The 1,153,433-nt window shown below is 43.8% G+C and overlaps 2 protein-coding genes across 7 annotated transcripts; one reads left to right on the plus strand and one right to left on the minus strand.

The window, feature by feature from the left end:
* Nucleotides 1–20,927: 20,927 nt before the first annotated feature.
* Nucleotides 20,928–54,858, minus strand: LOC121282009 (cysteine and glycine-rich protein 1-like). Of its 2 annotated transcripts, none has more exons than XM_041195323.1 (6): nucleotides 54,748–54,858; nucleotides 39,095–39,207; nucleotides 32,916–33,068; nucleotides 28,265–28,394; nucleotides 25,503–25,596; nucleotides 20,928–24,485 (listed from the first exon to the last, which is right to left on the minus strand). In XM_041195323.1, exons 2-6 carry the CDS (start codon nucleotides 39,204–39,206, stop codon nucleotides 24,402–24,404), a joined length of 573 nt encoding a protein of 190 aa, XP_041051257.1. In that variant the 5' UTR covers nucleotide 39,207; nucleotides 54,748–54,858; the 3' UTR covers nucleotides 20,928–24,401. The 2 variants fall into 2 exon arrangements, with proteins under 2 accessions (XP_041051257.1, XP_041051256.1); XM_041195322.1 differs by having other exon boundaries at nucleotides 32,900–33,068.
* Nucleotides 54,859–311,878: 257,020 nt separating this feature from the next.
* LOC121282181 (neuron navigator 1-like) lies at nucleotides 311,879–900,932 on the plus strand. Of its 5 annotated transcripts, none has more exons than XM_041195735.1 (33): nucleotides 311,879–312,003; nucleotides 323,138–323,246; nucleotides 332,695–332,834; nucleotides 374,844–375,810; nucleotides 420,094–420,200; nucleotides 492,191–492,293; nucleotides 508,641–509,027; nucleotides 684,200–684,338; nucleotides 703,074–703,368; nucleotides 740,955–741,657; nucleotides 759,233–759,667; nucleotides 775,945–775,986; nucleotides 781,362–781,486; nucleotides 787,518–787,703; nucleotides 805,054–805,106; nucleotides 807,562–807,585; nucleotides 807,921–807,998; nucleotides 810,116–810,199; nucleotides 811,951–812,062; nucleotides 813,802–813,923; nucleotides 826,199–826,377; nucleotides 829,691–829,844; nucleotides 835,840–836,008; nucleotides 841,224–841,321; nucleotides 846,500–846,595; nucleotides 870,077–870,245; nucleotides 873,917–874,152; nucleotides 876,280–876,434; nucleotides 881,838–881,909; nucleotides 887,513–887,709; nucleotides 889,807–889,925; nucleotides 894,611–894,808; nucleotides 900,018–900,932. In XM_041195735.1, exons 2-33 carry the CDS (start codon nucleotides 323,236–323,238, stop codon nucleotides 900,111–900,113), a joined length of 6,051 nt encoding a protein of 2,016 aa, XP_041051669.1. In that variant the 5' UTR covers nucleotides 311,879–312,003; nucleotides 323,138–323,235; the 3' UTR covers nucleotides 900,114–900,932. The 5 variants fall into 5 exon arrangements, with proteins under 5 accessions (XP_041051669.1, XP_041051668.1, XP_041051670.1 ...); XM_041195734.1 differs by lacking the exon at nucleotides 311,879–312,003 and adding an exon at nucleotides 319,000–319,180; XM_041195736.1 differs by lacking the exons at nucleotides 311,879–312,003; nucleotides 775,945–775,986 and adding an exon at nucleotides 319,023–319,180.
* The last annotated feature ends 252,501 nt before the right edge of the window (nucleotides 900,933–1,153,433 follow it).

Below are 1,153,433 nucleotides of genomic sequence, written 5' to 3' on the forward strand. Positions count from 1 at the left end.
CTAGCTGAAAGATCATTGGACTAAAGCCTCCCAGGTGCCCCTGCCTCCCTGGAGTATGCCCAGGTCAGCGTCTACCCTCTCAGCATTTCCCTGTGTGTGCTCATCCTCAGAATCACTGCTGGACTCATCGTGTGCAGCCACAGCCACTGCGTCGATGCCTTCATCGTTCACTGAGTCCCCCCCTTCCAGCGCAAGATTGTGCAGAGTGCAGCACGCAACCATTACCACTGAAACACGATCTGGGGAGGTACTGGAGTGCACTCCCTGAGCAGTCCAGGCACTGGAAGCACATCGTGAGTAGACCAATAGTTCTCTCCACCACAGCCCTTGTGGAGGCATGACTCCTATTGTACTGCTGCTCAGCTTCTGATCTTGGATAGCAGAGAGGCGTCATGAGCCACCTTCTGAGGGGATAGCCCTCGTCATCCAGCAGCCATCCATCAAGCCGCATTGAAGCATTGAAGAGCCCCAGTACCTGGGAGTGTCTGAGGATGTAGGCGTCGTGGGAGCTGCCTGGGTACCTTGCACAAACTTATAGAATCAGCATCCTGTGATCACACAATATCTGCACGTTCATGGAGTGGAAGCCCTTCCTGTTGATGAAGGCACCAGGCTCACCTGCTGGCACCTTGATGGCCACATGTGTACAGTCTATTGCTCTGGACGCAAGGGAAGCCAGCAATGGCCACGAAGCCTCTGGCTCGCTGTGTCTGGCTAGCCTGATCCCAACGGAAGTGGACGAAGGTCAATGCATGCCTGAACAGAGCATCTGTGACCTGCTTGACACAAGTGTGGACAGCTGATTGGGAGATGCTGCAAAGCTCACCCACCAACCCCTGGAAGGAGCCAGAGGCATGGAAATTAAAGGCAGCTGTGATCTTCAGACCCACTGGCATGGGGTGTCCACTCATACAGTTAGGGGAGATCTCAGGCCCGATCGTCTGACAGATATAGTTGACTGTCTCCCTTGAGAAACAGAGCCTCCTTCGGTACTGTACCTTAGACATATTGAGATAGCTGCTTCACCGCCTGAATACCCTAGCAGCAGGATAGTGATGTCTTCTGCAGCCCCTTCCAGCTTGGAGTATCTCTTGGCCCTGCACCCCTGTGCCTACGCCTGACCTCCCAAAGGTGACTCCCCTGGAGGCTGAAGGTGCACTCCAGGCCACCTCCCCCTTCTAGCCCTCCCTGCCTCCAGTGGACAGTTCAGCTCCTATTCCCAGGCTAAGGAAAGGCTTCCTGAAACCTGCAAGCCAAGAAAAGATTCCTCACTGCAGAGTTCTGACCTGAAGGTTAAGAGTCCAGAAAAAGCATCTGGTATGCGTTTTGAAGTACTGCAGATCACACAGGTAAGTTTGAAAAGCTTTCAACAACAAATACTTCACAGAGCAGATTCACGGCCCCACTGAGCCTCTTATCCCGCCCGTGGATGAAGTTAATAAAAATGTCTCCTACCTGCCTGTCCATTGCGCCTGTGCACCGACCTGAAGATTGCATGGGCGCTGGAAAATCTGCATTGATTGAAGATTAAAGGGCCTTAAGTGGCCTGTTAATTAATGACGGGCGTGCGTCGGACTTCATCGCAAGCCTGCCCAGCAAAATATCACGACGGTGCGTGGTGATGTCGGGATGCTCAGCTGACATCACCGCGCATCATTTTACGCACAGACGTGCAGGGCCTGTCTCCCCAACATGCCAAAGAGAAAATTCTGCCCCATAATGCCAAGGCCGTTTTCAGGGGCTATCTAATTCAGCACCCCTATCTCTTACTATCATTAACTACGGGTCTGCTAGAATCACACATCGTTTTCTTCCATTTCAACTTTTGCATTTCGATTCTAATAAATATCAACACTTTTCTAAACACAGGTTTGTTCAGAGGCGTGGTATAAATTGCCCTTGCAGTCTGGTTATTTTATACAAGTCCATCTCCCATTATGAGCAACATAGCAACGCTAAACCGTGAAAAGCACCATAGCAACAAAATCACACTGCTTTCCACAGTGAGCCACCTCAGAATGTCTTTCCAGAGGAAAAGGTATCTATTTTCGGGTGAATTTGGAACGTGGATGTGATGAAGTAATATAACGGTTAGAAAAGATTGAGAGTGAAAAGGTTTGTCTTCACTTCTATTCAGATATTACTTTTGTCCAGTTAAGTAACTGAAGTATAAAGGTCACACAAAATTATATTTAGTCCAACCCCATGAATTACATATGCTATAATTTTAAATTATTAATCACTTCATAATCAGTGGTGAATGAAACCTTGTCAAAATTCTTACAGCTGCTATTGAGTAATTATCCAGTGCTGATGGTCTCATTGTCTCTTCATGCACCATGTTGTAGCACATATGAGTCTAATTGTTATTGTATTTTTTTCTAAACTATTGATTGCATTAGTACAGCTATAATTCAAATGGCATCTGCTACTATCATTGTGCTGGTTTATTCTGTAATTTGTCTCCTATATTGTGTTGTGTCTGTTTCTAAGTCCTTGGGCAAGGATCCATTTCAAACAGGCTTTCAAGCTTAATCTGCAAAAACATTTGTTCTGAAATAAAAAAAGGTCAATATTCAGGAAATATTGCGTCACGGAAATGCATACAATGCAGCACTTCGAAAATAGCTTTAACCATTGTACTGAAAAAGCTGCAATATTTTATAAACAAATCAAACGTGATGGTGAAGTGATCTATTTGTTTGAAAACTCACTATTTATTTCCACTGTGCTATTCAACAGCAGTTTCCTTCTCAGGTCAGAGCTAGATAAAGCAGGAGAGAGAGAGAGAGAGAGAGAGAAAGAAAGTGGGGAGTGGGGTGGGGGGAGATAGACTGAGCGTCAACCATTTGGATCTCTGACCTGTGCCTTAACCACAGGAATGAGAAATACTCTCATAATTGAAAGAAAGCAAGGAGAGTAAGTCATGCAAATAACAGAATGATTTCTTCACAAATTGGGTTAACTTTCCTTTTACCTGTAATTAATATGCTGTTTTGAAAGTACATTGAAATTGTTATTCTTTATTCAGGTATTATCATATACACCAAATTAAAATTATTGGTGCTCCCTGCTTTTCAGCAAAATGACAGAAATAGAAACAAGCTAACCAGTGACAGTGACAGCTAAGGAGGCAGATTGCATTAATTTTTCCAAGATTTCTTCCTTTAAGTGGAGGAGCCTGGATACATGACAAGCTTGCTACAGAGCTAGACCCTTAGCAGACTTAACTATTCAGCGTGGATTCAGGAAAGGCAGCAGCTACAGGTTGTTATTAAAGAAGTAAGCTGTAGTGGGGAAAGAAGAGTAGAGTGGAATGATTGTCCACATTGGTGCAGCAAAGACATTTGGACAACAATGTTCCCTTTTATAACAAAAACAGAATTACCTGGAAAAATTCAGCAGGTCTGGCAGCATCGGCGGAGAAGAAAAGAGTTGACATTTTGAGTCCTCATGACCCTTCAACAGAACTGAGTAATATTAGGAGAGGGGTGAAATATAAGCTGGTTTAAGGTTGGGGGGGGGGGGCGTTGGTGGGTGAGAAGTGGGGCGGGTGTGGTTGTAGGGACAAGCAAGCAGTGATAGGAGCAGATAATCAAAAGATGTCACAGACAAAAGAACAAAGAGGTGTTGAAGGTGGTGATATTATCTAAACGAATGCGCTAATTAAGAACGGATGGCAGGACACACAAGGTACAGCTCTAGTGGGGGTGGGGTGGAAAGACTAACAGGGCATAAAAGATATAGATTTAAAAATAACGGAAATAGGTGGGAAAAGAAAAATCTATATAAATTATTAGAAAAAATAGAAGGAAGGGAGAAGAAACAGAAATGGGATGGGGATGGAGGAGGGAGTTCAAGATCTAAAGTTGTTGATTTCAATATTCAGTCCGGAAGGCTATAAAGTGCCTAGTCGGAAGATGAGGTGCTGTCCCTCTAGTTTGCGTTGGGCTTCACTGGATTAATGCAGCAAGCCAAGGACAGACATGTGGGCAAGAGAGCAGGGTGGAGTGTTAAAATGGCAAGCGACAGGGAGGTTTGGGTCTTTCTTGTGGACAGACCGCAGGTGTTCTGCAAAGCGGTCGCCCAGTTTACGTTTGGTCTCTCCAGTGTAGAGGAGACCACATTGGGAGCAACGAATGCAGTAGACTAAGTTGGGGGAAATGCAAGTGAAAGGCTGCTTCACTTGAAAGGAGTGTTTGGGCCCTTGGACGGTGAGGAGAGAGGAAGTGAAGGGGCAGGTGTTGCATCTTTTGCGTTTGCATGGGAAGGTGCTGAAGGTGGGGGTTGAGGAGTAGGGGGTGATGGAGGAGTGGACCAGGGTGTCCCAGAGGGAATGATCCCTACAGAATGCCGCCAGGTGGGGGTGGGGATGTGTTTGGTGGTGGCATCATGCTGGAGTTGGCGGAAATGGCGGAGGATGATCCTTTGAATGCTGAGGCTGGTGGGGTGATAAGTGAGGACAAGGGGGACCCTATCATGTTTCTGGGAGGGAGGAGAAGGCGTGAGGGCAGATGCGTGGGAGATGGGCCGGTCACGGTTGAGGGCCCTGTCAACGACCGTGGGTGGAAAACCTCAGTTAAGGAAGAATGAGGACATGTCAGAGGAACTGTTTTTGAAGGTAGCATCATCAGAACAGATGCAACGGATTGAAGGAACTGAGAGAAAGGGATGGAGTCCTTACAGGAAGTCGGGTGTGAGGAGCTGTATTCGAGGTAGCTGTGGGAGTCGGTAGGCTTGTACTGGATATTGGTGGACAGTCTATCACCAGAAATTGAGACATCACTGCTTGCTTATCCCTACAACCACAACCCCCTCCCCGCACTTCTCTCCCCCCACTCCCACCCCCACCTTAAACCAGCTTATGTTTCACCCCTCTCCTAAATAACATTACTCAGTTCTGTTGAAGGGTCATGAGGACTCAAAATGTCAACTTTTTTCTTCTCCACCAATGCTGCCAGACCTGCTGAGTTTTTTCAGGTAATTCTGTTTTTGTTTTGGATTTCTAGCATCCGCAGTTTTTTGTTTTTATCTCTATGTTCCCTTTTATGTTGAAGGTATGGTGGCCCCGTGTGGCAAATTAGCCATGATTGTAGCTGAAGTAGCGGGGGAGGGTGGTGGGTGGCATGGGGGAGGATGGAGTAAAATTCCAGTTCTTGTGTAACTTTGTGATAGGTCTTGTGCAAGTGAGACAGTAGAACAGGTATCAAGAAATATCAAGAAATGCCTACAAAACACGAATTGACCCATGGAGACAAACTAGCAACAATAAAATAATAAAATAAATGAACACAAGTAAGCCCATTAAATTTTTTTTAAATTAAATTAAACACTAGGGGCAGAATTTTTCCTTCATTGGGCAGGCAAGTGCCCGACCAGAACGGGAGTAAAATAATGCGCGGTGACGTCAGGCGATCGTCGTGATGTCATCGCACACTCTCGCGATATCTCACTTGGCGGTCGCATGCAAAAGGCAGCAGCGCGCCCGCCGACAACTAAAAGGCTTTTTAAGGCCCTTAATCAATTAATTAAATCAAATTTTTTTGCTGCCCGCCTTGCCCACCCGACAATCCTGTCCCAGAACGAGATATATGAGGTCAGGAGCCATTTGTGCAACCATTAAAACATTAAATCAGCAGCAGGCACATAAACTTAAAGCTGAGATCTCAAATCAGAAATCTGAGCAAGTATAAATTTAGTCAAATCATGAGAATACAAGATGGTATTTCCTTCCTTTTAGGACTTTGATAAGCCAATCAAATGGATCCAGTTTATAGTGAACTGTTTATTTAGAGCTGAATAAACTTCTTATTTTTGCTGTTTTTGAGGAAGTAGTAATATTGATAGTTTGATTCTTGCTCAGCAGTCAATAGGCTGAGGTCATATGTGAAGGAAAATAACTCAATTTTTAAAGCGAATTGTCAGTCTGTCCAAAATCTTATAGAAAAATAAATTGTACTTTGATTCCTTCATTAAGGGAAGTTTGTAGTTTTTCTTAACAAATGCAGCCTTCAGAAAGCTCCTGAATTAAGTGGGGATCGAGTTCCTGGACTTCTATATAATGTTATTGATGCTTATTAGTGTTAGTCATAGCCAAATGTTTTAGAATGTCAGAGTTTAATTTTAATCACTTAACTGGTCATAAGTATACATAGAGAATGCTGTTTGTACAATTGGAATATCCAGATATTTTAAGAGATGACTTCAAGCAAATGTAATTTTGCCAACATAAGACAACAGGAAGAAAAACAAAAACAAAAATTGCTGGAAAAACTCAGCAGGTCTGACAGCATCCGTGGAGAGGAAGACAGTGTTAACCTGTTCTGATGAAGAGTCATATGGACTCAAAACGTTAACTCTGTCTTTCTCTCCGTGGACGCTGTCAGACCTGCTGAGATTTTCCAGCAACTTCTGTTTTTGTTTCAGATTTCCAGCATCCTCAGTATTTTGCTTTTATCTTGGGACTACAGGAAGTATTGCTATTTGTTGCTTCTACTTTCTGGTGATCGAGAACTGGAATCAAATCTTAATTTCTATTAAGATTCAGTCTCTTTATACTCATGTTTCTTAAAATAGCACTAATCTTCAGTGAGAATCATTCACTCATTTCATGATATTAGTCATGTTTGTCTATTTGCTGTGAATGCTTTTCATCCATTGCAAACTCATCTGGTAAGGCATTTATTTACAAGCTCCAAGTTACTAACATCTTTATCTCAGCTATGACCTTTCAGTTAATGATGATACGTCAGATGCATAATGCTCGTTTATGTCCTTGTTGTATGAAGGGTTCTGGTTGAATGAACCACATTAAAAAAACACATTTTCTCTCATCCTAAATTGTGGTTCTCAGAACAGTAATGTATGAGGCATATCATTGCAACCAATGTGCATATGCAGCAGTGCAGTGAGGTTTGGAGGAATCCCAGTGCGTGGATTTATTTTATTCGGCTGAATGATCCACTTTGAACCTAAGAATGACAAATGGTAATAATTTGGTAATGGCAAGAACTTTAGAGAATAAAAGGGATTTGGAATGTCCAGGTAAACAAAATCACTGAAAGGTAGCACACAGATAAAAATGTTAATCAAAAAGACTAATGGGATGTTAACCTTCGTTTCAAGGTGCCTGGAATGTAAAGAGCAGGATAGTTGTACAGAGCTTTGGTCAGACTCCATGGCCGGAATTTTACGTTCCACGGGCGGGCACATGCCCGACCTGAACGGGCATAAAATCGCACAAGATGACATCGGGCGAGCATCCCGACATCATCGCACACTCACGCAATATTTTGCTTGGGGGACGCACGCCTGCCAACAATTAAGCGGGTAATTAAGCTCATTAATGGTGCAATTGTAAGCAATTTTTCATGGCCCGTCCAATCTTACGGTTGGCAAATGGGCCAATCAGCCAGCTGGCCTTTACATTTTTGATGAAACCTCATCCAAGGGTGGGATGAAATCTCTATTAGAATATAAAATAAAAAGAAATAACTGGGGACAGCATTTTTATGAGGTCTGCTTTCAGATGCTCGATTGTGCTGCAGGGACATTTTTTGCAGCGTTTTTGGGCTTTCTTTTATTATTTGGAGGTCTGCAGCTCCCTGAGGCATCTGGCTGCCTTCAGTGAGCTCAGTTGAAGTGCTTGCCAACACCCGTGGTGACGTCAGCGCCTGTCCTCTTCCCGCCTCCACTGGTAGTGCTGAGACTTTCTCCAGGTGCATTTCACGCTGGCTGGATGTTAATTGGCCAGCCGGCATGAAATCGTGGTTAGGGGTTGATCACGGCCAAGGGATAGTTTCCCGCCTGCTCCCAGGCCCACCAACTCGCACGCTCTCGGCGAGCGCAAAATTCAGCCCATCTGAAGCACTGCGTTCAGATTTTTGACACCCTACCTCTGGAAGAATATAACACCCTTGGATGGCATACAGAGCAGGTTCACCAGAATTATAACAGCACTTAAAAAGTTCAATTATGAAGACGGGTTGTATAAACTTGAGTGCTGATCTGATTGCGATTCTTAAAATTATAATAAATTCATTAGAATAAATTCAGACAAGTTAATGCCTTTGGTGGCGGGGTGGGGAGACAGGTTATGGAATCCAGATTCAGGGGTTAGAATCCAGGCAATGGATACTGGGTCAATTGAAATTCTCAAGACTAGGATCAATAGATTGTTATCAGGAAGTCATATGAAGGTATATGGTTCAAAGGCTGGTAAATGGAGTTGAGCTGCAGAGCAGCCATGATCTAATTGAATGTTGAAACTAATTTGAGGAGTTAAATAGCCTAATATGAATATTCTGCTTCAGTGTTTATAGTGGAAGGATAAAATGGGAAAGTAGTGAGAGAGGACGCATTTTTAGGGAGGCTCATTTGAGTGTTTAAATTTTCATGTAAATAAAATTCTACATTAAAATTAGCCTTGTGTACATTCAGGAAAACTCCACTGCTGTTCTTCAAGAAGTACTATGGGATCTTTTATGTCCACCTCAGAGGGAAGATGTGACCACTGCTTAACATCTTATCTGAGACACAGCACGTTTAACAATGTAGTATTCCTTCAGTACTGCACTGAAATGTCAGCTTAGATTGTGTGCTCAATTCTCTGGAGCGATGCTTGAACTTACGAATACAGTGGTGGGGAATCTGAAGTAGCAATGATGACAAAACTGCCAGTGTTCACCACCATTAATGTGTAAAACAACAGCAACTTCCAACATTGGCACATGCAGATATAATCAATGTAGATTCAGTGAGTTCATGTGAGTTTCAACATTTTATGTGCTATTCACACTGTAATAAACATTGATAATGTTAAGCTTTGTTGATTAGGGTGTAACTGAGCTTTTAATTGCGTACTAAGTCATAACTACTGCTGAACAACCTTTCTGGTCTTGAAAAATGTAATTTTACAAGTGTGGAGTGTAATTTCTATCATTCCTTTATCCATGTTTTTTAAAATAATTTTAAAATATTTTGTTTTAAAGTTTGTTTAGGATATTTCAGTTTCTATCTTAATCCCAACTGCACGTCCCAATCTTCATTTCACTTTCTATAAAATTATGAAAAAGTGAATTATAATCAATGCTTTTCACTTTCTGATTTGCTGTCTGTTTGGTTGCTCAGTATGCTTTCTCTGAATGCCAAAGATCCCTTATAGATTGTGCCTGATTGAAGCTGATGTTGGAATATGGAAATTGAATCTGTAGAGCTTGCTGAACCTTCGTGGGTAACTTTCTCCGAGGTTAGCCATAATCACCATCTTTTCACTATTGATGGTAAAATATAACCCATAATAAACACACCTTTTCCATTTAAGTCCCTTATGAATGAATCTGGCACATCTTGGTCATACTGGGTACTCTGCGTTTTCCAGTGGTGCACACAAGGTCCCAGTTAATTTTTGAGTGTCAGATGACTTTTTACTTTTTAGGTGGCTCTCAGCCTTTATTAAGATCTGGCCTGGGAACTGACAGGCAATGACTGTGATAAACCTCCCTTGCCTGCCACAGTATAGGCAGCCTCAGGGCTGGAAACAGCAAATATTTTACATTTAAGAACAAAATGCTGTAGCACAGTCAATCAATTTCCCCTGAAATTGATTGTGTAGGGTCTTAAAAATTTTAATATATTTCCCTTCCTGCAGCACCATAGCAACGCTGGAGCTCAGGGACAAGTCAGCATTCCTGGCAACCAACATTGCAATGGCATGAATCGTGGAAAATATTTCTGTTATTTGCATAGTGTTACAACTTTCTTGCCCATGTATGGGTGGATATATTATAAATCCCTATCACTTGTAGTGGAAAATTCCAGATGTGATAGGAGAGAGCAGAGAATGGTTGCAGCACTTTCAAAAGACATTTTCCACCCAGTCTGCTTCAGCTATGAACAAAGCATATTCCGCTGTTAACTCAGTTCACAACCTAAGCTACATAGATCAAGAAGACCAACCAACACATAAATCCACTGGCCAGAAGCTACCCAATCATTATTGGCAGCAAGCTACCAAGTGTCAGCCAGCCAAAAAACAACATGTCAGTTTGGCAACATAAGGCTCTGTTGTTCATTATAATCCAACACATATAATAGAATTGCTGCATTTGCTAAAACTCAAGACATGAAATGAGCTCTAGCCAATTACAGAAACCCAGGCATTATTATTCAATGGCATAAGAACCAGGAAATTGTATGTAACTTTCCTTAATTGACTGGAAGTCCAACAACCTTCATCCAACCACCACCTGAATCCAGTTACTAGAACCTGACCATGAACAGCTAGCCATTAGAAGGCACCTATCCACCACCATCAGCCAGGTTTAGCAGAGGCAGTCAACCACCCACCACTAACCAATCATCCACCACCAGCAATCAGTCCAATCAGCCAATCAGCCAACAGTAACCAGTTCCTAATTAACCACCAGATATAGAAAGAGACCAGCTGGGGATGTGGATAAGTCTGAGACCCAGTCTTGTGTAAGAAAGAAACTAACTACAATTATTATTGTTTATTGAGAGTGCAGATAATAGTTCAATTTTGCAGAAAATAGGATTATAAAAAGTACTCGGAAACACCATGAGTTAAAGGTGGCTCACAAGGCTAAAGAGATGATGATAGGATGGAGCAACAAGTCCTTTGTTTTTGTTTACACTCTGGTCGACATTGGCACTCTACTCTTAATGTTGATGTTGTTTTCTAATCCCATTGACATTGATTTCAAAATCAATTTTTAAATTTGCAGAGGACACCAAATTAGATGGGATAGCACTGAAGAGGATTGTGATAATTTATGAGGGGACATGAATAAACTTGAAGAATAGGCATGTTATTGGGAAATGAGATTCAACATAGATTAAGTGTGAGGTATTACAATTTGGAAGCAAAATAAGGAGGTCACATATTTTGGAAAATAAGAATTTTAAGTAGGGTGGAGGAGAACACAGTGCTTTACTAAACTTTCTATTTTGCCACCCATCCCAGGCTATCATAGATAGCTGTGTGCTATAGTCTTCATTCGGACAATTCCTGGATGGGCACTGTGTAGTTCAATTAAAAGTGACTCCCTTCCCTTTAGAAGAACTACTCTGCTCCCCATAATAAGATGCCATCCTGGCTGGTTATTTCATGTCATCTGTTGAAGTACAGTTTCATTTCATCAGATACGGACTCCTGTGACCAACCATGTGGCACTTGTTCTCATACCTGAGATAGGACTGGGTCCTGACTTGTCCAATGTCAGATCTGTCAAGCACATACTGGCGAGGAATCCAAGAAACTTAACAGTAAAACAGTTCCTGTGGAACCGGGACATGCTCATCATTTTCTTGTAAAGGCAAACGACTAAGGGCATTGGTGTTTGCGATTTGATTGCCAGGCCTTTGTATGAAAGTGTATTTGTATGCTGCCGGAATTAAAACCTCTTGTATTCTTGCTGAGGCTCTGGGTGGTATAGCTTTGTCCTCACTAAACAATCCTGACAATAGTTTATGGTCTGAAATGATTGTAAAATGATGGCTAAGTATGTACTGGTGAAATTTCTTGACACCAAAGATGATGAACAGGCCTTTTTCTATCTTTTCCGCTGTAGTGAGTGTTCTTGATATGCAACCTATTGGCCATTCCGTGCCGTTGTCCATCTGATGAGAGAGCACTGCTCCCGCTCTGTAGAGTCACATGTCAGCACCAATTTTTCATCTGGTCATAATGCACTAATATGTTGGACAAGTGTTTCACCTTTATGAAAGCTCCTTTCTGGGGTGCCTCCCAAGACAAATGTTGGTTCTTTTTGAGTAGAGAATGCAGTGGGGGTGAGCACTGTAGAAAAATTGGGTAAGAACCGCCCATAATAGTTGATCATTCCCAGGAATGATTTGAGCTCTGAGGCGTTCTTTGGCACAGGTGCCTTTCTTATGGCTGTCACTTTCTCCTCAACTGGGAGGAACACCCTGTGAATCTACCTGGTGACCCAAATAGATTATCTCCCTCACTTGGAACATGCACTTTTCTTTTTTTAAACACACTCTAGCTTGCAAGAAACATTTTAAGACTTCTTCTAAGTTTTCCAAATGCTCTTTTTCAGTGAATCCGGTCACAAATACATCATCTAAATATACTACAACCTGGGGCAGTCCCTCCCGTAAGTTTTCCATCGTTTTCTGAAAGATGGCACAAGCGGAGGAGACACTGAAAGGCAATTGTGATATTGGTACAACCCTTTGTGGGTATTAATTGTGACAAATTCCCAAGAGGCATTATCCGACTCTAGTTGTTAAGCATGACTCATGACAAGCTTTGTGTACGTTGTCCCTCCTCCCAGCTTGGCATACAGGTCTTCGACTTTTGGAATGGGCTGCCTGTCTAACTTAGTTAATTTATTAACCATCGTTTGTAGTCTCCACAAATTTGGATGCTTTGGTCGAGTTTAAGGATGGGGACGATGGGAGCTGCCCATTCTGAGGACTGAACAGATTGTATAATGCCCAGTTTCTCTAGTCTGTTCAGTTCAATGTTGAATTTTTCTCGTAGGGCATATGGCACTGGACTTTCCTTCATGAAGTGAGGGGTTGCTTTCAGATCCGTGTGAATCTTAGACTGCAGGCCCTGGATTTTCTCCAGTTTGTCTTTAAAGATGGTGGCGTGCTAAGTAGCTCTGGTAGCCCACTTGCTCACAACTGGAAAATTTCAGACCATTCTAACTTAATCTCCTTTAACCAATTTCACCCCAGGAGGCTTGGCCTTTCACCTACCACCACCATCAAGGGTAGCTTGCCGATTTGCTTTCATAATGGACAGTTACTCTGCTTATGCATTTTACATGAATATCTTCACTCAAAAACATTTTTAGCTTGGCGGCTGTTTCTTCTAAACTTAATTGATTTTCACTGTTATTCAAATATTCAAAGGCATGTTCTCAAATTACTGTAGTGATGGCTTCTGTATCCACTTCCATTTTAATAGGTTTTCCATTTACTTTCACTGTGACCAATATTGGTTCTGTCTTTCCAAATTTCAGATTAAACAATGAGTAAATGTCTGAATCTGTTACTTCAGGCTATTCTACATTGTAGATTCCATTGTGCTTTTCCTTTTGTTTACATACATGCTTGAATCTTTCCTTGCATTGCCTCATCATATTTCCATTTCTATGACAATAGTGGCATTCAATTTTTTAAAACTGTAAATCACCAGAAGACCGCTTGTTTCCACCTCTAATAAAATTATTCTTTGATTTCGCTGCTAAGTTATTTTTCTTTCTTCTTTGGCTGGCGGAGGCTGCTGTCCGCTTCTTGGCGGAGTTTTGCTTTTATGCACCTCTTTCAGCTGAGGTTTCCCATCTGACGTGGAGCAAAGCCCCATTTTATACACCCTGTATTGCTTTTGAATCTCTTATTGCACTTTCCAGGGCCAGCGCTATCTCTACCGCCTTCTTGAAATCCAGATTCACTTCAGACAACAATCTTTTCTGAATAGTATCCTCTTTCACACCACATACTAAACAATCTCTGAGCATGTCATTCAGAGTCGTACCAAACTCACGATGTTCTGTTAATTGCTTCAAATTTGCCACATAGCATACAAATGTCTCACCCAGAGTTCTATTTCATGATTTAAACCTGAACCTCTGCTTTGTGACTGAGAACGTGGGTTGAAACTGACCCTTCATGAGATCTACCAATTCATTAAAATCTGGGGCATTGGCTGCTGTCAAACTTCGAATCAGACTGTAAGTTTTGCTCCCTAAAGTACTCAAGTGGATCGCTTGCCTCTTCTCTTCCTCCTAATCTCAATCACTTTAAAAAAGATTGTGAGGCATTCTATGTATTGAGGCCAATCATCTGTGGCAGGTTCAAAAGGATCAATTCTCCCAAATTGTGGCATTTTGAGAGGTGATAACTTCTTCAATTCTAATGGAGCTTGCTAGTTACAATCACTGGGCAAGGTACAGTTCCAAGTTCTTTTAACTTGATTCCTTCCATTCAATCTTGCTTTATCCTCATCAGTTTGTTGTAGGTTGGCCAAGTTGTGCTATTAATGGTAGAGTTGATCCACAGACATTTCTTGGGTGGAAACTTTAAGTTTATTTACAGTATACTCAGCAGCAACTACACATGTGCTTTCAACTCCAACTCTAACTCTACACTGTCTCTGAGGTAGTCCAAGCTACTATCCTATTGATTACTATAGATCATGTGACCTTGCCTAACAAGCATTATTCTTAAAGGTGCATTACACGCTAAATAAAACCACAATTACTACAAAAACCAAAATATTTTCAAAATTGGATGAAAGTTCTGGATTCTGACAGATCCTTCAGACATTTACAGCCATTTCAGATCCCTCAGACATTTACACTCTCTGGGCATTTCTGTTTTAATAGAATCTTCAGCTTCAGAATGTTTGTACATGCATACCTCAATGCTCCTGGAAGGCTCCCAAGTGGTTTTACGCCAAACAGATAATAGTGTAACATATGGACATAATCTGAGGTACATTTATATAAATATTTTTAAACAATATGTATCCATGTATAACAAATATAGTTTATCAGGGAGAAAGCTGAATAACTGTAAAGATAAAGTTGAAGTGGGGTGTATTTGGGGTTTTAAGGCATGGCTAACATCCAGAAAGCACCTGGAATTATGTAAATAAGGTTATGTTCAGCAAGTCTTCTGCATCTGAGCCCATTTCTAAAAGGTCCCATTATGCAACATTTTCTAATCCATTTTATTATTAATTTACACAATAAAAAGGTTTAGTATTAAATTAACAGTCTAGCTTAGCCATAAGGAAGACTGCTCTCAGAAATTGAAACATCACAGTACAGTAGTGATTCTGCAGCTGGGACTTCAATCACATTATTGTTGCATGAGTTATGATGATATAAAGGCACCAATCACTCAAAAGGGATTGTGATAACATGTGTGGGTTCATTTACTATTTCTAGGCACACGTGAACAGATATGCATGGACGGGAAACCTGAGGACATCAGAGCTGCGTGTTGGTTGTTCGCTTCAGGCTGAAGTGAAATGGAGGCTGGGTCACGTGATACATTTCACTTGAAGTGATGCCTTGCTGCTATTCTTTAAAGGCATATTCAAACATCCCCCTTTCTTTTCAAAGAATGCTCTTCCCCCTACCCCCACTTCCAATGAAGTATAACTATTTATAACACATGTTCATGTTTAGTTACCATTACACAAGTGGTGAATCTATGGGCGGAATTTTACGCCTCACAGGTGCCCGACCCGATTGGGTGTAAAATAGGGCCAGATGGCATTGGGGAAGCATCCCGACATCATCACGAACAAATTTTTGTCACCTTAGCTGGGGAGTTTTGCTTTTATGCGCCTCTTTCAGTTGAAGTTTCCCATCCGACATGGAGCACAGCCCCATTTTATGCACCCTGTATTGCTTTTGAATCTCTTATTGAGCTTTCCAGGGCCAACGCTATCTCTAGCGCCTTCTTGAAATCCAGATTCACTTCGGACACAAATCCTTTCTGAATAGTATCCTCTTTCACACCAGATACTAAACAATCTCTGAGCATATCATTCAGAGTCGTACCAAATTCACAATGTTCTGTTAACTGCTTCAAATTTGCAACAAATTTTTGTCACCTTGGCTGGTTGCCCTGTGCCTTCTGTAGAATCCTGGATGCAAACTTGTTGTCCCAACTGTAAATTTGTCAATTCTGTACCCGCATTTTTATTGTGCAAATTGGTCATCTTCTCCTGCAGTTTTAGAAGTTGCTCTCTGGTTTCTGAGAGAGTACAATGGGTAAGAGTAAGTAAATTGGTATGGACTGGTCTGTCAAATGTGAGCTCTGTGATGGAATAGTTGCACTTAAAAGTGTTACTCTCAGATGTAACATTGCAATGTGTAGATCTTGCTTGGTCTGTCTACATTGGAGAATTAGGGATTTTACAGTGCGAATCATTCATTCAGCTAGGCCATTAGATCTAGGATAATGGGGAGAAGTAGTAGTGTGATCGATATTCCACTTCATTCACATATCCTGAAATGGTTTGCCAATAATTTGTGGACCATTATCCATAACAATCTCTCTGGGCACACCAAATAAACTGAAAATAGCAATTAGAGTGTATGTGACAGTAATGCTTGATGGATTGTGCAATTGTGAAATAATGGGGTACCTAGTAAAGTAGTTAATGATGACGATGGAATCAGTGTTATGGATGTGAAAGAGGTTAAATGGGCAGGAACCTCCTGTGTAATCAATGGTTCCTTGTGCTGACTTGGCTTATGCTCTTGACATGCCTTGCATTTCTTGATGACGTCTTCAATGACATTGCTCGTACCCGGCCAACAGACTCCCTTTTCATCCAATCTACGCCCATGTGTGAGTGAGTGATGGTACCTATGTTTTCCACTAAATTGACGGTGTGAATCATGTATTCGCCATTCTAGTCTCTTCGTGAAAATTATCATGTTTTGGTTTGTCAGCCGCCTCATTCATATGTTTCTGACGGGATACCAGATGGTCATTCTTAATGCTTGAAGGTACCCGTTTTATATGGTCTGTTTGGATTAGTGCACGCTGTTTTGTGGCCTCATCAGCCTTTGCCCTATGGCACTGCTGTTGCCAATGGCCCTTTTTGCCACATGCTTTACAGAATCGCTGGAAAGGTGGGCATTTCCTTGGTGCATTCAGAAGGCCACAACTTCCACATGGTGTGTTAGGTTTGGGTACTCTAGCGAGTGTGTCAACAATTGGGGTGGTACCTAGGACTTGTAAGCTCTGTCAACTTGCAAGGATTACTTTGTACTTTCATCCTTGAGTAGTTCTTTGATGCTATCTGTTCTTCTAAGCTGATCTTTCTGGAATTCTTCCATGGCAGTGGATGCAATCATCAACTCAACAATTCTGTCTGCTAGCTCTGTGTTTGAAAGATCAAAGTACGTAGTTTTCTCTGCATCTGCTGATGAAGTGGTCTATGGGTTCTATAGGCTGTTGTCAAAATGACATGACCTCTAGTCGATGATATGGAAGTTTAGCCTGGTACTGAACTGGTCTTCCAATTTAATCCATCTCTTTTGGGGATCCATAAGCTCTTTTGCTGTTTAATCCTGACATGTTCAGCTTATGTAGCCCGTCATTCATAATTGCTTGGTGAATTTTTATAGCTTGCTTTTCTAGTTCAGATACACCTGAAACAGGGAACCATAGCTCTGTGCACTGATTGAATATTTTGAATTGGATAGTAGGGCAGCTGCATTCCAATTTAAACTGGGGAATTTTGTGGACATTTAACCTTCCTTCTCTTATAGTACCTAGGATAAATGTCATTATAACTGCTTTCACGCGCTTTTCCGATGCTCCGCCCAGTATAATCGCGGCTTTCCCTGGTCCAAATTTTATGAAGCTTTTTGTTTGTTTTTTGTTTTGCTGGACTCTCCCTTGCTCACTATTGATACGGTCCATACCCTGGTCACTTGCTTTTCCTGACTGAACTAACCAGGTGCTGGTCCTCTCGGCAAGCCAGCCTACTCAACACGAGGGACCTGTCTTTCCTTGAGCACAATTTCTGCACTCTGCCTTCAAAGCCTTTCTGTGCATTCGCCACACTGCAGTTGAAACACTCCAACACTGCAGTCTGACCAGGCGTCAAGGGTCATCTCATAGACTCATAGACATTTACAGCACAGAAGGAGGCCATTCGGCCCACCATGTCCACAACTATCTGACTAAATGCATTTTCCTGCCTTGGCCCATATCTCTGGAGGCTATGGCAATGCAAGTGAATATCTAAATACTTCTTAAATATTGCAAGAGTTTCTGACTCAACCACCCTTTCAGGCAGTGAGTTCCAGACTCCCACCACCCTCTGGGCGAAAACATTTCTCCTCAACTCCCCTCTTAGCCTTCTACCTCTTCATTTAAATCTATGCCCCCTGGCTATTGATCCCTCTACTAATGGAAAAGTGCCTTCATATCCACCACATCTATGCTCCTCATAATCTTATACATCTCTATCAGGTCCCCTTTCAACCTTTGCTGGTCCAAGGAAAACAACCCCAGCCTATCCAATCTTTCCTCATAGCTCAGACCCTCCAGCCCAGGCAGCATCCTGGTAAATCTCCTCTGCACCCTCTCCAGTGCAATCACATCCTTCCTATAATGTGGTGACCAGACTGCATGCAATACTCCAGTTGTGGCTTAACCAATGTTTTATACAGTTCCAGCATTACCTCCCTGGTCTTATATTCTATGCCTCAGCTAATAAAGGCAAGTATCCCATATGCCTTCTTAACCACCTTATCTATCAGCCCTGCTGCCCTCACGTATCTGTGGATATGCACACCAAAATCCCTCTGATCTTCAGTACTTTCCAGAGTCCTATCATTCATAGTGTAATCCCTTGCCCTGTTAGCCCACTCCAAGTGAATTACCTCACACTTTTCTGGGTTGAATGCCATCTGCCCACCTGACCAGTCCATTGATATCCTTCTGCAGTTTATGGCTATCCTCCTCAACATTTACCACCCTGCCAATTTTCATGTCATCTGCAAACTTCTTGATCGCACCCCCTACATTTAAATCCAAATCATTTGTGTACACCACAAACAGCAAGGGCCCCAGTATCGAGCCCTGCAGAAACCCACTGGAAACAGACGTCCAGTCACAGAAACATCCCTCTACCATCACCCTCTGCTTCCTGCCTCTCAGCCAATTTTGGATCCAACTAGTCACTTTGCCTTGGATCCCATGAGCTCTTACTTTCTTGACAGTCTGCCATGAGGGACCTTATCAAAAGCCTTGCTAAAGTCCATGTAGGCTACATCAAATGCATTACCCTTATCAACACTTCTGGTTACCTCCTCAAAAAATTCGATCAAATTTGTCAAACATGACATTCCCTTAACAAATCCATGCAGACCATCACTGATTAATCCATGTCTCTCCAAGTGCATATATATTCTGTATCTCAGAATTCTTTCTCGTAAGTTCCCCACTACCGAGGTTAGACTGACTTGCCTGTAATTTCCTGGTCTATCCTTTCCTCCCTTTTTAAATAATGTGACGTTAGCAGTCCTCCAGTCCTCTGGCACCTCACATGTGGCCAGAGAGAATTTAAAAATTACTGACGGGGCCCCTGATAACTCTTCCCTTGCCTCTCTCAACAGCCTGGGATCCATCTCATCCAGACCTGCAGATTTATCCACTTTTAAGGCTGCTAAACCAGTAGTACCTCCTCTCCATGTTAACTTCCTCTAATATTTCAGTTCTCCACCCTGATGTCAATACCTGAGTTTCCCTTTTCCATTGTGATGACTGACACAAAGTATTCATTAAGGACTGTTTCCATGGCTTCCAGGTCCACACAGATTACCTCGATGGTCCCTAACTGGCCCTTCTCTTTCCGTAGTTGTTCTCATGCCATGTAACATGATCTAAGACTGTTCACCATGTCACACGTGTACTGAACTTTGCTGCCAGGCTGAGCACTGACATGGCAAACCTGGAAAAGTCTTCTATTCGCCTGGAGGAGCATCCCTCTACTTGGCAAGTGGTAAACTTAGATACACATAACTCAAGAAATTCTCCCAGGTGCATAGTGAACACAAGAATTTCCTGGAATATAAACTATTTTCAAATTCTATTGCACATAATTATACTTATGTTTGCAGCCAAATAAGTGTGTAAGAATTTAGCTGGTTCCTTTTATCCCTAATATTTGTCAACTTTTTAAAGAAACATTGAACATTTAAATGGGTATACATGGCATACATAAGCAGAACTTTTAAAACATGGCTCATATCTTTGTGAAACAATTTCAGAACATTAATGTTGCACATGTCATGGCCACAGTCACTTTCAAAGCCATTGCATTTGGTTTCTATTTAATGACAGGAATTCCTGATGATAATGATCTTAACAAGCCTATTGGTTACTGATTTCCTGTTCTGAAACACAACAGTGAGTTGCACAGGAAGTCAGACTTGGAAAATTTAGCATGTGCTTTGGGTACTTATAAACTGAACTGTTACTTCAATTAAGCCTTCTTATACAGTCTTAATTAGTGTTATTTCTTACTTTACAAATTAGATTTGCTTAGCTTGGAAATCATCTCATTTCTGTTCTTTAAATGCTGAACTTAAAAATTTGAACTGTACTGATGCATATGCATTCCAATAAAGCATGTATATGTTTATACCACTGTAACTGAATTAAGAAGGCTATACAATCAGGAATATGAGAATAGGAGGGAGGAAACGGAGGTAGTCAGGGAGAGGGAGAGATAGTCATTCATCTTTGATCATTTGAGAGATAACAGCTTGGAGATTCCTCTTGTGCAGCACCAGACCATTAAACTATAAATGGACCTGTACAATAACATGAAAGACAAAGAAAATGGATGTAGCTTTGCTTATATTCAGTTTTATTGTAGTTTTAAGAAAATGGTGACTACTGTATGTATTATAAACAGCAGTTCTGTATTTGCAAAGCTGTATCTTTATTCATGATAGGGTGAAGTTAGTTAGTGTAGCAAGCATGTTTAAAACATCAAGGGGTAGAAATTCATCTTGAATGGTAACGCAAAACAGGCTACCTGTTCAGCAGAGCAACTGATATTCAGAACAATTTAGTCAATGGAATTAAATATCAGGTGCTCTCTATAATCAGTGGCCAATCCAAAAACATCCCTTGTGTGCCACACCTGAGATATATTTCTAATCAAGACTCTATCAAACTTGCACTGAGCTGGGTTGAGGCAACTTTGTGGGTATGTGTGGAGAAGTGTATAAAAATAAATTTTAAATCCTATAGTTGAATGTAATATTGTAAGTGAATTAATGAAGCTTGGCCTAGTTGTCCATAATTTTGTGAATATCCTAAAAGTAGTGATATAATCAAGAGGAACTTTGGTTTCTGTTTTACAAATCACAAAAAGCAAAAGCACCATTTGATTTATTTATTACTTAAAATCTGCTGCAAACAATGAGACACACAGAATTAAAGTAAAGTAATGGTATGTGATTAGCTGCTGTCACAGGTTACAAGTATTATAAATTGCACACATTAGCATATAAATATATTGCAATATGGTACATAGAACAGGAAGGCAATATTTTAAGAATAGTCCCTGCTTAAAGGTAACATTTTTAAATGATTAATAGACATTGCAATTAGAAGTTTTCACTAGCACCATGGATGTTAAATGCATCAAGCAAAAAAAAAACTCATAATGGAGTAGAGAATCATCTTGAGCCACAGCAAAAAAGTCCAACACTTCCTGCCCATTATGTGCCCCATTTGTTACTCAATTCCATTGAAGTCAATGGAACTGAATATGGGGCAAGGAAAACTATAACAGGTGCCAGATAGGATGCCACCCATGATGAATATCTATCTCAGTGTGTTCTGAATATATCATTTCTTGGGGATTAGGATATAAAAAGTAGGCAATACTTGCTTCACAAAAATGTGAATTCTTGCAAGTTGGCACAGGGGCCTGGAGTGAGGAGACAAGGCATGATCCCACAGGATTGAGCAACGGTCAAGTGTTCCCCTTCATGGAAGGTGTGGGGGTCACAGTGGGGAAAGGCAGTGAACACTAAAACCACAACTCTAAGTGTATTGGGACACTAGGGTTTGAACCTTGGATATTTTACACACTTTTGCTGAGTACTCCATTGCTGAGCTCCTTCGACTCTAGATCTGAGTCAGCAAGATCAAGAATTTAAAATTGTATTGTCCTATAGGGAAACAAAAACTATGGTACAAAGAGCAACAGACAAATCATCCAAATCCTTTATACTTTTTCTAAACCACAGTTTTATTGATGCCATTTAGAAAGCTTCTCTCCCCTTAGGAGATAGAAGATACATTGTGAACTAATACTTGTGTGAACTAATATCACCACCCACCCCACCCTTAGTTTGCCAAGTTTTAGTCAACCCCTTCCTGTATGTAGGATTCAATAATGAAGAGAAAGATGTCCTTCCTTCTCCTCATGTTAATACGGAGTGAGTATCTAGCTCAAAATTAAAAATCTTGAAACGTTGGTCCTTTTTGGGTTCTACAAATTGGGATTTTAAAAAAAAAATTCACGAAAAATACCGAGATGCACAAAAAGAAAAAAAAACACAATCACTTTGTTTGCTGTGGGAGGGTTCCAACTGGTTTTTAATAAACCGCAGGAGTTTTAGAAGTCAATGCTTTTGTGCACGTGAAAAAAATTAAAGACGAACATGTTCAAGGGAAAAAGTATAACAGATAAAAATCAATGAGCACAATTATTTGCTTACAAGCTAAAACTGAGTTTTAATTTGTAAAGTTTTATATGCGATAGCCTGTGAATAAGAAATCCATGGTCCTACCTATTTGGAGCTGGGTTTACATTTAATTTCCAAAAGGGGAAAAAAAGACAAGAATTTAACCAAATGCATCTTCCAGGATCTCAATTTTAAAAGTTAGTAGGATTCTTCTGAAAGCAAAATACTTGTAGTGGTGCATTGTTCACTCATTAGGCATGGTGTTAGCATAAGATTTGGTTATTGAGCTACCATCTGATAAACCCCGTTGGCAAAATTTACTTCAATCATTTGAATTTCCAGTTCCACAAAATTTATCTGTTCAATATTGTGCAACTAAATCTAAGTAAACCCAACACTCAACAATTGCTTATTTTATCCTTGTCACACTCATTATTTGGAAGAGACACTAACATTGATAAGTAAAAAGACTTGGGGTTGGGAAAGATGTGCAGGTTTCAGGTGCCAAGCCCCACACTCCGACTTTGCCAGTATTCTCCTACAGCACTCATCAGGACAATACACGTTGCAGCTCTACTCATACCTCTCTCCAGCAAATTCACAACCCCATCAAAATAGCCAATATTCACCCTCACCCTCCTGCCCTCTCACATCCATGCCTCACAGTCACCCTCCACAAATGTTGTCTTTTCCTCCTCTCCACACAAGCCATTACTAATATTCATGCACCTCTGCTTTCTCTCCCTACAGGGCAAGAGAGCACATTAACTTTCCGAGAGACAGAGATCCAGGGAGGAGGGTACTATCCCTACAGCGACAGGTGTCTTGTAAGCCACGCGCAATACATGTTCACCTGCTTTATTTGCAAGGTAGTCTTGTTCCAGGAGGCTGCAGATGTCAGCAGAGACATGTAGTGAGCATCCGAGCCTCCTGAGTCACTGCTATAAGATACAGAGAGCAGACCCTCTGCCTGTAGGCCCTGAGTTAGGGGGTCTCACCTCCTTCCAGCTGGATCTCAGCAGCCATACCCTCTGCCCTGTGGAGGGGCATGTGGCTAGGGAAAAGGTAGTTGGTGCTGTTGGCAGTGGTGTAGTTTTTGTTCTTGCCCTCAGAAGTGCAAGGTACATCAGCATAAGCTGTTCTCATTCAGTGGCAAAGGCTGGCAGTACAGAAGTGTAGCTCAAGGTACATGAAGTGCCAGATAGGCAAAGTGCCTTGGCATGAACAGCAGTCTCTTTCCAGCTTGTCAACTTCACCGAAAATGTCTTGCCACTGTTCACTCAAGGGTGACCATGGAATTGGAGCGAGAGGATAACAGGGTGAGGGCGACACTGGTAAATTGCTGCCAAATTTGGGAAACAGGTCTGCTAGCTGAGAAATCCAGAAAGGAGGGTTAAAAATAGCTCTTTGGTTTTTTAGTTAAGTTAATAACTCAACCGACAAATCCAAAGGTTCCCCACTTGCCTTCAATCCTGCCTCAAAAACTCAGAATAAGGTCCCAACGCCAATTTCAGCATGTTTAATTTCCCACGTGCTCTCTCCCCCTCTTGCCTAGAAAAATTCCCCCCACCAACCCCCTCAATTAATTTAAAATCAGATTGAAACTTGGTTGGTCTGTGCAAGCTAACAAACCTCCAATAGTCCTCTCGAAAATGACCCATACTACTATAGCATTCATGACGTTGTAGTGCTACAATAACATGCAGGACAAGACAGACAAATCTTTTATTATAAACTAAGTTTTGATTTAGTGAAATAGTGCAGAGCAAAACTTAAGTACAGAGTGGCAAGAATTGTAACTGTCAAGACCTTGCAAATCCAAACGACTATGTCACCAATCACTGGCAAATTCAATGCACTAAAACTAAATTTTTGGACACGTTAGATCATCAGTTTTCATTCACTTCTATTTTGTTATTTTAACCTTAAAACACTAGTCATTGGATTTGGATAACCACTGTGACATTTAGAAATGGCATACGAAGTAGCTTGTGCCAAGCAATACAGAAATTCTAGAAAACATTTGTAGTTTAGAACACACACAGTGTTGTAACTGTACTACTACTACTACTACTGGAACATTGAAATTCAGCAAATACATTGTAGCCAAGGTCTACACAGGATTAAAGTGTGGTTTGCTTCAGGTTCAGGTTTTCATTATGCTTTATTGGGTGTTGGCAAGTGCACCAGCTCCTTGACCAAAGCCAAATCCTTTAGGTCCAAAACTTTTGCTGTAACAAGCTATGGAAGAAAAGAAAATTCAAATTATGCAAACTGTTAAAAAAGAGCTTTACGATTATTTAATGCACATTTAAAAGATCTGTAACTATGTGAAATCAGTTTCCACACCAGTAGAAGAAATATATTTAACCCGAATGATTAATTCCAAAAGCTCAAGTTAAGTCAGGCACAAGAGGGAGAAGTTAAATGGAATATTTTTACCGAAAGACTAACAGAATTATGGAATAAGAGGGCCATTGAAGCAAATAATACAAATTGTTTCAGGAGGCAGTAAGATGCTCAGTTAATTTATTTGTGCCCCAAGCCCTGCCAACAGCCTCTGATTATTGCCCAACTCCACTCATGAGGAATGGCCACTAGATAAAAAGGTACTGAAGATCATTCATTGCTTAAGAAACTTCAAGTAATGTTCACTGAATTTGGAGGATGGATAAAAGGAAATTTAGTACAGCAAGGATTAAAAGAAAATGTGGATTATTACTGTAATTACTTCAGGTACTACACTAGGGCAAATTCTCAAACTTTTAGATAGATATTCTGAAAAGATTCCAAGGTTTCAACACAAGGATAATACATTGAGCCAAATTGCCCATACTCTACATTAACTCAGAATAAAAGTTCTGTCCATATAAGAGAGACCTATCACCATGAGAGGCAGGTACATTAGGTACCCAGTGAGGAGCCTTATTCAAAATGTCTTTGCCTCAGTCTTAACAGGGCACGACTACCAACTTCATTTTGAAATCGTCAATACCTGTTAATAAGAGAAAGAAGTCAAAATTGGATGGGGAGGAACATTATAATCTTGATGACCTAAATTTTCACAAGCACTGGCAGCTCTTCAGCAGCTGAAGGCATTGCCAACTGAAATTGGTTGACTCGGATTGTGAGAATTTTAAAAAAAAAATCCCTGCAATGGACTGATAATGTTTGGAATATTAATTAGTTTACTTATTTCAGATTTCTCCAAAGACAACAATTTTGCAATTGTAACTAACAATTAAAACAGAATCAAACCTTTGCAATAGATCTCGCCATCCTTGTCAGCCAACGTTGTGGACTCCAGGCCTTTCCCACATTTAGCACAGCGGAAGCACAGTTTGTGCCAGGCCTAAAATAGGCAAAGACAACAAGAGAATAAAGACAGGACAATTAAACAATTAGGACCATAAAAACTTTATTGGCACTACAGAAACATGGCATTAATACATTATACGGCTGATGGAAAGAAAAAGCCTAAGCCATGTGGAGGAAAAAAATATAAGACAACAGGATGTCATCAACCTGGGGGAGAATTTTCTCCCCTTCGTTGGGGGGGTGGGGGGGGGGGGGGGTAGCGGGCAAGCGTGCAGCCAATCGCCACCCACAACCGACTACACGTCGCCATTTTATGTGGGTGGGCCAATTAAGGCGCCCCCAGCACGACGCATACCCGGAAGCCCTGAGCGCTCCCTGTGTAGGCAGGGGAAAGTAGGCCGAGTCAGGGTCAGCGCTCTTTCACGCATGTGCATGAAAGAGCGCGGAAATCTGCTCGAGGCACAGAGCTGCCTCAGGGAGATTATTAAAATTTTTCACAATCAAACTAATCTCCCTGAGGCAGCTCTGTGCTGAGGAGATATCTGCGCTCTTTCGTGTGCATGCGTAAAAGAGCACAGGCCCCGACTCAGCTTATTCCCCCTGCTTGCACAATGTCACATGTCACATGTCAATGAATTTTATTGAACTTGAAAAACATTCACGAAACCTCATCCCGCCTTTGGATGAGGTTTCATGATAAATGCGAAGGCTGCCTGGGCTCTTCACCTTAAGGCTGAACAGGCAGCACCATTAATTAGTTTAATTGATATTAAAATGGCCTTAACAGGTATTTGACAGTTCGGCGGGCGCACAGCTGACTCCGGTGCGCGCCCGCTGAACTGAAGATCTGAATGATGCGCAGTGACTCGAGATGCACGCCCAACATCACCACGTGTCAATTTACGCATTGGCAAGTGGGGCACGCCCCACTCGCTGACCCGAAGATGCTGGCCCTGGTTTCTGTCGGTTGTTTTTTTAAAATTTGTTTTTTTTTTTAAAATTCATTCATGGGATGTGGGCATGACTTGCTAGGACAGCATTTATTGCCCACCTCCAATTGTCCTTGAGAAGGTGGTGGTGAGCTGCCTTCTTAAACTGCTGAAATCCATGTGGTGTAGGTACACCTGCAGTGCTGTTAGGGAGGGAATTCCCGGATTTTGACCCAGAGAGACAGTGGAAGGACGGTGATATACTTCCAGGTCACAATGGTGAGTGGTTTGGAGGGGAACTTCCAGGTGATGGTTTTCCATGCATCTGCTGCCCTTGTCTTTCCACATGGTAGTGGTTGTAGGTTTGGAAAGTTCTGTCTCAGGAGCCTTGGTGAGTTCCTGCAGTGCATCTTGTCGATGGTACACACTGCTGCCACTGTGTGTCGGTGGGGGAGGAAGTGAATGTTCGTGGATGGGGTGCTAATCAAGCAGGCAGTTTTGTCCTCGATGTTGTTGAGCTTCGAGTGCTATTGGAACTGCACTCATCCAGGTAGGTGGGGAGTATTCCATCACACTCTTGACTTGTATCTTGTAGATGGCGGACAGGCCTTGTGGGGTCATGTGGCGAGTTACTCACTGCAGAATTCCTAGTCTCTGACCCGCTCTTGTAGCCAAAGTATTTATATAGCTAGTCCAGTTCAGTTTCTGGTCAACGGTAACCCCGAGGATGTTGATAGTGGGGGATTCAGTCATGGTAATGCCAGTGTATGCCAAGGGGTGATGGTTGGATTCTCTCTTGTTGGAGATGGTCATTGCCTGGTACTTGTGTGACACGAATGTTACTTGCCACTTGTCAGCCCAAGCCTGGACATTGTCCAGATCTTGCTGCATTTGCACATGGACTGCTTCAGTATTGGCGGAGTTGTGAATGGTGCTGAACATGTTTCCCCACTTCTGACCTTATGATGGAAGGAAGGTCATCGATGAAGCAGCTGAAGACGGTTGGGCTGAAGACACTATCCTGAGGAACTCCTGCAGCGATGTCCTGCAATTGAGATGATTGACCTCAAAAAAACACAACCATCCTCCTTTGTGCTAGGTATGACTCTAACCAGTGGAGAGTTTTGCCCCAGGTTCCCATTGACTCTAGTTTTGCTAGGGCTTCTTGATGCCACACTTGGTCAAATGTGGCCTTGATGTCAAGGGCAGTCACTCTCACCCCACCTCTGGAGTTTAGATCTTTTGTCCACGTTTGAATCAAAGCTGTAATGAAGTTAGGAGCCAATTGATCCTGGCAGAACCCAAACTGAGTGTCAGTGAGCAAGTTATTGCTAAGCAAGTGCTGCTTGATCGCATTGTTGATGACCCCTTCCATTACTTTACTGGTGGTCAAGAGTACACTGGTGGGGCAGTAGTTGGCTGGGTTGGATTAGTCCTGCTCTGTGTACAGGACATACTTGGGCAAATTTCCCACATTGCTGGGTAGATGCCATTGTTGTAATAACAATCTGAATTTAGTTATTCCAAATTGTGAGTTCAGAGGAGTGCAAATAGCACCTGTGTCACTTTGTTTAAACTATTTTAAATTGTTGGATAATTTGAACCTTTTGAACAAAAAAAAAAGTTGCTCCAACACAAGTAGACTATAATTAACTCAGTTTTTCTTTTTGAATAGTCATTTTTGTTTACTACCTTGAACTATGTAACCATGTAAAAAAAACTGTACAGAAAACAGATTACCAACTTCTATTATTTTTAAACAAATTCTATTACCTTGCCAGCTCCAATAATTTTCTCAGCAGCATAAACTGACTGTCCACATCTAGAGCACTTTTCTGAAGTGCCAAACTTCTGAGCAAACTTGGATTCATTGACGTTGGTGGTGGGGCAATGAGGTCCAGCTCTGTAAATGCAAAGTTAAAAGTTGAAAATTGGAATTTAGAATAGACCATATCTAAACTGCGGGGGCGGGGTGGGTCCCACACACCGACGCATAAAATGACATGCAGTGATGTCGGGCATGCATTCCCAACGTCACCGCACGTCATTCCGATCTTTCGTTTGGTGGGCGAGCACCAGTCAGCTGCATGCCCGCCAAACTGTCAAAGGCCTGTTAAGGCCATTAATAAACCAATTAAACAAATTGACAGGGCTGCCCATCCAACCTTAAGGTTGGACGCGAAGCAGCCTTCATATTTTGCCTGAAACCTAATCCACAGAAGGGGGGGGGGGTTCATGAAGGTTTAGAGTCAGAGTCATAGATAGAGTCAGAGAGGTCTACAGCACAGAAAAAGGCCCTTTGGCCCATCGAGTCTGTGCCAGTCAAACAAGTACCTAACTATTCTTATCACATTTCCCAGCACTAGGCCCATAGTCCTGTATGCCATGGCATCACGAGTGCACATCCAAATACTTCTTAAATATTATGAGGGTTTCTGCCTCTACCACCCTTTCAGGTAGTGAGTTCCAGATTCCCACCACCCTCTGGGTGAAAAAATACTTCCTCACATCCCTTCTAAACCTCCTGCCCCTTACCTTAAATCTATGCCCCCGGTTATTGATCCCTCCACCAAGGGGAAAAATCCCTTCCTGTCTACCATATAAATGCTCCTCAATTTCATACACCTCAATCATGTCCCCCCTCAACCTCCTTTGCACCAGGGAAAATAACCCCAGTTTATCCAACCTCTCCTCATAACTAAAAGTCTCCAGCCCAGACAAAAACATCTTGATAAATCTCCTCTGCACTCTCTCTCTAGTAAAATCACATCCTTCCTATAATGCGGATTCCAGAACTGCATGCAATACTCTAGCTGTGGCCTAACCAGCATTTTATACAGTTCCAGCATAACCTCCCTGCTCTTATATTCTATGCCTCGGCTAATAAAGACAACCACTGAGATTAGACTGACTGGCCTGTAGTTCCCTGGTTAATCCCTTCCTCCTTTCTTGAATAACAGTGCCGCATCGGCTGTCCTCCAGTCCTCAGGCACCTCTCCTGTGACCAGATAGGTATTGAAAATTATTGCCAGCGCCCTGCTATCTCCTCCCTTGCCTGGGATACATTTCATCCGTCCTGGAGATTTATCTACTTTTAAGCCTGCCAGACCACTTAGAATCTCCTCCCTTTCTATGCTAATTTCTTTCATTATATCCCAGTCCTTCTGCCTGATTTCCATACCCACATTGTCCCTCTCATTGTGAACACTGACAAAGTATTCAATTAGAACCCTACCTACTTCTTCCAGCTTCACACATAAATTACCACTACGGTCCTTAATGGGCCCTACTCTTCCGCTAGTTATCCTCTTAACTCTTAAATACACTTGTAAAATAATTTTGGATATTCCCTTATTCCACCTGCCAATGTTTTCTTGTGCCCCCTTTTTGCTCTAATTTCCTTTAAGTTCCCCCCTACACATTCTATACTCCTCTAGGGCTTCTGCTGTTTTAAGCCCTCAGTATCTGTCTTTTCCTCTTTATACAATCCTCCGTATATCCCTTGGCATCCAGAGTTCCCAGGTTTAATTGAATAAATAAATACTTCTTAAATGTGTCCCAGCTCATGTGACACTGTCACATGAGGGGGCATGAGTAAATTATTTTTAACTTAACTTTAAACTTCAAATCTGAACTTAAACTCCGAGGCAAGACCCGACTCTCCCTCCTCCCACACAGGTAACGCTGAGCGCTACCGGGCATGCATCATTCTGGGCGGGCCTTAGTTGGCCCACCCACATAAAATGACGGTGCACAGCCGATCACAGACGATTGGCTCCTCACCCACTCCCGACCAGCCCGCCAGGCAGAAGATTCTGCCCTTAATCTCAGAGGAACTTGTCTGTATTTGAAAACCCAAGAGGCTGAGACAAGGAGGATTGATCTGGCTCCATTTGCCTCCATGCTGAAGCTCCATTGGTGAGAACCTCAAGACATCTATTGGGACTAGCGACCATTCCTCTGCATGAGGTAGCACCAGATCTACACCATCAAAACCAGGCGAACTTTATCTTTATGAAGTTTGTTTCTTCAACAGCCCTTCTCTGCAAAGATCCTATTTGTTTTCATGTGCGCCCATGTGTGTATGTGTATTGGGGAATTTTAAAAGGGATAGTTACACTTCCAGGTTACAAATTGTGTTAACCAGTTCTTGCAACTGGTTTTAAAAAAAGTTTGATTTATTATAAAATCAATCATTGCATTTACTGAAAGCAGCCTGGTTAAAGTCTCTTTAATTCTGGGTCTAATAGTAGCAAGAGGTGAATCATTGGCCACTTTGGTAAGTTAATTAAACATTTGCACTAATGGTATGACCTGTGGAGTAGTGGGGCTAGATAAACTGTGCACTCCTCCCACTCTGGTCGTAATAATGCTCAAGACTTACGGGCAGAATCCCTCTGCCTGTCGGATGGGCCGGTCGGGAGCTGGCATGGGCGGGTGAGGAGCCAATCACCACCATTTTACGTGGACGGGCCAATTAAGGCCCACCCAGCGTGACACACACCTGGTAGTGTTCAGCACTACCTGTGCGGGCGGAGGGGGAGAGTGGGAGCCTGCGCTCTTTCACGCGTACGCACAGAGCTGCCTCAGAAAAAAAGTTCAAATCAAAAGTTGGAAAAAGAGGAAAAAATATTATTCAGACAAGTCCCCTCATGTGATATTGTCACATGAGCTGGGACAGGTTTATCAATTGTCATTAAAAAATTTTATTTAATTAATCAAACCTTCATGAAACCTCATCCTGCCCATGGATGTGGTTTCATGCAAAATGCGAAGGCCGCTTGGGCACTTCACCTGCCCGCCAGCCTTAAGATTGGATGGGCAGCCCTGTCAATTTGTTTAATTGGTTTATTAATGGCCTTAACAGGCCTTTCACAGCTTGGAGGGCGTTCACCGGAGTCAGCTGCACGCCCGCTGAACAAAAGGTCGGAATGACACGCGGTGACGTCGGGACACACGCCCAGCGTCACTGCGTGTCACTTTACAAGTCGGCGTGCGGGCCCAGAAGAGAAAATTCTGCACTATAAGATGCAACTTTCAGCTGGGCCTCTGAATATTGTTTGCTCATCTCAGGTACAAGGCTGCTTAATATGCAGATCAGAATCTTATTTCACTTGCACAATCCTATATTCAAATTTTGAGGTTCGAAGGCCTGGAGTATTATTTTTGGAAGAATTCATGAGGACAGGAAGAGTAAGAGGCATCTACATAAAAAAAAGGTACCATGGCCTGTTGCCAGGCTGTATTCCCTCTGGGCTCAGCAACCCAGCTTAACCTGTCATCCAGCACAGCATAGGAGCTGGCTGATTTCTCCAGACAGAGCCCTGGCAGAGTAGCCATTTAGCACCTGAATGCTGTCAGTGACAGCATTCAAATGAGTCCCACACTCAAATGTGTCAGGCTTTATAGGATGGGCTTCAGACAAGCAAAACAGCCAATTTACCTACAATGGTCAGAACCTCCATACCCAAGACAAAACAGGTTCTGAGATTCATTTTTTGAATGAAACTGGGTTCATTCATTTGTTCCCCATTCACCCCCGAAAAAAATCATAATAAAACCTCAACAGGCATCATTAATTTCTGCATCGCCGATTTAAACATATTTTGCTTGGTTTTGAACTACAACTAAAACGCAACAGTGCAACCATTATTTTCATTCTATTCCTTTATTCACCCAAATTACAATGAATGAGTCTGAGCTGAACTCCTCTAACACCCAACTCCTTATTTAAAACAATCGGGCACATCTTTTACAACCATTGAGAGAATTGAGGGAAAGTTCTTTCATTTTAAACTTTTAATTTCAAATTAAAATGTAAAGTGACAAAGCAACACAAATGTGATAGAGAGCCAATAACACAGGGAAAACTACAGCGGTTTAATTATATTTTAAATGTACTTTTCTGAGCACAATGTTATTAATTAAAGCATCTTAGAGGTAAGGTTAAATGAAACTATTCAGTAATTTAAACAGCTCAAGAGAGTTGATAAAAATACTTCATGTTGAGACACGGCAAAGAACAAGTTAAATTGAAAAATCAGCAAAAAGTTGAGACACATGAGAATGCACAAGTCATTAAATTAGCAGAAGACTAAGGCCATGATCACCTCAGCAGTTGATTACATAAATTAGCAGCCTGAAAACTCATTTACCACAGGCAGAAATTGGGAACAAATGAGATTGCTGAGGGTAGCAAAAAACAGCGAGGGATAAAAAGAGGGCGAGGCACTATGTAAAGCAATGCACAAGCTTATAACCAAATGAGTTTGGAAAATAGGCATGAGAAAAAAGGATCATTTGACTAAAGCTATGGTGTTGGTTGAAGAGATCATGCTCAGGCTTGACTGAATTTTGCTCAATTCACTGTAATATTGCAATAAAGGCTGTAGATTGAACTTCACTTACTGCACAGGTTTTATACCCTGATTTGCTCCAGTGTCCATGTTCAGAGTGCCTGCACCCTGGCCATAACCATAGCCTTTGGGTCCATACTTTCTTCCATAGCATGATTTACAATAGATTTCATCTCCGTGCACAGTTAATGTGGTGCTGTCAAGGTTCTTCTTACAGGCCACTAAAAACAAACCAGAGGATTATTAACAGATTGAGTCTTTCAGCACCTGGTATATGGAATATAGCATAGAAGTGGGATAATCAAATACCTAGTCACTGACAAATCCAAAAACAAGTCTGTGCACATAGCACCAGGTTATGGTATGCTGCTGTATATTTCTGAATAGCAGCGTTCCACTGTTAAATCGTCTACTGTTTACTCCAATAGCACCAGTTACAGTATCAGTGAAATGATGACCACTCACTAGGATACAAGCAAAGAACTGCGGATGCTGGAAATCCAAAACAAAAACAGAAACAGAAATACCTGGAAAAACTCAGCAGGTCTGGCAGCATCGGTGGAGAAGAGCACAGTTGACGTTTTGAGTCCTCAAAATTGAGGACTTGAAACATCAACTGTGCTCTTCTCCGCCAATGCTGCCAGACCTGCTGAGTTTTTCCACTCACTAGAACACGCTCCTCGCCTCGAAAATAAGGTATTTCATTTATTTCACTTTTTAATTGTACAAACAAGATATTCCTATTGTCTGAGACTTACAGGCTCATCAGAAAATATCAGGACATATTTTTGGTTTCTTTTAATATTAACCCAAAGCTGCCCCTTTTTTGCTGATTAAAAAGTTCCTTCACCCTGCTACCCGACCAAGTCTACAACTGCCAAATTATCAACTTACCAATTATTTAGATTTTGGAACCAACTGTCCCCTTCCCCACTTGAATACTGATGCAAGTTTCTGCAGGCATGCCAAGTCTATTTTGTTATACAGTCTGTGATATATTTTGTTTGTTTTAAAAGTCAATATTAAAACCCATTTTTGCCATGGGCACCAAAGTTATCTCTTAGCTGGTAAATATAAAGTGCTGTTACCCTTGCAATAGATTAGGATTTATCAAATCAGCACAATCAGATTGCCTTTCATATCCCATCCACACCCCCACAGAGGCATGTAACTCAAAAGATGCACTGACACCAAAAAAAAGCAGGAGGTAGAGATTATTCCCCAAGCCTATTTCAAATTCCAATTACATTTTTTGGATGAATCTCTATGGTTCTGAACTTGCAGTGCAAATTTGGTTTGGCTACAAACTACAAATCTCTGCCAGTGCAATAAAAAAAATTGGAAAGCCTCATGTTTCATAACTTAAAAGAAACATTATTTACATGACCAAAAGCAGCTGCACCCTTAAAATGCTATTTTGAGTCTCTTCTGAAACATTTCCTCCTACATTTCAGAGGCAAGACATTCTAGTGCTTAAACAAAACTATTAAGATTGTTCTCAATGATGAGATGCCTGCAATGCAGTTAATTTATTTCTCCAAGTTAAGATGAGATAACACCTTTGCAAAAAATTTATGTCCTCATACAGCTACTATACATTTAGTAAATATACATTTAGAGAAAATGGTACACAAGATAACCTTTTACAATTCATTTGCCTATTTATGTGAACTCAGCTATTGATTTTCAAATTTAACAGTACAGTTCTTCAAAAAAGTTTTTACTTTCCTACCTAAAACTCAACTTCACACATTCATCAAGGACTACATGGAGTCTGCTCTCATTTTCTTATGCATTCTTTAAATGCCAAAGTTGTGTCACAAAAGATAAACATTAAAACAAAATTCCAGCTTTCTGAAGTTCTGTTCAATTAATTTCCAATTTTCCCTGAATGGATGGTTTCAATGGAGATAAAGGAACTGACAGCATCAACTGGAATGTTATTTTGATCCTTCGTGCAAAATTAAATTTGGCTGTGATCACTCCCAAATACCATGATTCTCCCAACGTTATTAAAATAAGGGAAATATTTCTGAGGGGAAGGATGAACTATAATTTGTGGATAGATTAGTTTAGCTAGTATGCCTTCCAAAACTCATCCTTTTTAATAAGTTGCTTATGTGTAACATTTAGAATATTCAACTCAGACAGCCTTTGCTTGTTAAAGCGTTCCAGTATCTTGGCTTACCTTTCAACCCATACATGGCAGTCAGACAGACTGTTTTTTTTTAAAACACCAATTATGGTTAATATTCAACATTAAATTGGCAAATCCTACATTAAGGTTTCAAAACTGAAAGCACCAGTTGGAAGAGTTCCCAACAGCTGAATACCCAGGGAACAAAGTACACTGCATTTAGCAGAAAACGTCATGCTTTTGTCTCAATATTTAATCAACATTAGGTTTGTTTCAATAATATTTGACTTTACAAAGCATGATTTTTATTTGGGTTCTTAACAGTGGCTAGGTGTCATACATCATCTATGGCATATTCCATCCTGCAAAACAGATAACAGACTTGAGAGTGTATGTACCATTGCAGATAAATATTCTGTTGGATGTGAACTGGTTTATAGACAAGAGTCTCTATTTGACCAGTCTGGACAAATGAGGATTACAGGTAATGGTTCATAACCACAGAAAAGTTGTCAAAGTCTTTATGTTCCAACAGTGCCTACCATTACAATCAGATAAAAATGGAGTACTTAGGTGCCATACCATACTTGGCACATGAACCATCCTGCAGCAGCTGGCAATTGTAACTCCTTTAATTCAGTAAATATGTTGAAACTGGAGTTTGTTAAATAGATTCAACTGTAGGAGTTTGTTGCTAACAAAACTAATATCATGCTAATTAAAATGGCAAACATTATATTAAAGGGTCTTTATTTAGTCCTGTAAAATATTCAATCAACAGAACTTGCACCCAAAGACTTGTATTCATTGTACCCCAATAAAACCTTAGAGAATTTAAATTTTGAGAGTGGAAATATCCAATTGATGAAATGATCAAGTGGATGATATAAAGCTTCATTTCCAGAATACCTTTGATAAATTCTTATCATCAGGCCAAATTATATTTATAATATGATATATAATCAATTACTATGGTGGATGGGAAACTGGCTGCAATCATGTAATGGCGGCTGTTATCAATGGAAACTGATCTGTATGGAACCTATATCCCAGTGGGGCCCTGTAGGTTCTGTATCAACTTGTTGTGGTCATCATCCTTAAACTTTGATTTAGATAAGGGCATTAACATAATGTCAAGTTTGTAGAAGACATAAAAATGTGCAAATGGGTTGCAAATTTGGATTAAAATCAATTTGTTGCAGTTCAATTTACCCAAATTAGAGGATTGGGCTATATGTGGCAAATGTAGCTAAATGCATTATTATGCATTTGGTTTGGGGAAAAACCCCAGGCAAGGAGTGGACGTGGAGGGTAATGAAAGTCATTAAAATGTCCACAAGCAGAATGACTGAGAAAATACAGGCTTCAGTTGTATTTCTAGGACAATAAAAAGAATGCCATGCGAGTGAATTTCCTTGGTTTCCAGGGTTTTAGTCACCTTGGAGTGGTGCTATTTTCAGTTGGAAACACATGGTACAGCAACCTTCAGTGCACTTGCAACTTTAAACAGCTCCGCCCCCCAGGTGTCCTTTTCATTTTCAAGCCACTTCACAACCTGCCAGTTAGACACCACATTTACATATGGCTGCCTGTTAACCACTCCCTCCAAACATGGGAATTTCCTGGACTTAGCCTGCCAATGAACATAGCAAATTACACGAGTTTCCATTTCGATCAGTAGCTGTCAAGATCAGTTGTCAAGAATGGAAGCAAAGACTTTCTGGTAACAAAGGTGCCATCTGAGGGCTAGAATATGGCTGATTCCTCATGCTGCATGCAAGTCATGGGACAGAATTTAACCTGGTCACATGGTACCTCTCTATCTTCTGCTAGATGGGAAGCTTGCTCTAACTGTACTGGTTGAAGGATAACAATGTGGAAGGGCACTGTGGAAATTACTTCTACAAATGAAGCCATGCGATCTATTCATATCCACCTCCAAAGACTGACAGGATCTTGGTTTAACATCACATCCGAAGATGGGACCTCCAAGTGTACAACACTCCCTTGGTTAAAATCAATCCCAAAACATCCTTCACATTTAAATATTGCAAGTAAATTCTAAAGTGTATATGGTGCTAGATCACAAAAAAAAGTCAGTTTATATGTTTGGAAAAACATCACTATTTCAAATACATGAGACTATGCACACAGTACACTAAAGCCTCAAGTTAGTATTTACAACTTGAGACTAAAGAGGTAAAAATGCATTTAAAATTTTGATTAAGTTCAATTTTGATGAATGGAGCTGGGGCTTGACTTAAAAAGTTTAAATAGTGCGTCATTAGTCTCGAATGAGTATTACATATTTGTGTATGGATGTGGACCTATTATGTTGCACATCAGCCGTTACACTTGGGGATTTCCATTATTGCTCTCTCCCTCCATGTTATTTTCTAAAAAAAATTTTAAAATTCACTACCTCAGATCTGCCTGTTCATTGTTTCTCCTTCCTCTAATCCTCACCTATATAGGCCATTTAGCTGATGAGCTACAGCATCAGCCAAGAGCTGTCACAAGAATGGCTGCAGATTACCAGAGTGCATTCAAACCAAGATGATTCAATAATAGCTTACTTGGACGGTGATGTGGTGCAGAAACTGAAAATACTTTTTCCATCTCCTTCACCCCTACAACTTTTCCTATCCTTTGCCTAGATGAAGACAATATGGTGAACGTTTCCTGTTGTCTTTCTAAACATGTCTAATTAAATCTTGGCCATAATTTAACATTTCAGGAACAGACATTAGCCAAGAGATTCCTGATAAATGGAGGCAGTAAAGGAGTATTTAGGGATCTGTGGAAGTGGGCAAAGCTTGACAACTCCCAACTGCTAATAGCAAACTTGAAAGTTATTCATCAAGACTGTTAATTTCATAGAACATAGATTAGGAATACAGACAGCCAGTTCCTTCCAAGCATTCAGTACAAGAAATGAATGTTTACTGTGTAACAACTAACTGGCTGAACAGTAATGTAAATAACAGCACTTCATAACATCAGTAATAAAAATACTTTTGTCAGCAACATTTCACCTTCCACAATTCTTATTAACCCAACTATCAAATATGAGTTCGGATCGAGGTGGGAGGGAGGCCAGTAAATGGTTCCACAAAAAAAATGAAAGGAATTGGTGGTGAAGTGTGAGCTCATCCAGCCAAAATATGCCACTGACTTTAACAATATTGGTATTGACCATAGGTCAACAACAGCTGTTCCTTTATTCTCCCCCCAACCCCGAAAAGTGAGGGGTAACTGAAAAAAATTTAAAAACAGGAGTACAAACTGCTGTTGCCATTTCTATAAGAGTGCCAGAGTTAAAATACTGGGGCTGGTTTGAATCCAAGGTATTTTTTGAAGGCAGGAGCGAAACCCCTGTAGAAAGCTCAGCAGGGGGCCAATTGTAGTTCAATAATTATTTTAATAATGCTTCAATGCCTACAATTTACAACTAGCAAACAAGTGTAGAAATGGTGACAGGAGTCAGAGAACCAAAAATAATGGTGCTCGTATAAAGTTATTGCTGGGAAAGGGAAAGGGAGCTCTTGGGTTGCTGGCACTGGGAAGTAGAGGCAAGGATGTTTCCTGGGGGCTCAAGAACTCTTTCCAGTGCCCAGGAAAGCGTTCCCATTCCTCCTGGCCCATATGTTTTAAAAGATACCAATTGGTCATCAACAACAGGTAGAGTGGGGTAGTGGGGGGGCGGGGGGGATGATTGCCAAGGAGAGCAAGAAGAATAATTAAAGAATGTCGGAGCTGCTCCTGGTGACTGATCATAGTATCAATCCACAAATGTATAAAGGCATTCTATGGACTGTTCTGTAAGACCAGTAAGACTTGTCTATTGAAGTTTGCTGCGAGAAAATACTGCAATCCTTAAAAATGCTGCCAATAATTGAAAACCCTGTTCTTCAGCATTTCGATGTAAATTCACTGTTTCGACTGCAATAGAAGAGAGCGTAAAGAGTAAATATTTGTGGACATGAATACGATCCCTCAACATGTAAATACTGGAACAAAAGGAGAATTGGAGTCAACTTGCAAGAACCTACCATTTAAAAACTGGATCTCAAGATAGAAGAAATAGTTCAAATTCCATAAAATACTCACTGCAACGGAAACAGGGCTTGTGAAAGTATTTCCCATCACACTGCACCTCCTCAGCAAAGTACACAGTCTTCAGGCAGACGCCACATTTATTTCCACCACCAAAGTTTGGCATTCTACAATAAAGAACATACATCTCTTCCTGAATATCTGAATGGGACATTGTCATTTTTATGCGCAATGTTTGAAGCTCAGCAAGCTGCAGTTAAAAGAAAATTATCAGCTATTAAAACTATTCTTTTTTCAAGAAAATGAAGTATTGATTTATTGCCTCCTCAATACACAAGTGAGTAAAATGATTCTTGTAATGTATACTGCATGGTACAGGCTAGAAAAGTCCGAAGCAACTGTGATTGTCATAGAGTTAGCTGATCTAAGCAAAATCCATGGTGGGGCTAACTACTTTAGTTGTGGAGAAGAAACTGATGGTAATCCCATCATTCCTTATTGTAAAGTATAAATATGTTTGCCTTGTCTAAAAGGGATCAGATTTGGATACAATACCTTCCTTACAGTCAAGTGCTCAACATTAGATCAGCGCAGAATTTGATGGAGTGTAAAGTTGCATAAGAATGTGAGTTGGATTAGGCCGTTTGGCCTTTCAAGCCTGCTATGCCTCCCAGCAAGACCTTCTTCCTTCCCTCACATTTCCATATTCCATAATCCATTGGTCTTGAATACACCCAATAACTGAGCACCCACAGCTCTCTGGGGTAGAGAATTGCAAAGATTCACAACCCTTTGAGTGAAGAAATTTCTCCTCTTATCAGCACTAAATTTTATTCTGAGGCTGTGACCCATCCTCTAGGGGAACCATTTTCCCAGCATCTACCCTGTCAAGCCCCTTAAAAATGCTATATTTAACTTGATCACCTCCCATTTTTCTAAACTCCAGGGAATATGAGCTTAGTCCACTCAATCTCTCCTTAAACTGCAATCACCTTATCACGGGAACCAGTGTAGTGAACCGCTGTTGCACTCCCTCCAGCACCAAGTATTTCCTTAGGCAAGGAGACCAAACCTGCACACACTATTGAAGGTGTGGCTTCACTAATATCCTGTATATTTGCAATAAGACTTTTTAAACTCATATTCCAATCTCTTTGTAACAAAAGCAGACATATCATTTCCCCCCGCCCCCCGCAAACTGCTTTATGATCCTGCATGTTAACTTTTTGGTGGTTCTGGTGCAAGGATATCTAGGTCTCTCAATGCAATGTTTCCCAATATCTCAACATTCAAATAAATCTTTTTTTTTCTAAACAAAGTGGAGAACTTCAGACTTTGTCACATCGTATCCCATCTTCCAAGTTGTTGCCCACCCGTCCATCCTGCCAAACTTGGAAGGAAATTGGATAAATTAACATCAAGTCGCAAACTGAAAGATTGTTTACAAGAGTTAAAAAGGAAAGGAAAGGAAAACAAGAAAACATTTTTTTAATCTAAGAGCAATTTATTACCCACAGGAGTAAGAATCCAGTTTCAATTGTTCTCTTTCTGGGCTGGAGAGTTTGAGTAGCTTTGGATAAATGTAAATCTCATCGTTAAAAGGGTTCCTTGTGCTGTTGAGTAGCAGCCCTAAGTATCTGTAGCAGGTTTAATTGGTACTTGATGTGCAAAGGCAGCTATTTCTTGAAACTCAAGAGGTTGACAGCAATTTTGTGGCAATTTGCAACGCTCAGGCTCTCTCTTTCTCGAGCGGGACTGGAAGTTCCCACCCAAACTCAATGAACCTTTGCCTGATCTGTCAAATTTTTTGTCCCACTCGCGGCAACTCCCACCGCAGTCAGGACCAGAAAATCTGGACCTCAAAAGTCTACTCGTTGTATACTCAGAGACTGTTCCCATTGTCTCCAAGCATAAATATCTTGCACCTTCCTCTCAGTGAAACAATCTAAGCCTTCCTTTGATCTGCTAACAATCAAACCACTCAATCTTACTGTCAGGCAGACTGCAGAACAGGTCACATGACCCACTTCATTTATGCTAAGTTTAAAGCTACAGTCTTGAAATATAGTAATCTTTTAAACTTCGGATGTAACAAGATACCTTGCACATAAAAATAAATACAAGAATAACTGTAACATTCCCAAACTAATCCTCAAAGTGTTTCAGACCAAATTACAATTGACAGTGTACTCATTAATAACAGCGAAAGCATTAAATTTGCCTGAAAATGTTGACAGAATGCCCAAGCTCATAGATGTGGAAGGTACTAAAGAACTGCCAGCATTTCCCAGGGTAATTGCACAATGGAAGCAGTGTAGGTGGGAGATTTAAAGTTTAAAATAAAGACCACTTTATAAGTTAATGAACTATGTCATCCACAGAGAATTTGAGTTCTGGGGTCAGTTTAAGTAAACAGTTTCAAGTTATTATTAGCATCAGTTGTATACTTATCAAATAGCTTTCTTATTTTTTAGGGATTTTATTATTGCCAAATAAGGATGAGCAAACATTTTTCATCCAACATTTGCAGAACCATGAGCAACTCAATTTTTGTTTTGTTTTGTTTTGAGTGGGGGATGGGGGTCAAGCTGTTAGCAGCAGGCCATTAATGATCTTAACTTTGCAAAATAACAGCCATTATATTTGAGTTTTTAGCCTATTTGAAATAGGCTAAAAGGTCCACTCCTCCATCACCCCCTACACCTCAACCCCCTCCCATGGCACCTTCTCATGCAACCACAGAAGGTGCAACACCTGCCCCTTTACTTCCCCTCTCCTCACCGTCCAAGGGCCCAAACACTCCTTTCAAGTGAAGCAGCATTTCACTTGCACTTCCCTCAATTTAGTCTACTGCATTCACTGCTCCCAATGCGGTTTCCTCTACAATGAAGAGACCAAATGCAGACTGGGTGACCGCTTTGTGGAATACCTTCGGTCTGTCCGCAAGCATGATCCAGACCTCCCTGTTGCTTGCCATTTCAACACACCACCCTGTTCTCATGCCCACATGTCCGTCCTTGGCCTGCTGCATTGTTCCAGTGAAGCTCAACGCAAACTGGAGGAACAGCACCTCATCTTCCGACTAGGCACTTTACAGTCTTCCGGACTGAATATTGAGTTCAACAATTTTTGATCATGAACTCTCTCCTCCATCCCCTTTCCGATCCCCCTTTTTTCCAATAATTTATATTGATTTTTCTTTTCCCACCTATTTCCATTATTTTTAAATATATTTCCATCCATTGTTTTATCTCTACCTTTTAGCCTATTTCGATCCCTTCCCCCCATGCTACCCCACTAGGGCTATCTGTACCTTGCTCGTCCTGATTTCTACCCTTAATGCCACCTATTAGCACATTCCTTGGATAATATCACCACCTTCAACACCTCTTTGTCCTTTTGTCTATGACATCTTTTGGCTGTCTCCACCTATCACTGGCCCTCTATCCAGCTGTACCTGTCCCCCCGACACACCCCCCCAACCCCTTAAACCAGCTTTTATTTCATCCCTTTTCTATTTTTCCTTAGTTCTGTTGAAGAGTCATATGGACTCGAAACGTTAACTGTGTTCCTCTCCACAGATGCTGTCAGACCTGCTGAGTTGTTCCAGGTACTTTTATTTTTGTTTTGGATTTCCAGCATCCGCAGGTTTTTGCTTTTATCTTAGCGTTAATATGGGGTCTATTTAAAATTGATTTTGCTGCAAAAAGCTCAACTCCATTAAATAGAGGTATTAACTCCAGACATTGGAAAAATATCTATTCTACTTCACAAATGTTGAAAGATTCCATAAAACAGATTAAACAAATGACTAGTCAACATGCAACGTCTGTCTTGTAATCAAGTTTGAACAGATCTTGCTTCAGGCAAGCATTTTTGTGCTGTTACTTCAAATACTTTGATCCAAGTTGTAAATGAAAAAAAACTTCATGAAGCAATATGTCATTCATGTGCCTTTGATGCAATTTTCGAAGACGAGACAGTGCAATTTATGACTCCTTGAAAATGCTTAAAACCCAAATTAATTCATTACAGCTACAAACCTTGAAACAGGAGTGTGAGCTGAAGGTTTTGCTTCAAGACCATTCTTGGTTCATCTTCTATGTTAAATATAATTTTGAATAGGGACAGATAAACAGAACAAAAATTGATAAACTATTTCCAACTGAAACTAATTTTCCAATTAGACAATAAACCACAGGACACAAAAATAACGACCATGTTACTCAGCATTTTCAGAATCAGGGTCCACCGTGATGAGAATTGGGGCCTATTGTCAATTAAAACAGATGGCATAAAGGAATGCAACACGGATCAAACTTTCAGCTATAAAAGAAAAAGCTTCTGATTTTGCAGCAGTTTTAACATAAATGGGACAGATTTGATCAGACAACTGTCTTACACCCTGCCTGATTTTACATCACTGACTTCAATAAAGGGTAAATTCAGATTGAGCGTAAGATGAGGGCCGTGACCTGGACAGATTTTGTTCCTGCCAGGCAGGTTAGATTAAAATTGAGGCTTTGATGTTATGCAAGTGATAGTGGCTTTGAACACCTTTCATCCCCACATTTAGGTCAATTACTGGAACTCTGACCATGATCACTAACTTACCAGGTTAAATACAGGGAGCACAGTCAATACCCTGGACCACTGTCATTGTAATTTGGTCTGAAACACTGAGGATTAGTTGGGAACTTTAAAATTATTCATGCAATTATTTTTTATGTGCAAGTATCTTGTTACATTTGAAGTTTAAAAGATTACTATATTTCCAGACTATAGCTTTAAACTTAGCATAAATGAAGTGGGTCATGTGACCTGTTCTGTAGTCTGCCTGACAGTAAGATTGGATGGTTTGATTATTAGGAGATCAAAGGAAGGCTTAGATTGTTTTACTGAGAAGAAGGTGCAAGATATTTATGCTTGGAGACAATGGGAACCGTCTCCAAGTATACAACAAGTAAACTTTGAGGCCGGGATTTTCCGGCCACAACTGCAGCAGGAATCATCAAGAGTGGGCAAAAAATTTGACGGATCAGCCAAAGGTTCATTGAGCTTGGGCGGGAATTTCCGGTCCCGCCCCAATCCCAGCCGAGTCTCCTAAAGTCCCAGGAGAGTGGTGGAGATAGAATTTTAAACAGTTGTGCTGTAAACTGTCCATTTATTTCCAGGATGAAAGGGAGTTGCGATCAAAGATAGCTAATTAGCATTTCTACTTGGATGCAAGATTAATGTGTTTCACATTGCCATGGGGAAAGAGGGCAGAAGAAGCCATGTTTTGAGATCAGGGTACAGTCTTCCCTACAAATCAATGAATATTACAGCCAGACAGCAGATGTTCTGTGGGTCAACAGAAAGAAATGGCTACTTGACTTCGTGGGCTAACAAGCCAGGTGTGGGAGGGATTCATTCCTTAATTGAAAAGATGCATCCAGAATCTAAGGATTCTGGCAGATTTGTTCTGACATTGCAAGAGAGAAGAAGCATCATCTAAATTGGCCTTGCTGCTGGCGGTGGATTTAAGGAACTCTGAAAGCTGATAAAAGAACCTGGAGCTGGTCATTTGAAGTTACTACTCGGTAGAGTGGGAATAACTGTGCACCATTTGCAAGAAGGACTGTAATTCCACAAAGAGTGCAACAAGGGAAATATCACTCTGTATTTTAAATTATAAGTTGCCTACAAAAAGAAAGTGTTCAGTCTTTAGTAATTTTAGTCATTTGTTACAGTAAAAGTTTTAAAATGTGAAATCTTGCCAAGTCATCCTTTCCAACAATAACGTAAAAAGGAAATTTGAATTGTCAAAGTTGTTGGTCCCTTCGGAGATTGTTGTAACAATCTTTACGTGCAGCCGAAAACTAAAAATATACGTTGAGTTTTCTTAATAAAAAAGGCATCTCAATGACAACATTTTCATGTAACAAATTAGTTGCTTTATTCACACTGTTTCTGTATCAGCAGCAACACCCTTAAAATGATACAGAGGCCCATTAGCTCAGATATATCTTGGGTCAGACAACAACAGATCAACTTTCAAAGGAAAACTATTACCTCTCCTAAAGCATATTTATTAAAAATAACAAAAATGTTATTTTTTTAGCCCAACAAATCTGTTCCTGCCACAACCTTATATATTATATCTTTATTTTGCCTCATCTCACTGAATATTTTGGTATCACCACTGCAATCAAACTTAGGGAGAGGTGGTGTAGTGGTATTGTCACTGGACTAGTAATCTAGAGTCCCAGGGTAATGCTCTGGGGACCCTGGTTTGAATCCTGCCACGGCAGATGGTAGAATTTGAATTCAATAAAAATCTAATGATGGCCATGAAACTATTGTTGATTGTTATAAAAATCTGGTTCACTAATGCCCTTTAGGGAAGAAAATCTGCCATCTTTACCTGGTCTGGCCTACAGGTGACTCCAGAGCCACAGCAATGTGGTTGATTCTTAAATGCTCTCTGAACAAGAGCAATTAGGAATGGGCAATTAATGTTGGTCTAGCCAGTGATGCCCACATCCCACGAATGAATAAATAATAAAATTCCCTGCATCCTTCTTAACTCCCTAATAACATATGGACCACAGCCCCTTAGTTATGAAACTGGCTTAATTCTATATCAACATTAGGGAAGGCAAATTGTTCACCTGCCATCCACCAATACCCTTCCCCAACCCCATTTATTCCCTCTTTAACAAAGGTTATTTCATGAATTATGTGGCCTCATTTTGAGTTCTGCTCAATAATTAGTCTAATTTTATCCCCGCAAAAACTAATGAATGAATTGTTCTACACTGTAGCAAAGGCAGATTTTCAAATAATACAAAGCACTACAATATTAGGAGCCTATCACAATTTAGTACCAACATTCTAATTGGGATTTCATAATTAAACATTTTTAGTACAAAACAAGATTGGAGAAAAATAAATTAACCACATGTCTGGGTGAAAAGTATTTACTATAGAATAAACACCAAAAAAGTCAAGGCTCTCTATCCTAAAGCATCTCACATGTTTACAGGCACATATTTTGCCTTGGGCAAAATGGATTCAAAACACAGATGTACACTTTATTACCTGGAACTGTGAAATGTTTTTAAAAAACAGTAACCGCTGACTTGTGGGTATAATCTGTACAGCTATTCCTCATACTTCTCTACCCATTCCTGGCACATTTTGATCCAATTGCTTAACACACCTTCGAGCTACAATATATTGCATGATTGCAACACTGAAACTGTTTTATGATGATCACATAGTGTTGGCTCTAGTATAAAGAATGCAACTTCATCTTCTAAGTGGGAAAATTACATTTTTTTAAAAAAAGAGTATCCAAGGATCTACTGACTCATTTATGGTGTAAGGCCCATTCTCTACCCTGCTCCTTCCCCAATAGATTTCTTACAGTTCTGTGGATACCAGCAACCCTTAAACAAATATCAGCAAGCTCCTGGACCATGAAATTCAATTTGCCTTTCCTAATGTGCCTACACATTCATAATTTTAGTATGAGTCAATTGGCATAAATCTGGGTTGGGTGTCCAGGCTGAAACACTGCCCTAACCCAGGACACTGAAACCAAAATACTATTCCAGCTGGGCTCTTTAACCAGAAAACAAGGGCAGAAAGGGCAGGGCAGAGGATGGCTCCAAAGCACCTCAGCAGGGAGCCAGCCTGCCCCATGCCAGCCCACTCTGCAACCATAATGGGCTAAATAGGGCCAATGTGGGACTTCTAGCCCTCACTGGGGAAGAAGTCAATCCCTCAGGAGCTGCCGGCCAATTGAAATAGCCGGCAGCTCCAGCAGTCCTGGCAGGGGCAAAGATGTGTTAGTGGGCAATGCAACGAGGAAGAAGGCAGCCCATGGATCCCAGAGACAGGCAAGTCCAGGGTCTTGGACATGGAGCATTTGGGCAGGTGTGTTGGGGGGGGGGGAGGGTGGCTAGTGGTGGTTGAGAGGGTAGGAGTGGAGTCATTAATGCTGCAGGTTGGTAGGAGGGGGGGCTTGTAGCCTGGGATGGTGGCCTTCCAATCCAAAAAATTAGAAATTGGACTGCCAACTCTCACCCAACTGGCAACACCAATCAATCAATCATTTTATGGCATGGGCAGCATATTATCAGGGTCAACTGGCTTGTTAATAAGCCCAGTTGACCCTGATTATTTATTCAAATATGGTGAATGGGCTGCCAATTTTGACACCTGTCTGCCCACCTACCACCCCCTTCCCATATTTTGAGGGGTGAGCTGGGCAACTGACCAAATTTACATGCCCCCACCCCCGCTTCCACCCTAAAAACGCACCTGGCAGGCGCATGTAAAATGCAGCCCCAAATCTGAGATCTTCAGGCTAATGCAGGTGCTACCTTTACACTTAAGATCAACAGGGTTTTTATCTTAGAAGTTTAAGATCAGTTAGATCAGTTAATCTTTAGCAAAAAATGTCACCAACATGGTGGCAACAGGACTTCGTTTTTCCTAATTGGAGATTCTACAAGCAGGCAATAAGTGTCTTCCATGTGTAACATTTTCAAAATGGTATCAATGTAAAATTAGTCAGTGCAAATACAGCTACAATGCCTTGAAATTAGCTTTGAAAATCAAGCCAGTAAAATATCAACTTTGTTAATGTTCAGTTAATTGAAAAGAGTAAAGCTACATAATCATTTGAAGTTATGCCAATTCAAAAGAAAAAATTAAAAGAAAAGAAATCTGTGTACTCAAAACAGCAGCTTCACTTTTGGCATTTCAAATACTTTGTACATTTCTTATCCCAAGCAAAATGTCCAGAGATTTTTAGAGCAGGCCCAAATCAGACTGTGGCAGCAAGCTGCTGGTCCAAAAGGACAGCATTTTCTCACAATGACAGGAATAAATAACTGAAAATTTGCCACAATTTAGCTGCAAGTTAATTACCGTGCAAAGCCAGTCAGGCGAGACAACTAGAATGACGTGAATGTTACCTCTTAATACTAGAGACTGGAATTTGTCAGCAGGTCCACCTATTTTCAATCCACTTAGTGTGTGGTGATACACAGAAACATTCCAATTTATGTTAAGAGGCATAAAGAAAAAGCAGCAAGTGGCCTTCATTCGACCATGTGATCTGTTAAAAAAACTTCTTCCTCTCTATTCAAAACGTAACATCAAGATGGCAATACTCTTTCAATAATTGACTTGTGTAATTAGGACAGCCCTAGTAATCCTGCTGTGTAGATTATTTTCAGAAGATGCCAGAGATGCCATTTAAATGTACCACTGAAATATTTAAAAGCAAATTGCAGTTCTGTTGTGCTTATATTGTTTTGCAGTAAGCCAAGTCCATACCATGATGCCTTCTTGCTGTTCCTTCCCAATACCTCAGCACCTTTCCATTACATTTCTAGACATCAATCCTTGGTTAAAAAAGCAGACAGCTGACCGGCTCTCAGAATGCTGACAGTGGGGGAGATTCGCCAGCCAAAATTACTTTATTCTATCTGAAAAGGCTCTTAAAGGATGGATGTGGCCAGAAAGTAGAATGATGAAGTTAAACCACATAAAAGGTGAAAGTTATGGGGTTCATAAACCATACCACCAATGGGACTCTAACCCAAAATAAAGAATAATTTAGCTTTTGGACAAGAACATACAAGTTTAAGGACTGAGTCATCAAAATATATTTTTAAATCTTTGTAATTATCATTGTTTTGACTCCATAAATTTGGTATATTGATTAGTTATACAGGCCTGAAAGATCTAATACTGTTCTGTGACAGTTAAATAGGGTAACCAATTTTAGCCAGGACATAGTGGACAATACTCTGCCCTGGATTAGGAAATTAGATGGAGGCAGGAAAGAAAGAAAAAGAAGTCCAATTAAATCACCAATCCTGATCACTAGCCAATGACCCCTTGTCGTGTATATGTATGGATGCAAGCTAAGGACAGATAAAGTTTAGCTGTAATATCTCCAAAGCCTGACAACACATGGATGAAAAATGATCAGTTGGACAAGGTGTCAGAGGACAAACAACAACAACATCATCTCAACATGAGTTAGTGCCTTCAGTAAGGGAGGTGTGTAGAAAGAAGGGAGATGGTGGTATAGTGGTAATATCACTGGGTTAGTACCCAGAAGGCCAGGCTAATGCTTTGGGGACATGGGTTCAAATCCCACCATAGCAACTGGTGGAATTTAAATTCAATTAATAAATCTGAAGTAATATGACAACCATAAAAACAAATCTGGTTCACTAATTCCCTTTAGGGAAAGAAATCTGCTGCCCTTAAGTGGTCTTTGACTCTATACTCACAACAATGCAATTCACCCTTAACTGCCCTCTGAAATGACACACTATGCCTGTAGTAATTGTAGCTTTCAGGAATGTAGTGACTGTAGCTTTAAGACTTACTGTATTGTATAGCATATGTGGCAGTGTGAATGAATCAGCTCTAAACACATTGAACCTTAGAGTGGGAATTTTTCTAGTTGTGGAACTTGATGGAAGCATGTAACTGCTGCAGCAGTCTGTAAATAAAGTTTGATGTTTCTGATGAGAAGCCTGTCTGGAAAATCAAGTCATAACAATGCTACTCGGTTCAAGGGCAATTAGGGATGGGCAACAAATGCTGGCCTTACCAGTGATGTCCACATCCCATGAAAAGAATTTTAAAAAACTACTTTATTCAGCACATTATCATCAATATCCCAAGGAATTTAGCTACAAAATAGCAGCCCTAATCAAATAGCAGACTTAATTATTAATTTCTAAAACACAAACCATGACACTGCAAATTCCTTTGCAATTCAAACCTCAACCAACATGCAATTCAAAATTCAACCAACATCTAATCAATATACTTACGAGAAATTAGACAGATCAGCCTGAAAAAAAGCAGCCAAAGTGGCCATTCAGAACCTATTACTGCTTCTACATCACCAACAATAAAAAAGGTGGAGCAAGCAAAGGGAAGGTAGTCAAATATATATTTCATCCATTTTCATGCCTTTAAAGTATCAAATCTATAGCAATCACCTCACTTTCACTCAAAATCAGCTAACTGTTTCTTCATTAGGGCTGTGAGATATACAGGTAGAACATATTTGACTTCAAGCTTGCTTCTTGAAAGTTGTGTGGCTTCATACTATCAAAAAGCCCCCTCTAATGTACACCAGGCACGCTTACAATGGCCTTCAATAGTTTTTCACTCTATCCCCAAGTGAAGGTTTACTTCATTATCTGAAACTGACATCATATTTTCTTTTCAAATGACTTGCGAGTCCAAATGACCAAACCCAAAGGATTGCAAAATGTGGTCACACCAGAACTTTATACCATGTCAGATACAACAATATTCCAATTGTTTTTGTGCACAAGTCCAAGAAGGCTCTGTAAACTCTGAAGTATTGGCAACACAAAGATCCCTATCAAAAATAAACAGAAAATAAACACACATAAAAATCATCAATTCAGTCACTGCACACTTCTCTGGGCCAAAAAAACTGACATGTCAACGCCCCTTTAAAAACATCAACATGAAACCATTGTAGACATTCTGTTGAACATCCTCCTGAAACTTAGGATGTGGAACATTCTTCTTACAAGATTGCTGAAACTGACTTAACCAACAGCGCACACACACTGAAATCAATAACTGGAAGTAACAGAACAAGCTAGTCAAGTATCCTTTATCCGTAAATCTGAAAACATCCAAAAAGCACACTTATTTTGAGCCTCAGACATTTAGCGTGGGAAGTCTAATTGTTTGTCTGCACTGTTTACCTTGTGAATATTGTGGCGAACATGTCAAAAAGAAACTTATTACAGGTACTCTATTTATTATTCAGTAATACCTCTTACTTTTGTAGCTATTTTATTTACTTTTGACTATAGTTAGCCTAGGCTTAGGACAAGTATGTTTATTTGCAGTATCTGATAACTGAAATTATCTGAAATCCAAAATTCAATCAGGCCCAAGGGTTTCAGATCAAGGATGCTACTAGACCTGTTCTTCTATTTGCTGTCCAGGTCACTTTCTAATCATGCTGGCTGAGACTTTCCACTTCTGTGCTCACCAGCCCAAAATGTTGTTCCTATTCATTCTAATATAGGGTGGGAAAGTGAGGAGACAGGCAACTGTAAAGCCAAAAATACCACTGCTTCTTTCCTCATATTTCAGACCAAAGGCAGAAAAAAAAAGCAATTTCCAGGCCCTCAGGATTATTGCTATTAATCCAATAACTAAAATAATTTGTGTGTATAATCAATCCATCAGGACTTGTCCAACAATTTCCCCAATACCCTTATGAAGACACCTGTTCCCCTTCTAAAATCTAGCAGAGATATATGCTGGGCAGGAACCCGGTTGTGGGGGGGTGGGGGGATATCCCTAAACAGCAAAAGAGAAAAACAAAATAGACAACGGGTCAATCAGCATCAGAAATAAAGGATAATATTTAGAGTGTGGATGCTGTTGAACCAACAGTGTAATAGAGGGGCACACAATAAACCAGAGTCAGGGGAATGGATTGAGGGCTCTGGCCATACTGCTGGTGGAGATTGCCGAGGTAGGTTGGAAAAAATCCCATGCACACACATTTGAAGCAAAAGACTGACCAGGAGCTAATGTTAAATTGGAAAGGCGCTTTCACGAATGGACACATTATGTGGTAGATTTTAACCCATTTAAAAATCAATGGTCACATCAACTGGCAAAGTGCACAGGTTGGTCATCCATTCACCAGGCAAGCAGCAGGCACCAAAAAGTTAACTTCACAGGGCACACAGATTGAATATTAGAGGTCAGGGCTTAGCTGCTGATAGCAAGGGAAAGTGGGAGGAAGTGATTGTACACAATCCTAACAGCACTGTGGGTGTACCTACACCACATGGACTGCAGTGGTTCAAGAAGGTTGCTCACCACCACCTTCTCAAGGGCAACTAGGGATAGGCAATAAATGCTGGCCCAGCCAGCGAAGCCCACATCCCATGAATGTTTTTTTTATTCAATGTTGTTATTTCTTGGGACAGCATTAGCCCAGATCATTTTTGTAGCTCCCCTCACTCACCGTGCAACTAGAGTAGCAGCAACAAAAAAATTCAAGATTTATCTTTTTAGAGGGCATCTTTTTTCCAATTGCCCATTGAACTGATCAGAGCGTACAGTGCGCAGTTCCTACTTTAAAAAGGTAAATGAAGCTCAATTTATGACATAGGATTGAAATATTGTGGCCGAAATCTTTCATATTTAACTCAAAGGAGCCCATTACCTGAAGCAGGCGAGCACTTTTAACACCTTTTAGGCCCCTTTTAAAATGGATGGGCTGCATTTCCCTTAGAGGTGGTAAGGGTGCAGATTCTATTTTGAAGGTTTCCTCATTGTTGCCGTTTTCAACTGGCCAGTAGTTATTGGTTTATCCGCCTCTTTCTCCCTATTTTTTTTTGGAGGGGGGGGTGTTACAGGGGTGTAACAATTTAAATCCTCCAGTCCTCAGGATGTACAGTGGTGCTAAGAAGGATTGAAAGATTATGGCTAAAGTCTCCACCCTTACTTGCCTCAGCCACTTAGGATACATTCCACTTAGACACCAGGCTAGGGCATTCCTTATCAATATGCCTCATAATTTTAAACACCTCCAGTAAATCTCCACTTAACCTTCCCTATGCTTCACTTGTCTCCCCACATACCTGAAGTCATGCACCCCTGGTAAATTGCCACTGCACCCATTCCTGGCATGCTTCCTAAAATATGGTTCCCAGAATTGGCTACAATGCTCTAGCTGTGGCTTAACCAGTCATCTATAAAGGTTCACCAAAATTTCCTTGCTTTAGCACCCAATGCTTCTAATTATAAAGCCAGGGGTCCCATATGCTTTCTAACAGCCTTCTCAACTTTGTTCTGTCACCTTCAACAGATCTGCATATGTGAACCCCCAGGTTCACTGTTCCTGTCTCTGTCACATCTCTGCCCCTTTTACCAGTCTCTCTATGCCATCCTGAAATCTACTACCACTGACCTACTATATTTTCAAGCTTTCCCTCATTTGCAAACTTTGAAACTAAACCCAAGTGCAGGCCATTAATATATAACAAATAGAAGGGAGGTGGTCTATTAATAACCTACCTCAAGGAAACACCACTGTATATTTCCCTCTAGTTTGAAACAACCATTGACCACATGCTCTGCTTTGTCTCTTAGCTAGTTCCATTTCCACACCGCCACATTAACCCCATGGGCTTCCAAATCTGCTAACATGGCACTTCACCAAATGCCACCTGTATAGTCATCATTACCCTACCTTCATCAACCCTCTCCATTATTACACTGGCACAATTTTCTTTCAACAAATTCACAATGGGAAGCCATTTGTTCATTCTTGTTCTTCAAGTGACAAGGAATTTTGCCCTGGCTCATTGTCTCTTAAAGTTTCCTCATTGTTGCCGTTTTCAACTGGCCAGTAGTTATTGGTTTATCTGCCTCTTTCTCCCTATTTTTTTTTGGGGGGGGGTGTTACAGGGCTGTAACAATTTAAATCCTCCAGTCCTCAGGATGTACAGTGGTGCTAAGAAGGATTGAAAGATTATGGCTAAAGTCTCCACCCTTACTTGCCTCATCCACTTAGGATGCATTCCATCTAGACTGGGTAACGTTTAAACTTTTGAGTGACACCAGCTACTTAAGTACCTCCTCTTTATCCTATCCAAGTTTGCAATTCCACTCTTTTTCACTGTGACACTGGAAGCATCTCTTCCCTATATAGACAGGCAGATGGGAAATATTCATTCAGTACCTCATCATGCCTTCTGTCTCTACAAAGTTTCCTTTTAGGTCCATCACTAACCCCATCCTTTCATTTTTTTGCATAGTATTCCCTTTTACATTACTAACTAACCTTTCCTCATACATACTTTGTCCCAATATTTCCTTTTCAGATCTCCTTCAGTGCCCTGTTTCTCTACTGTATTACAGACCTGACATTTCTCAGCTTCCCTTTTCCACTTTCACCTTAATTGCTATTTGTTTAGCCATCCTGTGAACTTTAAATTTGGATGCCCTTCAGATTTTTCTAATTGAAAAAAGAGAAAATTATTTTGAAAGGACTAAACTGTGCATTCATTAAATTCCCCCCCCCCCCCCAAAAGGCCGTTAATATTATGGATCTGAGCAGAGGCATGTTTGAATCCTGTAAGCTGAGGTCACACAATTAAAATAAAACACTCAAAAGAAATTTCATTATCATTTTTTTTGCTCCGCCTCTATAACCCTGCAAACTCCGCAGCAAACCCACATCAACTTAAGCTCCCGATTATAAAGCAACCCTTCCTTTACTAACAGCGCACATGGACGGCTTAGGCAATTCAAATCATGCCGTTAAATTTCCTGTTACGTCTCATCAATAGTTGGTTTGCTCCCCTCCAAGTTTGCAGAAAGTCATCTGGACCTCCGTTTTTTGAGTTTTACCTTATATGGAAACTGGGCAAAACCCGACAACTCCCGTATACAGCAGCCCGGCTGCCCAGCACTTCACGAAAATCAGTCATGAAAACGCCCGGGGGGAGAGAGAGAGGGAAAAAAAGCAAACTGTCATCGGAAACTTGTGGCTTTCAGAAAGAAAATAGGTCGCCACTCTTTCTCCAGGCACCTGCCGTCTGCACCTGAAATTGTCTGATCTGCACCAAGGCATTTGCAACAACTAACTCTTGCTTGTTGAAAGTTACCTGCTGTAATAACTGGAACTTGCAGCGTCCTGGATCCCACCCGCTCCGTGATAATACTGCTGTGCCTTCAGCACTCAATTTAAGGCGGAACTGTGGCCAAGGACAACGCCTCGTCCCTTTGCACTCAGCACTAAAAATGACGTTATCACTGTCAGAAGTTTGCATGCCAAAACATTTCTTTCTCAGTTTTTAAAGCTTTGATTTAAACATTTACAAGATCGTTTACGTTTATTTATACATGGTCATGAACAGTATAGTCTCTACGAGCAAACACTTGCCAAACCTTATTTTTCATTTGCTCCACAGATCAGGTTCTGACCAAGTAGGAAAAAGATACTTTCGCCACACAGTGTTTTCTTATAATCTGCTCACCATTTGCCTCAAATCAAACTTGTTGACAGACCCCATTGATTTTATGTCATACTCCAGCACTTTTTCCTCCTTTCGTACCTCACCCTGATCCAGCCCCCTTAATTGTCATTTAAAATTCTTGAGAAGCCTCCCCAACACCACAAACCCCGCTCGACGTTACTACGAGATATTCTCCCGCTATTCCTCCTTTGCCCATTGCATTCAGCAATTCCTCATAATTGATGATTTTATTCTAGTTCTCCTGCTCGGAATTAACCATCCCCTCTCCCCTGTCTCTTCACTCTCACTTCCAAAATCTAGTGCAGGAGATGCATGAACTTCTATCTCACCGCTATAGTGACTACATATTAGCTACTCCGACCTCTGCCATCAAGCTAACCCTCATCCCCTGGTCTAGTCCTGAAGCTAGTTCTAGCTTCTCTGCCATCTCCCATAATGTTCTGGAAACTCATCCATGAGACCCAAATTCCTGCACCTTTCACCCTTTTTGCCTAATAAACTTCTGTCATTCAAATCCTCTTTCTAGCCCCCATGCTTTCTGATGTTCCCTCTCCTCATGTACTGCCCTGCCCCCATCCCTTTCAAAACTATCACCACTGGCAGCGGCCACAAAAATCCAGTTAGTCCCATCGCATCCATTCCCTGATATTTCTTTCTCTCCAAATCAGTGAACACTTTGTTACCTTCCAGATCTCTGCCCATTCCTACAATTTCTTAGGATGTAAAGAAATAATTTAATCTACATGTGTGTACTTCACATGAACTGTGGACATGTTTAGTTTCTACAGGTATGTTAATGGAACCCAGCCTTACCTCCCTAACTTCTCTCATGATCTCTTCACTACCTGTGTTGTCGGACTCGTTCTCTGACATCTAGTCTTGGATGAACTGCAATTTCCAACATTTGGAAGACATAAACAATGCATTTTGCTATTGCCACAAACTCAGTACCCATGTCACTGATTTTATCCATTCACTGTTTGTGACTGGGCCAGGCTATTATACCTTGGAGTCCTGTTTGAACCTGAGCTGAGCTTCTGACTGTATATCAACAACTGCACAAAAGAAACCTTCCTCCATTCCATAACACACTAGCCTCCATTCCTATTTGCTGCTAAACCTTTATCCATATGGAACCTCCATATTGGACTATTCCAACACTTTTCTGACCAGCCACCCATCTTTTACTTTCTGCAAACTTCAGCTCATCTGAACTTCTGCTGCTTGTTTCCTGCCTACAGAAAAATCAATGCACCAATCATCCATCTTTATTAGCTCCCAGTACCTCAACTCAAATTCTTACCGCATGTTTAGATTTCACCATAGTCTCATATCTCCCAGTCTCTTTAACATCCTCTCTCCCACCATGAACTCTCTGTTCTTTGTCTCAGGCCTTTTATGAAACCCCCACCAATGGTGTTTGTCCCTTCAGCCACCTAGACCCCAAGGGTGTGGAAATTCCTGCCTAACATCTCTACCTCTCTGCTCCACTTTAGAGAACCTCCTTAAAATCTAAATCTTTCCCAAATAATATTTTCTGTCTTGGGTTAGCACCTATTATTTTGATAATGCCTCTTAAGTGTTTGGGGACATATTTCTACACTAAAGGTGCTATTTGATGCAAGCTGCTGTTGTTTATATTACAGAACTGCGGATACTTGTCAAAGTGAAACTTTTAATATCTGGGGTGAAGCTTTAATATATTCAGTGAAGTTAATTATGGGCCAGGAAAGTGACAATTGATACATGATGTCAGCCAGTTTGAAATCTGGCTTCAGTGGTGCAGTTGCTCAAAACAGGGAAAAAAAAACTTACAATGCTCTTGTATTCTCATCTAGCAGTGAATACTCCAATGAAAATCTTAAACAGAATGTTTTTGTCTCTGGATAGTTTACCAGTGTTCTTATAATAGTCATGTGAAAATTAGGTCAAGAGAGTGAACTCTTAACCATAAATCTTTGCTAACAAACTAATGTTGTTCTTGAGCGTTTATTAACTTATGTTGCCTATTAAATTACTTTTGGTAACATAAAATTATAGTGCTATGTATAGTAAAATGTTGTCCAATATTAGCCACCAGCCACATGAAGATAATTGATAATCCAGGTGAGACAACCTGTGCTTCTGACTGGTAAATAGAAATGTGTAATAGACACTGTCATTGGCCATGTGATCGCAATATTCCATACCTACATGGTGTGAGCATATGTAACTTAAGTTTCCTTGGTAAAAATGTATGACAAAAAGCAAAGTGTGGAAGTGTGCTTTGATCATTGTGAATGCTTTGCCCTTGTTTTTAGTGGATATGTTAATCCATGTAAAGTAAAACCCTCCTTTAAAATAACAGAGGAAAGTTATACAAATCATTTAAGTGTTCATCCACTTGGATCACCATCAGTATACTTGTTTTCAAAACAATATTTTAATATCAGAATTCCAGAATGTTACAAGTGATATTTTAAATAAGAAAAAGAAAGCTTTCATGGGTAGCACATAATGCAAATTAGTTCATTTTCACAGATTAATATCAATTAATTTCAATCTATGGGTTACTGATATTACTTTGAATGTGAAACTTAACAAGTTTAAATTATAAAGGTCAACGTTACATGTCTTGGTCCATGAGTCTTCAATCAATGTGATAAGTTGGTAGCTTGACCTTTATACTTGGCTCAAACAAGTCATAAAGGCACATTTGTATTGTCAATGAGAATATACTGCATGCTCCTTCACAGTTTCACTCTTCAATAGCATGTGTGTAATTTGTGATTTATTTCACAAAACTCAAAGTATTTTCCCCTCGTTTATGATAAGCATCAACACTAGCTTTTATCTTCATGTTTGCCATTGATTTCTCTTGTGATTGTATTGTACATTAGATTGCCAATTTAACCCTTTCTACAGCTGTATGCCATTTAACTATAAGCATTTCTTTGCATTAATATAACTGTTTTGTAGTGTTACCATTGCAGTTTATGATGGTAATATACTTTAGTGGAACACAAATTGGGTAATATATCACAGCCCTCTTTCACTGCTCTCCTTCATTGCAGCTACAAATATGTTTTTCAACTACATTGCTACAGAGAGGCAACTTTAATGCAGCACTATAGAAAGAATAAAAATAATTTAGAAAACAAACAATTTGCCTTAAAAATTGTGATAACAAGTGGGCCTTGATAAACCCCTTGATTATGTGTACTTCAACACAAAAAGCTACTAGTTATTTTGAAAGCTGTGAGAACGCAATGTAAAAGTTGCAAAATTTAACAGAAGGAGAATAAACAATGATTATTAGTTGGAAGAGTCCTGTTGTGCTGAGGAGGGGTCAAGCACTGGGTGCTCCAGAACAGTGTTAGATCACAATCTTTTCCAATTTATATCAATGACATGGATTCAGATTGTCAATAGAACATAATCACATTTGCAAATTTGCAAACTATAAATAAAGAGGAGTCAAATTGTAGGAGGTGGTCAGACGGACCACAATCTTAAACTTACTTGCCAGTTCCCAGTGAATACCATTTCCCCCGAAGCAGGAGACATGACAGGTCATGACCCGATGCTCATATAAAGTGACTTCAAGGTTGCCATTTAAATGCCTGCAGCAAATCCAATTTTCTTGACTTTAATATTTTAGTTGAGGCACATGAGTCCCTGAAGGTCTTAGAATGCCAGAAATTGTTATAATCCCTTTGGAAACCAATGAGTGAAAGGACCAAAAGCAGAACAAAGGTGAATGGATCGGTCATAGAGCTTTCAGTGTCTTTCTTCATGTACAAGGTGTTGCAGATGGCATCTGTGACCCTAAATTAAATGAAAGAATTTGTAGTCAATTAATTGTAAGCAGGTATCTGGCCACAGAAATATCATCATTATGTTAATTGTCTTTAATTTTGGGAGAAGAAATACTCAAGAGGGGAAAGGATGGGTCTTTGATACCTTCGCTAAACTAACATCTGTGAGCTGTGACCCCACTGAAAAACCTCCTATCAGCAGAAGGTGACACTGGCAAGAAGTCTGAGCATCTGTTTGCTGGTCTACAACCACTGAAAAAATCAGCAAAAAGGGTGAAATTGATAACTAAAATGCTGAAAATGATATTCAGAGTCTAAATCTGAAAGGGAAAATGTTTAAAAGTATAACAGTAAGATTGGAAGAATGTTTGCAAAAACGGTTTTGCACGAAGCTTGAAATGGTCACTCCCAGAGGAAATGGGAGTTCTTCACTTAGGTTTGTGCCACATTTGGTGTCAGTAGTGCCCATGTTTCCATTGTGCAACTGTAGTCAATTTCAGTCCAACCACAATTTCCTTTTGAATGTCTAACTGCTGTTTCAGTGGACTGCCCAATCCCCAGCCAGGTGTGTAATATCACAGTCTTTGACCAAGCTTTTACTATGCCTGTAGACTGTTCAACATTCTAGCCCAGACCAGCTGTCTATCATGCAGGCAAATGTGTACCTATCCATTGGGCCAGCTCAATTTAAGTTATCCCATAATCAGAAAATCAGGTTTCATAATTGCACTTTAAAGGTAGCCATCCACTGACTCCCATGCTAGCTAATGTTAACATCCCTTGTTCCTTGGATACCATCTCTTTCTCTTTCAAATGTATGGTCAACATTCCCTCCTTAAAAATGCATCCTCATATGATAGAATAACATATAATCTACAGCACAGAACCAGTCTATTCAGTGCAACATGTTTATACTAGTGTTCATGCCCTATACAAGCTTCTTCCCACCTTTCTTTATCTAACCTAAACAGCATAACCTTCTACCCCTTTCTCCCTTATGTTTATGTAGCTTCCCCTTAAACGTATCAATGCTATTGCCTTATCTATTCCTTGTGGTAGCTGGTTCCACATTCTTATCACTCTCTGGACAAAGACATTTCTCCTAAATTCCCAAATTGATTCATTCATGACTATTTTACATTTATGACTCTGGGTTTTGGTTTCCCAAAACATTTTTCTACATCTATCCTATCAAATTCTTTTTTAATCTTAAAGAGCTCTTCCAACTCATCCCTAAGCTTTCTTTTACTGAGAAAAGATTCCGAGGCTATTCAATCTTTTCTGATAGGTATAACCTTTCAGTACTGGTATTATCCTTGTAAATGTTTATTACAGCTTCTCCAATGCTTCTATTTTTTTTTATGATATGAAAACTAGAACAGTTCACAATACTCCATGTGGTCTAACCAAGGGCCCTACACAAATTTACCTCAAATGTTCTGCTATTTAATTCAATCTCTCTATAAATGCCCTCAAGTGCTTTGCTTGCTGCTTGCTTTTTTTATGGCCTTATTAATCACTACATTTAGTGATTTATGTGCTTGTACCCTTAGATCTCTCTGGTCCTCTACCCCAAATAAACTCATACTTTCCAAAGAGTTTGTAGAATTCTTATTCTTCCTACCAAAATGATCCGTCTTGCACTTCTCTGTATTGAAATTAATTTGTGAATTGCAAGTCCATTCTGCAAGTTTATGAATGTCCTCTTGTATTTTGTCACAGTTGTCTTCTGTATTAAATGTACCTCCCAGTTTGGCGCTATCTGCAAATTTTGAAATTGTGCTTCCAATTCCTGAGTCCATACAAATGTTATGAACAACAGTGGTCCATTATTGATCCTCATGGAATACCACTTCTTACCTTTTTGCCAGTGTGTGTAACTGCCCTTAATTCCTGCCGTTTGTTTCCTGTTTTATACTCAGGATGTTATCCATTCTGCTAGTTATCCCAAGACTCCACATGCTTTAACTTTAGTCATCTGATTACCATGTACTACTTGTAAAAAGACTTTTTGAAAATTCAAATATAGTACATTTTATCCAAATAGATTGTTTGTTTTCTGCAAATACTGACCCATCCCCAATTTCTTCCCTTAGCTGTTTCATCATCTCTCATTTTCATGCCCATCTCTTTCAATATTTCTGTCCAAATCCTTCAAATCAAGTTACCACCCTGCTTACAGCACCAAGATGCACCTGGCCAAAGTCACAAACATCTGTGATCATGGTGCATTATCCCTGCTGGTCTCTTTGATTTCTTTACTGCATTTGTAATGTGACCATGTCATTCTTTTACATTATTGTCCAGCACTGCAGACTCTCTTTGTGTAATTCTGCTTCTATCTATCCAAGCCTCACATTTCTAGAAATGTTTTTATTGTCTTCCAAAGTATTGTCTTTGAACCTACCCTTTTCCAAATCTAAATGTTGTCACTGACCATCTGAAGAATCAAGGTCAATTTTCATATTATGTAAGCTTAATTTGCTCAGATTTACCTTTGCACCAGCTCTCTTGACCCTACAACCGCTTCTGTGCTATAATCATCGTGGGTGAACCACAATTTCCTCAAATAAAATCAGGAAGACTAAAGTCATCGTTTTTGACCCCTGCCATCAACTCTATTGCCACAGAGTCCATCACTTTTTTTGGCCAAATCAGATCTGGCCACCACCTTTTATCACTCCCCGTCTCACTGGCCTACACTGGGCTCTGGGTCAGAAGGTTGTGGGTTGAAGTCCCATTCAGAGACATGAGCACAAAAATCTAGACTGACACTCTACTGCATCACTGAAGGAGCATCTCATCTTTGGAGGTGTCTTTCTCAGATGAGACATTAAACTGAACTGAGTTCATGCTCTCGGATGGACATAACAGATCCCGTGGAATGATTTCGAGAAAGAGTGGGATTCTTGGTGTCCTGATTGATCCCTCAATCAACATCACAAAGCAGATTATCTGGTCATTACTACGTTGTTGTTTCTGAGAGTTTGCTGTGTGCAAAGTGACTACACTGTTTCCTAAATTACAACAGTGACAACATTTTAGAAATATGGCCATGAAGCACTGCGGGAGGTTCTGATGTCATGAGCAGGTTTTTATAAATGCAAGTCTTGATTTCTTTTCTCCCTTTTCCCCCAAATTATTAGTTGTAAACTTCCCACTTTCAAATCCCTCCTTGGCCTTGTCTCACCCTGTTTCTACAACCACCTTTAGTCTTAGATATACACTGTACATGTTGGTTCTCGCATTCTGTTCTATTTCATTGTCTCTCTATGCTCCACAATTATTGGCAGAGCTTTCAGATGCCTTGGTCCCCCTTTCTGGGGTTCCCTGGTTAACCTCATTTGCTGCTCCACTTTTTCCACTTTGCATGGAAGCTTTCTCAAAATCCATAACTTAAATTCAGCTTTCAGTCACCCCTACTAATGACTCCATCCACATCTTTGATATATCTGCTTTTTTCCATTTGTGAAGCACCTTGGGGCATTTTATATATTAAACGCATTCTATAAGTGCAAATTTTTATTGTATATATGACTGTTGGTGATAATATTGAATGAGCACTTAATGTATTGGAAGATATTCCTCTACTTGCTAATTTAGCAGAGACAATATCCCATTTGAAACAGGTTAATGTCTATGTTTGAATTAAATGTTAATCTAATAATGCACCAAAGTAATCACTAGATTTGCATTCATATTTGTTTTTGCAAATTCCCTCAAATCTTCTAATGTTACCAAATGTGCTCTTGTCTGTGTAGTCCCAAACATTGTTTAGGTATGGAAAAAGCTCTTGAGAAATTGCAGCTGGTGCAGCAGAGTACTGGAAAAGATGTAACACATTTTGGATAAAAAATTGGTTGCCCTAGCTTTTTGGCATGGGATTGCAATTCATGACCTGCCCATGCAGAGCTATCATATTTTCCTAATATGTGGGTTATTTTAAAGCAGATTTTTGTGTGTGTGTGTGTGTGTGTGGGTGTGAGGTTTCTTAAAGCAAATAAACATTAAGTAAAAATTTTATTTTTGAATTAAAAACATGTCCCAGTTAAATTTTTACTGTCTTTATTCATTTTTTAAAAAACCGCTTCAGTCAGCCTGAGGCAGTTCCGTGCATCAGGGAGATTGAAGCACTCTTTCTCGCACATGTGCAAACTGCGTACTAGGCTCAGCCCGCCATCCTCCCCCTGCCCGCACAGGCAGCGCTCAGTGCTGCCACTTGGGATCCACGCTTGGATGGCCTTCATTGGGCCACCCACATGAAATCGCAGTGCGGAGCCAGTCACAGGCGGCGGTTGGCTTCCTGACCATCTCTGCCCGCGCCTGCCAAGTGCCCCCGAAGAGGGCAAGATCCTGTCCATATTGAAGTAATGGGAACATATGTATAAAGGAGATAAGGTTGTGTGCAAGGAAAGGCATTCTAAGATCTAACAAGTGTGAAAAGCCTCCAGCCTCTGAGTCCAAGCTGCTCCCTGCAAGGACAGAAGTTAAGAAAACTCACCTTGAATTCAACTGTTCAGGGTATCGTGTTACTTTGCCTGGGTCTTTTATTTTAATCAGGAGAGCTGGACGTTAGCATTGTAGTAATTTGTAGACCTGTGTATGTGCTTAACATTATTTCTTTTATTAATAAATGTTTAATTTAGTTTTGTAAAAAGCCTTGAAGACTCACTGGCCTTCTTTTTATTGAATTCAAAGCCCACATCTTGAAATAAATACAAATTGCAAATAGTTGTGGCAGCTGCTTCAAGTTTCCCTCTGGGATTTGAGCAGCTTAGCATTTATCATCTGCTGTGCCATAACAGATGAGTAGAGCTAGGGTGAGGTCAGCAAATATGGTGTGAATGAAATTTGCATTTTTAGATAAGTGAAGTGTTTGATTTTCAAATGGACAGGGAAAATGTTTACAACTGGCAAGATCTTCGCTCACTTTTCCAGAACTGTTTCATCCAATTCAGGGTCACAGAGGTTCAGAGCCTTTCCCAACAGGAAACAGACACTAGGCAGGGTACACCCAGGATGGGATACCAGTATATCACAGGGCACATGCTTGGGGCCAATTTACCTTTACCAATTCACCTAAACAGCATAACATTGTATGGTGGGAGGAAACCAGAGCATCCAGCAGAAATCCACACAGACACAAAGAATATGCAAACTCCACACAGACCAATACCTGAGATCAGGATTGAACCTGGGTCCCCAGAGCTGTAGAGGCAGCAGCACTAACCACTGCACCACAAATAAGGCAAGGTGATGATGTTGATTTTTCCCAAAAGTGCTGGCCATAATGATAAAGATTTTTATATTCTGGGAAAAGTAATTTCTAAGGACAAATGGAAACAATGGGATTTACAAATCAAAAGGGATAAAATATATTTAAAGAAGGATGGAAGGCTGTGTGAGTTGTGACCATGTGAGATCTGGAAAGTGCATCGTGTGGAACAGACATGGGGAAAATCCTCTAGCCACCCTGTAGAAGTTTGCTGTTCCAGTAACCAAAGTTGTGTTACTGTGCATTTGGAAGTCTATTGTCCAGTGGGTGCTTGTGGTAAAATTGCTGGATGACTTTATAAATTTGGAATCTATTTGGCCTATTGCCTTAAAAGGGGTATGTAGTTAGAAGTTTGTTTAAGTAGAAATTTGGGGAGCTAATATAACTGTGTAACTGTAATCTTGTGTGTGGGTTTAAGTTTTTTCTTCCTTTGTTAATAAGTGTTTTAATTTAACCTTTAAAATCTCTGAAGGCGATAGTGGACTCACTACTTCTGACTTCAATGCACATACCTCCTTGTAATAAATACAAATTGCAAAATTATCATGGTAGCATGGCCAAGTTTTTCCTTGTGGATTTAGTCAGCCTGGCAAATGCCACCTGCCACATCATAACAGTACCCATCTCATCTGCGTAATTGCAGTGTTAGCCCAGGTGACTCAAGTCCTGCTATTTTCCCAAGACCCCTGTGGCCTCTGCACAAAGCCAGGGAGTGACTATTGTGTGGTACAGACAGCCTCATCTTCTTAAAGGCAGGCTACACCTTAAAGTGTAGCCATGCAAGAATATTGCTGCAATATAGATTATGGCAAAGTGGACACCAGGGAAGACAGGATTCCAGAGTGATGGACTCAGCACTGGGGGTGTTAGTAGTGCAAGTGGAAAGGAGGAGAGACGTGGTGGTTCTGCAGCAGTATGGAAGGGCAGGAGGCCGGTAAAGAGCACTCTCAAAAGGAAGTGGGAGTAGGTGGTCAGGCAGGCCAATCCCTAGGCCTGAGGATCCTCACACAGCTGGTCGAGGTCAGTGTGTGCATCTTCACATGATACCTCCTACCCACCATAACACCAACCTCTCACACTGTTCAATGGACCATACCCCCATCACTCACCCAGCAGTTATTTAGCTGTGGCAGGCATATCACATCACTACACAATCACTAAAATTCTGCCCTCTCTCTTGCAGGACATGGCACACATGGGAAAGAAACAGATCAGAAACAATAGTGGAAAAAGACCCCTGCATCTCCCAAGCCCTACAGAGGAGATGGTTTTCTGCACCATGGGTCTGGCTTCAATGGAAGTTGTGGTATCCAACATCACTGAAAACATTCAGGATCTTCTTTCCTTATGCCCCTTCTTGACTCCCAGCACTCCCTGATCCTGTTATCTAACAGGATGAGCAAGCTGCAGAAGATGTCACCATGGTCCTCTTGTTTCCCTCCTCTTCCCCTCACAGCAACTTTCCCATTCTGAGCTCCTGCTTTCAGATACACAAGACCTGCTGCCTGTGCAGCGACAGTATCTCCAGGAGAAGCCAAAAGAAGAACTGTACAAGACTGATGAAGAGGCCACATTACTTGATCTGACACTCACAGCCACCAGCTCAGGTATTGGCACTGCACGAGCTTGGAGGCTACTACAGAGTTTGGATCACCAAGAATGAACTGGCTACAGTCAGTCCAGGAATAAAGGATGGTTCAGTCGCCAGCTCACCAGAGGGCAAAGTGGCACATTTGTACTACTGCAGAGGACCAGATGAGGACCTCGATGTGGCAGTGTACCAGAGAATGCTGTTGGACATGCACACCAAAATATATTGGCGGGCCTGTTAGACAGTTCCCTATCCTTGTCAAGGAGCATGGAGGAGTCCAGCTCCAACTTGGCATAAGGCATCGTGTGGAGTTTACCCTCTCTGCCACCCCTGTTCCATCTTGTTGTCATATTGCAGACCCATAGGCACTAACACTGCTGCCCCCTATACCTATTACTGCCATTGGTGTGGACAGATCACCTCTCCTCTGTTCCTCCCCTATTAGAATACAGCAATGGTTTTTAATAAATCCAGGGAACTCATCAAAATACCTTCAAAACATTCCTGAGTATTTTCAGACACTTTGCAGAAGAAAGTTCCAAAAAATTACCTCACCTGCAATTTTGGGTGCCTGTCCCTTTAAGTAATGCTAATACAGGGCCTATCTTGTACCTCTGCACCAGTTGTATGCAGTGTGATGTAGAAATACATTGCCTTCACATTTGTTCTCTCAAGTTAGGAATCCTGGTGTTAGATCAGGCTTTGTGTACAGCTTATACTAACAGAAGACTGGATGGGTTGGGTAGGCTGTGCAGAAGCAGTCGGCACCACCGGGGTACATGGAGAGCAGAGCTACATGAGACAATTGGTTGCTGCAAATATTTAAGCATTTAACATATTATACCTGTGACTTTGCTGATGGTGGATTATCCCTTCTCATCAATTCTGACCTCTCGGTGGACTTCAACACACTTAACCATCCTCCTCCAAATCTGTCCTCCACTGTCCAACTCATTGGGACTGGAGTCATTTTGTTCCATTCTGAGCGATCCAATCTCAGAAAGAGTATCTCTGATAATGACTTCTCTCTCTATCCCTACACCTTGAGAGTCCCATAAATATCCATCTTTGACTCCTTCTTTTACCTCATGTGAGTCTCCATGCCTTTGCTGAAGACATCAACTCTAACTCTCAATTGCTTTTTTTAACCCATCCATTGCTGTTATGTTGCTTGTCCAATATTCAGTATTGGATGAACAACAGTTTGCTTCAGATAAACCACAGATTGCCCAAGTCACCAACTTTGGCCTCTACCACATGTTTTGTAAATTCATCATCAGCTCTCTGTCCTCATCACTGTGTCAAACTGAACCAGATTGTTATCAAACTCAATCCTTAGTTAAGCTTCTAGCTTCATATTTGTACGAAGCTGTAACAATCTTCACGAGTTTAATGGTACTTTAAGTCATTTTGTGTTGAGTTCTTATATTTTCTTCCCAGCATAAAGACTGCCTATTTTCATCTTGAGCATAACTCATCTCTACCTCTTCCTCAGTTCCTGATGCTAAAAGCTCATCCATATTTTTGTCACCTCCAGAATCAATTACACCAGTGCTCTGGTGCTCAGCCTTCCATCCCCAACTCTTTATAAGCTTCAGGTTATCCAAAACTATATTGCCTGTACACTGTCCAGCCTTGTCCACCATCAGCCCTGCCCTCACTGGCCGACATTGACGTCTATCCTTCCAATTCCTCAAATGTAAAAGCCTCTTATAAACATACATACGAACATACAAATTAGGAACAGGAATAGGCCACTTGGCCCCTTGAACCTGCTCTGCCATTCAATAAGATCATGGCTGACCTGAATGTAACCTCAACCCCACATTCCTGCATACGCCCGGTAACCTATTAGCCCTGGGTTAATCAAGAATCTATCTAGCTTTGCCTTAAAAATATTCAAAGACTCTGCTTCCATCGCCTTTGAGGAAGAGAGTTCAAAAGACTCACAACGCTCTGAGAGAAAAAAATTCTCCTCATCTCTGTCTTAAATGGTACAATTTAAGCTTGTTATGAACAAAGAAATAGACAAGTTGCAAAAAAATGTTTTGGATGGGGGGAGAGCAGATTTTAGAAAAATAAGGCAGGATCTGGCCAAGGTAGACTGGGAACAGCTACTTGTGGGGAAATCTACAGAGCAGCAGTGGGAGGGGGGGTGTTCAAAAAGGAAATGGGGAGGGTACAGGCTCAACATGTTCGCTGTAGGGTGATAGGAAAGAGTAACAAGCCCAAAGAAGAACCACGGATGACCAGAGATGTTTAGGATATGATGAGAAGAAGAAGAGAGGCTTTTAGCAGGTACAAGGGAAGCAAATCAGCGGAGGCATTAGTGGAGTACAGAAAGTGCAGGGTGGAGCTTAAGAAAGCAATTAGGAAAGCAAAGAGGGGATATGAGAAAGCTCTGGCTGGTAAAAGTAGAGAAAATCCCAAGATATTCTATAAGCATATCAATGGGAAGAGGATAACCAGGGAAAGAGTAGGGCCCATAAGGGACCAAGGGGACAATCTATAGGTGGAGCCAGAGGACATCGCTAGAGTGTTGAATGAATACTTCACATCCGTCTTCACTCAAGACAATGAGGATGAAGGTATCGAACTCAGGGAGAGAGACTGCGAGGTTCTTGAGCAAATTGAGATAGGGAGTGACAAGGTATTGGAGGTGTTGGCAGGCTTAAAAGCGGAAAAATCTCCAGGTCCAGATGATTTGTGTCCCAGAGTGCTGAGGGAGGCAAGGGAGGAGACTGCAGGGGCTCTGATCCAAATTTTTAATTCCTCTCTGGCCACGGGGGAGGTGCCAGCGGACTGAAGAACAGCTAATATGGTTCCGCTATTTAAGAAGGGTTGTAGAGATAAGCCAGGGAACTATCAGCAAGTGAGTCTCATGTCAGTGGTCAGGAAACTATTGGAGAAAATTCTGAAGGAGAGAATCTATCTCCACTTGGAGGCAAGGTTTGATCAGGGATAGTCAGCATGGCTTTGTCAGAGGGAGGTCATGCCTAACAAATTTGATTGAATTTTTTGAGGAGGTGACCAGGTGTATAGATGAGAGTAGTGTAGTTGAGGTAGTTTATATGGATTTTAGCAAAGCCTTTGACAAGGTCCTACATGGGAGACTTATAAAGAAAGCAAATGCGCATGGGATACAGGGTAATTTGATGAGGTGGATTCAAAATTGGCTTAGTTGTAGGAGACAGAGGGTGATGACAGAAGAATGCTTTAGTGACTGGAATCCAGTGTCCAGTGGCATTCCACAGGGATCTGTGCTGTGTCTCCTATTATTCATCATTTATATAAATGACATAGATGACTATGTGGGAGGGAGGATTATTAAGTTTGCAGATGACACAAAGATTGGCCAGGTGGTTAACAGTGAGATTGGGTGTCTTGGGCTACAGGAAGATATAGACGGGATTTTCAAATGGGCAGATAAGTGGCAGATGGAATTTAACCCTGAAAAGTGTGAGGTGATAGAATTTGGAAGGAGTAATTTGACAAGGAAGTATTCAATGAACGGCATGACACTATGAAGTTCTGAGGAACGAAGGGACCTTGGCGTGTGTGTCCATAGATCTCTGAAGGCAGAGGGGCATGTTAGTGGGGTGGTGAAAAAGGCATATGGGACACTTGCCTTTATCAATCGAGGCATAGATTAGAAAAGTAGGGAGATCATGCTGGAGTTGTATAGAACCTTGGTGAGGCCACAGCTGGAGTACTGTGTGCAGTTCTGGTCACCACATTATAGGAAGGATGTGATTGCACTGGAGGGGGTGCAGAGGAGATTCACCAGGATGTTGCCTGAGATGAAACATTTAAGTTATGAAGAGAGGTTGGATAGACTTGGCTTGTTTTCATTGGAGCAGAGAAGACTGAGGGGCGACTTGATCGAGGCGTCCAAGATTATGAGTGGCATGGACGGGGTGAATAGGGAGCAGCTGTTCCCCTTAGATGAAAGATCAGTCACAAGGGACAGAAGTTCAAGGTGATGGGCAGGAGGTTTAGAGGGGATGTGAGGAAAAACATTTTTACCCAGAGGGGGTGACGGTCTGGAATGTACTGCCTGGGTGGGTGGTGGAGGTGGGTTGCCTCACATCCTTTAAAAAGTAGCTGGATGAGCACTTGGCACTTCATAACATTCAAGGCTATGGGCCAAGTGCTGGTAAATGGGATTAGGTAGGTAGGTCAGGTGTTTCTCACGTGTCAGTGCAGACTCAATGGGCCGAAGGGCCTCTTCTGCACTGTGTGATTCTGTGATTCTGAAATGAGCGCCCCCCTATTTTTAAACAATGACCCCTAATTCTAGGCTCTCCCACAAGATCAAACATCCTCTCCACATCCACCCTGTCAAAACCCCTCAGGACATTAAAAGTTTCAATTAAGTTACCTCTTACTCTTCTAAATCCCAGTAGGCACAAGCCTAACCATTCCAGCCTTTCCTCATAAGACAGCCTGCCAGTCTTAGTATTAGCCTAGTTAACCTTCTCTGAACTTCTTCTAATACATTTACATCCTTCTTTCATAAGGAGACCAGTAATATACACAATACTCCAGATGGGGTCTCACCAATGCCCTGTACAACTGAAGCATAACTTCCCTACTTTTGTAATCAACTCCCCTCACAATAAATGATAACATTCTATTAGCTTTCCTAATTACCTGCTGTACCTGCATACTAACCTTTTGTGATGCATGCATCCTTTGTGCTTAAATCTCTCATTGGCCTCAATAATCCCTTTCCTCTATAATCCCCTCCAGCGCTATATCTTCTGACTCAAATTCTCCATTCCTTTGATTCCCCCTCCCTTCATTCCACCATTGGTGACTATGGCTTCAACTACCTAGGTCCCATTTAATGGAATTCCCTTTAAATTCTTTCACCTCTCCATTTCAAGTCCACCTTTAAATCATTATTCAAATCAAAATTTTTAGTCAGCCTTTTGATGATCCATTGCTTTGGAGTTTATTTTTTATATTAACGGCCTTAGACCCATTGATCACAAGATCCAATATACTTCATACCAGAGCCATCAACCTTTAATGCATACATTGCAATAGGTGTCTTGGTGCTGGTGCTGTGAGACAGGTTAACATGTATTGAACAGGTGTTTATATATATGAAAATATTTCCAAGATTGAATGATCCAGTTATACTGTGGAGTCATATATACAGGTTAAGAAATTTGTTTCATTGCCAATCACTATTAACTATGAATTGACCCTTTCTTCAGCCAGTTGTTCAGTGTCAGCATCTCAGCTGAGTCAGTAAGAGTGCTCCTTTGAACAGATTGTGCAAAGTTTGAGTCTCTATTCTTCCGCGCTTTTCCACCACACACACACTCCAAAGCAAGGTCCTAACCATTCCCCATTCTAACCTGAGCTTACCTGAGCACTCCTTCATACCTGTCAGCAGCACCCTAGCAAACAAGTTCCTCTCATGGCTCCAGCCATTGCTGCTTTCCACAGAATTCAGATTGGAGACTGGTGGGGCATTTGATGAGGCTCTGGTGAGATTCAGATTTTAAAATCTCTCATGGCTCATGCTGCAGATGCCCAAGCTGTTTGCCGTCTCCCAAGTCCCCAGCCGACAACTCCTCTCCCCAGTTAAAATTAGACTGTTAAACTTGAAAGGCATAGCTTTAAGATCACAAAGGAAGAGGTTGGGAGAAGTTCTTTCAGCTAGAGGATTGTTTGCACATGGAATGTGGGAACTCTCATACCAGTGGCAATGCTCTGGTATGTTCCACACAGTGGGAACCCTAACCCAGCTTCCTGCATCAGGTTGTCTCTTAGGCAGATTGGGGCTGCCAGGGGTTGGGGCTGGAGTGATGGGGCTGGAGAGGGTGGAGGGGGCAAGGTTGGGCTTTGTGTAGTTGGCTGCGAAGGAAATTAAATTGTTTCTGCAGTGGGAATGTTATTCCCAAGGGTAGAAATGTCCTAGAGGTCAGAAAGCATGTTACCACTGAAGGCCTCATTTGAGACCAAGGCCTTCAGAAGATGGTGACAGTAGAAGACAAGGAGAGGAGATTACTACAAGGCCCGCATCCTCTAATGGGGGCCATTGTCATAGCTTCCTGTGGTCTACTGCAAAACACCCACTGTCAGTCCTGTAAGTGGCAGTTTATAGGCAGAGGGCAGGAACAGCATCATGATCCAAACCCTTGCACCATCACTTACTTCTGGTAGGTGGAAAAAGAGGGGTCAGTGGCATTCCTGATGGGGGTAATGGTGCTGAAGCAAATGCCCAAAATCAGACAAAATCCAGTCTGGAACATTGAAGGGATCAGAATTCATTAACTAAGCGAAAGCGTGTGTGTAATTTTAAAAAATTTTAAAAGCAAGAAAGTGTGGGGAATGGGCAGTGTATTAGGACTATGTGGATTGTGCTTTCAGAGAACTGACATAGTCATGCTGGGCTAAGTGGCCTCCTTTCATCTGTAAAATTTTAGGATTATATGATGCATGACACTAACTGCATTTTGGACAAATTAGCTTGTCTTTGCACACTAAAACACATATTCAGCTAACAGCCAGCATTGCAAGCAGTTATTTTGTATTCAATTAGCTGGAAAGTGACATTTGTGACAGAGTGAATTGCTCATGACAGGATCCTGGAAGCTTAGTAAATACAAGAGTGCATCACCTGCAATGTTCATGGCACTCAGCCCTTCATAATTTTAAAGTACTCAGGGGTATTCCATGTTCAACCTGGATTTCTATTTTTTGTAGGTCCCTGAAGAAGCCAATTATGACAGAAAAAAAATAATCTGTTCTTTTCTGGCCTTTCTGTCAGCTAAATATATATTATGATCAGCCATCCTAAAAAAAAACAGCTGTCAATTGGCTAGTGTATTTTTATGTGTAATTTGTTATCTGTGTGAAATATAATTTATGATATTCTTCAATCTTAAAAGATATAGGGTGGAATCATCCCAGATTTGCATTAAGTGCGGTAGTAGGCGGGAAAAAGAACGTTTTACCTGTCGGCCGGAATGGCAGCTTTTCACGCCATATCATGCCAATCCTGCCACATTAATCATGCATTTTTGGGGAATATGCAGGGTCGCTGACAGAGTATCCCCTCATTCGCCCGCCCCACCATCAGGCCTTCAGTAAACCGGGCACCATATTTAAAGACCGCCCGTGCAAAGAGGTGGCATTCTTCAAGGGATAGGAAGCTGCTGCAAAGTCAAGGCTGCCAAAGGGAGGAAATGTGCTGCCCCCAGATTTAACGAAGACTCCCTCAAGCTCTTGCTGGGCACAGTGGAGGCCCGCCGCAAGTCCTCTGCCCCCACTCTGGATGAAGACCAGCAAGCAATGTTACCATTCCAGTATGGGAAGCAGTGGTCAGCACCAACGCCCTGCATCCAATGCTGAAAGAGGATAAATGGTCTCATCTGTTCCACCAGTGTAAGTTACTGTTCTCATCACTCTCAACTCACACACTCACAAACCTAAACAGGGATCCGCAGGGATCTCACACCTCAAGGCACAACACCACTAACTCTCACACACACCCTCACATCTCCTTCAGGCTCATATCCCCTTGAGTTTGGGTCCTCACCCTGTCCATAGCTCCACTCACCACACGCTGAAGTCATCAGTGGCAACAGGGTCAACAATTGCACAAGCTGTCTCAGTCCAGCTGCTTGCAGATATCAGGGCAGCACCTAGAAATGTTAGGCCGAGAAAAGTTAAGAAATTTTGATCACAAGTGGTTGCACAGACACATTTTGTCACTTTATAATCTGAAAATATATTCATTTTCACTGACCAATGTGTAATGGTCTCTTTCAGCTTCATTGACAGATTTACGAGCCCCACCCCCACTGCATTCCCCCGTACCACTGGCAGTTCAGCTGCATGCAGCCAGCCCATAAGTGATTCTGAAGGGGGAAGAGTAAATGTGGCAGAGCCTTTGATAGCCTCAAGCAAACACTCCCCCACCCACATGGATCCTTTCCCCATCACATTCATCTCAATGTCCTGAGCACTTTCAATGCTACCTGCTATGGTTCCCTTTCGGTTGTTCATCTGAACTGACCTGTACCTCCGCCCACCTATTAATCATACTCCCATGCAGCACCTGTTCCTGCACACCCCGATCTCCTTTCACTTTCGATTTTAGAAGCATGGTGCTGGTAAAATTTGTCTTCAGCTCTCCCATCTTTTCCTTCCCCCAGTCACCCATGCCTTTTCCCCCATCACTGTCGATCCCCCGGTGTCACCTTTCACCTTCCCACCATCACCTAGCAGCCAGAACCCTTTTCTTTCTGGTATGTCCAGGTGAACGTGCATGTTTCCTATCTTCCCGAGAATCCCATTCCCATCCACATTGACCTCCCTGCTCCCCTCCCAAGGATCCATGTCTGCTTGAGTTCCACCAACACCCTCACTGTCTCTTCTACGGCTATCATTGCAGCCTCACCCTCCCACCCTACCAGCTCACTCTGCCCTCTTTCATTCTCACCATTCCCTCCTACCACGCCCAACATCAGTTCACTCCCCGGGAGGTAGTCATCAACTCCACTGTTATGACCGTGCAGCTGAGTTATTTAAAAATTCCAGAAGGAAACGTTAAACAACTGTCATAATCTATAAGTTTAAATGTTATGTTTGAGATGCGACTCTAAATTCAGGAATCAGACTACCAGTTCTCGAGGTTTTACATTAAAGTAAATGAAACATTTTATTAATTTACATAGGTTAAAATATATATACACATGGCTACAAATGACTATTATCATAACTTTTAATAAATTCCCAATAATCTCCATTATGGCAACAGCAACCCAGAGACTTAACCAAACTCCAGGGAAAGCATTTTCACCTTATGAATTCAAAATGAGGTTCTTTTCACTTTGGTTCCTGTGGGCACAATTGGAGACTTAGAGCTGCCTTTTTGGTCTCACGTTGCCTCTGCCCTGCACACACAAAACTGCTGAAGTTATGCCTGCCACCACCCATTGAATATAAATTCACATTGTATCACCAGCCCCTTCTAACAATAAAACCCCTGTCATTGTACCAATTTTATTTGTAATATAAACATATTGCTTGGTATCTGCTAGATAGGTGTCAGTTTTTACCCCACTTTTTGAATGCTTTATTCAAAAATTACAAATACACGCTATCTCTCTAACATATCAAAACTAGTACACGTCAAAGCACCCAGATATGCTGGCTTTAATCCAATTAAGACACAGCCACAGACTAAACCTCTGTTTTAAGAGAAAAATATTTTCCAATAATATTACAGACATTAATAGCTTCATGGCATCCACAGACCCCTCCCTTGCACATTCACCTGGACATTTGCCCCTTACTCCTTCCTCCCCTTTTACTCCTTCCTCCCCCTTACTTCTACCTCCACCCTTACTCCCTCCTCCACTCTTACTCCCTCCTCTCGCCAGACTCCTTCCCTGCTCCAAATTCCTTCCCCCCTCCTAACTCCTTCCCCCCTGCAAATTCCTTCTTCCCTCTGGACTCCTTCCTCCCCCAGCGCCTCTTCATCCCCCTGGTACCTTCCCCACTGCAAACTCCTTCACCCTTTGAGACTCGTTTCCCCCTCCAGACTCCTTCCTCCCCCTGGACTCCTTCCCCATTGGAACTCCTTTCTCTACGCAAAACCCTTCCCCGCTGAACTCCTTCCTCCCCCCAAAGTCCTGCCCTCTGTACTCCTTCCTCCACCCAAAGTCCTACACCCCTCTGATCTCCTTCCACCTCCAAATTCCTTCCTCTTCCCTTACACCTACCTCCCCAGTTGCCATATTCTCACCTATTACACCCTCCCCCCCCCATACTCCCTCTCCCTTCCAAATTTACCCCACCCCGACACCATTGTTCCCCCCTCCCAAACTCTCCCCCTCCCCTGACATACCACCCTCTCCCGGTCAAAGCTAATCCTTCCACTCCCACCATTACACCTTCCTTGCTCAGTCTAAACTACACCCTTGTCTCCATCCCCTCGACAATCAATTGCAGACCATGGTCAAGGCACTGGTGTCCCAAAACAGAGCCTCAACGGTGAACTTTCGTGAGCTGCTTTGTGGCGGAGCCATGTCCATGAGAATCCACCCAACATGTGGTGCACGTTTCTAGGGTCCTGCTGCAGTAGGATTTCAGCATTTTCTGGTCTATGGATGTCTGTGATGTGATCAAAGCCCTGACGGTAAGTCCGGACATCTGCACAACACACTTGTCAAGACGTGTTCTGCATCAATGTGTTTTCCCGCTAACGTGGCCGGTAAATTTGATGTGGGGGAATGACTCTGGTGAGCTGAGCTTATTATGATATGCAGATGTATTAAAATGAAGTTCACAACATGTGGCGGTGGGAAATGTGGCCGCCATTTGCAGGCAGAGAGGTCAATTGTAAAACAAAAACAGAATTACCTGGAAATACTTAGCAAGTCTGGCAGCATCGGCGGAGAAGAAAAAAGTTGATGTTTCGAGTCCTCATGACCCTTCAACAGAACTGAGTAAAATTAGGAGGGGTGAAATATAAGCTTGTTTAAGGTGGGGTGGGGGGCTGTTGGGGGGAGAGAAGTGGGGGGGCTGTGGTTGTAGGGACAAGCAAGCAGTGATAGGAGCAGATAATCAAAAGATGTCACAGACAAAAGAACAAAGAGGTGTTGAAGGTGGTGATATTATCTAAACGAATGTGCTAATTAAGAATGGATGGCAGGACACACAAGGTACAGCTCTAGTGGGGGTGGGGTGGAATAAGACTAACAGGGCATAAAAGGTATGGATTTAAAAATAATTGAAATAGATGGGAAAAGAAAAATCTATATACATTATTGGAAAAAAACAAAAGGGAGGGGGAAACAAAACGGAAAGGGCGTTGGGATGGAGGAGGGAGTTCAAGATCTAAAATTGTTGAATTCAATATTCAGTCCGGAAGGCTGTAAAGTGCCTAGTCGGAAGATGAGGTACTGTTCCTCCAGCTTGCGTTGAGCTTCACTGGAACAATGCAGCAGGCCAAGAACAGACATGTGGACAAGAGAGCAGGGTGGAGTGTTAAAATAGCAAGCAACAGGGAGGTTTGGGTCATTCTTGCGGACAGACCGCAGGTGTTCTGCAAAGCAGCCGCCCAGTTTGTGTTTGGTCTCTCCAATGTAGAGGAGACCACATTGGGAGCAACAATTGCAGTAGACTAAGTTGGAGGAAATGCAAGTGAAATGCTGCTTCACTTGAAAGGAGTGTTTGGGCCCTTGGACGTAAGGAGAGTGGAAGTGAAGGAGCAAGTGTTGCATCTTTTGCGTATGCATGGGGAGGTGCCGTAGGTGGGGGTTGAGGAGTAGGGAGTGATGGAGGAGTGGACCAGGGTGTCCTGGAGGGAACGATCCCTACGGAATGTTGCCGGGGGGGTGAAGGGAAGATGTGTTTGGTGGTGGCATCATGCTGGAGTTGGCGGAAATGGCGGAGGATGATTCTTTGAATGCCCAGGCTGGTGGGGTGATAAGTGAGGACAAGGGGGACCCTATCATGTTTCTGGGAGGGAGGAGAAGGCGTGAGGGTGGATGCGCGGGAGATGGGCCGGACACATTTGAGGGCCCTGTCAATGACCGTGGGTGGAAAAGCACGGTTAAGGAAGAAGGAGGACATGTCAGAGGAACTGTTTTTGAAGGTAGCATCATCAGAACAGATGAGACAGAGGCGAAGGAACTGAGAGAATTGGATGGAGTCCTTACAGGAAGCAGGGTGTGAGGAGCTGTAGTCGAGGTAGCTGTGGGAGTCGCTAGGCTTGTACTGGATATTGGTGGACAGTCTATCACCAGAGATTGAGACAGAGAGGTCAAGGAAGGGAAGGGAAGTGTCAGAGATGGACCATGTGAAAATGATGGAGGGGTGGAGATTGGAAGCAAAATTAATAAATTTTTCCAGGTCCCGACGAGAGCATGAAGCAGCACTGAAGTAATCATTGATGTATCGGAGAAAGAGTTGTGGGAGGGGGCCGGAGTAGGACTGGAACAAGGAATGTTCCACATACCCCATAAAGAGACAGGCATAGCTGGGACCCATGCAGGTACCCATAGCCACACCTTTTATTTGGAGGAAGTGAGAGGAGTTAAAGGAGAAATTGTTCAGTGTGAGAACAAGTTCAGCCATACGGAGGAGAGTAGTGGTGGATGGGGATTGTTCGGGCCTCTGTTTGAGGAAGAAGCTAAGGGCCCTCAGACCATTCTGGTGGGGGATGGAGGTGTAGAGGGATTGGACGTCCATGGTGAAGAGGAGGGGGTTGGGGCCAGAGAACTGGAAATTGTTGATGTGACGTAAGGTGTCAGAGGAATCACGGATGTAGGTGGGAAGGGACTGGACAAGGGGAAAGAGAAGGGAGTCAAGATAACGAGAAATGAGTTCCATGGGGCAGGAACAGGCTGACATGATCGGTCTGCCGGGACAGTTCTGTTTGTGGATTTTGGGTAGGAGGTAGAAGCGGGGTCTGAGGTTGGGCGACTATCAGGTTGAAAGCTGTGGGAGGAAGATCTCCAGGGGAGATGAGGTCAGTGACAGTCCTAGAAACAATGGCTTGATGTTCAGTGGTGGGGTCATGGTCCGGAGAGAGGTAGGAGAAAGTGTCTGTGAGTTGACGCTCAGCCTCCGCGAGGTAGAGGTCAGTGGGCCAGACAACAACAGCACCACCCTTGTCAGCTGGTTTGATGACAACGTTGGGGTTGGACCTGAGAGAACGGAGTGCAGAAAGTTCAGAGAGAGACAGATTAGAATGGGTGAAAGGAGCAGAGAAATTGAGACGACTAATGTCATGCCGACAGTTCTCAATGAAAAGATCAAGAGAAGGTAAGAATCCAGAGGGAGGGGTCCAGGTAGAGGGAGAATATTGGAGGTGGGTAAAAGGATCCGTTGAACGGTGAGAGAACTCCTGCCCAAAGAAGTGAGCCCGGAGACGAAGACGGCGGAAGAAGAGTTCAGCATCGTGCCGAGCCCGAAATTCATTGAGGTGAGGGCGTAAGGGTATGAAACTAAGTCCTTTGCTGAGCACTGAACGTTCAGTGTTGGAGAGGGGAAGGTCAGTGGGTATAATGAATACACGGCCGGGGCTGGGATTGGAAGATGGGGTGGGGACGGAGGGACAGGCAGGGGTGGAGGGTCCTAGATGGGTGTTGGTGTCGATGAGTTGTTGGAGCTTGTGTTCCTTAGCACTTGAGAGAAAGTGAAAAAGTTTCTTTTTGAGGCGTCGGATGAGACGAAGAATAAAATGAAACTGGGGGCAGGCGCAACTTTGATAAAGAGTGCGGCAGTGCTGCTGGAGGGAGAGGTTGAGTGTGTTCATATGGCAGCGCATGGCCCTGAGTGTGGATCTCAGAATGCGACAGGCACAGCAGTCCGAGAAACGTTTTATGCCCCAGAGATACAATCGTAAACTGGTTTTACGACGTCATGAAACCGATTTTTGGCCATCCTACCACATATTCCACTCACACCCACCATGACACCCCATGCCAATGGGAAGATTCTGCCCATAGATGGGCCATTAGTTAATATTTAAGTGATTATTAACTAAAGTTAATACTGTGTTTAATGTTATAAAACAAAACAAGGAACCAATGCATTAACTAATGTTACGATGGAATCAATATTTAAAAATATAAGAAGATACGTTAGGGGCTGAATTTTCCCCCCATCAGAGGAGCTGTGCGGGGGCGGGCAGGGGTGGGCACAAACCCAATCGGTGCCCCCAAGAACCCCATCAGTGCCCTCAATCGGGGACGCAATACCATTTTACGTGGGCGGGCCAATCCAGCTTGCCTGTAAGCCCTGAGCACTTCTTGTGCAGGCAGGGTGGGGGGATTTCCCTGAGTTATTTGAAAAAGCACAGCAATCTCTCTGAGGCATGGAGGTGCCTCAGGGAGATTGGTTCGACATGTGTAAATTTAAATAAAGGGAAATGAAAACTTTTAAAACATGTCCCTTCATGTGACACTGTCACATGAGCTGGGACATGTGAAAGAATTACTTTTAAAATTGTCATTGACTTTTAAAACACTTCATAAAACTTCGGGATGAGGTTTCAAGAAAAATGCGAAGGCCGCCTGGGCTCTTCGCCTACCCACCAACCTTAAGACTGGATGGGAAGCTCAGCTAATTGAATTAATTACTATTTAAATGGCCGTAATTGGCCTTTGACAGTTTGTTGGGCGCGCATCACCACGCATCATTTTACATGGCGGTGAGTGGGCCCCGCCCCCACTTGCCAAACGGAGAATCCTGCCCTAGGAATACATTATCCTATTCTCTGTGTTACGGACAAGGAAGAGAGAGAACTGAAACCCCAGTTCTCTATTCAATCTGTCCATAATCAGTATGTTTTTGAAAGGGAAGATGTATATATTTCTTAACACCTGAATGTGTGGTCAACTTTAAAAATCAGCAGCAAGCTTTCATGGATTTAAATAAAGAGGATTGTTTATTCACACATTCATCCTGAATGTCTAACACTACATCACTCACTCAGCATCCTCACATACACACACACACACCCCCACACAAATACACACACTCCAAGAAAATATACAGTTAAAAACAATAGTATACTTTTACAAATTGTAAACAGAAGAATAGTTCATAATTCACTGGGGAGATGGTGGTGTAGTGATAATGTCATTGGACATGTAATCCAAGTGGCCCAGACTAATGCTCTGGGGACACAGGTTCAAATCCCATCATAGCAGCTGGTGGAATTTGAAATCAGTTAATAAATCTGGAATAAAAAGCTAGTCTCAGTAATAATGACCATGAAACTACCATTGATTGTTATTAAAAATCCATCTGGTTCACTAAGGTCCTTTAGGGAAGGAAATCTGCTGTCCTTAACTGGTCTGGCCTACATGTGACTCCAGACCGATAGCAATGTGGTTGACTCTTAACGGCCCTCTGAAATGGCTGAACAAGCCACTCAGTTCAAGGGCAATTAAGGATGGGTAAAAATTGCTGACCTTGCTATCAACACCCACATCCCATGAAAGAATAAATAAACAAAAACGTGTTTGGCTTACCTTTGGAAAAAGCATACTCTAAGACCCAATGAAGAAGGTGTTTTCACTCCCAAAAGGTAGTCTAGGTATATTCAATAGCCATAGCTGAGTCTCAGAATTATTGCAAATCAGGATTTTCAGCAGGTCATAAGGTTAGTTACTTGTAGTCTTCTTACAAGGAGGTTAAGTTTCTGTCCTTGTGGACCTGAAAAGGAACAGGCTGAGAGACATCACAACGTTGCAGTCTCCAGTTTTAAGGCATGGATGGTTGCTCTTTTTGCTGTTGCTGTTTCTTGCTGCATGGTTTGCAGACTGACTGCTTTCTCTCTGGCTCTTGGGGTAATAAGATTTATTATCTGTGGTTGTTCGCGGTCATGTGACCAAATGATCAATACTTCCATTGTCCACTCAGAACAGATTGAAGCTTGAAGCCATTTTTATACATTTGGACAAAAGCAAAATATTGCAAATGCTGGAGATGGATGGTGGCCATTCACAACTACTTATGATTAATTGGTTATCTTTTGAGAAGTGTCAAGCTTGGAGACAGTGGATCTAGGAGACCTTCAATTTTGAGTTTCGGGTAAGTCCTCAAACAATAGGAGATGTGTTCAACAAATGGTTTTCGTCTTGGTTTGGCCATTCAAGGGAGACACTCCACCCAGGATTATTCAATTAGGAACTTTCTGGAGACTTGAAGTAGTTCTGGGTCTACGCAGAAATTGCAAAATTCACCTGACCCTTGACAGCCACCTTAACAGCCTTTTTATGTCTTTTTTTAAAGAAAAGGAAAAAGCAGTTCCAGAAAATGATATACTCAATACAGTCCATGGCCTGATTTTTAGCTTTGGCGGCTACGCGTGATCAGCAGGCCTGGGATCAGCCAAGAAACGAACTGCTGATCACAATTGACCCCCGACCATGATTTCATGCTGGCTGGCCAATTAACAGCCAGCCAGCATGAAACATGCACTGAAAAGCTCAGCGCTGCTGGGGTGGGGGCAGGAAGAGGGCAGGCGATGATATCGCCGCAGGCGTGGGTGGGCGCTAGGAGAGAGCTCCCTGGGAGCTGCAGACCTTCAAATGATTAAATCAAGTTTTAAAAAGCTGCAGAAAAATTGTCCATGCACCACAATCAAGCCCCTGAAAATATACCTCATAAAAATTCTGTCCACAGATATTTATGTTTATTTTATTTCATAACAGAAATTTCATCCCGACCTTGGATGAGGCTTGATGAAAAATGTAAAGGCCACCATAAGGTTGGACGGGCCATGAAAAATTGGCAACAATTGCACCATTAATGCGCTTAATTGCCCTCTTAATTGGCGACATGCATTAACCGAGCGATGACTTCGGGACGCTCGCCCGCTGTCACCTCATGCAATTTTGTGCCTGATCAGGTCAGGCGTGCACCCACCCACAGAACATAAAATTCTGCCCCGAGTTTCACTGATGAATATGACATCCGTTTTTGGTCATGCCACTCTGGTTCTTTATAATTGTGTGGCAAGGTGGCCATAGCACCTGTGTGCCAAAATTAATTTATGTTGCTAATGATGAATAGGTTAGACTTCCTGAATTATTAACATAAAATAAATGCGTGGCCTCAGATCATTGGGTATCTTTAGAAAAGAATTCCCTATATTCATTGATTTACAAGGGAACCTGCAGCAGGTAGAGCCAATTAGCAGATAACTATGTGGCCTGATTTCTTTACTAACACCACTTCACTAATCAAATACCATGTTGTCATAGTGGGTAGGATGTCGTACAGCTAAAAATCCAAGTCAGACTCTATGAGGGAAAAATTGGATTAGGCATGAGGATTGTGATGTGGGATTAACATTCATAGCAAAAATAGAAAATGCTGGAAAAATTCAGCAGGTCTGACAGCATCTGTGGAGAGACAAACAGAGCTGATGTTTCCAGCCCGTGTGACCCTTCTTCAGTACTTAAGAGATTGTGTTAGCTGGAACAGCAAGGTCCAAATTGGCAGCGCTTTCATAAAATCAGCGCTACATGCTGCCTGATGTCACAAGCTGCCTACTCTGCGTACTTGCAGCATGAGTTCTAATGTCCACACTATCACCCTCAACAAGCTGTATGAGTCTTGCCAGAAATGAGAATGAACTGAGCCGATGCACAGTGGCATCTGTAACACTGTAGCATAGTATTATAGAGCTGGATGTTGTGGTTACTGTTTTTAACCTGTTCAATAGAACAGCTAAAAAATGTTGTTAGCTAACATGTCAGCTATCCAAAGAATCTAACCCTAAATCTATCTCACCAATTCATAGCAATCTGAGACACTGATCTGAACTGAAAATTAATCATCAACTAGCAGTTAATGCTGAATTTCTATGACATAACTGCCTTTAAAATTTGATGTTGTCAGACATCTTCTTTGGGAATTAGTGAGAAAAGCTTAGTTCTTGTCACTTATGTAGATTCTGATGTGTAGTTGGTGGAGTAAATGCTAATAAAATTGGAATTGTTTGATGTAATACAGTTCAGTGAACCTTATTTAGGCATTGTTTATCCTTAAGGACAAATTGGATAATAAACCCAGATAGTTTTTTGATGACGAGTGAAGGTGGAGGGTTAAGGATTTGTCTGTGCTTTCTTGGCAGGGTACATATCCCAGTGTTCTTACAAATCACAGTCACATAAAATCAGAAAATTATGCCTAATAACTCAATCGCACCCCCCGCCCCCCACATTTCCCCTTATCATGCAATTCTGCTCCAGTTTCTTATACTTGATCTTATCAAGACTTAAACAATCCTAACAAGCAAATGTTATTCTGCTTGTTTCTGGAATCAGCATGACAATAATAACTAACAAAGTTATTATTGATTTTGATTGATCTTATTACTCTTTATCATGAAATTTTGCAAGTTTTGAAGCTAACATTTTTCAACGTTTTAGTTTTTTTAAAGTTCATAGTGGCGGTAATCTTCCACTGTGAGTGAAACTAGGGGTACCATAGCAGATGCCCGATATGCCCCACTGAGCTCTCAACCTCAGTGTCCTGTCTGGATTGTGGGGACTTCTGGCAACATCTCTCACTAGATAGAGAAAATGAAGAATGGTAAGTCAATCCAAATGCACAGCTATACACCATCCAATCTCTAACTTAGAAACAGTATTAACCAAAGGCTGGAAGCAACTTGTCTACATGGTTTTAGTCAACCTAAAGAAAGAAAGAGACAAATGAAGGAATAATGTTATTGTCCTGCTGTCCTCTACACTTACGTCAGCAGATCTAATATTATTGTGTGGGAGAAACAGGCTTTGCTCCAGTTGAAACTTCTATTACCTATTGCATTTTGGTTGGAGTCACAAGTCAGTTTTAAGTCAAAGCTATTGTGTACTCTTATAATGATCACCCAAATCCTTCTTCCCATTCTTGGGAGCCAAGCCAATTGGAATGTGAATGCTGTGACTCTTGGGGCATGTATAGTTCACACAACTTAAAAGGTAGTAATGGTAGTCATATGAAACATTTATCATAATGGAGCTGCATGCCTTTTGTACCTTGTATGTTGTCTGTGCCAGTGTGAGATGCTGTTTTGACCAACTAATTTGGCTTCTTTCTCTATAATGAACTTGTTTCTCTCCTAAAAATGCTGTTGTTAACAATTCACAGACCCTTTACGACTGATAAATACACTAGCCATAAAGCACATGCATAAATAACCTGTAATAAATATTTACTGTAACTAGTCATATACAGTGTGCATCAACAAATAAATGCATTTGGCTTTATGCATGATCCTAATTCCAAAATTGATGCCTGCTATGTTTCAGTTGAACACCACAGTAATGCCTTATTCAGTTTATTTTACAAGTAAATTCTGAAAAATAACTTTTAACTGTTTCACACAGAAAATGTTAATTTAATATTGCGCCAAGTTTGCAACAAGTCAGAAGAAGCACTATCGAAACAGTACCCATATATTACCCTGCTATTAAAATAGAATGGAAATATGTCATGTATCTTATAGTTTTAAAAAGACTATACATGAAGCTGGTGGCAATTAAATCCCCACTAGTTTCCCATTCCATCCTGCACAGCTCAATGCAAATGTCAGACTGCCAATTAATGCTCTTTGATTCATGTCTATTTTTTAGTCAGAGGTTCACAGGCATTCTAATAAATACAGGCTGCAACACTGAGCTCCAGAGCACCCTTGGTTTCAGTATTTTGCATGCTGTTTAGTACCAAAATGGCATCTGAGCACTCTGTGCATAGTCCGGTGCAGCCTGAACTAAACACCACGTTGGTGAGGACATTAGAACAGGCGTTCTGAGTGTTCATCGGGAGAATGCAGAACAGGCAGGCCATGACACCAGTCAGCATGTAACACTGATATAACCTAGTCTGAGTTTAAGCTTCCACTCAGACATTGGGTGACTTCTGTTTGTGCTGCATGGGAGCTGAGACATCGGCCATCAGACACTGCATCTTGGCTGGTGTTCTCATTGAATTGGTCACCACTTCCATACTGGAAAAGATGGGCTCCAAGCTCTATGTGAAGCCCTGTACCGAGTTGGAGGCAGACTTCTCAATGCTTTTTGACGGTGGCCATAGGCTTTCTGGCAGGCCAATCAAAACAGCAAACATTTTGGTGTGCATACCCAATATTAATCTGTTTCCATACTCTGACCTATCAAAGTCCACATCTGAGTCCTCTGCGGAAGAACTCATGTGTGACCTTGCCCTCCAGGCACTCATGCTACCCTCTCCCCTGGCCCTGGTTGTAAGCAACGCATACTTGGTGACTCACTACCTGCAGATCCCACATCTGTGCTATCCTCTAAAGTTCATGTAGAGCCAGTACCTGCCCTGGTGACTACAAGTGTGAGATCAAGTGAAGATGTGTAAACCTCTTCAGTCTCTTCTTCCTCTAGGACTTCAGCCATCTGTGCCACTGACTAGCCAGGTGTCAGTCCTTCAGTATCTCAAAATATGAAGGCGGAAGGGTACTTTTGTGGTGAAGGAAGTGGGAGAAAGAAGAGGTGCATGGTTATACCATCTTCAGCTAGTAAATCGGAAGAGATTGTCAGATGAGGGATAACTGGGAGGTGAGGAAATGTACTGGGTAGGTAGCTCCATGGCAGTGATGTGTCTGTTACCTCCTTTTGATGTGCTGCTGCCTCTGATTATGCACCACCCTGTCCTGCAAAAGGGGGGAAGTGCTTCAGTGAATGCAGTGTAATGTGTTTAGATGATGTTGCTGTTATGGTTGATTTGCTGGCAGTGCGTGAATGTGCAGCTTTCGGCAATGTAAAATGTGTGAGTGTGACTTGAGGCCATGTGTGTGGAGTATGAGTCATGGTGGGTACATTGAATCAGCATGGGTTAATTGTGCATCTATATGAGGGACTATCCAATTTTGCTCATTTTATTTTTCTTGTTCACAAAGTTTTCAGAACTTATACAAATATGGCTTTGTAAGCTGACAAGGATGAGTTGAATGTTTGCTTTACTCTGGGATTGCAATTTGATTTAATTTCAATTTCAAAAAAATAATTTCTAATGGCTTATAATATTAAAGTTGTTCGCAGGATCACCTCATCCAAATCTCTTTTAGGATCTCAAATCAATTCTTCATTTAATTGTAACCTCATGATATATATATTGCTCTAAATATGAAGTTACTAAATGATAGCAACAGGCATCACTGGGTCCTGGGAGCTTTTAGTGATTGATAAGTTTAAGATATCCTGCAAACTGAGGCACAACAACTCTTTTAACAGGAAAATATAACAAGCTAGATTATCGATTTTGATTGTCAGGTGGCAATTTGATCAGATGCACATGCACGTGTGAGAAAATAAGTCCAAGCAAACTACTTCTCCCAGATAGAGTTGCTGCTCAGGCCTCCCCCATAGCAGGGCCTTGTGCTTACAGTCAGGGGCAGAAGCAGGAACATAGCTTCAGGGGCCACTATCATTGAGTATTTTCTTTATTTGTTCATGGGATGTGGGTGTCCCTGGCTAGGCCAGCATTTATTGCCCATCTCTAATTGCCCTTGAGAAGATGGTGGCGAGCTGTCTTCTTGAACCGCTGCGGTCCATGTGGTGTAGGAGCACCCACAGTGATGTTAGGAAGGGAGTTCCAGGACTTTGACCCAGCGACAGTGAAGGAACAGCAATATATTTCCAAGTCAGGATGCTGAGTGACTTGGAGAGGAACTTCTAGGCGGTGGTGTTCGCATCTGTCTGCTGCCCTTGTCCTTCTAGATGGTGGTGGTCATGGGTTTGGAAGGTGCTGTCTAAGAAGCCGTGGTGAGTTCCTGCAGTGCAGCTTGTAGATGGTACACACTGCTGCTACTGTGCTTCCGTGGTGGGGGGAGTAGATGGTGTGTCAATCAAGCAGGTTGTTTTGAATTAATGGCATCAAGTTTCTGGAGTATTGTTGGATACTCAACCTCTGACCTGCTCTTGTAGCCACAGTATTTATATGGCTAGTCCAGTTCAATTTCTGGTCAATGGTAACCGCTAGGATACTTATCATCTGGCCCGGCAGGTGGCCTGCTTATACTCTCTCTATCTAGATTCATGTAGGACAAACTGGCACACAACAAGAGGGAGAGGTCGCAGAGTGTTTGAGGAATGCCTGAAATCAGGGACCTCACATGCTTTGAAAACAGAGCCATCCAGCTGGCCGGTGAGGATCTGGACTGTTCCTGTGCTGACGGTGAGGTCGGCGGCACTCAACCAAGTGAGGACCCAGCAGTGTAACATATATCATCAGACAAACATGCTGAGTGATGTGTCCTGTTTCACAGGCCACCACCATGCACTAATTATCTCTTCTTGCTTTTGCAGGCACATCTGGGAAACAGCTGAGGGAGTCCATGAGCCAGGTTCTTGACTCAAATCCCGAAGACAACTCAGAGGAGGAATCTGCTGAAACCCTCATTGAAGACCTGTCACCCACACACTCCACAAGTGCAGAGACATATGCCTTGATGGGACTAAGCTTTCAAGTAGCCTTGGGGTCAAGTAGCCTCTGGTGAGCACATCGTACTGTCTGATCCACAGCAGGTGGAGGCTGGGACCTCCCAGGTTTCTGACACTTGGAGCACTATTGGTGGCCAGAAATTTGCAGTCCGAGTCAGATGGCAAGCCTCTGGACTCGATCATACCTCAGATGCTGGAGATGTAAAGGGAAACTCGGGAACATCAGGAACTGATGTCTACAGCACTCCTCCACAAGGCACGATTGAGGAGTCCGTCCGCCTTCATTCTGAGGTGATAGTGCTGGCATGCCAACGCACTGAGGTCAACACTGGTAGGATGGCAGTCACCAAGGAGACCTTGGTCCAGGACATCACTCCTGCACTGTTGCACAGGCTCAACTCCAGCGCTGGCACTATAATTGGCCTCTAACAATGTCAACGCGAGAGGGGTGTGGGGCAACTTAATCTCACTTCAGTTTTCCTTTCTCCTCAAGGAATCAGCCAGGGGCCTTCGGACAACCATAGGGAGGAGGATCAGCAGGTGCACACTCTAGGTCCATCCATCTGGGAATTTGCGGCCCATCCAAATCCCTTCTTCCTGTGACCCCAGCCAATCTAGCTCCACAGACCAAAAACGGTGCCACCGCAGGCCACAAAAGCAGGCCTCGGCTCTCCAGGGCTCAGCCCTCCAAAGGACGCCTGTCAAGATCATCACACAGAGTGTAGCAGTCATCAGGCTGCCTCCATCTCCACTGCACGCACGCTTGGGAGGCAGGGGAGCACCAAGATGTAGCGGCAGGGTTAGGAAGGTTAAGAAGATGCAGTTGCACAGCCTGGGCACGGGTATTAATCACTTGTGCATAATGTTCATTTTGTTCATAAACTCTCAGGACTGTCTCCTTGCCTATGGCTCCTTGTTCTGATGAGCAGTGTTCATGTCACTCAGATGTGAAACCTGGGTCACTGTACAAAATAAAGGCAGGCATCTCAATCTAGGGCCTCCTTCCACTGCTTTGTGTAACCTTCCCAGTACACTGATAACAAAGTACAAAGAACAAAAAAAAGTACAGCATAGGTACAGGCCCTTCGGCCCTCCAAGCCTGCGCCAATCATATTGCCCGTCAACTAAAACATTTTGCACTTCCTGGGTCCATATCCCTCTATTCCCATCCTATTCGTGTATTTGTCAAGCTGCCTCTTAAACACCACTTTCGTATCTGCTTCCACCACCTCCTCTGGCAGCGAATTCCAGACACTCACTACCCTCTGCATAAAAAAACTTGCCCCGCACATCTCCTCTATAGTTTTCTCCTCTCACCTTAAATCTATGTCCCCTAGTAATTGACTCTTCCACCCTGGGAAAAAGCTTCTGACTAACTACTCTGTCCATGCCACTCATAATTTTGTAAACTTCTATCAAGTCACCCCTCAATCTCCATCGCTCTAGTGAGAACAATCCAAGTTTCTCCAACCTCTCCTCATAGCTAATAACCTCCAGACCAGGCAGTATCCTGTTAAATCTCCTCTGCACCCTCTCCAATGCCTCCATATCCTTCTGGTAATGTGGTGACCAGAATTGCCCACAATATTCCAAGTGTGGCCTAACCAAGGTTCTATACAGCTGCAGCATGACTTCCCAGCTTTTATACTCAATACCTCTGCCAATGAAGGCAAGCATGCCATATGCCTTCCTGACTACCTTATCCACCTGCGTTGCCGCTTTCCGTGACCTGTGGACCTGTACACCCAGATCCCTCTGCCCGTCAATGCACCTAAGTGTTCTGCCATTTACTGTATAATTCCTGTCTGTATTAGACCTTCCAAAATGCGTTACCTCGCATTTGTCTGGATTAACCTCCATCTGCCATTTCTCCGCCCAAGTCTCCAACCGATCTATATCCTGTTGTAGCCTTTGACAATCCTCTTCACTATCTGCAACTCCTCCAACCTTATCTGCAAACTTATTAATTGGCCCAGTTACATTTTCCCCCAAATCATTTATGTATACTACAAACAGCAAAGGTCCCAGCACTGATCCCTGCAGAACTCCACTATTCACAGCTCTCCATTCAGAAAAGCACCCTTCCACTGCTACCCTCTGTCTTCTATGACTAAGCCAATTCTGTATCCATCTTGCCAGCTCACCTCTGATCCCGTGCGACTTTACCTTCTATACCAGTCTGCCACGTGGGAACTTGTCAAAGGCCTTACTGAAATCCATGTATATAACATTCACTGCCCTTCCATCGTCGATCATCTTTGTCACTTACTCGAAAAGCATTCTGCACCTCGATGGGGCTTATCATTGCTGCCAGGGTATCCTGAGCCAAAGGCACAGAGATCTGTCATTCTCTCTGTGTGCTCCCAGCACCTTTGAGTTGCGGCTGGCCGCCTATCTCATCAACATCTGTGTCCGGTGACAATGTGGTCCTGAAGGATTCAACTCACAAAGGATGCCACAGGATCAGGAGAAATCTAGGTTTCCCTGCTGCATCTCCATGATATGACCGTGTTCACAGAGTGCAAGCGAGCTGCCATCAGCCAAATAGGAGTCAGAGATTCACATAATCTATGTGAGGATCTACGTAGTGTCCACACTTCATGTCATCATTGTTCTCCTGGAATGTATGGACTATGGTCATCTGCTGTGTCTCCATGACAGGAGCATTATCACAGAGGGTACGTGTGATGCCATCAGCCAGACAGGAGTCAAATGTTCACAGATGCAATGCAAGGATCTATGGTGTCTCCTCACTGCATATTGTCATCATCCTCCATGAATCTAGCAGCTATGAGGGCCTCCCGAGCGTGCCTGCCTCATCTCCCCACGGCCATCACCCTCACCTTCGAGGACTTCCTGACACTCATCCCATCAGCGTCCTCCTCATTGGAGGAGACTTTCTCAGGCAGCTCCTCTCCCAGTTGCAGCACCAGATGTGAAGGACACAGCAGGCGACGATGATGTGTGATACCATCTGTGGACTGTATTGCAGGTCTCCACCAGACCAGTCCAGGCACCGGAGCATCATTTTCAACATTCTGATGATTTGCTCCACCAAAGTGCGAGCTGCAGCATGAGCATCTTTGTACCTTCACTCTGCTGCAGTCTGAGGCTGCTGCACAGATGTCATCAGCCACGTAAACTGGGGGTAGCCCTTATCCCTGAGGAGCCATCCCTGCAGCCTCTGTGGACCCTGGAAGACGTCAGGGATCTGAGACCCACTGAGAATGTCAGAGTTGTGGGCCATCCCTGGGAACCATGCACAGACCTGTTGGATGCATTTGTGGTGGTTGCATATCAGCTGAACATTCAACAAGTGGAAACCCTTGCAGTTGACATAGTTGACTGCTTGTTGCCATGGAGATCTGAGCGCCACATGAATGCAGTTGATGGCACCCTGCACCTGTGGAAAACCTGAGATGTGGACAAATCCCAGTACTCTTGCTTCCTGGATTTCCTGATTCCAGGCAAAATGTACAATGCTGTGTGCCTTTGTAAAGATGGCATCCGTGGTCTCATGAATGCATCTGGGCGTGGAGTCTTTCAATATCCCACAGAGGTCACCTGTGGAGACCTGAAAGGAGCCAATAACGTAAAAATTGAGCGCTGCAGTTACTTTCATGGCCATGGGCAGTGGATGCCCTCCATGTCACCAAATCCTGCAGCTGGTGGCGGCTGTGACTGACCCCAATTCCCTAGACATGCTCAGACTTGGCGACACTGGTTCTCAGTCATCCACAGGAATGACAAGCACTGTCTGTAGATCCTGGGTCTAACTAGGCGCCAACCAGCAATGGCTCGCTTTGCCTCCTCAGTGGCGTGCGCAGGAGCCCCAGCTGCCCCTTCTTTCTGAGGGTGTTGCTCCTCTGCCTAGCCAGGGGCCTCCGTCACTCTCTTCTCCTCTGTCTCCAGTCTCTGTAAGCCATGAGGCATACACCTAGGTCACCAGGCTCCATGTTCTTGATGTACTCCTCCTGCAAAATGAAAGAGAGATACACATGGATTAGCTTGGGTATATTAAGAACCTCTCTTAGTTAAATCTGAAGACACCTTAAAACATCCCGGAGAGTGCTGGCCACCACTTGGATGGCAAGAGTTTAGTGCACTGCATGTCTGCCCGAAACCCCACTCATCTCCGCTCCAGTCCACCTGACCAATTGGTGGCAGCTTTGCCCATTGGACTGCATGCTGTGCACTCAGCTCAGGCACAGGCATTCTCCTAACCCACACTGCAAGGCTGCACTGTTAGCTTGAACCATGGGAGAGTCTGGTCTAGACCTGAATGATGACATTGCAAGGGGCTGTGAGCACCTCCACCTGTGAATGCCCCATGGCCAGCTTTAGCAAGGAGATTGTACAATTTACCCAGTCATCCAACTGTTCTGCAGTCCACTAAAATGCCCATTTTGGAATCAGTTCCCAAGGGATGAAAAACTCTGGATCATTTGGTAGCACTTTCAGGCCTCTGCATTGCTTGAGTGGGCATGTAAGCTGGAGGCCCGAATCCAAGGACGCCAATGTGGCTGCACCTTAATTGGCTCAGCTGCTGAGGAAAGGTCGATTTGTACAAGGTTTCCCTAGTGCGTAGCTGCTTCCCTCCCTCCCGCCCATGCACATGCTTGTGCACTACCATCAGCAATAATGCAGCCCTTGCCCCCCCAACCCGCTTCAACCGCAGTGCAGCCCTTACCCCCCAACTCGCTTCAGTCGCAGTGCAGCCCTTACCCCCCAACTCGCTTCAACCGCAGTGCAACCCTTACCCCCCAACTCGCTTCAGTCGCAGTGCAGCCCTTACCCCCCAACTCGCTTCAGTCGCAGTGCAGCACTTACCCCCCAACTCGCTTCAGTCGCAGTGCAGCCCTTACCCCCCCCCAACTCGCTTCAATCGCAGTGCAACCCTTACCCCCCCAACTCGCTTCGACCGCAGTGCAGCCCTTACCCCCCAACTCGCTTCAGTCGCAGTGCAGCCCTTACCCCCCAACTCGCTTCAACCGCAGTGCAGCCCTTACCCCCCAACTCGCTTCAACCGCAGTGCAGCCCTTACCCCCCAACTCGCTTCAGTCGCAGTGCAGCCCTTACCCCCCAACTCGCTTCAGTCGCAGTGCAGCCTTTACCCCCCAACTCGCTTCAATCGCAGTGCAGCCCTTACCCCCCAGCTCGCTTCAGACGCAGTGCAGCCCTTACCCCCCAACTCGCTTCAACCGCAGTGCAGCCATTACCCCCCAACTCGCTTCAGTCGCAGTGCAGCCCTTACCCCCCCCAACTCGCTTCAATCGCAGTGCAGCCCTTACCCCCCAACTCGCTTCAGTTGCAGTGCAGCCCTTACCCCCCGACTCGCTTCAGTCGCAGTGCAGCCCTTACCCCCCAACTCGCTTCAACCGCAGTGCAGCCCTTACCCCCCAACCCGCTTCAGTCGCAGTGCAGCCCTTACCCCCCAACTCGCTTCAGTCGCAGTGCAGCCCTTACCCCCCAACTCGCTTCAGTCGCAGTGCAGCCCTTACCCCCCAACTCGCTTCAGTCGCAGTGCAGCCCTTACCCCCCAACTCGCTTCAGTCACAGTGCAGCCCTTACCCCCCAACTCGCTTCAGTCGCAGTGCAGCCCTTACCCCCCAACTCGCTTCAGTCGCAGTGCAGCCCTTACCCCCCAACTCGCTTCAACTGCAGTGCAGCCCTTACCCCCCAACTCGCTTCAGTCGCAGTGCAGCCCTTACCCCCCAACTCGCTTCAGTCGCAGTGCAGCCCTTACCCCCCAACTCGCTTCAGTCGCAGTGCAGCCCTTACCCCCCAACTCGCTTCAGTCACAGTGCAGCCCTTACCCCCCAACTCGCTTCAGTCACAGTGCAACCCTTAGCCCCCAACTCGCTTCAGTCGCAGTGCAGCCCTTACCCCCCGACTCGCTTCAGTCGCAGTGCAGCCCTTACCCCCCAACTCGCTTCAGTCGCAGTGCAGCCCTTACCCCCCAACTCGCTTCAGTCGCAGTGCAGCCCTTACCCCCCAACTCGCTTCAGTCGCAGTGCAGCCCTTACCCCCCAACTCGCTTCAGTCGCAGTGCAGCCCTTACCCCCCAACTCGCTTCAGTCGCAGTGCAGCCCTTACCCCCCAACTCGCTTCAACTGCAGTGCAGCCCTTACCCCCCAACTCGCTTCAGTCGCAGTGCAGCCCTTACCCCCCAACTCGCTTCAGTCGCAGTGCAGCCCTTACCCCCCAACTCGCTTCAACCGCAGTGCAGCCCTTACCCCCCAACTCGCTTCAGTCGCAGTGCAGCCCTTACCCACCAACTCGCTTCAGTCGCAGTGCAGCCCTTACCCCCCAACTCGCTTCAGTCGCAGTGCAGCCCTTACCCCCCAACTCGCTTCAGTCGCAGTGCAGCCCTTACCCCCCAACTCGCTTCAGTCGCAGTGCAGCCCTTACCCCCCAACTCGCTTCAGTCGCAGTGCAGCCCTTACCCCCCAACTCGCTTCAGTCGCAGTGCAGCCCTTACCCCCCAACTCGCTTCAACCGCAGTGCAGCCCTTACCCCCCCAACTCGCTTCAGTCGCAGTGCAGCCCTTACCCCCCAACTCGCTTCAGTCGCAGTGCAGCCCTTACCCCCCAACTCGCTTCAGTCGCAGTGCAGCCCTTACCCCCCAACTCGCTTCAGTCGCAGTGCAGCCCTTACCCCCCAACTCGCTTCAGTCGCAGTGCAACCCTTACCCCCCAACTCGCTTCAGTCGCAGTGCAGCCCTTACCCCCCAACTCGCTTCAGTCGCAGTGCAGCCCTTACCCCCCAACTCGCTTCAACCGCAGTGCAGCCCTTACCCCCCAACTCGCTTCAGTCGCAGTGCAGCCCTTACCCTCCCCCAACTCGCTTCAGTCGCAGTGCAGCCCTTACCCCCCAACTCGCTTCAGTCGCAGTGCAGCCCTTACCCCCCAACTCGCTTCAGTCGGAGTGCAGCCCTTACCCCCCAACTCGCTTCAACCGCAGTGCAGCCCTTACCCCCCAACTCGCTTCAACCGCAGGGCAGCCCTTACACCCCAACGCGCTTCAGTCGCAGTGCAGCCCTTACCCCCCAACTCGCTTCAACCGCAGTGCAGCCCTTACCCCCCAACTCGCTTCAGTCGCAGTGCGGCCCTTACCCCCCAACTCGCTTCAGTCGCAGTGCAGCCCTTACCCCCCAACTCGCTTCAACCGCAGTGCAGCCCTTACCCCCCAACTCGCTTCAACCGCAGTGCAGCCCTTACCCCCCAACTCGCTTCAACCGCAGTGCAGCCCTTACCCCCCAACTCGCTTCAGTCGCAGTGCAGCCCTTACCCCCCCAACTCGCTTCAACCGCAGTGCAGCCCTTACCCCCCAACTCGCTTCAGTCGCAGTGCAGCCCTTACCCCCCAACTCGCTTCAATCGCAGTGCAGCCCTTACCCCCCCAACTCGCTTCAACCGCAGTGCAACCCTTACCCCCCAACTCGCTTCAGTCGCAGTGCAGCCCTTACCCCCCCCAACTCGCTTCAGTCGCAGTGCAGCCCTTACCCCCCAACTCGCTTCAACCGCAGTGCAGCCCTTACCCCCCAACTCGCTTCAGTCGCAGTGCAGCCCTTACCCCCCAACTCGCTTCAGTCGCAGTGCAGCCCTTACCCCCCAACTCGCTTCAACCGCAGTGCAGCCCTTACCCCCCAACTCGCTTCAGTCGCAGTGCAGCCCTTACCCCCCAACTCGCTTCAGTCGCAGTGCAGCCCTTACCCCCCAACTCGCTTCAGTCGCAGTGCAGCCCTTACCCCCCAACTCGCTTCAGTCGCAGTGCAGCCCTTACCCCCCAACTCGCTTCAGTCGCAGTGCAGCCCTTACCCCCCAACTCGCTTCAGTCGCAGTGCAGCCCTTACCCCCCAACTCGCTTCAACAGCAGTGCAGCCCTTACCCCCCAACTCGCTTCAGTCGCAGTGCAGCCCTTACCCCCCAACTCGCTTCAGTCGCAGTGCAGCCCTTACCCCCCAACTCGCTTCAGTCGCAGTGCAGCCCTTACCCCCCAACTCGCTTCAACCGCAGTGCAGCCCTTACCCCCCAACTCGCTTCAGTCGCAGTGCAGCCCTTACCCCCCAACTCGCTTCAGTCGCAGTGCAGCCCTTACCCCCCAACTCGCTTCAACCGCAGTGCAGCCCTTACCCCCCAACTCGCTTCAGTCGCAGTGCAGCCCTTACCCCCCAACTCGCTTCAGTCGCAGTGCAGCCCTTACCCCCCAACTCGCTTCAGTCGCAGTGCAGCCCTTACCCCCCAACTCGCTTCAGTCGCAGTGCAGCCCTTACCCCCCAACTCGCTTCAGTCGCAGTGCAGCCCTTACCCCCCAACTCGCTTCAGTCGCAGTGCAGCCCTTACCCCCCAACTCGCTTCAGTCGCAGTGCAGCCCTTACCCCCCAACTCGCTTCAGTCGCAGTGCAGCCCTTACCCCCCAACTCGCTTCAGTCGCAGTGCAGCCCTTACCCCCCAACTCGCTTCAGTCGCAGTGCAGCCCTTACCCCCCAACTCGCTTCAACCGCAGTGCAGCCCTTACCCCCCAACTCGCTTCAGTCGCAGTGCAGCCCTTACCCCCCAACTCGCTTCAGTCGCAGTGCAGCCCTTACCCCCCAACTCGCTTCAGTCGCAGTGCAGCCCTTACCCCCCAACTCGCTTCAGTCGCAGTGCAGCCCTTACCCCCCAACTCGCTTCAGTCGCAGTGCAGCCCTTACCCCCCAACTCGCTTCAGTCGCAGTGCAGCCCTTACCCCCCAACTCGCTTCAGTCGCAGTGCAGCCCTTACCCCCCAACTCGCTTCAGTCGCAGTGCAGCCCTTACCCCCCAACTCGCTTCAGTCGCAGTGCAGCCCTTACCCCCCAACTCGCTTCAGTCGCAGTGCAGCCCTTACCCCCCAACTCGCTTCAGTCGCAGTGCAGCCCTTACCCCCCAACTCGCTTCAGTCGCAGTGCAGCCCTTACCCCCCAACTCGCTTCAGTCGCAGTGCAGCCCTTACCCCCCAACTCGCTTCAGTCGCAGTGCAGCCCTTACCCCCCAACTCGCTTCAACCGCAGTGCAGCCCTTACCCCCCAACTCGCTTCAGTCGCAGTGCAGCCCTTACCCCCCAACTCGCTTCAGTCGCAGTGCAGCCCTTACCCCCCAACTCGCTTCAGTCGCAGTGCAGCCCTTACCCCCCAACTCGCTTCAGTCGCAGTGCAGCCCTTACCCCCCAACTCGCTTCAGTCGCAGTGCAGCCCTTACCCCCCAACTCGCTTCAGTCGCAGTGCAGCCCTTACCCCCCAACTCGCTTCAGTCGCAGTGCAGCCCTTACCCCCCAACTCGCTTCAACCGCAGTGCAGCCCTTACCCCCCAACTCGCTTCAGTCGCAGTGCAGCCCTTACCCCCCAACTCGCTTCAGTCGCAGTGCAGCCCTTACCCCCCAACTCGCTTCAGTCGCAGTGCAGCCCTTACCCCCCAACTCGCTTCAGTCGCAGTGCAGCCCTTACCCCCCAACTCGCTTCAGTCGCAGTGCAGCCCTTACCCCCCAACTCGCTTCAGTCGCAGTGCAGCCCTTACCCCCCAACTCGCTTCAGTCGCAGTGCAGCCCTTACCCCCCAACTCGCTTCAGTCGCAGTGCAGCCCTTACCCCCCAACTCGCTTCAGTCGCAGTGCAGCCCTTACCCCCCAACTCGCTTCAGTCGCAGTGCAGCCCTTACCCCCCAACTCGCTTCAGTCGCAGTGCAGCCCTTACCCCCCAACTCGCTTCAGTCGCAGTGCAGCCCTTACCCCCCAACTCGCTTCAGTCGCAGTGCAGCCCTTACCCCCCAACTCGCTTCAGTCGCAGTGCAGCCCTTACCCCCCAACTCGCTTCAGTCGCAGTGCAGCCCTTACCCCCCAACTCGCTTCAACCGCAGTGCAGCCCTTACCCCCCAACTCGCTTCAGTCGCAGTGCAGCCCTTACCCCCCAACTCGCTTCAGTCGCAGTGCAGCCCTTACCCCCCAACTCGCTTCAGTCGCAGTGCAGCCCTTACCCCCCAACTCGCTTCAGTCGCAGTGCAGCCCTTACCCCCCAACTCGCTTCAGTCGCAGTGCAGCCCTTACCCCCCAACTCGCTTCAGTCGCAGTGCAGCCCTTACCCCCCAACTCGCTTCAGTCGCAGTGCAGCCCTTACCCCCCAACTCGCTTCAGTCGCAGTGCAGCCCTTACCCCCCAACTCGCTTCAGTCGCAGTGCAGCCCTTACCCCCCAACTCGCTTCAGTCGCAGTGCAGCCCTTACCCCCCAACTCGCTTCAGTCGCAGTGCAGCCCTTACCCCCCAACTCGCTTCAGTCGCAGTGCAGCCCTTACCCCCCAACTCGCTTCAGTCGCAGTGCAGCCCTTACCCCCCAACTCGCTTCAGTCGCAGTGCAGCCCTTACCCCCCAACTCGCTTCAGTCGCAGTGCAGCCCTTACCCCCCAACTCGCTTCAGTCGCAGTGCAGCCCTTACCCCCCAACTCGCTTCAGTCGCAGTGCAGCCCTTACCCCCCAACTCGCTTCAGTCGCAGTGCAGCCCTTACCCCCCAACTCGCTTCAGTCGCAGTGCAGCCCTTACCCCCCAACTCGCTTCAGTCGCAGTGCAGCCCTTACCCCCCAACTCGCTTCAGTCGCAGTGCAGCCCTTACCCCCCAACTCGCTTCAGTCGCAGTGCAGCCCTTACCCCCCAACTCGCTTCAGTCGCAGTGCAGCCCTTACCCCCCAACTCGCTTCAGTCGCAGTGCAGCCCTTACCCCCCAACTCGCTTCAGTCGCAGTGCAGCCCTTACCCCCCAACTCGCTTCAGTCCGCAGTGCAGCCCTTACCCCCCAACTCGCTTCAGTCGCAGTGCAGCCCTTACCCCCCAACTCGCTTCAGTCGCAGTGCAGCCCTTACCCCCCAACTCGCTTCAGTCGCAGTGCAGCCCTTACCCCCCAACTCGCTTCAGTCGCAGTGCAGCCCTTACCCCCCAACTCGCTTCAGTCGCAGTGCAGCCCTTACCCCCCAACTCGCTTCAGTCGCAGTGCAGCCCTTACCCCCCAACTCGCTTCAACGCAGTGCAGCCCTTACCCCCCAACTCGCTTCAGTCGCAGTGCAGCCCTTACCCCCCAACTCGCTTCAGTCGCAGTGCAGCCCTTACCCCCCAACTCGCTTCAGTCGCAGTGCAGCCCTTACCCCCCAACTCGCTTCAGTCGCAGTGCAGCCCTTACCCCCCAACTCGCTTCAGTCGCAGTGCAGCCCTTACCCCCCAACTCGCTTCAGTCGCAGTGCAGCCCTTACCCCCCAACTCGCTTCAGTCGCAGTGCAGCCCTTACCCCCCAACTCGCTTCAGTCGCAGTGCAGCCCTTACCCCCCAACTCGCTTCAGTCGCAGTGCAGCCCTTACCCCCCAACTCGCTTCAGTCGCAGTGCAGCCCTTACCCCCCAACTCGCTTCAACCGCAGTGCAGCCCTTACCCCCCAACTCGCTTCAGTCGCAGTGCAGCCCTTACCCCCCAACTCGCTTCAGTCGCAGTGCAGCCCTTACCCCCCAACTCGCTTCAGTCGCAGTGCAGCCCTTACCCCCCAACTCGCTTCAGTCGCAGTGCAGCCCTTACCCCCCAACTCGCTTCAGTCGCAGTGCAGCCCTTACCCCCCAACTCGCTTCAACCGCAGTGCAGCCCTTACCCCCCAACTCGCTTCAGTCGCAGTGCAGCCCTTACCCCCCAACTCGCTTCAGTCGCAGTGCAGCCCTTACCCCCCAACTCGCTTCAGTCGCAGTGCAGCCCTTACCCCCCAACTCGCTTCAGTCGCAGTGCAGCCCTTACCCCCCAACTCGCTTCAGTCGCAGTGCAGCCCTTACCCCCCAACTCGCTTCAGTCGCAGTGCAGCCCTTACCCCCCAACTCGCTTCAGTCGCAGTGCAGCCCTTACCCCCCAACTCGCTTCAGTCGCAGTGCAGCCCTTACCCCCCAACTCGCTTCAGTCGCAGTGCAGCCCTTACCCCCCAACTCGCTTCAGTCGCAGTGCAGCCCTTACCCCCCAACTCGCTTCAGTCGCAGTGCAGCCCTTACCCCCCAACTCGCTTCAGTCGCAGTGCAGCCCTTACCCCCCAACTCGCTTCAGTCGCAGTGCAGCCCTTACCCCCCAACTCGCTTCAGTCGCAGTGCAGCCCTTACCCCCCAACTCGCTTCAGTCGCAGTGCAGCCCTTACCCCCCAACTCGCTTCAGTCGCAGTGCAGCCCTTACCCCCCAACTCGCTTCAGTCGCAGTGCAGCCCTTACCCCCCAACTCGCTTCAGTCGCAGTGCAGCCCTTACCCCCCAACTCGCTTCAACCGCAGTGCAGCCCTTACCCCGCAACTCGCTTCAGTCGCAGTGCAGCCCTTACCCCCCAACTCGCTTCAGTCGCAGTGCAGCCCTTACCCCCCAACTCGCTTCAGTCGCAGTGCAGCCCTTACCCCCCAACTCGCTTCAGTCGCAGTGCAGCCCTTACCCCCCAACTCGCTTCAGTCGCAGTGCAGCCCTTACCCCCCAACTCGCTTCAGTCGCAGTGCAGCCCTTACCCCCCAACTCGCTTCAGTCGCAGTGCAGCCCTTACCCCCCAACTCGCTTCAGTCGCAGTGCAGCCCTTACCCCCCAACTCGCTTCAGTCGCAGTGCAGCCCTTACCCCCCAACTCGCTTCAGTCGCAGTGCAGCCCTTACCCCCCAACTCGCTTCAACCGCAGTGCAGCCCTTACCCCCCAACTCGCTTCAGTCGCAGTGCAGCCCTTACCCCCCAACTCGCTTCAGTCGCAGTGCAGCCCTTACCCCCCAACTCGCTTCAGTCGCAGTGCAGCCCTTACCCCCCAACTCGCTTCAGTCGCAGTGCAACCCTTTCCCACCCACTCGCTTCAGTCGCAGTGAAGCCCTTACCCACCAACTCGCTTCAACCGCAGTGCAGCCTTTACCCCCCAACTCGCTTCAGTCGCAGTGCAGCCCTTACCCCCCAACTCGCTTCAGTCGCAGTGCAGCCCTTACCCCCCAACTCGCTTCAGTCGCAGTGCAGCCCTTACCCCCCAACTCGCTTCAGTCGCAGTGCAGCCCTTACCCCCCAACTCGCTTCAGTCGCAGTGCAGCCCTTACCCCCCAACTCGCTTCAGTCGCAGTGCAGCCCTTACCCCCCAACTCGCTTCAGTCGCAGTGCAGCCCTTACCCCCCAACTCGCTTCAGTCGCAGTGCAGCCCTTACCCCCCAACTCGCTTCAGTCGCAGTGCAGCCCTTACCCCCCAACTCGCTTCAGTCGCAGTGCAGCCCTTACCCCCCAACTCGCTTCAGTCGCAGTGCAGCCCTTACCCCCCAACTCGCTTCAGTCGCAGTGCAGCCCTTACCCCCCAACTCGCTTCAGTCGCAGTGCAGCCCTTACCCCCCAACTCGCTTCAGTCGCAGTGCAGCCCTTACCCCCCAACTCGCTTCAGTCGCAGTGCAGCCCTTACCCCCCAACTCGCTTCAGTCGCAGTGCAGCCCTTACCCCCCAACTCGCTTCATCGCAGTGCAGCCCTTACCCCCCAACTCGCTTCAGTCGCAGTGCAGCCCTTACCCCCCAACTCGCTTCAGTCGCAGTGCAGCCCTTACCCCCCAACTCGCTTCAGTCGCAGTGCAGCCCTTACCCCCCAACTCGCTTCAACGCAGTGCAGCCCTTACCCCCCAACTCGCTTCAGTCGCAGTGCAGCCCTTACCCCCCAACTCGCTTCAGTCGCAGTGCAGCCCTTACCCCCCAACTCGCTTCAGTCGCAGTGCAGCCCTTACCCCCCAACTCGCTTCAGTCGCAGTGCAGCCCTTACCCCCCAACTCGCTTCAGTCGCAGTGCAGCCCTTACCCCCCAACTCGCTTCAGTCGCAGTGCAGCCCTTACCCCCCAACTCGCTTCAGTCGCAGTGCAGCCCTTACCCCCCAACTCGCTTCAGTCGCAGTGCAGCCCTTACCCCCCAACTCGCTTCAGTCGCAGTGCAGCCCTTACCCCCCAACTCGCTTCAGTCGCAGTGCAGCCCTTACCCCCCAACTCGCTTCAGTCGCAGTGCAGCCCTTACCCCCCAACTCGCTTCAGTCGCAGTGCAGCCCTTACCCCCCAACTCGCTTCAGTCGCAGTGCAGCCCTTACCCCCCAACTCGCTTCAGTCGCAGTGCAGCCCTTACCCCCCAACTCGCTTCAGTCGCAGTGCAGCCCTTACCCCCCAACTCGCTTCAGTCGCAGTGCAGCCCTTACCCCCCAACTCGCTTCAGTCGCAGTGCAGCCCTTACCCCCCAACTCGCTTCAGTCGCAGTGCAGCCCTTACCCCCCAACTCGCTTCAGTCGCAGTGCAGCCCTTACCCCCCAACTCGCTTCAGTCGCAGTGCAGCCCTTACCCCCCAACTCGCTTCAGTCGCAGTGCAGCCCTTACCCCCCAACTCGCTTCAGTCGCAGTGCAGCCCTTACCCCCCAACTCGCTTCAGTCGCAGTGCAGCCCTTACCCCCCAACTCGCTTCAGTCGCAGTGCAGCCCTTACCCCCCAACTCGCTTCAGTCGCAGTGCAGCCCTTACCCCCCAACTCGCTTCAGTCGCAGTGCAGCCCTTACCCCCCAACTCGCTTCAGTCGCAGTGCAGCCCTTACCCCCCAACTCGCTTCAGTCGCAGTGCAGCCCTTACCCCCCAACTCGCTTCAGTCGCAGTGCAGCCCTTACCCCCCAACTCGCTTCAGTCGCAGTGCAGCCCTTACCCCCCAACTCGCTTCAGTCGCAGTGCAGCCCTTACCCCCCAACTCGCTTCAGTCGCAGTGCAGCCCTTACCCCCCAACTCGCTTCAGTCGCAGTGCAGCCCTTACCCCCCAACTCGCTTCAACCGCAGTGCAGCCATTACCCCCCCCCAACTCGCTTCAACGCAGTGCAGCCCTTACCCCCCAACTCGCTTCAGTCGCAGTGCAGCCCTTACCCCCCAACTCGCTTCAGTCGCAGTGCAGCCCTTACCCCCCAACTCGCTTCAATCGCAGTGCAGCCCTTACCCCCCAACTCGCTTCAGTCGCAGTGCAGCCCTTACCCCCCAACTCGCTTCAGTCGCAGTGCAGCCCTTACCCCCCAACTCGCTTCAGTCGCAGTGCAGCCCTTACCCCCCAACTCGCTTCAGTCGCAGTGCAGCCCTTACCCCCCAACTCGCTTCAGTCGCAGTGCAGCCCTTACCCCCCAACTCGCTTCAGTCGCAGTGCAGCCCTTACCCCCCAACTCGCTTCAGTCGCAGTGCAGCCCTTACCCCCCAACTCGCTTCAGTCGCAGTGCAGCCCTTACCCCCCAACTCGCTTCAGTCGCAGTGCAGCCCTTACCCCCCAACTCGCTTCAGTCGCAGTGCAGCCCTTACCCCCCAACTCGCTTCAGTCGCAGTGCAGCCCTTACCCCCCAACTCGCTTCAGTCGCAGTGCAGCCCTTACCCCCCAACTCGCTTCAGTCGCAGTGCAGCCCTTACCCCCCAACTCGCTTCAGTCGCAGTGCAGCCCTTACCCCCCAACTCGCTTCAGTCGCAGTGCAGCCCTTACCCCCCAACTCGCTTCAGTCGCAGTGCAGCCCTTACCCCCCAACTCGCTTCAACCGCAGTGCAGCCCTTACCCCCCAACTCGCTTCAGTCGCAGTGCAGCCCTTACCCCCCAACTCGCTTCAGTCGCAGTGCAGCCCTTACCCCCCAACTCGCTTCAGTCGCAGTGCAGCCCTTACCCCCCAACTCGCTTCAGTCGCAGTGCAGCCCTTACCCCCCAACTCGCTTCAGTCGCAGTGCAGCCCTTACCCCCCAACTCGCTTCAGTCGCAGTGCAGCCCTTACCCCCCAACTCGCTTCAGTCGCAGTGCAGCCCTTACCCCCCAACTCGCTTCAGTCGCAGTGCAGCCCTTACCCCCCAACTCGCTTCAGTCGCAGTGCAGCCCTTACCCCCCAACTCGCTTCAGTCGCAGTGCAGCCCTTACCCCCCAACTCGCTTCAGTCGCAGTGCAGCCCTTACCCCCCAACTCGCTTCAGTCGCAGTGCAGCCCTTACCCCCCAACTCGCTTCAGTCGCAGTGCAGCCCTTACCCCCCAACTCGCTTCAGTCGCAGTGCAGCCCTTACCCCCCAACTCGCTTCAGTCGCAGTGCAGCCCTTACCCCCCAACTCGCTTCAGTCGCAGTGCAGCCCTTACCCCCCAACTCGCTTCAGTCGCAGTGCAGCCCTTACCCCCCAACTCGCTTCAGTCGCAGTGCAGCCCTTACCCCCCAACTCGCTTCAGTCGCAGTGCAGCCCTTACCCCCCAACTCGCTTCAGTCGCAGTGCAGCCCTTACCCCCCAACTCGCTTCAGTCGCAGTGCAGCCCTTACCCCCCAACTCGCTTCAGTCGCAGTGCAGCCCTTACCCCCCAACTCGCTTCAGTCGCAGTGCAGCCCTTACCCCCCAACTCGCTTCAGTCGCAGTGCAGCCCTTACCCCCCAACTCGCTTCAGTCGCAGTGCAGCCCTTACCCCCCAACTCGCTTCAGTCGCAGTGCAGCCCTTACCCCCCAACTCGCTTCAGTCGCAGTGCAGCCCTTACCCCCCAACTCGCTTCAGTCGCAGTGCAGCCCTTACCCCCCAACTCGCTTCAGTCGCAGTGCAGCCCTTACCCCCCAACTCGCTTCAGTCGCAGTGCAGCCCTTACCCCCCAACTCGCTTCAGTCGCAGTGCAGCCCTTACCCCCCAACTCGCTTCAGTCGCAGTGCAGCCCTTACCCCCCAACTCGCTTCAGTCGCAGTGCAGCCCTTACCCCCCAACTCGCTTCAGTCGCAGTGCAGCCCTTACCCCCCAACTCGCTTCAGTCGCAGTGCAGCCCTTACCCCCCAACTCGCTTCAGTCGCAGTGCAGCCCTTACCCCCCAACTCGCTTCAGTCGCAGTGCAGCCCTTACCCCCCAACTCGCTTCAGTCGCAGTGCAGCCCTTACCCCCCAACTCGCTTCAGTCGCAGTGCAGCCCTTACCCCCCAACTCGCTTCAGTCGCAGTGCAGCCCTTACCCCCCAACTCGCTTCAGTCGCAGTGCAGCCCTTACCCCCCAACTCGCTTCAGTCGCAGTGCAGCCCTTACCCCCCAACTCGCTTCAGTCGCAGTGCAGCCCTTACCCCCCAACTCGCTTCAGTCGCAGTGCAGCCCTTACCCCCCAACTCGCTTCAGTCGCAGTGCAGCCCTTACCCCCCAACTCGCTTCAGTCGCAGTGCAGCCCTTACCCCCCAACTCGCTTCAGTCGCAGTGCAGCCCTTACCCCCCAACTCGCTTCAGTCGCAGTGCAGCCCTTACCCCCCAACTCGCTTCAGTCGCAGTGCAGCCCTTACCCCCCAACTCGCTTCAGTCGCAGTGCAGCCCTTACCCCCCAACTCGCTTCAGTCGCAGTGCAGCCCTTACCCCCCAACTCGCTTCAGTCGCAGTGCAGCCCTTACCCCCCAACTCGCTTCAGTCGCAGTGCAGCCCTTACCCCCCAACTCGCTTCAGTCGCAGTGCAGCCCTTACCCCCCAACTCGCTTCAGTCGCAGTGCAGCCCTTACCCCCCAACTCGCTTCAGTCGCAGTGCAGCCCTTACCCCCCAACTCGCTTCAGTCGCAGTGCAGCCCTTACCCCCCAACTCGCTTCAGTCGCAGTGCAGCCCTTACCCCCCAACTCGCTTCAGTCGCAGTGCAGCCCTTACCCCCCAACTCGCTTCAGTCGCAGTGCAGCCCTTACCCCCCAACTCGCTTCAGTCGCAGTGCAGCCCTTACCCCCCAACTCGCTTCAGTCGCAGTGCAGCCCTTACCCCCCAACTCGCTTCAGTCGCAGTGCAGCCCTTACCCCCCAACTCGCTTCAGTCGCAGTGCAGCCCTTACCCCCCAACTCGCTTCAACCGCAGTGCAGCCCTTACCCCCAACTCGCTTCAGTCGCAGTGCAGCCCTTACCCCCCAACTCGCTTCAGTCGCAGTGCAGCCCTTACCCCCCAACTCGCTTCAGTCGCAGTGCAGCCCTTACCCCCCAACTCGCTTCAGTCGCAGTGCAGCCCTTACCCCCCAACTCGCTTCAGTCGCAGTGCAGCCCTTACCCCCCAACTCGCTTCAGTCGCAGTGCAGCCCTTACCCCCCAACTCGCTTCAGTCGCAGTGCAGCCCTTACCCCCCAACTCGCTTCAGTCGCAGTGCAGCCCTTACCCCCCAACTCGCTTCAGTCGCAGTGCAGCCCTTACCCCCCAACTCGCTTCAGTCGCAGTGCAGCCCTTACCCCCCAACTCGCTTCAGTCGCAGTGCAGCCCTTACCCCCCAACTCGCTTCAGTCGCAGTGCAGCCCTTACCCCCCAACTCGCTTCAGTCGCAGTGCAGCCCTTACCCCCCAACTCGCTTCAGTCGCAGTGCAGCCCTTACCCCCCAACTCGCTTCAGTCGCAGTGCAGCCCTTACCCCCCAACTCGCTTCAGTCGCAGTGCAGCCCTTACCCCCCAACTCGCTTCAGTCGCAGTGCAGCCCTTACCCCCCAACTCGCTTCAGTCGCAGTGCAGCCCTTACCCCCCAACTCGCTTCAGTCGCAGTGCAGCCCTTACCCCCCAACTCGCTTCAGTCGCAGTGCAGCCCTTACCCCCCAACTCGCTTCAGTCGCAGTGCAGCCCTTACCCCCCAACTCGCTTCAGTCGCAGTGCAGCCCTTACCCCCCAACTCGCTTCAGTCGCAGTGCAGCCCTTACCCCCCAACTCGCTTCAGTCGCAGTGCAGCCCTTACCCCCCAACTCGCTTCAGTCGCAGTGCAGCCCTTACCCCCCAACTCGCTTCAGTCGCAGTGCAGCCCTTACCCCCCAACTCGCTTCAGTCGCAGTGCAGCCCTTACCCCCCAACTCGCTTCAGTCGCAGTGCAGCCCTTACCCCCCAACTCGCTTCAGTCGCAGTGCAGCCCTTACCCCCCAACTCGCTTCAGTCGCAGTGCAGCCCTTACCCCCCAACTCGCTTCAGTCGCAGTGCAGCCCTTACCCCCCAACTCGCTTCAGTCGCAGTGCAGCCCTTACCCCCCAACTCGCTTCAGTCGCAGTGCAGCCCTTACCCCCCAACTCGCTTCAGTCGCAGTGCAGCCCTTACCCCCCAACTCGCTTCAGTCGCAGTGCAGCCCTTACCCCCCAACTCGCTTCAGTCGCAGTGCAGCCCTTACCCCCCAACTCGCTTCAGTCGCAGTGCAGCCCTTACCCCCCAACTCGCTTCAGTCGCAGTGCAGCCCTTACCCCCCAACTCGCTTCAGTCGCAGTGCAGCCCTTACCCCCCAACTCGCTTCAGTCGCAGTGCAGCCCTTACCCCCCAACTCGCTTCAGTCGCAGTGCAGCCCTTACCCCCCAACTCGCTTCAGTCGCAGTGCAGCCCTTACCCCCCAACTCGCTTCAGTCGCAGTGCAGCCCTTACCCCCCAACTCGCTTCAGTCGCAGTGCAGCCCTTACCCCCCAACTCGCTTCAGTCGCAGTGCAGCCCTTACCCCCCAACTCGCTTCAGTCGCAGTGCAGCCCTTACCCCCCAACTCGCTTCAGTCGCAGTGCAGCCCTTACCCCCCAACTCGCTTCAGTCGCAGTGCAGCCCTTACCCCCCAACTCGCTTCAGTCGCAGTGCAGCCCTTACCCCCCAACTCGCTTCAGTCGCAGTGCAGCCCTTACCCCCCAACTCGCTTCAGTCGCAGTGCAGCCCTTACCCCCCAACTCGCTTCAGTCGCAGTGCAGCCCTTACCCCCCAACTCGCTTCAGTCGCAGTGCAGCCCTTACCCCCCAACTCGCTTCAGTCCGCAGTGCAGCCCTTACCCCCCAACTCGCTTCAGTCGCAGTGCAGCCCTTACCCCCCAACTCGCTTCAGTCGCAGTGCAGCCCTTACCCCCCAACTCGCTTCAGTCGCAGTGCAGCCCTTACCCCCCAACTCGCTTCAGTCGCAGTGCAGCCCTTACCCCCCAACTCGCTTCAGTCGCAGTGCAGCCCTTACCCCCCAACTCGCTTCAGTCGCAGTGCAGCCCTTACCCCCCAACTCGCTTCAGTCGCAGTGCAGCCCTTACCCCCCAACTCGCTTCAGTCGCAGTGCAGCCCTTACCCCCCAACTCGCTTCAGTCGCAGTGCAGCCCTTACCCCCCAACTCGCTTCAGTCGCAGTGCAGCCCTTACCCCCCAACTCGCTTCAGTCGCAGTGCAGCCCTTACCCCCCAACTCGCTTCAGTCGCAGTGCAGCCCTTACCCCCCAACTCGCTTCAGTCGCAGTGCAGCCCTTACCCCCCAACTCGCTTCAGTCGCAGTGCAGCCCTTACCCCCCAACTCGCTTCAGTCGCAGTGCAGCCCTTACCCCCCCAACTCGCTTCAGTCGCAGTGCAGCCCTTACCCCCCAACTCGCTTCAGTCGCAGTGCAGCCCTTACCCCCCAACTCGCTTCAGTCGCAGTGCAGCCCTTACCCCCCAACTCGCTTCAGTCGCAGTGCAGCCCTTACCCCCCAACTCGCTTCAGTCGCAGTGCAGCCCTTACCCCCCAACTCGCTTCAGTCGCAGTGCAGCCCTTACCCCCCAACTCGCTTCAGTCGCAGTGCAGCCCTTACCCCCCAACTCGCTTCAGTCGCAGTGCAGCCCTTACCCCCCAACTCGCTTCAGTCGCAGTGCAGCCCTTACCCCCCAACTCGCTTCAGTCGCAGTGCAGCCCTTACCCCCCAACTCGCTTCAGTCGCAGTGCAGCCCTTACCCCCCAACTCGCTTCAGTCGCAGTGCAGCCCTTACCCCCCAACTCGCTTCAGTCGCAGTGCAGCCCTTACCCCCCAACTCGCTTCAGTCGCAGTGCAGCCCTTACCCCCCAACTCGCTTCAGTCGCAGTGCAGCCCTTACCCCCCAACTCGCTTCAGTCGCAGTGCAGCCCTTACCCCCCAACTCGCTTCAGTCGCAGTGCAGCCCTTACCCCCCAACTCGCTTCAGTCGCAGTGCAGCCCTTACCCCCCAACTCGCTTCAGTCGCAGTGCAGCCCTTACCCCCCAACTCGCTTCAGTCGCAGTGCAGCCCTTACCCCCCAACTCGCTTCAGTCGCAGTGCAGCCCTTACCCCCCAACTCGCTTCAGTCGCAGTGCAGCCCTTACCCCCCAACTCGCTTCAGTCGCAGTGCAGCCCTTACCCCCCAACTCGCTTCAGTCGCAGTGCAGCCCTTACCCCCCAACTCGCTTCAGTCGCAGTGCAGCCCTTACCCCCCAACTCGCTTCAGTCGCAGTGCAGCCCTTACCCCCCAACTCGCTTCAGTCGCAGTGCAGCCCTTACCCCCCAACTCGCTTCAGTCGCAGTGCAGCCCTTACCCCCCAACTCGCTTCAGTCGCAGTGCAGCCCTTACCCCCCAACTCGCTTCAGTCGCAGTGCAGCCCTTACCCCCCAACTCGCTTCAGTCGCAGTGCAGCCCTTACCCCCCAACTCGCTTCAGTCGCAGTGCAGCCCTTACCCCCCAACTCGCTTCAGTCGCAGTGCAGCCCTTACCCCCCAACTCGCTTCAGTCGCAGTGCAGCCCTTACCCCCCAACTCGCTTCAGTCGCAGTGCAGCCCTTACCCCCCAACTCGCTTCAGTCGCAGTGCAGCCCTTACCCCCCAACTCGCTTCAGTCGCAGTGCAGCCCTTACCCCCCAACTCGCTTCAGTCGCAGTGCAGCCCTTACCCCCCAACTCGCTTCAGTCGCAGTGCAGCCCTTACCCCCCAACTCGCTTCAGTCGCAGTGCAGCCCTTACCCCCCAACTCGCTTCAGTCGCAGTGCAGCCCTTACCCCCCAACTCGCTTCAGTCGCAGTGCAGCCCTTACCCCCCAACTCGCTTCAGTCGCAGTGCAGCCCTTACCCCCCAACTCGCTTCAGTCGCAGTGCAGCCCTTACCCCCCAACTCGCTTCAGTCGCAGTGCAGCCCTTACCCCCCAACTCGCTTCAGTCGCAGTGCAGCCCTTACCCCCCAACTCGCTTCAGTCGCAGTGCAGCCCTTACCCCCCAACTCGCTTCAGTCGCAGTGCAGCCCTTACCCCCCAACTCGCTTCAGTCGCAGTGCAGCCCTTACCCCCCAACTCGCTTCAGTCGCAGTGCAGCCCTTACCCCCCAACTCGCTTCAGTCGCAGTGCAGCCCTTACCCCCCAACTCGCTTCAGTCGCAGTGCAGCCCTTACCCCCCAACTCGCTTCAGTCGCAGTGCAGCCCTTACCCCCCAACTCGCTTCAGTCGCAGTGCAGCCCTTACCCCCCAACTCGCTTCAGTCGCAGTGCAGCCCTTACCCCCCAACTCGCTTCAGTCGCAGTGCAGCCCTTACCCCCCAACTCGCTTCAGTCGCAGTGCAGCCCTTACCCCCCAACTCGCTTCAGTCGCAGTGCAGCCCTTACCCCCCAACTCGCTTCAGTCGCAGTGCAGCCCTTACCCCCCAACTCGCTTCAGTCGCAGTGCAGCCCTTACCCCCCAACTCGCTTCAGTCGCAGTGCAGCCCTTACCCCCCAACTCGCTTCAGTCGCAGTGCAGCCCTTACCCCCCAACTCGCTTCAGTCGCAGTGCAGCCCTTACCCCCCAACTCGCTTCAGTCGCAGTGCAGCCCTTACCCCCCAACTCGCTTCAGTCGCAGTGCAGCCCTTACCCCCCAACTCGCTTCAGTCGCAGTGCAGCCCTTACCCCCCAACTCGCTTCAGTCGCAGTGCAGCCCTTACCCCCCAACTCGCTTCAGTCGCAGTGCAGCCCTTACCCCCCAACTCGCTTCAGTCGCAGTGCAGCCCTTACCCCCCAACTCGCTTCAGTCGCAGTGCAGCCCTTACCCCCCAACTCGCTTCAGTCGCAGTGCAGCCCTTACCCCCCAACTCGCTTCAGTCGCAGTGCAGCCCTTACCCCCCAACTCGCTTCAGTCGCAGTGCAGCCCTTACCCCCCAACTCGCTTCAGTCGCAGTGCAGCCCTTACCCCCCAACTCGCTTCAGTCGCAGTGCAGCCCTTACCCCCCAACTCGCTTCAGTCGCAGTGCAGCCCTTACCCCCCAACTCGCTTCAGTCGCAGTGCAGCCCTTACCCCCCAACTCGCTTCAGTCGCAGTGCAGCCCTTACCCCCCAACTCGCTTCAGTCGCAGTGCAGCCCTTACCCCCCAACTCGCTTCAGTCGCAGTGCAGCCCTTACCCCCCAACTCGCTTCAGTCGCAGTGCAGCCCTTACCCCCCAACTCGCTTCAGTCGCAGTGCAGCCCTTACCCCCCAACTCGCTTCAGTCGCAGTGCAGCCCTTACCCCCCAACTCGCTTCAGTCGCAGTGCAGCCCTTACCCCCCAACTCGCTTCAGTCGCAGTGCAGCCCTTACCCCCCAACTCGCTTCAGTCGCAGTGCAGCCCTTACCCCCCAACTCGCTTCAGTCGCAGTGCAGCCCTTACCCCCCAACTCGCTTCAGTCGCAGTGCAGCCCTTACCCCCCAACTCGCTTCAGTCGCAGTGCAGCCCTTACCCCCCAACTCGCTTCAGTCGCAGTGCAGCCCTTACCCCCCAACTCGCTTCAGTCGCAGTGCAGCCCTTACCCCCCAACTCGCTTCAGTCGCAGTGCAGCCCTTACCCCCCAACTCGCTTCAGTCGCAGTGCAGCCCTTACCCCCCAACTCGCTTCAGTCGCAGTGCAGCCCTTACCCCCCAACTCGCTTCAGTCGCAGTGCAGCCCTTACCCCCCAACTCGCTTCAGTCGCAGTGCAGCCCTTACCCCCCAACTCGCTTCAGTCGCAGTGCAGCCCTTACCCCCCAACTCGCTTCAGTCGCAGTGCAGCCCTTACCCCCCAACTCGCTTCAGTCGCAGTGCAGCCCTTACCCCCCAACTCGCTTCAGTCGCAGTGCAGCCCTTACCCCCCAACTCGCTTCAGTCGCAGTGCAGCCCTTACCCCCCAACTCGCTTCAGTCGCAGTGCAGCCCTTACCCCCCAACTCGCTTCAGTCGCAGTGCAGCCCTTACCCCCCAACTCGCTTCAGTCGCAGTGCAGCCCTTACCCCCCAACTCGCTTCAGTCGCAGTGCAGCCCTTACCCCCCAACTCGCTTCAGTCGCAGTGCAGCCCTTACCCCCCAACTCGCTTCAGTCGCAGTGCAGCCCTTACCCCCCAACTCGCTTCAGTCGCAGTGCAGCCCTTACCCCCCAACTCGCTTCAGTCGCAGTGCAGCCCTTACCCCCCAACTCGCTTCAGTCGCAGTGCAGCCCTTACCCCCCAACTCGCTTCAGTCGCAGTGCAGCCCTTACCCCCCAACTCGCTTCAGTCGCAGTGCAGCCCTTACCCCCCAACTCGCTTCAGTCGCAGTGCAGCCCTTACCCCCCAACTCGCTTCAGTCGCAGTGCAGCCCTTACCCCCCAACTCGCTTCAGTCGCAGTGCAGCCCTTACCCCCCAACTCGCTTCAGTCGCAGTGCAGCCCTTACCCCCCAACTCGCTTCAGTCGCAGTGCAGCCCTTACCCCCCAACTCGCTTCAGTCGCAGTGCAGCCCTTACCCCCCAACTCGCTTCAGTCGCAGTGCAGCCCTTACCCCCCAACTCGCTTCAGTCGCAGTGCAGCCCTTACCCCCCAACTCGCTTCAGTCGCAGTGCAGCCCTTACCCCCCAACTCGCTTCAGTCGCAGTGCAGCCCTTACCCCCCAACTCGCTTCAGTCGCAGTGCAGCCCTTACCCCCCAACTCGCTTCAGTCGCAGTGCAGCCCTTACCCCCCAACTCGCTTCAGTCGCAGTGCAGCCCTTACCCCCCAACTCGCTTCAGTCGCAGTGCAGCCCTTACCCCCCAACTCGCTTCAGTCGCAGTGCAGCCCTTACCCCCCAACTCGCTTCAGTCGCAGTGCAGCCCTTACCCCCCAACTCGCTTCAGTCGCAGTGCAGCCCTTACCCCCCAACTCGCTTCAGTCGCAGTGCAGCCCTTACCCCCCAACTCGCTTCAGTCGCAGTGCAGCCCTTACCCCCCAACTCGCTTCAGTCGCAGTGCAGCCCTTACCCCCCAACTCGCTTCAGTCGCAGTGCAGCCCTTACCCCCCAACTCGCTTCAGTCGCAGTGCAGCCCTTACCCCCCAACTCGCTTCAGTCGCAGTGCAGCCCTTACCCCCCAACTCGCTTCAGTCGCAGTGCAGCCCTTACCCCCCAACTCGCTTCAGTCGCAGTGCAGCCCTTACCCCCCAACTCGCTTCAACCGCAGTGCAGACCTTACCCCCCAACTCGCTTCAGTCGCAGTGCAACCCTTACCCCCCAACTCGCTTCAGTCGCAGTGCAGCCCTTACCCCCCAACTCGCTTCAGTCGCAGTGCAGCCCTTACCCCCCAACTCGCTTCAGTCGCAGTGCAGCCCTTACCCCCCAACTCGCTTCAGTCGCAGTGCAGCCCTTACCCCCCCAACTCGCTTCAGTCGCAGTGCAGCCCTTACCCCCCAACTCGCTTCAGTCGCAGTGCAGCCCTTACCCCCCAACTCGCTTCAGTCGCAGTGCAGCCCTTACCCCCCAACTCGCTTCAGTCGCAGTGCAGCCCTTACCCCCCAACTCGCTTCAGTCGCAGTGCAGCCCTTACCCCCCAACTCGCTTCAGTCGCAGTGCAGCCCTTACCCCCCAACTCGCTTCAGTCGCAGTGCAGCCCTTACCCCCCAACTCGCTTCAGTCGCAGTGCAGCCCTTACCCCCCAACTCGCTTCAGTCGCAGTGCAGCCCTTACCCCCCAACTCGCTTCAGTCGCAGTGCAGCCCTTACCCCCCAACTCGCTTCAGTCGCAGTGCAGCCCTTACCCCCCAACTCGCTTCAGTCGCAGTGCAGCCCTTACCCCCCAACTCGCTTCAGTCGCAGTGCAGCCCTTACCCCCCAACTCGCTTCAGTCGCAGTGCAGCCCTTACCCCCCAACTCGCTTCAGTCGCAGTGCAGCCCTTACCCCCCAACTCGCTTCAGTCGCAGTGCAGCCCTTACCCCCCAACTCGCTTCAGTCGCAGTGCAGCCCTTACCCCCCAACTCGCTTCAGTCGCAGTGCAGCCCTTACCCCCCAACTCGCTTCAGTCGCAGTGCAGCCCTTACCCCCCAACTCGCTTCAGTCGCAGTGCAGCCCTTACCCCCCAACTCGCTTCAGTCGCAGTGCAGCCCTTACCCCCCAACTCGCTTCAGTCGCAGTGCAGCCCTTACCCCCCAACTCGCTTCAGTCGCAGTGCAGCCCTTACCCCCCAACTCGCTTCAGTCGCAGTGCAGCCCTTACCCCCCAACTCGCTTCAGTCGCAGTGCAGCCCTTACCCCCCAACTCGCTTCAGTCGCAGTGCAGCCCTTACCCCCCAACTCGCTTCAGTCGCAGTGCAGCCCTTACCCCCCAACTCGCTTCAGTCGCAGTGCAGCCCTTACCCCCCAACTCGCTTCAGTCGCAGTGCAGCCCTTACCCCCCAACTCGCTTCAGTCGCAGTGCAGCCCTTACCCCCCAACTCGCTTCAGTCGCAGTGCAGCCCTTACCCCCCAACTCGCTTCAGTCGCAGTGCAGCCCTTACCCCCCAACTCGCTTCAGTCGCAGTGCAGCCCTTACCCCCCAACTCGCTTCAGTCGCAGTGCAGCCCTTACCCCCCAACTCGCTTCAGTCGCAGTGCAGCCCTTACCCCCCAACTCGCTTCAGTCGCAGTGCAGCCCTTACCCCCCAACTCGCTTCAGTCGCAGTGCAGCCCTTACCCCCCAACTCGCTTCAGTCGCAGTGCAGCCCTTACCCCCCAACTCGCTTCAGTCGCAGTGCAGCCCTTACCCCCCAACTCGCTTCAGTCGCAGTGCAGCCCTTACCCCCCAACTCGCTTCAGTCGCAGTGCAGCCCTTACCCCCCAACTCGCTTCAGTCGCAGTGCAGCCCTTACCCCCCAACTCGCTTCAGTCGCAGTGCAGCCCTTACCCCCCAACTCGCTTCAGTCGCAGTGCAGCCCTTACCCCCCAACTCGCTTCAGTCGCAGTGCAGCCCTTACCCCCCAACTCGCTTCAGTCGCAGTGCAGCCCTTACCCCCCAACTCGCTTCAGTCGCAGTGCAGCCCTTACCCCCCAACTCGCTTCAGTCGCAGTGCAGCCCTTACCCCCCAACTCGCTTCAGTCGCAGTGCAGCCCTTACCCCCCAACTCGCTTCAGTCGCAGTGCAGCCCTTACCCCCCAACTCGCTTCAGTCGCAGTGCAGCCCTTACCCCCCAACTCGCTTCACCGCAGTGCAGCCCTTACCCCCCAACTCGCTTCAACCGCAGTGCAGCCCTTACCACCCAACTCGCTTCAGTCGCAGTGCAGCCCTTACCCCCCAACTCGCTTCAGTCGCAGTGCAGCCCTTACCCCCCAACTCGCTTCAGTCGCAGTGCAGCCCTTACCCCCCAACTCGCTTCAGTCGCAGTGCAGCCCTTACCCCCCAACTCGCTTCAGTCGCAGTGCAGCCCTTACCCCCCAACTCGCTTCAGTCGCAGTGCAGCCCTTACCCCCCAACTCGCTTCAGTCGCAGTGCAGCCCTTACCCCCCAACTCGCTTCAGTCGCAGTGCAGCCCTTACCCCCCAACTCGCTTCAGTCGCAGTGCAGCCCTTACCCCCCAACTCGCTTCAGTCGCAGTGCAGCCCTTACCCCCCAACTCGCTTCAGTCGCAGTGCAGCCCTTACCCCCCAACTCGCTTCAGTCGCAGTGCAGCCCTTACCCCCCAACTCGCTTCAGTCGCAGTGCAGCCCTTACCCCCCAACTCGCTTCAGTCGCAGTGCAGCCCTTACCCCCCAACTCGCTTCAGTCGCAGTGCAGCCCTTACCCCCCAACTCGCTTCAGTCGCAGTGCAGCCCTTACCCCCCAACTCGCTTCAGTCGCAGTGCAGCCCTTACCCCCCAACTCGCTTCAGTCGCAGTGCAGCCCTTACCCCCCAACTCGCTTCAGTCGCAGTGCAGCCCTTACCCCCCAACTCGCTTCAGTCGCAGTGCAGCCCTTACCCCCCAACTCGCTTCAGTCGCAGTGCAGCCCTTACCCCCCAACTCGCTTCAGTCGCAGTGCAGCCCTTACCCCCCAACTCGCTTCAGTCGCAGTGCAGCCCTTACCCCCCAACTCGCTTCAGTCGCAGTGCAGCCCTTACCCCCCAACTCGCTTCAGTCGCAGTGCAGCCCTTACCCCCCAACTCGCTTCAGTCGCAGTGCAGCCCTTACCCCCCAACTCGCTTCAGTCGCAGTGCAGCCCTTACCCCCCAACTCGCTTCAGTCGCAGTGCAGCCCTTACCCCCCAACTCGCTTCAGTCGCAGTGCAGCCCTTACCCCCCAACTCGCTTCAGTCGCAGTGCAGCCCTTACCCCCCAACTCGCTTCAGTCGCAGTGCAGCCCTTACCCCCCAACTCGCTTCAGTCGCAGTGCAGCCCTTACCCCCCAACTCGCTTCAGTCGCAGTGCAGCCCTTACCCCCCAACTCGCTTCAGTCGCAGTGCAGCCCTTACCCCCCAACTCGCTTCAGTCGCAGTGCAGCCCTTACCCCCCAACTCGCTTCAGTCGCAGTGCAGCCCTTACCCCCCAACTCGCTTCAGTCGCAGTGCAGCCCTTACCCCCCAACTCGCTTCAGTCGCAGTGCAGCCCTTACCCCCCAACTCGCTTCAGTCGCAGTGCAGCCCTTACCCCCCAACTCGCTTCAGTCGCAGTGCAGCCCTTACCCCCCAACTCGCTTCAGTCGCAGTGCAGCCCTTACCCCCCAACTCGCTTCAGTCGCAGTGCAGCCCTTACCCCCCAACTCGCTTCAGTCGCAGTGCAGCCCTTACCCCCCAACTCGCTTCAGTCGCAGTGCAGCCCTTACCCCCCAACTCGCTTCAGTCGCAGTGCAGCCCTTACCCCCCAACTCGCTTCAGTCGCAGTGCAGCCCTTACCCCCCAACTCGCTTCAGTCGCAGTGCAGCCCTTACCCCCCAACTCGCTTCAGTCGCAGTGCAGCCCTTACCCCCCAACTCGCTTCAGTCGCAGTGCAGCCCTTACCCCCCAACTCGCTTCAGTCGCAGTGCAGCCCTTACCCCCCAACTCGCTTCAGTCGCAGTGCAGCCCTTACCCCCCAACTCGCTTCAGTCGCAGTGCAGCCCTTACCCCCCAACTCGCTTCAGTCGCAGTGCAGCCCTTACCCCCCAACTCGCTTCAGTCGCAGTGCAGCCCTTACCCCCCAACTCGCTTCAGTCGCAGTGCAGCCCTTACCCCCCAACTCGCTTCAGTCGCAGTGCAGCCCTTACCCCCCAACTCGCTTCAGTCGCAGTGCAGCCCTTACCCCCCAACTCGCTTCAGTCGCAGTGCAGCCCTTACCCCCCAACTCGCTTCAGTCGCAGTGCAGCCCTTACCCCCCAACTCGCTTCAGTCGCAGTGCAGCCCTTACCCCCCAACTCGCTTCAGTCGCAGTGCAGCCCTTACCCCCCAACTCGCTTCAGTCGCAGTGCAGCCCTTACCCCCCAACTCGCTTCAGTCGCAGTGCAGCCCTTACCCCCCAACTCGCTTCAGTCGCAGTGCAGCCCTTACCCCCCAACTCGCTTCAGTCGCAGTGCAGCCCTTACCCCCCAACTCGCTTCAGTCGCAGTGCAGCCCTTACCCCCCAACTCGCTTCAGTCGCAGTGCAGCCCTTACCCCCCAACTCGCTTCAGTCGCAGTGCAGCCCTTACCCCCCAACTCGCTTCAGTCGCAGTGCAGCCCTTACCCCCCAACTCGCTTCAGTCGCAGTGCAGCCCTTACCCCCCAACTCGCTTCAGTCGCAGTGCAGCCCTTACCCCCCAACTCGCTTCAGTCGCAGTGCAGCCCTTACCCCCCAACTCGCTTCAGTCGCAGTGCAGCCCTTACCCCCCAACTCGCTTCAGTCGCAGTGCAGCCCTTACCCCCCAACTCGCTTCAGTCGCAGTGCAGCCCTTACCCCCCAACTCGCTTCAGTCGCAGTGCAGCCCTTACCCCCCAACTCGCTTCAGTCGCAGTGCAGCCCTTACCCCCCAACTCGCTTCAGTCGCAGTGCAGCCCTTACCCCCCAACTCGCTTCAGTCGCAGTGCAGCCCTTACCCCCCAACTCGCTTCAATCGCAGTGCAGCCCTTACCCCCCAACTCGCTTCAGTCGCAGTGCAGCCCTTACCCCCCAACTCGCTTCAATCGCAGTGCAGCCCTTACCCCCCAACTCGCTTCAATCGCAGTGCAGCCCTTACCCCCCAACTCGCTTCAGTCGCAGTGCAGCCCTTACCCCCCAACTCGCTTCAATCGCAGTGCAGCCCTTACCCCCCAACTCGCTTCAGTCGCAGTGCAGCCCTTACCCCCCAACTCGCTTCAGTCGCAGTGCAGCCCTTACCCCCCAACTCGCTTCAGTCGCAGTGCAGCCCTTACCCCCCAACTCGCTTCAGTCGCAGTGCAGCCCTTACCCCCCAACTCGCTTCAGTCGCAGTGCAGCCCTTACCCCCCAACTCGCTTCAGTCGCAGTGCAGCCCTTACCCCCCAACTCGCTTCAGTCGCAGTGCAGCCCTTACCCCCCAACTCGCTTCAGTCGCAGTGCAGCCCTTACCCCCCAACTCGCTTCAGTCGCAGTGCAGCCCTTACCCCCCAACTCGCTTCAGTCGCAGTGCAGCCCTTACCCCCCAACTCGCTTCAGTCGCAGTGCAGCCCTTACCCCCCAACTCGCTTCAGTCGCAGTGCAGCCCTTACCCCCCAACTCGCTTCAGTCGCAGTGCAGCCCTTACCCCCCAACTCGCTTCAGTCGCAGTGCAGCCCTTACCCCCCAACTCGCTTCAGTCGCAGTGCAGCCCTTACCCCCCAACTCGCTTCAGTCGCAGTGCAGCCCTTACCCCCCAACTCGCTTCAGTCGCAGTGCAGCCCTTACCCCCCAACTCGCTTCAGTCGCAGTGCAGCCCTTACCCCCCAACTCGCTTCAGTCGCAGTGCAGCCCTTACCCCCCAACTCGCTTCAGTCGCAGTGCAGCCCTTACCCCCCAACTCGCTTCAGTCGCAGTGCAGCCCTTACCCCCCAACTCGCTTCAGTCGCAGTGCAGCCCTTACCCCCCAACTCGCTTCAGTCGCAGTGCAGCCCTTACCCCCCAACTCGCTTCAGTCGCAGTGCAGCCCTTACCCCCCAACTCGCTTCAGTCGCAGTGCAGCCCTTACCCCCCAACTCGCTTCAGTCGCAGTGCAGCCCTTACCCCCCAACTCGCTTCAGTCGCAGTGCAGCCCTTACCCCCCAACTCGCTTCAGTCGCAGTGCAGCCCTTACCCCCCAACTCGCTTCAGTCGCAGTGCAGCCCTTACCCCCCAACTCGCTTCAGTCGCAGTGCAGCCCTTACCCCCCAACTCGCTTCAGTCGCAGTGCAGCCCTTACCCCCCAACTCGCTTCAGTCGCAGTGCAGCCCTTACCCCCCAACTCGCTTCAGTCGCAGTGCAGCCCTTACCCCCCAACTCGCTTCAGTCGCAGTGCAGCCCTTACCCCCCAACTCGCTTCAGTCGCAGTGCAGCCCTTACCCCCCAACTCGCTTCAGTCGCAGTGCAGCCCTTACCCCCCAACTCGCTTCAGTCGCAGTGCAGCCCTTACCCCCCAACTCGCTTCAGTCGCAGTGCAGCCCTTACCCCCCAACTCGCTTCAGTCGCAGTGCAGCCCTTACCCCCCAACTCGCTTCAGTCGCAGTGCAGCCCTTACCCCCCAACTCGCTTCAGTCGCAGTGCAGCCCTTACCCCCCAACTCGCTTCAGTCGCAGTGCAGCCCTTACCCCCCAACTCGCTTCAGTCGCAGTGCAGCCCTTACCCCCCAACTCGCTTCAGTCGCAGTGCAGCCCTTACCCCCCAACTCGCTTCAGTCGCAGTGCAGCCCTTACCCCCCAACTCGCTTCAGTCGCAGTGCAGCCCTTACCCCCCAACTCGCTTCAGTCGCAGTGCAGCCCTTACCCCCCAACTCGCTTCAGTCGCAGTGCAGCCCTTACCCCCCAACTCGCTTCAGTCGCAGTGCAGCCCTTACCCCCCAACTCGCTTCAGTCGCAGTGCAGCCCTTACCCCCCAACTCGCTTCAGTCGCAGTGCAGCCCTTACCCCCCAACTCGCTTCAGTCGCAGTGCAGCCCTTACCCCCCAACTCGCTTCAGTCGCAGTGCAGCCCTTACCCCCCAACTCGCTTCAGTCGCAGTGCAGCCCTTACCCCCCAACTCGCTTCAGTCGCAGTGCAGCCCTTACCCCCCAACTCGCTTCAGTCGCAGTGCAGCCCTTACCCCCCAACTCGCTTCAGTCGCAGTGCAGCCCTTACCCCCCAACTCGCTTCAGTCGCAGTGCAGCCCTTACCCCCCAACTCGCTTCAGTCGCAGTGCAGCCCTTACCCCCCAACTCGCTTCAGTCGCAGTGCAGCCCTTACCCCCCAACTCGCTTCAGTCGCAGTGCAGCCCTTACCCCCCAACTCGCTTCAGTCGCAGTGCAGCCCTTACCCCCCAACTCGCTTCAGTCGCAGTGCAGCCCTTACCCCCCAACTCGCTTCAGTCGCAGTGCAGCCCTTACCCCCCAACTCGCTTCAGTCGCAGTGCAGCCCTTACCCCCCAACTCGCTTCAGTCGCAGTGCAGCCCTTACCCCCCAACTCGCTTCAGTCGCAGTGCAGCCCTTACCCCCCAACTCGCTTCAGTCGCAGTGCAGCCCTTACCCCCCAACTCGCTTCAGTCGCAGTGCAGCCCTTACCCCCCAACTCGCTTCAGTCGCAGTGCAGCCCTTACCCCCCAACTCGCTTCAGTCGCAGTGCAGCCCTTACCCCCCAACTCGCTTCAGTCGCAGTGCAGCCCTTACCCCCCAACTCGCTTCAGTCGCAGTGCAGCCCTTACCCCCCAACTCGCTTCAGTCGCAGTGCAGCCCTTACCCCCCAACTCGCTTCAGTCGCAGTGCAGCCCTTACCCCCCAACTCGCTTCAGTCGCAGTGCAGCCCTTACCCCCCAACTCGCTTCAGTCGCAGTGCAGCCCTTACCCCCCAACTCGCTTCAGTCGCAGTGCAGCCCTTACCCCCCAACTCGCTTCAGTCGCAGTGCAGCCCTTACCCCCCAACTCGCTTCAGTCGCAGTGCAGCCCTTACCCCCCAACTCGCTTCAGTCGCAGTGCAGCCCTTACCCCCCAACTCGCTTCAGTCGCAGTGCAGCCCTTACCCCCCAACTCGCTTCAGTCGCAGTGCAGCCCTTACCCCCCAACTCGCTTCAGTCGCAGTGCAGCCCTTACCCCCCAACTCGCTTCAGTCGCAGTGCAGCCCTTACCCCCCAACTCGCTTCAGTCGCAGTGCAGCCCTTACCCCCCAACTCGCTTCAGTCGCAGTGCAGCCCTTACCCCCCAACTCGCTTCAGTCGCAGTGCAGCCCTTACCCCCCAACTCGCTTCAGTCGCAGTGCAGCCCTTACCCCCCAACTCGCTTCAGTCGCAGTGCAGCCCTTACCCCCCAACTCGCTTCAGTCGCAGTGCAGCCCTTACCCCCCAACTCGCTTCAGTCGCAGTGCAGCCCTTACCCCCCAACTCGCTTCAGTCGCAGTGCAGCCCTTACCCCCCAACTCGCTTCAGTCGCAGTGCAGCCCTTACCCCCCAACTCGCTTCAGTCGCAGTGCAGCCCTTACCCCCCAACTCGCTTCAGTCGCAGTGCAGCCCTTACCCCCCAACTCGCTTCAGTCGCAGTGCAGCCCTTACCCCCCAACTCGCTTCAGTCGCAGTGCAGCCCTTACCCCCCAACTCGCTTCAGTCGCAGTGCAGCCCTTACCCCCCAACTCGCTTCAGTCGCAGTGCAGCCCTTACCCCCCAACTCGCTTCAGTCGCAGTGCAGCCCTTACCCCCCAACTCGCTTCAGTCGCAGTGCAGCCCTTACCCCCCAACTCGCTTCAGTCGCAGTGCAGCCCTTACCCCCCAACTCGCTTCAGTCGCAGTGCAGCCCTTACCCCCCAACTCGCTTCAGTCGCAGTGCAGCCCTTACCCCCCAACTCGCTTCAGTCGCAGTGCAGCCCTTACCCCCCAACTCGCTTCAGTCGCAGTGCAGCCCTTACCCCCCAACTCGCTTCAGTCGCAGTGCAGCCCTTACCCCCCAACTCGCTTCAGTCGCAGTGCAGCCCTTACCCCCCAACTCGCTTCAGTCGCAGTGCAGCCCTTACCCCCCAACTCGCTTCAGTCGCAGTGCAGCCCTTACCCCCCAACTCGCTTCAGTCGCAGTGCAGCCCTTACCCCCCAACTCGCTTCAGTCGCAGTGCAGCCCTTACCCCCCAACTCGCTTCAGTCGCAGTGCAGCCCTTACCCCCCAACTCGCTTCAGTCGCAGTGCAGCCCTTACCCCCCAACTCGCTTCAGTCGCAGTGCAGCCCTTACCCCCCAACTCGCTTCAGTCGCAGTGCAGCCCTTACCCCCCAACTCGCTTCAGTCGCAGTGCAGCCCTTACCCCCCAACTCGCTTCAGTCGCAGTGCAGCCCTTACCCCCCAACTCGCTTCAGTCGCAGTGCAGCCCTTACCCCCCAACTCGCTTCAGTCGCAGTGCAGCCCTTACCCCCCAACTCGCTTCAGTCGCAGTGCAGCCCTTACCCCCCAACTCGCTTCAGTCGCAGTGCAGCCCTTACCCCCCAACTCGCTTCAGTCGCAGTGCAGCCCTTACCCCCCAACTCGCTTCAGTCGCAGTGCAGCCCTTACCCCCCAACTCGCTTCAGTCGCAGTGCAGCCCTTACCCCCCAACTCGCTTCAGTCGCAGTGCAGCCCTTACCCCCCAACTCGCTTCAGTCGCAGTGCAGCCCTTACCCCCCAACTCGCTTCAGTCGCAGTGCAGCCCTTACCCCCCAACTCGCTTCAGTCGCAGTGCAGCCCTTACCCCCCAACTCGCTTCAGTCGCAGTGCAGCCCTTACCCCCCAACTCGCTTCAGTCGCAGTGCAGCCCTTACCCCCCAACTCGCTTCAGTCGCAGTGCAGCCCTTACCCCCCAACTCGCTTCAGTCGCAGTGCAGCCCTTACCCCCCAACTCGCTTCAGTCGCAGTGCAGCCCTTACCCCCCAACTCGCTTCAGTCGCAGTGCAGCCCTTACCCCCCAACTCGCTTCAGTCGCAGTGCAGCCCTTACCCCCCAACTCGCTTCAGTCGCAGTGCAGCCCTTACCCCCCAACTCGCTTCAGTCGCAGTGCAGCCCTTACCCCCCAACTCGCTTCAGTCGCAGTGCAGCCCTTACCCCCCAACTCGCTTCAGTCGCAGTGCAGCCCTTACCCCCCAACTCGCTTCAGTCGCAGTGCAGCCCTTACCCCCCAACTCGCTTCAGTCGCAGTGCAGCCCTTACCCCCCAACTCGCTTCAGTCGCAGTGCAGCCCTTACCCCCCAACTCGCTTCAGTCGCAGTGCAGCCCTTACCCCCCAACTCGCTTCAGTCGCAGTGCAGCCCTTACCCCCCAACTCGCTTCAGTCGCAGTGCAGCCCTTACCCCCCAACTCGCTTCAGTCGCAGTGCAGCCCTTACCCCCCAACTCGCTTCAGTCGCAGTGCAGCCCTTACCCCCCAACTCGCTTCAGTCGCAGTGCAGCCCTTACCCCCCAACTCGCTTCAGTCGCAGTGCAGCCCTTACCCCCCAACTCGCTTCAGTCGCAGTGCAGCCCTTACCCCCCAACTCGCTTCAGTCGCAGTGCAGCCCTTACCCCCCAACTCGCTTCAGTCGCAGTGCAGCCCTTACCCCCCAACTCGCTTCAGTCGCAGTGCAGCCCTTACCCCCCAACTCGCTTCAGTCGCAGTGCAGCCCTTACCCCCCAACTCGCTTCAGTCGCAGTGCAGCCCTTACCCCCCAACTCGCTTCAGTCGCAGTGCAGCCCTTACCCCCCAACTCGCTTCAGTCGCAGTGCAGCCCTTACCCCCCAACTCGCTTCAGTCGCAGTGCAGCCCTTACCCCCCAACTCGCTTCAGTCGCAGTGCAGCCCTTACCCCCCAACTCGCTTCAGTCGCAGTGCAGCCCTTACCCCCCAACTCGCTTCAGTCGCAGTGCAGCCCTTACCCCCCAACTCGCTTCAGTCGCAGTGCAGCCCTTACCCCCCAACTCGCTTCAGTCGCAGTGCAGCCCTTACCCCCCAACTCGCTTCAGTCGCAGTGCAGCCCTTACCCCCCAACTCGCTTCAGTCGCAGTGCAGCCCTTACCCCCCAACTCGCTTCAGTCGCAGTGCAGCCCTTACCCCCCAACTCGCTTCAGTCGCAGTGCAGCCCTTACCCCCCAACTCGCTTCAGTCGCAGTGCAGCCCTTACCCCCCAACTCGCTTCAGTCGCAGTGCAGCCCTTACCCCCCAACTCGCTTCAGTCGCAGTGCAGCCCTTACCCCCCAACTCGCTTCAGTCGCAGTGCAGCCCTTACCCCCCAACTCGCTTCAGTCGCAGTGCAGCCCTTACCCCCCAACTCGCTTCAGTCGCAGTGCAGCCCTTACCCCCCAACTCGCTTCAGTCGCAGTGCAGCCCTTACCCCCCAACTCGCTTCAGTCGCAGTGCAGCCCTTACCCCCCAACTCGCTTCAGTCGCAGTGCAGCCCTTACCCCCCAACTCGCTTCAGTCGCAGTGCAGCCCTTACCCCCCAACTCGCTTCAGTCGCAGTGCAGCCCTTACCCCCCAACTCGCTTCAGTCGCAGTGCAGCCCTTACCCCCCAACTCGCTTCAGTCGCAGTGCAGCCCTTACCCCCCAACTCGCTTCAGTCGCAGTGCAGCCCTTACCCCCCAACTCGCTTCAGTCGCAGTGCAGCCCTTACCCCCCAACTCGCTTCAGTCGCAGTGCAGCCCTTACCCCCCAACTCGCTTCAGTCGCAGTGCAGCCCTTACCCCCCAACTCGCTTCAGTCGCAGTGCAGCCCTTACCCCCCAACTCGCTTCAGTCGCAGTGCAGCCCTTACCCCCCAACTCGCTTCAGTCGCAGTGCAGCCCTTACCCCCCAACTCGCTTCAGTCGCAGTGCAGCCCTTACCCCCCAACTCGCTTCAGTCGCAGTGCAGCCCTTACCCCCCAACTCGCTTCAGTCGCAGTGCAGCCCTTACCCCCCAACTCGCTTCAGTCGCAGTGCAGCCCTTACCCCCCAACTCGCTTCAGTCGCAGTGCAGCCCTTACCCCCCAACTCGCTTCAGTCGCAGTGCAGCCCTTACCCCCCAACTCGCTTCAGTCGCAGTGCAGCCCTTACCCCCCAACTCGCTTCAGTCGCAGTGCAGCCCTTACCCCCCAACTCGCTTCAGTCGCAGTGCAGCCCTTACCCCCCAACTCGCTTCAGTCGCAGTGCAGCCCTTACCCCCCAACTCGCTTCAGTCGCAGTGCAGCCCTTACCCCCCAACTCGCTTCAGTCGCAGTGCAGCCCTTACCCCCCAACTCGCTTCAGTCGCAGTGCAGCCCTTACCCCCCAACTCGCTTCAGTCGCAGTGCAGCCCTTACCCCCCAACTCGCTTCAGTCGCAGTGCAGCCCTTACCCCCCAACTCGCTTCAGTCGCAGTGCAGCCCTTACCCCCCAACTCGCTTCAGTCGCAGTGCAGCCCTTACCCCCCAACTCGCTTCAGTCGCAGTGCAGCCCTTACCCCCCAACTCGCTTCAGTCGCAGTGCAGCCCTTACCCCCCAACTCGCTTCAGTCGCAGTGCAGCCCTTACCCCCCAACTCGCTTCAGTCGCAGTGCAGCCCTTACCCCCCAACTCGCTTCAGTCGCAGTGCAGCCCTTACCCCCCAACTCGCTTCAGTCGCAGTGCAGCCCTTACCCCCCAACTCGCTTCAGTCGCAGTGCAGCCCTTACCCCCCAACTCGCTTCAGTCGCAGTGCAGCCCTTACCCCCCAACTCGCTTCAGTCGCAGTGCAGCCCTTACCCCCCAACTCGCTTCAGTCGCAGTGCAGCCCTTACCCCCCAACTCGCTTCATCGCAGTGCAGCCCTTACCCCCCAACTCGCTTCAGTCGCAGTGCAGCCCTTACCCCCCAACTCGCTTCAGTCGCAGTGCAGCCCTTACCCCCCAACTCGCTTCAGTCGCAGTGCAGCCCTTACCCCCCAACTCGCTTCAGTCGCAGTGCAGCCCTTACCCCCCAACTCGCTTCAGTCGCAGTGCAGCCCTTACCCCCCAACTCGCTTCAGTCGCAGTGCAGCCCTTACCCCCCAACTCGCTTCAGTCGCAGTGCAGCCCTTACCCCCCAACTCGCTTCAGTCGCAGTGCAGCCCTTACCCCCCAACTCGCTTCAGTCGCAGTGCAGCCCTTACCCCCCAACTCGCTTCAGTCGCAGTGCAGCCCTTACCCCCCAACTCGCTTCAGTCGCAGTGCAGCCCTTACCCCCCAACTCGCTTCAGTCGCAGTGCAGCCCTTACCCCCCAACTCGCTTCAGTCGCAGTGCAGCCCTTACCCCCCAACTCGCTTCAGTCGCAGTGCAGCCCTTACCCCCCAACTCGCTTCAGTCGCAGTGCAGCCCTTACCCCCCAACTCGCTTCAGTCGCAGTGCAGCCCTTACCCCCCAACTCGCTTCAGTCGCAGTGCAGCCCTTACCCCCCAACTCGCTTCAGTCGCAGTGCAGCCCTTACCCCCCAACTCGCTTCAGTCGCAGTGCAGCCCTTACCCCCCAACTCGCTTCAGTCGCAGTGCAGCCCTTACCCCCCAACTCGCTTCAGTCGCAGTGCAGCCCTTACCCCCCAACTCGCTTCAGTCGCAGTGCAGCCCTTACCCCCCAACTCGCTTCAGTCGCAGTGCAGCCCTTACCCCCCAACTCGCTTCAGTCGCAGTGCAGCCCTTACCCCCCAACTCGCTTCAGTCGCAGTGCAGCCCTTACCCCCCAACTCGCTTCAACCGCAGTGCAGCCCTTACCCCCCAACTCGCTTCAGTCGCAGTGCAGCCCTTACCCCCCAACTCGCTTCAGTCGCAGTGCAGCCCTTACCCCCCAACTCGCTTCAGTCGCAGTGCAGCCCTTACCCCCCAACTCGCTTCAGTCGCAGTGCAGCCCTTACCCCCCAACTCGCTTCAGTCGCAGTGCAGCCCTTACCCCCCAACTCGCTTCAGTCGCAGTGCAGCCCTTACCCCCCAACTCGCTTCAGTCGCAGTGCAGCCCTTACCCCCCAACTCGCTTCAGTCGCAGTGCAGCCCTTACCCCCCAACTCGCTTCAGTCGCAGTGCAGCCCTTACCCCCCAACTCGCTTCAGTCGCAGTGCAGCCCTTACCCCCCAACTCGCTTCAGTCGCAGTGCAGCCCTTACCCCCCAACTCGCTTCAGTCGCAGTGCAGCCCTTACCCCCCAACTCGCTTCAGTCGCAGTGCAGCCCTTACCCCCCAACTCGCTTCAGTCGCAGTGCAGCCCTTACCCCCCAACTCGCTTCAGTCGCAGTGCAGCCCTTACCCCCCAACTCGCTTCAGTCGCAGTGCAGCCCTTACCCCCCAACTCGCTTCAACCGCTGTGCAGCCCTTAACCCCCAACTCGCTTCAGTCGCAGTGCAGCCCTTACCCCCCAACTCGCTTCAGTCGCAGTGCAGCCCTTACCCCCCAACTCGCTTCAGTCGCAGTGCAGCCCTTACCCCCCCAACTCGCTTCAGTCGCAGTGCAGCCCTTACCCCCCAACTCGCTTCAGTCGCAGTGCAGCCCTTACCCCCCAACTCGCTTCAGTCGCAGTGCAGCCCTTACCCCCCAACTCGCTTCAACCGCAGTGCAGCCCTTACCCCCCAACTCGCTTCAGTCGCAGTGCAGCCCTTACCCCCCCAACTCGCTTCAGTCGCAGTGCAGCCCTTACCCCCCAACTCGCTTCAGTCGCAGTGCAGCCCTTACCCCCCAACTCGCTTCAGTCGCAGTGCAGCCCTTACCCCCCAACGCGCTTCAGTCGCAGTGCAGCCCTTACCCCCCCAACTCGCTTCAGTCGCACTGCAGCAATTACCCCCCAACTCGCTTCAGTCGCAGTGCAGCCCTTACCCCCCAACTCGCTTCAGTCGCAGTGCAGCCCTTACCCCCCAACTCGCTTCAGTCGCAGTGCAGCCCTTACCCCCCAACTCGCTTCAGTCGCAGTGCAACCCTTACCCCCCAACTCGCTTCAACCACAGTGCAGCCCTTACCCCCCAACTCGCTTCAGTCGCAGTGCAGCCCTTACCCCCCAACTCGCTTCAGTCGCAGTGCAGCCCTTACCCCCCAACTCGCTTCAATCGCAGTGCAGCCCTTACCCCCCCAACTCGCTTCAGTCGCAGTGCAGCCCTTACCCCCCAACTCGCTTCAACCGCAGTGCAGCCCTTACCCCCCAACTCGCTTCAACCGCAGTGCAGCCCTTACCCCCCAACTCGCTTCAGTCGCAGTGCAGCCCTTACCCCCCAACTCGCTTCAACCGCAGTGCAGCCCTTACCCCCCAACTCGCTTCAGTCGCAGTGCAGCCCTTACCCCCCAACTCGCTTCAGTCGCAGTGCAGCCCTTACCCCCCAACTCGCTTCAATCGCAGTGCAGCCCTTACCCCCCAACTCGCTTCAGTCGCAGTGCAGCCCTTACCCCCCAACTCGCTTCAGTCGCAGTGCAACCCTTACCCCCCAACTCGCTTCAGTCGCAGTGCAGCCCTTACCCCCCAACTCGCTTCAGTCGCAGTGCAGCCCTTACCCCCCAACTCGCTTCAGCCGCAGTGCAGCCCTTACCCCCCAACTCGCTTCAGTAGCAGTGCAGCCCTTACCCCCCAACTCGCTTCAATCGCAGTGTAGCCCTTACCCCCCAACCCGCTTCAGTCGCAGTGCAGCCCTTACCCCCCAACTCGCTTCAGTCGCAGTGCAGCCCTTACCCCCCAACTCGCTTCAGTCGCAGTGCAGCCCTTACCCCCCAACTCGCTTCAGTCGCAGTGCAGCCCTTACCCCCCAACTCGCTTCAACCGCAGTGCAGCCCTTACCCCCCAACTCGCTTCAGTCGCAGTGCAGCCCTTACCCCCCAACTCGCTTCAGTCGCAGTGCAGCCCTTACCCCCCACAACTCGCTTCAGTCGCAGTGCAGCCCTTACCCCCCAACTCGCTTCAGTCGCAGTGCAGCCCTTGCCCCCCAACTCGCTTCAGTCACAGTGCAGCCCTTACCCCCCAACTCGCTTCAGTCGCAGTGCAGCCCTTACCCCCCAACTCGCTTCAGTCGCAGTGCAGCCCTTACCCCCCCAACTCGCTTCAACCGCAGTGCAGCCCTTACCCCCCAACTCGCTTCAGTCGCAGTGCAGCCCTTACCCCCCAACTCGCTTCAGTCACAGTGCAGCCCTTACCCCCCAACTCGCTTCAGTCGCAGTGCAGCCCTTACCCCCCCAACTCGCTTCAGCCGCAGTGCAGCCCTTACCCCCCCAACTCGCTTCAGTCCGCAGTGCAGCCCTTACCCCCCAACTCGCTTCAGTCGCAGTGCAGCCCTTACCCCCCCAACTCGCTTCAGTCGCAGTGCAGCCCTTACCCCCCCAACTCGCTTCAGTCGCAGTGCAGCCCTTACCCCCCAACTCGCTTCAGTCGCAGTGCAACCCTTACCCCCCAACTCGCTTCAGTCGCAGTGCAGCCCTTACCCCCCAACTCGCTTCAGTCGCAGTGCAGCCCTTACCCCCCAACTCGCTTCAGTCGCAGTGCAGCCCTTACCCCCCAACTCGCTTCAGTCGCAGTGCAACCCTTACCCCCCAACTCGCTTCAGTCGCAGTGCAGCCCTTACCCCCCAACTCGCTTCAGTCGCAGTGCAGCCCTTACCCCCCAACTCGCTTCAGTCGCAGTGCAGCCCTTACCCCCCAACTCGCTTCAGTCGCAGTGCAGCCCTTACCCCCCAACTCGCTTCAGTCGCAGTGCAGCCCTTACCCCCCAACTCGCTTCAGTCGCAGTGCAGCCCTTACACCCCAACTCGCTTCAGTCGCAGTGCAGCCCTTACCCCCCAACTCGCTTCAGTCGCAGTGCAGCCCTTACCCCCCAACTCGCTTCAACCGCAGTGCAGCCCTTACCCCCCAACTCGCTTCAGTCGCAGTGCAGCCCTTACCCCCCAACTCGCTTCAGTCGCAGTGCAGCCCTTACCCCCCAACTCGCTTCAGTCGCAGTGCAGCCCTTACCCCCCAACTCGCTTCAGTCGCAGTGCAGCCCTTACCCCCCAACTCGCTTCAGTCGCAGTGCAGCCCTTACCCCCCAACTCGCTTCAGTCGCAGTGCAGCCCTTACCCCCCAACTCGCTTCAGTCGCAGTGCAGCACTTACCCCCCAACACGCTTCAGTCGCAGTGCAGCCCTTACCCCCCAACTCGCTTCAGTCGCAGTGCAGCCCTTACCCCCCAACTCGCTTCAATCGCAGTGCAGCCCTTACCCCCCAACTCGCTTCAGCCGCAGTGCAGCCCTTACCCCCCCCAACTCGCTTCAGTCGCAGTGCAGCCCTTACCCCCCAACTCGCTTCAGTCGCAGTGCAGCCCTTACCCCCCAACTCGCTTCAGTCGCAGTGCAGCCCTTACCCCCCAACTCGCTTCAGTCGCAGTGCAGCCCTTACCCCCCAACTCGCTTCAGTCGCAGTGCAGCCCTTACCCCCCAACTCGCTTCAACCGCAGTGCAGCCCTTACCCCCCAACTCGCTTCAGTCGCAGTGCAGCCCTTACCCCCCCCAACTCGCTTCAGTCGCAGTGCAGCCCTTACCCCCCAACTCGCTTCAGTCGCAGTGCAGCCCTTACCCCCCAACTCGCTTCAACCGCAGTGCAGCCCTTACCCCCCAACTCGCTTCAGTCGCAGTGCAGCCCTTACCCCCCAACTCGCTTCAACCGCAGTGCAGCCCTTACCCCCCAACTCGCTTCAACCGCAGTGCAGCCCTTACCCCCCAACTCGCTTCAACCTCAGTGCAGCCCTTACCCCCCAACTCGCTTCAACCGCAGTGCAGCCCTTACCCCCCAACTCGCTTCAGTCGCAGTGCAGCCCTTACCCCCCAACTCGCTTCAACCGCAGTGCAGCCCTTACCCCCCAACTCGCTTCAGTCGCAGTGCAGCCCTTACCCCCCAACTCGCTTCAACCGCAGTGCAGCCCTTACCCCCCAACTCGCTTCAGTCGCAGTGCAGCCCTTACCCCCCAACTCGCTTCAATCGCAGTGCAGCCCTGACCCCCCAACTCGCTTCAACCGCAGTGCAGCCCTTACCCCCCAACTCGCTTCAGTCGCAGTGCAGCCCTTACCCCCCAACTCTCTTCAGTCGCATTGCAACCCTTACCCCCCCCCAACTTGCTTCAGTCGCAGTGCAGCCCTTACCCCCCAACTCGCTTCAGTCGCAGTGCAACCCTTACCCCCCCAACTCGCTTCAGTCGCAGTGCAGCCCTTACCTCCCAACTCGCTTCAACCGCAGTGCAGCCCTTACCCCCCAACTCGCTTCAACCGCAGTGCAGCCCTTACCCCCCAACTCGCTTCAACCGCAGTGCAGCCCTTACCCCCCAACTCGCTTCAGTCGCAGTGCAGCCCTTACCCCCCAACTCGCTTCAGTCGCAGTGCAGCCCTTACCCCCCAACTCGCTTCAGTCGCAGTGCAACCCTTACCCCCCCAACTCGCTTCAACCGCAGTGCAGCCCTTACCCCACAACTCGCTTCAGTCGCAGTGCAGCCCTTACCCCCCAACTCGCTTCAGTCGCAGTGCAACCCTTACCCGCCCAACTCGCTTCAACCGCAGTGCAACCCTTACCCCCCAACTCGCTTCAGTCACAGTGCAGCCCTTACCCCCCAACTCGCTTCAACCGCAGTGCAGCCCTTACCCCCCAACTCGCTTCAGTCGCCGTGCAGCCCTTACCCCCCAACTCGCTTCAGTCGCAGTGCAGCCCTTACCCCCCAACTCGCTTCAGTCGCAGTGCAGCCCTTACCCCCCAACTCGCTTCAGTCGCAGTGCAGCCCTTACCCCCCAACTCGCTTCAGTCGCAGTGCAGCCCTTACCCCCCAACTCGCTTCAACCGCAGTGCAGCCCTTACCCCCCAACTCGCTTCAGTCGCAGTGCAGCCCTTACCCCCCAACTCGCTTCAACCGCAGTGCAGCCCTTACCCCCCAACTCGCTTCAACCGCAGTGCAACCCTTACCCCCCAACTCGCTTCAGTCGCAGTGCAGTCCTTACCCCCCAACTCGCTTCAGTCGCAGTGCAGCCCTTACCCCCCAACTCGCTTCAGTCACAGTGCAGCCCTTACCCCCCAACTCGCTTCAGTCGCAGTGCAGCCCTTACCCCCCCAACTCGCTTCAGTCGCAGTGCAGCACTTACCCCCCAACTCGCTTCAGTCGCAGTGCAGCCCTTACCCCCCAACTCGCTTCAGTCGCAGTGCAGCCCTTACCCCCCAACTCGCTTCAACCGCAGTGCAGCCCTTACCCCCCAACTCGCTTCAACCGCAGTGCAGCCCTTACCCCCCAACTCGCTTCAGTCGCAGTGCAGCCCTTACCCCCCAACTCGCTTCAGTCGCAGTGCAGCCCTTACCCCCCCCAACTCGCTTCAGTCGCAGTGCAGCCCTTACCCCCCAACTCGCTTCAGTCGCAGTGCAGCCCTTGCCCCCCAACTCGCTTCAATCGCAGTGCAGCCCTTACCCCCCAACTTACTTCAACCGCAGTGCAGCCCTTACCCCCCAACTTGCTTCAACCGCAGTGCAGCCCTTGCCCCCCAACTTGCTTCAATCGCAGTGCAGCCCTTGCACCAGCACTGCACTGTCAGCCAGACGGGAAAATGTGACTTGCCTCTGCCATCACCTGAATGCGCAGCACCTAAACCTTGAGGTCCAACAGGCGACCCTCGCAAGCACTGCGCAACATTACTGTGCACTCACTTCCGAGTTCCCCTCGAAGTGCAGGTCGCCTGGTGCACGCCCTATAAATCCTGTTATGAAACATGTTAGCGGATGCTTGGATGATCTAACATTGGGGGTGATTCCCATGAGCTCGGCTTATAATGATATGCAGATGATTTACAATGAAGTTCCTTACATGCAGTGGTGGGAAATGTGGCCCGCCATTGACGGGCGAAGTGGACAATTGCAAACTGGTTTTACGATGTCGTGAAACCGATTTTGGCCTTCCTGCCATGTTGTCCACTCTTGCCCACCATGACGTCTGATGCCAGAGGGCATGGAAGATTCCACACTGCGTCATTTTAGGTGCTTGAGGGCTGTGAAACGTGTAAAATTTCCACACTGTGATGTTTTGCTGGTTTTTGTTCCTTTAATGGGTTTGAATTATACAAAGTCATAATATTATCCCATGTTTCATCAAATAATCTAAGACTCGTTAAATCAATGAATTAAGGGCAAAGAAAAACAGTATTTACAAAAAGTGTATTTATATATGCCAGTAACAAAATATGAATTTGTCATCTATGTGCCAGGCTGATTGGCATTCGTGACCATCATCTTCCAAAATTTCCAATCATACCAAAAGTGGATGACCTCAATGTTGGATTTCTAGTTAAGGCAATCTTTAATATTTTTGTGTCCACCTTGTTGTGATCCAGTTAAGGACCAGTAACTTCTTGTTTAAAGTAGCCAAAGTTTGAACTCCCAGTTACCCACTAGGAGAATAAAGCTACAAGATTTCAGTTTTTCACAAGGAAATAAACTTTAATGTACAAAGTCAGAAAAGTAAAACAATTTACAATATCTATCTTATACTCTAACATTCAGAATTAACGTGAGGTAATTATGAATTAACAGGCAAACTGTTGTTGAACACACTATACTGTGCATTAAATGGAATATGCAATCAATACAGATCCCACAAATTTCTCAGCAACCCAGCCAGACATCAGTGACCAATGTGAGTCACGAAATCTTGTTCAAACTCTGTATCCCTCATGAGGGATTTCAATTCCTCACTTTTAAAGATCTAGTCTCTCAATTCCCTCAAAAGGGAGGCTCAATTCCAACTTGGAATGCCTCAACAATTGCTCACCTCCCAATGGTTCAATCCCTTCTCTTGAGACTACGTTCCATTGGACTAACAATAGCCTGCTCCCGCTTTCTCCCCATATCCTTTGATCCCTTTTGCCCCAAGAGCTATATCTAACTCTTTCTTGAAAGCATACAATGTTTTACCTTCAACTAGTTTCTGTGGTAGCAAATTCCACAGGCTCATCACTCTCTGGGTGAAGAAATTTCTCCTTATCTCAGTCCTAAATGGTCTATCCCATATCCTCAGACTGTGACCCCTTGTTCTGGACTCTCCCACCATCAGGGACATCCTTCCTGCATCTATCTTGTCTAGTCCTGTTAGAATTTTATAGGTTTCTATGAGATTCCCCCTCATTCTTCTGAATTCCAGCGAATATAATCCTAACCGACTCAATCTCTCCTCATATGTCAGTCCCGCCATCCCAGGAATCAGTCTAGTAAACCTTTGCTGCACTCCCTCTATAGCAAGAACATCCTTCCTCAGATAAGGAGACCAAAACTACACACAATGTTCTAGGTGTGGTCTCACCAAGGCTCTGTATAATTGCAGCAAGACATCCCTGCTCCTGTATTCAAATCCTCTCGCTATGAAGGCCAACATAACATTTGCCTTCTTTACCACCTGCTGCACCTGCATGCTTACCTTCAGCATCTGGTGTACGAGGACACCCAGGTCTCGTTGCACATTCCACTCTCTCAATTTATAGCCATTCAGATAATAATCTTCCTGTCTTTGCTACCAAAGTGGATAACCTCACAATAATCCACATTATACTGCATCTGCCATGCATTTGCCCACTCAGTCAGCTTGTCCAAATCACACTGAAGCACCTCTGCATCCTTTACACAGCTCACCCTCCCACCCAGCTTTGTGTCGTCTGCAAATTTGGAGATATTACACATAGTTCCCTCATCTAAATCATTACTATATATTATGAATAGCTGCGGTCCCAGCACTGATCACTGCAGTACCCCATTAGCCACTGCCTGCCATTTGGAAAAAGACCCATTTATTCCTAATCTTTGTTTCCTGTCTGCCAACCAGTTTTCTATCCATCTCAATACACTACCCCCAATCCTATGTGCTTTAATTTTACATGCCAATCTCTTATGTGGGATTTGTCGAAAGCCTTCTGAAAGTCCAAATAAACCACATCCACTGGCTCCCCCTCATCAACTCTACTAGTTATATCCTCGAAAAATTCCAGTAGATTTGTCAAGCATGATGTCCCTTTCGTAAATCCATGCTGATTCTGTCCAATTCTGCCACTGTTTTCCAAGTGCTCAGCTATTAAATCTTTTATAATGAACTCTAGAATTTTCTCCACTACCGACGTCAGGCTGACTGGTCTATAATTACCTCTTTTTTTAAATAGTGAGGTTACATTAGCTACCCTCCAATCTGTAGGAGCTGTTCCGGAGTCTATAGAATCTCGGAAGATGACCACCAATGCATCCATTATTTCTAGGGCCACTTCCTTAAGTACCCTGGTATGTAGATTATCAGGCCCTGGGGATTTATCGGCCTTCAATCCCATCAATTTCCCCAACATCATTTCCCTACTTATACTGATTTCTTTCAGTTCCTCCCTCTCACTGAACCCTGTGTTCCCCAACATTTCTGGTAGGTTATTTGTGTTCCCTTTGTGAAGACAGAATCAAATTATGTATTTAGTTGGTCAGCCATTTCTTTCTTCCCCATTATAAATTCCCCTGTTTCTGACTGTAAAGGACCTACATTTGTCTTCACCAATCTTTTTTCTCTTCACATACTGTAGAAATTTTTACAGTCAGTTTTTATGTTCCCCACAAGCTTACTCTTGTACTCTATTTTCCCCTTCTTAATCAATCCCTTGGCCCTCCTTTGCTGAATTTTAAACTGCTCCCAATCCTCAGGTCTGTTGTTTTTTCTGGCCAATTTGTGTGCCTCTTCCTTGGAGCTAATACTATCTCTAATTTCCCTTGTAAGCCATGGTTTGGCCACATTTCCTGTTTTACTTTTGCACCAGACAGGAATAAACAATTGTTGCAGTTCACCCATGTGCTCGTTGAATGTTTGCCATTGCCTATCCACCATGATCCCTTTAAGTAATATTTCCCAATCCATCATAGCCAACTCGCGCCTCATACCATCATAGTTTCTTTTATTAAGATTCAGGACCCTAGTCTCAGAATCAACAATATCACCCTCCATCTTGATGAAGAATTCTATCATATTATGGTCGCTCATCCCCAAGGGGCCTTGCTTCCTTTCTCATTGCACAATACCCAGTCTAGGGTAGCCTGTTCTCTGGTTGGTTCCTCAACATACTGGTCCAGAAAACCATCCCATATACACTCCAGGAATTCCTTCTCTGCGGTATTGTTACTAATTTGGTTTGCCCAATCTAAATGCAGATTAAAGTCACCCATAATTACAGATTTTCCTTTATTGCATGAGTCTCTAATTTCCTGTTTAATGCCATTCCCAACATCATCACTACAGTTTGGGGATCTGTATACAACCCCCAATAATGTTTTTTGTCCTTTAGTGTTTCTCACCTCTCCCCATACAGATTCCACATCATTGGAGTTAATATCTTTCCTCACTATTGCATTAATTTCCTCTTTAATCAGCAATGCAACTCCACCGCTTTTTCCTTTTTGTCTATCCTTCATAAATACTGAAAGCCCCTGTATGTTCAGTTCCCAACCCTGGTCACCCTGCAGCCATGTCTCTTTAATCCCAACTATATCATACCTGTTTACATTTATTTGCACAGTTAACTCATCCACTTTATTGCAAATGCTTCTCGTGTTAGGGCACAAAGCTTTAAGGCTAGTCTTTTTAACATTACTCGTCCTGTTCCCAATATTTTTCACTGAGGCCCTGTTTGATTCTTGCCCTTGATTTCACTGCCTATCCCTTTTCTTATTCCCCTTTCTGTCTTTTGTTCTTGTCCTTGATTCCCCATCCTCTGACTCCATGCATAGGTTTCCATCCCCCTGCCATTTTAGTTTAAACTCTCCCCAACCACTCTCGCAAATATTCCCCCTAGGACATCAGTCTCGGTTCAGCCTGGGTGTAACCCATCCAGTTTGTATTGGTCCCACCTCCTCCAGAACCGGTCCCAATGTCCCAGGAATCTGAAACTGTCTTGATCACACCATCTCTTCAGTCACGTATTCATCCAATATATCCTGATATTTCTACCCTGACCAGCACGTGACACTGGTAGTAATCCTGAGGTCACTACCTTTGAGGACCTACTTTTCAACTTACTTCCTAACTCCCTATATTCTGCTTTTAGGACCTCATCCCTTTTTCTACCTATGCCTTTTGTACCAATGTGTACCATGACCACTGGCTGTTCACCCTCCCCCTTCAGAAAGCCCTGTAGCTGCTCTGAGACATCCTTGACCCTAGCAGCAGAGAGGCAACATATCATCCTGGAGTCTCTCTTGTGGCCACAGAAACGCCTATCTATTCCACTTACAATTGAATCCCCTATAACTGTTGCATTCCCACATTTTTACTCTCCCCTGTTCAGCAGAGCCAACTGTGGTGCAATGAATTTGGTTGTTGCTGCTTTCCTCTGAAAGGCTATTCCCCTCAACAGTATCCAAAGCAGCATATCTATTTTGCAGGGGAATAGCCACAGGAGATTCCTGTACTGCCTGCCTAATCCTCTTGCTGTGCCTGGTTGTCACCCATTCCCTTCCTGCCTGTGGACTCTTAGCCTACAGTGTGACCACCTCTCTATATGTGCTATCCACGATACTCTCCGCCTCACAGATGCTCCAAAGTGTCCCCAGCTGTCACTCCAGCTCCGAAACCCGGGCTTCCAGGTGCTGCAGCTGGAGACACTTCCCACACACATGCTGGCCCCAGACACTGGAAATGTTACTGGCTTCCCACATAGAGCAGGAGGAGTAGGGCATGGCTTTGAGCCCTCCTGCCATGACTTATTCCTTTAAATTAAATTAAGCCTTTTGGAAGATACTTAATATCAAATAATATCAATTACTCTAAGGCCCTTCTTCCCTGCTCCTCATTGTTACAGAATACAGCCCTTACAGACGATGAACTGCAAAATAAAACCTTAAAAACTATAAGCAATAAAAGTAGTAAATACTTACCTGACCATACTCACAGTACTTGAAGGATCACCCCATTCCCTCTTCACCGAACTCCCTCAGTCACCAAACTGCAACTTAAGCACTGCACTGCAGCCCAAAGTAACACTCCAGCGCAGCCAAAGTCATTGCTGTAAGATGGCCTGTTTTTATACTCTCTGAATCTAGCCTCTGAAAACCTGTTTAATCCAGTTAGCTAATTAACTAGTTGTAGCTGCAAGCAGAGCCTTTAGAAACCGTGTTTTAAGCTGGCCTAAAACTCATCTTCTTCCACCCTAAACAGCAACTTTTAGTTAATTACTAAATTAAAGAAAGACTAGACTTTAGATAGAAATTAACCCTTAAATTCACTCAGTCACCAAACTCCAACTTAAGCACTCTACTGCAGCCCAAAGCGCACTCAAGCGCTGTTTGCACTGACCATTCTTGAGTAGTGAAAAGAGAAGCAGGAGGTGGTTTCCTGTTGCCTTCCTCGCATGTTTTTGATGGGAACAAAAGCCTTCTTCCCAAAGGATCCTCCACCTGGCACCAGCCATCCATTGTCATTCAAAATTGTAGCTTCTCTGCCTTCAATGTCATGGAATCCACTGGATCCACCCTTGGCCATCGCTCATAATTCTGACCAGTGGACCCTTCCAAGTACTAATAGCTGGGCCAGCTGGACCTGGGGGCTTGCAAAAGGGCATGGTCAACCAGGTCATTCAGATATACCTGCTACCCTGAAAATAATAAGTTAACTGAGTTCAAATTAATGGTTTGCACTGTGTTATGATCCTGGGCCAGGGCCCCAGGTTTTGGTAAAATCTGGTTAAGTACCAATTGTGTTTTGTTTAAAATAGACAAAGTTTAAAATTTAAAATATTTGTTCAGTGAAGAAAGCAACAATATTCCATAGGTTTTGAGCAATGAAAATAAATTTTACTATACAAGATCACTACAATAAAACAATTTACAATATCTATCTTATACACTAACATTCAGGCTAAATATAAGGCACATGTGTATTAACAAGCCGATTGTGGCCGAACACACCACACTACACAATAAATTGCAAATGCGACCAAGATGGAGTCCAATGATTTCTCAACAACCCAGCCTGATGTCAGTAACACGGTGAATTAACCAATCTCACTGAAATTCTATCTCTCTCATGATGGACTTCAATGGACCTTCGGAGATCTCACCTTGAAATTCTCTCCAAAAATCACTCCAGCTCGGATGGCTTCAACAATGGCCCACTTCACAGGTTTCAATCTTGTCTCCTGAGAATCCGTTCCACTGGATTCCCGAGTAAGCAACAGCTCATAAGATTAGTTTCAGCTCTTCGGCCACGTCAAGCAGAAAACAATTGCTCCAAAGGGAATAGTGTCCTCAGCCCAATCATCTTCAGCTGCTTCTTCAATGGCCTTCCTTCCAGCATAAGGTCAGAGGTGGGGATGATTGCACAATGTTCAGCACCATTCGCGGCTCCTCAAATACTGAAACAGCCCATGTCCAAATACAGCAAGACCTTTACAATATCCAGGTATGGGCTGACAAGTGGCAAGTAATATTCGCACCACACAGGTGCCAGGCAATGACCATATCCAGCAAGAGAGAATCCAACCATTGTCCCTTGATATTCAATGGCTTTATCATCACCGAATCCCCCACGATCAACGTCCTATGGGTTACCATTGACCAGAAACTGAACTGGACTAGCAATACAAATACTGTGGCGATAAGTGCAAATCAGATGCTAGGAATCCTGCGAAGAGTAACTCACCTCCTGACTCTCCATTGTGTGATGGAATACTCTACACTTGCCTGGATGGATGCATCTCCCACAACACTCAAGAAGCTTGACATCATCCAGGACAAAGCAGCCCACTTAATTGGCACCACATCCACTCTCTCCACCACCATCTACAAGCTGCACTGCAGGAATTCACCAAGGCTCGGCATCTTTCAAACCACGACCACTAGAAGGACAAGGGCAGCAGACAGATGGGAACCTGGAAGTTCCCGTCCAAGCCACTCACCGTCCTCACTTGGAAATATATTGCCGTTCTTTCACCGTCACTTCCTCCCAAAGAGCACTGTGGGTGTTCCTACACCATGGACTGCAGCAGTTCAAGAAGACAGCTCACCACCACCTTCTGAAGGGCAACTATGATGGGCAATAAATGTTGGCCCAGCCAGTGAAGCTCACATCCCATGAATGAATTTTTAAAAAGGGTACCTTTGCCCCAACAGTCACAGCACAGAGTCAAAAACCTTTGGTTGCTTTCATCTGGATCTTCAGATCTTCTCCTGAGCCCTCTTCACTTAAATGTTGCTACCTGCATCCTTTTTCCTGAACTGAGCCTGTTTCTCTGCTACTCTCTTTTTAGTTAAACTTAACCAGGGCCTAGTTCTGGCCTCTCTCTCTGTCCATTACCTAGGACTTCTTCTTGGGATTTTTCCCTGTTCCGTCTCCCCTTTTTAGGACCTCTTCCTGTCCCCTATCCCTGTCCCCTGCCTGGGACACTTGCCAGCAATGGTACTCTGCATCCTGTCATGTGACCCAAATTTTCGTGCTGTTTTCTTCTCTTTCTTTGTCTTTATGCATGCCTGGGCCCGAAGAACTTAAAGATACAGATCTACTGCATTGCGCACGTGCAGCCTGCTCCCAGTCTGCACATACGGGGGGAAGTCTGAGATTTTTCGGAACTTTGAGTGCCTGACCTTCGAGCTCATCAAAAAGATAAGTATAGCTTTTGTAACAACTGGCACTATTTTGCATCAGTTTTAATATGCTGCATCAACCACATGGAAAGATGTGGGTCCCTCCTGAAACTCTTCACATGAATAACCTCAAGTTTCAGCTACCAGCTAATATTAATATTAGTTTTCTCAAGGAGAAGATAGGATGAAGGAAAAAAGTTAAAGAATAAAAAGTTTTACACAAAACCATGCAGTCTCCATGCTGAGCTTACATACATCATGAGCAGAAGCCTAGAAACAAATTATCCCTTGGATGTGAAAGGTGTGTGGTAAGGATAAACTAGAATATTGGCCTGAATTTTGCACCAGTAATGACAGCAGACTGTCACCATTTCCTGTTGTTACTCCTCTGAAACTGACAGGAACTTCTGGAGTTAACACATGCACAGAAATCCTAAGTTGCTTTCAACGATTCTGTACTTCTCCAAAGACTGTGCTGTTGAAGTACCACTCCATCACTGCAATCAATTTAAAATGACTGAATTGCTGAAAACTTCCACTTTTCTGCTGTTGTCTCATTGAAAGGACACTTGAATAAGTTACACCTTGTTGAATGAGGTGTTACTGAGTTTTTAAAAGTACCTGTACTAAGTTCATAACCACTGCTAAATAGCTCACTGGCCCTGAGAAAAGTAATCTTACATTTGTGTTATAACTTTTTTTTTTCCGTTATTATAAGAAATTCTGTACACTTTAAAAAAATGTTTGTTTATGATATTTTAAGCCCATGTATGTCTCCATCATTTGTTTTACTATCTGTACAATTTAAAAATTAAAAGTAAAGGATTTCAATGGTTTCTACTTCTTAAATTGTTGTATATGAGAATACATCAATGTGATTGGTTGTTTGTCCTGCTTGCTCACATCATTGCTGTTGGATACCTGGATATCCCCTTGACTTGGTGCCAGAAACAAACTTGACATCGGGATAGGGAAATCCATGCTCTGGAGACTTGTGGGCAGCTTTCTTCAAGGTCAATAGTGAGCATTGTTGCTTTGCACTGTTGCTTTGCCCCTGACCTTAAAATTCAGCCCATTATGTAAAACTAGAGGGTGAGGAGAGGAGACAGTGTAAACAAAAAGAAAACATTGTAATGAGTGAACACTTATTGCAACACTGCCACCAGGTGGAATGCCATACAGCAGCATCGCCTGCTGCTGACTGCCAGGCAGATTTGTATTCTGTTTCTAAGGCTATTCATTTTGTTGGAAATTCATTCAAAAATATTTGTAGCCGTTTATAACCTAGTATATGTTCACGGTACAACCAATCCTTCTAATGAAACAAAAATATAATCTTCAAACAGTAGAATGTAAGGAATCCTGAAATATATATGGATACTGATTTCTCGTGAAGCAGTTAATGCTGGTTCAATATTTCTTGCAACCTTTCTGCTTATTTTGACTATTGCACATAGTTAAACTTCATTGCTAATTCTGTAACATAAGTGAAGTCGAAATGGGATTGCTTTTTGCAGAATTTAAATTAAAGGGCTGAATTTTCTCAATCATGGTGAAGGCCCACCAATGAGCAGAATGCAGGAGAAAACATAGCTTCATCTGAAGACTGAACCCTGGGGCCACATATTGCCAGCAGCAGCCAATTAATGGATGGCAGCATGCCTCTAAGAGCTGTCGGCCCAATCAGAGGAGGGCAGCTCAGAAGTCTCAATAGCTTCTCGATATAGTTCAACCATGAAGCCAGGTTAGTTGACCACCAATTAGTGAGAAGGACATAGAAGAGCAAATCTGCAGGGAAATTACAGAGATGCAACATTATAGAATAGTTATAATGGGGAACTTTGATTACCTGAATGTAGACCGGGATAGTAGTGTAAAAGTTCCTAGATTATGTTCAGGAAAATTTTCTACAGCAGTATGTGTCCAATAAAACAAGAGGCAATGGTTCTTGGAATTGAGGTGGGCCAAGTAGATCAAGTGTCAATGTGGAAACGTTCAGGAGACAGTGGTCATTGTATTGTACATTTTAGGATGACGATAGAAAAGGACAATAGGCAATCCAGAGTAAGAATGATTAATTTGACGAAAGTAGACTTTGATGGGGCAAGAACAGAGCTGGGCCAGATAGACTAGAATGAAAGATTGTCAGGAAAAACTGTAGCTGAACAATGAGCTATCTTCAAAAAAGAATTAATTTGGGCATTAGTCAAGGTTCATTCCATCGAAAGGGAAAGGTAGGGCAAAAAAATCCCAAGCTCCCTGGATGAAAAAGGAGATAGAAATTAAGATAAAGAAGAAAAAGTGTGCTTATGACAGGTGTCAGGTAGAAAATGCAACTGAGTACCAAGAGGAATAAAGAAGGTTCAGAGGGGAGGTGAAAAAGCATATTAGAGAAGTGAAACTAGATTATGAGCTAAGACTGGCAGCCAACATAAAGAGGAATCCCAAAGTCTTCTGTAAGCATATAAATAATAAAAGGGTGGTCAAAGGAGGAACGGGTCGATTAGAGATCTAAAAGGGAATTTACACAAAGACGAAGGGACCATGGCTGAGGTATTAAGTAAGTAGCTTGCATCTGTCTTTACTAAGGAGGTAGATGCTACCCAGGCCATGGTGACAGACAAAGAAACTCTGTCACTGGAAAGGTTCAAAATTGATAAGGAAGAAGTATTGAACAGATTGTCAATACTTAAAGTTGACAAGGCACCGTGACTGGATGAAATGCATCCAAGAATATTGAAGGAAGCGAGAGTAAAAATTGCAGAGGCACTGGCCATAAATTTTCAGTCTTTCCTAGGCTCAGAGGAGGTGCCAGATGACTGAAAAATTGCAAATATTAAAAAGTTATAAGGATAAGCCCAGCAATTATAGACCTCTCAGTTTAATTTCAATAGTGGATGGGCAAGATTCTAGAAACAATTATTCGGGATAGAATTAGTAGTCACATGGAAAAATATGGGTTGATAAGGAAGAGCCAGCATGGATTTCTAAAGGGGAAATCGTGTTAGCTAACTTGCTGGAGGTAATAGAAAAGGTCGATGAAGGTAATCCTGTTGATGTGATGTACATGGACTTTCAAAAGGCATTTGATACAGTGCCACACAACAGACTTGTCAGAAAAGTTATTGCTCATGAAATAAAAGGGACAGTAGCAACGTGGGTACAAAATTGGCTAAAATATAGGAAGCAGAAAGTAATGGTCAATAGATATTTTTCAGCTGGAGGAAGGAAGGTTTCCCCATGGTTCAGTATTGGAACCCTTGCTTTTCCTGATGTATACCATTTTTTATTCATTGGATGTGGGTGTTTATTGCCTATCCCTATGCCCTTGTTTATTTAAGAGGGTATTGCTGTGGGTTTGGAGCCATATGTAGGCCAGACCAGTTAAGAACAGCAGATTATTGAACCAGATGGGTTTTTACAACAATGGTTTCATGGTCATCATCAGACTTTTAATTCCAGATTTTTATTGAAATCAAAATTCACCATCTGCTATGGTGGGCTTCAAACCCAAGTCCCCAGAGCATTACTCTGGGTCTCTAGAATTACTGACAACACCACTATGCCACCATCTCCCCTTAATGAGCTAGATCTTTGAGTGCAGGGGACAATTTCAAAGTTTGTGGATGATAGGAAATTTGGGAGTGTTGTAAACTGCAAGGAGGTCAGTGTAGAATTTCAAAAGGACATAGACAAGTTGGTGGAATGGGAGGAGAGGTGACAGATGATGTTCAATGCAGAGAAGTGTGAGGTGAAGCATTTTGGTAGGAAGAACATGGACAGACAATATAAAATAAAGGGTGAAATTTTTAAAGGGGTGCAGGAGCAGAAAGACCTGGGTGTATATGTACATAGACCATTGTAGATGGCAGGACAAGTGGAGAGCAGTTAATAAAGTGTACAGTATCCCGGGCTTTAATAATAGGGGCATAGTACAAGATCAAGGAGATTATGCTGAATTTATATAATACACACGTTAGACTTCAGCTGGAGTATTATGTACAGTTCTGGGTGCCACATTATAGGAAGGATGTGAACACATTGGAGAGAGGGCAGAAGAGGTTTACAAGAATGGTTCCAGGGATGATAAACTTTGGCTGTGATATAGCTGAGAGGGTGGACATTGCTGACGGGGGATCTGCCCATGGGGCATGGAGTGCCATTCAAGGAGAGTCCGCCAGCCAGAACCCACAGGGAGTTTTCCAGTGGTTACCTGGTGATCTCTCCACATGGCAGCGTCCTTTCAATGCAGGCAAAATTCCTGTGGAAGCAAGAAGTGGCCGGGAGTTAGACATTTAAATGATTCAATTAGTCACCTGGTGGCAGGCTTCCCAATTCTGGCAATACAGCGTGGAATCAGAAAGACTCAGGTTGCCCTGCCTGATGCCTTCCCCACCATATTGCCAACCCTTCCACCTTCCAACCCATCTCCAATGGGCTGGAAAAGTTCAGCTCATTGTCTAATAAAAATATTTAACTTTTTCTAGTTAAAAATTCAAATCAATTCTAAGCACAAGTACCTCTGTTAAAGGTCTGCCATAGTCTGTTACCCTTTTCCTTTCCATTCCAGATGTATATGCTTAAATGACAGAAGAACAGACCCATTCTTCAGTCTGACTCTGATCTTGGTGCAGATCAAAGAGAAAGGTGAAAATCACTGAGATAGAAATCTTAATTATTTTAGAAAGTATCTTCATAAAGAAAAGGAGATACATAAATATATTTTGAAATAAATTGTTTGGTTAATAAAACAGAAAGTTTTTTTAATTAAAAAATGAAAACATACTCTTAACCATGTACGTCAGTAAGATTTTGACAAATGCAAATTGAGAATTTTGATTAGGAAACTTAATTTCCATTTCCTTTTAAATTCCATCAAATAGATGCTCAAAAATAATATGACAAAAAAACACACTTAGGGCAGAATTTTCTGCCTACCAGGCGGGCGGGTCTGACCCAATCTCCGGAGGGCGGGGAGCCAATCCCAGCCGGAGAAGCGGGCCCTGCCGCCAGTCCCGCCAATTAAGGCCCGCCCAGCGTAAAGCCCGGCGGGAAGCATTGTGCATTTCCTGTGCGGGCGGGGGGGATTCCCCAAATGCAAGAGTGCGCCCTTTCACACATGCGCACAAAAGAGCGCACATCTCCCTGAGGCTAAGTGCTGCCTCAGGGAGATCACTGAAAGCTGTACAAACATTAAAAATATTTTAAAAATCCTTAACATGTCCCCCTCATGTGACAATGTCACATGAGATGGGACATGTTAATAAATTTGACAAAAACTTTATTACACTTTTTCAAACCCTACACGAACCCTCATGATTTTTCTATTCCCCTCCGGGGCTCCTGGCCTGCCCACCAACCTTAAGGTTGGATGGGCAGGTACTTTAATTGTTTTAATGATCGTGTCAATGGCCTCAATTGGCCTTTGACAAGTCAGCGGACCCACAGCTGATTTGACTGTGCCCCCGCCTTCCTGAAAATTTAACTGGGGTGGGATGACGTCATCCCACGTCATTTTCTGTGGGCCCCGCCCCCGCTTGCAAATTCAACCCTTAATTTCATCAAGTGGAAATCATTTAAAGAATAATTTACAGTATTTCTATGAAGCTTACAATTTAGTTTTAAATTGCCCAGAAGGAACAGGTAGGTGGGTGCAATGACATTGCTTATCTATGGCCTGCACTAACTAGCTCCAGCACTAACCAGCTCCATCTTTCCTTGATTTTTTTTCTGTCTGTCTCTCCATGAAAATCCATGGTACTATATGGAGCACTTTCCATTATCTCACTTGCCCAGAGACATGCCCTTCAGCACAAGGAACCCCAGGACAACTCCATTCATTGCCAGCACCATTCCCCCAGTTCTGTCACCACAATGCCTGCGGAGAGTGCCACCATAAGTGGGCAAGTCCAGTGCAGGCATTGCCGGTTGATGTAACCAGGCATTTTTTTTTCAGGAGAAGGCAGCATAGAACAGGAGGCAAATGCCCACAACTAGAGGACAGTGGGTGTGGGTGAGGAGGGGGTGGTATGGGGAGCAGTGTGAAAGTGCAATGATAGTTCATCACCTGGCTCTATACAAGGAGTCGGTTCTTCAATTTCAGGGGTGCAACTTGGAGAAGGAGGCCTGTAGTTCAATGTTGGTGCTACACTTGCCCTTTCATTGAACTGCATACTATTCAGTAACATAAGTACTGACAGTCAAGCTGGCATAAATCAGCAGCTTTGTGCCAATGGTTTGGCAAAGCCTCCTGTCTAATAAATTGTTCTGAAGGCGTGTTCCTAACCACCTCCCGCAATATGTTTCTGTAGATAGGGCAGAAAAAGTTGGCTTAGAGCCCTCTTAACTGGTATCAACTAACACCTCACCTAACATCTCATCATTCTATTGCAGATTGATAAGCAACAGCACAGAACTATCAATACAGGGGGATTTAAATAGGTAATTTGAGGGCAGCATGCTAGATGATGCACCAATCATAATTAAGCAGCAGGAGGAGGAGCAGGCAACATCTGATCAGAAAGTTCACTCACCTCCACCCACAGCTTGCGATGGCAGGGATTCAATTCCCTGGAGCAGCTTTAGAAAGATGTGTTCTGATTGTCATAGATTTTTGGAGTTACTGCGAGAGTGCCTCACAGCTTTACAAATCTGGCAACATTCAAAGCATTCTGACAGCCTGGGATTGAATGGCAGCTCTGGGACCATCTGCAATGCAGCCCAAACATGGGTAAGACCATTAATGCCAGTCTTTATATCTCTCACACTCAGGCTGACTCTATCAGTTTTTAGCTGTAACATTATCTCCTCCTTGCACAGGTTAACTCTTCAGTTTGACAATGTGTAGCAAGAGACTGACACAGGCATCTGTATTGTCATTTCTGCATTGGGATCTCTTCACCCCACAGATCAGTGGGTATAGTGACATGGACTGACCAGTGCTAACAGTGAATGATGTTGTTGTTTCTTTCAATGGCAAAGCATCTACGCTAGGCTACAACCTCCACCCCCAACCTCCCCGTGACTAGATAGTATCAGAAAGCAGGCACTATCTGATCTGAAGGTGTGGTCACCTCTACTCACAGTTGGCAAAGGCAGGGATTTAAATCTCTGGAGCTGAATTTTTAAAATAAAGATGCATTCTGATCATCATAGATTGTTGGAGTCACTACAAGAATGCCTAGCAGCTTTTCACACCTGACAGCATTGAAATGAATGTGCACTAATAGAAATAGGGTATCTTAAATTAGGTCCATATTTAACCCACGCAGTGGAGATCAAGAGCCCTTTTGGGACTAGACCCTCTCACACTCAGCTGAAACACCAGGTTAGGTAATCAATACAACATACCCAGGGATAGGATAGCAGTGATGTGTGAGAAATTCAGGCACACTTTGTTGAGGAACTGGTTTTGATACAGTAGATTTAGCCTGAGTTTCATTTGTGAAACAGGAATAGCAAATGGAAAGAGGAATTGGCAATGGAAATGAAAAATACAAGAAGGGATGGTTTCACTGGGGGATAAGAGGAGGGAGTTTACAATTGTTAGGGTTTGTGATTAATTAAAGGAAAGGGCAAAGATGATGAAAAGGGTCAAAATGGGGTAAGAATTCTTGGGGAGGTCAAGAGAAAGTGTTTGGACTTATGGTCTGCTGAATGGCTCTTGCAGCTATCGGAAGGTTTGTGGTGCTACCTGTTCTGCTTCTTATGGATCCCAGTCATGTTTGCTGGTTAGTTTTTTTAAGAATTGGTTCTGCAGTTCTTTCAGGCTGAAGTCTCTTCCAATGGAAAGGCTGTGGACAATAACAACCATCCGCTGATAATCAGCCATAGTCCATGAGGGAACGAAGGCATCCCTGAAAAAAAAATGAGAAAATGCTGGCAATACTCGATTTACGGCAGCATCTGTGAAGAAAAACATTCAAGTTTCAGCTGTGACCTTTCATCAGAACTGGGGAAAGTTAGAAATGTGATAGGTTTTGAGCAAGGGGTGGGTGGAACAAAGGCAAAAGGAAGGTCAGTGATAGGATGAAAAACAGGGGAGATTAAATGGTGGAAAAGTTAATCTTCCAGGGCCAAAAGAATGGTGATTGGACAAGAAACTGCTGACTGTTTTAGAGAGAGTAAAGTAGTTATAGGGGTGGGAGCAATTTGAAGTGAAGTGATAAATTAGCCAAAATATTGCCACTAAAAATCACCACAAAAGATACATGGGCCCCAATTTTTTTTTTTTTTTGATAGTCCTTATCAAGCAGGAGTCTCTCCTACCCTTACTGCCTGCCATGGGCAGGTTGGAAAGATCAGCAGGCTGATTATGAGTCTGTTTGACTGCATCTTTGCTCCTTCCAAGGCTATCAAGTACTGGATCAGAGGAAACAGAGTTAGGGATGATACCTACTGAGTCACAAGATGTCCCATGGACAATGTAGCACACCATGATAACCCTGGAAACTTCTGCTGTGTTGGCCTGCAGGAGCCTCTCACCTGCCAAGATACCAATGCTGCAACATTTGGTTGTGTGGCAATATTTGCCATTTTGGAGCCAAAATAATGTTTGCACCGTGCATGCACACTTCTAGGTCATGCCGGACGCCCTTTTAGGTAGGCTATTAGTGCTAACACTGGGCCCACGCACCCAAAGTCCGCAGGGTAGAGAAATTATGATGCAAGTCCATGTTTGACTCTAGTGGTGCCAGTTTTAACCTCACATTCCAGCTAACATCCTCTCTTAACTTTGTATAGCGGAAATTGCATTCAGCACCAGGAAGGACCTTGCCCTGCACCCCACCCCCACCCACCACAGACACCCACCAGGGCTAATTAAAGGGATCATCAACCATTTTCAGATTAGTGTCTGATTGATTTCTGTTGGCAGTTGCTGAGTTAGTTGAAGAGTTTTGAGATTTGTACCGCTACTCAAAACTTGCTAAAGTCTACAGGGAGTAGCGTGGTGGTGCTGACTGCCTTATTTCTGACTTCAAAGGTTCTTGGCCTGGCCACTTGTTCCCAGCCTTGGGGAAAGTGGCTTCTACCCTCCTTGGCCTGCAGCATGCCAGAGAGAATGAACAGAGGAAAATTGAGCATGACAAGCTGCTGGGAGAGGCGGTCAGCTGGAAGAGACCATATCCACCCAGAGTCTTCGCAGAGCAATTCCCTTAGCTTAACCTCAGTAAGGAGCGTGAGCGATGTCTACATTTTTCTAATGAGGTTCTCACTGTTGCAGGCAGATCTGCAGACTCAGAGATGAGGGGACACTGTTGGTGGCTGTAAGGGTAACAATTTTCATGCCAGACTCTTTCAGACTGGAATAGGTGGCATTTCCAACATCTTACAGTTTGCTAACCATTATTATAAAAGAGCTTCTTTATACAAAAGAGCTGAATACGTTTCATTCTCTCTTGTCAGAGGGAAGCAGGCAGAGTGAGCACAAATCTTCCTGGGGTGCAGCATGCCATTGACTGCACATACAGTGTTCTGCAGGAGCTGCATATAAAAGAGGTACCAAACTTAAAGGGGTTTCACTTCCTTAGTGTCTAACTGGCCTGAAGCCACTGGACACTCAGCATATCATGCAGGTCAATGCTCAAAATCCTGGCAGCAATCATGATGCCTTCAATCCACTCCAGTGAACAGTATTACCAGCATTTGAGCCATCACAAAATGCCACGGGGTTGCTCTGGAGCAACAGGAGATTTTCCCTGACCACCTGGTTCATGACTCCAGTGCACAACCACACACACGTGGGCAGCCATACTACCACATGAAGTGTCATCAAACATACCATTAGAGTGCTTAAGCAATGTTTTCACTGCCTGGAGTGCTCTGGAGGAATCCTGCAGTACTCGTCAGAACACATAGAAAGAGACAGTCACTGAAACTATGGGGCAGTGTGGTGGGGTGGTGGGGATTGAGTTAAGAGTTGTATGCTTGTAATATTTCACTCTGCAAATAAATGTATGATTGAATAAAGATTGGCTTCAGTATTGTCCTTCACCAACTGGCTTTCCAGAGTATTACACCATCTGTCTTTCATATAAATGTAAGAACATAAAAGGTCCCATGGCACTGTTCAAAGAAGATTAAGAGAGTTCTTTCAGTGTCCTGACCAACATTCATCCCTTAACCACTGACTCTAAACAGATTATCTGATGCTTCTGTCTGCTGCCTGCATCTTTTTCAATTCATCAAGTAAACCAGCTCAGAGTTGCAGATGGGTAATGACCTCATCAGCTGTGGGCAAACACCCCTCCTTCTTAAATTCTTTAGTTTCTGGATGTCCAAATCAGAGATATGTTAAGGACAAAACCTTGGCTGCAACTACAGAGTGGCATCATGATCATCTTAAGCCTCTGTAAGTTTCTTAAGGCTTAACCTCTGTGTAGCAGATGTGACAGTCTCTCGTAAAGTGGTGTACAAGATCTCAATAATGACAAACTCTGTATTGGCAAACAGAAGTGCATTAGCACTGTGTTGCTGGAGATCTATTTATTGAAATTCATTTGAAAGCCAGTAATCAACATGTGCATCGAAGTGTAGTAATTCATTCACTGCAGTTAAAATCAGATTCAAGAAAATTAAACATTTACCTCAAAGGTTCTATTCCAAAAATTGTGCCATCCTTGTCAAATGCTCAATGTTATATTTGAAGAACTGTTTACGAACCTATTTTGTTAATTTTACCTGTACCTATAAATGCAGACACTAAGTGATACAAACCAGCGTAATTACTTCACTCATTGTCGATGCCTATACCTCTATATTGACTGTACCTCCAATGTAATAAAACTTTTAAGTTTTCCATTATAAATTCCTAATTCCCATGTTCACACTTATAATGGGAGAAGGAAGGGAGATGAGAGGGAGAAAGTCGGAAGAAGGAAATGTTGGTTATGTCCTCACATGCATTCACTGAGAGGGGGAGGGTGTCCAATCCTTCAGCCATGACACTCTGCTGATACCAGCTGTGATCCCTCTCAATGTAAGAGGACCTCAAATGGTCAAAGTAGAGTGACAACACATTTACCATCAGCCGAGTGGAAAGAAAAGAAAGACTCACATTTATATAGAAATTTTCATGGCTACTGGATGTCTTAAAGTACTTTATGGTGGTATGACTCCCATAGAGCCCAATAACCTTTAAAAAGAGATATGGATTTCCAGTGACCAATGCATGAAAAGGTTTCATGTTTTAGGACTTTTACATACATACTTTACATACAGGACTTTTACAACAAACATACTAAAACCAACAGACTAAACATTACTTAGAAGACAACTAATGCAGAAAAGGTATCGCCCCTGTAATTTCTTAACATAATGCAAAACCCCACGGCGTATCTATACATTATTTCATGATCTTCGTAGATATGTTGCCTTAAATTTAAAGTCCAACTCCTCCTGGCACTATTAGGATCCCTTCTCCCCTGCTTCACCAAGGTAAATCTTCCATTGTCCTTTTAAACCATATCCTTTTCAATCCTTTGAGCATTATTGATTGGACTGCCTGTTGAATTGTTCATTCTGATGATTCCATGATCCCCAACCTTCACTATCCTTCTTTTTCTCAAACATGGGTCCCATTTTCACCAGCCCTTCACTTGATGATTAATGCAAAAGTAATCCTTTCCTTCTGCTTGGCATAGCAGCACCTGTTTTGTGTTCTCTTTTCCCAACTCCTTCAGCCTGACTGACTCGAAGACTCTATGAATCTGCAGCAGTAAGATCAGCTGCCTTCCCCTTTGTGTCCGGGTGTTAAACCTTGCACCTGTCTTTGAACAAGCTTTGACATGGACCTCTATCTCATGACAGCTAGGTCATATGGGCTTATCACCATGCAGAGTTCACACCTTTCACCCCATTCCAGCTTGAGCATTCTGTTTTACCTTAAACTAAAAAAGGCAGTTTAAAACATAACCATTTTATAAAGTCTAGATGTCGTAACAACGGCCAATGAAATACTTTTGAAGTGCAGTATTTGTTGTAATGGAAAAAAGTGGCAGCCAATTGCTGCACAGCAAGCTTCCGCTAACAGAAACAAGAGCTTATATTTATATAGCACCTTAAACATATGAAACATCCCAAGGCACTTGACAGGGGCATTATAAAACAAAGTATGACATTGACCACATAAGGAGATATTAGATCAGCTAATCAAAAGCTTGGTCAAAGAGGTAGGTTTTAGGAAGTTTCTTAAAGGAGGAAAGCGATTTAGAGAGGGGGAGAGGTTTAGGGAAGATACTCCAGAACTTGGGGCCTAGGCAACTGAAAGCACGGCCACCAGTTGTTGAGAAATTAAAATTGGGGATACACATGAGGCCAGAATTAGAAGAGTGCAGATATTTTGGAATAAAACTGTGGGGCTGGAGGACATTACAGAGATAAGGGGCTAGCAATATGCTAATGATGAGATAATCTGTTTTTTGTGATATTGATTGAAGGATAAATATTGACCAGGACACTGGGGGTAATTCCCCTCTCTTTTTCAAAAGAATACTACGGGAGAGGGAAATAATCTTCCAAGGCTTTGGAGATAGAGCCAGGGATTGGGACTGATTAGATTGCTCTACAGAGCATGAACTCAATGGGCTGAGTGGCCTCCTTCAGTGCTGTAATAAATATATGATGACTTGATTCTTGAATTAATAATTCTAAAACGTGCTGGTGTAAAGAATATACAGTTTCAGAGCCATCCTGTGGTCAACAAGTAGAACTGCATAAAGGCATATAATAAGCAGATAAGAATATCAGCTGCTTTTGATGTTTGGATTATTAACACGATAAAGGCCAATGATAGCCCACCGACAGTTATTACAGACACTGCAGTTAAACGATATATTGAAGAAAACAGCATTGACGCCAACATCAATGTTTTGCATTTATGTAACACATGCGCTCCAAGGTTCTATTTTTTGTATTCATTCATGAGATGTGGGCATTGCTGGCTAGGCCAGCATTTATTCCCATCTCTGCTTGCCCTTGAGAAGGTAATGGTGAAGTGCTTTCTTGAACCGCTGCAGTCCATGTGGTGTAGGTACACCCAGGGTGCTGTCAGGAGTGAGTCACAGGATTTTGACCTAGTGACAGTGAAGGAATGGCAACATATTTCCAAGCCAGGATGGTGAGTGGCTTGGAGGGGAGCTTCCAGGTGGTGGTGTTCCCATGTATCTGTTGCACTCGTCCTTCCAGATGGCAGCCGTTGTGGGTTTGGAAGGTGTTGTCTAAGTAATCTTGGCGAGTTCCTGCAGTGTATCTTGTAGATGGTACATACTGCTGCCACTGTGCATCGGTGGTGGAGGGAGTGAATGTTTGTGGATGTGGTGCCAATCAAGCGGGGTACTTTGCCCTGGATGGTGTCGAGCTTCTTGAGTGTTGTCAGAGGCAACACTCATCCAGGCAACTGGAGAGTATTCCATCACACACCTGACTTGTGCCTTGTAGATATTGGACATACTTTGAGGAGTCAGGAGGTGAGTTACTCGGCACTGGATTCCTAGCCTCTGACCTGCCTTTGTAGCCATAGCATTTATATGGTTAGTTCAGTTCAGTTTCTGGTCAATGTATCACCAGGATATAGATAGTAGGGGGGTTTCAGTGATGGTAACGCCATTGAATGTCAAAGGGCGATGATTAGATTCTCTCTTGTTAGAGATGGTCATTGCTTGGCACTTGTGTGGAAAGAATATTACTTGCCTCTTGTCAAGCATGCTGCCCTCAAGCCTTCAGTGTGTGAGAAAAAGATGGATAACCATGCTAAAGATAGAGGTATTATCATAAGAGATCAAAGAGGTAAGGTTTACTAAAGACCATGAGTGAATTGGAGAGTTGGAGCAGAATAGAGAGGTAATTCTAATTGAGGTAATTCTAACGTTTGGGACTTAAACAGGTGATGATGCCGACGAGGGGCAAAGAAAGTGGGAGAGATACACAAGAGTCTGGAGTCAAAAACTGGGACTTTGGGGAGGTGTTGCAGGGCCCTAAGAAATTCCAGAAATAGGAAAGGGCTAAATTGTAGTAGCATTTATACACAAGGATGAATGTTTTAAATTTGAGGCACTGAATGACAGAGCTAATGTACATTAGTGAGGAGAAAGGTGAAAGGGAAGCAGGACCTAATATGGGTTGTGATATGGGCAGCAGAATTTTGAGTGAGCTGAAGTTTACTAAAGGAGGAGGGTGAGAGGCCATCCAGGGGGGCAGTGGAATAATCAACTTTGGAGATGACAAAAATATCACTGAGGGTTTCAACAGAAAATGGGCAGAGGTAGAGGGGGAAATGTGAGGTGTAAGTTGACAGTTATTGTGATATAGAGAGGATATAGGGTTGGATGCTCAGACCAGGTTGAATAAGCTGCCAAGGCTGTGAAGAGTTTGGTTCAACCTGAGGCACTGGTCAGGTGTCTTTGGCCTCCCCAGCTTAATGTAGAAATTGTTAGTGTATTTTTAAAGGGAATGTTTATAAAACAATGGACAGTTATTGCTCATCGATAGTTATACTTGAAAAGGTGATGTTGCATGAGTCACCTTCTAGAACTTTTGCAGTTTGTTTGATGAAAATGTTCCCACAATGCTGTAATATAGACATATCTAAGATGTTGTTCCAATGGCCGTGATAGGATTTTCCACTGAGCTAGTAGGACACGGAACTTTTCGATCTATTTTCAGATGTGAAGTTGCAATGTAATGTGATTATTTATTAAACGGTCCAGAAATTGAGCAAATTGTTCTATATGCCTGGCAGGAATCTTTTGTAGCAATCTTCAAAATTCATAAAGTTTTATAATAAAATGCAACTTCCTAATCCATTTAAAAGGCAGTTTTTTTTTTTGCTACAGTCTGCAGAGCTTTAAAGCATTATATACACAACATTTTTGGAAGTTGTAAATAATGCTTTGAATTGTCACTTGACTCATCACAACAACAGTACAGGACTCTGTTAGGTTTTGTTCTCTTCCTCAATGACCTAGCAAATTACAGGTACAGTAGCATAGTGGTTATGTTGCTGGGCTATAATCAAGGGGCCTAGACTAATGATCCAGAGACATTAGGCTGAAATTTGCCACGGTGAGCCATACTCACACTGTGCGAGCTCCTGGTAGCCCCTGGAAAGATTGGAATAACGTAGAAAAATGCAGCCTAATTATATAATCACCTCCCTTAATTGCCTCCAGCCTCTGCCAGGCTGGTAGCCATCAGTGTTGCTGATGCCGCCCCCAGTAACATTGTCCTGGGAACACACCAAAGAGCAGGCCTGACCTGGTTTTCCACCTCTTTCTCGACCCTTCTGACTCCAAGGTACTAGAAAATTTGCAGCTAAGAGTTCAAATCCCAAAATGGCAACTAGGAAATTTAAATTCAATTAATTAAATGACCCTGGAATTAAAAAGCTAATATCAGTAATGGTGACCAGCAACTTACTGGATTGTTATAAAATCCAATCGGGTTCACTAACGCCCTTTTAGGGAGGGATATCTGATGTCCTTACCTGGTCTGGCCCATATCTAACTCCAGATCCACAATAATATGGTTGACTCTTCTATCCTCTGAAATGAGCTAACAAGTCACTCAATTGTATCAGACTTCAACAGAAAGCTACAATGAGAGTAAAATTAGGTTGACCACCTGGCATCAATCTAGGCACCAGACATTCTAAAGGCATATCCAGCCCAGTCAAGCCTGAAACTTCCTCCTCATTCACATCTGGAGAAATGTGCCAAAATTGGGAGAACTGTCCCACAGACTAGTCAAGCAGCAACCTGACACAGTCGTACAGAATCATATCGTTCTGCCAACGTCCCAGACACCTCCATAAGAAAATAACATAAAAACATAAGAAATAGGAGCAGGAGTAGATCATTCAGCCCTGCAAACCTGTTCTGCCAATTTGATAAGCTCATGCCTGATCCTGACTGTGGCCTCAACTCCGCTTTCTGCCTGCACATACCAGTAGGACAGAACAATGGTGGCATAGTGGTATACAATCAAGAGAGAGTGGCCCTGGAATACCCTAGACTCAATCGTGTTTCAAGACATCAGGTCAAACATGGCCTAGGAAACATTGATAACCCTTCCTCAGCTGATGAATCAGTACTTATCCATGTTTACCACCACCTGGGAGAAGCACTGAGAGTAGGACACAGGAATCTCCCAGGTGGGCGACTTCAAAGTCCATCTCTACCATGCACTACCCAAGATTAGCTCGATATCAGCACTACTGACCGAGTTGGCTGAGTGCTGAAGGAAGAAACTATCAGACCAGGCTTATGGCAAGCAGTGAGAGAACCAACAGGTAGGAAAATAGGAGCTTCATGACCTCATCCTCATCAATCCACCTGTCACAGATGTATCTGTCCATGACAGCACTGGTAGGACCACCACACAAATCTTATGGGGATAAAGTCCTGTCTTCACATTGAGAACACACTCCATTGTGGTGCCTATTTTGCACTACCAACTTGTTAAAGATTCAGAACAGATCTAATAGCTCAAAAATGGGTAACCATGAGCTGCTGTGGATCATCATCAGAAGAATTGTATTCCATCACAATTTGTAACGACATGGCCTAGCATATTTCTTACTCTACCATTACCATCAAGCCAAGGGATCGAGAATAAAAACAAAAAGTGCTGGAAATACTCAGCAGGTCTGGCAGCATCTGTGGAGAGAGAAACAGAGTTAACATTTTGAGTTGAATATGACTGTTCTTCATAAGCCAATGTTTTTCATAAGCCAATGGAGCAACTCTGGTTCAATCAGATGTGTAGGAAAACATGCAGGCAACAGCACCAGCCACACCCAAAAATGAGGTGCTAACCTTTTGAAGCTACAGCACAGAAGTACATACATGCTAAATGGTGGAAATAACATGCTATAGACAGAGCTAAACGATCCCACAATTAATGAATCAAATCACAGCTCTGCATTCCTGCCACAGCCACTCATGAATGATGGTGGACAACTAAACAACAGAAGGAAAGATAAGACTCCATAAACATCCTCATTTTCAGTGACGGGGTTGCCCAGCCCATCAGTACAAAGGACAAGGCTGAAGCATTTGCAACCATCTTCAGCCACAAGTGTCAAATGAATGATCCATCTCGGTTTCCTCCTGAGGTCCTCAAAATCACAGAGGCCAGTCTTTAGCGAATTTGATTCACTCCACATGATATCAAGAACTAGCTGGACACACTGGATATTGCAAAGGCTATGGGTCCTTATAACATTCTAGCTGTGCACCAGGAATAGCCACGTCTCTAACCAAGCTGTACTAGTACAGCTACAGCACTGGCATGCTTGGCCTAAATAGCCAAGTGGTTATGGTACTGGGTTTGTAACCCCAAGATCAAGAGTTCAAATCTCACAATAGCAAATTATGAAACAATGTAACTTCATCTGAAACAGATGGAAATGGGCTTGTATTGCCTAGGTATGTCCTGTCCACTAAAAGCAGGACAAACCCAATCCCACCAACTACTGTCCCATCAGTCTGTTCTCAATCATCATGAGCAAAGTAATGGAAGGTGTCATTGGCAGGGCTATTAAGTGGCACTTGCTCACCATTGCTCAGTTTGGATTCCGCAGGGACCATTCACCTTGAAACCTCATTACAGCTTTTGTCCAAACATAGACAAAAAAGATGAATGTCAGGGATGACGTGAGAGTGGCAGCCCTTCACATTAATGCAGCATTTAACACAGTGTGGCATCATTGTGGCAGTGTCAGACCTAGTTCAGCTGGTAGCACCCTTGCCCCTGAACCAGAAGGTTGACGGTTCAATCCCCTCTCAAGCATAAGCACTAAAATCAAGGTTAATACTCCAGTGCAGAATAGAGGAAATATTTTGGATGATGCTTTGAACCGAGAGCTTGTTTGCCCTCTTAGGTGGGCGTAAAAATCTCATGGAACTATTTCAAAGAAAAGCATGGGCATTATCTGCCCTCAATCTATGCTACAAAAACAAATTATCTGACCATAAGCACATTGTGCAATTTGGCTGTCATGATGCACGCATTATAACAATGACTACACTTCAAAAGTACCTCATTGTCTGTAAAGCATTTGGGATGTGCTGTGGTCATGAAAAGCTGTGGATAAATGCAAGTCTTTTGTTATCAAGGCAACGTTTGAGTGTGGCATCAAAGAACCCTAACAAAATTGAAATTAATGGGAACCATGGGGGAACTTCTCCACTGGTTGGAGTCATACCTAACACAAAGGAAAATGGTTGTCTTGTTCGAGTCCAACCATCTCAGCCAGAAGACATTACTGCAGAAGTTCCTCAGGGTGACGTCCTAGGCCCAACCATCTTCGGCTGTTTCATCAAGGACACTTGTCTCATCATGAGTTCAGAAGTGGGGATGCCTGATAGTTGCACAGTATTCAAACTCATTCGCAACTCCTCAAATAATGAAGCAATCCATACCCGCAAGCAACAAGGCCTGGGCAACATTCAGGCTTTGGCTGAAAAATGGAAAGTAACAATTGTGCCAAACAAGTGCAAGACAATGGCTTTATTCAAGAAGAAAAATTGTAATCATCTCTCCTTGACATTCAATGGCATTACCAGCACTGAATCCTCCACTATCAACATCCTAGGGTTAACCATTGCCAAAAATCTTATTTTCAATAGCCATATAAATGCTGTGGCTATAGGAGCAGGTCAGAGATTGGGTATTCTATGGTAAGCCACTCAGCTCCTCACTCTTCTTCACTTTTCCATCACCTACAAAACCGTGTCAAGAGTGTGATGGAATACTCTCCATTTATCTAGATGAGTGCAGAGCCAACACCCAATAATCTTGACAATATCCAGGATAAAGCAATTTGCTAGATTTGTACTCCACATCACAACATAAACATTTACTCGCTCCACCACCAGTACACCATGTAGACAGTCTAGACTATCTACAAGATGCACTGCAGCAATTTGGCAAGGCTTCTTCAATAGTACCTACCAAGCTTGTGACCTCTACTGCCTGAAGGAAAAAGGTAGTAGAACACATGGTAACACCATGGCCAGGATTTTCTGGCCCCGTTGTGGGCGGGACCTGTTGCGGGCAGGACCCGCCATGGGCGAGGCAGCGCCTCACCAGAAGTCCATTGACTTGTGGCAGGACCGGAAGATCACAGCGATGGGCGGGTGCAGAAAACCCCACCCCCTCTACCTGCGTTTTCCCTTCCAAGTCAAACAAATTCCTGGCTTGGAAATATATAGCCTTTTCCTTCATTGTTGCTGGATCTAAATCCTGGAACTCCCTCCCAAACAGCACTGCAGGTACACCATGCAGACAGCAGTGATTCATGAAGGATGCTCATCATTATCTTCTCAAGGGCAATTAGGGTGGTCATTAAGTGCTGGCCTTGCCAGCGACACCCACATCATGAATTAAAAAAAAATCAAAAGTAATACCACTCCATTTTTTGATAATACCACTCTTCCCTTGAAAGGGAGCTAGGGACTGAATGACTACAATAGATAGAAAGTTTAAAATAAAGCTATGGCAAATTACAGGCAATTTTCTGAATTTCTTCATTACACTCCCCCTGAGCCCCCCACTGCGGATGCTGGATTCAGCATCACCCAGCAAAATTAGATAAGACTTGTTGGATCTGAGTTGTTACCCTCTGAGCCCCTCCACTGCGGGTGCTGCATTACAGCATCACCCAGCAAAGTTTGACATCACTTGTTGGATCTGAGTTGTTAGAATGTGCACGGTGCTTAGAGAATCTCTGAAATGCACATGAGCACCCCATGTAATCCCTCCAGTTTATTTTGTTTCCAATAACCTGCCAGAGCATGACAAGAACTATAAACACTGAGGGTATGTTAGGAGTAACATTTGAGATTGTCAAGAGTGGAATGGATTGCAAAGGTTATTAGAGCTGTATTTATTTTTAAGGGTGACATTCATCAAAACTTTTTAACCAAGAAAGATGATTTTCACCACAAGTGAATAACAATATGTGACATGTCTCTTGCTACACGTTCCTATTGCTATGTTAGAGTACAGATATGCTGTCACTTTTTTATGCCAGAGTCCACTGTATTGGCTAAATATCAACACAGAAGGAGTTAGGTTCTGGTCTGACACTGAAATATTAATGAAGCCAAATAGTGTAAAATCCCCTCAAGGATGGATCCATGCTGTGTTTATGCCTAGCATCGTGTAGATTAGAGCATAACTTCAGTGGGGGTGGCAGAGGGCAGTCTAACTGGGTGCACAAGCACTTAGGATCTCCTGAAACTTTATAAATTTATTGCAGTCGTTTTAATCTTTTGAAAAAACTAACTCTCCTGACTAACCTCTCACATCATTAAAAAATATAAGCATGCAGAGCTCTCTCCAAGCAACCAGAGGACTCACAATTTACCACATAACACAAGTATTGCCAACTAACCTTTCTAGTTGACAATCTCAGGCCATTAGTGCAATACAAACAGAATCACGGAGCCAGTTAGCTCAGTTGGCTGGACGACTGATGTGTATCAGATTGGTACCAACAGCATTGGGTTCAATACCTGTTTCACGAAGGGGTGGATTCTGACTCCTTGCCCTGTCCATGGGGGAGGTTGTGAGTGATAGTGTAGGTCAGACCTGTCTTCAGGCAGAGAACTCAAAAAAAAAGAGCGGAGTCACGCTTCTGACCAAAACATTAAACTTTTAAAGCATTAACGGCGAATCTCCACTTCTCAAGAGAGAGAGACAGCTCCTTGGGGCTCTATCTGAAATATTGTGGATTTTTGCTTTTTCCACAATCTGGGGCTATTGCTTTAATTATCTTCCACAAAAGGAGCTGGCTCTGGGCGAGAGAGATAGCGGGGGCGGTGCGAGTTCTGAGCAAGGAGGTGGCACCGAGCTGCTGCGGGAAGGTAAACGCTTTACAGCGCGTAACAACCGGCTGCCGTTTGTCCTAGAGAAATGTGTGTGTGTGTGAGTGTGTGTTTGTGGGGGAGTTTAATTTAGGAGAAGAATTGCCGTGCTGTAATTGTTCCTGTGCCGCAGTGAAGTGTGCCTTGTTACTCCGCACGGCTGGAGGAGGGTTCGATCAAGAATTTCCTGGCAACATTTATTTTTGATAAAAGGTAATACTTAAGAGGGAAAACGAAGGAAATTGCCACGCTTTAAAATCAGTGCCGTGTGTGTTTGCAGTCACACAATAGACGCTTGCATATGTGGGGTTTGTGTAAACAGCGCCCTCACAACAGTTGAGGCGGAGGGTCAATTTCCAGTGTCGATTGATCTAGCCGCAGATGTGATGTATTTCCATAGAAAACTTTAAATCTGCTTTCCCTATAGTGCCCTGAATAAATAAACGGCGACACTAATAAACCTGACAAATAAGAAAAGCATTAAAATATCGTTTCTAAAACTTCTATTTCAGCGGTGTACAGATTTGCACATCCATTCTCCAGCATTATATGTTTCTCCCTTGATTACTAAAATTACGTTAATCACCACCTTTGGTAAATGATCTTTAGAGAACATTGCATCGTTAACATTTGCCAGAGCGATGTTAAAAAAATGACTTTGTATTCCTCTCAAGCAAACATTGAAACATATTCACATCAAAAGAAAACATAAATGTAAATCTAATTCTGTTCTTGAGAGCAGGGTAGAAGCTGGGATCCAGTTGCAGAGAGTAAAAATGCACAATTTAAAAAAAAATGGAACCTGGTTGTCCATTTGTTGTGAATCTTTTACTTTTGCACTATCAGTGTTGAGTGGTCCATTGAGTTGAGGGTGGAGGTAATGTTTTCACCCCTGATTGTCTGTTTCTCTGTAAACGATATATCTCAAAAACTAATGGGTGAAATTCAACTAAACTTGATGCATTGATAAGGTATGTCCCAAGGAAGAATTGATTGGTTTTTGATGAAGATGTGGATCCAGATATCAGAAGCTTTATAAAGGTTCTGTTAAGATTGGGATATGGGGAGAATTAACTGTTTTTCTTTCAGAATATTGTAGGTTGTTTTACTTAGAACGTTGTTGATTGTTTTAGAATGTTGTGGATTGCTTCAGCTGTTGTGGTGGAAATCTGAGCAGAGTTTTCAGAGCAGATTGTTAGTTGTAGATTGATCTGAAGAGATGGAAGCTTTTAATAAAAATATTTTTTCAGCTTTGTAGTTACAGAGCATCAACCAGGCAGAAAAAAAGCCTCAAGGAAGAGCTGCGTAATTGTAATAATATTGAGTTAACATGCATGGTGGAAGTTTGCACTCTATCGAGCGCTCACATCATCTAGTTTCTTTTGTTATGGGTCCCTGCAAATATAATTTTTTTATTTGTATATTTTAACAGAATTATGAAGTGCCTAGACAGGGACTGTAAAGATTTATTTACTTTGGACTGCGTGTGTAATAAACAATAAGTTTATTTTGCCCTTGCCAGGTATTGTAATTGAGGACAAAAAGGTGAGAGTAAAGCTTTATCTTTTGTCCAGGATTGAAATACAAATTGAAATTGAAGAAGTCCATTGTGTTTGGAACTGCTTTCACAGTTTTCTGGTAAAATAATTTAGCAAAAAAATGTTTTTAATTGGGTTGTGGTTACTATTTTTAATCTTTTTAAACATTGTTTAATTGCATTAAGAAGCTTGTGTATAGAATCTAATTACTAAGTACAGTAAGATTCATGCTCTGAATAATCCTACATTCTCAGTAAATGATGTCAGTATGCAATAGAACAATAGCCAAAGTGGGTGGAAATCCTTCCTGTTTTCTGAATTGGTCATCAGAAACAGCATGTTCTATGTTTCATTGAGGACTGAAAAGGTTGCAGGCTCAAAGCCTGGCTTGCATAGATTAGCTGATTTCAGCTATGGAGCCATAAAGAATGCTAGGGTTGGCTCCAACACTCCTGATTAAAGTAACCTTTCCTGTTAGTTGTATACCTGTGCCGTTGTTGGGGAAGGGTATGATTGGATTTGATCATATCCAACCCAGTGGTTCATTGCTCCCAGCCCTGGTTCACACATCAACAACAGTGACATGAGCAAGTTATTAGAAGTTAGTGAATCACTGGGACTGTATGTCAGATTTAGGGGAGGAGGAGGAGGTAAAAGTAATGTCATTTGCACCACTCAATGACCTTCTCCAACAAGACACAATCTATCCATCTCCCCTTGACATTCAATGGCATTACCATCACTGTATCCCCCAATATCAATAACCTGGGGGTTACCACTGACCAGAAACTGAACTGGACCAGTCGCATAAATACTGGGGCTACAAGAGCAGGTCAGAGCTGGGAATGCTGAGGCAAGTAACTCACCCGCTGACTTCCCAAAGCCTGTACACTGTCTACAAAACACAAGTCAGGAGTGATTCTGGAATGGTGCCTGCAGATTTGAAGGTTGCCAATGGAACCCTACTGTTTAAGAAAGGAGAGAGAGGGAAAACGGGGACTTACATACCTGTTAGCCTGGCGTCAGAAGTAGGGAAAATACCAGAATCTATTATAAAGGATGTGATAACTGGACACTTAGAAAATAATGATCTGATTGGGCAGAGTCAACTCGGATTTATTAAAGTGAAATCATGTTTGACAAACCTGTTGGGAGTTTTTTGAGATTGATACTAACTGTAGATAATGGGAAACCAGTGGCTATGGTGTATTTGGATTTTCAAAAGGCCTTCAATAAGGTCCCACACAGGAGGTTGGTAAACAAAATTAGAGCACACAGCATAGGGGGCCGTATTCTGGCATGAATTGAGGATTAGTTAATGGACAGATAACAGAGAGTAGGAATAAATGGGGTTATTCTAAGTTTGGCCATTTGTGGCTAATGGGGTACCGCAAGGATCAGTCCTTGGGCCCAGCTATTCACAATCTATATCCATGATTTGGATGCGGAGACTAAATGTAATATTTCCAAGTTTGCAGATGACACAAAACTAGGTGGGAATGTGAGCTGTAAGGAGTAGGCAAGGAGGCTTCAAGGGGATTTGGACAGGCTTAGTGAGTGGGCAAGAACATGGCAGATGGAATATAATATAGATAAATGTGAGGTTATCCACTGTGGTAGGAGGAATGGAAGTACACAGTAGTCCTTAAATGGTGAGAGATTGCAAAGTGCTGATGTCCAAAGGGACCTGGATGTCCTTGTTCATAAGTTACTAAAAGCTAACATGCAGGTCCAGCAAGCACTTAGGAAGGCAAATGGAATGCTGGCCTTTATTGTAAGATGATTTGAGTACTTGATTCAATTATATAGAACCTTGGTTAGACAGCACCTGGAGTATTGTGTACATTTTTGTTCCCCTTACCTAAGGAAGGATATACTTGCCATTGAGGGAGCACAGCGGAGGTTCACCAGCCTAATCCCTGGGATAGCGGAACTGTCCAATGAGGAGTGATTAACAGGACTGGGCCTGTATTCTTTAGATTTTAGAAGAATGAGAGGTGATCTCATTGAACTGTACAAAACTCTTAAAGGGCTCAACAGAGTAGGTGCAGAAAGGATGTTTCCCCTGACAAGGGATTATAGATCCAGGGGACACATTCTCAAATTAAAGGGTAGGTCATTTGGGTCTGAAATGAGGAGGAATTTCTTCAGAGAGGGGAGTGAATCTTTGAAATTCTCTACCCTATAGGACTGTGAAGGCTCAGTTGTTGAGTATTTTTAAGATAGAGATCAATAGATTTCTAGATTCTAGTGACATCAAGAAATATGAGGATAGCATGGGAAAGTGGTGTTGAGGTAGCCGATTCGCCATGTTCAAGTTGAATGGTGGAGCTGGCTACAGGGGTTGAATGGCCTACTCCTGCTCCGCTATTCTTCTGTGATGGAATGCTCTCCGCTTGCCTGGATGAGTGCAGTTCCAACAGCACACGAAGTTCAACACCATCCAGGACAAAGTAGCCTGCTTGATCAGCACCCCATCCACCACCTTAAAAATTCACTCCCTCCACCACAAGTATGTAAAATTTGCAGGATGCACTGCAGCAACTCAATAAGGCTCCCTCAACAGCACCTTCCAAATCCAGGATACCTACCACCTAGAAGGACAAGGGCAGCAGACGCATTTTGAAAACCACCACCTGCAAGTTTCCCTCCAAGTCAAACACCATCCTAACTTGGAACTATATTGCTGTTCCTTCACAGTCACTGGAGAAGGTTTTGATAAGCTGCCTTCTTGAGCTGCTGCAGTCCATGTGGTGGTAGGTACACCCACAGTACTACTGGGAAGAGAATTCCAGCATTTTGACCCAGCGACAGTAAAGGAACAGCGATATAGTTCCAAGTTAGGATGGTGTGTGACTTGGAGGGGAACTTGCAGGTGGCGGTTTTCCCATGAACCAGCTGCCTTTGTTCTTCGAGGTGGTAGAGGCCACTGGTTTGGAAGGTGCTGGCAAAGGAGCCTTGCGAATTGCCTCAGTGCATCCTATATATGTTACACTCTGCTAGCACAGTGCACCAGAGATGGATAGGCTGCCAATCAAGTGAGTTGCTTTGTCCCGGATTGCGTCGAGCATCTTAAGTGTGTTTGGAGCTGCACTAATCCAGGTAAGTGGAGAGGATTCCATCACACTCCTGAATTGTTCCTTTAAATGATGGACTGACTTTGGGGAGTCAGTATGTGAGCTCTCAGAGACAATGGCTAAAATAAGCTGTTTAAGGAGCCTTATTGAGTTGTTGCAGTGCATCTTACATTTGATACACATCTGTGGTGGAGGGAATTAATGTTTAAGGTGGTGGGTGGGGTGCCAATCAAGCAGGCTGCTTTGTCCTGGATGGTGTTGAGCTCCATGTGTTGTTAGAGCTGCACTCATCCAGGCAAGTGGAGAGTATTCCATCATACAGGAGCAGGAGTAGGCCATTCAGCCCCTCGAGCCAGCTCCACCATTCAACTCAATCAAGTCTGATCATCTACCTCAATGCAACTTTCCCACACTATCCCCATATCCCTTGATGTCATTAGTATTCCCTCTGACTTGCTCTTTTTGCCACAGTTGTTATGAAGGTGTATAGAGTGCTGATTTATAATGTCATCGGCTGGAGATATATATTATATATATACATGAAAAGAACGCTTTTGCTAAGCAATGGACATTGGCTTACAGGAGCTACTTTGTTGCATTATGGTCACAAGCTGCAGTTCTCAGAGATAGTGGCTAAAATAAGCCCAGGTCGAAAGCAGAGAGAGGTCACATGACCCAGCTCTTGGGTGCAAAATATACTGGATTTGAACTGTCAGAGAGACAATGTCACAGGGGCATTGGCCTTACCCCCTCTCTCTTTCCCTGAAACTTCTCTCATCAAAGCTGAACTATTTGTGATTGAAAACCTAGAAGACCTCAGTGCTGCCAACCAAGAGTTCTTAAAGAAGGATTCTGAATTCTAAATCAACGACACCGTCTCCAAGAGAAAAGAGAGTCAACCCACTACAGCTGCAGATCAGCAGCTCCAGTGAGAAACCCAAGTACCAACAGCTACTGTGGAAAGTGACCCATCAGTTGTAAACAAACATCCGGACAATCCGTGAATAATTAGTTTTCTGAGTGGACTTTTTACTTGGCCAAGTTTTAAGATCTGCTGGTCTAGAGAATTTTATTTCTTTTTTGCATCTGGGTGGGGGAGATGGGGAGTGGGGTTGTTGTGTGTGTGTTACTTTTGCATTAGTGAGTAGTTGGACACATTTACACATTTCAAACTTTTGTTAATAATTTCTGCATTTTCCCCCTAGTGAGTTTTAGCATTAAAACTAACTGTTGTTAACTTGAGGAGCCTGGCTGGCTCATTTCTTGCAATGAGCTACGCACAATTCATTGGCTTTATCACCTTTTTAAATTCAAACTCTGTTATAACCAATCCAAGAGTGGGACAAAGAGAGGAGTCAGTTTACCCCTCCTAACCTGGTTGTGACACAATATTTATATGGCTACCCTGTTAAGCTTCTAGACAATGGTAACCCCGAGAATGTTGATGGTGAGGGATTCAGTGATAATAATGCTGTTGAATGTCAAGAATAGGTGGTTACTTGCTTTCTTATTCGGCATGGTCATTGCTTAGCACTTTGCCTAGTGCAATGTTACTTGCCACTTATTAAGCCAAGCTTGAATGTTGTTCAGGTCTTGCTTCTTGCATATTGATGGGTAGAAGTGTGGATATTTTTCCACAAAGAAGGGGGAAAAAAAAGTATTTAAGAAGGCAGCATGGATTACTTATGCTCCCTTACTTGAATTGGCACATGAACAGAGCCAGGAGACAATTAGCTTTTATAGTTACTTGATCTGGGTGTGTGACACAGGTAAGGAAAGGAAAGACAAATGATCAGTTGGGTATTGAAACCTGCATTCCTACAATTTGGAGCACTGCTATAATCTTAGGATGCATAAATAAATAATGTAAAACTTTTGAAATTATTTAAATTCGAAGGTCTTTAGCACTTTGGCCATAGAGATTATGCATCAGATTCTCCTCTCTGCTAATTCCTTTACATATATGCCAGGCTCCACTCTTCTATTCTAATTAGCCAACACACAATCCCATTTTAGCTTTAGTCTCCCAGGAACTCCTTTCTGCTTGTCTGATTTATCTTTTGCTTTTCTTACTTACTTTTCTTAGTTTCTTCTTTTCCTGTCAGGTCCTAGATGTTAATTTCTTTTGTATGACTTCACTTTTCCGTTTTAATCTTTCTATTCTGATCTGTCACTCAAATTTTTAATATTTATTTCCTTCTCCTGTTTTCCCTCTCCACATAGACAGAATCCCAGGCTTTTGTTGAATATCTAAAGAGACCAAGATCAATGTATATTTAATCCAGAAGGCTTTCATTCTTTTTCACATTGAGGGGCGGAGTCATCACTATGTTTGGGGCGGGCCAGCAACTCCTGCAAAAATGCATTCGCAGAGTCTGTCCTGATTCATCCTTGAAACAAAGGATTGACCCATGTGGATCGATTTTCTTTTTTCTTCTAAAGGTTTGGAGATTTCCTCAGACCTCCGCAGAACTTAAGCTAATTCTGGACTCTGATGCCTTTAAAGGACATAAAATTGGAACTGCAATAATATTGCAGGAATTCACCAGGTACTTAAAAAGACACTAAATGATTCCAAAATGAATAATATTTATGGCCTTCCCTGGATCAAGAGCACACAAGAAAGGAATTATTCGGCTTTGCTAGAAGAAGATGGATTTGCCTGCTCTTGATCTCATTGACATAATGGGCCCCACATTTGAATGAGGTTCCCAACTGCATCCAGCAGACGCCTAAGCCACCTAATTACAGTCCAAGTGGTGCCCAGCTGGATTCCAGATGGAATGGGTTGCTAAACCCGTATGCTCCATTTTAACAGAGCCCCACCCGAATCCCACTGGGCAGCATGGGTTAAAGTTCCACCCATGATCTGTATTAATTATTCACATTTTAACATTCATTACAGTCTCAAAGTTTAGATTTTGTTAAAATGTAAATAATTAATACAGATCATGGGTGGAACTTTAACCCATCCTGCCCAGTGGGATTCGGGTGGGGCTCTGTTAAAATGGAGCATACGGGTTTAGCAACCCATTCCATTTGGAATCCAGCTGGGCACCACTTGAACTGTAATTAGGTGGCTTAGGCGTCTGCTGGATGCAGTTGGGAACCTCATACAAATGTAGGGCCCATTATGTCAATGAGACCCTTATTGCATTTGAACCCAGGCCCACCAGGTGAAGACAGGAACACTGTTTCAGGTCAGAAAGTCATGGCTGCCCCTGTCACAAATTCCACATCCTTCCCTCCTAACAAAGTCCTCCTGAATCCACCTTCGCTTGACTATCCTACAGGCTGGTAACCTTTCATTTAGTTTTGGCAAATGACCTCTGTCTGCCAGAACTCATTTTTGCCTGTTTCAGCTGCCAACAACATGCAGAAGAGACTGGGAATTTAAATATGGTGGGCCTGAAACACAGTGCGTTTTGTACTCGCCCTCCCTCCACCCAATCTTAAACCAGCTGTGCGTTAAGATCAACCCCCATATTTTTCTAAAACCTCAGGGCAAGACATTTGGTGAATTATCCCTGGATTTGGAGTTTGAAGTTTCTTCATTGAATTATATTAATGAAAAAGGATGTTCTAGAGCTTCACGAAGACCACATTAAAAAAAAGGAAGTTGGGGAGAAAAATGTTACCAAAATTGACATTGCTTGGTATCTGTCAGAAAGTATTGTGTTGCAATTCCTCAAATTTATTTCAGGTGTGGTTTGTTTTTGATACAGTACTGGACAAATACTGCAACTTTCTCAGTTGTAATGTTAGAAGACTGGCCTTGTGCAGTATTGAAAAGTAAAATGACAAATCCCTATAGTAACATAAGTTCTTTTATCATAAACTGTCAATTTCTAAGTGACCAAGGACAATCATCCACTAATGAATATTCATGTAACGTACATAGGAAGCTTTTAAGTTCTTTAGATAGGAGACATTGGCCTTGGAATCATGCCATGCAGTAATAGTGGGTGAACACTCAGTGCAAAGAAGAATTGCAGATGAATGCTACCTTAATGGAGGGATCAGTGGGGCAATGCTTCCACTAACATTCACACAACGATTCACTTAGAAATTGACAGCTTATGATAGAGGAACTTAAGTTACTATAGGGATTTGTCATTTTACTTTTCAATACTGCACAAGGCCAGTCTTCTAAAATTTCAATTGGGAAAGTAGCAGTATTTGTCCAGTACTGTATCGAAAACAAACCATATCGTGAATGCAGGGGGATGTAATTCTTCTTATCACATAGACATTCCCTTAAAATGTAGCAAATTCTATTTGCAATTTTTAAGATTGCTGAAAAATATAAGCCACATTTGCATACTTTATATACTTTATAGTTATTTCCCCTCATTTGTGAAGCAGTGTTTCTTTCTAAAAATTGCTTTTACTGCTGATTTAGATTTCAAAAATTGGCACAAGGAATAAATACATATTTTAAAATCAGTACTTTGAATTTTTTTTAGTGGACAATGTGACTGCATAGCTGGGAGTTGTCAGTAACATGTACCAGGGCAAATCCAGGTCAAAACGCAGTGAAGTAACTTTTTAATTTATTCATTCATGACATGTGAACATTGCTGGGTAGGCCAGCATTTTTATTGCCCATCCCTAATTGCCCTTGAGAAGGTGGTGGTGAGCCACTTCTTGAACCGCTGGTGGCCAAAGGTCATTTGCCAAAACCAAATGAAAGGTTGCCAACCTGCAGATTATTCATGGGAAGGTGGTTTCAGAAGGGTTTTCTCAAGAGGGAATAGTGTGGAATTCAGGGTAGGGACAGCCATGATTTTCAACGTGGAACCTGAAACAGCATTCCTGCCTTCACCTGATGGGCTTGGGTTCAAATGCCATGAGGGTCTCATTGACATATGGTAAACAGTGCTGTTAGAGAGGGAGTTCCAAGATTTTGACCCAGCGACAGTGAAGGAACAGCGAAACAGTCCCAATTAAGTTAGGATAGCTTGTGGCTTGGAGAGAACTTGCAGGTAGCAATATTCCCATGCTGCCCTTGTTTGTCTAGATAGTGGAGGTTGCAGTTTTGGAAGGTGCTGTCAAAGGAACATTGGTGAGTTGTTGCAGTGCATCTTGTGGATGGTATACAGTGCTGCCACTGTGCGTTGGTGGTGGAGGGAGTGAATGTCTAAGGTGATGGATGGGGTGCCATTTAAGCAGGCTACTTTGCCCTGGATGGTGTTGAGCTGCAATCACCCAAGCAAGTGGAGAGTATTCTGTCACACTCCTGACTTGTGCCTTGTAGATGGCGGACAGGCTTTGGGAAGTCAGGAGGTGAGTTACTCTCTGCAGAATTTCCAGCCTCTGACCTGCTGTCATAGTCACAGTATTTATATGACTAGTCCAGTTCAGTTTCTGGTTAATGGTAACCCCCAGAATGTTGATAGTGGGGGATTCAACAATAGTAATTCCATTAAACGTCAAAGGAAGATGGTTAGATTCTCTCTTGTTGGAGATGGTCAATGCCTGGCACTTGTGTGGAGTAAATGTTATTTGCCATTTATTAGCCCAAGCCTGAATGTTGTCCAGGTCTTGCTGCATATGGACATGGACTGCTTCAATATTTGAGGAATCGTGAATGATGCTGAACATTGTGCAATCATCAGCAAACATCTCCACTTCTGACCTTATGATGGAAGGAAGGTCATTGATGAAGGGGTTGAAGATGGTTGTGCTTAGGATATTACCCTGAGGAACTGCTGCAGCGATATCCTGGGACTAAGATGAATGACCTCCAACAATCACAATCAGCTTTCTTTGTGCTAGGTATGACTCCAACCAAACTTGACCAATTAAACTTGCTATCATAAGTGGTTGGTGTACCAAATCTTGTAAGGAATAGAGTAAGAATGTGGAAGTTGTTGACCAAAGTTATTTACGTAGCAAAATGAAGGTAGTTCAGGAATCCAGCTCTGAAAGAGGAGAGAAATGGAGATTTTTGAATTGATAGCATGACAGAAGGCTATTTGCATTCCTATTTGAAAATGATCAAACAATGATCATTTAACCAATCGCTGATTTTTGCTGCCTGTGTGTGCAAAACATTTGGAAGCACTTGATCTTTATTTGCCGTTTGAAAGTCATGGGGCAGTGAGAAGGTGGTGGAGGATAGTGTGCATATGTGGGGTGGGTCACATTGGCAAGGGTAGAACAAATAGGTGCAGGAAAGAGAGATAGCTCAACTCAAGGCTGAAAAGTCAAAGTCCACCTGTTTGGGGTGGATAGCTGATTTCTGGAGGAAACTCTAGGGCTCTGGTAGGGTGGCTAGTTCCATACCAAAACACTTGGCTAATGCAGACCTCTGTTCTAGCCATTCCAATTTTACTGCCATGCCAAGATTGCAGATAGAAGTACCACCCAGTGTCTTGTTTATTGCTCAACTCTTCTGCCTATAGAACCATGGAAACTTACAGTACAGAAAGAGACTCTAATGGAAATAACCCCAGTATCTGAATTTGCTTCTCATAAGTATGGTTTCCTATCCCTGTGGAATCTGTTGCGTGCATTTTATGGCAATAATTTCTTCATGTACTGGGTGCACAAACTACATACAGTAATTTACTTAGAGATAATCTGAAATTGACTATAGATGCATTTATCAGTTCTTTGACTGGAGATATGTAGAAAATTCGTAACTCACCCCATTAAACTAAATGGAAGCAGTCAGGTGCAGGGAAATTGACTGACATCCCATGAGAATGTCAATTAGGATGTGAAAACATGATTACTCAACTTTTTTAGTGCTGCTGGGTGGATAATTATTCAAAACTACTTCTAAAGTTCCTCCACTTTGCAGATACTTTGAAGAGGAAACAGGGAAGAAACCTAGGATGTGACCCATACACTGAAATCGTACTTTCTTAAGTAGCTACCTCCAGGCTGCAGATTAGTGTCAATCCCTTGTTAATATTACCTGGAATGCATTGTATCCTATTGCGATGCCACATGGAATCATAAAACTGGGTTTCAGCTTTCATATAGCTACAACACTGGTATCTACCTTGCTATGTGGAAAATTGCCCTGTACACAAAAAGCAGGACAAATCCAACCTAGCCAATTACTGCCCCATCAGTCTATTCTCAATCATCATAAAGGGGTCATCAACAGTGCTATCAAGCAGCACTTGCTTAGCAATAACCTGCTCACTGACACCCAGTTTGGGTTCTGCCAGGACCACTGAGCTCCTGAACTCATTACAGTGTCAAACTTCTTGAGTGTTGTGGGACAAAAGAGTTGAACTCCAGAAGTGAGGTGAGAGTGACTATCCTTGACATCAAGGCAACATTTAACCAAGTGTGGCATCAAGGAGCCCTAGCAAAACTGGAGTCAATGGGAATCAGTGGGGAAACTCTCCACTGGTTGGAGTCATACCTAGCACAAAGGAAGATGGTTGTGGTTGTTGGGAGGTCAGTCACCCCAGCTCCATGACATCACTGCAGAAGTTCCTCAGGGTAGTGTCCTTGGCCCAACCATCTTCAGCTGCTTCATCAATGACCTTCCTATCATCATAAAGTCAGAAGTGGGGATGTTCGCTGATGATTGCACAATGTTCAGCACCATTTGCGACTCCTCAGATACTGAAGCAATCCATGTCTAAATGCAGCAAGACCTGGACAACATCCAGGCTTGGACTGACAAGTGGCAAGTAACATTCGTGCTACACAAGTGCCAGGCAATGAACATCTCCAACAAGAGAGAATCCAATCATCGCCCCTTGACATTCAATGGCATTATTATCACTGGATCCCCCACTATCAACATCCTGGGGGTTACCATTGACCAGAAACTGTACTGGACTAGTCATATAAATACTGTGACTATGAGAGGAGCTCAAAGACTAGGAATTCAGTGACAAGAAACTCACCTCCTGGACTCCCTAAAGCCTATCTACTATCTACGATGTACAAGTCAGGAATGTGATGGAATACTCTCCACTTGCCTGAATGAGTGCAGCTCCCACAACACTCAAGAGGCTTGACACCATCCAGGACAAAGCAGCCCACTTGATTGGCACCACATCCACAAACATTCACTTGCTCCACCACCCAAGCACAGTAGCAGAAGTGTGCACCATCTGCAAGATGCACTGCAGGAATTTACCAAAGCTCCTTAGCCAGCACCTTCCAAATCCATGACCACTAACATCTAGAAGGACAAGGGCAGCAGATAAATGGGAACATCACCACCTGGAAGTTCCTTTCCAAGCCCCTCACCATCCTGACTTGGAAATATATCACCATTCCTTCATTGTCACTGGGTCAAAATCCTGGAGCTCCCTTACTAACAGCACTCTGGATCTACCTACACTACATGGACTGCAGCAGTTCAAGAAGGCAGCTCACCACCACCTTCTCAAGGGCAATTCGGGATGGGCAATAAATGCTGGCCCAGCCAGCAAAGCCCACATCCCATGAATGAATTAAAACAATACAGATGGTGAAATTCTACATATAAGGCTCAAATTATATTCACGAGGTCAATACACAGAAAATTATGGGTGGCTTGTCTGCAATGTCCTAAGATGTTTAGGTAGCTAATATGGCTTTCTACAATTATCACACGTTTTGTAAACTTTGCTTAAAATGTCTACTTCTAGCAGTTCTTACACATTAAAGGGAATAATAGATGACTGAAAAACAATGAATATTGCATGTGGCTATTATAACTTTAGTTTGATTGCTGCTTAACCTGAATCCATTTTTTTGTAACTTTTTTTTATCCAACTACTTAGTAAATTTCTTTCAGGTGGTGTTATAACCATTTAAACTTGAAAACAGATGCAATTGAAATTATAGGTTACAGGTTTTCCTTGGAATATAGTAATCAGTATAGATCTTAATTTAATATTCATTTTGACATAATAGCATATGAGGATCTTTTTACTGAAGGTTTCCATTGATAAGTCAAATTATGATACTCTTTATAGCCAAAAATGAACAGATTTTGATTTTTAAATAAGTAATAACTACAATTAGGTGTCACTCCATTTATATACATCCCAGTGTGTTGTCAGAAGAGTGCTCAATGAGTTGAGTTAGTGGTCCATGTATTATCAATTGTCATTGTTTTCTACTACTGAGTGCAAGCAAGAAATTGAATTCACCACAAAATATATAGGAGTTACAACGCAGAAACGTATGGCCAGTCATTGAGAAGAGACTTGTAGTATAAGGGTCTGGCACATATACGGTTGACGTGGGACTGAGTACAGTACCGCCCAAAATGTGATCTATGAGAACACATGCCTCGCACCTTGGGGTCAACCTAGTATTGAACAGAGTCCTGTGCAAAGCAAGCATGGAAACAGCTCCTAACTTGAACCTCCACTGTGTATATGTACATAGTTCTTGTAGTTAATAAGTACATGCAGTTAACCTGCTTAAGACTGCAAAGACTTCATTGACACCAAGCAAATGGTCCCCAGCACCCTACAACAAGAGCTACTTCTGGTCCACCGAGGCTAGGAGGGCTAGTTTAAGATGATCAAATTGGCAGGTTTCATGGTCTGCAATGGGAGCCTAGGTCCTGCGCATCTCAGACCCCTGAACATCTACAAGTGATAGGAGCAGCTCAAGTATGACAGAAGGACAGACTTAGGAGGGTCTTAACCTGATTGGAGAGATTCAAACATCATGTTGTTGGAAAGATAGGCATGAATTTGGGAGATGACATGTTCAAGACACGTAGCAAAGGAAAGCTTTGTGTGTATAGAAATATTTGAGGCTATGAAACAATGGAGGGGAGGGCTACATTAAGGTGATAAAATTGCAGAGCTTTTTAAGAGACTGAATTGCAACATTTTATCAACATTCGTGAAGACTGAAGATGCTGGACATTAAATGCTAATGGATAAAAATTAAGGGAAAATAAACTTTAAGGGAAAATAAACACCTGAGGTTTAGGTGTGAGTTTGCAGGCAAGTAACCAAACAATCCAGCCCTGAACCCTTTGTTTAATTGTTTCTCGGTTGGAGCTGGTGCTTCATGAAATAACTGGGAGAATGGTTGACCACCTGCCACACCACTATACCACCTCCATAGATTAGCTCTTAGTGGTATGCTGGGGATGTGGTGAAGAACATTTCAGGTCACAACTGACCATGACTGTCCAACATATGCTCATCCTCTCCCTGCATGGTAAATGGAGGTGTCTTTTCAGAGTTGAAACTGCAGTGTCTGCCTTTCTGCCACCTACAGTGTTAAAAAAATTTCTGGTCATTGATAGTGGGTGTACAAGGCTTGTAGAAGTAGTTGGTGACATCCAGGCAAGTGTGGAGCCTACACTGGCTCCTTTTCACCTCCTTGTGTACAGTCGTGCTGGAAGCATGACCTTTTGTGATTGGGAGATTCTTTCTAAAGCAGTTGACATAGTGGTTCGTCAGTTATTTGCATACCTTAGCCATGCCATTTGACATCTGCTGTCCCAACTTCCTTTTGGAAGATGAGCGGACCTCAGTATTAATTTGCCAAAGCCAATTATTTTCACTAGTTTGTGCAGCCTGACCTGCCTGAGGGATTCCTGTGTAGATCCTCCTCGATATACAGACATTGTTAGATAGGGCAATCCCATTGGGCTGCCTATTGTTACAGTAGTCTGCTGGGGGAAGAGGAATAGATGATTTGCATCAATTGGCAGAATGAGGGAAAAATTCTGGCATTTTTGCCATAATCTGTCACAGCTTTGCCATGAGCCAGGCTTTGAGTAATAAGGGCAGAACAGTGTGCAACTTACTGTGGAGTTTTCATTGTGAAGAGCATTTTCTTTCATGTAGGCTTGAGCTCTAAATTATTTAGTAACCAATTAAAATAAAACAACTGTATTTATTGCTTTCAGTCTTCTGGTACCTGTAAAATGCCAACACAATATAGCATGGATATGTATTAAGAGTTCTTATTCTAAAGTTTAATAAAGAATTGAGTCACAAAACCTCTTAAAATGGTTGGACCTGGGAGTAAATTATGTCTGACTGAAAAAGAAATATGCAAGTTGCTTAAAAATTGATGAGTAGATTAGTTTAAATATTGGAAGATAAATAGTTTAAATTTGGTGTATTTAAATGTTTAAAGTTTGCAACAGATTTTTGACTTCAAGTTATGCTACATGATATTTCTAATAAGCAAGTTATCACACCATTGCTATATTGTACAATCCCATTTCAACTTAATTGTGTTTATTTGGAACTCACTCAGGATCACTAATGTTTTTGGTCAGTGGATCTGCTGCCAAAGTAATTGAGGGCTGTTACAAGATAAAATGGGTAAGAAATTGGGCTGATTAGTGCATGTTTTTTGGGAACTATGGGCTGAAATTCCGCCCCCCGCCCCCCTGTGGGGGGGGGGGGGGGGGGGGTGGAGTTGATGGGCGGGCATATATGGGTGCGCTTCTGATTGGCATCCCTGATCGGAGGCGCTGTGCCATTTTACGTGAGCGGGCCACTTAAGGCCTGCCCAGTGTGATGTCCGCATGGAAGCACTATGCACTCCCTGTGCGGGCAGGGGAATGCCTAAAATTGAGAGTGCGCTCTTTCACGCATGCGCATGAAAGAGCGCACTCATCTCCCTGAGGCTAAGTACTGCCTCAGGGAGATCGCCACTACTTTCAAAAATATTAAAAATAGAAAAAGAAAATTCACTTACATGTCCCCTTATGTGACAATGTCACATGAGTTGGGACATGTTCATTATTTCTAAAAAAACTTTATTAAAAATTTTAAAACCCTACATGAAACCTCATCCCGCCTGTGAATGAGGTTTCATGTTTTTTCTACTTCCCACCGGGGCTCCTGGCTTGCCCACCAACCTTAAGGTTGGACAGGCAGGTCTATTAATTACTTTAATTGACCCTGTCAATGGCCTCAATTGGCCATTGACAGGTCAGCAGGCCTGCAGCTGATTTTGCTGCGCCCCCACCTTCCTGAAAATTTTAAATGGAGCGCGGTGACGTTGGGAGTTCCGCCCGAAGTCACCGCGTGTCATTTTACACGTCGGCGAGCAGGCCCTGCCCCCGCTCGCCAACAGTAAAATCCAGCCCTATGAGTGTCCTTAGAGCTCTAAAATTGTGTCAGCAGGGTGTGCGCACACTTATGGGGGTAGTCGTACAGGATGCTATATTGTTTCAGGCATTTGTGAGTGTGCAGTGAATGTCCACTGGAAGCATGCAGAGCAGGCAGCTCAGGACAACAATCGGCATACAATGCTGATTTGCACCAATTGTGCCAGCAGGCATTCCCTTTTAACCTCATGCTGCTAAACACATGTTCAGCAGCAGGGAAGACACCCGGCATATGTATTTAATGGAATCATCAATTGCTCACAGATTAGTTGTGGATTCATTTCTTCTTGCTATTGCGACAATTCTGTATGTGCTTGGTGCTGTCTATGATTGTTTCAAGTTGTAAAAGTTTACAGGGAGTGGTATGGGCTGTGCTGACGGGGTTTGGCTGCCTTTTCTGTACAAACCAGTTGTTACCAGACATGTACAAGTAGACATTCCCTTTGGGATACAGCGTTGATTTGAAGAATGAACAGAGGGTATACAGAGCTTGACAATTTGGTGGAACGGGTGGAAACTTGGCAGACGAAATTTAATGTAAAGAAGTGTGAAATGATACACTTTGATAGAAAGAATGGGGAGAGACAATATAAAATGAAGGATACAATTCTAAAGGGGGTAAAAGAGCAGAGGAACCTGAGGTATATGTATACATATCATTGAAGGATGCAGGGGAGATTGAGAAAGCGCAAATGGGATTCTGGCTTTTATAAATAGAGACATCAAGTACAAAAGTCAGGATAAAAGCAAAATGTGGATGCTGGAAATCTGAAATAGAAGCAGAAAATGCTGGAAAAACTCAGCAGGCCTGGCAGCCTCTGTGGAGAGAGAAACAGAGTTAATGTTTCAAGTATGTATGACTCTTCCTTAGCTGTAAGGAAGCTATGGCGAACCTTTATAAAAAACTGTTTCAGTTTTCAGCTGGACTATTTTGTCCATTTCTGGGCACTACACTTTAGGAAGAATTTGAAGGCTTCAGAGAGGATGCAAAAAAGATTTGTGAAAAAGCATTCCATTTGAGAAGTTCAGGATGTTCTCCTAAAGTTGAGCTGAATTTTGCAGATTTGGAAGAAGTCCCATTGCAGGGGCAAATAGCAAGGAGAGGGTACTCCACTTTGGTGGGTGGCAGGACCAGGGGCTGCATTTTGTCAATTCAGTAGTCTCTGGCTGATATTGCCATCCCTATTAAGAATGGTGGCTACCCAAAAGAGCTGCCAGCCCAATCAGACAGCCAACTGTTTGGAAACCTCAGCAGCACCACCGCTAGCAGCGGCAATTGCTGGGACTGCACCCAGACGATAAGGGCGCATTGATTGCTGCCACCCTCAAAGAGGATTAAGTCGAGTTGGGCATTGCCAAGGCCTGGTAGGCACCCTCCCAGCTACCGAATTGTGGGGGTGGGTTTTCATTTATTCATTCGTGGGATATGGTTGCCACTGGTGAGGTCAGCATTTATTGCCCACCCCTTGTTCAGAGGGCATTTTTGAGAGTCAACCACATTGCTGTGGGTCTGGGTTCACATGCAGCTCAAACCAACTGAGTACAGCAGATTTCCTTCCCTAAAGGACTTGAGTGAACTAGATGGGTTTTTACGACAATTGACAATGATTTCATGGTCATCATTAGATTTTTAATTCCAGATATTTATTGAATTCAAAGTCCACCATCTGCCATGGTGGGATTCGAACCCAGGCCCCCAGAGCATTACCCTGGGTCTCTAGATTACCAGTCCAGCGACAATATCACAATGCCATTACCTGTAAGTGGGCACCCAGTGTCATGCTAGTGGTGTGGGAGGAGAATGCTCTAGGCAGGCCTACACTTTCCTTGCTTAATTGAGTGCAGGTGCAGTCACAGGCCACCCTGTAAAGGGGTTTCCCCATTCACCTACTGTAATGGCCTGGATGCAGGAATCATTTTTTAATTTAAAGTTTTAAAAATGTTGGTGAGATGGTCCTTCCATGTTGAAGCACCCTCCCAGTTACTTATCATTCATTGCAGACTGCTGATCCTCTCAAAGCTCACCAAAGTTCCTTCAACAGCACCTTCAACAGCCTAAGGGCAGCAGACTCATAGGAACACCACCATCTAGAAGTTTCCCTCCAAGTCACTCACCATCCTGGCTTGGAATATATCGCTGTTCCTTCACTGTCGCTGGGTCAAAATTCTGGAACTCCCTTCCTAACAGTACTGTGGGTACACCTTACACTACATGGACTGCAGCAATTCAAGAAGGCTGCTCATCACCATCTTCTCAAGGGCGATTAGAGATGGGCAATAAAAGCTGGCCAACCAACGATGCCCACATCCTTGATCAATAAATTAAAAAACCCCTGGAAGGTCTCTGATTCGCCCTCCAGCTTAAGAGCCTGCCTGCCACCCTTAATTGGACATGGAACCTGGCTCAATGCCATTTAAGGGATGTCTCCATGAAAATCCCAAAGAATGACAGTTTACCCCAGTGGATGGATTTTGGGCCCAGGAAGAGTCCAGACCCCTGTTTCCCACCCTTGAGAGAAAGTGCATCCCCAAGTGATAGTTATGTGTCTTCATCATCACTCTCTTGGTGTCCCTCCACTGTCTGGCCAGGTTGCACCTCTTGGGTATCTAAAAGGTAAAAGACACAAGGGTATGATTGTGGTGCAGGAAGAGGGTGGGGCTGGGGGAAGTAAAGCAAGATGCTTACACCATCCGTAGCTTGTAAATCAGAAGAGAATGTGGGATGAGGGTATGTGGGATGTGAGAAGGTGGATTTAGATATGAGGAAACCATCATCTTGGATGGCTTCCCTCCCACTGTTGGCCATATCATCAGACTGGCCATCCCAATAATGGCCTGCACCATTTCCTTCATGGGGATACGGACATACAGATGCATCTTTACCCCTCTGGTGAGCTCCCACCTACAGTTGCCCTGCAAGTTGGAGGGCACTATGTCAATGAATGTCATGCAATCCATTTTGGTGTTGTAGCTGTCATGGTTAAATAGCTGACAGTATGTGCAAACGGTGAGATCTGGGTATGAGGCATGTAACAGTGTTAAGTGCATGAGGATGAGATGAAGTAATAAATGTTAGGTATGAGCCCTAATTCTTATAGAGTTTTGATAGGTGAGTGATGGGCTTGAGGTGATTTGAGCAGTGGCAGTGGTAGGATATGACATTTAAAGATACATTCAGCGGTTTTGACCACTCGTGTAAGGCCATTAAACATCTTGTGGCACTGTTTCCAATTCCTTGAGGCTTGACTCCTGGCATTGATCTCCATGGCTATCTGCTCTCACTGCCTTTTAATCATGTGTCTGGCCTCCTTTTCCCAACCCTTGCTCACTTCTTTCTTTCCACTTCCTCTAACAAGGCTTCGTGAACAGTGCCCAAAATCTTGGAATCCATTCCCTCTCCTCTGTTGTGTCATTCCTTACTCTTTCCCAGGTCAAATTCTCTTCAATTCCATCTTTACTTTAAGAGATGCAGGCTAGCATTCAATGGTGCAGGTTAACTTTGAGTTGTGCTAGCTACTTATAATACATGCTGTCAATGGACAGAGGGGGGGTCAGTGCTGGCTGGATGCAGAGATCATTCATGAAAGCAGGCAGCAAGAAGGTATGCTGCCTGCATTGTAGTCGATGGATGGTGATTAATTATGCATCACAATCCTTGCACTTGTTTCTAGGGACTATTCAAATTAGCCCCCAATGACTTTTATACTACAAAGAGAAAATTGTGTTTGTAATCTTGCTAATCAGCTAATTGCATTGAGCTAATTTCGAGGTTATGAAAATGTGGTAGATTTTCATTTGTACTGCCTGACAGTGAGGTATTGCCTAGGGACATGCAAAGAGGAAAAATCATATAAGGAATTCCCTACATGATTTTTACCTATCTCATTTACTTCCATTAGTTTAAATGCAAGGAAATTCAGATGGATGTGAATTCTATTTGTCCATGTTTCCTCAATGTACTCTGCCCAAGTCCAAATGGCAGTTCCCAAAATCTACCCAGCTATGCATAAATTAGTTAATGCACAAGTTATTTTCTCTAAATGGATCATGTTTAGTAATGGACTGAAGTTAGTGCATTAGTTTTTATTAGAAGCGGTGAATTTTATAGATATACATCACTTTTATTTTGAGCCATCAAAGTTAGCTTTTGTTTCATTAGATAGATTTTATCCTGTCAACTATATCGGCTGTGTAGATTCAGCTGTTTAAGAGCGTGCAACCCTGTTATTTGCAATTTGTCCTCGAAGTTTCAAGAGTAGTGCATACAGCTCATATCTTCATTTATCTGCCATCTCTTATCTTCCCTGATTTTATGAATAATGTTTAAAACTGTAAAAATGTGATGCTAACACAGAGATCTTGTGGATTTTATCCCACTCTTGGAACTCTCAATTAAGAACCATTGTGTTAAAGTTAATCTTTTACTGTAACTAGCATGCCTTAGTTTGCAGGCCAAATGTTGCGTGAATCTGCCCACCCCACCCCCTTAACAACCCCCAGCAAATATCAGGAACTTTAGCAATGATTGGGCTCAGGACACTGAATAGCTTCTAGATGCCTTTGTCTTTATTGGATGGGTCAAAATTTGATTTTATTAAGAAGTCTTTTTTGTTTTTATATGATGCTGCTATGGTAATTAGGACCCTGCTGTTTCATTATAACAAAGCCTCTTTTGCTGTCTTTCCTCCAAGCTCATTGTGTCTAGGCGTACAGTTGGACGTGCAGTTGAACCATTCGTAACAAACTGTTATGGAGTAAAATTAATCTCTAAAATAGGTACTTGTTACTCATTTTATGTTAGAATATATAGTAAAAGCCAAGTGCGGATGAAAATCCATCTTGTTAAAGGTATGTCTTTCTTTATTGCAAATTGATCACAGAATTTCTGTTGAATTTAACCTATAATTGGGATGATCCTGTACTTTATCGTAACTTAATTTTTCATTACATTGTTGCATAAGTCAGTCCTTGATAACAACACTTACTAATTCTATTAATGTTTTCAGTGTGAGTGTAGAGGAAAATTGAATTTTTTTATGATAGAAAACATTCAAAAAGCACCAACTCTGCTTTGAACTCTGTTCTGAGCCTTTGTGGCTATAAAATTGTTTCCTCAGTTAGGTTATCAATGGTGAATCCAGAATATTGATAGAGAAACTTCTGTCTTTGCAGCTTTTTTGGCAGACTACTGTTGTCCTGCCTGCATTTAACTTTTGTGGTTCCAGACAATTTGTGAAAAGACCTTTGTTGCATAATGCTATGAGGGTGTTTCCTTTGCAACTGCTGCAGTAATTAATGAGGTCTTCCTATATGCACACCACTGATGTGCAATGAGACACAGTCACAGTGGAGATTAGTATTCTTGAAATGTTACAAGACCCCTATTGTAAACTGCAGCTGCATGGCAGCTCCTGAGCTGTAAATACAAAAGCTGACTTGGTGCCTTATACGCAAAATGCAGAATGAAGTGAGATAAGTATTGTGTTCAGTTTTGTCGGGATTAAAAACATGAGACTGACCATCTTTGAACGTGACTTTTCCAGTCCGAGAGAAATTGTGCACCATCATCATGCATTGAAAATGCAACCATTTTTTATGGATGAAATTGGGGTGTAAATTGAAATGGAGGTTATTAGTTACTAGCTTCCCACTAACAGTAAGTAAATGCCAAGGTATCCCTTCTATAAGATTTGTAAGCTTGCAGAACAAATAAATTCTTGAATTGTTTGCAAATGATGTGAGAATGACCACAAATATATTTCATATGAATTAACTTTAAGTGCTTTTTCAATAACTAACTTTATTTTTACCTTAATATATTTCTATCTGACTAGCTGTGCATGTAATAAGTAAGCTTTTTTTTTGCTCTCTTCTCCTATCATAAACTAGATTAGGTATTCATGTGTGCAAACATCTGAAAACTCAAACACATAAACGCTATGCTGAAAACTATTTGGCTTTCTGCATCTGACAGTGAAATTATCTGTCTCCATAATTGAATAGGTCTTTAAGGATGCAGTTATATTGACATCTTTGTTTTAGCAACAGCTTGCATGTCATATAGCATGTTTAACTGAGAAAAATGTCTTATCACTTCACAGAAATGTGAGGAAAATGCAGTGGCTAATAAGGAAAGATTACAGGAGGAGTAACCCATAGCTTTATCAAAGATGCAGATTTTAAGAAGGGTCAATGCAATTCCTGAATACACCACAAAAGTAGTATATAACTCCAGAGGCACATCTGATCTGATTTTGAAATATAGCAGTATGAGATCCTCTTGAGGAGGTATCTCACATTATTTGGTGTCAATGTCGTATGGTATGAAGCTTTCAGTATGTTGAATAGTTGGGTTTAGAAGTGTTTGGAGGTGTCTTTATAAGCTTAAGGAGAGTTCTTTATAAACATTTTGAAAAGGTAGATATTTCCAATGGAAAATTTTTCAGTATTCGAGCTCTTTGTATGTTTGTGAACATCCATGTATTGACTTTCTTTATGGCCACAGGATTGTGATTCACAGCATGCTATGTTAAAAAGTTTGCAGTGTACAGTTTGGTTTCAGGAAAAACTGAAATGTGGAGGCAACAGGTGACGAATTTAGATATTTTTGCTAGTAAATTGTATTTGAAGATTTGAACAATTCCATCTAAAATCATTGTTGTAAATCAGACTTCTGTGGGCAAGTGAATTATATCAGTCCTGCAATAATTGATAGTTGCAGAACAAATGTGTTGTCAAAAATAATATGAATGCCCCTGGCATCTAAAATTCCAGTCTGCCCATAAGTCCAATTGAAGTATAGCATTTTTAATGCAACGTTTTGGAATACTCCAACTACTTACATATAATTTATAAAGCATAGTCACTTATAAATTGAAACCTTTCTCTCTTTCCACCCCCATCCCCATGCCCCTCCCCCACAATGCCATATGTACTTACATTGCTTGCATACACTGCATACTCTTACACAAAATACAGTACAAGACTATTTAAAATGAAGTTTATTAATGTTTTTCCAACATTTCAAGATTGTATGGTATTACTCAACAGCACTTTTATTTGGTATTTCCCAGAGTTAAGCCGATGAGCAGTAGCAAAGGTATGCAGCTTATCCTAAACTAGCAAAACCAGCTCAATTGCTGTTGCCCCAAGCAAAGACACCCAAGCAGGTTATTATTACATTGGTGCTTGTGAGACCATCATAAGGACTAATTAGTTGGTATACATGTTATGTAAGTAAAATTTTCTCCATTCTTTGGTCATGATTCTATTTCCCCCGTGCGTGAAATTGGAACCTCACCTAATTTTCTAATGTGTTGGAGACAGATAGCTTCCATGACACTTCACACAGAGTTTCATAAATTGTTCACCTATGGCTTGGTGGTAATGTTTAGTGCAATTGGCATGAAGGGTACATAAAGGTGCAACAAATGGAGAGCTGAGGGGTTTTATATATGTATGGATCATGTTCCCTTCTCTTATGATTTTTGCTCTACCCACACCATATCTTTTGTACGTGGTTGAGCCTCTGGGTGTATTATACACAACCCATTTCTCAACATAAATTTTAATATCAAGGTTTGGTTGACCATGAAGCCTTATCTTAGTAGAATATCATCATTTAAGTTGAGTTTTGATCATGTTGGCAGCTTCCAACATTAGTCGTCAATGCAGCATTCTCTCCATGAATTCAGAGCATCCTCCCTTTGAACAATAATTCAGCAGTCATGGTATAACATTCAGTCTTTGTCAAAACTACATGCTAAATCCATTCACTTCAAACTCACGTACAGTAGTCCTGGTGAAACGTACCTGATCACCTTACCCTTAAAGGTTCCGAAGGAGCTTCTTATTCTGTGGGTCGCTATAAGTAAAATTTATACACGCCCCCTAACCCCACACCTTTCTAATTGTGCAAAATTCAATGGGTGGGATTTTCCACACCCGCCCACTCCTGGGATCTTTCAGTCCCACAGCAAGTCAATGGACGTCTGGCTGAGGCGCCGCCTCACCCGAAGTGTGTCCCGCCTGTGGCGGGGCCGGAAAATCCCGGTCAATATCATCTGGCATTTTTCCGTGTTATGACATTTTATGAAGGACAGCACATACTACATTGATTTGAGTTTATTGGTTATCTGTCTCGGGTGGATCTATCAGTTGATTCTGTGAAAATGACTATTTTTAGTTTGATTTGATTATTTAAAAAGGAAACTGACAAGAGGTGGACCTGATGATATAATATTTTAGATACTGGCCTTTTGTCACTGGGTCCTGGACTCAAATCCTGCCACGGTTAATGGATGAAAGACTCCCCTGTCTTTTGAATATAAAGATCCGATATGAAATTAGTTGGGGCAACCTCAGACTTTTCCTTCAAACAGCACAAAAATGACTCTAATTTGTCACTGCGACAAGCCTCAAGACTGCTGGTGAAGAGAAACCACATCAGTGCTCTTCTGAGGTTGGGGCTAGCACAAAGAGGAGGGATCTTTGCTTTGCCTCTGGCTGTGCTGTATCTGAATTAGGAGTGCTTGAGGCTGATGTAATGCTGGGGATTATAACTCTTTCCATATCACAGACCAACGTTCCCACATTGATGAGCACAGGGTAAAAATACTGTGCATTGAAAATTCCTATCTTTGGATAAACAGGAAATTGAAATGTAAATCTCAAATAGTTATTAAACTCCATGATTTTTTGCATTCCAGAGAAGCAGCCTTTCATTTTCAATATCTACATACTCATTAAAATTTAAACTGAGACACTCCCCTGATTTGATAGTTAAAATGACAATTTTACTGCTTGCATGAATGTACTGACAATGTTGAATTATTTCAAGCATGGTACAAATACTGTAATTACCTATGATTATAGCTTCAGAGAGATAGAGCAGCCTTTACAGTCTCACCAAAGCAAAAGGTAGCAAATGTTAATTTCAGAAAGAAGTGTTAAAATCTGGAATAGTTCTCTCTCTTGCGCTCATTCTATCTCTCTGCATCTATCAGTTGGATTTCTTGACCACCCCTGCCCCCCCCACTCCCCATTTTATTTTCCCAGGCCCAATAACTAATAGATGTTGTTCTGTGTATATAAAATGATGTATCATTAGGAACAGTAAGGATTTAATTCAATAAAGGGGTTCAGCTGATTTCATAAGCGATGGAAGTAAGATTCAAGTTGTTTATGGATATCATCTGACCTCCAAAATTAAATTGCTGTCTTATACTTGCTCTCTCTGTAATGCAGCATTTAAAAAATATAAATTTTAATGCCAGTGCAATAGTATTTCTTATTTTAATTCATTGAAGCAGTTGGCTTGTTTTGACCATTGTCTCACTTCTGGTTCAGCTATAGTTGATAAGATTAATGATAGAAAAATCATCTCTTATGTTAGCAATGGGCATTATATTGAAATTCAGATCACTTTCTTTGACACAAAATGATCTTTGCACTTCTTGAACTGACCATCTCAACTTATCACAGAAGACTTTTTCTCACTAGTCCCTTTTGACATCTTTGATTTTTGTATACACTTGCTCCAGATCTTTGGGTTTAACACAGTATTTCTCAATGTTTCATACGGCATACAGTAAATAAGATTGCTCTTGTTTTGGGATCAAACAGGAAAAAATGTATAACCGACAAAAGTTTATGTTGGAGAGGGAAATTAAAGGTTCTCTTCATCGTGCAATGAATGCAAAGCGTACGAGGAGAGTTTGCAATTATTTACCTTGTGTTGATATGGTACTAGTGTAGGATAGTGTATCATGCCCCAGTAAAATTGGCTGCAAAATTGGACTCTGAAATGGCAGTAGTTACAATGCTACAGGAGCTGGTTTGGGATAAAAATAGCAGTGGACTACTGGCAACCATATCTGGCACAGGCTATGCCAATCACCATGTTATGGAGAACGATAGTACACGAGTCATGTGCGTATGTCAGAAGTGTGCAGAATAGGATGTTTATGCTATCAGACATTGTTTAACACTGATTTGGCACACAGCCTGTCATTCTTAACCATATTACTCTATTAATGCCTTCTCTTAAACATGTGCTCACTTGTATGAGGGATCTTCAGTGCTATTTAAAGGCATTATCATCCAACTTTCAGGAGAAATGATAACAGAAAGTGCTGGAAAAACTCAGCAGGTCTGGCAATATCTGCGGAAAGAGAAACAGAGCTAACATTTTGAGTCCAATATTACTCTTTGGACTCAAAACGTTAACTCTGCTTCTCCCTCCACAGGTACTGCCATAACTGCTCAGTTTTTCCAGCACTTTTATTTTAAATTTCCAGCATCCGCAGAGTTTTGCTTTCAACTTTCAAGTGAGGTGCTTATGACTATATCATTGCTGCTGCAAAATTAGTGGAAATTCTGAATTGTTGAAAGAGTTGATAGAAGTTCTTTCAGTCAGGTGGTGTGTTGGGCCTTTGGAAGGAGTGGTGTGGTTTTAAAATGCCTCTGAGCACAGCATTTGCTCCCAGTCATGGCGGCTAAAGCAATAATTTCCTTTGTGCTGCAGAATCACAGGGTGGAATTTTTCATTCCAGGACTAAGTCCCATGGCAGGGGCGGAAACTGGAACGTTTTCCTCCGTGGAGGCAGTTTAGAATTCATGCCGAATCGCATGATGCTGACCTAATTAATTATGCAGTTGTTGGTTCCTGTTGTACCATGCAGCAGGGCGGGCTGGATGGCACACACCTCACCATCATATCTGGGTGCCATATATAAAGGCGCCCAGACATCAACTTCTTACTTTCCCACTGTTGAAGAAGGAGGTGGCCCGCTGATCACAGGGAACTCTGGCCCCCAAATTCAGTGACAATTGCCTCGAAATGCTCCTCAATGCAGCGGAGGCCAGGAGGGGCATCCTCTGCTTAGAGTACGGAAGGAGAAGCCGAGTCTGACCATTCCTGCATGGGAGAAAGTTGCCAGGGTGGTCAGTACCCATGGTTTCCACCGGGAGACTACCTTGCAGGGCCGGAAACCAGTGAATGAACTCATCTGTGCCACCAGAATAAGTGAACCCTCAAATGCTCATACTCACCTCTCTGAATGGTAGAGGGAACATGGGCCTCAGTTGCAAGGGCACCATCCATGCACCCCATGCATAAGAGCTACTTAACAGGGCTATTCATAGCCCCACTGCAGTCCATCCAGTCTGCTGGTGGAGAGGCTACTGTGGGTCCCTGACCATTCCACACAGAGAGGTCAGATGCTGTCTGGGAGGTAGGGTGGAGGGGAAGGAGCTTAGGTATTGAAGGCACCAGCAAGGATCACTAATGATGTGCCTCTGTGAGCCTTATCCTTCTATCTGCAAGGGCTCACTCTGGAGGGCGCTGCCCCAGAACCCTTGTGGACAAACTGCAGTGCATCAATCATATGGCACACAGTCCAATGGTTATTTATAAGAGTGAAAGCATGAGAAAAAGACCTGAAACCTAATTGCTATCAGCCCCATCTTCTCTTTTTGCACAGGAAAAGTTGAGGCAAACAAGAGAAAGAGAGAAAAGTCGGGAGGGGGCCTGCCTGAACTCAAAAACTTCACCGGCTTTGAGGAGCAGGCAGTCAGTTGGCTAGCGAGGAACCAAACCGAGCCTGCAGTGTTCGAGAGGTCAGTGGGAAGTCTATCCAGCAAGGACCCATGCATAACGTCGTCATATAGAAATTGAAGAATCATGTGTTCCTCCTTGTTGGAGGCAGCTCATGTAGCCACTCAGTCTCTCCTCTCTCACTTACAGGTGCCAGCAAGAAGATGGCAAGGAAATAAGAGGATGCCCTGTCCAGCAGCTCCTCCAGCCCACAGAATGAGGAGATTGGGGAGGAGGAAGAAATTGCACCTGTAGAGCCGTCACAGCATTTACCTGCACCCTCAGTCAGCCAGAGACAAACATCTCAGTGGGTACTAAATGTAGTGCAGGCATGGCCTCACATCCTGGGGGTCACCGCGTAGGCACGTGCCCATAGCAGGAGGAGGCAGGGTCAGCCAAGCGCACTGGCACTTGGAGGACTGCTGAGAAGAGGCATCTGTGACATCCAAGTCAGATGATGAGCCTCTGGAATGGGCTCTACACAAGATGCTGGGAAAGCTGCAAGAGGCGGGGAAACATCAGGCAGAGATGTTGGAGGCCCTCAACAGAGTGGCACGTGAGGCAGAAGAGTCCATCTGCCTGCTCTCTGATGAAGTGGTGCCGACATGTGTGTGCACCAAGGTCTCCATGGGGAGGGTGGTGGATGCCATGGGGAACTTGGTCCAGCAGAATGACCAGTTCCTGCCGGAGATGTGTGCAGACCTGCACTCCATCACTGTAACCATGGTGGGATTTTGCTGTGGCTACATAAGAGGGGGACGGGCACCTTGACCTCCCTCCAGATGCCCCTTCTCCTCAAGCAGTCAGGCAGGGCACTTAGGCACCAAAAGGGAGGAGGAGTAGCAGTTGGACACCCCAGGACCTCCACCCAGGACTCACTGAAGGTGTCCGGCCCTTCCAATTCCCCCTTGTCTGTGATCCCTTCAGCCTCATCCTCTGTGGTCACAGGAGGCAACTGCCCCACAGTTGGACAGCCAGAGTAAGCCAGGGCCCTCCAGGCTTCAGATCTCCAGAGGATGCCTGCCAAGATCATCCAAGAAAACAGGGAAAAGTGGCCAACCGGCTGTCTCTACCCCTGCTGCAGATGTTGGGGGAGCAGCTAGAAGAAGTGGTAGGGAATGCAAGATTAAGAAGTTATGAATTCACATGTGGTTGCATGGCACCATGCACTATGATTGTTAATGTCCTTACACATTTGTAAATAGACTACACTTGCACTTTATTGAGGTCTGAGGTGGTTTATTTGCGATGCGCAGTCCTTAAGCCTTTGTGCCCCCGGCACCCCACCAGCCCCAGGCTGGATCTATGTCCCAGAGAGTCAGGCATGTGCAGGGAGGCAAGGCTCTTTGCCAGGGCCCTTGTGAGCCATATGCAAGAGGTCTCCTGTGCACACTGAGCCTTTGCCCTTCAAACGCGCATCTGTTCCAACACCCTAGCATTGTTAGTACTACATGTTGGGATTCCCCTTCAGTTGTCCAGTTGAGCTGACCGGAATCTCCGCCTGACCCCGATGATCCAACCCTCATGCAGCACCTCGAGATCTCCACCGCGAGGCTCTGAATAGTTGCAAGCGGCCATGGTTTGTGTTACGTTCCCCTTTACCCCTCCCCCCATGACCCACACCCTCTCCCCTATAACCATTGGCCCCCAGGTGTAACATTTGACCTTCCCACAGTTTCCCTTCAACCTGCCCCCATTACCCTCCGTCCAGTGTAAGTCCACGCCCCCTACCATCCCGAGGAGCCCACCCTGGTTATGATAGACGTGCACCCCCCACCACCACCCCCCCTCCCCCCACCAGCAACCTCCCCCCCCCGCCCCCCCACCCTCCCATCCTGCCTACAGAACCTTCAGAATCTGTTTTTACTTCTGTATCCCTTCCAATAACCGTAAGTGCCCCTTCACCCATCAGCACCAACCCCCACCCTCCCACCCTACCAGCTTCCACTGCATCCTTTAACCCTCACCATCCCTTTCTATCGACAATTCCCTCAGTATGTCCCTCAGGACTTATCAGTTGACCTCATGGACCTCTTCCTCTGAACCCCTTTCCACTCTTTCTCCCCATGCTGGTTTAAACTTACACACCCCCCATGCCTGTTCATACCTGCACATGCCCCCATGCAGTCCGGTGGTAGCTACGCTCAACCAAGGCCGTAGAACTGTGCAGCCTCCTCCAATCAGACCTTCAGTCACCGAACAGAACAAGGATGGCTTTGCCAGTGGCTGTCAAAGACACTGCACTCAATTTCTATTCTAGAAATCTTTCCAGGCTGAATCTGGTGACACTGCCAACATATCTCAGTTTGCCAACTATTACTGTATCCAGGAGATCACAGAGGCCCTGTATGCTATGAGATAGGACTTCATTGTCCACTTTTTTAAGCAGACAGAAGAAGGAGGAGTGTGCACATGGCTTTGTCATGACAGCGGGCTTCCCAATGGTGCTGGTTACCGTTGATTGCATACACTTGACCCTGCAAGCACTGCACCTCAATGGGAGAGAAACTGCAACTACAAACGGATCCACTAATTGAATGTGCAGTTGGTGTGCGGCCAATCACAACCCATCATATTGGCAAATTCCCGCTATCCTGGCAGCAGTTTTAATGCTGGGAATTATGTGGCAAGTAACTCACCTCCTGACTCCCAAATATATGGCCACCATCTACAGGCACAAGTCAGGAGTGTGATGGAATACCATCCACTTGCCTGGATGAGTGCAGCTCCAACAACACTCAAGAAGCTCAAAAACATCCAGGACAAAATGACCCTCTTGATTGTCACCCCATCCACCACCTTAAACATTTATTCCCTCCATCACTGATGCACAGTGGCAGCAGTGTGCACCATCCACAAGATGCACTGCAGCTACTTACTGAGGCTCCATCAACAGCACCTTCCAAACCCACAACTTATATCGAGAAGGACAAGAGCAACAATTGCATGGCAATGCCACCACCTGCAAGTTCCTCTCCAAGCCACTCAACAGTTTGACTTGGAACTATATCACCATTCCTTCACTGTCACTGGGTCAAAATCCTGGAACTCCCTCTCTACCAGCACTGTGGGTATTATACCACATGGACTGCTGCCGTTCAGGAAGGTAGCTCACCACGACTTTCTCAAAGGCAAATAAATGCTGGCCTAGCTAGCAATATCCTCATCCAACACTTAAAAAAATTTGAAAATCATCAATTGTCATAAAAATTCATTGGTTCACTAATGTGCTCCAGGGAAGGAAATCTACCGTCCTTCCCCAGTCTGGATTACTGTCACTCCAGACCTACAACAATGTGGTTGAAATGGCCTAGAAAACCACTCAGTTCAAGGAAAATTAGGGATGGACAACTGTCAGAATGGATGTTATTTTTAAAAATAATTTTGAGGAATATGATGTTATTCAGTGATGAAGGGTGTGTGTGCATGTTTGTGTGTGTGTGTGTGTGTGTGTGTGTGTGTGTGTGTGTGTGTGTGTGTGTGTGTGTAAATGATTTAATAAGCTGTGGAAAAGTTGCTAGAAGATACAACATATTGTCTGGGAGGTTCAAAACATGAAGGGGTAGAGGCATTAGGTTTGAGGTACAAGTGAATAAGTTGGATCTAACATTTGCATTTTTAGGTGAGCGTTTGTTTGAATATCAAAAGGAAGCCAGAGGTATCATTGAACATGTTTGCATCTTGCAGGAGTTCCATAGGTAAATAGAAGAGGGATTATAGAAACATAGAAAATAGGAGCAGGAGTAGGCCCTTCGAGCCTGCTCCGCCATTCATTATGATCATGGCTGATCATCCAACTCAATAGCCTGCTCTTGCTTTCTCCCCATATTCTTTGACCCCTTTTGCCCCAACAGTTATATCTAACTCCTTCTTGAAAACATACAATCTTTTGTCCTCAACTACTTTCTGTGGTAGCGAATTACACAGGCTCACCACTCTGTGGGTGACGAAATTTCTCCTCATCTCAGTCCTAAATGGTCTACCCCACATCTTCAGACTGTGACCCCTGGTTCTGGACTCCCCCACCATCGGGAACCATCTGTATCTATATTTTATTGACCTGAAAGCAGAGACAAAAACAGAAATATGAAAGATTTTATATTTGGAAGGATTTGAGTTTGAAAGAGGTATGAAAACAATGAAACCTGAGATGAAAGGGGAGAAATGTATTTTAGAGTTACCTCGGAGAGCTACTGGCTGTTAGCTGTGAGCTGTAGCTATGGGCTATTGGCTATGTGAGGAAAGTATCCTGGAAACAGTACTAGCCAGGGAGTCGATGCAGTTTGAATCAGCCATCCAGTCAAGCCAGAAAAGTCTTGTTCTGCAAAAGCATTCTTGTTCTGAAGTTTCAGAATTTCCAAGTGGGAGAGAGTTTAAGAGGTCATGTGGTATGCCTTTATTAAAGCTACAGCAGTTTTCCTTGGGGTAATATTACTGGGTTTTTATAGTTAAACACCTATAAGAGAGTGTTGCCAGGAAGCTGTTTATTTGTTGGTCTACCCAATTAGGGAGTTTTTTGGGAGGAATATTTGTAAGACTAATTTTAACTGTAAGACTGTAATCTTGTGTGTTTAAGTTTTCTTTTATTCTTGTTAAAAAAAACTTTTACTTCTAATTTTAAAAATCCCAGAAGTGTCACTGAACCTCTTGCTGCTGAGATCAGTACGTTGCCTTCTCATTTTCAGAATACAAAAAAAAGGTATGCCCTATAAGCCAAGTTCCCTCTGCAATTTGGTTTGCGCAGCAATTAACATCTGCTGTGGCTATAACAACAACAAATGCTGGCATTGCTAGTGACTCTCACATCTCATGAAAGAATAAAAACGGTCCTCACCTGCATTCTCTGTGTAGCAGGACCATTTTACAACCTCATCATTCAGGAGCTGGCATGAGTGCTATCCTTTACACTAGTCAGGGTGCAGCCTGCTCAGGACTGGTAACTCACCACATGCAGACATTGCCTCTATGCTACCTTCTAAGGTACGTGCAGTACCAGTATCTAAGTCGGTGAGTGTCAGATCAAGTGCTGGTACTTCATCCTCAGATGTCTGCTGTCTCTCTGTGTCTCCACCCCCAGGAGGCACTGTTGTGCAGGTGGCAGTTCTCTGGTATCTGAAAGCATAACTGGACAATAGGTTGGGGTGAGGGAAGAGTGAGTCGGGCGGGAGCAATATGTTCTGTTATACCATTTGCAGCTTGTCCATCCCACCAGATTGTGAGATGAGTGTGAAGTAGGATTTCAGAAGGTACATATGGCAGGAACATACCATCATCCTAGATGGTTACAGCAACTAGCTGCAGCTCGTGTAACAGCTGCATAAATAATGCTGAGTACCAGGTCCTCCAAGGGGGCAAGGACATGCAACTGTCCCTGTCCCTCTCTGGTTTCCTCTTGCACCTTCTTGTTATGGAGCACATTATCCTCCAATAGAGGGAGGGAAAAGCACCAATAATTGTGTTGCACTATGTTTCGGCAACATGCCTATCATAATTGAATAGCTGGCAGCATATGGAAGCTGTGAAGTATGGTGTGAAGTTTGCAAGAGTGGCAGGCGTGTGAGGGTGAGATGATGCATATAAATGTTAGACATGAGTCCTGATTGATGTGTGAGTAGAGGTATGTGGTGCACAGATCAGTGTGAGGCTGATAATCCATTACTGGGATATGGGATTTGAAGATGTAATCACTGACCTTGACCACTTGTATGATGTCATTGCACTTCATCTGGCACCGCACCCAGATCTGAGCTGTGTTCCATGGTTTGCCAGGTGGGAGTGACTGTTGCATAAGTTCAGGGAGAGGATTTCTCAGTAATAACTTTGGTGTCCTTTTGTCTCGGAACCCGATGCATTTTAAATAGCTGTGAACCATGACAACTTTATACAGGCCAGATGATATCAATGAAGCGAGATGATGAGAACCAACTGTACAACATTCTGTCTAATAAGGAAAATTAAAGAGTTAGATAATAAAAAAAAAATTATCATGGTAATGAGAAGGAAGCATGAAGTTTGAGTGCTGCTCATCGGGCACGGGTTAATTGCTTCATCATGATCCCTGTACCCATTAAGAGGCCTTTTCCAATTTTTAGCACATTATGTTTATGATACATTTTCAAATGATCAAATGTTTATGGAGAGACTACCAGTATGTTTAGAAATATGGAATAATTTTCTGACTTCACGTTATTGCTGGTGAACCTCACCTCATGGCATATTGGAAATGATTCAGTTGCATGATATGCATTGAGAGTTTTGATGCATGTTGCTGGAGTAATAACCTCCTCCTGATGGTACAAGGTCAGAATGTTTTTCTGTTGACCAGAGACACAAATTGTTAACTTGACAAAATTAGCTTGCTGAATCAGGTAACCAAAAAGTTGATTTTTACGTCTTGGCGACTCCTATACATAATGACAAATATGCACACATAGAGACCGTTTTCTTAATAAGCTCTCCAGAATGTAGATCAAAGCCACACTATGTCAGGATTCCTGATGATTAAATGCAGTGACAGTTCAGAAGTGGTGGCAGATTAGAATTGAAGAATAAAATAATACACAGATAAGTAAAAGGCAAGGAGAAGATCAACAATACAGTATGAGACTGGGAGGTTGTTTGAGGGAACGAAAACCAGGACAGATAATAAAACAGGAAATAAAAGCAAAAATGAAAATCACAATTCAGGCCTAAAATGAAATTGTCCCTGATTTATATTTTGAGTAGGGGAAGCCTACTCACTTAGCAAATGTGCATTTTTTATATATTTAAAGTTTCAGTTGCATACATCACAACCTCAGGATATCCTTTACAGCCAATGCAATGTGATTACTGTTATAATGTAGGATGTGCGACATGGAATCTGCATACAGTAAAGTCTCACAAACAGCAATATGAGAATGACAAGACCATTTGTTTTTAGTGATGTTGGTTAAACAATAAATATTGGGTAGCACGCCTTTACTCTTCTTTGAAATAGTGTCATGGGATCTTTTATATTTACCCAAAGGGAAGCAGTTTAATTTCTTTTTAAGATGATCCCTCCAACAGTGCTCACTGCATGGAAGTGTCAACCTAGATTTTGCTCTGGATGATTATGACTAGATCCTCCTTTTAACAGTCTTGGCTGTTTTATTTCCAGTATTTTGCCTCTGGCTTAATTGGAAACCAATTCTCTAGGGAGAGGTTCTATCACAGCAAATGTACTACGTTGAATTGCTTACTCTACCATGGTCATCGCTTCAATGTTTTTTTCTAACCCAGATGCCTAGGACAGCAAGTATGTCATTAAAGTGAACTTGTGCAAATTAAATTGCAGACAGGGCACTTAGCTGTTTTTTTATTTGATATTGATGACAAGGTCTTCAATAATGCACTCAAATGATAGATCCACATCTGGCTCTGAGTACTCATCAAGATATCTGCATTTTGTGAGAATAATCTAGTACAGTCAAGGAATGTCAAAGGGATTGTAATATTTCAATAGCATAGCTTTGTGTATGCTGGCTGTGACTAATGCTGTCACTATGTTCATAAAGTATCTTGTCATAATAGAATGTGTACTGACCAAGTGACAAATGAGTGACAACCGAACAGAAATATATTCATATTGTTGTCGATGTTGGCTTGCAAAAAAATCTGTTATATCCCTGTGCTATTTTGTGATTTAGTTTCCTATTTATAATTAACTTCATAGCAGCTGGGAATTTCTGGGGTATTATTTTTTGTTTTGGTCGTTTCATGCAGGAATGTTCTTTAGGTATGGAGGTGCCCATTGTGTAACACCGATCATTGTATCATCTCTGGCAAGGCAATGGAGAGAAGTGGGAGAGAAAAGAGAAAATATTTAGCACATACAACACACTTGCGACTTTGGATTTTGGCTCTTTTATGTCTGGAAGTTGGTAAGTATAAAAAGTAGCCAACATGAGGGGAGAGCACTCTTTCTTTATTTCATGTTTTTTATGACCTGCCCCCATTTGAGATTCCCCAAAGTTGTTGATCCAGGTGAGACCCCTCAATTTGTCATCATCAGGCTGGGACACCGCCAAATTACTATGCCCTGGGTGAGGGGGATGAACTGGCTCCTGTCTTTATTCAACCTCTCCCCCCCCCTCCCCCACCGGCCGCCATTGGTTGCAACAAGATTTAATCTAAAAAGGATCCCTTTAGTTCCTGACTCATGGGGATTGGTGATTGAGCGTAGCGGCCGTTGCGATTCGAGATTCCAGCAGAATTGTAAGTGAATAGCTGGTGTTGCGGTTCCAGTAGAGTTGAACTCGGTAGAGAGGGAGAAAGATCGGGATACCTGCAAAATGGTGATTTGCAGGGGTACTGTGTGTGGCTGTTACTTCTGAGTCAAATTTCCAACACTTGCTCTCTCTCAGAACACTGACCAACAGACAGACACCAGGGCAGCTTTTCAGGTCACTTTTAACCCCTTCATATATTCCAAGTGGGAAGCAAATGAACAAATCTGTCTGGGTATTGCTCACAGGATTTCTTGATGAGATGATACTTATCTCCCATTATGTCCCATTGTCACTACTGGAGGGAGCAATTAGTTCCTGGATGTCTTTAGAAGTACCTTGTCTGGAAACAGGGTGGGGTTCCATTAGCTCTTAGGGAATTCACCCTGCAGCATTCCAGTCAGTAGCTTTTGTACATTTTCAAAAAACTCAGGTCTTATTTTTAAAGCCCAATATTTCTGGACACAATTCTATGTTTTTCCCTTCATTATCATGACACACGTGATGTAAATCTCATGGCATGGCCAGCATTTATTGCTCATCCCTAATTTTCCTTGAGAAGGTGGTGGTGAACAGCATTCATGAACTACTGAAGTCCATGTGGTGGAGGTACACACAGAGTGCTGTTAGTTTTTTGACCCAGCAACAGTGAAAGAACAGCGATAATGTGTGGCTTGGAGGGGAACTTGCAGGTGGTGGTATTCCAATGCATCTGCTGCCCTTGTCCCCTTGGCAGCAGAGGCCCTGTCAAAGGAGCCTGGGGACTGGTGTAGTGCATTTTTCATATGGTACAAACTGCTGCTCTTGTGCATTGGTGGTGGAGGGGGTGAATTTTGAAAATGGTGGATGGGGTGCTTGTTATGACAAAGCAGATGATGTGTACCAGGCGGACCAAATCTACAAGGGAAACATAGTCATGTCACAACAGTTTTGCAATTTGTGTTTATTATGGGATGTGTGTACTGAATTCAGAAGTAATAAGTCCACCAAGAACTTTAGAGATGTTAAAAATTAAATTAAGATATTTATCAACAAAATATAAAAGATCTCAAGCACATATATAAGACTACAGTTACTTACTAATGTATTAACACCTAAAATTCCTAAATAATCTGATCCCCAGTTACACTCCCTTCAAGGCAATAGTCCAGAATAGAATTTAGATTTAAAACAGAAGCAGCAGGTTAACACAATACCCACTTAACAGAGGAATTCTAAAAGGCTTTTCCCCAACTTCAGTTTTGTTATATAGCAGACTTCTGCACAACTGCTGGAGGCTTCATTAAGGCAATTTCACATACTCCTGTTAGATCTTATATGGCCTTTGACACATAGCCTTTCATTCTCCTTTATATATGTTTCTCTCTTTTTAGTATGTAAATTTATTGTTCCACATGCCTTTCAAACTGTATCTTCTTCATAATATAAAAACTTTCATGTTGCCAATTTATTGTCAGTAACCTTAGGGAAAAATAGCCCTTCATTTATCTAAAAATGAAAATTCCCTTCACACCTTACATGCTAAGCCAGCATCCGTGTTTACTCATTAGCATGTCAAGCACCTAGCTTCTTTTGATTTTTTTTTTGCAAAAATATACTTTATTCATAAATCTTCAAAAACATTTTGAACCATTCCAAATCACCATTACAAAAATACAATCAGGTTCAACTTTTACAACATGAATCACAAGGTGTATCAGAACAAACAATGAATATTTCAATCATTGGCAGAAATTCATTTTAATCTGTACAGCCCGAGGGGCTCTTTACAGTTCCCAGCCCCCCAGTGCACTGTGGTAGAAAGGTCTTAGGCAGCGACCCTTCCCCATTACGCCTTTGCGGCGGCTGCCCCAAGCTTAACTGTGTCCCTCAGCACATAGTCCTGGACCTTGGAATGTGCCAGTCTGCAACACTCGGTCGGGGACAACTCTTTGCGCTGGAAAAGCAACAAGTTTCGGGCAGACCAAAGAGCGTCTTTCACAGATTTGATGATCCTCCAGCTGCAGTTGATGTTTGTCTCAGTGTGTGTCCCTGGGAATAGCCCATAGAGCACAGAGTCCTCTGTCACAGAACTGTTCGGGATGAACCTCGACAGAAACCACTGCATCTCTCTCCAGACCTTCTTCGCAAAGACACAATCTACAAGGAGGTGAACAACGGTCTCTTCCCCACCACAGCCACCTCGAGGGCAACGTGCAGAGGGGGTGAGACTCCTGGCGTGTAGGAAGGATCTTACAGGGAGGGCCTTTCTCACCACCAGCCAAGCTACATCTTGGTGTTTGTTGAAAAGTTCTGGCGATGAAGCATTCTGCCAAATGACTTTGTCAGTCTGCTCAGGGAACCATCCCACAGGATCCACCCTCTCCTTTTCCCTCAGGACCTTTAAGACGTTACATGCCGACCACTGCCTGATGGACTTGTGGTCAAAGCTGTTTCTCTGCATAAATTTTCCCACGAGGGACAGGTGGTACGGCACGGTCCAACTACTTGGAGCGTTCCGCGGCATCGTGGCCAGACCCATCCTTCGCAACACTGGGGACAGGTAGAACCTCAGCACGTAGTGACACCTAGTGTTTGCGTACTGAGGGTCTACGCACCGCTTGATGCAGCCACACACAAAGGTGGCCATCAGTATGAGGGCGATGTTGGGCACGTTTTTTTCCCCTTTATCTAGAGGCTTGTACATCGTGTCCCTGCGGACACAATCCATTTTCAACCTCCAGATAAAGTGGAAGATAGCTCGGGTGATCGCCACCACACAGGAGTGTGGAATGGGCCAGACCTGCACCACGTACAGCAACAGCGAGAGTGCCTCACACCTGATGACCAGGTTCTTACCCGCAGTGGAGAGGGAGCGTCGCTCCCACATGCCCAGTTTCCTTTTCACCCTAGACACTCGCTCCTTCCAGTTTCTAACACGTGCCCTGGTCCCTCCGAACCATATCCCCAGCACCTTCAGGCCATCAGCCCTGACAGTGAAGGGGACAAAGGATCGGTCAGCCCAGTTCCCAAAGAATATGGCCTCGCTCTTCCCACGATTTACCTTGGCTCCCGAGGCCAGTTTGAACTGGTCGCAGATTTGAATCAGTCTGCGCACCGACAGTGGATCCGAGCAGAAGACGGCAACATCGTCCATGTACAGGGAGACTTTGATCTGAGTGCCTCCACTACCTGGGATCGTCACTCCTCTTATGCCCAGATCCCTCCTGATGGACTCAGCAAAGGGTTCTATGCAACACATGAAAAGAACAGGCGAGAGAGGGCAGCCTGCCTGACTCCAGATTTAATAGGAAAGCTATCTGATTCCAACCCATTGATTGAGACTGCACTACTGATGTTAGTGTAGAGCAGTTGGATCCAATTGCGAAATCCCTCCCCAAACCCCATTTTGGAGAGCACATCCTCCATGTAGGTGTGCGATATTCTTTCAAAGGCCTTCTCCTGATCCAGGCTGATGAGGCAGGTGTCCACACCCCTGTCCTGTACATAGGCAATCGTTTCCCTGAGCAGCACGAGGCTGTCAGAGATCCTCCTGCCCAGCACAGTGCAGGTCTGGTCAGGGTGCATCACCAATTCCAGAGCGGATTTGACCCGACTGGCGATGACCTTGGACAGAATTTTATAGTCCACATTCAACAGTGAAATGGGTCGCCAATTTCTAATTTCCTCCCTTTCCCCCTTGTGCTTGTAGATGAGGGTGATAATGCCTTTCCTCATGGATTCTGACATACTGCCGGCCAGGAGCATACTCTTGTACACTTCTAGCAGGTCTGGGCCGATCCAGTCCCACAGAGCCGAATACAACTCCGCCGGCAAGCCGTCGCTTCCGGGAGTTTTACTCTTCTCGAAGGACTCAAGGGCCTCAGTCAGTTCGTCAGGAGTTAGCGCTTTGTCCAGACTCTCCTGTGTACTGTCATCTAAGACCTCCGTGATAGAGGACAGGAAGGACTGGGAGGCCGTGCTGTCTGTGGGCTTCACGTCATATAATCCGACATAGAAGGATTTGCTGATCCTCAAAATGTCGGACTGTGATGACTTTACTGAGCCATCTTCTTCCTTCAGGTTGCTAATCACAGAGCTCTCTCTGTGTACCTTTTGGAAGAAGAAACGTGAGCACGTCTCATCCTGCTCCACAGAGTGGACTCTGGAACGGAAGATGATCTTGGAGGCCTCTGAGGCAAAGAGCGAGGCTTGCTGGCTCTTCACCTCTTGGAGTTCCTCCTTGACATCGACCCCCATCGACCACAGGCAGAGCAGGTTCTGCATGTTTTTCTGGAGTTGGGACATTTCCCTCTGTTCCTTTCTAGCTTTCTAGGTGCTTTTGAGGACGAAAAACCTCTTGATGTTTCCCTTGATCACTTCCCACCAGTGTGTCAGTGACTCAAAGTGGGGTTTCATGGTTCTCCAACCTTTGTAATCCCTCTTGAGCTCCTCAATGTTCCCTGGGGTCAGCAGTTGCACGTTTAGCTTCCATGCCCCCCTGCCAACCCTCTGGTCCTTCTCTAAGTGACAGTCAGCCAGTAGGAGGCAGTGGTCAGTGAAGAACACCGGCTTGACATCGGTGGATCTGAATGTGAATGCACGGGACACTAACAGGAAATCTATCCTGGAACAGACGGACCCGTCAGGCCGCGACCAGGTGTATCTACGCTGCGCTCCGTCTGCAGGGTTGCTGAAGACATCGTGCAGCTTGGCATCCTTTACTGTTTCCATCGGGGATCTGGATGTAGCATCCAATCTGCTGTCGGCCCTGCCGGATCGTCCAGCCGCATCGATGATGCAGTTGAAGTCACCGCCCAGAATGACCGGCCTGGAGGTTGCCAGTAGCAGTGGGAGCTGCTGAAAAACCTCCAGCCGCTCAGCCCCTTGTGACGGGGCGTAGATGTTAATTAACCGGAGTGGAGCATTCTTGTACATTACGTCTGCTACAAGGAGGCGCCCGCCCACCACCTCCTTAACCTGGGAGACGGTGAAGCTGCCTCCCCACAGCAGAATCCCCAGGCCGGAGGAATGAGAGTCGTTTCCTCCCGACCAGATCGATGGCCCATGGGACCACCTTCGTGACCATTGCCTGTAGGAGCTGAGGTGCGATATCGCACACTCCTGCAGAAACAACAGGTCAGCTTTGACCTTGGCAAGGTAGTCCAAGGTCGCAACACATCGCATAGTAGATTTAATGCTACGCACATTTATGGATACAATCTTTACACCCATTTTAAAGCAGTTAGTCGCTTACCAAACCTGTTGTCTCTGAGAGTTCCAGACCATTTGTCTGCTCCTTCATGCCCGTGGTGTGCTCAAGTTGCTTCACTTGGGATGGGCTGAGGAAAGCGTCCTGAACCTCCCCATTGGAGATGTTCTGCTCGGGTGGCATCTGGGGGTCCGTGCAGAGAGCGGGGTTTGAAATGTCCTCCGCTGGAGAAGCTTCTCTAATCCTCTCCCCCTCTGGGGCGTTGCTGCTCCCGGCTTCCTGGAGCTGGGGTGCGCTGAGCGCCTCACTGTTCCCAGATTCCTGGGGTTGTGGTGCACTGGCCTCTTTGGGTTGTGGGAAAAGTTGGGGTGCGCTGGTCTCCTCATTGTCTCCAATGTTCTGGAGCTCGGGTGTCTCATCCTCCAACTCCCTAGCGTTTTGCCTCTTCTTCTGTTGGCGCCGCCCTGGGCCTTCTTTGTCCGAAGAGCTGCTGCTCTTGTTATCCATGTCGGATAGGAGACGCCTCTTGACTCTTGTCTGGGAAGTGCCTTGGTTTCTTTTTAGCCCCTTCTTCCTTTTGGCTCTCTTCATCAGCTGCCACTCCCCCTGCTGCTTTCCCACTGCTGCCTCCTCCTCCTCTGTTGATTCGCTCTCCTGAGGAGTGGGAGGTTCAGGGGGCAGTGCTGTTGATTGGCTGTCTGTTGCCCCAATCTTTTCCTCCACCTTGTCTCTCTCTGTGTCCTCCTTTGTCCCGTTGTTCTCCCTGGGGGCCTTGGTGGTTGGAGTGACACGAGGCATTTCTTCTGCTTCCCTCGTTGGCTTTAGCTGCCTGTGCATAAGTACGGCAACGTTTGGGGCAGGTCTGGTAGAGGTGACTTGCCTCGCCACACAGGTTGCAGCACTTAGCCTGTTTACAATCTTTTGTCTGGTGCCCTTCCTGTTTGCAGTTCTTGCAGAGGACGGCGCTGCAGTTGGCCGCCACATGACCAGACTTGCCGCATGAGTGACAAAGTTTGGGTTGCCCAGCGTAGACAAGGTACCCACGGCTTCCCCCGATAGCGAATCTGGAAGTGGGGTGGAAAACGGCTCCCTTACCGTCGGTCTTGAGCATTACCTTAACCTGGCGTTTACATGTCCAGATCCCCAAATTATCTTTAACCTCAGTGCAGCTCCCAACCTTATCGAAGTACCCAGTAAGGAAGGTGAGCACGTCAGCGACAGGGACGTAGGGGTTGTACAGATGCACCGTTGCAACCCGTTCTCGTTGCAACGGCAGAGCAAAGAGCGGCTCCGCCGTCAGGATCTTCATTTCTGGCAGGTCTTTCTTTTCCTCAAACACCTTCAGGAGTTTGACACAAGCTGCCACTTGCTTGAAGGTCACATCAAAGAAACCAGCACTGGGGAAATAGGCAGTAGATCTCCGCAGCCTCGAAACCACACAGCTTGAATAGCATCCTCTTGGTGAAGAAGGTCCTATCCATTCCTGTTCCTTGCTCGCTGCCCTTCACCATGACTCGGATGGTGTTAGGTACCCATGGTAAGGAGTTTGACTGGTTATAGCCATTGCTCTTTCCCTGGCAGAAACGCGATGAAGGTCTCTCCCCTGCCAGGTAAGTATCGACTTAGCTTCTTTTGATGATTTCAAAAATGCAGTCTACTTAACTCCAAATATAATTAAATCACACACTGACCCAGCTATACATATCCGCATGAACCTACTTCACAATAAGCCTGAAAAATATTATAAAAATTATACTTTCATCACACCTCCATCCTTATGAGAAAATAAACCATCATAATTTTAAAAGTTGGCTTCATTTTCTTAACCCATCTTGTACAACCTACTGTACATATCTATATACCAAACTATTCCATTGCCAGATACATGTATTAACATAATACATACAAATATTTTGTGTCAACAGAGATCATTTCAGTCAAGTGTCCAGGTTTTAAATGTCCAATTTTGCTCTGAGCTTTACACTCTCGACAATACATCTGCAATTACATTTTCTCGTTCAGCCGCATGTATAACCTGTAAATTAAATGGTTGCAGTAATAAACTCCATCTGAACAGCCTTGCATTTTGTTCTCTCAATCTGTCCAGAAATTTTAAAAGATTGAGGTCTGTATAAGTAATTGTTTCTGACAAATTGTTTGCAACATAAACCTTGAAATGCTGCAATGCTAACACCAGACCCAGAGTCTCCTTTTCGATCATCAAATATTTTCTCTGTTGTACATTTAACTCGTGAAAAATACCCTATTGTTTTCTCAATTACCGTTTCACCTTCTTACAACATACAGCACCAATGCCCACATCACTTGCATCAATGGCCAACTTAAATTGCTTGGCATAATTGGGTACTGCCAAAACTGGTGTTGTTGTTGATACAGCTTTTAAACTGACACATGCTTTTGAGCTGCCTGTGTCCATTGAAATTTCTTGTTTTTTTTTAATAGCTCAGTCAATAGAGCAACCACTTGGCTAAAATTTGGTACAAATTTCTGGTAAAACCCACTCATGCCCAGAAATCTCAAAACTTCTTGTTTTGTTGTAGGCACGGCAAAATCCACAATGGCTTTGACTTTCACATCTCTTGGAGCCACCTTTCCATGTCCAATGGTATGGCCTAGAAACGTAACTTGCACTTTTGCATATTCACTTTTAGCCAAGTTCATCACCAAATTAGCTTCTTGCAGTCAATTAAATAATTATTCCAGATATTGTAAATGCTCCTCCCATTTTTGACTGAAAACTATCAAGTCATCAATATAAACAGCACAATTGCTCAGTCCTGCAATTACTTTATTTGTCAGTCTTTGAAACGTTGCTGTTGAATTTTTCATACCAAGTGACATGATGTTAAACTGGTATATTCCATCTGGCATCACAAAAGCCGATATCTCCTTTGCTGTCTCCAATAATGGTACTTACCAGTATCCTCTCAGCAAGCCAATCTTTGTGATAAACTTTGGTTGTCCCACTTTCTCAATGCAATCTTCCTACTGTGGCATAGGATAGGAATCTGCTTTTGTCACTACATTTACCTTTCGATAATCCACGCACTGCCTTTGTGTTCCATCCAGTTTCAGTACCATCACAATAGGTAAACCCCAGTTACTGCAAATAGCATCAATGATGTCATTTGGAAGCGAATTCAATTTCTTTCTGTACTTGTGATAACTGTGCTAGACTTAATAAATAAGGATGTTGCCTTATTGAAAATGAATTCCCTACACTAACATCATGCATTAACTACAAATAACTGACCGCAAGCTGTTCATTACTTCCTTAAACAGCTGTGACATGAAATTTGACCCTGATCTGATTGTATTTCTTTTGGCAAAATATATCTTATAAAAAAAATTGTCAACTCTTCCACAATTCTCTTTGCTGTAATATTTCTCAAAAATATTGCTTCTGGAAACTTTGTACACACATCCATAATTGTAATCGAGTACTGATTTCCACTTTTAGTCTTAAGGAGAGGTCCTACACAATCAATCATGACCCTGGTAAAAGGTTCTTCAAATGCTTGAATTGGAATTAAAGGTGCTGGCTTAATATCTGCTTTGGTTTCCCTATCACCTGACATTTGTGCTATGTTCTACGGATTTGACTACATCACTATGCAACCCGGGCCAAAAAAAATGTTTTTGTATTTTTGCCTGTGTCTTTCTAATTCCTGAATGTCCCCGTATTGGAATTTCACGAGCTACTCTTAGTACTTCATTTCTACATCCAGATAGCATAACAATCTGATGCACCTCCATCCATTTTTCATCTTCTGAAACTTGATATGGTCGCCACTTCCTCACTAATACATTACCCTTAAGGTAATAACATTCTGTAATGTATTCTGCTTCTGTTTTTGAGTAAATTGTCTACATAGCTGTTTTATTCATTGTTGTAGCACTACCAACTAACTTGAGATAAACACTTCAGCTTCATTTTCTTCCATTCTCTTTTCCTGAACAATCTTATCAAAGATAGTATTAGCTAATTGAACTTCAAAACTTTTTCCCTGCCTTTTAACTTCCTATTCTTCCTGTTTCAACCTATGAGCTTGTAATCCCGTTACTGCACAATCTGGAAACAATCCAGGATGCTCTTTCTGCTTCTGTTGAATGCACCTCCAAGGGCTGCTCAACTACTGCAGGCACCACTCATATCTGTGCCCAGCTATGTTGTTACCTAAAAGAAATCAAACCGTTGCAATGGGTATTTTTTCCACTACACTAACAATCGCCTCGCCTGTTTTCCACTTACTCTTTAAATTTACCTTTCACAATGGAATAGGTGTAGCATCTCCATGAAGCCCACTTATTATCGCCTGTTCCTGCAATAGTCCCTCTGAACAATAAATATCACTATCCAATAACGTTAAGGATTGACTATCTCCCGTGTCTCTTAAATTTTTAATATCTTTACCTGCTCCACCGTGTATACATGGAAAGACTTCCCCTTCACATACCAAATCTTTAAACATTTATGCAACCTGCACTTCAGAAGTCCCTTGGGTAAATTGTGAGCACATTCCCATGTCTTTACCTATCACTGGTTCTTCCTGTTTTACCTATACACAAACCATTGGTTTTTCCTGTGCCTGGACCTCAGAGCCCACAATGCTTTTACTTCCAGAACCTTTCTGCATTCCAATTACTGTAACACATTTTCCTCATGAGTTCCAACACATTGACTTTGCATGTCCAACCTAATTATGATGTAAATACCTCAATTTCCAAGTGTCACTTCTACCCTCAGCACCTTCCTTTTCAGTGAGAAAAAAACTTCCTGAGAATTTGGAACTACTCTTTCCTGACTATCTACTGTCCTTTCACCTTCTCACTTTCTATCCTTCTCTGATTTAAAAGGGTGATGAAGAAAAGGTTTAGATCTATGAACTAACTCATAATCATTTGCTATCTCTGCAGCTTGTCTTACTGTTTTAACCCTCTCTTCCTCCACATAAATTCTCACTACTGAATGAATTGAATATTTAAATTCTTCCAAAATAATTGCTTCTCTACGAGCTGCATATGATGTCTCTGCTTTTAATGCCTGTATCCACCGGTCAAAATTACTTTCATTTACTCTCTCAAACTCAGTATAAGTTTTCCCAGGGTGCTTTCTTTTATTCCTAAATTTCTGCCTATACGCCTCAGGAACCAACTCATACGCACTCAGAATATCCTTTTTTATGACATCATAGTCCACTGACGCTTTTCTGACAGTGAAGCATAAACCTCATGAGCTCTACCCAGTAACCTAGTCCGTAAAAGCAATGTCCAATTTTCTTGTGGCCATTTCATCTGCTTAGCTATCTTTTCAAATGAAATAAAGAACATCTCTACATCCCTTTCTTCAAACTTCGGAACAGCTTGCATAAGTTTAAGCATCTCCCCAATGGGTTTTAGGTTGAAGGTTTTTTTCATCATCAGAACTTTCCTCAGCATCTGAGGTCTCTTTTTTAAAGTCCACCTTTTTAAGCTGGTGTTCTCTTTCTCTATCCTTCTCTCTCTCGTCCATTGCTAATTTCTCCCTCTGGTGGCCAAATTTTTGCATTTTCATTTCTATTTGAAATACTCTCTCTTTCTCTTTCTCTGCCCTTTCTTTTTCTGTTCTATCTTGTTCAAGTTTTTTTCATTTCCATTGCTTGTTAAAATTCAAGCTTCTTCATTTGTATCTGAAGTCTCACTGCTTCCAGCTGTGACTCACTCGTGTCAGGCGTCACTTCCAACTCCAAATGCTGTGCTAACACTTCAACTATGTCTGCTTTCTTTGCCCCTACAGGTAACCTCAACTGCAAGTTATCTTCCAATTCTGTTAACTTACCCTTAGTTACTTTTTGTAACCCAATCAGAGTTATATTTTCTACTTCCAAAAAGGTTTTAACCATGGATACACCAATTTTTGAAGTCTCACCACTTTAAAATCCCTCACACCAATTCCTAAATTCAATGTGCTTCTTGTACTCATAGCTTTGAGATTCAGTAACTCCAAACCAATCAAGGAATTTCAAATATTCTGCATAGAGCCCCCAATTTGTTATGACGTGGCAGATGATTTGTGCCAGGTGGACCAAATCCTCAAGGGAAACTTGGTCATGCTATCACAATGGTTTTGTAATTTGTGTTTATTATGAGATGTGTGCACTGAATTCAGAGGTAATAAGTCCACCAAGACCTTTAGAGATGTTAAAATTAAATTAAATATTTATTAGCAAAATATGAAAGATTTTAAACACATACATAAGATGACAATGACTTACTAATATAATAACTCCTAAAATTCCTAATTGACCTGACCCCCAGTTACACTCCCTTTAAGGCAACAGTCTAGAATAGATTTTAGATTTAAAACAGAAGCAGCAAGTTAACACAATACCCACTTGACAGTGGAATTCCAAATGGCTTTTCCCCAACTTCAGTTTCGTTATATAGCAGACTTCTGCACAGATGCTGGAGGCTTCATTAAGGATACTTAACACACTCCTGTTAGATCTTACATGATCTTTTAACACATAGCCTTTCTTTCTCCTTTATATATGTTTCTCTTTTTTAATATGTAAATTCTATTGTTCCATATGCCTTTGAAATTGTATCTTCCTCATAATATAAAAACATTCATATTGCCAATATATTGTCAGTAATCTTTGGGAAAATTAAACACATTCTGTGGCCTTGCTTACCTGACTAGTTGTAAACAGACTAATGTTCCTCTGAGACCCAAATTTCCCTTCATTTATCTAAAAATGCAAATTCCCTTCACACCTTAAATGCTAAGTCAGCATCTATGTTTATTCATTAGCGTGTCAAACACCTAGCTTCTTTTGATGAATTCAAACTTTCAGTTTACTTGACTCCAAATGTAATTAAATCACACATAGACAGACCCAATTATACTTATTCCCATAAACCTACTTCACAATAAACTAGAAGAATATCATGAAAATTATAATATTTTTATCACTGTGCTGGTCAACTGGGTAATTTTGTCCTAGATGGTGTTGTGCCTCTTGAGTGTTGGTGGAGCTGCACGCATCTAGGCAAGTGGAGAGTATTCCATCATACTCCTGATTATGCTTTCTGGATGGTGGAAAGACTTTGGGGAATCAGGAGGTGAGCTATTCACTGCAGAATTCCCAGCCTCTGACCTCTTATAGCCACTGTATTTATATGGCTGATCCGGTTCAGTTTTTCATCAATGGTAGCCCCCAGGATGTTGGTAATGGCAGGGGTGAGGTGTGGGGGGGGGGGGTGGAATTTCAGCGATTATAATGCCATTGAATGTCAAGGGGTGATCGTTAGGTACCCTTTTGTTTGAGTTGGTCATTGCCTGACACTTGTGTGCTGTGAATGTTACTTGCCAATTATCAGCCCAAACTTGAATGTTGTTGAGCTCTTGCTGCATTTTGACATGGACTGGTTCAGTGTCTGAGGAGTCACGAATGGTGCTGAACATTGTGCAATCATCAGCAAACATCCCCACTTCTGACACTATGATGGGAGGAAGGTCATTGATGAAGCAGTTGAAGATGGTTGGGTTAGGACACGATCCTGAGGAACTCCTGCAGTGATGTCCTTGGGCTGCCTTCAACAACCACAACCATCTTTCTTTGTGCTATGTATGACTGCAACCAGAGATTTCCCCTTGATTCCCATGGACTCCAGTTTTGCTAGGGCTCCTTGATGCCACATTTGGTCAAATGCTTCCTTGATGTCAAGAGCAGTCACTGTCACTTCACCTCTTGAATTCAGCCACGTTTGGACCAAGGCTGTAATGAGATCAGGAGTTGAGTGGCCCTGGTGGAAGCCAAACTAAGCATCAGTGAGAAAGTTATTCCTGAGTAATTCCCACTTGATAGTACTGTCGACGACACCTTCCATCACTTTGCTGATGAACAAAAGTAGCTGGCAATTGGCCAGATTGGATTATCCTACTTTTTGTGGCCAGGATATAACTGTGCAATTTTTCACATTGTCAGTTGGACGCCAGTATCTCAGCTGTGCTAGAACATTTGGGCTATGGGTGCAGCTACTTCTGCAGTGCAAATCCTCAGCACTACTGCAGGGGTGTTGCCAGGGCCTCTAACCTTTGCTATATCCATTCCCTTCGGCCATTTCTTGATATCACCTAAAATGAATCAAATTAGTTGTAGATTGGCATATGTGATGTTAGGGACCTCAGGAACAGTCTGAGCATCTACTTGGCACTTCTGGCTAAAGATTATTGCAAATGCTTCAGGATTGTCTTTTGCATTGATATGCTGAGCCACCCATCATTGAGGTTGGGGATATTTGTGGAATCTCCTTTTCCGGTTATTTGTTTAATTGTCCACCACAAGTGGATGTGGCAGGATTGCAGAGCTCTGATCTGATCCATTGGCTGTGGGGTCACTTATCTCTGTTTATTGCATGCTGTTTTCGCTATGTAGCATTGATGTTGTCTTGTGTTGGCACCTCACTTCAAGCTATGCCTGGTACTGCTCCTGGTATGTTCTCTTGCATCTCTCATTGAATCAGGGTTAATCGCCTGGCTTGGTGGTAATGGTAGATTTAGGGATACGCCGGGCCACGAGGTTACAGATTGTGGTTGAATACAGTTCTGCTGCTGCTGCTGGCCCACAGCACCTCATGATTGCCCAGCTTTGAGCTACTAGAACTGGTCAAAATCCATCCCATTTAGCACCATGGCAGTGTCTCGCAATGCGATGAATGAAGCCTAAGTGTGAAGACAGGATTTCATCTCCACAAAGTGTGTGCAGTGGTCACTCCACCAAGACTGTCATGGACAGATGCATCCAAGACAACTGGATTGATGAAGATGAGATCAAGTATTTTTCTTCCTCTTTTTTTCCCCTTCTTGCTTCTCTCATCAGCTTCCACAGGCTCACCGTGCTAAATGGGATAGATTTCAAACAAACCTAGCAACACACCGCTGGGCAAACATGAGGCGCTGGGGGCCATCATCAGTAGCAGAATTGTACTCAACCACAATCTGTGACCTCATGGCCCAGTGTATCCCCCACTCTACCCTTACCAGCAAGCCTGGTACTATTGCTGCAATATTGACAGGGCCCATAGCCTGGTTCAATGAAGAGTGCAGGAGAGCATGCCGGGAGCAGCATCAGGCATACCTGAAAATGAGGTGTCAACCTGGTGAAGCTACGACACAGGACTAGTTGCATGCCAAACAGCATAAGCAGCAAGTGATAGACAGAGCTAAGCGATCCCACAATCAACAGTTCAGATCTAAGCTCTGCTGTCCTGCCATATCCAATCGTGAATGGTGGTGGACAATTAAACAACTCACTGGAAGAAGAGGAGGCTCCACAAATATCCCCAACCTCAATGATGGAGGAGCTAAGCACATCTGTGCAAAAGATAAGGCTGAAGCATTTATAACAATCTTCAGCCAGAAGTGTCGAGTGGATGATCCATCTTGGCCTCTTCCAGAAGTCCCCAGCATCACAGATGCCAGTTTTGAGCCAATTTGATTCACACCACTTGATTTCAAGAAATGGCTGAAGGCACTGGATACTGCAAAGACTATGGGCCCTGACAACATTGCAGCAATAGTACTGAAGATCTGTGCTCCAGAATTTCCTGTGCCCCTAGGCAAGCTGTTCCATTACAGCTACAACACTGGCATCTACCCACCAATGTGGAAAATTGCCCAGATTATGTCCTGTAAATGAAAAGCAGGACAAATGCAACCCAGCTGATTACCACCCCATCTACTCTCCATTATAAGTAAAGTGATGGAAGCGGACATCAACAAGCAGCTATCAAGCGTCAGTTGCTTAACATTAACCTGCTTACTGATGCTCTGTTCGGGTTCTGCCAAGGTTACTCACCTTCTGATCTCATTACAGCCTTGGTTCAAACATGGACAAAAGAGCTGAACTCCAGAGGTGAGGTGAGAGTGACTGCCCTTGACATTAAGGCAGCATTTGACCAAAGGTGGTATCAAGGAGCCCTAGCAAAACTGGAGTCAATGGGAATCAGGGGAAAACTCTCCACTGATTGGAGTTATACCTAGCAGAAAGAAAGATGGTTGTATTTGTTGAAGGTCAGACATTTCAGCTCCAGGACATCACTGCAGGTGACATCACTAGGATAGTGATCTAGGCCCAACCATCTTCAGCTGCTTCATCAATGATCTTCTTTCCATCATAAGGTCAGATGTGGGGATGATCGCTGATGATAGCCCAATGTTCAAAACTATTTGCGACTCCTCAGGTACTGAAGCAGTCTATGTCCAAATGCAGCAAGATCTGGACAATATTTAGGCTTGGGCTGACAAGTGGCAAGTAACACTTGTGCCACACAAGTGCCAGGCAATGACCATCTCCAACAAGAGGGAATCTAACCATCGCCCCTTGACATTCAATGGCATTACTGTCACTGAATCCCCCACTATCAACACCCTGGGGGTTACCGTTGACCAGAAACTGAACTGGACTAGCCATATAAATACTGTGGCTACAAGAGCAGGTCAGAGGCCAGGGATCCTGCCTTGAGCAACTCACCTCCGATTCCCCAAAGCCTGTCCACCATCTACAAGGCACAAGTCAGGATTGTGATGGAATACTCTCCACTTGCCTGGATAAGTATAGTTCCAACACATTCAAGAAGCTTGACAACATCCAGGGAAAAATAGCCCGCTTGACTGGCACACCTTCCACAAATGTATACCACCGACAAACAGTGGCAGCAGCGTACACCATCTACAAGATGCACTGCAGGAACTCGCCAAGGCTCCTTTGACAGCACCTTCCAAACGCTCAACTTATAACACTCAAAAGGACGAGGGCAGCAGACACATGGGAACAACACCACCTGGAAATTCCCCACCAACCCACACCCCATCCTGATTTGGAAATAAATCGCCATTCCTTCTTGCCATGTTGCTGGGTCATAATCCTGGATCTCCCTCCCTAACAGCACTATGGGTGTACCTACACCACAGGGACTGCAGCGGCTCAATGAGGTAGCTCACGACCACATTCTCAAGGGCAATTAGGGATGGGCAATAAATGCGAGCCTAGCCAGCATTGCCACATCCCTTAGATGAAAAATAGAAGTCTTGCAAATATATCCAGTATATTAACCAGCTCGGTCAGTAGTGGTGCTACCAAGCCACTCTTGGTGAGGGGCATTGAAGTCCCCTATCTAGTGCATACTCTGTGCCTTTTATACCCTCAGTGCTTCTTTGAATTGGTGTTCCACATGGAAGAGTATTGATTCAACAGGTGAACAAGGGAGATAGATGGTCAACAGAAGCTTTCCTTGCCAATGTTTGTCTTGATGCCATGAGACTTCTGGGGTCCAGAGCCAATGTTGAGAGCTCACAGGGCAACCCCCTCCTGACTGTAGACCATTGTGGCACCACTTTCGGTGGGACTATCCTGCTGGTTAATAACTATTATGCTAATAGCTAGAGTGCCTCATCAATGATGTCAGATCACATGTAACTGGAACCTGAGGGAAGCATGTTCTAATGGAGTCCTGCTAAAGTCTGTCCCTGTAAATTGTAAATAAATATTCACTAGTCTGCAACAGCATTGTTTCCAGCTCTCTCTATCAAAGGCACCTGGAATCCAATCATGATAATAATACAGTGGGACAGGACATAATCAGGAATGGTGATAAAAGAGTTTGGGACTTTTGCTGTAAGTTATGATTTGGTGAGTTTGACTAGCCTGTGGGATAGCTCTCTCAATTTTGGCACAAGCCTTAGATGTTAATAAGGAGGACTTTGCAGGGTCGACTGGGCAGGGTGTGCCTTTGTTGTTTTCAGTGCTTAGCTCGAGGCCAGTTGGTCCATCTGGTGTTTATTTCTTCTTGACTTTTCTGCAGTGGTTTGGTACAACTGAGTGGATTGCTAGGCCATTGCAGAGGACAGTTAAGAGTCAACTGTATTGCTGTGGGCCTGGAGTCACATGTTGGTCAGAACAGGTAAGGATGGCAGATTTCCTTTCCTGAGTCAGATGGATATTTACGATAGTTTCATGTTCACCATTACTGAGTCCAGCTTTTAATTCCAGATTTATTAATTAATTGAATTTAAATTCTGTCAGCTGGACCTTTGAATTACTAATTCAGTAATGTTACCACTACACTGCCATTCCCCAGGTATATCTGTGAAGTCAAAATTGACATTTATAAGATTACATCTGTTGATTACAAACATATCAATAAAAGTCTTGATGAAGATACAAAGAACCAGACTTCCATCTAGTAAACAATAGCCCTAAGCATCTAAAATTTAATTGTTTCAGGAAAGCTCAGGTTTAAGAGATTGAATCTGTGTCAATAACAATATTCCCATTTTAGTGCTCAGACACGGATGATCTAACAAAAAAGAATTGGGATCCTGGAAAAATTTAAAAGCTCCAGATTTAAATGCTAACGACAAAAAGGCCCCTGATCGTTCACAAAATTACCGTCACTGATTCCCCTACTATTTACATCTTACTGGGTTGCCATTGACAAGAACATAAAACAGACCATGTACAGCTGCAACCACAAGTTTGATGCTATCCAGGTCAATCTGATCTGTGTCCTGGCCACTGGTCTCCTATACATACCCTTCATTAGCAGTGAGCCAGAGCTGCAGGATGTACAGGATTCACTGAAGCAAATCATCAAAGCTGCTTCAATTGCGCCTCACTCATTTCGCCAAGATTGTCTCCAAGTCACAGACCACCCTGACTGGTACATAAATCATGTTTCTTCCTTGTTGCTTGTTTAAAGTCCTGGAGCTCCTGAGCCAATGAATTTCTGGGAGTGCCATATGCACAGGAATTGCAGTGGTTTTGGAAGAATAATTTCCATTTCATCTCGGGGTAATTAGCAATGGGCAATAAATATGGGTTTGCTAGGATGTGCTCAAATTGAGAGATTTTTTTTCTAAAAAAAGCTGAAAGTCAATATAAGATATTGGTCCTCATATCTTTAAGGAGATACTCTCGGAAGAGAACATGGGAAGGAATGAGCCAGGAAGATATTTTGTTCAGGGTTTAGGACATCCTGCAGATATTTACTGCAGGATGCCTTTTAAACTTCCTCTGTAATGTTCTTACCTGACAGCCAGGCTGATTGACAGTCCTGTGACTGTCTGTTGCATAACAACACAGCCGACCAGCAGGCTGGTAGTGATCATGGTTGGGAGGGATTCTTGGGGAGGTGGGGGTGCGTACAGATGTTATTCAGGGGAGTCTTGTGGTTGGTGGGAGGATAGTCATTGTTAGTTGTGTTGGCAAGATAATCATGGGGCAGAGATCACAGGGATTGGAAGAGATTGTGAACGTTGGGGAGATCTTGCAGGGAAAATGTTGGGGAGTGGGTGGTGTCAGTAATCGTGGAGCTGGAAGCAGTTAAGCTTCTTTGAGCCAGAAGAAACACCCTGCTTCTCCTGACCCACAAATAGTGATTTAAAGAAGCCTACTTTAGATCTGGCCCTTTTTACCTTTTGCCTGCCGGGTTTCTCAGGCCTTTGTAAAACTGACCAAAGTAGGTTAAAAATAAAAATTAAATTAAAATGGAGAGAAGCAGCCTCCTTAAAAGCTTTTATCGACTGGCTCATCTCCTGAAAGCAGATTTGGTGCCTGCTTGACCTATCCTACCTCTGTTCAAAGTGGAAGTGGGCCGGCTGGGGTTGACTTTCTAACTTTTAAAATTTTACCTTCCCGCCTGACTCGAGCTAACCTGTTCCTGAGGGTTAAAATTATCTCAAATGAATCTGCAGCACATTTATATTTTGTTCCTTGAAGCCATTCAAGTTTGAAATAATCAATGTCTTGAGTGAACTTTGCCAAATTGTCCCAATATTGATTTGAGTATTTGAGGGAGCAAGGCCGAAAGGTCCTATCCAATTTTGTGGAAAAAAAATCATGGCCAGAATTTTTCATTCAGCGATTTGGGGGCGGGGCCCACTCGCCAACAGGAAAATGACGTGGGATGATATCAGGAGGAACCCCCGATGTCATCCTGACCCATTTAAATATTCAGGAAGGCGGGCAGACAGCGAAATCAGTTGTCTGCCCGCCAACCTGTCAATGGCCTATTGAGGCCGTTGACAGGATAATTAAGCTAATTAAACGCCCTGCCCGTCCAACCTTAAGGCTGGTGGGCAGGCCAGGAGCCCCGGTGGGAAGGAGAAAAAACATGAAACCTCATCCAGCAGCGGAATGAGGTTTCATGTCTGTTTAAAAAATCTTTAATAAAGTTTATGCAATAGTTAGTAACATGTCCCATCTTATGTGACATTGTCACATGAGGGGGACATGTTAATAATCTTTTCATTTTGCTATTTTTGATGTTTTTTAAATTTTCACTGATTTCCCTGAGGTAGCACTTAGTCTCAGGGAGCAGTGCGCTCTTTCGTGAAAGAGCGCACTTTGCCAGTTAGGGAATCCCTCCCCACCTTCTCACAGGAAGCGCATAGCACTTCCTGTTGGGCAGCCCGCTGGGCGGGCCTTAATTGGCCCGCCCACTCAAAATGGTGGCGAGGCCCGTTTCAGTGGCGGAGTTCAGCTGCCTGCCCGTCGCTGAGCCGGTGGGGCCCGCCCATCGAGGGCCAAAGTCTACTTAAATAATAGCAAAATATTGCGGATGCTGGAAATCAGATATAATAACGGAATGTGCTGGAAAAACATAGCAGACCTGCCAGCGCCTGTAGAGAGTGAAAAAGAGTTGATGTTTCAAGTTGAATGTAACTTCTTCAGAACCTTATTATGTATACGTATGAAGCAGCAGGAAGGCCTTTAATTTGCAGCAGCCAGCTAAAGATTATCTCGTCAGAAAATATGACTCTTGATAACCCAGAAATCTGATTGCTTTGGAAGATTGCTCTGATCCAAGACCAAAGGAACTTGAAGATAATACCATAATCTCTGGTGCTCAAAGGAGTGCTAAGTAGAAACAGAAGACACATTGGCCCAGCATTTTGCAGCCAGTTGCATAACAGTGGCCCCCGAAGAAAGCTGCCCACAAAGATCAGCAATCTTAGTTGTGTGCCCACCCCCTTTCCCAATGACAGTTCAAATCTGGGACAAAGACAAGGGGATCTTCAGGCATGCAGCAGTGGTGATGTCAAAAAGCAGAGTAAACAGCCGATTGCAATGAAATATTCTCCTTGTAAGTTAAAAGCACTGAATGCTTTTACTTATAATTTCATACTTCAGATAACAAAATAGATGGTAATGACTGGATTAAGATAGAAGCTAAAATAAGAATAAACAAAGTTAAAAATGTTTTATTTCAAAGCATGTGGAATTTTTGTATGTTAATTGAAAAAGTTGACATTCCACAAATATAAAATTAGCTTTTCAGTGAGGGTAATTATGAAATTAGTACACTGTTAAGAACCCAACTACACTGCATTCAACGGGGTGTACAGCGAGACTAATAACGTAAGAGTGGGAGGTTTTGTTAGTTCAAAGATTTCCCATTGATTGCAGTCTTGGGTGGGTTAGGGTGTCGGTGGAGGGGAAGGGGGGGGGATGTTGTTTGGATATGTCCCAACAGTGCATCCACTGAAGAAGTACAGAATCGATGACAGCAACTTCTGGTTTTTTGCATTAGTATGCACGTGTGGACTCCACAATTGCTATCAGTTTCAGTTTGGGATTGATGAAAGATGCTGTCAGACCTGCTGAGTTTTTCCAGCATTTTCTGTTTTTGTTTCGGATTTCCAGCATCTGTAATATTTTGCTTTCATCATGGACAGTTTCCCTGTTATTACCACCGCCCTTCAAATTCATTCTAAGTTGATTTAATAATTTGAAATTGTAAACAATATTTTCAATGTTTTAGCACTTACTCTTAAATTATTGAATATAAAATAAATCTATCATGAGATGTGAGCATCGCTGGTTAGGACAGCGTTTATTACCCATCCCTAATTGCCCTTGAGAAGTTGGTGGTAAGTCGCCTTCTTGAACCATTGTAGTGCATGTGGTGTAGGTAGGAACATAGGGACAAAGGAGCAGGTGTAGGTCATTTGGTCCTTTGAGCCTGTTCCACCATTCAATAAGAACATGGCTGATCTGGTTGTGGTCTCAGCTCCACTTTCCTGTCTGTTCCCCATAACCCTTGACTCCCCTAACTAACAAAAATCTGTCTAACTGTCTTAAATGAATTCAAAAACCCAGCTTCTACTACTTTCTGGAGAAGAGAATTCCACACATCAACAACCCTTTGGGAGAAAAAGTTTCTCTTCATCTCTGTCTTAAAAGTGAGACTTCTTAGTTTTAAACTATGTCCCCTAGTTTTAGTTTCCCCCACAAGAGGAAGCATCCTTCAGGTATCCACCCTATCAAGTTCCCTTGGGAACTTATATGTTTCAATAATATCAACTCTCATTCTTCTAAATTCCAATGGGTCTAGACCTAGCCTGTTCAGCCTTTCAACATAAGAGAGCCCCTTCATCCCAGAAATGAGTCCAGTGAACCTTCTGTGAACTGCTTCCAGAACAATTATATCTTTTTTTAAAATAAGGAGACCAAAACTGCACACAGTGCACCAGATGTGTAGACCCACAGTGCTGTTAAGAAGTGAGTTCCAAGTTTTTAACCCAACTACAGTGAAGGAATGGTGATATAGTTTCAAATCAGGGTGGTGTGTGTCTTACAGGGGAACTTGCAGGAGGAGGTTAAACTGCTTAATTTTCAATGTTCATGGGCAGGATTTTCCCATTGGCGAGAGGGAGGTGGGGCATGCTTGCCAACACATAAAATGACTTGCGGTGACGGGCAGAACCCCCGACATCACCACGCTCCGTTTAAATTTTCCAATAGGCGGGGGCGCAGCAAAATCAGCTGCGCATCTGCCGATCTGTCATTGGCCAATTGAGGTCATTAATTACCCGCCCAACCTTAATGTTGGGGGGCAGGCCAGGAGCTCCAGCGGGAATTAGAAAAGGCATGAAACCTCAACCATGACAGGATGAGGTTTCATGTAGGTTTTCGAAAATTTTATTAAAGTTTTTGTAAAAATTATGGACATGTCCCAACTCATGTGACAGTGTCACATGAGGGGACATGTCAGGGAATTTTTTTTCTATTTTTAATATTTTTGAAAGTAGAGGTGATCTCCCTGAGGCAGCACTTAGCTTCAGGGAGATGAGTGCGCTCTTTCGTGCGCATGCGTGAAAGAGCGCAATCTCGATTTTGGGAACCCCCCCTTCCACACAGGGATCGCATAGCGCTTCCGTACGGATGTCACACTGGGGGGGCACATAAAATGCGCCGTGCCCCCAATCGGGGGCACCAATCAGAAGCACACCTGTGCGTGCCCGCCCTTCAACTTTTCCCCCGAAGGGGGGGGAAAATCCTGCCCCATATGTTGAAAGATAAGAATGTCTTTGATCAGATGATAAGAATAACTACTGACATGGACTCGTTGGGCTGAATGGTGTGAGGTCAAATTTGCCCTCTTACACACTGCTAGAGAGAGCCTAATTTCACAGCCTTACCTGTGAACAGGTGACTTAAAGCTGAGGATGTGGGTAAACCACAATCTTAAAAAGCTGATTTTTAGCACAATTTGGAATACATAGAGCACAAGAACAGGCCATTGTTCCCAAAGTTTCCATGCTGATGTTTAGGCTCCACACAAGCCTCCTCCCATCCTTCCTCATCTAATCCCATTAACATATCCTTCTATTCTTTTGCGCCTCATGTCTTTATCTAGCTTCCCCCTAAATACACATTAGCAAGGCATCTCAGCTGATCCTTACGCAAACAAGTTCCACATTCTAAACACACTCTGGCTCAAGGAGTTTCTCCTGAATTTATTGTTGGATTTAGTAGTGACTATTTTATATTTAATGCCCCTAGTTCTGGTCTTCCCTGCAACAATTTCTCTAAATCTACACTTTCAAACTCTTTCATAATCTTAACAACCTCTTCAGATTACCGCTCAGTCTGGTAAAATCATCCCTGATAGGTATCATTTCTGCATTTTTACCAGTGCCTCTATTCTTTTCATAATATGCGACTGGATTTCACAAAGAGGTGGTGGCCCTGCCCACCAGCTGAAAAGTTAGGGATGAGCCTGCCTCTGCTGGGCCAGGAAGCTATGGTGCAATTTGATGGTTGTAAGGCAGTTAATTACCTGGGATTGTGGCTTTGGTATCCCCTACCACCGCTAGTAAACCTCCAGTGACGGGAAGAAACCCTAAAATGCCTCCGTTGGCCCAAGGGAAGGTGGTGGTGGTGTGGGGGGCGGGGGTGGGGTGGGGGAGCCAGTGGTGTGATGGTTGGTGGTGGGCTCCTGATATGCATGACATGTCCTTGCCACTGGTAAAATACCAGCAGAAGTGGGTAGGCAATCGGCATGGGAACCCCACTATTGCACCATATTTTATGCTGCTTACCCCCACCACCACATCCTCTCTCCTCGCCCAAGTGCAAACTTCCGTTCATGGATACCAGAACTGTGTGCAATACTCCAAGAGTGGTCTAACCATGTTTCTATCCAAGTTTAACATAACTTCACAGCTTTCCAATTCTACCCTTCTGGAAATGAACCTCCGTGTTTTTTTTTGCTGTTAACTACCTTATTAACCTGCATCACAACTTATAATGATTTGTCTCACTCTGTATCCCCAGATCCTTGTGCTCCTCTATTCCATTTAGACATTTGCAAGGAGCTGCCTAGCTGCTTTATTCTTCATATCAAAATGTACCAACTCGCTCATCTCTTTTGACATACATTTGCTAGTTACATAACCATTTGGCAAGTTAATTAATATCCTCCTTTATTTTGTCACATTCCTCCTCTGTAATTAACTATTCACCCTAGTTTGGTGTTTGAAATTGTACTTCTGATTAGAGACCGAATCATTTATTTAAATAGTGAACAACAGTTGTCCCAGCACCAATCATTGCAAAGCAGCAGTTCCCAACTTTTGCCAGTCTGAATAACAACCTTTAACCCGTACTCTGTTTCCTGTTTTATAGGAAGCTTGCCATTCATTCTGCTACTCGTCAACTGACTCCACAAATTCTGACCTTAGTCATGAGACTACTATTTAGCCCTCATTAAAGGTCTTTTAAATTCCAAATATATTACATCCTCAATATTACCCTTGCTTAGTCTTTTTCATACTTCTTCAAAGATTGGTTGGCTATGCATGACCTTCCTCTTTGACGTCCTTGCTATTTTTTGTTTTTTCCAGTTTCTAGATGTTTTTCTACTTCATAATTGAGTAAGGCTTCCATTATCTTTGCTGCCACCAACATTAAGGGAATTGCTTTATAACTCCCAGGGCTTCTTCTATCTCCCTTTTTAAATAGTGGAATCACATTAACTGTTCATAGTTCTCTAACTTTCCTGATGTGATTTTTTTATAAAAGTGTTAGCGTCTCAGCTATCCCTGCTCCAAATTTTACCATGCATGAACGTGATGCAGGTTCTTTTTTATCCTATCTATGTTTGATTAGTTTATCGATTATCTTCTCACTTTTTCTCTTAAATCTCTTTGGGCAGAATTTTACGCTGGCGGGATTTTCCGAAGTCAATGACTTTAAAACGGCTCACCCCATTTTACTGCCCCATCCCCACCACAACAGAGCTGCAAAATTCAGCCTTTGTCATTTTTGATCTCTTTTAACCTCTTCATACTCCCTTTTGGGATCCCTTCTTGTTGTCTATTTACTTAGTGTATATCTTTGTCTTTAGTTTAAATTTTACCCTTTATTCATGCATGATGTGTGATTACTGGCTAGTTTGTTGTCCCAGTGGTACAGCCATCTCCATCCCAGTTTTACTACCAGTCCAATGGGATATGGGAGGGTAAAGTGAGGAATCAAGTCAAGGGAAAAAAATCAACCCTTAAATTTTCACAAGGTAATATAGAACATTCCCAACTCCTTTCTCTAGACGGAAGACAAAAATCTTATATTAAATGATTCTTAAATCTTCAAATTAGAATATAGTTGAGCATTAAATGCTGAGCAGATAGACAAGTTTATTAGGTTTCAGGCCACCCAAGAAGGAAATTAGAAAAGGAGGGAATTGGGAGAAGACCAATCTATCTTAAATTAAACAGCTCACTTGAGGAGGAATCTCCACAAATATCCCTGTCCTCAATGATGGAAGAGTCCAGCACATCAGTGCAAAACATAAGGCTGAAGTGTTCGCACAGTCTTCAGCCAAAAGTGCCGAGTGGACGATCCATCTCGGCCTCCTCTGGAGGTCCCCAGCATCACAGATGCCAGTCTTCAGCTAATTCGATTCACTCCATGTGATATCAAGAAATGGCTGCAGGCACTGGATATTGCAAAGGCTATGGATCCTGACAATATTCCGGCAATAGTACTGAAGACTTGTACTCCAGAACTTGCCGTGCCCCTAGCCAAGCTGTTCTGATACAGCTAAAACACTGGCGTCTACCCGGCTATGTGGAAAATTGCCCAGGTATGTCCTGTACACAAAATCCAGCTAGCGTCAAATCGTGGCCAGGGCCCAGTTGCGGGTGGCGGACCATTGCACAGCTGATCCCGAGCCCACCCGCTGCGCCTGCTCGACGAGGGAAAAATCCTCTCCTGGGAGTAAAAAGAAAGCAATTGGATAATTCAAAATAAAGCTCTGAAAGTGACTTGATTCTCAGCTAGAAGGTTAAAACTACATTTGTCCTTATTGTAAAGTTTTAGTCAAACTAGCTACTTTTCCAAACATTCCACTGCTTGTCCTCCCTGTTTAAGAGCCAGCCACCCATCCAGGTGTTTTACTGTCTATCCCAGTCTTTCGCTGGCTGTTCAAGTCTATGCAGCCATCAACAAATGGTTTCTTAAAGTAACTTTCGCTGTTGCTAATCCCTAAATGAGTCAGTGGTGATGAACCTTCCTGAATTGCTGCAGTTTGTGTGGTGTAGGCACAACCATAAGGCAGGTAGTTAGGATTCCAGGATTTGACCTAGTGGTAGTGAAGGAATGTTGACATATTTCCAAGTCAAGATGATGTGTGACATGGAGGGGAACTTACTGGAGGCGGTGATACCATGCACCTCCTGCCCTTATTCTTCTAGGTGGCAGATGTCACGTGTTTGGAAGGTGTTGCTGTCAAAGAAGCCTTGATGAATTGCTGCAATGCAGTTTGTAGACATTACGCACAGCAGCCACAGTGTACTGGTGATGGAAAGAATGAATGTGCTGGTTGGGGTGCCAATTTCCAGAATGTAGACTTTAATGCTGATTTTGTTCTGCATCTGCTGAATGGTGCAACATTTTGGATGGGAGCGAGCTGCATGGTAAACCATGATCTTTTCATACATAACAATTATAAAATAGAAACAGACCATTTGGCCCAATCAGTCTATATTAGAATTTATGTTCCATATGGGGAAATAGCCCTACTCACATTTATCCACCGTGTTTCCATATCTCCTTATCCCCTTTTCTTTCATCCATCTATTCAATCTAATCTTCAAGTTTGCTATAGGTTCTGCCTTTGCTACTTTATAACTCATGAAACCATGATCTTAGCAGGCTATGCAAAGAAGTTTCACTGGTTTTCCGTTCAACATTTCTTACCCTTAATCTTGTATCTTCTTTTTAATACTTAACCACAGGAACAGATTGCTTCCATCTACCTTATCACATCCTTTCATCACTTTAAACAGTTCTATTCAGCTGAATTTTACACTTGAGGCATAGGTTCCACTCCCTGCTGGCCCTTTAATTTGGCTTGGTGAAACATCACCCCTCACCAAGAGGAACTCCCAACTCAGAGAGCTACTGGTCTCTTGGGAAGGGGAGGGCGGAAAATGACAGCTCTCATGTCCCAACTATGCCTCTGAGAGTAGTGGCGATTGCTGGGACTGCAGCAAGGTCCTGAGGAAGGCCTTCAGCTTTAGAGTTAGCTTATAAGGTGCATCTGGGCTCCCCGTCAGGGCCAGCCTTGCAGCCCTGGGTGAGAGGGTGAGGGATGTGGGGGCATGTTTGGAAAGGGCAAAGGCTGGGAACGCCGGAGGGGGGAGGTTGTTCACAACCTTGGGGTGGGACTCCTTTGGGCATAGGTTTTACCATAGGTGACCAGGTCTCTTGCAGCATGGGTAAAATTCCCGAATTGGAGGAAGGAAGCCCTTTAGTGGCCTGGTAAAATTATGGTGGGGGCCAGTAGGCACAGGAATGGCATGCTGGCATGGTGCCCAATTTTACGGCTCTCTCCCACCATTCTGGCCCTAGGAGCTGTAAAATTACAGCCAATACGTTTCCCTACAATCTGCATTGTGCTAATAGAGTGCTGACCAAGAGAAATTGCTGACTAACCACAGACTATGGTGACATTTTAGTCAAATGCTCTTAGTAGAAAATGCTTTACAACTAAGACTGGCAAATGCACTTCACATGTATATTTTCTCAAAAAACAATTATCACCATTCAATGTAAAGCATTACAATCTTAAACACTGCTTTTCATCTTATCCTCTTACCAACGAATGTACAAAAAAGCTGAAGTACACATACACCATGCAAAAATGAGTGCTGACATAACATGCCCAATGAGAATGTTTATAATTCATTTTTATTTATTAATCAAAAGTGCAATTAGTTCCATCTATATTTACAATTAGCCATATGAGTTTGGTGGCTAACGTATGGTGCAATGTTGTTCTAATGAAGAGTTCAGATTTTTCAAGTCTTCATTTGTATTCCCCCATATCAGGCATTTTCCAATGAGTCTACATTGTGCCTTCTTTAAAGCCCTCACAACCATCCTCCTGGATCAGAAAGGTCCTGCCATCTGTTTCTCATAATGCAATTGGCAAGGATATCTTGGGCATTATGGGGAAAAATTAACTTTTCAAACTTGCTGTGCAACTGCTGAGTGGAAATATTGCTAGACATTTATATAAGTGGCTTTTTTAGTTAAGTGGCTTTTTTAAGCGGAGAAGCATTAAAGGATCAGTATCACAAATACATCATGATTTAGTACGTTTTTTGTTCTGACTTATTGCAGAACCACGTGTTTCTGTCATTTTTTAAAAAAACAAATAATGATGAAAAAGTGCATTTTGGGAATCACTGCTTTCATTTTAGCCTGTGATTTCCTCAGCTACTTATGTTCTCTCGTATTTCTTGACACAATAACATCAGGGTTCACCCTATTTGTTTGCCATTCACTTCTCTAATCTAAGATCCAGTCTCCTTGAATCCTTTCCAATGCCTCTTAGTTTTTAGAGTATGACAAGCTAGATACTGTATTTCAAGTGTGGTTTTGGCACTTCTTTACAGTGTCTGCATCGTTTCCTTGAAACTGTCTGTACAGATTGAGTATTTAGCTGTCAAGCTAGTAGGGCTATAATTCTCAGACTTGTGTTTCTAACATTTTAGATTAAGAATTTATTCAGTGTTTTCCATTGTTCTACTATAATGGCAAGGTCCAATCAGCTTGACAAAATTTCTCCCAGGGTACACTCTTAGATATGAATTGTTTTTAATGCTGTTGGATGCTTTCCAATTGGCCTTATTTCTTTGGTAATTCTTTGTGTACTCCAGCATTGAGTGGCCATTTCACTGCTGAAAATAGTTTCTCCACACACTCAGTTGCATTTGTTACAACATTAGGTACAATGTCAGAATTTGAGTAAAGTGGTTTTTTCTAACGCTGGTGATTTAGAGATTTGTTGCAGCACAAAAAGGTTTGGTCTGCAAAGAAAGATTTGGTTGATAAAGAAAGGAGTGTTTTTTCTACAAAAGTTACCCAGGCTAATTTCTCTGCCCTGCATGCTTGCCATACCCTTTAATAATTCCCTGTTAAAGAGTTTATGAACTCTGCTTTCATGATAGATTGCAGCAGATTTCACATTGTAACTTCCCTGAGTGCAAATAATTTTTCTTCATACCTCCTGTTTAATTTTATTTTTATTCGTTCATGGGATGTGGACATCACTGACAAGACCAACACTTATTACCCATCCCTAATTGTTCTGGAGAAGGCAGTGGTGTGCTGCCTTCTTGAATCGCTGTAGTCTATGTTGTGTAGGACACTAACAGTGTTGTTTAGGAGAGAGTTCCAGGATTTTGACCCAGCGATGAAGAAGGAACAGTGATATATTTGCAAGTCAGGATGGTATTTGACTTGGGAGGGGAGCTTGCAGGACTAGTATTCCCCTGTGCCTGCTGCATTTGTTCTTCCAGGTAGCAGAGGTCCTGGGTTTGGAAGGTGCTGTCAAAGGAGCCTAGGGAAGTTTCGACAGTGCATCTTGTAGATGGTGCACATTGCTGCAACTGTGCATCGCTGGTAGAGGAAGTGAATGTTTAATTTGGTGGATGGGGTACCAATCAAGCACGCTGCTTTGTCCTGGATGGTGTTGATTGGATAGGTCTGGATTGGATACCCAGGATTGGATATCCTGGATTGGTTAGGTAGGGAAGTCTGTTGTGAAGAGGATATAAGGAGATTGCAGGCAGATATAGATGGGTTGAGTGAGTGAGAATCTGGCAGATGGAATATAATGTGGCAAAATGTGAAGTTGTTCACTTTGGCAGGAAGAATTAAAAAGCAGCATATTACTTAAATGAAGAATGGCTGCAGAATTCTGAGGTGCAGAGGGATCCAGGTGTTCTAATGCATGAGTCAAAAAATTTAGTATGCAGGTACAGCAAGTAACTAAGAAAGCTAATGGAATACTATCTTTTATTATGAGAGGAATTGAACATTAAAGTAAGGATGATATGTTTCAGTTATACAGGGTATTGGTAAGACCACATCTCAAATACTGTGTGCAGTTTTGGTCTCCTTGTTTAAGGAAGAATGTGCATGCATTGGAGGCAGTTCAGAGGAGGTTTACTATATTGATACCTGGAATGAGAGAGTTGTCTTACAAGGAAAGGATAGATAGACTGGGCTTGTTTCTGCTGGATTTTAGAAGAGTGAGGGGTGACTTGATTGAAGTATATAAGATCCGAAATGGTGTCAACAAGGTGGACATTTCTCTTGTGGGTGAGTCCAGAACTAGGGGCACTGTTTTAAAATTAGGGTTCGCCCTTTTAGGACAGAGATGACGAGAATTTTTTTCTGAAGGTTGTGCAACTTTGGAACTCTGCCTCAGAAGGTGGTGGAGGTGGGTTCATTGAATATTTTTAAGGTGGAGGTAGATATATTCTTACGAGGCAAGGGAATCAACGGTTATTGGGATAGATGGGAATGTGAATTTGAAACACAAACAGATCAACCGTGATCTTATTGAATGGTGGAGCAGACTCAAGGAGTTAAATGGCCAACTTCTGCTCCTATTTTGTATATTTGTATGTTAAGCTTCTTGTGTTACTGGACCTGCACTCATCTAGGCAAGCTGGGAATATTCTATCATGCTCCTAACTTGTGCCTGGTTATGGTGGCCAGGCTTTGGGGAGTCAGGAGGTGAGATACTCACCAGCTTCTGACCTGCTGTAGTCACAGTATTTTTGTGGCTGGTCTAGTTAGTTTTTGGTCAGTGGCAACACCCAGCATGTTGATGGTGGGGAATGCAGTGATGGCAATGCCATTGAATGTCAAGGGGAGGTGGTTAGTGTGGTACATTTTATATCTCCAAGTTATGCAGAGATGACACATAAGCTTACATGTGTGTAACAGGCATTTACTCACAGTGCTTTGAAATATCTTCTCCATGCTTTCAGGAGTTTCTAGCAGTTAGTTTCAAACTTTGTTTATTTTTCTCTGAGTCCACACCCAGGGTTAACTAATCAAGCACAGTGACTGTCAATAATAAACAGACTCATAATTAAACGCAGAGCAATTGAACACAGCATTACATTCTTTTGTTGGAGATGGTCATTGCCTGGCACTTGTGCAGTGCAAATTTTACTTGCTAATTATCATCATGTGGGCATGGACCTACTTTAGTACCTGTGGTGTTGGGAATTGAACATTGTGCTACCATCAGCAAACGCCTCCACTTCTGATCTTATAATAGATGGAAGGTCATTGATGAAGCAGCTGAAGTTCGTTGGGGCTAAGGCAATACCCTGAGGATTTCCTGCAGCAATGTTCTGGAACTGAGATGATTGGCCTCCAAGAACCACAGTCATCATCTATTGTGCTATCTATGACTTCAACCTGTGAAGAGTTTTCCCCAGCTTTCCATTGATTTCAATTTTACTTAAGTTCCTTGCTGCTGCATTCAGTCAAATGCTACATTGATGTCAAAGGCAGTCACTCTCACACCAGCTCTGGAATTAAGCTCTTTTGTCCATATTTGGACTAATGCTATAATGAGGTCTGGAGTTGAACTGTCCTGGCAAACCCAAACTGAACATCAGTGAGCTGGTTACTTCTGAAAAAGTGTTACTTCATAGAAGTATCAATGACATCTTCCATCACTTTGCTGATGATTGGGAGTAGACTGATGGGGTGGTAATTGGCTGTATTGGATTTGTCCTGCATTTTGTGGACAGGACATACCTGGACAATTTTCCACACTATCAGGTAGATATCCGTGTTGTAGCCATATTGGTACGTCTTGGTTAGGTGTGCAGCCAGTTCTGAAGCACAGGTCTCCTGTTCAACAGCTGAACTGTTGTTGAGTCTATGGTCTTTGATGAATCCACTGCGCTGAATGATTTCTTGATATCATGTGGTGCAAAATGAATCATTTGAAGACTGGCATCTGTGAGGCTAGGGACTTCAGGAAGAGGCAGAGATGGATCATCTCCTTGGCACTAATGGCTGAAGATAGTTGCAACCCTTTCAGTCTTGTTTTTTGTACTGACATGCTGAGTTTTCTCCGGCATTGAGGATAGGGATGTTTGTGGAGCCTTCTCCTCTAGTTAGTTGTTTAGTAGGCCACCACCATTCACGACTGACGTGGGAGGACTGCAGAGCTGTGATTGGAACCATTTGGTTGTGGGATTATTTAGTTCCTTCCACTATTTGGCATATATTGAGTCCTGCATTATAGCTTCTCCCAGGTTAGCACCTCAGCTTTAAGTACTCTTGTTGCTGCTCCTGACATGCTGTCCTACACTCCCCTTTGAACCAAGGTTGGTCCGCTGACTTGATGTTAATGGTAGAGTGAGTGATATGCCAGGTCATGAAGTGACAGATTGTGATTGAATACAATTCTGCTGCTGCTGATAGTCCACAGCGTCTCATGGATGCCCAGTTCTGAGCTGCTAAATCTGTTCTGAATGTACCTCATTTAGCGTGGTGGTAGTGTCACATAAAACTATGGGGGAGTGTCCTCAGTTTGAAGATGGGACTTTGTCTGTATAAAGACTGTATGGTGATCATTCCTAACAATATTGCCATGGGCAGAAGATATGTGACAAATAAATTGGTGAGGACATGTAAATTCTTCCCTCTTGTTGGTTCTCTTACTGTCTGCCACAGGCCCAACCTAATAATATTCAGGACTTAGTCAGCTTGGTCAGTAATGGTGCTACCATTTCACACTTGGTAATGGACATTGAAATTCCAAATTCAGAGTACATTCTGTGCCCTTGCCAGTTGCAGAGCTTCTTCCAAGTGGAGGAGGATGCTTCATCAGCTGAGGGAGGGTGGTAGGTGGTAATTACCAGGATGTTTCCATGCCTGTGGTAACTACATGTATTGTCCCTTCCTCCTGTCAATTTCAGGCCATGTGATGTGCTGCAGAGGTTTTGACTGGTGAGCTCTTAGTGTGGTCAATCTGGGTGGGGTGGTGGAGCCTTCCAGATGAGGGATCGGGTCTGGGTGCAAGCACTCCTAGATGTCTCTGTAATAAAGTTTTACTGTTTCTTTATGAAACCTGTCTGCTCCGTTGAGTCATCACATTTGGCAGTGGAGAGTAAAATTGATTTCGACTGTGCACCTCGCCCTGTTACTGTGAGTAAAATCGAATTTTGAAAACTACTCACCAGCCGTGGCACTGTTCAGAAGAATAGATCCATATGATGCTAATATTGAAGACTGGAGCCAGTATGGTGAGCGCTTCAGACTTTACTTTGTAGCAAATGAAATAACCATCAAAGCAAAGTGTAAAGCGATCCTCTTAAGTGTATGTGGCAGCAAACAAACACGATTTAGGGTAGAATTAATGGGTAGAGCAAAGACTGAAGCTGCTATACTGATTTGTACTCCTGCATAATGTAACTGCTGTGAAAACTGAGCCTATTACAGTGTCGGTACAAGTAAATGAGAAGCCACTGCGTATGGAAGTGGATACTGATGCCTCAACAATGGTAGTTGGAGAACACATTCAGATACCCTAATGAAGGAAGGTGGCCAATAAATTTGGAGCAGGCAACTGCTAAGTTAAGAACTCACATGGGAGAATCTATTCAAGTCAAAAGCAATGCCACAGCCCCAGTCTGTTACACAGACATCCCAACCACCTGTGATAATTGTAAAAGGAGAGGGACCCAGTCTTTTAGGTCAAGGCTGGCTACAAAAGATAAAACTTAACTGGTCTGAGATATTTCACCTAAAATTAGATGGAATTCCAGAACTTCTGAAGAAATACAACAGGGGTTTTCAGGATGAATTAGGAAAGTTGAAAGGCATGTGTGCCAAGATATATGTCTATCCCCAGGCAATGCCACATTTCTTCAAGGCCAGACCTGTGCCTTATGCACTGAAAGAAAGGTGGAGGCAGAGCTGTGCAGGTTAAAAAGCCTGGGAGTAATGCAGCCGTCCAATTCTCTGAGTGGGCCGCACTCATAGTTCCAGTAATGAAGCCCAACCAGACCATACGTATATGTGGAGACTACAAGTTAACAGTAAATAAAATGGCAAAACTAGACAAGCACCCCATTCCAAGGGTAGTTGATTTATATGCCAAGCTGGCAGGAGGCCAGTCATATACAAAATTGGATATGAGCCATCCCTACTAGCAATTAGAATTGGTTAGCATGTTGAGAGAATATGTGACTATTAACACACACAAGGGTCTCTATCAGAATAGTCGCCTACGTTTTGGAGTCTCGACAGCTATTTTTCAGAGAACAACAGAAAGTCTGCCCCAAGGACTTCATGAGTGATTGTATATTTGGATTACGTGCTCAACACTAGGTTAACCTAGGCTGAACACTTAGCCAATCTAGGGAGGCACTGAGAAGGTTCATGGAAGATGGTGTACAGTTAAAGAGGGAAAAATGCACAAAGCATCAGAAGTGACTTATCTAGGTCAGAGTGGACACCAGGGGTTTGCATCCTGTGGGAGATAAAGTTCAGGCAATAAAAATGTACTATCGCCATCCAATGTAACAGAACTCAAGTTCTTCCTATAGCTGCTTCTTACCTAACTTATCAACTCTTTTGGCACCATTACACTCGCTGCTGAAAAAAACCCACCATTGGTCATGGGGTTCACAACAAGAAGAAGCCTTTGTGACAGCATAGAAACTCCTGCATTTATTGTGTCAATTACTACATTACAACTCATCTAAAGAGCTGGTATTATCATGTGATGCTTCTCCTTATGGGGTAGGAGCCACTTTATCACATAAAGTGGAAAATGGATCAGAAAGGCCCACTGGCTAAGCCTCAAGAACCCTTTTCTAAGCCAATAAGGGCTTTTCTCAGAAAAAGAAGGATTATCAGTTGTAATCAGTATAAAAAAGTTTCACCAGTGCCTATCTGGATGACATTTTATCATTGTGTAGGGCCATAAACCATTAACGGGATTATTCAGTGAGGACAAGGCCATCCCGCCAATAGCATCAGCAAGAATACAGTAGGCTCTGATATTATCTGTGTAAGAGCATACTTTTATGCACTGCCTTGGCTTACACATTGCAAAGGCACATGCACCCATCCGTCTCCCATTATCCGACAGTATTGTGCTCCCACTCTGCAAGAATTAGTGCTATGATTGAATTTCTTAGATTCTTCGCCTGTGTGCGCGAAACAACTTCGAAATTGGATGAACAGAGATCCAATATTGTTGAAAGTCAGACTTTGTTTTGCAAGGATACCCAAACTCACCTGTATCTGAAGAATTAAGACCATCCCATATCAGAAACATGGAATTAAGCTGTCAAGACAGAATTGTGTTGTAGGGCTCAAGAATTGTCGTCCCACCACAAGGTAGAGAGCCAATCTTCACAGAGCTCCACAATGTGCATCCAGGCAAATCAAAGATGAAAATGCTTGCGCGAAGCTATGTCTGGTGGCCAGGCATTGACAGTGGCATTGAAAGGAGAGTCAAGCACTGTCTCCATTATCAGCAACAACCAAAATTTCCTGTTTCAGCTCCCCTGCATCCATGGGAGTGGCCTGGTCGACCCTGGGTTCGACTACATACTGATTATGTAGGACCATTCTTAGGTACTGTGTTCTTGTTAATTGTAGATGCACATTCAAAATGGATGGATGTATACAAAGTCAAATGGCCAATGTTGAATACAACTATCGAGAAGCTACATCACTGTTTCAGCATACATGGACTACCTAAAGTTGTTGTTTCCGATAATGGTGTAGCCTTCACTAGCACCGAATTTCAGAAACTTATGGATCTGAATGGAATCCACCATATAAAGTCAGCTCCATGGCATTCTCCCATTGAATGGTCTAGCCGAGAGGGCTGAGCAAACTTTTAAGTCTGGTATGAAAACATCATCGGAATGTACTCTGGAATCTCAACTTTTCCGGTTTCTCTGAAGTTATTGTACAACATACAGTATTGTACCACATGCGCCTACGGGTTCAACACCATCGGAGTTATTAATGAAGTGCTGTCTGTGTACACGTTTACACTTGGTGTTTCCAAATTTAGAGGGGAAGGTAGCGCAGAACCGGAGTCATCAGAAATTTAGCTATGACATACACATTAAGGCTTACACATTCAGTGTAGGTCACACAGTATATGCATGACATTTCAACAGTGGACCCTGTTGGGCTCTGGGAGCCATTGTTTCAGATACTGGTCCATTATCTTTCCAAGTATAAGTGGGAGATAGAAACGTCCATAGGCATGAAGATCACATCCGTGCCAGAGAGACATTCCAACAATTAACTGATCAACCTGTGACCATTGACTTCCGAGGTGTGTGATCAACTTAGAACAGACATTCCAGATGTTTCCGAGGATTTGTCAAATCCTGAACTGTCCAGTGTGTCTGATATTGCAGTCCCAGGTCTTGCTGATCCTGTTCAGGAACCTCCGGTGGTAGAGCCATGCTGCTCTAGCCGTAAACAAAGAGCACCTCAAAGACTTGATTTATAATCACCTGAAATTGCACATATGTTTGTTGGATGAGTTTTGTAAACAGTAATTGTAAAAAAAAACTATATGGGGAGGATAAAAACAAAAAAACTGCGGATGCTGGAAATCCAAAACAAAAACAGAATTACCTGGAAAAACTCAGCAGGTCTGGCAGCATCGGCGGAGAAGAAAAGAGTTGACGTTTCGAGTCCTCATGACCCTTCGACAGAACTTGAGTTCGAGTCCAGGAAAGAGCTGAAATATAAGCTGGTTTAAGGTGTGTGTGTGGGGGGCGGAGAGATAGAGAGACAGAGAGGTGGAGGGGGTTGGTGTGGTTGTAGCGACAAACAAGCAGTGATAGAAGCAGATCATCAAAAGATGTCAACAACAATAGTACAATAGAACACATAGGTGTTAAAGTTAAAGTTGGTGATATTATCTAAACGAATGTGCTAATTAAGAATGGATGGTAGGGCACTCAAGGTATAGCTCTAGTGGGTTTTTTTTTATATAATGGAAATAGGTGGGAAAAGGAAAATCTTTATAATTTATTGGGAAAAAAAAGGAAGGGGGAAACAGAAAGGGGGTGGGGATGGGGGAGGGGACTCACGACCTAAAGTTGTTGAATTCAATATTCAGTCCGGAAGGCTGTAAAGTCCCTAGTCGGAAGATGAGGTGTTGTTCCTCCAGTTTGCGTTGGGCTTCACTGGAACAATGCAGCAAGCCAAGGACAGACATGTGGGCAAGAGAGCAGGGTGGAGTGTTAAAATGGCAAGCGACAGGGAGGTTTGGGTCATTCTTGCGGACAGACCGCAGGTGTTCTGCAAAGCGGTCGCCCAGTTTACGTTTGGTCTCTCCAATGTAGAGGAGACCACATTGGGAGCAACGAATGCAGTAGACTAAGTTGGGGGAAATGCAAGTGAAATGCTGCTTCACTTGAAAGGAGTGTTTGGGTCCTTGGACGGTGAGGAGAGAGGAAGTGAAGGGGCAGGTGTTGCATCTTTTGCGTGGGCAAGGGGTTGTGCCATAGGAGGGGGTTGAGGAGTAGGGGGTGATGGAGGAGTGGACCAGGGTGTCCCGGAGGGAGCGATCCCTACGGAATGCCGATAAGGGGGGTGAAGGGAAGATGTGTTTGGTAGTGGCATCATGCTGGAGTTGGCGGAAATGGCGGAGGATGATCCTTTGAATGCGGAGGCTGGTGGGGTGATAAGTGAGGACAAGGGGGACCCTATCATGTTTCTGGGAGGGAGGAGAAGGAGTGAGGGCGGATGCGCGGGAGATGGGCCGGACACGGTTGAGGGCCCTGTCAACGACCGTGGGTGGAAAACCTCGGTTAAGGAAGAAGGAGGACATGTCAGAGGAACTGTTTTTGAATGTAGCATCATCGGAACAGATGCGACGGAGGCGAAGGAACTGAGAGAATGGGATGGAGTCCTTACAGGAAGTGGGGTGTGAGGAGCTGTAGTCGAGATAGCTGTGGGTGTCGGTGGGTTTGTAATGGATATTGGTGGACAGTCTATCACCAGAGATTGAGACAGAGAGGTCAAGGAAGGGAAGGGAAGTGTCAGAGATGGACCACGTGAAAATGATGGAGGGGTGGAGATTGGAAGCAAAATTAATAAATTTTTCCAAGTCCTGACGAGAGCATGAAGCAGCACCAAAGTAATCATCGATGTACCGGAGAAAGAGTTGTGGAAGGGGGCCGGAGTAGGACTGCAACAAGGAATGTTCCACATACCCCATAAAGAGACAGGCATAGCTGGGGCCCATGCGGGTACCCATAGCCACACCTTTTATTTGGAGGAAGTGAGAGGAGTTGAAGGAGAAATTGTTCAGCGTGAGAACAAGTTCAGCCAGACGGAGGAGAGTAGTGGTGGATGGGGATTGTTCGGGCCTCTGTTCGAGGAAGAAGCTAAGGGCCCTCAGACCATCCTGGTGGGGGATGGAGGTGTAGAGGGATTGGACGTCCATGGTGAAGAGGAAGCGGTAGGGGCCAGGGAACTGGAAATTGTTGATGTGACGTAAGGTGTCAGAGGAATCACGGATGTAGGTGGGAAGGGACTGGACAAGGGGAGAGAGAAGGGAGTCAAAATAACGAGAAATGAGTTCTGTGGGGCAGGAGCAAGCTGAGACGATCGGTCTACCGGGGCAGTTCTGTTTGTGGATTTTGGGTAGGAGATAGAAGCGGGCCGTCCGAGGTTGGGCAACTATCAGGTTGGAAGCTGTGGGAGGGAGATCCCCAGAGGAGATGAGGTCAGTGACAGTCCTGGAAACAGTGGCTTGATGTTCAGTGGTGGGGTCATGGTCCAGGGAGAGGTAGGAGGAAGTGTCTGCGAGTTGACGCTCAGCCTCCGCGTGGTAGAGGTCAGTGCGCCAGACAACAACAGCACCACCCTTGTCAGCAGGTTTGATGACAATGTCAGGGTTGGACCTGAGAGAATGGAGTGCAGTAAGTTCAGAGAGAGACAGGTTAGAATGGGTGAGAGGAGCAGAGAAATTGAGACGACTAATGTCGCGCCGACAGTTCTCAATGAAAAGATCGAGAGAAGGTAAGAATCCAGAGGGAGGGGTCCAGGTGGAGGGAGAATATTGAAGATGGGTAAAAGGATCCGTTGAACTGGGAGAGGACTCCTGCCCAAAGAAGTGAGCCCGGAGACGAAGACGGCGGAAGAAGAGTTCAGTATCATGCCGAGCCCGAAATTCATTGAGGTGAGGGCGTAAGGGTATGAAACTAAGTCCTTTGCTGAGCACTGAACGTTCAGCATCGGAGAGGGGAAGGTCAGGGGGTATAGTGAATACACGGCTGGGGCTGGGATTGGAAGATGGGGTGGGGACGGAGGGACAGGCAGGGGTGGAGGGTCCTAGATGGGTGTTGGTGTCGATGAGTTGTTGGAGCTTGCGTTCCTTAGCACTTGAGAGAAAGAGAAAAAGTTTCTTGTTGAGGCGTCGGATGAGCCAAAGAATAAAATGAAACTGGGGGCACGCGCAGCTTTGAAAAAGGGTACGGCGGTGCTGCTGGAGGGAGAGGTCGAGTGTGTTCATATGGCGGCGCATGGCACTGAGAGTGGATTTCAGAATGTGACGGGAACAGCAGTCCGAGAAACGTTTTATGTCCCGGAGATACCTGTAATCCTGGGTGGGTTCGAAACATGAGGGGTGGAATTTCAGTTGAAATCCATGTGGGGTAAGTCGGAGACGGAGACAGTCACTGAGAAAGGAGATATGGCTGTGAAAGCGGGTTTTAGTAACAACTCATCGACACCAACACCCATCTAGGACCCTCCACCCCTGCCTGTCCCTCCGTCCCCACCCCATCTTCCAATCCCAGCCCCAGCCGTGTATTCACTATACCCCCTGACCTTCCCCTCTCCGATGCTGAACGTTCAGTGCTCAGCAAAGGACTTAGTTTCATACCCTTACGCCCTCACCTCAATGAATTTCGGGCTCGGCATGATACTGAACTCTTCTTCCGCCGTCTTCGTCTCCGGGCTCACTTCTTTGGGCAGGAGTCCTCTCCCAGTTCAACGGATCCTTTTACCCATCTTCAATATTCTCCCTCCACCTGGACCCCTCCCTCTGGATTCTTACCTTCTCTCGATCTTTTCATTGAGAACTGTCGGCGCGACATTAGTCGTCTCAATTTCTCTGCTCCTCTCACCCATTCTAACCTGTCTCTCTCTGAACTTACTGCACTCCATTCTCTCAGGTCCAACCCTGACATTGTCATCAAACCTGCTGACAAGGGTGGTGCTGTTGTTGTCTGGCGCACTGACCTCTACCACGCGGAGGCTGAGCGTCAACTCGCAGACACTTCCTCCTACCTCTCCCTGGACCATGACGCCACCACTGAACATCAAGCCACTGTTTCCAGGACTGTCACTGACCTCATCTCCTCTGGGGATCTCCCTCCCACAGCTTCCAACCTGATAGTTGCCCAACCTCGGACGGCCCGCTTCTATCTCCTACCCAAAATCCACAAACAGAACTGCCCCGGTAGACCGATCGTCTCAGCTTGCTCCTGCCCCACAGAACTCATTTCTCGTTATCTTGACTCCCTTCTCTCTCCCCTTGTCCAGTCCCTTCCCACCTACATCCGTGATTCCTCTGACACCTTACGTCACATCAACAATTTCCAGTTCCCTGGCCCCTACCGCTTCCTCTTCACCATGGACGTCCAATCCCTCTACACCTCCATCCCCCACCAGGATGGTCTGAGGGCCCTTAGCTTCTTCCTCGAACAGAGGCCCGAACAATCCCCATCCACCACTACTCTCCTCCGTCTGGCTGAACTTGTTCTCACGCTGAACAATTTCTCCTTCAACTCCTCTCACTTCCTCCAAATAAAAGGTGTGGCTATGGGTACCCGCATGGGCCCCAGCTATGCCTGTCTCTTTATGGGGTATGTGGAACATTCCTTGTTGCAGTCCTACTCCGGCCCCCTTCCACAACTCTTTCTCCGGTACATCGATGATTACTTTGGTGCTGCTTCATGCTCTCGTCAGGACTTGGAAAAATTTATTAATTTTGCTTCCAATCTCCACCCCTCCATCATTTTCACGTGGTCCATCTCTGACACTTCCCTTCCCTTCCTTGACCTCTCTGTCTCAATCTCTGGTGATAGACTGTCCACCAATATCCATTACAAACCCACCGACACCCACAGCTATCTCGACTACAGCTCCTCACACCCCACTTCCTGTAAGGACTCCATCCCATTCTCTCAGTTCCTTCGCCTCCGTCGCATCTGTTCCGATGATGCTACATTCAAAAACAGTTCCTCTGACATGTCCTCCTTCTTCCTTAACCGAGGTTTTCCACCCACGGTCGTTGACAGGGCCCTCAACCGTGTCCGGCCCATCTCCCGCGCATCCGCCCTCACTCCTTCTCCTCCCTCCCAGAAACATGATAGGGTCCCCCTTGTCCTCACTTATCACCCCACCAGCCTCCGCATTCAAAGGATCATCCTCCGCCATTTCCGCCAACTCCAGCATGATGCCACTACCAAACACATCTTCCCTTCACCCCCCTTATCGGCATTCCGTAGGGATCGCTCCCTCCGGGACACCCTGGTCCACTCCTCCATCACCCCCTACTCCTCAACCCCCTCCTATGGCACAACCCCTTGCCCACGCAAAAGATGCAACACCTGCCCCTTCACTTCCTCTCTCCTCACCGTCCAAGGACCCAAACACTCCTTTCAAGTGAAGCAGCATTTCACTTGCATTTCCCCCAACTTAGTCTACTGCATTCGTTGCTCCCAATGTGGTCTCCTCTACATTGGAGAGACCAAACGTAAACTGGGCGACCGCTTTGCAGAACACCTGCGGTCTGTCCGCAAGAATGACCCAAACCTCCCTGTCGCTTGCCATTTTAACACTCCACCCTGCTCTCTTGCCCACATGTCTGTCCTTGGCTTGCTGCATTGTTCCAGTGAAGCCCAACGCAAACTGGAGGAACAACACCTCATCTTCCGACTAGGGACTTTACAGCCTTCCGGACTGAATATTGAATTCAACAACTTTAGGTCGTGAGTCCCCTCCCCCATCCCCACCCCCTTTCTGTTTCCCCCTTCCTTTTTTTTCCCAATAAATTATAAAGATTTTCCTTTTCCCACCTATTTCCATTATATAAAAAAAAACCCACTAGAGCTATACCTTGAGTGCCCTACCATCCATTCTTAATTAGCACATTCGTTTAGATAATATCACCAACTTTAACTTTAACACCTATGTGTTCTATTGTACTATTGTTGTTGACATCTTTTGATGATCTGCTTCTATCACTGCTTGTTTGTCGCTACAACCACACCAACCCCCTCCACCTCTCTGTCTCTCTATCTCTCCGCCCCCCACACACACACCTTAAACCAGCTTATATTTCAGCTCTTTCCTGGACTCGAACTCAAGTTCTGTCGAAGGGTCATGAGGACTCGAAACGTCAACTCTTTTCTTCTCCGCCGATGCTGCCAGACCTGCTGAGTTTTTCCAGGTAATTCTGTTTTTGTATATGGGGAGGAAATGTGGTAACTGCATGTATTGTCCCTCCCTCCTGTTAATCATGGCTCATGTGATGTACTGCTGAGGCTTCGACCAGTGAGCTCTTAGGTGAGCAATCGGAGGGGGGGGGGGCCTTCCAGATGAGTGATCAGGTCTAGCTGCAAGCACTCCTAGATGTCTCCATAATAAAGTTTTACTGTTTCCTTGCAAAACCCCTATCTGCTCCATTGAGTCATCACACATGCCCATGTTTGGCCTGATGCCATTAGCCTTTGTGGAGTCTGGAGTGAATGTTGAGGACTCCCAGGGCCAGTTCCTCCCAACTGTATACCACATTTCGGTGCCACCACCTCTGGAGGGATTGTCCTTCCAGTGGAACAGGACATACCCAGGAATAGTAATGGAGGAGCCTGGGACATTGGTTGTAATCTATGATTCTGTAAGTAAACAGTGATTCTGTGGGATACTGCTCCCAATTTTAGAAGGATTCCCTAGGTCTCAGTAAGGAGGACTTTGCAGGATTGATTAGGCAGGGCATTGCCTTTGTTGTTTCTGGTGCCTAAGTCCACGTCGGGTGGAACGTTCATTTTTTTTCTTATGTGACTTTCCTGTAGCAGCTTGATGCAAATGAAGAGCTTGCTAGACCAATTCAGAGGATAGTTAAGAGCCAATCACATTGCTTGGAGTCACACCAGGCCAGGCCAAATAAGGACAGCAGATTTCCTTCCCTCAAGGACATTAGTGAACCAGATGGGTTTTTCCTTTTTGACAATTTGTAGTTCCTATTGAGGCTTATTTTTCCTTCCAGATTTATTTAAATAATTAAATTTAAATTTCCCAGCTGCTGTGAAAGATTTGTACTCCTGTCTTCAGAGCATTAAGCTGACTCTGCACTTCTTGTCCAGTGATATTACGATAATGCTACCCTTCCCGGTAATTCTTCTGTAATCCTTAGCTTGAGTGTCAAATTGGTTTAGTTAGTAGCATTCTTGTCTCTAATTCAAACTCCGCCATGACCTTGAAGAAATGATACACTCTTCAGCGTAGTACCGAGAGAGTGCTGTGTTGTTCAAGATGCCGTCTTTCAGTTGAGGCATTATGTTAAGAACCCTTCTGCCTGTTCAGGCACACATTAAAAAATCCATCACACTATTTAAAGTATCGAGTTTCCCTAGCAACATTCTTTCCCACCGTTACAAGTCCAAAACCAAGTTACCTGGATGCTCATTGGATCAGTTTAGAGAAGGTTCATAGACTGACTCCTGGGATGACGGGTTTATCTTAAGAGGAAAAGTTGAGCAAGTTGGACCTGTACTCATTGGAGTTTGCAAGAATGAAAGGTTAGCTTATTAAAACGTAAGATTGTGAGAGGGTTGGCAGATGGATGCTAAGAGGATGTTTTGCCTTGTGGGTGAACCTAGAACTAGCAGGCACAGTTTAAAGTAAGCGGTCTCCCATTTAAGATGGAGATGAGGAGGAATTTCTTGTTTCGGGTGTCATTAGTCTTTTGAATTCTCCTTCACAGAGGACAGTTAAGGCTGGGTCTTGAATATATTTAAGGCTAAGTTAGACAGGTTTTTGATTGACAAGAGAGTCAAGGGTTGTGCGGCACATGCAGGAAAGTGGAGTTAAGGTCTCAATCAGATCAGCTATGATCTTATTGAATGGTGGAGCAGGCTCGATAGGCCAAATGGCCTACTCCTGTTTCTAATATGATTTTCATTGAATTGCCTTTTGTGGGATCTTATTGTCTATAGTTAAGCTACAGGATTTTTTTACAGAACTGTGATTGCACTTGAGAAATAGCTCATTCATTGGAGAGTGCTTTGGGAGTGATGAAATAGCATGTAAAAATCCAAGTTTTCTCTTTTCTTCCCCATGGCCTGTCAGGTTTTGGCAGCAATGGGAAATGGCTGGCAAAATTTTGAAAACTATAACGAAAATAAATGGCTTAGATTATTCCGAACACACCTTTCAAGGAGTGTCTTATCTACCTTTGACCTTTGAGGTCATTGAATCTTTTTCAGTGCCTTTTCAGTTGCTGTTTTTGTGATGAAGGTTGCATTAACTGCTTCTTATGGGGCCTCTTTCCCTCAGTGCCAATCTGGTAGCTCCTCCTTACTATAACTTCTGTCAGCAGCACCTCTACTGAAAACGTTCGAGCTCTTGTTGCTAGCACCATATATGAGCCTACTGGTTCCTCAGCAGCCTTTGAGTGTCAGAATTTGTAAATGAAGTTCTCTCATCAACTGGCTGCAGCCTGAACTTTATTTCTTTCCCTTACACAGATGAAAAACCTGTCAAAGGCAAGTTCTCTGGCATCCTGACTGTTGTGCATGGCTAATGAGGGCCTTGGAGGAATCAACAGTGAGTGGGTGGAAATTTCACATTGGCAGTTGTTGGGACCATCCTGCTGTAAACCGACCAATGTAAGATTTGGGTTTGACAGAGGGAGAGGAGAGACATTCAGGTGAAACAGAGTTCATGAGTGCTTTAGGATCTGGCTATCAGGGCAAAAAAAGGAACAGTGCAGAAAACCTAAAATGAATTAGAGAAAAAAATAAAAAGCTGATAGTGAAAGTAAGTAATTAAACTAAATAAATTATATGGTAAAAGTACTGGAATTATGGACAGAGTGAAATTTGTAATAAAAATGGCTGCTTTATTCTCTTGGGGAGCTGATTGTTTTCTGTTGTCACTTGCTTAAGGTATGCCGGTGTTTAGCATCTGATTGTATGCAACGTCACATGGTTTGAATGGACAAATCAAAAATATTGAACTCTACAGTGTTATTTTCCTGAACAGACACAACTTATGTAATCATATGTGCATGATATCTAGTGAGCGAAAACACTTGATCTATTGTGGCTACGCAAAGAAAAAAAATTTGAATTCTGTGTGGAGTCTTCATTTTACTGGGTTTGTCTGGAAGAGTAACGGGGAAAGAGCACACAGCAGGTTTGGGAATAGTACAGTCATGAAAAATCAAAATGGATGATTGGACTTTGATGCTCTGTTGCTGTATAAAGACATTCGGCTTTGTTTTGTAGGTTGCCATATTTTGATAATTCTGATTGCATATGCATGAGTGAAAATTAATGATGTTAAGGTGAAATGGAAAATGTTTAAAATTTAACAGAAATCTGAATTTGGTGGTGCTGGTGGGAGAAGGTAATTTGCATTTATGAGTACAGACTTGCAAGGACAACAGATGTTCAAAATGTAAGCCATATTTCACAGATTTTCATGGTTTACAGCTTTGGGACTGTGTTCCGGTTACAATCAATTGATATTTTTCACTACTTGCTGGTTCCAAAGCAGCCAGTTCCAAAAGAATTTACAAAAACTGTTAATGTTTTGGTTGCACAAATTGTAGTGTTTTATTCATGATGTAATTTTTATTAAATGTGGTAGAATAACCAGACTTTAATGTTGTGCAATCTGAATAAGTTCCACATCAGTTGCTACATCTCCCACTTTCGCCCTCTTCTCTTAATAGCATGTGCAAGTATGCTGTGGTGTAGCTTTTTTGTTTAATTGATGCAGGAAAAAATATTATAGTGTGGAGTTTCCTGAGTTTAGAGCACTCTTGGAACCCAATTCTTGAACACAGCACAAAGGAAAATTGGTCGAACTGGCACATTGCCTGTTAACCCTGTAACGCCCTTGTATTTTTCCCTGTTTCCAAATTGAGCACCGGCACTCTTTGCCTCCTGGAGGCGTTTCCATTTAATTCCAATGTTCATAAGGTGCACTTCACACTATCCTGAGATTCAACATTTTTTGTGTACTCCCCCCCCCGCCCCCAACCCGGTCACACATCAGGTGCTGCTTGCTGCATTCACCATGACATTTCTGCAGGTACAAATCAGCTCAACCGCACCCCCCCCTCATTCCACTTTTGATGTCCTAGTTACCATTAAAACTGTTACCTTCTCTCACCCTAGTTGTTTCCCTGGTATAGTGCTCATCTTTACACACTTACGTCCAAAGGATGCTGACTTGAAAGTTTATGGAGCACTACTAGTTTAGCCATTCACCACCAGATCAGGGACCACAAAAAGCACTGTCAGGCACTGCTCGCCCCTGCCAAAACTGCTCACTATTCTAAGATTATAATCTCTGGCTTCATTTCTCTACTGCAAACCATCTTCTTAAACCCCCATCCACTACTTCCTCCACCTTCACCTCTGACAAATGCTAGGAATTCAGCTACTTCTTTGTCACTAAGCATGAGACTATCTGTTCAGCTGCCTCTATCACTTGCCTCCCTTCTCCTAGCCCACTGGGCCAAACTTCCTTCAAGATTCGCCATCTCCACCCACTGCCCCAAACCCTACCCCTGATCTTGGTATCCTTGTCTAGTTTCTCTCCTATTCACCTTGTGCTTTCTCCAAATTCATGTTGCCCAGGAGACCCACCTACTGCTGCCTTGACCCTATTTTCACTAATCTGCTAACCATCCAACTTCCCTTCCTAGTTCTCATATAAGTTAATCATGTTAACAATTCTGTCTCCTCGTGTACTGATTCCCTCTTTCAAATCTGCTGCCATCACCCGCTCAAGAAACAAGCCCTTGACCCCTCCATCCTTGTTAACTATTGTTCCTTCTCCAACCTCCATTTCCTCTTCATATAATCCTTAAATGTGCATTGTCTCTCAAATCTAGGATGCCGATCTTTCCGTGAGCTGTATGTTCTGTCTTTAAACAGAACCGAAATGGCCCTTAGCAATGTCACAAATGACATCTTGTGTGACTATAACCATGGTAAACTATCCCCTTTCTCCTTCTTGACCTATCTAAAGCCTCTGACAAGGTTTGTCACACCACCCTCTTCCAGTGCCCCCTCACTATTGTCCAGCTGGGTGGGATGCTCTCACCTGATTCCATTCTTACCTATCCATTCTAGCTATCCTGCATAAGCAATTATATATTGGGATGCCAAAGTCATTATCTTCAGTCCCTGCCACAAACTCCACTTCTAGCTATCAGCTCCATCCATCGCCCTGGCACCTGTCTGAGGCTGAAGCAGGCTGCAGACTTAGTGCTGCATTTGACCCAGAGATAAGCTTCTGGCCACATATTTGCACCATGATTAAGCCTGCCTATTTTCATATCCATAACATTACCAGATTCCAGTTCATTTGCTTCCTCATCTGCTGTATAAACGTCCCAGCTATGATTTTGTTTCCTCTGGATTTGACTATTCCAATGCACTCTTGGTCTTCTACTCCCCATAAACTTAAGCTGGCCCATGGCCCCAGTGCTTGCATGGCCTACGTTAACTCTGGGTTAAACATTGCCTTGGATTTAAAGTTTCCATCCTTCTTGGCCGTGCCCTTCCCTATCGCTGTAAACTCCTCAGTCCTATAGCCCTTCAAAAGGTTCATGCTTCATCAATTTTGGCCACTTCTGTATTCACGAATTTAATTGCTATGCTATTAGGCAATTCCTCAAACCTTTGAGGCCCTAAGCTCTGGAATTTCCTCCCTAAATCTCTCCAACTCTCTTTCCTCCTTTAGGGTGCTCCTTAAAGTTTTCCTCTTTAGCCAACCTTTTGGTAATCTGCTCAAATATTGCCTTATGTGGCTCAGTGTGAAATTTTGTTTGATAATACTCCTATGATGCACTTTGGGACATTTTACTGCATTAAAGGTTCTATATAAATGCAAGTTGTTGTTGTTGGATAAATTTAGCACCGGGAGCCAGTTAAGCTAACGTTTTTGAACCTTGCAAGTAAGATAAGCAGTAATAATGCTGTAACCTTATAGATTTACCAAATGATTGAACAGGAGCCTCATTGGGAAATTTTTGGCATTAGTTTGAGGAAGATTAATGACTTTTTCAACCTCCAGTTGCTTCACCATTCTGGGCTTTATGTTCACAAAATTGGGCTCCGTGGTGCCTGTAGGTTCGATACTATGGGTGCCATTTTGATATCAAAATAATATACATGGCGTGGGGCATTTCCAACATGGCGTGCAGCAAACACCATTGTTGTGATGGTGTTAGCACAGGTGTTATGAGCATGTGCCAGCAATGTGCAGGGTAGGTAGGTGGTGATATCAGTGCGAGTCACGCTGATTTGACATCAGTGTTGCTATTTCCGACCCTGCCGTTCAGCTAACACAGTCTCTTAAACACGCATTCCTGAACAAGCGCTGCATGGAAGTGCTGGGTGGTTTGAAGCGTTGGTTAAAGTTGGTGAAATGAAGAAGACCTTAGGTATAATGCTGCAAGAGTTCTGGTTTGACCACTTGCTCTCAGTTATGGATGCTATGGTTGCAATACCCCTTGGGCTGCAGCATAAGTGGGAGATGGAGGGGAGGAAACAAAGTAGACAGGCTGCTTGCGGGAGTTGGAGGTGGGGGTGAATTAAGGGCTTTTGTCTGAAGGCCTTTTTTGATCCAGCTCCTTCTGTGCGCACTTCTCTTACCTGCACCTAAGCCAGGAACAGTGTGTGTGTTGTGTGTTGTATGTTCTTTATGAAGCAGATGCTCACAGAACTCTGCTACCTCTTGTAATCAGACCTGCAACCTCAGAGCAAGATAAGGTAAGATAAGATTAGTGGCTGTGAATGTCATCATGGCCCTGAATATCCTCACTTTAGGATGTTTCCAGGCAAGCAGCAACATATGTAAAACAAAAACAGAATTACCTGGAAAAACTCAGCAGGTCTGGTCTGGCAGCATTGGCGGAGAAGAAAAGAGTTGACGATTCGAGTCCTCAGGACCCTTCAACAGAACTGTTGAAGGGTCATGAGGACTCGAAATGGCAACTCTTCTCTGCCGATGCTGCCAGACCTGCTGAGTTTTTCCAGGTAATTCTGATTTTGTTTTGGATTTCCAGCATCCGCAGTTTTTTGTTTTTATTTTTAGCAACATATGTAACACCTCCCAGTTTGCAATTCACTGTTACATGAGACAGGTGACAGACACTCATTGTGTTCTCTCTGACCACCTTTTTAAGAATTACTAATGTCTGCATTTCCTTTGAAAATGTTAGAAACTGTGTGTATTTCTGAAGCTTTTTATCTGGGTTAAGCAACAGGGGGCAGTGTCTGGCCAAAATTCCCTTTGGAAAGAATACATTAAAATACAGTCTGCACATTGGAAGAAAGGCAGGGCATAGTCACTCCAGAAATAACAACATCCATTTTTAAAATGGAGTGAAGCAGCTTGCACTTACTGCTCTAAAGCAGCTTACAGCAACTGTGTAAAAGGATGAGCTGAAAATGAAAAGTGGAATAAAGCATTACAAGGTATGATGGAGACCTGGAAAATAAAGAACTGAAAATGTGAATATAGCCTGTTTTATTTTATTTAAATTTTCACCTACTGCAGTTTGTTCTTACGGATTCAATTGGTATTGGTGTTTGAACTTATTCCTAATTCTGAATTGTAGTCTTTACAACTGTATCATTCCATTACTGCCTATTACTTGATAAATTAACAAGATTAGTCCTGTTTTCATTTGTAACATGTAAGTAACTTGTGCTATTGCCAAACCACTGTTAAGTCCTTTATGATGCCCTTGTACATTCACAAGTTGCGGGCAGAGCTTATGCCCACAGCATGAATGTTGTCTGCAGGTATATTTGACATGTCTAAACTGTTTCCACAATTCATGATGATTTCTTTGTTCTAAAATTTGATGCTGAGCTAATAACACTCACCCCACTCTGCTCTTGCAAACTACTGCCCTGTATCTATCCATCCCTTTCCTTGAATGTGTTGTCATCTGCCCAACTTTACCACAGCCCTTCCAATTGCTTCATCATTCTGGGTTTTATGGTCGCAAAATTGGTCTCCATGGTCCCTGTAGGTTCAACACTATGGGTGCCATTTTGACACCAAAATAATGTACATGGCCTGTGGTACGTGATGGTGTTAGCGAAGGTATTATGAGCGTGTGTCAGGTGAAAGCAGGCCCACCCAGTTAGATGACAATGGAGAGGTGTTGGAGGAGAATGCTGTACCCTGAGGATATATGCTTCACCCACAGAATCACAGAATGGCTAAAGCATTCAGCTCGTCGTGTCTGTGCTGGCTCTCCATAGGGGCAATTAACACAGTACTACTCCCCCTTCTCTCCATAGCCCTGCACATTCTTCTTTTTCAGATAATAATCCAATTCCCTCTTAAATGCCTTGATTAAACCTGGCTGCACCACACTCTCGGGCAGTGCATATCAGATCCCCACCACTTGTTGTGCGGAAAAAGCTTTTTCTCATTCTACCATTGTTTCTTTTGCCAATTACTTTAAATCTGTGCCCTCTTGTTCTCTATCTTTCTATCAATGGGAACAGCTTTCCTACTCTGCCCCTATTTTTCCCTATATACCCACCACATTTCTCATTTACATGCCGCCCCCTCAGCAACATTATCTGAAAACAGAGCGTTGGGTTCCACACGTATGCTCCCAACACCCAGCTTTACCTCCCCATCATCTCTCAGAGCCTCTTCACAGTTTCTAAATTATCAGGCTGCTTGCATGACATCCAGTTCTGGATGAGCATAAATTTCCTCCAAATAAATATTGGGAATACTGAAGCCGTAGTCTTCAATTCTCACAGCAAACTCTGTTCCCTAGCTACTGTCTCTATCCCTCCCCCTGGCAACTGAGGCTGAACTAGTCAATTTGCAATCTGGGCATTATATTCAACCCAGAAATGAGCTTCCGACCACACATCCACACCATCACTAGGACCACCTATTTCGCCATCTGTATTATCACCCAACTCTGCCCTTACCTCAGCGGTAACTGAAGCCCTCATTTCTGTCTTTGTTACCCATGGACTTGAATTTTCCAATGCCCCGCTGACTGGCCTCCCATTTTCTAATGTCTGTAAACTTAGTCATCTAAAACTCAGCTGCCTGCATCCTAACTCACATCAACTCATCACATTCACCCATCACCTCTGTGCTCCTACATTGTTGCATGACCTACATTAGGTCCTGGTTAAGCAACGCCTCCACTTCAAAAGTCTTTTCTTTGTTTTCAAATCCCTCCATTCCCTCCGCCCTTGCCGTCCCTTTCTCTTGAATCTCATTGAGCCCTACAACCTGTAGATATCCTGCAAGCCTGGCCTCGAACATGCCCAATTTTAATCACACCATCATTGGCAGTCCTGCCTTCAGCTGCTATGGCCCTAATAATTTCTGGAATTTCCTCTTTAAACCTCTAAACCTCTCTTTCCTCCTTTAAGACGATCATTAAAAGCTATCTTTCTCACCAAGCTTTTGAATATCTTTCCTGACATTTCTGTATGTGGCTCAGCATCAAATTTTATCTGAAATGCTCCTGTGGAGTATGATGAAATGTTTTATTTCAGATTTCCAGCATCTGCCCTACTTTGCTTCCTATTATATGCTCCATGTCAGGCATTTGTAAGTGTGGTTAGTTTCAATTTAAAATAAGAAAATATTCATCACTCAATGCAAAGTGTAATTTTTTTTGTTAACAAAGCTCACTTGTGTGGATAGAAATAGCACATTACTGCAGGTGAATTGCTTGTTGCCAATTTACTGGAAGGTTTTACCATTTTTGAACTTGGAAGTGAAACCAGGAGTCATGCGTCAATCAAATATGTCACTGTTAGTTCAAGATATTGTCATTTGTATATGGGATTTTTGTTTGTGGTGCTTGTGAGGTTCAAGTCTTTTGGATGTTGTTTGGATATTGCATAGGGCCAGGTTCAAAGCAATAGAGCTGATTGCATAATAGGAATGACGAAGCCGTGGTTGTAAAGTGTATCATACTGAAAACTCCACTTTCGATGGGCTATATAAATAAAGGCAAAAGGTACAAAAAAACAGAAGTTTTGTTGAACCTATATAAAACAGTTGAACCCCACTTTAGTTCCCAATTCAGAGCACCCGAAGGATGTGAAGGCTTTATAGATGGTTCAGAAGAGATTTACTGGAATGGCTCCAGGGATGAGGGATTACAGAGAAGCTGGGGTTGCTCTCCGTAGAGCCAAAAACCTGAGGAGATTTGATGGAGGTAAATAAAATTACGAAGGATTTCAAGAGAATAAATAGAAACTGTTTCCAATGGCTGAAGGATCGATTATCAGATGGCCAAGATTCAACTTTGTTTGTTTAAGTTTGGTTGGCAAAAGAACCAGATGCAACATGAGAAACTTTTACACGAAGACTGCTTAGGATTTGGAATGCACTGCCTCCCTGATATTGTGGTGGATACAGATTCACGTTAATGGTTAAAAAGAAAATGGATAAAAACTCGGAGAAAAAAATTATAGGGAAAGAGTGGGTTGGGGTTTGGGGTTTGGTAGGACTGCTTGGATTTCTCTACAAAAGAACTGGCACAGACTTGATGGGCTGAATGGCTGAATGAATTTGTTGCACTATTCTATTCAATAGGATCCAAAGTACATCGCGACGACACGCGACAGGAGCTGCCGAATATTAAAGTGAGGAAGTGAGGGGAGGGAGTAAGGGGCCTGGAAACAGGAGAAGCACCAGGGCCAATGATTTCTCTCCATGTCCCTAGGCTTAGGAGATGCCACCCTATTTTTCCCCTATTGCTTCTCTGCTGTTCCCTCCTATTTTGTACCACCTTGTCCTATATAACGGGAGAAGGTGGATACTGGTAATGTCACCGAACTTGTAATTCAGAGGCCCAGGCTAAAGCCCTGGGGAAATAGGTTAACATCTCACTAAGGCAGCTGGTGGAATTTAAATTCAATTAATAAATCTGGACTATAAAGTTAGTCTCAGTAATGGTGACCATGAAACTATGATCGATTGTTGTAAAAACCCATCAGACGGAGGCAATGCAGAATGTCAGTGTATATGCTGCAATGTGTCTGGATGATGTGCCTGTCATAGCTGAATAGCTGGAAGTACGTGGAAGCTATGAGATGTGGGTTTGAGGCTTGCAGCAGTGTTAAGTGGGTGGGATGGAGCATATGAATTTTAGGAATGACTCCTGATTGTTAGAGTTGCTGAAGTGTGAGTGATCAGCATTGTGCATTGAATAGTGTGTGAGATCAATGGCGCATTTTGGTAGGATTTGGCAATTGAAGATATATTCATTAACCTTGACAATCTGCGTGAGGATGTTGGACTCTTCCCAGCACTGTGGCCATGCCCTTGTGGCCAAACTGCTTGCATTGTGCACTAGCTGCTGTATTCCAGTAGGTAAAAAGTTTAAATGTCCCAAAGCTAAGGACAGAAAGTAAGTGTGTAAGGGGGTAGGGTGGACATTGAGTGAGGTGGGTAGTGTCGCAGGTGGGTAGGTGGATCGGGAGTTGTCGGATTTTGTCAGGGAGAGTTGGACAGTGGGGCCTAGTCAGGTCAGGTTGGGGTCAGGGGGGTAGTTGGGGCTGGTCAGTATGAGTGATTGGGGGTGTGGGGTCAGTTGTATAGTTACCCAGGTGTTAGACTAGGTTTCTTCCTGTTTGCCATTTCCTAGGTAACTATCCAGGTAAGTAAGTTGGAATGGTCCAAAGTCTCTGACTCTAACTCAGAGATGGAGATTTTTTCGTAGGGTTCCAGAGAGCAGGGGAATTGCCCATTGAAAATTCAAACTTCACAGGCAATTTCCACAAAATATTTGCACTGGGACTTCCAAGAGGTCCCGTAGCATATTTTCCAGGTACGTCTGGTCTCCGACTATCTGGAGACCAGAAGATCTGGGCCCATGTATTTTAGGAAAAGAACCTGCTTCCCACTACTGGGCCTGGCCCATACATGGAGCCTGCTTTTAACTCACTCAAAACCCATTCATTCGCACAGAGTTACAGTTGGATCCATAATATTGGTTCCACACTACGAAGAGGATATTAACTTTTACCATTAAGTGGAAAACTGTCAGCAGTCAAGGTAAGTTGAGTGTATTATGACCAGGTGAGGACTGGCGTAAGACTACCCCACCCCCCATCCCTTACCTTGTTCCCCACTCTTTGGTTGATTATAAAAGGGTTTTTTTTTAATATGTAATGATGGATGTGCCTATTCAGTGTACATATTTTAACTATTTACATGCTGATTACAAAGAGCTTCGTCCAGTTCTTGGTCCATTTGAACTGTAGGCCTTGTTTTTTTCCTATTGGAAATGCTTCTTTGGAATTTGAAATCTTCTTTAGAATTTCTCTGCCAACTGACCACAGCATGATATAAGCAGGCAGGGTTCACTTTAGTTGAGAGTGAGAAGCAAGCAACTTTTTTGCTGCCTTCAGATTTTCCTTTCAGACTACCCCAAAGCTAGCAGGGTTTTGTAATCAAAAACTTTAAAAAAATCAGAGTTTAGGTCCTGTGATGGCTGATCATTGATACACATTGGAAAACAATCGATAGTCTATTCATGTTAATGGCAGTGTTTCCACCCCCCCATGGTCAAAACCATCGACATACAATAAAGACAGATAGGGGTGCTTAGCACTTCCCTTATGCATAATTAGTTTAGTGAGTTCTCCTTTGTTACCTGGTAGTCCTGGAGACAGAACGTCTAAGGCCTTATTGTCCTTTCTGTTTTGGGGTAAGACTTGAGAAAGGCAGGTGCAACATTCCACAAGGATGTGATCTGGACGTGTTGATGGTAATCCACCTTGTAGAAGCTGCAAGGGCCAACTTGCAGTCCCAAATGTCAGGTGACCTGTGACAGCTCTTTTATTGTGGGCTTATCTCTGGATTCATTGGCTTGTTACTCTAGAAGAGATCTTTCTGGAGGCAATGGTCTTTTGTTTGCAAAAACATTTATTTGCATGCCATTTACAAAGGTTAAATAAGACCAATACATAGCTGGAGCTACTGTGAGATGCTTCACACTCACCTCCCCTCAGTAAGTCACATCACTGTGACATAACAGCACATGCTCAATAGTTATCATTAGAATTGACCCTTTACTCTACATCTCTCCCCAAATCTTTATCCCCATACTGTTCTACACACATTCTCCAACACCTCCACCCATAGTCTCTACTCTTAAAGGGAAAGTCTTTTTGGTGGTTTCACCAGTATTCCTAAATTGAGTGCGGAGCTCCTTCTCAGGTAGATGGGAATCCTGTTGTTCTGAGGTCAGTTCATAGGGGTTGTCATTTCTGGTTTCCCTCATTTGTGGTTCTGTAGGTGTGACACTCTCTTGAGGTTCAGGGTACTCTGCCCATGCTATTAATGGAATTCTGTCCATTAAAATTAGGACATATCTGTTCCTTCAAATGATACCTGACTGTGTCTTGATCAGACACTATCTCAGTTGCTGTAGCTTCTCAATTACTGTACCAGCATGGTTCTGGTCTCTGTTCCATACCCTCTCCCTCCCTTTAAGAATCGGAAGGTCTTGAGCCCTATGCTTCTGGTTAAATGTACATGCTTGACTTGTTTGGTAAGCTTCTTTCTTCTCCCTAGCTCGATCATGGTCTTCCACGATGACATTTGGTAGTTAGGTGTGGGGCAGGGAAGGAAGTTGGGTCTTTGGCCTGTGGCCCATCAGAAGCTCCAATGGGGCAAACCTATTATACAATGGCTTGGAAAGAGAACTAAGCAGAGTGAGCTCAAAATCATCATTCTTCTTCACTAGGGCTTTAATAGTGCATACTTCTTGCTCAGCTTCTCTGTTAGACTCAGGGTATTTTGGGGAGCCTGTGGCGTGCACAGATCCATATGACGCTGTGCAAGATTGGAAGCACTCAGCGAATTGCGGTCCATTATCAGAGATGACAATGTCTGTAATGCTGTGTGTTGAGAACATTTTTTTTTGTGGAGTTGTAACGGCTTCAGAGATGAGCCCATGTTGCTTTTGCACCTCTATCCAGTGGGAATAATAGTCTACTATTACAAGAAATATTTTGCCTTTATAGTCAAACAAGTCCATGACAAAGGCATTCCCAAGGCCTCGATGGCAAGGAGGGGGGCAGAAGTGCCGCTTTCTACTTCTTTTAGTGAATGGCGCAGGTGATGCAGTTGCAGACCAACTCTTAAATAGTGTGTGAAATCCCTGACCACCATATTGACCACCGGGCCCTGGCTTGAAACTTGGTTATACCAAGATGTCCTTGATGGATCTTCTGGAGGACATCCAGGTGGAGAGCTCTTGGTACACCATCATATAGCAAGAGGTCATCTACAGCCTTTAAGTGGTGGCGTTGTTCAAAATATTTCCTCGATGGGATGCTTGGAATATACTGTGGCCATCCATTCAGGCAGTACCTGGGAATCTGGGTGAACTCTTCATCTTGTCTTTGGGCCACATGAAATTCACGCAACTCCTGGTCTGTTGCTGGCAGATATTTGGTGTCATAGCTGTGAAGGCTTCAACTTCTACTATGAAAGTTTTATCTTCCTGCACTGGGTAAGTGGTGGGCATCCTGAACAGTGTATCATCCAGAGTTTGAAATTTACCTTGTACATTCTCAGTAGTATCATCATATCACATGAATCTAAGTATGAATCACTGAATCCTGGGTGGCATCTTTGCGATTTCTTTTGTGTTCAACAGGGTTACTAATTGCTTATGATTGGCCTCATGGGTAGGCCTTGAAGTTCTTCACCCGCTACTCTGCACTGTTGCTGGCTTTCATTTGAGGTTTATCCTACTGTTTCTCTGTGGGTGTAGTCACCACCTCCACCATCTGTTACTGTGGGTTTGTCTCAGGATTTGTTGGCATCTCACTCTAGAAGATGTCTTGCTGGAGGCAATTCTCTTTTGTTCAAACACATTTATTTACATACTAATTATTTACTCACTTCATCTGTCAGTGAGTGACATCACTATGACATAGCTCCCTACACACATGCCCAATAGCTATCATTAGAGTTAACCCTTTACAGCAGCCATCTTAAGTCAGTCTTTGTGTATAACAATTTAAACTGCCTTTTTAAAAAAGTTCCAGATGCGAGTCCAGCAGATGAAATTAAAATTTACTATTTGACATCAATACACCTTGGTAATAGACAGGATGTCTAACGTTAGCCAAGCTGCTAATGTCAGTTTATGCCTGACAGCAAAAGTTAAAATCTACCTTTCCATGTCAGCTCTGAAGAAGGATCATACAGACTCGAAACGTTAACTCTGTTTCTGTCTCCACAGATGCTGTCAGACCTGCTGAGTTTTTCCAGCATTTTCTGTTTTTATTCCATGTGGTTTACTAGCAATGTCCTCAGGGCAACTAGCCTTATCCAATAAATCTGGCTGTGTCATCGACATCCCAAGAACAAATTTAAAAAATGCTAGTTTACTACTGTCAGTCTGAACTTAAATTAGCACACATATTTAAATTGATTAGAAGGATCATAACCATTTTACATTTATTACCAAAAATTATCCATCAATGTACAAATCACAGTTACGTTGTAAGTGGCTTACTGTGGAAAACTTTTTTCATAATCCATGATTCCTTGGTACACTTCCTGTTATGCCACTTAAAAACGCCTAATTCAAAACAATTCAGTCGTTTATATTCGCCTCCCTCAACAATTTGGTAGTGTTTCATGGGGAAGAATTTTCCCCTGTCAAGGGGGAAGTGCAGGAGTGGGCACGGGCAGACGCGGCCCCGTTTGGGGGCGCGCTGCCATTTTATGTGGGCAGGCCAATTAAGGCCCACCCTGCGTGACGTCCGCCAGGAAACGCTATGCACTCCCTGTGCAGACAGTGGGGGGGAATCCCTCAGCTGAGAGTGCGCTCTTTCGTGCATGTGCAAGAAAGAGCGCACTCATCTCCCTGAGGCTAAGTGCTGCCTCAGAGAAATCGGCTCCAAATGTAAAAATGGTGAAGGTACAAAAACAAAATTTCCCTGAAATGTCCCCTCATGTGACACTGTCACATGCGTTGGGACATGTCCATCACTTTAAATCAAACATTTATTACAATTTTAAAAACCCTCATGAAACCTCAGCCCGTCCGTAGATGAGGTTTCATGCTTTTCCTGAAGCCCGCCAGGTCTCCCTGCCTGCCTGCCAACCCTAAGGTTGCACGGGCAGGTCCATTAGTGAGGTTAATGACTGTGTCAATGGCCTCAGTAGGCCATTGATAGGTAAGTGGGTGCACAGCTGATTCGGCTGTGCCCCCGCCAACCTGAAAATTGAAAAGACGCGGGGTGACATCGGGAGTTCCGCCCAACATCAACCCGCATCATTTTACGCGTCAGCAAGTGAGCCCCGCCCCCCCCCCCCCCCCCCCACTCACCAACCTAAAGATCCTGCTCATGGTGACAGAGCTTTTCTGAATTTCTGGTTGCTGCAGAGAAATATGCTTCATTCTTATGTCATGTTAAAACCAATTAATACCTAACCAGACATGCAACACGCTCTGGAATATTGCTATGCCAGAAATCGCCCAATGTGGCATTAGATTCAATTAATCTTATTCCGTAGAATATGCTGCCTTTCATTTTCTCATTTACTTGAATATCCAAGTTTACTATAAGATAAAAATGATGAGATTTCTCCATTGGAAGGCAGCCCCGCTAATACCGGTTTTAGGCACCATGGTTGGCGAGTGCAGCTCAAGATTCTTCAGATGCTCCTGTGGCCTAAGCAGTGACTGCCAACAAAAAGGAAAGTTTTTTAAAGAAGCATTTTTATATGAATTCTCAAGAGTAGGAGTCCTCCAGAGGACTACTGCTGGCTGGCAATCTGCCCCCACCCATTTTTCTTGCAAACCTCATCCCCACCCCCCCCAGGACTTGAAATCCACAGCTGGTGAAACAGGTGACCTAAAATTCATCTCTCTAGTCAGGCGAACTGGCTGTGGAGTTGCAACAGGCATCAACAGCTCACAGCAATTATTTAGATGAGACCCAAGCACCAACTTCTCATGATCCATCATCTAATGCAGGGACTGTTCCCTGCACCGATTTGCTGCTCAAAGCCTAGCTTCAACAAATTTCTAGGCCATCAGATTAAATCTTTAGCAAAATAATAGTAGACTTGTGAAGTTCGTCATGAGGGAGGAACATATAGATGGGTTTATAAAGCAATTAGAGGAGTTTCTAAAGATTTTTGAAGAGAGATGTAATTGAAAAATACGGTAAGAAGGCAGGCAAGTTGATCAAATGGCTGAGGTTAATCAGAAATTAATGGTTTTGTTGGACCTAATGGCCTGTCACTTTTTCTGAAAATTCTTGTGTTTCCATAGCAACGTAGCTTAGTTGAGAGAATAGAACCTGCTTCCTGAGGCTTCTCTGATAGCTCAGCTGGTTAAGGCATTGATTAAACCTTGGCTTTATGGTGTCATCGGGCTGAATTCTGGAGCTGCATTGATGGATGCAGGTTTTTTCAAGAATACATTTTGGGTTGAATTCTTAAACACGATTGTTGGTGTGAAATCCTAAAACAAATGGTGAATTCAGTGCAGTTTTATGGCCATATGTGTAAAAACAACTGAAAATAACAATGTGATATGAAAACAATTAACAGTCATCAAAACAATTGGAAGTGACTAAATAATACATAATCCATCATATTCCACAAAGCTTTGATTTTTGCAGGATATAATGAACCATTCATAGAAACCAGTGAATGAAAGATTCACTAAGAAGCTCGAGGTTTTGTTAGCTTTTTGTCAGGTCTTCCTCTGATTGTTTCATTACTCCATGCCCTAGTTAATACCACATAACTTTATTCAGAAGTCAGTTACATATGCTAATTGCTACATGTTATTCTGTTACATTTAAACTACTTATCTTTATAAACATTAGTGTTGTTAAAATAGACGGAAGTACTAATAGTTTTTGGAAACATAAGATTTCTTAACTGCTTTAATAGAGCCTTATAGTTTCTTATTGGATTCCCCCCTCTAGCTGCTTTAATTTATCTTAATGAGTGCACACCTTTCCATTCAATCTCAGAATCCAGCTGAGTAATGCTTATCTCAAATTCTGTATTAACTATCGAGGTACCAATTTTGAAGTTATATTGTGTTATCAAAGATTCACAATCACTGAAAAATGCAAATTATGGGCAGCCTTTTAATTTTTCAGACCCTCAGTTTGTTTCTCTGCTTAACATTAAGGTTAAGGCCACGAAAACTATCAGTAAGCTATTGCTTTCACTCAGCGACCATTCTGGGTGATGATTGAGGCATACAGCTGTGTCAGATTACTGATCTAATTAAATTTATTGAATCCCTAAGTAAATGTAGTTGCATTGCACAGGCTAGCCATTTGAATTTTAGATGGTTTGTGAAAAGACTGAAAGAACATCCAGTTGGATATTTTGATATTGGAGAAAAAATATATTTAACCAGTTTTAAAGGCCAGATGGCAAAACTCTGCAGGACGGAGGGATCTGGATGTCCAAGTATGTGGATCACAAAGAGTTATGCAGATGTAACAAGTGATTAGGTAGGTAAATGAATGTTGTTGTTTATCGCAAGGGAAGTGGAATGTAAAAGTATGGAAGTCTTACTATAATTGCACAAGATGTTGATGAGGTCACATCTGGAGTATTGTGCACAGTTTTGGTCTCCTTACTTAGAATATAATTGCATTAGAAACTGTTAAAAGGTTCATTTGATTGATTCTTGGGATAAAAGGGTTATCTTAAGAGGAAAAGTTAAACAAGTTAAGCCTGTGTCTGTTGTAGTTTAGAAGATTGGGAGGTGATATTATTGAAACATATAAGGCTTTGGGTGGACTTGACTGAGTGGATGCTGAGAGGATGTTTCCTCTTGTGGAAGGGACTAGAACTAGGGGAGATAGTTTAAAAGCAAGGGGTCTCACATTTAGGATGGATATGAGGAAAATTTATTTTTCTGAGGGTCATGAGTCTGTGGAATTCTCTTCCCTAGAAAGTGGTCGAGGCTGGGTCATTGAATTTATTCAAGGCTGAGTTGGATTGATTTTTGATTGACTAGGGAGTCAAACTGTACAGGGTGCAGGCAGGAATGTAGGATTGAGGCCACAATCTGATAAGCCATAATCATATCAAATGGCAGAGCAAGCCTGAGGGGTCGGATGGCCTATTCCTACTCCTCCTAATTCATCTGTTCATATAAGAATCAAGACTATTTTTGATCATTGACAATTCCCTCTTATTTTGGGTATCAGCTAAGTCTTAAATCTGGTATTCAGATAATGACTATTAAGTTTGATGTAATGGTATTTTAAACTATGAAATCTGGGTAGTATTGTTCCATGTTTTATATGAGTGGATATACTGACCATTGTAAAATGTTTTAAATGATGTACGGCAGGATGAATATCTATTTTCAAAGATATACTGAAGTTAACTTTTTGTTTGTTGTGCAGTTACTTGAACAAAACAAAATTTCCAGCTTTGGAAAACTAAGTAACAAAACAAGTCAATAGCTTTGAATCAGTATTTACAGCTATGACATTTATATATGTCATTCTTACCGTCTTGACAATTCTTGTTTGAAGTTCAGCTCTACCCTCATGATCTAGTTTACCTTGACAAAAAAATCTCTCTTTTTCACAATTAGTTTCCTCTCATCTATGAACTCTGGGAGAGAACTATGACAATATTGTAATGCTTTGATGGCAAGGACTTCATGAGGCCTATCCAGTACGGTTTGGTGAGTCTCTTGTATTTCAGAGCTTGCTTTGCAAGAGTTCTACCTAGAGACGCCTGGATGATTTACTTTGTAGAGAAAATGGTGCAACTCTTGAGCACCTCTTATACAAACAAGTTAATTTCCTGTGGTGTTGTATACAGGAACCAAGTGCAATATTCAGATCAAACAGGATTAGAAGGTGGGCAAGGATAATTAGGCCTGGAACAGGAAGCAGAGAGAGCAGATGAGTGGGGAAGAGGGGATAGGAAGTAGAAAGAGATGAGGAAGCCAAAATTCTGACTGGGGTGTTGGAGCGGGTGAAAGAGTAACCAAGGCAGAAGTAGGGGGGCTGATTGGAGACAGAATTATTCCAGGAGAAGAGGTAATTAGAGGAGAATGGGCCAGTGACCACATCTGGGAACAAGAAGAATTGCTTACTTGGCGACTAGGAAAAGAGAGGCCTATGTGGTTGCAGTGTTCTCATTGCTGAAATATTGCTTAGAGAATGGAAATGGGGGAAGATTCACCTACTCAAAAGTGTGGGAACTAAACTTCTGTTTATTATGGGAGAGTTATCAGAGGTTATTCTTAACTGCAGGTTGAAGATCTCTGGCAAATCGGATAGTTGAAAGGATGCTGGTGGGGTTGGTGAAAATGGTATTGCTTGAAATTGTTTATTGGATGGATTAGGAAGATTTGAACTGTGAAGCAATTAAAGGAGAAGGCACAACATCAACATCAACAGCAGCAGAGAGGGCAGTTTGGGTTTTTACAGAGTGAGTGAGCAGGCATGAGCTGCAGCTTAATACGCTTAAGGTCTGCTGTATTTGTCTATGACCAAGAGTTTTTCCTCACCGGTGTGTGCAGGGGTGGGAAGAAAAATCTGGTATCAGTTTGGTCCAAGGTGGAGTTAGAGAGACAGGGGTGGGGGCAGAATTATATGCCAGGCTGTGGGATGACAGGTGATGGTGGGGGATGGGGGAGGGGCGGGGGGAGCGGTGGGGCTGTAAAAATGTCAGTGACACCACATCTACTGCCTACCCATCTGCACCCGCCCCCATTGCAACTTTATCAGCAGCAGGCGAGGATTTGGGTGGCCCAATTGCCTGTGGGACACTTGAGACCCTTAAGTGCCTAATTAATGTGAACTTGAGATCTTCTCGCACTCTGCTAGGATTTCACCTGAGGCTGGTGAGGCAGACACCAGTGTCCAGTTGGTGAGGTGAAACCTAGCAATTTGGGGGCTGGGTAAGGGAGTGTACCTTTTTAGCTCCCCACCCACAAGATAACTCTTTTCCTCTTGAGTGTTGCCTCCATCCCCCTCCGCTACCCCCATTGCTGGGGCCTGCCTGCCAGCCTGGCCCTGGAGAGATGCCGGAATTATCCTTGACTGCGTGATCCATTAGCATCTCCACTGCTCGGTGATACTGCTGGAATATGAGCTACCAGCCATTTAATAAGCCAGTATCTCTTAGGGGTGGGCCTTCATTCCCATTGGGAGGAGATGGATGAATGGTCCACCCAAAGATGATTAATGATCTGACAGCTGTTAAATGGCTGTGAGGTGAACCATCAAAGTGGAGTTAGGCTAGCCTTTGACTTTTAGGCCAGAGGCCATGATCCTGTCCCCAGCATAAAATTCAGCCCATGGTTGCCTTACACTAATTTGCTAATTCATGAGGGAGATTCTGACCATGCAGAATGTTGGATAAAGGAATACTTTGACATGAGTTGAAGGGCTGAAGAAGGTTGGAACAATTGCACAAAAATGGTGAAATCAAATTGACAGCCTGTTTACACTCCATGCAATTCTTATTTCAATCAATTAAAATGAAAATCAAGTGGAAAAGTAAATCAGTCAAGGTATAAAATAGGTTGTCAATTTGATATTGCCCATTTTGCATTACCACCCAAGATGTTTCACTCCTTTGAAGTGTCATGCTTCTGACACAACCTGTCAGTGTGCGTAGTAGCTGCTGTTTTATAATATTTATTCACCTTGCACTACTGTTGTAGGGTGGCCGAGTTGTGCTATTAGTGATAGCGTTGATCTGCAGACACTTCTTGGGTGGAAGCATTAAGTATATTTACAACATACTCAGCAGCAACTACATGTGTGCTTTCAACTCCAACTCTAATTCTACACTGACTGCTGAGGTAGCCTGTGCTACTCTCCTATTGGTTACTACAGATCATGTGATCTTCCTTAACAAGTGTGCACTAAATAAAACCATAACTACTACAGCTACGTACTCTGGTAACTGGGCTCTCAAAATCACGCCAAATGTTTTCTTGGGTGAGGGGGAGAAAATCACATCTTTTTTCTCCTGAATGACTTAAATTTCTGTTATACAAAAAAATGATCACTTTGTGAAATATATAACTTCTTAAAATGTATCCAAAATATTATCCATTATCCTGGATAATCTTTTGATGTCTTGTATGCTTTTATTGAAGTTTTTGCTTGGAGGCCTGTTTCAATCATGTGGTCTTGGATTTTCTATTTTTTGCCCCAAACTGCGCCCCTGGCCTGAATTTTGATTGTGAGCAATGCAATTTCCCAGGAAGCATTGCCACTGTTCACTTAGCTGTACTGATGGGATATTCCGTACACACTCAAATGTTTTGAAAAATTATTTGGGGAGAGTGGGCTGGGGGGATGCAATCTCCTCGTTGTATTCTCATAAAATTAAAGTTCAAAAAGAGACATTGTTTGTTTCCTGAGCAACTCCAGTGGACTGTTAAAGGGCTACAAGTTAGGCCACTCAACACCAGAACCACTGAGCAGAGTAGTTTCCTAGATAGCAGTGATGGCTGTTTTATTTGAAGGGAATTTTCTACCTTGAAGGATGGCTACAAGAAGAGAGAGACTCAGCAGATCTGACTAATGACCCCTGTACAAGATCCATGCTAGAAATTGAATCAGATGTGATGATACATCTGCATCTACCAGGATAATTGTAGTATTTACAATTGCCATTTGAGATAGCGCTTCTGCCTGAACAGATCTGGGTAAGGGTGAGTAGGTATTGTACAGAATTGCGGGGCGCAAGATCATCATTGTTAGCCATGTTAGCCACAGGATCATTCTAAGAGTACTAACTTTGGAAAAATAAGCCTATGAGAAAACAACATGACTATAATGCCACTGCAATGTCTTTATAATCAGCAACAGCAGCTATAGTAGGATAGATATTCATCCAAGTGGCTGACCTGCCCATTTCCCCAAAGGGTTTGCCCACATGAGTGCCACAGTGTTCCAAACCACAACTCCAATATTTTCCCTATACTACCTAAACTTACTGAGCAGATTTTTGCACAGACTCCATTAGGGTAGATCTCTAAACAAGGCTAAATTTGTACAGGCATTTTATCAATAATTATTAAAATGAGCTGATGCTATAAAATTACAGGCAGTAAGCTTAGCTTGTTGGCTAGCTTTGCATCAGTGACTAGGCAGAAAAACCCAAATATTACCTGCCCTGTGAAATCATTACTGAAATTCTATTCAGCTTTTCGCCATTTAGGGTGGAATCTTATGGCCACCTCGCGGTGGGGATGGGGCCAGGACTGGAAAATATGGTGAGCCGTTCAGAGATCCATTGACTTTGGCAGGAGAGGGGCTATAAAATTCCACCATTAGTTACAGGCTTGTGTTCAAAATCTAAAAGCTGATTTCACAAATATGTCTTTCTGGCAGCAACTTTCTTGGCAGGTGCATACATCAGTCAATCATCGGAATTCTGATTTTTTTTTAACAACCCATAAAGCTCCCTTCTACAAACCTCGCTCCTACAAGTGGCAGGAAGCAGAGAGTGACGGTTGAGGGGTGTTTTTGTGACTGGATGCCTTTGTCCAGTGGGGTTCCACAGGGATCGGTGTTGGGTCCCTTGCTCTTTGTGGTATATATAAACAATTTAGACTTGAATATAGGAGGGTTGATCAGTAAGTTCATGGATGACATGAAAATTGGTGGGGTGGTAAATAGTGAGGAGGATAGCCTTAGATTACAGGAAGGTATAGACAGGCTTGTCAGATGGGTTGATCAGTGGTAAATGGAAGTTAATCCGGATAAGTGTGAGGTGATGCACTTGGGCAGGACAAACAAGGCATGGGAATACATGGTGAATGCTAGGATCCTGGGAAGTACCGAGGATCAGAGTGACCTTGGTGTGCACGTCCACCAGGCCCTTAAGGTAGCAGGGCAGGTAGGTAAGGTGGTTAAGAAGGCATATGGGATACTTGCCTTTATTAGCCGAGGCATAAAATATAAGAGCAGGGAGGCTACACTGGAACTATATAAAATGCTGGTTAGGCCACAGCTAGAGTATTGCGTTCAGTTCTGGGTAACGCATTCTAGGAAGGGTGTGATTCCACTAGAGTGCGGAGGAGATTTACCATGATGTTTCCTGGGCTGGAGAGTTTTAGTTATGAAGAGAGATTGGATAGACAGGTTATTTTCCCTGGAGCAGAGGAGATTGAGGGGGGACATGATTGAGGTGTACAAAATTGAAGGGCATTTATAGGGTAGACAGGAAGGCATTTTTCCCCTTGGTGGAGGGATCAATAACCAGGGGGCATAGATTTAAGGTAAGGGACAGGAGGTTTAGAGGGGATGTGAGGAAGAATTTTTTCACCCAGAGGGTGGTGGGAATCTGGAACTCATTGCCTGAAAGTGTGGTAGAAACCCTCATAACATTTAAGAAGTATTTGGATGTGCACTTGTGATGCCATGGCTATGGGCCTAGTTTTGAAAAATGGGATTAGAATAGTTAGGTACTTGTTTGACCGGCGCAGACTCGATGGGCCAAAGGGCCTTTTTCTTTGCTGTAGACCGCTATGACTCTGTGACAAACCCTCCCCCTCATTGAACTAACTTTGTGCAAAGCAGTAGAACTTGTCAGTTGCCCTTCTGATAAATGTCAGCAGCATTCAGCTAAAGATCTAATTTTATAGCCTTTGCCTGCCACTAGATGTTGCTCGTACACCTTACAGCTCCTTTATAATGCAAGCATGCTAACATTACCTTAGTTTAGAAGGTACAGTTAATGATATCAGCAGATGAATGATGACTGTGTTCATGGGATATCAGTTTGTTAGTTTAGTGAATATGGTTGAACCTATTTTTAAAAATATTCATTCATAGGATGTGGGTTTCACAGGCTGGTACAGCATTTATTGCCCATCCCTGGTTGCCCTTGAGAAGGTGGTGGTGAGCTGCCTTCTTGAACCGCTGCAGTCCATGTGGTGTAGGTACACCCACAGTGCTGTTAGAAAGGGAATTCCAGGATTTTAACCCAGCGACAGTGAAGGAACGGTGATATATTTCCAAGTCAGGATGGTGAGTGACTTGGAGGGGATCTTCCAGGTGGTGGTGTCTCCATTTATCTGCAGCCCTTGTCCTTCTAGATGGTAGTAGTCGTGAGTTTGGAAGGTGCTGTCTAAAGAGCCTTGGTGAGTTCCTGCAGGGCATCTTGTAGATGATACACACTCCTGCTACTGTGCTTAGGTGGTGGAGGAAGTGAATGTTTGTGGATGCCTTGCAAATCAGGCAGGCTGCTTTGTCCTGGATGGTGTCAAGCATCTTGTGTTGCGGGAGTTCCACTTGCCCAGGCAAGTGGGGAGTATTCCATCACACTCCTGGCTTGTGCCTTGTAGATGGTGGGCAGGCTTTAGGGAGTCAGGAATTGAGTTACTCTTTGCAGTATTCCTAGCCTCTTAGCTGCTCTTATAGCCACGGTATTTATATGGCTAGTCCAGTTCAGTTTCTGGTCAATGGTAACCCCAGGATGTTGATAGTGGAGGATTCAGTGACGTTAATGGCATTGAAACATCAAGAGTCAATGGTTGGGTTCTCTCTTGTTGGAGATGGTCATTGCCTGGTACTTGTGTGGCGCAAATGTTACTTGCCACTTGTCAGCCTATGCCTGGATATTGTCCAGGTCTTGCTGCATTTGGCATGGACTACTTAATATTATAAATATTAGCAAGGAACAGTGTATGCATTAAATATTTCCATACATCACTTACAGTATCTTCTAAGCTATAGCAATGTAAAAATGGCATAATGTAAATGATTTCTTTTGCTTGAGATCTTTGGACAAGGGGCAATTGTATAAAAATGGTTATAAATCCAAAATCATAGGTGTTGCCTTTTATTTTCATTCTAAAAGACCATATTGTTTGTCTTTGTATAGTAGATGTGTGGGATTTGGGTAGCCGCATGGGAGAGGTAGGAATGTTAACGGTACAGTACATGAATGATTGATTGGATAGAAATCACACAGATACTTCAGTGAGATTTTAGGACTTTTCCCCTTTCAATGATTAGCTGCAGGGCTTGAAAATCCACATATGTGTAGCAGATGGCTTCATTCACATTCTGCCATAGCTTACCATTGCTTGTCAAGCAATAGAATTCAATTTTACTTCAATTATCAATTTAGATTTTTATGATATTAGTTCAAAGTTGCAGTGATTATTTTTAAAATCTGAATGCAACTTTTAGTTTCATAAAATCTGCAAATTTCACCTCATTCAAATAAGAACAATATATGACAGAATCTCTGTGCAATACTACATGTTACTTAATTGCAGTTTCAAATTTTAATATAACAGGAATTAGTAATAAAATGTCCTCGTTTCTCTCTTGAATGTAGTTTTAGGCTGGGTAATGATTTTTTACTGGTGCCAGCTGCTGTTATCTTATCTTGCCTAAATTTCATGCAAGTGGCAGGCAATTTAAATGTGGGAACATCACAGCTGAGTCCATCTTCAACTTCACCTGATGTCCATGTGCACACACATTTCTTTCCAGCAGGGATATTTCAATAGAAATCAGGAGTTGAGGGGGTTTTGTTGCTTTCCTTCTCTCTGAGGGTCCAATCTGTTGTGTTGGCTGAAATCTGCTAACTCAGCACAGATCACCATCAAATCATCTTGGTGTGTATGGCTCATTTCCTTTATCATGTTATCAACCAAACCTCCACTTGCATCATTTGATGTTGATTTTGATTCTGCTCCCTAAAGTAGAGCAACAAAAATATTTAGAAATTAGTTCTGTGGTATTTTCAAATTTAAAGTTCAAGTGGAGATTATCTTATAGCATCAATTGATGCCATACCGGCAGCAAGAAAATCTTTGAGCAACTATATTTCAGAACAAAAATACTAGTCATTGATGCTTTCAAAAAGTATTGTATTCTCCATTATGATTATAGTTAGTGGCTTAAATGGAGTGTTTGAATTTCAACACACACTTTGCTTGTGCAGTCAATTTTTCTGAGGAAAGAAAATCTTTTATCAAATTGTGATTACAAGAAGCAGCTTAGAAACAATGTATAATGAGTATTATTGAATGCACTTTTTAAAATTAGTTACTGTTCTCAAAATTCCTCCAGTAATAGACAGTGAATAATTGCGGGGGAAAAACATGTAGAATGAGAAAACGATTTAACTTTAGAATACTTGCAAAGCTTACAATTGCTCTTACTATGAATAAAAGTTCTTAAGTTTGTTTTTTCTCAATATACTGACAAGTTTGTTTAATTATAAGAGATATGCTAACGAATTTTTGATTAATAATGTTGAATCCAGAAAAGCTGCTTTTGCTGTCAGTAATGAAAATGTTTTGTGTTTTGCTGCCAATTTGCAATCACCATTAATTGCACTGTCATTGGCTTCATCTTATCAGCAGTCTTTTACATCCTCAGCTTGGTTTGTTTCATTGGGAAAGTGCCCTGTTTTGTGATGGTTCAATTGGTCTTTTTTTTGATGATCCATTGATACATTATGATTTCCCAATCTTGTGCAACTCTGAGAAATTGAGTGTACTCCTCTGTTTATCTGCTTTTCCACTGTACTGCTGTAGCATGCAGATAGAACTGATTATAGAAATGCTGATGGACCAAAGTGCCTTGGTGAGACCCGCAAAAAGTAAAGGATTAAATTCTGTTCTTAGCAACTTTATTTTTGCTTTTAAAACATAACATAAGAAATAGAAGCAGGAGTAGGCCATTTGGCCCCTCAAGCCTGCCCCTCCCCCTTCAATATGATCATGGCTGATCTGCCCCAGGCCTCAACTCCTCTTTCGTGTCAACCCCTCATGGCCTTCAACTCCCCAATGCTTCAAAAATCTATCTACATCCTCTTTAGATACTTTCAGTGATCTAGCCACCGCAACTCTCTGCAGTAGAGAATTCCAGACATTCACTATGTCTTAAATGAGTGTCCCCTTATTCTGTAACCAGTTTGAGATTCCCCCCACTAGTGGAAACATCTTTTCAACATCTACCCTGTCAAGCCCCCTCAGGATGTTGTACGTTTCAATAAGATCACCCCTCATTCTTCTGAACTCTAATTAATAAAGGCCTAACCTATTTAGCTGTTCTTGATAAGTCAACCCCTTCATCCCAGGAATCAGCCGAGTGAATCTCTTTTGAACTGCCTCCAATGCCATTATATCCTTTCTTAAAATACAGAGACCAAAACTATACACAGTACTGCAGGTGTGGCCTCACCAACACCCTGTACAGTTGTAACAAGACATCTGTAATTTTAACCTCCATAGGCCAAAATTCCATTTGCTTTCTTAATTACTTGCTGCACCTGCATGGTAACTTTTTGTATCATGCACACAAATGCCCAGATCCCTCAGTGCTGCACTGTTTTGGAGTCTCTCTCCATTTAAATAATAGTCTGCCTTTTGATTCTTCCTACCAAAGTGCATGATCACACACTTTCCTCCATTAAACTCCATCTGCCAAGTTTTTGCCCATTCATTCAACCTGTCTGTATTCTCTTACAGATTCCTTATGTCATCATCAATACATGCCCTCCCACCTATTTTTGTATCATCAGCAAATTTGGATACATTACACTCTGCAGCCACCCCCACCCCCTCCAAATCATTAATATAGGTAGTAAATAATTGAGGCTCTAGGACGGATCCTTGTGGCACTTCACTAGTTACGTCTTTGCAACCTGAAAAAGATTCGTTAATCCTGACTCTGTCTTCTGTGTATTACTCAATTCGAAATCCATGTTCCCAAAACTGTGAACTCATATCTTGTGTAATAATTCTTTATGTAGCACCTTATCAAATGCCTTCTGGAAATCCAAATACACTACATCTACTGGTTCCCATTTATCAGCTCTGCTTGTTATATACTCAAAAAACTCTAGCAAATTTATCAAGCATGATTTCCCTTTCACAAAACCATGTTGACTCTGTTTGATTGCGTTAAGCTTTTCTAAATGTCCTGCTATTTCTTCCTTAATAATGGACTCTAGCATTTTCCCAATGACAGATGTTAAGCTGACTGGCCTATAGTTCCCTGCTTTTTGTCTCCCTCCCTTCCTGAACCGGGGCATCACATTAGCAGTTTTCCAATCTGCTGGGACCCTCCCAGAATCCAGTGAGCTCTAGAACATTTTGACCAATGCCTCTACTATCTCTGCAGCCATCTGCAGCCACTTCCTTTAAAGCCCTTGGATGCAGGCCATCAGGTCCTATTGGCTTTTCTGCCTTTTAGTCTCATTAGTTTGTCAAATACTTTGTCGCTCATGATAGAGACTGTTACAAGATCCTTCCTCCCATTAGCTCCTTGCATATCTGATATCTTTGGGATGTTTAGTTTCCTCCACCGTGAAGACCATGCAAAATATTTGTTCAAATTATTTGTCATTTCCTTGTTTGCCATTATCAATTATCCGAGGGTCCCACGCCCTCACTTTAGCTACTCTCTCTTTTTTTTATACCCATATAAGGTCTTGCTATTTTTATATTTCTTGTCAATTTACTTTCATAATCAATTTTCTCCCTCTTTATTAGCTTTTTTGTCATCTGCTGATCATTCCTAAAAAAATTCCCAATCCTCTGGCCTACTACTAGTCTTCACCACTTTGTATGCCTTAATTTTTGATTGAATACTTTCCTTGACCACCTTTGTAAACCACGGGTGGTTCATCCTTCTCATAGAGTCCTTTTTGACCAGGATAAATTTTTGCTGAGCATTATGAAATATCTGAAGTATATATGAAAACGCCCAAATCATGGGTTGATTTGATGAGAGGACATGCACTTGAATTAAACAATGTGCCTTGGCTGTTTCTGGCAGCATTTGTCAATCCATGTTTACATAAATTCCTTGTTCACTCAACCATTTGTTTTGCAAGTTGCAAATACACCAGAAGGCAGCTTTTCACAGGGCATGACTGCAACTTGAAAATCACTGACTTCAGATTTACACCATTGCTCAGACAAGATAATGCAAGTGTAATGTGAATTTGCTTATTGTCTAACCAGTCAATTTTGTCCCTATGACAGGTCAATTTTAAGGGCTAGTTTCCAAATGACATGCAAAGAGTAGGGAGCCCCTCTCACTAGATGTGCATATTGGGACATTGCACATTATCCATAATTTTCTGTCCATTAATTTTAATGAACTGATAATAGGGGGCTACATGTAGTGTATGAGTTTGCAGTCCACAGTTGTAAAATTATGGTTCATGTCAGGCATACCGCATCCTGGAGGTGATCTACTGATGATATATGCAAAATACATTTTCACTGGAAGGATGACTACTCTTTATAAGATGAATTATTTATTTGTTTTGGGCACTGCTGGATCCAATTTTTATGTTCTCCCCAATTGGCTTAGCATTTGACTGAAATTTGGTAAGCTCTGGCCATAAGGCTTTCTCTCTCAATACTTTCTGTTTGGAACATGTCCCATTATTATTGTTACAGTTACATGAAGTTCTGGTTATACCCTATTTGAAGTACTATGTTCAATTCTGGGCATCAGACCCCAAGGATGATATATTAACCTAGGAGCAGATTTACCAGAATGATACTAGGCTAAAATGGCTAAATTTATGCTGATATATTGCATAGACTAGCCTTGTATTCACTTGCTTATAGAGATTAGGGGATGATCTAACTGAGGTGTTTAAGCTGGTAAAAGGATTTATAATGTAACCTAGTTTTAGGAGGTGTAGTCTTGCCTAAAATCTAAATCCCTGCTTCCCCCCACCCCCTCACCCTTTTGACCTTGTGGGTTGATACCCAGAGGAAAGGCAAAATCTCTAGGTCTGGGGCCTAGTTGGTTGCAGAAGTTGGAAACAGTGCTTGCTTGAAGGAAACCACCTGCCTGATGGATTCTGCTCCAGCTTTTGTTGGGAATACTCCCTTAGCCTTTAACTCATTGTTGTCATTGTTACCATCACCATCACTGTCCAGCAGGGTGCAAATCACCACAGATGTGGATATGAGTAAAATGGGAATAAGATAACAATAGAAAGCTGCCTCTTGAGTGGTGAACCTCATGGCCCATGCCCCTTGCATAGTGGCCAACACAGCCACCCAACTCCCCAGCCCCGTGACAACTGGTGAAATTCAGTCTCATCCCTAATCCCCCTTTATAAAACCCTACCTTGGCACAAGACCTTCTCAACAATTTAGCTCCCTTAATAAAACCCAGATATAAATACTAAACCTCCTCTAAACCCCCTCAAAAAATCCCCACTAACTCCCCCAATAATACCCCCACTTCAAAATTTTAGCACCCTCAATAAAGCCCCCACATCTGCACCAAACCAAATCAAATCATTTGTATTCATACAGGTGCAACTTGTCCCTCCCTTCCTTCCTCCCCTGGCTCTTAGTCTTCTCCTTGCCCTGAGCCTGTGTGAGGCTGTCAACATTCCCCCACTGCACCACAATGCCCCCCAACCCCCGGCCAGACACCTAAAAACCAGGCTTGTGCCTGCTAGCGCCCCACCGCCAAACCCTAGCCCTGCCCCCCCATCCAGCACAAAGAGAGTCTGCTGTGGGCAAGGTCACTGTGCATGCACCCACCATCTCGTCTGCAGTCTTGGGTTACTGGACTCTGCCCTGCTCACACACTCCTTCCCTGCATTGGTATCTTCTATCGCACAATAATTAACAGGCCAGATAGAGAGAAACCATTTCCTCTTGTGAGGAGTTCAGAACAATGGAACGTAATATTAAACTTAGAGCTTGGCCATTCAGGGGTGATTTAAGGATGAACTTCTTCATTAAAAGGGGAATGGAAATCTGTTCAAGAAGCTGTGGAGGCTATGGGTCAATTAAAGATAGATTATTGTTATGCAAGAATAAAGATGAGTAGATGGAGTTAAGGCATCGACCTAATTGCAAGTTTAAAAACAGATTTGTGGGGCTGAATGGGTTGTTCCAGTTCCTATGTTCTTGTGTTTCCAAGAAAGCTTATTGCTATCAGCTTTGGAAATTTTGTCATTTTTCAGGCTTTGCAGCTTATTTTGTGCAGTACTTGAGTAAAATATAACCATCTTGAAACTATGTAGGCAAACAATAAACCAAACCACCAAGAGTTATTTAGCCTATACAGACCAGCAGAAAATCACGATTTGAAATTAAGAATTGAAATAAAATTTATTGGGGTAATATTGTTTCCTTTGAAGCAATAAGCACTGGTATTCTTCCAACATCTGGTTTTGTTTTAAATTGTGATGAGAGAACAGTAACTGTGCTTTTGTTAGTCATGCTTGTTTTGTGTTTTGGGGTTAGCAAGTGAAAATACTCAGCTTGTCCAGAAAGAAATTGTTCCTGTCAGTTATACCCTGTGAAGAATTTGATAACAGATGTTTATTATAATTTGAAGTGACTTTTTTTTTATTTGTTATACTGTTGATTTTTTACTACGTTTGAGTAGGCCATTGGGTAATACTGGACCTTCTCTGCTATCTGCCCCCATGCCTTCTCCAAGCTCATTCTTAAGCATCAAATCTACCTCCTGCTCCCTCGATCCTTTTCCCACCAAATTGTTGACTACCCAACTTCCCTTCCTGGATGCATATTAACTCCTCTTGTGAACAGCTCCCTCTTCTCTGGTACTGACCCCTTCTCCTTCAAATCTGCCATCATTGCCACTCTCCTCAGAAAACCCAACTCTTGAGCCCTCTGTCCTTGCAAACTATTGTTCCAACCACTCTATTCTGTCAAATCCTTGATTATGTTGCCACAACCCAAATCCACCTTTTCTGCAACTCCATATTTGAATCCCTTCAATCTGTTTTCCGTCACTGCCACAGTACCAAAACAACTCTTATCAAAGTCACAAATGAAATCCTATTTGACTATGACAATGGTAAATTATTCCTCGTAATTCTTCTGACCTACGTAACTCCTCCTCAGCTCCTTTCCTCCATTGTGCAGCTGGTTGCCTGACCTGGTTCCATTTTTATCTATCTAGTCATAGCCAGAGAATCATCGCCAATGGTTTCTCTTCATGCTTCTATGCCATTGCCTCTGTGGTTCCCAAATATGTACCCTTCGCACCTTCCTATTCTCATCCACATACCTCCCTTTGGAAACACCATCCAAAAATATCACAACAGGCCTCAATTGTATGCTGAGGATTACCTTATCCTTCCATTGTCCCTGATTTGTCACATCAATATTCAGTATTGATTGAGCAGAAATATCCTCCAGCTAAATATTGGGAAGAACAAATCCATTGTCTTTGGTCTCTATGAAAAACCGTTTCCTAACCACTGACTCCATCTCTCTTCCTGCCAACTGGCCAAGGCTGAACCAGTTCATTCTCAACCTTGGTATTCTATTTGACCATGAGATGAGCTTTTGTCTGCATATCCACTTCATTTTCAAGACTGCCTGCCACCATCTCTGTAACAGATACCTGCCTCCCTCCATCCCACCCTTGGATCGTCTGTTGTTGATACCCTCATCCATGGCTTTGTTACCTTGGGCATGACTAATCTAATATTCTCCTGGCTGGCCTCCCATGTTCCACTCTCCATAAACTTGATCATTCAAAACTCTGTTGCCCCTGTCCAAACTCTCACTCATCATCCCACTGTTCACAGAGTTGCATTGGTTCCTGATCAGCAACGGCTTGTTATTAAAATTCTCATCTTTGTGTTTCAGATTCCTCCCTGGTCTCTCTTCTTCTCACCTCTGTAACCTGCTTCCTCCCTACACTCCTCCAAGATGTCTGCACCTCTCCAATTCTCACCTCTTTGTTTATTCACTCCACAATTGGTGGCACTGCATTCAGCTGCCAGAGCGCTAAACCCTGTAATTCCTTAATGAAACCTCTGTCTTCCTTTTAAGATGCTCTTTAAAACTTATCTTTGATTAAGATTTTGGTCACCTCTCCTATGATCTTCTCATCTAGTTCAGTGTCACAGTTTGTTTGATCACATTCCTGTAAAGTGTCTTGGAATGTTTTCTATGATAAAAGTGCTATACAAAGACAAACGTTTGTTAATGTTCCCCAAGCAGCAGCTAGCTGTGGGAATATTAATATGTTTATGGACCAAATTATGTGATTCACTTGTAATAGCAGTGCCTCCAACTGTCATGGTAAGTTGGGCAATTACAATCAATGAGAAACTACTGGGGAATCAAAATTTATATTGAACATGCACGGTGTTTCATTGATATTATGTCATTGAATGAAGCTGTGAATAGGGAAAAAATATATAGTTTACTGAAGATTCATTTCAACCCTAACTTTGTCTCCCAGCACCCTTTTCTTTAGGTCACCTAGGAACAGGACTAGGCCATTCTGCCATTCAATCAGAACATGGCTGATCTGCAACCAAACTTCATAACTCTGCCGATGGCCTAGTATCTCTTGATACCTCAAGTTAACAAAAACTTATCAACCTCAGGTTTGAAATTTGTAATTGATCTAGCATAAATTGTCATTTACAGAAGAGGGTTCCAAATTTCTACTTTGTTTTGTGTGTAGAAGTGCTTCCTAATTTCATTTCTGTAAGGTCTGCTTCTAATTTTTAGACTATGGCCACTAGTGCTAGGCCAGTGGAAATAGTTCTTTGTAGTTGTTCCCCTTCATAACTTAGAACCTTTGATCAAATCAGGCTTTAACCTTCCAAATTCCAGGGAATGTAACCTTAGTTAATGTAATGCCTCCTCATAGTTTAACCCTTGGAGTCTTGGTATAAAACCATGCACATTCCCTTCAAGACCACCCACACTATGGGTGTACCTACACCACATGCACTGCAGGGATTCAAGAAGGTAGCTTACCACTGCCTTCTCAAGGGCAACTAGGGATGGGCAAAAACATTTGCCCAGCCAATGAAGGCCACATCCTGTGAATGAATAAAAAATAAAATCCCATGTAGTGCTCAGAACCTCTCTCAGTATCCCAGTGTGGTCTAACCAGAACTTTTCTAACTGAAGCATGACTCCTACCCCCTTGCATTCCAGTCCTTGATATAAAAGGCACTCCATTGCCTTTTGATTATTTTGTGTACCTGTTAATGCCATTTTAATGACCTTTGTACCTGGGCCACCGGATTTCTATGGGCCTCTGCTGTTTCCAGTTTTACACTGCACATTTAGTACTCTGTTCTATAATTCTTAGGTCCAAAATGGATGACCTCCCATCTGCCACAGTTTTGCCCATTCACTTAATCCATCAATGTCTTTGGCACCTTGGCCAATAAACTATTTTGTGGTTGAGAAAGGAAGTTATAATAATCATATTGTCCTGATTCTTTACCAGTTTTTTCATTGTTTTGAAGTGTTTGGCTACAAATACTGGGGGTAATTTTTTGCCTTGAGTGCCATTTGGTGGGGAGGACTGCTTACATGTTGTAGAAACAGTTTGTTATTCATTTCAATCTAGGTTTGAATAGCCTGCTACTTGCTCATATGAAAATCTTTTGGATTGCAATATTGTTTAAACAATTTTGGCCAATTACCACCCCATCAGTCTACTCTCAAGCATCAGGAAAGTGATGGAAAGTGTAATCGACAGTGCTATAACGCGGCACTTACTTAGTAATACCCTGCTTATTGATGCTCAGTTTGGATCCTGCCAGGCCTCATCAGCTCCTGAGCTCATTACAGGCTTAGTTCAAACATGTACAAAAGAGCTGAACTCGAGGTGAGGTGTGAGTGACTGCCCTTGACATCAAGGCAGCATTTGACCAAGTGTGGCACCAAGGAGCCCTAGCAAAACTGGAGTCAATGGGAATCAGAGGGTAAACTCTCCACTGGTTGGTGTCATGCCGAGCACAAAAGATGATGATTGAGGTTGTTGGAGGTCAATCGTCTCAGTCCCAGGACATCGCAGCTGGTGTTCCTCAGGGTAGTGTCCTAGGCCTAACCATGTTCAGCTGCTTCACCAATGACCTTTCCTCCATCATAAGGTCAGAAGTGGGGATGTTTGCTGATGATTGCACAATGTTCAACACCATTCACGACTTCTTAGATACTGAAACAGTCCTTGCCCATATGTAGCAAGACCTGAACAATATTCAAGCTTGGGCTGTAAAGTGGCAATGACCATCTCCAAGACAGAACCTAATTGTCTGCCCTTGACATTCAATGGCATTACCATCACTAAATTCCCCACACTCGCCATCCTGGAGAGGGTTACCATTAACCAGAAACTGAACTTGACCAGCCATATAAGTACTGTGGCTACAAGAACAGGTCAGAGGCTGCGAATCTTGCGGACAGTAACTCGCCTGACTCCTGAAAGCCTGTCCAACATTTACAAGGCACAAGTCAAGAGTATGATGGAATAATCTCCACTTTCCTCTGGATGGATGCAGCTCCAACAACTCTCTCAAGAAGCTTGACACCATCCAAGAAAAAGCAGCCTGCATGATTGGCACCCCATCCACCGCAATAAACATTCACTCCCTCCACCATTGATGCACAATGGCAGCAGGGTGTACCATCTATAAGGTGCACTGTAACAACTCACCAAGGCTCCTTTGACAGTATCTTCCAAACCTGTGACCTCCACCACCTCAAAGGACAAGGACAGCAAATGCATGGAAATGCCACCACCGGCAAACTCCCTCCAAATCACACACCATCCTGACTTGGAACTATATCACTGTTCCTTCACTGTCGTTCGGTCAAAATTCTGGAATTCCCTAACAGCACTGGGTGTGCCTACACCACATGGACTGTAATGGTTCAAGAAGGCAACTCACTACCACCTTCTCAAGGGCAATTAGGGATGGGCAATAAATGCTGGCCTAGCCAGTGACTCCCACATCTCATGAATGCATATTTTTTTAAAAATAGCAAATTTGTATTGTGTTTTGTCACCCTTTTCAATATGAATTTATGGGAATAGATATTCTTTTGTTGCTTCCATTGTATTTTCAGTTCCTTATACCTTTTGTCTTAAATTCTATTTAATAACCCTGCAACAAAATCTAGCTATGTAAGATCTGACATTTACAATGTCTTTAATGTAGAAAAACATTCTCAAGGCACTTCATGGAGTTGTGATCTCACAAAAATGGATGCCAAGCTAATGAAGAAAATACTGGGAGGACTGTCAAATAAGCGGGTTATAACAAGTGAATTTGAACATGACAAAAGAATGGATGAGAAAGGATGGTACCAGGCAACATTGACGGAGGTGGAAGTAGTGGTCTTTGTGCTGGAGAATATATAGGATTAGAAGCTCAGCTTGGGTTCAGATAGGATGCTGAGATTTTGAACATGCTCTAGTTTATCCTGAGACAGTGGTCATAGAGTGAGACAAAATTGATGGTGAAGGTATGGAGATTGTGATGAGGGCAGAATAATTTCAGTGTTTAGTTGGAGGAAGTTCTGGCTTTTCATGAGGGCCATCGTACAAGCAGTGTTTTTTAAAAAAAACACATGGAGTCCAAGTGAGCTGGTGGAGAGCCAGCTTGGTGTTGTCAGTATATGTGTGGAGCATGTACCTATGCCTGTGATATTGGCAAGGAGCAGCATGTACATGAGGAACAGAATGTAGTATTTTGGGCATATGAAGAGCTAAGCATTGTAATAAAAGATGTAGCAACTTAGTGTCAATATCTCTTGGGTCAGAATGATCTTCACACTAGATTTGCGTACAAAGTGAATGTTAACTTCGCATCATTTAAGAAGGTAGACATGTGGTCAGGATTTATTTAACTAATTCATATAAGGAAATAGATATTCCTGATGCTGTGATTTGATATAATGGGAAGAATTTTCGGCTCGGCGAGCGGAAGCGGGGCCCACTCGCCGAGCCATAAAATGATGCGGGGTGACGTTGGGCGGGTGTCCTGATGTCACTGCGCGTCATTTAGGTTTTCAGTTTGGCGGGCGCACACCTGAGTCGGCTACGCCCCCGCCAAACTGTCAAAAGCCTGTTAAGGCCATTAAAACTAATTAAGGCTATTGAGAAAGCTGCCCGTCCAACCTTAAGGTTGGCGGGCAGGCAAAGAGCCCAGGCGGCCTTCGCATTTTTCATGGAACTTCATCCACGGGTGGGATGAGGTTTCATGAAGAGTTTATAAATTAGATAAATTTTTCCATTAAATTTCATTGACATGTCCCAGCTCACATGACACTGTCACATGAAGGGACATGTCTTAATTTTTTTTCATCAAAATTTTTAAAACTTAGAACTTATCTCCCTGAGGCACCTCTGTGCGAAAGAGCGTACTCCCAACTCAGGGACACCCCCCCCCACCCCCGGGCCACTGCCCACACAGGGAGTGCACAGTACCTCTGGGCACGTGTCACACTGGGCGAGCCTTAATTGGTCTGCCCACGTAAAATGGCAGCGCAATCCCATCGGGGGCACTGATTGATTCCATTCCCGTCCCCACACAACCTTCCCCCCCCGCCACCCCAACGGGGGGGATTATTTTCTCCAATGACCAGTTAAATCAGTGAATCTTACTTTTCCTTTCTTTGTCAATTGTTCAACCTTGAACAACAAATATTACTTTTCCTTTTAGAAATTCTTATGGTGCTGTCATTTTGGTCAGGCAATTTTCAATTCCTTTATTTAATGTAAGGCCTCTTTTTTTTCTTACAATGAAAAACAAATGACAAAGCCATGACTGAGTTTATAATCTACTTTATCCATTCTTTACAGCATTTCAATGATATAAAAAACACTTCTGTACAAATATCCATGATTTAGGCTTAACTTCTGCAGTCACCTTGGCCGCTTTATTTTCCTTTCTTGTTTTGAAGATTGGAGGATTCAAATTGAATGTTTTAACTCTAACTGATTTCAGAATGTTACAATGACCTGTTTAAGCTTGTCACCCAATGGTCTTGAGGTATTAGATTCATCTTGTTACATTAGCAAGGCATTGATTGCAGGCTTCCAGCAAGTAATCGATAATCATATTCAAATCATTTCCCTCTCTCTATTTTAAGCCTATGTTTTTTTTGTCTCCAAGCATTTCCAATTCTGTTCTGATTTATTTGTTTGCAAGGTTAGAAGAACACTTTCCTTTTTGCTCAAAATGAAGTATCAGCAGACCAACAGCCAGGACCTGCCTTTGGCCAGAGTTACACATCAATGAATGGGTGAATTCTTTATAGCTTTAGGTAATGTATGTATGCGAAAGTGAACATCACTGGTGGAATGGATCACCCTCCTATTATAAAATCCATATAGTCTTAATTTCCATTTTTATTGTATCTGCCTAAAATGCTGTCTACAAGCTCAAAATCAAAGCTGAGGGTGTGGTTGGCAACCTCACTTTTTGGCAATGTTACTGAGCTGTTACTAAGTGCCAGGCACTTTACATGTGGATTCCTAAGCAATTTCAACGCTTGTATTAATTAAATGTTTGGTTAGGTGCCTAAAGAATGTTGCAGGATCATTACTGCAGATGCATCATGTTTGACTGAATTTTGTTAATGCTATCATTCACATTCGATGAAATGATACATTGTAAAATTGCATTAAACCTGCCATTTTTTTTGTGGATCATTAAAGAGGGCAATTATGGCAGGGGAAGGAGGGGATGGTTTTAACTGTAACAGATAGGTAGGTTTTCAAGCAAGCAGCTGGTTAAAAGGGCTGTAATTACTGGGGTTTAAAAGGACTGTAATTGCATCACTGAGCAACCCCAGCAACCTCTACGTTTTTACCCAAACATAAAGCGCAATGTGTGGAGAACACCCCCCCACCACCCCCCCCACACACACACACACACACACTCCCCCACCCCCCCACCCCCCCGCAATTTCCAGTGGGTTGTCAATTTTAATATGCAAAACCATCAGCTACTTGAACTAGGATTTCTGGATTTAACTGTTTGACTGTGTTGGGGTTTCTTGGACTTTGTGGGACTTGCCAGGGAGATTGAGGCAAGAGGACAATGTGATTTTAAGAGGGCTGATCAATTGATCAAGAAATGCCTATAAACTAAGATGTCCTACTTGCTACCTTGCCAATGTGAAAGGCTTTTGCTCACAGGACCTTTTCTGAGTGTGCTTATGCTGCTTTGTAGGTGATTTCCAATACTTTGGAGGTCATTTCTATTACTTTGGAATCTACATTGTTTGATCCACACTTCCTATTTGCCAACCTTCAGTGCAGTATGGGAGCTGCATATGCAGTTTACTGTTGCATATGCAGCAACAGGAGCCATCTGCTCAACCACCTAGCCCTCCACAAGGAATGATCACAGGGTTCCAACAGGATTTACAGACAAATGTTCAACTTTCTAGGGAAAAGAACAAACACCTCTGGTGGCTCAAGAGTTTTGAGTCGGGTAGTTGCTGATACTTGCAGCAGGAAGAAGACCTCCTGCCAAGTGGACCAGGTGGGCACACACTGCCAGAGGCCAAAAAAGTCACCACAGCCCTTCATCTCTTCTTCTGGCTCCGTCCAGGAATCTGCAGGTAATACTTGTAGAATTTCTCAATTTGTTGCCTGCAAATGCATTACACAGGTGGTCAATGCCATGTTTGCTAGGGCTTGGACTTGTGTGCAGTTCTCACCAAATGAAACCATTCAGAATGAGCAGGTGTTCAGCTTTGTTATTCTGGCTGGCTTACCACAGGTGCAGCAAATTGGTGACTGCACATATGTGGCAATCTCAGAACCCCTCCAGGTCACCCTAGAGTCTTCACCTACCAGAATGGATTCTACTCCAACGTGCAGCTCATCTGCAGCCACGGAAAGATCATTGTGTGTGTTTGAGGTGCCCAGGGAGTTGCCATGATGCTTTCCTACACCTGTCAAACCTCCCCTGAGATCTTCTAACTTTGAAGCAGAGTTAGCGAATGTCTCCTTGAAGATGAGGGCTGCCCTCTGAAGAGACGTGTTAGGAGCTCAGTGATGTTCAGGAAATGTGTAATAGAAACTGCCTGACCACCGGAGCTGTGATAGAGTAAACAATTGGATATTGACGATGTGCATGATGTGCCTCGACAGTTCTAAAGGTTCTAAAGGTGCATTTTAGTATGCCCAGCCCAGGATTTGAGAATGATAGTAGTTTACTCTGTCTTGTACAACATTGCACAGCAGCAAGGAGTCAAACTCCAGAAGGAATTGAGAGAAACAGTAACATGAGGAGGAGTGTAATGTGGCGAAAGCCACACACTACTGCCCAGGACAGACTGATTCAGGCACTGTTCGCTTAGGCTGAGACTAGTGCAGTAACCTGGCACATTGGATCTGAACTTTGTCCTGTTTGCCTTCGACCCTCAGCACAAAGCAGCCCCATAATCCCAATTCACCACCGTTCTCATGTCCTTTCTCAGTCACCCATTGCCTATCCTTAACTCTTGCCTTCTGCCCCATGAAGAATGGGGAAGTTACTTATCAGGCAGCAGGTGAAAATGGAGCAAATAAAGATGTTTTATGAAACTGAAAAAATTAACAGAAATGTGACACTAAACACCCATGTGCATTCCCTTCAACTACAATTCCTTGCTCTTTTGTTGACACTCCAACTTGCTCCTTCTGAGGCTTCAGCAGAGGCAGGGGTAGGCTGCTCATATCCGGCTCTGATTGCTTATAAATTATATCCTTTTGGTTTTGGAGCATGAGGACTCTACCTATGACTGCCTCAGCTGCACCTTTGCAGGGATAGACCCAACCATTGGGGCAGTTGGCAATATGTAGAACTGTAAATGAGGTGGATGGAGAATCAAAGGGTCAGAAGTGGAAGGGCCTGGAGCAGAGTCCACACTTCCTTATTCCCTTTTCCATTTTCCTTTTTGTGCTGGAGCGCACATTGGGTTGAGTGGCCAAGGCTGGGTCTTCATCAATCCTGTTTAAGGTGACATTGAGTGTGCAGATTGAGGGCCAGCACCCCCTTGAGCAACAGTTACATCAGATGCTCCATGCAACTGGTCACTGTTTCCATGGAAATAGACACCAAAACAAAGACCTGAGGGATTATGGCACACATGAGCAAGATGGACTCTTCCAATCTCCTCTTCAGTCATGTGCAGTGCCTCAGGAAAGGTGGAACCTCGCACATTCTCTACTGCTGTTCCAAGATTTAATCAGCTCTGGAGACTTAGAATCTGTGTCCAACTGAGCAAGGCTTGGAAGTTCCTGTGACCTCCATTCAGGGACTATCCTTTGCTCTCCCAGTTGCCACCATTTGCTCCTGCTCACTTTGATGTGTGAGACACCATGCGAAAACACCGCTATTTGTATTGGCAGTCCCACCAAAGTGTGTGTACCTGGTCTGGTGTACAGTCTGCACAAGTCCTGTGATGGTGCATCTTCAGAGTGAGTGATCTCCTAAGAAGAGTCTTTGTTCTCCTCTTCTCCTGCTGAAAGCTTGAGCCTGTGGGAGCTGAAAACCATGCCACTGAGCTATCAAGGTGAGAGGGTGATGCATCATCATTGTGCACCTGCTGACATCAGGTCAACATGAGTGTTGTATTTGATGTAACAGATATTTAGTTGCCACCCAGGTAGCTGGTAGAACCGCACTACCCCCCCCAACCGCACCCCAATCTACCCATCTCCCAGGCATAGTGAGAATGGGTTCATCCCCTGTCCTGCAGCTGTCAGTCTGGGGATATCTGGAGGGCTTCCTCTGGGCCTGTGCCTCTCTCTGTGGTACTCTGTGCCCTATCCTCATGAGAGGAGGGAAAGAAGCGATGTAAGAGTGTGAGGAAATGGAATGTGTTCAGAAGATGGTTGGACATTTGTGGAGGTTTAGTATATAAGGGATAAGTGTGACATTGCATTAAGATGAGGGTGAGTGACAGTGGGTGGATGATCAGGTGGGGATTGAGGTGCTGCTAAGACAATGTGTGCACTTCTAAGGTAAATTGGTGTGAGAAGCACTGTACGCAGGGCATGCTTGGGAATGCAGAATATGAGGTGTTCAGGTAAGACCTACATCAAGATGTTTTTGAATGTACCATACCATGTGCCTTTCCTGTCCTGATCAGGTCATTAAACCTCTACAGGCACTGTAATCAAGAGCAAGTCAAACACCTCTTCTGCAATACCAAGCATTCATGTTTTCTGAGGGCATCGTCTTCCACCTGTCAACAGGCAGCAGACTCTCCCTATGAGACCCTATACTCTGCAACATAATTTCAAGAGAGCCATTGTGAAAGCTGGCTGCTGCCTTGCTACGTTCTACGTCCATTGCTCCAGGTTCTTGCTTTGTCAAAACACCACCCACAAGGCTTCAAGTCTGATCCATGCAGGGTCTCCTTGAAGTGGGCGGCTACCATGTCTGCTCAACCTAATTTGTCAGGAAGCCCGGAGGTCAGGCGCAAATGCAGTGGCTGTGCTTAAAATGCTCCTGACCAAAGGGCTGCTGAAATTTCTGTTCCCCACCTTCTACGGAGCTATCCTGCCGTGCGCAAGTCAAAGTTTTAAAATTTAGCCCATGGTGGGAGAATTATCTTGTGTTTCTTGTAATTCTGGGTTTGATTCTGCAAGGTCCTTAAATGGCTGAATGTTTTTCTGTTTCTTCAAAACAATCATGATCATGAAAGCAGATTTTTTACATTTCTGGATAAATTAAAGTTGAATGTTTTGAGAAATGAAAGAGCAGCAGTTTAATAAGAGTTGACCCAAGTAATTCAAAACATCTTGAATTTTGTTACTTGAAAGAGCTAAATTCTACTTAAAAGAAGTAACTGTATCCTGAAATATATGATGAATACATCTGCAGTGAATCAACATTACAATGTTAAAAACTTTTTTTTTGCCAATTTGCTTTCCTTTTCTCTTTGCTCCTTCTACAACTGCTAACTCATGAGCATCCTTCTGGTATGCTGTTGGGCATGTGTTGATACCAGTGATTTTCTACAGTGTCAACCAGAGTAATAGAGCCCATAGAAATATTACATTTCCTGTAACTTTGCATTCCAAATGCCAAGAAGTTGTCATTGTTGGATTTGGAAATCTCATCATTGCACAGTGTTACATGGTCACATAGATCACAGAACTTCATGGGAAAGTTTCCTCCATCAGTCACATTACTGGAGCAGTTAAGTGATGTTTATGTTGATAACATTTCGTACTGCAAGACCTGAACACAGTAGATCCTGTTTCTGAAAGTAATGGGTCCATAACGATTGAGTAAGAACCTTGCCACTGCTACAGGTTCATCAAAGATACAGTTGGCTAGTTTTCATTATTCACTGTAGTTGGACAGTTTACTGTGTAGATATCTGTTAAGCATGCTACTTCAGCTAGGAGAGCACATCTTAGGTATATCAGCAACTGCATACAAAAGTTCATGGCAAATACATAGGAAAAAAAATAGATTAAACACATCAATCGCTTAAAGGCAAAATTTATAATGCCTTTTGCAGAAAGTGAAATACCAGTTGTTCAAAAGGAAACCTAATAGAATGTAAGCAGTTTTAGTGCCTTTCACATAGTACAACTTTTGAAGATGCTTTGCAGAGCCATTTTCAAACAAAATTTTGCACCAAATCATAGAGGGAGATATTAGGACAGACACACGGTAGGGTTTAAGGAGCGCCTAAGGTTAGGTTGAGATGGACATGTTTAGGGAGGGAATTCCAGATCTTGGCAGACTAGGTAGCTGAAGGCACGGCAGTCAATCATGGAGTAATAAATGTCAGCAATGCGTAAAAGGTCAGATTAAAGAAGCGTACAGATCTTGGAGGCTCCTAGGGCTAGAGGAGATTACAGCGATGTAGAGAGGGTTGGTGTTTGGGGGGGAGCGGATGGATGCCATGGAGCAATTGAAAACTAGGATGACAATCTTAAAATTTGAATTGTTGCTAGACTGGGAGACCGTGTAGGTTAGCAAACATGGGGTGATCAATGAATGGGACTCTGGAGCAACTTAGGGTACGGGTTACAGAGTTTCAGATAAGCTTAAGTTTATGAAAATATATAGATAAATTAAATGCCTTTCCCATGGTTTATAAATACATCTAAGGCAAGGGAAAGTGATATAAGAGCTAGAGATTGTGGTGTTGGGGGGATGAAATTGTGGTTGGGGTGGGAGTTAGGAGGCCCATGGAGATCCTGGGTGTACAGTGAAGGTCATAGGCCAGGAAGCATGGGGGTTGAGGTGGTGGTGGTGGTGGTGGTGTGGCAGTGGGAGGGCACTGGATCATGATGGGGTGGTCTGATTAATGGGTAGGTTAGTAGCAAGATATTTTAATGGACCAGGGAGAAAGCATCAGGCCAATGTCTCAGCTTCCATTGCAGCAGCACAAGCAGAATCCATCTAGTGTCTGGGTACTACTGTGCAAGCTCAGTTTGGCACCATCACAGTTGCAGATTTGTGGGGAAAGGGGATTGCAGTGTGTCAAAGCAGCCCAGCAATTTTGTCTTCCAACAATTAGTAGGATTGCTGAGGAGCTGCCGGGGGTGATGGTACGAGGGAGGAGGGGGGGATGTGTTGGTGTCTCCGTGGATCGTGAGTTTTTTTCTCTCTAGAAAGCGGCCTTTGCCCTCTCACCATTGCCATTTGCAAGTGCCTTTGCTGTTACCTATCAACCAACTGCCCGGAAAGCTGCTGCCTTCACTGAGATGGTGCAGTTTGCAGCCAGGCCTTCTGGGGTCAGAGCTGCTCGACTTTGTCCCTCAAAGCTCTCTGCAGTGTTCCGCACTGAAAGTCAGCAGCTTTCCAGTAGCTGTTCTGCAACCACTCGGGTGACACTACACAGCAGCACTACAGGCACAAGGGAATGCACCAGAGATATCAGTTTACATTTGCATGCAATATCAAATGTTTTGATTTGATTTACAAATTTGATTTGCTAAGTTTATTTTTTATTTTTGCATTGTGGCCAAGAGGATACTGTGATAGTCGATAACAGAGGGGAGGAAAGTTGTTGGCCTGTTAGTGAATAGGGAATTGGGGTTATGTTTATCATGGGCTGAGCTGTGCACAGACAGAAAGGGATAGTGTTAAAAACAAAAAAACTGCGGATGCTGGAAATCCAAAACAAAAACAGAATTACCTGGAAAAACTCAGCAGGTCTGGCAGCATCGGCGGAGAAGAAAAGAGTTGACGTTTCGAGTCCTCATGACCCTTCGACAGAACTTGAGTTCGAGTCCAAGAAAGAGTTGAAATATAAGCTGGTTTAAGGTGTGTGGGGGGGGGGCAGAGAGAGAGAGAGAGAGAGAGAGAAGTGGAGGGGGGGTGTGGTTGTAGGGACAAACAAGCAGTGATAGAAGCAGATCATCAAAAGATGTCAACAACAATAGAACAAAAGAACACATAGGTGTTAAAGTTGGTGATATTATCTAAACGAATGTGCTAATTAAGAATGGATGGTAGGGCACTCAAGGTATAGCTCTAGTGGGGGTGGGGAGATCATAAAAGATTTTAAGATATTTAAAAATAATGGAAATAGGTGGGAAAAGAAAAATCTATATACTTTATTGGAAAAAAAAAAGGAAGGGGGAAACAGAAAGGGAGTGGGGATGGGGGAGGGAGCTCACGACCTAAAGTTGTTGAATTCAATATTCAGTCCGGAAGGCTGTAAAGTGCCTAGTCGGAAGATGAGGTGTTGTTCCTCCAGTTTGCGTTGGGCTTCACTGGAACAATGCAGCAAGCCAAGGACAGACATGTGGGCAAGAGAGCAGGGTGGAGTGTTAAAATGGCAAGCAACAGGGAGGTTTGGGTCATTCTTGCGGACAGACTGCAGGTGTTCTGCAAAGCGGTCGCCCAGTTTACGTTTGGCCTCTCCAATGTAGAGGAGACCACATTGGGAGCAACGAATGCAGTAGACTAAGTTGGGGGAAGTGCAAGTGAAATGCTGCTTCACTTGAAAGGAGTGTTTGGGCCCTTGGACGGTGAGGAGAGAGGAAGTGAAGGGGCAGGTGTTGCATCTTTTGCGTGGGCATGGGATGGTGCCTTAGGAGGGGGTTGAGGAGTAGGGAGTGATGGAGGAGTGGACCAGGGTGTCCCGGAGGGAGCGATCCCTATGGAATGCCGATAGGGGGGGTGAAGGGAAGATGTGTTTGGTGGTGGCATCATGCTGGAGTTGGCGGAAATGGCGGAGGATGATCCTTTGAATGCGGAGGCTGGTGGGGTGATAAGTGAGGACAAGGGGGACCATATCATGTTTCTGGGAGGGAGGAGAAGGCGTGAGGGCGGATGCGTGGGAGATGGGCCGGACACGGTTGAGGGCCCTGTCAACGACCGTGGGTGGAAAACCTCGGTTAAGGAAGAATGAGGACATGTCAGAGGAACTGTTTTTGAAGGTGGCATCATCGGAACAGATGCGACGGAGGCGAAGGAACTGAGAGAATGGGATGGAGTCCTTACAGGAAGCAGGGTGTGAGGAGCTGTAGTCGAGGTAGCTGTGGGAGTCAGTGGGTTTGTAATGGATATTGGTGGACAGTCTATCACCAGAGATTGAGACAGAGAGGTCAAGGAAGGGAAGTGTCAGAGATGGACCACATGAAAATGATAGAGGGGTGGAGATTGGAAGCAAAATTAATAAATTTTTCCAAGTCCCGACGAGAGCATGAAGCGGCACCGAAGTAATCATCGATGTACCGGGGAAAGAGTTGTGGAAGGGGGCCGGAGTAGGACTGGAACAAGGAATGTTCCACATACCCCATAAAGAGACAGGCATAGCTGGGGCCCATGCGGGTACCCATAGCCACACCTTTTATTTAGAGGAAGTGAGAGGAGTTGAAGGAGAAATTGTTCAGTGTGAGAACAAGTTCGGCCAGACGGAGGAGAGTAGTGGTGGATGGGGATTGTTCAGGCCTCTGCTCGAGGAAGAAGCTAAGGGCCCTCAGACCATCCCGGTGGGGGATGGAGGTGTAGAGGGATTGGACGTCCATGGTGAAGAGGAAGCGGTTGGGGCCAGGGAACTGGAAATTGTTGATGTGACGTAAGGTGTCAGAGGAATCACGGATGTAAGTGGGAAGGGACTGGACAAGGGGAGAGAGAAGGGAGTCAAGATAACGAGAAATGAGTTCTGTGGGGCAGGAGCAAGCTGAGACGATCGGTCTACCGGGGCAGGGATAGTGTTGGCTGCCTGCTCCCTTCTCTTTCCTCCTTCTCTCCACTTTATCAGCTGTTTGCTAATTTGACTTTGCTCACAATAGCAAAGTTGTGCAGCAGCCCACTGTGAATCTTGACACCTGCTCTGTCAAGTATTGCAGGGCTCCTCCAGAATGATCCAGGCAGAAAAAGTGTTGCTTTAGCTCATCATGGTTTGCTCTATCTGACAGTGTGTCTTTCATTGTGTTGCATGCTGCACATGTATGCCTGGGTTGCACAACAGAGTCCTGAATCATGTTGTCAGCCTATAGCCCTTGTCTCCCTCTGGTTTGCTGTGATGGCTCAAATGCAGAAAACAATGGAATGTGACAAAGTGAAAACATTGTAACTGCTGCCATGTTGACCTGCATGATTCTCTGCATATGATCACATACTAAGTGGAGGAAGTGGAATTCCTTTTAAGTACATCTGAGTTGACAAGGGGAAGCCTGCAATCCTTGCAAAGCCTCATGCTTGTTCAGCCTGCTGCTTTCTAGTAAGATAGAGAGCTGAGTACACTTTGACTCCTGGTATAGAGGCCCACTGTAATGTCTCTTATGCTAAGATGAATGTGAACTGAGAAATGCTACAAATATCTACAGCTCCAGACCGGAAGGAGCCTGACACACACACAGTTCATGACTATAGTCACGATGGCCTTCACAGCTATTGCTGTGCTGTCATTGCCTTGCTCTGAGGTTCGCGATGTGGCCGTAGAAGATGGCGAGCTTTCTATACTGAAGTACAGATGTCCTACATTTGCGCACAAGCATACACCCTTACTAAGTTTGAGGTAGGAGAATTGTTCCCTGAACCTTCTGGTTTGAAATGGTCTCCTGCTAAGAGCCCTTGTCCATGTTTCTCACTCCCTCTCCCCACCCCACTACTAGCAGCTTGGCCTGCTCTGCTTGTCCTCTACTCTCCAATTGCCATATTCTGAGCAGTGTGCCTACTACTGCATCCATGTCTGGGAGCAACTATGTAGAGTAAGGGGTTAACATCAGAAGCCTACATGATGCTGGTTTAATAATGATGTCAGATCACATGACTGAAAAGGAAGTGAGATCTTGGAGAGCAAAAGCTCTTACCTCATGTGGAGGTCCAAAACGGATGTTTAAGAATTTTAAAAAGTGCCATGTGGGAGTGCAAAAATTAGCCTGGTGGCCAGGTGTTACTTTCTGTAGAAAAAAATGCTTTCTAACTGTATTACCTGTGCTGTAAACAATTAGGAACAAAAAGGCTATTGGAGCGCCTGGGAATGACTTATTTGAATTTGAGAGGAAAACCTTCCTGATCGTTACCAATTTATTATTCACGGTGGATTGAAGTAAACTGTTTGCATAATACCACAGCAGAAGCAGACATTCAGTCCCTCAAATGAATTCAGTCAATCCGTGGCATCCTGGACATTGTAGTGTCTGACCCCAAGAGCAGGGTATGAACCATTAAGGAGTTATTAAAGAAAAACCAAGAGCTTAATCTGGCTCTTCTGAATTATCAATCCTCAATGCTACAGAATGGTTTCTTACCATCAGAGTTATTCATGGGTAGGAGATTGCAAACACAGTTTCAATCTCTGCACACATTCAAGCCCAACTTCATTATGAATGACCACAAGAGGGTGAAACATCGTGAGGAAAAGAGAAACAACCAGGCTTGGAACTTTAATCACTGGCATAGAGAATGAGCACTACCAGTGCTGATGCCTGGGGAGAGAGTATGGGTCCAAGATCAACAGAGGAAAGATACAATCATTGAACAAACTCCATAACCAAGATCATACATGCTTGAGACAGGCCAGAGTAACATAAGGAGAAACTGCAGTGCGTTATTATCCTTGGAGAGAAAGCTAATAGAAACTTGGGTTTACTACTCAAATCCTGATGACGATGATGACGATGACGACAGATCTCTAGCCATCCAGGAGAAGAACACTCACACTGACTGAAGGGAAAGCATAGAATATCCTCTACCTCAAAAGGAGATCGGAATGAGATCAGGGAGATTGCTCAAGGCACCTTAGAGACTAACCCTGTTAAGTCTGAGACTCTAGGGGAAGATGTAGGAGGATGTAAAAATGTTGGGGATAAAGACTTGAGGAGATGCAAAGGGTTAACATGAAAAGTACACATGATGCTGATGTAGTAATGTCAGATCATTGACTAAGATGAAAAAGAGATCTTGAAGGGAACAGAAGCGCTAGCCTTGTGTGGAGATCCAAATGTGTAAATACTTGTTGGAAATAAATATTCTAGTTAAAGACTGGCCTTGAGCAACATGCTTACTATACAATCTCTAAAACTCTACCATATAACAAAATGATTTGTGTGGAAATCTTGATGGAACCAACTCTTTCAGCACCTGCCAGACCACTCCCTTAGACTTAGCAACTGTATGGTACTCTAAGAACCATCAAACCTTTGTAAAATCATAGAAACAATCAGTATAAATCGATCAGCAACTGACCTAATCGTTTCACCTTGGGTTCAGGGCCTGGATAGGTTTTATATCTTGAGTGAATGAGTCTGTTGGCCAACTGAACTATTATATGTTCTCATCAATTGCTGCTTACAATCAATAATGGGGAGAGACTGATGTAAGAATAAACAGTGATGGCTTCTTGAGACTTAGGGCAGAGCACTAGATCACATGTGCTCAATCAAAGCCCCAGAACTAGACTCCCAGTTGCCTGTGCTGTACGGTGATTCATCAGTGCTGTCACATGATCAGTACACTTACCTTCTCTTAAAAGGAACAAGGTACCTCACTTTACTACAATAGGGTAACAGGCAAACCCAAAAGAAATCCCAAGTATGCTACCAGTATGTTACTTGTAGAAACCATATACACCTCAGTACTCTACACGATGTTGCACTTTTGCTTCCCACCAGATCTGCTCTTAGTTATGTGATGCTACATCACAGTTACATCAGTATAAGGTGCTCCTGATGTTAACCCTTTACTCTATGCTAATTGGTAATTATCCGTAGCCTACAAAGGACCATAAGCATCTCTCTCCATTAGAGAGAGACAATTGGCTTTGCACCACAAGCTATATATGAAGTAAGCCTTCATGAACTAACTGACCTAATAAGTAGCTGATAATCCCTTTCAGTAGTACAGGTGGGGTGGTAGAAGTGGGGTGTGTTTTCTGCTGCTGGGCATTTGTGTAACCATGTGTGTTAGCTGGAGCTTTGAACTCCAAAATAGCAGCACTGGCATCAAATCAGAATCACTCAATGACATCATGACTTGACTACTTTGCATGTTCCAGTCAGTGCTCAGTGTGAACATGCTAATGCCCTTACCAACATGGTGGCCAATGCAACTCCCACCAGAAACTTGATTGTGTGGACAAAGATACAACCTCGAACTACTTAACATCATCCGTAGCACCCAAAAGAATGTGTATCATGGATTCAAATTTTGTACCACTATTGTTTTTAATTTGCATTAATGACTTGGATACAAAAGCTCAGTACAAACTAGCCACATTTGTGTGTACTACCAAACTAAGGCAGTTGAAATTGGTAACTCAGAACTGCAAAATAAGGTGCAAAAATATATCTAAATGGGTGGGGGTATCAATGGCAGATGAAAATTTAACGTGGTCATATATAAATGACTCCACCATTAGTGGCTAACTACCTAGGCTCTAAACTCTGGAATTCCTTTCCTAAATTTCTCTGACTCTCCCTCTCTCTCTCTCTCTCTCCTCCTTTAAGACATACCTTAAAACTTAACTCTTTGATCAAGGTTTCTGATAACTGTCTTAATGTCTCTTATTGACGTGGTGTTGACTTTTATCTGATTATGCCCCTGTCGAGTGCTCTGATGCATGTTGCTACATTATAAATGCAAGTTGCTGAAAGGAGATGATAATCTGGAGATATTAAAGATAGTTTACTTGAACGATGCTTCTCAAATTAACTTGTGAAATTAGGGCAAGAACACAGTTTCCAAGTTAAAAGGCAAAGTTAGGACAAATGTCATACAAAAAGAAGAATCAACATATAAATGGACTTCAGGATAGAATAGTGGAAGCAAAAATCTTGCAATCATTTAAAAAAAAAGCACTTTGTTTCCTTGGATTGATGAGCAAAGGAAAGTCAAATGACCTGGCTGTTCTCTATTGATCTCCTGATATTGTGGTGGTACACTATAAAAGGTGAACTGTTGCTGCAGCCTGAGATACTGCATATTATTCTCAGGCACCCTGCTGAAACTCTGTACACACAATGACTGCCTCCTTTCATATCCAGATAACTAATGCACTGCCCAAATGGAATTATGTTTGCCGAGTTGTGCACCTCCTGTGCTCACTGTGCTCCCAATAGAAGGCATAGTAAATAATTGAGCTCTAAAAGAAGTTGAAAGGGGATATTGGTGGAATGGGCAAAAGATAGCAGCTAGAATTCTGTCTCTAAGTGTGAGGTGCTGCATTTTGATGACAATAAAAGTAATAGACGCTTGGTAGCACAGAACTGGAGTATTGCTGAAAGAGACATGCAGTCAAAGCTTTTCATCTTGCACACATCAGGACAGAATTGCAAGAATACCAAATTTCCAAGGGAACAACAAATTTATATTGCAAGAGAGAAGGATACTGACTGGTTGGGGAATTGCCATGGGGAATGCATCGGGGAATAGTTGTCCCCCAAGGTTTTATTTTGTTGAAAAAGCCGCAAAGCCTGGTCATGTTCTTTTTGGGATATAACTGTTCCCTGGTGCACTCTTCTTGGCAATGCCTCTACCAATCTGAGTCCACTTGTCAACTCATTAGCACCCTTTTCTCCTACAGTGAGATTTGGTATTCCAGGGACTCTGTCATGATGAGTGCAAGATGAAAAGATTCAACAGCATGTCTCTTCACAGCAATAAAGGTAACAATTATACTTTTTGAACAGAAGAAGGTGAATGGTAGAAGGTGATGTGGAAGAGCAAAGGGATTTGAGCGGTTCTGTTTCAGGGAACGTTAGGGTACACACCTCAAATGTAAAGGGCCATAAAGTGAATCCAATACTGGATTTTATAAGCAAGGCATGTTGAATAATGATAGCTTGACTTTTATATGAATCCATATAAAAGCTTAGTACAACCACAGTTTAGAAATTGTGTGTAAGGGTTTAGGTTTCATACAATACGAAGAATGTTGAGGTAATATAGAATGGATACAGCGCAGATTTGCTGAATGCCATCTGGACACACAAATGGTGGAAAAATTGGGGCTCTTTTTTATTAACTTTTTAAAATTTGTTCATGGGATGTCATTTATTGCTCTAAGAAAGGTGGTGGTGTGCTGCCTTTTTGAACCACTGCAGTCGATGGGCCATACCTTCTGTGGAGTAGCAATCCAAGTCTGAATATCGCTCCGTGCCTAGTTACCTACCCTAAAATGAAGCTGCAACTTTCTTGTATGACTTTCCAACTTGGGCTGGGTGAGAGTTGCAGCCTAGTGCTGAGGACAACAGAGTCAGAGGTAAAGAAGATATGCCTTTTTTTCTTTTAACAGCACTAGCTGCTGTAAAACAGGTAAGTTTGAAGGTCCAGTAATTTTGAGAAGCCAGGGAGAAGGTAAGATGGTAGGATTGGGGCCAGGGGGTGATCTGGTGGTCATAGGGGATGGGGGTAGTCCCATTGAGGGTTGAGCTGAGGCGGTTCGTAGTCGGGGAGTCCTCTGGAGGGTCGGGAATGTGGGGGGAATCTCGTGAGCAGGTTGGTGGGTCAGTGCTATCGTTACCCAGAAGGTAGAAGTGGTTTTAATTCGTCTAAATTTGCAGTAACTATTACTGTACGACAATTGGAACCATCTGAAGTTAGTGATTCAAATCGCCATATCGGATGGTTCCCAGTGCAGGGCAATTGTCCATGGGAAGGTTGAATTTCCTGGGCAATTGCCAGGCCTCTTTGTGGGGACTTCTGTCAGAAGGGGTGGTGGGGGAGTTCCTTAGCACATCTTTGGGCTACCCCGCTAGGTATGACACCCCGGGGAATGGAAGTTATGGACCCATGTGATGTAGGAACATCCACAGTGCTGTTAGAAAAGGTTCCAGGATTTTGACCCAGCGACAGTGAAGGAACAGCGATTATAGTTGTAAGTCAGGATGGTGTGTGACTTGGAAGGGAACTTTCAGATGCTGGCATTCCCATGCATCTGCTGCCCTTGTCCTTCCAAGTGGTTGAGGCTGCAAGTTTGGAACATGCTGTCGAAGGAAACTTGGTGAGTTGCTGCAGTGCGTCTTATAGATGGTTGGGGGGGTGGTGGGGGGAGGATAGAAATAGATTGATCTTTAAGATTATGAAAAAATAGAGGATCTAGATTGTTTCAAGTGATTGACGATTCTAGAACAATGGGGGGTAAATGTACAAGATATGAAAGTGAGAGAGAAGCTTTTTATTTGAACAGACTGAAATGTACTACGGCAGTTAGAGACTGGAGATGGAAAGCAAGATAAAAGCATACAGAAATGGGGCAGGCACGTTACATTAGGATCACTGCTTAATTGATGTATAAACACCAGCACAACTTGTTGGTTTGAAAGACCTGCTCGAAATTTAAGTTATCATTCCACTGCACTGTGAAACAGCTGAACAAGATGCCTATATTAGTTTGTTCTGTCACTGTTGTGGCACTACTTCAAAATCTTAATTTTCTTTAATCTCCGGTTTATCTTGGAGTTAAATACAAGCTTGCTTTTTGCTTTGTATATTACACAATTCTGCACCAGATATCTATGATTTTTAAAGAATTTTTCACCAATTTAATGCCGCTCTTCACTTTTGTTATTAGTCGATGCTGATCTTTTTTTAAATTGGAGCAGTCCACGGGGAAGCACTAAACATGAAAAATAGCCTGCAGTTTCTTCCAGAAGTACACCGTCATTAACAGATTTCTTGCCAGAATAATTGATAAGAAAATAATGGACCAGAACTTGCCTGATCTGGGAATCTCATGCCGTGCCCAGTTCGTCCTGCCTTGTAAAAGTCTATTTGAAGAAACGTTCAATTTTCTTCTTTCATCAATCGGGCTGCTCAAATACAGACCCTGAAATTTGGATCACATCTGTTGGTGCCCTCTAACATTGACCCTGCAAACTCCAGAAGGGTCAATCAGAGGGCACCTCATTTTACATGGGTCAGGCAGGCACTACTTCAAGTGCCCATTACCGTTGAAAATCCCTCAGAACAAGGAAGCTGTGATCATGACAAATGTAAAAATAAATGAACTCTTTGGGAGTCCAGGCTGTTTGCCTGATTACAATTTGGCTGGCCTGTAAAATAGCTGTAAGGCATCATTCAAAAGCTTTGAAATGATAAATGTCTACGACAGAAATTCAAAATTTGATGATTTACCAGTGTTGAAGGCTAGTGGTTGGGGTCCAAGTGCTGAAATCAGATAAAAATAAATGAATGTTCACTGTGAATAATGGCATATAGATGACCTTTGAAGCAAATGATTAGTGAATTTCCAGAGGCCCGACATTGCTTTTTAATTTAGGCATTTGGTAATAAAACAAGACTAATGCTTTGAATAAATAATGTAGAAATGAAAATACAATGCCCATTTGTTTTGCATGAAGTGCACAGAAGTCATTAAAGTTCTTATTTTCATGCTTTGTCAATGTTTTGAAGCTGGACTATGAGAATGGTTAGTTAGTTCCAATATTTAAGACAGTGCTATTCGGAGACTTACTGTATCACTTTATCATCAATATTTGCAGCGCTTTTATTATTTGGGAGTAATTAATCTAGAATAAATCCAGCTACATTTTAGTGTTTTCAAGTTAATTTAAATTATTTACTGTAGGTCCATGATCTGCAAACTCACCTAAATTGTTTCAAGTCTCAGAAACAATGGTTGGAAGCTTTGTGAGCCAATGAGGGTCTTGGTTGCTGGCTGAAGAGGTGACAAGACACCCATATCACCTTTTCGAGAAGGCTCATTGCATCTTCTGCCATTCTGGCACTTCACAGGCCAGTGGCAGGCCTTCCCTGAGATGAAGGACCCTGGGGTTGGAGTCCTGCCCGTTGAGAGCTACTAGCTACTTAGAAGCTGGCAGCTCCTCTGTACTCAGCAGCGCCACCAGGGAAGTGGTAGCTGCTGCTGGTACTACACCCATCTGAAGCCTTGGACTGAGGATGGACCTGCGGACGAGTGAGTGTCATGAAGGGGGTCAACAGCAAGAGCAAGGAGGTGGCTTTCAGTGGTCTGCTCTTCCTGATGCCTAGTTGCCCCACTCTCCCAACCCTGGAGTCTGTAAGCAAATACACTGGGGTTTACATGTTTTCCTCCCCATATGATGAGTAACCCCCTGCCTGCCGCTAGATTAATACCAACAGCAATAAGATGATGCCCTTAAGTGAGCATTAATTGTTCCCTTAAGTTGGCGGTGGGTCGGGAACATCATCCATGGGCCTTCCCACCATGGACTTAATCAAGGTGTAGGTGAGAAGGTGGTGAGGTTCCCACCCTCTGGTCTGATTAAGTGCCCCACCTGGCCACCAAAATTGCCTCGGGAGGGCACAGGATTCCGCCCCTAACATGTAATGGTGCATCATCTTAATGCCATCATACACTGTGATTAATTAGAATTAGTTCAGAATTGATTTATTTCTTTTATTTAGCATATGCATTGTCACAGCCAAGCAATGACCTTGTCGGTAGCTAGATGGTGTTCTTCTAAGCCCACCTTCAAGTTGTCAGCAGACATTTCTCAACAATGTGAGTCATTGTTTGGATCGCACCATGGCTGCTGCCTGGATGATCTTGTTCAACCTCACTGATATTGGGTGGCTGCACAGAGGCATTGGCCATTCTGGAAACTGTTTAAAAGAGCCTGCTGTCACCATGGGAAATCAAAGCTGGATGGCCGAGCAGTGTGACCTATGATGAGAGAATGGCAGGTGAAAACATCTACCAGAAATCAATCTTCCTGCTGTAGGTCCTCGGCTGTTACTCCTCGACTGTATGGAGTGATAAGGGAAGGTGTACTGCTCGTGGGTTGAGGAAGTCATTGATAGATATCAAGGGATACAGGGATAGTGCAGGAAAATGGTATTGAAGTGGATTAGCCATGATCTCATTGATTGGTGGGGTGGATTTGAATGTCCTACTCCTGCTCCTATTTCTTATCTTCTTAAGAGCAGGCTTGGGTTGGAGCAGACTTTCACCAGTAGCTTACATGTTGCAATTACCCTCCTGATGTGAGGATGGGAGGGGCAATTTGCTCTGGACTGGGAGCCAGGTGACGTGAGTTGGCCAAAGAGTACCTGATGTTGCACAGTATTGAGTGGCACATCGATAAATTTGGAGTGGGCAGATTGGTAACACAGGGCACAGTATTCCGCAGTTGGGTACATGATGGTAAGAGCAGAGGTCCTTGGGGTCTTGGCCTGTGATCCTCATGGGATACCAGCCATTTTAATGAGGAGGTTCTTGTGGGTTTTATTTTTTTCTGCAGTCTTGATGAGATGCTGTCTGCACATGAGGGTTCTGTCAATGGTGGCGCCTTGATAAGCAAGGTGGGAATCATGTTTCAGTCCCTGGCTCTTCAGGGTAATCTTCAGTTCCCTCTTGTCACTGACAATGCGAAAGTGGAATGTGTTGGAGACTGTTTTTACTGGTGCTCAGTTGCAGGTACCATATCTTGCTGTAGTTGACCAACTTTGCAATATCGTTCTTTAATGCACCTTCTAGCTTGGGGAACATCTGAATGACAAAGTTCTGAATGAAAATTGTGTTTGAAGACTTTCTGTATCATAATTCAACAGTTTTACGTTATTATATTTGTTTCTCTTGCATTCCTGAAATGTTCATCTGTTCTAACAATATAATTTAATCTATTCAGTCAAATATATTCAAAGTCACGGAGTCATAACATATTATAGCATAAACTGTCTGACTCTGAAGGAGTGAGCCATTACCCTGCTCTTTCCTCTCACCCCTTAACATTTTACTTTCAAACATTTATCTGTTTCCCTTTGAAATCTAATTGTGGATTTTGCTGCACCACCGATTCTCATTGAACATTCCAACCCTCTGCATTAAAAAAATATAAGATTTAGACCCACTAGCTCCTGCCCCAGTGACTGGTAAAAATAAGTTTTCTTGATTTACCTTAACAAAACCCTCTAATATGAACTTCTCAATCAGACTAACTCTTAAACCTCCTTTGCTTAATGAAGAAATATCTCTATTCAGATCAAGAGCCTCTCATCTGTTCTATCTGTAACCTGCCTGCAGCCTTGTTAAAGTAAGATATCCAAAACTGGACATAAATCAATGGTTAGACTATAGTTAGAATATTATAATAAATTCAGGGATGACAGTTATTGCTTTTGAGTTCTAGGCACCTATTTATGTAATCCAGGATCAGATATAGTTTTTCAGTTTGACTCCTTATTTACTCTATCAAGCCCATTGAATGATTTTGATCACATCCGGTCAAATCTCCTCTTAACCTTTCCTGTTCTAAGGAGAACATATCTCTAATTTCTCTGCATAACTAAAGTCCTTCATCCATTTAGTACAAGCCTAGTAAATCTCAAGTGAATCCTCTCCAAGGCCTTAATGCCTTGTGTTTTTACCAGAATCGAACACATCTCTAACTGGGACCTTACTAACCAGTGTTCTGTAAAGCTTAAGCAAAACTTTCTTTCTTTTGCTTTTGTGCTATCTGCCTCTAATAAAGCCAAAGATTTTGCTTTGCTTTTTTGGAGCCTTCTCAACCTGCCCTGCTTACTTCAGATTTTTGTACATATGCCTGCACCTCTTTTAAAATTGTATCATATATTCTGTATCACCTCACTATTCTGTTAATTTCCATGTATCTGCTCATTTTACCTGTCTGTTTTCCTGAAGTCTGTTACAAAACTCAAATATATTAAACAATAATAGTATCATATGTAAACATTGCAAATATGCCCTGTACAATATTAATATTTGTCAAAGAGCAGTGGTCAGAATACCAACCGCTGACACCTATATACCTTCCTCCATTCTGAAAAACAATTACTCATCACTACTGGTCACTTAACCAATTTTAAATCCACATTGCCTCTGTCCATTTAATCTTGTTGGTTTTAATTTTGCTAAGATGTCTAATCATACTAAATCAAATAAAGCTGATTCACTACTAAGACTTGTGGCTCACTAATTCTGAGAGCTGAAATTAATGCTAACAATGTTATTCGCTGTCTGAGGCATTTTACGTTGCTTGTTCGAGGAGGCTTGAATGACAATATATTACCCTAGAAACATTTATTTTGATTTATTGGGGGATAAATGGAGGCATGCCTTGCTCTAAATCCACAAGGTTTATATGAGCTAAGGAAGGTATCCCATTGCTGGTTCCTAAATGGCTGTTAACGTGACAACATGGCCTCAAATGGAAGTCTTAGTTGTAGTTTAGATTATTTGATTTAGCATGATAGGAATTCTTAGTAAGATTTAAAAGCAATGGGATTAAGTGACAGTGGTAATGTAAATACCAAACTAACTAACTAAGGGACAGAAGCAGTAGTCTGAAGGTTATTTAGGAACATCATTATATACCATCCTGAGATCTGCAGGGTAAACAGTTAACTCTAGTGATAGTTGCTGTGTAAGGAGCTATGTTACAGAGATGTCCCTCACTGAGGGGAAATGAGCGTGGTGCATCTCAGAGTAGCTCCAGTTATGCCTTCATCTTATTTAACCTTTGCAAATAGCTAGCCTGTCGATAAATTTTTTGAGCAGAAGACCATTGCCTCCAGCAAGATCTATCACTTCTAAAGTACGAAGCCCACGAATCCCAAGATAAACCCCACAATAACAGAAGGACCACTGCTTTTTTTTAGTGCTAAATAATAATACACATTCCGGAACAGTAGCATCGTGGTAATGTTACTGAAGTCGTAATCCAGATGGCCCAGATTAATGCTCCAGAGGCATGATTTCAGATTCCACCAAGGCAGTTGGGGGATTTTAAATTTAATTTATAAAAATAAATCTGAAATAAAAAGCTTATCTCTGTAATGGTGGCCTGATTATAATGAAAGCCATCTCATTGTTCTTTTAAGGAAGGAACTCTGCCTTCCTTACCTGGTCTGGCCTACATGGGACTCTAGGTCCCCAGGAATATGTTTGACTCTTAACTGCCCTCTGAAATGACCTAGCAAGCACACAGTTGTATGAAACTACTACAGTAAGTTGACTAAGAGTAAAACTGGAGGGGATCACTCAGCATTGATCTCTGTACGCTGGAAACAGCAAAGCCCATTTGAGTTTGCAAAAATATCATCATTAAGGGAGAGCTGTCCCAAAGACGTCAAGCAACAACCTGATAGTCATACTTTGGCCATAAAGATATAATTCTGAATCCTTCATCACAATCACGGGGTATGTCTTGTCCCATCAGCAGGACAGAATCACCAGGGGGCAGCACAATGATATTGGGAGGAGTCCTCAACACTGACCCTGGACTCCATGAAATCTCTTGACATCAGGTCAAGCATTGAGCAAGGAAACCTCCTGTTGATCGTCACCTACCTTGTTCCCTCAGCTGATTGATCAGTGCCTCTCCATGTTGCACAACACTTGAAAGAAACAGTGACATTGTTCGGGACACAGTGCACTCTGGTGGGGTGATTTCAATATCCAATCACCGAATGGTGCTGCTGAGCCACTTTATTGATTGAACTGGCAGAGTCCTGAAGGACCTATCTGCCGTACTGAGCCTGTGGCAGATGGTGGGAGTGCCAACATGAGGGTAAACTCACTTGAACTTGGCCTCAGCAATCTACCTGTCACAGATGCATTTTCCCATGACAGTATTGGTAGAAGGGACCACCATGCAAACCTTGTGGAGATAGGATCATGTTCAATCCGTGGATATTCCCAAATTCAAAATGGGATAAATTCTGAACACATCTTGCAAAACTAGGCATCCATGAGATGATGTGGGTCATCAGCAGCAGAATCGGATTCAACCACATTCTGTAACCTTATCCCTCACATCAAGCCAGGTGACCAAACCTAGTTCAAGGACGAGTGTGGAAGATGATGCTAAGAACTCTACCAGGCATACTTTAAAAAAGAGGTGCAAACATGATGAAGCTACAACACAGGACTACATACTTGTATTATGAAACCCAAACTTGCCTTAATGTTGAGTGTGGCAATCGGGAACTCCCAAGTCCCGAAAATTCTAGGATTTTCTGCGCTAACACAGACGGGATGCACATGTGCAATTCAGCAGATCTGTATTTTTATGTTCTTTGGGCCCAGGACAGTCCCAGCACGCCTGCACACAGAGAAAATAAAAATGGCATGAAAACCTGGGTCCAGTGACCAGGAGCAGGGCACCATGAAAGTCTAGTGTCCCAGGTAGGGTACAGGAGAATAGAGAGGGAGGGGTCTCAAAAGGAAGTCCCGGTAGGGGACAGAGACAGGGAATGGAATCTCGAGAGATGAGATTGAAACCCTGAGAGGCGGGCCATTGGTGCCATCCAAGTTTGGAAATTGAAGAGGGCTGAAAAGAAACGCTGAAGATCCAAGAAGGCACACTAATGCTGGTGACTCTATATTGCAAGCCGTTGAAGAAAAGGTAACCCTTTGGAGCAGTAGTATTCCACTCAGTGCAGCTGAAGTTGTGGTTGTGCATTGGTGCCTGAGTGCAGACTCGATAATCCAGAGAAATGGAATCTCGGGAGACAAGACTGAAATCCCATGAGGTGGGCTCTTGTTGAAGCTGTCAGAGTTGGAGTGACCTTTGGAGAGAAACCCAAGGCAAGATCTTTTGAAGGTAAAGATTGGAATCCCTCAGGCGAGAGTTTCAGTAAGAGTGATGGTGCTACTGATGTCTGGGTGGGTTTCTGAGAAATCCATGAAATCTGTTTTGATCACATTTGCCATTTATTGTGCGGTGTGGTTTGTTTGATCACAGATTGCCTGTTCAATTCATGTGTACCTCCATAGTAACCCTTAATGTTAGAGTATAAGATAGATATTGTAAATTGCTTTACTTTTCTGACCTTGTACAGTAAAGTTTATTTTTTGTTCAAAACATATGGAAACTTGCGGCCTTATTCACTGGACAAGTGCCTTGAATCTCAAACTTTGACTACTTTTAACGTAACATTATTGGCCTCTAACCAGATCTCTCAAACAGCTTGGAGGTCTGGCCAGGGGTCATAACACATGTCAAACAGTGGAAGCAGCATGCTGTAGACCAAGCTAACTGATCTCACAACCAATGGATGTGGTCAAAGCTCTGAAGCTATGAATGGTGGTGGACAATTAAACTAAACTGGAGGAGGAGGCTCCTCAAATGCCCCACCCTTAATTATGGGGGAACCCAGCAGATCAGTGCATAGACAATTTTTAAAGCACTTGGAACTGTCTTCAGACAGAGGTGCTGAGTGAATGATCCATCTCTGCCTCCACCTGAGGTTCCCAACATCACAGGTGCCAGTTTTCATCCAATTCTATTTACTCCACATGATATCAAGAAATAGCTAAAGCACGAGATATGGCTAAGTCCATGGGTCCTTGCAACATCCCAGCTATAGTACTGAAGATTTGTGCTCCAGAACTACTCACCCCCTAACTAAGCTATTCCAGTACAGCTACACCACTGGTATTCACTTGACTATATATACAAAAAAGAGAAATCCAATCCAGCAACTACAATCCCATCAGTCAACTCTGAAAAGTGATGGAATGTATGGTCAACAGTGCTATCAAGCAGCACTTACTCAGTAATAATCTGCTCACTGTTGCTCAGTTTGGGTTCTGCCAGGGCCACTTGGCTCCTGACCTCATTACAGCCTCACCTTCCAACATCATTACTCACCTTCCAACATCATTACTCACCTTCCGACACTCCAAAACAGATTCAAAATACTAAACAATGAGAGGATAATAACAGACTTCAGGAGGGAAAAACACACTGTTAAAAAAGGGCAGAAACATGGCAGATTTACACACAATTATAAAGTGATATATTTTCATCCTAAAAATCAGGAGTAGCAATACAAAATAAATTATATAGTTTAGACAAATATTTATTGATATTCTTAAAGCATACCACTTACACACAGTTTAGCTGACTCAGCAGTACTCCATGTGATTACTTTGCCATTTTGAATTACATCCAATTGGTTCTTTTACTATCAGCTACATGCATTGGGAAATCTTGTCCCATCAATAATGAGGAATCACACTGCTCAGAATGACTCCAACTTTTAAGTACTAACATTTTCAACTGCAGCAATTGTTCTATTTCCTCACAGTTCATTGGAATTTTCTTTTTGCTTGTTGATATTACAGACTATCATAGTATCTGCTCAACCCTGGACTATTGATTGAAAGTATAGTAGTATTATCCCACTCTGGGAGATTTAAACACAGTTAGTTAAATAAGTATGGAGTATTAGTCGCACTACCTGCAACTGAATCAGAAAATATGCCCCTGGACTGCCTTTTTGTTCACCTGCCTATTTTTTTTTTTATTTGCGTGGGGACATGGGAAGCCAGTTGGGGGGTGGGGTGGTTTGGGTGACGGGGGCATGGATGGAGATGATGCTGGCTTTGTTTATAACTAGCATGTGCAAAGTCCAAGTCCTATTTGTCAAACAGAATATTTTCTTGGTTCATGGTTTCTGCAGTAACCTGAAAATCTAGGGAAATCGGGAAGTGTATATAGAAACTTACATGCCCAGGAAAAGGAAGGCCATCCATCTTCCAAGCTGATGTGCCCATTAACGTTAAGCAAGAACAAAGGAGCTGATGGCTTTCAGAGGTGTGAATAGTTTAATCACTGACAAAATTTATACCTCCAAGATCTCATGAATTATATCTATGGGCCTTCTGTTTCTGCAGATGACCTGTTTGGAGGCTGAGAATATCTTCTAATGTGTTGACCAAGTGAGGAATCCTGGTAAATATATCATCTGTTTCTCCAGATGGCCTCCATATGAATACTTAGCTGGCTTTCAAGGCTCTCTAATGGATTAGATCAGCATGGTCTGTTTAGACAGATGGAAAGGGAATGTTTGCTCTGATTGACATCTTTCTGAGGTTATAATAAGTTATTCTTTAATATGTTTTTCAAAGCCTGTGTGTTTATTTGGACAAGTTTAAGGTATGTAAAGCTTGTTGTTGACATAATTTCTCTAACACTTTTATAGCATTGTAAGAGCAACAGATTTTTTTCAAAGATTTTTGAATGGGTGTGTTTTTTTTCCTTGAACATTTCAAGCATTACCACTGTTATTGTATTCCTCATGGTTCTTTATATAGTGAATACTGGGTGAGTAGGCATGGAGGGAGTATGGGGAAAGAGGGAGGGGTGAGGCCCAGAGGTCCCAACAGCCTTTAATACAACTGGGACAAAGCCACTGATGTCCATCTAACCAGCCTGCCTTGGTACTTGCCTGTCTCTGTGGCCGCATCCAACCTCCTCCTGAGGTTGGCAGATCTGACTCAATTGCGTCCCTGCCTCTCTCTCAGATGGAGATGGATCTCCATATTTACCTGGCTTGAGCTTCCTGCCTTGTTAGCAAAAAATCAGCCCCAGTTGTCAAAGCAAGTCATTTCATCTTCATCTCCTATCAACTTCAGGACAAGCCTCAACCACTGCTCAATTCATTAAACCCACAATCTTTCATCTCCCAACAATTTTCATCAATAAGTATTAAACCCTTAAATTCATATGAGATAAAGCATCCGTACAAACCTTATTACTGCTGCAAGCCTCGCACACAATTCACAGTTTATGCACACTGGCAGATATTCAACCAACCATGCCAGCCACATAACCAAAACACATTGTAGGACTTCACTAGTACATTTCCATTTTCCTGTGGGATAAGGTGATGCATTACAGAAAGCGAGAACTGGAGCAGAGCAAGCACACATCCATGTTTAAACCTCCATGGAGGAGCTAATGGGAAGGGGTATCGCTGGGGTATTGTGAAACAACTAGAAACTTACTGCACTCATTATTGGAATGCTCTCTAATGCAAGTTGAGAGTGTGATGGATTGTCAGCTCCCTATTCCTCTACTTCAGTGCAAAGCAGGTACTCAGTTAACATAAAATCTTACTAATATACTACCCTTACAGAAAAAAAGTAATTCCACTTTTTGAGATTCTTCATGAGTAGATTCTCATGGTTTGGCAGATCCGATTTGCAGGACAGCAGCTGGTAAAATCAATAACATAACTACAAATGGAAGTTAAGTTTTAATATAAGGTTTATTGTAGCAATTGCTTACAAACCAGTTTGAGGCTTATTATTTCATCAAAACCTGGCGGAGGTCGTGGGTTTAAGATTCACTGCAGGACTTGAGCATATAATTTAAGTTGACAGTTCAATGCACAGTACTGAGGGAATGCTACATTGTTGGAAGTGCTGATTTTTGGATTTGACATTGAAATTTGCCCCCATTTTTCTGTTTCGGCAAATGTAGAATATGCCATGGCAGCTTTCCAAGAAAGTCAGAGAGTCACCTTGATATTCTTGCCATGCTTCCTCCTGCAGCCTGACCAATATTTATCCATCTATGCCAAAAAGAAATCAGTTAAATTGTAAGGTCATGATGCAGCTGATGTGTCCTCCTACATACCAAAAGTGATTACACTACACATTAGTTGACTGTGAAGCACTTGGACATCTTAAGGACTGTACAAGTGCATATTTGTTCGTTCATTCATTCTTTGTCAATTCCTAATCTGACTTTAGTTTAATAATAAATATATTTCTCAGTCTAAAATTGAATTGGATGGCTAAAGAGAACTTCATGAGTAACTCTTTTATAGTGTGACTGAACTAAATCTGTTATGCATCAGTTGTCATCCTATTATGCCATAAAGGATTTCCTGAAATTTGGATAGATGGAACACACATCAATACTTTATTCTTCATGGTTTCACACCAGATTCTCTGAAGCATGACAATTTTCAAAAGATCAAGAATGTAATCTTTAATTGTTTAATTCACTGTTATAATGCTTCTTTACTTATATTTTAAAAAATAAGCTAAAATTACATTCTTGGGCAATATTATCTACTGTAACCCATAGACCATGAATTGCTTAGAAGATTTAAGTAGAACAATTTATTCTTACTTTAATATTTCTGTTCCTGTTCAGTGCACATTTTATTGTTAATAGACTCAGTAGAGGGAGTAATGGATATCGCCACGAGAAGGTCAGCTCACTTCATGGTGTATGCTTTCCCATGAAAAAATCTGTCAAATTCTACTTGTAGAAATGATCTGCAGCTTACATTCATAAATAGTGCCTCCTAAAAATTCTGAATCAACAGAATCGGGTAGGGTGAGGAGCTTTAAAATGTAGCTTTTTTAGAAAAATAATGGGGTGACAAGTCATCTGATCATTATTGGTATTGATCTAAAAGTATGTCTGGAGACTTTTTAAAATTTGTTCATGGGATGTGGGTGTCAATTAGAGATGGGCATTTATGGCCAATCCCTAATTGTCCTTGTTGAGAGGGCATTTAAGAGTCAACCACATTGCTATAGGTCTGGAGTCACATGTAGGTCAGACCAAGTAAGGACAGTAGATTTCATTCCCTAAGGTGAACCAGTTGGGTTTTTACAACAATCTGCAATAGGTTCATGGTCATCATCAGACTTTTAATTCCAGATTTTTATTGAATTCAAATTCCACCATCTGCTATGCTGGTATTTGAACCCAGGTCCCCAGAGCATTACCCTGGGTCTCTGGATTACTAGACCAGTGCCACTATACCACTACCTTCCCCTCTGCTTCTGCTGCTTAGTGTATCTTGTTAAATCATAAACATGCTCTTTTTAAAACACGTTCATTATTTCATTATAGATGGTAAACAGAGAAAACTTTCACATTTACAATGTTACTGATTTTCTTAAAAATTATTTATGCTTTCATGGTATGATAAATTTTAACAAACATCACTGAAAGCAAATACAAAGGTTTTTAATATGAAAAATTGGTTTGCAGTATATTAGAACCAGGGAGGAACATTTTAAATCTACAGGGGATAAGCATTAATCTATGACAGAAATCTCAACCACCGTGAATTTTGTTGGTTTGCATTGGCCAAAGTTTAGGTTGGAACTTCTTATGAAATAGCTAAATTGCCTATTCAACAAGAAATCTGAAACTAAATTGACAAGGCACTTGGAGATGAGCCAGGTTTTCATTTGTGCTGTTGATTATGATAGCCATTTTAGTACTTTGAATTTGGCTCACTTCAGTGAAATGTCGTCACTTTGGGTCAAGTTGAACCAATTATACAAACACGACTGGTTTGCTGTGGTTGCTTTTCATGGACTATATTTTCTTTGGGAGATGGAGAATCGTATCCCTGGACCTTTCACTCTCTTTCTTCTTTTGTATTTTCCTTTCATTTTTAAAATTTTACTTTTGTTCATTTTCTTCAAAGCTCAGTGGGGCTCATGTTCAGACTTTCACATGTTTGCTTAGGATATGTTGATAATCATCTGCTTTTCTTCTCATAATATTAAATGAAAAAAATTGAGATCTTGACTTTTATTGGATCCTAGCCTATCCAAGTCTGTTTTTCTTAATAAATCTCATTCCCCATCTGTGCTTAATATCACAAATTTGAACCATGGTGCTTGACTTAAAATAAATTGCAAGCAGTGAATGCTCGGTGCCTGATAAATTTACAGCTTGACAATAGTCTAGCTGCTGTCCACTAATGACATGTACCATATTCTAATATAATCCACATTTTTCTATAAATTAGGAGGTTTTACTTCTTCTGCATGTTCACATTTCACTTAGCACTTTCAGTATATGTTTTAAAGCCTTATCTTTAGTGTATTATTTTGTCCATGTGATTGTTATTGCTTAATTGCACATTTTTCTTCTAAATGTTGATCTTAAGAGTTATTTTTTGAATGTGTATGCATTTGTAGGTTGCCTTTTTTGAAAAGTTCCATTACAAGCTTGCATTTACATATAAAATTAATATGAAATATTTAAGTTTAAATCCAATTAGTTAATCAATGTATGCCCCATTTCATTGAAATTTAATTTACTTCTTATTCTAAAAGCAACAAACTAAATTACTCGGTCCAATTACGGGGAGTTGCAATGTAATCCATATAGTACAATACTATGTAATGTATACATCATTTGGTTTAACCTATTGGTAATAATCCTCAAGCTGCTCTGAGAATTTTACTGAGATATTAATATTATGTTGATTACACCAAACAGCTCTTTGAGACTTAGAGCAGTGAAAACATGCATGCTTGAGGCACCTAGGACTAAATCCTTTCAGTTTTCCAAAATTTAGTTTAAAAAGTGTTATATTTAACTATTGGCCCTCTCCCGCTCTTGCGTGCTCTCCAACTCTACCAGAAACCTACCAGCGAACCCAGAGCTTGTAATAATTGCAATATCTTCTACATTTGACCACATCCAAGAAACCACCTAAGGCAGTTCAGCCACAGTGTTTAAAGTTTATGCCTCAAGAACAATCAAGGGACGCTTAGCCGTATATTCCTTTACCATTTTTAAAATTTGGATTCCAACTCCCCTTATTTCTGATATCTGTATGTGTGGTTGAGGGGGGTGGGGGTGGGGGTGGCGGTGTGGTTGCCAATGGCTGCGTAAAGGTTGAATGCTCGATATTGCATTTTTATTATTTTTCTTGGATTTAGTGGTTAATAAATTTGTTCTTTCTTTGACTCAAGAAAATCTTGTTTGACTGGCTCCTTATTGCTCATAGCTTAAATAGTTAAATATACTCTGATTTGGAAAAGGCATATCCTTGTGAAAAAGAAACTTAAACTCTTATTGTGACCAACCAAGATGGTTGAATAGAGGGGAGCCAGTTCACCCCTTCTCACCCTGGTCGTAACAATGACAATAACAATTTCTTCAGATTGGATTTGTAATTATGGACACCATCATGCTTTGTAAGCATTTCTCACTCTAGGATCAAAATTGTAGTAGTGATTCTCTCGTAAATCCAGGGGCAGGTTTTTCCCATCGGCGAGGGGTGGCGGCCTGCTCGCCGACGTGTAAAATGACACGCGGTGATGTCGGGCGGAACTCCTGATGTCACCACGCCCCATTTAAATTTTCAGGAAGGCAGGGGCACAGCAAAATCAGCTGTGTGCCCGCTGACCTGTCAATGGCCAGTTGAGCCCATTGACAGAGTCATTTTGCTAATTAATGGACCTGCCTGTCAAACCATATGGTTGGCGGACAGGCCAGGAGCCCCAGTGGGAATTCGAAAAAGCATAAAACCTCATCCACAGGCGGGATGAGGTTTCATGTAGGTTTTTAAAAATTTTATTAAAGTTTTTGTAAAAAATTATGGACATGTCCCAACTCATGTGACAATGTCAGGAATTTTTTATTTTATTTATTTTTAATGTTTGTCACAGAACAGCCGATTCCCCTGAGGCAGCACTTAGCCTCAGGGAGATGAGTGCACTCTTTCCTGCGCATGCGTAAAAGAGCGCACTCTCGAATTTGGGAATCGCCCCGCCTGCACAGGGAGCGCATAGTGCTTCTGTGCGGACGTCACACTAGGCGGGCCTTAATTGGCCCACCCACGTAAAATGGCGCCTCCGATCGGAGGCGCACCTGTACGCGCCCGCCATTCAACTTCACCCCCGCTGGGGGGAAAATCCTGCCCCAGGAGCACATATCACACTTGTAGAAACCCATAAGATATCTAATGTAAAGCAACTTATTTATATATTTCTGAAATGACATTTGTTAGGTACAAAGCTGAAATGAGAAGTCTATTTCATTTTGTGTTTGTGAGAAGAGTAAACTTCCCAAAGCAACATACTTCAGTGTGAAATACCGCAGTTGCTCCTTTTTAACTCTGAAATAACTTATCCAATTGCAGCTTTCATGCAGTGCCTATCTGTATATGTAAATGATAACTAATTGCTGCAAATTTGGATCTTTTTGGCATTGAATGAGATCATTCTTGGTTGCATATTTTGTTGAAGCTGGTTTTCTTTCAATAGCTGCAGCTGTGAGTCAGAGAACATTTAAGCACAGTGCTAATGGTTGGTTAAAAGCCAGATAGTGCAGACAAGAAATGATTAATGCTGAGACAATCCCCACGCCCTATAAACGCACAAAAAGAAAAGCTGTTGTAACGCATGTTTCTGTTTAGTTTTAATGCTCTCTAAGCACACTGGCACTATTGAACCAGTTTCTCTTACTGTTGAAATAATTTTCCTTTATAGGGAGGACAGTCTCTCTATAGCAGAAGCTGATTATATTGCCTGTATCTGGAGTTTCCAAATTTTGTAATTTTTAGTGCTCCGTCAGCATTATAGAAAAATAGAGCATTTTTTATCCCCAAAATGTCTCTATAACGTGTATCTCTTGGGGACAGGGACACCTGATTTCATTTAGACAATTTACATTGGCTCAATTGTAGTGAAGGTTTTATTGGTTTCCTGTGATAGGAAGGAAGACCATTTTAAAAGTCAAACAAAAGAACAAAAAATATAGAAGTTGACAAAAATAGAAATGAGAAAAGTATTATAATACCTGGTAAGTAGAGGATGAAAGACACCAAATGTAGTCCCATAACAATTACACCACTAATTCCACTGATCTATTGTGTGTGGTGTCATAAGTTGTTTTGTTCCAAATCATTCTATGAATCCCAGTTTTTTAACTGTAGTTCTTTGATACAAAACATTTAGCATTGAATTTTAATAGTACAAGAGCATTACGTGAGCATGACGGCCTCATTGGCTTGGTTGGTTCTGGTGAACACAGTAATTCTGGGATGCCCTATTTTCTCCTCAACTGTTGCCACCACAAAGAGACTAACTCGTTATTTCTCTGATTGTTGTTCACACAATCTAGTGTACAAACTGGTAATTGCATTTAATTAACAGCCAATAATTTCCAATATAAGTGACGATAACAAGATGCTATAAAAATATTGTATTATTCCAGCTGCTTCTTTTCTCAGTTGGTATCTCTTTAGTGCATGTGTTGTGATGTGATCAAAGCTTGCTGTAAGGCTCTGACAAGCATGATGCTTTATGGACCTCATCCACAGTTCAGAAATCTGCCATCTTAAATTGCACTGCAAGCTGCTATTCTGTGGAGATCTGTTTTCAGAAGATTCATTTACCAACTGGACTGGCACAAGAAAAGAGTGAGCTTCATTCCCATCAGTTGTGCCTACAGTCATTTTTTGAAACACAGTGGGGTGAAATTTGTCTTGAGCGATAGTGAAGCATAGTCGATGATGATGGTGAATGGGCAGTCCATTTATACTCTGTCCAATTTTCTTTCCTAATAACTTCAATAGGGCAGGCAATAAGGCAAAGTCTAAATAGAGATTCCAATTTGTAATGTCAGTTTTCTATTATTATTGAAGATGAATTTCACTTCCAATGACACTGGTGAATGAGTGGATTCTGTGGAATATTTCAGAATTTACTAATTTCCACTTGACAGGTGGAATCGTCCCAGATTCACACTAAGTGCGGTAGAGGGTGGGAAAAAAAATGTTTTACCCGCTGGCCACAAAATGGCAGCTTTTCACGCCATATTGTCCCAATCCCACCTCATTAATCATGAATTCCTGGAAACATGCCGTTTTGATGGCAGGAGGGCTGTCATTTGTCCGCCATGCTGTCACCTCGCCACTTCCTCACACCAGGCACCATATTTAAAGTGCAGCCACCTGTGCACCTCTCAGTACTTCCAGCCCAAGACTGTTGCACAGAAGACATAGCCCCAAAAAGCAAGAAGACCACAGCCCCCCAATTCAGTGACGCGTCCCTGGAATGCACCCGCTCTGGGTGAAGGCCAGCAAGCTAGGTCACCAATCCGACTTGGGAGATGGTGATAGAAGTGGTGGTCAGTGCCAACACCCTGCAAAAAGAGGACAGCCACCCAGTGATGAAAGAGCATCAATAATCTCATCTGTTCCACCAGGATAAGTCACTCTTCTCATCACTCTCAACTCACATATCCACAGGGATCTTGCACCTCAAGGGACAACACCACTAACTTTCACTCACACCCTCACATCTCTATCAGGCTTATATCCTCTCGAGCTCATGCCCTCACTCCATCCATGGCACCACTCACCACACTAACATTCCATGCAGTGCCATGTGTTGTGCTCATACACTCCATCTCTTTTTGTGCAGGAGAAGCTGGCTCAAAGCAGCAGGGAGAGGTCCCAGACTGGGGGTAGAGTGGTCCACATTGGGCTCCTCACGCACTTTGAGGAGCGTAAAAGTCTGTTGAGGACATGGACTGTGCCTGTGGCAATAGTGAGGTCGGTGGCGAACACTCACGTAAGGATCCTGCACCACATCATCCCTCTCTCAACTAAAATGTGAGTGCTCTCTCTCCTGCTTTTGACTGTGCTGCGATGCACTAATTAGCTCTACTTTGGCTCACAGGGAGCTCTGCCAAGCGACCAACACACGCAGCCAGCCAGCCCCTCAGCTCCATCCAGATCCTCACCTCCAGCCAAGAGGACATTATTTAAAAAGGGGGAGGAACAACTGAATTAGAGTAGTTAGCCTAACATCGTTAGTAGGGAAAATACTAGAGTCTGTTATAAAGGATGTGATAACAGGGCACTTAGAAAATGTCAAATGGATTAGACAAAGTCAACATGGGGCAGAATTTTTCACTCAGCGGACGGATGCATGCCCAACTTACATGAGTGCAAAATAGCGTGTGATGACTTTGGGTGAGCACCCCGACGTCACCGCGCACTCGCGCGATATTTTGGTTGAGGGCGCACGCTAAACTCGAAAGCGCCCGCCAACCATTAAGAGGGCAATTAAGCCCATTAACGGCACAATTAACAGGTGTTTTGTTGCCCGTGCAACATTACGGTTGGCGGGAGGGTGAATCGGCCTTTGCATTTTTCATAAAACCTCATCTGAGGGAAGGAAATGAGGTTTCTGTGATAAATTAAAATAAAAATAAATTTTTGCACTAATTTTCATTATCTACATTTTCAGGTGACTAATTTATGATGCTTGGACACTTTTTTTTGGTTTCTGTGACCTTTTATTCTAGGTGGTTCAGGTCTTTAGCTCCCTGAGGCAGCTCTCTGCCTTCAGGGAGCTTTCTGTGAGTGCTTACCCGTACCCCTGCTGACTTCAGTGCCCGCCCCCACCCCCCCAACCCCGGCAGCACTCAGCCTTTCAGCGCGAGCTTCACACTGGCTGACCGTTTAATTGGCCAGCCAGCGTGAATTCAGGACCCGGGGACTGATCGCAGTCGGCATTCCGTTCCCCAGCTGATCCCAGACCCACTGGTCGCGCCTGCCCACAGAGTTATGAAAGGGAAATCATGTTTGACAAACCTACTGGAGTTTTTTGAGAATGCAACTAGCAGAATAGATAAGGGAGAACCAGTGAATGTAGTGTATTTAGATTTTCAGAAAACTTTTGATGAAGTCCCACATAAGAGGTTAGTCTGTAAAATTAAAGCACATGGAATTGGGGTAATATATTGTCATGGATTTAGAATTGGTTAGCAGACAGGAAACTGTAGGAATAAACGGGTCTTTTTTGGAGTGACCGGCAATAAATAATGGCGTGCTATAGGGATCAGTGCTTGGGGCCTCAGTTTTTCACACTATATAGCAATGATTTGGATGAGGGAACCAAATATAATATTTCCAACTTTACTGACAACATGAAACCTGGTGAGAATGTGAGTGAAGAGGAGGCTGTTAAGATGCTTCAAGGCGATTTAGACAGGTTGAGCGAGTGGGCAAATACATGGCAGATGCAGTATAATGTAGATATGTATGAGGTTATCCACTTTGGTAGGAAAAACAATGGCAGTATTATTCAAATAGTGATAGATTGGGAAATGTCGATGTACAAAGGGACCTGGGTGTCCTCCTACACCAGTAACTGAAAGCGAGCATGCCAGATGCAGCAAGCAGTTAAGAAGGCAAATGGTATGTTGGCCTTAATTGCGAAAGGACTTGAGTACAGGAGCAAGGATGTCTTACTGCAGTTATACAGGGCCTTGGTGAGCCAACACCTGGAGTATTGTGTGCTGCTTTGGTCTCCTTTCCTAAGAAAGGATATATTTGCCTCAGAGGGAAGGTTCACCAGACTGATTCCTGGGATGGCAGGATTGTTGTATGAGGAGAGATTGGGCCGACTAGGCCTGTATTCACTGGAGTTTAGAAGAATGAGAGGGGATCTCATCAAAACGTATAAAATTCTGACAGGGTTGGACAGACTGGATGCAGGGATAATGTTTCTTCTGGCTGGGGGGTATAGAACAAAGGGTCACAGTCTCAGGATACGGGGTAGGCCACTTAGGACTGAGATGAGGAGGAACCTCAGGGTGTTGAACCTGTGGAATTCTCTACCACAGAGGGCTGTAGAGGCCAAGTCACTGAATATATTTAAGAAGGAAATAGATTTTTGGACTCTAAAGGCGTCAAGGAGTATGGTGAGAAAGGAACATGCGTTGAGAAAGAGGATCGACCATGATCAGATGAAATGGCAAGACAGGCTCAAAGGACCGAATGACCTGTCCCTGCTCCTATTTTCTATGTTTCTGTGACACTTCCTCAATTGAAGAGCTGGAAATTATCAGCCGGGAAGACCTATCACAGCTCTTGCCTACACCCTCCACCAGCGTGAGACAAGCACCTCGGTGGGACCTGGATCTAGAGCAGGCTCAGGATCACAATCTGGTGGCCACCGCACAGACATGTGTCCACAGCAGGAGGAGGAATGTTTACCCGACCTCCCAGGCACTTGTAGTACTGCTGGGTAAGAGGCAGCTGTGAGGTCAGAGTCAGATGCCTGGCCTCTGGATTTGACCTTCCAATTCATCGTGGAAAGTCAGCAGAAGGCTGGGGAACCATCAAGCAGAGCTGTTGGAAGCCCTGAACAGATTGACACGTGAGGCGGGGAGTGCGTCCACCTGCTCTCTGAAGTGGTTCTCACATGTGCACGTATGGAGGTCTCCATGGGAATGATGGGGGACGCCACGGAGACCCCAGTCCAGCAGAATGCAGAGATGTGCGCAGACTTGCACTCCATTGTAGTAGCCATGGGTGAGTTCCTGCAGTGGCAACCTGAGAGGGAATGAGGCATGTTGACAACCCTCCAGGTGCTCCTTCCCCTTGAGGAGTCAGGCCATGGACCTTGGGTGCCCAAATGAAATAGGAACAGCAACTGGACACCCATGGGTCATTCATTCAGTAATCTCAGAAGCTGTCCTCTCTCTCCAAGCCCCCTTTGCCTGTGACCCCCCCTCAACCTCGTCCTCTTTCACCACAGAAGGACCAGAAGGTCTATAGGAGAACAGCCAGAGCAAGTCTAGGGCCCCCAAGGCCTCGGCTCTCCAGAGGATCCACGCCGAAGGCATCAGAAGCAACAGGGCCAACCATCGCACAGGCTGTCTCCACCCCTGTTGCGGATGTCAGGGCAGCACCTAGAAGTGTCGGGTGTAGAAAAATTAAGAAATTCTGATCATGGTTGGTTACATGGATGAACACATTTTGTCACTTTATAATCTGGAAATATCTTTTTTTTTCACTGAACATTGTTAATGGTATCTTTCTGCTTCATTGACAGGCTTTGCGAGTCCTCCATTGCATTGCCCTCTACTAGCAGTTCAGCTGCATGCAGCCAGCCCACGAGTGATTCTGGAGGGAGAAGTGTGTGTGGGGCAGGGCCTTTCCGAGCCTCATGCAAGCACTCTCCCATGCATGCAGATCCTTCCTCAATCACACTCATCTCAATGTCCTGAGCATTTTCAATGCTGCCTGCTGGGGTTCACTTCAGTTGTCTCTCTGAGCTGGCCTGCACCTCCACCTATCATGAGTCTCCTTTTACTTTTGGATTTACAGGCATGGTGCGAGTATTATTCTTCTTTAGCTCCCCTGTCCATTCCCCTCCCCTAATTGCCCATGTTCTTTTCCACCATCACCGTCGACCCAATCCCCACCCCCCCCCCCAAACCAACCCTGGCATCAACTACCCTCACCCTCCCACCCTACTGGCTCACTCTGCTCATTTTCATTCTTACCATTCCCTCCTACCACACCCACCCACCATAGTCAGCAACCCCACAGACACCTCCCTTGCATGTTCACCTGTACTCTTTGTGATTCGTCCTGCCCCCTCCCCCTCGGGACTTCTTGCTCCACCCCTTCCCCTCCCTCAGGCCTCCTTCTTCCACCCCGCACTTCCCTCATTTCTCTCCCAGCCCCAAACCCCTCATGACTTCTTGTTCCCTCCTCCCCCACACCCTCCTTAGGACTTCTCGTTTTTCTCTTCCATCACTACCACCTCACCCCCTCCCCTCACCAGGATTATAAGATGTTGATGTATTATAATGAAATTCCTGATGTTAGCTGGCAGGAAATGTGGCCTGCCATCAGCAGGCAGAGTGGATGATTGCAAATTTATTTCATGATGGTGTGAAACCAATTTTTGGCTTTCCTGCCATATTATCCACTCACACCTGCCATTCTATCTGACACCAACAGGCGTGGGAAATTCTGCCCTATGTTGGATGGATTCATTTTTTAAAATCAATTTTACAGGTGCAATTTATTATAAGGTAAAGTTCATGCCATAAAGCCTATGAAAACATTCTAATCAATGAATATAAAAACAAAATCTGCATTTATTCCTGATACAACTGTGGTATTCATCAAAGTAAATCATATATATTTACATTAATATGCCATAAAACAATGAATTTTTGAATTGGATGACCTTAAAATAACAAAATTTATTGCATATACTTTAATAACACGACATGTACCTTTTCAAATTTTAGAGATATAAAGGCACCAATCAATCATTAGGTAAAAATGTCATGCGTTAATTTATTGAGACATAGGTAGAAAGCTTTAAGACATCAGCAGTAGAGGTGTGTGTGTCTGTGTGTGCTCTGCTCAAAAGCAAAAGTGAAACTAAGACTGGATTGCATGACACCCTTCCCTTCTAGTGATGTCATACTACTAGCCCTTAAATTTATATTACAACAGTACAGTGGAAGAAAATAACCAAATTTAAATAGATCTGATGATAGACATAGATCTGATAGGATTTCAGAGGAGTACAATCCTAACAATGATGGCAAAGAAAAACTAATCATTGTAATTGAAAATGAGAAAACAGTCAAATCTTTAATAATTACCAATAAACCATCAAGTTATAAACATCTATTTATTTAAGAGTCAATATTATTCCATCATTGATGGAAAGCTTTGGAAATGTATGCTCAAATCCCTGATTTGTTTTGTAAAATTAGCCCCAAATTACAGTGAGTCTGTATAGTCAATATGGAGAATTTGAGAATGACAAATACTCAGCTAGTGGACAAAAACAAGTTGTAAGAAATTGAGAGATTTGAAAGCACCAGTAGAGATTGTTTTGATGAAATTATGTTTCTAATTGAGATTTTGTATTCATGCTTCACTCAGTCATGCATTGTTTACCAACGCATTTCTGCTTTATTAAAGTGTCAGAAAATCTGTCTCCCCCCACCCCCCAACCCTCTCCCCCACCCAATTTGCTTGAAGTCTGCTTTCAATTTCTTAAACTATTTTAAAATGAAGGATTTGGATAGTAGGTAGTATTTCTGGATATTGGGTCATGTTGTATTTACTAGATAATTATCCTCCAGAGATGCTACATCGTCCTGATGATGTCTGTTACTTTATCACTTCCCATTACTAAACCACATCCACTATTGTTTTGGGGTGCAGTGCAGCTATGCATTAAGCTAACCAACTTGATCTCATGGGAGAACTGTTGAAAAACCATTCAACATTATGCTTCAACAATCATTTCACATATTTCAGTGACGCTGTCAGGTGTCTGCTGTATCCGTTTCCTTTGGAAGTGGAACCCCCACCAATACACTGTTTGCCAAGGTGAGATGTGTTCAACTGTCTGCAGAAGTGAGTTCCGATGGCTCAACATACATCATACTTAGTGCAAGTTTTTTGCTTGGCCTTCCTTTATAGATTGCCTTCCTTTTTCAAACCTGTCAAACATGAAGACTTCCTTTGGAAATCCACTGGTGCAGTAGTGGTGCTAGGGGGGAAAATGACCTGCAGTTTGGCATAACGTTTCCAGAGAACCTGATGACTTAAACAGGAATAAAAAAATATATTAATACATGGCTAAAATGACTAAGATCGTTACTAATAAATTCAAAAAGCAATTCAGGGGAAATTTATTTACCCGAAATGTGGCAAGAATGAGGAATGTGCTACCCCAAGTTGAGGCAAATAATATAAATTTAATTAAGAGATCCTATATCAGCATGAAGGAGAAAGGAAGAGAAGGGTTTGATGAAGTAGGGTTTTGAAGAGGCTCATGTGGAGCATAAATGCTGATATAGTCTAGTTGAGTTGAACAATATGCTGCTTTGCTGTACACGATGTAGCTCGATGCAAAATGCATTTACCTTTTATAAATTTGTCCTTTACAAAATGCAAGACTTCTGACTATTTCAGCATAGACGGAATTTGATGTAATTTGCACTTAAATGATTATAGTAAGTCAACTTTAGCTCACAAGAAATTAAAGATCTTTCAGCAGCCAAAGATTGGAGAGGTGTATATTGCATCAAGTTGAACCAGTTTATGAAATGAAGCCCCTCACACACATGGGATGTGGGTGTCACTGGCATGGCTTTGTTGCCCATCTTTAACCGCTCTTGAGAAGGTGATGGTGAGCCATCCTGACAACTAAGTGGATAGGCCACTTCAAAGGGCATTAAGAGTAAGTGACATTGCAGTGGGTGTGGGTTCACATGGAGGGCCAGACCAGGTAAAGATGGCAAATTTCCTTCCCTAAAGGGACATTAATGAACCAGAAGGGTTTTTATGACAGTCGATGGTAGCTTCAATGTCGCCATTACTGAGATCAGCTTTCGTTTATTCATTGAATTTAAATTCACTAGCTGCCATGGTGGGATTTCAACCCTTGTCCCCAGAGCATTAGTTAGGGTCTCTGGATTATTAGCCCAGTGACATTACCACCATGTCACCATCTTCCCATCTCTTTTGAGAAAATGGAGACCCATTCAAACATTCCAGTAAACTTACATATTTCAGGATGGTATTACTTGCACACATCAGGTTGAGATATGAAGATTCATTCACCCATCCCAGATAGAAAATTGGCTGATGCGATTCTTTCCTATGAGTTCGGCAGGAAGCATTGCAGGAAAAACTCTTATCTGGGAAGCTTCTGGTTTATTAGGCCGCTTTACTGACCAATCCCTGGCTTAAAAAAATCTGGGAGGAAGTCAAATCCCTGGCTTCCTGTCCAGATAGGAAAGAAAAGGCAGAAACACCTAAATGCCAGTTACTTTGAGGAGGTCGACCGACGGTGACGTAGAACAACCCAAATGCTTCCTAAAGTAGAGCCAGGCAGGATCAAAAGAACTATTGAACTTCAGGAAAAATATATATTTAGCCTGCTACCAGACTGCATAGTTTGTTTTGCTATGTTTGTAATTGAGAAGATGGACTCATGAGGTGAAATAAGGTGAGATTTATTATAAACGTTACTCTGTACATTCACGTTCTGATTGTGAAATGAAGTCACAGGATAAATAAAATTGGGCCTTTTTTCATTCAAGAGTTAATCAGCTTGCCTTCTGGAAAGTTGAAGAGTTTTAAACTGGTGTTTAGTTCTGTATTAGTGTTCTTGCTTGTTTGTAATTTTGTACAATTTTTTTTTATCCTTTGATATACTGTTTTGCCTGAATAATCTTTCTGTTGTTCCTCTACCTATTATCTTTCTTCCCACCGATAGCTGAATTTTCTTCTCTCAGATGAACACATCTAATTGTTAAAATGCTGCTTCTGGTCCTCTTTAAGATTTTCTTTTAAAACTATCACATGCATTAAATTTACTGCTTCCCTTTTTGTGTTGGGCTGATATATCTCATCCACAAGGATCTCTCTCAGGATCAACTGCTGGATTGATTTTTCTACCTTTGAAATACTGATACCTTGAGCCTACTGTCAATTTCTTGTCTTCAGCTTCTACACAGTTGGATACTGTTTAAATTCATGGGAAACTTCATAAGGCCCCATGGAGTGATTTATGAATCTGCATGTCATTCTTGTACAGGAGCTATACTAACCTCTCTCTGTCTCATTTTTAATTTGAGTGAATGACCTGTCAATGTTAGCTCTAAGTGTCTGTAAATTAATATTTTTCAATGCTTCCAAAATATTTGCCATAATAAATTAACAAATATAGATGGCAAAAAGCCAATGATTACAAACCTATTTTTACAAGGAAAAGAAGAAACAATGTCAATGAAAAATAAATTATGCTGTTTATCTATTCGGCCTGAATAAGTTTTAATTTGTTACATTATTGATATAACCTCAGTTCAGCTCACAAATATTTAACTCCAAGGTAAACGCAAACTATTTATAATAATCAGGGTATTTCCTTGGTAGAAGATCTAATGGGACAACCTATGTAACCAACATAGCCTGCTTGCTTTTGTATATTGCAATAGTTTCTCAGTAATGTTCTGGGTAGTTCATTATATTATCATAGAATAGGTTTTCATTCCGTGTACCTGGCCGTGCTGATTAGGCTTACTGGTGTAGCAAGCTTCCACACCAATGAAACAGCTTTTCATTCAACACGGTAACTTTGGTAATTCAGTAAACAAGTCCACAATAACCAAAGATGAGGGAGGGATGAGAAGACAATTTGTTTATCTCCGCCCATGGAGAGCCAGTTTGAGGCAATGGAAGATATGGGAAGAGCTTGTTCTCTGAATGTGGGTCAGTCAGAAATGCACTCACTGGGTTGGAATTTAAGTTGCTGACATGCATAGAGCAGGGGGTTCGATAGCATAAGGGAAATCCGGAAATAGTGTAGTGCATTTATCAATGGATTTTTAACCCAGCCACTGCATTCACATATTTCTGGGTTTCCCCACCAATTAACATGAATGGGTGTAATGATGATCTGCATGACTTGGTTTAAATATTGGAGTTGATAGGGACATGGTAAACATAAAATTTGATGGAGTTGGAAGCAGAACACAAGGAAATGACAGAATGACAGGTCCCAAAAGGTGTATATGAACAAACAGCAAAAAACGGTCAGTCAAGTCCCCTGTAGGGGCTCAACAGATTCCAGTAGGAGTTGCAATGGAAGTAAAGTGGGTTGGGCTCAACCCTGAGTCCAGTGATTATTTTAATTTTGCTCAAAATTATAGGAAAGTACACAAATATAGCATCAAAAAGAGCATAATATACAAACTTATGAAAATGATGGGCAGGAAAAGATCAGTTCATCCATCCAGCCTGTGCCACGTACATGATGTTTTTCATGACTGTACACTTCCCACCCCTCCAGCCACAAAATCCAAATCATTGTGTTTGACCTTTTAAGTTAGATTTTCTCTGTTCTGTGGCTATGGTCATGCTATTGGTTTTCCTCAGAGAGAGACTCTTGAAATCCCTTAACATAATCTTTTAAATGAATCATTTTTATTCTTATTTCCTTGTTCAGCATCCTGCTTAAGGTTTTCTGGAGCTCTTCCCTAGCTGCATAGTTTGCTGGTCTAAGATCTTGTGCAATCACATTTTTTTGAATTGATGTTAATTACTCTGAATCATCACTGAAAGTCAAGTATTCACTGACTTTTAAGACTATTAACCCGTTCTAATGTAACATGTTCTACTTAAGTAGTCACTGGTTATCTGTTGTAATATTTCCCTGCATCACAGCAGTGACCACACTTCAGAAGGCTTCCAATAGCTTTGAAGCACATTCTCAATGATGCTGACCACAGCTCAGTTTTTAAATGGTGTCAATAGCAGCAGAGCAACGGAATAGTTTCCTCTTTCCCCAGTACCCCACCAAACAAAACCCCTGTTTCCCATGCCATTCTTATGAGCATGAGCTCTCTGATCTCTTTGTCCCAAAGCCAAATTGTGTGTGGATCAGGAACTAATCCAAAAATTATTGCCTTTGAGGCTCTGCTTATTAATTTGGCCCCTAGCTCCTCAAACGTCTTTGCAAAAACATCATTCCTAGTTTAGCCTGTGTCATTCTATCGTTGGTCCCTAATTTAACCGCAGCCACTGAATCCTCCTCTTTGCATTCCAAATTCATCCCCAGCCCTGAGGGGATGTCCTTAACCTCGTCACTGGGCAGGCAACACAATTTTTGGAACTTGCAGTTGTGGCTACAGAGAACGGTATACTAATATTTGGCTGATGAGCTGATCAGGGAAAATTGTCTGCCAACAGCTCAATTCCATTCAAGCCTGTCTTAAACGGACCAAAAGCCATTCTGCCAAAAATGAACCAAAAGTAGAAAATATCTTTTAATTTTCATTCTTCTCTCGGTGACGGTGTTTGCATCTTGTGAGTCTAAATAGCGGGTGTTTAGCAGATATATGTAATGAGGTATCACGACTGAATCAATGCTACATTCACTGTGTCCATGTTTACTTTCCATAATGATCACTGTATAACTATCAAGAATGGGGAGTCTGGATAATTTTTTTATTTTCCCTGGTCCAGGGAAGCTGTGATACTGGAACTATTAACTGCCTAAGATCCATAAGTTCAACATAGACCAGGAATCAAAACCAGAGCTTTCCGATTTGTATAACTCAGTTGTACACCATTCATGTTTTTACCCAGAGATTCCATTTTATAATTTTCACATCAGCTGTCTGCCATTCAGGTGTAAGCAATGAAATATTGTGAACTGGATTGCTTAGAAATTAATGGCATTTTATGATTGAAGGATTACCATCAGGTTCTAAAGCTTATTGATTCTTTTGGCATTTTAGTATTTAGATTATTCCTTTCTTGGAAAAAAAAAGTTTAACTGACTCATCGGCCGGGCCTTTGTTCAGTGACATGAGCGGACAAATTGACGTGATAAATGCTGGCCCAGCCAGTGAAGCCCACATCCCATTAATGAATTTTTAAAAAGGTGGAGCAGCTTCAAGGGGTGAATGGCCTACACCTAATTCTGGTGATCTTGCATTTTGTCTGCTGATGCTTCATCCTGAGCTTTTTTTGTCAGTTTTTGTCAGTGATGATTTGCCATTGCCTTCCACTCTTCAGTTACAGTGTCAGGAGGCAGGCCCACAGTCTACCTCAGCTAGAATGGAAATTGAACCCATGTTGTTGGTGTTATTCTGAATGACCTGCTAGCCATCTAAGCTCACCACACTTTTTCACATATGCTACATGTCTCTTAGACTGCATTACCAAAGTGTCACCAAAATATAGAAAAGTAATATTAGCTGTTGTAAGCAAATGTTTATCATATGTCAAATTATTTTACTCTGTCGGTTACTTTATAGGCCTTGTAAGAAATATTCTTATGTTTTGTCTCCCCCAGCTATTCTGTATGGCAAGATTCCACTGGACTCTTATGAACTTTGGATTGAATTGAATTTAGAAGTGCAAGCATAATTTATGTCGTTTTCTCTTTTTTCTTTAGAAATAGGCAACTGGACATTAATGGCTATTATTAACACAACATCCCATCAGCTGGCACAAGATTCAGACTGACATTTCCTCCTCAAGGAATACTTAAACATGCAGTCCAGGTTGGTGCCTGTATGATATTCATGGCATCGCTACAATGTGAAAGTCTCAGGTTAATAAATTATTGTACTTGAATAAATGACAAGATGTTCCAAAACAAACCACTGAGATCATCAAGTTTTATATGGTGCTATTGAATGTTTCAAGCTTAGTATTTCTTTAAAAAGTATGTGATAGAGTTGAATGATTCAACTGCCGGTGCTGAATTTTAATATATTGACTACATGGAGAAAGATTGATAGCTGTCAGAATTACAATGAAGAAATAATTAGATTCAGATTCTATTATATGCTGTAGGATTAAATGGTTTATGTGCAAGTTCAAATCACCTCTTTAAACTCATTTCTTCTAAAGGTGTTTTTGCTGTTTTAATTTCAAAATATTTTATATGATTTAGGTTAATCCAATTTCCTCTACTTGCTTTTTTAAACAAAATTGTAGATATGATTAAAAAGGCATCGACATGGATAAAAAGCAGTAACAGGGGAGGCGGTGGTGTGGTGGTATTGTCACTAGATTAGTAATCCAGAAACCCAGGCTAATGCTTTGGGGACCTGGGTTCGAATCCCACTATAGTAGATGGTGAATTTAGAAGTCTAATGATGACAATGAAATCATTGTTGATTGTTGTAAAAACCCATCTGGTTCACTAATGCCCTTTAGGGAAGGAAATCTGCTGGCCTGCATGTGACTCCTGTGTGACAGTAATATGATTGACTCTGAAATGGCCTAGCAAGCCACTCAGTTATAACTAACTGGACTGACCACCCAGCATCAACCTAGGCAGTGGAAATGACAATGGTAAACCCAACCCCTGTCGTTATTAAGTCCTCCTTACTAACATTTAGGTGCTTGTGCCAATATTAGGAGAGATTTGTCTCAGACTAGTCAAGCAACAGCCTGACATGGTCATACTCAGGAATCATAGCCTTACAGATCATGTCCTAGACACCACCATCACCATCCCTGGGTATGTCTTTTCCCACTGGCAGGACAGGGCCAGCAGAGCAGTATAAAGTGAGGAGTAAGTTGCCCTGAGAGTCCTCAACATTGACTCCGGTTCATGAAATCTCATGGCATCAGGTCAAACATGGGCAAGGAATCCTCCTTCTGATTACCACGTACCACACTCTCTCAGCTGATGAATCAGTGCTCCTCCATGTTGAACACCATTTGGAGGAAGCACTGAGAGTGGCAAGGGCACAGAATGTACTTTGGGTATATGGGCATCAAAGGCACTCCAATGAATATCACCAAGAATGGCTCAGTAAGACCAAGCTGGCTGAGTCCTAAAGGACATAGCTGCAAGACTGGGTCTGCGACAGGTAGTGAGGGAACCAACGACATCCTCACCAAGCTCTTCACCAAAATCCCACATTCAGACTGGGGATACCCTCCATTGTGTTGTGTGGCACTACCACTGTGCTAAATGGGATGGATTTCGAACAGATCCAGCAGCTCAAGACTGGACATCCATGAGGCACTGTGGCCATCAGCAGCAGAATTATACTGAACCACAATCTGTAACCTCATGGCCTGGCATATCCCTGACTCGACCATTCCCACCAAGCCAGGTGAACAACCCTAGTTCAGTGAAGAATGCAGGAGGGCATGCCAAGAGCAGCACCAGGAATACCTAAAAATAAGGTGTCAACCTGGTGAAGTTATAATACAGGACAACTTGCGTGCCAAACAGCATAAGCAGCAAGTCATAGACAAAGCTGAGTGATCCCACAACCAATGGATCAGAGCTAAGCTCTGCAGTCCAGCCATATCCGGTCATGAATGGTGGTGGGCAGTTAAAAAAACTCACCTGGAAGAGGAGGCTCCATAAATATCCCCATCCTCAATGATGGGGGAGCTTAGCACATCAGTGCAAAAGATAAGGCTGAAGCATTCACAACCATCTTCAGCACAAATCCATCTCAGTCTCCTCCAGAGGTTCCCAGCCTCTCGGATGCCAGTCTTCAGCCAATCTGATTCACTCTACGGGATATCGTGAATCGGCTGATGGCATGGGATACTGTGAAAGCTATGGTCCCTGACAATATTCCAGCAATAGTACTGAAGACTTGTGCTCCGGAACTTGCCGCGCCCCTAGCTAAGCTGTTCCAGTAAAACTACAACACTGGCTTCTACCCAGCAATGTGGAAAATTGTCCAGGTATCTCCTGTACACACAAAGCAGTACAATTCCAACCCAGCCAATTATTGCCCTGTCAGTCTACTCTCATAAATAAAGTAATGTAAGGGGTCATCAACAGCGCTATCAAGCGGCACTTGCTAAGCAATATCCTCACTGACGTTCAGTCCAGGTTCTGCCAGGGTCACTCAGCTTCTGATCTCTTTACACTCTTGGTTCAAACATGGACAAAAGAGCTGAACTCCCTGAGGTGAAGTGAGAGTGACTGCCCTTGATCTCAAGGCAGCATTTGACAGAGTATGGCATCAAGGACCCCTAGCAAAACTGAGCAAATGAGGATCAGGTGGGAAACTGTGCTAGGTATGACTCCAACCAGCGGACAAAGGAAGGTCGTGGCGGCTGTTGGATGTCAATTATCTCAGCTCCAGGGCATCACTGCAGGAGTTCCTCGGGGTAGTGTCCTAGCCCCAAACATCTTCGACTGCTTAACCAATGACCTTCCTTCCATCATAAGGTCAGAAGTGGGGATGTTCGCTGATGATTGCACAATGTTCAGTACCATTGGTGTCTCCTCAGATACTGAAGCAGTCCATGTCCAAATGCAGCAAGACCTGGACAATATCCAGTCTAGGACTGACAAGTGGCAAGTAACATTCGTGCCACACAAGTGCCAGGCATTGATCATCTCCAACAAGAGAGAAGCTAACCATCACCCCATGACATTCAATGGCATTACCATCACTGAATCCCCCATTATGAACATTCTGGGGGTTACCATTGACCAGAAACTAAACTGGACTAGCCATATAAATACTGTGGCTACAAGAGTAGGTCAGAGGCTAGGAATCCTGCAGCGAGTAACTCACCTCCTGACTTCCCAACGCCTGTCCACCATCTACAAGGCACAAGCCAGGAGTGTGATTGAATCACACCGGATGAATGCAGCTCCAACAACATTAGAGAAACTTGACACCATCCAGGACAATGCAGCCCATTTGATTGGCATCCCATCCATGAACATTCACTCCCTCCACCACTGACGAACAGTGGCAGCAGTGTACACCATCTACAAAATGCACTGCAGAAACTCACCAAGGCTCCTTCGACAGCACCTTCCAAACCCTCAATGGCTACTATTTGAAGGACAAGGGCAGCAGTTACCTGAGAACAGCACCTGGATGTTCCCCTCCAAGCCACTCACCAGCCTGACTTGGAAATACATCATGGTTCCTTCACTGTCGCTGTGTCAAAATCCTTGAACTCCCTCCCTAACAGCACTGTGGGTGTACCTACACCACGTGGGCTGCAGTAGTTGAAGAAGGCAGCTCACTACCACCTTCTCAATAGCAATTAGGGGTGGGCAATAAGTGCTGGCCCAGTCAGCGATGCCCACATCTCATAAATGAATTTTTAAGAATAGGCTACTTGGGGGTGAAATTCATTGTAATAGAGCAAAATTGGCAACAATGGATTGGCAGCCTGATTTACATTTCATAAAGAAAATTAGGCAGTGTGTGAAAGACACTGCCGATTCACTACTACCCTTTTTTTGCTGATTGCCCAAGACAAATTTGCTCCCTTTATCAATAATTACCATTTGCTCCAAGTCTGGATCTCATCATAACATTGATTAAAGCAAGTTAACCTAAGAGAAAATTATCTATGTGCATAAAGTCTATCCTGAGAGTACTGATGAATGGGGAGTGGGTGTGTGGGTGGGTGGGGGGGGGTGGTGCATGTTTATGGATCAAAGGTGTCTTCTGATCTTGACTGGGTATTTATTGTTTAAAATTAGTCTAAATACGGTCCAGTTCAATAACAGTGCAATAGATAATTACTATTTGATTTAGTCCTGTATATTTGGTGAGCCATGAATTGTAAAACATGAAATACAGCTTGTCTGCAGAAAATGTACAAAATACTTAATTGCAATGATAAAATACAATGTTTGTACTAATTGTATAAAACATTAAGTACCATTTTGCAAGAGCTGTTCTGTCAATATCCACATTTTCTTAGATCATAGGGTAGCAGGGTCATTTGAGACCTCAGGGTGGTCATCCCTGCCCTTTTTGTGATTCACCCCACGCTTAGGGTTATGAGCCATGATCAAAAGCACAACCAGTGAATTTTCGGTGGTGATGGTGGAAGAGCTAGAACCTCAAGACAATGGCTGTTTACAGGCGGAAGGTGATTCGGGAAGAGGACTCACACCCTTTACTTTGTACCGCTTCATTGCCCCATCATTATTTGAGGGAGGAGGGAGACTAGACAATTAGCTCAAGGGGAACAAGGTGGCTTTCGAGTCGAGACTGGTGACCTCATTTGGGCATGCACGACCAGGCACAGATTGCCAATATAGTAAGGCTCATATCACCACTAGAATTATTCTGGAACTCACTCAAGTAGTTACTCACTGACTCAGGTAGTGGTTCAGTTGCTTGGTGAGTGGGTTGGCAGGGAGGAGGGGTTGTTGTGGATGGGGAGAGCGGTGGTCGTGTAGGGTGTTCTATAGACTTTTGAATAGCTCCAAGCTGGTTGGCATCTGATGCATCTTACACAGTTTTTCCATTAATAGAGAAATTAAAATGCAAAAGGTGGATGAGGAGGCCGTAATCAAATTGCTACTAGAGAATAACAGTGAGGAAGTGGAGAAAATGTTTCAACACCCAGGAAGACACAAGTGTTGATCACTGATGTGTGTTCTCCCAAGTGGCCAACCTGGCACCAGCACAAACTGTCCTGCTCTATTTTTTCACAATATAGCACACCACCACATCATAGCTGCCATTGTACCAATATACAGAGAGGTCCATCTTCTCACTCTCACCTCTTACAGCTGCAGCTGAAAATCAGCACATTAAAATGGTACTGTCTCACCACACCACCTTGCTTCTGTCTTATTTGTAATGTACAGCCTTTAATGGCTGGCAGCCCTGTTACAATTATGAGGATTACAAGATTGTTGCGTTTTCCAACTGGGTTTTTAAGGTAAACAGAGGATCATGTGACCCGTTCTGAAGTTTGACAACAGACCTAGGATGGTTAAAGATCAAAGGGAGTCCCAGATTGTGTTACTGGGGCAATGGTGTTAGGTGTTTATGGTTGGGAAAAATGCCAGCTGCAGACTGAGTCTCCCAATGTTCCAGAAAAGTGTTGAAGGTAGTGGGTTGTAAACAGTTGTGTTGTAAACTCTTCATTTGCTTCTAAGAAAAAAGAGAATTGGGGTCAAAAATAACTAACCAGCATTTCCATCTGACTGCAAAGCACAAGTCTTTCACATTACCATGGGGAAGAGGGCAGCGGAAGTTATTTTTGAGATCAGGTAGTCTTCCCTACAGATCAATGAATATGGCAGACAGCAGATTTGTGTGGTCAGCAGAGAGAAGAGGCTGCTTGGCTTTGCAAACTACTATAGCGGGATACGGCAGGGAGATGGTCTCTCATCGAAGAGACACATCCTGCAGCCTTCCATGGATTCCTGGACATTCATCCTGTCATGGCCAGAGGGAAAGAATCATCAAAACAGGCTTCACAGCCGGTGGTAAATTTAGGAAACTCTAAAAATTAAGGGAAGTACTCGGGGAGCAGACACTCAAAGTTACTACTTCGTGAAATGGGGAAATTCTGACCCATTTGAAACTGGGAGCAACTGTGGACTGCTCAAAGGACTGTGATTCAGTGTAGAGTACGATGTGTGATAAGTATAAAAGGGGAATGTTCCTTTCTGTAGTTGCTAAGTATAAGTAGCTCGCAAAACAAAAATAGGGCTTAGTTAGAAGTGATTTTTGTTTAGTCATTTGTTACAGTAAAAGCTTTTTAAAAAAATGTGAAATCTTGTGTTATTCTTTCAGCTATTAACTTGAAGTTTGAATTTTTTGTTTTGAGTTATCGGTCTCCATGGGGATTGCAACTGCCCTTTTAACAACTACTGGCACTAGTAAACCTTATTCATGGGTCTTCCCAGTTCATCATGCAGTTTGTGTTGAGTGCCCCTGCTTACTGTGTGCGTTAACAACAAAATGTTATCTCCGTGCAACACAAATGTGCATAGTGCCAAAAAGCAATTGTCCTTGTCCCCCTAATTTCCATAGTTGTGCAGCCACATTAGAATATTACTAAATTCTTATTTGTCATCCCCTTAGCGCTGATGGTGCCAAATAATTTCATTGTTGTTGGTTCTGCACCAGCCTGGCTATTTCAGTCATCTGTATCCATTTCAGTGACAAGTCAGTCTTGGCATTGTCTATCCAGCCCTTTCTTGGTGGCCTTCAGCTACTTGTTACATGGACCTCTGTATGCAGGACCATAAAAGGTATTTTATCAGCTTCCATTCATGAAACACATCACAAAATTAATATGGCTAAATCACAAAGCATTTAGTTATCAGTGTACTGCACAACACCCTTCAATATCAAGCCTGATTCCCTTTTCCTACATTACAACAGGTTCTGAAGCACTGTGGAAAGTCCTGAGGCCAGGAATGGCGCTCTATAAATGCATGTCTTTTTTTCAATAAATGGAACGTCTGTCCTTTGTCAATGGATAACTTGCATCTCCTGAATTTATCAACATGTTTGATCAACATATTAATTTGATACCGTAAAAAATAAAAGTTGGTAAAATGGGATTTCATTGTGAATTAAGAGTTTTATATAAAGCTCTGTGCTTGCGTTTCAGCACATATCTGGTATATGAAGACCATATCATCAGATTTGGCATCTGGCCAGTGGAAGCATACATCAGTGGACCTCAATGAGATCAGTGTATCTTTCACTCATGAGGCCTGGATTTACGACCCCCAACTGCCCCCACCTCCCAACTCTTAATGGCCTCTTCCTGCTGCTTCTGGGATGGGAAAGGCTCATGCCCAGTTTTCAGTCTGGCAGCTTTCACTCCGTAGGCCGGTAGCAGGAAAGGAAGGGAGATGCCTTATAACAGGCTCTCTGGGCCCATCGAAGCCTGCGCCCCCCCCCCCCCCCCAAAAGATATTTCTGCCCTCTTTGCCCCATTCTGGTACCCAATTTCCCCTCCCCATTTTACACCCCCACCCCCCCTCATTGTGGCCTTCTAGCCTGGCCCTGGCATAAGACCCCACCCTCACTTACCTCTAATTCCAGCTCCATGGCTCCTCAGTATTTGGGACTGGATGTAGGCCTAGCAGTGGCCACTGCTCCCAATAGCACTGCTGGGACCATAGAAGCTACCATCCATTTAACTGGCTGACAGATCTCTAAAGCAGGACTTCCTGGCCAGATGGTGGTGGAAGTTCCACCTTAATCCACATAAAAATGCAAGTGGGGCAACCTGTCGGTCACAAATCGTGGAGGAGGTGGTGGACCCCAGTGCCCCATTAAATTCAGCCCATGGTTATCTGTAAACTGGCAGCTTCACTAGACAATTGTGATGTGGAATGTATACCTCAATCCCTAACCATCATTCGGAGCAAAATAAAAGCAAAATATTGCAGATGCTGGAAATCTGAAATCGAATCAGGAAAAGCTGGAAAACCTCAGGAAGCTTGGAAGCATAAGTGGAGAGAGAAACAGAGTTAATGTTTTGAGTCTAATATGACTCTTCTTTGGTTCATCTTTAAGAGCATTCCTGAAAAATGCTACTGCATGTTGGCTTGAGGTCTGAACCAATGATGGTGAATATTGCTCAATGGGATTTGCTGAATTGTTGCAAAGTTGACACATTCTGCAACTGCTTTCATCCAAGCTTGTGTTCTCCTTGCGCAATGAACATGAGGCTTGTTCAGCTGTTACTGTTCACACAGTAATCTGCCTGTTGGGTAGCTCCATTAAGTTGGAATCTTGGTTGCACTTAATTTCTGTTCACTACAAACCAGCCCTTAGACATGCACCAACTCTCCCTCTTCCCGATCATGATCAGTGACTGACTCTCTATGCCCTCCAGAGGTTCAGTATTGCATTCCAAATGTGTAGCACAAGGGTGTTTCTGCTTGAGGGTTTCTGTGAGTGATACAGTATGTGCGGTTAGACTTTTGCTGTAGATTTTGTAAATCACCTTGCCTGATATAGTAAAAACAGTTGGGTATTTTAAAGCATTTAGCTCTTGAAGTAACAGCTTATTTGAGAGGCAGAAACATTGCTTTTAATGTAACTGGGCCAGCTTTGGTCTAGTATTCCTGAATTTTGGGTCCAAATAGGATTGACCAGACTATGCAGCGAGGCAGCAAGCAATTCCCAGTACTGAATCTCAGCACTATTCTCTTCTCCAGTTGGGCCTTCGGCTGGAATTTGTTGTCTGAAACAGGTAGTAACTTCATAAGAAATAAAGGAAAAAAGCACGAAAGAGGGAAAAAAGAGAGATATCTGCATTTCACAACCTCAGGGCACATTGAAGTACTTTTGAAATGTCAGGAAAATGAACAGCTGATTTGCACACTGTTAGGTGCCACTGCTGTATGTGTGAACAGGTAAGGGGAATAGGTGTAGCTCCATTTTGTGACCAGTGGTTATGTTGCATTTTAAGTCCACTGCATGTTTTAGAAGCCTGGCAGGAAAGTGGCATGAAGTGGAGGAGGGAGGAACTTTAAAAGGCATGAGGACATTTGAAAGTATGTGTTTTAAGGGCTTTTCTGGGCTGTTCCTTTGTTTTGTTGATTTTTATGCTGTAAATAAAATATTTGAACCTGGGGCTTCAATAATTAGAAATTAAGCTGTAATAATGTTAGCTGTAATTTTTATTTTGATTGGCTAATCATTATTTATACAAAATATGCTTTACTCTAAGGTAATTGTCTATTTAATCTTTACAAAACTTCTGAAGGAGCCAGAAGAGAAAATTGCTTGTTTTGAGGACCAATCTCAGCCCATGTGTCATTATTTCTGTTGATTTGTTCAGGCTACTGTCCAACCATAGGATTAAGACACTGTAGTTAGCAATGTGTATGCTTTATTTGTGATTCAGTAATGGATGGCGTGTGGTTAATATTAAAGTTGGGTTGGGCATTTGTCAAACCCCACCAGACACATACCCACCTTATTAAGCTGGCAGCTGAACTAATGGTCATGAACTGCAACTTTTAATCTAAAATAAAACAGCAGTTCCATAATGCTGTAGACATATCATCTTTCTTTCTGAAAAGTGGTGAGGTAATTTCTTTACTTTAGTCTCAGTATGCGGATCAGCATAATTGAACTCTTTTTCCCTCCCTTCTGATTCCAGTGCAGTTTCCATTTGTGGTTAAACCCAGATAGTCTCATTGCTCTTGTGCAAGGCATTATTCTCTCTTGAATCTGCTTCATATTTACAGTCAAGACACTATGTTTTTTCCTTCAGGATTCCTGGCCCCACTGCAAGGGCAACAGCAGCAACCAGCAGTAATACAATGTCTCTCTCAACTCTGAACGGACAAAGTCAAACCATTAGCAGTTTGAAAAAGCACAACAACCTGGCGTGCAAATCTGGAAGCCAGAAAGGTAAGGATTAAATGTGTACTGATGCATTTAAAAGTCAGTTAAATTAGAATGGTGGCAAAATAAATTTCAAGTACTTATGATCAAAGTTTTGGAAATATTATTTAAGCACTAAGTTGATAGGAGTAAGGCTCCTCAATTTGATAAAAGGATTACGTATAGGAATAGAAATTTGTTTTTTGAATAGGGAGCACATGCATACTCATACACATGCTGAATTCAAGTTACTTGTCTTCAATTACCTATCAAACCTCTAGTGATTGAGAACAGATGACAAGATACCCAGTTTTTTTTATAATAAAATTGTGGTAAAATAACTTAAACGTGGTTTAAAGTTTGAAAAACTTCCACACTGGCTGCAGTTGTGCTATAGACAGCACTAGGAAAATGTGCACTTTCCCAAGTGGTATCAATCACTCTTATGTGTCAGATCAATAGTTCAACTGTGGGTCACAAAGACCCGAGCAGCCTTATTGTTCAGTGTATTTTATTCATTATGTATAATGCATCCATATGAATGTCCAGCTTTAAGTAGTAGTGGGTGATACACCAAACGTATATTTGATTTTTTAATGTTACAGCCAAACTGTTTTACATTAAAATGCCAAGTTAAATTGAATAGGGCATTTAAATTAACACTCTGACGTTCGTATGATGCAAAAGTTCTAATCTAGTTCTTGATTAAATCCATTTGTAGATAAAATTGATTTGAATCAGATGTGTAAAATTGTAGCCTTCAGCCCCAAGAGTAAACATGGTTCATGAGTTGGGTTTTGATTTTCTTTCATAAGGCAGAGAAGAGCATAAATCCTTGATCTGTAATAAATGTCTTTTCCCAATGTAAAGGTGGAATTTCATGGAATGGCAGTTATGGTACATTTACACTGTAGCCTCTGAAATTTCATTCAGCTTAACTAAGGATGATCTGGATTGAATAGGATGTCAGAGGATTTATATCTACAGCTGCCTCATTCAGTTCATGTGCTCAGCAATATTAAATTAGCAACCCAAGGCGTGCACTAAAATATCCATTCTGGTTACAAATGCAGATTTCCTGATATTTTCAGTTCTCAAATATGAATCTCCCAATTCGTAGTTCAAGTCAGAAGACAGACATTTTTGTTTTAAGTTTTTGGTATAAAAATAATTCTGCAACCTATGTACTTAAAGGTTCACCTTAAGCCATTCAGAAAATTGTTCCAAATTCAGACTTACAGTGCTAGCCCATTTGTAACATACGACAATGGTTTTCATATTCGAGGCATGTTAAGTGCCTGCTGAATTATTCAAGTCAAAAGGAACTGCGAAGTTTCTCAATGACCAGAATTAACATTGTCAAAACCAAATTTGAACAAACTTCAAATTTCATTAAAAGTAAACAACAGAAGGGTAGAATTTTGGCAGCAAAGATGTACAGACAGGGAAAGTGAGCCAACAAGCTTTAACATATGCCTTTTGGATATTGGCTTTTTAAATTATTTGTTCATGGGATGTGAGCCTCACTGGCAAGACCAGCATTTGTTGCTCATCCCTAACTCTCCTTCAATAAGGGTTGGTGAGCACCTTCGTGAACGGCTGCGGTGCATGTGGTGCAATTCCACGTGCTATTAGGGAACAAGTTCCATGATTTTTACCCAGCAACAGTGAGGGAATGATGATATAGTTCCAATGTGTGACTTGAAGCAAGCTTGCAAGTGAAGGTATATAAAAAACAGAAAATGCTGAAAGAACTCAGCAGGTCTAACAGCATCTGTGGAGAGAGAAACAGAATTAATGGGCAGAATCTTCTGGCTGGCGTGTGGGTGGCGGAGTCCGCGTGTCAGTGCTTAAAATGTCGCACGTCCTGACATCAGTGCGCGGCATCATGATATTTTGGTCGGCGGGTGCGCTATGCAGTGGGACGTGTGCCCGCCATTAACTAAAGGCCTCATTAAGGCCCTTAACTTGCCAATCGTCGAGGATTTTGAGGAGCCCGTGCGACCTTTGGCTTGGCGCACGGGCCCAACAGGCAGGCGGGTAGGTGATTTTTTTACAAACCTCATCCAGTGGCGGGATGAGATTTGATAGTGGTTTTAAAAAGGTTTAATAAAGTTTTTGTTTATTTCATTAACATGTCCCATCTCGTGTGACGTTTTCACATGAGGGGGACATGTTAATGAATTTTTTATTGTTCTATTTTTTATATTTGCCAGCCTTTCAGCGATCTCCCTGAGGCAGCACATGCACAAAAGAGCGCACCCTGACAGTTGGGGAATCCCCCCGCACAGGAAGCACATAGCGTTTTACATTGGGCGGCCTGCTGGGTGGGCCTTAGTTGGCTGGGCGGGGTCATTTTCAGCAGCAGCAAACGGCTGCCCGCCTGCCGCTGAGCCAGTGGGGCTTGCCTGCCAATCAAGGGCAAAATTCTGCCCAATGTTTCGAGCCTGCATGACTCTTCTTCAGCTCTTCTGCTCTGAAAAAGAGTCATACAGACTCTAAATGTTAACTCTGTTTCTCTCTCCACAGATGCTGTCAGACCTGCTGAGTTCTTCCAGCACTTTCTGTTTTTATTTCAGATTTTCAGCATCTGCAGTATTTTGCTTTTGTCTTGCAAATGATGGTATTTGCTATAATACAAAATGGTTTTACTTAATTCTTAGTATAGTGTGGGTAATTTTGACTTTCAACAGTAATGATTCAGCCACTTGTTATACATCTTTCCTGATTTAGATTTTCATTTCCATTTACTTCTATGATAATCAGCAGAGAGTTATAACAGGCAGCTGAAACTATACCTTCCATTTTTCAATATCAACAAAAATCTAAATTATTCCCAAAGAGAAATGAACAACTTCTTTTACCGTAACTAATTTTGTAATTTTGAGAAGAAACATTATTAGAAACTTCTTCACCTGCTATCAAAGATGCCATAAAATGGAAACAAATGCACCCTGATTTGATTAAAATATATTTTACAAAGGCACGTGTTACTAAGTCCATAAGCATCCATGTTCCTGATACCAAATGCCTTCCTTCAAATCTGTACTTAAATCACAATTGTTACATGAAAAATTGTTTGGAATGGAATAATGTCTGGTATAGGCATAATGGGTGGAATTCCGAGTCCGCTGGTAGCGGGCGTGATAGGTGGCAGGTGATAGGTGGCGCGTGATAGGTGGCGTGTGTGGAAAATATGGCACGACCTGCTTCACGACAGCATGAAGGTAGGTCGCAATCATCCACTCAGCCCGCCGACGATGGGCCGAGTTTCCCGCCTTCGGTCGGCGGGGAGCTAATTGTAATACATAATTAAAAGGCCATCTCACCAGGCTCTTGGAACCCTGCCGTATCGTCCGTCCAGGTCGGCAGGAAAGCACACCGACGTGTTTCACAGCGCGCAGGCGACGTGCACCTGGTGGCCTTCACTTTGGGGCAACTGAGGTGAGTGAGCAGCAGCGTTCTCCACAGCTCGCCCGTTGTTTACAGGCCTCAGGGGGGCAGTGACAACTGCCTGGTCCTGGAGGCAACCGCCGAGGTGGGGGGAATGGTGAACTGGGCCAGTTGCTGGCCAGCCTCGGAGGTGACTGCTGGGGTGGGGGTGTGTGTGTGTGTGTGTGTGTGTGTGTGTGTGTGTGTGTGTCTGTGTGTGTCTGTGTGTGTCTGTGTGTGTGTGTGTGTGTGTGTGTGTGTGTGTGTCTGTGTGTGTCTGTGTGTGTGTGTGGTGGGTCAAGAGCTGCCCTGGCACTGCATCCCGCACATAAGCAATCGAGTTGGGGGGCAGGGTAAGCAAAAGGAGTGGCCATACATTAGGGACACCTGTATAAACTGACCATGCCTCTGCAACTGAGACAGATCAAGTGCAGCCACAGTGATATGATTGGGGTCAGGCACCTAGCCTGTCCACCAATGCAAGCAACAGTGAGGCACCAAATGGCCACCAAGCACTCCATACCTTACCTCCTCTCCCACCTGTCCCACAACCCCTGGCAGATACTTCAAGTCCGCCACCACTTTATTAGACATTGTAGCAGGTGGACTGCACTGCACACGTTGTACAATCCCCTTGCCAATGCTGGCCATGTAGCAGTCACTGCTGGAGGCGCTCACAGCCCTTTGCAATCTCAGCATCCCGGTTTGGACCAGTATCCCCCATGTCACACATTGACAGGGCAGCCATGCAGTGCACTCATCTCTGGCCATCCGAGGGGTGACCAGCACTCTCCGGGAAGCATTAAGAAGCAGTCACACAGGGCCAAGAAAGGTGCTAAATTCAGCTATGATGACCATGTCCCTCCCTCTTTCATGTTGCAGGAGGACCCACGTCAGGATCATGGATCCTGGTGACCTAGGTGTATGCCTGATAGCCTATAGAGACCCTAGGAGGAGAGAGCGACCGAGGCACCTGGCCATGCACATGCTGCCCAGGAGCGAAAGCGAGCTGTGGCTGGTTGGCGCCTAGCAATAGCCAGGGTTTATAAACGCTGCCTGCTGTTCCTGCAGATGATTGAGAACTAGTGTTGCCAACAACTGCACATGTCTAAGAACCTGGTGGCTCACATCTGCCATTTACTGCAAGACTTGGCGCCAAGGGGACATGGAGGGCATCCACTGCCAATGGCTGCGAGAGTGACTGTGCGCTCAATTTCTGTGCTAGTGGCTCCTTTCAGAGTTCCACAGGTAACCTCTGTAGGATTTCACAATCCGCCACCCACAAATGCGTCCATGAGGTCACAGATGCCATCTTCTCCATGACACACAACTTTGTGCATTTCGCCCGGGATTGGGACAGCCAGGATGCAAAGGCCATTGGATTCGCCCAGACCTAGGGATTCCCACAGGTGCAGGGTGCGATTGACTGCACTCATGTGGCGCTCAGGTCTCCATCGCTACACTCAGTGGACTTCATCCACCGCAAGGGGTTCCATTCACTGAACGTGCAGCTGGTATGCGACCACCAGAAACGCATCCTGCAGGTGTGTGCACAGTTTCCAGGGACTGTGCATGACGTCCACATTCTGAGTCGCTCGCAGATCCCCACAGTCTTCCAGGGTCCACAGAGGCTGCAGGATTGGCTTATTTGGTACAAGAACTACTCGCAGAGACCGTGGCTCATGACACCCATGCGGCGGCCTCAAACTGCAGCAGAGTGACGCTACAGTGAGGCTTGTGCAGCAGCTCGCAACTTGATGGAGCAGACCATTGGGATGCTGAAGATGCCGTTCTGGTGCCTGGACTGGTCTGGTGGAGCCTGGAAATATAGTCCACAGAGTGTCATACATCATCGTCGTCTTTACAACCTGGCACTGCAACGGGGAGTGGAGCTGGCTGAGGAGGAGGTGGAGGAGCTGCACATCTCCTTTGATGAGGAGGACGCTGACGGGGATGAGCGTGAGGGGGTCCTCGGTGGTGATGACAATGGGGATGAAACTCTCGCAATGGCTAGACGAGACAGGCGCACTTGGGAGGCCCTCATAGCTGTCAGATTTGTGGAGTGGAGGACGATGACGACATGCATTGAGGTGTCCCCAAAGATCCTCACATCACAGTTGTGAATGTTTGACTCCAGTCTGGCTTATTGCAGCATCAATACCCTCTGTGAGAATGCTCCTGTCATGGAGATGTAGTGGAGGCCCTAATAGTTGCTCGATCACAGGAGGATGACAATATGCAGTCAGGACACTGCACAGATCTCAACATAGCCTCTGAGAATGTCTGACTCCTGACTCGCCGAGGGTAGCTTGCCTACACTCCATGATCAGAACCATCTCAGAAAGGCAGCCACAAAACTTTAGATGCATCTGATGCTATGTCCACCTTCAGCACCTCATTCTCCGATCCCCGGCTGTGTGTGTGTGTTTGTGTGTGTGTGTCCGTGTGCACCAGGCTCCATCTGAGCTCTCCCATCAGCACACTTTTCTGTTCTATCTCTATACATAAATGATTTCAGCACCTCAGCCCTTCAGGAGCTGTAATACATAATTAAAAGGCCATCCCACTAGGGATGGCGCAGCAATACTGGTCGCAGATGCTCATGTGATGGGGGGCCAGCCCCACCTTTTAAAGGTGCGGAGAGCACCCAGAGAGAATGAGGGAACTCTCTGGTGCTTGCCCACTACATTCTGGCAGCAATGATCATCACTGACGAGATGCAGGCGTCAGTAATGTTTCCAGGGAGTGTGAGGCTGGGCCAACACTTTGGTCTGAAGGATTCACAGAGGACAAGGGGGTGGCCCTGGACTGAGACACCTGCTTTTTATCTTGTGCAGAAAGGTTTCACATCTGTGTGACAAGAACATTGCTCATCAGGACAAGGAGTCATAGGCAGGGTGACATTCTTAGGAGTCTGTTGACAGTGAACAGCAAGTACAAGTGATCAACACCCATGCCCAGACTGTGATTCTTGCATCATCCTGATTGGTCTCAGCTGCAGCTTGGTGCTGCTGCAGTTGGGAGTTGGTGCTGCTGCAGTTGGGAGTTGGTGCTGCTGCTTGGTGCTCCTGTGGTTCCTGCCTTTGGATTGCTGTTGCTATTGGGGCTCCTCTTTTTTGGACTTTACCTGGAGGAAGAAGTCTGCAGCCCACTGGGAGGAGTAAAGGAGTTGGGGACCTGGACTTTCTGCTTTTTGGAGACTCCTGCAACCTGCTGCTACAGGGTGTGACCTAAGAAGGCCTGAAGAGCCTGGGATTGGAGTTTGGAGAGAGCCAGAGGGAAGAAGACCAGACTGCATGCCAAGGTGGGTGCCTGGTGGAGAAAAGAGCTGCCTTTTTGTCTGTCCGGTTGTCTGTATGGGGAGGTATAGAACATCCAAGCAGGGAGAGCTGTGAGAGAGGCTGAACTTTCAGGGGAAGAAGACCTGTACCCAACTCTGCCCTCCCTTGTCTCGCCTGGGTTAATTCGCGCTGCCTCGAGCCAGCTCGAGCCAGACATGTACCCTCGTTCCTGAACTGTGCCTGGGCAGTGCTGGCTGCCCAGGTGAAGGCTCCTCCTCCCCCTGCAGCAGAACATTGGAACACCGCCCCACACCCCCCCCCCACCCCACCCCCCATCTCAAGGAGCCCCCCAGCTTTATCCTCTCTGTCTCCCACCACACCCCCCCCGCCTTTGTTCTCATGTACCCCCACTCCTCTTTGCTCTGTTTGTTATGTATATTTTACTGGTATCGGGGTGGGTGTAGCACTCCCCGATGGCGGCGACAACATCTCCACCAGTGGCGGGGCCCGCTCAGCCCACCTACTCGGGAATGGTGGCCTCTTCGGCTCCTGCTTCCCCTGCGGCCCTGTCACCCTTTAGGATATTGACCTGCATACTCGTGGTGAAGTGCTACACCCACCCAACCATGATGATTGAGGCCTATGTGGAGGCTGTGGCCGGAGTTGTCGGCCCCTCGGCCACAGTGGCAGCCTCCAAGTTGTACGGCAAGGTTGCATTCTTAAGGCCAAGCAGACGGTGCACCTCACCCTCAAAGGGGCTCGCAGTGGGTGGGACTTTCCTGTCAGTGGACCCTCGGGAGGCCACCAACAAGAGGCTCATATTATCAATCGTCCTGCACTTCATCCCCGATGGGCTCTTCCTCCTCCACCTCTGTCATCTGGGGGAAGTGAAGTCAGGTGTGACGCCGATCCCGCCCTACCTGAAGGAGGCCAGCCTCCGTCACACGTACTCCTTCTGGCGCCAGGTTTTTGTGTGCCTGGCCTAATGGAGTGCACCAAGGGGGGTTTTGACATCTTTTTTGAGGGGGCTGCCTACCACATAAGTCTTTGCTCTGCCCTCTGGGGGCAGGCCCAAACTCCTGTTACTCCTGTTCCCTCAATGTGGTCCTCAGAGCAGGGCCCCTCGGAGGTCGATGAGGGTATCGCCCTTGCAGTGATGCCTCACCCTGACCCACCTTGTACCCCTGAGATGCCATCTGGTATGATAAGGGACTGCGGCAATCCCTTCATGCCCCGAATGCTGAGTCATTGGGTGGCGGTGGTGAGGAGGGCCTCCTGGCTCCCAACCTTTAGCAACGTGCTAGATCCAGAGCTTTTTCCAGACTCACCAGGTGACCCGGCACCTGAGGGGGAGCGGGGCTCTGAGCCGCTAGTCTTTGGCCCATGTACCCAAAATGAGACCAGAGAGGACCCCTCTGCCCTTGATCCTGGGGGTGGGATCAAGGTGGAGGTGGAGCCAACTGGCAGCTCCAAACCAGAGGAGGATGGGGTTTCAGTGGTGAGTACCGGGACGACTTAGTTGTGATCAGGTGAGGTGTTGGATCCCCTGGTGTCCCCCCCACTAATTTCCCCCTTATCCCTTTACCTGAACTCCAGGATTTTTTAGCGAGTAATCTCAAGACAGGGTCCAGTCAGCCCTGGACTGGTGGCATTCTTTCCCTCTTGTGTTCTGGTCCACCCCCAAGGCCTCAAGGCCACTGGGCCGGACTGGAACACTGAGAGGAGGGTCCACGCATTTCTCACTGGGCTCCTGAAGAAGAGGAAGGATTAAAATAAGCCCTCTCCTTACACTAGGCGTGGTGATGGTAGCACATAACTTCTGACGATGAAGACTATCATAGCCAGCCTCAACATCAACAGCAGTGGGGACGCACAGCGCAGGCTCCAGAACTGCTCGGTCCTCAGAGTATGCGGTGTGCTTCCTGAAGGAAGCCCATACCATTTCGGGAGATGAAGCAAAGTGGCTTCTTGAGTGGTGAGGGGGGTCTACATGAGGCACCTAGTCTCCAATTCTGGCGGGGTGGCTATTTGTTGGTCTCACATTGTCAGCCGGAGATCTTGGGGTCCAAGTAGCTGGTGCCAGGCTGGTTGCTGCACCTTACTGTGTGCCTGGGGGACACGGCACTTCACTTTGTGAATGTGTACGCTCCCCTGGGCGCGCAGCAGCAAGTGAGCTTCTTTGAAGAAGTGTCCATGCATCTTGGCTCCATCCATACGGGCGAGTGCATCGTCCTCGGGGGCAGTGGGGGAGAGATTTCAACTGTACCCTCGGGGCCAGGGTCTGTCATGGTGCCTAGGTGTAACTTGAGGGAGTGGTCGTCTGGCGACATCTCCATCCTGACTCCAGCGTTTTCACTTTTTGGTGTCAACTGAGGTCGGAGCGTCCAGACTCGACCACCTTTACCGTTCAAAGGCATTCATGTCCTGCGTTCCGTTGGTTTCTGTGCAGCAGGTGCTGTGCACGGACCACGGTCTGGTGTGGGCGGAACTCGTACTGGCCCTTTAACAATCTGCTGCTGGAGGACGAGCAGTTCCTGGATGTCGTTTCTGGGCCAGCTGGAGAAGGAAGCGGGGAGGCTCCCCCTCCTTCAGGCTATGGTGGGACGTGGGCAAGACTCATGCCTGCCTGCATCTTCTGTCAGGAGGACTTGAGGAGGTCGACAAAGAGGTGGAAATCCCGAGTCGAGGAGTTGGAGAAGGAGGTGCTTGACCTAGGAGCACATCTCCATCAGCCCGACACAGACCCGGCCCTGCGGCTGGTGTATGATGAGAAGAAGGGCACGCTGCGGGACCTGAAACTCACCGGGTCCCATGGTGCGTACGTGAGGTCACGGATCCGGTTCCTCCAGAATCTGGACCGATGCTCCCCCTTCTTCCACTCGCTGGAAAAAAGGCACGGGGTCCGTCAGCAGCTCCTTACGCTACTGGACAACGATGGATCCCTTGTCTTGGATCCGGAGGGCATCAGGGCCATTGCCCAAGACTATTACACTGCCCTGTTCTCTCCAGATCTGTCCAGCGAGGATGCTTACAGAGTTTTGTGGGAGGTCCTGCTGCAGGTCAGCCCGGAGGGCGCCGGGCAGCTTGACTCCCCTATAAGTCTGGGGGAGCTGACCAGCGCCCTCAACAGTCTCTCAAGGGGCAAGTCCCCAGGGCTGGATGGGTTGACCGTGGAGCTTCTCAGGGCATTCTGGGACGTCCTGGGGCACGAGTACGCCGGGGTCCTGGAGGAGAGTATCATTACCAGGGAGATGCTCCTCTTGTGGCACAGGACTGTGACTGCCCTGCTGCCTAAGAAGGGGGATCTCTGCCACCTCAAACTGACACTCGGTCTCCCTCCTCAGCACGGATTACAAAGTCTTTGCCAGGGCAATGTCTTCTCGCTTTGGCAGCATGCTGGAGCACCTGGTCCACCCTGACCAGTCCTACACGGTCCCGGTCACACCATCTTTGATAACCTCCATCTAGTCCGGGACGATATCCACTTTTCCCAAAGGACAGGTCTGTCAAGTGCCTTCCTGTCTCTTGACCAGGAGAAGGCATTCATCAGGGTGGGTCACGAATATTTATTCGGGACTCTGCGAGCATTCGGGTTCGGGATGCATTTCATCGCCCAGATCTGACCTCTGTACACTGCCGCAGGGTGTCCAGTTAAGGTTAACGAGTCCCTGACAGTGCCCCTTTGCTTTGGGAGAGGGATGCATCAGGGCTGCCCCCTGTTTGGTCAATTGTATTCTATCTGCGTGGAACCTTTCCTGTGCAGGCCAGGCATCGGGGTGGTCCTCTCGGCGATGACGTGCACCTCGTGTTCACTGACCCGGCTGACCTGCGGAGGATGCACGAGTGCCAGGAGGTCAACCTGTGTCCTCTGCCAGGATCAACTAGTACAAGTGTTCTGGACTCCTGGTCCATCAGAGGCAGATGGATCCCCAACTGAGGAGCTCAGGCCTTTCACCTGGAGAAGGTCCAGCCTCCTCTACCTGGGGGTCCACCTCTGCCCTGCTGAGGAATCCTGGCTGGCAAACTGGCAGGAGCTGGAGGCCAAAGTCACCACTTGCCTGCGGCGCCGGACAGGACTGCTCCGAGTGCTGTCTTACCGGGGTTGAGTTCTGGTAATAAACCAGCTGATTGCCGCCATGTTCAGGTACCGGCTGGTCACTTTGACCCCTCCCCCAGACTTTGTCACAAAAACCCAGAGGATGCTCGTCGACTTCTTCTGGGACAAAAGGCTGCACTGGGTCACTGCTGAGGTTCTGAGTCTTCTGCTTAGGGAGGGCGGTCAGGCGCTGGTGTGCCTACGCACCCAGGTGGTGGTGACTTCCTGCATTCAGAGCCTGCAGTGATACTATTATGTCGAGCCCCCTCCGAGATGGTGTGCCCTGGTGATGTACTTTTTCTGCCAGGTGCACGGCCTGAATTATGACGTGCAGCTCCTGTTTGTAGACTGGAAGGGCCTCTATGGCTCTTTGCAGGCGTTGCCTGTCTTTTACCAGGACCTGATCAACGTCTGGAGCATGGTCACCTTGCGATGCAGCTTTCCCCGTCAGGAGTAGCAGCTATCATCAGAGAGCTGCTGCTCAGAAATCCACCCCTCTGCCCTTTTTAGTAGCTGGCGGAGAGGAGGGCTATGGCTGCCGGGGTGGCCAGGATCAGGGACATGTTGGGTGGCAGAGGAGTGGTCTGGATGCTACCACATGAGTTGGTGCATTGCGCGTCTGTGGACATCTGGTTCACAGCCAGTACCATTCAAGACCTTAGGATGGTCGTGCTCGGCCCTGACCCCACTCTGGGTCTCGAGGTGGCGCTGGTGCATGGTGGTCTTCTGTCCGAGTGTACCCCTGTTCAGACAGAATTCCGCATTGACCCCAAGCCCCGAACCCTCCCTCGGGATCCAGTGCCTCACAACCTGAGCCACCTTGTGGAAATGCCCTCCGTGGCCTTTAGCATGGCAATGTTGCTGTCTGGCAGCGGAGGTCCCCAGTGGGAGTCCCTCAATGGGGGTGTCCTCCCACTTTCCATTGGGGACCTGGGGTAGAGAGTGTTGCATGCAGCAGTCCCATAGAACCATAGGCTGTGTAGGTTCATGGACTTCCAAAATACTTGTGTCTTTTGCGGCCTTGTGGAGTCCATGGATCATGTGTATATATAGGGTGTTGAAGGCTGCTCTCCCTTTTTCAGTTATTTAAAAAACCTTTTACCGTTGTTTTGTTTGCACTTCAGTCCCATGCTCCTGATCTATGGGCACCCAGTGCGGAGGGAGTGCTGGGATGGAGGAGGAACTAGCTCTTAACAGGTCCAGGCCGCGGGCGATCGAGGGGGTCATCTGACCCTACTGTCTGCCCCTCTTCTGCGGCTATGTTCACGGCTGGGTATCCCTGGAGAGGAAGTACACGGTGTCTGCCAGCACTGTCGAGGCCTTCCGTGCTCGGTGGGCACAACAGGGGCTGGGGTGTTTTATTGACCCTGTTTATCACATTTTGATTTAATGTTTGCAGGTTTTGTCTTTGTTTTTGCAGTTTTCCTTTTAAGGGGCTGCTTTTTACTTTGTCCCTGATTTTGTTAATTTAGTTTATTTGGTTGACTCAAAATAGTTACTTTTACCTAACTTTCCTAACCCTAATGCTATGTCTTGATGCTCCCTGGACATCCATAGCAGAGGTGGAGGCAGCCTGATGACTGTGACGCCCTGCCTGTGATGACTTTGGCTGGCGATCTCTGGAGGGTCAAGACTTTGGGGTCCTGTTGTGTGGCAGTGGCACCCTCCTTGGCTCGTGGAGCTGGATCTGTGAAGATCACAGGAAGACAGGCTTCGGATGAGCCAGTCACTCCCAGAGTCACTTGGGTGGATGGCCCAGGAGGATGCACCTGTTGATCCTCCTCCCTATGGGTGCCCGAGGGCCCCTGGCTGATTCCGTGAGAGGAAGAGATAGCTGGAGTGAGCTCGAGCTGCCCAGCACCCCTCTTGTGTGAGCACAGTTGGAGGCCAACTATAGCATCGGTGATGGAATTAAGCCCATGCAGGAGTGACGTCCTGGACCAAGGTCTCCATGGCAGCCACCATCCTGCCAGTGTTGATCTCCGAAGTTGCAATGCTGGCGCTATCACCTCAGCCTGAAGACGGACAGACTTCTCCATCGTGCCTTGCAACCTGAGGAGTCCAGTGACCATCCTTTCCTGATCTCCCTGAGCTTGCCTTTGTAGCTCCAGCAACTGTGACGTGACTGAGTCCAGAGGTTCGTCATCTGACTCAGACTCAGCAACATTCTGGCCTCCAGCAGTTCTCCAAGTGCCGGGGACCTGGGAAGTCCCTGCCTCTGTTGTGCATCAGAAAGTATGATGTGTTCCTCAGATTGTGATCCTAAGGCTACTCTAAAGCCAGGTCCCACTGAGGTGTGTGTCTCTGGTGGAGGGTATGGGCGTGTGCTGTGAGGGGACTTCAGGGAGGGTGCATCCAGATTCCTCTTCAGAGGTTTCTTCAGGGTTTGATTGGAGGCCCTGGGTCATGGACTCTGTCAGCGGTTTGGTAGATGTGCCTGTGAAAGCAAGGAGAGATAATTTATACATGGCAGTGGCCTGCGAAAGAGGATAGATCACTCACGGCATGGTTGTCTGATGAATGTTGCACTGCTCAATCCTCACTTGGTGGAGCAGTGCCAACCTCATTGTTCAGGACCGGTCCTGGTCATCGCTGGCCAGCTGGATGGCTCTGTTTTTGAATTCTGTCAGAACTTTGATTTCCGGCATCCCTCCACCTGTCTTCCTGCTGTGAGACAGATTTTCCTGCATAGATAGAGATGGGGAGAGTGTTTCAAGGCTCAGATGATGAGTATGCCAGGCCTCTGTGGGTGGTGAGTGGTCCCATGGATGGGATGAGGACAATGATTGTGTGTGTGTGTGAAAGAGTGAATGGTTATGTCCCTTGCACTGGCAGCGAGTGAGGGCCCTGTGGATGTGTGATAGGTTTGTGAGTGTGTGTGTTTGGAGTGATGAAAAGAACAACTTACCCTGTAAGAATGGAAGAGATCATTCATCCTCTTGTGGCACTGGGTGGCTATCCTCCTCTGCGGTGTTCGCGATGACCACTACTACCACCATCTCCCAAGCCAGGTTGGTGACATTGCTACCCATCCTATGGCCAGAGCGGGTGTAGAGCAAATCCCATCGGGCCTCCATGGCATCCAATAGTCGCTCGTGGGACCTGTCATTGAAGTGGGGGCCAGGAAAGGCAAAAGGTCTGCAACCCATGTCACTTGGACAGTGGTGGTGAGCTGGTGGCAATGAGTTATTTGCTGGCGGCTGCCTTTTAAAGATGGCACCAGTGTGATGCAACAGCAGGATGATGGCAAGCGGGCGAATGAGAGCCCGCCCACCGTGGAAATGCTGTATTTCCCAGGGATGCATAAATAATGAGGTGTGCTCAGGAAGATACGGCGTGAAAACCCACCATTTTCATCGATGGGTAGAACTCCATTTTACCTACCTGCTACTGCACTTAGTGGGCAGAATTCCTACCTCGATGCGTGGGTGGGACCACCAGCTTGGCAGTGGGTAGGCAGCCGAATCCTGCCACCGAAGCAGGGCCTGCTGCCATTTTGAGTAATTGGCCCACCCAGCAGCCTGCTCAACAGGAAGCGCTATGTGCTTCCTGTGCAGGCGGAGGAGGGAATCCCCATCTGTCAAAGTGCGCTCTTTCGTGCATGCGCGTGAAAGAGCGCACTGCTCCATGAGGCAAAGTCCTGTCTCAGGGAGATTCGTGAGAGGTAAGTAAAGTCTAAAAATAGAAAAATATTAAAATTATTAACATGTCCCCCCTCATGTGACAATGTCACACGAGATGGGACATGTTAATAATAAACACACAAAATTTATTAAAGTTTTAAAAAACTGACATGAAACTTTATCCCTCCAGTGGATGAAGTTTCATTAATAATCTGCAGCCCGCTGGGGCTCCTGGCCTGCCCGCCAGCCTTAAGGTTGGCCGGGCAGGGTGTTTAATAATGTTAATTAGCCTGTCAATGGCCTTAATTGGCCATTGACAGGTCGGCGGGTGGACAGCTGATTTCGCTGTCCGCCCGCCTTCCTGAATATTTAAAGAGACCGGAATGACATCGGGGGTTCCTCCCGACGTCATCCTGCATCATTTTCCCCTCGGCGAGCAGGTCCTGCCCAGAAATCACCGAAGGGAAAATCCTGGCTAGTGTAATTCTGGGAAAATTCCACTTAACATTGATGTATTAAGGCCAGATGTTTGCCACTAACTGTTTTCCTTCAAATATAAACACAAATTGCAAGGTGCCAAGATAAATGCAGAAACAGTTAAACTAAGGGTTTTTTTTCCCACCCAAGATTTCTGTGTGCAGGAAATATTTCAAGGAAGCATTAGAAAACATGTCTTGCGTAGGCAATAAATTATTTACTATTCTATTCTCTTTGTTGTTTTCGTCTTTGTTTCTCTCAGCTTTGGTTATCTTTTTCTTGTTGATGTTTCTTTTCTGGTAGCACTCTCACCTCTTGAGTCAGAAGGTTGTGGGTTTAAACACCACTCCAGAGATTTGAGCACAAAAATCTAGGCTGACGCTCAGCTCCCGAGCAGTATTAAGAAAATGCTGTATTGTCAGAGGTGCCACCTTTCAAATGAAATATCAAACCAAGGCCCCCATCTCACTCAGTGGGTGAGCGAAAAAGATCCAATGGTATTATTTTTAATAAGCGCAGAGGAATTATCCCTGGTGTCTTGGTCTATATTTATCCCTCGATCAACATCACTATAACAGATAATCTGGTCATTGACTCAGTGCTGTTTATGGGAGCTTTCTGTGCTTAAATTGGCAATGGAGTTTCCTACATTACACTGGTGACTACACTCCATAAGTACTTCATTGTAAAGTGCTTTGGGATATCCTGAGGTGAAAAGTGTTTTATAAATGCAAATCTTTCTTTCTCTTACAATGTCAAATTACATAGGCAAATCTCCACTTCCCTCTCCCCACCCACCACAATTATATTTACTTTGTCCTATTTGTCTTGTTGCTAGTTTCTGGCTGTCTTCTCTCCTTCATAAGAATGATTTCTGGCTCTTTTCTGAACTATTTCCACTGTCCAAATGTCTCCCTTCTGTTTGTGACCAGAACTGTACATAGTGTTTTGATCACTTATTTAATCTGTCAATGTTTCTTTGTAATTTTATACTTCCATCTAAAGCACTTACTGTGCCATCAACATTTGTGTCAAGCTCTGTTATTTAAGTCATTCATAAATAAAGTGATTAGTTGATGCTCCAACCAGATCCTTGTGAAATACCACTAATCACTTTCTTCCAATTCAAGTACGTTCTCATTGTCCCTGTTCTGTCTTCCACCTTCTAACTAATTTCCGAACCAGCTTTAATTTTAGCTTCTCATATGGAACCTTACTGAATGCTTTCTGGAAGTCCATACAAACTGTATTCATATTCCTCTGTCTACTACTGTAGTTCCATCCTCAAAAAAAAATCAGTTAAATGGTTAGACATTACCTAATCTTTACAAATCCATGCTAGCTCTCTCTAATTGTTTAATTTTTCCTAATAACTTGTGCACTTGACATTAGACTAACAAGTCCACAATTTCCTGGTTTCTCTTTCTCTCTCTCTTTCTTAAATAATGGAGTTACATTTTGCAATTTTCCAGACTAATAAAGGTCATTTATGGCAGGAAGCTGAATAACAAATGTTCTTGTTCCAGTCTTTAACTTGCATTGTAGAGTATAAAGCCTTTATGAAGCTATGTTGACACATTGAATTTTCTGCTATATGTCCTGCAAAGACAAGAACCAGCTCATCAAACAGTATAGTATGTTGAAAGAAACTGTAATGTTGATGTTTGTAAACCTAGCTTGGCGGACTGGAGTACTGAGAGTGGAGGAGAGTAAAATTAGTCTTTCTGACTTGCGTGAAACATGCTCTTGGTGAATTGACAGTCCCCTTTACATTGTGCCTGTATTCCTTTTCCATTGAAGTCCCTGTAGACTGCCTAGCCTAGTTAGATTAACCAAATTTCCCTTGTTATTTGAAAGAAGTGCTGTAAAACGTAACTTTGTTCCCTAAATTATCGTGTACTAGTTTATAGGTTGAGCGTAAGTACAATTGTAAGCAGATTAAGGTGTTCACGAAGAACTGTTTTTCTATATTTTTATCCATTGCACTAAGCACTGAATGAATTGTGATCCTGCCCTTGTACCAGATGTAGGTTAGTAAGGATTTTATAATCTAGCTCTGAATTTTGACCCAGCAATTTCCTAGTTTGCTGTTTACTTCATATTGGTTTGGATGAAACCAGAAATTATAATTTCTCTCACTGTTTGTCTTTAAAAAGTAAACCCAGTTTATAATTTTAACCCTTCAACTGTTGGGTCAGTTTTATTATTTAAAATGGGGAGATGCTTATCATATATTTTCTCCCCACTAGGCAGATCTCTGTCCAAAATTTCTGCTCTCTCCCTCCTCCCATATTCTTACAACAGAAATCCCGACACATGCAATTATGAATGTCTTAACTGACTCCCATTTAACTGGAGGAAGATGGAACTAAGATGATATAGATTACTAGAATATTTTGGGAGAATTGTCGAATTAGACTATTCTGTGTTTTTAGGAATATGCAAAATCTGGATCAATTTGACTTAAACTGACCAAATTGCAGATATCCTTAGTAATCTTAACTGAAATGTATAATTTTGTAGCTCATCTGTAGTAAATATTTAAGCAATCTATAATTTGCTCCAAAACCATACTTGAAAACATTAGATCATTCAGTTTTTAGTTAAGAATGCCTAATCTGTGAAGGCACTAAATTGTTGAAATTAGCTCATGCTACCTTAATGATTTTTCTGCTCCAAGAGAAAAAGCTTTGGAGAACATCCCTGTTGGGAACAATGTACTATAACTTTAAGTTTAATTTATATTTGTATTTTTGTGTTGAGAAAGGTGATACGTGGTTTCATTTTTACTTCGCGTTTTTGTGAGCTTGGTGCCAGGGAGTCTGAAGGGCTTCCAAGCAAAAAGGTCAGGTTTTCTGGATTTGTTTCTATGCGTGCATTTTTAATGAGGTTTTATAACCCTTGAAGTAAAGAAATGGGTTGAAAAGGTGTTAGTTTAATGATTTTCCGGAAAAAAACAAAGCAGAGAAAAATGGTGCTGTTGTTCAGTGACAAGGGTCCAGTGACAAACAGAGACACAGGAAAAGATAGAAAAGAAGTTGTGTATGTTGGAGAGGGAATTTGGGCCGGGATTTTCCAGCCCCTTCACAGGCGGGACCCGCTGCGGGTGAGGCGGTGCCCCAGCCAGAAGTCCATTGCCTTGCAGCGGGACCGGAAGATCCCAGCGGCGGGTGGGTGCAGAAAATCCCGCAGAAGGGTTGGAAGCTCTAATAAATACTGCAAGGCTGCTAGTGGACTAATTTTGGGGAACTCGTGTTTGCTCTGCAGTTGAAGTAATAGTGAATAATAGTGAGTTTAGATTGTGGTTTTGGGTGCCTTGGTTGAGAGATACTAGCTGGGGAAAAAACACCTAATGGATGCTCAGAGATCAGCCAGAAGAAAACTGTTTGCAACTGGGCTGGCCTAAGCAAGAAGCCTTGGTGTTAAGATAGTGGTAAATCTTCACTTTTCTTTTATGTCTGTAAGGGTATTATTAGGATAAAATGAATAGTGAGTTTGAATCCTTTTCTGGTATTTGTATTAAGATCCTTCCAATTTGTTTTTTTTCTTTGTTAGAAGTTCATCAGTAAACTCCTGTGAATTTCTTCAGTAATTTTCCACCAAAGTTTTATTAAAAAAAAGCAAAGTTAGGATCTGTCAAGCTAGGTTTCACTCTGGGATCTGACTTGTCCAGTATTAAAATATGTTGGGATTGTAACAATCATAAAATGGCTGATATTCCTTCATGCTGAAGTTGATCTTCAGGGAATAATGCATATGTTTACTTTTCTATTCCAACATTTTTTTTGTATTTGAAATCCTCATTTCTTCACCACCATGTAAATAAGATTGTTTATTTCATTTGCAATTCTGTTTTTTTATGTTGTGTCAGAGAGAAATATGACTTTATAGGGGATTAAAAATGTAAGCCTGCCCCTCCCAATGTTACAATGGTAACATCTGAAGAGCTGTGGTTGGTTGGAGATTTGAAACTTCATGCCTGTTTCAGAAACATCATCAATTGGTGGCTGCTACGAGCACAAATCTTGTATGAGAAAACACAATGGTGAAACTTGAGGACTCTGCTATACTATTATTCTATACGCAGTTTAATTAGACAGTACTTCAAAGTGACAGCCTGTTTTGTGGTATGCACGAAGAGTCTTCAGGAATCCAGGACATTCTGTGCACGTTGAAAGTATAAAACTGTGATATTATATGTAGAACAGCAAAGGAAAACCAGATAACTTCATTTTGGAAGTCAGTCTTAAACTCCAATCTACCATGGCACCTACTTTCCATTTTACATTAATTACCTTTTTTTCTGTTTTGTAAAATAGTATTTTATGGTAACAGTCCAGAATAAAAGTCAAAAAAGGTTAGTTAAATATATAAAGGTCACACAAACAAAGAGGATTTTGAGCTCTAGAACTGCTACACATTCTGAAGATTATATAAACCAGTTGTTCAATTCATCTGTTGTTTTACCGATGTTGCTTTAGTCTGCTATCTGAGAACTACAGATATGCTCTGCGATAGCTGACCTATATTTGTCCATGGCCGTCAGCAAATGAGTATGCACTGTTATCTTTCTGCAATGCAGCGCATTGCCAGGTCTGGCAATTGTACAGAACAAGAATCTTTTTCAGGATTATTACTACTCTTGTAGGCATGAAGGATGTTTCTGGCTAATTCATATGTTTCTGTGTATTACAATTGAATAACATTTTTGCTGATTTCAAATACCAGATATAATTGGAATTTCTAGTCAAGTGTTGCCCCATCGCTCTCCCATATGGAATATTAAGTAATTATCTATATTGTGCTGTTTCTTTTCTTGAATGCTGAGCACTTGTCTTAATTCCTGGGTTTTCAGCCGGGGTAAGGAAATTGCTCTTTTGTTTGGTACCTAGCTCTTAACACCTAAATTGCTTTAATAATGCTACTCAAAAATCAGAACAAGCTTTATTACAGAAATGAAGTGCAAGATCTTGGTGTACAAGTACACAGATCCCTGAAGGTAGCAGTTCAAGTAGACAAGGGTGTAAAGAAGGCATATGGAATGTTCTCCTTCATTGGCAGAGATATAGAATATAAAAGTAAGGATATAATGTTGGAATTCTATAAAACACTGGTGAGGCCACAACTGGAGTATTGTGTGCAGTTCTGGTCATCACATTACAGGAAGGACGTAATAGCTCTGGAGAGAGTGCAGAGGAAGTTTACAAGAATGTTGCCAGGGTTAGAAATGTGTGGCTACGAGAAGAGATTGGATAGGTTGGGGTTATTTTCCTTAGACCAAAGAAGGCTGAGAGGTGACTTGATTGAGGTGTACAAAATTATGAGGGGAATAGATAGAATGGACAGGATAAAATTGCTTCCCTAGAACCAGGGGACATAGATTCAAGATAAGTGGCAGAAGGTGTAAGGGGGGACATGAGGAAGAGCTTTTTTATGCAGAGGGTAGTGGGTGTCTGGAATTCGTTTCCTAAGTTGGTGGTAGAGGCAGAAACTCTGAACTCTTTTAATAAGTACCTGGACCTGCACCTTAAGTGCTGTAAGCTGTAGGGTTAAGGGCCGGGTGCAGGAAGGTGGGATTAGAAAGGGCACCTGGGTGTCCTTGGGCTGGCATGGACAAGATGGGCCAAATGGTCTCCTGTGCTGTAACTCTTCTATGGTTCTGTATTGAAAGTGAGCAATGGAAGTGACTACTGCTAATTGTGATTAACTGAATACATTTTTTAATACAATAGTGGTATTTAATACAATTTTAAGTAAAAGTAAAACATTTTTTTACTTGACTGTGTTACCTTCTTTCCCCTAATCTCGCTCCCTATTTTTTTCAGTCTTTTATTATTTTCTGTTATGGCAATGTGACGAAGGGTAAAAATGGCTCCCCTGTTATACGGTTAACTGTCCTTTGGTTGGTCTCAATGCGGTGATTTCACATTTTGTTCAATTGTCTTCCTCGCTGTAGTTAGATGGAGTGGATTTCCATGTTTTATTCCCAAAAGATCTCAGTTTGCAGTTGATTTCCCTTCTCAGGATGGTTACTTTGCAAATCCATGTGCAATACTTACAAGAGAGCGAGGGAGAAATAGTTTCTTTGCAGCTTTTCAATACAGCATTTTGATCTCTCTTGTGTTCTCTCTGGCTTAGTAAATATCCTGCTGGCTGTATATTCCAGAGGAATTTGATCACCATGTCTGCTGTGGTCATTGTTTTGTAGAACAGGTAATTGTACTCTGTTGTCTCATCTTCAGAAACCTTGGAAGAGTTTCAATACAGTGCGAGAGCCAATAGGGGTTGCGGCCATTTAATTCATCAGTGGGTGGGGGGTTTGGCTGTTTGTACCCTTTTCATTCTTCTAGGGTGGAATGCAAGTTGTGTATTCTGGCTGGCTACCAGTCTTCCATTGTCTTAATAGGATTACAGTTTATTGTTTTTTAAATCCAGGAGGAATTTACATTCCATTAACTAATCTGGAATAAAATATTCATCCCATTAATAATGATCATAAAATTACAAGATTGTCATACAAACCCACCCGGTTCATTTATTGACCATCTGGGAAGGAAACCTGCCATTCCTGTCTATTCTGGCCTACATGACTCCAGATTCATAACAATGTGGTTAACTCTTAACTGCCCCCTGAAATAGCCTAGCAAGCTACTTGGGTGTATCAAATCACTCTGGGGAAAAATGCACTCTGGGTGTGCCTACATCATATGGTCTGCAACAGTTCACGAAGGGCAGTTCACCACCTCAAGGGCAATTAAGGATGGACAATAAATGCTGGCCTTGCCAGTGATGTTCACATCCCAAAAATAGATGAAAATACAAAAAACCTTGAAGAAAACTGGGAAGTGGGTTATTTCCAAACTTATTAACATTTGGGTTATTTCCAAACAATAACATTTGGGGCAAGATTTTAACTCATTCAGAATCAATTCACTTGCACAGAGTTAAAATTGGACCCTTTTTCTGTCACACTTGAAGAGAAAACATTAAATGCCAAATTTATACTTCAATAATGGTAAAAAAAATGATATTTTTACACACACACACACAGACACACACACACGACCTGTGGAATGAACTCCAGATAATACACTTGATGAAACTGATGGTATTCCATCTTAGTGTTCTATAATTGTCCCAGTATAAATAGGACAATAATGCAGACTACATCTCTATTATCTTAATATGTTGTAGTTGTAGAATATTAAGATATCCAAATAGTTTGGATATAGAAAGATGGGGCAGCATTTACCAGTTGGCGAGCAGGAGCGGGGCCCACTCGCTTACACATAAAATGACGCGGAGTGACGTCAGGCATGTGTCCCAATGTCACCCTGCGCCATTTAGATTTTCAGGTTGGTGGGCATGCAGCTGAGTCAAATGAAAGGTATTTATTCAAATAAAAGTCATGAACATGTCCAGCTCTGGTGACAGTGTCACATGAGGGGACATGTCAGTAAAATTTTTTCTTTTCTTTCCTGTTTTTCACGTTTGAGCCAATCTCCCTGAGGCAGCACTTTGCCTCAGAGAGATTTGTGCGCTCTTTTGTGCACCTGTGTGAAAGAGCACACTCCTGGCTCAGGAAATCCCCACCCACCCGCACAGGGAGCGCACGTCACAGTGGGCGGGCCTTAATTGGCCCGCCAACGTAAAATGACGGTGTGCCCCTGGCCAGAGGCGCCGATCGGGAACCCACCTGCTCCCGTTGGTGGTGGTGGTGGTGGTGGTGGGGGGGGGGGGATGTAAATGCTGCCCAAGCTGTATCCAGATTTTGCTTGGTTGAGTTCCTGTCAAATATTTCAGCATGTCCATTGTGTGAACTGAGTTAACAGTGATATACTTCAACCCTATTAGCTTATTCCATGTGAACTGTTGCTCTGTGGTTTGTTTAGTGGTGGAATTTGATAATTTTTGAAAACATTAATGTACATTTTCTTTTATGTAAAGATAAATTCCCCCCGTTAGCAAAAACAAAGTTGCAGAAAATGTTGGAACTACTTAGCAGGTCAGGCAGCAGCTGTGGAGAGAGATATTGTGATGTAGGCATTACAAAAGTTTTATGCTGCCTACCAACGTAAATTATAGTAGTGCAGCTCTCTAATATTACTGAAAAGCAATGAGTGCAAGACAAAAGCTTCAGCAACATGCTTCTCTTTTCAGCAGTATAAGCACATGTGCAACCCAGCATTAAAAATGCTGCTGAGTAGCTGCACACCTCAGCATGGAGGCTAACTTTGTTCTGTTATCATGTTGTGGGTCTTGGCTTAGGTAATCCTTGGTCAAGATCAATAGAGACTGTTGGAACTTTAACTTTTAATAAACATTCTTCCAAACATAAACAGGACAAGCTCGGCATAAGGCTTCACATAGAACTAGCTCTCAGCATGCTCTGTTGTCAGTGATCCTACATCACTGATCTATTTAGACTGTCTATTTATATTTTTTTTTAAATTAACCCTTTATGCTACATGTAGCTGCACACCTCAGCATGATGGTTAAGTTTGTGTGAGATGAGTGCATGCAATCTAAAGCTAGACAGCACAACTTAAAGCTAGGCTTTACTTCTCAAAGGGAAGATGCATTTTAGCTGAAGCAATTGGCTGGGGAAGAAAGAGGGTCTTCTAGGGCTAAAGCTGCTCAAGGGCATCCTGCACAGCCATCTGCATTCTTCCCAGAGAAAGCAGTCTTCCACCAACCTCACTGAAGATGATGGGATAGCACTGTATAAGAGCATTAAGACCGGCAAAGGCACCCCCTAAGACTGTAAGATGGCACTAAGTGAATGCACGAGAGTGATTGACCTTTGTATGGGTTATTAAATGGTTTGACTGATCCTTTGGAATGGCAGTTTAGCTTAACATTAAAAGGACATCATGATGGGCAGAGGAAAGGTAAGGTTTGGGACTGTGTAGAATGATTTGGGGTTGATTTCACTGGAACTGTAATTGAATGAGATGATCATGGACAGCCCGGTCGGAGGTGGATGTGTTGACTGCCTCCCCTCTTTTTCTTCCTCCGTCCTCAGCAGTTCCCCGTATTCCAAGTGACAATGGCTATGCCCTTATGATGGTGAGGTTGTAGAAGAAGCAATAAACCACAGCAATAATGGCATGCACTCTAATGAGTGCTCCAGGGCTCCTCAAGAGCAGCCTAAGCAGGAGAAGCATTGCTTAAGTAGCCCAATGATGTGTTGAATGACATGCCATGTGGCAGCATGGTTCTCGTTATATGCATGCTGACCATGTGTTCATCAGCATCATGAGCTGGGTGTAGAGCAGATAACCCTTGTCCAGCAGTCACCCTCTGATTTAACAGTTACTCAACCACTGAGGAAACAATGGGTTTGTGCAGAATAAAGGCTTTGTGACTGCCTATTATTCTGGTAGCGTTCACCAGCACAATGTGCTGAGGACGATCACTCACCAACCATATATTCAGTGAGTGGTAGCCTTCACAGTTGTGGTAATGCAGACCTGCAAAGTCACGTGCACAGCTGAAGGAAGCCTGCACCATGGGGAATACCACTATCCAGGCAAAGCTATGTACATGCCTTGCTTGCTTCCCTCTAGTCAAAGAACACAATATACTCCTGGCATAAAGAGCCTCAGTCACCTCCTTTCTGGAACAGTAGGCGCCAAAGTGGTGGCTGGTAGCTATATCACCTGCGCTAGTCTGGAAAGATGCCACCACAAATAAACTCATTGTCACAGTCACCATGAACCTTCACAGGCACTGAATGTCCACCTTACCTTGCTCTTTGGCTGCAGGTCTGCCTGCAAGGGGTGGCAGATTTCCATGAGCGTCCTATCCATAAAATGGAGACAGTGCACACACTGGCTCAGGTTGAGGTAAGAGAAATGAACTGTTAAGACCATTAGTGGATGCAGCTGCCTGCTGAGAGTCCTCTTATCCTGCTGTTCCTTCCTCTGTGAGTAGCTTGTCCACTTCTGTGCTGCTTCTGCTCTAATTCCCTGTTCTGATGCATGCCTGGGGGATGGTAACTACAGCACTGATAACTCAGCAAGTGGCCTGACCAAACCCTTGAAATCAGAACCAAATCATTCGTCACGTGCAGCATTACTCCCTATCAACTTAATGGGTAGAATTTTCAGTTTGACGTGCGGAGGTCGGGCCTCGTACGTCCACAGATAAAAGGATGTGTGGCGATGTCAGGCGAGCGTCCCAACGTCACTGTGCGCCATCGCTATATAACGCTGGGCAGGTGTGCGATGAAGTCCGACGTGCGCCCGCCATTAATTAAAGGCCCAGTTAAGGCCCTTTAGTCTTCAGTCGATGCCGATTTTCAGCTGCCCGTTTGATCTTTGGGTCGGCGCACAGGCGGGTAAGAGATTTTATCATGAACCTCATCTGCGGGCGGGATAAGAGGGTTCAGTGGGGTCATCGATCTGCTTTGTGGAGTATTTATTGGAGAAAGTATTTTAAACTTGCCTGTGTGATCTGCAGTAGTTCAGAACACATTTCAGCATCTTTTTGTGCACTTTTAACCTTCAGGTCAGCACTCTGCAGTCAGGAATCTTTTGCAGGCCTGCAGCTTTCCGGAAGCCTCCCCTTAGCCTGGGTATGGGATCTGACATGTCCATTGGAGGCAGCTCCTCTGAGGAGGAATGGAGGGCTAGGAGGAAGCAGGCAGGAGTGCACATTCAGTCTCCAGGGGAGCCACCTTTGGGAGGACAGGCGCAGGCACAAGGGGCTCAGGACCAAGAGATAGTCCAAGGTGGAAGGGGCCGCAGAAGATGCCACTATCCTGCTGCCAGGGTTCATAGGCGGCAAAGCAGTTACCTCAATATGTCTGAGGTGCAGTGCCGAAGGAGGCTCCAACTGTCAAGGGAGACAGTGAACTATATCTGTCAGATGATTGGCCCTGGGATCTCCCTTAACTTTGTGGGCAGACACCCCATGCCGGTGGCTCTGAAGGTCACAGCTGCCCTTAACTTCTATGCCTCTGGCTCCTTCCAGGGGTCAGTGGGTGATCTTTGAGGTGTCTCCCTATCAGCTGCCCACACTGGTGTCAAGCAGGTTACGGACGCTCTGTTCAGACGTGCACTGACCTTCATCCAGTTCCACTGGGGCCAGGCAAGTCAGGCACAGCGAGCCAGAGGCTTCACGGCCATTGCTGGCTTCCCCCACGTCCAGGGTGCAATTGACTGCACACACGTGGCCATCAAGGCACCAGCAAGTGAGCCTGGTGCCTTCGTCAACAGGAAGGGCTTCTACTCCATGAACGTGCAGATAGTGTGTGATCACAGGATGCTGATTTTGCAAGTCTGTGCAAGGTACCCAGGCAGCTCCCACGACACCTACATCCTCAGACACTCCCAGGTACTGGGGCTCTTCAGTGCTGTGGCCCGGCTTGATGGCTGGCTGCTGGGTGACAAGGGCTATCCCCTCAGAAGGTGGCTCGTGAAGCCTCTCCGCCATCCAAGATCAGAAGCTGAGCAGCGGTACAATAGGAGCCATGCCTTCACAAGGGCTGTGGTGGAGAGAACCATCGGTCTTTTCAAGATGCGCTTCCGATGCCTGGCCTGCTCAGGGGGCACACTTCAGTACCCCCCAGATCGTGTGTTGATGATAGAGGTTGCATGTTGTTTTCTACACAATCTTGCGCTGGAAAGGGGGGACACAGTGGACGATGAAGATGTCAACGCAGTTTCTGCGGCTGCACAAGATGAGTCCAGCAGTGTTTCCGAGGATGAGCATGCATAGGGGAATGCTGGGGGGGTAGACGCTGACCCGGGACTACGGAGGCAGGGACACCTGGGAGACTTTAATCCAATGAGCCTTCAGCTAGCACAGATGGATCAGCAGGACCAGCCTTGCCTGGAATATCCAAACTCGACACCTAAGTACAAAATCTGCCAGGTCATCAGCGGAAACTAAGGGCCTTGTACATAAATTTGAATGTCCAAACAAACACTCAGGACAGTTTTCCTTAACATACACATATGCAGAATAAATGAGCCACCCTCAGCCATGGTCACACATCTGAATTTTAATTTTCAAATCAAAAGTTCTCCCAATTATTAGACAATATTGTAATCAAGCAAAAAGAAATCCTCAGGACCTAATCTCGGGCCAACACAAAAGCACCAGTGAGAAACCTGTGGTGTGCCTAATGTGCCTCCGTTTCTGGGTGCAATGTCTTGGTAATGCCCCATTGCTCGGAGTGGTATCTGAGACAGCCTGCTGACTCTGCTGTCCTGTTGGCCTCAATGACCTTGGCGGTCGTCGTCTGGCCCGTGGAGCCTGTGCTGGCCCCACCTAGGAGGGAGCTGCCAGTTCCACAGCTGGCATCTCCCCAGTCGTCACAGCCTCACTGGATGCTATGGTCACTGGGAGATGGGCGCAGGAGCTGCCGCTCTCATCCGGAGCACCCTGAGAGGAGCCTGCAGAGACAACGGGCAGCTGCTGCGCCGACAGGAGGTCGCCTCGGACCTCCCTGCTCACCATGGATGGATGGGCAACGGGCTGGGAAACTTGATGTCCAGACCATCTCCCACACTGGCAGTGAGCAGCTGAGCTCATTGCCAATGTGAGGGCTTGCTGGTTTGAGCGCATCCCCACGAAGCCCTGGCAGGTCTCTTGGAGGATCCTCTCCACGAGAAACACCACTGTCTCTATGGAGGATGCATGGTGCCCGGACATGTGGCTTATTGCTTCGGCGAACATCCACGTAAACTCCTCCATCACGGACACCAAGCCAAGCATAGCCTCGTGTATCACCCCCAGATGCTCCCACACACCCGAATGCACTTCCTGCAGCTGTTGCATTGTGGACCACCCCAGAGGCACATCATCAGGCACCGACTGAGCAAGTGCCTGGTCCCCTGCAGTCCTCCGACTGCTGGTGCCATCAGCACTCTGTATCTGCCAGCTCTCCAGCGCATGTGCCCCGGGACACTAGCCGATGTTCCAATGCCCACCGAGGTGCTAGTATCTGCGCTGGTGCCTGCCTCGCAGAAATGGTGTGACTCTGGTGAAACTTGAGGGCCCTCAGGTGTGAGAGGGGGCCTCTGCTGCTCCTCCTGCCGGCCCTGCTCTGATGATGTTGAAAGGAACAACAAGGACAGTGGATCAGTTAGCGTGCACACACTGACAAACTTCATCCCTGGCCCCCTGGCGCTTAACCTTCCAGAATTGACACGAACATTGGTGGGGCAGTAAATAGTGAGGAGCATAGCCTTACATTACATGAGGATATAGACGGGCTGGTCAGATGGGCTGATGAATGTCAAATGGAATTTAATGTGGATAAGTGTGCGGTGATGCACTTGGGCAGGACAGACAAGGCACGGGAATACAGAACAAATCATAGGACCCTGGGAAGTAACGAGGATCAGAGGGACCTTGGTGTGCATGTTGATTGGTCCCTTAAGGTAGCGGGACAGGTACATAAGGTGTTTAAGAAGGCATATGGCATACTTGCCTCTATTAACCAAGGCATAGAATATAGGAGCAGTGAGGTAATGCTCAAATTGTAGAAAATGCTGCTTAGGCCACAGCTACAGTACTGCGTGTAGTTCTGAAATGTGCATTAAGTGAGGGGTGTGATTGCAGTGGAGAGAGTGCAGAGGGCATTTACTAGGATGTTGCCTGGGTTGGAGAGTTTCAGTTATGAGGAGAGATTGCATAGACTGGGGTTATTTCCTCTGGAGCAGAGGAGATTGAAGGAGGACATCATTGAAGTGTATAAACTTATGAGTGGCATAGATAAGGCAGACAGAAAGGAACTTTTTCCCCTTGGTGGAGGGATCGGTAACCAGGTGGCATAGATTTAAGGTAAGGGGCAGGAAGTTTACAGTAGATGTGATGAACAACGTTTGCACACACAGGGTGGTGGGAATCTGGAACGCACTGCCTGAAAGGGCGGTAGAGGTAGAAACCCTCATAACATGTTATAAGTATTTGGATGTGCACTTGCAATGCCATGGTATACAAGGCTATGGGCCTAGTGCTGGAAAATGGGATTAGAATAGTTAGGTACATGTTTGACCCATGCATCCTCGATGGGCCGAAGGGCCTTTTTTCTATGCTGCACACCTTTGACTCTATCATTCTACGACCGAGCAAGGTTGCAACAATAACTAATATAACAATCATCAGTGCTATGGATGCTGGGAGCTCATTGCGTATCTCACCATTGGCCTCAAATACCTGGCTGTGCCACCCCAGCCTCACTGACACCAGTTGACCTGGGTGCATGCTACCTCTCCAGCTCAAGGGCCTCCTGCTCGAATCTGCTTAAGATGAGGAGGTGTCTCGCATGCTCCGAGGCATTGTGAGCATTCTTCTCCTGAGAAAGAGACAACACCATTCATTATGGCAAATTGCACATGAAATCTGCACATACACACTGAACCCCAACCACAGTGGGCCATATCAGGCCTCCAGTGCCTCCTGTCCCCACAACTACTGATCACTTACACAAAGATAGTATGCCTGCTCCCTCCCCCCACCAACACATACTGCATACACCACTTTCGGAACCGCACGGTATTTGCTCCCATAGCAAGGATGTGCGGCGTCAAGGGTAGCAGATGGTTCTTTGCCACGACACCTTGAGGCTCCTCTTCCACCATTTCATCACCCTGAATCGGACATATGTTGGAGTTCTGAGTATGCGCATAGCTGTATCTGGTGCAGGTTGCCCCCAGATTATTCATGTGCGACTAAGAGCAACATATGGTGTGGGTGAGAACTCATCTCCTCAGGAACCACTCAGGCTGATCTAAGCATGGGCACTACCTGCTTGCCCACCCAGCATTTAGAAATGCCCTACATGATTCAATACAGTCATGACAGTAAGACTTGTGGGGCGGCCTTAAAGGCTAAGGCTACCTGCTGGGTTAAATGCCCAATGCCAACATGGTACTCACCCTTCCAGAGTGCAACAAATCGTTGAAGCAATTACGACACTGGATCCAGGTGTACCGCACCACGTCGCGGGAGCTCACCACCTCCGCCACCTCCTCCCAGGCACGCTTCGCCATGTGGAGTGGGGGGGGGGCCTCCTCCTGCCGTGCTGCCACCTCCTCGAGGAGGGCAGCAAGGCATTCATCTGCAGCCTGGCCTGCTCCTTTGCCCTTCCCTCCAGCCTGGCCTGCTCACCCGACCCCCTGTAGTGCGCCCTCGAACTGGCCATTGTGAGCAGCCTACTAAAGGCTGCCAGGCCTTCTTTTAAATAGATTGCTGGGTCACCAATGGACCCGGCGGTCTGTGCACACCCTCTGCCGCCCGCATACTCCTGCTATCCACGGGAGTCGGCAAATACGCTGGGCAGGCCTTAATTGGCCCGCCTGCGTAAAATGGTGGCGCAGACCTGATCATGGACGGTGATCGGGTCTGTGCCTGGCCACACCCGCACCCGCGCTCTCTTCCACCCCCCGCCCCCCCCACAATGGAAAATTCTGCCCAATGAGTTTTAACTAGCAGCAGAATATTCACAGCCCTTCTACAAACTCAAAGCAGAGCCAGTAGAAATCAACCCACAACTAACTTGCAAGTTGTTGATTGTTTTTAAATAATGCTGCTCGGAGGGTTTCTTCCTGCTGCTGAATGTAGATTCAGCTGTACATGTTTAAGAAAATACATTAGTTAGATCGGTGAGATTGAAAATAGCATTGCTGGTGTTAAATCAGCATTCCACCCTGATGTCACAACTTGCAGGCTGTTAATGTCTGTGTTAGCACCCTCACCAAAATAGCGGCTGGCACACTGGAAATGCGCACATGTAGAGCTGACATCTTTTTGTTACCAAAACAGCATCCATAGCCCCAAAGCTACTGGTGCTACAGAGTTGAATTTTGTGCTCAAATTGTTTTGAATTCCACGCACATTGCCAACCATTAGGACAACTCCACTTTTCACATGAACAAGAATGGTCAAATATGTGGATGTTCAGCTGTGAATAATTGAAAGGATACTTTAAATGGGGAGTGAAAGATTGGCATAAAGATATAGTATGGGTGATTATCCGAGACTCAGGCAGGTTATTATGGCAGACCAGAGAAGGCTTTATTCTGCATCTGTCTGTGCTGCATGCGACTTAACCTGGGAATGTTTGATGCTAATACTGGAGCCCTAAAATTCTTCTTCAGCATTTCAGACAGGAGGAATTTGGGGTTGGACGCAGTTCTTTACATATTTTCCTGCATGGTGACTTCTTTTTCTTGGCAGGACCATCAAGGGAAGCAGCCAAAGCAATTGCTATAATGAGGGAAAACTGGAGAGTGAGATCAACAAGGTCACACTTGTTTAACAAGTGACAGCTAACCTTGAGTGATGTTACTTGCCCACCCTGTGTGCCTAGGGAATGAATTATAGCGTGCAGGAACAAGAGGAAAAACATTACCTAAAAGGTCTATTGCTTCATATCATAATCTTTCCAAAAATAATCTTGTTATTTTCTGATAGTTCAAAATAGTTACTTCATTATTCCATTGCTTAGTCCTTTGTCAAGGTTCCGTGAAGAAATTAAATTTTCTAAGCCAATTTCTTTTGGGAAGTACTTCACAAATGTTTAGTGAATGATCTATGTTAATATGTAACGTGAAAAGTTGTTGCATCAATGCCAATTAAAGAATGCCACACCTTATTGCTAACCTCCAGTTATTGATGAATAAAGAGGCATAAGTGGTCATTGAGTCATTATGGCACAGGATGAGGCCATTCAGCCCAATTGAGTCCATGGCAGCTCTCTATAGAGCAATCAAATCAGTCTTATTCCCTGGCTCTATCCCCATAGCCCTGCAAGTTTATGTCTCTCGAGCATCCATCCAATTTCCTTTTGAAGTCTGTCTTTATCTCTGCTTCCACTACCCTTGTAGGCTGAGAGTTCTAGATCATGACCACATGGTGTGTTTTAAAAAAAAAGTTCTTCCTTACATCCCTGCTGCATATCCTTCAAGAGAACAGGCTTGAGGCGCTGAATGGCAGACCCCAGTTTGCAGGTTCCTAATTTAGTACCAACATTATGAACAGCCTGGTCCAGCTCGAGATGGACAGAGTTAGATAAAATATATAAGTACATAAAGTATTGGCAGATGAAAATTTGCAAATGCAAAGTTTTGCAAATGGAAAGATAAAATGAGCTCCATTTGTATACACAAGAGTGAAGTTGAAATTAATAAGATGAGCTTTCAAGAGATCTGGGGTTATTAGTTTAATCATGGTTTAATGCAACTAATCGCTGTAAAGCAGCAATCAACCAGGTCGACCCATATAACAAAACAGCAGAGTAGAAGTCCCTTAAGTTGCTGCAGGTCAAACCTTGAGGACTATGTACAATTCTGGTCACAAAGACACAAGGAATATGTTCAAAACTTGGAAGCAGCACAGGATGAACCACAAACTAATCCTAGACATCAAGATTGGGTTTGTAATGGACAGGGGTGAGACAGTGAGATGGATCCCTTTTTTTCCCATCCCTCAACTAACCGCAACAAGACATGTTTTAAGAAGTGTTTTAATTCTTTGAGTGCCGCGACTTCCAAGAACTGACACAAGACATGCTTTCTCTTTGTTTATTCTTTCTTCTAACTTAAATTTTTTTTCAACATCACCTGAAATGTAAATGCAACAACACATCTTTTTGTGTTTAGTCAAGAGGTGGAAAAAAAGGGTCAATCCCATCATCTCACCCCTGTCCATTACAAACACAATCTTCTAATGCTTAGGATTAAATACAGCAACATTGACACATTTATTTATTTATGCAAGAAAACTCACAAGAACAAGCTGATTGCAAAAGATGTACCATGTACTTAGATTTCTTGAAGAGAAAGAATAAAGGTCACTTCCGTTATCAGTTCATGAGATAGTAGTAAGAAACGTAGGTCTGAGAATTTTCTCTTGGTTCACTGAAGCCAGTGAAGGTTAAGAGTATCTGGCAATGAGCTCATAGTGGCTTACCGTGCAACAACAGGTTTTCTGGATTTTCTAGTCAAAAGTGTAGTCGAGCCCCTGTAGTGAAGTTATAGTTTGCAGGTAAAAGAAATAAACAAGCTTGTGGTGAATTTTCTAGGCAAGGATCTTCTTTTACTGTGCGAGATTCCTTCTCTCTGTGGTCTCTGTCTCAGACTGACTGCTCTGGGCTGTCATTGTGAATTAATAAGGTGTTTCCTATCACAAGCCAACTTCTGTCATGTGACCACAGTATCTGAGTTCATGTTATCTACACAAATGGTTTGATGGATTAAGTAAATGTCACACAATGGGGAATGAACGTCAGCCATTTGCACCTTCTTGTGATAATGAATTGCTTCACACCCATCTTTGTGGAATTTCAATTTGTAGACATTATTGTATCAGTCTCTATAGACATTTAGACAATAGTAATTGTTAACCCTACAAGTGATCTGTTGCAGTCTGATGTTTCTTCAATGGAATGATCCCAAAAGGTCGTTTACCTTTTAATGACTTCCCAGAGACATGAGTCAGTCCTTGTATGTACAGAAACCACAAAAGAATGTCACCTACCCACCCCAGCCATGACCCACCCCAACCCCGCCTCCCCACCACCCACCGCCCTCAACTCCATCTTGTCAAAGTAAATTGTCCATATTCCTTTTTAAAAATAAAATGTCCATTTTCTTATAAATTCATCGCCATGACGCAGGTGTAAAACGGCAGAATAACAGAGTGAAAAGCTTGTGTGTTTCAGCATTAAATTGAGGATATTTGAAACAAAACTGCAGCAAGAGGACTAGAGGGTATTGAGTTAGAATGAGCACAAGGCAAATTTAAGGCTGTTGCTGAAGAGTAGGAGTAGTTCTTAAAACAAAAGTATGATCCATCCATGGAATAGACAAATAATTACAGGATTTTTGTCAAAAGGCTTCAGCTTTGGCTCAATGGTAAAACCCTGGCCCCTGACTCAGAAGGCTGTGGGTTCAAATTTTGCTCCATGGATTTGAATACATAATCTAGGCTAGCACGTCAGTGTAGCACTGCATTGAGTGTTGTGTTGTTGGAGGTGGTGCCTTTGGATGAAATATTAAACCGAAGTCCTTCTGTGCACACAAAAGATTCCATGGCACAATTTGAAAATATTCCATTCCCCAGAGGGCGATACCCAGAGGTAACTCAGAAGGTGCACTTGGGGACCTCTTGGAACTCCCCACCCTAGGGCCACAGGGGAATTGCCTGGGAAGCTTCAGCTTCCATTGGGCAATTACCCTGTGCCTGGAACCTTCTGAAACTCTGATTTAAAGTCGAAGACTTCAGATTGTTCTGACTCGCTTAACAGAATAGTTACCTATGAAAAGTTAGGAGGATCAAAACCAGCTGCAACTCCTGGGTAAGTATGATGCTGACTGTGCCCCCCCTCCCCCCACCACCTCCTCTTCACTGACTGCCACAGCTTCCTACACCCCCCCAAAAAAAAACCTCTTCTTCCAGTGGGAAAATAAACAAGAGTAAAACCTTGGGATATTGTGGGGACAAATCCCAGGAACACCAATAGTGCTTGATTACATGAGACATGATGTCTCTAAATATTTGTGTTCCAGAATTCAGGCTTTAATGAAAATAATAATTAACAATTGTGAGAAATGTTGATATATTTATCTAGAAAGAGTAGCAATAGCCCAATTTGGAGAGAATAGCAAAATTGAGTTCTGCTGTTGCATGGCACAAGCTAACCTGTGCCAACAGCTCATGTGGCAGACCATGCTGTGCTAAATCTTCTTGTGGAAATTCAACCCTCTAATTGAATAGGCTCATGAAATATGTGTGCAGAGAGACACCTATAAAACATGTTTGACTGGGGAGTATAAGATACAGTGAAGCTGTAGCTGTCAACATACTGCATCCCACCATTAAAGGGAAAATTATGATTATTGTGGGAAAATGGACTGATCATTTAGTGATATGGTGGCAATGTGGACATTTGTTCTCCCTTTGGTGCTGAAGCGTTGGAGGTATCAAATGAGGATACCCCTGTTTGGGGTTGATACATGTGGGAGAGAAGATTCACACTGCCTGTGTGCTTTAATGTTCTGGGCTGCTTTGTGGCATCAGCACACAATGAATTAAAGCTGCTGAACATGCAATGCATTCTGTAAGTGGGCCTGAAGCAAGGATGAGGAGCTGATGGACTGTCTGGAAGTCACTCACCCATGACTTTGGACAAGAAATGTTGGCTTGGTCACTGGTGTTTATAATAATAAAATGAAATTGGCCAAATAACCATGGTAACAGAATGGTTAGGAAATGAGCTAAGTGCATCTTGTTATTCTGATGACTTTTGTATGTATCTTTGTACTGAGATTTAGCGGTGGTATGCATGGAATGTAGAGACCAAAGGTAGAAATAGTGTAAGAGTTGTGAGTGAACCATTGTACCTGGGTACATATTCTGAATTGTGACATATTGAATTTTTATATTGACCAGGAGCTCATTAAAGAACTATTTTTACACAAACTGGAATCATGCACTGTGATGTATCTGAGAACACATACTAGGTTGCATAGAATGATGCCTCATTAAAGATCTGATTTTGTAGTTGCTACAACTGATGCCTGTGTATTCTAGCATTTAAAGTAACTGTCAGAGCGAAGGGAGCATGAGAGTGGACAGTTTCAGAGACCCACAGTTAAAAGTGGTGGTGGGGTTTAAGTGGGGAGAGGGAGGGAGCGTGCCTTAGAGTGAACAGTGCCAGAGACCCATGGTTGAGGCAAGCGGGTTCAAAAAAAGAGGGAAATAAAAAGTGATGTCAAAGGAAAGCAGGTAGTCATTGGTTGGTGAGTATTTTTTTCCCTCTCAAATTAAGGCATTTGTTTTGACTAGGAGTTGGAAAATAGTGATAATTTTAATCGTGGTAAGCATGACAGGAAGTCAATTAGCCATGTGGGAGCTTCAGGCTATTAGCACTGAACAGGTCTAGAGGCATTGATTAAAGTTATTAGTTTGAACAAGGTACTAGCTGGATTCTAATAGAGGGAATAGAGATTCTTCTTTGATCATTGTCGGGCAGCTGAGCCCTCTTTCTTTAACTCCGGAGCCATGTGGGAACTTCAGGACATTTTGTGTCTTGGGGGACCATGCATGGAGGAAGTATCTCCAGCTGCTTGAGCTTAAAATGTCTAAGCTTGAAAGGCAGCTGGAGTCACTGCAGAGCATCAGGAGAGGATGAGAATTTCCTGGGCTGTATGTTCCAGGAGGTGGTCACTCCACAGGCAGTAAATGTTCAGGATAGTAGATGATTGACCATCCAGAAGAGGAGGAGGGGGCAGGAGATGTAGGACTCTTCAAGGTGTGTGTGCCACTCTCAAATTGGCACTTCGCATGGGAAACTGCTGGAAGTGACAACACCTTTTTAAGGAGTATATTCCAGACCATGTCACTAATCAGCACGGGACAGCATTGCAGGAGACAGCAAAATGTAAAAATGCGATCGTTATAGAAGATTTCATAGGGACAGAGACATTTCTGTAACCATCATAGTGAGCCCTGAATAGTGTGTTGTCTCTCTGGTGCCAGGGCAAAAGACATCACAAAGATGGTGCATGCAGAAGATTCTGCAGGAGGGAGTGAGCCCAGATGTTGAGGTGCATGTTGGTACCAATAACATGGAGAGAGCAGATATTAAGATCCTATGATCAGACTTTCGGTGGTTAGGGAAGAAGTTTTTAAAATAGGACCTGGTAAGTAGTAATCTATGGATTATTCAAAGTGCCACACTCTAGTGAGAGTAAAAATAAGAAGATGGGGAGGGTCAATGTGTGGCTTGAGGCATGGTGCAGGATTGAGTGGCTTTAACTTCTTCTGGTAGTGGGACCAGTTCTGGGGCTGGTACCTCATTCTAAAGGGATGAGAGCAAAATACTGCAGGTGCTGGAAATCTGAAATAAAAACAGAAAATGCTGAAAAAACTCAGCAGGTCTGGCAGCACCTGTGGAGAGAGAAACAGAGTTAATGTTTCGAGTCTGTATGACTTCTTCAGAGCTAAAGAGAAGTAGAAATATGATGGATTTTATATTGTTTAAGAGGAGATGGAGCAAGATAGAAGGTCAGGAATAGTTGGGAGCTAAGGAGAGATCGACAAAGGTGCCATGGACTTGACAAAGGGAGCATTAATAGGAGTGGTAAAAACTAAAGACGGTGCTAATAGTGGCATAAAGGTAAGAGCAGAATGTGTTAATAACAGAACAAGGGTCAGTGCTCTGTCAAAGTACAACATAGGAACAAGTGACAGATGGCCCTGTTTGGGGGGTGGGCTTGGGAAAAAGGATAAATAAATTTTTTTTAAAAAATTGGATGAGAAAAGGGGTAAAGATGGAGGAGCGAGTTCATGGCCTGAAGTTGTTGAACTCAAGTCCAGAAGGCTGTAAAGTGCCAATTCGGAAGATGAGGTGCTGTTCCTCCAGTTTGTGTTGGGCTTCAATGGAACATTGCAGCAGGCCAAAGTCGGACATGTGGGCATTAGAGCAGGGTGTTGTGTTGAAATGACAAGCAACAAGAAGGTCTTGGTCATGCTTGCAGACTGAGCGAAGGTGTTCCGCAAGGCAGTCACCCAGTCTGCGTTTGGTCTCCCAAATGTAGAGGAAACTGCACTGGGAGCAGCGAATACGGTAGACCAAATTCAAGGAGGTGAAAGTGAAGCACTACTTCACCTGAAAGGAGTGTTTGGGGTCTTGGATGGTGTGGAGGGAGGAGGTAAAGGGGTGGGTTTTGCACCTTCTGCGATTGCAAGGGAAGGTGCCATGGGAAGGGGATGAGGAGGCGTTGGGGGCGATGGAGTGGACCAGGGTGCCACGGAGGGAACAGTCTCTACGGAATGCTGACAAGGGATCGAGGGGAAGATGTGTTTGGTGGTGGCATCATGCTGGATTTGGCGGAAATGGCGGAGAGATGAGATGCACCTCAATAGGACTGGGACCAGTGTCCTCATAGGATGATTCAATTGGGGAGGCTCTAAACTAAATTGGGAGGAAGATGGACACCAACATATAGAAGTAGAAAAGAGGAATAAGGTGCATAAAGGAGTGAGAGTCTTCAATAGTAGTAGGAAGTAGTACCATATTAGGTAGGAATAGCCTAAAAAGGGCTACAAGGAATACAAGAACAAGTTTAGAATGCAAGGAAAAGCCCAGAAAGTGTGGTAAGTAAGGATGGTGAACTGCAAGCACTAATAGCTATGTGGGAATGTAATGTAGTGAGAATAATGAAAACATGGCTTAAGGACTAACATTTAGGACTAACATTAAGGACTAACATGGTAAGTACTAACATTTAATATTTAAAGATACAATGTGTTCAGAAAAATTAGGGAAGGAATAAAGGCTGATAGGTTGGCAGGCTGACATTGTGCTGTTGGAAAGGGAGGATGTCCTTAATGGGGCAAGGATATAATTCATTTGGTTAGCATTGAGAAGCAAACAATGTATTCTATAGGCCTCCAAATAGAGAGAGAGAGAAAGAGGAGAAAATCTGCAGGAAATCATAAAGATGTGCAAGAACTATAGAGTGGTGATATGGGGGACTTTAATTACCCAAATATCAATTGGGATAATGTTAGGGTAAAAGGTAAGGAGGAGGAGTTTCTGAAATGAGTTCAGGAGAGCTACCTTGACTAGTATATTCGTGAACCAACTAGGAATGGGCATTGCACTGGAACTGGTGTAGGAGAATGAGGTGGATCAAGTGTACCACATGTCTGTGGGGGAACACTTGGGTGAGAATTATCACCATATCATAAATTATGGATTAGTAGTGAAGAAAAGCAAGAAATAATCTAAAGTAGAGCTTCAAAATTGGAAGAGTTCTAACATCAAGGGGAAATGGAGGAATCTATCCAGGGTAAAATGGAGCCAAGGATTGACAGGAAAAACCAGTAATGGAAAAATGAGTGATCTTTAAGGAGGAGATGTTTCAGATACAAGCTAGGTATACATTCCAGCAAGGGAGAGTGGTAGGGGAACCATGGATGATGAGGGAGATAGAGAATATGGTGAAACCAAAAAAAGGGTATATGATGCATGTCAGGTGAATTCCACAAGCGAGAACCAGGCTTAATGCAATGAGTTGAGAGGGGAAGAGGAAAATAAGACCATCAAAGAGAATATGAAAATAGAATAGCAGTTAACATAAAAGGGAACCCAGAAATTTTCAGCTGGCATTGGTAAATAGTAAACATGTATAAGAAGCAGGGTGCGCCTATTAGGGACAAAATAAGTGATATATATTAAGGGAATAGGGCAAGGCTAGAATACTTCTTGAGTACTTTGTATTGGTGTTTACTAAGGAAGAGGATGCTGGTAAAATATTGGGAGATTGAGGGGAAATTTGATAGAGGTGTACAAGATTATGACAGGTCTAGTTAAGGTAGACAAAGAAAAGCTGTTCATACAAGGACTTGGGGACACAGGTTTAAGTTATGGGCAAGAGATGCAGGGTGGATGTGAGGAAGAAGTTTTCTGAGCAGCGAGTTGTAATGACATGGAACTTGCTGCCTATGAGGATGGCGGAAGTGGAGACGATTAATGATTTCAAAAAGAAATTGGATGGGCACTTGAGGGAAATAAACTTGCAGATTTGCAGGTATAGAGCAGGGGAATGGAACTGACTAGAATCTCCTACAGAGAGTCAGCATGGACTTGATGAGCCAAATGTTTTCCTCCTATGTCATAATAACTGAGATTCTGAAAAATGAGTTAGAACAAGAAAATAATCCCAACAATGGGTACTTTTTAATAAAGACAACAAAGACGTAGATGATAGATTATTGGAGGATGCTCACTGACTTAGTGCGCCATTGTGATCAGCCAGGTCCCTTGTACCTCGACTGCAAATGAAGATATTAGGAAGAAGGTAAAATTAAATGTTTTGCATGCTGATGCTTTTCAAGCATGTCATAACCTAAATTTAAAACTCCCACTATCTCTTACAGGACACCATAATGCACATAACATTTGTCCTTTTCCTCATGTTCTTTCATTGTGCCAAAGTTGAACAGCTTGGTTTTCTTCCTGGCAGAAAGGAGGATGTGGAATGTCAAACAGATGTTCAGACTTCCACCCTGAAGCTCTCCTTTTAAGGGATGAATCACCATCGTGCAGAGGCAGACCTGGCCTCTGAAGAGGTTCTCTTCCAGTGTTTCTTTATTTCCAGAAAGGCAAGCCCCGTGAACTGTCATATAATAAATGCAGCATGGCTTCTTCCTGGTTAAAGGCCTTTGATATACATAATAATGGCCATCTGAAGGAAAATTGAGTACAACTTTTTTTGTTATTCAATTGTTCATGGGGCTTATATGAGGAGCCCTATTGGCCATATGGTTGCTGTCTGCAATGCCTTGCACTTGGAAACTTGTCACAGTTCTGCAACACATCCAGCTGATGCTTTCTTTCAACAGAGAAAGTGACAAAGATTTTGGCCCTTGTAAACATTACCTTTGTTGCATGCTTGATAAAGTTGTGAATTGCAAACTGCCTGATTTGCAGATGTCCCCAGGGTAGCTTGGAAGGATCAGGTATTATAAAGCTTTAATGCTATGATAGTCACTTCTAATGGATAGAACCTTCCATGTTCCAAATGTTAATCTGCAGGTCATACTGCAGCAGATGGTACAACTGTGTGTCAGCCTGTCTTGTGAAGACATGGCTAAATTTTACATCCAGGTATGTGCGGAAGGTTTTATACACATGAATCTCAGATTAATGACAGATACTGATGAAATACCTTGGGCATCACTGCTAAGTGTGTTTGTTGCACGTTCCTGAAGTTCTCTTTCACATTTAAGTCGTGGAGCATATTCAGAAGCTGGAGAGAAATATTCAACACCACCCTTCACCACAGCCATTCTGTTTTGATGATTGGGACCATGATAATTGCTGTTAAACTCATTTTGCATTATCGAATTTCTGACTTGCCTGCATGATTTTACCAGTACAGTTGAGGCATTTAATTTCTGAGGAAGTTGACCTTTAAAACAACTTCTCAGGCCATTAAAAAAAAATCTTTAAGAAAAAAGTCTGTTCCTGGCTCTAAGATGGACAGTGCAAACAAGAGAGTGAAAGAAAATAGTACAAAAGAATAGAATAATTATGAAATAGTGAAACTAAAGGTAATAATTAAAATGCAGACTGAGTTTGGCAAAGAACAGAAAATAAAAGGCACAGAGCATGAATATAGTAAGCATAGAAAAATTAATCACTCATGGCTTGACGTGAAATGATGTTTTAGCTGCCTATTACTTGGCACATTTCTCATTGGGATTGGCATCGAGAATCTAAGGGTAAATATGCCTTAGAGCTGATTGAATACTGGGTGGGATGTGATGTTTTCTGAATTACTGGATCATGTAACTGTCATACCAAGAAAAGCAATGAGTCAAGTCTGAATGGAGCAAGAGCTAAGGTTGAATAGCTGTTCCTGTTTTGATTGCTTTAACTTTGGAAGGCAGAATCTTCCCACTAGTTTTTTTAAATCCTTTGGGTAAATTCCATGACCAAACTTATCAACAGACATTCAAAATAGAAATTACCTGAATGAAGTTGTAATAATAAACTTTGGCATTTTGTAATTATATTGCAATAAATGCAGGATTTCCCTTTTTCAATTTTTGATGTAAACATATATTTGTAATTTTCCAAGATCATGCTTTTAAAAGTTGTCATTCATAGTGATTATTTAGTTTGCTACAGCTGTATAATTTGAGGTTTTGCCTGTAGATTAACTTGGAAATGTCCCTTTCTACAGGCGTTTCCAATTTAGCACAACTGCAGCAAGAGTCTGCTGTGACTTCCAGAAAAAACAACTGTAATGCGAATAATGCCAGATGTTTCTTTTAGGGGAAAGTGAGCTATGCATATAAGGATAGGAAATGGAGTGTAAAAGTTAGGACTTATTTTAATTTGTTTTAATTTTTCTGATTCACCTGAATGGATTTAATTTTAGAGTACATTTTTAAGCCAAATTTTTTTTCCCTATAATTATGAAAAGTTGAGGCATCATCAAATTCAAGGAAGGTAGCATCTACATGTAAAATTAATTTTGCAACAGTATTTTTTAATGGTCCAATGTAATGTACCATTTCAACTGTTCATATAAACTAGTAGCAATCCACAATACAAGAATTTACCTTAAGTGAATTTTCAATTTTGTTTCAGATTTATCTGACCATCTGTCCCAACTGCCAGTCATGAATGGGAATATACAATTAAGTTCAACCACAAGGCATGTTTCAACCATATCTCAGCCCAGAAATCTACCACCTACTCGAAAGCAAACCACCGAGGCTTCCTCCAAACAGACTCTTAGACAGCTTAATCCTTCAGTTTCTTCCTCAGCAAATGATTTGCAGAAGGTACCTGCCTCAGGAAATGAAAAAAGTTTATCGAATGCTAACAGACCAGTGGAGGAAGTGAAATATCACAGTAAAACTTCTAAAAATTCTACACAGAATAGAACTGAAATATTTTTGAACAGCAAAGGGCAGGATAGTTCATTAGAACTTGGCAATACTGAATTGTACAGCACTGAAATAGATACTGCAGGATCTGCGTACAATAGTCCACGGACATCACGAAAAGGAATTGTTCAATCTCTTAACAGAAGTCCAAGCATGCAGAAGGCAGCATCAAAAATCCCAGACAGAGGTCAAAAAGAAGAGAAGAAAGATAGTAATGGAATCAATTCTAGAGGAAAAGTTGCTCCTACAAAAGCCTCTCGAATTGCAGGCTTGAGTCATACAAGAAGGAAAATTTTGGATGATGTGCACAAAGGCGTTGCAACTCTTCCTCCCAGGGGGAAGTGTAAATCCAGGTTCAGTATTTCAAATGATAATCTATTACATCTGGCAAGCTGCGGAGGTACGACAGATATGGAGAGACCTAAAAGCAGTTCAAGCCAAAGGCAGTGGAAATCTGATGTTAGCTGGAAGTCCTACAGTTTCTCCAATTTACTTTTAGATGAGAATGAAGATCTATCAGAATTATCTGTCTCCTCTGTTACTTCTCCTAAACGCACATTTACCGGTGGTGTAAAAACGTCAATCAACAGCAATGTCATCAAACTTCCTTCTCCATCGCAAAATAGTCATCCTAACACAGCAACAGTGGCTCCTTTCATGTACAAGTGAGTATTTTTTTCATAATTAACTGTGCCTATTAAAATGTGCAAAGTTGCAATTCACAAAATAAATACAAGTGAGGGAGGGTGTTTGATCCTTCATACTCATCCATTTGCAATTAGAAGTTTGATGGTACCGAGTCAACCTAACCTGTCCTCTCTGCTTACTGCCAAGTTTAAGCCACTATAAATCAAGCCTAATTATGCGCCAACATGATTTCATAGATTTGGTATGGCATTAGATTGGTGTAAAGTAAAATGTTATATTTGAAATGATACAAGAACTTTTATAGGCACATTTATGACCTTTTTAGCAATTAGTGTGTGTTCCTTTTCCTATTTTGGCCATTTGTTAAATCTCTAGACAGTAGGTTGGCCTGTACCAAGGTCTCTAACAGCATAGATGCCTACGATGAGGTGCACAAGGATCACTAGTGTGACTTTTCATCTGATTTTGTTTCCCTCTTTCTGTTGAGTTTTAGTCCTCCATAATCATGGATGACATTAAGAGCAGATTGTTGAAAGGTTGCCATTTTGCAGCACAGAATGTTAATGTGTAACATGCTACATGGCTAGTCTAACTCTCATTGAGTTTTTAAATTAACATACATAATGTAATTTAAACACAATGTGGAAGAAATTTACTTACTTGGGTATAATTGCATTTGTGCTTCAACAATAAGGAAAATCAGACTAAACTTTTTCTTAAATTCGTCCTCGATGTGCATCAGGAACATGGTAATAAGAGAATTCTAGAATTTGATACTTATCTTTGCCAGCATGAAGATAAATGTAAACAGGAATGTTTTGTGAAATGTGTAGCTATTTCTCTGGGCAGCCGGCTTGACCCTGTGCAAGAGGTTTCTTTTGGCATCTCATGAAGCAATAAGACCTGAACAGACACTCTTTGAACCTCAGAATTATAGCACACAGGAGGAGGCGATTCAGCCCATTTTACTTGCGCTGACTCTTTGGTAGAACTATCCTCTGCTCTTTCCCCTTAGCCATGTTTGTTTTTTTTCTTTCCTGCACTTATCCAGTTCTCTTTTGAAAGCTACTTTTGAATCTGCTTCCACCATCCTTTCATGCAGTGCATTCCAGATCACAGCAACTTGTTTCATAAAGAAAAATATTTCCTGATGTTATCCTGGTTCATTTGCCAATCACCTTAAATCTCTCCTCTGGTTACCACTTTTCTGCCACTGGAAATAGCTTCTCCTTATTAATGATATCAAAATCCTTCACAATTTTGAACACTTCCTTGCAAATGACTATCCCATCACCAACCTCCCTTTCATCTCCATTGTTCTTGAACCTTCCTAATCTGTGCCCATCTTTCCTGGAACTCAATGTTTAAATCCCTCCAGTCAGTTTTCCACCCCTTCCACAACACCAAAATGGCTCGTATCAGTGTCACAAATCATATCCTGTGACTGTGACAAAGGTAAACATGCCCTCCTTGTTGTTCTTGTCCTGTCTACATCCTTTGACATGGTTGACCACACCATCCTTCTCCAACTGTCATCCAATGGGTGGGACTGCAATTAGCTGATTTCACAATTATCTATCTAATCATAGCCAAATAATCACATGCAAAAGCTTCTTTCATTGGTCCCACACCATTATTATTGATGTTTGAATAAAGCTTTGAAATTCTGTTAGGAAATTTGTTTCAATACTTTAATCACTAGAAAATGACAAACAACAAATGGATGAGACACTACAGATACTGAGATGGAATAATAAGTCGTTAATTATAAACGCAAGTGGCAGATATTCCATATCATTTTAAAATTAATGTGTCCAAGAAAATTAATTAATGCCTAATGAGATTAGTATTGAATAAATCAACACTGAAGTTGCATTACTAAATGTATGCAATCCTGAGTTAGTTTCAGGATGCTGAAAGAGTCACTGTTCACTATATTGTAAGTTGGAGGTAATTAATCACCTACTGACATGATATCACATTCCGAGCATATCACTGGTTCTAAACGGATTGAAACTCAGTCTGTTCACTGAAATCACTTTTTGCTGTGAGGAGTAGACAAATATATTGGGCAAAAGTTGAAATCATGAGATTGACTTTTGTTTCACATCCTTTTAGTGTTCATTATGTCTAAAAAAAAAAATTGCTTGCAGTTCAATGTTTCAAGGTATGTTCCCTTTGCTGGCCAGAAACAATTCATTGCTGTTTTTGCACAAAGGTTTCACTGACAGAAGAATTTGTTGATGAAAAAGATTACTGGACAGTACTTTTAAGTTTAAATTTTATATTTCTCAAGTGTTTCCTTCCATTATTTCGGAAAAAAACACTTTCCATTTGCATTGCAGAGACTTCCACAGTTAAAGTCTAGTGAAGATATAGGCGGTAAAACTTGGCTTCTTAGCACCAAGTTTTTCACGATACAAGTGCTGTTTGCTCCACAGTGGTGTCCATGGTACCCGTGTGCACATTTCTGGTGCAATCCTTGCTGGGTGCCATTGTGGTGAAAGCTTTTCTAAGTAACTCTTTCAAGTACAAACACGTTTCCATCTGTTTCAGATGAAGTTATATTGTTTCATAGTTTGCCACTGTGAGATTTGAACTCTTGATCTTGGGGTTACAAACCCAGTACCATAACCACGTGGCTATTTAGGCCAAGCTTTTTGAAGTATGCAGACTAGGCACATCACAAGGTCAATCAGCATGCAATCAATGCTGCAGCTAACGTTGTCTTTTACACATGCACAGCTGAACACACTTTCAGCTGCAGTAAAGCACTGGCCGCCACCCCCAACCCCCACTGATAAAAGGGATCATCAACTTTTTTTGAGACTAGTTGCTGATTGATTTCTACTGATTGCTGTGATTGTGAAGTGTTTGGTGTTTTCCAGCCATGTTTAATGTGCCTACAGGGGTGTATTTTGACAGTTGCTGAAGGACCTTGTTCTGAATTCAAGAATATTGCACAAACCACTTGTTGTTCTCAGATGTGGGTGAAATCATTTGCATTGCCCTTAGATTACAGTGTGACATAGAGAATGGGCAGGGGTGACACAGCAGGATAAGCTGCTGGAAGAGGTAAGGAATAAGGGCTCTCGGCAGGAGCACATATCCACCCTGGGTATTCAGGGAGCACTTCTCCTCCTAACTCAGTGAGGAACAGTGTGTCAGAGGTCCTCAGTGAAATCTTCTGTTAGCTGTAAGCCACAATTGCAACCTCAGAGCAGGATGAGGATGGCATTGCTAGTGGATTTGAAGGCGACCATGGCCATAAACTTTTATGGATCCACCAACTTTCTGACTGGAGCATCCTTCATTTGCAACATCCAGTTTTCCATGCAGTGTTGCATAAGAGAGGTCACTGAGACTCTATATTCCAAGAAAACTAAACACATCGCCTTCTCTTTCCAGACAGAATCATCTCAGCATTGGTGCCAGCAATCTGGTCTGGCTGGCTGGCTGGTGGGGCAACAGCAAGGGCACTAGCAGAGTGGGGTAGTTGCAGGACACAGAGAGGGCAGCAGGTATATGCTCCATGTAGTCATTGCTTCTTTTCTGGGCAGGGACCTCCACAATCTTAGTAATTTGCTAAAGGACAGATTGCTGAGACAACCTGCTAGCCTTTTGCATTCCAGTTGCCGTAATCTGAAGGCAGCAGCCTAGCTTTTGTGAGTTTCCATTGCAGCATCCGGATGTTGGGTGGCTTCTTCTTATGCTACAATGGAAGCTAAAACAGCAGCCATCAGCCACTGCATCATCTTTGGCTCCACAAATGTCCTGATGGAGTTGGCCACCATGTCGATGCTGGAAAGTATAGACTTCAAGCTTTGCACAAAGCCCTATGTCAAGTTGGTGCCACTTTCCTCCATGCTCCTTGACATTGCATGCAGGCTTTCTGGCAGACCTGCCTATGTACCGAGCATTTCGCTTTACATAGGCTTTAGCTTCCTTCTGTAGGTTGGTCTTTGAAATGCTCATCTGAATCCTCTGCAGTGGAACTGGTGTGTGACTTGGCCCTCTGGTGACGTTATGTTGAGCTGAAGTGCGTGCCTACACCATCTGTAACTTGTAAATCAAAAGAGATTGTGGGATAAGGTAAAAGTGGGATGTGAGAAGGAGGATTATGTATGAGCATCTCCTCATCTTCAATGGTTTCAGCCTCATTGTTGGCCATGGCCTAAGCTATGGTCACTGCAATGATGGTAACTGCCATCTCCTCCATTTGGATAAAAACATGCAGCTATGATGACTATTCCCTGCTGGTTAGTTTAGTGTAATGGGTGATGTAGGCTCTGATATATCAGTGACATAAGCAGTCAGGTGACAGACTCTTGGGGAGAGTACGAAGTACTGTTTACTCAGAAGAGACAGATCTACTGTGTGACTTATTTCATATATAGTGTTAATAAATCAGTTTAAAGCAAGTCCAAGAGTAAGACTACAGTCTACCTAGATAGGATAGGTTCTGCATACCAGAAGCCAGCAACCACACGACGAGTATATGAAACTGTGGTTCCTGCTGCCTCTGATTATGTGCCAACTTCTCCGGTAAGGCAAAGTGTGTGTGTGTGTGTGTGTGCGTTGCAGGGGGGTGGGGGTGGAAATGCAATGTGTTTGGGTAGTGTGGTTGTCATAGTTGAATAGCTGGCAGTGTGTGCAAGCTGAGATATCTATGTGAAGTTTGCAGAAGTGCTGTGTGTGTGCAAGGGTGAAGTGAAGCTAAGAATGCCAGGGATGAGTCATGTTGGTAGAGATTGTTGGTAGATGAGTGATGGGTGTATGGTGCAGCAGAGTGTGATGATAGTAATGCAGTTGGTGGGATACAGCATTTGAAAAACACTTGCCAACCTTGACCACTCTTGTGAGGTCATTGAACATTCTGCCTCCTGCACCCAGCTTGTTGGGCTAGATTCCTACATTGACTGCCATGGCTCCTTCATTCAACAATCTTTACAAAGTTCATCAGGATGGTTTCTTGCCATCTCTGGATAGATCATATCTTCTCTTCTCCGCCAAGGCATCCACACAGTGTCAGAGAACCTTGGAGCACACATTCTATCCTGTTGTGTCATAATTGACTCTTCCTGCTCAGATTCCCTCTACAGAGTTCCAGCATCTGCTCTAGTTAGGATATATGTCACCTTTAAGAGATGCAGGATAGCCTCAAGGGGTGCTAGAATTAGGCCCCTGCTGAGGCGTGCAATCAACTTTGCGTTATTTGCTGCACACAGCAACCAGCATGTAGATTGTGTGTTGCCTGTATTTGAAGCGATGGGCACGGGTTAATTAGGCATAACAATCCCCAAGCCTGTTTTCAGGGACTAGCAAATTTAGCACCCGTCATGTCTAGCAGGTCACCTTGTTAATTCAAAAGGAAGAGAAGTGATTTCCTCGCATGCCTGCTAACCCATACATTTTTTGGCTATTTTTTGTGCTGATTCATCAGAAATCACCAATTTATTTTTATAGCACCAAAAGACAAGTTCAAATTCCAGCTTGGCAGTTTGAAAATTTGAATTTGATTTTATTTTATTGATATACTGAAATTCATTTCAGGTACATTGCTCATGCATTAAAAAATTACATAAGAAATGAATAAAAGCAATAAAAGAAAATCACCCTATCACATAGGTCTGTACTTCAATCAAAACATATATTAAAAACTGTCTAATGTATTAAAATAATCAGTCAGTGAGTTCCACCCTGGGTACGTATCCTCATCCATATATCCACTATTGTTAACATTTCCTATAGAGGACACAAATGAGTTTAGGAACTGATTTGTCCTACATCTGAGAGATTGTAGCCTTTTCCCTGAATACATCCATCAATAATACTGAGACAAGGGGTGATTCTCATTGTTCATGACACTCTTTACTTTTGGCAAAATTCTTCGAGAGCAGATTTTGTCAAGAAAGATCTGCTCGTCAAATAGCCTTCCGGTCTGGTTCAATAACCTCTTTACCTTTTAAATAAGTCTGCTTTTTCTCCTGGTGGGACATCCAAAAAGGATATTACTCTCAACTACAGCTGTATAGGAGAGTTTCATGATTATAGGATCTACTTGAAAGGATTTTCATTTTCTGATGTAGCATAATCATTTATACCCGTTGGCCACCACATCTGTACACTGTTCCCTCCAATTCAACTTTATCATCTTCTTTGACACCCAAGTACTTGTTAGTAACTATTTCATTGTTCACTTCATGAATCTACACAGGAACAATATCATTAATTGGCTTTTTCCTAAAGTCAGTGTCTAGTTCATTCATCCTGTTTTTGTTCAATTTAAGAGAATTGTAACCACATAATTTTTCAAACTTCTCCACTGCATTCCTAGAGCTTACTTCAGTATTCCTTTATCCATGTTATGAAATGGCAGATGATGTGTGCCAGGTGGACCAAGTCCACAAGAGAAACTTGGCCACACTATCACAATGGTTTTGCAATTTGTATTTATAACGAGATATGTACACTGAATTCGGAAGTATGAGTCCACTAAGACTTTTAGAGATTTAAAAGAATTAAATTAAAATATTTATTAATCAAAATAAAAGATTTCAAGCACATAGATAAGATTACAATTACTTAATACTATGACAAATCCTAAAATTCCTAATTAACCTGACACTAAATTACACACGCCCTTTAAGGCAACAGTCCAAAATAGATTTAAATTAAAAAAAAAACAAGCCAACAAGTTACCACAGTACCCACTTGACTGTGGAATTCCAAAAGTTTGTTTCCAATTTTAGTTACTGGACACAGCAGACTTATGCACAAATGGCTAGAGGCTTCTTGCAGGCTGCTTCACATACTCCTGTTAGATCTTACATAGACCCCCAACATAGCCTTTCATTCTCTTTTATATATAGTTTCTACCTCTTTAATATGTAAGTTCTATTGTTCCGTATGTCTTTGGAAATGCACTTTTCCCATAATATAAAAACTTTAATGTTGCCAATATTGTCAGTAACCTTTAGGAACAGCAAGGCCAAGCAGTTTGTTTATTTATCTGGCTTGTTATAAAAATCCTAACATCCCTTTGAAACCCAAACAACTCCTTCACTTATCTAAAAATGCAAATTTCCTTCACATCTTAAATGTTCAGACACCATCCATGTTTACTGATTAGCAATTCAAGTACATTTCTACACCTAACTACTTTTGATAATTTCAAGCTTGCAGTCTCTCTGACTCTAATGTAATTAAAACACACAGACAGAACCATCTACACTCACACCCAAAACCTACTTGACAGTAAACCTGAATAATATTATGAAATTTATTATACTTTTGTAACATCCACAAGTTACCAGCATGCTTAAGCACCATTGTCATCCTGCTCTGAATGACAGCCATCCCTATAGAGGATTGAAAAGTAAAGTTGACAGTACACAACCCTGAGGAGATCCAGTATTTGTTAACATGGTTTCTGAGTAAATCCCAGAGACTGCACCCATTGGGTCCTGTTGTGTAAGAAATCAATGGTCCAAATTAGGGCAAGGTTTTTCAATTTTTCAATAAGCTCATGCGGTTGCATGGTGCTAAAAGCTGAAGATAAATCAACAAAGGTAGTGTGTGCATAGTTGTCTCAATTATCATGTCCTGGTTGGATGTGATGGTCAAAGGTCAGGACAGTGTCATCCACTGACTTATGAGATTGATACAGACTAACTGTAACTGATCAACATGTGGAACAAGAGAATTTAAAATCCACTTTGAAACAATGTGCTCGGAAGACTTCATAACTATTGTTGTAACTGGTCAGTAATTCTTTAGCTCAGCAGACTAAGGCTTCTTGGCAATCAGGGCCAACAGCAAGGAACAGTAAGTGTCAAACAATTCCTGAAAGACCAGAGGGAGAGGATCTGCCGACTGATGAGCACATTCGTTAAGAATTTTTCTGCTGATCTGATCGTATGATTGACCATAAGCTTTCCATGGACTCACTCGCTTGAATTGCTTCTCTGCCTCCCGTTTGTTGATAGTAACACAAGATCCTTCTAGTTCATGAAGTGAAGCCTGCTGCAGAGTCACATGTTCCTTAAATTCATCATTTTTAAACTGGCTAAAAAAAGACTCATGCATTTGCAACATCACAATATCAACGGGAAAAAAATGGATCATTTCTCTTTTTTGATGAGAAAGTTGACATTTTATTCATACAATTCCATGCATCTCTGGAATTATTTGTCTGCAGACAGTGACGCAACTGTTCTCTACACACAACTTTTGCATCCTGAATTTCCTTTCTCACCCAGATTTTTATTTAATCAAATTTGCATTTAGTGTAGGGGATCAAGACAATTTGCTTTTCCTTCATTATTTCTTTCAGGCCCTTTGTGATCCAGGATTTCTCGTTTGGCTAGATCGTAAGCATTTTAGTTTGGACATGGAGTTGTTCACAGGAGATAATATAAATATTTATGATATCTGTGCTCTTATTTATGTCCTCATCCTCCATAAAAATATCCCAATTCGCATTATCAAAGTAAATTTGCAGATCTTGAATGACCACATTATCTCAAACTTTAACCACTCTCCTGCCAGGTTTTACTGTGTTCAGTTTTTGTTGATTTTTAGGGAGGAGATGCACAACATTGCGGTCCGAATCTCCAATCCCTGGTTGAATCAAAGATTTGTCAAGCATGGAGCAAGAAGTGTCTTCTTTCCACGAGTTGGTTTGTCGACACACCTAGTGTAGTTACAAAGAGCGTGCCTCAAAGCCAAGTCACAATGACTGAAATCACCAAGGATGCTCTTTGGTGAATCTGGAGCAGCAGCCGCCATTTTTTCGACTGTTTGATAAACAACTCCCATTGCCGCCTCCACATTTGCATCTGGTGGAATATGTACAAAATAATGTATAATTGATTCACGGGGCAGATATAAGGGTCTAAAAGCCACACACGGTAATTCAATGTTAGTGACACAGATACATTTCTTAACCTGAAAAGTTTGGCACCAGTATTTATTCGTAGACATATATACCCACTCTATTTATTTGTGGCAGTAGCTGATCTATCCTGGTGTAGAAGATCAAATGCATCAATGTCAATTGCACTGTCTGGCATGTCCAAAGTTAACCAGGTTTCAGAAACAGTGAACATTTGTGCCTCGGAATTCTGACAAAAATCTCATGCAGTTCTGATTCTCACCAGTCTCATTTCTCACTGACCATATATTACGAAGCATAATGAGTGGAAGTGGTGGACATTGCCCTCTCCTTTTCACTCGCTGTCTTACCCCTCCACATTTTCCTCTCCACTCAAATTGAGGCCACCTCCGCCCCAAGATTGGGCTGTTCCTTGTTGATAAACATTTCCCTCTCCTTTTCACACACTGCCTCATGCTTTCTCATTTCCCCCTCCACCTAAATTGAGGCTATTTCAGCCCTGAATATGGGTCATCTCTTGGTACCTACATGGGCAAGGTTATGAGTCTAAGTTGCAATGTTACAATTCCTGCAAGTTCCAAGAGAACCTTGCATCATGTATGACTGCCATAGAGATAATTTTTTGTTTTTATAACATACAGAATGACTATTTCTTTACAGTGCAGGGGGCGGCCATTTGGCCCATCGGGTCTGCACTGGCTCTCAAAGAGCATTTCACCTAGTCCCACTTCCTGCCTTATCCCCGTAGCCTTGCACATTCTCTCTTCCTAGGTAGCAACCTAATTCCCTATTGAATGCCTTGATTGAACCTGCCTCCTTCACCCTTTCAGGAAGCTTGTTCCAGACTCCAACCACCGTTTGGGTGAAAAATGTTTTCCTCACATCACGGGGAGGCTGTGGCATAGTGGTAATGTCACTGGACTAGTATTCCAGAGACCCAGAGTAATAGTCTGTGGACGCAGATTCAAATCCCACCATGGCAGTTGGTGAAATTCAATAAAAACCTGGAATTAAAAGTCTGATAACCACGAAACCATTACCGATTGTCATCTGGTTCACTAATGTCCTTTAGGAAAGGAAATCTGCTGTCTTTACCTGGTCTGGCCTACATGTCACTCCAGATCCACAGTAATGTGGTTGGTCCTTAAATGTCCTCTGAACAAGGACAATTGGGGATGGGCAATAAATGCTGGCCTAGCCAGCGATGCCCACATCTCATGAACGAATTTTTTAAAAAATTACTCCTTTTGCCAATTATTTTGAATCTATTCTCTCTAATTTTTTATGTTCTCCTGAGTGGGATAGTTTTTCACTATTTTTCCTGCCCATACCTCTCAGGATCTTGAATACCTCTATCAAGTCTCCACTCAGCCTTCTTTTCTCAAAGGAAAACAGTCCCTATCTCTCCAATCTATCCTCATTGCTACAGTTCTTCATCCCAGGATTTGTTCTTGTGAATCTCCTCTGTACTCTTTCTAATGCCTTCACATCATTCCTCAAATATGGTGCCCAGAACTCCAGATGAGGCCTAACAAGTGTCTTAAACAAGTTCAACATGACTCCTTACTCTTGTACTCAATGCCCCTATTAATAAAGCCTAAGATACTATATGCTTTATTAACTGCCTTCTCAACATGCCCTGCCATCTTCAATGACCTATGTATGTATACACAGAGGGTCCCTCTGTTCCTGCATCTCCTTTAGTGGCTCTCCCTTTATTTTATACCGTCTCACCATATCTTTCTTGCCAAGACGAATCACCTCCCACTTCTCTGCATTGAACTTCATCTGCCACTTATCTGTCCGATCCAACAACATGTAAATGCCCTTTTGAGGTTCAAGACTATCCCCATCACAGTTGACAGCATTTCCAATCTTTGTATCATCTACAAATTTTGAAATCATGCCCTGCACTCCACAATCTAAGTCATTAATATATATCAGGAAGAGCAAGGTTCCCAACACTGACCCCTGAGGAACTCCATTACAAAACTTCCTCCAATCTGAAAAACAACCATTTATCACTACTCTTTGTTTCTTGCCAGTCAGCCAATCTCTTATCCAAGTGTCTACTTTCCTTTTTATTCCATGACCTAGAATTTTGCTTGCAAGTCTGTTGTGTGGCACTGTATCAAATGCCTTTTGAAAATCCATATACACCACATCAACAGTGTTTCCTTTATCAACCTTCTCTGTTACTACCTCAAAAATCTCCAAGTTAGTTAAACATGATTTTCCCTTGATGAATCCATGCTAGCTTTCCTTAATTATCCTGCACTTGTCTAAGTGATTATTGATTTTATCCCATACTATAGCTTCCAGAAGTTTCCCTAACACTGAGGTCAAACTGACTGGCCTGTAGTTGCCAACTTTATCCTTGCATCCCTCTTTGAACAAGTGTCTAACATTCCAGTCTTCTGGTGTCTTTTCTGTGTCTAAGGAAGACTGGAAGATTATTACCAATGTCTCTGCAATTTCCACTGTTACATCTCTCAGTACACTTGGATGCATCTCATCCGGCCCTGGTATCTTATCCATTTGAAGTAAAGATAGCCTTTCCAACACCTCCTTCCTCTCGCTTGTAAGTTCTTCTTGTGTAGTTACTTCCTCTCTCACCTCAGCCTGGGTAGCAAATTCTTCCTTTATAAAGCCAGGTGCAAAGTACTCGTTTAACATTTCCGCTATTCCTCCAACCTCCACTTGCAAGTCCCCTTTTTTGTCCCTAATCTGCTCCTCTCTTTCTTTTACCACCCTTTTATTATTTACATGTTTATAGACCTTGGGATTCCCTTTTATGTTCAATTCCAGCCTCTTTTCATGCTCTCTCTTGCTTTTCTGATTAGTTTCTACACTTCCCCTCAGTCCTTCTATATTCAGCCTGATTCTCCACTGTATTCTCTACCAGACATCTGTCATACGTGCACTTCTTCCTTTTCATTTTTACCTCTATCTCTCTCATCATCCAGGGCACTCTGGATTTATTTGTCCTATCCTTCCCCTTCAAGGGAATATACCTTGATATTGCCTGCAATATGTTTTCTTTGAAGGTAGCCCATTGTTCAGCCACTGTCTTTTCTGCCAACATTTGATTCCACTCACTCAACTCAGATGCATTCTCATCCCATCAAAGTTGGCTTTCCTCCAATTAATTATCCCTGCTCTGGATTGTTCCCTGTCCTTTTCCATGATTAACCTAAACCTTATGATACAATGGTCACTGTCCCCTAGAGGCTCTCCCACTGATATTTGATCCACTTGGGCCAACTCAATTCCCAGATGCAGGTCTAAAAGTGCATGTCCTCTCATTGAACTGGAAACATACTGCTGTAAAAAATGATCTTGAACCCATTCCAGGAACACTCCACACCCATTCCATTAGTTAGTAGTCTATATACTACACCAATCAATGTTATTGTACCTTTCCCATTCCTTACCTCTAGGCAGAGAGACTCTGTCCTTGACCCCTCTAGAACATCCTCTCTTCAGTACTGTAATGCCATCTTTAACCAGTATTGGTACTCCCCCACACCCCTCCCCCCACCTTCTTCCTTTCTTGTCTCTCCTAAACACCTTGTACCCAGAAATATTAATGCTCAGTCCTGCTTTTCTTTGAGTCAGGTCTCTGTTAATACAATAATATCATAATTGCATTTGGCAACCTGTGCCTGCAGTTCACCAATCTTATTATTCACACTCTGTGCATTCACATACATGGGCATTAGTCCTGATTTAGGCTTTTTTAGTTTCCTGCTTCTTCTGACCCCTTCTAATAACTTACTGTTGCCAACTCTAATCCTATCAAACTCTCCATGTATTCTATCTACCTTGATGCAATTCTCTGATATATCCTCATTATCAGTTGATACTTCGCTACTTCCCGCTACCATTTTATTCTCCACTGCACTCTGATTTTCCCCGCAAGTTCCCACCCCCCTGCCAATCTAGTTTAAACCCTTCCCAACAGCACTAGCAAACCTCCCCATGAGGAAACTAGTCCCTGTCCTGTTAAGGTGTAACCCGTCCTTCATGTACAGGTCCCACCTGCACCAGAAGCGATCCCAATGCCTCAGAAATCTAAATCCCTCCCTCCTCCTCCATTTCCTCATTCACATGTTGGAATGCTCAATCTTCCTATTCTCATGTTCACCAACACATAGTACCAATCGCTCATAATTGTGTTGTGGCTTCATTTATTGAGGTTAGGCATGTGGGAACATTTATACAGAGGCATAAAGCTTGAAGACATCAGAGCTGCTGAGCTGTATATGTACATTGCTGAGAGCAAAAGTGAAACTAAAATTGGATCATGTGACATACTTCCTTTCTAGTGATGACATGCTGTAATCCCTCAAGGCATATTACAACAGGCAGATTTACTCATTCCCATCCTTGGTTAGCCTCGCATCCCTTTGGTACCCCTCAGCCTTGCCTGGTGAAGTAGCTTTTCTCCCCTGCCTCCCTACCGGTCCCAAGAAAGCCTTGTTCTTCCCCACCCCACACCCACCTGCCCAAAGCACCTACCAAATCTTGGTCTCACTCCAACCAGCCATGCACTGACCTTGGCAGCTCTGCCATCCAAAAGCTCACAACCCAATTCAAAGAACACCAAAAATAGTAGGAGAGGAAGAAAAACAAACAACTTAAAAAGGAAAAGAAAACTTTAAGAATTTTAAAGAAAAGCTAAAATAAGTAGAAAAACCGGTGTTGCCAAATGAAGCGCCGCCTTTTATATTGGATTTTTTTCTAACCCCCTGGAATTAAAAAGTCGATCAATAAAATGATCATAGAACTGTCAGTTTATGGAAAAACCCCAACTAGTTCACTGATGTCCTTTTGGAAGTAAACCTGTTGACTTTGCCCAATCTTGTCTATAGGAATTCCAGTCCTACCTAGTGTGGTTGACTCTTAACTTTCACTCAGGAAGCCACTGAAACAGCTATCAAGAATAAAACTAGAGAAACCGGACCCAAGAAAGTAGGAGACAACTAAAGTATAACGGGCCTAGTCAATCCTACAGAAATGTCGTCCTTGCTAACATCTGGATATTGGTGCCCAAGCTAGTAGCTTAATCGAGGAACACTTAGTCCCTATGGACCCTGCCAGCAGATCAACAATTCCTGCTCTTCTCCATGTCTCACTCCAGAAAGTCCTTTCGCTCATGAGTGATGTCATTGACATCCATGGTCATATTGTGTATGATCGCATGAGCATCAGCTTAGCTCATGGGTGATGACACCTTCCCTTTACAACAACTTCATCACCTGACTAAACCTGCCCCACCCAAATCATTGTGGCAGCAGTCTGGCCTTCAAATCTTAATTTAATTGTCGTAAGTGAGGGTATAGCCTCTCCTGCTGCTGATCAGGTGTCATGTGATGTTCTGGGAGGCTCCGACCAAACCATAAGTACGAGCAATCCTCGGTTGGGGGGGTGTGGTGAGGCTTCCTGATGAGAGTCCTGATCGAGCATATAGCACCTGAAAAGCTCTCTGTAATAAAAGTTTGTGTTTCTTATTGAAACCTGTTGGTTCTGTCGAGTTCTTACATTTGGTGACAAGTGTAAAATAGCTCCGATGCTGCACCTCGCCTCATTACCGTGAATACGTTGAATCTTAAGATAAAGAAAAAGCTTCTCACCAGTTGTGCCACTCTTCGGCAGAATCGACCCTTACAGTGCGACTATGGAAGACTGGAACCAGTATGTAAAGCGCCTCGGATTTTCTTTCATAGCGAGTGAAATTACAGTGGAGGAAAAACAGAAAGTATTTTTTTTGAGTGCATGTGGCAGTGGGACATGGAGACTCATTTGAAACCTCTCGACCCTTAGCGTGTCTAATTCTAAGTCCTTTGATGAATTGGTGAACCTCATGAAAACACACTTCCAGCCGAAGCCATCCGTAATAATGCAGCGTCTTAATTTTAATTCCAATTCCAGAGCCCCAGGAGAGTCCATTGCAAGTTATGTAGCAAACCTTAAGCAGTTGACAGAACACTGAGATTTTGGGGACACATTAGATGATATGCTGTGGGACCGATTAGTTTATGGAGTTCAGGACGACTCCATTCAGCACCATTTACTCACTGAGGTCAACACCGACTTTAAACACACCCTAGAAATCTCCCTCGCCATGGAAAGTGCTGCAAGAGCATCGCAGGCTTTGCAACACATAGAAAATGGTGCCATTCTTCATGTGGGGTGGGAACCCACTGCTGGGTATGGCACAAAAACCAGACTCACAGCATCGAAGCAACATGTAGTGTCTGCTGTTATAAACATGAAAAGGCCTAGTAGAAACACATCAGCAACGACTCCAAGGTTAATTTGTTATGGATGTGGAGGTGACCACTGACCGGACACCTGTAAAGTCAAGGAGGCAGAATGCCATTACTGCTATAAGAAAGATCACATAGTAAGGCAATGCAGGGCAAAGTTTAAACAGCCCATAAAGCAGCAAACCAACATGATTGAAATAAAAATACAGCAGAACCTGAAGCTGCGGACACTGACATTTATTCCCTGTCTAATGCAACCGCTGTAAAAGCAAACCTATCACTGTCACAATCCAAGTTAATGAGAAGCCACTCATAATGGAGGTGGATACGAATGCCTCAACTAGTGCTGGGAGAGCACGCTTTCAAATACCTTAATGAAGGTCGACAGACAATAAACCTGGAGCGGTTAACTGCTAAATCAAAGACATACACTGGAGAGTCTATTCAGGTAAAGGGCATCGCCACAGTGCCAGTAATTATAGGCAACAGACAGTCCAGCTGCCTGTGATAATGAAAGGGGAAATAATCCAGTCTTTTAGGCTGAGATTGGTTACAGAAGCTCATGCTCGACTGGTCTGAGATATTTCACCTGAAAACAGGAGGAATTCCTGAACTGCTAAGGAAATATGACATGGTATTTCGGAACGAATTAGGGAAGTTAAAAGATGTGCAGCTCAAGATAGATAGATGTGGATCCTCAGGTAACACTACGATTCTTTTAGAAAAGCTGGGCATCATTCAACCTGTCCAATTGTTGGAATGTGCAGCACCCATAGTTCCAGTGGTTAAGCCTGACCAAACCATACGCATTTGTGGGAACTATAAATTGACCATAAATAAGGCAGTATAACTAGACAAATACCAAAAGTCTAGATGACTTATATGCAAAGCTGGCTGGAGGCAAGTTCTACACAAAATTGGATATGAGCCATGCCTACCAACAACTAGAACTGGATAGCACGTCGAGCAAATACATGACTATTAACACACACAAGGGTCTTTATCAGTACACTCACCTACCCTTTAGAATATCATCTGCATGCGCTATCTTCAGAGTACTTTGGAGAGTCTTTTGCAAGGACTTCCCCAAGTGGTAGTGTACCTGGATTTTTTTTTTGTTATTCATACAGGGGATGTGGGCTTCACTGGCTGGGCCAGCATTTATTGTCCATTCCTCGTTGCCCTTGAGAAGATGATGGTGAGCTGCCTCCTTGAACCGCTGCAGTCCATGTGGTGTAGGTACACCCACAGTGCTATTAGCAAGGGAGTTCCAGGATTTTGACTCAGCGACAGTGAAGGAACAGCGATATATTTCTAATTCAGGATGGTGAATGACTTAAAGGGGAACTTGCAGGTGGTGGTGTTCCAATCTATCTGCTGCCCTTGTCCTTCTAGATGGTAGTGGTTGTGGGTTTGGAACATGCTGTCTAAGGAGCCTTGATGAATTCCTGCAGTGCATCTTGTAAATGGTACACACTGCTGCTACAGATGATGTTCTGATCACAGGGTCAGCCAAGAACGAACACTTAGCCAACCTGGAGGAGGCGCTAAGGAAGTTCATGGAAGCTGGAGTACGGTTAAAGAAGGAAAAATGCACATTCCAAGCATCAGAAGTTACTTATCTGGTTCACAGGGTGGACACCATGGGTTTGCATCCAGTAGAAAAGAAAGTTTGAGCAATAAAAATGCACACTCACCATCCAATGCAACCAAACTCAAGTCTTTCCTGGGTATGATCAACTACTATAGCTGCTCCTTCCCAAACTTATCAGCTGTGTTATCACCATTGCACTTGTTAGAAAAGAATCATCGTGGGTCGTGGAATTCACAACAGGAAGAAACCTTTGTGAAAGTAAAGGAACTGTTACATTTGTCATGTTTATTGGTGCACTATGACCCATTGAAAGAATTGGTATTAACGTGTGATCCCTCCTTATGGTGTAGGAGCTATGTTATCACATAGAATGGAAGTTGGCTCAGAACGGCCCATTGTCTATGTCTCTCTATAGCCGAGAAGGGTTATTCCCAGCTAGATAAAGAAGGTTCATCTGTGATATTTGGAGTGAAGAAATTCCATCTGTACTTGCATGGATGACATTTCACTGTGTCGGACCATAAACCATTAATGGGCTTATTCAGTGAGGATAAGGCCATTCTGCCAATAGCCTCAACAAAAGTTCAACGTTGGGCTCTGATATTATCTGCGTGTAGCGGGAGGGTGGGGGGGGGGTGGGGCGGCGCAGTGGGGGCTCCCTGATGAAAATCCAGATTGAGCATGTAGCACCTGAAATGCTCTCTGTAATAAAGTTCACTGTTTGTTATTGAAATCTGTCTGCTCTGTTGATTCATTACATTAATCTGTCTCCCTACTTCCCTGGCACCTTCTTCTTTAAGCCCCTCTCATTTTCGCCTTTCCTTTAAAATTCTTATTCTCAATCGCCCATTCAATCTCACCAAGGTACCCTCCCTGCTTCATTTGTCAGCTTCTGCATCCTCAGGAATTTGAACAACCTATCTTGCTTTCTCTCCTCTGAGTCCACTGTCTTCTTACTCTCCTTCAGTCTCCCTTCCATACAAACATTCCTACCAATATTCATTTACTTTCAAACTCTCAACTGACTAGCCCATCATTTGACATGATACTTCTGCAGCTACTGATCTGCTCAAACACACTCTCGTTGCCACCTTTGATGGCCTGGCCCCCACTAAGGGCTTTACCCTCTTCAGCCCTAGACATTCCCCTGGTATGGTCCCCAACTGTACTCCCTTCGGTTCAAGGGATGAAGATTTGAACATTGTGGTGCTCAACCTATTCAGGGATTCATTGCCTGATGTGGCTAGGCCACACCAAGCTCTATTGGGGCTGTTCTCCTCTGCTGTAGCATTTCACTCTCTACAGAATCTACCTAGGTTAACCTTTGGCTTATTTTTCTCCAACTGTTTATCCACAGTTTTCTCAAACCACATTCCCCTGTCATTCTGTCTGCTCTTCCAACAAGCGTAAGGAGCTCAGACTTCTTTGTCACTTAAGGTTTGAGTGCATTCATTCCGCTTTCTCTGCCACATAATTCTTTTCTCTTGCCTACCCTGAACTTACATCTTTCTCTAGCTTCTCTTCCATCTCATCTCATGCTCTCTCTGATCTCATCTTTTCCATGAAACCCACCTCCTATATTCACAACCCTACTCTCGGTAAAATGCTGACTACCTAACTCCCCTTCCTGCTTCCCATCCTGGCTGATATTATAAATGATTCCTTTTTCCTGAGGTGTTGTCAAATCCGCCATCATCATCATCTCCCAATCCTCCTCAAAGAACTCACCCTTGATTCCTTTGTTCCTGAAAATTACCACCCATCTCCAGCTTCCCTTTCCTCTCAAGTCTTTCATCATGTTGTTACCTCCCAAATATATGCCTATCTTCCCCAGAATTCCATTTTTTAACCTCTCCAAAGATATTACTGCCCCTGCCATATTGAAAGGGCCCTAATCAAATCCCAAATGATATTCTGTGACTGTCACCATGGTACATTACCCTTGTTATCCTTCTTGACCTGTCTGCAGCCTTTGATACAACAGACCTGTGCCATCCTCCTCCTTTGTCATTCTTCCATTATGCAGCTGAGTGGAACGACTTTCACCTCATCATGCTCATAGTTATCAAGTCATAGCCTGAGAATCTCCTTAATGGCCTCTTTTCTTGCCACTGTGCTGTTGACTCTGGAATGTCCCAAGGACCTAGCCTTGGCCTCTTCCTATCTCTCATCTACATGCTGTTCCTGGGCATAATAATTTGAAGACACAGAATAAGGATCCACGTGTACGCCATTGACACATACTTTACTCATCGCCACAAGTCCATGTTTTCATCCTCGTGTTCAAATCCCTCTAAGGCATCATCCCTCCCTATATCTGTAAGCTCCCCTGACCCTTTGATACCCTGAGAACTCTGCATTCATCCAACTCTGGCCTCTTGTGCATCCCCAACTTCCTTTGCTCCATCATTGGCAGTCTTGCTATCAGTCATCACTCCCTAACACACTCTCTCCTCCTTGGATACCTTCCTTAAAGTCCAGCATTTTGACCAAGCTTTCAGTCACCTGTCCTGACATCTCCTCCTTTGGCTCATTGTCATTTTTTGCTTGATTACATTCCTGTTAAGTACGTTGGGACTCTTTTCTTTAAACTAAGTTAAAGGCGCTATATAAATGCAATTTGTTGTTTTCGTCATACTCTTTGAATGATACTCATCAGTCTTTTGAATCACCATCCCTGGCAGGACAACCCACCAGAGATGAAAGTATTGTATGTGTTATTGGAAATGTTGTTGATATAAATGGTTGTTTTGTGGTGTCCTTTACTTCCGGATTTTGGCCAAGAGGACCCTGTAAAGATCTATAACAGAGGAATGGAAATGTGGGAAAGTGTGAAGCACTGGTGATATGGGAAACTTTGCAGGAACCTGGAGTCTGATGAGATGCTCATGGACAGCTCACTGGGAGCAATGATGTCCCAGATGCCCCCTCCCTTCCTTTTCTTCCTGCTTCTCCTCCTGAGGTGGTCACTGAAGCCTTCTTGGCAGGGGCTGTGCTGTTATGATGGCAAAGTTGTGGAAAGTACAACAGACTACAGCAAATCAGAAGATATACTTTGGGTACTCGCATCATCCAGGCAGCGGAATTGTAGTTTCAGGATAACAATGTTCTGTGCAACAGCATTCCTAATTGCAGCATGTCTCTCATTGTAGGACCGCTGTTCACGTGTGGATGGCAGAGTGGTTTCATGAGCCATGTATAGAGTGGGCAGCCCTTCTTGGCCAGCAGTCACCCCCTGGTTCAACATGGTGGCTTGAAGATGACTGAAGCAGGATGAAAACATCGTGACTGTTGCCAAGCTAGCAGACATTCATAACATTATGGTCTGGGTGTGATCACACACCAACTACACCTTCAGTTAGTGGATTCCTTTGCAGTTGCTCTAGGCCTCCCCATTGATGTGCGTTGTCTGCAGAGCCATGCGCATATAGTCGATGGCTCCCTGTGCCAAGAGAGAGCCTACCATCCTGATAAAGCCATGTGCCTGTTTCTTCTAGTTCTCTCTGCTTAGAGAGAAGCCATTGAAGTCCCCTCTCCTGGCAAACAAGACCTAAGCAACATCTCAGATGCAGCAATGGCCTGCAAGCTGAGAGCTGTTGACAATGTCACTGGCTGAAGTCGGGAAGGATCCTCTGGCATAGATATTGAGTGACCTTTGCCTTCACTGCCAGTGTCGTCCTTGTGCACTGTAGTTACAGGCCTGGTTCAAGGTGATAGCACACACCTGCTGTGAGCATCTCCTTGGTGAAGTGTAGCCGCGACAGACACTGTTCCTGGCCGAGGTGCAAGGTTTGGAGAAGTGCTCTCTGAAGACTCTAGGTGGGGAAGACCTGCTTAGAACTCCTCCTCCTCCTCTGCTCCGTGATCACCGCCTCTCTACTATCTCTGTTCCAGCTTCCTGCCATACTTCAGCTCAAGCGAGCTTCCCTATAGCCCCCATCACTGGGAGCAATTAGCAAACTCAGAGCCCTTTCAAAACCACATCACTCCTTCCAAAGGTTTAGGACTACTCTGTTCTGACTGAAAGAGCATCTATCAAGTCCTCTAACACAGTACTTCCATTAACTCTGCACCAGCAAGTAAATAGGCAAAAGCACCTCAGTTGAAAGTTGGATGGCGATGGCTTTAAATAGCGCTGGTTGTGGTGGGACGGGAGTGGGGGCGCAGGGAGTCTCTCAGCTATGTGTGTTAAAGAGGACATTTACAGGATTGGAAGGGTCAAAAATGACAGGTTGGGTGCCAAGTCAATGTTAGATGCTGACTGACACCACAATCTGCCCACTCTGCGTGTTTTTGGCATATGCACAGGACAGTGCTTCATAACATAGTGATCAGCACAGGCCACATCCAGAAGTCATCGGAACTGGTCTCCTGCTACATTTTTTCCTTAGCTAGTTCCTGTAGTGCCACAACCAGAGGCATTACAAGGGCCATTTTTTGAGGGCTTTGCTTTTACACAATGTAATCATTTTTAGAATTTTAAATATCTTGCTTAGATTAACACTATCATGCTCCACCACTGCACCACCCCCACCCCCCAACCCTGCTGATCATCTTTATTCAAATAAACACAAATCAGGTTTATGCAAGGAATAGCACCATCTTTAGTCAGAAATGAAGATTAGATGATTCTTCTCAACCTTCTGCTGAGATCCTCACCATCATAGATATCCAGTCTTACACCAATTCAGTACTCTGAAATCTATAAATGGCTGATAACACTGGGCTAAAGTTTGTGGGCTCTGACAGCATCCTGGCTATAGTATTCAAGGCCTGTGCACCAGAACTAGCTGTGCCTCTAGCCAAGATGTTCCAGTACAATTACAACACTAGCACCTTCCTGACAAATGTTCTGCTTCTACTAAACATAAGATATGAGCAATATTTCACTTTTATTTAATTTTATTTTCACTTGTTCAACCTTTCATTTTCTTTTTAAAACCAATCCCCCAGCCCATCACTTCATTGTATTCCTTATAATTTCCTGTATTCTTACTTCAGGATAGACATTAAAGTTCAGTTTCTGCTTTTTGCCACCTGGTGGCAGAATCTAGTATCACAATATTCCAATAACATGTAGATCAGTTGATTACATTGAGGTTGTAGTGCTTTTGCTATAAGAGTACTAACCATAAGCCTCCAGAGGAATACTTTTCTTAGTCCAATACTAAAATTGGTGAAACATCTTTGATCCTGAAGTTTATTTCTAAATTTGCTGCCAGTCATTAATAGATCACAAAAGAGTATTGGCCTGCATTGGTCTATTATGCTTATTTATTAACTGATCTCTACAGAAATTACAACCTAGATTTTCTGTTTTGGCAAAATATTTGAGCAGAATAACAAGCAGAATGCTTCCTCTGGAAGGGCTGCCCTCAATGCATTTTCCATAAATCAGCCCAATTCTAATAAAGCTCCTGGCAGTACTGATGCCTTTGATTGGGAGCTCAGCATCTCCAGAGGGGGAAAAGTGTAAGGTATAAAAGTTCTTGAGTCCCAAGAGGTTGAATTTAATAGACCGTAGATATCTGCCATGGGCTCTCCTGCTCAGGTAGCACCTTGGGGGATGGCTAGACTAGTGTTCAAAGTTTTGATGATATCCATCTGCACCAAGGAGAACCGGGTTGGGAACACCCAGGTTGTAAATGAGTTCACAATTACACTGAAGTTGTTGGTTTCATTGGCATTGTTCTTAGCAAGGTTTCAAAGTGCTTTTGCTGGGCAGCCTGGATTGAAATTATCAGAGCTAAAGTGCATAGAAAAAAAGTCTATAGGTTATGAAAAAGAGAGACATAGGACTATCTATGTGTTAGTCAGAATTAATGGCCAAGAGAAGATCGCCAATTGGCATGGCAGTGCCTTAATTACACTTGGCAATGGTTTGTTGTCTGCATCCTCTTCAGGCTGTTGATAGTTTGTTGGGTTATTCCCTTTCAGCCCATGATTGCCTTCTTTCTCTGAGGCCTGCATGATGAGATTTCTTTGTAAGGCAAGTAGTGTACAAACACAATATGAAAATTTAGCTGAAATGTATTGGAGAACACCCCCAGGCTGACCCAAGCATGTGAAACATACTTCACCATTCTTTTTTTTTTATTCATTCATGGGGTGTGGGCATCACTGGCTGGGCCAGCATTTATTGCCCATCCCTAACTGCCCTTCAGAAGGTGGTGGTGAGCTGCCTTCTTGAACCGCTGCAATCCTTGTGATGTAGGTACACCCACATTGCTGCTAGGGAGAGAGTTCCAGGTTTTGGACCCATTGACAGTGAAGGAATTGAATTAGCTGAAGAGTGGCATCCGTGATGCTGGGGACTCTGAGGAGCCTGAGATGGATCATCCACTGGGCACTTCTGGCTGAAGATTGTTGAGAATGCTTCAGTCTTATCTTTTACACTGATGTGCTGGGCTGCCCCATCATTGAGGATGGGGATATTTATGGAGCCTCCCCCTCCAGTGAGTTGTTTAATTGTCCACCACCATTCACGACTAGATGTGGCAGGACTGCAGAGCTTAGATCTGATCTGTTGGTTGTGGAATCGCTTAGGTCCATAACTTGCTGCTAATGCTGTTTGGCGTGCAAGTAGTCCCGTGTTGTAGTTTCACCAGGTTGACACCTCATTTTTAGGTATGCCTTGTGCTGCTCCTGGCATGCCCTCTTGCACTCTTCATTGAGCCAGGGTCGGTCCCCTGGTTTGGTTGGAATGGTAGCGTGGGGGATGTGCTGTGCCATGAGGTTACAGATTGTGGTTCAGTACAATTCTGCTGCTGATGGCCCACAGTGCCTCATGGATGCCCAGTCTTAAGTTGCTAGATCTGTTCAAAATCTATCCCATTTAGCACAGTGGCAGTGCCACAGAAAACGATGGAGGGTATCCTCAATATGAAGACAGGACCTCATCTCCATAAGGACTATGTAGTGACCGTGAGACCATAAGACATAGGAGCAGAAGTAGGCCATTCAGCCCATCGAGGCTGCTCCACCATTCAATGAGATCGTGGCTGATCTGTTACTCTTCAACTCCACTTTCCTTTCTTTTCCCCATAACCCTTGATTCCCTTATTGATTAAAAATCTGACTATCTCAGCCTTGAATATAGTTAATGACACAGCCTCTACAGCCCTCTGCAATAAAGAATTCCACAGATTGACTACCCCCCGAGAGAAGAAATTCCTCCTTATCTCTGTTTAAAATGGGTGCCCCCTTACTCTGAGATTGTGCCTTCTGGCCCTAGACTCTCCCATAAGGGGAAACAACCTCTCAGCATCTACTTTATCAAACCCCATAAGAATCTTACATTTCAATAAGGTCGCCTCTCATTCTTCTAAACTCCAATGGGTACAGGTATAACCTACTTGACCTCTCCTCATAAGAAAATCCCTCCATATCTGGGATCAACCTAGTGAACTTTCTCTGCCTCCAATGCCAGTATATATTCCCTTGGTTAAGGGAACCAAAATTGTTCACCGTATTCTAGATGTGGTCTAACTGGTGCCTTGTGTAGTTTTTGCAAGACTTCCCTATTTTTATACTCGATTCCCTTTTAAATGAAGGCTATCATTCCATTTGCCTTCCCTATTACCCGTTGAACTTATGTGTTAGCTTTTTGGGATTCATGTACAAGGACTCCCAAATCCCTCTGTGCTGCAGCCTTGTGCAGTTTTTCTCCATTTAAATAATATTCAGCTCCTTCACCTACTTTTGTGTCATCCGCAAACTTGGCGATAGTACATTCACTTCCCTTATCTAAGTTATTAATACACATTTTAAATAATTGAAGCCTCAACACTGAACCCTGTGGCACTCCACTAGTTATAGGCTGCCATCCCAAAAATGTCCCCCTTATCCCAACTCTCTGTCTTCTATTAGTTAGCCAATTCTCTATCCATGCTAATACACTACCCCCAATAGCATAGGCTCTTATCTTATTAAGTAGCCTTATGTGCGGTATCTTATTGCCTTTTGGAAATCCAAATATATTACATCTACTGGTTCCCCTTTATCTATCCTGCTTGTTACCTCCTCAAAGAATTCTAATAAATTTGTTAGCATGATTTCCCCTTCATGAAGCCATGCTGACTCTGTTTGATTAGATTATGTATAGCTAAAGGCTCTGCTATTACACCCTTTATAATAGACCTCAACATTTTCCCAACGACAGATGTTAAGCTAACTGGCCCATAGTTACATATTTTTTGTCTCCCTTTTTGAATAAGGGTGTTACATTGGGCGTTCTCCAATCCTCTGGGACTTTTCTAGAATCTAAGGATTCTTAGCACATTACTACCAGTGCATCCATTATCTCTGTAGTTACTTCATTTAATATCCTCGGATGCAACTCATCAGGACCAGGGAACTTATCAGCCTTTAGCCCCTTTAGCTTCCCGAGTACATTTTCTCTAGTGATAGATTATTATCTGCCTCTTTTGCTCCTTGATTATTTAGTATTTTTGGAATGCCATCAGTATCTTCTACCCATGGAGACTGAAACTAAGTATTTATTCAACTCCTCTGCCATTTCCTGGATCCCCATTATTATTTCCCCAGCCTCATTCTGTAAGGGACCTACATTCACTTTGGCCTCCCCCTTCCTTTTTATATATTTAAAGAAGCTCAGAATGTTTGTTTTTTTATTACTTACTACTTTACCCTCAAAGTTTATTTTCTCCCTCTTTTTTTTTTGGTCTTTTTTTTTGGTTTTCAAAACTTTCCCAATCCTTTGGCTTACCAATAATCTTTGCTACATTGTATGTTTTGTTTTTCTTTCAATTTGACACTGTCCTTAACTTCTTTGGTTAACCATGGTTGGTTTATCCCTTTCCTTGAATCCTCCTTCCTCACTGGGATATATCTTTGTTGAGAGTCATGAACTATTTTCTTAAACGCCTGCCATAGTTCATCAACCGTCTTTTCTGCTAAGCTGCTTTTCTAGTCCAGTCCGGCCAACTCTGCCATCATTCCATTGTAATTACCCTTATTTAAGTTTAGCACAGTTGTTTCGGACCCAAGTTTCTCATTCCCAAACTGAATGTTAAATTCTACCATATTATGGCCACTATTTCGTGCTTTAATCCTTTACTCTGGGATGATTTATTAAACCTGTTTTATTACACATTACCAGATCCAAAATAACCTGATCCCTGGTTGGATTCACAACATATTGTTCTAAGAAACTGTTGTGAATACACTCTATGAATTCTTGCTCATGTTTACCTCTGCCAATTTGATTTTCCCAGCTTACATGAAAATTAAAGTCACTCCTGATTAATGTACTGCATTTTTTACATGCCCTCATTATCTCCTGATTTATTCTCTGTCCTACAGTATAGCTACTCCTGCCAGTGTCGTCTTCCCCTTTTTATTTGTTACCTCCACCCATATGGATTCTACATCTTCCATTCTAAGACCCATTCTTGCTATCATACTTATTCCATCTCGTACTAACAAAGCTACCCCACCACCCTTTTTTTTTATTCATTCACGGGGCATGGGCTTTGCTGGCTGGGCCAGCATTTATTGTCCATCCCCAGTTGCCCTTGAGAAGGTGGTGGTGAGCTACCTTGAACCGCCGCAGTCCATGTGATCTAGGTACACGCACAGTGCTGTTAGCGAGGGAGTTCCATGATTTTGGCCCAGCAATAGTGAAGGAGCAGTGATATATTTCCAAGTCAGGATGGTCACTGACTTGGAGGGGAACTTCTAGGTGGTAGTGTTCTCATCCATCTGCTGCCTTGTCCTTCTAGATGGTAGTGGTTGTGGGTTTGGAAGGTGCTGTCGAAAAGGTGAGTTCCTGCAGTGCGTCTTGTAGGTGATACACATTGCTGCTACAGTGTGTTGGTGGTGGAGGGGGTAAATGTTTGTAGATGGGGTGCCAATAAAGCGGGTTGCTTTGTCCTGGATGGTGTCAAGCTTCTTGAGTGTTGTGGGAGCTGCACTCATCCAGGCAATTGGGGAGTATTCCATCACACTCCTGAATTGTGCCTTGTAGATGGTGGACAGGCTTTGGGTAGTCAGGAGGTGAGTTAGTTATTCTCATGATTCCTAGCCTTTGACCTGCTCTTGTAGCTACAGTACTTAGATGGTTAGTCCAGATCAATTTCTGGTCAACGGTAAACCCAGGTGTTGAAGGTGGGGGATTCAGTGATGATAATGCCATTGAATATCGGGGGCGATGGTTGGATTCTCTCTTGTTGGAGATGGTAATTGCCTGACACTTATGTGGCGCAAATGTTATTTGCCACTTGTCAGCCCAAGCCTGGATATTGTCCATGTCTTGCTGCATTTGGACAAGAACTACTTCATTATCTGAGGAGTCACGAATGGTGTTGAACATTGTGCAATCATCAGTGAGCATCCCCACTTCTGACCTTATGATGGAAGGAAGGTAATTAATGAAGCAACTGAAGATGTTTGGGCTGAGGACACTACCCTGAAGAACTCCTGCAGTGATGTCCTGGAACTGAGATGACTGACTTCCAACAATCACAACCATCTTTCTTTGTGCTAGGTATGACTCCAACCAGTAGAGAGTTTTCCTCCTGATTCCCATTGACTCCATTTTTGCTATGGGTTCCTTGATGCCACATTCGGTCAAATGTGGCCTTAATGTCAAGCGCAGTCACTCTCACCTCACCTTAGGAGTTCAGCTCTTTTGTCCATGTTTGAACCAAGGCTCTAATAAGGTCAGAAGCTGAGTGACCCTGCCAGAACCCAAACTGGGCATCAGGGAGCAGTGAACCATGGGTGTTAAGCTCCTATTAGACCTGCTGAGCTTTTCCAGCATTTTCTGTATTTTGCTTTTATCTGTGGTGTGATGCTGGTGTCTGGGACATTATCTGTAAGGTATGATTCCGTGAGGATGACTATGTCAGGCTATGACTAATCTGTAAGGGCCAGATTTCCTTCTCTAAAGGGCATTAGTGAACCAGATGGGTTTTTACCAGATTTTTATTGAATTCAAATTCCACCATCTGATGTGCTGGAATTCGAACCGTGGTCCCCAAGGTTTCTGGATTGCTAGTCGGTCCAGCTATAATACCATCTATCCCGACTATACCATCACCTCCCCCCTGCCTGTCCTTTCGAAAAGTCACACACCACTGAATATTTAGTTCCCAGCTTTGATCTCCTTGTAACCATATCTCCGTAATGGCTGTAAGACCATACCCATTAACCTCTATTTGTGTCGTTAATTCATTTATTTTGCTCCAAATACTATGTACTTTTAAGTGACCAGCCATTAAATTTGCCTTTTTACAATTTTTCCGCCTTTGATCCTATTTGCTCCTTTTTTTTAATGTTTGTACACTCTGTCTCTTCCTGTCACACTCTGGGTATTATTAGATAAATAGTTGCCCTGCAAGGCTGCCATGTCCTATTGCTTTGTAAGCCTACTTATCCCCTTTCCAGAACCCTCCCCTCGCCCTCCTCCACTCTATTTAGTTTACAGCCCTATTCTGTTCGCCAGGATACTGGTCCCAGCATGATTCAAGTGAAACCCATCCCACTAGGACAGCTCCTTTCTACCCCACTACTGGTGCCAGTACCCCATGAACTGAAACCCATTCTTCCCACACCAATCTCTGAGTCACACATTTAACTCCTTGACTTTATTTACCCTGTGCCAGTTTGCTTGTGACTCTGGTAGCAATCCTGAGGTTATTATCTTGGAGGTTCTGCTTTTTAATTTATTTCCTAACTGTTCACATTTTTTCAGCAGAACCTCCTTTCTAGTCCTATCAATGTCGTTGGTACCAACATGGATGACAACAGCTGTTCCCTCCCCTTCCACTCCAAGTTCCTCTTCAGCCCTGAGGAGATGTCCTTAACCCTGGCACTAGGGAGGCAACACAGCCTTCGGGACTCACGCTCATGGCGACAGAGAACAGTATCTATCCCCCTTATTATACTGTCCCCTACCACTACTACGTTCCCAATTCCTCCCTCTACATGAATAGCTCCCTGAACCACGGTGCTGTGATCAATTTGCTCATCCTCCCTGAAGTCCCCACTCTCGTCCACACAGCTTACAAGAACCTTGTAACTTTTGGACAATTGCAAGGGTCGAGGCTCCTCGAATGCTACTCCCCGGGTCCCCAAACCTGCTTCACCTGCAGTCACATCCTCCTGTCCCTTATCACAGGCCAAATTTGAATTACCTAATCTGAGAGGTGTGACTGCCTCCTGGAGCAAAGTGTCCAGGTAACTTTCCGCCTCCCTGATGTGGCGCAATGACTGCTGCTCAGACTCCAGCTCCTTTACTCAGATCCGAAGTACCTAGAACTGCAAACACTTGGTACAGATGTGTTCACTCTGAATTACCTTGGTGTCCAGCAGCTCCCACATGCTGTGGCAGCAACACATCACCCGTCCTGCCACCACTATTATATTTTATTCAATTTATTAATTAATTACTCTAGTATCCACACTCTTTACACTTCATTATAATTTTTTTTAAACACACCAGTATTGATCTTATACTTAACAAGCTATCTTTTTAAGTATCTTTAAGAAAAAGAGAAGAAAAACTAGACAACTAAACACAAACCAAAGACCTTACTTTTACTTTAAAGACTAGAAACACTCACCACTCCTACTCACCAATCAGTTGCTCTCCATGCCCTTTTCCTTCTCATGCTCTTTAATTGTCTCACACTCTTCTCTCACTCTCTCACTGTTAAAGGCCCTGCTCCTCTTCCACTCGCTCTCTGTAAATTACCACGCTGCTTCTCTCACACACTCTTGCTGGAAATGACACACTGTTTCTCTCTCACACTCTCACTGTAAAATGGTGGGCACTCCTACCGATACTGTCATGGACAGATGCATCTGCAGCAGGCAGGTTGGTGAGGATGAGGTCAAGTATGTTTTTCTGGCAATATGCCCCAAGTGAATGAATGCACACTGTTACAGAGATAGTGAGCTGGTGCTCTTGGTAAGTGCAGTTGCAGTATATAGTCCAAAATATGTGTTATAGTAACTCATTAAGCTTACTTCAACAGTGCTGCCAGTTTTCAAACCTTTACCACCAAGACAAAAGCAGCAAGAGCATAAAATACCATAACATGCAAATTCCTCTCCAAATCGCACATTATCCCTTATAGAATTAGAGCACAATTTCTCTATGGATGTTGGATCTAAATTCTTCAATTTATTTACCTAACATCATTGAGGAAGCAGCGTGAACACAAGTGGTGTAACAGTTTGAGCTGACCGAGCACCACCTCAGGGGAAATGGAGATATGCAATAAAAATGTGATTTTGCCAGTATTATGCACATCTTGCCAGACCCAGGGTTATGGGGGAAATCCAGTTGGGACCAATAAGGTTTTGATTAAAGCTTAAGATTCAAGATGCTTACTAAGTAAATAAAGCCACAAGATTCCATGGGTTTTAAGCAAAAAAAAATAAACTTTACTATGCAAGTTCAGAAAGTTAAAACAATTTACAATATCTATCTTATACTCTAACTTTCAGAGTAAATATGAGTTACGTGTGAATTAACAGGCAAACTGTGGTCGAACATAACACAACACAATAAATGACAGATGTGACCAAAATGGATTCCATGGATTTCTCAACAACCAACCCAGATGTTAGTCAAACTGCAAGTCAACCAATCTTACTGGAACTTTGTCTCTGTCATGAGGGTTTCCAATCTTCACCTGCGTCAGTAGGGGATCAAAAATTGTAACTTCTCAGCACCACTTATAACTAGCCTGTATTTTGCTTAAAGCTAGTCTTCACCTCCTAAAGGGGAGGTGCATACTATCTGGAGCAGGTGCTGGGAATGGTACAGGAAGCATCAGACCTGAGAACCATTAGGAAACAGCACAACATGGGATCCAAGACTTTCAAACACTGGGCTCGAGTTCTTGATGGTTGAGGTAGAAAACTGGTGTCCTAAATCAGCAAGGGAGGCAGGAGGTCTTCAAGACAGAGTCAAAAGGCAGTGAAAGCAGATAGCCATGGAGGTAAATGTTAGAATACAAGCCTTGAGGACTTGGCTTGAGCACTGAGCTTCAAGATACCATTGCTGGCATCAAATCAGCATTGCACGCTTACTGGCATCATGAACTATGGCTCTGCATGCTTCCAGCAGACGTTAGCCATGTGCATGCACAGTTCTCTCACGAAGTTCACCATGATTTGCTGCAAAAGTGTGCATGTGTGCATTGGGTGTGAAATTGGTCCCTGAATGGCACCCATAGCACCCAATGAAAAGGCACTATCAGGGCGAATTACATGGCCACCATCTTATTACAAGACTCAAAACTTTCATGATGCTAAAAAAAAATAACCTTTCACGATAGTTTCCTTATCAGCTCATTGTTATTTCTTCTTGCTTTCACTGGATCTTTGTCTAAGCACGTGCATAATTCTGTACCTTAGACATTGGGTAAAAGTGAAAACCATAGGTCTTAGCAAATCTCTCTGTAAAAGGCTGCCATATACAACATAATTGTCCCCTTGGGTGAATTTTCTTTTGAGGTTTTTTTTGTCACTGTTGACAGCCCTAGCTTCTGCTCACTGTCTGCTCTCAATGACACCACCAAAATCAGGAATTGGCTATGTTGGGAGTTGCCAATCCATAGTGTTATGCGACCTGCTGAAACATTACTTCAGTCGTAAATTTTTGTGAATGGACACAATATTTTTTAGTATGAATCTTATATATTTCCCTGACCACTAGCTCAAATGTCCATCTGTGCTTCCTTAGAGGCTAGGCATTTTGGGAATTGGACATTTCCTTAATTCTTTTCAGTATCCTTCCTTTAACAAGCAGCTGTTTAGAAGGGATAAAAACAAGTTGGGACATCAAGCTACTTATAAAATTCCAGGAGGAAATGGAGTCTCTGCCTCTTGGAGACAATAAGGTACATTCTATTTTTGTTCGGATGAAATGTTAGCAGAATATAAATTGACAGGATGTAGCAAAGCCTGGGGGGAAACCTTGCAGGTGGCCTGCATCCTGACAAAGCCGAGTAATAAGTGTATAGGCCCATAACTTGGTAGACCAGGAGCAGTGTATACTACTTTAACATGCTTGGCAGAACTGCCTGTAGTCCCATGTTTCTTGTTTAAATTAAACTTAAATGAGGTGTAGCTCTTTTTTCTGAAGTACAAACAAGATTACACATTCACTCTGAAATAGGACTGTTTCAGGAGAGGAGAGAGTATAAGTAAAGATTAAAATACCCTGCTGTGGCATATAGTTTCATAAGCAGTATAACACAGAAGGCGGCCATTTGGCCCATTGTGCCTTTGCTGACTTTTTTTGAGAAAATAATCCAGTTAGTCCCACTTCTCCACTCTTTCCATTTAGCCATGCAGATTTTCCCCTTGAAGTACCCAATTACCTTTTTAAATCTTCTTCCACCGTGTCTTCAGGAAGTGCATTTTAGATTACAGCTACCCGCCATGTAAAAATAATGCTTCATATCTCACCTCTGGTTCTTTCACCAATTAACTTAAATCTGTGCGCTCTGTTATTGACCCTTTTGCCAGTGGAAGTAGTTTCTCCTTGTTTTGAGCTCACATCTGAGTCTCTGTTATAGATAGATGATTTTGTTATTTAGTTCTGAAAAAATATTGGAGTATATTTACAATTTAGTAAAATAAAATGGCCTGATAGTAGGGAGAATGGTAAAATTTGGCTTGAGCTATTCTGTGGCTCTCCTTGCTGTTAACAAGGAAGAAATGTCCTCGTACTGGAAGGAAGCAGAGGCGATTATGTACTCACTTTTGCACAAATAGCAGCAGTGTTTTTGGACTTGGAAGATTCAGTTGGATCGTGTAGCAGCTAAGAGTTGACACGGCCAAAACAACGTTGATTGCTGCCACATTTTGGCACTTTAAGTACAAATACACAATATTAAATGTAGTAATCATTGCAAAAGAGCAGCATCAGGGCCCCAACAATGTGTGTATCTTGATGGATCCACAAATTTCTAAATGAGTCCAGGGGGAAAAAAATTAAAAGCAGGCACAAAAGTAACAGAGTAGTTTTAAGGGGGCCCATGAAGAAGGCCTCGTATCTGGGCCATCATTGACACACCAAGTTGGCAGATACTCTGAAATTCAGCTTGGAGCTGATTGTTCTCATTTAAATATTAATGCAAGGCCCACACATGCAGATTGCATGTATCTTGGAACTCCCCCAAATAGCTTGAATCTAAAACCCGAGTTGGAGCTAATATATCTGAGTTTTCTCCAAACATGAGGTTTCTAACTTTTATCAAGCTAAAAGGTAAACTGAAAGGCCCCTTTGTATGAGTAAAATCACCCCAAATTCCATTCTCTCGGTAGTCCTAGAAGGGGGTTATTATGACCTGCATTTTTAATGGTGTAATAAATGAGAAAACAATCAGTTATCTTAATGCTTCAAAATGACTTTGTAACTGGGCAGGCATGTAACAATAAAATAAAACAAGGCTTGGACGACTTTTGATTCTAAAATTGGACACGTTTGTAAAACTTTGTTTCTAGTTGCAAGTGTCAAAATTTCAGTGTAAATCAATTTGACAATATGCAAGAAAAACTTAAACTTGATCTCATTTTTCGATTAATATTTCAAATTGGTATTTTGAGCAATGATTTTCATGAAAAGCTTATAACCCTGGTTTTCAACGTGAATAAGGCAGTCGGAGGACTAAATGGTTGTGGGATCTGGGTCGGTGGGGGAGGGGAGAGGTTATGCATCGCAGGGCAGAGAGAGGTCTCATTTTATAGCAAAGAGAGAGCGAGAGCGAGGTCATATGATGGGGAGGGAAGAGAGGTGCGTGTTATGGGGATGGGGGATAGACACTGTGTTAGTTGGGGGAGAGATTGTGGGATGGAGACCCATCAGTGTGGGGAGGTGTGGGATGGAGGGGGTGAGATTGTTGCAGGGTTCAGGGTGACATGAGATCATGGCGGGAACCAATCTCAGGGAGGAGTTGAATATCAGGGTGAGGATCATGCAATCGTGGTGATGGAAGCAGGTTAGCTTGTTTGGCCTGGAGTAAATAATCCTGCACTTCCTGGCCCATAAGTGCTTTGTGGGTTACTCAATCAAAGTATGAATATGATTTCTCTTTTTTTAAAATGTACAACCTCACATTTACCATGAGGTGTTTTATCCCCTTTGCCACTTCTATGCGCATTCTACTATTTTATGACCATTGTCTTGCAGCTTACTTTGGTCCTCAGAATCATTAACTATGCTTTCTATTTTATTATGCAAATGTGGACACCAATCCCTCAAACTCTATACCCAAATCATTGGTGTGAAATAAAGGAAATAGTTTTGCTGCAAAGGAAACTGGTATATAGGGTGGAATTTTAACCTGTAAGGAGGGGATGGGTGTTGGGTTGTGCTGGTATTAAAAAAGCAAAAAAAGGTGTCAGGAACCTGGCTAGAAATCTTCAACTTTTGCATTTAAAAGGTGCTGGTTTCTAACCGTGGAGGAAATCCTCGTGGAACAGGTTGGTCTGAGAGTTAACTATGCAAAAGACCAATTACCTACAGAATTAACGCTGGATTCTGGTTTTAACTGCCAGTATAGTGGTTTCATGAGATAAAAACAAAAAAACTGCGGATGCTAGAAATCCAAAACAAAAACAGAATTACCTGGAAAAACTCAGCAGGTCTGGCAGCATCGGCGGAGAAGAAAAGAGTTGAAGTTTCGAGTCCTCATGACCCTTCGACAGAACTTGAGTTCGAGTCCAAGAAAGAGTTGAAATATAAGCTGGTTTAAGGTGTGTGTGGGGGGGGGGGGCGGAGAGCCCCCCCACACACACACCTTAAACCAGCTTATATTTCAACTCTTTCTTGGACTCGAACTCAAGATCTGTCGAAGGGTCATGAGGACTCGAAACGTCAACTCTTTTCTTCTCCGCCGATGCAGCCAGACCTGCTGAGTTTTTCCAGGTAATGCTGTTTTTGTAGTGGTTTCATGAGCTGTTTAAAACATGCCAGGTTCAACAAGGTGGGAAAATGGTAGGAATTGACCAGACTGTGAAACTGGCAGACTGGAAAGCCTTTAAATATAGAGCTATGTCAGCTGCTTCTTTGCCTAAGTGGAAGACTTTTGCTCACGTAAGCGTTTCTGAGAGTGTGCTTTCATAGCTTTGGATGTGATTGCTAAGACTTTGGAAGGCTAGTTCTGTCCCTTGGACTTTTTGACTTTGATCTGCACTTCGCAGCTGTCAGCATTTTCAGTAGAATGGGAACAGCTCTACCTTGAATCTCTGATGAGGAACAAGGGGAGCAGCATAGGCAACACCAAAGCCAACAGCAGCAGCTGCCTTCTCCTCAGAGCCACCTGCTGCTTCACTAAACAGATGGAATGAACATTGAACTCCAGCTTGCAAGGGGGCAATGCATTTAGCACAAGGTCTACAGACACAGTGTCAGCTTTCTGGACAGATCTGAGCACCAGTGCCTTGGGGGGACTCAGATTTTCATGACAGGACATTGCTAACATCTGGAGGGTCCTGGAACATGACTGACTTCTAAACGGACAAGGTGCGCAGGTATTGATGATGATGTTTGAGGTCACCACAACCCTGAATTTCTTCACCTCCAGCTTCAGGCATCTGCTGATGACATTCACAATCTACTGTATGTGGGTGCATCTCCTATTTGACTGATGCTATTTTTCCAGGACTAACGCTTACACCCGCTTTGCTACTGATGAGCCTAGTCGGAACAAGAGGGCCCTCAGATTTGCTGATCTGGCTGGTTTCCCATAGATCGAAGGCGTCATAAACAGGACCTGTGCAAACCAAGGCACCCTCAGATCACCCAGCAAGACCTGTCAATCAAAAGGGATCCCACTCCATAAATGTTTGGCTGGTGTATAAACAAGAAGATTACCATGCATACCTGTGCAAAGAAGCTGTCAAGATGCCTTCATTTTGTGCCAGTCAAGTCTCCCATAGATCTTCACACCTTCAAGCTGACGCAGCGGATGGCTCCTCAGAGACCAGGGCTACCAGATGTGCCTGCTCATAACCTGTGATTTTTCTTGTATTCCTTCATGGGATAGGAGCATCACTGACAAAACCAGCATTTGTTCCCTGACTCTAATTGCCCTTGAGAAGGTGATGGTGAGCTGCCTTCTTGAACCGGTGCAGTCCATGTGGTGTAGGTACACCCACAATGTTGTCAAGGAGGGAATTCCAGGATTTTGACCCAGTGAAGTAATGGTAATATATATCCAACTCCCAATGGTGTGTGACTTGGAGGGAAATTTGCAGGTGGTGGTGTTCTCCTGTATCTGCTGCCTTTGTCCTTCTAGGTGGTAGAAGTCACAGGTTTGGAAGGTACTGGTGAAGGAGTCTTAGTGAGTTGCTACATTGGATCTTGTAAATGGTTCGCACTGCTGCCAGGGTATGCCAATAATAGAGGGAATGAATGTTTAAGTGGTGATGGGGTGCTGATCAAGCAGGCTGCTTTGTCCTAGATGGTGTCCAGTCTCATTAATGTTGTTGGAGCTGCAGTCACCTAGTGGACGGGCTTTGGGGAGCTAAAAGGTGAGTTACTCTCTGCAGAATTCCCAGCTTCTGACCTGCTCTTGTAGTCACAGTATTTATATGGATGGTCCAGTTCAGTTTCTGGTCAATGGTAATCCCTAGGATGTTGATAGTTTGGGGGGGTGGATTCAGCGATGGTAATGTCAAAAGATGATAAGATTCTCTATCATTGGAGATGGCCATATGTGTGTGGCCTGAATTGTTATTTGCCACTTATCAGCCTAAGCCCGGATGTTGTCCAGGTCTTGTTGTCCAGGTCATGCTGCATATGGACACGGACTGCTTCATTATCTGAGGAATTGTGAATGGAACTGAACACTGCCATCATCAGCACATCTCCACTTCTGACCTTATGATGGAGGGAAGGTCATTGATGAAACAGCTGAAGATGGTTGGGCCTAGGGAATTCCTGCAGTGATGTCCTTGGACCTAGATGATTGACCTCCAGCACCCACACAAGTTTCCTTTTGGAGCCCAGGCACTGTTGCAGAGGAAATTATAAGCAAAGCCACAATGGTGGTCCTTAAAAAAAAAAGTTGTGTTGCTGAAGATGTGATACCAGAGACTGAACCAGGGCACCTTTCACTATGCACCAGCAAGGGTTTCCTGAATGATTGTGCAAGGCACAGCACACCACTATGTAGTGCAGCAGAGAAGACTGGAGCTACAGGAGGAGGAAGGTGATGACTGGTCTGCATCTTCAGAGGAGGAGGAAGAGGAGCAATAGAAAGGGGAGGAGGAATCAGAGGTGGCTGGTGTCCCTGGAGCTGTTCTGCCCTAGCTGCCAGAGACACCTGAGATGGACTCATACAGGTGAGATTCAGATAACCTGAAGCTGTTCAGCTATTTGGCACATCAAGGCTGTCCAGCACCCACCTCAACCTCCAACACATGCATTCCCACAGTTAATATTCATTCCATCTCACTGACACCCACTGCTTGTCTTCTACTGCTGTCATTACAATTTACTGTAAGGCTGATGGCCACTTGGCTGGTGAGGAGCCACAATGAAGGTGACTGGACAAGAGAGATTTGAAATAAAGTTTATAATACATAAACATTGCTGCTGAGTACCTGCCTCTGTGCAGTTTAACAGCCCCCATTGCATTGGGAATCCACAGGCAGATTGGAAAAAAACCAATTGACCACCATTACTTACCTTTAACAAGCCTCTTAATGAGTTTAATTGGCTGTCTACCTTATGGGGGTGGGGTGAGGGAAAGTCTGACTGGCCCCAAACCAGCCTCATTCAAATTGGCCAACACTGTGAAAGCTACATGTCAGCTGGTGCTAGAATTTTTGCCACAGCCCCCACAGATCCAGACATTCATGTGTCCAAAGTCACCTACCCACCCTCACTCTCGAGGATCATAGGATGGACCCATTCAGGTCCTTGCTGGCACTCATTCTAACACTGAGCCTTGAATGGTCAGGCAGGGTTTGTGATCAAAAACAAAAACAGAAATATCTGGAAAAACTCAGCAGGTCTGGCAGCATTGGCAGAGAAGAACAAAGTTGACGTTTCGAGTCCTCATGACCCTTCAACAGAACTAAGTAAAAATAGGAGAGGGGTGAAATATAAGCTGGTTTGAGGTTGGGGTGGGGGGGGGAAGAGAAGTGGGGGTGGGGTGGTGGTTGTAGCAAAAGATGTCACAGACAAAAGAACAAAGAGGTGTTGAAGGTGGTGATATTATCTAAAGGAATGTGCTAATTAAGAATGGATAGCAGGACATGCAAGGTACAGATAGCTCTAGTGGGGGTGGGGTGAAAAAAGACTAAAAGGGCATAAAAGGTATAGATATAAAAATAATGGAAAGAGTTGGGAAAAGAAAAATCCATATAAATTATTGGAAAAAACAAAAGGAAGGGGGAAGAAACAGAAAGGGGGTGGGAATGGAGGAGGGAGTTCAAGATCTAAAGTTGTTGAACTCAGTATTCGTCTGGAAGGCTGTAAAGTGCCTAGTCGGAAGATGAGGTGCTGTTCCTCCAGTTTGCGTTGAGCTTCACTGGAACAATGCAGCAAGCTAAGGACAGACATGTGGGCAAGAGAGCAGGGTGGAGTGTTAAAATGGCAAGCGACAGGGAGGTCTGGATCATTCTTGCGGACAGACCGAAGGTGTTCTGCAAAGCAGTCAAACAGTCTGCGTTTGGTCTCTCCAATGTAGAGGAACCCACATTGGGAGCAACAAATGCAGTAGACTAAGTTGGGGGAAATGCAAGTGAAATGCTGCTTTACTTGAAAGGAGTATTTGGGCCCTTGGAAGGTGAGGAGAGAGGAAGTGAAGGGGCAGGTGTTGCATATTTTGCTTATGCATGGGGAGGTGCCCTTGGGGGTTGAGGAGTAGGGGGTGATGGAGGAGTGGACCAGGCTGTCACGGAGGGAGCGATCCCTACGGAATGCCGCCGGGGGGTGAAGGGAAGATGTGTTCGGTGGTGGCATCATGCTGGAGTTGGCGGCAAGGGCGGAGGATGATCCTTTGAATGCGGAGGCTGGTGGGGTAATAAGAGAGGACAAGGGGAACCCTATCATGTTTCTGGGAGGGAGGAGAAGGCGTGAGGGTGGATGCACGGGAGATGGGCCGGACACGGTTGAGGGCCCTGTCAACAACTGTGGGTGGAAAACCTCGGTTAAGGAAGAAGGAGGACATGTCAGAGGAACTGTTTTTGAAGGTAGCATCATCAGAACAGATGTGACGGAGGCGAAGGAACTGAGAGAATGGGATGGAGTCCTTACAGGAAGCGGGGTGTGAGGAGCTGTAGTCGAGGTAGCTATGGGGGTCAGTAGGCTTGTAATAGATAATTGTGGACAGTCTGTCACCAGAAATTGAGACAGAGAGGTCAAGGAATGGAATGGAAGTGTCAGAAATAGACCATGTGAAAATGATGGAGGGGTGGAAATTGGAAGCAAAATTAATAAGTTTTTCCATGTCCCGACAATGGCATGAAGCAGCACCAAAGTAGTCATCGATGTAATGGAGAAAGAGTTGTGGGAGGTGGCCGGAGTAGGACTGGAACAAGGAATGTTACACATACCCCATTAAGAGATAGGCATGGCTGGGGCCCATGTGGGTACCCATAGCCACACCTTTTATTTAGAGGAAGTGAGAGGAGTTAAAGGAGAAATTGTTCAGTGTGAGAACAGGTTCAGCCAGATGGAAGAGAGTTGTGGTGGATGGGGATTGTTCGGGCCTCTGTTCGAGGAAGAAGCTGAGAGCCCTCAGACCATCCTGGTGGAGGATGGAGTTGTAGAGGGATTGGACGTCCATGGTGAAGAGGAGGCGGTTGGGGCCAGGGAACTGGAAATTGTTGATGTGACGTAAGGTGTCAGAGGAATAATGGATGTGAAACAAAAACAGAATTACCTGGAAAAACTCAGCAGGTCTGGCAGCATCGGCGGAGAAGAAAAGAGTTGTCGTTTCGAGTCCTCATGACCCTTCAACAGAACTAGATGAATCCAAGGAAGGGGTGAAATATAAGCTGGTTTAAGGTGTGTGTATGTGTGTGTGTGTGTGTGTGTGTGGGGGGGGGGGGGGGGGGGGGGGCGGTGGTGATGGGTTTGGGTGGGGGGAGAGAAGTGGAGGGGGGGTGTGGCTGTAGGGACAAGCAAGCAGTAATAGAAGCAGATCATCAAAAGATGTCACAGACAACAGAACAAAAGAACACATAGGTGTTGAAGTTGGTGATATATATCTAAACGAATGTACTAATTAATGGATGGTTGGGGAATTAAGGTATAGCTCTAGTGGGGGTGGGGGGAGCATAAAAGATTTTAAAATATTTAAAAATAATGGAAATAGGTGGGAAAAGAAAAATCTATATAATTTATTGGAAAAAACAAAAGGAAGAGGGAAGAAACAGAAAGGGGTGGGGGTAGAGGATGGAGTTCAGGACCTAAAGTTGTTGAATTCAATATTCAGTCCGGAAGGCTGTAAAGTGCTTAGTTGGAAGCTGAGGTGTTGTTCCTCCAGTTTGCGTTGGGCTTCACTGGAACAATGCAGTAAGCCAAGGACAGACATGAGGGCAAGAGAGCAGGGTGGAGTGTTAAAATGGCAAGCGACAGGGAGGTTTGAGTCATTCTTGCGGACAGACCGCAGGTGTTCTGCAAAGCGGTCGCCCAGTTTACGTTTGGTCTCTCCAATGTGGAGGAGACCACATTGGGAGCAACGAATACAGTAGACTAAGTTGGGGGAAATGCAAGTGAAATGCTGCTCCACTTGAAAGGAGTGTTTGGGCCCTTGGACGGTGAGGAGAGAGGAAGTGAAGGGGCAGGTATTACATCTTTTGCGTGGGTATGGAGTGGTACCATAGGTGGGGGTTGAGGAGTAGGGGGTGATGGAGGAGTGGACCAGGGTGTCCCGGAGGGAACGATTCCTATGGAATGCCGATAGGGGGGGGTGAAGGGAAGATGTGTTTGGTGGTGGCATCATGCTGGAGTTGGCGGAAATGGCGGAGGATGTTCCTTTGAATGCGGAGGCTGGTGGGGTGATAAGTGAGGACAAGGGGGACCCTATCATGTTTCTGGGAGGGAGGAGAAGGCGTGAGGGCGGATGCGCGGGAGATGGGCCGGACATGGTTGAGGGCCCTGTCAACGACCGTGGTCGGAAAACCTTGGTTAAGGAAGAAGGAGGACATGTCAGAGGAACTGTTTTTGAAAGTAGCATCATCGGAACAGATGCGACGGAGGCGAAGGAACTGAGAGAATGGGATGGAGTCCTTACAGGAAGCGGGGTGTGAGGAGCTGTAGTCAAGGTAGCTGTGGGAGTTGGTAGGCTTGTAATGGATATTGGTGGACAGTCTATCACCAGAGATTGAGACAGAAAGGTCAATGAAGGGAAGGGAAATGTTAGAAATGGACCACGTGAAAATGATGGAGGGGTGGAGATTGGAAGCAAAATAGGTGGGAAGGGACTGGACAAGGAGAGAGAGAAGGGAGTCAAGATAACGAGAAATGAGTTCCATGGGGCAGGAACAGGCTGACATGATCGGTCTGCCGGGACAGTCCTGTTTGTAGATTTTGGGTAGGTGGTAGAAGCGGGCCGTCCGAGTTTGGGCGACTATCTGGTTGGAAGCTGTGGGAGGAAGATCTCCAGAGGAGATGAGATCAGTGACAGTGACTGAAAATATTGGATATCCATACTGAAAATATTGCATTGCACCAAATTTCAGATACTGGTTACTATTTATGTAATTATTAATATTTTTTAAAAATACATATTAATACTAAATAAAAATATTACTCTAAAATGTTAACTGTTCTTACTATGAAACGAGCTACGTTTGTTAATTAAACGGTTTTTGATCATTTGCACGAACTCTGATTTGGTCAGGAAATCTGGGAGTGGGATGCCAATAGTGTAGCTGAGTTAAAGAGCCAGCGCAAGCCCACTCCACTAATTTTTAGGTTCCCGCACCTACTGCCAGCCTCCCTCACTGTGAGCAAGTCCAAAAGTTGAAATTTAGCCCATTGTCTCATGCAGGTTTAAAAGATCATGATTTATAATATCAGGACAATTCTTACTTTACAGTCAGCTCTGGTTTGTGACTTGGCTAGTCTGGCTGTTGACCTTGCCTGGTTCTAGGGAAAGGCTAACGATAACAAAAGTACGTTCCTGGCTGGCACCAGGTGAAAAGTCAGCCTGGCCACAGGCATACTGAAAATATTGCATTGCACCAAATTTCAGATACCGGTTACTATTTATGTAATTATTAATATTTTTTAAAAATACATATTAATACTAAATAAAATATATTACTCTAAAATGTTAACTTCTTACGAGCTACGTTTGTTAATTAAACATAAACCCTATCAAATTACAGTTTGTCTTAATATGGAACAGCTGGAAATCTGAACAAGCCATTGTTCTCTAAATGCGTGTCATCAATTGCTGTGTTCACTTGAAGTAGGAACTTCAATCCATAAAAATCCATATCAGTTTAAATTAAAATTCTGCATCATAATTTACCACAGGTTTCTTGGCCCGTGTTGTTTTAAAGTGTGTTTCACACTTCCAGTCAAATTTTTATTTGTCCCAGGTTTGATGCCCAGCATGTGCTAAGTCCACTGTTGTCAGTGATAAATATATACTGCAATTTACCTCAGTAATGTTGGACAAAGCAGCAGCAAAAATAAACTTAGGTTCCCACTCAGTGACTCATGCTGGATAATGCACAATTGTTGATATTAATTCTCATGATCAAATAGTTTGCTGACACTCGAACTTTGATTCCAATCTGTGTTATTTTAGTGCTGAAGATAACCCACTTAAAACTAAAGAAACATAAAATCTAAGCTTCCAGATCTTGGACTCAAACAAAAAGAACAACTACTTCAAAAAGAGCCCAAACAGCTTGAGTGGCTTCCTGAGTTAGCACACATTGAGTCTCCCAATCTCTGCAGGGAAAACATCCTCTTCAAAGAACACCATTGACTGACAGTTAATGAAGCACTCCCAGTGATATAGTCTCAAAAAAAACACTCATGCATTCATTTGAAATCACACAGCTCTTACTGGAATGCATTGCACACTCTACAAACTGATCACAGCCCCATCTCTCAATAGCGCACCCCCTGGTTAACTGCAAACATCGCCAGGTAACTGACCCACGGTGACATCCCAGGTTTCAACCTTCCACAGTAAATCTGGACAGCCATCAGCCACTTGAGGATAGGCCTGGGAAGATGTGTTAATGTCTGTGGCCATCCAAGTCAGATTGTCCTTCATACTGAACTTCTACCCTGAGAGATCCATTCCTTGTGGTATCATAACCATTCACACTGCATCACTGAAGCTGTTGAATAGATTGTTAATCTCAATATCAAATTATAACTGCTTCCCCAGCCATACAAATAACTACTTTAATAGAGTGCTAGTTAGGTTGTACCCAGCATAAATGAGTGCATTCTGCAGAGAGAAGGTAAAACAGTAAAGCAAGAAACAAATAATGAACAGCTGGTCAGTTAATTATTTTAATATTTTATATTTCCCAAAAGATTGAAAGTTCTAATTCTAGTTTTATCCCCCCTAAGTAGCTTCATCATAAAAGATATGCATTTCCATCCTCTTTTATAACCTCAGAAGTACAAAATCTCTCTGCATTCCAAAAAAATACAACTTTATTCTCAGCCAATGATATTTTAAGAATGAAAGCAATAATGCCGTGAATTTGCACAGCTATCTTAGGGTTTGCTCCACTGTCATGGTACTCTCCATAACTGTCCATTAAATGCTCCTGAATTTCTGTCGTTTGGGGCTCCAGATGATTAAAGCTCCATACCAGAACTTCCCTTTTTGTTTTGCAAATGACTGTGTTCTTTCTAGTCAATATGACATGGATTTTCCCCCCAAAAAAATACTCTATTTATCTGCTCAATATTACGATAATAAGTACCTTACAAAGAATTTCTGGAGAAATAAAAATTGTGATTCAGTGAAATTGAAAGTTGCTGAAGTCCCAGAGGATCATAGGCTGCTCACTCCTTAGAGCGAGATGACGGGTGGTGAGTTTAACCTGAGGATCGCCATGCCTCAGGCGAGGGGTGAGGTTGAGAAGAACAGTTCTGTGGAAGGGTCATGAGGACTCGAAACGTCAACTCTTTTCTTCTCCGCCGATGCTGCCAGACCTGCTGAGTTTTTCCAGGTAATTCTGTGGAAAAAGCAACTCCATTTTGGGCCAGGAGACTATTTTTGTGTGCGTTTACGTTTTAACTTTTTAAAACTTATCACTGGAATCCTGTGCTTTTGTGTTCAGTAGCTTTTGCTCCTCATTTCTATAATACAAAAAAAAGATTATTATCATATGAGTCGCATTTCAATCTGAGATCTGGCTTGTTCAGCATTAACATCAGCTGTGGTTAAAATTAGTTTGAAAAAAAAACGGCACAATGATCTTCAAAAATGTTTTGCTGTAAGATTTGTAAAAATGTTCTTCAAAAGGTGAGTTCTAGGTTTTAGTCATGAAACGTATTTTGCATCGGATCATTGAATCATTCTGTTTGAATCATTCTGTTCTCATCTTTCAGAGGAGAAACGAAGAGAGACAGTAACAGTATAGAATCAAAGGACCCTGCTGGTCATCCTAATGCAGAGGACTGCAACTGGAAATCCAAAAAATATCTTGAGGATATAGGTACAGTGAATCCTGATGTGATTTTTGCTTTAAGTAGATCATTTTTTGAAATATGTTCTTTCTAAACTGGTCAGTTTATTTTTTAAAATTTCCATTTCAGTACAGTATATTGATGATTTTTAGATATATATTTTTGAAAAGGTCTTGCTTACAGACCTTTACTGAGATTCATCCTGGCAAGAAGTGTACCCATTATTTCTCTGTGCAACTTTTTGTCATTCTTAGCAACTAGATATTACAAGCTTCAGCACCCCAATAGTGACCCTACAATAGAGCAACTGGGACATTATTACTTCAGCCATATTGGAAAATATTTTACAATCGATTCATAAAAAGTTGTGCATTTCATCCATTATGGTATAATTTTGGTACAAATAGCTCAGCATAATTGAGGGCAACCCATTCAAAATCTTAGCTTCAAGCAGTAAAAACATGAAATTAAAAGAAAAATGCTGCAGATGCTGGAAATCTGAAACAAAAGGAAAATGCTGGAAAAAATCAGCAGGCCTAACAGAATCTGTGGAGAGAAAGACAGAGTTAACATTCGAGTCCATATGACTCTTCTTCAGCCCTGAAGAAATAAAAACATGAGGATTGTTGAAAAAAGGGGACTCCTCAAGATATCAAAGCTTTTCATCTTGCACTCATTAAGACAGCTACAAGATAAACCAACGGTAAAGGGGGACAACAATTTATGTTGCATGAGATGCATTAGAAGAGAGTGCTGATTGGTTCGTAAGTGGTCTCTGATTGCTCAAGGCATTGACTTGGAGAATGCAGCAGAGAGCTGTTAACTGCCAAGCCTTTGTTTCAAATTCAAACCAGGCAGGTCGAAACTGGTCAAGGCATTTCCATGGGGGATGAGCCAGGTAATGGTGGTTTCCCAAAGCTTTTGTTTAGTTGGAAAAGATGTAATGCATGGGCAAGCTCCTTCTGTCTGCAAAGGATAAGGCCCTGTGTGTGAATATATCCGGCTTCTAGCACATACATAAGTGAGCCACACTGCGAGCTCGACTAATAATCTCAAATTGGTTTTCAGTGTAATTCTTAGCACAATCAGGATAGTTTAACAAGTGTTGTCCAATCAAATTGACCTGTCTGGTTTGAACGTGAAACAGAAGTTTGACAGTTAACTGTTCTCTGCTACATTCTCTAAGGCACAACTTCTACCAATCAAAGTTCACTCCCCAACTAATCAGCATTCTCTTCTAATGCAGTGTAAATTGTTGTTCCCTTTTACTGTTGGGTAATCTTGCGTAGCTGCCCTAATGAATGCAAAGCAAAAAACTTTGATATATGTCTCTTTATTCAGCAATGCTCAATTTCTGTACTACCAAATGAAAATTAGTAAAAACATCCTTGGAGCAGTTGCTCTGAATTAGTTTGGACTTGTCAGTTAAGATTTGGGGAAATAGGCAGTAGTTTCCGCTTTGGGCACAATTGGCAATCCACGAGTAAATTATGTTCAAAATTGTGTTAGTATCAAGAAGTGTGTTTTTTTCTCTCAAGTTTCCATTTAAAGTAATTTATATTTTGCCATGAGCTAGTGCAATTGGGTAATTTTTTAGCATGGAGATTTTTTTAAACTGCATTTAATAAAATGTTCCTTGATATATTTATAAGTGGTAACCTGGTGCAGCTTTATTAGTATAATTGAATACGAGTTTAGCGCAAAAAATAAGCATTTTAGTCGGTGTCCAGTTGACCAACTGATCTTGAATACCCTGAAAATGACGAAAAGAAAAGTGTGTGGAGCCATTTGCTAGTTAGATTTGTGTACTCAGTTTCTAAATAAATTAATTCCTAATAAAGTTTAAAAATAAACCAAAGCTTTCAAAAAGTATCTATTAGCATTGCGCCTAAAAGAGAGACAATTTAATTTTAAGAGCCTGCTTGAAGGCCGCAAATGAGTAGAATTAGCAGAAATTCAGCATGATAGTTAATTTGATCTGAAGATGTGGTAGTTTTGAAGAGGGGGGTTGAATTCCAGCATAATTTTTTTTTAAGCTAGAACAATCACAGAAACTTAATTTTGCTAAATGCAAGTTGCACTTAAAATTCCATGAAATTTTATGTTGATTTAGCTACATTTCAGAGACGATTTACCAGAATGGTTTACCAGAATGCCAGAAAGCCACAGGTTGGAGCAGTAGGGGTTTTTCTTGGAGTAAAGGAGATTGAGGGGAAATTTGATAGAGGTGTACATGATGAAGACAGGTTTAGATAAGGTAGAAAAAAAAGCAGTTCTCATGAGCTGATGATTGCAAGGACCGGAGAGGTTTTCAGCAAGAGATTTGGTGGCGGGGGTGGGGGGGGGACGACTTTTTTTTTATTAAGTGAGCGGTAATGTTCTGGAACTTACTGCCTACGCCAGGGTGACCAACGGTCCCAGAATTTATGAGCTGCCCCGTATTTGAGACTGTTTTCCCAAGTCCCAGTTTGTTTGCTGCTGGGATGCTGTTAGTCCCATACTTTTGATGTTTGGTTTTTGCACATATGGAGTACGCACAAGCACACTGCACTTTTGTCCTGGTGGCCCACTCCCACAGGATCTCCCCCTCTCACTCCCATAGTCTCACAGGCTCGACTGCACCTCCTCTCCCCCATTCTCACAGGCTTGGCAGCGAGCACCCCAGATCATCCATGCCAAAGTGTCCATTTATTTTTTCCCTGAGATTTGGTTACACTGGTCTGCACAGGTAGTGGAATTGCAAATGATCAGTGATTTCAGAAGAAAATTGGGTTGGCACTTGAGCAAAATTAAGTTTCAGGGCTACAGGGATAGAGTGGGGGAATGGGATTGGCTATTGCTCTACAGAGAATTGGCATGAACTTGATAAGCTGCATAGCCTCTGTCTGTGCTGCAATGATTCAGTGGGCTAGATTTTCATTCTAGGGTGCTGGTCCTGACACTGGGCTGAATTCTGGGTCCAGAACCTGGAACTGATGGGTGGTGGGACCATCTTTGCGAGCCCTGTCCAATTAAGGATGGTGGGTTGGCTCCCAGTTTTGGAGGGCCAATTGGAGGCCCTCCAGTACTGAAACTTGACAGGCCAAAGCCAGTGAGGCGAGCTGCTGTTACAGGTAGGTGAGTGTACCACATGATGAAGATACCATCTGAAGACTTAAAAAATTTTTAAAAAAAATACAAAGAGTTCATTGCTGGCAGCTGTCATCATGTCCGGGGAATCTCTCCACAGGGGGCCTGTACCTAGAGCTGTGACCCTATGGTTATTGAGTCTAAAGGGGGTGAGGGAGTTGGAGGGGGGGGGGTGTTATTTTTAATGTTGGAGTACCTGGCCCTAGGTCTCTAGATCTGCCTGGGGGATGCCACCTCCATCCCTTGGCCTTAGTGGAGGGTATGCATGTCAACTGGAAAATTTCAGTTGGCATTGGTAATATGGCCCTAATAAATACTTAAGGATGCCTAATTAGCTACCCACTGCTTGTGGGTGGGTAGCCATTTCACCCTAAACTGGAATGTTCAAAATGTCCAGCATTTTCCTCCTGGCTCCATAAGGATATCTACAACCATTGCAGGCTGATCACAAACTTGCTGACCCACACCCCTCTTATTTTGCCAGGGACTGTTTGGGTGAGAAAAGAATGTCAAGAAGAAGCACAAGTACATTCAAAAGGAATGGATATTATGGAGAGTTTTAAAGGGCATGAGGAAGAGGCCAAAGTGGAGATGTTGAGGGAGAGAGTTCCAATGTTGGGATAAGGTTGCTGAGTAAACCGTCACCGGTGTTGCAATGGAGTAGTTGAGGAACAAGCAGTGAGTGATGGAGGAGCATAGGGTGCAGGCTCACCAAGCTGCAGGAAAAGACAAGCTAGAGACCATCTAGACAATAGAGAAATCTGAAAGTAAAAATAAGAATCTTATGCCTGATTTCGCTGGGACATGGGAAACGAGTGGAGCTTGATGAAAGATGATGTGGATGATTTGTAGTTGCAATGGTAGAAGGTGGGATCGCCTTCTGTTGGAAAAATACAGCCAGGAGGTGATAAAAGTGAATTAGGGTCTCAATAGGGAGAGGTTACTGCAGAGGTAAACAATATTATATTTTTTTAAAAAGGTGATCTTGGCAACAATTAGGGAAAAGGATGAGATTAAGATCTAGTATTACTCAATTCACATTTATTGTCCATATGGAAATTTGTTGTGAGTACAATTGCTTATGTTTAACCAAAAGAAAAAAGAGAATTACATCAGGAATACCACAAGCAGTGCCGCTACAGTACAGCACCAATATCACAGCCAAAATAAAAGAGAGATGGAAAAATAGAGAAGAGTCTTAGGTCTTCATGTTCCTTCCCCGGCATAGATGCAACCAATGGATACATAATGTGGCAATGACCTCCTAAAACATCTCCTATAGCAGGTGTTAATGCTGTTTTGGAAAGCTCTCTGATCCCGGATAGTCGCAACCCGTCAGCAGACATTCAGCACTCCTTGAAATCCTGCTATTTCTCTGTTCCGGAAAGCTCCAGGCTGAGGAGACTGCCTATTTTTTCTGGCCCAGCCCACCTTTGTCCAGAGATATTGCAGCCCAGAAGTCCCCTGCTGACTGGCAATGGGTCCAGTGCAGCAACTTTTATCTCCTAGGCCATGTGGTCACAGGCCCAGTGCCGAGCAAAGAACCAATCTGTAGAAGGGGTTAGAGAGATGACTGACATATACCACAAGTTACAGCTGATAAAGCCATACTGAACCGTGCTGCTCCAGCATGACTAATCGCTGTTCTGGAGGCTTTATCTCCCTGTCCACATGGAGCTTTCTTTTAAACCACCACTATCTTAAAAAACAGCATCTTGATATGCTATAGCTGAGCACCTTTGCACATAGATCTATTCCCACCCTTTTGTAACTGGTTGCTTTGAATTGCATGAGATTGTTTTGGAGGAAACTATCCTTGTAAATCAGGACAATATTCGGCCTGTTTGTAAAGCGGTGCCTGAGCAGAAGACTCAATTGGCCTGGGAGGATTGCATACTAATAATGGAATCTACTCAATTTAACCTTCCAGTTAAAATGATGGCAAAAGAAAATAATGTGTGCTTTATTACAGTTATGTGATGCTCCCCATTCTGATTTTTCCTCTTTGTTCCACTTAGCTGATACTTTATGTCCAGATGGAAGATCAAAAATACCCCATTGCGTGAAGCGGTGCCCACTGTGTCTTTAAATTTAGGTTAAAATGAAATCTGCCAGAAAACAAGCCTGACTTAGTCAAGGGCCTGTCTGAGCAAGCTGCAAAGTTCTCGCACCTGGGAACAAAAGGCAAGTGTAGCTTGCTAACAGTAAATATGCTTGCCAGCTCCAAGCTTTTGGGTAGAAGAGAAAAGAGAGAGGGGAAAAGAATAGCAGTTGGTGTGGTCAGCAGAGAGAACAGCTACTGAAGCCGAATGCTGGAGGGTGACAGTCTCTAGTTCAACAGACGCACTCTGCAGCCGCTCTGCGGAGATTTGTCGTAGTGTGGCTGGGGTGGGGCGGGGGGTGGGGGGGTGGGGGGTGAGGTGGTAGAATCATTGGACTAGGCTTTACTGCTCTGGGAGACTCTCTGAAAACTGATGGAAGCACCTGGAGATGGTCACTCGAAGTTACTTCTTGGTGAAACAGAAAAATGTGAACCCATTGGAAGCTGGATGCAACTGTGGACTGTTTACTGTAAGGACTGTAATTCCTTAGAAGAGAGCAATGTGTAGATAAAAGTGGAATGATTCTTTCTGTAGTTCTGCCGTATATGTTGCCTACAAAAAGAAAATAGTGTATGGGCCATGGTGTTTTTAGTCATTTGTTACAGTAAACGTTTTTAAATGTGAAATCTTGTCATCCTTTTTCAGCTATTAACTGGAAGTTTGATTTTTTTTTCTCCAATGTTATCGGTCTGTACGGGATCATAGCAAGGTGCAGTGCCTAGAGCAATAGTCATGTTGAAGAAACACACTGCTTTGAAGTTAACTAAAATTGAAATAAGCCAGGTTTTAGTTACTTACTCAAGTACCTTAACAGTCATTTGCTGGGTGTTCTCATCCATCTACAGCTGTGCTATGGGTAGACTGCAACTTACTAAATTTTGCTGGGCAATGTTGTGTGTCCTTTATCTAACCTTTATAGATAATATGATACAGTGATACTAGACTGTTCTTAATCATTTTCCACAGAAATATGGTTTCTGAAACTAATATGCACCTTTAAAATTAAAACTATAAACCATAATTAAAATAATTGATAGTAATGTCTTAGAAAGTTCACAAAAATGCAGTGTTTTAATAAATTAAAATTTCTTATCATTTATAGTGTGAGAAAGCTGACATGTTAAAATGATAAACAAGTCAAATATTTGGTGTGTGAAATTTTCCCAAGTCACAATTACATGGGAAACCAAAACCTGCAGATGACATTAAGTTATGAGGTCAACATGCATACTAAATGAATGGAAATCAGTGAGACTAAATTGATTTGCACATTACGGGTAACAGATGTTTTATGTCTTGGGTAAATGAGTTTGTTGGCCAACCAAACTCTAACTGCACGCCTTCCTATGTACTTATCAATTGCTGCTTGCAATCAATAACTGGGAGAGACTGATGTAAGAATAAACATTGATGGTTTATGGGACATAGGGCAGAGCACCAGACCATACGTAGTCACTCAGAAACCTTCAGAACTAGACTTACAGTTCCCAGTTGCCCACGCTGTACAGTGATTCATCAGTGCTGTCACATGATCAGTACACGTGCATTCTCTTAAAGGGGCAGGGTACCTCAGTTTACCACAACATGGTTCAGAAAACCTAAAAGTACTTCCTTGATTACAAAATATGGAAATTAACATCTCTAAATGGAATTAAGTTCTCTTTAAAATTGTGGTCCATATTTGAAATCATGGGTAAGGACCCCTGCTGAGATTGTTGTTGGTGCACAACAAATGGGAAAATATCAAACTTGTTCATCTGGCCCTTGTTTTTGTTAAATGCTGGGCAATCTTAGTGGTGTTTAAATTCAAAAGCATTTTACTGCAGGTGCTGGAAATCTGAAATAAAATTAGAAAATGCAGGAGATACTCAGTGGTTCAGACAGCATCTGTGAAGTGAGAAACTGAGTTAATGTTTTAGGTCATGACCTTACATCAGAATTGGTCATTCACCTGGAACACTAATTCTGTTCCTCTCTCCACAGATGCTCTCTGACCTTCTGGGTTTAAATTTAATGTTGTGTTCATGTTCCAGTCATGAAACTGGCCCAGTGGTAACCAGTTTAGCAGGGCAGACCATGGTCTGCATGTTTGGCCCAATGCTAAATTGGTTGGGTCTTTTTTACATTGTCCTGGCCCTGGTATCTGCCGGAATTATTCCAAAATGGCCCTGCGCCCGTTTCCAATCCAGTATGGGCATAAGCCAGATATGATTTATTCTGTCCTTTCTTTTAGGAGATATGCAGAATAAAATGTATTTCATGTGGTAGTCACACTGTTTTTCTCAAATGTAGCCAGTGTATAGTTTGGAGCAATACTTTGATATGCAGCTTCAACAGGATGAATACTGAAGGGTTCAAAAAGTACATATATCTGTGTTAATTTAACTCTCTGCATTAAGATATTTTTCAGCATTATTGGAATGCAGATTGAATCCAATTTTATGGAGTATTTTGTATGTTCATTCATTAGAGCAGCAAAAACAAGTTTGAAAATCCTTCAGTCTTGGCATTTATTCAACACATGCTCTTGCAAAATGCAAAAGATTGCTTAACATACCATATGTGCAAAAATGTATGAGTAGCAAAAAAAAAATCAAAATGATCATTCAACATAACCATATGTGTGAGATTTGTATCTTCAGGAGGCTGAGGCAAATTAGACTGCTTTCTTCTCTATTGCTAATATTAGTACAGCTGTTTATTGCATGAAAAACTTCATTTTATAGGCTAGGAAATTTTTGTTGGCAATTTAAAAAGAAAGATCATCTTCACTATCTCCCAATGTTGGAAATATTGCGAGCTTGAACCCAGCTGACAAAATAGGGCAACTCAAAGATTAGAGCATCACTGTCACAGTTTTAGGGTTGATGTACTAGATATTATCTCAGGTTCGGTTACCTTAGACACTCCTGTAAGTGGAGTGACCCTTTGTTGCCCAATGTCTGGTTAAATGACTGTAACAGAGAACATTTACTCCATAGTTAATTTATTGTTTGACTATTTGAGGCTTAGCACCAGAAGATTTACCATGAGAATTGCCATACTCTAATTAAAAATCCAACTGGTTCACAAATACCCTTGGTGAAAAAGGTACCTGCCATGCCTAGCTAGTCTGGCCATGAGTTTCTAGTCCACACCACGTGGTTGATTCTTCATACAATTTGAATTGATCCAGCAAGCTATTCAGTTATACAAATAATTGCTAGGAAATTCAACCATTATTTTCGAGGACAGCTGGAATAATTGCAGCCATTCCAACATTGGCCACATCCTTAGAACAGATAATACGAACATTTAAAAGTAAATGAGCAGAGCTGGATGCCCTCATTTTAAGTTATGGAAATTATCTATCTTCAGCCCCCAGAAGACTGTAATTGGAACAATGGCAAGAAGATTGATTAAAATAATGGGCAGAGGAGCATGAAGGTTATAGATCTCTGAGCACTGCTTGCTTCAGGACCTCTTAGAATTATATAAAACGTGCCTTTAGTAATCTAATATGAAAATGGGAATTGATGTGTAGCTGTCTGCTTGTGTGTCTTACATAAAATTAGTTACCAGCCCGTCAATTTTAGTAAAACTTCCATTGGAATGTGTTATAGATATTAGTTACTGAATGGTCGCAAAAATACTGTTCAGGAGGTGCATTGTTAATCACTGAGTAACACTTAAATGACAGCAATTTGTTTTGCCATCCATTAATAAGCTTTAGTGAATTATTCTGGCACTCATGGCCTGGCAGCAACTAATTGTTGCCATAGGAACTAGAATTTGTTGGATAGATTGGGCTCTGCCCTCTGCTGTGTTTGCAGGGCCTTCTCTGCATGAAGGAAGTGGTCATCTGATATTGATCATACAGGCTTCAATCTGCAATTGAATTGTAAGTCTCAGCATTCACAGCAAACTATAAACAATTATCAAATGTTATGGAATGGGTGAATTTTCATGCAGCTTTTTAATAGTAACACACCTTGGTATGTGACTTTTACTACAGTGTGGCCAATTCCCCAACACATTCAATATAAATACTTCATCAGCCAAACTGGTCAGTAATTTATTTCAATGTTATTGAAAATTATGTAAACGTCTGAATAATTACGTCTGTGTTAAATAGAATCAAGATAATTTCAATAATTTCAAAATCAGTGTGTAGATACAAACCATTTCATTATTAGTAAACCAAATAGCTACACAACAAAATTTATTCTCTCTTGCAAATAACACACAATGTTAGCAATGTACATAATGCAATATTACTACCCACCCAGTATTGCTATAGCGCTTATCTGGCCAGTGCAAATGAGTTGCATTTTATCACATGGCCTTACATTTGTCAGCCAGATTACAAAACCCATGCATACTGAGTCCTTTAACTTTTTCTTGAAAGAACGCCACTTGTGCATATGCCTCCAGAGTAGTGTCCCAAGTTTCACCTGAAAGTGATGAGTTTAATTAATGTGTTACGTGTAGCTCAAGGCTTGGCCTAAATAGCCAAGTGGTTATGGTACTGGACTTGTAACCCTAAGATCAAGAGTTCAAATCTCACAATGGCAAACTATGAAACAATGTAACTTCATCTGAAACAGATGGAAACGTGTTTGTACTCAAAAGAGTTACAAGCCCTCTTGCCTGAGTGGCTGTAATTATGCAGGCAAGCTGTTGTAGATGGGCTGAATTTTCTCAGCAGTAGCAGTGTACACAAGTATCTGGCTGAAAATATGGAAATTATGTCAGGACTTGCTGTATCCAAAAACACTGACCTTGTGTTGAAACCAACCATTGCCCTAAATAAGGTCACAACATAGACAGATTGGGGCTACAGCTGGAAGTTCCTGTGTCCTAACACTAAATGAGCTCACCATTGACCAGAAACTGAACTGGACTAGCCATATAAATACTGTGGCAACAAAAGCAGTTCAGAGGCTAGAAATCCTGTGGCAAATAACTCACCTCCTGCCTCCCCAAAGCTTGTCCACCATCTACAAGGCACAAGTAAGAAGTGTGATAAAATACTCCCCACTTGCCTGGATGAGTGCAGCTCCAACAACATTGAAGAAGCTTATCACCATGCAGGACAAAGCAGTTCGCTTGATTGGCACCCCATCCACAATCATTCACTCCCTCCATCACCAATGCAAAGTGGCAGCAGTGTGTACAAGATGCACAGCAGGAACTCACCAGGCCTCCTTTGATAGCACCTTCCAAACACACGGCCACTACCGTCTAGAAGGACAAGGGCAGCAGATACATTTGAACACCGCCACCTGGAATTTCCCCTCCAAACCACTTACCATCCTGACTTGGAAATATATCTCCATTCTTTCACTGTCACTGGGTCAAAATCCTGTAGCTGTTGCTAACAGCACTGTAGGTGTATCTACACACTATGACCTGCAGCGATTCAAGGAGGCAGCTCAGCATCACCTTCTCAAGGGCAATTAGGGATGGGCAATAAATTTTGGCCTAGCCAGCAGCACACTCAAACCATTTTTTTTAGTAATTCGGGGGGTGTGTTTGGAGACTGATATGCTGAGTCAAACTTCGGCATGCAGAAAAGTAAAAATGAGTACCAAGCTAAGCCCAAACCATAAATATGGTCTATACCCTTTAAGGTTGACACACAATTTTTTTCAAAACTTGTGCCATCTTGGTAAGGGGGATAAAGTGAGTACATACATTATTCCCCAACAGATGGAGCAGGAATAAAATCAAAAAACTGCTGATGCTAGAAATACAAAACAAAAACCGAATTACCTGGAAAAACTGAGCAGATCTGGCAGCATCGGCGGAGAAGAAAAGAATTGACGTTTCGAGTCTTTGTGACCCTTCAACAGAACTTCAGTTACTGGAGTAGCAACATAAACAGTATTGAGATTTTTACCCTTATATACTGCATTGTGTACCATTAAATTTAGGGTAAATAGAAAGGGGTGGGTGGTGGGGGTGTAGCTGGTGGCAGCAGTCTGCCTGACAGTAAGCCCAGGTGGTTTGATTGTTAGAAATCGAAGGAAGGCTTAGATTGTTTTACTGGGAAGAAAGTGCAAGTGTTTACACTTGGAGACAATGGCAGCAGCTTCTGAGTTCACAGCGGGTCGACTCTGAGTCTCACTAGGGTGTATTATAATCCTAACCCCTCTTTTTAGGGTAATTCCAGATCAGGAGTAGCTCTCCGATAACTCCTGTCCACTTCAGGTAGAGAAGGTCAGATCTCAAAGACACTTATATGGATGTAAAGGACTGAGCTATCTGTCCCCAAAAGAAAAGAGCTAGCTAAGATTATTACCACCCTCCAATAGCCATTTTAGTAAATTAAAATAGATTATAGTTACAAAATATGCAAAATCCTCTGTGTATTCCCCCACTGGAGGGAGTATTTTTATTCATTCACAGGATGTGGGCTTCGCTGGCTGGGCCAACATTTATTGCCCATCACTAACTGCCTTTGAGAAAGTGGTGGCGAGCATGTGGTTTAGGTACACCCACAGTTCTGTTAGGAAGGGACTTCCAGGATTTTGACCCAGTGAAAAGTGAAGGAATGGCAAAATATTTCCAAGTCAGGATGGTGAGCGACTTTGAGGGGAACTTCCAGGTGGTGATGTTCCCATCTATCTGCTGCCCTTGTCCTTCTAGATGGTAGTGGTCATGGGTTTGGAAGGTGCTGTCATAGGAGCCTTGGTGAATTCCTGCAGTGCATCCTGCAGCATCACTGCTGCTCCTGTGCGTCGGTGATGGAGGGAGTGAATGTTTGTGGATGTGGTGCCGATCAAGTGGGCTGCTTTGTCATGGATGATGTCAAGCTTCTTGAGTGTTGTGGGTAATGCACTCATTCAGGCAAGCGGGGTGTATTCCATCACACTCCTGACTTGTGCCTTGTAGATGGTGGACAGGCTTTGAGGAGTCAGGAAGTGAATTACTCGTCGCAGGACTCCTAGCCTCTGATCTGCTCTTATAGCCACAATATTTATATGGCTAGTCCAGTTCAGTTTCTGGTCAATGGTAACCCCCAGGAAGTTTGTTAGTGGGGGATTCAGTGATGGTAATGCCACTAAACATCAAGGGGTGATGGTTGGATTATCTCTTGTTGGAGATGCCATTGCCTGGCACTTGTGTGGTGCGAACATTACTTGCCACTTGTCAGTCCAAGCCTGGATATTGTCCAGGTCTTGCTGCATTTGCACATGGACTGCTTCAGTGTCTGAGGAGTCACGAATGGTATTGAACATTGTGCAATCATCAGCAAACATCCCCACTTCTGACCTTATGGTGGAAGGAAGGTCATTGACGAATCAGGAGAAGATGGTTGGGCCGAGGATACGACCCTGAGGAACTCCTGCAGTGATGTCCTGGAGCTGAGATGACTGAACTCTAACAACCATAACCATCTTCCTTTGTGCTAGGCCTGACTCCAACCAGTGGAGAGTTTTCCCTCTGATTCCCATTGACTCCAGTTTTGCTAGTGCTCCTTGATGCCACATTTGGTTAAATGTTGCCTTGATGTCAAGGGCAGTCACTCTTAATTCACCTTGGGAGTTCAGCTCTTTTGTCCATGTTTGAACCAAGGCTGTAATGAGGTCAGGAACTGAGTGGCCCTGGTGGAACCCAAACTGGGTGTCAGTGAGCAGGTTATTGCTAAGCAAGTGCCATTTGATAGCACTGTTAATGATCCCTTCCATTTCTTTACTGATGATGGAGAGTAGACTGATGGTATGGTAATTGGCTGGTTGGACTTGTCCTGCTTTTTGTGTATGGGACATACCTGGGCAATTTTCCACATAGCTGGATATATGCCACTGTTGTAGCTGTACTGGAATAGCTTGGCTAGGGACGCAGCAAGTTCTGGAGCACAAGTCTTCAGTACTATTACCGCAATATTGTCAGGGCCAGTAGCCTTTGCAGTATCCAGTGCCTTCAGCCGTTATGATATGGACTGAACTGAATTGGCTGAAGACTGACATCTTTGATGCTGGGGACCTCCAGAGAGGCCGAGATAGATCATCCGCTCGGCATTTCTGGCTGAAGATTGTTGTGAATGCTTCAGTCTTATCTTTTGCACTGATGTGTTGGGGTCCTCCATTGTTGAGGATGAGGATATTTGTGGAGCCATCTCATCCAATGAGTTGTTTAATTGTCCACCACCATTCACCACTGCATGTGTCAGTACTGCAGAGCTTAGATCTGTTCCGTTGGTTATGGGATTGCTTGGCGCTGTCTATTGCTTGCTGCTTATGCTGTTTGGTGTGCAAGTAGTCCTGTATTATAGCTTCACCAGGCTGAAACCTTTTTAGGTACGCCTGTTGCTGCTCCTGGCCTGCCCTCCTGCACTCTTGATTGAACCAGGGTTAATCCCCAGGCTTGATGGTAATGATAGAGTAAGGGAAATGCCAGGCCATGAGGCTACAGATTATGTTAGAGTACAATTCTCCAGGTGCTAATGGCCCATAGTGCCTCACGGATGCCCAGTCTTGGGTTACTAAATCTGTTCAAATTCTATCCCATTTAGCACAGTGGTAGTGCCACACAATATGGAGTACGGAGTCACGTCCTCGAGTTCATGATACAGAAGACTATGTGAAACGATATAAATTCTAATATTTATAAAAGTTTATTAAACATCCAAATATGCAATTTAAAGTCTGTTGGAAACAATAAATCACAACATTGAGTAGGTTCTAGAATAAAGAGAGAAAATATGATCTTATTTCTGGTAGGGAATCCAGTTTTAAATTTCAATTGTTACAGTAAAATTATAAGCAGTATCCATCAAATATTAAAGTAACATTTTACCTTAAGCCCTGAGTGAGCAAAAGACACTTAAGGCTAGTTAAGTGAACTGATGCCTAAATAGCTAAGTGAATCTGACTCCTCCAATTTGCTCCTCAATACTTACAGTATTCTTTGAAGCTGCATCATTCATTCCTTATGTTTGGGGATGGTCTCACAATTGTCATCAGGTCTCTCTTTTTATGCTCCAAATTAAGTTTTGATCACTTAGTTTCCCTTGAAAGAAAACCCTCTTTCATTATAAGGAAATTTATACAACTGTCAAATTCCACTTATGTCACGGGTTTCACAGATCCCAGGAAGGCAAGCCTTGCTGAATACTTGGTCAAAATTTTTCCTCAGTCAGGGGTCTTTATTTTAAGGTTAGAAAGTGATTCTGAGCTCTATTTTTTTCAAAGCTGAATGTGGTCTAGTTATTATTCCCTACATCATGCTGTTTCCCGGGCTTCAAAAGGAAGATGTGCCTGATGGCATGTTGTGTGTCCTTTCTTGTCATTGGATCTTTACTGCTGTAAGAAGAGCTAAGCCTTAACTTCTCAGATTGTGTAGTTTAACTTAACTAACGCCACCCTTGTCCTCATCCTCAACCATCCATCATATTTAATGGATCATCCTCCACCATTTCCACCACTTCCACTGTGATGCCACCACGAAGAACATCTTCCCCTCACCTCCCTTTTCAGCATTCCGAAGGAACCGCTCCCTCCATAATGCTCTGGTCCATTCGTCAGACATCACCAACCTCCCTTTCCTTAAGTACCTTTCCATGCAAGCACAGGAGATGCAACATCTGCCCTTTTACCTCATCCTTTCTCACCTTTGAAGGCTCCAAACATTCTTTCCTAATGAAACAGTGATTTATTTGTACTTCTTTTGTGATAGCATGTGTGCTTTTATGGGAAAATCTAGTTTGTGTTGGGGTTATGGTCCCTTTAACTAGGTTTCTCTGGAAGATGTTTTTTTCCATGAAAGGCAACTTGCTTCCAGTAACTGATCAAGTGACCAAGCTGCCTGGGAAATAAACAATGGTTTAAAAAATAGGTTAAACCCAAAGTTAATTATGGGGGTGTAAATTCCCATGTGTGGTTCTGCTTTCGAGCAGTTTAGTTTAATTTAGTTTAGAACAAGCTGGCTGCAGGGAACATTTCTTTCAAACCAAACTCAGTTAAAATTCTGTGTGCTAGCTACAAGGGTTTAAACTTTTTTTGATAATTGAAGGGCTCTCCTAACAGTGAGTCAGACTTCCAGGAGAGCCAAGCTAAGAAGAGGGAGAGAAGGAGTTCCTGGATGCAAGATTCCAGAGCTAAAAAACTTTAGAACCAGGATAGTTCTGACTTAAGGTGGTTATGCTTAAGTGCTAGAATCGCCTATGTTGAACAGGGATTCTACAACCATGTTGGATTGTTGGAGCATACTTGAAGGGACAATCTTACAGAAACTAAGCAGAAAGCCCAAGAAATCTCAACCCTTATGCAAATCTTTGAAACAGTACTCCGACCAAATGGTTATTCTTCTAATTTCTGTTAAGTAGCAGTTTAATATTTTGGGGGTGAATGTAAAATGGGTGTAGAAGGAAATTTGAGTTAAGATGTTTGGTTTGGATATAAGTAAATGTGTTCATTGTACTTTTAATATCTTTACTGTAGCTGACTATTTAAGATAGTGTAGTTATTAGTATTCATGTTCTTTGATTTTTGTACAGTAAACTTTTATACAGTGAATCTGGTAGTTTTATACTTTTAGTAATTACCTGGGTTTTCGGATTTCCAAAAAAAAATTAATAAAATGTTGCTGGCTCTACTGAGATCGTAACACTTTTGATTTAGTATACTGTATGTGCTGTTCACGGTAGTCTCCTCAGCACTGGGAAGACCAAACTTAGACTGGATGACTGCTCTGCAGTATACCCCCATTCAGTCCACAAGCTTGACCATGAGATTCCAGTCACCTGTCATTTTAATTCTTTACCTTGATCCCACTGTCCTCAGCCTGCTGCAGTGTTTCAGTGAAGCTCAACACACCCTTGAGGAAAATCACCTGACCTTTCAACTGGGGGTTTACAGCCTTCTGGACTCAACATTAAGTTCAACAATTTTAGATCATAACCTCTGCACCCATTTTGTGATTTTTTTTGCTGGTTTGGTTTTTTTTGCCTTGCTGTCTTTGCTTTCAGATAGTGACTATTCAGGATCCTGCCATTCAACCTCCTCTAGATTTCTTTGCTTGTCTCATTGCCACTCCCTTTGGCCTTGCACCATGAAACCTTTTGTCATTTAATATCTTCTGCCCACCACCCTATCGCAGACATTCCCTCTTCTTCACAACCCTCTCCGCTTTCATTTTTCAAAGGCTGTTATATTTCAAACTTTTCCTAGTTCTTATGAAAGGCCATTGACCTGAAACATTGGTGGAATCTTCCCCTCCTGCTCTGACTTCTGTGGCAGGATTAGGAAATCGGAGCAATTCTGTGCAATTGTCCACTCTCCGCTTCATTAATTATGCACGCCCATGGTTCTCATCGAGTTTTATGATGGGGCGAGCATGAAGTTTGATGTCCCGCTGTCACGTCTGGCTGCCATATTTAAAAGGCACCCGGACAGGCCTTCACGAACAAGAAAAAGAATGAGCAGAAGGCAACAAGTTGCACCTCCCCACTTCAGCAATGTCTCCCTGGAGCATCTCGTTGAGGCAGTACAGGGAAGTCCTCTTCCCCAGAGATGGCCACAGGAGGCCCACCCAACTTGCCATGCTGGCCTGGAAGGAGGTCACCAGGGTGGGGTCAGTATCCATGGGGTGCAAAGGAGGACCACCCTCTGGTGCAGCAAACAGGTCAATAATCTAATCTGCGCTGCTAGGGTAAGTGAATCTTCTACTTCCCCAATCCACATTACCACTCATTTGTGTTTCTGTCATGGGACCTGGGCATCACTGGCAAGGCCAGCACATTTGTTGCCCATCCCTAAATGCCCTTGAGAAAGTGGTGGGCTACTGTCATGTGCTGAGTTACTGAAGCAACTGCAGAGTTTTGATCCAGCCACAGTAAAGGCACAGTCATAGGGCAGAGCAGAGGGCAACTTGCACTTGTTGCTGTACCTGTGCGTCTGCTGCCCTTGTCATTCCAGCTGTGGAGGTTGTGGTGTTCGAGGGTGCAGTTGAAGCAGTCTTGGTAAGTTGCTGCAGTGCATCTTGTACATGGTACACACTGCTGCCTCTCTGCATTGGTGGTGAAGGGAATGAATGTTGAGGATGTTGAATGGGCTGTGAAGCAAGTGGGCTGCTTTGTGCTGGACGGTGTCAAGCTTCTTGAGTGTTGTTGGAGTTGCACTCATCCAGGCAAGTGGAGAGTATTCCATCACAATCCTCACTTCTGCCTTTCACAGGGTGGTCGGGTTTTGGGGAGTCACAAGGTCAGCAACATCCTGGGAGTTATCATTGGCCAGAAACTGAACTGGACTAGCCATATAAATACTGTGGCTACAAGAGCAGGTCAGGGGCTAAGAATCCTGAGGCGAGTAACTCACCTCCCGACTCCCCAAAGCCTGTCCACCATCTGCAAAGCACAAGTCAGGAATCTGATGGAATACTCTCCACTTGCCTGGATGAGTGCAGCTCCCACAACACTCAAGAAGCTTGACACCATCCAGGACAAAGCAACCCACTTGATTGGCACCACATCCACAAACATTCACTCCCTCTACCACCGATGCACAGTAGCAGCAGTGTGTACCATCTACAAATGCACTGCAGAAACTCACCAGGCCTCCTTAGGCAGCACCTTCCAAACCCATGACCACTACCATCTAGGAGGATAAGGGCAGCAGATACATGGGAACACCACCAACTGGAAGTTTCCTTCCAAGCCACTCACCATCCTGACTTGGAAATATATTGCCGTTCCTTCACTGTCGCTGGGTCAAAATCCTGGAACCCCCTTCCTAACATCACTGTGGGTGTACCTACACCATGTGGTCTGCAGCTGTTCAAGAAGGCAGCTCACAACCATCTTCTCGAGGGCAATTAGGGATGGGTAGTAAATGCTGGCCTGGCAAGCGAAGCCCACATCCCTAAATTATTTTTAAAAAGTTAGCAGCCACAGAATTAGCAGCCTGCAATCTGGTCTTTCATCATACATGCTCATATCTTTATGCAGGAGGAAGTGGCTGACAACAGGAGGCAGAGAGAAGATGGGAGGGGGCATACCTGAGCTCTGGCCCCTCACTGCATTTGAACAGCAAGCTACTGAGCTGGCAGTGGGGGATTGTGACCATGCCTGTTCCAACGGTGAGGTCGGCCTCCACCAAGAATCTAATGAGGAAACATGCATAATCCAGACCATCTCAGAAAATCAAGATGATTGAGTGCAATGTTTGAGCCAGCCTAGGCAGTCACTCATTCTCTCTTCTCTCTGTTCTAGGCGCCAGTAGAAAGAGGGGGGAGCCATCGCCTGCTCCGGCCCCAAGGAGACCTTGGAGAAAGATGAGGACAAGTTCACACCTGTAGAAGTGTCACAGCTTTTACCTGTATCCTCCACCAGCCCAGAGACACACAGCTCAGTGGGTGATATATCTAAATTAGGCTCTGACTCACTCTGGTGGTCAGCTCACAAACATGTGTGCACAGCAGGAGGAGGCAGTGAGAGCCAAGGTCTCTGGCACTCAGAGGACCGCTGGAGAAGAGGCCCCTGCTAAGTCTGAGTCAGCTGACGAGCGTCTGGAAGCAGCAATGGAAAAGATGTTTGAGTATCAAAGAGACACAGGGGAACATCAGGCAAACCTGTCAGAGGCCCTCAACAGAGTGACATGAGAGGTTAAGGAGTTCGCTCTCATTCTTTCTGACGTCGTGACTCTAATGTGCAAGCGCATTGAAGTCTTCATTGGGAGAATGGCAGATGCCATGGAGACCCCGGCCCAGCAAAATGCCCAATTTCTCCAGTCTATTTGATACTCAGGCATCTTTTCTATTGCTGCTTCTAGAGGCTCATCATCTGACTCGAACTTCTCAGGGGCCTCTTCTCCAGCAGTCCTCTGAGGGCCAGAGACTTTGCCTGTCACTGCCTCCTCCTGCTGTGGACGCGTGTCTGCGAGGTGACCCCCCCAGAGTGTAAGCCTGAGCCAGAAGCACCTGAGGTGTGTGTGCTGCTGGGCTGGTAGAGGGTGCAGGTAAACCTTGTGGCACTTCTACAGGCGTGAACTTGTCCTCATCTTCCTCCAAGGTTTCCTTGGGGCTGGAGCAGGGGCTGGCTCCCCTCTCTTTCTACTGTCACCTAGATCAAAGAGAAGAGAGAATGAGTGATGCTCGGATTGCACTCCATTGCTCTAGCCACGGGTGAGCTTCTGCAGTGGCTAGATAAAAGAGACACAGGGTGTCTTGACCACCCTCCAGGTGCCCTTCACTTCAACGAGTCAGGGAAGGGCCCACGGGCACAGAAAGGGAGGAGGAACATTAGGCGGACACCCTGGGGCCATCTACCCAGGACACTCCAAGGGTGTCCAGGCGTTCCCAATGCCCTCTTCCTGTGATTCCCATCAGCTCCAGCTGCTCAAACCAAGAAGGGTGCACCTGCCTCCGAGCAGGAGACCAAAGTAGGCCAAGGCTCTCCAGGTCTTGGCACTTCAGAGTCCGCTTGCCAAATTCACTGCAGGCAAATTGGCAAGACAGTCAGCAAGCTGCCTCCAACTCTGCTGTGGATGTCCCAGATGCACCTAGACATAACATTAGAGTTAGGAGAATTAGGTAGTATTGAGTTAACACTGGTGGCACAGGTGTACAATCATTATATATATTTTTGGCACTTGTAAATATATATTATCTTGCATTGATTGGAAGTCTCCTGGATTCATTCTTGCTGCTATTTGTTTTAATGGTTGCACACATTCCACCACTTCCACAGGGATACCAAGGATGGGCCTTCCTCCCCCTAATACATGACTGCACATGGAGACATCGCTTTTTGATAAGGGTGTTGAGTGCCATGTATGAGAGGCCTCCCGCTCATTCACCCAGTTACCTGCATGCCCCTTAAGGCATACCCCTACCCCCACCCCACTTCTTCGCTAACTCTGACTGGAGCCGATGGCAAATGGCTGAAAGTGAGCAGCAGCTCTACACCTCACTGGGATCTCATTATAATAAGAACCCTCTGGACCAGACCTGTTGCCGTGTGGCCCTCACTAGACAGTGAGGATTTGCAAAGCAAAAAGCTCTCATACCTTCTCCACATGAGTTTAGAGTTCCCCTTTAGTTGTCCAGCTGTGCTGACATCCAGCTCCACCCACCTGAGAAGATCCTCACCCCACCTCGATGTTTGTAGTTGAACATCGAGGGAGTTGCCTTGGTGCTGAGCTGACTGTGTCTCGTGTCACGTATCACAGTATCAGACTGTCTCCCACCACGTTCTACCTTCCTCTTGTTGGCCACCAACTTCCTCCCATTACCATTGCCCCCCACAGCATGTCACCTTCATTCTCCCCTCGATAACCCTTGAGCCTCCCCCACCACCACTCCACCCCCAACACCCTCGACCCTATCACTGTCAACTTGGACATGCCTTCCCTCCCCACTGAGCACACGCCAGTCACCGTTCCTATGCTCAGCCTGATCCTCCTCACTCCTGTAATCCGTGTGACCATCTTTGAACCCCTCAATTACGACCTGGATTAAAATTATACTGCCATAGCCGATCCTAACCCTACCACCCTACTGTATCCCTCTTTTCCCTCTCACAGTCACCGTCTCCCCCTATCACCATCCTCCCTGCTTCTCCCCCCAGGATTCCAACGTTGACTTGACCAGCTCATGCCTCTGAAACACTGCTGCCCACCCTACCGCAGTTCCCAACCCATTCCCCTTCATGCCTTTCTTCCCTCATCACTCCAACCCCTAACCCCCCACTTCTTCTCATCTGGACCTCTCCCTTCTTCTCTGGACAGCCTCCTCTTCATTTCTTCCATCTACCCCCTCCTTCGTCACTTCCATATCAACTGCTCCCCCGCTCCACACACACACACACACACACACACCACCGCCGCCCCCCCCCCCCCCCCGCCAAACCCTCACTCTACCCACTTCCTGATTTCCTGTACACACCTCCATGCCTGTGGTCGGCTTCAACGGGGCAGCCAGCTTCCACTGTAAGGTAAGGGCTTTAAACTTCTCCCTCACCAGGTGCATGGCATGTATTTGCAGTCGGGTAACAGAGCAGCGTAAGTTCCTGCTGGCAGGGTGAAAGATTTGACAGGGGCACTCAATTCCTGTCTGTTGGGGTTTTAATGAGCATATATGAGACGCAAAACGGGCCCCTGCCAAGCTTCATCGGGAAACCTGACCCGCCACCAATATCCCGACCTGATTTCCCGATATCAGGAAACCAGTTGTTTTTGTATCCCACCGTACCATCCACCCCCACCCGCCATGAATCCTGCTGATGGCAGGAGGGGAGGATTCTGCCCATTAAATATATTTCTCTCCCCGCAGATGCTGCCCCACCTTCAGAGTGTTTCCAGCATTTTCTGCTGGCCTTTTAGATTTCCAGCATCTGCAGTTTTTTGCTTTTATAAAGAAAATAAAATCTTCAGATAAGAGAGCACTTCTTCTTTCTGTTACTGTTCTCTTTTTCAATAAGATCTTGGCAAAAATAATATTTAAATCAGCAGCAAAGTACTAACCTGGAAGTATTTTTTGTGTCTTAAATTATTATTTTTTTTATTCATTCATGTGATGTGAGCTTTGCTTGCTAGGCCAGAATTTATTACCCATCCCTAATTGCCCTTGAGAAGGTGGTGGTGAGCTGTCTTGTGAACCACTGCAGTCCATGTGGTGTAGGTACACCCACAGTGCTGTTAGGGATGGAGTTCCAGGATCTTGACTCGTCAACAGTGAAGGAACGGCAATATATTTCCAAAAAAGGATTGTGAGTGGCTTGGAGAGGAATTTCCAGGTGGTGGTGTTCCCATGTGTCTGCTGCCCTTGTCCTTCTAGATGGTAGTGGTCTTGGGTTTGAAAGGTGCTGTCTAAGGAGGCTTAGTGAGTTCCTGCAGTGCATCTTGTAGGTGGTACAGACTGCTGCCACTATGCTTTGGCGGTGGAGGGAGTGAACTTTTGTGGATGTGGTGCCAATCAAGTGGGCTGCCTTGTCCTGGACAGTGTCAAGCTTCTTGAGTGTTGTTGGGGCTGCACTCATCCAGGCAAGTGGAGAGTATTCCATCACACTCCTTACTTGTGCCTTGTAGATGGCAGACAGCTTTGGGGAGCCAGGAAGTTGGTGACTCATCTCAGGATTCCTAGCCTCTGACCTGCTCTTATGGCCACAGTATTTATATGACTAGTCCTGTTCAGTTTCTGGTCAATGGTAACCCCCAGGCTGTTGATAATGGGGGGGTTCAGTGATGGTAATGCTATTGAATGACAAGGTGCGATGGTTAGATTCTCTCTTGTTGGAAATGGTCATTGCCTGGCACATGTGTGGCACGAAAGTTAGTTGTTACTTGTCTGCCCAAGCCTTGATATTGTCCAGGTCTTGTTGCATTTGGACATGGACTGTTCGAGATGTTTGCAAATGCATGTTTAACATCTTTGTTTGGCAATCCTTAGTCTGATCGTTCAATTTTAACATGAAACCATTTGAAATAAACACAGGAAAGTTGCATGAATGTGTTAAATGTTCATTTGATAACTTCCAATAATAAGTTCTAAGCCTAAAATATTCTGGTCGCGTAAATACTTACCTTATTTGCCACACCAACTTTTCTGGTTTGAATCACTGCAGCTAAGTCCTGGTGAGGGTAAGAATTCATTTGTTTATAGGGCCAGTATTTTTTTCAACTATATGAACTAAATGGCCAAAACATACTTCAAGAAGAGCTTGGATTTGCTCTGAACATTATAGAATAAAACTCAAGTGACCTATGTGGCAGGAACATTGTGGTGTGGGCTGTGTGTCAAGCATGGACAGGCCATTGAGTCATCTGAAGTTGTTTGAAATTGTGTACCTTCCATGTATCAAATGTGCCTCTCATTAGGAGTCTATACAGTGAGCAGAATTTCTGCAGCAATGAGAGGCACATTTGATACATGGAAGGCGATAAAGTGGAAATGCTGCTGCACAAAGTGGATACAAGGAAGGTTGCGCTCAAGCACTGCAGGGACTCCTGGTCAGAGAAGAGCAGTGGATCATGCCTGCCAGGAGGTGATGTCCAATGTCAGTGCTGAATCCAGCATCTCCAGGATCTAGAAACTGATGCAAAAGAAAATTTTGTACTTTGAAGCAGCTCCCATGATGTACCCCAGTATGCACATTCCAAAGATTTGCTTGTCAATCGATTACTGCTGTGAGTAATAGGAATAAACAGTTTGGACCAGTACTCTTATCTCCTAGTTTTTACTGTTTTTTCATTCTGGGGATGCTCACCAATGAATAACTGCCTATTTAAAGGGAGCTAATATAGCAGCCAATCTCTACGTATTGAGAGAAATAGTGACCTTGACTGCCGGTGACTTGCAAGCCTACTTGGGATCAATGATAAGGCTGTGCATATGGCTTTGGGCTGACACACATATGCAGTTTCAGTCAGATGTTGTAGGGAGAAGAGCCAGGGCTGAGGACATAGTTGCTGACATAATGGCAGGTGTATGCAGTCTGGCTCTAATGCCAGTTAATCTAGGTGGCATCCCTTCTTTCATCGTGTACCATTTCAGCCATTGATTACTGCAAATGGAGTACTTTATAAGCTACGCCATCATTAATTTTAAAGTAACTTGCCAAACAAGATGTGCTCCAGGTCAAAGGGTGACACGGCATCTAACAACAAACTGTGGAAAATTAATTTCCTATGGAAAAATTTTCAATTCGCTTCTTAAAGGCTTTTTCTATCCTCTTGAAACTCTTTTAAATGCTTTACCATAGATTGTGGCATATAAGTTGACCTTTGAATTTTCAAAAAATCCTTTCAAAAATGGTGCCAACTTATATTCTGAGAATAAAATGTAAACCATCGGCATTGGTGTAGGTGGTCGCCATTTTGAAAAGTGAAATAAAAAACAACTGGCATGTGTCATATTATATTTGATGAATAAGGATAGTTTGAACCATAATCATAATGTTTTAAAAACCGCCAAATTAATTTTCTTCAGCATCCAGCATAAGGGGTTCATTGAATTCATTCTGAGTCACTTTGGCTATGGCATCATCATAAGGATCCAATCTGGATCTGATTTGGCACTTTAGGTTTCATAATCATCTTACTCTCTGTAATGACTTGACGTACCGAACGGGTTTCTTATTTGAAGAGAGAACTTTGTTACAGAGCTCTTATAGAAGCTACATGCTTGAACCAGGTCCACGACTAGAAAGCTCTATCCCTCAGATTACCCATGCTTAGGGCTTATTCGTCAAGAACAATCACGTGACCCTTAATAGGCATGAGGAAAAGCTATACCTTCAATCAGTACATTTCCTCTCCCTTTAGATTTTTTTTACATTTCCTATTTACAAAGAACATTTTAATCCACAACATACACATATATACAGATCAGGCGATTAAAGATTAAGTCTCTGAGGTGGTTTTCATATTCATAACATGATGTAGCACTACCACTTTAGGTTCTCTCACTGGTTCGACATGATCAGGAACTGCAGCATCAGATATATCATTAGAAGATGGCAGTTCAGGTTTAGGCAATTCTAAAGAGACATCAGGTATGTCTATTCTAGATCGGTCTGTCTCCTCTGGGATTAATGCTTCGAAGTTAATCATAGGCGGAATAGCTGGTTGTTGGAATGTCTCTCTATTCCTTAGACGATGCACATGTTTTCAAACAATTCAGTTTTCCACCTCCACTTGGAAGAACAAGGGACCAGTTTCTGAGACAATTATACCAGGAACCCAACAAGGTCCACTCCCAAAATTCCGCACGAAAACTGTATCTCCTACAGTGAATCTGCGAGCTTTGCTATGAATATCGTGATTCAATTTTTGATTACTCTGATTCTTCTCTACCTTCCCCTCTAAGTTTGGAAACATTAAACTCAACCTTGTATGTAGGCGGTGTTTCATCAATTATTCAGAGGGTGTTGAACCCATAGTTACATGAGGAGCCATACAATAATTGAGAAGAAAGCGGGAAAGTTGAGGTTCTCGAGTACCTTTGGATAACCTCTTCGTTCTGGATTTGAAAGTTTGCACAGCTCTTTCAGCTAACCCATTTGATGAGGGATGATATGATGCTGTTTTAACATGTTTGATTCCATTTAAACTCATAATCTCTCAAATTCTGTATTAGTAAAGACTACCATTATCTGAAACACTGACTTCCGGTAGGTAATGTATGCTAAAACATTGGCGCAGCTTTTCAATAGTTGCATTCAATGTTGGTGATCTAACTTCATACACATCCATCCACTTAGAATTCACATCGATGATCAACAAAAACACAGTGCCTAAGAATGGTCCTACATAATCAATATGTAGTCTAAGCCAGGGTCGACTAGGCCACTCCCATGGATGCAGTGGAACTGAAACAGGTAACTTCTATTGTTGCTGACACTGGAGACTGTGCTTGACCATGCGTTTAATGGGTATTATATATTATATAGGTGGCTATCTCCACCTATCACTGGCCCTCTATCTAGCTCTACTTGTCCCACCCCCCCTTAAACCAGCTTAGATTTCACCTCTTTTCTATTTTTCCTTAGTTCTGTTGAAGAGTCATACAGACTCGAAACGTTAACTGTGTTCCTCTTTGCAGATGCTGTCAGACCTGCTGAGTTTTTCCAGGTATTTTTATTTTTGTCCATACATTTAATGTCACTGTTTATGCCTGGCCACCAGACATAGCTTCATGCAAGCATCTTTATCTTCAATATACCTGAATGTGCACTGTGAAACTCTGTCAAGAGTGGATCTCTTCCTTGCCAAGGGACGATGACTCTTGATCCCCACGACAAGATTCCATCTTGACAACTTAAAACCATTCCATGCATGTAAAATAGAGTTATCTCTTCAGTCACTGGTGAATCTGACCATCCTTGCAATACAAGGTCTCAGACTTTTCACAAAAGCGGATCCCTGTTTATCCAATTCCTTATTTGCTTTGGCAAAGAGTTCAAGAAATTCAGCACAAGTACAACTTCTTGTGACACTGGAGCATGTGGAATGCCATCTGGAATGGAAGACAACTGAGTGCATCTGCACTTACAATATGCAAGCCAGGACGAAGATAATATCATAGCCCATCATCGAATTCTTTCTGTTGCTATTTGTGGAATAGCTTTATCCTTGCTGAATAAACCTGTTAATGGTCTGACACAATGATGAAATGCCGTCCATGCAGATACTGATGGAATTTCTTCACTCCAAACATTACTGCTAAACCTTCCTTTTCAAGCTGTGAATACACTTTCTTAGCTGCAGAGAGGGTTCTGGAGATATAGCCAAGTGGCCTCTAGGAACTATCTTTCATCCTATGTGACAACATAGCTTCCACACCATAAGGAGATGCGTCACAGGTTAATATTAATTATTTTGATGGGTCATAATGTACCAGTAGACATGATGAATGTAATAGCTTCTTAACTTTCAAAAAGGCTTCTTGTTGTTGTGAATTCCATGACCAATGAAGATTCTTTTTCAATAACAAGTGTAAAGATGCTAACAGTGTTGACAAGTTTGGTAAGAAGCAGCTAAAAAATTTATCATGCCCAAAAAAGACGAGTCCAGTTATGCTGGAAGGAGAGGGTGCCTCTTTGATTGCCCTGACTTTCTCCTCTACTGGATGTAACCTCATGGTATCCACCCAGTGACCCAGGTAAGTGACTTCTGGCACCTGGAATGTATGTTTCTCTTTCTTTAATCATACACTGGCTTCCAAAAATCTTCTTAAAACCTCTCCCAGGTTGGCCAAATGTTCGGCTTCCATTGACCCTGTGATCAGGACACCATCCAGGTACACTACTACTCGGGGAAGTCCTTGCAAAAGACTTTCCATGGTCCTTCTGAGGGATACTCCAAAAGGTAGGTGCGTATTTGATACAGGCCCTTGTGCGTGTTGATGGTTACATACCCTCTAGATGAGCTATCCAGCTCTAGCTGTTGGTAAGCATGGCTCATGTCCAGCTTGGTGTAGGATTTGCCTCCAGCTAGCTTTGCATACAAGTCATCTATCCTCAGGATCGGATATTTATCTAGTTAGCTGCCTTGCTCACAGTAATTTATAGTCCCCACAAATGCGAATAGTTTGATCAGGTTTCATCACAGGGATTATGGACACTGCCCATTCCAAAAATTGGACTGGTTGGATGATGCCTAGCTTCTCTAAGCGGCACAATTCTGCATCCACCTTTTTTTTCTTCTTTCCTAAGACACTGGTCTGGCCTTAAAGGGCCAAGGTATCGCCTCCAAATCTACATGTATTTTGCTTGCAAGCCCATTAACTTTCCCAATTCATCATAAAATACACTGTCACATTTCCTTAACAACTCAGGAATTCCTCATGGTCTCACTTGAGATATTTCTGACCAGTTGAGCTTAATTTGAGCTTATTTTTTTATAACCAGTTGTGGCCCAGAAGACTAGGTCCTTCACCTGTTACAATGATCACTGGAAGCTGGGCTGTGTTGCTTGCAGGACACAGTACTTTGGCAATGCCCTTTACCTGTATTGACTCTCCATTGTTTGTCTTCAATTGAGCTATGGTTTGCTCCAGATTCAGTGGCTGGGTACCTTCATTTAGGTATTTAAATGTGTATTCTCCCACCACTATGTTTGAGGCTCCCGTATCTACCTCCATGACTAGAGGCTTCCCATTCACTTGAATGGTGACAGTTGTTGGCTCAGTTTTTATTGCTTTGACATTGTACAGGGAATAGATATCAGTATCGGCAGCTTCAGGTTCTGTTATATTATTCACTACAATCATTTTGGCTTGCTGTCTTTATGGGCTGTCTCAATTTTTGCCCTGCATTGCTTTATTATGTCCCTTTCTTATGGCGGTAATGGCATTTTGCCTCCTTGAATTTGCAGGTGTCCAGTATGTAGTTACCTCCACATCTTAACAGATTAACTTCAGTGAGATGCTTCCACTAGGCCTTTTCGTTCTGCTGCTGTCTCTCTGGTTTTCATGCCACGCCCGGCAGTAGGTTCCCACCCCAACTGAAGAACAGCACCATGTCGCACACTCTGTAAAGCCCACGTGGCCTTCGCAGCACTTTCCGTGTCTAGCACAATTTCCATGGTGCGCTTGAAATCGATGTTTACTTCTGCGAGTAAATGATGCTGAATGACGTTGTCATGAATGCCACAAACTAACCAGTCCTGCAACATATCATCTGAAGCTACAATGCTCAGCCAACTGAGGTTATAGGTCTTGTTACTACAGACATCAAAAGACTTGCTTTCTGCTTCCCCTCCCTGGTTTTTTAATTTGCCACGAAATAAAAACCAGGTACTTTATGTAATGGCTCCAGTCTTCCATTGACACATCATAAGGGTCGATTCTGCCAAAGAGTGCCATGACTAGTGAGTGTAATTTTATTTTTTTTCCTTTAAGAACTGACGTACTCACATTCACAAGATGAGGTGCAGTGTCGGAGCTACTTTACCCTCATCACCAAATGTAATGAGCTTGTTGTACCTGACAGGTGTCTAGTTAAAACAAATAACTTCATTACACAGCTCTTTCAGAAGCTACATGCTTGAACCAGGTCCATGACTAGAAAGCTTTGCCCCTCAGATTACCCACACTTTGGGCTTATTTGTCAAGAACAATCATGTGACCCCTAAGAGGCAATAGGAAAAGCTATACCTTCAATCACTATACTCTCCGTCTACATAGTTGGATATATTCTGCATTTTTGTGCAGTAACAGCATCCAACATTTGATGATGAAACCACACAAAATATTAAGGGTGCATATTTCCATTCTTCGTGAAGGATTTTTCAACCATCCATCCATTCCATTTGGCACAAACACGATCTGGCAAAGTGATTGAGATCATTCATTCTCTTGCTGCATTGGATGGCATTTCTCTGGCAGTTGCCAGCAGCGCTGACCTCCTTCACTGACCGCCTTCAGGCTGGTAAGGTGAGTTCGGTGGATCTCCTGGATCCACCTCTGGGAAAATGAACCTCCTGATGCTGGTGGATACCTCTAAATCAAGCCTCCAGGGGGCTGTGGCTCAACATTGGCAGACTCTTTTTGTTCCTTCGGCCCACCTCTGGAACCTCTGACCGCGCAGCTGGGCTGCAGAGAGTAACGTGTGTGTTTGGTTGGCGTTTAAATGTGGCGCCAAGAACATTGACCCCATGAGGTGATGGCGGGTGGACGACTCAGTGCCCGTCCCACCACGTGATTCAGCGAGCAGCTTGTCTGTGCATAATTAACAAAGTTTCAAGTGGAAGATCGAGCATGTGAATCTGACCCGCAAATCAGCAGGAAACGTGCCGCTAGTCCCGCCCACCACCGCACTTTGTCTCCGGAATGGAAAATTCTGCCCTTTAGTTCCAAAATGTGGCTACGCCAACTAGCTTGTTGCTCTGAAGTCTTTGCTGGACTTGGGGTTTGATTTGGCCCACTTAAGTGCATACCTGGTGATGATGTAATCATTCATGATGATTCTCAACGTCCCGTTCCAATACGTGCTTTTCAACATCAGGCCAGTGGCTGGTCCCTGTTTTCATGGTGCATTTGGTCTTGGGCACCTGTTTTAGGGCAGATGTTTCCTTCTTCCATTCTCCCACTGGTTTTTCACTATCACCAAAATCCCTCGCTGCAGCAGTTATTTGACAAGTTAGCAAATGTTATAAATTTCAGTTTGAAACCAGCTCCATAATTAATTCTTTTTACAGGAGGACCTATTTCTCTTTGTCGGTTGCCATGTGCGGAATGCTCTGTGCGGCCGTGGCTTAAACCCCCATGCGTATTCTTGGCAACATGGCCCATATCACTTGCTTGATCCCATGTGCTGACTTATGAGGTGAGTTTGGTCCTAAAATTTACTTGTGAGCTGGAAAACTGAAGCTGACTTCAAATGCGATTATAGCTCTGAACATGCATTTATTAGCTGAAAAACAGGGGTCAACTTGTACACTGAATTTAAACATGCATCTTAGCACCAAAAAATGGGGTTGTTTTATATGCCGCATTCTATGGTATTTCCAGTTATTTTACTTTCTGGTGATTGGAATATTCGGCTGTTTTTGTATTAACATTAACATTTCCTAAATGTTCTGATTCAGAATAAAAACCCTGCTGAACAAGAGTGCAAATAGAACAGGGAAAAAACCAAAGGCCTTTACCTCTTTAAGAGCTGCTTTGCACATGGAACTTCCCTTTATGCTTACTACATGTGGTTTAGCTGAATGTATTGCACAATACAATCATAAAGGAAAATTGTGCAGAGAGTACTTGAAATGCAAGTCATTCTATGGAAGAGTAGTTTACAATGACCTAAAAGGCTTTTTAGAAAATAATGCACTGTGTACATCCAGAAGAATGGAGTAAAAATTTCAGTTCTCAATTTTCTGACCTTTGCAGGCTCCTGCGTCAGCAGGAAATGGCCATGCTCTACTAACCCAAATATCTGGTCCGGTGTTGCTTTCCAAGTTGAAAAATTGAGCATGATGGGAAACCGCACTCTAACATGACCTGATTAAGCCATTACAATTTCTGAGACTGCATCAAAGACCTGGTGAATAGAGATTTACTTAAAGCATTGTATTATGTCCTGCATGTTTTGTCATCTTTCATTTCTTCATCTTGTAGGCAAACATAAACAACTGTTTTCTAAAGTGTAGCTCCCAGTTTGGTGCGAGCTCACATTGCATGACTTTTATTTGGCTATAATGTATCTTACCTATTTTCTCTTTGCACAGTCCTCTAACTCCTGCTATTTAATCAACAGGGACATAAGAAATAGGAGCAGGAATAGACCACATGACCCATCGAGCCTGCTCTGCCATTCAATACAATCATGGCTGATCATGAGCTTCAGCAACACTTTCCTGCCCGCTCCCATATCCTTTGATTCCCTAAGAGATCAAAAATCTGTCCATCCCAGCCTCAAATGTATCCAATGGTGAAGCATCCACACCCTCTGTGATAGAGAATTTCAAAAATTCACAACACTTTGAGTGAAGTAATTCCTCCTCATCGCAGTTCTAAATGATTGGCCCCTTATTGAGACGGTGCCCGCATGCTTCAGATTCCCTGCTTAGCGGAATAAATGTCTGGAATAGGTTTAGGATTTCCTTATACATAGTACACTGGTTCTCCATCGAGCAAAACTAAAGTTTTGCATTTAAGTGTTAATTTTAATTTTGCAAGATTAATATTACCGAATGTAGAGTTACTGCCTTCAAGATACTTGACTTTTTTTAATGGTATTAGAGTGTGCAGGTTGAAACTATATAAAACCAACTGGCACAGTGACTTACCTGGGCATAGCGACACTCCAATATTAATAACAAAAATGTTTTGTGCACCTGCTGTAGGACATATTGCATTTTAGTCTCTTGGAACTGATGCAAATGCTGACATTTTCTGTGCCTGCTACAGTCGGGTGTGTTCAGTGGCGTGAGCAGACAATATGGTGAGAAGGTCAAAAATCGTGAAATCAATTTGTGATCTTCCGCTCGGCCCATTGATGCTGGGCTGTATTCCCTGCCATAGGATGCTGGAACCTCATCATAATACATCAGCATATCATTGTAAGGCCAGCCCGCCGGACTCACCGCCCACGCTAGATCGTCTGCCCACATTGGCATGAAAACACGCATCTGAAGAACACAACTGTGATATGCAGAAGCCGGGATTTACCATTAGGGCCTTGTTTACGTGGCGGACAGCCAAGGAGCAGAAGATGCTGGAGCCCGACAGCCACGGGATCCTGGAGAAGCATCTATGGAGCGCTGGGTAGATTCACAATGGACATGGCTCTGATGCAAAGCAGCTCACGGAAGTTGGAAAGTCAATGTTGATGCTCACCATGGATGTTGGTCGAGGGGATGGGAGGGGAAGGTTGAGGAAGAAGTGTTGGGGGGGTAAGGTTGGGAGGGGGGAATGAAGTTGGGAGGGGGGAATGAGTGTGTCGGGGGGCTGAGATTGGAGGGGGACTGAAAGTGTCGGCTGGGTGAGTTTGGGGGAGGGGAATGAAGGAGTCGGGGGTTGAAGTTGGGAGGGGGAATGAAGATGTTTGGGAGGGGAAAATAAAGATGTTGGGTGAGTTTGAGAGGGGGGACATGAACATGTCGGGGGGGTGAGTTTGGGAGTGGGGGCAAATGGTGTCGTGGGTGAGGCTGGGAGGAGGGAATGCAGGTATCGGGAGTGAGGATGGAGGTGTTGGGGGAGCGAGGTTGGAATGGGGGGAATGCAGGTATCGGGAGTGAGGTTGGGGGGGAAGTTGGAAGGGGGAAATGATGGAGTCGGAGGAGTGAGTTTGGGAGGTGGGGGAATGAAGGAGTTGGGGAGGTTGAGGTTGGGAGGGCGGGAATGAAGGTGTTGGAGAGGGGAGGGAGTACAGCAGGGGGAGAAGAATTGCGGAGAGGGGAGGGAGTCCGGATGTGGAAGGAGTGCAGAGAGGGGAGGTGAGTGAGTCTGGGGCTAGGAAGGAATGAGGTGGGTGGGGAGGGGAGGGAGGGAGTCAGTCCGGGGAGGGGGGGGGGGGAGGAAGGAGTGCAGAGAGGGGAGGGAGTCTAGGCAGAGGGAAGAGTGTGGAGAGGAGAGGGTGTCCGGGATGGAGGAATACGGAGAGGGGAGGGAGTCTGATGTGGGAGGAAAAATGGAGAGGGGAGGGAGTCTGGTGTGGGGGTGGGGAATGAGTGCCGAGAGAGGAGGGAGTCCGGTGGAGAAGGGAGGAGTGGGGGGTGGGGGAGGGAGTCCGGGAGGAGTGCAGAGAGGGGAGGGGGGGAGGGAGTCTGGGGGGCGGGAGTCAGGGAGGAGTATGGAGGGGAGGGAGTCCAGGAGGAGGGAGGAGTGTGGGAGGGGAGGGAATCCGGGGAGGGGGAGGAGTGCGGAGAGGGGGAGGAGAGGGAGTCTGGAGGGAGGGGGGAGGGGAGGGAGTCCGGGAGAAGAGAGGAGTGCGGAGAAGGGAGGGAGGAGTGTGTAGAGGGGAAGGGAGGTGAGGGAGTGTGGAGAGGGCAGGAAGGAGTGTGGAGAGGGCAGGAAGAGGTAAAATTTTCTGAGTGGGTCCAAGGGGCTCCTGAAGGGGTTCCATGGGGGGAATGGGTCCGGAGGGGCGGATGTCCAGGTGAGTGTGCAAGGGAGGGGTCTGATGGGTCCATGACCACCTCCTGGGGAGCGTACTGAGGGTGGGTGTGGTATGAGAGAATGATGAGAAGGACCGAGGGTTAGACGGTAGCGGTAGAAGGGACGGCGAGGGTGATTGGTGGGGACTTGGAGACAGGTACAGACCCTGGAGGTGGGAGAAAGGACATCAAGGATGTGAATGCGGACGGGGTTGGAATTTTCGGGAAGGAAGGGAACATGCATGTTCACCTGGACATCCTTGGAAGAAAAGAGTTGTGGCTGGTAGGTCATGGTAGGGAGGCAGAAGGTAATGCCAGTGGGGTTAACTGTGATGGGTGAAAGGAAATGGGCGACTGGGGGACGGGAAATAATGGGGGAGTGCCCAAAAAACTGAATGTATACCAATCAAAAGTGAAATGACAGTCATGGTGGGAGAGATCAGGTGCTGCATGGGGGTGTGATCATTGGGTGGGTGGAGATGCAGGTCAGCTCAGATGGACAACTGAAAGTGAATCCCAGCAGCCAGCATTGAAAATGCTCAGGGCATTGAAGTGAATATGATATGGGAAGGATCCATGTGTGTGGAGAGTGCCTTCTCGAGGCTCTGAAAGGCCCTTCCCCACACACATATACACACACACTAACACACACTCTTCCTTCTACAATCACTCATTGGCCAGCTGCTCCCTTTGTTGGGACAGAGGACGTGATTGAGGGGGTCACAGGCAAGGGAGACTTGGAGGGAGAGGACAGCCTCTGAGAATCCTGAGTGGATTATCCAGGGGTGTTCAGCTGCTGCTCCTCCTCCCTTCGGGTGACCTGAGGCCTGACTCCTTGAGGGGAAGGAGCACCTGGAGGGACGTTGAAATACCCCATTGCCACTCCAAGAACTTACCCAAGGCTCCCACGATGGAGTGCAGGTCTGCATACATCTCCACATTCTGCTGGACCAGGGTCTCCATGGCATCTGCTATCCTCCCCTTGGAGACTTCCATATACGTACGTGTGGAGACCACCTCACCAGAGAGCAGATGGATGCACTCCGATACGGGTCACTCTACGCAGGGCTTCCAACTACTCTGCGAATATTCCCATAATTCTGCTGATACTCCAGGATGAGATGGAAGGCCGAATCTAGAGGTTCGTCATCTGATTCAGTCCTCACAGATGCCTGCTAACAGCAGCCCTCCGAGTGCCGGGAAGCTTGGCTGAACCTGCCTCCTCCTGCTGCGGACATGTTAGTGTGGTGACAACCAGATTGTGAACCTGAGCCTGCCCTAGATTTAGGTCCCATCAAGATGTATATCTCTGTGCTGGTGGACGGTGTGGGTAAGCGCTGTGAAGGGTCTTCCAGGCTGCTTATTTCCAGATCTTCAATGGAGGAGGTGTCCTCTTGGCTGGAGTTGAGGATATGGATGGAGCTGAGGGACTGGCTGGCTGAGAGCGTTGTTCACTTGGCCGATCTCCCTGTGAACCAAAGCAGAGATTAGTAATGCATGGCAGCAAAGTCAAATGCAGGAAAGAGTTCACTCGCAGTTACAGTGAGAGAGGGATGATGTGATGCAGGATCCTCATGAGGGTGTTCACCACCAACCTCACCATCACTGCAGGCATGGTCCATGTACTCACCAGTCAGTGGCACACTCCTCAAAGTGAGTGAGGGGCCTAATGTGGGCCACTTCACCCCTTGTCTGGGACCTCTCCCTACTGATATGAGCAGGCTTCTCCTGCATGAAAACAGATGGAGGCAGTGTGAACAGGACACATGGTACTGCGCAGAATGTTCGTGTGATGAGCCATGGACAGAATGAGGACACGAGCTCCAGAGGATATGAGCCCCATGAAAATGTGAGGGTATGTGTGAGAGTTAGTGTTGTTGTCCCTTGAGCTTTGAGATGCCTGTGGATGTGTGATGGGTTTGTAAGTGTGAGTTGAGAGTGATGAGTGGAATGCCTTGGCAGAACGGATGAGACCATTCATCCTGTGGCAGCACTGGATGGCTGTCCTCTTTGCAGGGCATTGGCACAGGCCACAGCTTCCCAAGCCAGATCAACGAGGTTGCTGCCCATCCTGTGGCCCGAGCTAGGTTAGAGGACATCACAGCAGGCCCCCACTGTGTCTAAATGGTGCTTGAGGGGCATTGAACCTGGGGGTTGCAGTCCTTTTGTCTTTCTGGGCCATGTCTTCTTTGCAGCAGTTGTGGGCTGGAAGCACTGAGAGGTGTGCATGTGGCTGGGCTTTAAATATGGCGCCCGGTATGACGAAGTGGTGAGGTGATGGTGTGATGGGTGATTGAGAGCCCGCCCGCCCACCAGCCATGGAAACGGCGTGTTTCCCAGGAATGCATAATTAATGTGGCAGGTTTGGGACAATACGGCGTGAAACGCCCCCATTGCGGCCGGCAAGTAAAACATCCCGCTACCACACTTAGTGCAAATTTTGGATGGTTCCACCCAACGTGTTTTGTGTCCGCACAAAAAAAATGTTTTAGCAGTTGTGATTTTCATGGTAGCACAAACAGTAGCTAGCAACGAGGTGCCACCATGCGGGTCAGAATTCAAATGGGTCAGCACAAGTAGAGGTCCATTGCTGCTATTGTGCAAAATAATGTGATTGGACAGGAAAGATTTGACGACCACAAATCAAACTATATTCAAGATGGAATTAATTATTTTTTTCTGACAAATAATCATCCCACTGTGTAAACTGAAGTCCAGCAAAAAAAAAGTTCATAGCTTGTGTTAAAATTAGCAAATTAGCCCTCTTTTTAAAGAAGAAAAATGGCCCAAACATTCCTTTAGGGCAGTCCTTGGTGCCAGTCAGTGCCATTTTGAAGCAGATACGTAATGCTAAATTGACGTTTGATTCACAAATGGCTTCCGCGTCAGTCAGCTCTGCGGCATGAAGATTAAAATAGACTCAAGCTGACCACATCTGTAGCTATCTTGGAGCCTGAAAGTTACACTCAAATCGTACCTAAAAGTTGTCCTGTATTTTGGTTTAAATCTCAATATATTTTAAGTAAAACGTTGCAGCTCAACAGTGTTATTACTTTCATTCAGTATAATTATTTTGAATGTTTTAGTCATAGAAAAACAAAACCTTGAATGTTAATTACTAGCTGCCCCAGGCATCCCAAATTATAAGGATGTGATGATCTAGTTTACTTATATGTTATGAAAGAAAATGATTATACTTAAGGTAGGAAAAGCTTGAGGCCTGATGACGATTCTGGGAGATCTTGTGACATTATGGTCTTGGCTCAAACACTGAAATCCCCATGTTTTGTTCAGTGTATTACTATCATATTAAAGGTTCTGATTTGCATTGCAGGTGTTAAATATATGAAACTGAAGGGGAAAAGTGATGTTCCATATTTATATGTGGACAGTGACGATTCATCACCGTGTTAAAAATTATATTTTTCCTGAAGTCTTACCACCTAACTGGACTTATAGTTTGAAGTGACATATTACTACTATTATTAAGGGCCTAGATTTTGCATTAATAGTAATGGTGATACTAACAGCGCTCACCATGAGTATAGAGTAAATCAGCCAGCAACTTATGGTGTCTGCACATGCTCACTTAACGGCAGATATCTGGAAGTTGCAGTCAGAGGTACCTTGCTCCTCCACAGGGCTGTGCTGTAGCAGCCCTTGCTTATAAACTCAGCATTGAATGACATGCAATGGAGTGAAATTGGGGGACTTGTCCACTAGTTCCCCAATAAAAAAGCCTTAAAAGATGCATTCAGGGATAAGGGGACTTTTAGCAGCATCATAAATGATAATTACTGCCTAGCAATCTCTCTGACCATGAAAATTTAATTTTACAAGCGTTGAGTCTTAATGCTTTAGAAGTTAGTGTTGGAGATTTAAAATCAAGATTTTTTTTTCATTTTCTGTCCACTTAATTTATCGCTCTAACTTAATCCCAGCTGTCTTTCCAAATCTTTATTTTAACTTTGCACATGATTGAAAACTAGTTTATACATCCAGTTTATGCTTCTTGATTTGGACTCTGCAACTCAGTCTTATCTTGATGGCACTCGCAGTCCAAGATGAGGAGTTATGGGTGGGAAACACAGGCATACAAGTTGCCCGAGTAATGGGCAGGATTTTTAGGTTGGCGTGCGGGTGCGATCAACTGGCCTGGGAGTGGCTGGGGAATGGACCAATTAATGGCCAGCCAGTGTGAAACGCATGCTGATAAGATCAGCCCTGCCTGGAATGGGAGTATGGAGGAGGGCGAGTGGTGAAGTCAGCGTGGGCGCGGGGTCACAGAAAGTTCCCTGAAGGCAGAAAGTTGCCTCAGGGAGCTGAAGACTTCAAAAGGATCAAATAAAGATTTTTAAATCTTGAAAAATGTCCACCTAACACAGTCACCTGAGCACAGACATTATAAAAATTCTGTGCATAGATTTTTTTAGTTCTGTCGAAGGGTCATGAGGACTCGAAACGTCAACTCTTTTCTTCTCCGCCGATGCTGCCAGACCTGCTGAGTTTTTCCAGGTAATTCTGTTTTTGTTTTGGATTTCCAGCATCTGCAGTTTTTTTGTTTTTATATATGTGGTGAGATTGCTGTTTGATGCTCACTGAGGGGTGGGGGTGCTGGTGGAAGAGATCGCGAGGGCTGGTAGTCGTGAAGGGCCCAGTTTTGGGAGTGAGGTAATAGATGATAGTCAGTGGATGTGGAACATGTGTTGGGGGTGGTGGCGAGCAGACAGATCATGGAGCAGGGGTGGTGTGATTAACATAGGGCTAAGAAAGGACATTTCTGTTCTTTCTGGTTCACAAGTTTTCTGCTTCAGATTTTTAACTTTTTAATCTCCCAACTGAACCAAACCCACCTGTTTTTGGACAGTAGAATTATCCCTGCATGTCTCAGTGATCTAACTCTTTATGCTGCCCATACTGATTCATTTTAAAAAATTAATGAATTGAGAGCCATTCTCGGTGATGGTACCATGAAACCTGTATCCCTTGGAGTTTTGAAATTTGAGAGGTAATCTTTTTGAAACATAGAAGATCCTGAGGGGACTTGACAGGGTGGATGCTGAGAGGATGTTTCCCCTTGTTGGAGAGACTAGAACTAGGTAACACAATTTAAAAAATAAAGGGTCTCCCATTTAAGACAGAAACAAGATTTTTTTTCCCTTAGAGGATCGGGAATCTGAGGAACTCTCTTCCCCAGAGAACAGTGGAGGCAGAGTCATTGAATATTTTTAAGGCAGAGGTAGGTAGGTGGGCTCTTGACTGACAGGGGAGTCGAAGGGTATGGGGGGGTGCGTAACAAGAAAGTAGAGGCCACAATCTGATCAGCCATGATCTTATTGAATGGTGGAGCAGGCTTGAGGGGCCTAATAGCCTACTCCTGCTCCTAATTCATATAATTGTTGTAAAAGCCCATCTGGTTCACTTATGTCCTTTGGAAATCTTCCATCCTTACCTGGTCTGGCCTACATGTGGCTCCAGAGTCTCAGTAATGTGGTTGACTCTTAAATGTCTTCTGAAATGGCCAAGCAAGGACTCAGTTCAAGGACAGTTAAGAATGGGCAACAAATGCTGGCCTTGCCAGCGACACCCACATCCCATGAAAGAATAAAATAAACACTGCTGACAACTGGTTTGGAAAATATACATGCTACAGAAAAGAGCAATACACATTGAAATGCAATTGAAGGTTTTTTTTCTACTTCTGTGACTTTTCTGTTCGTCAAGGTGCAAAGATTTTACTACTGGTGGGCTGGAGAGCTATGAGGTTTCTGGTCTATATCCACGGCAGAAGAGAAGATTTTAATAGAAGTTTTAAAATTTTGATAGGTTTCGATTTGGTTAATAAGAAAGATAATTTCCTTTGGTCTGAAAGTCAGTAACCTTTGTCAGTAATTTAAATTTGTCACTGAGTGAGTGAGGAGAGAGGAGAGGAGAAATGTATTTCTGCAGAGTTGTTAGAGACTGAATGATTTGCCACAGGGAATAGTTGAGGCAAACACTACAGTATCTTTTAAGAGACGATAAGCATTTGAAGCATGGCTATGAGGAGAAAGCAGGGCAGTTGGATTAGCTTTAGATTTTTCCAGCAAAACGCTAGCACAGACGCGAGGGACCAGATAGGTTCCTGCTGTACTGTAAACACCTGAGAATCTGAGGATTTATGGAAACAGCTGATTCTGTATGTACGTCACCTGGTGGCAGTTTTATACTCTGAATGTGATGGAAAATTTGTTTCTTCATACTAATTAGTAATTCACCTAATGGGTTTCCAGCTTTCAGCCAGGAGACCCAACCAATAAAATAAAGAAGGGTGAAACAAATCTCTCGAGACAGTTCTTTCACCTAACTCTTATTGATGAACAATAAGGAGCTGGACCAGTGAATATATCACATTATCTACTTGTAATGTGGACAATGGGCTGAAGAAATTACATAAAATGCAATCAGCTAATTGCTCCCAGTTTCCTATGTGTGGTTGAGATATCTGGAGAGGAAGTGCAGAGGCTGTGGCTGAAGAGTGAAGCAGAAGATCAAGAGAAATAAAAGGCACACAACACGGAAAATGATCAAGACGAAAAGCAGGTGACTCAGTGGAGAACATGACAGACAGGATACCACATGAGGTGAGCTCATTCCAGGGTATTGTACTCATATAAATGCCAAATATTTGCTTTTTACTCAGTGATTTGGACCCCTGTTTGGATCTAGTCTTTGGTGAAAAGCATTGGTGTTTCAATGTTCCCAACCAGTTAGAGGTCATACTCACTGCCGCTCAGTTTTGTTATATTGATCCAACAAATTACAGATACAGACACCGGTGAATGGAGCTGTCCTTACTTTCAATGCACATGCAGCTTACAGAAAAGATGAAACCTTTGAAAGGGTTCAGGATTGGGCCTGAAAGTTGGAAACCCAACCATTAGGTGAATTACTAATCAGTTGAAAGAAACAAGTTTTCCATCATGTTAGTAATATAAAACTGCCACCAGGTTAACGGTTGAGTCAGCAGCATAATGGTTATGAATGCGGGGTCAGATAGCATAGTGGTTATTAATTCAGAGGCATGGACTAATTATCTGGTGATACAAGTTCTAATCCCACCACGGCAGCTGGAGAATTTAAATCAGTCCATTACGTAAAAAAGCTATATCTGTAATGCTGATCACAAACCAACCAGTTTTTTGTTGTAAAATTCCATCTGATTCACTAATGTCCTTTAGGAAAGGAAATCTGCCATCTTTACCCAGTTTGGCCTATGTGTAATCCAGATCTATGGCAAATGGTTGAATCTTAATTGGCCTCTGAAATGGCTAAGCAAGCCATTCAATTGTACTAAACTGCTCCTAGAAACTCACAGATTTCAACAGTTCAAGAAAATTTGGCTCATCATCAACTTACTGAGGATATTTAGGGCTGGGCAATAAATGCTGCCGTTATCAGCAACAACCACATCCCGGGGGTGGGGGGCAAGTGCTGGCCAGCCTTGGAAGCGACCGTTGGGGGGGAGTTGGTGATCAAGTGCTGCCTTGCTGCTTCATCCCGCGTGCAGGCAATCTAGGTGGGTGGCAAGGTAAGCAAGGGGAGTGGATTAGAGACGCCTGTATAAAGTGGCCATGCCTCTGCAACTGAGACAGATCAGACACAGCCACAGTGATATGATTGGGGTCGGGGTCCTGGCCTGCCCACCCATGCAAGCAACGTGGAGGCACCAAAGGGCCACGAAGTGCTCCATACTTTACCCCTCCCCCCAAACCCCCCGACAACCACCGGCACATACTTTGAGTCTGCCACCACTTTATTGGACCACGAAGCAGTTGGACTGCATATGTTATACAATCTCCTCGCCAATGCTGGCCATGTAGCAGTAACTGCTGGAGGCGCTCACAGCCCCTTGCAATCTCAGCATCCTGACTTGGACCAGTGTCCCCCATGTCACACGTTGACAGGACAGCCATGCAGCGCACTCATCTCTGGCCATCTGAGGGGTGACCAGCACTGTCCGGGAAGCATTAAGGGATGGTCAAACAGAGCCAGGAAAGGTGTTAAATGCAGCCATGATAACCACATCTCTCTCTCTTTGACGCTGCAGCAGGACCACGTCAGGATCATGGATCCTGCTGACCTAGCTGCATGCCTGATAGCCTACAGAGACCATAGAAGGTGGAGGAGAGAGCGACTGAGGCCCCTGGTTGCGCAAAGGCAGGAGCAGCAGCCTCATGAAGAAGGGGCAGCAAGGGATCCTGCACACACTGCCCAGGAGCTACAGGGAACCGTGGCTGGTCGGCGCCTGGTGACATCCAGGGTCTATGGACACCACCTGCCATTTCTGTAGATGATTGAGAATCAGTGTCACCGATGACTGTGCATGCCTAGGGACTTGGTGGCTCATATCTGCCAATTACTGCAGTACTTAATGCCAAGGGAAACGGAGGGCATCCACTGCCAGTGGCTGTAAATGTGACCAAGGTGCTCAATTTCTATGCCACTGGCTCCTTTCAGGGCTCCACAAGTGACTTCTGTGGGATTTCACAATCCACCACCCACAAATACATCCATGAGGTCACGGATGCCATCTTCTCCGTGGCACACAACATTGTGCATTTTGCCCAGGACCGGGACAGCCAGGATGCAAGAATGCCATTGGATTCGCCCTGATCTCAGGATTCCCACAGGTGCAGGGTACGATTGACTGCACTGAGTGAGTGTGGTGCTCAGGGGCTGAATTTTGCGTTTGTCGGGCGGGTGGGTCTGACCGAATCAGTGGCAGGCGGGGAGCCGATTCCCGCCGCTGAAATGGGCCACGCTGCCATTTTGTGTGGGCAGGGCCAATTAAGGCCTGCCCAGCGCGTTTCAGACTCCTGTGTTCATCAGGAAAATTAAATCGGCGGCAGGCGTGTTCAGACCGCTGGTTCCAATGGGGAAAGGGCAGTCTGTATAAAGAACGGCCAGGCAGCCTCCTTTAGGCTGTTCACCATGGCCAGCGACCAGGCAGCACAAGAGATGAGGGCAGAGGAGGAGAAGGGGGGCAGGCTGCAGGGTAGGCCAGCAGGGGGCCAATGTGCCCCATGGTTCTCAGATGCCTGCCTTGCTGACTCCTGGAAGAGGTGTCCAACCTTCGGGAGGTCTTGTTTCCGGAGGATGAAAGGAGGAGGGCCCCCCACGTGACCAGGCTGGTGTGGCAGGAGGTGGCGGAGGCTGTTAGCTCTCAAGATGCCACAAGGAAACCAGTGCCGCAAACGCTTCAATGATTTGCTGCGCTCTGGAAGGATGAGTACCATATCAGCCTTGGCTATTTGACCCAGCAGGTAGCCTTAGCTTTTGGGCCACCCCAACACGTCCAGAGCCTCCACCCGCCACACCTAAGGGCCAAGACTTGTGTCACATCCTTTCAGCGAGCCAGGCACCACCGCAGTGACAAACACTTCGGTGGGGATTATGATGTTGGCTACTGTCCCGGGGCACAGTGGAGAGGGTACTTTACAATCGCTGGGGGAAATGGCAAGGACAGAGAGTGCCGATAGCGCCAGCAGCCAGAGTACTGCAGGGGACCAGGCACATGCTGAGTCCGGCACTGATGATGTGCCTCTGAAGATGTCAGCCATGCAGCAGCTGCAGGACAAGCAGCAGGGTGCGCTGGAGCATCTGGCAGGGTTGCATGAGGGTGTGCTTCACTTGGTCTCTTTGGTGGAGGAATCCAGGCAGGGTGTCAGTGAAGGCATGAACCTCAGGACAGAGCTTCAGGCTTCCTCCATTGAGAAATTGGCGACTCTCATGGAGAGGGGCTTCCAGCAGATTGAGAATCTTCTGATTGGGTTACGCTCTGACCTGCAAGTCCTCACAGTGCTAATGGCCACAGGTGGTCATTCGCAATGTGGGAGATGTTCTGGGCACCAAGTGTCGCTGCTCGGTGCCCATCCATCTGTGGTGAGCAGGGAGGTCTAATGTGACCTCACGTTGGCGCAGCTGCCTGTCATCGCTGCAAGCTCCTCTCAGGGTGCACTGGATGAGGGCAGCAGCTCCTCCGCCCCCTCTGCCAGTGACCGTTGCATCCGTTGAGGCTGTGACAACTGGGGAGGTGCCAGTTCTGGAACTGGCCACTCCCTCCCAGGAGGGGCCAGCAAAGGCTCCACAGGCCAGAGGACGGCTGCCAAGGTCATTGAGGCCAACAGGACAGCAGAGTCAGCAGGCTGTCTCACAAGCCACTCTGAGCGATGGGGCGGCACCTAAATGTAGCACCCGCAAATGTAAGCATAAGGCACATTAGGCACTCCATGGGTTTGTCACTGGTGATTTTGTGTTGGCCCTAGATTAGGGAATGTTTCATTATGTGCGTCAGAGTGATGTTTGTTGTTTATTTTGGTGGCAATAAAGTCCGCTTTTCTGACCATGGTTGAGGGTGCTTCCTTTGTGCTGCATTTGTATGTTTCACACACATATCATGAGTGTTTGAGTGGACATTGATGTTTCTGTACTAAGCCTTTAGCTGCAGCTGATGAGGTGGAAGATGTAGCACCTGAGTGCCACGTGTGGAAGTGCCAGGCCATGCTGGTCCTGCTAATCGATGTGTGTGGAGCTAGCTGAAGGTTCGTTGGATTAAAGTATCCTGGATGTCCCTGCCTCCTTGGTGTACCAGTAGGTTGGCATTCTGCTCCTCATCATTGCCCTGTGCTTCCTCATCCTCTGAGCCACTGCTGGATTCATCATGTGCAGCCTTATCCAGTGCGTGAAGGTCTTCATCGTCAACTGCATCCTCCCTTTCCAGCGCAAGATTGTGCAAAGCGCAGCATGCTACCACTATCACAGAGATGCGATCTGGGGGGTACTGGAGTGCCCTGAGCAGTCCAGGCAACGGAAGTGCATCTTGAGAAGACCGATGGCTCGCTCCACCACAGCCCTTGTGGTGCCGTGGCTCCTATTGTACCACTGCTCAGCTTCTGTTCTTGGATGGTGGAGAGGCGTCATGAGCCACCTTCTGAGGGGATAACCCTTATCACCCACCAGCCAACCATCCACCTAGGTGGAGCACTGAAGAGCCCCGGCACCTGGGAGTGTCTGAGGATGTAGGCATCGTGGGTACCTTGCACAAACTTGTAAAATCAACATCCTGTGATCACACACTATCTGCATGTTCATGGAGTGGAAGCCCTTCCTGTTGACAAAGGCACCGGGCTCTCCTGCTGGTGCCTTGATGGCCACATGTGTGCAGTCTATTGCACCCTGGACACGGGGGAAGCCAGCAATGGCTGCAAAGCCTTTGGCTCGCTGTGCCTGACTTGCCTGGTTGCAGCGGAAGTGGATGAAGGTCAATGCCTGTCTGAACAGAGCATCTATAACCTGCTTGACACAAGTGTGGACAGCTGATTGGGAGATACCGCAAAGATCACACACTGAGCCCTAGAAGGAGCCAGATGCATAGAAGTGGAGGGCAACTGTGACCTTCAGAGCTGCTGGCATGGGGTGTCTGCCCACACAGGGGAGATCTCATGGCCAATCATCTGATAGATATAGTTGACTGTTTCCCTTGACAGTCAGAGCCTCCTTTGGCACTACTCAGTCATATTGAGATAGCTGCTTCGCCGCCTGTATACCCTGGCAGCGGGATAGTGGCATCTTCTGTGGCCCTTTCCACCTTGGACAATCTCTTGGCCCTGCGCCCCTTGTGCCTTTGCCTGGCCTCCCAAAGGTGGCTTCCCTGGAGGCTAATTGTCCACTCCTGGCCTCCTCCTTATTCTATCCCTCCCTTCCTCCTCAGAGGAGTTGCCTCCAGTGGAGATATTAGAACTCATACCCAGGCTAAATGGAGGCCTCTGGAAAGCTGCGGGCCCGATAAAGATTACTGTTTGCAGACTGGTGAACTGAAACTTCAAAGTACAGAGAAAGCTATTGGAAATCAATCTGAACTGCTAACAGTCACACAGGCAAATTTAAAACAGTTTCTGCATTAAATACTTCAGATAAAACATTAACAACCCCTCTGAGCCCACATATCCCATCCGTTGGGCCCGTGCGCCGAGGCGAAGTTCACGTGGGCTCCTCAAAATCGGCGTCAATTGCCAAGTTAAGGGCCTTAACAAGGCCTTTAATTAATGGCAGGTGTGCATCATGCTGCATAGCGCACCCACCCACCTAAATATCGCGATGCTGCGTGCTGACGTCAGGATGCTCATGCGACATTTTAAGCACTGACTTGCAGGCTCCCCCACCCACACGTCAGCCATAAAATTCTTCCCCAGGTCTCCGTCACTACGCTCAGTGGACTTCATCAACTGAAAGGGTTTCCACTCACTGAACATACAGCTGCTATGTGACCAGCAGAAATGCATCCTGCTGGTGTGCGCATGGTTTCCAGGGAGTGTGCATGAGTCACTCGCAGATCACTGCAGTCTTCCAGGTTCCACAGAGGCTGCAGGGTTGGCACCTTGGGGACAAGTGCTACCCACAGAGGCCATGGCTGATGACACCCGTGCAGTGGCCTCAGACTGCAGCAGAATGACACTGTAATGAGGCTCATGCAACAGTTAGCAACTTGGTGGAGCAGGCCATTGGGATGCTGAAGATGCGGTTCCAGTGCCTGGACCAGCCTGGTGGAACCCTGCAATATAGTCTGCAGAGGGTGTCACACATCGTCGCTGTCTGCTGCACCCTTTACAACTACAACCTGCTGCTGCAATGGGGCGAAGAGCTGGCTGAGGAGAAGATGGAGGAGCTGCACATCTCCTCTGATGAGGAGGGCGCCGATAAGGATGCAGTTTAACTAACATGCTTGCCCTCCTTCCCATATGTCGCACTTGCATTCTGATTAAAATTGAGGCTATTACCCGTATACTGTACTTGCTTTTATTCACACAGATCTTATTCAATGCAGTAACTTGATTAATTTATCATAAAGCAGATTCACACTGATATAAGATTTGATTTTTTTTGTCTCCCTGGGGATTGGTCAATCAAAAATAATTTTTTTTGGATAGCTTGATTCGTTCCAAAATAGATGCTAATTGCATTTTTAGGCCCTAGGGGCAGGTGACAGCTGTTTTTCAGCACATGCCTATGGGAGGCCCAAGTTTGTGTGGCATCTAGGTACCTCTCCCTGGCTTCTTTAAAAACTCTGTGTAGTATAAAGGGTTAATGTTCTATTTATAAATGTATAGTCAACATCATCAGTGACTTGAGATCACATGACAACAGAGCATAGAGAGAGAGAGAGTTCTATGTAGAATCTCGTGCTAAGCCTATATTATAAATAGTTAGTGTAATGTTCAATAAAAGGTAAAGTTTGCTACCAGCATTGCCTCCAGCATTATCTGTAAGTCCAATCCCACAACTATCAGATCTAAGACCCACAATAATAACAGACTCTGCAACTTTTATTCAACATAATTTCCTAATTTAAATGGAATGCAAGAAGAGAGAGACCTGGGGATGTTTGTGCACAAATCTTTGAAGGTGGCAGGACAAAGTTGTTAATAAAGCATATGGAATCCTGTTTTTTTAATAAATAGGGCCTAGAGTACAAAAGCCAGGAAGCTATGCTAAATCTGTATAAAACACTAGTTCAGCCCTACCTGGAATGTTATGTTCAATTCTGGAATTATATTTTAGGGAGGATGTGGAGGTAGTGCAGAAGGGAATTGTAGAAAGATTCCATGGTTGAGGGATTAGTTATGTGGATAGATTGGATAACCTAGGACTTTTCTCCTTAGTGAAAGAAAGCTAAGCGGAAGTTTGAGAGTGGTATTTAAAATCACAAAGGGTTTAAATAGAGTAAGTAAAAATAAACTGTTTCCAATGGCTGAATGGTCTTTAATAAGAGGGCACAGGATTAAGGTGTTTGGCAAAGAAGCAAAGACAACATAAGGAAGAAGTTGTTTTATGTGAGTGATTGGATACTATTTGAAATACGCTACCTGATAAGGGAGGTGGATACAGAACCAATGGTAGTTTTCAAAAAAGGAATTAGATAAATATTTGAAGGAGAAAAAAAATTACAGGGATATGGGGAAGGAACAGGCAAGTGGGGCCAAATGGCTTGTTTTTTAAAAGAGTGAGTGCAGGCATGATGAGTGGGATTTAATGGAGCCGGCTGGAGCGGGCATGATGGCAGGGGCGCAGGGAGAATCGGGTAGAGCACCTGCTTCTGATTCCCTGCATTGGGAATACTGCCCCCAGTTTAATGGGAGGAGGTGGATAGGTCCCAATACTGGAATCCTGCCAGTTTGCGGCGGGATGACAATTAGGTTCATAAATGAGCCACTTAAAACCAATGATCCTGAGCTGATTTGAATGTAATGGTGGCTCTGAGATTTACCGGGACTCACATAGCTCTCCAGGCACCTGAAGTTGCCCAGCAAATCCTGATGCACTTGCGGGAGGGAGAGGGTGGGGGTGCGTGGGTGGTTCCTCATTCACAGGCATTCAGTGCTCAACTGAAGGACCCTGCATCGGGAAAGGTGGGGGCAGCTGAAAGCCAGTTACCTGCCTTGCATCTGAACCCCCCTCCTCACCACACTGATGACCCCTCCCCCACAACTCCTCTCCTATTCCATTCACCTGTGTATAGGGATCTAACGATGATCAAGCAGTCTTTGGAGCATTGATAGCAGCAGCCACTGCTCCTGGTTGTGGTGCCAGCCTCTGATTGATTGGCTAGCAGCTCTCAGAGGTGAGATTTCTGTCTTAATCTGACGGGAGGGCCTGACACTGGCCAGTTAAGTGCTTGCTTTCCTTGTAATTTCATTGGATCTCCCGGAGAGAAGTGACACGGGCTTCCCACCGGTTCTCCAACTAGTAAGGGCGGTGGGCACACCGCACTGGAACTAAATTACCCAGTGGGTAGGATGACCTCCTCCTGTGCTGTTCTATGATTCTCCGATTCATACCTTGAACAATTCTGAATGTCAGATATTTGTAAACCTAAATTCTCCATTGTTGTAGGTCAATAGTTGAAGGAAGGGATGGGGGAGTGTGACAAAAGGTTTGTAATGATTGATTTGCCTACCCTGCTAGAAGAAGCCAGGAAACTCCTCCTTGGAAGTTCTATAAATATCACAGCCCACTGACAAAACAGGAAATTGCTGCAGCAGAATTCGTCCCCCCTCTCTCAGAGAGGTACCCCAGTTTGGTTGGCAATGCGCGGATGCCCACAGTTAGGTTCATTAGCCTGATCCCAGGATTTTCAACGGGGTTAGTGTCTTCTATGTTGCATAAGTGGATGCTTCATTCCATCCTATAGCTGCTATTGTAAGCTGTTGGGTGTAGCTCTGTAGGTCCTGTTAAGGTATTCATAGTCTAAAGTAGTTCAACAATAAGTATTTCTTAACTACTAGAAACTATATATATATATATATATGTATAGAGTAAAGGTCCAGACTCGGAGATGTCTCCATGCTTGCTTCTATGCACTGCTCTGTCCAGCACTACACTGACCTCTAGGTCTGGGCCATGTGTTCTCTTATATCACTGTGTGGGTGGTACTGAATTCAGTCTGATGTTAACCTTTCATGTGCCAGACTCTTATATTACAGCTACCTTCCTTGTGCTAAGAATTCCAAAGAATTTCAAGGCCTTAGTGTTTCTCTTGATCTGAGAAAGAAAGGCTGCATGGTCTTTCAAATTCCACGTTGTGCTTGACAAACATCAGGATATTTTAATAATGTTTTACTACTCTATATTTGGGCTATTGTGTTGCAAGTAGACACTTTTTTTGAAAGAAATTGGTTTGGCATTAACCCGCTATTGTAAAGAAGTTGTCATGACCTGCCCTTTAAATATTTGAATTATTTTTGTCCTATATTGATGAAACACTCCAGTTAAAAATGAATTCCAGATTTGTTCCCTATATTATTGTTTTATAATTATAATTTTGCCATTACAACAATCTAAATGCAGCTGATTTATTTGTGGTTTGACACAGAACATGAGTGAATGAATGCAAATGAAAGTTGAAAGCTGGAAAAATTGATTTAAACGTGTTCTGAGAGAGACTGTGCCATTTCATGCTGGAAGGCAGGAATTATAATGCTTACTGTCTTATTCCACATACAAGCCTTTTGTTTTCTCCACTTGCTCCCTAATTACTTTACTGAGTCGGTAGTGATCCGTTATCCTTTATGTGAATTTCCCTCTGAGACAATAAAATGGATACACCTCTGTGTGTGATGAGGCAAGATGTTTATTAGGTAAAACTACTTTTTAATGAGCATACATTTCTGCGAGATTGTATGCATTTGGAAGCAAATATTTCTGATATATAGATTTCAGAAAATATGCTGCTGACCTTTCTAATACTTTTCAGAACATATGAGGAATGTTGAAAGCGTCCATTCACCCTTTCACAGATACAGCATGGTATCTTCCATCCTTGCATGCACTTTCTGAAATTAATAATTATATGGTAATAACAATGCAGGTTTTACTGCAGTAGCAGAGTGCATTGTGTTCAGCGAAAATTAAAATGATGGAACTTGTGTTTTCTTTTCATTTTTTAAAAAAATGTTTTATGCCCTTGTTCTAATTTTTACTGAGATGTCTGCTGCCATGGCAGCAAGGAACAGCCACTGCAGTGGAGGAAGCTGGGATACACTAGGGGATGTGGGCTGAATACTGAGAGGGCTGAGTCCAGCTCTCACGCTCCCAGTATTTCCTGTCTTGCTAATTGAGCTGATTTAATGCCGGACTGGAAGCTGTTGCCACAACAGCTTTTTAAATTGATGGCTGTTCTCAGCTGTGAGAAATATTCTGGAGAGATAAATTGAAGAAGCAAGAAGCTGCTCCCTGATTTCCCCCTTTTGCTGGCAACGATGGAATAGCCTTTTCTTTCCTAGCACAGAGCATCTTGGAAGCAGGGGAGGGCGTTTGGTGATGACATTCTTCTAGTGATCAATCTGCCAGCAGGAGCTGATCATCTGATGCTGCAACAAGCAGGCTGTGTGAAGAGAGCTGGAAAACACAGGAACTGCTGTTTCAGAGAGGGTTATCTGGATTGAATACCCGTGCTGGAGAGCAAGATATCTCCCTATTATCCCACCGTTTCAATACAGGCGAATGATTACTCGCAAGCAAGATGCTTGGTGCAAATGTCAAATGTTGTGAAACCGATATTTGTGATGAGAACCAGGAAGATGTGAAGGTTTATAAGCGACAGCCAGATGGAAAGGGAGTGCAACATGGAAAGAAGGGTAAACCTCCAACAATGCATAGAGCCACAGAGCTGAAGGTGTTTAAAGGTGGAACTAATCTGAGGAAGCAAAAATCGCTCACTAATCTTTCCTTCCTGACTGATGCAGAAAAAAAGATGCAGCTGTATGAGCCCAAATGGTGCGACGACATGTCAAAGCCAGCTCAAACGCTTGGGAAGGGAGGGTTGAAATCTAAAGATGCACCAATGTCTAAATCTCTCTCAAAATCTGAGCACTCACTGTTTCAGTGCAAATTAGCACCGAGTGTGAACAAACCTCTTGCAGCACCTTCTACAATTCGTGGGATACCAAGCAGGATCCCAAGAGGACCCTGGGCTGAAGTCAAACCTCTGAATAAACCGACTGAAGCCAGCACAGGCGATGGGAGCAAGTCAGACGATGAAATTTTGTCCAGCAAGGCTAAGAATATTAAAAAGCAAACTCCGGCAACCAGCAAGAGCCAGCAGCCAGAGGAAAAAGCTTATTTAAAGGTGGATCCTGAGCTTGTTGTCACCGTGCTGGGTGACCTAGAACAGCTTCTGTTCAGTCAAATGCTTGGTGAGTTTTCCGCTTGTACCAAATATATGGCCATTAAATAGCAACTCACTCAGTTCCTACACACTGTTTTATTTGTCACTCACCTTACAGCACAGTTGTTTACCGCATAAGCAACTAGAATGCTTTTTTTGTGAGTGATCATTAGAGTTAATTTAAAGAAGGATGTCTATAATTAGAACCATTGTTGTATTAATAGCATTCCTTGACTCAGTTAAAATTGTCACCTTAAATCACTGATGCAGTGCAGTGATGCTATGGTGGGCAGGTCTCTGCATTTGCTGCCTCATAACTAAGGCACAATTAAAATGCGTTATGTACCATCTGCAAGTTATGAAATGATTCATGCTTAAATATTGTTTTGTCCTTTGGAGGGAATTTTGTAATTTTCTTTCACAATGTAGTCAGCATAAATTGTTTAATTTGTGAAAAGAGATGCTATCTAAAACTCAAATAAAATCTGTTTGTAGCTACAGAAGTGTTTTGCCAAATCTATTATATTAAGCAGTTTAAGATAATTGGCTGATAGTCTCTGAGTCTCTGATAAAATCCTCATTTAAATAAATGAGTTATTTCTAAAGTAATTTTTGACTTGGTTACATACTTGGTAGGAGTTGACTTAATAGGTTTCTCTTTAACAATCAGCTAAAAAAGAAAGCTTATTTCTCTTTAAACTTAATTCACTCATGCAATTTTTTGCTTAATTTGCACCTTAACAATTGCGCTTGAAAAGGAGGTTTTAATACATCCTTATTATAATGTGCCTCTGCACTGCTTTACATAGATCATATTGCACATACACTTTCAAAAAGGACAGTCCATATTATGTGCTTCATCACTCCTCTTTTACTTAAAAGTAAAATTGTTAATAAACAAGAAGAATCTCTTTTTATCCCACTTGATCAATTTTATCACGTGCAGCAACCAGAAACGTAATTATGTAAAGCTGAATGTAAAGCTGAATTAGAAAATTAATAAAACCTTTAAACTCTACTTATACATCTTTAATATCATTGGGATAAACTTATTTTTATTTCGCTTTAACACCGAAATGGTTCTGCTGGCCTTAAAAATCAGAAGTAAAACACTATTGGGTAGTTTTGATTATATAATATTTCCTAATGGATATTGAATAAATTTTACACTATAATTATTTTTATTCTGCAAATTCACATTTATTTATCCATTCACAATCCAAATATTAGTAGACCTTTATGATAAGATTGTACTTCTCATCAAAATGCTTAGAATTAAAATAGCTTTCAAAGAAAGAAGGAAAATGTCCTTCTTTATAAAGAACATTTTAGTATTACCTTTTACAAATTATAAGATCTCAGAAGTGATAGATGATCAGGATGTGGTGGTGTGTATTTACACACTTTAGCAGACTGAGGCCCAAATCACTTTTTGAATAAACTCTTCAAAGTTATTTGTAGTTCTATTTCACTATATGGCTTATAAGAAGCTATGTGTGAATTATATTCATCTCATTTCATCCTTTTAGTGAATTTGGAGAGACAAAATAGATACATATTTATGTGACAGCTAAGATTGACTGATTAGTGCTGATTTATTATCTGAGCAAATGATTTCAAGGTTTGGTGTTTAATTTAATGCATTTACTGTAATTTCCATTTCTGCTGTATTATCTTAATTGTCGTGTGCATGGCTAAATATGCACCTCCCATTAAAAGGTTCATAACCCTTTGAGGATTGACAGTGTAGAATTACAGCATTACCGCTGCATTTAAATGCCTACAGTGTTTTCTGTGTCTACTAAACTGTGAGCATTGTTATGATATATTATATTCAGTTTGCATAGTGCATAAACTAGACTGTTTCAGGTACTGAATTTGTTCAAACTTAAAGCCATTTAATAGGTACTGGTTTGATATGCTTTTCGCAATTCAAATAGAAATTATCATGTTAAAAACAAAGTTTAAAGTGGATTCATGAGGAAAGATAAAATTTTGAATACTTGAGAAGGGAGACAAAGGCTCTGATTCATAAACATTTACACAATCCTATAACTGTGAAGTTCATGAATGGTAAAATATTTGAACTGACTTTCCATTTAAGGCAGTTGGACACCAATCCACAAAAGTAGTTTAATACTTTCTATGCAAAACCTTACAAGAGCCACTTCTGATTATAACACTGTACATAGTGCTTATTGCCTAAAAATACATTTTTAAAAAATGCAATATATAAATCTCATTTCATGCTTTTATGAAAATGCAATGTGCTCTGTGTGACTCATTAAGGAAGCCACAGGTTTGGCTAGATTTGTCAGATTTCAGTTGAACAATGTCATTGACTTTGGTGTCCCAGGCTAGGAAGGAGAAAAAAAATCAATTTAGAGCTGTGAGAAGGGTTTGATCACAAAGTCGCGTGAGTTCTTGATTTAATCTGTGTTATTGTGGGTAACCACTGATCAGAGGCCAGATAATCCTGTGTAGAATGGTGGGATGATCAAATGGATTGCTGCACTATCCCTTTAGCCAAAAGCAACACATGTTGACAGTGGCCTGGTAGTAGTGTTTGACTCAGTTTAGATGTTGCGAGTCACGGAGGGGAACTTGATGTGAGAAAATGGGGTAAATTTCCCTTTTTTAAATATAAGAAAAATAGATGGAGAGTCTGCTCTTGTATGTACAGTTAAACTGGAGTAAATGACTTTAAAAACTGCCAGTGCAATGCATTTATATTTTTGGTTACAGCATAGTCCAAGTATGTAAATTGCTTAATAATATGGCTTTATGGAGAGGAAAAGGTAATTACAGTGCAAACATGTTACTGGGCCATTTCTTACTTCCTCTCCCTTCCCCCTTTTCAAGCTATTTAAGTGTATAAAGTCCTCTTTGTATCATCATTTTCTTCCCTTTGTACTCTCTGTGGCATCCACCCTGGATTCCAGCAGAGTGCATGAATGGATAATCCAGTGCTTCTTCACAGCTTTTATCAGTCCAATACTGTTTCAGAATGGTAGAAAAAAGTGGCTTGAGGTGTTAGGTTGACAATTCTTTCCCACCTCCTCTAATCTTGGCATCTCATGCATGCAATGCATTGTGTGTGATTATCTACTGTACATTGGAGTCTGCAGCACAATTGATTTACTGTGTACTAGTATGCTGAGCAACAGCAATTTTCAAGCAAACTTGTTCTCATAACTCCATTCTCTCTCCCCTTGTCCAGTTCCTTCCCACCTACATCCGTGATTCCTCTGACACCCTACATCATGTCAACAATTTCCAGTTCCCTGGCCCCAACCGCCTCCTCTTCACCATGGACGTCCAATCCCTCTACACCTCCATCCCCTACTGGGATAGTCTGATGGCTCTCCGCTTCTTCCTCGAACAGAGGCCCGAACAATCCCCATCCACCACTACTCTCAAACTGAACAATTTTTCCTTAAACTCCTCTCACTTCCTCCAAATAAAAGGTGTGGCTATGGGTACCTGCATGGCCCCAGCTATGCCTGTCTCTTTATGGGGTATGTGGAAATTCTTTGTTCCAGTTCTACTCCGGCCCCGTCCCACAACTCATTCTCCGGTACATCGATGATTACTTCGGTGCTGCTTCATGCTCTTGTCTGGACCTGGAAAAATTTATTAATTTTACTTTCAATTTCCACCCCTCCATCATTTTCACATGGTCCATCTCTGACACTTCCCTTCCCTTCCTTGACCTCTCTGTCTCAATTTCCGGTGATATACTGTCCACCAATATCCATTACAAGCCTATCGACTCCCACAGCTACCTCGACTACAGCTCCTCACACCCCACTTCCTGTAAGGACTCCATCCCATTCTCTCAGTTCCTTCGCCTCCGTTGCATCTGTACTGATGATGCCACTTTCAAAAACAGTTCCTCTGACATGTCTTCCTTCTTCCTTAACCGAGGTTTTCCATCCACGGTGGTTGACAGGGCCCTCAACCGTGTCCGGCCCATCTCCTGCACATCCGCCCTCACACCTTCCTCTCCCTCCCAGAAACATGATAGGGTCCCCCTTGTCCTCACTTATCACCCCCAGCCTCCGCATTCAAAGGATCATCCTACACCATTTCCGCCAACTCTAGCATGATGCCACCACCAAACACATCTTCCCTTCACCAGCCCCCCCCGGCGGCATTCCGCAGGGATCGTTCCCTCCGTGACACCCTGGTCCCCACCTCCATCACCCCCTACACCTCAACTCCCTCCCACGGCATCTTCCCATGCAACCTCAGAAGGTGTAACACCTGCCCCTTCGCTTCCCCTCTCTTCACCGTCCAAGGGCCCAAACACTCCTTTCAAGTGAAGCAGCATTTCATTTGCACTTCCCTCAATTTAGTTTACTGCATTTGCTGCTCCCAATGCGGTTTCCTCTACATTGGAGAGACCAAACGCAGACTGGGTGACCGCTTTGCAGAACACCTTTGGTCTGTTCACAAGCATTACCCAGACCTCCCTGTCGCTTGCCATTTCAACACTCCACCCTGCTCTCTTGCCCACATGTCTGTCCTTGGCCTGCTGCATTGTTCCAATGAAGCTCAAGCAAACTGGAGGAACAGCACCTCATCTTCTGACTAGGCACTTTACAGCCTTCCGGTCTGAATATTGAGTTCAACAATTTTAGATCATGAACTCTTTCCTCCATCCTCACTCCCTTTCCAATTTCCTCCCTTTTTTCCCCAATAATTTATATAGAGTTTTCTTTTCCCACCTATTTCCATTATTTTTAAATGTATTTCCATCCATTGTTTTATTTCTACCTTTTAGCCTTTTTCGATTCCTTCACCCCACCCCACCCCCACTAGGGCTATCTGTACCTTGCTCGTCCTGCTTTCTACACTTAATTAGCACATTCCTTAGATAATATCACCACCTTCAACACCTTTGTCCTTTTGTCTGTGACATCTTTTGGTTATCTCCACCTATCATTGGCCCTCTATCCATCTCTACATGTTCCACCCCCCCCCCCTCCCCCCCCCTTAAGCCAGTTTATATTTCACCTCTTTTCTATTTTTACTTAGTTCTGTTGAAGGGATATTTGGACTCGAAACATTGACTGTGTTCCTCTCTGCAGATGCTGCCAGACCAGCTGAGTTTTTTCCAGGTATTTTTGTTTTTGTTTTGGATTTCCAGCATCCGCAGTTTTTTGCTTTTATCTCATAATATTACATGCAGCTAGTTCTCAACTGAGGAGAATACTTCTGAGAAGAAAGGGAGGTAGGGAAAGAAGCATAAGGTTCAATTTGCAGGTGTGAATCTGCAATAGTACTCTTGTCTCGAAGGTTGTGATTTCAAGTCCTGCTTCAGAGAATTGAGAATAAAATCTAGGTTAACGCACCAGTGTTTAATTAAGGGAGTGCTACAATGTTGGAGATGCCATCTTTTGACATAGTGGTATTGTCACTTGACTAGTATTTCAGAGACCCAGGGTAATGCTCTGGGGACCTGGGTTTGAATCCCACCACTGCAGATGGTGAAATTTGAATTCAATAAAAATCTGGAATTGAAAGTCTGATGATGACCACGTACCATTGCTGATTGTCGTAAAAACCCATCTGGTTCACTAAAGCCCTTTAGGGAAGGAAATGTGCTGTTCTTACCTGGTCTGGCCTACATGTGACTCCAGACCCACAGCACTGTTGTTGACTCTTAAATGCCCTCTGAATAAGGGCAATTAGGGATAGGCAAAAAATGCTGGCCTAGCCAGCAAAGCCCACATCCCATGAACGAATAAAAAAAATTAAACTGTGTTCCTATTTGCCCTCTCAGAAGGACACAAAAGATCTCATGGCATTATTTTAAAAAGAGCGGGAGAATTCTCCCAGTATCCTGGCCAATATTTACCCCTCAGCCAACCTCACAGAAGACAAATAACCCGCTTGTTATCACATGGCTGTTTTGGGGAGCTTGAATTGTGTCAGTTGGCTGCTGCATTTCTTACATTGCAAGAAACTATAATTCAAAAATGCTTCATTGGCTGTAAAGTGATTTAGGACATCCAGGGATTGTGAAAGGCGTTATATAAAGTAGGTTATTTCTGTGGAATAAATTGTCTTACAGGCTTTTTAGGCCATGCTCTGGTGATCTTCCCATGCTCTATTGGATAATGGAGAGATGAACATTAAGATACTTAAAGAGGGGAAAATATAATTTATAAAATTTTAGGTATGGAAATAAAACAAAAATCTAAAATATGAAGGTTTAAATTTTACAGGGTACCATGTTCCCCACCCCTCCCCCTTCTCCCCAGCTAAAAAGCTGGAGGGGATCTAGTCCAGGGGAAAAATGGATGTCCCACTGTAATTTAATGGTCAGCTGGCCATTATTAGGCCGGAGGAGGGATTTCCACCCCTTAGAAACAGGAGGCCCTGCCTTGGAGTGCTGACAGCTAGTTGAGTGGCTGGCAATTCTGTGGCCTCAGCAGTGCCAAGCGGCAGCAGTAGCCACTGCTGGGACTACAGGCAGTCCCCAGTGGAGCTTGTTGCTGGAGCCGGACACCAAGGTAAGTGGGGAGATTTTGCCAGGGTCAGGCTGGCAGGCCACAGCGAAGGGAATGGAGACTCGGGTTTGAGATGCTGGGGATGAGTAAAGTGGAAGTGTGATCTTGGGACCTCTGATTGGCACAGCGGACCCTAAATGCGATCCCCCCTTACACACACCTACCTGTGCAGTTAAATCCCACATGGCATAGGTCTCCCTCTGCCCCACTGCCCCTCCCCCACTCCAAACAGGTAAAATAGTGGTGGGGGCAGGATGAGGGCATTTAAGGGTCTCATAGATCCAAAGGCGGGCAGCCAGGTCACCCGATGCCTCCACTGCCCCCTGTACAATACCAGGTCACGGGTGGGCAGGTAGGCGGCAGAAAGCTGCGCACTGGATTTTATGAGCACCCCTACCCCCTCACACCAACCTTCAAACCTGCTGGCAGGGTGCATAAACTCCAGCCCAAAGAGTTGAATGCTGACTATTGTCCTTTATGGATGAGGAGAGTACTTTTTTTTTGAACCATCAATTTGGTCTTCAAACTTTGAGTTTTGTATACTTAAATTACATTAAAATGATACATTTCCTCTTGTGCTTCAAGCAAATCTCTACATTCCATGGAAGGCATTGAGATAAAGTCTTTCAAAAAGGAAAGGATTTTCTCAAATAAATACTAATTTCCTAAAGTGCTTTGGGAGGTCCTAAGGTTGTGAAAGATATATAAACACATGTCTTTCTTTGTCAAACTTTCCATGCAAAGCATCTTTCAGGCAGATTCCTACTTTTCAGAAATGGTCTGACGTGGAATAATAGTCATGTTTGCTTTTTGTTTAGATGGAAATTCTTTGAGTAAAATAAAAAAACATATGATATGAACCCCCCTATAACAGGACATAGCTAGGCTTACAGGATGGGCAGACAAGTGACAGATGGAATTCAATACAGCTAAGTATGAAGTGATGCATTTTGGCAGAAGGGATAGGGAGAGGCAATGTAGACTTTATGGCACAATTCTAAAGAATGGTGGGAACAGAGGGATCTGGGGATGCATGTGCACCGATGTCTGAAGATGGCAGGACATGTAGAGAGAGTCGTTACCAAAACATATGGGATTCTGGGCTTCAAGAATGAAGGCATTGAGTGCAAAAGTAGGGAAGTTCTGCTGAGCTTTTTATAAAATCCTCGTTAGGCCCCAATTAGATTTTTGTGTCCAATTCTGGTCACCACACTTTAGGAAAGATATGGAGGTTCTTGAGAGGGTTCAGAGAAGGGGGTAGTTTTTGTTACAAAGTTAGGTAGGAAAGGCTGGTGTCGTTCTCTTTGGAGCAAAGCAGATTGAGGGGAGATTTGCAGAGGTGGGCAAGATTATGACAGGTTTAGATAAGACAAACAGAGAAAAACGATTTCCAGTAGATGATGGTACAAGGACTAAGGAACACAGATTTAAGGTTTTGGGCAAGAGATGCAGGGGAGAGTGTGAGGAAGAACATTTTTTCGCAGTGAGTAGTAATCACTTGGAACTTGCTGCCATGAGGATGGTGGAAACTGAAACAATGAATGATTTCAAAAGAAAATTCGATGGGCACTTGAAGGAAGTAAAGTTGTAGGACTACAGGGATCAAGTGGGGAAGTGGGATTGACTGGATTGCCTGTGGGGAATCAGCCTGCACTCGATAAGCCAAATGGCCTCCTGTTCCATATTGACTCTGTGACTCTAAAAGTGACTATGACATACCGACAAATGAGGGAAGACTTCTCCCATGTATTATGTAACACCCATTCATAAAGAATGTGCTTATAATTCCATTGCACTTATTGTGTGGAGGAAATCTTCTCCCCATTATTAGAAAGTTCTTAGTTTACAACTGCTGTTAGCTGTGAGTGCGCAGATTTATTCTCACAGTTCTAGAATGTCATTGCACCAGATGGTAGCTATTGAAATGTAAAAGACTGCAAATGTTTGAATTCATATTTTCACATAAGCACCTCTATTGAGAAACAAGGCTGATTTGTAGCTTTGCGTTTCTAATGGAAACGTTCTATGGATTTCTACAAGTAAAAGTGAATGTATATTTGACCTCGGAGGCTACATTCTCATTATCCATTCTATACTTAATGTCCACAGTAATGTTACTCACTTAAATAAATCACAGTGTTGAACTGAAACAACCATAATGCAAAAACATCAACTGACCCATTACAACATTTTATAATCGATTGAGGCAAAAATCCAGAAATGATCTCGCGTGTAAAATTGAGCAGAATTTTTGGCTGTACTCTGCTTGCAGCTGGAAAACCACATGCAGCTGACAATACGAGGAACATGTTTCTGATTCAGTTTAAGCTTAATGGATAATTCTAACATTAGGCAACTATCAAATTGAGTTCACGTTGGCCTGCACATGAGATCAATTTAAGATGTAGGAATACAAAGTATTTTGAGAAAAAAATGACTTTGAGTTAGATATGCCATTTCTACTCTTTTAGTGTAAATACTTACAATGATTGCTATTGTTAGCAAATTATTATTCATGAATGCAAGCAATGTTCACAACAAAATTGTAAGATTCTGAAATACTCCAGAGTGAAAATAAGAGGAATGAAATTGTTTTCACAATGTGAGAATAACAGGCTTATTTTCAACTCATGATGAGCTTGTACAGTTGAAGTACTCTGCAAAATCACCTCAAATAGCTAGAATTATGCACTCATGCTATTTATATGGCCTCATTCTGCATCAAGATTTCCTCTTGAGAAAGCAGATAATACACAAAGCTTGTTTGAAAAAAAAACAGGATGTATAATATTTCTGGATCACAAGGTGAATAATTTTCTAATACATTAGCACATTCTAATACATCCCCGCACGTCACGAAAAGGACAATATTGATTTGGCTATACTTGACCTTGATTGTTCAATTGTGATCATTAGTAATATTTTCCATATGTTTTGTCTGATTTTAAATTACAGTCACAAATTTTAAAATTAATATTTTTGTTCTATCCTTCATGTTAGGTGGTCTTGTGGCTCACTAGGCCAGAAGCTGTGGCTCAAGTCCCACTTCAGGACTTGCTGGTCATGGAAGGTGCGTTCATGACACGCATAACATGGCCAAACAGGCTGATTATCAAATTGTAAATCCTTCTGATGCACCTATGGCAGGCAGCAAGAGTGGGAGAATCTTTTGGTCAGCCATGCTTGATATGGAGTGGCACTCCTCAAGCTATGGCGCCTGGTGACAGGCTAGTGACCTGCTCCAGGGAACAGACATAAGCACATGCTTTGACTGCCTCATTCATTACTAGACGTGGGAGAAAAAAAACAGATTCTTCATGTTAACACCTTCCTTAAAAGACCTTGCTGAGAATTCCAAAGTTGTAACTTATTTCACTAAAAGTAATTGACCCAAATAACTGGGGAAAAGGATGAATTATCCTGAATTAAGAGCTTTCAAATGCACTTTCTTACATGCTGACAATGAAATGTAAGAATTAATTAAAACCAAGGCTATAATTCTTACAATGTAATCATAATACTTTTTCAGCATTGCAGTGCCAGAAATTAAACATATCAAGCAGTTAGAACAAAAAGCACAAAATATAATGAAGTATTGCAAATAAAGAATGGAGAGCTTCAATATATTTTACTTTGATATTATCGGAAGTCAATCCCTTGAGCTCAGGTAGTATGATTGCTTTGGGGGCTGTGACCTTTCAATGCTCTAACATGAGTTGAAATCTCAGCTCAACCCAGATGGCAAGATCCAGCTGGACATTGGTTCCCTGATTTTACTTGTTAAAGTAACAGCTTTTTGCAGATATTTCATCAGAAAACATTGAACATTGAGCGATGCCATGGCATGTTTGGCCATGGGGATAGTGGTCACAAATGGGGTAAGGCAACTTTGGAAGGTGCTAGAGATGCGCATCCTCAAGGGGCCAAGGGATCTTTGTGTATGACCCACATATCTGATTGTATCAGTCTGTGAACGAGCAGTGTTGCAACATTAACGATTGCAGCAACCATCAGTGCTTTGGATGGTGGGGAGACAGAGTGGATGGGACTGTGGGCCTCAAATACCTGGCCGCTGGACCCCAGCCTCACCGCCACCTACCGCCTGCCTCCTCCCCAGCTCCATGGCCTGCTCCTCATAGGTGGTGAGGTGCATGCCCAGCACCAGACCGCTGGCGCTCCCTCATATTGTGCTCAGTTTTTGCCTGCAGAACAGAGAAGAGCATTTATTGGGGCTGATTGCTCATGTACTCTGCACGCGCACCCCAACCACAGTGGCCTATTTGAGGCCTCCAGCGGCTCCTGTCCACACTGTTGGTGATCAGTCCCCAGAGGATAGTATGGCTTGACCCAACCCCCTCCCCCAACGGACACCTTGGACACATTCGGCATCCATCACTTTGAATAACACAATGGTCTTAGCGCCCTTGGCAAGGAGGTGCAACTAGGTGCGACGCTGAAGCCACCAGATGGCTCTTGGCCATGACACTTCGGCTCCCCTTCTACCATCTCATCACCATCAATATGACATGTGTTGGAGTTCTGAGTATGTGTCTCGCTGCCTCCCTTGCAGGTTGCCTCCAGACTACTCAAATACGACAAACACCAACGGGGCGAATCCATCTTCTCCTCAACCACTAAGGCTGATGTAAGCGTGGTCACTATCTGTTTGCCCACTCAGCGTGCACCAAATGCCCAATGCATTAACGACACTAAGACGTGGTGGGGGCCTCAAAGGCTAAGACTACCTGCTGGTTCAAATGGCCAAAGCTGACATGGTACTCACCCTTCCAGAGCACAGCAAATCATTGAAGCGCTTGCGGTACTGTGTACCGGTGTGCCGCACATCATCATGGGCACTTACAGCCACCGCCAACTCCTGCCACGCCTACCTGGTGATGTGGGGGGACTTCCTCTTCCCATCCTCTGGATACAAAATATCCCAACAGTTGGACACCTCTTGGAGGAGGACAGCAAGGCAGGCATTGGAGAACCGAGGAGCACAGTAGCCCCCCACTGGCCTACCCTGCAGCCTGCCCCCCTCCTCCTCTCTACCCTCAAATCATGTCCTGCCCTATGAGTGGCCATGGTGAACTGCCTCAAAGAGGCTGAATGGCCACTCTTTATACAGACTGCCAGTTCCCATTGGAACTGGCGGTCTGAACATGCCTGCTGCCGATTCGATTTTCCCATTGTACACGGGAGTCGCAAATCCACTGGGCGGGCTGTAATTGGCCCGCCCACGCAAAATGGCGGCGTGGCCCATTTCGGCAGCAGCGATCAGCTGCCCACCCACCACCGAGTCGGTCAGGCCCGCCCGCCCATCAAGGGCAAAATTCAGCCCAAGATTTCTTACATTTTGCAACGACTGCCAAACCAGCCGAACTTAGGGTGCTCTATTCAATTTCAGCTAAATAATGGTTATGCATTATGCTTGTCTTAGTATGAGAGCTAGACTACTGCCCATGACCTAACTTGCACCCATCACCCCTGTGTTCACTGACCTACATTGGCTTCTGTACCACTAATACATTGAATTTAAATTTTCATCCTTGTTTTCAAATCTCTTCATTATACTCACCCCTCTCTACCTTTGGAATCTTCTTCAGCTTTAAGTCCTCCAAGATCTCTCAACGCCTCCAGTTCTTACCTTTGTATATTCCTGACTTCTTCCTGACTTCTTCACCCCACCATTGGTGGTATTGCCTTCAGCATTTGAGGCCCCAAGCTCTGGAAATCCCTCCTAAACTTTTCCACCTCTGCTACTTTTAAGATTATACTAATTTCTCCTTCTTTGGCTTGTTGTCAATTTTTATCTGATTGTGCTCCACTAAAGCATCTTGGGATATTTACTTTGTTAACGGTACTATATAAATTTAAGCTGTAGCTGTTTGGTTGTCCAGTTGTCCTGGTGGGAGGCAGAGCCATATGCAGGCCTCATTTTCCCATACTCCCAGTGAACAGCATGTCCCAAATAGACATCCTATGCAGCTTGCTTACTTTGGGTTCAGACACCGTGACACTCTGCAAAGGGTCCTGGAGGGTTATGGGGTACAAAGTGAAAAGGCAGATGGCCAACCTGGGTCAATGGTGTGCCACAGTACTTTTATGGAGATAAAGGAAGCCTCAGGGTCCCCTTAAGGACCGCTGGTTCAGCCACTTGCACCAGGACTTATGGGTAAACTACACGGTACACACAACTTATGTGTTCTTTAAAATTATACTCATGGTCCTAAGAGGCCTATTGCCTGATATAAGAGGCCGCTTCAGCAGAGATTCTAATCTATTGCCCACCTTTCAAAGATAAAGATCTTTCCTTCAGCCAATTTAAGTGTAAATTCACTGATCCTGTACTCCCATCAGGGAGCAGTATTTGAGGGAAAACAGGTTGAAGAAAGCACCAATGGAGTTTCTGGAAATAATTTTGCAGAGCCTTCCCTCAGGCAGTAAGTAAGTAGAGTTTATTAGAAAGTAGATTATATGGAGGATCTAATAAGACCCAATAGTGGGACATCTGGATCATTGCTCTTTAGGCAAGCACACTGTAGCTAGATATAATAAACTTGTGTAATGATCCAAGGTCAGCTCCTTTGCATATTATTGAGGCAATCCTGCTGCACAGTCCTAGAAGCAATCAGCTGATTTATCTGGTGTCAGCAGTTCTTAACAGGTTACTAGTTGCCCCGAGGCTGTACTGCTAAAAATGGTTGAATGACTAATGATATTCCACCAGGTTACAGGGATCCTTGTAGGGTAATGGTTATGGTACTTGATTACCAACAAAGATCACAAAGCCAAATTCTGCCTGCAGATTATAAAATTTGATAATTTGTGGGCTAGCACTGGAAACAATGGGCTGGGTTCCAGGCTGCCCATGGGCAGGAAAGCAGGCAGGACCCATAAAATATGGCTCTGTGGCAACACAATGCTGGCCTCCCTGCCCCGCTGCAACTTTATAAGTGACGGGGGAGGTGGCAGATGGGCCGCCCACCTGTGGCCCAATTGAGGCTCTTTATAGGACAGTTAATGCCTGATTAAGGACCTCATCCTGCTGCTGCTCAGATATAATGGGCAGGTTTTTCCCTGCGGGCTGTTGGCCATTGGAAGTGGGGAGTCTCTTTTCCAGGTCTCTGGTGCCAATTAACAACCTCCCATTCCACAGTTTTCCCTTGCTGTACCCACCCTCCCATCCACTCCCCGCCCCCACCCCCACCTCCCAGCTTGCCCTCCTGCCTGCCCTATCCAAATCCGCCCCCCCCAACCCCCAACCACCTCACCAGGACTTACCTGGGTTTTGGGGCCTCCACAGTTGCTCTTCCTACCGGTCTTCTGCAATATTGGCAATAGCCACTGCTCCCAGTGCAGATCTATGAGGCAGGACTTCCTCCTGAAAAGTGGTAGAAGCCTCACTTCATAATGATTAAGGGCTCATCAGCTTAAAAATTAAAGTGGGATGAGCCGACCAAAGGAGGAGGGCTTGCCCCTGACATTTACGCTGGTGTGCAGGAATCCTGTATAACCCAGTGATAATAAAAGCTTTCAGATTGTCAGAAAAATTCAGCTGGTTCATCAATACTCTTCAGGATAGGGAACCTGCTTCCTTTAGCTAGTCTGGCTTGCATGTGTCTAGTCCACTTTTGAAGATTGACTCAATGTCTGTTTAAGTAGCTTAAGAGATTCAGTTGCCCTGAACAAATCATTATGAAGAAGTTGGCTCTTTTCAGGATTGGACAATGAAAACATTTTGACAATCTCCACCCCCACCCCCCTCCCCACCCATTCTGCAAACCAACAAACTAGGGCTGAGAACTTCTGTGGGACAGAGTAGAGAGATGGATGGTCCTTTTGTAAGCTCTGGGGGCAGCTTGAAGAATAGTGCGAGAGCAGCATAGATGGACGTAGCAGAAAGAATGAACACTGTTTTACCAGTGACCAGATTCTTGGACCAGGTGAGGAAGGTATTTGCTGGTTTCCAAAATATTGCTGAGTTTATTGTGCTCACATTTAATTGCTTCATTTAACTATGTTGCCTTACAATTTCACATTACTTCACTGTAAGCTTGTGGAAATATCACAAAAGGAGAATGCAGCTATGACCTTTGACAACTGCAGAGGCATACTTATGATTTATTACTGCTCTCTACTGCTGCTATATCAATGTGTTTTGTCCTGGACAATGAAAGATGGCAAAGAGTAAACACCAAGCATTCCTGTCACCTGCTGCATGCGCACAAATTCATGTAAAGTGGCTAATGGGTGGGTTCCTCCACTGTCACTGGTTGAGTTAGGTTCCTTTCCTCTTCATTTCTTCCATTACAGTGGCTGTTTGTAGAGCGAGGTTGTTTCCAGCAGGTTGTAATCATTTTGATACCTAGGCCAATATGCACTGAAAGCTTTTTCTGATCCTCTTTTCCAGAATCATAGAACAGTACAGTACAGAAGGTGGCCATTTGGCCTACTGAAACGGGCTCTTTCGAAAAGCTGTCCAGTTAGTATAATTACATATTTTTCCACCATATAAAATTTTTCTCCTAATTTTATAGAACTCAATTTTGAAAGTATCCACCACTCTTATCAGGCCGTGCATTTCAAATCCTTTGCTTAACATGGTTTTCCTCATGTTGCCTTTGTTCTTTCCTTGAAACTGTTCCCTCGGCTATTGACCCATCAGCCTTAAATACATGCAGATTCTCTTTATTTATTCTCTCTAACCCTGCATGATTTTAAACACCCCCATCAAATCTCTTCTTGGCCTTTTCTGCTCTAAAGAGAAAAATATTAGCTTCTCCAGTCTATCTAAGTAACTGTAATCCCTCATCCCTGGAACGATTCTCGTAAATCTCTCCAGCCGTACCATGCCAAAACTTTCACATCCTTCCCAAAGTGCGATGCCCAGAATTAGACACTAGCTAGGCCAAACAATCATTCTGTACAGGTTAAGTATGATTTCCTGGCTTTTATACTCTATGTCTCCATTGCAAAGTTCAGGATGCCATGTGCTTATTAACTAACTTGTTAACTTGCTTTGCTACCTTCAAAGATTTGTGCACAAATACTCGGACCCAAACTTTTAAATGGCCATAGAGGTGGAAGGGCCTGAAATTTCCTGTCACACATCAAGGGCATGTTTCCACCTCCAGGCCATTTTGGAGTTTGTGACAGGTTGCCAATTAGGCATCATTAATGGCCTATGAAGGCCAGTCTGCTGATGATGACTGGAATTTTCCCCGGCCCCCTGCTGAGGCCAAAACATGGTTCAAGATGGAAGTTTCCTCCCACTAGCCAACCAGTGACCTGTGTTCTATCTACTACTTTTAACCTTCCCCATACCCCGCCCCCATGGCTGAGAGTGCAAGGTGGTCACTTCTTGGTTCCCCTTTGAGGAAATGGCCTGGTAGCTTGTGGCCAGTTGTAATTTCATCTTTTTAAAAGTCTTTAAAGGGAACCTCCATCTCTTCTCCCATTCATCAGCATCTCCCACCTCTGACAGGGGGACTTTTCAGGTTAGAGGGCCTCCATTTGCCTTGGCATCCCGCCTGCTATTCTTAATTGGACAGCAAATGCGCTCCCTGACAACTTATTGGCCAGCTTGGTCAAAAATCATATCAGGAATTGGCAGTGCAGCTGACATTAGGATCCCAAACCTCCGAACAAACATTCAACCATAGGTCTCTTTTTTTACACCCCGCTTTAAAATGTTACCGTTTAGCTTGTTATGGGTCTCCTCATGGTTTCTACCAAAATTTATCACCTCACTTTTCTGCATTAAATTTCATGTGACTCCACCCCCCACCACCATTTTTGTCTATTAACTCTTGAAGCCTATTATTTCCTTCCACACTGATTATTACAGATCCCAAGTTTCATGTTGCCTGCTCATTTCAAAATTGTATGCTGTATCACCAGGTCCAAGCCATCGATGTACATCTAAAACTGCAGTAGTTTTAGTACGCAACCCTGGAGACAACACTGTGCCTTTGTCCAGCCCAAAAAGCAGCCATTTCAGCAAAACTCTATTTTCTATCCCTCATCAGGTTTTGTATCCCTTAGTGCCCCTTTTATCCCATGGGGCTGGATTTTACGCCCCCCCCACCAGCATGTTTGAAGTCGGGGGGCTCATAAAGTACAACATGTAACCTACCCACCACCTTCCTGCCTGCCCCCAACCCAACTCCCATTTTATGGTGTGCAATGGTGGAGGCATTAGGCAGCCCACTCTCCCTTGGACATATTGAAGCCCCTAAGAGGCCAACTAATTTACCCGTGGCAGGGGGAGACCCATGCCAAACGGGTAACTCGGCAGCTTTTACTGGGCAGGCTGGTGTCATGCAAAGGGTAGTCCTTTGGGACCCCCTGTGCCCAAGGTCATAATCCTTTAACCCTCCTCCCCAACCCCCTGGCCTCTCAAACCCCACCCCTCAGCCATCGAGCTGAGGCCTGCCAGCCAGGCTCTGTCAATACCTGGATTTGTCTTCAGTCCTGTCTCCATAACCTCCACTTCTTCGGGGACAGGTTATAGTCCTAGCAGTGGCCACTGCTCAAACCTGGAATCAAAGTGGCTGGAAGCTTTCTAAGGAGGGACCTGTGCCCCAAGTGGGGGCAGAAGCCTTGCCATGAGTCAATTAATGCCCCATAAAGTATAAAAATGGCTATGGGACAGCGGCTTTTGCTGTAAGCGCTCCTGAACAACCTTTTAGTTGGCAGGGAGGGTGGTGTGGTGAACACAGCTCCCCTTAAAATCCAGTACTGGACTTCAGTTTTGCTAATGAGCCTAATATGTAGTATTTTATCAAATGCCTTTTGAAAATCCTCATTGATAATATCAACTGCACTGTCCTCATGTAACATTTCTGTCATCTCATCGAAAGATCAATCAAGTTTGTCAAACATGATTTGCCTTTAACAAAGCCTTTATTAAATCCGGATTTGTCCAAGTACTCTTTAATTTTCTTCTCGATTATTGTTCCTAAAAAACTTGCCCACCACCAACCTTAAGCTGACTGGCCTATAGTTGACAGATTTATCCTCCTCTTTTTGGAGTAAGGGTGCAGCATTTATAATTCCCCAGTCCTTTGGTACCGCCCCTCTGTTAAAGGAGGATAGAGAACTAGCAGATAGAGAAGGTTGGCCAATAGAATTTCTATAAGTACTGTTTGGCAGTGATCAATAACAGTTCATTCGCCTAATATCCACAGATGGCGTGTAGGATGTAGCTTTAATGAGGCATGAATGGCTGTAATTGTGAAACACAAGGACACCAGGAAATGAACAGTGAAATCCTTGGGCCAGCAAACAGCTACCAAGCACTCCTCACTTGAAAGAATAGGAACCAACATGAGCAAATGGATCAAACATCCAGCACCTGTTTTAAGTAGATTGACACCTGCAATATGGGGAACTTTTAATGATCATTTCCTGCCTCTGCCCTCCCAGTGTGAAGCCTCACCCAGGAGCAGCACGTATGAGCTAATTATGCCCACACTTCCATTATGTTTTTATCCATTATGGGTGGAAAATCAACCACTGTGCCCAAACATTTGCTCTCCCAGCAAGTGAGACGACATAACACAAATGCCGAATTGCAAGATTACCATATCGTGCCGTGCATTTTTTAGAGAGATAATTAATGTAATGTGGTCCAAACATACAAAATTGATGGACAGGAAAAGACCAACGGATCTGTTGAGCCTGCCTTCATATCATGATGGCCATAGCAACATGATTATACACTTTGTACCTTTCCCATCTCTCCCACTCCCTGCAGCCATGTAATGGTAGGTGGTCTACATTGGCTAACCTAGTGAGGTCTGTAAATTTCCTTATTTGCTGCTCAATGTTTTGAATGCTTTGCCCTGTATTTAAATACAGGGTTGCTCTTCTCAAACATTCCATATTGTTCATCTGCATGTGGGTGGTGCCCTGTGCCTTTACTGTCAAATATCTTCAAATATGAGAAATCCTTCACTGCTGCATCTTCTCCAACTGCACATTCACAGAAGCTGCCAAAAATATGGGTGTTGATGATTGAGCACATCTGTTTGAATTGTAGTTGAAGTGCATGAGATATTAAAGGAAAAAAAAACAGGTAGCACTGAATTTCCCAGTCAGCTAATAGTGAACTTCCAAATAGTGGCATTACCTATGTTGAGGTGGTTTCACTAGGTCACCCTCCTCCAGCCCATTGTACCCACATTGTGCCTGGTCTGACATACAAACTGGAAAATCCACGTTGTGCTCCCAGCAGAAAGATGCCAACAATTCAACAGGAATTATCACTGAATTAATAGGTCCACTCCATAGATCAAATTGGAATGAAAAATTTCAGACTGATTTAGTTGTAGGTGCCCTGCTGGAGTCACGTTTAAGCCACTTATAATCAGTAGAGAAAGTATCTATATCCTACTATTGCTCTAATCTTCGGACTGCTTAATGAATGCCTAAATGAATGGATTAATTTTCCCTTTAATATGAATCCTCTCATTTAGACAAAAGTATAAAGGTAAAAAATGACAAATATTGAAAAAAGTTGTCATGTTAGTGTTGTGTATGTTATAATGATATAAAGGCACCTTTCACTCATAAGGGATTGTGCAAGCACATTGTGGGTTCATTTATTAATTCTAAGCACTTGTTAACATATGTACATGGACAGAAAGCTTGAGGACATCAGAGTTACAGAGCTGTGTGTGTGTGTTCTGCTCCAGGCTGAAGTGAAATGCAGGCTAGATCACATGACACACTTCCCTTAAAGTGATGGCATGCTGGCTATCCCTTAAAGGCATATTACAACAGTTAGCATATAAACTGAACATCAGTGATGCCTGAGAAATGTCCAATGTCATATCCTGATAATCTCTAAATTAGAGTAAAATTGACTGAAGGCGCTTATTTCAAATATTTTTAGTTGAGATAGTAAACCCGAATATTGAATACATCACTTGTCTGTTCCTCATTTACTGTGTACAAAATACTTCTCAAATAGCAGCTAAAACCAATGGCATTTGTAGTGCTGTTTATCAAAAATTAAAACTTATTAGGTATTTTTAGATTATTAAATAGGGAACACCTGCCTCATTAATAGTGAATTTTAGTCAATATACTTTGGACAATCTCATCCTTTTCTTTGATTTTGCTTAAAATACAGTAGAGGACATCATTGAGTTTATTGCCTTGAAGGAGCTACTGAATCTCCTGGGAAGCCATATCTCTGTTAGTATAGATGCGATCGTAAATCCAGAGATTATTCAGCATCAGTTGTATAAATTCATTCAGCTCTCACACTCTCTAATCTTTCAAATACATTACCGCCAGAAACCTCGTCAGCTATTGTTATTCAAACAAACTTTCACAAGATCAACTAAGTAGACAACACATATTGCTCTTATTCATAATTTCTTATTATTACTTTTAAATCTGTGCTTGGAACTTCATACATTCCTTATATTTAGATCGCCTTGATAAGTAGTCTCCTTTTATTTTGAAAAATAGGAAAATTAAACTGATTTGTCTCAAGATATTTTGTCTTTATCCATGCAGCATAATGTATCGTGATTTAATTGTATAATATGTGCAAAAATTATTTTTTTGATGATGCTCCACCATCGGTCCTCAACATTTGATTGCATTGTACATTGCACAACCAGCTCCAGGGATCATGTGGTGGTGGGCTTTCATGTAACTGCAGCACTGAGTGGGGGGTGGAATTTAAGTGGGGTAAAGTGGTGTCAGATTTTCCTCCCTTGAGCTTCATGCTGTGTTCCAGCCAGAGATCAGATTGGTAACAACCCAATATCATTCAACTGACACAACTAAATTGATAATCTTTTAAATGAAAACAATTAAACCAAATCAACAAAATTGGGATAAATCAGGCACAGCCCCTAATTCAGGTCAGCTGTAAACCAAGGACAAAAATTTAAAGGAACCTTACAAACTTTAAATCAAATGTGGCAGCCTTTGGCTTCAAGCTTCCCAACCATCTGGCCTGGAGTGAAGACCTTGCCACCTTTGGCTACTAGCCTGATTTACTCCCACATTTATAGCGTGTTTCTTAGTGTGAATATTATAAAGCAGAATCATGAACCACTCCTTAATTTAAATACATAGTGAATAAACCAGAAAGCCTGTAATCTTCAGTTTTCCTTTGTGTTTGTTGCTAAAATTTACTGGAATTTCCAAAATATTTACTATTTTGAATCTAATATGTCAGCATTAACAATACTCATTTAAAATGGAACTCATTTTGAGTTGCTGTTTATCATATCACTGCTTCATTCTGTTGCATTCAATCTTGACTTTTAATACTAGCTGGTTACAAGTTTTTTTCAGACATTGGGAGAGGAAATTTGGTCAGCTTATGTCCAATTTTTGAAAGGCTCTGTTGGGTTTTCCACAGATACCTCAATGAAATATCTTATTTGCTTTCTTTTATACATTAGCTAGAAATAAATGATAATATGTGGTTAATCTTGACCAATTGCAGAACAGTGTATAAAAGCAAGGTTGCAAGTGAATAAATTCATACAATCATTTCATTTTTCTTTTGATTAAAAGATCCAGAGACACAGAGAAAACGAACTGTTCAGAATATTGTAGACCTTCGGCAGAACCTGGAAGACACCATGTCTAGTCTGAGGGGATCTCAGATAACCCATAGGTACGCATTAAATTTATATAAACAAATATCTTATCAGGACAAAAGAAAATCGTGTTGTGTGTGTCTATGTATGATTGTTCCTATTTTTGACTTGGTCTCCAAGGTCAATAAAGCTTTCAAATTTGTACTGGAATACCAGAGGGTCTGGCTAAGTATTTGCCAAAAATTCTTATCCTAATACATATTATTTTCGGGTCTTTCAAACCCATTCATGACCACGTCTTAGATGGTGAAAGGCCAAAGCACATTTTATTTTCTTAAGCTTTACAAAGACATTCGCACAACAATGGTGAAATGTTCACTGTCAGCAACTCCACTTAGGAAGCAATGAAGCAACTGTCTGTTTGTCTTTGGAATATGCATGTGCCTAATTGACTTATTCTCTCTATTTAATGAGAACAAAGCTGCAGTATTGCTATTTACTTGTAGTCACCCTCTTATCATGTGTGCCTATGACTGTGATCATAGATCATATCTTTTCCTGAGGCCAACCAAGGCTAAGATAGTGAAAATTCCTCAATCCTCAACCAAGGCAAGGATGGCCACAGACTTTCCCCTTTTTATTGGATTACTAGGTTCACCAGCTAGAAAAGCGGGATTAACTGCATGGAATCGGACAAGAGGTAAGATATTAACTAATGCACATTACACAATGGCATAAAAGCTGCCCTTCCACACATTACAACATGGTTTGTTCTGCTACATCTTACAATATAACCTCATGGCAACACCGCTATATTTTACCTCTCTGACTTACTAGGCTATTTGCCAAATCTAAACAGGATGAAACAAGGATGGAATTTACCTTCATTAGTTCAAACAAAGGACTGTTGACTGAAATAGCTGATGAGTATCTTTAAGCTCCAAGATAAAAGCAAAAAACTGCAGATGTTGGAATTCCGAAACAAAAACAAAAATACCTGGAAAAACTCAGAAGGTCTGACAGCATCTGCGGAGAGGAACAGTTAACATTTCGAGTCTGTATGACTCTTCAACAGAACTAAGGAAAAATAGAAAAGAGGTGAACTATAAGCTGGTTTAAGGGGGGGTGGGACAGGTAGAGCTGAACAAAGGGCCAGTGATAGGTGGAGATATCCAAAAGATGTCATAGACAAAAGGACAAAGAGGTGTTGAAGCTCCAACCTACCACAAGTCAGTTCCTTTATCATTTACCAATGATATTATCAAGCCTTGCTGTCGCCAACAGCTACTCTGACACAAAAAGCTGGCCACCCTTAGCTAGCTAAGCTGTGGATGAATTTTGTATTGACACTCGTGTCTCCCCTCCAAACACCCTCTCTCACCACCACAAAATAAAAGAGTAAACTAATGTTTTGGAGACAACAACTATGTACATTCTCAGCAATTTCACCTGAATATTCAAAAAAGATTTGTAGAGAGCAAAATTGACAGTAGCTCGAGACTGTCACAGCAAATAAGTCTATTAACTTGGTTACATTGAAAACCTGGTTAATTTGTTGTTTTTGTCATATGAACAATATCTATTTCCATAGCAAATCAGTTGATTTTTTTATTTCAAAAAGGACTAAAATTTGTCTTAGACTTACGTGAGTATTGTAATTGGCTTTAGAATTGCCACGTTTCAATCAGGAAGACTAAATCCAGTTATACTTAATCATGCAAATTGAGGCACTAATATTTTGGGCAGACATATCTGATGAGTAGTTACCTGGTCGCCTAGCACTTTTTCAGAAAAACTGTAATTGTTTTTAGCAGAAAACAAGCATAATCATTTCAAATGAACACAATTAAGCTTGTTGCCAGATGGAAGGTATTTATTTTGCTAACAAATTCAATGACCAACATCATTGGCTAGGATGCCCCATTCCACTTCATGCATGATATCAGCTTCACTGATCAGTCCAATTTGTAATCATTGCATGTGGAATGTGGCAAATAACTTCGCTATGTAGGTGAATTGATTTAAAATAACTGTTATTCGCTAAATCTCTTTTTGCCTGCATTCAGAAGAAATATATGTTGAGCATTACAAACATTAAACCATTTGCAGTCTGAATGATTTTGCTAACCTTATTCTGTCATGCACTGTCAACTGCCATAAGCTTCTTGTAACACCATCAGATGCACTGTTTTTTTTGTAGAAGCAACAGTAAATGACCTTTCAGCTTGTAAACTTTTTTATGATATTGTATATTAATCTGCATGCAGAATGTTTTTAGACAGAAGAGGGCTGTGCTAATGTTGTAATAGATGGATTTGCATGTGAGAGATGTTCTGCTGCTGTGTTACATTGATTTGGTCTGTGCGAGGATAATCATTGTCTGATTTGTTGGTCATGGGAACTAGTTTTGTGTAAGGCTTTGGGACTAAGCTGTCTATGCTTTAATATGACTAAATCTGTGCTATTCCCCAGTAATTTCCTAACGTAAAGTGATCAACCTGATGATTAAAAAACTAGGTAGATATTTAAAAATAAATAAATGATTATACTTTGGGCTGAGTTAGATGGGTGCTCGTAAGTCTCAGCAGCCTTGGACTGGACTGCAATCCAGGATAAGGAGGGGAATATCGTTCCGGCTCACTCAACAATCGTTGTCATAATGTGCATATGCAGTATTGTGTGAACAAGTATCAGAATACAGCAGACCCCTTGAACAATAAGGAGTAAATATCTTCAGCATACAAACAAAGGGAAAAATGATTGGCAGCAAAAAAGAGAAACAGAAGTAATGTGTACAGAATAAAATCTCCCTGTGTCATGATGTATTTATTTACTCAAGTTATGGCCAATCAGTTTTTAATCAATTACTATCTATTGCAAATTTAGATTTACAAGTTCTCCTTTAGGTAAAATTAAAATGTTAGCTCGATTCACTAAACCGCTTTCTGCACATTTTTATTTGCGAGATGTAATGTCTTATATTTTTGTCATAAAATCAAATGATGCACATCAAATCAAACATGTTGGGTGAGAAATTGGGATTAGTTGTGCTAATGTTTGGGTGTTAGAAATGCCCTTAAAGCTCCAAAATGGCAGCCACATGCACATTTTTTGGGGTGAATTACATTGGACATTATATTGGACATTATATTGGTGATGCTGTTAGTGCACATGCAGTGAGTGGCCACCAGAAATATACAGAAAGGACGAACATGACATCAATCCATGTGCAACACTGCTTTGACACCAGTTGATCAGTTGATGCTATTTTGGAGGTCAATGCTCCAGCAAATCCCCTTTCGAAACCTCACACAGCCGAACATGTGTTCAGCAGCTTGAAGAACCCCACCAATAGCACAATTTAAAGGAATCATCAACTACTTACAGATAAGTTGCTGTTGGATTTATTTTTTTCTGGACGTTGTTTCAATTCTACAAGTGTTTGATGCTTTCTGTTGATGTTTAAAGTTGAAAAAATCAACAAGAATTGGTGTGGCAGGTGATGGAATATTTGCTAACTTCAAGGCTTCTGAACAAACCAGTTGTCCCCGGACATGCATAAATTAGTCAGCGTTACCCAAGTATGACTTGGATAATGAACAAAGTGCACACAGGGCAAGATAAGATGCTGAAGACGGGGGAAGAAGAGGGGAGGAGGGCCCTCAGAAGGAGGCTATATCTGCTCAGGATGTTCAGGGAGCAAATCTTCTACTTGAGCCTCTGCAACGAACAGTGTATGAGACACCTGTGCCTCAGTAAGGACATTCTCATAGAATCTGCCACCTGTTGCTGTAGAATGTTGCTTAAGGGAGGTCACAAAGGCTCTCTGCTCAACGGGAACTATGTGTATTTCATTTTTTCTTGCCAGAGATGGAGTGAGCATGCAGCTTTGCTAAGATTTCTGTCTCCCCAATGGTGATAGGTACCATTGACTGCATGCATATCACTTTACAAGTGCTGCATGTCAACTCTGTCCATAACTTGAACCAATAGGTATTCCGCTGTTTCAATGTCCAGCTAGTGTATGACCCTAGGCAGCAGATCATGAAGGTCAATGCCCAGTATCCTGGCAACAGATACGAACGTAGAAAATAGGGACAGATGTAGGCCATTCAGCCCATCAAGCCTGCTCTGCCATTCAGTAAGATCATGGCTGACCTGATGATGCGTAATACATCTATGACAGTCCACTGGGTCAGCTGTATTTGAACTACCACAGAAAACTAAAGAGTGGGTACTGAGCAACAAGGGATATTTGCTGACCAAATGGCTGATGACCCTGAATACCCCACAGTGTGTCTTCTTCACCACTGTCTCCTTGCTGTTCCTCCACTGCTCATCCAGGTTTACCTCTTGCATATCTGGAGCACTGTGGAATAGTTTTGGTCACCTTACTTAAGGAGAGATATATTTGCATTGGATCAATTCAGAGAAGGTTCATAGGCTGATTCCTGGGATGACAGGGTTGTCTTATGAGGAAAGTTTGAGCAGGTTGGGCACACACTCATTGGAGTTTAGAAGAATGAGAGGTGATCTCATTGAAACATATAAGATTCTGAGGGGGCTTGCCAAGGTAGATGCTAAGAGGATATTTCTCCGTGTGGAGGAATCTAGAACTAGGGAGCACGGTTTCAGAATAAGGGACCTCCCATGTAAGATGAGAAGGAATTTCTTCTCTCAGAGGGCCATTAGTCTTTGGAAAGCAGTGAAGGCTCAATCATTGAATAAATTCATTATTCCAACAAGAAAGTGGAGTTAAAGCCACAATCAGATCAGCCGTGATCTTATTGAATGGCAGAGCAGTTTTGAGGGGGCCAATTTGCCTACTTCTCCTATTTCTTAGCTTCTTAATGTTCAGCAATAGCCAGCAGCATCCCCTCCATGGGATTAGGATGTGCAGATGCATCTGTTCCACCCAGATTCGCTCCTGGTCCCAATGAGGGTGTGTTGGGCACATGAATATTAGGTTTGACCACTGATAGAGATTGTTTGTAGGTGGATGTTTTTCAGCCTGGAGTAAGTTTGTAGCGGAGTGCCCCAGGGGTCAGTGTTGGAACCCTTGCTTTTCCCAATATATATTGATGCCTTAGGTCTTGGTGTACAGGGTGCAGTTTCAAAGTTTGCAGATGATATGAAACTTGGAAGCATTGTGAATTGTGAGGAGGATAGTGCAGAACTTCAAAAGGACATAAATAGGTTGGTGGAATGGGAGGACATGTGGCAGATGAAGTTCAAAGTGGAGAAATTTGAACTGATTCATTTTGGTAGTAAGAACATGGAGAGACTGTATAAAATAAAGGACACAATATTAAACGGGGTGCAGGAGCAGAGGGACCTCAGTGTATATATGCATAAGTCATTGAAGGTGGAAGGACAGGTTGAGAGAGCAATTAATAGGAGCATAGAGTACAAGAGCAAGGAGGTGGTGAAAGAAACAAATGTGACATGAGGGGAAACTTTCCTGTGCAGTGAATGGTTAAGGTTTAGAATGTACTGCCTGAGAGTGCGGTGGAGGCAGATTCAATTGAAGCAGGGTTATGGGGAGAAGGGGAGTGAATGGCATTAAGTAAATTGCTCATTTGGAGAGCCAGTGCAGACATGATGGGCCAAATGGCCTCTTCCTGAGTTGTAACATTTCTTCAATTTTGAGTGTGGTGGGGGTGTGGTGAATTGAGCTGTGGCTGAGCCTAGTGGTGCATCTGGTATGATATGTCTTTTGAAAGTGCACTCACTCACCTTGATCACAAGTATGAGGTCATTGAACTTCTTGCATTGAACTGCATCCAAGTCCTCCTGGCTTGACTATTTACATTGGCTTCTATGGTTATCTACTCCTGCTATCATCTAAGCATGTCTCTGGAGGGCCTATTGTCCCCCTGCAGGTGCAGTATATCACTCTTCCTTTTGCCTGTTCTCTCCCATGTTGTGCCTCTTTTCAATATTTCTCAGATCAGAGTTACTTCCTGCATGACTGCTAGCACCTGCTCCAGTAACAATGGACTTGCCTCTTTAAGAGGTACAGGCTAGCTTTAAGCTGTGTAGGCTAACATTTAAGTGGTGTTAGCAACTCATGATATTAGCCAATTGCTGAAATCCAGCCAATGAACAGCACAATTCGCATTGGCTGAATGCTAAAATCATTGAAATGAGCAGGCAACACAAAGTGTGGTGTGCTGCCTGCATCTCAATGTTTCCAGAATGTGAAATCAACAGAGATCAGCAGAGACTGGATAAGCATGAAGCAAAGGCAGAGCGGTTTTAATTCTAACTTTATATCAGTTGGGATAAGCTGCAGTCCACATACCAGAGTTGGTGAATTTCTTGATTGTGTCCAAAATAGTTCTCTGCAATAAAATGTCCTAGAACCAGCAAAGAGCATATCATGTTAGATTTAGTAACGACTAACGAGCCATATTTAGTTAATAGCCTGACATTTATCTAATAGTAATTATAATATGATCAAGTTCAACGTCGTGTTTGAAAGAAAGAAACACAAATTGTGCATGTCAGTCTGAAGAAAGGTAGAAGAGGGAAACTAGGGAATTATAGACTAGGTAGCCTAACATCTGTTGACGGGAAATTACTAGAGTCTGTAATTAAGGGTAAGATGACTGAATACCATGAAATTTTCAGCTGATCAGAAAGGGCCAGCATGGATTTGTAAAGGCTAGTTCATGACCGACGATTCTGATTTTATTTTTTAAAGAGGTGACTAAAGTAAGGGACTGGGAAATACCTGTGGGTGTTATTTACATGAACTTGTAGAATGCAATGGATGAAGCCCGTGATTAAAAGATCAAGTTGAAACTCGTGAATTGAAGCAAATTATTGACCTGCTTAAACAAAAATGGCGGAGCAACAAGAGAGAAAGAATAAGGATAACGGACCAAGCATTTTCATTGGCAGGGTGTGACTTGTGGTGTCCCATAAGGATCTATTGGGGTCTCACCTAAGCACTATTTATTAATGACTTAAATGTTGGGATAGAAAACCACAAATCTAAGTTTCCAATGGCACAAAAATAGGTAGTATTGTAAGCAGTATAGATGTAAGCATAAAATTACAAATATATTAATAGATTAAGTGAATGGGAAAAACTGTCCAAATGGATTTCCATGTTGGCCAATTTGAGGTCATCCACTTTGGATCTAAAAAGTATAGAATAGAGTAGTTTGTAAATGGTGAAAAGTTACAAACATTGATGGGTAAAGAGGCTTGGGGGTCCAGGTACATAGATCTCAAGGACAATTAGGGATGGGCAATAAATGTTGGCCAATCCATCTACGCCCACATGCCATGAATGAATAAGAAAAATTAAAATGTTAAGAACAATTAATCATAAAGGCTAATGGAACACTGGCCTTTATATTTAGAATGCAAGAGGTTAGAAGTCATGCTACAGCTATACCAAAGCTATACAAAAGCCCTTGGGCAGGATTTTACGTACCGCGGGCAGGTGTGCACCCGACCCAACCAGGCTTAAAATCACACGCGATGTCATCAGGCAAGCGTCCCAAGGTCATCGTGCACTCACGCAATCTTTCAGTTGGTGAGAGGGCATGAGAGTTGGCAGCGTACCCACCTCTTAATTAATTTGTATTTTTCACTGCCTGTTCAACTATTCAGTTGGCGGGCAGGCGAATTGGCCAGGCAGTGTTTCAATTTTTAATTAAACCTCATTCACGGGTGGGATGAGGTTTCCAGAAGTAATTTTTTAAAAAGTTTTTAAACATCATTTTAAACATGTCCCTCTTCATGTGACTGAGTCACATGTCATGACATGCTTCTCTCACTTTTTTAAAATGTTTATTCTTGTGTCCTTCAGTTCCCTGAGGAGCTGTCATTGCACGCTCCTCCACGCATGCGCAGACTTCTGCGCTCGCACTCCTCCCGTCCCCACCCCGGCAGCGCTGAGCTTCTCAGCGATTGTTTCATGCTGGCTAGCCGTTAGTTGGCCAGCCAGCGTGAAATCGCAGTCGGGGCCCGATCGCGGACAGCAGACCATTTTGCAGCCACTCCTGGGCGTATCCGCCGTGTCCACCCAACAACCAGAAAATCCTGCCCCTTGTTACACTGTGCATCCCCTTTTATCCCTGAACTCCAAGAATTATGAGGAGAGATTACACAAAGTAGTTTGTATTTTATGGAATTCAGAAGATTAATGAGTGATTTGTTTGAAATTTTCAGGTAGTAAGGAGAACAGATAGGTAAAAACTATTCCTGTTGGTTGGTGAGTCTATAAATCATCTAAACCTTAGAGCCAAAGCTTTCAAGAGTAAAATTAGAAAACACTTCTACACAAAAAAGGCAGGATTTTGCGAGCGGGGGCAGGGCCTGCTTGCTGATGTGTAAAATGACGCGCGGTGATGTTGGGCAGAACTCCCAACATCACCCCGCCCCATTTAAATTTTCAGCAAGGTGAAGGTGCAGCAAAATTGGCCGCGCACCCGCTGACCTGTCAATGGCCAATTGGGGCCATTGACAGATCAAGTAAAGTCATTAGTGGACCTGCCCTTCCAACCTTAAGGTTTGCGGGCAGGCCAGGAGCCCCGATGGCAACTAGAAAAAAAACATGAAACCTCATCCACAGGCGGGTTGAGGTTTCATGTAGGGTTTTAAAAATTTTAATAAAAGTTTCTTAGAAATTATGAACATGTCCCAACTCATGTGACATTGTCACATAAGGGGCCATGTAAGAGAATTTTTTTTTTCTATTAATATTTTTAGAGGCAGAGGTGATCTCCCTGAGGCTGCACTTAGCCTCAGGGAGATGAGTGTGCTCTTTCACACGCATGCACTCTTGATTTTGGGATTCCCCCCGCCTGCACAGGAAGCGCATAGCACTTCCCTGCAGACATCACGCTGGGTGGGCCTTAATTGGCCCGTCCACATAAAATGGCACTGCGCCTCCGATCGGGGGCACTGATCGGATGCGCATCTACACACATCCGCCCATCAACTTCCCTCCCCCCCGAGGGGAAAATTCAGCCCAAAGGGTGATCACTCTTCTGCAATGGCAATTGATACTAGGTCAATTATTAATTTTAAATCTGAGGTTGATAGATTTTAGTTAACCAAAGGTAGTAAGGGATGTGAGAGAGTGGCAGGTATATGGAATTAAGTTGCAGATCAGTCATTGAAGGGCAGGATAAGCTCAAGGGGCTAAAGTAGTGGTTGTAACTCTTAATAGTCCACTGGGTCACCGCAATGCTTAAGGTGTTTATTCTAGCAATCTTTGTGAGTGCTAAATTTCTATTCCAATTTATAGATTTTTTTTGAATCTCAAACATTGAACACTCTCTCAGTAATAGTTTCAATTGATTTTTTTTCCTACAGAATTTTATTTTCCCTCAAAATAGACTTCTTTAACCCATACATCATTGGCAAGTTCAGAACATGTGTCTGGAGGGCCTACTGTCCCTCTGCAGATGCAATATATCTATCTCTCCTTCTTCCACTCATTCTCCCCCATGCTGTGCCTCTTATCAATATTTCTCAGGTCTTCCTGGGCTGAATAGTACTTAGTTTTATTTCGTTCGCTGTTGTGCTGGAACAAGTGCTGATATTACAATAATAATGCTACTTATATATCAGGCGTTTATTTTTGGAACTACATTGCAAGTTAAATTATAAACAGTTGTCTGCCAAATCCTGTCATCCCTATTCTCCAGTTTTTTTTTCCCATTACCTCTCTGCATTTGTTTTTTTCTACCAGATTTATATTTTCAACACTTCCCTACGCTCCACCACTAGCCCAAAAAGTTGACCGTAAAATAATTCACTTGCTCTGCTTCTTGGCTCAACTGTACTTTTAGGGTGAGTGTAATGTTTCAAGAGGGTGTTCATTGGTTATAAGTCAACTCCAAAGACTGTTTTCTTTATAAGCAGTTAACAAATACAAATTCTGACATTGAAGATGAATGCAATCAGGCCAATCCCTGCTGACAGATGAATAAACTTGATGATGATCCCTAAAGGGAAATGAGAAAACCATCTGTGCCATATTAAGGGTTAAAATAATACCTGAGGGGAGAAAATTGCTCAATTTTAATTTTATATTAAAACTACGATTGATAACAGATGGTTCTATCATGACTAATGTAGATATGTGTACACATATACAGGTGTGTGTATGTGTGTGTGTAATATATATATAGTGTGCCTTTGTGTATATTGTGTATATTTTAGATGCTTACAAAACACAAATTACTGTTTAAAATAGCTATGTAACTTCAGGCATCCATTTCCTGATTACTGAATCTTCAGAAGTTACACGGTTAGACAATCATTTTCTTTAACTTTGAAGTTAGAATGTTTTATGACAGGAGAAAATAGTGCTGTGATAATGTTAGGTGTGAAAATTTTTCAGTTAGATGCATTGGATGAAAATAATTTTAAACGCATTTAACAGGAGGGCTCCCAAAATGATTATTAACTCTTTCATTTTCTACATCACCATTCTTAGGAATCTTGGAATTCTTTTATTAGATATTCAGATCCTATATTTAGCATCAAGTCCAGTTTTTTAAATCTGCATTCAGCAGTTCTCAAAGAAGAAATAACAAAAGAAAAACATTGTTCAATAATTTCAGTAACCAATTTGATCAATATGTTAACTAAGAAATTAATTCACTTTTGAGGGATAGAAAAACCTAAATTAGATTGCATTTTTTTTTCGATGGGCTTGAAATGAAAGCTGTGAAAGATACTTAGCTATTTTGTCTTTCAGTGACAGTAAAATATCATTAAGACCAAAGGTGTATGTTGTAACAAGTTGCATCTGTGGCTTGAAACTCTTGAGGGCACATTGGAAGGATTTCCTTTCCCTTGTATAATAGATGCAAAACTAAGTGTCAGATGGATTTGTGGCAAAAAGAAGAAATTATAGAGGATGAAGGAGAGTTCTGGTGTACACTGATCCATCATATGATAAGGATACAATCCTGGTGCGAATGCATCCTTGCTCACGTGAGGCTTGGATTTAGCAGTTGAGAACAATTAAGCTTAGTATATGGCATTAGACTGCGCCAGATATCTATTAGAGTACTGAAACGTCTAAGCCCCAAGGAAAACATTGCTTGATTGACAGCTCTGGCTGTCTGATCTCTTCTATCAATTGCACAATATTTCTTTACGCAACATAAAGAGATTTCAAGTACTTCAGTTTCTGCTATTGATTCTTTAAAGGGTCTGGATAATTGACACTTGTATTGGCCTGCAGTAAAAAGATTTTTTTAATAGAGTGGTAAGTTTTCAATCAATGATTTTTTAAAAGAAAGCTTTTTTACACTTCCCATTGTTGTGGTGGATGGGGGAGCAAGGGCATGTGCACTGCAGTTGGGCCAGTCCACTCAAGGAAAGAGTTTGAAGAAAGTTCACTATTTCTAGACAATGTATGGGTGAATGGGTGTGGAAGTGCCATAGCTTGGCATGGGGAAGCATGAATGGGCAGAGGGGTAATCTGGGAGGGCACACCTTGTTATGGAGAGCATGAAATGCCATAGGGGTGGGTTGGGGCATACCTTGGCATTGGGGCCATGAGGGGATATGAGGAGTGGGTGGGGGCTTGAAGTGACATGGTTGGGGCATGGGAAGTGTGAGGAGATGTGAGGGCTTGACGGCCTTACTTTTTCATTACAATTGGGACAAAGTCCCACAGCACTGAGGCAAGCCTTCCAAACAGCCTGTCTCAGCAACTGGCAGCCCCTGTGGTTTTATTCAAACTCTTTCCCTGAGTGGACTGGCCCAAGTGTAGTGCACATGCCCTTGCTCCCCCATCCACCACAACAAAAATCCCGTCTTTCCTGGCACTCTCTCCTGAGGCGGGTAATCCGGTCGGGAATTTTCCCGACTCCCACTGCCTGTTCAAGGATGAAAATCCAGCCATTAGTGTATTCTATTGCAGGATCTGAGCTTTTTGTTATATTTCCCTCTTTGCTGCCCTCTCTGTTGGGGAAGTGTAAATAAATTTAGTTCAATATTGGCTGCCTGCAGCAGAGCATGTATTAGCCTCACTCAGTGTAATACACAACACTTAGTAACCCAAGACCTGAGTTAGTTCAAGTTGCTGTTAACGTCTTGACCAGAATGTCTAGTTACTTTGCAACCTTTTATTGGAACTGGAATTTTTCTATAAGTAATTTTGGAACCAATGATTAATGATTAGAGTGGGTAAACAGAAAACAGATTAGTGTTTTGGGCTAATTTCAATAGTCTCATTATAGCAGAATTCCCACAAATACGTGGGCAGGGATTTTCAATGTTCGGTGGCATGATTGGAAAATCTTGCGAAAAGGCCCTAGTTGCGTTTCCCGGCGATGTAAATCCTGGATGCGTTTGTTCCCTCCCCCTCATCAATGGCCATCAAACATCAGGAACTTAATTTTCATGAAATAAGCATCTCATTTTTGCGGCCCTATGCTGGAATCATCCCACCATGTCAAATTAAAATCCAGGTTGGCGTGACATCAGAGCGGCGTGATTTACAACTGCCTTTAAAAGGCATGCACCTGGTGGCCTGAACTTCAAGGGGAACCCAGAGGTGAGTGCACACAACCTTGCGCTGCACTTGCAAGGATCCTCCATAAGAAGTCAAGGAAGCGGCGTTGTGAATTTGGAGGGGGTGGGGGGTGGCGTCACAGGCAAGCCCAAAGCAGCTTCTTCCTGGCTGGCTTTCAGTGCAGTGCATTCTACTGCAGCTGAGACTGTTCAGCATCAGCTCCATTGACATGCTTGGAGTCTGGCTTCTGAAACAATTATGCCCACTCAAGCATTCAGATTCCTGATAGTGCCACTGATTGCTCTTGAACTTTTAACTGCTCGGGCATAGACTGCAAAACAATCTGAGGTTTATGGGGCTGCAGAACAATTGGGCAACTGGGCAAGTTAGAGGATCTCTTTGCCAGAGGTGGGCATGGAACAGTTACTGAGAGAGGCGTTCAGCGCCTCTTGCTTTGTAGTTATTCGGGCTTTGAGCAGTAACCCTCATGGTCCAAGTTAACCTCCCAACCTTGGAGTGATTGGACAACATTTGTTAAAAATCATCAGTCAATTTTAGATTACCAGTCAGGCTCGCTTTGTGACACTTTTGCACGTACTGGAAGCTCCATATATTGATACAGGGCCCTGTTCTTTGCAGACAGAAAGAACATGTACACACATTGCACCTGTTTCAGCTAAACAAAATAAGTGACGGCCATTCGCTGACTCATTCATCAGGGCAATGCCTTGACCAATCAGACCAATTTTTTTGTTTTTAATCAGTCAAGCTGCCTGGTTTAAATTTAAAACAATGCTTGACAGTTAATTGTCAGTCACCATCAGTGGTGAATTCACCATGGCAACACCACTCACCAATCAATCAGCACTCTCTTCACATACAGTATAAATTGTTGTTTTCCCCCTTACAATGGTATTCTTGCCAGTGTCCTGATGAGTGCAAGTTAAAAAGCTTAGTCATGCCTTTTTTTCAGCAGTTTTCAAGTTCTGTACTACCAAAGGAGCATTTCTACTTATTTCACAATGGACACCAAAGGACAGTTTGCATTTATAAAACAAATGTTATGATGTACCTGTTGGAGCAAAAATCCAAGCTGCCTTCTGTGTAAATATATTTATGAAAGTAACAGCCAGAGAATAAAATAGTTACATCAAATGAATAACCTCCTGAGCTTTATCTTTGAAGAAGGGGCATCATGCTGCAGGGATTAGTTTGTCAAATGCAAGTGAAGATTGTTTATTTTCTATTTTTTGTACATTATATTACAGTCAATATCTACTGTTTCTGTTCTATGTATGGGTAAATTTGGGCTGGCTACTAAGTATTCAAAAAATACTATTATTTGAAGGATTGGGGGCACCTTGTCAGTAATTTTCTTGGTGGCCTTCGGGTAGTTCAGTGGTAATAATGTGGTTTATTTATGTTGGATTTCAGAGGACTCAAGTGAAGCCTTAAAAGCAATATCCCAAATCTGCATCAAGGAGTTCTGTTGGTTTTACTCTAGTGTGGTGAACATGTTGATTAAGCAACTAGTTCCATTTCAATTGTGTAACAGTAAATAACACCATCATGACTTTGTGAATCTAACAGTGTTGATATTTGGAATGGGCCCATGCAGAATTGCAATGGCATACACTGACTTAAGATCAGCATGTAGAAAGTTCAGCAGCCATCAGTTCATGTTGCAGGGTGTCTCATAGTTTTTTGTGCCCAACCAATCAACTTTTACAAGGCTACCCAGAAGATCTGTAATTGATCTTGGACCTCAATAATATAATCTGGACTCCAGATCTTGTGGGCATGTATATCCTTTCACCTAACAAAAGGTACAGATATCTGCATATGTGGTGTCATCTTCATCTTCTGAAGTTATGATTGCACAGATATAGTGGAACCAAAAATGATAAAGGCTCCAAATATCTGCAGGCTGTGATTCTGGCTGTTAGATCAGCAAAATCCCTACCAGTGCTTGCCAGCTTTGCCCTCACCAAGCTTTAAGAGATCAGGAAGTGGTCACCTCATTTGCATGCATGGGGCTGGTGAATGGCCACACAATCTTGGCACATTTCTGGCACCCACTGGCCTAAGTTGAAAGATTTGGCACCTACTCATCATGGCTGAGGTTTTCATCCCTCACCCCCAAGACACCCATCCACAATCCTTATGTAAGAAGATCAACCCTTTTCAAAAAACATTATTATCAGATGTTCAGACTGCATCTCTGGTCTGACCCCTTCCCCTACTTCCCAATGGCAATCAGTTCTGATATATGGAGGTTTGTCTCTCTTTCTCTCTTTCCTCTCTGATCTACCAACGTTCAATAATACAACCAATCCCTTTTGAGTCCAGAAACAGATGCTCCCACTTTAAGGAGGCCCTGCCCTCAGCTTCACTTCCTTGGTGTGATTGGTATTGTAAGGAATGGGGAGAACTAGGAACCAGGCTATTTTGTTGCAGAAGGATTTGTGTGATTAAATAGATCTGCCTTCCCTTCTCATCTGACATTTTCATTCTGTCATATCAAATAGTTCAGACTAATAAAACATATCATATGGTGGGTGGAAGAGCGAATCAAGTCCTTTAACCGTGAAAATGTCAAGGACTGTAAGCATCTTACAGGGTCAACCAGGAAGTCAGGAGCAGTTCCCTGTGTATTTCTGGTCACCTCCAGCAAACTGTTATGGAAATTTGGAAATTTCTCTTAAGTTGAGATGAATGATGATGTGTGTACGACTTTATTAGCTGTAGATTGTAAGGTTTTATTCCAGATATTTGATAGCATACATATCCTGTATATAGGTTTAGTAAACTTCACAATGCAAATAGGGTACTTCTGATTGCAAATAACATTTACTGCATTTACTGTATCCTGGAACAGGATTGGAGGAGATGTTGGTGTCATCATTGCTCCAATGCTTAGGTATCTGGATGATGATTTTCGCTGGCCTTGGTATTTCTTGGTGACCTTTTGTGGTGCAATTGTCTTGTTACAATTTACATAATTCAGTCTTGATTGGTTTCTGAATTATTCTTTCTTTTTTTAAATTGCGTTGCTCCATGCCTTAGTGCAGGTAGACAGCATCAGTGCTACATCTAAACTGTGCAGAAAAGATTCTTTAATTTCCTATATTATATAACAAGTTTTAGATTGTTGTTCTCTGTCTACTGATTCTATTTTTAATGTTAATGTAATATTACAAACTTTCACAAATGGCTTATTTGCAGGAGTAAATGCGGGAACTCCAGAAACGTTTGAGTGGATAACTTGAATTACCAATGATTGTGTAAATAAAATCACTGAAGCTAAAAATCAGTTTGCCATCAATGCCAAATGTGCACCATAACCTTTACATACAGAATTTTCAAAACAGACCTTTGATGAGCTATGCAATTCAAATATTGTCTAATAATTTTAATTATTAATGCTTTATATCAAATTACTATAAACATCCATGGTCAATGGACTGGACTGCTATCTTTTAAAAATAACTGCTATACATAAAAGACAGATCACAATTCATTTAATACTTCCAGCAACATTTTCTTTCTACCTTCCTTTCTTGCATTCTGAAAGACAAGGGAAAAAGCCCATAGTTCCTCTAGGAAATTGGACCCTAGAAAGAAAGAAGGAAGAATTTTCATTTAGATAGTGTTTTTCACACCCGTAGGACATCCAAGTGTGCTCTTCAGGCAAGCAATTACTTTGAATCCTAGTCACTTGTTTTGTAGAAGTTAGGCTTGTGTAATTAGATGTTCTGTTTTTCCAGACCGAGATGATTCTGTTGTGCCATATTGCATGGCAGGCAGTAAATCAGGCAGAGCTGTATGCGTCTTAGCTTTTTTCTCAGTTGCAGCACCTCTTGGATGTTTATATTTGTTCCCTAAAAATGTTTCTGCATTCATTTATCTATTATTTTCTTTGCAGTGCTTTAGATACAGCCTTTGACAGTGACATAAGCGCTGAAGTGAATGCCAGAGGCCGTGGCACAAGTTCATCTAATCGATCTTCACCATTGTCCTGGCGATATGGCCAAGCAAGTCCACGTCTTCAGGCAGGGGATGCACCTTCTGTAGGCAGTGGATGCCAACCTGGAGGAAATTCTGGCTGGTTTGTTCGAGGGGACGCCTCTCATTACTCACATACCATGCCCATGCGGAGTTCCAGTAAACCGTGTAACATTTCCCACTTGGACTTAGAGTCTCTGGATGCTGATGATGTAGACCTGAAGTCCATCAGTGCTGACATGTCTGGCTATATGAGTGACAGCGATTTGTTGGGAAAGACTATGAATGATGATGACATTACAACCGGGTAAGTTGGAACTGTATTATTGCAACTTACCAAAGGGATCGGATTTAAATCAGTTTTTGAAGTCTTTTTGGCGCAATTACTTTTAGCGAATGACTACTACATATTAAAATTATGAATAATATGTTGCATGAAATTGATGTAGGTGTGCTATTTGAGTTTTAATTTTCGTGGGTGTGTGTTTAAGTTGTTTAGTATTTAGGACAATTGGTCCTTTGCGTTGTCAGATCAGGTTTACTGCAGAATTGAGAATATTCCAGCTCCTAATGTCTTACTATTAATAAATACGCAGTATGATTATGTTAATGCTAAATGTAAAGATGACAGGTTTTGCTTCTGTCAAAGAAAAACCTGTTAGATACTACAGCTAGGTTACTTCTATCTAAGGCAGAACCAATACCGTATTAAAGTTTGCCTAAATTAATATTTGGTGACATTTATTCTTTCTGATTGAACGTCATTTTGTTACAGAATTATTCCATCCAGCGATTGCGCTTAATCATTTACTATTGTTGGCTTCTGTCCTGAAATAACACCTTCCCTAGTTTTAATTCTTGTGTTCTTTGTACCCACCTCTTCCTGCCTTTCCTACAATTGTTCCTTGTTTCAATTTGTCACGTGTGGCCTGAATTTTGCCTTCTTTTGGCTGCTTCACCAGTCAATACTTTTTCTGCTCCCTGACAATTCAGCTAAATTCTCAAGATTCTTGACCTTGTTTCAATTTAGTTCCTTAAGATGTTGCCATAAGCTTCAGTGTCTAACAGTCAGCTCCACTGCCATATACTATTTGTGAGAGAATTAACAGATTCTCCTCTCTCCAAAATTAGCAAGAATATTTGGCCATTTAAGAAAATAGAAACATTAAAAGAATGGAATATTTGGTACACGTTTTTGTAGAAAACAAATTATACATAATTATAATAAATTAGATCCATGTAACATTAATTAAAAGCAGTGATGGTTTGTTAAAGAAATTGCTTACACAACTGAGGAATAAAATCGTGTAGGTTGAAGAAAAATACATCACCGCTGGTTTGGAGTTTTAATCTGACAATGTGAGTGGTACCTAAGCGATATGATGTAAGATTTATGTTAAAGAAGAAACTTTAATTTACTAGATTAGAAGCTTTGTTCAACAGTGAATCCAGTATGATTTCAATTTGTAGTATCCTCCTACAAAACCAAAAGATGATCCCCACAGGCCATTGTTTTTATATTCATCCAATACCACTGGTTGGCCCTAGCTTCAATATTCAATTTGTGTTTATCCTTTAGAAATTAGTTTGTGACATAATTTGTGCACATATATATTCCTCTCCTATGCCAGATGTTCTGAAACCACAAGGGCAGGCAGGCAGCCTGTTGAAGGACAGCTGCTAGGTCTGTCTGAGGAGCACAAGTTGACTTAGCCTCACATTGTTTTGTTCTTTTTCCCCGTCCCTGGGGCGGCAACCCTTAGCTTCGTGTCAGTACGATCTCCAGATGGCTTAGGAGGTTACTATCTGGGGATGCTTGGGGGAAGCCATCTTGCTCTGTTGTTCTGTGATATGCAACCCTTTGGCGCAGTAACATTTTTCACTGCAGGGCTACCTCAACCAAAATCCTAAATTAACTTGCAAGAAATGAACAGGATACCTCGTAATATTAGGCTGTACAAGCCCATGAGAAAACAGTTTTTAAAAAGCGTATCGTTTTCAGTGTGATCTTGTGCTATTGAAATTTGAAGGATTTCATTATCAGAGACATCTATGCCATTAATTTGTGCTAGATTCAAATACAAATCTCATCATGCTAGCCGAGTTTCTGCTGACAGTTTCTTAATGCTGCTTAAAATATGAAATGTTAGTTTACTTATAGTAATTATTAGATCAGTAGGTGATAAATATAGTGTGATTGCTGCCTGATTAAATTAAAATGTTTTGTCTGTACAATTCACAAAATTATTTAGCCAATGACTTCTTACTACTTGTCTGTGCATGAGTAATTCTTAAATGTTTAGATCCTCAAATTTAAGTTGCTATAACTAACAAGCAGATTGAGATTGGCAGCTTCTTATCTGGGGGAGGCTGAAAAGGAATTTGAATCTCAGTTTATTGTGCAGCTGACAAGTTTAGTGCCCACCAGATCACTTCCAAAGTTGGCAGTCTAATGGTACGTTTGAAAAAATTGCGACTTTGCTAAGTGGAGTTAAATGAGTAAATAGATTTTTCAAGATGTGGGATTCAAAAATGGCTGGAAATTCTTTATTAGTACATTTCACAACTGCACCAGATGCATTAACCATTTCGCTTAAAATCTCTAAATTTAATTTCATATTAACTGATATTGTACTTTGTCAAAGTTAGTTTGGAACATTCTTAAAAATAGAGACAAGAAATAGAAATGTTAATATAAACATCATATAATGGACAGGAATGTAGGTCCTCTACAGTAGGGCCTCATCCTATATAAATAATCTGGATGGGATACAGTTGTTAGCTTTGAAATTTGGTTGGACCAGAGTTGCAAGATATGGCCGTCCCTAACTCTGTTAAATGTAGACTTTTAGTAAGCCAAAGATCTCCCAGGGCCAGAGACCCATCCCCCAGAATATCGTCAAACAAGCCAGAACCTAGACTTCAAATAATTAAACTCAAACAACATCACTAATATAAAAGAATATCATTGGAAATCAAAAGGAGGAAGATAAGTCATGCAAGCTGGGAGTTCTTAAGTATGGTGATGTTCCAGTCTGCATAATAAGATCCTAGCATTAACAATTATATCAGGGAGAGATAATGATTACTCATGCAGAAGAAAAGAAAAATAGAGTTCAAGGCCCATATGTGTTTTTGTGGACCTTGAACAGCTGATTATATAGCAGTGGCAGGGGCAATCTAGAAACTCTTTGGGCCAGATTTTTTTCTAACAAGGCAGATGGCTCAAGTTGAGAAATTTCCCAACTTGGCAGACCCATCTCTATTTAAGGGGCCCCATTAGACCCAATATTCTCTCTGATGAGGCGGGGTTGGGATCGATAAAGCCCACTGACCCCGAAAGCAGATTCTAGGCAGCCAAGTGCTGAGGTGGACTGGTTAGAAGACCCATGTCGGTTCTCTGGGACTTGGTCACATTTGTTTAGATACTGTTAGGCCCTGTAGCTGTCACAATCCAAGCCCCCACTTCAAACACTGCACCCAGCCCCAGTGGCTCTTATACCATCCATGATACCCCCATGCCAACTCATCACCCCACACCATCCTACCCCGTCATATCCCATGCAACCTCCAAGGCCACTCTTCCAGTATCCACAATGGGAAGACCTCAGAAGCTATATGAAGATGGGAAAAGAGCTTTTAACAATCTAATATAGCTTTCTCATATACACACTTGATAGTGAAAGTAAATCCCATTCAAGAAACCTATTCAAAGCTTCTAAGTCTCCTCAAGTGGTTAATCTCTTATTTAAAAAAAACTTCAATTCAGACCCAATATCAAAGACATAATCCTTTAATAGTTCTTTAAATTGTCAATCAAACTGTGAACATAGAACCCCGGCTGCGATAAATGTAGCTCTTGAAACTCAGTCAATCATTCGTAATGACATAATAACAGCCCTTAGGAAAAAGTGAACAAATACCTCTATTGAAACTGCTGAACCAGCTGATAATTTTTTTAGCCTACTCCAGATGGTCTGTCAATCAAAGCAATCCAGCAGAGAAGGCTCTTTTATCACCCCCTCTGACAGTTTAAGGCTGTTCTTTTCATGATTAAAGAGTTGGGGATTTTGAAAAACATTCAGAGCATGACACCTATACTGACCTCACCCACCCTTCAAGATAGTTTATGTCTGCTACGTCAATTTGTGATTTGCACACTGTAGGTAAAGCCCTTGCAACAGCCAAAATGGGGTCTGTTTGAACTTAGCACTAAGTTCAAATTACCTTGCTGAGTTTGGGTTTCCCTCTTGTGTCAATTACACCCTGCCCTCTTCCCCTGTCAGAAGAAAAATGGATCTGTCAGAAATGGGGTTAGAACTTCTGTATCCGGGTCCTGTCGGCCATTTTAAAGGAAGTCTCCGTGAAAATCTGTCCCATTGTGTGTGCAGCTGCTCACCATGTTCATAGCACATGGGAAGAGGGAAAAATTAGTGGATGTTGTTTATTAATTTACTGACCTACAATCAGATTTATTGTCATGTTTTTCTGTATGGACCACTCAATATTTTTTGTTGTAACCATAGTGCAAAGAAATGAGAAGTTACAAGAGGAGGCATCTGCTCACAGTTTTACTAACTGATCAATTTGAATAGATGCTTACATCCTTTTAATTAAGTATCCAGATTATTATGCATCTCATATGCTGATCCTGAAGTCTAACCATAACATTTTAGAGATCAGTACTTCATAGCAATTTGCACTTTGGATATGGTATTTAACACATATTGTAAAATCCCACAATGTAATGTTATTGGAATGTGCTTATTATTTTAGACATTGTGACTTTTGTTTAGAGTTTCAGATACTATCTAATGCTTTTTTCACTTGTAAGGGTTTTGAGGGAGAAATGCCAGGCAACAGCAGGGAAAGGGTGGAATGATATATGCTATAGAATTTGATGGAAAACAATTAGATTCTAAATGCAGTTACTTCAAAGATGCCATTACATCTTTCTTTGCAGATTCAAAATAGAAGAAAAAAAAGCCTTGAAAGCACAGACAAGTGATGCTTTGTGAGAGCACCATTTTGCAATGTGCTGATGGCATCATTGGTATACCACAGCAATTGTTTGTGAAGCTGAAGTCTTCAATCAGGACTATCGAATTAGCTGATCTTGTAATTTTTTCTTTAATCATAGGATACGGAAATACGTGGTTTACAGTAAAATGGTGACATTTAATAGTTAACCACAAGAAACATGTTCAATGAATTTACTCAAAGACCTCATTGAATTAATCAGATGAAGGGATGCTTGTGTCTGAAGCAAATTGGATACTCACTATGTGTCCTAGGATGATATGAGTTGAGGGAGCATGTTATGGAAAATAATTGCTGTTCTTAGATTAATGAAGCTAGTCAGAATTAATGAAGGAATGGATAGGACATTGTTACATTTTCCCCACTATGAATACAATTTACCAATTTAGAGAAATATTAATTAGATATGACAGTTTGTAGAATGTAATAAAACTAATCAAGTTTGTTCTGCTTTGCATGAGATCAATGTCTGTGAAACAAGAATAAAGACAGAAAATGTTGAAAATACTTAGCAAGTCAGGCAGCATCTGAGGAGAGAGAAACGGATTTAATATTTTGGGTTTTTGATCTTTTGTTAGAACTGGAGATCTAACAGTTTCCAGGAAGTGAAGAGGCAGGAGAAGTGGGAAAAGGACAAAAGGGAAGATCTATCTGTGAAAGGGTAGAAGGCAGCGGAGCTTGAATGACAAAAGAGATCATGGTACAATGCAAAAGGAGATGATAATGGGACAGGGAAAGGAACAAAAGATGCATCTAGAGGAGATATAAATGGAAATAACAGAATCATCACCATCAATACCATCAGAAAAAATAGGGCGGAGATTATGATCTGAAATTGTTGAACTTAATGCTGTTGAAAGGCTGAAAATGACCTAATCAAAAGATTTGGAGTTTTTTTGAGCTTATGTTGAGCTTCATTGGAAGATGTAAGAAACCAGATTGGGAATGAAGCAGATATTAAAATGACAGGAGACTGGAAGCTCAAAGTCCCACTTTTGAATTGAACGGGGGTGTTCTGCAGAATGGATACCCAATCTGTGTTTGGTCTCTGATAAATAGTGTGAGCAGCGAATGCAGTATTCTAAATTGAAAGAAGTACGATTAAATTGTTGTTACCTGGAAGGAGTGTTTGGGGCCCTGGATGGTAGTAAGGTATGAGATAAAGGGCATGTGTTCTATCTCCTGCGCTTGCATGGAAAAGTGCCATTGGAAGGGAAGTGGGTGATTGAGAAGGAGACTCAGAAATTATGGAGGGAATTGTGAAAGTTGAGGGGAGAAGAAAATATGTTTGGTGGTGCTGCTAGAGGTAGCAGAAATTGTGGGGGGATGATCTATTGAGTAAGAAAGCTGGAAGGGTGGAAGGTAAGGTCAAGGGGAATCCTATAATAGTTCTGGAGGGGAGAGAAAAGAGTGAAAGCAGAAGAGTGGGAAATAGTACGAATTCAGTCACGGGCCCTGTCAACCATGGTAGAGGGGAAACCTTGGGTGAGGAAAATGATTACATTGGTGGTACTAGTATGGAAGGTAACATTGTTAGAATAGGTGCAATGGAGAAGAGAAACTAGGAGAATAAAACAGAGTCCTTACAGGAAGCCCGATGGGATGAAATGTAGTCAAGGTACCTGTGAGAGTCAGTGAGTTTAAAGTCGATGTTGGCCATTAGCCTATCCCCAGAAATGGATATTGAGAAGCAAAGGAAGAGAAGGGAAAAGTCAAAGATGGACCATGTGAAAGTGAGGGAAGAGTGAAGGAAAGCAATGACACCAATACAGTCATCAATGCACTGGGTAACGGGGTGGGGGAGGGGACTCAGTTAGGACTGGAACAAAAAAGTATTGCACGTATCCCACAAAAAGGCAGGTATACATAGGAGCCATACGAGTTCCCATTACAATACCTTTTATTTGGAGAAGTTGAGTGAAAAACTTCTCTTTTGACTTCAGTGTGAGAACAAGTTCAGGCAGATAAGGGTGTTGGTGGATGGGGACCAGTTGGGCCTTCCTGAAGGACGGAGCCGAGAGCCATCAGACCATCCTGGTGGGGAATGGAGATGTAGAGAGGTTAGACATCCAGGTTGCCAAGGTGATAGGGCCATGAAGCAAGAAGCTGTTAAAGTGACGGAGGGCATTGGAAGAAACAAGGATGTAGGTGGGAAGAGACTAGGCAAGGGGAGAAAAAAAAATATAGAGTTAAGGTAAGGGCCCAGATCTTCCAATCTTCAGAAGGTCAGAGACTGGATGCACCCACAGAGATTAACTACGGAACAAGTCCCAACTCAAGGACTCGGTGGTAATTGCCTGGAAAGTTCGAAATTCCAATGGGCAATCCCCCTGCTCCCTAGGGCCCTCTGGAAAAAGTCACCAACTCTGAGTTAAATTTGGAGACTTCAGACAGTTCCTGGATCGTTATCCAGAAAATACTAGGTAGAAAAAAACATCATGTCTAACTCATGAGTAACTATACAACTGACCCCCCCAATCATTCACACTGACACCTCTGACACCCCCCCAGTCGCCAACTCAATGTGATGAGCACCCATCACCTGACTACCCACACCCAACTCCCACTGATTCAACCTGACCAGCCCCCTCTACCTGACTCCCACCCTGATCCAACCTGCTCCGAACGCACCAGCCAACTGCCCCCGCCAAACCCTAACTAGCCCCCTACCTGACAACACTTCCCAACCTGACCCAAATACCCGACCCAGCTATTTATTCATATACCTGCCACCCTACCCACCTGCCACCCTACCTGCCTGCCATCCTGCCACCTTACCCACCTATCACCTCACTCATCTGTCACCCTGCCCACTTACCTTCCCTCCGTAGCTTTTCATTGGACATTTGAACACTTTAGTTACAGAATATGGCAGCTAGTGCCGTAAAATGGAGGCACAGTTTCTGCATTGGTTCTCTCTGCTACCCCTGTCCTGCACTGAATCAATTCTGCAGGATCCTCTAACAGAAGATTGGCCAGAAAAATCAGAGGGAAGTGAGTATATTTTTTGTCTGATCCGGGTCAGAATTAGGGGTTCTGACCCTGAAAAGAAGATTTGGGCCTGGAGTAAATTAGTTCTGTGGAATAAGATTGGACTGAAAAGACGGTTAAAGACCTACTTTTTGTTCTTCGGAAGGAGGTAGAATTAGGTTTTAATGGGATTGTGGTCTATGACGTTGAAAGTAGTGGGGGGAAGATCTATGAGGAGATGACCTCAGGATTCTGGATCCTTGTCTCTGGCCTCTTATCCTCTCTTGATCATTTCATTAGAACTGGTAGTGTGCCATTGAGGGTTCAATTTCTCTGCTCCCCTCACTCACTCTAACTTACATCCCTTTGGAATTCAGAAATATTTATGAAATCTGTTATTTTAGCAATTGTTATTCAAGGAATGCTAGAAAATAAAAATTTACATAGTGTCAAACTGTAGAGCCATTTACTGTAGTGCCATAGGGTATGTAATAACGTCAGCAAAATTAGCTGAGTTGCTATTAAAGCATTCCATCCTATCAGGATAATTAGCAATGTCTTAAAATTTTTTGGGAGAAAAATGTCCTTCTAGTCCATCTTGATGTGCCCCCCCCCCCACCCTCACTCATTGCTCCCACCCTTCGCCTTGCAGTTGATGGGCCCACAAGGCTGCTCCATGAAGCCTTTTTGGGCTGAGCGTGGCCGGGTTACATGGGTGGTCCGGCCATCAGGCTCTCACCAGTGAACCCTTACTCCCCAGGCCTGGCTCCAGGGGTGGGTACCAGTATCCCTGATCTGGGCGAGGTTCTCTGTGTTATTTCTAGGACCATCGTGGGGGTCTTTGGTGGGTCACTCTTTGGAACCTCACCTTGGACCTGTTCACCGAGGGAGGCCCTACCAGTAGTTCTAGCCTCCAGACCCTAGATCACACAAGCGCCCCCCCACTACGGCAAGGTCACGATCCTCAGATAAGGATGCAGGCTCCCGCTGGAGCTGTACCAGTCATGACCCACTGGGTGGAGACCTTGAGGCCAACCCAGGACATGCTGGAGGGATTTCTTCTCTCATCTGGCCTGGGAACGCCTGGGAATCCCCAGGGAGGAGCTGGAATCTGCGGCTGAGGAAAGGGAAGTCTGGTCGGTCCTGCTCAGTTTACTGCCACCACGACCCTCACTAGGAGAAGCCGTGTGAAAATGGATGGATGGATGTCCTTCTAATGCATCTTTGTTTTCAGGGACTTCAATTATTCCAGCTTGAATTAGTTCCTTCAGAGCAGCTGTTGGAGTTAAAGCATCTCACGCACCAGCTACCCACTCATCATCTTCATCCAGTGTTGTTTTCACATTCTGCCACGTTAGGTACTAGTTGTAGAAGCTATTCTCCATCTGTGATTCCCATGGATTGTTAATGCAAGTTTGAAAACATATTTGCTATGATATCTCACAGCTGGAAGAGCTTGGTTCAGCTCATTAGCCTCCTTGTTGACATTGTTTCTGTTCAACATTACAGTTTTCAACCTTCCCTAGTTATAATGGAATCCTTTGTTGACTATTTTTGATGGCACCAGGCTTTATCTGATGTCTCTATTGGTTGCATTAAGCATATCATGAAAAATAGGAATCTCTGTTAAATTTCAAATCATAAAATCTCTATCTTAGTACGATAGAAATTTAGCACCACTTTAAATCTGATTTACTCTAGGTATTTTTTCTGGGTTCGAGAACATGCCACATTTTTATAAATAGCAGGAAATGGTCACTGTGGAGGGACTAGCCATGGGGATATTTGTTTCCCCCTGAAAGTAGCAAATTTAATATGAAGGGCTTGGTAACAACTGCAGTTGGATTTTTATCCAGCATCTACAGTCAGATTCATAGGAAATAAGCAGATCCGAGCATGAGTTGACCATTCGCATTAATGAGTGACCTCATGCGTGGCCCAATTGTTATCACAGAACTTGGCTCCTGGCTCCTGGCTCCGCTTTTGGAAGTTCCAGTTTGTGTGCATCAGAGCTCATAGGAATCTTATCAATATTTTTGGTGATATTTTCTTTTTTTTACATTTCAATAGTTGATGGAATTATGTATTTCCTCTCAAAGTCAGGTGGCAGTATTCACCACATTATCTGCTCATACAGAAGGCCTGCTTCAAATGATTTATTTCCATTTTTTCATAAACTTATCTACTGAATGGTTGGAGAGGTTGGTTGCTAAGCAACTGCTTTTTCAATTCAGGCTACTTAGTATTTGGCCTACAACAGTCGCCATGCTTACTAGACACATGACTTTTCTTTCTCGAATCAAAAGCACCAGATTTAAATTGAACTGTGTTGCTGCATCTCTCTCGACTCCCGTTGAGGTGCTGAATACTTTAGTAACCTGACTGATTTGGCTTGGTGTCTACAGTAAAAAGATAGGAGATGCTTAATCAATAAAGCAGTGCAAGAGGCAGTCTCTGGATATTTAGTGGAACATTGAATAATGCCTTATTTTTAGCAGTGTTGATAAACAGGGTAAGGTTCTATTGGGGTCGATTGTAATCCTGCCATCCCAGTAGAAACAAGGCAGGCAGGTAATTAAACTCACCCACCGATACCCTTCCATTGATCCCACAGGCTATCGTTTTGACCTGCTTTTCTGAGGAAGCATGAGGATACCGTCCATAAATCAAGGGCCCTTATTTAAATATGCACATCCATTGGCCAGACCATTGTCTTTCCGGCCCAATCTAGCGAGAACAAACAGAAATCTGTAAAACTTATTTCTTTATATTTTCCTGTGGATTCTGAATGGTAATCCTGCTCCTCATGGCCCAACAAATAAAGTTTAGGCCTCTCCTGCTCCCCCCACCCTGTTGCAAGGCCATCCATTGTTTCTGGCACCATGCTTTGGATTAACAAAGCAGGAGAATTTTCTTGATGGCCTGACCAAACCTTTTTCCGCAACACAACACCAATAAAATAGCAGCAAAATACTGTGGATGCTTGGAATCAAATGAAAAAGACAGGAAATGATGGAAATACTCAGCAGTTCTGGTAGCACCTGTGGAAAGATGGAACAGTAAGAATAGAAAAGCAGAATATTTTTTAAAAATTGTTAAATTTGTAAATGTTGATATTCAGAGAGAGCTTAGTGTACTTGTACAAGGAACGCAGAACATTAGCATGCAGGTGCAGAGAGCAGTTAGGAAGGTAAATGGCATGTTGGCCTTTATTGCAAGGGGATTGGAGTACAAGAATAAGGAACTCTTGCAGAAGTTGGACAGGGTTTTGATGAGAGCACAGTGGAGTACTGTGTACAGTTTTGGTCTCCATATTTAGTGAAGGATTGCATTAGGGGCAGGTCCACTAGATTAGTTTCTGGGATGAAAGAGTTGTCCTATGACAAGCTTGTCCAACCTTTGCATGTGGGGACTTTTTTCTCACTCAAGGATGAGCAAATTTCAGAAAGAAAAGGTTGGGCACAATATTAATCATGAATTTCAAAAAAAGGTTGAGATATGAAGAAACAAAACAACTTGCTGAGCAAAAATAAAGCAAAGTCAAAGCAATGAATTGACAGTTTAAGAAGGGGTAATGAATAAAGCTGAGCATTAGATTGTGAGAGTTTGTGTGTATGTGTGTGTGTGTGTGGGGCTCACTCCCAATTTCAGAGTGCTCACTTACTCATGCTCACCCACTATGTGAGCAGGTGTGAGTACATGTTGTGTGGGGGTGAGGATGAGTGAGAATGCTGAGACTGGGACTCTCTTACACACACTCCCGCTCACTCTCTCACATACAGTCCCTTTGTCTCTCTCTCTCGCACATACTCCTCCCCTCTCACATGCACTCCCCTCTCTTTTTCTCTCTTCTACAAGCACTCCCCCTCTCACTTACACACACGCATGCCCTCTCTCTGTCTCTCACAAGCCCTCTCTCTCTTACTCGCACTCCCTCGCTCCCACTCCCACACAGAATCCCTCACTCTCTCTCTCTATCTCTCTCACATGCACTCCCTCTCTCTCATCAGAAGGTCAGATGTGGAGATGTTCCCTGATGATTGCACAATGTTCAGCACCACTCACGACTCCTCAGATACTAAAGCAGTCCATGTCCAACTGCAGCAAGACCTGGACAATATACAGACTTGGGCAAGCAACATTTGCGCCACACAAAAGGCAAGCAATGACCATCTTCAACAAGAGAGAATCTAACCATCACCCCTTGACGTTCAATGGCATTGCCATCACTGAATCCCCCACACGTCCTGGGGGTTACCACTGACCAGAAACTGAACTGGACTAGCCATTTAAATACTGTGGCTACAAGAGCAGGTCAGAGGCTAGGAAACCTGTGGTGAGTAATTCACCTCCTGACTCTCCGAAGCCTGTCCACCTTCTACAAAGCACAAGCCAGGAGTGTGATGGAATATTCTCCACTTGCCTAGATGAGTGCAGCTCCCACAACACTCAAGAAGCTTGACACCATCCAAGACAAAGCAGTCTGCTTGATTGACACTGCATCCACAAACATTCACTCCCTCCACCACTGACACACAGTAGCAGCAGTGTGTACCATCTACAAGATGCACTGCAGGAATTCACCAAGGCTTCTTAGACAGCACTTTCCAAACCCATGACTGCTACCACCTAGAAGGACAAGGGCAGCAGGTAGATGGGAATACCACCACCTGGAGGTTTCCCTCCAAGTCACTCACCATCCTGTCTTGGAAATATATCACTATTCCTTCATTGTCGCTGGAGCAAAATCCTGGAACTCCTTTCCTAACAGCACTGTGGTTGCACCTACACCACATGGACTGCATCGGTTCTAGAAGGCAGCTCATCACCACCTTCCTGAGGGCAACTAGGGATGGGCAATAAATGCTGGCCTAGCCAGCGAAGCCCACATCCCATGAATGAATTAAAAAGAACACACGTTCCCTCTCTCTCCCTAACATGCGATCCCTCTCTCCCTCCCTCTCTGAAACCCGGTCCCTCCCTCTCTCTGACATGCACTCCCTCTCTCCCACTCTCTCTCACACAAACATGCTCCCTCTCTCTCTGACATGTGCCTCCTCGCTCTCTCTGACACAAACCCATTCTCTCTCTCAAACAAATGCACTCCCTCTATCTCTCACACAATCATGCTCCCTCACTCTCTCTGACACATTCCCTCTCTTCCTCTCTCTTTCACACAAATGCACTCCCTCTCTCTCACACGAACGTGCTCCCTCTTTGTCTCTCTCTCTCAAATGCACTCTCTCTTTGACATATGCTCCCTCTCTCTCTGACACGTGCTCCCTCTCTCTCTTTCTGACATATGCTTCCCCTTTCTCTCTCTCACAAACACGCTCCCTCTCTTTCTCTGACATATGCTCCCTCTCCTCTGATGTGTGCTCCCTCCCTCTCTCACATACACTCCTCTCACTTTTACACATGCTTTCCCTCTCTCTCTCACGCTTGCTCTCTCTCTCTAACACATCCTTTCTCTCACACACAACACGCTCCCTCTCTCTCTGACATACTGTCCCTCCTCTCTCACACAAACACACTTCCTCTCTCTCGCACATGCGCTCTCTCTGTCTCTCACACACATGCTCTCCCTCTATCTCTCTGACACGCACTCCCTCTGTCTCTCGCTCCCTCTCTCACACAAACACACTCCCTCTCTGACACGTACCCCCTCTCTCTAACGCTCTCCGTCTCTCTGACACGTGCTCCCTTTCCCTTTCTGACACGTGCCCTCTCTATCTCTCTGATACAAACATGCTCCCTCTCTGACATACTGTCCCTCCCTCTTTCTCACACAAATGCACTTCCTCTCTCTTGCATACGCTCTCTCTCTCTCTCTCAAACGCATGCTCTCCCTCTCTCTCTCTGACATGGACTCCCTCTCTCTCTCGGTCCCTCTCTCACACAAACACGCTCCCTCTCTCTTTGACACATGCCCCGCCTCTCTCTCAAACATGCTCCCTCTCTCTTTCTGACACGCGCTCCCTCTCTCTTTCTGACACATGCCCTCTCTATCTCTCTGATACGTGCCCTCTCTCTCTTTCTGGTACGTGCCCCCTCTCTTTCTGACATGCGCTCCCTCTCTCTCTCTCTCACACACACAAACGCTCTCCCTCTCTGACACATGCTCCCCCTCTCCCTCTCACCTTCTTACACAAACATGCTCCCTCTCTCTCTCTGACATGCACTCCCTCTCTCTGTGACATGCGCACCCTCTCTCCCTGACACATGCTCCCTCTCTCCTACACAAATGCACTCCATCTCTTTATCTGATACGGGCTCCCTCTCTCTGTCTGTTTGTCTCTCTCTCTCCACAAACATGTTTCCTCTCTCTCTGACATGGACTCGCTCTCTCTCTTGCACACACAAATGTGCTCCCTCTCTCTCTAACACACACTCTTTCTCTCACACTCACACACAAACGCACTCCATCTCTCTCCCTGACAAACTCTCTCCCTTTCTCACACAAACACGCTTCCTCTCTCTCTCTCTCTCTCTGACACGCGCTCCCTCTCTCTCTGACACGTGCTCCCTCTCTCTCTTTGTCAAAAACAAATGCGCTTCCTCCCTCTCTCTCTCATAAACACAATTCCTCTCTTTTTGACATGTGCTCCTTCTCTCTCTGACACATGCTCCCTCTCTCTGATACATGCTCCCTCTCTCTCTCTCACATACAAACGTGCACCCTTTCTCTATCTTTCTCACACAAATGCCTTCCCTCTCACACATGCTGCCTCTTTCTCTCAGTCTCATACACACGCTCCATCTCTCCTCTCTCTCACACACAAACACGCTTTCTTTCTCTCTCACTGGTGCTTACTCTCTCTCTCTGACACGCGCTCCGTCTCACTCTCTAACAGGTGCTCCCTCAGCGGTGCGCTCCCTCTCTGATACAAACGCTCTCTCTCTCACACGTGCTCCCTCTCTCTCACACGCACTCCCTTTCTCTCACACGCGCTCCCTCTCTCTCACACGCACTCCCTCTCTCTCACACGCGCTCCCCCTCTCTCACACGCGCTCCCTCTCTCTCACACGCGCTCCCCCTCTCTCACACGCGCTCCCTCTCTCTCACACGCACTCCCTTTCTCTCACACGCGCTCCCTCTCTCTCACACGCACTCCCTCTCTCTCACACGCGCTCCCCCTCTCTCACACGCGCTCCCTCTCTCTCACACGCGCTCCCCCTCTCTCACACGCGCTCCCTCTCTCTCACACGCACTCCCTCTCTCTCACATGCGCTCCCCCTCTCTCACATGCGCTCCCCCTCTCTCACACGCGCTCCCCCCTCTCACACGCGCTCCCTCCCTCTCTCACACGCTCTCCCCCTCTCACACGCTCTCCCCCTCTCACACGCTCTCCCCCTCTCACACGCCCTCCCCCCCCTCACATGCCCTCCCCCTCTCTCACACACCCTCCCCCTCTCTCGCACGCATTCCCCCTCTCTCGCACGCATTCCCCCTCTCTCACACGCGCCCCCTCTCTCTCTTTAACACACGTACTCCCTCTCTCTCTCGCTCACACAAACATGCTCCCGCGTTCTCTCTTTCACACAAATGCTCTTGCCCTCTCTCTCTGATATGCTGTCCCCCTCTCTCTGTCACATGCACCCTCTCTCTCTCTCACACACACCCTCTCTCTGACACGAGATATGGGGATGGGCGGGAAAGTGGAGTTGAGGCAGAATGACCTGTACCTTGGTGTACAGGGCACAATTTTAAAATTTGTGGATGACACAAAACTTGGAGGCATTGTAAACTGTGAGGAGGGTAGTGTAGAACTCCAGAGGGACATATACAAGGTGGTGGAATGGGTGGACAGGTGGCAGATGAAGTTCAATGTAGAGAAATGTGAGGTGATTCATTTTGATAGGAAGAACATGGAGACAATATAAAATAAAGGGTACAATTGTACAGTGAGTTCAGGGGCAGAAGGACATGGGTGTAAATGTGCCTCTTTGAAGGTAGCAGGACAGGTTGAGAGAGTGGTTAATAAAGCCTAGTTTCCCAGGCCTTATTGCCTGCTGCTCTGTAACGATTCTGTGATTCTCTGAATGGTGGAGCAGGCTTAAAGGGGCCATATGGTCCTCTCCTGCTCCTATTTCTTATGTCCTTAAATTCTTAAAAAGAGTTCAGTTTGGGTCGATGACTCATCATTTGAATTCAATAGTGTTGATACAGTCAATACTTAATTCAGTCAATCAACTGTTCTGACAAAAGATCATTGACCTGAAAAAATTAGTTCTGTTTCAGTCTTACAGACACTGCCTGACCTGTTGAGTACTTCCAGCAGTTTTTGTACCAATAAAAGAGATTAGCTGATTACTCAGTCATTTATCTAATTTGTCCTACAGAGTGAACACAAAAGATCCCTCTGCACCACACAAAGCCAAGCAGGAGAGTTCCCCTGATACCCAGGGCAATATTCATACCTTTAACCAACATTACCAAAAAGAGATTATTTGTCACACTGCTGTTTGTGCAACTATGCCATGCAAAAACTGCCTGCCAAATTTCCGTGTTTTACTTTTGTTTCCAAACACATTTTGATATTGATTTTTTGTCTTGGTCAAGGATAGCATGATCAATTATCTGGTAAAGGAACAAGAATGTAAATCAGCAAGAGTGTGCACAGTACCAGAAAGAATTGGAGCTGTCAGTTGGTAAAACATGGAGCAAGGTGGGGCATGTGCCAGGTGTCAGTGGGGGGATGAATGGCCCAATTTAGATCTATTATTCTTTTGTATATGACTAATCCTGCTATTTCATCTGTAATTAGTACTTGTCACAGCAGCAGCATTTTATGTTAAGAGTTTTACTTATAATTGCAAATGAGCCTTATAACGTAGTTTTGCTTTCAAATGTTTATGTTAATGCTCGAGAATTTAAATCTGAACCATCTTCCCGTTCTGCAGGACATTTCCATGCAACTGCTGCTTTTTACTGCAGCTGTGATAGATGCCATTATTCTATTCCTATTATTTGAAGTTCAATGGCATCAGTGTCACAATTAACTGCAATTAAACAGCAAGGGGGCAATCGATGGAAAGAACTCGCAGGCAATTAGTTTTGGTAGGACAATGACCAAGAGACACTTTGTATGCTGTTAAAGTTGTTATTTTCAAAGCTGTTTCACATTTTATAATCTGTTGGATGCTGTGAAATTTACAATGGCTCAGCTGTAGCAGGATGATTTATATAGCAGTTTTTTTTAAAGGAATTTGATTTAAAATTTAATATAGTAACAGATTGTTAATTTGATTTTTTGTCAATTGAAAGCATCATCTCTTAGTATTTGTCTTCCTTCAACAAATAGGCACTTCATCCTGGAACTGAGGTATTGATCATATTAGTTTCTAAGAGCAGTATTTTTTACTGCATTAGAAACATTGAAAAGTGATTATAGTTAAAAGCATAGGGCAGAATTTTGCTGTCGGTGAGTAGGGGACGGGGCCCGCTCGCCAATGCGTAAAATGACGCCGGATGATGTTGGGTGGAACCCCGATGTCACCCCGCCCCATTTAAACTTTCAGGAAGGCGGAGGCGCGGCAAAATCAGCTGCGGGCCCGCTGACCTGTTAATGGCCAATTGAAGCCATTGACAGGATCATTTAACCAATTAAGGGGCCTACCTGTCCAACATTAAGGTTGGTGGACAGGCCAGGAGCCCCGGCGGCAAATAGAGAAAACCTGAAACCTCATCCAATGGCGGGATGAGGTTTCATGCAGGGTTTTAAAAATTTTAATAAAGTTATTCTGTAAATTATGAACGTGTCCCAACTCATATCACATGAGGGGGACATATAAGGGATTTTTTTTTTCTCATTTGTGCAAATCAAAATTTCTTAACTTTTCTAGGCCTACCACTTCCATGTGCAGTCCTGACATCCGCAGAGGGGTGGAGACAGATTGTGCAATGGGTGGCCCTGTAGCCTCTGATGACTTTGACGTGTGTCTTTTGGAGAGTGTTGGCTGTGCTGTGGGCCAGCTGCTGCTCCTGTGGTGACAGAGGACAAGGTTGAGGGGGGGGTCACAGGCAAAGAGGAGTCAAAGGGAGCAGACAGCCTCAGATTCCTGAGTGGATGACCGAGGAGTGCCCAGCTGCTGCTCGTCCTCCCTTCGGGTGCCTAAGGGCCCCGACCTGACTCTGAGTGGAAGGAGCACCTGGAGTGACGCCGAGGTGCCCGTTTCCCTCTCGCGTTGCCTCTGCAGGAACTCACCCATGGCTACTGCAATGGAGTGCAGGTCTGCTCGCCTTCTGCTGTGCCAGGGTCTCTATGGGGTCCACCATCCTTCCCATGGAGACCTCCATATGTGCACATTTGGGCACCATTTCACCAGAAAGCACTGTGCTGAGGATCTCCAACGACTCTGCATGATGTTTCCTTGCCTTCTGCTGACTTTCCACGATGAGTTGGAAGGCCAAATCCAGAGATTTGTCATCTGACTCAGACCTCACAAATGCCTCTTCCCCAGCAGTATTCCAAGTGCCAGGGAGCTCGGCTGAACCTGCCTCCTCCTCCTGCCGACACGTGTCCGTGCAGTGACCTCCAGATTATGAACCCAAGCCTGCTCTAGATCTAGGTCTCATTGATTTGTGTGTCTCTGTGCTGGTGGAGGGTGTGGGTAAGCATTGTGACGGGTCTTCCAGGCTACTTATTTCCTGCTCTTCAATGGAGGAGGGGCCCTCTTGGCTGGAGGTGAGGACCTGGATGGAGCTGAGAGACTGGCTGGCTGAGGGTGTCGGTCACTTGGCAGAGCTCCCTGTGAACCAAAGTAGATATAATTAGTGCATTGCAGCAGAGTCAAAAGCAGGAAAGCGAGCACTCAGTTACATTGAGAGGGGGATGCAGGATCCTCAAGTGGGTGGTTGCCTCCACCGTCACCGCAGGCATGGTCCTTGTTCTCACCAGTCAGTGCGATGGCACACTCCTCAACGTGAGTGAGTGGCCTAATGTGGGCCACTCCATGCCTGGTGTGGGACCTCTCCCTGCTATTGTGAGCCAGCTTCTCCTGCATGGGGGAGGCGATGGCGTAGTGGTAGTAATCCAGCGACCTAGGGTAATGCACTGGGGACCTGGGTTTGTATCCCACCATGGCAGATGGTGGAATTTGAATTCAATAAAAATCTTGAATTAAAGTCTAATGGTTTCATGGTCAGCTGGTTTACTAATGCCCTTTAAGGAAGGAAATCTATCGTCCTTATCTGGACTGGCCGTCAATTGACTCCAGACCTGTAGCAGTGTGGCTGACTCTTAAATGCCCTCTGAAATGCCCTAGCAAGCCACTCAGTTATAACAAGCTGCTACAAAACAAAAAAAGGAATGAAACTGGACGGACCACCCGGCATTGACCTAGGCACCGGAAACCTCAAAGGCAATCACGGCCCTGTCGACCCTGCAAAGTCCTCCTTACTAACATCTGGTGGCAGTGCCAAAATTGGCAGAGCTCTCTCACAGACTAGTCAAGCAACAGCCTGACATAGTCATCCTCACGGAATCATACCTTACAGATAATGTCCCAGACACCGCCGTCGCCATCCCTGGGTATGTCCTGTCCCACTGGCAGGACAGACCCAGCAGAGGTGGCAGCACAGTGATATACAGTCAGGAGCGGGTTGCCTTGGGAGTCCTCAACATCCACTCCAGACCCCATGAAGTCTCATGGCATCAGGTCAAACATGGGAAAGGAAAGCTCCTGCTGATTACCATGTACGCCCTCCCTCAGCTGACGAATCAGTGTGCCTCCATGTTGAACATCACTTGGAGGGAGCACTGAGGGTTGCAAGGGCACAGAATGTAGTCTGGGTGGGGAACTTCAATGTCCAACACCAAGAGTGGCTCGGTAGCACTTCTACTGACTGAGCTGGCTGAGTCCTAAATGACATAGCTGCTAGACTGGGTTTGTGGCAGGTGGTGGGGGAACTAACGAGGGAAAAACATACTTGATCTCATCCTTACCAGCCAGCCTGCCTGTCGCGGATGCATCTGTCCATGACAGCATCAGTAGGAATGAACGCTGCACAGTCGTCGTAGAGACGAAATCTCACCTTCACAATGAAGATACCCTCCATCCTGACTTGGAAATATATCACTGTTACTTCACTCTCTCTTGGTCAGAATCCTGGAATTCCCTTCCTAACAGCACTGTGGGTGTACCTATACCACATGGACTGCAGCCATTCAAGAAAACAGCTCACCAGCACCTTCTCGAGGGCAACTAGGGGTGGGCAATAAGTGCTGGCCCAGTCAGCAAAGACCACATCCCGTGAATGATTTTTTTAAAAACAGCAGATGGAGAGAGTGTGAGCAGGACGCATGGCACTGTGTGGAATGTTTGTGTGGTGAGCGGAACCATGATGGGATACAAGCTCCAATGAATATGAGGCTGATGGAGATGTGTGGGTGTGTGTGAAAGTTAGTGGTGTTGTTCTTTGAAGTGTGAGATCCCTGTGGATGTGTGAAGTGTTTGTGAGTTGAGAGCGACGAGGTGGTTGACTTACCCTGGCGGAACGGATGAGAGCATTCATCCTCTTCCTGCACTGGATGGCTGACCTTCTTTGTGCTCTGGTGGTGCTGACGGCCGCTTCCACCACCTCCCGGGCCAGAATGGTGACTCTGGTGGACCTCCTGAGGCTAGATTGGGGGTAGAAGACATCACAGCAGCTTCCATTGCGCCCAGCAGGTGCCCCAGAGAGGTGTCACCAAATTTAAGGGCTGCCGTCACCTTTGCTTTTGGGGCCATCTGTTGTCTAAACCAGTCTTGAATGCATGAAATAGGCATGTGCTCTGGTGTTCTTTAAATATGGCACCTGGAGCGAGGAAGCACCGAGGTCACAGCAAGCAGGCACATCCAAGCCCCCCACCGGCAATCCGTGAATACATTGTATGAAAATGGAAAATATTTTTTGGGGAATATTGTGTTATTCTGTGAAGGTGAGTGTGTGTGGGTGTACGTGAGTGTATAAAAGTTACGAGAAACAGATTGTCTGGGAGGTAAGATATGAAAGGACAGAGGCATTGGGTGTGCATTTGTAATGAGATGTTATGGTGGGTTTGAGCTACAAGTAGATAGGTTGTATCTAACATTTGCATTTTTAGATAAGTTGAGAGTTCATTTAAATATCAAAGGGAAATCAGAGGTAGAAAGAAACATGGGTAAATAGAAGAGGGTATATAACATTTTATTGACCCAAAAGCAGAGACAAAATAGAAACTTGAAACATTTTATGTTTGGAAGAATTTAATGTTCACAGAGGTGTGAGAACAATAGAGCCTGAGATGAAAGGGGTTATTTTAGAGTTACTGTGGTGGGCTGTTGTGTGTTGGTTGTGTGAGGAAGTTCCCTTGGAAATAGCTCTAGGCTGGAAGAAGATGCAGTTTGAAACATCCATCCAGTCAAGCCAGAAAAGTTTGGGCCTGCAAAAAACAGTCTTGTTCTGAAGTCTTGGGTTTCCACAGCAGAGTGGAAGAGAGTTTCAGTTTGCCTTGGGTAATATTACTGTACTTTTATTGTTAAACATCTATAAGGGAATATTGCCTGGAAGGTGTCTACTGTGGGGGAGCAAGTTGGAGGTCTTTTGGGGGGATGTTTTACAAGACTAAATTTTAACTGTGTAATCTTGTGTGCGTAAGTTTTATTTTCTTCTTGTTTAATAAAACTTTTACTTTTAATTTTTAAAATCCCAAAAGTGTCATTGGACTTCTTGCTGCCGAGTCCAGTATGTTTTCTTTTTGTTTTCAAAATACAAAAAAAAGTGTGGCCCATAAGCCAATTTTTCATCTAGGATTTGGATTATGCAGAAATTAACATCTTCTGTGGTCATAACAATTATTAGTGGGCCGGGATGCGCCGGCAATGGGACGAAATGGCACGAAAACCTGCCATTGTGAATGGTGGGTAAAGCAACATTTTTCCCACCCGCTACTGCACTTTGTGCAAATCTGGAATGATTCCACCCCAAGTTTATTAAAATGCTATTCCTCTTACTGTGATAGGGTATCTGATGTCAACCACCCCCTCCCCGCCTTTCCATCAGATATTATTTTAAGCGACACATGATTGGTTGGTGAAATAACATTGTGAAATAGACCCTAACAGCCTAAAATAGCCTGGGTATTGACACCATTTAGCTTACATCAGTTGCATAATAAATCCAATATGGATTTTACTGTAATATACTCCGTAAACGTTTAATAATTGAACTCTGTTGTTATTGCTTCAAAACAATGTATAACCACAATTTACATTTATGTAATACCTTTAATAGTAAAGCAACCAAATGCACTTCACAGCATTAATCAAATAAAATTTGTCACCGAGCCACGACAAGGAACTATTAGGGCAGATAACCAGGTAGATTTTAAGGACGATTTTAAAAGAAGAGACGAAGGATAGCAAGATAGAAAGGTTTTGGGTGGGAAATCCAAAGCTTTAGGGTCTAGGAAGCTGAAAACATGACCATCAATGATGGAGCAGTGAAAACTGAGAATTCACAAGAGGCTCAAATTAGAAGAGAACAGGCCACCCAGAGGATTATCGTGCAGGAAAAAGTTCCAGAGATAGGGAGAGGCAAGGTAATGGATGGATTTGAAAACAAGGACCAGAATTTTAAAATTGAGGCATTTCCAGAGCAGGAGCCCATGAATGACAGCAACCATAAGCTGATGGGTGAGTGGGATTGTGTGCAAGCTAGAGTACAGGCAGCAAGTTTTTGGATGAGTTCAAGTTTATAGAGATTGCAACGAGGAATAAGCCAAGCATTTGAATAGAAAATTAATCCAATGTAAATCTAGACTTTCCTAAGTCTAAAGATTCTTTCGATTATTTCTTATCTCTAGCAGATGCCTGTAATCATGAGCTCACTGTGTCAGTTATCTTTCCAAATAACTGTGTAACTGAATTCCAGAAGCTAAATGTTGCTGTACTCTTTAATCATTGCAGACTTACCTCGAGTTCTAAATCACTTTTTGAACAAGTGAATAAAGAACTTAATAATTATCATTAGCGGTCAGAAAACATGATTTGGGACTGCAGTGGCCAGGCAGCTGTTGTACAATTGAGTTATTCTATAATGCATTTATGATTCTCTTGCTATTTTACATTAAATCGTAGAAGTTTCAGTGCAGAAGAAGACATTTGTCCCATCTTATCGACGCAGTGCTACTTCTGCATTGGAGCTTTTTTTTCTAGCTTAATTTCTTTACTTTTGCCCAGCATCTGTTGACAGGGTAGATACCAGGAGAATGTTTCCACTCATGGAGGAGATGAGAACTAGGGGGCATAGTTTATGAATAAGAGGTCTCCCTTTTAAGGATGAGATGAAGAGAATTTTTTTTCCCTCAGAGGACCATTAGTATGTGGGATTTGTCATCCCCCGAGAACAATGGGTCATTGAATTTATTCAAAGCACAGTTAGACGATTTTTAATAGGCGAGGTTGTCGAGAGTTATGGGAGAAGATATGAAAGTGGAGTTGAGACCACAACCAGATCCTGCTATGATATTATTAAATGGCAGAGCAGGCTTGAAGGGCTGAATGGCCTACTCCTAAGTCCTGTGTTCCAATGTACCCTTTCAAGCAATTCCCTCTTAAGTGTCTTGAATGATTAGGCTTCAATATCGATTTGCAATGACAAATTTCATATTCCTATATTGCATGTGAAACAGTTCTATTACTATTGCTAAAATTGACTCGACGTTGTCACTAATTCACCAGAAGCTTTCAATATTTACCCTTTCAACGTCTTCATTAGATCACCTTTTCAATTCTATTGAATATAATTGTAGTTTTTCAACTTTCATAACAATACCCTCTCATTCCTAGTATTATTCTAGTAAATAAACATCACACCTTTTCCATGGTTCCAACCTTCTGTTATACCCAAAAATAGATGGACAAACTTTAATGCTAAGTAATCGACATCTTGTACAGATTCATCCAAACTGTTAGTTTCAGTGTCCTGTTTTGTAAAACCAAGAACATCATTTTCCAAGTTGATATTTTTTGCACCTGCACGAGCATTTCTAATTTTGAAGATCTTTGTCATATGCCTCAGGTGAGAGAAATAAGTAGGGGTAACAAAACTGTCACTTTAGGAAGTTTAATTGGCACTTTTTGTTTTGGGACAATTAAGGAATGGAATTCTTAAAAATGCATGCAGATTTTTCCCTTGTTTGTAGCAGAGTTAGAAATTCTCATGGGATGGGAGAAAGTATATAGAAATTGAGTAATCAGTTTTAATTTCTCCCCACCCCACCCCACTCTCCCCACTGCCCAGAACTTAGCATTAAGCAGAAAAATGGACTTACCACCCCAATCTGACCAATGCAAACTGCAATATTAAACTGCGGGTAGAAAGGGCAACTGCTTAAAGACTGCAGAGTCCTATTTAAATGTACACATTAGGCCCCAATGATGTCTTCTATTTTAACTTGAGACCTCAGTGCGTGGGCAGTGATGACTTTCTTGCTGGGACAAATCCACTGGAAATAGGAGCCAGGCCCTGAAGTTTCCCAGCAAGGTTTTCTTGTGGGCCAGGTGGAGTCCCACACGTCTTAACCAGAACTGGGGACCATCCCTGGTGGTGGTCCTACATTAATGGCTGAGGGGGAGCTGCCCAACAATTTGCCAGTCATTTTGGCTAGCAAATGGCAGGTTAATAATGCCCAGTTGATGAGATTGACTGTCACCCCCTGCTGTTGCTCCTGGATGGGTATGCTGCTTGCTTTGCTGCATTCTTGCATGGGAGTTAAAATTGAGCCCAGGGTATTTCCAGTGATTAAGAGTCTAGAATGAGGAGGCATAAATATAAGATTTAATATGAGATTTGGGGAAGAGAGAAAAATATCATTTTTACAGAGACTGTTGTGAGGCTGTGGAACACACTGTTAAAGTTCGTGATTGAACCAGGGGTTACCTTTAATCAATCATCACTCTGTTCTCATTAAAGGAGCCCCAAATTTTCAACTCTGCCTTGTAAATGTTTTGTCATAGCAGATAATATCCTTATAGTCCCAGTTGTCTCCTTAAAGTTTAGGTCCACTCGCCCTCACCACTTACACCCCAGCAATCCCACACTCTCTTCCCATTGCACCTCCATGCCTCGACACCAAATCATGCCAAACCATGCTGCCACCCACTCCAGGCCCTTATAGCCCCCATGCCAATCTAATACCAACTCATGCCCAGTATCCACCATGGGTAGACGTCAGAAGCCATATTGTGATGAAATAAAATAAATGTCTGAAGATCTATTACAGCCTTCAATATAGTAATTCATGAAACCCCATTCAAAACTTTTAAAACTCCTCAAGTATTTCATCCTTGATAAAAATAGACTTGTATTCATAACCCCTCATCAAAGACAGCTAATCATTTAATAACTTCTTTAAGCATTCAATTAAGCAATGAACTTAGGACTCTCTCTTGGTATAATTATATGTTGTGGAAAGCAGTCAAGCATTAATAATGACATAATGATAACCCTTAGGGTAATGTCAATAAACAACTATTGTAACTGCTAGACCAGATTTTTTTTTAACACTCACTGACACAGGCAATCTGTCTTTTTTTAACCTTTAAAGGGCTGGAAATGTTAGTAACTGCCTAGCTTTACAGCCATGGTTTTACAGCCCTCATCTACCCTTCACAAGCATTTATGTTTACTCTAAAAATTCACGACTCACACATTGCAGGTTAAGGCAACTGCGAAAATAGGATATGTTTGATCTCAGTGCTGAATTCAGATGGCCCTGCTGAGTTCAGGTTTCCTTCATGTGCTGGTCACGTCACGGCATCTTTCCATCACCAGCGAAAATAGGATCTGTCGGAAATGAGGGTGGGATTTCCAAATCTGAATCCCACCTTTTTAAAGATCTGCAGAGTCTCCGCCATGATTTCTTCACCAGAAGGTGGGGTATATGTGAGAACGAAATCAGAATGAGGTGCCTAGTCCTCCCAAGAAGCCCAATATAAAACCAGTAGAACAAAGTCCAACTGATGATTTAGAAACCTTGTTCATTGTTCCTCAGGCATCTTGTCTCTCGTGGACCCACAGGACAGTGATAAAGTTAATTATTAATTGAAGCAGGTGAGAGAGAGGGCTCAAGCTTATTTATAAAGATGTGTAGCACTTTGGACATCAGTAGTGACAAAGGTGATATAACCCTTTCAGTAATGATACAGGATGTAGTGATACAGGTATCAGTAGTGATACAGGTGACATATCCCTTTCTTACATTGCCATCTTCCATCTCTTAGAAAGTCAGGGAAGAGAGAGAGTAATTGTTTTGCACTGAACACACAAGCCTACTTTGTAGTTACATGTATTCCCCCCAACATACTCTGATCTGAGGAAGATTTGGCATACTGTCCAGCCTCTAATTGACTATTAAACAGAAACAAGCTACAGAAACAAGCTACAGGGAAAGGTAATGTAGCACTAATGATGTCCAGAAGATAACTACCATATAAACTATGTATAATAGAAACACAAAAATTGCTTTCTGATGCGAAGACACTTTTTCAGGATCTTTAAATCCTTCATAGATGTTGAAGATTATTAGAATCCTACCTCAGGCCTATCTAACAACAGAATGCATGCAGCTGTGCCAGATGAATTGCAGTGCTTATTACGTTGCAACTTTGTTGATCAGATTTACAAAAGCCCTGGTGAACGGAAATGAGAATTCCAATCTCTGAATACTGGATTGGTGTCTAGTGACTTATCCACCTCTGATGGAAATAAAATTCACCCCTTCCTTGTAGCCCTGATAAACAGGAGATCAGTGCTTTGGCCTTTGAGTGCATAGTTGACAACAGTGATGCTCGCCTCCAATGGGAGTGGAGTGTTGACCACCTATCGCATCCTTCTGATAGGCAGTTGAGAATCAGGCTAATGATCTATCCAGATTTTAAAAAGGGCCTTTGTTACAGAAATAACCCAGAGCACAATCTGCTGGGTCTAAAAGCACTGGGTTGCATATGCTGCTAGGCATGGATGAGAAAGAAGATGATTTGTAAAAGATATCTTTGTCTTTACCCTACCCAAAATCTATTGGAGCTGAAATTATGTACACGTTCTACCTTCTTCCCCGGTGTCCCTGTTTTTGACACCTTTAGATAACCTGGAGTTGTAGATGTCTGAACTTAGAAAGTTCAGTGAATTAACTGCCTGCCACAGTCACCAAAAACTCCTAGCTGATATGGCATGAGATACCCCATTTTAAATTTCTATAATTTTGTTTTAACTTATCAATGGCTCTAGAGATCAGGGGCTTATGCACTACCAGAGACTCAGTTGCACATAACATGTGGACAAAACAAAATCTTCAATAAACTTATTCAAACACATATGTCCTATTGAAATGAAACAGTGGCCAGGATTTTCCTGTTGGCGAGTCGGGCGGAACTCCTGACGTCACTGCGCCTCATTTAAGTTTTCAGGTAGGCGGGGGCGCAGCAAAATCAGCTGTGTGTCCGCCGACCTGTCAGTAGCCAAATGAAGCCATTGACAGAGTCATTAAAGTAATTAATGGACTTGCCTGTCCAACTTTAAGGTTGGCGGGCAGGCTGGGAGCCCTGGTGGGCATTAGAAAAAGCATGAAACCTCATCCACAGGTGGGATGAGGTTTCATGTAAATTTTTAAAAATTGAATTAAAGTGTTTTTAAAAGTTATGGACATGTCCTAACTCATGTGACAGTGTCACATGAGGGGACATGTCAGGGAAATTTTTTTCTCTATTTTTAATATTTTTTACTGTAGAGCCAATCTCCCTGAGTCAGCACTTAGCCTCAGGGAGATGAGTGTGCTGTTTCATGTGCTGGACTGGCTTTAATTGGCCTAGCCACGTAAAATGGCAGTGCGCCCCGATTGGGGGTACCAATCGGAGGCGCGCCTCTGCACGCCCACTCTTCAACTTCCCTCCTGACGGGCGGAAAATTCTGCCCAGTGAGTAATTTTTCCATAAAATAAATAGCGCTGCACATCAGCATTCAGGGAATGCCAAGCTCAGTGAGTAGTCAGTGACAAAATGGACTAGTTTTAAAAGAACCTCCTGCTGTGAGAGATACCATTTTCATTGGAAAATACCCTCTCCTTTTAATGGTTTAAGTTGATGAGGAACTCTAATATTTCAGATCAGTGAGTTCTACCATTTCTACTTCTTGAATGATGAGCCATAGATGTTGATTATGAAATAACTCTATTTTAAATCAATTGGCAACATTTGAGTTTTGAGAATGGATGAAAGTGACAATTCCTCCCAGCAGGTAGGAAAGGCTTCAAACAAATTGTGTGAGACCTATTACCTTGTTGATCTTTATTCTTTGTTTGTTTTGTTCTTTACACTTTACTGTTTCATTCCTATAAGAGCCAATTGATTATAGGCCCTCATCTATTTAGAAGTTGAAGCAGTCTGTTTGAGCTGCTTCATTGCTTTTGACGATGTTACTCTAATAAATGATTAGAGAAATGTATATTTATAGTGGAAGTTTAGAGTTCTAGCATTGCAGTGTACCAGCCTGACATAGCACTATGCTGCCCATATATCAACTAGTTTTGGCATTGTTTTGTGTAAGAAATGAAAAAAAGCTGTTTGTACTCTTTTATAGGATTATCTTAAGGCACTAATTTGGAGGCAGTGATTCTTGTCAGTCGGTATTTACTAAGAAATTGAAAGATAAAATAGGAAGTGCTGAAGTGGGCTCTGTCATTATAAGGAGCAAGCAAACTGTGAATTGCCAGTTTGCCAAAAGAAGTACTGTGCAATTTATCATCTAACAAAAAAAAAGACATAATGACATATATTTAATTCTTAATATATGAATTTGGTACATCAATAAAGTACACTTTGATGGGGAGGAAATAGACTCTTTGATTTAAAAATATACTGTGAGTTCCAGTTGAAAGGAAATGAAGAGAGAGCATTAGAATACTATGTAAAGCACAGGAAAGGAAGGTCATATGAAGAGATGATGCAAAGTGCTCATGTAGAAACAGACATCCTGAGAAGTTGACCTCTGGGCCATGCTGGCTTCAATTCATCACCATATCCTGTGGAGGAGAGCTTCATTTAAACAACAACACTATTGGATCTTTGAGAAACTGCAATTTGTGACATCTTTTGTATTCACCTTTGATATTCTGCAAGCAAAATGTAACCATTGATGATTTAACCACCAATGGGTAATTTTACCTGATTTTTTTAATGTGCTGTTCCAATTATTTTCAAATCTTAATTCTCCATTTATTTAATAAATGTATTGCTGTTCATTACTAACATTAGCATGAACTAATTTAGTTTAAATTATGAGACAAATTCATTCAATGTTTTGTCCTTTTTCCTCCAGAAGTAGTATGAACTTTATCTTAGGTTTTTCTACTGAACATCCTTTAAATTTTGGTAAAAGAAAGAAAATATTGAATATGACTTTTCTTTGTCTATGATTCAGTAGCAATTATTACTCCATATCAGATAACAATAATGTGATAAAATACTCAAAATGCATTTAAATTCAACAACAAGCAGTAAAAAGTTGTTATTTATTCAAAATTATCCCTTATTTAGTTGTTTTAGGTATTAATATCACAATCGTGAAATCAGTGGTACAATTTAGGACAATTGTTAATTATTATAAATGTCCTTTAAACACCTATTTTGTATTAAATTATATTTTCAATGATTTTTTATGAGTGTTTTGGGTTCGCTTGTTTTCAAAGATCATTAATGTTTCTGTTTTTCTACAGCATTTATTAGATCGTGCTGTAATGTAATATCAGCTGCTAAATAATAATGTTGTGAAACAGAAAATTCTGGATTAGACTTGAAATTCAGCAGTTAAAGGTTATCTTTAAATTATATCTGTTTTTAAAATGCATTGATCAATGAAGTCAGAATCAGAGGAACTATTGATGGTAGAAATTCACAGATCTGTTAAGAAAGTCTGGTCCAATTTAATGTCAACCATTTTGTATCAAATGTCACAAAAAACAAAATAATTGGAATTACTGGTGAAAATGATAAGGCACCATCCAATTTTATGTAAATACTAAGTTTAACGACCGTGTCTAGCCTATTGTTTTAGGGTTTCCTCCCTGAAATTATTATTCATGGCTCAGACCATATATGGTTAGTGTTTTAGTTATATAATGTTATGTACATTCCCCCTGTTATTATTCTGTCTACATCAGTGTGAATAAGTATGAACAAAAAGGAGACAGGTAGTCACCTATTGTAATGTCAAAGCTCTTAGCTGTAAAATCATAGTGGTTCACTTACTTATTTTTATCTGTCAGCTAAGGGCTTGACTTACAGTGCTTATCTCGGTTCAGGTTCAGTTTGTTTGCTGCATTGTTTGGCAGTGAGTGCAACTGTTCTCAAAAGGCTCAGTTCTTTTCTCTTGGGATAGCAGTCACAGAGAAACTCGGTAACAAGCAATATACAATGTTTCTGGCACAAATACTTGAAATAGGTTGAAAAAATAAAAGCAAACCCAAATTGAAAGAATTAATTTGAATTTAATAAATTAATGAAAGGCAAGCAATTTTCCTACTGAAATCTGTAGTTTAACATTACAAGGAAAACACTTTATCTAACTTGCATGTTGTGTAGGAGGTCTTCTGTTTTAATGTCCTGAACTTCTTATCTGATTACGAAAACAAATCAGCCAAGTTGATGTTACCAGGCACATTCATCTGATAAGATTAAACTACAGTGAATACACCAGTCAGCTATTCACATGGGTATGCAATTTTTGAAACAAGTTGGAATAAATTGCAGAGATCCTAGGGTGAGATACATCTGTCCAAGATAGATTGATGTGTTACATGTTAAGCACAATATATATATATATTAAACAATATAATATGCATATTAGAAAAAAAATATTTGTCTGCCGCAGATCACCTGTCTTCAGGCAAAGAAAATAATAAATACTATATGTCCAATCCCTGTACTTAAAATATTCTATGCTCCAAATGCGCCACTTTAATTCTGACCTCTGCTTATTATATAGACCTAGTTTCAGGTCACTGAGTGATCTGATTACTTTGTCAATGGTGTTACTTTAGTCACAAGCTGTTCTTGTGATTTATTATGTGGCAACACTTTGTACTCATATTTTCTTCCATTTGTCAAAGTAGGAAAATACACTGAACGGTGAATACTAGAATAAAACCATTTTATTTTCAAATGGACATTTGAGATAATTGTAAGGCAGTTGTTTGAATTGGCATTCAGAGTGACATTAATGATGCCACCTAAGCTCCAAGTTGCATTTTTAAAAATTATAATATTATTTAAATGTGTGAAGTGTGTGTGTATTTACTGTGAACTTCAAGAAATGGTTTTCTTTTTCCAACTTAGTAGACACCAGTGGTCAGTGTGCTCCACGATGAAAATACAGCAATATACGGGAATTCAATGACTCTTGCTGCTAGATTACTATCATTTGAAGTTGATTAATTATTTTAACTTTGAAATAACTTTGATTTATGATATATCTATATAGTAAGACAGTTTCCTAACTTGAGTGATGCCCAAAAATATTATGCAACTAAAAGTGTGTACCTTTTTAAACATGTTATTTTGTGGCACCTTTGTTCACCTTATTCACATGTGCATGTTTCTTGTATTTGCCAACATCATAATACTGAGCAGAAAGAGAAAGCCTTACAATTTCTGGCTTTCAAAGTTAACATAATCTCATTTTTTCAATGTTATCAACAAATTGTTAAAATGTTCTCATTCCACACATTTTTAAGAAGTTATGTAAATTAGCATAGCTTTTATTTCAAATTGATTTCTCTTCATAAATGAATTTGGTTTATCCTCAAATAACATCACGGAATTTTATATGCAGTTTAGAATTAAAAGCAAGTATTGGTGGTGCAGTGGAATAGAGTGCTCATTCTGAAGAGCAAAAATAATTATTGAACAATGGAGGTATGAGGTTGGTTGCTTACTTTCCAGTTTTTGTGGTTCATTTTGGAGATCAGGGAGAATCTATGTACATCTATTTACATCAAGAGATTAAATAGAGTCCAGCCTATGATATTGTTTATAGGAGCATATGAATTGCTGGACGAGAAAATAGCATCGTCCATCATGTTTGCCTTTTACCATTCTGATAGCCACATGATAGAACAATAATGGTAATCAATCTGTATCAATAAACACACAATAGATCCAGACATGAGGCGAGAAAATCCCCAGAGGTGGAAAGCTTTGTTAACCATTGGTCCAATGTCACCTGCTCCTTCCAAGCCAACACTTGGCCTAATACATTACTCATATATTGAGTCCCAATATATTATTTTCTGAAAGAAATCCAAGTAATTTGCATTTAAATGAATAATACAAGCTGCTGCCAATGGCACCCTCTTCTTTAGATTTAGCAGTTGTTCGCTGCAATAACGTTTTGAAAGTACCCCCCACCCCGCCTCCCGGACCAACTTCAAGCACAGACCGTGTACTGTTCTGCACAAAATGAAACAGCTGGTCATAGTCTTCATTATCTAGGCCCTTTAGAATCCTAAAAACAGTAAGCATGTTACCTCTTAACCGCTTTTCAAGTGACAACATGCCTAATTTATGCAATCACTCATCCCAGTCCAACTTCTCTTTACACATTCTGCTTGCACTGTTCTGTGCCTTCTCAATATTACAAAATGCTTTTTGTACCATGACAACCAGAACTGTAGACTGTATTCTAAGTGTGGTCACACCCATGATCTATAAAGTGGCAGGATTACCCAAATACTTTGGCTCGATGTTTTGATACGTATCTCATTCAGTGCCATTGAGTACTGATGTGATCGCTTCAACTTGTCAATCAGGATCCAAAAATTTCCCTCATTTTCTATATATATTGGGCTGAATTTTTCTGTCGGCGAGCAGGGGGCGGGGCTCGCTCGCCGACGTGCAAAATGACACAGGATGACATCAGGTGTAACCCCCGCACCATTTAAATCTTCAGGAAGGCGGGGGCACAGCAAAATCAGCTGTACACCCGCCAACCTGTCAATGGCTAATTGAGGCCATTGACAGGATCATTAAAACAGTTAAAGGCCCTGCCTTTAAGGTCCAACCTTAAGGTTGGTGGACAGGCCAGGAGCCCCGGTGGGGAATAGAAAATACATGAAACCTCATCCACCGGCTGGATGAGGTTTCATGTAGGGTTTAAAAAAGTTTAATAAAGTTTTAGTGAAATTCAATAATGTCCCATCTCGTGTGACATTGTCACATGAGGGGTACGTGCTAAGGATTTTTTTTTCTATTAATGTTTATACAGCTGTCGGTGATCACTCTGAGGCAGCACTTAGCCTCAGGGAGACGTGCGCTCTTTCGTGTGCAGGCGCGACAGAGCACACTCTCGCATTTGGGGAATCTCCACCCCCCCCCCAGCACAGGAAGCACATAGCGCTTCCCGTCGGGTGTCACGCTGGGCGGGCTTTAATTGGCCCGCCCACTTAAAATGGCGGTGAGGCCCACTTCTCCAGTGGGGATCAGCTCCCCGCCAGCTGGAGATTGGGTCGGGCCTGCCAACCCGGTAGGCAGAAAATTCTGTCCAATATTTTACTTCCATTTTGGCAATAGTCCCTTCTTAGATTACTTGTCCCCACGCAAGGCACTTTGCATTTTTGTGCTTTGAATTTCATCAATCAATTGTCTGCCCAAACCCCAATTACCTTCAAATCCTCATGTAGCTTAGCTTGTTCAGATTTGCAGCAGACCACTGTCATTTACTTTATATCACCAATAAATGTAGCCATAGTGTTTTTGACTTCCAGCTTCAAATGATCTATGAAGCTGTAAAACAAAAGAAGTTCCATACCAGACACTTGTGGTCTTCACTGGTAACATTCTCCAACACTGATGACAACTCATGCACCCACCCTTTATTGGTTAGCCAATGATGTATCCATTGTAAAATATTTCTGATGATTCCTACTTGTCCATTTTCAATACCAGCATTTCCAGACAAGCCCTAACAAAGGTGTTATTGAAAATCTAAATTCACCACATACTTATACTTACCGCTCTTGCGTCGTTTCATCAAAGAAAAACACTAAGGTAAGAAATTTCCTGTTGGCTAGCGGGGACTGGGGCCCACTCGCCGACATGTAAAATGATGCGTAATGATGTCCCGACATCATCCCACGTTATTTGCATTTTCAGGTGTCGGGGGTGCAGCCGAGTCAGCTGTGTGCCCGCCAACCTGTCAACGGTCTATTGAGGCCATTCAAAAATCAATTAAGCTCATTAATGGACCTGCTCGTCCAACCTTATGGTTGGCGGGCAGGTCGGGAGCGCTGGCGGCCACCTGAAAAAACATGAAACCTCATCTACGGGTGGGATTAAATTAAAATTGACGGGAAAAAATTAACGAACACTTTTAATTAACATTATGTCCATGTCCCAACTCATGTGACATAGGTGGTGAATGAAATTTTCACAGCAGTAACTTAGTCTCAGGGAGATCAGAGCGCTCCTTCGCACGCATGTGCAAAGGAGTGCGCTTCTGATTTTAGGAATCCTACCCCCCCTCACAGTGTAGGGCTTCCCTGCAGACGTCATACTGGGTGAGCCTCAATTGATCCGATTGGGGGTGCCGATCGGAAGGCCGCCCGCCCACACCTACCCCCGCACTTCCCCCACCAATGGGGGGAAAATTTTGCCCTAAGGTAGATTGGCAGGATCTTCCCTTCATGAACCCTTGTTGGCTAACATTTAGGATTTTATTTCTATTTAGATGCTTTAAAAAATTTCAAAAATAGATCAGTAACTTTTAAAAGAAAATGAAACTCCCAGTTTTTAGTTGAAAGAATGACATCACATTGTTTCAAAGTTTAAATGAAACTTTTACTGCACAAGAATTAAACAAAGCAAGTACTACTAACCTAACACAATATTACATAAATATTGTCATGATCTGGTAAGGGACTAGTAACTTTTTTCCCAGTTACCCACTAGGAGAATAAAGTTACAAAGTTTTTGTGGTTTTAAACAAACAAAATAAACTTTACAATACAACATCAGAAAAGTAAAACATTAGTAAAAAGTTATACATAAATACATTCAGACATCTATCTTATATCATTCAGAAACATGAATTAGTAAACATGAATTAACAGGTAGACTGTGGTCCAGCACAATACACTGCACATTAAATGGCAGATCCGACCATGACAGATCCCAAGGATTTCTCAGCCACTCACCCAGATGTCAGTGACCACTGTGAATCACAAATCTCATTAAAACTCTGTCTCCCTCATAAGGGACTCCAATTCTTCACTTTTGAAGATGTAGCCTCTGAATTCCCTCAAAAGCCACTCCAAATGGACTGTCTCAATGACTGCTCACTTCCCGATGGTTCAATCTATTCTCCTGAGACTGTGTTCCATAGGATTCATCAAGCTAAATTCTCGTCTCAAATTACCGGTACACTTCCAACTATTTTGCGGACTGCTTGCATCACTAAGCTGCCCATGCCCCTGGGTTTCCCTGAACTCCAGTCTCCCAGCTGGACCCACCTGTACATTGGCTCCCAGGGCTTCTCTGAACCCTAAAAGTCTTCAGCATGGAATAATTGACCTCCTGCCACCATCTCAACTTTCCAGGACTTCTCCTGGATAATAACCATATCAAACAGACCCAGGGCTTCTCTGTAAGCTACAAACCACATGAGGTCCAAACTGCAACCAACTCCCTCTCTCAGCAAACATACAGATGAATTGAAACCAGAGAATCTTCTTAAGCTCCACCCTTGTCCATGACAACACAGTCTTCCAGGGTTCAGGGAATGTTTTGAAACTAATTTAGCTCTAACATACAAAGAAAAAATCTCTTAGGACTGCACTTCTTTATAAGCAGTAACATTGCGTCTCCAATTCTCCAGCTAAGTAAGTCATCTTATTATTCCTCCACCTCTTCGACTCTGACTTTATTAAACAAACATGGGTAATCTTATGCAATAAAAGCAAAATACTGCTGATTTTGGAAATCTGAAGTAAAAACAGAAGATGCTGGAAAAACACAGCAGTTCTGGCAGAATCTGTGGAGAGAGAAACAGAGTTAATGTTTTGTGTCCAGTATAAGTTTTCTTCAAAACTGGAGAAGAGGCCAAAATGTGATGGGTTTTCTGCCGTTGAAAAAGAGGGAGGGGCAGGTGGAGCAAAATTGGTCAGCAATAGGTTAAAGATGTCATGGAACACAAGGTAAGGGAGCAGTAATGACAGTATTATATGCTTTGGTCCAGGGTAGGTGTTAATAGCAGAATAAAGCTCTGCACCGTCTGAAAGCATAATAGCAGAAGAAGGGTCAACACTATCTGAAAGCAAATCCATGAGAACAAGATACAGACTGGCACTTGAGGGGGAAAAATCAAAATGGAGGACGGAGTTCATGATCTGAAGTTGGTGAACTCGTTGTTGAATTGAGAAGAATATAAAGTGCCTAATCAGAAGATGAGGTGATATTCCTCCAGCTTGCATTGAGCTTCACTGGAACATGGAAGCAGGCCTGGGGCAGAATTGAGAGCATAATGGTGTATTGAAATAGCAGGTGACAAGAAGGTTGGGCTCATGCTTGTGGACTGAGCAACAGTGTTCCACAAAGTGATCATTCACTCTGCATTTGGTCTCCCCGATGTAGAGGAGACCACATTGTGAGCAGCAAAAACAGTAGACTAAGTTGAAAGAAGTATAAATAAATCACTGCTTCAGCTGAAAGGAGTATTTGGGGCCTTGGATGGTGGGGAGGGAGGAGGTAAAGGGGCAGGTGTTACACCTCTTGCAATTACATGGGAAGGTGCCTGGGAAGGGGATGAGGTGAAAGCAAAAAATGCTGGAAAAACTCAGCAGGTCTGGAGAGAGCATCTCTCAGCATCTATGGAGAGAGAAACAGAGTTAATGTTGCAAGTCCATATGACTTCTTCAGATGAGATGAGGCGTTGGAGGTGACGGAGGAGTAGACCAGGGTGTCCTTCAGAATGCTGACAGTGGAGGTGAGGGGGAGATGTGTTTGATGGTGGCATCATGCTGGATTTGGCAAAATGAAACTTTGAATCTGGAGACTGGTGCGGTGGAAAGTGAAGACAAAGGGAACCCTATCATGGTCTGGGAGGGAGGGGAAGGAATAAGGGCAGAAGTACAGGAAATGGGTTGGACACAGCTGTGGGCCCTTTGATCCACAGTGGAGGGGAATTCTTGGCTGAGGAAAAAGGAAGTGCCATTGTGGAAGGTGTAGCATCATTGGAACAGATGCAACAAAGATGGAGAAACTGAGAGAATGGAATGGAGTCTTTACAGGAAGCAAGTTGTGAGGAGGTGTAGTTGAGGTAGCTGTGGGGATCAGCAGGCTTGTGATGAATATTGGTAAAAGTCAAGGAAGGGAAGGGTTGGAGTTGGACCGTGAAGGTGAGAGAAGGGTGGAAATTGGAAGAAAAATTGAAGAATTCTTTGAGTTTCAAGCACATAGCAGCACTGATATAGTCATCAATGTACTGGGAAAAGAGTTGTGGGAGGGGTCCTGAGTAGGGCTGGAACAAAGAATGTTTCACACTCCTCAAAAAAAAAGGCATAACTAGGGCCCATGTAGGTACCCATAGCCACACCTTTTATTTGGAGGAAGTGTAACAAGTTAGAGGAGAAGTTATTCAGCAAGGCAGTGGAGGATGGTGGTGGATGGGGATTGTTTGGGCCTCCATTCAAGGAAGAAGCAGAGAGCCCCTGGGGTATGGAGATGTAGAGGGATTGGACTTCCTTAGTAAAGAGGATAACCTGCTGAATTGCCATTTGTTTTAGGTGTTCTGGCAATCTCTAAAGCTCGGCAATTTTTTACCTTTGTCCTTTTGTCTATGACATCTTTTGGCTATCTCCACCTATCACTGGCCCTCTATCCAGCTTTACCTGTCCCACCCCCGCCACTTAAACCAGCTTATATTTCACCTCTTTTCTATTTTTACTTGGTTCTGCTGAAGAGTCATACAGACTTGAAACGTTAACTGTGTCCCTCTCCACAGAAGCTGCCAGACCTGCTGAGTTTTTCCAGGTATTTTTATTTTTGTTTTGGATTTCCAGCATCCGCAGTTTTTTGCTTTTACTTCCAATTTTAAGCCTGTCCTTTTATCTGAAAAGTACATGGATACTTTAAGATGATCTCTTGTTTACCCATTGCTTTCAAACCTTTCTTTGATCTGGGACCACGAGTAATTTAAACTTCTTATGAAGAAAACTGTAGACATCTCAGCTCCACCAAAGAATTCAGAAAAAGGCCATCACTTATTAAATAGTTTCATGCTTCCAACTTTATTAGGCATTTTTGCAACAGATTCATGATCTTACCTTTAATAAGGGTTTTCATTACCTTATCCCAAATAGACACCAGTCTCACATGTTCTATACTTTCTAGGGTCACTTTTGCTACCTTTTTTGCCACCTTGAAACAAGAGTAACATGTGCATTTCCCCAGTCTTCAGGTACCTATTACATTCACTGTGTCCTCTGGAAAATTATTGTCTGTGTTTTTACAATTTTCTCCCTCTTTTCCTCAGATACATTTTATTCGACTCCTGAAATGTATTTACCTTGATTTTACGTGCCACCAGGCAACCCTTCATTATACATGATTTGAGAAAGGGACAAGCCTGATGGATGGAATGATCTTTTAGTGTTGTGCATTTCCTTGTGCTATGATGTGGGGCGGCTTTAGGATATGTAGGGGAAGCAGACAGTAACTAAGTCATGCACAAAAAGCAACTGCATCCACAACAGGGAGTCATATAATTCAGAAACTAGTACTTGAAAGGTTTCTCATTGACTTATTCTAAATAACAACATCGCTAAATAATTAAGTCTAGATATTGCTATCAATGTTGAGCCTAATAGTATCCAGCAATGTGTGGATTACAATTTAGCATTTGGTGACCGGCTATTTCCTGGCTTTTTGCGAATTATTAGTGTTATGATTCCACCTTGTAACAATATAAGGACCAATTATTATTCCGCACCTAATCACCCACTGTCCACGTTTCAAATCCCGGACGAGCTCCTACTTTGTTATGATCCCAGGTGATAATACTACTGGACAAGTCAGATCCCAGTGTGGAACCTGGCTTGATAGATCCTAACTTCTATTTTTTGTTTAAATATGTGGAGAGTGGCTACTGAACAGAGTCACAGAAGTCAGCTGATGAAATTTTAACAAAAGAATAAAACATTAATTAAACAAGAAAAAATAAAGTATATTACAATACTCCTTCCCCCACAACTATACCTTCACAGATATATACAGATTTGTAAAGATAACACAAGTTACAAAAGCTATCTTATAGTCCAATGTTCACATTAAATACACAGTCGATGTAAACCAATCGGCGATCTATGGTCAGGTACATGACCCCCTGAAACCAAGGCCTGAACTTTTCACGCAGCGGGCAGGCTCGGCGGGAGTGGGCCGGGGCGGTTGCAGAGCTGATTGCTGCCCGCGATCGGCTCTGCGCCGCCATTTTACACGGGTGGACCAATTAAGGCCCATCCAGCGTAATATGCGAGCCGTAGCACTCAGTGCTACCTGTGCAGGCAGAGGGAGGAGGGAGAGTCAGGTCCTGTGCTCTTTCGCGCATGCACACAAAAGAGCACTTCAATCTCCATGAGGTACGGAACTGCCTCCGGGAGATTGAATCGATATCGAAATAATTAAATGGTTTAAAAATGTATTTAAACATGCCCCCTGTTTTTATATTTAGGAAAAAAATATATTTATTGAATAAGAGTTTTAGGGAACCTCACCCCGCTTTGTAGATGAGGTTTCCTAAAAAATGTGAAGGCTGCTTGACCTTTTCGCCTGCCCACAAACTGTAAGGTTGGACGGACAGAGTTAACGATTACATCAATTACTTTCTTAATGGCCTCCTCCAGTGGATAGTAGGCCACTTACATATCAGCAGGCTTACAGCCGACTCCGGCACCCACCCGCCGAATGAAGTATCGCAGGACTGTGCGATGACATTAGGATGTACGCCCGACATCATCGCACATCATTTTATGTGTCGGGCCCACCTCCACACGCTGACTGAAAAATCCTGCCCCAAGTGACGGATGTCACTCGAAACAGATGATATGAATCTCTCCTCAATTTCCCCCAGACACTTGTCACACCTTGAGCCAACCGTTCTCACTGAACTCCGCCTTTCACATGATGGTTTCCAGTCTCCACTCTCCAAGAACTCGTTTTGCAATCTTCTCCCAAACCGATGCTTTCTCTCAGACACCTGCCGCAAGGGTCCACCTCCAGGATTTTGAACTCTCCTTCCGATGTTCCTGGCCCTTGGATTGCAACGTGCATTCAAGCTTCCTTCCATGCACTCTCTCTCACTGACTCAGCCATGCCAACAATACACCACTGCTTCACATGCCCACAGTAAAGAGTTACAGACCTTCAGCTGTCTCTTTGGACTTTCTGGCTTCTTGCTTTAAATCTGTTTCCTGCAGTTTTCTTTTCTTTAAGCCTGAAGCTTGGAGCCTTCCCCTCTGCTGCTTACCTTCACATCTATAGAACAGAACCTTTTCCAGATTTCTGCCCTTCCTTTGACTAGACTGTCCTCTTCGGACCTTTGCTGTTCTACTCCTTCACATTGAGGCCTTTTGATGCTTTTGGGAAATCCACCCTCTCTGCAGTTCCCTCTCCCAGTAGACTGCTGACTACTTCGTATCTCCCCTAAGATCCAGAACTCACTTGACATTCACTGTTAGTGTTCTCTCCCTTCCATGCCACCAGACAGTGCGCACCCCCTCCCGCACCCACAGATAGTGTTCACCCTGTCCCACACCCGAGAGTGTGTTTACCTCGTCCTGCAACCCTCTGGACGGCGCTCTCCCCCTCCCGCGGCATCCGGATGGTGTTCTCCCCCTCCCGTGCTTCCAGGACGGTGTGCAGCCCCTCCCACTGTATTCACCCTCTCCCGTGCCCCCTGATAATGTTCACCCCTTCCCGCACCTCCCGGACAGCATTCACCCGCTCTTGCGCTCCAGGGAGTGTTCACTCCATTCCGCAATCTGAATAGTGCTCATCCCCTCTTGTGTGTTCGCCGTCTCACCCTGAACAGTGGTCACCCCCTCTCCCCCCACCCAGGATACTGGTCATCCCCTCTCCCCCCACCCAGGACAGTGCTCAATCCCTCCTTCACTCCCTCTCCCGACTCGCCTTTTGGAATCCCTGACTCCTGTGTGGTCATTTTTGGGACAGTCAGCGTTGTTATGGTGTGAGGTGGTGTGTGTGGGCTGAGAATTTTCCTGGGATGGGAGGGGGAGTGGGGGGGGGGGGTGGTAATCGTTGTCGGGGTGAGGGAGAGGGAGTGAACAATGTTGGGGGAGGTGAAGGAGGGGTTTGAGCATTCTCAATGAGTGAGGGGGAGGGTGTTAGCACTGTCAGTGGGGTGAGGCTATGCAATTTTGGAGGTTGACAGCTCCATTTAAAACAATGCAAGTTATTAACCTGAGTTCTTAAGTGTCGTGCCTTTGTTCAGGACAAATTGTTCTTCAGTTGAAAAAAAGGATACCATGCCTGTTGGCTGCATTAAAAATAACACATTGTAGGAGCACTGTGTACAGTCTGTCATCTGATAGTCATATGAATTGTATTGAGGAGGGGCCTGGGAATCTTTCCTACACGCGTACACTTTTGTTTTAAGCAACATTCCCTCCTTTTTTGTTTAACTAATGATTTACCTTTAATCTTGCCATAAATTGAAACCACATTTAAAGAACCACCAATGTTTCTGTATTGTGGATCATTCATGCTTTGTGATTCCTAAATGTAATGCTCCCAAAAGATTTCATTGAATCCCAGAACATGTTAAATGAGGAGATGTTGTAAACTTCTGCCTTCTGTTTCTTCTGAAGGCATTGCTGTTTTATTCAGTCCTCGGTGCTCAGCTATCCTGTTATGTATTAGAGCATGGATTCTTATATTAAACTTTACCAGTGATGTAATATAAATTGAACAACAAGGTGCTCAGGATAGTCAAGATCTATCAGAAGAGTTTAAATCCACTTTTTTTTTGATAAACATGAATTTTACTGTTTTGTTCTGGAGAAGTGATTGATATTAATCATGCAAAAATTGAGTTTTGAAGAATTATTTTTGTTTGTGTAAATTATGCCAAAAAAGTGCAAAGTAATAATATACACAGAAAAGTAAATACTTTTCAAAATTCTTTATGTAATGTAAAGGATTGCGGAAAATTCCAAGGTAATAGAGATGGACTTTGTGTTTTTTAAACTGTGCGGGTGTACCTATGCATGTGTGTGTGATGGGTTAACATCATTATGTTTTTCAGATGGCATTTAAATCGCCTGAGCAAATCTAAACCCCTGGATTTTGACATTACTCTCTAATACTCCAAGCCAGACATTCTATATACAATGTATTAAAAAATCCAATATATTCTTTTTAGCCTTGTCACTTTTCAGTAAATTGTTATGTATTTGCCTCTGTGTAAAGACACACTGAGTTAATTTTTGATCTTCATTGGTTTGTTTGCATGATTTATTCACATGCATTTATTTTTACCCCACTCAACTCCCAAAACTGCCTCAATGAATTTTACAAAAGTATTTTGTATAATTGGTTCCGTATTTCTCTCTCAAATCTGTGGCAAACCAAATAAATACTGTGGCTACAAGAGCAGGTCAGAGGTTAGGAATCCTGCGACGAGTAACTCACCACCTGACTCCCCAAAGCCTGTCCACCATCTACAAGACACAAGTCAGTGTGATGGAATACTCCCTGCTTGCCTGGATGAGTGCAGCTCCCACAACACTCCAAGAAGCTTGACACCATCAAGGACAAAACAGTTCAAAACACCACATCCACAAACATTCACTCCCTCCACCACCGAGGGAGCAGTATGTATCATCTACACAATGCACTGCAGGACCTCATCAAGGCTCCTTAGGCAGCACCTTCCAAACCCATGACCACTAACATCTAGAAGGGCAAGGGCAGCAGATAGATGGGAACACTCCCACCGGGAAGTTCCCCTCCAAATCACTCACCATCCTGACTTGGAAATAAATCGCCGTTCCTGCACTGTTGCTGGGTCAAAATCCTGGAACTCCCTTCCTAACAGCACTGTGGGTATACCTACACCACATGGACTGTAGCAGTGCAAGAAGGCAGCTCACCACCACTTTCTCAAGGGCAACTAGGGATGGGCAATAAATGCTGACCCAGCCAGTTAGGTCCACATCCCCTGAATGAATAAAAAATAATAGAAACAGAATTTAAAACAGACAATGCTGGAAAAAAAATGAAAATTGTGCACTCCTGTTACAAATAGTTTGATGTCACATGTCAGCACCACTGACATCTAATTACATTCCTGTTAATATAGAAAATGCCAAAAAGTTATGAAGCTAAAAATTGAACTAGCTGCATAATAAGTCATTGAACCTCGTTTCTGAGATTTTGTCTGACCATGATTTCTAATTAAAATGTCCAGTAATTAGATATGGGCAAACACAGGATTATATGTAGGACCAACTTTGCATTGTTTAGGGCACCATTATTTTGTCATCACATTGTAATTAATCTGCAAATCAGCCAGTAATGAAGAGATGTCAAGCAAATCAGAAATTGCGACCAGCTTCTGCCTGATTTGTGCTACTTCACTGTTAGCTTTGTGAGAACAGCATATGTGCTTAATTGCCCATTAAATTCATCACAGAAAGTTAGCATAAATATCCTTTCAATGTTGAGTTAATTGTTAATAACTGCCAATCCACCTCTGTTGTCCGGAAAATAAACAGTTAGAATTGTGAAGTCTTTAGGTTGTGAATTAAAAAATCAAATTTTAACTTGTTTAATTTTTTTCTTCCTTTTCCTTTCACGCTTCTCTGTCTCTGTTAATCCAACCTTTCTTTTCTATTCTTTAGACCTGATTTGACATTGAATTCATCCACTCTAATTCATCCTCTTCTAAGTCCTTCCTCTGTCTGCATGTCAATTTTTAAATCTCATTGACTAAAGAGATGTACATTTTGTCCCATTGTTCAAGTAAGTTCCCAGATGCCCTGTGCCCTGACTGCAAAATTCCAACTCAATTCCAACAACTTTGCGGGCAAGAAATGTTAAAAGCAAACATGCATGACTAAATCTAACTAATAGGGCACACCACAAAATGTCGGGTTCCAGGAGAATTTGCACGCAACTAATTATATAATCACTCACCTCTGCTGTTTTGGTATCATTAAGGACTTGCTCTTAAGAATTAAGTTTTATGTTCAATGGTTTTTGAGTTATTTTTGAGGTAGAAATAAAATGTATGGGGCTTTTTAAATGACTTGGTGACTAAAATAATTATTTAATTTCGAATATATGATTGATCTAAGGAATTTGCACAGTAATTTGCGACTGAATTTAATTTCAGCACCGAGGAGCTTTGTGACTTGCAGTATAATATACTGACTATAAGGCTCAATAATAATATTGGCGGCACAGATATAGATTTTTTTTCCTTCAGTTTTCTTTCTGTCATGAAGCTCTTGACTTTCACTTGTGGGAAATTTGATGGCCTCCAACAGGCCTCGTCAAATTACTAAAATGTTCATTCATTGCCCACAAGTCTAGTTAGTGAGTGTCTTCAGACGGTTTGACCACGGGAGGCATCATAGACTAATCATATTCTTTCCTCACTGAGTCCATTCATAAACACCTTTTAGCGGGTGTCAGTAATGAGAGGCAATGTTGGTTGATTTGTGTAGTTTAGGGGTACTGACCCCAGCAGAAACACTTTCTCTGCTGAAATCATGGGCAGAATTTTCCATTCTGGCGACTAAGTCTGGTGATGGGTGGGAAAGTCAACGTGATTCCCACTGGGCAGTTGGTCAGCTGGACACATGTGATCTTCTGCTTACCAGCTCATTAATTATGCATTCACGAGAAGCTTGGCGAATCTCGTGGGAGGGTGGGGGAGGGCAGGAAGCCATTTGCCCTGCCATCACCTCATGGGGTCGAAGTTCCTGGCGCCATCCTTAAATGGCATTCACCCATTGTGGGCCAGGAACTCTGCATTACTCCTCCAGAGTTCTTGCGGCCGCAGCTTGCCCTGGAGAAGCTGACAGATGTAATCAGCCACGTCCTGGGACATACGAGGGTGCCTCTGGCATTGCCTTCAGCACATTTCTAAATAAGAGACCTTCTATAGGTCCTGCAGTCTCTTATTGCTCAGACCCTTGGTCCTCCTGGCCCTGTGCCAACCTGTAGATGGGTCCTGCTTCTCATCAGGATAAGAGCTATTACCAAGGCAGGATTGCCTGCAGCCTGCATCATTGAGGTCTCAATGGATGTGTGAACAAATTGTAGTGATACATTTAGTGAGCATTTCCTTTACAAGTTTCCCTCGATCACAAAGCCAGCAGGCCTGGCCTCTGTCTCGACATGCCACCGCATCCCACTTCTTCCAGGTAAAAGACATCCTGGAGAATCAGAGATGGGTGTTCTATCTGTTCATACATGACTGCTCATGGAGACATTGCTTTTAGACCATTGGGTACAAGAGCAAGGAGGCTGTGCTGAATTTATATAAGATGCTCGTTAGACCTCAACTGGAGCATTGTGTACACTTTTAGGTGCCACATTATAGGAAGGATGTGAACACATTGGAGAGAGTGCAGAAGAGGTTTACAAGAATGGTTCTAGGGTGAGAAACTTCAGTTACAAAGATAGATTGGAGAGGTTGGGATTGTTCTCCTTAGAGAGAAGAATGCTAAGAGGAGATTTGATAGAGATGTTCAAAATCATGAGGAGGCTGGACAGAGTAGATAGGGGGAAGCTGTCCCTACTCATAAAAGGATCAAGAACAAGAGGACACAGATTTAAAGTGATTTGCAAAAGAAGCAAAAATGACCTGAGAAAAATTTTTTCACACAATGAGTGGTTCGGGTCTGGAATGCACTGCTTGGAACTGTGGTGGAGGCAGGTTCAAGCAAGGCATTCAAGAGGGCATTAGATGATTATTTGAATAGAAACAATGTGCAGGGGTATGGGGAAAGGCAGGGCAATGGCACCAGGTCATAATGCTCATTTGGAGAGTGAGTGCAGACACAATGGGCCAAATGGTGGCCTCCTGTGCCGTTGAAGTCCTGTGATTCTGTGATGTGGGCTTCACCATAGGGAGGACAACACAACTGAGAATGGTTGATATTCAGTTACCTCAATTATTAAGGCGTTTCTTTAGTCAGCCAGTTGTGTTGACCTTGAACTCCACCCGCCTGAAAAGACCCTCCTCCCATTTTGAAGGATCTCACTTACTGACTAACTGTGCGGTTAAGATCAGATTTGAAAAATGGTATGCGTCACCTTTCAAAGTGACTCCTCCAACTTCTATTCTCCTCCTGTCACCCACCAATTACCCCCATCACCCTTGACCCACCCAATATCAGCATTCTTTTTCCCTCTGTCACCCTTGAACCTCCTGCCATTGCCCTGGACCTATTACGATCCACCTCCACATGCCTTCACACCCCTCAGAGCCAACACCCATCACCATCCCCATGACCACCCTGAACCTGCCCCCTCCTTGACCCCCCTGATTAGATCTTTACCTAATGGACACTCACCCTAGACCTGCCACCTACCACATCCCACTCCCCCTTCTGACTGTGACTGTTCCCTCCTCTCACCAGTGCTCTGAGTTACCCCCCCCAGGATCCCACCATCGACACCACTGAGACACTCCAAGGCACTCGCCACTCCCCTTCCCAAGAAACTTTCCCACCCACCCCTCTCACCAAGAAGCCTGCATCCCCGTCCAGCCTTTGCTCCACCCCTCGACCCTACCAGTCCTCCCTTCCAGCCTTTGCCTGCCTCCCATGTCCAGCCTTGGTGCAGTGTTTGCTGCCAGCACTGGAGAGAAGTTATTCAAGATCCCTAAGAAGGTGAAAGAAGCATCTACTGACCTCAAAGTCATGGAAGAAGTGAAGCTCGCCCGGTGCACACCACTTATATCCCATCGTAAAACTGAACATTTTAAATTCTCACTGGCAGGGAACTTAATTTGGAGGCTGATCTTAAATCCAGCAAGGGGTGGCCTTTTAATTAGAATGCTAATTAATGCAAATGGGGCTTTCCAATATCGTTTGTCGAGAAACTCGACCTTCCTTCAACCCACCTTGAAAGTTGAGAGAACAAAATTTGTGCAGTTTATCCCACTGTCGGGAAACAGATTTTTTGCCTCCCTACAAATTAAGTGCCCTCACCCACCATGATTACCACCGCTGGCCAGAGTGGAAAATTCCATCCCATGTAATCAAGGACAGCCCAGAGATTGGATTTAGCAAAATTTTGTCTCTATGGCTTAGCATCACTACCTGTGCTTTGTTGAACCATGTACAATCTGGTCTATATTAGCTCTGTACCAGTAAATTATGTAGTGTTGAGCTTCTAGCAATATATGGTCTACACAGCTCCATACCAGACCACAAGGTGCATTTACTTTGCTTTTATTAGCCAAGGCATAGAATATAAGAGCAAAGAGGTTATGCTGGAACTATATAAAATGCTGCTTAGGCCACAGCTAGAGAATTGCATACAGTTCTGGAATCCGCACTATAGGAAGGATGTGATTACACTAGAGAGAGTACAGAGATTTACCAGGATGTTGCCTGGCCTGGAAAGTTTTAGTTATGAGGTGCAGAGAAAATTGAGGAGGGACATGATTGAGGTGTATAAAATTATGAGGGGCATAGATAGGGTAGACAGGAAGGAACTTTTCCCCTTGGAGGAGGGATCAATAACCAGGGGGCATAGATTTATGGTAAGGGGCAGGAGGTTTAGAGGGGATGTGAGGAAGAAGTTTTTCATCCAGAGGGTGGTGGGAATCTGGAAATCATTGTCTGAAAGGGTGGTAGAGTCAGAAACCCTCATAACATTTAAGAGGTATTTGGATGTGCACTTGTGATGCCATCGCACGCAAAGCTATGGGCCTGGTGCTGGAAAATGAGATTAGAATAGTTAATTACTTGTTTGACCGGCACAGACTTGATGGGCCGAAGGGTCTTTTTCTGTGCTGTAGACCTCTATGACTCTATGGCTATGACTCTGCCTACTGAGCAATCAGGGAGTTCTGGATGGAGATTTCAGAGTTCAGAGTGCCATACTGTCAGACTTGTTTTAAAAAAAAGAAATCGAGATGCCATAAACCTAAGTGTGAAAGAACCAAATACATTAATTTGACTTCTAGAGCAAATAGAATGAATACATCTTTCAAGGAATCATATGAAGATAAAATTGTTCTCTTTTTAAAAGATTATATAAATAAAAAAACTATCCTTAATGTTCAGAATTTTAAGATCACATTTTCCTTAATCTAATCTAAATTAGATTTGTCTAAGTTTTCCTAATCTAAATTCTAACTCAGGACATTATATCCTTTGGGCTCATAAACTCAAATGTTGATTTTTATTTACGTACATCTTCAACCCTGTCCTCTATGAACAAGGGTTTGACTTTTTAATGCAATTTTGAGAGTAAAGATGCCTTTTTCATTGATGAAATTCCATTATTTGCTTCTGTGATCATCTGATTGTCAATCTTGAGATCTAACTTGACAGTTTGAAAGTAGGTCACAGGAGCAAGTTGGGTTTGACCACATCTGCAGTGATTTGTGTGAGGGTGTACTAGATTACATTTTCAGTGAATCCATATAAAGAATTTTAGCTTTCTTTAAATAAACTGTATTTTAAAACATCCTAAAGCAATATCATGTTGAAACTCTAGTTTAGTTAATTGGATTCCCAATTTGCCCAGCATTTTATCAATGGCATCTTTCAACTTAGAGTTTAAAGTCCCAAACTCAGATAAGGATTTATCTGGACAAAGTGAATATTTAGGCATCAAGGCAGATAGATTGTGCAGCAATAGGTTCTTTATCCTTTGGTTTCAAAGTTTTGGTACAAAATGTTGCAGCTAAACACATCTCTTTTGCATTGAAAGTAAAGGGCAATTACGGATGAGCAACAATTCTCTTGCCGGCTATGTTAAGACCCATGAAAGAATTTTTAAAAAACGCCAGATAAAATTGTTTTGTTTAAATAAAGAAATTTCGTTGAACAACATAGTGGGTGCTTAGAGTATTATGGCTTGTAGCAAAATGTTTCCTTGTAATACAGGCTAATGATTAAAACAGTGGTGTTTTAGTGGCCAGGAAATAAAACTGTACACTAACACAAATTTCAGTTGTCCAGGCAAACTGAGGTGACCCTGACATTTGTCCATTTAACTTTTAGCTTTCTCATAAAACTTTACAAACCTAAGTCAATGAATTTTTTAATCAACAAATACAAAGCACTCATACTGAGTGAATAATGATTTTCTTTTGATTTTTGCCTATTAAAGCAGATTTATGTATTTAAAAAAAAATTCCTATGTTTCTGTCACATTTGGGAGTCTGGATTTGAGAGGGACATGCGGCATCCAAATCTGACTAAAATTTGAGTGCAGCATTTGCACAGAAAGCTCATTTTAGAATCTCGTCCATTTTTTTCTAATGACTTTTTGATTATCCCTACTCTTTACAGTCCCTGATAAGTTATGGACAAAATGTTTCCACTGAATCTATGCAGTTTTTTTTAAAAAGGTTATTGGGTGAAGCTCAATTTAATGAAAATAATTTTATCCAAATCAAGCTGCCAAAGTCAGCCCAGTTCATTCATTCTTATATAGTGGTAAGGGGAATTGTAACCTGAGATTTCAATGGACTTGCCATGCATAATAACTGGATTGAAATACAACAGACCATAGGTTTATTAACAGCTTCTCTGATTTTTATCATAAATAAATTGGCATTCTATAAATGTACAGATAGCATCGTCAGATTTGAAACATAATTGTGAAGTATTTGAAAAAGTATGTTCCAATAAAGATGCACTAAAAAATATTGAAATGACGAGGATTTGAAGGAAGATTTGTACTGTGTATTAGATTATCTAGATGATCCTGATTGGCACTGGACTCAAGCTTCCTTCATGGATTGCTTAGTGTTTGCAGTTGATTGCGCCTGAAAACAATGTAACCAGGTAGGTACATGAAAACAAATGCTGGAAGTCTTTGCACCAAGATTTCTGCTCACAGCAGTGGTCCAGATCAGAGGACTGCCCTATAAAAACATGGAGCTGCTGCTTTCTAAGCTGCTTCTTGCCTATTATCGGATGTTAACTGGTAGGCTGGTATTGTCTTTAATTCCCATTTTCATACAAAAACTGTTTCAGTACTTTTTGCTGAATAATACTAGACTGTCAGTTGTGTGCCAAGCCATAACGATGCGGTACCTCTGGCGGCAGGCAGACGGAAGCTTAAGCTCCCTTAGTGGCTGCCGAGGGTTCTCCTGAGTCATAAACAACTGTTTCCCTGCCAGACTGTGAATTCCCCCCCCACCCCCACATCCTGACTACACTCAAGAGAAGCCTCGCAGTCGAGCCAACACCCTCCATTGGTCCTGTACCATAATTCTTTATGCTGACACTTGAGGTTCCCTATTCCTCCACCTACTGCTTGGCATTACAGTGTTCATGTCTTGCCAATTCTCTCTAAGCAGACTGCACGTATTCCTGAACTCCCATTTCAGGTCTTGTCACCATTCCAGCCATATTGCATAGCAACACAAACTCAATCGCAACGTGTGGAACCTTGAAATAAATGTGAAGACCACTGACATGCAAATCACAGCTTCTGGCATTAAGTTAGAAAGATACCCCATAATAATCCAGTTTCCATTATATGGCAATAAATAAAATTGTTCTTGTCCTTCCATGGGCTTTTACTAAGCCTGCCCTTTTAATGGTGCTGATGCCTTTAAGGCCCGGGAAGCGCTGAGACTTCCTTCTCTCTTCCTGGCTGTGGCCAGTAGTTTAACCAGAAATGTGCACAAAGTGGCGGTTCCTTTATTGGAGTTAGGTCAATGAGAAAGTTTGATTGCAGAAATTTCTCTTATGCAGTGCTCGGAAAGGAAGATTATTTCTCTGATTTTTATTTACATTCCTGTCATATGCATCAATTTTCTGGCATTTACCGATTTGGTAATCATTTTTGGGCTGCTTACTTTGGATGAACTGAAGAAACACCCAAGGAGGTATTTTTTGATTTTTTTTTGTCTTAATTTTCTCTTTCTTCCCCTTTTGCTTTATGTCTCATTCTTTCCCCCTTGCTGCAAGTTATGTATTATAAAGACCGTAAATGGGTTCACCCTGTGCCCTTCAGCCCCTCCTATGCCATTTTGTAACCATCTGCCTAGGGGTTAGCTCACAGCAGTCAAGGTTGGCTAATTATTTAATTTTCCCCTCCATATTAGGCAGCATGGTAATTCTTCTACAGCTGATCTTTTTCTGGGAAAGTTGTTACACCCTTGCTATAGAATGAGGAAGCTCACATGTGTAAATTTGATTGCAATCTTTTATTGCTTTCTTATGCGCCATCCTGGAAGTTGAACTTAATGGCTAATAGTAACTTTGAGGCATCTTGATAAATTTCTTCAGTTCTGATAATTAGAGCTTTGCTTTGTTGCAACAAAAGGATTTTGAGAAATATTTTTGAGTGATCTGTTCAGTTTCTGCTTTTATCTTATCTAACAGTAGAACTCTGAAAATGAAATTTGAGCCAATTGAGTAAAATATGGCACAGAAATTTGTATATTTGCAAATAACAATAACATAACGCGACGTGAAATATATAAGCAATGCATGCATTCTCCACATTTTTAGATCATAAGAAATTATATCTGTAATATGGTAGAGACTACATGTTTGTGTGTACTTCTTGACCATCGCATCCGAACAGCATTGTTAGTTGGCTCAAAATTCAATTCCCTAATGCAGCAACAAATCAGAATTCTATACTATGGAATGTTATGGATTACAAAAATGAACCAATTAAATCATTAAAACAATTAGGATCCTTTAAGTTTTAGGAGCATAGGAGCTGGAGTAGACCATTCATCCCATCAAGCCTGCTCCGCCATTCAGTATGATCATGGCTGATCATCCACTTCAATGCCTTTTATCCCCATATTCCTTTATGTCATTGGTATTTAGAAATCTGTCAATCTCTACTTTAAACATACTCAATGACTGAGCTTCCACAGCCCTCTGGGCTAGAGAATTCCAAAGATTCACAACACTCTTCAGTAAAAAAACTTCTCCTCATCTCGGTGCTAAGTGGCTTCCCCCTTATTTTCAAATTATGTCCTCTGGTTCTAGGCTCCCCAACTAGCGGAAACATCTTGCCTGCACCTCCCCTGTCTATTCCTTTAACTATTTTGTAGGTTTCAATGAGATCACCTCTCATTCTTCGAAACTGTAATGACTTGACAGAGCAGACAGGTTTCAAAAAGAAACAGATAAACTTTATTACAGAGAGCTTTTCAGGTGCTACCTGCTTGATCAGGACTCTCGTCAGGAAACCTCAGCTCCTGGATTTCCTGTGCTTAGGGCTGATTGATCAGAGCCTCCAAGAACATCACGTGAACCATCATAGACAGCAGGAGAGGTTATATCTTCAGTTATTACCCCTGCCTTTAGTGTTTTACAGTTTCTATTTACAGGGAACATTTGAATATCCAACAACATATACATATATACGTCAGTTCGTTAAAGATTAAGTCTCTGAGGTGCTCTCCTTATATAGCTAGAGTGGTATGGTTCTACCAGTTGAGGTTCCTCAACAGGATTGACATGATCAGGAAGTGCAGCATGAGACACATCATTAGAAAGTGGCAGTTCTGGATTAACCAACTCTACTGAGCCATCGGGCATGTCTATTCTAGGTCAATCTGTCACCTCAGGAATTGATGGTTCGACGATCATCACAGGCGGAATTGGTGGTTGTTGGAATGTCTCTCTAGCATTTCATCAATAATTCAGGCAATGTTGAACCTGTAGTTCAATGTGGCATTGTACGATAACTGAGAAGAAAGTGGGAAAGTAGAGTTTCTAGAGAACCTTCTGATAACCGCTTCATACCAGATTTGAACGTTTGAACAGCTCTCTCGGATAAATCCATTTTCTGAGGGATAATAAGGGGCTGTTTTAATATGTCAGATTCCATTCAGGTTCTTGAATCTTTGAAACTTTGTACTGGTAAAGGCTGTACTGTTATGAGAAATGACGATTTCAGGTAGGCCATGTATGCTATAACTGTGATGCAGCTTCTCGTTGGTTGCACTCGATGTTGGTGATTTTACTTCGGAAACATCCATCCATTTAGAGCATGCGTCTATGATCAACAAAAACATGGTACCTAAGGATGGTCCTACATAATCGATATGTAGTCTAATCCAGGGTTGACCAGGCTGCTCCCATGGATGCAGGGGAGCTGAAACAGGCAACTCCTGTTGTTGCTGACAGTGGAGACTGTGCTTGACCATGATTTCAGTGTAACTGTCAATGCCTGGCCACCAGACATAGCTTTGCACAAGCATTTTCATCTTTGATATACCTGGATGTGCACTGTGGAGCTCTGTCAAGAGTGGTTCTTTACCTTGTGATGGGACGACAAGTCTTTGAGCCCCACAACAAAATTCCACGTTAAGAACTTAACTCTTTTTTTGGTATGGAATGGTCTCAACTCTTCAGAAACAGGCAAATTTGACCATCCTTGCAAAACAAAGTCTCTGACTTCTCTGTTCATCCAATTTCTAATTTGTTTCATGCACACAAGTGAAAAATCTAAGCATTTCAGTAATAACACAATTTCTTGTGGCACTGGAGCATGTATAATGCTACCTGTTAATGGGAGACAACTGAGTGCATCCGCTTTTGCAATATGTAAGCCAGGACGGTACACAAAGTATATTCACACGCAGATAATATCAAAGCCCAATGCTGTACTCTTGCTGAGGCTATTGGTGGAATAGCCTATTCCTCGTTGAATAAAGCCATTGCTGGTTTATGGTCCAACACAAGGTGAAATGTCATCCAAGCAGGTACTGGTGGAATTACTTCACTCTGAGTACCAGCTACAAAACCTTCCTTTTTCAGCTGGGAATAACCCCTCTTGGTTGTGGAGAGGGTTCTTGTGACATAACCAATCGGCCTTTCTGATCCATTTTCCATTCTTTGTGATTACACGGCTCCTACACCATAAGGAGAGGCATCACATGTTAATACCAATTCCTTTGATGGGTCGTAGTGCGCCAATAAACATGACAAATGTAACCGTTTCTTTACTTTCACAAAGGTTTCTTCCTGTTCTGAATTCCACAACCAACAATTATTTTTTTTTTTAAACAACAAGTGTAATGATGCTAACACAGTTGATAGGTTTGGCGAGGAGCGGCCAAAGCAGTTGATCATACCCAGGAAAGACCTGAGTTTGTTTACACTGGATGGTGAGGAGCCATCTTTTATTGCCCTAACTTTCTCTTCTACCAGATGCAAGCCCATGGCGTCCACCCTGCGAACCAGGTAATTAACTTCTGGCACTTGAAGTGTGCATGTTTCCTTCTTTCACCGTACGCCGGCTTCCGTGAACCTTCTTAGTGCCTCCTCCAGGTTGGCCAAGTGTTTGATCTTGGTTGACCCTGTGATCAGAACATCACTTAGGTAAATTATTACTTGGGGAAGTCCTTGCAAAAGACTGCATTGTTCCTTGGAAGATAGCACATGCAGATAATACTTCAAAGGGTAGGCGAGTGTACTGATAAAGACCCTTGTGTGTGTTACTAGTCACGTACTTCCTTGGTGTGCTATCCAGTTCTAATTGTTGGTAGGAAAGGCTCATTCCAATTTTGTATAAGATTTGCCTCCAGCCAGCTTTGCATACAAGTTAAAAACAGAATTACCTGGAAAAACTCAGCAGGTCTGGCAGCATCGGCGGAGAAGAAAAGAGTTGACGTTTCGAGTCCTCATGACCCTTCGACAGAACTTGAGTGAGTCCAAGAGAGGGGTGAAATATAAGCTGGTTTAAGGTGTGTTGTGGTTGGGGGGGGTGGTGGCGGTGTTTGGGTGGGGAGAGAGAGAGAGAAGTGGAGGGGGTTGGTGTGGTTGTAGGGACAAACAAGCAGTAATAGAAGCAGATCATCAAAAGATGTCACAAACAACAGAACAAAAGAACACATAGGTGTTAAAGTTGGTGATATTATCTAAACGAATGTGCTAATTAAGAATGAATGGTTGGGCACTCAAGGTATAGCTCTAGTGGGGGTGGAGGGAGCATAAAAGATTTAAAAATATTTAAAAATAATGGAAATAGGTTGGAAAAGATTGCTTCCAATCTCCACCCCTCCATCATTTTCACATGGTCCATCTCTGACACTTCCCTTCCTTGACCTCTCTGTCTCAATCTCTGGTGATAGACTGTCCACCAATATCCATTACAAACCTACCGACTTCCACAGCTACCTCGACTACAGCTCCTCACACCCCATTTCCTGTAAGGACTCCATCCCATTCTCTCAGTTCCTTTGCCTCCATTGCATCTGTTCCGATGATGCTACCTTCAAAAACAGTTCCTCTGACATGTCCTCCTTCTTCCTTAACCGAGGTTTTCCACCCACGGTCGTTGACAGGGCCCTCAACCGTGTCCGGCCCATCTCCTGCGCATCCGCCCTCACGCCTTCTCCTCCCTCCCAGAAACATGAAAGGGTCCCCCTTGTCCTCACTTATCACCCCACCAGCCTCCGCATACAAAGGATCATCCTCCGCCATTTCCGCCAACTCCAGCATGATGCCATCACCAAACACATCTTCCCTTCACCCCCCCTATCGGCATTCAGTAGGGATCATTCCCTCCGGGACACCCTGGTCCACTCCTCCATCACCCCCTACTCCTCAACCCCCTCCTATGGCACCACCCCATGTCCACGCAAAAGATGCAACACCTGCCCCTTCACTTCCTCTCTCCTCACCGTCCAAGGGCCCAAACACTCCTTATAAATGAAGCAGCATTTCACTTGCATTTCCCCCAACTTGGTCTACTGCATTCGTTGCTCCCAATGTGGTCTCCTCTACACTGGAGAGACCAAACGTAAACTGGGCGACCGCTTTGCAGAACACCTGCGGTCTGTCTGCAAGAATGACCCAAACCTCCCTGTCGCTTGCCATTTTAACACTCCACCCTGCTCTCTTGCCCACATGTCTGTCCTTGGCTTGCTGCATTGTTCCAGTGAAGCCCAACGCAAACTGGAGGAACAACACCTCATCTTCCGACTAGGCACTTTACAGCCTTCCGGACTGAATATTGAATTCAACAACTTTAGGTCTTGAGCTCCCTCCTCCATCCCCACCCCCTTTCTGTTTCCCCCTTCCTTTTGTTTTTTTCCAATAAATTATATAGATGTTTCTTTTCCAACCTATTTCCATTATTTTTAAATATTTTTAAATCTTTTATGCTCCCCGCACCCCCACTAGAGCTATACCTTGAGTGCCCTACCATCCATTCTTAATTAGCATTCATTTAGATAATATCACCAACTTCAACACCTATGTGTTCTTTTGTTCTGTTGTTTGTGACATCTCTTGATGATCTGCTTCTATTACTGCTTGTTTGTCCCTACAACCACGCCAACCCCCTCCACTTCTCTCTCTCTCCCCCCACCCAACCCCCCAACACACCTTAAACCAGCTTATATTTCAACTCTTTCTTGGACTCACTCAAGTTCTGTCGAAGGATCATGAGGACTCGAAACGTCAACTCTTTTCTTCTCCACCGATGCTGCCAGACCTGCTGAGCTTTTCCAGGTAATTCTGTTTTTGTTTTGGATTTCCAGCATCCGCAGTTTTTTTGTTTTTATCTCGTTGCATACAAGTCGTCTATCCTTGGAATGGGGTGCTTATCTAGTTTTGCTGCCTTGTTTACAGTCCCTACAAATGCATGTGGTTTGGACAGGCTATGGGTGCTGCCCATTCCAAGAATTGGACAGGTTGGATGATCCCCAGCTTTTCTAACCAGCACAGTTCTGCATCCACCTTCTCCTTCAACACAGAAGGCACAGGTCTTGTCTTAAAAGAATGGGGTGTCGCCTGAGGATCCAAATATATTTTTGCTTGCAAGCCTTTTGACTTCCCTAATTCATCCCAAAATACACTGTCATATTTCCTTAGCAGTTCAGGAACTCCTCCCATTTTCAGATGGAATATCTCAGACATGTCAGGCTTGATTTTCTGTAACCAGTCCCAGCCTAGAAGACTAGGTCCTTCTCCTTTCACTAATATCACTGGCAGCTGGGCTGTCTGTTGCCTATAAGACACTGGTACTGTGACGATGCCCTTTACCTATATAAATTCTCCAGTGTATGTCTTTAATTTAGTGGTTGTCCACTCCAGGTTTAGTGACTGGGCACCTTCATTAATTTGTGCCATCCCACCACTACAGTTGAGGCTTTTGTATCTACCTCCATTATTAGTGGCTTCTCATTAACTTGGACTGTGGCAGTGATAGGTTTGGTTTTAACATCAGTGACATTATACAGGGAATAGATGTTGGTGTTGGCAGCTTCAGGCTCTGCTGTGTTTTTTAATTTAATCATGTTGGTTTGCTGCTCTATGGGCTGTTTCGACTTGGCCCTGCATTACCTTGCTTTGTGACCTTTCATATGGCAGTAATGGCATTCTGCCTCCTTGAATTTACTGGTATCCAGTCCGCGGTCACCGTTACGTCGATAACAAATTAACCTTGGAGTCACTCTGAAGTGATGATTGCATTTGCAACTGGTTTTCACGCCATGCCCGGCCGTAGGTTCCCACCCCACATGATGAACAACGCCATGTTGTATGTGTTGCAAAGCCTATGAGTCTCTTGCAGCACTTTCCATGGTGAGAGATATTTTCAGGGCGTACTTCAAGTCGATGTTGACCTTGGCAAGTAAATGGCGCTGAATAGCATCATCCTGAGCTCTACAAATTAATTGGTCCTGCAGTATATCATTTAATGTGTCCCCGAAGTCGTAGTGTTCCGTCAACTGCTTCAACTTCACTACATAGATTGTGATGGACTCTCCCAGGGCCCTAACTCTGGAATTAAATTTTAAACGCTGCATTATTACAGATGGCTATACCTCCTTTGGCTTCTGCATGAATTCAAAGATGGCCCCTAATTTTAGTGGCACTTTTGTGCATAGACCTGGGATTCATATGGCCAATGCCGATGTCCTAAGTCACCTTCCTTTGCTAGAGAACAATGAAAATGTTCCAATTCCCCAAGAGATCGTATAAGTGATGAATTTCCTGGATTCCTCACCAGTCTGTGCCAGGCAGATAAGAAATTGGATGAATCATGATCCAGTCTTGTCTTGTGTGAGAGGCCAAGTGTTAAATGGATAGTCCCAGGAACCAGCCCCTGATGAATTGAAGCCATTTTTCAACCAAAGATACAAAATGAGCATTCAAGACGGTATTCTATTATGAGGTGCACGAGTAGTAGTTCCTTCACAAAGAAGGGAACGACACTTAGTCGAGTTACACAGTGCCCATCCGGGAATCTCAAGAATGAAGATGATCACGCAAAATTATCTTTGGTGGCTGGGTATGGATGGCAATATCGAGAAGGTGGTTAAACACTTTGTGCAATGCCAGCAGCTACAGAAGTTGCCAGTGGCAGCTCCATTACACCCATGGGAGTGGCCTGGTAGGCCCTGGGTGAGATTGCACATAAATTACATTAATCCTTTTCTTGGAACCATGTTTCTACTGATTATAGATGCTCATTCTGAGTGGTTAGACATAAATGAGGTTAAGTCGCCAATGTCAGGCGCTACTGTAGAAAAATTACATCAAAGCTTTTCTATCTATGGATTGCCAGAAGTATCGTCTCAGATAAAGGTACTGCATTTAGCAGCGCTGAATTTCAAAGATTTTTCAGCCTAAATGGTATCAACCACTTGAAGACTGCACCGTACCATCTGTCATCTAACTGATTGGCGGGAATGATAAAGTTAACAGGTGAATCATTGGAAAATAAACTTGCTCATTTCCTATTTAACTACAGAACAACCCCCCACACTAATACAGGTGCAACACCTGCAGAGTTATTGATAAGGTGCTGTCTTTGAACAAGACTAAGCCTGATACTCCCAATTTGGAGCAGAAGGTGGAGAAAAATCAAGGGAGCCAAAAAGCGACTCATAATTTACATAGAGAAGCAATATATGTAAGGAATTTCGGTAGAAGACCAAATTGGTTACCTGGTAAAGTAAGCTCTGTGACCAAGCCATTGTCATACCACGTGGAAGTGGAGGGCAAGTCACCCGTAAACATGTGGATCATTTAAGATGAAGGGAAATACTCCAACAAAATGATGTTCTATCTGTTGAAGTTGTTCAACCAAAGATAGACCTGCCCAATGTCTCTGTGGGAGCGAACAACACTGAACTACTTGTGCCTAATAAGGTACCTGATATTATTGCGGTTTCAGAGGCTGTCATTCCTGCCAAAGATTCAGATGTTGTGGGGCTATGATGTTCCACATCGATCAAGGTACCACCTGAAAGACTGAACTTATAATTTCATGATCAGTGTAAATATTATAATGTCATGAGGTAAATATCCTTGTAAATACAAAATGTACAGAGAAGTTAAAGGGGGAGGAATGTAGTAATTATAGTTTTGATAAACATAGGACTGTAGCTTTAAGAGTAATCCTGTGTTACACAGTGCCCATCTGGGAATCTCAAGAATGAAGATGATCACGCAAAGTTATCTTTGGTGGCTGGGTATGGATGGCAATATTGAGAAGGTAGACTGTAGCTTTAAGAGTAATCCTGTGTATAAGATCACAAGATCTGTGTAAACCAATCAGTTTGCAGCACAAGGAGCCTCTAAGAGTAAGTTCTTTTTTAGATATCGAGTTAGATACACATATGTAGCTGCTGCTGCTGTCTTGTGAATAAAGTTCAATGTTTCCACTAAGAAAAGTTGCCTGGACAATCAGCTCTAGAACAAGTGCCCCTAACTTTGTCTTTTTAATATTATTCCACACTCTAAGCCTAGTTGAGGCTCACCTTCATTTCACTTGTCTTCTAATTTCACTTGCTACTTTTCTACTTCCTGTTGCCAACTTTACTTTCTTCCAATTTGAGCTACCCCTCAGGTTCTCATCCCTTTGACAAGCTAGTTTTAACAAATAAGAAGCTTCAAACTATGAGAAGTGTTAAAATTCTAACAAACAATAGAGCTCAAAATTTCATTTTTCATTCTTATAAATTCATGGTGCTCAAAACAAGGTTCATAACACAACAAAATGTTAATTTTACCTATTTCACAGCAGCAAGCTTAGATTTTAAGTATTCATCAGTTCACTATTTATGTTATATATCTGATTCATCTCAGAGCAATGCACAGATGATACTAGTTCTAAATCTGCAACAGGTTTATTAACAGTACTTTAAAATAACTCTGCTATTACAGGATTTCAGTGCACTTGCTCTCAACCAGAATCCAGGCCAGTCTTCTGGAACCTTCAGAACGATGTCAGTAACTTAGCTTCCTAACTCCACCTGTAGGCTTAAGCAGTTAAGCACAGTGAACATAGATCAGTGAACAGACTAACCTAACCAAACACGGAAAAATTAACTATCGAACATTATAGATTTGACTGGATTAAACTCTTATTACAGGTTCTGCCCACCCTGGTTGACAGTGAGATTCTATCTAATGTCGAATGGAAACTCTGCTATTTATGATTGAGAAGTAGCACAGCGTTCGTCTTTGATTTAGGATTTGAACCTCGGGCACCATTCAAACAGGTTTTCAATCCTAGTGGTAATTTTTGTTCCTAGGATTTTTTCTTGTCTGCATTAGTAATGGATCTAATGATGTTGGGAAAGAGAAATATCTTTATAAAAGTTTGACAAGATTGTTACTCTATATATTGTTGAGCTTATGAACTGAAGTCTCAGTGGGAACTACACCATTTACCATTTTACTTTTCAAATTTTTGGGATGCTATTACTGTAAACTAAAGCATAACATTTTGTTAAGTCATGATTCATTCAGAATAGGTTAATCCACATTTCCATCGGCAGATAAGTCTGACTGGTCCTTAGCCGACTGTGTGGGGCAACACATCACTAGAAATATGTAGTGCTGCAACTGTGCTAGAGAAAGGATGCAGCTGGTACTTGGAGCAGCATCGGTTTCAGATGCAGTAAAGTAGACCACAGGCGTTTCAACTGGCTGGTTAAGTATGGATCAGAGCCAAATGACTGGTAAAAGGCACAGAAACGCAATCAAAAATGTGGGCGCTATCATTAGATTAAGATTGTTATTTTTTGAAATTGGTGGAACAGCCTGCAGTGTGAATAAGAATGACTCAACAAATGATTCATTGCAGAGTAGGTGAGTAGCAGTTATGGCTTTATACTCCTATGAATAAGAAACATTTGACACTTCAGTCTCATAAAATTGATATACACAGATTTATGCTGCTGCTTTTACTGAATACAGCTGCGACTAATTTTGGCAGAAAACCAGTACTTATTGCATTTTACAGAACCTGAGGGAAAAGTGTTTAACCAGTATTGGAGCAGGTGCAGCTGCTACTGTCCAATTCTAAAAAAATAATATGGAACTTTATGAGAGAGCTGAAAAAATGGCAAACATAAATATTGGAGAAAATCATAAAACACTGTAAAATTAACTGAGTTTTCAATGTAGATATGTTTAGCTAGTAATTCAACAAATAATCTAACCTCAGATTAAATGCATTCAAATAAAATAATACGGCATTAACCAGATTGAAAAATGAGTTAATAAATATTAATTATCTACGGGTTTCAATGAATTCATTTTGTCAGTAGAAATTATGTGAACAGAATTCTAAACAGTGAACATGTTGTTATGTGGACTATTGCAATGCTTGTGACTTTTTTCTTTCATACACAGGGTAAAAGGGCCTGGAAAAGGCCCTTTATTAAACCATAAGCAAAGTTGCTTTGGTTTACCTGATGCTTCATTTATAAATTATTAGTGCACTTGTTTGATACATTTACCAAGATTGTGACAATAAATGAGCTGACTTCAGTTGTTCAATAAAAGAACCATAAAAACTTCAAATTCTAGAACTGCAGCAAAGTTGCATGTTAAATTTCATTTAATTCATCAAGAAACATATTTTCATTTGTGACTAATGCTCCTCCTCAATAATTAGCATTATAATGAATATTATTAGTTGTTTGGTTCAGCCACATGAAAATTCCATGGACAAATAATCACGTCGGGTTTGGAAGAGGGGAGAATGTGATTGTTTTTTTTTGCAAAGCACGATCAGGGTGTTTCCATGACATTTGCCTCCCGCCACTTTTCCCAGGGATGAATTCTGCGCCCAGAGGACAACCCAGCTGACAGTGGCGGGGAGCCAATTAAGGCCTTTAAGGCAGCAATTAACACCCATATAACAAGGGCTGTGGTTTTTTGCTGGAGGTGCAATGGGATGTCCATTGTGTCTACAACTCGTATCCTCACAAGAGGGGAGACCACATGCAATGACCCTGCATGGTGATCTTTAATGGAATAAAAACTTTTTATTCAGCACATCTGTAAGCAAAAAATCTGTAGGAAAATTATTTCAGTTGGGAGTGTTTCCCCTGCAAAATGATCTGCCTAATAGTTCTGGCTGTTAGTATTTGGATGCCAGCTCCACCATTAGTAGCAATGCTTCCAATTACTCACCTACCTGAGCAGCACACATCTTTCTCAAAGGGGCTGTTGGCCAACCCTCTCTTCAACCCTTCCGATTGATCCTCCCATGTCCGTGTGGCTCTTCTGTCCCTATTTGGATGATGAAAGTGTAAAATCGAGCTAGCGAGCACAGTACAGAAATGCACAGGTCCCAAAGTCAAGTTCACGATGCCCACAGCAAAATTTAGCCCAATGAGTCCAGAAACAAACTAAAATTTTTGAGGCTGGCAAATGGAAGTACTGGAAAGGTAAGAAGAAAAAAAAATAGGGAATACAGGCAAAAAAGGAAAAGAGATGAAGAAAGGAATAAGAAAGTCAAAGAGGATTTGAGAGAATATGAAGAAGAATATTAAAAGGAACAGTTCAGCTTTCTTCATACATACAAGTGAATAAATGAATTTTCAATGTGAAGTATGACCCTTTACTGGATAGGAAAAGTAGTGGGTAAATGAGGATTGGCTTATTAAGTAGAAATACTTAAAAAGTACTTTTCTTGTTCATATAATAGAAGAATATTGCAGAGGGCCTAAATCAGGATCTTGGCCAGGAGAGGTATAGGTAAGTTCCTCCTTTGATTTTGTTTTAAGAGGTTTTCTTGTGGGCTGGGAGAAACCTGAGTGATGCTCTAGGACCCATAAGGAGATCTCAGGCCTTCTGTTCCCTCTTCTTGAACTATGGTCATCTCAGGACCTTCTGGAGCTTGAGCAACTGTTTTCTTAATTGACTGTCAAGGAATTTTCCCGCTCCTGCCCACCAACCTCAGGATTCAGCTGGGCAATACACTTAAAGGGCAGAATTTTCCCATTGGCGATTTGGGGGTGGGGCCCCACTCGTCGACGGGAAAGTGATGCAGGATGACTTCGGGAGGAACCCCCAACGTCATCTGGGTCTATTTAAATATTGAGGAAGGCAGGTGGACAGCGAAATCAGCTGTCTGCCCGCCGACCTGTCAAAGGCCAATTAAGGCCATTGTCAGGATAATTAAGCTTGTTAAATGTCCTGCCCATCCAACCTTAAGGTTGGCGGGCAGGCCAGGAGCCCCAGCAGGCTTCTGATAATACATGAAACCTCATCCACTGGCGGGATGAAGTTTCATGTCCGTTTTTTAAAACTTCAATTAAGTTTATGTGCCTCTTATTAACATGTCCCATCTCGTGTGACATTGTCACATGAGGGGGACATGTTAATAATTTTAACATTTTTCTATTTTTAAAGATTTTTATACTGTCAGTATTCTCCCTGAGACAGCACTTAGTCTCAAGGAGATGGGCGCCCTTTCGACTCGAAAGAGCGCACTTTGACAGATGGGTGGCCTGCCCACTCAAAATGGCAGCAGGCCCCGTATCAACAGCAGAGTTCGGCTGCACACCGGCCGCTAAGCCAGTGGGGGCCGCCTGCCCATCAAGGGAAAGTATTTAAGTAAGGCCCAGATCTTAAAAATTCCTGACCCTAGCCTACTATTGAGCACTCACATTGATCAATGTACACCACATTCTTGCTGCAAGTTAGAATTAGACTTGTTCAAAGATTTATTGAGGTTGAATATTTGCTGAAGAAGTGGAGCTGAATAACAATTTTCAAAACAGGAGACAGAACTAACCCAGGTAATTACGGGCCATTTAATTTAACATCTGTGATAGGGAAAACTTTGGAATCTTTAATTGAAGATGAAATCACTAAATATCTTGATGAAAATAAATTAATTAGAAGCAGCAAATACAGAAAGGGAGATGATGTCACAACAAACTCAACAGATTTCTTTGGGGAGGTAACTAACATATGGTGTATGAAGGTAAGGCAGTGAATGTAGTGTACATGGACATTTAGAAAGCTATTGACAAGGTACCACACAGAACTATATTGGAGATGATTAGTGGTTTGAAATTTTTGGGAGGTTGACAATTCAGATTAAAAACAGATTAGAAGAGAGTGAAAAGGTAGGCTTAAGTGAAGGTTCTCAGAGTGGTTGCAGATAGGTAGTAGTGACCCACAGGGTTCAGACCTGTGTATTGGCCTTATGACATAGGTAATGTTTAGAACTTGGCACATGAGAAGTCACAGACTTGAACTGCAAATCCTATTATTTTGTAGCAGAATGGATCAGAGCATCAGGGTAGTTAAAGAATTAAACTCTTTAGTCTTTTGGTGATTCATCAGTAAGAGGGAATGGAAATCTTTCTCGGGAGCTCTTTCCTGGATCACTTAAGCATATGCTTTGGCAGTTTATCAAAGGGCGAGGGCTTACATTTTTGGGGAGATAGCCATCCTTTCTCAATAGTTTGGATGAAGGAAGCTTATTATCTGGAATAGGAGGACTCTGAGCTACAGCATCATCCAATTTGCTATCACAGAAGAATAATCTGCTTCTTATGAGAAGAAATTTATGCTGACCATGACTGCATGCCCCAAAATTTCTTTATGATATTGCTGACTCTTCATTTTTGACACTGATTTTAGACTTGTTTATATATAATTTTATTTTGATACTAAAATTGTGGAATTAAACATTATGGTAAAGCAAAGCATTGTAAAGTCTTTAAACATTCATGCTTTTGACTGGGATCCTTGCTTTCCATGAAACTAGAGCAAATCAACAATGTGCAGCCTATACCCAGCATTAGCTGTTGCATTGGCCACCAGGAGACTGTTACTTTTGCGATATATTATTGCTAATTTGGATCAATTTGTCATTGGAATAATGTATACCCTTCCAAGCATCCATTATTGAGAGATGGAGATGCTTATGTTCAAGAATGATTTTTGACCACTTTTTAAAAATATATGTACTCTTAAGGGTGGAATTTACTGGGGCCGCCTCGGGAGCAGTTTGGGAGGCGGGGGTATGGCCAGAGAATTGGGAGAAAAACTGGAGCTGAAGTGCCCATTGCATTCCTGGTGCTATGAAATTTTTAACAGTGGTGGGGAAGGTGGAGGATGGCTGACTTCCCCAGAGGCCAAATGAGACCCTTAAGTGGAAAATTAAGGGCCACTTTAAGGGCCTCTTCCCAATGCTGCTGGTATTTTTACGAGCAGCAAAGGGGCCTTCAGCTGCACAGGATGACTGCCCAGTAAAACCTGGCTGCTATCCTGTGGGCTTCCGGCTTCAGGGGGCAGGGGTGGGCTCACCTAATCAGGCACTCTGAGGCCCTCGGTGGAGCATCCAGCGGCAAGGCCTGCCCCTGTGGAAACCTCCCCCTCCTAACTATACCCCTCTCCCCTGTCTGATTAGCCACAGCTTTGCTTATGTAGGTCTGAGGGTAGCATCCAGACAGCTTCGTCAGGCTGAGTGCAGCCCCAGAAATGGCCACCGCTCCCGTTGGCACTGCTGGGACTGACGAGCTGCCAACCTTCTATTTGGCTGGAAGCTCTTGGAGGCTTGATATTATCCCTTAAAGGGATGGGAGCCCCAATGGCAGTTCATTAGCTGTTTGATTGCCAAGTTGCCCTGATAAAATTTAGCCCTGAATGTATGAGTTAAATTATATTTGAAATGGGATTTAGTACCTCCCATCTGTAAGAGAAATAGTGCCTTGAATCCTCGATGTGTTGTTCTGTTACGTACAAAGGTGCTGCGGTGTATGCAACATATGATATATTAACTGTGACCATGATGCAGAAATCCGAGACTTATGATATAAAAAAAAGGATATATAACTTTTGCATACTAGCTACTGGATTAAAATACATAATCTGTTGTTCTAAAAGCAATTGGAATAAATATTATGGGCAGAATTTTCCGCTTAGCGTATGGGCGTATGCCCGACATGCTCGAGTGTGAAATGGTGCATGATGACGTTGGGTGAGTGTCACGACGTCATCACGCAATATTTCGGTCAGCTGGCATGTGCGAGAGTAGGCAACATGCCCACTGACAATTAAGAGGCTTATTAAGGCCGTTAACCAATTAATTAACCGCTATTTTTCTCTGCCTATCCAACCTTACAGTTGGTGGACGGGCAAATTGGCCAGGTGGCCTTTGGATTTTTGAGGAAACTTCATCCAAGGGCGGGTTGAGGTTTCCGATAATAATTAAAAAATTTTTTTTTCTTTTCATCAACATGTTTTGGTCAGTGCTTCCTATGTGTGGAAATTTTTTCAGGGATTTTGAAATCTTTATTTTTGTATTGAAGACCCTTCAACTCCCTGAGGCAGCTCTCTGCCTTCAGGGAGCTTTCGTTGCATGCTCCCCAGTGCCTGCGCAGACTTCAGCGCTCGCCCTCCTCCTGCCCTCACCCTGGCAGCATTGAACATTTCAGTGCCGTTTCATGCTGGTTGGCTAATTGGCCAGCCAGCATGAAATCACGGTCGGGAAACCATCATGAGCAGCAGACCACCTCCTGGCCACTCCCCGGCCCACCCACCATTCCTACTCGATGACCCAAAAATCCTGTCCTATTTATCGGAAAATTACTCTCTCTTTTACTGCATTGCTAGAAAACTGAGTGATTATAGTATCCTGAAAACCAGAATACTTCCATAAGCACCCCAGTTGCTGGATTAAGAGACAGTTTTGCTGCAATGTATAATAGAATGTCTGCTTATCTTGTCTTTAATATCTGCAAGGAATATCCTCAATTGCCCGTCACTTCAAATTAATTTTATTGTGTGTAATGGCTTTAAATTTTATTTCCTCATTAATTTTTTAAGGTGGTCCATTAACAGTGATATATCATATTTATATTTTGAAATACTGTAAATGCTTTATCAACAATATTTGCATTGAAGTAGTTATCTAGAAACCTACTTCTGTCAGTTGACTTAACTAACCTCCTGTTACTTCCCAGTAAAACTACTAGTCCAGATTTTGTGGTCAGCAGTGAAGGGACGGCACTCACAGTTCATTGAACTGACAGCTGCTTTGTGATCCTTTGAGCGGCAACCCACTGTGGCCCAAAACTTCTGCTCAGAATCGGAGCCCTCAGTCTGACTCTGATCAGACAGAAGACAACTCACTTACCTGCATATATTGATTAAGCTCTGACTTGTGATGGAGGATCCTGCAGAATTCCCTCAGCGCCGTATTCCTTGCAGAGAGCAGCAAAGAGAATCTGTGCAGAAGCCAGGCCCCCATTTTACGGCACTAGCTGCCGTATTCTGGTGAGTGTTTAAAGGCTCCCTAGCTCCTCAGTGTATGAGTGAGCGGGTGGGTAGGTGGTTGAGTTGGTAGGTGGGTGAGGAGGTAGGTGGCTCAGGGTGTAGTTAGGTCAGGTCAGGAGGGTTTGTCCGGTAAGGGCTGGTCAGTTTGGGTTGGGGAAGGGAGTGGGGTGGTGGAGGCTAGTTGGGTCAGGTCGGGAGGAGTTGGTGGCAGGGAATTGGGGGGGATGTGGGGAATTGGCATGGTGAGGGGGGGAGTTGTGTGGCGGGGGCTAGTCAGGTCATGTTGGGGGAAGTCGGGGTTCAGGAGGTCAGTTGGGGAGCCAGTGGGAGGGTCGAGGGGGTGTCGGGTAGTGGTGGCTAGTCAGGTCAGGCCGGGTTGAGGGGTCTTGGGGGAGTGGGATGGGGTCAGTTGTATAGTTACTCAGGATTTAGACTAGGATTTTTCTGTCTAACATTTCCTGGGTAACTATCTAACTAAGTAAGTTGGAACTGTCCGCATTCTCTGACTCTAACTCAAAGTTGGAGACTTTTATGGATGGTCCGTGGAAGCAGGGAAATTGCCCATCAGAGGTTCAAACTTCCTGGGCAATTCCCATGGAATCATTGCGTCAGGACTTCAGCAGGGTCCCAAAGTGCATTTTTTGGGGGGGGGGGGGGCGGGTATGTCTGGTTTCCAACAATGCCGAGACCAGAAGATCTGGGACATGATATATGGGGATCCAATTTCAGAGCAATATCCTCAGCAGTGGATCTGTGATATGTGGGACCAGGGCAAGCAACAGCATGGCCAGAAATTAACGTCCCATGGGTGATCACGTGCCCAACCCCTCTGGTCGCAAAATAGCGCAAGATAAGGTCAGGCGAGCTATCTGCCTTCATGGAGCTCACAGGAAGCGCTCACCAGCACCCGTGGTGACATTGGTGCCCGCCCTCTTCCCATCCCCAGCAGCAGTGCTAAGCCTTTTACAGCCCGTGTTTCACGCTGGCTGGCCGTTAATTGGTCAGCCAGTGTGAAATCGCAGTCAGTGGCCCCGTCTGTTCCCAGGCCCACCAATTGTGGCGCTCAATGAGCGAAAAATTCAGGCCCATGTCTCTTTAACCAATCAGGTTGAAGAATCATCATGGTGACCCGCCGGGCTGGACTTTTGAAGCCTGATGGGGTTGAGACCGAAGACAAGTGGACATAAGACAGTGTGCCAGTTTTCTGGCCTCTTCCTGACTCTGGGCTATTTTCAAAGAGGCCAAAAGTAGCGGGCCCCTCTCCTGCATTGATTGGAATTTTCCAGTCAACAGGCAGGTGCAACTACCCCCACCGATCTCAGTGGTAGCCAAAACATGTCCAGTGAAAGGAGGTGCCTCTTGGTGGCTGATCTTGGGGCTGTCCCTACCCCGAAAAGGAAATTGCAGCTCACAGTCTCTAAAATAATCATAAATTAGAATGTTTAATTCAATTCAAAAACACGTACTGAAAGTGTCGTTAAAGATTCACTTACACTTGAATGCACAAGCCCTAGCTTTTTTTCTGGTGCAATTAATAGGTAATTAGTGGATAATTACTGCAACTTTGCACTCTTACAAGGATTTCCATGTCACATCTTTCAGCAAGATACCTGGATAGTACAGCTTTTGGAGTTAACATGGGAAATTAGACAGCAACTTCCAAACATTCATGTTTAGTTGCACGTTTAGTTGCATGTTTAGTGTGAGTGCCAATTGTTGCTATCTGATTTACTCTTTAATAATGATGAGTACTGACAGCCTCACCCTTATTTCTGTCACAGAGTTCAGGTCAATTATGTATCCCACACACACAGCATTTCATTGGTTTGTAACTAATGATCAGAGTGTGGATCTCTGCATTAGAATTCCTTTCATTGAGGCATTTTTGGTTCCAATTCCCAAAAATGTTCAGATCGAAGTGAGAGAAACATGAACAGGAAAGAGACCAGTTCAATAGCCACTGTTGTAGTATGTGTTCTTTAGGTGTCTCAGTGATGAGATACTGAGATTTGATATTTAAGCATGAACCTTTTATTGTTAATCTTTAACTATTTACAGATCCCAAGTTACTGTCGTGCATTGTGCTGTTACTCCATGCAGGCAGCTTCCAAAGTGTTCCTCCTAGACTGTTCTTTCAGTCTATTACCATGTGACTTTATACATCATACCACAGGCAGGGCTATTCTCCAGTCCCACATTAAACCTTGCTCTGCCGAGCACCTTTACATTATAGTGGCAGCTACCTCCATAAAATTTTGTTCAAATAATTTTGTGGCTTTATCATTTGTTAACATCAATAAAGAATGAGCTACACCTATTGCATACAAAGATTTTCATTGTATATTTATTTTGTGGTAAGTATACCACAAGTTACAATTCCATAGGGTCAGATAACTTATAAAGAGACCAACAGAAAGAATCACAAAGCAAGATTTCATATTTTAGGACTTTTACTGTAAGAAGCAAAGTGAAATCACATAGACTAAACATTAATTAGCAGGCAACTAATGCACTAAGCTAAAAAAAAAGGCACTTCCCCTATCTGACACTTAACTACCTAACACAACCAAAATACTTCATGACCCGTTTACACGTTACTCCATGCTCTCTGCAGATTTGAAGCCTTTTAGGTTCAAATCCAAACGCCTTCCACTTTTCCAGCAAATTCCCTTCTCCCTGCCACATCAGGATGAGTCCAGCACAAGGGCCCAATGCATTAATTAGGGGTTATTAATGCTGCATTGACATGCTATCTTTCTTTTTTTGGATAGTGTATTTGCACAAAAGTACAAGAAGATGGTAGACATCATGTTGTGTTATACTTAAGCTTTGTGATCATAACATCCATTCAGTATTCAGTACCTCAACCTGTTATGAGGAAACATTACCCAGGCATGAGTATTACTATTTTACAGAATAACGCTTCTCATTGGTCTTCATATTGTCTTATCCCTCAAACCAATCTTTCAAATGCAGTTATTATGTAGGCTGAACTTTTCAGTAATATACTTTCTTTCCAGATACATCTGCACCTGCAGATCAATTTGATTTGATTTTCCTGTTTCTGTTAAAAGCTAAATTAAGCAGGTTGAAGTTGTGTTGCCCCTTTTTAAATATGTTTAACTTTCTACCCACCCTGTGTAGTTAAAATTCCCCCCATGGTGTCTGGTTGTGCATCAGTACAGCAAAGGTAGCTGTTTTCATTACTCGCATAAGAAATATGGCATAATATAATCTATCCTTGCCACAAATACAGACTAAATTAAAGCTTGGGTTGAATGTCAGCAGAAAAATCCACTGAGTTTGGATATTTTGAGGATTTGAAATGAATTGAATCCAATCTCTCCACCACACCCCTACTATACTCCCCCTTTCCCAACCCCCTCCCACTCCCCCAACACACACCCCACTGCAACCACCCCCCCCCGCCGGCCACCCCCAACCTGCCCACCAACCCTGCGTGCTCTCTTCAAATAACAGATGTTACAATTGTAGTATCCTAGTAAACTCTTAGGAGAAAGTGAATTACTTTATTACAGCTCTTCCTTGGCAAATCATAAATAATTCACATGGTGTTAAGCAGACATTAAAAGCTGCCTTAAAAATGACATGTTAATGGGTGTGGTTTTACACTTTAGTGATGTCAGTGCAAATTATCTTGCCAAGTTGAACATTAACATCTTTCTGTTGCTTATGGAAGAACCTCATTATCCTTTTTCCACACAAGACTTGTCACAACAAATACTTTAAACTAATTTACATTCACGTCCAATGGGCATTTTCCACATTCATCATTTCATAGCAATTGATAAAGCAAAGATTGCACACAGTGAATAACTCATGTTGTGAAAAATGCTTATTTATGGTGATTGCCTTCCCTACATCCTTCATGACATTTTGGTCAATAAGTCCAGATGATCTACAGTTCAGGATGGGGCAAGCATAGATTTTCAACAAAAGTGATGTAATCACAAATGTGGCCACTTGTATTTTTTTGAAAAAAGGGCTTTGGAGCATTAAAGAAAAGTTCCAGTTCATCTTTTTTGGTGAGGTTTTAAACAGTTCAGATCAGAATGCAAATTGTTCCTTCCATTGACGCATTACACTGTTGATCATTGTCTTATTCATTGAATCCTGCCTGCAGTTCGATACCAGCGATTGTAACTTGCTTGAAAGTGTCTGGATGAAGACTTGCATGGGGCAATATTTTTTCCATTAATATAGGATTACAAAAGGATTATTTGTGCCAGTGAGTTCCTGCCAAGAATTTTTCATTTCACTTAAATTTTCTTTTTAATAATGTTGAATGGACGTTATTTTAAAGTGGATCAGAAGCTTTGATGTGTCCCTATAATATTGAACGTTATTACTGCTTGAGTTTATGTTACTGTCATTGAAAGTCATAGAAACAAATGGGCATATAAAAGAAATATTTATGTAGTCTTTGATTTATGAAACTTGGGTTGAGATGAAAATATATTCCATATAAGTATTCTTGGAGTATAGATTATTTGTTCAAAATACTAATCACATTGAACAAAAGCAAATACTGTGGATGCTGGAAATCTGAAACAAAAATGGAAAATTCTGGAAATACTCAGCTTGTCTGGCAACATCTTTGGAGAAAGAAACAGAATTAATGTTTCAGGCCTGTGACCTTTCATCAGTCTATTTCTCATCAGCTATATATACATTAACTATTTCAAATAGTTTAAAGGTAGATACATACAGATGCTTACTTTCGCTGAGCAAGTTATCCATAACTCCCTGTAACTAAATCAAAGAAAGCCAAAACAATGTTGTGATGTCCATTTAAGGAAGACTGGTACTTTTTTTCTCTTTTGTACTGTGATGATGATATATCAGACAATGTATTGTGAAACAGATACAAAGAGTTAATAGCTTTGCCTTAAAGCCTTCAATTATCTGCAGAAAGTTAACTCAAATGTATCAACCTTTTCTGCCCATTTGAGAGTCGTTAATCTGTTGCACACACTTCTGAGCAGCATAATGTTCTCTATTTGAATCAATCCAACCATCAGTGGCATATTAAGTGCAATATAAACTCAATTGCGATTGTGATCTTATCTTTGTATTTTTAAAAGTGCTTTGCAATTCACTGAGTAAGTACTTGCATCTCTCCACTGATGTGCCCATGTGTATTCAACAGATTAAGAAACATTTCCTCTCCTTAATCTTTCATGGACTTCATTATTTATTTGCCTTTGGCAATTAAAAAATATGAACAGAACTTCAAGGTTAAAAGCTGCTGATCCAAATATTCAAGATTAGTTGCAGTCCTGAGGGGTGGTCATGAAAAACCAAACTAATTAGATGCCTCAGAATAGTCATCAGGGAGGGGGGATGTGTGGGGGAGTTGACGGGGGAGTCAGATGGTGGAGCAGATCAGGGGGGTCGGGGAGAGTTAGGTGTTGGGGGGCCTGCCAGGTCAAGTCGGGAACAATTGGTCAGAGAGGGAGTCATGGTGGGAGCTAGTCAAGCCAGGTCGGGTCAGGGGTAGTTGGGGGATCGGTGGGGGGGAGGGGGGGTGAGGGGGGGGGGGGGGGGGGGGGGGGGGGGGTGGTGTGGTGGTGCAGTCGGGTGGGGGGGGTGGTGCGATGTCAGTTGTACAGTTACTCAGGAGTTAGGATATGATTTTACTGTCTAACATTTCCTTGGATGATTATTGCAGTAAGTAAGTTGGAATCTTCTGAAGTGTCTGACTCTAACTCGGGCGGAATCATCCGTGCCCGCCAGTGTCAGGCATGCTCGGTGGTGTGAATGGACAATATGGCGAGAAGGCCAAAAATCGATTTCATGCTGTTGTGAAACCAGTTTGGAATTGTCAGCTCAGACTGTCGATGGCGGGCCACATTTCCTGCCATCGGACATCAGGAATCTCATTATAATAAATCTGCCTATCATTACAAGGCTAGCCCGGTGGACTCATGCCCCACACAGGATGGTCCGCCCATGTAGGCGTGATTGCACACCGACATGTTTCACAACTGCGCATAAGGGACATGCACCTGGCGAGCTGCACTTCGCTTGGGACTTTGAGGTTTGTTTGCCTATCTTGCTTTGGTCAGCACTCGCAGTCATCAGCACCAGGCTGTGCAGACAGCACCACATCACTTTTACGGGAGGGCTTACGGGCAAGTCTCTACCTACCAGATCAGCCGTAAGGCAAAGGGGGCTTACGTGACTGCAGGGCTAGGGCTTTCTTGGGGAAGAGGGAGAAGTGGCCTCAGGCAAGGGAAGAGGCTGCAGGGTGAGGGCTGTACTGAGGAAGCAGGTATCCCAGGTTTGATTGAGGGTCTGTGCAAGTGGCCTCAAGATGGTGAGGCCTGAGGAGGCAGTCTCCAGAGCAGATGAGGGCTGATGGAGATTTGGGGGTGTGTGTGAAAGAGTAAGTGGTGATGTCCCTTGAGCTGGCAGTGAGTGAGATGTCAGTGAACGTGTGATGGGCTTGAGTGTGTGAGTTTAGAGTGATGAGATGGTTGCCTTACCCTGGCTGCACGGATGAGATCGTTCATCCTCTATCTACTTCGGATGGCCAACCTCTTCTGTGCAGCATTAGCCGGACTGGTAATTTTGCTGCCCCTCCTGTGGCCAGAGCGGGGGTAAAGGACATCACGGCGAGCCTCTACAACATCCAAAAGGCGCTTGAGGGACGCGTCACTAAACCTGAGGGCTGCAGTCCTTCTTGCCTTTTGGGGCCATGTCTTATTTACAGCAGTCTTGGTCTTGAAGCACTAGGAGGTGTGCACGTGGCTGTACTCTAAATGTGACGCCCGGCTCTATGAAGCGGTGAGGTGACAGCGTGGCGGGTGAATCGGAGCCTGCCATGGAAACGGTGCATTTCCCAGCAGGGCACAATTAATGTGACGGGTTTGGGACGATATGGAACGAGAAGTTGCCATTGTGGCCAGCAGGTAAAACATCTTTTTCCTGCCCGCTACCATACTTAATGCAAATTTGGGACACTTCTGCCCTCAGAGTTGGAGACTTTTTTGGAAGATCCAGGGGAGCAGGGGAAATGCTCATCAGAAGTTCAGACTTTCTGGGCAATTCCTATGGAGTCAGTACGTTGGAACTTCTGAGGGGTCCCTTAGCATATCTTGTTGGGTGGTTGGGGTTGGGGGGGGGTTCAGTGCAGTGGCGGGGCGGTAACAGGGAGGTAGCGGGGGTACATCCACTTACCAATGACCTGGAGACCAAAAGACCTGAGCTATTGTATACCAATCCAATCTAATCCAGTAATTTAAAAATGAGACTTTTCATAACAAACTATTGCAGAAAATATAATAGGCCCCTAATTTAAATATAGTGAATAGCTCTAAAGAACCTCGCAAGCAGTTTGTGTATAAGATTCCAAATGAGCAGCTGGAATTAAACCCAGGCCTCTGGGGTGAAAGGCTCCATTTTTATTCCAAATCTATATCTTTTAACTACACTTTTAAAAAAATATAGTTGAATTAATGGATGGCATCTTATTCCTTAATAGCCATGTTTTCTTCTTCAAAGCAACTTTATTATGAGAAGTAGATTCAAGGAATTCAGTGAAGAAAACTCTAGTAATGATAGATCTTTCTTGTCTTACTAACCTATTTGCCCAATTTCTCCTATTCGTAAAATTATTAATGGAAGTGGGCCAGAGGGAAAACTTTGGCTTCTCAAGGACTTGTTGAAAGCTGATTTGCATAGTCACAGACCATCTGTCAGCTCCAGCTGAGTAAGGAAGTTGAGGTATTTTTCAGTGTGAAGGTGAAGTGACACCTTTTTTTTCTGCACAGTTACCAAGTTCCTGTATAGTTATCCAAATATGTTGCATTGAGGGCTACCTTATTGGAGTCGGCATATCTAATGTGTAGAGCATAAAGGTAATGTTTTAATTCAACTATATTTTTTTAAAAGTGTAGTTAAAAGATATAGATTTGGAATAAAAATGGAGCCTTTCACCCCAGAGGCCTGGGTTTAATTCCAGCTGCTCATTTGGAATCTTATACACAAACTGCTTGCGAGGTTCTTTAGAGCTATTCACTATATTTAAATTAGGGGCCTTTCCCATTATGAAGTGGGAACATCTTAATATTTTTTGATTCAGCCTTTGTGAAGAACCTTCTTAAACATTAAAAGTGCTATATAAATGCAAGTAATTGTAATAATTATCAAGCATTTCCAAAAGGAAACGTTGTTTTAACCAGATTGACATTACCACACAATTTGCCTTATCTTCTAAGTTCAGTCCAAAGTGACCAACGTGGTCCACTACTGCTGTTGTTCTCCCACCACCTCCCCTCCCCCACTCCCTTTGCACAATAAAATGTCACCCAGAAGGAAAAAACAGTTTGGACCAGTACTCTTATTTCCCAGTTTTACTGGTGTTTCATTTTGAGGTATACAAAACCAGTATTGTTATTTCCCAGCTTTTACTTTTTTTTCCTTCTGGGCAGCACTGCATAGGAAGTGATCAGCTTTGTACCGACGACTGATGACTGAAATTTCAGTCTTTGCTTCTAGTGTTCCCGGCACATCTTGTCTTGTGCACCAGGAGAACATTTAACTGTGTTATCTCACATTATGGGATAAGATCAAGTCATTAATGGCCCCTAGATGTCAGAAAAAGCATTGGCTTCAGAACTAATCATTGATAAGCAAACTGTGGTGAGTCTTCCATAAGAAATGCTTCAATATAAAATATCAATACCAGTGCACATGGGCATAAAATCTAAACATAGTACAGAAATGTAAATAATTTTATAGTACTGTTCAATCTAGAAATCAAGTAGATAATTCTTGTAACATATTAAAATTACCAGATACAATGCACACTTCCAAGTGTCACCTACTTCCTGTAACATGTGTCCCATTACAAGCTTTTGATTGATTGTTTCTGACTGAAACAGCAGCAAATTATGTCTGGCAAGACAGGAAGTGTACAAATTAGAAGTGAGGAAAATGCCTGGAGAACTGACAATGACAAACTGTTACACTGAGATAGAGACCAATAATGCTTCTTTCAAGGGAAAAATGGAGAATCGTTTGATGCAGAAAAAAAATACAGAACTTAAGAGACATGCAAAGCTGTGGGCTTAACTTTGGATTAGTTTAACAAAGAGCTGGTACTGATATAATGGGCCAAATGGCCTTCATTATATAATGTTAATTTTTGTGTTTCCAAGGTCATGAAAGTAACCAGTTCTGAATGATCAGTCAGGCCTATCAACAGAAGTCAGGGGAAGGCGATATTTCAGCAGCCTGGAGCCAGTGCGTTTTCCTGGAGTTCCTGTGCTCTGTCTGCAGCCTGCTAGTCCTATGTAAATGAGGCCCAGCCCTCAAATTAGATTGGGCCTCTCAGCGTCATTATGGGGCATTTGTCAGTGCTTGACTATTAGAGACATAGTTAATTCCTTTTCAAAAAGGCACAGCATTCTGTAATGCAGAGCAAGAAATTGGGCTCATTAACATCATTTTTTTGCATCCGTGGTGCCCGTACACACGCATACTTGTGTGGTGAATCACACCACATGCCATATTGGTAGAGAAGTTAGCGCACGTTTAGTGATTGTCCACCAGACCCATGCAGAAAAGGCAGATCATGACATCAATCAGTGCACGGAGCTAATTTATCATCCATGGTGCCAATTTGGAGCTTGTTTAGCCAATGTCCTCTCTTAATCTTACACTAGCTGAACACATGATCAGCAGCAGGAAGGACAGCCCACCCACACTATTTAAAGGGATTGTCAACTGCTTATAGGATAGCTGCTGGTTGATTTCTTCTGGCTGTTGCTACAATTCTATAAGTGTTTGATGCTTTCTATATTGTTTCAAGTTGCAAAAGTCCACAGGGAGTGGTGTGGCAGATGCTGAAGGACTTCTTTCTGACTTGATCTGTATAAACCAGTTGCTCCCAAACATGGCTGGATCGATAGTAATGCCCCTAAGAATAAAGCATGACTGGAAGAATGAGCAGAGGTCACACAGAGCAGGACAAGCTGCTGAAGGAAGGAGGAGCAGGGGCTGGAGGGCTCTCAAAAAGACACCATGTCTACCCAGGTTGTTCAGGGACCTATTCGCCTACCTGAATTTCAGCAAAGAACAATGATATATGCATTTTAATATTCTCACTGAAATTTGCTCCAGTTGCAGTCACAACCACAACATCAGAGCCAGGCAAGAACCATGTGTGTATGGTCATGTGAAGGTAACTGTGGCAATAAAATTCTATTTTTCTGACTTTTTGCAGGCTATAAATGGAGATATTTTCAGCAACTCTCAGTTTGCCATGCACAGTGAGTCTCCCTACCTGATGAGAACTACCTACATTTCATTCTGATTGCTGGAGAGCAGCAGGAGGAGTGAGCACATGCTTACACAGCTCATGAATCAGAAGAGCATGTGAGATCAGGAGCAAGTGAGATCTGAGAAGAAGTAGTCTGAGGATACTGTCATTATCGATAGTTTCAGCCCTATTGTTGGCTATAGCCTCAACAATGGCCATCCCAATAATAGCCAGCACTCTCGCCTCTGTGAGTGTTAGGTCATAAAGGTGTGCCTGTCCTCAATCGGTTAGCTGCTGTCACCTGCTGTTGTGCACCACCTTGTCCTGCAACAGAGGGGGCATTGCATCAGCAAGTTCCATACGTTCTGTTTGGCCTGATGTGCCTGTCATAGGTGAATAATTGGGAATGTGTGCAAGCTGTAAAATTTCGATGTGAGGCTTGCAACAGTGCTCAGTGTGTGAGGGTGAGGTGAAACACTTGAATGTTCGACATGACTCCTGATTGATGCAAATTATTCGTAGGTGTTTATGATGATTTGAACAGTGGCTGACACGGGTGGTGCAGTTGCTAGAATTTGGAGATGTCACTCACTAATCTTGACTACTCATTGGAGGTCATTAAACATCTTGCATCCAGATCCTCAGAATTCATTCCTGGTACTGACCTCCATGATATCTGATCCCACTGCTATCTGAGCAACTATCTGCAGGTTCTGCCCCACCGCCTTGGATATGCAGGACATCTCTCTTCCTTCCTGCTTACTTCACCAAGGCCTCCAGTGATCCATCTGAATACCTTGGAACATGCTCTCTTGCTAGTTGTGTTATTCCTCACTCTTTCTCAGGTCAGATTCTGTTCAGTTACGACTCCCAGCATCTGCTCCAGCCACAAAGCACCTTCCCCTTTAAAATGCGTAGCTAGTTTTAAGCAGTGTAGGCTAGCTTTAAGTGGTGCTGGCCACTCATGGGTCTGAATTCATCAGGGCATCATGACCCCTGCCCCCTCCCCACACCCTGCTGGCTTAAAAGGTCAGTTAGTGGAGCAAGGGAGCCCACCCAGGAGTAGAATGCCTGCCTGAAGTCATTTTGGGCATTAATATACTGGAGGCAGAATTTCTGCCCCTCAGGGACGGTGCCAATCAGAGGCCGGTGGCTCTCGATATATTGGTAGCGCCAGTGAAAGCGGTGGCAACCGTCAGTACTGGACTCAGGCAATGAGGAGGCGGATGAGAGCTGGACCTGAACTTTGTTCAGGGATTGGCAAGGAGGGTGAGGGGTGAGATTTGAGAGGCCTTAGGGGGAGGACAACCTGGGGAGATTACAACTTGATTGGCCCATTGGGACCAGTTAAGGAAGGACACCACCCCACTCCCTTCCCACCACCAGGCCACCCAAGGAAACCTGTTGGGCTGGCTGCTTGGCATGGGCCTCTCCCTACATAATTTAAATGCTGGCTGTGGTGGCATGAGATCCTCAAGGGCCTCAAATTAGTCCATCGGCTGGCTGCCCACTGACAACACCACAGCTGTTATAATTGCAGTGGAGGCAGTGTCTAGCAATGGATTTAACTGCCCCTTACCCCCTGCCATCAAACCCTGGAGCCCATGGTATTGGCACCTTGCTGATTCATCCAGCCAATGAACAGCGTGGTTAACACGGATAGAAAGCAAAGACCATTCAGTACAAAGTTGGCCAGCTTTGCAGTCAATTGGTGTGGATTAATCAAGCATTGCAATCCCAGTCCCTGTATTTGGGGGCTATCCAGTTTCACTCAAAAGTATCTTTCAAGAGTTTTTAATGCTTGATAAGGGCACAAATTTCATCAAAATATACCAATGTGACACCATAAGTGCAAAAAATGATGTAATTGTGCTGAAGGTGGTACATGATATATTGGACCTTTCTCATTTACAAATCAATTAAAAAAAATCTAACAAATTTTCATAAAGTGTCCATTAAAATGAAATGAAGAAAGTTATTTTTAACTGGTGGATCTCTAACGTCAAGCAGAAATGTGCAGGATGGAATGTGTATCTTTCACATTTTTCAAGTATTGCTCCCAAGTAGAGTTTGATTTTACATAGTGGTAAATATAAAACATAATTGGTTTTCATAAATGCTTTATTGAGCATTTAAAAATAATACAGAATAATACTGTACTTCACAGTATTGTTATTTATGAGAAAGCATCTTTATCTAAAAAAAAATAAATACCTTGTATAAAATTGAATCCAGGTCAACAGAGAACTGAGTATCATAAATATGATGGCATATATTGACCAGCACTCAGCAGTTCATTCCTTACATGCAAATTTCACAAAGCCTTTGAAGAAGATTTATGCAATTGTTACTGCTTTGCATTTAATATTACATAACACAACTTTTCAGAATTCTTTTTTTAAGATCCAGTCCTGAATATATATCAAGGGCGGTCTTATGCTTGGTTTTTTAATGCTTTATGGGGGTTTGGGAATTCTGGTTGGCTGTATGCTTTGATTCCTTTATTAGGTAATGGGCAAAGTTCCAGTGTTGTACGATGGTCTACTGCTGGCACGGGATGGGGAGGTGGTGTAATGTTGAATTAGCTTAGGGAGCTGTGGTCGTATATTGCAAAATGTACACCAATTTGGATACTGTGTTGCAAAATGAAAATCATACACAATTACTAAGTCTCTTTTTTGTATTGGCGTAAAATTCAATCTCAGGTTTGGTAGCTTGATTGACTACGAACATACAAGTTAGGAGCAGGAGTAGGCTGCTCGGCTCTTCAATGTAGGTCACAAATTTGTTTTATGTAATCTTACAATTATGAGGTTTATGAGATTTTTGTGTTTTGGGACCGTGTCTTGAATTTAAGATAAATGAAGCAGGTCACATAACCTGTTCAGAAATCTGCCCAACAGCTAGCCTTGGTAGTTTGATTGTTAGAGATTAAAGGAGGTCATTTTTTTTATTAGGAAGAAGGTGTAACATATTTATGCTTGGGGACAGCAGCCTGTGTCCTAAGAGTGGATAGACTGTGGGTCTCCTAAGTCTCAGAAGAGTGTTGAGAATGTCAGATTGTAAACAGTTGTGCTTTAAACTGTCCATTTAGTTCCAAGCTGAAAGAGCATTGGGCTCTCAAGGATAGCTAATCAACATTTCTACCTGGATACAAGGCCCATATGATTCATGATGCCCTGGAAATAGGCGTTGAGAGGGGAAGGATTTTCTAAGATGGCCTTGAAAACTCAGACACAGTTAATCTGTCAGGGTCCAGGAAACAGAATAGCTGGAGGCCAAATGTTTCTGTGGTTCACTGCCTACCTACCATCCTACCCACCTGCCACCCTACCATCCTACCCATCTGCCACCCTACCCCCTTACCTACCCCTTCACCCTTTCAGCGCTAATGAACACTTAGCAGAATACGACAGCTAGTGCCATAAAAAGAGAGTGTGACATGTCTTCCCCCGCTGATCCAGTGCTATGAGGAAGGAGTTGGATTGAAGGTACACTTAGAATTTCTAAAGAAACCGGGATTGGAAGTCCCTGACAGAAAGCTTGTTGTGTTATCCTTTCAGCAATTAACTGGAAGTTTGCTCTTCATTTTTAAAAGTTATTGTTTTCTACATATAGTAAATAAAGCTTTGGTGTCAAACAAGAATATCAGAAGGGATTTTCTGAATTATTGGTGATCATGAGGAAATTCAAATTGCTTGGACATTTGCACTGTTCCACCATTTCAATTGAATTTAGGTGCATTACATTCGGATTGATGGAATTTGGATGCTGACAGTACAGAGGTGGCTGCTGAAAATATAGATGATATGAGTTGACATTAGGAATGTTGCACAAGTGCACAATTGCAAATTTACTTTCCAACTATTTAAAAATTTAGCCAAATATTCCTGTTTACTTACTATATTGTTGGTATTATTGTCCAGTTCAAAATATTGTGGAAAAACATTGCAAGTCTGGCAGAAATTTTGTGCTGGGAGCAGAAATGCATTTACTTAAGTTTTTTGAAACGGTTATGTCGCTACTTTTGACAGTATGTTGTGCAGATTTGATTATAGGTTGTGCTGAATAGTGTAGACAACACATGAAAAGCCTTTAACAAACTGCTTGGCTGAAAAAGTCATCCAAATATTAGTTGTCAGTACATATTGCCTGTGTAAATCATTTTTCAGGTATGGAATATTAGACATTTGCAATTAACTCTTTGAATATTGTCCCTTTGAACCGGCACAAGAAAAACCTAGTAACACTATTTTAGAAATAAGGACAGTATTTTTATTCTTTCGTGGGACTTGAGTGTCATTGGCTAGGCCAGCATTTATAGTGCATTGCCCATGAAAAGGTGATGGTGAGCCATCTACTTGAACCACTGCAGTCTATGTGGTGTGAATACACCCACAGCAGTATTCCGGAGGGAGTTCCAGGATTTTGATGTAGAAATAGTGAACAGAAATATAGGCTGGAATTTTCCGCTCCCGTTGGCAGCAGGTGTCATGGCGGGTAAGGGTGGAAAATTCGGTGGTAGGTGCAGAAATTGCCTTCACGCCAGCGTGAAATCATAGCGGGATCATCCAATGGCGTTGCGGATCACGAATCCCCCTGGAGGCCAGAGTGAACCCGATCAGCTAATGGAATGCAGAATAAGGCTGACTGGAATCGTGCCCCACACCTGATTTACCATTATGCCAGCGGGAAAACACGCTGGTCCAGAACACATCTGGACAAACGTGATGTACAGAAGTCAAAACTTATCTTTAGGGCCTTGCTCAGATCAAGGATGTCCGAGGTGAAGAAGCTGCTGGGGCCCTACGGTTATCGGACCCTGGAGAAACATGTGTGTCGCATGCTGTGTGGATCCTCATGCACATGGATATGCTGGGAAGCAGCTGTCGGAAGGTGGGAGGTTTCCATGCGGCAACCTTGACTTCGCTGGTGCTTCAGAACTTCATGGACTTTGCCATGGGCTGGTACGGATCATCGCCGAAGGTGGTGTGGGGGGAGAGGAAGGTCTAGGTCTGATTGAGAGAGGAAGGTGTACCAGGGAGGGTGAGGTTGGAGGTTGGAAGGGGGAGTGCAAATGTGTTGAGGGTGAGATTCGGAGAGGGGGGTTAAGGTGTTGGGGGGGGGGAAGCATGTCGAGGGTGTGAGCAAGGGGAGTGGGGGTGAAGGTGTCGGAAGGTGAGTTTGGGAGGGGGAAGGAGAATGTCTAGGGGAGGAGGATGCAACGGGGGAGAATGGTGCAAGTGGGGAGGTAGGTGTAAGGGAACGAGTTCGGAATGGGGAAGGTGTCTGGGGCAAGGGGGGAGTTCAAGGGCGTAGAGAGTATGGGGGGAGGAAGGGGTTCAGGGGGATAGGAGGATCTTTGGAGGGGAGACGGAGTACAGTAGGGGGAGGGATTAAGGGTGGAGGAAGGAGTAAGAGGGGGTTGGAAGGTCGAGGTGAATGTGCAAGGAACATGTGGAGTCAATGACTGCCTCCTGGGCAGTGAATTGAATGTGGGTGTGGTAGGATGGAATGGTGAGTGTGAGGGGGGCAGATGTGGGTGTGGTAGAGTGGGAGGGTGAGGGTGCATTAGTGCTGGCAGAAGGCACGGCGTGGGTGGTTTGTGAAGACATAGAGGCAAACATGGACCCTGAGGGTGGGAGGGAGGAGGTCGAGGAGGTCAATGTGGATGGGGGTGGAATTTTCAGGAAGGTAGGGAATGTGCATGTTCATCTGGACATCCAAGAATGACAAGGGTTTGGGCTGAAGGATAACAGTGGGGAGGTGGGGCTGATGCCAGGGGGCCACTGTGATGGAGGAAAGGACGTGGGTGACTGGGGGAGAGGAAAGGATGGGGGAGCTTATGAAAAACTTGACTATGACCATGATTTTCAAATCAAAAGTGAGTGGAGCCACATGTTGGATGGGCACAGGTTAATTGGGAGTGTGATCAGTGGGTGGGCGGAGATGCAGGTTAGCTCAGATGGCCAACTGAGAGAGAAACCCAGCAGGCAGCATTGAAAGTGCTCAGGACAGTGAGATGAGTGTGATGGCTGAAGGCTCCGCATGCGTGGGAAATGCTTGCACAAGGCTCTAAAAGACCCGGCAACACACACACACACTTACCCTCCGGGATCACACATAGTCCAGTTGCAGGCAGCTGAACAGATTGTGTGTGTGTGTGTGTGTGTGTGTGTGTGTGTGTGTGGGGGGGGGGGTGGGGGGGGGGGGGGGGGGGGTGGATGCAGGGGGAGCACTCACGAAGCCTGTAAATGAAGCTGAAAGCTAACATTACCCATTATTCAATGAAAGTGAATATACTTTCAGAGTATAAAGTGACAAAATGTGTTCAACCATGTAACCACTTGTGATCAGAATTTCTTAACTTTTCTAGGCCACTACTTCTAGGTGCTGCCCCGACATCTGCAGCAGGTGTGGAGACAGCCTGTGCAATGGTTGGCCCTGTTGCCTCTGATGACTTTGACATCATTTCTGGAGAACTGAGACCTTGAGGGCTTGCTTTGGTTGCCCTCCTGTGGGCCAGTTGCTCCCTCTGCGGTGACAGAGGGTGAGGTTGAGGGGAGCACAGACAAAGGGAAATCAGAGGGAGCAGACAGCCTCTGAGATTCCTGAGTGGGTGATCAGGTGGTGTCCAGCTGCCGCTACTTCTCCCTTCAAGTGCCCAGAGGCCCCAGCCTGACTCCTTGAGGGGAAGGAACACCTGGATGGACATCGAGGTGCACTGTTTCCCTCTCACATCGCCACTGCAGGAACTCACCCATGGCTACTGCGATGGAGTGCAGATCTGCATGCATCTCCACATTCTGCTGGACCAGGGTCTCCATGGCGTCCGTCATCCTTCCCATGGAGACCTCCATGGGCGCACATGTGGGCACCACATCTTCAAAGAGTAGGCAGGTGCACTTGCGTACCATTCTGTTGAGTGCTTCCAAAATCTCTGTGTGATATTCCCCTGCCTTCTGTTGACTCTGCAGGATGAGGTGGAAGGCTGAATCCAAAGGCTCGTCATCTGACTTGGACCTCACAGATGCCTCTTCCCCAGCAGTCCTCAGAGCGTTGGGGAGCTCAGCTGAACCTGCCTCCTGCTACAGACACGTGTCTGTGTGGTGATCACCAGATTGTGAATCCGAACCTGCTCTAGATCTAAGTCCCACCGAAGTGTTTGTCTGCGGTGGTGGTGGTTGTGGGTAAACATTGTGATGGGTCTTCCAGCCTGCTTATTTCCTCTCTTCAATGGTGGAGAAGTCCTCTTCTCTGGAGGTGAGGACCTGAATGGAGCTGAGGGATTGGCTGGCTGAGGGTGTTAGTTGCTTGGCAGATTTCCCTGTGAACCAAAGTAGAGATAATTAGTGCATTGCAGCAGAGTCAAAAACAGGAGAGAGAGCACTCACAGTTGTGTTGAGAGAGGGTGGATGTGGTACAAGATCCTCACAGGATCTCACTGTTGCAGCAGGCATGGTCCACATCCTCACCAGTCAGCGTGATGGCACACGCTTCATAGTAAGCGAGTGGCTTAATGTCGGCCACTCCACCCCTGGTCTGGGTGTTCTTCCTGCTGTTATGAGCCAGCTTCTCCTGCATAAAACATATGAAAAGTGAGCAGGACACATGGCACTGCGTGGAATGTCTTGTGGTGAGCAGAGCCATGGACGAGGACACGAGCTCCAGAGGATATGAGCCTGATGGAGATGTGAGAGTGTGTGTGAGAATTAGTAGTGTTTCCCTTGAGGTGTGAGATCCCTGTGGATGTGTGATGGGTTTCTGAGTATTATATTTGAGAGTGATGAAGTGTTTGACTTATTCTGGCAGAATATATGAGAACATTCATCCTCTTCCTGTGCTGGATTGCTGACCTACTATGTGCTCCATTGTCACTGATCGCTGCTGCCACTGCCTCCCAGCCTGGATTGGTGACTCTGGTGGACCTCCTGCAGCCAGAGCAGAGATAGACGATCCAGCAGGTGTCCCAGAGAGGCTGCTGTCACCTTTGCTTTCAGAGCCATCTGTTGTCTGGAGCAGTCCTGGTCTGTAGACATGGGCCTGAATTTTACCTTTAGTGGGTGCGTGTAATCAGCGGGCCCGAGAGTGGTCAGGAAATGGGCTAGCGACCATGATTGGCCCTGGCTCAATTAATGGCCAGCCTGCATGAAACACGTGATAAAAAGCTCAGCGCTGCTGCGGGCAAGAGGGTGGTTGATGACATCACAACGGGCGCAGGTGAGCATTGTGAGAGAGCTCCCTGAAGGCAGACGGCTGCCTCAGGGAGCTGCAGACCTTCAAATGATTAAATAAAGCTTTCAAAACCGGCATAAAAAAAGTCCATGCATCACAATCAGGCACATGAAAATATAGCTGATTAAAATGTTCACCACAGATTTTTATTTTTGTTTTATTCATAACTGAAATATCATCCCACCCTTGGATGAGGTTTGTTGAAAAATGCAAAGAAAGGCTGCCTGGCCGATTCACCTGTAAGGTTGGACCGGCTACAAAAAATTGGAGACAATTATGCCGTTAATGATCTTAATTGCCCTCTTAATCGTCAGTGGGCGCACCTCTGACTTTTGCGTGCACCAGCTGAGCAAAATATCACGCGAGTGCGCAATGACATCGGGACGCTCACCCTATGTCTTCTCGCATGATTTTACGCCTGATCAGGTCTGGTGTGTGCCCACCTGTAAGATGTAAAATTCAGCCCATGAGGTTGGCTGGTCTCTGGTGCGCTTTGAATATGGCGCCCAGAGTGAGGAAGCACTGAGGTCACATCGTGGCAGCGAGGTGGGATGCACCAGGAAAAGGACGAAATAGTGCGAAAAACTGCCATTGCAGCCAGCGGGTAAAACATCATTTTTCACATCTGCTACTGCACTTAGTGCAAATCTGGGATGGTTCCTCCCATAGTTCCAAGTCAGGATGTTGTGTTGTGCAAAACTATTAAACGGAATTTTAATGTTGCATAAAGAAATACTGATGTACCTTTGTTTTTCAACTCTTTAATGTGCTGTAATTAGGCATAATACTGCTTGGCATCAATAGGGTGAAGTGGCTATTTCTACCATAGAAATCACCAGGGTCATCACTGATTTGGATTGCAATTAGTATTGAACACAATCATGAGTTATTTTTCTGAATACTGTCAATATTAGGAATATTCTTGAAATATTTCACATATTTTAAGATCTCACATTTCTGACATGGTGCAGAATCCTTTCACAGTGCAGCAACAGTACATACAACCATTCTAGTTCTGAAAGGGTTAAGAAGCTTTTAACTGATGTACATTTGTGGGTGAACAGCTGCAGTTATATTCACATGGATTCCAGCCAGTTGGCTCACAGTAGTACAATTCCCCAGTGTTGAAACAAAAGAAGCCTTGGTGGCTTTAGAATTAAAATTTGGAGAGTGGATTCCCTTACACCAAACAGAGCTATATAGGTCACAAAATTTTCTGAAAAATAAGATTTTTCTGTACAAAATGATGCCTATGTTACATTGTGACAAACTACAGTAGTCCATCAGTACATTTGCTATTCAATGTATCACCCTAATATAAAATTGATCACATTTTCAGCATTTGGTTTTCAGTGGTATCTATTTAGTTCATTCGCGGGCCAGCCATAACCAAAGGGCGATGCTCTGTGGGAGAGCTGTAACTGAAAATGTTTCCAGAAGTAATTTCATTTTGTTACTGTGTTGTATAGTGTATAATTGTATGTGCATCACTCAGTTTACATTTTATTTAACTAGGTTGGACATGGCAATAATAAAAAGTTACCTTGCCCTCATGTGGAAAGATCCAAACACCCAGACACAGGTGAAGGGTTAAAGGTTAGCGTCAGAGATGTCAAAAGCAGTTACTTCATGAGAAGTGTTTGCGTAACTTATTTTTTGAAAAGGGAGAGGAGCAGTACCATTAAAGTCACAGTGGCATCAGCACAATTGATGCAATGAAGCCTTTGACATTGTTTATATCATTGGTATCTCGTGTTTGTAAAAAATAATAGAGGATTTTGTTTCAAAATCTTGCATTAAGAGAAATTAGGTTGTGTTTCCGGTCCTCAGTGACCTTTTTCAGGTCAAACTGAACACGAAGACTGAAGCTTGCCCATATTGTGGCATTTAGTACTAATGTCCATCAGTAGTAGATGGTGGATAGACTTTTTAAAAATTCTTTCATGGGTTTTGGACATCGCCAATAATTAGGGATGTTGTCTGTTCCTAATTGTCCTTGAACTGAGTGACTTGCAAGGTCACTTCAGAGAGCAGTCAACCACATTGCTGTGGATCTGCAGTCACATGTAGGCCAGACACGCTGAGGACCGTAGATTTCATTCCCAAGGCCAAAGTGAACCAGATGGGTTTTTACAACAACCAATGATAATTTTGTGGTCACCATTACTGAGACTAACTTTCAATTCCAGATTGTATTAATTAAATTTAAATTCCACCAGCTACCATGGTTGGAGCTGCACCCATGCCCTCAGAGCATTAACCCAACTGGATATCTGGATTATTAGTCCAGTTACCACTGTCTGCCCCCATGTTCCCACTGTTACTCTGCTCTTAGTAGTGGAGACTGTTTGTAATTCACAGTTCATTATTTTGTTTAAATGCAGAATTGAATATTTCAACTCCACTTCTGCACTGCCATTAAGCAAGTGATAAATATGTAAATGCTTTTGCCCACTTCTTCATATAAGCATCATCAGGATATTCATGCTGTTAAATAACATGATTCAAACAGAGACATTGTATTAAAGCTACACTTTAAAGTAATTGCAGTCTTTATATCAATTCATACTATTAGTGATGTAGAAATCACTGAATATAATAAGGGGAAACTAGAGCTAATTTGTTCAAGTCATGGATTATTTTCCTATTCATTTTGTGTTTCAGCATTCATTTTAAGTCCAAACTATTTCTCAAGAAATAGCTTTAGCTGTTGTGTACCCCACCGATAAATAGTAACTGATACCTTTTGTCTTGTGCTACACTAACTGCTGCCTATGTAATAAAGGTTGTTACTGCTATATTTAAAAATTCTATGTGCAATACTTTAGTTTACAATTAACAACAGGAAATTAAATTGCCAATTAAAATTATTTTTTTCTTAGCAAGTCCAGTATTTTTGAATATAAAATGTTTAAATGATTTTTTTACACAATTAAAAAACCTCTTACAATCATGTAACACCATTAAAAGATTATTGAGACATCACCAGATCCAAATATAATCAGAGTTAGCCATGCATTGATACAGCTGCAACTTATTGTAAAATAAAATGGGATGGTTTAGCAATGGGTGGCCATACTGCACTAATTTCAGCTCCACATGCACGGATCTTATTTAAATAGTTTTCATTTATAAATACGGGTTAAAAAAGAAACATTTACTGCTGACAAATATTTCATTTTGATCAATGCATCAAAACTCTGATTACATTTGTATATAGTGATGCTGCCAGTCTTTAAAAGGTTTTATGATATTGTGAGAAGTTCTTTAATTAAGAGGTAATAACTTTGGTTAAGGCAAGGTCAGCCATTTTCCCTTTGATCAAGTTGTTGAAAACGTGGTTCTCATTACTAGTTCACCCTTTTTCTGGCCTTTATCTTTCTTTTTGACTCTCTTTTTCACTTATGTTAATTTTTATTGTTTTCATTCATCATCTCTGCTTTCTTATTTCCCTGTTTACTGTCTAATCAGTCTTGCTTCCCCCTCCCCTATTTTTAATGCAGTGATGTGGGCTGCTTTTTTTGCTGTTCTATTTATCTGATGGTTGCCAGATTGTGTCATGGTTGCCAGATTGTGACATTCTGCGATATTATGACGCAGAATGATTGCAGCATGCACCTACATAGTCACTGCACTTCAAAAACAAAGCAATTGTGTGAATTGTTTTGAGGTAGACAAATGGCTGGGGTATAAAAAGACTAACTTACCAATAGTTGGTATTGTTGCTTATGGCGGTGAAGTCAGGGGAGAAAATCAGCACAGAAAGCTACTTTGAAAGTTGCTTCAAATAATTTCAAACAAATTGAGTTGTACCAGTTACAAAAATAATCTATTTTTTTCCCTTTCCCTTTGGAGCAGAATGTATTTATATTTTATGTTTCATTTTTTTTCTTACCATTTATTCGGTAAAGAGGAAGTTTCTTTTTTGCTCTTTTCTTTCTCTAATGACAGTGTGTTTTGGCTCACAAAGCAGCAACAGGTTCTGGTTACAAAGACTAACTTTGTTTCAGTCGAAGTAAAAGGACCCGAGGAAAATGTTAGCTTGCTGGTCAGGGGGTGAGACTGTACTCCCAGAAGAAGCCACATTGGTTCAATTAACACAGATGTCTCAAGCAGACAGAAGTGTCAGTTCATTGGCTGATGATGTATTTTTGTTTAAATCATTATTTCTAAGTTGAAGACCCAGCTTTGCTGACCAAAAAAAAAATCAGAACGTAAATACATTATTAGTGGTTAAACAGCAATGCATTTATACACAAGGGTGGATTGAAAATTTACTGGTCAGTCTGCTGTTTTGAATTTAAGTCTGTAACTGCAGCTGAAAGCTATCAAAGGGAGTGACTGGGAGCAGCTCAAGTTGCACTTCCCCATGTGGCTCATTTTCTGATTGTGAAGCAGTCGAATGGATGTGATTAGGCCTAACTCTATGCTTGTTAATGAATAGTATTATGCGTTCCAACTGAGGAAAGTATAAAGTCGTAATTGATAAAAAATGATGCACTTTCCTTTAACGAAGATGAGCCGGACAATGCATTTTAATTCCAGGTAAGATAACCTTGAATGCTCTGTTTGAGCTTTGTTTGAAAACTCCAGCACTTGGTCTGTAGTGACTTGGCTCAAAATGCTTAGGGTTCCCTCATTGAAAACTGTTGAATCCATTCATCAAAACGTGTTCTGTGCATTGTATTGCAATCCTTTGTAACTTAATATTATAACAGATGATCAAAAGTTTGGCACAATGTCCACAACAACACTGGCTTTTTCTAATAAAATTTGCAAGATGCAGTCAAACTTAACTTCTGTTTGCTCGTCTGAGAAAACAGTGTGAAAAACTTTTTTTACAAAAGTGTTATAAGTTCAAATATCCTTTGTGGAAAGAAAATTATAAAAGGAGTTCACACAGCTTGTTCTTTTGGACTGTAAATAATTTGAGTAATTAGTATTTGAGTGACATTGTGTTTGTTCATATACACAATTAGTAGATGTGATTTTCTCCTCTCCAATTTGCTCCTCTATACTCCTGAAAGAGGTCAGGTCCAGTTTTGCAAATGTTTGCAAACTGCACATACTGGGAGATGGGACATCACTGCTAAGCCTGAACCTGTCCTTCTCTAGTACTTGCACATGTGAACTTATCAGTGGGGATAATGGTTTGCAATAAGGAACAAGAAACCTGGTTGTTCTCCGCTCACCACCACCACTCCCTCCCCCATCCCCTCGCCCCCACAACCAACCCCAAATGGCGAGGCCATTTGGACGGCCATGCTAACTGTGATCAGCAATCTTAGCACAGAGAAAACACTGAAATGAGTATTCCCTTGGTCCGTTATAGCCCAAATCCTCAATGGTTCCAATCTTGAACCCCTTGTCTGAAACATACGAGAAATGACTGAGTGATGGCATCATCCTACTAAATGCTGGCATCCAGAGGCTGGGATCATTTTCCGTTTGGGTATCATTTAAGTGCCATCAGTAAGATGCAGGTGGATTGTGGTCTAGTGGTAATGTCACTGGACCAGGCAAATGTTTTGGGGACAGTGGTTAAAACCCCACCATGGGTGCTGGTGGAATTATTTTTTTAAAATCTGGATTATAAAGCTAGTCTCAGTTAATGATAACATGAAACTACCATCTATTGTAAAAACCCATCTGGTTCACTAGTTCCCTTTGTTAGAATCATATCTCTCAAGACTGAAGTTTTATTTTACAAAATGGAAGGACCTGGCATAATCTGGTCATCTGGATGCTAACCTGGGATTTTTTTTAAAAGGTCATAAGTTCACCTTGAAACTGTAAACAAGACCTACATGGTACTTGAAAGGGAGTTGTTTGTTTGTGTTGAACTGCAAAGCCTTTAATTAATAAAAAGCTGGGAGACAAAAAGGCAATCACATGACAGGAAAAAAGACTTAAGTTGTGAACCTGCTTGTTTGGAAGGCAATCTTGTTGGAGAATAAGCTGAAGAAAGAAGGCTACCTTGACTGGCTCCCTCTCTCTCTCTCTTTATGTACCTTGCCTAAAATTGTGTAGGGCTAGCAACCTGTAGTCAGAGAACCCTCATCTGAGCAAAACAAGTTTGCATTTGGACCTGCAAAGCTGGACCAGTCGGTGAGAATGACCAGGCATCCACCACGACCAGCGGCCCATCTTCACATGGGAGAACTCCAGGTCGACATCATTGAGACTCTGCGGATTTTACCCTTTATTTTATAAAGTCCATTCTGCAAAACCCATCTCTGTAGTGAGACTCTATCTGTTTGTCTGTGTGTGCGCTTATGTGTACTGGGGGAATGCTTTAGGAAGTGATAGATTGTTATACTTCCTGATTACAATTGTTTGTTAATCAGTATTTGCAATTTATTAAGAGAAGTTTTGTTTAAAAATAAATTAATCATTCTGAGATTTTGAAAGAAGCCTGGACAGAGTCTCTTTTCTTCTGGGTACTAGAGGCATGGGAACACAGCTGTCCTTATCGGTGACACATTTAAATTAATGGTACGGCCTGCGGAGTACTGGGGCTTGATAATTTGTGTACTCCTCCCATCTCAGTCATAACACCTTTAAGGAAGGCAATTTGCCATCCTTGCCTGGTCTGGCCTATATGTGACCCCAGACCAGTAACAATGTGACTGACTCTTAACTGCTGTCTGAAATGCCTAGCAAGTCATTTAGTTCAAGGGCTTTTAGGAATGGGCAACAAATGCTGGCCTTGCCAGCAATGCCCATAACCTGCAAAAGAATAAAGAAAAGATGCAGACAGACAGCTCACTACATCTCATGCTGAGAGGGTAGAAAATGAGCCAACTCTCATACTGAACCTGCAGGTCAGGTCTAGGGTAAGAGAGGTTGGAGGGAATGCTGCATGGGCTGGCCACGGTCAGGGAGCTTTTTTGTAGTATGTCGTTGGACTCTTGCAGCTGCTTCTACATAAGTTAAAATTAGAATTTTTTTTGTCCATCTCTTTTCCCTGCTTGCTACCCAGTACAAACGGATGATGAAGTGTGCGTTGTATAAGGAGACTGTAGTAATTATGGTTTTATATAGTGTGTAATGCACCTTTAAGAATAATACTTGTTAAGGAAAATCACATGATCTGCAGAAACCAATAGGAGAGTACCATAGGCTACCTAGGCAGTCAGTGTAGTTAGAGTTGGAGTTGAAAGCATACGTGTAGTTGCCGCTGAGTACATTGTAAATAAACTTAAAGTTTCCACCCAAGAAGGGTCTGAAGATCAACTCTATCACTAATAGTACAACTTGGCCACCCGACAACAGAGACCCACTTGGCAAAAGAACTGGAAATGTCTTGAGGAAAAACATTTTTACACATAAGGTGCTTAAGATCTGGAAAGCACTGCCTGAGGATGTGGTCATGACGGATTCCGTTGACTTTCAAAAGGGAATTGGATAATTATCTGAAGAGAAAAGAATTGCAGGCCTACGGGGAAAAGGCAGGGACTAGATGAGCAGCTGTTGCAGAGAGTCAGTATGAATATGTTGGGCCGAAAAGCCTTCTGTGCTGTAACCATGCTATGGTTCTATTTATACCTGTAATTTGCAAATGGAGGGAGTCCAACAGCTTGGATAAGACCCAATTTATGTATTTAAACTAATTAAGGCAGGCATGTTGTCAACCATTTGCAGACCTAAAAATTGTAACAGGCAAACCTTGGGCATCAATGGGGCAGCTAAATTCCTTCCCCTCCCCCAGTTTTCAATTGTTAGTATCCAATTGTCAGATGTGAGACTGGCAGCCAGCAGTTGAAAATTGCCCAAATTATCTTTTTGTGATTCAGCTACTCCATAGATAAAGTCCTGAGTCATTTGCAATGCCCTGTATTTATAACCAGAAGATATACATTCAGAAAAGTTACAGCTTTGCAGAAATATTTCTTCTTCAACCAGTGATCCATAGACTGACATCATGGTCAGCATTTGCCTAGGGTGGAATCAAATTCACACTAAGTGTGGTAGCGGGTGTGAAGAAAAGACGTTTTACCCGCTTTGGAAAGGCATTTTTTTCCCAGCGTGTACCTCTTCATTAATAATGCATTCACGGGTAACTGATGGATCGCTGGCGGGCAGGCTCAGATTTGCCCGCCACACTGTGATCTCAGCGTTCCTCGCTCCAGGTGCCATATTTAAAGCGCACCAGAGTGCAGCCTAATTTATGTCTACAGAGCAGGACTGCTCCAGGTGACAGATGGCCCCCAGATTTATTGACGAATCTCTGGGGCGCCTGCTGGACATGGTGGAAGGCCACTGCGATGTCCTCTACTCCTGCTCTGGCCACAGGCAGTCCATCAGAGCCACCAATCCGACCTGGGAGGCGGTGGCAGTGGCTGTCAGTGCCAACGGAGCACAGAGGGGGTCAGCCATCCTATGCAGGAATAGGATGAATGGTCTCATTCTTACTGCCAGGATAAGTCAACCACCTCATCACTCACAACTCGCACACTCACAAACCCATCACAGATCCACAGGGATCTCACACCTCAAGGGACAACACCACTAACTCTCTCACACACACCCTCACATCTCCATCAGGCTCAAATCCTCTGGAGCTCATGTCCTCATCCCGTCCATGGCTCTGCTCACCACACAGACATTCCACACACTGCCATGTGTCCAGCTCACACTCTCTCCATCTGTTTTATGCCGGAAAAGCTGGTTCATAACAGCAGGAAGAACCTCCACGTTCGGTCCCTCACTCACTTTGTGGCGTGTGCCATTGTGCTGACTGGTGAGGATGTGGGCCATGTCTGCAGCAATGGTGAGGTCAGCGGTAAACACCCACATGAGGATCCTGTACCACATCATCCCTCTCTCAACACAACTGTGAGTGGTCTCTCTCTCCTGCTTTTGACCCTGCTGCCATAAACTAATTATTCTACTTTGGTTCACAGGGAGCTCTGCCAAGCGACCGACACCCTCAGCCAGCCAGTCCCTCAGCTCCATCCACACCCCCACCTCCAGCCAAGAGGATGCCTCCTGCAGTGAAGAGCTGGAAATACGCAGCCTGGAAGACCCATCACAGCGCTTACCCACACCCTCCACCAGCGCAGAGACACACACCTCGATGGGACCTAGAAATAGAGCAGGCTTGGTTTCACAATCTGGTGGTCACTGCGTGGACATGTGTCAGCAGCAGGAGGAGGCAAGTTCAGCCGAGCGCCTTGGTGTTCGGGGGACTGCTGGGGAAGAGGCATCTGTCAGGTGCAAGTCAGATAACGAACCTCTGGATTCGGCCTTCCAACTCATTGTGGAGAGCCAGCAGAAGGTGGGGGAACATCATGCAGAGATGTTGGAAACCCTCCACAGAGTGGCACACGAGTTGGAGGAGTGCGTCTGCCAGCTCTTGGATGAATTAGTGCCTGCATGTGCGTATATGGAGGTCCCCATGGGAAGAACAGCAGATTCCCTGGAGACCCTGGCCCAGTGGAACGCAGAGATACGCGCAGACCTGCCATGGGTGAGTTCCTGCAGTGGCAGTGCAAGGGGGAAGTGCGGCACCGCTACATCCCCCAGGTGCTCCTTCCCCTCGAGGAGTCCATCTGGGACCCTCAGGCACCTGAAGGGAGCAGCAGCTGGGCACCCCTGAGTTCTCTTCGAGGCTCCTTTGTCTGTGACTCCCTCAACCTTGTTCTCTGTCACCACAGAGGGAGCAGCTGGCCCACAGGGGGGCAGCCAAAGCAAACTGGGGCCCTCAAGGCCCTGGGTCTCCAGAGGTCGATGTTATCAGTGTCAGAGCCAACTATTGCACAAGTTGCCTCCACCCTGCTGCAGACATCATGGTAGTGCCTAGAAAAGTTAATAAAGCTTGATTACAAGCGGTTGCATGAACGAACAAATTTTGTCACTTTAAAATCTGGAAATATATTCACTTTCACTGAATAATGTGTAATGTTGCTTCGCGAATCCTCCCGTGGCATCCTCCCTCAGTAGCAGTTCAGCTGCACACGGCCGGCCCATAAGTGATTCTGGAGGGAGAAGTGTGTGTGTGTGGCAGGGTTTTTTTGGAGCCTCATGCTAGCATTATCCATGCACCCAAAGCCTTCATCAATCTCACTGTCCTGAGCATTTTCAATGCTGCCTGCTGGGGTTGTCTTTCAGTTGTCCGTCTGAGCTGACCTGCATCTCCACCCACCCGCTGATCACACTCCCATGCAGCACCTGTGCCCGTTCAACACGAGGCTCCACTCACTTTTGATTTGACAAGCTTGGTCGTGGTAAAGTTCTTGTATAACTCCCACACCCTTTCCCCTTCTCCAGTCACCCATGTCCTTTCTCCTATCATTGTGGACCCCTGGCATAACCGTCCACCTCCGCCCTGTCACTTACTAACACAAACGCTTATTGTTCCAGGGTGTCTAGGTGAATATGCACGCTCCCTACCTCCCAGAGAACCCACCCCTATCCATATTGACCTTCCCGACCTCCTCTTTCCCACCCCCAAGGTCTGTGTCTGCTTTTGAGTCCCCATCAACCATCCTTGCCGCCCCTTCTACTGTTACTGACACACAGTCACCCTCTCAACCTACTGACTCCCTCTGCCCCTCTCATGCTTGTCATTCCCTCCTATCATGCCCATCCTCAGTTTGCTCCCTAAGAGGCAGTCATCAACACCACAGACCTCTCCCTTGCAAATTCACCTGGACATCCACCCACCCCCTCCTCTACCCTTATTTCTTCCTCCCACTGGACACCTTCCTTCTCTTCAAGTTCCTTCTTTCCACCTGAACACCACCCCCCCCACCTCCAAACTTCCTCCTTCCTGAACACCTTCCCCTGTCCGAAAACTTTCCCTTCTTTGAACTCCCTCCCTTACACCTGCCTCCCCCTTATACCTACCTCCTCACTTGCAGCATTGTCTCCCGTTACACCCGCTTCCCCCCCATGCTTCCCCCCCCGAAACCTTCAAATGCCCTCCTGACTTCACCCCCCGACACCTTTGCTTATGCCCCCTCCACCTGCCTTCCAACCTTACCCCCCCCACACCCCGTAAGCCTTCCTCTCCCACTCACACCTAAACTTCCCTCTCTTCCCACTTCATCGATCATCCGTAGCAGCCCATGGCCAAGACCGTGATGTTCCGAAGCATCAATGGAGACCTCCCACATTCCATGAGCTGCTTCATGATGGAGCCTTGTCCATGAGGATCCACCCAGCATGCGATTCACATGTTCCTACAGGGTCCGGTAGCTGTAGGGCTTTAGCATCTCCTTCTCAGATGTCGGTGGTCTGAGCAAGGTCCTAAAGATAAGTCCAGACTTCTGCACATAACGTTTGTCCAGATGTGTTCTGGGCTGGCGTGTTTTCCTGCTGGTGTAACGGTAAATTGGGCATGGTGGTCGGCGGGGTTGGGGGTGGGGAGGGACGATTCTGGTTGGGTCTTAATTTGGATCCCATTAGCAGGATGCAAATCCTGTTCACGCTGGCCTCCAGCGGGATTCACGGTCTGCCATGGTGGATACCATCGGATGATCCCACTGTGATTTCATGCCAGCATCAAATCGATTCCTGCCTCTTGCACTGAACTCTTCCCCTGCCCCCTGTCTGTCATGATGCACGTCGCTAACGGGACCAGAGGATTCCGCCCCGAGTGTTTTAATTTCTCCCCCCATTGCTGATGTTACAAAGGATTCGTATTCCACCAAGCCCTGTGCCCCATAATGAACTTTTGGCCTCCCACTTTGTTTATCTGCTCCTGCAAAGCTGAAGACACTTTCTGTTGCTGATAATTTCTAATTTGTCTTATTGATTTCTGCTAATCATAACTCCAATACATTCAATACATTGAAACTGGTTTGCTCTGTCTGCCACACCCCCGTTGCGCACTATTCTTCCTTCTCAGACCTAAACATAATGAAACAGCTTGTCTCCTGCTCCAAGGCTTCCTGTCACTGCCTCTCCTGCTCTTACACCTCAGTGACCCAACTGCTCTTGCTACTTGGATGGATTGCATCCACCATTCTAGTTACTCGGCTTTCTTGGGGATATTTTATTTCTGCTAAACAGCCAATTTTTTTAGAAAAAACTTTCTAAATCCAACCAAATTCAGTTAAATCTGCATTGATTCTCGCTTCCCCTATTGCCTCCATTTTACAGTGTGTCATTGGTATGCCCTAAAATCCTGTGCATCTGCAGTAAGATGATTCTCCCACACTCTTGGTTGGGACTATACTTGACCAGGGTTCAAGTCTGTTCCTCCAACCTGATGGAAGGTTTTTGGAGGATAGCATCCCTGGAATAGTCTAAACTCTCCACCTTTGATATTTTTCATTCCTTTTTTCTCAACAAACATGTAAGTAGTATCTGTTCAAATTTAGTGAGCTTCAAAGTAACCATTGGTTGGAGCTCCATAAAGCCAGCACTCGGCTTAATTGTATGCAAATGTTAAATTGAAAATGTCTCAACTCCCAGCCTTCTGCTAGCTAACACTTTTTGTCCCCCTTCTGACTGAGCATATTCCCATGCAAACCACCACCCCAGTACTGAATAGGCTTTTTGAGGCTAATCTTTATCCTTAGCAGAGGATAAACAGCCACGTTTTTATAGCTCCACCCTCACTTCCCACCCTCCAAGCATATTCCCCTTCCTCAGTTGTGCCTTTTGTCAGCAACCCCTCAGCTAAAGTAGTTTCCTAACATTCTCCTCACCCAACTCCTTCCATCCCCTGCTCTCCCTCCTTCACCTTCCATCTCCCCTTGCTCTTTTTTCCCTCCCCACTTTCTTGTACTCTTTCTACTATTTCTTACTCTCTTCCCATTCCTTTGTTCTGTCCCTCAATTCTTCTGTCTTTTCCACTCCCTACTTTTCCCGCATGCACACCTTGGTTCGCTTACCCTCTGGCCCTTTTTGACCTGAAGGTCACAATTCCTCTCGAGTCGTTCAACAGTGATTACTATACCATAACGCTACGTAATGACATTTGAAGTGTCATAATTGAACGGTGAGATAACACCAGATGAAGTTTAATAACCAACAAAACTCTGACTAAAACATGTTATTATAGGCTTTTTAATCTTTATGTATTCTTTTCTTGCTACTGTCTCCTTGCCTCCTCCCCAAACAATTAGAAGAGTATTTAGATACATAAAAGGCTGCTGCTGAATAAATAAATGAGCTGCATTAGCATTGCCCTTTGCACATTCTCATTCTTCAACAGTTCTGCCCTAATAATGCAATGCCAAGCTGTCCTCATAACATGGTGCTAAATAGCTAATAGTTGTAATCATTTTAGCATTAAGTGTAATGATTTCTGCTGTAAGTTGCCTATGAAACAGAACTTTATATTTTGTTTTGGATCATTTAGTTGAACAGCAATATGAACTTTGCACGGTGGTTACTGTAGACAATCAGATTCACATATTCAAATCTGATCTACAGTAGTAGTAATTCCTGATTTATATTCTTTGAGACCATTATATTGTCATTTTGCCAAAAACAACATCTAATTCCTTGCAATTAAAAGAAGTGTATGTTTATACGGCATGCTTCTGATTCAAGATAGCGTAATATAAATGTTACTTTGTTGAATTGGTGTATGTGAGGATATCACATGACTTAATTGAAAACAGTAACTATTTTAAGGATAGAAGTCCAAAATGGAAACAAAACAGCTGTTGAGAGCACAGCCATTAATAATGAATATATTGGAGGAGCTCTGGGCATGAGAACACTACCTTTTGAAATGGAATAGTGATGTGATTTAATCCTGCATTATTCCTGAACCAAGATCCAATTCCTTTAGCCTGACAGTCATGGAGATTTCCCAAGTTGATAGGTGCCTTCTGCACTATTTAGTGTTGGTGTTGGTGTTGAAAGGTGAAATGGCTTATACTAAGCTGTATTAACACCAACAATATTAAGTAGGTGATTCCCTAATTTGCATTCATTTTTAAATTCCTTTCAACTTTTATGATGCAAAAATCTGATTCATTTTATAACTTAAATGCTGTGTGTGTATAATGTCCACTTTCAGTCATAACCATGTAATTGCTTAAGTTTTTCTCTATCAATTCTATATGTTAAACTCAATTCTGCTAATTATTATAACATCAGTCATGTCACGTTCTCTGGATCTTCCTGCTCCATTCACTGTGCCCCCCCTCAAGATGATTGGTGAGCAATCTGAATTGCCACTCTGGGCTTTGGGGCAGTGGCTTGGAGCAAGGTGCCTTGATTTGTTTTCCTTCCTCGCTCCCTATGGAGAAGTGCCTCACTTTCACTTCTAGGTTGCCTGTCAGAAAGCAGAAACTAAGCGGGGGTGGATTTGTACGTTACTTATTATTTGTAAAGGCTTTTAAAGCAGAGGTGGAAGTAATAATCCAAACAATTCACAAACAGAATTACAAAAATATATTTGCATATAATAAAACACACATCCACCACAAAACTCCTTCCATTGTACAAAGAATGCCACCTAGGTAAAGATAGTGATATATCAAACAATACATGGTACATTATAAACTACTCAACGAAATAGGAAAATTCTGCTTACACACTCTGTGTAAGCAGAATTTTCCTATTTCGTTGAGTAATTTATAATGAGCATGAGTCTATGTCCTAAACTGGTTTTGAAATGATTATGAACGGTAAACCTACCAGATCATAGATCAATAAGGACCCACACAAATCTGTAATTCAACCCCCTGACCATGTTATTTTTTATAATGTGTATAAGCTAACATTTTCCCCTCTATTTTAATCATAAAAATTGTGAAGGATAAGTTTGCTGCAGAGATAAAGATACTGATGTTTATGAAAGCAAATAGTTGTGTGATGTCACAAATGCAAGAAAAAAACACAACTGATATCAGAATGGAAAAAAATTGCAGAAAATTTGCATAGATCTAGTTCGTAGAAATATTGGGTCATAAGTTCCTGCAGTTGTTCATCTAATGGCATTAGTCACTAGTTGGACTTGTTCTTGCATGTTTAGGCTTTTAAATATTTTGCTTGGCAAATTTCTGAAAGTGTGAACTGACAAGGTTGCATCAGGGGAAACGGGGCACACGAGATCTGACTGAACAGGTTAAGCAATAGTGTAGCTCCTTAATCAATCAGGTTGAAAGGTTGTGAAGTTAACAGTGCAATTACCCGTGGATGAGGTTCCACGAAAAGTGCGAAGGCCGCCTGGGCTCTTTGCCTGCCTGCCAGCCTTAAGGTTGGATGGACAGCTCAGCTGATTGCCTTAATTGCTTTTTAACAGGCCTTAATAGGCCCTTGACAGTTCCAGCTGAACTGAAAATCTAAATGACGTGCGCTGACGTCAGGACTCACGCCTGATGTCACCCCCACGTCATTTTACGCTTCGGCGAGCGGGCCCCACCCCCACTCACCGAGCTGAAGATTCTGCCCCAAATTTCTAATGTTTTCCAAAAAATTAAAAATTTTCAGTGCTAGAGAGATTCTTTGGTAGTAAATAACACGCCTCAGGAAAAGGAAGTCAGGCTGGAATGAGTAAAGCTTAACTTTCTGTGATGACTTTATAAAAACTACTACTTACATTTATATAGCATCTTTAACATAGTAAAACTTCCCAAGGCATTTAACAGGAGCATTATTTAAGCACAATTTGACACCAAACCATCTAAAGTGATATTAGGATAGAGGACCAAAAGTTTGGTCAAATAGGGAGAGTATAAGGAGCATTTTAAAGAAGGATGGGGAGGTGAAGAAGCAGCAAAGTTGAGGGAGGGAATTCCAGAGATTAAGGCCTAGACAGGTGAAGGCACAAGTACCAATGGTGGACTGTTTAAAGTTGGGGGTGCACAATCAACCAGAATTGGAAGAGCACAGATATTTTGTAGGGCTGGAGGAAGTGTGAGAAATGTGAAGGGGCAAGGCCATGGACAGAGTTGAAAAAAGAATGATGATTTTAAAATTGAGGTATTGCTGAACCGAGAGCCAGTGTACGTAAGTGAGCAAAGGTGTGATGGGTGAACGGGACTTGGTGCAATTTAAGATATTAGCAGCAGAGCTTTGGAACAGTTCAATTTTATGGTGGGTGGGATATGGGAGGCCGGCCAGGAGACTATTGGAATAGTCAAGTCTAGGTGGAGGTAATAAAGGCATGGATGTGGGTTTCAGCAATAGGTGGTCTTGGCGATGAAGTGGACATGTATTTAGAAGCTCATCCTGTGGTCAAGTTTTGAACAGTCTGGTTTGACCTTGGACAGTTGCTATGGAGAGGGTTGGAGTTGGTAGCCAGGAAATGGAATTGTGGCAGGGACTGATAACAATGGCTACAGTCTTCTGAATATTTAGCTGAGGAAATTTCTGCTCATCCAACACTAGACGTATGTCAAGCCATGTGAGAAATTAAATATGATAGCGGAATTGAGAGAGGAATTGGTGAGATAGAACTGGATGTCATCAGCTGACATCTGAAAACCAATATTGTCTTTTTCAGATGATGTGGCTGAGGGGCAGCATGTAGATGAGAAATAGGTAACCAAGAATAGATCGTTGTGGGCTCAGGAAGTAATCGAGCAGGAGTGGCTGGAGAAGCCAGTGCAGATGATTCTCTAGCTAAGACTGAAAAAGTAAGAATGGAACATAGTGAGTGCAGTTGCATGCAGCTGGATAACGGAGAAGCGGCATTCAGGGCGGATGGTGTGGTTAACTAAGTTAAATACTGCAGATAAATCAAGACGGATGAGGAAGGATAGTTTACCAAGATCAGAGTCCCAGATTAATTTGTATCTATTGTTCAAATGCAGCAATTCAATGCATTTAAGTTGTGAGCCAAACAGCAAAATGCAATTTTCACAAAGCTAGTCGTGAACAGTGTAGCTGGGTCAGTAACTTTTGCATATTTGAATTTCACTGCATATTTGCTCCCCACCTAAAGTTGCTGCACCTTTTGGACATAAAAAGTGGTGAGTGTCATTAGACTCACCATTATTTTGACAGGAAAATCAGAGTCATCATTTTCAAAAAATAAAAGGCAGTATATTTCAGGAATTTTTAGATGTACAGTATCTAAAAGAGCTTCACTGATAATCTTGAACTACAAGAATGAAACCATCTTGTCTGTTATTCCTGTCAATATGTCTGGATGTAATTATTTCATACTGTTTTTAACAATGTTAAAGAAGTTAAAATAGATGACATATAATTCAAATTGAAGTATATATCATATGGAGATAAAAACAAAAAAGGGATCGTTCCCTCCGGGACACCCTGGTCCACTCCTCCATCACCCCCTGCTCCTCAACCCCTACCTATGGCACCTCCCCATGCCCAAGCAAAAGATGTAACACCTACCCCTTCACTTCCTCTCTTCTCACCGTCCAAGGGCCCAAACACTCCTTTCAAGTGAAGCAGCATTTCACTTACATTTCCCCCAACTTAGCCTACTGCATTCGTTGCTCCCAATACGGTCTCCTCTACATTGGAAAGACCAAACGTAAACTGGGCGACCGCTTTGCAGAACACCTGTGGTCTGTCCGCAAGAAAGACCCAAACCTCCCTTTCGCTTGCCATTTTAACACTCCACCCTGCTCTCTTGCCCACATGTCTGTCCTTGGCTTGCTGCATTGTTCCAGTGAAGCCCAACGCACACTGGAGGAATAGCATCTCATCTTCCGACTAGGCACTTTACAGCCTTCCGGACTGAATATTGAATTCAACAACTTTAGATCTTGACCTCACTCCTCCATCCCCACCCCCTTTCCGTTTCTTCCCCCTTCCTTTTGTTTTTTCCAATAAATTATATAGATTTTTCTTTTCCCACCTATTTCCATTATTTTTAAATCACGTATGCCCTGCTAGTCTTTCTACCCCACCCCCACTAGAGCTGTACCTTGAGTGTCCTGCCATCCATTCTTAATTAGCACATTCATTTAAATAATATCACCACCTTCAACACCTCTTTGTTCCTTTGTCTGTGACACCTTTTGATTATCTTCTCCTATAACTGCTTGCTTGTCCCTACAACCACCCCCCCCCCCCCCCCCCCCCCCCCCCCCCCCCCCCCCCCCCCCCACACACACACACACACACACACACACACACACCTTCAACCAACTTATATTTCACCCCTCTCCTAATATTCACTCAGTTCTGTTGAAGGGTCATGAGGACTCGAAATGTCAACTCTTTTCTCCACCGCCGATGCTGCCAGACCTGCTGAGTTTTTCCAGGTAATTCTGTTTTTGTTTTATATATCATATGGGGTGAATTCAATTTTTTGCAAAGCAACTTAAATCTTGGATAGTGTTTTACCAACTAAAAGGGAAAATCTGGATTTTAACTAGAAAAAAAATATTTAAGTTGGGGAAAAGTACAGTCCAAGAATTTAATTTAATACTTCTATTTGCTTGATTATTAATATTGTTTTCAGAATTGCTGATTGGGTAAGACATTTGAATGCATTGCTTTTCTAGTTCCTCTTTCTGATAGATGACACTAGGAACAAAATCTTTTTGCTTGTTCTGAAATTTAAAAACAATTACATTTGATTGGAATGGGATTTTAATCTGATTCATAGACAATTTCTTAATTCAGAAAATGCACAGGAGATGTGTTGTTGTCCTATTGTGTTGTAGTAAAATTAACAATGCCTGGGTACTTGAGAAGAAGAACACTTAGAAATAACTTTGGAAGAAGGCGTAGAAGACATGTAGCTCAGAACTCTAGGGGCAGGATTTTGCTCTTGGTGGGGGTACTTGATGGGGGCAGAAGGGAAGCCGACCACTGCCCGCGATCAGCAACGCGCTGCAATTTTACATGGGCGGGTCAATTAAGGCCTGTCCAGCATGGAACGCAGGTGGCAGTGCTGAGCACTGCCTGTGCCGGTGGGGGGAGGAGAGTGGGCAGGCCTAGGTTGAACTTTGCACATGGAGCTACCTCAAGGAGATGAAGCGCTGTTTAAAAAAAAAATGAAGAAAATAAAAATGTCATAAAACATGTCCCCTCATGTGACTGTGTCAAATGAGCATGGACATGTTTTTAATGTTATTTTTATTTGCTGTTGGAAACCTCATCCTGCCTGTGGATGAGGTTTCCTAAAAAGTGCAAAGGCCGCTTGGTGTTTTCATCTGCCCTCCAACTGTAAATTTGAAATTAATTAAGTTTTTTATGGCCCTAAAAGGCCTTTTCATTGTTGGCGGGCTTGCTGCTGGACCTGGTGTGTGTCTGCCGAATGAAATATCACAGGACTACATGATGATGTCGGGACGTTCACTGGCCCTAGGGGGTGATTTGGTCCCAAAGCTCAATCAAAGATGCTCACTTCTCTTTCTCTCAACTGCAGTATGAAGGTCAACCTTAACATAGAGATGCAAATACTCAGCAGAGTGTCGGGCTTGAGTCTGGATTCCACTCTTTCTGGTAGTGCAAGTTGACAGACAATAATGTTTCCCAATGTGAAGTGACCTTTGAACAAGGATAGTTGAAAGCTGCAGTATTTGATTCCCTTTTGCAAAAGTGATTTTCAGTATCTAAGGAGGTGCAAATGTGCTTCTATAATATACCAACATATTATGAAGAGAAAGGTATATTTAAGGAGGTTTACTTCCAAAACACTGACAAGAAGAGTTGACATACAGCTTTTTGAAACCAGATTTTTCAAATATATCAGTCACTGTGTGTTCGTGCCAAGCATCGTATTTTTGTTGTGAAAAAATATAGTACGTTTTGTGCTGTATGTTGTTGCTGCAATGTTTTATATTATGAAAGATTCTTTGAGATAATCAATCATTTAATAAAGAACATTTAGATTCAGCAGAAAGCTTGAATGTTAATCTGTTCCTGATGTGAATAATATTTACTAGCCATAAACTACTAGACTCGTTTTATTCATTTATGTAGCACCTTTCATGACCTCAGGATGTCCCAAAGTGATTTATGGCCAATGAAATTCTTTTGAAATGTTGTCGCTGTTGTAGAGAAACAGTTATAAGTTAGAAATATGTACAATTAGTTATGCATTTCATTTCTAGTCATTTATTTTCATAAAAATAATCCCTCTACAACCCTTTGAAATGTTTTCATATCATAGGAGTTGCCCAGGAAATGCATTTTTTTTAAAAAAGGTGTATTTTTTTACAGGTCACAGGTATAAATGGCCACAGATTGCTCTGGTTTGAAAATTCCTGACAACATTATTTATTCAGTTCATATAATTCTAAAAATCCAGGCATCGGGAGGCAGTAATTTTGCTATAAAAAGCTGTTGCCCTTCAAGAATTTATCTTCAGAAATGGCTTAGTTGTTTAGAGGATAAGTTGTAATGCAAATAGAATTTTCCACTTGAGCTACAGGTAGGAGGCCTGTGTAGGAGGTTAATATATGTTAAGGATTTAATACCTGATAATAGTGTGGTTTCCACAATAAAAGGTGACTAATAAAGTGTCTCACAGTAGGTTAAGAAATCGGTCAAAGAAAAGGGATCAAATAATATCATGAGATAATTTTAATACGGGTTCCACGTTGTTATGCTTTGTGTTTTATTTAAAAAAGAAACAGCATAGATAGGAAGGAGTTACAAGAAAAGAAAACATTCAAAATTCAGCTGCCTTGTAAATCACTGGAACTTCATGTTTCAGAAACAAGAATTTTACAGTTGTTGCATAGACGTCTGTCTTATAATATGGAAAATATATGCTACAAAGCCTTATTTTAAAATCTTAAAATGTTTGATCAATAATTACATGCACTTCCTACTAGAAACACCTAAGAGAAGTAGAATGAACATGCATGTCTTGACATAGATCTACCTTAATACTGTTCTAATTTCCATTATTTATCGCTGATCATTTTTTAAATTACCTATTATTTAAATGCAATTACTGACATACAATATATACAGTTTGACTCCATGCATATGTAGATCCAACATCCTAAATGTCGACAGAGATATCTATATGCTTGCATCATTTGGTTTTATGTTACTTGAAGAAAAATATAGAATTTTAGTTTTATTTTATAAATCTGCAACTAATCAACTAATAACCATTGATTACGGCCATCTGCAGTCTGTCCTAGGGTGCTATTTCTATTACTCATTTCATTTTTCCAAAGGATAGTATTACAGCTGTGGGCCTGACCACTGAATTAAATCTGAAGTTGTTTTGTTTCCATGTTTCTGAAATATTTCTGCCTGATTCAGTAAACTTTCTTTGTTCTTTGATCTTTAAAATGCTGAATTTCCTTCATCAGGACATGGACAGACTACAGGGATTTTTACGTTTTCAAGATAAACCTCCTTAAAACATACCTCGCTCTTTACAATATGGTAGCACATTATAAAAGCATATTTGCACCTCCTTAGGTACTGAAAATCACTTTTGCAAAAGGGAATCAAATAATGCAGCTTTCAACTATCCTTGTTTAAAGGTCACCACATCGGGAAGCATTATTGTCCCATCAACTTGCACTACCAGAAAGAGAGGAATCCAGACTCAATCCCCACACTGAGTATTTGCATCTCTTGGTTAAGGTGTTTGACCTCAGCACTGCAGTTGAGAGAAAAAGAAGTGATTGTCATTGACTGAGTGCTGGGACCAAGTCACCCCCTAGAGTTCTGAGCTACATGAGCTGTATGGCTCTTGAATTCCAAACCCAGGAGAATTCATTTAGTATTCACAGCCCCACTCTGATCTCAGAGGTGGTGGTGTAGATGGTGGCGGGGTTGGGTGGGGGGGGGGGGGTGTCATTTTGTAGTCACAGGTTCTGCTGCACTTAACAAGAAGACCTTTTTCTTTTGTCTTTGTTTTCCAGCCACATTGATAGGCTGGCTGGCTTCCAGGCAGAACGGAAAGGAGGAGTGTTGAGATTGGAAAGGCCAGAAAAGCTTGGGGGCAGATTGGAGGTTAGAGGGATTGGAGGCCAGGGTCTGATAAAGATTAGAGCCTGGAATAGAGGGAGCTCGGAGGGTCAATGGGAGGAGATTGGAATGATCATAAGGGAGATCAGCAGTGTTTGGGGAGGGAGATTATAAGGGTCGAAGATGTGGGTTAAGTTGGTAAACTAGATCCAACAGATAAGTGGAAAGGCACTTAACTCATGGATCCAAAAGTTCTCATCTCCCTTTAGCTGCTAGGTTTCCCAAGGTCTACGAGATCCGGCTGGTCAGAGTTCAATTCGAAATGGTGTTTAATTGTGAAGCGTGCAGCCTCATTATAACATTTAAATTACCAGCTTGCCTCTTGTGAGTGGGAGCTCATTATACGGAATATTTTAGAGCCTCTTTCCTTGCTGAGTCCCTGCAAGACTCTTGGGCTATGCAGCATAGCAGAGCTGTAGTGTGTTTGTGAAATGAAGAGTGCACTCAATTTTCCTAGCCTGTCCCCCATCCTGCCTCCATTAGAACTGGGAGCAGGCATGTTTGAGTTGGCTCTTAACATTTTTACCTCCCACCCGGCCTAAACCCACACTCAATACAGCCTTGGTTCAAACATGCACAAAAGAGCTGTACTCCCGGGTGAGGTGAGAGTGACTGCCCTTGACATTAAGGCAGCATTTGACTGAGTGTGGCATCAAGGAGCCCGAGGAAAACTGGAGTCAGTGGGAACCAAGGGGAAAATTCTCCACTGGTTGGAGTCATGTCTAGTGCAAAGGAAGATGGTTGTGATTGTTGGTGGTCAATCATCTCAGCTCCAGGACATCACTGTAGGTGTTCCTCAGGGTAGTGTCCTCAGTCCAACCATCTTCAGCTGCTTCATCAATGGCCTCCCTTCCATCATAATGTCAGAAGTGGGGATGTTTGCTAATGATTGCACAATGTTCAGCACCATTCGCGACCCCTCAGATACTAAAGCTGTCCATGTTCTAATGCAGCAAGACCTGGACAATATCTAGGCTTGGGCTGACAAGTGGCAAGTAACATTTGTGCTACACAAGTGCCAAACAATGACCATCTCGAACAAGCGAGAATCTAACCATCACCCCTTGATGTTCACATTGCCATCACTGAAACCCCCACTTTCAACATCCTGGAGGTTACCATTGATCAGAAGCCGAACTGGACTAGCCATATAAGTACTGTGGCTACAAGAGCAGGTCAGAGGCCAGGAATCCTGCGGCGAGTAACTCACCTCCTGACTCCCGAAAGCCTGACCACTATCTACAAGGCACAAGTCAGGAGTGTGATGGAATACTGCTAACTTGCCTGGATGAGTGCAGCTCCCACAGCAGTTGAGATGCTTGACACCATCCAGGATAACTCAGCCTGCTTGATAGGCATCTTATCCACAAACATTCACTCCCTCCATCACCGACGCACAGTCATGGCTGGGTGTACCACCTGCAAGATACACTGCAGGAACTTACCAAGGCTCCTTAGACAGCAACTTCCAAACCCACGACCACTACCATCTGGAAGGACAAGGGCAGCAGATAGATGGGAACACGACCGCCTGGAAGTTCTCCCCCAAGCCACTCACCAGCCTGACTTGGAAATATATTGCCGTTCCTTCACTGGCGCTGGGTCAAAATCCTGGAACTCCTTCCTAACAGCACTCCTACCTACACCACAGGGACTGCAGTGGTTCAAGAAGGCAGCTCACCACCACCTTCTCAAGGGCAGCTAGGAATGGGCAATAAATGCTGGCCCAGCCAGTGAAGCCCTCACCCTGTGAATGAATTAAAAAAAAAAAATCACTGGATCAAAATACTGGAACTCCCTCCCTAACAGCTACACCATGTGGTGTAGGTGAATCTACAGCACATGGACTGAAGTGGTTGAAGAAGGTGGCTCGCTACAACCTTCTCAAGGGCAATTACGGATGGACGTTAAATGTTGGCTTAGCCAATTAAGCCCACACCCCATGAAACAATCTAAAAGGATGGCTTACAGAGTCAAGGAAATGCAAAATATCATCAAGAGACTGAAAACAAAATAATTTCTTCATAGTCTTCAAGTTGATATTAATTGACTAATTAATTGGATCTTTTTTGTACTGAAACATTAGTTCAGAATGTTTCCCCAAATCAGCTTAATTCTGCCTGTCTCCAAATGTTACCATATTTACTCCACAAATTTAATAGGCTCTGCAGAACTATGTTGGTGCCGTGGTAGCATCCCTACCTCTGAGCCAGAAGCTCTGCGCTCAAGTCCCACACAAGGACTTGATGGCCACTGAAGGTGCATTCAAAATGTAGCCCCACAGGTTGATTGTCAATCTGTAAATCTTTCTGATATGTATAGGCAGGCACTAAGAGTTTCCTTGTCAGCCATCTTCAGAAAGCAATGGCAAACCACTGCAGTGCCTTGCCAAGCATAGCCATGGACGAACAGAGGAGTCCATGGCTGCCAATGCCTTTTAAGGGATTGGTAGCTGAAGAGAGAGAGAGAGAGAGAGCTGTTTCAGCTTTTACATGGGAAACCAGGGTAAACAGACAATTGTCCAGATAGCATGAATATTTTAATTTGTGCCTTGTTCCAGTATATTATGGACTTTCAGTCAATAATTTATATTTTTAAAAACCACAAAAGTTACAAAAAGATGGCCACCTAGGGGTCCCCAGACTTCTCTTGTGGATTGAAACACTCCCCTGTCTCAGAGGGAACAAAAGGAACTTTCCAGACTGATGTTGACTCAATGTCTTTTCCTAAATATAATTCAAAAGTGTAATTTCAAATTGAATGTGTCATTCAGATACAAACACACTAGCTGTCTTAAACTCTCAAGGTGTGAAAGTCATGGCATGGGATGCGTAATTAACCTAGCCGCCAACCTTAATTTGGAAAAGAACTTTGGGTTTGTAACAGGTGACATGGTAAGACAGCCATGTTTGTTGCCTGCTTACAAAACAGCAAGAAGTTGTTCTGTAGACATAGAAATTAGTCAGACAGCCATCGAACCAGCTGCATGTCAATGAGGCAGACAAGACAAAACAACCATAACTTGAAAGTAGGAGAAGGACTCTCCCCAACATGTTCCAACTTCAAGCCCACCTGAGAACCAACCACCTAGAAAGTCGTCTACAACAGGCTTTGTAGCTCACTGAAACTCCTCTGCTTTCCAAGACCTTTGCTTCAACCAAAGCATCAACTCCTCTAAGAAACTAGGGCCTGCTATGAAAGAGGCTGAGGCAATCATAAATTGTAACTGTATTTTTTTATTCCCTCATCACTATCTATTCTTTGCGTGAGCGATAGTGTGGGTGAGTCAAGTTTTTTTTATACTTCTGGGGAGAGTGTGTGATAATAAATAACCTTCCTTATTTTTAAATTCACAAACTTTCTGGTGGAATTTTTAATATCGGGTAATCACTCTGAGGGTAAGTAAACACACAGTTGTCACATACAAATCATACTGATCACGGGGAGTAAGTAAACACATTTGTCACTTGCCTTAATTATAAAGCTACATTCATGATACATTCAATGAGTGAAATACAATTAAATCAAAGAATTTTAGAAAAAATATATGAACAGGAAAAGCAGAAGGAAATTAAATTCAGTGTTAATTTCATGCTAGCAAATGTTTTACCAACTTCAAAATAAGATTCTGCATTAGCAATGAAAGAATTAACTAGTTTCTATGTCAGCAGCAAAACTAGTTAGAATTCCTTGAGACTCAGATCTGTGAATAAAATCTGAATCTATTCCAACTTGTCATCTAGTCACTGGGTCTCCCAAGAGACTTTGAATCTTTTTGGAAATGTAATTGTTTGTGACATGACAATTATGCAATGATGTACATAATAAGCACATTTACATGGAGTAATGATCACTGCTGGTGAGTTCAATAAATGGCAGAAGGTGCCATATGCCAACTACTAATATTTGATATGTCTGGAAAGAAAGAACTTACATCTGATGTAATGCATTTTATGACCTCAGGATGTTCCAAAGAACTTTATACTGCAAAAATAAATTGAATATACTCACTGTTGTAATGTAGAAAACATGGTAGCCAATTTTTGCAAAGCAAAACTCCATGAACAGCAGCAAAATAAATGATACCTTTAGTTTTTGAGGTTTTGATTGCACAATTAAAGTTGGACAGGGCACTGGGAGCACTCCTCTGCTTAATTTCAAATAGTTATGTCTACATGAGAGGACAGAAGAAGTTAATCCTCTCATCCACAACACAGTGTGGTGTTCAATGATTTGATTGATCTCTGTTTGATTGTGTTGGTCTATTCACTGCCCTATATAACTGTACTTGATTGCTTAAACCTGTGGGTGGAACTAGAGATTAAGCACTGACACCACACAGAGAATGTTCTGGAAAGATCTGGGAATCTGAGCTGAGACCATTTGCAATCCCTGGGATGTTTTAAAGTTTTGTAAATAAACCTGTAGTAGATTTAGAACTAGTGTCAACTCTGCATTGCACTAAGATAAATTAGCCATCCTAAAATATATAGCAAGCCAGTGAATACAGCACCTTCAACAATGCATGCTTCCTTTGTACTGTGATTAGGTATAAACCTAGATTATATGCCTCTAGGGCAGGGATGAACCCACAACCCTTTGACTCCGAGATTGCTATAGCTCAGCCAAGGCTGACACCTGAGTCTACTACTTACGATTAGCCATCAGTGTTTTCTCCCAGTCATTAGTTTTTTTCCCAATTTCCTTCTGAGCCAGATGTCATGGCATTCCAAAATTAACTCTTATTATAATTTGTCAACCAGCTGAAACTGACATAGGCCAATGATGGCTCCCTATTTATTGAGTAATTCCAAAGGACATAATTGCATGAAGTGCTGGAAATACACAGCAGGTCAGTCGGCATTTGCAAAGAGAAAAGACAAGTTATCAGTATACCTGAAATATTAATCTGTAATTTATCTTTATGGGTACTAACTTATCTGTTTTGTACTTCCAGCAGTTTTAATTTATTTTTTTCCTTATTTAGCTAAACTACCCAAAGCCCCATGCTCTTCAGATTCTACCTTTATGTTTCTAAGGTACATGTTCAAATCTCCAATAATGTTTTTCACTTTTAAGATGGCTAAAATGGACTCCTCATGCAGAAATTTCTAAGCACCAAAAATTAAAATGTTTTTGCAACCAATCTGGAGAATGGCAGGTAGAATTAATTTGAACATGCATAGGATAGTAATAACCCCATGAATGGGGACAAAATAGCGAAAAATAAAATTGAAAATCCTCTTGTAATCTTGGTTGATTTTGTGTTCAATGTGTCCAACTACTGCAGAATTGCAATCAAGGAAGCAAGTAGAATTCTGAACTATGTACTGAGTCCTGTGTCCAGTTATGGTCACTGAGATATAAGGAAAAACACTCAAGTATTGAAGCATTGGAGGCTGTTCAGCCATGAGGCTAGTACTTTGTATTGGAGTTATGAGGGTGCACTGGTGAATTGTGAACTCTGCAGCTTGAAAGGATATAAGTGAATGGTAATTATGTGGAAGTAAATAAAATAAATAGTGTGGAGAAGGTCAATACAAAATATTACTTCAAACTATATACGAACAGTAGAACAACAACAATTCATATTAATATAGCACCCTTAATGTAATAAGGCATCCCAGGGTGTTTCACATGTGCGTTATCAAACAGAATTTGACAGCAGGACACAGAAGGAAATATGAGACAGAGGGCCAAAAGATTGATCCAAGAGGTAGGTTTTAAGGAGCATCTTAAAGGAGGAAAGTGAAGTCGAGAGGCGAAGAGGTTTCGGGACGGAATTCCAGAGTTGGTTAGCTGAAGGCAAGGCCACCAATTGTGGAGTGATTTAAATTCTCAAGAAACCAGACTTAGAAGAATGCAGATATCCCAGAGAGTTTTGGGGCTGGAAGAGATGACAAAGACAGGGAAGACGTGGGCAAGGCCATGGAGGGACTTGAAAACAAGGATGAGAATTTTAAAATCAATGTGTTGCTTAACTGGGGACTAAAATAGGTCAACCAGCACAGGGCCATGGGTAAACAAAAACAAGAAGAAAACATAGGCCTGAATTTTTCAGATGGTGGGTGGGCTCAGCAGGAGCGGGCGGGGGTGATCACGGAGCTGATCGTCGCCCGTGTTCAGCTCCGTGCCACTATTTTACGCGAGCAGGCTAATTAAGGCCCACCCAGCGTAATACACGGGCCATAATGCTCAGTACTACCTGGGTGGGGGGGAGGAGGATGGAGTGTCGAGGCCAGCGCTCTTTCGCACATGGGTGCAAAAGAGCGCTTCAATCTCCCTGAGGCATGGAGCTGCCTCAGGGAGATTGAATCAATGTTCAAAAAATTAAATTAAAGGTTTAAAAATTTATTTAAACATGACCCATCTCATGTGACTGTGTCACATGAGATGGGACATGTTTTTATATCGAGGAACATTTTGATTTATTTCATAAAAGCTTCAGGAAACCTCATTCTGCTCATTGATGAGGTTTCCTAAAATACGTGAAAGCTGCTTGGCCTTTTCGCCTGCCCACCAACCTTAAGGTTGGATGGGCAGTGTTACTAATGACATCAATTACTTTCTTAGTGGCCTTAATAGGCTGTTTACATGTTGGCCGGCGCATGCCCACCGAATGAAATATTGCGTATCATTTTATGCATTGGCATGTCGGGCCGGCCCCCGCACGCCAGCTGAAAAATCCTGTCCATTGGTTCAAACAGGCAAAAGGCAATTTCAAGACTGATTTCACACAGTAACAAGGAGTGGTAACTACGTGGAATGGATTTCTGGGTCGCATCTTTTAACGTAGTGACACTGTAATTAGCTGAGGTGAGGCAAGTGAATAATTAACTTACCACTTCCATTACAATTCAAACTTGTCGGAGTTTGAGCTTTCTGTGCTACCTACCCTCAGATTTTTCCACCCTTCCAAAGAGGAATGCCTGCGATGCTGTAGAGCACCACAACGTCTAGAACTAGACACTAACCATGCAAAGAGGTGCAGCCTGAACTTAATCCATCTGGTCTGAGGCCCAGTGTGTTACAACTGCCTTCCACTACATCACAACTGTAACCAGATTTTTATGTCGTAATGACAGCAAAACTGCACCATCATTATAGCTGTGAAATGGACAGCAACTTCCAAATCCGCAGGTACAGTAAACACAGAAATCCAGAGGGTGTCATGCTTCTCCACAGGGTGCGCTGTTAAAGTCCTCATACCTAGCAATCAATAGAAATCACTTGAATTGACATGAACCTTCCCTTTTACACTTTAATATCATTATAAAAAGAAAACCCAAAAAAGGTATGGCTTACTGATTGTGGTGCAATTGGGCTTTTAATGGTGTATTAACTACTGCTGAACAAGCTCTCTAACCCTGAAAAACTAATTTTATTTTTGGAATGCCAAATTTTTAGATTTGATTAAAAGGTGGTTAATATAATGTTTCTTTCAGAACTTTATGATATTGCATAACGTATTCTCATGTGTATGTCCCAATCTTTATTTTGCTCTGTAAAATTTTTTAAAAGTGAATGATAATCAGCGCATTTTAATTCCTGGTTTACTGTCTGTGGGAATTCTTCAATGTGATTAGCTTCTTAGCCTGCTTGATGTCTTCTCAGCTGCTGGCTTTGTCCCCTTGACTTGGTGCCAGAATCAAGCTACATCAGAAAAATTGAACTCCATGGACTGAATATTCCCTCCGTCAGGAGCGAAGTTGATGGGCGCACAGGCGCGCATCCGATCGGTGCCCTCAATTGGGGGCGCAGCGCCATTTTACACGGGTGGGTCAATTAAGGCCCACCCAGCATGATGTCCGCACAGAAGTGCTATGCACTTCCTGTGCGGGCAGGGGGAGGGGAGGATTCCCAAAGTCGAGAGTGCGCTCTTTCGTGCATGCGCAGGAAAGAGCGCACTCATCTCCCTGAGGCTAAGTGCAGCCTCAGGGAGATCAGCTGTAAATGAAAAAAACCTAAAAATAGGAAAAAAAAAATCCCTAGTATGTCCCCTCGTGTGACAATGTCACGTGAGTTGGCACATGTCCATAATTTTCACAAAAACTTTATTAAAATTTTTAAAAACCTTCATGAAACCTCTTCCCGCCCATGGATGACGTTCCATGTTTTTTCTACTTCCCGCCGGGGCTCCTGGCCTGCCCACCAACCTTAAAGTTGGATGGGCAGGTCCTTTAATTACTTAACTGACCATGTCAATGGCCTCAATTGGCCATTGACAGTTCGGAGGGTGCGCAGCTGATTTTGCTTTGCCCCCCGCCTTCCTGAAAATTTAAAGGGGCGGGGTGACGTCGGGTGTTCCCCCTGATGTCACTGCATGTCATTTTATGCGCCAGCGAGCGAGCCTCACTGACGCGTAAAATCCTGCCCCATGCCACAGAGATCACTTGATCTTTGTAGACAATGAGGCCAGAGCACAGTCTTGGAAATATATCACAGTTCCTTCACTGTTGCAGGGTCAAAATCCTGGAACTCTCGTCCTAACAGTACTGTGGGTGTACCTACACCACATGGACTACAGCGGTTCAAGAAGGCAGCTCAGCACCAACTTCTCAAGGGTAACTAGGGATGGGCATTAAATGCTGGCCCCGCCAGAGAAGCCCACATCTGTGAATGAATAAGAAAAAAGTCACTACCGCTGAAAACCTGAGGCAATAACCTTGAGTTTTAAATGTTGACAGGACTTCAGGACTTGAGTCTAAAAGGTTTAGCTTGTCTGTGTATTTGCCAGGGGTACTTATGTATTAGTGGGGCTAGGGGAGCTAATAATTATTTTCTAAAGTGATCCATGTCAACCCCAGCAGCATAGCAGTTTCAAAAGGCAGTCTATGCGGAGGGATGTGCAACTTAACATAGGGTAGAAATCTTCGGCTTGGTGAGTGGGGGCGGGGCCTGCTCGCCGAGATGTGACGCACGGTGACCTCGGGTGTGCGTCCTGACATCACGGCGCGTCATTCAGATTTTCAGTTCGGTGGGCGCGCACCTGAGTCAGCTGCGCGCCCACCGAACTGTCAAAGGCCTATTAAGGCCAGCTAACTATCAATTAAATCATTGACCTGAGCTGCCCACCCAACCTGAAGGTTGGCGGGCAGGCGAAGTGCCCAGGCGGCCTTCGCATTTATCATGAAACCTCATCCTCGGGCGGGATGAAGTATCATGAATGTTTTTAAAGTGTTGGAAAATTTTTTTCTTAATTTAAAGGACATTTCCCTGCTCATGTGACAGTTTCACATGAGGGGACACGTCCTTAAAATTTTTTTCTCCCTTTATTCAATTTTTTATACGTGAAACTAATCTTCCTGAAGATTTCTGCGCTTGTTCGTGTGCGTACACCCCCCACAACACCTCCCCCCCCCCGCAACCAACGAGGAGAAAATTCTCCCCATGGTAAAGGGTGTAGCTGATGTATTTGTATAGCCTGACAAGTTGGAGACTTCTTTCACTGAAAGAGACGGATCTGTTTAATTTTAACCAGTGTTTGTTATAAGAAGTGATAAACAGTTTGGTTTTGTTTCCTTGCTCTCTGTCTTCAAACTAAATGGAACCTTGACTTTATTGGCCAGAGTTCATGTTAGTTTATAGTGAAAGCATCTAGGCTGAGCAATTACAGATGAGAGGATAAAACAGCAGGGGGTTATTTGAAGAAAGTTTCAGGATCTGAGGGTGACCTCCTTCCTGTATTAGCACAACAGGATTCAGTTCACGCTGAGCCCAAGTTGTTTGAATTATTTATTTGTGAGAGAATTTCCTTCTTTCTCAACTCAGCAGAGATGGTATGGATCACGATGAAATGAGCTGAGTCAATTTTTTTCCTGCAATTTAATTTGTGGGGGTGTCCTCAGTAATGAAGTATTGCGTTAACACTGTTAACTGTGCTAACATTATGAGAAAATCCACTTCTCATTCAGAATTGGAATGAACCAGAGGCGAGATAGCAAAGACAGAGCACTGACAGACTGCCACCTCCCTTTCCAACTCTGAAGGCTTTCCTGAGGACTGGTAGAGACCAGGGGGCAGGTGGGAAAGCATCGTCGCCCACCTCGTTAATTGGGAAGTTTGAGGTCATTAAGGAGCTTGTTAAGAGCTTGCCTTCTGACCTCCTGAAATTTTCAGGAGGTCAGGTGGCTGTTAGATGCTCTCTGGAACTCCCTTCCTTCCAGCACTGTCTCTGAAGCTGACTAGCTGCAACCTGACAGGAACAGGGGCATCAGCACTGAAACAGTTGAATTTATTGAAAATAAAGTGATAGTTTAGACAAAAAAGTGCTGAGCAGGAATAACATTTTCATAACCAACTTTACTCTACACTATCCTGGGTCCCAGCTTGCCATTTGCCCTGACCTCTTTGACAATGAAGGTATTTTTTCTCATTTTTGCTCACTGTATTTTTTCTAATGCTACGCACAGACGACAGCCGTGGTGATATTTGGGCCAGAATGTGGCCCATCTCCCTGGTGTGGTGTCCCGCCTCCACTCCCAGCCCCTGAGCCACTAACCGGATGGCAGACCTGTTTCTAGGGTCACTAAGATCACAACCCTATGAAAATTGCAGTTCACAGCACACTGGAGATGCTAGCAGGTTCACTACCTGCCTCCCAATTCCTGCCTCCAATAGGAAAGTCCAGCCACTTATGTTCAATTGAATTCTGCAAGTTTTCATGACAGCCAATTTTACCCAACTTGAGGCTTTTTTTTATTGTTCATGGAATGTATCGGTGGGCCAGATTTATTGTGCATCCCTAATTGCCCTTGTTCAGAGGGCATTTGAGAGTCAACCACATTGCTGTGGGTCTGGAGTCACATGTAGGCCAGAAATGACCTGAGAGACTTTACTCCAGAATCTGAACATTGTGTTCTTCACTCTTTGTACTTTTTCAATCCCTAGAAGTTGTCCCAGAAATATACAAATGTCAATTTCCAATCTATGTAAGCTTAGACAGCACCTTCCAAATCCACAACCATTACCATCTAGAAAGTCAAGGGCAACAGATAGATGGGAACACCACCAATTGGAAGTTCCCCTCCAATTCACTCACCATCCTGACTTGGAAATATAGTGCCATTCTTTCACTCTCAAAATCCTGGACTCCCTCCCTAACAGCATTGTGGGTGCACCTATACCACATGGACTGCAGCGGTTCAAGAAGACAGCTCACCACCACCTTCTCAAGGGCAACTAGGAATGGGCAATAAATGCTGGCCCAGCCAGCGAAGCCCACATCCCGTGAATGAATAAAAAATAAGATGCTGATTGGGGAAATAGCTAATTGGTAATAATGATTTCTATTGTGTGCACCTGATATATAATAACAATATATTGCACTGATCACTGCCACAAAGTAGGAGAGGTGACCAAAAGCTTGATCAAAAGGATAGATTTTGAGAAAGATTTGACACCTGGAGTGGTTTCTGGAAGTGGCACAACATCTGCCATCAACAGAGGGGATGAAAGGATAAGGTGATGCACAAAATGCCTGGAGGACTGAAGGCAGTTTCAGGTGAGAGAAAATTACAATGATAGTGTTGGGTGAGCTGTTTGAAGATGAAAACAAGGATTTGAAATTCAGTGTGTTGTAAGGTGTCAAATTAATGGGTAGTGGCTGAGACCTAACCTAGGCAGGATAGGACACTGGCCACTAAGTTTGGAGTCATGCTGTTTATAGCGTTTTAAAAATTGGAGGTTAGCAAAAAATTTATTCTAAATATCACAGCAGCATGGTTAATGTTTTCATCTGCGATGGGCGAGAGATAAACAAGGAAGAATGCAATATTGTGCAAGTAAGTGGTCTCAGTGCTAGGAAGAATGGGGGGTTTTGAAATTCAGCTTTAGATCAACCTTTCATATGTTCTAGCTCTGCCTGATTGAATGGCTGAGGAGAGGGAGGGAGTTAACAACAAGTGGCAGAAGGTTATCATGGGAGAATAAAATAAAGGTTTCCGTCTATTCAGTTGGCAAAAGTTTGTCTCATCCATGATTTGATGTCAGATAGGCAGTCTGGCAGCGCAGGGTCGGATAGCGGGATGAAAGTAAGTATTGGAGAGGCAGATCTGGGGTATCTATACCAAACTTATAGAAGCTGACCATGTGCTGGTGCAGTATGTAATTGAGGAAAGAGGTGGAAGCCAAACAAAAATACTGGGAAAACTCCATAAATGACTGAGTTGAAAGGAAAAGCATTGATATTTCCCAGGCAATTCCTGTGCAGTCCTTGCATGAGGACCTCTGGGGTGCAACACTCCAGGGCCATTCAGTCAGGAGGAAGCAGCACTCCTCTTCTGACTCCTGGGTAATTATAGTTAATCCCCAAACCACACCCATTGCATCCCCACACCTGACTACCCCACAACCACCTTCCCCACCCCTTTGAGCACCTGGCTGCCCCTCACCACCGTCGTCCCCCCCCCCCCCCCCACCCCCACTACCCTCCTGACCATCCGCTGCCCTCCACCCCACATCCCCACTGCCCAACTATCAACCCACCCAAGACTTGTCATGATATTAGCTGATGCTGGTTGTGGACTCTGGTGCTAGATACTGAATGGTACTCTGTACTTTATACAGGGTCACCTGATCCCCGGGGGTTGAAGGTCAGATAGCACATGTTGGACACTGTTTTGATAGAGCTCAGACATTGCAGATATGTGTTCATGTTAGGAAAATGTGTTATCAATAATGTTAGCTCAGCTACAATGTCGTGACATTAAAAAAAAACCAAGAAACAAGACACAACTGACCACCTGACAACCCCATTCCCCGACTGACCACCCGATCCCTCCGCTCCCAACCACTCTAACCTCTTACCCACTTACTTTACCCGCTTACTTTCTCTCCTGTCAAAGTGGCTGGGACCTTGAATCTTACTGATTTTATGGCAGCTAATGCCAGAGCAGCTGCACTGCACATTTCTCAGCAGGCCTGGGTTGGAGGTCTGGGCTAAGGTAAGTAAAAAGAAGCAGAGTGGCAATCCGATGGCGAGGATAATGAGTAGTCAACGAGAATATGTTCTGCCTGGGACAACCCTAACAGGTGTATGCGGTGCACTCCCTGTGCACCCGTTTATGGGAGCAATTGCATTGCTCAGCCTATGTTTCTCAGTGAGCCTGGTCTTCATAGAACAGTAGAACTGTTTCATTCTGTACCCAAATTAGTTTCAAAGTTTTGCCCCCATGTGCTCCTTCAATCTGTTACCATTTAATTAAGCTGCCAAGTTTTATGACAGAATAAGTAGTTCCTGAACATAGCATGTTACCTTCATATTTATTCTAAGCTGCCCTGAGTGCACAGGAGCTGCCTTGCGAAGGAAGTTCGGTAGCTACAAATGTTTAGAAAACAAAACTTTATTGGATTTTTTTTGGCATAGTTAGCAAAATCTTGCTGGTTTAATGCGTTCTGCCTGGAATAGCATCTGCCAATACCATGGTTTATAATTTGCTCAAGGACTGACAGGAAGAGTGATATGCAAGCATCGTATTATGAGACAGCAGAATAATTTGAGCTTTTAAGCACTCTTTGAAGTGATGGGTTGCATTTATGGAAGTTGCCTGAATCTACTTGTAAGTGTATCATTTTTTTTACCAGGATCTTTTATAATGATTTAAGAACGGAACATTTTTCTTGCATGATAATTTTGGTTAGTTAATGGTCATGATGTTGAGCAATGCCACCACAATGACCTCAATTTGTAAGCAGTGGTAAATCATCTTCCTAATTTCCCACTAGAGCCATCAGTGCAGCTCAAAAAAGCCTGGCAAAAAAAGAAAAGATTTCCAAAACTACTGCTCTGTGGTACGGCCACCCTATTTTCCCCTGTTATAGCCGTGTATTCATATTATAACCAGTAAGGCCAGAGGAAAAGATAGAAAACAAATGAATTTGATCTCTGTTATTTTTATTTTTATTGTTTTGAGAGCAGTACATTGAAATTATCCACTTTGGTACCTTTATTTGATTACAAATACTTTTCGGGAACTATCTCTTGTGACATTAAATTTAAGAGGAGCTTCAATTTTTTAAAAAAATCCAATTTAAGTTCTGGGAATGTGACTCATTTGTTTCTGCCTTTAGTTTTTTTTTTCTTCTCATTAGTCTTTTTTGAATGGTTGACATCTGGCCCAGCTGTGAAATTAGCCCAAAGATATGTACTGCTCACCACTTCCTCCAGCTGGGAGGATTCAAGAATGACGAAAGAATTGTGGAAAGGATGAGATGGAACACACAAGTCACCCAGTGAAACAAAATGTGCAAATTCAACAAGATGGTGATCTGGTTATAATCTCAGCTACAGTAAGCCTAAAATTCTAATTGTCACCCGGGGCCATCGGTAGTTCAGATATTCTTTGTAGGAGTCCTGTTCTGGGGAGAAAGATGGGAATAATATTCCAAGTATACTTTTGAAAATAAAAATGTTCAATTATGTCTTTGGAAAAAGTAATGGAAAATAACAAAAAAAACTTGTGACATTATCTCAATGATGAAAACAACTATATGCAAAGCTAAATTAGTTGTGTTATGATTCATTAATTTAGCCCATGAAGTAACAGTGCAAACTCCACATCTTTATTAAACTCCCAAATATATATTTTTTTTAAGCTGCAGGTATATATATATTAATAAAGTGAGCAGCAAACAAGCTATTGTATAGGTAAATACTATTTAATAGGCAACATTCAATCTTCTATAAACAATGAACTGTAAAGCCAGACTTTGCATAGACTAAAAATGAAAAGTATACTTATGTTCATCCAAATATTTCATTGTAATTCTTCAATGTAAGTAATCATTTTGTACATATTTTTGGACTTCTTTTCAATATAACGGCCCAGATCTCCCAGTCTCCAAATTGTCTTACAACAGAGGTATCCGGAAGATGTTCTGGGGGACTCTGTGGAAGCCCCCATGCACTGATTACACAGGAATTGCCCAGGAAGTTTCACCTTCCATTGGGCAATTACCCTGCAACTGGAACCCTCCAAAACTCTGATTTAAAGTTGGAGACTTCAGATTGTTCTGACTCATTTGGCAGAATAGTTACCCAGAAAAAGTTAGAAGGATTAAAACCAGTTCCAACTCCTGGGTAACTTATACTACTGCCCCCCTGGAGTCCCCACCCACAACCACTTAACTACCCTTTCCACCCCTGACACCCCAGACTGCCCTCCTGATTACCATGACTTCAACCCCACTCCTGACCCCTCCAACCCACCCTACTCCCTTAATCCACTTACCTACCACCCTATCCTCATACCCACTTAACTTACACACTTACCTTCTCTCTGCAGCTTGTCAAAGTGTCATTTAGAAAAAAGGGATATTTAGACTTAACCAGAATACAACAGCTGGTGCATGTAAAAAGGGGACATGGCTTTGCTTTTTCAATGCTCCTATACTACAAGGGAAGGAATCCAGGAATAGGTATGCTCCACTTTTCTCAGGAGGCTTGGCTCGGAAGTCAGGGCAAGAAATGTGGTGCTCTGGTGTAAGGCAAGTAAATAGGAGCAAAGTGGTAATCCGATGGTGATTGCTACTCCTTGGAAGATTCGGCCCAATACAGTTCTCTTCACAGGCAGGTCATGAGAATGCAGAGGGATTCTATTTTGGTGAAACACTTATCAATAATGTTATTTCCTATGTAATTTAAGTCATGTACATAAAGGGAGATATGCATTTTGCCCTGTTTCATTTACATCAGCATTAGGTAATGTTTAAGCATCAAGACTTCTTAGCAATTTTTGACACTCGGTTCATAATATTGCTATTCACCTACAAGCATTGTTAGCTGGGTTTTACTATGCACAATGATTAGTTTTAAAGTTGATTTGTACTTATTGATGGTCACCTTCATTGGTTAAATCCATGTGTAATACCCTTTCTTTAATAATACCTGACAATTTAATTCTCTGTTTTGGTTTGGATATTGGGGCAGTTCTGAAGTGAATGCAACAGGATTTCCCCTTTCACGGTCAGCATGGCAACTGGTAGAGCTAATTACTAGGAAAGTTGGTCTTAATTGTCCTCACCACAATAAGTAGTTTTAGTTTCCAACTTATTGCCATTATTATTGCAACTTGGTATTGAACAATCAAGTAGCAGATCAGTGGTGTGAGGGGAGATGGAACCTCTGGAATACCTTTATCAGCTAAGTAATATAGCCAGTACTGCAGCCAACTGAATAGGGTGAGTACTTATATTTTAAAGTTTGTAAGTTGCACCATGCATGTAAATTGCCTGTTGCAGGGCAGTACATACAAACATACAAACTAGGAGCAGGAGTAGGCCACTCAGCCCTTCAAGCCTGCTCTGCCATTCAATGAGATCATGGCTGATCTGATTGTAACCTCCCGCCTACCCCGAGAATCTTTCACCCCCTTGTTAATCAAGAATCTATCTAGCTCTGCCTTAAAAATATTCAAAGACTCTGCTTCCACTGCTTTTTGAGGAAGAGAGTTCCAAAGTCTCACAACTCTTTGAGAGAAAAAAATTCTCCTCATCTCTCTTAAATGAGGGACCTCTTATTTTTAAACAGTGACCCTTAGTTCTAGGTTCTCCCACAAGCGGAAACATCCTCTCCTCATCCACCTTGTCAAGACCCCTCAGGACCTTAAAGGTTTCGATCAGGTCACCTCTTACTCTTTTAAACCCCAGTGGATACAAGTCTAACCTGTCCAACCTTTCTTCATAAGGCAAACCCGCTCATCCCTGGTATTAGCCTAGTAAACCTTCTCTGAACTGCTTCTAATACATTTATATATTTCCTTAAATAAGGAGACCAGTACTGTGCACAGTACTCCAGGTGTGGTCTCATCAATGCCCTGTACAACTGAAGCATAATCTCCCTACTTTTACATTCCAACCCTCTCACAAAAAATAATAACATTCTATTAGCTTTCCTAATTACCTGCTGTACCTGCATACTAGCTTTTTGTGATTCAGGCACTAGGACAGCAAGATCCCTCTGAATCTCAGAATTCTGCAATCTCTCACCACTTAGATAATATGCTTCTTTTTTATTCTTCCTTCCAGAATGGACAATTTCACATTTGCCAACATTACACTCCATTTGCCAGGCCTTTGCCCCTCACTTAAACTATCCATGTCACTTAGTAGCCTCCTTACATCCTCTTCACAACTTACTTTCCTACCTATCTTTGTGTAGCCAGTATATTTAGCAACCATACCATCGGCTCCTTCAACCAAGTCATTGATATAAATTGTAAAACATTGGAGCCCAATGGAACCAATGCTAAACCTGCTACTGGCTGATCCAGGACATATTATCAGAGGTTTTAAAATTACATCTAGGCAGTATTGAAATCTGTTTACATGCCAAACAAACTCCATCTAAAAATTGCTGTTGACTGTTTTAGTGGATGAATGCTTAAAATGCTCATACAACACTCATCTGTTTGCATTGTTAGAAAAGGTACTTACCCTATAAAATAAACGAGTTAATTAATACCTGTGTTAAAACATCAGATATACTGTAGAAATACTGTAAATAACTGCAGAAGTACACTAAATGTTTGTCAGCTAATATCACTAATTTCCAGACATTCTCAATTATATCAAGCCAATTAATGCAAAATTATATCAGCACTGTTTGTCCCTGTTGTTATTTATTGGAATTTGAAGTGTTTAAAGCTGAATTTCGGAATCCTAACAGACTGATAGTTCAAGAAAAATATTATAAAAATTGTAAAAACCCTAATAATGTTCTGAACGCAATAGGAAATATTATGTAGTGCTCCCATAGACTAAAATTATAACAAAATCAATTTCTTCAGTTAGAATGCAACATCAATCTGATGATAGTTTGTTCATTGTAGAACTCATTGCAGTTTGTCAGAAATGATAAAATACCATAAATGTCTTTTTGCATCGGATGTAGGTAGGTCATTAAAAAAATAAAGGGGATGCACACAATTTAGCATTGGGATAATAGTTGAAAAAGTGATGTTGAGAGATTTATTCACCAGCTGATCCTTGAAATGACGCAAAATTACAAACTGCTTTTCACACCTCAACACATCCCAGTGTGCCTTACAGCCAATGAAGTGTTCTTATTGTAGAAAGCTACTGTTCTATGGAATAAAGGAACCAAAAGAGTCTTTGTCAGCCATGGCTCCCTACTTGTGTTATTGCTTCCAAGTCAGACAGAAGGTTGTGAGATCTAACCTCACTTCAAGTACTGAGCCCATAATTTTGATTGACACTTTGGTATTGAGGGAATCTTGGAGATTCTGGCTGGGATTTGCTGGCCCCGCCTGCTACTTGGATTTTTCAGTTCCACCAAAAGTCAGTGGCCTGAATTTTCCCGTTGGCAATTTGATTGAGAGGAACCCCTGACGTCATCCCAGTCCATTTAAATATTCAGGAAGGCGGGCGGACAGTGAAATCAGCTGTCCGTCCTCCGACCTGTCAATGGCCAATTAAGACCATTGACAGGATAATTAAGGTAGTTAAGGGCCCTGCCCATCCAATCTTAAGGCTGGCGGGCAGGCTAGGAGCCCCAACAGGCAGTAGAAAAAACATTAAAAACTCATCCACTGGCAGGATGAAGTTTCATGTCCGCTTTAAAAATGTTTAATAAATTTTATGTGATATTTATTAACATGTCCCATCTCAAGTGACATTGTCACATGAAGGGGATATGTTAATAATTTTTTTATTTTTCTATTTTTTAAGTTTGTAAAACTTTCACTGATCTCCCTGAGACAGCACTTACACTCAGGGAGCAGTGCGCTCTTTCACGCACATGTGCGCGAAAGAGCACACTTTGACAGATGGGGAATCCCTCCCCTCCCCCCCCACCTCACCCCTCCCCACAGGAAGTGTATAGCGCTTCCCATCGGGTCGGCCGCTGGACAGGCTTTAATTGGCCCGCCCAGTTAAAATGGCGGCGGGGCCTGCCTCGGTGGCGGAGTTTGGCTGCCTGCCCACCTGCCGCCGAGCCGGTGGGGCCTGCCCACCAACTTAGGGCAAAATTCTGCCCAATAGATTTTTGGTTGGTCCACTGCATCCCCCTCAGTGGGTCCCGCCGCTGCTGGGCCTGGATGCAATGTTAAACCAAGTCCCACCTGCCTTATTAGATGGCTGTAAAAAAAAAAAAAACAACCATGGCACTATTCAAAGTCCTTTTATAGTTTTCTCCATCTATTGGAGTTCAGCAACTACAAACTAAAACAGGTAAAGCTTCCTGAAGAACAAGGTCGTTAAGTTTTTCCACAGCATGTTATGTAACCAGCTTATTATTTGCAGGCTTTAATAATTTTAATTTTGGATTGTAAACCTCCTGCAGTAAAAGAAAAGCTGTTGTCTTTCCACGCTTTCAAATGTACCGTCCTTGAACAGTTTACAAGTTGATGCATTCTTGTCTCTTCATCACCTACTCTGTGAAATGTTGATTCCCTGCTGATGTAAATGCCAGGGTGCCTGCCAGTCATCATGCACCTCACCCGAGTGACCATAGTTTATGCAAAAGTCGAGGTATTGATCACCGGCAAGCCATTGCACAATGGACGCATTTTAGCAGACTATGGCTCTGTCCTAATCTAATGTCCATGTGCACAAACCTACCTATGGAGGCTGTTGGCAATAATCAGGAACAGAAACCCTAGTTGATTTGCCCCTTTCTAAACCAAGATGATTGAAGTAATTGTATTACTGTACCACTGAGAATGGAGCATATTGTGGATTAAGTGTGGGGTCTTTCTACTCTGTATGACTTTACTCACAGGTGAAATTCATTGAGCCAATAGGGAGAGTTTGCCAACCTACTTCTGAATAACTTTCAGACCAACAGATACTCCTAACATAAAGAAGTAAACACTTCTGTTTTATTCAAGGTCATAAATATGTTTTGAAACTCTACGTGTCCAGTGACATTACCATCATGCCACCATCTCCCTCACAGGTTGGCCATTTAAATATTATTATGTGGCTGTATGCCTGAGATTTAAATGTAAAGCTTTTCTAGCTTTTCCTAGCCACTTGGCAAAATCAGCAGCTAAAGCGAGGTGAGGACTGCTGGATTCAACTGGTAAATTCCTTTCCATTTAGCTGCTAGATCCACCATACCTGTTTCACCAACCCACCCCACCTCACCCTGCCAACTCTAGAGAAGGGATAACCCACCAAGCCACAATCTTCCACCCCCTCCCTAATCTTTCCAACCCCTCCTTCCTCTGTGCTCCCTGTTTGTAGCCTTTGATAGATTTCCACCCCCCCCCCCCACCTACCTCTTACTGCTTTGACCTTCCCACCTCCTGCTCCACTGATTCCTTTTGACCTCCTCTTTTCCCCTACAATTGCCATCTTCCCCTGCTCCCCTCCTCCCACCCTGAAGCCTCTTATCTCCTATTCCCTCTCACCACCATCACTCAAACTCTTGGATCTACACCAACCTTTGATCTTTCCCATCCCTCCATACGTCTCCAATTTCCCATTCCCCATCCCTCCTACCAAACTCCAAGTTAATATTGGGGCCCTGAAGATTTTGATTATCTTTTATTTTCTTTTACCAAAGTAAATTGAAATCATATGTCCCTGATATATACTCGCTTGCATGGAGAGTAAATGCTAACATGGTTTGGCTGGATGGAAAGTTTTATTTTCATGTTGTAACTTTCTTTGTATTTCCATGCCCATTATTTTTGAATTAACTTTGTCACTTGCAAACAGTGCATAAATGAGGATAACACTTAGTAACTCTGCCCTTCTTGTATGTGCTCTCTACCGTAGTAGAGAGGTTCTCCAAGAAAGGTCCCAATTCATGAATGAGATTTGATGCTCTTTAATATTATAAATAGATGCCTGGAACTTGTCCTAAGAGCTTGCAGGCTCTATGTACACTCTGAGTGCAGAGGGAATTCCTGTGCGATTTGTTTTTCTCCTCGTTAAGATGCATGTGATAACAGAAAGCAGGTCTTTGTTTGTATAATTGCTGTGACATCTTTCTTTTCTCCCCTTGTCAAAATAAAACTCAATAGGTAAAGCATATTTCTGGTGTTGACAGGAGCAAGCCTCTACTACCAAGAGCAAGTTCAAGTTCTGCCAGAAAAAATATTGCCTACATCAGGAATCATTTTTTAAAAAAATTCTTCCTCTCCCTGTTTTTAATTGCTCCCAGAACTGATAGACAGGGATAAATAGGTTCTACTGATACATTGTGGGGACAACCATATGGCAAACTTGAGGAATTACAAATGCTACAGTAAAATGTATTACAGTAAAATTATACTGAGCATCTTACATTACAGTGCTGCAATTCATGCTTCACAGTAACGCAGAAAATGGAGGGTAATTACAGCTAAGCAGACATCAGTTTGACCTTTTGTGTCACTTGTAAGAATAAACATTATCTTATTACCTTGTTTTTGTTGAAGTACAACTGAACTGAAGCCAATGTTTTAAAAAAAAGAAATAATTTCAATATTCAGAAAAATAACCCCTGATGCTTAACAAAGAAACCACTTATTCACTCAGCTGTTTTCTACCATGCATCAGAGGTTTGTCTCCCAGTTACGTGAGGATTTCACATGTCACAAAGAGAAAAAGTAGCTCGGGACTCTCAGCACAATTTAGAATAGATCAGATATGTTGTGGAAGGAAACAAAATTGGTTGTTTGCTTTAAGATGTTATTTTTGTTAAGCTACATATCTATTTAGAAAACATAATAGCTGTTTTCGGTTTTTACTGATTAAGCACCTAGAATTAGACTTATTCGTTTTGATTTTCATGCCACAATTTTCAGTTCTGCCAAACCACATGATTTTTGTGACTCTTCAGACAATTGCTTTTGTGCGCCTAGTTGAGCAGTTCATGATGTAAACTTTGATGTTGTTGCTGATATTTTTCCATCAAACTCTTTTCCAATGTATTAAAATGTTGTAGGTAAATGTCCTCTGAGTCCAAGCACCCCTGGATTTGAATCCAGCTTAGAATGATGAGATGCAGGTAATTTCTGTTGGCTATATGCATCAAATGAGTTTGAACATTCCCTGGTGAGTGAGGCTAACATTAAACTGTCAATCTCACTCCAGGAGGTCGCAAGAGTAGTGAGTGTGCGAAGTTTAAATGCCATACTGGATGCTGTCCAGAAGTTGGGGTTGAAACACCCTATTGGTCTGGGGCTTTCTTTATTTAACATGCATTTAGCCGACATGAAGGGATTTATGATGGCACTGGATGTCTGAAATGGAATGACCTCTTTTTTTGGCATGAATATTATCATCCCTTAATTGCACAAACACACACTTGCATTTCATGTGGATAGTGGATATTACAAAAATGGCATAAAAATTGCAAGGGGATTCTAATGTTCTGAATAATAAGAAGCTTATAATGTTGTGTAGAATAGTAGTAAACCTGAGGATTGGAAGAACTTTAGACTCCAGCAGAGGGTGACCAAAAAGTTGATCAAAAGGAAAAATAGTGCATAAGAGTAAACTAGCTAGGAATATTAAAAGAGCTAATACAAATATTTAAAAAGGGGGGAGAGAACCCTCCATTGCCTCTTTTCAGGCATGCTCACCACATTAAGTGACCTTAAGTGAACATTAATTGCCCACTAAGGGGCCTTAACTGGTGATGGAGGTGGGAAGGCCATCCACGAGCCTTCCTGTCCCGGGCTTAATCTGGGCAGAGGTGGGAAGGCGACGTGATCCCCAACAGCCACCCTTCTGCATGATTAAATACCCCCCACCACCAAACTTGCCAAATGGAGGGCATTAAATTCCGCCCTCACCACCAAACTTGCCAAGTGGAGGGCATTAAATTCCGCCCTCACCACCAAACTTGCCAAGTGGAGGGCATTAAATTCCACCCTTTGCGCTGACCTCACCGTAGAAGGCACAAATTAATTACCAGAAAAAACGGATAACCTAATGGCTAATAAGAGTCAGAGACTTACTGCTTTTTTTGCTGATATTGCTTACTTTAAGAAAAGTTCCAGGAGAATAAAATCTGACAAATCGCAGGACTTGATGGCCTACATCCTGGGTACCTAAAAGAGGCAACTGTAAAATGGATGGACTGGTTATAATTTTCTAAAAATCCTTAAGTTCTAGAATGGTCCCTCTGGATTGGAAGCTCACAAATGTATCACCGCTATTCAAAAAACGAGGGAGAGAGAAAATAGTGAACTCCAGGCCAGTTAACCAGGCATCAGTTGTTCTGGAAAATGCCAGACTGGATTAGAAAGGACATCTTAACAATGATCAGATGGAATCAACATGGTTTTGTGAAAAGGAAATTGTGTTTGTGAAATTTATTAGTGTTTTGAGGATGTAACTAGTAGGGCAAATAAAGGGGAATAAGTAGCTGTGTACTTAGATTTCGAAAAGGCATTTGATAATATGTCACACAAAAGGCTAATACACAATATTATGGTTTATGGAGTTGCAGGTAATATATTAATTGTTTATTTTTTATTTCACCAAAGATAATTAAGAGCTGAAGGAATGAGGCACCATACTTGAAAAAGTAAATATTTAGGACCGAAGATGTTGTTCAGCTGAAATTGAGGTTTATAACACCATTAAAAAAATCATTTACACTTGCATGAACAAGCCCTAAGTTTTTGTGTAAGCTTATTGGATATCTAGTGGTTAAGTACGCCAACTTCACATCATTACACATATGTGAATGTAGAATCATTTAGAGATGTACCAGCTGGGCAGAACCTCCAGAGGAGCAGGGCGATTCAGACATCAACTTCTTGATTTCTGTGTTTAACTGTGTGTGCCAGAATTTGCGGTTCAATTTACTCCTTAATAATGATGAGCGCTTGTATCTTTGTTATTACCGCAAAATCTGGACCATTGTGCATCATTTATCTGCTACTAGCCTAGTGCCACTTTTTTCTACGCTTGTAAAACCTTTTGCATTCCTCCGCTCTCTCAAGTCCTCCCTTTTGTATGGCTGCCAGTTTTATTTTTCATTTAGGGCTCCCTTCTCCCTCAAATATACTTGCGTTTGAAATATTACCAATGTTTACATTACTAAACTTATGAAACATTTTTTCTACCATACTTCTTCACACATGATTGTGCCAGAAGGAAAGGCTCTGACTTTCATTACAGATACATATGATTTTATTGCTGGTGTCTCACTCCGTGGTTGTGCTTGTGTGCAATAATGGCATTGCATGGAACAATGTGCAGCAAAATTAAATCTCCTGCCCTCTGAAGAATTTCTCCATCAGCCATTGTAGATCTTCCGAGAGTGGAAGATGTGATTTTAATAGGTGCTGACTTTGAATTTGACGCAAGAGCGCCGTTGCACACCAAAAGAATCCTCAAGCAGGAAACTGGAAATCAAGTTGAAAACTTGCACCAAGTTCTAAGTATGCAAAATTGAATAGTATTTTAAAAAATATTTGTAATGCTTATAAAAATAGTCACAGGTTGGAAATTTTTTTGGAGGTGTTCTGACTCTGCTTGTGTAACAATGCTGGAAGAAATCCCATTTGCAAATTGGGTTTCCACCGAGCTTCAGATGAAGTTCATTTTTATTTATTCATGGGAAATATACATTACTGACAAGGCCTGAATTAATTGACGATCCTTAATTGTCCTTGAGAATGTGGTGCTGCAGTCGGCGTGGTGAAGGTACATCCACAATGCTGTTAGGGAGTTCCAGGATTTTGACCCAGTGATGGAATGGCGATAGATTTCCAAAAGTGGATGTGACTTGGGGGAGAACTTGCAGGTAGTGGTTCTCCCTTGCATCTCTCTCTTTCTTCCAGGTGGTAGAGGTCGCAGGTATGGAAGGGGCTATCAAAAGAACCGTGGCAAGTTGCTGCAGTACATCTTATGGCATAATGATATATAAATATGTATAATGGTCAACTACTGCCACTCTTCATGGGTGGTGGAGTATTGAATGTTCAATGTGTTGCTTGGGGTGCCAGTCAAACGGGCTGCTTTGCCCTGGGTGGTGTTGAGTTTCTTAGGTGTTGTAGGAGCTGCACTCATCCAGGGAGTATTCCAACACACTCTTGAATTATACCTTATAGTTGGTGGGTGGGTTTTGGGGAGTCAGGAGGTACGATACTCTGCAGAATTCCCAGCCTGCTCCTAAAAACCACAGTATTTAGGTGGCTGGTCTAGTTAAATTTCTGGCCAGGGTATTGATGGTAGGGGATTCAGTGATGATAATGCAGCTGAATGTCAAATGGTTAGATTCTCTAAAGTTAGAGATGTTCATTGCCTGGCACTTGTCTCTTATCAGCCCAAGTCTGAATGTTGCCCACATCTTGCTGCATGCAGGCTCAGAATGTATCACCTGAGGCATTTTGAATGGGACTGAACATTCTGCAATCATCATTAAACATCCCCTGCTTCTGACCTTTATGATAGAGGGAAGGTCGTTGACTAAACTGCTACAAATGGCCAGGCCTTGCTCTGAGGAACTCCTGCAGCAATGCCCTGGGATTGAGATGATTGATTTCTAACAGTCATAACCATCGTCCTTGGTGTGACTCCAACCAGTGGAGAGTTTTCTCTTGACTCCCGCTAGGGCTCCTTGAAGCTGCAGTCAGTCAAATGTTACCTTGATATCAAGGGCAGTCACTATCACCTCATTTCTGGAAATCAGCTCTTTCTGCATGTTTAGATGAGGGCTGTAATGAGGTCTGGAGCTGAGTGGTCCTGAAAGAACCCAAACTGAACTTTGGTGAGCAGGTTACTGTTGAGTAAGTGCTGCTTGACCATGCTGTTGACAACATTTTCCATCACTTTGCTGATGATTGAAAGTAGACAGATGGGGTGGTAATTGACCGGATGGAGTTGTCTACATTTTGTAGATAGGACTTACCTGAGCAATTTTCCACATTGTCAACTAGATGCTAATGTTGTAGTTGTACTGGAACAGCTTGGCTAGGAACATGGGTAGTCCTGGAGCAGCGGCCTTTAGCACTGCAGCTGGAATGTTAAAGGTGCCCAAAGCCTTGGCTGTTTTCAGTGCACTCAGCTATTTCTTGATATCATTTTGAAGTGAATTGAATTGGCTGAAGACTGGCATCTGTGATGAGGGACCTCAGGAGGAGCCGAGATGGATCATCCGTTCAGCACCTCTGCCTGAAGATGGTTGCAAGCACTTCAGCCTTGTCATTTGCACTGACATGCTGGGCTCTGCCATCATTAGGGATGTTCCTTCTCTGTTTGCTGTTTAATTGCTCATCTCCATTCATGATTCGATATGGGACAAAATTCCCAGCTGTAGGTTTCTTGGTAGGCTGGTAAGATTGACGATGTTGACTAGAAAGTGGGAGGTCATAATGTGTATGGCTCACTTTAAATAAAAGTATGTATGGGCCTTCCAAATGTTTAGGTTTGCCCCATGAAAATAGTAACATTCAAGTGGCACTTCACAAAAAAGTGAGTAAACCATTTATCAAGTGCTTGATACAACACAATGTAAACCACATTGCAACGGATTGTTTACAATTAGTCTATATCCAAGACATTCCCCCCTTTCAAAGAGAAATAAAATTTGCAAAGTGATCTTCATGAAGACAGTTTTAAAATGTTAAGCTTCTTTTTCTCTCCCTCCTTCTTATCTGTATTGATAGGAATTCTTGAGGCATTAGTCTTATCGGTTAATCTTTCTCATGGGGTCTGATTCAGCCTCACACATTAGTTTGTAACATTCTCATAGTGAGAAAAAGTCTTGATTTTGTTTGTTGTTTTCGGTGGTTGGAATTGATTTCATGAAAGCAATGGAAATTGGCGTTCAGAAAAAATTGAGGTTCGTGTAACAAAATGGGAAAAAAAGAAGAAACCTTGACTCTCAGTTTCCAGTATTTGAACTGTGCAATGCCAGCAAGGTAGCTAAAGAAACATTTCATATTCTAATTGTAAAAATCCAGTGGACTGAAGGGGAGTGATCAGAATTATGCATTTGTATACAGATTTCTAATTACATAAATGGTGTCCAAATGGATCATTTACAGAATGCCTTGCACTGTCATTAACATATAATGGCACACAGTCTGAGCATATGTATCACTATTGTATTCTCTGTCATCGAAGCAGGTGGCATGTAAGTGGCCTCGTGTGGAGAGTTCAATCCTTGGCAGACTTTGGACAGACGGTCTCTGTTTTCTGCTTTTGCTGATTTGCAAAGAGGCAGGAGGCTGCATTCAAATTGTGATAATATTCAAGTGTGTTTATTATTTTCTTCCTCCTCCCCCAAAGATTGTGATGGGAGAGATCCATCAATGTCCTTTTAAAAGTCTAGGGACTTTCTTATGCCAGCTGGCAGGCTTTGCTGTTCACATTTAACTTTGCAAACTTATAATTTTGAACAGCATTGATAGGGACGCATGGCATTGTTCAAGTTTTCAAGTTAGATCTAGTTATGGATGACCTGATCAGTCAAGCATCATACGCCATATAGGTACTGTGGCTACAGAAGCAGACCAGAGGCTAGAAATCCTGCGGCAAATAACTCATCTCCTGACTCCCCACAGCCTGTCCACCATCTACAAGGCACAAGTCAGGAGTGTGATTGAATATTCTTCACTTGCCTGGGTGAGTGCAGCTCCAACAGCACTCAAGAACCATCCAGGACAAAGCAACCCATTTAATTGGCACCCCATCCACAAACATTTAGTCCTTTCACCACCAATGCACAGTGGCAGCAATGTGTACCGTCTACAAGATGCACTGCAGGAACTCACCAAGGCTCCTTAAACAGCACCTTCCAAACCCATGACTAGAAGGACAAGGGTGGCAGATAGGTGGGTACACCATCACTTGGAACTTCCCCTCCAAGCCACAACCTATTTTGACCTGGAAATATATTGCTGTTCCTTCACTACCACTGGGTCAAAATCCTGGAACTCCCTCCCTAACAGCACTGTGGGTGTATCTACAAAACGAGGACTGCAGCGGTTCAAGAAGGCAGCTGCTACCACCTTCTCAATTAGGGAAGGGCAATAAATGCTGGCCTAGCCAGTGATGCCCTCATCCCATGAATGAATGTCTGCAGCTGTTAGATTTAAAGGAGTGGTAGTGGAAACTGTCCCAAGAGGTTGAGAGTTACCTGGTAGTGTTGAAGGTATTCAAGTCATTTTTGAGGAAACTGTGGATTAGGTCAATGGAGATAGGGATGTCGGAAGTTATTTATGGGGCCAAAAGAAACAGTATTCACAGTGTAGCAAGGCCTTCATCACCAGGGGGCAATGGTGAGGGAGAGTGCTGAGCATAGTAACTGGTCAGCCCCTCTATGCAGGGAGCAGTGTCCTTGGCAGGCTGAGGAGTCTGGGAGGGTGCTAGGGGGTAGCAGCAAGGTGCAGAAGCAGAAATCCAGGACTTGAGAGTTGCAGCATGGTGATGCCATGTCCGTAAATTGGGCAACTCAAAGCCCCTGACACTGGCTAGAGAACCGGGGCAGGCCTACAGCTGCTGGAGATCTCAGCAGTCTTCCTGGGCAACGCTCCTGAGCCCAAGAAGCCATGGGGAGTGGAAGATCCCCCCCCTCACACCTGGGAGACAAGGTAAGGTAACCTGGTTCACGTGTTCATAGGACATTCGCAATAGGAGCTCCACCAACTGAACTCTGCTACCTGGCTGATTAAAGATCAGGAATTAAACTCTTGATGGTATTCTGGTGGAACTGGGGTGTCAGCTGCACATGCCCATTGTAAATATTTTGATTCTCAGAGTTAAAATTTGCCATTAATATTTATAAAGATTTGATGCCAGTGAAATAAAGGATCCCTTATTTATAACCTTCCTGCAGTCCATGTGCTTGAATCTCATATTAGAGCAGTCAGTTTGTTTTTTAAGTGATCTGGGAGGGAAATATTTTCCATATCTAAAAGGTATGGATAGTGAGCCAATTTGGGCATATGCAGGCAGAGGTAAATGTTGAGGGAGATGACAAAGTGAAACAATTTATTGAAACCTTGGAAAAGGTTGAGCCCTTCATATAATGACAAGGTTAAGAAATGTCCTTGGATATGGTGGGGAGATTAAGTGAGGAAAGGAGGGTAGAGGAGAAGGAGAAAGAAAATTTAGATTCATGTTGAAATTACTGACAAAATGGAATTGCTCAGTGCAATAATGCAATCTTTAGACTGAAGAGAAGGATGCAGACATTAATGAAGGAATCACCGGAGCATGGATAAGTGATAGACAATAAAATCTTTACAGGACAAGCAGGATAGGTAGAACAGAGTACTGTAACAAAAAATAAGTCCTACTTTTTCACACTGATTCTTGCTAATATGCATATTTAAATATATATTTCCAGAGGAATCATTATATCCCCTAAGCTAGTTGCACTGAGGTTAATTGTTGTCCTCCCACATGCACCTCAGCTGAGATCAGCTAATGTATTTGAAAAGAAAATTGAAACAAATTTATTTTACCTAAAACGGTATCCGCATTAAGTTACTTCACATACAAATGCCACTTATCAATTCTTGGAAGCTGGTCAGGATTGGCTGCCCTCCTTACGCATTCCATCTGGTTGTCCATGCATTGTTCAATGAAAGTGGGTCACATTTGCCCTATCTCCCCACCCCCATTCCACTTACATCCTCAGTTAAATTCAGGTCATGACGATGCTTACAGTTATTGAAAGTTGCTGCAGTGAAATCATCTATACTCCTGTCTCTTTTGATGAAAAATATTCAATATATATTCTGAAACAAAATATTCAATATATATTCTGAAACATATGTGTGTGTGTATATGTCTGAAAGCTGACTGCATTTGATAGATAAAGGCAGCAAAGAGCACCCTGCGGCTGGATAAATGCTCAGCTAACAAGCTGAAACCTTTGCGCATGTGAGAAGACTCTCTTTCATTTACATCTTGATTTGTGAATTCATCAGTATTTCACACGATGTGTAAGTGTATGAGGCATGTTTGACGAAAACTTGCTTTGGTATCTACGTGACACATTAACCTGCATTAATCAATAGTGTTTGGATGGATAATGACTTTGTTCTGCATTTCTGTTATTTCTTATAATGTGGTTGACTACTAGCTAACCAATCATTTTGATTGGCTTGCAATAACTTCATGAAGTGCAAGGGGTAATGTAGGTCGCTATCCTTTCCATTTTGGAAGTCTCTAAAAAACAATTATGTGATATTCAAACAACCAGATGTGTCAGATTACAACAAGGTCAATGAACAAGCTTTGATAAAGTGCATGAAAGCCCTAGAATAAATTGAACAGGACTTGATGTATAACACTATTCAGTGGATGCCTGGCTTTTCTCCAAATAAGACTTAATACCAAGCTATCCAAGTAAGAGCTTTTATAACACACAATACACCTCTGTGCACATACATGGTTTGATTTACAAGATATGCCATGTAGTACATTCTGCTTCACGGATAGCCATTTCTTTATTCTCCACAACTGGTATTAATTTAAACTTTATAGAACTTTTTTGGGGGGACTCCCAGTGTACTTAAAGGGGTAGAAATTGATATGCAAAGTGCCCATTTTACAGTGAATAAAATAGACTCAAAGAATATCTATTTAGCTGTGTGACAGCCTGCGTCCAGTCACCATAAACACTGGTTCCATGGGGCATTAGGTTCCTTGAATATGTCAATGAGGGTCCTAATGTCGGTTTAGAGATCGTTACAATTATTTATTGATGAGTTGAGCAGCTATAGATGAGGTCCAATGTGCAATTTTATAGATGGCCCTTAGAATATTTCCTGTTTAAGGGTACTATTCTCCCCTCAAGATATATGTGTATTTTTAAATGGAGATCCTACCACAATATCCTCTTTTCATTTTTTTTTTGTAGAAAACAGCTTAAAGGATTGAATTGAAAATATTTATCTCACCCACCAAAATCATGCTACACTGTATATTAGGGGACCATGTGAACACTGTCAAGGAGAACTTCCAGTTTTATTTCTATACAAGTTCTGAAGCTTTGTATGTTACTGGATAGTGGAATAAAATCTTTCACCTAAACATGAAGAAAACTGTGCTCCCAATTTCTTTTCTACATGAGGATCAGGTTTCGAACAATTGAAGCTATTTTTATCATTGTTTTACAAAATATACTTCATCTTCTCACTAGATACCGTCTAAATCAACCAGTTAATGTTTACCCCTCTAATAACTGCACAAAAACTTGAAATTTTTTTCTTTCTCAAAATAAAAATCTGCTAGAACATCTCAGTGAGCCTCCTTTCAACTCTCCTAATGAGCTTTAGTGGCTGGCCACCCCTTGGGGATTGGCAGCCATGCTGGCCCTGATTTTGCTTCGGAAACATTGGCTGGCTGCAAAAAAAAGGCCGGGAAACTGGCAAGCCTGCTGGTGCTCAAATTTCCAGGCCATGCCTGCCTCCATTCCTGAGGGGCCCAAAAATCCTAACCCTGATGTCTGATGTAGCTCATTGGCCTGTTTCTGGGTGTATTGTCACACTTTGCTCAATCCTGCAACTTTGGAAGCTGTTTTTACTTGGCTTATGTGCTCATGGTGGACATCCTTTTGTTATTGTCTGCTAACTGAGGTCAAACCTGCATTAGGACATCACTCTTCACATATTCTATTGTTATTGATGATAATCAATAGGAATATAATTGATTACAAGCACCGACTGAATGTAGACCTATTTCTGTTCTTTTTAAGGCCACATTTAAATCAACAAACTATTGGTGAAACCATCCCATTTTAAACTGAAAATTTTTGCTGTGAGTGAACTTGGTCTTATCGTTGTGTTTCTGTCCTGCTCCTTACACTATGGCATAATGGCTGGTACTATTTTTTTTTAAGATTCTGCATTGGAACAATATGAAGAGGAATCACCCTATTTTCCAGTTAAAGTGTAGGCTGTTTAAAACTATGCAAATACAAACTTTGAAAGATCAATTTGTTAATTCTAGGATTACAATGAGGAGTCTTGTTCAAAGGGGTGTGTGTCAGAAAATTTCATTTGATCAGTTTTGGGAGTGTGGGATTGGTGAATTTACTCTGTGTATAGTCGTGGAAACTCCTGTAATGAAGTTACAAATTTTCCCAGCCATCTTCCAGTTCCTTCAGTTTTATTTTCCCCAAAATAATGCAGCTCCAATTTCCTGCTACACATTGGATACTGTTTATACTTAATGGAAGTGTGGCAGTACAAAAAATGGATTGGCTGTGACCAGGTCTTCGCACATGATAGACAAGGGTATATTTCAGGAATACTGTAGGATTTTATGGACTATGGTTACGATGATCCCTGTGAGAGTATCCCTGCTTTCACAGTAGTATGATTCAAAAACAAAAATGAATATTATGTGAAGCATATAAACAACATTCTGTAGCATTTGGTTAATTGGTATTGATCTTGAACACTGATGGATGAGATCAAACCTTTTGTCAAACATGGGCGTGAAATTAACTTACATGTGAGTTAAATAGTTTTAAGTTGTACTTCACTCCAGGATGCATGCTCATCAATGTATTGTTTCAACTCATGACGACACAGTAACAGTTAAAATTAAAATTCTTTCAGAAAGTGCCCTGAGTTGACTGCAGCACTTTTGATCTGATCACTTTTGGAAGATTGAGGTAATGGAAAACAAATATCCTACTTGCTGCGTGAGCTTTATTTGTTATCGATTCATAAGTGATACAGGTTCAATGAAGGGTATCTTTTTCATATGGAAGGCTCACTCAAACCTTTTTTACATTCACGGGATGTGGGCTTCGCTGGCTGGGCCAGCATTTATTGCCCATCCCTAATTGCCATTGAGAAGGTGGTGGTGAGCTGTCCTCTTGAACCGCTGCTGTCCATGTTGTGTAGGTACACCCACTGTGCTGTTAGGGAGGGATTTCCAGGATTTTGACCCAGCGACAGTGAAGGAACGGCGATATATTTCCAAGTCGGGATGGTGAGTGATTTGGAGGGGTATAGCGCTAACTCACTTCAAAACTTATGGGATTTTCCCCCCACACACTTGGTGTGGCATCAGGCAGGAAAAGCAGCACTTTTTCCGCTGGCCACAATGGCAAATTTTTGTGCCATATTGTCCGCTTCCCAGCTCATTAAATATGGATCAGCCGGAAGCACGGTATATCCCAGGCGGGTGGCCTCTGATTCGCTTGCCCATTGTGACCTTAGTGGATCATCGCTCCAGGCGCCATATATAAACCACACCCAGGCACAGATGTATCGAGTCTGCATCCCAGGACTGCTCCAGGCGAGAGATGGCCCTCAAAGCCAAGAAACATTCTGCCCCCAAGTTCAGTGACGCCTCACTGGGCAGCCTTCTGGACATCGTGGAGAGCCACCGGAAGGTACTTTACCCCCGAGGTGGCTGGAGGAGGTCCACAAGCCTCTGAACTGTGGCTTGGAAGGTGGTGACCATGGCAGTGAGCGCCAATGCTGCGCAGAAGAGGTCAGCCATCCAGTGCAGAAAGAGGATGAATGATCTCATCCATTCTGCCAGGGTAAGTTAACCAGCTTAGCTCAACTCTCACGCAAGCCCATCAGACATTTGCAGGATGACATTTGCACACTGCCAGCTCAAGGGACATCATCTCTCTCTCTCCCTCCACCTCTCCCTCTCCCTCTCCCTCTCTCTCACACACATTCACATCTCCTTCTGGGCTCATATCCTGTGTAAATCACATCACCATCCTATGGACGGTTCTGCTCAGCGCCCACACAAGGCATGTGTCCTTCTCAAGCTCTCTCCAACTGTCTTTATGCAGGACAAGCTCACCCATAATAGGAGGGCTAGTTCTCAAACTAGCATAGTGAGCATAGCCAAAATAAAGTCCCTCACTCACTTTGAGGAGCGAGCTATTAAGCTGGCCTGAAAGACCGGGACCATTCATGTGGCGCCGGTGAGGTCAGCAGCACACACACAAGTGAGGATCCTGCACCAGCTCATCCCTCAGACAACGATACTGAGAGTCCATTGTCCTGTTTTCGAGTTGCCTGCCATGCACTAGTTTTCTCTATTCTCTTTCACAGGCACCTCTGGAGAGTGCCTACCATGAGCCAGCCTCTCACCTCAAGCACTAAGAACACCATGGATGCTGAACAAAGCTGTGGAGAAGACCCTTCGTGGTGCTCACCCACAACCTCAATCAGTGAGGCGACACACATCTTGGGGTCACAATCTAGTGAGCACAGCACACAATCTGGTGCACAGCAGGTGGAGGCAGGGACATCCAAGTTTTCCAGCACTCAGAGGATTGCTGGAGGCCAGGATTCTGCTGGTCCTGAGTCAGATGATGAGAGTCCAGATTCAGTCCTAACTCAGTTGGTGGAGCTGCAGTGACAGTCAGGGGAATATCAGGAAGTGTTGTAGTTGTATTCCTCCAATTGCATCGTACGATGGAGGAACCCATCCACATTCAGTCTGAGGTTCTAGCGTGCATGCCAGGGCACTTGAGGTCAACACTGGTAGGATGGCAGCAGCCTTGGAGACCTTGGTCCAGGACATAGCACCTGTTCTGCTGCAGGAGTTGCACTTTATTGCTGTACACATTGGTGGCATCCACCAGTGGCTATGTGAGAGGCATCCAGGGCACCTCGATCTCACTCCAGCTGCCACTTCTCCTAAGCTAGGGGCCGTCAGACACCCATAAGGATGAGGACCAGCAGCTGAACATCCCGGCGCCATCCACACAGGTGACTCTGGCAGTGTTCAGCCAATCCCAATTCCCTCTTCCTGAGACTCCATCACCTCCTGCTCCACAAGCCGAGATGGGTGTACCTGCCAGGAGACCCAAAGCAGGCTAGGGCCCTCCAGGCCTCGGCCCTGCAGAGGACGCCTGCCAAAGTCATCACATATAACATGGTGTAGCAGTCAGCAGGCTGCCTCCACCTCTGCTGTGGATGTCAGTGAAGCACCAAGACATAGCATTGGGTTAGGAAGAGAAAGAAATATTAGGAGCAGAATGGTGACATGAGTGTTCACCATGTATATGTTTCTCTCCACTGCAAATAGACTGGCACTCATTTCACATCTCCACTTGTGAATACCTCCTCTTTATGCTGAGCTGCATTGTAGTCAATCAGGTGTAGCACCATTGTCCCTCCCTCCTTACTGCAGATGTCGCTATCATGTGCCTCTGTTCGATGTTGTGAGAGTCCATCTCACCACAGTGTGTGTCCGTTCTCAGCTCATTGCTGGCCTCACCCTCAAGGTAAAATGTTCTTGTGGAAGATACTTCATTCATATGCTTTGTCGGGTCATGTCATGTTTATTCTTAGCTGCGTAAGATTGAGGCTGTGGTGTTCACCCAACTTGTCTACATTCTTGAAAGGTGAATGTTTAGTGTTGAAGGAGACTTGAACTCCATGCACTCTCCATCATCTGGCAGGGTTTTAAATCTATGAGCTCATGTGAGCTCCTTTCTGCCTTGGGTGTCGCTGACTCTCCGAGTGTACATCTGCTAAGTTCACCAATTAAGTGTGAGCACCTTCCCACCTCAGTGTTCTGGAGAAATGTCCATTGGAACCACATTATTGTCCTGGCACTTGAAGCTACAAAATTGAGCATTTTCCATCTTGTTTTGTGGCCACAAGACTCTCGTCACAATGTAAGGTTGCAGCGCTGGGCCATACATTCCGCTTAGCGTCCCTTCACCTAAACACTTGCTGAAACCAGTGGTGATAAATCCAAATGGTGATGTGTTGTGGTCAATGGAGCCTTTGAGAATGCTCTTGATATACATGTGTTAGCTTGATGGGAAAATAATGTTGAGGGCAGCAATGGTGAGGATGTAATGAAGCTGATGCATGCTCTTTATTGTCAACAAAGTGTCACCTTGAGGGCTCCATGATGTGTTTGCATTTTTGAGTTAGCAAGGGCCAGGGCAGGACATTAGGGGAGACTGTTTGTGTTCAAGGGAAGGTATTTGATGTCTGGCAGGCAAGTGTGTGAACATGGTCGTCCTGAGGGGCTCCACCTCCATTGAAAGGTCCAGCGAAATACAGGCCCGCATTCCTAAATGAAAGTGCTGGATAGCAATGTGAAGGAAATGAAGGTGACACAGAGGACTGAGTGGTCTCAGAATGGATTGATGGTGGTTGATAGTGGATTCAGCAATGGTAATGCCATTGAATATTAAGGGACAATAGTTAGATTTTCTCTGTTGGAGATGGTCATTGCCTGGCACTTGTGTAGCATGAATGTTACTTGCCATCTGTCAGCCCAAGAATGAACGTTGTCCAGGTCTTGCGGCTTATGGATATGGACTGTTTCAGTATCTGAGGCACCATGAATGGTGCTCAACATTGTGCAATCATCAGCGAGCATCCCCACTTCTGACCAGATGATGGAAAGAAGGTCATTGATGAAGCAGCTGAAGATGGTTGTGCCTAGGTCACTACCCTGAGGAACTCCTGCAATGATGTTCTGGAACTGAGATGATTGACCTCCAACAACTGCAACCACCTTCCTTTGTGCAGGTTATTGCTAAGCAAGTGTTGCTTGATAGCACTGTTGATGACCCCTTCCATCACTTTACTGATGATCGAGAGTAGACTGATGTGGCGGTAATTGGATTTGTCCTGTTTTTTGTGTACAGGACATACCTGCAATTTTCCACATAGCTGGGTTGATGCCAGTGTTGTAGCTGTACTGGAAAAGCTTGACTCGGGGCACGGCAAGTTCTGGAGCACAGGTCTTCAGTACTATTGCCGGAATATTGTCAGGGTCCGTAGCTTTTGCAATATCCAGTGCCTTCAGCCGTTCTTGACATCATGTGGAGTGAATTGAATTGGCTGAAGACTGGCACCTGTAATGCTGAGGACCTCTGGAGGAGACTGAGATAGATCATCCACTCGGCACTTCTGGCTGAAGATTTTAACAAATGCTTACCTTTTGCCTATGCCCATGTTGTCCTTACCTCTCCTCATCTTAAGGACTATTGCACAGTGATATATAGAGAACCCCCGACCTCCCACAATGAGAACTTCAAGTGCTCCCACGCTACCTTTTCCCATCCCAAGGCTATCTCCCTGACTGTGAGTGTGCCATTTGCGGCCCAGTGTTATGCCAGAGACCACCCACACCGACGCATGTGATGTTATGACCACACCCTGTGCATAACATGCTGGGCACAACTGTCACTGGACTGACATGCCCTCCTCCCTGAACTGGGACAAGGACAGCCTTTGCAAGCTCAACAATGTAAACTGAAGTGCTTCTTCACTCTGCGATCCTCCCAATCTGTCCTCAATTCGCTAATGTCCTTCTGTAAGAGTCTCTCTCCCCATTGTGGCCTAGAGGACATTCCCCACACCAATAAACACCACCCCCCCACCCCCCCAAGCAATGTGGTGCTGCCTGCAAAACCTGGCACGGAGTATGGGGTGCTATGAGCGCTGCGTGAAGCAAGATAAGGAAACAAACCTTGAAGTCACGAGCGAAATGCAGGCCGCCAGGTGCACATCACTATTATGCAATTATGAAACACGTCAGTCTAATCAGACGCCGGCATGGCCTATTGATCCAGCATGCGGGATGATTCGAGTGATCTATCTTGATGATGAGCATTAATAAGATTCAAATCTACTTAAATGGCACGACGGGAAACATGCGCCATCGTTGAGGCCTGGAGCGGACAATCACAGCTTGTTTTTATGCTGGCTGGGAACTGATTTTTTTCGCTCCCACGATATTTTCTGCTCCCGCCCGTCATGGGAGTGAGTGGAACATACCGGCCTTAGTAATAGTGCAAACCATAGCAAATCTCATAAACGATCACAAAATGAGAAACTGGTGTTGTGCTCCAAAATGCTTTATCTGTGTGATTTTAAACTAAATAATAATCCTACATCTACACAGCGTAACAAAATGGTCTTTCATTTTTGTGCAATCTGCCTGCTGCTGTGCAAGACCAAAATTAGATTTTGGCATTAAAAGCTTTTATGTTATTTTGCCTAGTGTATCCCTATCTCCGACATTAATAACTCCATTGCTGAGTGCATTGGATAAATGTGTTAGGCTATGAACAATACTTTATCTAAAGTTTGATATACTGTATTCTGTAGTTGTTCATAATGTTCATGCTGCTGCCATTGTCTTCCTATGGGCCACTGATAGCCTAGAATTAAATGGTGTATTGTGCAGTATTCGGTGGCATTCAATGAATATTGCAATTGCAAAATAATGTGCCTTTGTCCTTGTGGCACCAAATGAGTTTCTGAAATGCGATTGTATCTTTACTCATTGTTCATTTCGCCTCCCTAAATGTGTTTCCCTGCTCCTTGTCTTACCGTGAGGTGAAAGGGACTGCCCCTAACATTAAGGATTCAGCTGCCGGACCCGTGGCACCAAGGAGTCTGAATAAAATTGAAGCCAATTAGAATTATTGGAAAACTCGTCACTGACTGGAATCATACCACAAAGAAAGATGCTTGAGTTTGTAGGAAGCCAATCATCTCAGCCCGTGATATTGTTGCAGGAGTTCTTCAGGGTAGTTGAGGCTCAAACATTGTAAGTTTTCAAGGAGTTAGATATAGCTTTTAGGGTGAAAGGGATCAAAGGATATGGGGAGAAAGCAGTTCAGTAAGGCACCTCACCTTTGCCTATTCAAGGGCAACTTGGGTGCACAATAAATGCTGCTCTTAGCAAGGAAACACAAACCATGAATGCATAAACAGAGCACAGAAGATATACCCAGAACCACACAACAGGGACCAAACAAACTCACTCTTTTAAATTATGAAATACGGACCTTGCCATAAGAACAATACACACACACAGTCTCATTTAAACAACAAACTGCAGTTGCTGACAGCACCAAGGAAACCAGCCAACAAATGCCCTTTTACTCACACAGTGTGGCACTGTTTCACTATTTGTTTACTTTTTTTCCCCTTCTGCTCTTCATGCCTGGGCATGAAAGCGACGATTTGCAACCTCTGAATCCAAGCCTTTGAATTTGGCCAGATTGTCATTTTGCTGAATAAATCCTGCTACACTGGATGAATTTGGCTTCCAGTTGTGGATAAGGTGCTGGTTTCTAGTAAATACCCATCACCTCTAGCTTGTTTGGTTTTGTTTCAACTATGTACTTTTCCATTAATGATTAATAAAATTTGCCTAATAGCAAACTGGAAATAAGTACAGGAAACAAATTTTAACTCTCACCAAGCAAATTAGATTTTAAATATGAATATTCTCAGAAAGTTTCAAGTATTTATGTTACCAAATGTGACTTTCTTTCCATCTTGTTATCGTTGTACAAGAAGTAATACTCGATAGACAATGAAATGGAGGAAGTGACAGCTAAATTCGCAGTTCCAGCAGTGACCTTGACTTGAAAGGAGCATACACTGGGGAACTGGTGCTATGTGTTGTAGCCGTATCTCCAACTAAGTCTATCCCTATGTGTAAGATTGATGGATAGCCACGTGCATTTTGTTTAAGAAAATCATTTAATGTGAGGAATTTCCTGAAGTTACAAAACTGAGCAATTGATAAAGAAGAATATGTATTGTGCACTGTGGTTATGCAGAGCATTTGCCAATATTTTGTGCCATATAGTGGAGAAATGCAGGTTCAATTTTGCTCAATATGCTCATTTCAGAGCAGAGAGTATTGAAGGAAGAGTTGTAGCTGAATTATTCTCACATGACTCTGGCACTTGGCCAAAGAGTGCCATAAATGGTGGTTAAAGGGCCAATATCCTGACAACCCTTCTCAGCTTCAGTTGTCATTGGGTTATTGACATTTAAATAATGAGATAGGAGAAAAAAGTTTTTTTTAAAAAATAAAGAGCTGCTTATCATTAGCCAGAAAAATGCATTGAAAACATAGAAAAGATCAGACATCTTCTAAAACCATACATTTATTTGGAATGAATGCATTATCCATTTTCAGTGGATTAAAAATTTACTGCTACATCAAGGAGGTTATTTTGGCATAAAGATGTGACACAAATATAAAATCAATGCTTGATTTCATATTACTTATATATTTCCCTGAGGCCTTTCCTGTGAATTGTGTAGTAACAAATATTGCTGTTGTCTGATTTTTACTGGCTGGTTTGCAGGATTGTGGAATACCTTAGATTCTCGTTTGTTGTTTTGTTGCCATAAGAAAATTACATAACTTCTGAAAAACAAATGATCAGATTTGTCCATTCGGATGTTTACAAATGTGGCATCTGGTCTTCTGGCTTCATTTATACATCCGAAGCTAAAACAACTGCACGTATTTTGAGATTTTTCAATCAATCATTTGATAAAAATGTGCTACACAACATTACTAGAATTGTTTTTCAATTATTTAGCTAAAATTGATATTGAAATGAGGTGATTTTATTCTGCAATAGGCTGCATTGTACTTAGACACAACTTTTATTTTTCATATTTCTTTAAAATTAATAATTGATTTAATATATATATATAATATATATGGCTAATGTCCTGTGGATAGACTGTGTGTGCACACAGCTTTGTTTTACTTCATCCTTTGGTTTATCAACTCTCATTTAAGATTTCTATTCAGATTAAATCATCTGCCATTAATTCTGAACTGCAATTTTGGAAGATTTACATGGGAATGCAGAGGAAAAACATTTATGACATAATGAAAGCTAAAAATAAATACAACACTCCTTATTGTGAACAGCAATGGCTAGGTGCCTGAATAACCCATTTCTTCATTGTGGAACCCATAGTGGACTTTTAATCTAGCTCCAAAATCACAGGCTGTTATATCACATGATGGCAAGAAAATATAGACAGCCATCATCTGAAGATCATGAGACTTTGTTACAGTTGCAATCATGAAAAGCTACTTTGTATACTTTACTGTTATTATCAGTCATTCACTTTGAGATCAAAGCCTAACAATTACTGTTGATGATATTATCGGGCATATATTTAATTTGTTCATCTGACTTTCCAGTCCATTATTTTAAATAGGAATTAAGTCCAGTTTTAAAATTGTGAATGGATGAGTATTTTATTAATTTTATAAATAAATCTTGTGTGTATACAGCATGTCCACTTGTACAATTGGCCCTTTACCACTGCATTCAGCTGTGGCCCCTGGTTTACTTGCTATTCAGTGCTTTTGGACCTCCATTCATTGTCTGTCCAAATATATGGTGTTGACAAAACTTGGATTCAATAAAAGAAGTAAGGAGAATGTTATCCAGAGTCAGTGTTATTTCAACGCATATGGCAAGTGAAAAGACTCAATTTAATATTGCTTTAATGGCTTTGTTTCTCAACTAGAGACATGCTTGGCCTGCAATTGCCACTCGCTTAAGTCACTGGGAGGTATTTTTTTGGGCACGAGCCCATATCCCAATACTCCAGAATGTCCCTCAAGCAGGGTATTGATTGGGACTATGCCCTTCTAAAGAAAGTTGGTGAATACCTTTGTTCTGTTTTCAGGCTTATTTGTGAGTTAATTTGAAAAGCAGGAGAAAACTATGGTAGAAGTTTCTTCTGAGAGGTAGGTATGACAAAATTATAAACTCGTTCACTTGCTCTGTCTAACACACAGAGGAAGTCTCCCCATCATATTTTATTTAGTTCCTTAAGAATGGTGTCAGATTAAATGATTAATTTTGCAAGTCGTAATGATAGTCATAAAACTACATAATCTGAGTTTGTCCATGCACTATAACAATTTGCAAGATAGCAAAAGCAGGGAAAATATATTAGAATGGTAATGAATTGCACAAGGAAATTGAAAAGCCATTTACCATTCTAAATTAACTGGAGGAAGTTTGCTTTTGGCTTGTGATGAGCCTCTGGTTGCACTAATTCACATCAGGTTTGCAAAACAGTGTGACTATTCAGATAATTAGGAACCATTTCATGAAGGCATCTGCAAACCACTGTGGCACAAGGCAATCATGTCTGCCCTTAGAAAGTGATATCCTGTAAAATGCAATATGTCTGTTTTAATCCATGATATTTGTGTGTAAGAGTTGTCACCATGGAGACTGCAGGGCTTTCATTCAGAGCATTGCAGACAACATTGCACCTAATTTTGGGAAATACATATAAATTTGAATGTTTAGAGATTTAGATTTTGACAATAATCTGCAGAACAGTTGGAAATGCTGTTGGCCCTTTTTTTTCCTTCAGAGCCTGGTACTGTATGCCCTCAGCGTATTTTCTAGAAACTTTGATTAACAAATATATAACAACAACTTTTCTTAAGTTTCTTAAGTCTTAAGATGATAGCCAGACAGCTTGTCTGCAGTGGTGGTCTAAATCAAACTGCACAACATCCATGATCTTTGTTTTGCTTCAGTTAACTACATTGAGTTATTAGTATTATATTGCGTAAGCTGTGCCAAGTCACTACTTTTCACGCAAGTCAAGGATGAGGCCAAACTATTGCTATTCATATGGCTCGCATTTCAGATATCCAGAATATTTTATGATAGGAAGATTTTGTAAGATGTGTAATTAAACTGTTGATAAATATTGAAAAACAAATTTCATCCTGATGGAAAATAACTTTTTCATAATAGTTGTGAAAGCATATCTGATATTCAAATTTATCTGGATTATATTTCAATAACAATTTTTCCAGTTAGCTTTATAAGCATCCATAAGAGGATGCAAACCCTAGCAGGCTGTTTTATTGTAGGAGCCATCATAGGCAGGCCTGTTCTGTACTCAACTGGCATATACACATACACTTAGCAGTAGAAATCATTAGCTGACAAATGGGTTTGGGAACTGTGGTTGACTCTTTTTTTTCTCCATCCCCAGCTCTCTTATTTGGATTTTAAAATATTTTTTATTTTTGTACCCTCTATGCCATACCTTATTCTGTGTTCAAGAGCTGTTTTCACTCCTCTGTTCACATTTACCTCTCTGTAAACTGTCAGTGAAAAGCTTCTGAAAGTAGCCCAAGATAATTTTCCTCTTGTTGATGGCCCAGCTGAGATTTTTGAATCTCACTCATTGTGCTGCAGTTTTGAGTATGCAGAAGCTCTATTTGACTGTCATGTGTGGATCAAAAGGTACTGGCAGAATGTTAGCATTGTAGTCTCCCCAATTCAGAATCCTGGTTCTTATCACAATACCAAATTACTTCTTTCTCATTCTCGCCTCCCAGCTAATCAGCAGTGGCTTTGCAACAAGCATAACAGTGAGGCCAACAGCATTCACTTCTATAATGGAGAAAAGCTGACAGCAACATCTGGATTATACAAATGTCTGGTTAAGTGCGGAAATCCAGAAATTGCTGTCAGAGATAACCAGCGCTTCAATGGGGGTTGCTGTTACAGTCCTCACCAATAGACTCAGCACTAACTATATGCAAAAAATAGCTGTAATAGTTAGGGCTGGTGTAACTGAGTTTTAAATGGCGTGAGAAGTGACAATTTCTGCTGAATAACCTCTCCAGCCTGAAAATTTAAATTTTACACATGTGGAATCTCATTGCCTCAGAAGAAAATTGGTATTGGAGCTATCTAAATTCTTGCTTTTCCTTTGCACTGTCCATTTTATCTTTCTCCTTTACTCCTTTTTGTATTTCTCAAACTTTGATTTTCGTACATTAGTTAAATCTAACTTATATTTCTCGTTTTATATTTCTTTGCTTAGAGGGCAAGCATAATTTAATGTCGTTTCCCAAGCGAGTACTGAGGCGGGGATGGCATTTAATCAGGAGGGAGGGTGTACGTCATTTAAAGATTCAAAGGCATTCAGTACCTGATCGATGGATCCAGCATCAGGAAAAGGGGACAGGGGCACTGAAGCCACCCCCCAGCCAGTGATCCCCTCTGCGACCCCCATCCTGCCCTCCCTCACGTGTGCCATGGGCCCCTCACTGATCCTGGGCATCTGGTGGGTGCATGCCAGCAGCTACCACCACTCCCCCAGCAATGCTGATGGCAGTGATGAACTGACAGCAATAATGATAGGCCGGCCTCTGATTGTCCAGTAGCTCTCGGGAGTGGGATTTCTGCTGCCAAGGTCCTTGATCCAGGGTAACTGCCTGAAAGGCACTTAATATAGTGGCTCTTCTCCAAAGGAAGTGTTGCGGGGGCTCTCGCCGGCTCTCCAGCCTGGATTAAATTCCACCCTGAGTGTCTCGGTCAGGATGCTTTAATCTGAGTAGTTGAAGTTCATGGACACCGTAGTTTCCTTGTTGAGAACTCTTTGCTGAATCAGATACCGGATTAGAGCAAGCATGTGCTCTAAAGGTCACAAAATCTTTGTGGGCATCTATTAGCAAGGTGAATGGCGAGTGCTGTCCCTTCACCACCGATTGCAAAATGTAGGTCACTATATTCAATAACGTGAAATACCCTATAAAATCTAAATCTGCATTATGCATAAATAAAGAGTGGTAATTCTAGTTTTGCTTCACCTTGTTTTTAGAACAAGGGCTTGGGACGTTTACTCAGGGCTGTGGGAAGGGGAAGATTCAGTTGTTGCAGTCCACATAGGTCCTGATGATATAGGCAGGATGAGGAAGGTGGTTCTGCATAATCAGTATGAGGAGCTAGGCACTAAATTAAGAAGTGGAGCCTCAAAGGTATAATTTCTAGATTATTGCCTGAGCAATGTGCAAATTGGCATAAAATTAGAGAAATGAATGCAAGGCTCAAAGACTGGTGTGGGAGAAATGGTTTCTGGTTTGTGGGGCACTGGCACCAGTATTGGGGAAAGTGGGATCTGTACTGTAGGGACAGTCTACACCTCCACCGTGCTGGGGCTAGTGTCCTAAGGCTCTGTATCTAAACACACATAGCATTCAAAATAAAACAGATGAACTGATAACACAAGTAGAAATAAATAAATATGATCTGATAGCCACAGTTGAGACACGGCTACAGGGTGACATTTAGATTGGGACCTTAATATTGAAGGGTGCGTGACCTTTAGGAAAGACAGAAAGTTAGGAAAGGATGGAAGGGTGGCCCTGTTAATTAATGAGGGTGTTAGCACATTAGAGAGGGATGACCTAAGTTTAGAAAACCAGGATATAGAAGCGGTTTGGATTGAGATGAGAAATGATAAAGATAAGAAATCACTTGTGGGAGTAGTGTACATGCCTCCTAATTGTAACTATGCAGTAGGGCAGAGTATAAAAGAAGAGATAATGGGAGCTATCAGAAAGTTACGGCGATAATCATGGGGGATTTTAATCTACATATAGATTGGAAAAATCAGATGGGCATAGGTAGTGTAGATGAGAAGTTCGTAGAATGTTTTTGGGACAGTTTCTTAGAACAACATGTTGTGGAGCCAACCAGAGAGCAGGTTGTGCTAGGCCTGGTATTGTGCGATGAGATGGGGTTAATTGATAACCTTATAGTGAAGGCACCCCTAGGTAGTAGCAATCGTAATATGATTGAAATTTATATTTATTTTGAGGGAGAGACAAGTACATCCAAGACTAGTATTTTAAACTTAAATAAGGGCAATTATGAGGGCATGAAAGCGGAGCTAGCTAAAGTGAACTAGCAAATGAGGTTAAGGGATAGGTCAATAGAGCTTCAGTGGCAGATATTTAAAGGGATATTTCAGAATACATAGAATATATACATTCCAATGAGCAAAATATTCCAAGGGGAGGGCCCACCATCCGTGGCTAACTAAACAAATTAAAGACATATCAAACTTAAAGACAAAAACATATAATTGCATAAAGACAGGTAGCAGGTCAGAAGATTGGAAAGAATGTAAAGGACAGCAAAAGATGACAAAAAGGTTAATAAAGAGGGAAAAATCAGGTAGAAGAGAAAGCTAGCTAGTAATATAAAAACAGATATAAGAGTTTCTATAGATATTTAAATAAGTTAAAAAAGTGAGCATTGGGCCGATGGAAAGTACATCTAGGGAATTAATAATGGAAAGTAGGGAGATGGCAGATGAACTAAACAGGTATTTTGCATCGATTTTCACTATAGAGGACACAAGTAACATCGCAGAAGTAGTTGTAAAGCAGGAAATGGAAGAGAGGGAGGAACTCAGGAAAATTACAATCACCAGGGAAATAGTATTGTGCAAATAGTTGGGGCTACGGGCTGACAAATCCCCAGGTCCAGATGGACTTCACCCTAGGGTCTTGAAAGAAGAGGCTAGTGAGATAGTTGATGCATTAGTTTTAATTTTCCAAAATTCCCTAGATTCGAGGAAGGTTCCATTAGATTAGAAAATAGCAAATGATACCCCTGTATTCAAAAAGGGAGGGAGAGAGAAAGCTGGAAACTTACAGGCCAGTTAGCCTAACGTCTGTCATTGGAAAATGTTAGAAACTATTATTAAAGATGTTATAGCAAGGCACTTAGAAAAAATCAAAGTAATCAGGCAGAGTCAAAATGGTTTTGTGAAAGGGAAATCATGTTTAACCAATTTTTTGGAGTGCTTTGATCGAGTCACCTGTGCTGTGGATAAAGGAGAATTGGTGGATATATTGTACTTAGAAGGCATTTGATAAAGTGCCACATCAAAGGTTATTGCGGAAAATAAAATCTTATGGTGTAGTGAGTTACATATTAGCATGGATAGAAGATTGGATAGCTAACGGGAAGCAGAGAGTTGGCACAATTTTTTTTCTCTGGTTGGCAGAATGTGAGAAGGGTGTACCACAGGGATCAGTGCTGGGGCTTCAACTTTTAAGAATTTATATAAATGACTTGGATGAAGGGACCAAAGGTATGATTGCTAACTTTATTGATGACACAAAGATAGGTAGGAAAGTAAATTGTGAAGAGGACATAAGGAGTCTACAAAGGGACACACATAGGTTAAGTGAGTGGGCAAAGATCTGGCAAGTGGAGTGTAATGTGGGCAAATGTAAAATTGTCCATTTTGGCAGGAAGAATAAAAATAAACTTATTCTCTAAACCTTGAAGTTGCAGAGCTCTGAGATTCAGAGGGATCTGGGTTTCCTAGTGCATGAATCTCAAATGGCTGGTATGCAGGTACAGCAGGTAATTAGGAAAGCTAATAGAAAGTTATTGTTTATTGTGAGGGGAATTGATTATAAAAATAGAGAGGTTATGTTTCAGTTGTACAGGGCACTGGTAAGACCACATGTGGAGTACTGTATATTTATGTAAAGAAGTAAATGTGTTAGAAGCCGTTCAGAGAAGGTTTATTAAGCTGATACCAGGAATGCTTGGGTTGAATTATGAGGAAAGGTTGGATAGGTTAGGCTCATATCCACTGGAGTTTAGAAGAGTAAGAGGCGACTTGATCAAACCATTAAGATCCTGAGGGGTCTTGATAGGGTGGATGTGGGTGTTTTCTCTTGTGGTAGAATGTAAAACTAGGGGTCACTGTTTAAAAATAAGGGGTTGCTCGTTTAAGACAGAGATAAGGAGAATTTTTCTCTCTCAGAGGATTGTGAGTCTCTGGAACACTCTTCCTCAAAAGGTAGTGGAAGCAGAGTCTTTGATTCTTTCTTAAGGCAGGTCGAGATGGATTCTTGATTAACGGGGGGTGGGAGGGGTGAAAGGTTGCTGGTTAGGCAGGAATGCGGATCTGACGTTACAATCAAATCAGCCATGATCTTATTGAATGGTGGCACAGGCTCGAGGGGCTGGGTGGCCTACTCCTGCTCCTAATTTGTAAGTTCGTAAATGTACAGAGTGTGAATGTAAATTAAATTCCCCAGCCTTACTGGAATGAAGAAGGGAGATGGGGATGGGACATCTAAATGAACCAGGTGGCTCATTTGTTTTCTACCCTAATCTGGCCGAATGGAATTATGATTGCTGGCAAGCAAAGAAATTAATTTTTGCATTTATGTAGCTCCTAATGACCACAGGATGTCTAAAGCACTTTATTGCTAATGAAGTACTTTTTGAAGTGTTGTCACTATTGTAATGCAGGAAACACTGCAGCCAATTTCCACACTGAAAACTGATAATGACCAGATAATCTCTTTGTTGTGATGTTGATTGAGGGATAAATATTGGCCAGGACACCAGGAATAACTCTCATGCTCTTCTTTGAAATAATGTTGTGGGATCTTTTACATCTACCTTAACAAGCAGGTGGGGTCTTGATAGAATGTCTCTCATGAAAGATGACATCTCCAACAATGCAGCACTGTCAGCCTTGATTTTTGAGCTCAAGTCCTGGAGTGGGTCTTGAACCTACAACCTTCTGACTCGGGTGTGAGTGCTACCAACTGACATTCATACATGCCCCAAGCCTGTGGGCTCCTCTTTAAGCATGCAGATAGGACTCTGATTACATATCCTGAGTTCAATCTGCCATTTTAAATTGAGACCTGAGCAGAGTAGCAGTGATCCCTGCCAGGCTAAACCTGCTGGGATATAAAGCCAGGGCAAGGAAAGGCCTGAAAAAGTAAGTTTTTTAAAAAAAGCAAATTTTATTCCTTTTGTGAAGGCCTGCCCCAGGCTTTCCCACACCTCCCCGACTGGGATTCCCTCCTGGACCACTTGCCTCATGCCGGGCACCAGTCAGGGACAGCCTCCTATCACTCAGTTGTGATAGCCAGGCAGCTGATTCACACTGACTTCCCAGCCCTTTTGCTCAGGAAGTCAGCAAGCAGCATGTTAATGAAACCCAGCTGTTAAAATGAGCCGAGTTTCCCGACAACCGCTTTTAGACAGGCCACCCACTCACTTTGCCGTGATCCTGTCTGGGTGTTAAAATCGAATCCATTGACGTATTTTGTGAAGAACATCATTTGACCCTTCTAGTCTGTGCCAGATATAAGTCCACTGATTTACTCGCTCATTTTTGTCTGTCCTGAAACTAATCCCAGTTTCTGCATTGCTCTCCATAAGTTTTTATATTCTTCTTCATGTAATCATCCACTGATTTATATAAAAGAGGGCTGTAATTAAGAACGTTTGCAGTTTGTAAATTGCAGATTGTGCAAAATTATTCTGCATGATCTTTCACCGGCTTTTCAGCATTATTACAAAGCTAGCATATAAAAAAAACATGAATCAAGGTCATTATTATTTAACATCGAAAGCTGAATAGAGATATATTTTTTCATCCTATGGCCAGAAAATTGGTCTAACTGAAATGTAAAAATAGGCAGCTCTACCTGATTTCCACCTATTTTTCTCTGCTTTGATTTTTCATTCAGCACTGGGATAGGCAGTAAAGCAGGTGGGGTCTCATTAAAACTCATTTTCCAGAGTTGCTAGAGGCAGAGCTTCCATCTTGAGGCAATTGAAAGGGTACGTGTTAAAGGCACGTTTTCTTTAAACCATTTCTGAGCTGTTTTCGTTCTCTTAAATTTTCTGTTCTTTTTCCCTGTTGGCACCAGATTCTTATTAACTTTTGTGCCTATTTTCCTACTTACTTTACTTTTTTGGCCCCAGCACAACCACTGTTATAAATAGTTTTGCCATTGGGAATTCCCTCAGGTTGAAGTGTTGGAAAGATGAGGAATACAAGGCAGATTAGGCCACTCAAGTGTTTCCATCCACTGGCACTTGTATGGTTCCTTTTGCAGGGAAAGGTGAAATCATCTCACTTTAGCAGTTGTAATGCTGGCTGAGTGTCCTCATAACACAGCAAAGAAAGTGTCTGCAGGATCCGATGGCATATCTGTTAAATCAGTGTGCTTGATTATGCTAAACAGTTCTTCCGCAATAGCCCAATCACTGCATTTTATACTTTATATGAGACTGTACAAAAGAAGGCATGCCCAAAGGTTATCAAGAGGCTGTCTTAAGCTACAGCTCCACCAACAGCAAACCCTAGCACACTTAGCTGGCAAAGAGTGTGGGAACCTGTCTTCACATGGTCTGGGTCAGCAGAGTGGCAGATGCAGAACTGTGCCATCTGTCATAAGAATCACTGTGCTGTCATGCAGCATAGTTCTGGCACATCAAGTGACAGTAATAGCTTAGCCTGAAACTTGGTTATTGATCATTGCAGAAATCTGCAGTGATGACACATACAAATGGTATTGTAGATTCACGCCACATGATATCAAGAAACTGCTGAAGGCGCTGGATAGTGCAAAGGATTTGGGTCCTGACAATTTTCCGGCAATGGTACTGAAGACTTGTGCTCCAGAACTCACCCGCCCGAGCCAAGCTATTCCAGTACAGCTCCAACTTTGGCATCTTCCTGGTTATGTGGAAAGCTGCCCAGATTTGTTCTGTACACAAAAAGCAGGACATATCCAACCTGGTCAATTATCGCCCATCTATCTACTCTTAATCGTCAGTAATGTAATGGAAGGGGTCATCAACAGTGCCATCAAGCGGCACTTCTTCAGCAATGACCTGCTCACTGATGCCCAGTTTGGGTTCCGCCAGGCCACTCAGCTCCTGATCTCATTACAGCCTTGGTTCAAACATAGGCGAGGTGAGAATGACTGCCCTTGACATCAAGGCCGCATTTGACCAAATGTGGCATCAAGGAGCCTGAGCAAAACTGGAGTCAATGGGAATCAGGGAGAAAACTCTTTGCTGGTTGGAGTCATACCTAGCACAAAGGAAGATGCTTGTGGTTGTTGGAGGTCAGTCATTTCAGCTCCAGCACATCACTGCAGGAGTTCCTCAGGATGCTGTCCTAAGCCCAACCATTTTCAGCTGCTTCAGCAATGACCTTTCTTCCATCATAAGGTCAGAAGTGAGGATGTTCGCTGATGATTGCACAATGTTCAGCACCATTCGTGACTCCTCAGATACTGAAGCAGTCCATGTCCAAATGCAGCAAGACCAGAACATTATCCAATCTTGGGCTGATAATTGGCAAGTAACATTCGTGCCACACAAGTGTCAATGACCATCTCCAACAAGCGAGAATCTAACCATCACGCCTTGATGTTCAATGGCATTACCATCACTGAATCCCCCACTAACAGCACCTTGGGGTACCATTGACCAGATACTGAACTGGACTAGCCATATAAATGCTATGGTTACAAGAGCAGGTCAGAGGCTAGGAATCCTGTGACAAGTAACTCACCTCCTGACTTCCCAAGCCTGTCCACCATCTACAAGGCACAAGTCAGGAGTGTGATGGAATACTCCCTACTTGCCTGGATGAGTGCAGCTCCCACAACATTCAAGAAACATGACACCACCCAGGACAAAGCAGCCTGCCTGATTGGCACCACATCCACAAACATTCACTCCCTCCACTACTAACACAGTAGCAGCAGTGTGTACCATCTACAAGATGCACTGCAGGAATTCACCAAGACTCCTTAGACAGCACCTTCCAAGCCCACGACCACTACCATCTAGAAGGACAAGGGGCAGCAGATAGATGGGAACACCACCACCTGGAAGTTCCCCTCCAAGTCATTTACCATCCTGGCTTACAAATATATCGCTGTTCCTTCACTGTTACTGGGTCAAAATCCTGGAACTCCCTTCCTAACAGCACTGTGGGTGTAGCTACACTACATGGACTGCAGTGGTTCAAGAAGACAGCTCACCACCACCTTCTCAAGGGCAGCTAGAATAGGAAATAAATGCTGGCCCAGCCAGTGAAGCCCGCATCCCGTGAATGAATAAAAGTGCCCCAATGAACAATATTCCTTGCAGCCATGCAGCACCGCCCCCATTTTAGCAGTATCAAATATAGGATTGGATGCTGGACTGTTCTGTTAATTGCCTTGAGACTAATGCCCTTTACTTTCCTTTCCCTTCATTTTTTTTGCATGCCATTTTTAATTCCCTATCCCTTCACCTGGACAAAGGCTGCCTTTTGTGGATGTTCAAAGACCATCTGAATGTTTGTCCATTTAGCATAAGAGTTACCTTCAATTGTCCTCGTCCTCTTTAAGTTTGGCTTGCACATAATATTGCTTATGCATCACTATGCCCATGTGAGGCTACACTTGGGATTTGCACCATTTCCTCATCACGTACAACTAACCCAATTCTGTGGCTGAGCATCAATATAGCACACTATACATCATTTAAGTAAGCCATCAGTGTTCCAAATTGAGCAAGTGCTTAAGACTACAATACATTTCACTGTTACAACTGCTCATAGAAGAATAATTACAATAGCAGCAGCCAGCCTGTGCTCACTTCAGAAGAAGAGATTTAAACACAGGGTAACATCATTAAATGTGATGCAGAAGCATCTCCTCCTTTCTCAGTCCAGAATTTCAATGCGTGCTCTCTGTATGTTTAAATTTTTTTACACTTGTCCCATGACAAGCAAGTTAAATGTCGACAGGTTTCACCAATGTTGGCTGCACCGTAAGGAATGTACATGTCCTGTGCACAGAATCATTCACAGTCAAATGTCAATGGGCCAACTCAGTGAAGCAGTGCACCTCATAAGGCATGTCACTCATTCAACTTGTCTTCCAGCTTTCAACCCCAATATAGTTTGCACCATAACTTGCTGGAAGTGTGAGCTGACAACAGTGTGGTGGAATCAGTGGGATATTTGAGATCTTCGTGAATGAGGTAACTAGCAGTCTGACTTCTTAACCACTGAGACTTAAGGATTGGGAAAGGAGTGGACGAGAAAATGTTTCTATTTCTAGAAATGAGTAAAACTAGAGGATATCAATGTAAGGTAGTCACCATGAGAGTGCTCAGGATGTGGAACTGACCGTCGCAGGGAGAGATTGAAGCAAATAGCATCGGTGCATTTCAGGGGAGGTTAAATAAGCCTATGAAGGAGAAGGGGATAGGCTAAGCTGTTAAAGTTAGATGAGGAAAGATGGGAAGAGGCTCGAGTAGAGCATAAACACTGGCATGGTCCGGTCGGGATGTATTGTCTCTCTTTGTGCTGTACATCCTATGTAATCCTTTGATGTTCTGAGGCTGAGGTGGCCTCCAACAACCACAACTAATTTCCTTTGTGCTCGTTGAGCCACTGGCCAGTGGAGAGTTTCCCCCTGATTCCCATTGACTTCAATTTTACTTGGTCTCCTTGATGCCACAAACAGTTAAATGCAGTCTTGATATCAAGGCAGTCACTCTCACCTCGCCTCTGGAATTCAGCTCTTTTCGCCACATTTGAACCAAGGCTGCAATGAGATCTGGAGCCAAGTGGTCTTGGCAGAACTGATTTTTTTTTTTCTTTTCCTGAACTTGATCGCCGATTTGTCCATGAATAACAGTGTGCCTTATGAACTGACACTTATCTTCCCAGGAAGATTTCTCTTTCTAGAACTGTGTAAAACTATTCTTCACCTTTGCCTTTTATTAGCAGATCTGCTGCAGCACAGAAACATAACTCATATGCTTGACATCAGTGGCAACATTATCCCTTAGGCACACAGACAGGATAAATGTGGCAGTTTTCCACCAGCGCAGTCTGCAGTTTTCTATAGTTTCCTTGCCACACTATGCATTTGCCTCAGTTTCTCTATTATGTCAAATGTTAGTTTGTCTCAAAAGCAATTTTATAAATGTGAGCACAGGCTAGTGACTGTATCATTGATGATAATGAATACTATTAAACATTTAACACACACCTATATTTGTTCTACCATACAAAGCAATTCAATCCCAATGAACCAATCCCCCATGTCACACATTTGGACCAATCTGTTATTATAACTTCCTATTTATTAATCATATAATCAGCTTCATAGACAAGCTGTAGAACAGCCTGATTTAGCAAATTATCAACAATATAAGTGTCATACGGACTCGAAACGTTGGCTGGAATTTTCCGGCCCCGTTGTGGCGGGAACGGGGCTGTAAAATGCAGCCAGCCATTTGAAATTCCATTGACTCCGGCAGGACCATAAAATCCCCCGCCCCTCAACTCTTTCTCTCCCCACATATGCTGAGGTTTTCCAGCATTTTCTGTCTTTATTTCAGATTTCCAGCATCCACAGTATTTTGCTTCCAATATTAACAATATATTCCAGTTCACTGTCAAAAGTGAGGCAATCACTAGAAATTTTGGAGCACAGTCTAGCAAATTTAATGGAGATCATTCAAGTGTAATTAAGTACTCATTTAAAAAAAATCTGAATGCTATTTTCCTCTGGGGATATCTGACCTACTCCAATATTGAACGGGAAAGGATTTTGACAGGTTTTCTTAAATGAGAGGCAGATGAAAGCGGGCATCATTATCAGATGTCCTGTAAAACTATAAGTACCGTTCAGCGTGCAGCTGTCATGTAAATGCTGCAGGCCCATGTTGCATCTTTTTTAAGAGGTGAGTCTGTGGTTAAGGGCATATGCTGTTGTTTAATCCAGCTCTTCAGTGTAATTTCAGCAGACAGAAAATGAGGCAGTATAAAATAGGATATCAAGTTAGAAATTATTTTTATTAACTTTAGCTATTTTATTATAGTCAATCACTTTGAGGGTAGGAACTTGAGGTCATACTGTCTGGTAACTCCTGAGCTCCAGGGCAGTGTATCTGGGGGTATCCCAAAGATGCACAGGGGAACCCACAACCCCACCACCCCCTGGGGGTTCCCAGGTAAGGATTGCACGACAATTGTCCAGGAAGTTCAAACTTCAGATGGGCAGTTGCCCTACACTAGGAACCATCCAAAAATGCAATTTAAGTTGCAAACTTAGAATGGTTCTGACTATCATACATCAATAGTTACCCAGAAAAAGTTAGAATTAAAACGACTTCTAGCTTCTGGGTAACTATTGTACTGACCTCCCCCACTGCACCCCATGGGACACCCCACATGATGCCCCATCGACGCTCCTACCCTCCCCAATTTGCAAGGGACCCCACCCAACTGCCCCCCCCCCTCCCCCCGCACCCCTGACTACACAACACCCCTGACGGTATCCTCTCCTGACGACACCAAGCCCTTCTAACCGAAAACCCCATCCGGTCTGCACAACCCTGCCCACAACTGAACACCAATGCCCACTGCACCACCCTGACTGCGCACCGCCCCCTCCCCGACTGTACACTCCCCCACTGATTGCAATCCCCCTCTCCCCCTGACTGCACTCCCCCTTCCCCAACTGCAAGTTGGAGTGGAGTGGCAATCTGAATCTGATCACCACTCCGCGGAAGTTCAGGCCCATTGTTTTGGTAAAATGAATGCAGTGTAACTTTACGTTGATGTACATTGATGCAATAAATGTTGCTGCAACTAATTGATGATAATTTGATCCCTAAATATTCAGGGAGGTGACAGAGTCTTGTAGCTGCTGGGTAACCTGGAGGTATAGGTTGCCTTGAGGCTCTGGTGAATGTAAAAGCGGGAGCCAGTTAAAATGTTTTGACTGTTTCCCCAGCGTGCAGAGCAGCTAGGCCTGCAGCATTTGACCACAGCTGAGGAGTGGAGGGAGGGACATTGTGAAGGCCCGTGGTGAAGTGTTGGGTTTCGATTGGATGACAGATTTGTTGGTTGGGGGCCATGGAGAGAGCAGACAGCGTTCATGGGGAGATTGCTGGGCTTAGATCAGTGATTAGCATGGATAGACCGGGCTGTGCGCTGAAGAGATTGGGTGTGCGAGGCCTGAGGATAGATTGGTGGAGTTGTGGATAGATGCAGGGTTGCGGGGCGGAGAGATTGGGGAGAGTGGAAGGGCATGGATAGATCAACAACGGTCAAACACAAAGGTCCAATTGCTTGGACAGAGCAAGGCTATCTGGGAACTGTGGTCATGAAAGCAGCTGTTTTCCTTTGGTCCACAAGCAGTGTTGGAAAAGCACTTAACTGTTACATTCAGCCATTTTTCCTCTGTTTGGCTGCCAGGTTTCATGAGCCTTCAGGCATTACATCTAAAACACAGTTCTTAAAATTTGGTGGACCGAACTCTGGAGAGCAGGTTAGTCCCCCCCTCCCCCCACACCCCTCCCCACAGAATCTTCCACCATTAAAACCAGTATTGTCTATGCTGGAGGTGTGTTGGCAATAGATTTCCTAATCTTGAATTTCTTAACCCCATCTTCTGCCCATCCTGTGAGGTTAGAATTCTCCCTATTGAGTCCTTTAGAGGAGCTCAAACGTGAATAAGCCGAATGCTTGAAAAACAAGCTTATCAGTTGCAACGTGTTCATCGTTGCAATACAGTACAATAGCATACGGCTTATGTTCTGTTTTGTTAAGGAGCTTTACTCAGTTTTTCTTTAAGTAGAGCCACTGTTACTAAAAAGGAAATGGATTCCATTGTTTGAACATGAGAAACAAATCAAAGTAATGACCACTTCTAGAAATCTTTTTTGGAAACAGATGTAGGTGCTAACTAACTGTATTAATCTGATAACCATTTTATGTTAACCTGACCCAATAGAAGTCATTGCTGGACATAATGGTGAAACAGGATTGTTAAGCCCCAGTGCAGTGTGTCACGGTGGGTCATGCTGCAGATGATTCCAACCTTATCTTTGCTGGTTCTAGCGGTATCAAACAGAAGAACTCCTCTACAGGCTGATCTCAAGTAACTTCAGGCAGCTGCTTTCTGAACAGCATTTGCAGAGGCTTGGGATCAGGTTGTGAATTCTGCAAGTCCTAAAAAGTAAGTGCAAAGTTGAATAGTTTACAGGGATAGTTAGCCAAGTGTGATATACTGTAATTACCCATCATCAACCTCAGACTAGGAGCTGTACAGTGGTCTGCTCCCTGAATTATACTGCTGACTGCAGCAACACGGGCCTCAGGAATTAATTTATATTGTTATGAGAGAGCAGTTTGAAAGATCAATTCTCCTCTAAAATTAAAAACTGGGACGAGAAAGTTAAACGTTCCCAGGATGTAAATAGGACATGGTGGTGGTCAGGGCAAGGCCAGTGAGGTTTTGGGGGCGGGGTATGGTCTGTGGTGGGGTTTTGGTTGCGGGGGGCTGAGGGTTAGTCAGTGGGGGATGGGCAGACTGGGGATGGGGACATGGTCAAGCAAAATTTTGGGTAGTGAGGGATAGTCGAAGGGAGAAGCGGTAGCGGGGGATAGTCAGAGGTGGTAGGGTAGTCAGGGGGGTGTGGTCAATGGGTGTCTGGGCCATGTGGTTGGTGGTGGGCAGGTGGGGGCGGAGTCAGTACCATAGTTATCCAGCTGTTAGAAGTGGTGTTAATCCTTCTAACATTTTGGCTAAGAAAGTTGCAACCGTTGGAATTTAAGTTGGAGCTTCAGAGAGTTTCTGGTGCAGGGTAGTTTAAACTTCCTGGGCAATTCCTGTGCAGTGCTTGCATGGGGACTTCGGGGTGCCATCCCCCCAGCTCATCTTCCGGGGGTGGGTGGGGGGGGGGGGGGCTTTTCCCCCACCCCATCTTCTGGGGCAACCCCCAGCTCATCATCTGGGGTATCTCCAGGGTACGAACTCCCCCAGGGAATGGAAGATCTTGGCCATTGTTTCAACTCTGTCTTGACTTGCCCTACTTTAGGTTCAGACACCCGAATGTGAGATACTACTAGAGATGACTTCATTTTCTCTGCAGTCGATTTAACTCTCAGTCGATAACGGATTTTTTGCAGATTCTTCCTGATTCCACAGACCTTTTTCAAAATGGTGGGTGGGACCCAGATGCACCCCTATTTCCAACAGATCCACTTTTTGTTGATAGGGGAAGGGAGTGGGGTGTGATTCACACAGGAGGAAAACCCAAACTCAGCAGGACCATTTGAACTTAGTGCTGAGTTTAAACAGACCTATTTTGGCTGTTGCAAGGGCTTTAACCTGCAGTGCAGGAGTCATGAATTTATGCAGTAGACATAAATGCTCTTGAAGGCTGAATAAAGTATATTTGTGCCATGAACTGAAGATTTTCAAAACTTCCACTCTTTAAACACAAAAACATGGGCTGAAGCGGTCTGAGAGTGTAAAAAAAAACTTTTGCTGCACAGTTTGATTGACATGCCACCTGGATATATGTTAGAAAAAAATTACCATTTGGCCATGCAGTTTCAAGAGTGGTCTTTGTGAACATATCCTTCAAGGATATTATATTATTATGAATGCTTGGCTGAGTTCCAAAGTTACAGTTATCTCTGCAGGACGTACTGATTTCCCAGTTTGATTGAAAGCTTAAACAGGTTATTAAAAGATCAGCTGTCTTTGGAGGGTCTAAATAGACATGTGTTTATAAGAGATTAACCACTTGTTTTTTAAAAGCTTTGAATGGGTTCCATGAATGGGCGATGCTCTCACTATCAAGTATATTGGATCGAGAGCTGTATTTTAGGAGTGTTATTTTCATCTCCACATGGCTCCTGATGGCTGCCCATACTGGATAATGGGTGAGTGGCTATGGAGGTGGATTGGAGGCATGAATTGGCATGTGGAGTTGGTATGATTGAGGGGCTGTGAGGGCTAGAGGGCCTAACACCTTCTCCTAAGACAACTGGGACAAAACCCCAGAGAAAAGAGGCAGGCCTTTTAACCAGCCTGCCTCAGCACTCGTCCAAACCTATGGCTGCTTGGTATCTGCTTCCAGGGTTGTTGAGCCTGATTTGATCCCACCCTCATCTCCCCAAAGTGAAAATGGGGTCTAAATGGGCCTTTAAACCGAGGCAAGTGTGCCAAGTTGGGAAATTTCCTGACTTGAACTACCTACTTCAGCGGTGAAAATCAAGCTCCTACTTTCGCATCAGTGTGTATCCAAGTTATTTTGTACAAAAGTGTTAAAGCAACACCAGCCATAAATAGTATGATGTAAAGAATGGTTATAAACTTAACAATAACATTATATTACATACATATGACTACATGGGATATAAAGCACAGGAACAAGCCTTTCAGCCCAAACAGTTCATGTCAGTGTTTTTGCTCCACTCAAGCCTCGGGTAACCATCTATTCCCTCCTCCCTTATATGGTTGTCAGCTTCCCCTTAGTTGCATCAATACTTCTTGCTTCAACCTCACATAGGACCTGACATTAAATTGTATGTTGTGGCACATATGTATATATTAAATGTTTTTAGTTTCATTGTTATCTTGTATAATGTTGCCAGTAAACCTTTTTTTTTACTACATACTCATTTTTCTTTTGTACTAATAGATTTTTAAATTGAAAACTGAAGAAGCTCTCAATATATGTTTTTAATTTAGAATACAGCCACAAACTCTCAAAATTAATGACAGGAAACTATTTTCAATAATGTATTAAACACTTCCTAAAACAGCATAAACCAGTGTACTATAATGATAACAAGGTATTTTGTAATATAAAGTCATGCCATAATAGGTTTTATTCACTTAATTAGAACATTTAGTTGCACATAATTTAGATGGGTCATTACAGTAATAGCTTCCCAACAAAGAGGCAACTGGCCTCTTCTAGGTTTAATAGTCCAAATCTTTCTGAAGCGGGACATGTTGCAGTGTGCCCCGAAAGACTTTCTCTCTCATCTTTCAGTTCAAGAAAGTTCTTCCCTCAGCGAGGCAAGCCCATCTGGAATTTTGGTAAACAGCTGGATGGACAATCTAACTCCTGACCCAATGAGATTTTCAGATTGACTAAGAAACAGATGACAGGAAAGGAAATGTTAGAATTAGAGTTAGAGTCAAATCAGGCACAGAAAGAAAGATAAAGAGATGAAGAAGATTGGATTAAGAGAGGGAAAAGAAAGCTGTGAAAACATTAGAGACATATAAACTTGTTTTTTTAAAAAAATATCAGTTTATTATTGATTGCAATGTGACTCCACAGTTCAAATTGCCCCTGTCTCAGTTAGAGAGATTGATTGGCGTTATAGAAATATTAATCACTTGATTGAAAAAAAAACACTTAACCTGTTTAGTAGTTGTCCCAACTTTCTGCAGCAAATTTAATTGTTAATTAATACGCAAATGAAGGAATTTCATGAAACTCGCGGGATAGTTGAGAGCAAACTGCCATGAGTGTACCTTTTCCAGCAAGTGGTGATTTGCAATTCACATTTCATCCTCCCCACAATGTTGCTGACCAATTTCTACATTAATTTTCTCAAAAGCCATTTACCTCACTCTTGTTTTGGCAACAGAATCTTGGCCATTATGTTATGCAGTTATGTGGCCTCTAATGAGTTGCCATTTTTTTTTTACTTTGCATTCTACTTTATTTCAAATATTTATAAAACAATCAATTAATAGAATCTACTTTATTTTGTTTTACCTCTGAAAATCATCAAAGCATGCTGTGGGAGTGAGGTATATGGCATTGCAATTAAACTTTCCAAGTTGTATACCTATATAAACATTTTAAACCTTAGAAAAATGCCAACATGCATTCTAGTAATCTGTTGAATCCCAAAAAAAATGATTTTCACTCAATAGAAGTATTAAAATGTATAGAATTTAAATATTTAAATGAAATAGTGTGCAAATTAAACAAAAATTATCTTGAAATAGTATCTTGTAGGTTTATAAAGGTCTAGAAAAGTGATTAGTTTATTTTTAATTTTGCACTTCCGATGGAGAACTTTATTAAAATTTGGATATATGTTGCAAATGATTTTACAAATTTTAAAACTCATGTGCCCACATTTCTGACACACTTTTGGTCAGTGAGGTTAACCACTAGAAAATGCAAATTCAAAAGAACTATCCCTTTCAATTCTAAATGATATAATATATAAAACAACTTATAAAGCACAACTAGAAATGGGGAGGTGGTGGCATAGTGGCACTGTCACTGGACTAGTAACCCAGAGAACCAATGTAATGCTTTGTGGACCCAGGTTCTAATCCCACTAAGCCAGATGGTGGAATTTGAATTCAATGAAAAATCTAGAATTAAAAGTGTAATGATGACCATAAAACTATTGTCAACTGTTTTAATCCCATCGGGTTCAGCTGTTGCCATGCGCTCTCATACCTCCATCCCAGCTCATGCCTCCCATCCAGTCCCCCATGTTCTCTCATACCACTTCCATAGCCAGTCACCCAGTAGTACAGGCAGCCATCATGAGCCATGTGGAGATGAAAAAAATATGCCTAATACAGTTCTCAATCCAATATACTTGAAAGCGAGAGCAACTCCCATTCAAAGCTTTTAAATTCCAATCTTATAAAAACAAACAAACTTAAGACCTATATCAAAGGCAACTGATCTTTTAATAACTTGTTTAAGTTGTCAAACTGTGAAATCAGAACCCTATGCTGAGATAATTGTAGCTTTTGAAACTCAGCCTAGCATTCATAAAAACATAACACTATCCTTGAAGGAAATGTCAACAAGACCTCTCTTGAAACTGCATGACCAGATGAGTTTTTTTTTCTGATATACATCAGCACTCCTCCATATTGAACTCCAGCTGGAGGAAGCACTGGGAATGGCAAGGGTGCAGAATGTACTCCGGGTGGGGGACTTCAATCTCCATTACCAAGAGTGGCTGAGTAGCACCACTTCTGACCAAGCTGGCTGAATCCTAAAGGACATAGCTGCTAGACTGGGTGGCAGAACCAACAAGAAGGAAAAATAAACTTGACCTCATCTTCACCAATCTGCTTGCTGCAGATACATCTATCCACAAAAGACTGAACTCCAAAGGTGAGGTGAGAGTGACTGCCTTTGACATCAAGAAAGCATTTGGCTGAGTGTTGAATCAAGGAGTTCTAGCAAAACTGGAGTCAATGGGAAACAGGGGTAAAACTCTCTGCTGGTTCTGTAAGTAAGTAAAAAGAAAAAGATTAGTGAAGACAAATGTCGGTCACCTACAGTCCGAAATGGGAGAATTTGTAATAAAGAACAAGTAAGTAGCAGTGCAAATAAACAACTACTTTAGTTCTGTCTTCATGGAGGAAAACACAAATAACCGCCCATAAATGCTGGGAAACCAAGGTTTTAGTGAGAAGGAGCAACTGAAGGATATTAGCATTACTAAAAAATAATGTTGGAGAAATTAATAAGACTGAAAACTGATAAGTCCCCAGGGCCTGATAAATTATATTCGATGGTACTAAATGAGATGCCCATGGAAATAGTGGATACATTGGTTGTCAACTTTCAACATATGATGGATTCTGGAACATAGATTTATGAAAGGGAAATCATGTTTGACAAACTTACTGGAGTTTTTTTGAAGAAGTAACTATCAGAATAGTTAAGGAGAACCAGTCGATGTGGTGTATGTGGATTTTCAGAAAGCTTTTGATGACGTCCCACATAAGAGGTTTGTGTGCAAAAATAAAACACATGGGATTGGGGGTAATATATTGGCATGGATTGAGAATTGGTTAACAGACAGAAAGTGTGAGTAAATGGGTCTGTTTCAAAGTGGCAGGCAGTGACTAGTAGGGTACCACAGGAATCCGTGCTTCAGCCCCAGCTATTCACTATATATATCAACAATTTGGATGAGGGAACCAAATGTAATATTTCCAAGTTTGCTGATGACACAACACTAGCTGGGAATGTGAGTGGTGAGGAGGATATTAAGAGGCTTCAAGACAATTTAGACAAGTTGAGCGAGTGGGCAAACACATGGCAGATGCAGTATAACATGGATAAGTGTGAAGTTATCCACTATGGTATGAAGAACAGAATGGCAGAGTATTATTAAATGTGAGATTGGGAAATGTTGATGTACAAAGAGACCTGGGTAACCTTGTATGCCAATCACTGAAAGGCGCAGCAAACAGTTAGGAAGGCAAATGGTATGTAAGTCTTCATCACAAGAGGATTTAAGCACAAGAGCAAGGATGTCTTAATGCAGCTGCATGGGGCCTTGGTGAGACCACACCTGGAGTATTGTGTGCAATTTTGGTCTCCTTACCTAAGAAAGAATATGCTTGCCATAGAGGAAGTAGAGCGAGAGTTCACCAGACTGATTCCTGGGATGGGAGGATTGTTGTATGAGGAGAGATTGGGCCGACTAGGCCTGTCTTCACTGGATTTTAGGAGAATGAGAGGGGAACTTATTAAAACGTATAAAATTGTGACAGGGCTGGACAGACTGGATGTGGGGATGATGTTTTCTCTGGCTGGGGGGGTGGGAGGGGGTCTAGAACAAGGGGTCACAATCTCAGGATACAGGGTAGGCCATTTAGAACTGAGATGAGGGGAATCTTCTTCGCTCAGAGGGTGGTGACCCTGTAGAATTCTCTACCACAGAAGGTTGTGGAGGCCAAGTCACTGAAAACTTTTAATAAGGAAATAGATAGATTTCTAGACTCTACAAGGGGAATGGGGAGAGAGCAGGAGTATGTCGTTGATGTAGAGGATCAACCATGATCATATTGAATGCTGGAGCAGGTTTGAAGGGCCACATGACATACCCCTGCTCTTATTTTCTATGGCCTGAATTTTTAGTTCGCCAGGCGCACATGACCTGTGGGCTGGGAAGCGGACAGGAAATGGACCTCCAGCAGCGATTGGCCTCCTGACCATGATTTCATGCTGGCTGGACAATTAATGGCCAGCCAGCTTCAAACACGCGCTAAGAAATGCTTAGCTCTGCCAGGGTGGGAGCGGGAAGAGGATGGGGGCTGACCTGAGGGCGTGGGTGAGCACTTTCCGTGAGCTCCCTGAAGGTAGACAGCTGCCCCAGCGAGCTGCAGACCTCCACAAAATAAAGGACACGATAAAAATGCTGCAAAACCCAGTCCCCAGATATCTTTTGTAAATTTTCTTCCCCCACGGAGACTTCACCCAGCTCTGGATCGAGGTTTGAGCAAAAATGAGAATGCCGCCTGGGAGAATGGCCCATCCGCCAATCGTAAATGTGGATGGGCCACTTAAAATTGCTGTTAATTGTGTCATTAATGGGCTTAATTGTCTGCTTAATTGTTGGTGGGCGCACCTCTGACTGCCACATGCACCTGCCAAGCAAAATGTTGCGCAAGTGCGCGATGTCATCTGCACGCTCGCCCCAAGTCATCTTGTGCTATTTCATGTCCACTCTGGTCGGATGCACGCCCACCCATGGGATGTAAAATTCTGGCCTATGTTTCTATGGTTGGAGTCATATCGAGCACAAAGGAAGATGGATGTGGTTGTTGGAAATAGACATCTCAGCTCCAGGACATCACTGCAGGAGTTCCTCAGGGTAGTGTCCTAGGCCCAACTATCTTCAGCTGCTTCCTCAATGATTTTCCTTCCATCATAAAGTCAGAAGTGGGAATGTTCACTGATGATTGCACAATGTTCAGCACCGTTCACGGCTCCTTAGATACTGAAGCAGTTCTTGTCCAAATGCAGCAAGACCTGGACAACATCCAGACTTGGACTGACAAGTGGGAAGTAACATTTGTGTCACACAATTGCCAGGCAATAACCATCTTCAACAAGAGAGAATCTAACCATCGCCCCTTGACATTCAATGGCATTACCATCACTGAATCCCCCACTATCAACATCCTGGGGCGTTACCATTGACCAGAAACTGAACTGGACTAGCCATATAAATACTGTGGCTACAAGATCAGGCTAGATGCTAGGAATCTTGAGGTGAGTAACTCACCTCCCGACTCCCTGCAGCGACTCCCCGCAACCTGTCCACCATCTACAAGGCACAAGTCATGAGTGTGATGGAATACACTCCGATTGCCTGGATGAATGCTCCCCCAACACTCAAGAAACTTGACACTGGCCAGGACAAAGCAGCCCACTTGATTGGCACCCCATCCACAAACATTCACTCTCTCCATCACTGATGCACAGTAGCAGCAGTGTGTACCATGTACGAGATGCACTGCAGAAACTCACCAAGGCTCCTTAGACTAACACGTCCAAACCCACAACCGCTACCATCTCAAGGGCAAGGGCAGAAAATAGATGGGAACACCAACAGCTGGAGGCTACCCTGCAAGCCACTCACAATTCTGACTTGAAAATATATCACTGTTCCCTCACTGTCGCTGAGTCAAAATCCTGGAACTCCCTCCCTTACAGCATTGTGGGTGTACCTAGAGCATATGGACTGCATCAGTTTAAGGAGGCAGCTCGCCACCACCTTCTGAAGGGCAATTAGGGATGGGAAATAATGCTGGCCTAGCCACTGATGCCCACATCCCATGAGTGAATAAAAAAGACTAGATAGATATGGTGGGTATATTTGGTATATGTAAATGAGTTCCACTCTGTGCATGTACATTTGGCAATCAAGTTTCCATACAAATTGAGCAATAAGCCAGGATGAAAATCTGGAAGATATATCTAAAAGAAGGAATGATTGATGACACAGACTACTTTGATTATAAAACAGGCTTCCTTTTTACCTTGAAGTGGTTCACCTTGAAAATTTGCCTAAAGCTAGTATTGACATGACGCCCAAAAAGTAACATTATCCACAATCCATGGCAATGTGATTCAAGATATTAGTAAACACCTACTTCCAACTTTTGAATTATATTAAGGGCTTTTGTAGAATTTAAAATTGTTTGTTGTTTTGTAAATTTTTGTATGGCTACAAGATACTGATATTATGGGCAGATAAAATTGTTTCAATATGCTTGTTTTATTCTGTGTATTCTTTCACCATTCAATAAATTCTGCACTTAACATTTTAGGTTCTAACGCTTGTGTGAATTGTTAAACTCATGCATCATCAACTGCATTTTGTAATTATTTATGATTTAAAATACGTAAGCACGTAGATCTAAATATAATTAAGCCTGAGCATGAATATGTAGGCATGGACTGTTCTTTGCCATTGCAGATATCAGATATTCCCCTGTCCTATATGGAATTAACTTTAGTGAACATCTAGCCACCAGACCAAAACATGGAAATTTTATTTCTGTAGCATTAGCTTTAACTTTTTATGGATTTATGCCCATTTCCTTATGAACAAATAAATAAAATTGAAATGTCAAGCCTACTTTCGAAACCCCTCTTGCCTTTCTCTAAACTGCCTTTTTTTCCCCTAGACCCTGGTCACTTCCTCCTTGCTACTCTTTCACAGCTATTGTAATTTCCTGCTGAGGCAATTGAGTTTTTCATAGTTTCCAGGTCACACTTCATGGCTATCAGTTCTCCACTTTCTATTTGCAAAAGTTATTTGCAGTCTTCACTCCTCCCAACTCTGGCACATCACTGCAAGCTTGGCAGGTATGCTTCACCTAGTTACCTATCATCCTCTTCAGCTCTGTGTGAGAAGGTATGCAAGTATACGGTTCAGTTCCCTTCTGTAAATGACCTCCTTTCTTATTTGCTAATCTCACCCAAGCCAAAAATGCACTGTGTTACACTACAGTGAAAGCCAGTCAGCATGCAGTATCACTTGGCTGAAGATGCATTAAAGAGATCCTCACTCAGAAGGCTCACTTCTATATTTTAGCTTAGATTTTCCAATTAGTGTCATTATATTTCAAATAAGTTCTTATTTTCCAATCAGTGTCATTGTATTTTTTAATAAATTCCTGCTGATGTTAACATTATCATAAAATATAGACTTTTGTGTCTGCCAGTCTATTGGGCTTCAGGTCATCATCTCAGCTAATTTACTCACAGTGCTGCAAAATAATATTATCACTTATTTTCATCTGATTCATTACTGTTACCAATTTTCATGTGATAATACAGGAAGTATAATTGCAGAAACTATTGTTGGTAATGTGAACACTTAATATTGTTGTATCAAACTTCCCTCTCTGCTATTTTAATGTACGCATTTATCCATTTATATGAGGTGCTTTACAAAATCAATGTACTGCGGATGCTGGAAATCCGAAATAAAAACAGAAAAAGCTTGGAACACCCAGCAGCTTCATCCCCATCTCCATTAATGTCAAATTTGCTTTTGAAGAAAGACGTTCTGGTCAGAGAACACCCTTACACTGAAATCAATAGATGACAATAAAATTTTGTACTCCGAGTATTTATTTTACCCATTTAAAATAAATAGACTAATGCCTTCATTAAAATAGTGAAGAGAGGATTTTTGACATTCAGCATTTGTGCAACAAAGTCAAGAACAGTAATATCTACCCAATTGTGTAGAGAAATGGGGAAGTCACATGTCAAGTTTTAACTCTAAAATATTTGTCACATGAAATTTAAAAGCATGGTGTTCATGTCAAAAGCCAGTAATGAGACCAGGAAAGGGAATTGAGTCCAAAGTTGGACCACGAGAGATAAAGGCCAGTTACTTAAACACAGACTTTACATCTTACAGTTGCCTCTTTCCTTGCATCCTATTCATGTGGATTGTTGCATGGGTCGAATTGTGTAATGAAAGAAAGTGAATTGATACTCTTCAGAACTAGTGAGCATAATGGAAATGGAGGCCAAAAGAATGAGAGTTTCAGGTAATGGGATGAAAATCATTGATTCTGCAGGCATGGTTAACTGCATTTAGCTTGTTGTGGATGTAGAACCCCATTGATCTCTGTTACTATAACTGGGTCATATTGAGATTGAATGATCTAGTCCAGCTGTAAGGATTGTAGATTTCTGTGGAAGAGTGAGCTGAATGGACTAAAAGGCTGCTCTCATCGGTGCTTATCTTTGTCATCTTTTGCGGCAACACATATAAAATGTTTGACAATTGGAAGATAACATTTAGTTAAACTCTCTGGCAGATTTTCTGGAAATCTTAAGAGAAATTTTTACCTCATATTATAAGGGCTAGTATATATTGTTCAAGAGTAATGAGTTTTACTTTTTATTATACTTTTCAACTTTATTTTCTTTGTTTCTTGCAGTTGGGATGAAAGCAGTTCTGTCAGCAGTGGTCTCAGTGACACCTCCGACAACCTTAGCTCTGAAGACTTAAATGCCAGTTCGTCCCTCAACTCCTATCCAACTACACCAGTTGCTTCCAGAAGAAATTCTGGGATAGCGGTAAGAAGAAATTACTGTTATACTAACCTGCCCGTGAGACAGTTTTATATATATCCTTCTCTGGACAATTTAGACCAATCAAGATTATTGTCAGAAGTCAAAGTTATTTCTGTATTGCAGTAATACTGATTGTTATTGAAAAACTGTTATTTTCAAGGATGTAACTTGCTGCTGCTGCTCTTGTCTTCACCTTTGCCAAAAGCCTAATGCTGCTTATTTCCTACTGTGTTATCCAACAGCCTTATATAAATGAGTTCCACCTATGGGAAAAAGGATCTTATTTATGACGTTTTCCCATCTCATGTTTTTGTGACTATGTGGCTTCTCTCTGTATCATTCATGAAAGAAACAAAGAACTGTGCATTTCCCAAGCCTTTTAACAAGCTCTTGCACCTATTATTTGTGCAGATTTTGTCGAGTATTATATTACTGTTGTTTTATACAATCCCCTTTTGTCCTAAAGTACTACTTGGGCACAAGCCAAGAAGTGTGTTATAACATTTGGCACACAACAGGACAGTGGCAAAGGGGCATGATTGATGTTGCATGCAAATAGGAAGCTAGAGCAAAGGGGCTGAAGTTATATAGTCTTGTACAGGCGTTATAACCTCCCTCATAATGTGCTACATGGAAGGCAGCCAAATAGCCACTTCTAATCGGGTGTATTGTAACAAAAGGCAGCGAGAAATTTGTACAGTAGTACAGCTGTGTTAATGTTAACTTTTGAAAGACATATATAATAATGATTATATTTGCTTGTAACTGCTCATCTGCAATCAGGAATCTATTCTTCAGACGTTTGCCAGATGGAGCAGTTATGCGTGGTGCTTTCTTTAACATATAAATATATGTATATGTAAATGACTGTTCCAACTCGGAATTGGAAGAAGGTTGTCTGCTGAGAGTGTCGTCCACTAGCTGTATTACAGAGGGTGAATGTGCAAGCTCTAAATACCAATAGGAGAAATAAGTAAGTCTGGAAAGAAGTTTGTTTTCTGATAAAAGTCTTTCAATGGCGAGTTAGAATATTAATCTTGAAGCAAAACTCCTGCTTCTGCTAAGTCATGACTTTTTTGCAGTCAAGTATAACAATGCTGGAAGGAGCAGTTTAACCAGACAGCAAAAGAAAAATCCAGGAAACAGCTAGACAAATTAATGCATTTTTTTTTTCTTTGAAGTGGTAGAATTGCAGGGAGCAGTGACAGTAACCATGAAACGAACAGTACTGCGAAAGTTGTTGGGGTCGTGGTCAAAATAGTTTTGTTGTAATCTTTCAAAGTTACAACAGAAAATGTTTGACTTAAATTGTGAGCAATCACGAGGTAACTCAAATGTGTAGTCAATTTATTATTTTAATACAGTGCAACACAGGCATAGTAACTTCTGGGAGAGGGAGCGTATCTGTCGGTTGCACAATTTAAAATTCCAGCTGTTTAACATTTAATTTCATAAAGTATGAAATAGCTAAATTAAATTCAGTAATGTTCTTGTAATAAAGAGCTGGAGGAGAAAGAGACAAGTAGAGACTGCATTGTACAAAACACATGCCTAAAAATTCTGCTAGAGTGTAACACAAGTTCAGACATCTGTTGTTGTATATATATTGTGGTCCATTTGTAGTACCAGATTCCAACTTATGAAGCGTTTAAATAATTTGCCGGATGCATCCAAGTAACTTAAGGAAACAAGATGGGAACCCATAATTAACATATGCCAGTGTAGAATTGTGCTCTAAAATGTTTAATTTATCAAAATGAAACCTTATTTACAACAGTTACCAGATTTAGAAATATGAGCTAGCTGCTTATTTTTTGTTAAGGTTTGAAATGAAATGGCCCAACTAACTCTGCAAGTGTCCAAGTCAATGTAAAATTGATTGGCTGCATGTTACTTCACAACAAATGTAAATAAAGTAATAAAAGCAAAAATGGAGGCTGTATCTATAATTTCCACAGTTAAATAATGTTGAAGCAGTGGGAGCAATGATTGGGTTAAAAATCTGCACTTACTACACTGTCTGATTGTGTGGATAGTCAGCTGTTCATTTTTGACTCTAAGGCAGACCACAATAAAGGGCTTTGATCTGAACCTTGATTTGAAGTGCCTTGAATGAAATTAGTTATTTAAATTGTGGCAAAGAAAGTCAAAGAAACTGAATGTGTTCAGACATGCGGCATTGATAGTTGTTGCTAAAGCAGCCTGTTCTAAACTACTGCTGCATTGGTTATTTAATTAAATGGCCTGGCACTGGACTTTAGCCACAACAGATGATTCACAAGTCTGCCATTATCATGGAGCATTGTGTATCTAGGTGTCCCACTATCCCAACTGTAAGTGAAAGAGAAAGGAGGGTGAGAACAGCTCTCCTTCTACCTTCTTTACAATAGCACCAAGCTTGCACCAATTGCCTGGCTTGGCTTGGATCTCCTCCATTGGAGAACAGTGTGATGTACAAAAGTCAAGGCTCACACTCCAATGCAGTGCTGAGGGAGTGATGCACTGACAGAGATGCCACATTTTGCAGGAGTCATTAAACAGACACCCCATTCCCTCTTTCAAGTGGACATAAAAGATTCCATGCCATGATTCAAACAAAAGGAGGGGAATTACCCCAGTGTCTGGCCAATATTCAACTCTTGGTTAACATCATGAAAACAGATTATCTGGTCAAAGAAACTGAATGTGTTCAGGCATTGCTGCATACAACTTAGCTGCCATGTTTCCTATATTGCAACAGTGACTACTCTTCAAAAGTACTTCAATACATGTAAAGAACTTTGAGCTCACTGTTGTTTATGGAAGGTGCTATATAAATGCATTTTGTTTTTCTTTTTAGTGGAACAATTTGCAGGTTTATTAAGTGCTGATAGGCCACAACATGAACACTTCTTCCGTAGGCCTAACTAGCTTTATCCCAGCCAATAGGTCAGTTAGTCTGCTACACAGGAGGTTTTATGAGTTACCACAGCCCATGTGAAGATGATTATGATAAATGGGGGCGAGGTGGATGGGGTCCACCCTCACCCATTAGACACAAGATGGATTTTGACCCAAAATTCAGAGCTACAGAGAGGCAGAATTCCACCCCCTGCCACCTCCAACCCCGACCACCATCACCAGCACCCATATGGAGGTAAGTACAGAGACAGGCAGGCGCAGAAATTAAATTTGCTGGCTTTGAGAGCCCACCCTTAATTGGATGGCGAGCACACCCTGTGGCCACCAATGGGCTAATTTGGGAAAAATCACTGTCAGGTGACTCTTTCCCATACAGTAAGGGTTAAGACCACTATTTGACCCCAACGTCAGGGTCTCGACTCAAAATCTTGCCCCACACTTCCACTGTTTGGAGCAGGATTTGAGCCCTGCACCTTCTGAATCTGGGGTGAGAATTTTTTTAAAATTCATTTATGGCATATGGGGGTTACTGTCTAGGACAGCATTTATTGTCCATCCCTAATTTCCCTTGAGACAGTGATTGTGAGCTGCCTTCTTGAACTGCTGCAGCCCATGTGGTGTAGGTACACCCACAGTGCTACTACAAAGCCAAAGACATGATCCATGGCTTAGGAAAATGATGGAGACAGAGATTGGGGTCTTTGCCCCATTTGTATTTCTGAACCGTTTTTATGACCCCGTGCTATGATCATTTCTCAAGGGGAAAAAAAAATCAGGAAAACCAGCCACGGTATAGGCTTAAAATAATTTAACGATCAAATTTATATGTAGTGCAAAATGAAACGCTGCTGCAAGTTTCAGTTCTGTTTAAAATAGGGTAGCGAGGTCCTAATCAGCTGCTATGCCACTGTGGATTAAACCTAAACATACCTGGTGATTGGATAGTGTGTAGGATAATTGAATTTACATCTCCAAGGAAGAGAAAGTGTGCAACTCTAGTGAGATGGATTTGCAAAATTGATGGACAGTATAAATAGCATCCACATCAGCAACTAACTTTATTGTGTAATGATTCTAGCCCACTGTTCTCCTTTTAAAGTCTTTGGACAAAAGGTTTAATCTGATGATAAAAGTGAAGTTTGGCATTTTGACTCTTGGAGGGAGCTGTAGTAATTAGATACTGCAATTCAAAGTAAGAGGCCACAGCCTCTTTGTCAAGTTGCATTCACTGGTGAGTGAATGGCAGCAGCACCTGTCAATGATTTTTTTTTCACAAAGCATAATCTAAATTACAGACTACATACATGCCATAATCCTTAATGAATTAAGTTGTAGAAACCTTTCACTATGTCCTCCATTTTTGAGGACCAAAATCTTTTTCTATTAAAACAGAAGAGAGGGGAACAGCTGCCAATGAACAATAGTATGCTTCTGGTCACTATATTTGGGGTTTCCACCATTTACCTAATAGTTTTATAAAGCATTGAGCTGGACGTCCTTACAAGTATTTATTCATCCAGGGTAACATCAGTAGTTTTCAGCTGGATAAACTGCTTTAGTTGAAGGTAAAGAAAAAGTCAAATCTGCCATAGGCTGCTTCTTCCTGATGGTTAAGATTGCTTTGACCTATTTGGGTGAGAAATGATTAACAGTGGAATTGGGAAGAAGTTTTCAGGATTACAGTTTAGAAAATTGAAGTTCCCAGGCAGATTTCATCTCGGGGAAACACCCCAACAAATTATCTTTCATGTGAAAGAGACAAGTTGTGAGAGGATTTCTGCTATTTTGTTAGCGGGCATAAATTGCTGATTGCAGTTTTTTATTTAAAGTTTACCATCTTCACAAATGTTATGGATAATGTGGCTGGGTAACATATAGGCTGTATTTCAGAACTTACAATATCTTAAAAGGGAACTTGTGTAATTTTGAACTGGTAGAGTGATACTTTTGTGTTCACTGATATGTTTGTCTCTTGTGTTTATGTTTAATACTTCAAAGGTGTTAGTTATAAAGATTCTCAGAACATACGTTTGTATAGGACTCATCCTGATTTGACACAGGTTTGTTCTGCTCCAGTGACCTCATAAGGAGGCTTTAGACATGTGAAATAAGAAGCTTCAGAATATTCATAAATGTGATAGGAATATTGATTATGCGTAACTGCTTTCATACTTCAAAAATGTAATCCTTTCTCATATTCAAGACTGAAGAAGCAGGATGCTGGTACTTAATTGCCATATTCTATTTCAGATTTTGTGAATTAGTACAAATTTGAATAGGAGCCTCATTTGCTGGCTGCTCTGAATTCCTGATATGCACAAGATGACCCTCATTTCCCAATGTGTCTGGCCAAGGATGAGCCTCCCCTGCTGGCAGTGTATGTTTATAAATTGGCCCTGCTGTGTCATGAATGTGGTACACTAGCAATACATGTGAAAGTGCATGTTTATCTTGCAGCCATATCCCAGGAAGCCCGAACAAAATAATTTTTTTAAGTGGCCGTATTAGCTGATGATGGATTATTGGCTCCAGTTTCCATTTACTATTTACAAACAGAACAACATGCTCATTGCAATGCCACCTGTCCATAATTTAGAAATGTCAGTGGCCACTCTTTTTGTGCATGTTTAAGGCTGTATTAAACATGTTCAGCATGTTAACATGTACCAATGAGTGTCTACTGTTGCTCTCTGACTTCTTGTAAACTCAAGCATTTATTATTCCTATCCTTATATTGAAATTTTACAAATAATACAACATTTGGTTAATTTTCCATAAATTGATAGGAAAGAGTGCTGAGGTAGAAAATTGACCTTGTGCCCACTTTAAAAGGCCAAAAACGGGCACAATGAGGTCCTATTACAGGATTAATACACAAGGGCAGCTAAAAAAAAAAATCTGACCTGAAATTGGTTCAGGCCATTTATCAGGCATCCCTGGGTGCCAGCTGAAGCTTATATATATAAATGAGGGGCCTAATGCCTGGTTAATATCCCATCACTGAAATTGTGCAAACCCTGCCGCCCTCTGGATTCTTCAGTGACCGTCAACTAAAAGTATGTTTTCATAACGCAAATCTTAATAAAAACCAGGGGATCAACATTGCAACACCATATCCCCACCCACCCCAAACCCAAATTCCAGAGTCACCATGATCTATTGTCCGTATATCTCTCTGTCCTGGGATTTAGCTTTGTGTTCTTCAAATACCTATGTGCAACAGGCATCCTTAGATTCTGGGAAAATCCCAGTGGATTGGAAAACTTTTATTTTTATTCATTCATGGGATGTGACCGTCGCTAGCTAAGCCAACATTTATTGCCCATCCCTAATTGCTCTTGAGAAGGCGGTGAGCTATCTTATTGAGCTACTGCAGTCCAAGTGGTGCTGTTAGGGAGAGAGTTCCAGGATTTTGACCCAGCGACAGTGAAGGAATGCCGATATGTTTCCAAATCAGGATGGTGAGTGAGTTGGAGGGGAACTTGCAGGTGTCGGTATTCCCATGTGTCTATTGCCCTTTTCCTTCTAGATGGTAGTGGTTGTGGGTTTGGAAGGTGCTGTCTAAGGGGGCTTGGTAAGTTACTGCAGTGCATCTTGTAGATGGTACACACTGCTGCCATTGTATGTTGGTGGTGGAGGGAGCGAATGTTTATGGATGTGGCGCCAATCAAGCGGGCTGCTTTGTCCTGGACGGTGTCAAGTTTCTTGAGTGTTGTTGGAGCTTCACTCGTCCAGGCAAGTGGAGAGTATTCCATCATATTCCTGACCTGTGTTGGACAGGCTTTGGGAAGTCAGGAAGTGAGTTACTCACCATAGAATTCCTAGCACCTGATCTGCATTTGTAGCCACAGTATTTATATGGCTAGTCCAGTTCAGTTTCTGGTCAATGGTAACCTCCAGGATGTAGATAGTGGGGAATTCAGCAATGGTAATGCAATTGAATCTCATGGGGCAATGGTTAGATTCTTACTTGTTGGACATGGACTGCTCAGGATCTGAGGAGTTACGAATTATGCTGAACATTGTGCAATCATCAGCAAACTTCCTCACTTCTGACCTACTGATGGAAGGAAGGTCATTGATGAAGAAGCTAAAGATGGTTGGACCGAGGACACTACCCTGAGGAACTCCTGCAGTGATGTTCTGGAACTGAGATGATTGAACTCCAACCATAGTCATCTTCCTTTGTGCTGGGTATGACTCCAACTAGCACAGAGAATCCCCCTGATTCCCATGGACCCTAGTTTTGCTAAGGCTCCTTGATGTCACACTCGGTCAAATGCTGCCTTGATGTCAAGGGCAGTCAATCTCACCCCACCTCCGGAGTTCAGCTGTTTTGTCCCATTTTGAACCAAAGCTGTAATGAAGTCAGGAGCTGAGTGGCCCTGGCATAACTCAAACTGGGCGTCAGTGAGCAGGTTGTTGTTAAGCAAGTGCCGCTTGGTAGCACTGTTGATGAGCCCTTCTATCACTTTACTGATGATCAAGAATAGACTGGTGGGGTGGGAGGGGTGGTAATTGACCAGTTTGGATTTGTCCTGCTTTGTGTACAGGACATACTTGGGCAATTTTCCACATAGCCGGGTAGATGCCAGTGTTGTAACTGTACTGGAACAGCTTGACTAGGGTCACAGTAAATTTGTCAGGGCCCATAGCCTTTGCAGTATCCAGTGCCTTCAGCAGCTTCTTGATATCATGTGGAGTGAATCAAATTGGCTGAAGTCTGGCATCTGTGATGCTAGAAACTCCCAGAGGAAGCTGAGATGGATCATCCACTCAGCACTTCTGACTGAAATTTGTTGCGAGTGCTTCAGCCTTGTCTTTTGCACTGATGTGCTGGGCTCCCCCATCATTGAGGATGGGGATATTTGTGGAGCCTCCTCCTCCAGTGAGTTGTTTAATTGTCCTCCACCATTCATGACTGGATGTCGCAGGACTGCAGAGCTCAGATCTGATGCGTTAGTTATGGAATCACTTGGCTCTGTCTATCATTTGCTGCTTCTGCTGTTTAGCACACAAGTAGTCCTATGTTGTAGCTTCACCAGGCAGACACCTCATTTTTAAGTCTACTTATGGCTTCTCCTGGCAACCGTATGCCTTCCTGCACTCTTCGTTGAACAGGATTGAACCCCTGGCTTGGTAGTAATGGTAGAGTGGGGGATATGCTAGACCATGAGGTGGTTGAGTACAATTCTGCCGCTGCTGATGGCCCACAGCGTCACATGGTTTCCCAGTCTTGAGTTTGAAATCGATCCCACTTAGCACAGCGTTAGTGCCACACACCCTCCATCATGTTATCTTCAGTGTGAAGATGGGACTTTGTCTCCACAAGGACTGTGCAGCAGTCACCTCTACTGATACTGTCATGGACAGATGCATCTGTGGCAGTAGATAAAAATGTAACACCACACTTCAAGAAAGAAGAGAGCCAGAAAGCATTAAACTATAGGCCAGTTAGCCTAAAATTTGTCATCGGGAAAATTCTAGAATCCATTATTTTGGAAGCCATAAGTAGACTTAAAACAGAACATTTTGGAAATCATAGTACAATCAAGCAGAGTCAACTTAGTTTTGTGAAAGGGAAATCATGTTTGACAAATGGATTAGCAATCTTTGAGGATATGACAAGCAGGGTAGATAAAGGGAAACCAAAAGAAGTAGCGTATTTGGAATTCCAAAAGGTATTCGATAAGGTGCCACATAAAAGGCTACTGCACAATATTAGAGCTCGTGGTGTTGGGAGTGATCTTGGCTAGAGGATTAACAAACAGGAAACAGAGCTGGGACAAATGGATTACTTTCAGGTTGAAAAACTGTAACTACTGGAGTGCACTATGATCCATATTAATAACTTTGATGAAGGGATCGTCATTGTTGGAGCCAAATTTGTTAACGATACAAAGATAAGTAGGAAAGTATGTTATCAAGAGGATACAAAGAGTCTGAAAAAGGATATAGAATCAGATGGTTTACAACGTGGGAATATGAACTGTCCATTTCAGTGGGAAGAATGGAAAAGCTGAATATTATTTAAATGGAGAGAGCCTGCAGAATGCTGCAGTACAGAGGGATCTGGGTGTCTTTGTACATGAATCACAAAAAGTTAGCATGCAGGTGCAGCAAGTAATTAGGAAGATATATGGTCTGTTGGCCTTCATTGCGTTGCGGATGGATTGTAAGTAGGGAAGTCTGTTACAACTGTACAAGGCATTGATGAAACTGTACCTGGAGTACTGTGTACAGTTTTGATCTCCTTACTTAAGGAAGGATACACATGCATTGGAAAGAGATTCACAAGTTTGATGCCTGGGATGAAGGGATAAGTTGGGCCGATACTCATTGGAGTTTAGAAGGCTGAGAGCTATCTTATTGACGCATTTAAGATTCTGAGGGGGCGGGCTTGACATGGCAGATGCTGAGAGGATGTTTCCTCTCATGGAGGAGAACTGTCCTACGTGTTCATTCATTAGCCTTCAGAACACCTCCCGTGGCAACAACACTATCTGCACTCACCAACCAACCCCAATCCCTCGCTGGGGCCTGCCAGACTGGCCCAGAATTGCCACCCCAGATCTCACCTCTCTGATTGTGAGGGCACACAACCCCCACTATACTTTCTTCCTCCTGGTGCAGCCCAGCAGTGGCCACCATTCCCAGTGGTGCTGCTGAGTTGCCAGCCCTCTGATTGGCCAGCAATTCTTGGGTTGGGTTCCAATTCCTGGCATCTCCCGTCGAGGTGTGACCCTGGATCCCACTGACCACCAAAGCAGGGTCATTCTCCTCCTGCCTTCCCCTTCCGTCCCCACTTCAGGACCACCCTGCCAGCACTAAATTCCGGCCAATGTCGGTGGTCAGCCTCTTGTCTAAGGTGTGCATTGCATATGCAGCCACAAAACGTGCCCAAATATGGGTCCAGAAGAACTTCAGTCTCAGGATGTCAAACTCCATTCGTAATACCTTTGAAATTCTCCATGGACCATCTGTCATTCCTTGGTGGGGGGGGGGGCGGGGGAGGGATATAAACCAGGAACCCAAGCTGATGTGTAAACATTTTCCTGCAGATCAAGTTTCCCTTGTATAACTTACTGAGGGTGACTAAAAGATGATTTAGGACTGAACCATGGGTTGAGTCATCCTCATATTCTTTACTCCCACTGAAGAAATAGAGTCTCTGCTCCATGTCTCTGTTTGACAAGAGAGAGAATAAAAAAACTGGTCAAAATTTTTGCATTGCATGTAATCTTATCTCTTTGCCTTGACTTTGGTGCATGTTCTGGTGGTTATTGGAGGACAGTGGTCGATATTTCCACTGCTGCTTGGTCTCCTGCCTTTAGATGGAGAGGAGAATGACTGCATTTCTCACTGTGCTGTAGCCTGGTTGACAGTGCCAATGAAGAAGATAAAAAAAAAATTCTGTTTATCAAACCATCTGCTTTAGCTAGTGCAATTGAACCCAGATGTAGGAGCTGATGGCATGGCCCTATTTTTCACTCTATAAAACCCATCTCTGACCAAACTTCTGGTCACCTGATCTAATATCTCCTTATGTGGCTTTGTAGCATATTTTGTTTTCTTATGTTTCTGTGAACACCTTGGGACATTGTATTACGTTAATGTGCTACATAAATATAACTTCTTGTTAGTTTGTACGGGGACCACTAATTCACTGAGAAACTAGTGTATAATTTCTCTCCCCTGTCGAAGAAAGGTTCTTAAAAAATTTAAACATGAATGTTTATGCTTGGACTTTTAAATGTTAAACGATTGCAAGTTCAACATGTAATCCAGATATTTTTGCTGTTTAGTTTTATTAAACACAATAAAGGAAATCATTGATTCATCAAATGATTACAGTACAGAAGATAAAGGCACAAATGAGTGGACACACAAAAACTTTGCCAAAGGATCTGTAGATGCAGTCATTAGGAGAAAGAGATGAAAGGGATATATTCCCCTGCTTACCCATATTGTTTTTTTTAAAGTTGGTGTTACGGTCTCCCCAACCCCATGCTCTAATTCCTGGAACTGACCTTGAAGTCCCCTTGGCTGTTTATCATGGAGCTTCCTCCTTGGATGAAACTTGCATCAAAAATGTGCCCAGTGTAGCCTCCATTTTCCCAATTAAATTATGCTCAAGTTAAACCCGGATTTATAATGAGTGTAATTCAGCGTGAACAATGGCAGGCCCAAGGGGAGGTTGCATACACTTTGACTATTAATATTTAAATTTGTGCGAGGTCACCCAACATTCAATCACACATGGCACAACATGCTCAGGAACCTCAAGGAAGCTTTTCAATTTTTAATCTGACTATGCTTACACCAAAAACTGAATTGAGAGAAGCAGAAAATACAGAGCAAGTCTCTATTAGGATTTTGTTCTTAAACCACTCAAAAAAAATGCAATTATAAGGCCAAAAATAAAATTACTTTGAGTTCTGCCATACCTGCAAACCTGGCTACAATGTTGAGAGAGTCCTGAACAAGCACAGTTGAAGGAACCTCAGCTGTTAAGAGTTGAGGGCATGGTCAGTTTTGTTGCAGGGAGATCTGTTTGGAGGGAAATTTTGCACAGGTCTAAAAGGTTGAGACTGGGTGTATTATGGTTATGCATGTAGCTCACTTGTATCCCAATTTGTTGAAAGTCATGTAGTTTGTTTGTGCCCAAATGATGTGTGTATTTGATTGCAAATGTGGAGGAACTGCCAGGCACTTATCTATGGCCCATCTCTGAAGTTTTCTGAACCACGTGCAGTATGGAAAGCATTTTTCTCAAAGTTGTATTTTTCCATGATAAATAGAGCACCATCTCTTTTCTAAAATGAAATACTTTCCTCTCTGGTTAAACGCAATAGTTTATCTTGTGCTTTGAAGCCATGTTCTCAAATTTTCCACACGATTCTAGCTTATAAAATTGATGTCTGCCTAGGCCAATAAAGATGTGAAATATTAGCAAACACGTTGCTGAGTCATCAGCAATGTCAATCTGAGTTTAATGAGGCAAAATAAAGTTAACCAGTACTTGTTGGTTTTGGAAATGTGTCAGTGTTTCTTTTAGTACCATACCAAACCTTCATGTTCATCAGTAAAATAGTTCTAGCATAATATAATTGAATGTAAAAGGACATTTCATACTTGTGGAAAATATTATCAGCGCTGACTCAGTACATGATAAATTTTAATCATTTCTTTTCCCATGATGATATAAACAGGTCAGCCTCATCCCCTCCTTCCATCAAAATGGTTCTTCAAAGCAACAAAGAGACAATTGTCTCTTTTCTGATAAAGGCCAACTTTGTCCTTTTAAAACTTTTTTTTTAATATGCAAGGTATCCAGGGTGTGATCTTTTAATATTGTGTGCTGAATTTTAAACAAGTCTCGTTTCCTTCCTTGTGGTTACACTGCTGCTGCTGTTTGTAGCTATTGCTCTCAGGAGATCTGCTGTCATGGTCTGTCACGCTTGTCCGTCCTGCACCATCCTCACGCATCCACTGTAGCCCACCTCCAACTATTCTGTGCTGTCCATCATCCAACTACACCTAGGTCGACCTCTTTCTGCTGCCCTCCACCTTTTCTCTCTAGAAGAGATCTCTGTAGCTTTTCAGTTCTGATCAAATGGCTGAAATACTGACATTTTCTTATCTGGATGTCACTTTTTAGAGTTCTTTCTGTTCTTGCAATTTCCAGCACATCTTCATTGGCTTTTTGGCCTGTATTTGGAAATTTTAACATACGTCTTAGCATCCCCATTTCAAAGGCCTCTACTTTCTTCCACAAATCTTCATTTATTCCAGGTTTCTGGTGCATGCAGAAAAGTGGATAGAGTGTAGCATCTTGAGTTTTCTTGTTGTTAACACACCCTTCATCTTCACAAAATTACTTTTGATTATCCTTGAAATTTCAGCATCACAACTATCATCTTCTGTTATCATTTCTGTTAACAAACTTATCCATTGTTCCAGTGTGACACCATCCACTTTAATCTTCACTCTAGTTTCTTCTAATATATTTCTCCTAACAACCAATTGATTTTGTCTTTTTGGTGTTTATGCTCAATCCACATACTAAACTTCTAGATTACACTTGATCTATGATATTTTGTAGGGCCACTTCTGATCCTGCAAACAGTGTACTGCAAGTTTATGTTCTTGCCTCTGATTCTCACCCCTGAAAGTACATCTGACTCTGAATATTTGTTCTGTGTACAGATTGATTAATTTTGGCAACAAGACACAGCCTTGTCACACTCCTCTCTTTATTTGAAACATGTCCGATTGCCCATCTTCTAGCCTGATGCTCACTATTTGGTCTCAATATAGGCTCTAGAGAAATTTCACATCTTTGCCATCAGGTCACATTTCAACGGCATACCTATTAGCTTTTGGTGATTAACATGAACAAGTGCTCTTTCATAAAAACGAAAAAACTGCGGATGCTGGAAATCCAAAACAAAAACAGAATTACCTGGAAAAACTCAGCAGGCCTGGCAGCATCGGCGGAGAAGAAAAGAGTTGACGCTCGAAACGTCAACTCTTTTCTTCTCCGCCGATGCTGCCAGTGCTCTTTCATAGTGTTTGCGGTTAAATATTCCCTCTCTTGTTCCTACTCCAGGTCTAAATCCAGACTGTTCCACCAATTTCTGCTTCAAAGATGTTATTTCTTTCTACTATGATTATTAAGGTCAGTTTAATGAGATGACTCATTAAGTTTATAGTTCCAAATTGATTCCATTGCTTTAGGTTTCTTAGGTAACTTAACGAATAACGAATGTCTCAAGCCACTTGGAATGTATCCTTTGATCACAAATTTATGTTATCACTTCTAATTTTGTTTTTCCAAGAGCTCTTAGATGTCCTGTTGTTACTTCATCTATGCCTGGAGCTTTTCCTGCACTCATCAATTTCAAAGCATTCTTTACCTCTGATATCAATATGTTTGGTCCATTGTTTGCCCCTATATCACGAGGACTCCCTCGATTTGGATCATCATGCAATTCACTTATATCTCCTGTGCGTTTCTTTGCTTCTGCATCCCTTTCAACCAATATTTTAGTATCTTTGTCTTTCATACAACCACTATCTGTTGTTATCCCTTTCCTTGTATCTGTCAAAGATTTCACCTTCTGGTGCATAACTTTCATGTTGTGATTTATTTGCAACTCTAATACTTCATCACATATCTCATTACACCATTTCTGTTTAGCCTGTCTACATCCATTCTTTGTTTTCTTTTCAATGTTATCATACTTGGGTATGTTTCTTTTCTTTCCCCTTTCTATCATCAGTGCTAAAATCTCATCTATCATCCATTCCTTGTCTCTTTTTCTTTTCCATTTTGGTAATATTTCCTTTGCAGCATGTTATGCACAAAGGTTAAAAATGTCAGAATATGATATCAGATTTTTTTTTAATATTCATTCATGGGATGTGGGCATCACTGGCTTGACCAACATTTATTGCCCATCCTAAGTTGTCCTTGCTCAGAGGGCATTTAAGAGTCAACCACTTTACTGTGGGTCTGGAGTCACATGTAGGCCAGACGAGGTAAGGATGGCAGATTTCCTTCCCTAAAGCACATTAGTGAACCAGATGGGTTTTTATGACAGTCGACAATGTTTTCATGGTTATCATTAGACTTTTAATTCCAGATTTTTATTGAATTCAAATTCCACCATCTACCATGATTACCCTGAGTGATTGGATTATCAGTCCAGTGACAATACCACTACGCCACTGCCTCCTCTGAAAAGCCATGAGGTCAATTGTCAGTGTTTGCAGGGTTTCAATTCCCTTGCCACTTATCAAAATCAACTAACTATGCAGTTGTAAAAAAATCTTGATTAACTTGGCATGAAAGAAATGAATTTGTTTGGTCAATAAGACATGAAAAGAAATCCATAACTGTACATATCAAAACTTCATTTTTGTTTGCTATTTTTAAAATGGACTTTCTGCTGAACCAAAAAGATGGCTGCTTCAAGTCACAGGGCCGCAGGAGTAGCCCTTTGTTCTGGAAGCCACCAACAGGAGTTACAAGAACAAAAAAATCCTCCTTTCATCATCGTGGACTCTCGCACCCAATTGTAAGGATGTTATAATCACAAAACCAGGAGCTAGCAGATTGAAACTCACCATGCCTGCAGCATTGTTAACAGACTGATCTCACACCTGGGACTGTCCCGGTCCATTTCAAAAGGGGAGAATTGAGAGGATAAGTTTACCCCTCTAGCGGAGTCAGGCAGTCTGCCTAGACAATGGCTTTCCACCACAAGAATCTACATGGATGGTAACTCTTTCAAAAGCTAATGGCTGGGATATTATCAGTCCTGAAACCAAAAGCCAGTTCCAGACAATGGATAAACATCCCTTTTAAATCATTGTGGAGAAAGAAGGCCACATGACTCAAGTGACCATTTTGAAACCTTTATATTCTTTTGAGAACTGAGAAAACCCTCAGACTGTTTTAACACCAACTGGAAAGGAGTCCAGCAGCCTGGCTAAGCAAGCTGCTGGTTACCATTTTTCAACTCCTCAAAGTCTGTTTGATCTTATAAATTTCTGATCAACGCCTGGCAAGCAGTCTAAGCATGGAAAGCCTATTATGCTGCGGCATCATTCGTTTCAAGGATTTTTTGTGTTGCTTTCTCCAAACCTTTTTCACAAAGGAAACACCCTTTGGACTTTGACTTCTCAGACTTTGGAAATCATAAGACTAATATTCATTTATGTGCTTCTTTTATTGTAGTTGCCCATAGTTGTAAATCTTCCTCTTTTCTATCCCTCCTTTATGTATGTATGTATGTATGTATATATGTGTGTGTCTTGTGAGAGGTTGAACATTCTTTCCTCCACCCCTGGGTTTGAATGGGAATAAACTCACCTTCTGAGTTAACCATAACGCAGTTTTGTTGCGAGTTATTATTAAATTGGATCACATAAACTGGAGATTTGGGGAAACATGGCACAACCTATTTTAAAAATAATTCAAAAACACCTCTGCTCACGGATGGACAAGGAGAGGATGAAAAGTTCACTTTCTCTCTCTCTCTTGTTTGTAACACACATGTGACTCAAAGGCCTAAAGCATAATGTAGCAGCAAAATAGACTTGCACGCTATCCTTTCATCTTTCGGTACATGGGTACAAATGAAAGTCAGACTGATGCTACTGACTATTGAGTAAATCATTTTAAATTGTCTCTAATCAATTACTCATGGGCTTATCTAATAGTCAGCCGGTCAAGTAGCAGCTGTGTAGGGAGAAATACAGTTAAGAGGTCAGGTCGCAAACCTTTCTCTAATGAAAGGTCATTGACCTGAAAGGTACTACCTGATCTGCTATATTTACAGCAACTTTTATTTTCATTTCAAATATTTGCTCATGGGCTTGAGCCCCAGTCACAGAATTTCTCCCAATTCAGAACAGATTAGCATTAAATTTGTAATTTTAGTCAGATGTTAAAAGGGTCAATAGTTTGCGAAATGAATAAAAAATCACAATGCTATATTCAAAGGAAATAATGGGCCAGAACGTCCACGGAGTGGCATTCACCATCAGATTGCCACTCGGCTCCTTCCCAGGTCGGGAGCTGCACGTTTCTTGTCCAATCTTCTGTCCAAGACGTGGTGAGAAATGTGCAGCGCAGATTCCAGTGCTGGGCAACAGCATCAGAGGGAAGTGAAGCCATGTTCCCTTTTTTACAGCACTAGCTGCTCTAAACCAGGTACGTCTAAAGGTCCCAAACACTTTGAGAAGCCAGAGAGAAGGTAAGCCTATAAGGTAAGTGGGTGAGGGCTTATGGTGGTCAGGCTATGTGGGACGGATTGGTGGGGGGTGGGGGGAGACGAGGTGGGGTCGGTAGAAGGATAGGGACATATTTCCCCCTCCTGTACTTGCCTGGAAATGAGTTAGGAATGGGTTAAAGGAGGCCAACAGGGCCAGAATTTCAAAATTACCTTTCTGTTTCCAACCCACATCATCTTCCCCTAGTTGGGAGATGTGATGGGTCACTACCCTGCATGCATGTCCTATGATGTCAGGGTCACTATTATAAAGGCCTAGGCAAAATTTGGACTTTCGTCATGACAGGAGGGATTTGCAAGCTTGTGTGAACCTCAACAGATAAGTCAGTTGAACTTTGGGGGATGCCTGTGAGAAGTTAACAGGTCATTATAAAAGGTTTTGCCCACTCATATTCCCCATTGTCCCTCATATCTCCATGCCCCCTTATATCTCCCCGTAACTCCATGCCCCTTCCACCCTATGCCCCCCATGCATCTTCAATACCCACGTTTCCAGTATCCACAATGTACAGAACCAATGAGCCATTGGCAAGTCTGAAATGCTCATGAAACTGACAAAATTTGCAAACATGCTTTGACAATATCCTTTGAAAAACATTCATCTTATAAATTGATAAATCTATTCATAGTATAATTGACAACAGAAGCACTTTGAACAGATGATCAGACACTGTTTTTCTAAATAGCCTCATTATGAATGCTGAGCTGAATTGTGAGAATGGCTAAAGGGCTCAGTTCAGTCCACAATATTCTGAACAAGACTCTGAAGAAGAGTCATGCGGACTCGAAACATTAACTCTGTTTCTCTCTCCACAGATGCTGTCAGACCTGCTGAGATTTTCCAACATTTTCTGTTTTTATTTTATAGGCAATATTGACACAGTTTGACTATTTTGTTGTAGTTTTTCAATACCAGTGTTTCCATTTGGACAAGATTAAAAGGTGTTAAGAGGATTAAGGCTTTTGTTATTGTCACGGAGATGAACATACTGTAGGAGAGGATAAGGTGATGGGTCCATGATTGCAAAATTTAGAAATAGCCCGACTTGCTTTTCTGACCCAGTGGAAAATCCAGCCCATAGAGTAGCAAAGCAAGAAACATATGGTGAAACTTTATAAAACACTGGTTCGGCCTCAACTAGAGTATTGTGTTCATTTCTGGGCGCTCTTCAGGAAGGATGTGAAGGCATTCGAGAGGGCGCAGAAAAGATTTACACGAATAGATCTAGGGGGACTCCAGTCACAGGGATCGACTGGAAAAGCTGGGTCTGTTCTCCTTAGAAATAAAAAGGGTGAGTGCAGATTTGATAGATGGGTTCAAAATCATGAGGAGCCCAGACAGAGTAGATAGGGAAAAATTGGCCTCCGCATCAAAAACCAGACACACCAACTTAAGGTGAATGGCAAAAGAATGATAGGCAACATGAGGAAAAACTTCTTTACACAATGAGTGGCTATGATCTGGAACACATTACCTGAGAGTATTGTGGAGGCAGCGTAAACAACTTTCAAAAGGAAATTGGATAACTAGCTGCAAAAAATTGCAGGGCTATGGGAAAAGCTGGGGGAGTGGGACTATTTGAGTTGCTCTTGCAGAAATCAGTATGTAGGTGATGGGCCAAAAGGCCTTCTTTGCTGTGTTCCATGCTTCCATGAGTTGAATAGTGGACTCTCAACAAGAAAGTATAAATGCCTGCTGGTCATTAATTTGGCTCCCTCAGGTGTTGCGACTAAAGGAGAGGGCCAAAAATCCATTTTAGTAAACAAGTATGTATATTTTCATGACCTTCAGCCAGGGTCCATACCTCATGTGAGAAGTTTCATAAATCTTGAACCAGGTATCTGGATTGAATCTTATATAAATCAGATATTGGATTTCTATGTACACATGAATTTGTTAACAGTTGGAACTTATAACTGTTAACAGAATTTAGCTTTAAAATTTGTTAGAATGTTTACTTTAAAACTTTGAGTATTTGGATTTTCACTCTGCAAAGAACACTTGGTTAACTGATCTGTGTAAATTGCTTTACAGCTCCGAACTGATGCAGAAAAGCGTTCCATGGTGGAGAGTGGCCTGACCTGGTACAGTGGCTCTGAAGGTAAAGGTCAGAAGAAGTCTGAGGGTGGCTACGATGCCAGCAACCTTAAAATGGATCAAAACACAAAGTGGAGACGTATCCGGAGTGAATCAGCAGAAGAATCAACGAAAAACGAACTAAAGAAACCGCAATCTACTGGACAAACTAGTTCACTGAAAAGAGGTGGGGCACCGGTAGGAGTAACTTCCCCAATGACCAGTTCAGGAGCAGGCTCACTGAAAGTAGCTGGTAAGTGTCTAGAATAGCAATGATAGTTTTCAAGAAATAAGTATATTTTACATTACTGGAAACCTAACAAAATCTTTTGAGCAGCTGAATAATACTATATTTAGAAACTTGCATTAAAACTTCAAACTGTTTTGACGATATGAATTCACTGGATTTGCACCATAATGCTTTTTTACTGCTGTGACCTTTAAAATAATCTGCGTCTAATTTGGAATCACCTTGGGGCCAGGTTGCGGTAATCCTCATTCAATGTCAAGTAAATAAAACTGTTTGTGACATGAGATCAGTGTTCTCATGCTTCTCCTTCAGAAAATCTGTTTTCTTTTTAAATCCAATTGTGCATGCTTTAGAAGGTTTTAATGTGAAGTCTGTGGTATCTCTTTCTGAATCACAATTGTCCATTTTGCTGCACATTATTATACTAGCAGTCAATGTGAAACATCCTGTGAACTATCGGTTGCTGACTTAATTCGAATACATGTTTCAAATTTATGCATTTCTCAAACGAGGTGCAATATTACTGACATTCTTGTGAATGGACAAACACAAGATGCTGAGAGTACTACCACAGTGATCACTTCCACCATACAAATCCATATCGCCAAACCTTCACAATGGTTGTGCTCAGACCTATCTGAAAACAAGTGGAGCACATGCAAAGGAAAGTGGGATGATAGCATGGTATTATCCACCATATTTCCTGACACTTCGCTTTGGTTGGTCACAATAGCCAATTTGTCTTTTAAAAAAAAAGTCTCAGCTAGACTCAGAGAGTCATCTCTGAAAGTCATCCCTGAGTTTGAAGACTGTGGATTAAGCCCAAAGTATAATCTAGACTGACATACTGATGAGCGAATGCAACGTTGGTGAAGGTGCCATATTTCAGACAAAAAGTGGATGTGAAAGATTCCATTTGTTCCTTTTATTCATTTATGGGATTGGGCTTTGTTGGAAAGGCCAGCATTTATTGTCAGTCCCTAATGATCCTTGACAAGATAGTGATGAACTGCCTTCTTGAACTGCTGCAGTCAGATAATTTGGATACTCCCTGTTGTAAAACAGGAGTTCCAGAATTTTGACTCAATGATGATGAAGGAACAGGTATATAGTTCCAAATCAGGATGGTGTGCGACTTGCAGGAGAACTTACGGGTGGTGGTGTTCCCATTCATCTGCTGCTCTTGTTCTTCTAGGTGGTAGAGGTTGTGGGTTTGGAAGATGCTGTTGAAGAAGTCTTGGTGAGTTGCTGCAGTGAATATTGTAAATGGTGCATACTGCAGCCTCTGTGCACCAGAGTGAAGCAGTGGTGAAGCAAGTGAATCTTAAATGTGGTGAATGGAATGCTAGTCAAGCAGGCCACATTGTCTTGGCTGGTGTTGAGCTTCTTGGGTGTTGTGAAGCTGCACTGATCCAGCCAAGTGGGAGATATTCCATCACACTCCTGGCTTGTGCCTTAAAGATGTTGGAAAGATTTGGGGGAATCAAGAATTGAGTTACTTGCCACAGAATACCCTGCTTCTGATCTGTGTTTGTGGTGTTATGATTCCTGAAGAGACCAATAACATTTCAGAGATATGATTTTTCCAGTAACCTATGAAAAGGATCACACAACAAGATTTCTCATTTTAAGATTTTTACTGTAACAAACTAAAATCAACATTGACTAAACATTACTTAGTAGGCAGCTAATAAACTAAATTACAGAAAAGGTGTTCCCTAGCAACTTTTTAACACAACCAAAAGCCCCATGCCACATTTCTACATTTCACCCAACTCTCCATATAAGTTTAGGCCAGAATTTTCACATTGGCGAGTTGAGGGTGGGGCCTGCTTACCGACGTGAAAATGACGCAGGATGCCTCAGGGGGAACCCCCGACCTCATCCCACCCCATTTAAACATTCAGGAAGGCAGGCGGACAGTGAAATCAGCTGTCTGCCCGCCAACCTGTCAATGGCCAATTGAGGCTACTGACAGGATAATTAAGATAATTAAAGGCCCTGCCCGTCCAACCTTAAGGCTGGTGGGCAGGCCAGGAGCCCCAGCGGGCTTCTGACAAAACATGAAACCTCATCCACTGGTGGGATGAGGTTTCATGTCCGTTTTTAAAAATTTTAATAAAGTTTATGTGCTTCTTATTAACATGTCCCATCTCATGTGACATTGTCACATGGGGAGGGCATGTTAATAATTTTTTCATTTTTCTATTTTCAAAGTTTTTTAGACTGTCAGTGATCTCCCTGAGACAGCACTTAGTCTCAGGTAGCAGGGCGCTCTTTTGTGCGCATACGCGAAAGAGCACACTTTGAGAGTTGGGGAATCCTTCCCCCTCCCCCAACACAGGAAGTGCACAGCACTTTCCGTCGGGTGGCCCACTGGGTGGGCCTTAATTGGCCTGCCCACCCAAAATGGCTGTGGGCCCCGTTTTGGCAGCAGGGGTTGGTTGCCCACCCGCCGTCGAGCCGGTGGGGCCTGCCCACCCACCAAGGGCAAATTTCTGCCCATAGTCTTAAGGTAAAATCTAAAGCTCCTCCCAGCTCTAACAGGATCTCTTCCCTCTGCTTCACCAAGGTGAATCTTCCAGTGGGCTTTTAAACAAAGCCCCCTTCACTCAACCCTTTAAGCATAATCAAATGGACTTTCAGTTTCAAAGTACCATCTGGTGATTCCGTGGCCTTTAACACTTCACAGTCATTTTTTCCTCAAACATGGATTCTAATCTCACCAGCTCTCTGCTTGGTTATTAACCCAAAAGCAGTCTTTTTGCCTGGCATCGCAGCATCTGTTATGGGCTTCTTCTCCTTGGTCTGGCTGGCTCTGAGAGTCTGCATGCAGCAAGGCCAGCTACTCCTTCCTTTGTGTCCGGGTACAAAAGCTTGCATCTTACTTTCAATAAGGTTCAACCTGGGTCCCTGTCCCCATGGCAACCAGGTCACATGCACTCGTTTCTGGGCAGGTGTAGCTTGAGGTCTCAGCCCTCCCTCCCGCCCACTTGAAATTACTCAATTTTGCCACTTGTTAATGATTTTGTTGCCTGGCACTCGTGGGGCACAAATGCCTCTTGCTACTTATCAGTCTAAGCCTAAATATTGTCCAGGTCTTGCTGCATGCAGTTATAGACTGCTTTAGTGTCTGAGGAGTTGCAAATAATATTGAACACTCTATCATCAGCAAACACCCTACCTTTGATCTTATGATGGAAGGAGCAGCTGCAGATTTTTGAGCCTTGGGGAACTCCTGCAGCATTATCCTGGGGCTGAGATGATTGGTCTAGAACAACAGCAACAATCATCTTATGTGTTAGGTATGTCTCCAATCAGTGATGAGTTTTCCCTCTGATTCCTATTAATTTCAATTTTGCCTGGGATCCTTGATGCCACATTCGGTCAAATGCTGAATTGAAGTCAAGAGTAATCATTCACACGTCACCTCTGGAATTCACTCTTTCATCCATGACGGACCAAGGATGTAGCAAGGCCTGGAGCATAGTGACCCTGGTTACCCCCCAAACTGAACACCAGTGCAAAGGTTGTTACTGTCGCTTTGTAGCACTGTCAATGACACCTTCCATCACTTTGCTGATGACTGAGAATCAACTGATGGTATGGTAATTGACCAGATTGGATTTGTCCTACTTTTTTTGTACAGGGTATACCTGGACAATTTTCCACATTGATGAGTAGATGCCAGTGCTGCTGATGTACTGGAACAACTCAGGTGGGGTGCAAATACCTCTGGAGCACAAGTCCTCAGTACTACATCTGGGATGTTGCCAGTGTCCATTGCCTTTGTAGTATCCAGCTTTATTTTGCCTTTATTATTTGGGAATGGTTAGTTTGGAAAAGACAGTTGCTATACAGTGAAACTTGAATAGACACTCTTGAGAAATGGACTCCAGCAAAAAACAGACCTTTATTGAAACAACCCTGTAATTTATATGGTTAGATATATTATATGAGAAGCATTGTGAAACCACCCACGCTCTTAAGTTATGAACTGCGGTCAAACCTCAATGCAACATGCCTGATTACATGCTGGTCACTCGAGGCAGCAGATTTTGTGAAAGAAACGGCTTTTGTGGAAAGGTGAGCTCTTTACTCAGCATTCATAATGGCAGAAAACCATTTTATATCTGGATTGAATGCTTACATAGCTCTATCCCAGAGGTAGAGCAGTTTGATGCTGCTATGGATGCTCGATAAAGGCCGTTCCATTTGACAAAAATTGGTTCTTACACAGAACCCAAAATCGTCATGTATTGACCTGCATACGTCAACCCCCCGAATCAAGGAAAAGCATGCAAACAGAAAGAATAGCTATCCTTTCCTGCCCCAAAGGTCTGTCCACATGCTGTTTCAGCAACTGCTCTTCCCCTGGGCCACAGCAAGGCCACTTTTGCTCCCCTTCTAATGGTGGATCCACTTCATTAAGGACCTTTGGCTTTAGGGAGTGGAAGTATGTTAATCTTTACAGGATGGGGCCTATATTGTCTGTAGCTTAGGAAAATGTTAGGTGTTCTCATTGAAATGTATAAAATTAGAAGGCTAGATGCTGAGAGGTTGTTTCCATGGTTGGAAAATCTAGAATTAGTGGTCATAGCCTTAGGGTAACAGTTCAGCAATCTAAGACTGAGATGGGGTCAAATTTCTTCACTCAGATGCTTGCGAGAGATTGGAATTCTCTACCCCAGAGGGCTGTGGTTGCTCAGTCACTGAATATACTAAAGACAGAGATCGATAGATTTTTGGGCACTAATTAGTGCAATCAAGAGATACGGGATAGGGCATAAAAGTGAAGTTAATGTAGAATTTCAGCAATTATCTTATGGAACAGTGGAGCAAGTTCAGTGGGCTCTGTGGCCTACTCCTGCTTAAGTGCCTTATGTTCTTATATCTTGGGTTTCTCTGCCTCCCTGTTGCTTTCTGGAGCGATGGGCAGTCCTGGATATCAATCAATCTTCCTGCGAACCCACTAGTTAACCAGAAAACTGCAAGTTCACTCCTACGCATAAGGTGACCTGTTGTGTTTCCCCCCCCAACCAAATGTTCCCAACCTGTTGATTTAAGCTTCAGTACACTGACATTTTCCATTATTTTTTCCCCTTTTTTTGTCCCATGACTGCGTTCTTGCTGATATAAGTAGAACTGAGAAACACAGGTCATTGCTGAACATGCAGTCTGCTTCAAGTGAGAGTGTTGTGAAAAGAAACAGGGATTTAGATTGCAAAACCATTAAGTGAATAGAGCTGAACACTGGTGTGTTGGAGGGGTCTACTTAAGCATTATTGTAGCTGATTAAGTGCTGATCATAGTCTCAGCTGGTTGTTCAAGATTATTGGGAAGATTCTGCAAAACATTAAATCATCATTTTGAAAATAAGGATGGCGACATAAAAGGATAGCTGATGCCAGGTCAGCTTCAGTTCACAAAGAATTTGCAGTATCTGTGCCAGCCACAATGCACATCCCCTTTCAGAGCTAGCGCAGGCTAGCTGTAACTACTGTGAGTTACCCTGACAATATTGGCTACCTGCTGATGTGTCCAGCCAATGAACAGCGTGGTTAGCTCTGGCTGGATGCTGCAATCATGTAAAACAACAGACAGAATGAAGCCATGATGTGATGTCCTCAATGGGGAGTGGTTAACCGCACATCATGGCCTCTGCACCCAATTTGGGACAATTGAATTTAGCCCCCAGCGAGTTTTGTACCACCGGCATTCAACACAAGAATTGAGCCATAGTTCATAATATGCAGGCTATGATAGCTCTGAATATTGAGGGATAGGCTAAAGCTGACAGTGAGGACATGGGAGGACAACCAGTTTGCAAAGATGTTTCCAATTTGAAGTGGGACTATTTGGAATGAAATCCATGGGAACCAGGGACTGAATTTAGTTGATGCAGCATTGGCCCAGCCCACTACTGGGAAACTGGAGGCCGTCATGACCCAGCCATTATTTGACATTGAGTTCTGCCAGGTCTTCCAATTAGGCAGTTAATTGCCTGCATTCGGTGCTTAGGGGTAGAGATCCTGCTTCCAAGGGCTGCCAACCAAAAGGCTGGTGGCCTCTGCCAGAGCAGCCAGCATGGGGGAGGCCCCAGAATGCAGTTTGGTTTGTGGGGCTTGCCTGGGGCACCCAGGCAGGACCTGGCGATGGGCCGTGGTGACAGGTGTGATCAGTCGTGAAGGTGGAGGGCATCTTTGAGCACGGGCAACTTTTCCTGCCAGGGGGTGGGTGAGGCTCTCCATGGGCCCCAGGGTCTCCCAAGCCCACAGGGAAGCCTTCAGCTTTTATTTGCAACCTTGCCAAGTGCCATAAACCCTCTTTCCCCCTCCTGTTGCTGGTAGAGCACCAGTGACGGTAGGATGAGGCTTTTAAGTGGCCATTAATTAAATTCCACCCAAGTTGTATAGGTGATGGAGTAGCTATTGGGGCTAAGGGGGAGGTCTTGTGGCACAGTGGATAGCACCCCTCTTCTGAGCCAAAAGCTCCAGATTCGAGTCCCAGCACAAGACTCTATGGCCGAGGAAAGTGCATACATAACACGGCCAAACAGGATGAGTACCAATCTGCCTAGCCTTCCACCACGTGCCAATGATGGGCAGTAAGAGTGGGAGGGATTCCTAGTCAGCCATGTGGTGGAAAGAACACTTGAGCCACTGCCATCACTATCCATAGCTTGAGATTACAACATGCACATAAAAGTGCATGTTGCTGCAGCAACTTGGACTCCCTGTGTGAACTGTAACTCTCCACCACCATAGGGTCCAATTAGGCCAAGAGGCCAAAGACAACTTGGAGGTAAAATGAGCTATGGTTACAGTCATATGTGATGCAACTCTGAGCAGTGTTGTTTAGATGCTGTAACTTGGGTAGAAAGTGTGGAGAAATAGAGAATTGAGTGGTTAGATGTTGCAGTGGGAATTTTAAAACCCAACTATGCTATCAACTTATAGAGTAATTAAGGCAATTTTAACCTTTGGTTTAGATAACTTGTATTGATATTTGTTTTTTTCATGAATTTAATTGTATACTTCATGCACATTCATCAGCCTGAGGCAGTGGAATTATACTGCTTAATTGCTAATAAATCTGCTTTAATACAGAGCAGCTCTCTGGTCTGTACAACTGGAGAGCGTTTGCTAATACAGAGACTGTGTGTTCATAAGTACAAAGCTACCTTTTGAACTACGATTAGCAACTGTTTATAAATACAGAGTTCACATTTGAGTTCATAAATACAGGGATCACATCTGGACTTAAGTAAATAAAACTGAAATTGGAAGACGGCTATTTGAATAAATTAGTGATGACTGAGGGAATGTTCTTCTCCACAAAACTTGTTATTTTTTGTGTGAGTAGGGAAACTGCTCAATATCTTTCAGACGGACAGGACAAAAAGAGCAAGGAACTGACATCAATGACCGAGTGCAGCTGCCAATGTCTGCTCCCTGCTTGGAAAAGAACTCTGTGGACCCTTCTTGTTTTTGTTAAACTAGAAATGTTAAAAACACATTTTCTCTAGAAAACAGCTATGCTATTGATCCATGAAAGAAAAATCTTTCTGAACCTAATAGTTGAGAACAAGTGCAAGCTTAAGCTCTTTTACTCAGGTTAGTAGGAGTTTGAGTTATCTCCATTTCCAATGGTCAGCTGCACAATAGACAGAGGTTTTGGAGCAGAGCAGCCAAACCCTTGCTTAAAGTGTATGGAGTTAAACAGGAAATCAGGAATTTGACAACTTCACTTAACTTATCTTGCAGTGTAAGGGGTTAACAGAATGGATGTGCTAATCTATGGGGCACATGATGATGTGGCATTAGCACCTTCCTGGTCTAATACCTTTGACAACAATCTTGCCTGCAAGAAACAATTTTCAATTTTCTTTTTCCCTTAACCTGGTGAACACTTGTCATATTGGACAAAATTTAATGTAAGGGGTCTCACCTGCTGGCTGGAGAGCTGGCGATAGCGCCTTGCCGCCTCTTTTCAGGAACGCCGGCCTCATTAATGGGCAGTGATGGGCCTTTTCCCCAGGAGCAAGGCTCATGGGAGCGGAAATCCCACCCATTGCAAGCTGCCGCTGATCAGAGGTTGGCAACTCTTCATTGCTTAGTAGCCCCACTGGGAAGGCAATGGCTGCTGCCGATAATGCACCCACCCAGGGCCCAGGATCATCGAGGGACCCAGGCCACAGGTAGGTGACGGTGGGAGGGGTTTGCAGCGTGGGGGTTGCAGGGGAGTGGGGATAGCAGTAAGGGAAAAGCGGGGGATGGTTTTCATCAGGTCCCCCTCCCATCTTTCTTGATCCAGGTCCCTCAATCAGGCACTGAGTGCCTTTGAATGAATATGCACCCCTGAAGCCTGCAAACAACCATGACAGGGTCTGCTTTTTAGACTTCCAACCTGGTGAATCCCCCATCCACCACTGGGTGAATATCAGTGGCGACGGGATGAGACCCTTAAATTGACAGCGGGATGGGAAGGCCATCCACAGGCTTTCTTGCCACTGACTTAACTGGGACAGAAGTGGGAAAGTGATGGAATCCCCATATGCCACTCTCCCATCTGATTAATTCTCCCTCCCACTGCCAAATTTACCAAGGGGGAGGGCATTAAGTTCCACCCATTGCCTCTGATAACCAGGCAGTAATTGTTATATGACTATAAGCAGCTTTGAGAGCCAGTATATTAACACTGAAATTCGGTTCCGCTTCCGCAACAGCAAATAGGGAAATTTTGAATTTAAAATATGCCGTGTTGTAATTTTTTTTTCACTTTTTGTTAAACAAATACTAAGCACCATAAATATACATAGGGCAGGATTTTACCATCAGTGAGTGGGGGCGGGGCCCGCTCACTGACACACAAAATAACGCACGGTGATGTCAGGCAGAACTCCCGATGTCACCATGCCCCATTTAAATTTTTAGGAAGGAGGGGGCGCAGCAAAATCAGCTGCATGCCCGCCAACCTGTCAATGGCCAATTGAGGCCATTGACAGATCAATTAAAGTAATTAATAGACCTGCCCATCCAGCGGCGGGATGAGGTTTCATGTAGGGTTTTAAAAATTTTAATAAAGTTATTTTGGAAATTATGAACATGTCCCAGCTCATGTGACATTAGCTAGGATTTTCCCCTCGGCGATTTGGGGGTGGGGCCCAGTCGCAGAGGGTAAAATGACGCAGGATGACGTTGGGCGGAATCCCCGACGTCATCCTGGTCCATTTAAATTTTTAGGAAGGCGGGTGGACAACAAAATCAGCTGTCTGCCCGCTGACCTGTCAATGGCCAATTGAGGCCATTGACACGCTAGTTAAAGTAATTAAAGACCTGCCCGTCCAACCTTAAGGCTGGTGGGCAGGCCAGGAGCCACAGCGGGCTCCAGATTATTGATGAAACTTCATCCACTGGCGGGATGAAGTTTCATGTCCATATTGTAAAAATTAAACAAAGTTTATGTGGTCTTTATTAACATGTCCCATCTCGTGTGACATTGTCACATGAGGGGGACATATTAATAATTTTTTAATGTGTCTATTTTTAATGTTTTTACCACTGTCAATATTCTCCCTGAGATAGGACTTTGCCTCAGAGAAGTGCGCTCTTTCCTGCGCATGGGCGAATGAGCGCACTTTGACTGTTGGGGGTTCCCTCCCCGCATAGTGCTTCATGTTGGGCAGGAAGTTGATAGGCAGGCGCGTGCGGGCATGCTTCTTAATTGGCCCGCCCACTCAAAATGGCAGCAGGCCCCGTTTCAGTGGCGGGGGTCGTCTGCCCGCCCGCCGCCGAGCCGGTGGGGCCTGCCCACCATCCAAGGGCAAGATTCTGCTCATTGTCACATGAGGGGACATGTAGGGGAATTTTATTTTCTATTTTTAATATTTTTGAAAGTAGAGCTGATTTCCCTGAGGCAGCACTTAGCCTCAGGGAGATGGGTACACTCTTTTGTGCCCATGCGCCAAAGAGAGCACTCTCGATTTTAGGCATTCCACCCCACCTGCACAGGGAGCGCATAGCGCTTCCCTGCGGACGTCATGCTGGGCGGGCCTTAATTGGCGCCGCACCTCCGATTGGGGACGCCGATCAGAAGCATGCCCACATGCCCCCGCCCATCAACTTCCTCCCCTGATGGGGGGAACATTCTGCTCGTAGTACCATTAGTAGGAAAGACCATCACCTTTAACTAACTCTCAGTTTGACTATTCAGACTTGTGGTAATTATATGCTAGTTTCATGAAACCATCCCTAATTATTGGTAAAGATCCAGTGACCAGGAAGGAAATTTGTGAATCACAGTGTTCAAACAGCTGTGCTGGTGCATGTGTATGCTTTTTTTTAAACCTGTTCCTCCATCTTGCTTTGGAATTCACAATGCAATATAACAGGGGCAGTGGTGTTCTGCATTCTTAAGCAAGTCTACAATATAAAAAGAGCATTGGAAATCACCTGAGCTGTTGGAGGTTTTGCCAGTAGTTTAATAAAGCTCCCACATGGCTTTGGGATTAACAAATTTAATTTAGATTTTAATTACCATTTCTGTTAATATCATTTGTGGACATTGTTAATTTAAATTTCAAAATAAAAAGTTTGGAATTATCTAAAAGTTCTGACACTGCATGAAAATGATGTAAGTTTATAATTTTGATGGGTTCATGATTCACACATTTTGAGGAGGTTGAAGATTTATGTAGGATTTTATAACGCTTTATTGAGGAGGGCATTATTTTCATTATGAACCATTTCAATGACATCAAAACAAATACATTACTTAGAACAAAATCATAAAATTAAAGTAGCCAGTTGCTGGGGTGACCTGCCCTGATTTTAGTTTGTAATGTCATAAAATACCAGGTCAAGTTTAAAATCGAATTTTAATTTAATTTTAGTGTAACATGCTTTCTAGACTGTCATCACATTGCATATAGGAATGAACAACAATAAGTTATCATGACTGGGTGAGCGGCTCTGGAGGATACATGGGAGACATAGAGGGGTTGTGGGGGGGTATGATGGGGCAAGGAAGGGGCATAGAGCCAATGTCCTTGAGAATCAGTGCAAGCCTACTAACTAGCCCGCCTTGGCATCCACATTCCTCCAATGCTGCCTTGGGCCTGTCAAGGGAGGCAACAGACCCCAACCTTGCATTCATATGCCTTTCAGAAATGAAAATATGATGGGTATGGAAGGAACTGATGGGTTCTCACCAGTGGAGTCGGGAACTGCCCCGACTTTCATTTTCCAAACCCAATATGAAAATTTGGGCCAGTGTCTCTTGTGTAAGTAGATGAGATGAGGTTGTATTTGTCAAAATCTTTGAATCAGATTTTATACAATGGGCATACTGAAGATAGTATACCTATCGAACGTTAAGTAGAAACTTGTTTGTTGTGAGGTAATGTGCACTCTATGAAAAGTGAGAGTGAGGAGAGTTTATGGATTGACCTTGCTGGTTTGGAATAAACATTGGAGAGAAAGGAAGTCTCTAAAATTAAATGATGCATATTATCAATTGTCAGCTTGTTTAACAAAAAGAAATATATTTTTAAAAACTGTTAGGTGTTGTGGAGGAGGAGCATCTCACCATGTCATGCTTTGTGCAGAATATGGAGGTTTGTGATTTAATTTGTTTTGAAATTATGGTTGTACGTTTAAACTTCAATTATTATTTAAATAGAGAGGGAAATATGTTAATTATATATTAATTGTGTTTCATTGAATGCAGGTGATGGGCATTAACTGGAGATTCACTTTTGCTCCTGTAAATATACACAGATTGAAACTGTGATGTGGGTGTAGAAGATGCTGCTGTGTAAACTTTGTAAATAAATGTTTATAGAAATGTGTAAAGATTGGCTCCAGTTCTATCCTTTGTAAACATGCTTTCTGGAGTATGGTATGTGGTTGTATGTTTTATCATTAGACCCTTTTTTGAACACTTGTAATCTTCAGGTCTTCTGGCACAACCTAAGGATCTATATCTCAAGAGGACATGGTCAGTATCTCTGCAGTTTCCACTCTTTCTTCCCTCAACATCCTAGGATGCATCACATCCAGTGTTGGTAAATCATCCATGTTGAGCACACCCAGCCTTTCTAGTATCTACTCTTTATCAGTTTTCTGCCCATCTAGTATCTCCACTACCTCCTCTTTCACTTTGCCTTTGGCAGCATCCTCTTACTCGGTAAAAACTGATGCAGAGTTATTTGGTGCCTCAGCTGTGCCCCCTGCCTCCATGCATAAGTCTCCTTTTTGTTCCCTAATCAGCTTCAACCCTCCACTTACTGCATTTTAACTATTTGTTTGCTTATAATATCGTACCCTTGTGTGTTAGCTACCAGTCTCCATACTCTCTCTTTGCCCTTGTTATTTCCCTTTCACTTTCGCTCTTAGCTTGCTATATTCAGCCTGGCTCTCACTTGTTTTATCAACCTGATATTTGTGATATACACCTGCACCCTACTCCCTTTTCCTGCTTCATCTTACTTCATGTGCTGGATTTTTCCCTACCATGAGGAGGGAATCAGGAGGTGTTTCAAATCTGGGACACAAATCCATCTCTGTCACAAGTCTACTGGAAAGTGGGATTTTCTGAGGATCAGGACCTTAATTGGCCTGGAGGCAGGTCCACCATCAAATTAGACAGGCCTGAGGTGGGAATGGAGGTGGACCAACTCTGGAGTGGGCAGATAGAAAAGCCTCCCTCCATTCCAGAGCAGAATCTGGGCCTACTGTTTTGTAATGAGTATGTTTGTAATTAACTACTTTTTGAAGTGTATTCACTGTGTTAATGCAGGAAAGTAATGTACTTAGGTTTTAAGAAGCATCTTAAAGGAGGAGAGAGGAGGAGAAATGGAGAGGTGTTTTGAAGTGTTGAAGTGACTAAAATAAAGGATGGCCAGAATTGGAGGATTGCAGGTATCCTGGAAGGTTTACAGGGAGTAGATAAAGACAAATTTTTCCAGTGGTTGAACAGTCAGTAGCCAGAAGGCACAGATTTAAGGTGATTGGCAAAAGAACCAAAGGCAATGTGGGGAACAACTTTTTTATTTTACACAATGAATGGTTAGGATTTGGAATGATAGGGTGGTGGATACAGATTCCAGTGTATCCTTCGAAAGGGAATTGGATAAATACCTGAAGGAAAAAAATATTGCAGCAAAATGAGGAAAGAATGATGGAGTGGGAGTAACTGGGTTGCTCTTCAAAAGAGCTGGAGCAGACTCATTGGGTCAAATGGCCTCTTTCTGTGCTGTAGCATTCAATGATTTTTATTAATGTGCAATTTTAACATTCCCCAGGTTAATCTGGCTCTGTAATTTGTAGAAGTTGTTTTAAAACAGCTATTCAGAAGAAACTCACTGATATTTAAAGAAGTAAAATTCTGTGTACTTGTTAGTTTGTTCAGAGGAATTGTGGTAATTTACTTCGGTGAATGATTAATTAAAATAGTCTTGAGAATTTAGACCATGCATTTTTTTAAGCTAGCTTTCAGCATAATCATGGTAACAAAGTGATTGAGGTATGACATGAACCTGCCTGAGGTGTGTACTCCCTGTTTTTAGCTAACATATTTGTAATGTAAATGTATTAAAAGTGCTGCAATTATAGCTATCATATCAAACTAAAATGTGTAGAGTCCTAGTGTGGAGGAAGTCTTTTATACTGTAACACATATTTAATTCCAAAATTTTATCCATTTTGACTCCTGTGTAGAACCATCTGGCTCCCAGTGACAGTTTTTGTTCATGCTGCAATTGGAATCGAAATCTCATTGTTTGGTAAATTATAAACCAACCTACTGTTAGATCACTTAAAAAAGGAAGAGGAGTTTAAATTGAGCATTTTAGATATTCCTTCATCTATAGCTGTCTGGCAAACAGTCTGAATGTTCAGAGCTTTGTGTTTGCATGTGCATTTTGGACGAAGCTCGTTAATTTATTTTTATTTTCTTTTGGTTGGGCTCTTCTCTCCTTTGTCCTTCCCTTCCTGATCAGTCAAACCACCTTTCATTTTGCCACTCTTGGGTGTGTTGACCTATCCTTACCCCAGCCCATCTAGGATTGTCTATCTTCCCACTCTTAAGTTGCCATTCTGAATGTGAAACCCCCTCCCCCTTCAAATACAGCCAACTGCTGTGCCAGCCTTCACACTCTCCAAGAGGCCATCGAAGCATCTGTCCCCTGCCTCATGAGCAGTAAGCTGAACGGCTGCCTCTTCTTCTGTCTTACTGACCTTACTGAAACTCTAGGTGTTAACCGTGCCAACCTACTTCTGATCCTACTCACCCCACTTACCGTTGTTGCCTTGAATTCTACCAGCAGATCAATAATCGTTGTTTCTCTCTGCAATTTCCCCTGGAATAAGCACTCATGCACAAACAAGGCCTTTGCTATTTGTAACCGTATTAGACTGAAAATTGGTTCTTGGGTAGTGACATCTTGCCCCTTAACGAAACCTCCCTATCTAGTTATATTTTCCACACCTGCCCTGCTGGTGGTGTGGACCTTAATATCAAATCACAGCTTAGTTTCTCTTCTCAAACCTCGGCCAGCTGGTGAAGCAATACTAGAGCTTACCATATGATCACTCACAAGCGTTTATTTACAGAGACTCACTTTGTAAACCATGCACCTCCAACAACCAAAACTCTTCTTTTGGCCAGCTCCTATATATATGCAATTGATGCCTGAATACAATTAAACATCCTCTTGATATACAATTAACATCACTCCTACTCCCCTGTACTTTCTTTTCCTATACTATATTAGCTTGACCCACTCCTCGTCTTCTTTAAGATTCTTATATGCTAGCAATGTCCCAAGCCCCACCCTGAACTTCAGGCCAAGAATTACACTTTCCTTTCCTTCCTGAGCCTCTGCACTGAGTGACATTTTATCCTCAATGATTTCAATCTTCATATCAACTCGCCATTTCCACCCTGAATTACTTGCTAGGATGTCCAAAGTAGTCACCTCCAAGGGAGGCCAAGAACTGAGACCCTTTCTCCAGCTGGGAACTGTTCCTTTGAGTTGTGTGCCACCTTGTGGTACAATCAGAAAAGTGAATGACCTGTGTTGAAGGAACAAATACAAGGGATAGGCATGCTAAACCTGAAAGCTAGCTTGTGAATCAATAAGTAACCTTGCAGTTATGTTATACTGTTTTAATACATAAATGCAAAATTCTCAAAGGCACTAGTGTGGAAGGTTTTCTGCTTTTACAGCATGAATGTAGGACTTGCTGAAATGTGCATGAGATGGAACAATAGTGGTTTATGATCATGGGAGTAATTGGCATTGAAGAGCAACAAATGGGGAGCAGATTGACAGGCTGTGGAATGAAATTTTGGGCCATCTGTTTGGTATGTGATACTGTTGGGTAGTTTTAATTTTCCAGACTCCTTAGAACTTTGCCTTACGAGTGCTTGAAGCAGTGTTGAGCCTGATGATAACCCAGTGCTAGGTATGGTGCACTGGCATCTCCTGTGATTCCAAACAAGACACCCTTTCTTGCATCCACATCTTGTAGCAGAAACTCTTACAAACTGTTGGCACAAGCACTGTGTAGTAGAGTAGAGTTTCCATTTTTGATACAATCATGCACTCGAATTTGCACTGTTTTTCCAAAGTAATGGTTTACTTTTCCACTCAAACTGATTTGCATAATCCCAGATGTAAAATATTCCATGAGTCAGTCTACCTGGGCAGCATTTTAAAATATAATTGCTTATTATTTTCCCTTACATTGAAGAATATTCCTTGATGTATTTAAGAGTGGTAACTTGATGCAGTTATTTTATGATAGCTCAAAACGGGTTTAATCACAATAAACAACTATTTTTAATCAGTCTAGTCTAATAGCCATGAGTAACCTGATTTCAAATCACTGAAAATAACTTCAAAGAAACTGTAGAGAATCATTTACTAGTTTCATTGGCAAATTCTAGTCAGTTTCCTAAATATTAAAATAAAATTTAATTTACCAGTGGTTTTAAATGCTCTTTTAAAAGTGGCTTAATTTGAAGAACCTTCTCAAAGGAGCCATTTGGAAATTCACTGGGCTGAATATTTCCCCCGGAAGCAAAGTCTGCATGACGCCGTAACATGGTGCAGGCGGGTTAAATTGCCTGCCAGTGGGACCTCCACCCCTCACTGGGGAGGAAGTCCCACCCTCGGGAGCTGTTGACCAACCTGATTGGCCAGCAATTCCTGTAGCGCCAAGAGCACAATGGGCACTGCTGGGACTGCAGGCAGGCCCAAGAAGAAAGCCCAAAGTACCCTGGAGCAAGGTAAGTCCAGGATATTGGGCAGGGACGGTTTGGCCAATTTGGGGAGGGGGCTTGGGGTGGTGGGTTTTGGAAAACAGGCAGGTAGGAAGATGTGGGGTCTGGACCCCAATGTTTAAAGCTATCCCCAAATGATAGTGCCTCCACATGTCCTCCACACCCCCAACTTTTTAAAAGGTTTTTAAAAAAATGGCCTGCCCACTCCTGCGTTATGGCATGGTCAGCGTATTATTGGGGTCAGTTGGCTTGTTAACAAGCTTGATTGACTCTTGATTATTCACTCACTTGGGCTGCCGATTTTGGCGCCCGCCCACCTACTGTGTTATGGGAATGAGTTCCGGGATGGGTGGGAAGGTGGTGGGATTGGCACCTGCTCTATTTTCAATGCCCTCCCACCCACGCCCTGCTGAATTCACACCCAGTGGGGGCACATAAAATCCAGTTCACCATGTTTATTAATTCAATCTGGAGGCTTGGCCAGTTTTGCGGGTGGGCTTCCAGCACAATGTTTTTCAAACAAATGTAAAAGATTATGGAGACTCCATTTGTACAGGATGTAACTTGTATTTGAAATTTCTCAGTCTTTTGCACTGGTTTGGCCAACTTTGAGTGAATTGTGCAGGCAGAACTAACACAACCTAGCAGCAAATCTATTCCTATGTCTCCAAGTTGGTTCCCTGCCCTTTTGGCTCTCAGTATTACTTCATTTCCTCCCACCTCTATACAGTCATTGTACCTTGTCAAACTTTTTTCCTCTAAAGTAAAAAGTTCCAACATGTTTTTTTTTAATCTCCATATCTGGGCATTTCTCCTTCTGGGCTGCATGTTCACGCAGTTTGCTGCCTCCATGGGGGTCTTGCTTCCTGTGGAAGGCACTAGCTCCAGAGTGAATTTATTCAAGTGATAATATATGAATTAGACTTGTGACAGCTAATGAACAGAGCTCCCAACTGTTTGAGTACAATCCACCCTTTCGTGCCTCCATAGGTATTCCAACTGCTGTTGTGACACCAACTAGCACACACCATTGTAGGTTTTGGCTTTTTCGGTTTGATTATTTAGGATTGATTTTGCAAACATTTGTACCTGGAGTGCAAATCAGAATTTCGGAAAGGAAGATCAACTGTATGAAAGCACCCAATTCCTTACAAGCATTCTTGCTATGCAGTGCTCCATACTGGGGGCTGGACTTGGTGGGGTCCACCATGGTGGCGGGGACTGCTGGGAGAATCATGAGAGGTTACCCGCATTGGATTCCTAACATCATGAAAACTGCCCCTCAGTTGGCTTTGGGGTGGACAGGGTGGGAATTCTGCCCACCAATTACCTCTGAGCCCACTGGAATTTAGTGGTGATTTGAACATTTAATGGGATTCGCATGGCTTTGCCATGCCTCCTGTAAGCTGCTTGGCAAACTCTATTGGGTTTTATTGTGGCATCATGGGGGCTCGTTCATAGGCACTGAATGCCACCTTTGCCCTTTCCCCTGCAGACCCACTCCCCCCCCTCTCCACAACTCTCACTCACCTGTGGCCTGGCGTCCAGTATCAATCCGGGCCTCAGGGCATTGCAGGCAGCAGCCACTGCTACAGGTGGCTCTGATTGGCAGGCAGCTCTCCAGGCAGGATTTCTGCCCCCTACGGGCCTTAATTGTGTGGGAAGCCCCACATTGGCCAGTGAAGTACCTGACGGGCACTTAGTTGTGTTGGGCTTCCCACTTGGAAGTGACATGGGGTTCAGTCAGTCCTCCAGCTGGTGTTGGGGGACATGCGTCGCTGGAACAAAATCCAGCCCTGGGACTACAAAACTCTTTGCTTTTGTGTCTATTTTATGAATTAAGTGTTCAACTGGGAGGAGAATGTAACCCTTTTCCAATGGAGGTTTGTAATATAAATTATAAAAACCATATGATACATAATGATGTACATTCTTATTTTATTACAGCAGGAGAGCATTGAATTAGTTTATTAATGCATATAGTTTACTGCAACAGTCAATAAAAAAAAATACAGGTAAGCACAAAACGTCATACACTTTATGACCATTACTGACAAAGTTCCGGAGCTTCTTCTCTACTAATCAGCAGCTCCTAGGGAAGAAATTTGATATTTTTTTATTATTACATTGTACTTTATATCTGGCTGAGAGTGTTATATCCATGTACGCAGCAAAAATAACTGCCATTTTTTATTCAGTGAATTGAGTACATTGCACCATTGACAAAATACAAAGCTTGCTGGTGATAATGTTGGCAGTGGTTTACATAACGCCAGAATTTGACTAAAATTCTGATTCATTCTTGCAGTTATGAGTTGCACAATATTTTTTTCTCCCTGTGAGCACATTCTTTGTATTATATAGTAAATGTTTGATTCAGCTTAAGCATAATGGGGTGGAGTTTCTGAATTTCGGCCTCTTTTGAAAAGTGCTTTTTGCCATTGAGTTGCTGCTCAAACTCATTTGTTTATTGGCAAACGTAAAATTTGCCATGGATCAGCGCAAACCAGCAGCTTTTTAATATGTTAAAATTTTAAAAAAGCGATTTTCCTTGATATGTTTAAGAGTGGTGACTTGGTAAGGTTTTGATTAATATGGCAATACCAATTAATTCACCTTAGAGAGTGAGAACAGTTTTGTGGGCGGGGCCTGCTTCTAGCACAATATTTTTAAAACTAGTGAACAAGATTGTGGAGACCCATGTTGCATTAAATGCAATTTGCACTTAAAATTCAACTATATTTTGCATCAGTTGAGCAGTATCGGTGAATTGTGTTGAAAAACCAGTGCAAGTCAAGTAAAAACTCCAGGTCAATACATTCTGTCCCATTTCTGTGTAGATATATTGCAGCTGGGCTGATTCACAGGTTTGTGGTGAATGAGATTAGTCACCCTATGTGCTCCTGCCTGAGTTTGCTTATGAGTTTTTGAAAGGTGAACACTTCTGAGGACAACCTTTGAATGTGTAATGCAACATAAACCAAAGAAAAATTTAATTTTATGCAGTACCTTGGAATGTTTTCCTAAGTTATAAATTCTAAGCAAATGCTGGTGAAAACGCATGAGTTGAACGAGTCATCATGAACGTTTGCATGTGCCTTGATATTTTTCCGAGGCTTGTTCATTTGCGTAATGGCCTTTTGTTTTGCACTCTAACTTTGGTCTTGTCTCTGATGCTTGTGCTCAAGAGGTGGAAAGCAGTGCTGACCCATAGTAAGTGCAGAAGGAGATCCCGGAAATGGCAGCTCCTGCTGGATCTTCTCAATTTTCTTTAGGTTCTGCTGCTACCCCCCACTGACCCCCGCCTATTCATTGCAGTTACTGTCGGAGACCTACAACGGGCTTCCGAAATTTTAGCCCCACGTTGTTTCAAAATAAGAAATTTAAGAACCATGTAGTTGTTTTCAGTAGCTTTCAACTTAGTGTCTGATGAATGTTCTGTGAGAGATTGAACTTGCACATATCCTGTTGGCCCTTTCCACTGCTGAGGCAAAATAAAGCAGGAACCCTGCTATTCCTTAGTTTAATGTGAATAGGGTTGTAAGTGTGTATGTTGATAGATATTAGATGAAATGTAATGCGGGGAAGCATGAGGTAATACATTTTGGGAAGAATAAGGAGAAAAGGGGAATATTTGGTGGAAATAGTATTTCAAAATATAATCAAAGGAATGATCAAGACACTAGATGTAATAAGCAAAGTATTGACAAGAGATAGTGGAACAACAGGCATCATTGAACCATAGTGCAGTGGCAGTTTTGACAGGATATGATTCCTGTCATGCCTTCAGGAATAACATTGGTTACTTCACTGGTACAGCTAGAAGAGTGAAAACCGTAGTTAGAGAAGATATTTCTCCAAGTGCCTTACCTCCCCAGTCCAAATGGCCAATCTTCATTTCTCAATTGGGAGATTCCATATGGCCATGTATTCAAATCAATAGGTGTCACTATGAGGTTGCCTAACTCAACATAGACTCATGATCTTTCACCATCTTAGTTTGTATGAATCAATAATGCAGTTTATTTTCCCATTGAGCTATAAGGGTATGGACTTCTTTCATTTTAAATCTGCAAGTAGCAGTTTTTAGTTTGCTATTTTGGTATTGGTCTTTAGCTAATGGTTCCTATAGTGTAGATCTTGTATAGTAGGTTTATTTTGATGTGCTCCATGTCAGATTTTCTTATAAGATTAAGGGTCAAGAAAATCCCTTTTTAATGGGCTCTCTTGACTGCTGACCATCTACTTGAAGCCAATAATCGCAGCGCTTTGGTAATGATGCAACTTTATGTTGTCTTCATCAAGCATATATACTGCCAATGTGTCTCTAGGGACACAACATCATGGCATCATCAACTGGCTGATGAGCACCAGCCAAATCCAGACTGTTTATGCAGGGAATAGTGGGCCCCTAGTGCAGCCAGTTTGCAGAATTGGCAAAGGTAACTGTGGGAGAGCATTTAGCTCACTCTGCCGATTATCTACAAAATAAACCAGGTTTTGCAAATATAAACAGCTTCCTTCATTTTCATAGTTAAATATTTTTATGCTTTGCTTGGATGACTGCCTTGCGATTTACCGAGTGGTATTGATTCTCTCTATAAAATCTGTACATGATGCAGTAATTAATTTATGACTGCAGGCATATTTTTGAAGCTTCCAAACCATCATGGTTCACATGGGGCCTAAATACAATATTATACCCCAGTCAGCCACACTGTTAATGATAGCTAGGCCAGGTTTTCACATGTAAAAGTAAAGTAATTGATCCATATTCCCATTTGGGGAGCCACAGTGCAGGCCACATATGAAGCTACAACACCGTAATTCTAATTCTGCAGCCTGAGCTCCCTTCAAGTGTAGTTCCCTCCTGGGAATGCAAGTTTAGTTAATTCACAGTATATTTAGCAATTGAGTAAATATGAAAAAAGACTCAAAGTATGTCATTTGCATTATTTATGCATTTATATTATTTGTTCTGTTCCTTTTAGAAAATTAATATTAAAAAGCAGGGACACATTGAACAAACCACCCAATTGTTGATTCTATGCATTCACTGTGATCTAAACTGCAGATTTCCAAATATCTTCAATTAGAAAGACAATGTTAAATCTTATTAAGCCAGGGTCACTAACATTGAAATACTATAGGGACATATAATAAACTATTTTTTTTAATATAAATGTCATTATAACAGTGAGAACAGGGATGACATTTGCAGCCAGAAGGGCAAGGATTAGGTTTCCTGTATTGAATCCACAGCTTATTCCTAGGTTCTCAGCTAGGTATCAGATTGTGTTCAGTTGAGATATTTGCAGTGAGTGTTGGCAATAGGATATGGTTGAGAGAGAGAAGCAGAGGGGCAATACTCAATTTGTTTTGCTTGAGCAAAGCTGCTTAATCAGATTGGCATTGGTTGTCCTAAACTGAATTTGTAACTGTCAATTGCAAGCTGCATACCTTTTTCAGGAAAGAGTGCATGGGAAAAGAGTAGCAGAGACAAATAAAAAGAAACATACTTTCCCCTTGTTATAATTATACCCTTAATCCTTGTAAAATACAACAGTTGAATGTTTTATTCAAATTGATTAATAGCTATAACCTGGTTATCTGGTACTTATCATTAGTTGTGTTAGTAAAATTAAAAAAAAATAAGCTATGATGACCAATTACTATCTAACAAAGTCAGGGACAGCATAAGTAGAGACAAATTAAAGTACCATGCATTGTCCAACATCTAATTTACCTTTGCTTTTTTTTCTACCCAGGTATTGTAGTGCTCTTTTTAAGCAAGGCTTCAGTCAATACTGAATTGGGCTGTGCAGTGTATCCACCCCCAATATTGCATTGTGATCATTTATCAGGATATGGCAACTTGTTTCCCTGACATTTAGAGGCCAAGTAAAAATATTGCCTGTCAGAATTGGACCTCTGGTGTTGTGAATACAGTGAGTTCTCTGTATTGGTGAGAGAAGCTTAATGGCATGTGCAATACGGAGGACAAAAACATTGTTTTTGCCATCACAATCGATTGCACCTGCTATGTCAATTCAATTCCGTATCATAAATTTGAATTCTTAGCCTTGATTATACTACTCAATCTCATTGTAAACAAAACATAATTAAATTCCATTGAGTGGCACTTTTCATTACCATTCACTCCTCAACTTTTAAATCAACAAAGGCAGACCACTTAAATAGTGTGTTAATTGTACTCTAAAGCAGGGGCATTATGCTTGAAGCTTCAGCAATTGGGTGAATTAGTATGTCAAGAACCATTTCAGTTCAAGCGAAATAATTTAGCCACCCACAATATTTCTATCCAGTCCTGTCTCACTGAATTTCTTAGTTTATGAGGCAGACTAGCAGTCATTGTTTTATACCTCTATTACATCAATGATCATTACATATACCTTATTGTGCAACTAACCATAAAATTACATATTAATTAAGTAACACTTCCAACACAGAAACTTGTACCATTGATGCTTATAAGTCCATTTTCCCCTGAGAGGAAAGAAATTAATGTAAAATTCAAATATTGACCATGGTTCTTTCCACGTTCAAATCTTAGATGTTAATAGCTACCTGATGAGCCCTTGTTATCTTTGGATAGCTAATTAAAAAGATTGATGACTGCACAATGTTTGGAAACTGGATTTTAACCATATTGACAGCCCTGCACTACAAAACGGGGTGGGGGGGGGGGGGGTGGAAATTGTGACTATAAAGCTATTAAACGTTAAAACTTGTGGCTCCAGAAGGTGAAAAATCTACAAGTGCATGCTACATTTCACTAGATACTAAATAAAACCATAATTTTGCAAGTTAGAAAAATATATAAAACCTAACCTCCTGTTAGTAGCATGCTGGATGTGATTTTGCTGAGGGTGTTGCGCACATGCAGAGTGCAGCCACTGGAAAAATACAGAGAAGGCAGATTGTGAAGTCAGTGTGTAATGCTGATTACAGCACTGCCATTTTGGAGCTCAACCCTCCAGCTAACCCTTCCCTTGAGTGCACACAGTTGAACCACGTGCTGAGTGGCAGGAAGGATCTCCTGCTGTGTTACTACCGTGACGCACCATAATTCACTCTTCCTTTTGCTTCAATTCTCTTCCATAAACATTTCCAGAACCTGTTCCAGCCAAACTGCAACCTCCTTTAGGGATTGCAGGCCAAATTTAAGCGGTGCGAGCATTGCGCAAACTTGGACCCTCTGCTTAGGTTTACAGCCGCTCAACAGCACAAAGTTAGAGTGTTGCCTCCTTCGGATACAACGGGCACCGTTTAATCCATGCATTTATTTCTGAGAGCTGTGGTATTTTGACCTCGAAGGTTTTTAGACCTTGTTTTGCAAAACATGGGACTTGTTCCATATTTTATTTTCTTCAAAGATATCATCCTATCGTCAAATTTGGCCAGGTTCCACTCTCTAAATACTCTTATGCAGAATTACTGATTCTCTGTACTACAGTTCAAATTTCTTATTTTGATTTTAGTTTAATTCAATTATTTTGACTTTTCTAAATGTGTCCACTACCGTAGATAGTGACTCTTGCTATTGTATAATCCCACCCAAGCTAACAACCCTCCCTGGTATCAGATCCAAATGGCCTTCTTTAAAAAATTTTTCGCCAATACAGCGAATGTTAAAATGTTATTTGATGATAGAGCTATTAAAGCCAAACTAATCATGTTAATCTGACATGTGTGGTTCCCAGCAGGGTTTCTAGGTATCAACTAAAAGCAGGAACACAGGCTGACTTTTCTCTTTCTTAGTCCATGATTATTGAGCATTGTTGCTGGCTGGGATGAGATCACATAAGTCAATTTGGGTCAGAAAAGCAACCTGCAGCACCATGGCCTTCATAGGCTACTGGCACACTTCACCCACATATCCAGGGTAATGCTCTGGGGACCCGGGGTTTGAATCCCACCTCGGCAGATGGCAGAATTTGAATTCAATAAAAATCTGGGATTAAAAGTCTGATGATGACCATGAAACCATTGTCAATTGTTGTAAAAACCCATCTGTCCTTTAGGTAAGAAAATCTGTCGTCCTTACCTGGCCTGGCCTACATGTGACTGCAGACCCACAGCAATGTGGTTGACTCTTAAAATGCCCTCTGATATGGCCTAGCAAGCCATTCAGTTGTATCAAACCGCAACAAAGTCACAAAAATGAATAAAAACATGAATGCCCATTGATCTCTTCATAATTTGCAAGAGTAAGTTAAAAATTTCATTGTGCATAGCCTAAAAGAGCGTCAAGTGTTGCACCACAAAGTGAGTGTCGCACATTAAACTGTCACAAATATCTGTAACTCTTTCGAGTACAAACCCGTTTCCATCTGTTTCAGATGAATTTACATTGTTTCATAGTTTGCCATTGTGAGATTTGAACTCTTGATCTTGGGGTTACAAACCCAGTACCATAACCACTTGGCTATTTAGGCCAAGCCTTTTGTGATTTTCGTGGTTTAGCATCTCTTTCTTTTGTAACTCTTTCGAGTACAAACCCGTTTCCATCTGTTTCAGATGAAGTTACATTGTTTCATAGTTTGCCATTGTGAGATTTGAACTCTTGATACTCTTTTTGAGTAAACCTGTTTCCATCTGTTTCAGATGAAGTTACATTGTTTCATAGTTTGCCATTGTGAGATTTGAACTCTTGATCTGGGGGTTACAAACCCAGTACCATAACCACTTGGCTATTTAGGCCAAGTTCACAAATATCTGTAGACCAACAAAAAAAACATTGAGGTTAAGTAATTAAGTGATACCAGTGGCTGAAGTATCCCGATGGCAAAATGCAAAAACAATTAAAAATGAATTTGTGAACAAGTATAAAAAGTTACCAATCATCAACTGAGCTGTCATTTTTTTAAAAAATGAAAAAGCACATTTCTTCCAAACCCAGCTACCTGCATCCACCAATTACCATAAAATTAAAGCAAAATACTTTGGATGCTGGAAATCTGAAATAAAAACAGAAAATGCTGGAAAAAACTCTGCAGGTCTGGCAGCATCTGTAGAGAAAGAAACAGAGTCAACGTTTAGAGTCTGTATGACTCTTCAAAGCTAAAAGGATAGCTTTCAGAATTAACTTATCAAATTACGTAATTAAATCTTTTCAAGCTATTTTTGGGTGTCAACTTCCCTTCCTTAATCAGATCCATTCAGCAAAAATGTTTATTGGAAATTACGTAGAAAATAGTACAATTCTGAAAAAAAAACACTAAACTTATTCAAAGTTTGTTGTTTAATGCAAATTATACTGCAAGACCTTTCCCTTGAGCAGACGTATCCTGCTGGAGCCTGGAATGAGTCTTTTGCTAAGGCTGCAGAGTTGGAGGTCTTCCCTGAGCCTTGGATGCTAGGAAAATACAATTATTCTTCATGCATAAGGAAGCACAGTTAAAGCAATTGTGAAGAATGATAGTTGGACAAAGAACCATTAAGAACAAAGGGAATGGTTTTTGGATATGGGGTCGGGAACTTGACACCCAGATCATTTCAGGGCCCCAACCTGCAGCACATCTGCGTCATTAATGAGGCTCTATTTTAATATGCAAAGCCCCTAATTAGCCGGATGTGAGCCACCCGATTGGTGGCACCGAGCACTACCTGGAGGGAGCAAGTAGCTTCAGAATGTGCTCAAAGGCAGACTGCAGCCATGACTGGGATTGCTGTTGTCTTGCAGATTGGAGCAGACAGGAGAACAGAGCCTCTCAGTACATGAAAGTGGCCAAACGGTTACTCGCAAGATACTTGGTCCACTGCACTCAAGCGATGGCAACTTTGTGCCACCAATTGAGTATGTTAGTTTTCTTTTTCAGTATTGTAATTAAGCAGCAAAATCACTGGACACCCCACAATGCTGCCTACAGGCATGCACTAAGATGTCCTAGACTGTCTATGGCTTTGAAGCTTTCCTCCTCCAACCCATTAACAAGCAGCCAGTTAATTGGAGGCATGCAGGTTGCTCTCTCCCTGCTCTCACTTTGAAAATTGTAGCCTTTTCCAGCAATGTCAGAAGACTGATACACCATCCAAGAGCACTATTTTCAAACCATGCCCGAACCTGATTCGCGCAATCAGTCCCCAGGCGAAGTCCCCTAATTTGATATAATCCCGGACCAGATACCTCAAATTTTATGTCCCCGGGTGAGGAGGGATGAACTGGCTCCCCTTCTTTATTCAACCCCCACGGTTGATCACAACAAGGTTAATTTAACAAGGATCCTTTCCCTTGTGGATACCTTTCCCCAGTCCAAAAGTATTTATGTTTTAGAAGGAGCCAATTTAACCAGACTTTCTTGAGTCAAAGAGTCAGTTTATTAGTTACTAAAAACCTAAGGGAAAAATATAATAATGCAACACACACATACACAGATTAGAAATGGGAAGTTGGGTCTGAACATCGAGTTAAAAAAAGAAATATGAATCAGTCTTTGGCTTGTCCGTGAGGAGTAGGTGATCAAATGTTGTGGCCGTGAAACTGGGTGATTCTAGTGGAGCTAACTTTGGCAGTTGAGCTAACACTAGCACCAGAGAGAAGACCAGACTAAATAGAACAGAGCACCAGGCTAGCATGCAGACCAGGGTTGCAGCTGGTTTTTTCCCCTTCTCTTGTGTATTCCTGGAAGAGAAAAAACAAACATGCCTTTTGCCCAGAATCTGCTTTCATTCAACTCAGATCATGTCCACATCCTGGAATCTAACTCAACAGGAGATGGTTTCTTCTGAGATGGTAATCAGTTTCTATTATCTCCGCAACCACAGGAGGTTTTAGTTTAGTGTTTGTATTGCATCTCTTCCTTTGAATTGTCTCTGACTGAAGTGGGCCTTGACATCTTTTTAGCTGCAACAGTCCATTCTCTCTAGACTAGTTGGTCAAGTACAACCCATATAGAAATTCTCCAGCAAGTGATTGCTTTACAGTCTCAGACAGCTTTTGCTTGTATGGCCTTTTATAAAAAATGCATGCCTTCCTTTAAAAAGCTCAGTATACCCGTAAGTGATTTGGGGCTATGATCCGCTGTCATGATACTGACCTTGACCCCATCAGTGCTTGAAAATTCAGTCTAAAATGTTTCTGTCTGGTTTATACTCTTTAGATTATTCAATAAAAATGATGAGATGTGAGTGTTGGTGTGATGAACATTTTTGTATCACTGATTAGTAGTTACATCGCCGCTGGAGAGGATGGATATCAGGTGTTCTGTTACTGAGTTTGAACACTGCAGCCAGCCCCAGTCAGTCCTAGAACATGTCAAATGACCTCTCATTGAAGTTGCTGGTTACTCAAGCATAATGGTGGGGAACATTTGCCTATGCAGGCTTACATCAAAATCAGCTTTAGTACATATGTAGACCAATTGTGGACAGCAGAGGAGGGGAAAGTACATTTTTGAATCATCAATTACAAAAAAAAGGAAAGCATTCAAGATGCTTAAGGAAAAGATAGCATAGGAACAGGGGTAGGCCATTTTGTTTCTCAAGCCTATTTCAACATTTAGTGAAATCATGGCTAGGATTTTCGACGCCCAATTGTGATGGCCGTGTTCAGTGGCAAGATTGGAGCATCTCATGAGAAGGCCCTAAGCACATTTCCCAGCAACGTGTATCCAGGAAACAATATGAATCCAGGAAGCGAATGTCTCGTTCCATCCCCAACACCCGTTCAACGTTGGGAACTTAATTTGAATATATTTGCATCTCATTATTGTGGCTGCACATTGGAATCACCTATCCCCCCTCCCCCACCCCCAATATCAAACTTAAAGCCCACGTCGGCCTGATTTACAATTGCCTGTAAAAGCTGTGGACTTGGAAACTAGATCTTCGAGGGGAACTCTGAGGTGAATGCACACAATTTTGCACAGCGCTTGCGATGATCCCAATGCAAGGAAGCAGCTCCATGGATTTGGTGGGGAGTCACAGGCAGGTCTCCACAGCAGCTTCTCCGTGGCTGGCTTGTGGTGCTGGGGCAAGGGTGACAGTGCCGGGTGGAAGGGAATCTTGGGGCAAGGGTTACAGTGCATGGGGGGAAGAGGGGGAGAAGGGAACCTCAGAGCAAGGGCTGCATTGCAGGGGGGAAGGGGGAGAAGGGAACCTCAGGGTGGAGCGACAGTGCCAGGGAGAAGGGAAACTCGGGGCATGGACTGCAGTGCAAGGAGGAGGTGGTAGGGGGTGGGGGGGCTGGGTTCATGGCAGCGAAGACTGAACACAAACACATGCTGGGGGGGGTGGAAGGAAAGAAACTGGCCAAGCAGGTGCCAAAATATGTTAAAGATGAGCACTCCTCTGCAGCTGAGAGCGTTTAGCATGAGCTCAATTGACATGCTTGGAGTCAGGCTGGTCAAGCAGCTGTGCCTACTCAAGCAGCTCCAATTCCTCAGAGAGCAGGTGATTGCTCCTTTACTATTAACCCCTCACGTACACACTTCAAACACAAAAGAGTGTTATGGTGCTGCCGAGCCATTGGGCAACTGGGCAAGCTTGAGGATCCTGTTGGGAAAGGTGGCCATGCAAAACTGATGGAGGGGTACACTGCTACTCCCTTGCATTATGCTTAAGTTGACGTTGAAAAGTCACTCTCATGTTCCAAACAAACCGCAAAGCCTTGGAGTCCAGGTTAAGACAATGCCTGCGTCTGAGATGAGAGTTCAGGATGCAGTCGAGTGGCCAAAGCTGCCCCCACTCGGTCATGTGGTGTGGGGTAATGCTGTGTGGGCATGGTGAGCCATCATACGCACTAAACACTGGACATCCATGCGGTGGCCTGGACTCTCTGCCTTGCATTAAGGGGCCTTGAGAGGCAGCCGCAGGCAATGACTTGACCAAGAGTGGCCCTTGGAGAAAATTGCTGATGCTTGCATCTCTCTCTTTGATACTGCAGTGAGGACACCATCAGGAACTTGGAGTCTGGTGATCTTGCTGCCTGCTTCATTGCTTATAGGCAGGAGAGAAGAGGGAGAAGAATGAGACGGAGGTGCCTGGCTCACCAAAGGGAGGAGCAGAATCCTGAAGATCAAGGGGTGGCACAGTCTCCTCTACGCACAGAGGATGAACCCTACAGAGCCCTAATATGTAGGCACATTTCTGGACCCATAGTGGCTTTCTGTGTGCTATACAACCTAGCGATGTAATGGGGGAAGGACCTGGATGATGAGGAGATGCAAGAGCTGCACATCTCCCACGATGAGGAAGAAGTCGAAGGGGATGAGGGTGATGAGGTCCTGGAAGGTGAGGGTGAAGGCGATGATACCATTGTACTGGCCAGGCGAGGCAGGTGTACTCATGAGGACCCCATTGCCACAAGATTCCAGGAGGATGACGACGAGATGCAGTGAGGACACTCCTGAGATCTTCACATTGCATCTGGGAATGCCTGACACCTGTCTGGCTGAGGGCACTGCACGTTCACTCTGTGAGGAGGCTCATAGCTGTTGAGAAACAGCTGGCACATGGACTTTAAGACAATATCCTTTGGCAGGCTTCATCACATGTTCCCTTCAGCCCCACACCTTCACATGTCAGGATTATTGTCAAGATGGGGGGGACAGCCCTGCCTCCAAGGTGCTGAGAACATACAGAAAACATCATGGAACCCAATGATACTTGGGTACAAGATTCTTGCAGCAAACACAAGCCACATGGAGGAGCAGGTATCACTAATCTGGACAGTGAATTTGAAGCCGGACAATCACTGTGCTCAAAAGGCTACACTCTGCACAAGGGAGAGGCCCTGGACTGCGACATCAGCCTTAATTTTGTGCAGGAAGCAAGGTTTCACATCTGACACAATCACTGCTCATCATAATAAGGGGTCATAGACAAAGAGGCATTCTTGGGAGTGTCCTTACAATGGTCAACATTAAGTACAAGTGATTAACACCCATGCCTACCATTATGCAACTACATCTTCTTGACCTTTCTAACCCTGCCACTAAGTCTTAGTGCTCCTCCGACATCCACAGTGGAGGTGGAAGTGGCCTGCTGACTGCTACGCTCTGTTGACTGTGATGACCTTGGTAGGCATCCTCTGGAGGCCTGCTTTTGGGGTCCTGCTGTGTGGCAGTGACAGCCTCCTCTGCCTGGGGAGCTGGAGCTTCTGGGGCCACAGGAAGAGGGGATTCAGATGGGCCGGAATCACCTGGGTAGATGGCACCTGCTGATCCTCCTCCTTTTGGGTGCCTGAGCACTTGGCTGACTTATTGAGAGGGAAGGGCTGCTGGAGTAAGCTCGATATGGCCTGCCACTGCCTCCCCGCCCTTGTGTTGACATTGATGGATGTCAGCAAGTGTTTCAGCAATGGAGTGTAACTGCAGCAGTGCAGGACTGATGTCCTGGACCAAGGCCTCCATGGCAGCCGCCATCCTACCAGAGTTGACTTCTGTGTTGGCATACCAGCGCTATTATTTCAGACTGAGGCAGGCAGAGTCCTCCATTGTGTCATGCAACTTGAGGCGTGCAGCGGACATCCCTTCCCAATATTCTTGAGCTTGCCTTTGCAGCTCCTGCAACTGAGGTATGCCCAAGTCCAGAGGCTCCTCATCTGACTCAGAATTAGCAGATTTCTGGCTCCAGCAGTCCTCTGAGTACCAGCAACTTGGGAAGTCCCTGCCTGTGCCTGCTGTGGATCAGGCAGTGCAATGTGCTCACCAAATTGTGACCCCCCAGGTTATTTGAGAACTAGGTTCCACCGAGGTGTGTGTCTCTGCGATGGTGGAGGGTGTGGGTGAGCGCTGTGACGGATCTTCAATTTTGGTGTTTGCAGATTCTTCTTCCTTGGTGTCCTCGGGGCTGAAGTCGAGGCTCTGTCTTGTGGACCCCCTCAGCTGATGCCCAGATGTGCCTGTGAAAGCAAGGAGAGATAATTAGTGCATGGCAGGGGACTGAAGAACAGAGGAACTGACTCGCAGCATGGTTGTCTGATGGATGTTGCACTGCTGGATCCTCACTTGGTTGAACCTGCCGACCTTCCCATCAGTACAGGAATGGTCCAGGTCATTGCCGGCCAGCTGGATGGCTCTATTTCCAAAGTCTGTAAGGACCTTGATGTCAGGCATTCCTCCACCAGTCTGTGACCTCTCCCTTTTGTTGTGTGCCAACTTTTCCTGTATGAATACAGGTAGAGAGAGAGTAAGCAGGCCGCCTGCCAGGCCAGTTGAGATGGATGCCTGGCATGTGTGGGTGGTGAGTGATGTCATGGACGGGATGAGGACACGATCCACAGGGCAGATGAAGGTGTGTGTGAGAGTGTGAATGGTGATGTCACTTGAACTGGCAGTGAGTGAGATCCCTGTGGGTGTGTGATGGATTTGTGAGTGTGTGAGCTGAGAGCGATGAGAAGAGTGACTTACCCTGGCGGAACAGAGGAGATCATTCGTCCTCTTTTGGCACTGGGTGGCTGTCCTCCACTGCTGCCACCTCCCATGCTGGATTTGTCACCCTGGATAAGGTTCTTCGCCCAGAGCGAGGGTAGAGTACGTTGTGGCGTCCAGTAGACCCTCAAGAGTGACATTGCTAAATTTGGGGGCAGCGTATTTCCTCCCTTTGGCAGCTATCAGTTCCCAGCAGCTTGCTATCCCTTGAGTGCTAGGTCTGTGAAGGGGCAGCCTTTAAATATGGTGCCCGGTTTCCTGAAGGCCTGAGGTGATGATGGGGCAGCGGAATCAGAGGCCGCACTGCAAGCAATCTGATGTAAAATCCGTGCCTTTCAATTTTTTAAGTGAAGTGGCACACAATATGGCCACCATTGCCATTGGTGGGTCATGTGTCTACTTCCCCACCCAATATCAGACATTTGCCAATTTCTGGGACAGTTCCGCTCCATGGCTCATATTTGACCTTTGCCCAAAATTCCTTAGAATTCTGTTAACCAAAAGCATTATCAACCTCAGATTTAAAATTAACAATGGACCAAGCATTAACAGCCATTTCCAGAAGGAGTTCCAAACCTCTACCACCCCTTGCATGTAAAAGTGTTTCCTAACTTCACTCCTGCGGGAATTGTTCCCCTCTATCTACTCTATCGCTTCCCACTAATTCTCTTAAAAAACTGATGATAGTACCCAATAACGTTATAAGTTTAAGGAAATATAATCCTAGTTTGTGTAATCTCTCCTTGTAAATTAACTCTTGGATTCTAGGTATCATTCTGGTATATCTGCACTGCACTCTCTCCAAGGCCAACAGATCCTTCCAAAGGTGTCGTACCCAGAACTGAACACAGTACTGCAGACATGCTTTAACTAGAGCTTTCTTTAGCTGAGGCATACATTCTATCCCCTTCCAGTCCTCTAAGTTTAAAAGCCAGCATCCCATTAGCCATTTTACGTATTTTCCATGCCATTTTATTGATGTATGTACTTGGCCCCGTAAGTCTCTTTGGACCTCTACTGCTTCCAGCTGTTCTCTCTCCTCAGGTTCTGGCCCTCCTTCAAATCTGCCATTATCACTGTGCTGTTCAAAAAAACAACCCTTGACCTCTCTTTTTTGTGAACCATCTCCCCACCTCCATTTCTTCCCTGAAGTCCTTGAGAGTGTTGTCGCCTCCAAATTTGTGTCAATTTTTTCCTGGAACGCCAATTTTTTCTTTTACCCGCTGCTGCCATGATTGAATTCCTCCAATATGGCTTATATCCCAGCCACGGTGCCAAAATGGCTCTTATCAATGTCACAAACAACATCCTATGTGACTGTAGCCTTCTGTCTACACCCTTTGACTCAGCTGGTTACACCATTCTTCTTCAATGTCACTCTATTATCATCCAGCTGGGTGGGACTATTCTTGCCTGGTTCCATTCTTATCTATCTAATCATAGCCAGAGCATGGCCATCAATGGCTTCTCTTCCCGTTCCTGAATGGTTACCTCTGGTATTCCTCAAGGATCTATCCTTGGTCCCCTCCTATTTTAGATCTACATGTTGCCCCTTGGCGACATCATCTGAAAATACAATGTCAGTTTCCATATGTACACTGTTGACATCCCGCTCTACCTGCCCACCACCTCCACTGTCTTTAAATTGTCAGACTGCTTACCCAACATGCAGAATGGTATGAGCAGAAATTTCTTCCAATTAAATATTGGGAAGACCAAAGCTATTGGCCTGAATTTTTCAGGTGGCGGGTGAGCTCAGCAGGAGCGGGCGCGGAGCTGATCGCCACCTGCGATCGGCTCTACGCTACCATTTTACGCGGGTGGGCCAATTAAGGCCCACCCAGCATAATACGTGAGCCGTAGTGCTCAGCGCTACCTGTGCAGGCGGGGGAAGGAGGGAGAGGCAGGGCCAGCGTTCTTGCGCGCATGTGCTGAAAAACCGCTTCAATCTCCCTGAGGCATGGAGCTGCCTCAGGGAGATTGAATCGATGTTCAATAAATGGTTGAAAAATGTATTTAAACGTGTCCTCTCATGTGACGGGGCATGTTTTTATATTTAGGGGAAAAAAAGCTTATTTATTTTATAAAAGCTTTAGGAAACCTCATTCCATTCATGGATTAGGTTTCCTAAAAAATGCGAAGGCCGCTTGGTCTTTTCACTTCCCCGCCAACCTCAAGGTTGGATGGGCAGCGTTACTAAGACATCAATTACTTTCTTAACGACATTAATAGGCCATTTACATATCGGTGGGCACGCAGCCAACTCTGGTGTGTCATTCAACGGCATCATCAGCAGGACTGCGTGATAATGTCAGGACAAACGTGTCATTGAGCGTCATTTTACGCGTCAGCATGACAGGCCCGTCCCTGCACGCTGACTGAAAAATCCTGCCCATTGTCTTAGCTCCCAGCCACAAACTCCACACCCTCAGCATTCATTTCTCCCTCTCCCTAGTAAATATCTGAGGCTGAACCAGGCTGTTTGCAACCTCAGTTTCATATTTGACCCCAAGAGAGCATTCAACCACAAATCCACGCTGTCACTAGTGTCTTGAAGCTATTAATGTATATAATATTATGGAAAATATTTTTCTTTTAAAATAGAGGTTTAGTTTATGGGTGTGTCCTGATTGGATTAACGGCAGCTAGTCTGGGTGCTTTTATGTATCCTAGGTACATTTACATTTTGCTGAATGAAGGATTCAAGAAGGGGAGTGACTTCTGGCAAAAACAGAATTACCTGGAAAAACTCAGCAGGTCTGGCAGCATCGGCGGAGAAGAAAAGAGTTGACGTTTCGAGTCCTCATGACCCTTCAGCAGAACTGAGTGAATCTTAGGAAAGGGGTGAAATATAAGCTGGTTTAAGGTGGGGGTGTGGTGGGGGGAGAGAAGTTGGGGGGGCTGGGGTAGTTGTAGGGACAAGCAAGCAGTGATAGGAGCAGATAATCAAAAGATGTCACAGACAAAAGAACAGAAGTACACAGGGGTGTTGATTTTGGTGATATTATCTAAACGAATGTGCTAATTAAGAATGAATGGTAGAGCACTCAAGGTACAGCTCTAGTGGTGGTGGGGTAGAAAGGCTAGCAGGGCATAAAAGATTTAAAAATAATGGAAATAGGTGGGAAAAGAAAAATCTATATAAATTATTGGAAAAAACAAAAGGAAGGGGGAAGAAACAGAAAGGGGGTGGGGATGGAGGAGGGAGTTCAAAATCTAAAGTTGTTGAATTCAGTATTCAGTCCGGAAGGCTGTAAAGTGCCTAGTCGGAAGATGAGGTGCTGTTCCTCCAGTTTGCGTTGGGCTTCACTGTAACAATGCAGCAAGCCAAGGACAGACATGTGGGCAAGAGAGCAGGGTCCCTACAACCACTTCAGCCCCCCAACTTCTCTCCTCCCCCACCCCCCCCACCTTAAACCAGCTTATATTTCACACCTTTCCTAAGATTCACTCAGTTCTGCTGAAGGGTCATGAGGACTTGAAACTTAAACTCTTTCCTTCTCCACCGATGCTGCCAGACCTGCTGAGTTTTTCCAGGTAATTCTGTTTTTGTTTTGGATTTCCAGCATTTGCAGTTTTTTGTTTTTACCACTTTGAGTGAATTCTGGCACCTATCTATCAGAGACCAAGCAATGTTTATATTACTAATAGAATTGGTACTATGAAAGGGGTTTTATTGTTAAAAGAGGTGGACTTCAAGGGGCTGGTGATACAATGAGAATTTACATTCATTGAGCTGTGCTGGGTATAACAGACAGCGGTTTTGTGTGTGCAGGGCAGAGGCAATGTAAGATCAAAGCAGCTGTAAGCCTGCAACTATATCCACAGGAAACAAAGTGAAAGGAACCTCATTTTGAGTTTGTAAGACGAAAATGCTTTGCCTGTTGTCTGCTGAAAGTCTATGGGTTGCTGTTACCTTAATGGAGATTAGTCTGGGAATTTGTTAAAAGTTATGATAGTAGTAATTTGTAACCATGTATATGTATTTAATGTGTTGTAAATTAATAAAACATTTCTTTTAGTTTAATATAAAAAACCTCTTAAGAACTGATGGTCTGACTCCTGAATTTAGAGCTGAATCTCAAACATATCACTTAAATAACTCAGCTTTACCAACTGCTGCGTCATAACAGTGGGGCTGCCTATTTCCACTCTGCAACATCACCCATCTCCAGCCCTGCCTCAGCTTTTCTGCAGCTAAAACCCACATTCGTGCCTCTGTTACCTCTGGATCTGAATATTCTAATGCACCTCCCACAATCTACTTCTATAAACTTGAGCTCATCCAAAACTCTGCTGCCCATGTCCTAACTTGTACCTAGTGCTCTTCATCCATCACCCCTATGCTTGCTGACTCACATTGGTTTCCCATTAAACAATGTATTGATGTTAAAATTCACATCCTTGTTTTCCAACACCTGCTTTGCCTGGCCTGTGCTATCTCTAATCTCCTCCAGCCCTCCAGCGGTCTGATATATTTGTGCTCCTCTAATTCTGCCCTCTTGATTTTAATTGCTTCACCATTGGTGGCTGTGCCTTAAGCTGCCTGGACCCTAAGCTCTTGAATTTCCTTCCTAAACCTCTCCATCGCTCTACCTTGCTTTCCTACTTTGAGACTCTGCTTAAAATCTATCTCTTTGACCGAGTATTTGGTCACCTGCCCTAATATTTCCTTATGGCTCAGTATCATATTTTGTTTTCTAATGCTTCTGTGATATTTTAGCATGTTAAAGGTGCTATATAAATATAAGTTTTTTTTGTTCTTGTTCACCATTTAGAAGGTACTCTATCATTTTAGGTCTGAAGTGGATAATCTCTGACATTGAAATCCATTTGTCACAGTTTTGCCCATTCACTTAATCTATTACTGATTTTTATCCTTCCATTTACATTACTTACAATGCCATTTATTTTAATATCATCGATAAAGTTGGATATGTGGATCTCTATCCCTTTGTCTAAATCATCAATAAATAAGGTGAATAGTTGACATTCTAACAAAGGTCCCTGTGGGATGCCACTGGTCACATATTGTCAATTAGACTACCAGTCCATTATCCCTCCTCTGTGGTTCTTGCCACTCTGTCAATTTCCTAACCAAGTCAATGATTCACTTTCCATTCTTCGAGCCTCAACATTGGCCAACAGTTTTTTGTGAGGGACTTCGTTGAATTTCATCTGGAAGTTCATGCAAATAGCATTTATAAACATTTACCCAGCCACCACTTTAATCACCTCTTCAAAAATTCCAGCAGGTTTGTTAGGCATGAACTACACTTTACAAAACCACACTGGCTCTCAATGATCAGAAAGTTTTCAAGATGTTCAGTTACTCTAGCTTTAATTATAGACTCTAGCAAGTTCTGGCAAATAGATATTGGGCTAACTAGCCTATAATTCCCAAGTTTCCTCCTGTCACCCTTCTTAAATAGTGGAGTGAGGTGCACAATTTTCCAAGCTAATGGAATGCTTCTCAAATCAAGGGAACTTGGCAGATACCCTAAATATAAAGTTCCCATCTACTTCCTTTAAATCCCTGAAATGGGAACCATCTGGTCCTATGACGTTATTGCCCTTTAGTGTCATAATTTCCTTCATTGCTGTTGTAATGATTAAAAAGTTTTACTTTTAAGGAAGGGTAGTAAGAAGAAATATTAAATACTCTCATTAAATGAGGATGAGGTTTTAATGAGCGAAGAACAAAGTTCTTCATCATCTATGGCAGAAAACATTGTCTTACGTTTTCTTTCATCACTCATTTCTTTTTGTTAGCCAGCATCTTAGAGACTATCCTGAACAGTAAATAACAAAAGACATCATTGCCTGGTGAAAGTAATGAAGAACACTATTTTTCTATAATAATTTACTTATATTTCTTCTTCATTCTCTATTTTGTATTTGCAGGTAAAATTGAATCTAAAGTGCCAGACAAAGGAAAATTGGCTCTCAAAGGAACAAGTTTGCAAAGATCTTCATCTGATGCTAGTAGAGACAGAGTTGGGGAAACACGCAAACCTCCATCAGGTATTTCGAGACCTTCTACTGGTGGTTCTTTTGGCTATAAGAAGCCTACTACAGGCACAGCAACAGTGATGACAGCCAGTGGAAGCTCTCCTTCAACAGGAAAAACTCAGAAATCTACAGGCATCCCTGTTAAACCAACAAACTCCAGGAAAACCAGCCTTGATGTTTCTCAAAACCACGATGGCTTTATGTCGTCAGGTGCGAGGACAGCCGTGCAGTACCGTAGCTTGCCACGCCCAGCCAAATCAAGTTCTGTTAGCATCACTGGTCGAGGAGGTGTAAATAGGCCTGTTAGCAGCAACATTGATCCAAGCCTCATTAGCAGCAAGCATGGAGGCATCCCTGTTTCTCGTCTGAAAGAACCCTCAAAAATTGGCATGGGGCGAGCAAATTCAGTACCAGTGAATCAAACTGATCGTGAGAAAGAGAAGGCAAAAGCAAAGGCAGTTGCTTCTGATACTGAATGCACAACAACATCAAGTTCTACAAAGGCCACTTCAGCTCCAGAAAGTCATAGTAAGTTACAAGGAATGCGACAGCCAAGTTCCAAATTCTCAGAGATGTCATCTCCAACAGCACAAAGGTAATCTGCAGGAATATTTAGATTTATGTACTTGGAATAAATTTTAATCATGTAATTCATATATTGCATGCTTTTACTTTTAGATACGATTTAATGTCATTATGATTAGCTGTCATAATTTTCCTAGCCATTTGGTTACCTGTTTTTTAAATACTGGAAGGTGAGCTTAATTTCCAATTAGGATTGCATTCAAAAATGATTCTCATTTTTGATTTGAATGGTGTTTTGCCTTTATCTCTGATGGCACTTGTCTTGTCCTCTCCCCACCATCTGGTTCAGAGGTACTTCTCCAAGGCCTCATACAGTTGCCAGGCTACGCTTCATTAGAAACGCTTTACTGCATTGTCCAGTAAACTCCATTTTGTACCACAGACAAGGAACAAAACTTCAATAGAAGGATCAGTCAAGTAAACAACCAAGCCATCAATTGGTTAATTAGTAGTTAGGTAGATTGTGAATCTAATTGATTTTGTATTATTGGAACGAGGCACATTGAAAATAAGGCCATCATTGCAATTGTGATTGTTTAATACAAGAAACCAAGCCTATACGTCTTCAAAAGAACAATACAATACTTCTGATAAGCTCTGGTTTTTAATGATTTTCTCCTAAGACTTCTGTAACAATGACCATCTCATGTCAACAATAATTTCATGACCGGAACTTTCTACACCTGATATCATTGACTACATGCACTTTCTTCCTTATAGCATTCTTAAAGTTTTCAATTTGATCAGCTTTGAATAATGTAGGAAATTTCGGACTCATTAATGTTGGCACTGTGAATCCATTGTGGTTAATTGATCAAAACAAGTGAATTCTGATAAAAGCAAAAAGCGGATGCTGGAAATCTGAAATAAAAACAAAAATAGCTGGAAAAACTCAGCAGTTCTGACAGCATCTGTGGAGAGGAACACAGTTAATGTTTCGAGTCCGCATGACTCTTGATCAGAACTAAGGAAATCTCTTGTGGTTTGAATTATAGGTGAATTTGGCTGTCCCCAACAACTGTGTTAGAAGCGTATTTCTGTCCATATGGAGCATTTTTTTTCATTCCCTTCCACAATGCAAGTTTCCTCTGTGGTACTTTTTAGAAATATATTCTTCTGATGCTAGAATTTGAATTTCAACATGAGAATTTCCCACAAAGATCTGCTGAGCCAAAAGACTCATTCTGGCAGCTTGAGATCCAGCTGCTTAAGCTGACACAACATCCATAATATGTACAAATTGGCGGAGCTGATGCCATGCACGCACTGTTGTTCCAAGCTTTTAAGTAGGCTAACTAGCAGTTAACTAAGGGATTGCTAGACGCTGCTCAAAAATGATGCAGAACACTTTGTATAAGTTACAATTCTGTGGAGCTGAGAGGAGCCGAAGTGCATCTCCATAGTCCACAAAAATACATCAGTCTGCTGCCATCCCAGGTTCATCCACTTTCACATTGCTTCACCATGAACGATTTACTTCAACATTCATCTATAAAATCCAGCACAGTTACGTACTTCAGTATTTATGAATTAATTTTGAATTTGCTGAAATATTCAAGTTGTGATTTTAAGGAGGATCACTGAATTTCTGACAAGTAATTTAACATGAATTATGTATGGACATTGCTGGCTCGCAAACCAAATTTCTAACTGGGCTCGATTTAATGGGATGGTGGGGGGGCAGCATATTGCTCATCCTTCCAGTTACGACAGTTGGTCAGCATCCGACTCACCTGTAAGAAGCCCACCCCACAGCCATAACGTGCCACCAACAGGCTAAATTAGTGGAGAATGGGACTTCATAGAATCACAGAATTCTTACCGTGCAGAAGGAGGCCAAGTGGCCCACCATGTCTGCACCAGCTCTCTGAATAAGCAATTCCCTGGGTGCCATCTCCCCGTAAACCTACGTATTCTTCTTTTTCAAATAACAGCCTAATTCTCTTTAGAATGTTTTGACTGAACCTTCCTCCAGTATACTTTCAGACAGTGCATTCCAGACCTTAACCACTCTCTCTGTGGAAAAGTTTTTCTTTGTCGTTTTTGCTTCTTTTGCCAATTACTTTAAATCCGTGCCCTCTTGTTCTCAATCCAGTCACAAGTGGGAACAGTTTCTCCCCATCTACTCTGTCCTGACCCCTCATGGTTTTGAATACCTCTATCAAATCTCCTCCCAGCCTTCTCATCTCCAAGGAAAACAGTCCCAACTTCTCCAACCTATCTTCATAACTGAAGTTCCTCATCCCAGGAACCATTCTCATGAATTTTTTCTGCACTCTCTCCAATGCTTTCACATCATTCCTAAAGTGCGGCAAGCAGAACTAGATGCAATACTCCAGCTGAGGCCAAACTAGTGTCTTGTACAAGTTCAACATAACCTCCTTACTCTTGTACTGTATGTCTTTATAAATGAAGCCTTGGATATTCTATGCTTTATTAATTGCGCTCTCAACCCGTTCTGCCCTCTTCAGTGACATATGCTCACATACACCCAGGTCTCTCTACCCCGTGCCTATTATATGCCTTTGGTAACATGTGATACACTTCAAACTGTGGTGTGTGTAGATTTATGGGCTAATAATGCATTCCATGCTGTTGAAAATTTGATTGGCCTAATTGAATTGTTTTTTTAGTAGAAATAATTATTGTACAATGCTGTTAAAGTTGGAAGTTTAAAGTGGCCAGATTTCTGGCACAACAAATTATGCTGTGTGTGAAGAGTATGAACGCTTAATGCAGTTGGCTGAAATCCCTCTCAACGCCATTTATTGCAGTTCTAAATAGTAGAGGAAGTAATTTCAGATTAATGTGTTAAGTACAATGGTCTCTATATAAGTAAGTATACTTACCTAGTAGTAAATGTTTGGCTTAGATTATTATGAGGTCAATTTTCATGGTTAGGTCAGATGAAGGGAAGCTTTTCCTAACATATTAGGGTGCAGAATAATTGAATCATAGAATGGTACAGCACAGAAGCCATTCGGCCTTTCAATGAGATCACCTAATTCTTCGAAAGAATAGCCCCAGCTTTTCCAATCTCTTCACATAACTGCAAGCCACCCCTGCTACCATTTTAGTAAATCTCCTCTGCACCGTTTCCATGGTTTTGACATCTTCCCTAAAGTGTGGTTTCCAGAATTGGACAGTACTCCAGCTGGGACCTAAATTGTGTGTTCTGTTTAAGAGTCATACGGACTCGAAACGTTAACTGTGTTCCTCTGCGCAGATGCTGCCAGACCTGCTGAGTTTTTCCAGGTATTTTTATTTTTGTTTTGGATTTCCAGCATCCGCAGTTTTTTGCTTTTATCTTTGTGTTTTATAAATGTTTAGAAAAACTTTTGTACTTTAAGGGCAGTATTTAATGGTGGTGATGGGGTTCTCACTTGCTGGCTGGAGAGCTGGCAAAAGCCACGTGTTGCCTCTTTTCAGGACAACCTGTGGCATTAAGTGCCAATCAGGCATTTAATTGGACAGCAGCAGGCCTTCCCCAGGATCAAAGACCCTGGGGTCAGAAGTCCCACCCGCTGAGAGTTGCCAGCCAACCAACCTCTTGACAGATTCGCAGCATCACTGGGGAGGAGGTGGCAGCTGCCGTTACTACACCCACCCAAGGCCTAGGATCACCATGGAGTCAGGCACAGATGAGTGAAGGCGGGAGGGCAATCACAGGGCGGGGGCCATGGGGAGTCAGAGGAGTCAGCAGCAAGGGCAGAGGGGTGTTTCTCAGCAGGCCCCTCCCTCTTACCAATGCTAGGACCCTTGATCAAGCACCGAGTGCCTGACAATGAGAGACCTACTGAAAGTCCACAAGGAAAGACACCAGGGTTTTCTCAGGCTCCCTGCATTGTGAGCCACCTTTCATCAACTTCGCTGCGTGAATAGTCTTAATTAATGCTCACGTAAGAGCCTCAATTGGCAGTGGGGCGGAAAGGCTGTCCACGGGTCTTCCCGCCACTGACTTAATTGGTCAGTTTTGGGAAGGCGGTGAGATCGCCACCCGCCATCCTCCTGCCTGATTAACTGCCCCCCCCACCACAAATTCACCACGAGGGAGGTGAGGGAGGGCATTAACTTCTGCCATACTTCTCTATTTATAAAGCCAAGGAAGTTGTTTGCTTTTTCAACAGACTTCTCACCTTGGCTTTGTCATGATGATAGGGGTGTGTGTGTGTGTGTGTGTGGATTTGAGTATTAGATATACAGTACTCAGACAAGATACTGTTAGGTACACTATAATACATATGGGCTCGCTTGACCTGGGCCAGGGTTGGGTGGGATGTTGAAGGTCAGATAGCACATGTTAGGGAGTTAGTCAGCATGACAGATTAAATAATAATGTTCTTGCAGTTAAATCTGTGACCTCAAGTGTTGTTGTTTCAGCCTAAAATTTGACTGTCTGTCACCTTGAAAGCTTTATGTACCACACCTCCTTCGTCCCCTTTAAAATTGTACCATTTAGTTTATTTGTCCTCCTGAAGTCTGTTACTGTCTTCCTCAATTTTTACTACGTTTCCAAGTTTTGTACCATCTGTAAACTGAGAAATTATGCCCTGTATGCCCAAGGCAAGGTCATTAATATATTTCAAAAGGAACCATGGCCCAAATATCAGCACCTGGAGGATCCAAGTGCACATTCGCCTCCAGTCTGGGAAACAACCATTCACCATTATTCACTATCACCAAAAGAGACTGCTTCTATCCTTCAGCCAATTTTGTATCTGCACTGCCGCTGCCCCTTTAATTCCATGGGTTTCAATTTTGTTAACCTATTTTTTATGTGGTATTTTGTCAAAGGCTTTTTTGAAAGTTAAAATGGAGAATGTAAAGCACACTCCCCTCACCAATCCTTTCCATTGTTTCAGACTAAACTCATAGGCATTTGGAATTGTAAGGCCATTCTATTTAATATACATTTCAAATTAGCTTACATAAAGGATGCATCTACTAGGAGTTTAAAAATATTCAAGGCTGTATTTTATGGATCTGCAATATTTTTATTCAAGTAACCAAAGTTCAGAAAAGTTCCACCTAATTGTTGAATTGTATTTTCTGTGAACAGTCTTAGGGCAGAATTTTGTGGCTGATGTGGGGGTGATGGTGCCCACACGTCAGCGCTTAAAATGTTAAGCAAGTGTCCTGACATCAGCATGTGGCATCGCGATATTTAGGTGGGCGCGCTATGAAGCACAATGTGCGCCCGCCATTAATTAAAGGCCTTGTTAAGGCCCTTAACTCGGCAATCGAAGCTGACTTTGAGGTGCCCGTGCGATCTTCAGCTCGGCGCACGGGCCAAATGGGCAGGCAGGTAACTGACTTTTTAACAAACCTCATCCATGGGTGGGATATGTGGGCTCAGAGGAGTTGCTAATGTTTTTTCTGAAGTATTTAATGCAGAAAGTGATTTAAACTTGCCTGTGTGACTGTTAGCAGTTCAAATTGATTTCCAATAGCTTTCTCTGTACTTTGAAGCTTCAGCTCAGCAGTCTGCAGACAGTAATCTTTTTTGGGCCTGCAGCTTTCCGGAGGCCTCCATTTAGCCTGGGTATGGGTTCTAATATCTCCACTGGAGGCAGCTCCTCTGAGGAGGAAGGGAGGGATAGAATAAAGAGGAGGCCAGGAGAGGACAATCAGCCTCCAGGGGAGCCACCTTTGGGAGGCCAGGCACAGGTACACAGGGCGTAGGGCCAAGAGGTTGTCCAAGGTGGAAGGGGCCGCAGAAGATGCCACTACCCTGCTGCCAGGGTATACAGGCGGAGAAGCAGCTACCTCAATATGACTGAGGTGCAGTGCCGAAGGAGGCTCCGTCTGTCAAGGGAAATAGTTAACTATAACAAAAACAGAATTACCTGGAAAAACTCAGCAGGTCTGGCAGCATCGGCGGAGAAGAAAAGAGTTGACGTTTCGAGTCCTCATGAGGACTCGAAATGTCAACTCTTTTCTTCTCCGCCGATGCTGCCAGACCTGCTGAGTTTTTCCAGGTAATTCTGTTTTTGTTTTGGATTTCCAGCATCCGCAGTTTTTTTGTTTTTAAATAGTTAACTAATAGTTAACTAACTGTCAGATGATTCATCCTGAGATCTCCCCTAACTGTGTGGGTGAACACACTATGCCAGTGGCTCTGAAGGTCACAGTTGCCCTCCACTTCGATGCCTCTGGCTCCTTCCAGGGCTCGGTGGGTGATCTTTGCAGTGACTCCCAATCAGCTGTCCACACTTGTGTCAAGCAGGTTACAGACGCTCTGTTCAGAAGGGCACTGACCTTCATCCACTTCCGCTGTGACCAGGCAAGCCAGACACAGCGAACCAGAGGCTTCACGGCCATTGCTGGCTTCCCCCATGTCAAGGATGCTATAGACTGCACACATGTGGCCATCAAGGCGCCAGCAGGTGAGCCCGGTGCCTTCGTCAACAGGAAGGGCTTCCACTCCATGAACGTTCAGATAGTGTGTGATCACAGGATGCAGATTCTACAAGTCTGTGCAAGGTACCCAGGCAGCTCCCACGACGCTTACATCCCCAGACACTCCCAGGTGCCGGGGCTCTTCAGTGCTCTGGCTCTGCTGGATGGTTGACTGCTGGGGGACAAGAGCTATCCCCTCAGAAGGTGGCTCGTGAAGCCTCTCTGCCGTTCAAGAATGGAAGCTGAGGAGCGCTACAATAGGAGCCAAGGCACCACAAGGGCTGTAGTGGAGAGAGCCATCGGTCTTCTCAAGATGTGCTTCCGTTGCCTAGTCCACTCGGGGCACACTCCAGTACCCCCCAGATCGCGTCTCTGTGATTGTGCAGAGCGCAGCATGCTATCACTATCTTGCACTGGAAAGTGGGGACGCAGTTGACGATGACCTTGACGCAGTGGATGAGGCCGCACATGATGAATCCAGCAGTGGCTCAGAGAATGAGTTAGCATAGGGCAATGATGAGGGGCAGCATGCCAACCCGCTACTACACCAAGGAGGAAGGGACATCCAAGGCACTTTAATACAACGAACCTTCAGCTAGCTCCACACACATGGATCAGCAGGACCAGCATTGCCTGGCACTTCCACACGTGGCACTCAGGTGCTACATCTTCCACCTCATCAGCTGCAACTAAGGGCTTAGTACAGAAAGATCAATGTCCACTCAAACACTCATGTCTGTGAAACATACAAATGCAGCACAAAGGAAACACCCTCAGCCATGGTCAGAAAAGTGGACTTTATTCCCACCAAAATAAACCACAAACGTCACTCTGACGCACATAATGAAACATTCCCTACTCTAGGGCCAACACAAAATCACCAGTGACATACCTGTGGAGTGCCTAGCGTGCCTTATGCTTATGTTTGCGGGTGCTACGTCTAGGTGCTGCTCCATCGCTCGGAGTGGCTTGTGAGACAGCCTGCTGACTCTGCTGAACTGTTGGCCTCAATGATCTTAGTGGCCATCCTCTGGCCTGTGGAGCCTGTGCTGGCCCCGCCTGGGAGGGAGTGGCCAGTTCCAGAACTGGCACCTCCCCAGTTGTCATAGCCTCAATGGATGCAATGGTCACTGGCAGAGGGGGCGGAGGAGCTGCTGCCCTCATCCGGAGAGCCCTGAGAGGAGCTCGCAGCAACAACAGGCAGCTGCTGCGCCGTGAGGTCACATTGGACCTCCCTGCTCACCGCAGATGGATAGTCACTGAGTGGCGACACTTCGTGCCCAGAATATCTCCCACATTGCGAATGACCACCTGTGGCCATTACCGCTGTGAGGGCTTGCAGGACAGAGCGTAACCCAATCTGAAGATTCTCAATCTGATTGAAGCCCCTCTTCATGAGAGTCGCCAATCTCTCCATGGAGGAAGCCTGAAGCTCTGTCCTGAGGTTCATGCTATCACTGACAGTCTGCCTGGATCCCTGCACCACAAATAACCAAGTGAAGCACACCCTCGTGCAACCCTGTCAGATGCTCCCGCGCACCCTGCCGCTTGTCCTGCAGCTGCTGCATGGCTGACATCTCCAGAGGCACATCATCACTGCTGGACTCAGCATGTGCCTGGTGCACTGCAGTCCTCCGGCTGCTGGCACCATCGGCACTCTCTGTCCATGCCATCTCCTCCAGCGATTGTGAAGTGCCCTCGCCACCATGCCCTGGGACACTAGTCGATGTCATAATCCCCACCGAAGTGTTTGTCGCTGCGCAGGTGCCTGGCTTGCTGAAAAGATGTGATGCAAGTTGCAAGTGTTGGCCCTCAGGTGTGGAGGGGGGACTCTGGATGCATTGGGGGCGGCCATGCGGTGGTGATGCTGAAATTAACAACAAGGACACTGCATCAGTTAGCATTCAGGCACTAACACCTTTCATCCCTTTCCCCCCAGCCTCATAAGTCACTCACCCTTCAAGAAACTAAGGAGATGAACATTGGTGGGGTGGCAAATAGTCAAGAGGAGGCCCAAACATTACACACGGATACAGACAGGCTGGTCAGATGGCCTAAGGAATGCCACATGGAATGTTATGTGGATAAATGTTCAGTTAAGCACTTGGGCAAGACAAACAAGGTACGGGAATACATGAGTAATGGTAGGACCATGGGAAGTCACGATGATTACAGGGACCTTGCTGAGCAGACCCGTTAAGGTAGCAGAACAGGAACATAAGGCGTTTAACAAGGCTGAAGCCAGACTTGCCTTTATTAGCCGAGGAATAGAATGTAGGAAAGGGGAGGTCATGTTGCAAGTGCAGAAAATGCTGTGAAGGCCACATCTACACTTCTGCATTCACTTGTGACCTGTGCTGCATAGGAGGGATGGCATTGGAGTGGGGAGAGTGCAGAGGTTCTTGACCTGGATGCATGCTGGTCTGGAGAGTTGGAGTGTTGAGGAAACATTGCAAACACTTGTGACATTTGCCGTGGAGCACAGGAGATTGACAGGTCACATTATTGAGGGGCATAGAACGGGTGGACAGAAGGCAACATTTCCCCTTGGTGCAGGTATGACTAACGTGGTGGCAGTTATTTAAGTTGAGGGCCATGAGGTTGATAGGTGAGGTGCTGAGGACCTTTTGGACAGAGTAATGTGGGACACACTGGTTGAAAGGGTGCTGGAGGTACAAACCCTCCGAAGATGCAGTAAGTCTTTGGATGTGCAGCAGCGATGCCATGGCATGTTAGGCCATGAGGATACTGGTCACAAATGAGATAAGGTGACTTTGGAAGGTGCTAGAGATGTGCATCCTCAAGGGGCCGAGGGACCTTTTGTGTATGACCCACATGTCTGACTGTATCAGCCTGTGAATGAGCAGTGTTGCTGCATTAATGATTGCAGCAATCATCAGTGCTTTGGATGGTGGGGAGACAGAGTGGATGGGACTGTGGGCCTCAAATACCTGGCCGCTGCACCTCAGCCTCGCTGACACCTGCCGACCTGGCCGCCTTGGCCGCCTGCCTCCTCCCCAGCTCCATGGCCTGCTCATCATATCTGGTGAGGTGCTGCAGCATGGCATGCCCACCACCAGTCCACTGCCATTCCCACATATTGCTCTCAGTTTTTGCCTGCAGAACTTAGAAGAGCGTTTATTGGGGCTGATCGCTCAAGTATTCTGCACGTGCACACAACACCCCAACCACAGTGGCCCATCTGAGGCCTCCAGCAGCTCCTTTCCACACTACTGGTGATCAGTCCCCAGAAGATAGTACGGCTGCTCCCAACCCCCTCCCCCAGCGGCCACCTTGGACACATTTGGCATCCATCACGTTGAATAACACACGGCTCTGAGTGCCCATGGCAAAGAGGCGCAACTAGGTGCGGCGCTGAGGCCAGCAGATGGCTCTTGGCCATGACACCTTGAGGCTCCCCTTCCACCATTTCATCACCGTCAATGAAACATGTGTTGGAGTTCTGAGTATGTGTCTAGCTGCCTCCCCTGCAGGTTGCCCCCAGACTACTCAAATGCGACAAACACCAACATATGCTGCAGGGAGAACCCATCATCTCCTCAACCACTAAGGCTGACGTATGTGTGGTCACTATCTGTTTGTCCACCCAGCGTGCGCCAAATGCCCAATGCAGTTATGACACTAGGACGTGGCGGAAGAGGGGCGGTGGCCTCACAGGCTAAGGCTACCTGCTGGGTAAAATGGCCAAGGCTGCCATGATACTCACCCTTCCAGAGCGCAACAAATCATTGAAACGCTTGCGGCACTGCGTACCGGTGCAGGACAGCATCATGAGAGCTAACAGCCTCCACCACCTCCTGCCACGCCTGCCTGGTGACATGGGGGGCCCTCGTCCTCCCATCCTCTAGAAACAAGACATCCCTATGGTTGGACACCTCTTCTAGGAGGGCAGCAAGGCAGGCAGCTGAGAACCGAGGGGCACAGTGGCCCCCCTGCTGGCCTACCCTGCAGCCTGCCACCCTCCTCCTCCTCTGCCCTCACCTCTTGTGCTGCCTGGTGACTGGCCATGGTGAACAGCCTAAAGGAGGCTGCCTGGCTGCTCTTTGTACAGACTGTCAGTTCCCCATTAGAACCAGCGGTCTGAACACGTCCGCCGCCGATTTAATTTTCCCGATGAACACAGGAGTCGGAACCCTGCTGGTCAGGCCTTAATTGGCCCACCCGCACAAAATGGCGGCGCGGCCCGTTTCAGTGGCGGGGATCGGCTCCCCGCCCGCCGCCGAGTCGGTCCTGCCCGCCTGCCTGTTAAGGGCAAAATTCAGCTTTTAGTGTTTGAAAGGACAAACTTGATGTATAAGACGATGTAAAAGGAAAATTCCCGTTTTCTGTTCCATTCCTTGAATAATACCTGATTTTCCTACAGAGTGCAGATTTTCCCTTGTGCTTCTTTGACGCTTTTTTTGTATAAGATATCCAAGTACGAAGTAAAGTATGGAAACAATTAAACTGTTAAACTCATTTGCTCCAAGGTTTGCTTGTAAATGTACAAGGGAAAATAGGAAACAAATGGAAAGTATGCAGAAAAGGTAGTCTATAAACTGAACAAGAAAATTGAAAGCTTTAAAATAGTTTTTGCCCACAAGGTTTAACACACTGACAAATTGAACAGCCTCCAGAAGTGAGTACAGGGATTACTATGCACAATTAACTCTTGCCTGTTAGTTGCAATGCAGACAGCACAGCTTCTTCATGCTGCCTGCTCATCAAGATTACTGCGTGCAGCCAGGGCTAAAGTCTGTGTTGATTGGCTGCATATATCAGCAGAAGGCTCAAAATCTGTACTTAAAGCTATCCTGCACCTCTTAAAGAGGAAGTGCACTGTGATTAGAGTATAGTCCTGTGGGGGCAGAGGAATAGTTGAATGTCAGAGAGTGCGGGCATCCAGGTTTTCAATTGCTGCACTGGTGGTCTTGGTGGACCAACAAATAACCTATAAGTAGTTGATAATCCGTTTCAATAGTACTGGTGGGGGCAGGGGTGTGGGGAGGTCCTTCCTGGTATTTAACGTCCTTTCAGCTTATTGAGGTTAAGAGAGTGTCAGCTGGATCCTTGAGTTCCGAAATGAGAGTGCTGTCAGCATCAATGTCCTGGTTGGCCTGCTGTGCCACCACTGATGCACTGTGTGTGCAGTGTGTGCTATATACAGGATGCACGCAGCAAGTCACCAAGGCTCCTTCGACAGCGCCTTCAAAACCTGTGACCTCTACTCCTAGAAGAACGAGGACACATGGGAACATCACCACCTGTAAGATCCCCCCCCACATGCCACACCACCCTGATTTGGAACCAGATCATGGTTCCTTCACTGCTGGTTTAAAATCCTGGAACTCCCTTCCTAACATCACTGTGGGAGTGCAGCAGTTCAAGAAGGTGGCTCACCACCACCTTCCCCAGGGCAATTAAGGATGGGCAATGAATGCTGGCCATACCAATGACACCCACATCCCATGAAAGGATTTTTAAAAAATGCCTGGCAGATGGTCACAGTGTGTGTGTTAATGCCTACACTGAGATGGCATCTGGCACACTGCATGGACATTGTGGAGCTTCAAGGACACCCCACCTTTGGCACCAAAAAGCTGCGTTACTGAGCCCAATTTCTTACCCTTTGCCTTTTTCTCTCAACTATGCCAATCATTATTGCCCCTATGCTGCTGCACAATGATAATTGGGATAGTCTGACCTTAAATTTACTGGCATAGAGTTGAGTCAGGCAAGGTGAAATCAGTTAAATGAGTCCTAAGCTTATTGGAGACTCTGTGTGCCTAATTTGAATTTTCAGTCTGGATGATTTGCTTTGAAATTTAAGAAAAAAAGCAATGCTGCAAAATCCATGAAGTACGGGCCTTAGGCACTGAATTTTATGAATACATTGGAACACTACAGCAAAAATGCTACGCAAACATATTGAATCTCTATCTAAATTTGATTTTGTTGCATTTCCTGATTATGCTATAGTTGTGTGTGTGTGTGTGTATATATATATATATATATACACATACATATACATTTTTAAAGTAAAAATAGCTACTATACTGCACAGCGAGTTTAAGTTGAGATTGTCTGCTGGAGGAGATCTCTCATCACATGGTCTTGTGATACTCCTCTATTGCTTCAGTTACACTGCTCATCTTGTGTAAACCCTAAACATAGATATAGGCAACCTCACCCTAGGTGTCATGCTGTTCATTCAGGCGAGTGTGGCTCGGAAACTTAGTGACCCAGCTTTTGTAGTTAGCAGCAAAGGAACGGTATTCACTATTCACAATGCTAACAGCTGTCCAAAGAGTTTCTGCAGATTTTTAAACTGAGATTTGCTGTCATTGTGCTTCTGATCTTGCCCAGTGCCCTCTTCAAGGGACCTGTGGCATGTTTGAGCAGGACCAGGAACAGTGACACTCTACAATCAATCAGATTGAAGATTCCTCACTGACACTCAGAGTTTGAACCAGGAAGTACAAACCAGGAATTATAAATTAGATTTGTATCATGTGCAGAAAACAAAATGAAGATTGGGAAAGAATACGACTGACAGAAAAAGTAAAAGAGAATTTTTTTTAAAAATTCCAACGTTAAACTTTGAAGGAATGAAACTCTGCACTTATAAAATTACATTTCTAGGGCCAGCGGCGTTGGTAATAATTGCGGCTGATCACACTATTAAAATTCATTTGTTCCTGAATGTTTAAGCCTAATTTTTTTTCTGCAGTTTTTAGTGAACAACTGCTGAGATGCTTGCACAACGTCACACACTCATATTGGTTTCAATGCTGAGTGTTTATCAAAGAGGTACTGTTATAGTGCACAGCAATGGAGGCACAAGGCAACTTCCAGATTTCTGTGTTTAACTGCACCTGTGCACACTCCAGAAGTTGCTGTCTGATTTATTCCATAATGAAGATGGGCATTCTTAGTATCACTGTTGTTCTCAATGCAAAATCAGGGCTATTTTTACTTGAGATTCATTTCAGATTTTGATCCAACTATCCGTGAAGCCATCAATAATACTAATTTAAAATACTCCAACTCCTTAAATAAAGCAGCAACCGCAATAGCAACACCGTCTAGGTAGTCACTGTGTCACTCAAGATCAAATAGCTTTCAGGACAAATTATCCTGCCCTTTACCCAGACATTGAAAGAAGAAGTGTGTCTGAAGTGTACTGCTTGACTCCAAGCTCAGAAATGCTGCAACTTTTCCTTTACTGGGCCTCAAAGATCAGGTCCTTTTGATTGCCAATAGAGGTCAGCAGCCTGAAAACTGCATTGAATAAGCAGATCCTGACCTAGCTTACAGCCTGTGGCCTGTTCATGGGACTTCTGCTCACCTTCCAGTTGACAGGGGTTTGAGGCAGACCACATGTTGTGCTTTCTGGGCTGTGCTTCAGTGCAAAACAAATGTTGCTCCCCAGGTAATGAGATGGGAGGAATGAAACTTCCCCCGTCTCTTCATACAAATGTTCTGACTAACCTCTATCTATTGTAGGCACAGTCCAAGGTCCACAAATAGCCATCCCACCCCACTCCTCTGCCATTCCCCCACCTCCCCCCCCCACTCCTCTGCCATTCCCCAAGAGGCATCTTACAGCAAAATGGGAGGTGCAGCAGTGTCAGAAACTCGCAAACTGGCAGACACAATGGGCCGAATTTAATGCCCTCCCTTGTGGCATGGAGACATTTAATTGGGTGGGAGGATGGCGAGGGAACCCGCTGCCTTTCCAACTCCATCCAGATTAAGTCTGTGGCAGGAAAGCCCAGCAATTAACGGCCACTTATTTACTGAGAGCAGGCCCTTCTACCCTTGCTACTGACCACGCACCCTCCTTTCTCCTCCATCACCCCCCCCCCCCCCCTCCCCCCCCACCACCACCACCCACCCACACCAAGGACCACCTCCTGCCACCAGTCACCTGTGGCCTGGAATCCAGTGACACTACTAGGCCTCAGGTGGGTGTAGTGACCCCGGTGTCACCGCCGTTCAGTAGAGCTGCCAGTCTGATTGGCCAACAGCTCTTGCTGGGGCTCCTGATCCCTGGGTACCTGCCGCTGGCCTATCAAGTGCCTGAATGGCACTTAATTTTGCGGGCCTTCCAAAAAGAGCCCCCCCCCCCACCAATCAACCCCAGGATCAGTTTGGAAGGTGGCGGGGGGGTGTATATTCACCCCCCCACTCCCCACCCCAAAAGCAGGCTGGAAAGTTGGGGGGTTGTATTATTTAGGTGGTGGGGGGAGCACGTAGCCCATCACCTACCTGCCTCCGATGGGTGGCTTGCCTGCCTTTGGGCCAGTTTGAATCCTTAAGTGGCCAGTTAGTGGCCACTTAAGGGCCTCTGGTATTTTACCACTGCCAGAGGGTGCTCATGCCACATGTCTAGGTGGGTGGGGGTTAGCCTTTCCAGAGTTCAGGAACTCTGTGCCCAATTGAGGGCTCAACCCCAAGCAGAAAGGGCCACCCCCTCTCCCTGGACCACACCCCATCACTCACCCCACTACCATTCCTCACCGGGGCCTCCGAACTGACTCCATGAGGCTGCCCCACTTACCTCCAAGTTCAGCTTCCAGCGCTGCTCCTGCTCGGGGACTGACTGCAGCCCCAGCAGAGGCCACAGCTCCTGGTGGAGCTGCTGCAACTGGAGAGTTGCTGGTCATTTATTTGCTCAGCAGCTCTGGGAGATGGGACATCCTACCCCCATGGAGGCAGGAGTCATGACCTCAGAGCAATGTAAAATTGCATTGTGACTTCTCAGGCCGGGACATACAGGCTCAACTGTCCCAGAATTTTCAGCCACTTCATGAGGCCTCTACCTCAGCACAAAATTCAGCCCGATTTGTTTTTTGTCCATCATATCTAAATGGTATATTGTAATTCTAGGTTAGACCATTGTCATTTGAAGTGTCTGGCGTGCTTTGAATTCAACTCAGCAGCTAACGGTTATAGTGACTTCCTATTAAAGGCTCTACATAAACTGAATGTTGGCACACTCAGCACAGACCCCAGAGGATGTTAATTCACAGCACAAAACTATGAAATAATTCGGCATTATTTATATACCGCTTCAATGGTTTGTATAAGGCTGGCTGCTGTAGAAAATTGAGACTACTTAGTATCTAAAGAGGGTAATCCATTTTCATTGCTCACAAGAGATCAGCCTACTGACACAAAGGCAATAAATTACAAAAAAAACTTTTGTAGCCTGTCTCTTGTGTGATAAAAATGACCCATTTTTCTATTAATACACATTTTATTTAATGGCAAACTTAAATTTATAACCTTAGCCGGAATTTTACAGTCTCATCGCAGTGGGGACAGGGCCGTAAAATAATGAGAGCCGTTCTACAGGCCATTGACTGCGGCAGGGCCGTAAAATCCCGCTGCCGTAAAATTCCGCCCTTTGTTTCTTTTTCACATAGTTTCTCCCTCTACCTCCTTCCCTGAGGCATTGACCTTCTTGCTGTTGTCTTTCTGTTAATTACCCATGCGATCATGGTTTGTGAACTTTCACAGTGAATGACAGCAGCCAGAGGGCACCACAGCTGAACATAAAGTTGCTTTTACTCAACTCTAACACATAACATAAATCATGACATATAATTCAACTAACCACTGCCCCCCCGCCACCACCACCATTTTTCTGGCTCCAAAAATAATGATTTTGCATATACTCAGCAGATAGATCAACCCTCCCACCCCTCCTTTTCTGCCACGACATGTTATTTGTAGTCAGTCTCAATATTTCATTCCACAAGTGCATGTTTTATTTATTGATACCTTATAACTGGGCACAAGGGGTCAACTGGGCACAAGGGGTCAAGCAGTGATATGTGCTGTGTTGCGTGGGAGTTTAAGACACACCCACTCTGTGCATCGGATGTTGATGACATTTCAAAACAGTGACCACCCACACCTGGTAGTTCACTTTTATACTCAGTATATAAGTCGACTCCCGCTTTTAGAGGGATTTTTCGAGGCTTCAGAGGTTGACCTATATGCTGACATCTTCAGTATCTAGCATGAGTCATAGAACTCTGTCTGAATGTCTCCTCGCTACCCCGGCAGTGCTGAGGTCAATTTTCGTACTTCAACAGATATCAAGTACTCTGGATTATTTTGTTTTTTGAATGTGTTTTGGATCTGTGTGTGCACAAGTACACTGTTTTATTTTAGGTGTCATTATGGAGTACCACTTTTCTGGTTAATTTGTCCAATATTTTTACCTTGTAGCAAAATGGAGTTGCAAACTTTATTGTCACACTGAATGGTTCTACATGATGTACGATTAACTATTCCATTACATGACATAGCCCAGTTCAGTCTGGTACTCATATACTGCACAATAGCTAACAGTCCTAAATTACACTTAACAGCTGCAACTTGCATTACATTGAGTAACAAAGGAATTCCACATATCATATTTGTTGATGTTTTAAGAATCAGAAAGGACACCTGCATTTTCCTAACATTAAGAAGCTTCTTCATTAGGTTTTGCAAGTCTCCAGGAGGACATCTTGGCATTTGGGTAACTTAAAAAGTGATTTGCACCAATCTGGAATTGCACTATGATGCAAAGCCATAATAGTTTGAGACCAGCTACTAGAGATGGTGCCATATTTCTTAGCTTTAATGTGCTCAGTGAATGCATTTTCACAGCTTTTATATTGCATATTTTAATATGTGTATTCAAAACTGCTTCATCATATCATAATTACAGCTATTTAATAGAATTACAATAAATTTATCTCTTAAACAGGAGTGTTTACAAACACACATTGTGTACTATCATAGTTACGGGCTACAGTGTAAGATGTGGTTTGGGGGTATCTTTATTATGAAACTCAGTGGTAACATTACCCTGTCGCTAATACATTAACAGTGGAGAATGATCTTGTTCCTAATTAATCATTGCTAATCTTGATAAAACCATATGAAGAAGGCCATTCCAAGAAGATAATCCATACTGTATGTAATCCACAAGCCATTTAAGCTGAAAACAGTAATTGGGTACTGAACTCAAGTTTCTTAATATTTTTATGTGTTTAAAGTGTCTGAAATTGATTTCTGATTTTTGAAGTAAGGTTGACGTTCAATTTTGTGCTTTAGTGAGAAAGTGCCCTGTTTTTATCCATGTTTACTCAGGATTTATTTCAATTTTCTCTCTTCCACTCCAGGGTGATGAGTTCAAAAGGAATCGGCAAGCCACCTGCAATAGCCAATATTGACAAAATCAACTCGAACAGCCTGGATTCTTCAACCTCAGGACATGCATCTGTCACTAGCAGCGTTGCCAATGAAACTTTAACCAAAACCCCTGATGTCCAGACAACTGGAATCAGTTTGACTCCTTGTCTGACACCCAGTCCTGCCCCTGTGCTTAATGTAAATTCTAGTACTTTTAGTCAGGGGCTTGGTTTAGTTAGCAATTTCACAAACAACAAGGAAACCTTAATGTACCCTAAACTTAGTAGCCTGCACACCAGCATGGAATCTTTGGATCTTCCATTGAGTGTTCCATGTTCATTCTCTGCGAGTGGTACGCTTTCAAGAGAAGAGGATCACGGTGCGCTCACATGGACTGGGAGTTCTAGATTCTCACAGATGGAGAGGTATGTCAGTAATTTGATTAGGACCAATTTAGTAGTACGGAATTGGACACAGTATCAACCTTTTGGGTGGAAGGTGCTGATTTAATTTAGGCCCATTTTATTAGATTTTTAGATCCATTTAATGGAGTTTTCAATCATTTTGCTAACAATTATTGAATTAAAATATTTTATAATCATGGCTGTTTGATATTAGAACAATCAGTATGTGAAATAATGCTAAAGGTTTGAACCACAATTAATCTCTTCAACTCTCAGCAGATGAGAAGTTCAGTTGGCAGTTTAGTCAAATATATGCTCTTTGTTGATTGTTCAGGATCTATGATCTGTTGCTCTAAAGTACGTATAATGTTGCTATTTGTACAGTGTGTTGGGATGTTGTAAACCTTTTGACTCACTGATCTACGTGAGCTTACTTTAAATGTCGGTGGACGCCTCCTATATTTCATCCATATTAAAAGGGTGCACCTTCTAAATCAATGCATGACAAAAGCATGTGATTTGCATCCGACCAGATTTGTTGAATGTCATCAGAAAAATCTGGCCTTCCTTGCAACCTTGCAGCTTGATAAAGTTCAAACATAATTGATAAGTAATGCAATCCACAGATTACTATTATTTTATAATGCTTTCACTTGCTTGAGATGTCTTTGTTGCACAGTAAAATTGTTTTAAAACGCATCCATTAAGTAGACTGATAAGAGCAAAATAACTAAATCTTTGAGAAGGTATCAGCATGCACTTCACATACCTTGTGGATCGAAACACAAGAAAGTGTTTGATGTAGCAAGCACATGGTATTTTAGTTACTCAAACAATAGGATTTTTATATTCTTAAAATACAGTATTGTAATAGGTTTGGGTTCATTGTTTTCCATTTGTGTCTTTTTAAGCGAAAATCTATATTGTACTTTCAACAAGAAAATCTAGTTGAATATGACTAATTGAATTGTATCGTTGCTTAAGGATCAATTTTGGTACTCAACATTTAACATTTAGTGTAAGACTCTGATCTCTATGTGTTCTCCTAATTATTTCAGTATGGATAAAATATTTTTAAGGACACCACTAACATTTCTGCTCCCTTACAAGTTATACAACTAACGAAGTGAACTGGAGTTAAAAGCATAAGATAAGATAGTATGGAATGTCAAAGGCCATGTAGCATAATCATCCCATTCCTGCCATATAACATGTAGATTTGTCATTATGAACTCTTTTTAACATACATATCTCTGCTGAAATAAGTATTTTTCCTATACAATGTTGACTAGATGCAGCAGAATTTTGATATAAAAGATTAGTAAAAAAATAATAATATCTTCTTCAGTAAATATACATTAAAATACATTGGACAGGATTTTCCGTGAGAATTATTGCAGATGGGACAGAAAATTTAACGAACCAGCCAAAAGGTCGGTTGAATTCGGGCAGGAATTTCCAGTCTCACAGCGGTGGGATTTTTCACGGGAGGCATCACTGGGCTAGCATTTATTGCCCATGCTTAATTGCCTTTGTTCAGAGAGGCCTTTAAGAGTCAACCACATTGCTGTGTGTCTGGAGTCACATGTAGGCCAGACCAAATAAGGACAGCAGATTTCCTTCCCTAAAGGACATTAGATGGGTTTTTATGATAATCAACAATGGTTTCATGGTCATCATTAGACTTTTAATTCCAGATTTTTATTGATTCAAATTTCTCCATTTGCCATGGTGGGATTCGAACCCAGGTCCCCAAAGCATTGCCTTGGGTCTCTGGAGTACTAGTTCAGTGATAATACCACCACATTACTGCCTTCCTGATTTGTACAAATGTAGACGATATTTGTTCAAGAAAGAATAGGCCATAAGTACTTACAAAACTCCTACTCTATAATGTCACAATGGCTGTTATGTTTTTGAACAAAAAAGCCAAAATTACTTTCTCTGAATTTTTTTTTCCCTCAAAGATGTCTTCTGTCACATCTCATTAATTTAGGATTATACTTTCGTAAATTTAGGATTATACTTTCGTTTTTATCTGAAAAGGGTTTAAAGTTTTGTTTCAGGATTTAATAACTTCCAATCAAAATAGGGAATTTCAAAAACTCAAATTTGTTAGTGAGAACACAAAACTGTCAATCTTGCAATCATTATCTTATCACACTTAAGTAGTTAAATAGCTACTTAGGTATGACAGGCAGAACGTTTGAACTAAACTCTGAAAAATGCAATATTTCAATGTAATGATTCCATCAAAGTAAAACAAGTGCAAATTTGCCAGAAAGTTCAGTATACACGAAAAGCGAAGCCTAAAATAGAGATTTGTGTTTTCCTAGTTTAGAGCTGTTGTTCCTTTGGCAATGTCCATTTGTCACAGTCATATATCAACTATTGTAAATGTTCTTTTCTACTGAAAAGCCAAGTTTATTTGGGGATGCTGCTTTGGCTATCTGCAATTGGCTCATGAAGATTTATAGTGACTCATAATCTTTGACATTTCGACATACTTTATTTTATTCACTGGAGAATGATGTTGGTGCATGAAAGCGGCAATTCGTTCTGGCATCTGAAGGATAGTATCTCCTTGAACTTGAAAACCACTGTTTGTTACATTGTATATTTGTGATGTTGCAATGCTTTTCAAAGAAACATATACTCACTTAGTGAATGACCTGGCATGACCATTGGTGGTTATGATTGGTCTCGTTAGTGGTCAGCATCTTTTCTTAATCAAGATTGCATCCTGAGAAATCTTTTTAAGCAAAATCAAGAGCCCCAAAGCAGCAGTTCTCACATCTGTCCATCTGCAGATTGTTTTAGGAAAGCCGGGATTTGTTTATATTTGAATATTAAGGGTTTAGGAAAAGATTTAGATAGCAAGAGAAGGTCACATCAGTAAGATGTACCATTCTGCCAATTTTAGGACAATGTTGCCACAGCTTGTCACTGGTGCTGTTTTATTTCTAACACCTGCGTGCAGTTATAAATCACTTTAAATTTAGACAGCAGGGCATAATTAAAATCCAAACCAAGTAAAATAACTAAAAGGAGTACAGCGGAGTTCAAGGCTGTTAGAGTTGGAACAAGACCTGTAATATTCCCAAATATCTATTATATTCCATTAAAATAATGAAAGCATGTGTACGAGTTTGCATTACTTTCAAAGTTACAGCATTTGTGAAATGTCCTGCAATATTTCAAACGTACAGAAGAGGGAAAATCTAAGTATGCTCATAAACATACATGTTATTCTATTTTGCTGCCTCTCACATTATTTTCTGCCTGACTGATCAATAGAATTGCATTTTGATCTACCTCAGTTGTGTCAGCTAGCTCATGGTGGCTATATGTTCTGGCTACTCTGATTTCCTCTTAAATATAGGATGACATTCTACAAATGCAGACATATACATGTTGAACATATTTAATTGTATGCTGATTCTTAAGAGCTATAACGTGGGCACTGATGCAATAATACAGATATGCAATGTAACAGAGTGTGTTCTTCCAAGTTTAAGGAGATACCATTCCTCAGATACCAGAACCATGCACCAACATTCTCCAGTAAATAAAATGAAATCTATATCTGAATATTCAAGATTATGAGTCATTATAAATCTTCCTGAACCAATTGCAGATAGCCAAAGCAGCAACCCCAAATAAATTTGGCTTTTCAATAGAAAAGTGTGTTATAATAGTTGATGTGTGACTGCGACAAATGGATACTGCTGAAGGAACAACAGCTCTAAAAAGGGAAAACACGAATCTCTATTTTGGGCTTTGTTTTTCATGTTTTTTTTTTACTGACTGGCACACTGCAGTTAACCTGAGGAATTGGGCTTCTGCCAGTAGTTAGGTGTAAATAGTTGTATTTATGCATGTTATGGTGTGCAATAGTTTCAAAGGTATTAAGACTGTACTTAGCAAGAGAATCACCATGGGATAGCAGCCATTTGGTACTGTTAAATTAATGATTGTGCCAACAGGCTCACACATTAAAGAACTTGAATGCAACTCTAAAACTCGAGTGCAATGGCATTTTACTTCTCAGAACTTGAAAACAGGTTGCACCAAAATTGACCTTGTTTTCTGGAAGATTCTTGGTCAAACAATCTTTAATGGTATTCTGTAGGTTTTGAATTATGTTCTTGACTCAAATCTCTCTCTGATCTTGTTAAACCCTGCAGTTTATTCCAGCTCAGTGTTGGCTCCAGAATTTTTTTTTCTCTTACTCCCAACTTTGTTGCATTTCCACCTCCCTTTATCCTATCATTGGTGGCAAACACTTCAGCCATCTCAGTGCTACTCCTTGAAGCTCCCTTGCTGAACCTGTCTGGATCTTCAAAATCCATCCTGTTGACCAAGCTTTTGGTTATAGAACTTCTTCCTTACTCAGCATCCATTCTTCACATTCATAGGTGTAATATGCCATAAACAGTTTTCTTTTATTTTTATTTATTTATTTGTCTATTCGTTGGTGGAATGTGGGCATTGCTAGAAAGGCTGGCATTCATTACCCATCTCTAATTGCCCTTGAGAGTATGGTGGTGAGCTGCATTTTTGCACCACTGCAGTCAATGTGGTGCAAGTATATCCAGAGTGCTGTTAGGCAGAGTGTTCTAGGATTTTGACCCAGCTGCAATAAAGGCAGCAGATAGTTCCAAATTAGGATGGTGTGTAATTTGCAGGCGGTGATGTTCCCATGTGCCTGGTGCTCTTGTTCTTCTGATTGGTTTTTGAAGGTGCTCTCAAAGGAGCCTTGGTGAATTGCTGGAGTGCATCTGGCAGATGGTACACATGCTGCCACTGTGTGTCAGTGGTGCAGGGAGTGAATGTTTGGAGTGTTGGACGGAGTGCCAATCAAGTGGGCTGCTTTGTTTGCATGGTATCGAGCTTCTTGAATGCTGTTGGAGCTTCACTCATCCAAACAAGTGGAGAGTATTCAATCACATTCCTGAATTGAAACTTGCATATGGTAGACTGGCTTTAGGGATGTACATGTACCTTTACATTAATTGCTGTCGATCATAACCACCGAGATAGGATGTGATGTAGTAGCCCCATGACTCTGAGCTCTGTCTACAGCACCAATAGTCAAAGTCAGATGTGCATATACAGTATCCCAATGAACATTACTAGAACACAAGATTACGTACATACAAAGAACCTGCACACACAAGAATCCATTATTGTTGCTTGCTCTCCCTACAGGAGGTTGGGGAGATTAAAACACTGCAGACAGGGCTAGGGAAGAGCAGTCCATCACTAACCACTCCCAACAGCACATAACAGCTAAAAGAAGGCTGCAAAAAAATGTTTTTTACTGTTGAATTTTGCCTTTGAAACAAGCAGTTCCTTTTCACACCATGACAAATGTTTTGTGGGTGGAACTTATCTAAGCATGGGAAACCAGAAACAGAGCTCAACAGTGTCACCATTGCAGTCAAGCAAAAATCTATGGCCAGCTAAGGTGGTGGCCACTAAACATATTGCAACTCAGTGAGCAAAACCAAGCTCTGAAGGGCTATAAAAAAAAATCCTGAATAGCTGTCTGTTCCAGAATATCCCAGTAATTATTCAAAAAGTTGCAGGATGACCACAAAATTTCAACACTCAATTGGAAGGCAGTAGACCTCCTATCTGAGTTTACTTTGTTCCTACATAGAGCTGTGTTTTCTGGACTTCAATATTTCCAAACCAGATGCACAAGCCATTAAAATTAAAATTGCTGTAGGCAGTGAAGGCCTCCACAGACTGAACACTTAAGGTCTATTGGATGATGATCTTAAAAATCTGAATAAGATGTGGTCAACAATCAAAGAGCAATTACGAATGAAGCTGAACTTCCGAATACACTGTCTAGAATTAATTTCCTATAGGCAGCAACTGACAGAGACCATTGATCAATTCATAAGTAGATGCAGAGACAAGGGACGTGATTACAGCTTTATAGCGTCAGAACTAGCTGACAGAATAATCAAGAATAGAAGCATTCCAAAAAGACCTCTTGGACCAACCCAAAGTTTACAGCATGGAAGCACTACTTCAAAGCAGACACATGCTACTGGATAGACAGAGTTTACAGGCTATGTGTAATTTGTTCATTGTTGGCATGATAGCCAATACAGGCAAGTCTAGTAAGCAATACATACAATGTGGCCTCATACGTAAACCCAGAAAATGCCCAGATTTTAAAGCTGATGGGGTAGGGATAGATGGAAGATGGCCCACAACTAGCATGCAAGTAACAACCTGCATGTTGGACAAAAGTTTGAGTACAACATCCAGCTGATGGCACATGGAATTCAGTATATGCCTAGAACCAAGATCATATCAAGTTTGAACACCGAAAGGGCATGGCAGTGCAATAAAACAGATGCCAAATCGAAACAATACCACAGCCAGAAACACCAAGTAATCCTATTGTGAATAGAGCACGGTCTAAGATGTAACACAAACAAAGCACCCTTAACCATCATTCTGAACATTTGCAGCAGCCTCCAATTAAGATCTCTGTAAGTCTGGACAGATAAGCAAACCATCGATACATTTCAGAGTGTGTATAACTATTGATTTTTATATATTTTTTCAGACAGTGTTATTTTCTTTTGCTGTCATGTAAATAGTTTGATTCTTTAAAGATAAACCTCTAGTTTAGGTAAAAAAGGGGATGCTGTGATATGATGTACATGTACCTTTAAGGGTCGTATCTTGCATTACTTTCAATCGTTATCGCTGAGACAGGATGTGATGTAGTAGTCTCATGTCAGTCATCTACAACAGCAATAGTCGAGGTCAGATGTGGATACAGTTTCTCAGTGAACATTATATGTTTATAGCCTTACCTTCTAATAAAGAACCCACATTATTGTTTTACCAATCCTTGTCATATGATTGGTGCTTTTACACTGAATAGAAAAATGTAACAGGGAGTCAGGAGGTGAGATACTTGCTGCAGAATTCCCAGCCTCTGACCTGCTCTTGTAGCCGGACCTAGCAAAGGAGTCAGCCACAAGACCACTAAATTGTACTATTATTAACTTTAAAAGCACAAAACTTAAAACTAGGTAGAAATTATTAGGATTAGACAGGCTTTACTTCCCATTCCAGCTTTGGACAGCAGTGTGCGATAACTTGGCTCTAGTTGTTCCTATGACACAGCTCCATCTTCTCTTGCTTATAGTTTTGTCTTCCTTGCTGTGCCAGTGCTTGGCTTGTTCCTTTTTATCCAGGTTTGAGTATCTGGGTCTCCTCATGCTCGATCTTTCCTAACCTGGTCATTGGCTTTTGGGGTGCATTGTTGATCCATGATTGGTCCCTGCTGATTTAGTCCTGGCCCCTTTCAACAATAGATGTATTGCACATACAAGCGTATTTGAACAGTAACAGACCATTCAAACTAGTTTGAACTGCCCCTGTGCTCGGATGAGCTCTCAGACAGTCTTCAAGGTCTTTTGTCTTTTAGCTGCTTTAAGTTTTTAAAAATTTGACACAAACTCCCAGAACCTCTGTACCCTAGTATCTTTTCTAAACTGAACCCTATTTCTTAAGTTTTCCCATTCTACTATTCTACAAAGAAGGATATCTAATAAAGTCAACTGTTAAGTTTCTAATAATGAAGTTGAATGTTACCAACAATCTTATTAGTAGCCTAATAATCTTACATGCTCCCTGGATTGAGGGGGAAGGTATCCTTATCAATCTCTCAGAATTGATTTCTGGCTGACCTAGCTATTCCAAACAATTGTATACATTGGTACTCCCCACCTGCAGTTCACCTCATTCAATGCTGTTCCCTATCCTTTTGCTAATTCGAAGTTATTGGCAATTGGAAATATATATGTTTTAAACAACATATCACATATGGACTTAAAAGATTCTCCAGCTCTCTCTTTACCTGCACCCATATTTCTTCTGAGCCCTATATTGTCTCTACAGGTTTTAATTTTAGTAGCACTGACAGATACCAGTGTTTAATTCTATTTTGATTGTTTAAAATCACCTTCTCTATGGTGTATGTGCCAGTGCATTGATAATTTAAACATGTTTTCTTACTCTACAGGCCGCATTAACCATTTCATGCTGTTTGCTAAGTAGCTGAGCATGCCTGGGACCCATTGTTCATTGCAGATTCACCATGCACTCCTGCATTTTAGTTACTCCATATTTAACAAATCACATGTGCACGCTAACACCAGTATCCTAATATCATGCTGCCCCTTGCTCTATCTGATACAAGCCTTCTTGACTTTCAGGTAACCTCAAAAGATCAAGTATCTGTCTGAAGATCTTTGCTTATTTTTCCCTATCTGCCCAATACCTTGGGTCATGACCAAACTATCAAATGTGGTTTTCTTTAAAACATCTTTATAGACAAGGATAACAATATCTCCAAGAGAAAGCTATCAATTTACGATTCTTAACTAAACTTTCCTAACTTTTTCTAAAATGTACATGGATACCAGATTGTTATATTCCATTGGACTATACCTAGGATGAGTTATTCCAGTTCCAATCTGAGGCTATGTTATTCCTGTTTCTATCTTCTATTCCTAATGGGGCTTCTCATTATTTACCATGCTATCTCATCAGGAGCCCTGGAGGAATTTTATTTTTCAATACCCAGGAACCACCTAGACTGTTGTTTATTCATTAGTTTTTTTTTTAGTGAAAATTTGATTATTCCCTTAGGGCAGGATTTTACTGTTGGTGAGCGGGGGTGGAATCAGCTGCGCACCCGCCGACCTATCAATGGCCAATTGAGGCCATTGACAGGGTCAATTAAGTAATTAAAGGACCTGCCCATCCAACCTTAAGGTTGGCGAGCAGGCCAGGAGCCCCAGCGCGACCCAGAGAAAACATGAAACCTCACCCACGGGCGGGACAAGGTTTCATGTAGTTTTAAAAAAATTTTAATAAACGTTTTGTAAAAACTATGGACATGTTCCAACTCATGTGACATTGCCACATGAGGGGACATGTTAGGGAAATTTTATCTTTCTATTTTTAGGTTTTTAACATTTTGAGCCAATCTCCCTGAGGCTGCAATTAGCCTCAGGGAGATGAGTGTGCTCTTTTGTGTGCATGCGATTTTGGGATCCACGCCCCCCCCCCCCCCCCTCCCCGCCTGCACAGGAAGCGCATAGCGCATCTCTGCGGACGTTACGCTGGGCCACCCATGTAAAATGGCGCCGTGCCCCCCAATCGGGGGCACCGATTTGAAGCGCACCTATGCGTGCCCGCCAACAGGTGGAAAATTCAGCCCTTGTGGTAAAATTCCCTTTGAGCGCTTGAAATAGCAACTGATACCAATTTATTTGATCAATTCCAATTTCAGAAACAATTATGCCCAGGCTTGCTTGTTAGGAAAGGTGCTTTTGCATGAGAGGCAGGAGTGCTTGAAATGAGTTTAGAGGTTACCTTACACATCTCCTCTTCTCAACCACTTTGTCTGGAAAGATAACACATGACCTGAGTATTTAAGGCCAAGGATTGGGTTTTCCAGCCCCTCCCACCAGCAGGATCTTCTGGTCCCCGCAAATTCGAAGGAGATTTGAATGGCTCACCTCCTCCGCCACAGGGGAACCTGCCAGGACGGGACTGGAAAATCCCGGCCCATGTCCTTGAAAGGCAAAGCCTTAGTTCACATCATGACTCTGCCATGACATTTGATATCTGTAGATGAGTTCTTAAACCTCCTAGATCTCTTGCTGAGGTATCCGTACTCATGTGGCCCTGGAAACCATTGTCACCCCTTTTAAAAAAAAAAACACACATTGTGGCTCTGCCCAAAAATGCAACTGGTTAATTTGCCTAAACATATCTGTAAATTTAGAAACTTAAAATTCAATAAAGCCCAATATATACATTTAGCAATATGATCATTGTGTGGTGAATTATAAAGAACAGCTGTCATCAGAAAGGGTTAACTTTGCTGCTTAATTGCAAGGGGCAGAGCAAAACATTCTCAGTTCTCACAACTGCATCACTTCACGTTAATTTTTTAAAAGAACTTTCCAGATCAAAAAGAGAACCAAACTCCATTTTAAATTGTTTTTCCAAGTTCTTTTGGTATTGTTTTTCTAACTTGACAAAATAAAAAGCCAGCTTTCACAGTTAAACAAAACATTCAACCTTGCAATCTTTAACTGTAGAAAAGGGGACAAATTTGTTCACATATTTCTTTTATTTAGCCTGTTCCTTTATTAAACAATTTTCAATTCTGATGTTTGCTACTTACCTTATTTGGAAGAAACAGTCAGTAAAACATGTCTTTAATTTGATTTTTTTTAAACTGTATTTAACTCTGAAGCAAAGTGTTTTGAAAAGTTCAAATTGGATTTCTGCCAGGCATCCTAGCAGACATAAATTCAAGGCTGAAGCTTATCTTTTGAGAAACAGCTTCTTCGGTGCTGTTCAGATTTGCACAAGTAAATTTTTGTTCAAGTAAATCCACACTAACATGTTTGACTTAAAATGTAATTTAGTTTTTATATTTTCCAATTCTTTCAGTTTCACTAACATTTTCATGAATGGTTTCTCTTAGCATTAGCTTCATTGATGGTTTCATCATTAAACTCCTTTTCCTTTGTTTTTTTTTCAAACTGTGCAGCCCTTCTTTAGCTTAAGTTTTCATTTCTGGACACCCTCAGAAAGGCAATCATAATCCTCATCACCCATGATCTCAACTGCTGTGCTATCTCATTTTTGACATCAAATATTATAAATTTTAAGTTCAGGAGTCACAGATTATCTGAAATGCAGGTTGAAGTCATAGGTAGTTTAGAGTAGTTTATTAAGCAGATTGTTAAGAAGCAACAGTTTAAGTATGCTGCCTAGGCTAAATAGATAGGAAAGGTGTATGACCCATGACAGGTGAGAACAGTTTACTGGTCCCGGAGGATGAATGGATAGGTGGCGCATAGTGATTGTTAATCTCTGTCGCTGGTTTTGCAGCCTTCTGCTCTCTAGCCAAAGAGTTAGGAAGCTCTCCTCCAGTGTTCCTCATACTTCCCTGGTCTTCCTTCATCCGAAGAAGGCAGCTGCCTGACTCTGCTTGCTCCCTCAACCATCAAGCACTCATTAATATACAAAACAAAAACAAAATTACCTGGAAAAACTCAGCAGGTCTGGCGGCATCGGCGGAGAAGAAAAAAGTTGACGTTTCGAGTCCTCATGACCCTTCAACAGAACATTAATATATGTTATTTCTAGGGATTAGCTGTTTATCCTATGCAAACCCTATGTTCAAGTAGTGTTAGCCAATGACTGCAGGACAGGTGGTCAAGTTGTCACCTCCCCTCTGTCCATCACTTTGGCTGAGGTAATCTTTTATCTTATCTCATGCTGGCTACCATTTGTTAACTCCACTGAGACACTAATATAGATAAGAGGATACATAAGGTGCCATAAGACTCCCTGCAAGCACCTTTTTCCTTGGTTACTATCTTTGTTTTACCTCAGCTAAGGACTGTTTGTGTTTTTCCAGAGAGAGAAGAGAGACACCCTTCTGACAGGTAGTGCCCCATACTATGCCTGCCAATTCTAAAATAATTCTATAATATTCTGAAAAGTATGTGTTCGTACAGTGTTCTCCTTTTGAGGAGGAAATATCCTTATTGGTTTCTCACAACTGATTATTATCTAACTGAGTTATTTTTAAACTATGAGCTTGGTTCCATACTTTCTTGATTACACACCATAGGTAGCATACTAAAGCTACTAGAATGTTGTTGATTAGGGATTTAGTGATGGTAATGCCTTTAAGGGGGTGGAGGGGAGGGGAGGGGGAGTGGTTAGATTCGCTCTTGTGTCATTGTCAGGCACTTGTGTGGTGTGAGTGTTACTTCTCTATTGTCAGCCCAAACCTGAATGTAATCCAGTCTTGCTGCATGCAGGCGCAGACTGCTTTATTATCTGAGTAGCTGTGAATGAAAATAAGCACTCTTCAATCATTAGCAAATGGCTCCACATCCTGGAGGGAGCATCACTGCTAAAGCAGCTGAAGGTGGTTAGGCCTAGGACACTGCCCTGAGGAGCTCCTGCAGCGAAATCCTAAAGCAATGATGATTGGCCTTGAACAGCCACATCCATTTTATTTGACTCTAACTTTCCCCCATATCCTCATTGACTTAATTTTACTAGGGGTGCTTGGAATCACACTCAGCCAAATGTAATCATGTTGTCAAGAGCAGTCACTCACACCTCAACTCTGCATTTGAACTCTTTGATCTATGTTTGGACCAAGGCTATAATGAGGTCTGAAGCCGAGTGGTCCTGACAGAACCCAAGCTGAGCAACAATGAGTCGGTTATTGGTGAGTAACTGCTGCTTCATTGCACTGTCAGAAAATAAAAGCTCATGATATAGGGGGTAACATTTTGCCATGGATGGAAGATTGGCTGGCTAACAGGAAACCGAGGGTAGGCATAAATGGGTCTTTTTCAAGTGGGCAGGATGTAATGAGTGGCACGCCACAGAGATCAGTCCTGGAACCTTGACTGTTTACAATTTATATCAATGACTTGGATGAAGGGATTGAAGGGAAGGTTGCAAAATTTGCTGATGACACAAAGATAGGTAAGAAAGTAAGTTATGAAGAGGGCATAAGGAGGTTACAAACAGATATAGATAGTTTAAGTGAGTGAGCAAAGATCTGGCAGATAGAGTTTAACGTGGAAAATGTGAAATTGTCCATTTTGGCAGGAAGAATAAAAGAGAAGCATATTATCTAAATGGTGAAAGATTGCAGAGCTCTGAGGTGCAGGTGGATCTGGGTGTCCTAGTGCATGAATCACAAAAGGTTAGTATGCAATTACAGCAAGTAATTAGGAAAGCTAATAGAATGTTATCATTTATTGTGGGGAGAATTGAATACAAAAGTTGGGAGGCTATGCTTCAGTTGTACAGGGAATTGGTGGGACCACATTTGGAGTACAGTATGCAGTATTGGTCACCTTATTTAAGGAAGGATGGAAATGCATTGGAAGCAGTTCAGAGGAGGTTTGCCAGACTTAATACCTGGAATGGGTGGGCCGTCTTATGAGGAAAGGTTGGACAGACTAGGCTTGTATCCGTTGGAGTTTAGAAGAGTAAGAGGTGACTTGATTGGAACATATAAAATCCTAAGGGGTCTTGACAGTGTGGATGTTTCCTCTTGTGGGAGAATCTAGAACTAGGGGTCAAGGGGTCACTGTTTAAAAATAAGGGGTCACCCAGTTAAGACAGAGATGAGGAGAAATATTTTCACTCAGAGGGTCGCAAGCCTTTGGAACTCTCTTCCTGAAAAGGTGGTGGAAGTAGAGTCTTGAATATTTTTAAGGCAGAGTTAGATAGATTCTTGATAAGCAAGGGGGTGATCGGTTATCAGCGGTAGGTGGGATGCAGATATCGGGTTACTGTTAGATCAGCCATGATCTTATTAAATGGTGGAGAAGGCTCAAGGGGTTGAATAGCCTACTTCTGCTCCTTATTCATATGCTTGTATGTTTTATGATGCCTTTCATCACTTAGATTGAGAGTAGACTGATAGGACAATAATTGGTTGGGTTGGATTGTCCTGCTTTTTGTGAACAGTAAATACCTTGGTTCTTCATATTTTCCACATTGTTAGGTAGATGCCACAGATGTAGCTGTAGCTTAGCTAGGGACAGGTCATACCCAGGGATGATGATGGTGAAGCCTGAAACATTGGCTGTAAAGTATGATTCTGGGTATTACAACATCAGGCTATTGCTTGAATAGTCACATGTTCCAATTTTGGTACAAGTCTCCAGATGTTAATGAGGAGGACTTCGCAGGATTGACTGGACAGGGAATGCCTGGTCATCAGTTAGTTTTATTCTTAGTTGACTTCCATGTAGCAGTTTGATACAACGGAGTGGCTTGCTAGGCCATGTCCTTTCTTAAAGTATATTAATGAAGCAGATGGGTTTTAATGGAAATCCAGTAGCTTCATAATCACCATTACTGAAATTAGCTTTATAATGCAGATTAATTTAATTGAATTTACATTCCTCCGGCTGCCATTTGAACTCATGTCTCCAGAGCATTAGCACAGGCCTCTGGATTTCCAGACGAGTAACATTACCACAATACTACAGTTCTCAGTAAATGCTTGATGCAAATCAGGTTGTTGTTGCTACATTGAAAATGATGGCATTGCATTTCAGAAGTAATAATTGGTTTCTTCTCAGCAGTGGTGTCCTAATCCATTTTCTCAATCATGCGATAGTCACTATTTAGTGTGTGCTTAAATTAAGATAGACTGGATCGAGTGGATGGAGCAGGAAGATGCCAACAAGACCGTTTGAGTTTTGATAATGTTGGATGACATAGCATTATCTTTGATTGCTACTGGCATCCAGTAAGTGATTGGAATTTGCTCATCAACATAACAATCCAAAATGGTTTTCCTAGAAGCCTTTGCTTCATCAGAAGCAGTCATCTGCTGAGATAATCCCAGGTGAAATAAATTCTGAATGTTTTGCCTACTAGTTCATTTGATGCCAAATTTGTGTACAATTAGACTTTGTTGGAAGCTGCTTTGCACTATGAAATAATTTTCATAAAGAAATAACAGGATGATTTCAAAACAGATAACAGTAAAAATCCAGACATCTTGGTCTACTGTGTTTTAGCATTACTTTGAATTTGCACTTTAAAAAAAAAACTACAAACCCTGAGGATAAAATTAACTGTGAAAGAATCCAAATAATTAATATAGCATTTGTTCAATATAAGGTAAGTTTATAATATATAAAATACTTGAGGAAATGTGTAATGTGAGGCATAAATTGTTGATCCTCCAATGTGCTGTACTGTAGATTGATATAGATTAAGTTTGTAGACCCTTGTTATGGGCAGAAGGGGGTTTAATTTAAACAGCCCTGACTTCTCTCACCACCTGTACAGAAACAGAAAGGCGTTTTGATTTCTGATTTCTCCCTTTTATAAGTGGTATTTTCCTCAACCCCACAGTTATGGGGTAACCCAATCCTCTATTAATAACCCCACAGCAAACATGAGATAAGGTAAAATTAGAGGGTTGATTTATTTAACACACAGTCAAAATACGGGGTGGAGATGTCACAACGTAACCCTGGTACACGCACACAATAAAGGTGGGATAAGGGAACAAAAGAGTTCCAGGGCAAAGACTACAGACAAAATGAGAGTTATTGTTTTACTTCAGTCCAAAGTCCAGAATCAAAATTCCAATGTTGTATTCCTTCAGAGAAGTTAGCAGACTGAAGCTGATGCTGGTTAATCCACTTTCTCAGTAGCGCTGACTTCCACGATGGGTGAAGCATGTAGAGGTGAATTAATCTTAGAAATTCAGACATTCCAGCAGAAAACAGCGTATATGGGCCAGGCAACTTAAACCTGAACAGAGCTCTGGCTCCACTGCTGCTTGGCTGATGGAAGATGGCAGACAGAGGCAGGGTGCTAGCCTGGAGTCCAGTTTTCTCTTCTGAAGTTAAACCACAACTGAAAACAGTCCAAAAGCTGTAAAATCAAAATAATTCAAACAGCCCAAGTCTTGGCCATATGGCAGGGTTGTTTATGGTCGAGCCATTTAGCTAATGATGTACTTTAAGGAGCCTCGTTAAAACCCAATGTATTTTGAGCGGTTAACTGTAGAGCCATCAGCACAATGTTGGTGATGAGGAGTCACAAATAGCTCTGCCTTTGTCCAGAGCTGGCTTGTGCAAACGTCTCATCTACTAGTCCTTATGTTGGCTTGGCTGGAATGTTCATACAGTGCTCATTCCAGGAGGATGATGAGTTAGCCTTTGTCCATTTAAAAGAAAGAGTTTAAACAGGAGAATATGAAAGAGAAATAACTTTCTTTTAACTTTTTTTTCCTTCATGCCTTCTTGACATAGTATGCTCATAGCTCAAAGACTGTATTGATGAAGAAAAGTACCCAGCAGGAACAGATGAGAATACTAGAAGTAAAATTGTTCTGGGGCAGGTCTAATGCATCTTCAAACAGCTATCTCCCAGCATTAGATTAACAGTTAGGATGACTGCCTGAACTTTCTGATTGAGGATGATGCTTGACTCAGGAAACCAAAAGAAATGAACAATAAAATCAAAATATTCTAAAGTTGAAGTTATACTGGTGTAACTGTGTAAATGTAATCCATGCCTCCACATCCATTTTAATCATATCCATCAAATTATATCTATTTTTTCCCATGAATTATTTGTTAGTAATTCTAAGCCTGTGTTGTGGATGTTTTGTCTGTTCTCGTGTATGATGTTGTATCAGTGTTCCCTGTTTGTTTTTGTAGTGCACAACGTGACAGAAATACTCTGCCGAAAAAAGGACTAAGGTAAACTACCTTTTGGTGCAGTTTGTTTCAATTTGTTATATCAAATTCTAAATTCCAACCTTTTAAATGTAGCATAAGGCTCCAATTTAATGAAACTGAATTTGAAACCTATTATTAGCAATTTTGACTATTGTCTATTGGTGTGTTTTTCCTGTATGTCAGACACCTAGTTGACCAATAAAAAACTAGATTTCCTTGGATCAAAAAAAACTGAAATTGGGATATAATATTGAAAAATTAAAGAGCTATGATTAAGTGGACAGACTAAATTGCAAATAGTCTCAAGAAGATATTCTAAGTGATAGGGTTGCCTCAGTATTCAATTTTATTAACTAAGCCTCTGAAAGTCATACATCAAAACCACATTACAGTTCCCCTAATGGTCCTGTAAGTAGATGCATAATGCAGATCATGATCAAGCCTCCGGTTTGATTCAGGTTGTGCTGTGTTGGTTGTTCTCAGCAGAGGTATATTCTAGGGTTTTGAAGTATAAAATCTTTTGTAATTAAAATCTCTAAGTTACAAATTCTAATTTCTAACACTAGGGTTCTCAGCTTTGTCTGACCTAACAAGTTATGAATAATTAGAATTATTCATGAATCAAGTAGAATTTACTAAGCAAGGTTTTACATATACTGAACAAAAAACAGTGAACACAACATGGAAGCTCCTTATCCCTCAAGTATCTAGGATTCCTTGAACTTTGCCAGCACAGGCTTTCTTTTCTCCTACCTCTGAAGTGATGTTGAATTGTGTCCAGAAGAATCATACCACCGAAGCCATGGTAACACTGTGCCAACAAAGACTCCAATTTTCCAACTTTTATCCCCAATTTTCATTATTCCGAATCCCTTATTTGGAAATCTTTCAAATTCACCTCTTCCATTGGCTTAGCATGCCAATTTGATAACACCCCACCTCTCTAACTAGTCATGGGGCAGACTTTTGCCCTTGGTGGGGGTGTGCAGGGGCAGTCGGGATGCCGTCCACCACCTACGAATGGGTCCGGAAGGCAATTTCACGCCAGCGGGCCAATTAAGGCCTGCCCAGCGTAAAATGCAAGCGGCTGCTGCCTGTGCGGGTGGGGAGGGGAATGCGAGCCAGGCAAGCATGACCTTCAGTATTTGTGCGAGTGCATGTTAGGTAATCTACGTGTGGCAGAGAACTGCCTCAGGGAGATGAAGATATGTGAAAAAATATAATTTTTTTAAAAAATAATGTAATGAAACGTGTCTCCTCTGTGACTCTGTCACATGAGCAGGGACATGTTATTAATGAAAAAATAAAGTTTTTATTTGATTTTTATTTGCTTTTAGAACCCTCATCCTGCTCGTGGATGAGGTTTCCAAAAAAGCGCAAAGGCCGCTTGGCCTTTTTGCCTGCCCGCCAACCATAAGGTTGGATGGGCAGGAAAAAGTGTATTTCAATTACCTTTTTAACGGCCTTAATAGACCTTTTAATTGTTGGCGGGCACGCTGCCCACTCTGGTGCACGCCCACCGACTAAAATATTGTGTGACTGAATGATGATGTCAGGACGCACGCCCGATGTCATCGTGCATCATTTTACGCACGGTAGGGTCGTGCGTGCACCCGCCCGCCGAGCTAAAAACTTACCCATGTAGTCTAAAGACAAAGGTCCAGCTCATTTCCTGGACCTCAAAAGTTTACATTCCATTGCAAACAAATGATACATCCTTAAGATATAGGTTGTTTATACATTGGTAATGTCACATCCTCTTGTCAATAGTACACTTATCATAAACGTTCACATCAACATGATCTAACCCATTCCCACAAATACTAAAGCCATTAAGAACAAATGTTAAAAACACTTCCTATCATAATATCAGGGAGAAAAAGAAAAGTTTCCCTCTCATACACATGTCCTGCCCTATAAATATTAAGTAATTAATGAGTTTTGTTTAAAGATGGTGTCAGCCTAAGTTCAAGCTACTTTTCAGTCATTTCATCAAACATAGAGGTGCTGAATCCAGACTGCCAGACAACTTAAAATCATAAAACCATTTAGGGTAGTTTCTCACAAATTCCCCAACTAGCAGAAATTCAAATTGAGCCATTTAAAAAGTGGTTAACAATAAATCCATAGATGTTGCAGACCAACAACAAACCCTAAAGATTAGTCGTGTCAAAATCTTACCAGGACAAGAAGGTGGAATATCCTTACCAGGATAAGAGTGGAACCCATTATTCGGTTTAGAGAGTTTGAGAGAGAAGTTAGCTCAATTGTTATGTGTGCAGAGTCTAAAACTCATACTAAGGTGCTGGGACTTGCACATGAACAATAGTCAGTTGTTGAGATACTGGGGTGTGGTAACCAATGTTCATATAATTGTCCCTTAAACTTTTTGTATGTTGGTTGTGACTGGCTAAGGAACGGTTGTGGGGACATAGATATGTCTGAACAATAACTGGTTTATTGTAAGAACATAACTATTTACAGACTTACAAGATTACAGGTATTATTCAGTCTAAGCTTTCTTCTTCTAGACTCCTAGTCATGTAACTCTCCCTCTTGCATCATCATGTGGACAGTATTGTTTCTCCAGTCCCACATATTAACTCTTTCAGCTCTGAACACCCTCATACTTCAGTAGAGGAGGTGAGAACGTTAGTTGAGAAAATTTTTTTTTAAATAATCAGTAACTGTTAAAAGCTATGACTATCTCTGGGAAAGAAGAGCAAATGGCAACCTTGCCATCTTTGCACACTTTTAGTTTTAAGTAACTTGGAACTGGGCACAAGCAATAGAGCTTTCTATAATGAGATATAATTCACAAATTAAGCAAACCCGTTAATAAAAATGTTGTGTGTTGTAATGTGGACTTCACATTATCCATGACCATCTCATGTAAATCCATGTATGTTTGATGCTGATGCATAATGTGGTTTTTGTTATTTTCTAATAAGTCATCTCAGAATTCCTTGTTATTTATGCAGTCTCACTTTATCCGTTTGAAGTATTGAAATGTGGATGAACTTCAGCTATATTGCTAAGCAATCTGCAATCAGATAACTCACCACTGGGTACATTTGACAGGCTTGAAGACCTGTGAAGGAAAGCATGAATAAAATGACTAGTCAAATAACTTCCGCTTTGAATTTTCTCTTGTGCAATTTTACAATGCACATGCAAACGTTTTTGAACAGTAAAGTTCCACCTTTCGCAACTTCCTTATTCATGTAGTTGCTTACTTGTACACCACATCACTCATCACATGCAGCTGTTAATTTGACCTTGAATTATGGATTCTAAAGGCTAAAAATTTGCCTGCATCCTTTTTTTTGGGTGCTGTCCTCTCATTTACCTGATTGTGGTGTTGGTTTGAGGAGGGTCCACAGTGCAAATGTCTGAGCATTCAGCAAGGAGGAGCAGCATGTGCGAATAACAGCTGGTGCAACTAGCCTTCTCTTCTTAAAGGCAGCCTGTCCCTCTTAAAGGGAAGTTGCCCCGAATTACAGGAGGCTGCTGCTGTATACCATTACTGAATTTGTAAACAAGGAAAATGGAACACCAGGGCACTGAGAGAGTTCCAGGTTCACCAGTATCACCATGGAGGCCTAAATGGTGAAGGTGGACTGGAGGAGAGGCACCATGGTTCTGTTGGGTTGCATATGGGGGCAGAAGACCCTCAAGGACCACCCTCAGATGAAATCAGGAGCTGGTGACCAGGGAGGCCAACCCAGTATGCAGGCTAGTAGTGCCACAAGTCATCTGATGATCTTACAACGGTGGTCAGTGAATGCATCTTCACATCTCCTGACATGTCCTAGCCACTGCTTCGCCCGTCTCACACACTGTTCAATGCATAGCAACCCCTATCACCAATCCCTGGAACTGACGGGAGATTATTGACCTGACACTTAACTCTGTTTCTTTCCCCGCAGATGCTATCTGGCCTGCTGCGTATTTCCAGCTTTTGCTGTTTTTATCTCTGGGTTGCTATCTCAGCAACATAATGGGCTGAATCTTCGGCTTGGCAAGTGGGGGCGGGGCTTGCTTGCCGAGGCGTAAATGATGCGGGGTGACGTCAGATGTGTGTCTCGACGTCACCGCTCGTCATTTATATTTTCAGCTCAGCAGGTGCACAGCCGAGTCATCTGCGTGCCCGCCGAGCTGTCAACGGCCTGTTAAGGCCATTAATGAATGCATTAATCCAGTTGAGAAAGCTGCCCATCCAACCATAAGGTTGGCGGGCAGGCGAAGAGCCCAGGCGGCCTTCGCATTTTTCATGGAACCTCATCCGCGGGCGGGATGAGGTTTCATGAAAGGTTTATAAATTAAATAAATTTTTTCATTAAAGCTCATTGGCATGTCCCAGCTCATGTTACACTGTCGCATGAGGGGACATGTCTTAAATTTTCTTGATTAAAATTTTTGGAGCTTAAACGAATCGATTTCTGCGCTCTTTCTTGCGCATGCGCGAAAGAGAGCAGGCCCCGACTCAGGGAACCCACCCCCCACCACTTCCCCACCCCTTCCGGACGCGCGTCATGCTGGGCGGGCCTTAATTGGCCCAACCATGTAAAATGGTGGCATGGACCCAATCGGGCCCCCGCAACAGGGGGGAAAATTCTACCCAATAAGACTGGCATTCCGCACTATACCCTCAGTGTTTCTACTGTACTGTAATGAACTGGCCCCATTCTTTCAACAATTTGACTTGATATCAGATCTAACAGTGTTCCCAGTATAACATTTTCCTTTATCTCTCATTATATGAATCTAAACCAAGACAAGCATCCAAGTTTTGAATTTGCCATTATATTGGAATGTACTATTTTTAATTTGCAGACTGTAGGTTTTTGCCTTACAATGCTTGGGCATAACATTTACCCTGTGTGCAGCACATAAAGGAAAGCAAATATTTAATTTAGTTTGTATTCTACTCCATAAGAATTAGGGAGGAAGCACTTTGATTTGAAATAGTCCAAGCAACAAATGTTCGGCCCTCAGTAAGAAAGCCAGGAATTTGATTCTGGTGATGGTTTTCAGACAGATTGGAAGAGTTTCTTCTGTGTTATATTTCTGAAATTTGAGAAATAAATCAACAATTGTTTCCTTCCTCTGGTTTAACTGCACTTTTTTCTTCAGTCAGAAAAATGGTAATTCTGGTGGAACTGAAAAGGTTCAGAACCCTGTATACAATAGTATGGGGTTTGCTAAACTGCCAAAAGAGGCTGCTTTCTTTTAGAAAAAAAGGATATCTGCTGGTTTCTGAGTTCCATGTGTTACTTACTGTTCTATCTCTACTAATGCCACCTACTAGTGCACCATTTATATTGATCTTGTCTCGAGCTCATTACACATCATCAATTCTGAAGTATTTGTACCTGGCCTCACTTCAATTACAGGTATGGAACGAGTTTGCAGCAAGAAGATAACAAGGAATGGCTCCACGCACGCTCTGTTGGAGGCTCTGTGGACTCAGATAGCCAGTTACTCTCCTCCCCCTCTACTGTTCCATTATCAAATTTAGGTCAGTAAATTTTTTATTGCCAAATACATTTTGAAAAAATAGCTGTACTCTTGATTTTCTGTTTGCCAATTTATTTGTTTAATTTGGCTGAAAAATATTTTTTTTTTGCCTCATACCAGGTGGGTACAGAATGTAATAAAGTTAAGAATTGTAATTCTGTTTAGGACACATTTTGAGGAGGGATATTGACCAATTGTGGAATTTAAATATCTGATGGTAGAAATTCTAATTAATGAAGTTTCCATATAAATGGCTAACACATTTATGCTGCATTTTTGAGCTATTTTTAGAGGGTTTTAATCTGCTTAAAATAAATAGGATACTGCCTGTGTAAAAAAAAAATGTATATATAGCCATTATGTGCTTTAGTTTTTCTTTGTACTGGGCAGGCTATAAACAGCATTGAGCACTATTGTCTTGTCGATGGGCAGCTTGCAATTGAAAATTCACTGAACTTTCATGAAGTTGTGAGCGGCCTGTTTATTTCAATCCACAGAACATTCTAGATTGCTACACAGCTCTGCGTGCATGCACCTTAGAGGAAACATTGCTCTTCTCCCATTCTATCTTTCCTTGAAGAATCCATTCCACCTCCACCTCTCACTGGCCCCAGTATACATCTCCTCCAACAGGTCATATTAATGTCCTAATTGCACACGTACCAATCCACTTATCTTCTCACTGGTCCCATTCTACCTGTCACATGTTCAGTTTTTCCTCCCCCCACCCACCCCCACCCCGATTGATCCCATTCCCCCTCTCCTCTCACACATCCCATTCTACCTTTCCCCTCCCATGAATCCCATTATCCCTTTCCCCACACATATGCTATTCCACCTCTCCTCACACATGTCTTATTCTAGCTGTCTTTATGCATCCCACTCCATCCCTACTCTCTCATCTCCCATTCAAATTATCTGCTCACTGGTACTTCATTCTCTCTCTCTCTCCCTCTCCCTCTTTCCTCACACATCCCATCTATCCATCTTCATATCCAGCCCATTCTCCCTGTCCTCATACAGCCCACACCTGACCTATTAGCTCCCTTTCTTGCCATAAGAGTTCACACTTTCACAGAGTACACAAAATGTGAAAGGAGTAGGGAGGATGCACAAGGCTTGAAAGTCTGGACATAGATCATAGAGAACCTGAAAAATCCATTAACTTTGCCAACAGTGAAATAAAACTCACATAATCTGCTGTCTCATCCATTATCCATAAAATTAGCGTCATTTTTAGTTCATTCATGGGATATAGGTGTCATTGGCAGGGCAGGCATTTATTGCCCATGCCTAATAAATCTGTTTTCCAGGCTGGTAATGTGCTCAACGTTAAAGAAAGCTGTTCATTGACCATGTTCTTTATGATCGGTGACAAAAACAGCATCATAAACCTGCCCATCAGAAGGCATTGGCTACTCATTGAGACTAAATCTATTGATCAACTTCATCCCACCTTCTGTTTATCTGGCCCTTGCCCACTGTGCTGGTGGCATTAGGTTGTTTGGGACTCCCTGGGATATTCGGTTTCAAGCTGAATCCTGGGCATTTAGAGAAGCTGAATGTGGAGCATTCCCAAGTCTACCCAGGGCTGACAGAAAGGTGCTCCATCACTTGAATTTATCCCCTCCTCCCCTCTCCTCCCCACCTGATTGCCTACCAGGAAATTTTCCCTCCTCTTTCTTCCTGCCTCAGTATACCAACAATAAATCTGGAGTCCTCTCACCTTCTGAACCTCAGTCTAACACAAGGCTCTGTGGTTTTCTGTGGCTCCTTGCTTTCTGCCCTTCTCACACATTACTCACTTTTGGACACACCTTGCCTCCCTTCAGCTCGATCTCACTGCTCCTCCAATCATAGATTTCCTCTCCTGCACTTTTTTCTTGCTCACTGTCCAGATGCTTGCGCTTGTGCCACTGTCCTCTGCCCTCTACTTGATCTTGCAGCAGTTGTGAATGGCCCGTTTAATTCAATGAGTGGTACATTCCAAATAACTCTGCAGTCGCTAACACAAGCACCTTAGAGAGATCATTGTATATATCTAAAATACATTTCTATTTGTGTAATGTTTTAATGTAAAATTCACAGGTTAGAATTTACACCCACTGGAATTTTCAATTAAATGAACACAATATAATCCTCTTTCAAACAAAATCTGTTCATGGATTTGTTTGCATGATTTTTCCAGATCATTTAAAATAGACAGCTATTTGCAATCAAGTAAATCCTGATACCATTAATTGTCAAGCAATAATTAAAACGTGACAAATTCCTCAATTTTCAACAACTACTGAATAAATTATTTTCCATCTTTCCATCATTCAAAAAACTAATCCTGCACAGGTCTGACCAGATTGACGCATGGGTTGGAGAATCAGGCACATCATGTCAAGTTGTGGTGCCCCTGACATTCCAAAAGCTTTTATGCTCAGTTGCAGAACAGAAAACAAAGATATTAGGGGCTGAATTTTCCCCCCGTCGGGGCGGGGGGGGGGGGTGTTGTTCGGGGGTGGGCGGCAGCGAGGGCAAACTCGATCGGTGCCCCCATTCGGGTGTGCGCAACCTTTTTACGTGGGTGGGCCACTTAAGGCCCGCCCAGTGTGACGCACACCTGGAAGCACATGGACGCGAAAGAGCGCAGAAATCTCCCTGAGGCACCTCCGTGCCTCAAGGAGATTAATTTAAGTTTTGAAAAATATAATAAAGGTAAAAGAAAAAATAAGTACATGTCCCCTCATGTGAACCTGTCATATGAGCTGGGATATGTCCATTAGTTTTTTCAAAATATTTTATTTAATTAATGAACCCTTCATGAAAGCTCACCCCACCTGTGGATGAGGTTTCATGAAAAATGCGAAGGCTGCCAGGGCTCTTCGCCTGCCCACCAACCTCAAGGTTGGACGGGCAGCATTCTTACCAGCTTCAATTATTTTGTTAATGGCCTTAACAGGCCTTTGACAGTTCAGCAGGCGCGCAGCTGATGTGGCTGCACACCTGCCGAACTGACAATCTAAGTGGCACGTAGTGACGTCAGGACGCCGGCCTGATGTCACCACACGTCATTTTAGGCCTCGGTGAGCGGGCCCTGCTCCCCGCTCACCTATGGGAAAATTCTTCCCTAGGAGTTAAAGGAGTTACTCAGATTGGCAAATGACAAGAAGTGCTGATCCGTAAAGAGTGGTGCTGGAACCATTGTTGCTTACAATTTACAGAGCAGGATCCCAGACATATTAGTGGTTCAGAGAGTCAAGGGCCACTGTCTTCTACTTTCCCTTTGGGAGATAATTGGTAGTAAAAAAACAGCCTGTCCAAATATTACTATGCCATTTTCATTGCATTGACTTCCTCACAAGCATGGTCTCAAAATAAATGCCTTTTTTCTAATTGTGGAAGTGAAAAACTAGCGTTATCAATGTAGCTTTTTAGCATTAAAGTATTATTGACCATTAATAAAAACAGAAAAAGCTGGAAATACTCAGCAGGTCAAGCAACATCTTGACCTGCCACGTATTTTTAGCATTTTCTGTTTTTATTTCAGATTTCCAGCTTCCGCAGAATTCTGCTTTCCTATTCGAGATGACTTCTGTTTTGGAAGGAACAAAATTATTTTATAATCTCAGTTCAGGTATAAACAGCAAATAACTTTGATATTTACAAAAGCTTATTTCTTTTAACCATCAACCATTGTTATGATCTCTAAGATTTTTTTTTCATACATACATATAATAAATCAGGGCTGTTCTTAATAAGTAACTTTACCATTTCTTGTTATAACATGTCTGTGTACTAGAAACTTAACAGGAGCTGGCCTGTGCAATTTGGAATTTCCCAGATTTTCCTGCAATTTAACAGTTAAGTTATTTTGTGGAAATAGGCATCCTAGTACAGTACTTGTGAAAATCAGAATCTAACTTTGCTTTAAGTCTAAGATTTGTTTATTTGGCAGCATGCTGAGGTGATACTGGAATTAACAGTTATTTTAGACCAGAAGACTCATTAGTGACTGTGGGACATGACAAAGGGCTCTTTTTCATGAACTTTGCAGTAAATGAGCAGTCAGTATATAAAAGGTGTGGCATTCTCAGAACGAATGCCAAACAACAGCTGCATAGTGGGAAATAGGACTTGCATTAGCTACATCCAATACCTGTTCACAAATCTTTGCCCTTACACCAGAATAATTTGCATCTTCAATAAAAACCCCAAGAAGTAGCAAAGAGATAATTTTTTCATTAATTGTATTTGATTGCTGTGATAACATTAGTAAATGTGAATGTGCAACTTGATGAACTTTTGTAGTGTAGGAATAGTGAAAAATCTTATTTGTTTTACTTCTGTACGTTAACAAAATTAAATATTTTAAAAACGCCTCAGGTTGCTGCACCTTCCTTCCATCATAAGGTCAGAAATGTTCGCTGATGATTGCACAACGTTCAGCACCATTCACAACTCCTCAGATACTGATGCAGTCCATGTCCAAAGATCTGGACAATATCCAGGCTTGAGCTGACAAGTGGCAAGTAACATTCGTGCCACACAAGTGCCAGGCAATGACCATCTCCAACAAGATAGAATCTAACCATCGCCCTTTGACATTCAATGGCATTACCATTGCTGAATCCCCCACTATCAACATCCTGGGGTTACCATTGACCAGCAACTGAACTGGACTAGCCATATAAATACTGTGGCTACAAGAGCAGGTCAGAGGCTAGGAATCCTGAGCGAGTAACTTTTACCTCCTGACTCCTCAAAGCCTGTCCACCATCTACAAGGCACAGGTCAGTGGTGTGATGGAATACTCTCCACTTACCTGGATGAGTGCAGCTCCAACAACACTCAAGAAACTTGACACCATTCAGGGCCTGCTTGATTGGCACCCCATCCACAAAAATTCATTCCCTCCACCACTGACGCACAGTGGCAGCAGTGTGTACCATCTACAAGATGTACTGTAGGAACTCACCAAGGCTCCTTAGACAGCATCTTCCCAACTCTCAGCTGCTACCATTTAGAAGGCCAAGGGTAGCAGACACATGGGAACACCACCACCTGGCAGATCTCCTCGAAGCCATTCACTATCCAGACTTGGAAATATATCGCTGTTCCTTCGCTGTCACAGGGTCAAAATCCTGGAACTCCCTCCTTAACAGCACTGTGGGCGTACCTACATGACAGGGACTACAAAGGTTCAAGAAGTCAGCTCACCATCACCTTCTCAAGGGCAATTGGTGAATGGGCAATAAATGCTGGCCCAGCCAGCAACGCCCACATTCCATGAATGAATTAAAAAAAACCCTGTCCAAATGCATCCATTTCCATATCACCCAATGAATTTTCCAGCAAATGTAGAAATGCAAACTGCTAAATTAACATTTTAATTGTTGTGAGTTCTTGTAAGTGTATGTTTTATGCAGTTATGTATGTTGTAACATTGATACTTTTCCTTTTAATGCCAAAGTGGTTTCTAAGTACTCATTATTCTGACAGTGGTAGCGTAACTTGGATGTAATATGCTGAACAGTCTTCTGAGCTCATTAAAGCCTGAATTCCTCTGAAGCGGCTAAGAATACAATTTTGTAAATGTTACTTGCTGTATTTCTAACAAAGCATCTTATTCAAGTCCACCTTCTATAACTTTCTTTTGTCTTTGTATGTACCTTAAGAACCTGATATGAAATTAGTTTTGAGGAGATAAGTATTGTTCATTTGCCAGTTTGCCAGCATGTAACTCTCAATCCAAGTGTATTGTCAGTGACAGTAAAATTCAGAAGTTGCATACATAATTGTCCCAATACAAGTAACAATATACAAATAACAATGCCATTAACACTACTGTTAGAGAAATATCTGATCCATTTACCCAAATGAGATCCAGATTAATGAGCAATGCTGCCCAAACACAAAGCAAACTGCAAAATCAGTTTTTATTATTTCTGTGTGTTTCCTCAAATAAAATCCACTTAAAGGCTCATTTGTTATCACTTTCCAATGTGCTATTTAACTGAATGTAATTATTGCTTTATTAACAGCAAGCCCCACTGCAGTATCCCAGCTCAGCAGTCCCACTCCAAAAATGATGCGCTCAAACAGCATTCCAACTCATGATTCCTCTTTTGACTTGTATGGAAGTTTGCAGATGGGGAGCACAGTTTCTTTGGCAGAAAGACCAAAAGGAATGATCCGCTCTGGTTCATTTAGGGATCCTGTGGATGATGGTAAGATCAAATGTTTCCACTTTCAACCAACATTAAATTAATCATTTTTGTTACTTAATGTTACAGGATTATTTAGAAGCTTAAGTAGTTATTAGTTTGAAGCTGAGTTTTGAAACAAATGCTCACATGAATCACAGAATTGTTACAGCACAGAAGAAAGCTATTTGGTTCATTATGTTTGCATTGGCTCTCCGAATAAGCAGTCCACCTAGTGCCATTCTCCCGCCTTTTCCCTGTAACCCTGCACATTCTTCCTTTTCAGATAACAGTCTAATTCCCCGATGAATGCTTTGACTAAACCTGCCTCCACCACATTTTCAGGCAGTGCGTTCCAGACCCTCACCATTCGCTGCATGAAAATGTTTTTCCTTGTCGTTTTTGCTTTCTTTTGCCAATTACTTCAATCTGTGTCCTCTCATTCACAATTCATCCATGAGTGGGAACAGTTTTTCCCTATTGATTTTGAACCCTCTGTCAAATCTCCTCTCAGCCTTTTCATCTCCAAGCACAACAGTCCCAACTTCTCAAATCTATCTTTGTAACTGAAGTTCCTCATCCCTGGAGCCATTCTTGTGACTCTTTTCTTCACTCTCCAGTGCCTTCACATCTTTCCTTAAGTGTAGCGCCCAGAACTAGATGCAACACTCCAGCTGAGGCTGAATTATTAACTTATTCAAGTTCAACATAATCTCCTGCTCTTGTATTCCATGCCCCTATTAATAAAGCCTAGGATACTGTATGCCTAATTAACCACACTTTCAACCTGTTCTGAGCTATGTACACCCAGGTCCCTCCGCTCTTGCATGTCCTTTAGAATTGTAGCAATTATTTTATACTGTGTCTCTATATTCTTCCTACCAAAAAGCGCATTAAACTTGAATATTTCTGTCATAATCAAACATAATAAGAAAGAAAGCAGAATGTACATTTGTCTAACACCTTTCATGACCTCAGGGTATCCCAACACACTTCCAAGCCAATAAACCATTATGTACGTTAGTTATATACATTAGCACCCAAGAAACTTGGCACTAAACCTTTCTGACTGGCATTGAATGTTTTATATCATTCGTAACACTCAAAGAATAGCCAGAATTTTCTGGGCCTTTAGGATGGAGTCAGAGGTGGAAAGGCAACATAGGACCTGCCCACCTGGAACCAAATTGAGTCACTTAAATGGCCAATTGAGGGCCACCTCCAGGCTGCACTGGTATTTTATCAGTGGTCAGGGGGAGGTGGGGGATGGCCCTCCACTGTGTGGGAAGATGGATAGGTACAATGGCAAAATGGCAAAACAATGGCAGCCTTCCAGTGGGCACTAGAGAGGGAGGGGGCTATCCTATTTGAGCCTGTTTGGCCCACCAAAGGTACCCCAGGTGGGATCAGCCACATCTAGGAAACTATAGTTTAATGTCTGTCATTGGGAAATTGTTGGAATCCGTTATTAAGGAAGTAGTAATGGGGCATTTGGAAAGACAAAATGCAATCCATCAGAGTCAGCATGGTTTTATGAAGAGTAAATTGCGTTTGACTAATTTGCTAGAGTTCTTTGAAGATGTGACAAGCAAAGTGGATAATCAGGATCCTGTAGATGTAGTATATCTGGTCTTCCAGAAGGCCTTTGATAAGGAGTTGCACAAAAGAATAGTTCACAAGATAAGATAACACGGAGTTAAGAGTAATATATTAGCTTGGATAGAGGATTGGCTAACCAACAGAAAGCAGAGAGTCAGGATAAATGAGTCTTTTTCTGGATGGCAAGTTGTAACTAGTGGGGTCCCACAGGGTTCAGTCCTTGGGCCCCAACTATTTGCAATCTAAATTAATGATTTGGATTCAGGGATAGAAGTTACTATAGCTAAATTTGCAGATGACACCAAAATAGGTGGGAAAGTAAGTTGCAATGAAGAAATAAGAAATTTACAAATGGATATGGACAGGTTAGGTGAATGGACCAAAATTTGGCAGATGGAGTTTAACATGGATAAGCGTGAGGTTATCCATTTTGGTCGGAAGAATAAATGGAGAGAAACTTCAGAATGCTTCAGTGCAGAGGGATCTGGGTGTCCTTGTGCTTGAATCGCTGAAAGCTAGTTTGCAGGTACAGCAGGTAATAAGGAAGGCAAATAGAATTTTGGCATTTATTGCTAACGGAATAGAGTATAAAAATAGGGAAGTGTTGTTGCAATTGTACAATTCATTGGCGAGACCACACCTGGAGTACTGTGCACAGTTTTGGTCCCCTTACTTGGGGAAGGACGTAGTTGCACTGGAGGCGGTTCAGAGGAGGTTCACTAGATTGATTCCAGAGATGCAGGGCGCATCTTATGAGGAGAGATTGAGCAGTTTAGGCCTATACTCGTAAGAGTTCAGAAGGATGAGAGGAGATCTAATTGAGGTATATAAGATGCTAAAGGGGATAAAAAAGTAGACATGGAGCAAATGTTTCCCCTTCTGGGGCATTCTAGAATGAGAGGCCATAGTTTTAGGCTAAGGGATGGTAGATTTAAATCAGAGGTGAGGAGGAATTACTTTTCTCAAAGGGTGGTGAATCTGTGGAATTCACTACTTCAGAGTGCAGTAGATACCGGGACGCTGAATAAATTTAAGGAGGAGATAGATTTTTAATTAGTAATGGGATGAAAGGTTATGGGGAGAGGACGGGAAATTGGAGTTGAGGCCGAAATGAGATCAGCCATGATCGTAATGAATGGCGGGGCAGGCTTGAGGGGCTGAACTGCCTACTCCTGCTCCTAGTTCTTATGTTCTTATCTGCAACATCGGCATAACCCACCCGTAGTGACCCTGTTATGACGTGGCAGGTGATGTGTGCCAGGTGGACCAAATCCACAAGGGAAGCTTGGCCACGCTGTCACAACGGTTTTATAATTTGTATTTATTATGAGAAGATATGTGCATTGAATTCAGAAGTAATGAGTCCACTAAGATTATTAGAGATTTTTCAAATTAAATTAACAAATTATTGATAGAAGAAAATGTTTCAATCACATACATAAGATTACAGTTACTTAATACGATAACAAATCCTAAAATTCTTAATTAACCTAACTTCCAACTACTTACCCCCTTTAAGGCAACAGTCCAAAATAGATTTTAAATTTAAAAAGTAAGCCAGCAAGTTACTGCAGCGCCCACTGGACAGTCTCTCCAACTTTAATTACTGGACATAGCAGACTTTTGCAAAAATGGCAGGAGGCTTCTTCAAGGCTGTTTCATATTTCCTTTTAGATCTTACATGGCCCCATAACATAGGGCAGAATTTTGCCCTTGATGGGCGGGCGGGCCCCACCGGCTTAGCAGCGGGTGGGCAGCCGATTGCTGCCGCCGCCGAAACAGACCCCGCTGCCAGTTTGAGTGGGCCACCCAGCAGGCCACCCGACGGGAAGCACTATGCACTTCCTGTGCGTGGGAGGGATTCCCCAACTGTCAAAGTGCGCTCTTTCGCGCATGCGCACATCTCCCTGAGACTAAGTGCTGTCTCTGGGAGAGCGCTGAAAGCTTCATAAACTTAAAAAGTAGAAAAATTAAAAAATTATTAACATGTCCCCCTCATATGACAATGTCACACGAGATGGACATGTTAATAAATATCGATAAAGTTTTTTAAAACAGACATGAAACCTCATCCCGAGGAAGGAATTGTTGCGGTTTAAAGTAACCTGGATGCCATTATGTTGTTTACGTAAGTCCCATTTTGGACTGATATTTAGAATTGCACTTGTGGTGAGAGTCACTGTCCTTGACAGCAAGGCAGCATTTGACCGAGTGTGGCATCAAGGAGCCCCAGCAAAACTGGAGTCGATGGGAATCGGGAACACTCTCCATTGTTTGGAGTCATATCAAGTACAAAGGAAGATAGTTGTCAGTGTCAGTCACCTCAGTTCCAGGACATCACTGCAAGATTTCCTTATAGTAGTGTCCTAGGCCCAACCATCTTCAGCTGCTTCATCAATGACCTTCCTTCCATCATAAGGTCGGAAGTGGGAATGTTTGCTGATGATTAAACAATGTTCACAATTCGTGACTTCTCAGATACTGAAGCAGTCCATGTTCAAATGCAGCAAGACCTGGGCAATATCCAGGCTTGGGCTGACAAGTGGCAAGAAATATTCGTGCCACACAAGTGCCAGGCAATGACCATCTCCAACAAGACAGAATCTAACCATCTCCTTTTGACATTCAATGGCATTACCATCATTGAATCCCTCACTGTCAACATGCTGGGGGTTACCATTGACAAGAAACTGAACTGACTGGATATATAAATACTGTGGCTACAACAGCAGGTCAGAGGCTAGGAATGCTACTACAAGTAACTCACCTCCTGACTCCCTGAAGCCTTTCCACCATTTACAAGGCGCAAATCAGGAGTGTGATGGCATACTCTCCGCTCACCTGGATGAGCGCAGCTCCAAAAGCATTCAAGAAGCTTGACACCATCCAGGACAAAGCAGTCTGCTTGATTGGCACCCCTTCCACAAACATTCACTCCCTGCACCACTGACGAACAATGGCAGCAGTGTGTGCCATTTAGAAGATGCACTGCAGGAACTTACCAAGACTCCTTAGGCAGCACCTTCTAAACCCACATCCGCTACCATCTAGAAGGACAAGGGCAGCAGACACATGGGAACACCACCACTTGGAAGCTCCCCTCTAAGCCACTCACCATCCTGACTTGGAAATATATCGCCGTTCCTTCACTGTCTCTGGGTCAAAATCCTGGAACTCCCTCCCTAACAGTACATGGACTGCAGTGGATCGAGAAGGCAGTTCACCATCAATTTCGCAAGGGCAATTAGGCATGGGCAATAAATGCTTACCCAGCCAGCGATACCCACATCCTCTAAATGAATTAAAAAAAATCCCCTAATTGCATTTGTTCTGACCCCGACAGTTATGCAGATTGATTGCCTTGTGGTAGCAAAGGGCAGACAGATTTAGATTGTACTTCTCACAGGGCGTTCATATAAAGAAGATCTATTTAACATTTTTGTGGAGAAGTTTCCCTATACTCCTGAAAAATTGGCAGTAATCAAAGGAGCGACTCTACTCTAGTCCTCTTATCTCTTATGGCAACAAAGGAGCCATAGCAATATTATATGGCCCACATTTCCTGAGGGTGAAAGCACAGTGAGAGCATTAACTGGGAGGGGCAGTGTGGTGGGGGGTGCGGGTAGAAGGGCTAGCTTATCTTATTCAGGAATTAATTCCTTACTTTTCCATTGCATACCTTGTTTAATTTATTCATGCAATACATTTTCACTAACGTTCCCCCACAAACACATGTTTTGTGTTCATTTCTTCCTTTTACCTGGCTCCAATCCACTGGAGCTGTGTTTACCAACTTGTCTGGAGCATATTCAGGTAATTAGTGTGTATTATTCACTTAATAATTCTGTCGAAGGGTCATGAGGACTCGAAACGTCAACTCTTTTCTTCTCCGCCGATGCTGCCAGACCTGCTGAGTTTTTCCAGGTAATTCTGTTTTTGTTTTGTATTATTCACTTGTCTGTTATTTTTATATCTATTTCCTGGTTTATAACTTCGTTTTTCAGTTTTCCAGTGCAATATACAAACTCAAAAATCCCAGTGGGAAAATAACCAGCTCACTATCCTGATCAGATAACAGCAAGACTGTCTACCTTGAGGGTACAATTAACATTATCAGCAAATGCTATTTATATCCAAGCTTTTAAGTTATTCTTTCACAGCGTTTTTTTCTCTAGACTGTGGAATTCTGTAGTATTCATCAGGAACAGATGGAGAACTCAGTGGTAGTACTTTAGCAGTGATAAACTGCAAAGGACTCGTTAGCTAAGACGTATTGTTGTCTGAGGCTAAAAATATGTACATCATTGCTGTGTGGCTACACTGTAATGTATCTGTAGAGCGTTGGTAGTCAAGCAGGGGCCTCTGACACACCGCTTAGGGACGCAAAGGTCAGCATTTTCTGTCAGTCTCACTTGGTTGCTATATTTTTCTTCAGTTGTTGACTTATTAGCTCAGTACTTAGTGCATACTAAGTTTTTTTTCTGCAGTTGCCACGCTGGATGGGTGAAACTGCCTCTTGTTAAAAATTGCTGGTGTCCCTATGTCCTAGAGTTTGAAAACTGTAGAAGCATCCAAGCAGAATCATAAAAGACTTATAATTATTGCTAGATGCCATCAGCCTGCTTTGAAAATGCTCCTTAGCATTGTTTTACTAAAACTTCTGACGTTTGGGGCTATATTTGCCTTAATCATACAGGACTGAAATTAAGTGTGGCGGTGGTGACTCCAGTGGTGAGCCGGGGGCATTTCCAGGAGCCCAGGTGTGGTTCTATGCCCATCAGGGAATTAATTGCCTGGCATTGGGGCCTCCACCCCTTTAAGGACAGATAGCACTGCCCCAAGAGCAGCTGGCCATTCGGAGGGCTGGCAACTCTTCGGTCCCACCTGGTGAGGTGGCCATTGCTGGAACTGCAACCAGCTCGGACCAGCAAGAGATTCGGGATTTCTAGGGCCAGTCAAGCACACACCAGTGAGAGGCGGGGGAGTGGGGTCATTGCTGAGAACAGTGGGGGGAGGGGAGGGGGTGGGGGGAAGTGGGGATTTGTTTCAGTAAGAATGGTGCTTGCCATTGTCGGTGGCCACTGTGAGGGCCCTCTGTGGGCCACCAGGTGCCCAATCAGGAGGACCTCCTACCCACTTCGCCCAGCCCACAAGGAGGCTGCCAACTTTTATTGGGCAGCATCCCCTGATGGCAGAGTGCCTTCCCCTCCCTCCCATGGTGGTATGATGAGGGCCTTAAGTGACCTATAATTGGCGACTTTATCTCAGTTGATCTCAGGACAGCAAGGCCATCCTTGACCTTTCCCAAGGGAGCCCAAAAGGCAATGATCAATCTGCCTACTTCCTCACCTCTCCCTCCCCCCCACCCCACCGAACGATTGTACGGCCACTCCTGCCTCTGTGCTTGCTCCCATGGGCCAGATTAAATTATGTCCTTAGCTTTACATGCTTTTCCAAAGCCTTCCTAAATTTGTCATGTAGTCAAGATAGTATTCCTGCCTCGAATAGCATATGATTTGTTAAAAAGACTGTGATTAAGACGTTACTCCAGGAAAATTGGGTAACCTTATTTCTCTCTCATGTTTATTCCTATTTACTTGCTGTGGGTTTCTTTTCCTTTATTTGCCTTTGTTTACTATTTCAGATTTTATAAGGAGTCATTAGAATGGTTGCAAAGCCCAAGAAAGGTTAACAAAAATGAGGTTGCAGATAAATAAGAAATGTATATGCATGAGATTGGAAAGGCTTAAGCAGAGATGCAATTAAGGGCTGAGTTTTACACTGGCCCCACTCGGCTATCTCACCCACAGCCATTGGTTTGAGGTGGGCCTTTCACCCCCATCTGGGAGGAACTCTTTCCTCTGGGAGCTGCCAGCCGATCAATTGGCTGGCAGCTTTCTGATCTTAGCTGTGCCACCAGGAGCAACGTTTAGTGTTGGGACTGCAGAAAGTGCCAGCGAGAAGCGTGCTGCAATGGAACTGGAGTTGAAGATGAGTCCGGGATCTCGCTCTGTTCAGCTCATACCAAAGCTGTAACGTATGTTCGAGAGGCTCTAGTTGTTTACAATACAGAACTGCAGCGTAATACATCAACAAAAATCAACAAAAATCTTATTAAAACTTCAACGCTTTATGTTAAATCCTCCTTTGTATTCCCCTTAGTTTCCTCATTAGCTAGAATGAATATTAAGGGCAGAATTTTACCCTTGGCGTGCGGGTGCACGCCTGACACAGCCGTGTGTGAAATAAAGCGCGTTGACATCAGACATGCATCCCGACATCAACGCACACTCTCACAATATTTCGCTAGGGGGTCACGTGATGAAGACGGAGGCCCGCCCGCCATTAATTAAGTGGTCAGTTAAGGCTCTTGAGAGATCAATTGTCTCCTACTTTACGTAGCCCATGCGATTTTCAGGCAATTGCACAGGCAAAACGAGCAGGCAGATAGGCCACAATTTGCAAAACCTCATCCACGGATGGGATAAGGGGGGGTCAGTGGGTTTTTCAAAGCGATTAGTGAGTAGTTTTGGATATCGCTGCTGCTTGCTTCTGTGAACAGGCCAGCTTCATTTTGCTTAAGAGCTGCATTCAGAGAATGTAAAGGCTTCAGTTCAGGACCCAGTGCTTGCCTCCAGGCCCCTGGAGGATTCACACCACGTGGGCCCATCCAAGTATCAAACAGCCTTTCCTTAGCCTGATAATGGGGATTGTGGTCTCCGCTTGAGGCACCTCCTCCTCTGTGGAAGAGAGGGCCAGAAAGGAGAGGAGGTCAGGTGTCCCTATTCAGCTTCCAGGGGAGTGACCTGTGGGAGAAGAGGCACAGGCACAAGGGGCGCAGGGCCAACAGGAAGGCCAAGGCAGAAGGGGCCACAGAAGACATCTCTGCCAGGGTTTATAGGCGGCGATGCAGCTACCTTAATATGCCTGGGGTGCAATGCCAAAGGAGGCTCCGCCTCTCAAGGGAGACAGTGACCTCCATCTGTCAGAGGATCAGCCCTGAGATCAGGTCTGACTGTGTGGATGGTCACCCCCATGCCAGTGGCTCTGAAGGTCACAATGCCCCTAAACTTCTACGCCTCAGGCTCTTTCCATGGGTCAGTGGGGTATCTGTGTGCTGTCTCCCAGTCAGCCGTCCACAGTTGTGTCAAACTGGTGACAGAAGACCTGTTCAGGCATGCATTGACTTTCATTCATTACCGTAGGGACAAGGCCAGCCAGGCAGAGTGAGCCAGAGGTTTTGCAGTGATAGCTGGCTTCCCCCCGGGTCCAGGGTGCAATTGACTGCACACATGTTGCCATCAAGGTGCCAGTGGGTGAGCTGGGAGCGTTCGTCCTGGGTGCCGAGGCTCTTCAGTGCTCCAGCCCGGCTGGATGGATGGCCGCTGGGTGACAAGGGCTATCCGCTCAAAAGATTGCTGATGACGCCTCTCTGCCATCCAAGAACAGAGGCGGAGCAGCAGTACAACAGGAGGCCACGCCTTCACAATGGCGGTGTTGGAGAGAACCATCAGTTCTCTCAAAATGCTCTTCCAATACCTGGACCGTTCAGGGAGCGTACTTCAATACCCCCAGATCGTGCGTCACTGGTAATGGTTGCATGCTGCGTTCTCCACAATCTGGCGCTGGAAAGAGGGGGCGCAGTGGAGGAAGATCTTAACGCAGCTGCACAGGCAACAGATGATGAGTTCAGTAGTGAGTCCGTAGGTGAGCATGCTCAGGAGAATGCTGAGGACATAGACGCAGATGTGGGTAACCTCCAGGAAGGCAGGGATGCCTGGGAAGCTTTGATCCAACGCTCCTTCAGCTAACCTACCAAATAAGAACCACCACTTGCCAGGGCTGCAGGCTCCATATTTGACCCCTGGCCGGTTCCTTGGTCAACAACATACACTATGTGCCAGAGCAATAAAGTTTAAGGAATTACATGTCCATCATAACATCATGGCTTACCCTACACTTACAGAGCAAATGAAGCATTCAGAGGCCAGTTGCAAAAAAAACATCTAATTTACTGCTGACTGACAAACATGGCAGAAATTAACATTGACCGGTTTTTTACATCACACTATTAAAAAAAACAGAAAAATGGGGGAAACAAATATCAACCGTGATCAGACCGTGTTGTGCTTAAGGTGCTTTAAGTTTTCACTTGCGAGGGCTCCGTCTAGGTGCTCCCCCCTCGCAGGCAACCACCCCTCGGTGATTCTTATTTGGCATTGGAAACAGCCTGCTCACTCTGCTGTCTTGTTGGCCTTAATGACCTTTGCGGGTGTCCTTTGGCCCATGGAGCCCATGCTGGCCCCGCCTGGAGGGAGTGGCCAGTGCGGCTGGCATCTTGCCAGTCACCCCAACCTTATCAGATGCCATGGTCAGTAGCAGAGGGGCGGAGGAGCTACTGCCATCATCCAGAGTGCCCTGAGAGGAGCCCACAGAGATGATAGGCAGCTCGTGCGCCAACATCAGGTCGGTCTGGACCTCCCTGCTCATCATTGATAGACGGGTATCTAGCCAGGATACTGAGTGCCCAATCCATCCCCTACACTGACACTGACCACCTGAGGTCATTGCGGGTGTGAGGGCTTGCAGGTCTGAGCGCATCCCCAGGAACTCCTGATTGAGTCCTTGAAGGAGCCTCTCCATGGAGGAGACGTTGCCCTCGGCCATGAGGGTCAACACAGTGCTAATGCTCCGCATGGACCCCTCCACAACGGACACCATAGCACACATTCTCTCATGTATCTCCGCCAGATCTTCCCGCACACCCTGCTGGACATACAGCACCTGCTGCCTCAGGGACGACTCCAGAGGCTCATCATCAGCCATTGACTGAGCATTGTCCTGGTCCCCAGGAATCCTCTGACAGCCGATGCCCTGGGCACTCTGTCCCTCCGCCTACACCTCAAGTGAGTGTGAAGTGCCCTCACCAATGTGCACCGAGATACTAGACGCTGCTCTTATGCCCACCAACGTGCTGGTATCTACGCTGGTGCCTGCTTAACAGAGAGGGTGTGATGCAAGTGCGTGCTCAGCATGCTGGTCCTCAGCGGTCAGGGGTGGGCCTTCAGGCTCCTCACAACAAGGGGCTGCTGGTGAGCCTAAAAGGTAGAAGAAGGACATATCATTAGTTTAAGTCATTAGACTGTCAATGTGCATGCCTGGTACCCTGATGAGACAGAGATCTGTGTCATGGTGCCCTCATCTTTCCATTATCAATGGGGATTCCAGGTTCGAGGCTAACATCAATATACAGACTGCACTGCAATGGTTGCAAAAGACCACATTCTCACCTTGGTGCACTGGACTCTTACCTTCCTTTGGCATCTCAGCCTCGCCGCGGCTGCTTGACTGAGTTGCATGGCGCCTCTCCAGTTCCAGGGTCTCCTGCTCGTATCTACTGAGGATGAGAAGGTGTGGGGATCCCCTGCCAGCCCGAGATCTCTCAGCATTGTTATGGGATATTTTTTCCTGGAAGGATAGAGGAGCATTGATTAGCGTACCCTGTACCTGCAGCCTAGCCAGTCCAACCTGAGGAACACCTCGCAGGGCTCAGCACATTTGTGACCCTGGAGCCGGCAAGGTGTTCAGCCCAAGCAGCCTTGGCTCACCCCCTTGGCCAGATGCTGCCTCATTGACATTTGTCACTCACACTCTAACACCTCTGAGATCCATGGGGGGACGCGCAGCTCTTACCCTGTTCTGCAAAGTGACCGGTGCCATCACTGTACTCACCCTTTCCGGTCGCAGGAGATTGTTAAAGTGCTTCTGGCACTGGACCCATGTGCGCCTCACCACATCGTGGCTGCTGACCCTGGATGCCCACCTCCACCCAGGCCTTTTTGGTGAGGTGGGCGGGACAAGTGTTTCTCTCCTGGTTGCCACCTCCTCCAGGAGGGCCGACTGCCCTGCTGACCTGCCCTCCTGCCTGCTGTATCCTCCTGCTGTGGCATCCATGCACATGACTTCCAGGGGCTGTCGAGGCCTCATTTGGATCGGCCGCCGGGTCACCATTGGATCCAGTGTACAAAAAGCCCCCTCCCGCCCCTTCACGCTCATTCAAAGGCCGTGTCTCACACTGGGCGGGCCTTAATTGGCCCACCTGCGTAAAATCACGGTGAGCTGCCGATCACGAGCGGCGGTCGGCTCCCTGACCACCCCTGCCCGCTCCTGCCGAGTACCCCCGCCAAAGGTAAAATTCTGCCCTAACATTTTTACCATCACAAGATGATCCCACAGTAGGCATGAATCATTTATATCAGAATTACCTGGAAAAACTCAGCAGGTCTGGCAGCATCGGCAGAGAAGAAAAGAGTTGACGTTTCGAGTCCTCATGACCCTTCAACAGAACTGAGTGAATATTAGGAAAGGGGTGAAATATAAACTGGTTTAAGGTGGTGGGGGGTGGGTGGTTGTAGGGACAAGCAAGCAGTGATAGGAGCAGATAATCAAAAGATGTCACAGATAAAAGAACAAAGAGGTGTTGAAGGTGGTGATATTTTCTAAACAAATGTGCTAATTAAGAATGGATGGCAGGACACCCAAGGTACAGCGCTGGTGGGGGTGGGGTGGAAAGGCTAACAGGGCCAGGGCATAAAAGGTATAGATTTAAAAATAATGGAAATAGATGGGAAAAGAAAAATCTATATATATTATTGGAAAAAACAATAGGAAGGGGGAAGAAACGGAAAGGGGGTGGGGATGGAGGAGGAAGTTCAAGATCTAAAGTTGTTGAATTCAATATTCAGTCCAGAAGGCTGTGAAGTGCCTAGTCGGCAGATGAGGTGCTGTTTCTCCAGTTTGCGTTGGGCTTCACTGTAACAATGCAGCAAGCCAAGAACAGACATGTGGGCAAGAGAGCAGGGTGGAGTGTTAAAATGGCAAGCGACAGGGAGGTTTGGGTCATTCTTGCTGACAGACCGCAGGTGTTCTGCAAAGCGGTCGCCCAGTTTACGTTTGGTCTCTCCAATGTAGAGGAGACTGCATTGAGAGCAATGAATGCAGTAGACTAAGTTGGAGGAAATGCAAGTGAAATGCTGCTTCACATGAAAGGAGTGTTTGGGCCCTTGGAGGAGAGAGGAAGTGAAGGGGCAGGTGTTGCATCTTTTGCATGGGGGTGGGGGTTGAGGAGTAGGGAGTGATGGAGGAGTGGACCAGGGTGTCCCAGAGGGAACGATCCCTACGGAATGCCGACAGCGGGGGTGAAGGGAAGATGTGTTTGGTGGTGGCATCATGCTGGAGTTGGCGGAAATGGTGGAGGATGATCCTTTGAATGCGGAGGCTGGTGGGTTGATAAGTGAGGACAAGGGGGACCCTATCATGTTTCTGGGAGGGAGGAGAAGGCGTGAGGGCGGATGCGCGGGAGGTGGGCCGGACACGGTTGAGGGCCCTGTCAACGACTGTGGGTGGAAAACCTCGGTTGAGGAAGAAGGAGGACATGTGAGAGGAACTGTTTTTGAAGGTAGCATCATCAGAACAGATGCGATGGAGGCGAAGGAACTGAGAGAATGGGATGGAGTCCTTACAGGAAGCGAGGTGTGAGGAGCTGTAGTTGAGGTAGCTGTGGGAGTCGGTAGGCTTGTAATGGATATTGGTGGAGAGTCATACACCAGAGATTGAGACAGAGGACAAGGAAGGGAAGGGAAGTGTCAGAGATGGACCACGAGGGAAAATGATGGAGGGGTGGATATTGGAAGCAAAATTAATAAATTTTTCCAGGCTCGACGAGAGCATGAAGCAGCACCGAAATAATCATTGATGTACCGGAGAAAGAGTTGTGGGAGGGGGCCAGAGTAGGACTGGAACAATTCCATTATTTTTAAATCTATATCTTTTATGCCCTGTTAGCCTTTCCACCCCACCCCCACTAGAGCTGTACCTTGAGTGTCCTGCCATCCATTCTTAATTAGCACATTCGTTTAGATAATATCACCACCTTCAACACCTCTGTGTTCTTCTGTCTGTGACATCTTTTGATTATCTGCTCCTATCACTGCTTGCTTGTCCCTACAACCACACCCCGCCCCCCCCCATTTCTCTCTCCCCCGCCCCCCCCCCCCCAACCTTAAACGAGCTTATATTTCACCCCTCTCCTAATATTCACTCAGTTCTGTTGAAGGGTCATGAGGACTCGAAACATCAACTCTTTTCTTCTCGGCGATGCTGAGTTTTTCCAGGTAATTCTGTTTTTGTTTTGGATTTCCAGCATCCACAGTTTTTTGTTTTTATCTCATATATATCAGTACAGGTTGGCTTAGAAAGGAAATTTCAAGAGTAGCAATGACTTATCATTTCCGGCTTGTAATATTGTTTCAGCATTTAAGTGGTGAAATCTAGATAGTGAATGATGCCATGCAACAAAGTGCACTGAGTTTCTTTTCCTTCCCTCCCAGTAAAATCAATCTCATTAATGTTGAGTAATTTATTAACAGCAATCACACTTGTAATGCAATGGTGCAAAGTCAAACTTTTTGATGTCTGCAAAGAGTCAACTGTTAGGATCTCCACTGCTATGCAAGTTTTACTTAAACTCTGATAAAGTGGAAATTATTTCCCTGGGATATATACATTTCTATATGTCAGACTCTATCGGAATAGCAGAACAGTCTTCAGGGGCTGAATGACCTACTCCTATGTTCCTCTGTATGTATTGAATGTGAGACGTACACATGTAAAGCTGGTTTGTATTATTGCTTTTAGTTCTATATTGCAGACTATCCAGATAAATTAAGTTCCCAAGGAATGGGTTCTGTACACCAAAATTATCTTCTGTTGCCTTTGCAATCCTGATAGTGTCAGGTGTATGTATACGTGAGTGGGAATGCAAAACACCACCTTGTGAAATGTTGGTGACTTGCCATGGATTCAAACTAATAAATAAATCTGCAAAACCAGTTACTTGCTCTGATTTTGAAGAAGTGGCGCAAAACACTTTAGAATGTTATCCTGACACATCACATCATGCCCAACCAGGACTCTGCTATTTGCAAATCAATCTCATATTCCATCATTTAACATGGTCATCATTGCATGAGTATATGTCCAATCACAGTGTCTATAACCAATACAGAGCTGAGCAGGAAGGCTTCATTTATGCTTTTCTCTGCAATAAAGCCTTTAATACAAACAATTAATAACCCTCCCAGTCAGGAAAAGCTGCCACTGCATTAAGAGGAACCATGTCCCATTACATGGTGCAATGAACTGGAGGACTTGAAAAATGTTTTTGAGAAGCTCTGATCGGCAATATGTGTTGCCCGTATACATAAAGTAAAGATCCTCCATCTGGTACTGAGCGAGTGCTACACTATCAGATGCGTCAGTTTATTAAGGAGACATTAAGCAGGGGTTCCTTCTGCCTAGTCAGGTGGATGTAAAAGATCCTTTAGCGTTATTCAGAAAAGAACAAAGAATTCTTGTGTTGAGCCAACAACACGAGAACCAGCTGGTCTTTCACTAATTTGTTGTTTGTTGGAATCTTGTCGTGCTCAAATGGGTTGTTATGTTTGTGTACATAACAGGTATGATTGAAATTCAAAATAATCAACAGACCCACAGGTCAACAGACCTATGGGGAGGTGGTGGCATAGTGGTATTGTCACTGGACTAGTATTCCAGAGACCCAGGAGAGAACTCCCCGACATGCGGACTGAGTGGGCGCGGGCAGGTGCACAGCCGATCACCACACATGATTGGCAGCGCGCCGCCGTTTTACATGGGCGAGCCAATTAAGTCCCACAATGTGGTTGACTCTTAAATGCCCTCTGAACAAGGGCAATTAGAAATGGGCAATAAATGTCATGAACAAATTTTAAAAAAAAGAAAGTCACTTGGACCATCATCTCTTAGCTACAGCAATCGAAAATTAATTCGATAACCTTACTGCCATGTTGCCCTACATTTGGTACACAAATACACTTTTCCTAATCCCTCTCCTCACACTCTTAGCGATAGGTTTAAAGGGTGGAATTTAATCCAGCCCTTCATGGCTGGAAACGTGGCGGCTGGGCCCACTAAATCATGGGAGGGGCCACACATCAGTTTCCCAGTGGCGGGAAAACCTCCTGCGATTAAGTCAGAAGTGGGAAGGGGCCCCTGTGGGAAACTCATCCACTTGCAGCAGGATGGCAACTACACTCATTGATGAGCCAAATGAGATCATTTATCCCTGAGCCCACCAAAATATATTGGTGGCTCAGGGATTAAATAGGAGCGCCTCCTGAAGGCCACCCAGCAAACCCTGTTGGACTTGCCAGCAGCCTAGCAGTGGAGTCCCTCTTAGTCAGGCACTCAGTGCTCGAGTTAGGGACCCGGCGTCATGAAAAGGGAGGGATGCTGCTAAAGCCACTGTTCTGTCCTCGCCTCCGACCCCCTGCCCCTCCCCACCCTCTGCACTGCCCACCCCACGACTCCACCCCATCCTCACTCACCTGAGTCCAGGAATCCAACAACAAAGTGGTGAAGTCCCTGCAGTACTACCGGCAGATGCCACCATTCCCTCTGTTTGACGGGCAGCTCTCAAAGGTGGGATTTCTATCACTGGGTTATAAATCCAGGGGTAAGCCTGATACTGGCCAGTTAAGTGCCTGAGAGACAGTTAATTTGGCCTCCCCCATGGAAACATCACAGGTTTTCCACTGGTTCTCCAGCCAGTGGATGGGACCCTGTCAGGAACATTAAACGCAGCCCAAATGAAGAATTTATAATAGCCAGAATGCCCTTGGCCCTTTTATGTGATTTTATTCTGCAATCGTACTTCTACGGTATGATGTATTTGTACTCCTAGATGTCTCTGTTAATCCACAGTCTTCTTCAGCTTTCCAGTTGTTTGCAAACTCCTATTGTTGTTTTGCCTCCCAAAATATATTACTACATTTCTCCAAGTTGAATTGTATTTGCCACCCAAACCTGTAAGTTGCTTTGGGATATCCTGAGGATGCACTCTGAACAGTATTCTTCTCACTTTCCATTATGATTTTAGTGCCAGTCCAGAGCTTACACATTTAATGCAGTAAGTGTTCATTTTTAACTCAGAAGTAGTCCTTTTAAAAATATTTTTGCTGCATTTGTTTATTTTGCAGCACAGTACCCTTTTCAACAAAATTAATTATGGACTCTCAGCTTTCAGCAGAAGATTGTAGCTTGAAGTAGTCATAGTGTAGTACTGTCATATCTGATCAGTATCCAGCTCCGACCATTTTGATTTTAATGGTCTTGATCAATTTGCGCTTGTGTCGATGCAATATCGTTTTCTTACCCAACTACATCAAGGTTCATCTCGCTGAGGAAAATATTCCTGTGTTAAACTGGTATTTCTCCACCTTCAATTGTTCACTGAGACAGCTCCCGTCTTGGAGAGGAGAGAGCAGGAAATACTGACATCCGTCTCATGGCTAAATTGCAACTTTAATCAGCAAAACATGCACTGAGAGCACTCATGGAGAAATGACCAGCAACCACTTTCTTAGCCAGGAGACTCAGTGAGGTGCTAAGCAGTGTACCATGAAAGAAACAGGCAGCAAGTATCTGTAAAGAAAACATTGGTCCAAGAAAGAGCTAATGATGTAATTGATGTTTGCAATCTGGAAGATTCGGTAACTTTTTTACAATATACTGAGAATAGGATTGTCTTTGAGAAATGTGATTGCATTTTCATTGTTGTGATGTGCATCCATGTAAACAAGGAATAGGGAAATGTGATGTTTCTATTTTGTAACTAAACATACTATAAAGCAACAATCAGGCAATTACCTTAATTTAAAAATCTCTTGTTTTGCAGTTCATGGCTCAGTGCTATCACTTGCCTCCACCACGTCATCTGTTCATTCCACAGTAAGTCCTGACTTCCTTTTCAAAAAAAATCCTAGAATGAATTTTCAGTGATACCATTAAATCTCTGACTTCAAATGTACCAGTATTGACAAAGAGGTATTAATGGAACATGAGATAGATAATTATTTTTATGTGGTTTTGAGAATACAACTGATACAATAATTGCACTTTTTTATGTTCTCCCTAATCAATATTCTCTTTAAAATACTTTGCAATATGCAGAAGGACAGATTAATTTCAGTGACTATTTGTTAGTCTCCATAAAATCTATATTCTGAATCAATCTGCTCTGTATCAAAAGCTAATTCAGTGTCTTAATAGAGGGACAAAATCTTACCAGTTTTGCACACAACATTGCAATACTTTGTGGATTTGGTTCCTTCTATGAAGAGGAAATAAATGAGCAGTTAGCACGGTTCATAGAATCATACGGCACAGAAGACGCTCACTTGACCCATCAGGCTGAATTTAATGCAACCTGTCACGGTGGGAAATTTGGCAGCTGGGCACATTTAATCAGCGGGAGGGAGGTCTCATATCAATCCCCTGACAGTGGGAAAATCTTCTGCGATTAAATTGGAGGTGAAAACAGACCCATGGGGAAACTTGCCTACTCATGCCAGCTTGTCAAATTGGCACGTTATTAATTTAATTAATTTAATGGTGGCTCAGGTTTGCCTGTGGCCTTCTAGGGGGGGGTGGCCCTCTTTCAAAAACACTTAGTACCCGATCAAGGGACCCGACATTGGGCAGAAGGAGCTTTAAATGGCCACTCCCCTTTCCTTGTCTCAGACTCGCCTCCTCCGTCCCTCCTCTCCCACAACCCCCTCCCTGCAACCCCTATTTTGCCCCTACTCGCCTTTGGCCAGGGGTCCCACATTGATCCTGGGCCCCTGGTGGATGCATTGCTACAGCTGCCACCACTCCCTGTGACGGCAATGAGGAGCTGCTGGCCTCTGATGGGCTGGCAGCTCTCAGCGGGATTTCTGCCCCCTGAGGACCTCCGTCTTTGGGAATGCCAGACTCTGGCTAGTTGAGTGCCTATAATTCTGTCAGCCCATCTCCAACCAGTAGACGAGACCCCCATCGAGCCCATTAAATCCCGCCCACTGTGTCTCTGTCGCTACTTTGGCAGGACTATCCAGTTAGTCTCACTCCCCTTCTCATTTCGCATAACCCTTCAAAATTCTTCTTTTCAAGTATATATCCAATTCACTTTTGAAAGTTACAATTGAGTCTGCTTCCACCATTCTTTCAGGTGGCACATTCCAGATTGTAACACTTAGCTGTTTAAAAAGATTTCTCCTTATTTCAATGACAGCCCTTCCTCACCCACTGCCCAACCTGGATTTTTTGCCATTTATCTGTCTTCAGGTTACAAACCCTTCTGCCATTGGAAACAGTTTATCCCTACCTTTCCATCAAAACAACTCATAACACCTCCATCCCACCTCTGCTCTAAGGAAAACAATCCCAGGTTTTCTGCAATTTTTTTTCCAACAATGGGAGAAGATGAAAAGGGATGGGGAGATTCTTCCTAAAGCAAAGGACAATGCAAAACAGTGTAAGTCTGTTGCCAGCGTCTGAGATTTGAAGACAGTGACTGTGGTTGCCAAGACCCAAAGTTGCAGTAAACATTGTCACTGTCATTTTTTAATCTTCCACTGACCATTGTGACTAACTGTAGTGAGTCATTCTATTTTAACAGAGAGGAGAATGGATAATGCCCATTGTGCTACATTGCAAACTAACTTCCTGCTGGCTATTGATAGTTTTCTAGATCATATGGTTATGCAATCCTCACTAAAGGTTTTGCAGAATACTGAGCATGCACAGAGAATAACACTTTGTTGTTTCATTAAAAAAAATGTTGCATTGGTTTATTTGGAAAAAAATAAATGCATTGAACTGAAATTAATTATCACAAAGTAGCTACTTTCAGACAATTCCTTGTTTTTTTCTGGAATTTACGCTAAGATGAACATTAAATGGCCCTGAATTCCACAAAGAAAATGATACCTGTGATTCCATGTTATTATCAGTCTGAGAACAGTTAAATGACTGTGGTTCTTGTGATTTTGATGTATGTAATGCAGCAAAGAATTACAGTGCAAAAATGTCAATGTAGAGACTGCATTGCAGAGATGAGTTACAGTCTTTTCAAAGAGAACAGTATCTTTCCTACAGTTCAGTGAACTAAGCCATTGTTGGTTGGTTTTATGTACTGATATTTGATGTGTTGAAATATAGAATATTGAGTACATCTGTGATGTTGCTTTTCTTAATTTACTGAGCTATGAAACATGTTCAGAAGAATGAACGGGACTTGAATGCTTCCTTTCAGTATCAATTTAGTGCTGTTGCACCCCAGTTTAGATGGAAGGTGTCAACATTTAGAAGATTTCTGCATTATTGATTTGTAGGTTTGAAAATATTATTTTTTAACTTCCTATAGAGTGAAGACAAGGCCCAAGGAGAGGTATGAATATCAAGTGATTTATTGATTTGTCTCAGTGCAGTGTAGCAGGTAATGGAGGTTTTGTTCATTCGACTATTTGATTAAATGATTGTTTCCTCAGAAATGGATACGTCCCTACACCACCTCATATAATAAAATCAGCTAAAATGTAAAGATAATGTAAAGCTCCAATTTCTGTCAGTTCAGGGCACTGATGAGATGTCTTATCAGTAATTGGAATCAGTACATTTAATGGTGTATGCTTAATGAGACATATTTGAATAAAATGAGTGTCTTACATTCAGTATTTGCAATCTCATAAACTATTGGAGTTCATGTGGAATTCTTTCTTACAGCATATTCGCAAGCTGCGTAGGGAACTTGAATCCTCACATGACAAGGTTTCTGCACTTACATCACAACTGTCTACTAATGTAAGTTATTTCTTTGTACTTTCTTCACAAGCACAAAACAACACCCTATTTAATACAATACATTTTACATCTGTTGTTGTGTTTCTGTTAAAAGTAGCATGATAATGATTAAAGCCATGGAACAGTGCACTGGATTGTGGCTTGGTTCACTTTGAATACTATTGGATCTCCCTTGTGGCCTGTTCTGGATTGGGAAGGTTTCCCTAGTGACTTAGGTCTAACTCTTCACAAACTCCATTATTTACACTATGGTTACATTCTAAGCTTCTAGGTAAGCTCATCTCTCTTTTGTACAGACTATTCCAGCTTTTCTTCAGTCTCTTGCACATAACTGCTGATGTCACCATTACATCAGGACACACATCCCACTCATTATCATAACTATTAATCCATTATTCTACAAGCACTACAAGAAATGTTCAGAGTAGTGGAAGGCTTTTGATGTTTGATGCCAGTATCATCAAAACCAGTAAAACCAGGAGCACCATCCATATATATAATTTAGCATCAGATTGAATTAACACAAATAAATAGGTGTTGATAATGAAGTACAGCAAATGGAGAATGTAACATTTAATTAACACACTGGGGCCAATGCTCCTTAAGCATGTTTTGTACCGAACAGAATTGAGCTGACCTCACAAGACAATGCAAGGTTAATGGGTGGTATTCCAGGAGCATTAGAAGAGTTGAGAGTCAAGTTATTGGACATGGCTACTAGTGAAGGGTTGCTGGTTGTCTTTTGGCCACCAGATTTTTTTTTTACATGCAGGTGGGACATAAGGTTCCCAGAGGGAAATAAGCCACTGGGTCCAGGGAAATGGTGGGACAAGGCGCCATATAAAGGATAGGCAGCAAATAATTAAAATCTGCTTATCTCTCTATTTCTCCTTTAAAATATCCACTCCAAATGGGCACTAGATGTCTTGCATGCTACTGATTTATTCAAGTTGCATTATAGGAAAACCACCTAATTTAAATATTTTTTGTTTTTATTATGGGCTTTATGAATATCCTGTGCACATGATCCCAATGACTCAATCCCTGGACAATTGTACTGATTGTGAAGTAGGCCTCATAGCTCCATGATCATAAAGAGAACACATTAGGCCCTCCTCATTGCACCATTTCATTGTTTACTTTAATGTTTGAGATCTGTATTTGAATCTAGTTCAGACTGAAGTGAAAGCTAATTCTTTTTTCTGTCAATTCTTTATAAATTAACATATTTCCGACCGCCCAATGTTAATGGTCAGGCATGCATGCCAGCTGCCCAATTTATTTAGTCAGTGATTGGCATGTTAATGAGGCCCAACCTTTAACATCCATTTGTCCCCCTGCTACCGCTCCCAGACAGCTCAATCACAACCTGTGGTAAAATTGGTGTCTTGCCGAAATAGCCATTTTTCATCTCCATCTGGGATGTTGTCAAGCTCCTTCCCCATGAAGGAGAATTGCAACCTAACCACTCCTATTCTCACTCAAAATGCAGACCCTTTGCAGTTAGGACCAAAAATCTTCGGTAAATGTTCTACTCCCTGATCCAGGGAAGCGAAAGCAGATTGCCAAAAGGTGCTGCTTCATCTGAGATCAGCTAAATTAGTACAGAGCAGGAATTGGACCTGCGTGTACTTCATTATGTTTCTACTTTGATTTAGTTATTCAACATTAAACACTTTTACAGCGTGGTGATCATTCCTTTGTGCCATACAGTTGCTTCTTTACCAGCTTTTAGCTGCAGAAATTAAAGTCATCAATAAAGAAATTAACAACATTGTTATTCTATAATACTGTGCAATCTTTCCTTTATTATTTATTAGCGTCAGAAATTAAAATTCAATTTTTTACCTATGATTTATTTATCGAACTTCAAAAACTGGTCAAAAAGGCTCAGAGGCTATCAGAGGCACCTTTTGAGCACGTAAATAAATAAACCTGTGCTATTTGGATTTTCTTTGCTATGTATTAAGAAATTCAGTTAGTCTGAGTTGAAACAAATTTAATTCTAAAGCAAAAATGTAACTTTGTGTGAATACACTTGAACATTTGTGAGTGTGTTTTAAAAACAGATGCATTAAAAAAATTTGTCTCCTTACTTTGTATTTTCCCCCTTTTAGGCTCATCTTGTGGCAGCATTTGAGCAGAGTTTGACTAATATGACATCTCGTCTGCAGAGTCTTGCCTTGACAGCAGAACAAAAGGTCAGTGAGACCCCAACTTGGATGCTTCTGAAACCTACTCTTGGATTAAATTAAGTCAAATCCCAATAAAGTACCAGGTCATGATATTCATTTTTAAGTGGCGTATAATGAAGCTATAGATAATAATCCAACTGCTGTTTGAACTAAGCCTAGGCCATACCATTATCACATGTTAAGAAGTTCTACATTGTTGAGGTGCATTATGATCTCAGCTCCTAAGTAATTGTGTGGGGGCGTATACTGAGAAACAAAAAAAAACTCAATGGAAAATTGCCATCTGTTCTACCATGTTGGCAGATGGTGCACAGCAGGTTTTCCTGCTACAACAGGGTAAATAATACAGAAGATGATTCATTGCCATAATGATAATATTTTGGATGCTGTGTGAAGGTGGCATTTAGGAGTGAGGAGCAGTAAGGCAAGTTCTAATATTCCATGGAGTGAAAAAACAACTTTAAGGAGCTGCAGTGTACCTCGGCAGTGAGAAAGTAAACACTTCCAAGTAACATTGCAGCCTAAATGCTTCCTCAACCCTGGTATGGTTATAGATTAGAAACATAGGAACATAGAAAAATAGGTGTACATTCTAATACACTGACCAATATGACTGAGTTTCTTCAATCTGGGCCCTTTGCTAACATTCTAAGCTTAAACAAGGATGACTAAAGGTTAATGGCATACAACTATATTGCATAGTTGGGCTAACAGAGTAGAAAGAAGGATTAAATTCTCCTTCGCTGCTCCACATCTCCCAAGACCTGGTAATGGCAGATGCAAGAATGATGCAGAATGGTCCATTTGTTATCCAAAATAACAATTTCACCTGGAAACCAAGAAATTATATCTCAAATTATGGGTGTGATAAACTATAAATAACAACCAGTTTATTGTTTGCAGTAAGCCTTCTGTAGTTTTCAAAGATGTTACCATTAACTTGTTAATGTGTCCATAATTATTCATTTTCATTGAAACCAGCTCTTTGTTTTCATTTCACTGAGGAAGCAAAACACTGAGGTTAGTATTTTCTTCTTCAAAAGGAGAAATGTTTTGGCTGAGCACACAGAAAGATCTATCTTGTCTTCTGTTTCTGAGTCCATGCAAAGATTTAGTAGAGAAGAAAAGAGAAGAGATGAGGCAGATGGCTTAACGATTGATCTGGAAAAGACTGAACCATGTTGATACCAATAATTCAGAAATGCTTTCAGGGAATTCACACTGAGTAAATATGATTGGAACACATATACCTCACTTCATTGTAGAGTAAATCGAGAACATAACGGCTTCACAAAGGACATCTACAAAAATGATTTTTTTTAAAGTTATAAACATTTAGACTTCAGTTATAAGGTCCTGTGGATAAAACTCAATTTAAGTAAAATCTCTAATATTCTACTGCAGAAAAACTCAGCAACAGATTTCAACATTTCTTTCTCACTGCAGATGAATCATTCATGCAAAAACATATTAAAATTTCAGCTGAGTATGAAATTACTATTTTTAGATTATTCCTAAACTGAGTACAGTAATTGGGTTATTTACATTAATGCACTATGCAGATTTGATTCTATTGAATATTAAAGCTGCAGTCAGTATACCAACCTTTCATTATTGCATATGCTATTTTTGATTATTTAAGATAACATTTATTTACTGGCATTATTTTCAGGTTCAATACTGTGAGGTATTTTGCTAAAGATGAAAAAAATTACCAAAAATCTCCCTCTGTTTCTTTCTGTTTTAACTTCAAACAGGATTCTGAGTTATTTGATCTTAAAGAAACAATTGACATGCTGCACAAAAAGAATGCCGAAGCACAAGCTGTTATACATGGAGCATTGAACAATCCTGACTTAACACCCAAAGGTAATTCTTGTTCTGTAACAAAACAAAAATGCTGGAAAAACTCAACAGGCCTGACAGCATCTGTGGAGAGAAAGGGAGTTAATGTTTCAAGTCCACATGACTCTTCTGACTCTAATTCTTATTCTGTTAGTATAAAAACTGGACAATGGCTTCTCTTTGGCCACTGAGCTAGCAATGTATTTAACTTTTGTGTTTCCTTGCTTTCCATTCACCTCTCTCTGTCTCTGTCTCTTTTCCTTCTTCTGTAAGCTATATTCATTGTAGACGGCTTAGAGACAGACTGATGTTCATTGTGACTGGACAAAATAGCGTAATTATTGTCCAGTTGGTTTAATGTGCACATTCACATTAGTGAATATTTTGTAATCTTTAATTAAAGATGAAATTGCTAAATATGTAGAGGGAGAAAAATAATTAGAAACAGCTAACATTGATTTCATAAAGGAGGATTGTGCTTGACAAACCCGTTAAGAGAAATCTAGAGGACAAAAGTGCTGAATAGGAGAAATGCAGTGAAGGTGCTACATGTGAACCTATGTGAGCCTTCATCAAACTTGAACACAGGAATATTGAAGGAGGTTAAGGGATGTGGAATTAGGGAAAAGATAGCAAATTGGATTGAAAACTGTTTAGAAGGGAGGAATTAGAGAATAGGGCTTAAAAGTAGTTTCTCAATGGCTGGAACTGTTGTTCCACGTGGTTCATTTCTAGGACAGTTAACATGAGATGAAAATAGGAGGCATGGTAAATAATTCTGAGGACCAAAGAAAGCTGCATTAACATTATTAGCCTGGTGGAATGGAAAGTGGCATAAGCAATTTGATGTCAGTACACATGAGCTGCTACGTTTTGGTGAGAGGGGGGCTGAAAATTAAAAGTAAGGATTATACTTTGTTCGAAGGAAGATGAATGAAGTGGAAGAGCAAAAGGCTAGCAAAGCATAGCGCTTCCTGTCAGACAGGCCGCTGCTGAGCTGCCAGCCCTCTGATTGGGCCGGCAGCTCTAGCAGACAGGCGGCTGTCCTGCACAGGCCAATAAACCTGGCAGAACTTATTTATAAGCTGCTGTTGGTAAAATTGACGTGGAAGTCCCACCCCCTTCCAAACACATTTGAGACCCCGATTCATGCCCAACATTGGATGCCTGAGAGGTAAAATCCTGCCCAGCTGGGGGCGCACTGCCCATTTTTAAAATCTTTAACCTCCACTGACCTTCTCTTGCCCATAGTGGGGGTGTTACTATCGAGACCTATCAGATGTTTTCCAAAGCTTACTATTTCTTCTATATCCTCTGGGTGTGCTTACGATTTTGTTGGAAATCTCAAAGAAAGGAAATCTTCCGACTATACTTAAACATGTCACTGCACGTAATAATCACAGAAAATGTTGCTCATAAATCATGCACCATGGTGATGAGAAACCATACAAACAGCAACTTATATTCCAGTCTAGTATATTTTTGCTTAGTGTGAATTGGTTTATTATCCAAATGCCAAATTATTTTGGAACAGTAACTTGCCAGCATTGGACTCTGGATACCTGAACCAATTAATGTTAGCGTATCGATCCTGCAGAAAATGTTAATTAACTGTGATATTGATTTAACAAATTACCATAGGATTTTGGTAAAATATGAAAAATTAAATGAAGCATAGATGAAAAATATTAGAACTTGCTCTTGAAAAATCTACTGTATCTATGAGCTGTAATGTACTTCCATTGCATTGTCTTATTTAACAGAATTACGTATAAAGAGGCAGAATTCATCAGACAGCATCTCCAGTCTCAACAGCATAACAAGCCATTCCAGCATTGGGAGTGGTAAAGATGCCGATGCCAAAAAGAAGAAAAAGAAAAGCTGGGTAAGTTGCACATTCTCTTGCGTGACAGTCAAATGTACCATAACTGACACCTGTCTATTGACGGCACACGGGTGGGAAATATGCCCCTCTGCAGTTGCAACGTCACCAAATACAACCTAGCACTACAATGCTGTATCATAAATTAAACAATTATGTCCGATTGTCCAGATGTGGCCCTCAGAGCCTTGGCAGCCCAATTCCTTTTTGCACTTATATTTTCTATTTGCCCATGTGTCCTATTTGAATCCTGTGGGCTTGAAGGTTTAGGCGCGTTTGCTTTTAATGTTTCTGTTTCATCGGTGGGAAAGTCCTAAATCAGAGCACTTAAATGTGTTGGTTTTATTGACTTGAATTGTTTTCAAATTAGTGGAACATTTAATTAAAATTAATACATGCTTTCCTGATATGCACTATGTCGTACATAGTCCCTTAAACATTGCAGTTATATTTATGTTATTATCACACAAATTTCAAAATTAGTATTAACTATTAGATGACCCAGAATCTCCTAAGTTCCTGGCCCACTGGTTTTAGCATTATTCATGCTTTAGATTGTGACACTGAAAATCATACTATTACAGTAATAACCTACTTGTATAATAGAAATACCTTTATTAATGTGATTTTAACACCAAACCATGAAAGTAAACACTTAAAACACTTTCATATAAGAATTAAATATCATTTTATCTGTGCACTCCACTGACCTTTTTCTTTCCTAATATTTACCTAGTCATTATCTCTTAATTTACCTTCGATTTTACTCCTTTGTCTATTGAATACCTTCATTACTCATTTAAGGTTTAAAATCTTTTACTTACCTTTCTTCTTCTGCCTCCCTACTTTAAGGCTTACAACAACCGTCATCGATTCCTCTGTTTCCTTCACTTTGCTTTAAAAGTGAAGTATTTATTTTAGCTTAAGTGGGAGTGTTTTGCAGTGAAATGTGTTAGTGATAAATAATGGGAGAAAGTATTCATGAAAAATATTCCATAAGCAAGTTGGTTGATAATATAGAGACACTTAAATATACTAAAGCTATTTACATAGAAACATAGAACCTAGGAGCAGGAATAGGCCATTCGGCCCTTCGAGCCTGCTCCACCATTCATTATTATCATGGCTGATCATCCAGTTCAATAGCCTGCTCCCACTTTCTCCCTATATCCTTTGATCCCTTTCGCCTCAAGATCTATATCTAACTCCTTCTTGAAAACATATACTGTTTGGCCTCAACTACATTAGACAATAACCTGTCAAGAGCTAGAAACTTAAAGTAGCTCTGCAACAAATGTGCATAATGAGGTAACACTGAGGTTCAGAAGTGAGTAAATTAGTTCCATTCACTACAACTGATGTCATTCACGTAGAAACCTTAAACATTTTCTAAGTTTATTGTCGACATCTGTGATATAAAAACTGTTGTCTTACTGCAATCTATTAAAATTGCGTCTGGATGTCGGAGTAGATTTGTCATGATTTTCTAAAGTAACTCAATTCTTTCACTGTTTAAAATAAGAAACCAGAGCACAAAGAAGTTCCTGGTTTAAAAGTTCCACTTCTAATGAAATTTTTATGTGATATTGCAAAATATATAATTGATAAATTAAACATAATTCTGTATCTGGTTTTGATAGATTATTAAACAGACATTATTAAAGTTTATAATAGCACTATACTAAAGCTGGTGTGGTTAGGTTAAGTAAGTTGATTTAACCTATAGCAACACAACATAAGGAAAATAGGAAAGCAAAAAGAACATCAGAATCACTAAAAAGCAAAATACTGTAAGTGATAGATATGTGAAACAAGAACATAAAATTGCAATATGGTCAGCTGGTCATTCTGGGTTTTGATCAATCCTCCAACGTTTAGCAGTAACTTTGGGCTGAATTTTATGGGGGGTGGGGAGGGCATCACTTGTCAACTGGTGAGCTGGCAGGAGCCTTGCATCATCTCTTTTCGGGATGACCCACTGAATTAAGTGCCACTGCGACACTTACTGGACAGCAGCAACCACTGCCTTCCCTGGGATCCAGACCCACCTACCAAGAACTGACAGCCAATCAGAGGCCAGCAGCTCTATTGAACAGCCACCAGGGAGGCAGTGGTTGCTACCGGTACGACATCTACCCGAGATCTAATATTATCGCTGGATCACAGTCCCAGGCTACAGGTGAGTGATGATGGATTGGGGGTCAGCAGCAAGGGCAAGGGAGTGGCTCTAAGGGGGCCCTACCTCCCCAATGCTGGAAACCTTGATCAGGCACTCGGTGCCTTTGACCATGGGACCACCCCCTCGCCAATCCCCACCCCCGGAGGCTGGAAGCAATCAAACACGTTTTGCTCTTTGCACTCCCTGCATGATGACCCTCCCGTCTGCCGTTGGGTTAATACCAGAGGTGGTGGAATGAGGCCTTTATGTGGGCGACCCCACCTGGCACCCTCCCGCCTAATTAAATGCCCCTGCACCATACTTTCCTCAGGGGACTCATTAGCTTCTGCCCCATATGTGGGATACTAATAAATGTGGAGTTATTAATATACTGTTGTGTGCTTGAGTGCTGCTGTGGGGAGAAAGACATTTTTAGCTTGGAACAAACCTGTTTTACTTTAGTGAAACTATGTGGATGAAAATCCTTAATTCACTCACTTAAACAAAGAAGTAGATTAAATAGTGGTCTTGGTTGCTATGCATTACTGACATGAGAATTACAGATAACTTATTTGAGATCATTACTTTTAAATATTTATTTTCACTGTCATCAACATATTTATTAATATTAACAAAGACATGCAGAAAATTATTTACTTTTAACCCTTTTGAATCTCTAGAAATTTTCCCTGTGCTCTCGAGCTTCTTATTCCGCTCACGGTCTCAGTCTACAAACCATGAGCTTAAAAATTATTCTTAATATTATTGAGATGCATGGTTCTAATGTAACTCCAAAATATATTAAAATATATTTATGTTCTGCCAACCTATTTCATTTTACTGTTTAAAAACAAAATTCTGACTTTTTCTGCTTTTACCATATAACCATACATGAGCGATCTGGATCCCATATACAAAGAATTTAGTCCTGGTTGGCTTAAATGTTTCCAAATATCAGGTATCCCAGCCAATGAGGCTATTGGATTCTAAAATTTAGCTGCTCATGTCACTGAAGCACACAAGTCAAATTTTGGTTTGCTTTTCTAAGCCATATGCAGAAACCCAAACTGAATTGTCATTAACGTTTGACACCCTTCCATTTACAATAGATTCTAGTTACTACAGCTAGTGATGGTCTTGTAAGGAATTGTAAGTTACCATCTTGGAGCCAATATACCTCAGAGCATGAGAACTAAAGTAACTTCAGTAAAGTTTCTTGCAGGATATATCACCCAGAAGATATTAATTCAGTTTTCATGACTCTGTTCTCCCCAGTAATTCCTGCAAGACATCACAGCTGATGATATAACTGGTACTCATATTGAGATTTCCCGAGTTTTTATCAGATGCTGTGGTGCACAGGGACACAACAAATATTGGAAACTCAATAGATTGAAGCACATGCCCATAAAGGAGTCCTTCCGATTTCTCCTTCATTCATTTAAATGGAGGGAAATCAGACATGTGCTCTGATCTGTTTGATTTTCTGATATGCCATAAGTTCCAGTGTGTGTATGTACATATATATAAACATATATATATTATATATATATATATATATATATATATATGTCCAGAACCACATCTCTCCTGATGTTTTGAAAGAGCAAAATACGTTAACATTTAGTGCAATCACTTGTAACATTCTAAAAAGGGTGCAGATCCTGGCATTTGTACTTCACTGTCGGCATTAGCACCTGATGCAAAAAAGTGATTAGTTTGAGATTTTCTTAATTTGGCAGCTAAATTCTGCAATGATCTGAATTGAGTACAAATGATGTTGCTGATCTCTAGAAAATGACAATAGGTCCTTCTAGTCACAGTTGAAATTTAGAAACAGGGCAGTTATGAAGTTTAAATATTAAGTCAACTTGAAATGTAATTGTGCTTACAAAACAGTCAGTAACTAGCCAATTTGGTAATATAAAAAATCTTCCACTGCAAAGTTTTTTTTTAAAAAATGGCTGTTATTGTTCAGGAACACAGATGTATTATTAATGAGCAAGCATTTTGCGATTGAAATTACATTAGACACGTAGTTTAATTTTATAACCCAAAAATCAAATTCACCTGGATTACTAAAATACATGAAAAGGTAACGAGTATTGCTTTGTTTTTCCTCCCATGCTGACACAAACTTTTTTTCAGGTTTATGAGGTAAGTGCTCTCAATCTGTCAACCATATGAGGAAATCACATAATACATCCAGTCTGGATGAGTGCCATCCACTGACTCTGAATCCATCAGACCCATTGAGACTCTTAAAGCACTGTTACTTACTTTCACAGTTCAGCAGTGATACATATCCTCATGATTTATTAACTATTTATGTATTTATGTACTGCAGTATTTCATTATAGTCTGTGCTTTGTAACTTTTATTTTGCAAATATTTTACTGTACTAGTTTCGGAATTGGCAGGACTGAAAGTTATTAATTTAACTCCACATTACAAACTTTTGAAATTTAAAGAATTTATGTGATTGTACTCCATAACAAGTGCTTTAAGGGTAGGCGTAACCAATATTTATGAACAATATGCATCCATTACTATCACTGTGAACAGAGTGAATTGGATATTTCAGTAATGAACTATTTGTTACACTCTTTGCTGTTTAAGGTAATTTCACAAATAGGGCTGTCATGAATGTCTGATTATGAAAACTTTAAAAATTATATTAAAAGTGTATTCTTTTTATTTCAAATCCTTATTGAGAATTAAAGACTGAATTTCCAAGAAATTCTTTAAGCAGTTCCTGCGTTCTAGCCAAGTATATATTTACAGTCATTACCAAGGTTAAGATTAAATAAGTAGAATATATGGTGAGAGCAAGTATGTTTGCAATATGAACATGAACCCGACGTGGGCAGAAGTGGGTCTGGTGAGGGAGCTTGGGGGACTGGGTGAAAGCAATCCTATGCTTTCAAGCCCACAAGAAGTGCTGTGAAGACACTTGACCTCTTCCTGAGGCTATCCTTGCTTATTGCAGCTGCCGGCTTTTCTGAGGCCTGGGAACCCTGGCTGGCCACAGTGAAACCTGCAAAGCAAGCAAAATTCAAGGCTTCCAACCTCATTAACATATTCAAAATACAACCCTACCTCTTGGGAGTGATTGACTGTCCCTTGTCCCATTTTATTAAAAGCTGGAAATGGGCAGTTGGGAGCTGGCCTCTTGACGCAATTAATTTGTCCATTTAATCCCCCTTTGCTCCCCACAGCCAGTCCCATCTGCTCACACATGTTAAAATTCCCCATCAGGGCCTTCAATTGTTTAGAAACAATAATCAAGGAAAAAATCAACAGGCACTTAGGGAGGTTTGAGTTAATTAGGAAGAGCCAGCATGGATTTGTAAAAGGCAGACTGTGTTTAACTAATCTAATTGAATTTTTTGATGAAGTAACAGAGAAGGTTGTTGAAGAGAATGAAATAAATGTTGTTTCTATGTATTTTAAGAAAGCAGTTGACAAAGTACCACATAAAAGGCTGGTTGGAGAAAAAATTGGCTTAAGGACCGACAACAGCAATTCGTGGTAAATGATTGCTTTTCAGACTGAAACATGTTAGACAGTGGTGTTCCCCAAAATATCTGTGCTAATAAAATTTCATCATTTGCTGATGAATTCATCAAGATACAGATAGGTAGCATTAAAGGCAGACAAGTGATAGATGGAACTTAATACAGGAAAATGTGTGATAATGCATTTTGGCACAAGGGGTAGGGAGAGGCAATGTAGACTTAATGGATGAGTTCTAAAGAATGCGGGGACAGAGGGACTTTGGGGTCCATTTTGCACAGATCCTTGAAGTTGGCAGGACATATTGAGAGAGTAGTTAGCAAAACATATGGGAACTTGGGTTTCATAAGTAAAGGTATTGAGGATAAAACCAGGAAAGTTATGCTGAAACATTATAAAATTCTGGTTAGGCCACAACTAGAGTATTTTTCCAGGCTGAGGGGAGTTGGTGAGTGGGGGTCCTGCCTGTTCGGGTACGCTGTGACCAAGAGAGGTCCCCAACCATGGTACTCCTCCATCCTGCTCTCCCTGGACCCCACCCCCCATCTCTCACTGGGGCCTGACAAACTGCCTCCAGCAAAATCCCCCACTTACCTGGGTGTCTGGCTGCAATGATGATCATTAACTGCCTGCAGTCCCAGCAGTGGCCACAGCTCTTGGCGGTGCTGCTGGGATTAGAGAGTTGTCAGCTATCTGATTGACTGGTAGCTCCCAGAGGCAGGAATTCCTTCCAGAAAGGGGTGAAATTCTCACCCTGAGCCAATTAACAGCTATAAAATCGGTTCAGGGTGACTTGGCCAAGCGGATGCAGGCTCTCCCCGACATTTAAGCTGGGAAGGGGTAGAGCCACTGCTTCCATGTAAAATCTAACCCTCTGACTCTAATTATCTTATGCAGTTTATTGATGGTTAGAAAATTGGGGCTAGAGGATGAGCTTATTAAATTAGACAATTTGATTGATATGTTTAAAATTACGAAGGGATGATAGAGTGGAAGTTATAAACTGTTTCAAGTGGTTGAGGGGACATGGATATCAAAGTAAATGAAGGAGCATTAGGACAGGGAGCAGGAGAAATATTGGCTGGAATTTTACCTTCTTCCTCATCTCCTGACCCCTGAGCTGGTAGCTGGTGGGGGCACTGTGCCTGCCCATATCTGGAATTTTACCAGTGGTGGGGTTGGTGTCAAGTGGCCTGCTCATCCTTGGGTCAGTTGAGACCCTGCAGTGGCCAATTTATGCCCACTTTAATGGCCTCATCTTGCCACCACTGGTATTTTACTAACAGTGGGTTGTGCCCCTGACACATGAGAAAGGCAGCCTTGCTGCAGGCTGGATGGGTGCATCCCGTTCTGACACCCTTGCCTGATGGAGGCTCACCCCCAACAGTCATCTCTGCCCCTGTTTGCTCCCTGCCATGGCCACCAGTTCACAGACCCCTATTCGTCCTCGCCAGGGCATGCCTGACTGGCCCTGGCGAAACCATTCCATTTACTCACCTCACTGTCTAGTGACAATCCTTGTGGGGGACTGGCTGCAGTCCCAGCACTGGCCACTATTCCCAGTGGCACTGCTGGGACTGGTGAGCTGCCTGCCATTCGCTTGGATAGCAGCTCTCCGAGGCAAAACTACTATTAAATAAAGGGAAAAGCCACAGCCTGAGCCAATTGACAGCTTAGCGGGTGTAATAAATCAGGTTGGGGCATTCTGTGGTGGATTTGCCCTTGATTCTGGCCATTTTTACACAGGTTGTAGAGCTGTGGATTGCACCAGTGATTAGTGATTGAGCAGAATAGCCAATTGCTGTGGCTATAAGAGCAGGTCAGAGGCTAGGAATAGTGCGACGAGTAACCCACCTCCTGATTCCCCAAAGCCTGCCCACTATCGACAAGGCACAAGTCAGGAGTGTGATGGAATATCCCCCACTTGCTGGGATGAGTGCAGCTCCCTCAATATCCGAGAAGCTCAACGCCACCCAGGACAAAGCAGTCTGCTTGATTGGCATCCCATTGGCAACATTCACTTGCTCCACCACCGACACCAGTAGCAGCAGTGTGTACCATCCACAAGATGCACTGCAGGAATTCACCAAGGCTCCTTCGACAGCACCTTCCAAACCCACAGCCATACCATCTGGGAGGACAAGGGCAGCAGATAGATGGGGACACCACCACCTGGAAGTTCCCCTCCAAGTCACTCACCATCCTGACTTGGAAATATATCACCGTTCCTCCACTGTCGCTGGGTCAAAATCCTAGAACTGCCTTCCTAACTGCACTGAGTATACCCATACCACGTGGACTGCAGTGGTTCAAGAAGGCAGCTCAGCACCACCGTCTCAAGGGCAACTAGGGATGGGCAATAAATGCTGTCCCAGCCAACACCCCATGAATTAATTCTAAAGAAAGATCATGCAAAAATTTAAGCATTAGTTTGTTTGAAGGAAAGGGGCTGTAGGAAGAGGGTAGGCACATTTGAATAAGAGTTCATATGGTGAGGATAAAGACCAAATGGACTAGTTGAGCAGAATAGTCCATTTCTTTGTAATTTGTGTGTGTGTGTATGAATGTATTAATTAAGTTTGATAACAAATTGAATATTTATAAAATGTGTTGCAAATTTGGATTTGTATAAATGTGGTAATTTTTAATGAAATACAGTTGGCAAATTAATGTAGTGAGTAACTGATTAGTTTAGTGAGTCACTAATTTTTACATTTTGTGAATAATTAAGCTCATTACAAAATAGTGATTCATATATTGACTGGCGAGATGAGATCTGAAGTTTTGTTCACATACTAGAATTGCTGTTGGGTCGTATTGTATGACTCAGGATTTCTTATATTTTTCTGAAAAAAGAGACATGTCTAAGCTTTTCATCTTGCACTCATCAGGACACTTGCAAGAATACCAATATAAGGGGAAAACAACAATTTATTCTGTATGTGAAGAGAGTGCTGATTGGTTGGCAAGTGGCGTTGCTATGGAGAATGCACCCTGATGGTGACTGACAGTTAACTGCCAAACATTGTTTGAAAATTAAACCAGTCATCCTGACCCTGATTGGTAAAGGCATTGCCTGGAGGAATGAGTCAGCGAATGGCTGGCACTTATTTTGTTTAGCTAAAACAGGCACAATGTAAGCATATATTCTGTCTGTCTGCAAGATTATGCAAACTGCAAAACAAGATTGTACCAGTTTTGCAGCAAGGCTGAATAAAGCTAGAGTATTTAGTTAGGTGGTTTACAGGCAGCTCATGAAATAATATTGCAACCTGATTATTTTTAAAAGTAACTTGCTTGCCCAGCAAAATTACCTTGGACCATTATGTGGAATGAACAAATCCCCCTGTATAGATATAAGTCATATGAAAATATCTCCCAAGTGCATACAATGGCATTATTGACTAATTCCAGGTCTGCTCAGAATCAGGATCAATGGTGTCTCACTTGGGCAGACTCTATATCTTTTGCAATTATGAATAATAATATCTAGCATTTCAAAAATGTGATTTGGGGCTGTAACAATAAAAGTTCCATGTTATACAAGAAACTGGATATCATAGCTTTGTATGTAAAGCATGTAATTTTCTCCAGTCTTCTGAGAAATGGAACCAATAAACACTCTCCTTAACAAAGTGAAAGAAAAATGAACAAGCGGGTTTACTTCATAGATTCTAATTGACTGAACAGATTAGTAATTCCAGTTATTTTAACTTCTCTAATGACACTTTCCACAACATATAAAATGATTAAGCATGATACACTAACTTAACTTGTCCTGGTTTACTTTATCACTGAATCTGTCCAGCTGTCATCTTAATGGAAGCTCATTTCCTAGCTGTTTCCCTTAGCAGTTGTTTTCTGAATTGACTCACTGACCATGGGCTGAATAATATGGGAGTGGGGTGGCAGACGGCACTGACCACGCCTCCCAACACCCCAACCCCACCCACCCCCACCCGAAACAAGGTCAGCATGGAGCCAACATACTCTAGGCTGACCCGCTCAACAGCCATAAAGTGCTGCAGGATGGATTAGTGAGAGCCAAGTGGGGCTTCCACCCCTCAATGGGAAAGAACTTCCACCCTCTTGAGCTTCTGGCAATCGGATTGGCTGCCAGCTCCATCAGTCCGAGCAGCCCCAGTAAGTGGCTACTGCTGGGACTGCAGAAGGGAAAGAAGATAGAGCCCCATGTATCCCCAGAGTAGGTACTTCCAGGGTAGGTTAGGGAGAGGGGCAGTGGGTGCAGGGGGTGTGTTTAAGGGACGGAACAGGAGACAAGGAAGGGGGAATTTGACCTAAGGGGGTGCTGCCCTGCGATCAGCAAAGGTCAGCCCCTGAAAAGCAGCGACCGCCTCCCCCCCCTTCCCCTTTCCCGCCCTTTAAAAGTTTAAGTTAAAAAATCGGGCTTCCTGTTCCCACCTTGCTGTCCACGCCAAACGTTTTAAAGTGTGGTCAGTATCTTATTAGGGTCAATTGGCTTGCTAACCAGCTTAATTGACCCTTAATTATTCACTTAAATATGGTATGCAGGTGCTGAAATTGGCAGCCTGCCCACGCCCCATATTATGGGGGTGAGCTCAGGGGTGGGTGGGGTGGGTGGGAAGGCGGTGGGATGGGTTCCCACCCTAATTGACATGCACCCCCCCCCCCCACCCCCCCACCAACCCCCGTGGGAAACACGCCTGCCAGAGACACAAAATTAAGCCCCATATCTTAAGTCCTTTTGTTTTCTTCCTGGACAGGAAGTTTACTGTTCGATCTCCGACTCCTTTTCCTTCTGCAGCTTAGTTATCAAAGCCGTTTGGTAAACCAACCAGCACCTCCTGGATCAAAGCCCTGAGAAATTGCAACCCACTTCTCTCAATATGAATGGACTCATCCCAATACGATGAGCTGGAATGGTTCACAGGAAAGTCTCAATGAACTTTCATTGTTTGATTTGAAGTTTGACCCAGCCTTGGCTTCAATACATATCTTTCCTCCTCACCCCATCCTGGCTTTAAAACATCGTGAGTGGAATTTGACATTAATGTAATACCAGAATATCAATCATAAGCCACACTTGTGTCTCAAATCAATAATGCCAAAATAAGAGATGCACTGAACTTTCAACCCAAGTTTTGTTGTGGCGCAGATGCTTTTACTCATTACTCTCCACAAGCATTAATTGTAAAAGCAATTAAAAAAATATGTTCTTTTTTCTCTCTCCCTCATTTGCTATCCAGTTCTAAAAACCTTTACTATGCTGTTCACCCAATTCCATAGAATTATTCATGCTACTTTATATATTTAAAACAGTAGGGACATTTGAGGAGGAGAAAAACTTGGAGGCTTATTTTTGCTTGTGCATATACCCCTTTTCTATCTCCCCCATTGTAATCTTGGCACATTCTACTTATACCATTTTTTCCATTGCTGTTCATGTTTAATTGATTATATGCATATGATGAAGTAGAATGTTGCATGAGGTGTTATAATGTGCTTTGGCAGAAAATGCATGCTACTGTTGGTTAAGATGCCAGCCTATTTTGAAACAAATGTTATTTTTAACGTCATTTACAAAACATACATTTCAATTTGGTGTATATTTGTTAGTGTAATATACTGTATTACATGTCCATATATTTAGGGAAGATGCTTTTTTTTTGGGGGGGGTGCAGAATCTATAATTAAGTTCAAAGAATCCATGTCATGACAGCCCTAAAATCATCATGTGTAACCCCAGTTTGTATTCTTTGTAAAGTTGCATATTACTGACGTTGTTGACAATTTTACATCTGACAGGATTACATCTGACATGAAGTATTCTACAACATGTGCCTGAGATTTATTCAATTCTCTGATGTACCATAAGTGACAATTCCTTTATTTATGTTACTACAGCATAACTTTTAGAATCATTTTCTTCATTCAAATCAAATAGGCAGAACTAAATTCCAGTTGAAAAATTGGGTCAGTTAAATCTCAAACAATGTTTTTACTTCTTGAGTAGGAACAGGGAATGGGGTAAGCATGTGTGATCTTTAGAAGAACAAACTGGTGTTTATGCAGTCGGATGAAATTATGGGGTCAAGAATAGTTGGACATCTGGAGCAGTGAAGTATTGGACTTGTCTTCACAGGCTTGGGTTTAAAATGTGAGATACATCTGTTCATATTCTGCGACCTTCTGAGCTTTGCCAGATTTCACTTGGATAGCTGGTTGGAGTTCCTTATTCAGTTTCAGGGGATGTTTAAAATTAAATAATCTCACATTATCTAAACAGCTGGTGTAGCATACAGCAACTCACTGTGGAGGACTTCATGTCCCAGAGCAATCTACTAGCTAAAGGAAGACTCTTAGCCAGAGAAAAAGACTGAAAAGAGGAAAACAAATGTCATTGTTTTGGTTTAAGAAAATGTTCTTCCCCTCATTTTAACATCCTCTGAGGCCTTCACAGAAATGTGCTTCATGCTTGAAGATTACACATTTTCCAAACTTGCATAATTTTTCTTTTGCTTTTCTTTCCTATACATAGAGATGCAAATGCAGGCATGAAGCCCTTGGCTTTGTAAGTTTGAAAAAATGTTATACCATGCTGTGAATATCTACTCTCTTTCAGCTAAGAAGCTCATTTAAGCAAGCCTTTACGCTCAAAAAGGCACCCAAACCAGCATCTTCATATTCTGACATTGAAGAAATAGCAACACCGGACTCTTCAGTACCATCTTCCCCTAAAGTACAACGTGAAGATGCAGATTCATCATCTGTCCCCATTAAACCATCGCATTCATCCACTGAGTAAATAAAGATTTAAATCTTTTCAATTTGTTTTCTTTACCAAGTTATTAAGGGTTTATAAAGGTCATTAACGTGAAGTTAATTTGTTGAAATGTCATGAAAATAAGAAAAGAACAAATATAGTGCCTTTCACAACCTCAGGATTTCACAAAGTGTTTTACAGTGAATGAAGTACTTTTAAAGTATAGTTACTGTTTTAATGTAGGAAATATGGCTGCCAATTTGCACACAGCAAGCTTCCACAAGCAGTAATGTGATGATCACCAAATATGCTGTTTTAATATGCTGGCTGAGGGATGAATATTGGATATGACACCAGAGAGAACTCCCTTGTTTCTCTTCCAGACAGTAGTGCCATGGGATCTTTTACATCAATGAGTGGGCAGATAATGTCTTATCAGAATATGATAAATTTTTAATTTGTCTTGCATGTTGGTTTTACCCATCCATTTTTTTTATTGGGATGTGGATATCACTGGCAAGGCCAGAATTTGTTGCCCATCCCTAATTGCCCTTGAACTAAGTGGCTTGCTAGGGCATTTCAGAGAGCAGCTAAGAGTGAATCACATTGTTGTCGGTCTAGAGTAACGCAGGCTAGACCAGGTAAGGATGGCAGATTTCCTTACCTAAAAAACGTTAATGAATCAGATGGGTTTTTTCCAAGAATTGATGATACCTTCATGGCCACCATTACTGAGACTAACTTTATATTCCAGGTTTTATTAATTGGATTCAAATTCCACTAGCTGCCATGGTGGGGTTTGGACTCATGTCCCCAGGGCACAGGCCTGGACCTCTGGATTACTAGTTCAGTAATATTACCGCTACACCACCATCTCCCCTGCCCAGCTCCCCCAATTGTATAATATGTTGAATCATAACAAATTTTACTTGCAGCTATTCAGGGTGGGTCATTGAATCCTTTCAAATATGTCAGAAAGCTCTGTGAAATGGTAGAAAGTATTCCATAAGTGTGAAATTTTCCAAAAACTTCCCTCGTGTGAGTGCATGCATCCCATGATGATGTACCAATTAAATGATATGCACTTGAAGGCTAACAGCTGTGGCAGGTAATGAGTTAAGAGAGGGGTTTTAAGTAACAACAGTTTTGAATGCTATAGAGGTTGCTGTTTTCATACATGTGTTCCCCTGACAGCCAGATACTGACAGAAAAGAAAATAGGGTATGAGTGAAGTAAGGTAGGGAGTCAAGGCTCTGTCAGTGGTGAAGGGTGTTGATTGGCAACAGAACTTTGACTTACCTTAGAAGCTCTTGTGAAATCTTTAAAGGTCTTCAGGCAGCGTGCGGAAGTTCTTGAGGTGGCGAAGGTTGCATCCATTTTCTCTGTACATCCTGAACTATAGAATTGTATCATATATAGTTACAATTTACAGCATTGAAAGGCCATTCAGCCCAACTGGCCAATGTTGATCCTCTACATGAGTCTCCTCCCACCTCACTTCATCTCACCTTATCAGCATTACCTTCTATAATAGCAAAGCACTGCAGATGCTGGAAATCTGAAATGAAAACAGAAACTGCTGGAAATACTCAGGCCTGGCAGCATCCATGGAGAGAAAAACGGAGCCAACTCAACCCTAACCCTAAACACAACTCCCCCTTGAACTAAAATAAGGCAGAAATTAAATGGGAAGAACAAAAGGACTTCCACAGGGACTCTACCCCCTGCTGACACTTCAGAAGCTGCTGTCTGTGTTTAATATTTCCCACTCTTATTTCTTTACATGGCTGGTGCATTTTCAATAGGTTAGAACTTTCCTTGCGACAAAGGAAACCTTGGACTGCTTTAAACCAGCCTTGCATAATAAATAGGATAAACATGTGACAGGATAAAGGAGGAGCCATATGTCCTTTCCCATTGTCTGCCTACCTATCAAATGGAAATCTAGCTCAACTCTAAGCTTTCTGCAAAAGCCATGTGCCAAGTTGGTACCAGAATCTTTCACACTCCTTGACAGTGAAGGCAGGCTTTCTGGCAGCTTCCCAATGCAACAAATATTTTGTTATGCATACCCACTGTACCTTCCTTCTGTAGGCTGCCCCATCAGAGTCCTCATCTGAATCTTAGTGCAGCTGAATCAATGTGTAAACTTGCACGCCAGCGAGTGTTCATCATCACGCTCTTCGTGCTGTTCCTCCTCCATCTGACGAGGTTGTGCCTCTTGGGAATCTGAAGGGGAAAAAAACAGAAGGGTAAGGTTGTGTTGCGGGAGGGTGTAAAAGTAAGAAGTGCATGCTTAAACCATCCATAGCTTGTAAATAAGAACATAAGAAATAGGAACAGGGTAGACCATTTGGCCCCTCGAGCCTACTCCGCCATTCAATAAGATCATGGCTGATCTTCTTGTGTTTCGATTTCCACATTCCTATCTAACCCCAATAACCTTTGATTCTCATGCCTAACAAGAATCTATCTACCTCTACCTTAAAAATATTCAATGACCCTGCCTCCACCACCTTCTGAGGCAGATAATTCCAAAGTTTCACAGCCCTCTGAGAGAAAAAACTTCTCCTCATCTCTGTCCTAAAAGGGCGGCCCTTAATTTTAAAACAGTGCCCACTTGCTCTGGACTCACCCACAAGAGGAAACATCCTTTCGTTGTCCACCTTGTCAAGGCCGTTCAGGATCTTGTATAATTCAATCAAGTCACCCCTCACTCCTCTAAACTCCAGTGAAAACAAGCCCAGTTTGTTGAACCTTTCCTCATGAGGCAACCCACTCATTCCAGGTATCAATCTAGTAAATCTCGTTTGAACTGCCTCCAATGCATTTACACCCTTCCTTAAATAAGGAGACCAAAACTGCACACAGTATTCGAGGTGCGGTCTCACCAATGCCTTACCTTCAGCTGCCGACACCTTAAGGTCTAGAATTTGCTCCCTAAACCCAGAGACCTATCTGTCTCTTCTCCTTGAATACTTTAAACGTTACCACTTTTACCAAACCTTTAGTTACCTTTCCAAATCTCCTTGGTGTCCCCGGTGTCAAAGTTTTGTTTGGTTACATTCCTGTGAAACACCTTGGGACATTTACTATGTTAAAGGTGTTATATAAATAAGTTGTTGCTGCAGTTAAGTCACAGATAAGCCATGATCACATTGAATCGTGCAGCAGGTTTGAGGGGCTAACTGGCCTACTCTTGTTCCTACGTTCCCACAGATCGCAACACAAGTGTGTTGCATTTTATTAATGACGGTTCTCTAATTAAACTGACCGTTCAAGCTCGAAAGTTTCTGGCGTGGTGTGAAAGTGCTCTTGTCCTGAGAAGAATAAGAACATGTTTTAATGCAGGGTCTATGACTCCCGCGAGCCTGATTTGAAGGAGGTATCAAACCTACGGAATGAACTATGGGATAAGGAAAGGAAGCTAACAGATATTCGCCTGGAGGCACTTAGTTCAGCTCACCAGCTGGAGCAGTTACGAGAAGCCATGCATAATATGCAGGTACGTCGAATATTGGGTAAGGGAATAAAACTTCTACAAATGCCGACTGTTTGATTGCCAACAAATATCGTCTCACTGAGTCAATCTTAATCCTTTTCTGGTTACTAAGTGCCTTCAAAAGTGGGCAAAGTTTGCTACATAATGACTGTAACGTATGACATATGTATATGGATATCATAGATACATATTGTGTGAGAATAGTTAGCATTAAGAAGTATTGCCAGGCCTGTCACTTTGAAGGTGGAAACTTCTGGCATTTGACTAGCAGTCTGCCTTGCTGAAGGCCCTGTGAATCTGACAACAGCAGTCGCTCTGCTCAATGGGTAGTTAAGCACTAACCTGCTTTTGGCAAGATTTGAGGGGCATGCTGATATTTTATACACCAACATCTGTGAATACCATAAGCATCTTTAGTTATCGAGAACCTGTTTTGCTTTACTAACATCATTAGTCTACTTTAAGTTTTTCAAACTTGTTTAACATTATCTTGTCTTCGGATATGTCATTGTCTTTATTATGCACTGGATGTAATATCTTGATAGAAGCCTGTGTCCTGAAAATTAATTGTTTTTGTTTTTGAAGTCTTTGAGACAAATGACTTTGTGATATTCAGAATAAACTATTTTTAAGATTCGGATTGTAGCTGTAACACCACATAGTTCTAATTCTTGTTCTTAGGATATTTCTGAAAAATAATAAGCAATTTAAAGAGTTTGTTTGGAATGAAACAACCATCATTTGCAGATGCACCAGATTTATGCACTGTGCATCGCATGATGATAAATGTACTGTAAACACGTGAATGTTGTGAATATATCAGAAATGATTGCCAGATAGAGAGACCACAGCAGTGAGAAATTACAATTTTTAAAGGGAATTTTCATGATTTGGTACTATTTTCCTTAAATTATCCATGTAATTAAAAGAACACTCAATCTGGGCAAACGTGCCACAAGATACCTAAACCCCTGATCAAGTCTCTCAATTTCAATATATCCCCAAGGTTGCCTCACAGAAAAATCCATCTAAAACAACAACTATGTTCATCCCACATTAACAAGCTATTTTTAGACCCCTCATCTACCATACACAGCTTCTCAGCTGAGAGAATGCTTGGACAGATGCATACAGTCTCTTCCTGACTGATTACTGAGAGTATTGTGAGAGTTGCCAAGATCAGATCACCCATTGGTTTCCTCCCTCCCATGAAGAAACATCTCTCTTTCACTCAGTACTTGACAGTCCAGATGGAATCAAGAACTTGCTGCGCAGAAAATTGTTGGCACAAAGTTACATCCAGTTACTCTTGTACATTATTACACCAATGACCATGTTATGTCTTCTTTTGCCCAAAGTTATGCTCAAAATGTTGGAGCTTCATCGCATGTATTTCTAGCTGCTCTTCATGTGGCTGGTGGATGGATACATTGTTGCTCACCACCTGACTGCAGTGCAGCAGTAAATGTGGCACCTTGGATGTACAAACCCATAGCAATTAGTTCCTATTTATTTATGAATAATGTACCAATATAACAGGCCACACGCACAATCACATTTTAAAGTACTGTACAATTAGATTAATAAGCCATAGCACTTTTTTTTAACACTACTAACACCCTTACTAACATCTGGGGGCTTGTGCTAAAATTGGGAGAGCTTGCCCACAAACTAGTCAAACAACAGCCTGACATAGGGCAGAATTTTGCCCTTGGTGGGCGTGCGGGCCCCACCGGCTTGGCGGCGGGCGGACGGCGGGCCCGCTGCCATTTTGAGTGGGCGGGTCAATTAAGGCCCGCCCAGCAGCCTGCCCGATAGGAAGCATTATGTGCTTCTGTGCAGTGGGGGGAGAGGGAATCCCCAGCTGTCAAAGTGCGCTATTTTAGGCATGCGAGCGAAAGAGCACACTGCTCCCTGAGACAAAGTGCTGTCTCAAGGAGATTATTGACAGTGCAAAAAACTTTAAAAATAGAAAAATTAAAAAATTATTAACATGTACCCTTCTTGTGACAATGTCACTTGAGATGGGATGTGTTAATAAAAAGGACATAAACTTTATTACACTTTTTAAAAACGGACATGAAACCTCATCCCGCCAGTGAATGAGGTTTCATGCATTATCAGGAGCCCACTGGGGCTCCTGGCCTGCCCGCCAGCCTTAAGGTTGAACAGACAGGTCTTTAATTATCTTAATTAGCCTGTCAATGGCCTGAATTGGCCATTGACAGGTCGGCGGGTGGACAGCTGATTTTGCTGTCCACCCGCCTTCCTAAAAATTTAAAGGGACTGGGATGACGTCGGGAGTTCCTTCTGATGTCATCCTGTGTCATTTGCCCGTCGGCGAGCGGGCCTCACCCCCAAATCACCGACAGGAAAATTCAGGCCATAGTCATATGCACCAAATCATACCTGATAGCCAATGTCCCAGAAGCCACCATAAACATCTCTGGGTATATCCTGTCCCACCAGCAGGACCGCCCCAGAAGAGACTCCAGCACAGTGGTATACTGTCGGGAGGGAGTCGCCCTCAGAGACCTCTATATTGACTCCAGAACCCATGAAGTCTCATGCCATGAGGTCAAACATGGGCAAGGAAACCTCCTGCTGATTACCACCTACCATCTCCCCATAGCTGATGAATCAGTACCCCTCCATGTTGAACACCACTTGGAGGAAGCACTGAGGGTGGCAAGGACACAAGATGTACTCTGGGTGGGGGACTTTATTGTCCATCACCAAGGATGGCTCAGTAGCACCAGTGCTAACTGAGTTGGCTGAGTTCTGAAGAATTTATCTGCCAAATTGGGCCTGTGGCAAGTAGGGAAGCAACAAGTGGTAAAAACCTACTAGACCTTGCCCTCACTGATCAACTTGTTGCAGATGAGCTTGTCCATGACAGTACAGGTAGGAGTGACCACTGCACCGTCCTTGTGAAGATGAATTCCCATCTCTACACTGAACATACCCTCTATAATTGTGTGACACTACCTAAATCGGATAGATTCAGAGTCAAAAGAGCAACTCAAAACTGGGCATCCATGCAGCATTGTGTGTCATCAGCAGCAGCAGAATTAGATTCAACCACAATCTGTAACCTCATGGCCCTGCATATCCCCAATTCTACCATTACTATCAAGCCAGGCGATCAACCCTGGTTCAATGAAGAGTACCAGAGGGCAGGCCAAGAGCAGCTCTGGGCATACCTAAAAATGAGGTTTGAGCCTGGTGAAGCTACAATATAGGATGACAGAGGAAGCAGCATGCGATAGACAGAGCTCAGCGACCCCACAACCAACTATTAGATCAAAGTTCTGCAGTCCTGCTATATCCAGTTGAGAGTAGTGATGAATAGGGTGGACAATTAGACAACTAACTGGAGGCAGAGACTCTACAAATATCCCCATCCTCAATGATGGGAGAGCCTAGTGCATCAGTGCAAAAGACAAGGCTGAAGTATTTGCAACCACCTTCAGCCAGAAGTGCCGAGTGGATGATCCATCTCGGCCTCCTCCTGAGATTCCCAGCGTGACAGGTGCCAGTCTTCAGCCAATTCGATTCACTCCACTTGATATCAATAAACAGCTGAACGTGCAGGATAATGCAAAGGCTATGGGCCCTAACAACATTCCGGTAATAGCAATCAAGACTTGCGCTCCAGAAGTAGCGGTGCCCCTAACCAAGCTGTCCCAATACAGCTATAAAACTGACATCTACCTGGCAATGTGGAAAATTGCCCAGTTATGTCTTGCCCACAAAAAGCAGGGCAAATACAACCCAGCCAATCACTGTCCCATCAAGTCTATGTTCAATCATCAGCAAAGTGATGGAAGATGTCATCAACAGTGCTATCAAACAGCACTTTCTCAACAATTATCTGCCCACTGATGCTCGGTTTGAGTTCCATCAGAGCCACTTGGCTCCTGACCAGAGTACAGTCTTAATTCAAAGGTTGACAAAAGAGCTGAATTCCAAAAGTGAGGTGAGATTGACTGCCCTTGACATCAAAGCAGCATTTGACCGAGTGTGACATCAAGGAGTCCTGGCAAAATTGATGTCAATGGGAATCAGGGGGAAAACTCTCCTATGAGTGGAGTCATACCTTGCACAAAAGAAGGTGGTTCTGGTTGTTGGAGATCAATTATCCCCGTTCCAGGACATCACTGCAGGAGTTCCTCAAGATAATGTCCTAGACCCAACCATCTTCAGCTGTTTCATCAATGACCTTCCTTGCGTGATAAACTCAGAAGTGGGGATGCTCGCTGATGATTTCACAATGTTCAGCACCACTCGTGAATCCTGAGATACTGAAGCAGTCCATGTCCATATGCAGCAAGACCTGGACAAAATTCAGGCTTGGGCTGATGAGTGGTAATTAACATTCATGCCGTACAAATGCCTGGTAATGACCATCTCCATCAAGAGAGAATCTAACCATCTCCCTATGACATTCAATGGCATTACTATCATTGAATCCATCCCTATCATCATTCTGGGATTTACCATTGACAAAAAACTGAAATGTACCAGCTACAAGAGCCTTTCAGTAGCTGGGAATCCTGAGGCAAGTAATTCACCTCCTGACCCTCCTAAGCCTGTCCATCACCTATCAGGCATACGTCAGGAGTGTAATGGAATACATTCCTCTTGCCTGGATAAGTGCAGCTCCAGCAACACTCAAGAAACTCAACACTATCCAGGACAAAGCAGCCCACTCCAGTGGCACACCATTAACTACCTTAAACATTCACTCCCTCTGCCCCCAATGCACAGTGGTAGCAGTGGGTACCATATAAAAGATGCGCTGTAGCAACTCACCAAGGCTGTCACGATGGCACCTTCCAAATCCACAACCTCTACCACATAGAAGGACGAGGGCAGCAGACACATGGGAACTCCACCACCTCGAAGGTTTACCTCTAAGCCACACACTATCCTGACTTGGAACTATATCACTGTTCCTTCGCTGTCACGGGATCAAAATCTCGGAACTCCCTACCGAACGACACTGTATGTGTACCTGCACCAGATGGACCGCAGCAATTCCAGAAGGCAGCTCACCACCACCTTCTCAAGAGCAATTAAGGATGAGCAACAAATGTTGGCCTTGCCAGCAATGCCTAATTCCTATGAAAGAATTTTTAAAAAAACACAAAATAAGAAACAAGCTTAAATATGATAATCTGATTATACTGGTTTTACTGCAGCCTTGAATTTCACATCCTGACTAACGTGTGAAGTTACTCTTTCTCTTTTGTGTATAATCTGCTTGAAACCAGAATACTGTTTGTATTGACGTTTACTTTTAAAAGTTGTGATGGTGTAACTGAGGTGGGAATTTTCTGTCCCTGCTATTTTTCTTCTGTTATATTTTGTGAATCAAACTTTCAGAGGATTTATTTGCTGTTCAAGTGGAATTTAACCACTTCAAGACTGATCTTCATGTTTATGTGACCACAATTAAATATTTTAATCAGAATAACTAAGTGGGGGTAGATTTCCATCTTTACCATTTGGGTGGTAATCTGGCACATTGGATTGCCTGCCATTATAAAACCTACCTGATATCCATTTAGTAGAATGAAAAGCAGACCAGTTTTCCAGTGGTTGGGCTTTCTGCTTCGCAAGAACACCCCCCAAGCAGCAAAGAGGGAGAATTACCCCATGGTTTTCTCAAAGATTGAAGTAATCTTTCATTTGAGAAACATTTCATTACAAAATCTTTCAAACAATAAGTTTCTAGCTTCGATTTTGTGAGGTGATAAAGTTACACAAAGCTGCATGAACAGCTTCTAAATACAAGTCTCCATGTTCTCCATTGGATTTTTTTTGCAAAGAGTAACATTTAATTTGTGAGTGGCAAAAGTATCAAAACCATATCAAAATGACATCGGAAGTGGAAATTTCAGTGATGAGTTGTGTGTTCTTTTCATGACTTGCCTGTAACCCCAATGTAAAATAAGGGGCAAATGTGTTTATTAAATTACTTTTACTTTTATAGGTGGAAATTGAGGCATTAAAACTGGAAAATGACCGTCTTAAAGCAGATACAGGTACTGGAGCTTCGCAGGCTGTAACATTATCGTCTGCCACTTCCTCACCTCGGCGATCATTAGGGCTCACCTTAGCTCATTCATTCAGTCTAAGTCTTACAGATTCTGTTGACCAAGGTAATGACGAATACACATTTTATACTACATTTTCATATGTTTGTCTTGAAAAGATCTTTGATATACAAAACAGAAAAGACTCTGAAATCCACTGCCCCACAAGGGGAATTTCATCAACTACAATATTATTTAGACTGCTGGAAATGATTTCATAATAAGGCCTTCACCTCTGGCATGTTATGGGAGTTTAACTTGGAAAACTGAAGTCTCTATCCCCCACAATCAGCAGTTGTCGTTCCTCCTGCCTCTTACTATTGTCACTTCTGCTTGGCCCCTTTCTATTCAGTCATCCATTTGACTTATTCCTGGTTATCAGTCTGCTTAAAAGGTGACATTAGGCACTGATGTTAGGAACCTGATAGGATTCAAGTGTTCAATCACTTGACAACATTCATATAGCATGATTACCATTTGGTTGGGAGTCTCCATAGCAGCTTATCATAACTCAAAGTGCTTCATGCATTGAATTATTTTAAAGTGCAGCAATTTGTATTCCAACCCATCCAATTCTCCAATATTCACTGCTTAGACGATCATGTACATTTGAGTATGGATCCTGTAAGATCTCCTTTTTACTGTCCATGTCAATTTAGCTTCAGTTTAATGCCTCATGCACAGTGCATTTGTTACCTCAATTGAAGAGAAAGGTGAAAAAAGTTGCATGTATATAGTCCTTTATCAAATTTCAGGATGGACCAAAATACATAGCAACAGTAAATGCACTTCCAATAAATGAATCCCATGTCGGAATTGTCACTTCACAATTTCTCAGACACCTAAGGGAACAGTCGCCATTATAGCTGGCCTGATCTTACCGACTCTTTATATTTCAATTCTACTTTCTGTTGGGTGGCCAATGAGATGCTCGGAATAGAGTAAGCCAAATGCAGATCTTCAGGCCCCATACCCAGTGTAGTGGCAGATTGCTTGAAATGGGAGAAATTGAAAGAAAACATGATTAGTTAAGAGAGAGAAAAAGAAGGGTTATTTATAACAAAATTCTGCTGGGCTTCACTAAATAGTGGATTCCAACCTGACTGCGACTTTCATGTTAATACAGGGTAGGTTTTGGTGTGCATTAATGTGAAAGTGGCAATATAACTGATGAGTCGTGTTGCAATGTGACTCCCAGGCCTAATAAATCCAAGTGGTTTAAAATTTCCTCTAGAAAGTTGTTTTGACACAGGTGGAATATAACTCCAGTCTAGTTTCAAGTCAAGTTTATAAGTGCTCAGGGGACTTGGGTCTCTTGGCACTACATTAACTTGGTATTGAATCTTTTTAAATAATGTTGTAAAGGGCACAATTTCACCCATATTCTCATAGCATTTAACACAGCCACCAGGTGGAATTGCACATGTCTTTGGAGAACTCCCTCTTAAGACAGATTCTAAAAAACAGGCAAAAGTAGCCAGTGACAAAATCCCAACTTTGTCAGCTGCAACTTGCTTTTGAGTTTTGCCACTCTCAGGTCAGTAGTGAATTACAATGAAAAGAATAAAACAAATTTTAAATAAAGATGAATTTTAAAAATGTGCAAAAAGAACAGCAAGAAAAGAGAAACGAAATGATAATTAAAGGAAAAAAACAGTATTAAATGTAAGAAAGGGAATATCTTGTATAAATGAATGTCAGATTCAAACAAACTCAAGTAATGACAGAGTCAATGAACAAGAGCAAAAAAAAAAGCTATTTTAATGCTATCTTGAACTGGACTAGCCATATAAATACTGTGGCTACAAGAGCATGCTAGAGGCTAGGAATCTTGCGATGAGTAACTCACCTCCTGACTTCCCAAAGCCTGTTCATCAACTACAAGGCACAAGTCAGGAGTTTGCTGGAATACTCCACAATTGCCTGGATGAGTGCAGCTCCCACAACACCATGGAAGCTTGACACTGTCGAGAACAAGGCAGCCCGCTTGATTGGCATCACATCCACAAACATTCACTCCCTCCACCAACAACGCAGAGTCGCAGCAGTGTGTACCATCTACAAAATGCACTGCAGAAATTCAGCAAGGCTCCTTAGACAGCACCTACCAAACCCACAACCACTAGCATCTTGGGCAGCAGACACATGGGAACACCACCACTTGGAAGTTCCCCTCCAAGTCATTCACCATCCTGACTTGGAAATATATTGCCATTCCTTCATTGTCACTAGGTCAAAATCCTGGAACTCCCTTCCTAACAGCACTGTGGGTGTACCTGCACCACATGGCCTGCAGTGGTTCAAGAAGACAGCTCACCACCACTTCTCAAGCGTAAGTAGGCATGGGCAATAAATGCTGGTCCAGCCAGCGAAGCCCACATCCTGTGAATTAATTTTTAAAAGTCTGTATAGGCATGTTAATGTTAAAAGGATTTAAGATTTAACTTAAAACAAAAGTCTTTAGTACAAAATTTACACAGTATTTGCAGTAAAGGGTGCATTTTTGTCTTCATTCCTGGATGCAAAAGGGCCAGAATTTCACGAAGTTGGGCCAACTCCTGAAGCCTCTAAAAATGGTGGGTGGGTCCAGATTCCGGGATCCTGCTCCATTTTCAGGTGTTGGTAATTCTCACTGGTAAGGGATAAGTGTGAGGGTAGCGAGCCCACATCTGGCACTCCCAATCTGGCCAGTTCCATTGCAGGGGTGGTTATCACAAACCTCACCGCCCCCCACAACAGTTTTTCTGGAGTCGGGCCAGCTTCTCACGGATACATGGTTCACAACACCTCAGAGGAGTTGCGAACCATAGGGCAGAATACTTTGCTCAGGCAGGCATGCGCCCGACCCGAACGAGTGTAACATGACATGATGACATTAGGCGAGCATCCTGATGTCATCGCGCATTCGCAAGATATTTTGTTCGGCGAGCGTGCATGGCAGTTGGCAGTGCGCCCCCTCCCCCGACAATTAAGCAGCCTGTTAAGGCCATTGAAGTCATAATTAAAATACATTTTTTGCTGCCCAGCCAACCCTATGGTTGGCGGGCAGGCGAATTGGCCAGGCGGCTTTTGGGTTTTTAGCGAAACCTCATCCAAGGGTGGGTTGAGGTTTTGACCAGTGATTTTAAAAAAAAAAATTCAAACTTAATTTTTAACATGTCCCTGCTCATGTGACAGAGTCACATGAGGGAACATGTTTTTAACATTTTAAAATTCTTTATTTTTTATTTTAATAATTTTCAGCTCCCTGAGGCACCTCAGAGAGCTTTTACTGTATGCATCCATGCGTGTGCGCGAGCTCCCGCACTCACCCTCCTCCTCCTCCCCCCCCCCCCCACCCCCCCCATTACCCCAGCAGCACTGCAGCAAGCGATTCATGCTGGCTGGCTTTTAATTGGCCAGTCAGCGTGATATCACAGTTGAGACTCGATTGCAGGTGGCGGTCTGTTTTGCAGCCGCTCCTGCTCGCCCCCTGCCGAGCCCGCCCAACGACCAGAAAATCCTGGCCATAGCCTGGATTCAGGAATCCTTTGAAAGGTATGTTTTAAAGATCTTACCCGTGCCCGTTTCATGTCCACTCACCTAGTATGCACTGTCACAGAACAATTGAGCTATATAATAATAGTGGCGAGACTTGAAATGCTGATGAAAAAAATCAGATATCTATTTTGAGAAAAAATGCTGCTCCTATAGCCCTGTAAAAGTGTCAGTCAGACAGAGCCATTATATTATCGATAACAGAAGCTTTGCCTCATTTTGTTCCTCTTAATCTTGTCCAAATAAACCTACAGACATTGGGAAAAAACAGTTCAAAGAAAGAATAACTCATAATAACCTCCATAAAGACCTCAATAAATCAAGGCAAACACTCCACTTCAGCCTGTGAAAATGGACCCTGCTGAGGTAATCCACTAGTGAGTGTTAGAGCTCAGCCAGGCATTCATAATGGATCTGTATCAATGGAAACAGATGTGCAGACATCTCTTTCTCCAGCCAGCCTGATTATGAATGCTTTGTTGAGCTTACTTTGCTGGAACATAGAGAGAAATACAGGTGGAATGTATTGCACACCTATACAAAGCCTGCCCGATTTTCCTCCCAATTAAATGAATGGATGAATGATTTTTTCATGCTCTATTATGGCTCTGTAATTCTTTCCACTGAGGCAGCAAAGATAAAAGTTTGGTTCTGGGATTTAATTTATAAGTGCAATCTGTTTTTTCCATCTCAATTGTTTAATTCTGAAATTGCTGAATGTTTAAGTGTTTGCTGTACGAAATATAAAGGGTGTAGTTAAGGCAGCTTATTTTTTGTGGATCAGTTAATTTTACAAGTGAAACTTATATGCTTTTTTTGGATATGGAAGTTAGCATTTCTGTAAATCCTCATGCAGCAACATTTCATGGAATAGTTCTGGTTTTATGTATCAAAAGTTTTTTTTACAGTGAATGTTGATTTATACAATGCTACTGACCTCTTAACATACCCAATAAAAAGCATGAGGCTTGACTAACGTAAATAGGGTTATCAAGGTAGCTGACATGAAGAATAAGACCAACACAGACTTAAAAATTAAAAAATTATTTCTGTGCTCTAATATTCTGTGACTCTTTTATAGATACCATCATAGCCACAGTTAATACTATGTATAGGTGGAAAAAGTGAGTCTAAATTTGCATTTAGTTACAGAAGGAATGAATTATTTTCTTTTTTGACTTTAGCAAATAAAGTATTTGTGCACATATAATTCACTTTATTAACACATCTACTTTTTATAATTTAAATGGAATAGGCGAGCATTTCCATTGTCACACAATACATTATGGAACAACAAATATGTACTTAAGCTCACTGAAGAGTTTGTGTCAGCTTAAATTGGGCAGAAAAGATTTGTTCCTGTTCTAATTTTTGGTGTGAAATTCATTAGGCAAACTATGTTTGCTGCTTCTTGTCCGGTGAAATTATATTTTAATGCTTAAAATAACCTGAATTTCTAATCTTAAATAAAACACAGCATAACACCCTTCATCTTAAGTAATGATGGAATTTGAGATTTTTTGTAAGTTATTGAGTCAGTTACAGGCAATTTGAGTTTAATTTAACAAATGCATTTTTTTTCTGGGTTTAGTGGTTGTTGTCATTCTGTAGCATTACTGTTTTCTTATCCCTGCATTTGGAATAGGTACATAATTGGTGTTGCATAAAAATGAAGGGGAAGCTTTGGTCCCACCTGTTAGATTTAGGTTTGTGGTAATAATATTTTTCTCTCTTTCTGATTCAGATGTATCCCCAATGGATGGGGTGACCAGTTCCTCATTGAAGGAAGAAAGAAATGTTCGAATTGTCGTCCTTCTGACTGAGGAGCAGATGTGTAATGAAGTAAGATGTGTATTAATATAGACATTTGAAATCTGCAATATAATGAATAGGAATTCCTAAATGTTATGATCCCAGCTGAGATTACCCCTGGACAAGTTCCCAGGATGGAACCTTGCTTGATAGATCCTAACTTATATTTGATTGTTTAGATATGTGGAGAATAGCTACTGAACAGTGTCACAGGGGTCAGCTGATGAACTTTTAACAAAAGAGTAAAATATTTATTAAACAAAAAAAGATGAACTATATTACAATACTCCTTCACCAACAACTACACCTTTATAGATATATACAGATTTGTTATGATAACACAAGTTACAAAAGCTACCTTATACGCTAATGTCCACAGTCCACATGCCAAAATGCACCCTGTGGTCAGGCACACCACACTCTGAAACCAAGTGACAGATGCCACCTCAACCAGATGCTATGAACTCCCCACAAATGCCTGTCACACTGTGAGCCAACCGGCCTCACTGCACTCTGTCTTTCACACAAGGGTTTCCAATCTCCACTTTCCAAGAACTTGCCTTGGACTCTTCTCCCAAACCAGCACTTTCTCTCAGATGCCTTCCGCAAGGATTCACCTCCAATGGAACTCTCCTTCCGATATTCCTCTCCCCTGAGTCACCACATGCATTGAAGATGTCCTCCATGCACTCTCTCTCACTGTCTCAGCTGTCAACATACCACTGCTTCACATGCCCATAGCAAAGAGCTACAGACCTTCAGTTGTCTCTTTGGACCTTCTTGCCAATTGTAACTTGTTCTCGCTTTAAACCTGCTTTCTGCAGCTTTTGTCTCTTTACATCTGAAGCTTGGAGCCTTTCTATCTGCCCCTCACTCTTAACTTCACTTAACAGGACCTTTTCCAGGTTCCTATCCTTCCTTTAACTAAAAGGTCTTCTTGGGACTTTCCTCTGTTCCACTCCCCTGGGTTTTTTGGGGGTTTTCTTTATCTTGGGTCTTGCTATCTGGCCCTTTTGCTCCAGCCTTTCCTGGCAGCTACTTTAAACCAATTTTAGCTTGGGACTGGCTATCTGCCCCTTCTAGGTGGCTTCTGTTTGGCAGCTGTCTTCAAAACCAGCTGAACCCCAACAGCTTCCAAGACAAACTCTTCTGTGTGTGTCTGTGGGAGGGACCTTTTTCTCTGGACCCCTGTTACTAGGCCACAGCCCAATTCTTCTACTCGTTTGTTTGCCTTAGCTGAACAGTCATAAAAACCTCATTAGAAATGCAGGCACCTATTTAAAGTGAAACAAACACTCAATTTGACCTTTTTTAACACAGAGATACAGAAATACAAATCAAACTTAAATTTTAAAGCTAAACCTCATTCCTAACACCTACAAATACCAATATAACTTACTTAAACTATCTCTTTTTCCTAACATAAAGGTTTCACAGGTCAAAGCCATGGATAGCTGAATCATAGGGCTGAATTTTATGGGCCATCGACAGGCTGGAAGGCAAGAGGGTGGACCCATAAGTTAGGACACTGTGCCATTGGGGGGCATGCCCGCTGCTGGTCCACTTACATCACCCCCATTCCCTCCACGATTTTACAGGTGTCAGTAGAGGCTTTGGTTGGGTTGCCCACTCATTGCCCAATAGAAGCCAGCAATAAATGCTCAATTAAGGGCCTCATGATGCCACCGCTTTGACTTAGCGGCGGAAGATGCCTGCACCCAACATGTAGCCCAGCATGTTTAACTCTCTGTCATCATGGCTCCAGTGAGACCCTGAACTTAGCTGAATATCTGGATCCGTTGCTGAATACCAAAGCCTTGGCCTACCTGCAGTATCAGTAGTGGCCACTGCTCCTGTTTGGCACTGCCAGTGTGCAGAGCTATCGGCCTCTAATTGGCCAGCAGCTGTATGAGGTGGGATGGATGCAAGTCCCGTCTGATACTAATTAAAGTACTGTCGCCCGAAAAATTAAAGTGGGGCAAGCCGACCATGGAGACGGGCTCACCCCTGACTTTTATGCTGGAGGTGGGAAGCCCACCCTCAGCGTATAATCCAGCCCCTATAGATAGGATGATCTTTGGTTATGTGCTGAAATAGCTAATGCATTACAGGTGGCAATGTGAGCACTACTATTGGCCTCTGTACTCTTAATTAAGGAGGGGAAAATGAGTTAACGTTGACACTCCTAATTGCTATCTCCAGGGAGGGTACACAAATTGATGTCAGGTGAGGACAGAGCAATGATCAGCTGTTGCAACTCCTGTGCTCAAATAGTTTTTCAAACTCTTTACCAGTGCATATCAGAAAATTACCCTGCCAGTACTTCAATGCATGCTGGCAGTGGGGCAAAAACTGGGGAAATGTACACACTTGACTTAGCTCCCACATGAAGTATTGCTACTTGATTGAAGGAGCCTATGATAACCAATGTCTGGAAAACTGTATCCCAACAAAGAGTTTAGTATCTTCAGATAAGGGGGAGGGAAGGGAAAATATATTGGCAGAAAAAGAGGAGTGACAGAAAAATTAATTTCCCCACGTTTCAATTTTTATATGTGCCATTTAAATCAGAACCCTGATTAATCATTCTTCTATATTCTCTGTTATCCAAAAGGATTTTGATGTAAAGTGGGGGACCAATTGGAATTAGGTGTAGCAGAATTGTTTACTTGTTTCAGACTATGGCCTTTCTGCGAGCAAGATTAGCTGGCAGTACACGAGCTGAATAGTAGGCTGATCTGATCAGCTCATAACTTTCCCACCATGCCTGGGCATAGATTCAAGATAGCTGGTAAAAGCTCTCCTGACAGGAATTATTGTCCCCAGCTACAAAGATAACACCAATTTGTAGAATTAACTCCATCGCAGTGATTAGCTGTCTCTGCATCACTAGTCTTAAAAGTGCTTGCATTGCAGCATTTAACTATTTAATACATTTAGTGCTCATCCCTTTAGTTGGGAGGATCTGGTTAGCATCTCTCAGTTCTCTGGTGGAATTGGTGGCTGCAGATACAGGCAGGTACATGGGGAAGCTAATAGATCAGTTGTTACAGCAGGAGCTAAGTTTGCTGGCAGGAATAATGAAGATGGAGAAGATGCTAAGAAGATTAAGAAGGGGGCATGTGTAGAGACAGTGCAAGCCAAATTTATACAGCCTGTCCTCATAATTTATTCCTTTTAATTCCTGAAATAATTCTGATGAATCTGCACTGTAAGGCCAAAGTATATTTCCTGAGATGCAATGCGCAAAATTGGATAGGTAACCCAGACAGATCTGACCAAAGCACTGTAAAACTGAAGCATAACTCCCCCCCCCTAAGATAACAGACAATATTCCATTATCCTTTCAGATTACTTTTTGGAACTGTGCACTAGCTTTTAGTGATCTGATTACATAAGCATTGTTGGCTCCTCCACAGTTCTTTAGTTTTTCATATTATGGATATATTTTGATTTATCTTGCTTAGATCTATCCTCCCAGAAGGAAAAAACAGTTCGGACCAGTCTTCTTAATTCCCAGTTTTTGTTGTTTATTCCTTCTGGGTTGTATCATTTACACATTGGACTAGTCAAATTAAAAACAGAAAATTTAATTAGGCAAAAACACTAAGAGCTTCTATTTGGCTAATCACAAGAAAGCTTATTGTGGTTTTACTTCATAGCCATGAGGAGTGAAAGGTGAAACAGTGACACAGTTGTGCTGGAATAAAAACAATAGGAATTTATTGAGCAATTTACCCAGTTGACAGTCCCTGTGTGAGATTATTATAATATTAGACTATGGTAATGTTGGGTTTAAGACATTGTACTTAGATTGAGGCTCTGCACTTTTCTTCCTGCCCCTCCCATTTCTAAATCAGTTGGTATGTTTTTCATAATCACTTGACTTGCTCTTTGTTGAACCACTCAGGTAAGAATATGTTGGATAAATACAGGGTGGGTAGAATTTGATGGTTGCTCCATGTAAGTCTCAGAAAGCTGGTTGGTACACCTTCATAAAAGCTTGTATCGGAGTGAACCGTTGCTGAAATTGAGGCGTGTTGACTCCTGCCAGATTTGACACCCTATGGCTGCAATACAGCTCGGTCCATATAAAAGAAAGTCAGAAATTGCAGATCGATTCTCCGACCTACTCTGATGGCTCAGTATTCTTGTGTTTTTTAAATTCATTATTCCATGGGATAAGGGTGTCGCTGGCAAAGCCAGCATTTGATTGCCCATCCCTAATTGCCCTTGAGCTGTGAACTGAGTGGGTTTGCTATGCCATTTCAGAGGGCAGTTAAGAGTCAAACGCACTGCTCTGGGTCTGGAGTCACATCAACACCAGACCAGGTAAGGACGGCAGGTTTTCTTCCCTAAAGAAAATTAGTGAAATGACATTGAAGGGTTGTTTCATGGTCACTGTTATTGAGACTAGCTTTTAATTCCACATTTTATTAATTGAATATACATTCCAGCAGCTGCCATGGTGGGATTTGAACCCAGAGCATTGGCCTGGACCTCTGAATTACCAGTAATATTACCGCTACTCCACCATCTCCCAGGTGGTATTCAAAGATGAATTATTACTGCACTGTATTCCCTGGGAAAATGAGAAAGGGAACATTATGACAACACTATCATTTACAACAAGTATAAATGCTATTGAGACTCTATATTACAGACTTTATCCAATACTTCTCTGCCCATTGCCCCAAAGTCTTAGTACATGAGGCATTAGTCCGAGGAAAATAGTCTCTCGATACCCTAAGAGGCTGCCTGATTCTACAACTTACACTGTTATTAGTCTGAGGTGAAAACAGCGTCAGCTTGAACATAAAAATAAATGTACTTTCTTCAGCAAAGCAGTCAATTTCTTCAACATTTTAACTAAATAAGGGTAACCTGTGTATGAGAATTGATGGTGGTCTTGCTGATTGATAAGTTTAGCTTGCAATCGCATCTTTTTCTTTAGTCCACAACATAGTACACATGCTTAGGTATATTATTGTTTAACTCTGAATATGCTGTTCCTTAAATTGACCCAGATGGAAGGGTCACTGTTTGATTGATTTCCAAGTTTTCAACTGTCAGGAAATTCATGAGTTACAGCATTAGAAAAGATCTACTTCCAATTTCAATTCTCTACCTACTTAAGCCCCACTTCCAAAGCAAATGCAATTGTCAAATATATATACTACCAGATACAACTTTTTTCTCTCCCAACAGACCACAAAGCAGCAAGAATTTTTCATTGGTTCTACAAAAGTAACTGGAACAACTGACTGGACTATGTTAGACGGAGTTATCTGCCAACTATTTAAGGTTTGTTTGTTTTGTTACCATATATGATTACCTGCCTCCCTTGGATCCTTGTGAAAATTGGCACATCCGACGAAGTGTTCATTTACATAAAACCGGTGAGCTGCAGACACTATTCAAACCTCCCGATGCTGCTTGCCAGTCGGGGCCTTCTCAAAATCAGCCAGTTCAGATGCCAGGCTGGCTCAGCGGCAGGTCGAGGGAGAGGAGAACAATAGCAGGAGGGCTGTGAGATCAAGTTGGCAACACCTCGCAATGCAACGTGTGTTAATTTAAAAAGAAATGACTTACCTTTTTCTCGGCAGCTTCTACAATCACTTTAATGACAGCCAAAGGCAACAGTAGACATGGAAAAACAGGCCTCTATCCAAAAAAAGGTGCTTGGAATTAGATTAGTATATTCAACGCAAATAACACTTGGAAGTTACCATCTTCCAATTTGGCAGCAAGCTCACTTGCATGGGTGAGTTTTTTTTGTATTCATTCACGGGGTGTGGACTTAGTTGGCTGGGCCAGCATTTATTGCCCATTCCTAATTGCCTTTGAGAAGGTGGCGGTGAGCTGCCTTCTTGAACACTGCAGTCCACGTGGTGAAGGCGTATCCACAATGCTGTTGGTGAGGGAGTTTCAGGATTTTGACCAGCAACAGTGAAGGAATGGCAATGTATTTCCAAGTCAGGATGGTGAGTAGCTTCCAGGTAGTGTCCTTCTAGATAGTAGTGGTCGTGGGCTTCGAAGGTGCTGCCTAAGGAGCCTTGGTGAATTAAGCAGCTCATCTTGTGGATAGTACACACTGCTTTATTGTGCATCGGTGGTGGAGGGAGTAACGTTTGTGGACGTGGTGCCAGTCAAGCGGACTGCTTTGACCTGGATGGTTCTTCAGTGTTGTGGGAGCTGCACTCATCCAGGCAAGTGGGTAGTGTTCCATTACACCCCAGACTTGTGCCTTGTAGATGGTGGGCAGGCTTTGGGGAGTCAGGAGGTGAGTTACTTGTCACATGATTCCTAGCCTCTGACCTGCTCTTGTAGCCACAATATTTATATGCCTAGTCCAGTTCAGTTTTTGGTCAACGGTAACCCTCAGGCTGTTGATAGTGGAGGATTCAGTGATGGTAATGCCATTGAACATCAAGGGGCAATGATTTGATTCTCTCTTGTTGGAGATGGACTTGTGTGGTGTGAATATTACTTGCCACTTGTCAGCCCAAGCCTGGATATTGTTCAGGTCTTGCTGCATTTGGGCATGGACTGCTTCAGTGTCTGAGGTGTCATGAATTGTGCTGAACACTGTGCAATCATCAGCGAACATCCCCACTTCTGACCTTATGATGGAAAGAAGGTAATTGATGAAGCAGCTGAAGATTGTTGGGCCGAGGACACTAACCTGAGGAACTCCTGTAGTGCTGTCCTTGAGCTGAGATGACTGACTTCTAACACCCACAACCATCTTTCCTTTGTGCTAGGTATGACTCCAACCAGTGAGAATTTTCCCCCTGATTCTCATTGACCCCAGTTTTTGCCAGGGCCCCTTGATGTCACACTCTGTCAAATGTAGCCTTGATGTCAAGGGCAGTCACTCTCACTTCACCTCGGGAGATCAGCTCTTTTGCCCATGTTTGAACCAAGGCTATAATGAGGTCAGAAGTTGAGTGGCCCTGGTGGAACCCAAAATGGACGTCAGTGAGTAGATTCTTGCTAAGCAAGTGTCACTTGTTAGCACTGTTGATGATCCCTTCCATTACTTCGCTAATGATGGAGAATAAACTGATGGGGCAGTAATTGGCCAGGTTTTTGTGTACAGAACATACCTGGGCAATTTTCCACACAGCTGGGTAGATGCCAATGTTGTAGCTGTGCTGGAACATCTTGGCTAGGTAACATGGAAAGTTCTGGAGCACAAGTCTTCAGTACTATTGCCGGAATGCTTTCAGGCCCCATAGCCTTTGTAATACCCAGTGCCTTCAGCTGTTTCTTGATATCACGTGGAGTTAATTAAATTGGCTGAAGACTGACATCTGTGATGCTGGGGACCTCCAGTGGAGGCCAAGATAGATCATCCACTCGGCACTTCTGGCTGAAGATTGTAGCAAATGCTTCAGCCTTGTTTTTTGCACTGATGTTCTGGGCTCCCTATCTTGAGGATGGGGATATTTTTGGAGCCTGCTCCTCCAGTGAGTTGTTTAATTATCCACCACCATCCAAGACTGAATGTGGCAGAGCTTAGATCTGATCCGTTGGTTGTGGGATTACTTAGCTCTATCACCTGCTGCTTATGCTGTTTGGCACACAAGTAGTCCTGTGTTATAGCTTCACCAGGTTGACACCTCATTTTTTGGTATGCCTGGTGCTGCTCCTGGCATGCCCTCCTTCACTCTTCATTGAACCAGGGTTGATCCCCTGGCTTGATGGCAGAGTGGGGGTTATGCCATGAGGTTACAGATTGTGTCCGAGTACAAATTTGCTGTTGCTGATGGCCCACAGCACCTCATGGATGCCCAGCCTTGAGTTGCTAGTTCGCTTCGAAACCATTTAGCACAGTGGTAGTGCCACACAACCTGATGGACTGTATCTTCAATGTGATGGCAGGACTTCGTCGCCACAACGACTGTGGTCACTCCTACCAATACTGTCGTGGACAGATGCATCTGCAGCAGGCAGGTTGGTGAGGATGAGGTCAAGAATATTTTTCCCTCTTGTTGGTTGTCTCACCACCTGCCGCAGACCCAATCTAGCAGATATGCGCTTTATGACTTGGGCAGCAGTGGTGCTACCGAGCCACTCTTGGTGATGGACACTGAAGTCCCCACCCAGACTACATTCTGCCCCCTTGCCACCCTCAGTGCTTCCTCGAAGTGAAGTTCAACAAGAAGGAACACTGATTCATCAGTCGAGGGAGGGTGGTATGTGGTAATCAGCAGGAGGTTTCCATGCCCATGTTTGACCTGATGCCATGAGACATCATGGGTTCCAGAGTTGATGTTGAGGACACCCAGGGCGACTCCCTCCCGACTCCATACCAGCGTCGCCACTACTGGCAGTGATGGAGATGGTGATGTCTGTGACATTATCTGTCAGATATGATTCCATGAGAATGACTGTATCAGGTTGTTGCTTGACTAGTCTATGAGATTTTGGCACTAGCCCCCAGATGTTAGTAAGGAGGACTTTACAGGGTCGACAGGGCTGAGTTTGCCATTTGATCTGGTTTCATTCCTTTTTTGTGACTTTGTAATGGTTTGTTACAACTGAGTGGCTTGCTAGGCCATTTCAAAAGGCATTTTAAGAGTCAACCACATTGCTGTGGGTCTGGAGTCGTGCGTAGGCCAGAGCAGGTAAGGACAACAGATTCCCTTCCCTTCCCTTCCCTAAATGGCATTAGTGAACCAGATGGGTTTTTACAACAATCGACAATGATTGATTCCCAGAGCATTATTCTGGGTTTCTGGATCACTAGTCTAGTGACAATACCACTATGCTGTCATCTCCCCCGAGCCTAGGGAATTGCTACTAAAAATGCACCCCCAAAAACCCTAATTTTACCTCACAGCACAGGTGTGACATGGGACAATTTCTCCCTCATTGAGTCTATTTTCTCCAGCTTATACTCATTATTGTATTTGTATGGATGAACTTTCACAGTCTCTGGATTTCTGAGATAACTGAGTGACATTCTTTTTCTGGTTTTTCCCTTGAGGAAATACACCCAAAGCAAGCTTGTAATTTTACTTCTGTTTACAGCCCCATTCTATTTCCACTGCCTTGTGATTCAGTTATTTATCTCAATGACTGTAATGGAACTAGTTTGGTAACAGAGTTAGGCGCAAGTTGTTGCATGGAGTTATGAAATGGTTGCATTAACAGAGACATAGCTCAATAAGGTCAGAAATGGGTCCTTAATATTCCTGGTTACCAAATATTTAGGAATAATAGAGAAGGAAAAGAAGAGGGGCATTGCAATATTGATTAAGGATGACGTTACAGTTCTAAATAGAGAAAATATACTCTTTGATTCTATGACTGAATCTGAGTAAAGGAACAGAGATGAATCTATTATATTACTCACAGGACTCTGGTTGTGGGAAATGAAATAGGTCAAGTGCAATGTGCTACAGTAGGAAGTCACCTTGCTAATATTGGATCACTGTTTCTTTTGATTTATGGGGTGCAACTCATTTGCAATGAATCCCCAATTGTGAATTATCTAATAAATCATTTGGTTCACATTAGAATTAATCATCAGGCAGGACTGAACACTTCAGATGGTAAATTCAAAAGATTTATTGACAATTAAAAGGTAGAAATGTAACAAATTAAAAAGATAGAAAACAGTTTCAATTAACACTAAAAGGAAAAAGCTTAACTTAACTAAACAGACTTCTCCCGGCTTCCTTGGTTGATCAGGCCAAAGGTGTGGAATGATGATATACCTCTGGTCTGTAGGACACTCAGTTTGTGGATAACGTGCTAACCAAATAGCTTCTGGAATCCTTCACTTTATACCCTCAACTCATATTTTCTTATCACAAATTAGCCTGTCAAACCATAATTGGTTAACTTAACTGTCTGCTGACTATAATTGGTTCCTAACACATGTGAGCACCTTCCCGTACAGTAATACAATGCCTTTTTTTTACCCTTCTGAATGTAACTGCTGTCATGAAAGTATGATGATTTTCATAATGTTTTTCTGGTTTATTGTAAAGTAGGTTTATGGGAATAAGTGTAGTTGGGTCTGTCTGTGTGTGATTTAATTACATTTGGAGTCAAGTAGACTGCAAGTTTAAATCATCAAAAGAAGCTAGGTAAAAACAAAAAAACTGTGGATGCTGGAAATCCAAAACAAAAACAGAATTACCTGGAAAAACTCAGCAGGTCTGGCAGCATCGGCGGAGAAGAAAAGGGTTGACGTTTCGAGTCCTCATGACCCTTCGATTAAACTTGAGTTCGAGTCCAAGAAAGAGTTGAAATATAAGCTGGTTTAAGGTGTGTTGGGGGGGGTAGAGAGAGAGAGAGAGAAGTGGAGGGGGTTGTTGTGGTTGTAGGGACAAACAAGCAGTGATGGAAGCAGATCATCAAAAGATGTCACCAACAACAGAACAAAAGAACACATAGGTGTTAAAGTTGGTGATATTATCTAAACGAATGTGCTAATTAAGAATGGATGGTAGGGCACTCAAGGTATAGCTCTAGTGGGGGTGGGGAGAGCATAAAAGATTTAAAAATATTTAAAAATAATGGAAATAGGTGGGAAAAGAAAAATCTATATAATTTATTGGAAAAAAAAACAAAAGGAAGGGGGAAACAGAAAGGGGGTGGGGATGGAGGAGGGAGCTCAAGACCTAAAGTTGTTGAATTCAATATTCAGTCTGGAAGGCTATAAAGTGCCTAGTCAGAAGATGAGGTGCTGTTCCTCCAGTTTGCGTTGGGCTTCACTGGAATAATGCAGCAAGCCAAGGACAGACATGTGGGCAAGAGAGCAGGGTGGAGTGTTAAAATGGCAAGCGACAGGGAGGTTTGGGTCATTCTTGCGGACAGACCGCAGGTGTTCTGCAAAGCGGTCGCCCAGTTTACGTTTGGTCTCTCCAATGTAGAGGAGACCACAATGGGAGCAACGAATGCAGTAGACTAAGTTGGGGGAAATGCAAGTGAAATGCTGCTTCACTTGAAAGGAGTGTTTGGGCCCTTGGACGGTGAGGAGAGAGGAAGTGAAGGGGCAGGTGTTGCATCTTTTGCGTGGGCATGGGGTGGTGCCATAGGAGGGGGTTGAGGAGAAGGGGGTGATGGAGGAGTGGACCAGGGTGTCCCGGAGGGAACGATCCCTACGGAATGCCGATAGGGGGAGTGAAGGGAAGATGTGTTTGGTGGTGACATCATGCTGGAGTTGGCGGAAATGGCGGAGGATGATAAGGCATGAGGGCGGATGCGTGGGAGATGGACCGGACACGGTTGAGGGCCCTGTCAACGACCGTGGGTGGAAAACCTCAGTTAAGGAAGAAGGAGGACATGTCGGAGGAACTGTTTTTGAAGGTAGCATCATCGGAACAGATGCGACGGAGGCGAAGGAACTGAGAGAATTGGATGGAGTCCTTACAGGAAGCGGGGTGTGAGGAGCTGTAGTCAAGGTAGCTGTGGGAGTCGGTAGGCTTGTAATGGATATTGGTGGATAGTCTATCACCAGAGATTGAGACAGCGAGATCAAGGAAGGGAAGGGAAGTGTCAGAGATGGACCACGTGAAAATGATGGAGGGGTGGAGATTGGAAGCAAAATTAATAAATTTTTCCAAGTCCCAACGAGAGCATGAAGCAGCACCGAAGTAATCATCGATGTACCGGAGAAAGAGTTGTGGAAGGGGGCCAGAGTAGGACTGGAACAAGGAATGTTCCACATACCCCATAAAGAGACAGGCATAGCTGGGGCCCATGCGGGTACCCATAGCCACACCTTTTATTTGGAGGAAGTGAGAGGAGTTGAAGGAGAAATTGTTCAGTGTGAGAACAAGTTCAGCCAGACGGAGGAGAGTAGTGGTGGATGGGGACTGTACGGACCTCTGTTCGAGGAAGAAGCTAAGGGTCCTCAGACCATCCTGGTGGGGGATGGAGGTGTAGAGGGATTGGACGTCCATGGTGAAGAGGAAGTGGTTGGGGCCAGGGAACTGGAAATTGTTGATGTGACGTAAGGTGTCAGAGGAATCACGGATGTAGGTGGGAAGGGACTGGACAAAGGGAGAGAGAAGGGAGTCAAGATAACGAGAAATGAGTTCTGTGGGGCAGGAGCAAATTGAGACGATCGGTCTACCGGGGCAGTTCTGTTTGTGGATTTTGGGTAGGAGATAGAAGCGGGCTATCACTATCACTGCTTGTTTGTCTCTACAACCACACCAACCCCCTCCACTTCTCTCTCTCTCTCTCTCTCTCTCTCTCTCTCTCCCCCCCCCCCCCCGCCCCCACCACCCCCCCCCACACACACACACACACACACACACACACCTTAAACCAGCTTATATTTCAACTCTTTCTTGGACTCGAACTCAAGTTCTGTCGAAGGGTCATGAGGACTCGAAACGTCAACTCTTTTCTTCTCCGCCGATGCTGCCAGAAAAGAAGCTAGGTGCTTGACATGCTAATGAGTAAACATGCATTCTGGCTTAGCATGTAAGGTGTGAAGAGAATTTGCATTTTTACATAAATGCAAGATTTTGGGGCTTAAAGCGATCTTAGCCTGTTACAACTAGCCACATAAGCAAATCTAAGGTTACTGGAAATAGTGGCAGCATGAAAGTTTTTATATTGTGAGGAAGTTACAGTTTCAAGGACATATGAAAAATAGAATTTACATATTAAAAATAGAGAAACATATATAAAGGAGAATGAAAACTCTGTATGTCAGAAGGCCATGTAAGATCTAACAGGAGTGAGTGAAATTGCCTGAATGAAGCCTCCAGCATTTGTGCGTAAGTCTGCTGTCTTACAACGCTGAAGATGTGGAAAAGCCATTTGGAATTCCACTGTCTGGGGTATTGTGTTAAGTTACTGAGTTTGTTTTAAATTTAAAATCTATTTTTGGACTGTTGCCTTAAAGGGAAAGTAACTGGGGGTCAGGTTAATTAGGAATTTTAGGAGTTATTATAATAGTGAGTAATTGTAGTCATATGTATGTGCTTGAACTCTTTTATATTTTGTTATAAATATTTTAATTTACTTTTTTAAAATCCCTAAATGTCTTGGTGGACTTATTACTTCTGAATACAGTGCACACATCTCGTAATAAATACAAATTGCAAAACCATTGTGATAGCATAACCAAGGGGAGGCGGTGACGTAGTGGTATTGTCGCTGACTAGTATTCCAGAAACTCAGGGCAATGCTGCTGGTTTCGAATCCCACTGTGGCAGATGGTGAAATTTGAATTCCATAAAAATCTGGAATTCAAAGTCTGACGATGACCATGACGCCATTGTTGATTGTCATAAAAGAAAACCCAACTGGTTCACTAATGTCCTTTAGGAAAGGAAACCTGTTATACTTACCTGGTCTGGCCTACACGTGACTCTAGACCCACAGTAATGTGGTTGACTTTTAAATGCCCTCTGAACAAGGGTAATTAGGGATGGGCAGTAGACAGTTAAGTTAACCAATTAGCAGTGATGCCCACATCCATGAACAAATTTTAAAAAAAGTTCCCCTTGTGTATTTGGTCTGCCTGGCACATCTCATCTGCCACATCATCACACTTCCCAAGGTCATGAAGCTTTTGAATTTAGCATGCCTTATCTTTGGCTTGAGAGCCATCATTTTACATCTAATAATATTCAGTTAATATATTTAAAATAAAAATCATGTGTTAATTATGTGTTATTATATAGCAAAACATAAAACATTACAGACTTCCTGTTACAGGTTATATTACCAGCCTTTACCAATACATCTATTGATTAATTACTTATATAATTTCTAGCTGCTTTTCAATCATGCAGTAACTGGTTAGTTTTAAAATGTCTCCTGGATTAATTCAAAATGGCTTCTGATCACGTAGGCTTAATGTATTAAATAACGCATTGAATGAGACTACAAAATGGTCAAGCCACTCTAAAATTATTGATTTTAAAACTACCAACATCACAGCATCATTTGGTTTTGAATAATAATGGAAAGAAACCAGGAAATAATGCTCAACTGAGGAAGTGTTACTTTCAGAGATTTGAGAAGGGACATGCCATTGGTGTGCTGGAAAATTCCAGCAAAAAGTAGTAAGGGAGTGATGCAGGGAATTCAGGGAAGTGATAGGAACTAGATATGTTCCTTTAAAGGAAAGCAAAGCTAATGTACCCTGAAATAATGAAAAATTGAATGGAAAAAAGAGGCTAATGGCAAATTCAAGAGAAAGATTCAGTTAATAACCTAGGGGGTTATGAAAAGTGCAGGAGGGAATTGAAAAAGTTAACATGGAAAGCGAAGAGAGGTTACAAACAAAGATTAACGGGCAACATTAAATTGAACCCTAAAAAGATTTGAAAGCATGTAGAGTGTAGGCGGTTTGCTAGGAGAAAATGTTGGCCTATTAAGGACTGAAAGAAAAACCTTTATATAAAGACAGAGGAGAAGGTAAAAGCATTAAGAGCACTTGGTATCTATCTCACAAAAGAAGCAGATAATGTGAAAGTTACCAGAAGAGAGAAATGGAAGCTATGGGTGAGTTAGTAATAGAGAAGACCTACAAAAAAAGATTAGCATTATTGAAATTTGGTAAGTCACCTGGTCCAGATGGAATGTATCCTAGGTTTCTGAAAGCAGCAAAGGTCTAATTGGTAGAGCCATTGGTCGCAATCTTTCAATCCTCATTTGATACAGGAGTAATACCAGAGGACTGGAGGGTTGATAATGTTATATCACTATTTAAGAAAGGGGAGAGGAATAAATAGGAAACCACAGACAAGTCAGCCTAACATTAGTGGTGGAGAAGTTACTAGAAAATCATCATCAGGGACAAAATAAACATCCATTTGGAAAAGCATGAGTTAATCAAGAAAGACAACATGGATTTGCAAAAGGCAAATTATATCTGAATAATGTGATTGAATTCTTTGATAAGGTAACAAAGAAGGTTGGTCGAGATGATGTAGTAATATGGAATTTTAGAAGGCATACAATAAAGTGTTACACAGGAGGTTTATTATGCAGCTTGAAGCCGATGGAGTTAAGAGGAAAGTAACAATATGGATTGGTTCAGGGAGCTGAGAGTGGTGATGGATGGCTGCTCTTTACACAGGGAGATGGATTGCAGGGGTTCATTACCCTTTCCAGTTTTTATAAATGACTAAGATTCAGGTGTAGGGAACAGCATTATAAAGTTTGCAGATGATACAAACCTTGACAACTAGTAAATAATGATGAGGATGGTTGCATAGTTTAGACTGACATAGGCAGGATGATAAATGGGCAGAAGCATGGAAGGAAGTTTGGAGAAGTGTGAAGTGTTGCATTGCGGGAAGGCTACTATGGAAAGGCAGTATATGGCACAATTTTGAAACATGTAGATGAGCGTAGAGCCTTAGGCCAGAATTTTCTTGTAGGCAATTTGGGGCGGGGCCCTCTCGCTGATGGGAAAATGACACGGGATGACGTCGGGAGGAACCCCCAACGTCATCCCAGTCCCTTTAAATTTTCAGGAAGGTGAGCAGACAGCTGATTTCGCTGTCTGCCCGCTAACCTGTCAGTAGCCAATTGAGGCCATTGACAGGGTAAGTAAGTAATTACAGGCCCTGCCCGTCCAACCTTAAGGCTGGTGGGCAGGCCAGGAGTCCCAGTGGGCTTCTGATAAAACATCCGCCAGTGGATGAGGTTTCATGTTCCTTTTTAAAAACTTTAATAAATGTCATGTGATATTTATTAATATGTCCCTGTCACATGAAGGGGACATGTTAATAATATTTTTAATTTTCTATTTTTTTAAGTTTTGTACACTGTCACTAATTTCCCTGAGACAGCACTTAGTCTCAGGGAGCAGTGCACTCTTTCACGCGCATGCGTGAAAGAGCGCACTTTGACAGCTGGGGGTTCCCCTCCCCACCCCGCACAGGAAACGCATAGCACTTCCTGTCGGGAAGGCCGCTGGCCTTAATTGGCCTGCCCACTCAAAATGGTGGCGGGCCCCGTTCCAGCGACGGGGGTGGGCTGTCCGCCCGCAAGTGGGGCCCGCATGCCCACCGAGGGCAAAATTCTGCCCTTAGTGTCAATAACTGTAAATCCTTAAAGGTGGCAGGAAATATTATGAAGTAGTTAGAATAGCACATGAGTTAGTTGGGTTTTTAAATAAGAGGATGAAGGATGTAAAAGCACAGAGAACATGCTTGGACTTTATAAAGCACTCAGTTGGAATACTTTGGACAATTCTGGCATCACACTTCAGGAAAGGTGTAAGGGGCTTAGAATGGGTACAGAGAAGGTTTACCAGAATATTAACAGGGATGAGCAACTTCAGCTCTGAGGAGAGTTAGAAAAGTTAATACTGTTCTTAGAACAGGGAATGTTAAGAGGTGACATATTAGAAGTTTTCAAAACAATGAGAGGTTTTGATAGATTAGGTAGGGAAAAACTATTCTGTCTGGTGAGTAGGTCAATAAAAAGATTACATTTAAAACCATTGGCAAAAAATCTAGAGGAGAGATGGGAATTTTTTTTTCTTATCAAGTTGTGGGGTCTGAAGCACTCTACCTGAAAAACCAGTGGAACTTGATCCCAATAATAATTTTAAAAGAGAGTTAGGCAGGTATATAAGATTGAGGAACTTATGGGGCTACAGGCAAAAAGCAGAGGTGCAGTACTTATCACAACAGTTCTTCCAAAGATTCAGCACAAGTATGACAGGCCAAATGACTTTCTCCTGTGTAATAAGTTTCGATGATTCTATGACTTCTAGTTTTGGGGGACATAATTAAATAATTAAATTTGAAGAATGCACTCGAGATGTTTTCTTGGTACAGTAACAAGAAAAAAACCATTGACTTTAGAGTTTTTCCAACAATTGGGATAGGAAGCAAAGACAAAGTTGTTATTGATTTAACCACAAAACAGAAAGCTGACTTAGAGTTTAAGGTCAAAAATTATGGCCAGGACTTTACACGCTAGGAGCAGCCGCGCGGCCGACCTGAACTCGCGTGAAATCGCACGAGAAAACATCAGGCATGCGTCCTGATGTAATTGCGCCGTCATGCCATATTACAGTCGATAGGCGTGCGTGGGAGTGGGAAGTACGCCTGCAGACTATTAAACGGACAATTAAGTCCATTAAAAAGGCAACTGTATGAAATTTTACATGGCCTGTGCAATTTAGCAGTCAGTGCGCAGACCGCATGGCCAGGCGGCTATCATGCTTTACATTGAAACTCAATCTAGGGTGGGATAAAAGTCAGCCAGAGCTGTGGCAACGTGAGTAGGCAGGAGTTTAGGTATGAGTTATAGGTGGTTTCTCACAATTCACTGTATTTCCTGTGTTTTCTGGAGAACTCTTCTGCTGACAGGCTTTCCCAGAGGCTCTCAGCTGAGTGTACCCTTCAGCGCATTACCCTGTGCCATCTGTATTCCAGCAAATGTGGATTGAATAATCTGCCAGACAGACCTCCTTTGAAGAGGGGGACTGGAAGGGAGAGGAGACCCGGTGTCCACAGGCAGCATCCCAGTGAACGACCTGTGGAAAGAGAGACACAGCCGCATGGGTTGCAGGGCCAGCAGGAAGTGAGAGGCGGAAGGGTCTGCAGTAGATGACATTATCCTGCAGCCAGAATCTACAGGCAGCACTCCAGCTACCTGGTCTTGTTGGAGGTCCAGTGCTGAAGGAGGCTCCGCCTCTCTAGGGACACAGTCACCTCCCTATACCAGATGATTGGCCCAGAGATCACTTCAAACTGTGTAGGTCGCCAACCCGATGCCAGTGGCTTTTGAGGTAACAGTGGCCCTGAACTTTCTCGCCTCTCGTTCCTTCCAAGCGTCCATGGGAGATGTATGTGATGTTTTCCAATCTGCTGCCACAGCTGTGTCAAGCTGGTCACTGACGCCCTGTTCAGATGGGTCAGTAACTTCATTTATTTCCAGACTGATGAAGCCAGCCATGCTGAGTGAGCCAGATGCTTCACTTCAATTACTGGCTTCCCTTGCATCCAGGGTGTCATAGATGCACTCACGTGGCCATAAAGGCACCAGCGGATGAGTCGAGTCCCTTTGTCAACAGAAAGGGCTTCCACTTCATCAACAGCCAGATTGTTTGGGACTACAGGACACTAATTTTGCAGGTTTGCGCCAGGTACCCGGGAAGCTTCTACGATGCATACATCCTGCAGCACTCCCAGTTGTCAAGGCTCTTCATCGCTCCAACTCAGTTGAATGGTTGGCTCCTAAGTAACAAAGGCTATCCCCTGAAAAGGTGGCTCATGAAGCCACTCACACCCAAGGACAGAAGCGGAGGGGGGGGTACAATAGAAATCACACCTCTACAAGGGCAGTAATTGAGAGGACCGTTAAGCCTGCTCAAGTTGAGATTCCACTGCCGGGACCGATCACGGGGAGCACATTCAGGCCATAATACATAATGGGCAGAATCATCCGTTCCCGTTGGCATCTGGCATCATGGCGGGCAGGTGTGGACAACATGGTGAGCAGGCCAACAATTGGTTTCTCGCCGCCATAAAACCAGTTTGCAATCGTCCACTCAGTGCGGGCCACCTTTCCCACTGCCGTACACCGGGAAGCTAATTTCAATACTTTAGCATCTCATTATAAGCCCTGCTCACCAGCAATTTACCGCCCATGTCAGCATGACTTCACAACGGCATGCTTCACAGCTGCCTTTAAAAGCTGTGCACCTGATGATCTGAACTTCGAGGGGAACTCGGAGGTGAGTGCACACAACCTTGCGCAGAGCTTGCAAGCATCACCCGTAGGACATCAAGGAAGAGGCGCCGCACATTTGTGGGGGGAACAGGCAAGTTGCTTTTTCCCGGCTGACTTTCAGTGCGGTGAGGGGGCAAGGGCTGCAGTATGGGTCAGACCAGAATGCTGGGGGGGCAGGGCAGCACAGACTGAAGGAAGCCCATGAGCACATCCTGGGAGTTTGGGGAGGTGGGTTAGGGGAGCAGCCATACACTTGGAAAAACTTGTCAAAAGTGAGCATTCTTCCAAAGCTGAGCCGTCCAGCCGCAACTCCATTCATATGCTTGGAGTTGGGCCTCTGAAGCTTTTCTGCCCACTCAAGCAATGCAAAATCATGAAAGTGACATTAAATGCTCCAGAACTTTTTACTCCTCAGGTGCAGACTGCAAATTAATGTGTGTTTTAGGAGCAGCAAAGCAATTGGCCAACTGGGCGAGTTGTACAATCCCCTTGCGAAAGCTGGCCATGGCGCAGTCACTGGTGGAGACGCTCACAGCCTCTTGCAATGTCTTTATTAAGGTTTGGACCAGTATCCATTATCGTTCAAACTAACAGTGCAGCCTTGCAGTGTGGGTTAGGAGAATGCTTGCGTCTGAGCTGAGAGCACAGTGTGCAGTCCAATGGTCGAAGTTGCTGCCAGTGGGTCACGTGAAGTGGGATGGAGGTGGGTGGGGATTCGGACTGTCAATGAGGCACTAGACTCTCCTGGAGTCACCTGGGTGGATGCCCAGGGTGTGCACCTGCTGACCTTCCTCCCTATGGGTGCCTGAAGGCCCCTGGCTGACTCCTTGGGGAGAAGCAGAAGCTGGAGTGAGACCAAGCCGCCCAACTCCCCTCTCACATTGACACTGTTGGAGGGCAACTATGGTGTCAGTGATGGAGTTCAGCCCCGTACAGCAGTGCAGGACTGATGCCTTGGACCAAGATCTCCATGGCGTTGCCATCCTACCAGTATTGACCTCATTGCATTGGCATGCCGGCGCTATCACCTCAGACTGAAGGCGGATGGACTCCTCCATTGTTGTGATGTAATCTGAGAAGTGCAACGGACATCCCTTCCTGATGTTCCCGAGTGCAGCTCCAACAACTGAGGTATGACCGATTCCAGAGGCTCCTCACCTGACTCGGATACAGCAGATTTCTGGTCCCCAGCAGTGCTCCAAGTTCCAGACACCTGAGAAGTCCCTGTCACCGTCTGCTGTGAATCAGACAGTGTGATGTGCTCACCAGATTGTGACCCCGAGTCTACTCTAGAACTATGTCCCACTGAGGTGTGCATCTGCGCTGGTGGAGGGTGTGGGTCAGCGCTGTGTTGGGTCTTCATTTAGGGTTTCATCAGATTCTTCTTCCACGGTGCTTTCGGGGCTTGAGGAACTGATGCGTGGAGCCCCCTCAGCTGCTCCCCAGATGTGCCTGCAAAAGCAAGGAGAGATAATTAGTGCATGACAGGGGACTGCGGAACAGGGGAACTGACTCACAGCATGGTTGTCTGATGGATGTTGCACTGCTGGACCCTCACTTGGTTGAGCACTGCCAACTTCATCTTCAGCACAGGAATGGTCCAGATGGTCTCTAGACAGCTGGTTGACTCTATTTTCTAAGTCTGTGAAGATCTTAATGTTGGGCATTCCTCCGCCAGTCTGCTACCTCTCCCTTTTGTTGTGTGCCAGCTTGTCCTGCAGGAATACAGATGGAGAGATTGTAAGCAGGATTCCTGCAAGGCCAGATGATAAAGATGCCTGGCATGTGTGGATGGTGAGTGGTCCCATTGACCGGATGAGGACACGATCCACAGGGCAGATGAAGAGAGTGTGAGTGGTGATGTCACTTGAACTGGCAATGAGTGAGATCTCTGTGGATGTGTGATGGGTTTGTTAGTTGAGAGTGGTGAGAAGAGTGACTTACCCTGGCGGAATGGAGGAGATCATTCATCCTCTTTCTGCACTGGGTGGCTGTCCTCTTTTGCAGGGCGTTGGCGCTGACCACTGCTGCCAACACCTTCTATGCTGAATTGGCAGCCTTGCCTGCTGGTCTTCACCCAGAGTGGGCTGGAGGACATTGCAGTGGGCCTACACAGTATCCAGTAGGCACCTGAGGGAAGCATCCATAAATTTGGGGGCAGCATGTTTTCCCTTTGGCAGCCATGACTTTCCAGTAGCTTTCTATGCCTTAGAGAGAGCCAGCTCTGTGCAAGGGCATCCTTTAAATATGGCACCAGGATTATTGAAGGCCTGAGGTAAAGGCGGAGCGAGTGAATCAGAGGCCACCCACCAGCTATTCGGCATGTTTCTGGTGTATGCATTATTAATGAGGTGGGACCCGCTATGAATGGGATGATACAGCGCGACAACCTGCCATTGCAGCCAGCAGGTAAAACAACTTTTTTTCACACCTACTGCCACTCTTAGTTCAAATCAGGGACGATTCCACCCAATGGCATCTTTAACCGGTGGTCATGTCAATGGCAGCGGCATTAGAGGCAGCCTGCTGACTGTGATGTCCTGTCAGTCCTGATGACCTTGGCGGATGTCCTCTGGCTGGTAGAGCCTGTGCAGGCACCACTTGGGAGGGAGCTTCCAGTGCCACGGCTAGGCACTGCTCAGTCGCTGCAGCCTCATCAGATGCCACGGGCATTGGCAGAGAGGCAGAGGAGCTGCTGCTTTTGTCTGGAGTGCCCTGGAAGAAGCCTGCAGATGCAACATGCAGCTCACCTGTTAGTGTGTGGTTGGCTTGAACCTCCCCACTCACCATTCATGGATGGGCAGCTAACAGAGTGACTAGGTGCCTTATCTATCTCTCACGCTGGCAATGATCTGCTGAGGTCACCACCAGTGTGTGGCCTTGCAGGTCCAAGTGCAGCCTCAGAAGCCCCTGAATCTGTTGCTGGAGCTGCCACTCCTTCAGACTTGCAATTCTCTCAATGGAGAGGGCTGTGCGCTCGGAGCTCCGGGTCAACGAAGTGCTCACACTTCTCACGGACTTCTCCAAGACAGACACCATGGCACACTCGGGGCTCTCCACTAGGACTTTCATGTGCATCCCGCTGGACGTCCAACATCTGCTGCCTGATGGATGACTCCAGAGGCTCATCATCTGCCTCAGACTCAGCATGGTGCTGGTCTCCAGACGACCTCCGAATGCCAGCACCCTATCTTCACCCGCTCCTCATGCAAGTGTGATGTGCCCTCACCACTGTGCACTACCACCTGATCTAACGCGCTATTGTCCATTGGCATGCCTGTGTCCGCACTAGTGCTTGGAATGAATAGATGATGTGACGTGGCTGCATCTGTCTATGGCTCCTCCTCGGTGTCAAGGGGAGGGGTCCTCAGGGTGTCTCAGGCATCATGAGGATGGTGCTTCTGAGGGAGGAACAGAATATGTCTGTTGATTACATTGTAACAAAGTGACTGTATATGCACGACGGTTGCTTGTCACAATGGACAACTACTTCACTGAGGCACTGTGATTGGACGAGCAATGGGGACTGTTGATTTGAACTTCTCGTTGGAGATGCCATGATCCTACATTTCTTAGACACTTCCCTAGATTCTCACTTGTCCACTTGGCTCTTACCTTCCTCTGAGACAGCTGCCTCTCCACGACTTGTGGGCCTTTCTCCACACTTGCATTCCATGTCCAGGGCGTCCATTTCAAACTTGGAAAGTTTCAGCAGGCGGGGCACCCGACCCCACTCATGAGGGCTCCAGTGCATTTTGGCTTCTCTTCTACTTTACAGGCAAAAGTGCATTCATTAGTGCACCCTCTATCTGCCAAACCATCCCAGCCTCATCTCCCTCCATTTTCCCCCACCCCACAGGAGAACCAGGTTAAGGTGTCCATCAGATTAGCAGACCTCACTCATCTATAGCCACAAGGCAAGCAGGCACATTGCCCAGCCTTGGCACGCACAGGGATATGTGCCATTTGGCACTCTGCATCTCACACCCCTGAGTGCCATGAAGAATAGCCACCCTCCGAGACATCTATATATACACAGTTCCATGCCAAGTTGGTACTCACCCTTGTGGAGCACAGACCACTGAAACTTTTCCGGCACTGGACCTTGCAGCGCACAACATCATGCCTATTCACCTGGGCAGCCACCTCCATCTGGCTTCCTTCGTCTGGTTGGGGGGCCTCCTGTTGCCATCCCCTGCATGAGGATGACACGCCAGGCACTCACGGTCTCCACGAGAGTGCGCAGGCATTCATCAGGGAACTGAAGGGAGAGCGCCCACCAGCATTGCCCTCCCGCCTAACGTGCGTAGCAGGTGCTGAGGTCATAACTCCTACCATTTCGAAAATCTTATACTCTCATTGACAGCACCCTGAGGCTCCTCATCAACTCCTGGCAGCCTTCAAGGAGTTTCCTGTGCTCTTTAAAAAGCCCCCTCTGTGTCGCCATTGGACCTGGCGCCTGCCACTCTCCCGCCCCTGCTAATAGTGTTGAGCCAATATCCAGGTGTATTTCATGCTGGCCAGCCAGTATAAAATCGCATCCGGGTTGTGATCGCAGATGGGAGCGGATAACAAATCTGCTTCTTGGCCCACGCACAATGTGCGTAAAATTCAGGCCCATGAATTCTCAATATTTTGTTCATTGTGGCATGCTTGTATTGAAAAAAACTCCTTTCCCATGAAAGAAAAAAAAAAGGAAGACTTCCATTCTTATCGGGGCTTTTCAAGGTCACTAAATGCCTCAGCACTTTGTAGCTAATGAATTACATTTGACGTGTAGTCATTGTGGTAATGTTGGAAACTTCAGTACTTCTGTGATATATATACTATTCCCAAACTCTCGCTTCTGCAGTGGAGCTTCTTGTTTGCAACTTGAACCACAGTAAAGGAAAGAGCTCTGTGGAGATAATTGTGTGACCTAAGTGGTTATTCTGCGATCCATTTTATTTTTCCTAATCTTGCTGGTAATTAACTGGTTTATTAACCTTACATCCCTTTGCTTTTGCCAATTTATTTTCTTGATCCTATTTTGTAATCCAATTTTGAGCCATTATATTTTGAATTGCATTAAAATTCAGAGATGTGCATGATAATGAATGATCAGCAATCAATTAATTCTGAACCTCTTCATCTAAAGTGGAAAAACCTTGTGATCTATCAGTTGTCTAGTTCCATTGCCTAGTTTCATGACTATGCTTTTGGCACAGTTTCACTTTCTAGCCTCCAATTATTTTTTTAAGATTTTCATAGCATGTGAAGAGTTCTCATACTAGGTAATAAAACTGGACAATTAAGCAATAAACTAGTCATTAGATTTTTTGGTGGTCTCCAGCAGCTCCACATAATGGTTCCATTATAACTGCAGAATAGGCTTATTTAGTAAAACACTAATGTAGTATACTTGTTCCGTGCCATCTATAAATGTTAATGAGAAATACCTTATTCAAGGCAAGATGTGGAGGCCTAGGTTCTGCTTTCTTTTTATTGCAGTTCACCCAAAATAGGCCGAAAGTGTGCAGAAGACTGCAGAATTCCAGGTGCAAATACATCCAATGTGAATGGAGTTCTGCGAACATTGCACTAGATGTTGGCCTCACCCACAAAACAAACCACGATCAAGATAGGGTTCATCACCATTGCATGTTTCTGACAATCGCAGCCCCATTTTCAGGCTTTCAAAGAGGGTGTTAAAATGGAGCTTTTTTTAGGCACAAGGACACTAATTGGCAAATTTAAAAGCTTTTGAATATAATATTTTTTGTAACTTACTAAGCAAGTGACTACTTACCACAATATAACCAGCAATTGGTTCTGTTAGTTTTTTTAAACAGTTTTTTCTCAGTTTTTTTTTAATTGGTAAAGCACATTGATATTTTTTTGTGATGAACTGATTTCTAGAAATTAAACTGCATCAAGTCAAGGAATCTCTTTTAAGGAGTAAGTGTATTCACATTCCACACTGCTCTGTCCTGATAATGTTCAAGTTTATTAAGTGAGTAGCTTGGGCGTAAAAATGAGGAATGGCTTAGCTTGATGCCCAACCATTGTTGAGTTAGCTGACCTCAGACAATCACAATACAGGTAGCTCCCATTTTAAGTCCATTCTCATAACACATTTTTTGGTTTTGCACAGCTTGTAAATTAGGGAACTTCCCCAAATAGTGCTGTTTTAGCAAGGCCCCTGCGCATGCACCAAGAACATGCTAGGTCAGTTTTTATAAACTTCACTCGCCACCTCTCCCCAACCCCCTCATTCCCTCCTACTTGCCACTTCCCTCTCCAGACCACCTCGCTGCCTCCCGCTGTGAGTGAGGACAAGGGGCAGCAAGGGTCAATGTGGGAGGGAATGAGAGGGACAGGAGAGGAAACTGGAGATCGGGAGTGAGCAAGGTGACAAGAAGGAAGTAGCAAGTGAGAGGGAGTGAATAGGTTAGGAAAAGGAAGGAGGCAAGCAGGAGAGAGCAGGCGTTGAGAGGGGGAAGCAGCAAGTGGAAGGCAAGTAGAAAAAATAGTAAGAGTAGTAAGTTGAAAGAGGATATTTGGGTTAGTCAAGTTCAAGACAACGTTTGAAATGTAAGAATTACAGGTCAGGAGCATAACCAACCTTTTATTACATGCTTTGTTATGGGAAAGGAATTTTTGTTCAGCACATTTTCATTGAGCACACTATTTTTTAGAAACACAAGGAGTGCTAAAAAGGGGGTTGCTGTGGCTTACTTCATTGTTCCTGGGATGAGTGGTAGGGGGACTGGGCTGTGAAATCATTCAGGATGGCTACTTTCAGTTCCAGTAGCTGAAAGTATCCATAATTACATATTGGACATTGGTGATTATAGGAGAAAAACCAAGTTCGTTTCAAGTTAATTACCTGTCTTCAAGTGAAGATAAAGTTGGCTTGCCTATGGTGCCCACCAGTGATAAAACATCCTACTGACAGTCATTAACAAGGCTAGTAAATAGTGCCCACTTGAGCAAGGTAACTGGCAGCAATTGGCTTACATGTAGTCACATCTCAGCAAGAATTTCAACTCTTCAGGAGAAAATTGGCATTAAATATATTCCACACCATGGGCCAGAGCACTTCTGAGTTGCATAATATATGCTCTCTGTGCTAAAAGATCTGCTCATACTCTGTGCTCCTAAGTATCCTGTTGTGTCATTGGCAGGAAGGGAGGTATACTGGCCACAAGAATACTATTATGATTCATGATGATTTTCCATAATCAGGATCATTTGCACTTTTTAAGAGAGCTTGTCTGAAATAATCTACCTTCGGGGAGAGTTGTTCCATCATAGTGTAACCAAAGACAGGGGATATTTGAAGAAAAAAACAGAAGAAAATCTGCATGGCAGATGTAATTGATCCAGCACTTTTACATTTAACCCTCCCTCCCTTCTGCCACCTATAGCAATGCTGGCTACTAGGGATGCAAAAACATTCCTTGAGCACTGTGTTGTTAAAACACAAATTGCATAAACTGTGCCAGGTGACACATTCCCATCATTTGCAAGTAACGTAATACAGTGCCCATATTTATAAAGAATTGGACGGATTTTATGGGGGAGTGCAGATGGAAGGGAGCGGTGGGGTGGGGGTGTTGATGGCAAGTTGCCAACATTTGGCATCATTACCTCTCTGAATCTGACCACAACTTCAGGATACTTAGAATGCGCAGATGAGCATGGAAATCCTGAAGTTGCGGCCTGTCACTCAGGATCTGTCAGGATTTGGAGCATTCAACCAGGCAAAGTATTGGAACTTAATTCCACAAATAGATTTAAGGGAGCAGGCCAGAAGCTGCAGTTGCAGTCTGTCACTCAGGGTTCTGATATAGGGTATACTGTGGACCTCCCAGAATTAGAAACCACAAATCAGTGAGTATTTCAACCTTCCCACTTGCCCATTGCTATTAGAAACCCCATAAAAAGTTACACCTTATTCAGTCAGGTGTAACTAACTGGGTTATTAATACTGATATGATTAGTAAAATTTGATGAACAACAAAATTTGCCCTGAAAAATGTAATTTTATATTTGTGAAGTGCTGCTAAATGATTAATATGTGGAAATTATAAACTAGATTTTTTTTTAAAGTTTTTTTTCCAGTTTATTTTAGCTTCTGCCTTCACCTCATATGTACTCCCTCCCTAACACTCCTTGGACTGAAACTGTACAAGAAGGTGGTTCACCACCATCTTCTCAAGGCCAATTATGAATGGGCAAGAAATGCTAGCCTTCCCAGAGATGTTTTTTTAAAAAATATATTATTTCACACAATGTGGCGTCGCTGGCAAAGCCAGCATTTGGTGACCATCTCTAATTGCCCTTGAGAAGGTGGTAATGAGTCTTCTTGAACTGCTGCAGTCCGTGTGGCATAGGTACACTCGCAGTGCTGTTAGGGAGGGAATTCCAGGATTTTGACCCAGCAACATTGAAGGAGCGGCGATATATTTCCAAGTCAGGATGGTGTGTGGCTTGCAGGTATTGGTGTTCCCATACATCCGCCACCCTTGTCCTTCTAGGTGGTAGAGGTCTTGAGTTTGCAAGATGCTGTTGAAATAGGCTTGACAAGTTGCTGCAGTGCATCTTATAGATGGTACACACTGCTGCCAATGTGCATTGGTGGTGGAGGGGGTGAATGTTTAACATGGTGGAGGCGATGTCAATCAAGCGGCCTGCTTTGTCCAGGGTGGTGTCAAGCTTCTTCGGTGCACCTCATCCAGGCAAGTGGAGAATAATCCATTACACTCCTGACTTGTGTCCTGTGAATGGTGAATAGGATTGGGGGAGTCAGGAGATGAGTTACTCTCTGTAGAATTCCCAGCCTCTGACCTACTCTTGTAGCCACAGTATTTATATGGCTAGTCCAGTTCAACGTTTGGTCAATGGTAACCTGCAGGATGTTGATGGGGGATTCAGCAATAGTAACGCTATTGAATGTCAAAGGGAGATGGTTAGGTTCTCGCTTGTTGGAGATGGTCATTGCCTGGCTCTTGGGAGGTGCAAATGTTACTTACCACTTATCAGTCCAAGCCTGACTGTTGTCCAGGTCTTGCTGCATATGGACACAGACTGTTTCAGTATCTGAGGAGTCACAAATGTTTTTATAATCTATTTCCTATATTAATAAAACCAAGGATTCAATGGGCAGGATCTTCCCACTTACCGACGCGTAAAATGATGCGGGATGACATCGGGTGGAATTCCTGATGTCACCCCGCGTCATTTCTATTTTCAGGTCGATGGGGGCGCAGCTGAGTCAGCTGCGCACCTGCCGACCTGTCAACAGCCTATTGAGGCCATTCAGAAACTAATTAAAATCATTAATGGACCTGCCCGTCCAACCTTAAGGTTGGCTGGCAGGCCAGGAGCCCTGGCAGGCTTCAGAAAAAGCATGAAACCCCATCCATGGGCAGGATAAGGTTACATGAGAGTTTCATGAGGGTATTTAAAATTTTAATAAAGGTTTCAGTTAAAGTTATGGACATGTCCCAACACATGTGACAGTGTCACATGAGGGAACATGTTAGGGAAATTTTTCTATCACTTTTATTGCAAATTTTAATTCGGAGCTGATCTCCCTGAGGCAGCACTTAGCCTCGGAGATCAGTGTGCTCTTCTGCGCCCATGCGCAAAAGAGTGCACTCCCGGCTGAGGGAACCCCCCTCCCCAACTTGCACAGGGAGCGCACAGCGCTTCCGGCAGACGTCACACTGGGCGGGCCACGGGCCTTAATTGGCTCGCCCGCGCCTGCTCCCATGCTTCTCCTCCAACTGGGGGAGAATTTTTCCCAATATGTTTTTTAATAGCCTTGTCCTGCCATCTTCAAAGTTTTGTTTACGTATAACCCCAGGTGTCTCTGTTCCTGCACTTCCTTTAAAAGTGATTGAACTTGTTTTACAAAAATGAAAGAAATGCATAAAATGAACCAATTGAAAGTAACATTGTATTAGAAAATGTTAAAAAAATTAAATTAGGGCTCAATTTTGGTTTATATTATATATAATTATAATTACTATATACAACAAAATGGATACCCAAGTTAAACAGAACATTCAGCAAAATGTGTCAACATCTTACCGGATTATACTTTCCTCTTAGGACTACATTACAAAGGTTGATCCAGTTTCTTGTCTTGGATTGAGCACAGACGCCATCTACAGCTACAGTGTCGATCATGTAAAACGAATATTTGGAACTGATGCACCAGACATGCTGCCCTATAGATATATAGGAAAAGAATCCACAAGCTTCGCTGTAACTTTGAAAGGTCAGTGAATAGAAAAATAATAGTCTCTCCAAACACTTAGCCTTAGCTTCTCCATTTTTGTTTTAAGAAATGCTTGCTGTTAATTACCGAACAATTCAAGATGGTTGACATACTACCTTGGTTTTTGGAATCATAGAAAATATATGTTATAGTGCGTGAGTTGTGTTCGAGCAGATATATCGAGGAGGCTCTTTGTTTATGTTGCGAGTCAAGTAGTAATGCCTAACCAGATAAAAAAAGAGCAGCCCTGATCCCATATGCACAAATTAGACATGGCATGACCACACAACATTTCAATTTAATGAATGAGAAGCTTTAAACCAGTGAAACAAAAAAAATATGCTCGGTACTTGACTTTAGACTTTACTCAACTTTCAGTCTTACACAGTGTCTATCCTTGGGTGCAGTCTATTGGAGAATGTAACACATCCATGTAACTTAGTCTGGGCAATTGGTTTACCAATGCACTTTTCCTGAAATCTGCAGATCAAACAGTGGCCAACTTTGATACAACCCATAGACAGTAATAGCCAATTTTAACAAGTCCCAGCTCCAGTTGAAGTGGGTGCTCTTACTCTTAAAGGAGTGTAAAATAGTGCAGGTTGTAAAAAGAGCATTTCTGGCATCCTCACTAGACTGGTTAGATTAACGTAGGGCATTAATGAAATAAACCTATGTGATATCAAACCTCCAAACCACCTATAATTTGGATTTGAAAATCACTTGCTTTCTACTGATTGGGTGTCAGGGGCTTGAAGTCTAATGATGGCTATTTATTGTTTCTTGTACCTATATATCTGGAATTTCTAGATAACCACTACAGTGGACACTATTGGACATTCTTTTGAAAAGAAGAAACACAACTCCTTACATGTCTTGTACTATGAGTGTAATTCTTATACCTGTAAATCCACAAAGGATAGCAAGCTGTGACTGAAGATGGATAGTGTAGAAATGGACAAATTTTAAAAAGAAACCAATATACAAGTCATGCAGAGCGGTTGGTGTTCGTGTGATGTAACATTGTAAGGGGATGTCATGAGTGATGCAAAATACGTGATTGAAATTTGGAAAATTGGATGCCACATTATTGCTCATTTTTGTTAAAATCTTCTGCTGCTGTTTAGAATAGTTGTTCTTTGTCTAAAAACAACTCTTCACAGGAGAGGATGGGTATGACCATATCAGAGAAAGGTTCAGCAGAACTGCTGCTACCCAAGGAGATAGTTGTAGTGACAATGCCATAATTATTTGGGCATGTCCGAGATTTGCTTCAGGAGGAAAGACAGTTTTGCAACAGTGCAGCCTCTTGCAGTCAGGTATTGAAATCTTGACCAAGCCTCAATGGTAAGATTTCTTGAACTAGCACATCAACTTCCCCACCATAGACATTGGCCTGGGTTTTCCTGTCAGGTTGAAGCATTGACATTCTGCAGCTTGCAGCGGGAACTTTCTCCTCTTGATGCAGAGAAGGGCTTAGCATCAGGAGAAACAGGGCGGTTGTCCAGTCTGGCACATTGCTGGTAAAGCCATGCCCCCTGGTGGATGCCACGAGCTGAAGACACATTCCTTAAGCTCAGTCGTCTGCTCAATGTCACAAGACATTTTTATTGCTGAGAAGAGAAATATGTTGCTGAAGCTTTTTGTCTTGCACTTATCAGGACAAATGCAAGAATGCCAAATTGCAAACGATCAGAACAATTTATACTACAGGAGAAGAGGACACTGGTTGGCATGTCAACTCTGTTTTGGATTTTGCAAGCACATGTTGGTTGAACATGGTCGGTACTCTGGCAATTATGAGCAACTGAAGGAACGTGCTGTTTGATTCGATTAGCCAATTGCCTTAAACAAAATGTCTTCCATTAGATGTGATTCCACAATTAGGCAACAATTGATCAATCCTGAGTACACCAATAGCTACACTAACAACCACTTTAACATAATCAGTCAAGCTCATAATGTAGCTCATTTACATTTGCTAGAAGTGACAGGCATTCTTACCTCTGCAAACAAAAGCAATATATTCAAACCTTGCAACTATTTTAGATTACTAGGGAGCTTGGAGAGCCTATAATTCCCTGTTGCTTTCTCTATGGCAACACCTCAGACAATCAGATTTGACTTGGCAACCAATCAGCAACCTCATTTGTAGTCTAAATTGTTGCGATTGTTTGAAATTCGGCATTCTTGCATTTGTCCAGATGAGCAGAAGATGAAAAAACCTCAGCAACATGCCTCTATTTTCAGAAATGTTTATTATAATTTTAAATATTTTAAAATATTACACTTTAAAAACTTTTAGAAACATTTAACACTTTTATAACAGTTTTAAAATTCTCCTGGAATCTGTTCCTCGATTATTACTGCCCCCTCTCGCCCCTGGCTCCTCTGCACCGGCTTCCCTGTTTTCCAAGGTCCTCATCCCCACTTTCCCGGCTCCCTACTCCAACTTCCCCAACTCCTTTCCCCTGCCATGTGGCTTCCCCAGCTCCTCTTTTATCCCCCACCCCCTTCTCCATTCTGCTGGCTCCTCCATCCCACCCCCACTCTTTCAGCTCCTCAGTCCTGCTAAATTGAGAGTGTTAAGGAGACACATGAAGGGAAGTCAAAGGTGTGTGGAAAGAGGAATTGGGGGTGCCTTGTAATTATGAAGAACATTTTTATTGGCAATTATAATAATTTATAACTTCGAAGCCTTCGTCTACCCTGCCTGACAGATTTACTTTCACTCATTCTGCTGACTTAATGCCTGTTCTTATGAGCCCTAATTTGTTGTATGCAAAAGTTTGTGCAAGTTGCAGACAAATAAGCAAAACTCTCAAATTAATGACCCCTGCTGCTTTAAGAATAGGAACAGTAAGAGCATCAGTGCACTGTAACCTCTGGATTTCAAAGTAAGTCAGGTTACTGTAAGTTGCAGTCCCATGGTGTTCCTCAATAGCGGAAAACTTCTCAGTGTTAGCCACTAATGATAAAGAAAAATCCGGGCCAATGTGTTGACATGCTCAACCATCTCTTCCTACACAGTCTACACCTCTCTGTTCAAAGGACAGTGACCTTCCCAATCCAGAGAATACAACGTTCCTCTGCTTTACCTCTCCGGGCTTCATCTCAGTGGCTCTGCCCTAAAAAGGGAGCATTACACCTTCCTCTCTAGGCCCTTGGAATTTCCTGGAATGTGCTCAAAAATCCTGCAAAAAGCAATTGGTGAACTTCACCACTGTAGTTTGTGCATGCACCCCTCTAAGGCACAACCTCTGACCTTCTATACAGTTGCCACTTGTGGTTCTTCCACCACAAGCAGGAGGCTCTCCCATGATACAAGATACATATGTGCACTTCCAACTCTGCTGCTGCTACGCTGTAGGAGGTAGAACATAATTTGTTTTTTTATTTAAGCCATGTGCTGCAAGTTTTGGAACCTGGTTGTATCAGCCTTGTAATATTATTAAGAAAATCTGTAATAGGTAAGTGCAAGACAAACATAACTTTTACTATGAAGCTTGTGGTACGAAAGTACACAGGTCTGTTAGATACAAGACACTGTGTTGCTAAAAGGTATAGCCTGATTTACAATTTTACTTCCATAAAATGCTTTCTTTGCACGTTGTACAATGTTGGAAATAAGCAACTTAATTGGAGAATTAACTGAACTGATTTCCTTTCAGGACTGAAAGAGAAAAGTGTGGACAGTTTGGTTTTTGAAACCCTGATTCCCAAACCAATGATGCAGCATTACATCAGTCTTCTGCTCAAACATCGAAGGCTTATTTTGTCAGGGCCCAGTGGGACTGGCAAGTCCTATCTGTCTATTCGCTTGGCTGAATACTTGGTTCAGAGATCAGGACGAGAGGTCACTGATGAAATCATTGTAACATTTAATATGGATACACACTCATGCAAGGTAATTTTTAAAAGGTTTAGCGTGCCGAATCTCCTTTGCAGTGTGTGTTCTTTTTTTACAAGCTGCGAGAAGTGAAGGGGCTTGAAATTTTAAATTAGTACCTCACAACTACGCAGAATGTTTTTCTTTGTATGCTCTGAATTACTACTTGTCTATGTCTGTGACATAAACAAGGCTCCATTATGCCTCAGACAGAAAGATTTCTGTATTTTATCTTTTTTTTAGATGGTGTTTTTATTAAACAAGATAATGTAATTTAAAGACTGACTCAAGTCAGCTGTATTTTCAAAAGAGGTATTTTAAGCCAAATACACAATGCACAGTGTATGAGAAACAAGAACTCCAGAAACTCAAATCCTGTTCTGCCAAAAAGACGAAGCAGGACTTCCTGATCACCGGCTGATTACACCCATGACCCCCAATGGAATTCCCAGGGTCAGGCTTTGTTCAATAAAATTGGTACATGCCCTAGGCGGTATCAGCCTGCAAATTGGGTGGAGTGGACATTGCGGTATCTGCCAGTTGTTGGGACATAATGCCAACTGGTCTGGCTAAAGAAGTACAGACCGATTAGTGATTTGCCATTTCTAGGAGGGTGCTTTCCTTGGGGCAGCCGTTTATCAGCTGATTCACTGCTAGGATGCCAGCCCAACTCCTCTGACATTACTTCCAAAGAGGAGAGTGATACAAAAATATAATTGCCCCCAGGTAACAATGAGACTTCAAAAACAAGGCAAAGATCCAGAGTAAAAAGGCTTAACCCCTGCCAGCCACACTTAAAGAACACTTTTCATCTTGAATGTGAAAAATGTTGTGTGAGAGTTGAAAAGTTTTACTGGGGACTTTAGTTTTCTACTTTACACTTACCTCATACAGTGGAGTTGGCTGAAAGGGGCTCCAAGGAATTTTTGCCATATAATGATTCCTTAGAGAATGAATTCAATAAGTATTGAAAGGAACTGCTGAACATTTAGGACTCCATCTTGTTTTGAAATAATTTATATATTGAGTACCTCAAGTAATATACTGTTTTGGCCTCTTGTGTGTTTCTGCTTCTGTGTAATTATCTTGTAAATAAATCAGCTTAGCTTGTGAGTTATGGTCTGACAGAATGTGGTCAGAGAATAGTCTCTGGTGTATAATACTGTGAAAAAGGTAATTGTTAATATTGTGGCATGGTACACAGTTCACATGATGCATTCTATCTAAATCACGTCACTCAGTGCATAGGAGACATGGAGCTGTGTATGGAAACTGCTTTTTTACTGTATGAGTTAAAGGGGTTGGAAGGCAGCCCAAATTGTAAGTGATTGTTAACTCCATAGTGCAGTTTGCAGATGGAATAATCAAACTTAATTACACCCAAACTTTCATTTGTGCAGAAAATAGTCTGAGGCTCTTTTCTCTAGGCAACCTAACATGTGTCTTTAGAAGTATGAAAGGGTTTGACCACGTAGATGTGGAGAAGATGCTTACAGGGGAGACCAAAATCAGAGGCCATAAATATACAGTATATAAGTGTGCACTCAATATATCAACATATCTAAAAAGAGTAGAATTTGAACCTTGCTATCACAAGGATAATTAAGATGAATAGCATTGATGCATTTAAGGGAAAGTTAGGTAAGCAGATAAGGGAGAAAGATAGAGTTGGACAAGAAAGGAGAAGAGGCTCATGCGGAACATAGTGTATAGATGAGTTGGGCTGAATGGCCAGTTTGGTGCTGTAAATTCTATTATAATTCTTTGTAAAGTGGAGCAGAAAGACTTTATCATTGCAGAGAGTTAAAATTATCCCATGTGAATATTATTGTAAAAATGTTTGATGCTTGACCATTATTTTAATGGGGTACCAGCTCAGTTAAAATAGGAAATAAAGGAATCTGATATGAACTGAAGTGTCGGTGTGCTCTAATATTCGGCATCATATTTCAAGACTCTCAAAACTTTGGTGTCAATGGCTTAAAGAGAGATGGTAAGCCAGAAACAAACTAGCCCTAATGAGCTTTACATAATTTATTTAACTAAGCATAATTTCATTACACCTCTACTTATCAATATTTTTATGATGAAGGAAATCTAAAATGTTATTTCAGTTTTAATATGTTTATGTATTCCCCCCTGTAGGATTTGCAGCTGTACCTTTCTAATCTCGCCAATCAAATTGACAGAGAAACCAGCACAGGCAACGTACCTTTGGTAATAATACTTGACGACCTCAGTGAGCCTGGTTCTCTAAGTGAACTTGTCAATGGTGCCCTTACGTGCAAATATCATAAATGGTTAGTTATACTTTTTTTAACTATAATTGCATGCTGGGATAAAGCCAAATGGATTTACTACAAGTCTTTATGATTAGAAATACATAAAATTGTTAAAAGCTTATGGTAAAATCTAGCATTTATCAGGATATTAAGAAAATCAAAAGCCGCTTGAGAATAGGACGGATTAGACTCAACTTAGAGCTAAAGTAACTTGCGAAACTGTCACCAGACTATCAATGTACACAGCTTTTGGGGACTATATAGTTTCTTTCATCACCTCCGCACCAGAAAAGTATTTTTTTTTTGTATTCGTTCATTGGATGTGGGCTTCGCTGGCTGGGCCAGCATTTATTGCCCATCCCTAGTTGCTCTTGAAAAGGTGGTGGTAAGCTGCCTTCTTGAACCGCTGCAGTCCTTGTGGTGTAGGTACACCCACAGTGCTGTTAGGAAGGGAGTTCCAGGATTTTGACCCAGCGACAGTGAAGTCAGGTTGGTGAGTGACTTGGAGGGGAACTTCCGGGTGGTGGTGTTCCCATTTATCTGCTACCCTTCTTCTAGATGGTAGTGGTCATGCGTTTGGAAGGTGATGCCTAAGGAGCCTTGGTGAATTCCTGCAGTGTATTCGTAGATAGTACACACTGCTGCTACTGTGCGTTGGCAGTGGAGGAAGTGAATATTTGTGAATGGGGTGCCAAACCTAAACATTGTGCACAAAAGTTTCATAATTCTACAATGGGCAGCGTTTTCCTGTTGGCGAGCAGGGGGACGGGGCCCACTCGCCAATGCGTAAAATGATGCACGGGGATGTCAGGCGGGTGTCCAGAGGTCATCACACCATTCAGATATTCAGTTTGGTGGGCATGCAGCCAACTCAGCTGTGCACCCGCCGAACTGTCAAAGGCCTATTAAGGCTTGTTAAAAAGTAAGTAAAGTAATTAACTGAGCTGCCCGCCCAACCCTAAGGTTGGCCGGGCAGGCGAAGAGCCCAGGGGGCCTTCGCATTTTTCATGAAACCTCATCCACGGGCGGGATGAGGTTTCATGAAGGGTTTATTATTTAAATAAAAAATTTTTAAATAAATAATGGACATGTCCCAGCTCATATGACAGTTTCACATGAAGGGACATGTCCTTAAATTTTTTCCCCACCTTTATTCAATTTTCCATAACTTAAACAAATCTCCCTGAGGCACCTCCGTGGTTCATGCCTCCCCCCACCCCCCCCCGCCCCCCCGGAACAACCCCCCCCCCCCCCCCCCCTCAAAAGGGGGGAGATTTCTGGCCAATGGGTTGCATGACCTACAGTAATAAAGAAGCTGCAGAGCTGTAAAATTATGAAATCACTATTAACTATGGGATGCTCCACTTGTGCAAAATAAGTGCTCAAAATTGTACAAAGGCAGTTTTATTTGAGTACATTTGCCCATAATGCTAGGAATTGATTTGATCTTGTGACATGAGCCCAAATCTTCCGAGGAGTGGCAATCACCGTTGGATTGCCACGCTGCTCCTACTTTTCCCCACCATGCCTGAACTCCGCAGTTCTGGCTGAAATTTCCAATCCCAGATTCTACAGAAACGCAGAGCGTACCTGAAATGGAGCAGCTTCTTCATAGCTTTGGATTGCCGGGGAAAGACAAGTCACGCCCCATTTTTATGGGTCTCGTTTCCGTATTCTGGTTAGTAAAGAGTTAAAATGTCCCAAATTTTCTTTGTAAAGCTACAGAGGGAAGGTAAGTGTGTGAGGGGGTAGGGTGGCAGGTGGGTGAGGGGGTACGGTGGCAGGTGAATCGGCTGGGAGAGTTGCAGGCAGGTTGGGTGACACATGGGTAGTGGCAGGCATGCGGGGTGGCAGCTCAGGATGTTAGGTTGGATGGTAGGTGGGTCAGGAGGGGTTTTCAGGTTGGGGCTCGTCAGGTTGCGATGGGAGGAGTAGGGTGGTGGGGTTGGGTTAGATCAGGTTAGGGGCTAGTCAGTTCGGGTCCCGGGGGGGTGGGTTGGTTTTGGCAGTCGGGTGCTGAGGTCAGGTCAGGTTGAGTCAGTGGGGGGCAGAAGGGGATTCGTGGGGAGAGACGGGTCAGGGTGGAGTTGGGGGGGGTGGAATCAGTGTGAGTGATTTGGGGTGTCAGTTGTATAATTACCCAGGAGTTATACCAGGCTTTTCTCTGTCTAACATTTCCTGGGAAACTATTCAGGTAAATAAGTCAGAACCACCCTGAAGCCTCCAACTCTAACTCAGAATTGGAGACTTTTCCAGAGGGTCTCAGGGAGCAGGGGAATTGCCCATTGGAAGTTAAAATTTCCTGCGTCATTCCCACAGAGTCCTTGCACTGGGACTTCCGAGGGGTCCTGTAGTTCATCTTCTGCGGTATGCCTGGCCTCTGACCATCTAGAGGCTGGAAGACCTGGGCCATGATACTGTCAGCTAGCAGTATGATATTTTTATTTAACAAATAAAAGCGCACCTCTTTTAATTATTGTGAGTTAATTGATGTTTGCAAAATATAAATTAAAAATATATCACCATCTGGAAACTCTTAATTTATGATATGGTATCATTTTATTATTTTCAAATATGTAATATTTTATTCTGTGATACATTAAAAATCTCATTTAGTTTAATTTCTATTGATTTGTTTTGATTATTACAAAGGGAAAAATGATGAGATGCAGGCCATAAGTAGGGTACAGATGGGATGCACCTGATTAGGGGTTGGTTAAATGATGCATTCAGTGATAGTTTTTTTTTAACCTTCAATCCAAAGTTAAAAAAGGTCTCCCATCATGGATTTTTTCATTCTATCATTGTGATTTTGAAGTTGAACTTGGTTAAAAATAAAATTATGGTAACAATAGGAAGAGAGAATGTAAAAGAACAGAGTAGTCACAATCTGATGCCAGATAAATCAATTCTGTAAGGTGTATTCAATATTCATCTTCTATATTGCTACTCTAATGGACTGTGCAACACCAGTCTGTATTAGTAACTGAATGAAAGGAGAGTGGAGGCTCAAGAATGAAAGGCCAACAAGAAAGTTTGTAGATTTGCAGTGATAGCAGACAGTGCAGAATGTGAGATGGAGATTTGGAGTCTGAATGCTCAGTATAAGGAGCAGAGAATTGGCCAGGACCCAGAGCTCAACCTTCGCTACAAGTTTCATCCAGTGGGGCTGGCTGTTTGAGGCGGCACTTTGATCCACCCCTCATGACTCCTGATGTTGGGGGTGGAGCTGGGGACAAGTGGCTTTCCCATGCTGAGAATTCCTTCATATCCAGCCTACTGTCTGCCAAGCAGCTGGTTCATCCAGAGGAACCAATTGTATCGGCATACCAGGAAGATCTGGGCACCGACCCCTCCTCGAAAAAAATTGCCAGAAAATCCTTCTATCAGCCTCCTATGTCCACTGGCCTTCAGTGACTCCCAGTCTGGGCAATGCCTGGACTTTAAAATTCTTACATTTCTGTTTAAACCACTCGATAATCTTGCACATCGCTATCTCTGTCAGCTGCATCATTCCTTTAACCTTCCTAGAACTCTGTGCCCAATGCTGGCTTCTTGCATAGCCTTCACTTCCTTCACCCTACCATTGGCAGCCTCCAAACTCTGAAATTCTCTCCCTAATGCACTCAGCCCCTCGTGCCCCCCCAGTAACTTCATGACTGTAAGGTTCAATTTATTGTGTATAATATTTCTCTTCATCATTGTTTCTGAAGACCATTCTCTGTTAAATATTGATTGGATTGGCATTTGTAACCTTTTGATGTAACACAATTAAGACTTATGCCAGCAATTTGTTATAAACCTTTTACACTGATGTTAAAAAGGAATTGCCATTACAGCAAATAACCAGACAATGTTCAGTTCCTACAGATCCAATCACTCTTTCTGCCATTAAGGTTATATTCATAAGACAATGCTTCCCTAAATGGAATACTTTTAAGTGCAATAGATTGGAAGGGTACTTATTAATGAACTTTTATGTATTGAAACACGACCGTGATATTGTTATACAACTGCTGTACACATTCATAGGGCAAAATTTAATACCCTTCCTGGAGGCAGGAGGTGGTATTTGGTCAGGTGGGAGGGTGGGGGTGGGAACACCACCACTCACCGACTCTATCCGATTAGGTCCGATGATGAAAAGCCAACGGACAGCCATCCCACATCCGGATTTTGATTGAGGCCCTTATGTGGGAAGTTAATGGCCACTTAAGGGCCTCATCCCACTGCTGCTGGTATTCAACTAGCGATAGTGGGGTGCTTGCAATGCGGGGAAATCGACAAACAAATTTGATGCCTCCCAGATGGGGTCCGTCAATCGAAGGCATTCAGTGTTTGATCGATGGACCCAGCTTTGGGAAGGGGGACAGGCTTACTGAAAGCCACCCCCCCCATCCTTGCCTTTGCATCTGACACCCCTGTCCCTGCCCTAGCTAGTGACCCTCTTCCCCGTGACCCCCAGCTTGCCCTCCCTCATACTTCCCCAATGGAGGTGATGCAGAAGTCCTACTGGTCCTCCGACTGATGGGCAAGACCCCTATCGCCAATATTAAATTCCGTTCACATGTTCCCTTCTCATTTTTAATTGGATGGTCAACCCATTCAACAAGATCACAGGAAGTAACTCCGACCCTTAAATCACATCAGTACCATGACTGGGGAAAGATGAACTCAGCTATTGAAGAATCATGAAAGTGGATTTGACTCTACATTTCCTTTAATGAAATTAAACTCTGCTTGACAAGTTTTGCCTTCTGAATCCACGTGACCTTTAAAACTATTTAACAAAATCAAACATTCTTTGCACATTGCTAACTCTCATTATTGACTCATGAATACCTTTCATTTAGTTCAATGGCCTGAACTTCACTGAGTTGTTACCATAACATCAAAACTGCCCTCTGCTCAATTTCCAGATGATCTTGTTCAAATGTTTTTTAAAAATTAAGATTCAAATCCAAGTCCGCACCTCTCTGTAAACATCTGTCAAGTAATATTCCACACACACACACACACCACCAGTGGGTGAGGTTCCACATCGCCAGCACATTACTGAAAATGAACCCCTTATTGTTGATACCAAACAAGTGGAAAACAAGCTTCCTTATTCAATGATGATAGAAATTTATAAATTTGTATTCTATGCATCCTGCTCAACATATTGTGAATAACTGTTGAGTGACATGTACAACCTTCCTCATTAACACTGTGATTTTTCTAAGCATCACAGGTGTTTCTAGTTTGAGCTCTTAGGGTGTTAAATGGTTATTTGAAATGGCACTATTTTTGCAACCATAGAAAATGCACTTCAAAGTTAATTACAGTTCTGAAATCGGAAAGTGATTTACATTCCTGTTTGAACATTGTCCCTTGTATTATCTTTGGTTTTCATTTATTTTTATTTGTTTTACCATGTAGCCCATATGTAATTGGAACTACCAATCAGCCTGTCAAAACAACACCAAACCATGGCCTTCACCTCAGTTTCAGGTAAAGTACAGATCTATATATGTAGAAATTAGTATATTGGTAATCATACCTTTGATTAATGTGAGCTTAGTCTAATTTTCATGAAAGGGATGGACTTCTCTTGGGCAATGAAATAAACTGAATAAGTTTTACACTCATATAGTCCAAACCTTTCACTAATGCTAGAAAGATAGAACTGTAAATGCTGGAAGTCTGAAATTAGACTAAACCATGCTGGCCTGTCAATATCTGAAAAAGAAATAGTAGGTTAATATATTGGTCTCAGGTTGCCATGTTAGCCTACACAAAGAATCTGTGTTAATTATATGTATTATTTTATATGTACTTTTTCTGATTTTTAATTCTCCTGAGAATTCTCCTATATCCTACAACATAATTTGATTTTTATGCACAGTTGTCTGAATCTGGAATTTAGAACTCAAAATGTCTAGGGCTGGAGAGGGCTGAAGGGAAGGTAGGAATTTAGCATGCTACCCAAATATTTTAGAATTCACCCCAGCCCCAGCCACAATAGCACTGGCCTCCTAAATTTCACTAGTCCAGAGTTTTGTTGGGTCTTCTGCTCATACACTATGGGCAGAACTTTCCTGTTGGTGTGTGGGGGTGGGCCCCACACGCCCACGCGTAAAATGATGCGTGATGAGCATCCCGACGTCACTGCGGCCATTGCGATATTTTGTTGGGCGGGAGCGCGTTGATCTCCGATGAGCACCCGCCATTAATTAACCAGCCACTTAAGGCCCTTGAGGTGCCAATCGTCGGCAATTTTTTGGTGCCCATGCAATCTTCAGGTCAGCGCATGGGCGCAACAACGGGCAGGCAGGTAGGACACATTTATATAAACCTCATCCACAAGCGGGATAAGAGGGACCAGTGGGGTCACGAGTGTGCTCTGTCAAGTATTGATTTTTCAAAGTTACTGATACTTGCCTGTGTGATCTGCAATACTTCAAAACGCACACCAGCTGCTTGGTCCAGACTCACAACCTTCAGGTAAGCACTCTGCAGTGAAGAATCTTTTTTGGGCCTGCATGTTTCAGGAAGCCTTCCCTTAGCCTGGGAATGGGTGCTGAACTGTCCACTGGAGCCACCTCCTCTGAGGAGGAAGGGAGTACTAGAAGGGGGAGGAGGCCAGGAGTGCACATTCAGCCTCCAAGGGAACCATCTTTGGGAGGCCAGGTGCAGGCACCAGAGGTGCAGGGCCAAGAAGTAGTCTAAGATGGAAAGGGCCACAGAGCATGCCACTATCCTGCTGCCAGGGTATATAGGTGGCGAAGCAGCTACCTCAATATGTCTGAGCTGCAATGATGGAGGAGGCTCTGTTTCTCAAGGAGACAGTCAACCATGTCTGTCAGATGATTGGGCCTGAGATCTCCGCGAACTGTGTGGGTGGACAACCCATGTCAGTGACTCTAAAGGTCACAGCTGCCCCCAGCCTCTGGCTCCTTCCAGGGGTTGGTGGGTGATCTTTGCAGTGTCTCCCAATCAGCTGTCCACACTTGTGTCAAGCAGTTTACAGACGCTCTGTTCAGGCATGCATTGACCTTTGTCCACTTCTGTTGGGACCAGGCAAGCCAGACACAGCGAGCCAGAGGCTTCATGGCCATTGCTGGCTTCCCCAGCATCCAGGGTGCAATAGACTGTACATATGTGGCCATTACGGTGCCAGCAGGTGACACCGGTGCCTTCATCAATAGGAAGGGCTTCCACTCCATGAATGTGCAGATAGTGTATGATCACAGGATGCAGATTCTACAAGTCCGTGCAAGGTACCCAGGCAGCTCCCACGACGCCTACATCCTCAGACACTCTCAGGTGCCGGGACTCTTCAGTGCTCCAGCCCGGCTTGATGGATAGTTGCTGGGAGACAAGGGCTATCCCCTCGGAAGGTGGCTCATGAAGCCTCTTCGCCATCCAAGAACAGAAGCTGAGCAGTGCTACAATAGGAACCACAGCTCCACAAGGGCGGTAATGGAAAGAGCCATCGGTTTTCTCAAGATGCGCTCTTGACACCTGAACAGCTTGGGAGGCGCACTCCAGTACCCCACAGATTGTGTGTCACTGATAGTGGTTGCATGCTGCGCTCTCCACAATCTTGCTCTGGAAAGTGGGGACACAGTGGATGATGAAGATGTCAATGCAGCGGCTGCGGCTGCACACAATGACTGCAGCAATGAGTCCAAGGATGAGCACGTACAGGGAAATGCTGAGAGGGCAGACGCTGACCTGTGCCTACTCCAGGGAGGCAGGGACACCCAGGTGACTTTAATTCAATGAACCTTCAGCTAGCACACCACATATAGACCCCCAGGACAAGCCTGGGCTGTTGGCTCCATACTCGATACCCAAGTACAAAATCTGCCTGGTTAGGAACATTAACTAAGGCCCTTGTTAATAAAGCTGAATGCCCCACAAAACACTCATTATCTTTTGGAAACCATCCACCTACAGAAGAAAAGAGGCACCCTCAGCCATGGTGACATGTCTGAATTTAATATTACAACCAAAGAAACTTAATGAAACAAAATGACAAAGGTGTTAAAAATCACACCAACTCATAAAGACCTCATTGCGGAACAACACAAAAACCCGCGGTGCCTTATGTTTATGTTTTCAGGCGCGAAGTCTTGGTGCTGCCCCATCGCTGGGAGTGGCATCTGAGACAGCCTGCTGACTCTGCTGTCCTGTTGGCCTCGATGACCTTGGCGGTCGTCCTCTGGCCCGTGGAGCCAGTGCTGGCCCCGTCTGGGAGGGAGATGCCAGTTCCACAGCTGGCATCTCCCCAGTCATCGCAGCCTCATCGGATGCAATAGTCACTGGCAGAGGGGTGGAGGGGCTGGCGACCTCATCCGGAGCGCCCTGAGAGGAGCCCACAGAGATGACAGGCAGCTGCTGCGCCGACATGAGGTTGCTACGGACCTCCCTGCTCCCTGCAGATGGATGGGCACTGAGCTGGGAAACTTGGTGCCCTTGCCATCTCCCACATTGGCAATGACCAGCTGAGGTCAATACCGATGTGAGGGCTTGCTGTTCCGAGTGCATCCCCAGGAAGCCCTGATGGAGGAGCCTCTCCACAAGAATCGCCACTCTCTCCATGAAGGACGCATGGCACTCGGCCATGAGGCTTAGTGCTTCAGCTGTAGGCTCCTCCACCACAGACACCAAGCCAAGAATAGCCTCATGTATCTCCACCAGAAGCTCCCGCACATCCGGCTGCATTTCCTGTGCTTGCTGTTTCACAGACAACTCCAGAGGCACGTCATCAGGCACTAACTGAGCATGTGCCTGGTCCCCTGCAGTCTTCCAACTGCTGGCACCATGTACACTCTCTGTCTCTGCCAGCTCCTCCACCGACTGTGAAGTGCCCTCACCACTGTGCCCTGGGACACTAGTTGATGCTCTAATTCCCACTGAAGTGCTAGTATCTGTGCTGGTGCCTGCCTGGCAGAGATAGTGTGACGCTGGTGAGATTTCAGGGCCCTCAGGTGCGAGAGGGGGCCTCTGCTGCTCCTCCTCCTGGCCCTGCTCCACTAATGCTGAAAGGAAGAACAAGGACGTTGGACCAATTGATGTGGAGACAATGTCAATGTGCATCCCTGTTCCCCGGATCGTTATGCGCTCATCCTTCCACAAGCAATGGTCAAGCCATGTTGCAAACTTCAATCACTGACCATTCAGCAGTGCCATGGCTGTTGGGAGAACAATGGTGACCTCACTGCTGGGCAAACATACCTGCCTGTGGCACCCCAGCCTCACCGACATCGATGGACCTGGGCGCATGACGCCTCTCTAAATGTAGGGCCTCCTGCTTGAAGAGGCTGAGAATCGTCAACTGTGTTGGGCTGCCGCCAGTCCTCACCCGCTCTGGCATTATGTGCACTCTTCTCCTGAAAAGGAGAGAAGAGCATTGATTGGTGCTACTCGTACCTGGACTCTCTTCGCAGACAGCCCACCCTGACCAGAGTGGGACATTGCAGGGCTCCAGTGCCTCCTCACCCCGTTGCTGCCGAACACTCTCACATAGATGCTAGGCCTGCACCCCCCACCCCCCCTGCCCCAAACCCCACCCCAAACCCCTTGGCTAAATGCTGCCTACATCACATTAGGCACCACACGGTCTAACCTTCCAAGGGGTGGGTGGGGGAGGGGGCACGGGGGTGCAGGCGGAGTGGGGGGGCAAGGTCGGTGGTGGTGGGGGGGAGGGGGGGGGTGCCAGGGGGGAAAACCGTCCTGCAGGGTTAAATGTCCAATGCCAACATTGTCCTCACTGCCAGAGCGTGAGGTCATTGAAGTGCTTGTTACACTGGATCCAAGTGCGCTGCACCACGTTGCGGGAGCTCACCAACTCCGCCACCTCCTCCCAGGCATGATTAATCATGTGGGGGAGCCTCCTTCTCCCGTCCTGGGGTATGAGGACCTCCTGCTGTGCTACCACATCCTCAATGAGGGCAGCAAGTCAATCATCGGAAAAACGAGGGGCACAGTGCCCCCCTGCCCTACCCTCCTGCCTGGCCTGCTCACCAGCAGCGCTCTGGGGAGCCCTTTCACTGGCCATGACTCTCAGCCTTTGAAAGGCTGCAGCAGCTTTTTAAAACAGGCCGTCAAGTCGCCATTGGACCCGACTGTCACTGCAGTCCCAGCGCTGCGGCCCTCTCCCGCTGTCCTCGGGAGCCTCAATTCACGCTGGGTGGGCTTTAATTGGCCCACCCGCTTAAAATGGGGCATGGACCCAATCACGGGCGGCAATCGGCTCTGCGCCCGCTCCTGTTCCCACTCTGTTCCCCAAACCCCAACCAGAAAATTCTGCTCTTTATGCCAAAGCCTTATGTCTGGGTTATCCCAGGAAAATAGCCCATAACATCCGCTGTGAACCTCCACAGAAGACATGCCTGAAGAGGAATGATTACATTCTGGAGATGCCCACTTGGTCCATTGGAAAGGTGATGATAAAAGGACAGTTTTTTCAGGACCTCACCATGCCATTGGAGTGATTGGGTGCTGCTGCAGTCTTCTTGCCTAGTGCTCTGGGCAGCTACCACTGCTGCACCTAACCATGGCCATGCAAGTGACCTCATCCCTCGTGGTTTGGGGCAGGATTTCTGTCTTAGACCAGATTGTGAGTACTATTTGGCTGCATTTGCACCAACATATCCCCTAGGGATTTCAGGGCTGTAATGTTTTGATTTGTCATCCAAAACCCATTAAGTTGTGCATGTTTTAATTTTAGCACCAGGCAATGTTTTGAATATTTTATTCAAATTAAATCACTTTTTTTTAGGGAAGTTAAAGGAAGGGCAAACTGGGCAATTAACAGATTGAACTAAATCCAGAGAAAGTATATTTGTCATTGTCTTTATAATATAAAGAGACAGTTAGGCTCCATTGAATTGATTGCATGTTTTTCAGCTGAACAGCAATAATTGTAGAAAATCAGTTGATGAGCTGCAGTTGTAGAGTGAGAGTATTGCTCTCTCCTTTGTAAATTGAATAATTGTGGAAGTTCCCTCCTGAGATTGTAACCAGATCAGATTGTTGTTTTCTACAGTACATTATTTATCTGCCAGTAGAAATCTGGAATAACAATGTTTAATATTGATTTCCAGGCTGGTGCCATTTTCTAACAATGCGGAGCCTGCTAACGGATTCCTAAGTCGCTATTTGCAACGAAAGCTGATTGAATCGGAGAATGATGCAAATGCGAACAATACTGAAATCCTCAATATTCTTAATTGGGTGCCCAAGTTATGGTACCATCTCCACACATTTCTGGAAATGTACAGTACATCTGACTTCCTTATTGGTAGGTGCTGTTTCTTTAATGGCAATAGTGATCATTTGATACCTATCAGTAAACTATTCTTTAATTTGTTGTCAATTAATTTAGTGTGAATGCATTAAAATTCTGATATTATAAATTCATGTGAATTAGTCAGAATTCTCATCAGGGTCTAACTTTGAGCACTTCGCTTGGTGGTGAAATCCACCTAGGACCATGGAAAACATTTGCAGTAATATTTTCTCTCAGCATGCAAATATAACATGTGGGGAACAGTACCACAGCAGCTGAATGGTGCTGTATCCTATGAGCTTTGTTTACTCCAGCCATCAATCTATAATTTGGATTCATAATGCTGTTTATATAAGTTTCCTGCTTGGACCAGGTTGAATATCTCAGCCAAACATGAGGCAGGGGGAGTGGGAGAATTAAGGAATAGAATTAGGTCACTCAGCCCCTTGAATGTGCTCTGGCATTCAGTCAGAGTTAATCTGTGCCTCAAATCAATCTACTTGCCTTTGCTCCATATCCCTTGATTTGGAGCAATCCCTTACCCAATAAAGATTTATCAATCTCCAGTCTGGAAAATTTGAATTGATCTAGCATCCACAGCCCTTTGGGAGGCAGAGTTAAAGATTTCCACAACCATCTGACTGGACTTCCAGCTGATTTTTGCTTTTATCCTTCTTCATAAAGTGGGGATCTGTGGCAAAGCTGGCATCTGTTGCCCATCCCTAGTTGCTGCAGAGAAGGTGAGGTTGGGCCTTTTGAAACCACTGCAGTCCACATGTTGAAGGTATCCCCTAGACCCCTACACCTGCATTGCTGTCATATAAGAACGTCCAGGATTTCAACTTGGTGACAATGAAGGAGAATGGATATTTGTCTAAGTCAGGATTTTGTGTGAATTGGAGGGGAGCTTGGAGGTGGTGGTGTTCTCATGCATCTGTTGCCCTTGCTCTTCCAGAGGGCGGTGGTTACACATTCCTAAGAGGCCTAACATTAATTTGAAAAATATGCCTCCTTGATCTGGATTCCAATACCAGTTACTTTCCTAGCAAGAAGAGATAGTAAACTAACCAAAGGAAATCTTTCAAACTTGTATGGAGGAATTTAGAGAACGGGGAGAAACTGTTGGATCTTCACAGCTGTTCTTGTTGTTTCTCCTCTCCAAACAATTCTTTTCTAGGATTACATTGCATAATTGATAACAACAATGTTTTACGAGCCCATTCTAGTTAAATCTGGCACAAGAATCTAAATCGGAAATGCTGCCACACCTATCTGAAACCATCTCAGTACAACTGTTAGCTGAACATTGCTAGCACTGTCCTACTGCTACCACATAATGTTGAGTCAAAATATCAAGACTGGCACCGGAACCTATTAACAATCCTCAATGATTAGGATTTATCTGAATGAGTTGTGACTATGCCTCTCTTGATACTTTGATTTCTGTTCCACAATCTCAGCTGTAATTGGTGACGTGGTGAAAATAGAATTGCAAGTTCTAGCACAAAAACAGAAAATGCTGGAAAAAAAACTCAGCAGGTCTAACAACATCTGTAGAAAGAAAGACAGAGTTAACGCTTCGAGTCCGTATGACTCTTCACATGAACTCAAGAAGTCAGCTTACCACCACCTTCTCAAGGGCAACTGGGGATGGGCAATAAATGCTGGCCTAGTCAGCCTATGAACGAATTAAAAAAAAAACTAGATGACACAGATTCAAAATAACTGGTAAAAGGAGTAAAAATGAAGTGAGGATTTTTTTTTCAACCAGAGGGTGGTTGGAGTCTGGAATGAACTTCCTGGGAGGGTGGTGGAGGCAGGTTCGATCGAGGTATTCAAAAGGCAATTGGATTACTATCTGAAAAGAGAGAATGTGCACGGGTAGAGGGATGAGGTAGAGGAGTGGCACTAGGTGGAATGCTCTTTCAGAGAGCCAGTGCATATTTGATGGTCTGAATGGCATCCTTCTGCACTGTAAAGATTCTGTGGTCTATTTCATCATATATTTGAACTTATTCACCATGCTTAATCTTATTAAAATAATAAAAAAAAAATGAGACATGTAGCCGTTATGTAACATTGATGTTACTTTTTATTCAATTCCTGCAGGTCCTTGTTTTTTCCTGTCCTCTCCGGTCAATGTGGCTGAGTTCAGAGAATGGTTCATCGACCTTTGGAATTATTCCATTCTTCCTTATCTTCAGGAAGGGGTAAATGATGGGATCAAGGTGATTATATGTATAGATTAAATAATTACATTTATAGGAATAGTACTGAGCTTTACCTTCCAGGTCAAGAATGCAAACTTTATGAAAATGCCTTAAACATGTGAAACTTCAAAGTGTAACTCAACGGGCGAAATTTTACGGCAGCGGGATTTCACATTCCTGCCGAAGCCAATGAGGTTAAGAACGTCTTGCCGCGTTTTACGGCTCCGTCCCTGCCGAAAAAGGGCCGTAAAATTCTGCCCAACCTGTCACAGCCCTTCCCACTCCTTTCCTAATGGATTTGAGGTGTACAATTATTTTGTTAAAATGCAGAGTTTGGGGGCTCTAGGTTTGCTCAAAGGTTTGCTGTAGAAGCTCGAGGGTCAGGTTTGGTGAGAATCATGATGAAGACAGAGAAGCCTGCCTCCTGTACGCGATAATGGGGATAGAAAATTGACCATGGTCAAGCGGACATAGCCTGGCAGGTGGAAGTCATTTATGGGCATTTGTTAGCAAGAAAAGGCAAACAAACATTTCCAAATTAGCAGCAGAAAGCGCAAAAGTGCCTTCTTTTCTGTTTGTTGATGAAATTAAAATGACTAATCTACAATGCTGCAATTGCCAGTTTAGCACAGTCGATAGAAATCAGAGTAATGTATGTGCCTTGTTAGGCTCTTTCTATGGGCATGATTTTCGTTCAGCATGCAGGCGCGTGCCCGACACGCCCGAGTGTAAAAAAGCATGCTATATTTCGGTCGGCGGGCGCACACAAGAGTCAGCAGCATGCCCGCCTATAATTAAGAGGCCTATTAAGGCCATTAATTAATGGCCTTAATATGGTATTAATTAACTTGGACTTTTCACCGCCCATCCAAAGTTACAGTTGGTGGGCACGCGAATTGGCCAGACGGCCTTTGAACTTTTGAGGAAACCTGATCCAAGGGCACGATGAGATTTCCAATATTGATTTTTTTTTTTAAATGTTTGAGCAGAATTTTTATGACCTGTATGTTCAGGTGAGTGAGTCAGATGGATGGACATTTTTTTCTGCATTTTAAAATCTTTATTTGATGGTTTTAAAACCCTCCGGTCCCTGAGGCAGCTCTCAGTCTTCAGGATGCTTTCATTGCGCGCTCCCCTGTACCCACGCTGACTTCAGTGCTCGACCTCCTGCTGCCCCCACCCTGGCCATTAATTGGCCAGCCAGTGTGAAATCGCGGTTGGGGGCCAATCACGGGCGGCGAGCCATTCCCGGGCCCACTCACCACGCATGCCCGACGACCTCAAAATTCTGTCCTATGGTGTGCTGGTCTGCTTATTTCTGAAGTTAATGTTTTAAAGGGTCCCACAATATTTTGTTTCCATTTCTAATTCACACTTGTACCCTTCCATTTGGAAAATTGCATGACTCTGACCATGGACTTATTTACAGGTACTATCACAGGCCTTTGATACTGACAGGCAGGACTACTGTTTTGTGGGTAGAGACAGGCTGCTCTCAATTTTCCGCTGCACCCGCCAGTGGGATTTTTCCGGTCCCACCAAAGTCAATGGAACTTTTGAATGGCTTGCTACATTTTCTGGCCCTGCCCCCCACTCCGATGGGGCTGTAAAACTCCCCTCCTAGCTTGTTTCCTCACTCACACTGGACATGAGTGTTTTATTACTGAGAGGCACGCAATCTTGCATCCTGACGTCCAGCATCCTTTCTGGAAAAAAAAGTAATTAATTTGTAGAGGAGCGACCTTCAAATGAAAGTTAAGGCTCTGATTACATCCTGGGCCAAATCAGTGTGAATCAGTGGAGCTATCAACCCTCGAACAGATATTTATGTGGAGGCAGTGGCCCCGCCTCCAGCTGAATAGTGTCACTTTTCATAGAAAAGCGAGGCTATTTGAAAATGTAATAATGATGAAGTTCTTTGGTAACTGCATTCAGCTCACCATTGTCAACAAAAAAAGAAATACCAAAACTCATTAAAACCTACTTTGGTTTACTGGAACTTGAGATTTAATTGATCAATATTTGATGCTAAAATTGAATTATTCCGTTTTTGATGCAGTGGACCTACTTCTTATGTCAACTATGTAGGTGTTCAACCCTGTTTGCTATTAGCTTTTCATTTTTGCACAGTTAAAAGCCATTTTACGCTTCGTAAGCTAATTTCTTGCATCTGTTGCCCTTTGTGTCCAAATCATGTTTCATGATCAATTGACAAATAGCAACCCAAACTCTGTTGTTTCCCTTCTTTGTGGGACCAAGACATAATATTATCTGAGGGCATCCATATTTTCTAAATATCAGTCTGATTTCTGTTGCTTAGTATAGACCTTTCATAGATTTAGGGAGAAAAAGCATAAGTTGTAAGAGTGTTGCAACTATATTGGAACACTTGGGATGACCACACTAGGTCACCACAGTAGTTAGGTAGCATTACACATTAAAGCTAGTAAAGGGTTGACAGAAACCTGACAGGAATCTGGAAGTGGATACCAGACACACACAGGCAGAGGCAGTGGACCATTGGATCAACCAGGGACCAAGGTTCCACCCCAGGCCTATACAAAGAAGGGCCATTACCTCTTGACAGAGAGGATACTAGGCAGCTCTCAGGAGCTAGGAACAGACAAAAACAAATGGAAAGGGCTGTAGGACTGAAAAATAAACAACTTGAGAGAATTGGACTGTTGCCTAGCAACAGGGGTCCAGAGAGGCAGGGCCCTCCCACAGACACACACACACACACACACACACACACACAAAAGCTAGAAACGGCAGTTTGTTTTGGAAGCTGTTTGAGTTCAGTTGGTTTTGAAAGTAGCTGCCAGGAGAGACTGGAGCAAAGGGCACAAATAACAAATCCCAAGTTAAAGAAAAACCCCAAGAATCCAGGGGAGTAGAGCAAGGAAAAGTCCCAAGAAGAACTTCTAGTCAAAGGAAAGACAGGAGCCTAGAAAAGATCCTGTTATGTGAAGTTAAGAGTGAGGGGCAGAGAGAAAGGCTCCAAGCTTCAGATTTAAAGAGACAAGAACTGGAGAAAGCAGATTTAAAGTGAGAACAGCTTGCAAGAGGCCAGAAGGTCCAAAGAGATAACTGAAGGTCTGTAGCTCTTTGCTATGGGCATGTGAAGCTGTGGTGTACTGTTGACAGCTGAGTCGGTGAGAGAGAGTGCATGGAAGACAGCCTGAATGCATGTGGTAACCCAGGGATGAGGAACATTGGAAGAAGAGTTTGAAACCCTGGAAGTGGACCCTTGCAGAAGGAGTCTGAGAGAAAGTGTCAGATTGGGATAAGATTCCAAAGCAGGTTCTTGGAGAGTGGAGGTTGGAAACCCTCGTGGGAAAGATGGAGTGCAATGAGACTGGTTGGCCCCGGTGTGACAAGTATCTGGGAGGAGATGAGGAGAGATCCATAGCATCTGGTTTCAGGGAGGGGTGTGTCTGACCACAGGGTGCCTATTGGTACATGGACTGTGTACTTACTGTGTACAATTGAGTATAAGATAGATTTTGTAACTTGTGTTATCCTTACAAATCTGTATATATCTGTAAAGGTATAGTTGTGGGCGAAGGAGTATTATAATATAGTTCACCTTTTCTTGTTAAATAAAATGTTTTATTCTTCTGTTAAAAGTTCATCAGCTGACTCCCGTGACTCTGTTCAGTAGCTGCTCTCCACATATCTAAACAAACAAAGTTAGAATCTATCAAGCTGGGTTCTACCCTGGGATCAAGCTTGTCCTCAGCTGGGATCATAACAGATGTGAGAACTAGAGCATTCAAATAGTTATGTCGATGAAATCGAACTAGCTTTCTGAATTTAGAATCTCTTGAAGTTTACAATTAGCCAAAGCTTGAAGGAATGAAGACATATACATCCAACAGAAAATATTTAAATGAACCTTCAAGAAAAGGACAAAACACCTAGGGCAGCATTTTCCGGTTGGCGAGCGGGGTGGTGTCAGGCATGTGTCCCGACGTCACCCCGCGTCATTTAGATTTTCAGTTTGGCGGGTGTGCAGCTGACCTGTCAACGGCATATTAAGGCTATTGAATAATTAATTAAAATGATTAAATTGACCTGCCCATCCAACCTTAAGGTTGGCGGGCAGGCAAAGAGCCCAGGTGGCCTTCTGAAAAAGCATGAAACCTCATCCATGGGCGGATTGAGGTTCCATGAAGGATTTAGAATGTTTGGAAAAATTTTAAATAAAAGTAATGGACATGCTCATGTGATAATGTCGCATGAGGGAACATGTCAGGAAAAATTTTTCTTACCTTTAATAAATTTTTATAAGTTCAACCAATCTCCCTGAGGCAGCTCTTTGGCTCAGGGAGATCTGAGCACTTTTCCGCACGGATGCACGTAAAAATGCACAAACCTGCTCAGGGATTCTCCCCCCCACCCCCCTCCCCGCACAGCGCTTACGGGTGGACGTCACGCTGGGTAGGCCTTAATTGGCCCACCCATGTAAAATGGCGACGTGCCCCCAACCGGGAATCTGCCCACTCGCGCCCGTTCCCGCACAGCCCCTATGACAGGGGGAAAATTCTGCCCCTAAATACCATATATCCATTTAAATTGAAATTTAAAATTAGTTTTAGAAATTCATTTTTGGTGTCACCTCCTAATAGAAAGTATTTTTGTATTACATAAATTATTGCTGTCTATAATTGCTGCCTATATTTTTCCCTATTTTGTCTTAGACATATGGAAGGAAAGCTGTGTGGGAAGACCCTGCTAAATGGGTGCAGGATACTCTACCTTGGTCAACTGCTTCACAAGACCGCTCAAAAATCTTCCATTTGCCTCCTCCAAGTACAGGATCACAAGTTACAGGGCCTCCTGCAGATAAAAAAAAGATCAAAGAGACAGCGCCTACTTCACTTGAATCAGACCCACTCGTAAGTGTTGCAGCAAAGCCTTATTATACAGGGACGGTGAAATTCTGAGCTTCACTAAGTTTTGAGAAAAACCAGGCATGAGCCTCAAATGTTGGAATTACACTCTTGTGTCTACTTTTTTGCTAAATTAACAAAAGTAGCAATCGGTTGGAGGAGGAATGTTGGGTGGGACATTGAGAAATCTCTTGCTCTTCTTTGAATAGTGGTAGGAAATAGAGAACATTTAAGTAAGCTATATTTTATGTGTGTTAGGAATGAGTTTTAGCTTTAATGTTTAAATTTTATTTGTATTTCTGTATGTGTGTGTTAAGAAAGGTCAAATTGAGTTTTAGTTTCACTTCAAAAGGTGCTTGCATTTCTAGTAGCGGCTTACAACTTAAGTTAAGCAATCACAAGAGTAGAAAAAACCATGCTGTTGCCTTGCAACAGGGGTCTAGAGAGGCAGGTTCCTCCCACAGACACACACCAGAGAAAAGAAATAGTTAGTTTTGGAAGCAGTTTAAGTTCAGTTGTATTTGAAAGAGCTGCCAGGAGATACTGGAGCAAATGGGACAGATGACGAGTCCCAAGCTAAAGAAAAAACCCCAAAATCCAGGGGAGTGGAACAGGAGAAAGTCCCAAGAAGACCTTCTAGTCAAAGAGAAGGATAGAAACCTGAAAAGGGCCTGTTAAATGAAGTTAAGAGTGAGGGGCAGAGAGAGAAAGGCTCCAACCTCAGAGTTAAAAAGACAAAGCTGCAGAAAGCAGATTTAAAGCAAGTACAGCTTGCAAGAGGCAAGAAGATCCAAAGAGAAGGCTGAAAGTCTATAACTCTTTGCTATGGGCATGTGAAACAGTGTACTGTTGACAATGTGTCAGTGAGAGAGAGAGCATGTAAGAAAGCTTGGATGCATGTGATGACCAAAGGAAGAGGAGCTTTGGAAGTAGAATTTGAAACCCTGGAGATAAACCCTTGCGGAAGGTGCCTGAGAGAAAGCTGGGAGAAGAATCCAAAATAAGTTCTTAGAAAGTGGAGATCAGGAACCCTTGTGTGAAAGACAATTAATAGCCAGCCAGCATGAAATGTGTGCTCAGAGCCTCACTGGGGTAGGGGCGAGAAGAGGACAAGCGTGGAAGTCAGCGCATAACACATGTTATGAATGAAATTTAAAATTTTTAATTTAATTTTTAATTGCTGTTAGAAACCTCATCCTACCCATGGATGAGGTTTCCTAAAAAATCCAAAGGCTGCTTGGACTTTTTGCCTGCTTACCAACCTTGAAGTTAAACGGGCAGCTAAAAATGTCATTGTTGCTTTAGTGGCCTTAATAGGTCCATTAATTGTTGGCAGGCGTGCTGCATACTCCCACACACACCCACTGACTGAAATATCGCGTGAGTGCGTGATAACGTCGTGACGCTTGCCTGACATCATCGCCAACGTATTCAAGCATCATTTTACGCTCGAGCGGGTCAAGCACGCGCCAGCCCGCTCAGTACCCTCACATGTCCATCTGGCCTCATCTCCTCTGGAGACTGCCTTCTCAGCCTTTACCATCTTGAGGCCACTTGCACAGAATAACATGTGCCCCCACACACACTCTGGGAGACCCTCCTTCCCCAGTACAGCTCTTGTCCTGCAGCCTCTTCCCTTGCCTGAGGCCACTTCTTCCCCTTCCCCAAGCAAGACCTTCCCTGCAGCCATTGAAAAGCCACCCGCATATGGTTGATCTGGTAGATGGGGACCTACCCGAGTCCCCCCCCTAAAAATGATGTGGTGCTGTCTGTGAAGCCTGGCGCTGATGACTGCGAGTGCTGACCGAAGCAAGGTAGGCAAACAAACCTTGAAGTCCCGAGTGAAGTGCAGCCCTCCAAGTGCACACCTTATATATGCTGTTGTGAAACACAATGGCGTGTTTTCCCACCAACATGGGCGGATGATCCAACAGGGTGGGGGGATGAGTCCATCGGTCAGGCCTTATAATGATAAGCTGATATATTACAATGAGGTTCCCTGCGTCTGATAGCGGGAAATGCAGCCGAGCAGATGATTGCAAACTGGTTTCACAATGTCATGAAACCGATTTTTGGCCTTCTCACCATCTAATCCAATCGTGCCACCGAACACACCTGACCCCAGCAGGCACAGAAAATCCCGGCTATTGTGTCGAAAGTTTATACTTGATCTTAAAGCTGTTTTATTTCTGTGCCTGGACTTTGAATTGCCTTTTTAGCAGGTGTTTTTTTTCTCTGCTTCAGCAACATTTATTAAGTCACAAAATAAAACTTGGCATGTGTGGCTATTTACAGAACAACTTGACACTATTGATGCTTTTTTGGCTTCTTGACACTTGGCTTCATTTTCCCCTCGGTCTGTAAGTCCGGCTGCCAATTCAATGGGTGGTTACAGCCACGGTGGGAGGGTTAGCAAGCATGAAATTACAAAACCAGCCAGACCAATGTGAACAGTTCATCCAAACTGCTGACTCATAAATAAAGCCAAAAATTCTCTGCTAAATGTTGTCCCTTGTAGTCCATGTGGTTAGGGAATGACTTTAGGTAGGAAAGCATCTTCGAAGCTGCAATTTGCCATCCTTGTCCAGCTTACTCCCTCCTATCAGCGCTACTAAATTGCAAGGTGTTATTTATCTGAGGAAGCACCCTGATTCTAATTAATTGTGGCTGTGGCTGCCTGGCTGCATGAGGACGTGAAGCTTGGTGCTGCTCAACATGTGACTGTTTCATTCAGTGTTTTCAGAGACAGCTGGTTGGACAGTTGTGCATCATTAAGTTGCTGCAGGATTTAAACATCTTCACTCTTATTAACAGTAAAAGGTTGGCGAAGTTCAAAGCAAACAGCAGTGTTCAAAGCCTCCAATAATTTAAAGGGAATCTGTGACCATTCCTCTTCTAAAGGCCATCCTAATTAAACTGCAGGAGTAGATGTTTTGTGCTTTTCCTCTTCATTTAGAGACTGGCTACGTGTGGACCAGTATAACCAACACTGTTCTAATTTATAAAGAGTCAAGCAGTGTTTTTTTTTATTTCTGTTAGCAATTTGAACTTTAACCTGAGGAATTGAGTTGACTAAAGTTGACAGCCTTTTTTCTGGCTGTTTAGTATACACCATTCTTTATTTTCAACATTTGAATTGTTTCTTTGCTTTTTTTCTCATGTTTGTGTGACAGCGTCATAATACTTTTGCATTCCTACACACTTGTATCTATTTTGGTGACCTGCTAAATCACATTGGTATTGTTTAACCATTTTATTATAAATACTCAAATCAATGAACCAAATGGGCAGGAGTTTCTGCTAGATTTCACCTTAAATCAGCCAAACCAGTGCAAAAGATTGAGGACATAAAGGGCTAATGTCCAACGCAAATCTAGTTTCCACAGTCTTATGGGCAACATTCTCCCCCCGTTGGGGGAGATATGCGGGAGCAGGCACAGGTGGAGGTGTTCCTGATTGGCGCCCCTGGTTGGGGGCACGCTGCCGTCCACTTGGAAGTGCTGTCCGCTACCTGTGTGGGCGGGGAGGTGGGGGGAGTGGGGGATTCCCTGTGCCGGGAACGTGCTCTTTCACGTATGAGTACGGAAGAGTGCACAGATCTCCCCGAGGCAAAGTGCTGCCTCAGTACCTCAGGGAGATCAGCTCAGATGTGAAAAGCAGTTTAAGGAATAGAAAAAATTTTACCGACATGTCCCCTCAAGTGACACTGTCACATGAGTTCGGACATGTCCATAACTTATATTTTAAAATATTCTGAAATTTTTAAATCCCTGCCTGTGGATGAGGTTTCATTTTCTTTTTCAGAAGCCCACTTGGACTCCTGGCCTACCCTCCAGCCTTAAGGTTGGATGGGCAGGTCCATTGATTGGCTTAATTAGTTTTTCAAAGGCCAATAACAGTTTGGCGGGTGTGCAGCTGATTTGGCTGCGCACCCGCCAAACTGAAAATCTAAATGACGCAGGGTGACGTCGAGACACACGCCCAACGTCACCCCTCATCGTTTTACAGATCGGCGAGCGGGCCCCGCCCCCCCTGCTTGCCGACCAGATGTATTGGTTTAAAAAACATTGCACTCCAAGCTGTCCCCATCCATAAAATGATGGTGCCCTTAGACTGAATTGATGACCATGGCGAGGTTTTGATAATTACGCCTATTTGCAGTCTGTTGAAGAGGTATTTAAAATTAAGCTTATGGACACTAACAGGCATATTTTAAAAGCTTTTACATACTTTTCTTACGTTACCAAGGAACTGATTGGAAACTGTACACTGATGTTTAATGGTCCTATACAGTATAATTTTTTGAAGCCATTTTCCATTATTTAAACATGGTTGCTCGCAGGTAGGCACCCTGAGAGAAAGGCATTTTTTGTGAAGAAAACCACTTTCAGTTGTAGTAATTAAACCACATCAAGTTATCATTCTTAAATATATGAAGGAATATTCTTAATGCAAAAAATTATTTGAAAGATTATGTTCCAAAGTGCTCCCCGATTGGAAGATTGTACATTCAATGGTAGGCAAATGTGTTTGAACAGAAACTTACAGTGGAAAACTAGTGCAGTGAGTGTAAAATTTACACCTGGATTGCTGATTGTGTCCAAAGCAGAAACTCTTAGCCTATATGTTTTTGTTGTGATGTAACATTTTGTGGTTTTCATGCTTGACATTGGCTCAGTTTTAGTGCCATTAGCTAGTCCTGTCAGAGCCGTCATATCCCCTCCAATTTATTATCTCCCTTTCTGTGCAATACCTGGGTAAATTGTGAGAACAAGAACTTTGAGCAAAGAACTGTCATTCTCTAAATTGGCTATTGGAATGCATACTCCAACATGATTTACTTGTTTCCAACAAAGGAGAGCAGATATACACTCTTATCAGAAAGAAAAAACCTTAGCTTTGAACCAACAAAGATGTTTATGATGAATGTAATAGACCTGAGCATGTTAAGTAGTTTATGTTAAGGAGTATGTTAATTTTGGACACTTGTCATTTTCCCAGAGACTACCTTGTAGAGCTTGATCCTGCAAAATCCTATGATCAGAGATCTTTTCTGTTGAAAATTGCTTTGTTTGTCCTTGGGTGTTAAAATGTTATCATGCCATTTCTAACAATAAAAATACACTAGCTAATACTGGCAAATTGTTATTTGAGTAGAACCTGTCAAATACATTGTAGTTCAGTCTTAAATGTTTCTTCTGTTATATATTTGCAGATGACTATGCTACTGAGACTTCAGGAGGCAGCCAATTACACCCAAAGTTGTGAAGGCGAAAACATCCTGGAATCATCTTTGCAATCAACACATTGAAAAGAAAAACACAACAAGGAATATGGGAGCCATCTTGTTTTTAATCATGCCACAACTACACTTTGGATATTGTAGTTCTGAAACAGAAGTATATTCTGTAATAGATGTAGTTAGGTAGGGGGCTAAATTAATTGATGGGTAAAATTGTAGGTTTAAGGCCCAAAATCATATGTAAGTTAACTGTGATCATTTATTGTAAATCATATTACCTAGCCATCTGGAAGGAAAAAAAAACATCTAATTATATAGACTGTTAATGCTGTATTTGTACTTTATAATTCAAAAGTGCATGGCAATCATTTAAGCAGAAACAAATAAGATTTTAGTGAGCTTTATTAAGGTCAACTCCTAATCTACAACTCAAACAATTATAGGAGCCATCGCTGTTCCACTACTGCTGCCATCTCAGATGTCACACTGGTGCTGACTGGAGGACCTCTCCACCAATCTCTACAGTTTATAGTGCTCAAAACCTCATTAGTCCACACAGCTTGTGAAATGTGAATCATGGTGAAACCACTAAAACAGGAATTTGTATTTTCCAAGTTCTAAATAGGTGCGCTTTGTAATTGGAACATTTTTGTGCCCTGAATTTGGCAGTGAAATTGTTTCTGAAATTAGGACATGCATTCAATTTTAAGCTCAAGGTGGTAACATTTATGACAGGAACCCTTTAAGTACTCTTTCCTTCTGCCCTCCTTCAAACATGAAACTTTTCAATCAAAATGTGGTCTATTAAATTTCACATTGCAAAGGACGGGCAGGAGAAGAATGATTGTATATTATGGAAACAAAATTGTTAATTCCAGAAGCTATATTTTTTTTTCCTTTTCATCGCCCCAACCTAAGTTAAGTATCTCTTTAAGATCCTTTGCACAATTGTTCCAAGGGGGCAAGCCATCTGCTCCCAGAGCACTGCTGAAACCAACATGAAATTAGCTGCTGGGAGATGAACAAAAGCAGCCCAATTCTCCTTGCCCTCTAATTTTTATCTGTCTTTGAGAAAGTGCCTTGTGACCAGGCAATGATTTCATATCTTGTGAAATATGTTGTACCACAGGCCACCCATATTGCAAAACTTTGTTTTCTTAGCACAACGTTCCTTCCTTACAATTATAACCATTTAAACTAATCATTTCTTAATTAGTTGCAGAAATTACATATTTTTGTTCTCTGTTAAGGTATTTAAACCTTGCTATTGCTACTTTAAACATAGTATAGGCTTTGAGTGATTACTTATGCTATAAAACTGAGTAACATTTTCTCAAAACATAGATTTACTTAAAGGGCACCATCATGCTGAGGGAATGTGCTCCCTGTGTTATGGAACACTCCAAAAAATATATTTTAAAAATAAGCATAATGTATTTCTATGCTACGAAGAGATATTTGTGTGTTTAGGTCCAAATATACATTCATCAGATCAAATTTCCCAACCAGGATGATGGGTCAATCATCAGTCGAGTACCACTAAGAATGAGGATCAACATCCTGAATATCTATTTGTTTTTTTAAACATAATCTAAAATTTCCATGCCGTTTTTGAGCTGTCGTCAATACTTAGCCATTGAGGTGTGCTTGAACACAAGGGAATAATTTCTAGCCACGAGATCCAACGTGGTGGGTTGTTATAAAAGGTGCACATGGATTTGAACAAGGAGAATAACTGTTCTCACCAAAGAAATGTGCATGTATGGGGGCTGATTTCTGTTAGCTTTTTCAAAGGCAAAAACAGGCTTTCTGGGGAAGTATTTCTCCTTTTCAAAAAATTATGTGTTCCTTTAAAAACAAAGTATGTCAGACAGAATTGTCATACATCCTAAACATTTTTATAATTGGGAGTAACTTCCCAATTACTTTTTTAGTGTTATTCTTGATTATATTTGTTGAGGTGTCATATTTCTTATTATTAATATTTAAAATTTTCTTTGTCATTCATATACGTTTTTTATATTATTGTAAAGAGTCAACACCTACTTTCTATCAGTTTGTCTTTGTTTCTATTATGTCTTCAGAAGTTAATCTGACTACTTCAAGATCCCTTCTTTACTCGAGGATTAAAGTAATCCCTGTTTTTTTATATCAATTGAGATAACAACACTGAAAACTAAATCATGTATTTCGCTATTCCAGGCAAGGTCAAGTATTGCAAGCTACAGGACAATAAAATGGTGTGGTGAGAGTGTTTTGGTACTAAATATGATGATTCAATATGTAATGCTATTTAGATACAGAAAAATTATATATTAACATAAAGATCAAGGCCATCAGTCTGACATATTAAGTGAAATGTAATTCCTTTGCATTATGAGTTGTGTCTGATTTTTGTATATGTCCTCCCACCCAACATTGTAGAATATAAAGAAAGGCTGATCATCAATGTGAGCACAAACAGGTAAACATGCAATGTAGTTTCATCCCATCGTTAATGCCATGCTAAATTCAAAGAATAATATATGGAAACCATATAAACAAAGGGTACAACCTCTGAAACCCTACTAAAGCAACATTCCATTTCACATCTAGGGCTAGAAATTCATCTTGGAGGGTGACATAAAACAGACAGTGCAAGATAGGCTAGCTCCATTGCAGTCACCACAAGATTAATTTTTAGTTCCCAAACTTCTCATCATAAAATTCGTGACAATTTATAAGTAGTCAATATTTTCAACTCTGACTTCTACATTATGGCACCATGAACAACAATAGCGTAGGTTTATCGCAGGCAAAATAAAGTTGACAACAAAGAACATGAATTTACAACAACAAATGAGAATTTTCTGAAGGACATGATATCAAGGTTCAGGAATTTTGGTAATTATGTTTTTAACTCACACCTGTACCATGGCACCCTAAACCCTGCTCTTTGAACAAGCTTTTAGTCACTTCTAATCTCTCCCCTCCTGGTCCAGCAATAATATCCCAACCTCTATTTGTGAAGCATCCTGCGACTGCTCTCATGGGCAGAATTTTCCCCCCCAGCAGGTGGGTGGGGTGGGGTGAGGATAGTTTAGGAGCGGTCGCGCAGAGACCCGCCCCTAATTGGGGGCGTAACATCATTTTTCGTGGATGGGCCGAGTAAAGCCCATCCAGTGTGACGTCCGCCAGGAAGCACCATGTGCTCCCTGTGTGGGCGGGGGAGAATCGCTAAACCCGAGAGTGCGCTCTTTCGCGTATGCGTGCGAAAGATCGCACTCATCTCCCTGAGGCTAAGTGCTGGCTCAGGGAAATCGGTTCTACAATAAAAAAAACTTAAGAATAGAAAAAAAAATTCCCTGACATGTCCCCTCACGTGACACTGTCACATGAATTGGGACATGTCCATCACTTTTAAATACACTTTAATTACATTTTTAAAAGTCTACATAAAACCTCATCAAGTCCCTGGATAAGGTTTCATGCTTTTTCTAATGCTCGCCAGGGCCCTTGGCCTGCCTCCCAACCTTAAGGTTGGACGGGCAGGTCCATTAATTAGTTTAACGACTTTGTCAATGGTCTCAATTGGCCATTGACAGGTGGGCGGGTGCACAGCTGATTCTGCTGAGCCCCCCGCCTACCTGAAAATTTAAATGCGGAGGGGTGATGTCGGGAGTTCCGCCCAACGTCATCCCGTGTCATTTTATGCATCGGCGAGTGGGCCCCGCACCCCCACTCACCGATCGGAAAATCCTGGCCATATTAAGAGAAAGTTCTTATTGTATAGTAATCATTAATGAAAAGAGAAAATTCAAAGGGAAATTTTATATTGCAAAATAAATTAAGCAACTTAATTGAAAATTCCAAAAGCAATGCAGTATGCCAAAGTAGTTTGATCAGGCTGTTGTATATAAACACTTTTTAAAAAATGGATAATTTTTATTGGTGCTGCACAATCAACCGTCCTTCAGCAGAGAAGTGGAGAATATAACAAGGAGCCTGAACACTACTATAACTGCCTTTCAGGTAAATGGGGATTTTCTTAGCAATCAGCCAATTTTTACAATTTTAGTTCTGCACTCCACAGTTGGATGCACAAACCTTTCAGTATTTCTGCTGATTAAGTGCAGAAAACATCAAAGAGTATTGACTGCCGTGTTTGTGATTATCGGCTAGTATTTTTCATTAATGCTAATGGAATACATTTTGACAAATTTCACATTTCAAGATGTAATTTTTGACACAAAAAAGGACCTTTTAACTTTTTAAAAAATTTCAGCGCCATTATGTGTAGAACTTCTGCAGTAAAGCATTTTGCAGTTAAACCGAAATCACGAATAGAGAAATACTGCCCCCTGTCTATCATTTCCAGTCATGATATCACTGTAACAAGAAATTTAAGAGCGTCTGTTTTGAAGTTATCATTAGCATTTAGATATAATGCGAAAAACAGGCTATCAAAGTGTTGACTTGAGTAATTTATTGAAAGGACCCAGTTTTTATTTCGATTAGCTAAAATGAAAATTGAGCACTTTCTATTTACACCAAGTTAATACCTTCCCCTGAGCCATAATGCTATGCCATTCAGAATTATGTGACAATTCAGCAAAATACTTTTCATCCTTTAGGAGAGATATTTTTCCTTCAATTTTCTGACTATTGTGCTGAAAGTAGAACGTGTTTGGAAGCAGCCACATTGCACTAGTCTGATTTACTGAAATATAGTACTTAAAGAGTTCCTCCACCAAAAGCATAATGATAGAACTCCCTAATTTGAACTGCTGGCAAGTTTCAAGACAGATTGTTGGTTAGAGTGTGTCCTGACAAATGGATGTTTCAAGCAAAGCATTGGCTGCTTTACCAATAGAGTTCTTTTTATTGTGCTCACATTGAGGTAATTCTGTTTCCCATTATTCACTTTCCAGGTACTGCAAGCTGTGATGGCTAATTATATGGTGCATTCTCAAAGGAAAGCTTCAGGCTCAGGTTGTGGCTCAACACAAAGCAATTAAATTTAAAAACTGCAAGTTTCTGCAGGTTCTATTTCCTGTCATGGATTATTTTCCAGTGTTTATCTACATAGTAAATTAGAGATTTCCACTTGTATGATATAAGTAATTAGATAAGAGATAGAGATGAATATCAGAGATGAATATCATTGGCTCAAATGCATGGATAATTAAAAATACCAACATAAATGACCAATTGTTTTAATTTTACTTAGTTGTTTCAACTAATGAGCCAAATTAAATTAGGATATTGTTATTTCATTTCCTGGGATCTAGGTTCATTTTTTCTTTCACTCTTTCTGTCTAACCAAGTATATGGAATGAAAATTTCTTCCCCTTTATGATATATTTTTTCTAAAATATTTTAAATAATCTAGAACTAGGGGATACAGTTTAAAAATAAGGGGTCTCCCATTTAAGATGGAGATGAGAAAAAATTCTCTCTCTCAAAGGGTGGTGGAATTCATTACACCAGAGAACAGTGGAGGCAGTTTCATTGAACATTTTTAAGACAGACATAGAAAGATTCTTGACTAACAAAGAAGTCAAAGGTCATCGGGGATAGGCTTTTATTTGATGCAAAGCCAATCTTATGGAGCTGTTCACAATTTGAAATGGATTGCCAAATTGTAAATCTAATTGAGCAAAGTCACAACGATAGATTACCCAGGAAGTGGACAAGTCCACGCCTGTAGCAATAAATAGTAATGCTCTGAGGTTTGGGGAAGTGTAAGGGAACCTGCCAGCTGTGCTATGCCTGTCCTGATAGTCCTTGCTACTGATGTTCAGAACAAAAGTGGGTTCAGTTCATCAGCGCAAATATTTTCCACTTTGATTAGAACAAAATTAATTCATGGGAAATCTGAAAAAAGAAACCACAGAATTCAAACAACATATTTGTTTTGGTGATTAGGCAGTTTGTAAAATGGCCATCCTATACCTTACTAATTCAAATTAAAACACCAGTCTTCTTGTATATTACATTCTTGTCTGATGAGAAAAACAAATTTCATTTTCAAACCTGATGCTCTTTAGATTTCAGTCATACCAAGACATCCCTTACTCTTTGGATCAACCATTTATTATAATAATAATAAAAATAATCAGCTCCCACAATATGAAGATGAAAAATGCTCAGATGATATAGTAATGCCATTTAAATTTTAATAACCAGCATTATAATAGTGACTTCTAAGGTGTGTTCTCTCTGTTATTATTTCTTATCCGCTCTATATTTATTATTTTAACTTTAATTTTGGTCTATTTCATTCATTGCTTGCTCTGCGTATCTCAACAATCCTTCCATTCTTTCTTGAGCTGGGACCTTAATAGGTGGATAACTGGAAACAGTTCCAAAGGCTGATTCTTCACCCAATTGAAATATGAAACATTGAAGTTTAACCTGGCACTGTCATTTCAGAAACCAGGCTAAGCTGAGGTCTATTAAGTTGCTCTTTGCAAATAGAACCACCACATCAGAAGCTCGGGGAAGCCGACACTAAAAAGTAGGGTACAGGATTCATAGAACAGTGTGGTTTATTTTTATGCTATCATCTTGTCTAATGGAAGTTTATTTATGTTCAGTGCCTCTGCATTATTTAACCTAGCTGTTCCTAAATATCAATCCGCAACCTTCCTGTAACATTTGAGCAGGCTGGAATGTGCAGGCCCATTCACATCTGAAAAATAACACAATAGTAGCAGGTGCTAGCATTTTATATTTTGAAAAAAGGACAGATTTTAAGTTGCCAGTAAAATTTCAATGTTACCAATTTTATTTCAAAAGACATTTTGGGAAGCATCTGGTGAGTGGAAAATATCTACTTAAGTTAGTTTTACTCTACAGGTGGAATGGGATAAATTGTTTTATAAAGAACTAGATATTAAAATGTAATATATGTTATTTAGAGCCTGAAGGTTTCCTTTGGTGTTTTAATATCAAACCTTTCTGTAATTAAATCAACTCTGTGGTGCTGAAACTACGCCTTAAAGGTTACAATTTAATCACTTGTTCCAATTCTTTCTATTTGAATACTTAAGGTTAATAGTACTGTTTAAAAACAACTAAAAGTACTGTATGCGAAATTATTAACCTAAAACCTCTGCCAGGCTAGTAGTCTATTAGATGAAGAGCACGTTCACATCTTAAGTGTACTGTGTGAATGAATAAGCATCAATTTTACACTAGTGTTTGTCAGAACAAAAATACCGTTGATTATATTGAATGTTATTTTCTAATATTATACAGATGGCCAAAATCACGGAGAGTTGGCACAAAGTCAAAAACTGTCCAACAACTTTTTAGTTGGCTTCTGTGGGTTTAATTTTGAAACTGGTAACATAAACCATATTTTTAAATATATATATATTAAATCCTTTTGATGTTGATGAGACCTTTTTTTAAAAAAAATTGAGTGAAAGTTGTATCTGTGAGGTATCCCAGTAGCTTCAGTACTAGATCACTAAACTCTAATGGAAAGTTCTAATTTCACATCCCAGTCTCAGTTGTCATTCTCGCTTAGGAATCGCCCAAGAGGGAAGTTTATCACGTTTCGTAAAACTTGTAATCGGAAAGAAGTGGAAAGGGATGGATCTCTTTCTGTAGCATTCAACTGTACCTGCCAGTAATTCAGCCATGGTGCAGCACCCTTTATCAAGCTGCACCATCCAGCTCTCCTACTGGATGCAGAGAGTTAATTTTGAACGGGTGAAGGGAAAAGTTATAAAACCAAATACATACTGGGGGTAAGGGGTGACATCAGAAATTGTAATTTTATAACATTATTTAGGTTGTTTGACCTGAGCATTCTTTTTTCAGACTAACACCAAATTGAATCAAAAATGACAATAGTTAACAGATTATTGACTGTTTTCATTTTTGATAGCCTTTTAATTCTCAAGTTTACACTCAGGTAGAATTGGTCAGAAGCATACATTACTGCAAGCCTATTTTATGCACTGGCACATGTGAGGCTTTTTAAACAGTGCCACTTCATGCAAGCATGTAAGATTATATCTGTTTCTTGCTGTACTCTGAAACTCAAAGTGACAAGCACACGCAAATGTGAGGCAAAGCACTAAATTTGCATACTCCACTTAACCTGGCTGAACACACTGAAATTCACTTCCTGCTGTAAATCCAGTGCCCCCATTCAGTCACATTCACACCAGAAAGTAGTTAAATGTTTTTCAGACATCTTATCATCATATCGTAATATTATCTAAGATGTTTTCTCATTGCCTCATATTGATACTGCAACAAAGTAAAAGCAGGGTATAGCCATCAGTTTCTTTGCAATTGGCTAGTAGTGAATTAGGAGTTCTGGTTTAAAATTAGATAAATGTGGTGCCAATTTTACGTGGAGAGCTTTGTAAATATGGTGTTAGATTCATGGGACAGAAATTAACAGACGGCGAGCAGGGGGTGGGGCCCATTCGCTGACATGTAAAATTATGCGGGATGACGTCAGGCGGAACCCCCAACATCACCCCGCCCCATTTAAATTTTCAGGAAGGTGGGGACGCAGCAAAATCAGCTGCAGGCCCGCCAACCTGTCAATGGCCACTTGAGACCATTGACAGGATCAATTAAGCAATTAAAAGACCTGCCTGTCCAACCTTAATGTTGGCGGGTCGGCCAGGAGCCCCGGCGGCAACTAGAAAAAACATGAAACCTCATCCACCGGCGGGATGAGGTTTCATGTAGGGTTTTAAAAATTGCAATAAAGTTGTTATGGAAATAATGAACATGTCCCAACTCATGTGACATTGTCACACGAGGGGACATGTAAGGGATTTTTCTTTTCTCTATTTTTAAAAGTCGAGGCAATCTCCCTGAGGCTGCACTTAGCCTCAGGGAGATGAGTGCGCTCTTTCGTGCGCATGCGCAAAAGAGCACACTCTCGATTTTAAGGATTCTCCCCCCCCCCCCCCCCCCGACACACAGGGAGCACATAGTCATGCTGGGCAGGCCTTAATTGGCCCACCCACGTAAAATGGCGGTGCGGTCCCGATCGCTGGTGGCGATTGGCTCCGTGCCCACTCGCTATTGGGTCAGGCCCGCCCGCCAAACGGGAAACTCAGCCCATGGAGTGATATAGCAATATAGTTCATTGCTGTAATGGTGGATACAAGAAAATTTTACAATCCTTAATTCAACAGTACTGGAGGCTAGCTTTTTATTTTACTTCTAGTACTTAAAATTAAATCTTTTGAGTCATATGGGGAGACTTTCAGCTGCTGTTTTCCTGTTTCTACTTGAAAATCAAGCAATTGGAAGTTGAAAATAAGGTGAAGATTTGATTATGATCACTTATTCCAGATTTTTTGTGGATGGTAGTGTGATTTGATTTTCCCCCTTTCCACATTTTGCCATTGGGGAGAATTTTCTTCCCGTCGGGGAGGTTGTGTGGGTGCGAGCGGGCGCGAAACCGATCAGCGCCCCTGATCGGCTGGGCACCGCCATTTTACGTGGGCAGGCCAATTAAGGCCCACCCAACATGACGCATGCCCAAAAGCGCTGAGTGCTCCCTGTGCGAGTTTTGTGGTGGGGGGGGGGTGGCGGGGTGGCAGTTGCCTGAGTCGGGCGTGCGCTCTTTTGCGTAAGCGCACAAAGGTGCACAGAAATCTCCCTGAGGTGCAGAGGTGCCTCAGGGAGATTAGTTTTAAGTTTAAGCAGTCTAATAAAGTATTGTAATAATTTTTTGACATGTCCCCTCATCTGAAACTGTCACCTGAGCTGGGACATGTGCATTAATTTTAATTTAAAAATTTTCTGAAAATTTAAAATCATTCATGAAACCTCATCCCGCCCATGGATGAGGTTCCATGAAAAATGTGAAGGCCGCCTGGGCTCTTCGTCTGCCCTTAAAGGTTGGACGGGCAGCTCAGTTGATTGCCTGAATCGCTTTTTACCAGGCCTTAATAGGCCTTTGACAGTTTGGCAAGTGTGCAGCCGACTTGGCTGCACACTTGCTGGACTGAAAATCTAAATGATGTGCGGTGACGTTGAGATACAAGCCCGATGTCACCCCGCATCATTTTACGCCTTGGCGAGCGGGCCCCACCTCTGCTCACTGAGTTGAAGATTCAGCCCATTGATTTCATTGCATCCAATTGGCAGCTGGAATGGCCATTTTGATTGGTTGATTTTTGAGTCCATGTATAATTAAATATTCACACCTCTTGCTAATTGAATGTGTTGGCTATAAAATTGAAAGGCCTAACAAAGTATCTGCCAGACATTATCCATTTCGACAGTTTTATGAGTATATTCAGTCAACGATGCACTATTTTTTGTACAACAATGTAATTTTCACAATGTAATTATTTTTAAAAGAATACCTTGGAGTGCTGGGTTCTTGAGCCAATAGTGATGGAAATTCACTTTATAAAAATCAAAACGGTTTTGATTTTTGCACAGGTATGATGATTGATGAATGGGTGTGGAGAAAAGAGTGCATTCGTGACAATCAAGGCAAAAGAAATCTTTCAATTTGGAATACTTAGATGCCCAGTACCTCAAGTTATATGTGTTACGTCATGCTTTGAACTGCTTTGTTCTGCTCTGGACACAAATGTTTTTCGTGTCTTTAGTGTCGCAGTACTCAATGGTCACTCAGCCTTGTTTAGTCTGAAAGTCAAGTGACAGAAATTCATCTCGGGCAGTGGTGCAAAAAGGGCCATGTCGGATTGTCCAACCATTTTACACAGAATCTGATATTCAGCTTCATTGTAGGTCAATAGAATTAAATAACACGCACTGCATATAACAGATGGCTGATCCAATACTGCCCACTTGGCACCATCGTTTGAGACAAATTTCTACTTCAAGTCTCATAACTGGGTGGTCTTGATATATAATATTTTAGCTGCACCATTCTGAAAGTAGCAATTGAGTAGATCACAACCAAAAGTAACCGTACAGGAAATTATGTAATCCTGTGTGGGTTTTTTTTTTAGGTATTTCACTCCCTGTTGTAAAATTGTGTACATTTCAGTGCTGTAAATTTAGCATCATATTCACTTAACTACCCATGTAAAATCAGCACCACACTCATAGTATAACGCCATCAAATTCTAAATGAGAAAATTGTGGAGATCTTCTGGTTTGTAATCAAATTAGTTATACCTAAATGGCTATTATATCATTAATAATAATTATTTGCAGCATCCATAGCCTTGTGGTTATGGAAACTAGCAACTAGAAGTCACGAGTTCATATCCCGCCATGTTATGTGTCTAAAATTAATTTCTAGAAATCTGTTCATTTGTGGGCTGGCACAAAGAATGTCCATGAACCTTATTTTTATGCACATTGTAAACACCCAAATGACTTTCTAATATCCTTCGGTGGAAGGAAAGCTGCCTTCCATATCTGGTTGGACCTCTGTGATTCCAGTTCCATGTAACCTTCTTTACCATCTATATTAGCTTTGTGGGTTTTTTTTGGGCTGTGAGGTGTTCTGCACTGCTGTGTAATAGAATTAATGTTTATCTTTTATTGCGTGTGACAATGTGCCCCTTTACATTAAGAGAAAATACATTGTTTGAACTGATCACTAAGTGGAAATTCACTGGTAACTTTAAAGCACTTCAGTGTGAAAACATACTACAAATAATAAGCAGTTTTGGTTCAAAGGTGGCTAAATATTTAAGTAAAATAATTTTTTTTAAAAATTCCTATGGTTGAGTCTACTGGCAGTATCTTTAAATTTATTGATCATATTAACAAAGAATACTATTTTTAAACACAAACTTGCAAAATGCTAACATAATTAATCTAATAAAGTAACTTAGTTAAAGTTCTTAAACTTGTGAGAGTCCTCCTAAAGTTAATTTTGAACATTATTCATGTGGAACATATCTGCACCAGTTTATAATGTTTGTTGCCAGAGCAACTTGAAACTTCTTATAAAAGCAAAAAAAGAAAAATGCAGATTAAGTGTTCACCATTGTGCCACATTTTTCAATTATATAAACATATATTTGGTGCTTGTTTCTTCATGTAAATATACACCGCAGCAACCAAAAAATGAAATGTTTAATCCTGGTCAACTGTGTAAATATGCAGTATGGAAAAGCTCATTAACAATGGTCTAGTCTTACCCTAAAATGTTGTAAATGAATAACTTGCATTTCCGGCATTTAGAAAATTCTTCTCTCTCTCTCAGATGTTTCTTATTAATGCACATGACCTTGTGTAAATGACAACCATTGAAACAAGATTATGGCAACTGATAGAGATGAGTATCAAGGTCCTTTTACATGCAAGTAACTTCATTATTTTCTTAACTGATATCTTCCAATACAAGGAGGTGTCTATGATATTTAGAGAGTGCGCTTGGTAGATGCACTATAAATAATTTATAAGTGGGCAGTTGTGGACCAGCGGGTGTTCCTTTGTGGTTATGTATAAGATGACAATTGAGCAAAAATTTAAAGAAAGCTGAGATCATATAAACAGTAACTATCTGTTAAGCATGATAATATGTCATGGCATCTTAATATTTTGCTATTTAATTTTTTTCAAATGTTATTCAATGTAACTAGAAATGTTATTAATGAAGTTAAGCTCTTTAATTTCACTTGTGTTACTTTTATAATTCAAGTGGTTCTTTATACAAATGTAGAAGTGAACAGTTACTCTGAGTTTATTATCAGGGTATTTGCACAGTTACTGGTTAAGTAATTAAAAAGAAAACTGCCTTTTACAGTATAGAATTTTTTACAGGTTTCTCTTGTGTCATGTTTTTGGAGTTGTAGGATATATTTGAAGAGGTTTTTCTGTAAGTATAGAGTTTGGACTACCACTTTCAATCAAGCCTATGTGATGTGCTTCTGATGGTTATTTCTGATGGTGTGTGTGTGGATTAATGTGCTAAACAGAAGCAATGATTTATTGTGAGAGGCTATGCAACAATTTCTATTGGCTTTTTAAAGGTCAGCTCCATAAATATTATTGGAATCCAGTTTCATTAGATTGCTAATAAAACTTCTCTTTGTTAAACCCTTGGAACTTTTAAGCAAATGTTTAAGGAATTAACCAAATAAGTGGAGGCATTTCCCTTTGGTTTCATTGCATCCATTGGATAGCTGGCCATTTTGATTGGATAATTTTAAGTCCGAGTATAAGCAAAAGTTCACACCTCTTGCTGATTGAATGTATCGGCTATAAAGCTGAAAGGCCTACAAAGCATGTGCTACAGACATCCATTTTCAACAGATATTGGAGTATGTTCAGTCAGTGATGCGCTGTTTTTTGTACAACATCCTTTTTTTTCTTGTCTTACATAGACTTTGGCATAATGGTTATACATTAGTAAAATAAGTACCCAAAACTCTATGCAATTCCTGCTGTATTGCCTCAGCCTTAAAATTATGTATTAAAATCCAAAAATAATTAGAAATATCTTAGAAAGGACTGGAAATGTCAGCAAAGGTGTTCATATTTTAATAGATTTGAAATCCTGTGTAGACAAAACAAAAAGGATGTTGTTTCCAAATCTGTCTATTTAATCATTAAATAATTCAGTTTTAATTCTATGTCCTATACAGGTTCAAGTTTATTTAAAAATCCAGAATTCAAGTGATTAAACTGTTAAACTGACTGAAGTCAAAAATTTCCGCTGAAAGTGCGTATAATGGTTAAACAAATATTTCTGAACTATAACTTCCAAATTTAGAAATGTCCTCTAAAATGTAAACTGATTTGATTAACCGCATTGGAATTAAAATATGTTTCTCTAATCCCAGAAACACATCTGTGTCAGATCATTAAATTATTCTGCACGTGTTCTTTTATACCCTAACAAATGAAAGTGGAGCAGCACAGCCAATACAGATTGCTGAATGGTCTTGTTTATATGCCGTTAAGTTGGATTGCTAGAATTTAAAAGCATTAACATTACAATGTTTACTAAACTGTGAAGTCATAGACTCCCATGTTAGCATGTTATTATGTTTGCCTAGGTGCTCTGTTTTCAGTTACTTTATATGAACCAGTTTTGCAAAGCAGTTCTTTGTAAACTCGCTTTATATTTTGTACATTATAATGTATACAATGTAAATAGGCAATGTCAGCGACAGCAATCATTTAAAGTGTCTGTAGTCTTTCAAAGAAACTAATGGATTCTGTACTTTGTGCCAGAGTAAGCCTTTGCTCTTGGTCTAATACCAACCTGAAGCATGTTTCTTCGACAACAAAATTATCATCTGTCTAACCTTCTGTCCATTAAAGTGATGGTACATATCTGTCTGTTGTTATTCTAATGTCAAATGGAAGATGAATTGGGCTATTTACATTCAAGTTGTATTTTTTTATATCATGAAGGCAAACAAAAATGCAAATTGATGGAATGTATGATTCTTTAGGAAATTAGTATAGATTAGTATAATTACTATAAATTGCTGTATGAAACATTGCTTTTATCATTGCTGATCTGCAGCACTTGGTGTAAATATGCAATAGCTACATCCAACTAACACTTCGTAGTTACTCACTGCTCATTTCCTTCTCTAGAAATTTGAAAGCATGAGCTTGTGGACAATTCTCTCTCACCATTCCTCCAAACCTAATAGGCCTAAACACAATTAATATGAAAGCAAAGTAAAAGGTGCAATAAACACAGAATACAATTCTCCTCATTATAGACAATTCCAGGCACCTGAAAGCTCCCCTCCAATCTATACACCATCCTGACTTGGAAATATATCACCGTTCCTTCACTGTCACTGGATCAAAATCCTGGAACTCTCTCCCTAACAGCACTGTGGGTGCACCTTCAGTGGACTACAGCGGTTCAAGAAGGCAGCTCACCACTACCTAGTCAAAGCAATCAGGGATGGGCAATAAATGCTGGCCTAGCCATCACCGCCCATACCCATGATTTTTTTTTTTTATTAGCCCTAAGTCCAATTACATCATGTGGCTCAGCAAAGCCTAAAATGAAGTACTTGTACAGTGTGTTAAACCCAGCTCGGCAAATACCGGAGTTGTCGGAAAACCAGACGTTTGTAGAATGTGCCATGCATCAGTTTTCATTGAGTAAAATTGAAAAAACTTTCGTGAACAATTCAGCTAGGCACTGCACTGGCTCAATGTAGCTCTGGACTAGTTATCCCCTTTGCTGCTTGTGTCGGGCGTACGTCCTGACATCACCGTGCATCATTCCAATCTTCTGTACGGCGCACTGGAGTCGGCTGCACGCCCTCCAAACTGTCAAAGTTCTGTTAAGGCCATTAATAAACCAATTAAAGATTAAAGTTGGCAGGCAGGTAAAGAGCCCAAAAACAGCCTTCGCATTTTTCATGAAACCTCATCCGCGGGCGGGATGAGGTTTCATGAAGGGTTTATTACAGTAATAAATAGCTTTTGAACATTTCAAAAACATGTCCCAGCTCATGTGACACTGTCACATGAGGGGACACCACATGAGGGGACACGTGTAAATTATATTTTAGCCTCTCTATTTAAAACTCATGTGATGAAATTAATCTCTCTGATGCAGCTCCATGCCTCAGGGAGTTGTCTGCGCTTTTTCCTATGCGTGTGCTTGAAAGAACGCAGGACCCAACTCTCCCTCCTCCCCCGTCCCTCACAGGTAGTGCTCAGTGTTTCTGGGTGCGTGTCACGCTGGGTGGGCCTTAATTGGCCTGCCCACGTAAAATGGTGTTCGCGGGTGGCTCACCCGACAGGAAGAACACTCTTCCCACATGGCTCGAACTACCTTACCCAAATTCTGGCAAGATCTGAAATCCAGCACGGCCTCAATCCTGAGATTGCCGGTTTTGAGACAGTGTACCTGTAATTGGCACGTTCATTTGTTCAGTCATCAGATTTTTCCTGTCAACCAGTATTTTGACTATGCACCTCCTCAGCGCACAATAATTGTTTGGATTATTAGTGACTATGCTTTCACATTACTTTTCCCTGTCTGTTTTTAATTTTTTAATTTAAATAGATGAATGTGTTAAGCTAGGAGATGATGGAATGCCATCTGCCTGTCTACTGTTAACATCAACAGTACCATGAATGTGCCTTTTCACCCAGGTGGTTCCTACCAACAAGACATTTAAAAGTTAAGATAAGCAGTTCATACGTTACCATTTTTGTTTTGAAACAGATTGCTTCTTGCAGGACAACCACATGCTCACAAATGAGACTGCTAGCCATTCAGCGTGGTTAAATGCAGTTGCATGAGAAACAATTTTAACCTAACCCAACCATTGGGATTCAGTGCAAATTTGGTTTTATACCCCACCTGATTTTGCTCTCTAATTTACATGTGATGTGAAGCCAGCATTCCACCCTATCTCATGGGTTCCCACCCGACGATTACATTCAGATTAACACCACATTTTCTAACTACATCCATGAGTAAACAGGATGACAGCACAGGCACATTGATCCCACTCTTCTTGGAAATCTCGTTCCATCCTGAAGGAATTGAGACCTGGTGTAATGTGTGAGACTATGGCTGTTTAGTATATCTTGTCCAGTTACCCTTTCACAGGGCTGGTTGTCCAGTTTGCTGCAATTGACATAAGATTAGATTTGTCAGTAATAAGGCTCCCCACTTGCAGGCCTAATTAGGCTGCAGACTCACATATTATCCCCATGTTTCATGCCCAGATTTGTCTATCACTATAATAGAAAGACAAAAGGCTTGTCTTAATCACCTGGGATAAGATAATAATTGATAGCAAAGACTAATATCACATGAATACTCAAAATTGAATTGGCAGAGAAGGAGCATCAGTCTGTGTATAGTTACAGCAAGTTAATTCAACAAGGATGGCCTGTCCAAATCCTGTTCCTACCCTGCCACCCCCACTTGCTGTAAGTTTAAATGAAGTTACTGAACTTTCACAAGTCAGTGTTGAAAATATTCTGCAGCATGGCCCATTGATAAAACAAATTGCAACACCAACATATGGCATAAGTTTGAGTTTTCCCATCATGCTGAGTGTTGTTGAGCAGTGAAGTGCTGAGTAGAATCAGGTGGCTACTGACACAATGGTGAAGGGAAAAATTTCCATTGGCCACTTTTATACATCTGCTCGTGAGTGGCTCAAGATTGACAGGTTGCCCACTTTCTTAGAAGCTGTAGGTATATGACATGTATCTGAAGAGAAATAAAGGAATGTCTACATTCATAGCTTGAAATATTTTTTTCAAAATGACATTCTTTGCCGTCCTAATTCTTGGTGTTAATCTACTTTGCAGCAGGGGTCACTAGTCAGGACCAGGAACCTCACATAAAGCTTCTTTTTGGTCTTGAGACTAATTGTCATCCCTCTACTGCTGTAACACAGAAATCAGATAACTCAGAACAGATTAGGGATATGCAGAAACATTGTTAATTGTTTTATGAAATGCTAATTACAATATTGGCCAGTATATGAATACCCAAATTGGAGATTTCAGTTAAAAATTAGCCGGGTGAATGATAATTAAATAGACTATAGTAATAGAATTTTTCACTGTACCTTTTAACCTAATGATTCGGTGCCAGATAGCCACAGGGCACATCAAGGCAGCCAAAAATAATTCCTAAAATAGCAATTTGTCCTTGTGAAGGTTTTGGATCTTAGATGCAGATGAAAAATACTTTAAGCAAATAATCTTGAATCACCTTGAGCACTGGATTACACAGGGACAATGATAGATTATCTGTAGGCATTAAAGATATGCTTATTCAGGATATTTTAAAGTACAACAGAAAACTTACCGTTACAGGAGAGTAAATCACATGAATGGCTTTGAAGAGGATGCAGAGGAGATTTATTAGAATGGTTTTTGGGATGAGTGTCTTAAGTTATGTAAAAAGGCCAGGAAACTGTCATTGTTCACTTTGGAGCAGAGAGGAGAAGAGATTTAATGGAGGCGTTAAAATTATGAGGAGCTTTGAAGGGTTATATAAAGAGAAACTGTTTCCACTGGCAGATGGGTCAGAAATCAGAGGATACAGATTTAAAATAATTGACATACGAACCAATGGGGAGATGAACAGAATTGTTTTATACTGTGAGCAGTTATGTTCTAGAATGCACAGTCCAAAAGGGCGGTGGAAGCAGATACAATTGTAGCATTTAAAAGGAAATTGAATAGATACCATAAATGATATATTTACAAAGCTTTTACATCAAACCGTTTACAAGGACAGAGCAGGGCAGTGGGACTGATTGGAAAGTTCTTCGAAAGAGCTACCAGAGGCACTATGGCTTTTTGATTCTATATGTGAGAAGCAATTTTATAAATTTCCACTCCTGTCATGGACCTTCACTCACTGAGAACACATTCATAAAATTTCTTCTTACTATCAATGTTTAAAATCTCCAAAATGGTAAGTCTTACCTATAAGAAAAAGAAATGCCTGGAATTTCCTCCCAATCTCCCACCGTAAGTTTGTTGGCAACTGGGGACATCGTCCTGGGATTTCCCCTGCAGTGGGAGATCATGAAAGCCTCCTGCAGGAATTCTACAGCATGTTGGTTTTCAGCATGGTAATGTGGCGGAATCTTACATCAGGGTTATCGTGATTGTACCCTTGGTGACACTTTCTTTATTTGTTCGAAAGTTGTAAAGTGGTCAGTTAGTGTTTATCACCCATCAAGCAAATCACCGTGTTCCTCATTTCCCGTGTAGCCCTCATGCTGCATGAATTCACTAATCTAGCCCATCATAAAGGTCAATCCGCAGTTTCACACTTTTGTAACAGGCGACAAGCTGATTAAAATGCAAGGGGCCTTCATCAAGCTGTTTTGGGTCATGGAAATGAAGGTTTGCTAAAAATAAATCTGGTTCAAAATGCTCGGAGGCAGATGTAAATTGGTCCCTCTATGAGACATCTGTGTTGCCCAGTTGGCAGACATGACCTGCCTGATGTCACTGCAAATGAGCATGAAGTTTGTGAGTTAGCATGTGGAGTTCTTTTGCAGCCTAAATACCAAGCTCAACATAGAGAAAATAAAAGCAGAAAATGCTGGAAATACTCAGCAGATCTGGTAGCATCTGTGGACAGAGAAAAAGATATTTCAAGTCGAATATGACATTTCATAGATATATTTGTGATAAATTTGGCCATGAGCGGTGTAAATCAATGATGTAGCAAATAGATTATTACAAGCCTCTGCAAAACACTTTATGAAGGCATTGACTTATATAAAATCATGCATCTCAATAATTAATGTAAAACCAACACTGGATTAACCTGTACTGTGGCCCTGCTATTCATTGATTTGTTGATGAGTGTAAATTTATGATAACAATCAGGATTTGGCAGCAGCTTACTCACTTCTCCATTTTCATTCCTCTTTATTCCATGAGAAAAATGTATAGCTCTCTTGTTACAATGATCTCACTCTGCTGACAACAGCTATTAAAATTATGGAAATACAACAGTATATTTATGTTTATCTCTACCTTTTAGCCTATTTCGATTCCTTCACCCCACCCCCACTAAGGCTATCTGTACCTTGCTAGTCCTGCTTTCTACCTTTGATTAGCATATTCCTTAGATAATATCACCACCTTCAACACCTCTTTGTCCTTCTGTCTATGACATCTTTTGGCTATCTCCACCTATCACTGGCCCTCTATCCAGCTCTACATGTCCCACCACCGCCCGCCCCCCACCCTTAAACCAGCTTATATTTCACCTCTCTTCTATTTTTACTTAGTTCTGTTGAAGAATCATACAGACTCGAAACGTTAACTGTGTTCCTTTCTGCAGATGCTACCAGACCTGCTGAGTTTTTCCGGGTATTTTTATTTTTGTTTTGGATTTCCAGCATCCACAGTTTTTTTGCTTTTATCTTAGTATATTTATGTTATAAACTGTGTCCACAGCCAGGCAGTCTGGCTGCATTTAAAGGTCATAATGTGTTGGAATGATAAGAGTTGGTTTAGAAATGTGATAGGCTGACATGTTAGAAGTCATGCAGTAGTTTTAGGAAATTGCATTTCATGTTCAACCATCTGTTTTGTTCCACTCGCTCTAGCCTGTACTCTGTAGGTGCTAATCATTGCGTTTATCAGTGCAATTATCTTTGGTGGTGATGTATCAACATATTAACATATGAGAGGCACATCCTTGGGATTTTTATTTCCTTCTACCATTATCTAATTCCCTAACCTCACCCCCCCTGAAATCAAGAAATTCTGTTTTGTGGTTCACATACCTTGTGTTTTAAACAAAAGAAGAGGGGGTACTAGTATTAGTAGGCCAAATATCTCAGGGAATTTTCTTTCAAATAGGTTTTATAAAATTCCAAATTCCATTTTTAGAAGTGCATTATCCCTAAATACAAAGGGGGAATTTTAACCTGGAGGAGTATGTGAGTTTGAGTGTAGGTGGAAGGGTGGAATTAGATCCAGCAAACATATCCACATATTGGGAAGCCAGCTCCAACTCACCAACTTCTACATTTAACTGGAGTCCAATGGGCACCTTGCGCCCTAGCGCCTCAGAAGAGACAGGTTGCCTGTTAACTTATGTTCGTTGCTCAGTTAGAGTAATATTTCTACTGATTTTTAAATTTAACAGCACATCCATGGGTTTCCCAGGGTACCTGAAATCTCCAGTCAAAGCAAAGGGAAAACGCATTGACAATTGATGAGGCTAAATCGCTCTCAAGGAAATAATGCGATAAATACCAATCTGACCAAGACCAGCCTGCTATTCAGAGACCTGTACCTAGAGACAGCAGAGAGGGGTGCATCTTGCAGGAGGCACTACCCACAACACAGGGTGTACCGACAGAGGCTCAGCTTCCTTGGCATATCCGAACAGCTATGTCTCAGCAGGCTGAATTTGTGGTGTCATGTAGTGACAGGTATCTTCAGTGTCCTAGAAGAAAACCTGCCCCCTGCTGAACCTGGTGGTGCTTATCAGTAGCTGTCAAAGTCACCATTGCCCTTGATTCTTTAGCCTTCAGATTTTCTAGGGCACTGCAGAGACATGGCCGGAATCTCCCAGTCGGCACCCCATAAGTAGATAAGGCAGGAGACCGATGGCTTGTTTGTCAGATTTGCCATGGTGGCACCAGCCAGAATGACTAGGTTTGGGTTTGTGGATCTCACTGGCTTCCCACAGGTGCAAGTTGTCATTGACTGCACAGGTGTGGCAATTGGTACACCCTCGGAAGTCATTTTGACTACTTGGAGTTTTTTGCCATTGATCTGCGCTTCCCAATTGCCAACCTTCAGCTCAGGATGGGAGCCCCTTATGCAACTCCATCTTGGACCTCAGATGAGGAACAGAGGAGCAGCAGGGGGTACACCAGGAGCATTCATGCCACATAAGTGCCAAGCAATGACCATCTTTAATGACAGAAAATTTAACCATTGCCCCTTGTCATTCAATGGCATACCATCACTGAATGCCCCACTATCAACACCATGGGGGTTACCATTGACCAGGAACTTAACTGGACTAGCCATATAAATACTGTGGCTACATGAGCAAGTCAAAGGTTAGGAATTCTGCAGTGAGTAACTCACCTCCCGACTCCCCAAAGCCTGTCCACCATCTACAAGGCACCCGTCAGGAGTGTGATGGAATACTCTCGCTTGCCTGGATATGTGGAGTTCCAACAACACTCAAGAAGCTTGACACCATCCAGGACATAGCAGTCCACTTGATTGGCAACATATCCACCACAATAAAGCATTCACTCCCTCCATGACTGATGCACAGTGGCAGATGTGCCATCTACAAAATGCACTGCAGGAACTCACCAAGGCTCCTTCAACAGCACCTTCCAAACCTGCAACCTCTACCACCTAGAAGGACAAGGGCAGCAGATAGATGGGAACACCACCACCTGCAAATTCCCCTCCAAGTCTCACATCATCCTGACTTGGAAATATATTGCTGTTCCTTCACTGTCGCTGGGTCACAATCCTGAAGCTCCCTTCCTAACAGCACTCTGGGTGTACCTACACCACATGGACTGCAGCAGTTCAAGATGGCATCTCACCACCACCTTCTCAAGGGGAATTTGGGATGGACAATAAATGCTGGCCCAGCCAGCGACACCCACATCCCCGTGAATGAATAAATAACACCTGTCACTTCACCAGACAGAAGGATGAGCTCCAAATCACAGGAGGCAGTACCCCTAACATGGCCTATACAAACAGAGGATAAGCTTTGTGAACATGACAGAGTAATTGTGCCTTGGAAAATTCAGTGGTTGCTGACATTTGCCAAAAGACCTCTTGCCAAGTGGACCAGGTGGGCATGCGTTGCCAGCAGTGATCAAGGTCACCACAGCAATTAATTTCTCCACCTTTGGCTCCTTCCAGGGACCTGCTGGTGATATTTTTCAAAACTTGCCATGTGTTACCCACAAATGAATCACCCGGGTAATGAATGCTATGTTTGTCAGGGCTGGCACTTATTAACGACGAGGTCAGTCAGAATGAGCAGGCACTCAGTTTTACCATTCTGGGACCAGAGAGTCATAGATTGCACACGTGGCAATCAAGCCCTCTTAAATCCCTGTTTTGACTGCTCGGATATTCGTGGTCGATACCCTCTGGGTTTGCGAGGTTGGGAGGGCCCTGCTTAAAGACTGCCCCACCAGCACCTGCTCAGGGACAGGCTTGGTCTTCAGGTTAAGAGCCAGCATGTAGGACTCTGAAAGGGGACTTTGAAAGTCCTGACATGCTGACCTTTATGGGAATGGCCCAGGAAGTTTGAACTTCTGATAGGCATTCCCCTTCTCCCCGGGACCCTCAGTGAAACATCTCTAGCTCTGGGTTAGAGTCAGAAACTTTGAACAGTTCCATGAGGCTTAGTTGGATGGCTACAAAGGAAGTGTTACAAAGAAAAATCCTAGGGAAGAATTTTCCCCCAGTCAGGGGGGGGAGGTGCAGGAGCGGGCGCGTGTAGGCGCACCTTTGATCAGCACCCCCAACCATGGGTGTGCTGCCATTTATGTGGGCAGGCCAATTAATCCCGCCCAGCATGATGTCTGCCAGGAATATGCACTCCCTGTGTGGGCAGGAGGGATTCCCTTAACCAAGGGTGTGCTATTTCGCGCATGTGTGCAAAAGAGTGCACTCATCTCCCTGAAGCTAAGTGCTGCCTCAGGGAGATCAGCTCCAAATGTAAAAATGGTCAATGTACAAAAATAAAATTTCACTGACATGTCCCCTCATGTGACACTGTCACATGAGTTGGGACATGTCCATCACTTTTAATCAAACTTTTATTAAAATTTTAAAAACACTCACGAAACCTAATCCTGCCCGTGTGTGAGGTTTCATGCTTTTCCTGAAGCCCACCAGGCTCCTGGCCTGCCAACTTTAAGGTTGGATGGGCAGGTCCATTAACTAGTTGAATTGCTTTGTCAATGGCTTCAATTGGCCATTGACAGGTGGGCGGGTGCACAACTGATTCGGCTGCGCCCCTGCCAACCTGAAAATTGAAATGACACCGGGTGACATTGGGAATTCTGTCCGACATCATCCCGCGTCATTTTATGCATTGGCGAGCAGGCCCCACCCCCCGACCTCACCTCAATATCCTAACTCTAGTCCACCTCCTGGATAACTTCAGGGCTGACTCCCCAATCACTCAAACTGATCCCCTCCCACCGCCCCCCACCAACCCAGCCCGCTGACTCCCACTCGAACCTCCGATGACTCCCAACCTGATCCAGTGAGACTCCCCCAACCTGAACTAACTACATCATTGACCAAACGCTACTGCCCTCCAGCTACGCCACTGTCCAAATTACCCCCACCCTGACTTGGCCCAAGTACCGCCCGACCCATCTGCCACCCTACCCACTTGCCACTTCACTCATCTGGCTTCCTACCCAACTACCTTCCTACCCACCTGCCACCCTACCAGTTACCTCACCCACTTAGTCACCCTACCCATACACTTATTCGTCTACTCACCCATTCACTAACATGCATGCATTCATTAACATTCACACGGGACATTTAAACTTACCATACTGCAACTGGCACTGTAAAAAGGGACTTATCTTGTCTTCCTCCCAACTCTACTGTGATGAAGCTCTCTGATGGATGCTGTGCTCCGCATTTCTGGTGAAGCCAGGCACTGAAGACTCAGCAAGAAATATGAAGCAGCACCAAGGCAGGAGAAAGTTTGAGCAGGGTGGCAATTCGATGATGATTGCCACTTCTCTGGAGATCTGAGCCTTACAGTCTTCTCCATAGTAGGGCACTATTTCTTCTCAATCTAGAGACAGATGACAGTTGATAATACAACGGAGAACCAGGCTGAGTATAGAATGTTCAGAGGGGAAGTGCAAAAGGAAATCAGAGAGACAAAGAGAGAATCAGAGAGGAGATGGTCAGCTAGCAGAAAAGGGAATCTAAAAGTCTTCCATAAGCATGTAAATAGTTCAAGAAAAAGTAGTAAGAGTTTAGCTGATTAGGGACTGAAACAGGGATAAAGATTTGGAGACAGAGAATATTGCAGAGGTACTAAATTAATACTTTGCATTAGTCTTTACCAAGGAAGAAAATGCTGCCCAAGTCATGGTGGAAGATGAAGTAGTGGAAATATTGGATGGGCTAAAAATTGATAAAGTGGAGCTATTTGAAAGGCTGGCTGTGCTTAAAGCTGATAGGGCACCAGCATTGGTTGGTATGCATCTGTGGATGCTGAAGGATGAAATGAAGAAATTGCGGAGATGCTGGCCATTATCTTCCAGTTGTCCTTAGATATGGGAGTGACGCCAGAGGACTGGAGAATTACCAATGTCATACTCTATTCAAAAGAGAGTGCAAGGATAAAGCCAGCCCATCAGTTCAAGCTCAGTTGTGGGAAAGCTTGAAGAGATGATAATCCGGGACAAAATTAAGAGTAATTTGGACAGGTGCAGATTAATTAAGGAAAGGTGGCATGGTTTTGCTGTTAAAGGCAAGCCATGCTTAACTAACTTGATTGAGTTTTCTGATGAGGTAGCAGAGATGGTTAATGAGGGTATTGTAGTCATTGTAGTATAAATGGAGTTCCAAAACGTGCTTAATGAAATGCCACATAGCTGGCTAGCAAACAAAGTTGAAGCCGATGAATAAAAAGGAAAATGGCAACATTGATACGATGTTGGCTGGTTGACAGGAAACAGAGAGTAATGATGAATGGTTGTTTTTCAGACTGGAGGAAGGATTATAGTGGAGCTCTATAGTTGTTGGAGTTATGATCATACCTTGTTTGATATGTAGTACCGACCTAGACTTGGGTATGCAGGGCATAATTTCAAAATTTGCAGGTTGCACAAAACTTAGAGGTATTGTCAACTGTAAGGAAGATAGTGATAGACTTCAAGAGAACATAAATAGGCTAGTGGAATGGGCAAACACATGGAAGATTGAATTTAATTCAGGGAAGTGTGAAGTGGTACATTTTAGTAGGAAGAACGAGGAGAGGCTAAGAAAATATAGGAAATCCTCTCTTAACGTTGTCCCGCACAACATCATTTTTATGTTAACATTGCTTTCTAATTAACACCCTGCAAAGAGCACAATTCTAAAAAAGGTGCAGGGAAAGCATGCCTCTTTTTTTCAGCAGTACTCATTGTAGTAATTATGGTTTTGTTAAATGTTGACTGTACCTTTAAGAATAGTCCTGTGATGTAAGATTACACGATCTGTGTAAACCAATGTGTTAGCAGTGCTGGCTACCTCCTTAGGCAGTGTAGAGATAGAGTTGGAGTTGGAAGCACACATGTAATTGCTTCTGGCTGTATTGTAAATGAATCTAATGTTTTCACTTAGAAAGTTGTCTGAAGATCAACTCTATTACAAATAGGTGACACAACCACACCACAACAAACTGGTGACAAAGATAAATCAGGATAAATCAAGATAAATTGGAATCGGTATTGTACATTGCCCAGCGATTGTGAGTATCAACATTCATTTAAAATAACTAAAGATATACTCACCAAAAATGCCATAATTTGTTAAAATCAATCCCTTTGAGCTAGCCACAGATGATTGGTCTCAGTAAAGACAGATTTAAACAGGCTTGCAAACAGCAGAAGAAGCCCAATGAAATCTACAATGTAGAAGAGCCTGAAACAACAAATTCTGACATCTATTCATTGTTTAACATGAAAGTTGGGACTGCAGAGTCAATATTTGTTACAGTACAAGTGAATGGTAAACCAGTAAAAACGTAAGTAGACATGGGAGCTTCCACGACTGTAATTGGAGAACATGCTTTCAGATATTTAAATAATGGTGAACATCAATTAAATTTGGAACAAACATCTGCCAAGTTGAAAATGTACACAGGCAAAGAAATCCAAGTAAAAAGTATCAGCAGATTAACTGTCCATTATAGAAACAATTGGCACAGCTACCAGTGATGATATTGAGAGGCAGAGGACCAAGCCTTCTGGGGTGAAACTGGTTAAGGGAAATCAACCTGGATCGGCCAGTGAGATTTCAAAAGGATGTTGGACGAGTTCATGTCTTGAAAAAGAAACAAGGCAAAGTTTGGCAGAAAGAGCCTGGACAGTCCAGGGACTGCAACAGGATGAAAAAGGACTGTGTAAGGACTCAACAACCTGAAGAAATGCAGCCTTTCTCAAACAAAAACATGGAAGAACAGCAGAAGAAACTCAAGGATACCCTGCTGAATGACAAAGTTCAAGATAAATTGATTAACCTTCACAAGGGAAAGGAAAACCTGTTGAAAAACCTTCACACACGACAAGATTCCTTTAGGTCAAAGATTGTGCCTCTGGAACAGTACGAAGAGAAATGGAAAGAATTCTGAACAAACTGAAGAACCAGTTGACAGAGAACTTACATCAATGTTCAAGTTTCCAGGAGGCAGCCAACAAATACAAAAAAGAGACAGAAGAGCTTAAGAATCAGCTAAATGAAGTCAAAGAGACTTTGAAAACAAAAATCAGAGAGCTTTCCAAGAGGCGAGCAGATAACAAAGTTTTGGGAGACTCAGCCACTGAACTAGGACAAGTTGAGATTTCACCTGAGAGAAGCCTAGGGGGCAGTGAAGTCAAAATGAAAGACAAAACTAAACTCTGTGGTAGAAAGAAGAAGACACAAAGGAAGAAATTTTTGAAAAGACAATAAAATGGTGGCTGGTGGCATCGATAAACACTCATAGGAGGCAAGAAACAAATGATTAAACTGTGCCTACTTTGATGTTATTCCAGTCCCTCACAATGGTTTGCTGGATGATGATGATGAAGGTAAAATCAAAAAGGTACAAGTTACTTCCAGGGCCTTATCTGGAAATAATTCTAGATGCTGTAGACAAATATGAAGAAATTAACAGGTGATTCATTGGAGACCAAGCTTGCATGCTTTCTTTTTCACGACAGAACAACCCCCCACATGACGACAAGAGCAACACCTGCAGAGTTGCTGATGAGACGCTGTCTTAGGACAAGACTGAGCCTAATATTTCTAAGATAAAAGCAAAAAATTGCAGATGCTGGAAATCCAAAACAAAAATAAAAATACCTGGAAAAATTCAGCAGGTCTGGCAGCATCTGCCGAGAGAAGCATAGTTAATGTTTTGAGTCCGTATGACTCTTCAACAGAACTAAGTAAAAATAGAAAAGAGGTGAAATATAAGCTGGATTAAGGGGGTGGGGGAGGGGGGGTTGCGGTGGTGGGGGGGTGCAGTGGGGGGCGTGGAGATAGCCAAAAGATGTCACAGACAAAAGGACAAAGAGGTGTTGAAGGTGGTGATATTATCTAAAGGAATGTGCTAATTAAGGGTAGAAAGCAGGACGAGCAAGGTACAGATAACACTAGTGGGGGTGGGGAAGGGATCGAAATAGGCTAAAATGTAGAGATAAAACCATGGATGGAAATACATTTAAAAATAATGGAAATTGGTGGGAAAAGAAAAATCAATATAAATTATTGGAAAAAAAGGGGGAGTCAGAAAGGGGGTGGGGATGGAGGAGAGAGAGTTCATGATCTAAAATTGTTGAACTCAATATTCAGTCCAGAAGGCTGTAAAGTGCCTAGTTGGAAGATGAGGTGCTGTTCCTCCAGTTTGCGTTGAGTTTCACTGGAACAATGCAGCAGGCCAAGGACGGACATGTGGGCATGAGAGCAGGGTGGAGTGTTGAAATGGCAAGCGACAGGGAGGTCTGGGTCATGCTTGCGGACAGACCAAAGGTGTTCTGCAAAGTGGTCACCCACTCTGCGTTTGGTCTCTCCAATGTAGAGGAAACCGCATTGGGAGCAACAAATGCAGTAGACTAAATTGAGGAAAGTGCGAGTGAAATGCTCCTTTATTTGAAAGGAGTGTTTGGGCCCTTGGACGGTGAGGAGAGGGGAAGCGAAGGGGCAGGTGTTACACCTTCTGAGGTTGCATGGGAAGGTGCCATGGGAGGGGGTTGAGGTGTAGGAGGTGATGGAGGAGTGGACCAGGGTGTCCCGGAGGGAACAATCCCTGCGGAATGCCGCCGGGGGGGGGGGGGTGAAGGGAAGATGTGTTTGGTGGTGGCATCATGCTGGAGTTGGCGGAAATGGCAGAGGATGATCCTTTGAATGCGGAGGCTGGTGGGGTGATAAATGAGGACAAGGGGGACCCTATCATGTTTCTGGGAGGGAGAGGAAGGTGTGAGGGTGGATGCGTGGGAGATGGGCCGGAAACGGTTGAGGGCCCTGTCAACCAATGTGGGTAGAAAACTTCTGTTAAGGAAGAAGGAAGTCGTGCCAGAGGAACTGTTTTTGAAAGTGGCATCATCAGAACAGATGCGACGGAGGCGAAGGAACTGAGAGAATGGGATGGAGTCCTTACAGGAAGCGGGGTGTGAGGACCTGTAGTCGAGGTAGCTGTGGGAGTCGGTATGCTTGTAATGATTATTGGTGGACAGTCTATCACCAGAAATTGAGACAGAAAGGTCAAGGAAGGGAAGGGAAGTATCAGAGATGGACCATGTGAAAATGAAGGAGCGGTGGAAATTGGAAGCAAAATTAATAAATTTTTCCGGGTCCAGACAAGAGCACTGAAGCAATCATCGATGTACTGGAGAAAGAATTGTGGGAGGGGGCTGGAGTAGGACTAGAACAAGGAATGTTCCACATACCCCATAAATGGACAGACATAACTGGGCCCATGCGGGTACCCATAGCCACACCTTTTATTTGGAGGAAGTGAGAGGAGTGTAAGGAGAAATTGTCCAGTGTGAGAACAAGTTCAGCCGGACGGAGGAGAGTAGTGGTGGATGGGGATTGTTCAGGCCTCTGTTCAAGGAAGGAGCAGAAAGCCATCAGACCATCTTAGTGGGGGATGGAGGTGTAGAGGGATTGGACGTCCATGGTGAAGAGGAGGCGGTTGGGGCCAGGGAACTGGAAATTGTTGATATGACGTAAGGTGTCAGAGGAATCACGGATGTAGGTGGGAAGGGACTGGTCAAGGGGAGAGAGAATGGAGTCAAGATAGCAAGAAATGAGTTCTGTGGGGCAGGAACAGGCTGACACACTCGGTCTGCCGGGACAGTCCTGTTTGTGGATTTTGGGTAGGAGGTAGAAGCGGGCTGACCGAGGTTGGGAGACAATGAGGTTGGAAGCTGTGGAAGGAAGATCTCCAGAGGAGATGAGGTAAGTAACAGTCCTGGAAACAATGGCTTGATGTTCAGTGGTGGGGTCATGGTCCAGGGAGAGGTAGGAGGAAGTGTCTGTGAGTTGACGCTAAGCCTCTGCGAGGTAGATGTCAGTGCGCCAGACAACAGCCCCACCCTTGCCAGCAGGGTTGATGACAATGTCAGGGTTGGACCTGAGAGAACGGAATGCAGTAAGTTCAGACAGAGACAGGTTAGAGTGGTGAGAGGAGCAGAGAAATTGAGTCGACTAATGTCACGCCGACAGTTCTCAATGAAAAGATCAAGAGAATGTAAGAATGTGGGGGGTGGGGGAGAGGAGGAGGACGGGGAGGTGGGGGAGGGGGGAGGAGGAGGACGGGGAGGTGGGGGGAGCGGGTGTCCAGGTGGAGGGAGAATATTGGCGGCAGGTAAGAGGATCCGTTGAACGGGGAGAGAACTCCTGCCCAAAGAAGTGAGCACGGAGACAAAGACGGCGGAAGAAGAGTTCAGCATCGTGTCGAATCCGAAATTCTTTGAGATGAGGGCGTAAGGGTATGAACCTAAGACCTTTGCTGAGCACTGAACGTTCAGTATCAGAGTGGGGAAGGTCAGGGGGTATGATGAATACACGGCCGGGGCTGGAATTGGAAGACGGGATGGGGACGGAGGGATAGGCAGGGGTGGAGGGTCCTAGATGGGTGTTGGTGTCGATGAGTTGTTGGAGCTTGCGTTCCTTTGCACCTGAAAGAAAGAGAGAAAGTTTCTTGTTGAGGTGTCGGATGAGACGAAGAATAAAATGAAACTGGACCCCCCCCCCCGCCACCTGGATTCTTACATTCTCTTGATCTTTTCATTGAGAACTGTCGGCTTAGAAATAGGGTGCGGTGGTGCTCTGGGGTGGGAGAGGTCGAGTGTGTTCATATGGCGGCACATGTTAATATTTCTAAATTTGGAGGGGAAGGTGGAGAAAAGTCAAGGAAACCAAAGAGCTGCGCATGACTTGCATAGTTGTGAAAGGCAACTTACTGTTTGAGAAGCAGTATATGTAAAGAATTTCGGTGGAGGACCGAGATGGTTACCGGGTAAGTTAAGTTCAATGACTGGAGCATTATCATACCACGTGGAAGTGGAAAGCCAGATCAGCACTAAGCATGTGGGCCAGATGACAAGATACGGTTCCACCTGTAACCATTACTGAACCAGTGTTTCCTGTTGAAGATGCTCAGCCAAGGACTGGCATGTCTAATGTCTCTATCAGAGTGGAAGATACTGAACTGCAAGTGCCCACTGGGGCACCTGATGTTCATGCAGTTTCAGAGAATGTGGTTCCTGAAAAAGAATCTGAAGTTGTGGAGCTGCGGCATACCATTGAATCAGGGAACCACCTGAAAGACTGAACTTGTAAATTTCATGACCTGTGTCAATATTATAATGTCATGAGATAAATATCCTTGTAAATAAAATATGTACAGCAAAGGTAAAGGGGAAAAAATGTAGTAATTATGGTTTTGTTAAATGTTGGACTGTACCTTTAAGAATAGTCCTTTAATGTAAGATCACATGATCTGTGTAAACCAATGTGTTAGCAGCACGGCAACCCCATAGGCAGCGTAGAGATAGAGTTGGAGTTGGAAGCATGTGTGTAGTAGCTGCTGGCTTTATTATAGATGAACCTAATGTTTCCACTTAGAAAGTTGTCTGTGGATTAACTCTATTACAAATAGGTGACACGGTCTCACTATAACGCTCATGTTCTTTACTAACAAGTGACTTTGATTACCTTCTGTTATGGCCTTAATATCCTCAGGTACTGTCTTTAACATCCTGTAAACTGTACCCTCAAATCCCTCTGCTCTTCCATAGCATGGAGCTCACTTCAGTTCAGAATATAATCACGTTTTTTTTACCAAAATTTATCATCCCCATTAGGAAAACTGAATTTTCCAAATTTTATCCCAATCCATCATCTTGTCAACATCCATTTGCAACTTCCTTTGCTCTTCTAATTTTGGTGTCGTTTGTATATCAGTAATCTAGTTACCAGCAATCAGAATAGACTCTGAAGGGAAATATCCTGCATAACCCAACTTGTTAGGTAACAAAGTAACAAATCTTGGAGCTGGAATTTGTATCCAGCAGTGAATCAATACCACTTTGCATTAGCCATGAGCAAAGCTTTTCATGGCGATCTAGCGATCCCTGTCATGTGGATTTTCTCTTTCATTTTGAATCTGGCGTCAAGTAAAAGGGCCCTCCAGGCATCCAGTACCAGTCATGACATCAAGCAGAATAAGCAGCCAATCACACTGAAGTATTCTCAGAGAAAGCAAACCAGGGAGTAAAAACCACAGAATCTCTTCACTCGTAATTTTAGATTTTAATATAAATGCTTGGGATACATACAAAGGATTAAGGTAGAAATAAACATATAAATAAACATTTAAAAATGTATTTTAAATATATGTGGAACTTCTTTTAATCACAATGGAGAAATTTGACATGAGCAAATGTAAAATTGCTCTTTCGTAATTACGAATTTGGTATGCCATTAAAAACCCAATTACACCTTGTTCAACAGGAGTTTTTGTAGTGTGATTAATAGCGTAACATTGGAAGTTCTCATCAGTGCAGTGATTTCCAGTTGGTTGCAGTTTTGCAGGACTTCAACAGCACACCCTTTGAATAAGCATAGAACTACTAACAGCAGCTTGTCAATTTCTTCATTTAACTGCACATGTGCAGACTCTAAAAGTTGCTGCTAGTTTCAAGGGAATAGGCCCAGATTTCAGGAAGTTGGACTGACTTGAGAGACCTTTAAAAATTGTGGTTGGGACCCGATTACAGGATTCCCATCCTCATTCCCAGTGCCGACATAGGATAAGGGTGAAGGTAGCGGTGCACTCCCGATCTGGCTGGTTCCATCATGGGAGTAGGTATCACATAACTTCCCACAATTTTTGAGGAGACTGGCTAGCTTCTCAAGGACTTGTTGTTCAAGACCCCTCAAAGGAGATGTGAGCCATTGTCTGGATTCAGGAGTCTTTTGAAAGATAGGTTTAAAAGCTCTTACCTATACCCACTCCATGCTCCCTCTATGCACTCCCCCACATCCTCCATGCCCCTAACCCAGTATGCACATGTGCAGATCTAATGAGCCAAATAATAGCAATAGTGAGTCTTTAAATGCAAAAAAACACCCCTTCGGAAATCCACTTTGAAAAAAAACTTTTGCACTTACATCCTAATAGAAGTGTCAATCAGGTACTGCCATAGTTTCAATAACAGAAACCTTACCCAACTTCACCTCCCTTTACCTTGTTCAAATAAACATTCAGCCATTGTATAAAAAAGGAAGGAATGGCTTATTGTAATTTCATAAAGTTGTCAATTAATCAAAGATAACTAACACTCCACTTCAGCCAGTGTAAACGTATCCTTGCTAAACTGGTTTCATTAGAGAGTCTTGAACCTCAGCCAAGCGGTCGTAATGAAGCCATCTGGAGAAACAGATATTTGGACATATGTTTATGTTGATACAATTGCCAGATGGCCTCATTATATGGCTTGTTGGCTCTGTACATGGTGTATACTGGGTAAGTGGGAATGGAGGATGCAGGTGGGGTTTGAAAGGGATATAGGGGATATGAGGAGGCCTGGGAGGCATGAAAGGGGCATGGAGAGTGGATGGGAGTGAGGGGGTGTGAGAGGTGAGGGCTAGAGGCATTAACAACATTTAATACAACTGGGTTGAAGTCCCAGAAAACCGAGGCAGGCTGTCTAACCAATCTGCCCCAGCACTCACCTGCCTCCTTGGCCACATCAGATTTTTTTCCAAGGTAGGCAGGCCTGATTTAATTCTCCCCCCCGCCTGCTGAAACTAAAATAATGCATGCAGCAGCCATTTATATGGAGATTATCTGCTGAGCCTGGAAATTTCCTGATTCAAACGTCTTGCCTTGTTAACGAAAATCCACGCTGTAATGACAGTGAATGTTAACAGTCTTGCCATCATTACTAATGCAAAATCCGGGCCATAGCATACCTCAATTTTCAAAAGGTTTTTGATAAGGGTCTATTAATTATTTTCAAAAGTGTGGGGATTTTGGATAAACCCTGGGAATGGAGAAGAAATTGCTTGAAGTGTTGGGTCATAAGTTATCTAAGCATAGAACTTGGTTAGATCTCAGGAGGTATTCCTTTTCAGTGTGAGATATCAGCTTGCAGCTCATGCAGTTTCTGTGCATTCGCTGTAAATTTTCAAAATGGAACTGAATGAGTCAGCAACTTTGGTTAACATATTTGTGTATAAAAGGTAGGTGGATTCGTGAGGGATATCTCTCATAGTCACTGGAGTCCTGGAAGCTGAAGGGTCAGAGTTACATTTTCCAAAGTTCTTTCTAATCTACAGTGGTCTAGGATTTTCTTTTCACTTTTTTTTTGCATGCCCAGGATATGGTGTAACCAGCTGGTTGGAGAGGGGCGTACAATGGATAATCGTGGAAGGTAGCACATTTACACCATGATAGCATGGGCGTGTTTCATGAACCAGTTGGCCTTTTCATGTCTGCTTTGAGTATCTTCTGGGTGGGGGTGGGAAGTGATCAGGAGAGATGGAGCTGAGTGCAGGCCAGGAATGATCTTCAGCATTGGAATGGAACTGGACGAAGACTCCTGCTCCTCATAGCTCTACATTTAAGTAATTGTTTTTTTAATATTGCCTTTTGTGTGGCAACCTCCAGCGGTCCTCTTAAGAGCTGTTGGTTGGGTATTGCTGAAAAAAATCATTTTGTTGAAGCTTTTCATCTTGCACTCATCAGGACAATCACAAGAATACCTATGTCAGGGGAAACAACCTAGTTCTGTTGAAAGGTCATGAGGACTCGAAACGTCAATTCCTTTCTTCTCTGCCGATGCTGCCAGACCTGCTGAGTTTTTCCAGGTAATTCTGTTTTTGTTTTGGATTTCCAGCATCCGCAGTTTTTTGTTTTTATGAAACAACAACTTTGTACTGTATAAGAAAAGAGTGCTGATTGGCTGGAAGAAGAACTCTGATTTGTAGAGGTGTTGCCATGGAGAATGTACCAGTTAATGGTGACTGACAGCTAATTGCCAAGCATTGTTTGAAATGTAAACCAGGTAGCTTGGTCAAGCTGATTGATCTGATTGGTCAAGGCATTGCTCTGAGGAATGAACCAGTGAATGGCTAACACTTACTTTGTTTAGCTGAAACAGACACAACGTGTACATGTTCTTTCTGTCTGCAAAGAACAGGGCCCTGTGTATTAATATATGTAGTTTCCAGTACACGCAAACACACCACACTGTGAGCTTGACTGACAATTTTAAATTGGTTGTCAGCATAATTTTTAGCACATTGAGGATTATTTAGCAAATGTTAGCCAATTGCAGAATCACATTTAATGTTGGACTGAGTTTTGCAAGCACAGGCTGGTTGGTTATGGCCTGTACCTTTCCCATTGTAAATGCGGAGGGGCCATGCTGTTTGATACGATCTACCAGCCTATGGGACGTACGACCTACATACCTAGCATCACACTGGCACTGAAATTCATATACCACATTACTCATTTGTGCGATAGGCAGCACGAATTTATGGCTTGACGGCACCATCCTGTTAATGGCGAATACCACTCATGCTGCTACTGCACATTTCCTATGTATGGACGAAACATTTGCTATATTTAGATCTGTAGCAGCATATAATAATTTCCTTACATGTCTTAATGGGTTCCATCCTGCGCTCAAATTCACCTTTGAAATGGAGCCGTCAAATAAACTCCCTTTCCTTGACATACTAGTTAAGAAATCTGTCAGGGGGTTCTTGACCACGGTCTAGCGCAAGCCTACCTTCACTGGTCAATATCATGTTGGGATTCCGACAGTTCTATGCGCTATAAGATTGGCCTTATTGGCAACCTCATAAATAGGGCCCAGGTATTTGCTCACTATGCAAGCTTGATGCTGAAGTAGGGCGCATCAAAGGAATCCTGTGAAATAATGGCTACCCTGATCAAATCATTTTGTGCTGTATCTCACACAAACTCATGAATGGGCCTATAGCTGTTACTTTTGGCCCTGAAGAGTGCTCAGTCTACCTCAGAATATCCTGGAAGGGCAAGGTATCACAAAAATTCGAGCAACCAGTAAAGCTAGCTGTTTCATGCTGCTACTTTGCAGTAGAAACATGAGTGGTATTCGTCAAGCCAAAATGACGTTCTGCCTATCACACAAATGAGTTTTGTGGTATATGAATTTCAGTGCCAGTGTGATGCTAGGTATGTAGGCCATTAATCTCAAAGACTGGGAGAATGTATCAAACAGCATGTCCCTCCTGCTGTTCAGAACAGGCAGGGTACAGACCGTACCCAACCAGTCTGTGCTTGCAAAACTCAAAACACAGTGTCCAACATTAGATGTGATCCCACGATTGGACAACATTTGCTAAATAATCCTTGGTGTGTTAAAAATTACACTGACAACCAATTTAAAATTGTCAGTCGGGCATGCAGTGTGGCGTATTTGCGTGCTCTGGAAGCTACACATATTAATACATAAGCCCTGTCCTTTGCAGACAGAAAGAACATGTACACACCTCACACCTGTTTCAATTAAACAAAATAAGAAATAGCCATTCATTGGTTCATTCCTCAGGACAATGCCTTGACCAATCAGAGTCAAGCTCTCTGGTTCAAATGTCAAACAATGCCTGACAGTTAACTGTCAGTGACCATTAACTGGTGCAGTGTCCATGGCAATGCCTCTACCAATCAGCACTCTCTTTTCACACAGCATAAGTTGTTTCTTCCCCTGACAATGGTATTCTTGTTATTGTCCTGATGAGTGAAATACAAAAAGCTTTGACAAAATGTCTTTTATCAGCAACACTCAAGTTCTGTACCACCAAACAACTAAATGTTGGCTAGGTCACAAGTAGATCATATTTTCCTGAATGTAGCTGGCATGCTAATGGCTGGCTTCAGAGCAGTGGAGGCCTCAAACAGACATCTGTATAGGGCCTGGTGGCTGCTTCATGTGTGGAACCTGAATGCCTCTTTTTCTGCCTTTATCAATAAAGCTGATGACACAATTCCAGGGCATGATGAGTGTGTGCACCGTACCCACCATATTGGACGCTGTGTAAAGCAAGTAGCATGACCTAGGTCATAAAGTTTAAATATGCTTAATATAAAAGGTAATGGTGGATTCATTAGCAATATTAAACAGAAAAAAATAGCAATTATATGTGAATAATAAAGTGGGCAGGACTGAGTGAAAGGGATAATAAAAATGTCACTGTAATAGAACTTGGAGATAGCAAAGGACGGCACTGAAAATCAGTGGGTCACTTATCGTAGAAATAAAGAAATGTAAATAATGTAAAAAAGAAATTTTCATAAACAAATAGTTACATTTTCAAAGAAGACAGGAGGAATAGTAAAAAGGAGAGAAAAAAATAAAAGGTTGAGAGAGAATAAAATAACCAAAGAACCCCTTTTAGTGATGTGAAATTTCTCTCAAATTGCAAATTTATGTTTGCAGCAAAAGGAATACTGTTTCCAGGCATTCTGTTGCTTAGCAACCTGCAGGTTCCATTCTTGTGGGTTCAAAAATCTTTTTTTTTCTTGGCAGTGATTTACAGCTGGGGAATTTTACAATTGTTTGGATCTGACTGAGGTGAGGAAACACAAGTCATAAGTATTGCCTTATTAAAGACCGTTGGTACCAAATTTATACAGCCGCTCTCACAAATTCCTTTTATAACTCCAGTGTTAATCCAACAGGATACCCAGGGGTCAAATGTATATGACAGGTTCTGGCTTTGCACAAGAGGTTTCTGTGGCCTTGTTTGGGGTTGGGGAGTGCCTCCATCAAGGTGACTGACTTGGAGGATTCAGTCAAGCTTGGCAACGAGTTCTCATTTCCTTGGCCTTAGAGGCTAATGTATCTAGGGTAGCTTGTATGCTGAGTGGGATGAGGCACACTTGTCTGCAGAAAGATGCCCCACGAGGGGATTGAGGTGCAGGGGACAAAGGCTGATGCCAGTACTTATTATAGTCTTCGGTGTGGGGTGGATGTGGTGCTACACAAACACACCCACATTACCAAAGGTATCGTCCTACAGGTTGCCCCCCCTTACCAAAACAATTATCATGGTCAGAAGCCAAATTCTACAATATTTATCTAACTGCTCGGAACGCACCACACAAATTTACAGGGTCATTGTTCTGAGAAAAATGTTTAACAATTTTTTTAATTGAAAGCGTAAGCTGATGTCATAAATCATATCAATACCACACCATTGTATGCTGGTCTATATTTTCGCACTGCAATTAAAATGTAGTTGGACACTTTTATAAAAAGCCTTAAAACAAAAGGCTAGCATTTATTTGAGATTTTCCTTATTTGCGAGGGTGTGACCCATAGGGGAGAATTTTCTCCCCGTCGGGGGGGTTGGGCAGGAGCGGGTGCGGGCAGGTTCGCAGACGATCGCCGCCTGCGATCGGCTGGGCGCTGCCATTTTGCGTGTGTGGGCCAATTAAGGCCCACCCAGTATGACACGCACCCAGAAGTACTGTGCGCTCCCTTTGTGGGTGGGGGAGTAGGCGGAGTGGGGGCATGCGCTCTTCCGTGCATGCGTGCGAAAGAGCGCAGAAATCTTCCTGAGGCACAGAGCTGCCTTGGGAAGATTAGTTTGATTTTTAAAAATTTTAATAAAGAAAAAAAAATTTTAAGATGTCCCCTCATGTGACAGTGTCACATGAGCTGGGACATGTCAATGAATTTTAATAAAACAATTTATTTAATCTTTAAATCATTCCTGAACCCTCATCTCGCCCATGGCTGAGGTTTCATGATAAATGCAAATGCTGCCTGGGCTCTTTGCCTGCCCGCCAACCTTCTGGTTGGACAAGCAGCTCAGTTAATTATCTTAATTGGAATTTAAATCGCCTTAATAGGCCTTTGATAGTTTGGCAGGTGCGCAGCTGACTCCACTGCGCTCCCACCGAACTGAGGATCTGAATGATGTGCGGTGACATCGGGACACAAGCCCCGCTCGCTGAACAGAAGATTTTGGCCATAAATTCTCTTGCATGTAACAAATGTTTGGAAATGGAAGTGTCCAGCCTAATTAATGAAGAATACTAGATAGGATATTTTAAAATAATTATTAAGATGTGTTTTATTTATGAATAGAAAATGAAAAGGAAATTGCATTGAAAGAACTGCTCCAGTGTTAGGAATGAAGCTTCAGATTTCTTTGGGCTTTGGGTGGAGGATGCTTGAAACATGAATTTGTAAATAATGCAACTAAGGCATTTTCATTTCAGTACTTCATTATCCTGGACTTTTAACTTGGCTTCATTCACATGCCACATACCCAAACTGCCTGCCTAAAATGGGCTTCCAGGAGCAGCTCATCATGCTTGGACCTATGAAGATTGAGTGGACCAGGGGCTAGCAGAGCCCCTCATGCATACCCGCACATTAGATCCAAATGAAAGGAAATGGTTCAGGAGGGTTTTGCAAGACAGAGATGGGAACCCAGTGCAAAAGTTGCTTTGTGGGGCTGGGAGGAGTTTCTGCGGATTCCAAAAAGGATGAGTTTTACACTTATAAGGCCTCCGCTGAGTGTCCTCCATGTTTTACTGAGCAGGGAGCCTGGAAAATTGCTCTTCTCAGTGAGTAGTTAAAATAGCATCAAAGTCCTATAACAGTGATAGAACCCTGATTTGTATATAGTTATGAGGCTCCTGCTTGTGTCAGGCAGATACTCACCTGCACAAACCTTGAATGAAAGAGAAAGACATAAGGAAAACAAAGAAGAACTTGTGATTAAGTCTATCACATCCTTAGGATGTCACAAAGAAGTTCTTAGGTATACTTTTTAAGCATAGTTATTGTTGTTCTTGTAGGGAAATGCAGCATTTTCTTTACACACAGCAAGGTACTCCAGGCAGCAATGGGAGGAATGAAGTTACTTTTTAATCGGAAGTGAAGATTGAATTATAACTGTTGGCCAACGTACCAGCCAAACTGCCCTGATCATCTTCAGATAGTGCCATGGGGTATTTCATGTCCAACTGAATGGATTGAAAGGACTCAGTTTAACCTCTCATAGAACAAGTAATGAACAGTATCAAATGCAAATGGTGCCTGTCGCAAGAATTGTAAACCTTATTATTTTCTTCCATGTAGAACTAAGAACAGTAACAATGCTTCCTGTTGCTATCTCTTAACATACACTGAACCTTGAAAGCAAATGTCCACTTTCTACACGATGAAACATTGTTGGGGAATGTAGTCCAGTCCCATTGCCGGTTATGAAGTGACTGAAGATTTGTTACCCATTGTCCCCTGCCCTACCAAACCCATGCTAGAAACTGCCAGTCGTAAAGCTGACCATCCAAAGGAAACAATCTGGAAGTCTCATTGTTGAGGTAAGTGTGATATGAATAGCTTGGGTCATTTAAATAAGGTACACATTGAATAGTCTTTTGTTTGACAGGGGAAGAAAAATCAAAAACATCATAATTAATTTGGCTGCCAGCCAAAAGGTATAGTCATCCAACTCTAACATTAACCACCCCCCTATGACCCCCACCCCCACCCCCGCCAGCTGGGTGGGAACCCCACCATCTTCCCATCTCTGTCTCGTGCCTGTGAAAGATCTTCCCACCCCACTGTCAATTGAGGCCCTTAAGTGGGCAATTAATGTTCACTTAAGGGTCTCATCCTGCTGCTGTTGATATTTACCCAGCGATGGGCAGGGGACTCGTCATGTGGGAATCCCAAAAAGTAAACCCTTTTGAGGTTGCTTGCGGGCTTCTAGGGGGTGCCTATTATTCAAGGACACTCAGTGCCTGATGAAGGGACCTGGCATTGAGAAGGAATGGGGGCCCACTGAGAGTGAACTCCCTGATCTTGGTGCCAACACCCTCTCCTCCCCTGCCCCCACCCCCCTGAAATGCCCCTCACCCCTCAATCCCCCTCTCGCTGCCATCACTCACCTATGTTTGGGTCCATTGGTAATCCTGGGCCTTGGGTGGGTGTAGCACTGGCAGTAGCTACCACCTCTGCTGTGGTGCTGCAAGCAGTGAAGAGCTGCTTGCCTCTGATCAGCCACAACTCTCAGTGGGCAGGACTTCCACTCGAGAGTTCTTAACCCTGGGGAAGCCACTTTGCTTGTGCCTGGTTTGTATGTAATTCAGCGAGCCTTCCCAAGAAGGGGTGTAGCGGGGCTCTCACCAGCTCTCCAGTCAGCAGTTGAGAACTCCTATCCACTATCTCACCCAGAGATTATCTTTGTTTAACCACTAATATGCAGATTAAACAAGAAACACAACCAGACCTATCCTGGGATCTTCAAGTGCTCCTGATGACCAAACCAGTGATCACTTGAATGGAATCTTTCCATTAAATTAGGACCTGTCAAATGACTGACTGCAGCAGAAAAGCTAGCTACTGTTTCGTTCTTCTCTTCCTTGTGTCCACATTCCTCTTGTGATTCTTGCATGTACTTCTCAATGATTGATTCCTTCAGACATGCCTGTACCCCTTCTTGTTTGTGGTTGATTCAAACTTTAGGAGGTTTTTCATGTGTGTCACTTGTTGCTGTCAAGAGTCTGACAGTTTTGCTGATTCTATAACAACCCAAGATTTGTCCTTGATTACCAGCTGCATGTCTGTCAGATAATGTCTGTCAATGTTCCTGTTTCTCATTCTGTAGTTAAATGTGGTTTAACCAAGTCTTCTTGTATCAGGGATCTTTAAAACAGATTTTCCTTTACCAGTTGTTTGGAAGTAACTAGAGGATGTTGCGTATATTTAAAGACTTATCACCTTTTCACTGTTCAGTTGCGACAGGAAGTCTGAAGAGGACTTTTGAAATACATTGGAAGACTTTCTGAGGCACCTTCACAAGACTTCACCAACATTCTATCAACATTTATTCCGGAAATTTTCTAAGGATTTCACCTATGACGAGTGACTGATGTGCTAATCTACTTTATAGGAGTCACCAAGAGAAAGAGTATTGGGCAATTTGCTAGCAACTCTCCTTGGTCTGCAGGTGGAATGGAAAGAGGACATAGGACCATGCAGCGCAGGACCAGCTGCTGCAGGAGAAAGGAAAGGTAGACCTCCGCTGGTACTACTCCGTCTCCTAGGACCTCCAGTGTCACATCTGAAAACCTGTGTGCCCCCTCATTCAGCCCCGAGCCATCCCGAAACTTGCTGCTGTGTGTAGGCCAGCACACTCCACGCCTTCAGTGGAAGTGGATAAGTGCAGGTTACATATACTGCTGCAGGTATATTGGGCTGGATTTTGTGGAGCCTACTGGAGTGGCAAGACTGCGGGTGGGCACGGAGAATTGCATGGGAGGCCATGTGTCAGGCACCCAATAGTGGGAAAACTGTAAGTGATCAATGGAGGGAAGGTAATAAAATGGGAGACATGCCTGTTAGTGGCAGGAAACTCATTGATATGCCCAATTCCATATAATTTAAATGCAATTCGACACAATTTAATCCTGTCTCCCCAATTTAGTGAAACACACACGTGTCTCTTGTACCTTCAGGAACCTGCCCAGTGAAAGCTGGTGACTTATATGCGGCTTCCTTGACTCACAGTGAGAGTCCTTTGGACTTACAGGAGACTGAGTCACATGGCACTGGATTGATCTTGGAAACATTTTCTTGGTGTAGAAACTTGCTGAGCTGATACTCTGAGGTTTGGAGCCTCAGGCAGATAATTCAGAATCCAGAAGTACTCAGTCCAAAATTTAAAGGTGCAGCGCACAACTCAGGTACAGAGGGGCCATTCCTTAAAGTGGCATCAGAGATGAGTCCTTAAAGGGAGGATGCTTAGAAGGCTGCCTGCAAGGAAAGGGAGAGGTGATCGCAGCATGAGAATAATCCACCATGTTTTCCTTCATCCTCAAGTGCTGGTGGGGATGCTCTGGCTGTACAGTGACATCTCAGACCTCAGTTATGCCAGTTGATGTCACCGAAGCAGCTGAGGTCCGAGATGTCACAGTCCAGCCAAATCTTCCCCTCTAACACTCGAGGATGAAGCAGGACAGGGTGAATGATCTTGTGCTATGGCAAAGGAATATTCCCCCTGGACTTCGGAACATTTTTTGTTTAGAAACAGAAATTCAGGTGCTGGAGATTTAAACTGCAGAGCTTTCTTAAAAGGCCTGATTTCTAATTCTAACACAGGGCTGGCTGCCCTTTAAATATGGCGTCAGTTCCTGCGGGGCCATCAGGTGATGCGGGCTTCCCAGTGTGAGAGTCATCCCCTGCCACAAGATCCAAGAACAAGCCAGTGTACTCACACTCATGATCTTGCCGCCAATGTAGTGGGGTTCAGCCAGCCGCCACAGACCTGTGCCGGGTTCCTGATGACTTCCAGGCTCACTGGTGGGTGCTGCCACAATAGGGCTAAATCCAGTTCATTGTGTCTAATCAACACTCGAGTGCTTAATTTGAAGTTATCAGCGTCAGCCGCTGGAGGGACTTAGATCATGATAATCATTAATTAGCCTGAAAATTGCATTCTAAATCGAGACTCAGACGGATGATATGTAATAACAAGTTAGTGCCTGTTTTCACCCTCTAGCCAAAATGTTCCCCCTAGCCCCACAGCCCAGGTAAGAATGGCAGACGGCTGGAAGGCCATTAAAAGGTCTTCCCGCTTGGAAGGAGCAGTATCCTGCCTTTTTATGTTACAGGTAGAGTGAGGACACTTCTGTCTTGAGACCCCCCATTCAGCACTTCAAAATCTTTTCAATTAAAAAATGGCCACAGCAATGAGACTTCCATTGTGAAGCCGGCCTACAGCCGGAGGCCAGGCAAACAGGGAGGGCCTTAAAGTCTGCTGGAGCTCTGCCATTCTCCACACAACCCCACACCCCCCCTACCCCCCACTCGCCCTCAGTCTACTATCTGGAGATCACCTCCAAGCCCCTGGCCTTTTCCCCTCGCCACAGGACACAGAGGTGAAGTGGAAAGTTCCACTTAGCCTCTGACAATTGGCCTTAATAGACCATTAACTTACCTCATTTGTCTATCAGCTGCTTGCGGACAATAGCAATTAATCTGACCCCCATCCCACGTCTTGGAAAATGGCCCAGGAGTGGGATGGTGTTGGGAAACTGGCATGTCAGCTGGCGGCATGAAATTTTGCACCCATCCATTTCCAGGCATGAAAATTAACCCCCATGGGCAGGATTTTACCATCGGCGTGTGGGGGCGGGGCTGCTCGCCAAAGTGTAAAATGATGCGCAGTGATGTTGGGCAGAACTCCCGACGTCACCCCGCCCCATTTAAATTTTCAGGAAGGCGGGGGTGCAGCAAAATCAGCTGTGCGCGCGTCGACCTGTCAATGGCCAATTCCCAATTCTGCCCCATGTCTAGCTTATGTTGCTGATTTACAGGAAAAAGTGTGAATGTTTACAATCAATCAGGGTTATCTTCTATTCACAAGAAGCATGATGCTTTACATTACAGTGAGAAAGTGGTGTAATATTGCTACCTACTGGTGTAGTGGCATATGACACTTGAGGACCGCATGACAGTAAAGACAGAGTTGCTCGGTTCAGAGCAAACCATTTAACATTAACCCACAACATCAGAGATTAGAACAGTAACGGAGTGCATCGGCATCTTCAACAGTGCAAATTGGGATGTAACCTGGGCTACCGAGGATTTCCAGAAGAGTTTTTCTTTTGGTTTGAGTTTGGGATTAATTATTAGTGGGTATGAGGCTACACCTCCCAATAGCTTTAGGTCGATGGGTGCTCAAGATGCACTTGCAGTGGTGTTGGCACTCAGCGACCTTCTGTTATTCAGATGCTCTTCCTCCAAGTCCACATACTATGACTATTTGGGACCAATGGCACACCAATGCCCACTTATATGGCCTTTCCAAAACACCTTTACCTTCAAGCAGTTATTCTTTTATTCAGAAAGGCCAGTCTCTGGGTGGCTCCCCAGAGATTTGGGCTAGCCTTTCCCATCATGGCCAGTGACCATGAACGTCTTCTGCTAAAGCCATTTAACTTTTTAAGGCATTTAATTGGCATGCATGAGATGGCCATATCGGTATTCACCACTTTGATGACCTCCAGTAAATGCTGATTTGCTACTGCCTTTGGAGATCATCATTGCTTCATGCCTTGTCTACTGTGCTTCATATAGAAAAATTTCTACAACTTCTTCAGAGAACCTTGTGGGTGTCTGTCCTCCTACAAACTTTGCTGATCTGATTTAAGTGGAAAGCGTTTTGTCTTTATACCTCAACAATTTACTCCCTACAGAAACACACACTCTAATGTAGGAGCGCAGTCAAAATTAAAATGAGCTTGACCCCAAAAAATCAGCCAAGGTCACCCATTTCTTACCAGGCAGATGCAAACCACATACTTCTACTCGGGATTTCACCCGAGCAGAAAATTCAGGCTTGTGTGAGAAAGATGAACAAAAAAACCCTCTAATAACAAATGAACTATAAACAGGTCCTCCTGAAATGATACCGGTTATTCTAAAACAATTCCTCTGAAGTAATCTTCCGCTGAGGTGCAGTAAAGCTGCAGTTGGTTTTTTGTTGCACTGAGCTTTGTGTATTCTGAAATTTGTACAGCAAAAGCACATTCTGAGTATATTATTTATTGAAGGACAAGGGCATGACTGTGCTGAGTGGGCACTTTGTGTTACATAAAAGAAATAATTGCAATAATTGCAGTATGGAATCTGCTGATGTAAGCTGGCATCTCAAGACAAGCTGTTTGCTTGTACGATGGGTATAGAAAATCATAATAACTTTAAGTGGTCAAGAAATTTTTTTTTAAGAAGCACAATGGCCTCCCAGTGATCATTGCATTTTAATAGGGAGGTCAATACTAACCTTACTGAACAGTTTCCAAGTGAGCCCTAACTTCTAGCCTCATGCTGATAAATGTGTGAAGCCGTCAAACTTCAATTTATCTCTTAGACAGGCTTCCACTTTCTGAAAGTGGAGTTATTAAATAAACCAAAAATAGCACAAGTCACCTTCAAGAAGTCCTAAGCACATCCCCAGCAGGATGCAGTATAGTAAACCCATTCATACTTCAGAAAATGGATTTTGATTGAAAATATAGTGTTCAGCCAGTATAGGCTGAAGATAGCTAGATGTAATTGTGATACAGCCCGCAGTTTATAATTTACAATTATCACATGAGTTTGATAGCGCACATGTTTCGAATCAGAATTTTCAACCATTTGCTCTATATTTTGACACTTTTGGAGACTTCATAATTTAGAAGATACGATCAAAAGACTATCAGCTATGTGCATAATATTGTAACTGGGAAATTAAGATAGACTTGATGTAATAAGCTTTCCCATTCTACATAAACTCTTGTTTGGAACTATGCATTGGTTCTCTTTCTGCCAATAAAACTTCAAAACTACATAATGTTTTTTTGTGAGAATGAAAGGCTGCCATTTCCTTTGAAGTAATGAATTGGTTCTTTATAATTCACATCAGATGACACACTTCTTGAAACCCAGGATATAATATTAGCATATTTTTCAAATTTTTATGGCAAAAGAATACACTTAGGATTAGCACAAAACCTTCCCAATCCCATCAAGTTTTGACCATTTTAATAAATTTGCAGACGAGTCTGTCTTTAATCCTCATTAGTGATTTATTTCCTAAATGCCAGACAGCATACTATGCAGGAATGAAGAATCTAATTTGTATTGTAGTCAGGTGCAGCTTAAGGCAAGCCCATACCACAAGGTGCTTTTGCATGGATTTGAGTAACTTGCTAAGAATTGTGAAAATGCATCAGGTAGATTTAGCTGCTTTTGTAAAACAGGAGCAGGAAGATGGACCAGCAGACCATGCACCAAAGCAATTATATAATGTCCGTGGAGGCAAATATAATTATCTAGAAATTCAAGCATACCCAGCCCTGCCAATTTCCACATTCAGCTAAGTAAATATAAAAAAAAAACCTCATAAGCCACAGGCATATATACTTATGAATTAGGACCAGGAGAAGACCATTTGGAACCTCCAGCCTGTTCCGCCATTCAAGAAGATCATGGCTGATTTTATTGTGGCCTTTCTTAAATTCATCTATGGGATGTGGGTGTCACTGACTAGGCCAGCATTCATTGCCCATCCCTAATTATCCTTGAGAAGGTGGTGGTGAGCTGTCTTCTTGAACTGCTGCAGTCTCCGTGGTGTAGGTACCCCCGTAGTACTGTTAGGGAGGGAGTTCCAGGATTTTGACTCAGCGACAGTGAATATTTCCAAGTCAGGATGGTGACTGACTTGGAGGGGAACTTCCAGGTGGTGGTCTTCCCATGTATCTGCTGCCATTTTCTTTCTAGGTGGTAGTGGTCGTGGGATTGGAAGGTGCTGCCTAAGGAGCCTTGGTGAGATTCTGCAGTGCATCTTGCAGATGGTGCACGCGGCTGCCACTGTGAGTCAGTGGCGGAGGGAGTGAAGTTTTGTGGATGTGGTGCCAATAAAGCAGGATGCTTTGTCCTGGATGGTGTCAAGCTTCTTAAGTATTGTTGGAGCAGCACTCATCCAGGCAAGCGGTGAGTATTCCATCACACTCCTGATTTGTGCCTTGTGGATGATGGACAGGCTTTGGGAAATCAAGAGGTGAGTTATTCGCTGCAGGATTCCTAGCCTCTGACCTGCTCTTGCAGCCAAAGTATTTATATGGCTAGTCCAGTTGAGCTTCTGGTCAATGGTAACCCCCAGGATGTTGGTAGTGGGGGATTCAGCGATGGTAAAGCCATTGAATGTCAGATGTGATAGATTCACTCTTGTTGAAAATGGTCATTACCTGGCACTTATGTGGCACGAATGATACTTGCCACTTGTCAGCCCAAGCCTGGATATTGTCCAGGTCTTGCTGGATTTGGACTTGGACTGCTTCAGTATCTGAAGAGTCACGAATGGTGCTGACCATTGTGCAATCATCAGCGAACATCCCCACCTCTGACCTTATGATGGAAGGAAGGTTATTGATGAAGCAGCTGAAGGGGGTTGGGCCTAGGGCACTATCCTGAGGAACTCCTGCAATGATGTCCTGGAGCTGAGTTGACTAACCTCCAACAACTCAAACATCTTCCTTTGTACTAGGCATGACTCCAACCAGCAGAAAGTTTTCCCCCTGATTCCCATTGACTCCAGTTTTGCTAGGGGTCCTTAGTGCTACACTCGGTCAAATGCTGCCTGGATGTCAAGGGCATTCACTCTTACCTCACTCTGGTGATCAGCTGCTTTGTCTATATTTCAACCAAGGTTGTAATGAGGACAGAAGCTGGGTGACCCTGGCGGAACCAAAACTGGACATCAGTGAGCAGATTGTTGCTAAGCAAGTGCTGCTTGATAGCACTGTTAATGACCCCTTCCATCATTTTACTGATGATCAAGAGTAGGCTGATGGGGTAGCAATCAGTTGGGTTGGATTTGTCCTGCTTTTTGTGTACAGGACATACCTGGGCAATTTTCCACATTGCTGGGTAGATGCCAGTGTTGTAGCAGTACTGGAACAGCTTGGCTAGGTAAGTGACAAGTTCTGGAACACATGTCTTCAGTACTATTGCCGGAATATTGTCAGGTCCCATAGCCTTTGCAGCATCCAGTGCTTTCAGCCATTTCTTGATATCACGTGGAGTGAATTGAATTGGCTGAAGACAGGCATTTGTGAAGCTGGAGACCTCCAGAGGAGGCCGAGATGGATCATCCACTTGGCACTTTTGGCTGAAGATTGTGGCAACTGCTTCAGCCTTATCTTTTGGACTGATGTGCTGGGCTCCTCCACTATTGAGGATGGGGATATTTTTGGAGCCTCCTCCTCCAGTGAGTTGTTTAATTGTCCACCATCATTCACAACTGGAACTGACAGGGCTGCATTGCTTAGATCAGACCTGTTGGCTATGGAATCGCTTAACTCTGTCTATCACTTGCTGCTTAAGCTGTTTGGCCTGTATACAGTAGTCTTGCATTGTAGCTTCACCAGGCTGACATCTCATTTTTAATGTATGCCTGCTGCTGCTCCTGGCGTGCCCTCCAGCACTCTTCATTGAAGCAGGTTGATCCCCTGATTTGGTAGTAATGGTAGATATGCCATGAGGTTACAGATTGTGGTTGAGTATAAGTCTGCTGCTGCTGATGGCCCACATCACCTCATGCAGGCCCAGTCTTGAGTTGCTAGATCTGTTTGAAATCTATCCCTTTTAGCACTGTGCCAGTGACACACAACATGATGGAGGGTATCCTCAACGTGAAGGCAGGATTTCGTCTCCACAATGACTGTGTGTTGGTCACACCTACTGATACTGTCAAGGACAGATGCATCTGCGACAGGCTGGTAAGGATGATGTCACCTTGTCCCTAACCCAGTCTAGCACCTATGACGGCTAGCTCAGTCTGTGGTGATGCTGCTGAGCCACTCTTGGTGAAGGACATTGAAGTCCCCCTACCCAGAGTACAGAGTGGCCCTTGCCACCTTCAGTGTTTCCTTCAAGTGGTTCAACATGGAGGACCGCTGATTCATCAGCTGAGGGGGGTGGAGGATGCAGTACATGGTAATCAGCAGGTGTTGCTCAGGTTTGACCTGATGCCATGAGACTTCAATGTTGAGGATTCCCAGGACAACTCTCCCCTGACTGAATATCATTGTGCCACCATCTCTGCTGGGTCTGTCTTGCTTGTGGGACATGGTGGTGTTTGAGATTCCATGAGCCTGACTATGTCAGGCTATTGCTTGACTAGTCTGTAAGACAACTGTCTCAATTTTGGCCCAAACCCCCCAGAGGTTAGTCAGGAGGACTTTGCGAGGTCGACAGATCTGGGTGGTCTATCCGATTTCATTCCTTTTTATTGGCTTTGTAGCGGTTTGATATGACTGAGCAGCTTGCTAGGCCATTTCAGAGGGCATTACTGCAGATCTGGAGCCACATGTAGGCCAGCCAGACCAGGTGAGGCAGATTTCCTTCCCTAAAGAAACCCCATCTAGACCCTGAGCTCAAGAGGAAACACAGGGAAGGGGTGGATATGAGAATCAAATGAAGCATCAGCCTTGAGGAAAAGGAAATTTTTTTGGGCATCACTTACAACAACAAGAACATTAACTGTGGAAGCAATGTAAATCTCAAAAACCACGAGGGCCTGTAAAACTGTGGCAACTGAGGGTCTAGCCTCTTCTACTGTCTATCAGGCGTCATGCGATTGTTCTTGGAAGCTCCATCCAATGATCCCTAAGCGCGGGTAATCCGTCGGGGGGGAGGGGGGGTATGGGGGCGGGGAGGAAGGGAGGCAGGGCTTTTTTGCCAAGGACCTGGTTGAAGCATGTAGTATCTGAAAAGCTCTCTGTAATAAAGTTAGCTGTTTCTTGTTGAAACCTGTCTGGTATGTCAAGTCATTACAAAAACCAAATGTGCCAAACTTGAACCTAACTTGCCCTGACTGTAGCTGACTCATGCTCAAAATGATCATCTCCAAACTTCGGTCATGTATATTCAGTTGGTGGGAGCAGAAACTTATGCAAACCTGACATGCAGAGAAAAAAAAAATGGCATCAAGGGTCACTGATTTGTCTTCTGAACACAACTATGATACGTGACTCTCGCCTGTTCCAATGGACACTACAGCTGTCAGGATAGAGGCTCTCTTAAAAATTTGAAATAGTGGAAACTCAATGATTAAGTTAATGTTTCTCTTGGCTTCACTATTTTGGTCCCACTGCTGCCCCATATTTCATAAAATCCCTCTGTCCAGAATCTAATTGAAACTCTTCTTAAACAATGTGCTGAAACAGAGCAATGGAAACTGCTGATGATCTGATGATTTAATGTAAGTAAAGTTGTCACCAGCCTTCAGTCATGTTGTATTTTGGGCCCGGACACTGATTTTCGGGACAAATGTGGGTTATGACCCTGCACTGTCTTGATTGGCCAATTAGTGGACAGAAGGCCAATGAGAGGTCTGCACAGAAAGAGCTGCAGCTTGTTGTTGCAGGCAATTAAGCCAGAGGATGCCTCCATCTCAGACATCTCTGCACTTATAAAAATTTTGAACTAAAATATGTCCACAACTGCTGGGCCACCATTGAGAAGAGTGATCTCAGAGTCATTCCGGAGTACTTACTCTCCGGTTTGTCACCACATCCAGGGAGCTGCCATGCTCCCAACACTGCTGGGGTTGGCCAATGGGAAAATTCCAGTCGACCTCTGATCCCTGGCCTCAATTATTCTCTTAAAGACCTTGGGCAGTTACCCACTGCTTGTGAGTGATTTGCCATTCCATCCTGACCAGGCATCTCCCAAAATGGCTTGGGGGGCAGATTGTGTCAGTAAACCAGCACGCTGGCCAGTGGCATGGAATTATGTATCCATCCTCTTCCATTCCCTGCCCCATATCCTTCACTGAGAGAATAATCCTTTCAAAACAATTTCAATTCATTCTTAATCAAATTTTGTCCAATAATGCTGCTGTGAAGCACCTTGGGATGTTTTATTAATTTACAGGCACTATTTAAACACAATTTTTGATTTTATAAATTTGTCGAGTAGAGGGATTGTGTGTCCCCATTTCAAAAGCTTTTGCTCTTAGTTGCAAGATAAAAGCCTGTGTTGGAAAATTGGACCCCTATGGTAGGCAAAAAATCTCTTCCTCTTTAATATGTATGAGTTACACTTTCAACCAAGAACTATTTATTACTGTTTTTCTCAATTAGTCTGTATCCTTTAAAAGATCAGTGGTGGAGTGTGATCATGTTAGAGGGTGAGATTAAAAGACTTCAAGAGGATTGTGAAGACAGTGCCTATTTCTGTGGTGGTTAGGCCCAAAACCAACACAGACATTTGACTGTCCACAAAAAAACTCAGTTTGACCTTTACCATTTACACCCTTGCTCTTTTCATAATAACTATCATCGCAATGCTTCTGAGTGTTAAATTAGAGCAATGCATAATAACTGCATAGCAGGTTCAGGAATTCCATTGTGTAAAAAGAGCATTATCATTGGCAGGAATAGTAACACTGCAGAATAATCTGGACTGAGTTAAAGTTGTAATTTTCCTAAAGCCCCACCATTAGGATCTGAAATAACAAATAAACATTTTACTTATGAAGATCTCAGTTGACAGATAAACCACCTGGGCAGGATTTTATGGCCCCGTTTTGGTGGGGACGGGGCCGTAAAATGCGACAAGCAATTAAAACCCCCATTGACTTTGGTGGGAACATAAAATCCCACTGCGGTAAAATTCTGCCCCCTAGGTTTGTCAAGAGACCTGATCTTAGTGAGAGCTGATCTGCTATGAATGCAGATCTACCACATCTGTCTACTTAATGTCAGCCATTCATTTAAGTAATATGGTTTCCTATTTTTCATCAAAGTTGAGTCCCATTGCCCTATGTTTATAAGTGTGGACATTACCCACAGTGTAACAATGAAATTCTCTTGTTTTTGTACCAGATTTGCATGTTAAACAATCATTTTCCTCCAATATATCCAAAGGCATTTACACTGGTGAGGCAAATTTTTCATTGAATTGGAAGCTGCTTTATTTCACAGTTAACAAAGTACCCATTGAGTCATAGACGGCTACAGCACAGAAAACGGCCCTCTGGCCCATCAAGTCTGCGCTGGTCAAACAAGTACCGAACTATTCTAATCCCAATTTCCAGCACTACACCCATAGCCTTGTATGCCATGGCATCGCACTTGTACGTCCAAATACTTCTTAAATGTTATGAGGGTTTCTGATTCCACCACCCTTTCAGGCAGTGAGTTCCAGATTCCCACCACCCTGTGGGTGAAAAAAATCTTCCTCACGTCCCCTCTAAGCCTCCTGCTCAAATTTATGCCCTTGGTTATTGATCCCTCCACCAAGAGGAAAAGTTCCCTGCTGTTTACCCTATAAACGCCCCTCATAATTTTATACACCTCAATCATGTCCCCCCTCAATCTCCTCTATACAGGGGAAAATAACCCCAGTCTATCCAATCTCTCCTCATAACTAAAACTCTCCAGCCCAGGCAACATCCTGGTAAATCTCTTCTGCACTCTCTCTAGTGCAATCACATCCTTACTATAATGCGGATTCCAGAACTGCATGCAATACTCTAGCTGTGGCCTAACCAGCATTTTATACAGTTCCAGCATAATCTCCTTGCTCTTATAATCTATGCCTCGGCTGATGAAGGCAAATATCCCATATGCCTTCTTAACCACCTTACCTACCTGTTCTTCTACCTTAAGTGACCAGTGGACATGCACACCAAGGTCCCTCCGATCCTCGGTACTTCCCAGGGTCCTACCGTTCATCGTGTATTTCCGTGCCTTGTTTGTCCTGCCCAAGTGCATCACCTCACACTTATCTGGGTTAAATTCCATTTGCCACTGATCAGCCCATCTGACCAGCCCATCTATATCCTCCTGCAATCCCAGAGCACTATGATTGACAAGGGTCACCTGATATAATTGATACATCTGTTCGTGTACTTTTACAAAAAATAAAGAGCATGCCAGAATTAGCCTGTTCTAGTGGGTCATTAATATAACATGAAATTACAGTATCTTTACAGTGCAGAAGGAGATGATTCGGCCCATCAAGTCTGCAGTGGCTCGCCGAAAGAGCATTCCATTTAGCCCCACTCCCCTGCCTTATCCTCATAACCTTGCACGTTTTCTCTTTTTAGGTAGCTATCCAATTGCCTTCTAAATACCTGGATCGAATCTGCCTCCACCACCCTTTCAGGAAGTTTATCCCAGACTCCAACTACTCAGGATGAAAAAAAAATCCTCAAATCACATTACTCCTTTTGCCAATTATTTTGAATCTGTGTCCTTTAGTTCCTGATGTTCTCTTGTGTGGGAACAGTTTCTCGCTACTTACCCTGTCCATAGCCCTCAGTATCTTGAATATCTCTATCACGTCTCCTCTCAGTCTTCTTTTCTCCAAGAAAACAATCCCAACCTCTCCAATCTATCCTAATAGCTAAAGTTCTTCATCCCGGGAATCGTTATTGGGAATCTCCTCTGTACTCTCTCCAATACCTTCATATCCTTTGTCAAGTATGGTGCCCAGAACTGGGCATAGTATTCCAAATGCAACCTAACTAGTGTCTTATACAAGTTCAACATGACCTCCTTACTCTTGTACTCAATGCCCCTAGTAATAAAGCCTAAGATACTATGTACTTTATTAACTGCTCTCACAACACCCTGCCAACTTCAATGACCATTGTACATATACACCAAGGTCCCTTTGCTCCTGCGCCTCCTTTAGAGGCTCTCCCTTTATTTCTCTCACATTCTCTCCTTGCACCCACTGGGCGGAATTTAATGCCATTCCTTCTGATAAGTTTGGTGCCGGAAAGGCACTTAATCAGGTGGGACGGTGCCGCCTTTCCACCTCCACCCTGGCTACACCTTCTGCCCTGCTGCTAATTGTGTCCCTTAAGTGGGCAAATAATGCCTACTTAAGGGCTGCATCCCTCTGCTGCTGGTATTAACCCAGCAGCGGGCTGGGGGCTCACCATGCAGGCAGCATGACAAGAAAACCCTGCTTTTTGTTGTTTGCGGGGTCCCAGGAAGGTTCCCCATTCAAAGGCACTCAGTGCTTGGTCGAGGGATCTGACATTGGGAAGGGACTGGCCTGTTGATAGCCACCCTCTACCCTTGTTGCCAACCTGCCCGCCTGTCCCCACAAACCCCACTCCCTGATCCCCTTCCTGCCATCACTTACCTGTGCCTGGGTCTCTCCTCAATCCTCAGCCTCAGATGGGCATTGTAACAGCAGCAGTCACCACCTCCCTCATGGTGCTGCTGAGTGGAGAAGAGCTGCCGGTATCTGATTGGCTGACAGCTCTAGATGGGCAGCGCTTCCTCTGTGGGCCTTTTGATCCTGGGGGAAGGCCCACCGTAGGCCTGTTAATTGCCTTAGGGGCACTTAATTGGGTGGACCTTCTCTAAAAGAGCCAACACGACCTCCAGTCGTCTACTGAGAAGTTCATTACCTAAATCCAGTCCACAGCATCTGCTTGGCCCTTTCACTGCCTGTGTTGTTCCAACTCCACCTTGTTTTCTGCATTCTGGTTTTTAAAAGTCTGTCTCAACCCCACAGAACCAATCAAATGACCTTCGGAATAATCAGACATGATTAGCAAATTACATGTTTGGGCAATCTGAGAAACTATTTTCCTATTATTATCAATACCTAGTTCATGGTTCATAATAACATTTTAGAGGTAACGTTTAGTTCTGGGGAGACTAAAGTTGATTGTAGAAAATGGGATGAATGCAACTAAAGCAGTCCAAGGACTATTACACTTAAAAGGCTGGGGCCATGTTGACTTAAGGGGTTAACAGCTAGTGATGTGAGATCATAAAACAGCAGGTGGGCTTACTTATCTGGAGAATTGGAGACAACATGTCCACTGCTAGCAAAGAAATGCAGCCCAGAGACTTATTTTGTTTTGGGAGTTGGAGCTACAATTAATTTAAAAGCACTCAGTGAACCCTGGAAGGCTACATAATCGTGGAGATGGTTGGAGCTTAAGGAAGTCCCAGGGTTTCAATGTATCTGTGTGTTTTGCTGGGGGAATGAGTGTTCTGCAGCAGGGGAAAGGCCTTACCAAAAAGGTGTTGCAGTTCGCAGACTCCAGGCAGCAAAAGTGTTGCTGTTAGCTGGCTCTGTCTAGTTGGGGCTCAGGAGAAGTCCCAGGAGTTGTTGGATAACTCGGTGCAGCTAGGGCACAGGAGAAGTCCTTGGGAGCTGAAAAGATGGCGGAAGGTCACTGGCTCCCTGCTGGAAAGGGTTAGGGCTCAGAAGAAGCCCTGGGAGCCATTTATTGTTGGTACTGCTGAGAGATTGAAGCTTGGTGAAATCCAGGGGCAGTGCCAGCCCTGTGAAGCTAGCTGGCTATTAAAAAGCTCCCATGACCCAGTAAGTAGAGGCTGGAGGGCAGACTCAGGAATCTAGGGTCTAGGAGATTCGGGAGATGAGATTGAAACACTGGGAGGCATGCAGTCTTTGAAAAAGCCCAAGTTGGAGCAGCATTGATAGAATACAGAGGTTTTATCTTGGTATGTGAAAAGTTTGGAATCCCTCATGAGGGAGATAGAGCTTCAATGAGATTATTTGACTCATATTGTTTACTGACATCTGGGTGAGTTATTGAGAAATCTGTGGAATCTGTCTTGATTACATCTGTCATTTATTGTGCAGTGTGGTGTGTTCAACCAGAGTTTGCCTGTTAATTTACATGTACCACATATCAACCCTGAATGTTAGGTTATACGATAGATATTGTAAATTGTTTTGTTATGACCTTGCATAGTATAGTTTTGTTTGTTCAAACCTCATGGAATATTGTGGCTTTATTCTCTTAGCAGGCGTCTTGAATCTCAAACTTTGTCTACTTTAAACAAATGCTTATTGGCCCCTAACCGGTTCACACAAAAATCTTGGGGGTCTGGTCCAGGATTGTAACACTGTTTCGCACTTAATGACAACTCATCTTCCTACCAATCCACTGCCTGGAGTTGTCCAAAGGTGCCAACCCCTTTTTGCTGAGTTTTTTTGGGGAAGCTCATGTCCAAGTCTTAATTGTGAAAAATGGCCAAAAACGATTGAAGACATTATAGCAGGGCACTTAGATAAATTCAAAGTAACCAAGCAGAGTAAACATGGTTTTATGGGATGGAAATTATGTTTAACCAATTTATTGGAGTTATTTAAAAAAGTAACATGTGCTGTGAATAAAGAGGAACTAGTGGATGTACTGTACTTAAATTTCCAGGAGGCATTTGTTAAGGTGCCACATCAAAGGTTATTGTGGAAATTAAAAGCTCATGGTGTAGGAGTAACATATTGGCATGGATAGAAGATTGGCTAGCTAACAGCAAACAGAGTAGGCATAAATGGATCATTTTCTGGTTGGCAAAATGAACTGAGTGGTGTGCTGCAGGGATCAATACTGGGGCCTCAACTTTTTACAATTTATATAATGACTTGGATGAAGGGACCGAAGATATGGTTGCTAAATTTGATGATGATACAAAGATAGGTAAGAACTGAGTTATGAAGAGGACATAAAGAGGCTACAAAGCAGTGTGGATAGGTTAATTGAGTGGGCACAGATCTGGCAAATGGAGTATAAAGTGGGAAAATGTGATATTGTCCATTTTGACAGGAAAACTAAAAAAGAAGCATATTTTCTAAATGGTTAGAGATTGCTGAACTCTAAGATGCAGAGGGATCTGGGTGTCCTAGCGCACGGATCGCAAAAGGCTAGTATGCAGGTACAGCAAATAATTAGGAAAGCTAATAGAACATTATACTCTATTGTGAGGGGAATTGAATACAAAATTAGGGAGGCTATGCTTCAGTTATACAGGACATTGGTGAGACCATACCTGGAGTACTTTGTATGGTATTTGTCTCTTTATTTAAGGAAGGCTGTAAATGCATTGGAAGCAGTTCAGAGAAGGTTTGCTAGACCAATACTTGGAATGGGCAGGTTGGTTTATGAGGAAAGATTGGATAGACTAAGCTTGTATCTGCTGAAGTTTAGAAGAGTAAGAGATGATATGATTCAAACAGATAAGGTCACGAGGAGTCTTGACAGGGTGGATGTGGAAAGGGTGATTCCTCTTGTGGGAGAATCTAGAACTAGGGGTCATTGTTTAAAAATAAGGGGTGGCCCACTTAAGACAGAGATGAGGTGAATTTTTTTCTCTGAGGGTCAGAGGGTCCTAAGTCTTTTGAACTCCCCTTCTTAAAATATTTTGAAAGCAGAGTCTGAATATTTTTGAGGCAAAGCTAGATAGATTCTTGATAAGCAAGGATGTGGAAGGTTAATGGGGCTAGGTGGAAATGTGGAGTTGAGATTATAATCAGATCAGCCATAATCTTATTGAATGGCGGTGGAGGTTCGAAGGGCCAAGTGGCCTACTCCTGCTCCTAGTTCATATGCTCGTATGAATAATTGTTATAAGTAAACCAACACTTACACACAATTCTTCACACATGAATGATCACCCATTTCCTCAGTTTTATTGTTACATAGCTATTTGGTTACTTGCAAAATGTGAAAGGAGCATCACATGATTGCCTGTGTCTACAGGAAAATTGTGTACACTTGATATTTTAATTAACGACTGCTAAGTTCTATTGGTGAGGTAAATATAATGCAGACAATAGGCAATTGAATTACCCAAGGCACAAATGTGAATTCATGCTCAACAACATCATGCTGCACTAGAATTGCTGGGTTTCCTGAAATAACTATTTAGCCACAAGAGATGAATATCTAGTGCAGGGATTGTGTCAAAGTGGCTGCATCATTTTAATTGTTGTCAGCAACAAGCTTTAGGGTGCTGACTCATGTAATTTCCCACCGGTCACCTTCCACATTAAGCATAGAATACTGTGATCGGTGTGCTTTCAAAGTAACCCCCAGCATTAAATTTGTAATGACTTGTCAAGAGACATCGAACTCTGTAGCTTACACTGAGATATCCCAGTACTTCCTAAGGTGGAGTGAAAATTGCTCATAAGAATCACATTACAAATTAAGGATCTGACTGCTTCTCAGATCTTTTGTATAAATCAGCTTCTCTGGGTGGAATTTTCTGGTCTTGCTAGCTGTGGATTTCGTGGTGGGTGGGAGCGGAAAAGTCAGAGAGAGGCCAAAAATAGGAATTCCGCTGGTGGGAATTTTGAATTTTGCACTAATCACTTTCATGGCAGGTCAGATTTTCCATTGACCCATGTCGGGAACGCAATTTGCATGAATTACTATGTCATGAGTACTCATTAAAAATGCACTTGCTGGAATCACGCTTCCTTTCCCAATTATGTGCCATGCCAGCAGGAAGTTAGACTGATCTAAATCACAAGTGGTGTGCAGCTGTCTGCCCTCAGTTCGCTCGTGACTTTGAGGTGAGTGCAATATTCAAAGTCTCCCTGCAACTGCGCTGCCTTGGTTTCTCAGCAATGCCGGTGTTACACCACACAGGTGGGGGTGTGAGGTTGGTCTGCTCACAGTGGGTGCCTCCATACTCAGGAGGACAGCACTCAGTGTGTGCTGTGGGTCTCAGGCAGGGCTGCACTCTGAAACAGAGACCAGGATTGCAACCATGGATTGGTGGGGTTGTGGGGTGGGGGGAAGGAAGGATGAAATAGACATGGGGATTAATGGGGTATTGTGGGCTTGGAGAGGGGGAAGGATGACAGAGACATGGGGGCAATGGGGTATGGGAGGGGGTGTGGGATCAATGCAGGCTGAGGGGAGACCAAAAGTGGGGAAGCTGGAGCCTGACATGGAAGACTAGAACACAGACCCAGAAAGAGGTGGATTGGAATCAAACTGTATGAATGGGAGGGGCTGCTCACAGAGTTTGGATGGGAGGGTGAGGTTCCCCTCTGTATGGGACCATGCACACAGCCTTGAGATGAGGAGGGATGAGGTCCACAAGGGGCATGGGGACATCAACAGTGTTGAGTTCAGGGAGGAGGGCTGGAATGTCCAGCACAATTACAATGGGATCCAGGGTTACTGGGAGAGGCTGGAGACTAATGGGAGGGAGGCCTTCCTGTGCATCATGAAGTTCCAGGAAGATTGGAGGGACCTGAACACTGACAGAGAAGTTGTTGAAGCCGGTCTCAAAGTAGAAATGCAGCACCACCAACAAACCCCGGAGTTATAGTGCAGTTTAAAATCAAAACTGAAGAAGAATCTGCACGGGAAGGATTTGAGGCAGTGTGGGAGGAGCCCACGGCTAGACAAAGGGGCCCTTTTAAGGGGCACTTTCAAACTGCTTAGAGTCACAACAATGAAGCAGAGTCAGAGCTGAGAGAAAACAGGTAAACTTCCTTGAGAAGGTACTATTGGAGCCATTGCGTTTTGCTACACTTTAATGACAGACTGCAGGAGTCATTGGCTTCACAATATAGTTGCTCCATCTGAGCATTAACAGAGAGGTATGTGAGAATGGAAAATGCAGGCAACTAAGGGAGCACAGCTGCTGCATAATTGCCAGAGATCACCAATGAAAACCTTGAGTGTGCTTTCTCCAGTTTGCATGGATAATGGGCCCAAGGGCATCCATTCATTGCTTAAATACAAGTTGAGCTTGACCAGTATACCAGGCCAGAAATTGCAGGATTGCCTTTGGTAAGATGGCACATTTCATGAATTTCAAACCTCTTCCAACCTCTGTGAAGTTGAGATGTCAAGTATCAGGGTTGGCATCTTGGTCACCTAGATCTGTGAGTTTGTGCCTCAGCTGCAAGGCTGTATCAGCAAAAACCTAGTAGCACTGACGCAGCTCCAGGGCATGACAATGGCTTTCCGTTAGCGAGTAGGAGGTCTACTATATTTGCCCAGTATTCATGAATCTATTGCATCTATTAGTCCACAGGGAAAAAGAGGATTGAATAATGGAGCCTGCACTCAATGCTGCCTTCTTGATGGCAGCGATCCGATTGAGAAGAAGGGCCTGGCGCTGCCTAGCCCAGCTTCGAGAGGAGGCCTGGCCTCAGCCCCATGGCCCAGGGGCACCCCAGCAAGACCCAGACAACGAGAAGGTTAGACACATCTCACGGAGGCAACTCCCACGACCAAGGGTCTACTGAAGAAGACTTTCTTATCTAGAGATGAGCAAAAGACAATAACGCAACGCCTGAGCTTGTCAAGAGAGGTGGTGGATCATATTGCCAGAGGGAGACATGGTGGAGGCTGAGAGGTCCTCGGGCAGGAAGGGCAGGAAACCGAATTCGGAGATGGGGGTTAGGGTCCACGTGAGGATGCCATCGAAGAAGCATGATGTGGAAGACCTGCCCATGCCACACTGATAGCCACATGATTCCAGGAAGAGTAAGATGGCCAACGTGACATGGCCACATTCTTCCTTTCCCTTAGTGCCATGCCAGAAAGGCCTTTGCAACCAGTAACATCGAGAGCAAGTTCAGCACTGGGACTTGCACCTTCAGCCCTCTTGATTCAGCAGGCCCTAATCTTTGGAAAGGTCAGTGGTGAACCCTGGATGCGTGCTCTCTGGGAAGTGAAAGTTGGCACAACAGCACAAACATTGCGTCGAAGGACTTGATGCAGTCATCATCACCTTAATGAGAAACTTTTAGCAGACACTGAGATGTATGCATAGTTAAAGAGACCATCATGGCTGCTGGTCTTGTGCTTTGGCACTAGCAACGAAGACAGCCATCACATTATGAAAAACAATTACAGCTAACTGTCCGAGGCCACTGAACACATCTAACTCCATGTTATCTTGTACGGAGTAGAGGTTTCTAATGCATTTTGCAAACACTTCCAGTAAAGAGTTTGACACATCTCCCTGATGTAACACAAGGGTCGAGTGACTATCATGACTCAATTATACATCACATGAATGGGAGGCGATCATCGAGTGAGAGCATGTTAGAGATGGCTGCTTACAGAGGCTCATCATCTGACTCGGACTCAATGGGTGTCTGTTCTCCAGCAGTCCTCCGAGTCCCAGAGACCTGAGCTTTCACTGCCTCCAACTGGATGTCAGTGAGTTGTTCCCCAGATCATAACCCTGAGCCTAACCTAGATCCATGACCCACAGGGGCATATGTCTCTCCGCTGGTGGGGGGTGAAAGTGACTGCATTGACGGGTCTTCACTTGATGCATCCTCTTCTGAGATAGCCTAGGGCCTGGGGCTTATGGTTGGCCTGGAACTCTGTCTGAGCCTGCTGGTGCCTGTAAGAGAAGATAGATTGAGTTCATAATCAGGCAGAATACAACATTGCATGTCACTCACTGCGATTATCAGCATGTGATGAATTCATGGAGTGCTCCTCTGTGCTGGCTTGCTGGGACAATCTGATCCCCTTCCCCATAGGAATGACCTTTGTCTTCGCTTGCCAGCTCGGTGGCATCCTCCGCAAACTGGGACAGCTCCTGGATGTCTGCCATCCCTTCTCCCACCTGGGATATCAGCCTCTGGTTGTGGGTGTTCTTGGTCTGTGTGAAGATAAATGGAATAGAATGTAATGAGAGGAGATGGAGGAGAGGTTGAGAAGCACGCATGCCTGCTATATGTGCTGAGCCCTCCCCAGTAAGGGCTGAGGATGGAGTTTGTGCAGGATGATCAATGAGATGCTGGTGATGTTAAAGTGCCCGTGAGAGAATCACTGCTGATGTCTGCCCCGCTAATATTGTGTGAGGTCCATGAGCAGTGTAACCCTTTGTGTGCATGATGCCATGATGAGACTGTGGGTTGGAGTCAGTGAAGGTTGACTTACCCTGACGGAGTGGATGAGATGATGCAACCTCTTCCTCCACTGGATGGCGTTTCTCGGGCAGGTGCCTGACGAGCTGACCTCTCCACCTCCCAGGCCAGTGAGGTGAGGCTGGTGGGCCTCCTGGAGCCATCCCTCATGTAGAGGGCATCCCAGTGCTTGTGGACTCCATGAATGAGGGCCTCAAGGGAGTCATTGCTGAACCTGGGAGCAGTTTTTTTCTTCGGTGGAGCCATATCAAGAAGTTTCCTGCACACAGCTGGCCTGCTGAGAGTAATGCCTGTGTTCAGTTGGCGAATAAATATGGTGCCCGGACCAGCATCCCACCATGTGATTTGGAGAGCTACTCGCCGAAACATAATTAATGAGCTTCTGAGTGTGACATTGAGTGTGATTTTCCGCTCCACCACCCAGCAGAAAATGCACTGTGAAACCCCCCGCTACAGCACTTCGTCTTGGAATGGAAAACTCCACCCTCTATTTCCAATACACAATCATTTGTGACATCGTGTCTAGCAGCATATCCCGCAATGTTCTAATCAAAAAATAAGTGCAAATCTAATCAAAAGTGTTCTGAAAAACTAGTCAAATTCCATTAAATGTTTTTATTTAAAAATGTCTGTATTTCCTTAATAGCCTTCTGATTACACTTTAGCTTTAACATCTGATGTGAATGGATGAGAGTAACTCTGGTCTGCTCAAAGATCAGGAAATATCTTGAGGCATTTGGCATTCAAGCAAAATTAAACTCTTATTTATATGGATGCGAGCAAATTATATAAATATAAAATCTGTTATAAAAATCATGATGTTGGGCGGAGCGTGGTATGTGTGTTTGTTGAGGGGGTGGGTGCAGTAGAGGTGTGCATGGGGTTTGGACAAGATAATTAGCTATACAATTCCCTTGTCTTCACATGTCCAATTCTCACTTTGGGGAATGATTATACTGAGTATAAATTCTACCCCATTATGATTTTTGAACTCGTCATACCTCACTACTGGCCCACATGTTACCAATCAATGTAGGTATGCATCTCAGAAGATTGCCTTTTCAAATGAATTTGAGCTTCCAGCAGAAATATTAGTTACCCTTCATTGCTTTGACAAGCCAACTTTCAGAAGACTCCTGAAGTCTAAGTGAACTCACAATCTAAATTAGTCTTAATAAGAAAGAAAATATATGACTTCTAAATTTACGACTGTTCATGCTCTGCACAGGTCTAAAAGGACTAATGGAAGTAGCAACTAATGGGTGAGTTGTGGTGGTGAAGTTCTATCTCGTAAAATGATGATTTACACCGTAGTGGTCACTTCGGTGTTAAGCATCGCTGATGTGGCTCAGGAGCCCCACTCTTGCATGACAGTCTCCACTGCATTCGCTGCAGAGGAAGACAGTGGTCTGAGAAACTACACGGTTCGCTGACCTTTGTTTACTCTGGACCTCCTTCTTGGCCAGCTGAGCTTTTCGTTTCTGTTCATCTCTTCTAATGCCTTTCCAAATAGTCAGCATCCAGATCTCATGCATCTCAGCAACTGTCCCCCAGTTGTCAGTGTCAATGTCTGCCATCTTCATATCTTGCTTGCAGGTGTCCTTGCAGCAGAGTTGTGGACACCCAGAAGGTTGTGACCCATGGCCAGTTCACCATACAGAAGGTCTTTGTATACACATCATCATCCATTTGATGAATGTGACTGAGCCAGTGCAGATGTGGTTGGCTTAGCCATGAGTGCATGTTGATGGAATTAACAATCTCCAGACTTCTGAGTTGGTGACCTTCTACTGCCAAGAGATGCCGAGGATCATTTCAGCGGTGGTGAAATGTTCACCCTTTTCTCTTGCCTAACATATGTTCCCATGTATCACCACCAGAGGGATTTGCTAAGGATGCAAGTGTGATAGACTCACAGTTTGGTGTTCTCAGTCAGATTGCCATTATTCCAACTCTCTTACTCAGCTTGGATATAACACCTGCAGTATGTTGATTGCAACATCAAGTGACAGATTGCTGGTGATTGTGGAGCCTAGATATTTGAAGCTATTGACATGCTTCAGTGTAACATTGTCAATGCTGATAGATGACGGCATGATGGCATCCTAAACCATGACATTTATCTTCCTGATGCTGATGGTCAAACCAACTTTTACAGGCATGAGAGGGTCTGTCCATTATCCGCCTTCGAAAGTGGGAGGGACAATCATGTGCCAACGAACAGCCCCCAACCATTAATGTGTTGCCCTGCCACATCCATATATTTTAATAGGTGCCTGGAGCTTAGATTCTCTGTACAACAAGTGGGCAGAATCACTGGGTGAGTTGTGATGTCTTTAAATTTACCAAGTGACATGACCCAGTCAAATAAGGGATCTGACAATAAGGAGTCATCATGAAGGTATATTGTTTTATGAGATGAATACAGCAAAACAACTTACACTTCTGTGACATTCCATTTATAGAGTGACTTTACAGAGAAGAGGGCAATGGTGGATGCTGAGCAAGAGAAAGGAAAAAAAAAAGTAAAATGAATCAGTTGCTGATGACAAAAGCATGGCTGAAGGGAATATTTTTAGGAGGCCTTTGCAGACAGGAAGGGTGGGGGGAAAACACATGGGTTCGGGCAGGGGTATTCCACAAGGCAGCAAAATAATATATAATAATGGTTTATAATCCTGGCCCTTTTTTTTGGACTATTCCTGGCTAAGCGTATTCCTCAGATGATCACTCTCACTTAAGGTTGAGAAAGAGAGAGTGAGAGACACTTAAATGGGTCTGAAAAAACTGGTCTAACTCTCCCTGAAGGAAAGGATCCAGCAGAGAATATTATCAACCTCCATATGCCCTTTTAAACAAATTCCAGCCAAATTATAATCTTTAGAATGATTGACCTAAACAGATTTGGTGTACTTTATGACCGCTTTGGTGCCTTCCGAGACAGCATGTTTGGCCAGTTCCCCTGGCAGCATGAGGCGGATGGCGCTCTGGATCTCTCTGGCCAAGATGGTGTGGCGTTTGTTGAAGTGAATGAGGTGCAAAGCCTCAGAGGCAATGCGCTCAAAAATGTCGACAATGAAGGAATTCATAACACTCATGGCCTTGGACAAGATCCTGGTGGAAGGGTGGACCTGAGTCAGCACCCTGTGCACATAAGTGGAATAGCTCTGCTTGCGAGAATTTCTCTGCTTCTTGGGCGGCTTCTTGGTGACTTTGGTCAGTGACTGCTTCGACGCCTTGTGGGGCTCACTGCCCTTCGCCGCAGCCGCCACTGACTTGGGCCAACTCAAGTCAGAGCAATACGGATATTATACGGGGTCCAGGCATCTGTCCTCAATAATGTACCTCTCCACTGAAGACTATACGGAGATGGGTTCTTGAGTTTGGATACAGAAGACTATATGAGACAATATATTTTCTAAATTATATAAAAATTTATTAAAGAACCATACATGTAATTCACATTTGATGGGAAAGTCAATTGTAACATTGATATTTCTAGAAAAGAAAAGTATAATCTTGTTTCTAAGAGAGAATCCAAGTTTTAAGTCTAACTAACATTACAGAGAGATATTTAAGATATCCATCAGCATTTAAAGTTGTATTTAACTTAAATCCCTGAGTAGATAGCTACAGAGTTTAGTGATTACCTCTATCCCAACTAAGGGGAGAACTATCAGCGCTACACTGCCTTTACCATCAGAGATGCTGCAGTGAATCCAACAAATCTAAAAATCCTACTGTGTGGTTACAATATTTACACCATAAAAGAGCTGGACCAGCAGGAAGGACAACATCCTCTGTTCTAGTCAACATCTTCTGAGGTAACAGGATACTGAGTGATGCAAATGGTAGTAATATCCTTGCTACACAATTGTCTCTTCAGGTTAGAATTCAGTTTTACGAATTTAGTTGACAAGTGATTTAAGGGCATCCTTACAAATTAAAGTTATCCATTGTGAGATTGTGGTATCTTACAATTTATCAATGCCTTACTGGGGTGATGTATCCAAGTTCTTCAGGAACTGCCTTATGTTAGAGGATGTATTATATACTATGGCTGGGATTTTCCGGCTCCATTGTGGCGGAACCTGCCATGGAAGATTCAGCGACCCAGCCAAAACTCCATTGACTTTCAGTGGGACAGGATGATCCCGGCTGCGGGTGGAGCTGCCAAGTCCCACCTTATGCCTCAGGATGTTGATGCCCTTGAGCACACAGTTATGCAAAGGCATGTTTATGAACTTCTGAACCCTGTCCAGCAGAGGAATTCTGCTTTTAATTTTTAATCCCTACTTTATAGGAGAATAACTCGTTTTAATCTTATAACTCCTTATTATAATTGGATTCCTTCACAGATGCCATCAAACAGACGATTGGAGGGAGTCAGGATGCAAGGATAAGTATGAATAGAAATTGCTAGCTGGAGCAGCAGAGAGTGCATGTATATGAAATTTAATAGAATCAGTGGTCAACAGGCCCAGGCAATGTAGGAGAGTAATCAACAAAGCCAATAGAACATTGAACTACATATTCAGAGCAATAGAGTACAAGTCAGAAGAGCTCCTGATCTGCATAATGCTCTGGTGGGCCACACCTTGAGTACCTGTCCAATTCTAGTCTCTCTGAAACAAGGAGATAATCAAGCAATGAAGCAAGTGCGAAGATCCCTAGGTCTTCTCTCACTCACCTATATGGTTTCTAAAGCACATCCATCAATGTTACGGAGGGTAAGTAGGAGAATCCCCATGGAAATGCACCCTCCCTGATGCCAAGAGTGTAAGTTATGTGGGAATTTAGAGGATATTCATATTTTTCACAGAAAATAGGGCAGCTGAGAGATAATCTTATCGAGCTATATATGATAATAATTGGTATGGAAAATATTAATGTGGAATACAACTTTAAATTAAACTGAAGAGTGGAGCAGGACAAGAGGACACAGATGCAATCTAGTAAAAAGTAACTATAGCACTGAAATCAGGAGGTCCTTATTCATGTAAGGTCATGAAAACTTGGAATGGACTTCCAGCCAGTGTTTTGCGGACAAAAACTATGGAATCATTCGAGAAACAATAATTTAGAAGAATGGCAGGCTGCAGAATTGTTGTGGAGGGGTGTATTAAAACAGGGTGAATAACCTTGCACATCAGTAAATAACTTATGTTGTTAAATGTATTCAATGCTTAGCAAGGATTATTGAATCTGAGCTAAGTCTAGACTCATATCAACTCATATCAGGGTGAGGTGGTGGCGTAGTGATAATGGCACCGGACTGGTAATCCAGAGGCACAGGCTGAAGTGCTGGGAACCCATCTCTGTACACTCTTCAGTGGAGAGGTGCGCCATGGCAGCTGGTGGAATTTAAATTCAGTTAATAAGTCTGGAATTAAAAAGCTAGTCTCTGTAATAATGAAACCATTATTATCGTTGTAATAATGGTTGCAAAAACGTCCTTCAGGGAACGAAATCTGCCGTCCTTACCTGGTCTGGCCTACATGCAATACCAGGCACACAGCAAAGTGATTGACTCTTAAATGCCCTCTGAAATGGCCTAGCAATCCATTCAGTTGTATCAAACTGTTTCAATGGCTGGAATTTTCTGTCTACATTGGGTGTATTGTAGTGCACCCCTGAACGGTCCAGGCATCGGAAATGCATCTTCAGAAGACCTATGGTCTTCTCTATCACTGCCCTTGTGGAAGCATGACTCCTATTATTACACTGCCCAGCCTCTGTTCTTGGGTGGCGGAGAGGTGCCATAAGACACCTTTTCAAAGGATGGCCCTTGACACCCAGCAGCCATCCAGCCAGTTGGGCTGGAGCACTGAATAGCCTTGGCACCTGGGAGTGTCTCAGGATATAAGCATCATGGGACCTGCCAGGGTACCTTGCACAGACTTACAGAATCAGTATCCAGTGGTCACATACTATCTGCACATTCATTGAGTGGAATCTCTTCCTGTTGACAAAGGCACCGGATTCACCTGCTGGCACCTAGGTGGCCACATGTGTGCCGTCTATAGCACCCTGGGTGTGGGGGAATCCAGCAATCACTGCAAAGTCTCTGGCTGGCTCAGCATGGCTGGCCTTGTCTGTACGGAAATGAATAAATGTTATTACCCGCCTAAACAGAGCATCAGTCCAAAGTTTGACGCAACTGTGGACAGCTGATTGGGACACTCCACAAAGATCCCCCACTGACCCCTGGAAAGAGCCAGAGACATTGAAGTTGAGGGTCACTGTGACCTTCAAAGCCACTGGCATGGGGTTTCCACCCACATAGTTGGAGGTGATCTCAGGCCCAGTCATCTGACAAATGGAGGTCAGAGTCTCCCTTGAAAGACAGAGCCTCCTTTAGCATTACACCTCGGACATATTGAGGTAGCTTCATCACTGCCTGTAAACCCTGGCAGCAGGATACCAGCGTTTTCTGCTTCTGCAACTCCCTACGCTTTGGAATAACTGCTGGCTCTGCACCCCTTGTGCCTGTGCATCTCCTCCCACAGGTTGCTCCCCTGGAAGTTGTATTGGGACACCTGGCCTCCTCTCCCTTCTGCCCCTCTCCTTAGAGGAGGTGCCTCCAGCGGAGACCACAATCCCCATTACCAGGGTAAGGGAAGGCTGACTGATACCTGGAAAAGTCCACACAGTCAAAATCCTCTGGGGCCCTTGGAGATACCAATGAGTTTTTAATGGCCTAAAGCGGCCTTTTAATTAATGGTAGGCTCGGCTCCGACACCCATGCACGCCCACCAACCTGAAGATTGCGCGCATGTGGGATGACATCAGGACGTACGCCCGATATCTTCTCGCATTATTTTACGCTCGATCGGATCGGCCGCGCATCCACCCGCGAGGCGTAAAATTCTGCCTGGGATCTTGGAGGGCATCCACTGCTGGTAGCCGTGAAAGTGACCGTGGTGCTCAATTTTTACGGCAGTGACTCCACAGGAGACTTCTGCGGGATTTCGCAAGCCTCCACACATAAGTGCGTCCAGGAGGTCACAGATGCCATCTTCGCAAAGGCACAGAACTTTGTGCACTTTGATGGGGAACAGGCAAGCCAGGAACAAAGAGCACTGGGATGTGCGCAGATCTCTGGTTTTCCACAGGTGCAGGGTGCCATCGACTGCACTCACATGGTGCTCAGATCTCCATGGCAACAAGCAGTGCAGTATGTGAACTGCAAGGGCTTCCTCTCACTGAATGTTCAACAGGTCTGCGCAGCAGCAAATGCACCTTGCAGGTCTGAACACGATTCCCCGGGAGTGTCCATGACTCCTACATTCTCAGCAGGTCTCAGATCCCTGACGTTTTGCAGAGTCAAAAAAGGCTGCAGCGTTGGTTCCTCAGAGACAAGCGCTATTCACAGAGGATGTGGCTAAAGACACTCGTGCAGTGGCCACAGAGTGCAGCAGAATGAAGGTGCAATGAGGCTAATGCTGCAACTCGTACCTTGGTAGAGCAAACCAATGGGATGTTGGAAATGAGGTTCCAGTACCTGGACCGGTCTGGTGGAACCTGCAATACAGTCCACAGAGGGTGTCACACATCGTCGTCTACTGCACCCTTTACAACCTGGTGCTCCAACGGTGGTGGGTGAGTGGGGGGTGGTTGCGGGGGGGAGGTTGTGGGGGGGCTAGGAGGGTTTGGGGGGGTGGGGGGGTGGGGTTTTGGGGGATGTTTGGGGGTTGGTGGCGGGATGGGGGAATTGCCTGAGGAGGAGATGGAGGAGATGCACGTCTCCTCCAATCAGGAGAATGTCGATGGAAATGAGGTTGAGGAGGTCCTCAAAGGTGAGGTTGACTGCGATGAGATCATCACGTTGTCAAGATGAAACAGGCACACTCGGGAGATCCTCATGGCGACAAGATTCATGGAGGATGATAACAGCATACAGTGGGGACACTCCACAGATCCTCACATAGATTATGAGAATGTCTGACTCCTGTGTGGCTGATGGCAGAGCGCTTGCACTCCGTGTACAGGGTCATATCATGGAGATGAAATTTTAACTTCCCCTGATCCTATGGCATCCTTCATGAGGTGAACCCTTCAGGACCACACTGTCACCGGATACAGATGTTGATGAGATGGGGGAGCCAGCCACATCTCAAAGGTGCTGAGAGCAAACAGAGAGAATGATGGAACTCTGTGCTGCTGGCCCAGGACTTTCTGGAGCAATGATAAGCCCCATCGAGGTGCAGGCATGACTGATATGTCCAGTGACTGTGAAGGCTCACCATCAGTGTGCTGGGAAGATAGCACAAAGCACAGGGAGTAGGCCCTGGACTGAGAATGGAACAAAGCTTTAACTTCAGACTGACACAAACAATGCTCATCAGAACAAGGAGCCATAGACAGGGTGACATTGTGGGGAGTTTATTTACAATAGGCAACATTATGTACAAGGGATTAACGCCCATGCCCATGCAGTGAAGCTAGATTTTCTTAATCTTCCTAACTCTGCCGCTACGTCTTGGTGCTCTCTTGACATCCACAGCAGAGTGGGAGGCAGATTATGGACTGTTATGCCCTATCCGTGATGACCTTCATGGGTGTCCTCTTGAAGACTGACACCTGGAGGGCCCCAGCCTGGTTTAAGAGGCTTGCTGTGTGGCAGTGGCACAACCCCTCTGCCTGTAGTGCTAAAGCCGCTGGGGTCACAGGAAGAGGTAATTCGGATGGGCCAGACTCTCCTGGAGTCACCTGGGTGGATGGCCCAAGGGTGTGCACCTGCTGACCCTCCTCCCTATGGGTGCCTGAAGACCCCTGGCTGACTCCTTGAGGCAAAGTGGAAGCTGGAGTGAGACCAAGCTGCCCCACTCCCCTTGCACACTGACACTGTTGGAGGGCAACTATGGTATCAGCGATGGAGTTAAGCCCACGCAGCAGTGCAGGATTGATGTCTTGGACCAAGGTCTCCATGGTGGCTGCCATCCTATCAGTGTTGACCTCGATGCATTGGCAATGCCGGTGCTATCACCTCAGAGTGAAGGTGGATGGGCTCCTCCATCATGCTTTGCATTCTGAGGAGTGCAGTGAACATCTCTTCCTGATGTTCCCAAGCTTGCCTTTGCAGTTCCAGCAACTGAGGTATGACCGAGTCCAGCAGCTCTTCATCTGACTCAGACTCGGCAGATTTCTGCCCTCCAGCAGTCCTCTGAGTACCGGAAACCTGGGAAGTCCCTGCTGCCACCTGCTGTGGATCAGACAGTGCGATGTTCCCACCAGATTGTGACCCTAAGGCTATTCTAGAGCTAGGTCCCACCGAAGTGTGTGGCTCTGGTGGAGGGTGTGGGTAAGCGCTGTGAAGGGTCTTCAATAAATGTGTCATCAGGTTTGATTTTTGAGGTGTCTTTGGGGCTTCAAGTTGAGGACCTGGCTCGTGGACATCTGCTTTGTAGATGTGCCTGTGAAAGCAAGGGGAGATAATTAGTGCATAGCAGGGGACAGCGGAACAGGGGAAATGACTCATAGCCTGGTTGTCTGATGGATGCTGCACTGCTGGATCTTCACTTGGTTGAGCACCACCGACCTCACCATCAGCACAGGAACAGTCCAGATCATTGCCAGCCAGCTGGATGACTCTACTTTCAAAGTCGGTCAGGGCCTTGATGTCAGGCATCCCTCCACCAGTCTGCGAGCCCTCCCTTTTGTTGTGTGCCAGCTTGTCCTGCATGAACGCAGATGAAGATAATGTAAGCTGGATGCTTACCAGGCCAGATGAGAAGGATGCCTGGCGTGTGTGGCTGGTGAGCATTGCCATGGATGGGGTGAGGACATGATCCACAGGATAGATGAAGGTATGTTAGAGAGAGTGAATGGTGATATCCCTTGAATTGGCAGTGAGTGAGATCCTTGTGGATATGTGATGGGTTTGTGAGTCTGAGTTGAGAGTGATGAGAAGAGTGACTTACCCTGGTAGGACAGACAAGATCATTCATCCTCTTTCAGCACTGGGTGACTGTCCTTTTTTGAAGGGCATTGGTGCTGCCCACCACTGCCACAGCCTCCCATGCTGGATTTATCACTTTGCTTGCTGGTCTTTGCCCAGAGTGGGTGAAGGACTTCAAGGTGGGCCTGCACTGTGTCCAGTAGGCCCCTGAGGGAGGTGTTGCTAAATTTGGGGGCAGCATGTTTCCCCTCTTTGGCAACCATGACTTTCCAGCAGCTTCAAATGACTTTGAGAGAGCCAGCTCTGTGCTGGGGCGCCCTTCAAATATGGCAACAGGATTATTGAAGGTATGAGGTGACAGGCAAATCAGAGGCCACCCCGCCAGTGACCCAGCGTATCTTTCGGGAATGCATTATTAATGAGGAGGGATGCACCAGGAATTGGATGATATGGCGCAAAAAGCCGCAATTGTGGTCGGTGGGTAAAACATTCTTTTTCCTGCCCACTCCCGCACTTTGTTCAAGTCTGGGATGATTGAGCCCAAAGTCTACAAAAATGAATGAAACCAGCATCAACCTCGGCACCGGAAACAACAACAGCAATCAAGCCCTGTAGACCTTGCTAAGTCCTCCTTACTAACACATGGGGGCTTGTGCCAAACTGGGAGAGCTGTTGTCCCACAGATGAGTCAAGCAATAGCCTGACATAGTTATACACTCAGAATCATACCTTACAATGTCCCAGACACCACTGTCACCATCCCTGGGTATGTCCTGTCCCACTGACAGGACAAACCCATCAGAGGTGGTGGCACAATTGTATACAGTCAGGAGGAGTTGCCCTGGGAACTCTCAACATGGGCTTTGGGCCCCACAAAGTCTCATGACATCAGGTCAAACATGAGCAAGAAAACCTGCCGATTATCATCTACCGCCCCCACCTAAGCTGATGAATCAGTGGTCCTCCATATTGAACAGCACTTGGAGGGAGCACTGAGGGTAGCGAGGGCACAGAATGTATTCTGTGTGGGGGGCCTCAATGTCCATCACCAAGAGTGGCTCAGTAGCACCACTATGGACTGAACTGGCTGAGTCCTAAAGGACATAGCTGCTAGACTGAGTCTGCAGCAGGTGGTGAGGGTACCAACAAGAGGGAAGAACATACTTTGACCTCGTCCTCACCAATCTACTTGTTGCAGATACTTCTGTCCATGGCAGTATTGGTAGGAGTGACCATTGCACAGTCGTGGTGGATACAAATTCCCATCTACACACAGAGGATCCTCTCCATCATGTTGTGTGGCACTATCACCATGTTAAATGGGATAGATTCCAAAGAGACCTAGCAAATCAAGACTGGGTAACCATGAAGTGCAGCGGGCCACCAGCAGCAGCAGAACTGTAACAAATCTGTAACCTCATGGCCCGGCATATCTCCCACGCTACCATTACCATCAAGCCAGGGGGAGCATCCCTGGTTCAGTGAAGAGTGCAGGAGGGATGCCAAGAGCAGCACCAAGCATACCTAAAAGTGACAGGACTAGTTGCATTCCAAACAGCAGAAGCAGCATGCAATAGGCAAAGCTAATTGATCCCACAACCAACAGATCAGATCTAAGCTCTGCAGTCCTGCCACATCCAGTTGTGAATGATAGTGGACAATTAAACAACTCCCTGGAGGAGGAGGCTCCACAAATATCCCCATCCTCAATGATGGGGAGCCCAGCACATCAGTGCAAAAGGTAAGGCTGAAGCATTTTCAAAGAACAAAGAACAAAGAAAAGTACAGCACAGGAACAGGCCCTTTGGCCCTCCAAGCCTGCACTGATTATATTGCCTGCCAAACTAAAACATTTTGCACTTCGGTGTCCATATCCCTCTATTCCCATCCTATTCATGTATTTGTCAAGCTGCCTCTTAGCACCACTATTGTACCTGCTTCCACCACCTCCTCTGGCAGCGAGTTCCAGACACTCACTTGCCTCTATGTAAAAAACTTGCCCCTCACATCTCCTCTAAAGTTTTCTCCTCTCATCTTAAATCTATGTCCCCTAGTAATTGTCTCTTCCACCCTGGGAAAAAGCTTCTGACTATCTACTCTGTCCATGCCACTCATAATTTTGTAAACTTCTGTCAAGCTGCCCCTCAATCTCCGTCGTTCTAGTGAGAACGACCTGAGTTTCTCCAACCTCTCCTCATAGCTAATAACCTCCAGACCAGGCAGCATTCTGGTAAATCTTCTCTGCACCCTCTCCAATGCTGCCATATCCTTCTGGTAATGTGGCGACCAGAATTGCACGCAAGATTCCAAGTGTGGCCTAACGAAGGTTCTATATAGCTGCAGCATGACTTCCCAGCTTTTATACTTAATACCCATGCCAATGAAGGCAAGCATGCCATATGCCTTCCTGACTACCTTATCCACCTGCATTGCCACTTTCAGTGACCTGTGGACAAATACACTCAGATCCCTCTGCCCGTCGATACACTTAAGGGTTCTGCCATTTACTGTATAATTCCTAGCTGTATTAGACCTTCCAAAATGCATTACCTTGCATTTGTCCGGATTAAACTACATCTGCCATTTCTTTGCCCAAGTCTCCAACCGATCTATATCCTGTTGTATCTTTTGTCAATCCTCTTCACTATCTGCAACTCCTCCAACCTTAGCGTCGTCTGCAAACTTACTAATTAGCCCAGTTACATTTTCCTCCAAATCATTTACGTATACAACAAACAAAGCCAAGTGGTTATGGTACTGGGCTTGTAACCCCAAGACCAAGAGTTCAAATCTCACAATGGCAAACTATGAAACAATGTAATTTCATCTGAAACAGATGGAAATGTGTTTGTACTCGAAAGAGTTACAACAAACAGCAAAGGTCCCAGCACTGATCCCTATGGAACACCACTAGTCACAGCTCTCCATTCAGAAAAGCACCCTTCCACTGCTACCCTCTGTCTTCTATGACCAAGTCAATTCTGTATCCATCTTGTCAGCTCACCTCTAATCCCGTGTGACTTTACCTTCTGTACCAGTCTGCCATGATGGACCTTGTCAAAGGCCTTACTGAAATCCATGTAGATAACATCCACTGCCCTTCCATCGTCGATCATCTTTATCACTTCCTCGAAAAACTCGATCAAGTTAGTGAGACACGACCTCCCCTTCACAAAACCATGCTGCCTCTCACTACTACGCCCATTTGCTTCCAAATGGTAGTAAATCCTGTCATGAAGAATCTTTTTCAATAATTTCCCTACCACTGAGGTAAGGCTCACCGGCCTGTAATTTCCTGGATTATCCCTGCTACCCTTCTTAAACAATGGAACAGCGTTGGCTATTCTCCAGTCCTCTGGGACCTCACCCGTAGCTAGTGAGGATACAATGATTTTTGTCAAGGCCCCAGCAAGCTCTTCCCTTGCCTCCCTCAGAACTCTGGGGTAGATCCCATCTGGCCCTGGGGGTTTATCCACCTTAATATTCTTCAAGACGCCTAACACCTCCTCTTTTTTGATCTCAACATGATCCAGGCTATCTACACACTCTTCCCTAGACAAATCGACTGCTCAGTCCTTCTCTTTGGTGAATACTGATGAGAAGTATTCATTTAGTATCTCTCCCATTTCTTCTGGCTCCACACACAGATTTCCACCTCTGTCCCTGAGTGGGCCAACCCTTTCCCTGGCTACCCTCTTGCTTTTTACATATGTATAAAAGGCCTTGGGATTTTCCTTAATCCTGGTTGCCAATGACTTTACCTGACCCCTTTTAGCACTCCTGACTCCTTGCTTAAGTTTCTTCCTTCTTTCTTTATATTCCCCACGGGCTTCATCTGTTCCCAGCCTTCTAGCCTTTGTGAATTGTGAATGCTTCCCTTTTCTTTTTGACTAATCTCAGAATATCCTTCGTTATCCAAGGTTCCTGAAACTTGCCATGCTTATCCTTCATCCTAGCAGGAACATGCCGGTCCTGAATTCTTATCAACTGACGTTTGAAAGCCCCCCCACATGTCAGTTGTTGATTTGCCCTCAAACATGTGACTCCAGTCTAGATTCCTCAGTTCCTGCCTTATATTGTTAAAATTAGTCTTCCCCCAATTAAGCACCTTAACCTGAGGACTCTGTTATCCTTATCCACCAGTATCTTGAAACTTACTGAATTATGGTCGCTTTTCCCGAAATGCTCCCCTACTGAAACTTCGACCACCTGGCCGGGTTCATTCCCTAACACCAGGTCCAGTATTGCCACTTCCCTAGTTGGACTATCTACATATTGTCTCAGGAAGCCATCTTGGATGCACCTTACAAATTCTGCACCATCCAAACCCTGAGCACTAAGTGATTCCCAGTCAATATAGGGAAAGTTAAAATCACCCACCACAACAACCCTATTGCTTTTACATCTTTCCAAAATCTGGCTGCATAACAGTTCCTCAATCTCCAATCGGCAATTGGGAGGCCTATAGTAAACCTCCAACATTGTGACTGCACCCTTCCTATTGCGGAGCTCGACCCATATTGTCTCGCTGCATGAGCCCTCTGAGGTGTCCTCCTGTCGTACTGCTGTGCTATTCTCCTTAACCAGCAGTGCAACTCCCCCACCTCTTCTACTTCTCTCTCTATCCTGCCTGAAACATTTAAATCCTGGAACATTTTTCTGCCAATCCTATCCATCCTTCAACTAAGTCTCTGTAGTAGCAATAACATCATAGTCCCAAGTACTAATCCAAGCTCTAAGCTCATCTGCCTTGCCTGTTATACTTCTCGCATTGAAAAAAATGCATTTCAGACCCCCAGTCCCACTGTGTTCAGTAATTTCTCCCTGTCTACTCTTCCTCTTAGTCCTACTAGCCATGTTCACTAGTTCCCAGTCATTTATTTCACCTGCTGACCTATTGCTCTGGTTCCCACTCCCCTGCCATACTAGTTTAAACCCTCCCGAGTGACACTAGCAAACCTTGCAGCCAGGATATTGGTACCCCTCCAGTTTAGATGCAACCTGCCCTTCTTGTACAGGTCCCACTTGCCCCGGAAGAGATCCCAATGATTCAGATATCGGAAACTCTTCCTCCTACACCATCTGTTCTGCCACATGTTTAGCTGCACTATTTTCCTATTTCTAGCCTCACTGGCACGTGGCACAGAGAGTAATCCTGAGATTACAACCCTAGAGGTCCTGTTTTTTAACTTTCTGCCTAACCCCCTGAACTCCTGCTGCAGGACCTCGTCTCTCGTCCTACCTATGTCGTTAGTACCAATGCGTACTACGACCTCTGGCTGTTCTCCCTCCCCCTTCAGAATGTCCCGTACTTGATCGGAGACATCCTGGACCCTGGCACCAGGGAGGCAACATACCATCCTGGTGTCTCTTTCACGACAACAGAAGCGCCTATCTGAGCCCCTGACTATAGAGTCCCCTATGACGATTGCTCTTCTGTGCTTTGACCACCCCTGCTGAACAACAGAGCCAGCCGTGGTGCCAGTGCCCTGGCTACTGCTGTTGTTTTCCCCGATAGGCCATTCCTCCCAACAATATCCAAAACAGTATATCTGTTAGAGAGGGGGGCAGCCACAGGGGATTTCTGCACTGACTGCCTGCCCCTTCTAGCGGTCACCCATCTATCTTTCTGTACCTTGGGTGTGACCACGTCTGCAAAACTCCTGTCTATGGCGCTTTCCGTCACCTGAATGCTCCTAAGCGCATCCAACTGCTGCTCCAACTGATCCATGCGGTCTGTGAGGAGCTGCAGTTGGGTACACTTCCTGCAGATGTAGTTGTCCGGGACACTTGAAGCGTCACAGAATTCCCACATCCCACAGGTGAAGCACTTCACCCCAGCAACTGCCATTTCTAGAACTATTTAATAAATTAATTTAAACCTAATAACTGCTTATTGACTCCTTATTAACCACACGTTCCCTAGGGCTAGATTTCTACTATAAATGCTAAATTCTAAGAACAGTAATCCCCTGCTTCTGGTCTAGATATCCTCTACTTATTAATTAATTGATTAATTTATTTGGTTTAATTAGTTTAACAATGTTTTAGTTTCAAATTCAGTGTAGCTTCCCTACCAGCCAATCAGGTCACAGATTTACCGTGACACCACTTTAATTTTTTTTTGATAAGACCCAGGGTCCGCCCTCCGACTCTGGTCCGTGAAACTAGGCCACGAATCCCTGAGGTAAGGTTTTTATACTCACTGCTCTGGATCTCCGCCCTCTGACTTTGCTCCCTGGAACTAGGCCGCGAATCCCCGAGGTAAGTTTTTATACTCACCACTCTGGAACTCCACCCTCCGACTCTGGTCCCTGGAACTAGGCCACGAATCCCCGAGGTAAGGTTTTTATACTCACCACTCTGGAACTCCATCCTCTGACTCTGCTCCCTGGAGCAATCTTCAGCCAGAAGTGCTGCGTGGATGGTCCATCTCAACCCCCTCCTGAGGCCTCCAATATCACAGATGTCAGTCTTCAGCCAATTTGATTCACTCTATGTGATGTCAAGAAATGGCAGAAGGGACAGGGTACTGCAAAGGCTATAGGCCCTGACAAAATTCTGGCAATAGTACTGAAGACTTGTGCTCCAGTACAGCTGCACCCTTAGCCAAGCTGTTCCAGTACAGCTACAATACTTGCATCCACCCAATAATATGGAAAACTGCCCAGTTATGTCCTGTTCACAAAAAGCAGGAAAAATCCATCCCGGCCAATTACCGCCCCATCAGCCTACTCTTGATCAACAGCAAGTTGATGGAAAGGGTCATAGACAGTGCTATCAAGCTTTTGCTTAGCAATAACCTGTTCACTGACGCCCAGTTTGGGTTCCATCAGGGCCACTCAGCTCCTGATCTCATTACAATTAGTCCAAACATAGACAAAAGAGCTGAACTTTAGAGGTGAGATGAGAGTGACTGCCCTTGACACAAACGCAGCATTTGACTGTGTGTGGCATCAAGGACCCCTAGCGACACGGGAGTCAATGAGGGGAAAACTCTCCACATACCGAGCACAAAGGAAGGTGGTGTAGTCTTTGGAGGTCAGTCATACCAGTCCTGGAATATCACAGCTGGAGTTCCTCAGGGTAATGCCCTAGGCCCAACCATCTTTAGCTACTTCATCAATGACATTCCTTCCATCATAAGGGCAGAAGTGAAGATGCTTGCTGTTAATGCACAATGTTCAGCACCATTGCTCAGATACTAAAGCTGTCCATGTCCATATGCAGCAAGACCCGGACTTCATTCAGGCCAGCAAAGTCCATGTCCCATGAGAAGAATAAAAAAACTCTGCCTTTATGGAAAATTAGCGTCAGCTATGGGAGGAAGGGGAAAAAAGTGTCAACATCAATTAAAAAAGGAGTTGGAGATTGCAAATTAGAGAAAATGTCAGCGTGAACTAGAGAGTGGACAATGTACATCAGTATTAATGAGGAGGCAGAGGGAGAGTGTCACTGTTAATGAGGTGGCGGAGAGAGAGTGTCAGCATTAATGAGGGGGTGGAGGGAGAGTGTCAACATTAGTAAAGGGATGGAGGGAGAGTGTTAGCATTAATGAGGTAGTGGAGGGAGAGTGTCAGCATTAATGAGGGGGTGGAGGGAGAGGGTCAGCATTAATAAGGGGGCAGAGGGAGAGTATCAGCATTAATTCCAGGGTGGAGGGAGAGTGTCAGCATTATTAAGGTGGTGGAGGGAGAGTGTCAGCATTAATAAGGGGGTGGATGGAGAGTGTCAGTATTAATAAAGGGGTGTAAGAAGAGTATCAGCATTAATAAGGGGGTGGAGGAAGAGTGTCAGCAGAAATTGGGCGTGTTGAGGTAGAGGTGTTAGAATATAAGCTGTTCCTGCTTTTCCAGGTTAGCTCATATGTTGTTGGGGTGAAGAATAATGCTAAGTTCCCTGCATGCTTTGGAGACAGCACTTGAAAACTTTAAACTGAGGAGAACTGCTCAATGTTGAATAAAGGAATCCAAGTTTTTACTCTCAATACTCATCCTGAGGCCTGTGCCAATTCAACTGAATCAAGATAAGTTGGACCAAATCAACATTTCTATTTAATACAGTTCCCTTTAAGTTATGGACAGATATATTATTTGTCATAAAAACTGCTCAAAATTGAAACTGGTTGTCCCTGCAAATTCTGGACTGGAAATAGATGGAGGGTAATGGGGAGTGGCTTGGAGTTAAATAGTTCACATTTTAAGCTATCTAATTTACTTCTCAACATTATTAGCAACTACCTCTTTTGTCTGTGTCACTGGCTTAATGAAGCAGTGGACAATCAGTTTGGAAAACCATTTAATAGATGTACCAATTTACAATACTATCATGATGACATAGCTGAGTTCTCAATCTTAGAATTTCCAATTTTTATAAACCTTTATGGCACAGAAAAGCAACCATTAGCTTGTTGTTGCACCATTAAAAGTGCAGTGACATTTTTTTTGTTTGCACTTGACTAACAAAGCTTTTAAGGGCAGAAAATAACAGATTTGATATTTCCTTGACATTCAATATACCTGTCAGATTTTGCAATCATTCAGTAATCGTCTGACTGCAAGTGAATCACGGCACTGGGAAACTGATATAATTTCTCCTTGAGTGCTGCAAAAGTTCACAGCAGCTAACACATTACACAGCATACATGTAACAGAATGTGAATCCACTATGTTCAAAATCTATCGGGATGAAATTTTTCAATTCAATAACTTGGCTGAAAAATCCAATGCAATTGTAAACCGGTATTAAAATTATCGGCAGGAAAGACTTTGGGAGCAAAATTCCATTTCATGAAAATCAAATTTGGTGCAAATCATGCAGGTAACAGTTGAAATCGCCCCTGGAATTTTTCTGTTGATATGCTGCCCTCTTCCCACAGCTTATTTAGCTCTCTCCAATCAAGTCATCAAAGCCTTAGTACTATAAAAGCAAAATACAGTGGATGCTGGAAATCTGAAACAATAATAGCTGGAAAAACTCATCAGGTCTGACAGCATCTGTGGAGAAGAAGACAGGGCCAATGTTTCGAGTCTGAATGACTCTTCATCAAAGTCTTAGTAGTGCACTGAAATGATGGACTAGATTATAGACACATGTGGCTGGAGTGGGGCTTGAACCCTCAATGTTTCAAAACAGAGGCAAGATTGCCTCTGTCTACCTAAAGCTGATCCTTGCTGTAAGTTGATTTGGAGAGTCAAGCAAATAATTTACAGGAACTTATAGGAAAGCTTACCTCTGATCAAAATTTGAATGTTTTTCTTTGCTATTGCCAAAAACATTCCCATCCTAGCTCCTTTACATTTTCTGGGTGGAATCCCTCTTCCTCCTCTCTTCCCTCAGACTAAAGAGGCTCAAAAAGACTTGGGAATACTCCTAGTCTCAACAACTGGGGAAAGCCAATCTGGTGAAGCTGCATCTATCTATTGCTACCCCATTATCAGAGAATACAGGCCTTATAAGGAAGCCTTGTCTTAATGCAGGGGAACTTCTCTTGACTAGCACATCTGACTATTACAATGAATAATTATGTTACATATCCTTCCTTTCCTCCTCAAATACATTATCATCCTGGATAAATCAAATGCTTAAAGTAGGAAACAACAGATACTCATTGGAGGAGAGAGCACTGATTGAGGTACCACGTGCTTGGTGTCGTGTTCATTATAGTTTCTTATTTACTTAAGTGACTTGGATGCAGTATATTAAAGTAACATGATCAAATGTTAAGATGATACCAAACTAGGAGGGTGAGTGGAATCAGAAAAGGCAACTCAGAAAACACAGAAGGAGTTAGATATGATTTGTAAATGGGGAGAACAATGGCAAATGAAATTTAATGCCCACAACTGTAAAGCACTCGACATAGTTTATGGATTTGGGGGAAACATTTCTGTTCCTCCTAGCTCCCCAGAAAGGATTTAAAAGAACATTTATAAATTTACCTTTCATTGGCAGTGGGATTGCCACTCGAGAATCCTGAATGGAGTTGACAAAAATCTGTCTGCTCGTTACTGATTTATTTGGCCAGGAGCTAAAACGAGTGACATCAAGTGAGTTGACACATTATGCCTAATACAATAAGATGAAAAGCAAGATCATGAATCTTCAGTTGGCACCTGCCCTCTGACTTGTCCAAATTCCCACTAAACCTGTTGCCTGACTCCTAGGAGCTCAGAAGTTTCCTCCTGGTATGGGGAGTATGGGTAGCTTGTCATCTTCAGATAATCTGTTTTGCTGTATTAGTGGGCTTTCCTTTTGTAAAAAGAAAATCTGAATGTGAGAATGCCTTGTGGTTGCCAGGAGATGTGGTCAAACCCAGGTCCAAGCATGCAGATGGACTGTAGGTATTGACTGAGCACATATATGCCACTTGAGGATTTAGTAGGATGCATGTCTATAAGGTGAGCTGGCTTTGGGTGTATAGAATCACATAATTCCTCCTGACATTGATGGCAAGCTCACAAAACACTTTAACACATGTTTAATAGTCGCTTGGTAGTACAGAACCTGAGTATTGCTGAAAAAAGAGACATGTCAAAGCTTTTCATCTTGCACTCATCTGGACCCTTCGCAAGAATGCTTGATTGGTTGGCAAGTGGACTCTGACTGGATTTGATAACCAATCAATACTCTCTTCACATACAGTATAAATTGTTATTTTCCCCTTTTATTGGTATTCATGTGAAGTATCCTGATGAGTGCAAGAAAAAAGCTTCGACATGTCTCTTTTTTCAGCAATACACATGTTTGATACATCATATTCCTGCAAGTCACCTCTTACCTTGGTAAAACCACTATATATTTCACACATATGTTGCGACAAGGTGTTGGCAGTCATTACCCTGATCGCCTTCATCAGATAAGCTTGAAATTTCCCTTTGAAGACTTTGGCTATTCTGGTCTAAACAGGGCCTCCTTTTCCTCTTTCACTTGGTCTGATTGCAATTCTACAGTTTTCTCAACAACAAAATGGCAACTTCAATTTATATAGTACCATTAGCATAATAAAATGCCCCAAAGTGCTACATGGGAGCATTATAAGACAATGTATGACATCAAGCCACACAAGGAGATATTAGAGAATGATGCTGAGGGGTTGGTTTTAAGGAGCATCTTAAACGAGAAAAAAGAAGTGGAGAGGTTCAGGGAGGGAATTCTAGAGCCTTGGGCCTAGGCAGTCGAAAGCATGGCCACCAATGGTAGAGTTATTAAAATCTGAGATGCACAAGAGGCCTGAAATAGAGTAACCCAGATATCTCAGAGGGTTGTAGGGCTGGAGGAGGTTATAGAGACAGGAAGGGTGAGGCCATGGAGGGATTTGAAAAGAAGAGAGAATTTGAAAACTGGTGCATTGCTTAACCAGGGGCCAATGTAGGTCAGCAAGCACAGGGGTGGCTGGGGAGTGAACAGGACTCAGTGAAAGTTAGAACATAGGCAATAGAGTTTTGAAGTCAAGTTTGTGGAGGGTAGAATTAAAAACACAAAATGCTGGAAATACTCAGCAGGTCTGGCTGCATCTGTGGAGAGAGAAACAGAGTTAACGTTTCAGGTCTGTGACCTTTCATAAAACCATATCAGATTTCCAGCATCTATGTTTTGCCTATATGGAGGATCAAACCTGGGAGGCCAGGTAGGAGCGTATTGGAATAATCAAAAATGGCATGGATGAGGTTTTCAGCAGCAGATGAGCTGAGGCAGGGACAAGGCTGGGCAAAAGTATTGAGTTGAAAATAGCTGGCCTTACTGATGATCTGAATATGTGGTCGGAAGCGCATCTCCGGGTCAGATATGACACCAAGACTGTGAACAAGCTCTGACCATCAAGGATATGATGACCTTATTGAATAAATCATTGCTCAGTGTGAAATTTGTCTTAACTAACGCAAGACACCACCAAGTCCTGTTGTGAGCTTGCCAGTAGCCAAGGCGTTTAACGATGCAGTGGCAATGGATTTGAAAGTTTGGGACAATGATAGAGGTATTTTTTAAAAACACTTCATAGATATGGCAACCAATTTTAACCTATCCACTGTAATGCATAGTAAAAACCAAAGGACCATTGTCGATAAGGTCATGGAGAAATGGGTAGGAACACTAACAGTGTTCCTCACAGATAACAGTGGGGAATTTGCCAATGAGGAATTTTGAGACATGTGGGAAAATTTAAACATCATAGTCATGCACACTGCAGCTGAGAGCCCATTTAGTAATGGTCTTTTGAAAGAAACCATGCAGTAACAGACAACCTGTTACATAAAATATTGGCCAATCAACCAGATTGTAAATTGCAAATGGCGTTAGCATGGGCCGTGCATGCAAAGAATTCTCTGCAAATGGTTTGGGAGTACGGTCCTACCAGTTGGATTACAGAAGAAATCCGAAGTTGCCTTCGGTGTTATTGGATGCTCCCTCTGCTCTAGAAGGGACTAGTATTAGCTCCACCTTTTCTGCTCATCTGAATGCTTTGCATGCAGGCTGAAAAGCCTTCATTAAAGCTGAGCTTTCGGAGAATATTTTGTGGGTCCTACGGCACCGCATAAGACCGTTGGGAATACAGTTTAGACAAGGAGACATGGTACATTATAAAAGGGAAGGCCGGAAAGAGTGGAAAAGACCTAGCAAGGTAATAGGGAGTGATGGGGAAGTAGTAATTGTGCAACACAGCAATCAAACTGTTAGGGTACATTCTTCATGGTTAATTGGTATTGACTATACCTTTACGGTTCTGAACAGGACATAGAATGCGAGGAGGCACCAAGAACTTCACATATATACATACACGCACACACTTTGGGTAGTTTTGAGGAGCAGTTGATGGTAGACACAGGGTTGATTGACTATGAAAAAGTAACACTGAGGCACAGGATAATGCTATTTGTCCAAAAGAGCAACTACCCAAAGTAGGAACAAAGGTAACATATATGCCAGAAGGGACCAGTGTGTGGAGGGATGCCACTATCATGGGGAGAGCAGGAAAGGCCACTGGTAAATATAAACATTGGCTAAATGTGCAGGATGAAGGACAGGAAACAAGACCTATTGATTGGCAAACCAAGGGAAAGATGTGGAAACCCAGAAGCGCAGTGAGTTCTGACAGTGGACCAGAAAGGGGTTGTGACCCGAGAAAAAATCACGGACTTGCAAATGGGGTTCTGTTTGCAAGGGAGAAAGATCATATAGTAGCAGTCCAGAAAGGGAAAGGAATGTGAGTAGGGGCCGTAGCTTAACAAGAACAAGGACCAGAAAGCAAGCTAGGAATCTCAATGGAAGTACAAGTCCTTATCACAGAGAGATTCTAGTAGCTGTTAATAAATTGGAAAATAAACTGATAAAAGGAAGCCAAGTGGAAAGATTTAGAAAGTTCAAAGCAATTTGGAACATATTCTGAAATACCGGACAGAGGACAGCTAGCTTTATCTCCCAGATGGATCTGTACAGAAAAGGTACTTCTAGATGGCACATATAAGGCCAAAGCGAGATTAGTAGCTCGAGGCTTTGAAGAGAGACGAGGAGATCAGGATGTCTGAGAGGACTTAGCTACTGCGGGGAAAGTGATTTTGAAGATTTTTTAGCTATTTTGGCATCCTATTCCTGGGAGTGCAAATCGATTGATATAAAGGCTGTGTTTTTACAGGGGGAGAAATTTCAAAGGGAAGTTTTTTGAAACTGCCTGAAGAAGCCGGGGATGTAGAAGGAAAGCTGTAGAGATTGAACAAGTGTGTTTATGGATTGAATGATGTGTCAAGAGTATGGTATTTTTCTGTGAGGTCTGTCCTGTTGAAACAGGTTGCATTCAGTTAAAGGCAGAACCAATGAGGAGAAACTAGCTGTAATCTTTATCATGCATGTTGATGATTTCCTGTGGGGAGGCTTTGTAGAATTTGAACAATAGGTAATTGAAGATAAAGAAAGAATTCAACGTTGGATGTCAAGCTTCTGGTGCCTTTAAATATATAGGTTTTAACATTAGGCAGAGCAAGTTAGGAGTGACATTGAATCAACAATCGTATCTAGAAAATGTTAGTCGTATCCAAACAACTTAAGTTAGATCATCACAAAAAGAGGATCCTGCTACCAAGGAAGAAATTGAAGACAAAAACAGAAACAGTATTACCTGGAAAAACTCAGCTGGTCTGGCAGCATCTGCGGAGAAGAAAAGATTTGACGTTTCGAGTCCTCATGACCCTTCAACAGAAGAAATTGAAGAGCTGAGAAGTTTGATTGGGCAGTTGAACTGGTTGTGCATTCAGACTAGGCCTGATGCTAGTTATGATGTGTTGGAACTGAGTACCATGATGAAACCTGCTACAGCTGAGGAAGTTCTGAGAGCAAATAAAACACTAAAAAAAATTAAATTTGGGGAGATGATGAGAGAGAAAGTTAAAGTGCTCAAGTTTCCAGCCTTGGATGATCCAGAAGACATGAGGTTGGTCATTTTTAGTGATGCTTCACATGTCAATCTTCCAGATGGGTACTCCAGCAAAGCAGGGTTTATCATATTCTTAGTAGGAAAAAGTGTTGCCTGCTGGCTTGGGAGGCAAGAAAAATAAGAGTAGTGAAAAGCACCTTAGGTGCTGAAACAATGGCCTTAGTAGAAGCATCAGATATGGGGGTTTACTTATTCAATATACTGACAGAAATATTATATAAAGGGCAATGTGAGAAACGTTTGCCCATAGAATGATAACAGTCTTTTTGGGCAATGTTCATTCGATGAAAACAGTCTATGGTAAAAGACTTAAGAAGAGACCGATTCAGCATAAAATAAGTGTTAGAGAAGAGAAATCTCTAAGATAAGATAGGTTGACACAGGTCACCGACTATCAGACTGTTCTACAAAAAAGTGTCTGCTGTAAGAGATTATTAAATGTATTGGAACAAGGGTGTCTTATGTTATGATGAAATGAATTTTTTTTGTTTTATTGGTTATATATATATATGTATAATGGTAAAGAAAATCAGGATCTATAGATTTGAAAATATGTGACATTATTTCCTTCTGTTTGTTTCAAAGAATGTTCTTTTATTTGAAGCTTTAATTTAGAAAGGAAAGGGGGGAATCTGTCCATGTATAAGTAATCACACTGCATGGCAATCATCTTGTTAAAGACAATTGCTGGTTAAGCAGGTGATGGGCATTGATTATCCCAATTAAACAGAATAAAAAGATACAGCTGGAACACTTTGCGGGGAAGCTACTTGGAAATCAGTAGCACTGAGGAGTTGTCTTGAAAAATAAACCAGCTTAAACAAAAAGACCAGCCTGGATTAATTATTCTACTACAACCTCTTATTGTGAGTAACACATGCTTGTGCCATATCTCAAAGCTGCAGATATAGAGAGAGTAAAGGAGGATGAGTATCAAGTAAATCAAACCAGGAATTATAATCCATGCCATAGAGTACATGATTTAATAGAACTCTAGGCAGTGGAGTCAATCTGGATTTGCGACCAAAATCGCCAACAACAGGCTTTGGAAAAAACATTACATCCACGATCATGTCTTGTGGAGATCGAAAATGGAATAGTGAGAAGCAACAGAAATGCACTCATGTCTACAAGAAGATGGCCTTCAATGGAATGGACCAGCTACCCAGAGAATCAAGAAAATGACCTGAACAGCAAGCTGGTTGTCTCTTATTCACATACTACTCTGCTGAGTTAGACAGAGGACATGGAGAACTTGGATCCTATACATCCTCAGAGAGCTTGAGGACAAGGTCGGGGAGATTGGTGATACCACCACAACAGTTATCCCTGTGAACCAGCGGTGAAGGCAGAGACTTCAGGGGGAAATGTAGGATAATGTAAATAATGTACTTAATAGCCAGAGACTTCAGGGGGAGATAAAGGATTAATGTTAAACATATAAATAGACAGTCAGTGATGTAAGATTACATGACAACAGCTTGCTGAGAGAAAGTTCTACGTAAAGTCTTGAGCTAAGCCTTATCCTGTATATGGTTAGAAGAATGTTTACTGAAAATTGAAGTTTACCAACAGCCTTGCCTCCAGCAGTCTCTATTAATCCTGACCAAGGACAACCTAAGCTAAAATCCACAACAATCATAACAGAGTTTGCCCTCTGGTAATCTGTGTAATTGACTTTGAAGCTCTAAAAGAGCTTTTCTGTCAATAATGTGTAAAATTATCAATCTTAGATAGTGGAACCATGAGCAACATATAAATCTGTAGGGACCTTTGGTAACTATTCTTCTGTCTGCCAAGAAGTCTGAAAACCCTTCACTAACCTTGAAGCTAAATCAACAACAAGTCAGCCAGAAACCAGCGGCTAAATTTTAGTTCTAGGTTTCTGATGCTGACGCTGGGCTGAATTCCAGATTGGGGACCCTTGAAGAGATCATTGACATGGCAGCCAATTCTCTAGGGACTCCATCCTATTGGTGATGGCGGTGGGGAAGGAGCGGGAGTGGGGGAGGGGGGGGGAGAGTTCATTCCACAGCCAGGAGGGCCAACGGGAGTGCTCGAGGCTCTGGGTCGCCAGCAGCCCCACTGGGAGAGGTGGGAGCTGTCACTATGGGTGGGGGGATGGTGAGGGCATATCCATTTTGAGGGTTGCACATGGTACAAAATATGCTACAGCTGCCAGTTCATCATCATAGGATGTCCTGCAACTGTACCTGTGGCCCTGTAGGTTGCCCATCTGCCCCCCAGCCTGCTGTCAGGAGGCTGCTGCATGCCATCTACGGCCACATTGTGGGCCCCATCCACTGTCTGGACAATCTAGATGGTATGACTCTTTTGAGCACAAACCTGTTTCCATCTGTTTCAGATGAAGTTACATTGTTTCATAGCTTGCCATTGTGAGATTTGAACTCTTGATCTTGGGGTTACAAACCCAGTACCATAACCACTTGGCTATTTAGGCCAAGCATCTAGATGGTGTAACTCTTTCGAGTACAAACCCGTTTCCATCTGTTTCAGATGAAGTTACATTGTTTCATAGTTTGCCATTGTGAGATTTGAACTCTTGATTTTGGGGTTACAAACCCAGTACCATAACCACTTGGCTATTTAGGCCAAGCATCTATCTGTTTCAGATGAAGTTACATTGTTTCATGGTTTGCCATTGTGAGATTTGAACTCTTGATCTTGGGGTTACAAACCCAGTACCATAACCACTTGGCCATTTAGGCCAAGCCAAGAAGATGTAACTCTTTCAAGTACAAACACGTTTCCATTTGTTTCAGATGAAGTTACATTGTTTCATAGTTTTGCCATTGTGAGATTTGAACTCTTGATCTTGGGGTTACAAACCCAGTACCATAACCACTTGGCTATTTAGGCCAAGCTCTCATAGCTTGCCATTGTGTGATTTGAACTCTTGATTTTGGGGTTACAAACCCAGTACCATAACCACTTGGCTATTTAGGCCAAGCATCTAGATGGTGTATGTGAACAGTGCCCTCAATTGGTACTTAAATTGGCCTAATTGGCTACTCGCCGCTGACAGGCAGCTAGACATAACCCCTGCAGATGCTGCCTCCCTAAAAATAGGCTGGAGGTGGGCAGTCCGCAAGTTGGCTAGCAACAAAATATTGCCTACGTGCCCGCCTCCAAACCCACCTCCGCCTCGGAATGAAAATTCTGCTCCAGGAGTCCCTCTGGTCATAACCTTTGATATTACTTCTGCAACGTATCCATAAACATTTAGAAAAAGAACAAACTCATATCCGATTTAGAAAGCGCTTACTATTTTGATGCAAGGTTTGTCAATGCATTATAAATGTCAGCTCTCGGATAATGGGACATTTGCTTATGCTGTTTTCCAGATAGAGAGGTGAAGTTTAACATTTCATCTTGAAGCTGCAAAATAAATCAGATAATTTGGAAAATGGCTCTTGATGTCATCAGTCACAAAGGCAGAGCTTGAGTAATCACGGGGTTTGCTGAGTAGGAATTAAGAATAAGTTGACATCTTTCTTTTTAAAGGGATGGACATATATCCTGAGGGCAGGACCTCCTACATTTGTGCTGAATCCCACTGCTAAAAGGTTCACCGTGCCCAGCTGCTGAGGGATCAATTATACAGGCACACAGGCTACATTATGGGGGGAGTGCAGAGGCAATGGAATATAAAATTGAATATTTTTATGACCTCAAGTAAAACTGAGCCTTGATACATTATGGTTTCAGAATAACAAACTCTGAATTCAGTTTGCATGGTTGTCTGCCTCTTTGATAAGATAATAAATAACTGCAGCTGTATGGCATTTTATGGACACACCACCAGCAAAAAGGATACAACTCAGTCAACATTTTTATTGTGGTGCCTACAGTTGTCTGCTCCATTAACTTTTTGCTTGAATCTTGCAGCTATAGCTGCCCAAGCAAGTTTACACTAAAGCAGAAAACAATGCAATGCAAAGTATTTTAAACTGTTTCTCATTTGTTTTTAATACTTCATTTAATGTGGCTGGTCATGTGTTAATTGCCACTGTCATGTCAGTTACAATCTTGGTTAACCTTGGCACAATAATTTAGCACATGAACATGGTGCCTTGAACCTATTTGATCCCATTGGGTTTGTTTAAAATCATTTTTTTCTGCTGAGTTTTTATCTTTTTCTAAAAAGCATTCTCTTGCTTTCATTTTTCCACTGTCGGGCTACTTAACATTCTACATCCATTTCTAGATAAAAGGTGCAGCACAGGCTGGCATACACTTTTATTCATTCATTCCAGGGATGCGGACGTTGCTGGCCAAGCCAGCATTTATTGCCCAACACTTCATTGCCTTTGAGAAGGTAGTGGTTGAGTTTCCTTTTTTGAATTGCTGCAGTCCATGCAGTGCTGTTAGGGAGCTTTTTGACTAAAGATGCTGAAGGAACGGATATATTTCAAAACAGGTTGACTTGCGACTTGGAGGGGAACTTGAAGTGGGTGGCGTTCCCATGTACCTGCTGCCCTTGTTCTTCGCAGGTTTGGAAGGTGCTGTCAAAGAAGCTTTGTTGAGTTGCTGCACTGCATCTCATAGATGGTATACACTGCTACCGCTGTTGCACTGGTGGCAAAGGGAGCCAGTGTTTAATATGGTGGATGGGGTACCAGTCGTGAGCTGCTTTTTCCTGAATGATTTTGGGCTGCTTGTTGTGAGAGCTGCACTCATCCAGGCAAGTGGAGAGTGAGTTGTGCCTTGTCTGTGACAAAGTTTGAAGATTCAGGAGGTGAGTCACTCACCACAGGATGTCCAATATCTGATCATTTTTAAAAATTATTCTTTCATGGGATATAAACATCATGGGAAAGGCCAGCATTTGTTGCCTATTGGTGGCTAAAGGAGTGGTGTGGGAAAGAGGAGTTCCATTTCGTGGGGCACTGGCATCAGTATTGGAATAGGAGGGATCTGTACCGTTGGGACGGTCTCCAACTGAACCGATCTGGGACCAATGTTCTAGCGAAAAGGGTAAATTGGGTGGTCAGCAGGACTTTAAACTAGAAAGTGTGGCGGGGAGGGTAAAACTCCAAGAAATGTGATTAATGGGAAACAATGCAGCAGGTTAGCGTGTAGGGGGGTGGATTCAATTTCATGGAAAATTATGAAAAAACTGAAAAGAAAGGAGTGGCTATTAAAGTCTCCAGAACACAAAATAGGGCAGAGTGTTTTGGCAAGGGCTAGGAATCTAACTTCAAGCACATCAGATAAAGGGACGACAATGAGAAATACATGTATCTGAATGCATGCAGTATACGAAATAAGGTAAATGAGCTTGTGGCGCGGATTGAAATTGGCAGGTATGATGTGGTGGGCATTATGGAGACATGGCTGCAAGGGGATCAGGACTGGGAGCTAAATAACCAAGGATGTACATGTTATCGAAAAGATAGGCAGGTTGGCAGAGGGGGTGGGGTTGCTTTGTTAGTAAGAAATGAAATTAAATCGATAGCAAGAAATGATGTAAGGTCAGATGATGTAGAATCTGTATGGGTAGAGTTGAGGAACCGCAAAGGTAAAAAAACCCTAATGAGAGTAAGGTACAGGCCTCCGAACAGTAGTCAGGATGTGGGGCACAAGATACACCAGGAGATAGAAAAGGTGTGTAAGAAAGACAAGGTTACAGTGATCATGGGGGATTTCAATATGCAGGTAGACTGGGAGAATCAGGTTGGTAGTTGATCCCAAGAAAAGGAATTTATGGAATGTCTACGAGATGGCTTTTTGGAGCAGCTTGTTGTGGAGCCCACTAGGGAACAAGCAATTCTAGATTTAGTGATGTGTAATGAGGCAGATTTGATAAGGGAGCTTAAGCTGAAGGAACCCTTAGGAGGAAGTGACCATAATATGATAGAATTTACCCTGCAATTTGAGAGGAAAAAGCTGGAATCAGATGTAACAGTATTACAGTTGAATAAAGGCAACTACAGAGGCATGAGGGAGGAGCTGGCCAGAATTGACAGGGAGATATGAGCTTAGCAGGAAAGACAGTGGAACAACAATGGCAGGAGTTTCTGGGAGTAATTTGAGAGACACAGCAAAAATTCATCCCTAGGAAGAAGAAGCATACTAAAGGGAGGATGAGGCAACCATGGCTGACAAGGGAAGTCAGGGACAGCATAAAAGCTAAAGAGAAAGCATACAATGTGGCAAAGAGCAGAGGGAAACCAAGGGATTTGGAAGCCTACAAAGTCCAACAGAGGACAACTAAAAAAGAAATAAGGAGGGAGAAGATTAAATATGTGGGTAAACTAGCCAGTAATATAAAAGAAGATTGCAAGAGTTTTTTTAGATATATAAAAGGTAAGAGAGAGGCAAAAGTGGACATTGGGCCACTGGAAAATGATGCTGGAGAAGTAGTAGTGGGGAACAAAGAAATGGTGGAGGAACTGAATAGGTACTTTGCATCAGTCTTCACGGTGGAAGACACGAGTGACATCCCCAAAGTTCGAGAGTCGGGGGGCAGAGGTGAGTATGGTGGCCATTACCAAGGAGAAGGTGCTAGGAAAACTGAAAGGTCTGAAGGTGGATAAATCACCTGGACCAGATGGATTACACCCCAGAGTTCTGAAGGAGATAGCAGAAGAGATAGTGGAGGCATTAGTGGCGATCTTTCAGGAATCACTGGAGTTAGGGAAGGTCCCAGAGGACTGGAAAATTGCTAATGTAACCCACCTGTTTAAGAAGGAAGTGAGGCAAAAGACGGGAAATTACAGGCCGATTAGCCTGACCTCGGTCGTTGGTAAGATTTTAAATTCCATTATTAAGGATCAGATTTCAGAATACTTGGAAGTGCCTAGTAAAATCGAGCAAAGTCAGCATGGTTTCATCAAGGAGTGGTCATGCCTGACAAATCTGTTAGAATTCTTTGAGGAGGTAATAAGTAGCTTAGACAAAGGAGAGCCAATGGATGCTATCTACTTGGATTTCCAGAAGGCCTTTGACAAGGTGCCGCACAAGAGGCTGCTCAATAATATAAGAGCCTATGGTGTTAAAGGCAAGGTACTAGCATGGATAGAATATTGGCTGTCTGGCAGGAGGCAGAGAGTGGGGATAAGGTCTCCTTCTCAGGATGGCGGCCGGTGACTAGTGGAGTTCCGCAGGGGTCAGTGTTGGGACCACAACTTTTCACTTTATACATTAATGATCTAGATGAGGGAACTGGGGGCATCCTGGCTCAGTTTGCAGATGATTCAAAGCTAGGTGGAGGGACAGGTAGTATTGAGGAGGCGGGGAGGCTGCGGAAGGATTTGGACAGGTTAGGAGAATGGGCAAAGAAGTGGCAGATGGAATACAAAGTGGGGAAGTGTGAGGTCATGCACTTTGGTAGGAAGAATAGAGGCATAGACTATTTTCTAAATGGGGAGAGAATTCAGAAGTCTGGAGTGCAAAGGGACTTGGGAGTCCTAGTCCAGGATTCTCTTAAGGTTAACTTGCTGGTTGAGTCAGTAGTTAGGAAGGCAAATGCAATGTTGGCATTCATTTCGAGAGGACTAGAATATAAAAGCAGGGATGTGCTGCTGAGGCTTTATAAAGCTCTGGTCAGACCACATTTAGAATATTGTGAGCAATTTTGGGCCCCGTATCTCAGGAAGGATGTGCTGGCCCTGGAGAGGGTCCAGAGGAGGTTCATGAGAATGATCCCAGGAATGAAAGGCTTAACATATGAGGAACGTTTGAGGACCCTGGGTCTATACCCGATGGAGTTTAGAAGGATGAGGAGGGATCTGATTGAAACTTACAGAATACTGAAAGGCCTGGATAGAGTGGATGTCGGGAATATGTTTCCATTGGAAGGAGAGACTAGGACCTGAGGGCACAGGCTCAGAGTAAAGGGAAGACCTTTTAGAACAAAGATAAGGAGAAACTTCTTTAGCCAGAGAGTGGTGAATCTATGGAACTCATTGCCACAGAAGGCTGTGGAGGCCAGGTCATTGAGTGTATTTAAGACTGAGATAGATAGGTTCTTGATTGGTAAAGGGATCAAAGGTTTTGGGGAGAAGGCAGGAGAATGGGATTGAGAAACTTATCAGCCATGATTGAATGGCAGAGCAGACTTGATGGGCCGAATGGCCTAATTTCTGCTTCTATGTCTTATGGTCTTATGGTCTTATCCCTAATTACCGTTGATGACATGGTGATGAGCCACTTTCTTGAACTGCTACATTCCAAGGCCTTTCACCCACAGTATTTATGTTGTTGGCCCAATTAATTTTATGGCCAATGGCAACCCTGGGATGTTGATAATTGGAAATTCAGTAATGGCAATGCCATTGAATATCAAGAGAAAAGGAGGCTAGATGGTCTCTTGTTGGAGATGGTCATTTTCTGGCACTTGTGTGGCACAAATGTTACTTGCCACTCACCAGCCCAAGCCTGATAGTCCAGGTCTTGTTCATGTGGGTATGAACTGCAAAGGAATTATTGATGGTACTGGACACTGTGCAATCACCAGTGGACACTCCCACTTCTGATGTCATGCCAGTGTGCCTCCAGTTGGTCTGTCCTGTAGGTGGGATAGAACATACACAGGGATGGAATGGAGGAGCCTGGGACCAGCTGAAGGCGACAGGGTCTATGACACCGCCCTGGGGAACTCTTACAACAATATTCTGGGGCTGAGCTAATTGGCCTCCAAACTACTGCATACCATCTTCCTTTCTGATAGGTATGATTCCATGAGACTTCATGGGGTTAGGAGTCAATGTGAAGGATTTCTAGAACCACTCTATCCTGTAAAGCAGTGTGCCACCACCTCTGGTTAGTCTGTCCTGTTGGTGGGATAGAACGTACACAGGGATGGAATGGAGGAGCCTGAGACCTTGGATGATAGATATCATTGTGCGGGCATGAATTTGTTTGGCTGTTCCTCGATTAGTCTGCAGGACAGCTCTCCCATGTTTGGCAAGTCTCTAGATGTTGCTGGGAAGGACTTTGCAGGGTTGAGTGGAGTGGGCGTACCTTTGACATGTCTGAATCTGATGCCAATGTTGATACCAGGTGGCCCATTTGGTTTAATTCTTACTACACCTTTTTCTAGTGGTTCATTGAACTATTTCACAATGCAGTTAAAAGTCAAACTATATTGCTGCAGCTCTAAAACCACATATAGTCCAGACCAAGCAAGGACAGCTGTTTTCTTTCCCTAAAGGGCCAGTTATATTTTGATCACTTCATAGCTAGAGCTGATTCTAGTATTTTATTCCGGATTTATTCAAATTCACAAACTGCCATGGTGAGATTTTGAACTCATGTCTGCCAGATAATTAGTCCAGACCTCTGAAATTCTCATCCTGTAACATGTGCTATCGAACCGAATAGTGTTGAAAGTGTTGCTGTGGCTCTAATTGGCAGCAGGTGGAGCACTCCTATCATCCTCTCACACAGGATTCTTGTATAGTTGCTCAATGGAGACTCATTAATCTTTTAGCAAATACGCAGCTACTGGAGCTGCTGTTCAAGTATTAATTTGACCATTGCAATTCAGTTGAAGAAAAGATTTATGAAACTAAGAGTCAAATAAATGCTAGTCAACATCAAGAATGATCAGCCAGGGGAGTAGGTTAGCAATAGCTGTTTGTATATTAATGGTCAGTATTTCATTTTTATTAAATATTGATGAAATGCTGTTAAATCTTTTCTGCTAGGCAGTCAGCATTCTGCCAGTCGCTGCTGTTTACCTAAGCAGGTTGCTTAATAGCTTTTGCATCAGCATTTTTTTTCTCCTTCAGCACCAGTGGTCCACAATAATTTCAGAACAAGTAATTTATTTTCAAATTAAAATTATAAGCATGGGGTAAAGTTCTGGCCCTTGCAGCAAACATTTATTGTTTTCCTGTCAGAAGTACTTTATGTTCTGCCAGTTAAATCAAATGTTAAAAACTTAAATGTCATGCTTTAGGAGTTCCCATTGAATTGTTGTTCGGCACAAATCATGAAAAGTACCAAACATTTTGTTGTAGCAACGCTATTCAGGATGCAATTTAATGCCTTGCCATCTTGCACATATTGTGTGCATGAAAGTAGAATTGCGAAATACATTCTGGTCAGTTATAAAGTCTATTATAACAGACTTCACAGTGGCTTCTCATGCAAAGTAACTGGTTTTGAAAATCAATTCAGCCAAAATCAAATGAAGTTCAATTTTAAAAATGAGCTTAGTATTCTTTGTTTGTGATGGCAGTATATTATCAGTATGGTGTTTAATGCTTGCTGCATCACATAGTGGAGTGGTAAGACTGGAAAAGGCTGAAAATTGGGTTGCCCTGGTTTTCCCGTGCAGCGGGCCACCATTTGTGACATGCCCAATCCCACGTGGGCACTACTCAATCTTCATGAATTCACTTCAGTTACATGATTGTAGCATTGACCCAAGTTCACCCTGAGCTGCTGTCTACTTCTCCAATCTGCCTGTAACCTCTGCTCACGTTGGTGGTGGTGGTGATGGTTGTGGGGGGAGGGGTAGTGGTGGTGCGCAGCAGGGTTGGTTGCCAATCACTTGGCACAGTCAGCCTGCTCTTCTTAAAGACAGGCTGTACCTTTTTAAAGGGAAGCTGAACAAATATTGCTGCATTATAATTATTCCAAATCGAGCACTAGGGCAGACAGAGGGCTCCAGGATGTTGAATGCAGTGCTGGAGACATCAGTAGTGGAGGTGGAAATGAGGAGCGATGCCATGGCTCCATGGGGGGTCTGGATGCCCTCAAGGACCACCCTCAGAAGGGATAGAGAGCAGATGGCCAGGGTGCTTAACCCATGTAATTTGGATCCGAGGACCTGGCAATAGAGCTACAAGAGGCCTAATGACAGTACGAGGGTGGTCAAGGTCAGTAAATGCATCTTCACATGACATTTCCTACCAACTACAGCACCAGCCTCTTACGCTGATCAATGCACCACACTTCCATCACTTGCCCAGCAGCACTCCCTGGCACTTCATGCTAAACATCCAGACACTTCACCTCACCCTTACGCAGTTATCAATGCTACCAGCCTCACATTCACCTCACACTGCCTCCACATATCTCCAGCTATTCAGCTTTGGCAGGCACATCGCCCTAACTCAGTGCTAAACAGCCACTGACATACTTTCCTCCCACTAGCAGGACAACATGGCACAAAATAGAAGGGAGCAGAGCAGGGCTGGCAAGAGACAAGGCTGTCTACATCTTATGACCTGTTTACATATACAACTCCTTCAGGTTTCTTTATCTGCCTCATTTACCATTCCTTTTTACCTTGCACCATCTTCCCTTCTGCCCTTTAAATCCTTCTGCCTTCCACCCAATGTTCCTTTTGTTCTTTCATTCCCTTCCCTTCCTCTGTACTTGCTTAAAAACTGTTACATTTCTCACATGTTCCAGCTTGAAAGAAAGGTCATTGACCTGAGGCATTGCCACTCTGAAGTTTAGGTCCAATCCGCTTCAGATTGCCACTCCCTGTCCAGATACTTACATCAACATTTTTTCTTTGGTTCCATCTTCACTGACCTTCCAACTCAGGCCAAGCGAGATCCAGGCAGTGCAGCAAAGCCTCGAGGCCCAGCGTCAAAGTCCAGGATAGTCAAAGGGAAGGAGGCCAAGCCCCCCTTTTTATGGCACCAGCTGTCGTAAACCAGGTAAATTCAAAGGCCCATTGAAATTTAAAGGTCCTTGACAGCCCAGGGAGGAGATAGGTGTCTAAGGTAAGTGGATAGGATTTGGGGAATTGGGGGTGATCAGAGGTCAGGAGGGCTCTGAGGTTGGGGGACCTGAGAGGCTGTGGGGGTAGGGGGGTGCAGGTGGTCAGAGGTCTGTGGGAGGGTTGGCCCTCTCTGGGGGGAATGGGGAGTCAAGCCTTGGGGGAGTAGGGTGTCCGGCCTCGGGTGGTAGTATGTCGGACCTTTGTGGGAGGGTGGGTTAGGGGGTCAAGTTGGATTGGAGTGTGAGGGTTGTCAGGCCCACTGGTGGGGGAAGGAGACCTGTGTGGGTGGGAGGATTCCTAGGAGGGGAGGGTAGTGGGAGACTCCTGGGAGCTCAGAGTCCAGTGGGTGGGGTAGTCAGCGGGGTGGGGGGAAACGCTGGGGGTTCAATGGGGTGGAAGGTGCCCCATGGGGTGAGGGGGGTGGGGACAGGGGGGTCGGTCTGTGTCTATACTATAGTTATCCGGAAGTTGGAAGGGGTTTTAACTCTTCTAACGTTTTCTGAGTAAATATTGGTGTAACTTAGTCAGAACAATCTGAAATTTGATTTGAATCTAATTTTTGGATTGTTCCCAGTGAAGGGCAATTGCCCAGGGAAAGTTTGCACCTCTGGGCAATTGCTGTGTGAACTCGTAACTATGAAATTCTGAAGGGGATTCTGCAGTGCATCTTTGGGGTACCCCACCCAACCTGAAGCTGGGGAGCTCGGAAGTTATGGCCCATTAACTCTGTTTTTCTCTCCACAGTATTCCTGAGTATTTCCGTCATTCTCTGCTTTTAATACCCTTGCTCTTCATGTTTTGATTATTACATTAAAATACTGCAAAATTGTTCCAAACATCATGAGGTTGTAGGTTTTCATTTAAGAGGAGCAGTTTTTTTTTTTCTTTCTATACGGGATCTAACAAGTAACAATATTTCCGGTCCACGTTCCATGTTTTGAATGTTGTTCTGAGCTACCCCTCCAGGTTTAAAGAACTGGAGATGGCCCTCAAAGAATCCTACTGTGTAGACTAAAAGTTGGTTACTGAACATAGAAAAGAAAGTGTGGCTCCTGTTGCAAGTCTCTTCAAACAGTCATTCCCCTGTTACGATGGATGCTTTATCCATGATATGCGAAATACAACCGTGGCTCCACTCAAGGTGGATTTGGAGAATTCCCAGCAAGCGTAATCAACAGGATCCCAGCCTATATTAGCAACAGAATATGCTGGAAATCCTCAGCAGGCCTGGCAACATCTTTGGAGACGGAAACAGATTTAATGTTTTGGGTCGATAATCTTTCATCAGAACTGGAAAATGTTAGCGATGCAATAGCTTTCAAGTCAGCATCCAGATGGGGGATGGGAAGAAAAGCAAAAACAAGCTTAGTGGTAGAGTGGGAGGCAAAAAGGTTGATGGCACAAGGCAAAAGGGGCAGTAATGGAACAAGTAAAGAAACAAGCTGGGTCTAGAGAGACTGTAAAATGGTTATTACCAGCACCAATGTCTGAAAAAGCGGGATCAGTTGTTATTGCAGTATAAGGGTCTGGCACACGCAGAATTAATATGGGTCTGAGTACAGTATTGTCCACACAGTGATGCAAGAAGGCATATGACCCATACCTAGGATCAGTGTGGTGTTGAGCATTGATGTGTAAAGACCTAGACACAGAGAGCTCCTTGCCTGTACCCTTTACAGTATATATGTATACAGTTCCAAGTAGTTAATAAAGACTCGTTAACTTACTGAAGACTACAAAGACATTTTTAAGAGAACTGTTATGTAACCAACATCCTCCCAACAGTTATGATATGAATTTGTTTAAATCAGTGTCGAGTTTGGAGATTTGTAAAGTTTTTAATCAAAAGATAATGTATTTATCCATTCATGGGATGTGGGTATCGCTGGCTAGGCTAGTATTTACTGCCCGTCCCTAATTGGTATTGAGAAGGTGGTGGTGAGTTGCCTTCTTGAACCACTGCAGCCCATGTGGTGTAGGTACACCCACAGTGCTGTTAGGGAGGGAGTTTCAGGATTTTGACCCAGCAACATTGAGGAAACAGCGATATATTTCCAAGTCAGGTTGGTGAGTGGCTCGGAGGGGAACTTCCAGTTGGTGGTGTTCCTATGTGTCTTCTACCCTTGTCCTTCTAGATGATAGTGGTTGTGGGTTTGGACGATGATGCCTATGGAGCCTTGGTGAGTTTCTGCTGTGCATTTTGTAGGTGGTATACACTGTTGCTACTGTTCGTCGGTGGTGGAGGGAGTGAATGTTTGTGGATGTGGTGCCAATGAAGCGGGCTGTTTTGTACTGGATGGTGTCAAGCTTCTTGAGTGTTGTGGGAGCTGCATTCATCCAGGCAAGTGAAAGGTATTCCACCACATTCCTGACTTGTGCCTTGTAGATGGTGGACAGGATTTGGGGAATCGGGAGATGAGTTACTCACCCCAGAATTCCCAGCCTGTGACCTGCTCTTGTTACCACAAAGTCCAGTTCAGTTTCTGGCCAATGGTGACCCCCAGGATGTTGATAGTGGGGGATTCAGTGAGTGGGGGATTCAGAGATTGTAATGCCATTGAATGTCAAGGGGTGATGGTTAGATTCTCTCTTGTTGGAGATGGTCATTGCCTGATACTTCTGTGGCATGAATGTTACTTGCCACCTGTCAGCCTTAGCCTGAATATTGTCCAGGTCTTGCTGCATTTAGACATGGACTGCTTCAGTATTTGAGGAGCTGTGAATGGTGCTGAACGTTGTGCAATCATCAGCGAACATCTCCACTTCTGACCTTATGATGGAAGGAAGGTCACCTTCTGTCTGCCCTGGCCAATTTCACTTGAACACTTTGTATTTGTCTTATGCAATATAACACATCATATTTCATTTAGCTTGATCATGAATTACCTTTCAATTTTGGACTATTGCAAAAGGCTTGTTGTGGTAATGATGGTTTTATGTAATGTGTAATATACCTTTTTTAAGAAGGATTTTATAAAGTAAGATCACATAATCTCATGTAACCAATAGAGGAGTAGTGTGGGCTAGCCCTAGTTAGTTAGTAGTCAGTGGTCTAAAGTTAGAAGGAGAAGTATGGAGATAGGATTTGATGTAGAAGCACACATGTGTAGCTGCTGAGTACCTTATAAATAAACAGAATGTGTTCCACCTAAGAATTGTCTGCTGATCAATTCTATCTATAGAACCAACTCAGCCATCCCACAACAAGCGTGCAACTGGGACATTCACAAGTCCGAACACTTGTGTTTTCAATAGGGAAGATGACTGAAAAGTGCACCCTAGCTTCCCAACAATACTTTGCCATTTGATAGTCAGAAATCTAGAATTCGTAGTTGTCGACCTTGACAGACATTAACACGAGCAGTTTTTGAATGGAAACAAATATATGTTTAACATATTTATCTAGTTGGCTTTTTTATTACATGTGTATAAGTTACTTTTAAAACCCAAAATAAAAACAGGCTGTATGTATGTTCAAACTAGATCTGGTCCAGTTCAAATTGAAATAGACAGTCTTTATTAGTGTGGATTGTGTAAAGTAATCTATTTCTTCCTATACTTAACTCGATATCCTGTTGTAATACTGTACGATTTCAATTCATCTGCAGACTTGGAGCTCTGTAAATGTTGCGATTTATCATAATGCCAGTGAGAGTTCTGTTGTCGCCAGCTGACCTCAATCTGGGTAATATGTTTGGCCACGTGTCTGCACATGCTCAGGAGGAGCTGCGGTTGCAGTTATTCTTTTCCTCAATCAAATTGAAAGAAAAATATAACTGCTAAAAAGATTGGAATCATTTTTGTTAAGGTTGTTGAAATTCCATATAAATATATATATATATATATATATATATACACCTAATAATTTGGAACTGGCCAATAAAGTTTCTCTAATTTGCACAATACCAAAAAATGAAAAGGAAAAATTGAGCTGTGCTGTTACTATCCTCACATGAGTGAATTCCTTTTGAATGAGATTAAACAGTCATTGCAAATCAGCCACCAAAGGTGAAGCACGAGTAGGCTATTCAGCCCCTTGAGCCTGCTCCACCATTCAATAAGATCATAGCTGTCCTGATTGTGGCATTAACTCCGCTTTCCTGCCTGTCCCGTATAACTCTTGACTCCCTTGTAGATCAAATATCTGTCTAACTCAGCCTTGAATATATTAAATGACTCAACTTCTACTGTTCTCTGGGGAAGAGAATTCCAAAGACTAATGACCCTCTGAGAGAAGGAATTCCTCCACATCTCAGTCCTTAATGGGAGACCCCATATTTTGAAACTGTGTTCCCTAGTTCTAGATTCCTCACAAGGGAAGACATCGCTCAGCACCTATCCTGTCAAACCGCCTTAGAATCTTATGTTTCAATAAGATCAGTTCTCATTCTTTTAAACTCCAACGAGAATAGGCCCAATCTGCTTAAACTTTCCTCATTAACCAACAACTTCATCACCAAAACGAGCCTTGTGAACCTTCTCTGAACTTCTTCCATTGCAATTCCTTAATTAGGAGACCAAAACTGTGCACGGTATTCTAGGTTCCAATGCCCTATACAGTTTTAGCAAGACTTCCCTACTTTTATACTGGCCTGGGTGAATGTCAGCTTATTTAATGATAAACTTTGAAAACAGGTAGGTATCCAAGGCTGTGCCACTGCTGCTATTACTATATAAAATTGATGATGACAGGCCCCCAGTAGTCATGGATTTAGCAGTTGCCTAAAGCTGTCTCTATGACAGTGAAGAATGGTTGCAGTTATTCTTTTCCTCATTCAAAATTGAAAGAAAAATACAACTGCTAAAAAGATTGGAATAATTTTTGTTAAAGTTGTTTAAATTCCATATAAATATATATATATATATATATATATCTCTAATAATTTGGAACTGGCCAATAAGGTTCTTCTAATTTGCACAATACCAAAAAATTAAAAAGATGATAATAGGGCTACAAAGTGAATAAAGAAATACTGGCACATTAAACTTGACATGATAAAAATGTAGTGCTACAACACTGTATATTGTACATTAAACTCATAACAGTTGATGGATTTACCGCTGTGCAGTCACTTTGGTAGTGAGGAAAATGACAATAGGGTTTAATGCCCCTCTTTCAAATGCACTACAGCTGGTTAGAGGAAATGAGAAAAGATGAGTTCAACACATGCACAAAGTAAATACTCATTTTCAGAAAGTTAGGGAGCTTTTTGACCAATGCTGATCTTAGCTAGGGAAGCAATAGTGATGCCACTATTGCATTCAGTGTCTCAAAGGATAAGATGGAGGATAAAAGAAACTAAGATTCTTGCTTCTGATCATCAGTCAGGGAAGAGCCATTGTCAATTGTTGTTCAGGAGAGGAACAGGCGTGTTTTTGAAGATTGTAATTGATGCAGCAATACTTGCTGCCAAGACCTGCGGATGAATAATGTCTATTGCACCTTGACTTCTGGAGTTAGGCTGAGCGGTTGGGGTGAGGGAGGAAGCCCCTGCCAGTTTGTTATTTCTGGCTGGGTCATTGCTCTTCATTGCCAATGGGTGGTTTGCTATGTTCGGTGAAGGGATCGTTTATGCTGAGAATCATAGAACAGACACCAGGCTATCATGTTTCACCAGTTTCTGGAGAAGGTGTGGTAGACCGCATTTGTTATTGTTTTATGGCCTAGCTATGCTTCAGCCACATGTACCCTGTGGAGAGGATTGCAACTTCTTACAGCTATTAGCAAGAATGTGTTTGTGGAGGTTTCTCACTCTCCTCTGGCATAGGATTGACTGACTTATCTTCTGGACAGAGCAGGACCAAACAGACTGCCTTAACCTCTTAATTCATGGGGCTTTCAGTGTGAGACCAGCCCTTCCATGAAAGTTGGAGGACTGTTCCTCCCACAAATATCACATAACCAGAATATGCAATGGCTTGATAAAGTATACATGCGGATGCACATTTTTTGAGAGATCAAATAAGAAAGAAAAGGTACAGGAGAACTGCTAACACATATGGAACTATATTCTAGAGAATCACTGCTTTCAAGAAATTAGGGAGATAAAGAACATTGTGATGGGGGAAGACTGCAGATACTTAAGGATTGGGAGAGTAAACTTTAGGAAGGGAAGTAGAGTTAAATTTTCACAGGAATTAGGGTTACATTTTCACATGAATTAGAGTTATATTTTTACAAAATGAGAGGTGCTATTAGTTTAACGTTGTGCTGAAATGAAAAGGTAAAATCAAAAAATGCAAATACAGGGTTAATAGAGATTTATTTTACACTACAGAAGACATTGTGTGATCTCCTATAGCGTGTATTTAACAGCAGAGTTGTGCCTGGAACACCACCCATCTAAAAACATCTGAAGTGCATAGAAAATCTATATTCCATTAATCCATAGTTCAATCACAATAGACATAATGAGACCTTAATGGCATCTTATAAGGTTTTCCATCTAATTAATATTGCTGTGAGAACAAATGAAAGCTAAACACAATTTGCCTCATTTAACTGACCTAACTGAATTAATGTAGCTCCTTTTTAAAATATTTTTGCCATATATTTTGCAAAATATTTCGATTCATGATCACAGCCATATGGAACAGAGGGACTGGGAGTTTAGGCAAATCAGCCTCTTGAGTCTGTTCTGCCATTCAATTAATTATATTATGACTGATCTGCATTTTAATTCCATTTACCCACCCTAATACGATAACCCTTAACACCCTTGGATAACAAAAAGCTATCAATCTTGGTTTTGTAATTTTCCATTGACCTAGGTTCAATTTTTTTTGGGAGAGGGAATTCCAGATTTACACTGCTCTTTGTGAGAATAAATACTTTCCGACATAATTTTCTAAATGTTCTCGCACTAATTTTAAGGTTATGCCCTGTGGCTCTGGAATCTCCCACCAGAGGAAATTATTTCTCTCTGTTTACCCTATCAAATTTGTTAATCATCTTACACACAGCTCAGTTAGATCACCACTCAATCTTCTATACAAAACTAGCCTATGCAAACTGTTCTTATAATTTAACTCATTGCCCCAGTATCATTCTGGTGAATCTGCTCTGCATACCATCCAAGGCCAATATAGCCTTCCAGTGGTGTAGTGCCATGGACTGAATGAAATGCTCCACATAAGGTCTAAACAGAGCTTTACAGCTGTAAATTGATTTCCACCCCTTTGTATTCCAGCTCTCCAAAGCTAAAGGCCAAAATAAAATTGGCCTTTTATATTACTTTTTCAATTGTTCATTAGCTTTTAATGATGTTCACTGTGTGGACTCTAAACATATTGCAGCAGAGCGGTTGAGTGACACTAGGCTGAATTTTCCATTTAGGGTCGGGACCCCGATACCAGGGATCAAATGCAGATCCAAACACCACACTGTGCTAAGATGTTTTGTGAGTTCTCCAATTAGTAGAGGGCTCAGTCATCATCCAATTAAAGGTGGTGGGTGGGCTCCAAAGCCTTACATGTCAACAGGAAGCCCTCCAGTGATGGCACATCAGCAGTCCTACAGTCCGAGGTGGGGGATCTGCCATTCCTGCAGAGAGACAATGTTGGTGCCCCACAATGGAGACACTCTCTGAAGACTAGGTTAAAAAAGAAATTTAGTTAAAAATAGCCACAGCAGCCAGGCTGTGACCATGAAGGGCAAATTCTCTTTTGAATGGCCAGCAGCTGCAGCTGTGGCTCAATGTTTATAGACAGTGTAAGGGGTCCCTAGTAGGATGAAATACTGTCCCTGCAACCTCACCCACCCTCAACACCCTTTCTCCAGCCTGGAGCCTGTCTCCCCTCACTGGACATGTTTTGACAACAGTGTGAGGCATGCCAGCTGATGATAGCATTCCAGTCAGCATGGGAGAGGGGCCATAATAGGCCCCTTAATTGCCTCAGTGGTCTACCCACTGCTTGCGACTCAGCCTCTTTGAAAATGGCTCGAGGACAGGATGATGCCAGTAAACTAGCACATCATCCAGCATCATGAAACTCTGAGTCCACCTGTCTACATTCCTGCCCCCATCAGCCTTCGCAAATCCTGCTTGCTGCGTCAGCATGGGGCAATGAGGGTTGTGGTCCCCAGGTAAAGCAAGACCCCTTTAAGAACCTTCCCTTTAAGGATTTTGGCAGCTGCAGTGGCTTTACCCAGTCAGATGAGCATATAAAGGGAGGTTCTGGAGAAGTACAGTGTTGAAAAAGATTGAGAGTTGGAGAGCTGAATCAGTTACTGTGGTTGTTGGCTTTGTGGTGCATTTGTTAAAGGTGGTGTTTGGAACTTGGAATTTTTTTTGTCCAATGACTACACTTTGTAGCGGAAAGGAGATTCCAAAATGATAAGTTCCTGTCCTGTCCCTATCTTCTCACCATTTAGGAAATGCTCTGATATTCTTAAATCTAAAGTGGATGACTTCCACATTGAACTCCATTTACCGCTCTTATTGCCTACTTGCTTACTCTACCAATGCCCATTTGTAATCTTCTGCTCCTGTCTGTACTACTTACTATGCCCTGCAACTTAATGCAAACTTATATATACAACTCACTCTTCCTTTATCCAAGTCATAATAATGTGGCTCTTGCCAATATATAAAATAAGCATCTAATACATTCTGCTAGCCTTGATTGAGTGCTACAGAACTAGTAATCAGCAAGTTATTATGGATAAGTTTGCAAATGTGAAATTCTGTCAAGTTTGGATTTACAGTCCTCAGTCTGCAAAGCATTTATTTTTGTCTGGACAATCTGTAATTTAAAGCTAACTAGTGCAGATAGCCTAGGTGCTGGATATTGACATAGTTGAAATCTGATGAGTCACAGAAAGAATCACAAAGTAATGAAGCAGATCAAGAAAAAAATGAAGTACGGTTAGTTAGTCGCCCATACATATCAGACTGCAGGCTTTATTTGTGATTAGACTGAATGATACATAACTATTTGTCTGTACTGATTGTCTCTCGTTTTGTCACAGGCGAATGCTGGGAACATAGGATGGGGAGTAGGTCACCCAGGCTCCCAAGCTTGCTCCTCCATTCAAGTTGATCAGGGCAGAGATCAACTCCATTTCCCAACCTTTGCTCCATGCTCATTACTACCCTTACTGAACGAAAATGTATCAATCTTTTCATTATCTGTCAAAATTTTGAATTTTTCCAATAACTTAAGAGTGGTATTTTCCAGCCCTGCCCATCACCAGGATTGTCGGTCCTGCTGAAAGTCAGTGGACTTCTGGCTGGGCTACCGAATCGCCCATGGTGGGTCCCACCACAGGGCTGGAAAATCCCAGCCTTAGGCTCAACAGCATTTTTGCAAAGAGAGTTTCAAATATCGCCACCCTTAGTATGAAGAATTGCTGACATCATCCTGAAAAGCCTAGCTCTAATTTTAAGCTTATGCCATCTTGTTCCGGACTCCCTCACAGTTTTTCTCTATTTTCTTTATTCTTTTATGAGATATGGGCTTTTCAGGCAAGGCCATCATGTGTTGATCGTGCCTAACTGCTCTTGAACTGAATGTCTTGATAGGCCATTTCAGAACGTAGTTAAGAGCCAACCATGTTGTTTTGGGGTCTGGAGTCACTTGTAGGCCAGGCCAGGTATAGGTCACCAATTTTCTTACCTATAGGTTATTAGAGAACCAGATGGGGTTTCTACAAAATTCAGTGATAGCTGTCATGATCACCACATAGACTAGCTTTATATTCCAGATTTATGAACTGAATTTAAACTGCACCAGCTGCCATGGTGGGATTTGAACCCATGTTCCGAGAGCCTGGGTCTCTGGAATACTAGTCTAGTGACATGACCTCTACTCCACCATCTATCCTATCAAATAATTTAATCATCTTAAATATTTAATTTTATTGCATTGTTTCTCATTCAATGGGAGAGTGCATCGAGCTAACACTGTCTGCTCACATTTCCATACGTTATTGTGTGCAGGAAGATCCGCTGAGGTTGAATAAATGCTCATCAGTCTCTCAAGTTTGTACCTAAGCTACAACTAGCTTCTTATCATGGGGAGAGATTTAATTCAGCCAGTCTCCAATTCATTTTGCCATTATAGGGTTGGAATATGTAATAATTTGATAAAAAATGATCTGATATAGTGGGGGAGTTTTTATGAAGGCAAGATATTGTTAGGGAGAGGTACTGAACTTGAAGTTTCTTCTAAATTGCAAAATATTGATTTACTCTATGTACCTATTCTCTAGGCTGATTTTTTTGTGATGTGTTTATCTAAATTCAGTGAATCAGTGAAGATAAATATCTAATTTGCTAGAGGTGTCAATTGTTACCAGGACATTGAATTTATTTTGTATCTCTCTAGTGATCAAGATTCATTCTATTTACACTAAAAGTATACTTTCTCTATTCAGACAATGGCTTTATTCATGTTTTTAAATCAGCTGTTCAGAATCCAAACTCCAAATACTTAAGTCAAATTACTGGCAGGTCCAATTCAAGGTCAAAGATTAAATCTTTGAATATTGTACAGTGTTACGACTGGTGAACTTTATAAAATGGTTATGATTTAAATTGTTTCCTTTAATCAAATTGGAGTAGTGGAGAGCGACATGTGACATCGTATGAAGTATGCCTGGAGACAAGTCTATGTGATCTCATTATAAATCTTCCCAGAGACAAGACCAAGTGACCTGCTGCCATCGAGATAGGGGCCCAGGTTGAAACTTATTGAAGCCAGAGAGGTGACCTGGACCTTGGCATCCTTATTTCTGATGTTAGAGCAGGACCGGATGCTTGCCTGTTCACTGCTGGGCACTGAGTTCCCACCAGCAGAGATCATCGGCCTGGGAGGACACCGGGCAGGGAACTCGGTTGGCCCTGTGACGCCCCCCTCAGGATGAGGAGTGTTGCCATCGGCAGGCTGGGGCCCAGAGCCTGTAGCCTGGAGCATGGACTGAAGCAGAAGGGGTAGAGCCTGAAGCTAGGAGTGCAGAGTGAGGTGGGGGTGGGGAGCGGTGTGTGCAGCCAGGACCTTAATGGAGAGATAGAGTGAAAGCAGCAGCCAGGAGCTGGAGCAGAAGTCCGGGATTTGTCAGTCATAGCATTGAGATTCCAAGGTCATGAATCAGGCAGCTTGAAGCCTGGAGTCAGCATTTAGCTGCTGGAAGTCCTAGGCAGACCACCTGGATAGCATCCCTAGGTCCAAGAGGCCATGAAGAAAGTGTCATAGGCAGAATTTTTGTTCTTTTTTTACTGCTCATGATCAATATGTTTGTATGTAAAAGATATCCGTTTTCTCATCCTCAGAGTGGCTTGTCACAATTAAATAATTTCTGGCAGCAAGCTTTCTGTGAGTTTAAAACCAAAAGTGATTATCTATATCACACACTTGCCCCCGAATTAAAAAAAGTGATGTCTCATTCACTCGCTTCTCACACACTAACGCACACACACACAAAGGTTACATACAGTTGAAGGTAAAACAATACAAATATAATTCATGATTGTTTCAATCTCTTTTGTGGCAGGCCTATAGTTTCTGTTATGATTTGCTGCTTTAATTGAAGCAAAAGCCTTATTAAGCAAAGGATTCTCAATAAGCTCTGAGGCTTCTTATAGTTGAATCTCCCAGGAGGTTAGTCTTCAGCTGTACTCCAAGTTAGAACAGGTTGGGGCAGGGGTGTCCTTCTCCCACTTTCAAGGTATTGCTGTTTATTACCTTAGCTGCTTGGATAACTTGCAGCTGGGTAGATGGCTTTCTGATGGAACTCTGTCTGCAGAACAGCTTCCACTGTTTTAAAAACAAACAGAAAATATGGCGGTCTCATCATGTGACATCTTTCAAGTCCAAGATCCTTTTCCAAATAAGGTAGGTGGTTAGGTCAATTATATATCCTGTGTGATGACTTTCACACCTTGAGAGTTAGAGACAGTGAGTGTTCTTCTATCTGAGCGACCCATTCAATTTGAAGTTACCCTTTTGAATTAGTTTCAGGAAAAGGCTTTGACTCAGCATGATTCTGAAAGGTTACTTTTTTTCCCTCTTGAGAGAGAGGAGTGTTTCAATCCACAAGAAAAGTCAGGTGATCCTCAGGCAGCCATATTTTTGCAGCCGTTTGTAGTTTGTTTAAAATATAAAAATTAGCTTGAAGTTCAGAACATACTGGGACTTGACAAGAAGATTCCCTTTGGATCTGGGAGACAAGGTAATTAGCAATAGGAGCTTCACCAACTGAACACCCTGCTACTTGGTTGATTAAAGATCTGGAGTTAAGCTCTTGATGGTATGATGGTGGATCTGGAGCATCAGCTGAAAATGTCCATTGTAAATAATTTGTTTGAGTTAAACTTCTCCATTAATATTTATGAATATTTGATGCCAGTGGATTAAATAATCTCTATTTTATAACCTTCGTGCAGTCCATGAGCTTGACTCTCAAAACATTATTGAAAGTAAAGTGCAAATTTTCACACCTGAATGCAAAGGAGAAGGCATCTGTTCTTGCCGCGTGCAGGTTCAGGGATAGTCAGACTGAGAGGTTTGAGGGAAGAAGCCCCGCAGGAGAAGAAAAGTACTGCTTTTGGATTAACCATCAAGCAGAAGGCTGATGAGGATGGAACCCATGTTCGAGGAAACAAGGATTGTGAAGAGTTAAAGACCACAGAATCAGCAGAGAAAATCTTCTAACCAGGAAGTCCATTCGATTATGCTCAAAGGGTCGAGTGAAGGAGACTTTGTTTATAGTTCACCGGAAGACTCACCTTGGTGATGAGGGAGAAGGGATCCTGTTAGAGCCGGGAAGATCTTTGGACTTTAATCACAAGATTACAATTCTGCAGAGAGTGCGCTGTAATGAATACACAAGCTGTGGTTTTTCAACTGTGTTAAGAAGAAGTGTTGATTGGGAATACCTTTTCTGCAGTTGCCTATTAAGTAATGTTTAGATATGTTGCTTTTCATTTGTTTGTTACAGTAGAATTCCTGAAATGTGAAATCTTGTCATGTGATTCTTTTCATAAGTCACTGTGAAATTCATAGATTTTTAAAAAAACATTGTTGGTCTCTGCAGGGATCTTAATGGCTGTATGAGAACCAGATCTCAACAACTGTATGAGAAAAGCATGGTGTATGCCAGAATATACCTACCACAGGGAGCAAAAGTGTACACATAATCAAAACAAACAAATCAGAAAACAAAAAGGCTCCAAATAAGGCATCTTTTGTGTTCTTCTTCATCTCTGTATCCTTACTTCCTTAATTTCTCCACTATAAGCATTATTCCTGGAAACTCAAAAATATGGAACACATTGTCTTGTCTTCCCTTCTTTCTGCAGTTAATAGACCTCCTCATTTCAGTATCTATATCTCATTTTCTTTCCTGTTTTTAATCTGTGTTCCACATCATGGACCTTGGCTTCACCAAGTTCAACTTTTTAAAAAAAAAATTCCCAGTCCTGTCTAAAAATTCTGATCAAAAGAGTTCTGGATTTTGAAAATCAACTTTGAACAAATAGTTTCATTTTTCAAAATGGGGTTAGAAATTATTAATTGTCCTTACTTGCACTGAGTTAAACATTTTAAGGAGATTGGAGGTGACTGCATGAAGGTTATTTTGAAATAATTTTCTTCAGTGCTTGGTATATGCTGTGTGTTGCTACTTAATCAGAATGTTTCTTCCTTCGACATCAATTTATTCTAAAATGTTTTCCAGTTTATAGAAACATTTTAATGGTGTTTCTGCTTCTAAAGCCAACTGTTCCAATATTAGAACAGTAGCTATAAGTATATTAGTATATTAAACACTAATGCACCAAGGGATGGTTGCTGTTGCAGGGGGTCTGGGGAGAGGGGGTGGGGGAGTTTGTTTGGAGGTTACTGTATGAAGGTTATTTTATTGAGGTGACAGTTGAGAATGAAGGAACAGATAATCGAAAGAAGTGGCTAGATGTTAATTAAATGCGACCAGCTCGGAACGGTGGCTCTTTCTAACTGATTGTTGATTCTAGCAGCAGGGTTATAAAATAAATAATATTTCACAGGCACTTTCCAGGTTCCAGTCTGTTAAACTTTAATAGCCCTGCCTTTTCAAAGTAGACAAGTCCCAAATGACAAAATGTTATACATTTTGCAGTAAAATGTAGTGGGGAATCATATAAGTCAGCACAACAGGGGGAGTTTTGTTGCTTGTTAAAAGTGGTCTTAGAGGCAGGAGGTTGCAAAAAGTATGGAAGACCTCATCAGGATGACTCCCCTATATGGCCCCATCTCCAGGACCATTTCCCAGGGGCAGACCGTCACTGGAACCAATAACACACTCACTGGGAGCGGACAGACAACCTAGACCCATGAGGCCTCAAGTAGTGGCTATTTTGGGAGAGGGAAAGAAGTTAGCAGGGTGTGTCACATGGTTCCCCCCACTATGTTTGGAGCCCTGCAATGCTTCAAAGATGGCTTCATGTGGGATGTTGGAGGACAATCATAGGCTGATGTACATGCCATTACCAGTGATCCCTAAAGCTGAACGCGGTACATTTGTAGCCAAATGCTTTCTTGTAGAGGGGAACAACTCTGACAGTTCAGAGCCTTTATTTTAAACATGGGGTCTGCACTCTTTTGTCAGCAGTTCCATTTTGAGGCACCTCTACTTGGAAGGCACACACTGCTTCCACTGGGCCTGCCGGCTAGCCATACCTTCTACCCGCTGTCCTTAATTAGACGCCAATTAGTAGGTCACCTCTCACAAACGTGCTTTGTGTGTGTGCTGTTGAGAAGGACAGACTCACTACCAGCAAATGGTCCCAACGTCAGGTTCACAATGCCTGTGAGAAAATAAGCTTCATGAGAGCACAAACTACGCAGAATCTTGTGCTGCTCCCGGGAGAGCAAGGAACGTGACTGGGGGAAATGTAATTGAGTGGGAGGCCAAAATCCAGCTTCCCGATGATGGAAGCTATTAAGCTCATGGAAATTTGAAGGCAGATTGTGCTTCGAGCTGGCAAGTGGCAGGAACTTCTTTTGCATGCATTTGCATGTTGTGCACGCTCACTAAAAAGTAATCTCGCCAGAATTAAGTTGCTCCTCCCCCTTTGCAATTAAGTTATTCTCAAGTGAATAGGTGCCTTCAGATTTACAACTGCCTATAGGTGGTGTGCAGCAGGCAAGGGAATCACCTTGCTGGAGTTGGAGTGAGTAGCCACTGTTTTTATCCTCACGTTCATGACACCAGAGTCACAAGTATATGGCATGAACAGAATGACTGGTGAGACAAGTTCCTTCTGATAATTCACATTTGCTTTATTGAATCACCCACAACCCCACAGTACAAAACCCCAAATTAAAAACTACCTATTCCCAGTGTCCAACACAAAGGCACCACAACTCGGTTAAAACTTACAATAACACAGGCAAAACACGGTGTCTTGTCCTGAAACTTTAAGAAAGAAAACCCTCAGAGCAATATCACCAATATATGGCTGAAACATGCTGCAATGTATTGGCAAAAACATTAAGTTTTTGCCCCAAACATTTGCAAAACCCTCAGACCAATATCACTACAATTTGGCTGAAACTTACAATCCCCAACATGACTGGTCCGTCCGGTGTTGACTGTAGGCCTGAGTCAAGGTGACCAAATTTGACCCTTCTTCCGACTGCAGCCCAGATATTCAGACCTGCTCTTCTTTTATAATAATTTAACTCAGACATGTCAAAACATATTTCCTGTTGTTCCAATGTCCATTTAGTTGATTCCAAGCAAAGTCCAGATGCATTTCATCATCTCCTGCTGGTTGAAATAATACAGGGTTTTCCATGGAAGATGTATTCAGATGAATATTAACAGTTCTCATTGTATTAGCAGTTCTCCTGCTGTTTGAGGTGGCACAGTAACAGAACAGTAACAGCACTTAGCTCCAAAGTTAATGAGGGTTTGAATGACCCTATTCCAGTGCTATTGTCTGTGGTGATTGAATAATTCCTTGAGTGGATTATATTGCTGATATGTCCTTTGTGCCATTGTAGTATGGGTAATCAGGCTTCCTGATCATGTTAGTCAATATCCAAATGCTTTTGATGAGTCATTGTGTTTTTACTAAATGTCTAAATTAACTGTTACTGCCCAGCCCTTACTGCTGACTGCAGCTTAGCTTTTTGAAATTTATAGTTCCAATCATCAGATCAAAACATGTCCATGGATTTGAAATTATGTTCCATATATTTCCCAGTTTGGAAGGGATTTCAGTCTAGCAAGATGGAGGAGCCAGATGCCTCCTGATGAGGAGGAAGGGGCAGATGCTGCTGCTGATGACGGAGCGGATACAGTGGCAGAAGCCAGGGCAATGGTGCAGCATTACCTGGGGGAGGGGGGGGGGGGGTGGGCGGGGGCGTGCGGAGAGAGAGAGAGAGAGAGAGAGAGAGAGAGAGAAGTGGAGGGTCATGTGTAGGATTGAAACTTTGTCATAATTTGTAAAGTTGTGACCTTGGAATGCATCTGGCAAGCCATCAGATAATGGTCACCTGATTATCATCCCTCTGAGACTGCTGTCTGAGCAGTGTCCACAGCTGAGTCATTGCATGTCTTGCTGGTGTCTGCATGATAGAGTTTTTTTGCAAGGCATTGCCCCATTTGAGGAATGTGTCAGTGAGACATGAGTGTACCCCTGCCAAATTAACAGTGCATGTGGCTTTCAATGTAGCATTCATAGGGCCTGCAGCACTCTCTCTCTCTCTCTCTCTCTCCGTCCCCCCCACACACCTTAAACCAGCTTATATTTCAACTCTTTCTTGGACTCGAACTCAAGTTCTGTCGAAGGGTCATGAGGGCTCGAAACGTCAACTCTTCTCTGCCGATGCTGCCAAACCTGCTGAGTTTTTCCAGGTAATTCTGTTTTTGTTTTGGATTTCCAGCATCCGCAGTTTTTTTGTTTTTATCAATGGTGCAGCGTGGCAGTCGAGCTGGGACAATCTTATCACCACTTATTCCGGGCTGAGTGAGGCATCTACTTCCCTGTGGGTTCTAATCTTCTGTTGGCTGGGAGCCCAGGGTTCCCTAGTGAGAGAGGACATTTTTGTCTCATTTCACCGTTCTGGTGACTGCATTAAACTTGAAGTTTCACATTAAAACTGTTGGTATTGTGATCCTTTGTATGGGCCAATCTGAAATGAAACAAATCCCACTTGAGGAAAATGCTCTGCTCCAACAACTCTGTGGCGTCAGTACCAGCAGAAGCACAACACCACTTGTATAACACAGAATATTCCTGTGACCTCTGGTACCTGGAAGGAAAAGTGCTGCAGGCCCTTGGCATAAACAAGGCCAAATGAATGCTACATTGAAAGCCACATGCACTGTTAATTTGGCAGGGGTACACTCATGTCTCACTGACACATTCCTCAAATGGGGGCAATGCCTTGCAAAAATACTCTATCATGCAGACACCAGCAAGACATGCAATGACTCAGCTGCGGACGCTGCTCAGACAGCAGTCTCAGAGGGATGATAATCAGGTGACCATTACCTGATGGCTTGCCAGATGCATTCCAAGGTCACAACTTTACAAATTATGACAAAGTTTCAATCCTACACATGTCAGGATACTCAGAGATGCCGTTACTGATGATGTGACACAATTGCTGGTGTATCCATAGGCCCACATTATCCAAAACTGGTCAGGAACAAGGTGCAAATCCCTTAAGTGCATGAAACCATTGCAGCAACCAGCAGCATAATGAAAATTAAACACATGTGAAATTAAACATATATTTAGAAGTGAGTTTCATATATATATATATAGCAATTAGGCACCTTTACCACCTTTGTACCCTTATAATCTTCCTTTACCTATCATGTCAAGGCGCAGCCCCAACATCCACAGCTGATGTGGATGCAGCCTGCTGACAGCTATTTCCCCTTCCTGAGATGGCATTGGTAGTCAACCTCTAGTGGTACAAGGCTTAGAGGGCTCCGGCCTGCTGAGGGTCACCCATGCACATGCAGACATACCCTCCTTGGCCTGATTTGCTGGAGGCAATGGGGTCACTGGCATAGGGGAAGTTGAAAGGCAGTGCACCTTTGGAATGTCCTGGGATGAAACCCCGGGGTGCCTTGCTATTGCTCCTCCTCCCTGTTGGAGCAAGATGACACCTTCCTGACTCTTTGAGGAAGAGGGGCACCTGGAGGGAGATTGAGGTGCAAACATGGAAAAACAGATCATAGGAGCAGGAGTATGTCATTTGGCACTTCGAGCTTGCTCAGTCATTCAATATGATCATGGCTGATCCTCTATCTCAACGCCATACTCCCACTCTCTCCCCATACCCTTTGTTGCCTTTAGAGTCTAAAATTCTATCTATTTCCTTCTTAAGTATATTCAGTGACTTGGCCTCCACAGTCCTCTGTGGTAGAGAATTCCACAGATTCAACACCCTCTGAGGGAAGAAGTTTCTCCTCATCTCAGTACTAAATAGCTTACCCTGTCCATGGAGGAAGCCAAGCACTTGCATTCCAAAGCCATGACAGTAGATAGGACATGGATGGGCTCCTCCAGCCTTTGGCCCAGTCTGTGCATGTCCTCTGGCATCTCTGCCTGATGTTCCACTGTCCCCTTTAAAGATGGCGCCTGGACCTTCGACGTGTAACATCAAGGATGTCAACTTCAAACCTGCCCCATTGCAAGATTCGTCACACTCCTCATGCATGCATATCTAATTATTGCTCTGTAATTTGAGCAATAAAAGTAATGAAAAATACTATTAGAAATAATATGAGTCTTTTGTTTCTTATCTATCTGTCAGCACTATGGGGGACAGCAGTTTTAGAGATGTGCTTTCTATGCATGGTCCTTTTTAACTCCTCCTCACTACCACACACTGACTTTTTCTCCAGTATCTAATTATCCTGCTGTGTCTTTAAGTGCAACTTTTATTCAAAAAATAGAGTTGAAGAAAAGATGAGTTTGGAGAAAGGGATACTCAGACCTAAAAATTAATTATGAGCAAGAACCTCGCACCTTTTAAATAGAAGGGTTGTGCTAAATATTGGAAACCTCTGGGTGTCATCAAAAAGGAATTAACCATGTATGATTTACAGGTTTATTAATATGAACTTTACACATGTCTTGGATACTGAGTTCTCCTGATATCATAGGCAACAACTATCCTTCAACCAACACCACCAAAACGGATGACACCGTAACCTTCCTCATTGTTGTTTGTGGCAGCTTACTGTGTGCAAATCGGCAATGTGTCTGCTTAAATAATGTGCTGATATCCGGTTCCTGTCCACAAACCTGTTGTTAAGTTTTTTGTCACGTATTTCAGTCAGCATTCAATATCTTGTATATAAAAATAAACTTGCATTATGTCAACTAGCTGAGGGCATTGCCCCAGGCCATTTAATAGCACTGTACCTAATTAAAATTGACCTTATTATTTTTAAAATGGCCCAAGTCTGCAGGCCGAGAGAGACAGTCAGTGCAAACTGAGCAACAGACAAAGGAAACCATTGGAGATTAACTAAATGAATGCACCATCTAGACACTAATGGTAACAGCATAATAACTGTTAGGAGCTAATAAGTATGACTTAGAAGTTTCTGAAGCAGACATGCTTGAAAAATTGCAGGCTAATGTGAATGTTTGAGTTGCAAACCTTTCATTAATTTCGGGTGAAGAACAGATGATGAGAAAAGCACTTCAGAAAAAAAGTACAAACAATTAAGCTGAATTGGAAAATTCCCATTCGTTAAAAGAATGTTTTCTATCAGCGTTACCGTACCCTGGATCTTAGGTATTAAAGTATTGACAGATCAGTTATAGTCCACTCATACAGAAACATTAGTATGAAGTTCATGATTAAAATCCAGTAGTCCTTGAATTAACTTATTTTAATAAAGCAATGCCTCTGAATAAAAAGCTGAGATGCATTAAAAAGTCATTGGCCAGGGTTTTATGGCCCCGCTGCAGTGTGTCTCCCTGCGGCGGATGTGTCGAGCCATTTAAATATCCATTCAGTTCGGTGGGACTGTAATATCCCAGGGACGGAATGAGCTGTGAAATCCTGGCCATTGTAAACTGAGTGATCTAACTGAAATATAAATACTATATTAGTAGTTTATACAAATGGATAGGATATTGGACAGAATTTTGCTGAAATAATACACTGGCAGGATTTTTTTTTTGGTGAAAGTGGATGACCAAAAACAGGATTACCAACTCCCTTTAGTTTGGAAAAAGACATCAACTCTATCATGAAATTGTGTGTATTCACATTTCAGCTTTGATGTTTAAGTTTTATTTTAACATTTTTAAGGGTTGAGGGCATTGCTGGCAAGGCCAGCATTTGTTGCCTATACCTAATTGCACTTGAGAATATGGTGGTGAATCACCTTCTTGAACCTCTGCATTCTATCTGGCGCAGGTACATCTACAATGTTGTTAGGGACGGAGCTCCAGGAAGAGCAATCTTGTTCCACGTCAGGATGGTATGTGGCTTGGAGGAGAACTTGCAGCTGATCGTGTTCCTATGCATCTATTTCCTTTGTCCTTCTAGGGGTTTGGAAGGTGCTGTTGAAGGAGGTTTGGCAATTTTCTGCAGTGCATCTTGTAGATGGTACACACTGCTGTCATTGATGAGGGAGTGAATATTTAAGTTGGTGGATGTTGTGTCGATCAATTGGGCTGCTTTGTTGTGGATGGCATCAAGCTTCTTGAGTGTTGTTAGAGTTGCACTCATCTAGGCAATCAGAGAGTTTTCCATCACATCCCTGAATTGTGCCTTACAGATGGTGAACAGTCTGTGGGGAGACAAGAGGGGAATTATTCAGTTAATAAAGTCAGTTCATTTTAACAGTAATGATCCACCTTGACTCATTTGCTGAAACGAAAAAGCTTAAAGTGTCATCCTATCATGCTCTAGAACAATTCAAGGTTTCGTCTCCATTATGGTTTTTAGAAGTCAGTTTTGGAGTCATCCCATTTTGTTGCAACAGTGAGGCATGAATCAATCAGGAAATTATACTACTGTTTCTCTATGGTAAAAATTGAGAAAATTTGATTGAATGTGCATGGGCCAGAATTTTATGTCCCATGGGTGGGCGCATGCCCGACCCGAACGGGTGTGAAATCATGCAAGATGATGTCGGGCGAGCCTGTCGACATCATCGTGCACGCGCACGATATTTCGCTCGGTGGGCGCACACAAAAGTCGGAAGCGCGCCCGCCAACAATCAATTGGGCAATTAATTCCATTAACATCCCAATTGTCAGTGATTTTTCGTGGCCTGTCCAACATTACATTTGGCGGACGGGCCAATTGGCCATGCGAGATTTACATTTTTTTATGAAACCTCATCCTAGGATGAGCTAAAATCTCCGTTAGGATTTAAAATAAAAAGAAATATCTGGGCGCTGCTTTTTTTATGAGGTTTGCTTTCAGGTGCTTGTTGCGCTGCATGGACATTTTTTACAGCATTTTTGGGCTTTTTTTTTTTACTTGCAGGTATGCAGCTCCCTGAGGCAGCTGTCTGCCTTCAGGATACTCTCTTGAAGTGCTCACCCATGCCTGTGGTAATGTTGTTGCCTGCCCTATTCCCACCCCAGTGGCAGTGCTGAACCTTTCTCCGGGCGAGTTTCACACTGGCTGGCCGTTAGTTGGCCAGCCAGCGTAAGATTGTGGTCAAGGGCCGATCGCAGCAGGACCGCATTTCGCATCCGCTTCCGGGCCTGCCAATCACACGCCCCCGACGAGCGCAAAATTCAGGCCTTAGTCTTTATGTGAAGGAGATCTTCCTATTATCAATACTGATCTTGTTCTCTTCTAAAACAGAACCTCTGGCCCTTTCTCCTACTGTGTTGGTTTCCCTTGAAGTGATGCACTAGGTTGACATTTTCTACACCATTTCATATCTTGTGTGTTTCTAAAAGCACTCCTCCAGCTTAATTTTTTAAAGGATAAAGGACCTCATCTTCTTCATTCTACATTCAGAGCTGAGCCCTTTAATGCTGGCAATCAGCTTTTGCATTCTTGTCTGGACAGTAACAAGAGTTTGAAAGATTAAAATGTAATTTTGGCGAGTAAATTACACTGGCACAGAATAGACGGTCAACCACTAATGACCATTTTGTGCCTCTATTGATGATAAATTTCAACCTATGGTTCTTCAGCTGTATCAGTGCAAATCCTAGGCATCCCTAAGATAAGAAAGAGGTCATTAAGTGTTTAAATCAAACCTTACGTTTTTGCTTATTTAAAAAGTGGACATTGCTGAACCGAAAGATGGCTACTATAGGTCGCTAAGATTCACGACTTGCCTACAGTTTCTGGAAATTTCCAACAGCAATTATATGACAAAACCTTAACTCTTGTCCTTGTGGAATCTCGCACCTTTCATCGTGAGGATACATTACAATCAAATAACCAGGGACTAGCAGCCAACTTGTCTCCCCAGCCTGTCTGATAACAAAGGGAAAGCCATCAAAACTTGTTATACTTGCAGGTGCACTAAAAGCCACCATTTCTCTCCTAAGGTGAACAATGGATTTTGACCAGAGGAACAAAAGCTGCTTGTTAGCCTGTAACTGATTCGTTAATGGATAACATTATCTATGGTCTATGCTTCTGGTCTTTGGAAGGTTTTAATATTATATTTCTAGACTCCCAAATCAGTCTGCTGTTTAAACTCCAGCCTGGAAACATCAAAGCAGGACTCCAGACTGACCAGCACTCTGCATCAAGTTCAAATCTCCTCAAACCCTGTTTCTCTGGAAGATTCCTGCCATTGCCTGCTGAACAGACTAAGTCTCTTTAAACTGACATCCTCTTATTGCATCACCATCAACTTTAAAGGAATTCTGCAAAATCCTGCTTCAGCTAGCTTCTCTGTGAAGGAACCCTCACTGGACTCTGAATTTTGTGGACTCTGGCAATCAAGTGAACTGATATGTGCTTTTTCTTTAAGTTATTCATAGTTGTAAATACTCCTCTGTCTTATTTTCTTATTGCATGTTTGTGTGTGTATGAAGTTGAGACCATTCCCTGTGTTTGAATGTGTGGAGACCCTATACTTTTGATTTGACCCTAAAGAGCGTTTGCTGCGAGTCACATTAAAAATTGACCTCACAAATAGACGGCTTAGGGAAACACACCTCAGCCTATTTAAACAAAAACATCTCTCTGTTTATAGACAGATGGCAAGAAAGTAAGGTAGTTCAGTTTTGCCTCCCTCCCCTGTCTGTAACATTTATTAAAATTGCAATTTAGAAGTATCCAGCTTTGATTGCCTACAACTGCACCATAATAAAGAGCCAACTTAGGATTCACAATTCTCAGTGTATATATTTGGGACTGAAGCACTTTCTGCTACCCTCAGACTGACTACAGTGCATATAAAGTCACCCTGGGATTTATCACACAAACCTTATGAAGGTATATTAAAACAAAGAGCATTAGAATTTTATTTCTCACAACTCCATTCAATAGTTGTCAATTGTATAGATGCTTGAATTGAACAGAATCACAGAGCACAAAAGCAAGCCATTTGGCCCTAAAACAAAAATAGCTGGAAAAACTCAGTAGGTCTGACAGCATCTGTGGAGAGGAAGACAAAGTTAACGTTTTGAGTCCATATGACTCTTCATCAGAAAAGCCATTTGGCCCATTGTGTCTGTGCCATTGATCTGTTTTCTTGACCTGTTCAATAGTTTCCATCATTGTACAAGATCTTCTTGAGGTGTGAAGATCAGTGAGACTGTGATTAATATCTTTGTAACTTTGGAGAATCAGTCAGAAATAACTGATCTAAACCCTGAGTGACATGTCGAATGGACTAAGTTATCCCTACATATTTCTTGTTTGTCCCTGTCACTTATTTAACCTCTTCTTCCAGATTTGGCATTTTATTTCAAAGATGATGACATTGCCACAACTTGCATGAGTACAACATTGGGCAGATATTAATGTATATTTTCTTAGGTGAAAAGTACTTATTTTTGGAGATTCTTCAGTGCTGGGGAACTGTATAAACAGCATAAACTACCTGGACATCACATTATAGATGATAGCTTTGAGTCTGAGCCACAGTATAACTGTAATATTAAAATGATGGGCAAGTGACAAGAATGTAAATATTTCCCCAGAATGTTTGCATTATCAAATTACAATCAATTAGAAATTTAATTGACCTCCCAAAGACCAAAGTTCGACTTTGCTTAATTAGTGATGTGATCATCTGCAATTCTGTTTAATTAGATAGCTTTCCTCATTGGAAACATTCAGGGATCCCTGATTCATTGGCCTAGGATTTGGTTTGCGGCATTCAATCATGAATTACTGTACCAAAACTGATGAGCGAAAAGATTGTGCAAAATTGGACCTTTTATGTCATCAGGACACTGTTGATTTGTTGAGGACAAGAAGATAAAGTTCAACGGCTGGGAAATCTGGCACTGAAGTGTCTAAGATGAAGAGTAGAGCCCTGGGAGAGTAGAGTGGAGTAGGTGGGAGTGGATAGGGGGGTAGTGTTGAGTAGGTGGTGAATGGTGGCCAGCAGTTTTAATTGGAGCCAACAGGAATGACCCTGTTTCCACATTCAAATAAATAAATGAAAAATTAAACTTATTTTCCAGCAGTCTCCAACTGTTACTTTAAAAATTGCTGTTTGGCTTCCATTGACCTGAGAAAACTGATCATAACTTACTCAGTGGATGCTGTGGCCATTTGGACTCCAATGCCAAATTGGGCCTGAATTAGGTATTAGAATTCTGATTTCTAATGCACATTTCCAGTGGGTACTCCGTATGACCATACACAGTGTCCTAACCAATATGGTGTCCGGAGGATACCCGCACCTATTGAACACTTCCATGCCTGCTTCTCCCTGCTAACTGTGTGATTCAATTTCTACACTTATGTTTGTTTACTAAATCATTCACCTTTCCTGTACTAACTGCACATTTTTGAAACTCTCAGCGCACCCTGTCTGATATCATGTGTCCCCTGTCTTGAAGCTTCTGGGATTCCCCATCCAACATCAAGTTCAAGCTCGTCCATCCTATGTGAGCGTTTGAGATCCTCCAATTATCCATTGCCCTGATTTTTCACCTTTTGCACCCCCTATTTCCCTCGGTATGATTGGAAACTCCCAACCCAAGAAGATAATTAAAAATGTTTGATCATTACTTTTATACCTCACTCTCTGATTGCTGATCTGACTTGTGGAATGCTTAAGATTTCATGGTAAGAGTATCAAGTCACTTCAGCAGCTTTGAAAGTTGTTGATATCCTACACTGGCATGAAGGTCACAGTAAGTCTCATCAGCAGTAGGGAATTTTTCAAGCCTTCACTAAAATTACAAATGATAATGTGGGGAAACAAACATGTCTTGCTGAGAACCTTCATTGCTATTCCTTTACACTGTAATCTTTTTATATTTCACTTGGCGCAGGTACATTTGAAAACATTGAACATAATTATTGGTTGTCACGTAGCAGAAATTTAAAAGCTTGATGTTTGTATTGGGTCAGTTCATTCGCCTTGGCCATTGTGGGTTTTAATTTCAGAGCTGACAAAAGTTGAATAAACGTAACAGTGGAGGTTTTGGGCTGGAATCGTTTCTGTAATTCTGTCCAAAATCAGAAAGGATAATGGTGGAAAAATAGGGGGGTAGGGGGGTGATGGCTACTGCTGCCTCCTCTCCCTAACCTGGAGTTTTCCTCCTCTTGCTTCCACAGGGATCATCACTGGTGGCTTGTGCCGGCCCACTGATTATAAATGCTATCAGGAAGGTGGTAACCTAGTACATTTTCCTCTCGGCTGCTCCTGGACCCATTTGGTGGAAGCTGGCAGTGATCCTGGGTCAGCAGCAGCAATTAATTTAAAATCTCTTAGTGAAGAAAGAAGGTCTAGTCAATAGGCTTTAGTCATAGAACCATAGAACACTACAGCACAGAAAAACAGGCCATTCGGTCCTTCTAGTCTGTGCCAAAATATTATTCCGCTAGTCCCATTGACCTGCACCCAGTCCATAACCCTCCAGACCTCTCCCATCCATGTATCTATCCAATTTATTCTTAAAACTTAAGAGTGAGCTCGCATTTACCACATCAGATGGCAGCTCGTTCCACACTCTCACCATTCTCTGAATGAAGAAGTTCCCCCTAATGTTCCCCCTAAACCTTTCCCCTTTTACCCTAAAGCTATGTCCTCTCGTTTTTATCTCTCCTGATCTAAGTGGAAAGAGCCTACTCGCATTTACTCTGTCTATACCACTCATAGTTTTGTAAACTTCAATCAAATCTCCTCTCATTTTTCTACGCTCCAAGGAATAAAGTCCTAACCTGTTTAATCTTTCCCTGTAACTCAACTCCTGAAGACCCGACAACATCCTAGTAAATCTTCTCTGCAATCTTTCAATCTTACTGATATCCTTCCTGTAGTTAGGCGACCAGAACTGCACACAATACTCCAAGTTGGCCTCACCAATGTCTTATACAACCTCACCATACTATCCCAACTCCTATACTCAATACTTTGATTTATGAAGGCCAGTATGCCAAAAGCTTTCTTTACAACCATGTCTACCTGTGATGCCACTTTCAGGGAATTATGTATCTGAACTCCCAGATCCCTTTGTTCCTCCGCACTCCTCAGTGCCCTACCATTTACTGTGTATGTCCTACCTTGGTTTGTCCTTCCAAAATGCAACACCTCACACTTTTTTGCATTAAATTCCTTCTGCCATTTTCTGGCCCATTTTTCCAGTTGGTCCAGATCCCTCTGCAAGCTTTGAAAGCCTTCCTCGCTGTCCACAACGCCTCCAATCTTAGTGTCATCAGCAATCTTGCTGATTCAATTTACGACATTATCATCCAGATCATTGATATAGACAACAAACAACAATGGTCCCAGCACAGATCCCTGAGGGACACCTCTAGTCACAGACCACCAGTCTAAGAAGCAATCATCCACTACCACTCCCTGTCTTCTCCCACACAGCCAATTTCAAATCCAGTTTACAACCTCTCCATGGATACCAAGTGTCTGAACCTTCTGAACTAAACTCCCATGTGGGACGTTGTCAAAGGCCTTACTAAAGTCCATGTAGACAACATCCACAGCCTTTCCTTCATCTACTTTCTTAGTAACCTCCTCAAAAATTCTACAAGGTTCGTTAAACATGACCTACCACGCACAAAGCCATGCTGACTATTCTTAATCAGCCCTTGGCTGTCCAAATAATTGTTTTTCCGATCTCTCAGAACACCTTCCAATAATTTACCTACTACTGATGTCAGGCTCACAGTCCTGTAATTACCTGGTTTACTTTTGGAGCCTTTTTTAAACAACGGAACAACATGAGTTACCCTCCAATCCTCCAGCACCTCACCCGTGGCTAAGGACATTTTAAATATGTCTGCCAGGACCCCTGCAATTTCTAAGCTAGTCTCCCTCAAGGTCTGAGGGAATATCATGTCAGGCCCGAGGGATTTATTTACCTTTATTTGCTGTAATGCAGCAAGCACCTCCTCCTCTTTAATCTCTATATATTCCATGACACTACTGCTTGTTTCCCTTCTTTCCTTATACACTATGCCAGTTTCCTGAGTAAATACTGATGCACAAAAACTGTTTAAGATCTCCCCCATCTTGTGAGGCTCCACACATAGACGACCACTCTGATCTTCAAGGGGACCAATTGTGTCCCTTACTATCCTTTTACTCTTAATATACTTGTAGATACCCTTCGGGTTTACGTTCACATTTTCTGCCAAAGCAACCTCATGTCTTTTTTTTGCCTTCCTGATTTCCTTCTTTAGTATTTTCTTACATTTTCTATACTCTACAAGTACCTCATTTGCTCCTTGTTACCCATACCTGCTATACATCTCTCTCTTTTTCTTAACCAGATCACCAATATCCCTTGAAAACCTGTTAACTTTGCTTTTAATCCTGACAGGAACATGCAAACTCTGTAATCTCAAAATTTCGCCTTTGATTGCCTTCCACTTACTGAACACATCCTTGCCGGAAAACAACTTATCCCAGTCCACTCTTCCTAGATCCTTTCTCATTTCCACAAAATTGGCCTTTCTCCAATTTAGAATCTCAAATCGAGGACCAGACCTATCCTTATCTATAATTAACTTAAAACTAATGACATTGTTGTTACTGGACCCAAAATGTTCACCTACACATACTTCTGTCACCTGACCTGTCCGGTTCCCTAATAGGAGATCAAGTATTGCATTCTCTCTCGTTGGTACCTCTATATATTGATTTAGAAAACTTTCCTAAACACATTTGACAAACTCCAAGCCATCCAGCCCTTTTACAGTATGGGAGTCCCAGTCAATATGTGGAAAGTTAAAATCTCCTACTATCACAACTTTCTGTTTCTTACATCGGTCTGCTATCTCTCTACAGATTTGCTCCTCCAATTCTCTCTGACTATTGGGCGGTCTATAATACAACCCTATTAGTGTGGTCACACCTTCCCATTCCTCAGCTCCACCCATAAGGCCTCTCTAGACGAGTCCTCCGGGCTGTCCTGTCTACGCACAGCTGTGATATTTTCCCTGACTAGTAATGCCACTCCTCCCATTTTCATCCCTCCCCCTCTATCACGTCTGAATCAATGGAACCCCGGAACATTGAACTGCCAGTCCTGCCCCTCCTGCAACCAAGTCTCACTAATAGCAATAATGTCGTAATCCCACATGCCAATCCACGCCCTAAACCCATCTGCCTTTCCGACAATACTCCTTGCATTGAAATAGATAATTGACTTCAAATGGAAATGAAAACCAGAAGAGGTAAAACAGGCAGCTGATTTGTTATTTTCTGTTTTCACTACTGCCCGAAACCATTGTTCTGTCCTACTTCCTCTTCACTAAGAGAATATAAACATCTGCATCATTTGTAAAATGGGGAACATGACTCCCCTACAGCCTTGCTAGGAAAGAATTGATGAACAAGTCCTCCGCTGAGGTTAGCAATGATTAGGCCTCTCCGATGCCCCTAGTATTAGTCTAATACTCGAAAATAAATTAAGTTGGAGGATTTGTTACAGACTCTGATAGTTTCAGTTGAATTCCCATCCAGCGTGAAGGCAGGATTGATTAAATTACCAGGTGTATGCACTTGAAGATTTTTTTCCCCTGGTATTTCATTTTTTTTGTCTAAAGGAACAGACATGTTTAAATCTGGAAAAACTCAGCAGGTCTGGCAGCATCGGCTGAGAAGAAAAGAGTTGACGTTTCGAGTCCTCATGACCCTTCGACAGAACTAAGGGTCATGAGGACTCGAAACGTCAACTCTTTTCTTCTCCGCCGATGCTGCCAGACCTGCTGAGTTTTTCCAGGTAATTCTGTTTTTGTTTTGGATTTCCAGCATCCGCAGTTTTTTTGTTTTTATCTCTATGTTTAAATCTGAAGTGAGATGAAATAGTCCAATACAGTTCACAGTTAAGCTATAGGAAATTCGTTTGGTATTTAGGTGTTCGAAAGGATCTGAAGACACTAGCGGTGTTTTTCAGTGCAAAAACAAATCTCAGAATTGCATTTCTGCATTTAATACTGAAGAGGGCACCAAAAGCTTATTGTTTCTGATTGCAGTTTAGTTTATATTTAAAGTAAACTATTCCATTGCACTCTGTAAATGCAGCCAATGTTTCAGCATGTAGATTGAACATCAACCCTATCTTACATTATTAAAATTGATAAAATAGCCATGGATCGGCATATGGGTCCAGGACCAGTTTCATGTCGGATAAAATCATGGAATTTGAAACTAGAGAAAAGCTAGCAACAGCAGGTCAATGTGAGAGTAGCACAGTCAATCGTCATTGTCCCTCAAATAAATTTAGTTCTTCAGTGCTCTTTGTGATTGTCTTGGGTGTATGGGGTTTCTGCATAATCTCAGGACACTGGTTAATTCGGCTGGTGATTTTTAATGAATTTTTATAAAGTTACATAAAGCACTTTGTTACAGTCCAGGGATTTCTCTCATACCTCTTATCACATACTCTTTGCTGGGAAGTAATTTCAATAGCAGACTGATTTTCCTATGGCTTTACATTTAATGTGATCGGGTTAACATGCTGTAGGACCAATTGCAATAAAGTACACTGGTCATTAGGGGCAGAATTTTATCCTTGGGATCTGGGTTCGGTGGAGGTGCACCACGATTTTATGCGGGTGGGCCAATTAAGGACCGCCCAGCGTGAGATGCGGCCTTTCAATGAGTGCGAAGAGGCGGTTGGGGGCTTAATGCCCACCAGGGCTAATGGCAACCTGGCGGCCAATTCAAATGCGGCCTCAGCAGCCCCTGAAAGGCTGTCACCGAAGGACATGGAAGTCATGTGCACGCATGCCATAGTGGGTAACATGAAGGCGGGAGGGCAGGTCGGTGGGGCTGGCGGCCCCGCGTTTTTCAGACGAGGGCTTTGCTCCCCTCCTGGAGGAGGTGGCAGCCAGGAGACAAACACTATCCCCATGAATGGGATAAGGAGGCCCCCACACCTCGCCAACAAGGCCGGGGAGGAGGCGGCATCCAGGCTCAGCAGCCACGATGTGGTGAGGCGCCCATGGGTGCAGTGCCAAAAGCGCTTTAGCGATCTCCTGCGATTGGGAAGGGTGACTACTGTGTTGGCATCGGTCACTTTGCAGAACAGTTAAGAGCTGCCCAACCCCCTGTGGACCTTGGAGGTGTTAGAGTGTGAGTGGCAAATGTCAATGAGGCAGCATCTGGCCAAGAGGGTGAGCCCTGGCTGCTTGGACTGAGCACCTTGCGGCTCCAGAGTCATGAAACAGCTGAACCCAGTGAAGTGTTCCTCAGGTGGAATTGGCCAGGTTGCAATGGTGCTGCAGGTAGAGGGTACAATAATCAATGCTCCTCTATCCTTCCAGGAGAAATCATCCCATAACAATGCAGAGATCTTGGGCTAGCGGGGAACCCCCACACTTTCTCATCCTCAGTAGATATGAGCAGGAAGCCCTAGAGCTGGAGATGCACCACCCACCTCAGTCAAGCAGTTGCGATGAGGTTGAGATGCCAGAGGAAGGTAAGAATGCAATTCACATGGTGAGAATGTGGCTTTTTGCCAACCATTGCAATGTTGTCTGTATACTGGTGTTAGCCTTGAACCTGGAATGTCCATTGATAATGGAGATATGAGGGCACCATAATGCTCCCTGTCTCATCAGGGTACCAGGCATGCATACTGACAGTCTAATGACTTAAACTAATGACATGTCCTTCTTCTACCTTTTAGGCTCACCACCAGCCCCTCGTTGTGAGGAGCCTGAAGGCCCACCCCTGACCTCTGAGGGTCAGCATGCTGAGCACGCACCTGCATCGCACCCTTTCTGCAAAGCAGGCACCAGCGCAGATACCAGCACCTCGGTGGGCATAAGATCGGCATCTAGTATCTCGGTGCACATTGGTGAGGGCACTTAACACTCACTTGAGGTGCAGGCAGAGGAAGAGAGTGCCCAGGCGTCAGCAGTCAGAGGACTCCTGGAGACCAGGGCAATGCTCAGCCGATGGCTGATGATCGGCCTCTGGAGTCATCCCTGAGGCAGCAGATGCTGGGTGTCCAGCAGGTTGTGCGGGAGGATCTGTCAGAAATACATGAGGGAATGCATGCCATGGTCTCTGTTGTGGAGGAGTCCATGCGGAGCATTAGAACTGTGTTGGCCAAGAACAATGCCTCCTCCATAGAGAGAGTGGCGACTCTCATGGGGAGAGTGGTGACTCTCATGGAGAGGTTCCTCCAGGGATTCCTGGGACCTGCAAGCCCTCAGACTGGCAATGGCCTCTGGTGGTCAGTGTCAGTGCGGGAGATGGATTGTGCACCCAGTATCCAAGCTAGGTGCCCATCTATCAATGGTGAGCAGGGAGGTGCAAAGCGACCTGATGTTGGTGCAGGAGCTGCCTGTCATCTCTGCAGGCTCCTCTCAGGGCACACCAGACAATGGCGGCAGCTCCTCTGCCCCTTTGCCAGTGACCATGGCATCTGACGAGGCTGCAGTGACTGGGGAGATGCCAGCCATGGCACTGACAACTCTCTCCCAGGCGGGACCAGCACAGGCTCCATGGGCCAGAGGATGCCTGCCAAGCTCATCAACGCCAACAAGACAGCAGAGTGAGCAGGCTGTCTCCAGTGCCATTGCCAGAGACGGGGGAGCACCTAGACATTGCGCTCACAAGCGAAAACTTAAAGCACCTTAAGCACAACATGGCCACAGGTGTTATTTGTTTCCTCCATTTTTCTGTTTTTTTCAATAGTGTGATCTAAAAAAACTGGTCAATGTTACTTTCTGCAATGTTTGTCACTCAGAAGTAAATGACATTTTTTTTTTGCAACTGACCTCTGAACGTTTCATTAGCTCTGTAGGGGCAGGGTAAGCCGTGATGTTCTGATGGACGTGTGACTCCTTACACTATGTACCAGTGCAATAAAATGTATGTTGTTGACCAAGGAACTGGTCCTGTCAGGGACTGGATATGGAGCCTGCAGTCCTGGCATGTGGTGGAGGTTCTTATTTGGTAGTCTAGCTGAAGAAGCATTGGATCAAAATGTCCTGGGTGTCCCTGCCTCCCTGGAGCTTCCCCAGGTCAGCTTCTTTGCCCTCAGCATTCTCCTGAGCGTGCTCACGCTCAGACTCACTACTGGATTCATCATCTGTTGCTTGTGCAGATGCGTCAAGATCTTCTTCCTCCACTGGGTACCCCTTTGCCAGTGCCAGGTTGTGCAGCACGCAGCCACTATCAATGACACACAATCTGGGGGGTATTAAAGTGTGCCCCCTGAATGGTCCAGGCATCAGAAGTACACCATGAGAAGACCAATGGTTTTCTCTACCACCACCCTTGTGGTGCTGTGGCTCTTGTTGTACTGCTGCTCAGCTTCTATTCTTTGGTGGTGGAAGGGCATCATGAGCCACCTTTTGAGGTGATAGCCCTTGTCACCCAGCAGCCATCCATCCAGTTGGGCTGGAGCACTGAAGAGCCTCGGCACCTGGGAGTGTCTGAGGATGTAGGTGTCGTGGGAGCTGCCTGGTTACCTTGTACAGACTTGTAGAATCTGCATCCTGTGATCACACACTATCTGCATGTTCATGGAGTGGAAGCCCTTCCTGTTGATAAAGGCTCCCAGTTCACCTGCTGGCGTCTTGATGGCCACATATGTGCAGTCTATTGCACCCTGAATACAGGGAAACCCAACACTCGCTGCAAAGCCTCTGGCTCGCTCTGCCTGGCTGGCCTTGTCTGTACGGTAATGAATGAAAGTCAACGCATGCCTGAACAGATCGTCTGTCACCAGTTTGATGCAACTGTGGACAACTGATTGGAAGTCACAGGTCCCCCATTGAGCCCTGGAAAGAGCCAGAGGCATAGAAGTTTAGGGCCATTGTGACCTTCAGAGCCATTGGTATGGGGTGTCCATCCACACAGACCAGATCTCAGGGCTGATCCTCTGACAAATGGAGGTCACTGTCTCCCTTGACAGATGGAGCCTCCTTCGGCATTGCACTTCAGGCATATTGAGGTAGCTGCATCGCCACCTGTAAACCCTGGCAGCAGGATAGTGGTGTCTTTTGCAGCCCCTTCCGCCTTGGACTTCCTGTTGGCCCTGCACCCCTTGTGCCTGTCCCTCTCCTCCCGCAGGTGGCTCCCCTGGAAACTAAATAGGGATACTTAGCCTCCTCCCCCTTCTGGCCCTCTCTTCCTCCTCAGAGGAGGTGCTTCCAGCAGAGACCATAATCGCCATTATCAGGCTAAGGGAAGGCAGTCTGAAACCTGGAAGACCCCACATGATGTGGATCCTCCGGGGGCCTGGAAGGCAACACCGAGTCCTTAACTGAAGCCTCTAAATGCTCTGAATGCAGTGCTGAAGCGAAATGAAGCTGTCCTGGTCACAGAAGCAAGCAGCAGCAAGTGATATCCAAAACTACTCACATTTTGCTTTGTCAACTCTGTAGCATATTATTAATGGCAGCTACACATGGAGGACCATAAGGGTTGAAGAGGTCAAGATACTTTCACTGTAAGATATTTCTCACATAGTTTATACAGTGAGGCTCGTGGATGAAACAGCTGTAGATCTTCACAAAACAACAGTTTGTACATAAGTGACCATCACAAAGAACATAGTTGTTAATCAGCGGAGATGGTGGCACAGTGGTACTATCACTGGCCTATTAATCTAGAAGCCCAAGCTAATTCTCTAGGGACATGGGTTCAAAACCCACCAGTGCAGCTGGGGGAATTTAAATTCAATCAATAAATCTGGAATAGAAAGCTGGTCTCAGTAATGGTCATCATGGCAGCCAGGTGGTGAGGTGGATTATTGCAAGAAACATGTCTGCTGCACTAATGTCCATTAGGGAAGGAAACCTACCATCCCAGTCTAGCTTACATGTGACTCCAGACCCACAGTAATGTGGTTGACTTTTCACTGCCCTCTGATATAGCCTGGTAAGCCACTCAGTTGAAGGGAAATTGGGGATGGGCAACAAATGCTAGCCTTGCTAATGATGCCCACATCCTATGAAAGAATTTAAAAAAGAATGAATGTAACTAGAATTGAACAACACTGGATCAGATTTTGCTCTCAAAATAACAAAGAGACTAATGGCACTCACAGTTAACTATACCTAAATGGTGCAATAACTTCAGGTTAGGAGCAAATGCATGGACAAATGTCAATATCCCAATACTGTGCCACTTTGCCATTAGCTTTATGAAAATGGAATGTCGTTTCTGCCTCACCATTGAAATGCATTGAATGACACGAAGTTGCTGTATTTGTAGATATGAACTAAACTTGCCTTTTAAAGTTAAATCTTATAATTTCCAGTTTAACTATGCTTTTAATGATGTGACAAGTATTAATTACTGCCAAGCAATGTCTCTAACACTGAAGAATAAATGTGTAGTATCTCATCCCTTTAAGTTTCAATCGTTGTTGGAGATTTTTAAAAACTTTTCCTTTATTTCTTAATCAAATCTTTGTTTCTCCCTTTTTATTTATCTTCCTGTATTTGATTGACATTGCATTCATCCACTTTAATTTACACTTACTTCTCAAGTCCTTTGGACTGTTTCTTTCACGATCCTTCAATCTGATTGGTTAAGGAGATATATAGTTCCTTGGCCTGTTCACTTAGGTCCCAGATGCACTGTTTCTCTCACTGCAATGTTATCAACTCACATTCCCAGAAACGCGTTATCCAAAAACTTTAAAAACCTAAACTTGTTAGGGTAAGATAACTAACAAGGTGCCATTAGATGCCCTGCTACAGAAAAATCTGGCCCATTGTCTTTTTCCTATCATAAAAATGTCACAGACAATAAATTTGTGCCTTCATCTAGTCTGCAGAGGAATATTGCCCTTTTATCTTAATTAATTCCTGAGTACAAGCAGCGACACCAACAAAGGAGACTAGCCAATTCTCATTAAAGATGCTGATGAATCTCATCAATTCTTATGTTTGTTACTCCTGATGCAAAAGTTTAAAAACCCTTTTAAAAACATACAGTTAGCTGGAACCAAATTTTAATTCACTTTAACCACTTCTCTAATGCTACATAAAATATAATACATTAATCCTTTCCTGTTAGCCGGTATGTCCATTGGTAATGTATCTTCAAGACTGTATCACAGAGGAGACTGTTATCTGAAAGCATAAATGCAGAATGGCAGGGTTGGGATGAGGGAAGTGTAGTGGGTGGAAAGCAAGATGTCCATGGTAATATTATCCGTAGCTTGTACTTCATCTTAAATAGCAGGCCAGCGACGAGGTAGGATTTGTGAAGGTGTACTCTCAGTAACATACTGTCATCCTAATTTTTTTCAGCAGTACCAGATATAATGGCTTCAGTCACAGTTGGATCCATGATGCTGAGCACCATCTCCTTCAGCGGGCTCAGGTGATACTGGTATGCTTGTCCCCCGCCGATTCACTCCTACTCTCAGTGGCTATGTTCATCCTTATCCTACAAGAGAGAGGGAAATGTCTGTATGTTGTGATGTGTTTGGGAATGTGTCTGTCATAGCAGAACCACTGGAGGTATATGGAAGAGGTAGGTGTGAAGCTGGCAGCTTTGGAATGTATGTAAGAGTGAGGTGGAGTGTGTGGATGCTAGATGTGAATCCTGATTGCTAATGAGCAGTATGACATGTTGGTAGAGTGCTGGGTAGGAGATATCATTTGAAGTTGCATTTAATGACCATAACAACCCATGTGAGGTCATTGAACTTTTACTGGCACTGTATGTAGGCTCTTGGGCTCAGACTATGGGAATTGATCTTTGTGGTTAGCTGCTCCATTCTTTTCACAGGATGTGTCTTGAGGGCTCCCTTTGGGAACATAATGATCTCCATCATTATTGCCTCCAAAGCTGTATCTGAAAACATGGGTTACATCTCTCTTGCCATTTGCTATGTTTTTCCTTCCAGTCATACATTCAGAGACAGTTGCAGCAGCTCCTGTTACATGAGTGTTGTTCCCCTTTAAGAGGTTCTGACTGTCTGGCTGTCTTTAAGAGGTCCAGGCTAGCTATGCATCACACTATCCACACAGGTTCTTGGGCCCCTTGTTGAGCATGCAGCCAGTCGGTAGTGTGATCACACAGGTCTGCAGGCTGAAAATCATTTAGATGAGGAGGCAGCATGAAGGTTTTATGCTGCCTGCCTCAAAGGAGCCAGGTACAAGGAAATTGCACATTGCAATACCTGTGCCTGGAAATTCACCAAGTTTTCTCCCATTGTGTGGAATGGATTGGCGAATTCTGAGGTGGTAGTGAGCATCAAGTGAGGTAGTTGATACCAAGGCATAAGTGAAGACAGAGGTTGGGTCCAGGGATAGCTTCTAGTCAGGGAGTTGAACTCACCAATGGGAATTACAGCAGCCAGTATAAAGGGAGCAGAACAGGCCCCCAGTTGTAGAATGTGAATGGGAGGAAAGAAATAAGCCATTGGTGATACAAGATGGGGAAAGCAGAGCCAAGGAGGGGTGGGAGGAGGGCAAGATGCAGGACAACAGCAGGCATAGCAGGAAAATGGCTGGACATTGCTGTTTCTGCTCCAAATAGCACTGATCCAGATGCCATATACTGTAAGTAGGAGCACCTGTTCTTTCAAGAACTCCCACTTACAATAGACAAGAGCTGGGATCAATGCTGGTTGTTATATAAAAAAAAGATGGGCTCCAGTTCAGTTCTTTAGCAGCTGGGGAATTGACACACAGAGGCTTAGGTAGCCACAGGGGAGCAGGAGAGAGCGAGAGGATTGACAACACTGATGGGACTATGGGCATCGTTCACATTGGTTTTACAACTGCTGATCAGCTGACCACGGACTCCCAAAACATTGACCTTGAGTACAAAATGCAGATGTTTGGAATGTATTTTTTAAGCTTTAGAAATGTCTCACACAGGCTTTCAAACTTAAATAACTGTGCAGGTGCCTTGTCAGAGTCAATGCTGAAACAGAGCCAAAAATTACTTAAATTTCCGGTGATCAGCTAGCACTGAAGGCCAGGGAGGAAAGTTAGGAGCAGCACGGGGCTAGACAATGTAGGCTGAGAGGAGAAAATCTCTTAATTAGCACCCTATTACAGTGCAGGGTCCTGGGTTGCCTTTTGTTGTATAAAAGGATGGAACACACAGAGCACAATCTCCAACCATTTAGTCAGCAGTAAGTGGCCAACCAATGGCATTAAAGGCTACTGCACAAAAGAAAGAATGAAAGAATTGCATTTGCATTGTGCCTTTTATGACCTCTGCACATCCCAAAACATTTTACTGCCACTGAAGTATATTTTAAATTGTGGTAACTGTTGTAACGTAGGAAAGACAGATGCCAATTTGTACACAGTAGGCTCCTGCAAAAAGCAAAGTGAAAATGACTAGATGGTGTCGACGGATAAATATTGGCTTGGACATCAGAGATAACTCCCCTGCTTTTCTTCACAATGCTGCCATAGGATCTTTTAAATATACTTGAGTGGCTGACTTCTAAAAGATGGCACCTATAACAGTGCAGCACTCCCTCTACTGCCTTGGAGTGTCAGTCTGGATTTTGTGCTCCAGCCTCTGGAGTGAGACTTGAAGACTCCAGGGCCCCAACCCTTTAATTTTCTCTTAAATTAATGGGGCTGAGAGGAGCAGAAGTATTTCTCTGGTCTTTGGAAAAAGAACTGTGGCTCATTGCCAGCTGTACTTACCATTCTGTGGGATTTCCGTCTCCACCCTTAACCTAACCTGCCCGCTGGCTTTATGTAGAAGCTGGATGACTTCCCTGCCTTCTTGGATCCCAACAAGCTGCAGTGTGGCATCCATTCCAAGCCTCCAACTCTTCTGCTAGAGTCAAATAATATCTGAACTTAAAAATGGTTCAGGCCATTTGACATTGTCTCTGGAAGGGCAACTCTAGAACTTCGTGCCCATTTCAGGCAGAAGATGAAACTGGACCCCTCCCATATGGTTGTGTGTGTGTGTGTGCGTGTGTGTGTGTGTGTTTATGTAATCCCCATTCGATCATTAAACTTATTCCTACAGTCTGTGGATGCATGTGGGTGATGGAGGTTACATAGTGATCCTTAGCTCCTGCCTCCATAACAGCTGCACAAACCTTTCCTCCATATCTAAGACCAATCCATCATGAGTGCATTGAGAAATCTTGGACCACTACTGTCAAACAAAAGCTGTACTCCTGCCGTCATTCAGTATGTTTGCTTTTAGGATTTCCAGAACTCTCCTGCAGCAGCACTGCACTTCCCTGTCTCTCTGTGGGGTGGTCAGTTATTTATGTGTACAGCTCCTGCTCTCACTGCATCATGAATATGAAATTAGCACCATCCCAGGAAAATAGAATGGGGTCACTGTGGTTCAAACTACAGTGAGCACCCTGCCTTACTTCTGATGGGAAGACTGAATAGGTGTAAACTCCAGGCTATTATATTTTATATGATAATCAGTGCTTTATTAAGAAGAGCAATGAATTATATCATTGTCACACAGCTCACAAACTTGAAGTATGATTTTGTGCTCTTGGAATTATTATTTTCAGCATGCCATTTTATCTTCTGGAATGGAATCACTTAATGTTACACATTTACAAACATGTGAGTTGTCAAACTCCAAACATTTCTCAATTGTCCAATCCTCTTGTATTGTTTCTATCTAACATTTCATAGCAAAGTGCATGTAAACAGACTAAATGATGCTGTTCCTTAGAACTAGAACTTTTGCTGCATATAGTATCTAATAGCAATCCCAAGTGCTTTTGTTTCTTTGCTTTGTTAGTTATACATACAGGAGCCGTGAAATTTGGCTCCTTAAAAACCTGAACTCTAAACTAAGTTTTGCATCCAAAATGGTGCCAACAGGATGTGCATACTTCTTGTTATGCTGCACCAAACACCATTTTGGTGAGGGCATTAACTTGTAGCTCTGAATTGACTCTAGCACTGCCAGTTCGGAGATCAGTCCTCCAGCTAATGCCCTACTTCACCAGCTGAATTCATGTTCAACAGCAGCCAGAACTCCAGTACCAGTGCTATTTAAAGGGATCATCAGCCATTTCCAGTTGCTTAATGATATCAATTGGCTGCTGCAATGGTGGAAACATTTTGTGGTTTCCAGATTTGCTTTGTGAAAGAATAAGGGTCAAACGATGTGATAATAGTAACAAATCATTAGGTTTAAAAAGTTACCTTTCTGTAAAACTTAGAGAAACATATTTTAACAGGAGTTGGAACTAGCTTACTAACACAATATGTTTGATTCTCTTCTGAACAGTGTGAGTTTGCTGATAAGAAAATACACACACCTAAAAAACGATATTCTATGGTTCTCTCTATTACACTAGCATGTAAACATACAATGCAAACCCCAATGATTAAAACCACAAGCTGATAGAATAATATAAGGCAACAAGCTTTGTTATCTCACTTGAAGCTATACTTTGACTAAGTAAAAATTAACCAGAATAATTGTTACCTAAGATCCAACTTTCCAAGAACAGGTCAAAACAACATTTCATAGAAATGAACAGATACCTTCATGAAATGGAGTTGATCTTGCATCAAATATGAGAAATCAAAAAGGAATGATATACAACCCCCCAAAATTACAAAAGCAGCTGAACCTAAGTCGTATAGATTTAGATTTGTTTTGAACCTAACAAGTCTCACATACTTGGGGATTAAGGTAACTCTTTTTTAAAATTTGATGGATATCATTTCCTTTTGAAAATAACATCCCTGTAACACTTACAAGTTTAGACATCAGATTGCCTATTAGAAATAAGAACATGCTTTCTTTTTTCTGGATTTATCTAGTGTTGCAATTTATGCTTTTCATATAAACATTGAATTGCATAGTTGCTTATTCTAATAAACTTTTGTGTGTTTTAAAATTTAAATTGTCTTTCAGACTATTTTTTCTTTCATGGGTCATGGGCCTCGCTGGCTAGGCCAGCAATTTAATTGCCCATCCCTAATTGCCCTTGAGAATGTGGGTGGTGAGCTGCCTCTTTGAACCACTGCAGTCCCTGTGGTGTAGGTACACCCACTGTGCTGCTAGGGAGGGAGTTCCAGGATTTTGACCCAGTGACAGTGAAGAAACAGTGATATATTTCCAAGTTAGGGTGGTGCATGGCTTGGAGGGGAACTTGCAGGTAGAGGTGTTCCTATGCATCTGCTACCCTTGTCCTTCTCAGTGGTAGAGGTCACGGGTTTGGAAGGTGCTGTTGAAGGAGCCTTAGTGAGTTGCTGCAGTGCATCTTGGAGGTGCTATACACTGCTGTCACTGTGTGTTGATGATGGAGGGAGTGGATGCTGAAGGTGGTGGATGGGGGTGCCAATCAAGCAGGCTGCTTTGTCCTGGATGGTATCGAGCTTCTTGAGTGTTGTTGGAACTGCAGTCAACCAGGCCAATGGTGGGTTTTCCATCACACTCCTGATTTGTGCCTTGTAGATGTTGAACAGGCTTTGGGGAGTCAGATGAGATACTCCACACATAACTCCCAGCCTCTGTCCTGCTTTTGTAGTGACAGTATCTGTATGGTTGGTTCAGTTCAGTTTTTGGTCAATGGTAACCTCCAGGATGTTGATAGTGGGGAATTCAGCAATTGTAATGTCATTGAATGTCAAGGGAGATGGTTAGATTATCTCTAATGGCGATGATCATTGCCTGGCACTTGTGTGGCGCAAATGTTACTTGCCACTTATCAGCCCAAGCCTGGATATTGTCCAGGTCTTCCTGCATTTGGACATGGACTGCTTCAGTATTTGAGGAGTTGCGAATGGTGTTGACTATTGGGCAATCATCAGCGAACTTTTCACCATATGATGGAGGGAAGGTCATTGATGGAGCAGCTGAAGATGGTTGGCCCTAGGATACTACCCTGGGGCTGAGATGATTAACTTCCAAAAACCACAACCATCTTCCTTTGTGCTAGGTATGACTCCAACCAGTAATAGGGATATGCTGAGCCCTGAGGTTACAGATTGTGTCTGAGTACAATTCTGCTGCTGCTGATGGCCAACAGTGCCTCATGGATGCTCAGTTTTGAGTTGCTAAATCTATTCGAAATCTATCCCATTTAGCATGATAGTAGTGCCACATAACACGATGGAGGGTGTCCTCAATGTGAAGACACTCCATAAATACTGTGCGCTGGTCACTTCTGCCAATACTGTCATGGAAAGATACACCTGCGATAGGTAGATTGGTGAGGATGAAGTCAAGCAGGCTTCACCCCCTTGTTGGTTCCCTCACCACCTGCTGCAGACCCAGTCTAGCAGCTATGTCCTTTAGGACTTGACTAGCTCGGTCTGTAGTCATGCTACTGAGCCACTCTTGGTGATCAATATTGAAGTTCCCCAACCCAGAGTACATTCTGTGCCCATGCCACACTCAGTGCTTCCTCTAATTGGTGTTCAGCATGGAGGATTGCTGATTCATCTGAGTCAAAGTTGAGAACTGTCAGGGCAACTCCCTCTTGACTGTAAGCCACTGTGTTGCCACCTCTGGTTATGGTCTGTCCTGTCGGTCTGACAAGGATTGTGATGGTGATGCCTGGGACATTGTCCGTAAGTTATGATCCTGTATCAATAATTCAAAGAACTCAACTCCTATTCCCTTTTGGTGGGGAAATATTTACTGAGGAGTTTCACTCAGACCCTAATAATACCCAGGAAAATTGCAATCTGGCTAAAAACTAATTAAAAATAAAAGGCTACCAGGACATGCCCTCAGCAATGTGGCTGACTGATAAATGTCCCCTGAAATGCCCTAGCACGCCATTCAATTGTTTCAAACTACCATAAAATCTAAAAGGAATGAAACTAGATGAACCACCTGATATTGACCTCAGCACCGGAAATGACAATGACACACTCATCCCTGTTAACCCTGCAAAGTCCTCCTTGCTAACCCCTGAGGGTTTATGCTAAAATTGGAAGAGCTGTCCCACAGATTAATCAAGCAACAGCCTGACATAGTCATACTCACAGAATCATTGCTTACAGACAATGTCCGAGCAGGTTAGGGGCTGGGAGGTGGTGACATAGTTGTATTGTCACTGGACTAGTAATCCGGAGACCCAGGGTAATGGTCTGAGGACCCGGGTTCTAAATCCTACCAAGGCAGATGGTGAAATTTGAATTCAGTACAAAAAGAAAGTCTTGAATTAAAAGTCCGATGATGACCATGAAATCATTGTCAATTGCCATATATCTGCTGGTCTGGCCTACTTGTGACTCTAGATCCACAGCAATGTGGTTGACTCTTAAATGGCCTAGCAAGCCACATAGCCCTCAAGGGCAATTAGGGATGGGCAGTAAATGCTGGCTTAGCCAGCGAGGCCCAACAACCCATGAACAAATATTAAAGAAAAGGTAATAATCCTGGCTGGCATTTTTCCTTCATTTGGAGACTGATCAGACTCAGCAGACCCATTTATGTGTTGTTGAGTTCTGAATCTCTCTATCTGAAGTTGATGGGAGTTATTCAAAGATATGCCTGATCCACAATAGACCCAAATGAAGGCTAGAATTGTAACACACTACAGCTTGAGGTTTATGAATCTACAAGGAGCGGTGTGGCACCTGCTTAAATACCTGTTCTAACTTCAAGAATTCTGCACAAACTACTTGCTTCCAAACATGGGTGCAGTGATATGCATTCCCTTTGGATTACAGCATGACAGTGAGAATGAGCAGAGGTGACACAGAGCAGAACAAGCTGCTGGAAGAGGAAGGGGGGTGCAGGGAATGGGGGAATGGCTCTCAGCAGGAGGGCATAGCTGCTCAGGATGTTCAGGAAGCAATTCTGAGACCTCAGCCACAGTGAAGAACAGTCTATCAGATGTCCCCACTTTACTTAGGATGTACTCACTGAAAACTGCTGCCTCGGAGTCAGGTGAGGATAGCATTGTTATTCCAAGCCTGAACAGGTAACGTTTGCACATCACCCAATTTGCCACCCACTATTGAAAAAGGGAGATCACTGAGGCTATGTAACCCAAAAGAGCTGTATACATTTCATTTTCTCTTGTCAGAGAGAAGTGGTAGAGTGAGCATTTGGCTTTGTGAGGATTGCTACTTTCCCTGTGGCGTGCGATGCCATTAATTGCACACACTTTGTGGGTGCCATATGTCAACTCAGAGATGTCCCACAACTGAAGCAGCCAAGGAGGAAGGGAGACAGCACCCCTTTCAGGCCAGGCTATCGAGGATTGACTCATCAAACAATGCCACTATTAAAAGCAACCCCAATTCCCCATTCACCAAAAGTCCCACACCTGACCTTCCCTCTGCAACCTCCCTGGTGCAGTGCCTCAGCAATCCCAGCAACCTGTTGCAAGGCAGATTGCTGCATTGCTGTGCCACTCTAAACCCCCTTGAACACCGATATCCACAGTCATTGTGGCAACAGCCTGAGCTTGCATGGAAGCAAACTGAGCTTGTATGAAGGCAGTTTGAACATTCATTGTAGCTAATTGACCATGCCTGACTTTAGCCTGAGCTGTGTGACTTCTGTTTGTGCTGCAGTTACAACTGAGCTATCATCCATCACATGTTCATCATGATTGGTCTGCGTGTACGCCAATGGAGGTGGCCACCACTTCCATGCTGAAAAACATGGGCTCCAAGCTCAGCACAAAGTTGGTGTCAGAATCCTCCATTCTTTTACATGGCACACAGGAATTCTGGCTGGCCTTTTGTTCATTCATTCATTCAATGGGGATGTTGCTGTCAAGGTTACTCTTATTGCCCATTTCTAGTTGCCCTTAAGAAGGTGGTGATGAGATGCCTTCTTGAACCATTGCAGTCCATGTGGTGTAGGTACACACATAGTGCTGTTAGGAAAGGGAGCTCCGGGATTTTGATTCAGCGACAATGAAGGAACTGTGATATGCTTCCAAATCAAGTTACGGGTTTGTAAGGTGTTGTTGAAGAAGCCTTGGCGAGTTGTTGAAGTGCATCTTGTAGACAGTACACACTGCTGCCACAATGTGCTGGTGAAGGCCACTTATCTTGGCTTCTCTCACCATGTATAGATCCTGCCTCTGAGCCATCCTTTAAAGTACCTGCAGTGTCAGTACTCAGATCTGCACAGTATTTTGTTGCATCAGAACCTGCAGCGTTTAGTGGGTATAAATGATGGTTTGATGACTTCAAACTCTAACTTTAATAACATTAATAAGAGTGACGGACTTATAAGAATAGGAGTAGGAGTAGACCATGCAGCCTCACAAGCCTGCTCTGCCATTCAATATGATCATGGCTGATCTTCTACCTCAACTCCATTTTCCCCCTGCTCCCCTGAGAGACCAAAAATCTATCCCAGCCTTAAATAAATTCAACAATGAAGCATCCACAGCCCTCTGGGATAGATAATTCTGACAACTCTCAACCCTCTGAATGAAGCAATTTCTCCTCATCTCAGTCCTAAATGATTGACCCCCTTATCTTGAGATAGTACCCCTGTGTTCTAGATTGCCCAGCCTGGTGAAACAACCTGTCAGTGGGTATCCTGTCAAGCTCCTTCAGAAGTGCAGCATATGTTGTCTGCACTTCCTATTTGTTTTACCACAGTTTTTGGGTTCTCAGGAAATTGCAGAGTGAATTCACTCTGGCAAGATTAGCTTTGCAATCAATCAAATTTCAGAAGACGTTACATTCAGGAAATTCGAGCCAAGAGTTAATATCCTTAAAATTGGTGAAGAGTGAACTGAGGAATCACTCTGTCACGTGTTTGTTTCTCATTCCTTCCTTACATCGTTGCTGCATTTATAAAAAGAAAACAATATTTATATATCATTTTTAATTGAAACTAAAAGAAAAGTCCTTTCTAAAATAATGGTCCTTTTAAGTTGCATTCCTGAAACAAAATGCTGTTTTATGTTTGACCCAGCATAATAGGGTTCTGCCAAGATGTAAATTACAGCAGCAAATTCTTCTCTGTGATAAGATGTTCAGTTCTTGGCTTTTTCTGAGAACGCTATTAGGATAATTGCTTTCTTGGCATCCTTTGAATTATTGCGATTGAGAAATGTTCATAAGACAAGAAGCCCCCATACAGCTCTAACTGTGGCAAAAAATCTGTGCCAACATAGTTCAAGTGCAAAACAAAAACAGAATTACCTGGAAAAACTCAGCAGGTCTGGCAGCATCGGCGGAGAAGAAAAGAGTTGACGTTTCGGGTCCTCATGACCCTTCGACAGAACTTGAGTTCGAGTCCAAGAAAGAGCTGAAATATAAGCTGGTTTAAGGTGTGTGTGTGGGGGGCGGAGAGATAGAGAGACAGAGAGGTGGGGGGGGGGTGTGGTTGTAGGGACAAACAAGCAGTGATAGAAGCAGATCATCAAAAGATGTCAACGACAATAGTACAATAGAACACATAGGTGTTAAAGTTAAAGTTGGTGATATTATCTAAACGAATGTGCTAATTAAGAATGGATGGTAGGGCACTCAAGGTATAGCTCTAGTGGGGTTTTTTTAATTTTTTTTATAATGGAAATAGGTGGGAAAAGGAAAATCTTTATAATTTATTGGGAAAAAAAAAGGAAGGGGGAAACAGAAAGGGGGTGGGGATGGGGGAGGGAGCTCACGACCTAAAGTTGTTGAATTCAATATTCAGTCTGGAAGGCTGTAAAGTCCCTAGTCGGAAGATGAGATGTTGTTCCTCCAGTTTGCGTTGGTCAAGTGCATCTGCCTTAATTTGTAGTTTAGCACCGGCAGCAGAGCTTACTTGGTACAGTTTATTGATTGTAAAGGTGCAGTATGCTAAAGGATTAGCTTTTGAATACAACCTGTATGGAATGGTCTTGTTCATTAAACAGAAGATCGAAGTGTAATAGGCTAGTGAAAGAGTGAGGATGTTTGGTTAGATCCTGACTAATGAATATAACTGGTAGATTCTAAAAAGCCTTTAATGTTGTAAGTTCATTTTTTATTTTATTTTAAATGAATTAGGTCAACTGCTATACGAAGTATTTCATAAAAGGAAATAGAGTTTTAATAAGTGTTTAGGAGGCCATTTGAGGGTGGGGGGGCAGCAAGGGGTGCATGGTTACATCATCTGCGGTTTATAAATCAGAAGCGGTTATCAGATAGGAGGGGGTGGGTTATGAAAAGGTGGATTAGGTGTGACGATACTGTTATCTTCGATGGTTTCAGACCCACCACTGGTCACGGCCTTAGTCAATACAAGATCCATCAATATCCACCGGTACAAAATAAATCTGTAAACCATATTCATAATTCCAGGCAAGAGAGAGGGAACTGAGCTAGGGAGAAGAAGATACTCTTCTAACCCAGAGGCTCTGCATCCAGGAAGGAAAACAGCCAAGGTAATCACCGCATCATATTGTGAGAAGGGTAAATAATGCTATTAAGACCTGAATTACACTAGGCTTGTGTCCTATTTCAGTTGCAATGTTGTTCCCAGATAGGATGGACAGCACTGACTAGGTTCTCATTTCATACACTCCTGAGTCAGAGGCGATAAGCAGAACCGTTAGTTAAGAAGTAATGAAGGCTGATTGTAGATTCTTGGGAAATTGAGGGCAGAGAGGTTGATATATTGGAGGATCGACTCGAGGTCAACTCCATTAGCCCCTGCAGCTCTCCATTCTCAGACATGGCACAGGCACCATTCTTATCCCTTATTTGCAGTTTCTGGCATTATTTGAACTTGTTTAATGATCTGCTGGCAGTTTTTTAAAAGTTGCTATCCCAGCTCTAAAATGAGTCAGAAATAACTTCCTTCATTGGTATAGGAGTGTGACTGGTCAGGTGACTCATGGGGCAGAATTTTCCATGCCCACTGGCATCGGGCGTGATTGATGCCGTGAGCAGACAATATGGCACAATCGGTTTCACGACGGCATGAAACCAGTTCATGGTCATCCACTCAGCCTGCCAAGGGTGGGCCGTGTTTCCTGCTGTCAGGAACGTCATCGTAATACGTTAGCATATCATTATCAGACCAGCCCACTGGAATTGCTCACACCCCTCGGTGGATCATCTGTCCACGTTGGCAGGAAAGCACGCCAACATGTTTCACAACTGCACATAAATGACATACACTTGGCGGACTGCACTTTAAGGAGAACTCAAAGGTGAGTACACAGTAACATTGTGCAGCGTTCACCAAGGTCGTCTATTGGACTTCAAGCACTGGGGAGTCAGAGTTAAGGGCAGCCCTGCCGTTGAGGTGACATGTAGAGACGGGGGTGGGGGGCAAGGGCCTGCCATTGAATATGGTGCACAAGCATTTGGGGTGGGGGGTAGGGTGGTTGAGGGAAGGGGTCAAGCATTAGGGAAAACCTGTATAAAGTGACCATTCCTCTGCAACTAAAGCAGTTCAGGCACTGCCACATTGATATGATAGGAGTCGGGCTTCTAGCTTATCTACCACTCAAGCAATGCTACACGCCCCCCCACCCCGGCATAGACTGCAAAGTCATGAGCATTTTAGGGGATGGCAGGACAGTTGGACGATTGCGCACGTTGTACAATCTCCTTGGTAAAGCTGGCCATGGAGCAGTCACTGGTGGAGGTGCTCACAGCCCCTTATAATGTCATCATCCTGGTTTGGGACGGCCTCTCCTCTGGGCTCAAGCTAACAATGCAGCCTTGCAGTGCGGGTTAGGAGAATGCCTGCACCTGAGCTGAGAGCACAGCATGCAGTCCAATGGGCAAAGTTGCTGCCAATCAATCAGGTGGAATGAGGTGGAAGTGGTAGGGTTTCAGGCAGCCATGCAGCAGACTAATCTCTGGCCATTGAAGTGATGACCAGCACTCTCCGGGAATCATTAAGGGGCCTGCACACTTAACCAGGACAGATTCTTAGTACACCCATGCTAACCATTTGTCTCTCTATCTATTTTTTAACCTGCAGGTGGAGCACATCAGGATCATGGAGCCTGGTGAACAAGCTGTATGCCTGATGGCCTACAGAGAGCGAATAAGACAGAGGAGAGAGCGATTGTGCTCCTGGCTGCACAGAGGTAGGAGCAGCAACTTCAGGAAGAAGGGGAAGCTGGGGCTCCTGCACGCGCCATCCAAGAGCCACAGTGAGCCATAGCTGGCCGGCGCCTAACAACACCCCAGGTCTATAGATGCCGACTTTCATTCCTGCACATGACTGAGAACCAGTGTTGCTAGAGACTGTGCATGTCTAGGGAAATGGTCGCTCACATCTGCCAGCTACTGCAGGATTTGACGCCATGGGGTCATGGAGGGCATCCACTGCCAGTGGCTGTGAAAGTGACAGTGGCACTCAATTCCTATGCCAGTGGGTCCTTTCAGGGGACCTCTGTGGGATCTCACAAGCCCCTACCCACAAATGCATTCATGAGGTCACAGATGCCATCTTTGTGAGGGCACAAAACTTTGTGCATTTTGCCGAGGACCAGGACAGCCAGGATGCAAGAGCGATTGGATTCGCCCAGATCTCAAGTTTCCCATAGGCAGCAGGGTGCGATTGACTGCACTTACGTGGTGCTCAGATCTCCATCACAATACATGGTGGACAACATCAACCACAAGGGATTCCATTTGCTGAATGTGCAGCTGGTGTGCGACCACCAGAAATGCATCCTGCAAGTCTGTGCATGATTTCCAGGGATTGTGCGTGACACCTATGTCCTCCATCAGTCACAGATCCCTGGAGCCTCCCAGGGTCCACAGAGACTGCAGGGATGGTTCCTCGGGGACAAGGGCTACCTGCAGAGGCTGTGGCTGATTACACCCGTGCGGCGGCCTCAGACTGCAGCAGAGCGGCAGTATAATGAGGCTTATGCTGTAGCTCGCAACTTGGTGGATGCTGAAGATGTGGTTCCTGTGTCTGGACCAGTTTGGTGGAGCCCTGCAATACAGTCCATAGAGGGTGTCATGCATTGTCATCATCTGCTGCACCATAGATCCTCTCATTGCATCTATGAACGTTTGGCTCCAGTCCGACTTATGGCAATGCAAATACCCTCTGTGAGAACGCTCCTGTCAGGGAGACACAGTAGGGGCCTTAATTGTCACTCGATTGCAGGAGGATGATGACGACATGCAGTGAGGACACTCCACAGATTTTCACATAACTCAAATGTTTGACTCCTGTCTGGCCAAGGGCAACTCACTTGTGCTCTGTGATCAGGGGCATTCATAGAGACACATACATGAAGCTTTAGAAGCATATGATCCTTTGTCTGCTTTCAGCAACTGAGCCTTTCAGGAGCACAGCGTCACTGGTCACAGATGCTGAAGAGATGGGGGCCAGCCCCACCTTAAAGGTGCTGAGAGCACACAGAGAGAATGATGGAACTCTGTGACGCCTGCCCATTACGTTCTGGCAACCATGACCAGCACCGTCGAGGTGCAGGCATCAGTAATATTTCCGGGGAGTGTGAGGCCAGACCATCACTGTGGTCTGAAGGCCATACAGAGCACAGGGAAGAGACCCTGGACTGAGACACCTGCCTTTATCTTGTGTAGAAAAGTTTCACATCTGCGTGACAAGAACACTGCTCATCAGAAGAAGGAGCCAAAGGCAGGGAGACATTCTTGGGAGTTTATTGACAACAGTGAACAGTATGACCAAGAGATTAACACCCGTGCCCAAGCTGTGCAACTAACTCTCCTTAACTTTCCTAACCTTGCTGTTACGTCTTCACGCTCCCCGGACATCCACAGAGGAGGTGGAGGCAGCCTTATGGTTGCGATGCCCTGTCTGCGATGACCTTGGTGCGCGTCCTTGGAGGGCTGACACTTGGAGGGCTCTGGCCTCCTTTTGGAGTCCTGCTGTGCGGCAGTGGCACCCGCCTCGGCCTGTGGTGCTGGAGCTGCTGAGGTCACAGGAAGAGGGGAGTCAGATGGGCCGGGCACTCTCGGAGTCACCAGGCTGATGACCCCGGAGTGTGCACCTGCCTATGGGTGCCCAAGGGCCCCTGGCTGACTCCTTGAGGAGCAGGGGTAGCTGGAATGAGATTGAGCTGCCCGGCACCCGTCTCACATAAACACTGTTGGATGCCAACTATGACATCAGCGATGGAGTTAATCCTGCGCAGCAGTGCAGGAGCGATGTCCTGGACCAAGGTTTCCATGGCGGCCGCCATCCTATGAGTGTTGACGTCAGCACGTTGCAATGCCGGCGCTATCGCCTAAGAGTGAATGCGGACGGACTCCTCCTTCGTGCCTTGCAATCTGAGGAGTGCAGCGGACATCCTTTCCTGATCTTCCTGAGCTTGCCTTTGCAGCTCCAGCAACTATGACGTAACTGAGTCCAGAGGCTCGTCATCTGACTCAGATTCATCAAATTTCTGGCCTTCAGGAGTCCCCCGAGTTTTGGAAACCTGGGAAGTCCCTGCCGCTGCCTGCTGCAGATCAGACAATGTGACGTGCTCACCAGACTGTGATCCCGAGGATACTGTAAAGCTAGGTCCCACTGAGCTGTATGTCTCTGCGCTGGTAGAGGGTGTAGGTGAGCACTGTGACAGGTTCAAATCCCGCGATGGCAGATAGTGAAATTTGAATCCAATAAAAATCTGGAATTAAAAGTCAAACGATGACCATGAAACCACTGCTGATTGTTGTAAAAACCCCATCTGGTTCACTAATGTCTTTTACAGAAGAAAATCTGCCATCCTTACCTGGTCTGGCCTACATGTGACTCTAGACCCACTGCAATGTGGTTGGCTCTTAAGTGCCCTCTGAACAAGAGCAATTAGGGATGGGTAATAAATGCTGGCCTAGCCAGTGATGCCCCCATCCCATGAACGAGTAATAAAAAAATATATATATATTACAGTCTCCTTTGTAGCAGGCCTATAGTTTCTTAGATGAGTTGGTGTTTTAGCTGGACTGGAGGTCTTGTAAAAGCAGAGCATTCTCACTAAACTGCAAGGCTTCTTATGACCAAATTTCCAGCAGTTTGGCTGTCAGGTGAATTTCAGGTTGGAACAGGTTGCTGGGGGAGTCCTTCTCCCACTTTCAAGATATGCTACCTTAGCTGTGTAGATGTCTTGCAGCTGAGCCAGTGGCTTTTCTGATTGTCTGTATTCTGTCAAAACAGCTTCTCTGGTTATTCTTAAAGGCAGGTAAAAAAATGGCTGGCTTACGCATGTGACCTGTTACAAGTCCAAAGACCTTTTACAAATACGGTGGTGTGGTAGGACAGTAGACATCCTGCGTTGTGTTTTTTTTATATATATTCATTTGTGGGATGTGGGTGTTGCTGGCTAGGCTAGCATTTACTGCCTATCCCTGATTACCCTTGAGAATCTTGAACTGCTGCAATCCGCGTGGTGTAGGTATAGCCAAAGTGCTGTTAGGGAGGGAGTTCCAGGATTTTGACCCAGCGACACTGGAGGAACAGTGATATATTTCCAAGTCAGGATAGTACGTGGCTTGGAGGGGAACTTCCAGGCGGTGGTGTTCCCATGTGTCTGCTGCCCTTGTCCGTCTAGATGGTAGAGGTTATGAGTTTGGAAGGTGCTGTCTGAGGAGTCTTGATGAGTTCCTGCAGTGCATCTTGTGGACGGTACACACTGCTACCATTGTGCATTAGTTGTGGAGGGATTGAATGTGTATAGATGGGATGCCAATCAAGCGGTCTGCTTTGTCCTGGATCGTGCTGAGCTTTTTGAATGTTGATGGAACTGCACTCACCCAGCAAAGTGGAGGGCATTCCATCACACTCCTGACTTGTACCTTGTAGATGGTGGATAGGCTTTGGGAGTGAGGAGGTGAGTTATTCACCACAGGATTCCTAGCCTCTGACCCGTTCTTATAGTCACAGTAGCTATATGACTAGTCCAGTTCAGTTTCTGGTCAATGGTAAGCACAAGCATGTTCATTTTCAGACCCTGTGTTTGAGATGAGGAGGCATCAAAATACAGTGATAGGTTGATGAGACCTATTTCATATTCATCTAACATCCACTGAGTTTTGATGTCTCTATTGTCCATGGTAAGACAGAAAGACATGTTGACCGGTATGTCATAGTCCTTTCTGTTGACAGTACATTTTTTAGAAAGGGATGTGTGGATTTCACAAGTGGCTGTGATTGTCCAAATTTTAATTAGGTATTTTCTTGAGTTTCAGGATTTTTTGGAGCTGAATACTGACAAGTCATGTGATATTCTACAACCATCTTGAACAGGTGTCCACTTTTTAAAATATAGCTTTATAATTTTCTAATATCTTCAAGACTGTATTGGGCATAACAATGCAAACTAAAATATTGAGTGTATTCTGGGATCCTCATGTGTAATACAAGGGCTTCATGCATCTTGGTGCAGACAGGTATAAGTGAATTAGCATCCCTGTATCAGCTTGAGCTAGTGGTCTTTCAAATTTGGCGAACAGAGATTAATTAATGTTTAAAGGATTGAACAGATGACCATTAACAGGACCCATTAACAGGACCTTGAATGAGGGAATTGCCAACCAGAGTATCATTCAATACAACCACTAATGAGATCTGGAAGATAAGCTCTCAAGAGTTGTGGACTAATTTTAACTTTTATTGGCAAGCAAAACATGGTTGCTAGTACACGAGTGGCTCTGGTAGATAAGGCTACAGCTTCTCTCTATGTCTTTTTTTGGCATCCTCCAATTGACTCCTCAAGGCACTCAGCATTGGCTCATTATGAGCAGTGACACTAATTGCCCATGCCATACGTTTGTTGACCTGCCCACCACGCACACCCACTGTGAGCTAATCTTGCCAATCTTCTTCCTGCCCAACTCACTGCTCCGACTGCTCACTCTGTAGACTCCACCAGCGTATCAGCTCTCAACACCCACTCTATGCGTCTCCCTGCAGAATGTCTCTCACTTATGAACAAGGTCCTTGCCATCCATAAATTTACTGTGTGGACGATGGCATTGCTCTAATGGCTTTAACAGAAGCCTGGCTGAGGGGTGGTGACACCTTCCTTCTTGGTGAAGCCTCCCAGCCATATCTTCTATAATTTGCCCCATCAAGGCCACTGCAGTGATGGTGTGGCACTTAGCAGCTGATCAACCCTTGGCCTGATCCCTACGCCTCTGGCACTTTCTCCTCCTTTGAGCATTTCACCCTGTTCCACCCTTTTAACCTTTCTTTCAAATTCATTGTTCTGTTCTGCCCTTCCAAGTATAATAAAAATTTTATCATCAAGATATCTTTACAGCTGTCCTCCCTCAGTCTCTGCACGGAATGACATCTCATCAACATTGATTTCAGCCTTAATCTTAACTCATCATGTCTCTGTCCTCTAAGTTAGCTGCCTTCTTATCCTCTCTCAATCTCTCCCTCCATGTAAATCAACCTATTGACCTTGCCATCTCATGTGGTCTTGCTGCTCCCATTATATTAATTACAGGTAAGGCCATCTCTGAACACTTCCATGTATCACTCACCACCCACATTCCCTTTCCTCGCCCTTACCCCACCTCATTCTGTATCCATCCCTGGAAAAAACTATGCCCCAATTCACTCACAGTGCACTTTCAAAATCCCAACTCTCTAGCCTTTGGCCCTCCATTTGCCACAACATTTCTGCAGTTACTGGTTTACTCAACAGCACTTTCATCTCCACCACTCCTCAATAAAAGGATTATTCTCTCTTACCCTAGACGTTCCACCTGGTAAGGTCCTCAATTCCATTCCCTTAAGATCAAAGAATACAGACTTGAGGTGACATGACAAACACTTAGTTTAGCCATCCACCACCAGGTACGACTGGACCATTTAAAACAATATCAATCCTGCTCTTGTCTATTAAAACTGCTCATTATTGCAGGATCATATTTACACGATCATTAAGACTGCCTATTTCTACCTCTGTAACATCGCCTTGTTTCTTGTTTCTTTTTTTAATGATGCACACACACCATCAGCATTGTAGCTGAGCTAACATTATTGATGATACATTTTACTAACATGAACACATATCTGCTGTGTCTGAACTCTGTCAAAACAGGGTCCACCATGTGCTATCTGACCTTCAGCCCCCAGGTCAGGTGACCCCGTATATAGAAGAGTACCATATAGTATCTAATGTTGGAGTCCTCAAACACAATCAGCTTTTTAAAAAAAAAACTTTTATATGACTCAAGTACACAGTCGCTTACCTATTCTTTCTCACTCTGTTTTGATCAGTCTATTTTGTCTTTTACTCACCTCTGTAACTCTGTGGTTTTTTCACAATTCTTCCACTGAATGTTCTGAATGGTGATAGAGGTGATTTTGAAGGACAAGCGGTCTTCCCCAGCTCTGTGTCACTATCACCCCTTGGCTTGAGCCTGAGGACTCTTAGGCTTTGTCTGGTTATCTGTTGCTTCACTGATTTTCGATCTTCAGCTCCACTTTCTGGCTTAGAGCGGGGTTGCATTTCATTTGCTTTCCATAAAAATGTCCAGTTTCTCCTGTACTGTTGTCCGTTTGGAATCTGCACTGTGTAAGACCTTGGTCCTCCTGTGATTCTTGTGACAACAGCAGGGTTCCAGATCCCTTCATGCTGAATCTTCACTGTCCCTCCCGCATTCAGGTCACACAGAGGCTGGGCACCTCGATCAAAATACTGTTTCTGCTTCTGCTGTCTCGTTTGAGCAGATCCTGCACGCTGTAGCTCACTGGCTGTGAAAATAACTGTTGGGGCACAGTTGGAAGCTGAGTTCTTAGTCTTGTCCCTATCAGGAGCTGTGCTGGAGATGATTCAATGCTCTCTAATGGAGTATTCCTGAAATCCAACAGAGCCAGGCTCGGGTCACTTATTCCACCTTTTCCTTCTTCAACAGGTGTTTTAAGGTCTACATGGTATGCCCCACCATTCTGTTGGATTGTGGATATTTGGGACTTGATGTAATGTGGCAAAACTCCCAGTCCTGTGCAAATTTACGAAACTCTGCTTGAGAATTGTGGACCGTTATCTGAGAGGAGCACTTCAGGTATGCAGTGATGAGCAAAAATTGATTTTAAATGATTTATTACAGTGATGATCTTACTATCATTTCCCAGCAGCACAAGCACAAAAAACTTTGAGTAATAATTTACTGCTAGCAGGTACTCACTGTTGTCAAATGATCAAGTCCACTCCAGTTTTCTGCCAGGGCCTCTCTGGAACACTGTGTGGTTGAAGTGGTTCCTTTTGTTGCAATTTACTGTATTTTTGGCACACTGCACACACATTCAACGTTTCCTCAATTTGTATTCCCATTCCAGGCCAATACATTACACCTCAAGCTCTTCTCCTGCATGTTTCTATACCAAGGTGACTTTCATGTATGTACTGCAGCACTTCTTTCCTCAGTGCTGCTGGAATTATGATCTTTTCTCCCTTGAAAAGTATTCCTTCTGCTACATGAAGTTCCTCATGAAAGTTCCCGTACTCTTGTACAGCAGAAGGGGCTCCGCTGCAATGTGTGGGCCAGGCAGTTTGCACAATCCGTTGCAGTTTTCTCAGGGTGGCGTTGTTCTTGGTCGCTTCCCTGATCTCATCCAGTTTGGTTCCAGCCACAGGTATGTTCTTTATCAGCTTGTGAACCTGTGTTTCCATCTGTTTATCCTCTTCCTCCATGAAGGGTAGGCATGCACGTGACAGCCTGTCTGTGATGTACAATTCCTTGCCTGGTTCGTATTTAACTCTGACCTAGTACTTATGCAGTGCATTAGTAATCTTTTGATTTTGAGTAGTACACAGATCAGGGGCTTTTTAAATATAGCTTCCAAATGCTTACCATCAGACTCTACTCTACGTGTGAGAACAGGTTCAGCCAGACGGAGGAGAGTAGTGGTGGATGGGGATTGTTCAGGCCTCTATTTGAGGAAGAAGTGGAGAGCCATCAGACCATCCCAGTGGGGGATGGAGGTGTAGAGGGATTGGACGTCCATGGTGAAGAGTAGGCGGTTGGGGCCAGGGAACTGGAAATTGTTGATATGATGTAGGGTGTCAGAGGAGTCACGGATTTAGGTGGGAAGGGACTGGACGAGGGGAGAGAGAAGGGAGTCAAGATAATAAGAAATGAGTTTCGTGGGGCAGGAATAGGCTGACACGATCGGTCTGCTGGGACAGTCCTGTTTGTGGATTTTGGGTAGGAGGTCTCACACTGAACAATTTCTCCTTCAACTCCTCTCACTTCCTCCAAATAAACGGTGTGGCTATGGGTACCCGCATGGGCCCCAGCTATGCCTGTTTCTTTATGGGGTATGTGGAAAATTCCTTGTTCCAGTCCTACTCCGACCCCCTCCCACAACTCTTTCTGTGGTACATCCATAATTACTTTGGTGCTGCTTCATGCTCTCGTCTGGACCTAGAGACATTTATTAACTTTGCTTTCAATTTCCACCCCTCCATCATTTTCACATAGTCCATCTCTGACACATCCCTTCCCTTCTTTGGCCTCTCTGTCTCAATTTCTGGTGATAGACAGTCCACCAATATCTATTACAAGCCTACCAACTCCCACAGCTACCTCGACTACAGCTCCTCACACCCTGCTTCCTGTAAGGACTCCGTCCCATTCTGTCAGATCCTTCGCCTCCGTCGCATCTGTTCTGATGATGCCACTTTCAAAAACAGTTCTTCTGACATGTTTCCCTTCTTTCCACCCACGGTTGTTGACAGGGTCCTCAAACATGTCCGGCCCATCTCCCGCGCATATGCCCTCACACCTTCCTCTCCCTCCCAGAAACATGATAGGGTCCCCTTTGTCCTCACTTATTACCCCACCAGCCTCCGCATTCAAAGGATCATCCTCCGCCATTTCCGCCAACTACAGCATGATGCCACCACCAAACACATCTTCTCTTCACCCCCCCGGTGGCATTCCACAGAGATCGGTCCCTCCGGGACACTCTGGTCCACTCCTCCATCATCCCCTACACCTTAACCCCTTCCCACGGCACCTTCCCATGCAACCGCAGAAGGTGCAACACCTGCCCCTTTACTTTCCCTCTCCTCACCATCCAAGGGCCCAAACACTCCTTTCAAGTGAAGCAGCATTTCACTTGCACTTCCCTCAATTTATTCATTGCTCCCAATGTGGTTTCCTCTACATTGGAGAGTCCAAACGCAGTCTGGGTGACCGCTTTGCCGAACACCTTCGGTCTGTCCGCAAGCATTACCCAGACCACCCTGTCGCTTGCCATTTCAACACTCCACCCTGCTCTCTTGCCCACATGTGTGTCCTTGGCCTGCTGCATTGTTCCAGTGAAGCTCAACGCAAACTGGAGGAACAGCACCTCATCTTCCGACTAGACACTTTACAGCCTTCCGGACTGAATATTGAGTTCAACAATTTTAGATCATGAAGTCTCTTCTCCATCCCCACCCCCTTTCCGATCCCCCCCTTTTTTTCCAATAATTTATATAGATTTTTCTTTTCCCACCCATTTCCATTATTTTTAAATGTATTTCCATCCATTGTTTTATCTCTACCTTTTAGCCTTTTTCAATTCCTTCACCCCACCCCACCCCCACTAGGGCTATCTGTACCTTGCTTGTCCTGCTTTCTATCCTTAATTAGCACATTCCTTAGATAATATCACCACCTTCAACACCTCTTTGTCCTTTTGTCTGTGACATCTTTTGGTTATCTCCACCCATCACTGGCCCTCTATCCAGCTCTACTTGTCCCACCCACCCCTTAAACCAGCTTATATTTCACCTCTCTGCTATTTTTCCTTAGTTCTGTTGAAGAGTCATTCAGACTCAAAACGTTAACTGTGTTCCTCTCTGCAGATGCTGCCAGACCTGCTGAGTATTTCCTGTTATTTTGTTTTTTGTTTTGCAGAGTCCCATCTGATTTTTCTACAATTGCAATTGGATTAACCCAGTTTGTCAGTCCTTCAATTTTCTTGATGATGTGAAGTTTCTCCATTCTGTCCAACTTTGCTTTCAATCGATCTCTCAGCATTACTGATATTTTCCTGGGCTGGCATATATTAGGTACCAGAGTTTCGTCAATCTTGATGACTTCTTCTCCTTTTAGGCAGCCAATCCCCTGGAACACACCCTTCTACTTGTTCAGGATGTCAGTCATTATTCTCCCGATTAGCTTCAGATTTTCACAAACTTTATTTCCAAGAATGGGTTTTGCATCAGTTTTCACCACTATGAATGGAAGTGCTTAAAACTGTTTTTTGTAGTTCACTTTAAGTGTGCACTAACCTTCTACAGCCATTTTTTTCACCTGTGTAAGTAGACAGCTTCACTTCTGTTTTAGTTAACTGTTTTTCTTTGCTTATCTTACAATACAGGCTTATGGGAATGACATTTGCTTGTGCACCTGTGTCAAGCTTGAAATTCACCATCATGTTGGCAATTTTAAATCAACCTTCCATTCATCTTCTTTGGAATTTGTTGTTACTGCACCAATGAAATGTTTGGTTTCAGTGTCTGTGTCATCATCTGCAATCCTGTGTACTTTCTTTGATTTACACATCTTAGCGAAGTGATTTAGTTTATCACAGTTCTTACACTGCTTTCCATAGGCTGGACAATTACATGGTAAATCTGCATCAACAATATTTAAATATTTAAATGTTTTAATCGCAGTTTTGCTCTTTTTACCTTCAGGCTGTCTATTAGTTCTTTCCTGGGGCTGTTTCTGTATAACTGCATTTAACTGCTTGGCCATGTGTGGCTTATTATGTTCTGTCATCTGTTTAATCTGGCATTTCATTGTCTCTGCTGCTCTGCAGATATTTATTGTTTTCTCCAGCGTGAGATCAACTTCCCTCAAAAGCCATTCTCTCAGGCAGTCATTTGCAATCTCGCAAATTATTCTATCTTGGATGAGTGATTCCTCAAGCTCTCTAAATTCACGGGATCCAGCTCATTTTCTCAGCTCAGTTATGTACTGACTAATTTTATTACTGCCTTTTGTGCATGTAAAAATATCTGTATCTTTCATATGTGATGTTTTTCTTAGGGCTGCAGCAGGCTTTGAATTTTTCCATTATTTCTTTCAAGTCATAGTATTTCTCATCAATTTCAAATTTGAATGTGTTATAGATTTCTAGGTCTCCTGCCCCTGCTATGTGAAGAATGATTGTACCTGAGGGTCTTTTTTATGACTGCCCATCGCTGTAAGCAGCTTGAATCACTGCTGGAATCTACTCCCGTTTTTGACAAGGTTGCCCTCCAAACTGATCTCCATCAGTGGTTTCAGAACCTCCATTGTTGTATTTAGTTTACTTCTGACACCATGGGTGGGATTTTCTGCAGCTGCCCGCTGCCGCGATTTTCCGGTGCCGCCGCAAGTCAATGGACTTCTGGCTGGGGCGCCACCTTGCCCGAGGCTGTCCCACCTGTGACGGTGCTTGAAAATCCCGACCCATGTTTTGTTTCTCGTTTCTTTTCTTAGTGATGCACACAGGCCGTTGGCATTGTAGCTGAGCTAACTTTATTGATAACACATTTTCCTAACATGAGAGAGAGAGAGAGCTCTGGAAGTCTAAGTACCAGACCGAGAAACTGAGGAGAATTAAAGTGAATTCTCGAGAGCTGAGAGCTGTGGCACACATTGATTTGGTCCCAGGAAAAGGGAAGAAAGCCTTTAGATCCAGGAAGGTATAGAGGAACTTGTGGGTGGAATTAAAAACAGAACGGCAAGTGGTCTGTTAAGATTTTTGGGTTTGAAGAATAAGGTTTTGCGAAATATTCTGTCAAATTAGAAGTACTTGCTTTGTTTAGCTCTTGTACAGTAAAAGTTTTTATTTAAAATGTGAAACCTTTTGGCATAGTTCTTTCAAGAAATAGCTGGGAATATGAATTTGTTTTTAAAAAGTTAATGGTCGGTCTCGAGTGGCTGCTGCTTAGACAGCAATGGAAGCTGAGACATTGACCTTCAGACACTACATCATGGTTGACTCCATATGTAATCTCATGGAGTTGGCCATTGCTTCCATGCTGGAAAGGATGGACTCCAAGCTATGTGCAAAGCCCCTATGCCAAGTTGGTTCTGGGCTCCTCCATGCACCTTAACATTGAATGCCGATTTTCCAGCCATTCTTGCAATGTAGGAGGCATTGTGTTGTGTATTCTTTTGTAGCTTGTCTCATTAGAGTTCTTACTTGAGTTCTCTGCAGCAAAATTGGTGTGCAAGCTCACTGGCACCTGTGTTTTCCTGGCCCTCTACCCTGGCTGCAGGCCAGTCATGCCTGGTGTCTCACTTGACACAGATTCTGCCAATATGCTGTTGCAAGTTATATACCAGAAATAATGGGCAACCTAGAGGTTGCTAAGAGTGAGATTAAGATAATTAATACCAGCAGGGAAAAAGTTCTGGAGAAACTTAAGGGACTATCTTATACATCCTCAGACTCTGATAGCTTATGGATGGAATTGTCCCAGATTTGCACTAAATGCGGTAGCGGATGTGAAAGAAGTTGTTTTACCTGCTGGCTGCAACGATGGGTTTTCACGCCATATCATCCCATTCCCAGCGCATCCTGCCTCATTAATAATGCATTCATGGGAAATGCTTCAGATCGGGCGGGCTTGGATTTGCTCTTCATGCCAGGACCTCAGCACTTACTCTCTCTGGGCACCATATTTAAAGAGCACCAGAGCGCCTGCCTACTTCCTGTTGACAGACCAGGACTGCTCCAGGCAAAAGATGGCCCCAAAAGCAAAGGCGTCGGCCCCCCAAATTTAGTGATGCTTCCCTGGGGTGCCTGCTGGATGCAGTGGAAGGCTGCCGTAATGTCCTCTACCCCTGCTCTGGCCACAGGAGGTCCACCAGAGCCACCGATCCAGCCTGGGAAGCGGTGGCAGTGGTAGTCAGCAGCACCAGTGCACAGAGTAGGTCAGCTGTCCAGTGCAGGAAGAGGATCAATGCTGTCTTCCATTCTGCCAGTGTAAGTCAACCACCTCATCACTCTCTAATCAAACACTCACAAACCCATCACACATCCACAGGGATCTCACACTTCAAGGGCAACACCGTTAATTCTCACACACACCCTCACATCTCCATCAGGCACATACCCTCTGGAGCTCACGTTCTCATCCCATCCATGGCTCCATTCACCATTAACATTCTACACAGTGCCTTGCATCCTGCTCATGCTCTTTCCATCTGTTTTCATGCAGGAGAAGCTGGCTCACAACAGCAGGGAGAGATCCTAGACTGGGGGTGGAGTGGCTGATATTAGGCCCCTCACTCGCTGGCTGGTGAGGACATGGACCTAGCCTGCAGTGGTGGTGAGGTCGGTAGTGAGCACACACATGAGAATCCTGCACCACACCATTCCTGTCTCAATACAACTGTGAGTGCTCTCTCTTCTGTTTTTGACTCTGTGACATGCACCAACTATCTACTATGGTTCACAGGGAGCCCTGCCAAGTGACAGACACCCTCAGCCAGCCAGTCCCTCAGTTCCATCCAGATCCTCACCTGCAACCAAGAGGTCACCTCCTCCATTGAAGACTGGGCATCCCTCCCCACTAACAGCTCAGCTGCATGCAGCTGGCCCATGAGTGATTCCGCAGGGAGAAGTGTGCGTGGGGCCCCTTGCAAGCACTCTCCCATGCATGCAGATCCTTCCTGCATCATACTCATCTCAATGTGCTGAGCATTTTCAATGCTGCCTGCTGGGGTTCACTTTCAGCTGACCATCTGAGTTGACCTGCATGTCAGCCCACCCACTGATCACACCCCAAGCTGCAACTGATCTCACCCATCGCGAATGTCATTTCACTTTTGATTTGGCAAACATGCTCTATGTTTTTTCTTGCACTGCCCCATCCTTTCCCCTCCCCCAGTCACCCATTTCCTTTCCCCCATCGCTGCCAATGCCCCCTGGCATCACCTTCCACTTCCCCTTCATGACATAACAGACACAACCCTTTTCTTTCAGAGGGTGCACATTCCCTTCTGTCCCGGAAATCACACCCCCATCACATTAACCTCCCCGACCCCCTCCTGTGTTTGCCTCCTGGTCCTCGCCAATCACCCTCGCTGTCCCTGCTATCATTTCTGTTGCACTCTCACCCTCCCAGTCCACTGCCTCACTCTGCTCTCGGTTATACTCACCATTCCCCCACACCACACCCACCCTCAGTTCACTCCCTAGGAGGCAGTCATGGAGTCATCAGAGCCCTCCCTTGCACGTTCATCTGGATACTTCCCCCCACTCCGGATTCCTCCCCCCGGGAACTCCTTCCCCCACGGAACTCTGACCCCCACTGCCGGACTCCACCAACCCTTTAATCCTTCCTGCTTTCTGACTCCCTTACTTCTTCTTCCACCCTATCTCCTTCCCTTCTCCGGGCTCCTTCAGACACCTTTACATTTCCTCCACCCTTACTCCTTCATCCCCCACCCAACCCCAGACTCCCTCCCCTCTTTGCACTCCTCCCTCCCTCTGGACTCCTCCCCCAGATACTTTCCCCTCTCTACTCTCCTTCCTGGAGGGGACTCCTTTCCCCCTCCAAAATCCTTTCCTTACACTTTCCTTCCCCCTTGCACCTATCTCCCCAGTTGCCATCTTCTCCCTGTTACCCCATCCTCCTGTAGTCTCTCCTCTCCAACCTCACCCCACGCCTGACACCTTTGTTTCCCCCCTATCCAACCTCACCACCCCCCTGCCGACACCTTCATTTCCCCCCCGAAACCTCACTCGCCCCGACATCTCTTTCTCTCCCAGTCGATCCCAGACCTTCCTCTCCTGCAACCCGGTACATCTTCCTCTCCCAAACACGTTGGGCCTTCCTCTCCACCCTCTCGATAATCATCCATTGTGAGCAGACCCTCAACAGTGCCTTTCCACCTTCCATAAGCTGCTTTGTGGCAGAGCCATGTCCATGAGAATCCACCCAGCATGCCATGGATGTTCCTCCAGGGTCCCATTGCTTTCGGGCTCCAGCGTCTTCTGCTCCTCGGATGTCCGTGTTGTGAGCAAGACACTGACGGTACATCCGACTTCTGCACATCACACGTGTCAGGACATGTTCTGCACCGGCGTGTTTTCCCACCTATGTGGGCGGACGATCCAGCATAGGGGGCTGATTCTGGCGGGCTGGCCTCATAATGACATGCAGATGTATTAAATTGAGGTTCCTGATGTCCAATGGTAGGAAATGCCGTGCCCCCCATTGACGGACACAGTGAATGATTGCAATCTGGTTTCACAATGCTGTGAAGCCAATTTTTGGCCTTCTCGCCACATTGTCTACTCACGCCACCGAACACGCCCCACGCCAGTGGGTGGAAAATTCCACCCACAGTATCTATCCTGTCAAGCTGTTCATAATCTTGAATGTTTCAAAGAGATCTCATTCTTCTAAACTCCAAAGGATATAGGTCCAAATTATTCAGCCTCTCATCAAAGGACAATCCTCTAATCACAGGGATAAATCTAGTGAACCTTCGCTGTGCCACCATCAAAGCAAATATATCCTTCCTTAAATATGGAGTTCAAGATTGCACACAGTATTGCAGTGTGATATCACTAGAACCCCATACAATTGTAGCAAAACTTCTTTATTCTTGTACTCCAATCCCCTTGCAATAAAGGCCAACATGCCATTTGCTTTCCTAATTGCTTACTGAACCTGCAAGCTAACTTTCTGTGCTCCTTGGAAGTCAGCAAATGTAACATTGCTTTTCAAGAAAGTCCCTCTGAATATCAGCATCTACAAATTTCACCCCTTTTAAAAAATATTCTGCTTTTTTATTCTTACAAACAAAACCTGACACTTCCCTTATAATATTCTGTCTGCCAACTTGTTATCCACGCATCGAATCTGTCTGTATATCTTTGGTGTCTCCTTGTATTAACCTCATAGCTTGCATTCACGCCTAGCTTTGTATCATTAGCAAACATAAATACATTACGCTCTGTCTCTTTGTCTGTCATTAATGTAGATTGCACATAGCTGAGGCCCCAGCACTGCTCCTTGCATCACTCCGCTTGTCGCAGCCTGCCAACTAAATGCCCCACCTCTCCCTAGCCTCTGCTTTGTACCCATTAACTAATCCTCTATCCATGCTAATATCTAACCCCTGAGTCCCTGAGCCCTTAACTTGTGTATTAACCTTTTCTGTGACATCTTATTGAATGCCTTTTGGAAATGCAAAAATCCACATCTACTGGATCCCCTTTGTCTACCCTACCAGTTAGGTGCTCAAAAAAACTTTAATACATTTGTCAAACAGAATTCCATTTTGTAAAACCATGGTGACTTGTTCTAGTCATACTATGGTTTTTTAAGTGCATTGTTAAGACTTCAATAATAATAGATTCCAGCAATTCCTTGATGACTGGTGGCAGGATAACGGCCTGTAATTCCCTGTTTTCTCTCTCCCTACTTTCTTGAATAGCAGTGTTACATTTGCAACTTCCAACCTGCTGAGGCTGTTTTAGTATCTATGGAATTTTTGAAAATCATAGACAGCGCATTCATTATCTCTGCACAATTTCTTTTAGAATCCTAGGAATTTTACGGCTCCAAAGGCATCAGGTATCATGGCGGGTGGGTCTGACAGTGTGCCGAGAAGGCCAAAAAACAGTTTCACGCCAGTGTCAAAGCACAATGGCATATTCCGATGGTGTCCATCATGGCGGAATGCGAATCTGGCTGGAGGCCAGTGTACCACCCAATTTGTAGCCGGTAATGGGATGCAAAGTAAGGCCCAACTGGAATCCTCCCCATCCCCACCCCCACCATGCTAGGTTTATTATTATGTCGGCGGGAAAGCACGCCAGCCCAGAACACATATGGACAAGTGTGACATGCAGAAGTGTGGACTTGCCATTAGGGCCTTGCTCAGATTGCACGCATCTGAAGAGCAGGAATGCTGGAGCCCTACAGCTACTGGACCCTGGAGGAACATGTGCATCACATACTGGGTGGATCCTCATGGACAGGACTCTGTTGCAAAGCAGCTCGTGGAAGGTGGGAGACCTCCGTTGATGCCTTGGGTCTGCTTTGGACCATCATGATCTTGGCTATGGGCTGCTACAGATGATCGGCGAGGGCAGGGAGAGGAAGGCCTCGCTGTGAGTGGGATAAGAAGGTGTACTGGTGGATGAGGTTGGGAGAGGGCGAATGAAGATATTGAGGGGTTTGAGTTTGGGAGGGGTTCGAAGGTGTCAGGTTGGTGAGGTTAGGAGGTAGGGGACATAGATGTCAGGGGTTGATGTTCGGAGAGGTTGAGTGAGCAAGGGGGAGGAGGGGGTACAGGGGGAAGCTGGTGTAATGGGGGAGATGCAGAAAGTAGGGAGGCAGGTGTAAGAGGGGAGGAAGATGTAAAGGAGGGAGCTTGGAGGGGGAAGGAGTTTGGAGGGGGAAACAGTTCAGAGAGGGAAGGTGTTTGGAGGGGGGAAGGTGTCCAGGGGGAGGCAGAAGTTCAGAGGGAAGAAGCTGTCTTGGTGGGGAAAGAAGGTGTCTGGGGGGAGGATGATTAAGGGTGGAGGGGATAGTAAGGGGTGGGGAATGTACAGCTGAACATCCATGGGAGGGGTCTGTGGATTCAATGAATGCCTCCTATGGAGTGAATTGAGGGTGGGTGTGGTAGGCAGGAATGTTGAGTACGATAAGGGGCAGAGTGGGGCAGTGGGAAAGTGAGGGTATGTCGGGTGCAGTTGAAGGGATGGCAAGAGTGGTTGCTGGGGACTCGGATGCCAACATGGACCCTGGTGGTGGGAAGGAGGAAGTTGGGGATGTCAATGTGGATGGGGGCGGGATTCTCAGGAAGGTAGGGAACATGCAAGTTCACCTGGACATCCTGGAAAGACAGGTGTTTGGGTTGGTAGGTAGCAGTGGGGAGATGGAAGGTGATGCCAGGGGGTTCAACAGTAAAGGGGGAAAGGACATGGGTGACTGGGGGAGGGGAAAGGACCGGGGAGCTGACCAGAAACATAATGACTACCATGGTTGTCGAAATCGAAAGTGAGCGGAGCCTCATGTTGATGGGCACAGGTGCTGCATTCGAGTGCAAACAATGGGTGGGCGGAGATGCAGGTCAGCTCAGATGGATAACTGAAAAAGAACCCCAGCAGTCAGCATTGAACATGCTCGGGGCAGTGAGTTGAGTGTGATGGGGGAAGGCTCTGCGTGCTTGGGAGAATGCTCGCTCGAGGCTCTGCCACACACATTTCTTCTTCCAGAATCACTCATTGTCCAGCTGCATGCAGCTGAGCTGTTAGTGGCAGGTGGGGGGTGGGGGGGGGGGGGGGGGGGCGTGCGGGGTGGGCGGGGGGGGGGGTGCGGCGGGATTCAGCAGAAGGACTTGTGAAGCCTGTCAATGAAGCTGAAAGACAACATTACACATTATTCAGTGAAAGTGAATGTATTTTCAGTTTATAAAATGACAAAATGTGTTCACCTGTGCAACCACTTGTGGTCAGAAAGTCTTAACGTTTCTAGGCCTACAATTTCCTCTAGGTGTTGCCCTGACATCCGCAACAGGGGTTGAGACAGCTTGTGCAATGGATGGCACTGTTGCCTCTGATGACTTTGGCATACATCCTCTGGTGAGCTGAGGCATTGAAGGCCCTGGCTTTCTTTGGCTGCCCTCCTGCGGGCCAGCTGCCCCCCCTGCAGTGACAGGGCATGAGGTTGAGGGACTTGGAGGAAGCAAATAGCCTCTGAGATTCCTGAGTGGATGACCCATAGGTGTCCACTGCCACTCCTACTTCCTTCAGGTTCCTTAGGTCCCCAGCCTAACTCCTTGAGGGGAAAGAGCTCCTGGAGGGACGTTGAAGTGCCCCATTTCCCTCTCGTGTTGCCAGTGCAGAAACTCACCCATGGCTACCGTGATGGAGTGCAGGCCTGTGCGCATCTCTGTGTTCTGCTGGACCAGGGTCTCCAAGGCGTCAGCCATCCTCTCCATGGGGACCTCCATACACACACATATGGGCACCCCTGTATCAGCAAGCAGGCGGGTGCGCTCCTCCAACTCACAAGCCTCTCTGTTAAGGGCTTCCAACAGCTCTGCGTGACATTCCCCCACCTTCTTCTGACTCTCCAGGATGAGTTGGAAGGCCAAATCCAGAGGCTCTTCATCTGCCTCGGACCTCACAGATGCCTCTTCCCCAGCAGTCCTCCGAGTGTCGAGGAACTCAGCTGAACCTGCCTCCTCCTGCAGCGGGTACGTGTCCATGCAGTGACCACCATAATGTGAACCCTGGCCTGCTCTAGCTCTACGTCCCATCCAGGTGTGTGTCTCTGCATTGGTGGACGGTGTGGATAAACGGTGTGATGGGTCTTCCAGGCTGCCTATTACCAACTCTTCAATGGAGGAGAAGTCCTCTTGGCTAGACGTTATGACATAGATGCAGCTGAAGGACTGGTTGGCTGAGGGTGCCATTCACTTGTTAGAGATCATGGTGAACCAAAGTAGAGATAATTAGTGCATGTCAGCAGAGTCAAAAGCAGGAGAGAGAGCACTCACCGTTGTCCTGAGAGAGGGATGATGTAGTGCAGGATCCTCACAAGGGTGTTCATTGCCGACGTCACCGTCACCGCAGGCATGGTCCACATCCTCACCAGTTATCGTGATGGCATGCTCCTCAAAGTGAGTGAGGGGCCGAATATAGGACACTCCGCCCTGGCTTGGGACCTCTCCCTGCTGTTGTGAGCAAGCTTCTCCTACACTAAAACAGATGGAGGGAGTGTGAGCAGGACACATGGACTACGTGGCATGTTTGTGTGGTGAGCAGAGACATGGTTGGGATGAGAATGTGAGCTCCAGACGATGAGTCTGATGGAGATGTGAAGGTGTGTGTGAGAGTCAGTGGTGTTGAACCTTGAGGTGTGAGATCCCTCTGGATATGTGATGGGTTTGTGAGTGTAAGTTCAGTGTAATGAGAAGAGTGACTTACCCTGTCAGAATGGATGAGCCCATTCATCCTGTACTGGCACTGGGTGGCTGTCCTCTTTTGCAGGGCATTGGCACTGATCACTGCTGCCACTGCCTCCCAAGCTGGATTAGTGAGGTTGCTGCCTATCCCGTGGCCAGAGTGGGAGTAGAGGACATCACGGTGAGCCTGCACTGCGTCCAAAAGGTGCTCAAGGGACATGTTATTAAACTGAGGGGGCTGCAGCCTTCTTGCTTTTCAGGGTCATGTCTTCTGTGCAGCAGTTCTGGACTGGAAGCAATGAAAGGTGTGTGTGCAATTCTGCACTTTAAGTGTGGCACCTGGAATTATGAAGTGGTGAGGTGATGGTATGGCAGGCAAATTAGAGTCTGCCAGCCATCAAAATGGTATATTTCCTGGGAATGCAGATTAATGAAGCGGGATTGGGGTGATACAGCATGAAAACCTGCCATTGCAGCCAATGGGAAAAACGTTCTTTTCCTGCCTCCTGCTGCACTTAGTGCAAATCTGGGATAATTTCGCTCATTGTTTCCCCAGCTGGGTAATCTAGAACAAGGGGACACAGTCTCAGGATAAGGGGCTGATCATTTAGGACTGTGATGAGGAGAAATGTCTTCACTCAAAAGGCTGTGGATCTTTGGAATTCTCTACCCCAGGGGGTTGTGGATGAAAATATTTGAGGCTGGGATAGGAGGATTTTTGGTGTCTCAGGGAATCAAGGGATATGGGGAGCAGGGGGAAAGTGGAGTTGAAAATCAGCCATGATAATGCTGTATGGCAGAGCAAGCTCAAAGGGCTGTGTGGTCTACTCCTGCTCCTATTTCTTACGTTCTTATGTCTTCCAAGATATGTATAATGTCAGTAACTGAACTGATGACTGTAACTATGATATTTTGTGGCTGTCTGTTTTCATCATCATTGCCTTCGTAATTTTCCCCATTGCCTGACCAGGTTGCAGTCCCTGGGTATCCAAAAGGTGTAAGACTAAGGGTAAGGTTTTGGTGTGGGGAGAGGGCACCTAAGAGGTGCATTCTTATACAATCTGCAGCATGTAGATCAGTGGAGAACGTGGGATGAAGAAGAAGTGAAATGTAAGGAGGATGATTAGGCATGAGGATATCATCTTCTTCAATAGTTGCAGCCCTGCCCTCGCCATGCCCTCAGCAGTTGGGTGTTCCAGGAATAAGCATATTCTTCTTGGGGATAGGACATGCAGGGGCTCATGTAGCCCTCCAGTTAGCTTCTGCAAGAATGAGGGGAGTGTGTCAATGACCATGGGGCAATGTTATTGGGTGGTGTAATTGTCATGGTTAAATAGCTGACAGTGTGTGCAACCATTGAGATGTGGGAAGGATCAACCCTGGTTCAATGAAGAGTGCAAAGAGACATGCCAGGAGCAGCACCAGGCATACCTAAAAATGAGGTGTAACACAGGACTACTTGTGCTGAAAAGCATAAGCAGCAAGTGATAGGCACAAACAATGGATCAGATCTAAGCTTTATAATCCTGCTACATGCAGTTTTGAATGGTGGTGGGCAATTAAACAGGAGGAGGAGGAGGAGGCTGCACAAATATTTCCATCCCCCATGATGGAGGGACCCAGCACATTAGTGCAATAGATAAGGCTGAAACATTTGCTACAATCTTCAGCCAGAAGTGCCGAGTGGACGATCCATCGTGACCTCCTCCGGAGGTCCGCAGCATCACAGATGCCAGTCTTCAGCCAAGTCGATTCATTCCACGCAATATCAGGAAATGGCTGAAGTCACTGGATACTGCAAAGGTTATGGGGCGTGACAATATTCCGGCAATAGTACTGAAGACTTGTGCTTCAGAACTCACTGCACCCCTAGCCAAGCTGTTCCAGTACAGCTACAACACTGGCATCTACCCGGCTATGTGGAAAATTGCCCAGGTATGTCCTGTACACAAAAAGCAGGACAAATCCAGCCTGACCAATTACCGTCTCATCAGTCTACTCTCGATCATCAGTAAAGCAATGGAAGGGGTTATCAATGGCCTTTGCTTAGCAATAACCTGCTCACTGACACCCAGTTTGTGCTCTACCACGGCCACTGAGCTCCTGACCTCATTATGGCCTTGGTTCAAACATGGATTAAAGAGCTAAACTCCTGAGGTGAGGTGAGAGTGACTGCTCTTGACATCAAGGCAACATTTGACTACAGAGTGGCATCAAGGAGCCCTAGCAAAACTGGAGTCAACGGAAATCAGGGGAAAAATCTCCAGTGGTTAGACTCATGCCTAGCACAAAGGAAGATGGTTGTGGTTGTTGGAGGTCAGTCATCTCAGCTCCAGGACATCACTGCCGGAGTTCCTCAGGGTAGTATCCTGGGCTCAACCATCTTCAGCTGCTTCATCAATGAACTTCCTTTCTTCATAAGGTCAGAAGTGGGGATGTTCGCTGATGATTGCACAATGTTCAGCACCATTCACGACTCCTCAGATAGTGAAGCAGTCCATGTCCAAGTGCAGCAAGATCTGGACAATATCCAATTTGGGTTGACAAGTGGCAAGTAACATTTGCCATGTGCCAGGCAATGAGGATCTCCAACAAGAGAGAATCTAATGATCACCCCTTGACATTCAATAGCATTATCATCATTGAATCCCTCACTATCAACATCCTGGGGGCTGCCATTGACCAGAAATTGAACAGGACTAGCCATATAAATACTGTGGCTACAAAAGCAGGTCAGAGGCTAGGATCCTGTGGTGTGCATCTCACCCCCTGACTCCCCAAAGCCTGTTCACCATCTATGGAGCATAAGTCAGGCGTGTGATGGAATACTTCCCACTTGCCTGGATGAATGCAGCTCCCATAACACTCAAGAAAATTGACACTGTCCAGGACAAAGCAGCCCACTTGATTGGTACCATATCCACAAACATTCACCCCCTCCACTCCGGATGCACAGTAAGCAGCAGTGTGTACCATCTACAAAATGCAAAATACACCCAAGGCTCCTTCAACAGTACCTTCCAAACCCATGACCACTACCATCTAGAAGGACAAGGGCAGTAGATAGATGGGAACATCACCACCTGGAAGTTCCTCTCCAAGTCACTCACCGTCCCGACTTGGAAATATATCGCCGTTCCTTCACTGTCACTGGGTCAAAATCCTGGAACTCCCTTCCTAACATCACTGTGGGTGTACCTACATCACATGGACTGCAGCGGTTCAAGAAGCCAGCTCACCATCACCTTCTCAAGGGCAACTAGGGGTGGTCAATAAATGCTGGCCTAGCCAACGGAGCCCAAAGCCCATGAATGGATACAAAAAAAAAATGTGAGGCTTACTGCAGTGCTAATTATGTGATGGTGAGATGGAAAATATGATTCCTAGGTACGAGTCCTAATTGATGGAGATTGTTGGCAGGTGAGTGCAGGGAGTGTGCTAAATTGAGTAGTGCCTGGGTCTAGTGGTGCAGTTGGTGGGACATGCATTTGAAGATACATTCCTTGACCTTGACCACTGATGTGAGATCATTGAATATTTTGCACCACTGCATCCAGATGCTTGGAGCTTGACTACTGGTATTCAATGTCACAGTTATCTGTTCCCACTGACTTATGACTGTGTGTCTGAAGGACTTTCTGGTGCCCTGCAATATAGAACACCTCTGCTCTTTTCCATACCCTCCTCCTCCAAGACCTCCAGTGCAGTGTCAGAAAACCTGGAGCTCACTCTCTGCCACATTGTGCCACTCTTCAGTGTTTTACAGGTCAGATTCACTTGCTGCCTGACTGCCAGCAATTGCTCCAGCCATGATGCACCTCAACTTTAAGAGGCTTTAAGCATTGCAAAATAGCTTTATTTTGTGCTAGCAAGTTATAATTTTGGGCCCCTGCTGATGAGTGCAGTTAATGAACAATGTGGTTAGTGTGGCTGCATGCAGAAATTATGCTAATGTACAGACACATACTGCCTGCATTTCAAACAATGGACATGAATTAATTACAGTGTGATCCCCACACTCTTTTTCAGGGGCTATCCAATTTAATTCCGAAGAATAGTAAGAAAGAGTTAGGGATTGCTATTTTTTTTCTCAATTTAATTGAAATCTAGCAGATCAAGCTCCTGAAACATGTTTGTTTAGTTGAATGCCACCATGGAAAGTGCTTCATGAACTGGCATCCTGATTGCTCATCATTTGTTATTTGACTTGACAGATTTCCTTTGAGAAAGTTTTGAGAAATTGTTTGAGCTTTCAATAGTAATCACAAGAAGATCTGTAAAAGATAGAAGTTTTTTCATGGAGTGTTTAAGAAAGGTTGTGTATTTTGTTCTAAACTGAAGTAGAGACTAGGAAGTGTGCTACAATGGTTAACTGAATAGCTTTAGATACCGAGTAAAAACACAGTCTAATAAGAAGCAAAGAAGGATAATACTTGCAAAGTTATCTAATGCTAGGGAGAGAAGACAATAATCATGAATAATGGCTCTCTGAGGATACCCCTAGAAAAGAAGCCAGAGTGTGTCTCAGGAAGGCAAAACTGCCCAAAAGTACAAAGGCACAATTCAAAGAAAGATGTTGCAAGGTTTTATGTTCACTTCGCAAAGGAACATCCTTTCCAATGGAAATCCAACAGCAATGTGATGAATATAGACTGCAAACTGTACCTTCCTAAGGCTATGCTGTATTCTTGGATATTCAACATAAGTACCATTAAGCAAAATCCAGATATTGTGGAAATAATCTGTTTCAATTAAGTTGCAAATGTGTTTTTGATGAACAGGGGACTGTTGATTGATATTAAGGTCAGTCTGCTTTGTTAAAATAGGCAATACTGAGCTTTGTGATTCTATTCATCGTATTGACAGAGGTATTGTTAATGCATCTCATTGATCCTTCTTACCAATAAGTGTTCAGCTGCTCTTTATTTGTTGTTGTACTGTTACCAACTGCTGCCTGATCTGGCTTAGTTAACAATTAATTGAGGTAAAATTTATCTTGGTTGTTTGAGAAAATTGAGCGATAATAAATTGAGAATATATTATACAATGGGCCCAGTTTTTCTTTCCTGTTGACTTTAAATTGAAAATGTTTTTGTCCAACTATCTTTGAGCAGAAGCCTTGGACATTTCTTTCCAAATTTATTTACTGAAATTGTGCATCCATTTCCTACTTGCACATCCAGCACCATTGAACTGCCCATAAGCAATGAAATGGGAAATCCAAGAGTATTATAATAAACTGGTATGTCATGTGCACATTTCTTAAATCTCTCTCTTTATGTCACACATTTAAAAATGTATGAAGAAGTAATGCAATCACTTAAAATTTACCAGGTCTCCATGCAAATGTAACTAACTTAATTGGCACAGAAGCGCAAATGTTTGAATTTCCTCATTAATCGTGCTAACCACCAATTTTAGGAGGAAAAGAGAGAAAACTACAATCTGAATGTCAATTCAACGTGACCTGAGACTGCATTTAATTAAGAACAATTAAACCCTTTAGCCTCAAATGGCCATGACTTCACCTTAAGCATAAGATGATGTAATTAAGCATTTCATTGTGTAACATCCTTGTTTATATAAGCATAAGAGTATTTTTAATTCCCCTCCCTGCTAGCAAGAACGGTGTAGAATGTGAGTTCAAACAAATGGTTAATTAAATGCTGCTGTTTCCTTGGGCAGTTGAGATGTCTGCCTGACTCAGGCAGAAGCCTCATGAATACATGTAAAACTATTACAGTTCACTGGGTGGACAGACTGCCATGCATGCTCTACTCAATTAGATCCTGTAGGCAAGGACCAGCAGCCTTCATGGATAAATGTAAATATGTCTTTTGTGCGAACAGGAGGATCAGGAGTTCTCCTTGAAGCTCAACAAAGAAAGTTTAGGGCCACTACTTCCCTGGGCTCCACGGGCTCCCACATTTGCAAAACCTTCCCAAACATATTCCTCCTTCCCATGCAGCATCTTTCCTTAGTATTTGCTTGGTGTCCTCAGGCCGTGCATTAACTGTTGAATCTGATGAGCTACATCTGCTGACCATTTTGTGTAGCAGTTTGCTGCAACCATGTTAATGAGACCCAATCAAGTGATAACATTCCCTGTCCTATTTTTCAACTATCAATATTAAACATCTCAAGTAATCTTAGAAAGATGTTGCATATGTGTGTACTTCCTGTTCATTACTGTTAAGATATCATAGTTCATGTGTCACATCTTAGGCATTTCCACTGAGTTACATTTCTGACTGGAAAAGCTCATGTCATACGTGTTTCAGAGTGATTCAAATTTCATGCTCATAAGATAGCAGCAAAACAAAATGGACAGTGAGGAAAAGCTACCAATATAAATATATAAACAAAACAAATCAAATTTCTCAGATAATCAAAATATGTTGAGCACATCTTTTCATCATGTTCTCTAATGAAGGCAAAATGTTGAAAATGATGTTTATAATGTAATTGACATTAAGAAATTTAAACATCCAAAGGGAATTCAGGAGGAACTTATTTATCCAAAGAGTGGTAAAAATGTGGAACACGCTCCTACAGGGAATAGTTAAGGGGAAGATTGACATGCATTTGAGGGTGAAGGGTTAGGTGGTTACAATAGTAAATTTGCATGAGGAAAGAAGAGAGAAGGCTTCAGTGGAGCATAAATAACAGCCTGGACTGGTTGGGCTGAATGGCTTGTTTTGCTGCCGTATATCCAATGCAATCCTATGTAAAAGCTATGTAATTCACATAAAATTATTGAACTTGAACCATATTTGAGTTGGCCTCAGCCTTTCCCAAAAAACAAGAATTTGAGATGATATTCTTCGCAGGGACTTACTGTCAGCTAGAGAGATAACAACTACATGCATAGTTCCCAAAACACAATAAAGTATATACAATAGGACATTCTTCCAGACATGCATTCTGTGTGATTTATTGCACCTCTGCCTGCAACAACAATGAAATTCTTGAATATTGCTGAAAAAAGAGATATGCTGTTGAAACTTTTCATCTTGCATTCATCAGGACAGATGCAAGATTGTCAAATTTCAAATTTAAACTGCATGAAAATGGGTGCTGATTGATTGGCAAGTTGACTCTGATTAGTTGAAGCATTGCCTTCCACACTTTTGTATAATTCAAAAAAGGCATAATGCCTTGATATGTTCCTTTGCCTGCAGAAGACATGTCCCTGTTTATGAATATGTATAGCTTCTAGCAAGTATAAGTTAGTCACTTTGTGAGCCTGACTGATAATCTTAAATTGGTTGTTAGTATAATTCTTAGCACACTCAGGATTGTTCAGCAAGTGCTGCCCAATTATGGAATTAGATCTAATGTTAGACTTTGTGTTCTGAGTTTTGCAAGCACAAGCTGGTTGAGTATGGTCAGTACCCTGTCTATTGTGAACAGCCAAAATGATGTGCTGTTTGATACAATCTGGCAGTCATCGGGATGTACAGTCTACATACAAGACAAAAGCCTTGGGAGCAAGAGTTCCCTGGTGTATTCTGCAAGGCAACACCTTGACCAATCAGTCAACTTGCCAACCAATCAGCACCCTTTTCTCATGCAGCATAAATTGTTGCTTCCTTCAAAATTTAACATCCTTGCAACAGCCGTGTTAAGTGCAAGATGGAAAGCTTCAGCAGCATGTCTTTTTTCTCTGCAATACTCAAGTTCTCTGCTACTAAGTGACTAAATATAATTCTTCAGCCTTTAATACTAAGGATGAGTTTGTTTTGTCAAGTTACTTTGAAAGCTTTGAACATGAAAGTTTTGAGGTTAGATTTGATGGGGATACACTTTTCAAGTACATATTTTAATTAAGATTGTGTGTGGCTGGATTATAGAGGGGCGGAGGGAGAGAGACACAGCATTAGTTTTTATTTTGCTTATACTGGGAATTCTACAATTATTATTCATACAGAATAATCATACATAAAGCTATGTACTGTTACAGATGGGAGGAGTGCAGAGTTAGTTCTAGCCCCACATCTCTACAGGTCACAACATGAGTTTAAATGTTTAATTCACTCATCAAAATGGCCGTTTTTAAAATCTTTGATACTGCTATATCCTGTATAAAATGATTTTAGCAAGCTTCTTTCAATAAACACAAAATAATTGATTTTGAAAAACCAACTCAGGAGGGACTGTCCAAAATTCAATGCCCTTCCAATTTTCCAAAAAGTAGCTTGCTCACAGTATTATTTATTTATGCAACTGTAGTGGACAAGGGGGTGGTAAATGCATTTTCCAGGATGCACTCAAAAATACTTATTCACTCTTTCTGAGCAAAACTGTTAGGAGCTTATTTACATTTCCCCTAGACTAAGCTACATCACCCTCTCTTGAAAGAGCATAATCTTTAGCTCACCATAAGTAATGCCACAGGAGGTCTGCCAGTTAGATTAAAAAACTATGACTATTCCTAAATCTGTCACATTTCCTATTACACCTGCCTGTGCTCATTGGCACAGTTAATCACACCAGCTCCCTCCAATGCGTTTCCTCCATATTGTAGCTGAGTGGGACCGCACCCATCTGGTACCATTTTTATCTATCAGTCTTGGCCAGAGAATCAACAACAATTACTTCCTTTCCCATTCCCACTTTCTCTGGAGTCACCCATAGAACTATCTTTGGACCGCTCCTATTTCTCATCTACATGTAGTCCCTTGGCAACATTGTCTGAAAATACATTAGGTTCCACATGTACACTTATTACATCCAGCTCCACCTCACTACCATCTCTCTCAACACTTCCACTGTCCCTAATATGCCATGCTGCTTGCCTGACATCCTGCCCTAGATGAGCAGACATTTTCTATAACTAAATACTGGGAAGAACAAAAATATTGCTTTCAGTCCCTGCCAAAATCATTGTAACCTTGGCATTCCATATGCCCTGGAGTTGAGCTTTGGACTCCATATCTGTGCTATCACCAAATTCTTATATTTCTGTAGGTAATTTGGATATGACAAATAAATCAACAGCAAAACCGTCAAATTGTACCAAAGTGGAAAGATTTATCAAGCATAAAATATAACCCAATAAACTAGGCAGTAATTAACACAGCTTGCTTAACAGGTTATACTTCATGTTTCAGCTATGGAGCACACAAAAATCCAGAATGAATTAGTCTGGTGAAATTCTCAAACTTGCCTTTCTCAGATTTTTTATTTGGTGCTGAATCCTGACTTCTGCGAGTTGCTCAGACTTCTGTAGTTTTCAAATCCTGGTTAGGGGCAATCCTTTCCCTTTGGATCTTCCTTCTCTCTTCTGCAATGAACATGGTTTTGACCTGTTTTCTTAAGTTCTAAAGAGTTAATTAGTCCCCTCCTTTACAAATCTTCATAATAAGCAAGGCACTTTGATCTTTAATTGTTCTGTGACATCTGGTTGATTCTAGAACAGTCCTGGCAGATTGGAGGGTGGCAAATGTAAGCCCACAATTACGAAAGGAGGGAGGGAGAAAACAGAATTACAGGCCAGTTAGCCTAACATCAGTAGTAGGGAAAATGCTAGAGTTCATTATAAAGCATGTGATAATAGGAAACCTATGCCAGAATTTTAGCTCATTGGGTGGGAATGCACCCGACTTGAATGAGCATAAAATAATACGTGATGACGACGGGCGAGCATCCTGACATCATGCGTGGTATTTCGGCTGGTGGGCGTGCGCGGGTGTAGGCAGCGTGCTTGCCGACAATTAACAGGCATATTAAGGCCATTAACAATGTAATTGAATTAGGTTTCTCACTGCCCGTGCAACCTTATGGTTGGCAGGCGCGAAAAGGCCAAACGGCCTTTGCACTTTTTGTGAAACCTCATCCACAGGGCGGGGATGAGGTTTTGATCCATCATTAAAACAAAGTGAATAATTTTCATACTAATTTACAACACATTCCTGCTCACATAAGTCTCTTCTTCTTTTAACACCTTAAAATTCTTTATTTTTTATATCTTCACCTCCCTGAGGCATTTCTGTGCCTCAGGGAGCTTTTCCTGTGCACAGTCGCTTGCATGCATGGGAGTTTGCACTTGCCCTCCCCATGCCCACCTGCCCCCCACCTCCCCCCCACGCCCCCTCCCCCCACCCCCCACCTCTTCCCCCCCACCCCCCCAACCACACAGGCAGCACTGAGTGGTGCATCATGCTGGGTGGGCCTTAATTGGTCCTCCAGCGTCAAATTGTGTTGCGCCCTGATCACGGGTGGCAGTCCCGACTGCTCCCGTCGCCCCCGCCGAGCCCGCCCGACAAGGGCAAAATCCTGGCCTTAGGAAGTATCAATGGGATTAGACAAAGTCAACATTGATTTATGAAACAGAAATCATGTTTGACAAACCTACTGGAGTTTTTTGAGGATGTAACTAGTAAACCATACAAGGGAGGACCCGTGGATGTGGCGTATTTGGATCTTCAGAAAGCTTTTGATGAAGTCCCACATGAGACGTTAGTGTCTAAAATTAAAGCACATGAGATTGTGGGTAATATATTGGCATGGATGGAGAATTGGTTGTTAGACAGGAAACAGACAGTAGGATTAAATAGGTCTTTTTGGAGCAGCAGGCAATGACTAGTGGGGTGCCGCATGGATCTGTGCTTGGGCCCCTTGCCATTCACAACATATATCAATGATTTGGATGAGGGAACCAAATGTAATATTTCCATGTTTGCAGAAGACACAAAACTAAGTAGGAATGTGAGTGGTGAGGAGCATGTCAAGAGGCTTCAAGGCAATTTAGACTAGTTGAGTAGGTGGGCAAATACATGATAGATGCATACGATAACATCCATCTGGTCCGGGACATCATCCACCATTCCCAGAGGGCTGGTCTGTCGAGCGCCTTCCTGTCCCTTGATCAGGAGAAGGCATTCGACAGGGTAGATCACGAATATTTACTCGGAACTCTGCGAGCGTTCGGGTTCGGGACGCATTTTGTCGCCTGGATCCGACTTCTGTACACTGCCGTGGAGTGTCTAGTGAAGGTTAACGGGTCCCTGACAGCGCTCCTTCGCTTTGGGAGAGGGGTACGTCAGGGCTGCCCCCTGTCTGGCCAGTTGTATTCTATCTGTGTGGAGCCTGTCCTGCGCCTCTTGCGGAGGAGGTTGTCGGGATTGGTTCTCCGCGGGCCGGGCATCAGGGTGGTCCTTTCGGCTTACACCGATGACGTGCTCCTTATGTTTAGTGACCCGGCTGACCTGCAGAGGATGCGCGAGTGCCAGGAGGTCTACTCTGCCGCTTCTTCTGCCAGGATCAACTGGGATAAATGTTCTGGACTCCTGGTCGGCCCGTGGCAGATGGATCCCCTACCCGAGGAGATCAGGCCTTTCACCTGGAGCAGGACCAGCCTCCTCTACCTGGGGGTCCATCTCTGCCCTGCTGAGGAATCCTAGCCGGCGAACTGGCAGGAACTGGAGACGAAAGTCACCACTCGCCTGCGGCGCTGGACAAGACTGCTCCGAGTGCTATCTTACCGGGGTCGAGTCTGGTCATAAACCAGCTGATCGCCGCCATGTTGTGGTATCGGCTGGTCACTTTGACTCCTCCCCCGGACTTTGTCACAAAAATCCAGAAATTGTTAGTCGACTTCCTCTGGGACAAAAGATTGCACTGGGTCGCTGCTGAGGTTCTGAGTCTCCCGCCTACGCACACAGGTGGCGACTTTCCGCCTTCAGACCCTGCAGCGATACCTCTACGTCGAGCGTCCTCCTAGATGGTGTGCCCTGATGACGTATTTCTTCTGTCAGGTGCACGGTCTGAACTATGACGTGCAGCTCCTGTTTATAGAGCAGAGGGGCCTCGGTGGCTCCTTGCAGGCGTTGCCCGTCTTTTACCAGGACCTGATCAAAGTCTGGAACATGGTCGCCTCGCGACACAGCTCTCCCCCGTCAGGAGTAGTGGCTATCGTCAGAGAGCCGCTGCTCAGGAACCCGCCCCTCCGTCCTTTTCAGTGGTTGGCGGAGAGGAGGGCTGTGGCTGCAGGGGTGACCAGGATCGGGGACGTGCTGGGTGGCGAAGGACTGGGCTGGATGCTCCCACAGGAGTTGGTGCGTCGCGCATCTGTGAGTGTCCAGGTCGCAGCCAAGGCCATCCAAGACCTGAGAACGGTCGTGCTCGGACCCGATGTAATTTTAGGTCTCGAGGAGGCCCAGGTGCGCGGTGGTCTTCCGTCTGAGCGTTCCCCTGTTCGGATGGAATTCCACATTGGCCCCAAACCCCGAACCCTCCCTCGGGTGCTGGTGCCCCGCAATATGAGCCGCCTCGGGGACATGCCCTCTGTGCCATTTGGCACGGAGCGGAGGAGATTTTTGTACGGACTGCTGCTGCACACCTTTCATTTTCTCGCCCTTGTCCGCCGCCCGGACACGCCCTGGCGTGCCTTGTTGCTGTCCGGCGGCGGAGGCCCCCGATGGGAGGCCCTTTACGGAGGTGTCCTCCCCCTTTCTATCAGGGACCTGGGTTGGAGGGTGTTGCATGCAGCAATCCCCTATAATCGTAGGATGCACAGGTTCACGGCCTCCCAGGACACCTTCCCTTTTTGTGGTCTTGTGGAATCCATGGACCATGCTTATATAGGGTGTGGTAGGCTACACTCCCTTTTTAGTTATTTGAAAAACCTTTTATTAATGTTTTGTTTGCACTTCAGCCCCACCCTCCTGAGCTATGGACACCCGGTGCGGAAGGGGGTCGGGAAGGAGGAGGACCTCCTCGTGAACTTGCTCTTGGGCCTGGCCAAGTTGGCCATTAACAGGTCCAGGCAGCGAGCGATCGATGGGGGAGTCCCGCCCGATTGTTTGTCCCTCTTCCGCGGCTACGTTCGTGGCCGGGTGTCCCTGGAGAGGGAGCACGTGGTGTCTTCCGGCACTCTCGAGGCCTTCCATGCTCGGTGGGCACCGCGGGGACTGGGGTGTTTTATTGACGCCTTTAATCAAATTTTGGTTTAAAGTTGTAAGTTTCCTTTAAACTTTGTTCTTAGTTTTACAGCTGACGTGAATTAGGGGCTGTGCCTGATTTATCCCAATTTTGTTAATTTAGTTTAATTGTTTTAACTTGAAAGAGTTACATGATAGATGCAGTATACCGTGAGTATATCCGTGAGGGTATCCAATTCAGTTGGAAAAGCAGAATGGCAGAGCATTATTTAACTTGTGGTAGATTGGGAAATGTTGAAGTACAAAGGGACCTGGGTGTCCTTGTATACCAATCACTGAAAGCAAGCATGCAGGTGTAGCAAGCAGTTAAGAAGGTAAATGGTATGTTGGCCTTCATTGCAAGAGGTATTGAGTACAGGAGCAAAGGTATCTTACTGCAGCTGTACTGAGCCTGGGTGAGACCACACCTGTAGCATTGTGTGCAGTTTTGGTCTCCTTACCTAAGAAAGGATATACTTGCCATAGAGGGAGTGCAGCAAAGGTTCACCAGACTGATTCCTGGGATGGCAGGATTGTTGTATGAGTACAGATTGGGTCGACTAGCCCTGTATTCACTGGAGTTTAGAAGAATGAGAGAGGATCTCATTGAAACGTATAAAATTCTGACAGGGCTGGACAGACTGGATGCAGAGATGATGGGCGGAATCATCCCAGATTTGCACAAAGTCCGGTAGCGGGCAGTGAAATAATGTTTTACTGGCTGGCCGCAATGGCAGGTTTTTACACCTTATCATCCCAAACCCACTGCATTAATTGTGCATTCCTGGGAAACATGGTGTTTCCATGGCTGGCGGGCTCTCATTCACCCACCACACCATCATATCTCTGATTCATCACCCCAGGCACCACATTTAAAGTAAAGCTGAGCTCAGTGCTTCCAGCCCAGGACTGCAGCAAAGAATACATGGCCCCAAAAGGCAAGAACACTGCAGCCCTCGGGCACCTTTTGGACGCCATGGAGGCCCACTGTGATGTCCTGTACCCCCGCTCTGGCGGCAGGAGGGACAACAACATTACCCCTACGGCTTTGGTAGGCGATGGCCAGTACCAACGTTGCACAGAAGACGTTGGCCATTCAATGCAGATAGAGAATGAATGATTCCATCTGAGCAGCCAGGGTAAGGCAACCATTTCATCACTCTAAACTCACACACTCAAACCCATCACACATTCACTGGCATCTCACTTACTGCCAGCTCCAGGTACATCACCTCCCATTCTCTCGCGCATACTCTCACATGTCCATCTGGCTTCATCTCCTCTGGAGACTACCTCCTCAGCCTTCACTCTCTTGAGGCCACTTATGCAGATCAACTCATGCCCCCACACACACCCTGGGTTACCCTACTTCCCCAGAACAGTTCTCGTCCTGCAGCCTCTTCCCTTGCCTGAGGCTACTTCTCCCCCATCCCCAAGCAAGACCTTGCCCTGCAACCATTGAAAAGCCACTCACATAAGGCTGATCTGGTAGGTAGACAGCTACCCATGAGCCTCTCCTAAAAGTGATGTGGTGCTGTCTGTTAAGCCTGGTGCTGATGACTGCAAGTGCTGACTGAAGCAAGGTAGGAAAACAAACCTTGAATTCCTGAGTGAAATGCAGCCTGCCAGGTGCATGTCGCTTACATGCTGTTGTGAAACACGCTGACGTGGACAGACAATCCAGCGGTAGGGGACGAGTCCGGTGGGCTGGCTGGTAAAACATATGCTGATGTATTACAATGAGGTTCCCGACGTCCGATGGTGGGAAATGTGGCCCGCCTTCGGCAGGCTAAACGGACAATCGCAAACTAGCTTCACGCTGCTGAGCAAGTGATTGCGCCAAATTGTCCATTCACACCACTGAACACTCCCGACGCCAGTGGGCACAGGAAATCCTGGCCAATATTTCATCTGGCTAGGGGGTCTAGAACAAGGGGTCACAGTCTCATGAGATGGGGTAGGCCATTTAGGACTGAGATGAGGAGAAATATCTTCGCTCAGAGGGTGGTGACCCTGTGGAATTCTCTATCACAGAAGGCTGTGGAGGCCAAGTCACTGATTATATTTAAGAAGGAAATAGATAGATATCTAGACTCTAAAGGAGTCGAGGAGTATGGGGAGAGAGCGGGAATATGGCATTGAGATAGAGGATCATCCATGATCATATTGAATGGTGGAGTAGGCTTGAAGGGTCGAATGACGTTCTCCTGCTCCTATTTTCTATGTTTCTATATTTCTATCTGGCATTAGCTCTTAATCTACAAGATTTCTAAGTAAGAGAATTCTCACACATCCAGACACCTTATCATTCATGTACTGCTTTTGATTAGTTCAGTACAATTTCATGCAGTGATAGGCACATATGCAAGCTAAGGTTACAAAAGTTCACCTAGCATCTAAACTATGATACTTGATGTGCTAAGGTTGCAGAATTTGAATATATGATTAGACTCCTTTACAAAGTGCAATTCTAAAACATGATTTTCTCCCATTTCACCTTTGAAACATTGCTGGTGCCTGAGCTGCTGCTGAAACCCTCACCCATGCCTTTGTTACTTCTACACTTGGCTATTTCAACACCCTCCTGACCAGCCTCCCCAGCTTCCATTCTCCATAACTTTAGAACTCACCCAAAGCAAAAGACCTAATTAACAAGTCCTATTCACCCATCACCCCTGTACTTGATGACCTATAGTGGCTGCCAGTCCAGCAATGCATTGATTTTAAATCCTTACTTTCAAATCCCTCTTGCTCCCTCGCTGTCTCTGTAACCTCCTTCCTCTCTACAATCCTCTAAATTCCCTCCACATCCCAATTCTGGCCTCTTGCACATCTGATTTTAAGTGCCCCACTATTGGTGACTGTGACTTCAGCTGCCTGGTTCCTAGGCACTGGAAGTTACTCCCTAAACTTCTCAGCCTCTCTAACTGTCTCCTCCTTTGAGGTGCTTCTTGAAATCTATCCACTGCTGCTAATATTTTCTGATGTGGATTGATGGCTGTTTATCAGTGCTCCTTTGGAGCACCTGGGGCATTTTACTGAGTTAGAGGTGCTATGAAAATGCAAGCTGTTGTTGTAATTCCTTTTTCACACTTCAGCGTCACATTATTCGTAGAAATTAGCATGCCATATGTGCTTTTCATTGACCATAAATTGGGAATAAGTTGTAACTGAATAGGAAATCACCTTACCAAAAGATAAAGAACAAGAGCAAAAATCATCAACCATGAAGTTGAATAAAACTGCACACCCAAAGGGCAGCTAGTAACAATTACCAATAAAGGAGAGGAGAAACTAAGTCAATCAAATAACTCCAAAAATATTACGAAGTTGGTGTCTGCCACAATGTTGGATTTTACACCAGAAAATTTACAGTTAAAAAGTAATATCTATATCACATGAAAAGGAAGTATGTAGAATTGCCTGTGATGCTGCTACTCCTTTCAAAGAATTTTTTTTTGCCAGCCTACTAGTGTTGCTGCTATATTGTCCAATAGGATGGTTGAGGGCTCTGATCTCGGAGTAAGGGTGAGGTCCCTTTAAGAACTTCCCCTTTACAGATAATTGGACCTATTTGGAGGAGACCTCCTCCACTCAGGTGAGCATAAAAGGTTCAGGACAAGGTTAGGCATTGAAAGAGAATGGGTGTTGGGGAGCTGAAGGATGGATTGTGTGGTCTGTGACTTTGTGGCATATGAGTTTAAAAAAGTGGAACTTGAATTGTTCAAGGACTGCTGTTTGTAAAGGAAGGGAGATTCTGGGATAATTGGACTCTATATTCAATTGAACATTCACAGAATTAGTGAATGTTTGCTGTTTGTCAACCTGCCCCTTTGCAGCACAATGTAACTAACTCCTACAGGCCTTTCATGTAACAGGGTATTTGTCAGTATGAAAACCTGAAAAAGTGTAAATCACGCAACATATTTTAGTTTGCATGCAGGTACTGGCCAAAATTCCTAATGTACCTCAAATTAATTCTATCAGGAAGTTTAAGCAATAACTTGAAGCATGTTTTCTTCTGGCTGTATCAGTAAAGATAAGTTTGTTTTCACCCAAATGACCTAGAAATAAGCTCAAGCATGATGATTGGAAACTTTTTTGAATCTGTTTGGGCAGAAAATCTATTTTTAACAATTTATTTTTATTTGAGCTGCAAGCAGGCTGACTTGAAGAAGAGATGACAATGGGAGATGGAAAGAGAGTATAAGAGATGGTGTTGCCTAAAATTTTCATTCATTTTTGCCCAACAAGTAGTGGTAAGAGGAGATTGTATGGCATGGTGGGGATTGTCCCTCCCTCTGAGCCAGAAGCTCTGGATTCAAGTCCCACTCCAGGACTTGATGGCTAAGGAAGATACATTCATAATGTGACCAAACAGTATGAATATCAACTTTGAATCCTGCCAACATGTGCCAGTGTTAAGGATAAGGAAGATACCTTGTCAGCTATGTGATGGAAAGAAATTGGAGCCTCTATCATATCCATAGCTCCAGGTGACAACATGCATGTAAAAGACCTGAAGGCAGACTTGACCCACAGTGCCATGGGTTGGGCAAGGAGGTAGGTCTTGAATCCACCCTAGCCGGAACTGAGATTGAACTGCATGCTGTTGGCACCATTCTAATCCACACCAGCTGTACAAGCAACTGAACTAACCAGCCCCTCCATGTGTCCCAGTTGCTGTGGCAGCATCCACTTTTACATGTATGTTATCGCCTTAAGAGCATAGCTGTTAGACTCGGTCTGCAGCAGGTGGTGAGGGAATGAACAAGAGGGAAAAGCATACTTGACTTCATCCTCACCATCCTGCCTGTTGCAGATGCAACTGTCCTTAACAGTATTGGTAGGAGTGACCACCGAACAGGTCACCTGGAGATGAAGACCTGTCTTCACATTGAAGATACCCTCCATCATGTTGTGTAGCACTACCACTGTGCTAAATGGGATAGATTTCAAACAGATCTAGCAACTCAAGTCTGGGCATCCGTAAGGCACTGTGGGCCAGCAGTAGCAGCAGAACTATACTTGAACACAATCTGTAACATCATGGCCTGGAATATCCCCCACTCTACCATTATTAACGAGCCAGGGGATCAATACTGGTTCAATGAAGAGTACAGACGGGCATGCCAGGATCAGCACCAGGCATAGCTAAAATGAGGTATCAACCTTGTGAAGGTATAATACAGGATTACTTGTGTGCCAAACAGCATAAGCAGCAAGTGATAGATGGAGCGAAGCGATTTCACAACCAATGGATCTGGTCTAAGCTCTGCAGTCCTACCGCATCCAGTCATGAATGATGGTGCACAGTTAAACAACCCACTGGCAGAGGAAGTTCCACTAATTTCCCCTTTCTCAATAACCAGTGCAAAAGATAAGGCTGAATTATTTGCAACAATCTTCAGCCAGAAGTGCGGAGTGGATGATCCATCAGGGCCTCCTCTGGAGGCCCCCAGCATCAGAGATGCTAGTTTTTCTGCCAATTCGATTCACTCCATGCGATATCAAGAAATGGCTGAAAGCACTGGATGCTGCAAAGGCTATGGGCCCTGACAATATCCCGGCAATAGTACTGAAGACTTGTGCTCCAGAACTTGCTGCACCCTTACCCAAGCTGTTTCAATATGGCTACAACACTGGCGTACCCGACGATGTGGAAAATTGTCCAGGCATGCAGGACAAATCCAACCTAGCCAATTACTGCCCCATCAGTCTATTCTCAATCATCAGTAACGTGATGGAAGGGGTCATCAACAGTGCTATCAAATGGCACTTGCTTAGCAATAACCTGCTCACTGACGCTCAGTTTGGGTTCTGACAGGTCCACTCAACTCCTGACCTCGTTACAGCCTTGGTTCAAACAGGGACAGAAGAGATGAACTCCCGAGGTGAGGTGGGAGTGACTGCCCTTGACATCAAGGCAGCATTTGACCAAGTGTGGCATCTAGGGGCCCTAGCAAATTTGGGTTCAATGAGAATTGAGGGAAAACTCTCCGCTCGCTGGAGTCATACTTAGCACAAAGGAAGATGATTATGGTTGTTGGAGATCAATCATCTCAGTTGCATGGCATCACTGCAAGAGTTCATCAGGATAATGTCCTAGGCCCAACCATCTTCAACTGCTTCATCAATGACCTTCTCTCCAACATAAGGTCAGAAGTGGGGATGTTCGCTGATGATTGCACAATATTCAGTACCATTTGTGACTCCTCAGACACCTAAGCAGTCCATGTCCAAATGCAACAAGACCTGGACAATATCCAGGCTTGGGCTGACAGGTGGCAAGTAACATTTGCACCACACAAGTTCCTGGCAGTGAGGATCTCCGACAAGAGAGAATCTAACCATCGCCCCTTGACATTAAATCGCATTACCATCACTGAATACCCCACTATCAACATCCTGGGGGTTACCACTGATAAGAAACTGAACTGGACTAGCCATATAAATACTGTGGCTACAAGAGCAGGTTAGAGGCTTGGCATCCTGTGATGATTAACTCAGCTCCTAACTCCCCAAAGACTGTCCACCATCTACAAGGAACAAGTCAGGAGTGTGACGGAACACTCTCCAATTGCCTGGGTGAGTGTAACTCCAATAACACTCAAGAAGTTTGACACCATCCAGAACAAAGCAGCACCACATCCACAAACATTCACTCTTTCGACCACTGATGCACAGTAGCAGCAGTGTGTACCATCTACAAGATGCACTGCATACAGTCACCAATCCTCTTTAGACAGCACCTTCCAAACCCATGACCACTACCATCTAGAAGGATAAGGGCAGCAAACAGATGTGAATGCCTTCACCTGCAAGTTCCCCTCCATGTCACTCACCATCCTGACTTGGAAATATATCACCATTCCTTCACTTTTGCTGGATCAAACAAGAACTCCCTTGTTAACAGCACTGTGGGTGTACATACACCACATGGGCTGCAGAGGTTCAACACCTTCTCAAGGGCAACTAGGGAAGGGTAATAAATGCTGGCCTAGTCAGCAATACTCACATCCCATGAATGAATTTTTAAAAAAGTAGTGGTAAATCTGTCTAAATTCTCCATATTCTGTTTGAGAGGTGCCTGAAGCAGCCATTTATTCTTTGTGCTTAAAAATTACTTGTTGCATCTTGAATGTAGTTTCTAGGCTGTGTGGTAGCATAGTGAAGTTTCTTGTACTCATTCATAGAAAAGGAGCACTGAAGGAACTGTAATATTTAGAGAAGCTCTAAAGATCTTTATACAGAGTAAAATTGATTTCTTTTTCTTGTTAACTGTTTGCACTTGAGTTGCAAGGAGACCTTTATGAAATTGTTCAGGGACTACCAATTGTAAATATTACCATATAGCATCATCGATGGCCCTTTTACATGTTTGCTTTTGGAAGGAGGTGAGGACCAGTGTAAGGTCCAACTGTGATGTCCCCATTATAGATTTAGATACACACACCTCAACTTGTCAGCTGAGCAGGAGATGCTTTGATTTAGCTGCAAGTGCTGTGCTGATTGCTTCAAGTTAATGATGGTCAAGCTTTTTCAATCAAATGGCTGACCATGTATCTATTGGGATTGCATCATCCCATAACTGTTATGCTTCAGAGTAATCCCTAGAACATGAGCCAGACAGCCGGATAAAACAAGTTCCTGACTTTTTGTTGAAGGGGGAAATTCAAATCCTTTCTGAGCAACATGATAGAACTGTGAAATTTATAAAATGGTAGGATTCCCATTGGCCTTCAAGAAGGCATTTTGACCATTATAGCCCTTGCACCATTACTTCCCAGGCACCTTTAACAATGCTTTTATATAAACATTCCACTGTTCCGTTATTATTTGGCTCAGTCCTGGTCAATCAAGGATAGGGAAATTAATTGAACATGATTGGTGCTTTGAATGACCTGAGTAGTCATCAAGTATACTACTGGAATAGTAAAGCATTGTTTCCAATATTTGGATGGATCTGGTGCATCCAGCAATACAGAGGAAATAGGGTTGCCTGCTGCACATTGCATAGCTCTCCCAGACAAGTCAATGTCAGCAAGAGGAATAGGAACAGCCTGAAGAGGATTGAAAGGCTGCTGTAAGAACCATTTGGCAAGCTCTTCTGTAAGAGACTGTGTTTTAACTTGGAGATATGCCCACTGCATTAACAATCCTGTCTTTGTTTTCAATTTGTTCCACAACTTATTTCAATTATTTATATTGTTTAAATATTTCACCACAGGTCACGAACCTGCAAAAAAAAATCTTCACAAACCTTTCCAGTAATGGTTTCTTCACAAATATCAATGCACCCAGGTTTTTATTAAAAAAAATCAAATATGCTGTGTGTTTGCAAGTCAAGTGTTTGTTTCCATGGTGCTTCCTCTTGTTAGTGTGTGAAGTATGTGCCCTTACAACTAACCTGATGTTTCATATACATGTTACCTCAGTGGTGGAACTACATTAGCTGGCCGGGTGCTATATATCCATAACCATCACTTGGAACTGAGGTGGCCCTTGTTTATTGGCATCTGAGATGGGTCAGCTGCAGGTTACACTTATGTTTTTTCTGGATATAGTTTAAAGACCTCAAGTTGGATGTACAGGCACCATTTCAAAATTTGTGGATGACATAAAACTTGGAGGTATTGTGAACTGTGAGGAGGACAGTGATAATCTTCAAGAGGACAAAGAAAAGCTGGTGGAATGGGCAGACAAGTAGCAGATGAAATTCAGTGCAGAGAAGTGTGAAGTGATTCATTTTTGTAGGAAGAATGACAGGCCAGCTCATGTAGCATCTGATCGAGAAGTTTCTTTAGAGTTATTTCTTGAGACTTCCCTTTTTCCTCTGCATTGCTGGATGCACCAGATCCATCCAAATATTGGAAACAATGCTTTACTATTCCAGTAGTATACTTGATGAATACTCATTCAAAGCACCAATCATGTTCAATTAATTTCCCTATTCTTGATTGACCAGGACTGAGCCAAATAATAAGGCAATATAAAACAATTCTAAAGCAGAACGCCGTGAGTATATGGACATAAATCATTGAAGTGGCAGGGCGGGTTGAGAAAGTGGATAATAAAGCATATTGGATCCTGGGCTTTATAAGTAGGGGCATTGAGAACGATAAAAGGAAGTTATGATAAACCTGCATAAAACACCGGTTTGACCTCAGCTGGAGTATTGTGTTCAATTTTGGGCACTGCACATTAGGAAGGATGTTAGGGCACTACAGAAGGAGAAGAAAAGCTTCACGAGAATTATTCCATGGGCCGATTGCGGGTGGTGCACCGTTTCCCCCCCCCGTTTGGACTGCCAAGGGATGAGGAACTTCAATTGTGTAGATAGGTTGAAGAAGCTGGGGTTGTTTTCCTTGGAGAAGGGAAGACTTTGGAGATTTCATAGAGGTGTTAGAAATCATGAGTGGTCTGAACAGAGTAGACAGGGGGAAACTGTTCTCCTTGGCAGTATGATTGAGAACTAGAGGTCATTCATTTAGAGTGATTAGCAAAATAAGCGATGGCGATCTGTGGAAACATGTTTTTACACATTGGGCAGAATTTTGAGGTCGTCAGGCCAGGTCGATCGGCCGGCCCAAGCTGGGGGGGGGGGGGTGGGGAATGGTGCACCACCCGCAATCGGCCCCCGACCGCAATTTCACACTGGCTGGCCAATTAACAGCCAGCCAGCGCGAAACGCGTGCTGAGAACCTCAGCATTGCCGGAGTGGAGCGCGAGCGCAAGAGTGTGTGCATGCATGGGGCAGCGCGGACTGAAAGCCCTGAGGGTAAGAGCTGCCCCAGGGAGCTAAAGAATGACAGGGCTGCAGGGAAAAGGTATGGGAGTAGGGTTAGATGAATTGGTCTTGCGGAGAGCCCAGGGTGTGATGGTTTGAATGATCTCCTTCTGCAGTGTAACCATTCTATGATTCAATGAGTATGTGGGTAGGCTAGCCCTCTTTGCTTTTTGCCATGTGTTGGTAGTGGGTGCTGACTGGTGGGAGCTTCCACATGTATTGCCATGTTGAGAGACAGCACCACCTTATTTGTTCATTTGTACAATGGGCCATATTTTCACAGTCAGGATGACTCCATGGACCTCTAAAAATTGTGGATGTGGAAGTCCCGCACCATTTCCAGTAGATCTCATTTTTGCTTGTAGCGGGAAGGGGCAGGGGCATTATTCACACAGGGGCAAAGTCAAACTTAACAGGGCCATTTGAACTTAGCTGAGCTCAAATAGATTTCATTTTGGCTGTTCCAAGGGCCTTAACCCACAGTGTGGGAGTCACAAATTGATGGAGTAGATATAACCAGTCTTGAAGGTGGATAATGTCTGTTTAACTGTCATGATCTGAAAATTTTTAAGTACCCTGCTCATTAAACTGTAAAACAATGGCTTTAGCTGCCAATGATTGCTAAAAAGAAGTCTCTGCTGGACCACTTTGAATAATAGGCCAGCTGATGTAGCATCTGATCGAGAAATTTCTTCAGTTATTTGTTGAGACTTCCCTAAGGGCTAAACATAATTAAAGCTTGGCAGAGCTTCAAAAGCTATAATTATCTCAGCAAGGGGTTCTGGGTTCACTGTTTGGCAACTTAAAGAGACTAGTAATGGATAGAAGTGTAGATAGAAGATCTTTTTCTGTTTTTTATGAGCAACTAACCACTTGAGGAGATTTAAAAGCTTTGATACTTATATGAATGGAAGTTTTATCACTAACAAGTCTGTATAGTGAGAGCTGTATTAGATTTTTGCAAGATCATTTTTTAATTTCCACATGGCTCCAGAGATCTGCCCATGGTGGACATGGTGAGTTGGCATTTAGTTGGCAAGAGGGAGGGCATGATGGGCCATAGGGATGAGGGGGTATGAGGGTTAAGGGCTAGAGGGACTATCATCTTCCAAAAAACTGGGATCAAGTCCTAGGGAACTAAGACAGGTCTTCTAATCAGCTCATGTTGGCACTTGCCTACCCCCTTTACCTCCTAGCATCTTCTTCCAGGGTCAAAGGGTCTGACTTCAACCTGCACGCCCTCCCCACCACCAACCCTCTACCCCATTCCCCCATCACCGCCCACCTGCCCCCATCCCCAGAGCAAAAATCTCATGATTCAGGGCATTCATAACTGAGGTGGGTCTGGTGAGTCAGGAAATTCCCTGACCTGAGCTACCTTCCTCAGTAACCTAATATCTCTCCTTACCATGGCCATTAATTGGATTAACAATGGAGATTATTGTACCAATTAAATCAGTGAAGTCCTGCTTCTTGTTTTTATTCAAGGTTGTCCCTAAGCCTGTTGCTGAGGGAAGAGATAGTCCATTCCATTCTTTAATCTCAGAACTCTATGACAGCTGTCACATCACCCATGGGCAAAGCACCATTGTCCTTTGGGGTGTCTGGCATGGGATTCTACTGCAGGCATCATGGCAGGAATTACACAGGTTCCATAGTGGATTGTAATGTTGCAAAACAATCATTCAAAACTCGTGGATTTCTTCACCTCAGGCATCTCCTCTTTGCTAGTCGCACTCCTGAAGGGGTGTGCCAATACCCCCACTGCTCATGTAGTTATCCTTTTTACATACGCATCCATTGAGGTCAAATCCTTGAGTATACCATTTAAGGCATCATGCAATCTGGACCTCTGAAAGAGGTTGGTTCTCTTCATCTACAATCACCTACTCCTTGTTAACCTGTTTGTTCTGTGTCTCAGTATTGGGTGAGCTTTCTTCCGATATTATTGACTTCTAGTCAAGGGTACCATTGATTAGAATATTCGGACTATAATGACTCAGCTTGTAGCCTCTAAATCAGAAGAGATAAAACCTCAATCCAATCCTTAAATATATCATTCAACACTGTTCTGCCGAAGAAGCCCTGCATTATCAAGGTTCTTCAGATGGCATGCATAAAGATCACACAATTTTGGTGTAAGGGAAGCAGAACAAAAAAAAATTAAGCATGTTCCTCAAGGCATTATTTGAAGGGGAGTTCTTCCGCTGTTCAAAGATCCTCCTTCAACTAACACCACCAAAAGCAAAAAATATCATTTCCATAAGGACCTTGCTTTGTACACATGGTTGTCACATTAGCAAAAGTCTTAGCACTTCAAAGTTATTTATCTTGTTCCTAATAGGTGATAAGTGTGGGGAACTCAGATTATTTTCTTCCCCTCTGTCCTTACCCAGGGATATGAAAGTCAATTTTGTGTCTTTACTGCCACCCAATTGAGATCAGCTGATTTAGCATAGACTAGGCATCCAATGGATCAAAACAAACAAACTGCGGATGCTGGAAATCCAAATCAAAAAGAGAAAAAAACACTTTACAGCCTTCCAGACTGAATATTGAATTCAACAACTTTAGGTCTTGACCTCCCTCCTCCATCCCCACCCCCTTTCTGTTTCTTCCCCCTTCCTTTTGTTTTTTCCAATAAATTATATAGATTTTTCTTTTCCCACCTATTTCCATTATTTTCAAATATTTTTAAATCTTTTATGCTCCCCCCACCCCCACTAGAGCTATACCTTGAGTGCCCTACCATCCATTCTTAATTAGCACATTTGTTTAGATAATATCACCAACTTTAACACCTATGTGTTCTTTTGTTCTGTTGTCTGTGACATCTTTAGATGATCTGCTTCTATCACTCCTTGCTTGTCCCTACAACCACACCAACCCCCTCCACTTCTCTCCCCCCACCCAAACCCCGCCACACACATACCTTAAACCAGCTTATATTTCACCCCTTTCTTGGATTCACTCAAGTTCTGTCGAAGGGTCATGAGGACTCGAAACGTCAACTCTTTTCTTCTCCGCCGATGCTGCCAGACATGCTGAGTTTTTCCAGATAATTCTGTTTTTGTATCAAATGGATCATCCTGGCCTGTGAGAGTCATTATCACAACACCACAGTCCATTTACTCACTTGGCTGTTGGAGGAACTTTAGAAGTGCTAGTTCTGCCACATGGGGGAAAAAAGTACTAATTTTGAAAAGATTCTTTGGCAACAAATGTAATCCCATTGCTGTTAAACTTATGATAATTTTATGGCACTAATGTACACATCTGATTCCATTGGGGATGCAAAGAACTGAATTCCGGTTGGGATTGACCTTCCGTTGAGTGGCAATCACCACTGGATTGCAGTTCCGCTCCAGTTTTCGTACCTTAGACTGGAGCTGCACATGTTCCGCCCGGGCTTCCCATCCAGGCCTGTTGAGAATGTGAAGAGTATCTGCTCCTGGGGCACTTCAATGTGGTGCAGGCAGGGGTGTCAGGCAAGCAAAACAACATGCCCTTTTTATGGCACCAGCTGCCATATACCAGTAAGTTTAAATGTCCCAGCCACCTTGAGAAACCAGGAGAGAAGATAAGTGTGTAAAGATAAGTGAGTGAGAGGAGAGGATGGAAGGCAAGTGGGTGAGGGATTAGGATGGGATGGATGGTGGGTTGGGGGTATCACATTGTTGGGAGGGTTAATTGGGAGGGTGGGGTTGTCATTGGGTTGTCGGGGGGCTGGGGAGAATAGTCAGGGCATGGAGGTTAGGATGGTGTAGGGAGTGTAGTCGGGTGGTCAGGGGAGCAGTCAGGGGGAGGGTGATTGGGGATCATAATTACCCAGGAGTTAGAACTGGTTTTAATCCTTCTAACTTTTCTGGGGTAACTATTCTGCTAAGAGAGATAGAACCACCCAAATTCGCCAATTTTCAATCATAGATTTGGAGGGTTCAAGACACTGGGAAATTGCCCAATGGAAATTGAAACTTCCTGGGAAATTCCTGCAGTCCTTGTAAAAAATTGTGAGGTCTTTTGGGGATCCCCAGTGCATCTTCTGGAGTACCTCGGGGATGCAACCCTCTGGGGAATGGAAGGTCTGAGCCATTATGTTCTTTCAACTAGGACAACTGAATCCACGTTCTGTTCTTACAACTACTGTCTTTTCATTACTCTGGACTGCTCAAATCTTTACTGCCTTCTGAATGTTTTAAGTAAAATTATACTATTATAGCAGATTGTGATATGAGCAGCCAGTGTCAAAAGTTATAGGATTTAAAAACAAGTAGGTTGTGGTTTTTAAATTCTGTTCTAGTAAATGAGTTCTGTTTATTGATAAATAAGGTACATCAACTTCACTGCATTGGTGTTAATAAGCTTTCTGGAAAATTTATTGTTTCTTCTAAACTAATTCACTTGGATTAAGCTACTCCTATCAGAACTAGACACCAGTATTAGGTGATTGTTATCATACTTTGGCTGTCTTTGATGTGAAGTCTGATAGTGTCAGGGCACTCTGCAAATGTTAAAAAACTGGATCATTTAGAGGGAAGGGGATCCTTATCATGTCTACCATCTTTTTGCAGATTTGTAACAGGAGGTAGATCTGTTGCTAAAGTGGATGGAGACATTATGCTTGTCAATAGCTGCCACTTGTAAAAATTGTTTTATTTTACCTGAATTGGATTTCCAGACAGGCACTGGCCTTGGATGCCCATTAATCCTAGTCTTTTATTTTCCCTTCAGAGATTGTTTGAACAGACCTCAATGTTAAGGGAAGTCAAACTGAAATATAAACAGCACGATACATTTTATATGATGATATATTTTGCTTTACATGCCTAATCTTCATATACTGTGAATAACATGCTGAAATGTTTTCATCTATTCAGGTTTAAAAATCAATAGATAAAACCAAAGCATCATCACTTGGAGGAGCAAATATCAGAATTTTAAGCTCTTTCCACCTTTCAATCAGGTGAGCAAGAGGTTTTCAAATATTTGCAGCTAAGATTTATCATTGCGCAGCTGAATTCTGTCCATGCATATGAATTATTTAACTGGGGTATGCTCATGGCTTCAAATTCACTGGAATGTCAATCTTGTGCGTTTACATTTGCCCTTAGCAAACTTTGTATTAAATGAAAGTTAATGCTTTTTAATTGTTCGCACACTCAAGGAAAGCAAAGGTTTACTCATGGGCCTTTCTTGGGGCTCAGACTCTTTCAAACTAACAGCTCAGTTAATCATAAAATCATGTTAAAATAATGCTGAGGCATCCAATCCAATTGTTTGATTTGCAAATTTATGTTCTGATGGAGGGATGAATTTGAATGAGGGCCACTTTACTGATGATAATTTACAGGTTCTTGTGAATGCTGTGAGGAAACAGGAAAACCATAATGGATTCTTCAGTGCTTATTTCTCACCATAAAAATGGATGCTAAATGATTCAATTGCTAGATAATTTAATATCTCTTGCCTTAGGTGGTTTAAAACCAGCTTTAAATGAATAAAAATAACGCAAGGTGTGAATGAGGTAATTCTGGAGTGAAACAGCATATTCCACATTGTTGCTCACAAGGAATAAAAACCTTTATACACATTTGTGTACGATATGCATTTAGAACATTTTTGTACCAAGAGCAAGTTTAAAACAGTGTACAAAGAAAATACCAAATCACATGAACTAGCTCTAAATTAGGCCCAAAATTTGCAGAGTTATTACTGCTCCTGTGTGTAGATCCTGCCAGTAAACACAGGCATGTAATGGGTTAGAATTTTCACCTATGAACAATGAATGACCCTAGTTAAATAAGCCTAAATTCAACTTAACAGAACCCAAGTCTAACATGTTTAACTGGAAAGCATACAATTTTTCCCAAGCTATTACTAAAAAGGGAAGTATTTCAGATAGATTTCTCTATTCAGCCACAAATCTAGATACTGATTCCCCATAACAATTTTAATAGTTGTTTAAATCCCATGCAAGTGCAGAATAGATTCTGCCTCATTAAGATGTCCTGGAGACTGAGTACATATCCTGGGGTTTATTTGCAACGACAGTGACATGAGCAAAAACAATCTTTTCCAACAGGAGCAATCATAGTCTATACAGAAGACAAGTGCAACATTGGAAATCTGCAGATTTCATCCATCAAAGGGGACCTGTAAACATATATTATTGGATCTCAGCTTACACATCCAATGTTAATTATTATATTCTCATTGGCCAGGATTCCCGGTAGGCGAGCAGGGGGTGGGGCCCGCTTGCCGACGCGTAAAATGACATGGGATGACATTGGGTGGAACTCCTAACGTCATCCCATCCTAGTTCAATTTTCAGGTAGGCGGGGGCTCAGCAGAATCAGCTGTGCGCCCGCCCACCTGTCAATGGCCAATTGAGGCCATTGATAAAGTAGTTAAACTAATTAATGGACCTGCCCGTCCAACCTTAAGGTTGGTGGGCAGGTTGGAAGCCCTGGAGGTCTTAAGAAAAAGCATGAAACCTCATCCACGGGCAGGATGAGGTTTCATGTAGGTTTTAAAATTTTTTAATAAAATTGTTAATGAAAGTAATGGACATGTCCCAACTCATGTGACAGTGTAACATGAGGGGACATGTCAGGGAAATTTTAAATTTTTTTCAGACAGGAGCCGATCTCCCTGAGGCAGCACTTAGCCTCAGGGAGATGAGTGCGCTCTTTCATGCGCATGCGCGAAAGAGCATATTCTCAGCTCAGGGAACTCCCCGCCCACCCACACAGGGAGCGCATAGCGCTTCCTTGCAGACATCACACTGAGCGGGCCTTAATTGGCCTGCCCATGTAAAATGGTGGCACGACCCCGATTGAGGGCACCGATCGGAGGCGGGCTTCCACACGTCCGCTCCTAAACTTCCCCCCAAAGGGAGGAAAGTTCTGCCCATAATTTTCAATCAAACACAGGTTATGTTATTAAAAATGCTTACAGCAGTCAATCACTTCCCTGAGCAGCTGTGTCAACTGAGCTGAGTATTCTGACAGTTTTTGGAACTCAGTAAAGCACCAACAATAGCCACAGCTATCAAAGCATTGGCTTTCCCTTTCAGAAATCCCTGAAACTCGAAGACCAAATGGTGTTTCATTTCCATTTCAAAACAGATTGCCCGTCAATCAGTGAAGAAGAGCAGGTGGTTAGATTTTTTTAACAATGGCGTCATGTTTATCAAAGTAAAAGGTATCTGCACATTGAAATCTCAGTCAAAAACATGAGAAGAGTGTTTTGTCAGCACATTTTTCTACAGTTTTGACTGTATTATGGCACTTTCTTAATTGGAAAAAGGACCGTAATGCATGTCGACACTAATTCTTGGTAATATAATGTTCAACTTACCTTTGCCCCATGATCAATCACTGCATTAATAACACACCTACATTACAAAACAGTATCTAACAATGGTATTTGAATGTATCAAAACATTTAACATTTACCTGTTAATGTTCCTGACTCCTCAGCAAGCTTTTCCAAGTTGTCGTGAATTCTCCAAGAAGATGTTTTTTTTCGGGTTTCTCAAACCAATACCAGCACACAAAAATAGTATGGAGAAGGAAATTAAAAATTCCTATGTTCCTCATAATAGCAATACTAACCTTGGAAGAGGAAAGTATATGTTTTGCTTCCAACGCCTTCCCATGTAAAAGCCACATAAAAATGGTGTGAGGTTTGGCAGGAACAGGAAAATTGTTTTCCCAACAAAAAAACCTATGTTCAGCGTTTCACATCTTAATTCCTGCCTCCACTGGGAGACAAAAACCTGACCCTTAATTTGCAAGTAAAAAGCATAGCCAAAACTTTGATTTGGCTTCACCCTGAACTAGATTCTTCATATAATTTGATCATTAATAAATATTGATATTTAAAATTCATACAGTTAAAACTTACAAAGATGTTAAGAAGTAAATTTATGGAGATTTTTTGCAAATATCTTGAGGTTCAGCCTAATTGAACTACAGATCCATAAGCAACCTATTGGATCCACTTGAAATAATTCTGTATATTTCACAAATTACATTCCTTTGAAATTGATCTTAAAGAAATTTTCTGAAATCATTTAATCATATCAAAGCGGTTGACAAAGTGTAACCAAACAAATCTGATTTAAAATGTAACATAACTAATATATATGAACCTAACATCAATTGAAAAGGGCATTTGTAATAAAGTTCTTATTGACTCTGGTTGTAGTCATAAAACATAGCCTGAATACAGGCCCAGTGAAGCAGCTATTCCAGCCATATTAGATAGAAAAGGCAGTGAATAATCTCAAAATGGGTTTTGTTAGCTCTTGAATGAACAAAGAAATTAAGTAATAGTTGAACTTTCAAAATATATTTTTGAAAAAAAATCTTCTCTATTAATGTTGATGTGATTAGCCAGATAATAACTTGAGATGAATCATTCATATGCTGAACATTTTGAAAAATATGTAATGATGGGAACAGATTTTCGAGATTAGTGTGGCTAATATATGGATTAGCTGCCACCTGGCTTTGTAAATACTAATGCATTTGAAGAGAATTAGGCACATTCCTAGAACAGCAGAAAGTAAAGGTTAGGAAAGATATCACTATGGGTCATAATAAACACCTGAAAAATGTTTTGGGCTAAATGAACTTTATGGGATTTCTCATTACTATAGTCATCTCAATTTTAAGTTTACCACAATAGTTACATAGTTATATAACATCAAGTTACACAATCCCTTAGAAACTTTGTGATGGATTACCATTGCCTCCTTAGTTATCAACTTGCTTGACCAAATACGGTTTCTCTAATTTGTACATTACTTATTTTAAGAAAATACAATGCTTTAGGTATTGAAAACTGTGAGAAGAAATAAGCTCCTGTTTAAATCGATTGATGATCCATTGGTATAGAAAAGACATTGCATTAAAAAAAAGTAAAGGCAGAGTGAAATGTTGAGTTGTGGAGGAGCCCCAAAGCAGCCGCTAATCTCTTCCTCATGTTCTGTGCTAAGTGGTTTTTATATCAGAATCCCCAAACCTATTAGATGTAATTATTAAAGTGGTGCTGGTTTTTATTTTCTTTTTCCTACTGCCTTGTAGCTTAGGTCTTCAGCCATAATTGTGCTGTCAAGTTCTGTTCTTGAAAAATTAAGGTTCACAGTGCACAAAGGGACTTCAACAGAAAAGGCAACTGACAGCAGGGGATAATGAAACACTTCTGCTTCTTCGAACCTGGTAGTGACAACCAGAAAATCATTCAATTTTAATAATATATATGGATCTTGCATGAGTTGCTGTAGTGACCTGCAGTTGTGATTTAAGAACACATTTAAGAGCTAGCATATTGCGCAATGGACATATAAAAGCTGTTAATGTACCCATTTGTTATTATAAACTCAACACAATTTCATCCTTGTTGACAGATTAATTCTGCAGTACGCTGCTTGAAGAGAACCAGTATCAGAATAAAATTATGTTTGCCAAACTGTGTTGCATAAACTCATTACGCGTTTGTGTCTTGTGACGAGACACTGTGCCAACAGGATGTCTTTCATTATGAATTCATATGATGAACAAAATTGTGGTTTCTGTATATTATTGCATTTTACACCCTACATTTTGAAAGAAGAGGCCAAGAAGTGGCGGAATCCCAGCAGAATAAGTAAGACATTGTTGCTGGAGGTTAATTCCACTATGTGTCCTCAGTTGACTAATCATAAATAACCCCTGCTGCCAAGAAAGGTTTTGGGGAACACACTCATTTGCTAAAGACATAAGCTATTTGAAATAAAATCCAAAAAAGTTAGAAATAGACAACAGTTTTGTCAGTATCTACCAAAAAGCAAAAGACAGGTTAACATTTTAGATATAGAAACAGAAAATATTTACCCCTTTCTTGGACTAAACAAGCTAAAGGCGGTGAATAACACACCAAGGAGAAGTCAAGCCAGGTTGATAATCTTTTAAATGAAAACCAAATCAACAAAATTGGGATAAATCAGGCACCAAGCCAGGTTGATGTGGGAGTCAGAAAGCTGTGGGTTCAAGTGCTGCTCCACGACTTAAGCTCAAAAATCGAAGCTTACTCTTCAGTGTAGTACTGAGGGAGTGCTGCACTGTCGGAGGTGCTGTCTTTTGGCTAGGATGATTAACCAAGGCCCCATCAGCATTCTCATGTGGACATAAATGATCCCATGACAATATTTTGAAGAACAGCAAGAGATTTATCCCTGGTGTCTTGCCCATTATTTATCCCTCAATCAACATCAGAAAAAACACAAATTATTTGGTCATTATCACATTATTGTGGGAGCTTGCTGTGTATAAATTGGCTGCTGTATTTCCTACATTAAAACAGTGATAACACTTCAAAAGTACTTCATTGGCTGTAAAGCGCTAGTGACATCCCGAGTCGTGAAAGGACTATATAAATTCAAAAAGTTTTTTTGTTTTATTTGGGCCACTGGAGCAGGCAGACCTATGTTTACCATTTCAACTAACAATGCAGTACTCCGTTAGTACTGTTTGTGCTCAAGTCTTAAGGAGGGGATAGAGCTTATATATTCAAGGCAATGGAGTTCTAAGGTAGAAGAAGCTAAGGCAATGTATTTGTATCATTGGAATTCCATTGCAGGCAGTTCATGCAACACTGAGCCTTTGGGGAGGTTACACTTGAGTGGCAAATAGATCAACCCTGATGAGAACCAACTTAGATTCACAGAAACATATAGCACCGGAGAAGGTTATTGGGACTGTGTTGGCCCTTAGATAGAGCAGCCATGCTTATCCCATATTTTCACCTTTTGTCCATAGCTTTGTAAATTCTTGATCGCCAAGTACCTTGTATAACTCCTTTTAATATTATTAAGGAATCAACCTTTTTAAGTAGAGCTTTCCTGATCCCAACAACTCTGAATTAAACTTCTCCTTATTTCTCTTCTAGGGCTGGGATTTTCCATGCCCAACAGCGTCGGGCGTGTTCGGTGGCATGAGCGGACAACAAGGCACAATCTGTTTCACGATGTATGAAACCAGTTTGTGATCATCCGCTCAGCCCACCAATGGCGGACCACGTTCTCCACCATTGGATGTCGGGAACCTCATTGTAATACATCAGCATATTATTAGATCTGCCCGCCGGAATTGTTCCCCTCCCCCGCTGGATCATCCACCCACTTCGGTGGGTAAACATGTTGGTGTAGAGCACTCCTTGACAAATGCAGAAGTCGAGACTTACCTGCCAGGGCCTTGCTCTCATCACGGACATATGAGGAGCAGAAGATGCAATGGCACACAGGAGGAATGTCCATGGCATGGGTTCTCATTGACATTTCTCTGCTGCAAAAGCAGCTCACTGAAGTTGGATAGTCACAGCTGATGCTCACAACGGATGATGATTGAGGGGTTGGGAGAGGAAGGGCTAGGATTGGCTGGAAAAGGAGGAGGTGTCGGGGTGGTGGGGTTGGGAGGGGGGAATGAAGGTGTCAGGGGGCTGTTTGGGAGGGGGGAGGGAGAACGGGGGAGGAGGGAGTAATGGGGGAAAAGACAGCAACTGGGAAGTAGGCTTAAAGGGGATGGAAATTGTAAGGGAAGGGGTGTGGAGAGGGGAAGGAGTGCAGAGAGGGGAAAGAGTGTGGAGAGGGGAGGGTATCTAGGGGGAGGAAGAGATGTAGAGAGGGGAGAGTGTCTGGGGGAAGGAAGGGGTGCAGAGAGGGGAGGATGCCTGGGTGGGGATGGGGGTGCACGGAGGAAGGGGTGGGGAGAGGGGAATGAGTAAGGGTGAATGAAGAAGTAAGAGTGGAGCAAGGACTCAGAAAGGGGGCAGGAATAAGGCTGGAGGAAGAAGTGATGCTGGAGGAAGAGGTAAGGCTGGAGGAAGGAGTTGGGATGGGGAGGAGGGACTAAGGGTGGCCTAAGAGGTAAGGGTGAAGGAAGGAATCAGGAAGGGGGACGGACTAAGCAGGGGGTCAGGGATGGAAAGAGTCCAGGGAGGTGGGAGGACTGGGTTGGGGAAGTGGTACTGGGGGAGAATGAGTTCCAGGAGGAAAGAGGTTCCAGTGTGGGAAGGGGTGCAGAGGGAGTGATGTGCATGGGAGGGGTCTGATAGGTTGATGCCTGCCTCCTGTGGAGCAAACTGATGGTGGGTGTGGTATGGAGGAAGAGTGAGAATGACTGTGGGCAGAGCGAGGTGATAGGGTGGGAGGTTAAGGATTTTACGGTAGCGATAGAAGGGACGGCGAGCATGGTTAGTGGGGACTCGGAGGCAGACACGGACCTTGGGGGTGGGAAGGAGGAGGTTGGGGAGGTGAATGTGGATGGGGGTGGGATTTTCAGGAAGAAGGGAATGTGCATGTTCACCAGGATATCCCCAGAGGAAAAGGGTTGTGCCTGGTAGATAACGGAGCGGAGGTGGAAAGTGACACCGGGGCGCCAGTCAACTGTGATGGGGGAGAGGAAGTGGGTGACTGGGGGAGGGGAAAAGATGGGGGAGTGCCCAAAGAATCAAACCCAGACCATGCTGTCCAAATTGAAAGTGAAAAGAAAGTTGTGGCGGGTGAGATCAGGTGTTGCTTGGGTGTGTGATTATTGGGTGGGTGGAGATGCAGGGCAGCTTAGATGGTCAACTGAAAGTGAACCCCAGCAGGCAGCATTCAAAATGCCCAGGACATTGAGATGAAAGTGAAACATGAAGGATCTGCATGAGTTTGAGAGTGCTTACACAGAGCTCCAAAAGGCCCTGCCACACGTACACTTTTCCCTCCAGAATCACTCGTTGGCCAGCTGCTCCCTCTACGCTGAAAGAGGAAGAAGTTGAGAGACTCACGGGCAAAGGAGTCTCGGAGGGAGAGGACAGCCACTGAGTTTCCTAGTAGATGGCCCAGGGGTGTCCAGTGTCGCTCCTCATTCCCTCATGTGGCCGAGGGCTCCGGCCTGACTCCTTGAGGGAAAGGTGCACCTGGAGGGGCGTTGAAATGCTCTGTTTCCCTCTCATGTTGCCAGTGCAGGAACACGCCCATGGCTACAGCGATGGAGAGTAGGCCTGCGCGCATCTCTGCATTCTGCTAGGCCAGGGTCTCCATGGCATCTGCCAACCTGCCCATGGGGAACTCCACGCGCAAACATGTGGGCACCACTGCAGAGAGCAGGGAGCCACACTCCTAACTTGCATACCAGCCTGCTGAGGGCTTTCAAAAGCTTTGCATGATGATCCCCTCCTTCTGCTGACTCTCCAGGATGAGTTGGAAGGCCAATTCCAGAGGTTCAACATCTGACTCAGACCTCACCTCCAAGTGCCAGGGAACATGTCTGAACCTGCCTCCTCCTGCAGCAGACACATGACCATGCAGTGACCAACAGATTGTGAACCCGATCCTGCTCTAGATCTAGGTCCCACCGAGGTGTGTGTCTGTGCACTGTTGGAGGGTGTGAGTAAGTGCTGTGATGGGTGCTTTGAGCCACCTATTTCCACCTCTTCACTGAGAGGTGTCATTTTGGCTGTAGCTGAGAACATGGATGGAGCTGAGGGACTGGTTGGCTGAGGGTTCTGGTGCCTTGACACATCTCCCTGTGAACCAACGTAGAGATAATTAGTGCATGGCTGCAAAGTTAAAAACAGGAGAGAGAGAGCACTCATAGTCATGTTGGGAGAGGGATGATGTGGCACAGGATCCTCAGGTGGGTGTTTGCCGTTGATCTCACTGTCGCTGCAGGCACGGTCACATTTTCACCAATCAGCACGATGGCAGGCTCCTCAAAGAGGCTGGGACCTCTCCCTGCTGATGTGAGCCATTTTCTCCTGCATGGGAACAGATGGAGAGAGTGTGAGCAGGACGCACGGCACTGTGTGAAATGTTTATGTGGTAAGTGGAGCCATGGACGGGATGAGGATGTCAGCTCCAGAGAATATGAGCCTGATGGAAATGTGAGAGTGTGTGTGAGAGTTCGTGGTGTTGTCCTTTGAGGTGTGAGATCTCTGTGGATGTGTGATAGGTTTATGATTGTGTGAGTTGAAAGTGTTGAGCATAGTGAGTTACCCTGGCTCAGCGGATGAGACCATTCATCCTGTTGCGGCACTGAGTGGCTGTCCTCTTTTGCAGGGCATTGGCACTGACCACTGCCCCCACCACCTGGTATGCTGAATGACCTTTCATTCCGCAAGTGCTCCATTTCACCTGTCGCCAAGCAGCTCTGAATAATGCACAGCTTCAACAGAACCTGTTTTATACCACACATATATTCTGCCAATCAGTAAGCTTTGTCAGTGACTTTTACCCCAAGTAGTTTTTGAAAGCTGGGGTAAAAATTAGGAAGATTTCCAGCCTTTTTTAAAGGCTAACACAATCGCTGTCCCCAATTTGGGCACTTATCTTTGAGTGGCCACAGCCCTTTTAAATTTACCATGTATGTAAAGGTTCCTAACATTCAATTTTCTGCCCTCTTGTGCTCTTATAAGGTTGGGGTTTCAAGTCCAGTGTGAAACAGGAGCTCTCTGAACCTTTTCAAATTAGGCTGACCCAAAAACTAGAAGATTCACAGAATGGTTACATTTGGATGCGCCTGGATGACCATGTGTGCAGGAGGTGCCTTCGACTGGAGCAGCTCGAGCTCCGGGTTTTGGAGCTTGAGTGGCAGCTGGGGGCGCTACGGTGCATTCACGAGGCTGAGGCTCGTGGATAACACCTTTCAGGACGTGTCACCCCACAGCTTAAAGAAGTGTAAGCAGAGAGGGAATGGGTGACCGCCAGACAGGAGAAGTGGACCAGGCAGGTAGTGAAGGATTCCCCTGAGTGCATCTTGCTTGCAAACCATTTATTGGCCTTAGAAAACAGTAAGAGTGATGGTTCCTCTGTGGGGATCAACCAGAGCCAAGGGCATGGCAGTGTGGGTGGTCCAGCTGCTTAGGGGGTGAGGAAGAAGTGCGGAAGGGCAATAATGGTAAGGGATTAATTAGTGAGGGGAGTAGACAGTTGCTTCTAGGGTCGTAGACGTGACTCCAGGAAGGTATGTTGCCTCCTGGGTGCCAGGGTTAGGGATGTCACGGAATGGCTGCAGGGCATTCTGAAGGGGAAGGGTGAACAGCCAGAGGTTGTGGTCTATGTTGGAACCAATGACATAGGAAGAAAGAGAAATGAGGGCCTGCAAGCAGACTCTAGGGAGTTAGGTAGGAAATTGAAAAGCAGGATTTCAAAGGTAGTAGCCTTCAGGTTATTCCCAAGGCCATTCAGTAATGAGTATAGGAACAGGAGGATAGAGCAGATGAATGCGTGGCTGAAGAGATGGTGCAGGAGGGAGAGCTTTAGATTCCTGGGGCATTGGGGCTATTTCTGGGGGAGGTGAGACCTGTACAAGTTGGATAGGTTACATCTGAACAGGAATGGGACCAGCATCCTCGCGGGAAGTTTGCTCCTGCTGTTGGGGCGGATTTAAACTAAACTGGCAGGGGGGATGGGATCCTGAAAAGTATTTCAGAGGGGAGAGAACCTGCGATGGAATTAGAAGTTAAACGCTAGTAAGTGAGTCTGGAGGGCAGAGGAAACATAGGCTAGATAAGAAAGAAATGAGTTTAGCAAGGCTAAGTGGAATATATTTTAATGCAAGGAACCTGAGGAATAAGACAAACAAGCTGAGGGTACAGATAGGCATGTGGGAGTATGATGATATAGTTATGACTGAGACTTGGCTAAAAGAAGGGCAGGATTGGCAGCTCAAAATTTTTGCTTATGGGATATTCAGATGAGATAGAGAGGGGGAGAGAAGAGTTGCGGGGGTGTCACAATATTGATCAAGGAATCAGTTATAGCAGTGAGGGGGATGATACCTTCGAAGGATCATCAAATGAGGTCATTTGGGTCGAAGTAAAAAATACAAAAGGGGCAAACGCGCTGTTGGGTGTGTACTATAGGCCCCCAAACAGTCAGGGAGAGATAGAGGATCAAACATATAATCAAATTTCAGAGAAATATAAGAATAAAAAGGAAGTAACAGTAGGGGATCTTAACTACCCAAATATTAATTGGGTTAGTTTTAGTGTGCAAGGTAGGGAGGGAGCAAAATTCTTAAGCTGCATCCAGGAAAACTTTTTAGCCATTACGTAGGAAGTCTAACAAGGGAGGGGGCAGTTCTGGACCTAATATTCAGAAATGAGCCGGGGCAGGTGGAAGGCATATTAGTAGGGGAGCATTTTGGAGATAGTGACCATAACTCAGTTAGATTTAGGATAGTTATGGAAAAGGATAATGTTGGGCCAGGAATAAAAGTTCTAAACTGGGGAAAGGCTAATTTTACTAAGATGATGTATGATTTGGCCCAAGTGGACTGGGAGCACCTACTTAAAGATAAAACTATGTCAGAGCAGTGGGAGGCATTCAAGAAGGTAATAGCAAGAGTATACGGCAAATATGTTCCCGTAAAGACAAAGGGTGGTGGAGGGGGGGGGACCAGGTCCAGAGAACCCTGGATATCAAGGGGCATAAAGGCTAGGATTAAGAAAAGAAAAGAAGCTTATGTCAGATACTGAGGGCTCAATACGACAGAGTCCCTAGAGGAGTATTAAAAATGCAGGGGGAAACTTAAAAAGGAAATTAGGAAAGCTAAGAGAGTGCATAAGAAAGCATTGGTGGGTAGAATAAAGGAAAACCAAAAGGGTTTTTTTTAAATATATAAAAAGCAAGATAATAACTAGGGAAAGAGTAGGGCTAATTAGGGACCATAGAGGTAATCTAAGTGAGGACCCAGAAGACGTGCGTACAGTCCTCAATGACGCTTTGTCTTCACAATGGAAAAGGATGACGTCGATATAGACATCAGGGTGGAGGACTGTGAAATATTAGAGGAAATTAACATAGACAGAGAGAGAGAGGAGGTACTAACGGGTTTACCAGCCTTAAAAGTGGATAAATCCGCAGGTCCGGATGAGTTGTATCTCTAGCTGTTGAGAGAGGCAAGGGAAGAGAAATCAGGGGCCCTGGCAGTAATTTTCAAATCCTTCTCTGGCCACAGGTGAGGTCCCAGAGGACTAGAGGACTGCTAACATTGTCCCATTATTAAAAAAGGGAGGAAGGGATAGACCAGGAAATTACAGGTCAGTCAGTCTAACTTTGGTGGTGGGGAAGTTGATAAAAAGAATTCTGAGGGACAGAATATACCTGCACTTGGAGAGACATGGATTAATCAGGGATAGTCAGCATGGATTTGTTAAGGGAAAGTCATGTTTGACAAATTTGACCGAAGTTTTTGAGGAGATAACCAGGAGTGTCGATGAGGGTAATGCATTTGATGGTCTACATGGACTTTAGCAAGGCTTTTGATAAGGTCCCTCATGGCAGACTGGTCAAGAAATTAAGAGCCCATGGGACCAAAGACAAAGTGGTACGTTGGATCCAAAATTGGCTGAGAGGCAGGAAGCAGAGGGTTGATGGTAGAGGGATGTTTCTGTGACTGGAAGTCTGTTTCCAATGGGGTTTTGCAGGGCTTGGTGCTGGGGCCCTTGCTGTTTGTGGTGTACATCAATGATTTGAACTTAAATGTAGGGGGTATGATCAAGAATTTCAAGGATGACATGAAAATTGGCAGGGTGGTAAATAGTGAAGAGCATAGCCATAAACTGCAGGAGGATATCTATGGGCTAGTCAGGTGGGCAGAGTAGTGACAAATGGATTTCAACCTGGAAAAGTGTGAGGTAATGCACTTGGGGAGGGCTTACAAGGCAAGGGATTTCACTATGAATGGTAGGACCCTGGAAAGTACTGAAGATCAGAGGAACCTTGTTGTGCAAAGCCACAGATCCCTGAGGATAGCAGGGCAGGTAGATAAGGTGGTTAAGAAGGCATATGGGATACTTGCCTTTATTAGCTGAAGCATAGAATACAAGAGCAGGGAGGTTATGGCGGAACTGTATAAAACACTGGTTAGGCCACAACTGGAGTACTGCATGCAGTTCTGGTCACCACATTATAGGAAGAATGTGATTGCACTGGAGAGGGTACAGAGGAGATTTACCTGGTTTCTGCCTGGGCTGGAGGGTCTGAGCTATGAGGAAGTTTGGATAAGCCGTGGTTGTTTTCCTTGGAGCAGCAAAGGTTGAGAGGGGACCTGAAAGAGGTGTATAAGATTATGAGGAGCATAGATAGGGTGGATGTGAAGGCACTTTTTCCATTAGTAGAGGGGTCAATAACCAGGGGGCATAGATTTAAGGGAAGAGGTAGAAGGCTAAGAGGGGAGGTGAGGAGAAATGTTTTACCCCAAAGGGTGGTGGGAGTTTGGAACTCACTGCCTGAAAGGAAGTGCTGGAAAATGGGATTAGTGTTGTCAGATCTTTGTTGACCATCACAGACACGATGGGCCGAATGGCCTCCTTCTGACTCATCGACTCATAGCAGTTTACAGCACAGAAGGAGGCGATGGTCAACAAATATCTGACAACACTAATCCCATTTTCCAGCACTTGGCCCATAGACTTGGAGACTATGGCAACTCAAGTGAATATCTAAATACTTCATAAATGTGATGAGAGTTTCTGACTCAGCCACCCTTTCATGGCATGGAGAGTCAGAAAGACTGGCCTCCTTCTGACTCATGAGCCAGAATATTGCCTTCGGTGTGCAGGGGTGGACCAGACACACCAACGTGTAAAATGGCGCATGATGACATTGGGCGTGCGTCCCGGTATTATCGCGCGTCATTTTGATATTACGTTCGGGAGGCGCATGCCGGAAGCAGCAGTGCGCCCGCCGAACTGTCAAAGGCCTAGTAAACAAAAACAGAATTACCTGGAAAAACTCAGCAGGTTTGGCAGCATCGGTGGAGAAGAAAAGAGTTGATGTTTCGAGTCCTCATGACCCTTCAACAGAACTGATTGAATGTTAGGAAAGGGGTGAAATATAAGCTGATTTAAGGTTGGGGGTGGGGGGGCTGGCGGTGGGGGGAGAGAAGGGGGGGGTGTGGTTGTAGGGACAAGCAAGCAGTGATAGGAGCAGATAATCAAAAGATGTCACAGACAAAGGAACAAAGAGGTGTTGAAGGTGGTGGTATTATCTAAACGAATGTGCTAATTAAGAATGGATGGCAGGACACACAAGGGTACTCTAATGGGGGTGGGCTGGAAAGAGCAGCAGGGCATACAAGATTTAAAAATAATGGAAATAGATGGGAAAAGAAAAATCTATATAAATTATTGGAAAAAACAAAAGGAAGGGGGAAGAAACGGAAAGGGGGTGGGGATGGAGGAGGGAGTTCAAGATCTAAAGTTGTTGAATTCAATATTCAGTCCGGAAGGCTGTAAAGTGCCTAGTTGGAAGATGAGGTGATGTTCCTCCAGTTTGCGTTGGGCTTCACTGGAACAATTCGGCAAGCCAAGGACAGACATGTGGGCAGGAGAGCAGGGTGGAGTGTTAAAATGGCAAGTGACAGGGAGGTTTGGGTCTTTCTTGTGGACAGACCTCAGGTGTTCTGCAAAGCAGTCACCCAGTTTACGTCTGGTCTCTCCAATGTAGAGGAGACCGCACTGGGAGCAACGAATGCAGTAGACTAAGTTGTGGGAAATGCAAGTGAAATGCTGCTTTACTTGAAAGGAGTGTTTGGGCCCTTGGACGGTGAGGAGAGAGGAAGTGAAGGGGCAGGTGTTACATCTTTTGCGTGGGCATGGGGTGGTGCCATAGGTAGGGGTTGAGGAGTAGGGGGTGATGGACGAGTGGACCAAGGAGTCCCGGAAGGAACGATCCCTACGGAATGCCACTGGGGGCGGGTGAATGGAAGATGTGTTTGGTGGTGGCATCATGCTGGAGTTGGCGGAAATGGCGGAGGATGATCCTTTGAATGCGGAGGCTGGTGGGGTGATAAGTGAGGACAAGGGGGACCCTATTATGTTTCTGGGAGGGAGGAGAAGGCGTGAGGGCGGATGCGCGAGAGATTGGCCGGACACGACCGTGGGTGGAAAACCTCGGTTAAGGAAGAAGGAGAACATGTCAGAGGAACTGTTTTTGAAGGTAGCATCATCAGAACAGATGCGACAGAGGAGAATGGGATGGAGTCCTTACAGGAAGCAGGGTGTGAGGAGCTGTCGTCGAGGTAGCTGTGGGAGTCGGTAGGCCTGCGACGGAGGCAAAGGAACTGAGAATGGGATGGAGTCCTTACTAGAGCTGTACCTTGAGTGTCCTGCCATCCATTCTTAATTAGCACATTCGTTTAGATCCAATCCACTCACCATCCTGACTTGGAAATATACTGCCATTTCTTCACTGTCCCTGTCAAGATCCTTGAATTCACTCCCTAGCAGCACTGTGGGATACCTACACCACATGGATAGCAGTGGTTTAAGACAGCTCACTACCACTTTTTCAAGAACAGTTAGGGATGGACAATAAATGCTGGTCCATCCAGCGATGCCCTCACCCCATGAATGAATCCAAAAAATAAAGCCCCAAGATACATTCAAAGCACAGCTGAACCACAAGAATGGGAGAGATTCTTGATCAGCCATGTAAAGGAATAAAATTGAAATTACCATTGATTGTCATAAAAACCCATCTGGCTCATTAATGCCCTTTAGGGAAGGAAATCTACTGTCCTTATGTGGTCTGGTCCACATGTGACTCCAGATCCACAGTGATGTGGTTGACTCTTAACTGCCTTGTGAAATGGAATGGCAAACCATTCAGTTCAAGGGCAATTAAAGATGACAACAAATGCTGGCCTTGCTTGTGATGCCCACATCTCATGAAAGAATTAAAAACAAACTTGGAAATATTGTGAACCATAATGATAGGCTTTAAGAGGACACCATGTTTGAACCAAGGCTGGAATAAGATCAGGAGCTCAGTGGCCCTGGCGGAACCCAAACTGAGTGAGCAGGTTATGCTAAGCAAGTGCCATTTGATAGCACTGTTGATAATCCCTTCCATCACTTTACTGATGCTCAAGAATAGACTGATTGGGCAGTAATTGGCTGGGTTGGATTTGTCCTGCTTCTTGTGTACAGGACATACCTGGGCAATTTTCCACATCGCTGGGTAGATGACAGTGTTGTAGTTGTACTGCAACTGCTTGGCTAGGAGCGCAGCAAGTTCTGGAGCACAAATCTTCAGTACTATTGCTGGAATATTGTCAGAGCCCATAGCCTTTGCAGTACCTAGAGTCTTCAGTGATTTCATGATATCATGTGGAGAGAATTGAATTGGCTGAAGACTGGCATCTGTGATGCTGGGGATCTTCGACTCAGACCGAGTTTGATGATCCACTCGGCACTTCTGCTGAAGATTGTTGCAAATGCTTCAGCCTTATCTTTTGTACCGATGTGCTAGGTTCCTCCAACATTGGAGGATGGGGATATTTGTGGAAGATCTCTTTCAGTGAGTTGCTTAATTGTCCACTACCATTCACGCCTGGATGTGGCAGGATAAGGCTGCAGAGCTTTGATCTGATCCACTGGTTGTGGAATCACTTAGCTCTGTCTATTGCTTGCTGCTTATGCTGTTTGGAAAGCAAGTAGTCCTGTGTTATAACTTCACCAGGTTGACACCTGGTGTATTCCTGGTGCTGCACCTGGCATGCCCTCTTGCACTCTTCATTGAACCAGGTTAATCCCCTGGCTTGGTGATAATGATAGAATGGGGGATATGCCAGGCCATTAGATTGTGGTTGAGCACAATTCCACTGCTGCTGATGGCCCACTGTGCCCCATGGATGCCCAGGGATGCCCGGTCTTGAGTTGCCAGAGCTTCTGGCTCAGAGTAAGGTACACTATCCACTGCACAACAAGACCGCCTTTAAATCCCACCAGCAACGATGGTGAGATTTTAACCTTTGTTCTCACAGGATTAGAGCCTGGGCTTCTGGATTACTTATCCAAGGACATTACCACTATGCCACTGTTCCCACCGCCCCCACCACCCACCCCCCCCCACCCCACCCGTCCCACATCTCCAAATATTTGAAATTGTGTCCTGTATGTCTAAGTCTAAATCAACAATACATATCAAGAAAAGCAGTGGTCCTTTGACTGTCACCTGGGCAACACCACTGTATTCTTCCCCCTGTCCACAAGTGTTCCCCCTACTCAGGTTCCTGTCGCTCAGCCAATTCTTATCCATGCTCAGAATCTCAGAATTGTTACAGTGCAGAAGGACGCCATTCGGCCCTTTGTGTCTGCACTGGCTCTCCGAATGAGCATATATGCTGCCATTATTCATTTTATTCCAGTTGAATGGGCTTCAACTTTGCTGGCAGCCTATTATGTAATATTTTATCAAACACAGTTGCTGGGTTTATCCTTGCACCCTTTCTTGAACATTTGTATTTGTAACTCTCCAGTCCTCTGGCACCATCATCCCTGAACTTATCTAAAGTGGATTAGAAATTTATGGCCAGTACCTCTGCAATTCCACCCTTGATTACCTCAATATCCTTGGATGCATCCCATCTGGTCCCAGTTACTCATAAACTTTAAGTACTGTCAACCTTGCTCATAAATGCTCTTTATCAATTTTTAGCCATCCAGTTTCTCAATTATCTCCTCATTCACTATAATTTTGACAGCATCTTCTGAGGTAAAGACAGATGCAAAGTAGTCATTTAGTGCCTTAGCGATGCCCTCTACCTCCATGCCTAGATCCCCTTATTGATCCCTAACCAGCCCCACTCCTCCTTTTACTATTTATATGCCTATTAGAGACTTTTGGATTCCCTTTTGTGTTAGCTACCAGTCTCTTCTCATACTGTCTCTTTGCCTCTCTCATTAATGCTTGCATTTCCCTCTGAACTTTCTATATTCAGCCTGGTTCTTATTTGTATTATCAACCTGAAATCTATCACATGCACTTTTGTTCTGCTTCATCTTGCTCCCTATCATATTTGCCATGCGATGAGCTCTAGCTTTGGTTGTCCTACATTTCCCCCCATGAGAATGCAACTTAACTGTACTTGAACTACTTCCCCTTTAAAGGGAAGACCATGGTTCTGTTGCAGTTTTGCCCGTCAATCTTTGATTCTAATTTACCCTGATAGATCTATTATCACCCCATTGAAATTAGCCTTCCTCCAATTACTTATCTGTACTCTAGATTACTCTTTATCCTTTTCTATAGCTAACCGAAACCTTGTGATATTTAATTACTGTTTCTTAAATGTTCCCCGACTGAAATTTAATCCACTTGACCTCCAGAAGTTCAATGTTGCCACCAATCAGGCAGCTGCAAATCATATTATTTCTGTATTTCACCATCTCCATGCACAGTCTTGAATCAGCCCTCTAGTAACTTGAGATATTTTGTACATAATATATTTTAAGAATTAAAATCAATTTAGAAAGTCGAGGAATTGAAATGACTGTATATGAGTTTGCAGTTTAGAAAAATGGACAATATTTAATTCTTTCAGAAGAAAGTCTCTTTGATAATGGGATTCAGCAACTGTTGAGTTTGAGGGGTTTTTTTTAAGGGCTTAGGGAGGAATTTTCCAAGCCTGCTGGCAGGGAGCATGATACGTGGCATGTGCGGAAAATGTGGCGGGACCCACTTCACGACGATGTAAAGGGATGATGGTGCCAGAGGACTGAAGATTTACAAATACAAATGTTCAAGAAAGGGTGCAAGGATAAACCCAGCAACTGTGTTTGATAAAATATTACGTAATAAGCTGCCAGTAAAGTTGAAGCCCATGGAATAAAATGAATAGTGGTAGCATATATGCTCATCTTCCGCTCAGCCCACCAATGGTGGGCTGCTTTTCCCGCCATCCGTCAGTGGGGAGCTAATTGTAATACATTAGCATATCATTAAAAGGCCCTCCTGCCAGGCTCTTTGAACCTCGCTGTATCATCTGTCCACGTCGGTGGGAAACCACGCCAACGTGTTTCACAACAGCACACGGGCGACGTGCACTTGGCCGCTTTAACTTTGGGTGAACTGAGGTGAGTGAGCAACAGTGTTTTCCACAGCTCACCTGTTGTTTACAGGCCTTGGGGGCATGGGGGGCAGTGGAGGAAACTGATGCCTGGCCCCACAGGTGACAGCTGAGAGGTGGGGGGTGTCTGGGGGGCAAATGCTAGCCAGCCTCGTAAGTGACTGCTGGGGAAGGGGGTGTGTGGGTCAAGTGCTTCCCTGGCACTGTATCCCATGCACAGGCGATCAGGGCGGGGGGCAGGGTAAGCCATGTATGAGGGACACCTGTATAAACTGACCATGCCTCTGCAACCAAGACAGATCAGGCGCAGCCACAATGATATGATTGGGATCAAGCTCATGCAAGCATCGCCGAGGCACCAAGCGCTCCATACCTTACGCCACTAACCACCACCTCCGCCCCCCCCCCCACCCCCCACCCCCACCACCCCCCACCCTCCACCCCTCCAGCACAGAATTCGAGTCCACCACCACTTTATTGGATGGCGGAGCAGTTGGACTGCACACATTGTACAATCCCCTCGCCAATGCTGGCCATGTAGCAGTCACTGCTGGAGGCACTCACAGCCCCTTGCAATCTCAGCCTCCTGGTTTGGACCAATGTCCCCCATGTCACACGTTGACAGGGCAGCCATTTGGTGCACACATTTCTGGCCATCTGAGGGGTGACCAGTGCTCTCCAGGAAGCATTAAGAGGTGGTCACACAGGGCCAGGAAGGGTGTTAAGTACAGCCATGATAACCACGTCTCTCTTTCATGCTGCAGGAGGACCACGTCAGGATCATGGATCCTGGTGACCTAGCTATATGCCTGATGGCCTACAGAGACCATAGAAGACGGAGGAGAGACCGACTGAGGCCCCTGGCTATGCAAAGGCAAGAGCAGCAGCTCTGAAGAAGGGGGCTAGCAAAGGCTCCCGCACACGCTGCCCAGGAGCGACAGCGAACTGTGGCTGGTCAGCACCTAGCGACACCCAGGATCTATAGATGTCACCTGCCATTCCTGCAGATGACTGAGAATCAGTGTTTCCAACTACTGCACATGTGTAGGGACTTGGTGGCTCACATCTGCCACTTACTGCAGAACTTGATGCCAAGAGAACATGGAGGGCATCCATTGCCGGTGGCTGTGAGAGTTACCATGGTGCTTAATTTCTATGCTAGTAGCTCCTTTCAGGGCTCCACAGGTGACCTCTGTGAGATTTTACAATCCACCACCCACAAATGCATCCATGAGGTCACGGATGCCATCTTCCCCATGGCACACAAGTTTGTGCATTTCATCTGGGACTGGCTCAGCCAGGATGCAAGGGCCATTGGATTCGCCCTGAACTTGGGATTCCCAGAGATGCAGGGTGCAATTGACTGCACTCATGTGGTGCTCAGATCTCCATCACTACACTCGATGGACTTGATCAACCGCAAGGGCTTCCACTCACTGAACGTGCAGCTGGTATGTGACCACCAGAAACGCATCCTGCAGGTATGCGCACGGTTTCCAGGGAGTGTGCCCGTGCCTACATTCTGAGTCACTCGCAGATCCCTGCAGTCTTCCAGGGTCCACAGAGGCTGCAGGTTTGGATCCTTAGGGACAAGGGCTACCTGCAGAGGCTGTGGCTGATGACACCCGTGCAGCAGCCTCAGACTGCAGCAGAGCAAAGGTATGAGGCTCATGCTGCAGCTCGCAACTTGGTGGAGCAGATGCGGCTCCGGCGCCTGGACCGATCTGATGGAGCCCTGCAATACAGTCCACAGAGGATGTCATGCATCGTGGTCGTCTCTTCTATCCTTTACAATTTGGCGCTGCAATGGGGTGAGGAGTTGGCTGAGGAGGAGATGGAGGAGTTGCATGTCTCCTCCGATGAGGAGGATACTGATGAGGATGAGGTTGAGGGGGTCCTTGGTGGTGACAATGATGGGGATGGAGCTCTCGCACTGGCTAGATGAGGCAGGCACACTTGGAAGACCCTCATAGCTGCCAGATTTGTGGAGAATGATGACGACATGCAGTGAGGTATCCTTGTAAATCCTCACATCACAGTTGTGAATATTTGACTCCAGTCTGGCTTATTGCAGCACTAATATCCTCTGTGAGAGTGTTCCTGTCATGGAGATGCAGTGAAGGCCGTAATAGTTGCTTGATCACAGGAGGATGATGACAACATGCAGTCAGGGCACTCCACAGATCTTCACATAGCCTCTGAGAATGTGTGACTCCTGTCTGGCCAAGGGCAGCTCACTTGTGCTCCATGATTAGGGCCATCTCAGAGACGCAGCCATGAAACTTTAGGTGCATCTGATGCTGTGTCTGCCTTCAGCACCTCAGCCCTTCAGATGCTGGTGTGATGGGGGCCAGCCCCACTATAAAGGTGCTGAGAGCACACAAAGAGTATGAGGGAACTCTGTGGTGCCTGCCCACTACATTCTGGCAGCAATGACCATCACTGCCAACGTGTAGGCATCAGTAATATTTCCAGGGAGTGTGAGGCTGGACCGTCACTGTGGTGTGAAGGCCGAACAGAGCACAGGGAAGAGGCCCTGGACTGAGACACCTGCCTTTTATCTTATGCAGAAAGGTCTCACATCTGAGTGACATGAACACTGCTCATCGGAACAAGGAGCCATAGGCAGGGAGACATTCTTAGGAGTTTATTGACAATAGTGAACATTATGTACAAGTGAATAACATCTGCGCCCAGGCAGTTCAACTAATTCTCCTTAGTTGCCCTAACCCTGCCGCTACTTTTTGGTGCTCCCTGGACATCCACAGTGGAGGTAGAGGCAGCCTGCTGACTGTTACGCCCTGTCTGTGATGACTTTGGTGGGCGTTCTTTGGAGGGCTGAGGCTTGCAGTGCCCCGGTCTGCTTTTGGGATCCTGTTGTATGGCAGTGGCACCCTTCTCGGCCTGTGAAGCTGGATCTGTGGAGGTTACAGGAAGAGGGGAGTCAGATGGGCCGGTCGCTCCCAGAGTCACCTGGGTGGATGGCCCCGGAGCATGCATCTGCTGATGCTCCTCCCTATGGGTGTCCGAAGGCCCCTGGCTGACTCCATGAGCAGAAGGATAGCTGGAGTGAGATCAAGCTGCCCAGCACCCCTCTCACGTATTGTTGGAGGCCAACTATGGCATCAGCGATTGAGTTAAGCCCACGCTGCAGTATAGGATTGACATCCTGGACCAAGCTCTCTATGGCAGCTGCCATCTTGCCAGTGTTGAATTCGGTGCATTGCAATGCTGGTGTGATCAACTCAGCCTGAAGAAGGACAGACTCCTCCTTCATGCCTGGCAATCTGAGGAGTGCAGTGGACATCCCTTGCTGATGTGCCTGAGCTTGCCTTTGCAGCTCCAGCAACTGTGACATGACCGAGTCCAGAGGCTCGTCATCTGACTTGAACTCAGCAAAGTTCTGGCCTCCAGCAGTTCCCGGGGACCTGGGAAGTCCCTGCCTCCACTGCTTGGATCAGAATGTGCGGTGTGCTCACCAAGTTGTGGTCCCAAGGCTACTCTAAAGCTAAGTACCACTGAGATGTGTGTCTCTGCACTGGTGGAGGGTGAGGGTGATGGGATTTCAGGGAGGGTGCCTTCAGATTTCGCTTCAGAGGTTTCTTAGGAGCTTGCTTGGAGGCTCTGGGTCATGGACTGCGCTGCTTCCCAGATATGCCTACAAAAGCAAGAGGAGATAATTAATGCATGGCAGTGGCCCGTGAAACAGGACACCACTCACGGCACGGTTGTCTGATAGATGTTGCACTGCTGGATCCTCACTTGATAGACCAGCGCTGACCTCACCATCAGCACAGGACCGGTCCTGGTCATCGCCGGCCAGCTGGATGGCTCTGTTTTCAAATTCCGTGAGAACTTTGATTTCCGGCATCCTTCCACCTGTTTGCGACCTTTCCCTCCTATTTTGAGCCAGTTTGTCCTGCATGGATAGAGATGGGGACAGCATATTGGGACGCCTGCCAGGCCAGATTATAAGTATGCCTGGCTTGTGTGGGTGGTGAGTGGTCCCACGGACGGGATGAGAACAATGATGGTGTGTGAGGAAGAGTGAATGGTGATGTCCCTTGAACTGGCAGTGAGTGAGGGCCCTGAGGGCGTGTGATGGGTTTGTGAGTTGTGTGTGATAAAAAGAGCGACTTATCCTGATGGAATGGAGCAGATCATTCATCCTTTTGCAGCACTGGGTGGCTGTCCTCTTCTGAAGGATGTTGGTGCTGACCACCACTGCCACCAGCTCCCAAGCTGGGTTGGTGACATTACTACCCATCCTGTGGCCAGAGTGGGGGTACAGCACATCCTGGCGGGCCTTCACGACATCCAATAGTCACTCAAAGGACCTGAGGTTGAAGCGGGGGCTGGGAGGGGGTGTGACATAGTCCGGCTATGTAAGGAATCACTTATAATAATTTTATAAAATCCTAAGAAATGTACTGAACATTACAGAAATAGCGGTCTCCCTTTCTTACTTTTAAGGAAAGCTCCCATACCAACATCCTGGAGACAGCAAAGTCCATTATCTCTGCCCAAGGACATGGCTCTAGCACAATCACTAAAACAGGACATTGCTAATCCTGATTTGGGTGTTGGGGGTGATGGGGTGAAGGCAGGAGGTGGAGGGGTGGAGTTGACCTCATGAGCTCTATGTGAACCAACTGTCTGAAGGTTAAACAGGATGACTCTAGAAGTGAAGTGCCACAAGCTGAGTTAATTGTCTTCCAATGGAAACAGGAGGGATTAGCTTGAATATCTGACCTTTGCCAATGGATATTTGAATAAATGATTGGCAAAAGCCTCCCCCTGCCACAAGAAGTAAGGTACATAAATGGATTCTCCAGAGGGAAAACACTTTGGATGGAAGAGAACATTTCCAGCTGGACAGATGCTGCCTCCAGTCAAATACTTTGGTTAGCTCAAGAAGCCTGTAGAAAACAGAAGAAACTGTCACTTCCAACCCTTGCCAAGAAAAGACAAGGAGCTTCATGGTGTGTCAGCCAACTTGAGGAGGTAAAGAACAAAGAAGACTGCTATTAGCAAACAAGGTAGAGACTGTTACTTCCAGCCATGGAGATCAGCTCCATCCATTCATTTGTCTAATCTGGGACCAGCAACCCTTTCTCACCGGTCATATGTCTATCTTGCTTATTTAGATTATGTATCATATCTAAGCTGCTGCTTCTTAATAAACGACTATAAAATTACTTATGATTTCTTGGCTGCCCATTTTAGGCAATCTGTGACTCCCAAAATCATTGAAAGTGATGGTATCCTTGTACTTAGACCTATTTCAAACAGCCCACATCCACCTCATCCCACACTCTCTTCTGATTTACAAACTGCAGATGATTTAAGCATGCCCCTCTTGATAATGAGATAATTCAATATTAAAATTGATATTAAGAAGTATATGAACAGCTGTAAAAAATAGGCAAATGTAGTATGAATATTTACAGCTTTAAAGTAGATCAGTGCAGTCATGAGACCTCTTTCTAAGCATGATGGGAAATATAGCCAACACATAGGTATGAAGGTTATGGTACTGTGGGAACGCAACTAACAATCACAAGTCATAAAACTTAATGACTTTCACAGGATGGGTAAACAAATGTTAGGGCGATAAGAGCACAGACTGGGAGGGTTTAGAACCGAGGCTTTCCCAGCCTCCCAATGAGATAACAGAGACATCTGCAAAGTGAATAATTCTGATCATAAGGCATGCAGCTAGAGGTTGTATTAGGCAGTATAGTAAAATGTGATAACTAAAAATATGAGTATGCTATGCAGCCTCTGTATCGGGGAGACACATGGTACAACCAGGTTGTGTCCTCCCAGCATATGCTTGAATAAAAACTTTGCTTACTGGGACTCATAGACTTGAATGGTCTCATCTTTATACCACAATACACCCTCACTGCAATTCTGCACTTGTGCCTTTCACCTTACAGAGAACCAAGAACTGTAACCTGGCCAGGCAGCGGTGAAGGAGCATCAGATGGAAGACCAGGAAGACATTGATGAAGAAAAACATTATCACTCACCTTTCTCACTTGCAGCCACCAGTTCAGATACTGAAAGAACAAAAGCAAGAAAGACTTTTTTTACCACGGTGAAAGCCGTTCAGAACTAGAGGACATCCTAAAGTGCTTTACAGCTAATGAAGTACTTTTGAAATTCACATACAGCAAACTCCCATAAACAGCAATACAGTCACATACAGCAAACCATAACCAGATAACCTGTTTAAAATTAGGGATAAATACTGGCCAGGGAATGAGGGATAACTTCCCTGCTCAATAGAGATGTAGGACTTACAGGGTCTCACAATAATCCAGCAATCTATCCTCCAACCGACTGTAGGATTTCTGCGGCACTGGCCCAGGGGAGCGACAGTGGCTCCATAGATCATGAGCCTGCTGTCCCGTCTCAGGATGACGACATTCATCCTCCCACTGCTGCCACGCCAACAATGCCCTGATATTGTCTGTCAGCTAGCCAACCTGGATTGTGACTGCCCATGCTGAGAGGGTGCATTCTGTACCAGGGCCTTCCAGGGGCTGAGCTGATTGAGGCAAAGTCATTTACAATCTTCCTCATTGAAAGTCACCAGCCTTCCAACAGCCATGTTGCAGCTACTAAGATGGCACTGCACAGGAGCACTAGGATAGATCAAGATATACAGAAGACAGGTACTAAGAGAATACATAAGAGTGATTTGTTGATGTTTGTATGCAATATGACACAGTAAGATTGATAAATTTCATTTGGAATGTTTATCTTGTGGTGGTTATTATTTTTTGCACTGTGGCAAACAGATGCTATAATGCTCAGTAATAGAGGGAAAGATAAGATGTGGGCCTGTTGGGGAATTGAGGTTACATTTCCTGGAATCACATTTGGATAAGTCAATCACGGACAGTCTGGTCAGAAAAGGGTGGTGTTGGTTTGACATTGGTACAATATTTTTAGCAGGGACCAATATCAATGGCTTTGGTCTTCCCAATGGGCAGGATTTTGAGGTCGTCGGGTGAGCATGGTAGTCGAGTCCGGGAATGACTGGGAAATGGTCTGCTGTCCATTAAGGCCCACCCAGCATGAAAAGCGGCTCATCACTAGTTGGAAAGGGCTGAGTAGGGGCAGCTGGTTTAATAACAGCCCAGACAGATCCTGGAAGGCTGCCATTGAAGAACATCTCCTCTGCGTCTTCGACATTCAAGTTATGTAGTCGAGTGCAGCTGGAGATGTAAGGCGGGAGGGTAGGTCAGGTGGGCACCTGGCCCCCCGCTTTTCAGTTGAGTGCCTTGCCGTCCTGCTGGAGGAGGTGGCTGCCAAGAGGGACACCCTTGTCCCCAGAGATGGGAGGAGGAGGCCACTGCACCTCACCAAGAGGGCATGGGAGGAGGTGGAAGTGCTGGTGAGCAACACATGGTGCAGTGCCGGAAGTGGTTCAATGACCTGCTGCACTCAGGAAGGATGAGTACCATGTTGGCATGCATCAGTGTGCAGATGTGTTAAGGTGTGGCCATCTCCCTGTGGACTTCAGGGTTGCTAGACTTTGAGCGCCAACTGTCAATTACACCAGAGCTGGCCAAGGGAGTGAGCCTGGCTGCTTGGACTGAGTGCCTGGTGGCTCGAGGGCCATGTCAGAAAGATATAATAATGTGCATAATGTTATTGGGATTTATTGTAATATAGAGACCGTGTCTCTGTGTCTATATGTGTCTATATGAGTTTATATGTCTACATATGTCTGTATGGGTGTATGTGTTTGGGACTTAATTAAATTAGAGGCAGCTAGTCTGGGCGCTTTGATGTAAGAAGAGAAGTTAGGTTTGAAGTATTAATTAGGAAAACATGGGGAAGTTTTAGAATGTGAAGTGTAAAGGGGGCAATTTGTATTTTTAAATAAACCGGACAAGATTGTTTTCAAAGGAGGAGAGAAATGTAACACCTAGCCAGATGAAGTTAAGAAACAGTGTGTTTATTTTCCCAAAGATTCCCGGTAAAACTTAGAGCTATGAGAGATTTTTGTTATCAGGAAGATAAAGTCCAAAGACATAGTGAAACAATGAGAATTTACATTCAAAGGGGGGAATATGCATAAAGAAATGAAGGCTGTGTGTAATGGTAGACATTTTTAAGATCTAACAAGTATGAAATGCCTTCAATCTGTATGTATCAAACTGCTGCCTCCAGGGACTGAAGTTAAGAGAGCACACTTTTCTTTCAATTGTCGTGGATATCGTTTACTTTGCCCGGGTCTTTTAAAATCTATGGGCAGGATTTTCCACACCCGCCCGCGGCTGTGATCTTCCAGTCCCACTGCAAGTCAATGGACTTCTGGCTGGGGTGCCGTCTTGCCCGCAGCGGGGCCAGAAAATCCCAGCCGATGTGTTTTACTGTTGCCTTAACGAAGGAGTAACTAGGAATCAGATTATCTAGGGGATTTAAAAATTATTGCAGCAGTAATTTGTAGACATATTATGTGCTTATAATCTTCTCTTTTATTAATAAACTATTAACCTAGTTTAAAAAAACCTCTTGAGACTCAGTCGTCTTATTATTACTGAATTCAAAGCCTGCATCTTGAAACATACTAATTGAAAATTAGTTGTGACAGTTGTTTCAAGTTTCTCTATGGGATTTGGACAACTCAGCATTTACTATCTGCTGTGTCATAACAGGCCATGACCCAGATGTGTCCTGCAAGATGTTCCTCAGCTGGTGTTCGCCAGGTTGTAATGGTGCTGCAGATAGAGAATGGACTAATCAATGCTCCTCTGTCCTTTCAGGACAAGTCAAGCTATTACCAAGCAGAGGGGACATGTACAGGCGGAAGACAGCCCAACTTCCTGCTGCTTAGCAAGTTCGAGCAGGATGCCCTTGAGCTCATGAGCCAATACGCTCCCCATGCAACTGGGCATGGAGAGATGGGGGTGCTAGACAAAGGTAAGAGTGCAGTGCACAAAGGTGCGGGTTTTGGATTGTGGAACCTTTCTAGTGTAGTCCTTTCATTGATAGGAGCCTCAGACCTGCAGTTGCCAAAGATCATTGAAAGATGACAGCACCATGATACTCCATTGTCTCACCAGGGTGCCTGCCATGCATGGTGACAATGTGGTGACTTTAACTAATGACAGGTCCTTGTTCTCCCTTTTAGGTTCGCCAGTGTTCAATTGCTCTGTGGACCTCAAAAGGCTACCCGTCATGTCGGAGGACCACTGGGCTTCACTTGCACCTGCGTCACACCCACTCTCTGAAGCAGGCACCAGCACAGATACAAGCACCTTGATGGTTATTAGTTCGGTGTCTATAGTGTCGGTGCACAGCGATGAGGGCACTTCACACTCCCTTGAGGCGCAGGTGGAGGCAGAGAATGCCTAGGGCACCGGTAGTTGGAGGACTGCTGGGGGCCAGGACAATGCTCAGTTGAAGGCAGGTGATGAGCCTCCATAGTCGTCCATTAGACGACAGATGCTGGATGCCCAGCGAGATTTGTGCGAGGATCTGGCAGAGATCCACTTGGGTCTGCATGCCATTGTCTCTGTTGTGGAGCAGTCCATGCGGAGTGTGAGCACTGCGTTGATCCTCATGGCCAAATACATTGCCTCCTCCATTGAGAGAGTGGCAACTCTCATGGAGAGGCATCTCCAGGGACAGAATGAGGGGTTCCTGGGGTTGTACTTTGGCCTGCAAACCCTCATACAGGCATTCACCTCAGGTGGTCAGTGCCAGTGTCAGAGGTGGATGAGGCACCCAGTTTCCCAGCGAGGTGTCCATTCATCAGTGGTGAGCAGGGAGGTCCAGAGCGATCTCATGTTGGCACATGAGCTGCTTATCGTCTCTTCGGGGTCTTTTCAGGGCGCTCTGGATGATGGCAGCAGCTCCTCTGCCCCTCCCTCAGTGACTGTTGCATCTGATGAGGCAGCGATGAGTGGGGAAATGCCAGCCACGGCACTTGCCACTCCTTCCCAAGTGGGGCCAGCACAGGATCCACTGGCCAGAGGACAACTGCCAAAGTTATCAAGGTCAACAAGACAGCAGAGTCAGCAGGCTGTCTCCAATGCTGGTGCCAGTGATGGGGGAGGGGGTTTGGGGGGCATCAAGGCGTAGCACTCGGAAACCTAAGTTAAGGCCACTACGAGCACAAGGGGGACAGTTAAATTTTCTGTTAATTTATGTTTTGTTCACCTTTACCCTTCTGGGAATGAAGAGCAGAGAAGGTTATGTAATTTTTTTTGGATGGTCAAAATGAGATAAAATTTGTTTTTGTCGTAATGCCCCGATTGTGCTTCACCCTTTTATTTTCTTGGTGCAGGGCATGCCAGGATGTAATGCTGGACGTGTGTGGCTCTAAACTTTATTGCACAGGCACTGAGTGGACTTTGGGTTCAAATTAAAGGGTAATTTCAGACATCCAGGATGGAGGCTGCAGCCCAGGTATGAGGTGGAAGCAGATCTTTGGTAGGCTAGCTGAAGGAGCGTTGGACCTGCTGTCCCTGCCTCCCTGGAGGTTACCGAGGTCTGCCTCCATGCCCTCAAATGTTCTCCTCACCATGCTCATCTTCTGACTCACTGTTGGACTAATCATCTGTGGCCCTGCAGTTGCGTCAAGACCCTCTTCCTCCAGTGGGTCCCCCTTGCCAGTGCCAGATTGTGGAGAGCGCAGCATGCAAGCACAATCAGTGACACCCGCCTTGGTGGGGGGGTGTTATTTTAGTGCCCCCCCCGAATGGTCCAAGCATCAGAAGTGCATCTTTAGAAGACCCATGGTCCTGTCTATTACAGCCCTTGTGGAGTCATGACTCATATGGTAACACTTTTCTGCCTCTGTTCTTGGGTGGTGGAGTGGCATCATGAGTCACCTATTCAACGGATAGACCTTGTCACCCAGCAGCCATCCATCCAGTCGGGCTGGAGCACTAAATAGCCTCAGCACCTGGGAGTATCTCATGATATAGGTGCCATGGGAATTGTTCAGACTTTGCACAGACTTGCAGAATCTGCATCCTGTGGTCACACACTATCTGCATGTTCATTGAGTGAAACCCCTTCCTGTTGATGAAGGCACCCGGTTGACCCGCTGGCGCCTTGATGGCCACATGCATGCAGTCGATCGCACCCCGGACGTGGGGGAACCCAGCAATCACTGCAAACCCTGTGGCTTGCTCAACCTGGCTGGCCTTGTCTGTATGGTAAAGAATAAAGGTCAGTACCCGCCTGAACAAAGCTTCTGTCACCAACTTGATGCAACTGTGGACAGCTGATTGGGAGACACCATACAGATTCCCCCAGTGACCCTGGAAAGAGCCAGAGGCATAGAAGTTAAGGGCCACTGTGACCTTCTGAGCCACTGGCATTGGGTGTCCACCCACACAGTCTGAGCTGATCTCAGGCCCAATCATCTAACAATTGGAGGTCACTCTCTCCCTTGAGGAGCAGAGCCTCCTTCGGCATTGCACCTCAGACATATTGAGGTAGCTGCATCGCCGCCTGTAAACCCTGGGCTGTAGGATAGTGGCATCATCTGTGCCCCCTTCTGCTTTGGACCTCCTAATGGCCCTGCACCCCTTGTGCCTGCACCCCTCCTCCCACAGGTTCTTCCTCTGGACGCTGCATTGGGACACCTGGCCTCCTCTCCCTTCCTCCTCAGAGGAGGTGCCACCAGCGGACAGCACAACTCCCATTATCAGGGTAACAGAAGGGTCCACATGGTCCGAATCCTCCAGAGGCCTTGGAGGCACCAAGAAGATCTGAAATGAAGCCTGGAAATGCAAAGAATGAAGCTCAGAACGGCGATGAAGCTGCCAAGTACAATAAGTCACCAGCAGCAAACTATGTACCAAACTCCTCGCTACTGACACTGGCAATTGCTACTCATCCCTTTATCCTGCCCACAGATGAGGTTTTTGAAAATGCCGGCTAGCCGCCTGTCTATTTTGCCTGTGCAATGAGCATGAAATCTCATGGGCAAAGGAAAATTGGCATCAATTGGCCTTTTAATGGTCTTAAGTGGCCTCTTAATTAATGGCGGGCCTGGCTCTGGCACCCCACTCTTGCCTGCTATCTGAAACATTGCAGGAGTGTGTGATGACATTGGGATGCTCACCCAACTTCGTGACACTCTATTTAACGCCCAATCGGGTCGGGCAAGCGCCCGCCCACGGGATGTAAAATTCTGCTCAATGTCTAGTTGGGTGAAATTGCATTTCATTCATGACAGGGTATCAGGTGTGCAGTTTGACAACAGTGATGTTGAAGAAGTTGTGAGAGGTAGTGGGGTGGTAGAGCTGAATGTTACCGGAGTATCTGTGGAATCAGAGATGGGTTGATTAATTTTGCCCGTGCAGTATGTAAATGAGGAAAAGGCAAGAACTAAGAATAGACCCTTGGGGGATTGCTGAGGTGACAATGTGTGTTTGCGAAAAGAAGCCATTGGTGGAGATCTCCTGGCTATGATTGGGTAAGAGAACACCAATGAGTGTAATCCTACTGAGCTGGATAGTGGAGCATAAGATGTGGGTTTATTGCAAATGATTCAAAACATTTCATGGAAACATCTCATGTGATTGTTCTGGAGATTTTTTCATGTTTGATTGATAGCCTGGAGTTTCCAATTGTAGGATTTGATCAACCACAGCAGTGACTGGGCTAACCAGTGTGCTTTGTGGTATTGTATTGCAACATAAGAAGAAAGACATTATAGTTTCAGGGCCAATTCTATGCTGAGGATATTGCAGGGAATAATCTTGTTTTTAACATTGAGGTGAACAAAAAAGCTTGAAATTACATAAATACATTGTACTGAGTTTTGTTCATCACCCATTTTTTTACATATCTAGTTAATCCATAGTTTATTTTTCTAAGCCAGGGTCTGATGAATGTTTGTGCTGCTGCTGTTCTGAGGTGATATCACATAATATATTTCATTTATTCTGTTCTGCATTTGACCTTTGTGTTGCTGCTTTTACCTACATTCTGGGTAAGTCAAGGGTACTCTATTTCATGAAGTTGTTTATGGGTCTGATCAGTAATACTGGAGGATACCTAATGTACAAACCTAATTGTGTAGCAACTGAATACTGCTACCTTCATTTATTCTGAAGTGGAAATGTTCCATTGCTTTGTGAAAATGTACAAACTCTGGTGTTCCTAAGCTTTCTGCTCAGACAAGCAAAATAATCAGCTCCCAAATAAATGTTTGATTTCCAATATTATAATAAAGAGAGTGCACTGCATTGAAAGTGAAAACGGCAATAACTTAGTTCAAGGTTGCAAAGAGACACTCTGGGTGTCTGACTAATTAACAATAATAGGCAGAGACGAAAGTCATCATCCAATTAACAGGGATATTTATTAATGTCACATTACAGAATGTTTTCACTAGCTGGCTCACTGGCACATTTGACATTAGCCTGACGCTATCTGACACAACCTTGCATCTACATTTGCACTTGGACTGGCAAAGCCTCGATATTTAATTTTCTCATCCTTGTTTACAAGTCCCTCCATGGTCTCACCCCTCCCTACCTCTGTAATCTCTCCCAGCCTTACAACACTCTGAGATCTTTCCACATCTTAATTTCTGGCCTCCTGCGCATCCATAATTTTCATCTCGTACCTGAGCATTCAGATGCTTATTGCTCTAAGTCAGAATTCACTCCTAAACTTCTCTGCCTTTTTATTCCTTTGAGCTGCTTCTCAAAATCTACCTCTGACCAAGCTTTTGGTAAGCTATCTTAACATCTCCTTAGGTGGCTTGCTGTCCAATTTTATCTGACAATACCCCTGTGAAGGGCCTGGGAAGTCTGGCTACATTAAAGACACTCATTCTGTAATCAGGACCCTGCTTTTCGAGTACATTTCCAGGTCCCCAACCCACATCACGTTGACGCCTAATGCCCAACATGATTTTTGAAAAGCGAGCCAATTAGTGGCAAAGTTGCCCACTTACCAGCCGATTCATGGCGGAGGAGGCGTGGAATAGGCTGGAGAGCAGCAAGGTAGGAGTGATTTGCAGGTGAAACAGTTACCATTATTGTGGTTGCCGATTTAGAGGGAAATGGAAGAAGTGGGAGAGAAATGGCAGCGCAGAAGGGTGGGCACCTGGATTTAACGATGCCCCCCTTGAGGTCTTTTTGGAGGTGGTGAGAGCATGCTGTGCCATGCTCTTCTCGGACAGCAGCAGGATGGCCAGCCAGGCAGAACAAGGAGGCCAGGCAGGAGGTAGCAGAAGGAGTGAGCAGTATGGTGAAGAGGATACAATGTATATAATGCTGCAAATGACTCACTGACCTTCACGTTTGCAGTCATAAACCATATGCATAAGGTGAGCAGCCTGAGAGTGCATCATCCTCTAGAACTATCAAAACATGTGTACCCAGGAGCATTATAGAGCCATGAGGAAAATGCACATCATCGGCTAGAATGCAGTAGGCAATACTGAAAACAGTAATATCACGTGTTGGTGCAGCTGGAAGTAGTGAAGGAGGCCCCTATGGTCTTAACTCTCACCCTCTTTACCATGCAGGAGAAAATAGTTCACAATGCAATAAAATGGGATTGGTCGGTATTGGTATGCCACATCTGACCACTGCGATGGTCATGGAGGAGGCGACCGTTGATGTAACCAGGATGGCAGCACATTAGGGAGTGGGCTATAGTGAGATGGAATCCGTGTAGGACAGGGTAATAAGATTTAATTGTCTCCAGGTGAATGAGATCTCTGTCTTCCCAGTTTCCCTCATGCCAAAGTATTCAATCTAATGGCCTGTTTTAGCTCTGCAGACGCAGCTGCAGATAGATGCAATTTAGCTTAAGCACCTTATTATGTCCTCCACAAGGACAGATGTGGAGGTGGTGCCAAGGCAGACCGGGGGATGGGGGGGTATTCATCATCTCCTGCAGAGGAGGAAGAAGTAAGCGAGGGTGCACTATCACATCAGTCAAACACACCCTTCACCAGCACTGATACACATGCCTCAGTGAGCCCTCTTGCAATTTTAGAACAGGTGGCAACACTTCATGAGTGAGCAGGAGGGAAGGGTAGAAGAGACAACTGTGGGCAGTTCCCATCAGAGGATGGAGGACAGACAGACAGTCATGCTCAGCTGGGCAAAGGTGCACAGCCTCCAGAGTCACACAGCAGGTGGGTCTTCCTGGACCAGCAAGTGGAGATGTGTACCCACACGTCAGAGTTCCCTGAGGCGGTGCAGGTTTATTAGGAAGAAAACAGAGCAGTCCATTCATCACATGAGCACTGTCCTGTCTCAGGGTTTTGAGCACATGAGCTCCTCCAATGAGATAGTGACAACCTCTTGAGAGCCATAGATGTCATTAACTTGATTGTATGTAGCGCTTGACATACACAGAATGTAGGAGACATTCTGTAGCATTGACAGGTCAGCAGTTGAACCTTGAAATGATCCAGATGTGATGAAGTTCAGACCCACTGGGACTTTTACAGCTACTGGCAGGACATACCCAAGAAGCCCTTATTTGGACATGAGGTAATCCTCAATGAGGGCAGACAAGTCAGACGCTAATTGCCTAGTAGGTGCAGCCTCCTGTAGTTCTGATTCTCTGACAATTATAGGAAACTTACTCTTTGTTAGTATACCCTACTGTGAGGGTATTGCCTTCATTGTCTCCCACCCCCTTGTCCCCTCATTAACAGGAATCTACATCTGCTGCTGAGGCTACTCCTCCTTATTGTTTGTCTACCATTCAGTGGCTAATCCCCATTTGAAGGTATGGCCTTGCTTGCCTCCAGCTGGATGATCATGGCCTCCTGGGAGCCCTGCTAAGCACCACGTGACCTCTGCACTCTCAATCCACCCTCCCCCTGGGCCACCACTGCCCCAGCCCACGCTAATCCAACTCTCAGTGGGCATTGCACTGTGTGGCAATGAATCAGGTGATCCCCTCCATTCTGACTAACGCACATGTCCACGACTGGCTTCCCACTGCAAAGCCGCCATCCTCCTCACAGACTGGAGGCTCTTGTGTTTCCCATGCCTCCTCTCAAAAATCGCAAGCTGCCTTTCAACCAGCTGATAGTTAGCTTGTTTGCATGTCAAATTAGGACCCACCATTTTCGGGCAACTTGCTGTTTTCCACTTCCTGACTGTTTTCAAAATTGCAGAGCACCAGAACCACTTTGGGAAACAGTCCTACCGTTTGGCAACATGATTTTCCAGGCCTACCTCTTCTCCGATCCCGCCTCTGCCACCACAACAAAACTCAGACCTCAATATCCAAGTTCGTACTGACCGTACTCTAGGAATGTCTAGCCAAAAGTCCCGACAGCCAAAAGGTATTTCCTGCTTGACTTGCAGACTTTTACTAATCGTTGAACCGTATTCCCTAATGTCCATCAGGGGAGAAGCTGATGCTGCAGTTGCTTGAGGCACGTGAATGGCAGGAAGTCGTGCATAGGCTCATACAGCCTGGCAGGATGTTGCCTGGCATCCACCATCACGGTAGCTGTCCCTTTTATTGTCTGTGGACTTTTGTCACTCTGAGGCCTGTAGTTTAAATTTTAATGATGAGGATAGTGAAAAAAGTTGCATTTATACAATGCATTTTACAACCTCAGGATGTCCCAAAGTGTTTTACAATCAATCAATGAATTGCTTCTTGAAGTATTACTATGTAGATACACAATTCGTGTGCTGCAAAATCCCGCAAATAACAATGGGATAAAGGGCCACTTCATCAATTTTGGTGGCATTGGCTGAGGGATAAATGTTATCTAGGATACCCCTGTGTTTTTTCATCTAACAATGGTATATTTTGCATCCACCTGAATAAACAGATAGGACTTTGCCTTAACATCTCATCTGAAAGAAGGTGCTTCCAACTATTCTCCACTCCCTCAGTGTTTTACTGAAGTGTTAGCCGAGGTTATGGCCTCAAGTATGGCTTGAGCTTCTGACTAAGAAGAGAATGTGCTTCTACTGAGCCAAGACTGAAGCTGGGGACCCATCTCGCAATCTGTGACCTCTGCGGATGTGAGTTTGATTGGAGATCCTGTTTCAGACGCACTGGGAACCAGCACCAGCATGATATCTCGGAAATCAACACTATTTCAAAAGGTTCAATGGAAATGCTATAACCTTTGCATAGAGACCGGTTGAAACTCCATTCAGAAAGCCTTCACAATCTGCTCATTGTGTTCTTATTTATTTTACACAAATGGTGATCTTCTGATTTTATCTTTAATTTTGTTGCAGTAAGCTGCATTTAGGGAGATTGGCAAAATTTTCATGAGTAGAAGTCCCAGGCATTTTGTGCAGACAAGAAAATACATGGACATTGTGAGACTCTTTTCTATGACCTCTAATGTTGTCTTTGCCTCAAAAGTAATAGTCCTAATGTTTGAGCTGGCAGGCATTTCACTGCTTCATTTTCAGTGCTTATGGATCTAAATTTAAATGTAATTAATGGAAGGACATAACATTCCCTGCCAGACTTCTTACAATTATTTCAAGCCAAAATGTTTTAATTTCTGAAATAGTGTCACTGGGTTCAGATGCAGCCAGTAACATAATTTAACCCTTTAATATAGAGCAGTCCAATTCTGTACTCTGATTTTCTCTCCACTGGTAGGTTTTGTTGATATCTATTTTCATCTGCGATCTCAAAAAGCTGGAGATTCTTAGCTCTGTGATTTTGTCCATATAGAATTGGACCAAGATTGTGAAGTTCATGCAGCTCATGTCCTTCTTAACTTGTTCAAGGTGACTTGAATTGGTGTCTCTTTCTTGAGCTGGATTCACTGCTGATTCTCAGAGAGACCATCAGCCATGACCTACATACACTTATTAGCTATGTAAACCACCACTCTGTCCATATGACATTATCATTAGAAGATTTTTATTGTGACTTTGAGTTAAGTTGCCAAGAACTTATCTACGAATAAATGACTTCACTTTCCAAAATACGGAATAAGGGCTGTTTTGCCTGGGGCCAGGGAAATCTAATTTTTTTTTTGTTAGTAAAGGGAAAAGTAACAAATAGGAATGTCTTCCATAATAGCTCTGAAAATGTTTTTTGTGTCATATGTGCCGGCAGTTTTGAGGAGCCTTTTTAAAAAGCTTCCTAGAAGCTGATTTTTATGCCATGTTACTATTTTGAATAGAAAAAAGATGCTTTAAGTGTAAAACCAAGCTTCTATTAGAAGGAGGGAGGGAGGGTGGTGAAGAAAGCTGTGTAATTTGAAGCAGATCAGACTGTATGTAACGGTTGCCTCTGTGGAGAATATAGCATTCCCTATGCAATTCTCTCCTTGATCTGACGGTTTTCTTTCCTATTTACCAGCTTAACTTATTCATAGATTTTTTTTTTCATTTCATCTTTCTATTATGGAGCCAGTGAGCTACAAATTTCAGCAGTACAAAACAAACTGTGTCAGGCTGCAGGGATCTATTAAAGGAAATGCCGATATAGTCTGTAGGATCCTGTAATACAATAGTACCTCTGGCAGCAGAGGTTGCTTTCATGCTTGAAACAGCAGTGTGGTGTAATGTTGGGTCATGTCAAGACCTGTATAAACATAACAAATATTTTTAACCAAGGAAGTGTTAAAATTCATAACCTAGAAGCTCAGAATTATTTGCCATTTCATATTGGATTAGAAGCACAGGAGGGTGCTTTTCAAATAACTCCTTACCTTTTGATATAACACACAGTAAAATACACAAAGTCTTCTCAGCAATAAACCTTCGATATTGATTTGTAGTACTTATTCACACAAAACATATTGACAATATTTATCCAGATTCAGAATCCTCCATTCAAGGTCAAGATGTAATGTAGGGAATATTCGGTTTGACAATATTGCAATGAACAGTTTGTTTATAGCTGAAGCTGTGTTGTGAGGACTGCTCTCTACTTTCAGTTTTTGTGGCAATTTTTGTCAACAAGGAACCTACAGAAAAGAGCTACATGGTTATAAATTTCAAGCTGCTCTGTCTGCTTTCAAAATTATGTTAAGAGCATTAAAATAAATCTCTTGCTTTGTTTATCTGCTCCTTCCTCTTCTTGTCAATAGATGTATAATTAAAGCAGATCTTACTCTTCCACCAACCCCTCCATTAATTTACCTTCCTTTTCTCCTTGGAACCTCCATTGTATTTTGCTTTATAGACTCAGTCAAGGGACAGATGCTGTGAGTGAGACATATGATGCAAGAACCCACTGCAGCAGCATATGATATATTCTTCTGTATAAGTTTATGATGTGCATTTAAATCATGTTACCCTAACAATGCTCACTAAGTTTATTTAATGAGTCTAACTGCCACTTTAGTTAACTAATGCCCATTACCATACTGTTATGACGCACCCCCAGTTGTTGATCCAGGGGAGACCCCTTAATTTGTCACCATCTGGCTGGGACACCCCCAAATTGTTATGTCCCGGGTGGGGAGGGATGAATTGACTCCCTGTCTTTATTCAGCACCCCCTTTGTATCTTTTTTCCAGACCCAAGCTTTCCAGCTCACTTTTACCCCTCCTTTGTATATTCCAAGTGGGAAGTGAATTCACAAATCTGTCTGGGCATTCCCCATAGGATTTCTTGATGAGATGATACTCATCTCCCATTGTGTCCCATTGTCTCTACCAGAGGGAGCAATTAGTTTCTGGATGTCTTTAGAAGTACCTTGTCAGGCAGCAGGGTGGGGTTCCATTACCTCTTAATGTCACCCTGCAGCATTCCAGCCAGTGGCTTGTGTGCATTTTTAAAAAACCTAGGTCCTATTTTTAAAAGTGTAATATTTCCGGATGCAATTTGGTATTTTTTCCTTCATTATCATGACAATACCTAGGTGTGTTGCTTTTTAAATTTATCAATTGCTAGTCTGTCATTTATTTGTGTACAAAATCTTCATACTTTTATTTGGTCAGTCATGAGTCCAACATGGTTAGAAACTTACCTTAATGTGTACACACCTCCAAATCAAACTGGTAACAAATCCACTATGGCTGGAGTTTTTGCTGATGTGAAATAAAGTGTCCATTTTTTTCCCTGCAGAGACTCAGCCCACTTGTCTAGAGCCCTTGTGTGCTATGGCAGGAATGAAGACCGGGGCACTTACTAGAAGTGTTTCGCTAGAGTTAATCAGCTAAAACCATACAGCTTACTAGCACAGAGAACTGACAAAATTCCTTAGTTAGTCCAGTCAGGAATATCCCAGTATGTGTACTTAAGCTTTTGCCTTTTTAGCATCATATCAGTGAATCCCACGGAGATTTAGGGATCATGATGACATTCATATTCCCATTAACCTGCGTGTATTTCAAGTTGCAATATAAAAGACATGTTGTTGCATTTATGATTTAACCGTCAACAAGCTAGGATTTAGTCATCAAAAAGCCTTACGTTACATACCTGTGAGTTCTGGATCATATCCTATACACTGTCATTAAAGAAAGGCAAAAGTGGTTCTTTGCATGATCCTAGAGAACTGTATCCAGGCAAAAGCTGTCTCAGACCAGTCCTCTAAATATCAAAAATTGAAACTGTGATTCATGCTCCTCCTATCTGTCAAATATTGTGTTCAGAACACTCTGGTCATACAAAGGCATAACATTCGCACGTATGGAAACTACTTTTTTAAAGGTGCTTTGATTTCACACAATTGGTTCTCCTCTAGTTGACGTTGTTTAGTCAATAAGTGTTAGCAAACTCAACCTTCAATTTATGACTTTAATTGCAGAGGCAAGAAAATCATCAATCACACCAACCGCTGTCAAGTTCACTTTCTTAGTAGTCTCATAAACCCAGTCCCAGGTTGTGTGATCTTAGTACTGAGTGAACAAGGTCTTGCACTGAGCATTCATCATGCATACAAACTGATTTATATTAGTATTCAGTGCTTAGGTGACATCAATTAATCAAGTTACACACACCATTTTACTGTTAATGACATTTTAAATAGCATCTTTGTAAAAAGAAAGATTTGCATTTATAGAGGACTTTTCATGACCTCAGAACATCCCAAAGCACTTTACGGTCAATGAAGTACTTTTGAAGTGTTGGTCACTGGTATAATCTAGGAAATGTGGCAACTGATTAAGGCACATCAACGTCCCAGCAACACGATAAGTTAATGACCAGATAATTTGCTTTAGTGATGTTGGTTGAGGAATCAATATTGGTCAAAAGCTAGAGACAAGTCATCTTAGAATTGTGCAATGGGATCTTTTACATGCATTTGAAGGAACAAATAAGGGCTTAATTTAATGTCTCCTCCTGAAAGTACTACACTGATCTCTTCGCCTAGATTTTTGTGTTAAAGCTTTGGGAGTGGGACTTGAAACCTCAGCCACCTAACTCAGAAGCAAGATTGCTGCCCACTGAGCTACAGCTAGCACACACGATTGATTATTTGTTCAATTAACCTTGTATCACACAGCCAAAATATAGTTGTCATAGTTTAGCTCAGCCTCACTGCTGCATCTGCCCTAAATGACAGTGAGTTGTAATGAAATAACTTCTTTCCCAAATAGAGTTCCCTTTTGCTTGAGTGTAACTTTCAATTGGCCTCTTTGTTCACACCAGCTCTCTTTCTCATTTCCACCTTCCCAGCCTTTACTGCACATATTAAAAGTTCTGTGACAACCAACACTGGCTTTCTTGTTGTCATTTTAATGTGGGGACCTTGGCAGCCAATTTTCCCACCAACAGCAATGAGGCAATCTGTTTTAGTTTCTCCAGCTTTGGGAATTTTAGACTAGGAAACTTCATAATTGCTATTGGGATATCAAAAATCTGTTTTGTAATAGAATTTTTCTTTCCACCATTATTCACACCTGAACTCCTGCCATGAGCCCATCTCATTTTCCAGCATTTTTTGTAACTTAGTTTGTATTCAGTATGTGGGCAACACTAGTAAGACCAACAAAGATGTTAATGAGCCTTCTGTGGAGGACATTAACCAGATAGTGTGAGAATGGACTCACAGGCAGGATGAGCACATAGTGGTGGCTGATTCCCTTTCCCAAGTGCATCAGCAAACAAATCCAGAAGCTTCTATTGTCAGTGTAACTGACCACAAGTTATCAATTTTATAACTTGCCAGGATTGGCCAGCCTTTGGGTTGCTAATCCAGCACCAGAACAACTAGAAGGTGTGCTGCTTGAAGTATGAAAGGCCATTTGCATCCATTGAACAGTGTTCTGGTATAAATTACCACCCTCGGGAGAAATGTAAGGCTTAAAGCTCAGCTGTTCTGGCTCATCAGTTTTCAGAGGTAAAATGAATGTTTCAAGAAAATATTAGGGCTGAGAAATTTGGATTGTCTGCACCAAATTTTTTGGGGGTGCTACAAATACCCTTGAAGTTTCAAAATAACAGTTGCAGCATGTGCACACACACTTGTGGGATGAATCATGCCAGACTCCATATCGGTGACAGCATTAGTGTGTGGACAGTGAATATCTGACAGATGTATGCAGAGCATATCATGATCTTAATCAGTGTGCAATGATGATTTGGCACCAGCTGTGTCAATTTGGACCTGAATGTCCCAGCCAATGGCTTCTCTTAACCTTGAAAAGCTGAACACACCACCAGAAGAAGGAAGGACCCTGCCCCACTCCCCCCACGACCAGCCCACCCCGACCACCACCAACCCCCACTCCCTCCACCCCGTAGGTCAAACCACAAACATCCACCACCAAAACAATTTAAAGGGATCATCAGCTACATACAGGTTAGTTGTTGGTTGATTGCTTCTGGCTGTTGCTTTAATTCTATAAGTACTTGGTGCTTTCTATATTTATTTCAATTTGCAAAATTCCACAGGCAGTGAAATTACAGGTGCTGAAAGGCATTTTGCTGAATTCAAGGCACCCAAACAAATCATTTTCTCCCAGTCATGGGTATACCAGTAGGCATTCTGTTTGAAATACAGCACAGTTTGAAAAAAGAGCAGAGGCAAAGCAGAGCAAGGCAGGCTGCTGGAAGAGGGAGTAAGAGGGCAAAAAGTGCTAAGACTAATTTTGCACTATTCCCACTCAAAAAACAGCTGAAAAAGTTAAGATTTATATATTTTATTAATGTGGTGTCTCATTCCCAAAATTAATGTTGCAGTTTTTATTTATGTATCTGTTTAGCTGTTATGTCATTCCCTTAATCCCATAAGTATTGCCAATCCTTTTTCTTATTGCTTCTTCTACAATGATTTAAACATAATATATATTGCCTGTTTTTTACTTCCTGTTTTGCAGTCTGCGTGCCTCAATGAGGAATCTGGTTGAGAAACCTCTTTGCTGCTTTACTTGCTTACAGATGCTATAGATCACTTGTAGAGGGTGCCAAATTCAAACAGATGATTGATGAGTGTAAGTCTCCCTGACAGCCTGCTAAAAGTCTCTGGGCATGTGTACTTGAGGTAAATTGTGAAAGCTGTTCCATCTTTGACCATGGAAAAATCTGGGCCTATAGGACATGTGATCAAAAGCTTGATCAAAGAGGTAGGTTTTAAGGAGTGTCATAAAGGAGAAGATAGAGGCACAGAAGTCTGGAGAGGGGATTCTAGTGTTTGGCACCAAGGTTGCTGGAGGCATGACCACCAATGATGGAGTATATGATGCTGTAACTGAGTGAAGGTACTATCGTGCCCTGTAGATGTTGGGCTGAAAATGTTCAGTCCCATTTAGAATGAATACAGCCATTAGGCTTGACTTTCTTCCTCACTCCTGCCTCTATCACTACATTTCTCAGCTGATCTGGAAAAGACGAGGCGGAAATCAGTTTGGGTACAGCCAAGGCTCCATCCAGGCCTCCCGGCTCTTTTCCCTGGGGAGGTTCCAGCAGTAGAAACTTCCCACCCATGAGATAGGTAAGTAGGAACATAGGACTTAGGAGCACAAGTAGACCATTGAGCTGTTCGAACCTGGTCCGACATTCAATAAGATCATGACTGATATGGCTGTGGTCTCAACTCCACTTTCATGTCTGCCTCCCATAACCCATGGCTCCCTTGTCTATCAAAAATCTATCTAACTCAGCCTTGAATGAATTCAGTGACCCAGCCTCCACTGCTCTCTGGGGAAGAGAATTCCACATATTAATGATACTCCAAGAGAAAAAATATCTCCACATCTCAGTCTTAAAAGGGAGACCTCTTATTCCTAAACTGTGTCCCATGGTTCTAGTCTCGCCCACAAGTGGAAACATCCTCCCAGTATCTACCCTGTCAAGTCCCTTCAGGATCTTATATGTTTTGTTAAGGACATATTTCTCATCCTTCTAAACTCCAACAGATATATGCCCAATCTGTACAACCTTTCTTCATAGGATGATCACTTCATTCCTGGAATGAGTTGAGTGCACTATACACATTCTAGATTTGGTCTCACCAATGCCCTGTACAGCTGCAGTAAAATTTCCCTACTTTTATATCCCATTATCCTTGCAATAAATGTCAACATTCCATTTGCCTTTCTAATCACTTGCTGTATCTGCATACTAACTTGTTGTGACATCCAGATCATTCTGTACCACTAAGTTCTGCAATCTTTCTCCATTTAAATAGTAAGTGGACAAGTTCACATTTTCTGACATTATACTCATCTGCTAAATTTTTGCCCACTCACTTAACCTGTCTATATCCCTTTGCAGACTCTGTAACTCTTCTTGACAACATACTTTCTTACCTATCTTGATGTCATTGACAAATTTAGCTATATACAGTCAATTCATCCAAGTAATTGTTGTAGATTGTAAGTAGTTGAGGATCCAGCACTGATCCCTGTGGCACTTGACTAGTTACAGCTTTCTAACCTGTAATAGACCCATTTATCCCTATTGTCTGCTTTCTGTTAGCTAACCAATCCTCCATCCATGCTAATATGTTACCCCTACACCGTGTTCTCCTTTCTTTTGTAGTAATCTTTGATGTGGCATTGTAACAAATGCCTTCTGGAAATCCAAATACACCACACCTACAGGTTCCCCTTCATACACCTTGCTTGTTACTTCCTCAAAAAATGTAATACATTAATTAAACATGATTTCCCTTTCACAAAGCCATGTTCACTTTGCCTGACCACATTATGATTTTCTAAGAATCCTGGTATAACTTCCTGAATAATGGGTTTTAGCAATTTCCCTATGACAGGTGTTAGCTAACTGAACTGTAGTTTCCTGCATTCTGTCTCCCTCCTTTCTTGTTGCATTAGCTATTTTCCAATCCACTGGAACCCTTCCAAATTCTAAGAAATTTTGGAAGATTATAATCAATGCATCTACTATAGCCGCATCTTTTAAGATCCTAAAATGCAGGGCATTTAGTCCTGGAGACATGTTTGCCTTTCAGCCTAATAATTTTCCCAGCTTCTTTTCCCTTTTGTTGGTGATAGCTTTAAGATTTTCCCTCCATTCACCTTTTGATTTTCAAGTATTTTTGGAAAGTTTTCTAAGCTTTCTACAGTGAAGACAGACAAAAAATACCTGTTCAACGCCTCCGCTATTTCAATAAGATAAAAGCAAAATAAAAGCCTCTGCTGTTTCCTTGTTTTCCATTATCAATTCCCCGACTCACTCTCTAGGGGACCAACAAGAGCTTTAGCCAGAATTTTCTGCCTCCCGTGGCATTGGGGTTCATGGCGGGTATGAGCAGACAATATGGCGAGAAGGCCAAAAATCAGTTTTACACCATTGTGAAACCAGTTTGCGATCGTCCACTCCACCCGTCACTGGTGGACTGCCTTTACTTCCATCCAACGTCGGGAACATAATTTCAATGCATTTGCATCTCATCATCTTGCCTGCCTGATGAGATCTGGCCCCAAATCAAATTTATCACCCACGTCAGCAGGAAAATGCGCCGGCACAGAACACACTTGGACAAGTGTGATGTGCAGAAGTCGGGATTTACTGTTAGGGCCTTGCTGACATCATGGACATCCTGAGGAGCAGAAGATTCTGGAGCCCTACAGCTATCGGACCCTGGAGGAACTCATATGCTGGGTGCATTCTTATGGACATGGCTGCACCGTGAAGCAGCTCACGGAAGGTGGGAGGCCTCCTTTGATGTCTCGGGTCTGCTTTGAAACATCACGGCCTTTGCCATGGGCTGTTACGGATGATTGGCGAAGCAGGAGAGGAATGTCACCCTGCAAGTGGGAGAGGCAAATGTACTGGAGGAGCGGGAAAGGCAGTTCTAGGTTTGACTGGGACAGGAAGGGGTACGGGGCAAGGGGGTGCGGGGGGGGGGCGCGGGCGGGGGTGGGGGTGGGTTGGGGCGGTGAGAATGTGAGGGGGGAACAAAGGTATCAGTCGGAGTGGGGGTGAGGTTGTGAGGAGAAGAGGAAGTACAGGGGGGTGGGGGAGGAAGGCATAATGGGGGAGAATGCGGCAACTGGGTACGTTGGTGTAAGGGGGAATGAAGGTGTAAGGGAAGAAGTTCAGAGGGGAGAAGGAGTCCAGGGGGAGGAAGGAGTAATGGTGGAGGGGGGAGTAAGAGGGGGTTGTTCAGGCGAATGTGCAGGGGAGGGGACTGTAGAATCAATGACTGCCTCCTGGGGAGCAAACGGAGGGTGGGAATGGTAGGAGGGAATGGTGAGTATAGTGAGAGTGGGCAAAGTGATCCGGAAGGGTGGGAGGCTGAGAGTGCGACAGTAACAGTAGAAGGAATGGTGAGGGTGGTTAGTGGGGAAGCAGACACGAACCCTGGAGGTAGGAAGGAGGAGGTCGGTTGGGGGGGGGGGTCAACATGAATGGGGGAGTGGGATTCTCAGGGAGTTGCACATTCATCTGGATTTCCTGGAAGAAAAGGGCTCTGACTGGTAAGTGATAGTGGGAAAGTGCAAGGTGGTGCCGGGGGGTCAGCAATGATGGGGGAAAGGACGTGTGACTGGGGGAGGGGAAAGGTCGGGGGAGCTGAGAAGGAAATTAATGGCTACCATTGCTGTTGAAATCGAAAGTGAGCAGAGCCTCGTGCTGTGTGGACACAGGTGCTGAATGGGAGTGTGATCAGTGGGTGGGCGGAGATGCAGGTCAGCTCAGATAGCCAACTGAAAGAGAACCCCAGCAGGCAGCATTGAAAATGCTCAGGACAGTGAGATGAGTGTGATGGATGAAGGTTTCCTGTATGTGGGAGAGTGCTTGCACAAGGTTCCAAAAGACAATTGGGGGCCGGCTATGTGCAGCTGAACTGCTGGTGGGGGAGGATGCATGGGAAGACTCACAAAACCTATAAATGAAGCAGAAAGGCAACATTTACACATTTTTTAGTGAATGTGAATATATTTTCAGATTATCAATTGACAAAATGTGTTCACCAGTGCAACCACTTGTGATCATAATTTCTTAACTTTTCTAGGCCAATTGCTTCTTCCAGATGCTGCCCTAACATCTGCAGCAGGGGTGGAGGCAGTCTGTGCAATGCTTGGCCCTTTTGCCTTTGATGACTTCAGCATGCGTCCTCTGGTGAAACAAGGCCTTGAGGCCCTGGATTGCTTTGGCTGTCCTCCTGTGCGCCAGCTGCTCCCTCTGCAGTGACAGAAGATGAGGTTGAGGGGGTCACAGGCAAAGGGGATTTGGAGGGAGAGGACAGCCTCTGAGATTCCTGAGTGGGTGACTCAGGGGTGTCCAGCTGCTGCTCCTCCTCTCTTTGGGTGCCTCAGGACCCTGGACTGACTCCTTGAGGGGAAGGAGCACCTGGAAGGGACACCTTGAAAGACTTTGAGGTGCCCCATTTCCCTCCTGTGTTGTCACTGTAGGAACTCACTCATGTTCACCGTGATGGAGTGCAGGTCTGTGCATATCTCTGCGTTCTGCTGGACCAGGATATCCATGGTGTCTGTCATCCTTCACACGCGAGCACCACTCCTTCAGAGAGCAGGTGGATGGTCTGATTGCTCTCCGCTTCTTCCTCGAACAGAGGCCCGAACAATCCCCATCCACCACTACTCTCCTCCGTCTGGCTGAACCTGTTCTCACACTGAACAATTTCTCCTTCAACTCCTCTCACTTCCTCCAAATAAAAGGTGTGGCTATGGGTACCCGCATGGGCCCCAGCTATGCCTGTCTCTTTATGGGGTATGTGGAATGTTCCTTTTTCCAGTCCTACTCCGGCCCCCTTCCACAACTTTTTTCTCCGGTACATTGATGATTACTTCGGTGCTGCTTCATGCTCTCGTCTGGACCTGGAAAAATTTGCTAATTTTGCTTCCAATTTCCACCCCTCCATCATTTTCACTTGGTCCATCTCTGACACTTCCCTTCCCTTCCTTGACCTCTCTGTCTCAATTTCTGGTGATAGACTGTCCACCAACATCCATTACAAGCCGACTGACTCCCACAGCTACCTCGACTACAGCTCCTCACACCCCGCTTCCTGTAAGGACTCCATCCCATTCTCTCAGTTCCTTCGACTCCGTTGCATCTGTTCTGATGATGCCACTTTCAAAAACAGTTCCTCTGACACGTCCTCCTTCTTCCTTGAATGAGGTTTTACACCCAAATTGGTTGACAGGGCCCTCAACCGTGTCCAGCCCATCTCTCTTGCATCTGCCCTCACACCTTCTCCTCCCTCCCAGAAACATGATAGGGTCCCCCTTGTCCTCACTTATCACCCCACCAGCCTATGCATTCAAAGGATCATCCACCGCCATTTCCGCCAACTCCAGCATGATGCCACCACCAAACACATCTTCCCTTCATCCCCCCCACGCCCGGCGGCATTCTACAGGGATCATTCCCTCTGGGACACCCTGGTCCACTCCTCCATCACCCCCTACACCTCAACCCCCTCCCACGGCACCATCCCATGCAACCGCAGAAGGTGCAACACCTGCCCCTTTATTTGCCCTCTCCTCACCGTCCAAGGGCCCAAACACTCCTTTCAAGTGAAGCAGCATTTCACTTGCACTTCCCTCAATTTAGTCTACTGCATTCATTGCTCCCAATGCGGTTTCCTCTACATTGGAGAGACCAAACACAGTCTTGGTGACCGCTTTGCTGAACACCTTCGGTCTGTCCGCAAGCATTACCCAGACCTCCCTGTCACTTGCCATTTTAACACTCCACCCTGCTCTCATGCCCACATGTCCGTCCTTGGCCTGCTGCATTGTTCCAGTGAAGCTCAGTGCAAACTGGAGGAACAGCACCTCATCTTCCGACTAGGCACTTTACAGCCTTCCGGACTGAATATTGAGTTCAACAATTTTAGATCATGAACTCTCTCCTCCATCCCAACCCACTTTCCAATTTTCCCCCTCCTTTTTGTTTTTTCCAATAATTTATATAGATTTTTCTTTTCCCTCCTATTTCCATTTTTTTAAGTGTATTTCCATCCATTGCTTTATCTCTAACTTTTAGCCTATTTCGATCCCTTCCCCCCACCCCACCCCCACGAGGGCTATCTGTACCTTGCTCGTCCTGCTTTCTACCCTTAGCTAGCACATTCCTTTAGATAATATCACCACCTTCAACACCTCTTTGTCCTTTTGTCTGTGACATCTTTTTGTTATCTCCACCTATCACTGGCCCTCTATCCAGCTCTTCTTGTCCCACCCCACCCCCACATCCCCCTTAAACCTGCTTATATTTCACCTCTGTTCTATTTTTACTTAGTTCTGTTGAAGGGTCATTCGGACTCGAAACATTAACTGTGTTCCTCTCCGTAGATGCTGCCAGACCTGCTGAGTTTTTCCAGGCAATTTTGTTTTTGTTTTGGATTTCCAGCATCCGCAGTTTTTTTGCTCTTACATCCTAACTTAACATAGCTCCACCACTGCCTTTTCCTAGCTTCCTATCTTTTCCAAATGTCAAATAATCTTCAATATTCAGGACCCAGCCTCGGTCACCTCTGCAACCAGAATGCTGCGTGCGTTCAGATACAGAGCCTTTAACAATGTCTTTTGCAATCTCTGGCCTGATCGGCTGGTGCACTCTTAAGTTTGTACTCTCTGTCCCTTCCTGCCACATTCTGGTTATGTTTACCTAAATCACTACCCTGCTCTAGTATGTCCTTGTTACCCTTTGATTTACTACATCGCCTCTCACACAATCCCTTCCCCCAGTATTTAGTTTAAAGCACTCTCTATCACCCTAGTGATATGACTCGCCAGAACACTGACCCCAGCATGGTTCAGGTGAAGCCCATCCTAATGGTACAGCTCTCACTTTCCCCACCACTGGTGCCAGAGCCCCATTAAATGTGGAATGATTTTCTGCAATTTTCACAGCAGGACCATTGGATGCAGAAAACAGCAGTTAGGCCTCAGTGTTAAGAGGCTGTAGGGGGAAGGGGAAGAAACAGCAAAGAACTTGAGCCCATACAAGTGCTTTCAGAATACTGCATGAAGGAAATTTGAAGTTTTAAGAATATACAACTGTTTTAAATGTAGGCAGGAACCACATGGTTTCAGGGCTCTGGGGCTACTGCAGATGTTTCAGCCCCCAGATTGATGTGACTCCTTGCTGCAGGTCAGGTTTCCTGCCTACTCTATGGAATTGACCTGCAAGCAGGAAATACACCTGCGTCAAGTGCAGGGTCCAGGAGAGTGCAGTGCCGAGGGTGCTAATCACTGGGGCCTGTGCCTTTGGGGTTCCTGGGCACAGACAGCACCTCACCTCTCAAGAGGCCACCTCACACTCCAGGTAGTGAGTACTGCATTTTCAGGGGGCCCTGGGACTTAAATCGCAATTTTGCTTTACTGGCAGTGCCACCACCACTGCCCACCAACCCCACCCCCCGCCCCATCCCCGCCTCTACACAGGTGCAGACAGCAATGTCCACATCCAACTCTGAAACACAGCCATTTTTTTCTGATTCAACAGAGCTCCTGGACATCCTAATTGGTCACCCCAGGAAGATCCACTCAACAGGCACACCATGGGCAGTGCACCCCCTCTCCCCCACTCCTGCAACTAGCTGGGGCCTTGCTTGCCCCCTCCTGGTTGTACTCCACAAGGCTCCAACTCTGTGCAGTGATGGACATGGTGTAGAGACAAGAGATAGAGATGTGGATTTGGGATGCAGTTCGGAAATAAACTTATATTGCTGATCTTCTGGACTACTGGAGAAATGCACAGGGAGATACACTCTGATCCTGGGATATTCTGGGTCATTCCAGAAGGGTTGGAAACCCAGGTCCATCAGTTTATGACAGGCTGAATTCTAATCCAAATTACTGCTACCCATCAGAGCAGATGATGTGCAAAGTCTTTCCACATACAGGGAGAAGCAGCCAATGGCCCCGACATGAGCAGCGTGCTGGCCAATAGGAGAACGAGCTGCTAAAAAAATGAGCCACGGAAAACGCAAGAGAGAGAGTGAGTGCGTGAGTGAGCAAGAAAGAGAGCAGGAGAGAATGAGAGGAGAGAGGGAGTGAAGGGGAGACAGTGAGAGGGGGAAACAGTGAAAGGGAGTTTTATGTCTTGGGTAAATGAATTCGTTGGCCAATCGAGCTCTGACTGCACGCCTTCCTATGTTCTACTCAATTGCTGCTTGCAATTAATAACTGGGAGAGACTGTTGTAAGAATAAACAGTGATGGTTTATTGAGAAGCAGAGCACCAGATCATGCGTGCTGACTCAGAAACATCCAGAAGTAGGCTTACAGTTCCCAGTTGCCTGTGCTGTACAGTGATTCGTCAGTACTGTCATATGATTAGTGCACTTGCATTCTCTTAAAGGGACAGGGTACCTCACTTTACCATACAGAGTGAAGGGGAGAGAGTGAGGTGGGAGGGGGTGAGAGAGCAGGAGAGGGGGAGAGGATGTGAGGCAGACGTGGAAAAAGTGAGAAGGAGAGAGTGTGAGGGAAGGGGGGGGGGAGAGTGAGAAGGAGAGCATCTGAACACCCTCAAATAGAAAGGATGACAAAATAATAGAGAAGGGACATTGGAGGAACACCAGGATATTGTGAAGGACGAGGAGGCAGAGTTAGGAAGAAAAACCTGTGAAGTTTGGCCCTATTCATTAAAGCCAGAAAGAGTGGGTGAGTGTGTGTGGGTGTAAGAGAAAGAGGGCAGAATTTTCCATCCCTGTTGGCACCGGATGTCATGGCAGGTATAAGTGGACAATATGGTGGGAAAGGCCAAAAATTGGTTTCACGCTGTTGTGAAAGCAGTGTGCAATCGTCCACCCTGCCCATCAATGGCAGGCCATGTTTCCCACTGCCAGATGTTGGGAACATAATTTTAATATCATTGTAAGCCCTGCTTGCTGGAATCATCCCCCAACCCTGGATCATCTGGGCACATTGGCATGATTGCATGCCAAAGTGTTTCACAACTGAACAGAAGCAAAATGCATCAGGCCAGCTGCAATTCACTGAGGACTTTGAGGCTTGTTTGCCTACCTTGCTTCAGGCAGCATGCGCGGTCATTAGCATCAGGCTTCACAGGCAGCACCACAGCACTTTTAGGGGGGCTCATTAATAGGCGTCTACTTACGAGACCAGCCTTAAGATGGGGTGGCTTTTCAATGGCTATAGGGCTAGGGCTTGCTTGGGAAGGGGAAGAAGTGGCCTCGGGCAAGGGAAGAAGCTGCAGGGCAAGGGCTTTACTGTAGAAAGGGGGTATCCCAGGGTATGTGTGTGGACACATGTTGATATGTGCAAGTGGCCTCAAGAGGGGGGAGGGAGTGGGGGAGGGAAACAGCTATGCATCGGGGAGGGAACCAGCCACGTATTTGGGAAACCTTGTAGAAAGTGACCATACTTCTGCAGCTGAGACAGTTCAGGCACAACCACATTGCTATGGAGTTGGGCCTCTAGCTTATCTACTCACTCAAGCAATGTAGAGGCCTGAAAGTGCCACCAAATGCTCCAGAGCTTTTCACTTCCTGGGCAAAGATGGAAAACTAATGAAGCATTTTAGTGGACTGCAGAACAATTGGACGACTGGGCACATTGTACAATCACCCTGCTAAAGCTGGCCATGGAGCAGTCACAGGTGGAGGAGCTCACAACTCCTTGCAATGTCATCATTCAGGTTTGAACCAGTCTCCCCATGGTTTAAGCTAACAGTGCAGCCTTGCAGTACTGGTTAGGAGAATGCCTGCACCTGAGCAGAGAGCACAGCATGCAGTCCAATGGGCAAAGCTGCCGCCAATTGGTCAAGTGGAGTGGAGCGGAGGAAAGTGGGGTTGCGGGCAGGCATGCAATACGCTAATCTCTGGCCATCCAAGTGGTGGCCAACACTCTCTGGGATGCATTAAGGGGCCTTCAGACTTAAGCAAGAGAGGTGCTTAGTACACCCAAACTAACCCAGGTGTCTCTCTCTCTCTTTCATCCTGCAGGAAGAGTAAATCAGGAGCATGGAGCCTGGTGACCTAGCTGTATGCCTCAGGGCTTACAGAGAGTGGAGACAATGGCGGAGGGCAATGAAGGTGCCTGGCTGGGCAGGGAAAGGAGCAGCACCCTCAGGAAGAAAGGGTGGCAGGGCCTCCCCCACACACTGTTGATGAGCCACTGCGAGCTGTCGCTGGTTAGTGCCTAGCTAGACCCAGGGTCTATACCCACCACTTGTCATTCAGGCAGATGATCAAGAACTAGAGTCGCCGAAGACTGTGCACGTTCATGTTATTGGTCGGTCACATCTGCCACCTCCTGCAGGATTTGGTGCCAAGGGGACATGGAGGGCATCCAATGCCAGTGGCTGTGAAAGTGATCACAATGCTCACTTTTTATGCCAGTGGCTTCTTTCACTGCTCCACAGCTGACCTATGTGGGTTCTCACAAGCCTCCACCTACAACTGCATCCATGGGGTCATGAATGCCATCTTCCCAAGGGCACAAAACATTATGCATTTTACCTGGAACCAGGACAGCCAGGAAGCAAGAGCGATGGGATTTGTGCAGATCTCAGGTTTCCCACAGGTGCAGGGTGCCATCAAGTGCATCCAAGTGGCATTCAGATCTTCAAGGCTACAAGTGGTCAGCTACATCATCCGCAAGGGCTTCCACTCGGTGTGTGACTGCCACAAACACATCCTGCAGGTCTGCGCACGGTTCCCATGGACAGCACGACTCCAACATTCTCAGTAGGTCTCAGATCCCTGACGTCTTCCAGGGTCCACTGGGGCTGCAGGGATGGCTCCTCAGGGACAAAGCTACCCGCAAAGGGCTTGGCTGATGACACCTGTGCAGTGGTCTCAGAGTGCAGCAGTGCGAAGGTGCAATGAGGCTTATGCAACTCACATCTTGGTGGAGCAAACCATTGAGATGTTGAAAATGAGGTTCTGATGCATGGATCAATCTGATGGAAATCTGCAGTATAGTCCACAGAGCACCGTGCATTGTCGTCGGCTGCTGCGCCCTTTATAACCTGGTGCTGCAATGGGGAGAAAATGTGGCTGAGGAGGAGATGGAGGAACTGGATATCTCCTCCGATGAGGAGGACATTGACAGGGATGAAGATGAGGCAATCCTCAAAGGCAAGGATGATGGTGATAGGGCTATCGCATTGGCCAGCCGAGGCAGGTGCCCTCATAGCTGCTAGGTTCATGGAGGATGATGACAACATGCAGTGCAGAGATACCATAGATCCCCACATTACTCCTGTCTGGCTGATGGAGGTGTACATAACCTCTGTGATAAGACTCCTGTCATGGAGGTGCAGAAGATGCCCATAGGCCCTACAATCCAAGAGGATGATGATGACATGCAGTGGGGACATTCCATAGATCCCCACATAGTTTATGAGAATAAAGGCAAAACGCAGCGGATGCTGGAAATCTGAAACAAAAACAAAAAATGATGGAAAAACTCAGCAGGTCTGACAGCACCTGTGGAGAGAAAGACAGAGTTAACATTTCTCTGTCTTTCTCTCCACAGATTTTGTCAGACCTGCTAAGTTTTTTCAGCATTTTCTGTTTTCGTTTTAACTTATGAGAAGGTCTGTCTCCTATCTGACTGATGGCACCTCGCTTACACTCTGTGAACAGGGCCATATCATGGAGATGAAACTTTAACTTCTCCTGATCCTATGGCATCCTTCGTGAGGTGAAGCCTTCAGGACCACACTGTCACCGGACACAGATGCTGATGAGATGGGGGGCCAGCCGCATCTCAAAGGTGCTGAGAGCAAACAGAGAGAATGAGGGAACTCTGTGCTGCTGGCCCAGGATGTTCTGGCAGCAATGATAAGCCCCATCGAGGTGCAGGCATGACTGATGTGTCCAGTGACTGTGTGCTGGGAAAATTTTACAAAGCCCAGGGAAGTGGCTCTGGACTGAGACACCTGCCTTTATCATGTGTAGGGACCAGTTTTTCCACATGTGAATGACACCAACACTGCTCATCAGAACAAGGAGTCGTAGGCAAGGAGACATTCTTGGGAGTTTATTAACAAAGTGAATATTATGCACAAGTGATTAACACCCATGCCCAGGCTGTGCAACCACATCTCCTTAAACTTCCTAATCCTGCCACTATGTCTTGGTGCCCCCTTCCCCCAACATCCACAGTGGAGGTTGATGCAGCCTGCTGACTGCTGCGCCCTGTCTTGATGACTTTGAAGGGCATCCTCTGGAGGGCCGAGACCTGGAGGATCCCGGCCTGCTTTTGGGGTCCTGCTGTGTGGCAGTGGCACCCTCCTTGGCCTGTGGAGCTGGGTTCACAGGAAGTGGGGATTCACATAAGCTGGGCACTCCCAGGCTCATCTGTGTGCATGGCCCAGGAGCGTGCACCTGCTGATCCTCCTCCCTATGGGTGCCTGAGGGCCCCAGGCTGACTCCTTGAGGAGATGAGGAATGTTATGTTATACTATGGGGTCACTTTGCTCACGAAATGGTTGCACGCTTATCTGTCAGCATGAGTCGATTACAATATTCTGCAGTTGCAAAAAACATGAAATGCAGCACATACTATTTATTTACACAAACAATAGAGCATTAACATAATGCATGCTTCTCCAACCAGACCCTACTCTAGACTAACATTAACATTGCAGTGTTGACCTCAGTCCATTGGCACGCCAGCATTATCACCTCAGACTAAAGACAGGTAGGACTCCTCCATTGTGCCTTGCCAGCTGAGGAGTGCAGCGGACATCCCTTCTTGATGTTCCCGAGCTTGCCTTTGCAGCTCCAGCAACCAAGGTATGACTGAGTCCAAAGTCTCCTCTTTCTGACTCAGCAGATTTCTGGTCTCTAGCCGTCCTCCGAGTGCCAGAAACCTGAGAAGTCCCTGCCACTGCCTGCTGTGTGATGTGCTCACCAGATTATGACTACTCGACGCTACTCTGGAGCTAGGTCCCACTGAGGTGTGCGCCTCTGCGCTAGCGGAGGGTGTGGGTGAAAGGGTGTTCAATGAGGGTTTCAGCAGATTCCTCTTCTGAGATGTCTTTGGGGCTTGGACTCCTTTGGCTGTTTCCCAGATGTACCTGTGAAAGCAAGGGGAGATAATTAGTGCATGACTGTGATCTGTGAAACAGGACACATCACTCACAGCATGGTTGTCTGATGGATGTTGTACAGCTGGATTCTCACTTGGCTGAGCACTGGCGACCTCACTGACAGCACAGGAATGGTCCAGATCCTCACCGGCCAGATGGATTAATTTCAAAGTTGTTATTTTCAAAGTCCGTCAGGACCTTGATTTTGGGCATTCCCCCACTAGTCTGCGACTTCTCCCTATTGTTGTATGCCAGCTTATCCTGCATAAATACAGATGGAGAGAGTGTAAGCAGGACACCTGCCAGACCAGATGATAAGTATGTCTGGCATGTGTGGGTGGTGGTGAGTGGTGCCATAGATGGGATGAGGACAATAATGTTGTGCATGAGAGAGTGAATGGTGATGTCGCTTGAACTGGCAGTGAGTGAGAACCCTGTGGATGTCTGATGGGTTTGTGAGTGTGTGAGTTGAGAGTGATGAGAAGGGAGACTTACCCTGGTGGAATGGAGGAGATTATTCATCCTCTTTTGGTACCTGGTGGCTGTCCTCTTTTGCAGGGCATTGGCACTGACCATTGCTGCCACCACTTTCCAAGCCAGATTGGTGAAGTTACTGCCCCTCCTCTGGCCAGAGGGCGGGTTAGAGGGTATCACGACAGGGCCCCACGGTGTCCAGAGGACGTTCCAGGAACACGTCACTGAATTGGGGTCTGTAGTCTTCTTGTCTTTCGGGGCCCATCATCTGCGCAGCAGAAGCACTGAGAGGTGTGCATGTGGCTGCACTTGAAATATGGTGCCCAGCATGAGGAAGCGGCAAGATGATGGTAAGGTGGGCAAAACAGAGGCTGTCCACCAGTGAAATGGTGTGTTTTCCAGGAATGCATGATTAATGAGGCAGATTTAGGACGATATGACGTGAAAAGCTGCTATTGAGTCCGAAAGGTAAAATGTTCCTTTTTCAAAACCACTACCACACTTAGTGCAAATCTGGGACAATTCTGCCATGTGTCTGTGAGATTGTGTGTGTGTGTGTATGAGGAGAATGTGCATGTAATAGAGTGCATGTGTGTGAGGGTGAGTGAGTGTGTGAAACAGAAAGAGAGTAGGCATGTGTGTGTGTGCGTGTCTGTGTGTGTGTGTGTGTGTGTGTGTGAGAGAGAGACCCCAGCGACTGTTAGTGAGTTGGACACACACACAGAGGCTGCTCAGTGCAGGGACTTCCCCCTCTCCTCCTCCCTCCACAAAAACCTATCCACGGGATTTTGATTGCACACACTAAGAAGGGTGGGCAGCATAGACTGAATTCATTCCCATGGGGCTGTATTTTCCAGTGGGCATTAGCATCTGACGTTAGGTCCCAAATAGAGTCCTGCACCCGCCCATGATAGCAGTGTATCTGCTGCCTCAAACTTCTTGATAATCAAGATCTTGTGATGATGTCAGGCCAGGAGCCCCATTGGAAGAGATGGACACTGCCAAGGCAGACAGACGATTGCCAGGGCACCTCAAAATGGAGGTGCCTTTGGTTGCCTGCATAGAATTAATGAAATAAAGTGGCCTGAAGCTAGTAGGATCATTGGGTTGGAGACATATTAATGGACTGGGCTGGGGCCTTTCATCACTTCAGCCCCATCATGGGGGTCTGGAGCCTTTGGCTTTGTTGCACCCCTGGAATGGTCATAAACCTGTCCTGGCCAAAATCAGCAAACTAAAGCACATGGCAATTTTTGGCCTCATTTCTGTACAGTTCTGCATTTCAGCGTACTGCCAAGGGAGCACTGAATTGTTGGAAGTACTGTGTTTCAGATGAGATGCTAAACTGAGGCCCTGTGTTCCTGCTCAGGTTGACACAAAATATTCCAAGGCAGCACTTGAGGAAGGTCAATTTTTCCTGCATTTATCTCTTAATCAACATCAAAACAGATTAAAACAAAAAAACTGCGGATGCTGGAAATCCAAAAAAAAACAAAAACAGAATTACCTGGAAAAACTCAGCAGGTCTGGCAGCATCGGCGGAGAAGAAAAGAGTTGACGTTTCGAGTCCTCATGACCCTTCGACAGAACTTGAGTTCGAGTCCAAGAAAGAGTTGAAATATAAGCTGGTTTAAGGTGTGTGTGTGGGGGGCGGAGAGAGAGAGAGAGAGAGAGAGAGGTGGAGTGGGGGTGTGGTTGTAGGGTCAAACAAGCAGTGATAGAAGCAGGTCATCAAAAGATGCCAACAACAATAATACAAAAGAACACATAGGTGTCAAAGCCAAAGTTGGTGATATTATCTAAACGAATGTGCTAATTAAGAATGGATGGTAGGGCACACAAGGTATAGCTCTAGTGGGGGTGGGGAGAGCATAAAAGATGTAAAAAAATAAAAAAATAAATAAATAATATATTTTTTTCTCTTTTTATAATGGAAATAGGTGGGAAAAGGAAAATCTATATAACTTATTGGAAAAAAAAGAAAAGGAAGGGGGAAACAGAAAGGGGGTGGGGATGGGGGAGGGAGCTCACGACCTAAAGTTGTTGAATTCAATATTCAGTCCGGAAGGCTGTAAAGTCCCTAGTCGGAAGATGAGGTGTTGTTCCTCCAGTTTGCGTTGGGCTTCACTGGAACAATGCAGCAAGCCAAGGACAGACATGTGGGCAAGAGAGCAGGGTGGAGTGTTAAAATGGCAAGTGACAGGGAGGTTTGGGTCATTCTTGCGGACAGACTGCAGGTGTTCTGCAAAGCGGTCGCCCAGTTTACGTTTGGTCTCTCCAATGTAGAGGAGACCACATTGGGAGCAACGAATGCAGTAGACTAAGTTGGGGGAAATGCAAGTGAAATGCTGCTTCACTTGAAAGGAGTGTTTGGGTCCTTGGACGGTGAGGAGAGAGGAAGTGAAGGGGCAGGTGTTGCATCTTTTGCGTGGGCATGGGGTGGTGCCATGTGGCGGAGGGGGTTGAGGAGTAGGGGGTGATGGAGGAGTGGACCAGGGTGTCCCGGAGGGAGCGATCCCTATGGAATGCAGATAAGGGGGGTGAAGGGAAGATGTGTTTGGTGGTGGCATCATGCTGGAGTTGGCGGAAATGGCGGAGGATGATCCTTTGAATGCGGAGGCTGGTGGGGTGATAAGTGAGGACAAGGGGGACCCTATCATGTTTCTGGGAGGGAGGAGAAGGCGTGAAGGCGGATGCACGGGAGATGGGCCGGACACGGTTGAGGGCCCTGTCAACGACCGTGGGTGGAAAACCTCGGTTAAGGAAGAAGGAGGACATGTCAGAGGAACTGTTTTTGAAGGTGGCATCATCGGAACAGATGCGACGGAGGCGAAGGAACTGAGAGAATGGGATGGAGTCCTTACAGGAAGCGGGGTGTGAGGAGCTGTAGTCGAGGTAGCTGTGGGAGTCGGTGGGTTTGTAATGGATATTGGTGGACAGTCTATCACCAGAGATTGAGACAGAGAGGTCAAGGAAGGGAAGGGAAGTGTCAGAGATGGACCACGTGAAAATGATGGAGGGGTGGAGATTGGAAGCAAAATTAATAAATTTTTCCAAGTCCCGACGAGAGCATGAAGCAGCACCGAAGTAATCATCAATGTACCGGAGAAAGAGTTGTGGGAGGGGGCCGGAGTAGGACTGGAACAAGGAATGTTTCACATACCCCATAAAGAGACAGGCATAGCTGGGCCCATGCGGGTACCCATAGCCACACCTTTTATTTGGAGGAAGTGAGAGGAGTTGAAGGAGAAATTGTTCAGCGTGAGAACAAGTTCAGCCAGACGGAGGAGAGTAGTGGTGGATGGGGATTGTTCGGGCCTCTGTTCGAGGAAGAAGCTAAGGGCCCTCAGACCATCCTGGTGGGGGATGGAGGTGTAGAGGGATTGGACGTCCATGGTGAAGAGGAAGCGGTTGGGGCCAGGGAACTGGAAATTGTTGATGTGACGTAAGGTGTCAGAGGAATCATGGATGTAGGTGGGAAGGGACTGGACAAGGGGAGAGAGAAGGGAGTCAAGATAACGAGAAATGAGTTCTGTGGGGCAGGGGTAAGCTGAGATGATCGGTCTACCGGGGCAGTTCTGTTTGTGGATTTTGGGTAGGAGATAGAAGCGGGCAGTCCGAGGTTGGGCGACTATCAGGTTGGAAGCTGTGGGAGGGAGATCCCCAGAGAAGATGAGGTCAGTGACAGTCCTGGAAACAATGGCTTGATGTTCAGTGGCGGGGTCATGGTCCAGGAAGAGGT

The sequence above is a fragment of the Carcharodon carcharias genome, chromosome 9 (assembly GCF_017639515.1).
Source record: "Carcharodon carcharias isolate sCarCar2 chromosome 9, sCarCar2.pri, whole genome shotgun sequence".
NCBI classification, from domain to species: domain Eukaryota; kingdom Metazoa; phylum Chordata; class Chondrichthyes; order Lamniformes; family Lamnidae; genus Carcharodon; species Carcharodon carcharias.

What these genes read in the sequence shown, in the direction of transcription:
- LOC121282181 (XM_041195735.1), top strand. An exon ending in GGATCTCAGATAACCCATAG is followed by an intron (nt 492,294 to 508,640) that starts GTACGCATTAAA and finishes TTTTCTTTGCAG; the next exon opens with TGCTTTAGATACAGCCTTTG. An exon ending in TCCTGACTTAACACCCAAAG is followed by an intron (nt 812,063 to 813,801) that starts GTAATTCTTGTT and finishes CTTATTTAACAG; the next exon opens with AATTACGTATAAAGAGGCAG.
- LOC121282009 (XM_041195322.1), bottom strand. Translation starts at nt 39,206, where the DNA reads ATGCCAAACTTTGGTGGTGGAAATAAATGTGGCGTCTGCCTGAAGACT. An exon ending in CAGGGTATAAAACCTGTGCA is followed by an intron (nt 28,395 to 32,899) that starts GTAAGTGAAGTT and finishes TTGCATTTACAG; the next exon opens with AGCTGGACCTCATTGCCCCA. An exon ending in AAATTATTGGAGCTGGCAAG is followed by an intron (nt 25,597 to 28,264) that starts GTAATAGAATTT and finishes TGCCTATTTTAG; the next exon opens with GCCTGGCACAAACTGTGCTT.